General features: G+C 42.2%; 1 protein-coding gene across 1 annotated transcript; it reads left to right on the plus strand.

Moving 5' to 3' along the window:
* Positions 1-365,803: 365,803 nt before the first annotated feature.
* Positions 365,804-862,981, plus strand: LOC126470671 (uncharacterized). The gene is made up of 6 exons (XM_050098664.1): positions 365,804-365,807; positions 374,516-374,727; positions 446,439-446,574; positions 475,575-475,708; positions 582,739-582,964; positions 862,179-862,981. Exons 1-6 carry the CDS (start codon positions 365,804-365,806, stop codon positions 862,256-862,258), a joined length of 792 nt encoding a protein of 263 aa, XP_049954621.1. The 3' UTR covers positions 862,259-862,981.
* Positions 862,982-1,153,433: the final 290,452 nt, after the last annotated feature.

A 1,153,433-nucleotide genomic window follows, 5' to 3' on the forward strand; every position in this document is an offset into this window, starting at 1 on the left:
TAACACGAACAGTGAAGGAAGGAGCGTAAAATGGTTCAAATGGCTCTAATCACTATGGGATTTAATATCTGACGTCATTAGTCCACTAGACTTAGAACTACGTGAACCTAAATAACCTGTGGACATCACACGCACCCATGCCCGAGGCAGGATTCGAACCTGCGACCGTCGCAGCAGCGTGGTTCCGGACTGAAGCGCCTAGAACCGCTCGGTCACAGAGGCCGGCGAAGCAGTGAAGTTCTCCAGTCTGTCGTACATGTTGAATCCGTGCACAACCTCTGTAACGTTTTACAGAAGTGCCCGCTTACCCCCTATAAAGATTGCCATATATGCTCACGAGGCAGGATTCCCACCATACTCGCCTACACGTGGACCGAACAGCAGCACATGTATCAGCTCACCTACAACGTGTACCTTTAATCATACCTGGTGTCCATCTGTAACAATATTTTCTACACTTTAGATTAGATTAAGTGAAGATACGTGTACTACGATCGTACTTGAAATTGAGAAACAACGTCGTTGCCAGAAAAAGGCCTGTTTGTATGCAATATGTATCTCTTACCATCACTGAACTGCGGACCAACATTTAGCATACACTAAAAACCGAGATCGTGGTTTCAATGACGATGTTCAGCCACTGGCAGCCTAATGCAGAATGACACGACTAAATGTTAGCCTGACTCTGCAGACTGTTCCTTTCACTTATATACACCGGTAAGCAACTGTGACAAGAAACATCTGAAACATTTTGTATAAAATTCTACGTACTCCACCCCTCTTCTTGCAACATTGTTCGTTCCATTTCAATACGTGAAACTAATGCTTCCTCTATTATGACATCGAACGTCACTCGTTGTGTCGTATTTGAAGCTGAACACGTATAACTGTTAGTTTCGGCTTTTAGAGGCTCTTTCCAACGTGTTCCATTAAGGCCTGTCAGCTGCATCAGAGTGTGTACCACCCAGTTGGCTGGAAATGGTGAAGTGGTTAATTTGCTTACATTTGCAGGCTGAGTAGCGGTTAAGACCTGTAGTCGGATGGAAAACAGTGATTTGTATGCAGGATGACCTCACCGCTCTGCAGTGGAGCGTGAGCTATGTGACATATCATGTCTCAGGCGTGGTAGCTTTATCAACTGTGCATCTGTAATCGCAATTACCGAGCATTAAAACTTCTGTTTTCCCAATACCTTTCACCAAGTGTCAATATTTAACAAAGCTTTTATAATTTCTCCTGCATATCTTGCTGGATTGGAGCTCCTGGAAAGACGGATGTCGCATCAAATTGTCCTAGCTACTGCCTGATGAGCTCCTTTAGAATAAATCTTTGACATTAAGGTCTTAGCTTTATGAGAGCCACGAATAACATTTATATAACCGTCTTCTCTATTTATTATTTAATGATAATTTAAATTAATATACTTATTTTTAAAATAAATTACACATACAGTAGGTTCCATAAAATCATTGTCAACGACCATTCCGGCTAGAACATTAAAACAGAGTGCAGGGTGATTATAATTAAAATTTCGGTACCTGAGAGGGCCCTCATGAGAATCGAGTTATCGTAGGACAATGAAACGTTGTGGGAACATTTTTAAGGACATGAAAAAGAGAAATTACGAATACGCCATTGAAAGAAATATATTTTTATTTCCACATGAGAAGCTAACATTAGATAATTGTGTACCATGTTAACTTCCACGATCACAAACGCTACTCAATGTGACCACCATCTGCATCCACGACAGTCTGGGACCGCACTAGACATTCCATTTCACAATCGTTTACAGCACATTTCAAACGGTGGAGCACGGAATGTTCACCTGTTGTGACACAGCTCCTGCACTCATTGAAGATCACACATTGCGTCCAGCGTTCTCATCCACAGCAATAGGAACCTCTTCAGCAGTTTAAGGCGCAGATGTCCGTCGGCTTCTCCCAGGAGGAACTCCTCAACCGACGGTTTATTCGAACGTCCGAATCAACTTCAACCGCAATGCAGGAAGAGGACCACTCCATGATCCCTTAATGCTTCGATACTGAGCAGCAGCAGCACTATTGCTGTTGTTTTGATGAAACAGCCCGCTCATCTTTCCCAGACCTATGTTGGGCGTCTGCAACTGTAATGCACGCTGATGCTGGTGTTTCAACCCTACTTTCTCGTACCAGTACCGGCGGCTAACAGCACGTAATCGTTATAACACCACTAACAGCATAAATCCCACAGCGCACAATCTGGACATCATTCCCGTTAAAGTGGGTAACCATAAGGTAAGTAAGTCCACATTGGCTCAAGTAGCGAAAGTTTAGTTATAACCACCCTGGGTTTTTGTTTGATCAAACAGTTTACTTTTTATTTTGAGTTGTGAACATCAGATTCAGTTATTTATTCACACTGCATAAAATTCAGCTACAGGTAAATACCTGCTACGTAACTGTATAAGACTCAACAAATTACATATTCCACCGTGGAGAATACTTCTTAATAAGTAACATCGTTATGTAAAGGGGTTCAGTGTAGGTATATTCTTCGCTGACATACGTCAGGCAACTACATTTTAAGTTACGAAATTGTGCCGGATACCATTTATAGTTGATTTCAGACGCACTGAAATATGTCTGCAATTGGGAATTGACCTATAAATTTAATGTTTCGTAAGTTGACTGCGTTGACTGCAGACAAAATTCCTTACGAAACATGTATCTTCATAAGTGTTATCGAAGAGACAGGTGCCTAAAACGTAAGATTTTTGAGTTATTATATGATTGATATGGAGAAAATATGTGAACAGTCTTAAGGTGTTCGTAGCTATCAATGCAGCTGTTGCTGATGAAATATTTGAGTAGCTATCTGGAAGAATACGGTTTCGATATACGACTTGAGTGGTCATTTAAATTAGTAAGGACATACCTGGTTACCACAGTCGTTCGAGGTGTCACAATGTTTAAGACTCTGGACTGTTCCTTTGAGAAGGATGCTGCCAGTATCCTTCCCCGTCTTTCTTCAAATTGAGCTCCTGATGCACCTCCAATAATCTCATCGTCAACGACACGTTAAAGCCGAACATTGTCTACCGATCTCCGCCTTCTCATTGTCGCAATTCAAGTGGTTTACAGACGGGTAAAGATCAAGTTATTTCTATTTGTCACTTGTCTTTCATATGATTTGATATTGATCCAACGATTACTGATAAATAGTATACATTTGATAAACATAATGACCTGCATAATTAAGGCAAACGTATTTGTGAAGAACAGTAAGACATCATAATGTGTTTCAGCGGGCAGGTGCGCCCATTACAATGGCATTGGCTCAACATTTTGGAGAACCGTAAAGCCTGTTCTTTAGCTAAGCATGCTTGTGTGCCCTTTTCGTTGTAATTCGAAATCCTATGCTATGTAGGCTCAAAGCTAGAGAAAACTAGTCCATTAATGTGTAACTGCTGTTAGTACATGCGAGCTGTGATCCTCTTGTCCGGTACAACCTAAATTAGTAATGAATATGAAGCTGTAGCTGCATTCAGGTTCTCTTCTACAATCGTGACTAAGTATTCTACTGTTTCCATGCTTTAAAGGACGCGAGTTTCACTGTTTTTCCTTTATGTTGAACGAAATACAGTTCTTCCCTCAGTCACGTAAGAGTAGAGAAAATAGTCTGCTTCTTATGAAATTTACGTGAACGAGATTAGAAGTAGATATTAAGGAAAATTGTTGCCAGGTACTTCCGCTGGATTTATCGTGATTTTTAAAGTCATTCTGTGAGTAACGTCACCGTGTTCTCTACGAAGTTCCTCTGATCCTCTTGAGTTTTTGATTCCGTATTCTCTTCACAATACAGAGTCACAGGCTTCTGTGCACCTTTTTCTTTCTTTTTTATCCAAGGCCAGTTTCGCTGCCTAAATTTCAACACTTTAGTCTTAAGACTACTTTTCCGTCCGACCGAATTGAGAGAGACATGTTGATAACTGCAGTGCTCAGTCACAACAAGAAAACATCTCAGTCAATGCCACTGCTCACGTTAGGCAGTGGGTGTCTTAAATAGTATTCTGACACCAGATGGACGATAGCAACTGGAGCGAGAAAACTGTACGCCTCTTTTATGTATTATAATGTTGTTGTTCCCTGGAGTCATATATACGTTAAGCTGTATTCCCTCTGCAACATACACTGAGGTGATAAAAGTCAGCCGGCTGGTGTGGCCGTGCGGTTCTAGGTGCTTCAGTTTGGAACCGCGTAACCGCTACGGTCGCAGGTTCGAATCCTGCCTCGGGAATGGATGTGTGTGATGTCCTTAGGTTAGTTAGGTTTAAATAGTTCTGAGTTCTAGGGGACTGATGACCACTGATGTTAAGTCCTATAGTGCTCAGAACAATTTGATAAAAGTCATGGGATACCTCCTAATATCATGTCGGACCTCCTTCTGCCCGGCATGTTCTGCAGCTCAACGTGGGATGGAATCAACAAGTCATTGGAGTTTCTGTGCAGAAATATCGAGCCACGCTGCTTCTACAGCAATCCAGAACAGTGACAGTGTTGCCAGTACAGGACTTTGTGCACGAACTGACCTCTCGATTATGTGCCATAAATGTTCGATGAGATTCATGTCGGGCAATCTGGGTCGCCAAGTAATTCGCTCTCATAGTCCAGAACGTTCTTGAAACCAGTCGCGAACAACTGTGACCCAGGTGACATGTCCCATTGTCATTCACACAAATTCCATAGTTGTTTGGCAACATGAAGCCCACGAGTGGCTGAAAATGGTCTCCAAGTAGCCGAACATAACCATTTTCAGTGAATGACCAGTTCAGCTAGACCATAAGACCCCATTCTATGTAAACGCAGTCCATACCATAATGTCGCCACCACCAACTAGGGCATTACCATGTTGACGACTTAGATTCATGGCTTCGTGGGGTCTGCACCACAGTCGAACCCTACTATCACACCATAACAACTGAACTCGCGAATCATCTGATCAGGCCACGGTTTTCCAGACATCTAGAATCTAGCTGTTTTCCACGAGCCGAGGAGAGGCGCTGCAGGCGATGTTGTGCCGTTAACAAAGGCACTCGCGTCGGTCGCCTGCTGCAATACATCTACATCCATAGTCCGCAAGCCACCTGACGGCGTGTGGCGGAGGGTACCCTGAGTACCTCTATCGGTTCTCCCTTCCATTCCAGTCTCGTATTGTTCGTGGAAAGAAGGATTGTCGGTATGCCTCAGTGTGGGCTCTAATCTTTCTGATTTTATCCTCATGGTCTCTTCGCGAGATATACGTAGAAGGGAACAATATACTGCTTGACTCCTCGGTGAAGGTATTTTCTCGAAACTTCAACAAAAGCCCGTACCGAGCTACTGAGCGTCTCTCCTGCAGAGTCTTCCACTGGAGTTTATCGATCATCTCCGTAACGCTTTCGCGATTACTAAATGATCCTGTAACGAAGCGCGCTGCTCTCCGTTGGATCTTCTCTTTCTCTCCTGTCAACCTTATCTGGTACGGACCCCACACTGATGAGCAGTACTCAAGCAGTGGGCGAACAAGTGTACTGTAACCTACTTCTTTTGTTTTCGGATTGCGTTTCCTTAGGATTCTTCCAATGAATCTCAGTCTGGCACCTGCTTTACCGACGATCAACTTTGTGTGATCATTCCATTTTAAATCACTCCTAATGGTACTCCCAGATAATTTATGGAATTAACTGCTTCCAGTTGCTGACCTGCTATATTGTAGCTAAACGATAAGGGATCTTTCTTTCTATGTATTCGCAGCACATTACACTTGTCTACATTGAGATTCAATTGCCATTCCCTGCACCATGCGTCAATTCGCTGCAGATCCTCCTGCATTTCAGTACAATTTCCCATTGTTAAAACCTCTCGATATACCACAGCATCATCTGCAAAAAGCCTCAGTGAACTTCCGATGTCATCCACAAGGTCGTTTATGTATATTGTGAATAGCAACGGTCCTACGACACTCCCCTGCGGCACACCTGAAATAACTCTTACTTCGGAAGGCTTCTCTCCATTGAGAATGACATGCTCCGTTCTGTTATCTAGGAACTCTTCAATCCAATCACACAATTGGTCTGATAGTCCATAAGCTCTTACTTTGTTCATTAAACGACTGTGGGGAAGTGTATCGAACGCCTTTCGGAAGTCAAGAAACACGGCATCTACCTGAGAACCCGTGTCTATGGCCCTCTGAGTCTCATGGACGAATAGTGCCAGTTGGGTTTCACACGATCGTCTTTTTCGAAACCCATGCTGATTCCTACACAGTAGATTTCTAGCCTACAGCCTATTAATGCCAAATATCGCCGCACTGCTCTAACGGATACGTTCGTCTTACGTCCCAGATTGAGTCCTGCGGTTATTTCACGCCATGCTGCTTGTCCTTTAGCACTTACAACCCTACCCAAAGGTCAGTGCTGTCGGTCGTTAAGTGTAGGCCGTTGGCCACTGTGTTGTTCGCTGTGGGAGGAAATGCCTGAAATTAGGTATTCTCGACACACTCTTGACACCATGGATCTCGCAATATTTAATTCACTAGTGATTCCTTGAACTGAACATAAAAAAAGTGGCTCTGAGCACTATGGGACTTAACTGCTGTGGTCATCAGTCCCCTAGAACTTAGAACTACTTAAACCTAACTAACCTAAGGACATCACACACATCCATGCCCGAGGCAGGATTCGAACCTGCGACCGTAGCGGTCGCGCGGTTCCAGACTGTAGCGCCTAGAACCGCTCGGCCACTGCGGCCGGCTAAACTGAACATCCTTCGCGCATCGCCCCTACTACTATTCCACGTTCAGCGTCTGTCAATTCGCGTCGCGCGGCTATAAACGCGCCGTAAACCCTTTCACATGAATCACCTGATTACAAATGACAGCTCCGTCAGGGTATTGCCTTTTAAACATTGCTTACGCGATACTATACCGATCTGTCTATGTGCATATCGCTATCCCATGACTTCTGTCATTTCAGGGTGTTAATAATGTTATTGCCTTTTATGTGTTAGGAGTTACTGGCTTGGAACCTAGGCGGAGTTGTGAGCATTTACATAAAATTCCAGACACCTTGGAGAAGAATGATCTGAATCTTAAGGCCACTCTCCCCTGCAATCGATATTTGAGAGAAATGTTGACAGCTGTCATGCGCAATCAGAATTGAACTGCTTACAAGCAAACATTTGAGTTTCGCAGAGATTTCTTATCTCGTGTGCTGATTTAGGGATGGCAAAAGTACGGGAAACGCGTTTCCCAGAAACACCAAGCGTGAAGAATCAGATAGACCTAAGCAACCTGACATAAGAAACAGAGAAGTTGAGACTTGTTCACATAAGTTTTTGCTAGGACTTATCTCCAGATGACGGAAACCTCCAGTCTCTCTCTATCTATAAGCAGGGGAAGTGTTCCTCATGAAATTTGTTTTTCAAAATAACCAGTTCAAAACACAGATATTTAAGGTATAAGTATTTATTTGTACCATCATCAGAAAGGGCGACGCCTACTCAGGCTCTGGAGGGAATTCTCCGTATATATTTTTTGTGAACCAGAGCCAGGATTCTACAAAAAAAAAAAAAAAAAAAAAAAAAAAAAAAAAAAAAAAAATCTGAACGGGTTTTTTCCCAAATTTATTGTGAATCTGAGCCTGCACATGCGTGTACTTACAATATTGTGACGAACCTTTAGATCTTATTTGCAAACCGTAGGAAATCGGAGATACTAAACAAAGGCCCCTGGCAGACGTTACAAGAGAGGCGTTGTGCATTGCAGAGAGATTTACTACTGAAATTTCGGGACAGCACTTTTCAGGAGGAGTCGGACAACATATTACTTCCCCCCACATACATCTTGCATATTTACCACGACGAGAAAACTCGAGAAATTAGAGCCAATACAGAGGCTTACCAACAATCATTCTTCGCTCGCAGTATTTGCGAGTGTAACAGGATTGGAGGGATCAGATAGTGTTACCGAAAGTATCCTCTGCCACATACCATTAGGTGGTTTGCGGAGTATGATGCAGATGATGTAGATAGATGAGAACGTCATACGTGATGCCACAGTCTTTCATGCAACTCAGTAGTTGACCTCATATCTCTTGAACTATGAGTTGTAGAAATATGTATGTGTGTAGGAACATTTAGCGACATATGTTGATACTGTCTGCGAAATGTGTTGCAAATAATAAAATAAAATGTCATGTATGAGGCGCCAGTTTTTCATGCTTCTTAATACTGATCTCATGTCGCCTGAACTGTGTCACACAATGACATATTTTTGTGGGCACATCCATTTAAGTATATTGATACGGTCTGCCAAAAGTGTTGCGGATAGAGTTAGTAGCGAAGAAGTACTAAATGTAAGTGTCTTGCAGGATGTGGCAGTTTTTCACCTATCTCAGTGTTTATCCTATCATATTTCCTGAACTATGTGTCGTACAATGACACAATTTTGGTGGTACAGTCAGAGTTATATGAGAATACTGTCTTCAAAACGTGTCGGGAATACAGTCCATAGAAAAGAAATAATAAATTAAAACGTCATATTTCATGCGGCAGTTTGGTGCAGTTTAACAATGATGCGCTTCATCCCTCTTCTAGGAGATTGGAGTAGCTTTGCCAAAAGGAGACAGAGATGGACGTTAGAAGCGATGTATTATAAAAGAAGAAAGTGAATAAGAAGAATAAGAAGAAGATTACGATGAGGGATATGAAGATTAGAAAGGTGAAGAAAAAGAAGAAGAAAATGATGTGAATGACTGTAAAATGGTGTAGAGTAAATCGCCATTACATTTTGACATGAACAAATTGGTGGAGTGCTCAGTTGCCTTGAAGGCTCCGAAACTAGTGGGCAGTAATTCATATGACAATTAAATAATATATATTGAAGAAGAACGTTGCGAAGCATTGACTAGTGTCTGAAAGTTTACAACATTTGACGAAAACACTGGAATGAAAGACTATATTCATAAACATTCCACGTAATTATTGATTTTTTAGACTGAACATCAAGCACTGGATACGCAGAAGAAAGAAATAAAATATATTAGAGTAAGCTATGCTGAGTGTACGGAGTGTGACAAAGAAATCGCTATACCAAACAACAGATGCGCATAAAGTGATGTTTCTTGCAAGCACACCGACTTGTCTAGTGCCATTACTGAGACACATGTTCCTGTACTGAATCTTTTCATGTAAGGAATTGTCTCTCGTACAAGTAAATATTGATGTGGTTCATGCCCTGATAATTGTTTTAACGTAGAACATCTCATATACTTCTCTAGAACCTTACGGTTGTGAGACGAAGCTGAATGCAGTGAGAGTTTGCAATTATCGACATGCTTTTTTAATTGTCTCTCTCAGAAAAAGTTCCTCTCTCAGATTGATTAGATTTATCTGTTTTGTGGGATACAGGTGTTTCTTCGAATGGTATTGGGCAGTCCCCGTGATTCAGCACACGAGATAAGAAATTCCTGTTGACTCAGCAGGGACGCTTGCTATAAAAATTGGAAAAAAAACTCTCAAGGACGTTATCCGTTTATTCTGAATATTTGTAGAGTCAACATCACAGCCACTGTCTCCGGGATATAAATTCAGTTTAGACGTTGTAATAAAAATCTGTACGTTTTTCTTACAAAATACGTGGTGGAATACTTGAAAGCGGGGATTCCATGTCACATTATCTGAATAGTCTGGTTTCTGGAGGACAGTAAGCCCTGTAAGCCTGTCGGTGTTGCCGAAGCACCTGCATCAGCCCTTACTGAATGCAAAACGTGTCACCACCATATCTGAAGCGACAGTGATTGTTCATAGGGAAGCCTGCATGATGTATCTACCATCAACACTCTCACCTTCAGTCCCGCCCAACTCAGCTTCCTCAACAGCCGTAATGTGTGCATAATATTAGTATATTGCGGGACAGAGAATAACTTGGACAAAGTCAGTTTTGAAAATATTCGTACTTAACTGCTTGTGGATATACAACATTTCTGAAGAGAAAAAGTAAGGTGCATATTTAATGCAAACAGTGAAGTGAGTCTGCAAAGAATGAATTGCATTCCCATGTCTTCTTGGAAATAAATTTGACGCAGCCGATCATTGTCAGAAACCCTCAACATTTTATGGCAAGAGTTACACTTTTTCCCACTCAACACCCTCGCGAGTCTACGTTCTCATAGAAAACTTCACTTTACTTTTCTCTTTAGTTCCTGGAGAAAACTGATGCTTCTTGAAGTTCCTCTTCGAAGTGTGAGTTGTTGGTCACTAGTTTCAAAGCCAGCAAGAATATCAATCATTTTACCATTTCATTTGAGTTGATATCTACTATCGATTTGTTGGAGACTTCCAATCGTGAGGTATCATCTTCTTCTTCCTCTTCTTCTCCTCCTTTATCTTCCTGATTGTAATCAACCTTTTTGTCCTCATCATAATAAGCTTCTTATCCACACTCTGCTTTCATAAATACTATATTTTTAACGCCTTTGTCAGACTTCTTTTGGGATAGCTGCCCCAGTTTTATGAGAAGGAGGTTGATATGCACACTTCTTGAATCATATCTTTCTCTCCGCTGCCAAAACTTGATGAGATGTTTTTTAAGCGCATCTGGATTATTGTCTGTAACTGAATATTATGTCAGTGACAGATGATGGTCAGTGGTCAATGATGGTCCGTGGTCAACGATGGACACTCAGCCAAGATTATCAATGATCAATGATGAACAGTAATCAATTGGTGCTGTGCGTTAGGCATTTGCCATTTACTGCTTATCATTTATAGTTGGTTGTTTACCATCTACCTTTTAGCGTACACTGTTGAGCGTTAAGCGATTGCAGTTTACCTGTATACTGTTTAGTGTTTTGCATGTAGCATTTACAATATAGCGTTAAGCGTTTATCATTTACTACTTATCATCCGGCACATACTGATTAGCGACTACAGTTTACAATTATTCATTTACTGTCTACCGTTAGCGTTTACTGGAATTGAGAAGTGAGGTACAAAGTACAAAACGTATCTGTTTCTATCAACTTGGCTTTTTTGATAGTGTGCTAGAAAGAACGAAGGGGTGAAGTTATAATGCTTTCAGTCGATCTGGACGTAAATAATGTAACTGGACGCCATTTTATGCTGTAAATAACGAATATATTTGACTATCACCAAACAACTAGACTTCCGAGGTGAGCATACCTGATTTCACTTTCAGTTCGAGGTTACCTAATTTTTACTATCCATCTTGTGAGTATGTGCGAACACACATATGATCTGTTTTCATGTAAGGAGTTGGGGGTTTTCCATTAACTCAATAAACAGTCTTTCATTTAACCACTTAGACGGACCACATCTCCAAAAATATGGAAGCAAATAAGGAAAAATGAAAAATATAAAAATCACAATTCATTATTAAATGAATAGAATAATTGGTGACCATTTGCCTCCATTTTACTTATGCAATGCACCGTGAAGCTGAACTTACAGTCCGTATATAACAAAACTATGTGTAAGGGAAGTTCTCAACAACGCAGAGACGCGCAGGCTAATAAACGGACCAGGCTCATTTTTAAAATGTAACTTTAATGGGACGCACTGTACCCATTACGTATGAGCCCATGGGAGAGTATAAACGCAGCGAATAAACAGCCCCGTATGCGAGGGAGCTAACCAGAGTTTCGCCGGTACGGCAGAATTTCTAGCGACCGCACTGCAAACAGCATTTCATAATACGTTCAAGCAGCTTCATGGTTTTCCTTGATACATTTTTACAGCACTGCAGACCACGTTACCGCATGATCCATAGGACGACAGTTCATCAAAGCAAAAAGTATCTTTTTCCAGAAATTTTAGCTAAGCAAAGTTTACGCCCCACAATGACATGTTTATACGTTAATAGAGTCACGCTCCTTCACAGAATTCAGTCTCACATTCAGCACATTTTTCGTTATTTTAATATGTTCAATAACGGACACTGGGGTGTGCAGATTCTCTCCGTTTCTTATTCCACGATTTATTGACCGTCGAAGGGATAACAATTGGGTTCAGTTATCCTCAGAATCATACTTGAATATCTCGAAAGGTAAAAAGTGCGTGTATTAATCATTCACCAAAACACTCACTTATTTTTGCACTTCAGTACTCTCACTTGCAGTAAGCGGTTAAGAAATATACGTGGTGAAGTTTTTAAAGCTGCTATCTTTCTTCTCTTGGTTCATGATAAGCACTTAGCCACCTATCCTAAATTCTTTCAGGCATATAACACTACGTACTCGGTTTAATAAGATGCAGTGCGAAATATGAAGAAAATGTGATTTACAGAGCCATAGGAACGATTTTAACCGGTCGGTATGTTCTGAAAGGTTTGCTACATATCTAATCAGCTCGCAGTACACGCTGATGATACGTAACTGTGCCTCGAACAGAAATACATAACCTCAAAGATTTTCAAAAACCAGTCCCTCAAATGATAACTTAAGAAGAAATGTAATATATAACATGACTCTGATGAAAGAGGAAATTCTCCAGATGTTCGTCAGATTTAAGAATAACAACACATTTTTCTGTCAGAGTGCAATTTAATGCTATCCGTGGTTACATTTTTTCTTTCATTAGCGAAGCCATGTAATACATTCAAGAGACAATAGTAATAATTGTTTGGATCGAAGAAAACCATTGTTGAACGTATTGTAATGATCTTATCCCTTGTGTTTACACTAGATTTCATGTTACAGTTGTAAAGTGTACGAGACCTGAATTATAATTTTCATGTTCAGGTATAGCAACAAAATATTTCTCTGATTTAAAATGCCATTTCTGCCAAAAATGTATTATTTTAAATTATTGATTTTATTACTAATTATCGTTCTTATTTATTACTCTAGTTTAAATTACAATTTAAATACTGAAGTACTTCTTGCTTGTGAGTTCGCTTCATCACCAAGACCATAGCTGAAACAAAACTGATTACAAATGAATCAGAATTTTCCTTCCTTTACTGATCACAGTTTAGACTAATACGATCGTAAAGGATATTTAAAGGTTTGTCGTAGAATATTTCCATGTAAAAATGAAATACTGACTTTTGACATGGTATTATCTAGTAACAGAGATAGTAATAGCTGCTCCAGCGTAGCTACTATCAGCATGTCATCATCATCATAGGCATTTACTCGATGAAGAGTATGGAAGTCTTTTGGTAGCGTTATCTGTGGATGTGGCTAAATAGTCCTATTCTGGAGCCACAGATTCTCCCGCCGGAATGGCATACCCAGTTGGTGTTGACTGAATGGTGTAACAGGTTTGTTCCTCTCAAGAGCTCCTGTTCTCTTCTGCGATCTCTCTTCCTATTCGCCTGCAATTGTCTCTCCTCTTCTAAATTAAGTGTTCCATGGTGAACAATTTGTAGTCATTCTGATCTATCTAGGGCTGCAGTTTCCCAATTATTTGTGTTTATTTGACATTTCATCTTGTCCGACATGCGGACATCTTTATACAGTTTTATTTTGCTCTTCCCAATTGCGTTGGCTATTCCTCAATTGCAAGAACGTGATTTGCTTAGGGAGATGGGAGATTGGCATGCGGATCACATGACCAGTCCAGCGAAGTTGGTGTTTGACAATTTTTGCTTCAATGCTGGTTGAGTTGGTTTCTCACAAAATGCTATTCTTTGTACGCCGATCCTGCCACTTTACTTTCAATATTCCCTTTAGGCAGAGTTGGCGCTGTTTTTCTAAGGACTTCAAGTGACGCCAGTAGCCAAAAGACGCACGTGTACTTTTTAATGTGTAAATGTTCCTGCACTGACATTTTCGCATGGTAATATCTAGTATTTGAGACAGTAATGGCTACTGTCAGCAAATTTAATATCGGCAAATGAAACCAACATTAGCATTCATTGAGTGATCATGACATAAATTCCTGAAATTGAATAGTGTCGTTGTATTTAGGATTTCTAACACACAGTTCTTTTGGTGAAAAAGATATCATATGCAAGGTGTATATCCCAAACGTAGATTGTGTAGAAGAATTTGGTCCCGACAACTATTCCTAGACAGCCCGTCATCACGTATGGTCACCTGGTCCCCCTAGACACTGCCACAAACTCAGCCTAAGAGTCGCTAAGCTCCATTATCTCCGGAGATTAGATCCTAAAAGAAAGACAGCCACAATATGCGTCTTACATATGCCGACGTCGTTAAATACCAAACCACTGACAGCGAATTACTCTTCAGGCCGTCTTAGTTCCCTTCAATAGCCTACAAGAATCTTCAATTGGCTGCTTGATTTGACCCCAATTTTAGCATTATGGTTGGAAGAATGTCACCGGAACCAACTCTTCTTTGGTAGTATATATTATTTGATACATGGCTCTGTAGCAGTAGTCGCTAACGCACGTTTCTTCAGGGGTGCTTGATTCGAGGGTACGCAGTTTGAGTCCAGCTGGTGAAAGATATTTTACGATAAACATTTGGCCGGCAAAGGGAGGTGGTGGCATAAATTTCCTGACAAACACACCTTGCATCATTGTCCTGGATTGAGTTCGCAACCCCTTCGTAGTGTTCTATGAGGACATGTAAACTTCTGATGGCGACGTTAAGATTTTACAACACATACATGACACCACACAATGCTCCCAACAGATACACTTCAGAAAAAACTCTCGCATAAGGCGAGCACATAGGCTATAGTATCAACACTGTGTCAAAATAGAAATATAATGTAGTTCTAAAGAAAAACGCTAAGGAGTAGATGGGAAATAATTTTTAGGAAACATTTTCGTAAGTGGAGGCCACATCTTGAGTCATCAAGGAATCGTCAGTTTATTTACGGGTAGAGTTGTAGGCATAAAAATTTTGACCACTTTTTGTTTTTTTGTTTTTTAGTAGGAACCTTCCTGTCGTGCAAAGGGAGAGGTGGGGGCAAATTGGACTGGAGGTGCAACGTGAGGCCTGGCCACCATGTCCCGTTCCCACCCTACATGAACCAAGGAGAGCGTAGGAGTACAGGTGCAATCATCATCACTGTTTTTTTTAATGAACATTAAGACCACCTAGACTAGTAGGAAACCCGCGTCGTAAGGAGGAGGGCACAGCAAGACATCAGACTAATGGACACTATCGACGTATAGCTTTTCGGAGAAGAACATTCTGATGACCAGAGAATATATCAGTTCCAAGTGTGGAAGAGGTGGGGATCAACTCTTCATGACAGAAACAACCCAGCCCTGCTGTGGGTGAAGGAAGACACTGCAGAGGAAATAGGAGAAAAATTGTCTGTATTTAGGATTGCGGAGAACTGCACAATCTCGTTCATTAAGAAATTGCAAAATATAAAGGATGCTTTTCTCGCCATCAGCAAACAAGTAGCAGCTGTGAGTCCACAAATTCGCTTCATAGAATTCGTCTTTGCTTGAGGGAAGTATCCTGCGTCCGGAAAAAGGAGCAGTTGTGTAGGTCTCTGGCGAGGAGTCGTACGGGTAACTACGGACAATACCTGTCGCACCAGTAACCAAACACCTGTTGCCGATCTGCACACCAGGCGATGCTCGTCTGTTTCCAAAACACCACGGGCGACAAACAACGAGGTGCCTGCGAGGTGAATCCCTTGAAAGAGTGACAGGCATACTTGCTTCCCATTGACAGTAAGGTACCATGCAGACTTGACGTCAGTGTCTAATGTTCTAATATGTGTGAATTTCTAAGGAACCAAACTACTGAGTTCATCGGTCCCTAGACTTACACACTATTTAAACTAACTTACGTGAAGAACAATACACACACCCTTGTCCGAGGGAGAAATCGAACCTTCAGCGGGAGGGGCCGTCCAGTCAGTGACATGGCGCCTAAAAACGCGCGGCCACTCGGCGCGGCCTCAGTGTCAGGATAAGGAGCGCACACCGATCGCCAAACAGCACGCTAGTCGACGTGGGGATGCTTCCCCTCAACCACATTCGGCGTCCTGTGCTGCCATAGAAAGCCACAGATCGCTCTCGTGGAAGTCAAGTGCGCTGGTGTCATCGCAGTACGAACGTAGCTCAGTTCGAGAAGAAAGTGGCGGAAGTAAAAGATGGGCTGCGGGACGTCCGAAAGTGGGGTAGGTGCTGAGAGAGAGTGTAGTGCAAGGGCCTCCAGCAGTAGGCTGGTAAGGCACGTACGACAGCGGTGACACGACGCCATGTGAGAGCCAATGAAAAGGGATATCAAACTATCAGGCACATGGTACAGATCTAAAGCACCCCTGCATCGCGGGAGGGTGACGCTCTCGTAACTTATCTTGAACAGCAAGCCATGGCAAACAAATCTACCCAGTGTCGCTAGCATGCGGCGAGGCATGAGTGGCGGAATGGGATGTGTATGTGCCACGTGGGGGATACGTGACGATAAATGTAGATTTACATATTGTGTCCATTACGGAAGATCGAGTGCTCGTAGACGGTGATCGAAGAGCCCAGCATGTAGTTGGGAACTAATGAAAGATTTTAATAGAGAACAAACACTGTATTTACCTTAATAGTCATAACATATATAGCAGTTAATGACATCCAGTCTTACAAATTTCTAAAGTCCGCCATTCTCTCTCCCCACATCCACCACTGCTGGCGGCTCACCTCCAACTGCGCAACGCTACGCGCTGTTCACATCCAGCTGCCCAACACTACAATGGCAGACAACGATGCAAACTAGCCACAGACTGCACACAGTACAGCCAGTGATTTTCATACAGAGCGCTACGTAACGTTGCCAATAAGAAAACATAAACAGCCTACTTACACAGTGACTCCTTGACCTCAGCACAGCTACGAAGAACGATAACTAGATCGTTTGCGTAAGTCACCAAGAGATATCCCAGAGAGGCGTTGACGTAGGCCGCGCAGCAACGGTTCAATGGCGAAAGCATAAAGTAGTGCAGAGAATAGCCAGCCTTGACGCACTCATCGACAGATCGAGGTGGGACGAGTGACACGGCCATTGTAGAGTACACGAGACGTAGCTCTATGAACGAAACGCAGTACGACGTCGTTGGTAGTATCAGTGAATCCCATATGGCGGAACACCCCTTCCAGGTAGTCGTGATCGACCCAACATGTCCCGATAGCGTCAGAGGGCAGTGCGGTGTTATTGACACCTCCCGAAGAACCTTGATCAGAGTAAACCACGTACCGAGCCGGCCGTTTAAGCTGCGCAGCCAACACCTGGATAAACATCTTTGTGTCGCTGTTGAGTAACGTGAAGGGGTGGTAATCGAATATCCACGAGTTACCCCAAGGTTTGTGGATGGGAATGAGGAAACCATACAGGAAACCGTCTGGAATGGGCACCAAAGGTGACTTATGTTCCTGACAAATTTCAGTCCACACTGGCACCAGAAGGGGACGAAATGACCGACAAAACTCCAGTCGGAGGCCATTAGGACCAGACGACCTGTTCGTATAAAACTCCTGGTTAGCATCATGGACTCCGTCCTCTGTGAATCTACCATGTTGATCCATCGTCACATCCAACTAAGGCAAAGGAGTGTCTGAAGACCGCCGTAATGTAGGCACCGTGGTGACGTTGATCAGAGTACAGCATAAGATAAAGTGCGTGAAGGGCAGACCTATCATCGGTCGTAAGAACGTTAAACAAAGTCTTTCGACGGTGGCATCGTTCCTTTATGACATACACATGGACGCTCCTTCATTAACCCATCGTAGGTACGCACACTGACCATAGCTCCTTCAAGATGGCGGCGAGAGAGAGATGTAAGCTGTATCTTGGCATGATTCACCATCGACTGGCCCTCTGGCGAATACGGAATCGTAGTACATTCCCAGAGAATTGTGAAATAGAATTCCTGAGTTTTTCACCGCCACACCGCAGCCTCCCTTCCGTAACCAATCAAGGCCTTGCTGAGGGCAGGCTTTTCATGGAGCCCCCACCAGAACAGAACAGACTGACAGGCACTACGGCGTCGACAGGCTGTCTACGTTGTCTCGATGAGCTACCGGCAGTCGGGCGAAGTAAGGTGGAACGTGTTCAGTTACCATGGTCCACGGCCGCGCCACATCATTTGGGGGCAGAGATTGATGACGCAGGTATAGCCTTCATGGTTAGAAAATGCAACAGGCCAGACTTCAGCAGCCTGCATCCCACTGCCAATATCGCAGGAGATGGAAACATTATCGCGGCGTCTGGAAGAATGGCTATTGAAATTCGTAAACCCTGGACAATCCCCATGAACATACTCCCAAGAATCCTCAAGGCTGAGGTGCTGGAGAGTTGTCGCTAGTGCCGCGCACCGAGAGTGGCGTTGTAGTAGGTCTTTGGGTGCCTGGGTACAGTTTAAATCGCCTCCCATGATCAAAGCATCCTGCCGACCCAGGAAAAGAGGCGTCCTTGTTTCTCAGAAGAAGATGGAACATTCACGGCTGCGACTAAAACCAGATGGCACATAGACATTGACAATCCTGACGCCACTAAGCTTGAGAGTGATACCTCTGGCATCAGAGAGATAGGCAACTGCATCAGCGAGGATAGCGTCACGTAAGAGGATCGCCAACCCACTATCAGTAGGGGAAGAATGACAGACATGTGCCGTGAAACCACGTGGAGCACAGGAAGTTGCTACATCCACCTTCTGAAGGAGAGAAACGCCAACGTCCGCAGTATACAGCATATAAAGGAGTAAAGCCAGTTTGTGGTGTACGCGAATGGTATTGACATTTACCGTGGCTATGCGATAAATCTAGAAAGCTACCATCACCAGGAGGATGGGCGAATCAGACACGGCAGAAGCACAGGGAAATACTTGTTAGGCCCCAGTGGTAGGGCACTTCACTGTGACGGGGATGGAGCCGACTTTAGCAAGGGGGGTTCATCGCTCTGCACACCTCCAGAATGTCCATCCTCAGCATTGGCGTTGTCCGCCCAGGAGACTGACGTGTCACCGGGCCGGTTCTGTGGAACACTATCAGAGGTGCGCCCACAGGTAGCGTCAGACATAGAAGGGGAGGGAACCGCATCAGACGTAGGCGAGGGAAGTTCGGTGTCCGGAGGTGGGCGCTGACCGGAGACGGAGGTGGGGAAGGACGTCGCGTCATCAGGGTCAGGGCGTCAGAGGACATCGCACCATCAGCAGCGTTATCCCGGGCTCACATCCTATTGACGCAGTCGTCAGAAGGGTACGACGTTGTCTCTTCCGTTTCCTCAGCGACCGTTGCTTCCTAACATGCTGTTCTGTGTCGGATGGCTGGCGGCTATCGTCCGACATGTGGCCAGATGGCAGGTCGGCAGAGGTAGGTACAGCTACATGATCAACAACCACGGGGTCAGGGCAGAGAGCTTGTGCCTGCTTATGGTCACCGTTAATTTGTATTGCGCCGGTAGGAGTGTGGGAGAGACAGGCAAAACGTCCATCGCGTCGTCGAAAGGAGCCGACACCGGTACCGACTGATTGAGGGGCGCAGCGGGCAGCACTGCCGCAGACATGCAAGATAGAGGTAACACAGTGGGCGCTGCAGGAAGAGTGAGGTCTCTGATCGGCGACTGAATCAGTCTACTTCGGAGACATTCGGAACGGACATGGCCTTCCCGGCCACAACCTGAACTGGTGCGCGGATGGCCGTCGTACATGACGACTGCCCTGTAGCCAATAACCAAGTAAGACGGCACGTGTTTCTGTGGTTAAATTTTTATCTGGCATACAGCATTGAGAACACGGTACGTTCCGAAAGTCTTCCACGTTCAGCAACGTGACTGACGATGTTGCCGTTAAGCTTAAAGGCGGCCACTGCAACGTCTGACGGTACTTCAAACGGAAGTTCGAAAACACGCAAATTTCGAAGGCCAAAACCAGCGTAATCAACCACTACAGTCCCAATATGTCCGTCAGAGTATCGCGTGGCCCTGCACAGCTCGACATTCCCCAGCTTAATGTACACAGAAGTAATATGAAACTATCGTATGGCATTGTTGGCCGGGATGTCTCATTCAGGTTCGGCGGCCAAGTGCAAGTCTTATTTCAGTCGGTGCCACATTGGACGACTTGCGGCCGTTGATTAGGAGGAAATGGTGAGGAGGACAGCACACCACACAGTCAACGAGAGGAGAAAATTTCCAACCCGGCCGGGAATCGAACCTGAACCCAGTGTAGGGGAAGCAAGCACGTTAACACCCAGCTAAGCAGGTGGATTACACAGTAGTAATGAGGATCGAAAAATGATTCCGAGAACATTTGTGGCGGGAGACGAATTTCATCATGCACAAACCCTCTACTTCACACGCCTTCGGTCGTTCGTGATCCATAGGAAAGGTTAATGTAATTGTGGCTTGGCGGTAGGAAACGCCATGATCATCGATGAAGTCGGACTCTGAGGCCAGCTGCTACGCAGAAATAATCAAATCACTTCGGCTATCTGAACACTTCTTATGACGCGATTAAAATTTTCATGTCACGTAGTCACAACCCTTATACTAGCACAATTCGTGATCCCCGCAAAGGACAAATACACTCTAATGCAAGAGAAACGACACAACACAAAGGAATTATCGGAATGGGACGGAATTTGGTTGATGTGATGTACGTGTACGGACAAATAAATGATTACAGATTCAGGACAACTGGATGATTTATTCACGAGAAAGTGCTTCACAAATACAGCAAGTCAGTAACGAATTGATCCCCCTGTGGCACTTAGCAAGCACTTATTCGGCTTGGCATTGATTGATGGAGTTGTTGGATGTCCTCCTGAGCGACATAGTGCCAAATTCTGTCCAGTTGGCGTGTTAGATCATCAAAATCATGAGGTGATCGGAGGTTCAAATGGCTCTGAGCACTATGGGACTTAACATCTGTGGTCATCAGTCCCCTAGAACTTAGAACTACTTAAACCTAACTAACCTAAGGACATCACACACATACATGTCCGAGGCAGGATTCGAACCTGCGACCGTAGCGGTCACGCCGTTCCAGACTGAAGCGCCTAGAACCGCACGGCCACACCGACCGGCGGTGGTCGGAGGGACCTGCCCTTAATGCTCCAAACTTTCTGAACTGGAAGAGTTCCGTCAACCTTGCTGGCCAAGGTAGGGTTTGGCAAACTCTCGTCGTACGCGGGCAGGCCTTATCTTGCTGAAATGTAAGCCCAGGATGGCTTGCCATGAACAGCAACAAATGAGGGCGTATAACATCGTCTAAGTGCCGTTTTGCTGCAGGGGTGCAGCCGATGAGAACCAAAGGGTTCTTGCTATGAAATGAAGTGGCACCCCAGTCCGTCACTCTCGTTAATCGAGCCGTATGGCGGGCGGCAGTCGGATTGTTAGGGTCGTCTTCAGACACGTCGTCACCCTGGAATCTCATTCAGTGACGTAGAATTCCTTACAGTGATGAATCCCGCTTTCATCTGTTGAACTGAGCACTGATGACCAAAGAACATGTGTCTGTGAAGATTTTTCTCTTAGATAAATCATCTAATTTTTCTGTAGTTACAATCATTTGTTTGTCAATACATGTACACCACATCCACCGATTTCCGTCCCATTCGTGGTGCGTCGTTGTGTTGTTCTTTTTTTTTCTTCTTTTTTTTAAAGTGTATTATATCGTTATGATAGCCCATCGAGGCATGGTTACATCGTTGGTGGTTGTGATGTACCTGTTTATACAATGCCTGCGTCCTCATAATACAATGTCCATCAGACGTGCATGCGTACCTGAAGGACATCGCATTGTGAAGATGCAAATACTGTATAAACACAGATAACTAGTAGGAGCTCCCATAGTGTGCGGTCGGGCATTGTCTTACTCAAAATATTGTAGAGGGAGATCAAAACTTCATGAGAGTAAGCAGGTGCAATAGTAATGCAGATGCGAAAGGACTTGCACAGAACAGACTGTTATGGATAGCTACACAAAAACGTCCTTCTGACTGATGACAGCAACTACAAAATAATAGACAAATAACGAAGCCACGGTAAGCTGGAAAGCATTTTCATGATAGAACTTTGTTTGCGGAATCTATAAACGTTGTCACTAATGTGATGGACGATCTACGTATGAATGCTGCAATGACAGAATGATTGACACAGTTCTCAATTAAAAATCAATCCCCAAAGACTGATACATGGAGCATTAGTCCATCGACATGCAGATATGTAATACGTTCTCACTCACCACTGTTCGTCCAACTCCACAAAGCCCATAAGGCACATGAAGATATGTTTGACAAGAATCTTACACTGCATCTACCAGTCATGGAGCTCACTCCACCGAATGCTGAATGTATAACTCGAAAGTAAACAACTATAGTTTGTTTTCATACTGCATGTGCTTTTCTAATACTGACATTTCGTTCAAAATAGCTTTGCATGTTCCTTACACACATACCAGCAGAGTATCTAAAGAATAAAAGCAAACGGAATACAGTGTACTTGCATACTAGCTTTCAAGGCACGTAATCCTCTCCACAGAATGAACAGCGTGGTGAATTTCTCCGAAGGCCAGGTTTTGCCCCGATAGCAGAAGTGTATTTTCATACGGAATTATAAAATAACAATGTCTCCGAGAAATGCCTGTGGCCTCGGTTGAAAGAATGATTCTACTGGAAGCTCCAAGTTTGTAGTTCTAGGTTACTTGTGAATGAAACTGTTTTGCGTGTTTAACTCATCGTGCTACATTTAATGCTGCTGATGCCTGACACGAGCAATATAATATGTCGCAGCAAATGAAAGCAGCCTTACACAACTGAAAATTGGGAAAGCTCTTTCGTTAGTAACCAAGGTAATCTCAAATTAACAAACTGAAACGTTGTGGAAAATACATTCTGTCTATGGAGAAAAATGGTTTACGTGTTGCACTCTTCTTCTTATTTTAAGACAAAGACAGAGAACGATCTTCAGAATCTGACTCTGATGGCGAAAAGCGTGTAGCAGAAAGATAGTAATTATATCGTGCCACTGTGTCTAAAATGGACAGACGTGTAAGCCGGAAAGACACTTACAGGACCTAAAGCTTCCAACCAGTGAGAGTGTTTCCACAAATTTAGTTTTATAATTTGCAGGTCCCTCTAGCCATTATTTTGCCACGCTTCTTGTGTTATATGAATTAATTACCATATATTTCTACTAAAGTTAAATTATAGTTTGTTTTCTTCGTTGTGAAGTGACAGAAACGGCAATTGTAAGGGTCTGAGACTCACGGGCCTTTCCGTCTACGTCCCTCGTACCTTGTATCTTGCCTCTACTGTCGAGCAACACTTTTATAAATGCATGTAGTCAGGTTTTCTTTTAATTAGAAATGTTGCTACCATAAACTGTACTCATCCCATTCAGCTGCAACTTTGTAGCTTTAGTCGATATGCCTGTCTCGTCGATGTTGCGTATTTGTGTGGTACAAGGAACCCTAGGGTTCAGGTTCAAATTATGCATATATAAAGTCGTCAATACACCCCACACTACTTCCGACAACTTCTTACAACTCAGACATCGCACGAGGTTCCACTACACTCTCTTTCAAGAGCTTTCACAACGAGTTCCACCTTAGAACTAGCTTGTATAGTGACGAGCCTGCCAATGCAGACAAATCATCCTAAAAATGACTCACACATAATGGAAATTTGTTTTCCACACACATCTGCTTGCTTCATACAAATACTATAATATATTTAACTGTAAAAAACTGTATTCAATACACAAAACCACCCCCTGTGTTAAAAATGAAATACACCGTGACTCGAAAACTACAAACAATCTGTTTAATACCAATGATTCGTTTACAAACAGCAACACTCCCTCCGACAAATTTCACTTTCTAGCATAATATCTGATTCGGCACCTATTACATGTTTGTGTTGAACAACTGAAAGTATTCTCTTTTACTTCTTACGGAAGTGTTTCTATGTGCTATAGCCACGAATGGTGAATGAAAGACGAGGAACTTTTCTATTCTAGTTCATTATGTACACTAAAAGGGAAAGTACCCCATCTCGAACGGCTGAAGTCGAATAACTGCGATTTTAAAGTACGGAGATATGTCTGCTCTACAACCTATCGAGGTCGTTTAACTGTAAACCTACACGTTTCTGTACAATCAATATTTGAATGTTAACAAATCTGAAGACAATTGCAGCACGAGTCATTTATATACATCAAACGAACGACAGACTGACGAGAGTCATAACTGAGGTGTTCTGAATGTCAGCTTTTCTTAATTAGGTAAACACCGAAGGATTCGTTCATCGTTAGTGATATAGCACGATGGGAAAAGGAAGTGAAGTCAGCAGGAGTCAGAACTAACGACGATCTTGATTTTGCTGATACGATTCTGCGAGTAAGTAGTCTAATGTTTTTCACGAAACTATGTTCAAACCTCCGATTCATCGTATTGTACAGTGATGCTTCAGAACTTGAATTTATGAAGCCCACCTGGAGAAAGAGTATTCACGAATTCAGATTCGCAACAGGTCAGTATGGCCCATGCGATAACGCATCGCCGGCCGGAGTGGCCGAGCGGTTCTAGGCGGCACAGTCTGGAACTGCGCGACCGCTACGGTCGTAGGTTCGAATCCTGCCTCGGGCATGGATGTGTGTGATGTCCTTAGGTTAGTTAGGTTTAAGTAGTTCTAAGTTCTAGGGGACTGATGACCTCAGAAGTTAAGTCCCATAGTGCTCAGAGCCATTTGAACCATTTGATAACGTATCAGAGACGTTCAGGAAGCTTAAACTGGAAACGTTGTTAGTAAGGCTTCTATAGTCTCGTCGAACCCAGCTGGGTATGTTTAAGGAATATATGTTCGAGATGAAGAGTGCAACAGTCCTATGGTCTCCACAATGTATCATGTGTAAGGATAATGAGAATACGATACGAGAAACTAGGATATGAAAATCAGCATGATAATAAAGTGTAATTAACCATCTTTTGAATATATGATACAATGATATGGACAAGTTCTATAGTGATATACAACATGAAGAACTGGATACTTTAAGTATGATTCAAAATTATGTTCCAATTATCCAACAAAACGAAGAAGATCTTCTAATTCCGCTTACACAGTTCTTGTTGTTCATCGCCAGGCTCACTTCAGCAGATTACCGAGTAACCGGTTCCTCAACCAATTAACACAAAGAGAAATTAGCGATTTGAAAGATGTAGTAAAACTCATCACAGTTATTCCTGAAGAAAGCTGCGGAACTGTCTCACTGTGAATGTTTATGCATTCATTTGGACCTACTTGCTACAGTAGATCCGTGAAGTCTCTCTAGATTTTTATCCCATCCTCCAGCATAGAAACTATTAGATACTGGCAACTTTGTGAACTATTTCTTAAAGTATTTGCAATCCTTTCATATTCTCTATTTCTGCAGTCAAATTACTGAAGAGTATTTTAGGTTTAGATACTTTTCTGATGTAGGGCGTTGCTACGCAGTTCTTTGTAAAAAATTCTTAGTTTTAGTTACATAACTGCAAACTTGGCTGTTTAATGCTGAAACTTCCTATTTAATTTGAGATAAAACACACATATTAACACGTATAATGTTTGACGGTTCAAAATTTTTAATTATTATACAATGTTCATGCCTGATTGTGTAATGGTAACGTCTTTCGTCATCTTCATTCCTCGTTTTTGAAGTTGGAATGACTGCTCTGCTTCTTGATACTTTTCTGCATACCGACGGTCATATTTTCGTCGTTCCTATGCAAACACAAGAAAAAAAAAAGGATAGCACACATCGAGAGAAGTGTCGTCCACCAGAGAACATACAGGACGTGAGACATGGACGAAGTCTCGCTACCTCTTGGCTGGATGTGAATCACGGCGCCCCAGAAAGCAATTGAGAGGCCGACCATGTGGCTGAGGTAGCCTTTGGCCATTGTGCGGCTGATGACCGCGGAAGCGTTTGTAACCGGGGGCCGAGCAACCATCACGCCACTGCTCACGCGCTCTGCTACGAGCGTCTGGGCTCTGGACTCAGGCACGTACATCCACTAAGTATAAATTCAGTTAGACCTCAGAATCACAATCAGCTGTTCGACGAATATTTTCGTTAAAGCATCCTTGGCATCAGGAGCAAATAATTTGGCCGTGTTTCACCGTCTTAGCATTTCTATTCTCGTACGTCATTGTCTCGCAGTTGTTGTTCCATTGTAATAGAGTTTAAGCCAGTAACACCATGTGGCTTCATTTGAACCAGGCTGTCTGTGAGAGAGTGCATTTATTTATTTTAGATTCCCATTTACGTTTGAGTGGAAACCACGTAATTCACTGAAGAACAAAAAAATAGTACACCTACCTAAAATTGTTTAGGGCCCCCCGAACAGGCAGAAGTGCCGCAACACATTATGTGGGTCTCACGTACGCTGCTGGTAGTCATGGAAGGGGCCGTAACCGCTGTACGATACGTGAATGCCATCCTCCGACCGATAGCGCAACCATATCGGCAGCATATTGGCGAGGCATTCTTCTTCATGGTAAATAATTCGCGTCCCCATCGTGCACATGTTGTGAATGACTTCCTTCAGGATAACAACATTGCTCGACTATAGTCGCCAGCATGTTCTCCAGACATGAAACATATCAAACATGCCTGGGATAGATTGAAAGCCGGCCGGAGTGGCCGAGCGGTTCTAGGCGCTACAGTGTGGAACCGCGCGACCGCTACGGTCGCAGGTTCGAATCCTGCCTCGGGCATCGATGTGTGTGATGTCCTTAGGTTAGTTAGGTTTAAGTAGTTCTAAGTTCTATGGGACTGATGACCTCAGAAGTTAAGTCCCATAGTGCTCAGAGCCATTTTAACCATAGATTGAAAAGGGCTGTTTATGGACGACGTGACCCACCAACCACTCTGAGGGATCTGCGCCGAATCGCCGTTGAGGAGTGGGACAATCTCTAACAACAGTGCCTTGATAAACTTGTGGATACCGAGCGAGGTGGCGCAGTGGTTAGCACACTGGACTCACATTCGGGAGGACGACGGTTCAATCCCACGTCCGGCCATCCTGATTTAGGTTTTCCGCGGTTTCCCTAAATCGCTCCAGGCAAATTCCGGGATGGTTCCTTTGAAAGGGCACGACCGACTTCCTTTCCCATCCTTCAATAAACCGATGAGACTGATGACCTCGCTGTTAGGTCTCTTCCCCCCCCCCCCCAAACAACCCAACCCAAACTTGTGGATAGTATGCCACGACGAATACAGGCACGTACCAATGCAAGAGGACGTGCTACTGGGAATTAGAGGTACCGGTGTGTACAGAAATCTGGACCACCACCTCTGAAAGTCTCGCTGTATGGTGGTACAACATGCGATGTGTGGTTTTCATGAGCAATAAAAAGGGCGGAAATGATGTTTATGTTGATCTCTATTCCAATTTTCTGCACGGGTGCCGCAGCTCTCTGAACCTCGGTGATGCAAAACTTTTTTTGATTTGTTTTATTGTAATAAAGCAAAGTTATTCACATGTTCTTCCCACAGCGACAGAGATTGAACGAAAATATGGAAACGTCAGAAATGCATGTTTGAAGATGAATGTACCTGCAGTTCGTACCGTTGTATGTGTCCACGAACTCCACATGTGCAATGTCGTCAATATGTTGCAGGTGTCACAGTTTTCAGAACAGCGTTCTTTGTAGTTGTGAGCACATTATGTTTGACCTAAGTTAATTCTAGCGTTTGCAAACTGTGGGTGCTCTTATGGTGATTGCTTCGGTAACCATGGGAGTAGAAGTGTTTGGTGTTCCACGAGGCAACGTATTAAAGATGTATGCCATTTGCAAGGAAAGCCGAACAACATCATCCGCTAAGTCACAACGCTGATGGAAGTGTGTGTTCACTGATCATGACTGACAGTCTTTGAAGAGGGGAGAACGACAGCTGCAGTAGTCACTGCAGAACTGAATTCTCACTCGCGAACACTCTCAGCACCCAGACGACATGAAGGGAAGTCCAGAATCAGGGGAGAGTAGTGTGAGCTGGAAATACAAAACCACTTGTCAGTGTTGCAAATGCCCGTGTCGCCAGATATAAATATTATGGAGCCGTTGTGGTCTACATTAGAGAGAACGGTGTGCGATCGCTATCCACCTCCATCATCGTAACCTAACTTGCCACTATTTTGCACGACGAATGGTATACGATTTCCTTGAAAACTATACAGAACCTGTATTTATTTATTCGAGACGACTGGAAGGTGTTTTGAATGCCAAAGGTGTTCTTAGACCGGATTAGGCACGGTATTGTGTTGCGTTTGTGGTGTTTCCATATTTTTGTGCACCGCTTATACATGTATCTTCGTGACACAATATTTCAGTCTGAAGAAGCAGTCTTATGTACCTGATGACTTTGCGTTTAAGATGTAAGTTTGAGAGTTTAGATTAATTATGGAACAAAAAAAAAATTAATCCAAGCTGTAGTGACATATGAGATTTTCTGTTGACTTGTATTATACATACACCGACAATAGACTGTAGGTAGGATGTGTTTCACAGCAGCGAAGATGAACATGTGCTCATAGCTCCTACGGTATACATTTTGGAGCCAACGTTTACTGCATTATTTTTTTTCTTGTTTGGTCCATACCACCAACTCTGAAAGTTTGTCGGTGGAAGTCGGTGGAATTCTTGTTCCCCTTGTTTCTCTTTTGAGACATGACGTTTGAATCCACTTGTATATGACTGTCGTACTTGTATCAAAATATAATAATATCAATCTTCTACATGTAATGTTTAAAGAAAATTGTTAATTCTGGCAGCATACAATTATTCTACTTGTCAAAGCAATCGTTTAGACGGTTATTACTGCAGAAAACTACGGTACTAAGAAACGTATTTAATAACCCTTATAACACTCCCCGTCTGCTAACTACTGTACCATAACCTCAATGCCAGAAGCAGGTTGTAACATAAAACAATTTTGTAAAAGTAACTATGGCACAAAGCAACAGAGCAGTGTTACCCTCTGAGAGGAATTTTGTTAAGTTGACCGTATTGTTCCTAATGGAAGTGGCTTATCGGAAATGAAAGTCAGAATTACGTTAATATTGGAATAGTGACAAACAAAATTTTGCCTAGCTATACTGTTTATAGAATAAGGGAAACGGTCGCCAGCCTAATTAGGCAAGAGAAAGATTAACATTCTCGTTTATGAAAGTAGGTATAAGTAACTATAATGGACAACACAACAGACACATCCTAGACTTAGCAACACGCGAGTGCAATGAACTCTAACACACATATGTTTTAAGATTGAAGCTAACAGTTAGAGCAGCAGGAACTATTTTCAAAATTATAACAGGTACAGAAAAACACTATCACTTTCAGGGTTTACACAAACTGAGTGGTCTTTATACTGTTAATATGCACACAAGAGAGACAAACACTTGGCATACATGAGAATGTAACGTTTCACAACTGCAGCTTTCTCACTTTTACTACAACGAAACACAATGTTGACAAAATTGCAAGGAACTGACTCTCCTTTTTAGAATTTACTACCGACAACAACGTGATCATTTACTTTATAAGACTCAGCCTAAAGTTTGAAGTAGGTAACAGCACTTTAAATAACAGTTTCAATATGAAAATTATTATTGGACAAATAACATTTGCCTTAACTCACTCTGTTACCACATTAGCTTTAACTACCTTTCTAATAAGTTCAAGAGGCATTATTTAACAAAGCTCTAGGCTTCAACGTACTTTCAGTAAGGACACTCGGTAATCACTTTACTTCAAACGGAGAGGACCCTGAGAGGTGTTATGATGAGGAGTAAAATCAAGGTAGGTAAATAAATTCCGATATGAATTACCTTATATTTCAGCACACTAACACATCCATTAGGCTGATCCTTCACTGTACATCAATATAGTATTACGTTACAGTGATTGCGCAATGTGGTGGCAACTGCATGTTGGTAGGTGGAATTACAGGTAGAATTGCCGGACTTTATCGTATCTTCATGGCGACGATTCATACAAATTCCAGAATAGATCCAGCTATTTATCCACCCATCCGAGGCATTGGAAAGAAGCAGTAAAAGCCTCTCTCTGAATCAGCATGATATGCACCTTTACATTGACAGTGCACAGACTGGTAGCTCCTTTCCGACTGGTGGCTCGTCTCCGACTGACTATCAGTTCCACCTTTTCCACCTATGCCAACCACAATTTGCGCGTGCTACGCATTTCCGTTCCAGAGGGGAACCACTACACCATTTACATACAAACTAACTAGGAACCCTAAGTGAGGATCAGCAATTTACATAACAGCAAACAAATACATTAAATAAAACAGAACATTTTCACATATTGACACTTCTACAAAAAATTATTCACACAAAATTACAATTACATACAATAAGTTCTGTTCCCTCCAAATGGGACAAAGAATACAAATTGCAGATACACTACTTTGCACAGAATCAAATCACGACATCAAAGGTTTGACAAAGAAAAGAATACACAATTTTATGCTATCGATTTGAACACATTCACAGGCGATCAACAATGTAACATTAAATAAAGCAAAATGAATCCATACAGCATAAGAGCTGTGGTGTTACACATGCCCCATGTTTCGTTGAAGTTTCCCATCAGGGATACTTCAAGGAAACATCCATAACACCTAAGTGGTGCTGGCTGCAAAAAAAAAAAAAAATTTTCCATCCAAATTCAGTTGGAAAAAAAAACACACACACACACACACATTACAAATATACAGTATATACACTAAGAAATTGCATGTATTTTTTCCAAAATATTTTCAAAGTAAAACATCTAAAGCAATTTTCAATTTCACACTGGTTTAAGGAAACTAATTTCGCACCATTACACAAGATATCTTTAAGTATGTTCTTTTCATACACACACAGTTCAAGTAACAGATAATCAGTACACAAAATAAATCTGCATATTAGTAGCAAAGGTATAGCCTTCAACATAAAATAAAAAAAATTTAAACACATATACAATAACACAGGACATTCTAAGTTAGCAAAACAGAATTTTGTCTCTCAATAATTATAGAGGAATGTAAAATGTCACAGACACACAAGCATATTAATGATCACAGTATATTTTACAAGGTTCAGCAATTAATGAAATATTGAAAATTTCAGTTTGCATCCGGATATGCACAATTATTTATACAAACAACTATGAGAAACCTTTTCCAACTGACTCCTTAAATACTAAAGTAACTTTGCAAGGTTGTTTCAAAATAATTAACTTTAAAGCTGCTCTTCATTAATAGCAGTCCAAAATATTTGTTACACATAAACACACTAACATATTCAGAGCCTATCTTTAATCATCACTGCTGTGTTTCAAAACAAGGCAGTCCAAAACTTTAAGTTATCCAAGAAAACTTAGTCTCAAAACATCTACATCCATTTAAATAAGTTGCATATATATTTTATAATAACTTTTCACTGACTTCAATAAGAATAGTCAGTTCATAACATATTGCTTAAAAAACCTAACTTAATTCACTGCTTGCCTCAGCACTAGCAGTCCATGTTACACATTCTGCCCATTATTGGTTTTGGCAGTCTTTACCTATAACATATAGACACAAAACACAATTTAGATAAAGAACACTAAAAAACACATTTTTAAATTGACACACTGCCCCCATCCTCTAGGTTTGGCAGTTCGTGACCGCTTATCAACTTCTTGCCCCACAATGGCAAGTCCTTTGGCTATTGCTCACATAGCATATTTTGTAGTCCTCAGCTTCAGGACCACAGCATTTTTATTATTTTGTCTTGTTTTACTGCCCATCAACATATTTTTGAGCAGTTTATTGTCATCATATCCAGGTTTTTTATCATTCTGACACACTTTTGGTAAAATTTGCATTAGTGGTATAAAACATGAAACCTGTAACTTTGAAACAGCAATTAGACACTGGTAACAAAACCATTTCTTTTCAAATGACACAATCAGGTAACATATACATTAATCGAGAAAGAATTAAGTGTCATATTCAGGATCAAGTTAGGATAAAGTATTTCTTACTACTCCTTTATCATTGCTTTTCCACACACAGTTAGGTCATTACATACATCAAGATCAGGACAATAATTTCATATCCTATTGCAAGTGATTTCTGCCAACTCTTTTGCTGGCACTAGACACATACCTCACATCTACTTTACACATACCTTAGCCAGGTTCATCTCCTCAGTTTTAAACACATATACAGTTTTTTCAACACCATATTTGCCCCTTTCTTTTTCAAAAACATTTACATTTAATTATATTATGGCATTCATTTACCTTTTCTTTTCAATATTCTTACCTTTTCTCATCCATATTTCTCTTTCCAATTACTTTTTAATTTCATTTTTCCTTTACAGTACCCACTATATTTTCATTATTCTTTGCCATTTTCTAGTGTACCCATATTATTTTTCCATTTACTTGTCCACAAACAATACACAATATCTTACATCATTGCCACACTATTCAATACACTCTGATAGAGAAGAAGGAAAGAAGATAGTAAAAGTTCTGAATGATGAAGAGGAAGGTTGGCAGCACGAAAAGAAATGGAAGTAGTGCTAGCAACGACTCGGGTCCCTGGTGCTCGTCAGGCACCTGACAATGCAAAGAGTGCATTGCCCCCTGAGGGTTAATAACCCTCTTCTGAGGACATGTATCTTTAAGTAAATCACATACTGCAAACATAAGCCCTTTCTGAATTTTAAGTATATTAGAAATTAATTATTATCTTGAAGAGTTCTTTGCACTTTCATTAAGTTACCATAAGCATATTTATTCATAAAGTTTTCATGTTTCTCACACTACATGACCCTCTCATCATAATTAGACTGGCAACAGTAAGTGTTCAATTGAAAATAAACATTTCCTAAGCAAAGTTAAACAGTACACTATAATAAATAAGCAACAACCTCCAACAGGCCTCAAGATCAACAAAACAACAATCCACTTTCAGGTAACACTCAGATATAATAATAATAATAATAAAGTCATGCATTATATTAACAACATATATACAAATACAGCACCCTGCCTCCAGTCTCTTTATTAACAAGGCAGTCTTTTATGGTTCATAAAACAGTTACTAAGTCTGGTGGCTTTTTAGGCCTCCTACTTTCTACATCTTTCACTAACCTATTCAGATCTTGCCAACGTTTTGTTTCATCAGGTGGCTTTTTAGGTTTTGGAATTTCAAAGTCTTTAGCAAGGTACAACATCTCCTGCTCTGCTATTATTTTATCAGGTGGTTCTTTTTGTTCCTGTGCCTCACACTTACTCAAAACATTAGTTAAAGCTTGCCCCAATATAGTGTTATCATGAGGTTCTTTTTGTTCCTGTGATTCACACTCTTTCAAAACATTTGTTAAGGCTTGCCCCAGTATAGTATCATCTGGAGGTTCCTGCAAATTATGCCCCTGTGTTACATTACTAAATAATTCATTCGGTTTTGGCCCAGTTCTACTTCCTGTATCTTGCTTTGGAAAAATGTCACTAATTTTCTCATACCCTCTTTCAGTAAAAGTATATTCACTTTCATTTACACCTGAGAATTCATCTTCACTGGAGTCATCACTACTCTTTTCCTCACCATCAGAATTACTTAAGTACTCGACTTTTGAACAATAGGGAAAGTTGGTATATTCATTCTTATCTGTATTCATATACCCTTCATTATCTGAACTATTACTGATTTCATTTTCGTCATCAGATTCCAGGAGGAAAGCAACTTTTAGACAGTGAGGCAGATTATCACTAGATGTTTCAGCCACTTCGTTTTTTGACTCATTTTCTACACAATGCACATCGTTTGGACAGTCAGACACTTCTGTTATATCACTTTGAACGATTTCAGCCTTAACTTCATACTTAGTATAATCGTCATGCACTTCGATAACTTTCATTTCATTTTCTTCCATGCTGTCATTTTCAGGTAATCGTGCGAAATCCCTATCAGATCCTTCTGCATTAAAATCATTAAGCACCTTTCCATCAACAATAACTTCACCTGCACTGCTTATAATGTCATGTTTACTAACGTCCTCCTCTATATCACTTTCACCTATCATTAATTGTGCACACGTCTTTTGCGTGGCGTATTCTACCTTCCTCTCTTCTTTATTCATCATAACCTCCCCCACATCTACGTCTTTTACCTCATATACATTATTAACAGTATCAATATTCTCTTTTTCATTCGCGTTTTCTATCTCCCTTTCATTCTTTAATGAAGTCTTTTCGCACGATTCCGATACTGAGTTATCTTTATCATATGACATATTAACTTTATTTTCATTTCTACATGCATCTACTACTGAAACCGGCCATCGGAAGTGTCCGATCCCGCCTCTTCTGTTTCTCTCTATGGCAGCCATCTTGTTCTTACGTCTGCCATTTGTGTCTGCTGCCAAGTGCAATGTACGCTGCTTCGGCAACGGCTGGCCCGAGCACGAACGGTCACGTGACTTCGCACTGGGAACGCCACTATGTATCATTCCGCGCCCGTCTGCTATAGGCGCGCCCTTAACCTTCCTGCCCCGTAGTTCACGTCTTTCCTTCTCGAATCTAATATTTGGCATCTTTTCTTTGGGCCCAAAACCGGTTTCCGCGTGAATCCGGCCCGTAACACACGCGGTTTTCAGTTTTCCATTTCTTCTCTATTTTGGAAATTCCGCGTCATGTATCCTCTACCGCGCGTAGTGTAATTTCCCCTGCCTCTCGCCCGACCTCTTTGAATCGTGTTTACACGATATCTTTCGTTTTCAGGTTGTTCATTTTGGTCATTACTTTCTCGCAAATAATTATTGTTATTATGGGGACGGCACTCGCGATTTCTTCGCCAGTGATCTTCATCTTCTACCCTTTCCAAGAACGCAGAAAAACTACTGTGTGTACTCCCAACATATCGTTTCGAATCCTCAGGCAGTTTCTGCCAAAGAACCCAAACGATCTCAGCTTCAGTTCTTCTAGCCTTCAAATGTATCAGTTTTCTGTACCATGATTCGCAGAATTCTTTCATGGTTTGCCTACCTCTGATGTCATACAACCTGGCCATTAGAAATTCACGCCACAACTGGTCTTGTTTTTGTTCGGACCAGTATTCGTCAATAAATTTTTGTTTAACGTTTCAAAATACATCTGGTTAGTATCCAGATTCAACCCCCATCTTTTTGCTTCTCCCGTTAGTGCACTAATTACAACATTAATTTTTTCCTGGTCAGACAAATATTCAGGAAAATTTCTTTCGCAATTCTTTACAAAATCAAGGGGGTGCCAACCATTATGCCTCTTTGCAGGGTCGAATTTCTCTTCGCCCTCTAATATTTTACTGAGAGGCATTCTTTCAGTAATATGTGTAGGTCCGGTTTGTATTTTTCTTTCCAAGTCATACATTTTGCCTTGGATTTGTGAAGTGTTATGTTCACACTTCTTTTCGCAAGTAAGAATCTGTTTGGTTAGAGCCTTGCTTGTTTCTGTTACAGACTGTTTGATCTGTGCAAATTCCGCGTTACACTCTGTTTGTATTTCGGATTTAATACCGAATACCTTTTCGTCCACTTTAGTACAGACTAAGGGTTCTATTTGATCTTGAATTTTAATTACTTCCGTGTCAAATCTTTCGTTAATGTCATCAACTTGTCCCTGTATGTTGGCAATATTGCCATTGATGACAATAATTTCGCTTTTGAGGTTTTTAATTTCATTACTCACAATGTCTACTTTTACATCAACCTTCTCAATCTGTTTACTAATATCACTACCCTGTGTTGCAATGAACTGCCCCTGTGCTGCAATTTGTGCATTAATATTGTCATTTTGTGCAGCATTTAGTTGTCCCTGTGCTGCAATTTGTGCAGACAACATTTTTAACAAATCAGTCACATCTGGTGTCTTTTCACTTTTGGTTTCAACTGCATTTTCGTGTTCAGATTCTACACCCCTCTCAGTTTCTGGTGATTCGAACATATCCCGCGATTCATTGACATAACCACTGTCTTTGACAACATCGCCCATATTGTCTTGCTTAGTACGCGCGACACACATAGCTTCAATTTGTTTATTGACGTCTGCGTGATAACGTACGTAATTTAACTCGCGCGTCATGCCATCTGTTGGTGTGCTGCTTGAACTGCTCTCGGTTGCATTCTGCTCTCGCGTGTCTAGATTTATTTCTAGTTTCCTGTCGATTTTAGCTATTATTAAGTACTGATACCTTTTATTTTTAATTTAAACTGAACTTTCACTACTAGTTCTGTCAAGTAATGTACAGGTTCGTGCCGCTGGACGTTTTATGTTCACTCAATGTTTGTAAAATGCTAACTACTTATAATTTTTTCCGTCTGTATGTGCAGACTGAACAACGTCCTGTCACGCGGCGCCACGTATAACACTCCCCGTCTGCTAACTACTGTACCATGACCTCAATGCCAGAAGCAGGTTGTAACATAAAACAATTTTGTAAAAGTAACTATGGCACAAAGCAACAGAGCAGTGTTACCCTCTGAGAGGAATTTTGTTAAGTTGACCGTATTGTTCCTAATGGAAGTGGCTTATCGGAAATGAAAGTCAGAATTACGTTAATATTGGAATAGTGACAAACAAAATTTTGCCTAGCTATACTGTTTATAGAATAAGGGAAACGGTCGCCAGCCTAATTAGGCAAGAGAAAGATTAACATTCTCGTTTATGAAAGTAGGTATAAGTAACTATAATGGACAACACAACAGACACATCCTAGACTTAGCAACACGCGAGTGCAATGAACTCTAACACACATATGTTTTAAGATTGAAGCTAACAGTTAGAGGAGCAGGAACTATTTTCAAAATTATAACAGGTACAGAAAAACACTATCACTTTTAGGGTTTACACAAACTGAGTGGTCTTTATACTGTTAATATGCACACAAGAGAGACAAACACTTGGCATACATGAGAATGTAACGTTTCACAACTGCAGCTTTCTCACTTTTACTACAACGAAACACAATGTTGACAAAATTGCAAGGAACTGACTCTCCTTTTTAGAATTTACTACCGACAACAACGTGATCATTTACTTTATAAGACTCAGCCTAAAGTTTGAAGTAGGTAACAGCACTTTAAATAACAGTTTCAATATGAAAATTATTATTGGACAAATAACATTTGCCTTAACTCACTCTGTTACCACATTAGCTTTAACTACCTTTCTAATAAGTTCAAGAGGCATTATTTAACAAAGCTCTAGGCTTCAACGTACTTTCAGTAAGGACACTCGGTAATCACTTTACTTCAAACGGAGAGGACCCTGAGAGGTGTTATGATGAGGAGTAAAATCAAGGTAGGTAAATAAATTCCGATATGAATTACCTTATATTTCAGCACACTAACACATCCATTAGGCTGATCCTTCACTGTACATCAATATAGTATTACGTTACAGTGATTGCGCAATGTGGTGGCAACTGCATGTTGGTAGGTGGAATTACAGGTAGAATTGCCGGACTTTATCGTATCTTCATGGCGACGATTCATACAAATTCCAGAATAGATCCAGCTATTTATCCACCCATCCGAGGCATTGGAAAGAAGCAGTAAAAGCCTCTCTCTGAATCAACATGATATGCACCTTTACATTGACAGTGCACAGACTGGTAGCTCCTTTCCGACTGGTGACTCGTCTCCGACTGACTATCAGTTCCACCTTTTCCACCTATGCCAACCACAATTTGCGCGTGCTACGCATTTCCGTTCCAGAGGGGAACCACTACACCATTTACATACAAACTAACTAGGAACCCTAAGTGAGGATCAGCAATTTACATAACAGCAAACAAATACATTAAATAAAACAGAACATTTTCACATATTGACACTTCTACAAAAAATTATTCACACAAAATTACAATTACATACAATAAGTTCTGTTCCCTCCAAATGGGACAAAGAATACAAATTGCAGATACACTACTTTGCATAGAATCAAATCACGACATCAAAGGTTTGACAAAGAAAAGAATACACAGTTTTATGCTATCGATTTGAACACATTCACAGGCGATCAACAATGTAACATTAAATAAAGCAAAATGAATCCATACAGCATAAGAGCTGTGGTGTTACACCCTTGGTGATTTGAAGGGTTGTAGCTTGTTCCTGCCGAGGGCGTCGCCGCCGCGGTGGGCGTAACACGTCGGCCTGTCCACTGACGTGACAGAAGAGCTCACAAAGACAGCGGGCCCGCACTTTTCCGGCAGTTCTAGCTTGTCTCATAACCCTTACATAGCAGACTGATCCAAATTACTTAGTTTAATTTTTTTCGATTCTTATTCCTCCCTGGGCTGTCTTCACATGATTACTACGACTTTCCTTATGTTTTGGACTTCACTTTTGGCTAGCCGTTCACTTTGTGTATTCCACCACCTTCAGCCACAGCAACTGCCTGTTTGTTCCTCGTCTCTGCGTCACCACCGATGCAAGTGATCATAACTTGTCTTCTGCCTACGCCAAACAGGACAGAAAATGTACAGCAAATGATCACTGTGTTTCCTAGTGCATATACACTGCGGTGACAAATGTTGGGACAGGGATATTAATATATACAGATGGCGATAGTATCGCGTATACAAGGTACAAGAGCAGAGTACAACTGCAGAGCTGTCGTATGTACTCGGATGGTTCATGTGAACAGGTTTCCGACGTAATTATGGCCGCACGACCGGCCGGTGTGGCCGTGCGGTTCTAGGCGCTTCAGTCTGGTACCGCGTGACCGCTGCGGTCGCAGGTTCGAATCCTGCTTCGGGCATGGATGTGTGTGATGTCGTTAGGTTAGTTAGGTTTAAGTAGTTTTAAGTTCTAGGGGACTGATGACCTCAGAAGTTAAGTCCCATAGTGCTCGGAGCCATTTGAACCATATGGCCGCACGACGGAAATTAACAGACTTTGAACACTGAACGGTACTTGGAGCTAAACGCAAAGGGATATTCCATTTTTGAAATCTTTAGGAAATTCAATATTCCGAGATCCACAATGTCAATCGTGTGCCGAGAATACCCAGTTTCTGGTATTACCTCTCACCACAGACAACGTAGTGGTTAAGGCTTTCACTTAACGACCGAAAGCAGCGTCCTTTGCGTACAGTTGTAACTGCTAACAGACAAGCAATAATAAGCATGAAACGCAAAACAGCTAGCAGTGTGTCACGTGCGGCGAACGTATCCACTAGAAGAAGGCAGCGGCATTAGGGGTTAATCGATAAAAAATGGAAATGATCGTATACCGGCAGTGGCCGGGAGTTTCCAGGCGGGATGTTCGGCCGCCAAGTGCAAGTCTTCTTGAGTGCGACGCCACATTGGGCGACTTGCGCGTCGACAATGGGGATGAAATGATGATAGCACAACACCCATTCCCTGAGGGGAGAAAATCTCCCGTCCCAGCCGGGAATCGAACCCTGCCCCCCGTGCTTGGCATTCCAATGCGTTGACCGTGCAGCTAATGGGGAGGACGGGGTTAATGGCTTACGAAACTAGACGACCGACGCGAGCGCCTTTGCTAACAGCACGACATCGCCTGCAGCGCGTCTCCAGGGCTCGTGAAAATATCTGTTGGATTCTAGACGGCAGCAAAACCGCAGCTTGGCTGACGAATCCCGATTTCAGATGCTAAGGGTCGATGGTAGAGTCCGAGCGAGGCGCAGACCGACAAAGCCATGGACCCAAGTTGCCAACTAGGCACAGTGCGAGCTGGTAATGGCTCCAGAATGGTGTGGGCGAACTTTACATGGAATGTACGAGGTGTTTTGGTCCAACTGAACCGATCATTAACAGGAAATGGTTATGATCGGCAACCTGGAGACCATGTTCAGCCATTCATGGACTTCAAGTTCCCAAACAACGGTGTCATGTCACTGGCCCACAATCGTTCACGACTTGGTCAAATCGAGCGACCGGTTTGGCCACCCAGATCGCCCGACGTGGAACCATCGACATCCTGCATCGCAACACTTGTGCTGTTATGGACGGTTATAGTGGCAGCATGGCTCACTATTTCTGCAGGCGGCTTCCATCGACTGGAATCCATGTTATGTCGAGTTGTACTACACCTGTCAAATGGAGGTCAGACACGGTATTTGGGGGGAACCCATGACTTTTATTGTCTGAGTGTAAATATTCATCTTTGATCTTAAGATGCACAGTGAAATCCGCAACCAGTAATGATAATCAAACACGGAATGTTTTAACTGTCAACTCGTTTTCGTTGTTAGCAGTAGTTTCACATAAACCTAGTTTACCACACTGTCACGCATACTCTCTAAAATATGCCGTCTATTGAGATAAGAGCTTTTCTGAGTTTTATGCTTGTGTGACTCCAGTGGCGAGTTGAGTTCACGAGCTCATTCGAATCACTCGTAAATTCCTTCGGTGTCACCATGGCTGTCGTTGTCTCCATCATTCTAGTAACTCTACAGATTAATTTATTCCATTATTTTTTGTCGAAAGTATATAACGTCTTTTTGTTGTCAGGCTCGACCACAAATGGTATTACTTAGTCATAAGCAATCATTCGAATTATGATGAAATCCCGTACATTAGAGAAACTCGTAGTATTGTGTTTTTACCTTTTTTCGAGATCTGGTATAATTTCATCCATATATCTACAAAAGTTTCTTTAGCACATTTACTCTACTTACCTTCACTGCATATTGCTACAGCAGAACCATTCATATGTAAAGAAAAGTGGACATTTTATTTCTACTATACATGCGAATAGAAACACTGCCACAAACACTACTATTATGTCCCTAAATACATTAACATAGTCAAAGAGAGGCCCTTTGGATGAAGTCAAATGTAACTTTACTGTTGTCCCTGTGCTGTGTATGCTCAACGCTAAACGCATACATAAGCAGTCCTTGTAAAAACTTTCTATAGTAGGTCAACATGTACACGTCAACTTCTCTGGACTAAGAAGTATGTAGTACCAGTGGTGGTGCAACTGATAATAATCACTAAGTCCAGCCTTTAGGCTTTCCTGTTTGCCTGAATCATACATGGGGCTGGTGCCGTATTTCACTACCACATTCCTTCGTCGTCTGCAGTAGCTCACGTGGAGATCGTCAAAAAAGCATATAGTTCATGATTGCTCGCATTAATATCCTCTCGTTCTTTTTCAGTGATGTCTCTCTGTTACTTCTAATTACAGTCTTTATTTACATATTTGTCTATAGTTTCTTATTATCACGAGGACATTTTAGAGTACTTCATGGCTTTATACAGATCAAAATACAGGAACAACTTCTCCCGTTCAATATAGTAATTAACTTTTCTCTAAACACATTTGCATCTGCGCTACATGTTTACACTATCTACAACGTAACTTCCACACACAGTTTGGCTGAAAAAATTAATTTTATGAAGATGGTAAGATTACGAATTATTTATACAAGCCGGCCGCAGTGGCCGAGCGGTCCTAGGCGCTACAATCTGGAACCGCGCGACCGCTACGGTCGCAGATTCGAATCCTGCCTCGGGCATGCATGTGTGTGATGTCCTTAGGTTAGGTTTAAGTAGTTCTAAGTTCTAGGGGACTGATGACCACAGAAGTTGAGTCCCATAGTGCTCAGAGCCATTTGAACCAATTTATGCGGCTGGATGATTTGTTTGCCTATCGCAGTACCACTTGCTCTGTACTACTAGTTAATATTTCTGATTATTGCCTCTGACGGCTGATAGATGGTACATGCGTGCATATCATCTAATGCTGTTGGTTCACGTTCGCCCTGTCTTTAACAGAGCGATTAACTATACTTTACGATGATTTCAGAATATTAAACACCTAAAATCTACGGGAAAGCGGTCGCTGGTGCATAAATCAGTGGACAAGTATGTTCACCGAGATTAATGGCTAGTTTCTGGGGCTTGTATTGTTGTTCTGGGTCAAAAATAATTGTAATATCTAGTTACGCTTGAAAACTATGTATTAAATTCTGACAAAATAATATCTTGAACTCAAATTGTTTCATTAGCGGTCTATGGTACAACTACAATCTTTACTTGAAATGTCTCATTTACAGATCTTAGTATGAACTGTTCGTATTTAGGATGCTGACATAGGGTGAAAAGCAAATTCAGTCGTCTCCCCCACGGCGCCTAAGTCTAGTGATCCTTGGTTCTGGGACGGTAGCCAATGTAGCTGGAGATTCAGCGAACGTGGAGCCCTGAGCCCTGCCGAGCCGGCGGCTGCGCTGCGCCTGTGACGTCATCAATTGTCGCTGTAATTGAGGTGCCGGACGCGGCGCTCCGGCTGTGCTGCGCTGCGCTGTTTACTGACTGCTGCACTTCATTCCAGTCCTTATTGACAAGCCTCCCACGGCTGCCGTTTCCAACACAGCACTTAAGCCGAGTGCCGGAGACGGCTAAGTCATTTCATTTAGGAGTGTAAAAATGTGAAAGATAGCTTCGTCTTCGCGCCGTGCGCCAAGCTACATGGAACGCAATATTGTTTGCCTGTTTGGCGCAAATACGATGGGCTGTAACAAGGACTACTGAACTCTCGTGGGACAAACCGTAAGGCGGTAATTATCAGAACAAGAGAAGAACGCACCACTCTCAGTTATTTGTAAACGGAAGCAGTAGCAGTGTCGTTTCATTTGATGCTGTATTCATCTCTTTCGTGAGTGTTCGTCCAGCTACGGCAGGATGCACCAGACAAGGGCTATGACTTGGGAATAAGTTGTTTTAATTCTGTGGGCGGTTGAATTTCCTGCCACCACAGTCAACTTACTTATAGTGAGAAAAGTCGTGTGTTTTGCATGTATTCGCATATTCATTGTATGAGTATTGTGTTTCTGAGAAATTGGAAACCAACCTGTCTTTTGATTACAGCTGCCTAGAAGTCATCATCTAGGATGATTAGTGCATTGGTCGCTTCGTGTGATTTAAGTTATGTGCAAGGTGGTCGATTTGATACAGTGCCTCTTAGTTATTGAAAAGAGAAACAAATTCTAGCGGGAAATACACGTACGTAGTATCAAAAATGGTTCAAATGGCTCTGATCACTATGGGACTTAACTTCTGAGGTCATCAGTCCCCTAGAACTTAGAACTAGTTAAACCTAACTAACCTAAGGACATCACACACATCCATGCCCAAGCCAGGATTCGAACCTGCGACCGTAGCGGTACCGCGGTTCCAGACTGCAGCGCCTAGAACCGATCGGCCACTCCGGCCGGCTACGTAGTATCTGGCAGATTACTTTTGGCAGGCAGCATTTAGAGGAAAATAGAGGAGAGGTGATGACAGAAATGAACTTGCCAGGACGGGGCGTGAGTAGTACCTGGATAGATCAGATGGTATGAGAATGTTCCCAGTTCGACATACACCATTTTCATGTCTCAGAAAGCATTAGAATGAATTATGTATCTGTAGTATTTGCGTATCCAAGAGGATTGCAATTTCAGTTATTCACAGCAGGCTTTAAATGATGGACGCTACTGGTGATGGACAATCCTGGCCTATTAAAACCTGAGACGCGCACATATGTATTTCACTGACAGCTCTGTTACAACCCGAGGCTTCCATATATGTCTCATGGGCTGATGGGAAGCTTCATTTGGACAGTACCTTTCCGCCTGTGTGCCACATTACACAAATGCTTTTTAACATACCAACGACTAATACTCTATCACGGAAGAGCATAGAAGAGAGCAGATTGCACGACCATGGGGTCACTAAGAGCTAAATCTTTCTTCACCACATGTTTCCCTCAAGAATACTGCTCCTGCGTGGTATCCAAGCAAGGATGGACAGAAAGAGACAGGTATGCCAGACAATTCATTCTCCGTATCTTTCATACTTCAAATTCTTTCACATTTTTTTTTAACTGGCACTTGCTGCCAACGAAATAGATCCACAGAGAGTGAATGTCGTGCGAAAATACAGTTTCTCAAAGCCGGTATTAGCCGTACACTTGTTCTTGCCATGGAAATTCCTTAACTGAGGAAGCGAGCTCTTTCCCACAAGATGGAGCGGAGTGTGGGCTCCTCCTTCCTTATGTAGCGCCGCCAACAAGAGCAATGGCGCCTGCTTTCACAGCATGTCGCAAGTTAAAGGTCATCTGCAAGGGTAACGAACGTTCCCTCATTTCGTCTGAAACATCCTTGATATACTAGTCGATGTAGTCACAGCGACTACATTGTTCAGTACTCATTTACCCGCCAAAGAGCCCATAACGCATAGTGAAAACCGAAATACGATGATTAAGCAAACAAGGGAAGAGTGAGAAGTGGAAGGAGAATGTAGAAGCGCTATCGGAGGAACTCAGCTTGAAGACAGTACTACAGAAAGGGCAAAAAAAGTAAACGAAGATGATATCGGAGATAAGATACTGCGAGAAGAATCGGACAAAACACTGAAAGACCTAATTAGAAACATGGTTCGTGGAGTAGATGACATTCCATATGGATTAATTAGCACCTTGAGGGAGCCATCCATGAAAACGCTATTCTACCTGGTACGACAGATACACTATCCAATCAGTTTAATGATATCATGAGTAAAAATCCTGAATAACCACCTTTTGCAGCGCGGACCGTTGCGAGATATGCTGGAAGAGAGTGAGGTTGGTTCTGGAAGACCCGATGCGGATGCGATGTCATGCTGACTCCAGTGCAGTGGTCATGTTTCTCGGTTGAGTATCCATAGCGCGAACAGCCCGATCGAGGTGGTCCCACAGATTCTCGTTTGGGCTTAAGTCCGGTAAGTCTGGTGGCCAGGTGAGTACGGTAAACTCACCCTGGTGGTCTTCGAACCACGCATGTACATTTGCGAACTGTACGACACACTGCATTGTCCTGGAAATAGGTGCTATCGTACAGAGGAAAAATTAACCGCGTGTAGGTGTGCCCATGGTCCCCAGTTATAGAAGCATACTTGTATTAATCCACTGCGCCTTCCAGAATGTCGAGATCACTCAGGGAATTCTCTGCGGCCTGGACTGTTCCAACGACTGTTGCAGGACGTTTGCTTACAGCCGTTTCACGCCGTACACGCCAACGGTCATCTGTCCGATGGAGCATAAAATGTTATTCAACTGAAAAGGCGGTCTGTCAGCACGCAGTGGACGTCCAGTTGTGCCACTGGCATGCACATTCCAGCCCTTTTCGCCGACGAACCGCACAGCAGCACGCGAGCAGTTTACAAACTTAGCCGGTTCGGAAATGCTTCCGCTCTTGACCCGGGAGCCAATAATCATGGCCTTTTTGGACATCAGATTACTCTCTCCGTTTCAAAATTACGACAATGATTGCATTATTTTCCACGTCCGTCCCGACATGCAATATGTACTCTCCACTGCTAAAGTTGCCAGCTGCTGTCTGTGGGTGGTTATTGCACGTTGATGTCGAACATACTCGGTGATCACATTAATGTGCCTTGACAGTGTACATGTGACAGACGAAATACCTCATGACTTCAAGAAGAGTGTATTAATTCGTATACGAAAGAAGCCATGTGCTGACTAGTGTGAATATTACCGACCAGATAGTGTAGTAAGTCATGGTTACAAAATAATGGCTGTTTTCATAGCATAATGGGGAAATTGGTAGAATGTGAACCAGTGATATAGTAGTTAGGAAATTGGAACAATGTAGAAACATACGTTGCAGTACAGACCCTACGACGTATCTTACAACATGGATTCCCAGCAAACGTGCTCTGCGAGCAGTGAGTGAGGGCAGGCCTACGAGCAACAAGTACTTTACGCCCTCCATCGTCACAGGGAATAGAATAGGTTGCGGAGACGTGTGGATGCTAGTGAAAGGAGGAAATCGATCCTGAGGGAAATGTTCAAATGTGTGTGAAATCTTATGGGACTTAAATGCTAAGGTCATCAGTCCCCAAGCTTACACACTACTTAACCTAAATTATCCTACGTACAAACACACACACCCATGCCCGGGGGAGGTTTCGAACCTCCGCCTGCATCAGTTGCCAGTCCATGACTGCAGCGCCTGAGACCGATCAATAATCCTGCGCGGCTCTGAGGGAAATGCTTGGAAAAATCTTGACTGCCTTTACATTCCTTGTCGATTTACAGATAGACTACTGCAAGCTACAGGTCAATGCAAATTCACCACAGGAAACTTTATATACACTCCTGGAAATTGAAATAAGAACACCGTGAATACCTTGTCCCAGGAAGGGGAAACTTTATTGACACATTCCTGGGGTCAGATACATCACATGATCACACTGACAGAACCACAGGCACATAGACACAGGCAACAGAGCATGCACAATGTCGGCACTAGTACAGTGTATATCCACCTTTCGCAGCAATGCAGGCTGCTATTCTCCCATGGAGACGATCGTAGAGATGCTGGATGTAGTCCTGTGGAACGGCTTGCCATGCCATTTCCACCTGGCGCCTCAGTTGGACCAGCGTTCGTGCTGGACGTGCAGACCGCGTGAGACGACGCTTCATCCAGTCCCAAACATGCTCAATGGGGGACAGATCCGGAGATCTTGCTGGCCAGGGTAGGTGACTTACACCTTCTAGAGCACGTTGGGTGGCACGGGATACATGCGGACGTGCATTGTCCTGTTGGAACAGCAAGTTCCCTTGCCGGTCTAGGAATGGTAGAACGATGGGTTCGATGACGGTTTGGATGTACCGTGCACTATTCAGTGTCCCCTCGACGATCACCAGTGGTGTACGGCCAGTGTAGGAGATCGCTCCCCACACCATGATGCCGGGTGTTGGCCCTGTGTGCCTCGGTCGTATGCAGTCCTGATTGTGGCGCTCACCTGCACGGCGCCAAACACGCATACGACCATCATTGGCACCAAGGCAGAAGCGACTCTCATCGCTGAAGACGACACGTCTCCATTCGTCCCTCCATTCACGCCTGTCGCGACACCACTGGAGGCGGGCTGCACGATGTTGGGGCGTGAGCGGAAGACGGACTAACGGTGTGCGGGACCGTAGTCCAGCTTCATGGAGACGGTTGCGAATGGTCCTCGCCGATACCCCAGGAGCAACAGTGTCCCTAATTTGCTGGGAAGTGGCGGTGCGGTCCCCTACGGCACTGCGTAGGATCCTACGGTCTTGGCGTGCATCCGTGCGTCGCTGCGGTCCGGTCCCAGGTCGACGGGCACGTGCACCTTCCGCCGACCACTGGCGACAACATCGATGTACTGTGGAGACCTCACGCCCCACGTGTTGAGCAATTCGGCGGTACGTCCACCCGGCCTCCCGCATGCCCACTATACGCCCTCGCTCATAGTCCGTCAACTGCACATACGGTTCACGTCCACGCTGTCGCGGCATGCTACCAGTGATAAAGACTGCGATGGAGCTCCGTATGCCACGGCAAACTGGCTGACACTGACGGCGGCGGTGCACAAATGCTGCGCAGCTAGCGCCATTCGACGGCCAACACCGCGGTTCCTGGTGTGTCCGCTGTGCCGTGCGTGTGATCATTGCTTGTACAGCCCTCTCGCAGTGTCCGGAGCAAGTATGGTGGGTCTGACACACCGGTGTCAATGTGTTCTTTTTTCCATTTCCAGGAGTGTATATCCCATTTAATTGCTCTACTAATCCTGACGTTTTTCCTAACATGACTGGCACCCGTCTGAAGACACATAAAGTAATAAAATCCATGACAAACATACATTTTCAACACTTTCTTCAACGCTGCTTATTGACACTTTAAGCTGTGTTCCACCGACGTCTCCACTTTTATAGAGCGCCGAAGAGTGTGCAGCTAATTCATTAGAAAGATTTTGCAAAATGGCTCGGAACTTTGTCTGTCCTAATCTGTATGTGACGCATGACTGTTATGTTTGATAACCATACCACGTGAAACTGCTGTACCAGAAGTGGTGACGAATACTTATTTGCAACCACTCTGTATTTATCTATTAAATCGCCAGCCAAGGAACGGCGCAAGGACTTTGCTAAAAGTAGTGCAGTTTCGTGGGTGTTCCTACTAAAAGAGCTTCATTTAATGAGGTATGTAAGACGTGTAGTATCTTTGTAACTTGAACTTTATGTAAATATTCAGCGTTCTACGAAATACTAAACATTTGCGAAGTCATCTTTTGGTGTAAAATGATACGATTCTTCGCACTGCATATTGAAATGCAAAGACATCGGTTGTGTGGATTCCTGACTACCACTGCTGCATTTCCCTCATCCGCCTTTCCCCTACGCCACAACTACCATGCTACGACCAACCAAGAGCGTGAGCAGGCGTGAGTGCTCCAACTCAAAATCAGCGAGTTCTTAAGTCTTGTCTTAAAAAGTAGGTTGAAGAAAGGCATTTGTCGGTTTAGAGAGGAATTTTGACAGTGTTGACGGGAAAACATTCTTTCAGAATCTGAAGGTACATACAAAATATAGAGAGCGTAAGGGTATCTAAAACTTGTATGGGACGCAGACTGCAGTTATGAGAGTCGAAGGATATTTGAGGGAAGGGTAACTGAGAAGAGAGAGAGACAGTATTACAGCCTACCCCGCCTATCCCCGACTTTATTCAGTCTACTGAGCTAGGAGTGAAGGAAACCAAGGAGATATTTGAAACGGAATATACAATTCAATAAGACAAAGTAAGAAATATTTTGGTTTGCCGATGACATTGAAATTCAGTCAGAGCCGCCAGATGACAAGCACAGTCGACTGGAATGGATAGTGTCTTGAAAAAAGAGCTTCAAGAGTAACTCGTCTAACATATCAGCAAAATTTACATTTTACGTCACAGGCCTTTATACTATGACGTTAAAAGTAAATTACGCAAGTAAGTTGTACGAGTCACTATTCTAACCGATAAGAGCAGATATGACGTTAAATCATGTGCAGAAAAATCAATCATTTAAAAACATTAAAACAATCTATACCCACATTAAAATCTGTTTATAAAAATGACTGCTTATTTTCTCCGAAGACCTTATGTCAAATATGGCAAAGTCTTGAAAAGACGCTATAAGATGAGCAAAAAAGTAAAGTAAAACAAGAGTAATGGAATGCAATTACTTTAAATCAGGCGATCCTGGATGAATTACATAGGATAAAAGAGACTAAAAGAAGTAGATAAATTATGTTATTTAGGTCACAAAATAAGTGACGACACCTGACATAGCGGGGATGTAAAGTGTAGACTGGCCATAACAATAAAATTATTTATGAAAATGAAAAAAATTGTCAACATGAAATTAAATTTTCAGCGTAGGAAGGCTTTCTGAAGGTATTAGTTTGGAGTTATCCTTTGACAGTAGGGAAACGTGAAAGATGAACATTTCGGAGAAGAAAAGAGTAGAAGCTTTCAAAATGTTTCGCCGTAGGAGAATGATGAAGTGGTAAATCGGACAGCTAATGAGAAGGTTCTGAATCGATTTGGCGTGATAAAGACGTTACAATACAATCTGACCTCAGAAAGGAACTTGTTCCTACGGCACGTCCGAAAGCATTAAGGAATAATCAGTTTAGCAGTGGAGGGAGGTGTGTTGATTTAGAATTGTAGGAAGAACCAAGACACCACTGCAGTAAGTAGGTGCAGACGCATGTAGGTTGCAGTAATTATACAGATATCTGGAGCTTTGTACGGCGCAGACTGGGGTGCAGAGCTGCATAATACCAGTCTTCGGAATGAAGACCACAACAAAAAAGATTAATGACTCCGTGATACAGAAAACTGTCCCTACTGATTCAACCTTTAGGATAAAACTTGGGCAGCTATATTCAGTTTTGTATCAGTATCAACACGTGTATTAATCACTCTTCCTATTAAATTACTACATTTTTCGGAGCTGACAGAGTATTATCAACTACAAATTTTATTTAGATTCTATCTGTAGACTTTTTACCTACAAAATAAATATGGCAAAGTTATTCACGTTTTTCCTTCAATTGTTAAACCTTGTATTACATACGTGAAGTTAACATCTTTTTTTTCTCTAACCTGTAGGTGATAAACACAAGCAGATAAGTTATATGGTTTTAAAGGGCAGCTACTCTCAGAGGTCCGGTGTTGGCTGTAATTATCGTATGGTGGTGAAACTTGGTAGCTATTCTAATGCGTTAATGCGGAATCGATTTACAATAGAAAAATAAGATCCAGTTTTGACGACAAGGTGCTAATCTGGCTCTGTGAACGCAAGAAAGACGAATACAGATGTTTCCATATGTAATGGTCTAGGAACGGGACCTGGGAAAAAAAGGTCAAATACGTGAGACTGGCATAATGTTCATTTCATTGTTAATCGCAACTTATACATTTTTTTTCAAAATGAGCACCGGAGACGACGACGAGATGCTGCATCCGTAAGACGACATGCTCAATAGTCGCCAGCATCAGTTCCGATTGATTCTGAGCAACGTGTTTCTGTGTACAAGCCTTCACATCAGGTAGAAGCCGAACGTGTTTTTGGTAAACCTGTTCTTATAGATGTCCTCAGAGCCAAAGTCACATGGATTCAGATCAGTTAATCTTGCAAATCATGTATCTGGAATACCTCTGGAGATAAAAAGTTTGTGGTAGGTTGCATTAAGCAAATCTTTCACGCCCCAGTGAGGTGTTGTCTCGTCTTGCAAGAAAACAGTGGTCTCCACACAGATGTGCTCTTCCAAAGCACGAATCACATACTGTAGAAGGAGGACTCGTTAGCGTTCAGACGTCATGGTACACCTGACCAGCCATCTGGGTGTATTCCCTTCAAAGAGGAACAGATATAGAATAAGGTTGCTTGTGAATCCGCACCACCCAGTTACGTGTGGAGAATTCATTGAGGAAACGTGCATCTGGTTTAACAGTAACTTGAATTCGACAGTTCTGTGTATTCACTGCAACCTGTAGTGTAATATGTACCTCGTTACTCCGTAGAATATTGCCCGGCTACAACTCACCAACTTCGATCTGTGTCAGAAACCGAAGAGCAAATTCAGATAGTTGCTGGAGATCATGGGTGTCAGTTGTTGCAGTGTCTGGATCTTGTATAAGTTACCAGTGTAAAATTGAACTCAAAACTTTCCGTACTGTTGACTTTGGGATGGACAGTTCTCGCGATACTGCACGAGTACTAGCAGTAGCCGGGGCACGTGCGTAATGATTAGTTACAGCAACAGGGGTCTCGTGAATAACTTCCACCGGGACAGGAACCTTTCTCTTTCAGGTGGCACACCAGGCCCACCCCTTGTTTTCGAATTTCATTATCATCTTCTTTAAACGATATAATAGCATCGGGATACTCCTCAGACCTTTCAGCCGGTAATACTCTCAAAATACAGCACCTTAATTGCTTCCGTTCACATTAAACAGTTTCACTAACAGCGCAGGGTCTCTCTTCTCGATAGCCGTACTGTTCACTCACTTTATGACTTGTCAAATGATAACTTGGATGTCATACCGCCATACAAACAGTGTACAACGCCAGATTTGCTCCTGGTATCCTAAATAGGAAACAACTTGGATACCAGCGTAAATCTGTTCTGCAGTAAAGTATTAGCATATTTACCAAGTTTCACCGTCATACGACAATTACAGCCCACAATGGTCCTACGTGAGTAAATGCAGTTTAGTTATAACCACCCGGTATAATTGCCCAACGTGAACTATGTACAACTTGGATCAACTAATACTGGGAGTGATAATTAAAAGCCATATAACTTGATAATGGTAAGTGAGGACAATGCGTAGAAGAAAAATGGCTAACGACGTTTTATTGGAGAGTCTTGGCATAGCACTGTCTGTGCACCAGGACAATCGAAAAGAGTAGTCTGGTTCTTCCTACTCGTGGTTACTGGTTTCATGTCTCCGACCATAAAGAGACACGGAGGTAGAGCTCCTGGATTTAACGTTCGGATTATTAGTCAGTATGAGGCTGACGGGACAACAGTTCTCATTACCCTTTCTATCGAATGCAAAAATTGAATGCTAGTCTATCAGACTTCAAACATACTATGAAACTATAAAATTTCATTCTGCCTATGCATATCATAAGAACAAAAAGGTGGCATTAAAGAATGTACGTTACATTGTGTCTCAAGTCAATATTTCTTCTTTCGTCGTTACATTCGTGAAAATACATGAAACCAAACACATGATACTTTTACCCGTTACTGTATGAAGTGATTCACAAGGTAGCATGCGGGATAAAGACGCAAAAAAACGGAAATGTTATGAGAGAGAAATCTTAGTAATTCTGAGTGAAATCCATAGATAGTGGAGTGGGAATAATGGTAGGTTTCGTAAATGTGGACATGTCTTAAAATCATACAGCTACGGAACACTATTTCTGAGCAGTTAGCAAGCTTTGGAGCTTTTTCAAATCAGCTTTCATTGCAGTCGTGATGAGTGCTGCTGGAGATAGCGTTCACGTTCCAGAAGTGCGAGGCGAAGGTACACGTAATAAGTGAATTGAACAGAGGTTTATTTGCTTCACATACTTTTGGGATTTAAGTACACACTTCTTAATTCGGAATATATCCACACACTTCTTCAGTTGAGGACAAATATCGAATTGTTTACCTTCTGGGAGCCACTCTGGTCATACCGTGCCCCAAGTTGCAGACTTGCTTCGGAGAAACGTTATGCGAAGGTGAAAGGTTTTCTATGAAAAAGAAAAGTGGCCTCCTACTTAAAAGAAATATGTCATCCGCCCAAAATATTTTAACTCACAATGTATTCGGGAACGCTATCAGAATCATAAATCAGGATTCTCCATTCCAGTCACCATCTCCTTTATAGCTAATTTAACACAGTATCAGTTCCGGGGTAAGGAATAGCGCTGGCTCGAAGATGAAGAACGCTAGAGCAGAGAAGGCTGCCAGACGACGTCAGCCAATAGCACGCTGACAAGGACTTCAACATGACAGGAGCGACCTCTACAAGAAGAGAATATAGGCGCCGCTCCTGCCAACCTCGGCCGGACAGTAGAAGACGGACACTAGTGGAGCTGTATTTGTGAACCATATCCATCACTTCCATGGACATTGTATATAGTGAAGGACACTGACTATCTGCATGTCACCCATGCTTGCAAAACCAATGTAAACGGCCGACCGAGGTGGCCGAGTGGTTCTAGGCACTTGCCGGCCGGGGTGGCCGAGCGGTTCTAGGCGCTACAGTCTGGAACTGCACGACCGCTATGGTCGCAGGTTCGAATCCTGCCTCGGGCATGGATGTGTGTGGTGTCCTTAAGTTGGTTATATTTAAGTAGTTCTAAGTTCTAGGGGACTGATGACCTCATAACTTAAGTCCCATAGTGCTCAGAGCCATTTGAACCATTGTAAACCAAAGTTAAGTATTGTCAAACTACTTTATAATAATAAAGAAAAACATTAATGTGATTCGCTTGAACTGTTGTATAGCTGTCCCAGAAAGAATCATTCTTTAGGCACACTAACAGAAGCCGCGGAGAGCAGAACCCCACAGTATCTACTGTGAATAGGGAAGAGGGAACGTCTTTTTCGTTTTCTGGGATTGACAAGAAGAATCTCTCTTGGCCATCTGTGTAGCACGATCTTAGCTCTAACGCTGATTGAAGGTGGATGACACATCAGGATGAATGAAATCGGAATCCTGTGACTGCAAGCCTTCGCTCCTTATCTCTGCTTTTTCATTTTCTTCAGGTAAGGTTAACCGTTCTAAACAAGTTATTTGTCGTCATTAGTATATGACAGGCCCGACAAACTGACTTTTAGCATACCATATTCCTAATTCCGACCGAGCAAGGTGGCGCAGTACTTAACAAATGGCTCAAATGGCTCTGAGCACTATGGGACTTAACATCTGAGATCAGTCCCCTAGAACTTAGAACTACTTAAACCTAACCAACCTAAGGACATCAGACATATCCGTGCCCGAGGCAGGATTCCAACCTGCGACCGTAGCGGTCGTGCGGTTCCAGACTGAAGAGCCTAGAACCGCTCAGCCACACCGGCTGGCAGTAGTTAACACACTGACACACTGCACTCGCATTTGAGAGGACGACGATTCAAACCCGTGTCCAGCCATCCAAATTTAGGTTTTGCGTGATTTCCCTAAATCGCTCCAAGCAAATGCCGGAATGATCAATTTGATAGGGCACTGCCGATTTTTTTCCCCTTCCTTGACACAATCTGAGCTCGTTCTACATCTCTAATGCCTTCGATGTCGACGGGTGTTAAATCCAATCTTCCTTCCTTCCTGATTCCGAAGACTACAGCCTCCGATACGATAGTTTCATGAAGGAACTAACTTACTTCCAAACAATCATATGTATTATGTCCTTCTATTTAATTATCGACATACATTCTGTATTTTTGATTTCCTTCTAATTGTTGGTTTTGTTGTTTGAGTGGATGGTGCTGCTGCACTCCTTCCGGTAAAGAAAAGCATGCGGTCTTCGTCAAAATTTAAGAAATTGATAATTTCACGCATTGTCTGATCATGATAATTTGCTTGATTCTGTTATCTATCGTGTCATTGTTGGAAGCCACAGCCTGCAGTACAAGAGGGTGACGTTCCTATTTGTCTAAACTGACTTCTGATAAACGAATATTGTTTATTAAATTTTCTCTCTGGATTGTATGTTTCTTACAACATGTTCCTTCTAACACTAATGATATCCTGTTTTTGTGTCATAAAATTATGTACCTTCGAATACTTCCAGTGTGTAGAAAAAGAAGTAATCATACAAATAAACCACAAAATTAGGATACATGTTTTTGTTAATGCTGTCCTCTTATGCAAAAAGCCCATAGTGTAATAGGCTCTGTCGCACACTGACCATTCCTTTTAACATAAAAATAATATCTTCATAGTAAAATGCCACTAGCTCTTGGATGAATTCTATGTAAACTGCTCTTGTGTATTGCTAAATAGAGTTGTACAAACGACCGTTCAGCGTTTGCTTACGTCAAAAATCGTCGTTTCCTATTCATTTGTGCTATCCAAAAAGATTTTTCTTCAGAATGCGTAAGGTAATTTTGATATCTATAATGAGTTCTTCGCAAATTATTCTGCTGCTCAAATGCATGTATTACGGAAGCTGTGAGGCACATGAACTGATGTAAACCGTAATTAGACAACTTCCGCACGTCGGGTCTGTTCTGCTTGGTTATAGCACTTAGTGCAGTATCTAAAATTTCTGTTGCTTATTAAGTCACTAATTACCTGTTGCCGAGCAAGGTGTTTAACAATGAAAGCAGTATGGGACGAACATTTCAGGTGGCAAGGAGACTTCTGGTGAGGTACATGTTCGTCAGCTGTTTAAGCTACAGCTGCCTGTAGAATCCAAGTTGAAAAACAATGTGCAGTCTACTGTGACGCGGAATTTACCAATGGGTAGCGCTCACTACAGGCAGTCGAAGGTGGAGCGTCAGTTGTTACAGAAACTAGCAGACAAGCTTACATGTACAGCAAACGTAATGTCAGGAAAGTGGAATTAATGTGCCATAAATATTTCGCAAATTACGTCTTCTTAACGAGAAGAGATTTATCCTCGCAGATGGAAACTTGCTATTAGACGGATCGTTCAAGCGACAGAGAGCTGCCAAGGTTTTTGCCAAAGAACTTTTCACACAGTGTATTAACTTGAGGAGACGCTGCCGTGTAGTGTGTGTGTTTGTGTGTGTATTTAATGGGGGGAGGGATGGTGGGTGGAGCCGGAGATTAGTTAATTAGCATGCGACAACCTCTCTGTGAAATTCACACTTCGAAGAACACAGTTTGAGGGATACTGGCGGAACAGCAGTATCACAAAAGGCTTGTGGAAGCAATGGGAACAACCAGAGTACCTTAGTACCAATCTGTTAAGCGCTGCTCGTGGTGCCCACAAGAATCTTCGAGGCACGAGATGCAGCAGTATCGACATGTTACGATCCTACAGTTTTGGATACTCTACGATCCATATAATTATGACCCTAAGGATTTGGCACAACCTACTTGAAACTATAACCGATGGGAGGAAACGCGACTTTTATTGACTAAATGGACTTTAGTTGTGTATGGAAGCACTAGTCGTGAGATACACAGCTAGCTTTCGTAGCAGTAGATGCAGGTGAAGAGTTAAATTCTCAACTCTTACATTTCCGAAAGGCGTTCGACACTGTATCACATCGTCGACTAATAAATAAGGTACAGTAGTACTAGGAAATTTCACAGAAATGCAACTGGCTCGACAAATTTTCGAATTTTTAATCAACAGAACTCAGTACATTATTCTGGATGGAGAACGTTCATCCGAAATGAATGTAACATTGTGCGTGCCGTAAGTGAGATATACATAAATGCTTCATTAAATAGTGTCAGACCATTATCAGATAGTTCGCTGACGAAGCTGTCGTTAACAGTATAGTGTTAGCTTTGGACCATAGTAGGAAACGTATCAAGACTTGAACAAATTATCCGCTCTGTGTAGCGAGTATCAGGTCTCTCTATGTGTATCTAAAGCCAAGATAATTTTAACATAATGACAAGGAACCTGATATTGTTCGACTACAGAAACAGTGGCTAACAACCTGAGGTCCCATCGTTTAAATATTCGGGATAATTCTAAGAAGCAGTATCAAACGGAACAGACAAGTAAGATCAGTTTTAGGGAAGAGGTATAGAAGACTGGAACTCGTTGGAATCTTTCCGTGAAAGTGCAGTCCATCACTGTTTGTGAGTGGAAATGAAGGTAAAAGAAAAGCAGTGGTACAGGGGATGCACCATACTTTGGCCTTAGGAGTACGTACGTAGATGTAGATGTAGATCTGCTAAGGAGAGCGCATAGAAGAACCTAGTCTAGGCTGTTGCTGCAGCGTTTGGGGTGCGCAGGATATACGCGTCATCCAAGTCCTCAAACGAATTCAGAGACGCTCTGCTTAAAAACAGGCTGGTGTAACAGACATTCTTTGGGAACTTCAGCGGAAACCTTTAGAAAACAGGTGATGGCTCTAAGCAATATGGGACTTAGCATCTGAGGTCATCAGTCCCCTAGACTTAGGAACTACTTAAACCTAACTAACCTAAGGACATCACACACATCCATGACCCAGACAGGATTCGAACCTGTGACCGTAGCAGCGGCGCGGTTCCGGACTGAAGCGCCTAGAACCGCTTGGCCACAACGCCCGGTGAACACTGGTGACATAGTATTAAAAGAGCCTTCTTGGGTGAGTTCAGGGAACTTTATCTGAGGAAGACTGTATGAGTATTCTGCTGCCACCATCTTATACCTAGCGTAGAGATCTTGTAAATATTGTTGCACGAGACAGAGTGCGTATGAACACTTATACATCAATATATATCCTTCTGTCAAGAGGCAATGGGACAGGGCAAAAAATCTCCAATATTGATACGAAGTACTCGATACCACATCGCGGACAGTGTGCTGCTGAATATTCAGTGCGAGCAATAATTGTTGTAGAATATTACAAGCTCTGCATGTTGCTATGTACAAGTCGAGGACTACTGTGTTGTTTTGGATCCACTGTTTATAAAATTGTAACAAGACGTTAACCATTTAAGGAGAAACTGAAAAATCTTAAGATCTGAAAATTTATTACGCCTCGGATGGATCACATGCCAAATTCTTGCAGCATTTCTATCAGCCGTCGCTGGGAAGATACGAGAAGTCATCAAAGAGTAAGAGCAATCAGTTAAGGACATCTGAGCAACACTTTGCCGATAGAGAGTAAGTGCACAGTTTCGTGACACGTGTAGTTGACGATGTGGACTGAGGTGACAAAAGTCATATGACAGGGATATGCGCATATACATAAGGCGGTAGCATCACGTACACAAGGTATAAAGGGGCACTGAATTGGCGGAGTTGTAAATTGTACTGAGGTGATTCGTGTGAAAAAGCTTCCAACGTGCTTGTGGCCGCACGAAAGAAATTAACAGACTTGGAACGAGGAATGGTAATCGCAGCTGGACGCAAGGTGCATTCCATTTCGGAAATCGTTAAGGAAATCAATATTCCGAGGTCTGCAGTGTCAAGAGTGTGCAGAGAATAGCAAATTTCAGGCATTACCTCTCACCACGGACAATGTGGTGGCCGATGGTCTCCACTAAACGATCTACTGCAGCCGCCCTTGCATAGAGTTTTGTAAGTTCTATTAAACAAGCGCCGGCCGCGGTGGTCTAGCGGTTCTAGGCGCGCAGTCCGGAACCGCGCGACTGCTACGGTCGCAGGTTCGAATCCTGCCTCGGGCATGGATGTGTGTGATGTCCTTAGGTTAGTTAGGTTTAAGTAGTTCTAAGTTCTAGGGGACTGATGACCACAGCAGTTGAGTCCCATAGTGCTCAGAGCCATATTTATTAAACAAGCAACACTGTGAGATATAACGGAAGGTATCAATGAGGGACGTACGATGAACGTACGTGTTAGGACAGTACGGCGAAATAGCAGACGACCAACGTGAGTGCCTTTGCCAACAGCATGACATCGCTTGCAGCGCCCCTCCTGGGCTTCTGACTTTATCGGTTGAATGCCTGACGACTGGTGAACCGTGGCCTGGTCAGATGAATCCCGGCATCTGCCAGTAAGAGCTCATGGTGGAGTTCCAGCTCGGCGCAGACCCCACGTAGCCATGGACCCAAGTTGTCAACAAGGGCCGGCCGAAGTGGCCGTGCGGTTAAAGGCGCTGCAGTCTGGAACCGCAAGACCGCTACGGTCGCAGGTTCGAATCCTGCCTCGGGCATGGATGTGTGTGATGTCCTTAGGTTAGTTAGGTTTAACTAGTTCTAAGTTCTAGGGGACTAATGACCTCAGAAGTTGAGTCCCATAGTGCTCAGAGCCATTTGAACCATTTGTCAACAAGGCACTGCGCAAACTGGCTGTGACTCTGTAATGGTGTGGGCTGTGTTTACATTGAATCTATTGGGTCCTTTGGCCCAGCTGAACCGATCATTGCCAGGAAATGGTTATGTTCTGCTACTTGTAGACCGTTTGCAGCCATTAATGGACTTCATGTTCCTTAAAAACGATGTTTTTTTTTTTTTAAGGATGACAATATGCTTGTCACAGGGCTGCAATTCTTCGTGTTTAGTTTGAAGAACATTCTGCACAATTCCAGCGAATGTTTTGGCCACCCGTCGAACATGTGTGGGACGTATACGAGGGATCAGTTGGTGAACAAAATCCTGCATCCGTAACACATTCACCGTTATGGACGGCTATAGAGGCACACGGTTCAGTATTTCTGTAGGGGACTTCCAGCGACTCATTGAGTCCAAGCCACGTCGGGTTGCTCTACTACGGCGGGAAAAAGGAAGATCGACACGGTATTTGGAGATGTCACATGAATTTTGACACCTCAGTGTAAACTGGAAGAACGACAGGAGACTCAAGGAAGATCACTGTTTGCAACTCATGTGCGTTGTGTAGTCTAGCCGCTCTTTCCTCCTGGCCTCGTTAGGGGCGCAGGAGCTCAAAAATTGCCTTCACATTTCTTGACTGTACGCATGTCACTTGGACAGTTATTTGCTGACACAGAAACGTGGGAAATGGCGGATTATAGCCCAGTGCGTGAGAGCATACACGAAATACACTGCCGGAAAAAAATCATTTCCCCTGGAAAGACGACGTCAGTTTTGCACCAATGGCAGCTTGTGCCACCTGGGACATAGCAGATGTCCTGATAACGGTTTCAGCGACCTTCACCAACAGCAGCGTAGTGGCACAGCTACAAGTACACCATCTGTTTCTACACTTTAATAGGGACTGCTCACAGCCAGAAGGCTAAGTGTGGTTCAAACGTGTGAAACAAGCAGGCGATCATGCCACGGAGACTCACACGTGCTTCCTAGAGACAACTGAAAGGGGTCAGATTATGGCCTTCGACTTGCGGGATGGTCCTTTCGGAGCATTGCCTCACAAGCTGAACGTGCTGCGGCAGCTGTCAACGATGCTGGTATCAGTGGTCAAGCGAACACTCTCACACTTGTAGACAAGGTCCGAGACTTCCACGTTGCACGAACGCCCGACAAAAAGACATATTTTAAGGGCAGCAGTTGCTAATCGTATAGATACCACAGGACAGATATGAGGGCTTGTGAGCCCAGACACGTGAACACGGACTGTTGCAAACCGTTTATTTACAGTGGGACTACAGACAAGCACACCTCTAGGCCGTCTTCCACTCACGCCACATCATTGACGTGCACGGCTCTACTGGTGTCGTCAGAGCATCACTTGGAAGAAGGAATGGTGTGCCGTACTCTTTATTGGTGAAATCAGATTCTGCCTACATGCAACTGATGGTCGTTTGCGAGTACAACATAGATTTTGTCAGTGCTGTCTCCTAGAGTGCATTCGTTCAACACACATTGGCTCCACCCCAGGCGTTATGGACCCTTCACCTTTTCGTGTTTCTGGAGGCGACGCTAACCAGCGCTCGGCACGTGCAGAATTTTGTTAGACCCGTTCTTGTGTCATTCTTGCAACAGAAATGTGATGTATTCTTCCAACAGGATGACGATTGCCCGCACGCTGCCCATGAAACTCAAGTGCTCTGCGAGACATGCAACGTCTTCTTTGGCTAGCACTATCTCCGAACTTGTCTGTAGTCGAGCACGTTTGGTAAATGATCTAACGAGAAGTGAATCGTGTGATTCGTCAACAAACAGATCTTACAGAACTGCATTAACAATTCAAGCAGGCGTGAGATAACGTATCCCAGAACAGTATTCGCCATCTGCACGATCGACTCAATGTCAAGAGTCAGCGCGTGCAGTGCCGCCCGCGGATGCTATACCACGTAATAATATGGGTGTTTGAGCACGGGTCGATACCTGGTACCTCATAACTGCTTGTGCTGTTGAGCTGTAAATGTTATCTTTTCATGTACTCTATATGCAACAATGCATCAATAAATCTTGAGTGAATTGTAAACCTCAAAGTGGGTGTTACAATTTTTTCCGGCAGTGTACCTTGTTCCAAAGAATTAGGAGAACATGTGAATCAACATCCGATATGTTATATCTGATTCGCTACATGCAGTACCTGAAGTCTTACTGCATGGCTTGAGATCTTCTCTTTCAGTGTATGCAACAAATAAAATCATTTTGTATCTATTCGCTGTGTCATGCATTACTATGTGAGGAGACCCCTCCGAAAGAAGTGAGTACTGGTGTCGTAATGTTTTCTAGTGAGGAACACCGATAGCAGTTGTCAATTGTTGACGTTGTATTCAACAAAGCACATGCAGTCCAACGTCGTAATGCAATGCACGTTGCAGGACAAGTCTCTGTGTCCCAAGAAGGATGGGCTTTCCGTCGTGTTGCTGCAGATGTCACTGTCTCCTCATCTGTCACCCATAGGCTGTGGACACGCTACAGGTCAGTACCAAAGGTGAGTTGAACAACGTCGCCGACGCGTTACAACTCCACATGTAGACCGATATTTGGACATCTCTGCGTTGCGATGTCGCACGGATACCACCAGAGCATAGCAAGACGATCTCATAAGGGTAACTCTAGTTATTGTGTCCCATCTAACTATAATGAACAGGTTACGAGGAAGGACCGTGCGACCTAGACCTCCTGTTCGAGTAAATCACTTGGCTTAGCAACATCTTCACGCTCGCCTTCAGTTCTACCTTTCCCATCTCAACTGACAACTTCGTCATTGGCGAAACCCTTTATTCACAGACGAGTTCAGATACCCTCTGACGCAAGGTGATAGACGCATTCGTGTGTGGAGATCCTTGTCGAGAGGTTCCTGTGAAATTTAGTCCAAGAAATCGACAGATGTCCAAGGTTCTGTGATGTTGTGGGGATACGTGAGTGTTGAAAGCCATATTGATTTTATCGTTGTCCATGGTGGACTCACAGCAGGCAGTACATCGAACAGATCATGTAGGACCACTTGGTAGATGCTGCATACAGTGGTACCTATGAATAGCTATCAGGCCATTAGGGCCCATGTGGCGGACGTAAGCAGGGATGCCTTGCGATATGATGTGATGGAATGGCCGACGGCGAGTGCCGACCCAAAACCCATCGTGCACATGTGGGATTTACTGGACAGACGTGTTAATGGTCGTCCTGTTCTACTACAGGCAGTCCGAGAACTCTCATCAGCTCTCACTGAATAATGGGAACGAATACCATAGAGGGACCTCTGTAGAAGGTCTAGTGAAAAGTACCCAAGATGACGTGATGAATGATTGTTTCTACTTTGCCTTCGTCACCTGTAGGACTCTTCAGCTCTTTTTAAGTAAACGATCGAGGATGTAATGATGTTTTGTTGTGTATTTGATTTCTGAAGGATAAAGGCATAATTTGTTAGCACATTCAGTCCTTCTTTATTGCTCAGTGGGGTATGGCAGAAGTGCAAAATCATGTTGCCCTAATTCTTTTGAACATTGTGGTTTTTCTCATTTATGACTCAGAAATTGTCGACGGAGACAAAGAAGTGAATACAGTGACCATGTTCAAATGGATTTGAGTTGCAGTAGTTATTAGCAGATGAAGAGGCTTGCACACGATAGAGCAGAGTGGAGATCTGCATCAAACCGGTCCAGCAACATCACAGGCGCTATGCTTGTTGATGTACAATTTTTAGCTCTGTATTTGTTACAGTATGTCTCAAACTTCAGTCATTTCCTGTCTCAACGTGTAAAATAAGGTGTAAATGGTATCTAAACAATTTTCGGTTTCGCTGACACAAGTATTATTTTCCGTGCCTGTGAAACAGTGCTTCTTATTTCTCATCCAGAGTGTGTGCGTTTGAGCTGAAGTGTGCCTGGAAGATTGAACACGTGCACGTGGCGGTGCGTGAGGTGTTCTGCAAATGTGAAGTGTCAGCTGTCACTTGGCCCGGCTCTTTAATATTCGAGTCATCGCGGGCCCGCGGGGCGGTGCAGTGGCGGGGGAACGAGAACGAGAACGAGAAGGAGAAGGAGACGGATTTCGCGTCGGAAGATACAGCACCGCTTTTTCCGCCGTGCGCTCCGCGTAGAGAATGAACTGTCGCTGCGAAAACGTTTCGCCGCGTGATTTATCGCGGCCGGAGAGCGCTTCGCTTTGCTTCGAGTGAAGAGCGTTTTCCGGCCACTTAGTGCGCTGGCCGCCCCTCCCCCACGCCACCCACATTTCCGCCGCCTGCAGGAGGAGACTTTGCTCAAATATCATCTGAGACGCTAAACAACCTCTGCTGACCCCTTTGCGTCCGTTTGCTTTCGCGGAAGACTGGCTGGTCAGCGACTTTCCTGAGAGTCGCGTCCTTTACTGCCGCGAACCTAAGTGGCAGTGCTAACGAAGACGTGTTGCATATTTACTCGAAAAGATGTCTCCTCGCTCACTGAGAATTCAACCCCTTAATAAAATGTTCCCTGCAATTTTACTCTTGAAGAGTGTGACATCTGCCGCTAACCGTGACTTTGCAGTGTTCTAGGAGGTATAGTAAATACTTCAAGAAGTTGTAGTATAGACTAATTCGAATAAAACGTTTTTATAACGTGTCCAAACTTTATTAGTTACAGAGACACCGCTGCTAACAGAGATACGTTTTAATTTGGTGTGTTGACCCACCTGTGGCATTATTTTTTTTGTTTCGCCGATTGTAATTTTTTTATGCTCTAATTGTGTAGTTGTGCTTGAGTTTATATAAATGAATTTTTAAACTGTGATTGTAGTTTTACGGCCAACTTCGCTGTGTCGTTTCAGCATGGCACACGTGTTTATAAATACTGAGTCAGCGAATATCGTACTTTTGTACCGGTTTAATAATGGATACTCTGCCGTTGTTTGTAGAGAATACGGTAGACGGTTTCTTAACCACAAAGTACCATATTCAAGAGCGCTTACTATTTGTTTCAATAAACTGCGCGAGACTGGGGTAGTGCCCGGCAGTCTTATGTCTCCGGATTGTGCAAATGAACAGAGTGTGAATTAAGTAGAGGATTTTATTCATATGGTGGAACGTAGTCCTTCAATACGAGCACACGAAATTTCTGCGTGCATCGGTGTTACACATACAAAACAGTGGCGGACATTACGTATTCGTGGTCTTATCTTTATCATTTACAGCTTATTCAACACGTTTGAAGAGGAGATAAAAGTAAACAATTTCAATCTTGACGTCGGCATTTTAAATTCCTGATTAATTCTATTAGCACTGTTTAGTGACGAAACCCCTTTCCCTCGTAACAGTATGAATAACATTCGTAACTCACAACGTGGCACAAGTGAGAGCCCACATGCCTTTTGCGTAGACGTACACTGACGGAAAAGAAAACCACACCAAAAAGGAATTTTGCAACATAAACGAAAGTTGGTATGCGTGTTATCACATCTGAAAGATGATGTCTATTCAGATTTCGCAATTAATCTTCTGTGGTTACATTTTCTGTGCGGACACACCATCCAACAATTAATAATTGCAGAGGGATGGAGTTCTGGGGCATTGGTGACCAAGAAACGTGACCATTTCTGCCGATCAGTCTCCCGGCAAATATTAGGTTTATCGCATCTCACATGACGACTGGACTATGCAGGTACCCCGTAATACTGTAAGTACATACTTATCGTTGAAACCCAAGGAACCTCTTCCAACAATGCTGGGGCTCGTTTTCAAGAAATTGTAGATAACAGGCTCTGTAGGACGAAGCGGTAACCGAACAGGGCGAATCAAAAGACTGGCTAACATACTATACCCCACACGTACACACAGAGTGAAAGACTTCCTGAAAATACACTGACGAGAAAAAAATCGCAACACCAAGATATAGTTAATGTAGAGTAATAAAATTTTTGAAATATATTTGTCCAGGAAACATATGTAAGTGAGTAACATTGCAAGATCACAGGTTAATGTAAGCACGAGATAAGGCACTGCAAATGTGTAATGCCGGTACATTAATAACAGGTGTAACCGCCACACTGTTGAATGCTGGAACGCCAATGTGAATGCATTTTGTCGTATATCTACCAGATGGCAGTTTGTGGGATGGAGTGGCAATAGTAGTAGCATAATTACGATGCGAATCACGTATGTTTTACGTATGATTTAGATACATGGTGCAACAGTAGTGAGCGTTGGATACCTTTGAGATTGTACGTGGTGAGTTGATATTAGTGAAGAATGCCCTTAAGTCTAAAAGACGCCATCAAAAACATCTCAATAATACTGGAGGAACTGTCACTGTACATGATTGATGGCAGCGGTGGTCACGAGAACGCACCCTCACACGGCGATCGAGCTCCGGACGGTTAATTGGCACTACCGAGAGGTTCACCGTATGGCTCTGGTGCATCGTACTGCTTCTCCAGCAGTAATCGGAGCAGCAGTTGGCATCACAGAGACACAACCAACTGTTTCAGATCGGTTACTTCTAGGGCAGCTCCGAGTCAGACGCCCCATAGCGTGCAATCTACCGACCGCAAATCACCGCCGTTTTTGACTTCGGTGGTGTCCAGTTAAAACTCATCGGACGGCAGGATGGAGGTCTGTTCCGTTTTCTGATGAAAGGGGGTTCTGCCTCGGTCTATGTGATGGCCGTGTGTTTGTTAGAAGGAGGCCAGTTGAAGTCCTGAAACCAACCAGTCTTTCGTGCTAGACACACTGGACCTACACATGGAGTAATGGCGTGGGGTGCCATTTCGTATGACACCAGGAGCACTGTCGTGGTTGCCCCATACACCTTGACTGAAAATTTGTGAGTCAGGCTGATGATACAGCCTCTTGTGATACCAATCATAAAGAGCATTCCTGTGGGTGTTTTCCAATATGATAATGCTGGCCTAAATAATGCTGTTGTAACTCAACATGCTCTCGTCCTGTACAGAGTATCGACATGTTGCTTCCTTGGCTGCTCGATCGCGAGATATATCTTCAATGGAGCACACATTGGACATCATCGGACAACAACTGTAGTGTCGCCCTCGACCAGTATTAACCGTCCCGGTATTGACCGACCAAGTGCAATAGGCATGAAACTTCAAAAATGGTTCAAAGGGCTCTGAGCACTATGGGACTTAACATCGGAGGTCATCAGTCCCCTTGAACTTAGAACTACTTAAACCTAACTAACCTAAGGACATTACGCACATCCATGCCCGAGGCAGGATTCGAACTTGCGACCGTAGCGGAGGCGCGGTTCCGGACTGAAGCGCCTAGAACCGCTCGGCCACAACGGCCGGCGCATGAAACTTCATCCCACAAACTGACATCTTGTAGATGTATAACAAAATGCATTCACGTTCGCATTCTAGCATTCAACAGTCTAGCGGTTACACCAGTTATTAATATACCAGTATTTCACATTTGCAGTGGCTTATCTCGTGCTTACATTAACCTGTGATCTTGCAATGTTACTCACTTACATATGTTTCCTGGACAAATATATTCCAAAAATTTTATTACTCTACATTAACTATATCTTGGTGTTGCGATTTTTTCCCGTCAGTGTATTTTCAGGAACACTTCCGCTCTGTGTGTACGTGTGGGGTATAGTATGTTAGCCAGTCTTTTGATTCGCCCTGTTCGGTTACCGCTTCGTCCTACAGAGCCTGTTATCTACACTCTCTTGAAAACGAACCCCAGCATTATTGGAAGAGGTTCCTCGGGCTTCAACGACAAGTATATGCTTACCGTATTACGGGGTCCCTTCACAGTCCAGTCGTCATGTGAGATGCGATAAACCTAATATTTGCCGGGTGACTGATCGGCAGAAATGGTCACGTCTCTTTGTCACCAACGTCTCAGAACCCTATCCCTCTGCATTTATTAATTGTTGAATGGTGCATCCGCAAAGAAAATGTGACCACAGGAGACTAATTAATTGTTCGGATTGTGGGTAGTGCTGCCCCCGCAAAAGATCGCAAGGGTGATCTCAGAAGACCTATACGTAGTGTAGTCAAGAGTATTAGGAAGTACGCTGATGTCGGAATTGGTATTTACGAAAATCAACTGTGAGTTAAGTTATCTGCGTTTGCATAACACCTTCCGCGAGAATTCCTTTCGGTTACATTCCAGCAATTTTACCTCTAAAACCAATAACATTGGATTCATGTTACATGAAATGCATTATTCGAGTTAATTTGTAATACCAACCTACTAAAATATTTACTATGACTTCTGACAGCCCGGTGCAGCTACGTGAAAATTTCATTCCTTTTTATCGAACGATTCAAGTACGTTCAGCGAAATGAACGTTCAGTAAAATGATCTTGGTTTCTCTTTCAAATGCATCCAGCTTTAAGCCAGTCCTGATGAGAGTCCTGAAAACTTAAGCAGTAATCAGGAACAGAACGCATTAGATTGCTTTTGATTTAGGTGAAATCGTCTATCGAATTGCTTACAATCGAGGGTATGGCAGGGAGCTAGCCCTCTCCTAGAAGAGAAAAAGCAAGATTTAAACTTTTCGCAAACCTAATTGGTTCCTTTCCTCGTCAAGTGGACAAATGTATCAGTTTAGTAACAGTTTAAAGAAAACGACAACATCTCATCGACATTTACCAGTAGGATGGGAACCCGGAATAGTTGCGACGAAATCTGAAAACTACGTCGTCTTTCTCAACGATTATCCTTGCAATATAAATAAATGCATTAATGTTATGTTCTATCCTTGCAGCTAGACTTTTAACTTGTGTGACAGAGTAAAGCGATTTATTGTGCACTAGAAATTTATTCGATTTTCTTTTCTAGTCATTAGTCACCCTCAAGACCAGTTATATAGCATAAGAAAACTTTACTCAGTTGGTTCTGAATTTCCATGGATTTAATGCCTTCCTACTGTAGTGACCAAAGAATGTTTCCCTTGGAACTGGGATGCCTATATTTAAATGTGAATTAGTTAGACACACTGATTGATGGGATGCCATGGTACCGTCAATTTTTCCACAATACTTAATTCGTGAAGCATAGGACACAATGGGTAGCTAATGTTGAGCTAATTACTCAGGACAATAAAAAAGCTGCCCTAACACCAATGTAGATTTGTACGTGGTAGTGATTTTCTAGTCATAGCCGTATTGTAGGTTTGAAGTCCGTGGCAACCTCCGACCTTTGAAACGTGTTATCCATCGGGCTACACAGAAACCTACAGGTTAATGCAGACGCTGTACCACAGTACAACGTGGTATCTTTCGCATATACGAATCACTGCTACCTGCCAAAGAATCAACAATTGACATAAAAAACTTGGGAGCCACTCCGAACTGAGCCCCGAAACCTAGATTTGCGATCTGACACACACTTACTTAATCATCGAGATTCATTCTATCTTGTTCGCAGATTTGTTTTCGTTTACGGTCGGTCTAAGACAGCCAAGTAATGTTAAGACGTTTCCAAAGAACCTCATCAACGCATCGGTTTAAATAATCAATCTACAAATGTTGTGGAACACCAGAGCCCTTGGTGGCCATGAACACGTACCTAGCCAGAGTGCACATTGTTTACCGTAAGTCGACTGCGGGCTAACGAGTCGCTATTGTATGTGCAAAAGACGTATACTGTCAGCATCAGTGCGCGCTAAAGATAACGTATATACGACTCGTCGAACCCAAGGAGGAAATAATTGTCAACTACAGTGTTCTGTCATGGAAAACACGAGTCCCACGAAATAGACAGAGAAGCTCAGGAAATTGCGCTCGGTCGTGGCTAGGTGTGGGGAACTGCAGACTGAGCTCTGGCGGATGAGACGCTCTCTAGGAGAGAGGTAGCGACAGCGTCTGTCTGTCACCAACAGCAGCCGATACAGGAATTCGCTTTGTGCTGCAGTATAGAGCTAGTATCACGTGTTTCTGAAAATGCTTTCTAACGCGGCCGCCGAGAAAGGTACAGAAAAACCAGATACACTTTCGGAAATAGCGTAACAAGGGAAACTTGATGAAATTCAGAACAAAGCTGAATAAAGTGAATAACGTAACTCGGGAATGCACTTTATGCAGTGGTAATGTAGAATAAAATTAATTACGACTCATAAGTTTAAATTCGGAAATGATCGATAATCCCAATGAAAGAGTTCGACGAGTTGTGTATAGTAGTTGTATATAGTAAGTATCTGCATAGGCCAGCCAAGATATACTGCACTGATTACAAGCATTTTACAAAAATTTAATTAATGATTAATACAAAACCGTTACACTTAACAACTGGGTAGCAGGTGCTTTCAAGCGTTAGGTCGCTCATTACAACAAAGTTGAACTAAGCAATGGAAAATTATTTATGCTTATTTTTGGTAATTAATTAATATACCAGTTACTCGGCCGTCACTTCAATTTCACTGTTACACAAAAAATTATGGTACCAGCGAAAATGAGATAGTTTTTCACTTAAGAACGGCCTACCACCCTTCTTGTAAATAGCATATTTTAAGCACAGTCTACTTAACTGCAAAAGTGGGCTACTTAGCTTATTAGGTTTTCATTAATTATCCCCGAACAAATGCAAAGACCTGCTCCATCAGGGTGACAGCGTGTTTCCACCATTTTCATTGAATTTAATATAACATAAAAATTATAGAAATTTAATACATGGACTTGTGTCGACCGCGAGTGTCCGAAACAGATGGTTCCGGAAAAATCGCTAACCGAGGTTAAAAGAGCGGAACAACAGCACTCAAGGCTGCTAGATTTCCTCCCTACACGACGCAGGGCTTGTGTTAGTTTTAACTGTGATTCTGACGCTCAGCTTCCGGATGGGTTTGTGATTTTCTTTAATGTTAGTATCTTCAGCAGTTAGAAATTTATCTCTTCGCCCAGATGAGAATCACTTTCATAATACGCCGGATATAATTAAATCAATAGTAAAAAAATAGGATATCAGATTCCAGTCTATGTATATCTCGTGCATGTGGTTTCGATATGAGGTTGTAGAGAACTTATACACTATTTATAAGGGGCTGTACAAAATGGTTCAAATGGCTCTGAGCACTATGGGACTTAACATCTGCGGTCATCAGTCCCATAGAACTTAGAACTACTTAAAGCTAACTAGCCTAAGGACATCACACACATCCATGCCCGAGGCAGGATTCCAACCTGCGACCGTAGCGGTCATGCGGTTCCAGACTGAAGCGCCTAGAACCGCACGGACACACCGGCCGGCTATAAGGGGCTGTGCAATAGCAAATTTGCTTTATCATATATCTGAATAAGCTGATGAAGGTTAACGCAGATAAAGCAAGCAAGGCTAACACACTTATTAAGACTTCGGCCCACATTCGATATTATCGGGGATACAATTAGTTCAATTTTTATGTTATTTTATCAACTCGCTGTGGTTGTTTGAATAGGCCTCAGCCGGTTGTTTTTCTCATTATAATCCCACTGAGCTGATACTCCTTTTCCAAAACCATAGATGCCGACGGGTCTGGAGAATTTAGCACACTAGATTATCTATCCTGGGGAACCGGTTCTAAATTTTGATACTCACAGTGACTTCTAAATAGGTTATCTGAAATGCAAGTGCTGTATGCTAAGCTGTGTCAGCTACTTGTCCTCGAGTTAAAGCAAAACGTTAAATAAGGGGTGCATCTTTGTCCAGTAAGTTTAAAGTTACAAATTTCATGCGAACCTTGATCCCTAATCAATCAGTATTGACAGAAATGTACTTGTTAATGCACTTGTTAACGCCTTTAGAGTCGCGCTGAACGCCCCACGGTAAAACACGAAATACGCGAACGGAAAGCGGATCATCCTGCCCATGCCGGCAGTTTGTTACTCATACTTCGCATGTTCATTTGATTGGAATCGTTTGACATGGTGGTGATCTTTCATCGTACTCGAACTACAAACAGCTTTAATTTCACAGTGAATTTCCATCGTTTATGTCGCAAGAGCGTGCAAAAACGGAATAGCTGTCCGCACCATTCATTTAATCAACTAACGGCGAAATCCAAATTATGCGTCGGACAGAGAAATGGTAATGAAACAGGGGGTAATTAAATACGAAACACACAAAAAACAAACACACGTTTGATGCTTGCGTATTATTGAATTCTTTTGAAAATACATGACATCAGATAGGGAATACGTGTACAAAATTCCTTGTGTATAGCGGAATTAATTTAGAAATCGAAAATTTTAAATATAACAAATGAAGATATATGTATTACCTTTCCGAATGTGTGTTTCACTTGGCAGCAGAGTATACGTTTTTGTGAGACTTTCTGACGGATTGGAAGTGTAAGCAAGACATGGATTCGATGACATTTATCTTGATTCGACCCCCGGTGAAGCGCGTGTTTTTCGAGTAATGTCATGACGTTAGTTCAAATACTAGGATAAGTCAATTATTGTCCGCAAGGTAGTTTTAAAATTTTATTGTAATCAAATAGGAAACTTACAAGAACATCATTTTTCGACATCGTCTCCTTGCGCTTCAACGCACTTGCTCTATCGTTGTAGAAGCTTCCTGATGCCCTCATAGAAGAAGATTCTAGGTTGAGCTGCGAGCCAGGAATGCACCGTTTCTTCCTCTGCTTCGTCTGAGGCCAATCGACGGCCCCTTAAAGCCTGTTTGAGTGGGCCAAACAAGTGATAGTCAGAAGGGATAAGAGCGAAACTATAATGAGGATGATCCAGCACTTCAAAGTTGAGTTTCTGGAGCGTTTAAGCAGTATGGGCAGCAGTATGCGGAAGGGCATTGTCGTGCAACAACACAACACCTTTTGACAGCAATCCGCGGCGTTTGCTTCGAATTGCAGGCTTTAGCCTTGTAGTAAACATCTCACTGTAACGTACACTATTTATTGTTGTGCCCCTTTCCCCATAATGTTCCAGTACTGGATCTTGTGCGTCCCAAAAAACCGTAAGCATCAGTTTTCCTGCGGACGGTTGGGTCTTGAACTTTTTCTTGCACGGCGAATTTGGATGTTTCCGTTCCATACTCTGCCGTTTGCTCTCCGGCTCGTAATGGAGGATCCATGTTTCGTCACCAGTAATGATGCTGTCTAAGAAGTTGTTCCCTTCGTTACCACAGCGGTCCAAATGTTTTTTGCATATGTCCAACCGCGTTAATTTATGCAACTGTGTGAATAGCTTTGGGACCCATGTTGCACAAACTTTATGAAACCCAAGTCTGCTGTGGATGATTTCGTAGGCAGAGCCGTGACTAATTTGCAGACAATTTGCAATTCCGCCAGTAGTTAATCGTCTGTATAAGAGAATCATTTCACGTGAACGCTCAATGGTTTCTTCAGTTGTGGCGGCAAACGGTCGTCCGGCTACTTCATCGTGCGTAACATTTGTGCGACCATTTCGGAATTTTTCAGTCCATTCGTAGACGCTCCATTGTTGCAAAACACTGTTCCCGTCCTCTACCGAGAGTCTTTGATGAATTTCGGCCCCTTATACGCCTTCCGACCACAAAAAACCAATCGCTGAACGTTACTCTTCTGCCGGTCGGTGTGGCCGAGCGGTTCTAGGCGCTTCAGTCCGGAGCCACGCGACCGCTACGGTCGCAGGTTCGAATCCTGCTTCGGGCATGGATGTGTGTGATGTCCTTAGGTTAGTTAGGTTTAAGTAGTTCTAAGTTCTAGGGGACTGATGACCTCAGAAGTTAAGTTCCATAGTGCACAGAGCCATTTTACACTTCTATAGTGCAAAAGTACAGTGGAGCACCCATGATAACAGCGTGGCAGCGGTAACGAAACTAACCTATCAGCTTGAAAATTGCAAAGATATAACAACAAATAAGCAAAGCATGCGTCATCAGCGTAAGATGACAGTACCACCAAAATAAACAAAAATATAACCAAGTTGTGGATAATTATTGACTTACCCTCGTATTTCCTTTTTATTTATTCACATGCGGGAACAACAGGGATGACAGCTGAAGCGAGGATCTGGTCTCACAGATAAGGACACGGGACTGTAATACAGGAGCGGACTAAGAAATCATTCCACAGAATGGTAAATTTTTTAGCAGTTAGGCTTTAATATCTTCTTCGTGCTTGAATTCTTCTGTACATATAATTTTGTAGAACATGAGGTTTTGCATAGAGTCGGCCCATGGGTGCATATTTGGGGGAGTATTGTGAGGGAAGTCGTTGATTTCGTTATGGCCTGGCGTGTTTTCGGGATTGGCCAGAGGCTGCTCATTTATCGTCATGTGTCGCAGTGGGAATGGCAGGCATTACACGAGCCGTCACCCAGGCGGAGTGCGGAATCCGCTCGCCAGAAGCGAGTGGAAACTCACACATCCTCACGACAGAATTTCGCTCGCAGCTACTGAATCTCCGTACAGGTGACACTCTTACCGCCACTGAACTAAGCTGACATTCGTGCTCCATTGTCGCGGGGTAATGTATCTTCCTCTAAATGTGGTGTTCGCCAATTTGACTCCGTTCTTGAACACGGTTGTGGTTTTGAAAATGATATTACCGGATGTCTACCGACGATTGTAGTTTCTTTTTGCAAAATTTTTCGGTGCGTATTTTCAGAATGCTTTAAATTTTAGTGACTGTTTACGTCTCGGAAACGACGCAAAAAATAACAATTCCATTGACATCGAAAATCAACTTTTGATATCACTTAGACATGATAGCGTAAATTTTGTGCTCCTTGTGAGCTTGAGGATCCTCATCCAGTCTCTGGCATCCTCTGTGTGGTGACGAGTGTTGTCAACTTGTACGTAACGTTGTTATATTTCTGAGAAATCTGAGAAATATGTATGTGACAGCTATACTACTCGTTCAGGTGTATGTCCAAATATTTACATACCTCAATGCGTTGTACTGGAGTCGCTTCAGTTATCAGATTAGGGTCCGATCATGGAGAAGCTGCCTTAGAGCAGCAGTTAGGTAGTTTTATTTGCTGCGGTTTCTAATTTACGGCTAATGGAACTTCCACGTCAGGGGACCACGGATCTCGACGTACGCCATGAAGTCCAATGTTGTTACATTAAACTTTCTTCACCATTAAGCCATAGTTATTAAAATACACTATGTGGTCAAAAGTATCAGGACACCCACAAAAACATACGTGTTTGATATTAGGAGCATTGTGCTGCCACCTACTGCCAGGTACTCCTTATCAGCGATCTCAGTAGTCATTTGACATCATGAGAGAGCGGAACGAGGCGCCCGGCGGAACGCACGGACTTCGATTGATGTCAGGTGATTGGGTGTCACTTGTGTCATACTTACCACACTCCTAAACATCCATAGGTCCGCTGTTTCTGATGTGATAGTGAAGTGGAAACGTGAAGGAAAACGTATAGCACAAAAGTGTACAGGCCGATCTCGTCTGTTGACTGACAGAGACCGTCGACAGTTGAAGAGCTTCGTAGTGTCTAATAGGGAGACATATATCCAGACCATCACACAGGACTTCCAAACTGCATTACAATCCACTGAAAGTACTATGACAGTTAGGCGGGAGGTGAGATAACTTGGATTTCATGGTCGCGTGGCTCTCATGAGCCACACATCACGACGGTAAAGGCCAAAAAACGCCGCCTCGCTTGGTGTAAGGAGCGTAAACATTAAACGATTGAACAGTGGAAAAATGTTGTGTGGAGTGACGAATCACAGTACATAATGTGGCGATTGGGTGGCAGGGTGTGGGTATGGCGAATGCTTGGTGAACGTCATCTGCCAGCGTGTGTAGTATCAACTGTAAAATTCGGAAGCTATGGTGTTACAGTGTGGTCGTTTTTTCCTTGGTGGGGGGAGGGGGGGTGGGCTTGCACAGCTTGTTATTTTGCACGGCACTATCACAGGACAGGCCCACACTGATGTTTTAAGCACCTTGTTGCCTCCTACTGTTGAAGAGCAATTCGGAGATGGCGATTGCATCTTCCAACACGATCGAGCACCTGTTCATAATGCACGGCCTGTGACGGAGTGGTTACACCACAACAACATCCCTCTAGTGGACTGGCCTGAACAGAGTCCTGACCTAAATCCTATAGAACACCTTTGAGATTGTTTTGGAACGCCGAGTTCGTGCCAGACCTCACCGATCGACATCGATACGTCTCCTCAGTGCAGCAATCCGTGATGAATGGGCTGCCATTCCCGTAGAAACCTTCCAGCACCTGACTGAACGTATGCCTGCGAGAGTGGAATCTGTCATCAAGGCTAAGGGAGGGCCAACACCATATTGAATTACAGCATTGCCGATGGAGGGCGCCACGAAATTTCAGCCATGTGTCGGGATACTTCTGATAACATAGTGTGTGTTGCTGATGGACAGTATCTGAGTACCGGTACTACTAATTAGAATATTTATGGCTACCAGGTACTCTTTGGTAGTAGATCTGGGTTTACACAGATGTAAGAAATTGTGTCGGTGATTTTGGATGCAATAATCTAATCAGTTATATCGTAAGTTGATAGTTTCACTCAATAAATAGCTTCATCCTGAAATTGTAACCTACGCTACAAACCCATCGCTCGCCAACAGGCCTATGGACACCTTGATATTATTCACCTCGTCATTTATTCACACAGGCTGTAAAGTAGTGATACCGACATCTTTTCAGGAGTGGTAGTGGGTGCTTTGAGGAACGAATTTAGGGTAGAAACCCATGTCCGGATACGTCACTCAATGACGCTGTAGAGCGGCGAAGTTTTAGGCGCCAAGGCCTGTGGAAAGGCGACCCCTTTTACAGCAAACGTAGGCTTCTACGCTGCTGTACAGTGTTGTCGTGACACCAGCAAACTTCCTGAATGCTATTAGTCCCATAGCGATACGTTCCACTCGTTCTGTCAGTGTAAATCTCACGTTTGCTGCAGAAGGGACAGCCTAGCGGCGATTTTAGACCCTACGCCTGTGGTTCTGTTGGATGATGATTCTGGACTTGGTTGCCAATTCTCAATTTGTTTTTTAGTGCATGCTCCAGCACTTCGTGAAGTTTGTTGTTGTGGTTTTGTAACACCCCGTGTATTGCGGAAAACTACGTGAGAGGATAGAAGGTTGCGACTGTAGCTAAACGACAACCAGCAGATGAGTTTGAGACGATGTTTGGTTGCATAGTGTATACGAATCCGGAACAAAATCTAGAAAAATGCATTGATCAGAAAAAGCCTAGTTCCAATGCTAAGGTGTTCCATCGTTTGAAACATCTACAATTTTAAAAAGTCTTCGAAATAATTAGGCTACGCGAATATGAAAGCGGAGCGCATACGTGTGAATGCGTAGCTTATTAATGCGCGCAGGATAATCGGAGCACTGGCTGCTTGGCACCACAAGAAATGAACTTGGCAGCAGCGAGCAGCGAGCCGCCGCCCAGATAAGCCGGTCGCACCTCGCAGCCCGGCGGCCCGCTGCCAGAAACGCCCCCTCAGCCCACGTCCGCTTTCTTCCATTTCCAGCTCTCAGATACCATCGTCAAATGAAACATTTCGCCAAGTGTTTGCGTATCTAACTTCTTTCACAGACATCTGTTATGACTTAATCCTGAGACATAATTTTCATAAGGCATGTTATCCACGCTCGACTGCTAGTAGAGTGAAACATAATACAATATCGTTATTATAATATTTAAATAAAATTTACGACAAACATCAAGGCAACCCCTCATCACCTGAAGAAAGGGAATACTAAAATAGAAAGCGCTGACAGCTTTAAAAATCTCGAGAAAATCTTACAACAAAAACGGTGATAGAGATACCAAGATGAACAATGCTTTTTCCCACGACACGAGGCTTATACAGCAGAAAAGCCATTTGAAGACGAGATTAACTACGACACTACAAGGTCGTGTTTAAAACAGTGTGTCTGTATGCTAGGGGCCGGCCGAAGTGGCCGCGCGGTTCTGGCGCTGCAGTCTGGAACCGCGAGACCGCTACGGTCGCAGGTTCGAATCCTGCCTCGAGCATGGATGTGTGTGATGTCCCCATAGTGCTCAGAGCCATTTGAACCATTTTGTGTGCTAGGGAATGCCTCAGGTTGACAGGAATGTTGGGACTACGAAAAGCCGAGACGTCTGAATGAAAGATATTCCACAAGATAATGTGGATTGACCAAGCCAATTAGAAAAAGAAGACTTAAAGTTTTCGGTCATCTCTTTTGGATTGAAGGGAAGAGGATTTAAAAATAGTTATTTAACATACTTGAGAATAGACATAAATTTTCCGACAAATGGCTCAGGCTGGTGAGCGAGGAGACGAACAAAGTATAGGTGAGCTATCGACAGTTTTAACGGCTTCCGTTTTCAAACAGAAACAACGCGGGATGGACACAGGAAAGAAAAGAGGCTGGTAGAGAACGAATTCAATGGTTTTGGCTGCAAATATGGCGTCCAGTGATGCAGTCTTTAATGCAGTCCTTAACGACAATGTTTAAACAAATGAAATATCTTCGTCACAAGAAATGATTTAGTGCGTTGTGCGTTGAACTTGAGATGATTTTCATTGGTCTTAGGTTTCCTGAGACGTAGCCCTGAACAGTTGATCCAGAATACGAACAGTTTCTATAATTAATTAGTCCTTTGTGATGCAGTCCAAATAATATCCTGACGTCGAGGATCAGATCCTTATATTTCAACTTCTTCCGAACCGCCTTAACTTTAATTTTCTGAGAGTGAGACAACCATTAAGACTTTTTAAATGAACACACCGCCTTTGACTGTATTGCTGTTTATTTAATTACGACCCAGGTTTCGTCCTTTTATGCCATTTTCAAGTGATTGAGTTTATGTCAATAACATGTATTGCAGGACATCAAGCTCAAAATTGGCCATATGTTAAGAAACTAATATTTGTCTTAATTTATGGCCAATTTTGAGCTTGATGTCCTGCAATATATGTTAACGACGTAAACTCAATCACTTCAAAATGGGTTGACAGGCCGAAACCCGGCCGTAATTAAATTAACAACAATACAATCAAATTGTGGTGTGTTCATTTAAAAATTGTTGTATGACTGTTGTTCAGCAACATAAAAAACTGTTTAACTAAATTTGTTGATCTTATTGGATAGTGTTATTTCCAACTATCGGGCCGCTTAACTGTGTGACCAATACACTCGTTGGAGATGTCTGGTACTCCTAGAGCTCTGTAAACATGCCATCTCATTGTCCTTCGTAAGGTGTTCTTCACCAAGATGGGGCAGTCAGATATCATGTTATCTGCCGTCTCACATTTAATTCCACAATCTCGACATCCACATCCAAAGTGGTTCCAACATTAATGTTTTGTAATAATTTATCTTTCTACATCTACATCTACATCCATACTCCGCAATCCATCTGACTGTGTGTGGCGGAGGGTACCCTGAGTACCTCTATCGGTTCTCCCTTCTATTCCAGTCTCGTATTGTTCGTGGAGAGAAGGCTTGTCGGTATGCTTCTGTGTGGGCTCTAATCTCTCTGATTTTATCCTCATGGTCTCTTCGCGAGATATACGTAGGAGGGAGCAATTTACTGCTTGACTCCTCGGTGAAGGTATGTTCTCGAAACTTTAAAAAAGCCCGTACCGAGCTACTGAGCATCTCTCCTGCAGAGTCTTCCACTGGAGTTTATCTATCATCTCCGTAACGCTTTCGCGATTACTAAATGATCCTGTAACGAAGCGCGCTGCTCTCCGTTGGATCTTCTCTATCTCTTCTATCAACCCTATCTGGTACGGATCTCACACTGCAAAGGATCATGGGCAGCCAGTGTTAAAGCTTTTCATCCTATCCTTTTAGACCAAAGCGTGCCTGGTTTCTGTCAATGTTTAAATCTTCCAGGCCGTTTGGGTACTGAAAATGCAGAGAGTTGTGTCTCGGGGATTGTTTTAGCTCAAACTGAGTTTCAAACTTGAAGTTACACCGCAGAAGTGAATGAGTATCAGTATCTTCTGCAACCTATCTTCCAACCTTCCCTGTCGTCGCAGTAATTCCACTGATTTCATTTGTCATCTTATTTTCTGTTTGAAGCACTAGCAGTTCATTCATGTGCAGGGCCACATACCTAACAATGGCATTATAACGTGTTACCTCTAACTGTTTCGAAGCTTGGTCTTGTCGATATCAGCTCTATTTTTATCATGTGTGCTATTATTATTATTATTATTATTACTATTATTAATAATAGTAGTAGTACAGATACGTCAGTAGTAGTAGTATCATTTATCGAGAGTAAGACTGCAATAAGGACATCAGACGAAATCACTATGCAGGATTTTGAATTTTTATCATCGGTCGGACATTTCCGAAGGACCATGGACTGAGTGACGCATAGGCGAATAATGTGTGTATACAGCCCAGTGGCTTTCTCTAGATCGCAGATTAATGGATTAACGATCTTAATGGATTCCATGTATTCATTGATATCTTTTGGCAATGTCCTCTGCACACGAAGAATCTCAAGAAATGTTGGAATCACTTTCACTGGTTTCTGCCACAAACGTTGTCCACAGCTTGTGGTCTGATGGTTAGCGTCGAAGGGTACCAGGCTCTGTTCCCAGCCGCGTCGGAGATTTTCCTCTCTTGGGGACGGGGTGTTCATATTGTCCTCATCCTTTAATTTCATCCTCATCACAAAGACGCGGAAGTCGTCGAAGTGGCGCCAAATAGAAAAACTTGCACCTGGCGGCAGAACGACGACAGGTGGGTCTCCTGGCCAATAATGACATACTATCATTTCATTATTTCAGCTCGTTCGTACAGTGCTGGTTCCGCAAGCTGTTTTTCATCTATTCTGATGTCACCTGTAACGTCAAGGTTTCACACTTACTTTCATTATGACGATGATATCCCACGTACTGTTTCCTGCGCAGTGCATCCGTCATTAGGGAAAACCGATGGAAGGCGGAAGGTACAAGATCCGTTCTACACGTTGGATGAGGAAGAACAGTCCAATGAAGTTTCGTGAGCTCCTCTCGGGTGCGCAGTCTTGTGTGAGGGCTTGCGTTGTAATAGAGCAGGAGACGTTCGTTTGCATTTTTGTGGTGACGACAACCCTGAAGTTATTTCTTCAATTTCCTGAGAGTAGCACAATACAGTTCCGAGTTGATCGTTTCATAATTAGGAAGGACAGCTAACAGAATAGCTTCTTCAGAATCCCAGAAAACCGTCGCTACGACTTTACCGCCTGAGAGTGCGGCTTTGAACTTTTCCTTCGGAGGAGAGATGGTGTGGCACTACTCCATGGATTGCTTGTTTTTTTCCGGTTCGAAGTAATGAACCCATGTCTCATCGTCATTGGCCACGTTCGACAAAAAATTGGTACGATGACCCTCGTAGCATGCAAGCAGGTTCTCACATATGGTCCTTCGTTGCTCTTTATTGTCTTCTGTTAGGCTTTGAAGAACCCAGTGTGCACACACCTTCGAGTACCTCAACTGGCGGACGAGTGTGTCAACAATACTGACAGAGACGTCCAGTTGTGCAGCGATGTTTTTGACTGTGATCCATCAATTGTCTCGAATAAAAGTGTCCGCACGTTCCAATATTGCAGGAGTTACAGCTGTTTGCGACCGGCCGGCACGCAGGAGGTATGACGGATTTGCGCGACCTTGTTGCTATGTTGTCGAACACCTCACCCAACGACTCACCGTGCTTTTGGTTACTGCTAGTGATCTGTAGGCATTCGGCAAGTGCCTTTGTATGTTTGAGATCCTATGGATATCCGCTTAAAGTAACTCAATGACGGCTCTCTGCTTGGAGCGCACCTCCTTCACAGACGCCAATCTGAAGGCCACGTATAGATGGCGTCACCACCTTTCGGAACTTCATGAAACTAGAGAGGCTGAAACGGAAATATTTCACGATGTCTCAGAATAAGTTCCGCATTTTTTTCAACCGAAACTGGCTGAGAAAAAATGTATTGCGTTACTTATTGGACGTCCTTTTATTATTGTAGTTGTTGTGATCTTCAGTCCAGAGACTGGTTTGATGCAGCTCTGCGTGCTACTCTATCCTGTGGAAGCTTCTTCATCACCCAGTACTTACTGCAACCCACATCCTTCTGAATCTGTTTAGTGTATTCATCTCTTGGTCTCCTTCTACGATTTTTACCCTCCACGCTGCCCTCTAATACTAAATTGGTAATCCCTTGATGCCTAGGAATATGCCCTACCAACCAATCCCTCTTCTAGTCAAGATGCGCCACAAATTTCTCTTCTGTCCAAATCTATTCAATACCTCCTCATTAGTTATGTGATCTACCCATCTAATCTTCAGCATTCCTCTGTAGCACCACATTTCGAAAGCTTCGATTCTCTTCTTGTCTAAACTATTTATCGTCCACGTTTCACTTCCATACATGACTACACCCCATACAAATACTTCCAGAAACGACTTCCTGACACTTAAATCTATACTCGACGTTAACAAATTTCTCTTCTGCAGAAACGCATTCTTTGCCATTGCCAGTATAAATTTTATATCCTCTCTACTTCGACCATCATCAGTTATTTTGCTCCCCAAATAGCAAAACTCATATACTACCTTTAATTCGACTGCAGTCCATTATCCTCGTCTTGCTTTTGTTCATGTTCATCTTATATCCTCCTTTTAAGACACTGTCCATTCCGCTGAGCTGCTCTTCCAGGTCCTTTGCTGTCTCTGACAAAATTAAAATGTCATTGGCGTACCTCAAAGTTTTTATTTCTTCTCCATGGATTTTAATTCCTACTCCTAATTTTCTTTTGTTTCCTTTACTGCTTGCTCAATATACAGATTGAATAATATCAGGGATAGACTACAACCCTGTCTCACTCGCTTCCCAACCACTGCTTCCCTTTCATGCCCCTCAACTCTTATAACTGCCATTTGGTTTCTATACAAACTGCAAATAGTCTTTCGCTCCCTATATTTTACCCCTGCCACCTTCAGAATTTGAAAGAGAGTATTCCAGTCAACATTGTCAAAAGCTTTCTCTAAGTCTACAAATGCTAGAAACGTAGGTTTGCCTTTCCTTAACCTAGCTTCTAAGATAAGCCGTAGGGTCAGTATTGCCTCACGTGTTCCATTATTTCTACGGAATCCAAGCTGATCTTCCCCGAGGTCGGCTTCTACCAGTTTTGCCATTCGTCTGTATTATTATTATTATTATTAACATTAATATTATGTTAACGTACCATTTGTAGCGATGGTATATGTTTCACTACCGGCCTAAATACCTGGTTTTGACGTCTAGGCGGTACACAGAGTCTCTTCTGAGAGTTAATGTATTGCTCAGCTCTGAAAATGCTTTGCGTATCCGAAAAAGAACTTGTACAGTGGCTTCTATTCCAAGTTCAACTGTAGGTTTCCTTGTAACTGTCGAGGTTAAACGGTTCACTGGTCGATTCTAGGGTGTACCACCCAAATTAGAGTTATAAATAGTAAGTCAGCTTGGTGCAAACCAATCTTAGAGTGTAAAAGAGCAATCTGTGTGTTAAGTGCATGTTGAGCTTGGAATCGTATCGTCGCGTTATTTTCCGCTTGCGGATTGGGTAAAGGATTAACGACTGTCGGTATGGATCCACATAAACTTAAATGCCTCTGATATTACTGTTATAGCCATTCTGCATCCTTGAAGAAGTAAAATGTTCTTGAATCCCTTGGAACGTCCGCTCGTGTAATTTTAAGATTTCCTCTTTCAGTTGTGGGCTATCTCATTCTTACAGTGCTCCATGAATGTTTATGACTCTTTTGTGTTGAGAAAATAAACCATTGAAACTTGTGAAGTTCTCCCCCGGTTCATTCCACCTCTTTAGTACACCTCTTCCGTTATTACGACATAAGAATTTCAAAATACCTAAGAGTTTTTAAAAACTAGTGAGGTAAAAATTCTTTTAAGCAAGGTTATTCGTGCATGACAGTCTTCTACGATTCTTCAAATAGTAAATTATGTGGCTGCTTTTGAGTATTTTATTTATTGTCAACAATTCCAGCAATTATTCATTGATTGTTAATGACATAATATTGAATCTTTTCTTCTGTCTACGCACATTTTATTTTATTTACCTTTATCAGATTGAGCAACATGTATTTGCATCAGTCTTTGATCTGTTCGTCTTTCGTTTGACCACATTATAACGTATAGATCTCCCTTCACAATACTTCGTCGTCCATTCGCAGCGTGAGACAGCTATCCACGGTGCGTTTCTTACTTATTTCGTGTACATATAGGATATGAATGTGCCTACCACATTCTCGTCAGGAACGTCAATAACCACAATCGTATTTAACTGCGCATTTAAAATGGAAATAATGTACTGCGCTCCATGTGTCCTGGTATATGAAAGGAAAGCGTAACACTTGCGGTACCATTGAATCACCTCGAATAATTCCAGCCATTAGCATACACAGTTCTGTCCCGTACTACAATATGACTAACCTACCGAACCTACAGAATACCGCAGGTCCTATATTGCAAGTATGCAGTTGTCTCTTCACGATAATATCAAAAGATACACATACACCCGTCCCTGGACAGCCATCATTGTGATGCAAATGGACGGCCCACCGTTTTCGATTTTATCGCTTGTGGAAGTGCTATCAAAAGTTGAGGTGACGTAGACACGCGCCGTGGCGACTTATTCATGCCGGAACTCAAGGAATTTTTATCGAATGGGATATGTTTTCTGTATGAAACAGAAGCACACATTTCATAACTGTCGAGGAACACGAATCGGTTATTTGGCTAAGAAACAGTGCACACCTCCCATACCCTGCGGCCTTTTTGTTGTTTGGACATTTGAAGGGTATTATTCACAGCCACCCTTTTGAAACCGAGAACGCCCCATGTGACAGAGGACGTGATTTGCTTCGTTACGGGAAAGAGACTGCCCATATTTGTCTCCCTGTTGAGAAGAAAGTTAACAATGGGAATTACTCTTGAGTTCTAAACACTTTTGGAACGCTTTTAGGGACTGATCAGTTCCAGTTAAGGTCTGCAACAACGTTAGATTTCTTAACTTTAAATATACATCTGTGTAACATTTTTGTAGCCCACTAATTACGAATCAACCACCGATAAGCGATATCCTTTTCGTCTACTGCTTCTATCAGAACAGTCAAATGACTGACTAAAATGTGCAGTTTATCATCAAATATAAAAAATAGAGCAAGTAAACGGACATAAAGTACTTACGACTACTGTCTTTAGTGGCAGGTATTTATTTGGAAACTTGTGGTAAGTTCCTACGGGACCAATGTGCTGAGGTCATCGGTACCTAGCCTTACGCACTACCTAATCTAAATTAAACTAACTTAAGCTAAGGACAACATACACACACATGCCCGAGGGAGGACTCGAACCTCCTACGGGAAGAGCTGCTTGGATTATGGCGAGGCGCCCTAGAACACGCAGCTACCACGCGTGGCGGCAGGTATTTGAGTTACATACTGAATCTTTCACCTAAGAAAGGGGCATAAATCCACTTATAACTGTCTGACGTACCAGAGTTTTCTCAGTGTGAATGAACGTCATTCAGTGTTCTGGGCATCTTACCGGTTAACAGCGTTGCCTTTGACAGATAGTGTTTCGATAACATCGCTTGCTATTTCTTGACGGCGGAAAGACCTACCTCAAATGCACCCGTCATTCAAGGCTTGGATTACAGACATTTCGTCTAAGATTAACCCTATTGTCAACTGAAGAAGACAGATATTTAAGCGTTCAGATATTGTGTGCGAAGAAGGAATCCATATCGAATCGGAAAACCGTAAATTTGCTAAGGTCTATCTAGGGGCCGGCGCCGGGGAGTATAATCCGATAGCTTGGCTCATCCTCCCGGCTATGGGCCAAGTATGACTGGCGGGGCACTCTCAGAAGATTATCACGTCTCGTGTAAAGCACAGAAAATACCAACCTCTCTTCATACTAGTATTGTCGATATGTTAACTACTAAACTCACATAGAGTCGAACCCATCTCATAGACGTTCACAGTATGTTGACTTCCGAATCTTAAGGGGACAATGCATCTTCATGCCAAATGATCGCAGATATCACTTGAAGAAATAACTTTAAATCCTTTAATGATGTTAAGGAACAGAACGATCGCAGTCTTGACTTATGGGCTTTTTCTCAGTTCAAGGCTGTTGCAGATGTTATCCAAAATATTTTCCAGCTCTTTTAATAATTATTCTGGCCATAACGGTAGTGATAATGGTTTATATATGTTCCAGATTATCAAAAATCTGCACACAAACGATTCCACATCACAGACGAGACCATATGTATCGTTTCTCTGTGGGTAAACTTACACCGCCTGATAAAATCTACCTCTATGCTCCTGTGTGACTGCCAGATGTCACAAGAGGCGGATCCAGCAATATGCATGGAGTCGGGGAGTACTGTGTAGCCAGAAGAGGAGCCTTAACAGCAAAACTACTCATTTAGAAGAAGTTACTGACCATGAACTTGAACGAATATTTGAACGATACCTGAGCACCCAATTCATCATGGATTTTTCAGCCCTTATAGTGCTGTCAGAGTCAACTGGTGTTAATGTAATTGTGAAGTGGAAACTCAAAGGAACAACCACAGCTAAACCAAGAACAGGCACCACTGAGCAGCGCGGAGGGTGGTTGTAAAAACTACATGAAATTCGTCGAAGGAGTTACTTGTGAATTCCAAATGCTGCTTGCAGTGCGTCTAGTGAAGTGACAGTTTGTGTGGACTTCAATAGAATGGGGTACAGTGGTCGAACAGCTCTTCATAAGCCGTAAGTTCCTGTAGTTAGTGCCAAGCAACGCGTGGGGAGGTGTACGAAGCGACCCTACTGGACAGTGGATGAATGGAAATGAACGATTTGGTGTGATTAATCTCGCTACACTCTATCGCAATCCGATGGAAAGGTTTGATTATAGGAGATTGCCGGGAGAACTCTACCTGTCATTAAGTGCAGTGCCAGTAGTGAATTACAGGGGAAATGGTGTCACGGTATTGTCGTTTTCTTTGTGGTTAAGGTGTGGTCTCCTTCCTGTTCTTAAGAAAACGCTAAATGCAGAAGGATATGAGCACAGATTTCAGTATTGTGTACTGGGAATAGTAGAAAGAGTCGGATGCTCTTTAAGACTGTTCACAGATGACTCGGTTTTCTATAACAAAGTAGCCACATCGATATTTCCTAGATCCCTCAGATGTTGTGGTACCAACCGACACTTTATTTTAGTGAAGTTAGGCTATAAATATCTTACTCTCCTGATGCAATTCATTATGTCTTTCTACGCATCTAACTTTTAACAGTCTTCTTTAGCGTCACATTTTAAAACTTCATGTTCTCTTTGTGTCTGTACTTTGATCGTTTCCGTTTGGCGTATGAACAAGGCTACACTCAAGACAAATATTTCCATAAAAGGCTTCCTTACTCACATTTTATATCAGTTGTTTAAATAGATCTCTTTTCCAGAAACGATTTTTTTGGTATTAACTGTCTGTGCTTTATACCCCACCCCACCCCACCCCTGCTACCCCTAATTCGACCACCGTCACTTGTTTTAGCGCCCAAATATCGTTATTAATTTACTACTTTTGGTGTCCGATTTCGTAAAATAATTCCCTGTGCGTAGTATTCTACACCAATACCCGTGTTAATCTCTTATTGTTGGTCGCCTTACGAAATTGTTTCAAGACAACCGATCTTCCAAGTTCTTTGCCGTCTCCGGATGAATTGCTGTGTCATCGGCAAACAGTACACTTTTATTTCGTCTAACTTTAGTTTCCTACCTAAATTTATGTTTGCTGTGGTATCTTGTACAATTTCGAAGAGCCTTCTGAGTAATCTCAGTTTCTGTACCAAATGTAACCTGCCATTCAGTAAATGAACAAAATTAAGGAAACTAAAGAAGGAGTTTAAAACATCTCCAACGACGAGTTGATAAGAGTCAGACAAAAAGTTCGAATAGTTCAGAAGCCAGGATCGAATCGGAGGTCTCATGTCAAATAACCTATCTCGCGATGAGCTTTACTCGATTTAGGCAAACCATGGCAACAGTAAATGAGAATGACTTGAGAAAGTTACCAAATACGGGTAGCAGTCACCATCTTGTTCTGCTGCTTCATTCTGTAAATGAGACAACGATGACGAGGAACTATTGAAAAATAAGTAGATACGTCATAAAAATGTGTTGAAGATTTTACGAACACTTTAATGAAACTGAAGCGAAGATGGGCTATGCGCAATGCAAAGGCAAAGCAGGAGCACTTACGATGCCTCCTCATAATGGAATTCGGGTAAACGACGGCTGATACTGTTGTTACTGTCGTGGGTAGAATAAGTTGTGCAGAATTCTGGATGAGATTATTATCTCTAACAACTATAGGTCTATATCTATTCTTTGCGAATCACAATGAAGTGCGAGGTGAGAGTACGTTAGTTTTCCTATGTGCTTTACTTGCTCCCCTTTGCATTCAAAGATGGATAATTTGAAAGATGTCTCCTTGTAGGCCTTTGTATGAGATTTGATATGTCTAATTTTATCTGTAAGGACTGTAGGGACAGTTATGTGGGTTGCTGAAGAATATTTACGGATTCAGCTCTGAAGGAAGACTCTTAAAGTTTTCTAAACAGTTTACAGTGCGATGTATGCCACCTTTCTTCCTGTGTGTCAATTAAGATTCCTCTAAAAATCTTCTGCACACTCTCACTAGCCAATGGAGCCTGTGATCGTTTGTATCTTCCTCTGAATACACTCTACGCTACCGCCAATCTAACTGTATACAGATTTCCTCCAATTGTGTAGCATTCAAGTATGGGCCATACACTTGGTTAAATTTAATCTTTTCTGCAGAGAAGCTGCAGTTTCGTGGTATTCTGCATCTACATCTACATCCATACTCCGCAAGGCACCTGACGGTGTGTGGTGGAGGGTACCTTGAGTACCTCGATCGGTTCTCCCTTCTATTCCGGTCTCGTATTGTTCGTGGAAAGATTGATTGTCGGTATGCCTCTGTGTGGGCTCTAATCTCTCTGATTTTATGCTCATGGTCTCTTCCCGAGATATACGCAGGAGGGAGCAATATACTGGTTCAAATGGCTCTGAGCACTATGGGACTCAACTGCTGAAGTCATTAGTCCCCTAGAACTTAGAACTAGTTAAACCTAACTAACCTAAGGACATCACAAACATCCATGCCCGAGGCAGGATTCGAACCTGCGGCCGTAGCGGTCTTGCGGTTCCAGACTGCAGCGCCTTTAACCGCACGGCCACTTCGGCCGGCAGCAATATACTGCTTGACTCCTCGGTGAAGGTATGTTCTCGAAACTTCAACAAAAGCCCGTACCGAGCTACTGAGCGTCTCTCCTGCAGAGTCTTCCACTGGAGTTTATCTATCATCTCCGTAACGCTTTCGCGATTACTAAACGATCCTGTAACGAAGCGCGCTTCTAGCAAAGAATCGTTGTCTAATATGTACGTTTTCTGGAACAGAGTATTTCTATTGATGCCTTGTACTCCAGGTATACAGGGTTGGCATGGTTAGGATCGCATTTGGAAAGGTTAATGTTAAGGAGTGGCAGGATGCCCTTCCTGCCAGCACCCCATACCCCCCAGGACAGAATTAGTGTACCCAGCTGTCTGCATCTAGTGTAATCCATGGAATAGTGCAAACGTGTTAAGATGTCTGCGAGTCGTGGAACTGAGGCGTAACGTGGGGACCAGCCCGGTATTTACCTATCGCGATGTGGAAAACCGCCTAGAAACCACACCCAGCCTGGCTGGCAAACCGACCGACGCCGGTAATCCGCCAGGTGGATTCGATCCGTGGCCGGCGCGCTTACCTGAGTCCAGGAAGCAGCGCATTAGCGCTCTCGGCTAACCTGCGCGTTTACCTGGAACGGAGTCTCCGAGATCATTAATATTCATATCTCAATAGTTGCTACACTCAGTTATTTATATAAGATGACTGACTGTAGCTATGACTCATCAATCAAATGATTCATTGCTTTTGTACCACTTTTGAAAAATTTTGAAATTCTCTGATTAAAAGCTAGTTGCACTTCTTGGTAAGAGCTAATATTTTGCAGGGTTCTAACTAAACGTCACTTCTGTTTTTAAAGTGTAGAATTTCCTCATAAGTAACAATATCAGCTGCAAAAAGACTGAGATTTTGCATAATATCATCCCGTGAGTCACTAATATATAACACCAACAGCAACTGTTCCATGAAACTACCCTGGGGAATATCCGATATTAAATCAGTGTCTGTAATATTAGTATACTTGTGAGCCAATACAATTGTGCCTCAATTGAATTACCGCTATTATGCGTATTCACCTATAATGTCTGAAGGCACAACCATGATGTTGACACATTGTACTTTCACATACACGGATGTGCGCTAAAACACATACCTCCTCAGTGTTTTGGGTAAAGAGACGGGTTCAGCCGTTTTAGACTTAAGAGTAGCCTGCTGCAATCCGAGTAACGGCTCTGTTCCATTCTTAGTTTTAATACCGAGAGACTTAGGCGGTGGTGAATATCAGACTGCGGATGAAACCTTATCCAGCCATTTTCCCCCTAAATTGTTAAGAGCGGCTGCTGCGATAATTGGCTAGAATATAACATTTAATGTTTCCCTGCCAACACCTTGCCTATCTGAACAAGGGCACCACCTCTAATGACCTCGAAATCGGCGGTAAAGTTAATCCCAGGCTTGCCTCCTTTTTTCTAATTTTTTCGTGCGTAGATGATCTGACTGATTACAGTATTTGTGTGTGTTTTTATATCTATACATTGAGGGGGGATGCACAATTTTGGGAAGAACTTTGTCTCTGTGATAGTGTTAAATTTTCACGTTTGCAATTCCCACTCAGTCATCTCAAGATTGTAATCGCTCCTAGGTCCGTCATTATTTCAGTATGTAACTTGATATCAAACAGAGGAAATTCAAAGTGATTCCAAGAGATTTATAGTTATTCATGTAGGGTACTGTATAAGATGCACTCCCAAGAGAGATGAACAACTGTGTGTACCGTGCGTGCGAGAATTTCCTCACTGCTCCTTCTCTCCGTGTCACCTTTCTTCGGCACTTACAGTAGCAAGGAAAGAGTTTCTTCGTACTATACGAAATAGATCAACCGCCTGCGATGATGGCCCTGTGTTGACAGTGTTTCTCACTTCACTGAACACAAAGACGTGTGCTGACTTGGGGAACACTTGTTGTCTCTGATCGTAAATGTTAAAACTGTCCAATGTTTTACAGATTACTGCCTTCGCTCCTTATAGTGGACCTTCTCACTTGTTAAAAATTCGGTATGAGTTGCCAAACACCAACTGGTTCGTCATAGCACATCTCACAAATTTGGCGATTAATATCCTTTAGCCGAGTGGTTCTAGGCGCTTCAGTCCGGAACCGCGCTGCTGCTACCGTTGCAGGTTCGAATCCTGCCTCGGGCATAGCTGTGTATAATGTCCTTAGGTTAGTTACTTTTAAGTAGTTCTAAGTCTAGGGGACTGATGACGGCAGATATTAAGTACCATAGTGCTCAGAGCCAGTTGAACCATTTGAATATCCTTTGCTATCATGTTACGCTCATTCAAGGGACAAACAGATTACCGAATGCCAAATATAGCTGCTGTGCAGATGTTTTTCGTTTTTTTTCTCAACAATTAACTGTCGAGTGGAAAGAACTGCTAAATAAAAATGACACATACTTCTCACCGATCAAATTTTCATTGCTCATTGCACATTTAAATTAACAGAAGGGCACTAGTGCTGCCTGATGTAATCATTGGGTCTAAATATCGCAGTCACGATCAGATATGAGTGTAACCAGTAAGTGGAAACTATACGTGTATCTTTACTAAACGCAGCTTGGTACTCCTCTATCAGGGCCAATGTTTGCATTGTGGTAGTCAAGATTAGGCAGCCGCTATTATATCAAATTAATGAATGAAGTTGTAGCGGTAGTTCAAATTTTAGCTCACATCTTAGTCGATCGAGCTTGATTTACGGACCCGGAACGCTCGGATTGCATATGCGTGAAACACGGATGCCTTAATCGCTAGTGGCAGATATCGAGTGAACTGAATGAGCATTTCAACTTTATTGTTTAGAAAGAAGTACTAAGAAGTCTAACAATTTAAGTTTACAGATAGCTTGCTGTTATATGGTCTAAATCGTAGCCTGCCGGTGTGGGCGAGCGGTTCTAGACCCTTCAGTCTGTAACCGCGCGACCGCTACGGTCGCAGGTTCGAATCCTGCCTCGGGCATGGATGTGTGTAAAGTCCTTAGGTTAGTTAGTTTTAAGTAGTTCTAAGTTCTAGGGGACTGATGACCTCAGATGTTAAGTCCCACAGTGCTCAGAGCCATTTGAGTCTAAATCGTAGTTGCCTAATTGCAGAAGATTACGGTGGCCAGCCAGATGACACATTCATCGACTTCCGGGAGATGCGATGTTGATTACCGTATTGTCGCCTAGCAAACAATATGTAGGCTTTCTGATGGGCCTGTGACTGAGAACTTCTTCGCAGCTATAAATCAATTTGCCAACCATAAAGAATCAGATGGAGAAGTAATTTCGGACGTACTCGAGGGAATGATCACAGGGGAAAATTATGAGGCCTTTGGTATTTACGTTAGATGTAAATGATATGGTGGATAGCACCAGAAGCAGAGAGAGGGTGTTCGCGAATGCAGCTCTTCTGAATGGGAAGGTTGCAATGTGAACAAACTGTGGCCAAGTACAAGTAGACATACAAAGGATCGATGCTCGGTTCAGGGCCTGGCATTTTGCAAAGAACATAAATAAAAATAAAGTATAGCATACAAATAATCCCATTGTCGCTCGATTATACAGCTGGTGATGAATCACTGGAAATGCTCATAACCATTAAATATATAAGAATATGCATCCGGAGCTACGTAAAGAGAAACGCACCTATAATATCGGCAGACATTAACTTACGAAAGAGCTGACAAAGCCGTTGTGTGAATGACACTTGAACATATTGCACTTGTCAGAGATCCATAGCAAATAACAGAAATACAGGAGATTGGGAATATCCAAGGAAGAGTCGCATGTTTCTTCAGAGGCTTAGTTTGAACAGAAGCGCAACGGACATACTCATCCAACTCCAGTGGTAAAAAGTGTGAGACACTCGTATTGCGTTACGGGGAGCTACAGGAATTCCGAGAACTTTCTTTCCAGGAAGAGTCAAAGGACATACTGCTTTCTCCCATACATACCTCGCAAAATGGCAGTTACTGTAAAATCAGAGATTTATACGAAAACTTGTCAAAATTTACATTGTACCTTGTAGAATAATGTGAAACTCTACCATTTATTCTGTACCATTTCATTTTAAAATATTCACTTAATGTGAACGAATAACTGTTTTGTGTAGATGAATCACCTATTGGCAGAATATAGAATTGTTTGATAATGTAATTACAGTTAAAAATTAATTTTGTATTCGATATCGCATGCAATCAGCGTGATATGTATGTGCCTGTTCATAAGGTGCGAATGCGCGAGGCAGCTCCGCTACGGGGGGGTAGTTGCGTTGTCGACAGCCGCTTTTATTTATCCTAACTTAGCTGCGTGATTGGTTCCAAGTTTGAATGCAGGTGCTTGTAGTGGGACGTCGTTGCCTGAATCAACATCTGGGCTGCACAATTTACATTTAATTGATTGTCGGAACTGCACCTGCATCAATCCGGGCACCGTCGCTTTCATTCCATTCCCCGCTGTGATGGGAAAGAACTACCAGTAATTACCCAAGACTTCTGTACAAGGCTTGGCCCTTTCAAGCGGCTGCTACTGAGATACCCGTCGAATAACATTTCAGTCCTCGCTTGTTTACAGATTTAATACAATTTCTAGACGTTAAGTAGTGTTCGTCGTGATGAGATTCTCCATTGTTACATCAAGATAGTCTTCCTATCCTCTTTCTAAAATATTAGCAGTTAAAGTTTGTAACTTCGTCATATCTACATTCAACATTAAAAATCTCTTATTCTTTTGAAGATAAAACAGTTAACTAAATTGCCCCTACAGCAACAGTAACCTCCGATAGAGAAAGGAGCGCTTCCAAATAAATCTATTTCCCGTCAAATATTGACACCTATAATATTTCATAATTTGTTCATGTTGTCGAAGTATGTTTTTGGGAAATGATAGTACAAACATGGTTAAGTATGTTAATGCATACCTATCATTAATTCCTCTCTTGTGTATCGAGATACTGGATCAACAATATTCGTTAGAAAACTGCGTACTTTGGACTTTTTTCGACAAAGCGTGAACGAACAGAGCAAAGATGACGTATGTCGATGTTCAATGCGAAAAGTGTGTAAAAAATTTCCGAGAAATGTAAGATTGACTCAACATGGCTTCAGACACTATACCATAGGCTTATTTTAACAATCCAACCGAAACTACTCTTTGTGTGCAGGTACAAGCCTCACATGCACCCAGTTTTCCAGAAATTGCAGCTAAATTTTCAGTGGAATGATGTGTTGTGTCATCAGACTTATCTTTTAAGTGTTAGATTTTATGTTATAACTGCATCTAACATCATTTCAAAAATTATAATATTCAAATAACAGCTTTAAATGTTGAAACACAGCTGTCACTGGGAGAAAGTTTAACAGTGAAACCCGCATGAACTGGATGTCGACCAATAGAGGTGATCTTCACAAGGAAATAAAGTAGTTTATCGAAGCAACGATGTGGAAGGAAGGTAAAAACTAAGATATTAAAAGAAACATTGTTGATGAATGAATTCGGTGAATTTAGATTGAGGGTAGCAACGAGACTTTCCCAAAAATTTCATTTAGTTTTTATTTTTAGCTTGCAAAGGTACGGCTAATTGACCTTCAAGATAAGCAAATATTAAGAACTGCGTAAAAATTGCTAGAAATACCCATTATTGAATGATTATACAGTGGCGGAACAAACGTTGGAAGCATTCACATCCATAAATTGTTTATGAGTATTTGTATGGAGCGACTTAAAGTGGAAGAAGCACACAAAACTAATCACAGATAAGGCAGGTACTAGACTGAGATTCATTGGCAGAATCCTCAGGAAATGTAGTCCACACACGAAGGAGGTAGCTTACAAACCCCCCTTCCGATCCATACTTGAACAACGCTAGTCATTCTATGAGCCATACCTGATAGGATTGACAGAGGAAATAGAGGAAACAGAAAAGACCCTAAGAAGAGCAGCGCGTTTCGTTATAGGTTCTTTCACAAAGCGCGATAGCGACAAGGAGATGCTCAGCGAAATGAAATGGTAGAAGCTATAAGAAAGCCGTTCTGCATCACGGTGTGGTTTACCGTTAAAATTCCGAGAGCACACGTTCATATGTTTGGCAAGGATTATGTTGCTTTCACCTACGTATATCTCGACAAAAGACGATGATGATGAACAAGAGAGATTCAATCTTACGCTGAACCTTACCAGCAATCGTAGTCTCCGTGAACAATTCGTGAATAGAACAGAAAAAGAGGGAATTGGCAGTTGCGTACAAAGTACCCTCAGCCACATACCATACGATAGCTTGTGGTGTGTAACTGTAGATCTAGATGTAATGCGGTGACGGGCGCGTTTTGTGTAACAGCCGAGCGTTAAAGCAAATGGATGAGCTGTCGACGCAGCCCAGCCGTTTCCTTACCACCGACTTGGCCCGCATGAAGCGTCTCTAGTATGTGTAATGATGCGGGCAGACATACCGCGCCGCGCCTCGAGATCTGATGAACCTTTTGTACGCAACGTCTCTTCCGGCGGGTATTTGTCCGATCTTTCCCTATGCTTATAGCCAACTGAGGAGCAACGCTTAACATACACACTTGTTTACTTCTCAGCTCTACACACGCACCAGAGAGACTGTTGTTGCTTCTAAACAAAGGTGATGATGTTTGCATAAACAAAAGAAGAAACATAAAAAGAAGTAAGAAAGAGACGGGTAAAAAGTGCGAAGACTCCCGTGAAATACTGACTTTGTAAGAAAACTATCCCGTAGGAAATTTTCTCATAGTTTACTGTATTGAATAGATGAATTTTCTTCTCTGGCTGGTACGGATCCCACACTGATGAGCAATACTCAAGTATAGGTCGAACGAGTGTTTTGTAAGCCACCTCCTTTGTTGATGGACTACATTTTCTAAGCACTCTCCCAATGAATCTCAACCTGGTACCCGCCTTACCAACAATTAGTTTTATATGATCATTCCACTTCAAATCGTTCCGTACGCATACTCCCAGATATTTTACAGAAGTAACTGCTACCAGTGTTTGTTCCGCTATCATATAATCATACAATAAAGGATCCTTCTTTCTATGTATTCGCAATACATTACATTTGTCTATGTTAAGGGTCAGTTGCCACTCTCTGCACCAAGTGCCTATCCGCTGCAGATCTTCCTGTATTTCGCTACAATTTTCTAATGCAGCAACTTCTCTGTATACTACAGCATCATCCGCGAAAAGCCGCATGGAACTTCCGACACTATCTACTAAGTCATTTATATATATTGTGAAAAGCAATGGTCCCATAACACTCCCCTGTGGCACGCCAGAGGTTACTTTAACGTCTGTAGACGTCTCTCCATTGATAACAACATGCTGTGTTCTGTTTGCTAAAAACTCTTCAATCCAGCCACACAGCTGGTCTGATATTCCGTAGGCTCTTACTTTGTTTATCAGGCGACAGTGCGGAACTGTATCGAACGCCTTCCGGAAGTCAAGAAAAATAGCATCTACCTGGGAGCCTGTATCTAATATTTTCTGGGTCTCATGAACAAATAAGGCGAGTTGGGTCTCACACGATCCGCCACCAGCATTGACTTTTGTTACAACTGATCAACATAGTACTTCCACGCACATACATCCCATGTATAGACTTTGACTGTAAAATTAGAGAAGTTCGAGCTCATATGGAGGATTACCAGTAGCCTTTCTTTGACCGTATGTTTCGTGACTGCTTCATGAGTGGGGTTTTAAGGGTATGGTAGTTGTATCCTTTGAACTTTCAGCCACACATCATAAGGAGGCTTGCTGAGTGTAAATGGGAACATGTAACTCTACCTATCGTTAGAGCATTTAAGAGTGACTTGTATCGCTGACTGTGTCCGTCGATACCACTTAATTTTCACGATTCCAGCGCCAGTTACTGGTTAGTCGTGCAGCAAGCTATTGGGACATCTGGAATGGCTGGTTTGATTGAGGATGATGGTTCACTTGTTCCTGCGTACGTAATTCTTCTGGTTTGCGTTTTGTTTACATCATGTGTTCCAGCTGTTGATTGACAATCTTGTGGTGAAGTTTTGGTATTTACCTGTCATTCAGCTCCAGTTAGCATTCACGACCGTGATCGGTATGCTTTGAGGGCCTTTCGAAGTTTTTCCCCGTAGAACAGGGTGACACTTGCCAGTTTGTTCATTTTTCGCGAATGGGATTCGTATGTCCAAAAATCAGTTCATTTTGTATTTAAAGCCATCAAAGGATGCAAGGGTTCCCTAAATTCTGAAATTTCTTCTATTGCTTTGCAGCCGTTTTGTGGCTCTTCATTTGCGTGATGAATTTGACAACCTACACTTGCCGACATTCCATCAGTGCTCCGCATTATTAAATGGATAATAATTGAATTAGTTTGTCAGTGTTGGCTCACCCTAAAAATGAACTTATAAATGAGTTATCAATTCACGTTCATCACATTCATAAAGATAATGAATTACGTATCATCAACTGTAGTACAAACTATTGTGAACTGGTCTTTCAAAAAAAAAAAAAAAAAAAATGGTTCAAATGGCTCTGAGCACTATGGGACTTAACTACTGAGGTCATCAGTCCCCTAGAACTTACAACTACTTAAACCTAACTAACCTAAGGACATCACACACATCCATGCCCGAGGCAGGATTCGAACCTGCGACCGTAGCGGTCACGCGGTTCCAAATTGACGCGCTTAGAACCGCACGGCCACGAACTGATCTTTCCAAAATCTTCTAAAATACCATACTTTTCCGCAACACAAAATTTTAAGCTTTCTTGAAGATATTAAATGAAAGAAGCATCTGTAATTTCTTTTTTTTTCTCAAGATTATGAAGCCATATTGAAGTGTGAATAATTTTTTTTTTGAAAACTTACGGATAAATTCTGCTCGCTCTGCGTATGTGAATAATAGGCCTGTGATCAACATTTCATTCGATCGCCAAATCTACAGCCGGACGGTTCGACCCCCTCGTCGATTCAAACAACACGTATTTTATGTAGGACGCAAAACTTAAATTAGTTGAATTAGAGATTCAGGGAGGAGTGTCACGTCGAATGAATTCGGAGATGAGATGAGACAGTTGCAGAATATTTCAAGCTGTAAATATCTCTAATTCTTATTTATTATTGAAATACCTGTCTCAATCCGTGATTAATTCATTGTCACGTGTTTACACCCTTCGCAAATCTCGGCTGTACGCAAGGCAGTTGAAGTGTCTCGGGCATATGTGAATATATCGCAAACAATATCGGTGACCTTTGCAATATACTGACAAAGTTCTGGTTATTAATGAAACACAGAACCTGCAGACGTGACATCTGTTTGTATTAGCCGGCCTGAGTGGCCGAGTGGTTCTAGGCGCTACAGTCTGGAACCGCATGACCACTACGGTCGCAGGTTAGAATCCTGCCTCGGGCATGGATGTGTGTGATGTCCTTAGGTTAGTTCGTTTTTAAGTAGTTACAAATTCTAGGGGACTGATGACCTCAGATGTTGAGTCCCATAGTGCTCAGAGCCATGTGAACCATTCTTTTGCTTGTATTATATTTGTATTAATTTTAAACAGCTCTTTCTAATACAGCAGAACTGTTACGAAAAACAAATAAAATAAGAGAAGACGAGAAGAACCTCAGATTTTATATACCGCCGTCGTGAAAGGAGTAATAAATATTAAGATCTATCGTCCCATCGATGACGAAATCGTTAGAGGCTGAATAAAACTTCGGAAATGCCAAAGACGGGGATGGATATCGGTCGCGCCCTGTGGCCATGGCCTTAAGAGAATTAGGACTAACATGGAAAACTCCATGTGAATGACTGGACGGGGAGTTGAATGTAGAGCCTCCTATACACGCGTCCAGTGAGTGACCACTATACGACCTCGCTCGGTCAGCCATTACGGACATAGCATTACGCAACAACTGCAAACGTACAATCATGGACGAAATGGCGTCTTAGACCCACTCTTCGGAACACAGGTTGAGCGTACTGACCACTGGCCCACCACGCTCTGTCCTGTGAAAGAATCGGTTTTAACTCATTAATGTGCATTATTTATCGTGTGTTCACATGTACGTCTGTATCCGCATTTGTATTCCAAATCGCACCATACGGGTGACACCTGCTACTATTTGCCTCGAAACGCCACGCAGATAGTGAACACTGCACTAGTAGGCAGCTCCATGTTCTCTTCTGTATTATGACTTACATCGTTAGCTTTGTTGTCATCTTTGCGTCTTCTGTTCATGCTCTTAGAAACTACTGCGAGAATATACGCCTAAACTTCAGCTTTGGACAGTATTTTTCATGTGGCACCTAGTTATAACTAAAAACTTACTCAAGGCATACAAAGACATGGAAAAAAATTACGCGTTATGAATGATGATAATTTTCTGTGAAGATTTTCAGTTTCATCAGACACGGGTGGGGCACATTTCTGTTGAAAAATGAGTCGGTAGGAATCGGTGCAACTGTATTGTTCGCAAACTTGTCGGGACAGATGTGTCCTGACACTGGCGTGCATCCGTCATACGACTCAGTAGTGTTCATGAAATGGTGAGCATCATATCTTGAAGAGTGTCTCTATCGATTGCGTATTTACACAACATAAAGCATCTGTTGCTTTCCAATTTGTTTGTGCAATGCCCCTAGTCCAAAGCCCTATATATGATGGAACCGTTACTGACCTTTCACAAGTATTCGACGTAATTTGAACTCGATCCGAAGCAGAAAAGGTGTTTTTGGTTTTGCATCCCTCTTTTTTCCGCTCTCCTATGGCCTGTCAATAACTGCTTGGTGCTGGCGCCATAGGTAACACTTCCGATATCTTTCAGCTCAATAACGCTACGCTGCTGCACTAGTGCCTGCTGGCCCCATGTGATATTTTTATTTTGGTAATTAGAGTCAGGTAGGAGATAACGGCTGAGTATGTTCTGAAGGTTCTTTATGTACGCTTTAATGTAATAAACTGCGGTATACAGACAGAGTTACACAGACCATCAACGACGGTGATGTGGCATCCTTCACTTTTTGGAATCGACAACAAGTTCCACCAGGACAGCTCTAACGTACATTTACTTGCAGACCACAATTTACCCACGGCATATGAGGAGCCGCCGTGAACTGTATCCCAAAGTGAGCTACCTCTCCTTCCTTCTGTGGGCCTTTATCCTATAATCTTCACAGGTTCGCCACGTTAATTTTCAGATTTAGCAATGTTAGTGATTGAGGGTGACCTTATGCCCTTGCAGTCCCCACCCCTTATCTCTGGGATTGAATTTGTGTATACTACTTGCCAGTATCTATTGCTATTCCATTACGCTGTTGCTATCCCATTTCGAAGTGTGCAAACCTCTTCTATACGTTTGCGAATCGACTGTTTCACCAACTGGTGACAGCCATATTTTGGTAGTACACAGTGGTTGCTAGCACTGGTTCCTCATGTCGTCCGGGTAAATTAATTTTTATCACCTGATGTATATGATTAACAAAGCCAGTCACCACCAGTAGTAAGAAAAGAAATTGCGCTTTGGACTGCTTCTAATTTTTATTTTTCTGTTCGATTTGCCCATCGAATGGGCACGTTAAATTGGTTCAGGTTCGCTTCTTTTAGTGTTTATCTCAGTCTAATATTTTTTCATTGTCATACTTTGAAGCTTTCTTCGCTCTTCTGTCCATTACGATTTTGCTATGGCTCTAATTTCGTAATATTTTTATTTGATAGTCGCCCCGATGCAAATCTCTGTTTCATGTATTCCATTTTTTTCAGGTGCCTTTGTGTTTCTTGGATACTTTGGTTCTCTTTTCCACAGGAAACTGCATAATATGATGTCGAACCATCCGTGGTCCATTCTAAGCATATGTCCGAAGAACGTGATCCGTCTTGTCCCGACGGTGCCTGAGTTTACTCTGCCTGTTTACAGCTTATCTATTTATTGCTACGTAAATGAATAAAATTTAATATAGCCACCCAGGGAAGAGTCGCATAGTGTAAACAAGAAGAAGAAACGACTACCACAAAGCTTATGGTTATTGGAGTTACAGAACGCTGCCGTTAGATAAATTTTAATTAGTAATAGCGAACAGTATCAGTACATCTTTTTACGGTTATAGTTTGTAAGTGTTTATCATCTCTTGAAAACAACGATAAGTGTATATTACCAATATGAATATAATATCTTGAGAAAATTTTCAACCTTCTCAGGGATACAAGCACTGATGAGCCAAAATATTATGACCCCTGTCCACCGCGAGACTGAATGCCACATAGTAAGAGTGTGGCCACGTAATTCGATAAGCAGAGACGAATTGGAAACCTTTCTAGCGATGATACCAGTCGTAAATGGTGAAATCCAGTGACATAATCGAATTTGACAAAGGGCAGTCTCCTGTGGCTTGGAGCCTGGAAAAATCATCTCGGAATAAGCGAAGCTGGTTGTGTACTACTATTGTGACCATCAGTGGAGAGTGAATGAAGGATAATGATACCAGGAGTTTGCGAAAAGGTGGTCGACGGGCACACCTCATCGTAGCAAGAGGATTGCTCTATAAATCAGGACAGATGGTGATCTGTAGTAGATCTGACAACAGAGTGCAATGCTGGTGCCGGCTCAAGTGCTTCAGGGGACGGTGTTTAAGACACATTTTGAACATTGGGCTCTGCAGCAGACGACACACTGCGTGTTCACATATTGAACCAATGGCTCCATCAATTATGATTACACTGGACACCGAATCATCGGGGTTGGGCTTTGATTCAATGGAGACATTTCGAGCGGGGAGCTGAATCACGTTTTTCCTTACATCGAATCGACACTCTTGTTTCGGTACGCCGTCGCCCAGGTAAACGGCAGCTCTAAACATGCACCGTACCACGAACGCAGGTCACGATATTCATGGGACCTGTGGTAGTAGTCTAAAGCACCATAACAGCTATATTTACATCTACATACATATTCCGCAAGCCACAACGCCGTGTATGTTAGGAGGTACCTTGCACCACTGCTGTTCCACTCCCTGATGGAGTAAGTGAAATATGATTGTCTATACGCTTTCGTAGAGGCCCTGCTTGTACTATCTCGTGTTTGTGAAATGTTCGATGGCGGCAGAAGATTCGTTCGACGGTCTGTTGAAAATGGCAATCCTCTAAAGTCTCTCTAAAGCGTTTCACAAACAGTACGCCTTCATCTGTCCTGAGGTTCCCCTATGAGTTCAAGGAGTGTTTCTCTCAAACTCGCATGTTGAGCAAACCTGTCACTGAAATGTTAAAGAGGCCGTCAAAGGGGGCGTCAAATGCAAACTAGACAGTTGGAAAAGAATGGACAAACTTTATTATTTGAAAATAAATCGCATTGACTGTTAATACGTTCAATTCACTGTGAAACAAGGCGGTCATTGCCTTCGTGAGAAAATTATTGCAGTTGCCTACGGAAACATGACTGCACCTCTTCGTCCGAGCAGTCATGGACTGTGCGACTGATCCCGGCGGAGGTTCGAGTCCTCCCTCGGGCATGGGTGGTGGTGTTTGTCCTTAGGATAATTTAGGTTAAGTAGTGTGTACCCTTAGGGACTGATGACCTTAGCAGTTAAGTCCGATAAGATTTCACAGACATTTGAACATTTGATTTTCGTCCGAAGCAAATCGACGGCCACGAATATTTTTCGTCAGGGCTCAAAAATTATTGAAATCGTATGGGGAGAGGTCAGGACTGTATGAAGGATATTTAAAGGCTTCCCAGCGAAACTTCTGCACCGTACTCGGAACGACCTTGGAAACATGTGGGTCCGCCCATACTGTGTTCTGACATTATCGGGCGTATCCTTAAGCTGGGTATCGTCGTAAAATGCATGTTACTACTCGACAATAGTTGTATACCTTTACAAAGCCACACAAAGACCACTCCATCTTGTACCATACTGTACATTGTGAAACGATCGAATATACGAGGAGATGTGGTTCCTCCTGTGATTCAGTTTCCATTCTTTAAGAGAAGTCGAAAACGGTTTCCTGTAACAACGATTTAGAGTATCGGTGCAGCCATTCCTCTTCTATCTTAATGATCCTTTTTTACTTGTCTTACTCCTTAAATAAACATATCTTTATTTTCGTAACTATACTTATGTCAAATTGTCGGAAGTAAAGGTTTCCCTCTGACAGTTTTTCTATTAGGAAGGTAAAGGACGTCCACCACATCTTTTCTTAGAGAACGGGATCAAAACTGGCGGAAGGAGTTGTTGCCAAAAGGAGTTTCCGAGCCAAGTGTGTAGGTACGGGTGCCAGGGGCAACAATGCTAGTTATGTGACGACAAAGGCAGCGGCGGCCGTTGCTGCATTATCGGAAGTTGGCCCTCGTTGGCGGCAGCGGCGCGGCCGGCGCCGCACTAACTAAATCACTGTCCGCAAGTTCATTAGTGTGTATCTATGTGCAGCGGCTAACGAAATTTATGTTCGCGTATGTATCGACTCGGTAAATACGTAAAAGCCAGCGGTACATTCCTAATACGGACACGGTGTTGGTTAACTAATTCAGGGCACGTCACTTGCGCGGGCGCAACAAAGCCACCACATTATTTCGGCTTCTCTTTGAACTCCCCGCCCTGTAATTACGGCATGTTGAAGAAAGTGCTTTCCTTTTTTTGTCGTTTCCTCTAGTAATCCAAAAGGGAACGAGACTTTTGCTGGTTCGTTACAGCCTTCAAGGACAGTCATTTTTTTTAATTTCCGTTTACCATTTTAAGAAAAAAACAAATTTGTATTCTTAGGAAGCTTAAAAAATACTGCTTTGGCATGAGGGTAACGGTTTTGTCTCCACACGCGTTACACATTTTGTGTTCCTTGTGTCATTCGCTACTTGATTAAGAGGCGACATGTAAGTTTTAGAAGCTATGCTCCTCCCAAGCGTCACGAATTCGGTGTAGTGGGCGCAAACATTGCCTAGTCGGTGTGGCAACGACCGAATTCTGTTCAGACACAACGTGCTTTTCGTTTACACTAAACATTAGGAAAAAATGAGTATAATTTTTCTGTAGAAAAACTGTAAATCTTCCTGACAAACACGAACTTACAGGTTGTGACCAAGTATTCGTGCTGCACTGCGAACGAAATACAGTAGCTGCTCGTATAATTCTTGTTAACAAAGCTGAATCATACAGTTTCTTTCGCAACGATAGCAGCGAGTGTCTTTACAAATTAATACAATATAGCGTTATGCTTAATGTTACATTATCTATTCCATCTAATGTTCAATGTGTCTACTATAAATTTCCCGCTGAAGAAAACTTGATGTTGAACCATTTTTTTATATTTGTTACATGAAATCGTCAAATACAAATGTGGCTGGGAGCCTCGGGTGTACGTTTCAGACTAACTGCAGTCTCGTTAATTAGATTTCCTGTTTGTTGATGATATTTCGACGAGTTTTATTCTAGGCAATGCCCTGTGAAGGGCACTGTCGTTCAAATATCACGTTGAACTCTCCACAACCGATTCACAAAAATATTTGCTGTTACAGTATTTATCAATAACATATTCTGAAGCAAAACTTACGTCGTAGACATTGAATTAAAAAGCTTGTCCAATGTCATCGTATGTGCGGCTAATGAAGAAAAGCAAATGGATCATATGACGACTGATCTTTTATAAAGATGCAGTAACGCCTCTGTTGGATCTTTATACTGATACGTTATAGTGCAGGACGTTTAGAAATGTGGAAGTTGTCTTACTATGTTAATTTCTCTTTAGTCCCTCATCTATGGTGCTTGTCCTGTTGTAGCTCTTAGAGCAGCTACACGCCTTCATGAAATATGCCATTGGTTATCCACAAGAAAGACCACCAGTTACTCAGTTATACGAAGGCGAGATTAGCGTGTTCTCGTTGTGCCAAAATATTGTGCAATCAGGAAATTCAGCACTAACGCTGCACAGTAATGACCTGTTGATGTTGACCGTTGTTTTACTGTTAAACGCTATGACCGACTAGCGAGACACCAGACACGAATGTATCAAAGTGACAGGCAAGAAAATTGACGTATTTTAGAAGAATGTAGGTGGGGTGTGTCAGGGAGTTCCAAGCGAACGCGTAACACACCATAGTACTGTCACACCACAAACAGAACCCCATTCTGTACGTGCAGAGCAGATGTTCTCCTAGAATGTGGCATATCACGACTTGTAAAAAGGAGTATACTTTTTCTGGTCATTTACCTGATACCTGGATTCGATGGTTTCATGGTAGAAATAGTAACGTAAAGGTGTCCGCTGCTGTATGAACCATCTTCCGTTAATGTGATATCCGTCCCCAGCTGACGAGCCTTAAATTTTATTTAATTGTGCCTTTTAATAACAGCTCCCGTATCAGCAAACCATCCCTACCATACGCAAATAGAGTCGACTTACTAGTCTCGCGGAGGTGTCTGATTCCTCATGCACAACCGATTATGAGAAAAATACCAGTCTCTAGCAAGAGTCATCCGAATGAATCTGAACTCGGAGTCTATGTGGAACAGTGATTGCTATTGCAGAGATATAGTGAATACCCACGTCCCGCAACACCCTCTGTTATGCGAGCGGAATTGTCAGGTATACGCTAAGCTCAATTAGTGAAGAGATGTCAAACGTAGTGGAAAGGCAAGTGCAATTTTTGCTTTTTGATGTCAAACGATCCAATACCAGTATGTGGTATAAATGACACAGGAGTTTGCATCTGTCAAATAATTATTTAAGAGCACTACAGTATTTTAGTTCTTACTGAGAAGTATTTTGTGTTTAATGAAAATCTTGAATATGGCTATCAACAGCAACTGTAAGGCGACAGCCTTGGAAAAGAATCAGACAACCATTAGCGTAACACAGGTTTATTAGAATCCTTGATCTTGGTTTTGAAAATTATGAAGTTATCTCAATCAGAAGGCGATTATAACACCTAAAAATTACACACTGTTCTCAAAAGATTCAAGTGAAACAGAAATGACAAATGTAGTGTAAATTACTGTAAACCAAGAGTATACACTTACTCGTTACGTACTGCGTTGAAAACGTACGTTAGAATAAAGCCGCTGGCTCTTGTCAAGTAAAAGTTCATTTCAGAAACAATAAACTAACCATGACTAGATATTTTGTTCTTTCTAAGGTGAACTTCGTTTTCAGTGGAATCATAATGGAATCATTCTGGCATATTCCTTACGTGGTAAAGGAAACCAAGGGAAAACTAAGTCTGTTTCCGTAGCAAAACGATCCTGCAAAATTCTCACGAGAAAAAATTTGGTTCCCATTCCGCTAGTACCAGAGATGTTTCCTTAGTGACAAGACTGGAATAGAGCCAACTCAGCCTCGTGCAGCCAGGTGAGGAGCTTCCAGAGTGAAAAGTAGTGCTCGAAGGTACGCAAAGTTGCCAAGAGGCCGGGAGACTAGACTAGATGTTGCTCCAAACCCCATCCTGATAACTCACTGACAAAGAATGACACGGCGGCCTGTTAGCACTGAATGGTACCGTCAACAGCTGAACGTGGAGCTGAGCGGGGTAACATAAATGTGTATCGTTGGACAGGAAGTTGAACCGCTATCCTCAAGTGGACCATCTCACTAGGTCCAGCAACATCTGTGACGCAGCAGTGCTACGAGGGAAGCAGTGGATATGAAATCGTCCTATGAAGTGATGGGCAGTACTGTACCACTAAATGTGGCCACAGCGCGTGATGGCTTCACCTTACCATCATGGCCGTAACGGACCATATAATTTTATTCAAATTATTACCTCAAGGCTCCAACATTGCAATGGGCGTGAAACTGTCTCTGTAGACACCGTCTGCAGCGGGATAAACTGCTCGTGTCTTCCAGTACCCATAAAACCCGAACGTCACGGAAGTGAATGCCAGTGGACGAGTCGCGTTCAGCTTGCTCAGCAGAAATCGCTACACATTCTATCATTATGAGTGTCATCTGTATTGCTGAGGGGGTACAGAAGCTCCAAGTGTGTTGGTTTCTGGCGCCATAAGAATTCAACTTGTGATCTCGAATTCGGCACAATGACCGCAAATTTAACAATAACTGCCAGTGCACAGACGATCTTAGGGCCATTAGCATTCCCATTTCCCCGTTTAATTCCACATGGCATGTTTCATCACAATAATATCTCAACGACAATCACCAATTCCATGGCCATCCACCATGTATTTTCGACACGGTCCTCCAGCAAAGCTTTTTGAAATCGTGTGAAGAAGAAGACATCAGTGCGATCTTTGATTCAGTATGATCGATGTTACAGCTTCTGACTTATGCACGTAACTACATTGCGCAGTACACTGAAATACGACTCTGGCATCATTCGCAGTTCCGTAATGTGACCCACTTGTGTATTGCGATGATCCCAGTGTGTGGTATTTAGTTCGAATCAGTGACGTGTATCTTTCTTGGTTATGCAATTTTCGGGAACTATGGCGTAGGTACGTTTGTTAATTCATCACATTTCCCCTTGATAATGCACATTTGCTCGTTTCCACTACGCATGGGATGGCTATTATATTTGCTCCATCCGGAAATATTTATCAGCTATGTGGTAATACCCTCTAATTTATACTTGTAACAAGACTCCAAGTTCAATAAACTTGCATGTCCCTTCACGTTCCAAAATTTCCGCCGATAGATGACCGTTGCCTCCTCTGATTGTGGTTTATTCTGTACGTAGAACACCGCTACATTTCAGTTTATACGCGATGATCTTTTAAAACTAATTTGCTAAGGTCTAGATATCATTAATGCCAAAGTCTTGATCGCAGCAGCTCCTCTATCTCAAAGAAGTTTTAATATGTGTTAATGACATAAATTTACTCCACATATGTATACATTTGTTTCTTCCATTGTTTAAAATATCTCTCCATGTCGTTTTCCTTCAGACTGCACAAGACCTCCGCCGTTCTCAACAGCTAGCAGAGTTCATGAACATGTCTGTAGTTAGTTAGAAACCACTTTGTTGATAGATTTTATTATGTGGAAGTAGTACTCATGGTATTGGTAGTGACAACATCGTCATCACAATCATTGTACTAATAACCTACCGGTTTATGCACGTAATTTTCTGTTGTTGCTTTACTTGGCAGTGGAGATATTTGGACAGTGCTGCCAGTGTGGTAATATAGTAAGTACTCTGCAGAAATTTCTCTGGGAGACCATTACACATCCTTCCTTCAAACCCGATCCCTCCCGATGCGATTAACATATTATTCGAGCCCTGGAGAAAGACATTAGTGGCCGCCGATTTTCTTGGGACGAAGACGTGCACTCCTGGGTACAGTCATGGTTCCTTACGATAACGCAGTCGTTTTTACGATGAGGGCACTGACCGTCTTGTGGCACATTGGGCTAAATGTATGAATAGTTATAGTGATTGCTCTATAGTGATTACTTTCTTTTTTCCATCTGTTTCATTTTAATTTGATTTCCCCTTATACAAGTGATCTTATACTTTAAAGCCTTCTTAATATCACGAACAAGTAAGTGAATAGGTTTAAAAGAAGAGACAGAATTCCACATATTATCACCAACAATTTCCCGCACTTTAGTTTCCCTTTAGCGATCGCGAATACGGCACGTGCTACCTGCAGAGGCGTCGGGAGCTCTACGTCATGCTAATGAATTCAGAGCTCTGCGGAGAGGCTGTCGCAACAGCACACGTCCATTAGAAATTATCAGAATCCTACACATTCTTCCTTTCTGGAGCTGAGCGCAGAGGGGAGCTGGAATTGGCGGTACTTAGCGCGCCTTCCGGCTTTCAGGCGGCCGCAGCGGCCACATCCGACAGTGGGCGCTCTCCCTTATTTGCAGGCGCTCCTGCTTCGGCTTCTTCTATTAATTTTGTACGCTTTTCGCCACGTCTGCCATGTGCGTTACTTTCTCAGCTCCGTCGCCCGCAAATAGCGGCTCATTCACCGTCCTCCCCCTTCTAGATGTTTAGAGAACGGAGAGTGAGTGTCATACATTCGCTACAGATTTTAAAATGTGTGCGTACTCGTTCAAAAAAGTAAAAGAAAATATATAGGACCGGGAAAGAATTAACGATATCGTGATGAGGCCTTTTAGCACCTAACAAATGCCTACAGTCATGTAAAATACTCTGGTCGTCTGTAGTAAGACACATTGAAATTCAGGAAATGTCGTATCCTCCTTACGAATCGTACCTAAATGCCAAGGTATAGCGAACATACACTGAGTACTACATATTCGTTGCCGAACATAAAACGTATTACTCCTCAGTCTTGAAAAAATATGAAGAAACAGGGAAGGAGATTGTGTTATATTAGGAGTTTTCTAAGCATAATATGAGCTCTAACAACCACGTAAGACACTTCGTAGTCTTTGCTAAGACACACTGAAAGTAAGGCAATACAAGTCGGCATACAAGCTTACTAAGTTCCAAGTCCTCGTTTTTCTCCACACAACTGAAAAAACCTTATCCTGTTCTACGCATCACTACTTACGTGTTCACCATACAGACACAAATAAAAGACTTTCAAAGACGACGTTTCTCCATCAGAGCCTTCAATTACGCTACAGATCAACATAGCGCATTGATAACATATTAGCAAAAGTAGCATGCCTCAGAAGACAGTTCCAAATATGAGATCGGTGTGAACAGTAGCTTCGCCAAGTTCATCGTTTAACTTTGGCATATCCTTGCATTTACAATAAAGAACATTCTACCTGAACGCATCGTTGTGCTTACTTTGATCTTCATAGTTGTGGTTGGTTGTGATTGTTTTGGGGGAAGAGACCAAATTGCGAGGTCATCGGTCTCACCGAATTAGGGAAGGACGGGGAAGGAAGTCGGCTGTGCCCTTCCCGAGGAACCATCCCGGCATTTGCCTGGAGTGATTTAGGGAAATCACGGAAAACCTTAATCAGGATGGCCGGACGCGGGTATGAAACGTCGTCCTCCCGAATGCGAGTCCAGTGTGCTAACCACTGCGCCACCGCGCTCGGTGATCTTCATAGTTCACGCAGTAAATGTTTAACTGTACCGTTATTAGCTGATCAGCCAATGAATACTTCATAGCAGAGCTCCTGCATCTAGTGAGCTATGAAACTAAACTTTAAATATTTTCGTATCTAACCAGCAAACGTTGGCTTTCGACATGGAGAAGATTGTTATAACATAGCGAAAAAAGAGTAAAGAAAAAAATAGCAACCAACTACAGACGATACAATTGTTTACAAGAGTGCCTAAAGGTTCTGTGAGGCAGAAAATTATTCGAAACGTGCATACGGACTGTAAATGAGCTGCATATGATGGAACAATAATCAGCAATAAGGTGGCCAGCTGTGGGTTAGAGCATCTATTCTTCAAAGTAAGATCTTAAACGGCGCACCAGTAAGATAACACGGGGATTTCAGACGTCTACACCTGTATTACCACTGTAAATAACAAAAGTAAAATACACTGATAAGTCAGAAAATTACGATCATCTGCTCAAGAGCGGTTTGGTTCAGCTTTGTAATGCGATATAGCAACGATTCTGCTTGGTGTGTCTTTGTAGGTTCGCGGAGGTATGTGGTACCCAATCTTTGTGCACAGGTTTTGTTCTTATCGTAAATTACGGGGCGGTGGTTAGTAGACGCAGAGCTGGCGCCCAATAAAGTGCCACATGTATTCCAACGGGTTCATTTCAGGCATACTTGGATACAGAGGCAATGACAGGTCACTGTCATCCTCCCTAAAACTCTGTAGTACGATTCTCGTCTTTTGTCAGAGATGTCTTCCCACCGCCAGTGGGAAGACATCAAGCATGAAGGGATGCACGTTATCCGCAAAGATGTTCACCTATTCCACACTTGTCATGGTGCCTTCGATTACTATCACACATCCCATGGAAGCATAGGTGAGTGACCCTCACAGTACATTGCTGCCGCCACCGCCCCGCGTCCAAAACGCGACGCAAATTTAGAGCAGCTGTTTGTCTGCCTGACGGCGTATCCAGACACTACCATTTACCTGGTGTAACGAAAAATGTGATACATCCAACTACCCGAAACGTTGCCACTGATCCATTGTCCAATATAGATGATCAAGTGCGCACTGTAATCGTAATTGATTATGTAATTGTGTCAAAATGGTAAAAATTATGCAGAGATTCACCTTAAACAATGAATACTGAACGGGGTGATCAAATACTGATTATGTCATTGTGTCAAAATGGTGAAAAGTATGGATCGTGTCTTGCAGAGACTCACTTTCAACAATGTATGCTGAACGGTGTAATCAAAAACACTTGTGCCTCCAGTACCAATGTACTCCATAGTGAGTTCTGCTAGATATCGACACATACCCTGCCTTACAGAGTGGGAAAGCCTCCAGTCTCCAAGATTTTTGATGAGGTGTGGACACCCAATATTTAGAGTACTCGTGAGTTCACCGTCGGTCGACTTCTTTCCATAGGTGATCACGACAGCAGTACGTGAACAGATTGCCAGCTTCGCATTTACTGAGATGCCCGTTCTCAGGCGTCGGGCCACAAAACTCTGCCCTCTGTCATATTCGCTTATGTCAGTGGATTTTCCCGTTTGCGGCCTGCATCGTCGTTAGGACGATTACGTATTCGTCTCTGCTACGCTTGTATAATACCCTTGGTGCGTCACTTGCACGCAACGGACCCAGGTGTTACAAATTTCGCAGCGGGCAACAAGTATTATGATTTTGCTCTTCAATGTAACTTGCTTCGTCTAGCGTGTACTAGGGAGCTACAACTGTACCACGTCACATCGTTCTTCCCTCGTGTAGTATGCAGTCGTCAGGTACGCTATCCAGTCTACCAGTTGCATACTGTGATGTCCAGTACTGTGGACTAAATTTGTAATGAAACTGTACGCGGCATTACTTGAACGGTAGCATGTCCTTCCTCGAAACCGTGACGATTTACAGTTCTCCTGCTGTGTTTAGAAATGAAACAGTTGAAACGATTCCTACCCTTTCCTAGCTAATTAATTAATTTGGGTGACATAAAAAGTGTTCCTGACGTGACACGTTACAACTTTGCATATGGTAAAGATCATACGTTTTTCTTCATGTGTTGTTGCCTGTGGATGGCTACGCTGACCAAATGGTAAAGAGAAGGTCCGGCACACCTGCAAGTTCCGTAATTCCTTACCTAGAGATTTCCTTATCTCGAATCTGTGAAGCAGTCTCGATGTCCGTGTTGTTGTTTTTACTCCAACATCGTGGGGTCATACAATCGACTGTAAATAATGGAACGACATTAGGGAAATCTGAACGCTACTTTAATTATAGTCTCGAAATAATATGATGTTACCTTGTTTTGTAAACAAAAAAGTCTAGGCGAAAACAGTTCTTAGAGCCAGTCTAGTGGTAATACTCGAATGTAAGTTCGCAGGTTACAGAAATCACATTTCCAACACCGTTTCAGTTTACTAAATTATCTCCGCGCTAATTTAATGTCATTTCGAAGTCACACAGTGGCGAATATGCATGTAAACCTTTTCCAAGGCATTTTTTACTCACCAAGTCGCTTTTACGGGAAAACATAACCAGTTCTTTACACATACGTTGTGCCTATACAGCCTACATAAAATACTCAAACACTGTCTGCTGAGATAAATTCGGTGTTACGCACCTGCGTACACAGGGCGCGTTCTTCTTTTGGTTTAATCGTCCAACAACTGAGAATCTAAAGTAAAACGCTAAATAAAATATCAGCTTGATTTTGGAGTTAATGAAAACATATTACAGAAGCTGTCCGCAAGGATCGTGTCGACAGTCCCGTTGGAGTTATATATATATATATATATATATATATATATATATATATATATATATATATATATAAAATAGACCAATGTTGTTTTTACGGATTAGTTCCGATTTAGTCTGGAGAGTAATTCTCGATAGATTCGCACATATAGGGAACGTGGAACACAATTTCGGGGCCCAGACATTATGGAAAGCAGTGATTATGTTTACCACACGAACCTCTCTTCAGGAATTTGTACGGGTGAATTGGCAAAGTTAATATAAATAAGCGGTGTTATGCATTTGTCACCAAGTCTCGCACTGTGAACCACCGTACTCTCTGTATACTCCAGTACGGCACAGCTCCTGCTCACGTCTCTGTTCTCACTTCCGTGACCATCAGTTGATTTATGGGAGGGGGATTCCTACCAATCCTAGCTGCTTGCTAGTCTGTAGCACTGTAAGCATTTCTACACTGTGGGATGAAATTTAATGAAATGCCGCTTCATAAATTATCACACTGCGTTTGCTGATAATGAATTTATCAAATATGAGGAATTTTTTGTGATAAATAGCTGACAAAGAGACGAACTTTATGAAGATGTGAAAACCTCTAGATCCTTGAGCATTCATAACATCTGGAATTAATACTGCGTATCTCCTGCTTGGAGCCCATTAAATCAAATACACTGGACCAGACGCACTCTGCTATCCTTAGAGCCGCGCGGGATTAGACGAGCGGTCTACGGCGCTGCAGTAATGGACTGTGCGGCTGGTCCCGGCGGAGGTTCGAGTCCTCCCTCGGGCATGGTTGTGCGTGTTTGTCCTTAAGATAATTTAGTTTAAGTAGTGTATAAGCTTAGGGACTGATGACCTTAGCAGTTAAGTCCCATAAGATTTCACACACATTTGAACATATTTGAACTATCCTTAGATAGTATGTATTTCGTTGACTTCATGTGCTGTTGTTAGAATGTTCATGTACTGAAATTTGGGAGAAGGGTAAAATAAAAAGAAAATTTAAAAAAAATTTAGGTCTCTTATACACTAGTGTCCGATACTGAAGCAATAAAACGAAATTTAGCACGGCTGGATTTGTTTTGCCACAAAACAGTATAAACAGGCGATAGTACAGCAGAAAAATGTAATGGATACAGAACGACTGCGGCCTGCATATTGGTAGATAAAATTGTTCTTCTTTTCCAGCTTAACGGGTTTGCGTACACATTCCGACAATAGATTAATATGCTCAGTAACCACCTCTGGCAGCAGTACACTCCTGATAACGACGGAAAAGGCTGTGAAAGATGTCATCAGTGTCATCTGAGGTAGTAACGCATATTCTACGTGTAGAGTACCTTGAGGTCTTGGAGAGAGGTTGGTGGATCTGGCGTGGTGCAAGCTGTCTCTCTTGTGCATTCCAGACGTGCTCATTGGGATTCAAATGGGAGAGCGATCAGACCACGCCATGAGTGCGATATCTTTCGTTTCCAAGAAAACATCAATCATACGTGCTCTATGAGGTCGAACATTATCGTCCATCAATACGACGTCTGGATCATCAGTACTTTGCAATAATCGCAAATGAGGTCCCAAGATCTCTTCACGATACATGACAGCAATTAAACTTTGCCAATTCACCCGTACAATATCCTGAAGAGGGGTTCGTGTGGTAAACATAATCCCTGCGCACACCATTAGGGATCCTGGTCGATATCGATCTCTTTCCACGATGTTTGGGTCCCAAAATTGTGTTCCAAGTTCCCTACAGGTGCTAATCAATAGAGAATCACTCTCCTGACTAAATCGGGACTAATCTGTGAAAACAACGTTGGCCCACTGTTCGACCGTCCAGGTGGCATGTTGATAACTCCACTCTAGACCTTCCCTTCTGTGAAGACGCGTCAGAGGCAGCCATATAGCATGTCTCCAACAATAAAGGCCACTCTACTGAAGCCTTCTGCACACCGTTAGCCTCGATACAACACTTCTAGTGGATACTGCGAGCTCACATGCCAGTAGCCGAGAAGTACTAAGGCGGTAATGTCGTGCCCTTACAGACAAACAACGATCGTCTCTTCTGAAGTCACGCGTGATCTGCCCTGCCCTGGCCTTCGGAATAGAGTTTCGGTCTGTATAAACTGTTACCACATCCGAGAAGAAACAGAACGATTCACATTAAGCCATCGGACCAAATCAGTTTGCGACTGCTCTGCTATCTTTTCTCCTGCTTCCCTCTGCTGCAGAGAATCTGCTATGCATCTTCTCTGTGCCATACTGCACCGTCTGTGACGGTGTACATAGTCATTGTGGATGTGGGGCTACCCGGCAAACACTATCTCATTTAATAGGTGCCTGACGTCATCGTTGGCATGGCTGACCGGAATGCCATCTTCTGTGCAGAACACGACCGTACGGACATCTACATTTTGTATGATTATATCGTAGATTAGACACACGACGGGGAAATATAGGTTTGTTTCTTTAATTTTGGACACCAGTGTATCTGCCGTGAACTGAATTTATGAATTAAAAGTTGTTAATAAAAGTCTTGAATATTTACTAAGTGTGTTTTTACCTTCAGGAAATTGATAATCAGAATAATTGTTTTCTTTGTGACGGTATTCTCTTATTGTATTTTCTGACGTGTGTTAAATACTTTAATGATGACAAGTATTTCCGATTAGAGGGAAAATAGCAAGCGAAGATGTACACTGGTTGCGATGAAATTAACAGATCAATGTATGAAATGAGCTCGAGGTATCGCTCAGATACGCATCTCGCATTCTGAACAACATTCATTAATACGTTGTAGGATGTTCACACGAAGAAAGGGCGGACATTTTTTACATGTGTCTGCCGAAATCATAACCAATTATTAAAATGCAGAAGAGTTAGAGAGGGAAGGAGTATTTTGGCTGAAACTGACGGTGTATTACTAATAAAGTAAATAATAGAAAATAAATGCGGTTCAGCGACGGAGAAGTAATTGCATAGTCAACATAAAAAGCGAATGTTTCAAAAGCAGTAAAAATACTGGCAATTTGTTGAAAATGGTAAAATGAAAAAATATTTACATTCAATTTTCTGATGAAACGGAATATAAAGTCCCCTTAGATCTTGTGGACAAAGCGTGACAAACAAACATAGGTGTGAGGCGCGCTTTTGCGTGGATATTTGTTCTCTTTTATGTCTTTGTTGGTGTTGGGAATTACAAACGGCTTCTTTTTTTATTTTTTGGACATCCTCCAAACTTGAGAGTATCATTATCATTTCGCATCTTTCGTGCACATCGCTGTGTCATTCCATATCACCTGTAAAACAAGACAAGGATTCCATGACATTCACGGAGGGGTAAGAAGAACAGATCCACTTCTCTCTGTAGCCACATAAAAAGACTATGTTACAGAATATGTAGTCGGTATTACATCCCGTGTTATAACAGTCTTGTGGTCTATCAGTTTCTGAAGTGATAACTTAATGCTTCGCGCACATGTATTTACAGATAACTATACTAAAATCTGTTATAAAAATTCTTTAGTAAAAACACATTTTACGTAAGAAGGTAGTTCAACATTTTCATCATCGTGTAGAACCTAATGACAAGAAGCGACTGAAGGCCATTATCGCCGGCCGCTGTGGACGAGCAGTTCTAGGCGCTTCAGTCCGGAACCACGCTGCTGCTACGGTCGCAGGTTCGAATCCTGCCTCGAGCATGGATGTGTGTGATGTCCTTAGGTTAGTCAGGTTTAAGTAGTTCTAAGTCTAGGGGACTGATGACCTCAGATGTTAAGTCCCATAGTGCTTAGAGCCATTTGAACCATTTGAAGGCCATTATCTGCCTCGGCTTTCGGGAACGTTTTGCATTACGTAAAGTCACTGCCGCACGTCCCTGCGTATCTGTATCCATATAATCGTACTGAATCATCGCTTTGAGTACGGAGTCCAAGGTTCTCTCTTATTTGGCACCGTCTTCTTCTACTGACATCTTTGTGCACATCCGTTTTAAGTGTCTTAAAAAATTCTTCTTCGAATACAAGAATATTTTTCTGTAGTTTTACTAACTCTGCTAGGGAAAATCTGCATGTTCTCTAATGTTTCACTTCCAGCACTCACCACATGCGGATGCAACACAAAAAGATACCCAACAAAATAGCACAGATACAATGCGGGACAGCTCAGATTTCTTTCTCAGTATTCGCTGAGACTCCTGCAATGCCTAATACGATTGTCATAAAACCTCTCAACAGGACAAGAGAGAACATTTCACATCGTGATAATAGCGCTCTACAGAAACGACAAACAAAGTAGAAACTATACTACGGTGACTGGGTACTTGTATGGTCCATACCCTGTGCAGTAACGTAACATGGGATATCAGGCTTGTCATATGCCAAATACGGTTTCTTCGTTACATTAGTCGGGCGTATGTCTTAACGTTATATCTCTATCATCGTAGCCATACTGGATATTCTTAGAAAAGTCAAGTTAGTGAATTGAATGGAAACCTTAATAAGGATCTCCGTCTTCTCAAAATGTATATTTCGGTCACAGATTCATGATAATGGCATCAGTATTATCAAAGGATCTATATTGGTTTGTCAATTCGCCAGGAATGGGTACCTGCGAATTACGCTGATTTATGTTGTATGTGATATGACAATGAAGCAACTTACACATTTGATTTACATTTTAAAATATTAAGTTTTCACACATCTGTCTATAACATTCTGTGAAGTTCCCGCAATAGCGACGCAGACAATACTAATAACAGTAGGCCTACTTTACTATCACGGCATTTCGTCTTCAGAAATGACCTTGCACTTTTTCCGATATAATGAAAACGAAATTTTCTATCCACACCTTCGCCAGAATACTGAATAGTTGCCAGCTGGTGTCGTAAGTCTCCTTCAAGAAAACGGCTCTCCAGTTCATTAACGAAATGTTTGATACTTCATTATTTCATTACCTACTTCAAGACCAGGCACTAGAATTCAGTAGAAGGGAAATGAAGAGAAGCAAAAATAGCCGGAGAACATTGACTGGGGAATAGGAAAAAGAAGTCTGTGTGAGTGAAAGAGTTTTGGAGAAATCAGAAGGTTTCTTATAGATAATATAGCGTCAACAATGAACCAGAGGTCGCTTAGAGTTCCAAAGGGAACATTAGCCAACAACTGCCTGGAACGGAAGTAAAGAACACAATAGAATACGATTGACTAGCCTTGAGAGATGAAACAGTGAAGGCAACATAAGATGAAATAGGCAAAATGAACTACTAGAGGTCCATGTATAAAACGCGAGATTTTGAATATAACTGACGAAAGCAAAAAATCTAAAACTGAACAGAACGTAGCAGGAAGGATGGAATACAAATGCATAAAAAGTGTGTTTTATGGGGAGAGCAAAATTGTAGAGCAAGAATGGTTAGAGGAGAAAACACAAAGCTCTAGACGCATGCATGAGTGTGGGACAGTGCCGCCTGTAAGAAATCTGAAGAGACTTTTTAAAACCAGCAGAAGCAGCTGTATGAGTATTAAGAACTCAGAAAGCAAGCAAGTAGTAGGCCAACAAGGATAGGCTGAAAGATGAGTGGAGTACGTGAATGAAATATATAGAAGGCCTGTATAAAGGAGACGAATTTGAAGACAGCATTACAGAATGGTAAGAGGAAGTACATGAAGATGAAGGGCCTGTCATGCTGCGAGAAGAATTTAACTGAGATCTCAGTCTAAACAAGACATTGAGAGTATATAACATTTGCTCCGAATAAAAGACATCATTGGGAAAACGTATGATGACAAAACAGATCCAACTGGGAGAAGAATGAGGTTGAAAGGTGTGAATATTGCCGAACTATTAGTTAACTAAACCTCGATTGCAGAATACTAAAATGAATGATTTGCACAACAATGGAGAACCTGTTAGAAACTCCTGGGAAAATCAGTTTGGATTACCGAGAAATGTAGGAACTTGCAAGAAAATTCTGACCATACTACTTACCTTAGAAGATACGTCGAAGAAAGACAAAACAAGCTGTACAGCATTTACGTATTTCCAGAAAGCTTTTCACAATTTCGCTGGAGAACATATTTTTGAAACTCTGAAAGTAAAAGCTATAAAGTACATGGAGCGATAGGTTATCCACTACACAGAAATCAGACTCCAGTTAAGAAAGACAAGCAAACATTAAAGGAAGGTAGGTGATGAGAAGGAGCGAGACAGGGTTATAACGTACTAGTGATGTTATTTAATTTGTACACTCAGCAAGCTGTGAAGGAAATGATACAACAATTTTGAAAGGGAATTAATGTTCCAGCCGATAAAATTGAAACTCTGAGGTATTCCCATAAGACTATAATTCTATCAAAGACAATAATTGACTTGGAAGAGCAGCATAATGGAATGGATAATTTCCTGAAAAGCAGAAATGAGAGGAATATCTACAGCAGTAGAACAATGGCAATGTTGTAATCGAATGACATCATCCGATGCTGAGTGATTAAGAAACGAGACACTGAAAATATATTATTTTTACCATTAGGGATGCAAAATAAGTGACGATGCCGAAAGCAGAGAGGATTTTAAATACCGACTGGGCACGATAAGTACAGATCTTTTTTAAAAAAGAGAAATTTGTTAACGTCGATACAAGCTAGGAATGCATTTCTGAAGGTATCTCTCTGGATTACGGCTTTGTGTGATGGTGAAAGGCGGAAGTTCTACAATTCAGAAGAGAAAAGATTAAAAGTTTTTCAAAACTGAAGCAGAAAGTACTGAATAGAACTCGATAGAAAATTAAAAGATACAGTATCGACAGAAATACATAGATTCATACCGCGTAAGTTAATAAGAGACGGGACTGATCTACCATGGTACTTCCATGGTACACAAAACACGTCAGAACACTGTTGCAGAAGCAACGAAAAGAGCATGCCAAATTCAGACGAACGCAAAATCCCCAAGACTGGCCAATTTTGACGAAAGCTCGAAATTTAGTACGGACGTCAATGAGAGATGTTTTTAATAGTTTCCACAATGAAACATTGTCTCAAAATATGGTAGAAAACCCAAAGAGATTCTGGTCGTATGTAAAGTACACCAGTGGCAAAAAACGGTCAATAGCAACAGTGCCCGATAGCGATGGAAATGTTACCCATGATGGTGCCACTAAAGCGGAGTTACTAAATACGGTTTTCCGTAATTCTTTCACGAAAGAAGACAAAATAAATATTACAGAATTGAAACCAGAACAGCTGTTAGGATGAGAGACTAAAAAGTAGATATCTTAGGTGTTGCGAAACAACTCAAATCACTTAAGAAAGGCAACTCTTCCGGTCCAGATTGTGTACCAAACAGGTTCCTTTCAGAGTATGGAAACACAATAGCGCCTTTCTTAGCACTCATATACAACCGCTCACTTGACGAAAGGTCTGTTGCTAAGGACTGGAAAGTAGCACAGGTCACACCAATATTCAAGAAAGGAAATAAAAGTAACCCACTGAATTACAGAACCATATCAATGACCTCAATTTGCAGTAGGATTTTGGAGCATATACTGCGCTCGAACATTATGAATCACCTTGAAGAAAATAACTTCTTGATACATAACCCTCACGGATTCAGAAAATATCGTTCTTGTGCAACGCAGCTAACTGTTTATTCTCATGAAGTAATGAGTGCTGTCGGCAAGAGATCTCAGATCGATTCCATATTCCTAGATTTCCAGAAGGCTTTTGATACCGTTCCTCACAAGCGACTATTAATCAAATTGCGTGCGTATGGAGTATCGTCTCAGTTGTGTGACTGTATTCGTGATTTCCTCTCAGAGAGGTCACAGTTCGTGGTGATAGACGGTAAATCATCGAATAGAACAAAAGTGATATCAGGCGGAACGTGTCATAAGCGCTCTGCTGTTCCTGATTTACATAAATGATCTAGGTAATAATCTGAGCAGCCCCCTTAGACTGTTTGCAGATGACGCTGTAATTTACCGTCAAATAAAATCATCAGACGATCAATTCCAATTACAAAACGATCTAGAAAGAATTTCTGTATGTTGCGACAAGTGGCAATTAGCAATAAACAAAGAAAAGTGCCAGGTCATCCACATGGGTACTAAAAGGAATCTCATAAATTTTTGGTATACGATAAATCGCACAAATCTAAGGGCTGTCACTTCGACTAAATACCTAGGAATTAGAATTATGAGCGACATATATTGGAAAGACCACTTGGATAATATTGTGGGGAAGGCCTAACAAAGACGGCGCTTTGTTGGCAGAACACTTAGAAGATGCGGCAAACCCACTAAATAGACAGCCTACATTACACTTGTCCGTCCTCTGCTGGAATATTGCTGCGCTGTATGGGATCCTTACTTGGTAGGATTGATGGAGGACATCGATAAAGTGCAAAGAAGAACAGCTCGTTTCATGTTATCGTGCAATAGGGGTGAGAGTGTCACTGATATGATACGCGAGTTGGGGTGGCAGTCACTGAAACAATTGCGGTTTTCTTTGCGGCGAGATCTATTTACGGAATTTCAATCACCAGCTTTCTCTTCCGAATGCGAAAATATTTTGTTGACTCCCGCCTACGTAGGGAGAAGTGATCGTCATTATAAAATAAGAGAAATCAGAGCATTAACGGAAAGATTTAGGTGTTCCTTTTTCCCACGAGCCATTCGAGAATGGAATGGTAGAGAAGTAGTATGAAAATGGTTCGATGAACCCTCTGCCAGACAATTAAGTGTGAATTGCAGAGTAACAATGTAGATGTAGATATAGATGTAGAAATTTATGTCACAGCTTGACTAGAAGAACAGATAGGTAAATAGGGCACATCCGGAGGCATAAGGAATCGTCAATTTAGTAATAGAATGAAGCAGATTTAAAAAGACGTAGGTTGCTGAAGTTATCCAGTGATGAAAAGATATGCACAGGATAGACTAGTGTGGAGAGCTGCGTCAAAGCAGTCTTACGCTTGAAGACCACAATAGTATACGACTTGTACTGTTAATGTTTGATATATGGCTCTGGAGGAGACGTACAAATTTTCTCGAAGTGCTCGAACCGACTCTACTTGCTTGTATAAACGTGCACGAAAGTACACTCTAAGACAAAAAAACAAAGCACCACGGACGAATTATCCGAATGGGACGGAAATCAGTAGATGTCACGTACATGTACATACAAACAAATTATTACAGTTTCAGAAAAGTATGGACAATTTATTCAAGAGAACGAGTTTCACAAATTGAATAATTCAATAACGCGTTGATCCTCTCTGGCCCTTGTGCAAGCAGTTGTTCAGTTAGGCATCGGTAGAGCTATTGGATGACCTCCTTAGGGATATCGTGCCGGATTATGTCCAGTTCTGCGCCTTAGATTGTCAAAATCCTCCGAGTGTTAGAGGACCCTGCCTATAATGTTCCAAGCGTTCTCAAGTCTCTCAGTTTCCGGGCGGAAATTGTCTTGCTGAAGTGTAATCCCAGGATGGCTCGCCACGAAAGGCAACAAAACGGGGCGTAGAAAGTCGTCGACGTACCGCTGTGCTGTACGGGTGACGTGGATAACAACCAAACAGCCATGGCTGTAATGGAAATACTATTAATCATGGATACCGTACCGTACGGCCTTCGACAGTTAGACTGGTATCCCACCGCTGTCCGAGCCGTCTCCAGACACACATTCGTTGGTCATCGGGGCTCCATTTGAAGCAGTACTCAAAACTGAAGGCATTTCTACTCCAGTCAGTGAGATTCCAGACCGAAGGCGTGTCTGGAGACGCCCCGGACAACGGTGGGTCGCAAAACAAGCAATTGTTCACTACACTCAGGCTATTTTGGCCATGCATCGTCAAACAGAAAGACCATTTTACAACACTTATTTACGTTTATCACATTAATGCACTGACTTTGTACAGAAGTCAAATTGTACATAAACTTGCGTTACTTGATATTATTAACATAGTCCGCAGCTCGTGGTCTCGCGGTAGTGTTCTCGCTTCCCGAGCACGGGGTCCCGGGTTCGAAAACCAGCGGCGTCAGAGATTTTCATCTGCCCCGATATGACTGGGTGTTGTTGTGTCGTCTTTATCATCATGATTCATCCCCATTACAGGCGGAGGAAGGCAACGGCAAACCACCTTCATTAGGACCTTGACTTATAGGGCGGTGTGGGTCCTACGTATCGTTCCCTTTCGCTCTGTCAAGAAGCATGGGACTTCATTTCCATTTCCATTAACAATATACATCAGTCGGTTCTGATAAGAAATTCATCTGGAGAGTAGAAGGATATGGCCACCAATAAACCCTGTAGACTCTTTTTAACTTACATTATCATTAACAATTAAACTTTTATGGCTGCTGGCAAGTTATTGAAAACGTGTGTTCCTGAATAATGGAACCTTTCTGTATCAAAGTAAGTGACTTTAAGTCTTTGGGACTATTATTCCTATTTGTTGTATTTATTCCATGAAATGAACAGGTGGTCCGAAAAAGAGGTACCTGATTAATGACAAATTTCGTAGTGGAATAAATATGTTGAGACGTTGTAGTTAGCATCCCCAGTTCTTTAAACAAACCTCTACAGGGCGTTATTGAGTTCGCGCCAGAGACAATTTATATTGTACTTTTTTGAACTCAGAAATCTTTAGCTTGCCAGGTGAGCTACCGTAAAAGATGATCGCCTTTGAGATTATGGAATGAAAGTAAGTAAAGTATTCTAATTCCTTCACTACCTATGTCTGACAATATCCACATTCAATTTATTATCGAGCTGTAATGTAAAGAACTTAATGCGGTCAACTTCTACTATATCAATGTCGTCATATTTTAGACATATACTGGGGAAGATCTCCTACATGTCATAAACTGCGTAGAGCGTTAGATGTTTTGAGACATAATTGGTTAGGAACCATTCATTAATGCACATGAAAGATTCATTAACCGATCTCTCTAAGATATGCAGGGGAAAATAAATAGTTCACTGATACACAGAAGGAAAAGTAAGTGCCCTGAGACGGAACATTGTCGGAAACCACACGTAATCCGTTCCCAGCTAGATGATGCCTGGTGCTTAATACACATCTCGTACCAATTGGTGCACTTTGTCTCGTGTCAGAGATACACAGTTTGAACCAATTTACAGCATTCCCTGTTACACCACAACATTCTAATTTACTTAAAAGAATATTGTGATTTACAGAGTCAAATACATTTGACAAATCACAAAATATACCAACAGCCTGTATTTATTATCTATCGATTTAAGTACATTCGCACTCTATGTGTAGATCGCCTTCTCACTATGGAAACCCTATAAAAATCTGAAAATGCTGCCTAAGTGAACTTGAGCATAAACTTCACGGTATTGCTTTATCTCCTTTATTAAACAAAACCTTGATTTCGACATATTTGAGGCATTTAGGAAATGTACTGATGAATGTCTGGGTACGCAAATAACTTAATGTGTCACTAAACTCGGTAAATGTATATGTTCTAGACGCATATAAAGCTTCTAATCCGTGTCCTCTCTCATCTGCATAAATAAACGGCAGACTTTGCATGTACTTAAATGCTGAATCGAAAACTTAATCACTCGCCGACACCTATTTAATGGAAAATCATTATGTGAAGTTTGTCATTAATTTTGTCAAATTAGTTCGTCGCTGGCGCGTTAGGCTAAACGACCATTGCAGTTGTGAATTAATTCCACCTTGTGAAGCGGTCAGCCACACTGCTGTTTACACTGGAGTGGTTTTTATTTCACCAAATGAATTCACGCGCTTTTATGCTGTAGTTGAGGTTTCCGAAGAGAGCATTAAAACTTGTGAGCAAATTAAAGAGGAATTTCATTGTGGATTTATTTTCACCACTGTTTATTTTACAAATTATTACATTGTTTGTCCAATGACAACTGAGTTTCGAAAAGCTACACTTTTCAGAGGTTTCCCGTGCCGATTAGGACCGCAGGTTTGACATTGGATAACATGCAGATAATAAAAGACCCGTTATCGCACGCCTGATTCACGGCTGGAGCACGGGAATGACATATGCTTATATACGTACTGTCATTAATCTATTTTGCCTTCCGGCATTGGAGAAAGCGATTCCTAGAGGGCTTAAGAACACTGCATTGTTACTGCTTTATGATGGTTCTTGAGCTGTTCCAAGCAGTTTTTCTCGGATTATTGCTTATTTTCCTTACAGAGTCTGTCAGATGACTGTATTAAACATATCTGTTTCATAGTGTTGCGAGGAAAGCAAGCCTGTCACCACTCGCACTGCCCTGCTATGCATATGTTGTATATATTGATTTAGTCTTAGTTATGATATCACATACAACATCTGTGGTATTTCTGTAAAAAGTATTTTGTATACAGTATCCTAGGTGATTATATGCACTAATACCAAAGGTAAAGTATTGGGAATGAATAAAGTTCGTTTAGGAACAGGCCAAAAAATTTTGAATTTCAGTTTCGTACTGTCACTTATGGAACTTGATAGCAAAATTTGTGTAACAGTATAGAACAGACATTTTATTCTAGAATCTTTCTTAATTTTGTAGTTACAGTAAGTCTAATAAAAGAAATACTGTTTACAGTGATGAGACACTTAATTCCGTGCTGCCAATGTCGAATGTCGGATACTGACGATAGACTTAGTCGATAAAATGCCTATTCAATACTGTTTTCTCTTTAATACTCGTCATCTGTCGATTTGTGCCTAATTTTCGCTCTGAAATAAAATTTCGGTTATTATTCTTCCCTTTTGATCTTGGGATACCTTTTTTGCTACTTCCGCCAAGTACTTTCAACAACCACACATAGTGTAATATGCTATGAAGCATTGTAGATACAGTTTTCTAATGTTTATTCAATACCAGGAGCTCTTTAACGTTCGTGATTCTCCATTCTACGTCACGATTGCCCATAATGGGAGCAAAAATTTATCTCAGGATATTTATTTCAAGAAATTAGTCTTCCCTCATCTTTCGTTAGAGAGATTAGTGTCCCAACTCCACGCATGGATACTGTTCCAAGTACAGAGTTGTGATAATGACTGGCGGAGGGAAGTGTCGCTCCAGGATGGCGGGCTGGCCCTCATCCAAACCCCGGCGCGCCCCGCCGCCCACACACATTTTTCCCCTTCATAATCTACGTTTATGGATTCTGCGAACGTTCCACATATTTAGTGGCCGTTATAACAAAGCGCATTGTTAAGCTGTCGCGCGAGAACAAGATTTCATCGCACAGTGACCACATTTTCCTTATAACGAGGACAAATTTGCATTGGGACGAGCGGGCCGAGTTAATTATACACTGAAGCACAACTTTGTTTCACTCCTCTTTGTAAAGAGATAGTCTCAGATATGCCCCAAGATGGTGAGAAAGCTAAATACATCATGAGGCGCGGCTAGCCACATTTCTGAATCGAGGACATACTATACAAGAATTAAAAACCAGTATGTAGCACAACCATATGTACAGTCCACAAGAATCTTACATAGTGTGATGGAGGACCTTACAGGCACCACAACCGTTTACACCTTTATTTTTACAGTATTTGAGATGCACGGGTTCGATTCCCGGTGGGGTCAAGCATTTTAACCTGCCCCGAGATATCTGGGTGTTTGTGTTATCCTCATAATTTCATCATCATACATGAATATGGCGAGTTTTGACTGAGCAAAGGTTGGGAATTTGTACGGGCGATGATAACTGCCCAGCTGAGCGCCCCGAAAACCAAACATCATCATCGTCTTTCATGATTCGTAATTAGTATCTAGATCATCTAGTCATCACATCAGTTCTTAAAATTAGACAGTATTGTGTGACTGGATCACACGTGAATATTAAAATTTCTATTTCAACGGAGTTCCTTTTCGTTATCTTTTGCAGTCATCACACACACGTATATTTACATATTTATGTGACAGTCACTTTAATTAACAATACACGCAATTTTTGATTTCTTTAAAGCATTGTACAGATACAGAACGTTATTCCTCGCCTAAGCTATAAGTTATATCAATAGGGGCAGTACCTTTGCTTGGGTAAGTAAGACACTCAATTTAGGTGTGGAAATATTTAATTTGAGGGTCCATTGTGCCGTACAAAATGAAGTACGAGTATTTAGCAGTTGATTATGGAGATACAGTCTTTAAACATTTTAGAGAGCCTTGGCACAAGGGTTACAATTGGCAAAATGTTGTAGCCTTCCTTGAAAGATCGTTTTTGTACGTAACCTCAAGTATGCTCTGCCCACTGTCAGTTTTAGCGAGATGTTTATGTAAGAAATACAGTATAACACTGTTACATTGCTTTTGTCATCCATCTTCTATGAGATGAGAAACTACCAAACATCCCCGGAAATTTTTTGTCCCCGCCCAAAACCTCAATATTAGTGATTCTAGCGAAAGGACGTCACTACCACCCGCCCCATAAAACTTGCATAGTGGCTGGCGCAAGCTGCTTTTCCTCATGAGGTCCAAACTTTCTACTGACACCTGCGAAACTGTATCCATTTTCTCGGATGAATCCAGGTTCTGTTTACAGCATCATGATGGTCGCATCCGTGTTTGGCGACATCGAGGTGAACTCACATTGGAAGCGTGTATTCGTCTTCGCCATACTGGCGTATCACCCGGCGTGATGGTATGGGGCCGGCCGGTGTGGACGAGCGGTTCTAGGCGCTTCAGTCTGGAACCGCGTTCCTGCTACGGTCGCCGGTTCGAATCCTGCCTCGGGCATGGATGTGTGTGATGTCCTTAGGTTGGTTAGGTTTAAGTAGTTCTAAGTTCTAGGGGACTGATGACCTCAGATGTTAAGTCCCATAGTGCTCAGAGCCATTTGAACCATTTGATGGTATGGGGTGCCATTGGTTACACGTCTCGGTCACCTCTTGGTCGCACTGACGGCACTTTGAACAGTGGACGTTACATTTCAGATGTGTTACGACCCTAGCTTTACCCTTCATTCGATCCCTGCGAAACCCTACATTTCAGTAGGATAATGCACGACCTCATGTTGCAGGTCCTGTACGGGCCTTTCTGGATACAGAAAATGTTCGTTCGATTGCTGCCCTGGCCAGCACATTATCCAGATCTTTCAACAATTGAAAACGTCTGGTCAATGGTGGCCGAGCAACTGACTCGTTACAATACCCCAGTCACTACTCTTGATGAATTGTGGTATCGTGTTGAAGCTGCGTGGGCAGCTGTACCTGTACACGCCATCCAAGCTCTGTTTGACTCAATGCCCAGGTGTATCAAGGCCGTTATTACGGCCAGAGGTGGTTGTTCTGGGTACTGATTTCTCAGGATGTGTGCACCCAAATTGCGTGGAAATGTAATCACATGTCAGTTCTAGTATAAAATATTTGTCCAATGAATACCCGTTTGTCATCTGCATTTCTTCTTGGTGTAGCAATTTTAATGGCCAATACTGCTGTATACGTGGCATCGTGAATTTTCAATAATAAATAACATTATTCTACTAGAATGCCATATTGAGGTTGTTAACGGCGTATCGGTAGCTTGAGTTATCACTCTGGGAGCAGTTTCTACCTGAGCTTAACTCCCAGAGTCCTGCTCGGCTCGCGGTAGTGTGTGCGTGGATACGGCTGTAGCGCTACCTCAGCGGATGGCTACATCCGTAGGGGCTGCTGTGCTGACGTAAGTCAGGTGCCTCTGGCTGCCAGCGGGCATATGCTGCAGGGGCCGTGGTATAGCAGATGCCCTAAGCTGAACCCAGGACCAAGTGACTCAGTGACGTTGCCTGAAGAGTCGGACCAAGATAATCTAGAGGAGTTCTTCCCTTCGTGTCACCACCTCGAGATCTAGAAGCATTACGTTTAGTGGTGGATTGTAGAGAACGGACAGGCTGATGCGTTGATACGAGGAGTTGAAGCTGCCTGGTCCACATGAGATCGTCGGCTGACGTGGAGACTGTTATGGCGCCGACTGTAGCTGGAAGTTCCGAAACCAATGGTAGTACGAATTCAAGTGCTGCTAAGCAATAAGTATCTATAGTCGCTTTGCCCAACTACATGGTAACAGGAGACTACATCCGGTCACGTAGGAGACCATAAAACACGGTTTTGTGTCACAGAATTTGGAAATCCAGCCGCCACGGCGGCAGACTTAGTGTGTTGCAAGGTGCTTTACCAGCAGTATTTTGGAGCACGTATTTCGTAGACAGCTCGCCTGCACGCCTCTAAAAAAAACTACGTTCTTGCAATAACAATGCGGCGAAATGACTATAGTAATGAAATAAAACTAGTCGAAGCTTGTATGGGAACATTTAGGTGTTCATTTTTGCCATGTACTGTTCGCGAGTTTAATGAAACCTCTGCCAACCATTTAAGTGTGAATTGCATAGTAGTCAGGCAGATACACAGGGAGTCAGTTACTGAATTATATGAAAAACAATGTAAATTAGTTACAGACTACGGCGTGCACACACTTTATTCAACATGTAAATGTCACTACAGATATTCAGATTTAGGTTATGACACGTTAGATATGCTTGCCAACATAGACGATGATGTGGCGCAGACGAATAGCGAAATTCTGCATGACCTGCTGAGGTGTTGGAACAACGATGCTGTTGATGACCTCCTGAGTGGCTGTTTCCACCTCAGCAACGGTTTTGGGGTTATTGCTGTACAGCTTGTCTGTAATATAGCTCCATAAAAAGGAGTCGCATGTATTCAGATCCGGATAATATGGCGGCTTACGGAGGCCCACGCCTGTGGCCTCTTGGTACCCCAGAACCAGAAAGCGATCCCCAGAGTGCTCCCCCATGACATTAAACTCTCTCCTGCTTCGACGGCGTCGAGCTTAGTCTTTCATGAACCACATCTTGTCGAAATCAGTGTTACTTTGGATAATGGGGATTAAACCATCTTCCAAAACCTTCACGTACCGTTCGGTAGTTACCTTGCCATGAAGGAATATCGTACCGATCATTCCGTGACTGAACATTCCACACCATACGGTCACCCGTTGAGGGCGAAGAGACTTTCGAATCGCGAAATGTGGATTCCCAGTCCCCAAAATGCGTCAGTTTTGCTTATTGAAGAACCCATCCAAATGAAGGTTTAGTCGCTACACCAAACCATTCATACCATACTAATTGCTATCATGCCCTCCCGCCAACGATTTACTTGGAACGTCCTAACTCAAACCGTTCAGATGTTATGAAGAGTTTATTTCATACAGTTCAATAGTTTTCACCCTGTAGATAGTCGCCCTTCTGCCACACTCGTTACCATTATCTCGATTGCTTGAATTATACCAGTATGTATGAGCTTCCTGCGGTAATGGGAGAGCCTCAAGGCGGTCGGGGGCAGGAAAAAGGATGCGGATTAAGGCGTTTCAGATCAAACAATACTCAGTTATCAATGTACTATTACTTAATGAAATGTATTGCAGTAATCAACTCTAATAGTCGCACAACTGGTTCATAGAAACCAACATTCTGACCGAGCTACAATTGTACCGCCAGTCCGACGAAAATGTTGTTTATATGTACTTCAACATGATGTCTAAAGATTCCAACATTTTAAAGTAACCTACAGAGCGACATTATTATCGCTGTATTGGCGGTGTGCGTCTTTCTCCAGTCACAGTCGTCGCATTCGAGTAGTTTATTGTGGCTTCTATGCTGTGCAGCTTTTACCTGTCTACTTCGACATGACAGTTATCTTCACTAAATTAAAATTAATCAAATTATTCTATTTTCTTATCAGTATGTCGGTAGACACTAGATAATTGAGACCTTGTGTTATGATTAACCCAGCTCAAGAGCTCATTTGTCTGTTAATATAGCTGAGCCCATCAATAAAACAAAAACGTTCTCGAAATTAATATTTCGCACCTCATACTCCAAACTCACGAATGTGAAAAGTGTAGAATTTTTTCCATATTCATCAGCGTCTTTCATTTTTCGCGTTTTATGTTATGTCAAAATCTCCAATGAGTTGCGCTGGTAGCGTAGGAAGAAATGTAAGGTCCTTTGTCACGAAAGAATAACATTTGCGAACTCTGTAACGCTACAAAAGCGGATCTCGTGATTTTGGATGCTTTGTTAAGAGCCTTCAGTGCGTTGTGCAAACATGAATGTGCTACGCACATTGATTAGAAGTGCTCACAAATTTTGTTACGTGCGATTACAATTACATATTTCGTCGGTATTTACGTGACTTGGAGAGTAAAAATGGACCAGTAACTCTGCAGCTATTCACTTATGAGTTCAGTTCATTACACACACTATTATTGCTAGAAAAGAAACACATTTCAATAGTGCTGTCGGGAGTATGACAGCGCGCTATATGATGCTTTTCCGTAGTGAGTAGCATCTCAGAACAGATTGAGTGAAACATAGATCTAGATGTCAACAAAACAGCTGTATCTACAAGCTACGTGTATTGCTCGTTGCAAGAACCATCCAAATAACAGTCATGTCTTGAAACAGGCCACACGGAAGTGCAGTGTGACTCCGTTCATCCCAATAAGGAGAAGAATACAGTGATACACGTTGACGGGTGTTCACAAATTATTGGAAGTAGAAGGATGAATCATCGTCCCTTTGCTGTCGGCACTAAGGTGTAGGACGAGTTTCTAAAATTTCAAAATTCCAATGCACAATGGTTGCCTGGTCCGCAATTAAAGAAAATATCTCTTTCAGCTTTTTATAGTACACAACGTGAAGGGATCTTTAGCGAAATAACCTTAATGAGAAAGAGACAAATCTTCGGCAGATATGTATGTTTCCAAGGTATGCACTACAAACTTTCCGATAGGAGCAGCTAAACATAAGAATCTGCTCATGATTTGTGGAAGACAAACGATTACACTGGAATATAATGAACATTACGGCAGTTTCTTGTATGCTGCGAATGTGGTGCTCTGCCTGCACCAGATATTGAAAAAGACTCTGCTGCAGATTAAGGTTTTGTGGGTTAGACTCTTTGTTTATAGATTTATTGTTGATTGCATCCTTGATTTCTATTTCGTGTTGTTTATTTTAAAACAATAAAAATCTAAGTGGCCTCCGGTATGTCGGATTTACTTTTCCGTACCTACGCCAAATTTCAGAATGTCTTGGTAATTCCCTCTTTTCCCTGTCCCGAAAGGGTATATGTGATTAGGAATCTTTCATATCCTAATATACATAAATCTGATAATGTTAAACCACAAGAATATCTGTTTCTTAAATTACTATAATTGATTTTTAAGATTCTGTGAAACATTTATTCGCCGATACTCCAAATTAGTATAATGCACATTCGTTGTTTTAGCATTCGTTGTTTATTTACAGCAGTACTGTACTCAGAATGAGATTTTCACTCTGCAGCGGAGTGTGCGCTGATATGAAACTTCCTGGCAGATTAAAACTGTGCGCCCGACCGAGACTCGAACTCGGGACCTTTGCCTTTCGCAGGCAAGTGCTCTACCATCTGAGCTATCGAAGCACGACTCACGCCCGGTACTCACAGCTTTACTTCTGCCAGTATCTAGTCTCCTATCTTCCAAACTTTACAGAAACTCTCCTGCGAACCTTGCAGAACTAGCACTCCTGAAAGAAAGGATATAGCGGAGACATGGCTTAGCCACAGCCTGGGGGATGTTTCCAGAATGAGATTTTCACTCTGCAGCGGAGTGTGCGCTGATATGAAACTTCCTGGCAGATTAAAACTGTGTGCCCGACTGAGACTCGAATTCGGGACCTTTGCCTTTCGCGGGCAAGTGCTCTACCATCTGAGCTACCGAAGCACGACTCACGCCCGGTACTCACAGCTGTACTTCTGCCAGTATCTCGTCTCCTACCTTCCAAACTTACCGAAGCTCTCCTGCGAACCTTGCAGAACTAGTTTCACTACTGAACTGTTTAATTACTTTGAATCTAGTGCTGGGTTCACAGTTTCCTACGTATAATTCACAGAAAATCCGTTTCCGCCGTTCAGTTTTAACGAAACCCTGCACAGTGTTCCCTTTTTATTACTAAATAACAGCAGAAGTTCTTCCAGCTTGTTTTAGAGATACACAGGGTATGACAATAAAAGGAATCTTGTAACATCATATTACGTCTTCACAAAACAGGTCAAGATAAGAGTCCCATCTGAACAAAATACGTTAATTTTCTGAAAGACTTCATATTCGTTTTTGACTATACGATTACTAATTTTTATTACTTTCATTCTTTTTATAGATACCGACAGTTGTGCTTACAGCTTCTGTTACGCACTTGAAAATTACGAAAACGTTAAAATTATAGTCGTGGCTTTCTTTATAAATATACAGTCAATGGAGAACATAAAGTCTTTCAAAGGATTTTACAAGACTGTGATCCCACAGCAAATAAAATTGTCTGAAGGACGTTACGTGCTAGGTATGTATTTTTTGCTAGGCTCATCTATGTTACTGAAGCATGTGTACTCGACCTAAAAGTTCAGTTACATCGTTCATTCTCAGTACAGAATAGTAGTCACCACATCGCTCTGCACGTTTGATAGTTCCCTGTAACAACCTGTTTTCTGTCTTCTAAGTTGAAAGAGAGGAGTGGACAGCTTGTTACACGAGGACAAGTGCTCCCGCGTCCGGTTCAGACAAATTGTGTGCCAGTTGACGAGGGCTAGCGTTAGATGAATGGAGATAAATGACTCTGCGAAGATCTGCATGCGCCAAATTCAGCTCACTGGCGTTCCAAAGCCGAGTTCTGAACGGGCATTGCAAAAACAGGAACCTGACTTTCAAAGCAGCAACCAGATAATCACGAACATGTTAAAATAATCTGTTTTCCGGAAAGAGGACCTGTAAATGGAATGGAAAACAGTGTTTCACTGAATGCTGAATGGCAGCTGTAATTAGGCCACCGTCATACTAAACAATACATTTGCTTGTACGATTTCTTGGAGCACTGTATGTAGCTAACCTCTAAACGAAGAGGTCCATCGTTGTTTCCTTAAAAAGACTATTCTTCCAATCTCAACCACCTCATATGCTTAACAGCTCATTGGTGGAAATAACACCTCAAATACAGCGGTGTCACTAAATCAGGTATTTCTCTTCCATCTTTTGTTGTTTCATTCTGTTGTTCATCATAGGTGAGAGTGGGCCACAAAAGGAAAGTTATTAGAATATTAACTGTTATAATTTTTAAATTTCTAAAATAAAAAATATTTTAATGTTTTCAATAATTGCTACAAAGATGCTTAACATCTATGACATTAGATTTTACATTACACTATCCCGTAAAGAAAGAAAAGGGAGGAAGTCTTGGGTCTTACATAAGATAGACGAACAGCTGTTTAGAGGTGTAGCGTATTCACGAAATGAGCGGAATGGGAAGGAAATAGGCCGTGTTGGTAATCTCCTTGACGATTCTCGAAGACCATCGCAGCCATTCTCGAATACTACTGCATTATCGTGGCTACTGCGCTTGTTGAACAGTTAATGTAATAATAAAGACTGTAAGCGAAGTACTGCAGTATTCCATCAAACTTTTGTACCACACTGGTGGCTATGCATGACGGCAGATAGTGATATCCAGATTGAGGAGTAAGTTTATACCTTTAGAGAGATGACATCTACATATAAAGACTTTCATTTAGCGGAACTTGCCTATTACAAATATTATTTATAATATTATTCACATTGTAGGGCCATAATGAGGTTATCTTGCACATCTGACAGAACTACCAAATCTGTGCCCCCCCCCCCCTTTCCTTTTGGAAATTTTTCCAATTCATAGATTTAGGTAACTTCATAATATGTAAGATAGGTGTAGCTTTATTGCAAAATATTACTTAAATGACCTACACACATCGGATGAAAAATATTACACACAGCAGATTAAATGTATCATTGTATTACATAAATTAAAATTCGTACAAAACCGAAAATAAAACGAAATTTATGTCTTACTTTTATGGCAGCCAGTGTACATAACGTTTAGTTTGATCTATACTAAGGAACAGATTTTACATGCTCTTCATAAATAATTTCCTGTTTCGAATGAAGCAAACTCACTGATTACGTCAGTGATGTCAAATTTAGCAATTGTCTGCACCGTTTCGGCAACATAACTTAATTTGACAGTCTGCATCACCGCTTCGCGAATGCTCGACCTTAAGGAGTTTCTTTATCGTCTTCAATTTTCTGTAACTGCAGTGGCGACACACTCCCATCATTGGAATTGTCATCAATACCTTCAAAGCCGTTTCGATGTTTGGATGCGCATCTCGTAACATTACTTAGGAAAAAAAAGAAAGAAAGAGAGAAAAATGCTATCAGAAATACTGATGGGAAGCTGTGTCAGCGCACTTCATCAGCTCTCTCTACTGGAATTTGAAAGCCACTCTCTAATTAATTGACTCAACTGCGTCGATATTTCTGCTATATTTAGCAACAAAATCTGCTGTACATTTTTTCAGATAGGGTAGAGATTTTTCATTTAAGGTGTTCCTGCCATGAGATGAATTGGAGTGTTTTATATGACATATGTTATCCATTTCACTAATTATTCTTTTCAACAGCTTGAAACATTCTAACATAAACAGTTTCACTCCAGTTATCAGTTATCAAAAAACCGGAAACCTTCGCTTAAATAGCATATTTGCTTCCCACCCGCCGGCCAATCTTTAAGATCCTAAACATGTGCTAGCGGTGTAGGCGGAAGGTGTATGAACTAAGCATACTATTGACAGACAAGCCAATGACGTCTGATCGGAAGCAGTCATTTCTTTATGATGTTATCTGGATGAGATGACACTGTGACAACAACTTGCGTTTAGTCTCGTGCCTAGGGAAAGGCGCTGAGATTCAGAAGCCTGCAGTTCAGGTTTTTCAGTATTTCCCTGACACTCCCCCATGAATCAGACGAGTCTTTGACTATTAGTTGGGGTTGAGTTGTTTGGGGGAAGAGACCAGACTGCGAGGTCATCGGTCTCATCGGATTAGGGAAGGACGGGGAAGGAAGTCGGCCGTGCTCTTTCAAAGGAACCATCCCGGCATTTGCGTGGAGCAATTTAGGGAAATCACTGATAACCTAAATCAGGATGGCCGGACGCGGGATTGAACCGTCGTCCTCCCGAATGCGAGTCCAGTGTGCTAACCACTGCGTGACTATTCTTTATGTACGTTTAATAACACAAGGTAGTCATATTTAGCATGGGTCCTTTACACTTCAGCAGTATTCTAGTTTGGGTAATACGAGTGTTCTGTAAGCAAAGTTTGTAGACTAATTGCATTTTTCCAGTATCCGAGCAGCGTAACAGGGTCAGACACATGCCATATCCACAGCCGACCTTATAAGATTATTCCCTTCATTGTTCATACAAATTTACACACCTAGACATTTGTATAAGATGACTGATTCACAGTGGGATTTACTGAAATTATAATCTTAAGGTACTACATATCTGAGCTTTTTGGAGTGCACACTATCACATTTATGAACATTTCAAGAAGTTTCTGACCTCTTCATTACTTTCTACATCTACATCAACATATACGTGATTACTCTGCTATTGCCGGCCGGAGTGGCCGAGGGTTTCTAGGCGCTACAGTCTGGAACCGCGCGACCGCTACGGTCGCAGGTTCGAATCCTGCTTCGGGCATGGATGTGTGTGATGTCCTTAGGTTAGTTAGGTTGAAGTAGTTGTAAGTTCTAGGGGACTGATGACAACAGCGGTTAGATCCCATAGTGCTCAGAGCCATTTTTTACTCTGTTATTCACAATAAAGTGCCTGGCAGAGTGTTCAATGAACCACCTTCAAGCTGTCTCTCCACCGTTCCACTCTCGAATGGCGTGCGGGAAAACCGAGCACCTAAATTTTTCTGTGCAAGACCTCATTTCTCTTATTATATCATGATGATCATTTCTTCCTGTGTAGTTGGTGCCAACAGAATTTTTTCACAATCGGAGGAGGAAACTGGTGATTGAAATTTCATGAGAAGATCCCGTCGCAACGAAAAACGCCTCTGCTTTAATGACTGCCACTCCAGTTCACGTATCATGTCTGTGGCACTACCTCACCTACTTCGCGATAATACAAAATGGGCTGCCCTTCTTTGTACTTTTTCGATGTCATCCGTCAGTCCTATTTGATGCGGATCCCACACTGCACAGCAATAATCCAGAATAGGGCGGACAAGCGTGGTGTGAGCAGTCTCTTTAGTGGACCTGTTGCACTTTCTAAGTGTTCTGCCAATGCATCGCGGTCTTTGGTTGGATCTACCCACAACATTATCTATGTGACGGTTCCAGTTTTGAGTATTTGTAATTGTAATCCCTAAGTATTTAGTTGAATTTACAGCCTTCAGATTTGTGTGACATATCGCGTAATCGAAATGTAATGGATTTGTTTTACTACTCATGTGGATAGCTTCACACTTTTCTTTATTCAGGGTCAACTGCCACTTTTCGCACCATGCAGATATCTTATCTAAATCATTTTGCAATTCGTTTTGGTCGTCTCATGACTTTACAAGACGGTAAATTACAGCATCATCTGCAAACAATTTAAGACGGTTACTAAGATTGTCTGCTATGTCGTTAATATAGATCATGAACTAAATAGGTCCTATAACACTTTCTTGGGGAACGACGAATATTACTTCCGTTTTACCCGATGACTTTCCGTCTATTACTACGAACTGTGACCTTTCTGACAGGAAATCACGAATCCAGTCGCACAAATGAGGCGATATTACATAGGCATGCAGTTTAATTAAAAGACGCTGGTGAGGAACGGTGTCGAAGGCAGATTTCAGACTACCTAACAGATCAAAAGGAAAATTTCTGTTCCGACACTGACAATGTTGAGTGTTTATGGAAAAAGTTCAAGGCAATCGTAAAATGCGTTTTAGACAGGTACGTGCCGAGTAAAACTGTGAGGGACGGGAAAAACCCACCGTGGTACAACAACAAAGTTAGGAAACTACTGCGAAAGCAAAGAGAGCTCCACTCCAAGTTTAAACGCAGCCAAAATCTCTCAGACAAACAGAAGCTAAACGATGTCAAAGTTAGCGGAAGGAGGGCTATGCGTGAAGCGTTCAGTGAATTCTATGTACCGATTTGACAGAAAATCCTAGGAAGTTCTGGTCTTACGTTGAATCAGTAAGTGGCTCGAAACAGCATATCCAGACACTCCGGGATGATGATGGCATTGAAACAGAGGATGACACGCGTAAAGCTGAAACCTTTTTCCAAAGCTGTTTCACAGAGGAAGACCGCACTGCAGTTCCTTCTCTAAATCCTCGCACAAACGAAAAAATGGCTGACATCGAAATAAGTGTCCAAGGGATAGAAAAGCAACTGGAATCACTCAATAGAGGAAAGTCCACTGGACCTGACTGGATACCAATTCGATTCTACACAGAGTACGCGAAAAAACTTGCCCCCCTTCTAACAGCCGTGTACCGCAAGTCTCTAGAGGAACGGACGGTTCCAAATGATTGGAAAAGAGCACAGATAGTCCCAGTCTTCAAGAAGGGTCGTCGAGCAGATGCGCAAAACTATAGACCTATATCTCTGACGTCAATCTGTTGTAGAATTTTAGAACATGTTTTTTGCTCGAGTATCATGTCGTTTTTGGAAACCCAGAATCTACTATGTAGGAATCAACATGGATTCCGGAAACAGCGATTGTGTGAGACCCACCTCGCTTTATTTGTTCATGAGACCCAGAAAATATTAGATACAGGCTCCCAGGTAGATGCTATTTTTCTTGACTTCCGGAAGGCGTTCGATACAGTTCCGCACTGTCGCCTGATAAACAAAGTAAGAGCCTACGGAATATCAGACCAGCTGTGTGGCTGGATTGAAGAGTTTTTAGCAAACAGAACACAGCATGTTGTTATCAATGGAGAGACGTCTACAGACGTTAAAGTAACCTCTGGCGTGCCACAGGGGAGTGTTATGGGACCATTGCTTTTCACAATATATATAAATGACCTGGTAGATAGTGTCGGAAGTTCCATGCGGCTTTTCGCGGATGATGCTGTAATATACAGAGAAGTTGCAGCATTAGAAAATTGTACCGAAATGCAGGAAGATCTGCAGCGGATAGGCACTTGGTGCAGGGAGTGGCAACTTACCCTTAACATAGACAAATGTAATGTATTGCGAATACATAGAAAGAAGGATCCTTTATTGTATGATTATATGATAGCGGAACAAACACTGGTAGCAGTTACTTCTGTAAAATATCTGGGAGTATGCGTGCGGAACGATTTGAAGTGGAATGATCATATAAAATTAATTGTTGGTAAGGCGGGTACCAGGTTGAGATTCATTGGGAGAGTGCTTAGAAAATGTAGTCCATCAACAAAGGAGGTGGCTTACAAAACACTCGTTCGACCTATACTTGAGTATTGCTCATCAGTGTGGGATCCGTACCAGATCGGTTTGACGGAGGAGATAGAGAAGATCCAAAGAAGAGCGGCGCGTTTCGTCACAGGGTTATTTGGTAACCGTGATAGCGTTACGGAGATGTTTAATAAACTCAAGTTGCAGGCTCTGCAAGAGAGGCGCTCTGCATCGCGGTGTAGCTTGCTCGCCAGGTTTCGAGAGGGTGCGTTTGTGGATGAGGTATCGAATATATTGCTTCCCCCTACTTATACCTCCCGAGGAGATCACGAATGTAAAATTAGAGAGATTAGAGCGCGCACGGAGGCTTTCAGACAGTCGTTCTTCCCGCGAACCATACGCGACTGGAACAGGAAAGGGAGGTAATGACTGTGGCACGTAAAGTGCCCTCCGCCACACACCGTTGGGTGGCTTGCGGAGTATAAATGTAGATGTAGATGTAGATGAAAGCCTTCTGGAAGTCTATAAACATGGAATCAATTTGACATCCCCTGCCGATAGCACTCATTACTTCACTAGCATACAGAGTTAGTTCTGTTTCGCAAGAACGAGATTTTCTGAATCCGTGGTGACTACGTGTCAATAAATCGTTTTCTTCGAGGTTATTCATAATGTTCGAATACAGTATATGTTCCAAAACCCTACTAGAACTCGACGATAGTGATATTTGCCTGTAATTCCACGGATTACTCCTAGTTCCCTCTTTGGGTATTGGTGTGAACTGAGCAATTTTCCAGCGGTTGTATATAATAACTAATTATGGAGCTTCTGTATCAGCATACTCTGAGAGGAACCTGACTGGTATACAATCTGGGTCGGAAGCGTTGCTTTTATTAAGTGATTTAAGCTGCTTTGCTACACCGAGGATATCTATTTCTGTTTCTCATCTTGGCAGTAGTTCTTGACTGGAATTCAGGAATATTTATTTCGTCTTCTTTAGTGAAGGAGTTTCAGAAAATCGTGTTTAATAAATTTGCTTTAGTGTCACTGTCATCAGTGACTTCACCATTGTTATCGCGTAGTGAAGGTATTCACTGCATTTTGCCACTGGTGTGCTTTCTGTCTGACCAGAATGTCTTTGGGTTTTCTGCCAGATTTCGAGACAGGGTTTCGTTGTTGAAAATATTGAAAGCATCTCGCTTTGACGTTCGCACTGTATTTCGAACTTCTGCAAAACTTTGCCAATCTTGGGGATTTTGCGTTGTTTAAAATTTGGCATGCTTTTTTCGCTGCTTCTGCAACAGTGATCTGACCCGTTTTGAATAGCATGGGGGATCAGTACCATCTCTCATTAAGTTACGTTTTATATATCTCTCAATTGCTGTCGATACTATCACTTTGAAATCATTCCACAACTTTTTTGCGCACTATGGGACTTAACTTCTAAGGTCATCAGTCCTCTAGAACTTAGAACTACTTAAACCTAAGTAACTTAAAGACATCACACACTCCCATGCCCGAGGCAGGATTCGAACCTGCGACCGTAGTGGTCGCGCGGTTCCAGACTGTAGCGCCTAGAACCGCTCGAATACCCCAGCCGGCGGTGCCGGCGATGGTTGTAGGAGTTACGGTATTCAGCCTAACAGCTTCTCCCTTGTGGTCGCTAATCCCTGTATTCGTCACGATACTCACTATTTGTCCAGGATTATTTGTTGTTACGAGGTCAAGTACGCTTTCACAACTATTTAATGTCTTGACTGGACCTGACTGAATTTTTGCGTTGCTATTTTAGTCACTTTTCCACTGCAGATAACTGTATCATCTGCTGGATGTCTGAGACTAACTTAATTGTTTTCTGCAAGATCGTTAATACACTGAAGAGCGAAAGAAACAATTACACCTGAAATGGGCTCTACTGAAATCTCTAGTAGTGCTGGAGGGAACTGACACCATGAATCGCGCAGGGCTGTCCCTACGTTCGTGAGAGTACGAGGGGGTGGAGCTCTCTTCCGAGCTGTACGTTGCAAGGCATCCCAGATGTGCTCAATAATGTTCATGTCTGGGAGGTGTAGTAGAGAGCGTATGTGTTTAAACTCAGAAGAGTGTTCCTGGAGCCATTCTGTACCAGTTACGGACGTGTGGGATGTCGCATTGTCCTGCTGGAATTGCCCACGTCCGTCGGAATGCTCAATGGACATTAATGAATGCTGGTGATCAGACAGGATGCTGACGTACGTGTCAACTGTCAGAGTCGTATTTAGACGAATCAGGGGTCCCACATCACTACAACAGCATACACCTCACACCGTAACAGAGCCTCCACCAGCTTGAACAGTGCCCTGTTGACATACAAGATCCATGGATTCATGAGTTTGTCTCCACACCCGTACGCGTCCATGCGCTTGATACAATCTGAAACGAGACTCGTCCGATTAGGCAACATGTTACCAGTCATCAACAGTCCAGTTTCGATGTTGATGTGCCCAGGCGAGGCGTAAAGTTTTGTATTGTGCTGTCATCAAGGGCACATGAGTGGGTCTTCGGCTCCGAAAGCCGATATCGATGATGATTCGTTGAATGGTTCGCACGCTAACACTTTTTGATGCCCCAGCAATGAAATCTGCAGCTGTTTGCAGAAGTGTTGCACTTCTGCCACGCTGAACCATTCTCTTCAGTTGCCGTTGGTCTCGTTCTTGCCCGCATCTCGTGGTCGTGCGGTATCGTTGTCGCTTCCCACACCCGGGTTCCCGGGTTCGATTCCCGGCGGGGTCAGGGATTTTCTCTGCCTCGTGATGGCTGAGTGTTGTGTGATGTTCTTAGGTTAGTTAGGTTTAAGTAGTTCTAAGTTCTAGGGGACTGATGACCATAGCTGTTAAGTCCCATAGTGCTCAGAGCCATTTGAACCATTTGTCTCGTTCTCACAGGATCCTTTTCCGGCGGCAGAGATCTCATGACCTGATATTTTACCGGATTCCTGATATTCTCAGTACCCTCGTGAAATGGTTGTACGGGAAATCCCCTCGTCTTCGCTACCTCAGAGATGCTGTGTCCCATCGCTCGTGCGCCGACTATAACACCACGTTCAAAATCACTTAAATCTTGATAACCTGCCATTGTAGCATAAGTACCCGATCTAACAACTGCGCCAGACACTTGTCTTGGCAGACCGCAGCGCCGTATTCTGCCTGTTTACATATCTCTGTATTTCAATACGCATGCCTATACCAGTTTCTCTGGCTCCAAACAAATTTATCTGGAACACGCCTGAAGTTATATCTACATAATTCGATGGCTTTCCGTAGAAGATAGTATGCTGCCTTTTACCCACCAATAAATCATCAGCCCAGTCACAAATTTTGTTTAATACCACATATGATCACAGTTTCGTTAATACGTGTTGGTGTTGTACTTATGTTTTCTGAATCCATGATTGCTAGCATGGAGTATTTCATTGTGTACAAAATTCCTTATTATAGTTGAACTAAAATGTATTCTGTTATTCTAGAACAGAAAGATATCAAAGGTATTGGACGGCTGTTTTGTGGATCACCTATGCTACTTTCCTTGTGGCCTGAGTTTCTTCTTAATATTTTACATAGTTCTTAGTTCGGATAATTCATGGTATATTAAGATTATGTGAGAGGCTACCTCAGTCACAAGTTCTGCATGAAACCTGACTGTAAATCCAACGGGCACTGGAAGTGTGTTCAATTTTAGTGATTTTATCCGTTTTCAATGCCACTAACGGTCTTATCTACATGAATTTACATCGACTTTCAAATACGTACACTGCAGGACATCGTACGGTGTGTGGCGCGGGGTACCCTGTACCACAACGAGTCATTTCCTTTCCCCTACCACTAGAATACAGAGAAGAGGATAACGACCATATATATGCCTCTAGCCCTAATTTCTCGAAATTTATATTAGTGGTCGTTACACAAAATGTACGTTGGCGGCAATAAAATCGTTCTACAGTCTGCATCAAATGCGGGTTCTTTAAAATTTCTCAGTAGTGTTCCTTGAAAAGAACGTCGCCTTCCTTCCATCGATTCCCATTTCAATTTCCGAAGCATCTCCATACTACCTGCGTGATCCTCGACGCTACCGATAACAAATCTAGCCAACCGCCTCTGAATTGCTTCGATGCCTTCATTTAATCTGACCTGCTGCGGATACCGTACACATGAATAATGCTTCCGAATAGATCACATAAGCGTCCTACAGGTGGCCCTATTTATAGACAAACCACTCTTTTCCAAAATTCTCCCAATAAATCGGAGTCGAACATTCGCCTTTAATACGAGGATTGGAACTTTAATAGTGACAACTACACTCCTGGAAATTGAAATAAGAACACCGTGAATTCATTGTCCCAGGAAGGGGAAACTTTATTGACACATTCCTGGGGTCAGATACATCACATGATCACACTGACAGAACCACAGGCACATAGACACAGGCAACAGAGCATGCACAATGTCGGCACTAGTACAGTGTATATCCACCTTTCGCAGCAATGCAGGCTGCTATTCTCCCATGGAGACGATCGTAGAGATGCTGGATGTAGTCCTGTGGAACGGCTTGCCATGCCATTTCCACCTGGCACCTCAGTTGGACCAGCGTTCGTGCTGGACGTGCAGACCGCGTTAGACGACGCTTCATCCAGTCCCAAACATGCTCAATGGGGGACAGATCCGGAGATCTTGCTGACCAGGGTAATTGACTTACACCTTCTAGAGCACGTTGGGTGGCACGGGATACATGCGGACGTGCATTGTCCTGTTGGAACAGCAAGTTCCCTTGCCGGTCTAGGAATGGTAGAACGATGGGTTGGATGACGGTTTGGATGTACCGTGCACTATTCAGTGTCCCCTCGACGATCACCAGTGATGTACGGCCAGTGTAGGAGATCGCTCCCCACAACATGATGCCGGGTGTTGGCCCTGTGTGCCTCGGTCGTATGCAGTCCTGATTGTGGCGCTCACCTGCACGGCGCCAAACACGCATACGACCATCATTGGCACCAAGGCAGAAGCGACTCTCATCGCTGAAGACGACACGTCTCCATTCGTCCCTCCATTCACGCCTGTCGCGACACCACTGGAGGCGGGCTGCACGATGTTGGTGCGTGAGCGGAAGACGGCCTAACGGTTTGTGGGACCGTAGCCCAGCTTCATGGAGACGGTTGCGAATGGTCCTCGCCGATACCCCAGGAGCAACAGTGTCCCTAATTTGCTGGGAAGTGGCGGTGCGGTCCCCTACGGCACTGCGTAGGATCCTACGGTCTTGGCGTGCATCCGTGCGTCGCTGCGGACCGGTCCCAGGTCGACGGGCACGTGCACCTTCCGCCGACCACTGGCGACAACATCGATGTACTGTGGAGACCTCACGCCCCACGTGTTGAGCAATTCGGCGGTACGTCCACCCGGCCTCCCGCATGCCCACTATACGCCCTCGCTCAAAGTCCGTCAACTGCACATACGGTTCACGTCCACGCTGTCGCGGCATGCTACCAGTGTTAAAGACTGCGATGGAGCTCCGTATGCCACGGCAAACTGGCTGACACTGACGGCGGTGGTGCACAAATGCTGCGCAGCTAGCGCCATTCGACGGCCAACACCGCGGTTCCTGGTGTGTCCGCTGTGCCGTGCGTGTGATCATTGCTTGTACAGCCCTCTCGCAGTATCCGGAGCAAGTATGGTGGGTCTGACACACCGGTGTCAATGTGTTCTTTTTTCCATTTCCAGGAGTGTATTTATTTACAGCTCGTACAAAATAGATACGTGTTTCATAGTTTTACTGGCCAACAAAGTAGTCACCAGCATTGTGTAAAACCCGTAGTGAGCGATGTGGAAGTCGTAGGACACTCTTAGCAGTGCCAGTTGTGTTGACAGTTCGAGCGATGCGGTTTATTGCCCAACGAATTTGTAGCAGTTCTGAAGCGAATGCCGTGAAGTGTTTCCTTCAGTTTAGAAATCGAGTTGAGCTTTCTAGGGCTTAAGTCATGGGAGTGCAGTAGGTGGTATAGCAATTAGCATCCCCATCGGTCAAACAAATCAGTAACAAAAAAATGGCCCTGAGCACTATGGGACTTAACTTCTGAGGTCATCAGTCGCCTAGAACTTAGAACAACTTAAACCTAACTAACCTAAGGACATCACACACATCAATGCCCGAGGCAGGATTCGAATCTGCGACCTTGGCGGTCGCGCGGTTCCAGACTGAAGCGCCAAGAACAGGTCGGCCACTCCAGCCGGCGATAAATCATTAACAGCTTGGACTGTACGTGTTTGAGCATTGTCCTGCAAAATCATGGTCAGGTCCTGCAGAAAGTGTCATCACTTCTGTCTTTACGCTGTTTATTTTTGGAACACAACCTATGACCAGCTTTGAGACAGAAGTGATGACACTTTCAGCAGGACCTGACCATCATTTTGGAGGACAATGCTCAAGCACGTACAGTCCAAGCTGTTACTGATTTGTTTGACTGGTGGGGCTACTAACTGCTATACCACCTACTCCACTCCCATGACTTAACCCCTCGTGAGTTCAACTCGATTTCTAAACTGAAGGAAACACTTCACGGCATTCGCTTCAGACCTACTACAAATTCGTCGGTCAATAGACCGCGCTGCTCGAACTGTCAACACAACTGGCACTGCTAAGAGTATCCAACTACTTCCACATCGCTGGCAACGGGTTATACACAATGCTGGCGACTTCTTTGTTGGTCAGTAAAACTTTGAAACACGTATCTATTTTGTACGTGCTGTAAATAAATAGTTGCCACTATTAAAGTTCCAGCCCTCGTATTACAATCCTCACACGCTCGTTCCATTTCATACCGCTTTGTAACGTTAGGCCCAGATATTTAAACGACGTGATTGTGCCAAGAAGCACACTACTAGCGCTGTATTCGAACATTACGGGTTTGTTTTTGCTGCTCATCTACATGAACACTAACTTACATTTTTCTATATTTAGAGTTGGCTGTCATTCATCAAATCAACTAGAAATTTCGCCTGAGTAATCTTTTATCCTCTTCACATATCACAGCATCATCGCCGCGCGGGATTAGCCGAACGGTCTTGGCGACGCAGTCATGGACTGTGCAGCTGATCCCGGTGAAGGTTCGAGTCTTCCCGCGGGTATGTGTGTGTGTGTGTTTGTCCTTAAGGCAATTCAGGTTAAGTAGTGTGTAAGCTTAGGGACTGATGACCTTAGCAGTTAAGTCCCATAAGATTTCACACACATTTGAACATTTTTGAACAGTATCATCAGCAAACAACCGCATATTGCCGCCCACCCTCTTTTGTGTACTGTAGCCGGCCGAAGTGGCCGTGCGGTTAAAGGCGCTGCAGTCTGGAACCGCAAGACCGCTACGGTCGCAGGTTCGAATCCTGCCTCGGGCATGGATGTTTGTGATGTCCTTAGGTTAGTTAGGTTTAACTAGTTCTAAGTTCTAGGGAACTAGTGACCTCAGCCGTTGAGTCCCATAGTGCTCAGAGCCATTTGAACCATTTTTCTTTTGTGTACCATTTACGCATACAGAAAATCATAGTGGTCCTATCACACTTCCCTGGCTCACTCCTGACGATACCCTTCTCCCTGATGAATACTCGCCGTCGACGACAACGTACTGGGTTCTGTCACTGAAGAAGTCTTCAAGTCACTCAGATATCAGGGGAACTATTTCGTATGTTCGTACCTTTGTCAACAGTCTGCACTGGGGCACTGTGTCAAATGGTTTTCGGAAATACAGAAAAATAGAATCTACCTGTTGCCCTTAATGCATGGTTCGCAGTATATCATATGACAAAAGGGCAAGCTGAGTTTCGCACGAGCAACACTTTCTGATACCGTGCGGATTCTTGAACAGAAGCTATTCTATCTTAAGGAAATATATTTTATTGATTCAGTGACACGATAATTAAACTCGAACAGTACTGCTGAGCTTTTCTTTGTAAAGGTACATTTGAAAACGCCATTTGGTATTTGTGCTTTTGCTTTGGTAGCCTCAGTTTCATATCGCATCTCATCCTGAGTGTCTGCACCATAAATTTGTTGGACTGAAGGCTATTAAATATGACCAGAAGTTCATTGGGATTTGTGAGAGGTCTCTTGAGAAGATTACACCATGGTAGGCGTCGAATGCCTCACGCATTGCCCATTTGACAGCCAAATACTTTTCATTTGGCACCTCTCCATATTGAACCACAATGCCTGGAGTTTTTACATGAGTTTGTGGCTGAAGTTTTCCGAGAACACGCGAGTCACCTGTTTCTTTTTTTTTCACTGACTTATCTGACCGATACAGCTACGGAAAAAAATCACTCCAAAGGAGCCAGTGCTGATTAATGAAGTTGTGCAGCGAAATTTAATAAAACGCGATCCGCTATGGGGCTCTAAGCACTGTATCTAGATTTGGGTTCAGTTGATTTCCTATTACTCCTATCTGTGGACAGGGATTTAATTAACTACGAGAGGAATATCAATGAGAAAAATAAGTTTAAACTTTGTTACACATTTGTCATATTAAATAATGAAGGGATTAAATATTCGTTATAAGCAGTTTTGTATCAAATAGTACATAGATGGCTATCTTACTGACAGTAACTAATGATTAGCAAGGTTCAGAAGTGGGTGGATGTAGCAATTTGGCTATGCCGATTCACTGTCATTGTTATTATACTGGGAAGTTATATGACAAGTACACAGTGATTACAAGGCATGAGGATGACAATAAGTGAAGGCAAGCATATTACTGGGGCAGAGTGACCGTCAGAGTGTTGGATGTTTCCATAAAAGCCATCAAGTTAGAAGGCCATTCCGTCTCTATAATGCTGCTGCTGCAGTGTGTTCTTACCATAAGCTGTGTTGCTCAGCATGGAACCATAGTAGCATAACTAGAGGGGGTCCTCTGGCTCCATCGGTAGAGTGTGTGCTCCTCTGAATGATTCCGTCGAACTTTGACACTCCATATCTGAATGCCTTCCTTTGAATCCCTGTCTCCAAATATTTACTGCGACTCCGAATCTCTGCGTCCGAATATCATCCTCAAACTCTCCCTTCCTGGCCTGGTGGCTGTCTGTTGCCTGCTTAAAATCTCCAGCCAGGCCAACACTGGCCAAAGGTATGCATTTACGAAGTTTCATCCTCACTTCAGCGACCCCGTAAAACTATATTCCCAAGACACTTATTTACTGCCCCATTCAGTGTAAAAAGTGAGACCCGTGACCAATGTCACAGGCTGCCAAAGCAAATCAGACCGTGCTTTTCCCACCGGCGCATTTTCGCCACTGTGGGAAAACGAACAGGAAAAGCATCCTACTCCCTCGGCGTCAGCTTGGCAGGCCACCAACCACGGAATAAAGTCACAATTCGTGGTGTTTTTGGTACCCTTCCTAAAGATGTTACCTGCGGCTGGAGCCAATACTTTGGCACTCCCTGAGAACCCGACAGGGTTTCTTTGAACACCATCTCACCAATGGGCAAGTTTTCCTCGCTAACCTGAGGGTACATTGTACAGCCCACAGTCTAGATTGGGGGAAGAGTGGGAGTTGTGTTTTTCTGTGACCCGGCACCTGTCTGGCAACTACTTGTTCTTCTGCTCCCTCATGGCCAGAGGTTTACTGTCCAGCCTGTAAGCGACACAGCCTCCCATGTCCCAAGGGACGAGACCAATTTCGTCCCTTCCTCTCCCTACTACTGGTCTTCCACGACGCACCGCTCCCCCTGTCGGAGGTCCGAGACCTCCCTCGGGCATGGGCGTGTGTGTTGTCCTTAGTGTAACTTAGTTTAAGTTACAGTAAGTAGCGTCTAAGACTGGGGATCGATGACCTCAGCAGTTTGGTCCCATAGAACCTTATCACAAATTTCCAAAATTTCTGCCATGAGGCAACTTGGTCGCCTGTACACATCATTATATGGCATGCATGAAATCCAATCAGAACACAAAAGTACCGAGAGTTCATACTGCCACTGCCGTCACCGTCATATTTCTCCTTAAAATACCAAGCGCAAATGGTTCAAAAATGTTCAAATGTGTGTGAAATCTTATGGGACTTAACTGCTAATGTCATCAGTCCCTAAGCTTACGTACAACTTAACCTAAATGATCCTAAGGACAAACACACACACCCATGCCCGAGGGAGGACTCGAACCTCCACCGGGACCAACCGCACAGCCCATGACTACAGCGGCTGAGACCAATCGGCTAATCCCGCTCGGCTAGCGCAACTGGTGCGTTTAATTGTTGTTAACCTACTGATATGTTGCATCACCGCTTACATTGAATACAGGTGACTAGCCGGTGTTGTCAGCCATATCTCAGTTTAGAATCGCTATGACCCTGCCCTGTACTGCGTTACTACTTATACAAAGTGGGATAAACACCCTAAGGGTAAGGTCAGAGCAGCGTAGGGAGGCAGAATCCAGCAAAATATTACAAATAGCTGTAGATGAGAAAGGAAAATCTGTGGAACTACAGCCATACGTCAAAAAATATTCAACTGTGGGTGCACAGAGGTGCTTCCGTTTCAACCAACTCGGCTCCTATGACACATCTTACGCTAAATAGAGCAGTCACTTCTTAAGCTAACAAATAATAGCTGTTTCAGCTGAAGAACAATTGCTGGGAAAACTGTAAATCCCTATCCATTTTTGGTTACGTGAGACGAAGATTCTCTGCTACGTTTACTGCGTAAAGGTTGAATGTTAAGTCAGCTACACCAAAAGAAACATAATGTTGTTAATTAGATAAGATAATAATGTGTGCTGCAGAAGAAGCACGGCAGTAAGATATTCGAGATGTCGTACTGTCAGGTGCCAATAACGAAATCAAAAGGCATCACGATTTACACTCTGCTAATGTATCGAGAAGGTGAACGAATTTTTATTGTAACAAGTACAGTTACATCACTAAGTTTGAAAGAAAAATATAAGTTGTAATTTAAGCACTTTTCACGTCCCAAGTCACTTTTCTTACAGCAGATTCTCGAAACTGCTGCCTTCAGCTTTGCTACAACATTGATATTATAGAAGAAATAATGAGCACATACTCAAGTACTTCATGATACCGGACAAAACTTGTACATGCTCATCACTGGTTGAGTATCGTTTTATCACCATTGCTCAAAACAGGTGAATTTCCTACCTAATGTTATTTGAATACGAAATATACTATATCCGACGTGCTCCACACTTTCTGTGACCTTATTATCACGTTGTCTTTCTAAACAGTATTTACTCCTATGGATTGTTTTACACTTGCGCAGTAGTAGTCGCTGTTTCATTGGTAGTTTCTTTACGCAAAAGTGTATACTATAGCGTGCCCCTCCCGATACTAACTGTTCTATTTGGTAAATAAACAGGAGAGGGGAGGGAAAAATGTATGGAAGCACCGAAAACACAACACATTACCATACCTAATACATTGTAGGACATCTGTTTCGACTGAGACCGCTTCCTGTCGGCTCGGAACGTATAGCTACAGGTCCTGTATGGTTTTTAATGGAATCTTCACCACTCTTCCACAGAATAATGACATTTTCAAGTAGCAATGATCAAGATGGATAGCAGTCACTCACCCTTCTCTCCAAAGTAGACCAGAAAGGCTCAATGGTATTGAGATCTGATGAGTGTGATGGCCAGGAGAGATCTAACTGTTCATCCTTGTGCTCGCATAACGAGTCCTGGAGACGCGATCTGTATGGACAGGGGTTCTGTCTTCTTCACTAATGGGGAACAAAAATTATACCATGGGATGCACCTGATCAGCCAAAGCGGTCACTTAAGCGTTGGCAATAATGCAGTCTTGCAGAGTACCCAAGTGGCTCCTTGAATATCAAGATATATTTTCACAAATCATCACTGAACACTCATTATGTTTTACTCCTGAGACGGAGACTCTGCCAAAAGTTGGAAACAGTGTGAAATAGGATTTATCCGACCAAGTGACGTTCTTGAATAGATCGATTGTTAAGGTTTTATGGTTACAGCACCACTTTTTCCTGTTACGAGCATTTGCATAACTGTTGAATGTTTTTTTGAACTGCAGCTCACCCTACAGTTCCCTGCTTATGGAGCTGCCTTTGTGTTGCCTCGGTGCTGACGAGGTTCGCGAGTATGACATTCAGTTCTGCGGTGACTTTGGCAGCAGTCATCTCATTATTATTCATCACAATCGCCTTCGGTGACAGCCTATCACATTCATTGAACACATACTTTCATCTGCCTTGTGACTTGGCAGATGTATTTCCGCTTTCCCCTTATGCGGCATGCAACACAAATTTCGCTCTGAACATCAGCTGCTTTGAGATTTTTTTTGTCACTAGAAACCGTACTGTGGAAATCATTAACCATTTGGTGGTGTTTTCCATGGGAACACTTCCTCTGAACGACTGCTGTAGGCGAACGAGAATACATGAGGCCTTTTTGCAACAGCATTTCTTAGCACACTGGCCTGCTGACTGATTCAATGCACGCACTGTTCCGTCCCCACTCCCACCCCCTATAATTTTCAGGCAACATGGAATCTGAGGTTTCTTTCAGGAAAGATTGAAACATTACCTGACAGAAAAAAGTCAGAGATAAACACACAATATATAAGATACTAGCGTCCGTTCCAGCATCGAGATTGGTTGTGATGGCATATGTAAATGTCATAGAATTTTCATGAAGTTACGACGTTGTAATTTTGCAGACTATTACATCTACATCTACATCTACATACATACTCCGCAATCCACCATACGGTGCGTGGCGGAGGGTACCTCGTACTACAACTAGCATCTTCTCTCTCTGTTCCACTCCCAAACAGAACGAGGCAAAAATGACTGCCTATACGCCTCTGTACGAGCCCTAATCTCTCTTATCTTATCTTTGAGGTCTTTCCGCGAAATGTAAGGTGGCGGCAGTAAAATTGTACTGCAGTCAGCCCTAAATGCTGGATCTCTAAATTTCCTCAGTAGCGATTCACGAAAAGAACGCCTCCTTTCCTCTAGAGACTCCCACCCGAGTTACTGAAGCATTTCCGTAACACTCGCGTGATGATCAAACCTACCAGTAACAAATCTAGCAGCCCGCCTCTGAATTGCATCTATGTCCTTCCTCAATCCGACCTGTTAGGGATCCCAAACGCTCGAGCAGTACTCAAGAATAGGTCGCATTAGTGTTTTATAAGCGGTCTCCTTTACAGATGAACCACATCTTCCCAAAATTCTACCAATGAACCGAAGACGACTATCCGCCTTCCCCACAACTGCCATTACAAGGTTGTCCCACTTCATATCGCTCTGCATTGTTACGCCCAAATATTTAATCGACGTGACAGTGTCAAGCGCTACACTACTAATGGAGTATTCAAATATTACAGGATTATTTTTCCTATTCATCTGCATTAATTTACATTTATCTATATTTAGAGTTAGCTGCCATTCTTTACACATGTCACAAATCCTGTCCAAGTCATCTTGTATCCTCCTACAGTCACTCAACGACGACACCTTCCCGTACACCACAGCATCATCAGCAAACAGCCGCACATTGCTATCCACCCTATCAAAAAGATCATTTATGTAGATAGAAAACAACAGCGGACCTACCACACTTCCCTGGGGCACTCCAGATGATACCCTCACCTCTGATGAACACTCACCATCGAGGACAACGTACAGGGTTCTATTACTTAAGAAGTCTTCGAGCCACTCACATACTTGGGAACCAATCCCATATGCTCGTACCTTAGTAGTCTACAGTGGGGCACCGAGTCAAGCACTTTCCGGAAGTCAAGGAATATGGCTTCCGTCTGATACCCTCCATCCATGGTTCGCAAGATATCATGTGAAAAATGGGCGAGTTGCGTTTCGCAGGAGGGATGCTTTCTAAAGCCGTGCTGATGCATGGACAGCAACTTCTCTGTGTCAAGGAATTCATTATATTCGAACTGTGAACGTGTTCGAGAATCCTGCAGCAAACTGATGTTAAGGATATTGGTCTGTAATTTTGAAGATCCGTCCTTCTACCCTTCTTATATACAGGCGTCACCTGCGATTTTTTCCAGTCGCTCGGGACTTTACGTTGGGCAAGAGATTCCCGATACACGCAAGCTAAGTAAGGAGCAAATGCAGTAGAGTACTCTCTGTAAAACCGAATTGGAATCCCTTCAGAACCTGGCGATTTATTTATTTTCAACCCATTCTGTTGCTTCACAACCCCAGGAATGTCTATCACTATGTCCTCCATACGGGAATCTGGTTCAAATGGCTCTGAGCACTATGCGACTTAACTTCTGAGGTCATCAGTCGCCTAGAACTTAGAACTAATTAAACCTAACTAACCTAAGGACATCACACACATCCATGCCCGAGGCAGGATTCGAGCCTGCGACCGTAGCGGTCGCTCGGCTCCAGACTGTAGCGCCTAGAACCGCACGGCCACTCCGGCCGGCTACGGGAATCTGTACGAGACTCAAACGATGGTATGTTTGTACGTTCCTCCTGCATGAAAGATCTCTCAAATGCTAAATTTAAAATTTCAACTTTCGTTTTGCTGTCTTCCGTTGTCAGGCCAGACTGATCAGTGAGTAACTGGATGGAGGCCTTCGACCCGCTTACCGATTTTACGTAAGACCAGAGCAGCACTGCAACTACAGCAGTTAGCTTCAGGCGACGAAGGTAGAAGAAGGCGTCGAAATGCTGAAATATCACTCAGATCTAACATGGCAAGCAAATGGACAGAATTTTACTGAAACTAGCCAGGACAGTACAGAAAAGACGGTCGGATAATTTACTGAGGACGATCTCTCTCAGCCCGAAGGTGCTGGGATTGGAGGCACGACACGCCCGTATGCGACTCGTATGAGCTGTGCTGCGTGTAGGAATCAGCTGCCCGTGCTCGGGCCCTGTACTGCCGTGTTGCTCTGTTCACTGCTGGCACAGTGCCACGCTACCCTGTCTCACCGCCACATTTCATCCGGATTTCGTTAATTCCATTCACAGAGTATGACATTTAGAGGAAAAAACTTCTGCTACGTAGTTTTGTCGGTAGAAATTTCAGTCGAACATCGCGGGATGCCAATCACATGGTAAGTGTTAGTACGTTTTTTCTGAAAGTACTTTTCTGGGGTGCAGCTTTATAACTAACAGAAAGATGGACGATGAACAATACAGACGAGTGGAGGAGAGAGGTAGGAAGGCAATGTATTATGGACACAGATTGACTTGACCTTCGGGTCGGCTACGTACAGGGGAAGGGGAAAATGCATGTTATCAGGTAGAGAGAATTATTCGTTCATTTTGTAGAAAGTACTGAAAATTAGTTGTGTTCAGTGACTTAAAAACTAACTGTAAAACTGATTGTGCAATTAAAGGACTGTTGGAAGATCTGTTAAATTCTTATCATCTTATGCAGAATGCATTCCTCCCATCCAGAGTGCAGGGGAACAGTACCTCACCTATAGGTTCCATTTTTGTTCACTGTTTATTACTAGAGAGACAATTTGTTAGTTAAAATGAAAATGACCTGTCTGACAACGATGCACAACACTAAAAGGCATTTTTGCGCATGTGCATGTTAAACATAATTACAAAATATTTAGAAACGTTATTTCAGTGACAACAGGGACGTTTTTAAACCTCATTAAAGAGCGAGAGTGGCAGTAAATTTATAGTGCAAACAATGTAGACGATAAATATAATCCCTTCCTCGACGCATTTCTCTCTCTTGTTGGAAGTTGCTTTCCATTAGAACGCTTAAAACAGGGTACTGCCACTAACAGACAATCTGGATGACCGACTAATGCAATAAGAATGTCATATAGAGAAAAGGGGGAACTACATCAAAACGTTAGAGATAGTAACAATAAGCTGCAGGAATCCATCACAGGCAATACTGTAAAGTGCTTAACAATGTAATTAGGAAGGCGGAAAGTATGTGGTACGCAAATAGAATAACTAATTCTGAGGATAAAATTAAAACAGTTCTGTCAGGAGTGAAGAAAGTTTCTGAACAACACCACAAATTCGCTGACATTAACTCTATACATAGTAAAAATGTTTTTCTTACAAAAAAAATGTTCAAATGTGTGTGAAATCTTATGGGTCTTAACTGCTAAGGTCATCAGTCCCTAAGCTTACACACTACTTAATCTAAATTATCCTAAGGATAAACACACACACCCATGCCCGATGGAGGATTCGAACCTCCGCCGGGACCAGCCGCAGAGTCCATAATTTTGTTACCCACATGACAGATATATGTATAGTATTTAACAATCACTTTCCAAATACAGGTGATGAATTTAATATAAACCTAGTTTCTACAGGGAATTATATAACCCTCTTAGGAAACTACTTTCGAAGACTTCTCTCTATATCTCCGTGATACTGAAAAGGGGGAGACTGAGCCACTAACTAATTGGATAATGATAAAGGACTCTCACGTGTATGATGACGTATCCGGCAGGACACTAAAACAGTGTGCTGCATACGTTAGTCCAATATATAGATACATTTGTAATTTTTCCATTATCAATGGTCAGCTTCCTCAACGATTAAAATAATCAGTAGTAAAACTGGTTCATGACAAAAGACATAGGAATAATATTTCGGTGTCATCGATATTCGCAAAAGTAACTGAAAAGGCTGTATATGCAATCTAAGACAAAAAATATAAAAATAAAGAAAAAGATGCGCCACCAAGGAATTATCAGAATGGGAGGGAAATCGGCAGTTGTGCTGTACATTTACAGACAAACTAATGGTTATAATTTCAGAAATACTGCATAATTTATTCAAGAGAAAGAGCTTCACAAATTGAGCAAGTCAATAAGACGTTGGTCCACCTCTGGCCATTATGCCAGCAGTTATTCGATGTGCTATTGACTAACAGAGTTTTGGATGTCCTCCTGAGGGACATCGGGTCAAAAGCTGTAAAACTGGTGCATTACATCATCTAAATCCCGAGACGATTGGAGGGCCATGCCCATAATGCACCAAACATTCTCAGCTGGGAAGAGATCCATTGACCTTGCTGGCCAAGGCAGGGTTTGGCAAACACAAAGACAGCCAGTAGAAACTCTTCCCGTGTGCAGACGGATATTATTTTGTTTAAATATAAGCCCACGATGGCTTGTAATGAACGGCAACGAAACGGGGCTTAGAATATCGTCGACCTGCCGCAGTGCCTCAGGGGTTCCGCAGATGATAAATCAGAGCGGTCCTACTATGAGATGAAATGGCACCCAACGTTCCTGGCTGTCGGGAAATATGGTGAGCGACAGACAGGTTGGTATTTCAAACACGTCTCTGGCCTTAAATATAATTCAAAGGAGTAGAACTGTCTTCAGTGATGAGTCTCGCTTCCAACTGAGACCCGATGTGGCTAGGTATCAAAACGAAGTGTCATCACCTGACGAAGCACGATTGTACGGTTTTAGTAGGTATCGAATCGCTTTATAAACTAGAAAAATATAATTGTGGTTATTGATTGACTAATGCAGTTTCTTTATTGTATTTCATCTTAGTTTATGTTCCAGTGGTGCAATAAAAAGCAACTGTCAAGATAGATTGCGACATTAACCAGTAGCACTTACGGTACCAAGAAAGTGTAAAAAATGTAGTGTATCACTTAAAATGCGTATTTCTGTAATACGCAGATATAATTATTAGGACCACCAAATACGGTATGTTTAGTTCGTAAACTCTTGGTGGCTGCTTGGTTTGTTCCTATCAAAAACATCCCATATTCTCTTAAGTGTACTGCTGCAGTGTGCAAGGTCCCACACAGACGGAAGTTCCAACTCTTATCACAAAAGAAAATTCGATCTTTGCACGAAAATGGAATAGCTTGTTGAAGTAGACAGTATTTGTTTTTATTACTTACGAAAATAAACAAAGATTTCCTCTGTAGTTTACAAAAAAAAAAAAAAAAAAAAAAAAAAAAAAAAAAAAACGTGGCTTGCTTATTGACACTGCAGATCTAACTTAGAGGTTAAGGTGCACCTGTCAGTTACAATAGTGTGATTTTGTCCCCCTGAAACCACGCACGCGAGGAGGGAAGGGAAGAGTGGGAAAGGAGCCACATGTGTGTGCGGCATGAAGAGAGGGGATACGGGTGGGAGGGGGATCGCATTTGAGTTTATTCGGAGGGCCTGCTCCAAGACGTGTATTTCCGCTGGTTTAGCAAGCTGTCAGTCAAGTCGAGACTTGTTCTAAATTTTGATGACACAACTAGAAGTCACGTCATGATTATGTAACGAGCGTACAGTACTAAGATGAGTACGCATGCTTCGTCAGCATTGCCTAAGACGAGTCGAGACTTGTCTGACACTTTCAGACTAGTACGTCTCTTATTTCACATACTGCAGGGAAGGGAGGTTGTGGGACATGGCTTGCTAGAGAAACTCTCCATCGCACGCCCCTCAGACAAAATGTCGTGTGACTAGGGCCTCCCGTCGCGTAGACCGTTCGCCGGGTGCAAGTCTATCGATTTGACGCCACTTCTGCGATTTTTGCGTCGATGTGGATGAAATGACGACCCAGCTGGGAATCGAACCCGGGCGCTTAGGATAGACATTCTGTCGCGTTGATCACTCAGCTACCGGGGGCGGGCCCCACTCAGATTTAGTGGTAAGATGGCGCAGTGAATAGCCCGCGAAACCTGAACACAGATCAAGCATGAAAAGAGGAAGAAGGTGAGCTGAAATGTGAAAAACAGTCAAATAGGAACAGTGGACGGTCCAAGAACAAGAAGTACAATATAGAACAAACTCATAGCGCAAAAGCGTCGTGGGTAAGTTGTCACGGTGTTGGACTGCCAAGCCAGCGAGTCGTGTTCGAAACGTCCACATCTTGTTTATTTTCTTTTTCCAGAACATTATGATTTCTCCATCGGGTCACTGAAATCTTTTTTTTTTTTTTTAATTTTATAGTCATGGCAGTTGTCATAATATGCGTCTTGTGGCAAGAATACGTTACTGTTGCAAGTAAACTTGATGAATAGTGAGAGCAGGTGAGATACCACATAGGGCCGGCCGGAGTGGCCGAGCGGTTCTACGCGCTACAGTCTGGAATCGCGCGACCGCTACGGTCGCAGGTTCGAATCCTGCCTCGGGCATGGATGTGTGTGATGTCCTTAGGTTAGTTAGGTTTAAGTAGTTCTAAGTTCTAGGGGACTGATGACCACAGCAGTTGAGTCCCATAGTGCTCAGAGCCATTTTTTTGATACCACATAGACGTCTCACAGAAATGAAAAACAATGTGAACAATGTTACAACAAAGGAATTCAAGAGTCAAAACTTCCAAAATGGAACGCAACTTCAAAAACTTTGAAAACATATCTTTTGACAGAGTACAGAGAAACTGTGTGATTGTGAAACTGTTGCGTTCATTTGTTGCAGCTTAGTAATGAACTATTATGTTTTCATCGTTTCCATGGGAGTGATCTCGTTCACATACATACCAACACCTAAATCGGGCAAGGAGGCATATCTCACTCACTTACCAGGGTTACAAATTAGGTGCGACTGTAGGATATTCCTATCATATGACGCACGAAGTCGTGTATAACACAACAGACGTGTTTTCCGGTGGAGGATTCGATTGACTTGTCACCATGTCGTCAAACATTTGCGGTTCCCATTCGAAAGCCACTTCCTTTCGGCTGCTAATAGAGTAATAGCGCAGAATCGACTTTCAATATAGGTCCATTCCTTACACCTTGCTGTTGCAAACGGACGTGACATCACAACAGAGACACAAGGAGATTTCAACAGGTCTCGCTCGCTTGGCAGTCGAATACCGTGACCACTCACCCACGACGCCGTTGCTGTTTAGTGCTGCTCTGTATTGTATTTCTTGCTCTTGGACCGTTCAAAGTACCTGTTTTGCTTCTTTCACAATTCAGTACACTTTCTTCCTGTTTTCTTGCTTGATCTGGATTCAGTTTTTGACGGGCTGTCTACCAAGCCATCTTACCACTAAACCTGAGTGGGGCGCGATGGAGAGTTTCCAATGTTAGGAATGGGGAAGGGAATGGGAAAGGGGTGCAGGGCGTAGCTTCAGAGGGATGTAAGGTACGATGACGAATTGCGTTTGCCCCTGCCCCTGTATCTAGGCAACACGAAGGTTTGTCCTGGATGCCTGTTTTCTTCACGTTGATAGAAAGTTTTGAAATGTGGAGTTACACTATGATGTTGAAAGTAAGAATGGTCAACAGTGTAACTGATGAAAGGTACCCAGCTGATTCGAGATCTTTTGGTAAATGAAGGATTGTTGGTAAAATCTTCTTGAAGTACTAAGGAATATTTTATAGTGGAGGATAGTATGACGGTAAAAGTTGTAGAGGGAGCCCAAGATTTGTCTACTGTAAGAAGGTTCAAGTGGATGTTGACGGCAGTAGTTAATCAGAACAGATATCGTAGAGTTTGCGGTCTGATAACCAGAACAAAAACACCTAAAGATGTACTATGATATATTTCAAGCACTATAAACCTGCATTTGGCTTTATCATAAGTGAAGGCAGTTACCATAAAGAGTAATAGCTCAATAATTAACCTATCCAGTACGTTGAGACTTTGTTCAAATCAAGTGCAAGAAACATGAAGACACGAGTAGAACAAAAGCTTCGTGTAGGAACACGGTTCTAGTACATCACACGTAATCTCAACTCGGAATGTTGTTTCCCCGAGCAGCAGTGCAGCACATACACCGATGTTTGGCTAAAGAGTCTTTGGGTTTTATGGTACTCGTGTCTGATTTATCTGGTAAAGATGCTGTCACTGTGGTTGTAACCTACAGCAGAGGACAACGAGCAGAAAATTAAGTCGCGAAGTAGAGTTAGTCACCGTATAAACTCAGTATTCTGTTAATGAAAATAAAAATCATGGACGAGACGAGGAGTGTAACGTTGAGTGTTGCTCTCGTTAGCACGAAGTCGTCACGCATTGTAACAGAATATGTTCTTAAATCAGTATATATGGATCTCGTCCGAAGTATCACCTTTAATTCACGGAACAGTTTCTTGCGAAAGTGTAACACAACGAATGTCCTCCTGTAAACCGGAACATGATTATTTGTGAGCTGCATTGGCATCATTTGGTTGAGTGTGTTCTGTTACATTCCTCTCACCAGCTAAAAATCCCTGGCAGTATGTGGAATCGAACCTGGGACTTCCGCAGGGCATTCAGCCACACTGACCACTCAGCGACGGAGACGAGTCTACTAGAAACGCACTCTCCGTGAATTTAGGCAGTCAACTTCTATGTAAGGCAGAACACCTCTCTTTGTAACGTCTGGCAATGTAGTTGCGTGAGCAAATCCATGAGGCGCGTGAGCTTACGCAGTGAAACCATGTCGAATCGTGTTGCTCTGCTTGGAATTTTCTTTACTTCACAATTTATTCTTACGTGGTAAGAGTCTTAGAGTGAGAAGATGTATTCAAGTATCGGTGGAACGAAGATTCTGAAAACTACCTTCTCCTTAGTTGACTTCGCTTACCGATTATCCGTGTTGGTTCACTTTTGATAGCTCTGTATGCATACTCTAAAGTACGAGTAGTTTATGCATGTTACTGTTTCCTTTTCGATTTGTTTCATCAGACTGTCGGTAACAAATGAGTGACAATATAATAAATCAATTATAAGACTACTCTGTATATTTTTAAAATCATTTTTAGGATACAATGTCCTAAGGCTGAAATAAAGTTTGGGAATGATCTACAGACTGAACTCACGAAAAGTCCTCAGTCATAGTTTCCTGCCTCGCTATAAACACAGACTTCTCTTGTCGAAAAATAAGGAAATGAGATAATCAGCTATGAAAACGGTTTCTCTGAATTATCCACGCCTTCCTTAAGATTTACTCACTACATTTACATCGATATGACAAGTCTGCGGTTCAAACTTTAGTAACTGGAACAGGCTTCCTCGAACCACTTTCAGTATGTTTCTCTTCAATTGCACTCTCGAACACCACGTGGGAAAAGCCAACACTTAAATCTTTGAGGGCGAACTCTGATTTCTCTTACTTTATTACAATGATAATTTCTCCCCAGGCCGATGGGCATAAACAAAATACGTAGTTGAGCATTCGGACCAGAAAGAGATGCTGATATTATAGTTATTTGTTCCCCTTTTTTGTGTAAAGAATAAATTACGTCAATGGATATGTTTCTTGAGTAGTAGGTAAGACTCTGAAAACTGCTCTAGGAAAATCTGACATGGAGAAGTTAAATTTAGATAAAATTAGATAAAACTAAAACTACGTTGCTGCTCTCTTACTATGTTTAACACATAATATGATTACACCTCTATTTTGTTTATTACAGAAGCTATTGTTCGTTGTTAGCACAACAGTTTCGCATTAGTAGATGTGGACCTGAAAGAACTACTGAATATGTAAGTGATATTGTAAACTAATCGTCACGGTTGCTCCTCCGATTCATTCGAGGCAACAAACTTGATTATGCAGGCAACACTACTTTAAGTTCTTGGACAGAGAGAGCGATGAAACTCAGACGTATTTCAGCTGAGGAAGCAAACAGCTTGGAATGTGCATATTATGCGTTTAAAGGCGTTCCAGAGCACGCTGCCAAAACTGGCTTAGGTCCCCGTCTGCAAGAATAAATTATCGGAACTACTGAATTACTATTTCCTTTGCTACATAGATTTCAATTCTTATATGTTATGGACGTGAATGCTGCTACTGAGCACAGCACATATAATGTAACGCAATAATATATGTCAGCTTACCGTGCAACACCTCTGACAGATGGCATTGCCGAACAAGACGGTAGTAACCAACATCTCTCACTTGATGACATCGGGGCAGGCTGAAAAAACGAAAATGGCTCAAAATTTATTTACAATAATTTAAAAAACTACATAAACATTAAGTATTTCTTATTCACATACCTTATAAGAGACTAGAACCTGTATAATTTAAGTCCAATGCTTTAATCACTGCTCGACGTCACGCGGTAATTGACATATTAGTTAACCGTGGCTCTTTATTCAGCAGATTATGTGATAAACCCCACACAGAACAGCACCAAGATGTGTGCAGACTAACTGAGATTTCATCCTGCCTATGTTTCACTGCAACCGCCTTCAGAGCGTTGCAGACGACCACAGCGGTTATAAGTAACCAGCACCACGTGGCCCATCCATTCGCACTTAATATGGTCCGTTTATTGCTTACACACAACGGTAGGAAACATACTGGCGTTAATACATTTAGCTTTCCTTCTATAAAAAGTACGAAATACCGCATTTTTAAAAAGCACTTAATTTAATATCAGCAGAAGTAACGTACAGAGTCGTGTTATAAGCAGTTTCGTGAACTACGTCAATAAATAATACAAACTCTGATCGCAGTCAACATTATTCTATGTTGAGCGTCAAGTTCATGATCAGCACAACTGTAGATTATTATATGCTGAAAGCAATGGTTTTCAGTCTCGTCTAGTATTGGATCAGAATTTTATGTTTTATCTTTTCTTTTTGAGTAGTGGTAAAAAAGGTATGATGTCGGCCTTAACTCGATAATATTTACTCACTTATTGTAATGAAAAAAAGGAAATAGGCTGCTGTGTAGTCAACGCAAACCTGAAGCTCCACTGCATAGGTGGTGACACGGGCTGTTTACGAGAGGAACGGAAACTAAATTCTCGCCTGTAATTTAATGCCTTCGTGGTCGTTAGCTCCTAAGTGGATTCCGTTATCGGCGCATACGAGCTAAAGCAGATCAAAGAAGCGTGATGAAATGTGCTTAGCTACTGAAAAACCTCGCTCACTGCATTACGCTGAAGCCAATATGTTTCCTTTATAAAATATTGCAGTAAACCTCGCTACGATTTCCTGTTGATTACTGAAGAGCCTAATTAGCTTGCTCACTCTTGTCTCAGTCGTGCGTCTCCGCAGTTATCAACCAACATGAATCTGCTGCAAATATGCTTTTCTATAAATTGACATCTGGCAACTACACCGTTACGAGGAAACAACTGACTGTTAAACAAATAACTACAAAACAACAAAATATTTTTGCGATTTGTTCAATAAGCGTTTACTGAGAAAACGAAGACTATCCCAATTTCTTAAGTAAATGAAATAATTTCATTTTAAACGGGAAGTAAAACTGCAAACGTAAAAAAATGGTAAAGAAATGTCATTAAACAACAAGAGACCGAATAATGACAAGAAGTTCTCATTCCGATGCTGTACACATATTTTAATTCGTAAAGTAAAAAGATAGAAGAGAAATTAATGCACACAGCTAGTAAACTGAAACGAAATCCCATCATACTTGTATTCGATGTGCTTCATTTCTTTCGGCTCATGACAAAATTAACCTAGTCGTGCAGGCTTTTGCTGGTGCTCAGTCTGTGCTTATCAAGAAATTCTGCCAGTTGACGACGGGTTATTCTTTTAATCAAACAACGATAGTTAATAAACGTAATATTTAAAGATGTCATATTTCTGGTTCTCGCCTTTAGACACCATTGTCCGAGTATCACATACGTTATACAGCAGTGGCAAAGACATTTTCTTCTGTTCCTTGCCGGCCGCGGTGGCCGTGCGGTTCTAGCGCTGCAGTCCGGAACCGCGGGGCTGCTACGGTCGCAGGTTCGATTCCTGCATCGGGCATGGATGTGTGTGATGTCCTTAGGTTAGTTAGGTATAAGTAGTTCTACGTTCTAGGGGACTAATGACCTACGATGTTAAGTCCCATAGTGCTCAGAGCCATTTTTTTTCTGTTCCTTAATACATTTATTTGGTCTTCAGCGTGGAGAGCATATTTATTTGTTTTGACGGAGAAACATAGAAGCAGCAAAATTAGACACATAACCTCTGAGGCAAAACGCTTCAGTCACGCGTTATGTCAAACTGGTGATTGGCATCACAGCCGATGATACCTTTACCGAGACTTTCAAGTGAAGTATCACAGTTCGAAAGAATCTAACCTAATAACATTGTTTTGAAATAAGGTGATGAGTCTGTTCTTCTGGCCTTCAATGTCATGTATCTTTAAAACTCTAAATTCGAAAAGGTAAGCACACTTCAGGAGGGAAACGTCTGGACATCTTACTGTATCCTCAAAGTACACATACTGCCATAGTCAAATATCAACAGCCATAGTGAAGATACTTGCTAAATATTTACCACGAGCTATTCCATTCTGGTGGGTTTCTATCGCCTTAGTGAAAGCCTTAATCTGGAATTCGATGTAGAATAAGAATGAACATAACTACAGATTTGAAAAATGTTACTAAGTACCACATGTATTACACCGGAGAGCCAAAAAACTGGTACACTTATGTGTAAGGCCCCAGCGAAAACGGAGAAGTGCCTCAACGTGACGTGGTATGGACTCGACTAATGTCTGAAGTAGTGCTGGCGGGAAGTGACACCATGAATCCTGCAGGGGCGTCCATAAATCGATAAGATTACGATGTAGTGGACATCTCTTCTGAACAGCACGTTGCAGAGCATCCCAGATATGGTCAACAGTGTTCATGTCTTGGCAGTTTGGTTTCCAGTGAAACTGTTTAAGCTCAGAAGAGTGTTCCTGGAGTCACTCTGTAGCAATTCTGGACGTGTGGGGTGTCGCATAGTTCTACTGGAATTGCCCAAGTTCGTCGGGACACACAATGAACATGAACGGATACAGGTGACCACACAGGACGCTGAAGTACTTGTCACCTGGCAGAGTAGTATCCTGACGCGTCAGGGGTCCCATATCACTCCAACTGCACACGCTCCCCACCTTTATAGAGTCTCCACCATTTTGACATGCAGGATTCATGAGGTTGTCTTCATACCCGTACACGTCCATCCACTCGATACAATTTGAAACAAGAGTCGATGCGAATAATGGTCTGGCACAAAATTTTCCTCACGTCGTATCGAGGTCTAGCATGAGCAGATCTAACAATCAGTGAAAAATTATTTTGTTTTTTTGTCATCTCTTCGTGTGTTTTCAACAATAAAGGTAGCTGCCAGATTCGACTTCCCGGCAGACACAGAGTATTTCATGACTTCATTTCTAGTTCTTACAAGTCACTCCTAGCTACCAGCAAAAAAGGAATTCGATAACTAACGTCTTTTTGCATGTAATCAAGCACGACGATATTTTGTGTTCAAATCATACTCATCATACAATTTTTTACACGTTTTTTCTAGTTCAAACGCGCTCGCATCTTGCTACTGTTGATATACACAAAGGTTTAACGTCTGTTAGTGCCTATAAAACAACGTCGAATTATGATGGGTACCAGTCCGGGTAAGGCAAACAGTTTTTGTCTCGTTATTTCACTTTCAGATATCTCGACTCTCTGGGAAGACGCGCGGTCTGAGGCGCCTTGCCACGGTCCGCGCGGCTCCCCACGTCTGAGGTTCGAGCCCTCCCTCCGGCATGAGTATGTGTGTTGTCCTTAGCGCACGTTAGTTTAAGTCACGTTAAATAGGTTGTAAGCGCAGGGATCGGTGGCTGACCGTAGCAGATTGCTCCCATAAGAACCTACCAAAATTTTACAAATTTTCAGACATCTCGCTACTGGTGAAAACGTTCGATATCTCACTTCTGATTGTGCTTAGTTAACAATACGATTAGGTACTGGATTAGAATTCCCCTCCCACACAAAATCTTACGTAACTTGAAGTTTAAAAATTGCAATTTTTTGTGAATAAAACGTTATTATCATCTTTCGTGGTTATTCATTAGGAACAATAGTTGCTGCATAGGGGTCGTCACCCAACACAACAAGTCTTATCACGTAATTTCAGTTTCACACTCATGGACCTTTGGGGGTCCAAATAGTCTTGCAAAATAATTTATACAAAAAAATTAGTTTTGACTGAGGATTACTGAATGAATTATGTGAGAAAGTTACGATTATTAGTTGTCTCATATGCTAATGGCATTGGCATATTTCTGAGATGCCATTTATTGTAATAAATTTGCGTTTACTTTCTTTTCTCTAATAGGGTTTTTCCTGGGGTTTTCAGCACCGTCATGTTATATTACGTCTATAGTGGTTGCTACACAGAGCAGTTTCACATAGTGGTGTTACGAAAGTAACTATTTTGTATAGTCAGAAGATTGTACCGAAAGAGGTTTGCAAGCAAGTTTATTATTGTGGACTTCATGCAAATCAAACGGAACGCATTTAGGCATGAGAGTGCCAACAGCGTGATTAGCTTATCAAAAGTTAGTGACGTACATGAAATAACTTGGTTGACTCCCGCTGTTTCAGTCAGGTGAGGTACATGGTGGGCGACGTATCTTTATCATGTGGCCCTAAATATTATTCGGGTTAATTGCTCTTCATCTAATGATTTCAGCGGTTTTTACGGCTTATCAATAACAGTACAGTTCCCCAAATACTTACGAGACCAGGGCAGATATCGCACTTAAGGTGAAAACCACACTTTGATGTTATACGTATCAGGATGTCCAGAGTGCTGTTTATACCACACAAGGGCTGTGCAGGGTGTTATGCGGGAACCTGTAAAGTCCAAGCAGGCTCTGATAGTCCTAGATGGTTATACACTTCCTCCAGTTCCTTGGGCTCGGGACGTTATTTGTCAGTTTTAGCCAAACTTGCACAGTAGGAGTGGCCTTGAAAAGCAATGTAAGAAAATTGTAACGCCATGTAACCATTCACACTGTTGTGCCAACTGCATCTGATCACACGTTCTACAAGTTCCAAGTCGTTGAGGATCACCTAACAATGAACGTATGTAACTGAAGGCCTTATGCACTCTAAGTTAAACTGACTAAACTCAAAGCTTTGAAATTATAGGTTGTGCATCGACTGGCGAATTCAGATACTTTTGCACGATGCCATTACTACGACTGGCTACAGCAGCTATTGCATGATGTAGAGGTTGATGGTAAAATGCTCTTTACTTCTGATGCATCCTGAGCACACTTATCAGTGAACGTGAACTCTCATAACAGTCAATGCTGAAGTCCTGAAAATCCACAGCAGGCGTTGTTAGCATCTGCATGATGTGAAAACAGGAATGTTACGTGCAGCTACTTTCAACGTGTACTACTTGACCGAGTTTTTCCCTAATAAACTATTAGTTTTGATAATTATGTGAACAATAGACAGCAAAATTTGTTCAGCTGCTCTATTTATCATATTTTTAGTTCAGTTATGTAGATGTGCAGGATTTGAAACAATATTCTAGGCAGTTCTTGGCACAACATTATACGGAGCAGGTGTCAACACTCTGTCACTGCATTTTGACATGTGGCATTGTGCTATTTTGCGGGGTCCTTTCTGGTGCTAGAGTATCGAATTTATTTTTCTGCTTTAATATTTCTCCATCAACCAAAGTGTTAGTTCCATCCTCACCAAACATCCTGCTCAGCTTAAAGCAGCTTGATGTACACCGAACGTAATACACCAACATTTCAAGTAACCTTGGAGATTGCCAATTTTCTCCACGTTTTCCTTCTAAGACATCCCGGTACAGTGAAGTAGATGATTGTAATATATTATGGAATAACTACAAAGAAATCAGTTATATTTGCATAACTAGCAAAACTGTGTTTTATTTATTCACACTCCTTAGAGATCTATAAGGAGATAATTTAAAGGAACAATAAAACAACATCTGGAGCTAGTTATTGAAATTAAATGTTCCCTAGGAAACAATCTGCATCACGCAAATTTGAAGGGAGTTAGAACGGAGAAAATACTTTTCTTCACATTTTCGGATTTCTATTTCATTATAAAATTCGCAATTTTCCCAGTAAAATGATATATACATCACTTATAAACTCACATGGGAGGTATTTTATTTTATTTGTTTAAATATAATCTACATCGGTTGAAAATGTTAAAATTTTTATGTACATTACTTCAAGATCGAATAAAAGAGTTAATATTTTGTATCGAAGGCTGTGGAGTGTTGAGTTATAAAGGTTAAATTACGTGTTTGTATTGGTAGCACTGTCAAAAACAGTATCATATCGTTTCGCAGTATAAACACACATTGTACGTCGAAGTGCTAACGGTTTTCCGAGGAAAAGTGACGAATAGATTGGCAAATCTCTCAAAAAGTAAAATTTTGACTCCAAAATGAAGTGTTTTTAAGAAACATATGTTTTATAGTGATAGATTTTCGAATAAAGGGAAACATTGTTTTCAACATGTGGCGTGTGAAGTTACAGACAATGAAATACAGGCAAAATCAGTATCTAGAAATACACCCACTAGTGCTTCGAAGATTAAAATAAAACGTTGTGATACACATATTTCTCAAAACGGAAGTGATGTAAATGGTAGGTTAGGTTATATTCTGATAGATTTACACATCATAACAGGAGTGTTAGGTGAATGTGTGTGTTGTAAAATATGTGAAAGGCCAGTTAGTGTACATGAAGACAGTGAGGTATCAAATAGACTGTCCAGGAAAGTTATCATTAATTGTACTAGTTGTAAATTTACTCATTCATTTCGGAATTCTGATAAGTGTAAAAATAATTATTTTGCAGTAAATATTAGGAGGTTTTATGGGTTGAGAGCTATTGGCAAACGACACACTGCAGCAGAAACAATGTGTGCCGTGATGAATATGCACGCCCACCTTGTAAAATCAATGAATATGCAGGATTTATTGGAGCTGCTGTGGAATCTGTTGCATGTGAGTCTATGAAGGGTGCTGCAAACGAAGCTGTTGAAATAAATGGTGATATGACTGACATACCAGTAGCTTTTGCTGGCACTTGGCAGAAGGGCAGCTACAGTTCTACGAATTCTGTTGCTTTGGGGACCAGTGTGGATACTGAAATGGTAATAGATTTCCAGATTTTAACCAAACATTGTTATAAGTGTAAATCAGGGAATGAAGAAGGGCATATCTATGACAGAAATTATGAAGAAACAATTGGTGGTATGGAGGCCTCTGCAGCTATTGAAATTTTTATTCGACCTGTGAACGAAAGGGGCATGTGTTACACGAAGTTCCTAAGGTGATGGAGACTCAAAAGCATATAACAGTGTAGTAGCCGCTCAGCCTTATGGTGAGAAGATTGTCACAAAACTGGAATGTGTTGGTCATGTCCAGAAGAGGATGAGCACCAGGTTGAGGAAGTTGAAACAAAGTTTGAGAGACATGAAACTTTCTGATGGTTAAACGAAAAGAGGTAGGCTGACAGACAAAACGACTGATGAACTACAGCAGTATATATGGGATGGGCATCAGAAATAATACTGAGGAATTGTTGAAAATGGAGCAGGCAGTATGGGCTACCTTCTTCCACATACTGTCAACTGATGAAAAACCAGTACACCACCTTTTCCCTTCTGGACCTGATTCATGGTACAATTACCTAAATGCACAGTACTCAAACAGTTCATACAGCCATAAACATTCCATCCCAGCGGCAATCATAAATATCATAAAACCTATTTACAGAGACCTGGCAAATCCTGAATTACTGAAGAAGTGTCCACATGGTCAGACTCAAAATCCCAATGAGTCGTTCAATAATCTCATATGGACTCGCTTACCAAAAGCTGTTTTTGTTGGAATGAAGACACTAAAGTTGTTGGTCAGTGATAGTGTTATTGCTTTTAATTATGGTAACATTGGTAGGATGAAAGTGCTACAGCATATGGGGATTAATCCTGGAGCAAACTGCATCAGAGAACGTGAACGGATGGACAAGGTTCGCATTGATAAAACTGAGTGTGCAGCACAGTTGGCCACTAAGGAGTCCAAAAAGATGAGAAGAAGAAAAAACTAGGAAAATGATCAAGAGAATGATACATAGTATGACGCAGGGAGCTTCGGAGTGACTAAAAATAAAAAATTAATCATATATTAAGTAAGTTATAGTCATTTGAAACTTTAGAAACCGTTCCTAAAAATTTACATTTTCTGTTGCATTTTTCCCTAAATCTCAGAAACCATTTCGAGTAGAGTATTCAAATTTTCAGGGAGCAATAATATAAATATCCTGAGTCTACTGAACTAAATGACGAACATAATGTTATGTACACTTAAAATTATTTAGGATAATGTACAAAAACCAATCACATAATTTTAACCGTGTAGTTAAAATATTGTATTTCCGAAAGCTGTGCCTGAATTGCTATTATTGTCGTTCAGTAGACTCAGACCATACAGTTTAATGTACTGTAAAAGTTTCATGTAAATGGCTACAGTGGTTCCTGAAATACAGCGAAGCCAGGTCACTAAATTTAGCATTGTCGGGATACGGCTTTCCAACTCCCCTTGAATTGGCAGACAAATCTTTCACTCTGCATCGGAGTGTGAGTTGTAATTTCCTGTCGCAGCTTACAGGTCAGGTGTAGCATTCCGTCAGTCATCATGTCATAAGAGATATGTCGGAAATCTGTTATGGAAGGATGTAGAAGGAAGGTAGCAGTTCCTTTCCAGAGAAACTATCTACGCATCTCCCTTAATCGACTTTAAGGAAACTGTAGGAAATATAAATCTCGATGGCAGGACTGAGGTTTGAACCGTGACACTCTCTGAGAGTTCCGAGTTTTGATCAGTGCGTCATCTCGCTCAGTGTTCGCATTCGAGACGCTGCCCGACAAACAGGTTTGATCCATCAGGACATTTCATTGTCCAGACTGGCTAACAATATACCGTTTTTGTAAGTTCTCAGTTTACATACAGCCCTCTAAAGAAATAAAAAGGATTTACGTTTTAGTAAAAGAATTAAAAAATATCATTAGGCCGATAATGTGAGGGCAAAATTCCGATGAAGAATGCCCGCGATTTCCAAGAACTTCCAAGAACGGGAGCATTGTCCCTCGCAGTGCACTGCTTTCAATCATAGGTTATATTCTTTCAAATTAAATTCCAGCCCTGACTGCCACTCAGTTTCATCATTAACTCCTCGATGTCGTGGACACAAATGAAATCGTTAGAATGCTTTATGACTAGGAAATTCGCTTCAGCGTCGTCGGAAGAAAAATACATTTCCGTTCTCAATTGTCTTCACGAAGTACACGTGCGCCATCAACAGCAGCTGTGAGCGTCTCCCTTCCCTCTTCTCGTCTTCCTTTATTTCTGTGACCTCGAGCCGATGAAGTTCACCTGCGAGCAGCCAAAAGCCTTCCATTGTCGATTCCCGAGTTCTGTGTATCAGATCGGCAAAAAATAATGAGCGCGCAGCCGAGCAGCCGAGAAAGGGTGCTCGTCATTCGCAGCTCGCGGGGTTTGCGCCGCGGCACGGGGAGACACTGGCGAAAACATGTTTGTCAAGTTGTGACAAATAATTTCCGATAGCAACTGGATCCCAGGATTCTCGCTATCACGCAGAAACACATGGAGATTATTTTCTTCAAACGCTAGATTCAACATATTTGCGTATTTGAGGTTGAATAACGAGCAAACTGTTTTTGTTCTGACGATCAGCAGAACAAAAACAGTTTACCCTTTATTCAGCGTTAAATATGGAACTGTTTTACCAAGAAGTGACGGAAGAATCCATAAATAAGATATTTTCGTGTTTCCTCACGTTAACTTCCGCAAACCTATGGAAGTTTCTGGGGACACTGGCAATGTACCTGAAAATCTACGTAGTCAAAAGGAAAAGAATAACTACCGAAGAGTGATACACCTAAAATAAGTCGACACATTCTTGACCTTTGGGCTCCATATTCCGCAGTCGGGGTGCGTATATTGCATTATTTCACTACAGTCTTATGGCTGAAACTGATCGTATGATCTCAAAGTGTTGTTTCATTACTAGCAGGCACAGTATGGAATACCCCAGGAGCACGTCTGAACCAGTTGTGGTAATTCTATTTATGGACGGGGTCAATAAATAATGAATGTCTTTCAAAATTGTTTGGAAAATTATAATTCTGACAAACATCCGTTGCGAACATTGGAAGGACATCGTATTGGGCGACTAATACGGGCGGGGAATTTGGCTGCCAGTGCTAAGGAAAACTGCAGAGTCATTATAATTAAACTTTCGCTACTTGGGAGGGAGCCCAAGTAAAACAGGTTATCGTAAGACAATAAAACTTGGTGGAAACATTTATAAGGACATGCGGAAGAGAAATAACGAAAAAATCACCGGAAAAAAACATGTTTTAGTTTCCACATGAGAAGGCAACATATGTTAACTGCGTACCAAGAGTGCAACAATGTGACTGACGTCTGCATCCATGGCAGCCTGGAACCGCACTAGAGATACAGTTTCACAGTTGTTCACAGCGCTTTACGAACGGTGGGCCTTGTAATGTTCAGCTGTCGTGACAAAACTCGTGCGCTGCTTGAAGATAGCACATTGGGTCCAACATTCTCAGCCATGGTAACAGTAACAGTTTGTGGCAGAACTGGCGTCGGCCTATAAAAGGAGAAACTTCCAAATAACTAATTAATAAAAACTTCAGACTCATGTTCTACAATCCCGGTGTGGAAGGAGGATCTCTTCGCATTCATTTAATGCGAAGATGCTCGTGAAGAGCGGTAGCACTATTGCTGTTGTTCTGATAAAACTGCTTTTTAAGTAAAGAGCTGTTCACCTTGTCCACACCCATGTTGAGTCACTGCAGGTATAATGCACGCCGATGCTTTATTTTAGCCACACGTCACCCTAGCCGTACCGGCGCCTAACGGAAAATCGTGACACTAACGTTACTAATAACGTAAATCCTGCAGTGCACAGTCTGAACATCACTCCTATAAAGCCCTGTACCCATACCGCTAATAGCTTCCCGTCTGCCCTCTCTCGAATACGAAAGTTTGATTGTAACCACTTTGTACCTGGAAAGCCTTGTCCACGCCATCTCGTTAAGCCTTGGCTCAGCGAGGGGGTGCTACATTTTGTTCTAAAATGGCTGTTGGCAGTTGGTTAGCATATGCACCGTATGAAAATAGTCTATATAATTATTAGTTTATTTTGAATACAACAAAGGCACACATTCAGTGTGAGGCAATCTTAGCTCATAAGAGCCACCTTTTACATTAATTCACAGACGAGCAATAAACGGCGATATTCATATGTCACCCTAGTATTCTTCGAAAATTTCTCGTCGGCCGCGGTGGACTAGCGGTTCTAGGCGCTCAGTCCGGAATCGCGTGACTGCTACGGTCGCAGGTTCGAATCATGCCTCGGGCATGGATGTGTGTGTTGTCCTTAGGTTAGTTAGGTTTAAGTAGTTCTAAGTTCTAGGGGACTGATGACCACATATGTTAAGTCCCATTGTACTCAGAGCCATTTGAACCATTTTTTTTAAATTTCTCAATCTACAGTTTAGACAATGGTAGCTCTGAAACTGGGCGATGAGTTTGTTTACGGTGAGAAATTAACGAAACTGACAAATTTAAAAAGAAACTTTCTCGTGAAGCTTTTCGCTGGAAGATTTTTTTCGACTTTCGTAAAGGTCCAACGCAAGAAATCAGCCTGGAATCACTTCTCCATTCGGCTGTGGTACGTACGGTGTAGGGTTACAATAACGCTCTTCTGGCCACTGTCGGCTTCCCAAAACTTAGAGGCAGTATTGCTCACTCAAGCAGCTCCTCAGGAGCAGTCGCGAAGCTGAATGCACCCAGTTCCAGTATCCCAACAAATTAACTCACTGTCAGTCCCTGACATTAATCTTGAATCCTCCAACGGCAGATACTCTGTCTACAGAGTACGACTGTACTGTCGTCTGTTATTAGGAAATCGTGTCCATAAGCACTACGAAGAATACTTCATACCGTTACAGGATATAGACTGTAGCCTCCACATTTCTCCTAGCGAAGTCAGGCAGCGGTAAGCATGTCCTAGTTGGGAACGGTGGCTGTGCCATGTTTAGAAAAGAGACAGCGTTGAAACGTCGCCCAGAATGGAGTCATCTGAAGATTCATACTTCAGGAAAATTTGCAGATGAGGGGCTACTCTGTTCCTGAGTTCCTTCATACTGACAAAAACTACATTAGTTGTTGCATTTCGAGGTATTTGGTTGAGGGTAATGAAATTCATGACCAGCCAAGCGTTAAAGAGCAACCTTTCCATCATGACAAAGGGTGATGTTCAAATGTTCAAATGTGTGTGAAATCTTATGTGACTTAACTACTAAGGTCATCAGTCCCTAAGCTTACACACTACTTAACCTAAATCATCCACGGACGAACACACACACTCATGCCCGAGGGAGGACTCGAACCTTCGCCGGGACCAGCCACAAAGCCCATGACTGCAGCGCCTTTAGACCGCTCGGCTAATCGCGCGCGGCACAAAGTGTGATGAGAGAAGTATGATCCAGGGGACTCAAAGCGAAGAATGTGCTTTAATGTTTGCATGTAGTGACGGCGAAGTAACGATTCAGGCGCTAGATAGACTGATAAGCTAAAACATTATGACCACTGCCCACCGCGACGTTGGATGTCTCCTAATGGCGTTGCGGGCACGTGACGCCGTAACAAATGCATGTGAGTGCAGCATACACGGGCAGGGGATCACCCTATCTAAGATATGGGCTGCAAATGGGGAAATCTATTGAGATAAGCGACTTTGACAAAGGGCACATTATATTACGCAAAGTCTGCGAACGAGTATCTCGAAAACAGCGAAGCTTTTCGAATGTTCACTTGCTACTGTCGTGAGTATCTATGGAACGAAATAGAAGGACAGTGAAACTATCACAAGGCGCTACATGGTTGCACGTCCACGACTCTACACAGAACGTGGCGTTCGAAGGCTTGTCTGCTCTGTAAAGCAGGATAGATGGGTGATCTGTGGCATTTCTGCCGAAAGTGCACAATGCTGGTGCACCCACAAACGTTTCGCAGCACACCTTTCATCGTACGTTGTTGAACATTGAGCTTCGCAGCAGACTACCCCAACGTCTTTACATGTTGAGCCAACGACATCATCAATTACTATTGCGGTGGGTACAGAACCACCGGGATTTTTCCTTGGATCAATGTAAACGCCTCGGCTCTTCCGGTGAATCACATTTTTGCTTCACTACGTCGATGGCCGTCTCCACAAATGCAGTCATCGAGGTGAAAGGAAGTCGAAACGTTCAGCGCGACTTGGACGCAGGCTGGTGGGAGCAGTATTACGCTATGGGGGCGCCATGGTCGAGAGCTAGTGGGAGCAGTATTATGCTATGGGAGACATTCTCCTACGCTTGTATGGGACCTGTGAACCACCTTCATCCCTTCATGCTTAATGTCTTCCCCGCAGGCGATGTCATACTTCAAGAATACAATTGTCCGTTTCTCGGAGCCAGAACAGTGCTATAGTGGTTTGAGGAACATTATAGTGAACTCGCGGTTGTGTCCTCATAACACCACCAACAAACTGTCGGATCCCTGATACGGAGAGTCAGTGATGTATTTCGTTCCAAAGACGTACAAACAAGGTATTAATCAGATGTCCATATGTTTGGGCTCATCAGTGTATTAGTAAGCAGATGGCAATCCATATACTGCCTTTGAATGCTCCCATATTCCTAGAGTCCTCTCAGTTGCAGTGAAAATATGTGATATGCGACGTTCAGCTCTGATTATTTCCTTCTGGTACTGCTCGTGCTTTAATCTGTTGGTGATCTGATGATGGAGAGTGCCTTTCAAACGAGTTCTCTATTTCCCTTTTAGTCTTCCACACAAGTGTAAAACTGTCAGTGATGCTCGCTTTCGTTTCTAAACGGATGTTCTTGATAATAAAGAGAGGGAGCAAGAAATTAAATAAATAAATACATCAATGTATAAATGATAAATATGGCAGGGATAGAAGCATGAAGGTGAATTTGTAGGTAAAAACGTTACTTTTCCAAAAGAGCCCAATTGTTAGAACATTTGTTCTTCGTCTAAATTATAGATCACAGAGACGCTCCAGCCACTAATTCATGCATTATATTAGATATTTTGGTTTTGGTGCATAAACAGAAATTTTGAAGCATAGGTAAACGAGGTGCTGTGTACTGTACTGTGTGGAGAAGTTTGCGCTTGGTATGTGAAACGGTCTTGCGCTGTAACAGTGCGCAGACGAGGTGACGTGGAATAACGACATCGTTATTCGTCGTCTCTGCAGAAGGTAGAGCGAGGGAATGATCTGCAAAGAGGAGGGTTCGATCGCTGCCTCGCGTGGCTGACCTACGCTCTGGAAGCGACGTAACCTCTGACGACAAGCCAAAGCTACTGTAGAACTACAGTAAAAGGCAACTTCTCCGCTGAGAAACTGTCTGACATAGCATTTTCGTTTTGTTTTTTTCTTTTTATCTTGCACCTCATCGAAACGAACCTATAGCGGTATATGATGACGCATGTAAGCACTCCATACAAAATATTAATCACCCGTAGGAGACATTTCTATCCACATCTGCATGAATACTCTGCCATTAGCACTTGAGTGCCTGACACGTGGTTCATCGAAACACTTACATACTATTTCTCTACCTTTGCAGTGTCGAACAGTGCGCGGGAAAAACGAACACGTCATTCTGTCCGTGCGAGCTCTAACTTCAGTTCTTTTGTTACGATCATTATTTCTCCCTATATGGGTGGACGTTAGCGCAGTACTTTCGCAATCAGAGGAGAATGTTGGAGGTTGAAATTTAGTGAATTTATCTCGGCTTTGGTTCAATGATTGCCACCCCAACTCGCGCATCATTTCCGTAACACCCACTCCCTTACTTTGAGATAGAACAGAACGACTGGGGCGGGAGTTATCTTTCTGGTGGGTGCCAGGGCACATGGGTATTACGTGGGAGGAAAGGGCGTGATCCTCAGGAGTTTCGTAGTGCCATCCCCCTGCATCACCTCGCTGTTGAGGTACGAAGTGTGACGTCGTTGGGGAGACGAGTGAGTGCAAGTGACCGACAATAAGCTCCGTGTAGCAAAGCCCACAACTCGGCCTTGGCGCACTTCCTTCTAGCCACGTCTACAGAACGAGGTCCTTCTTACTCGTCTTCGCATAGGCCACAACCCTATGACTCATGCTTTTTATTCCAGCGAGAGGACCCTACAAAGCGTGGTGCTTGTGGCATACAGATCACTGTGCGACACATTTTATTGGACTGTGTTTTATTTTCCGACCAGCGGGCCGCGACAGATTTCCGTACGGATGTGTTCTCTATTTTATGTAACGTTCAAATGAATGTAGTTCAAGTTTTACGGTTTTGTGTGTTGCCCAACGTCTTTCCCAAGATTTAAGTTTTACTTTTTTTATGTTAACCTGTTTTTGGCTTACAAGGCCATCTGCAGACATTTACTGAGCATTGTCACCAGAGAAGTTACAATGTTTGTAAACAACATTAGAAGAGACGTTACATGTCTAGATTGAAGTTAAAACGTATATTAAATACCTCTACGTTTCTGCTTCAATCTAGACGTATAACGTTTCTTCCAATGTTGTTTACAAACACTGTGACTTCTTTGTTTAAAGGTAATACTGTAGAACACAAGCAAACTAGCGCTTTTCATTTATTATAATGTTCTACCAAGAACCGACGGAAGATTCAGTTATCATTATAAAGATACTCCTTGTAATTTCATTCTAACGAGCTGCATGGTCACCGATGGTATCTGTTCTTTCGGGCATGTCCGAAAGAACAGGTACCATCTTAGTGTATATATAGTTAAGGCTCACCGGCCACGTGACCATCTTCTTCTTCTCTGCGAATGCACAAACAGTGCCCGAACTCTTAGGGGAATCGGCAACGCGCCGCGAGTAATGAGTATAATGGGCGGGGGCACTACGAATGTAGTGCGGAACAATACGTTGAGAATGTGGGTTTCGCGGGAGGCGTGCCAGAGGTAAATCCCTGCAGTCGCGTTATCTTCTGTGTCCTCGGTGGCTCAGATGGAAGCCGGCACGGTAGCTCAGCGTGTTCGGTCAGAGAACCGGTTGGCCTCTGTAATAAAAAACTGAATGGAAGGATCAACCGCCGAACTTGAACAGGATGCCTGGCGATGTCCGCAACGACCAAACACAACGAACAAAATAAAAAAAAAGATGGATAGCGCGTCTGCCATGTACGCAGAAGATCCCGGGTTCGAGTCCCAGCACACATTTTCATCTGTCTCCGTTGACTTATGTCAACGCGTGTGAGCAGCTAAGGGTGTTCATTTCATTGTAACAATTATAAATATTGTAATTACTCCGAAAGTACTAATCACATTTTGAAGGGTGAAACGCTGTTGAATTTTTCTCTTATAATTTTGATATTCGCAGAAAAAAAATACTTTGCTTCCGTTTAAAAAGCTTTAGGTCATACCGATAGTTCTGTAATTAATAAATCAATAAAAATTCCACCAATAATTTGAGAGGAAACAGAATTACTATTCCGTACCTTAAATGCTTCAAACAGCATCTGAAGTAAAGAGCTTAGCTGAATCACCCTGTAGAGTACTGAAAGTGTGCCTCCGAAAACGAATGTGAGCAGAGGGCTCGAGCTGGCGGAGTGACAGACAGCGTGCAGCTGGAGTGGGTCAACTCCGCTGCCCCCCAGCTATCGGTCTCCCAGGGGCGCTTGTCGCACACAGCTCGCCAGAGGCCTTCTGAAGAGATTGGAAGCGACGGCGGAAAGGCGCGCCAGATTGAAACTGTGCTGTGCTGGGGCGGGGCAGCAGCGTCTGGACTGTGCGCATGCGCGCGAGGTCCCAACAACGTCTCACCCCTGTCCGCAAGCACTCAGTTAACTTCCTGCTCGAACACAGCGGGTACTCACACTGGAACGCCGTATTCACGCGCAGAACGTTGGACTACGACACGATGGGCTCACATTTTTATCTCTATCAGGAACTTCTTTCGAGGTTCATGGCAGTAAAAACTGCAGCACTTATGGGCTCTCCTCTCTCTGACTTATTCCGTTGCTGTTGTGTGTGGTGGGATCCGATCTGTGAAACGCTCACACATAACAAACAAATATCATACTACTATCCAAACACGATGTTATTGCACTTGGCCTCTCGTGGCATGGCATTACAGTAAACAAGTATAGTGCCGACTAAGGAAAACGCATCGCCCTGCCAATGCTTTCAGGTCAGCTATGAGTACATAGTGTAGTAGTTCAGAGCGTACTCGTGAACTGTTGTCAGAAGTGCAGTGTAGTATTACCCATAATCATCAATACCCTGAGAGTGTAAAACAGAAAACGATGTCGTCAAAGACACACTCGGATAAAAAAGAGCTTATATTAAAAGTTATACAATTTTGCTACGAAGAAAAGAAGCAGAAGCGAGTAATGATACCTCCACAGAAAGCAATCTAGCTGGCGGATAAAATGGTAGGGAAGCCAGAAAAAAACAGTAAAATATATTTTGAAAGACTTAAAAAAAGCGAGAAAAACCGGGGGCAAAATTAAAACTCCTAGAAACCAAAGGAGTACTAGAAAGATAGTCGTTCTAGATGACTTTGACAAAACACTTAATCTAAGCAGATTTTTGGTGTACTCTGAGCAGAAGAAGGAAATCTCAACGATGAGAAAGCTGCTTATACTTGCAAAACCTAAGATAAATGGTTCAAATGGCTCTGAGCACTATGGGACTTAACATATGTGGTCATCAGTCCCCTAGAACTTAGAACATCTTAAACCTAACTAACCTAAGGACATCACACACATCCATGCCCGAGGCAGTATTCGAACCTGCGACCGTAGCGGTCACGCGGTTCCAGACTGAAGCGCCTAGAACCGCAGGGCCACACCGGCCGGCCAAACCTAAGATAACATTCTAGCAAGGATAGTAAACATTTCAGAAAGTTACAGAAGAGATGGTATTTCGTTTCAAAAAATGTAAAATTAATAGAAACATCGTAATAGAACGTTCCGACAGTTTTGCAAAGTGCGCGGAATACTTTAAGAGCAATCGTAAATAATTAAAAGGAGCCAAATAAACCAGTGGCATTCAGGGGTGAAACGTTGGTGCTACATGTTATACCATAAAAAAGAGCTGGCAGTATAAAGAAGATCCTGGTTTAATAACTAATAGCAGTGCAGGAGAAATAGCTTTGGTTTTCCACGTTGGAGGAACAATGAGTTTCATAGAAAAAACAAAGTTAATTTATGATTCGAAATCTAAGTCTCAAGATTATCGTGATTAGATGAATGAAGATAATTATCACAAATGGTTAGAAGAGAAGCTGATTCCTAACGTCCCAGCTGGTACTACTGTTGTTCTGAAAAAAGCCACGAATCGTTCTGTTCAATCAAATAAAACACCGGTTAGCGCAACTCGCAGATAGAACACAACTGAATGACTCATTCACAGCAAAATCAGTTTTGAACACAGCTTAAAAAGAGCAGAGATTTTAAAATTAGTGCGTTACAATACCCCAAAACCTGTTTTCAAAGCAGATGCAGTTTTAAAGCGTAAGGGATACACTGTTGTAAGGATCCCGCTATACCACTGTGATCTGAACCCTATGGATCTAATCTGGGGTACAACGAAACGAAACTCTGAAGGAAAAAAGTTTCTTTCATTTATTTAACTAACCTAAAAGAAAAAACCAAAAAGTCTTTATAGAAGATTACTCAAAATGATTGGTTAAAAGCCTCAAAACACGTAAAAGGTAATGAAAATGGATATTGGCGCAGAGATGGGTTAAAGGAAGACGCAGTAGGCAATATAGTCACTTGTGTTTACCTGTAGAGCGAAGATAAATATGCAGCACATGATCATGTCAGTGAAATGGAAACTTACAGGGTGGATGAAATTGGAACGGATTCCAATGGAACAGATACAACAGACGGAGCACTCGGTGTCTACACCTTGTTTGATGGAACATCCACTTAATAGTTGCACTGAAGCGCCAAACAAACAGGTACAGGTATGCGTAATCAAATATAGAGTTATGTAAATAGGCAGAATACGGCGCTGCGGTCGGCAATGCCTGTATAAGACAATAACCGTCTGGCGCAGTTTTAGATCGGTTACTGCTGCTGGAATGTCAGCTTATCAATATTTAAGTGAGTTTGAAAGTGGTGTTATAATAGGCGCACAAGCGGTGGGACACAGTAACTCCGAGGTAGCGATGAAGTGGGCATTTTTTGGAACGACCATGTCACGAGAGTACCGTGAAAGTCAGGAATCCGGTAAAACATCAAATCTCCGACATCACCGTGGTCGGAAAAAGATCCTGCAAGGACGAGACCAACGACGACTGAAAAGAATCGTTCATCACGACAGAAGTGCAACCCTTTCTCAAATTGCTGAGGATTTGAATGCTGGGCCATCAACAAGTGTCAGCGTGTGCGAACCATTCAACGAAACATCATCGATGTGGGCTTTCGGAACCGAATGCCCACTCGTGTACCCTTGATGACTACACGACACAAAGCTTTATGTGTCACCTAGGCCCGTCACATGCGATATTGGACTGTTGAAGACTGGAAACAAGTTGCCTCATCGGACGAGTCTCTTTTGAAATGTATCGAGTTAATTGAACGTGTACGAGTATAAAGACAGCCCTATGAATCCATGGACCCTGCATGTCAGCAGGGGACTGTTCAAGCTGGTGGTGGCTCTGTAATGGTGTGGGGCGTGGGCACCTGGACTAATATGGGACCCTTGATACGTCTAGACACGACTCTGACAGGTGACACGTATGTAAGAATCCTGTCTGACCACCTGAATCCATTCATGTCTGTTGTGCATTCAAGCTGACTTGGGCAACTCCACCAGGACAGTGCGACACCCGAAATATCCAGAATTGCTACAGAGGGGCCCTAGGAACACTTTTCTGAGTTTACATATTTCCGCTGGCCATCAAACTCCCCAGGCATGAACATCATTGAGCACATCTGCGATGCCTTGCAACGAGCTGTTCAGAAGAAATCTCCAGTACCTTGTACTCTTATTTATGGACAGCGCTGCAGGATTCATGGTGTCAGTTCCCTCTTGCACAAATTCAGACATTAGTTGAGTCCATGCCGCTTCGTGTTGCTGCACTTCTGCGTGCTCACTGGGATCCTACACGATATTAGGCAGTTGTACCTGTTTCCTTGACTCTACAGTGTACAATCATCAGAGTTAGTGCAGTCTGCGTTGCATAAGTGGACTTGTACTGTCCTTCCTTCACTCCGCAATCCCGATTATGTTCTGACTCACGATCAATCGACCGAAGCGCCCTCACTCCCTGGTGCCATTATATTATGGTCGACTACTGCACACAGACACAACAACACGAGCAAAAGGCGTGTCAAAAACACAACGACTGTTGGTGACACTTAATACAATAAATATACGCATCCAATGCAAAGTGGAAATGTAATCGAAACTGACGAAAATCTGGCACAGTGGTGTATTCAGACCAATGAAGTACAGCTCCAGAACGACACATGTGGAATAATAAGATCAAATAATCTTAATTAGTATACGATAGAAAACATAACATTTGACGAATCTTGCTATGTTTGAGAGAATGATCTTGAAGCTGCGAGAGAGTGACTGCAGCAGTCAAATTTTAATTTAATTTTCTGTTTCTCGAATAAAATTATTCTCTGGGCACAATGTTAAGTGCTGTAGCTGGTGAATCGTTCTGAAATAATGTTTTCTGGAGTAAGTCGTAGCAATTCAGTATTCAACATGAAGGTGGTGTATTACATGTATGTATTAATGTCGTTATGTTCCATTTTTGCAACTAAATGAAAGGCACTTCGTTTTTTACCATACGCGTCTCCCTTCTTCTGTTTATGATGGATTGTCAGTTGCCTGTAATTCATGTTTCTGTTGTGTATATGTCCTAAATGCGTAATACGGTAACTACAAGTTTGTTACTATATTAAGTTTTCTCTGGTTATTCTCTTATTTTCCTAGCTAGAAGCAATTTATTTCAGCACAAGTTTCGTGAGGTCAAATTATAATTTGATGTTGCTTACGATTTCCGATGTTGTTAATCCGTATATGTCGTGCTGAAAATGTATTTAATCGGTCTGCCTTCTCAATATGGCCGATTTTCGGCGTTTTCCCGACCACATTTATTTCAGCACATCACTTCCACTTTTTACTGTGTACTGAATGTTTGTGTTTACGGTTAACAGTGTTTTCATTTCTCGATGTGTGTTTATCCTTCGTTTTTTCTTTGTGTTGTGATGTGTACGGGTGATCTGCACTTGTTCATTTGTAGTGTGTGTGTGTGTTTTGTGATGTGTGTATACGTGGTGTTATGTGTGAATGTATTATTCTTTATGTGAGTGGACTGCATGTGTGTGTGTGTGTGTGTGTGTGTGTGTGTGTGTGTGTGTGTGTGTGTGTGTGTGTGTGTGTGAGAGAGAGAGAGAGAGAGAGAGAGAGAGAGAGAGAGAGAGAGAGAGACAGACAGAGAGAGAGAGAGAGTGCTCTTTGTATAGGAAAGTTATCCTATAGTGGCAGAAATCCTTTGCAGTTGTTCACTCTAATAATTTTCATATGCTGTTCCATGTTGATTGGTCCATGTTTTTGTTCTATCAGGTGTTCGGCCAAGTACAATGGCTGTTTTCGTACTTCCAGCTTCTTACATGCTCTTTACACCAAGTATTCCTGTCATTCCAAGATACATTGATCCCATTATTGACATTCTAACTGGTATTGACACTCTCCTTTTATTTATCTTATTTGTCTTCTGCTGTTAGTAAATGTGGCTGGAGTGTGGCCTAGCGGCTCTAGGCGCTACAGTCTGGAACCGCGCGACCGCTACGGTCGTAGGTTCGAATCCTGCCTCGAGCATGGATGTGTATGATGTCCTTAGGTTAGTTAGGTTTAAGTACTTCTATGTTCTAGGGGACTGATGACCACGGCAGTTAAGTCCCATAGTGCTCAGAGCCATTTTTAGAGTCAGATTTGTGTAACAAGTTGCACTGTCATGCTGGTGGATGCTATAGTGTCGAGGAAAAAAACCCTGCATGAAAGGGTGTAGAAGGACTCCGAGGATAGACGTTGATCCGTTGTGCCGTCCAAAACGATGATATCACCCAGGAACATAAAACGTGATTCATCTGAAAAAGCCATATGTCGCCACTCAGTGGAAGACCAGTTTCAGCACTGGCGTGCAGATTCTAGCCTTCATCGTCGACAAACAGGAATCAGTATGATTGCATGAACTACACCCTCGCTGCGGAGGCCCGAACGCAGCAATGTTCGCTGAAGATCGTTGAGGAGACACTGTTGTTAGCCCCTTGGTTCATCTGGGCGGTCAGTTGCTCAACATTTACACGTCTATTCGCCAGTAAACATGTCTGCAGGCGTCGTTCATCCTACCATCTATGGCGCATGGTGCACCACAGTAGCCTCTTCGCCGGTTTCGGGTAGCGCCAGTTGACCATCAACGGTATGCTTTAACCACGGCGGGACTCGAAAAGTTTACAAATTTAGCAGTTTCGGAAATGCTTCCGCCCTTGGTACGAAAGCCAATGATCGTGACATTTTGGACGTCAGCTAAATACCCTCGTTTCCGCATTACGACGTCGACTACACTGTTCTCCGCGTCCGCCCGACACGCTTTATGTACCCTCCACTGCTAGTGCTGCCACCATGTAGCGTGTTGATGTCGAACATAGGCGGTGCTTCGATAATGTAACTGGAACGTGTAATTCTTTTTTCCAGAATAAAGCGGGAGCTGTTCACCCACAGGATGATTGGTTACAGCAGGAAAACACATATTTGGTATTCACGAGACTAGATTCAACTTATCTGCGTTCCTAATACGTTTTTACCTACACGTATTCTGTTGTACGTTGTTGTCACTCTAGTGAGAATCGAATGAGGACAATATGTTGTACTAACTGGGTTAACCAGATGGTTCTGACATAAGGGCAGAGCCTCAGACCTGAATATCTTGTCATACAATCTTACAGAAATATTCACGTATGTTACCGCTTCTGGACTCCAACACGCAGAGCGTTATTTCTTGGTTAGAAATATCAACTGTGTGTAATACAGACGTTGATTTCTACTGATCTTGACACTACGACTAGGAAACAATTTTTTTCTGCTCCAGAAATACAACTGTCATATCTTTCCAATAAAGTGTCGTAAATTAAATTTAAAAAGATAAATGTTTAACGTAGCATCGAAGCCGAGATCATTGTGGCGGAACAGACGTTCGGATAAGGCACAGATGAGGATGCAAATCTAGGTAGTGCAGTGACGGAAAACCTAATCATCTACGCCCTTTACCCGGTTTTCCCTGTTCGATTTTTTAACGTTCTGTAATTTTTCTTTTTCGTCGTGTCTTCAAAGGTCCCAGTGAACCCGAAAAAATTAAAACTCAAAATTTTAAATTAAAAGCCGTACATAGCGGTAATGAGATCTGCCCCGTTACTGAGTGCTATACGGGTAATCGGGCGCAGTTCCCGGTACTGCCAAGGAACTCTCCTTCCTGGAAGAACTGGAAACGGGTTGACTGAGCATCGTGATGTCTGCTGAGGATATGAGAAATGTAAATTATAGATTGCAGCGATCAGTCGTCCTTTTTAAATTTTATTGTTCAGATCAAGATTTCGGCTAGAGGCTAGCCATTCTCAGTGCACTATTATTTTCGCTCAATGCGTTGTTGCTCGGGCTTCATCCACAGTTCACTGAATACATTTGTAGTATGAACTGTGGATGAAGTCCGACCTACAGGCATTACATGCACTGAGTGAAAATATTAGTGCATTGAAAATGGTTAGACTCTAGCCGAAATCTAGATCTGCACAATAAAATTTAAAAAAAAAAATAAAGAAGGATGACTGATCGCTGCAATCTATAATTTACAAGTCAATATAACAGTCGCTGAGTGCAACAGCTTTCTGGATGGAAGGTAATCTGATATGAGAAATGGCGTCTCCAAGCTGTAGAAAGCCGAAACTGGCGGGGAAAGCGGTGATTTTTCCCGTGTCCTTCCAAAAGCATATGGCAGAAAAGGACACGGTGGCCATTCACATGGCGCTGTCTTCTGGGCATGATGGCCGAGTTGGCTAGTTTATGGCTGCTATGAGAATTCTCGGGGAGCAATGGCGGTAACCTGTTTGTAACTATACGCACTGTTCAATTGGATGAAAATCAGATGTATGAAAAGAAATGACAATAATAATTTGTATCCTCCTGCCTTCTCGAGAGAACAGGAAAGTATATCAGTAATATCTCTTACTACGGAATCCGACAATCTACAATATCCACATTCACGTATGTGTATCTAGAAGTGTGTTTGCTAAACATATAGGTGTAAAGCTAGGAGTTATAGGATATAAAATAAAAGGAAGTACACATGTGAATGCGTTACCATACCTGCGTGATGCACGTGGCTGACTGCCATGCGGAGGACCAGGGTTCAGATACCAACACCGTCAGGCACTTTTCCTTGGTGAGAGGATTGGAACAGGCTCCACAAAGTGTCACGATGTCACTTGGGAAGCTATGAATGAGAATTATCGGCCCCGAGGTCTGCAATACCGACAACAGCGAATACAGCGGTATACTGACCATACGCCCGTCCATAGCACATCTAGATGATGCCATCTGCTGAGCGTAACACGGCGGTCAGTCGATCCTGATTGGCCCGTCTGAGGTCGGAACGGTGGACCTATACCTAACTGTACATCTGTACATTCGACTGAATGAAGGGCTTCGAATATGTGGTAGATAAACGAGTTGTTCTTTTGCAAACTTTAGCTTTAGCGTTCATAATACTTTCCACAAACACTTAATATTGATGAAGACGTAAATGTCTTCGCCAATCAAAGATGGGTGAATACCTGTAAACCTACTTGGCGTTAACAATGTGATAGAGTAAATAGCTGGGTTCTGAATGTCTCCAAGTCATTTAATCCATGGAGCTCAACGACTAGAATAATTGATACACTGAGGCGCTAAAGAAACTGGTCTAGGCATACTTATTGAAATATAGAGATATTTAAACAGGCAGAAGACGACGCTGCGGTCGGCAAGGCCTACATAAGACAACATGCGTCTGGCGCAGTTGCTACATCGGCTAGTGCTGCTACAGTGGAAGATTATTAAGATTTAAGGGAGTTTGAATGTGATGGTGTAGTCGGCGCACGAGCGATGGAACACAGCATCTCCGACGTAGCGATGAAGTGGGAATTTTCCCGTACGATCATTTCACGAGTGTACAGTGAATATCAGGAATACAATAAAACATCAAATCTCTGACATAGCTGCGGCCGGAAAAAGATACTGCAACAAAGGGACCAACGACGACTGAAGAGAATCTTTCAACGTGTGACAGCAGTACAACCCTTCCGCAAATTGCTGCAGATTTCAATGCCGAGCCATCAACACGTGTCAATGTGTGCGAACCATTCAACGAAACATCATCGACTTGTGCTTTCGGAGCCGAAGACCCTATCGTGTACCTTTGATGTCTGCAAGAAACAAAGCTTTGCGATTCACCTGGGCTCGTCAACACCGAAATTGTATTGTTGATGACTGGAAACATGTAGTCTGGTCGGACGAGTCTCGTTTCAAATTGTATCGAGCTGATGGACGTGTACGAGTATGGATACATCCTCATGAATCAACGGATCTTGTATGTCAACAGGGGACTGTTTAAGCTGGTGAGGCTCTGTTATGGTGTGGTGCGTGTGCAGTTGGGGTATGGGACCCCTGATACGTATAGATACGACTTTGAATGGTGACACGTATGTAAGCACCCTGTCTGATCACCTGCATTCATTCATTTCCATTCTGCATTTCGACGGACTCGAACAATTCCAGCAGGACAATGCGAAACCGCACACTTCCAGAATTGTTGCAGAATGGCTCCAGGAACACTGTTCTGAGCTTAAACATTTCCGCTGGCCACCTAACTCCCCAGACATGAACATTATTGAGCATATCTGGGATGCCTTACAACATGCTGTTCAGGAGAGATCTCCAGCCCCTCGTACTCTTACGGATTTATGGACAGCCCTGAAGGATTCATGGTGTCAGTTCCCTCCAGCCCAACTTCGGATATTGGTGGAGACCATTGCACGTCGTACTGCGGCACTTCTGTGTGCTCGCGGAGGCCCTATATGATATTACGCAGGTGTACCACTTTCCTTGCCTCTTCAGTTTATATTAAATTTATTCAACAGAGTTATTAGTATCTTGTTGACAAGGCTAAAACGACATACATATCATATTAATTAGATAATTTTGTTTCTAAACAAACCTCTGAGTGGTTTTCACCAAAGTGAATTGGTTTACACCAAAGTGAATTACTTGTATTAACTTGAGAATTGTTGTACTAAAAATATACAATAGCAATTCACATTGTGGTCTTACTTTGTATTGAGTGTATTTGTATATTTTTGCCTCTTTTCCAATATAAATCTTTCGTTTGTGTTTTCCTAAAATCAGCACTGAAAACAGAATCAGCCTATTTAGGAAGACACGAATAATCTAAGTACCTGTTATTTTCATACCTCAGTACGAACAGACAGATTAAATTTCACAGCATAGCGCTGCTGAAAGTATCAATCACCTAAACACCCAAATGGTGTAGCTATGCTCCTAAAACGAAGTCTGTCGTTAATATGTATAGTTCAATATCAAAAGTAGAAACCCCTTCTTTTAATCCTAAGTATAACACTCTTTAACTCTTCACTTCAAATAAATACTCTTTGTTCGCACAGAAGAGCAACCTCAAAACTTTAAATGCCTCTTAGTTATAAAATTAATCTCTATATTTTATTAACGAGGTTATACAATTAGCCTGGTTGAAATGGCTCTGAGCACTATGGGGCTTAACAGTTATGGTCATCAGTCCCCTAGAACTTAGAACTACTTAAACCTAACTAACCTAAGGACAACACACAACACCCAGTCATCACGAGGCAGAGAAAATCCCTGACCCCGCCGGGAATCGAACCCGGGAACCCGGGCGTGGGAAGCGAGAACGCTACCGCACGACCACGAGCTGCGGACTAGCCTGGTTCAAAATTCTTACTTAAGGGAGTTCAGATACGTCATAGAATTTTAACTGGTATGCAAGTTCAATTTTAGTAAGGAAAGCCTGATAAATGTCCCCGGTATTCAAAAGTTTCACTTTGATTCCATAGCACAAAAAAAAGTATGTATAAGAATCGCGGTTGAATGCTAACAGTGATAACCAGTATAACGACAACTGCTACCTCGACTCCATAATGGATTATATTAAATCATAATGACTGTAATTGGGAGGAACAGAAATTTACAATAGAAATTGACTGAAAGAGGGACCGGTCGATAGCACACATCCTGAGCATCAAGGAATAGTTAAACTGAAGGAAGTGTGGGGGAAGGGGTGAAATTCTAGTGAGAGATCAAGGCTTCACTACAGGAAGCTGCGTTAAGTGGATTATTTGGTAATACCTATGCAAAGGTAATGGTGTCCGCACAGTATAAGCTAGCGTAGAGAATTGAATCATCCCAGACTTCGAAACGAAGGCCACAACAACTAAGCTACTAGTCATAGTGTGAGTGTTATCTTCGAACAATACGCCGTAGCCATGAAATATCATATTTCGAGAGCCGATACGTGTTTGCGGCTTTGTGGTGTGAAACTTGAAGGGGCAGTTTTCCAGTAGCAGCGTGTAGGGCGCCGCCACCCCTACGAGATGGCTCGTTGTATGCCCGTCACGCACGACCAGGAAAACGCCGAGCCCAAGGATATAGCGTCAGCCGGCCCAATGTCACTCCAATTAAGGAGCAATTACGTCCCCTGACCACAAGGACGCATCACTCAGCCGCATGCTCTCGCGCCGAAATATCGCTGCGCAGCTAGAAAAAATAAATAAATACTTTCTGCTTCCTGGCCGTACGGAACCTATTCTGTTACGAACTGCGCATTCCTAGAATCAGGGTAATTAAATACTTTACTGTCATTTCAAAGCTACCTCTGCTATGATGGTAGCGCATTGTATTGTTACATGCAAATGCATTCAGTGGTATTTAAAAAAAACGCACGATACTGTTTTAATGAATAAATATTGTGCTGTATATTGGAAACTCGTGGTTATATACTACATCTGAATAAATTGCACGTAGTTCATTGATTGAAGTAAATTACAAGTTATTGCTTCTCATTTAATTACTCCATATTTTCATTTAATTACAACTTCACAGAATTCATTGCTTTTTTTTAGGAATCTTTCATGTGTATCTCTTCAAATTTGAACTATCAGCTACATTTAATGAAATAAGGACAAATTTATTCTCTTTTGCTTCAAAAAGTCGTAGATAACGGTGCGAACAGGACGAAAGTACAATTAAGAGGTGTGCTTAACGAGTATAATCAGTTGTCAATGATTTACGCTAACGCACATATTTGTATTAGCTATATACCACGAACCTTTATTTTGGTACCACCAAGGTATCGCCTTATCAGCCTCTTATATAGTACAATACTACTAAAAAAAAAATTACTCCACGCCTGTAGTACAGCCAAAAAGAGATTATACTTAGTGTCAATGATGCACATATTCCAGCAGTAGAGTTAATGATGCATTAAAAATCCACCATTATTTATAGAGTGAAAAAGTAATTTGTGCGTTTTGGTACATTTTACCGAAATCTTGTAGTGGTAAGTCAGTGAACAGTATGTGGTCACTCAGAATCAGTCTAAGATAAGATTTCAGAGCTTTATTATTTTCGGAACATGGGTTTAGAAATTAATTTAAAGTAATTGTGTTATATATTCGCGTTTCGTTCCTAGGCAACATAGAGCAAGTGTGGAGTAGCTTTTTAAAACCTAGCAGTTGCTCTGGTGCTTTTTAATTTTAGTACAGATTGGTCTCCCAGACTCCCCTACGACGTTACATGCAAGAACCTTACTAATGATACTGTATGAGACACTTTTGTTCTTGGAAGACCGTTTGCCTTTCTAATTCCCTGTATTTTGAGTGTTGCCTATGATTGAGTTGCTTCTCATCTTCAACGAGATCGCTTTAAGTGTAGACAGTTTCCCTTACGCAGCAGAGGCAAAGTTTCTCGGGAATCATTTGGATCACCGTTACTGAGCACATTCATTTATTTGCATTCTTTTTCCGCAAGGTTTCCTGTCAAAAAATTGGCTGGTGACGCGCGTCCCAGATGAAACTATATTCTCCTTCAATTTTTTTTAAACGTAAGCTATAGACTGGCCTGTGTCAGTTTCCTTACCTCAGATTGCTAGTCTGTAATCCTTTATCACTGTCGAGTTTGACATCTTTCTTTTGGGACACATTTTATTCTCCCTCTTTCTATGTATAACTAACTGATATATTACACAGAAATATTAGCGGGATAAAAAAAGGTTTGTCTTCTGATGTAAGCCAGTGCGCAATGAAATTCTGTTTAGTAGGTTATTTAGGTAAAATAGTGAAACAGATATCCAGTGTGTACTTTCTGATCCACAGCAATGTTAGGAGAAAGGAGAAATAATTACGACAGATTGTTGTGCTAACTAAAGCGCACGCACGAGCAGCTTGCAATGGAAAACACAGTTTTATAAAGACTTAAAGGGTAATTTATTCGTGCCAAAACAGATCATGCATTCACTGCAACAAAATTGACAAATCGCAATTCTAACATCGAAGTGTCTAAATTAGTGCGTTTTTTTAGGTGAAATTGCATGCTCGATTAATGCTTGAAACTGTCAACTCTCATGCAAAAGAGAGTTGTTGTTACAATTAGTACAGGTTGTACATATATCCCGGATGAGAAGATAAGTCTACCGTTAACTCTCCTACATATAATTGCACGGAACTGTGACATTCGCAAGTGTTGCGGATGACTATTCTCTTGAATATCGCAGGAATTCTGTTTGAACAGACTCGCGTCCGACTGCAGCTGTTGCACTGGAATTAAAAAGAAAAACGAGAATTCTGACTCACTGGCGCCATTAAAAATAAACAGCATGGCAAACAGAAGCAATCTCGGATTATTTATGCAGTAAGAGAATGCATAATTCTGTGCATGTGTCAGGGCTTATCTTTCTGTTCGATGCTGAAGCAAAGAGAAGCTCTTTCTCATACAAAAGGCCGTCGCTGGCACCTACAAGTGTTCCAGAAACTTTACGCCCTAAATTTCCAGCACGTTTGTCGGTTTATTTGACATGCGAAGTTCTTATTAAAAGCTGTAAGTTGCTTCAGCGTAGCAGAGTTGACGCGTCAGACAAAAGCTAGGAACATTATTCAGTGATTAGATGGGAGCTGGATACCTGGAGCTGTAGCTAATGTATGCTCTGTGCCGATATGTTATGGCACAGCCGGATGGGCAGACAGCACACAGAAAGCGGCTCATTCACCAGTTCTCGACGACTAGTTTCATACAACTCACAGTTTAACACACCGCTCTTGACAGACAAAGGAAATATGACTATATAAATAGATTTACAAGTAAGATGACACAGGTAACGCTTCGCCTCCTGTAATTCCGTATTGGAAGAAAAACACTCTATGACAGACCCCATAATCGCGTACTCTACTTTGACGGAATTACAGCTGTTTATAATGAACAAGAAACAGATTCAACTTACACACTGTAATCGCCGTACACTCGAGTCTGATACGGAGGTTTCCCAGGGGCCTCAATGCTGCACGATGAAATTCCATTCTCCTCTTTGTAAAGTGTAATCAGTTCATTTGAAATTTTTGTTACGTAACTACAGCCCTCTGTCCCAGATCCGCAAGAGAGTTAACGAGAGTGCTTGAGACACAAAAATCCCGTGGATTTAGACCTATACTTCATCGGCAAAATAGGCACGTTAGCCGTACTGTGATTTTACTATATAATACTTGCGTTAACAGCAAATGTGCTGCTACCGAATTATCCTTCACAAGTTCTGAACCACTAAGCTGTTTAAGAATAGTCAAGTTGTCGTCGGCTAGCAATATAAAATTACCAGCTACCTCGCTAATGGCCATTTTATATGACGTTTTCCCTTATTGTAAATTGTATTTTCAACTGTATCAGTTTGCACCGTTAATTATGATACACCATGTAACAGCCTAAATGCAGATCCTCAGTTAATGCCAAATATAATCCTGTTGGCATCAGTAAATGAAATGCAAAAAAAAAAAAAGGGTTGTTGTGTGACTGGTGCTGAATATGGATCATATTCTTACCTGTGGTAAATCTGGAAAGATGTGCATCAATTTGCAATACATGCACACACATGAGACAAGACGTATGAACACACAAAAAAATGGTTCAAATGGCTCTGAGCACTATGCGACTTAACTGCTGAGGTCACCAGTCGCCTAGAACTTAGAACTAATTAAACCTAACTAACCTAAGGACATCACACACATCCATGCCCGAGGCAGGATTCGAACCTGCGACCGTAGCGGTCGCTCGGTTCCAGACTGTAGCGCCTAGAACCGCACGGCCACTCCGGCCGGCTATATGAACACACATATTCAACTATTCAGCATCGATTACTTCATGAATCTAATGACAATATCGAAGTCGTAAATCCAGAAGCTGCAGTGATTACAAATGGCTCAAATGGCGCTGAGCACTATGGGACTTAATTTATGAGTTCATCGGTCCCCTAGAACTTTTTTTTTTTTTGGGTCATCACTCTACTGACTGGTTTGATGCAGCCCGCCACGAATTCCTTTCCTGTGCTAACCTCTTCATCTCAGAGTAGCAATTGCAACCTACGTCCTCAATTATTTGCTTGACGTATTCCAATCTCTGTCTTCCTCTACAGTTTTTGCCCTCTACAGCTCCCTCTAGTACCATGGAAGTCATTCCCTCATGTCTTAGCAGATGTCCTATCATCCTGTCCCTTCTCCTTATCAGTGTTTTCCACATATTCCTTTCTTCACCGATTCTGCATAGAACCTCCTCATTCCTTACCTTATCAGTCCACCTAATTTTCAACATTCGTCTATAGCACCACATCTCAAATGCTTCGATTCTCTTCTGTTTCGATTTTCCCACAGTCCATGTTTCACTACCATACAATGCTGTACTCCAGACGTACATCCTCAGAAATTTCTTCCTCAAATTAAGGCCGGTATTTGATATTAGTAGACTTCTCTTGGCCAGAAATGCCTTCACTGCCATAGCGAGTCTGCTTTTGATGTCCTCCTGGCTCCGTCCGTCATTGGTTATTTTACTGCCTAGGTAGCAGACTTCCTTAACTTCACTGACTTCGTGACCATCAATCCTGATGTTAAGTTTCTCGCTGTTCTCATTTCTACTACTTCTTATTACCTTCGTCTTTCTCCGATTTACTCTCAAACCATACTGTGTACTCATTAGACTGTTCATTCAGGTCAGCAGATCATTTAATTCTTCTTCATTTTCACTCAGGATAGCAATGTCATCAGCGAATCGTATCATTGATATCCTTTCACCTTCTATGTTAATTCCACTCCTAAACCTTTCTTTTATTTCCTTCATTGCTTCCTCGATGTACAGATTGAAGAGTAGGGGCGAAAGGCTACAGCCTTGTCTTACACCCTTCTTAATACGAGCACTTCGTTCTTGATCGTCCACTCTTATTATTCCCTCTTGGTTGTTGTACATATTGTATATGATCCGTCTCTCCCTATAGCTTACCCCTATTTTTTTCCGAATCTCGAACAGCTTGCTCCATTTTATATTGTCGAACGCTTTTTCCAGGTCGACAAATCCTATGAACGTGTCTTGATTTTTCTTTAGCCTTGCTTCCATTACTAGCCGTAACGTCAGAATTGTCTCTCACGTCCCTTTACTTTTCCTAAAGCCAAACTGATCTTCACCTAGCGCATTCTCAATTTTCTTTTCCATTCTTCTGTATATTATTCTTGTAAGCAGCTTCGATGCATGAGCTGTTAAGCTTATTGTGCGATAATTCTCGCACTTGTTAGCTCTTGCCGTCTTCGGAATTGTGTGGATGATGCTTTTCCTAAAGTCAGATGGTATGCCGCCAGACTCATATATTCTACACACCAATGTGAATAGTCGTTTTGTGGCCACTTCCCCCAATGATTTTAGAAATTCTGATGGAATGTTATCTATCCATTCTGCCTTATTTGACCGTAAGTCCTCCCAAGCTCTTTTAAATTCCGATTCTAATACTGGATCCCCTATCTCTTCTAAATCGACTCCTGTTTCTTCTTTTATCACATCAGACAAATCTTCACCCTCATAGAGGCTTTCAATGTATTCTTTCCACCTATCTACTCTCTCCTCTGAATTTAACAGTACAATTCCCGTTGCACTCTTAATGTTACCACCGTTGCTTTTAATGTCACCAAAGGTTGTTTTGACTTTCCTGTATGCTCTGTCCTTCAGACAACCATATCTTTTTCGATGTCTTTACATTTTTCCTGCAGCCATTTCGTCTTAGCTTCCCTGCACTTCCTATTTATTTCATTCCTCAGCGACTTGTATTTCTGTATTCCTGATTTTCCCGGAACATGTTTGTACTTCCTCCTTTCACCAATCAACTGAAGTATTTCTTCTGTTACCCAAGGTTTCTTCGCAGCTACCTTCTTTGTACCTATGTTTTCCTACCCAACTTCTGTGATGGCCCTTTTTAGAGATGTCCATTCCTCTTCAACTGTACTGCCTACTGCGCTATTCCTTATTGCTCTATCTATAGCGTTAGAGAACTTCAAACGTATCTCGTCATTCCTTAGTACTTCCGTATCCCACTTCTTTGCGTATTGATTTTTCCTGACTAATGTCTTGAACTTCAGCCTACTCTTCATCACTACTATATTGTGATCTGAGTCTATATCTGCTCCGGGGTACGCCTTACAGTCCAGTATCTGATTTCGGAATCCCTGTCTGACCATGATGTAATCTAATTGAAATCTTCCCGTATCTCCCGGCCTTTTCCAAGTATACCTCCTCCTCTTGTGATTCTTGAACAGGGTATTCGCTATTACTAGCTGAAACTTGTTACAGAACTCAATTAGTCTTTCTCCTCTTTCATTCCTTGTCCCAAGCCCATATTCTCTTGTAACCTTTTCTTCTACTCCTTCCCCTACAACTGCATTCCAGTCGCCCATGACTACTAGATTTTCGTCCCCCTTTACATACTGCATTACCCTTTCAATATCCTCATACACTTTCTCTATCTGTTCATCTTCAGCTTGCGACGTCGGCATGTATACCTGAACTATCGTTGTCGGTGTTGGTCTGCTGTCGATTCTGATTAGAACAACCCGGTCACTGAACTGTTCACAGTAACACACCCTCTGCCCTACCTTCCTATTCGTAACGAATCCTACACCTGTTACACCATTTTCTGCTGCTGTTGATATTACCCGATACTCATCTGACCAGAAATCCTTGTCTTCCTTCCACTTCACTTCACTGACCCCTACTATATCTAGATTGAGCCTTTGCATTTCCCTTTTCAGATTTTCTAGTTTCCCTACGACGTTCAAGCTTCTGACATTCCACGCCCCGACTCGTAGAACGTTATCCTTTCGTTCATTATTCAGTCTTTTTCTCATGGTAACCTCCCCCTTGGCAGTTCCCTCCCGGAGATCCGAATGGGGGACTATTCCGGAATCTTTTGCCAATGGAGAGATCATCATGACACTTCTTCAATTACAGGCCACATGTCCTGTGGATACACATTACGTGTCTTTAATGCAGTGGTTTCCATTGCCTTCTACATCCTCATGTCGTTGATCATTGCTGATTCTTCCGCCTTTAGGGGCAATTTCCCACCCCTAGGACAAGAGAGTGCCCTGAACCTCTATCCGCTCCTCCGCCCTCTTGACAAGGCCGTTGGCAGAATGAGGCTGACTTCTTATGCCGGAAGTCTTCGGCCGCCAATGCTGATTATTTATTAAAATTTAGTCAGTGGCGGGGATCGAACCCGGGACCGAAGACGTTTTGATTATGAATCAAAGACGCTACCCCTAGACCACTGGTACAATAGAACTGAGAACGTCTTAAACCTAACTAACCTAAGGACATCACACACATTCATGCCCGAGGCAGGATTGGAACCTGCTACCGGAGCGGTCGTGCGGTTCCAGGCTGAAGCGCCTAGAACCTCTCGGCCACCCTGGCCGGCGCAGTGATTACATCCCACCATACACCTCACGGGTTTGAAGCAGTTACCTCAAATATACTCCATGAGACTTTGCATGTTACAGCCATACGTAAACGCCCTCATAAAACTCTCATAGCACTTGTTTTGGGCAGCCATATTCTTTAGATATCTACGTCTTCCTACAAAAAGTCGTCTTTGGAGACTGCGGAGGAGACGGATGTTTCTATAGAGAACGTTATTCAAGTATTTTTGGATAGGAGTATTCAGCGCTGACGTGTCCTCCGTATCAGCTCTGAAAATTAATTACCCACATAAAAAATACTACCAAAATTTGTCTAACGGTTTAGAATAACATTCTCATGTGACCGATGATGTATGTTGCTTTGTTCAAACTTGAATATTAATTCTAAACAGGTCACTGTAGCTCGGTAAGTGATACGTACTGAATCTACGTGAGAAGACGTCTAAAAGCCATAGCCCGCCTCGTCATCATCACGTGAATACCACGGACATTCATTCGCTGAGCTGTTGCAGGGTTGCGGCACTGGGCTTACAGTCGGGAGGAGTGTGATGAAAATTCCCGATATCCTCACATCGCCTAAGGCAAATACCGGGGAATAGTTCCTTTGCAAAGGAAACGGCCGATTACACTTCTGTTACCTGTCATATCGTAGCGTGTGATATATCGCTAATGACCTCGTCGTCGACGGGATATTCAACTCTAATGTTCCTTCCGCAAAAGAACGGTGTCTGTAGGCGCTCGCCGTGGTTTTAATGTGTTTAGTTATGTTATTGCTTCCTTCACACCTGCTGTCCCCCTATACGTAAGAGACGAGCAAAAAGTTTCCATTTGAGAGCGTTACTGCAGCGTATATGCAACGTGGCGCGACTCCGATGCGGGCATGTAAACATCGACACGTAGGCAAGGGATTAGTGAAGCATTCGAGTGCTTCCGACGTGCATGTGGTAAATGAGGAAACGTGAACTGTGGCGACGTTATTACCAAATACGTCCAAACTGAACTAGCGTGCTGTTATTCTTTTCTTTGCTGCCAAAGAACAAACACCGATAGACAGCAATCGGAGAATGAAGAATGAGTAAGTGGCAGCATGTCTTTCAAAAACCACCGTTTTAGAATAGTGCACCAAGTTCCACGTTGGTCGTAGTTCGAGACAAAACGCCTTTTATTCAGGAGGCACAGACGTTACGCCAACTCAAGTGACCACCCTCCGTATAATCCCGATCTTTTACCGTGTAACTATCACGCCTTCGGTACTTTGAAAAAAAGGCCTTGAAGGGTCGACGATTCCTGTCGGAAGAGGATGAGCAGCAGTCAGTTACAGACTTCTTTATGCAGCAGGACACAGTTTTATACCAAACGGTTATCTTCAACCTGGCGCGTCGGTGAGGTGATTGTCTAAATGCTCACTGCGATTTTTCCTGATTGACAAACCGATTTTGGTCTTTACGGCCTTCGGAAAAAAGCTTTTTGATCGCCCCACCCACGATAAATCTTGTTTTAATATTTTTTTAAGTTTTCATTTGTTCTGATAAATTAGAAAGTTATGATACAGCATAAAAACAGAAATAATAATAATAATAAACAGTAAATAACTGTTAATATTAGCGCATTTGTATATAAATGTGATTTTGCCGTGGAATGGCATCACAGTACGTTACTGTTCTGTCCTTGTCGTAATAATCACTTTTTAGCTTTTACAACTATTATTTCTTTTGTGTGTGTGTGTCTGTGTCTGTGTGTGTGCGCGCGCGCGCGCGTGTGCGTGTGTGTGTGTGTGTGTGTGTGTGTGTGTGTGTGTCTGTGTGTGTGTATGAAAATTCTCGGAAGAATGTGATATGCACTTTCCTGATCAGAAGAATCTGGGCATCTCTTATTTGACATTAATATGTGGTGTGTCCATGCCCTGCTTTTATGATGGCTTGAAATCTACTGCGACTCTCTCAGTGAGGTGTCCGAATGTCTGTGGAGCAATTACATCAATTGTTGCCCAAAAGCCGAAACTAGAGAAGCTATTGATATTGGATCTGTAACGAAGCCGACGTTCTAACTCATCCAAGAGATGTTTGTTGGGTTCAGGTCGGGACTATTGCAGAATATTCCGCTTCAGGATTGTTGTTGTCCACAGACCGTTGCCTCCACAAGTACTGACTTATGACAGACTGCATCGCCATGGCGACATAGTCACAGTCGTTTTCTTAGGAGCAATAATAAGACAACACCCTAACAACGAAGTACCCCCCCCCCCCCATTCACAGGCACACACACACATACACACATCCGTAATTTAACACCACCTACTCTAAACTTCGCAGTTAGTACTACATATGATGGTAGGTATTGTTCTCCAGGCATTCGCCTGCCATTATTCATCATTAAAAATCACTCGTTTCCTGTTATCTACTGTCCAGTCGCGTCTCTCTTTACACCACCTCAAGCGTCACTAATTAACTCTAGAAATGCGTGGCTTATAAGGTGCTGTTCGACAATTGTGATCAATAATTTTTAACTCCCTACGCACACTCATGGTGCCAGCTGGACTGCTGTAGTCCTTTGGAAGTCACGAGTGATCCCTGCCTCTGATTTTGCACCCACCCTCGTTAATGCTCGACAGTCCCTATCAGTTACCAAATAAGGTCTAGTGAGTCTTGGTGTATATGTAGTTCTTCCGTCGCTTTCCCACTGCACGATCACATCCCCAAGAGGTTGAAATTGCTGTTTAAAAGCCTTGAAATAACCCTGATGGGTTAGTTAGTCGGGTGACATCAGCGTACGTGGTCATTGAAATCCCCACATCGACCTATTCTGCTGTTACTGCTTTACAACTGAGAACCCAATTGTCCCTGTCTCCATTTTTACCCTCCTTTCTTGATATCTTGTGATCAGTTCCACATTACTACGGGTGTCCGGATACTTTTGTCGCGTGGGATTAGCCGAGCGGTCTGAGGCGCTGCAGTCATGGACTATGCGGCTGGTACCGGCGGAGGTTCGAGTCCTCCCTCGGGCATGGGTGTGTGTGTTTGTCCCTAGGATAATTTAGATTAAGTAGTGTGTAAGCTTAGGGACTGATGACCTTAGTAGTTAAGTCCCGTAAGATTTCGCACACATTTGAACATTTTCGGATACTTTGATCTCATAGTTTATATGATGTAAGTAATTACAGTAATACTAGGTTATTACAAGGGTCGACAGGAAAACAATAATGTATCCAAATACTCTAGAGATTTAGGTATTACTACCATCATCTCAAGCAGTACACTTACACTGAGGCAGAAACAAGAATAGTTTTATTTCTGTCGTGCTATTTGCTACTGCGCCACGGCCTTCGCTTGGTGGATAAGCAACAGTTATCTCCTCAGCCAATATGGAGAACTCCGGAAGCGCGTCGACATCATTTATCTGAGTATCAGTTCGCTCGTATTGCGGGACACAAAAGCCCCCATTACCAGCTTCTAAATTCGAGTTCGCATTGCATTCCTTTATTTGCCGATTTCACAATTTAAGTCGAATGACTGTAGAAAGCGCCCCGTATCCCGCGCGTGGGAAGCTTTTTTGCCTATAAACAGAGTGGAGTCCTTTGAGATACAGTGAGCGGCAATCGTTGCGTCGAATCGATAACTTTTTTTTCGGTTAATCTCGGGAGCCGGCAACGAGTTTAAGTAAAATCTAATAACGTCTGGAAAGGAAAAAGGGTTCTGGCTACTTTATTGCCAGTGCGGTCTCAAGCGGCTGCAGAACGAGTGCTCTCGAATAGTGCGCTATTTGACATTACTTTTATATTACTCCCGGCTACCAGACGTCCCTGACAAAGCCAATATAACAAGATGCCCCCCGAATGTAATCACGTCTTAGATCTGCTCCTTTTCAACCATAAAATCGTCATCTAGCTCTCCGCACCTTTCCGAGACTTTTGTGTCTCAGATGGATTCAAAATTGAATGCGACCTGGAGCAGCATAAGTATCTGGCTTGTCACTCATTGTAACTTAAAGTTTATAATCACGACAGACAACAGCATCTTACTCCCCAGTGAATTGGAAAATAAATCTAAGGAAGACTGAAAGCATATCGGATGCTGCATCGTGCTTCTTCCCTTCTCCATAGTGATACGGAATCTGCTGCATATGCATTTACTGTAGAGTCTTACTCGTTAGTAAAACTATTATTTTAAATGAATTTCAAACTGCTTGCGTCCACGTTTTACAATTCACAAAGAAGGAATTAGTGAGGCAGCACCATATTAGGTGATCGAACAGGTTATGTTCTGTTGAAGATGATATGTTCTGTTAAAAAGTCACCAAAACTACGCCATATTGTTAGAGCTAATGTTCGTTAATTTCACGTACCAAATGTGTGTATGTATGTTCCACAACTCCTAAACCACTTGAGCGATTTCAACCAAACTTGCTATTCATAGCACTTAGTATTTGCAAAGAACCATTGTGGGGTTACGTCTCAAAGGGATGGGGCTGATGGTGGAAACAAACGCGTAGCCCACTACCGTAAATAACCAGACTAGATTCATCCACATTCTGATAATGAGAGCACTTAGTGACTTCCAACAAACGTTACACGTAATTTCAAACCTCCACAAAGCTTTTTCTCGCTAGCCATTCTCCCCCAAAGAAAATAATACTGCATACCAGCTGTGTTCACAACACATTTCGTAGACAGTATCAACATACACCACTAAACATACCTCCAAAATTATGTGACTGTACGACTCATAGTTCAGGAGCTACGATGTCATAAACATTGAGATCCATGAAAATGAAACTACAGGGCGAATTTGCTAGAGGTACAAGTGACATATGTGTACAGAAACGTGTGAAATATGTTAACTATAGGTGAAATATGTGTAACATGTGGGAAGGTGCTGTTCTATAGGTTTCATCCAAACTTGGTACACATGTTACTTACCATGTGGACAGAAGTAGTGTGAGTGAGAATCACCAACTTCCTACTGTGCTGGGGATGATAAAGTCATGACTGAGAGAAAAGGAGGGAGAAGGAGATGGACAGAGTAAGGGGTAGGACGTAAGAGGAGAAAGAAATGGTTCAAGTGGTTCAAATGGCTCTGAGCACTATGGGACTTAACTTCAAAGGTCATCAGTCCCCTAGAACTTAGAACTACTTAAACGTAACTAACCTAAGGACGTCACACACATACATGCCCGAGGCAACTTTGACTTCGCCTTGTCTCTGGAATGCCGCTACGTATTCCAAAGTAGAAGACGTCACTGCCCTGCTCCATACCTTACGGTAGCTACGCCACGTGTGGTGTCCCTGCCACTGCCAGCGAGTCTGTGTGCCAAGACAGCTCACCGCTGTGTAAGCGGCTCATGTCCCGGTACCTCTGGCCAGTGCTGGTGCCAGGGTATTATGTGAAGACGGAAATGTACTCGGATGATTGTATGAGTTGGATGGATTAATTAGAGTTGTTTGTGTTCATACTCACACCTGTCGGTAGAAACTTCTGACCAGTCACATGGTAGAGTTGTAGAGGTAATTTGAATATCTTAATAAAGAAGTTATTGTGTCATCAGCACGAACTTCTTTTGCTGTGCACCTTCTGTTCCCATTATAATTGATGTCGGAAAGACTGCTTAAGATAAAGAGGGAGAAACAGAAGACAGCACATAATGCTGTGGTTTTGTAATAGCTCCTTTCCGAAGAGGAAAGTGGTGTGGATGATAGAGTAGTGAAGAATGATCTAAGACAACGAAATAGGTAAGTAGCAGTCTGATCTTTAATTTTCACTCGTGGGATTCCCTACATTCTTTGGTTTCATCTTTTACTACTTTTCTCATAATTTAAGGGTTACATACTGTTGTAGTGTATGATAAGGGACCGAAAGCCGAATCCTGGAACTATAACAACTTGTATGATATGCAGTTTACGGGGGAATTCCGCTCCATGCACTGTGCCGTACTCCGTAGTTTGTTGGGTATTTGATAAAAATGTGAAACACATAACCTATTGCACAGAGTGTGCCTGGTTGAGACTCGTGAAAACTTGGGTATCCCATAAGCTGTAGTAATTTTTAAACGATAAGCCTGAACAGAGGATTCAAATGTGTTTTTCTTGAATAACCCGAAAACCGTGGCCTCTAAGCAAAACGTATACCGGTGCAAAATTTAAATACATCAGATATCCTACAAAAACCTTTTGTTGATTTTCTTTCAATAGGGCTAATAGTTTGCGTATAACAAGCTGTAGAATATGTAACTCTTGCACATGGTTTTTGAAAGGGCTGGGAGTTGCATATAACTTACAGGTAGGGGCAGCTGAAACACCCTGTATATATGTGTGTGTGTGAGATATGATTTGTCTCCTACTGTAATGCCCAGAAAAGTGCTTTACTCTGGGAAATAACGTCACAGATAGTGCTCTTAAGCAAACTGCTACCTGAAAGCAGCTGCAGTCTTCTCCTACGACTAACTTCAGTTTCCGTAACTGCTAACAGGAAAATAAAAGGAAGATGTGTGGATAACAATATTTTATTCACTTGCAAATCAGATGGAACAGGTATCTACAACCGTGTATTTTAGAAGTTGCGTGCAGATGAATTCATACACTGGGGAGTAACAACGGTGCGTCATTATTAGGAGTCAGCATTTCATTGCGCACACTTGGTGGCAACTGTGAACGCGTACGAATTCCGCGTTCGCTGTCTTAAGATGAGGACGATTAATGTCAGGTGCTGTATCTCTGCCGTGAATTAAACACAGTGGAAGCTGTTAACCGGATTACGTCATTCATAATTCCCCGTCCGGCTTTGTTTCTTTGGCGCTGTATCATTTACAATTACTAAATCCGGCGCAGCTGTCCTTGTTTGCACAGTTGGTGATTTACGGTTGACAATTTACGCACGCGCGCTCGCAGGGAGCTTTCTTTACGCGAGATGTGTTAAGCGCATATCCCAAGCGCTCAGGAAAGCTGCTGCCTGTACGCTACACTAGTCTCTTTTGGATATCTTATTAAGTAGGTCATTCCACTGTCAACTAACGAAAAAGGTAATTCCTGCGCAGTGGAGTACAAAACGAAGCAGTTCTTTTATACTTGACCATGGATGTGTGATTTAATATGGTTATACGCCATCGACGTGGATTGCAGGGCTGTAGTCGAAACAATAGACAATCCTGTTGTCTCCTGCTGAGTAGTAACGTTGACGTCTACCTATAGAGTAAATCCGATCCCCACAGAAAAAGTTTAAAAGGCATGTCAGGGATAGTTTTGAGTTTATTGGTATAAAGGACCCATAGTCTCCAATGGCTCGGTTCGATCTATATTGCGCTGAACATATTTGCAAAACAGGGCAAATATCAGTGGTATGCACTGTGTGTCTTGAGACAAAACCCATTTCTGTCACACATGCTACTGGCCGTTGACGTCACTAATGCCAATACTACATTGATAGTTTTATGTTAACATTAATACAAAGTTGTAGGAATAGTATTATTGCTGAAGTGTACTAGGTCTATTCGGAAAGGAAGGAACAATCGGTAGTGAAATGGAAACCACAGTGAAAATCAGGTGAAGCTTTGCACGTACGTGTTGGGCAGCATCTCTAGTATGACCTTAGCTCTTAGTACTGAGCCCGCAGTGAGCGCTTAAAGATGCCAAAAGAAACAGTATCTCCAACGAAGTATGGGTGCCTACCGAGAGATTTTGCCTTATTTCATTCATCTCAACACAACGTAACTGTCATGAATTTTCATTTTCATGACAGTTCTCGGCCCCACACCGCAAGGGCAATGAGGGGGCTCCTGCACCCTTTCCGTTTTGAAGTGTTTGATCACCCATCATACAGACCGAACTTGGCTACCTGTGATTTTTATCTCTGCTCAGATGAACCGCTGGATATGGAGATAACATTTTGGCTCGAACAATAAGCTGAAGTCCAGCGTAAAAATAATTGGAATGCTTAGGACGCTGCATTCTATGACGAGAGTATTACGACAAATGTCTAAGTCGGAGTACGGCTGTGTAGAGAAGTAGCTGGAACGTGTAGCTAAATGTTGCCAATAAAATTGTACGATGTAAGGCCCATTCTTTAAGATCTGTATCATGAATAACCAGTTGATGATTCATAGCCTCTTATACTTTTGTAAAGTATGACAGAATATTACTTTCATGTTATCACGTTTTGAAGCATTCCTGAAGAATATACTTTACCCAGAGGTACAGCTGTGCCACTGAAGTAACGTTGCGGTATTTATGCTTCGTGGATGAAAGGAGCCGTCTTCCCTTCTTCTCGCATTTCCAAAATTCAGCCGCACATATTTTATTCGAAATTTTATCCGGTTTCTGAAGAAAGGACTTTTCTTGGGATAAAGGACTCCTCATGATTTTCTGATTCACAATTATCTTCAATCATTGCTACGTCATGGAGCTACGATCAGTCAAACAATTAGCATTCAGCAAATATTGACTGCGTTAATGGACGACATCTTCCCTATTTGTAAACTGATGTATATTATACATAATACAACGCTCAGGTAGGCAACAAAGTTTGTTCACGAACGTAAGTACACTGAATGCGGACAAGTACAGGAAGTCAGACGAATAATCAGAAGAGAAGTTCGTGTGGGTGGCCAAGTCCGGAAGTCCGTGCGATGCGTAGTAATTCAAAGAACATTTAGCTAGAAAGAGATCCGGAAGATGTTTGACGAGATGCAGAAGTCTTGTGGTGATATCCTGTTCCGTAGTAGTAACAAGTGGCTGACCAGGCTGCTGTAGACCTAGCGGCTCCGGATTGTATAGCGGGAGGCGCCAATCAGTAGACGCCTACGAGCGAGACTCTCGGCAAATTCGTGACGTGGTCTATAGTGTCGCCAAGTAGGATTGTAGCACTGTACCTCTTGAACTGCTAGTCTGGTAACCTCGGTGGGACTGCTGACCCCAGCCTGAAACGCCTCTCGTAGAGAAGTGGTGGCAGACAGGGCCGGCTGCCAGAGTTGCTAACAAGGCGGGTTACCACATAATATATTCCTTCTATTGTCTTCAAACAATAGTCTTTCGAAGAAGCTATTAATACAGGAAACAAGTCCTGAAATCACTATTGTCGTGTAGCGAAGAACTTTCGGCAGCGAGAGCTCCGAGCAATACGTAAACGGAAAAATCGCGCCAACACACCGGCGTCTGCTGACACTACGTACGCTGTTTGACTGTTCGCAACATCCTCTCCACGAGAACCTACGGAGAAGCGACACGAAAAGAACTGCATTTATACAATTCAGCCTACAGTCCCTGCAGCTGGTAAATTATGGACACCTCTTTTCATAGTTTTAAAAGAAACTAATGGAGAGATTGGACAGAGAATCCGAGAATCTCTTTTTTAAAGCTACTGTGACGGCATCGTAATCTGATAAACTAACATCTGACCACATCTAAAGATATTTGATTGAAGTTTTCTTTGCGATTAGAGAGACATCTACGTTATTATTACACTCCTGGAAATGGAAAAAAGAACACATTGACACCGGTGTGTCAGACCCACCATACTTGCTCCGGACACTGCGAGAGGGCTGTACAAGCAATGATCACACGCACGGCACAGCGGACACACCAGGAACCGCGGTGTTGGCCGTCGAATGGCGCTAGCTGCGCAGCATTTGTGCACCGCCGTCGTCAGTGTCAGCCAGTTTGCCGTGGCATACGGAGCTCCATCGCAGTCCTTAACACTGGTAGCATGCCGCGACAGCGTGGACGTGAACCGTATGTGCAGTTGACGGACTTTGAGCGAGGGCGTATAGTGGGCATGCGGGAGGCCGGGTGGACGTACCGCCGAATTGCTCAACACCTGGGGCGTGAGGTCTCCACAGTACATCGATGTTGTCGCCAGTGGTCGGCGGAAGGTGCACGTGCCCGTCGACCTGGGACCGGACCGCAGCGACGCACGGATGCACGCCAAGACCGTAGGATCCTACGCAGCGCCGTAGGGGACCGCACCGCCACTTCCCAGCAAATTAGGGACACTGTTGCTCCTGGGGTATCGGCGAGGACCATTCGCAACCGTCTCCATGAAGCTGGGCTACGGTCCCGCACACCGTTAGGCCGTCTTCCGCTCACGCCCCAACATCGTGCAGCCCGCCTCCAGTGGTGTCGCGACAGGCGTGAATGGAGGGACGAATGGAGACGTGTCGTCTTCAGCGATGAGAGTCGCTTCTGCCTTGGTGCCAATGATGGTCGTATGCGTGTTTGGCGCCGTGCAGGTGAGCGCCACAATCAGGACTGCATACGACCGAGGCACACAGGGCCAACACCCGGCATCATGGTGTGGGGAGCGATCTCCTACACTGGCCGTACACCACTGGTGATCGTCGAGGGGACACTGAATAGTGCACGGTACATCCAAACCGTCATCGAACCCATCGTTCTACCATTCCTAGACCGGCAAGGGAACTTGCTGTTCCAACAGGACAATGCACGTCCGCATGTATCCCGTGCCACCCAACGTGCTCTAGAAGGTGTAAGTCAACTACCCTGGCCAGCAAGATCTCCGGATCTGTCCCCCATTGAGCATGTTTGGGACTGGATGAAGCGTCGTCTCACGCGGTCTGCACGTCCAGCACGAACGCTGGTCCAACTGAGGCGCCAGGTGGAAATGGCATGGCAAGCCGTTCCACAGGACTACATCCAGCATCTCTACGATCGTTTCCATTGGAGAATAGCAGCCTGCATTGCTGCGAAAGGTGGATATACACTGTACTAGTGCCGACATTGTGCATGCTCTGTTGCCTGTGTCTATGTGCCTGTGGTTCTGTCAGTGTGATCATGTGATGTATCTGACCCCAGGAATGTGTCAATAAAGTTTCCCCTTCCTGGGACAATGAATTCACGGTGTTCTTATTTCAATTTCCAGGAGTGTAGATACTTTGGTTGGTTAGAGTGAGTGAACCGTTTTATGATCCCAAAAGGCTCGACACGACAGGTACAGACGTTGGATGTATACCGATTTCAATGCTGAAAGAATTCTGTGAGAACATTTTTCGATATAATTCCGCTGAATGATTCTGATATCAATATTCACTTGACCAACAATAGAGTAAAGCTGCAGTAAGAAGTACATAATCAGTTCTCTTCACCGATGTTTTCCAATGTACTGAAATATGCCTGGTACAAAACAGGATATTTAGAGAATCGTCCGCTACGACTTAAGAAACCTGTTCAATTATGTTTTATTTTCTGTTGTTCACACTGTATTTAATGTGAAGAAATTTCATTCTTTCATGTCCGTGATGAAAACAGAAGGTTACGTTGTAAGCATTTTTACATATTATCATTATTATAATGATTTTGTATAATATTAATGATTCAGTTAACGTAATAGACGTAGTGAAAGGGTACCGTTATAAACAAAAGAAACAAGAATTTAAAGCGCAACAAAAATAAGTAAAACAAATAATTAGAATAATAACGAACGTTTAGGTATTTTAATCGGACGTGTTCAAAATCCTCCACTAACACGTTGTGTAAATTTCCAAAAACTGTATTTCAGAATCCTACTTTACTAATCATGAATGGATGTGGCGTGGAACTTTCTCTAACTTATGTTGTAGCAAACGTTTCCACTTTACAAAATAAAGTAACGGTGAAGGACTGTTTTGAAAAATTTTAAATTATTACAAAAATTCATTATACTATTTCCTGGAACGTTAATTACATTTGAGTTTTTACAGGAAACACGTTTTTTTTTACATGACAGTGTTTCGAAGACTTTACCTGTAAACCTAACATGCCAAATTACCTTTCGATGTGGGTTTTGTCTTTTAAAAATGAAAGCCGTCAAGCTTGATCAATATCGATGATATTCTTCTCGGGTGTGCAGCCGGATCATTACTTCATCTTGACACAATTTTTCGGCGCTCCAACTGGCCGCCATCTTCCGGTAAGAGTGCTGGTACACGATCTCACCTGAAGATGGCGGCCAGTTGGACCCCTGAAATATTGTTTTAAGATGACGTTATGATCCGGCTGCACACCCGAGAAGAATATTATCAATTATTACGCTGGGAAAGCCTTCGTAATTTCATCAATATCATTTACTTACATCGCGTTATGTTGCTCTGTCGGTGTATCCCCACTTTCTATATCTTATCGCTACCCACCATCGTTCTGCAGCCAAAACAAAAGCTCAATAAAATTCTGACCGCACTTTAGGGTGTCTCTCCTAAGAGCCGTCAGGTGAATTTTCTCTGGTATTTCGGCACATATTTGCAGTTTCGTTTCTGCGCTGCACAACTGACGTCAAACCAAAGATATAGGGCTCATCACGTCTTTCATACGACGCCCATTGTCGACGGAAAGCGTCGGATTGTTTTCCACTGCAAACAAAGTGATTTTTAAACCGGAATTTTGAGTGCTCATTCGATAGAGCGACCCCGGATTAGCCTAGTCCGATATTTGTCCTATCGATATGTATTCACAGGGACAGAGAAAACAAGAAGAATAAACAGAAACGTAGCAACGACTTAGTAGCGCCGCATGCTTATCGATAGCAGTCATCGCGACCCACGACAGTGCTGTCGCTGCTGCAGTACTGGATGTTCCTCGAGTTTTACTGTCCCTGTTAGTACATATCGAGGAGCCCGCCCGGCTAGCCGTGCGGTCTAACGTGCTGCCGGTCCCGGCGGATTAGTGTCGAGGTCTAGTGTGCCGACCATTCTGTGGATGGTTTTTAAGGCAGTTTTCCATCTGTCTCGGCGAATGCGTGCTGATTCCCCTTATTCCGCCTCAGTTATACTATGTAGGCGATTGCTGTGCAAAAACTGTCTTCACGTACGCGTACACTATAATTACTCTTCCACGCAAATATTTGGGGTTATGTTCGTCTGCGCGTCGATGGGGATGAAATGATGATGATTAGGGCAACACAACACCCAGTCCCTGAGCGGAGAAAATCTCCGACCCAGCCGGGAATCGAACCCGGGCCCTTAGGATTGACAGTCTGACAGTCTGTCACACTGACCACTCAGCTACCGGGGCGGACCAATACTTTGGTAATAATCGGGCTCTGATCGAACCTACGTTAAGAAATCTAGCAGCACGCCTCTGAATTGCTTCGAGGTCTTCCTGATGAGGATTCAAATGGCTCTGAGCACTATGGGACTTAACAGCTGTTGTCATCAGTCCCCTAAAACTTAGAAGTACTTAAACCTAACCAACCTAAGGACATCACACACATCCATGCCCGAGGCAGGATTCGAACCTGCGACCGTAGCAGTCGCACGGTTCCGGACTGCGCGCCTAGAACCGCGAGACCACCGCGGCCGGCTCTTCCTGATGAGGACCCCAACCACTTGAGCAGTACTCAAGAATAGGACTCACTAGTGTTCTACTTGCGGTCCCCTTTATAACTCAGCGACACTTTCTTAGAGTTCTCTCAAAACCGAATACTATCTATCGCTTGATTCACGCAGCCTACCAGTAACACTGTAAAAAACCATAGGATTGTTATACCTACTAATTTGCATTGACTTACATTTTTCCACATTTACGGTAAGTTGCCATTCATCTCACTAAATACAAATTCTGTCTAAGCCATCGTTTATCCTCCTACAGTCACTCAAAGACGCCACTTTTCCTTACACTAGAGAGTCATCAGCCAGCAGCTGCGGAGTGCTTGTCACCCTATCCGTGGATGCCCCAAGAAACCGACTGATGTAACATTCTTTTGTTCTGTAAGTAGTTGACACCACCTGAATGAAAATTGTAAGTAGCACCATGGAGAGAATGTAGCGCGTAGGCGATGAGAACATCGAAATGTCGATGCGGATTGATCTTTGTTTACGCGTTTATCATGCTGATACTACTTACCTTTGTATTGATTGGATATGGAATTGACTCATCAGATAAAGACCCAAATTGTACGATGATTATTGCAGACTAGATATCACATATCGTACATTGGGATATTTAGTGCGTCAGGAAGCCTGTAATGATCTAAGCGGTTAACTGGAACAATTCAACTGTGACCGCTGTGGAACTTCACGTGTGAGTCTACTGATACCAAGAAACGTTAGAGGTATGAGGTATAATTATAAATTAGATTAAGGTTTAAATTAAAAATGAAATCAAATGTTGATCGTGTTAGGACAGCAACCAGCTGTTTCTTATTATACGTATCTTGAAGCTGATGCTTAACATGTTATCCGGCAAATTATCTAACAATAAAGGGTGTATAATGAAATTAGAGTATATTTTCCTTTTCTGTCTATTTATTAACACAGTTTCCCGTAGCTGCTACGTGGTAAGCCATGCATAGAACGCAAATAAATAGATGAATGAAATTAAAATGACTGTGCTAATTTTCGTGTTCAATCTTTAATAGACAAAGTGTGAATAAAAGTAAGCAGTACAAGAGTAAGCTGCAAATTATGAGTATTTTTCATCGTTTTCCGTATCTGGTGAACGCTGTGGATCCCAGATCGTGTTCTGAACGCTTCTCAAGCGAACAACATGCAGTACATAGAGAGTGATTTAAAGTTATTATTTTTTTGAAATTTCGATCAAAATTTCCAAAACACTTTGAACCACCCCTACATTTTTCTCTGTAGTACACGTTAAGTGATTTGTACCTTGTGAATAAATGGTGTCCAAACTCGTGGAACCCATCAATGGCCTCTAATTTTTTTAAATATTCCGTAAACATTAACAACTTATTCATATTTTATTTCTGGCATTATGTGATTACAAAAATTGATTTCGCATTTCCCTTTCTGCTTACTATGTTTAACAACACTAACTCTAACTTCCATTTTCTGGACTACTTTTTACCTGAATGTTGCATGTAACTTAAATCGAACGTCTGCCTGAACCCAACAATCACAATGATTTTCCTTTGTGAGATGAAAGACGTTTTTAAAACTTTCTGCTAATGACTAAGAAGCTTAGATCTGGCCTTTCTCTGTCGCCCCTACCCTATCCCGGTAGAAATGCAGAAGATTAGCGCCAACATGCGAGCTTGCAATTCTCCCAAGGAACCGGTTTATGCACAGAAGACCTTGCAGCGGCTTGTTAATACTGCCACAAGAGCTTCATAAGAGCCAAATTTATATATTCAGAAAATGCTCCTACTACATGCATGCTGTCCCTAAGTTTATACTTTATTGTATTAGTCAGGTACGCTGCAGTTCCCAAAATTAACCCTACACAATCCACTTTGATGAGTTCCTTAAGCGGCGGCGCTCAGCTTGTTATAACCTATCTGAAAGAGTCTCTCGAATTTACACGGCATGAACTCATATCCTAGTATGAATATGTCGAAGCTGCTGGAGTATACCTCCTCCATGTCAGTTATCTACCAGAAGATCATACTTTTTTTTTTATCCGATAACATAGTTTTAGGCTAACGGCCCTTATAGTACTGTACCCTACCTTTCCCTATACAAAGTTTACTTCCTTTTCCAGTTCACGTCAAAAGAACATGTAATCGTTGTCCTCTAATTAAGTTTAAACGCACAAAAAATTTTCTCCATTCACGCTATTTTGTTTGTAGTACTTTACCAGCACCAAATCTATTTAATCTCTTTTTTTCTCTTGAATATCTTATGTCTTTCTCCATAAACTACTCATTCACTTAAGGGTTTTAGTAACAGCCTTTCTGTCTGATGTATTGCAGTCATAGTGCTCGATTGACTAGAAGATTGATGATGTGTGCGGTTTCTCTCAGGTTCCCATTTAAGCCAACATTGGATGACTCTCATACGTTAACATCCTACGTGCCTGTAAATTTCAGGATTCGACCAGCCGGCCACATGGGGATCCACAATGATGCCCCTTCCAAACTAGGTCATGTAGTGATGTCTGGCACAGGCACGCGGCATTCTTCATAGTCTTTTTCATCATAGACGCCCCACTGAAGAGCTACATGCTTATCAGATATGTTCTAGTGTGGTCGGCTTTCTGATAACTGGTAAAGGGGAGCACTCGAGTTGGCACGCACGCGCCTACAAATTCGAGTGGCGTCCAGGGTGCGTCGTGTCAATTGGGCTGATCAGACTCCAGTACCCTGAACCACACCGCTTCTGCCACTTGACATTTGTTGCGAATCGGTCGCATCGTAATTTTTTTGGTCTTATGTTGCGTGTAGCCTTTCAATGAGTCGAATCTTTTGTGTAGCGTGTGCCTATTTCTGTATTACGCTATTAAGTTTGAATTATGGTGTCACCAGAGGAATGGTAAACGCACAAAATATTTTCAGTAAGTATCTGGGATGTGGACCATGTACTGACACGTACTTTATAGTTCCCATGGTCGGAAAGAGGTATAACATTCTGGATACTTTATGTATGTTAGGAAGGAACTGTTAAGTTCTTCCTGGTTCTATCCTGTCCAATACTTCTTGCCATTCTCTATCAAAACAAATCTGACATTTGGCGTTAGTCTCTGGCATGATGTACACGTAACGTGTGAATATGTCTTATCCTGTGACTCCTGTAACAATTTTATGTTGACAAGAGCCTCTACCTGTCGGCATTTACTAGTGAGCATTCTTTCTGAAGTACGATACATGTAATCTCGTTGCTATCTGAAGCCATGGCGTGTGATAATTCTTGTTTTGTCAATTTTATATACGTATGACAGGAGCAGCTCGTCTTCATCTAATCTAATGTACCATCATGTGATGTAACAAGGCCCACTCCCTCTGAAGAAGATGTTTTTAGAAATGTCGAAATCAAGGTCAAGGGCTAATAAACAACTGTTTGGCTGATTTTTCAACCTCTTCCAGTCTTTGTTTCCTGATTCGGTGTGGCTCTTCCAACATCATGAGACAGCGAATCGCTTTTGTCTCGCTGATTGTAATCATTTGTATCTGTCCATTTGTCGTTGGCGTGCGATTTCATTGTAAGCGAATGCTACGGAAACCTAGAGAGCACATAGCTATGGGGTCATTCTAATGCTTCAAATGGCTCTGAGCTCTATGGGACTTAAATTCTGAGGTCATCAGTCGCCTAGAACTTAGAACCAATTAAACCTAAGGACATCACACACATCCATGCCCGAGGTTGGATTCGAACCTGCGACTGTAGCGGTCGCCCGGCTCCAGACTGTAGCGCCTAGAACCGCACGGCCACGCCGGCAGGCGCCATTCTAATCTATAATCACATACAGTTCGCCCATGTGTCATCACTAATTGCCTGTACAGATGCTCAGTGTCAAATGTCTTCTGCCTCCTCCTAAAGACGACATCAACTAGAGTCTGCAGTCCCTTTGTATTAGTAGGAGTTGTTGACACTGATCTGAATATGGTCAACTTCCTCCGTGACAGGAAAATTTATGGTACAGCCTTTTGTATGAATATGCTAACCATGTATCTTATTGCTAAGATTGATACATGCTGCCCGCATCTCGTGGTCGTGCGGTAGCGTTCTCGCTTCCCACGCCCGGGTTCCTGGGTTCGATTCCCGGCGGGGTCAGGGATTTTCTCTGCCTCGTGATGGCTGGGTGTTGTGTGCTGTCCTTAGGTTCGTTAGGTTTAAGTAGTTCTAAGTTCTAGGGGACTTATGACCACAGCAGTTGAGTCCCATAGTGCTCAGAGCCATTTGAACCATTTGATACATGCATCTCCTGCAATTTAGTTAGCCTCATTGCGTTTTCTCACATTTTGTAAGTAGACCGCTAGTCTGGCCATAAACTTCATCGATATATCCTGTCATGTCCCGCACTGTTTGTATCCTTTTTGTAATTATTGTTGTCATTTGTAGATTCTATGATCTGTGTATGTTCATAACCTTCCTCTGTTAGCTGTTGCATGCTACCACATTCCACTACTATAAATTTTTGGGTGCTGTTACATCTCCCATTCATTGCACTTCTTACTTTTTCTGAACTTTAGAATATGTTCATGTTTAAGTCTTCCTTGTCTAGAGGTAGACATGCTGACAGTTCCTCGTTTTCATTTCTTCTTAGCCATTTCCAGGAACTCCACTCATTCTGTCCATTATTCTTATTATTGTCCTTTCTATTGTTTATCTCATTGTCACCCTTTTCTATATGGTCGGTCACGTTTTCGGTTTGTGTCGCTATATCTCCTCTCGCTGTACCTTCACACTCGACTAGAGTATTTTGGTGCTTTCTGTGTCTAGCTTTCTTTTCGGCGGAGGTTTCCTTTTCTTACAAAGCCAACAGATAATTTTTGAACCATTTCGATCACTGGTCTCGGGTTTAATTTTTTTTTTTTTCGACTGTCGACCTGGTATTTTCTTTGTTTGTATTTAGTCTGCCATTTCCTTTGACGCTCTCCTGCAGATTACATACTGGTTGAGAATCTGTATTCCATTCCTTAAATTTCACGCTCCAAGGAGGTTTGGTACGTCGCAAAGTCTTCACGTCGTTGGCTGCATGATTTCTTCCTTTCTGCACGCAGAATGCACACTAGAGCTCTCTAGGTATATTTTTTTTAGCTGGTCAGCTCGCCACAGTGGGAGCATACCGGTTTGTTTTCGATGTGCTCATAGTCCTGGCAATTACAGCATTTGGTAATTGCAACATTGGACTTCATAGTGGTTCATCGAAATTTAGTGTATATTCTTTTCTGTACAACCAATCGTGCTCTGACTTTCGGATTTACCTCGAGCACATAATTTACTGTCAGATACCCCCGTGGACTTGTTTTGAAGTTGATTTTCCCTTCTTCAAGGAATTGCTTCACTTCTGTGGTACCCTCCAAGTTCTGTTTGTATAGTGACTCAATTAATGCACTTGCCGGTATGGCAACTGGGACACCATACTCCCTCTATTTCGACCTACGCTTCCTAGGTGCCTCGGATATAATCTATTTATTTAGCTCCGAATTTTGTTTCATCTTCCTATCTTCCAGATTTCCTCTTCTGCTTCTCTTTCAGTGATGACTACATTGTTTGCTGTCTTCATTTGCTTGATTCTTATCTTTTTTCTTCGGATCATTTAGCTCTGTCCGACTTGTCTGTATTTCCTTTGCTTCTTTTTTCTTCTTGGATTTGACGAATAGTATGCTGTCTCGCTTGGATATTGTGGTCTCAATCTTTGATTTTGTGGCAGCCGTCTGAACGAGTGGGGCACACTGTCATACTATTATTCAAGGAACTTTCCAAACTAATAGTTACGTATTTACCATTAGTGACTTGGAAAGGTGTTATGAGATGTTGTAAGACCATCAACAAAAGTAAAACAATGGTCATGGGATGTATTCGAATTACATCAGACGATGCTGCGGAAATTGGAGTAGATAACTTGGGGAGCAAAACAACAGACGTTGGCCGAAGTGCAGAGGGAATAAATTCAAATCTAGCAACAGCAACGAAAGCATCCCAGAAGAAGATAAATTTGTTCATATAAAAGTAAATTTGTTTGGAACTATTTTCTGAATGCGTCTGTCTAGAATATGGCCTTCTACAGAGGTAAAATGTGGACCATGAACAATTCATACAAGAAGAGAATAAAAGCTTTTGAAACGTGTTACTACGAAACAACGCTAAATGTTAGATGAGTAGTCAGACAACGTATGAGAAGATACTGAATCGAAAAAGGGAGAAATGGAATTTTCGGAACAATTTGACCATGAGACGTGATTCGTTCACAGGTCACATCCTGAGCCGTCATGAAAACATTATCTTGGTAATAACGGGAAGTAAGGCGGATAAATGTTATAGAGGCAGACTAAGGCTGAAACACTGTAAGCGGGCTCAACTGGATGTAGGCTGCAATAATTATGTAGAGATGCAGATACATGTACAGCACACACTAGCACTCACAGCTGCGTCAACCCTGTCTTCAGACTAAAAGGCACAACACGACACAACAACTGTGCAGAGTGTTTAGCTGTATATGAAGTAGTGAAAGTTCCACCTAAATCAAAAGCGTGGGATGGATATTTACCCTGCATGTGGAGGATGGAAATTCTGTGTGTTCCTGTGCCAACTCGCTCTATAATCCAGTCAACCACAGACAGTTTCAACGAGGTAACAAACTCGTAAATGAATCAACTGATTTCGTCAATAGAGGCGTTTACATCCAGAAGCTTTACTTTAATTTGTTATACCATAAGAAATTTATAAGCACTCTTAATTTTTGTGTCTTGTTCATTAGCATTACCAGTAAAAGGGAACTAAAATCAATTAATTTCGCTCAGTTATTAATACTAATAGTTACAGCACTATGGATTCAGTTTCCATTAGTTGATGACATATGTTGAAAGTGGTTATGAACGTGTTACAAATAGGACTTAGAAAAGGTCTAAATCTAGGCACCCGTTTAATCAAGGAAATGGACGTAAGCGGTTTTTGAGTAGCCACAAGTTTATGTGATATGATTCCTGTCTCAGAGGTTTTAGAAGAATAGCGAAGTCGCTGTTTACACAGGAATCTGAAACCGAAACTTCGTTGCATTATTGTTTTAGGGAGTTTGCAACTAGAAAATAAGTCACGTGTAGGATTCCAGTCATCCGTTCTTTGAGATATATCCGTATACCGAATAACACTTACTTAGTCACATGTCCCATACATCATTGTAACGATTATTTGTTCGAAATAATGTAGAGTGATTCAGATTAAAGGCGTACGTGACACAAGATTAGTGATAACATTAATGAAAATTTTATTTTTAGTCCCAGTCATGCCACTACACTTAAAAATCAGTTTTTTTGTCCTATTCGTTACAGGCTATCAGTTTTGAAATAGAAATTTGTCCACGGAATAGAAGCAGTTGTTCACAAGAAAAGTTTTCAGTTCAGATTTAAAACTTTCTTTCCTACTTTCCTGACGTTTGATGGTAGGTGGCAAATGATAAAAAGATGTTGCTGCATGTGGAACCTCTTTCTAAGCCACTGACACCTTTAATAATAGGTAATAAAAGTTTTTCCGCTGGTGTTGTATGTATGGACACCACTACTATTCTCCAATTGTTTTGGAATATTTATGACGAATTTCATTAGCGAATGTAATTACGTATTGTGCTGGTCAAATTGAAGTGCCCAGACCCTTGACAAGGAGCTCACATGACGAGCACTAGTGAACGCCACATTTTACTCTTACTGCCCGCTATTGTGGAATCAGTACTTTCTTTCTAAGTGATGAGTTACCCGAGAAAACTATTCCACAAGACGTCAGTGAGTGAAAATATGACAAATATGTAATGGTTGATTCGACTGTTCCCAAAACTAAAAATTATGAGAAGAAGAAAAGTAGTTGAACTTAGTCGTTTGAGAAGCTCAGTAATACGCTCCTTCTGACTAAACTTTTATCAATATGTACACCAAAAATTTTGGAGCATTATACAGTATTTCCAGACTCTTCTTCATGTGCTATATCAGTTACTGATATGACTCAATTTGTTGTACAGAACTGAATATAGAGTGATAAACAGTTTTCTCAAAATTTGGGGGTAGTCCATTTTCAGAGAATCACTTAATAACTGCTAGTAAGATATCGTTAACAGTATCTTCTGCTGCTTTCACTCCAATGAAAATTCTCATTTGTGTAGCCCTTCCTGAATCCAAACTGTGATACGCTAAGTGAACTGCTTCTCCTTAAATGTGAGATTACTCTTCAGTAAACCACTTTCTCCAATAGTCTGGAAAAAATATGTCAAGAAGGAAAGCAGACGATAATTATTTCTTTCGTGTCACCCTTATTACAAACAGCCTTAAAGATGACATATTTCAACCTGTGGAAAAAATTCACTGTGTCAGTGATGCATTAGATGTATTACGAAGGACATACATTACATTAAGTTAGATACACTCTTCATATTTCTGGTTGAAATTCCATCAACATAATACGAACCTTTCTTACCTGGAACAGCACTCAGCAAACACAAAGTTTTTCTTTTCATAGGATTAGGTTTTGTGGGATTGAATTCCTTTACAACAGAAATCTCATGAATGAAAATTCGTTTCTTTCATTGGACAATAATAAGTGATCAAAAGACAGTTGTGTAGGTATACAAACATTTCAGGACTGCCATTTCATCATATGCAAACATCTGTGAGACTACTCCTCTGATCTGTGCCTGTTGGTAAACCGAGAGGGGTGGCGCAGTGGTTAGACACTGGACTCGCATTCGGGAAGACGACGGTTCAATCCCGCGTCCGGCCATCCTCATTTAGGTTTTCCGTGATTTCCCTAAATCACTCCAGGCAAATGCCGGGATGGTTCCTCTGAAAGGGCACGGCCGACTTCCTTCCCAGTCCTTCCCTAATCTGATGAGACCGATGACCACGCTGTCTGGTCTCCTTCCCCAAACCAACCAACCAACCAACCTGTTGGTAAGCGGCAGAGATCGCATTATGTGCTTCCCGAAGGACTCTTACCCTCACATCGACTTGTAACGCAGTGCACTTGAACTCATCAGTTCAGACGTATTTTCATCGCGCATCTAACTCCCAGAAGATGCTTTCCTGCTTCGGAGTCCTGTGACGTGCGGTAACGTCTTCATCCTATATTGTGGTTGTGGATCCTATGACTGCTGTTGGTACGCAGAATTGGGGATTGATCTGCGGCTGTGCGACTAATCTACTGATTGTTAAAACCCACGGTGACATCTGTCTCCAGGACGATGTTGCCAACGAGAACTGACACTTCCGGTGTCAGATTTTCCCGGGGCGATATACTATTGCTACGGTCTTGACAGGGTGGCACACAAAGATTCAGTCTCTGCAGTGTCGAACTCACATAAGCCGAACCCGCACTGTTAGCACCGTCTTGCCACCCTAAGTTGATTTGTCAGCCCAACGGCCGGTAAAACGCCAGACTGCAGAGGGTGATTTTGCTAAAAGGGGAGAAATTATAGGAATCAACCCCTAAGTGGACGCGGAACAAGAAAGATCATATCGGCATATGACCAGAAAAGCGTTCCGAGAAGGACATCAAGTTGCAGGTGAAGATAAAAAATCTGTGACAGGTTTCAGTGGTTGGGAACACATATGAAAACACACAAGGGAACTGGGAATATTCGGTCTGTACTAGTGTTTTAGCTCCTACCCAAGTGGGCGGTGAAGTGGGACACAATCATGTAGTAGACACATTAACCTTCAAATCATCAAAGGTATGTCTTTTGCCAGGGGATGCAGGATCACCCGCAGCGAGTGCAGATACGCTTCATCTGGGAAGCATTGTGGAAGAATGACTAGTCCGACGAGCCGGCCTCCAATACTTTCCATGTAAATATTGATCTAAACCAGTGATGATGGTTGGCTGCCACCATAGCATGAGATCCTTCGTAGTTCAGAGGTGGATGTTGCGAGTGTTTTTACTACAGCGCCATTTATAAAGATAGCCTCATCTGTGAATAGGACGGATGATAGACAACCCAGCTATGGTGGCCTGTGCTACGAACCAGTGACAAAACCGCTGCTGTGGAGGCCCGTCTACGGGTAATAACGTCTGCACGCGTTTCGATGTTCCACACGATCGTCTGGCCTACTCCAGTTTGGCAATTAATTTACCTGGTGCTGATATCAGGTTCAGCGTTAAAGATCTCTTCTCTCCATCTTCAAGTGGGTATACTCCCCTTGGAACAACGCAAAAAAATGGCTCTGAGCACTGTGGGACTTAACATCTTAGGTCATCAGTCCCCTAGGACTTAGAACTACTTAAACCTAACTAACCTAAGGACATCACAAACATCCATGCCCAAGGCAGGATTCGAACCTGCGACCGTAGCAGTCCCGCGGTTCCTGACTGTAGCGCCTAGAACCGCACGGCCACCGCGGCCGGCTGGAACAACGCATTTAAAGCCGTATATCCATATGACCTCGTACTATTCATTAACTTCTAATGCACCGTTACCTGCACTTTGTCCCCAGTTCGTAAAATCATCCCGTAAGCCACTCACTTTTCGGTTCCGAAAATTAAGCTCGATCGGGAAATATGAACACTCTACCTATCTACAATTCTAATGATCATCACTGTTAAGGGCTTACGTTAGTAAAAAGATAGAAAAATAAATGGACTTTTAACACTTGCAGAACCAATAATACATTCAAAGAACTAGCCTTTTTATTTACGTCCAGACATCAGTTCAGTATTGTGAGAGTGTACACTTCGCAATTTTTTGCGCTGCGCTTCCAACTTCACTTGTGTACAAGGAAACGAAAGCACGCAAAGCCGGCGCTTGCGGCGCAGCTGCGCAGCCCCTTTTAAGGCCTGCGATGTCGTCTTTCTGGCATTAGGCTGACTCGCGCTAATGCTGCGACTGTTGTTAATCCCGCTATTACTCAAGGTCTGTCCGGATAATGCGTCACCGCAGCCGCAAAGGCCCAGACCGTTACAATACGAGGACGCCGTTTCTCGGTCGCATGAATCATTTCCACTACTCAAACTCTGCTATGCATTTGCTCCCATTCCCATCCCTCCATCTCGGCCGCCAACAAGAGCAATAACATTTGTCTTGGGTCGGGTTGCCAGAGCAGTACGTTTGCACTTACCGAGGGCTACCATGTCCAGAACTGTATGAGGAATCTCAAAGCTGGATGAACAATCTGTTGGTGAACTTCCACTGACCGCCATAATCACAGTTAGAAGAACAAAACTACAGTCATATCGCTGCCACAAGATTTTCGCTGTTCCATTACAAACGGAGCGAGAAGAAGTAGTTGTTCATAGGCTGAGAATGCATGGGCAAAAATATAAATTCTGTCACCATCCGCCGTAATTTAATGTAGAGAAACACAGATATTTGTCTGCCATCACAATAACCCTATCCCACCTCGAAACGTGCCACAAAAACTCTGGCCTACAGAGCTGTTCCATATTTTGTTTACGTTATCTGTGTACCGTCGGCTGAAGGTTTCTATATTGCAGCACCCGTCTCAATGGACAACGCCGTACACAAAACATCGTAAGTGTTGCTGCCCCACTCGGCAACCGGTTCGACTTCTACATCAAATCTACTTCTATCAGTAACAATATCAATAATGAGTTTAGTATCGACATGCAGTGTGACAACGATGGCGTGAAACTTACTTTCCTGAAATACTCTCGATTTGTTTCAAACACGCCGGCTAGAAATGGCGAAGAATGTTTGTGTGCGATACATTTGTGACGTACGCAGTTTAGACCATACCACTCCTGCCTTTGAACAATTATCGTGGCTACGTGCTGGAAAGAGTTGAGATTATCTTACCCTGCGTTTGCTCTATCGTCTTCTCAGTCATATGTTCAAATGTGTGTGAAATCTTATGGGACTTAACTGCTAAGGTCATCAGTCCCTAAGCTTACACACTACTTAACCTAAATTATCCTAAAGACAAACACACACACCCATGCCCGAGGGAGGACTCGAACCTCCGTTGGGACCAGCCGCACAGCCCATGACTGCAGTGCCTTAGACCGCTCGGCTATCTTCTCATTCATTGTACTCCTTCTTATTCAACTTCATCCTTTACACTAGTATCTGAACAACACAGCTGAAACTTCGTCCTCAACAAAGTTAAATCGTCTCTGCATGACTATACCAAACTACCATGTTCTTTAAATCATTTTCAGTGTAAGAAACTTGAAGTATGAACAGTCAGCTTCAAAGATTAGAGATATTAAAATCCTTGCACGCTACAAAAGACAACTAATGGCCCACCTTCTATAACAACAGCTATATCTTCCATACATCTGTCCGCAGCTCCCTCTCGTCAACACTCCCTCCCCCACCATTTTCCCTTCCCTGCCTACAGAGTTTTGACCTGAAATTCTCTTCTTTACAAACAGCCATTGTCACTTTCATTTTCTTCTTCTCCTCTTTCATTATCTCTTCCACTTCGTCTAATACGAAACAGGGCTTGAGGGGGGGGGGGGGGGGGGTAAATTAATCAATATCGTTCTCAACGCCTCCACTATTGTACTACTATTATTAATGTCAATATTATTAATATTATTATGGCCAAATATTGCTTTTCATTAAAAATGGAAATTATAATTATTATTATTGATCAGCATCATTCGTAATTCGTCAATTATTTTATCATCATTATTAGTGCCAACATTATTATTATTATTGCAAATTATTGTACTTTAAATTGTTATCATTGTGATGGTCACGTAATTTTTGTTGTTGTTGTTCCTGGTGAGATGTAAGAGAGGACCTTAAGCCCCTAATCTGGTCAGTCTAAATAAGCAATAAGTAAATAAATATCTTAATATCACCCAGACAATTCACACAGACGCGTGTCACGTGAGGACAAGACTGTCCTGTAGAAGAATGGCACCACGATATTGTCGCATGAGAGGTAACACATAAGGACGTAGGACGTTTGTGAAGCACCGTTGTACCGTCAGAGTTCTGCCGTGACCCAAATACTTACCAAATGGCTTCCCACTTCACGTCACTGTACATCTCCAAAACACCGCAAGAATCGGATCGGACCTCTTCCCATGTCGTCGACATACTCGCCGACGATAGTCATTGGCTGTAGTGCAGAAACACTAGTCATGCATGAAAACAGTGCAGTGCCATTTATCATCAGTCCATACTTCCCGGTCATAGCACAACTAGATGCGCAGCTTTTTGTATCCTGGTGTTAACGGCAATCTGCAAGTGGAACAATAATATCCTAGTCCAACTGTTGTTGGTCTCCTAAATATGGTGCAGGATGACACAAAATGTTTGCAGGGAGTGATTACCTGTTCTCGGTTATCAGATACATACGTGAAGGGGTTACGTTATGCTTGAGGCACAATATTGCGATCCTCCCTTGTGGTGTTCAGGTATGGTCGAGTGGATCCTGGACAAGAATGCCTGCTCTTAAGTTCCCGTGCAGTCCTACATTGGGCCACTCTCACATCCGACTCCTCCACAAATTAGGATAATGCACGATTCGACCAGTCGGTGAACTGGAGATCCACAGTGTGGCCATCTTCAGACTCTATCAGATGTTGATGACGCTGTCTCACAGGAATATTCGTCAACTCTGCGTCCTTCACAGTGATCATTAAACATTTGATGCTGTCCATGCCCCTTATATATCCTACCCGTTACAGAGAATTGCAACTCTAATCATTCACAGACCCGCAGAAGGCGTGTACGTCTACGAAGCTACACTGGCATTTGACCATGTCTTATGGGTGCTTCACTTTCTCTGTTGGTAGTGTATATTTAAATTATTTGTCTCCAGTTTTGCCCATTACTACTTCTTGTAAAAATATGGAAAACATTTCTTTGCATGTCTGAAGACATAACGATCCCAATACGATTTCCTTGGAAAGAGCAGACACTCTAGGATGATGCAATAAAAATGAGAAATCCCTACATCGGAATGACAGGAACTAGATATGAAGCCCGTTCCGCTACATATCGAGTGAAACCCGGCACTATCTCGTGCAGCGACGGCTGTTGGTGAGTGAAGTACTGCACGTCAGCGGCGACGCGAATCAGTGCCGACGTGGTGGCAGATATTCTAGACACGGAGCTCAAAGTTTTTGCGGGTGGCCGTGGCAGGTTGTCAGCGCGGGCGATAATTCGATGCGAGCGGCTGGAGTGAAGCGGCCTGCGCCTGCATTAGCCGACAGAACGCGCCTTAAGTATGCTGATGCGCCGCCGCTGGCGCAAACTTGAGACGCTGCTGTGCACAGACGTCGTCTCCACTGCCGGCAGCTCGCGTTCCACATAGCCGAATACGGTACTGCGCCTCGCCTATGCCAATTTCTAGGAAATATTCTTTTTTCCGTCCTGGCGTTACTTACCTTTTCTAGATGTGGTATATTTTCTATTGCCAGGTGCCGTCATTTACAAAACAACCTCATCTGAAGTAAGATAAATATTTTGTAGTAGCGCACCCGTCTAAAATCCAGTAAACTTTGACGAGTGAGATATTTCGCGTTAATCAGCTAGTGTGATGTGTTTCTGAGGTTAAGCAAAGCCAATTCCGTACTTAGAGGCCGGCCGAGGTGGCCGAGCGGTTCTAGGCGCTACAGTCAGAAACCGCGCGACCGCTAAGGTCGCAGGTTCGAATCCTGCCTTGGGCATGGATGTGTGTGATGTCCTTAGGTTAGTAAGGTTTAAGTAGTTCTAAGTCCTAGGGGACTGATGACCTTAGAAGTTAAGTCCTATAGTGCTCAGAGCCATTTGAACCATTTTTGTTCTCAGAAAATGAGCGATGCCATGAGATGCGGGTATCCCGTATTGTTATCCTGGCCAGGGACGTATTGGATGTGGTTTGACGTAACCATCTGCCATTATGAAGCGTCAAGTTTTCACGAGAATAAGTGATGAATGCTTGTAGAGAACAGTGTTGAGTTTGTGTTGTGAAACGAAGGGAAATGGTGAAACCCAGTCTCGGTACATTCTCCTGAAAAGCACAGAGCCGGCCGCAGTGGCCGAGCGGTTCTAGGCGCTACAGTCTGGAACCACGCGACCGCTTCGGTTGCAGGTTCGAATCCTGCCTCGGGCATGGTTATGTGTGATGTCCTTAGGTTAGTTAGATTTAAGTAGTTCTACGTTCTAGGGGGCTGATGACCTCAGAAGTTAAGTCCCATAGTGCTCAGAGCCATTTGAACCATTTGAACAGCACAGATTCTAGCTTAACGTCCTTATCCGACTGACCGATCATCGTCAAAACTGTCACACACCCTCATTCGTTGAGGCCCTACGTAGAGTTTGGAATTTAACGAGGGCGTTGGCGCAATGGCTGGTGATGGGGAACTGAACGCCACCACCTTTCTCCTTCTCACCGTCCGGTCCTCCAGCACTCGAACCGCATAGCGGTGGGCTGAGCTCCATGACACAGGCGTGCGCCACCGATCTCAGCTACTGATCCTGGCCTGGTAGGTCTGCGCACTCAGCACTGGATCGGCCTAAGGGCGTGTGGTAATCTTCCTGAACTCCACACTCAGTGTGACCGATTTACTAGACCAACCATTTCAGATCCGGAGGGCAAGAACATACTGGGGCTGATCCACCCCTGTAATTCAAAATCTCGGCTTACGAGAGGGTTACCGGACCGTGAAAATAATTTGGTAGTTAACGTCGAATTTCAAGAAATGTTCAAAACAAACCATGAACACAGAATGAAAAATGGCCCGCCACGGTGATCACAAACTTACGTACCATCAAGATCGAAAGCGAACTCCTTGGGAGTAACAAACCGTGCAGGACGTTCAGCTAGGTTCCCACTCTTAATCTGATGGAATGAGATGGCACGCTACCGAATGCGAAACAGTCTCGTTGAGCTTATTGTGAAACTGGCTATCCATTAAGGCGTGTTAGCTGAAAATAGCGCAATAGTACGTTTTATAGACACGTAAAAAACAAACATCCAGAAGCTCAATTTGTCTAGTGGTTACAGATGGTATGACTTGCAATGTCACACACTTTCCTTGAGCGATCGTTTGCTCTAAAGGAGTATGATTTTTACGTGTATACCTGGAACAAAGCAAACTCAAGTTATTCTGCCCAGGTATTGGACAAAATCAGTGCTAATACCATAGCTGTAGTTCTCTTACTCTCATTTTCCAATTCTTCCTTGCGGTGACGTTAATATTCCCTACTGCCCCTGCAATATCACGGACACGAGAAAGAATCGTAGAGGACAGAGAACTTCCATCTTGTCGCAGCAAATGGTTCAAATGGCTCTGAGCACTATGGGACTTAACTTCTAAGGTCATCAGTCCCCTAGAACTTAGAACTACTTAAACCTAACTAACCTAAGGACATCACACACATCCATGCCAGAGGCAGGATTCGAACCTGCGACCGTAGCGGTCTCGCGGTTCCAGACTGCAGTGCCTAGAACCGCTTGGCCACACCGGCCGGCTGTCGCAGCACAATACACAACTTTCAAGCCAAATATACCATCCAGATTAACAATCGGCATGACTGTATACAATTACTTTAAGGCATTGATGTTAGGTGACCTAGATACAACTCTCATAGTACCTCTAAATACCATGGTTTCTTTCACACGCATTTCCTCTTAAAATCTCGATTGGTCGGAGTTGAAAACAAATTCCTTACTGAACGATGGGGTAACTTTGGTTATCTTATACACAAATTTTCGGATCGATTCCGTGGTTCACTGTGCATCGTCAATCTGACGCCTTGTTTGATATTTCATTACCTTACGTCTTCCCATTCTGCAGTACTGTTTGAAGTTACACAACCATCCACCGCTTCACTTGAAATCATTGTAACCTATCTCACGCCCAATTTAATGTACAGAACGTATTAAATCACTATCATGCACATCCTGTAAACTGTATCGAGCATCCTTGAAACGCGCAGACACCAGCTTTTGTAACAAAAAAATGGTTCAAATGGCTCTGAGCACTATGGGACTCAACTGCTGAGGTCATTAGTCCCCTAGAACTTAGAACTAGTTAAACCTAACTAACCTAAGGACATCACAAACATCCATGCCCGAGGCAGGATTCGAACCTGTGGCCGTAGCGGTCTTGCGGTTCCAGACTGCAGCGCCTTTAACCGCACGGCCACTTCGGCCGGCCTTTTGTAACAACTGCCTCCTCTTCTCCCATGAATATCTGCATATTTTCTAAAGCACTACACGGTCATATTACTGTGGACTTACTCCAAATCTTTTTATTACTGTCTTCATTACATGCTGCGGATGATCTTCCATGTATGTAATTCCGTTTAGTACCTTATCCTTGGACAACCAGTGTTTCACTGGAGACGGGATTCGTTGCCCCCCATCCGATAAGGGTGATGAACTACATGGCTCAAGACCTGTTTCCATATCACTTTCATTTGTTAAGCACTAACCGTAATCACCGTAGTCCTCATGTACATTGTGCGCAGAGTCGAGCTTATACGATACCACACATTCCTCTGACTCATCTTGAAAAAATGCTAATATTTCATGTGACACTTCTGTCGCACTCTACGAAATTCCTTGGGTTCCTTTATCACGATATGTCAACTTTGCTCCCGCGATCCATACCCGATCGCAATAGGAAATCAAGTCACCAATACGGGTACGAAGCAACTTCGGCCATGCACTGTACTTGTCTAGACTTGTGAGATCAATAACACGTTTGCAGTAATTTATTCGGCATGCACAGGGTGGTTATAATTAAACTACCGCTGCTTGAGGAGGTCGATTTTTTGAAGAAACAGATTTTAACTTTCCCATGAGAGGATAGCATCTGTTAACGGCGTACCGTGTTTATATTCCAGGCTATAAACGTTGCTCTGTATGATGACCATCTGCATCAGTGATAGCCTGAAATACACTAGAGGTACCATTTCAAAATTGTTCGCAACGCTTTTCGAAAAGTGGATCATGGAATGTCCAGCTGTCGTGGCACAGGACTTGTACTACTTGAAAACCGTACATTGCGTTCAGCATTTTCAGTCTTGGCAGCAGTAACTTCTCCAACAACTTGTGGTACAATTGACCTTTGTCCTCTCCCAGGAGCAATACCCAAATATCCATTTAATTCGAACTTCCTAATGATGGTCTTCCACCCCGGTGCGGTAAAGGGACCTCTTCGTATTCCTTTAATGCGTAGATACTCTCGGAGAGCAGCAACATTATTGCTCTTGTTTTCTCCACGAGTACAGACCTGCTCACGTTGTCCACACGCATGTTGACGGTATTCAGCTGTAGTCCATACCGATGCTTGTGTTTCACACCTACGGTGCCGTACCCGCACCGGAGCCTAACGGCAAATCATAACACTACCACTGCTAACAAAGCAAATCCTACAGAGCACAGTTTGAACATCATTCCCATTAAGTTAAGTACCCATGCGATAAATTGTTCTCCGTCTACACGGACTCAAGTAGCAGAAGTTTAACTACAACCGCACTTATATAACTTAAAACACCAACTCAGAGGCTCCGCAGTCTATTTCGTGGATGTGTGTAAATCTTTTGGCCGAGTGCACGTCTTTCCCATAAAATCTTAACTTAGTATGTTACTGAACTGCTACTGTGCAGTAAAAACTATTCAGTCACATCCATAGTGCCGCGCGGAGTGGCAGCGAGGTTTGGGGCGTCATGTCACAGACTGCGCGGCCCCTCCCGCTGGAGGTTCGAGCCCGCCCTCGGGCATGGGTGTGGGTGTTGTTGTTACAAGGGAACCTCCCCATCGCACCCCCCTCAGATTTAGTTATAAGTTGGCACAATGGATAGGCCTTGAAAAAGTGAACACAGATCAGTCGAGAAAACAGGAAGAAGTTGCGTGGAACTATGAAAAAATAAGCAAAATATACAAACTGAGTAGTCCATGTGCAAGATAGGCAACATCAAATACAGTGTGACCTCAGGAGCGCCGTGGTCCCGTGGTTAGCGTGAGCAACTGCGGAACGAGAGGACCTCGGTTCAAGTCTTCCCTCGAGTAAAAATTTTCTTTCTTTTATTTTCGCAAAGTTATGATCCGTCCGTTCGTTCATTGACGTCTCTGTTCACTGTAATAAGTTTTGTGTCTGTGTTTTGCGACCGCACTGCAAAAATGTGTGATTAGTAGACGAAAGGATGTGCCTCTCCAATGGGAACCGAAAACATTTGATCGCAAGGTCATAGGTCAACCGATTCCTCCACAGGAAAACACGTCTGATATATTCTATACGACATTCGTGACGGCATTTGCGTCACATGACAGGAATATGTTGTCGACCCACCTAACTTGTACACTTGGCGAATCGGTAAAAAGATTCTTCTACCTTGCCCGATTTAGATTTTCTTGTGGATGTGATAATCACTCCCAAAAAAGTGGATGAAAACATAAGAGTTTGTCACATAAACTGTAAATTAAAGCTTTCACCCGAGGGAAGACTTGAACCAAGGACCTCTCGTTCCGCAGCTGCTGACGCTAACAGCGGGACCACGGCGCAGCTAAGCTCAGACTATCGCTGATGTTGGCTATAATGCACATGGACTACTCAGTTTTTATATTTTGCTTATTTTTTCATAGTTCCACGCAACTTCTTCCTGTTTTCTCGATTGATCTGTGTTCAGTTCTTCAAGGCCTATCCACTGTGCCAACTTAAAACTAAATCTGAGGGGGGTGTTATGGGGAGGTTCCCTTGTTAGCATAACAGCTTCAATTTAGAACCTCAATTTAGGAAGGAGTCATAATGCATGAGATGAAACAATCTGATGTTCTAGCAACATATTGAAATGTGTTACAGTATACTAATTGCCCCGGTTGTTATCGCCTCATCTTATTATCGGAGTTGGCTGTTTTTTGGAAGAATCGAGAGTTTATTTACGAGTTTTTAAACTTTTCTTATATATGTGTGTGTGTTAAAGTACTGTAAATATTTTCGCCTGATGTACGCGAAAAGTAGGTTCTATTCGAACCCGCGAGTTTACTACGCCCAGCCAACTGCAGAGCGCGGCGTGCGGAAAAGATTAGAGGCTGGAAATGTTGGCCTCTTCAACTTCAAATGGTTCAAATGGCTCTGAGCACTATGGGACTTAACATCTGTGGTCATCAGTCCCCCAGAACTTAGAACTACTTAAACCTAACTAACCTAAGGACATCACAAACATCCAGGCCCGAGGCAGGATTCGAACCTGCGACCGTAGCAGTCGCGCGGTTCCGGACTGAGCGCCTAGGGCCTCTTCAAGATCACGCCGGTGGCTGCTAAGAAGAAACACCTATTGTTAAAGAGAGAATTAGCGCGATATGTTTGTTCGATGTAAATGGTTCTTGGCTCGTACCTTAAGAAGGTAATCTCAATAGTTAGTCTCAAAAGTTAGTCTCGACTAGTGAGTTGCAAATGAGAGGGTCGCAATAGGTTAGTCTACTACGAGGATTAAACTCGGGAGAGTTGAAAGCAGCTCTAAAGTCGTTCAGGTAGATACTACGAAAATATTGTCGGTTTGTAGGAGAAAGTAATTGTTCCGCTGATTTGGTGTTGAGTTTAAGCTTACCGTGCGGAGAGAAAAGCAGAAGATAAACTTGTGACCAGACAGAATTTGTGTGTAGTAGCAGTTGAGGCTACGATTAATTGATATCCGAGATTGGTTTCTCCTGTTTGTTAATTTTGTGCGTACGCAGTGGGTGAAATTTGGGTTGCTTGATAGCCAAAAGTTTGTAGGAATACCGTGACTCATTTATATAGTGGCTACTCTTCATTACACGACTAGCACCATTATACCGTGAAAATAGTAACTGAGGTTATCCTACAGTACATAGCGTAGTTGTAGCGATACGTAGTGTGTTCTGTAGTGAGAGAAAATTAATATCCAAACTTACGTGTCATCGTTGTGTCTGGATAGGCAATCATTTCTGATTATACATACTACATCGTTGATCTTAGGCACTGTCTTGTCTGCACGGTTAACTGACGTATTCCAAGGTACAGCCCACACTGTTCGGCATTGCTTTGTCTCCTACGTGTCGCAGTGTTGATAGCGTCTGCTCATACTGTGTTATTTCTACGAGTGATCTGTATCTAATGGGTGGTGCATTACAGTAGTTCGTGTGCCAATTCTTAATAGCCTTTCACTTCCTCTGCTTCTGTAAAGCTTGGAAGATAGGAGACGAGATACTGGCAGAAGTAAAGCTGTGAGGGCCGGGCGTGAGTCGTGCTTCGGTAGCTCAGATGGTAGAGCACTTGCCCGCGAAAGACAAAGGTCCCAAGTTCGAGTCTCGGTTGGCCACACAGTTTTAATCTGCCAGGAAGTTTAACATCTCTACCTCTTCTTGGCGTTCTTGAAGAGGAGTGGACTGCCATTCCTCAACAGACATTCAGACACCTCATTCAAAATTCCTCCACCAGATTTCAGGTTGTCATAAAGGTGAAGGGCAGACACAGCCCACTAATAGGTGCCCGGATACTTCCGATCGGATAGTGTACGTCACATAGTATTTTCAGCGTTCCCATTTTCACTTAGCATTGTCTTGGCATCTGAATTCTTGATAATCATTCAGGGGCTTATCCTTCATCCAACGATCTATTTAATTTTCCTATAGATGGTATCTATATTTCCCTAATTATATTCTTTCAGTTATTTTTTGAAAGCATTAACAACTGCATACTAATAATATTGTAACAATGAGAAGTCTTTGCTGTTAGATTCAGAAGCATCCGACCCACCTTACATTTCAAGGTGGTGGGTCACCCTGTACTGTTAATGAAATAAGTAAATAAATAAATAAAATTCCCTTACTCGTGCGTACTTCTGAAGACTTTGTCCTCTAGCAATTCTTTCTCATCCAATTTACTGTTTCTGTCCGTTTCATTTTTAGACGCATGTATTCTCTTTTTCCTGCCTCATTCACTAAATTGTTACATTTTCACCTGTTATCAGTTAAAGCAACATCTCTTTAGTTATCCACGACTTCGATGATATGAGAGTATTCAGGGAAATCATACATTTAGTGGGTCCTTCTAATTATCTTGGTTATTTCTTGAGTAGTTTGGTTCCCTTATACAAATACGAGGAAACGTTGTGGGGCTACATAAAAATCAGTAGTAAGTCCATGTCATCTGATAGAACAGTCTGTGCGGCGGTCGCATTACTCGTGCTGTCAACCTGTTTAGCTCTCGCAGATTCGGTTTGTCACAGAGCTTTTTCTCCACATTAAGAGTTTCCGTGGCACAGCTTCTTGTGGTTCGTGCCGCGCATTGATCTCATTCATCGAGAGGATTTGTGTGAAACTTCACTCATACATCTGCCTGTTGTTTACCGGGAAAGAGACACAGATGATTCTAAAGTAAGCAGCTTTGTTCTGTTCGTACATTGCCCACAATTTTAACACCATTACTTGACATTTACAGATAGAAATTATAGTCAGAGTTTTTTCAGTAGATTTAATTCTTAACTAATAGCAAACAGGCATCGAAAATTATACATTTTACACTTTAGATAGGTTCATTTTATTGCACGTCATCAAAGAAAGTTTAGATAGCTTGATAACATTACAGATGATTAACAAACGCAGAATACATTACGTCTTATTGTACTTGGTGCACACACTTTTGGATGAAACAGCGTACGTTCGTATGTTATAATAATGAACAGCTGATGTCGTTTACTCTGGTAACAAAATTTTCTGCGCGTTTAAAAATAACTGTAGACCCTGAAATGTTCAATCTGTCTATCTCCTGTATCAGTTTCCTAAACTTACCTAGTAATGTTCCACAACAACACGCTTGCCTTAGCCCACTGATCGACATGGGAGGATTCTTCTGAAATAGTCGATGTCAACATCGATTTAGTAGTCTCTATAGGGTAAAAATGCTAGTTGCTTAGAAACTTCATAAAACCTCTGTGTCTAAGTTCACTTATAACTAAAATTGTAACAGTGACATTGTCGCCAATTTCATGCAACATCAAACCAACAAAATGGAAGGCCAATTTGCACGTTTGTTAATTCAGGTGTATCATTATTAATAGTCACAATTTGCAGCGGAAATTCAGAACCCAGAAATGCGCGTCGCAGACATATTGAGCTCCATTTCCTCAGACAACCTCCACGGCTACGAGGCCTTGTAAATAGTGAAGTTCCGAGCCGCTCGCAGGATTTAACTTTCGCATTTTGATAGCTCATTAATTTTGTTGTCGTGTATCTTGTCCTGCAACTTGGCGAGCAGTTTCCAGCAGTACGGAACGTGAGAGTCTGCAGAACGCTCCCATAAGCTTAAACAAGACCACAGTTTCTACGTTTTTCTTACGAGTCTTATTACGGAAAGGCAGATAAATCTTATCTTTGTAATCACTGCAAAAGGAAAGAGGCATGAAAATAGATGATTAAATTGCCACATACTAAAATGTTTTATGCTGTGATGTAGTGGATCTATACGTGATTATATCACTATTTATAGAAGGCGTATAGAGGTTTCATTATATCTTGAAACGAAATTCAAAATTTGATTCATTTGCTTTGACGTTCGTACAATCGTATGTTGCGGTCATTGTTGACACTCTTAGCTGAACTGAATTATACAATGACGCAATCTGAAATTTGATAAATTACAGTTGACACCGATTTTATTGCTCAAAAACGAAGAGCGGAACAGACGTTCCTAATTGGATGACTTGTTAGTTTTCTCCTAAAGCGAAATCACGGAGGATCTCAGTGTACATGACTACAAAGAAATACGATGTACGAAGTTCACTTGAATCGAACGATACGCTGTCACTCTCATGCTTTCTTGTCTTGACTTATTATTATTAATGTGCTTCCGCGTGACCAACCTATTTGTTAATTCCATTTTTATGCTGACCTAGCCAGTAGCCTTCTTCAGGTATTGCGAGCTGTGTTTTCAAGTGTGTTCGGTGCCTGAACTTTAACCATATTGGTTACACACGCTTCTTGTTGATACGTCTCATCTACTTTTCTCCCGTACTTCCGCATTGTGGTATTCATGGGTTAACATAAAACAGGATGTTCCTCCTAAGAATCGCTAGGCGAAATTTCTCCACAGTTTCCAAAGATAGCTGCAGTTTCGTTGTTGCAATTTGTCAATGCAGTCAGCCAAAATTAATATTGCTGATCATGTCTTTTATGAAATGAGTATTGCTCAAAAAAATAGCTCTGAGCACTATGGGACTTAACATCTGTGGTCCTCAGTCCCCTAGAACTCAGAACTACTTAAACCTAACTAACCTAAGGACATCACACACATCCATGCCCGAGGCAGGCTTCGAACCTGCGACCGTAGCGGTCGCGCGGTTCCAGACTGAAGCGCCTAGAACCGCTCGGCCACACCGGCCGGCAATCAATATTGGTGATCGTGTCTTTTTATGCAAAGCCCAGTGTCTGAAAGCAATGGTCTGTTTTGCGTTACAAGCAAAATGATTTGTAAAACGGAATTTTACGTGTCTGTTCGATAGATCTGTGCAAAATTAGTTTGGTGTGATATTCGTATTATCGACAACAGGGACCAAAAATCTTGAAGAATGAACAGTACTCATGCAGGGACAGCACCACGCTGGTCCGCACTGACTGCTACATTCACGCCGCAGCGCCGCCGCGTTGCCCCTGAAGTACTGTTTATTCTTTGTGTTTTACTGTCCCTGCTAAGACATAAACCGATAGAAGGATTATCACAGCAGACTGATTTGGAGCCGCTCTACTGAATGGACATGTAAAATTATGCCACAATGATGTTTTCACTCTGCAGCGGAGTGTGCGCTGATATGAAACTTCCTGGCAGATTAAAACTGTGCAGATTAAAACTCGGTCCCGAGTTCGAGTCTCGGTCCGGCACACAGTTTTAATCTGCCAGGAAGTTTCATGTAAAATTGTGCTTTAAAGATCAATTTCTTTGTAATGAGAAACAAACCGGCGCTTTCGCCGATAGTGGGCGTCGCATGACAGACCTGCAGGGCTATTTGCTTGGGCTGACTCCAGCATTTCCGAAACACAAGAACAGATGCACCTGAAGATTCTTAAAACGGGCGCACCGTCTATATTTTTCGTTGCACAACTGACGTCATGAGCAAGAACATTATCTTAGTTTTCAATTGAAAGCACTTAATTAAAGAAAAAGGTATGCCTTGTACATATATGCTTCAGTTTGAACAAATACTTTAAACCTCGGCTGAAAGAACTCTCCTGGAAAATAGAAGGGTATAATTTTCAGTGATTCTTAAGAAATGTATTTCTACTTAAAATTTTCTGACCGAACATAAGGAGGCGTTGGTTTTCACGTAGGACTTGTATGCTGGTGTAACGGTGTTCAAGTCTCAATTTGCCCTTCCTTATTTCGATTTTCCATAGATTCCTCAAATCAAACCACTAACCATTTCCCTACTTCTTGCGACATCGACGTTAGCGAAACAACAGACTACTACTTCCCTTACTTATTCCCCAACTTCCCGTGTATTAGCGGCCGTGTAATATTTTTAATACGATCTACACTGACCATTGATTTTGAGTTCCAGTTGATGGAGGCGCTCATATCAGACCGGAAATTAATATAACTGAGACAGAAAAAGATTCCGTAGTGGTGAATCAACATCGTAATGTCATACAAACTGCGGAATATTAAGCTTCCCTTGTTAAAGGAAATTATGTTTAACTTCAGATTGGTCAGTATTTCGATATAAATTAAGGCCGAACAGCTCAGTGAACAACAAAAATAACAGTATTTTCTAGTGATTTAGTGGAATACGACATCTTTCTGGTCACTGTGTTCCAACAGCTCTGATTCACACTAGAATAGACGAATCTGGGACGACCTTCTGTACGATGGACATGCAATAGTGTTCGTGTATGTATGTGCGACTTTGTGTGTTTCTTTGAGAGATTGAGAGAGAGAAAGAGCTTTAGTTTCTGTGTGTGAGAAGCACGGAAAGAAACTGTCAGCACTATACGTGGAAGTTAGGTCACTACTATTGAGTTTATAATACGATATAGCAGTGTCAAAGGACGAAATAAATTGCGATATTCTGCGGCAAGTTTAGCACTGTGTATTTTCAACTTAAATTTATAGTCTTTTATTGCTGAGACTAGGAAGTCCAAGGAAAATGTACCTGTATGGAAAGCGATACTCCGGAAGTGTAAGGTTTCAGTGTATACCGTTACTTGTTCAACCTGATGTTCAAAACCTGGTCTTGCCCTCCTGCAGAACCAAAAGAGGACGTGCAATCGATCGATGAAAATTTAACTGTGAGTGTGGCTACCACTGTAGTTATAAATATACTTCTTTACCATAATATACATTTCGTGTTCTTTCCTTTAGACCCTAGTCACTCCGTGAGTCACTTTATATGAATATATGGCTGGTATTTTCAGAATAAAGTATTTTACGCTATTAAAAATACTACCAAAATTGACTCGGTAAGAAGTGTTAAGTATCTCTAAAAATATCTTGTTATGTTTCGAGAGCGGCAGTGCTGGCAAGGTTTCTCAAAGTTGGGCATAAGGTTTCCGGTCTGCTGGCTTCTTCTGCGCGGACGCACATCCTTTGTGCTCTTTTGGAACTGCTGACTACGGCGAGTGCCTGCACTGTAAAGGAGCCGTAATTTCACTCCACACCCGCCACTGTAACGTTGGACCGTTTTGCTGTAACTCGTGCAAGGCTTTCGACGAATTTGGTTGACTCTTCATCCTAACATGTTGAAAAGGCTGCGCAAACCTTTATTATCAGGAAACTCATACGTACCTACTTCAGTTAGTATTATATCATCGCTAAGTGTTGGCTTCTTCCATTCCAACCAATATGGATTTTAAGAACATGGGCTATGCTAAGTTAAAATCAGAGCACCCCCACACAACGTGTTGAATGTCTTGGAACAGACCTGTGCAGAATTTATTGACTGCCGAAGAGCATTTGACTCAGTAACAAACAAACACTCGTTAACGAACGTACGATCACATGGCGTATAAAACGAAATTTGTGACTTGACTGCGTATTTATTGGTAGGGAGCAGGTAACATGATATCTTGTATGGAGGTTCATCGACAGATGCGGAGGTAAGTTCAGCCGTGCACCGTAGGAGTTCGTTTGGAACCGTGCTGTTCATGTTGTACATTTAATGATCTGGCAGGTAATTTTGATAATTATGTCATACTATTCAGAGTGATAGATAATGAAGTTACATGTGAAACAATAAGGTGAGCCTTCAATAAGTACTGCAAGACATATTTTTCTGGAAGAACGTTAGTCATATTCAAGATTCCTGTACACCATATTATTCCCCACTCTTATATTTACCAAACCCTATCTTTAAACGCAATTACCATTCAATACGGCGGCCTTACGCCACCTTACTGATAGGGCATGTATGCCTGCATGGTAACACTGCACTGGTCGTTAGAGCTGACGTCTTCCTTCATCAATTATCTCCCTATCACCCACCTACTGCTTCCCGCGGAGTGAATCCTTGATTGGCCCAAACGAAGTGGGAAGGTGCAGTATCAGAGCTATAGGCTGGATGAAAAAGAACAGTCCAATGAAGTTTTGTCAGCTCTTTTGTGAAGCGGGAATATTCCACTATGTCCTACAACAAATTCCGAATTTTCCGCATTTCAAAGTGGTGCGAAGTGTGCAATTTGCTTTATATTTTCAGAAATATAAAGTTTTCGTTTTCCTAAAACGTGAAAACGTTGTATCGTGTAACTACTTGAAAACCTGATACGGCAGACTCTTGAAGACAGATTCCAAGTATCCCTCATATCCCTCGGACGAATGCGTCAGGTATCTCGAATATGGAAATAAAATCCATCATCGTAAATCTCATTCCTGTAAGGGCCACGAAGATAATTTTCGAGCAACTGGAGCACACACATAGGCATTTAAGCATTTTTCCCGCACTGTATACGCAACTGAAACGGGAGGATATCCCAAAATGTGGTGGGAAGCAATGTAGCCAGTGCACACAAGCGGTTTCTTGTCAAATTGCATGCTTATGGAACATCGTCCCAGTTATGTGACTGGATTCATGATTTCCTGTCAGAGTGGTCACAGTTCTTAGCAACTGACGGAAAGTCATCAAGTAAAACAGAAGTAATTTCAGGCATTCCACAAGGTAGTGTTATAGGAGGAGGAGGAGATGAGTGTTTAACGTCCCGTCAACAACGAGGTCATTAGAGACGGAGCACAAGTTCGAATTAGGGAAGGATGAAGAAATAAACTGGCCGTGTCTTTGCAAATAAACCATCCCGGCATTTGCCTGAAACGATTTAGGGAAATTACGGAAAACCTAAATGAGGATGGCCGGAGACAGGTTTGAACCGTCATCCTCCCGAATACGAGTCCAGTGTGCAATCCCGTCTCCGGCCATCCTGATTTAGGTTTTCCGTGATTTCCCTAAATCGTTTCAGGCAAATGCCGGGATGGTTCCTTTGAAAGGGCACGGCCGATTTCCTTCCCAATCCTTCCCTAACCAGAGCTTGCGCTCCGTCTCTAATGACCTCGTTGTCGACGGGACGTTAAACACTAACTACCACCGCCACTAAGAGACAATCTGAGCAGCCATCTTAGCTTGTTTACAGATGAGGCTGTCGTTTATTGACTAGTAAAGTCATCAGAATATAAAAACCGTCAGCAAAACGATTGAGAAAAGATATCGGTACACCGTGAAAACTGACAATTGACCCTAAATAGTAAAAAGTGTGGGGACATCCACATGAGTGCTAAAAGGAATCCGTTAAACTTCGGTTATACGATAATTTCAACCAAGTACCTAGGAATAATAATTACGAGCAACTTAAATTGTTATTAACACATAGAAAATGTTGTAGAGAAGGTTAACCAACGACTGCGTCTTATTGGCAGGAAATAAGAAAATGTAACAGATCTGCTAAAGACACTGCCTACACTACGCTTGTCCATCCTCTTTTAGAATACTGCTGCGCGGTGTGGGAACATTACCAGATAGGATTGACGGAGTTCTTCGAGAAAATTCAAAGAAGGGCACCACGTTTTACATTATTGCAAAATAGAGGAGAGAGTGTCACTGAAATGATACAAGATTTGGGGTGGACACAATTAAAACAAAGGCGTTTTTCTTTGCGGCGGAATCTTCTCACTATATTTCGATCACCAACTTTCACCTCCGAATGCGGAAATATTTTGTTGACGTCGACCTACATAGGGAGAAACGATCACCGTAATAAAATAAGGGAAATCAGAGCTCACACCGAAAGATATAGGTGTTCGTTTTTTCCGCACGCTATACGAGACTGGAATAATAGAGAATTATTGTGCACGTGGTTCGATGAACCCTCTGGCAGACACTTAGATGTGATTTGTAGATTATCTATTTAGATGTAGATGCAGATGTAGATGCACTTCATAATGGTTGATTGAGTACCACGCACTTCTCTTCGTTATCCGCATCCGTTTACCCGTCCACACCCGTATGCTCAACAAGCGTGTAAAGACGACGTATCTCTTATAGCTCCGGTAACACCTTTGTCGTCCTACGTGTCGCGCAATGGGGAATCCCAAAACACCACTCTGTTTACAAAACCTTGGCCTTCTGACCTGCCTCTGTCACCACAGCCCACGTATCTTACATTTCCGTAACCTCAAAGCCCTTTCCAATGGTAATTTAGACCGTCTTCCCCTCCCAGGTAATGAAATAATTCCCAGAGTAATACATTTTATCAATCATAACCTACCTCTTCCTTCTTCAAATGAGTCCTCCATCACAATCCTTACCTAGGGAACTGCTGTCTAGCCCGCCTCCACACCCTGCCCATCCTCTCATGTCCTCTGTCGAATCACCTCCCTTCTGATACCATCGGCGTCAAAATTCGTCACACACGTACCGTCACCATATGCAGGAAGCACTATCATCGTTTCTGTCATATACAACGCACATACCATCACATCAAAATCAAGATATTCCATTTTTGCTCATTCCAGTGTACTTTAAAGCATTTCTTCATTACCTTAATCAAGGGAAAAGGTATGGTAACTTCACTGCTGCCAGGAGCTGGCGAAATGTAAACCAGATCACTCCACATAGTGGGAGGAATGTAAATAACCATTTTTGAAAAAGGCATCTTTCGACGTGGTGTGCACCTATTAGGTCACCTACAGCGAACTAAAATGGTTATCTTTGTCTTTATTTTATTCGTTAGAAATAATTCGTGAAGGCCTGCGACTGCAAAAATGAAGTTCATTGTTATATGATAAACTGTTCTTACGAAAGCCACGATTTTCTTATATTTATTTCCATCACGACGCATTTCGGGTTATAAAATACATTTTCAAGTTGGTTTTTGTGCATTTGGGCATTTATGGGTGATGACTGCGTTAAGGAAGCTCCTACAAAGTTGTTGCCTATGCTGTATTACATAGACCCGAGAGGTTCTGTAAATAAGGATGGACCTTTCTCTGTAGTTAATGGCGAAATTGGAAAGCAACCTTTCATCTTCGGCTTTGGTATAGTTCTCGTATGTGCAAACCCACCCATATTAAACCACATCTACACGTATTACGCTGCACAGTTCAGATTGAAAAAAGAAACATACAAAAACAAACACTCAGAAAAATATTTTACGTATAGTCAACAGAGATAACAAAGAGTCAGAAAGATATTTTACATATAATCAACAGAGATGATGATACAGATCAGATCGCCCACAGAGCGTGTAAATTACTTGTTTGTGTAGAGGGTGATTTCCGTACACTGAAAACGTTCTCAGCCGGTAGGCTGAAATGTTGTAAATGTCTGAGATGACGATCCTGCATTTCACCCTAGAACTTTCATTCAAAAAATACAACAGGAGAACTGAAGAATCACAACTCCTCCAGTCAGTGATTCACATCGTCAAGGCAGATTGTTATGACGAATTCCAGGGTCCGGTCTCTATACCTTTATACCTTAAAGCTGATGAAATGCGCAGTGTAATATGCGCTAGAGTCACCCATTAAGAATCTGACAGGCGTGCAACACGTATTTGGTTCATCGATAACATATCAAAGGGAAGCGATTTATTCCAACGGGAAATGGCACTGATAAATGTTTTCCAGATAAAGGAGAAGTATATCTGAAACACAGTCTTTGTTAATCTTCCACGAGGACTAACTATACCAAATTTGAGCTACATAGAATATGCAAGCAAAGAAAAGAATGTAGACGCTTCTCTCCTAGTTCTCAGTTTAGACGCTGCTGTAGAACTGGGCCGCGGCTAGATCTTTTTTTTTTCCTTTATTGAGATTCGATTCCCCCCGTAGGGGGCGGGCTGGCAGCAGCTTAGTGCGCTGCTCTTCAACCTACTGAATCATTAAAAAAAAATTAAGATAATAAATAATGAAAGCAGGCGATAAAATCGGTGACTTAAGTAATAAAATGGCGGAAAATTGTGGAACTTAAAACATAAAACAAAGAGTTGGCGACGCTAAGAAAATACACAGGAAGGAGAAAGGTAAAATAATAGACAGACAGTTAAAAAACACAGCGACTGTCTGGTTTCTGTTCGCAAGAGATATAAAAACCTCACCCAGTGATATCTGTTCGCAACACTTTGGAAAAGACGCACAACACTTGAACAGTGCACTAAGAAGTTGGCAGAAATATGTCACACCACAGCCTTGGGCAGATGGGAGGAACCTGGACAGATGATAGGAAAGAAAAGAGGGTAGGGAGGAAAAACGAAGTGTGTGGGTGTGTGTGTGTGGGGGGGGGGGGGGGAGGGGTCTGCCAGTTGCGCGTGGCGCTTATATTCTCTTCACACAGGGGCCGCTGCTGTCGCGTTGTCGTCCTGGAGAGGGATCAGTCAGCGTGCAATTGGCTGACAGAATGAGATTTTCACTCTGCAGCGGAGTGTGCGCTGATATGAAACTTCCTGGCAGATTAAAACTGTGTGCCCGACCGAGACTCGAACTCGGGACCTTTGCCTTTCGCGGGCAAGCACTTGCCCGCGAAAGGTAAAGGTCCCGAGTTCGAGTCTCGGTCGGGCACACAGTTTTAATCTGCCAGGAAGTTTCTATTGGCTGACATCTTGTCACAGCCCTCTCCCTTCTGTTGTTCCCGCCCGGCGTGCTGGCGCTTGACTTTACGCCGTAACACACTGCTTGTATTGCTGCCGGGCGTCGTTAACGAAACACGATATTTCGAGGGCGTATCATGCCGTCATCTTCTGTAGATACCTGTAAAAGGAGCGTCTTTGGTACGTTCTCACTCTAATCACTATTATCACTCACGAGCCCTTCCCTTATTACCTGATCGCACACCGCGAACGACATTTTAAGTCAACGTTGCGACTTCCGTTTGTCGTGAGCTGGGCCCCACGCTTCACTGAGAGTGAAGCCACTGTCTCTATTTATAGCGCCGTTGGCCACTTTTATTTCAACAGCCTCCTGTAGAGCCCAGTCCTTAAACAACGAGGTCTGTCTTAGCACCTCCGTTTGTTCATATTTCATTGAGTCCCCTGTAGCCAAGACAGCGATCCGCAACCACACACCTTCCCTTTGTGAACGACGATGGCAGGTGGAGACGCAGAGGTAGAAATCAGTGTGTATTGCTTTCCCGTACACGCTGTGTCCTACAGTGCCGGGGGCTCTGCGTTTGATTAGGACGTAAGGAAAAGAAGATTTCACCATTTGCTTCCGCCTCCTTGGGGAATTTAATAATAGGTTGCATAGACTTCAGATGATGGACAAACTCTTGAAGTCTTTCAGTTCCTTGTTGCCACTCCTCGAACGTGTCATCAACGTATCTGAAAAATCACTTGGGCTTCAGTGCAGATTTTTCCAGATTTTTCTCTTCGGAAACCTCCATGAACAAGTTAGCCACAACTTGCGAAAAAGGGCACCCCATGGTGACACCATCCGTTCCCTCATAATAGCTCTGAAAAGAAAGAACGCAGATGTGAGAAAAAATTAGAAGTTAATTGCTGTGGGGCTTAATTTCTCACTCACGAGCTTGAGGGAATCTGAAAGCGCCAGTCTGATGAAGAGAATGACCACGCCAAAGCTCATTAAAAGGTCCTGGTTACGGACGCGTAGTTCTTGCAGCCGTTGAGTTAAATGACATTTAAGACATAGAGGCTTAATACTGCCGTTACATGTTTGGCCAGCACGGTACTTAAGGGAACGTAGAATCTCGATTGTGAACTTTTTGTAAGCTGTTTATCCTTGGTGGTGCAACAGCCGTAGTTGTAGCGTTGTGATGATTTCCTCCTGCAGAGACTGACGCAGAAGCTGGATGGTCTTCCTTTTTACTCTGTTGGTCGCGTCTCCTTTAAATATCTCTATTATGGAGCTTCTAATAAGTTGTACGTTTTGAGATTGTACTCTGACTGCGGAAATAGTACTGTGGCATCTCCTTTGTACTAAAGTAAAATGAGTATTTCAGGATCATTGTGCAGTTCCCGAATAGCAACTCATCCAACTTTCGTGATGTTTATATTTGGTGGAACGGCTGTAGAGACCACGCGGCACGTTTCCACATCGTCGCTGAAGAGGACGGTAGCTACTTGCTATACATCACTGATGAAATCTATAACAGACATACCAATCGGTGTCGCTGCTAAATTGAATCCCTTTACCATAAATGAATTGGCCTCATCATCGATCTCTTTTTCCTTTGGGACTGTTTACGAACTGTCGTTGTTCTTCTTATGCTTGTTGGTCTCTTGGTGCGGGACATTCGACCTTCGGTAGTCCATTCCTTGTAGCACTGCATCGAGAGTGGACCACCTGAACTCAAGACACAGCGTCAGTCCACTCTCAAGAATCATGTGGAGGTAAAGAAGTCATCTTTAAGTGCAGTACGAGCAATTCCTTAAACGTTGTCTCCAATCGGCGATGTGTGTACCGGGGCCTTTCAGGCTAGAGAGATGAGGAGATACTCCTCCCTGTCGCGAAGCTTATCCAACTTCTTGAGTATCTGATACGTCTTCTCCCCGTAGATGGCTGTTAAGTGTGGTCTTAAGCATTCCCAGCGAAACAACCGTTTGTATTGTTCTCGGTTGTGCAGCTGGGTACAGTTTGCGAAACACGGTATCTCGACAGCGTATCTTGCTGTCTTCTTCTGGTGATATCTTTGGAGTCAGCGTTTTTTATACATCGCGCCCCCTTTATGTTATTATCTCCCTCCAACACTTCCATTGCCACCTGACGACACGTCATGTCGGGCGGCGTGGCGGAGAGGCGCGATAGCTGAGTGCAAAGCGCCGGGCGGTGTGGCAGCAAGGTTTGAGGCGCCATGTCACTGATTGAGCGGCCCCTCCCGCCAGAGGTTCGAGTCCTCCCTCGGGCATGGGTGTGTGCTTAGTACAACTTAGTTTAAGTAGTGTGTAAGTCTAGGGACCGATGACCTCAGCAGTTTGGTCCCTTAGGAATTCACATGCACGGGGATTGCAAGGCGTGAACTCCGGTCTCTCAGTGCTTTTGCCTTCCGCGGCAGGCGTGGAAATGTTTCTCGCCCGAAGGTGTGCCATCAGTTGGCTGACTGCTTGCTTCCACGCTTTGCTGAGCGTGAAGCCATCGTCCCAACTGATCAGCCCGTCATCAGCTCTGATTTCAACAACCAACTTTAGAACACAGTACCAAAACGTCGAGTTCTCTACTACAACTCCAGTTTGTTCATATTACATTAACTCCCCTGTATGTATGCAGAGCCACTCCTGTGTTCTGCACATTCGCCTGCTATATTCCACGTGTTAGTAATTTATCTTCATGGTTCTTCGGTAACCACTTTTTCATGCAGTGAATGTGAACTTAAATTCCTCAAGATGAAATCCATTTTTCTTTGATTCTGTACTCTAATACCCCGTCACTCTAGCGACATGGAGACAGACGCTGAGAGCGACAGCAGTATTATCTGCGTGGTGGAGAGCTCCTCTCCTCCAGCACCCAAACCGTCAAATGGGGAATGCCGTTGTCCAGCTTCAGGACATAAACTATTTTCCCGCCCGCTGAATCGGCCGTAAGTGTCTTGTTATTGAAGCTTTCATTCGCTAATGCGCCAATACAGCTTTTACCTCGCTTTTTGGACCTCAAGTTTGAACTGAATTCTAAATGTCTACGGTGCTCTTTAAGAAGAACGTAGCTTTCTTTACATTGAGGTCATGTTTCTTTCAGTGGTAACGTTCGCTCCCTATTGCATTTTCAGCCATTGACGTAACGTCAATAACGGTTTCCACAGATTTCGTAATACTCGTCCCAGTCTTGCGTAGGCAGAGACAGCGGTCAAACATTCTCATGACATCACGTGGCCGCTGGACACTGTATTAAATTCTGAATGTCAGAGATGACGTATAGACCTTTAATGTTAATCATTACATGGCGAATAAAATCCATAACCATCCCCCTGTGCTGCAGTTTCCACGGACTTTGGTGCAGATATGTATTACTGTCGGCTGCAAACGGATAGGCCGCCAGATTAACTTCTTGATAAAGCTGACAACACAACATAATTTACAAAGTCGTATGGATATATTTAGGTTTGAATAAAGTTATAAGCCTTCCTAAGCGAAATTTGAAATACTGTACTTGAATGTGGGATCTATTATCCATATAAAACGTGTTCCTACCGGAAGATGGATTAACAAGCTGAAAACTGGTTCCCAATGAACTGATATCAGCAAAACAAATGTAATCTGTATTCTTCTCAGCCTGATGTAAAACGCCGTTCTGTTATAGAGGGTGACAAAATTCACGGCAAATACATAATATCGGCATATTAATGATGTAGTAATCCTCAGTGCGAGTAAGAACCACCTATTCAGATGTCGGGGCGATGATACAACTTTAATCTTTCCCCTTTCCCACATTCAGCTTCAGCTCCAGTTATTGAGTAGGCCAGTCAGGGCAATGTTTCTTGTGTTAAAATAAGGTTCCTATCAATGAGCCTGCTTATAACACATACTTTGTTACATAATTCCAGCACTGAAGTAATGTGTACAAACAAAGTCTATGGCCTGATTGTGCTTGCTTTCTTACCTGATATGAAAAGCTATTCTATCCTAGGTGATCATAAGAGTCGTCGCGTGTGTATAAGATTATCTGGTTTGATGTTCTTTCTACATGATGCACATAGTCTGAAAAGTGTAACTTTCTCCCATCCTGTTCCTTTCACGAGTGGTGCGAGTGATGACGATCTCCAACTCCCCTGTTTCACCGCTATCGTCGTTTAGTAAGGAAAATGTAGGATTGAGGCGTAACGCCGTATACCGATCCTGCCTCGGAGGCGGTTAAGTGGGAGATGTGTCTCAGAGCTGGATAGTGACAGATGATGACGCGAGACTGGACGCGTACATAGTTTATGTATCAGCCGATAGAGGACAGTATTGGATAGGGGACTATGATTTAGCTTCGATTGTGCCCACTAGAGTGCAATAAAGTAATAGAATGTTTTTCATAAACTGTTCTAGTGTTTTCATAACGAGTTATTATGTCTTTTTGTGTATGTAAAATGTTATGAATGTGTTTTAGCAGTATGAATGTTGCTTGAGTGTGGTTTGAGGTTGATATGAAGATAATTGTTTAACGAGTTATGTAGTGGGATATAGTGTGGGAACTTTTTGAAGAGATATGGATGTGGACAAAGGGGATTTTTGTAGAATACATTTTTAAAGTAAGTTTATGGTAAAGGGAAAGTTAATTCAGGTATAAATAACAATAGTAAATAACTTTATGCATAAACAAAACTTCAGCATTTTAGATATTTACGTCGGTAAAAAGTGTAGTCGTTAGGTTTTCTATTTTGCGATTTGTTATTGATGAAAAGCGCGGACTGACGCGGGGGAATGTTGTGTTGCTATTGGCTGTTGAGTAAACTGACCAATGGTAAAGCAATATTCTTCGCACGCCTTTCTCTGCTGGCAGAGAAGACTTAGAGTATTCTAGAGAGGAGTCGGAGCCTAGCCATGAAACACTTCGGACGTGTTCCGATGGAAATGATAAGTTGCCGGATCTAGCAGTGTTTCATACATCAAAAGTGTTGTCAAGTGACGACATAATTATTCCGATGGGTGTGTAGAAATTTCGGAATTTTTAAGTGAATTTTGTGACAATAAAAGACATAAATTCCGCGTGGCGCATTGAGCAGGTCGGTGGCTAAAAATTGTGACTGCATTAGGTACCGACAGACTTAAAATTTGGCGAACATTCTCAATCAAAAAACAATCCGTATTTTTGTAGCTATTACGTTTTCGGGAAATGCAGCACCATAAACTTGCTAACGTGAGTGAAAGGTATTGTGAGTGACTGTGTTAAGACTAGCACGGGCTTGGCAGTGATACTTGTTCACCTAAGTTTCAGAATATATTAATCAAGGACAAAATTTCCAACCTTTCATTTCGTGTGAAAACTTTCTCCTGAAACGTAGATTAGTGACTTTAATTGCGGCCTGGTTCACGTCGAAGTACAGTAGGTTTGGCTCGGCTTCCCTACTGATGATCTGCTGAGACAGTGTTCACAGGTAGGTGCAGGTTCGTCGTGAAGGGACGGGAGGAACCGAGCCGCCGCAGAGTGATCTAAACGTTGACTGATCCAGAGGCAAGCGGTTTCTCGGCTTCTTAAACCTTGCAGGCTAGGTCAGAAGTAATTCCTACGATTATGTATAGCAGATGTTAGAGCAATGGCTTCTCGCACAGCATATCTTTATAACAATAAAGTTAACGTCATTTTAGGGAGGATAAATGTACTGTCACCGATACAGTTTCTGGGTATTTCTGATAGTGAACATTGATACTGATTTTTGTCTGACTGAACTTTTAATTAATGTGGAGCTGCAAAGTTTGATACGTAAATTGTAAACGAAGCCTAAGTCAAACTGATTTTGCAATCTTTCCGACGTCAAGTCTTCGTTACCAAACGTTACCTAGCAATTAGCGTAAATCTGCCTAGTAGACACCGACCTTTGTACTCCATTTTGATTAAAGAGGTAAATGGGTACGCCACACGATTTAACTATGAAGTTCCTACAAAATGTGTAACAGACGTTCACATGTTGCAAAACGTTAGAATCGTGGAATGTCCACAGTATATGGCTTTAAGCGAGGACAAGTAACTGGAAGAGTCATTACTTGCCTTGAAGAACTTTCGTAACATGTTTACGCAGCTGGTGAACCCCTTAAACGGATATTCGTAAAAGTTAACCTCGTCGAGCAACATCACGTCTCTCGGCGCAGGCTCTCACCCTGCACATCACCGTGGAGTCTTATATTCGATCAAACGTTTTATTACGTGCTGTAGCCTACCTATTGCCTTGGCGCGTGTTTACACTTATCAACAGTTTTTCTCCATTACCTCACTTTGTTAATAAATCCATACCGTCAAGAGGAGTTGAGAGCGGAAAAATCACATTTCAACCTTGGAGGAAGCTCTAATAATAATTCAGAGTGTTCATTACAATAGTCGCATACAACTTTACAATTACTTGCAGCTCACAGTCTAAAATCTGTCACATTATACCTTTGAATAAAGCTCTTTTTTGGAATTCAGGCAAAGATATAAATGAGATAAAATGGTACTAGCTTGTTAAATTAAATTCATATCGTCTACAGGTTCAAATTTTAGAAAGTCACAGACGCAATTCTGAGGTGAAATAAGGAGTGGTACCGTCTAGTTCTTCCACGCAATAGATCTTCCTTCCGTGCACGAGAGGAAATTTTTCACTCACCTCTGATAACGTTAACAGAGCTTCCTTCGTAGCCGTAATCTTTAATGTTGGCCTGTCGGTGGTGATCGACTCACAGGTCGCCGGTTCGAATTCTGGTGTTGCAAGAAATTTTCACCTTCATTATTTGGTGGGAATGTCAGGAGAGGTGATGACATTAAGTTTATGATAAAGCGCCAGTGTCCTCTATTGACTTAAAAACCTTTCGGCAGAGTATTTTGCATTGAAACATGTGACACTTGTGATGACTATCCGGTATTCGGTTGGGGACGTTAAGCACAGCACTTGCACTGTCGATATTCTATACAGAGGTGGAAAAAGGAATACCTCCTAATATCATGTAGGACTTGGACTCAATAAGTCATTGGAAGTCACCTGCTGAAATATTGCGAAATACGGCACCTACAGCTACTCGTAATTGTGAATGTGTTGCCAAGCAGGATATTGTGCACGAACTGACGTGTCGCTTATGGCCCATAAACTTCTGAAGAGATTCATGTCTGACTATCTCGGTAGCCAAATCATTATCTCGAGTTGTCCAGAATGTTCTTCAAACCATCAGCCAACAATTGTGGGCCTGTGACAGGGCGCACTGTCATCTATAATAATTCCATCATTATTTGGGAACTGAAGTCCATGAATGGCTGCAAATGGCCTCAGTTGGTTCAATTGGAGGAGAGGTCCCAGTCCATTCCATGTAAATACAGCCCACAACATTATGAAGCCACCACCAGCTTGCACAGTGGCTTGTTGGCTATTTGGGTACATGGTTTCGTGGGGTCTGCTCCACACTCGAACCCTGTCATCGCCTCTTACCATCTGACAATCGGACTCACCTGGCCAGTCCACGGTTTCTACTCATCTAGGGTCCAACCGATATGGTCACGAGACCAGTACAGGTACTTTAGACGATGCGCTGTTAGCAAAGGCACTCGAGTCGGTCGTCTGTTGCCTACTCTAAAAGTGCTATAGACCGAGTATCCTGTTTGTGAAGAAATGTAAATTTGTTTCAGTTTAAATGTGCCTAAGTTTCCGTTTTAAAGTATATGAAACTTGCTAGTTAAATCATTTGTTTCATAGATAAAGATAGAGGAACATTATTTTAAACTTGTCAAAAAACTTTATTTTCCTTTGAATTACTACTACTTTTACTGTGCCAAAGTTTAGTGCTAAAGTGCTCAAGGACTGAAAAAGGCACATAATGCTAAGCCTATATGAAACTTTACTTTACCTTGAATTAGGTTTCGAAGCTACATAACAATATTGCAAGTGTAAATTGTTATAAAGCATTGAGAGTTAAACAACCTTAAGTGACGTTGTAATTCAGCATTTATGTGATGCAAATTGTTTCTTAAATGTGTACATAGTTGCTTATAAAGGAAGGGACAGTTCAAGGGCCTCCACTTTAATCTTAGCTAGTAGGAAAAGGTTAATTTCAATTAGATTTCCGCTAAGGAAATGTGAAATATTTCCACAATATAGTGAACTTTAGATGTTTAGTACAGTGTCATTTAACAGTATTTGTGTTATTTGGGCATTAGTTAAATTAGGACTATGTTCATGTTCAATTTCCGTTTCGAAACGTCTGGTAAAATCTGGGTGCCGAACTGGTTAATGGTTGAAAAAGTAATTACTGTTAACAGGAGTAAAGTATCATTTATGTTTCTGTGATTGCCACGCTATGCAGCTGATTACTACAGCTATCCGCTGTGCAGTTCGTCTGGATGTTGTGAATGTTCATTGAACTTTACTAGGAGAGAAAGAATGAAAGTTTCTGTTGTAGAATTATATTTAAATCTATGGGGAATAATATTTCCACATTATTAGGCCTAATTAGGCTCGCGACCGTTTATCATTTCATTCTGGAAAAATTTCACTACTTTCATTATTTCCGAAATTAAAGTCTTTCTGCTTTCTACTAATTGCCATAGTACGAAATTCATGTTCGATACCCTATATCCTTTAGGTTAACACACGGTCAAATTCAAAATATTACGATGTAGTGTTATAAGTTAAAAGTCAGACACGGTACAAACATCCCAGTGCCTAGTTTTGCTTCATATGCAAAAATCCATGATCTACTGAACTACTGGTTCAAATAAAACAAAGTCCTGACCATTGCAGATAATCTCTATGTCTCTACTGCAGTGACATGAAATATTTCAGAATGTCACAACCAATGATACCAAAAATTTGCTCCACTGAAACGTATGTGGCTGGATCACAGGTCAGAGAAATATACTTTGTGCCTCTCCAACTATATTCCAGACATGCCAAATACAAAGATGGATGTTGTTCTTGTAAGCCTTCGGTTCTCCCCTTCACGGAAAATCAACGCCCCTGCGTCACATAATGACTTCATGCTATCACTAGCCTCTCTTATATCATTAATATCTGATTGCGCCAATAGATGTGATCTAAAAGTCTGTACAAAACTGATTTATCACACTTCATTTTTCAAGAAATAGTTTGCCCTCAAATTAATTTTCAACTACAGCAAATGATATCAGTAGCAATCAAAATAGTTCATGTTCTCTGTGCGTTCACTTATTGCAGTAGAAACGTATATATGGACCTCTTTGTTTTTGCTCCCTGTTCCACTGCCATCATCAGAATTAATGTAGGTCCAACAGATTTTAATTATGGGACTAACTATGTTAATTAATTAAACATTGACTAAAATGATAGTTAAAAGTTTATGTCTTACAAACTAAAGATTGTAGGTATTTTGTGATCACATCTGACAACACGTACTGCTTTGCTGCTGACGTAACTGTCTTGGATAAAATGATATGCTTATTCTAATCCAGAGTTCAACTAAACAGTGTCTCGCGGGTTAACTATTATTTTATATTACGAAACATGTAATAGCTGATGAGCGCTGCCAACTGACAGCTTCGGCTCTTCTGTTTAGTAAAAGTTTTAAAAGCTGTCAATTATTTACTGGATTTTTAGCTGAACAAATGTGCTCAGTGCTATATCTTCCATACGCATCTGCTACAAATTATGTCTGTATGTCAACAGAACCGACTTTGTTTCCTCTTTAACAGGACATATCGTGCTTCCCTGTATCTATATTAGTTTGAACTGGACGTGGGCATGCATGAACAATGAGAATTTTCCCTTTGATGTTGTACCGGACGGATCTGACGTCATGTCCGGAACCATTTAAAATCTGACAGAAGCACATGTTGGCTCTGCCGTACCGCCCCGCCCAGTCACATCTACCGCTAACCGTCTGTGGCATGTTAGACTGGAGTTCGCGCCAAAGTGCAGGCAAACCAAATCCCGCATCGAACCAGAGTCAGTATTCAATACGCAGTTATCGCATCACAATCTCATTGCTAATATCTCAAACAATACGTTACTAATTTTTTTATCCTCATCGCCGATATCTGTTGTGAGTGGGCCATGGTGCACATAGAAAGAACAAGCTCTCAAGTAGACAAGTAACACTATACACTTTTATAGGCCTAGCTAACTATACACACCATATTAGAAATAGCATACATGAAGAAACTGCAGGAGACACATGGTTGCCATTGAGTTACCCACTGCAAAACACAGAAGGAGCTTCTGAATGCAGTCTTACAGTTTTGTTATTTGGTAGCACTACTTAATTATGTGTCCATGATGAAGCACTATCACTGTGAATCGTAATGTAATGCCTGTGTGCGGACGGGCCACAGGCTGGACTGCTGTCCGGGAGCCACAATAATAGTAACTATCACAGTTTGATACCAAGGCCTGATTGGTAACAATCGAGGAGGTGGAAGCTCGTAGTTGGCTGGTCTTCTGCGCAGTAGGACCGTGTTCGAAAAAAATGGTTCAAATGGCTCTGAGCACTATGGGACTTAACATCTTAGGTCATCAGTCCCCTAGAACTACTTAAACCTAACTAGCCTAAGGACATCACACACATCCATGCCAGAGGCAGGATTCGAACCTGCGACCGTAGCAGTCCCGCGGTTCCGGACTGCAGCGCCTAGAACCGTGTTCGATACCGAAGTCTTCAGAAGCCGAAGTCGTTGAGGAAGAGGCTAGTGGTTGATCGGCTGGATATTCAAGATGACAGTGCTGGCGAAGACGGAGAAGGTCCTAGGCCGGAGTCAATGGAGGCCAATAGTCCATGAGGCAAAGGTTCGTAGTAAAACCGGCTGGCTGCTCTGGAAGACGGCGCAGGCGAAGTGGTTTTGGATCGGCAGCTGGAAGGCACCTAGGTAGCTTGAGGCTGTGGCCGTGCATCGGAGTAAACATTGTAGCGGCCGAGGAATACAGCAGAGCCTACTTATACAGGGTGAAAAGTATTTAAACCGACAAACTCTGGGAGGTTTTAGGGGACATCAAAACAAATATTTTTCCCTAATGTCATTTTTTCCTATGAGGATTATTTAAACCGTTGGAGGCTGTATTACACTCTTTAGTTGTTAGCGGTCGTATTAAGATCTTTAGTTGTTAGAGGGCGTATTACGCTCTTCAGTTGTAGGCAACTGCTGTCCACCAGTGTAGTAGTGCATTGTCTCTGTTTACTAAAGGAGCGATACACCTGGAGTGAGTATACTGATGCGGTTGGTGCGTACTACGTAGCGCACCGTAACGGACGAGCCGCACAGCGGGTTGATCGACAAAAGTGCGGTTCTTCGTTAATGTGTGAGTCGGTGTCGTTGGAGACTGTTTAATTGGGCCGTATCTGCTACCTAGGTCATTAAATGGCAACCACTATTACAATTTTCTCTCCAGAGCATATCCAGACTTGCTGGAAGACGTCCCGCTCCCTACAAGACAACGCATGTGGTTCCAACATGACGGGGAGCCAGCACATTTCAGTCGTCGTGTGCGTCGATTCCTGGACCGACGGTTCCCAAAAACGAGGATTGGCAGAGGTGGTCCTGTACCATGACCTTCTCGATCCCCATATATGTCCCCTCTGGACTTTTTTGTGAGGGGAGAGATGCGCAACCTTGTTTACACAACTCCTGTTGCATCAGAAGATGATCTGGTAGCCCGGATAGTAACAGCAGCAGGAACAAGTCAAGATACTCCTGGCGCTTTTGCCCGTGTCAGACACAACATGATCCGACGGTATAAACTTTGTTTACATGTCAATGGAGGCATTTTTGAAAATCTACTGTAATTCAAATTGAGTTGTGTTTGTGTGTTGTCTCTTGTTCACCAAAAATGGAAAAGAGAAATCTTCCTCTACCGGTTTAAATACTTCTCATAAGAAAAAATGACATTAAGGAAAAATATTTGTTTTGATGTCCCCTACAACCTCCCAGTGTTTGTCGGTTTAAGTACTTTTCACCCTATATACACATGACCTGGTGGACGCAAGTAGTGCCGTGTTTGTGACGTCTCCTGCTGGCGTTGAAAACGCTGCCTGCTGACAAAGCGGAACTCGCTGGTGACAGCAGCGGCTGCCAGCATTTCCTTATTTCGTCTGACAACAACTCATTGCTGTTGATGCTATCCTGTACTGCTGTGCATGGTTTCCAGTGATGTGACACCAGGTGGCCGCATTGTTGCTGTTGCCATCCGGGAGCCGGCCGCGGTGGCCGTGCGGTTCTGGCGCTGCAGTACAGAACCGCGGGACTGCTACGGTCGCAGGTTCGAATCCTGCCTCGGGCATGGGTGTGTGTGATGTCCTTAGGTTAGTTAGGTTTAAGTAGTTCTAAGTTCTAGGGAACTTATGACCTAAGATGTTGAGTCCCATAGTGCTCAGAGCCATTTGAACCATTTTGATCCATCCGGGACAGCTGTATTCATTCTTCGATAATGCGGCGCCGGCAGGCTCGTGATTCGACAACCAACAGGAAATGTCTTTAAGGCTGACAGACTACGTGTACCTATAACGCATCCCATCCTTCCAGGGAAACATATGGGGGACAGTCTCAGCTTCATATGTAAACTGACAATGGGACACTAAGCGCAATCAGCGGCGACGAGCGAAAGTGTGTACCGAACTCGGATTCGAACCCGCGATCTCCTGCTCATTAGGCGAGTGCGGTAACCACTGCGCCATCCGGGACACAACATAATCGCAACTGCAAGGACGATCTCGGTACGCCTCACGGCTGATCCACACTCCCAGCGTCACCTATCCACAGTCCCTGTCCATTATACTCCCGTTCGCTACCCAGAAATTCCCACAGGAGGTCGGACGCATTTGCACTGAAGGAGGAGGATATATTGCCAACCTAGGCTTATCAATTTTATGAATACGTAGTGTCTATTCCTTTGAAAACATCCGAAAAAGCAGACACCACGCATTCATATAACATGTCCGAAAGAGCAGACACCACGCATCCATTTAAGCTCAGCTTCTTTGAGCTCTGCCGCGCGGGGTTAGTCGAGCGGTTTAAGACGCTGCAGTCATGGACTGTGCGGCTGGCCCCGGCGGAGGTTCGAGTCCTCCCTCGGGCATGGGTGTATGTGTTTGTCCTTAGGGTAATTTAGGTTAAGTAGTGTGTAAGCTTAGGGACTGATGACCCTAGCAGTTAAGTCCCATAAGATTTCACACACATTTGCTTTTTTTCTTTGAGCCCTGCTGATTCGACAGTGCAGCTTCCATATTTTATACATGAGAAAAACTACAACTTGCCCTTTGGTTTGGGCTATTTTTCAAGCTGTATGTTCATTTATGATAGGCAGGCACACCCAGTAAACAGATAGGGATAAGTTAGTGTGTACGTCCCCCAGATGCATACTCTAGCACTGTTGAAATGAAAGAAAGTTTTGGACAGGAGCACGCACTTATCAGTTGACTAATGCCAAGGTTTCTTTTCCTCCTCTCTTCAGCCATCCTCTTCATCTCTATGTATGAAGTTTTCTTCTCTACGATATTGCTGTTGTAATGTGGTCTGGAAGAATCTCACGTGTAGTTGAGTGTCCAATGAGATTTGCTTTATGATGGCCGAGTTAACGATCTAATTAAAATGCTCCGAGGTTACTACAATTTTCTTTTGAATTTTTAGAGTTTTGTTTTCTGTGCGTTGAAATATAAATTAATATGGAAATTTCGCTTTATACAAGATATAGTTGTTGATTTTGACCTCACAGAAACGTGTTTCTGCATTTAGATTTTATGATCTTAGACTAATTATTTTTGGTATTCGATACCTCTCACGTCGTAGTGATTACAACATCGCAGAATGTATGCAGTCTGTTACTGTTTCTCCAGCAAATATTTCTTATATACACATGTTAACGGCTCTTTAGAGTACCATGCCAACTGTCTTACTTGACTTCGTTTCATTCGACGTGTTTGAAACTCTTCATAGATAGATTTTGCGCATCATATGAAGAAACAGTGTTGAATGTGTTTATGATACATAGATCATCCGATTCACACATTTTAGTACTACTCAGGCTTTCGGAAGTTGTCATCAAGAGTAAGGAGTATAGCCAGTTCACCTACTTAAACACGTGTCTAGAGGCGTGAAATGGGACCTTAGGCTTGGCGGCAGGGTCTTCGTGAGGCGGCGACACAGTCGTTCGCTTTGGCTCGGAATGATTTAGTCACCTCCCAAGAAACTGCTACGAAGCGCCCCATTCCACCTCCGACGGGACCGTGAGAAGGAGCGACTGCCTCTAAATGATTAATCTCTAGTTAACGGCAGTCTGCCGGTTCGAGAAACAATGAAACGTCGCATTTAGCCACGCTTTGCAAGCACAATGTGCGCAGAGAGCTTGTTTTTCCTGATGAGAAACGAAGCTTCAACGTAAATATCTGACAGCGCTAGTTTTACTCGATGATTTGCCGTCTATTACTACGAACTGCGACATTCCTGACAGGAAATCACGAATCCAGTCGCACAACTGAGACGATATCCCATCTGCCCGCAGCTTGATTAGAGGTCGCTTGTGAGGAACGGTGTCAAAAGCATTCCGGAAATCCAGAAATACGGAATCAACTTGAGATCCCCTGCCGATAGCGGCCATTACTTCGTGCGAATAAAGAGCTAGCTGCATTACACAAGAACGATGTTTTCTGAAACCATGCTGATAACGTATCAATAGATCGTTCCCTTCGAGGTGATTCATAATGTTTGAATACAGTATATGCTCCAAAACCCTCCTGGATTCCATCGGCATGTAGCTGGAAGACGCTGTCTCACCATGCACTCTATCGCCAAACACTTCGCTGACCTCGGTGTACAGGTGGCGGGGTGGTGATGACGACACATGTCCTGCGGATGCTGTGGGATCCAGCGGTAGAGCGGCCGTCTCCCAAGGGCGATCGTTTCCAACATAGCTGTTAGCTTCATCGGCACGTATAAGAAACGCCCCAATGACCGTTCGTTTGGCTGTCTTGTGACGACGTCACGCACTGCCAACTGACGCAATGCTGCGTCGACTGGTCGTTACTGGAGTCTTAGTACAAGTTTATGTAAATTGTAGGGCGGTTTGCAGGACGCTGTCACTGTGTCCCGAAATTCCTTGGCGTCGCCGTATTCCGTCCACAACGCAGCCCTGCAATGAATACCTTACAAACCAATATAGATAGAGCCGTTGTTCAGTTGGAGATGGGTGAGGAAGCAAATACGTAACTATGTTTTTGAAAGAAATTTCCTGGCACTCGCCTGAAGGAAGTTGGTGAAATTTTGGAAAATGTGAGCTAATGCAGCCAGACAGATTTTCGATATCCACTGACTTATTGAGACGGAATTGTTATCAGGCTGGATTTTGGATTAAGGACCAGAAGTAACACAGAGAAAAAAGTCAAGGATTAGTTAAAATAAATTTCATCACAATAATTTTAGCAAGGAGCCATATTCACTATTATACTGAAAGAAACAACATCAAGTAACTTCAGTTTCGTTAGCTATTTAATTCCGATTCAATGTTGTCCACAGCATGAGTTTTGTTTCGCATTGGCCTGTGCATGCTAAGTAAGAACATTATTAAAACATTTCTAGGTTTTCGGTCCGTAACTAGATCCTCTAGAAGTGACACACTGATGTACACTCGGATACTTAAAAACAGTTGTGGTAAATCGTTTTATGCCCGTAAGAAGAAAGGTGCTTACGGCTAATAATCGTTCCGTGTAAAGTTCTTATTTCCGATTTTGCCATTCTAAGTAACTCATCGTAGCAGTTGCTAAGAAACCACGAACTTTTTGAACAATGTGCAAACCGAAGTATCTAGTCTCCTACCTTCCAAACTTTACAGAAGTTCTCCTGCGAACCTTGCAGAACTAGCACTCCAGAAAGAAAGGATATAGAGGAGACATGGCTTAGCCACAGCCTGGGGGATGTTTCCAGAATGAGATTTTCACTCTGCAGCAGAGTGTGCGCTGATATGAAACTTCCTGGCAGATTAAAACTGTGTGCCCGACCGAGACTCGAACTCGGGACCTTTGCCTTTCGCGGGCAAGTGCTCTACCAACTGAGCTATATCCTTTCTTTCAGGAGTGCTAGTTCTGCAAGGTTCGCAGGAGAACTTCTGTAAAGTTTGGAAGGTAGGAGACGAGATACTAGCAGAAGTAAAGTTGTTGGTACCAGGCGTGAGTCGTGCTTCGGTAGCTCAGTTGGTAGAGCACTTGCCCGCGAAAGGCAAAGGTCCCGAGTTCGAGTCTCGGTCCGGCACACAGTTTTAATCTGCCAGGAAGTTTCATATCAGCGCACACGCCGCTGCAGAGTGAAAATCTCATTCTGGAAACATCCCCCAGGCTGTGGCTAAGCCATGTCTCCGCTATATCCTTTCTTTCAGGAGTGCTAGTTCTGCAAGGTTCGCGGACGAACTTCTGTAAAGTTTGGAAGGTAGGAGACGAGATACTGGCAGAAGTACAGCTGTGGGTAGCGGGCGTGAGTCGTGCTTCGGTAGCTCAGTTGGTAGAGCACTTGCCCGCGAAAGGCAAAGGTCCCGATTTCGAGTCTCGGTCGGGCACACAGTTTTAATCTGCCAGGAAGTTTCATATCAGCGCACACTCCGCTGCAGAGTGAAAATCTCATCCTGGAATGTGCAAACCGTTCGGTTATTAGCTGTTTCACGTCGTATTTGCATTTCAACGTACGTGTGTGCTTGTATGAAGTACGCTCATCTGCTATTCGTCTGAAGTTCGTTGTGGAAGATAAACGTGATGAAAATATAAAGCAAATATTTTCATAACAGGCTTTATCCACTATCACGAGTCCAATACGGCTTTCATGGCATAGTCACCCTCTAGAGGCATTTACGGCTTCTACATTAGGCACCTGTCTTTCTGTAACTGAAATGCAGTCGTGTTACGCAGTGTATGACGTTCCCAACGCAGGCCTGCCATATTTCTGCTAGTAGGTAAAGACTTGTAGGAACCTACACAAATATCATAGGAATTTAAAAGCGTACTCTTAACAACTAATTAATTAAGTTGATTCTTAAGTGATGAAAGAAATTATTTTCTTTTGTTAGACTTCGAATCGAATGCGTTAAGTAAAGAAGTCTTTGCCTTCGCAACTAGGGTGCAAGACATTCTTTGGTTGTCATATGCCACGCAGCAAAACAGGAAGCAAATGTATCACAAATCCTCTCTACTATGTTCTGATCTGTAAGGAATGACATCATAGTAATCTATGTGTCACTGATTCTACTGGCTTTCCGCGGATTGAAAAATTGTAATTAAATGCCCCAGTGTCAATAATGTAATGACCAAATGTGAAACCAAAGCGTATGTTCTGATAGATCCAGACGTTCATTAATAATCAGGTAAAGTATCTTGCCTAATTATTGCACAAAAGTAGCCAGAGACAGAAAAACTTCAATAAATAAAATATTGCGGCTTTGTATAACACACCATGCTCTCTGTAGTAACTACAGTCTTGCATCACCCGTGGGAGAACAAAAGTGCTACCGTACATTAAGTTCCGCTTTTACGTATGTTCATATAGATATCTACGTCAGCTAGGGTTCATTAGACTAATTTATTTTTTCATTACTTACCAGATCCACGAGAATAGAGGAAAACTGCGGAAAAGTCATTGTGAATAAACCTAGGTATCAGGCTGAAAGTGAAAGTCGCATAGAACAGTTTTTATAATAGAACAGTGACATTAGCAAGTACTCTTTAGGCATTGTTAGCAAGATACATCGCAGAATATTTTATGCAGAGGGGATTGAGAACCTCTGGATTTCTAAAAGAATGGAGACAGTAGAGCGTTGTCTAGCGAAGATCACAACAATATCACTTTTTGCTTTCACGGTTTTTTAGATATCGCTAAGGCCAACTGATGTTATTGTGTGCAAATTATTTGATATCGAGCTACAAAGTAAGGTATGTTGATGATTGAGATTTCAAATCACATTGCATTCTTACCGAAATTAAGGTCCGACGTCGAAATAACAATGGGTACTTGTTCTGCACATAGTTCCTCGTAGTCAGCGCGTACACAACTTTCCCACTAGAGCGCGCCCCGCTAAGCACGACAGCGCAGGCGCAGCGCTCGTCGGCCTCTGCACTACGAGATGGCGCTGCCTTGGAGACGGACCAAATTCTGCTCCCGCCGATCCGCTTATTAATATGTAACGCAGCCAATGAGATCGCTGCTAATGTAGAACCTTTTCTCCTCGCGGATCACACTCGCGCAGTGATACATGAACGCACGAGGTATTATAACGAGTGTACAGACCTCTGATTAGTCAGTCTGCATTAGTCTGTACCGGTCTGCATTTGTCTGCACCAGTCTGTACCAGTCTGCATTAGTCTGTACCAGTCTATAGTAAGTTTCAGTCTGCACCTAATAAGATTACCACATTCCTGTACATAGCCATGAAGATAAATGTATAGACACTTTGTCAAGTATCAGAGATATGTGCGAATAAGATTAACATACCAAGACCAAAGGAACTTCAGATTGTCAATTGTAAACAGCATCCATAATCAAGTTACGTAATGTCTATGCTTTTTATTATTATAATAAACGTGTGTGAAAATTAATCAAGTTCTGTGTAAAGTTGGTCACCGTCAATCTGCTACTCTAAGAGTGCAATTGGTATTTCTATCGTCTGACCTAACGGCATCCGGCCCGAGTGGCCGTGCGGTTCTAGGCGCTATAGTCTGGAACCGAGCGACCGCTATGGTCGCAGGTTCGAATCCTGCCTCGGGAGTGGATGTTTGTGATGTCCTTAGGTTAGTTACGTTTAATTAGTTCTAAGTTCTAGGCGACTGATGACCTCAGAAGTTAAGTCGCATAGTGCTCAAAGCCATTTGAACCATTTTTTGAACCTAACGGCAGAAGATAAACACGCCACGATAAGACCACGAGACATATTGCTGGCACTCACCTACTTCGTTAGGGCGACAAGTCAAATAATCTGATGGTGTGTGTACCGAAGGTCTTACAGTACGCACACCACAGTACTATTCACATATTTTCTACCTTATATACCTATGTGATTATACCCGTGATTAGAAGTAACATAATAATTCTGTATGTGTGCGACGAGATAAACAATATGAGTTTCATTTATTTTGTTTAATTGTATATCCGTCTCTACGAGATGTTACATGTAGGTAACATTACATAACTTTCTGAATGTTCCTACATGTTCCGCTGTCGCAGTATTTATCCAGCTTTTCATCGATGTCTCAACTTCGTTACTTCCCAGTGGAAGGTATAACGATCGCATTGATTTAATATTTCGTCGTTCCTACTACAATACGATAGTTTCTTCCACCTATAAATGAAAATTTAAGTATCATTTATCTCATAGAATCATTTCATGATACCCAATCATTGGTTAAGAAACATAATGTTCCTACTGGGTTTTCATAAATGTGTTTTGTCCTTGTCGTATGCATCACGTCATTTGCACTTATTATTAATCTATAACGGTATGGAAGTTGATCACAGTTTTTCCTTTAAACCTAAGTCACCAATCATTATAATTTTATTTTAAATGTTCTTTCACTGTGTGTGGCCTGCATTGACCGGGAATCAAGTGTTATAGACCAAACAGTTTGGCGGTCAAGCACGAAGATTACCTGTATTCGGAACTGACGCTTTGTCATTCTCTGCCATGCGGTATGTAGCGCCAATTGAATTTGAGGTCGTTGCGTCGAACAGAAGGCGCTCCAGTCTGTGTGGTGAATGGAATAGTTGGGCCAGTAACGTGACTAGGCTATTGTCAGACATTGCAATGCTGTAGTATCAAGGCGAGGAGCATGACGGATATTTCTTCGTACCACTGCTATTAACTCCCTATTTTGTCCTTACACGAGCTGAGCGTGCGGGGCAGTAGATCGTTCTGCTGTTCGTCGCAAACGCAGCTTCTCTAGACTTCCTTAACACCGTTTCGGAAAGGTATCTTCTTCTCTCCAAGGAGTTTCATTTTGGCTCACGGGGCATTTCCTTAATACTCCTCGAACTATCGAGCCCATCAGCAACAAATCCAACAGCACATCTCTGAATTACTTCGAAGTCTTGCCTTTATCCGACGTGGTGGGGATCCAAAACACAAAACGAGAACTTGTACGCGGTATCTATAATAGTGCGCTTGACTTTCCCACAACTCTCGCAACAAAATGTTGGTCGGCCATTCGCGTTACCGACATTGAACTTATGAACTGGTTCCATCTCATATCGTCCCACAACATTTCTCCTAGGTGTTTAACCGAGCCGGCCGAAGTGGCCGCGCGGTTCTGGCGCTGCAGTCTGGAACCGCGAGACCGCTACGGTCGCAGGTTCGAATCCTGCCTCGGGTATGGATGTGTATGATGTCCTTAGGTTAGTTAGGTTTAACTAGTTCTAAGTTCTAGGGGACTAATGACATCAGCAGTTGAGTCCCATAGTGCTCAGAGCCGTTTGAACCATTTTTTTGTTTAACCGACGAACTGCGTCAAGGGCAGCAGACCATTAACATTATACTGCAACGTTACTATAACACTTCCCTATATAACACGTTTTAATGTACACTTATTTACACGTAAATAAATTTTCCATTCTTCGCACGAAACAGAAATTATTTCCAAGTCATACTGAATACCCCTACAGTCATTCAACAGTAACAATGACATAACGAGTGTGACGAGTCCAGAAATACTGTCGAGGAACTATGCCACGCCCTTGTGTAATTTTCTATGTGTAATTGGGACACTCGCAATTAACGATTTATGAATTTTCCACCACATTTCTCTAGGGATGTTTTTCATAAATGTCCGAGACATTTTGTCATAGGTATTGTAGTCTTCTTCTGAAGACTGGTTTGATGCAGCTTTCCTCATAAGCCTACCCTCTGCTGCCTCTTCACTTCAACATATCCACTGTAAACTATATCCACCATAAACTCCTTACTTTATTCAAAACTTGAAATCTCTCTACAGTTTTTCAACAACACATTCCTATGACCAAGCGAGGTGGCCGCAGAGGGATTTTATTCGAAATGACGAAGGTTCAAATCCACGTTGTGCTACGGAACTTAGATTTTCGCTGATTTCCATAAATTGCTTAAGGAAATTTCTGTATGGTTCCACTAAAGGGGCCCTGCCGATTTCCTTGTCCATACTTCCCCAATCAGAGCCTGTGCTCCGTCTCCCCTGTATCTCTCGATTCCTCTGAGTGTGCACTATCAACTAATCCCTTCTGTTATTCGTGTTGCGCCCCAATGCTCTTTTGTCGCGAATTCATTTTAATACCTCATTATTGGTTATTCTGCCTACCCACCTGTCCAGTGACTGGGGATAAGTATGTAGTAGGTGTGCATAAAGTTTATTAATGCGTTTACCATTGTAAACACCAGAATTGCTAAACAATTTAATAATACCTTCTACACCACTGAAAATCGTGAACGAAAAATAACAGGAAAATCAGGTGATCTAGAAGTCGCACAGTACAAAAGCCGTAGTAGAAGTACTCCAAGCGGTGCGAGACGTCACTACACCAAAATACTAGACTCTTAATCTGGATTGAAATCACCATTCACAATTCTTACCCAGGGCTTATAGAATTGGTTATCACTGTTAGCATTCAACCGCGATTCTTATACATATATTTTAACAACGCGTTTCAAGAGACAATGATCTCATCATCAGGTTGTAAAGTCTATGTCATGAAATTAAACGGACTAAAAAGACATAATACCATCACAAATAGTTGGGAAGTCCATAGAGTAAACAGAATTAAAAGTATATTGGACTGTGGGTCCTCGTCTTACATTGAAGTTGTTGACACAAGTCGATGGCCGTCCCATAGCTACCAAGTATGCTGTCGCACTGTGCCGGCTCGGGAGCTGTTGTGGACTGGCGTCCCTAGGTGTTGTGGCGTGGTTACAGCCGTGTGCTTGACGGTAACGCTATGCTATTGGGCGCCTTATTTCATTATTGCATTGGTCTGCCATCGTTAGTCTCTCGCAACTCCGTCAGTGACATGCTACAAGTTTAAAGTCGCATACCTACCCTAAAATAATTCTAAAAACCCGCTAAAAATCTCATTTCTTTAAAATTATGTTGTGCATTTAGAATATTGCTTTGTTTCTTTTCATGAATAGCTAACTCGAATTCCTCCAGTAAATCAAGTTTCCTCCCTTTCTTTTCTACATGCAATATTTCTACGTTATCTTCTATGCTTTTAAAGGAATGGCCTGTTTCATATATATGGTTCGCAACAGCTGATTTATCATAATTTCCTAACCTGAACGCTTCTTTATGTTCTTTATACCGGATCGCGAATGATCTTCATGTCTGCCCTATATATTGACTGCCCTATGCACGAGACTACGGAAAGCAGCTTCTTTATAAGCCTGCGGATGGCATGAATCATTCGAGATCACGCATGTTTGTTGCCCTGCATTTTTATATTCAGGTCCAGGAACTGTAAACAATTGTCAGTTTCATACTCCACGGTAAATTCTATTTTATTATGTGCGTCGTTGAAAAATGGTTCAAATGGCTCTGAGCACTATGGGACTCAACTGCTGTGGTCATAAGTCCCCTAGAACTTAGAACTACTTAAACCTAACTAACCTAAGGACAGCACACAACACCCAGCCATCACGAGGCAGAGAAAATCCCTGACCCCGCCGGGAATCGAACCCGGGAACCCGGGCGTGGGAAGCGAGAACGCTACCGCACGACCACGAGATGCGGGCTGCGTCGTTGAACTTTTTTACTATTTCCTCAATGTCCTCACGGGAACCATCGACAAGTAACAGAGTGTCGTCAACATTACGTTTGTAATAAACAATTTTATCCATAATGTTATTGTCAGAATTTAGAACTTTGTCTTCAAGCTCGTTGATAAAAATGTCCGCCATAGTTCCTGAAATACTGGACCCCATGGCTAACCCATCGTCCTGAATATAAAATTTGTTATTAAACGTAAAATAATTAAAACTTGTAATGAGCTGTAGGAGTTCAATAAATTCAATCAATATTAAAAAGCTTATGAAATTAGTTCAAATCGCTTCGATCCAAGTCTTCTTTCACAATCTCAGGAGAATTTCTTTTCCCGGTTTTTATCCATATGAGATTTTTATTGATCTCTAATAACATATACGTCAAGGGGACGCTATATTTAACACAGAAATAATAAAGAAATAAAGTAGAAATACATAGAAAGATGTGGAACCACTATGGCTCATCGCTGCTCGTCAGTTGTGCCATAAGATGATCACAGATTGAAATCCGTCTGTAATGATCTAGCAGTGACGGGATAATAATCCTCATCTTTCTTCCTTATTGCTTTCAGTGAAAACTTTTGGCGAAACCCTATAATCAGAATTCACAATCAATGAATTTATTTGCTTGTTTTTAATTTTCCTTAGTCATTGCCTCTGGGCAAATAACTGTCAGGCCGTCTGACAACTTTAATTATAACATAAACCAGTACCTGAGAAATTCATCCAGACAAACAAGTGGCAAAAGAGAGTTGCTGGATTATTTAGAAACATCGGTAGCACTCCCTAAAGTGTAGTGAACATAAAATATAAAGAACTGGGACGTTGAAAATACGATGGCGTGCTGAAAAGTAAGCCTCCAAAATTTTAATGTGTAAGCGCTTAAGGACACTGAAGTATAAAGATGTATAACGTTATTAACGTTTGACTATTTAAAAGGCTTTAAGAGTTCGCATATTAAAAATTCGGAGGCACTACTTTTCCTCACGCCATCGAACATTAAAAAAATGAAAACATTAATGAAGTTATGCAGCAAACAACAACATGGTGAGTGGGAACGTCAGCATCCTGAGCTTAAGATAATGTATACTGGCCTCCAATAACGTTTCATGTGTCATGAAAGACGGTTTACGAGTTTAAAATTCGCAATGAATACATAGTTAAAAGGGAAAGAAAGAGTATACGTTTTAACGTCCCGTCGACGACAAAGTCATTAAAAACAGGGCGAAAGCTCGGGCAGAGGAAGGGAGTGTGTGGTGCCTCTTACAAGGAAATCTGAAGGCATACGCCTTTCATCGATTTGGGGAAAACACGGAAATCCTAAATCCCGGTAATCGGATAGTGATCAGAGCGGCGTTCCTGCAATCTGCGAGTCTAGTGTTTTACCACCCATTGTCCTGCGTTTTTAAAGATTTTCTAGGGTCAGCAGGACTCCAGGCTTAAAAGCAGAGGTCATAGACTTTGAACTAAGCAACATCTAAATGCTAGAGTGGCTGCGTGAAGAAGGAAAAGACCATGAAAACAAAAGCATTTACCATTTATAAATATGCCCCACCGAAAGGCCGCAACTGCCGTTGCCGTTAAGTATTTTTCCTTCTCCTGTTGGTAAATCAGTGTTCGGATGATGGCTTCATGGGCTCAGATGAACTTAAGACAACACTGAAAAAGTATTTTCGACAAAGAACAGACATCATAATACACGAAAACGAGTGAAACACGCCAAAATTATTACTACTACGGAAAGTCATTTAATGAGGTTCCTCGAGGTGTACATGTTCGGTAGCAGGTAATTTATTGCAAAGCCAAGTGTTACGAAAAACCTCTTTAATAAAATTCCTTGATATGAAACATATAGAATGGGTACCTACTGTCAGTCTTTTACATAAGCCGAATTTCTGTGTGCAACACCTACGCACACTCTTAAAATTGACTCACACTATAAACCTCTTTGTAATAGGTTTATTATTATCTAAATGACAGGAAGTCAGCTGTTATATCGTGGCACTAGTAACAGTGAATTTGTGTTACAAGACCGTATTAACCCAGAGAGAAACACGATAGCTCTATTAGGCTGCGGTGCTGTCAATGAAATTAAGTTATCCAGGAATCGGAACTGTACCTTTGCGATCCCATTCTCGTCATTACGTTAAGTGGAAATTGAACTCTGTTTGTTTGAGACTCGAACGCTCCATTTGATGTGACAGTTGCGTGTCATAGCAGTTTCTGACACGCAAACCAATCAATAGGCGTGCAGGACAATCACAACGATCCTTCAGCTCCGCCCTCCGCGTAGCTGCCATCTTCATTGTCAAATATTTTGTTATGTGACGTGTTCTAACAGGAGAACAAACACCGCTCCACATCACTCTATTATCTTCTTAATTCACTTATCTCCCTCCACCAACTCACTCATGACGCGGTATCTCTTTGCATCCACCGTCTGTGGAGCACTACGGGCGGGTGTCAGATGAAAATACGCCTCTATCTGCTGCGCTCTAAATACCTGGTGTATCCTTTGTCTCACACTAATCGCAACTAGAGACCAGGAAGGTACTGTTTAATGCCATAAGACGTAGAGTGCCATCACCTAAAACTCGATGTCTTTTCAGGTGGTTTGTGTTTTGAAATTCGTACTAATTACGAACCACGGAAGTCACATATGGGACCATTCCTGCAACAGGAGCTTTACTAAGAACTTTTTCGGCTATTTAACATGTAACAAGTTCATTGGCAGAAGCTGGACAAAGTGCGTTATCTGCGTCTTCAACGTTTCCCCACTGTCTATTCCCTGAAAATAAGGAGTTCACTCAACTTTTTCGACTGTTGGGCCGAGGTTCGGTTACATTTCAATTTAATATGTATGCGGATCTCAAATTCACATTAAACCTTAAATTGCTGTTAATGTGGGGTTATTCGCCTATAAGAAACATAACGATTTGAAAAAAATACTCAAATTGCCTACAGAAAGTGGTATAATACGCATTTTTACTAATATAAAAATGCAACTTTGATGAATGAGGGTTATTACTGAAACTAAACCACTCAAATCGTAGGCATTGCTGTAAGCTAGTGCATGTATAGCGCCTGTTGCTTCATAAAATCAACGTCACCCATATATTATCACTCGTAGGCATCGAGAGAGGAACTGACTTGTGTTTTATTCGCAATCATTACAGAGAATTAAATGTGAGACTGTCGAGTTTGAGAATAAACTGAAATTGGAAGTGAGAATGCCGCAGCTCACTTATATCAGGAAGAAATGCACCAAAAGACACGAATTAAAGATTACGATAATTTTGTAGAGAGTAATTATCTTGTGTAAGAACACGTAGAAATTGTAAAAATGGCTCTGAGGACTATGGGACTTAACATCTGTGGTCATCAGTCCCCTAGAACTTAGATCTACTTAAACCTAACTAACCTAAGGACATCACACACATCCATGCCCGAGGCAGGATTCGAACCTGCGACCGTAGCAGTAGAAATTGTAACAGAGAGATTGTAGGTTACGGGTGAAAATACTGAAGAATCAATGACACATATTATAGTCCAATTATCTCCGAAATATTTATCTAGGGTGTCATTCGTACGGCGTGTCTTTTAATAGCCAAGCACTCTAATTTAAATTCGGTAGAATAATAAAGTATTTAAAGAGATTAGACCAAATCTAAGGGTGGTGCTACTCTGTTAACGAACATTTCATTAGGTGACCGTATTTTGAAGGAAGTGGTGCGTCTTATTGCACAAGTTAAAGCTGAATAACCTTCGCTTGAACAGGCGGGTTTATTAACAGCGAAATTTAGTGGTAAGGTTAAATACATTGCAATTAGCCAGATGATAGGACATCTGTTAAGGCACCAGGGAATAACTTCCATGGTACTAGAGGGAGCTGTAGCTGGTAAACACTATAGAGGAAGACAGAGTTTGGAATACATCCAGCAAATAATTGAGGACACAGTTTGCAAGTGCTTCTCTGAGAGGAAGAGACTGGCACAAGATAGGAATTCGTGGCGGGCCGCATCAAACCAGTCAGAATACTAACGACTCTAAAAATTGTCCGAATATCCTTTAAAGTGAACGGCGAAAGATTCTCTCTCATGGGGGCCTTTAAACAATAACTAACCTACTTTCTACCGTAATCTTTCTACCAAGGATGCTATTACAGACGAGCACTGTAGGTTAGGAAATAGCAAGGACACAGCTGCAAATGGATTTTGCTATTTGCACAACAAAATAAATGAGTATGACAAAACTAAGGAATATATAAAATGTAGAGGTCAATAGCAAGAAAATATTTCCCGAAATAGAGGAATATGTTGATTTTAAACGTAAGTGGAATTATATATGAAGATAGTTCTCGAAAGAACAGAAACCATTGATGACGGTGCACCTTCTCTAAAATAAATAATAATTAACTGAAACCCTCAGCTGCCGACAGGTGTTGTTGACATACCGTGACGGGGACTGCCGAAAATATTTCCTCCGACCAGGACTTGAACCCGGGATCTCCCACTTATATGGCAGACACTCTATCCATATCAGCCACCGAGGACTCATATGAATATATATAGTTAAATAACTACCCGGCCATTGACATTCGTCTGTGCGAGTGCCCACAGGGAATCGTCAACTTACGTGGGCACGAGTAACGAGTGGATGGGCAAAGTATCTATTAGGAACATTATGTGTGTAGATTGTGGACAGTTGGAAATGTGGGTCTCACGGAAAGCGTGCACGGGATAACTCCCTGCAGTCGCGCTGTTCGTTTGTGTCCTCCGTCGCTCAGATGGACAGAGTGTCTGCCAAGTACGTAGGAGATCCCGGGTTCGAGTCCCAGTCGGATCACACGTTTTCGGCTGCCCCCATCAAGGTATGTCAACAACGCCGGTCGGCAGCTGAGGGTTTCAATTAATTGTCATATACTGGAATTGTTAGAATCTATTTTCTGGAAGTATTTATCTGAAGTGCAGATTTTATGGAAGCGAAGCAGGGATGATAAACAAAACAGACAAAAAGAGAACAGGAAATTTTCGAACAGTAACAATAATACCGCGTGACTCAAGGACCTGGTTCAAATGGCTCTGAGCTCTATGGGACTCAACTGCTGAGGTCATTAGTCCCCTAGAACTTAGAACTAGTTAACCCTAACTAACCTAAGGACATCACAAACATCCATGCCCGAGGCAGGATTCGAACCTGCGACCGTAGTGGTCTAGTGGTTCCAGACTGCAGCGCCGTTAACCGCACTGCCACTTCGGCCGGCCCAAGGACCTGGTGCAAGTTCAAATGGCTCTGAGCTCTATGGGACTTAACATCTGAGGTCATCAGTCCCCTAGAACTTAGAACTACTTAAACCTATCTAACCTAAGGACATCACACACATCCATGCCCGAGGCAGGATTCGAACCTGCGACCGTAGTGGTCACGCGGTTCCAGAATGAAGCGCCTAGTCCCGCTCGGCCACAGCTGCCGGCCTGGTGCAAGTCTTTCAATAGGAAGCCACTTGGTCGAATTTCGGGTCGCTAAACAATGCCAGTTACCTCGCCGGCGCCGGCGGACGTACAGTTTACGTGGAATCCGAAAAAAAAACTCTCTGTCCTCACCTATCGATGATATGAATATTCGTCAAGAACTTAGGTAAGCCTTATTCTGTGGTCCAACAGAAACTGTGTCTCGTGACCTTTCAGATTCCAGCACAATACCATGAGGCCCGACAGCTTTTGAAATCTGGCGCTTCAGATAATGCTGAAGATTAGTGGGTAGAAGGAATCACAATTAACGGAATCGAATTACAAGGAAAAAATGCCACAACGTGACTAAAATAAAAAAAAAATCCGATACAGAACGCTTGAAGTCTATCAAGCCAGGAAACAGCCTGAAAGCCACCTACACTACGGCACAAGCGCGCCGCTGGAGTTTTTCATTGTCCTTTCGCTGTCTTATGCCACCGGCTATGTCGGCTATTTCGTCAACATTATTAATTTCAACTTTGCCCTAATCGTAATTTAAGAAAAAATACATATGTAAACCACTGACTTTCGCAAATCCATCTTAACTTAAAATTTGAAGTAACATTAGTTTCATAGTTAGAAGGACAGACAAACAAAACTGTTCAGTTGTTACTATTATTATTATTATTTGTGTTATTATTATTATTATTATTATTATTATTATACAGTTAACTTTTACAATATTTTGAGGTAAAATGTTTTACATTTTGTAAGTGCAATAAGAAGGAACTTTTAGTATTTGCGGACCGTTTTAGTCAAAATTTCGGAGGTGCATATGCGCGAGTAAATTTGGTGATTTTTGCAGGAAATTATGAGGCTGTTTGCTGGCCACAAATGGCCCGTATCAATATTTTCGACTCGATTTCAGCTACGTGATCCTGGTACGATGTAAACAGTTACTGTTTCAACTTTGTATATTACAGTGGGAGACCTATAAATAGGCTCTAGTAGATGCAGGTGGCCGTGTCTGCTGAGGTGAGCTAGCACAGAGAAGACTACCGTAAAGAATGCGATCAAATCAATCTGGTGACGAACCAAAACAGCAACAAAAACACACAGTGGACCCAAAACGAAGTTTAAAAGTAGGAGAGAGGAAATAGGAGAACCTGTGAACCGGATCCTTATGGGTGGAGCATTCAACACGTAGGCGTATCATGGCACCGCACTCAACACGTATTTGAATGTTGTTTAGGGGCAGTTTAATTTAATGAAATTAATCTTCTAATTGTTTCTGTTCGTAGGTACCCTAACTCTGATTTCAGAGCAATTCTGCTCAAGCTAGAGAGGATTCTTGGTTGACCTTATAGGAACTACCAGAGTTTAGTTATATCTATTGGCTTCAATATTAATTTCGTATGTGATTGTACAAGCAAACGGATCTTGGAAGATGTTCTAAATTCATATGATCTGATGCAAACTGTGGTTTTTTTTTTTTTTCGACCAGGGTGCAGGGTAATAGTTGCACAGCCATAGGCAATATTTGTATTCACACTTCGTTAGTAGATGGGCACACTGTTAGTAAAATGGTGAATGGCTATGCAGACCATAATGCACAAATTCTAACACTAAAAGGCTTCTTTTCTCAAACGAATGTTATATATGATTACAAACTGTGTAGAATAGCTAATCCAGCGGCAATAGAGTGTTTTTTAAACCTCGTTAAGCGACAAGAGTGGCAGGATGTTCATAGTGATGACAAAATAAATGACAAATATAGAGCTTGCCTTAATACATTTTTCATGCTCTTAGAACGTTGCTTTCCATTAGAATGTTGTAAATAGGGTACAAGCGGTAAAAGGTACCCTGGGTGGCTGATTAGTGGGATAAAGATATTATGCAGAACAAAGTGGGAGTTATACAAAAATGGTAGAAGTAGTCACAATCGAGCTCCAGTAACCCAATACAAACAGTATTGTAAGGTGCTTAAAATGTTGTTAGGAAGGCAAAGAATAAGTGGTACGCAAATAGAGGAACCATATACACTCCTGGAAATTGAAATAAGAACACCGTGAATTCATTGTCCCAGGAAGGGGAAACTTTATTGACACATTCCTGGGGTCAGATACATCACATGATCACACTGACAGAACCACAGGCACATAGACACAGGCAACAGAGCATGCACAATGTCGGCACTAGTACAGTGTATATCCACCTTTCGCAGCAATGCAGGCTGCTATTCTCCCATGGAGACGATCGTAGAGATGCTGGATGTAGTCCTGTGGAACGGCTTGCCATGCCATTTCCACTTGGCGCCTCAGTTGGACCAGCGTTCGTGCTGGACGTGCAGACCGCGTGAGACGACGCTTCATCCAGTCCCAAACATGCTCAATGGGGGACAGATCCGGAGATCTTGCTGGCCAGGGTAGTTGACTTACACCTTCTAGAGCACGTTGGGTGGCACGGGATACATGCGGACGTGCATTGTCCTGTTGGAACAGCAAGTTCCCTTGCCGGTCAAGGAATGGTAGAACGATGGGTTCGATGACGGTTTGGATGTACCGTGCACTATTAAGTGTCCCCTCGACGATCACCAGTGGTGCACGGCCAGTGTAGGAGATCGCTCCCTACACCATGATGCCGGGTGTTGGCCCTGTGTGCCTCGGTCGTATGCAGTCCTGATTGTGGCGCTCACCTGCACGGCGCCAAACACGCATACGACCATCATTGGCACCAAGGCAGAAGCGACTCTCATCGCTGAAGACGACACGTCTCCATTCATCCCTCCATTCACGCCTGTCGCGACACCACTGGAGGCGGGCTGCACGATGTTGGGGTGTGAGCGGAAGATGGCCTAACGGTGTGCGGGACCGTAGCCCAGCTTCATGGAGACGGTTGCGAATGGTCCTCGCCGATACCCCAGGAGCAACAGTGTCCCTAATTTGCTGGGAAGTGGCGGTGCGGTCCCCTACGGCACTGCGTAGGATCCTACGGTCTTGTCGTGCATCCGTGCGTCGCTGCGGTCCGGTCCCAGGTCGACGGGTACGTGCACCTTCCGCCGACCACTGGCGACAACATCGATGTACTGTGGAGACCTCACGCCCCACGTGTTGAGCAATTCGGCGGTACGTCCACCCGGCCTCCCGCATGCCCACTATACGCCCTCGCTCAAAGTCCGTCAACTGCACATACGCTTCACGTCCACGCTGTCGCGGCATGCTACCAGTGTTAAAGACTGCGATGGAGCTCCGTATGCCACGGCAAACTGGCTGACACTGACGGCGGCGGTGCACAAATGCTGCGCAGCTAGCGCCATTCGACGGCCAACACCGCGGTTCCTGGTGTGTCCGCTGTGCTGTGCGTGTGATCATTGCTTGTACAGCCCTCTCGCAGTGTCCGGAGCAAGTATGGTGGGTCTGACACACCGGTGTCAATGTGTTCTTTTTTCCATTTCCAGGAGTGTATTTCTTTTGGAAAATGCCTTTCCGAGACTGGTGTCTGAAATACTCCTCTGTGATACTGACAAGGGGGAGATCGATCCAATGATTAAATCACTGAAAACTGAGAACTCTCATAGATATGTTGGAGTACCTAGTAGAATATTAAAGTACCGTGCTATACATGTTAGCTCTGTACTTAGGTATATTTGTAATTTTTTCTTTAAGAATGGCCAGTTTCCTGAACGATTTAAGTGCTCAGTATTAAAGCTGCTTTAGAAAAAGGGAGAAAGGTAAAAGGTAGACAATTTTAGACCTGTTTCTATGTCATCAGTGTTTGTTAAAGTTATTGAAAATGCTGTGTGTGTAAGCATATTTGATCATTTTATTTCATGTAGTTTGCTAACAAAGGTACAGTTCGGTTTTAGAAGAGGTTTAACAACTGAAACTGCTATGTTCTTCTTTCTCTGTGATGTACTGGATGGATTAAACAAAAGGTTTCGAAAGCCAGGCATCCTTTTTTTTAACTAAGGGGTTTAACTGTGTTGGTCACAAAATATTGCTCCAGAAGTTGGACCACTATGGAATATGGGGAGTAGCCCACAACTGGTTCACCTCTTACTTTAACAACAGGCAGCAAAAGATCAATATCCACAGTGGTTGGATGTGCGGTCTGAGTGGGGCACGGTGAAATGGAGGACGAAGGAGGGGGCGGGGGTGCCCCAGGTATCAGTGCTGGAGTCATTCCTGTTCCTTATTTATATAAATGATATGCCCTAAAGTATTACAGGTGATTCTAAAATATTTCTGTTTGCTGATGACACCAGCTTGGTAATAAAGGATGTTGTCCGCAACGTTGGCACTGTCTCAAGTAGTTCAGTTCATGACATAAGTTGATGGCTTGTAGAAAAGGATATAAAGCTACATCACAGTAAGGCTAAGTTTTTACAGTTTCTAACACACAATTCAGCAAAATCCGACGTTTCAATTTCATAGAATGAGAATATGATTAGTGGAACTGAACAGTTCAAATTTCTGCGTGGTGAGAAAGATAGTAAACTAACATAGAAAACCCACTTCAGGATCTTGTTCAGTGTCTTAATGCTGGCATTTTTACTATCCGAACAGTGTCTGAAGTAAGATAATTCGAAACGAAAAGTGGTCTACATTTCTTATTTTCATTCGCTTATGACGTATGACATTATATTTTCGTGTAACGTTCCCATTCTCAAAGGATATTTTTGGCTCAGAAACGGGCGGTTCGCGAACCTCTCGTCTACCACTGTTTACTAGTCTGGGTTTCCTGACATTAGCATCTCGATATAGTCTTCGGTTCTTGTTAACAATGTCAGCTCATTGCCAAGAATTAGCAGTTTTCACTCAGTCCATACTCGGAAGAAATCCAATCTGCATTTGGATCACAATTCCCTGACTCTTGTGCAGAAAGGTGTGCAGCATACCACTGCATCCATTTTCAATAAGCTACCACAAGAATTCAAAAATCTTAACACTAATCCACAGAAGAATGCTGAAGATTAGATGGGTAGATCACATAACTAATGGGGAAGTACTGAATGGAATTGGGAATAAGAGAAATTTGTGGCACAACTTGACTAAAAGAAGGAATCGGTTGGCAGGTTAATCCTGAGGCATCAAGGGATCGCCAATTTAGTATTGGAGGGCAGCGTGGAGGTAAAAATCGTAGAGGGACACCAAGAGATGAATACACTAAACAGATTCAGAAGGATGTAGGTTGCAGTAGGTATTGGGAGATGAAGAACCTTGCACAGGATAGAGTAGCATGGAGAGTTGAATCAAACCAGCCTCTGAACTGAAGACCACAGCAACAACAATAATCCATGCGCTTTCAAATCTAAACCGAAGAGTTTCCTCATGGGCCACTGCTTCTACTCTGTCGGTAAGTTCCATGGCAAATTAAGCTGATTCCTATGCTATATAGTTGATTGCGTTTACGTGAACTTTTGGCTTGTCTTTTCTTTTTTTTGGTTCATGAACATTTTATTTTATCTTTATTACTTGTATGTTGTAATTTAATGTACCGACGAGTTCCATGATCTTGGAGATATGATCCTAAATTTGGTCCTATGGAACTAGACGTCTAAAATAAATATAAAAAAAAGTATGGTCAGTGTTCCAATCCTGGTTTGTGGACATAATGTTTCAAGAGAAAACGGTATTAAATCGGCTGGCATCTCTTAAAAGGTCTGTAGAAACTTTCTATATTAAATTACTTTAAAAGAGTACCTACAATGAAAACCTAATAACTATAATACCCATTTAGCCATTTGATGGATGAATATAGGAAACACTGAAAATTCGTTTAATCTATGTACTAATTTCTTATACACTGTTTGAAATGCAGTGGGTTACCTTTTATGTTCGTAATTCAATGAACACATGCTGCTTATAAAGGAAAGTTTACTTTTCAACCAAGATAATCGTGGTTCATAAACGCACTGCGTTAGCTAGTAGGTCTCAGTTCACAGGCCTAATGAATGAAAGTTTGTCTGTTGTACCGAACTCTTTTCATATTCTGTCGGGAATTACAATGATCTCAATGATTTCGAGACGGAACGGTAAATCTGACGAAAACTAAATCTTATTTCTCGGTTAATACTGTATTTCTCAGCACAGGAACTAACTTCATTGTCAGTTACCTTCTGAAACTGAGCACACGGGAAACACGAAATGCTTATTTCACAAAATTGGGAATTAAAACAGTGAGGGTCTGTACTTCCAGTTAGTAGAGTGGAGAAACAAAATTGGAATAAAATAAATTGGCAGATTAATATAATTTAGAGAGATTGACTGCCGAGCCCGAAAAACGAAGCAGTGGCGCTGTAGTACTAGAGTTTAGCTTCCGGCTACGAATGTAACAGCTGCAACAGGTAAAACAAGACATAGCCCAAGTAAATCTTGCTCTAGGTATTACATGGCCCTCAAACTTCATTTCCATCTGCAGCCACTGTGCAGTGCATGACACTGGATACTTCGTAACGTACATACGTTGACTACCATCCTAGATTGGTGAGACGTTGTTAAGAAAGGCTTAGAATCCTTGATATCCAATCATTTGCCTTAGGTGTCGTGCCGTCGTACAAGTTACAAGAGAAAACGCAAACAAAGTGCAGAAAATTATCTGCATGTCGAATGCTCGTGTTTCTTCTAACACGCAGTTACGGAATAACGAACACCTACAACTATATGATCGATCTCATTTAATGAACCTTCAACTTCACCTGAAGTGGCTTAAGAAACTCGAGAGAATTTAAGTTAGGCTGTACGGACAGATACTTAAACCACACCACTTCCGAATAAGATGCCAGTTTCATAACCACTGAACTGTCTCCCTTAGACTATATTTTTGAGTGAAAACTTAGTTTCATACACATTTCATGACATAAATGGTATTATACAGTAGGCAACCTAAAGGTTTAATGTTCTCTTTTGTGATTCACTGCGTTTAAATAATGGCAGCTGAGAAAATTCTTTGTGAGGATCGCATCAAATACTTCTTTCGAATACTGTCCTGAAACACAGATAGTAAATTTGTCAAGAGAAAGCTATATATCGACAAGAATCATAGAGATTTATAATAATTATTGTTATAATAATCATATGCGTTGTGAACATTCAAGAATTCGTCGATATTTTGTACTATATCATATAAAATTGATTTTATTGTGAATGAAGAGTACAGGCCGTATAATAGCTGAGGCAGTTACTTCAGTTTCCTGAAACGAAAACCGATTATTGTAATTCTGACAGTGAAGCCAATGTGTATGGATTATGAAATCAAAACTCGTGATTTTTTATCTAAAAGCGAAAGCTGTTATTAGTTGCGGATTGTGTGCGCTGTATTGACACAGTAGTAGGCCATACGGCGACACGAGGACCTTCGGCGCTGTCCGCTCCACAGTCGCAGCAGAGAAATATTAGTAGCACTTGCGGCATCATTTCCGACTCCGTGGATAGGTACCTGGCACCGGCGAACAGATCGCTACCATCCTTCACGCCCTTACGCCGTAATCGATCAGTCGTACGTTTGTCACTCCATCGTATCGAGAGCGGGAATCAGTTACTCCTAAAAGGCCTCTTCGAAAGGAAATGTGTCAATAAATCACGCACAGATACGTTCATTCAGAGAAAACTGTGGCATTGCGAGTAGAACGTTTTCAGAGAACCCTATGTTATTCATGTTACGTACCACATAGCAAATATAACATCCATTTTTTCCAAGTACTTGAAATGTTAGGTAATTTATTCCATAAAACGGCACTAGAAGAAATAAGAAGAAGAAGCCTTTTGTTCTACGTCAATGTGAATAATACAAAGAACTGGGTGCTCTTGTCTAGTTGACGTTGGGAAATTATCAGAAAAATGGTGCAAAGTTGCTACAACACATTGATGACAAATAAGAACAATGATGGAAGAATTGTCACTAATACAGTTGTGTATTGACATGTGAAAAGAAAAGATAAATGGTTCAAATGGCTTTGAGCACTATGGGACTTAGCTTCTGAGGTCATCAGTCCCCTAGAACTTAGAACTACTTAAACCTAACTAACGTAAGGACATCACACACATCCATGCTCGAGGTAGGATTCGAACCAGAGACGGTAGCGGTCGCGTGGTTCCAGACTGTGAAAAGAAAAGAAAGGAAGCAGGAAGTTGAGGGCTGTACGTCCTAACAGGTAGGTTGGTATTACAGGCGGACGGTTTTGGAGAGGATGGAGAAGGATATCAAAAAATATAGTTCAAATGGCTCTGAGCACCATGGGACTTAACTGCTGAGGTCATCAGTCCCCTAGAACTCAGAACTACTTAAGCCTAACTAACCTAAGGACATCACACACATTCATGTCCGAGACAGGATTCGAGCCTGCGACCGGAGTGGTCGCGCGGTTCCAGACTGAAGCGCCTAGAACCGCTCGGCCACTGCGGCCGGCTGAGAAAGATATTACCAGTTATTTATCAAAGGAAGAGGTCCAGCATTTTGAATCGATTTTAGTGTAATTAATGAAAGTAGATAATGTAGAAGACATTGAGGATCCAGTATTAGAATCAGAATTTAAAAGAGTTTTGGAAGAGGGGGAGGGGATAGATAATGTTTCATCACAAGTTCTAATATCAGTGGGGAAGTACAACAATACGACTGTTCAAGTTAGTGTGCAGAATATATGGGTCTGACGATGTACCATCTGGCTATCCGAAAAAACATCATCGACACACTTTCGAAGATGGAAAGAGCTGACGAATGCGAGAATTATCGTTCAATTAGCGTAACAGCTCATGCGTCCAAGCTAGTGACAAGAATAATATGGAGAAGAAAGGAAAAGAAAACTGAAGATCTGTTAGATGACAATCAGTTTGGAAGGTCAAAGAGACGCAGTTCTGACGTTGCGGTTGATATTGGAAGCGAGACTACTAAGAAAAATCAAGGCACGTCAATAGGATTTGACGACCTGAAAAAAGCGTTCGACAACTTAAAATGGCGCATGATGTTCGAATTTGTGAGAAAAATTGGGGTAAGGTATAGCGAAAGACAAGTAATATACAATACGTATAAGAGCCAAAAGGGAAAAATAAGAGAGAAAAACCAAGAACGAAGTGGTCGTATTGAAAAGGGAGTGAGACAGAGACATAGTCTTCGCCTCTACTGTTCAATCTATACATCGAAGAAGCAATGACGCAGATAAAAGGAAAGTTGAAGAGTGGAATTAAAATTCAAGGTGAAAGGATGTCAATGATAAGATTCGCTGAAGAAAGAGGAAAATAATGAGAAGTAGAAGAAATGGAAACAGCGAGAAACTTAACATCATGTTTGGCGAATACGCAGTAGATGAAGGAATTCGGTTACCTAGGCAGCAAAATAACCCAGGACGGACGGAGAAAGGAGGATATAAAAAGTAGACTAGCAATGGCAAAAGGAGCACTCATGGTAAAGAGAAAGGAATATATGGAAATCACTGACAAGAAGTAGGGACGGGATGGCAGGACATGTGTTGAAACATTAAGGAATGACTTTCAAGGTGCTAGAGAGAGCTGTAGAGGGTAAAAGCTGTGGAGGAAGACAGAGATTGGACTGCGTCCAGCAAATAACTGAGGGCGCAGTTTGCAGGTGCTACTCTGAAACGAAGAGAGTAGCACGGGAGAGGAATTTGTGGCGAGCCGCGTCAAACCTAAATTTTGATGGCCGACTGAGGATTTGAATCCTGCTGATAACAGCGTATATTAACCAATCATCCAGTTTTTGGTGAGAAGGCACAGAATATTATCCAGACAGTCGGACAGAAATCTTGTAGCTAGCGACACTGTGGTTGTAGGATACCTGCGATGACCATATTTCGCCCTCTCTCCTCTCCAAACCTTGGCAATATCTGATATACCCACTCACCACACATACCACGCATCACTTACATCTAATTGGTACGGAGTGGCTCAAGATGTCAATAATCTCTCTACTATGATTAATGAATTGTCTTAGGAGCTACACCAGTGCGTTATTTTCTAAAAGCATGTATTCATTACGTTCTGACAATGTGTTCTGAGATGTCTTCAGGCATAAAGAACTTTTCTACCAATTTTCGTCAATCCTGCTTTTATTTATCCGCTGTTTATGTTGGAATGTGATAATGATTATACATGTATGCCGATAGTATCAGTCCATGTATCAATATACTGCAAATGTGTACAAAGAGCTGGTACCTTTACCTAGTTTAGTACTTTTTCCTTGTGTAGTATAATCATTGTTGAGCAATGTACACAATGTATCTACTAAACTAGAGTCCAGTATTATTGTTATAAACTGAGCAATACGCCTGTTAGACTTCCTCTCTTCTGCAGACCACAACCATCTCTTATTGGAGGCAGGCACTTTTGCGTATAACTGTCACGGGGTTCTGCCGGAACAAAATATTGTGATGTGTTTTCGGGCTGACCATAGTATAACCGATCTGTACTATTATTACTTCACGTAAGTTCATTTCATTGAAGTTAAGCTTCGTTTGAGCATCATAATAATATTCTGCCATTTCATCTTGTGGATAGAAATGGAAACCGTGTATTTCGAGGTTTTAGGAAATGACTCACTGAATGGGACGTCGTAAGACGGCTATTGCATATTTATAAGGGATATTTCACGTACGACAAAAACACTATGTCCAGCGTTGTGCGGTAGCCAATACCGAGTGGGAGGTGCCGATCACCGAATACGTGTAAATGATGGAGTTATTTAGCGATGCAGACCATGGTGTCTTTACTTCCTATTCACAGAACTGAACACATACTGGAACCTTACTAAGTAACTGCATTGAATCAGCTGATACTGTTGCTCGATGTCTTTTGAATTATGGGACGTATCATCGTAATACTGTCATAGACTCCATGGTGGTGTGTGCCCTAGCATTATCCCACACGAAATAGCAAAATGTCTTTTTGTTAGTTGAAAGTTCTCGGTAAAAGGTTAAAGTATACAGTTTCTCGTACAAATTAGAGCTTATGGATTGCTCGATGTCCTGTTTTCACATAATTCAGAGGTTCCTGTAACTGAACAGTATAAAGAGTATTCTAACGTCGATTGATCTGCGACTTCACGTAACCCATTACCGATACATGGAATGATAACATCGACATATGTACATAATCATTATCACATTTTAAAGTAAGCTGTGTAGTAGTGAATATAGAATTGATGAAAATCGGTGGCAACGCTCGTTACTTCTAAAACCATCCATAAACCGTGACTATGCAGTTGGTCAGATTGCTGGCAGAATAAAAAAGCATATCATAATCAACCCATTCATCATTTACTGACTGCTGAAGTCAAGCAACAACATCTGAATCGGTCAGTCTATGTCCTATCGCTACTTTTTAATGTTTCAGAGTTTGTTCTAAGCTCCACGAGTAGACGCTTTTGACGCTACGGTCCGAAAAGCTGAACTGGGCCACTATTTCCTCGGACTTACTAATTATTTTTTAACGGTCAGAGAAACATCATACCGTTTCTTCATGCATTATTTGTCTTCGAGATGGAGCACAAGAGCTGTCCTTAGGTGTGCACGCTGCCTCATTGGAAAGTAGACAGCGAGCACTTCGTACATCACTGCTTGGAACCCATTGTGAAGACTGTTTGGTAATACATTGCTGGAAAAATTGTGCATAAATATGGAAGTTTCATCCACGGTGGTCACTTAAAAATACACATTGCTCGACCAATGACATATATTTCACAACGAGAGAGAAAGAAACGAGTGTTATATTATTTTGTAAGGAAATTCATGTTTTTCTTCTAATGTCGTCAAGGACAAAACTTAAACAGAATATTTTCTTTGTATGAATGAAGCAGATCTTTCAGAGAACTGTGGTGGCATTTGCTTTTAGCAACGTGTATGTAACTGAAGCTGGATGTTTTTGACATTTTTACAGGAGCGTAGACATACAGTATATAAAAGCGTATCACTGTTGCCGTGTTTCTAAGATTTTCTACATCAAAATATTTACTATTTCATCTTCACGGAAACTACGGTAGCGGTACAGACGAAAGTCAAGATTTTTTGTGCACTCCGTTATGAAAGCTGATTCTTTGCGTTTTCTGTGTAAGTTTCCATGAGATATTTCGACTGCGTAACACCTGAGATATCTCAGTACTCACTATGACGGAAAACACAGAAGACTGAGTGTATGCGTTGTCCATCTTCTCGGTATACGCTCGATCTCCAACGTCAGTTCACCCTCAGAGGACCCTATACATTTTGTGTGTTCCATGATAATCTGCATAGGGCTTCTACAAGCAATATGTTTTACAGATAAAAAATACAGTTCTCTACTGTCCTATCAAAAAATCCAGATATATCACTTTCTTCATCTAAAATTCAGGCCATATGGTTTCTTTTACCTTACATCGCATCTGTATTGTTACCGACAGGTATTTACATAAATTAACACTTGATCGTACAAGGAAAAGAGAAAGTCAGGTAAGATACTTTCAGAGTAAAACTCAAAATTATTTGTGTTGTTGTGCTGCCATTGAGAAATTCCCAGTTTGTTGACAGAATACAGAATTGGGTGAATAAGTTATTACATTTGCCTTTCCTTCTAATAATTTGGCCACATGTGTAGTAAAACTGGCCAAATGAAAAAATAAGGATAGTATCAGACACAGGAGGAAGCTGCAGTATTACTTCGGAAATAAATATCGGTGTGACGTAGAAGCACTGACAAGAAGTCTTCAAAGAGAAGAAGGCGATATGCAATGTGTGTTAGGTAGGACAGATATTTGTACGTGCTCTTCAGACAGCTCTGGGTAGCGCCTCATCAATTTGTTACCCGTCCTCAGTTAGCTTTGAGCTACGTTGGGTCGGCTTGATTTGCGAAGCTGTGATTATGGCGGATGCATTGCATCAAGGCAATCAAGTATGCACATAATCAGACTTCGAAAGCAGAGTCTGGAAAACAGTAGAGACTTCGCATAACGAGGTGTGGTAACGAATGGAGAATAATCATACTTGGAAGGAATGTTTAGCCGCTGATTACTTGATATTTAACCACGGGCTTCGAAATAGTATAGTGAATAGTCTGACACCATTTACAAGAATCGTGGAAGCCGCTTTACACTTGATGAGATAGAAAATAGCTAACATAGTATCAGGAATAACTTTAACTGAAATACTCGCTGACAAATTAGATTAACTTTTGATAATGACCAGACCGGCCAGAAGGTGATACTATGTCGCTGTTATACTGATCATGTAGTAATTATAAGAGAAATATTGACCTTATAATGAAGTTAATAAGGATTAATATTGTATTGCCGTGAATTCAAAACGGGTAACTAAGAAGCCACAATAGCGTGTTGAAAACCTCCGTGACACAGGAAATTGTAATAAGACTGTGTAGACCCTACTGATGTGTACATCTACATCTGTATTCTGCAAGGGCGGAGGATGCTTCTTGTATCACTATCAAAATTTGCCTGCTCCATTCACAAACGGTGCGCCGGAAGAACCACTGACAAAATGGTTCAAATGGCTCTGAGTACTATGGGACTCAACTGCTGTGGTCAAAAGTCCCCTAGAACTTAGAACTACTTAAACGTAACTAACCTAAGGACATCACACACATCCATGCCCGAGGCAGGATTCGAACCTGCGGCCGTAGCGGTCTTGCGGTTCCAGACTGTAGCGCCTTTAACCGCTCGGCCACTCCGGCCCGCTAACGACTGACAATAAACCCAAGTATAAGCACTTATTTCTCTGACACTTGTCATTTTACGAGACATGCGTGGGAGGAAGTAGTACGTTACCTGTCTCTTCTTAGAAAATAAGCCCTCATCGTTTCAACAGTAAACCTCTCCATGATACACAACGCCTCTCTTATAGCGTCTATCATTAGAGAAGGTTGAGCACCTCTGTAACACTTAAACAACACATGACGGAACGTGTATCTCATCTGTGGATCTTCTATCGTTACAAGCTGAAAAGCATCACAGACTGATGAGAAATACAGAATAATCGCTCTTACAGATATTTGTAATTTACTTCTTTTTGAGGGCAAAACACATTTTCTTAAGATTCATACCCGGAATATGCCTTTCAGACCACTAGTTTTACGTGTTTATTCACTTAAAGTTGCCACGGGCAATTACTTTTAGGTATCAGACAATTATTGGAGTTCCTTTTGGGCTATCAACAATAGCGTAATCAACCGTACTGGAACTCTTCACCTGTTTGTGCACAATAGGTCACTTGCATTTAAATTCGAGGTCCACTATCAGTACTTAATCAATAATCGGTTCTCCACATGTTCTCCTGCATTTCTTTCCTCTCTTCTGGGATTGCAACCTTTCTATAGACAACAGCACCATCAGCGCACAGCCTCAAGGAGCGTCGTATTTAATGCACTAGATCATTTATACACATTGCAAACGGTGAGGACCATTGAGCAACCCCTTTGGGTACTCGTGAAATCGCCTTTACATCTGTCGATATCGACCTGTTAAAACCAATGTGTTGAGAAACAACCGCTAGGACATCCTGAATCCAGGCATAAACTTGGCCCTACACCCGATAAGATCGTACTTTTTTCACTAAACGACACTGCGAAACTACACCTAACGCCTTTTCTAATTCAAAGAACACTGCGTAAACGTTGGCGCGAACGTATGCGCTGCTGTAAAGATGAACAGAGCGAACTGCGTTTCGCGAGATCTCTGCTTACTGAATCCACAATGATTTCTGTCTAGGAAGTTTTCGTCCCCTAATATGTCAGTCTGTGGAATTACAAAACATGTTTCATGGGTGTATAACAGACTGACGTCAACGATGTAGGCCCATAACAGTATGCATCTCCCCGTCAAACCTTCTCGGAAACCGGAATGACTTGCGTTTTTTTTTCCCCTATCGCTTAATGCCTAACATAAACTTCTGTTAGAAGGTGAACACGTTCTTTTGCATATTCTCTCTCGAATATCACAGATGTCTCATCCGGTCGAGAAGCATTTCCACTATTGAGCGGTTATAGCTGGTTTTCCACTTATCTCAGAACTGCCATCTCAGCAGTCGTGGGAGTATTGCACGACGCCCCGTATTACGATCATCTACGGTAAAACATTACTGTAACACCGAATTCAGTATTTCAGCCATCTGTCTAGTATCCTCCGTTTCGGTGACAGTATAGTTACTGAGCGAATGATGAATTTCGACCTACTTCCTGATTCTACGTTCGACTGAAAATTCTTAGGAGTTTCCGTCAAACCAGTTGTCCATATTTTTGCTTAGAATTGATTGCACAATTGCCTCCTGTTTCTCATTTTGCTTTCGTTCTATAGCTACAAGACTACTCTGAATTTCTCACGTAATAGCCTGGCAGTTCAATTCATATTTGTCAATTAGACTTTGTCATCCCTTAAATATGTGATGCTCTCTTTAATTTTGTATCAGCTTTCTAATACGACTATCAAATTCAGTGTGTCTTTCACATCCCTCATAACTTTGCTCGGCATACACTAATCTGAGGTGTGTTGTATATTGATTATAAATTTTACCCATTTCTGTTCCACATCTGTGTCCTCAGAACAGATTATTTGGCGTTGATAGCCTAGATACTCTGAAACTGGTTTCCTGTGAGACTTGCTAAGGAAAATATCTTCTCACCTTTCTTAACATTTCTTACAACGATCATAGTAATTAATGATACTATAGTCATATGATCGCCGATGTCCTCCTCCACGTTAACTGATTCGGAAAGCTGAGGTGTGTTTGTTACTAGGTCATCTGAGACCTTACCGTCATCAAAGTTATTTCTGGTTGTGATTCTCCTTTTTATAACTTCACTAGAGATTATCGAGTACTTTACGGCAATGAATACGCCACCTTCACTGGCGCCTAGCATATCCTTGTCATTTATGTATTAATCAGAATTTACACAAAAAAATCGCTGTGAACATTGAAGTAATCGTCCCACTGACGCGCCAGATGGAAAATGGCCGTTTGGGAAGACACCGCGTCCTGCTGCTTGAAGAAGTCACGAACTTCCTGCTGCACATCATCGTTGACCCTTCATGGCTTTCAGTCTGGAACCGCGTGACGGCTACCTCGGGCATGGATGTGTGTGATGTCCTTAGGTTAGTTAGGTTTAAGTAGTTCTAAGTTCTAGGGAACTGATGACCGCAGATGTTAAGTTCCATAGTGCTCAGAGCCATTTGAACCATTTTTTGAACCTTCATGGCTTTTTGTTAAGGGACCGAAGCTGCTATAATTGCATGGGGAGAAGTAAGGATTGTAGGGCAACTGCTCGAGTGTCTCCCACTCGAGTTGGCGTAACTTCTGCGTCACAACTTTTGCTATATGGCGACGAGTGTTACACTGATGAAGCAGCATCTCTAGGCGAACCATGCCATAACGGTGGTTTTCAATAGTCATGCTGCCCCATAAACATTATTTATTCTCTAATGGATGTCTTCCGGTGTTTGCCCTTCGGCTGCCAAGGAAAGAATAACCGCACGTTGCATCTGTTTGGATGCTTTTAATGATAACATCGTCATAGTTCACATTTCAGCATTTACTACACGCACGTCGGAAAGTCACGAATGCATCACTAATCCCTTGCCTACATATCGGTGCTTATATACCTGCTTGGTAGTCGCTGTACGTTGCATATGCGCAGCAGCAAAAGCCTCAAACGGAAACCTTTTTTAACGCCCTGTACGTTACTTCGATGTAAATTTAATGATGATTCGCTGAACATTATGGCTTTGCTGAATTCGTTCATTTTATAGCTGTGTAGATAACCCGCAACTGTATTTTCTTTACGGTCTGTCCTGTAACAAATGTAATTTATTAAATGAATAAAGAAAGCTAGTTGCAGCTAATGAATATTACCACAGATCTTGCACGATCTGTAGCTCGTGCCGACAGAAGTTTGAATCAGCGCGGGAACTTCGAGGATTACTCACGTTGTGGTCTGATTACGAACTGAGCACTATCGACTTCGCACCAGTGACGCCTATATAGCCTCGATATTTTGTAGGGTCTCCTCATGTATCTGTTGTCCTGATTTCCTTCCCAGAGTCAGTTGATTCCCTGGAAAGTTTGTGTCCACGTTTTATCGCTTGTTGTGTGGCCGTTCGAGCATGTCGCCGTAACTACAGGTACGCCGAAAGTCCCCGCGGAGAATTTTCAAACCAGCATTGCTTTTTTGAAACATTTTTTATGGGATAGCAGCTTGCTGCCCTGGCCACATCATCGTTACTAAACTACGATGTATGTCCCGTTCCGCCCTAACAATTAAATTCATACTGTTTATCTCTGACACTGTGTTTATTTTGATACAAAAGATAGTGCTTTCTAAATGTTGTTCAACTATAATAATGATCACTTCTTACAATTGGTAACTTTTCGAATTTCGGCAAAATGGTGGCATATACTTGTGATAAACAGTACGGGTTAGCGAGTATCTATAGTCGTACAGAAAGCCGTGAAATGTGCCTATCTCCTGTTTTCTCTTACTACTGATACCTTCTCTATTTTAAAGTGTAAAGGTCGTGCGGTAGCGTTCTCGCTTCCCGCGCCCGGGTTCCCGGGTTCGATTCCCGGCGGGGTCAGGGATTTTCTCTGCCTCGTGATGACTGGGTGTTGTGTGCTGTCCTTAGGTTAGTTAGGTTTAAGTAGTTCTAAGTTCTAGGGGACTGACGACCATAGATGTTAAGTCCCATAGTGCTCAGAGCCGTTTAAAGTCTAAAGAGATTTCCTAAGAATTTAAGTCACACGTAGATAACGACGACGGAAAAGCCGTCACGCACAAATTGAAACACGTATAAATAAATAATGATTTCCAAGAACATAAGCTTTCTCGAAGTCACTAAATAGTGAGGGGATGAGGATTCTAGGCACGTAGGTTGTCCGTCTGAGTCCTCATAAATCTCTTTAACCCATTTGTCCTCCCAGAATAGTTCAAAATTTTTTATTCTCGATAGCTAACATCTGCATTTTCCTCAATGTGTTACAAAAGAGAAAAGAATTCATTCTCAAATGTAATTAGTAATTGGGATCCTTTTTTCATAGTGATTTGGAGATTTGCTCCTATAAGTGGGTGACAGCTTATGTAAAACAGATAAATTAGTGTAATATTTTTAGCTTTGAGATGAGAAAAGGCAGTCAGGTCAGCCTAGACTAGCTTTACGATGAAATATGCTCTTACATTGTTAGCGCTTGCACTACATAAACTATAGAATATGAAATTAGGAAGCAAACGTAGGATATAGCTAATGATTGTGTACTCGAGCTACAGACTAGGTTTTGGTGGTTAACTTCATTCCAATTACAGCTTCAGCAGCCATAGTGCTCATGAAATATCAGTAGGTAAGCTTCCAGCTTTATAACGAAAGTAACGTCTGCTTCTTTGCATATTCCTTCCTTCCATCGGTTTTCCTGAGTACTTGGGTCACTGGAAACATATCGGTAAAAGCGACGTTATTTTGAAGATACAGTGATGAACCGGAACGTTTTTTTCACTTTCCAGCACAAAACTAAATGCCCCCTAGTGGCACTGCAGGCACTTGGCAAGGTGAGGAAAGTATATAATTGGAGCAATAGCAGACGGGAAATCATTATAACGACGATATGGGCATGCTACCTGACGTGATCTTTGCATAAACTCCAGATGCCACATACACCGAAAACGTACCAAGGACTTGCTTAATCCAAGCCAACCAGGATCGTTGCAGCATTCTGAAGGTGGACCATCACATGGTTAAGTAGGTCGCCATTATCTTTCGTCAGTTAGTGCGTATTATCTATTCTACCAGTAACATCGTGAGCCCCAAGTACAAACCAAGAGTACTGTGACAAATAATATTTCGTATCCTGTGAAGAAAAACAGATGTAATACCACTCACGCCACTACACTGTACGACTTGATAGGCAGATGCATAGCTATCATAATTTGTATGTTATATTTTTTTCCGAAGGAGGGCCAACGTGTAAAGCGTTTGGTTTCAGAATTCTCCGAAAATGTGCTTTTTCGAATTAATTATCCTGCACTTATGAGACTGAATATCAGTACGTATTGTATTTTTAGTGCAAAATCCTACAATAGACGACGAGTAAATGGTCCTAGATAGTGCTATTTTTACATAACTCAAACAAAGATATACGCAGAAAGAAATAAAATTTTGGCTGCTCATGTTTTTGATTTGTAAATTTCCTCTCAGTCTTCCAGGTTTACTGCTTCCGTATTACGCTGGCCTCCATAGAATGAGAGAAGCTGTAAGAAAGGCATTCAGCATCGAAATTCCCTACGAGATACTGCCCACGAGTGGTGCTGTTGACTTGCAAATATATTAATGAATACATGATGAAACTGCCACGTTGGTAGTATCGGTACATAAAGCTGCAAGGACTATGTCATTCATCCTCAAGCGGACTCTTACATCGTGTGCATCTCTATATTTAGTATGAAGTTTTTCTATGAATCCGTCTGTATGTAAAATGACGGCATGCAAGTATTTAGGAGCTTTACGAGTTGATGAGGGCGCTTTAGAGAGCAGAGAAGATTCCGGAGCTTCCAGTGTGGTCATCAGTAGCAGCAGGCTGTGGTCCTCACCCTAACATCTCGCTCGATTGCCAGTATCAATTTTCTGCTCGTTTGCATGGCGCTGTGTCTAATAATGCTACCGTTTGCTAACCTTCCCTAACTGTAAAACTGTCCCTAGCAGATTTAAATATTCGAGCTATAGTCAGAAACACTATGAACCTAGAATTGGTGGAGAGCAGTTCGTGTGTCTTCCATGATGATAAACCTTTTCTCGTAGCGTGAGAAAAAAAATCTCAATAAGAATTGAAGGAATTTTAAAAAGAATATGAATACGAATAAGCGAAAATATCTTCTACAAACTACTCTCTTGTTGATTTCACCATCAGACTCAGTGGTCAGCACAGCAGTATCGTGGACTACAAACTTAAAAATACACTTAAAAACGAACCACGAAGGAATTATCCGTAGATGCAATGTGCTTGTACAGACGAACAAATGATTACAATTTCAGAAAACTTGGACGATTGTTGGCTCACCTCTGCTCCTTATGGAAGAAGTTATTCGGCTTGGCATTGATTGATAGAGTTATTGGATGTCCTCCTGAGGAATATCGTGCAAAATTCTACTCAATTTGCACCTTCAATCGTCAAAAACCACAACTGGTTCGAGAAACTTGCCCATAAAGCTCAAACGTTCTCGATTGGTGAGAGATCCGTCGGCTTTGCTGGCAGAGGCAGCGTTTGGCACGCACGAAGACTAGCGATAGAAACTGTCGCCATGTGCGGGCGGGCGTTATCTTGCTGAAATGTAATAAGCCCAGGATTGCTTTCCATCAAGGGATACAAAACACAGCGTAGAATATCGTGGACATACCGCTGTATCGCAAGGTAGCGGCGGATGACAACCAAAGGGATTCTCCTATGAAAAGGAATGGTACACGAGACTATCACTCCCGGTTGTCGGGCCGTATTGTGGGCGGCAGTCAGGTTTATCCCCCTGTCCAGGATGTCTCAAAAAACGTCTTCGCTAGTTATCTGGCGTAATTCGAAGGGCGACATAACAATTAAGACAATTCTACACCAGCCAACGAGATTCCAGGCCGAAGACGTGTTTGGAGACGCCACAGACAGGGGTTGGATACCAACCAGACTATTGGCCGCTATACTGCCCGATAACGAGAAGTGATAGTCGGGGGTGCCATTTCTTTTCATAGAAGGGCAACTTTGTTCTCTTCCGCTGCACAGCGATATGTCGACGATTTTCTACGCCCTGTTTTGTATCCCTTCATGACAAGTCATCCTGGGCTAACGTTCCAGGAGAATAACGACGGGCCGCACACTGCGAGAGTTTCTACCTCTTGTCATTGTGTTTGCCAAACGCTACCTTCGCTAGCAAGGTAGCCAGATCTTCCCCGTATTGACTACGTTTGGAGCGCTATGGACGGCTCTTCAAACAGGCCGGAGTTTGACAATGTTTCATGACATCCAACAACTCTGCCGATCAGTGCCAGGCCGATGAACTGCTTGCATAAGGACCAGAGATGGACCAACGGGTTACTGATCTGCTCAATCTGTGAAGTTCTTTCTCATGAATAAATCATCTAATTTGTCTGAAACTTTGATCATTTGTTTTGCTATACATGTACATTTCCGTCCCATTCGGATAATTCCTTCATTGCGTATAGTTTCTTTTGGATATAAAGTCCAGCCATTACGGAACCCCTGTTTTTCTATACTCCCCGCATCAGAACTTCGTACCAGATCCTCAGCGTCATTCAACGACCGTCACTCTTCGCATATCTTTTGAACCTAACGACATGGAATCAATCTTATGTAGCTAAACAATTCAATCATTGAAAAACTATCATTTCTTTTCGACTTTATGCCTAGAACCGAAAAACAAATGTACTTTGTAGGCGAGATAGAGTCTTTACCGATACGTTCTCTGTGGTCTCCATTTCGCTGTATCTGACCTGTGTTATTCCTAGAAAACATGAATTTCCTTAAAAAGTATTTAAATGCTGTAAGTCATCACCTGTTTAAAATAACGTCTTCTCTCCGTCCGGCAGCAAGCTAGTACTTCTTTCTCTTTGGCCACACTGTACATGCTTGTCTCATCCCTATTCAGTCAACGTTTCCTCCAGATTAGATTCCTTTTGCACTGCTGTCATGTATTTCTTTTACGTATCATTGCTCACGTTCAGAAAACTGTTACAAGGAAATTCTCTTACTCCGTGCAAACGAGATTGATATTTCTGAGCTACCTTGTGTTCATTACTGTATCTGTTGTTATTATTAGTATTATGATTATGTACTAATTATCTATTATGCATATTGTAATGATTAAGACATCCATATTGTTGTCCAGTATCATTATGAACTTACAAAAGATATCTTTTTAGATGTAAGAGAAGACCTGAAGGTCCTAATTTTACCAAGTGAAATAAACATCTAGACAGTAAATATCTTGTGACTCTATATAGCATCTTGAAATAATAGGTAGTATGTAATATATTATAAAATAATGCGAGTGGCGTGTTTTAGTCACGCAAGTACGGAATGACGTACATTCCTGTTACTCCACAAGTGTTTCCATATGCCAATACTAGTAGCCGACATTTTCCCCTCAGCGTTAAGTTATAGTCAGAAAATGAATGATGCGCACGTACGGTGCAAAATTAAGGTTTCGTTAACACACTGTTAGGCCAATATTAAGGTGAGTTTTATAAAAATTGCAAGAACTCAGCACGTGCCATTGTGGTCGCTCGCTGTTCTTGCGCGAGAAAGCGTTAGGATCGTTCAGAGAAGCCACTAATTAGAGCCGCGTGCTGGACAAATTAAAACGAACTTTGAACTCGTGACACACTTCCCGCTTACGCCGCTCATCTCGATGACTGGCCTTGAATATCAGTCTACATTGTTGCTACGAGCGTACGTATATGTCCTATATCCCAATATTTACACGCCTAAATGACCCAGTGGCTAAGGAACAGGCCAAGCATTCGAGATTAGTGGGTTTCAAATCCCTGTCAATCCACATAGACATCGATTTTTTTGTAACTGCATTACAGTGCTCAAACCTATATTAAACAGGTCTTTCAAATGTCCATGATCGATTTCCTGTCGGTTCTGGTATAATCAGTGGTTGTTACCAGGCACTAGTGACTCCGTCGTCGGCGGGACGTTATTATTCCCCCTTGCTTCAAATCTGGTGCATTTCGAAAACGTTACAACTACAACATTTAGGTTTTAAGTGCCGTGACGCAATACAGGACGGTACGCGCGCAGGTATGGCGGCTTCCGTCATCCCTCACAGTTCTGACTACATACTGGCATGCTCTTGCACTTCCGGTACAGGAGGACCCTTTTGTAGCTGGCTGGCTTGCAGTACGTCCATCAAAAGTGTTCATACTGCTGAGCTAAAAGCGGAAGTATTATGACAGAAATAGTTCACATGTACTTCACATTTCTCGTCCTTAATGGTAAATGACACTTTATGACATTCATTTTCGTAGTTTGCCTTTTGTGATGAGTATTTATTTCCTTCCAGCAATCATATTTTATTATGCTGTTCTTTACTTAACCCTTAATTATACCATTTGGTTGATTGTACCAAAAACATCCTACATACACTTCAGACGAAAGTCTACAAGTTTCATGGTGTGAAACAGAAAATGTTGTATGGCATTTCAACGTATTTTCACATTGGTGGATATTCCAGTCTCCCTGTAACTAACCCACAAAAAGCTTTGAAACATGTTTTACGCATCTTACAGACTTATCGCTTTAGCAGCATGTACTGTACTTAGCATACAGCTTATAAATTGCCCTATTTATTTTTTGCATTACAGAGGAAGAGGATGAAATAAGTAATTTCAGGAGGAAGCTTCGATTAAAATATTTTTGCTAGCTGATGACCCTTCGTAATTTATGTGCCGGAAGAATTTAATTACGCGCTGATATTGTCATAAAAATCACCGCATTCTTTAGATAACATATTCTAATAGGTATATTTTTCCTTCTCATTTTAACCCGCTTAACCGTTCAGTATTGTTCAAGAGCCATAGGCTGATACTGTGGTTGAGAACCTATAATCTTGCTAATTCTGAAAGAAAATGTAATTTTACAGCAAAGAGTGGACAGTTGTGAAATTATCTTGTAGATTATATCCGAGCGACTGATCAGAACTCGAACCTGAACATCTGCGTTTAGTGAGATTATTCGTTTCATGTTGTATGTCTTCTTTTATAATGCACAAGTTCTTCAACGTTCCTCTTTTAGCGCGATTTACACTTCAGATAACGTGCAGATTCGAATGAGAATCTTGTAGCAGTAGGACGTGTGCATTACACAGCACTGAAGAGAGACAGAAAAACAATACATGATCATAATTATAGTATAGTATAAATTCATACCTAACAGATAACATAATCGTTATGAGACTTACATGTATGTGCAGCGTATAATTTTTCTTTCCTTCGAGCAGACTTCCTCAACACATATACCAGGGTTCTGCTTGTTAACAATTTCTACTTGCAAATAACTGTGAAATGGTCGTGATTGGTATATAAATATTATAAGAAGAAATTCAGCTTGGATCGAGGAGCTGAAGTGTTGAAAATATAAACTAAAAAGCGAAGGGTGCATAGGTAAAGTCAAAATGCATATAGTCGCTCCATTTCATGCTCACTTAATTGTAGAAAACTTTTTTCTGTATATGCTATAGAGCACCACCGTCTATGGTCTTCAGTACTGTTGTTCAGGTGAATACTATGACATGTCACGCATTTTCTTCACAACATTAATTTTACTGAGGAACATTTATCTTTCTAGTATTCTGAATAATATAGAACTGGGTGGCATGAATAGGAGAATTATTAAAAAACATTGTTTATGTCCTTGTTATTACGTGGGTGCATGATATTGGTGATACACTAGAGAAAAATGCATTTTATTTCTGAAACATTTAAAATGGCTCATATTTCGAAAATTCAATGTGAAAATTTTCTGTTACCCATCTATGATTCATTATAAACTATAATCCGTCATAGATGAATGTTATGCAGCAACATGAAGCAAAGCAGATTTTGGTAGAAGTTTCCGTTGATGACGAGGTCATTAGAGACTGAGAATATGCTTGGTGTTGGGAGCAGTATCAAAAACGTCCTTTTCATGAAAACCATCTCATTGTCTACCTTAAACGATTCAGACAAACTACGGAAAATCTAAGTGTGGACTGTTTGCCGGGGAATACAACCGAAATCCTCCCTAATGCGAGTCCATTGTGCCATATCATTAGATTCAATAAACTGATTACTCAGCTGCTTTTACGGTCATTTCATGTACATATTCTATCATAATAAATAGAGTTTAACTGCTTATGTAGCGGAGTAAATTAGTAAATAAATATTTAAGAGCTGTGGAAGATAGACAAAGTTATTAACCGACGAAGTGTCACTGGATAATATTGTTTTAAATTATGCGATATGCGTGCATAGATGTGAATCACAATCTAAAGAAGAAAGTATCAAAACTAGGACCAATATTTACAATTAACCAGTGACGAAGCTGAGTTGATGGTGGGCACTGGGAACTGAATATTCACAGTTTTTGGGTCGTTACATAATGATTCACGTTGGTTAGAGAGACAGTGGAAAGACTGCGAATGCAGTTTCGTGTTGGGAGATCGTTAATGATACCTAACGAAGAGATTTTAACTGAAGATATATTTTTTTTGCTGGAATTGGACAAAAAATGTCTTTCTCTCTCCGGATAATGGGAAACATAGTTCTCGGAACGACCATAACAAATTTGGTGTTTGTAATACAAAATAAGGTACCATCGAGACGAGAAAAGCTTCGTTAGAATTTACTGTATATGGCGGCGCTCTAAAAGTTAGGCAACTGTCTTTCTGGTGTTCCCTCGCAAAGAAACGTCCTGTGTAATACAAAAGAACTCATTTCGGAAAGCGTGTAGGCGCACATTTTCTCAAAACCATCAGAAGAACATACGATTGAAAATAATAAAACCACATCTGAAGCTTTGTAAACGTAAATATTAAATCAAATTTCGTCGTAATCTCTCGTTAAATGGAATAAAGAACCACAGAATTTCTTCTTGGAATAATAAGAACTTGCAGAACGACTGAGCCTGATGAGACACAGTCTCGCACACTGCTCTCCTGAACGACCAGTAAATTGGCGACAGAAGAAGATTTCGTGGAGTTAACTCGATGGCGGGAGTCTAAAGAAATGTCTCGGCAAAAGCAATATCACTTTCCATGCCCCGTGGGCGATCGATGGTGCTGTTGAAGCAATGAAAAGGGGCTTGTTAGCTTGCTAAGCCTGTGGCGCTGAAAAATGGCGACGGCTCTGCTCTTTCACACGGCTCTGGCTATTCTTGTGTTAACAGCACCAGTCTCCAAGCATTTCTATCACATAAAGTCTGGGCATCCTTAGGAAGTTTATTTACGCATTTCACATTTCAGACGTTCGCTTCCGTACGTAGTGAAATTTACTAAAATCGAAAACTTCGTTCTTGTTCACAATATTTCACGATCGTAAGAATATGTATACAGGTTTATTTTATATTTAATGACGGCGTGCATGCATACAAAACAGTGTAATATTGTCGTTTCAATATTACTTTTCGTTCACCTATACAGTTGTAAAAGTATATCACTCTGAAACTATTTTATGAGTTAATTTTGAAAGTGGAATGTAACACAGCCCCAAAGGAAATTTTCACAGTCCAGTCACTTTAATGTGACCACCGCCTACGCTCGACGTCGTCGTGTAATAACAACTCACAGACGGAAGGGGATGCATTAGCATTGAACGTTATATAACCGTGTCGGGGATACGCGGAAAACAGTACAGTCGTTGTCCTAATGCGTAAATGGAGTGATTGAGGGTGGAAGCATTTACGAAAAGGCTAAGTTCGTAAATTATGTGTGTGCTACCGCGGTTGAAGCATACAGTGAGTGGCAATATGACGCTACACAAAACCGGCGCCGAGGTTACTGTGGTGCACCATAGACCACAGATGACAGGAGTGACGACGGCTGCAGAGATGTGCTCGGGCCAACAAATGTGCAACTGTTGAGCACCTGTCCGCCCAGGTGAACCAAGGGGCTACCAGGAGCGACCCCTCAATGACCGTTAAGCGAACGTATCGGTCTAACCAAGAGGCACCTGGTTCATGCACCTATGCTGACTGTTGTTCGTCAGAGACGAAGTCTGGAGTTTGCACGCCTGTACGGCAGCTGGACGTCCATTGAAGGGCGACATGTGACCTTTTCAGATGAATCACGTTATATGGTCCATCTACATATACATCTACATCTACATCCATACTCCGCAAGCCACCTGACGGTGTGTGGCGGAGCGTACCTTAAATACCTCTATCGTTTCTCCCTTCTATTCCAGTCTCGTATTGTTCGTGGAAAGAAGGATTGTCGGTATGCTTCTGTGTAAGCTATAATCTCTCGGATTTTATCCTCATGGTCTCTTCGCGAGATGTACGTAGGAGGGAGCAATATACTGCTTGACTCATCGGTGAAGGTACCTTCTCGAAACTTCAACAAAAGCCAGTACCGAGCTACTGAGCGTCTCTCCTGCAGAGTCTTCCACTGGAGTTTATCTATCATCTCCGTAACGCTTTCGCGGTTACTAAATGATCCTGTAACGAAGCGCGCTGCTCTCCGTTGGATCTTCTGTATCTCTTCTATCAACCCTATCTGGTACGGATCCCACACTGCTGCGCAGTGTTAGAGCAGTGGGCGAACAAGCGTACTGTAACCTACTTCCTTTGTTTTCGGATTGCATTTCCTTAGGATTCTTCCAATGAATCTCAGTCTGGCATCTGCTTTATCAACGATCAACTTTATATGATCATTCCATTTTAAATCACTCCGAATGCGTACTCCTAGATAATTTATGTAATTAACTGCTTCCAGTTGCTGACCTGCTATTTTGTAGCTAAATGATAAGGGATCTATCTTTCTATGTATTCGCAGCACATTACACTTGTCTACATTGAGATTCAATTGCCATTCCCTGCACCATGCGTCTATTCGCTGCATATCCTCCTGCATTTCAGTACAATTTTCCATTGTTACAACCTTTCGATACACCACAGCATCATCCGCAAAAAGCCTCAGTGAACTTCCGATGTCATCCATAAGGTCATTTATGTATATTGTGAATAGCAACGGTCCTACGACACTCCCCTGTGGCACACCTGAAATCACTCTTACTTCGGAAGACTTCTCTCCATTGAGAATGACATGCTGCATTCTGGTATCTAGGAACTCTTCAATCCAATCACACAATTGGTCTGATAGTCCATATTCTCTTACTTTGTTCATTAAACGACTGTGGGGAACTGTATCGAACGCCTTGCGGAAGTCAAGAAACACGGCATCTACCTGTGAACCCGTATCTATGGCCCTCTGAGTCTCGTGGACGAGTAGCGCGAGCTGGGTTTCACACGACCGTCTTTTTCGAAACCCGTGCTGAATCCTACAGAGTAGATTTCTAGTCTCCAGAAAAGTCATTATACTCGAACATAATACGTGTTCCAAAATTCTGCAACTGATCGACGTTAGAGATATAGGTCTATAGTTCTGCACATCTGTTCGACGTCCCTTCTTGAAAACTGGGATGACCTGTGCCCTTTTCCAATCCTTTGCAACGCTACGCTCTTCTAGAGACCTACGGTACACCGCTACAAGAAGGGGGGCAAGTTCCTTCGCGTACTCTGTGTAAAATCGTACTGGTATCCCATCAGGTCCAGCGACCTTTCCTCTTTTGAGCGATTTTAATCGTTTCTCTATCCCTCTGTCGTCTACTTCGATATCTACCATTTTGTCATCTGTGCGACAATCTAGAGAAGGAACTGCTGTGCAGTCTTCCTCTGTGAAACAGCTTTGGGAAAAGACATTTAGTATTTCGGCCTTTAGTCTGACAGCCTCTGTTTGAGTACCATTTTGGTCACAGAGTGTCTGGACATTTTGTTTTGATCCACCTACCGCTTTGGCATAATACCAAAATTTCTTAGGATTTTCTGCCAAGTCTGACAGACTGTGGTTTACATGTAGCGCGCGAAACGTCTGCAGGCAAACACCCTTGAACAATCGTCAAAAGGGTCAAGGCCGGAGGGTATTCACTGGGTGATCTCATCATTCTGCAATGCACATTGTATCAACTCAAGTATACATCTATCCTTGAGGATCATGTCAGTTTCCACAAGCACTTGGTCTTTCCTCGGCACGATGACATCCACCAGCAGGACAGAGCAACGTACCACACAGCTCGTACTGTACATGCATGGTTCGAAGAACACCAGGATGCGTTTACTGTAGTCACCTGGCCATCAAACTCTTTGGATTTATACCCAATCGACAGGCTATTGGCGCCATGGCTTATCAAGTGATAAGCCTAGCTCAACTCGCCACAGCACTAGAGTCGACATCGTTCCACATTACCGTCGGTAGCTGCCAGAACCTCAGCGACTGTCTTACCTGCACGTCTCGCAACGGTCCGCGCTACAAAAGGTGGGCATACAGGCCTTGGCAGTTTGTCACGTTCATGTGACTCGACAGTGTATTTGCGTAACCTCAGTCTGAGATATATAGTGCAGCATAATATAATATAAGAGGACGGTCAGTATGTGTCCATACGGTAGTATTCCTAGCTTGTGTAAAATTCATGTCACCTATCATAAACACAGATGAACAATAAGAGTACATTTCATGGATTTCTGTCTGCAGTAGTGAGTGGAAGAAGCAGAGTAATATTTCAGCGAATTAGCACTGACGAGTACATTGTTAAAAGAAAGTAAAAAAAATGTCCATGTACGGTCAGTTCTAAACCTAAATTGCACTGCGAATTAAAAATGATATGAATATATCAACAGCAATTATACGTATTTATATATATATATATATATATATATATATATATATATATATATATATATATCCACAAGATAATGTTGCACATGTAATACGGTGACTCTTCGCATAATGTATGTTTGCTGCGGTTTACAGTGCGAGAAACAGTTACGAATTTAAGTGTAAAATAGTACTGTCTGTTTCTAAATTTAATAAAACTGCAGTTTAATTTGTAATTACTATGTACGAAGTACCACGCAGTCACAGTACGAATATGAGACGCCAGGTTATATACTATGGCTGATCCTGCCACAGCAGGATAGAATGTGGTGCACTATGAAATGACTGGACACGAAATGGAAATAAGCTGGGTGGCTGATGTTTTTCATGAGTCTTGTTCCTCGTTCTGAACGAATACTTGAACGGTTCCTGCAAGTGAGTTACTACGTACTGCATCCGCGTTCCTATACGTCTGACATACTTTCCCAAAAATTACAATTTTGTCTGTCAACTGGTCGAATAATACCTTATATCACCAAGAAGGACTATAAATGTAGTCAAACTAATAATATTGTCCAGACTTACTTTCAGAATATATGGTGCTGATAGACATTTTATGTGCATTGTGGTCTTCAGGTGCCTGTGTCATTTCCTATCTCTTGGAATCCACCAAAAAACTTCCATCAACCATCGATCCTGCATGTGCTGACCACCTCCATTTCAATTACGCTTCCACTTCAATTTGTGCCGACATCGATTTGATTGCTTCCGTCTCTACTCCTAATTCTCATCTTGCACTTTTCTATTGCGTGCCGAGAAACTTATTGTCGGATGTTATACTCTTATAAGTCGAAGTTAATATATGGTCGACAGATTAGGTTTACGATTTCTTTATTTAACTCTGTAGTGACGTAGATTTTGTGAACACTCCAGACAATCTTTAGTCTTTTGTTTGGATATTTTCCTGAGCATCTAGCTGTTGTCTTCAGTAGTCCTTAATATATAGTCTATTCAACTTGTTTTATCACTTTACTGTTAAGTCTTACAACTATTATTTCGATGTGTCGTTCATACAATATTTTTATCTTAAAGTGATTGACTTTCTGGACCAGTTTAATACTTTATTATTACGTTCTCTAATAAGTTAGGGACTATCACTACTCTCAATAAAATTTCGAAGCTCTTTATGTTGTGCAAACTTTCTGCATAAGCATTCCTTTTGGAAATACATTTAGTACAGTGATTAAACCTTTGTATCTATGGGGAAAGAAATACGTATCTACTGTATTCTGAACTATATATCGCTCACAGCTAAACATGTTTACTGTCATTATGCCTTCAAGAATAAAAAAATGGTTCAAATGGCTCTGAGGGCTATGGGACTTAACATCTGAGGTCATCAATCCCCTAGAACTTAGAACTACTTAAACCTAACTAACCAAAGGACATCACACATATCCATGCCCGAGGCTGGACTCGAACTTGCGACCGTAGCGGTCGCGCGGTTCCAGACTGAAGCGCCTAGGACCGCTCGGCCACCAGCGGCCGGCTCCTTCAAGAATACCGACAGTTCGATGCTCAGATTTACTCGAGATGATAAAGGGCGAACATTTGCTATGAATGCTACCAACCAACGAAATTCTGCTGGATCGTACGACACAGTGATGTCATGCAGTTAAACAGCTTCGTAAGATGAACGCCTTAAGTGGTGACAGCGAGTTTATTCCTAGAATTCATGTTGACATAGGAAATATTTACTATGCTCGTTGATATGAATAATATGAGCTACAACACACTATGGCGCGTGAGGCGTCTGTGTACTCAAATGTTCCATCTACAAAGAACGCGACTACAAAGGTCTCAAATACTGCTATGACTCCTAATTCATATGTGTCGAAGCCAACTGAGTGTCTGTGGGACAACAGGAAATGGTCTGTACATTCTGCAAAGAAATCGCCTCTCGGAGTTGATTTAGGACAATCAAGTTTCAGTTGCTGACCTTTGTCTGCACAACACCACATACATTAGGAAATCGTGTTTTATTAGAATTTTTCCATCCATTCGATGACGAAAACTTGACAAGGGGGCCGAATTCTTCATACTGGACAACTAAAACCTCTCACACCTGTCTTAACGAAATCAGAAAAGTCATTGCATATTTATCATGGTGTAATTTTCGCTCTGTCTGGTAGCCTAAATTAGGTTTCTAATTTGTAATATCTTTACATTCTTGCTAATTAATATCGTCCAGTTTGTTTCTGAGTGTGAAATCTCAACTATTTAAATCACAGTATACATTTTTAAGTGCCAAACATTCTGATGTACGGGCAGTAGAGGCATACTACCAGCACCTTCGTTGATTGTTACGATTAAAGGCATGAGTTAAGTGTACACACAAGGAGCTGCTGTGGGCTAAGTAATATTTTCTATCTCAGGAAACAATTTCCACTTTCGTGTGGGGTCCCATTCCTTTCGAAGCTAATGTATTCCACTGCCAGCGACACTACGCTGGAGCTACTTACCGGAGAACGTTAGTTGTAAGAATCTCCTCAGTTTGCCTTTGTTCACGTTCCGAGCCCTGAGTGATGAAACCTTTCCTTATTACTTTGCGGTGCCGCTTATGAATCTCATTAAGAGCTTATTCCACTACTCTTGACAAATTCCACGAACAATCGGTTTATATCGAGATGTGCCGATGGTATAAAGCGATCCCGCACTAAATGGATGGAATTACCACTTTATTTTGAACGAAGATATAACTTGCTGATGTTTGAGTACCCTACAAGCACTTTTTCTCTCCAAATTGTTATGCGTAAAATCAGCTGGTTACTCGAGTTATAATACGCCTATACAGAAACTCACACATATTATATATAACTTCCATAACGCATAGCGCTCAGTAAAATTTAAAAACAGAAACTGACAATAAGGAAGTCCCTCTGTGGTATCATATGTTGTTTGACAATATGTAAACCATTTTCGTGACTTTGTTTTTGGACGTCTGTTTTGAACGTGTATTGTGAACTCTGAAGTGTGTAAGTGATGTTAGTATATATTCGGGAAGCCGTAAGTCAAACATATTCCGATTTCACAGTTAACTATATACAAAGACCTATCATTAATTACAAAATATCACGGTTTTGTATAATAGTAATGATGCTGTCAACGTAAGGGAAACATTACGTACACAGATCATAATACACGAAAAACGAACTTGAGAATGAGAATCAGTTTCCGAAATGCGTCGCGCAACACATAATTAAAAGAAAATTCGAATTAGCAGCAGCAAAACTTATTTTCTAGCAAAGCCAATAATAAGATTGTCTTTGTCTGTCAATTTGTTTCCGATATTTGGTTTCTCTGTGAACGATGCGACACGAGAGAGCAGATGTACTCAGCTCCATCCCGTACGCATGTTGTCGGTTACAATGAGTAGCAGCATCGGGATTCTGAGTAAATTGAGTGCTTTATTATGTTTTCGTTGCCAAGTGTGGATGATGGACTGGTATACTCTATTTTCTGTCCCTTTGTTTTTCTCAAATTCTCTCTAAGCTGGGATCTCGACTACTCTGCACTGCGATTCAGTGATTTCGTATGTCATTTACAACGGCCGCAGTAAGAAGTGCATTTCCTTTTAAGGTAAGGAAGTGAACAGTTTTTCCGAGTGCCAGTCAGATAAGCATTTCCAATGAGCCCAAGCTAGTTCTTCAAGAGCACTGAGCGTACGATCACAACGTGATCACTGTACCGTGTCTGAATGAGTGGTTTCTGCATCTGAAAATTTACTCGTGACAGGAAGTGACACTACCACCCTTGGAGGACAGGTGATTGTTGTTCATATAGAACTTCCGTCACTGGATCAGTGACTAGTCAACGAGGGTTGCCCAGAAGGTAATGCACCGCATTTTTTTCTTGGTCGAAAAGAATGCTACGATTGCGAAACGTTTATGTGTTATTTGAAATCTCATGAGCGAGAGCGCTAAGCTTTCGTCACTTCCGAGAGATAGCGCAGCTGCAGGACAATTTCAAAGTGGCGTCTGTAGGCGATGTACATTACAAGCAACGCGTCGTCATTGAATTTCTCAGTGCAGAGAAGGAAACTGTGAGGAATATTCAGAAACGCTTGTGCAAAGTCTATGCAGCACCAGCTGTCGACATAAGTACAGTTAGTCGTTGGGCACGGAGGGTGAGGTCATCAGAAGGTGTCACACCTGACATGTTGCAGAGAGCTGATGTTGTCATTCGCCATTAAAGGATGCCATTCGTATATGATATTTTGAGGACGATGAGGAGGTGATTCACACAGTGAAGCACTGGCTCCGCCACCTGGACAAGGATTAGTACCGACAGGACATACACGCCCTCGTTTCGAGCTGGAGGAAGGCCATAGAACGGGATGGAGATTACATGGAGAAATTGAATGTGTGTGTAACTCTCATTATGTTTAATAAAGAATTGTTGACAAAAATGCCGGTCATTATTTTCTGGGCAACTTTCGTATTTCGCTGAGGTCTGCGTAATATGTGCGACAGCCTGTTGCGGCTCTTGTCACGAGCATACTGTAGACAACGTTAGCTACAATGGAAGCGGCAGAGGTTTTGTTCAGACAGATGCACTATCAGTTGAGTTATGAGACGGTGAGATGCGAACTTTCTATTGTCTACACTAGCCCTGCGATCTGGCAGCTATGCAACGACAGCAATCTCGCGAATGGCATGTGCAATGTGCGGTTCTCACTACTCTGAACCACCACCGCCTACGAGCATGGTAGCTATCTTGGATGAGATCTCACAATGTTTCGGAGTGACACAGCGGTGTCACTCCTGACTTATGGTGTAGCGAGCCATCGCATAACGTCTGGTAGTGAGAGAGGGAACTCTGTCGTGACAACGACGCGTCACGGACATTCAACGCCTTCATATGTTAACTATTATCCGACAGAATTGTGGTGCCACTTTTCAAAAGGACCACAGAGGTCACCTGTCTCTATGAACTAACTACCTCGTCCCAGTCCCAGTACTAAGGATACAAGGAACAATTACAACAGTCGTGCACCTGCTTGCCCCAGAAGAGGATCTCCATGACATCCCTCCCAATCGAATCAGTGCATGCAATCACGCCGGAGGTGGTGGAACGCTATGCAGATACGTGGGCTCACACTGCCAAACACTGAACTAAAACATCACATATCCTCTCGATATGTCACGTTTCATTTCGTTCAACTCTCCCTTTCTGGTGGCTCCAATTTTTTTGTCAGGAATTGTATATTTTCTTATGATACTTCAACCCTTGATCACTCTGTCAAATTTAAAATTGCTGAATTATGGAAAAATTAAGTGTTCCCTTAAATCAAGTATCTTTGCTATCATTAGCGGAGTTCGCTGTGTTTTTATGTTTTGTTTCCTCCAAAATATTAATTATCCATTATTTCCGTCGTGGAAGAGACTGTCTATCATATTTAGTACGTTTTCTTGGGATGGTTTTCATTGCATATCGTCAGGTGGCCTAACAAAATCATGCGTGTATACAGCAATTATAAACAAGAGGCAGATTCAGTGCTTCTTGTTTGTCCGTTTAAAGTTGGGACAATTTCATTCTTGCCACATCTTCTGAAAAACCGCTTGAGACGTGATACGATAACGGGTTACATGGTCCTGTAGAATCCTCTTAAAAGATAACTGTGGCGCAGGTTGCGTGAAAGTCAGCGGCGAAGTTCATAAGCCTCTTTAGAGCTGCTAGAACTTCCATGCTAGGAACACGTTAGCGGGAGAGACGCAGAGAGGTCGTTGCGACACACATAGGGCCTCCTGCACGTCGTTTGACACGAATGGAGAAGGACGCTCGACGTGCTCTTGTTTGACACAATCAGCCTAGTATATAATATTTTTGTCTGGTCTGTAGCCGGATCAGATCATCTTGATACAGATGGATCGCTGAACTAATGTGCTAAGACGATTATATGATACGGCTGAACGCCTCAGAAAAATATTGTCGGCTAATACGCTGAGGACGATTACCTAGTCACAGCCCACTAAATAATTTATAGAAAGAATGAAAGTACAATTAAGGATCGCCAGAAGAGATTTTTATTCTTTACTCCTTTCTAATATGGGTCACATGTCGCCATTTAAATGGGATAAAATGGACAATAACTACGAACAGTTGGGAAAGACAGGCATCCACTGTAGGAGCTATCAAATAGTTTTTCACGAAACCATTTTTATATTTATCTTCAGGTTTGAAGTTTTGAACAGATCTCTGAATACGATCTGCACCAAAAAAAAGATACCCAAATGGAAAGGAAGAAATTCGTGAATGAAATAAGTATGAAGCAATAAATCACCGTAAGAAATCAGCATGTAAAATACACATGCAGGTAAGATTTACAAACACACACACACACGCACACACGCACTCGCAGTCACTCGAGCTCATGAGCACAAAATCTACACAAACGTTTATTTATGAAGCCCGGTGCGACCAACTACCGGTATCTCATGATCCTTATTCGATCAGTTTTAGTGAATCTAATCTACTCTGTAATTAAATGTTTCTTCCGGAGCTAGTGATGTTTTACGGAGATAGCAAACCCCTGGTGTTAGCATTGCTTATGTAACAAACGTTTAAAAATGGCAGTAATCCATAGCTACTACAACTAATATTTTGAGTATTATGCGGTCGGTAGAGTACTGTCACGTTTTAATAACCAAACTGAGAAATATGCATTCAACCAGTTAGTTGTCAGCAGTCAGTGTTAAATGTGGACGTGTGGCCGCTGTGTGTCAACGTTGTTTTGTCACAAACAGCAACATTTGTAAATCAAGTTTTCAAGAAGTTTTCCAGAACATTTTGGAGAAGAGAAAAGTTGGTGTGAAGTTAGTCCCATATATCTTGACGTCAAAACAGAGACAACTATGCGTGGAGACGTGCGGCTACTAGATTTAAATTCAAAAGGCGAGCAATTCTTTATTAGAAAAATTCATCACCGTTGACGAAACTTGGTGTTATCATTACACACGTACCACGAACAACAAAGTGTAGAAACTCACATCAGTGGTCAACGCTTTCACGACATAACCAACATTGGAGCCAGTGTGGATGCGCTATTTGCACATCACAAAGAAGAACTTTTCTGACAGTTGGACTGGTTGTATTAACGTTCTGTGCGTTGTTCTCCAGTTATGGGAGAGTATGTAGAACACCTGAAGCATTAATACCACCATCTTACCTTTTCTCTATTTCTCATTAATCAAGTGTCGGAACATTTTGGATTGACGCGGTATGTCGATAGATGAGCCGCCCACGATCCACGGGGATGGCTACAAGACGCTCAAAGGCGACACAAGCACGCTCGTGTTCGTCGAGTGTTTCTCAAATCGATTCTGGAGCGATTAGATGCTGCATCGTCTTTCGGAGGACACAGGTCACCTGAGGTTACTGTAAGCATCAAGCTGTGAAGATGAAGGGACAGAAGGTTCATGTTTCCTCCACCGGCGAGACACGCTGTCTGTTATGTAAATATCATCCATGAGAGGAAACGTTCACTACATCCGTTACCATGCTCCAGGGTATCATTATTGGTAATGGTAAAGTTAAGAACTCCACCACAGAACACTGATGGACCATGCAGGACGACTTGAGTACCTACGTAGTTAGATGTATTAATAGCAATATTGTCTGTTGCTTTATACACTGTAGGGCGGGTACGCGTTTTTCTCCTTTTATGTCGTGGCATCTTATGTGTGAGCGTTCCAATGCTGTTTATGAGCGATGTTCTGTTGGTAAGGAGAATGCATTGTCAGGTATGGGTGTCCTAGACGTTTCGCGTAAGACGAATCATCAGTTCGCAAGAGCCATCTCAATGACAGGAGCTTCCAAATGTGGCACTGCTGCGCCCATTCTGAGCTCTTTGTACTGTAAGCAGAGCTTCGTGACGGGGGTGGGGTTCAGAGGATTGAGACATGTCAGCCCCACAACAAGGTGCTGGTGCTGGCAGTTCACCAGTTACTTTCGTACAGAGTTGAACTAGCGAGCCGTTCCATGCACTGCGGCCCATCTGTCTGAAACTACAAGGCGTCATAAACTGGCAGCGAGGGTTTACCCCTTAACTGGGCACTCACGATACATCGTTGACACAGCAGTGCTTGAAAAGCCCGTTGCCTGCATAATCTCAGTGCGTCCAATACGTCGAGCCCAATGTCAGCTAGAAGTCTACTATGAAATGTCTGATCCATCATGTGCTGTCACGCCGAAGGCAGATGCAAGAACGTGGACACGCCGAATTCTTTCACTAGCGGTCTCTCTCCAACATCGAAAATGCTTATAATTTCTCATGAGTATAAGTTTATGAGAATACTTTGCAACGCTGTGCAAATGCGAGTCACAATTCAAATAAAAAAAACAGTAAATGGATACTCTGAGAAGCAGATTCGTCGAGCTATGGAGTTTGGGCCATCACCGGAAGTGTATGAAGGTGAGCATAGATCGGTGGCCTCCATTCTTTGTGCTGGGTCACACCGTTTAAGGGTGGAAAAATTTTAAAGAATTTTAACATCAGATGTGTGTTCCATTACCCTTCCAAGATTAGGGCACTACTCGGATCTGTGAAAGATAACTTGGGGCTTAGGAAGCCCAGTATATACAAAATTTCGTGTCAGTGTGAAGGCTTACAGCGGCCGTTCGATTCCCACAGATCATGACAGGTGCGTGGAATATCGCCGTCATACGAGGCTACAACAGCAGGAAAAATCGGCGGTAGCTGAACGTTGCTTAAACGAGGGACACGGTATGAAATTTAAAGAAACTGTGATACTTGCCAACACTTCCGGTTTTTGGAACAGTGCCTAAAAAGAGGCAACTGAAATTAGCTAGGCTGGTAACTTAATTAACGAGACAATGGGTTTCCTCCTAGCTGGAGGTGGAATCCTGTACTATCCCGCATCAAAACAGCTGTGTTTGTATTACTACAAAAATATCTGAGGGCGTGCTGGACGCAGTTCACTAGAATTCGGGAATGTTTGATGCCCTTCCTCCTCTCTTGGTTTTTCTTTATTTACGTGATTCAAATAACTAAGCGGAGGTAATTGTTTATCGAATTTCTCTTCCGCAATTACAGCTTCTCAGAGCCGAAATCATGAACGATCAGCTGAGTGGACCAGTTCAGTCACAGCACAAATTACAAAAACGTTGCTTTAATTAAAATGAAATTTTTAATTTAACTAGTTGTTCAAACAGAATAAGTAGTGTAAAATAATTTCTCCAACCCCCCTGCAAATTTCTAAAACTATACAGATAGTCCCGAAAATCGGTGCTTGTAAAGTCCTAACAGCTATGAGAATACTTGAAAAATTTATAACGAAACACGTGCAACGTGCAATAGCTAATTCACGCATGAATAGTTAACCTCCTAATTATTATCTGCTACCTGTGCCCCACGTTTTTCGTTACATAACTAAGATGTACTATCATAGGTATTAAAAATTTACAAGTACAGATTTTCAGAACTATCAGTGTGGAGCGAGAAATATGTGTGGGACTGTGAGAGGTAATTTTATACTCTTTAGTCCAATTTAAAAATGTGTCACATTAAAAATTTACTTTTATGTAAATAATTATTTTGGGTGTGTGTGAGTGTGTTTGTGTGAGTGTGAGTGTGTGTGTGTGTGTGTGTGTGTGTGTGTGTGTGTGTTTGTGTTTGTTTGTGTGTGTGTGTGTGTGTGTGTGTGTGTGTGTGTGTGTGTGTGTGTGTGTGTGTGTGAAATTTCTCAATAGATGTTAAATATTTTGATGAGATTTGAGAGAATTAAATAGTTATATACATATCTGTAAATACCAGTCTTTTACTCCAGCTTCATCCATGAATGCATTCGTCACATATATTGCACATATCTCCTCCTTCTCGCGTTCTACTCATCTCTCCGCCACCCACCCGCCCTTTTCCCAAAATATCCACACTGGGCCACATGTATACCCCACAGCGATACTAACCGCGCAGCACAGTGGTCTTGCAGGGCAGTTGAGATGTCTGTTGGTACCATGCTTTTTCTCCCCTACCTTCATCCTTGCCGATCAGACCGACAAGAAATAACGTTGATATTGCATTGTTATCCAGTTCTGAGCTATGTTGAAAATTTCAAGTCTCAAGCTCATCTAAAATTATTTTAAAATCAGTTGCAAAATTTGTACCAAACGGACAGACAAGACAGTGACTTAATGGGAAGATGTTAATAGTGGACTATCTACCTACAGCACATCAACCGACCGAGTCTGACGGACCATTATCCCAAACTGTGAGCAATATCTGAGATACAGTCTTTGTTACGGTACTGTAAGAAATGCACTCGAAGCCACTTTCAGCCCCCACTTACTACAGAGCTGTAGTAAGTGGCAACAGACAAATAGAAATTGAAAATCTATCTTAGAAAACTGTGTTGCCCCTAACAAGACTGTTAAAGAAGGTTATTCACACCATCTTTTATTCTGTGATATTACATCATACGATATATTGGTTAGCATAGCTTATGTACAATAGGTCCTAGTCTACAATCACCATAAACAGAAAATTTTCTGTAAATGAAATGCTAAGTCCTCTTGTTGCCTTACGTGACAGAACACCACAGAATCGTTAGATATTGACTTCTGCAGAGAACACACATTATCTTCAGGACATAGGACTTCCAGTTGAAAGTGAAAACCTTTATCATGAAATAGAGATGACGATGGCTTTTGTAATACTTCAGTATGTGTAATTTGTTTACACAGTTTTTGATAGGGAACGTTTAGCTGCAATATTTAATGTCTTTAAGAGATATGAAGAAGCCTGGGAACTTGGATTATGGTTGAATGTCCCACGGACGACGAACTCATTTGACACAAAGTAAAATCACGGATTGGACGATGGCGGATAAGAAAATCTTTTATTCCTCTTTCAAATGTATTTACATTATTCACTTAAAGAAACTACCAAAAACACAAGTCTGGACAGCTATCTGAACCCAGTTCGTCCCGAGTGAGGTGCCAAGCTCTTAATTACCGGTACTACACCAATTGTATAGGTACCAATACTCGGTTAGAAATATTCAGAAACAAACAGGCAACACTGCGCTGTAATTTTACGTAAGGCTAATTTAGAGAATCAGAGGGATTATAGTGTTACTATGCAGCAGTGCCTCTGTTTTGCGATGTACTCTGCTATGCCCTTCAGACTTGCATGCATGCATTGTCGCTCCGATCGACGACCGCATAAAATATAAGAAATGTATTCGCAATTGCTAACATGAACAGACTCCGGTTGTACAAATGGCTCTGAGTACTATGGGACTCAACTTCTCAGGTCTTTAGCCTCCTAGAACTTAGAACCAGTTAAACCTAACTAACCTAAGGACATCACACACATCCATGCCCGGGGCAGGATTCGAACCTGCGACCGTAGTGGTCTCGCGGTTCCAGACTGAAGCGCCTAGAACAGCACGGCCACTTCGGTCGGCGGGTTGTACAAATGAACGTCTGTGGCGGACCGGGTGTGGAGCTCGGATAACCCGCTTTACGCGAGCGGTTGCCTTAACCTCTTCAGCCATCCAAGCACACCACCACGACCGACCCACACGCCATGTGCCTACGTCCTGTACTCGCACAACTGCTGTGATCCCTCTACGGGGTGAGACTTATGATTACTGTCGCGGCTTTGCCTTGGCATGGAATACTAATTGCAGTTCCTGTGTTTTTACGATGCACTCTGCAGTGTCGTTAAGACATGCACTGCCGAGGACATCGTAAAACAAAAGGCACTTCACCACTTTGACGACGATGAACTCCCCCTAGCGTTCGCTGGATAATGCAGGACGAACGAGCTAAGTGGGACGCCGGTAGGGTATGGAACCCCTCGAACCGCAGCGGCCGGAACTGTATTCCTGACCATGGTCGGGACAGCTCCACATGTCTGCCCAACACTAGGACAGACACTATGGTAGACAAATTTTCATTATTTACACAAGGTGTATGTGTAATCGTCTTCCACACGAGGCTAACACAAAAGACACCCAAACATTCAAAGAGGGGACATTCTCCCACAACAAGCCAGTCGTTAATCGCTGACGCCTTTAGCAGTTAAGCACCAAACACCCCTCCTTCAACTAAAATTATTACAAAAGTTGCACTTATATGCGGGTGACTCCATTTTCAGTCAGTCAGAATTCTTAGGTGAAATGAACACATGTACTTACAATTAAGATATTTAAGCAAATTAATCTCCACAATGTTATTAGTATAGGCGACACCACAATAAGTCTCGTATATTAACTACATGAAAATCTGAGTATGAACATCCCTATAAACATAATTTTGATTGATCCACTGAATTCTGAATACTCGCGGTGGACTGCTAGCACAATGCAGTGTTTTAAAAAATTATAGGAACTACAAGTTACCCAGCCAGTAATAATACGTGTCATCGAATATACACTCCTGCAAATTGAAATAAGAACACCGTGAATTCATTGTCCCAGGAAGGGGAAACTTTATTGACATATTCCTGGGGCCAGATACATCACATGATCACTCTGACAGAACCACAAGCACATAGACACAGGCAACAAAGCATGCACAATGTCGGCACTAGTACAGTGTATATCCACCTTTCGCAGCAATGCAGGCTGCTATTCTCCAATGGAAACGATCGTAGAGATGCTGGATGTAGTCCTGTGGAACGGCTTGCCATGCCATTTCCACCTGGCGCCTAAGTTGGACCAGCGTTCGTGCTGGACGTGCAGACCGCGTGCGACGACGCTTCATCCAGTCCCAAACATGCTCAATGGGGGACAGATCCGGAGATCTTGCTGGCCAGGGTAGTTGACTTACACCTTCTAGAGCACGTTGGGTGGCACGGGATACATGCGGACGTGCATTGTCCTGTTGGAACAGCAAGTTCCCTTGCCGGTCTAGGGATGGTAGAATGATGGGTTCGATGACGGTTTGGATGTACCGTGCACTATTCAGAGTCCCCTCGACGATCACCAGTGGTGTACGGCCAGTGTAGGAGATCACTCCCCACACCATGATGCCGGGTGTTGGCGCTGTGTGCCTCGGTCGTATGCAGTCCTGATTGTGGCGCTCACCTGCACGGCGCCAAACACGCATACGACCATCATTGGCACCAAGGCAGAAGCGACTCTCATCGCTGAAGACGACACGTCTCCATTCGTCCCTCCATTCACGCCTGTCGCGACACCATTGGAGGCGGGCTGCACGATGTTGGGGCGTGAGCGGAAGACGGCCTAACGGTGTGCGGGACCGTAGCCCAGCTTCATGGAGACGGTTGCGAATGGTCCTCGCCGATACCCCAGGAGCAACAGTGTCCCTAATTTGCTGGGAAGTGGCGCTGCGGTCCCCTACGGCACTGCGTAGGATCCTACGGTCTTGGCGTGCATCCGTGCGTCGCTGCGGTCCGGTCCCAGGTCGACGGGCACGTGCACCTTCCGCCGACCACTGGCGACAACATCGATGTACTGTGGAGACCTCACGCCCCACGTGTTGAGCAATTCGGCGGTACGTCCACCCGGCCTCCCGCATGCCCACTATGCGCCCTCGCTCAAAGTCCGTCAACTGCACATACGGTTCACGTCCACGCTGTCGCGGCATGCTACCAGTGTTAAAGACTACGATGGAGCTCCGTATGCCACGGCAAACTGGCTGACACTGACGGCGGCGGTGCACAAATGCTGCGCAGCTAGCGCCATTCGACGGCCAACACCGCGGTTCCTGGTGTGTCCGCTGTGCCGTGCGTGTGATCATTGCTTGTACAGCCCTCTCGCAGTGTCCGGAGCAAGTATGGTGGGTCTGACACACCGGTGTCAATGTGTTCTTTTTTCCATTTCCAGGAGTGTATATTGACGGAAAGGGAATCACAGCACCAAAAAATAATTAACGTAAAGTAATGAAATTTCGGGAATGCATTCGTCTAGGCTACATTGCAAGATCACAGTTTAATGTAAGCTCGAGATAAGCCATTGTAATGTGAAATGCTGGTACACGTGTAACCAGTGTAACAACCAGACTGTTGAATTCAAGCATACACACGTACATGCATTGTGTTGTATAGGTGACGGATGTCGGTTTGTTCGATGGATCTCCATGCTTGTTGCTCTTGGTTGGTCAGTACAGGGATGGTTAATGCTGTTTTTCGATGACGCTGGTGTTTTTGTCCAATTATGTGCTGTATGTACTCGACTGGAGACAGATATGGTGATCGAACAGGCCAAGGCAACATGTTCACATGCTGGGTTACAACAGCGGCAGGTGGGCGAACGTTAGCATGTTGAAAACACCCCCTGGAATCCTGTTCATGACTAGTAGCACAATAGGTCGAATCACCAGCCTGACATAACAATTTGCAGTCAGGGTGTGTGCGATAACCACGAAAGTGCTCCTGCCATCATACGAAATCACACTGCAGACGATAACTTCAGATGTAGGTCCAGTGCGTCTAGCACGCAGACTGGTTGGTTGCAAGCCCTGAATTGGCCTCTGAATTGGCCTTCACTAGCGCCGAGGCAGGACCAGCTTTCGTCAGAAAACATGACAGACCTCCTCTTCCAATGAACTTTCGCTTGACACCACTGAAGTCAAAAATGGCTGTGGTGTGGGGTCAGTGGAACGCACGTTACAGAGCGTCTAGCTCCGAGTTGTCCTTGAAGTAACCGATTTGCAACAGTCCGTTGTGTCACCGTGGTGCCATCTGTTGCTCAATTGCAGATGCAATTGCAGTACGATGCGCCGGAGCCATACGCCGAACACGATGGTCTTTTTCTGTAGCGCCACTGCCCGTCCAGAGCCCGGTCTTCTTTCGAAAGTGAATTCTCGTGATCACGGTTAGCATCAATCACGTACAGTGGCTACGTTCCTGCCAAGTCTATCTGCAGTAGTGCAGAAGGAACCTCTAGCTTGTTGTAGCCCTACTACAAGACCTCGTCCAAACTCAGTGAGCCGCGCGGGGTAGCCGCGTGGTCTCAGGGGTCTTGTCACGGTTCGCGAGGCTCCCCCTCTGTGAGGTTCGAGTCCTCCCTCGGGCATGGGTGTGTGTGTTGTCCTTAGAATAAGTTAGTCTAAGTTACATTAAGTAGTGCGTAAGTTTAGGGACCGATGACCTCAGCAGTTAGGTCCCATAAGACCTTAGCACAAATTTCAATTTCAAACTAAGCGCCTAGAGCTGCTCGGCCGCCGCGGCCGGCTGGATAGAACTACTGAGTTCCTTTCGTCATGAGTCATAAATTTATTATACGCATAGCAACCAAAAATTCAAGGTGATCAATGCAACGCTGCAGATGTAGAATGCGCTTAGTTAGGTCAGAAAATGTATGGGCATCTTTAAGGAGAGTTCAAATACAGGATTATGTTTTTCACGATTACTAAGGGGTTTATTAATTGTACGAGATCGACCTGGCTAAAATATTTTGCAAAGCCGCAAGGCAGTCTTGAATTCGAAATAATAAGGCCAGCTGGGTTACCAGTACAGAACATAGTTCCAGAGTGGTGTAAATTTAACTACAGAAAGACATTTGTGTACTTAGTACACATACCTACACGTTGATATAGATATTTTTACGTTACCATGTCTGCGATCTTCATAATCTGTTGCTTCTGTTAGCTATCAGGAGCACCGCAGCTGTTGTGACGTGTGTATATTTAGCGCTCTTGTGGAGGCCACATGTCAGCCTGCCCGATCTCTTTCACGAGATTTCAGCGTCTGCTTCTCTGGCCTTATTTGAAATATCAGTATACGGCAGCTGCTCAAGTAGTACAGGGCAGCTATCCTTTACAAATGCTGCTCGCTGGAGGTGGCGACAAGAGGTGGCCCAAAACGTAAGTCAGGTTATCTTCTTCCGCAAATGCAAGCGAACACAGCTTCCCTTTTTGTGTGTGGAGTTTGTCATGTCGGATAAAAACATTGTTCCACTCAAGAAAATCTCTTTGTTTTACTCTACTTCGTTCAGTCATTTGTTGAGGTTTAGCCTCCGATGTGAGAAATGGGATATTCTTTGATCCATGCTGCTTCATTGCACCGGAGCGTCTATCTTCATCGTTATTGTTTTTTAGCGTACAATATACAAATGTAAGGAATGTAATCCTTTATATCTCCATGCTTTCACCGTAGCACAAAGTAGCATAGAATTTTAACATCTTATAACAGTACCACCAAGTCTAATTACACATACACAGAAGCAAGTATAATAATGCTACAGAGGTGAATGGCGAAACTATGTGCAATTTTTTACTTGAACATGTCATGACAAAGTACGTCTTGCAGCAATACTTCTCTACCACGATTACACGTTTCTTCAGTAATTATAAATTTAAGTGTGTATTTCAAATTAATGGTTGGTAGTGGTAAGTTATTTGGGACCAAACTGCTAAGGTTATCGGTCCCTAGGCTTACACACTACTTAATCTAACTGAAATTAACGTAACGCTAACGAAAACACACACACCCACGCCCAAGGAAGGACTCGAACCTCCGACAGGGAGAGCCGCGCTAACCGTGGCAAGGCGCCTGAGACCGCACGGCTACCCCGAGCGGCAATGAACGACATTTACAATCTTAATTACATTAAAATCTAATCACACTGACAATGAAGCGTAAACTGTTGTGGGTGGCAGGAGAGCCAACACCGTGTTATTAGAGGAAGCCGAAAGGCACGCGTTTTAGCTCACGGAGGCTGGCGTGAGGTCTGGAACAGGACAAGGAAATTAGAATTTAGATAAAACGGACGTAGCTGGTGGAATACTTAACTTTAATCCATTAATGATGATCGTCGCTCTTGACGGTACATGATTACAGTATCAATAGTAACTGGTACTGGCGCCTTGCTAGGTCGTAGCAAATGACGTAGCTGAAGGCTATGCTAACTATCGTCTCGGCAATTGAGAGCGTATTTTGTCAGTGAACCATCGCTAGCAAAGTCGGTTGCACAACTGGGGCGAGTGCTAGGAAGTCTCTCTAGACCTGCCGTGTGGCGGCGCTCGGTCTGCAATCACTGATAGTGGCGACATGCGGATCCGACGTATACTAACGGACCGCGGCCGATTTAAAGGCTACCACCTAGCAAGTGTGGTGTCTGGCAGTGACACCACATAAACAGAGAAAATTTCAGGGAAAGTTGTCTTCTGTTAACAAAAAAATTACATTTTTCTGAATCGATTTGTGCCTTTTATTTCTTGCGGTATTCAGACTCTTGTAATGGAAATTACTGCCCTTCTTCAACTCGTCAGTTATAGCGTGATCAGATTTTAGGATGATTAACATTACAAAAGTGATAAAGTGGAAATACGATCTTAAACTGTTATGTTAGAAGCATGACCTCGCTTACATGTAGACACGGATAAAAATAAAGTTTGTTCATAATTCCTAATCTAAATAAATGTCTTACTCCGAGGCTTAATTTATTGGTACATTGCAGCCTCAGCCTAACTTTCGGAAGAACGTGTTCTAATCACTTTTCAGCTCTCCTGACTTAGGTTTTATGTATTTACTCAAAACCGCTTGAGACAATAATCTGGATTATTCCTTAAAAAAGCCATGGTCGATTTCCTCTCTATTCCAAGTTCGTTATCCGCTTATGCAGGCCACGATGGTCTTCCATCCTATTCACTACCTCGAAATATCGTCAGTTTTCCACAGTCGTTGTCTGTTCAGATTGTCTTACTGTAATTATATCACGATATTCCACCATAGCTTACACTATTATACCTGCCATACGGCTTTTCTTGCGACAGTTCACTGTGAAAAAAGGAATAAATAGGTGTCTCTTATCGTGAATCAGGGGTAGCTGGGTATACAATAGAGCGTAACGAACCGAAAAAAGTGGCAAACATATTAACGAATGCGCAGATGGATAGAGCAGGAAAGATAGAGGGAGACGCAAAATCACTGTACGCTACAGTCAATAGTAGCGGAAAAATGTATTGCAACGAGGTCGAATATCTATTCTCTTCTATGCTGAAAGAAGTCACTGGCGACGTTTCGATAGTGATTATTGGAAAAGTGTGGTCTAGAAAGCATTTACTTCGCTTAGCGTAAAACAACAAAAAACGGAGCGTGACTAACGGAAGTCGCAGGACGTGCGCGTGGCCCTCGATAATGCTATGATTTATGAAACTTCTTATATTTTTCACGATTTCAAAGTAGTGGAAACTATTCTTTAGAAGTTATATTTTTAATGAATGGAAAGTTGTTGTCCTCTGCAAGTAGTTATAAGCCAATACTGGAATGAAAAATCAATGAAGTAATACAGTTTTTCAAGAAATCAAAGCGTAATAACAGTTTTAGCTGTATGTGCAATAAATTTGGTCGCCATGTACCAGTCAGTGGATTGAGAGGAAATAATTTTCTTGCTAGATTTCCGAAGAACAATTCAAATTGCTTCATGGACATATATGGAAACTTTAGATGCTACGATTTAACACTCAAAGAAAACCGTAAGTGCGAACTGAAAGGCACAAAACGGTGCATCATCTATGAAGATGATCTACCAATACCAACAACTTGTGAATTGAGGATGATAAAATAATAAACCATTACTCATGTTGTCGTTATACTGAATGTCTAGTACATAATAATACTTGTAGCTACGGAAATAAAAGCATACAATACAGTATGTATTCGATTCGTAGATAAATTACAGAGAGAAAACGATCCCTGCACTACGAACAGGCGGTCTGACGCAGTGGAAAGACACAAGACCATGTATTCGCGGTCGGAAAGATGGCGGTTAAAATTTACGTCATCCCATCCAGACTTCGGTTTTCTCTGATTTCTCCAGTTCGTTTAAAAAGAATGTTGAAAGGTAAATGCGTATTTTAATCCCCATCCTTACCAATCGAAGCCTGAGCCCGTCTCTTTATAGCTACTCACCTCGGAGATATCCTGATATGGCTTCTGCCTTTTTTCCATACCGTACCATAAACATCCAGAGTACAGGAGAAGAGCACGTACAAAATATATAATGCATCCGGTAATGAAGAGCATGCAGCAGTATATCGGACAGTGTAGAGATACAGAAAATAGTGTCATGATAGCAGATAGCTCAGAGAGGCATGCGAATGTACGAGTATTAAAGCAGTCTTCACTCTGAGGAACGTTGTTAGATGTTCGTCGTTCCCGTCAAGCTGTGCTAAGGTAGACGAATTTATTCAGCTGGAGAGAGAGTTTATTATGGTGTTATAGGTAGAGTACTAAAGTTCGTCAGTTGATAACTTGTTCTGTGTTGTAGTGTCGTTTCCACGGAACTTAGACTAGGTCTGTTGTTTCTGTCTATTTCAAACCGATAATGTGGAGCGCAGTGCCGTAGTTAAAATCCTCCTTTCAAACAGCTTATTCGTAAGAGAAAATCACCCAAATGAAGTTAACATTTATGAAGAGTGTTTTTCTTTTTTCTACTGGGGCACTGAATTCAAACTAGGCCGTCGTCTCTAGAAGATGATTCACGTGACGAGCGTTCCAAATTTACAACCAAAACCGTGACTAAAGCATATCAGAAGAACGATTGCCGTACATTATTGATAATGAATTATCTTATATTATTCACGAAGAACTAAATACGCTTGATGCAAAATGGGTGCTCCATCTGATGACTGCTGACCGTAAGCAAACGCTTGGGTGAATTTCTCAGCAATACTTGTACTGCTTTAAAACGAGTTCAGATGACTGGGTGACGAATTTTCGTAGTGTGTATTAGACACGGAGCTGCGACTTAACATCATAAAGGGAACGGTAATCTAAACAGCTTGTGAAGTTCATGATCCTTGCACCCAGAAAGGAAGACATCGATATAACCCGCCTACCGTCCGTGGTATGAATATGGGATTCATCTCGTTATTAGAGTGCAAAGGAAAAGCTGAAACAAGATAATACTACACAAATCTACAGAACCAATTTGATATATACGTATACCAAAAGAGGCCTTAACTGGAAAGGAGAGAAATCTTTTTCTTTCAGGGCGGGGCATCGGCCTGAAAATGTCTTGTTAGTAGGAAAACATAATCGTCCGATTTAAAATTCTCGATACTTCACCATATCAATACATTTAAAAAAATTCTAAATTCAGCTTATTCGATATTTTAAACAGTAGTGAATGAAACATATTTTGCGACCTATTAAGGTGTTATGGAAGGTGCACACTTTCCAAAGCCACATCTTTATCATGGGAAATCACCAGAGAAAGTGTATCAAAGTACAGTAGAACTGAACCAAAATCATAAAAAAGAAAAGCTGTTTCCTGTAAGTGGATAAGTTTTTACCTTCAAATCGCAGGAAAATAGAAATAAAAGAATTCCCTCGACCAAACTCTAAGCGTAGGTGCTACGTTTGAAGACATATCATGCTCCATCAGAGCGGGATATTTAAGGTAAACCTGGGGCATGCCTCCCGATGTCGTAATAATGTAATTTATTGTTCAAAAATTTCTAGCTGTGAAAATCACATGCACGACATTAAAATAAGTCTGTACATCTCGTAATTCCAAATGTTAAAAACAGAAATGGAGCAGTCCACCTTCTTTAGATTATAATGAGGATGAAAATAAAAGAGAGAATACAGGCTGAAAGTAAATTACGGTCAATGAACTAAATCCGTTGTTTCCGAAAATATACTCATGAGGTACAGAATTAGAGACCCACACCACGTGAGGTGTGGCTCTCTGTTTCGCACTTATGACGATAACGATGCATCGTGGCATGGACCCCCACAAGCGTTGAGTATGCGCCCTCGTCCACGACCGGTCACAGCTCATGGAGACTGATCGGATGTAACACGGCGCTCATTGGAGCTCCATATGCTCTCACATCTTGTCACCTCGGAGGGAATACAAGAATTTTAATATTCGTGGATATCTTTTTTCAAACCATTCTCATACAACTTCTGAATCATGGAATGGTAAGGGTATTGCGTGTTGAAGGTAAGGGTCGTCCGAGGCGCCGTAGGGGAGCAGACGGATGCACGTGGTCAGACAGACGACCGCAGACGTAGAAAACATCTAATTTGATTCTATATCAACGTACCCCCACCCCCATCGTCTCGCTTATCACAGTTTCATCCCACGGCTGTGTTCTATCACTAACCAACCAAGTAGTTACCTCTAAAGCTAACACGTGGAGAAACTGCTGTGATGTACACCGTGTGTCGTATATCGAAGAGCAGACGTCACAGACCAAAATACGATCCTGTCTGGTAATAACCAATTTACTACCTTATTAGCCGCTAGTATTTCAGATATGAGCAGAATATGCCGTCAGACATAACCAAATATCGACGTACTTTTTAGCATTATAAGTAAACGTGACACAGTCGACTGGTTGTGGTGAAGAGATGAACCTAGGGTAGAGCCAGATGTGACTTGGTGGCAAACAGACGCCCCGGCTGAATAAGGAACTCACTTCGAATAGAGAATGTCCTGAACTATATTATCACAGACATTGTTGTTCCCAGGCAGTGACTCATTGCGTCTAGGACTTTCTGTATCGATTCAGTCAACATTGACGTTATCGGTGCATTTATAGAACACAGCTAAGTTTATTTTGTTGTTGATATACAGAGAAGGGGAGACGTGATGTTAGTGTCTAGCCCGCTTCTCTAGAACTGATGTGATCTCACAGCTGAGGTTAACGACCCCATATGATGGACCAATCACCGTCAACAATGCCACACTCTCCCTATTGGAAAAATTGCGAAGAGCTTTGACATTTATCTCATAACAACTTAAACTTTACGCTTAAGCTCTGCGATTATTGGACCAGATCTGTAGCTGGATTCAAGACTTTGCTCTTATTGGAAAAAAATCTAAAATTTAAAGGCGATTTCTGGGTTATACCAAGGAAACGTGACAGAACCTTTACTGTTTACAAGGTGCAGGGACTGGCAGTACAACCTGAACGTAAATAAATGTTTAACATATTGCACATACATAGGAAAGGAAATTCACTGGTTAGCAACTACACTACTGATGACAGATTACTGGAAACAGTAACCACCGCAAAATATCTAGGAGCATCTATCCTGAGTGACCTTATGTGGAATGACCACCTAAAATAAACTTTAGCAAAAAACAAATGCGAGACTGTCATTCATTGGAAGAATCTTAAGGAAATGCAGTTCATCCACTAAGGAAGTGGCCTACAAGGCACTTGTCTGAACGATTTTTGTGTGTTGTTCATCAATCTTGGACTCTTTCCAGGATGATGATGATGATGATGGTGATGTTGGTTTTTTGGGCGCTCAACATCGTGGTCATGAGCGCCCGTACAAGTTTCAAATCTTTCCATTTCCAGTCCCGGCACTTCCCGAATGATGATGAGATGATGAGGACGACACAAACACCCAGTCCCGGACCGAGAAAATCCTCGACCCGGCCGCGACCCAGTGATTCAGAGGCAGCAACGCTACCGACTAGAACCTGAGCTGTGGACCCCATTCCAGGAGATACTGATAGAACAGGTAGAGAAAATTCACGGCCTCGTTTCGTAGGCGAGAGAACGTTATAGAGATACTCAACTAATTCTGGTGGCAGACGCTACAAGACAGGCTTTGTGCATCACAGAGACATTTGCTGTTCAAATTTCGAGAGAACCGTTTCCGTGAAAAGTTGGACAACATATTACTTCCTCCCACATACGTCTCGCGAAATGACCACAACAAAAAAATACAAAAAAGTAGAGCTAATACAGAGACTTACCGACAGCAATTCTTCCTACGTGCCATTACTTAATGGAACATGGAAGAGGGGAACAGTTAGAGTACCAGAGGTACCGTCCTCAACACAATGTAAGTTGATTGCGCAGTACTGCTGTAGATGTTGATGTGGACCGCCTCTCTGATCCCTCGCAGATACGAGATAGTTTAAGTTTCAAATTCTGTATTAGCTTTTCAGGATTGGTAGCAAATTGAAATAAGCAACATTGCTCAAAATAAGCAGTAACGCTTCACGTATGTGTCTAACAGGTGACAGCAATGTACACCACTTAGACGTGTAGCGGCTGCGGCGCGAACGACAGGTCATTTCAGTATCAGAAATCCCGTAATTTCGATTACAAGAATAGCGAATAATAATTCGTTTTATCCACGTGCGTGTCGTGACACCGATTTAAATTCGTGGTCTGCCGGCCGAAGTGGCCGTGCGGTTAAAGGCGCTGCAGTCTGGAATCGCAAGACCGCTACGGTCGCAGGTTCGAATCCTGCCTCGGGTATGGATGTTTGTGATGTCCTTAGGTTAGTTAGGTTTAACTAGTTCTAAGTTCTAGGGGACTAATGACCTCAGAAGTTGAGTCCCATAGTGCTCAGAGCCATTTGAACCATTTTAAATTCGTGGTCTAATGAGTGAGACGTGTGGTGACAGCGTAAGGCATAGTTGGTATCTACGTGGGATCTGTATACACAATCCTGCATGATGACATGAAAATACAGGAAGGGTCCTCCAGGTGGGTGCCACGAAGGCTGATGGAGGACCAGAAGGTATTTTGTGAATCTAGGCTTTCCCGGTGTATAGTGCTGATGAAATCTTCTCGGGCTCCCATCCGGGTAGCTGCGTCGAAAACCCACGACGTTCCTATGAGTGTCATTCTCATCATCTTCGCCAGAAGATGTTTTTCGATCCTGAAACGGACTTCAGTGAGCTCAGTAGAAGCACGAAGGCTCTACCAAAAATATTTGGGTTCAAGATTAGTTCTGAAAACGTTATGGCAGCCATATATTAGAAGAGCGATGGCGTAATACACATTCATTTTGTTCCAGACGGCGCTACGGTGAAAGCTGCAAGCTATAAATTTGTTTTGAAGAATAAGTTCCATCCATCATTGCGAGAGAAACGATCGGAAAGGCTGCACATGTGCTCTTTCAGCAAGATAATGCTACAGCGCAACGGGCGAAGTAGTTTCTTTGCACCTCTTGCAGATGTTTCTCATGCTCCTAATTCATCTGCCTGGCTACTAGGGATTTTTGGCGTTTACTAAGGATGTTAGACAAATTCCAATGTGTTACATTCTCTAGTCGTGCCGCCATCGCGACTTTAAAGTGGTCAAAACAGCTTCCTAAAGAATCGTTTAAAGGTACCTGGTATAATAGAGTCGACGGTATGAAAAGCATGTGCGGTTACATGGAGATTACGTTGCGAAATGGCAAAGGTTTAGAATTCCTTTGTCACTCAGTTGAAAAGCAAAATCAAGGACCTTAGAGCGTCAAAGCACATCGTAATTGTGATGAAAATTTTCTTACATTAGAATGACTTTTCATCGAAGCCTTCATACGTGATTGCCTCAGTAACCTTGGTTACAGAAGAACGAGAACAGGGTTTGTGTATTAAGCAGTTAACATTCGAAATAACGCTTAGTGAAATGTAGAAATGGATAAAAGGAAACGAAAACCTAGACTTTAAATTACAGTTGCGAAGAGATCGTCACCCCAAGATAGGATATGTTAACGGCGGGGAAGGAATTTCACCACGCTCTTCTTAGCCTACCGTTCCCCTTCATCTCAACAGCATAAAAAAAAATTAAAGGGCCACATCATGCGAAACTTCGTAATTGTTTCATGCTGCGTCGCAAAAGTTTGCAATTTGATTCATTAGTGCCCACAACCTTCCCCTGCAATGGTGGAAAAGCGTGGAGCCCTGCAACGTCAACCTCGGACTAGGCGACGCTTCAAACAGTTAGATGACACAAGCGAAAAAAGTAAGGCATAAGGTGGGTTAATGATCTCACATTGGATTTAAAGTTGACCCAATTGCCCAACGCCACGGTCAACATGTCACATGGCAAGAAGGTCATCACAACCATTCTTACCCACATGTCACCCACTTTCCATGACGCCTCCGCAGTGTATGTCAGAAGAGCGATTTTCTAATCTTTGGCCGAGGAAAACATTTCAGGCACACTGCCGCTCGGAATTGCCCAGAAAACGCGTCCGGCGTATCATAAATGTCGTCAATGGAACCACACCCTCCCTCAGGCCTTTGATTCCCACACAGTTCGCTATCGAAAACGACAGTTCGCAGCTCATTGAACGACAGGACGGTGCTCTTGATTGCCTTTGACACTCTTGACACCCCCCGGTCGACTCAACCCTTCTCACAGGATATCGTGGACATGCAACGGTCAGGGGTTCCACTTTTACATAGTAGGACTCCCCTCTGTTGTCATTCATAGCACTCTTACAGGACAGAGGTACGTCAACGAAATTCTATGCCCCTTTTTCTTGCCCTTCATGGCAAACCATCCTGGGCATACATTTCAGCAAGATAATCCCTGACTCAACACGGCGAGAGTTTCTACTTGCCGCCTTCGTGCTTCCCACAGCCTGCCTTGGGCAGCAAGGTCGCAGAATCTCTTCTAATTTGAGAACGTTGGGTGCATTATAGGCACGTCCCTACAACCATCTGGGATTATGACGATCTAACGTGTCAATAGGACATAATTTGGCATGATGTCCCGCAGTAGGACATCTAACAACGCTGTCAGTGAATGCTATGCAGAATAATAGCTTGCATATGGGCCAGACGTGGACCAACGCGTTATTGACTTGCTCAATTTATGAAATTCTGTCTCTTGAATAAATAATCCAAGTTTACTGAAATTGTTCAAATGTCTCTGAGCACTATGGGACTTAACTTCTGAGGTCATCATTCCCCTAGAACTTAGAACTACGTAACTCCAACTAACCTAAGGACTTCACACACATCCATGCCCGAGGCAGGATTCGAACCTGCGACCGTAGCGGTCACTCGGTTCCAGACTGTAGCGCCTAGAACCGCTCGGCCACCCCGGCCGGCTTTACTGAAATTGTAATTATTAGTTTGTTTGTGACGGGTGACTTGAACTACACGAAATGGAATCGTCATAACTTCTGAACGGTTTGCGTTAGGACGTTCAAACTGCACGGTTGTCCGCGTGGCATGACGACAATTTGTATGTTGTGTATATTTTAGTTTAGCCACGAAGCCCGCTTGCATTTGGATGGATTCGTCAATAAGCTAAACTGGCGCATTTGGGGGACTGAGAATCTGCATTTCGCCATCGAGAGGTCTCTTCATCCTCAATTGATGACTGTGGTGTGCAATGTACAGTCACGGAATAATCCGTGTGATATTCCTCGATGGCACGGTGACTACCGAATGGCACATGAAGGTTTAATAAGATGATTTTATCGACTTTATCCAAAGTGACCCTGATTTCGACTAAATTGTTCAAATAGCTCTGAGCACTATGGGACTGAACTTCTGAGGTCATCAGTTACCTAGAACTTAGAACTACTTAAACCTAACTAACCTAAGGACAGCACACACACACCCATGCCCGAGGCAGGATTCGAACCTGCGACCGTAGCGGTCGCGCGGTTCCAGACTGTAGCGCCTAGAACCGCTCGGCCACTGCGGCCGGCTGATTTCGACAAGACGTGGTTCATGCAAGACGGAGGTACCCAGAAACCACTGGCATGGGCCTCGATTAGCCGTCGTATTCTCCGGATCTGAACACATGCGACTCCTTTTTGTGGGGCTATATTAAAGACAACGCGTACAGCAATAACCCCAAAACCATTGCTGAGCTGAAAACAGCCATTCAGGAGATCATCCATAGCGTTGATGTTCCGACACTTCAGTGGGTCATGCAGCATTTCGCTGTTAGTCTGCAGCAAATCATCGCCAATGGTGGCAGGCATATCGAACATGTCATAACCTAAATCAGAATATCTGTAGTGACGCTTAGGCGTTGAATAAAGCGCGTGCACGCCGTAGTTTGTAAATAATGTACGTTTTCTTTATATAGTTCAATAATTAGCACCCTGCACATGTACATCACATCTGCAGATTTCTGACCCATTCCGATAATTCCTTCGTGATGCTTTCTTTGTCTTAGGGTGTAGTAAAAACCATTTGTTCTTGCACTTACAAAATGTGAATCCGACATTTGTATCAATATTACCTCAAATTATTGTGAATTTTAACAGCGTAAAACAAACAATTAAATAATTTCATTTCTCTGGCCTCCTTACTAAGAGACAATTGTGCTTCTAGGGGTAAAGTTTAGATCGAATATGAATTGTAATTAGTATTTGCATAACTTTATTGACGGTATTTTCCTTTTATTATCCTCATATGTTAACGAAAGAGGGCGGCATAACAGGGCGGGAGTAAGAATACTGCTACACGCTAATGTACTGTTGCTTCAGTGGCTCCTGTAAACCATGTTGAGGTTGTCCCCCTCCTTGAGATACTCAAGTGTCTTCTATCAAACTGTCCGTCTTGCCTTCCCATACGCCACTGTGGTACTTTGTAGACAGTTATTGTTCCACACGTATTTCAGCATGTGTATAAAGAAGTCCAAAAATGTCCAGATAAGAAAATATTACTCACAGCAACTATTTTTTCGCATTACTCTCGTCACATTCAAGCGTATAAGGAAGTACACTACATTAGTATGTTTTATTTTTAGTAAGACCATTTCTAACCCTACGAGAAAAGTTGTTAGTTGCGCTTACATTAACTTGAGAAAAGAACACGCTAGGAATCATAGTCAAATGTAATGCAAGACGTGAGCTACAGTTATATAATTAGAGTTTAGCCATAATTTTCATCACATGTAGAATCTGGGCCGGCCGCGGTGGCCGAGCGGTTCTAGGCGCTTCAGTCTGGAACCACGCGACCGCTACGGTCCCATGTTCGAATCCTGCCTCGGGCATGGATGTGTGTGATGTCCTTAGGTCAGTTAGGTTTAAGTAGTTCTAAGTTCTAGGGGACTGATGACCTCAGATGTTGAGTCCCATAGTGCTCAGAGCCATTTTGTAAAATCTGGGGATGACACGATGAGGGGCCTTTTAGCATAACGCCTGTGTAGTTACTTGTAATTCCAGACATCCGCCAACGGCAAGTTCATTTAATGCACACTGCCAAGGAACTGAAAATAATATGAAGATTAATATGGCAGTATTATAACGAACGGTGTGGCCATTATTCAGTATTAATTTCGGATAATTGCAAAATATGAGCTCACGGTCGAAGGATCGCGGGTGACACAATCAGCCGAGAGATGATAATGAATGCACTAATTGCTCAAAAGAACGTTTGTTGCTGATTCCTTATAGCAAATGCACATAAAGTTCTTTGGAGATGAGGTATAAATTTTTACTGTAGATCATACAGGAATAATCCAGACTCATCGAAGTGAAAATGTGGAGTTTCAATAAAATGATTAAGTACACCTGGACGTCATGGTCTGTAATTTTTAGGTTAATATCTCGAAAATAATTATTGGAATGAGACTTTAACCAAATAATTAATATATCGTGAACTCCATTTGGAAAACACGTAAAAGCTATGGAATACATAGCGGACTGAATATTGATTTTTATCTTACGTAATGAAGTACGTGAAAATTTCATTATAAGTACACTGTAGTTCCAAACTATCTAAAATAATAGGTCAAAACGAAATTTATTCTTTTATTTATTAACTTGTTAACACAGTAAACCATAATATTATATTTATTGTTCTGTGTATCTTAAAAGAAAAATGTTTCTTGATGTCATATTTTCTCCTAATAATACGTTGTTCAATACTGTGGTTCACTGTATTGGCAACCACTATATTATTCTTCATGCAAAATTTTGTTTGTGGCTCTACTAGTCAGTGAGATAATGATAAATAGGTATGCAAAAACATTGGTTACGGGAAACTGAAACTAAAGTTTTGCATGTCATTTTCTTCCCAAAGCTAACAAAAAATTGGCTCTGAGCACTATGGGACTTAACATCTGTGGTCATCAGTCCCCATGAACTTAGAACTACTTAAACCTAACTAACCATAGGACATCACACACATCCATGCCCGAGGCAGGATTCGAACCTGCGACCGTAGCAGTCGCGCGGTTCCGGATTGAGCGCCTAGAACCGCTAGACCACCGCGGCCGGCCCAATGCTAACATGTCAAAGATATCCAGCTCCGTAATCTTGTTGATTCTGAATGCCATTTTTATTTTCTTTAGTTTTCTCTCCTTACGTTGTTATTCTGGCTTCCTTCGTCATGCTTTCAGCAGCTTTTCCAGTTTCAGCGACATGTTGAGCGTGCACTCGTAGCAGCCCACTTTTCATGTTTTCCCCAGTTTTGATGCCTAGTCTGCATATGGTTTTTAATCTGCTTGTTACTCCATCCTTAGAGCATAATATGGTGTCCATAACACCAATATCATCAATATGAAAAAGTGACATGCCAAGAAAAACAGAATTTGGCAAGCGTTTCCAAACGAACTGCTGACGCTTTCATTCGGATTCTGTGTTTTACCACATAAACATTTTTGCAGGAGTTTAGAATCTGAAAGGTTTCTATATATTGACTAGTTTTACCATAAGAGTTTCTGGCATGGTGTGTGTGTGTGTGTGTGTGTGTGTGTGTGTGTGTGTGTGTGTGTGTGTGTGTCTGTGTTTTTGTCGAATTGCTACAGACCTATTGTACTTCCACTATGAAGTGTTTCCTTTTGGCGCAGGCCATGCTGTGGATGCTCATTAGTTTATAGTCTTTGAAAGTACGTTACCCAAATAGTTTTTCTCATTTCACTGACATTTACGCTGTTTCTGCTGATGGCTGCACCTTAGCATTTTGTAAGGTTTTCTGTTTCTGGGATGGCGAGACTCCCTTGTCCACCAGTCACTTTGTCATTAGGAAGTTTTTTTCCTGATACAGACAACGTCGTTGCAGTCTTTCGCCCAATCTCTTATGCACGTGGCCTATACAAACAATTTTTTAAATCTCAATCTCACCATAGGGTTTAGCAGTAACAACACTATTCAATCCTTTAGAGTCACCCTCAACAAGGTAGTGAATGTATGGAGCACCACGTCTAGCAATTAACCTAAAAATAGAGACTGCCCCCTTGCCTTCCAAAAAATGGTTCAAATGGCTCTGAGCACTATGGGACTTAACTGCTGAGGTCATCAGTCCCCCAGAACTTAGAACTACTTAAGCCTAACTAACCTAAGGACATCACACACATCCATGCCCGAGGCAGGATTCGAACCTGCCAACGTAGCGGTCGCGCGGTTCCAGACTGTAGCGCCTAGAACCGCTCGGCCGCTCCGGCCGGCCTTGCCTTCCACATCACCACTGAAAGCTTCAAAGTTTTTCTTACGTTTGTGTTCATTTACCTCAAAGGCACAACCTTGGCAGTAATTTTTCAGACACTGATAGTCCAGCACGCTGCCTGTATCTACAGAGGTAACTGTGACAACTCCATTCAGCGATGAACAGCTTCTCTTCTGCTAGGAACCGTTCAATGCAGCAACAATATCTGTAGATTCATAAATGACTAGTTTCTTTCGCTACCCTATGAGTAGATGTGTCACTGTCTTCTGTTAGGACATTATGCAAAGTTGATATAACCCCTCAAATTTGATAGGTGGTGGCGGGAAGTCCATCAGAGCACAGAATATCTGGGCTGTTTTTCTTCCTTTCTCATTACACTTCATGGCCTAAGATGGGCGAATATTCACTTCAGTGCGTTTTGTGCATGTTACAGGATATGTGACTGTATATTTGGTTAGTTTACATACTTGATATTCCACAACAATTTTGCTGGATGGGCCTCTCCTCTTCCTTACGTATGTCCTCACTAAACTTAAGGGATTTCTCACTGTTACAGTATTTACATTTAGCAACAGAGAAAAGCAGTTCTGAAAGTTTGCACTTACTAATTAAAATGTAACCGTTATTTCCTCTGTTTGCAATACCAATGTCTTGTTCATTTAAGGTAAGATGCGTGTTTAAGCTAAGCTTGGCGAGCTTTTAGGATTAACCTGACTTCGCTGCTGCGTAACAATTTATTCACATTTACGATTGCCAACAATACGCTTGTGTTTACTATCGTGAAATTTGCGAGTGCAAAAAAACCCTTTGGTATTTGCCATTTTACCATGTAAAATGGTTAAAATACGCACTCACAACAATAAGTTTACAACACGAACTCATGCGAAAAACGGAAGTGAACTCAATTAATCTGCTTCTATCGGCAGAAATGTCGACTGCAATATATCCCTCTTCATAGTATAGTTTATATCCTCTTCAAGGATGTTACAGAAACGAGTTGCTATGGAAATAGCGACACCAAAATTAAATAACGAGACATTGTAGGCAAGATTCTGTGTAAGACAATAATGTCACAGCTACGCATTCACGCACCGCATCTGCTTTAGAAAGGCATTTAAACACGAAACTTACGAGGTGCTATACCGTAAGTACATATTTTTAGAATCAGGAAGAATCACAGGATTTAATGAAGTAAAAAAATTCCATTTTGGGTCTTTATGACGTCCAGGACCCCTTAATATGTCGCGGACAGAACACGGTTCCTTGCAAATGATTTGATAGTGTAATTAGTGTGGCTTCTGGTATTGAACTACCGCAGTCCGAGCACACCGGAATGGATGTGACGTGTCAGAATTTAGCCTTGGAAAATATCAACACTGTTTTATTTCGCTGTGTTTTTATCATTTCGTTGAAACTTCTCATTTCTACTTTAGTGTCGAATAGGGGAAGACCATGTAGGAACATCCGTTTTGGAAACTATGACATCGTAAGTACTGCATATGTTATTTTATATTGTTTCAAGATAATTCCTAGCTTTTTGTCAAGTGATACCTCATTTACGATTCTTATAAATTTGCTGGTCGCAACTGCCTCAAACACGATAGTCTTTCATCAGCGAGTCGTACTTCTTTAGTCTTTAGGTACGTCAATTCCCAGACGTATGTTGTACAAGGAAGCACATTTTAAAAATTTCTGCATATCCCTAATTTAAAATATTTTCAATCTGTCTCTACTGGTCAGGTTGGTGTACATTCTTTGCAAGATTTTATTCACGTTTAGAAACTACAGCGCACCTTAAGTACTCTGTAGCTTATTTGAACGGTTGAAGGAACGTATGCCAATCAAAGTGTTGGATATTTATTCTGCTCCGATACTCTCGATAGTAGAATAAGGGATTACGTGGCTGCACAAGACTCGGATAGAAAGCTGCGGAGGCTCTGCTCCGAGACCGCGAGATCGCCTCTTGCGGAGTTTCGCTACGACGGTGCTACCAGCTGGTTAAGCCCTCTCAGGCTGAATATTCGGTCTCCTCCTCGTCAGCCTCAAAGTACCCCCGCCACCCTAACAACCCCTGGGATTATGTGAAACGTTCGCCTCCGCGAACCTACTGATTGAGCAGCGCGGTTGTAAGCTGAGTTACGTAAGAGCCGGCTCTGCTCCCTGCTCCCGGCTGCGCTTCCTGATTTCTGCGGCCGTTGGCGCCATCGACGCGGTATGCATCCGCAGTTCTAACTCCGTGTCTTCGTTCTGTGCAGCCCGAGCTCAGCGTGGACTGATCTCCTTTGATGACACTACAGATAATCTTGCTGTCATACCCCCATGGCTAATGCGACAATGCGAACAAGGCAGCGTTTTCGCTAGTAAAAGATAAAGTCTTAACAGGATTCAGCAGAAAAATAACATTAATTCAATCTGATAAACGGTAAACACTCGGTATGTTCGTGCGGGAAAATGTAAGTCGTATGTTAGGTAAATGAGCCCGCAGATAACTTCACACTGGAGATCAGTGAAACAGGCTATCGTTCTTTCCATCGTACCAGTGTATCACCATTAAAATACGCTTCTACCAATTAGCTACAAAATGTGTTTCCGGTTTAAAACGGATGAACTAGTAGTAGAAACATCCTTAAAATGCTTTTCCGTTCTACTTCGATGTTTCAAGTAATGGAGTCACTATTTCCAATCGTGTTCAGGAAAGTCCCACCGTTTTCATCTATTACGCTACCAAAAAAATTGCTCTGAGCACTATGGGACTCAACTGCTGAGGTCATTAGTCCCCTAGAACTTAGAACTAGTTAAACCAAACTAACCTAAGGACATCACAAACATCCATGCCCGAGGCAGGATTCGAACCTGCGACCGTAGCGGTCTTGCGGTTCCAGACTGCAGCGCCTTTAACCGCACGGCCACTTCGGCCGGCTATTACGCTACCGACATTATTAATTTATTGCCAAAGCTTTCGAAATGAGGGTACCAGTAAAACCAATAATGCTAAACACCGTAAGGGCGAAACATAATACTGGTACGTTTTTAAGTTAGTGTGACGTCTTCCAGTACTTAATAGTGTGTTAAGTATATTTTATGTATTTTATCCACCCACGACCTTCCGAGAGTATGCAGTGAGCTCTGTTTGTAAATAGTATAGAGTGGTTAGGAACGGACGTTGTATTGTTACGATGTGATACACACGAGAAGAACCTATTTAGCATATTTTGCTCATTCTTCCTACAAATTCAGTCGTTAATCATCAATTATTTGTTATTGTTATATATAGGTTAGCTGATATTGTTTCATCTGAATTTTGTGCAATATATTTCAGTTTTGCCATTCTGCTTGCGCTCTGAATATCCATGAAATATCTACCTTGCAACTAGATGTAGTTGTTTCTTCCACTAGTATTTCAATATTTGTCTTTCAGGTATTTTCTGTGTGTCAAAAAAAAACGGAACAGTCTATAAATGACTTCTATCGATGCCGTGTTGAAGAATTTATTACTGAATTGCACAGTACTTCATCATGTGAAGAAAGCGTCATCATTTAAGGCAGACGCAGCAGTAATGGGACTATGCATTACAGATTACTCTTTTTTTTTTCAAACCGATGTTTATGACCAAATTCAGAAATAATTAGTCACTCAGATTTTACTTTTCATACAATTATCACGATGCTTTTATCATTGCCCCAGTAGGTTTCGTTATGAATTGGAATTTTAATAACATAGAACTTTGTTAGCTTTGCTAACAGAAGTTGTAAGTGATGTGTTGTTATGAACCAATTAGATATGACTGTGCACCAAGCTATGCTCGTGTCATGATAGCATTTGTATCTTTGCATAAAACTAGAATCATGAGTTGACATTACTTCGTGTAATCGTTCACATAACTGAACTGATACTCCACAAATATCAAAGAGACATCTATACGTTTGACTTTAATCGATAGATATGGTCATCAGTCAAGTTGCGCTAAATGTAGTTTCGTAATAAGATGAAGATCCTGGTCCGAAAGCTCCCTACATTTCACGCTGTGTATTTGTCAACAGGCTGGTGATACGAAAGGCGTGCTGTTGGCGGCAGCGAGGTTTGCGCGCATTCATAACGGAGCGCACACGCCAGAAATTGAGGGGGGAGGGATACCGGTATAAAGCGCTGGCCCACCGCGCTCCCGGCCACCATAAATTACGTTTGTTCATGAAGCGAAATTTTCGCGGAATTTCGCGCAGGACCACAAATTGTCCCGTTCCGGCTGTCACCGGCGTTGACACAACGTCCACAATAACACACTTTTGTTTTGACTGCAGCTGGTAATCAGCAGTGGAAACACAGTAGGCGCCCAGGCTGATGCCTCTAGCAAATTCTGCAGTCACCTTAGGTGGTTTAGACACGTAGCTACTTGCTTTGCGCCTCACGGCTTTAGTAGGGGGTTGGTTGAAATGGCTCTGAGCACTATGGGACTTGACATCTGAGGTCATCAGTCCCCTAGAACTTAGAACTACTTAAACCTAACTAACCTAAGGACATCACACATATCCATGCCCGAGGCAGGATTCGAACCTGCGACCGTAGCAGTTGCGCGGTTCCGGACTGCAGGGCGTACAACCGCGTGGCCACCGCGGTCGGCTTTAATAATGGGGGGGGGGGGGGAAACAGGTATCTCATCACTTGCTCGTGTCATCTTAAGATGCGTAGAAAAAATAAATATTGTTACGATTCCATTCTCCAGCCAGAGAACATACCGTAATGCTGACTGCTAGGGCATACTCGATCCTTGGGAAACCGTCTAGCTGGTATAGTAACTAAGGTTCCACATTATGATACAATACGTAGTGCTTCTGTGCACATTTGTGTCCCTTTGGGCCAGAAGGAAGTTTTCTATGTGAGAATGAGTAGCTGAAACTGATGGACAGCGAGACGTGGTTGGTAGAAGCAGGCTTTCCCATCACTCCGTGGGTGAAGTAACCCTTCCTGTGATCATGGCATACCACATTTTACTACAGTTTTGATTTGAAGGTTGCTGTAAAGTTAAGTGGAGAGCAGCTCTCTATAATAGGTATCGAGCAATTGAGTGTGATGGCCGTTTTAAAAATTCTTTGATTAAAGTCATGCGTTTCCAAACGGCTCAGCCATTTTCAGATCCGTAAACAGGCAGCAACAACATACGTCCGCTATATGCCCTCAGTCTCTTTCTCTGTATTTCTATTTGTGTGTGTGTGTGTGTGTGTGTGTGTGTGTGTGTGTGTGTGTGTGTGTGCGTGGAAAGTAGGGTACGAATGTCCAGGCTGTCGTGCACTCACAATTTCAACATCATCTAGTGAAAAAAAATTTTATTTGCACATATACAGTCCTATGCTTTACAAATTCTTCTTCAGATGTTGAAACTCATTGTTGAATTAAAGGTAGCTCCTGCACAGTAGGTAGGTCCATCTTTTACGTAGCCTGATAACTGATTGTCCTGCTCATTAAAGAAGTTAATATGGAAAAGTGCTCAAATTCGCGGTGTTCCTGATATAAAATGTCCCGAAATTTGATTATTATTGTGAGATGGCAATATTTTCATATTTAGTTTTTAGTGATTAGTTTGTATGGTCTTCAACGTTCAGTAATAAAAATAATCGTTTTGTAAATCAAACGTCTGCTGTTTGCTGAAATATTAATAGTGAAATTAGGCACATTTCGTCTTTTATATAAAGTGCAACTTTAGTGGATTCTTGGCTAATTTTTGCATGTACTGAAAATTTCAGCTTACTCTCTCATGTGGTCATAGGTTAAGAGACGCACTTCCATTTGATTTTGATTTATATTCTCGTCAAAAATTTTGTTTTTATTGTTTATCATAAATCAAGTTTGAGTGTGTTATATGGCGTGAAAGACTGTACAGGTGATATGGCAGTTACTTCGGTTTTCTTAGGCGTGACTGTGCAGACTTTTGCCGAGAAATAAGCACTTTAGATATTTTCTCATTTGAATGCTAGACTACGTGAAATCGTCGTTAGCGTTTAAGTACATTCATTTCCTTGTGGCCAACGGCCTGTAGGTTTTCATTTGAAATGTCTTCCATAAATATTCGAATGATCATGACCTATTCATTCATTCATCTAATATAGGACGACCTATGAGCATATCACCTATCGTAATGAACCCCACAATTGGTTTCCACTCGACAACATTGTTTGTCCTGCTATCATCGAATAAAACTGCAGATGTTATGGATCCCTGCCAGGTAAATTTCGCAATAGATGTACTGGTATTACATCTACACCTATACTCCAAAAGACAGCATATGGTGTGTGGTGAAGGGTACTTCTGTTACCATTGTTCGTTCCCTCTCCCGTTCCCTGGTCCATTCGCAAAGGTGCATGGGACGAATGGCTATCGGTAAACTCAACATTTACTCTAATTTCTCGGATTTTCTCATTCTGGTCATTTACAGGACGATGTGTGGAGACCTAATAAGTAGTCCAACTCTTTCGGAAACGTACTCTCTCTGAATTTCAATAGTAAACTTTATCTGCGATGCACAGCGCCTCTCTTTCAGCCTCTGCCCCTGGCGTTTGTTGAGTAGCTGCGTAACGCTCTCGAAGCGAACAACCTGTAGGGAAGCAGCCTACTCACGCCATAGTAAATTCACATCAGTCTTTCCATTGTGTGCCAGCCAGTCCGCTGTAACTAGCTCTGACGTCATAAATGTTGCGCAATACTTTAAAAATCAAATAAATAACCAAAAATGTTTCTAGCATGTCAGGAGTAATACTAAATTAATATGTGTTGAATATCAGTTCGATAACTTTAGCCATTTTCAAAATTTGGACTTTTTTCTGTAAAAATCATTGGCGCAACAGAAAAGAGCTAGAAACTTCAAAATTTATAATTAGATTCCTTTTTCATAAATATTTAATAGAAACAGTCTTCTGGATCTCACAATTTATGATTTTAGTTGAAATTCAATATTTTCTGGTTTTTGATAGATTAAGTAGGCTAATAAATAAGGCTAGGATGTTTATATTTAAGTAGGTTGGAGATCCGCTATAACTATGAAGATGTGAGAAGTTTCATATGAATACCTATAAAACTATAGCGATAGCGTATCTCCAAAGGGCCAGTTCAGAGCTCGTCTACTGCGTGCAGTGTAATTAAATTAATTCTCTCGCCCAAAATATTTAACTTAGCCACGTCTAAATTTTATTATCAATACTTACCTGCGTGCTGAATGCGCAATTTAAATTAAGAGCTTCATCGGCCATTAGCAAAAGAAGCTACGATTTATTCGGTAACCTAAAGTGGTGCATTACTAGCCCAGCGGCTAGTCGGGAGAGCCGATTTGATCAGGCGTTCCCTTAGCCGTCCGCACCGCGGCTTTATATATAAGAACGCCGCGCGAGGAAGGAAGGCCCCAGTTCTCTCCAGACGCTAGATAGCACGTCATCTGTGTCGGGAGTCGCGTCGCGTCGGTATCATTGCTACAAACAGCCTCGGATGCCGTATTAAGTTACTCGGGATACGTGTAACCATGAATCATTTTCGAGTGAAGTGTTAATTCTGCGTTGACTTTAATTACCGATCTTCAGTTTGCGTATTGTCGTATTTTCACGTGCCGCTGCGGGACAAACATTCTACCATTATTTAGCGTGGCGTTTGATGAACATAATAATCAAATTATGGCGAGCATTCATTTAAACATTTAATTTGGACATTTATAGTTGCATCAGCGCATTAGACTCTGAACTTCTCTGTTAGTTAGGTTGTGTGGATTCTTTTGTTTTTCATCTGTGACTTTCAGAATATACTCAACTATTTTAGAAAATCGTTTTGATTATAAATCCCGGACAATCTCCTAATTCCTCAGAGCTATGAGCTGTAACTATAAGTGTATTCTCAGATGAAGTGGGCACTAGGAATTCTAATTACAGGTTTCACGTTCTGCTAATCACTTTCTGGTTGCCAATATTGTAGTTAGAGAGCTAGTGTTGAGAACGGCGAAAGACAGCATAAATAACATTCTAAATAACGGGAAATGCAGTGCTTCTCCATTCAAACAAACATTTATGCAATAGTTAGACAATTAATTCTACCCGCCGCCCCACATATGGTGCATCGGCCGGGAAATGTTTCAACATTCAAACATTTATATAACAATTAATTCTATCCGCCGCCCCACAAACCGATTCACTGACGAAACGAGACGTTCTTCGTTGGACTTTTTTCTACCTCTACTTTTCATCCGATATAGTGTAGAAGTGTAATACTCAAGAATCGGTCGAAAATATGTTTTGTAACACACCTTTTTAGATGATAAATCATATTTCCTTAAGATTCTTCCTATAAATCTCAACCAGGAAACTACTTTTCCTACACTTTGTTTTATGCGATCACTGTACTTTAGGTCTCACTGGATGGTTACTCCTAGGTATTTTACGGAATAAATTGTTCCCAGTTGTTTGTCACCAGTAGTGTAATCGTGCATAAGTGGATTTCTTCGCCTACTTTTGCGCAGTATGTTACATTTATTTACGTTCAGAGTGATGTGCTAGAGCCTGCACCAATCATCAATACTTTGCTCGTCTCCTATTGTTCGCTACAGTCATCTTGCTTTGCTGCCTGCGTACAGACAGTCGCATCATATGCGATGAACTTAATGGAGCATCGGACGTAATCCACTATACCATTTACATACGTATATTGTTAACCATATCTGTCATACCACACATCCTTGGGGGTACGCCTGAAATTATCTGTACACCAGTAATTATCTGTACACCTGTCAGCCACATGTCGAGTTCTATCTGCAACGAAGTCCTGAATCCAGCAACAAAACACGTCCCGATTCTGTGTAAACTGGTGAGCACTCTACATCTCATAGACGAACAGAGAGCTGATTTTCGCACGATATCTGTTTGTGGAAGTCATGTAAATTATTATGGAGGAGACCCTCGTTCTCAAAAATGTCATAATATATCACCATAATTACACGACAGACTGAAGTCAGCGATATTGGTCTGTTATCAGTAGCATTTGTCCGACGACCCGTCTTGAAACAGGGACAGACGGGCGCATTGGTTCAGATGCTAAGTACCCATCGTTGATCCAGAACATACAATAAATTACGGTTAGAAGGGAGCGAGTTATTTATCATCAACTCTCTCACACCTAAGAGGTAACTTATCTGGTGCAGTTCATTTTCTATTTCGCAGTTGCTTATCTCAATATTTTCCATTTCGGCTTGATCACAACGTTTGAAAAGGGGAGTTGTGTTACGATAAACAGTTTCGAAAGACCAAATTCAGTAGTTCGGCCTTCTCTTTTCATCTTCCATTTCTATACCAGTGTGGTCAGTGAGTGAGTAAATAGATGATCTCGATCCGCTTGCTGGCTTTACATAAGACCAAAGCGTGTTACGGTTTTAAGCCAGATCGTCAGCGCGTTCAGCTGTTATTTACGAACCAGGCCTTAACTTCAAGTAAGTATATGATGAAGCTCTGATCTGTAATAATTTCCTACCACGGCTACTAAACCACGGTGGGTCATTTATTTCCCTTCAAATATAGCACAGCAAATACTAGTCTAAGGGTACTGAACAGTCGTTTGAATTTTATTTATCCATTTGCTTTCCACATTTTCGTCCTCCGAACTTAATTTTCATATCGACTACTCATTTACTCACCAGTTTATATTCTGCCACTCTTGCTAAGTAAAAATATTTTACCACCTTTGTTAGTGTTCCTCGTAACACACACAGTCATTCATGTTACCACAGTCTCATGATCGATGATGCATTCCTCTGTGTTAAATGTTCTGAGAATTTTCATTTTATCCGTTTATATGAGGCGCAAGACATTACTCTCAGCGTTGTTTCTCTAAATACCTACTCGAAATAATTTTCAGACAAGACATTGAGAATAATGTCACACGAATGCCTGTCTCTGTCCGAAAAAAATACATTAACACTTACTGAATGTAATTAACCAGTATTCAACACGAGTAAATCCACTGGTACTATTCACTTATTGACAAACAAACGTGAAAAGCACTAATCTACACTTACAAGGGGACGCCACGGCTTTGGAATCTCAGACTTACTTCAAACTTTGTATACATTTAGTGGGCCATTAAAACAACATAATATTGAAGTAGTCAGGTGCACTACTCTGGCAAACCGCAAGACAAGTTTTACGCTTCTATCATGTAACTTACGTAGAGCTATTGGTGACGTGAAACTGCATTAATAATTCAGCCCACACATTAAAGGAAGTACATCTCCATGTGTTAATAAACCTGTAAGGACATTCAGTTTCTGGAGCATCGCTGTGTATGAAGTGCGTAATAGAGTTTAACAGTATTTATGGACTTAGTGTTCATAAGACACTTGTGAAACATTAAAAAACAACTTGCATGTTACCAAAGTTGACAATTGTGGTTCCTGTTCTTGAGCGCTGGGCACAAGCTCTGCACGTATTGCAGAACCTTCGTCAGCACACGCCACAGCTGCATATTCTTCGTCAGAGCAGACGTGTGGTATTTTTAGCGCCCACTTGTGTAATGAAAGAGTTAAGGTAACTCATGATTCTGTTTTCACATTGACACAGGCGCTTCCCTGCAGTTGCGTCAATCAAATGAGAAAAATACTACACTGTTTCTTGGTATTAAGTACGTGCGTTTGTGGCGCAAATGTACAGAATTACGTAAAATTGTAAGATAAATACTACATACAAGCAGACAAGTAGCAGGGGAAGAAAGGCAACCACCATGAAATGTCTTGCATTTGGAATCACAGTGGAGTGTACCTCTCGCAAAATTTACGTTTTCTTCTGCGTAGTCCAGTATAAGTGGGTTATAGCCAGGCGGTGTTCTTATGCCCAAAGTCAAACGAATTTCGTGAAACAACAAATAAACCGTCCCAATATCAGCTCAGTTTTTATTATCTCTTTTTTATATTAGGCAATAGACGAACGAAGAAATCGAAAGTAAAAAATATAATAGAGTGGTAAATGTTTAATCTTATGGAATTGTGTTTCTGACTTACAAGATGGTGTCATTCAGTTAATATTAAGAAAGTTGACAGCCCGTGAATGCTCTGAGTAAAGCTAATCGAGAAACATTACTAAAATACTGGGGTGTGATCTCGTTTATTAATGGTTGAATCATTAATTTCCTCACAGTTCCACGTAGTTTGCAGTGGATTCCTCGACGTGAGTGGGAGAGGTCGACAAATCATCTAAAATTGGGGACGTGCAGTTGCTGTCACGGCCCTATCTGACAAGCACCTTTACAGTAAGATTATTCTGTTACATTATGCCAATACTCCTCATTAATTGTCCCCATTCCCTCTCCTTACACGGATTAGCACACGCAGACACAGAACAGAGGCAACATTTGGCAGCGTTGATCTCAGTTTACCAGGCATTACATGAGCGTGTACTGAACAGATAACCCCGTCCGTGTTGCTACACGTGGCGTGTCAGCTATGAAACGTTTCCTTCTCAGGATCCAGAGACTTCTGGATCATCTACCGCGTGACTTGAAATCAAATGATGGGAGACTAAACACTCCATAGTTCTTTCAGAAGGTGTCGTCAGTTACCTCTATTTCAGTTGAGTATAAGATTAACAGAGCGATATAACTATTTAGGGCAGCTTACGAGCTACAGACAATCTCGAAGCTTAAGTTTCGTGGCGAAGCTGTAACTATTAAACCCATTTTTATGAAACTATTACTGTGTCCTTGTTGCGTACAAATAGTTCCTACATTTTCTCCAGCTATGGTCTCATGTCAGAATTTCTTCAACAACCGCGATAAAAACGTGTAATAAAACATATGATAAGAAGGGTCAGCTCTGAAATGGAATATAAAGGAAGACCACAGAATATCGAGCCTGTAAAGATTTCAAATGGTTCAAATGGCTCTGAGCACTATGGGACTTAACTTCTAAGGTCATCAGTCCCCTAGATCTTAGAACTACTTAAACCTAACTAACCTTAGGACACCACACACATCCATGCCCGAGGCAGGATTCGAACCTGCGACCGTAGTGGTCACGTGGTTCCAGACTGTAGCGCCTAGAACCACTCGGGCACCCCAGCCGGCGTAAAGATTTCAGCTGAAGGGCTTTACCTCATGACGAAATACCTGCAGTAAGGTTTTCCGTAGAGCCTTAGCCGAATTCCTAATCTTGATTTCAGAAAATAAATGAAATCGAACAAGGCCTGACCACGTTTTGTACACGAGTCGACGAATTCTTAGCAGTGGTTACGGAACGAGCTGTATTGTCTAGACGAGTTCCATATGGAGGTTTTAGCATAAGAAACGGTGGTCATCGTCTGACCTCACAGCATGGGGTTTGGCTGTGGGACTTACGGTAGGATCCTGGTGTAGCAGCTGCTCTTCACAGTTCACAGAACAGATAAGTGAAGATCGCATATGTATCCAGTGACGTCACAGAGCAATGTTTTTGCTGCACTAAGATAATCGTGTCGGATGCTGGAGGATTTTGGTTTAAATTCCCGATTAGCAATACAGATATAGCCTCCCAATGCTTTCCTAATCTCCAATAAATCGAATGCTGAGAGGGCTCGTTTGAAGCGAAAACTGCTTATTTCATTATCCACTCTTTCGAAATTTGAGGTAATTTTTTTTATGTAATGATCAATTCGTCGATAGGACGTTACGCCATAATCTTTCTTCCATCCTTTTGAAGGAGAATAAAGGCACATTTGTTGACATACTTGCATTTTTGAAATTTTGTGTTTCATTTAATCTGTCCGATTACGATGTACTACGCTTCCTTGTAAGTCACGCTACATTTTGATTTCTCGCTGCTGCTTCACTGTTTCAATTTCTTAGTTTGGGTTCATGTCGGCCATTTATTGAGGTTATTCTAATATTCACAAACGCTAGTAAGGATAAGCTCCATAACAACGGCAGCATTGTTTTTGCAGTGTTAGGTAAGTCTCAGTTCATTGGTTTCAGTGAATGCTCTGTTTTCTGTGCAATGTATCACGCGATTTATCTCACTGTCGTACCATGCCTTCTTAACGAATAAGAAGAGTCAATACGGCCCATTTCTTTTCTATTCCTGGTTTAACAAGAAATTTTTCCCTGTCTCTAATGAGGTGGTTGGGAAGAAAGTAAGGACTCGTTTTATTATTCCAAAAGTAATCGCCATAACTCTTAATACATTTATACCGCTATGAGACAAGATTGTTTATGCTTTCATTGCAAAATATCTGCTGTTGAATAAGGAACCGTGATTCTACTCTTCGTACGAAACAAATGTTGCCAAGGTTGTTTCGAATACGTTGCAGAAGTTTCGTTGGGAATCCCTCACACATCGTCCATATTTTCCCGATCTCTCCCAATGCGATTTTCATATTTTTTTAATCCTGAAGAAAGACATTTGTGAACACCGATTAGCATGGGATGAAGAGGTGCACGTGTGGATACAATCGCGCTTCCGTAAGCAAACAGAAACATTTTTCCATGAAGGCACTGATCGCCTTGTCTCACGGGGCGCTGTATGTATAAATATTTATGGCGATTACCTTACAAATGACAAGTAATTTACTTACTTCTGTTCCCTCTGTCCCGCTTTAATTTGACTGCCCATTATACAATCTTGCTATTATATTTCAACTGTCGAATTTATGTCTCTGTGAGAATTCTGGGAAAATATGAAAGCTATTAATATTCATATTAATGTCGCTCAGGCATTTTTCCTCATTAACCTACCGTGGGATACTTTTTCCGTAAAAAGAAACAGCGTTGTCGTGCTCGTGCTTGTCAGGTGTAAATTACTTTCTTTTGCGCAACACTATAATTCTAGAAATGCTGTTCTGTAGTACAGCATCTACAGGCCGATGAAGAGAAGAAATCTGTCACGGAGCTTGAGCAAACGTTGTCGCTTAGGCTAAGGCTGTCCACCTAACAATGAGCAACATGTTTCTTCCGCATAACCTGAATTATCCGTTACTACGAAAATACTGAATAATCTCCAATGTCACCAGTCAGATACGCCGCCCATAACTTCGGTGTACCCAGTAATGACATTCGCTATTGTACGCAAACACAGTTCCGAATGAAACAACACATTTGATGTCTCTTTTGCATATTTACCCTGTATTCCGAGACATGTGTTTCGTTAGAGCTACTATTTATCGATGTCCATTACACTGGTGTTGCTTTAGGCACCGAATGCTTGTTACAGATGCAAACAACAGGGCCGACTAGCGCACAACAGAGCTGACAGTGGACCATAAAGCAGACGTCATGACAGCTACAGCGCCGGGTTTAGCTGGCGCAACTCGTCGCTGCATCGTTTATTTAAAACGTTTTTAGATATGCTACTGAATATCAGTGTGGGTAGTCATCCGAGGAAACCCTAATGTGAACACAGAGCTTGTTAATGCACTCTGTCTCTGAGGAAGCTGGCGTAAACTTTATTACTGGATACAAGCTTTGCCCGAAACTTTTCCTTGTTTTTCTCACAGAAACATGATTCGGCGTACACAATTCGTCCGTCTTAAGAACCTATTTTTCCTTCTTCTTTTAAATTACGCCATCAATGTCGCTACGTAGAGGGAGATACGTTTAGGGAAGATTCCCCGGACTGACACTGGTTAATTTTTTTCCTTTTTCTCAGGACATGTTGTTGTGTACGCTTCGTCGCTTCATTGTGACCCTTGTACCGGTAATATACACCAAGAATCAACTGACTATGTTAATAATTTCCTACAGCTGCTCATAATATGGACTGTGCATTTTTTGGTTAATACTAAATTTGTTCTAGGAGATCGGAGATGAAACTACACCATGTCTTTCCTAAATTATATTGTTTATGTAAGCATATACAATTACTAATATTATGTAACAACATGCATATAATTATACCGTGACGCCGATGACGATGTGAAGTTTGACACTGTGTCACTATTGCACTACGGAAAAAATACTGCAGTATCACAGTTTATTTACAGTCTTCCTTCTAAAGACTATATAATTGAAGACTGTATAATTAAAAATAATTTAAGCTATTTTAATAAACTTCTGAACTTCATAATGATCGCCTTATGAGTCACCATTACAAACGGAATACAGTCCTTCCAAACCGTTTCTTCATTCCTCAATGGAGACCAGGTCGCCTCATTTACAATTTTGGTTGCAGTTACGTTGCCTTACTTTAATCACTTTCTGCAGTGCACTGTTGTGGACAACTTGTTCTACGACATCAGCATTAGGTTATGGTGCTTTCAACGAATGTGAAATGAAAATCGCCTGCAACAAATACGTATTAATGACTTCCAGTTCGCTAGAAGCATGAACTCTCTGTGACTGTGACAATTACAGTTACATTAGCAGAGTCATAAGTCAACTTAATTCCAGTTCCTCTAGTCTGTGCCGCACAGAACATTAGACATTTTTCCAGTCAGAGTAAATTATCATTAAACTTGGTCAAATCCACCATAATGTTAATCATTAATAATGGATCTTCTGATCCTATTCTGCAGTGCCAATTCTGTTTAAATTTATACTGCTCCGAGTTGTGATCATAAGCACAAAACTTCGGATGTAAGGCAACTGGTTTCGAAACTAAACGAGAAAAAAACGCGAGAGTACAGGTCTATTGCCGAAAGTGATAATCCCACTTCAAAATCAACTATAAATAAACATACGTGGTAATTTTGATGAGTATAGAAATCCCCACTGTTTGCAAAACATCAAAAGTAGAACAAAATAATTATCACAAAGCAATACGTTTGCCTGTCGACTACGAGCAAGGCCGCTGCAAATGAAATTAGCTATCACAACGCTGCTTCCCGTAAGTCCAACGCACGTTTACTGTTAATAAATGCATCGAGCGTGTAGAGCAAAAATATTTTGTTTGACTAAAAATTAAGTTACTGTGATTTGAGGAAACACATCTGCTCCTCATTGTGAGGGAAACGACTGTTATTATAAGTTATAAGTTATAAGTTATTATAAGTTATTATAAGGTACTGAGATTCCATCACGTACCTAACGATTCAAAACGCGTTGCGACATAATAATGTTCACGAGCATAAATTTACAATGATTAATGGTTCAAATGGCTCTGAGCACTATGGGACTCAACTGCTGAGGTCATTAGTCCCCTAGAACTTAGAACTAGTTAAACCTAACTAACCTAAGGACATCACAAACATCCATGCCCGAGGCAGGATTCGAACCTGCGACCGTAGCGGTCTTGCGGTTCCAGACTGCAGCGCCTTTAACCGCGCGGCCACTTCGGCCGGCCACAATGATTACTATGACCAAATATTGTCACGTAGAAGAAGGTGTAATTAGATGAATGACGAACTCTGACTTCACTTAACGAAAGTTTATTCAGCACTTGCACATACAAGAGCGCGGAGTGAACTGCCCCCGGCCAGAACACATACGGTATATATACAGTTACAAAACATTCCAGTTCAACGATTCTTGACATTTGCTGGTACTTCTAGAATGTACTCGAACCGAATATAGAAATTAAAATTTTACAGTTCACGTCATCGTGACCCTCCTGGCGACAATTTAGAATCATATCCACTCCACCACAGTGACTGTGCGACTCAGATTCTTCTGCAACAGTACATTAATATAACATTTCTGAATAACACCTGAACACCTGAAATAATTTTGCTCTCAAAATGGTAAATCATCGCCGAAATACTGCATCACAAGTAACAAAAAGGTCAATCTAATAAAAGCCATTGAAACTAGAAAAATTCAGAAAAATATGAAAAATTATTGCTAGGTTACTAACAAGAAAATTAATCAATTTAATTTAATGCCAGTGATAATGATTCGAATTACAGACTGAAGTTCTTCAATAAACACCTCATCTGATGTCTCAGTTAAAGTAGTAAAAAAATTATTTTTGGTTACTGTCGCAATAAAGTTTAGTGGCTCAGTTATACAATTTACATGTGTGGGATATTTCATTAACCCAAGAACACTCGGTTGATCCTATCCCAGGAAATAACGATATTCGGATAACGACAGATGCCAACTACAAAATTACAACTGCAATAACACCACTGCGATATGACTATTTCACCAGCGTATGTACCGAGCGAGGTGGCGCAGTGGTTAGCACACTGGACTCGCATTCAGTAGGACGACGGCTCAATCCCGCGTCCGGCCATCCTGATTTAGATTTTCCGTGATTTTCGTAAATCGCTCCAGGTAAATGCAGGGATGGTTCCTTTGAAAGGGCACGGCCGACCTCCCTCCCCGTCCATCCCTAAACCGAAGAGACCGATGACCTCGCAGTTTGGCCTCTTCCCACAAAACAACACAACCCCAGCGTATGCACTTGGACCGCCATTTAGAAAATAAAAAGTCTAAACAATATTCCTCAGAAACTGTGGACGTGATGATTACCGCGGCGTCGGATGACGATCTTCTTCACCAATTCACCAATCTCTCTTCTACACCTCTCAGGGTCGGTGCACGCGGCGTACCGTAGGTCTGCCTGCAACAGTGGTTGGCTCACTGACGGCCTTATAACGCGAATGCATTCGAATCGTAAATTAATCCTACGTGCATCGCACCAAGTGGCGAGCGCTATGCGTCTTCAACTCGTATCTTCACAGTCAACAACGGAAGAGGTTCGAAGCGGGTTTCGTGCAGCCTTTTTTGTTCCATTTACAAAGAACTTTGGTAGACTATCTATTCCTAACAGTTTTACTTAACAGTTCTATGAACTGCCGTGTATATGTATACATTTAATGCAATTTACAAATGTGACATGCAGCATGTAGCGCAAATGATTCAAATGGTTCAAATGGCTCTGAGCACTATGGGACTTAACTTCTGAGGTCATCAGTCCCCTACAACTTAGAACTACTTAAACCTAACTAACCTAAGGGCATCACACACATCCATGCCCCAGGCAGGATTCGAACCTGCGACCGTAGAGGTCGCGCGGTTCCAGACTGTAGCGCCTAGAACCGCACGGCCACTCCGGCCAGCATGTAGCGCAAATAAAAATTATAATTAGGTGTACGACATTTCTAAACGACAACTCTTAACTTTTACTATGTACTTGAGAAAAAGGAGAAAAATAGTAATCGTGGTTTCGACTGCACTCATTCGTTACACAGTCAGAAGCACGAATCTATTAACTCTCATAATTTCACATATGTTGTAACTTTCAAATGGGTAGACCGTCTGGTGATACAGTTTTCTTCACGTACACCACACAAAGCCACATAACATAGCTTGCCCAGTACAGCTCCCCACCCTTTGCCATTAGCGATTCATTTAATTTGTAATTCGCGGCATCGATTCGTGAAGCGCCCACTGCGGAAGCAGCTTCACTCTCACTGATGCGGAGGATTGTTAAATGGTGCGTGCTCTGACAATCAAAGCCGAAATGTGAAGCCACGCATGTTGCCGTAACAGAACGCTCTCGCAGACCTAATGAGATTAATTTGTTTTCGATATTCTATAATGATGCTGCCGTTAAATGCCCACGGCTGAGGACCAACAGTTTCAATTGTAGCTCAATTTAGAATATAGTAGCGAAAGCAGTTACCTTTCCGTTATAGATGTTACGTTGACTGTCGTTACAGAACAGTGAGCAAGTATTCAGCATTGAGTATAAGCACATAAATCACGGAACCTCTATTACGTACATATCTCTCCAGTGAAGAGCACTACGAGATCAATTATAAATTTTTGTTCCAACTCCTACAACTTGTTTAATGTGCGCTGGAAACCATTATTTGATAGTATCCCCTGTCCTTAGGCAAATGTGCATTGCTAGAGCAAATGTATGAAATATGTAAAACAAGGAAATAGAAATAACGCTAATGACCGATCGAAAGTCAAATCTGAATGCCTGAAATTTTTTTCTGAGCAAAATCCATTGCTACTATATTAGTGAACAGTATAAAAAGAATGTTATAAATACACAGATGAAAGTGTCAGAATATTCAACACTTTCAACAGATAATGAGGTACTGTTCAAATACGGTCACAACATAATTATATGAACAAATCATTTAAGACAGTACGTATGAACTTTGATCGACTGGTGCCTGCCGTTAATGCTATAATATGATAGTTTGCACTAAAATATGCAGAAACTAAAGCAAAATCGATAAATAAATATGTATGATACTTCGTCCAGTAAAATCTCCTATTCACTTAGTACAACAGAGAACTGAAGCTGATCGACAAAATATTTACTAAATCCGCGGCATTATGTATGATAAAAGTTCCTTTAAAAATTTATCTAGAAATTTCGTCAGTAACTTTTCATGAATTCACTTACAAATACCACTCCGGGAACACAAGCCTGCTATGTCAGAAAGTACGAGCGTACGCTGGATCAAAATGTTGCGAATTTTTTGAGTAATTTGATACAACGATAAATGTATACACATGTACGTATATTTTGAAGCTGTGTGGAGCGTCGGCACAGGCTACGAAGGCATGAACAAGAATTTCAGCCACGTGTGTTGCATACGGAACACAGCCAGTTGTGGTGCCCCAGATTCAGTATTGAAGACGCGATTGCTTGCGGTTCTGTTGCGAGATAACATTGCTGTGAAGGTGGCACTACGAGAGTATAACAGAAAACGTTTGCCACTTCTCCTGCTTCTGTTGACTCACAGTTGGCGTAATGTAATAAGACGAAAAAGAAATATACAATCTACTTTCAATTGACCCCACATGTGCTCTCAAGCCATTCCCCCAATGATTGTAGAAATACAGCTGACGCTAAATACCTCAGTCTGCACGTCCTCCAGTTCAGATGCAGCTTGACGAAAGAAAAATGTTATCTTTATGATGTTTCTAACTGTGAGAACATAACACAACCCTGCATGACACATACAGTGCTTCGACGTTTTAGGATAAATTAGAATAATAATCAGCCCACATTTGATTCATGTCTTCTAATTAAATTTATTAACATTATGATAGTCGGATGCAAGGGAAAAATCTGTTGTAAATGCTCATGACTGGTAGCGTACAATGAAACGCGTGGACAGTCACAGACGCAGAGGTTTCTAAATTCTTATAACTCATTTTAAGCATCGTTTGACTCCAGAGGTTTACGCCTGACTTTCTTTTACCATGCGGAACCATTTCAGTACTACATTTTACCATCTAAAAGTGAACTATACTTTCACTAATTGTGCCGTTACCCACATCGGTGGCATTCAAAACACATTAAGCTGTACGATATGAACGAAATTTATAGCAGCTGTAGAGAAAAACTTGTGACTTGTGGACTGGAATACACTATCCGAAATTTTGAAGGAAACAGGCATAATATATAGGACGTGAATGTTTATCTACAACTTGTAGGTAGCCCATAGTGCAGTTTCAGGAATCGAAGGACATGAAAAAAAGCAGTAGTGGACAAGGGAGTGAGACAGGGCTGTAGCCCCTCCCTGATAATGGCACACAAATCAACAATGAAAAGAATTTACAGCCAAGAAAGATTCTTTTGTTGATACTAAGTGTATAAAATAATACGTTCAAACTCACATCAAGCTGAAATAAGTAACTGGGAGTTAATTTGTAGCGGGGCAAAACTGACGAAAAGGGATTGGGAAATCAATCTCCTTTAGCGGTATCGAGGAACTGCAGCTTGTTATTCATTCAGTACCTGTTTAGGACGGTTCACGTAGTGTCATAATGTTTGAAGCAGAGATAGTTATCTTTGCGTTGTGCCCAGAGAGTAACATTTCTACATCTACGCCATAAGTAGGTTTGGTTACCAGATAATGATTTGCAAAAGTGTAGCCTGTTTGTATTGTTTCTGGCTTCCGTGGAAATCTTTAATTCGGATGTTCTTTAATCTGTCTGTTTTTCCCATGCAGTGCGAGCCACACGCTTTACCACTGATGTTACACAATACGGATTTGTACACAGGGTACTGCTGATCTTTGGTTACTGTCTTTATGGTATAGTAGGTTACAGGTATATTTATTTTTCTTCGAAATATTGCTTACTTTGGTAGAAGCTCTAAAAACAAATGGCAGAGCACCCTGTGTCCACAAGACTGCTGATTTCATTTTTTATCGACCGGTTTCTGTCAGTTGAAATGTCCATCACTGACTTTTAACAAAAAATCACCATCGAATCAAGAACACTAAACATTTGTTACCAGTCTACCCTTTTTGACAGTATTTTTAAGTTAAAAATAAAAATAATTAAGCTGAAACGCTAGTGTAGCATCTATCAGTGCCCTAAGCGATAGCTAGTTAAAAACTCGTACCATCATATCTTAGCAGATTATCTACCACAAATGGCAATGTTTCTGCTGAATATGACATATTTTGCGACCTGTTATACGAAATACAGAAGAATTTATCCAAACACAGAGATAATTAGTCCCCAGTGACCAATACTGGGGTCTACAACATCAGTCGTGGCTCATACACCGTAGGAAAATCAAGTAGATACGTTAGCACCCTGCTTACAGAACAGCACAACAGCTAGAAATTTCGGAAGACAAATTCCATTTGAGCGAATTGTCTGGAAATCAGACACTATTATGTAGTAGATGTAGAAATACGGCAATCTAGACATAGTGGACGGAAATGGTGGAGACGAAAAGGAACCACAAGTACCATTTGAACAACTATTGAATGAACAGACTAAGCTACTCTCCACTTCCTCATATTGCCTATCCTAACTGATGGGGCAAACAACTTTTGTTAGATTTTGCTTCACTATAAATGTATTTCCCTGTAACTTATTTTAGTGTTACCTAATTCTGGGTGCAGTACTTTGTATGTTTAGTATTATCAGTTAATTATTTCTTCTTTGTTATTCTTTTCTCTTCCCTGGCCTTTATCCCTTATGTTGACGTGGTCGGCAGGTTAATTAAAGCATCTGCCAATGATAGGTGGATACTAACCCAGGATGCACTTACCCGGATGTGAAAACACCCTAAAAACCACGTACAGGCTGGCTGGCACACCGGCCCTCGTTGTTTATCCGCCGGTTCTAATCGACCCAAGTCCGACGTTCTCCCCGAATCCCGGAAGCGGCGAGCGAACGCGCTTAGCTATCGGGGTGGGTCTAGAAGTTGATTTCTTGATTACCGTTAAATATTTTCTGGGTTAGTTTTTTGTATGTACCGGTTATCACAACAAAATATTTGCTAGTAATGATAAACAATCCGAAACCTAAGTTGCAAAAATAAATTATAATAGAAACAAGTGGAGTAAAAGGTTGGTTTCATTCCTTTTTGTACGTACACCATAAACATATGGTATCTCAACTAGGAAGCATTCTGCGTAGGAGTAAAGATATCACTCTTCTGTTAACAGTGCGACACCCTCGATGAAAATCACAAATCGAGAATCGTAAATGTGAATTCAACAGATTTATGGTGTACCTGTGTTACCTACGATACACAGAGGCTACTGGAATAATAAAAGCCACCTTACATACTATTAGATACTTTTCTGTTATTATTTTTTAGTTTTTAGTCGTAGTAATAAGCGTAATGCAAGAGCTCCAGTAACTCGCCGAAAGCAGTCAGCTATAAATCGGCGAGTCGTATCAGAGGGTAATAAAGCTTAATGTCGGCCGGAAGCGAGGCGAGTAACGAGGATTCGGTTGGCTGGGGAAAGAAAGCGCAGTGCTGTCCCACTCGATCTAGTTAAGAATCCCGGGGGAGCGCGCCAGCGACGGCGACGGCGACCGCTGAAAGGCGTCGCGTGACAGAGAGAAACGACGCCGCGCCGCGCCCGGCCCTTACCAGTATTAGCCGAGCTCCTCCACTTCCTTTCTCCACCAATTTATATACATACGTAATACATGAAGGCCATTAATGTCCTTCAACGTGACGAACGTATTTCAGGAGTATCAATGAAAATTATTCATCAAGCATTCCGCTTTATAGTCTCTGTCTGTTCGTAATTAATAGAAGCTACCCCAAGTTTTTTCCAATCGATTTCGCAACGCACTACCAGCAGATGACCGTACCAGTCGGAAGGGAAGGTAATAACGTGAGAGTACATAGGGTCCAGACTTGAATACTGCTCTAGTGTGTAGGAGCCGTAATAGGGGGAGTGGTAGAGAACGTGAAGCGTATGTGAAGTCGAATAATAGCGACGCGCTTAACTAACGAGAGCTTGTAACAGGAAAGTTACAAAATCTTAACTGGTAGGCTCTCGAACAGAAGAAAGACTTTGAGAACCTCTCGAAAGTCTATGTACAGAACTTGAAGAATCGTCTTTCAGGGCCCAAACTGCGAATATTCCTCCACCTTCTACGCACCCTCTATCACTAGCGGCGTACATGTGAAGATATAAAGAGGAGGAGAATCGTCACACACGTACTTTGTACCCCAAGCGGCCCTAGAGTTCTAAAATTTCATGGAGTATCTACGACCTGAATTCTACGTCAATATTACTCAAAGGAAGCTGTAGTAGCACAAGAATTTCGAGTTCTACGCTTTGCCATCATTAGCTATTATTATGGATATAAGACGCGAATATAGCATTTCATTCACAGTGTAGTAAAACAGAAAAGTAAAAGATTCGAACGAAATAGCTTCATTAGCCCTCAACTTAATCACCGTTGACCACAATATAGAGCCAAGTCTCCTTTTGAATTCCATAAAAGCGTTGATACCACACGTATCTGGAAATCCATCTACATAAGATTCAGACAGATGCATGTTGCAGCTGCAAGGGCTACCTAACCTACTCAGGATCTAACCAGCAGCATTACGTCGTATGTCTCTCTCGTCACTGTTTGCAGAAAAGAGTGGCGACAGCTATGCCTTATTCTGTAAATACTATCCGTGATGCTTCGTGGACGTCAACAATTTTGAGCACCTGAGGTGGGAGACAAATCTTCCGATTACTTGTGTCTTTCTTCACGACGGCATTGGCATTACTGTACGCTAATCACCAATTCCGGTGGTGTCTACCTCAGATACAGTCGCCAATTTTGTCCGTCTGTTTACTGGATGACACTAACTCAAAAAAATGTTCGAATGTGTGTGAATTCTTAAGGGACCAAAGTGCTGAGGTCATCGGTTCCTAGACTTAAATACTACTTAAACTAACTTAAATTAAGTTATGCTAAGAACAACACACACACACAGAGCCATGCCCGAAGGACGACTCGAACCTCCGAAGGCAGGGGGCCGCGAACCGTACATGGCACCCTAAACCGCGCGGCCACTCCGATCGGTGACCGTAATTATACTGTATCATAACCTCAGATGTTTCCTTAGCGTCTCGAAACCACCCGAAATTATTAAAACACCTTTGCAACATAATGATGCCATCCGTCAACATTCTTGGACGTTTGGAATTACAGGGGCGCTTCAGTTTAAGCAAGGTGTCCACGTATCGCTGTGAGTTAATTGTGGCACCATGTTCCACAAAACCGATGAGCAGCCGGCATTTCAAGTCAAAGAAGAAGTTCGTTAACACTTTCCCAAAGCTGGCGTGCCAGCTGTTTCGACTGAACTGCAGAAGATTATCTGAAAAGCCCTAACAGTTTGTCCAAATACTCCCGATTTCCCCCATACGATTTCCACATTTATGGCGTCGTAAATAAAGACATTCGTGGCCGTTGATTTGCTTCCTGCGAAGAGGTGCACGCATGAGTACAATCATGTTTCTGTAGGTAAACGCAAACATTTTTCATGAGAACACTCACAGTCTTGTCGCACAGTCCTATAAATGTATGAACAGTTATGGCGACCTTATTTCCATCTATCTCATTTGGCTGCTCCTATAAACAATCATACAGCCTTCCCCTGCTTAGTCAGATCCACATGCTGTCAAGATCTGACATTATTCTAGTTTCATAACAAGCCTGCCGACCAATAATCAATTGTCGTTGTGCCTTGCCTTGCTTGTCAGATATAGTTGTGGTGTTTCAGCTTTCGGGAGGGTCCCCTCGTTCTTCGTATGCTACCTCCAATTCGCGAGCTGCTGCTTCTCACCTATCTTCAACGTCGTTAATGCGAACAGATTCCCTGTAGTAAATCACTTTAACGAACAAGAAAACATCACCCACTTGACCTCATATTTGAAGGAGGAAAAAGCACACCTGCGAGATATTAGCTCCAGTAATCCATCTTGCCCAAAAATTCGGGCCATAATTTTGATAGCACGCAGTTGTAATGTCTGATCGTACAGCTTTCAAACATATGTGCGCACCGGTTGTCACTCGCTCCGCTCCACTGCAGCCGCTTAATGCCCGAACGTAAAATGATATAACGTGGAGTGAGGAAGAGATACGTGAAGTGCGGTTATGACATTGGTGATATCCGTGGTTGAGTGTGTCAAAGAGTACGGTCACTAACCTGTAGCTAGTGCCAGAGACCGCTTGCTTTGAAAATTTTTATGGTGCAATTCACAAATGCAGTGAAAATGAACGAGAAGAATGGTACAGGAAAAGCGCTATTCTTCAACGTTAGTGCCGCCATTAAATTGTAAATAAAAAATCATAATAAATCTTCAATTGCTCAGGTTTATTCTTTTTGATTTTCAGACGACTATATAGCTGCAGAATATCAATACGAGAATATTGTAAAATAATACTGTACCCATATGTGCTTGAGGTTGACATATTACTTGCTCATATTAGTTACTATTTCTTGCGTAGAATAACTTGTCATCTCGAATGAGATTTCAAAACACGTTGGATAGATGTGCCCATCTCCCCTGTCCTCTTTTCCCGCCTTCGAAATTCACCGAACACTAGGGCACTGGCTGCCATTCCGCTGTACTGTTCGCGCACTATGCGACCCGCAGTGGCGCAGAGCGAGTGACCAACAACCGGTGCGCGCGAAGTTCACAAGTTGTTCAAATGGTTCAAATGGCTCTGAGCACTATGGGACTTAACTTCTGAGGTCATCAGTCCCCTAGAACTTAGAACAACTTATAGCTAACTAACCTAAGGACATCACACATATTCATGCCCGAGGCAGGACTCGAACCTACGACCGATCGGTCGCGCGGTTCCAGACTGTAGCGCCTAGAACCACTCGGCCACCCCGGCCGGCTCAGAAGTTGTACTCTAAAGTCATAACTGTATACCATAAGAATTATAGAACAAATTTTCGTCTGAGATCTATTTCTGGGGATGGACTGTGAGGCTGATCCCGACGGAGGTTCGAGTCCTCCCTCACGCATGGGTGTGTGTGTTTGTCCTTAGGATAATTTAGGTTAAGTAGTGTGTAAGTTTAGGGACTGATGACCTTAGCAGTTAAGTCCCAGAAGATTTCACACACATCTGAACATTTTTTTGATTTCTGGGGCTGAAATTTTCTTCTTAAAGTAAGAGATCAAATTGATGAAGTTTCCTTCTACGAATTCATCTACTTCGGAAGTCCGTTTCCTGTAGTGTACGTTATAAAATTTAGTTTTATACTAATTGGGGAAAGTAAGCTCCTGCAAGGAAAACTGATGTGACGGTTGGATACACATCTCCTATAATTACTTCCTTTAAACAGTGAACCTTTGAATTAGCTACATGCTTCTTTCTTACGTTATGATTACCTCCAATAACACTGTGATTAAAATACCACACTTAATTTTAAGGCTTCTCCATTTTCATGCTGACGAGAAAGCGCTCGGATTTATAACAGCACTTACATCTATTTAGGCGGCCAATACTAGAAAATATAAGTGAATGATTTTTAATGAGGGATGATGAGGCCTGACTGCGAGTATCACCGTGCGCCAATATACACTCGTAGTTACGGTTCTAAAGTTTTTATTAGCCTTTACACAGTCACTTTCTATGACATAGTCATCAACGTGTTTGGTTCACCGTGCTCATCGTCAGATGCCACAATAGACAAAAGAAAAGCTTATACTGAGAGCTGCAACAAGTACAAATATTTTTACTAGTTATACTTGTGAGCCAAGTACAGTGCTATTAACATATGGCATCTGGTGAATTGTCGCCTGAGCAGTATATCCGAAGTCAGGGAATTATACATATACAACTAAATGTACTTTCCCATCCCTAATCGTTGCGCAAGGTGCGAACGCCATCTGTAAGACAATCTTATCTCGTGAAAATAATAAAGTATGAGAAATATTACAATAAGGTTCAATCAATTATTCATGATGCATGAAAGCAGTTAAAACAGCAAAACTGATTTAAAACAGATAATCGTTACAATAAAAGAGAGGGAGCAGCAATCCTTATGGCACATATTGTATTTACATCTCCTGATGGTGCTGCACTTCAGGCTGCTAGATGTTTACGCCACTGCACGTAAGCTTAGAGAGGCGACAACTGAATGGACAACCAGGAGGGCACTTTGTTGTTACTGTTCGCTGGCAGACTCCTTCCGGCTGCGAGATGTTTGCGTTATCTGGGCAGATGCTAAGAACTGTAGACGCAGCCCGGCACTCACTCGCAGATACTCCTCATTATCAGCTGGAGCATGTATTAGGAACTAAATAGATTGTCGTAAATATTACAATGTGCATAAATTCCAAACTCATTATATTTTAATATTTACGACAATATATTTATTTGAGGTAGTCACTGAGTCCTACATACATGCTTCAGCTGATGATGTAGCCTCCATGTGAACGAGTGCAACATTGTGGCGTCCGGGCAGCGCCTGCACTTCGTATCATCTACCCTGCTAATGTTAACACCCCTGAGCCAGAAGAAGCATGCCAGCGAGCTGCAACAGGGAACTGCCCTTTTCGTCCATTCAGCATCGCTCCTTCTAAGCTTATGCGCAGTGGCATAAACATCTAGAAGCCCGAAGTACAGTGCTGTTAGGCATTGGAGATACAGGGTAGTAAGAGTTAGTCTCTCGCTGCTTGAGCCAGCGTAGACAGAAAAGTATTTACTGGACGGGTACAAAACATTATAGGCATTATGTTCGGACTCGGCGCTGCAGGATATGCGTTGTTGGTATGGTAGTTTCATGACTTGCCGTTAGGTACTGTTACTGGTATGGCGACTTAGGGTTGAATCATAAGCATCAGTGTGCATTACGGCTGCAGTCACCATGGGTCTGGAAAAGGTGCATAGGGCTTTACTCGTAAAGCCGTTTTATCAAAATAACAGCAGCATTTGCTGCTCTTCGCTAGTACCAATGTATTAAAGGAGTGTAGAGAGGTCCTCTTCCGCACCGGGGTTGAAGAACAATGTTCGAAAGTTGAAATTAACCGTCAATTAGGGAATGGCTCCTGATAGAAGCCGACGGCCAATTGCTGTTGAAGAATTTACTGTTGCCATGACTGAGAATGCTGAACGCAGTGTGCGGTCTTCAAGCCGTGCTCGAGCTGCGTCTCGATAGCTGAGCATTTCATGGACCACTGATCGAAATGTGCAGCGAACTGTTGTGAAATGGTATTTCTAGTGCTGGCGATATAGACAGTCCGAAAAATGTAATCTGGAAACTAAACGTTGTACGCAAATAATAATCGTTACCCTCTCATGTGGAAATTAAAATGTGTTTCTTTCAATCATTTGTTAGTTATTTCTCCTTCCCATGTCCTTACAAGTGTTTACGCATAGTTTGATTGTCCTACAATCACTGGTTTCTCTTGGGGGCTCTCTCGAGTAGCGAAAGTTCAATTATAACAATCCTTTTTGTACCATAAAGTTTGCCAGTCTGTCTCTTGTACTTCAAAGACCTCACTCTGTTTTAAATAGGTTTTACTATTTCAATAAAGCTGCATTCTGTTTTCATGTTTTATGACTAACTGATTGAACTATTATTGTCATATTTAATGGTTTTCAGGGGTGAATACGTTCACATCTATCAAAACGAGTAGGAAAGGAAAAGTACACTTAGCTTTATATACTGGGTGTAACATCTGTAAGTGCAGATATTCTACATATACATCAACATCCATACTCCGCAAGCCACCTGACGGTGTGTGGCGGAGGGTACCCTGCGTACCTCTATCGGCTCTCCCTTCTATTCCAGTCTCGTATTCTTCGTGGAAAGAAGGATTGTCGGTATGCTTCTGTGTGGGCTCTAATCTCTCTGATCTTATCCTTATGGTCTCTTCGCGAGAATTACGTAGGAGGGAGCAATATACTGCTTGACTCTTCGGTGAAGATATGTTCTCGAAACCTTAACAAAAGCCCTTACCGAGCTACTGAGCGTCTCTCCTGCAGAGTCTTCCACTGGAGTTTATCAATCATCTCCGTAACGCTTTCGCGATTACTAAATGATCCTGTAACGAAGCGCGCTGCTCCTCGTTGGATCTTCTCTATCTTTTCTATTAACCCTATCTGGTACGGATCCCACACTGCTGAGCAGTATTAAAAATGGCTCTGAGCACTATGGGACTCAACTGCTGAGGTCATTAGTCCCCTAGAACTTCGAACTATTTAAACCTAACTAACCTAAGGACATCACAAACATCCATGCCCGAGGCAGGATTCGAAACTGCTACCGTAGCGGTCTTGCGGTTCCAGACTGCAGCGCCTTTAACCGCACGGCCACTTCGGCCGGCCTGAGCAGTATTAAAGCAGTGGGCAAACAAACGTACTGTAACCTACTTCCTTTGTTTTCGGATTGAATTTCCTTAGGATTCTTCCAATGAATCTCAGTCTGGCATCTGCTTTACCAACGATCAACTTTATATGATCATTCCATTTAAAATCACTCCTAATGCGTACTCCCAGATAATTTATGGAATTAACTGCTTCCAGTTGCTGACCTGCTATTTTGTAGCAAAATGTTAAGGGATCTATCTTTCTTTGTATTCGCAGCACTTTACACTTATCTACATTGAGATTCAATTGCCATTCCCTGCACCATGCGTCTATTTGCTGCAGATCCTCTGCATTTCAGTACAATTTTCCATTGTTACAACCTCTCGATACACCACAGCATCATCTGCAAAAAGCCTCAGTGAACTTCCGATGTCATCCACCAGGTCATTTATGTAAATTGTGAATAGCAACGGTCCTATGACACTCCCCTGCGGCACACCTGAAATCACTCTTACTTCGGAAGACTTCTCTTCATTGAGAATGACATGCTGCGTTCTGTTATGTAGGAACTCCTCAGTCCAATCACACAACTGGTCTGATAGTCCATATGCTCTTACTTTGTTCATTGAACGACTGTGGGGAACTGTATCGAACGCCTTGAAGAAGTCAAGAAACACGGCATCTACCTGTCAATCCGTATCTATGGCCCTCTGAGTCTCGTGGACGAATAGCGCGAGCTGGATTTCACACGACCGTCTTTTTCGAAACCCATGCTGATTCCTACAGAGTAGATTTCTAGTCTCCAGAAAAGTCATTATACTCGAACATAATACGTGTTCCAAAATTCTACAACTGATCGACGTTAGAGATATAGGTCTATCGTTCTGCACATCTGTTCGACGTCCCTCCTTGAAAACGGGGATGACCTGTGCCCTTTTCCAATCCTTTGGAACGCTACGCTCTTCTAGAGACCTACGGTACACCGCTGCAAGAAGGGGGGCAAGTTCCTTCACGTATCCCATCAGGTCCAGCGGCCTTTCCTCTTTTGAGCGATTTTAATTGTTTCTGCATCCCTCTGTCGTCTATTTCGATATCTACCATTTTGTCATCTGTGCGACAATCTAGAGAAGGAACTGCAGTGCAGTCTTCCTCTGTGAAACAGCTTTGGAAAAAGACATTTAGCATTTCGGCCTTTAGTTTGTCATCCTCTGTTTCAGTACCATTTTGGTCACAGAGTGTCTGGACATTTTGTTTTGATCCACCTATCGCTTTGACATAAGACCAAAATTTCCTAGGATTTTCTGCCAAGTCAGTACATATAACTTTACTTTCGAATTCATTGAACGCCTCTCGCATAGCCCTCCTCACACTACATTTCGCTTCTCGTAATTTTTGTTTGTCTGCAAGGATTTGGCTATGTTTATGTTTGCTGTGAATTTCCCTTTGCTTCCGCAGCAGTTTTCTAACTCGATTGTTGTACCACGGTGGCTCTTTTCCATCTCTTACGATCTTGCTTGGCACATACTCGTGTAACGCATATTGTACGATGGTTTTGAACTTTGTCCACCGATCCTCAACACTATCTGTACTTCAGACAAAACTTTTGTGTTGAGCCGTCAGGTACTCTGTAATCTGCTTTTTGTCACTTTTGCTAAACAGAAAAATCTTCCTACCTTTTTTAATATTTCTATATACGGCTGAAATCATCGATGACGTAACCGCTTTATGATCGCTGATTCCCTGTTCTGCGTTAACTGTTTCAAATAGTTCGGGTCTGTTTGTCACCAGAAGGTCTAATATGTTGCCGCCACGAGTCGGTACATGTGGTACATTTGGTACATGTGGTACCTTAATACGTACACATATTAGCGTGTTGGTTGATTTTTCTCTATGTCGAACACACTCTCCACAAATAAGTCACAAACATTACGACCTGATGTTTCCTGAAAGGTCGTTACTATACACAGACCTACTATTCAGGACAAAATAAACATTAACGGCTTGCTCTTGCCACGTTTAATTGGTGCTACTAAGCATCCTTAAACATACGACTTCTAATGGCTATAATTAGTAGTCTGCAAATGACGTAAATGCTGATGTGATGTTGTTCAGTACACCGTCGTTAGTCACCAACAGGAATATCTGTATTTATACCATTTACGCACTGCATAAAATTTCCTGATTTCCTGTACTATATTTACTTGACAACGCCCACAGGTATGAACCACATGTATGTTGACAGCACATAACTTAGCTCTCAAGAAGACCTAGGAAAACACTTTTTCAGGTCTTAATGGAAGTTTTTCTTTGCTGTATGGTAGCATCTGAAGATGACCATTGCAGGCCTAAACAGGTCATGATTGTTTCATAAAGGATAACTGTGTTGAAAAACGTGTAATAAGTCTATCACCGTCTCCTTAAACGGAATGTCGGTTTTTACAAGATTTGGTTATGGTGGTTAAGAGTATTCACACCATGGGTCTAATATATTCTAGGTTACAGCAACTCAGAGGAACAACCTCTGAAGTCAAAAGTCCTCTGGCGTCAACGTTAAGTTGTGCTCAATCACCCACGTAAAATCTACCTCCAGAACAAAATAGATAATCCCACCATATTTTCATGTGTATCGTGAAAATGTGGGCTATACAAATCCTTCCTAATATTAAATTTGTTTCTTCACGGTATTTCTAGTTCACAGAAATAAATATAGAAAGTGGAAACTCAAAAATGAAAAATCTCACCCTTACCATCAAGACACACTATTCATTGGAATTCGTCCCCCATTGTCACATTGCTACAGTCATTTTAACCAGTAAGCATAAACCTGTCGACACAGTTTCAGAAGTTCACCCAGAACAATGGCATACACACGAAAGAATTATTAGGTTGTGACCTTTAATTGTAACACAGCTTAAACCCACATAATAATATAACTCAAAGTTAAGTTTAATGCGTTGATCAGGGAGTGTTTTGTCTGTCATTATGTCAAAGACGCTTTAGCACCTTATTTCAGAGGTAAAAATTTTTAATTGGCTTGTGGGATGTGCCCATAGAGCCATCTGAACAGTGGATGATACGGCAATGTATTTCGACAACTCAGAACATTCATAAGGGCCAAGCTGTACCCTGGTACGAAGTTACATAGGCTTAGACTTGTCATATGACGCCATGCAGATGATTTTAGTGACAGTAATGACGGTACGAAGGCGAGGACAACATATCACACAGTCCCCTGGCTGGAGAAAATCTCCGACCCGGCTGGGAATCGAATCCGTACCTTTCGGTGAGAAATCTGCCGCGCTGAACCGAGGTGAACTACGACATGGTTTCCAGATAGTGCTTAATGCAACATTCTGAGTCTGCTCACAATACGTCCACCAGGCGGTTGGCAGAATGTGTGTGATCATTGTACCTGGATTTGGCTTGTAACCTAATCTACGACCACCAGACGATTTATGGCATGGATTTAGCACATCTGGGCAACTTAACTATGTTCCAAGTACGAAGGCGGTCTTAACACGATAAATTTGTAATAATATGGCTGAGGTGGTTTTCATTAACCATTAAAATCAGTTGTTTATCCACGCCAACATCCATACTCTACAACTCACCATACGGTGCATAGCGGAATGTGACTTCTGACATAACTAATCATTCTATTACTGTTCCACTCAAAATATGTACTCCTACGGTCACTTAAGGCAACACTTCCCCAAACATTACGGCGTCATCAGCAAACAGGCGCTAACTGCTACTCACTCTACCACTAAGTTATTATTAACGCAATGTCATATCTAAGAACGTAATATCAACCCTGCTAAATAAGTTTAATTTTAAAATTATTGTAAAAGGAAAATTACTAATATCTGGTGGCCGAGCGGTTCTAGGCGCTTCAGTCTGGAACCGCGCGACTGCTACGGTCGCAGGTTCGAATCCTGCCTCGGGCATGGATGTGTGTGATGTCTTTAGGTTAGTTAGGTTTAAGTAGTTCTAAGTTCTAGGGGACTTATGACCGCAGCAGTTGAGTCCCATAGTGCTCAGAGCCATTTGAACCATTTTTTTTTTAAGTCCCATAGTGCTCAGAGCCATTTGAACCATTTTTACTAGTATCTATTTACTTTCTAAATACACGCAGTATATAAAGAACGTCTGCTCATTTTGAGCAGAGTTTAAATACACAGTTTGAAAGAAAGTAATATGAATTTATTTACAGGTATTACTTTTCCGTATTTTGATGATGTTTTGTGATGTCGTAGTAACTGTTGTATTTTAAGCTAGAAGGTTCATTACAATTTGTATGAAAATATACCAAATATCGTAAGCGTCGTTCAGAACTTCTTTATATAAACATAAATAAGCCCTAACGAATGCCTCCACAATAACGAAAGAAATCTTAAATAATTGGTAGGTTCGCTGTTAGCGTGTCCAGCCATGCTCATATAAAATGGACGGTGAACAATAGGCAAAACTAGCTTATGATTTGCCGCGGAAATACTTTTCGAGTGAAATATTTTGTACAGACGTGGCCTTAACAACAATAAAAGCAGCCGTGGATGAAATAAAAGAGCACATTGTTCACAAACATATATGAAGAGAAATGAATTTCAAGCGGTGGAACTGCAATTTGTTATCTTGAACATGAGAGAAAGCTAACGGGCTGTTTCGCTGGACCATAACTGAGGTTATCACTCGTCTATTGTGTTAACTGTTAACTGCCTCGTGCGCTTGTTTCTCCGACATCTCTCTTGTTTTATAAATTACCTTGATTATTCTCCACCTTTTAATGGAACTTTTACTGTTATTTCATCCGAGAATATCCATTTAAATGTTAGTTTTGGTAGTCTCTTTTTTGTGTAAAATCTATTTTGTTACATCAACCTTAGTGCAGTTTTTACGAATACATTTTGGCAAGACCAGGTACCTAGCTAAGCAAAATACCAATAACCTACCAAGAGAATAGCACGTATTTAGTACTATGTGTGAAGTTAAACTGAAACCGTGTGCAAATATGCAAAATGTCTTCTGCTGCATGTTTGCTTCTCACATTTTGCGTTACCTCGCATACGAATTTCCATAATATAGTACATCACAAACATGCTTAAGGCAGCATCATTGGTATTCTGGTTACGACTTGCAGTAGTGTTTTATACGAACGCCTGGTTCCACTCGGGCGGTAAATGCTTGCATATATATTCACAGGAAATTGCGTTGCAGTAGCGAGGAGTGCGATGTAGATGTAGCGCTGGACGCCCGTCGCGAGTCTTTGGGCCGTAGGTTGCGGCTCTTTTAGCCGTCCTAACTCGGTTAACAACACCAACAGGCACTGTGGCCGCTCTGGAATTAATAAAAATCCTTCCCACGGAGGACCAGAAATTGCTGCTGATTTGCGCAATTCTTGGAAAAGGGTTTTTGATGAAACTCTCGAAACTTGTCGGTCATGTACAGTTCCGCGTTTTCTCTTAATTAAAAACACTCTGAATGGCTTTGGTTCCAGTAATAGGAAAACAAAAAGTTGCCTAAAGAGCAAATCAGCAATCCATCGCAAAAATAGCTTTCACACTAATATGTCGGTGTTCATCACTGTCTTGGGGTTTCGCTTCAGGTAATTGAATATTTATCTTTATTTGTAGTGTCTTTACTAAACGGGGAGGCCAATAAGTCGCGTACAGTTCATGATCACAATACAGTGCGTTAATCTGAAGTTTAAGTCTCATAATACAATAAGGTGACCCATTTTTTGTACTCCGTTCAAACGAGAGATCCACGTTGGACACCCGAATGGTGGTATTCTAGCCAAGTAAAGCCCGAACGAGAAGATGCAGTTCTAAGACACCAGACTCGCCTAGCCGATGGTGACGGTTCTAATCTACATACAGCCAACCAATTGTGAATTTTCCATGGTTACCATAAATTGTTTCAAGCAAGTGGCAGGATGGTACCTCTCAAAAGGACACAGGTGATTGCATTCCCCACATCCTGAGTTCAAGCACAGTTCCTAATGAGCTCATTGCCATTAGGATGTTAAACCCCCATCTTCTACCTTCCTTCCTATGTGCCAGCATAGAGCTTCTTCCCCTCCCTTACACTTCCGTAGTCGCCGGTAGTAACCTAAACATAACACTGCAATACCCAATCAGACTTCACAGTCATCCACTAAATACAATACAGATGTAACCCCAGGCGTCATATTTACTATGTTAAACCACTTTCCTTAGAAAAGGGATTATCGTCGAATATCGCGCATTATTACACCGGGTGGACAGTCCACAATGCAGAAAATGCTCAGCAATAGCAACTGGCGAACATCCACAGCATCTCCTCGCAAAAACCACACATAAACATACATACATACATTCTTCTACATACATACCTGTTCCGTCTTCGCGGGTCATCATCACTGTAACAGTCCCACCTGACAGATACGTTAAGCGGCACTTCCAGTAACATATACTAAATCCTCACGTCAGATAGGCATCTGTCAACTTCGTATTTTTGTACACTTTCGTTAAACGAAAATCAAGTATGAGATGAACACTAGTAAACAATTATATCTTTTGCAAGTCCAACGAGATCACTTAAAATAGATGACATACATGTAAGTTAGGCAATGAAGGGAGTCACATATGAAAATTACCTTCAGCGAAATTGAACTCAAAACAATAGCGGTTAACCAAGGAATTATAGCTGAAGCAGACATAGTCAAGAGTTTCATACAATAAAGAATTTCATGTGGTAGACCATTTCGTCTTCTTCAAGTGTGTCCCTCACGATTAATGTACTACAAAGAGTTGCACAAATTTTTTGTCTCGTAGCGTCACACGAACCATGCAGGTCACTGCCTAGAAAAATGCAGAGTGTGACGATACATCGGTGGATAAAAATGGCGCAGAAAGCGAACTTTACTACTGAAAGTCACGTGAGACCAGAGCCGAACCGATGAGCAGTGCCAGAACCGCCTTACACAACAATACATAGTCATACCTCCATATCAAAAGTTCAAGTCCAGAAAAGCATGGTAAAAGTTAAATTCGAAAATGGACGTGACTGAGGGTTCAGTGACAGTCCTCTTGAAGTGACGTGCTTGCTGTGACACCTGGAGGTGCGGCTGACAAACCTGCTGTGTGCTGCTCCAAGTCCTTTTTCAAATCGCTGGAATCGAGAGATATTAGACAAATGGCCCTAAACTTTATAGAAGCAATACTGGACTCATGTTCATATGACGTATTTTCTTCATGTGTGTGTATACACACATGAACGTTTGGTTGCACTCGTAAAACGTCACACGACACAGCGGTTAGTGGCAATGGGCAAAGTGCGGCTGGGCTGGTGAATAGTTGTATACTCGTACATTGGAACACCCCGTTAGTAAGGTACGGTTATGTCGAAGCACACATTAGGCAATTGATGGGATAAAATGATATCCTCTCATACGCCTCTACCATATCTGACTGGTGAAACATAGCAGCACCCATCATCCGATCTCATGCTTGCAGCGCCACTGACCAAGGAGGCACAATGGGTAAGGGGCTCGATTCGCCTTCTGGAGTAGCGGCCGTTCAGATTTGTACGTGGCCTTCCTAAATGCCACGAAGGCTCCTTTTAATAGTACCTGGCCAATATCCTGGTTATTTCAGAGGGTATACTCTGTAACGAGCCTGTCCTCGATGTGACGACAGACTACAACTTATGATCTCTACAGCATAGGTAGGCGTGGCATACGATCCTACACATAATACATCACCACAATGTTCCCAAAACTTGGGTGAATCCCACGAGGGACAAGAAGGGTGCCAATGCTGTCAGCTGATGTCATTTCTGTAGTGCTTGTTTTTGACCTCGTAAAATGGGGTGTGACCCCCTTTGATCAACCTCCGCGAGCTGTGGTCAATGTTTTTTCAACTAATTGTTTAGAATGTTTGCTCAACACTTATAGCGCCTCCTGTGGTAAAACACTGGCTTTCTTACGGCAGAACTGCATTTCAAATTCCCGTCCGACGATCGATATTTAGGTCTTACGTCGTTTTTCTACATTAGTTGAAAGGATGATGGCGGTCTCTTGCTCAGTCCTTCTTCAATACGAGCTTACGGTCCATCTGTAACGGCCTCGTTGTTCACGGGACGTCAAACATCTGCGTCTTCATCTACATATATACTCCACAAGACAGCATAAGTTTCAGGAAAGTGTGGCTCATCCGCAAAGGAGACCACGTATAGGATGCTAGTGCCGCCTGTCCTTGAGTACTGCTCCAGTGTTCTGGATCCGCACCAGGTCGGATTAAAGAAAGACATCGAAGTAATTCAGTGTCAGGCTATTAGAATTATTACCGGTAGTTTATAACAACACGTAAGTGTTAGGAAGATGCTTCGGGAACTCAAATGGGAAGCCCCGGAGGTGACGTTCTTCTCCATGAACACTATTGGGAAAATATACAGAACCGGCATCTGAAGCAGCCTGCAGAACGATCCTAATGCCACCAACGTACATCTCGCGTAAGAACCACGAAGATAAAATACGAGAAATTAGGGCTCATAAGGAGGCATATAGACAGTCGATGTTCTCTCGTTGTGTTTGCTCTAGGAACAGGAAAGTAATGGTACAGGCACCTTCCAAAACCTGTGGTGGCTTGCGGAGTATCTATGTAGATCTAGTTGTAGACGGACAGTACCTTGTAGAGCTACTTGTTATTTCCTAGTTATTCGCAAATGGACCGACGAAGTAATGAATGCCTCTAGCTTCCGCACGAAACCTAATTTCACTTACCGACTCTACGCGGCTCTTACGCGAAATGTACATTGGCGTTAACAGACCTGTTCTGCAATCAGCTACAAATGCCGCTACTCTAAACTTTATCACTAGAATATCAGAAAAACAACGTCTTCTTCTTTCCAGCCAACAAGGTTAGAAAGGACCCGTCTTATGCACAAAAGTGGCGGGCTATTACAAAGAGTAGCAGCAGTGAAAAAAATGTTCCAGCGACTCCCATTCGAGTTAGCACTAAAGAGTCCTTGTTAGTAGGTTTTGAGTGCCGCTTCCACCCTTCCCAAGAACGGGCTGCCCTGACGTCACAGCGATGCAGGCAAATTTTAAAACAAATGTCTGTAACTGCATGATCCACCCAACAGCAAATTTTACGAAATTATTGGATCACGTATTTATTCATCCTTCGTTCACCAAAATAAAGTATACAATATTCACTGGATAATATGGGTACCTACGACCCTTTAACATTGTTGCACCTTATGATGCGGCTTTAAGCGGTGAAACCGGTTGTGTGTCAATAAAACAAGTATTGAACAAGCTGTCAGCGGAATTCTTCATAACACTGTGCTTGTCGATAGCTGCGAAAGCACAGAATGTAAAATACTTTGTGACCTAGAATAAAAACTACATGTGCAAAGACGCTGTCCTATGGACAAATAGTCGCGTGTAACTCACGCAGTAGGCGTCTGCCTAAGGAAATTCGAGAACATTAGAGGACGTACTGCAACACATGACGACGTAATACGAGATCCGCATGATTCTGCTCAACGGTTTTCTGGATGGGCAGCCGATCAGTGAAGAAGGCAGCTCGTTACTGCAGACCTCCGGGCGAACTTCCTTCTCCTGACCTCGCACACCCACACACACCTATACCAAGCGACAGAGAAAAAGAGGGGAGGGGTGTAGGGATGGCGAGAGGCATGGGCAGGCACCAAACGCCAAGGGCGCAGCGAAGAAAAAAGAAAAACTGCCGAGCAGCGTACAACGCTTCCTGGGAAGAACTTAACACATCATTCGCTTCTTGGAGAACGACTGCGGGCTGTTTCTTTTTCATTTACCATGATTAGGAAATTTCTTGCAAACCTGGTGTCACGCAGTTTCTACGACGTTTTATCCTCATTTTTCCGCCAAAGACGTACCAAATAACTGATACGAGTAATAAAAGCAGAGCACAAGCTCGCACTTTGTGGAAAATTCCTTGGCTATTACTTATGAGGTGCTAAAGGCCACCTTCAAATGCGATTAAATAGTGAAGCACTATGAAAAGTGAAGACGTAGTAATAGGCATAAAAATATGAAGCCAAGGGAGTACAGAAGCTGCAAAAAAGGGAAAAGAAAAAAAATGACTCCAGACGTTGTAATTGTAGCACACAGAAAGGAAAAACGGTTATGAAGGTGCCCTGCAAACGACAGCAGTTAACATAACAACAACAACAACGTTTCGAGCAGTATACCACTAAAAAAAAAAAAAAAGAAAAAAAACTGAAAAGTCTCTCTTACAAGTACTTACAACAATGTACTGTGTACTGATGAAACAAAAACTCAATTTTTATTATTATTATCCGGTGTATATAATGAAGAGGACTGTATCTGAAACTTATGCTGTAGCATTGAGAAAACTCCTTTCATTCAGAATTAAATGAACTTTACTCTAGCTATCAGAAATTATCTGGAAAGATTTCCGTTCTATATTCTCACCTTTATACGTTTTCCTAAGTGGCATTCAATTTTAATTTCAGACATTGCATAGAAAATCGTTCCAAGGCGATCATGATTAAAAGATTAACTTTGAACGTCCACATGCCAGTTTAGTCACAGTGAAATTAACTTTTCCTGTGCGTGGAGTAAATTTATTGTAGCTTTACCCTGGAACAAAATAAAGTTATTGCAATTGGTGGTTAGCCGACTTCAGTTTATCGTGATGCACCTGGCTTACTGCAATAAACAAGTAGCCCTACCGAACTTTCTTTCGACTGAAAGGTCTAGTGAATATTATGTAAAAACTGTACGATGGAAGATGATATCAAATTTGGAATTGGCTTTACTTTTGCTACCAGTGGGGAACATAAAGAAGGATAACCAGTGAAGCAGCTGTTATTCTGATAGTTTTAAACCAAATTCACTAATCTGTTAAATAAGAACACCATTTAAAGTATGCTATACAATTCTGCACAAATATACATCGAGGCCACAACAGTCAGGGGATAGCGATGTGCACATTTGCAGATGCCGGTAGTGTCCCGTACACAAGTCATAAAATGAAAGTGCATTGGTGAAGCTGTCATTTGTACTCAAGTGATTCATTTGAACAGTTTTCCGACGTAACTTCTCTGCAAGATGGGAATCAACTGACTTTGTACGCGGAGTGGTAATCATAGCAAGAGGCACAGAAAATTCCATTTCGGAAATAATTAGGGAATTCAGTATTCCGAGATGCACAGTGTCAAGAGTGCACCAAATTTCATGTATTACCTCTCACCACGGACAACGCTGTGGCCGACGGCCTTCACTTAACGACTGAGAGCAGCGGCGTTTGCATGGAGTTGTCAGTTCTAGCAAACAATACTGCGTAAAACAATCGCAGTAATGTATGTGGGACGTATGACGAACGTATCCGTTATGATACTACCTTGAAAATCTGCGTTAATGTGCTATGGCATCAGACGACCTACGCGAGTACCTTAGTTAACATCACGAAATCGCCTGAAGTGCCTCTCCCTCGGCTTGTGACCATATCGATTAGACCCTAGAGTACTGGAAAACCGTGGCCTGCTCAGATGAGTCCAGATTTCAGATGGTAACAGCTGATGGTAGGATTTGAGTCTCACGCAGAAATTGGAAATTCGAGATTTGGGGTAAGGCCTCATCGGTCCCTAAGCCTACAAACTACGTATCTAACTAAAACTAACTTACGCTATAGACAACACACACACCCATGCCCGAGGGAGGACTCGAACCTACGACGGGGGAAGCCGCACGGACCGTGAGTAGGCGCCCAGATCGCGCGGCTACCCCTTGCGGCTTCTCACGCAGACTCCACGAAGCCGTATACCCAAAATGTCATCGGGCCACAACTGTTAGCAACAAGAATATAATCGAACTTTTACGGGACGTAATCGCGAGACCAGTTCGTGCACAAAACCCTTCATCGGCAACATGCTCGCAGTTATGGAACAATAGTCCGTCCCCGGTAGCTGAGTGGTCAGCGCGACAGACTGTCAATCCAAAGGGCCCAGGTTCGATTCCCGGCTGGGTCGGAGATTTTCTCCGCTCAGGGACTGGGTGTTGTGTTGTCCTAATCATCATCATTTCATCCTCATCGACACGCAAGTCGCCAAAGTGGCGTCAAATCGAAAGACTTGCACCAGGCGAACGGTCTACCCGACGGGAAGCCCTTTTCACAAGACATTTCATTTCATTTCATGGAACAATAGAGGCAGCATGCTCAATATGTCTTAAGGGGCTTGCAACGACTAGTTGAATCCATGCCACGTCGAGCAGCTACAGTACGGCTTGCAAGAAAAAGCTTCCAACACGATATAAGGTTCAAAATGACTCTGAGCACTATGGGACTTAACTTCTGAGGTCATCAGTCCCCTAGCACTCAGAACTACTTAAACCTAACTAAGCTAAGGACATCACACACATCCATGCTCGAGGCAGGATTCGAACCTGCCACCGTAGCGGTCGCGCGGTCCAGACTGTCGCGCGTAGAACCAATCAGCCACCACGGCCGGCACGATATTAGGACGTATCCCATGACGTTTGTCACCTCAGTGTACTTATTTATCAGGTTATATGTTTTGTACTTTTATCAGTCACTTTACTATTTATTCATACGTCACGAAACCAGTACCTACTCACTATGACCACAGTTAATCAATTTGTTAGGTTACAGAAGCACTGTTAGTAACTTTATCTTTGCATAACGGACGAAAATGAAACAGAAAGTGATACAGAGTACATCATTTAATCCCAGGCCTACATTAAAATGAAGTCCGCCACCGGTAGCTGAGTGGTCAGAGCGACACAATGTTAATCCTAAGGGCCCGGGTTCGATTCCCGGGATGTTCGGTGATTTTCTCCGCTCAGGGACTGGATGTTGTGTTGTCCTAATCATCATCATTTCATCCCCATCGACGCCCAAGTCGCCGAAGTGGCGTCAAATTGAAAGACTTGCACCCGGCGAACTGTTTACCCGACGGGAGGCCCTAGTCACACGAAATTTACATTTATATTAAAATGAAACTTAAATAAAAATCGATCAATGCTCATGCAATTCTCAAGTTAATTAAATATGATGTGTAATGTGTGCATCATCATGGGTACAAAATGACTGACACATTGTATTAGCAATGTACTGCTTCATAATCCAACACTGATTTTTGGTTTTTTGTTATTTAACAATAATGCGAAGATAGTACTAAAGAACGAAACTTCAGTGAGACACAGGGATTCTGTACGACACGTGCTAAGTGTTCATTGAAGTGTTATTTCTCCTGGTAACCTAAAGGCGCTAGATAATAGCTGCTTTCAGAGTAATTAAACAATTGTGTCTCTAGGTGTGAATAGATGAAACGTCCAAGCAAAAAAATTTGATAAAGAAAGAAGTCCAGGGACCTCATTCAGAATGAAACTAACAGATGCTGATTGATTACTCTCGCGTAAATAAAAGAGAACTTCTCAAAAAGAGCAGACTCGTGTAAGGTGAGTAGCAGCTGGAGAAAGAGAAACTGTCATGGGAGAGCAACTGCAAATACTATTTTAGTCTCTTATTTGAGTATTTATAATGTAGCGCAACCTTGTATTTAGAGTTTTCCTATATGAAACACCAACAAATGTGAAAGTTTTTTATATCAGAAATTTTCAAACAGGCAGTTCGACCTGACGTACAGCTTAACGTGCAGAGTGCCATCTTGCGGCATAGACACGGTTCGACACTTTGTCGCAGATTAGCGACTGCTGGTCTGCTACCCCGCAAGCCTGTGTCTAATCTTACTCGGCTTTCCCCACTCTTTTAGGCGAATCATGGTCTCGTCCCCAATCTCTGCCTCAGAAAGTACGACGTACAATAATTTGAAATTTGATAGCAGACACAAAGAAAGTGTACGAGAGTAACAGATAGATTCCTCATGTGACTTCCATGTCTTTGGCTGATTATGACGGCAGAAACGGCATTCCATCTCAAAGTTAAATAACATTCATATGAAATATCTTGAAAACAGTGCTCACGTACGACCGGACAAACGCTAGTAGGAAAGAGAGAGTGTCTCCACATCAACCAGTCGACTGCCACTGCTTATGAACATGGCACATTGATGTTCACAGACACCTCCAAGTGGGTACTTCATATTATTTAAGTAAATGTTTCTGCATCGTAGTGGCTTTTAATGATTCTTTGTTTGTTGTCTTAGTAGACTGTGGACAACATAAGCGAACTTACGATGGTAGTTATGACTCAAAGAAGTGGTGTGATGAATCGTTAGATATGAAGTAGTAACTGTAAAACAAATAAATAAATAAAACAAATATAAATTATTTTGTGAAAAGAAACCTTACGTTAAAGTGACACGTTCCACATCATTACGAAATGTCATATTCATGATCTATGGAACAAGGATTAATGTAATGTAATGATGTTTAAAGACTTTTTACATACAATCAATCAGGGTAACTTTTCACCGTTGAGGATATCTTTGTACCACTTGATGCTTTTGTTTCAAATGGCTACTGCTTCATGTACTTGTTATTTTGTACCAAAGGTAACAATTTTAATACTTCTGTGATTTCTAATGAGTATTTCTGTAGTCTTTCCCTCTTCCCCAAAAGACGGTATAACTTTTTACCGATATTAAAACAGAAATTTTACTCCAAAAGGGCATGGTTAGCCTACATTTTCATTTTTCCAAGCATTTACCAACTATACATGTAAAATTTTACAATGTCTGTAGTGATGTCTGTTGTGATGGCTAATTTATCTTGTGACCAGCCTTTTGAAAAAATGGAAAAATGTGGTACAAAGTTACCCCGATTGGCTGTAACATTTCCAAATTTTATCAACAGTCAAAAAGAATATTTCGACTAACTTCTAAGCTAACAACGAAAACTGGGCTTTAAGGCGTATTAGCAAGGAGTGTAATATTAGGAATTACTAGGTGTTATGGCCCGCTGCCTGTGAATTTAAACTCTGTGATATTGAGTTTCAGGTCAATTCGACAAGGCGCTTCCTGATGTTTGGGAAAGCTGCTGTCGGGGGTTCAACCTTCAATGAGCGGGATTATCTTACACTTACAATGATCGAAAGTCTGACAACCTTACTAACGGATCTGTGACTCCGATACACAGTCTGACGAAACTGGTAACTCGTGAGGTAGCAGTACTTCTACAGACAACTACCTCTCATTGGACTGCATCCTTCATTTAAGGCCAAAAGTAGTTTGTGTTGCTGAGAGATTACTGTCAATCCACATTGTAATAACGCACTACCGACATTTCCTATATCTGGGAATCATTGCTAAGATCTTGAAGTCACACTTAATGATATATTCATTGCTGGTGAGATTTCTTGTGTCTCTGATCTGCAGCGGCCTATATGAAAACACAACCATGGTATCAAAAGCTCATTTGTTACTCATAACTAATGCTATCGGTGGCTTAGAAAGAATATCAGAATGTCACCACGAAGTTCATTGAGCATTTTTCAAGTTTTATGAAATACCTGAAAGGTAGTAAACTAATACAGTGTCTAATCTAGTAATTTCTTTAGTACATCTTATGCTATTCCACTGACAAAAATTGCATTAAAAACAGGTACGGTTCGCTGTACAGCATTCAAATACCCGTAGTTAGTCGTCAAAAATATTGATTCATTTGTTACGTAAGAAGAAATAATTCACAAAAAAAGGACACATATCCCCTAAGCTGAACCAATCCTAATCCTATCGTCAGAAACCGTGGAAAAGTCTATGGGACATGTTTCTAACTAACTAAATAACTCTGCCCAAACTCTTTGTCTTTAAATATGTCTGCTTGTGTCTGTATGTGTGGATGGATATGTGCGTGTGTACGAGTGTATACCTGTCCTTTTTTCCCCCTAAGGTAAGTCTTTCCGCTCCCGGGATTGGAATGACTCCTTACCCTCTCCCTTAAAACCCACTTCCTTTCGTCTTCCCCTCTCCTTCCCTCTTTCCTGATGAGGCAACAGTTTGTTGCGAAAGCTTGAATTTTGTGTGTATGTTTGTGTTTGTTTGTGTGTCTATCGACCTGCCAGCGCTTTTGTTCGGTAAGTCACCTCATCTTTGTTTTTATATATAAATATCTAATGACATCTTTATAGAATTTCGTTGCAGACTCCACGACCCAGATTAAAACAAAGCATTTTGTATGTGAGTGTTTGTTAGTTGAATAAATTGTTTGCCTGTAAGTTTCAAATCCAAATAAAATAATCCAAGTATCTGTGCTTTCAGGGACGTGCGGCGCTGTGCAGCTGATCGAGCTTCGAGTGCCCGCGCAGGTGGACGTGCGCGACAACGTCAGCATGCTGTGCAACTATTCGACAGACGGCGCCCCGCTCTACTCCGTCAAGTGGTACAAGGACGAGTACGAGTTCTTCCGCTACATGCCTGACGGCAACCCATCACGCACACAGGCCTTCCCTGTGCCTGGAATAACGCTGCTCGTGAGTATAACAACAACACTACCTTGTAGTTCACTGTGCTCTTCTCGTTCTCGTTTATTTCCAGTTTCTCTTGCAGTCTGCAAAAAGGTACTGCACAAAAGCTATATATCGACCTCTCCCTAACTTCACTACTCCTTTCAAGTACTTGAGAACCATCCACTCCGCCTCCCATCTCTGTGCCAGAATAACCTCCATCGTAGATATTTTAGGTATACCGGGCTCCAAAACGTGCCCGTGGCGCGCGTGTTAACGCGAACGCTTCAATGCAGAGAGCTATGTCAGTCTCCGATCAAATCTGATCGGTAGATTAACGACGAGGGGTAGTTGAGCCCACCAGCACGGATATGGCTTTTAAGCAGTTTTTCACATCCCACTAGGTGAATACCGTGCAGGTCTCCACGTTCCGCCTCAGATACCTGCTACACAAACATTTAGAAAACTTTCTCACGTTGCTGCGTGGAGTGGCCGCGCGATTTGAGGCGTCATGTCACGGACTGTGCGGGCCCTTCCGCCGGAGGTTCGAGTCCTACCGCGGGCATGGGTGTGTGTGTTGTTCTTAGCATACGTTAGTTTAAGTTAGTTTAAGTAGTGTGTAAGTCCAGGGACCGATGACCTAAGCAGTTTGGTCCCTTAGGAACTCACACACATTTGAACATTTTTTTCTCACACTTGCACGCAGAATGCACTACATACGTGGGCAGTTCGGGTACACTGATTGCACTGGAGGTTGAACAGGAGATTGGTGATCTTAGCTGTTTTGTCTCCTTATACATTTACTCATCGTCAGCAGGCTCGAAAGATACCACGTCTCCTCAAACACGTGGAACGCCTTCAATAATCGAATACCTAGCGCAAACTGAAATCCCAACACCATGTTGCATCTCAAAGCCTTGGGAACACCTAAATGCTGCAAAGTCTGCATCTTTCACTACATATTCACACTATCCATATCCTTTCCCTGGGTAGTTTCAGCAACCTTTCCCCTCACAGATTGTGGTATCATTTCTCATACCTACCTGTCCTGTGAAATACGAGGTGCGACAATGAAGTAATGAGACTGATGTGAAAAAAATGTTGCTTACCGTTTTAGTCATGTTTAGTGTTGTCTCCTTCAAAGTAGTTCTCTTCTGATTGCACACACTTTTTCCAGCGCTTCTGCCATTGATGGTAACATTTCTGGAACTCATCTTCTGTAATATCCTCCAAGACCCTCGTCACAGCTCCTTGGATATCTTGTGTTGTTTGAAAATGGTGTCCCTTGACCGCCATTTTGCCTCCTGGAAATAGAAAAAAGTCGCACTGAGTGATATCTGGTGAATAAGGTGGCTGTGATAGTACTGAAATTTGTTTTGAGGTTAAAAATTGCTGTACTGACAGAGCAATATGGGATGGCGCATTATCGTGACGCAGAATTCAATTATCAGCAATGTTGGCACGTACACGAAGAGCTCTGTTACGAAGTCTTTCTAAAATTTCTTTGCAGTAATATTGGTTAACTGTTTGCCCACTCTTTATGAACAATTTCCTTGGAATCAAAGAAGCACACAAGCATGCATTTCACTCTTGACTTTTACATGCAAGCTTTTCTTGGACTGGGTGATCTCTTTGAGCATCACTGCGAACTTTGGCGTTATGTCTCTGGATCTTAATGAAGAAGCCAACTTTCATCACCAGTGATAACACAGCTCAACAGTACTGGATTGATTTCCGTTTGCTGAAACAGATCGGCTGCCACATTTTTCCCATGTTTCTCACTGTTGTGGTGTGAGATTTTTGGGGCCCATTTTTGCACAAATCTTTCTCATACCTAGATCTTCAGTTATTGCTAGACGAACCGTTTCTAGATTGATGTTCAGTTCTTCTGCAATCATTTTCACGGATAATCTTCGATCAGATCGTACGAGTTGACGCACCCTGGCCAAGTTGACATCCGTCTGTGAGAACATTTCTTCTGCCTTCACTAAACGTTTTATACCAACGAAAAACTTGAGTCTTGACATAACCTCCTCTCCAAAAGCCTTCTGAAGCTTACTGTAAGTTGTCGTCGCGTTTTCACCCAATTCTACGCAAAAAGAAGTGGCATACCGTTGCCCAATATTATGCAGTTCCATTTCCGTGACGAGAGCCACAAACACGTACTAACTTATTACAGCACAACACACGGCTGACCAGGTGCATCGATGTGCCGCTTGGACTAGAAGCAGATTATACACCAAGGTTAATGTTATTGTGCCTACGCAAGCCTGCACGGTTGCCACATCTTGCAAAGAAAATCATTCTCATTTCTTTATTGTCACACCTCGTATATTTTCTTTAAGTCTACCTTATCCAAATTGCAATTCTACTCTACATTTCATGTCTTGACCCTTTCTAGTACTCATCCCAAATTTTTTTTCATAATGCTTCTTGCTGAGTCACGTCTGCATCCAAATCCTTCACTAAGAAAATAAACAGAACACAGTTCCAGTATAGTCAGACAGATCACATCAAGCAAATATTATCGTTTTTATTTCGTTCTATGTATTGTTTATGTGCTTTAATTGTTGTAATCTAAGGATGATGAGAGCCAACACGACCACTGCCAGCTCGCGTTCCCTCCACCTCAGGGACGATGAGGATTATAAACAATAGTTATATAAAAAGTATGTATTCTAAAACATACTCAACACACTAACATCCCCGCCGTCCATTCCATCCTGTGTTGGTCTCACCGATTCCTTCACCTTCGCATGAACTCTTGATGCAACAAGTGATGCCTTACCATCAACCTTGAAAAACTGTTGGCAGCAGTTACAGGAGAAACCACACCTCCGAGATCTCTGTCTACTTAGGTCATCATAAACTTCTTTTCTTATGCTAAGGATCCTAAAGCAGTCCCACCGTAGTCCTACTACCATCATTTCGTATCGCTATGTGGCCACTACGTTTCCATTCCCTAATAGTCAGCACTACATTCCCTACGCCTGCCATTTTTCTCATCCACTCGTTTCCTTTTCTGTCCCTTGTTATTATACCCTACATTCATTTTTCCACTGCTTGATGGAAACCCTCAGTTTGTGTTCTGATGGAACATTTGACGTCCGTGTTTCACTTACATCAGTTACTATTTGCATTATAGACCAAGTATGGGCTTCCAGTTCAAGGCACGTTGGAAATTTATTTCTGAATGCATCATTCAATTTCCAAAATAAATTCTAAGCCATTTTTATCTTTCTGTTTGTTTCTGTAATATTGTCTGTCCAGTATAAAGGGTAGCAGTGCAGCAGAATGTGTACGTGGAAAGGGAGGATGATGTGTAAGGGGTGTGTGTGTGTGTGTGTGTGTGTGTGTGTGTGTGTGTGTGTGTGTGTGTGTTTTTATAGGCATATGTGCGTGTGTGTCTTTTTTTAAAGACCTGATATATCTATATTTGATTTATTTTTTCTTTGCTTTAAATTTTTATATGGCTATTGAACATTACAGTAGGACAGTATACCAAGTAAGTCACAGCTTACCACTCAAAAAAAAAAAAAATGAAACATAGATATACATACACACAGGCTTATCTTAAAGAATATACAAACACACAAAACATACACACGCACACACACATACACACACACACACACACACACACACACACACACACACACACACAGAGTGTGCCCCTCCCCACCCCAAGAAACCACTGCAGTGTACGTTCTACAGTTCCCATGATACCTCAGTTAACCCTTCACTAGCAACGTCAGCCGCAGCGTACAGTAAGCAAGTTCAGGGTCAGTGAGATGCGTATCTCGTATAATTAAATGAAAACTTGTATTTCAGTCATTCAATGGCTACACAAGGGGCAATGGGCACTTGGAACGAATAGTAAACATGAAAGAAAGTAGTAAACCATAATACTATTACTATAAGTAGTAAGAAAACCAAACTTTTCTGCCAGGGTAAGATTTGTCTCATAACAGGATATGTAGAGCTAAGCAATTGTATTATTTTATATGCCACTAATGATGTCCAACGCAAATAGATGAAACATGTTTGGTTAAAAACAAAACAAACATTTAGTGGTAATAGACGGATAATTTTTTTCTGCATACGAAACATAATTGAGTTATTAATCAGGGAAGAATGACTGCAGATGGTAACACTATTATAAAGATTTGTTTAATGAATTTTGGTAATTTACTTCTAAATAAAACATTTAGTTTCACACATCAATTCTAAGCGAGTTCTCACACTTTTTTATTTATTGGAGCATGAATCTAAGTTTTTTTTATCTTGTTCTAAGTTTGTAAATTCGTTGACTGTTTCTATTACTTATTAATCTCTCCAGCATATTTATCCCATGTTAACTTCTTCTTACTGTAATTCACCATCAGCCCAATTGTCATACCTCCAAGGTTGTTCAGTTAAGATCGCTTATACGCATTCCTTGATCCCAGTTCAATGATTTGAAAGTAAAGGCAGAAGAAAATAATTTATGTCAAAGCAGTCCAGCTGCATGACTCCCCTCTGAATTGTGAACATTTTTCTCTTTTGGGTACTTGTAGCTTTGCTGTATAATTAAACTTCTTCATTAAGTTAGCGTTTACCCCTTCTAGTATGAACGCACTATACTCAAGTTCTGGCAAATTCATTTTATTTAACTCTGCGGTCGGATGCCCTCCCTGTCACCAGAGTCGTCGGTTACCTAAGGGAGGGAAATTGAGTTCACTAAATATTTGTGAATTGCGTAAACTTGGTCCTGTGTGTGATCGTATTTTCTGGGGCGGGAACTGGGGACCAGTACAGCATTTCCCCAAACGATAATGTGAAAGGGCTTAAAAACCACACTCATTCTGACGCGAGCACTTACTACAGTCGATAATCCGCCGCGCTGATCCTATCCGGGTTGGGTTGCCTTCCTGTCTGGCAAGTAATCTCGCTGCTCGTTACGCTACGTGACTGGGTCAATCTGTGTGTAAACTAGTGTACATAAATTCTGTTCCTTGGATCTCAACTGCTGGCAGAGTCAAAGGTTTTCTCGCAGTCTACTGAATCATTTGTGGTATTATCATCCTGTGCAACGCAGTCTGCCCTACCCATCCCTACCTGATTAAGGTTGCAGTCTATTATCCTGGTAGCTAATTAGATACTAATTTACTTCAAAAGTTGCGTTTATTACCTATTAGATTCTCTCACCATCTATTCAACAGTCTTCTTTTTCTTAAGAAAATATTCTTTTTAATCCTAGCCCTTACCCGCACTTAAAATGAACCATTAGTACAACCTTTCTCATTTCACACACGCCGTTCTAATACTGAGAAGGATTACTGTTTCGTCTTGTAAATGTTTGTGTATGAGTGTAAATAACTTAGTTTTAGATAGATGGGGACTCAAAGGTAGGCCGCTGTCATTCCTCCCCAAATAAGAGAGATTTATATAACTTCGGAGTAAAAGTGGAGAGCCTTATCCCTCCAAATCCTTGGGTGACATAAACTGCCTCCTCGTTTCCACCTCCAAGTATCTTTTCTGACCTGTATCCTGCACCGGCTCATAAAACTGCAAGACCTCGGACATACAAAGGGTGTCCCACACGAATCCGGTACTCCTAACGCCAGAGAGTCAAGTAACTATGAGCTATCTAAAAAAGGAATAGTTGATGGTAACTCTAAAAACATGCAGTTATCTGTTTATAAGAGATGCTGGAAGCGTTTGTCATAGGCATCGAGGTATCAGTGACTTCATGTGATGACGTTACCGGCAACACGCTGTAATTCTGCAAACGTGATGTTGTTAATTTCTCTAGTAACGTTCTGTTTAAGATTGTCCATTGTTTGAGGACTGTCAGCATACAATTTCCTGTTTAGTATGCCCCATAAATAAAAATTACTCGATTTTAAGTCTGGGAACCTTGGGGGCCAGAGGTCTTTACTGACAAGTCTGTCTTCAGGGAGCACGTTGGTGATGTGGACCATAGTGTGGTTGTATGTGCGAGCTTCATCTGTTAATTCTGCATAGAGAGAGTCAAAGATCTCTAGATATCTGGAACTGTTTATGTCTTAATTGGAGAAAATGGAGCCAATAATGCACATTCTGGACAACACACACCAAACACCTATCTTTTCGGAGTGGAGGGATTCTTCATGCTGAATATGTGAGTTGTCCTGCTACCAGTATCTGCAACTCTGGGAGTTTAGGTAACCTGTCACAAAGCGCAGGAAGGGATCCAAGTAACCGTTAGCTATAGATTTAACGGTCAGTTACAATAATTAACTCTATTCCTGAGCCCTAAATTTCAATTCTTGCACCACAATCACATGGCAGGCCTTTAATATTATATCTTTCAGTACGGGATACACCAACCTGATGCGATAACCTCTTCGTCGACTTGCGGGGAATTTTCATTATGTCCGTGCGAATTCTATCTATAGAGTCAGTGGTCCTCACTGTCGGTCGCCAATTCCTCTGCACATTCTCGATGTATCCTCTCGACCTCCATCACTTGTACAGATCTTCAGTAATGGTGGTCGTGGGGAGTTTCCTACCAGGATACTTCTCTAGAAACATTGCTTTACATTCCTTGATGTGGTGTGCTTTTATGTAACACTACACAATATCAATTCGCTGTTCTAATGCAAACTGCCACATTTCTGTAAAAGCTCAGCAGCAGGAGATTCTCACAACATCTGACGCACGAACACCCAGATGCACTCAGCTTCCGATGAAATACAAATTAGCCAGCTGTAGAGACCGTGTTGCCATTTCACCAGCATTTCGTCAAGAGATGATTAACTGGTACATGGGCGTACCGGTTTTACGTGAGACACCCCGTATATCATCCACACCTCTCCCACAGATTCTAACGTAACCTAATCTAACATAGTCCTAACTCACCACATTCGTGAGTGCCTATGCTTGCCGACACAGCTGCATCAGAGTATTCTACCGTTCATTTTGTTTTTAAACACTCGCATCCTTTCCTGGACCATTCAGCTACCTTCTTCTCCTACATTACCTATCTACCAAGTGTGAATTGTGAACTATCACAACCTTTCCTCAGTTCCACTTTAGGTTCCTATAAACTTTCTTGTGCTAATTTAAATCGTACTCTTCTCTTAACTTCTATTTCTTCCCTCATAAGCATCCCATGTCGATTTTTGCGTAAATCATGTCCAGTACGTTCCACATCCAAGATTTATACCTCGGAATTCCACTAGCCACACCAGCACTATCATCGAAACTGAGAAAAATTCTCAACACCAATATAATATCATATATATTATTTCAAACTTTATTTTAGTATGTTGTTTCATTTTATAAATCAAACAATGAAGAACAGTAATTGAGCACTGCCAGCTCACGTCAATAGTGGGAACTGTTATTTAAAAACAAACAAAAAGACGCAGCTTTATCCACGTCTTCCGGTGAACACATGAAACCGCAAATTATACCCCTTTGTGTTTCCATTCTTAACCAATTTACCTGCTGGTGTAACCGGTAGTTCATTGTAACATATCGCCGGCCTGAGTGGCTGAGCGGTTCTAGGCGCTACAGTCTGGAACCGCGCGACCGCTACGGTCGCAGGTTCGAATCCTGCCTCGGGCATGGATGTGTGTGATGTCCTTAGGTTAGTTAGGTTTAAGTAGTTCTAAGTTCTAGGGGACTGATGCCCTCAGAAGTTAAGTCCCATAGAGCTCAGAGCCATTTGAACCATTTTGTAACAAATCCTTCCCAAAATCAGACAACATCTGTAGGATAAACTATCCTATAATCATCAGCCTACAATTGCGTAAGTTTTTCAAACCATCGTTCCATTTTGCTCAGTAACTCATGTATTGGACTAGAACTCTAACTTAAACTGCAATCAAAAACTCGCCTGTTAACAATTCAGCTGATTCCCAGATAGACAATATTAATGAAAGTATTAATCTGTCTAAGATGATGTCTGCATCCCTCCACCTTTCTTCACATTTCTAAAGCCGGTATCAGACTCATATTTTCCTACGTAACGTGACCTGGATTCTCTCTCCCTCAAAATTCCATCACCTCCATCAAATGCTTCAATTTCATGCACCACACCATGGTTTTCATAACCACTAAGCTTCTCACACTAAATGTCTTACAGGTTCGTCGAATTCCCTTTCATCATTGACCACACAAACATCTTTGTGCGTCTATGACCTTATCGTCGACGCCACGTGAAGCTAAATTATACGCATCCCATTAACTTGTGCTAAACCATCTCGTTACCTCCTCCACAATGTCCAATCCCGATACGCTGCCGCAACTATAGCAGTCATGCCTCAGACTCCATAAATACACTTACTTAACATCCTCTTCCAGTGCAACGTCGACAGATTCAGACTTCCACCAAAGAAATGTTATCTTGTCCGATCTAACGAGGTCCACGCCTCCCTTCCCACACCCAGAGTTGGTCATATTTTCACATTATACTTACCTACACTTCAATGATTCCTTTCCACTAAACTTCCAAAAATTGCCCCACATAAATACACACCTGCTCCTCCTAACACCACTTCTTGCCCCCCTCCCCTGCTCCGGATCTAGTGCAGGCACCAGTTATTTTGTGGTCCACCGAACGGGTTTCATTCATTAAATACAGAAATCAGCATAATATTTTTAAAGGGGAAACTGTAACTTTATGAAGTTTTAATACCTATATTAACACTACTTTTAAATAATAGGAAAAATACACTGTGAGATCATAAATATCTCGACATCCCCAAAATCATACGTGTTTTATATTAGGTGCTTTATGCTGCCACGTACTGCTAGGTACTCCATATCAGTGACCTCAGTAGTCACTAGACAACGTGACAGAGCAGAATGGGGCGCATCGTGGAACTCATGCACTTCGAACGTGGTCAGGTGATTGGATGTCACTTGTGTCATACGTCTGTACGCGAGATTTTCACAATCCTAAACATCCCTAGGTCCACTGTTTCTGATGTGATAGTGGAAACGTGAAGGGACACCTACAGCACAAAAGCGTACAGGCCGACCTCGTCTGTTGACCGACAGAGACCGCCGACAGTTGACGGGGCTCGTAATATGTAATAGGCAGACCTCTATCCAGACCATCACTCGGGAATTCGGAACTGCAAAAGAAAAAAAAAAGGTTCAAATGGCTCTAAGCACTTTGCGACTTAACATCTGAGGTGATCAGTCGGCTAGACTTAGAACTCCTTAAACCTAAATAACCTAAGGACATCACACACAACCATGCCCGATGCAGGATTCGAACCTGCGACCGTAGCAGCAGTGCGGTTCTCGTCTGACCTGACTGAACGTATGTCTGCGAGAGTGGAAGCTGTCATCAAGGCTAAGGGTGGGCCAACACCATACTGAATTACAGCCTTACCGATGGAGGGCACCACGAATTTCTCATTTTCAACAAGTTGTCCAGATACTTTTGATCCCGTAGTGTATGTTTTATCCTTTGTTAATATTTTAAACGTATCTTCATTTTTAAACGAAAGAACACAGCTCTGTTTTCAGTACTGCATTTATCCCCTCGGTGTCACCTTACTGTTCTGTAGCCGTGTAGTGGAGGACAGTGTTGAGGCGATTAAGTTGGAGGTATGTACCCGTTCCCAGCCGTAGCGCACATAATGCTTGCAATTAATGGCCAGCTCGTTGTTGTTGGAGATGTCCATGTTAGGTACACCAGCTTCTCAGTGTCTCTGTGTCTCAAGAGTGGTCGAGTGATCGGAACGTGACTTCTTACACAGGGGATGGTGGCGACAGCATCTCTCGAGACACGGAGAAGCCCGTGTGCAGCATGGAGTAGTCGCTTCTGTCGACAGGAAGCTACCAGTGCGCTACGTCAGCGTATCTACGTACTGGTGATCGTCAAACATTACAAAGATTCCAGCAGTCACGGTAGTGCGGTGGTGAAATATCACACTTATGACGTTATGGATAATTTTATCTAATACAGTGACGTATATTTGGAAGTAACATTTGATGACTATCTAAAGATTGCAACTAGCAATAGGATAAATAAGTTTAGTATGAACGAACGGAGATAGGGTAGAACGTCGGCCTAATGCATTTACAAGGAATAGTCCCGGCATTTATGGTAGGTGAATTAGGGAAACAGCTGACAAATTGCCGTTGGATGGAGGTCTGAACTAGGCTACTCCCAAATACAAGACATTTGTCTTAACCAGTGCTCCAAATTTCCCTTCTGAATTTTGCGGTAGAGTGTCAATATATTTTCTTTTTCTTACTCCTAGATTTTGCAATTGAGCCAGTGATCTAAAGACTATCTATTGTCTAATATATCTTCTCGGATTATAAGAAGAAACGTCAATCAGTTAAAAATAGGTGTCTAGTTAGGCGAGAAAGTGACAACCCCCCCTCCAAAAAACTGAAAAAATAAAATGTCTGCGTAGAAAAGAGAAAGGTAAACTACCGGTCTTTTGAAGACGATTTTGAAATAATTTCAGAAAATCTGACAGAAGCAGTTATTCAGATAAATCATCTGGAAGAAACAGCAGCTAGAACTGTTCTAGAAATTTCAGCTGAAAAAACAAAATTCATAACAAATGTTAAAAAATCCACCAAATTTCGAAGAGACACAAACAGGTAAAACAGAGCGAGTAAGTAAATTTAAATATCTTGGGGAAACTATGCAACAGAATGAACGAGAAGAAACTTCGTGGCAGATTAAAACTGTGTGCCGGACCGAGACTCGAACTCGGACCTTTACCTTTCGCGGGCAAGTGCTCTACCAACTGAGCTACCCAAGCACGACTCACGCCCCGTGCTCACAGCTTTTACTTCTGCCAGTACCTCGTCTCCTACCTTCCAATCTTTACTGAAGCTCTCCTGCGAACGAGAAGAATTTGCAGTAGATGTAAAAGGAGTTGAAGTTGTCACATGATGTGATCTTAGTTGGGCAATACGAGAATGAAACTAATAAATGAATAAAAGGAATAGGTGTCGCCACAAAATGCGTGCGCTGCTAATCAAAACCATTGCTTTATTTTTCCGTGCCATCAGGTTTTCGATGAAGCGTATGGAGTCACTGTGAACTTTTTATAGTAATTCAAGTATGAAAATTAAGTAGCTTCTGCGTAAACTTGACGTCAGGTGTCGAGAGATGAAGACGTTATTTTTTATGAATGCATTGATTATGCTTCCTAATGTCGTAATTACACCAAACACGCCACCAAGATTGGGACATATAACATTCGTGCGAGTTTGGGCAACTTACTACTGCACAAGTGTTTGGCAACGCTGCGGACTGCATCTCTACCCATGGAGTTGCTTCCTTTACTTCAGCAGCGCACAGCTGCCGCTCGCACATATTGCATTAGTTGGCGGTGTGCCACGCCTCTCCTGCGGTACACTTCGCCGTATACACCACATTAGAGAACACTACTGACAGCGTGAAAACTGGTACACTTAGTACTGATGGAGTACCACCTCTAACTCAGTATGTTTCTTGTTATCCCTTTTTTCTACCTCTATGTTATTAAATAAAGCTATGTGGCCTAATATTATCTCAGAATGCTATCTCATTGTCGCTGTAATATAGTCGAGAATACTTATGCCTGTTCTCTTTCCCTATGAATTTCGTTTCTTGTGCTGTGAAGGCGCTGTTTCCTGATGATTTCTCTACAAAAAACTGGAGACAGTGATATTTATCGTCAGGTGCTCAAACTGACGTAAGTTTATAGTAAGGTACACATTTGCGAATGGTTCTGAAATAGCACATTTAAGTTTTCCTTTGTTTCACTAAATAATATTAATGAGTGTTGCAGGCCGGTGTGGTCGTGCGGTTCTAGGCGCTTCAGTCTGGAACCGCCTGACCGCTACGGTCGCAGTTCGAATCCTGCCTCGGGCATGGATGTGTGTGATGTCCTTAGGTTAGTTAGATTTAAGTAGTTCTAAATTTTAGGGGACTGATGACCACAGATGTTAGGTCCCATGTTCAAAGTCATTTTAACCATTTTTAGATGAGTGTTACCATACGTCTTTTACTAAGACCATGGCAGATTTTCTATTTTCCTTATGCTTCAAACATTCGTTTTATTTTTCGAGCTCTACTGACAAGGGAACCTCCCCATCGCATCCCCCTCAGATTTAGTTATAACTTGGCACAGTGGATAGACCTTGATAAACTGAACACAGATCAATTGAGAAAACAGGAAGAAGTTGTGTGGAACTGTGAAAAAATAAGCAAAATATACAAACTGGTCATCAGTCTTGGTCACATAGGCAACATAAAAGAGACCGTAAGCTCAGGAGCGCCGTGGTCCCGTGGTAGGGTGAGCAGCTGCAGAAGGAGAGGTCCTTGGTTCAAGTCTTCCCACGAGTGAAAATTTTACTTTCTTTATTTTTGCATAGTTATTATCTGTCCGTTCGTTCATTGACGTCTCTGTTCAATGTAATAAGTTTAGTGTCTGTGTTTTGCGACCGCATCGCAAAACCGTGCGATTAGTAGACGAAAGGACGCGCCTCTCCAATCGGAACCGAAAACATTTGATCGCAAGGTCATAGGTCAACCGATTCCTCCACAGGAAAACACATCTGATATATTCTGTACGACACTGGTGACGGCATGTGCGTCATATGACAGGAATATGTTGTCGACCCACCTAACTTGTACACTTGGCGAATGGGTAAAAAGATTCTTCTACCTTGCCCGATTTAGGTTTTCTTGTGGATGTGATAATCACTCCCAAAAAAGTTATGAAAACATAAGAGTTTGTCACATAAACTGAAAATAAAAAATTAAAGTTTTCACTCGATGGAACATTTGAACCAAGGACCTTTCGTTCCGCAGCTGCTCACGTTACCACGAGACCACAGTGCTGCTGCGGTACCAGCTTCCTTAAGTTGCCTATCTTGCCATGAACTACTCAGTTTGTATATTTTGCTTATATTTTCACAGTTCGACAAAACTTTTTCCTGTTTTCTCAATTGATCTGTGTTCAGTTTTTCAAGGCCTATCCACTGTGCCAACTTATAACTAAATCTGAGGGGGGTGCGATGGGGAGGTTCCCTTGTGAGTATCATTTGCTACGAAATGCGTAAGAGCTCCTCAGTAATACAGAATTTAGGGAGAGGTAGCTTGGAAGAAGAACTGCTGATCATTTGCAAGCGCACCTCAGCACCACTGTCACGATGATATCTTCATTGTGAACTGAGTGTTCTCACTGGTTATCAACATTTATAACACTGGGTGCTATGAGTCATCTGAAAGTACACATAATCTTCAGGGATAAGTTCATTTGCGGTTCAGTTGTGTACCATGCATAATATAACTTATTCTCGGAAAGATTTTGCAGGTACTATCTCGCCATGGATTTTCTGTGGGATGGCTGCCGTATCGGAGTCTTTCAGCTGTTTGACAGTGTTTCTAGGGCTAGCATCCAATGTGAATCCATCCCATGTGATTAAGAGCTGTGTGAATTTTGGACTTAATAGGCTCTAAAATCCAGAAAAAAAGAAGCCAAAAGTATTACTTCTACATGACAGATGCAGTCATTATTTTATGTAGGGAGGTAGCTTATTCAAGTCTCCTTAATTCGAAGTGATTTCATTTGATAGACGACTGTTTCGGTGAGGGGGAGGATGAGACAGGTAGAGCGACCTGAGCCGCTCTTTCATCGACCCCACCTGAACCACCGCACTGGTCTTTCACTTTCGGGGGAAGGTAGCTGTAAAATGTCTTCGGCTTCAGATCATTTAGAGGAGAAAATTTATGTTACCAGATATTGATCTCAGGATATGACTAGAAGCAAACTTCTATATTCCATATTAGCAGCAATACTTCTACTTTACTTCCTGCGGCTATGTCAATTAGCTCTGTGTGCAAGTGCCCCGGTAGCTGTGCGGAAATTTTTGCCTCCTTGAAAAACTAACTCGATTTCCGTTACAAGAGGTGAACAATTCTATACCAATTTTGTGCCAACAGTGGAGACCAATACGTACAGGAAAATGTTTAGAGGTCCATAAGCGGAGACAAAATATTTGGTTAAAAACTTGACTATATTTTAAATGTAGCGCATGTAATTGTCTGAACATCAATATATCTGGAAAGAGGAACTATTTTCAGTCAGTCAATAGTTGGTTGGATAGTCAGAGTTCATGAATGAATCGATTACCGTTATTTAAAAAAGACTGAAGGGTGTTTCAATGAGCAGACGGAGCCATGAAACTGGCACGACTGGAGTGAGTATGAATAGTAACGATTCAATAAGTTACAAATTTACAAAACAAATTTGCTACCTGTGTTAACGTGTTTTTTGAATACAATAAAATATATCTTCTCAGTCAATGTAGGTAATTATACGTATGTATTGCTCGTCTAACTAAATATGTAAAAAAAGGCAAAAGTTGTCTCTAAAGCTGTAGTTGAATTGAGTTTTCGGGTCTGAGTTAAAACATAAGCTTATTATACAACAGCAATAAATACAAACAGTATTAGAAATGCCTGTGTTTTGATTGAAAAAGATTTGGAGATCTTCCTGCTTATACTTTACCTTGCAGCTATCTGGTATATGATATAAGTCGCACAAGCTGTTTTGGAAAGTAAAAGGTGAGCCGAATAAATACGTGTCCGACTATACCAGCAATAAAAAAAATTGTAAACCGCTGCTCTGGGAACAATATCAATAAATTGAAAACTGGAATTCAACACGGAAAAATCAAAGAAGAACATTTGGATCAAGTCGATGTTACTCGATGTCTCAAGTTTTTTCAACATATTGCAAGAGGTTTTTAACATGGCTGTCAATCAGCGACTGTTGTATAATACAAAATTTTGAAAAACACAGCCCTCAGTCGCGAACACAAACAGTTGACTGTAGCAGAGGACACATGGCAGCCCCTAGTGGCTTGCACCTCCGTAGCATTTTACTTTATTTCTATCTGACGCTGTCAGATAAGACCACAGCTTTCGTATTTCTTGGTACGTTATGCTGTAACATTTAGTTCCAATTTCGTCCGAAGAAGGTGTCCCTTGTGACACTGAAACCTAGGTCACAAATTAATTGTGTTCGCGACTGAGAGCTGTGTTTTTCAAAATTCTATATTACAAGAGAATGGCAGTCCATAGAGGCTTATGTAATTATTTAGAATTTTAATTGAGATCTATCATGACGAAGGCAAGTTTTGTGATCCAGGGGCTATCAATCATGCGAAGTGGATTGTGAAGGGTAATTGATGCTTGAAAACGGGTTTTTTCCAATATTAATATGACCACACATCACAACAAGCCAATAATCCTACCTGCGATTTGATATCTCTATTATCACTGTGTAAGTCAAGGCATATTCCAGAGCCACTTCTGAAATCAAAGCACCGCATTTAGATTCTAGTATTCTTCAAAATTAGCTCGCTAGTGGTCTTTCCAGAACTAAAGAGTCATTAATGGCACAAATTGCTTGTGCTGTGACCTAGACCATCTTTGATTCTAATTTTCTCTCTGAATCAGAAACGGATGCAGTCTATTGATTGAATTCAACGGATCAAAATATTAAAAGGGCTAAAGTAGTAACTGATCAAATTCCAAAAAATATCAGTAATGGAATCCATCAGTTTCTTTTTAATGCAAGTCGTTTTTCTCACAATATCTGATTTGAGTGACGAGTTCCTTGTCAGAGATCATTCAGAGTGACATGAAAATGGATATGTCTAAAGCAGAGTACACCTAGCTCTTAAAATGAAATCTGTAAATTATCCAGATGAGGGAGGTGTCAGGCTCATGGAGGGCTACGAAAACATTTTATAAACAAATAGAAAAAGAATGTGCTTCCGGGTTTATCTGAGTATTGCGATAAGGTTCCTGGACACTAAATGACATTTTGTCAGTGTATAAAAGTTTTTAAACGATAATTTGATACTCTCATCGTATTTGGTTATCAGATATTGTACACAGTAGCTATTTATATAATATTACTAAAGCTAAAATAGCAGTATAATAATTATATTTCAAGGAATAAAAATACTGTTTAATCTCTTAACAAAGATTTTAAGATAAGATAATAAAAAACATTTATACGTTTTTTTTTCAATTTTTGGAGCCGAGGGGAACCCTTTCCCCATATTCTATTGAGCCCAAACTGCATACAGATAATTTCTTTGCGTAACGGAAATAAACTGGCGGATATAGCAAAGAAAAGATCAGATATGAATAAACAAACCCACCTAGTGTTCACAATGAGTTTTTCTCGGGTTGCAGAAATGTATTGTTCTAAATTTCCTCCGAAGTGTGAGTGGAGTTTCGCCACCTTTACTCTGTTTGTTATCGAAAACATCTCTTCGTTGTTTACGAGATACAGTCTTTGAGAACTTGTTTTCGTTCACCCTGTGTTTTCGTGGTGTGTGGTCAGTAAGCCTTGTACGTTGTTATCTATTTTCCACTGTTGCGACAGGCGTACCTAACATGGTGGAAGTGTTAGACAGACGTGAATATTTGCTGCTCTTTCTAGAATACCGCAACCCTCCTTGAAGCAACGAATGAAGGCATTTGCGATATTCCCACCACACCAGGCGCTTTGGGTGTTTTCATTAGTTATATAAACTCCAGTTTACGGGGAACGTATCGTTCGCCATTTATTTCTCTATAGTGTAGTGTTTTAAAAACGGGTTTTTACGTTTATTTGTTTGCGCATTGTTTATATCGGGCAAGGTGAGGCAGCTAAGGCAGACCACCTCAGATATATGCAGAATGAATAAGCACATTGAGATGCGGCTTTCACCAAGTTATATCTGACAATATAGCGAATTTCCTGAAGCCGGAAAGTAATTTTTATTGTTTATAGTCACTGAATTACGACACAGAATTCGTTTTTTCTAATGGAACTACATACATTTTTATGTGGTATTTGAAAGAAGTTTCTAAGAGAACTTCAACGACATAATATATGTGGAACTTGATCTAATAACTTGAAGATAATAACCCCGAAAACCATTGTCCCGCTGTCAGGTGAACAGGTTCCACAAACGTCTACCCTGTTATACCAGATGTAAGTAAACACGTAACTCGGGTTTGGTTCTTGTGTCCACCTGTGTGTTTGAAGTTCTTTAGCATGTGTTCTGCTGTTGTAGCTGTCGCATAACTTGCTGTTAAAGATATCCAAATATTCATAATGTATACGATAATCGAAAAAGTGAATATAGTTTATGGCGAATGTTGCCAAACCATGAGAACAGTGGTGCAGTTGTATGCTAATAAATATCCAGATCCACCAAGTACTCACTATCTGCCTTTGCAAATATTGTAAAAATAGGTCTAGTAACAGGAAGTGTAAAGAATAAAATATGCGACGGAAAAAGAAGAACAAATTACAAAAGGAATGGAACTAGCGTTTTAGCGGTAGTACCTCAAAAGGCAAATGTCACTAAGAGGAATCTAGGGCGTACGAGATGGGGTAACCAAACGAGTTTTCTAGGAACAATACTTTCCATAGAATTTCATCCTCTTCATACTTCGCTGCTTCTACAGCTGCATCTCAACGACTCCCAAATCTGGTTAAAGTTCTCTGAATGTTATTTGAGAGAAGTGCAAATTGGTGCGGCATATCTACATAAAATTTTATATACGAAAGAAGCATTATTTACAAACCATGAGTAAGTCATTCTTCACAATGTGCAGTAAACGTCAGCCGAAAATCCCCAATGACTCAAAGAATTGGATCAAAACAACGCTTTTGGCCTATCAACGTTTGGTGCGTATTTTTAAAGACCGGCATCATTGGTTCCTAGTTTATTGATGGGAATTTAAATACACTCAAGTATCTCTAGTTCGTAAGGTATGTTACGGCCGCAATTAATGGAATGCATCCTACGAGACATAAGGCAGTCAGTGATGTACCAACATGATGGGTGTACATCCGATTCAACACATGTAATGACAGAGAACATTTGGAAAGCACTTAAAGGGTCGTTCAGCAATCTCAAAATCGATCTCCCCTCTCACCAAACTTAACACTCCTTTATCTTTATCTGTGGTGAAACGTAAAGAAATGGCCTGTTAGGAAACACTGACCACTGCCGAAGGCATGAAATGCCTTATAACACGGGACTATGCCGCCATTAACGCTGGATGAAGTTCAAAGTGCAGTATTATTTCTCCAGAATGACTTTATAGTCTATAGCCCTGCTCAAGATCAACATTTTGAGCACTTGGTATGATAACCGTGATAATAAACGCACTAACGTTACCTGACTTTCGCATTTGCTTACATTTCTTGTAACAGGGCAGTCGTTTGTGAAACCTCCTCTCCTGACGGAGGGGTGAGTGGATTGCTGCGTTGTAATCTTGATACTACTTGACCAAGTCCCGTATTCGTGTCGTTCAAGTTCTCTTAGAAGCTTCTTTCAAGTGCCACAGAAAAAAGTATGCTGTTCCATTTGAAAACAAAGCGGTGTCGTAATTCGTCTACGTTAAAAATTACTTCAGTACGTCTGGAAATTCGCTATATAGTTCACTAACACTGTGTGAAAGCCGCATCTCGATATGTTTACTCATTCTGTGTGTATCTGGGGTTGTTTGTCTTAGCTGCCACACCCTGTGTATACAGGGTGCTCAGAAATAGTAAGAAAACTTTATAAGGGTGTTGCAGGGTGGACTGTGCTGACAAATCATAGTTAAGAACAAATTGCAATAAATTACTCCGTTTCTCAGTTAGCATTGAAGGTAGCCAATCAGGCGTTTGCATGAGAAAATTCAAGCTGCACACCAGAGACAGTGTCGTAAAACGTGTTCTTCGTTTGGTTTCCTAAAACCGAACAACAGAGTGATACGAAAATTGGACATGGGGCGGTAGTGCGGGTCGAACGTGAAACAAGGCTTGAGCAGTCTCTTGCGCTATCATCTACGCTATGAGAACAACTGACACTAATTGTAGCGCCGCTTGAATTTGTGCGTCAAATTGGGTGACTGGTAACTCCAATTAATTCGGAAGCGACGCAACGTATAGAATATTTTCTTAGCAATTATTACCCAGCACAGCCTACACTGCAACACCCCTACAAGCTATTCAGACTGTTTCTGACCATCCTGAATGTCTGTGTGCAAAATAAATTATTACAACTTGTGGCCAGCATACTGGACCATCAGTTATTTAAGAGTCAATAAAGTTTAGTGCTTATGCGGACCACATTCGTTCCTTTTTGTAGGAGCTCGTAGTCTTACATTGCCATTTACCTTGCGATTGTGGCAAAGAACAACCACAACTTAATATAAACTCAGTAAATATTTCTTTCATTTTCAGTTCATGTAAATTCGAATTTTAGTCTACTTACATGACTACAGTGAGATGAATGTTCGAATGGTGTCATGAGCAAAACACAATTGATTCTTTGGAAACGTATTGTCATAATGAACTGCATCATTGATGTAACTTTCATGAATACCATATAGATATAAAGAATATCCTAAATTCCTCTCCAGACAAACGCAGTAAATTACTAATTCTAGTTGGAAAACACTGTTGAACGTATTTTTCCATCTCTTTGCATTAAATATTCACCGACTCGTCGGAGGATTACTGGAACATTTCCAGTTGATTTTAACGGAAGTACCTTCATTAAATCAATATACCTCAGTTAAACTAATATTGTGACACAGAGTCACTGTCAACGAATCAATATCTAAACAATCTTTCTCGCCATATGTCTCACTCAATGACCATACTTACGACGTTCTAAGCTGCTGGTGATACATATACCATGCATATCCACTGGCTTCAAGGAGTACTTGTAATTGCTCAATACGCCTACAATGGAATATGATATTCTCTCAATATAAACAGCTAACAGTGATGCAATAAATCATATTCTCTACATGTTGTTGAGGTGTGACGTATGCACGTGTACCTGCACGCAACATCGATATCTATTACTTTGGCCACAGAGGAGCTCCGAGGAAGGATAGAAGTCTTGAAGCGGTACTGTGACTGCGCTTCACGAGTAACTCAGCTAATGGACGTGTAGTCGCCAACTGAGTTTTTTATTGCGATTATTTATCAATGAGTCACTCTTCCTCGTCCTCTCTGCTCCTTTCCAGTACGTATGAGGGCATGCTATGTGAAGGCTATTTGAGAGGATTGTCAGTAGATGCGGTAGGCTCCTCAAAAGAGAAACTAGGAAAGCTAAATACAGGGATCGTTTGAGAGGCGCTTCGGAAAAACCGGTTCTAAGTAGTGTAGAGGGTGGAGGTTGGCCTTTAGCCAGTATGAACGTGACAGTTCGAACAACGGCCGGGGTGGGCGGTCAGTAGCGTGGCGGAGAGACGGTAGGCGGGACGGGCTGAGGAGAGGATGCAGGATGGATACGCTCCGTCTGAAAGGTGGTGAGAAGTGAAACGCAGTATATCGTAGTAGGTACAGTTCGCGATCCTCTTCCCCGCTTTCGCTCGCCTTACGAGCGTCCGTAAAAGTTGTGTTCAAGCATCACTGTGGGTAGCTTACCAGCTCTGTGCGTTCACGCTTGTGCATTAATTGATGTTTTATTGCATTTCACGTAGTCCTTCGCGCTGTACTTCAGTGTGGCGACACGCGGAAGGGTTCTGGGTTGGGTTGTTTGTGGGAAGAGACCAAACAGCGAGGTCATTGGTCTCATCGGATTAGGGAAGGATGGAGAAGGAAGTCGGCCGTGCCCTTTCAAAGGAACCATCCCAGCATTTGCCTGGAGCGATTTAGGGAAATCACGGAAAACCTAAATCAGGAAGGGTTGTGTCCTGGTGTGTGATGATGAATTCGTTTCAGCCTGCCTATAGTGTGAGCATTGATCGGCTGATAATACGAGACCAGTTAGCTATTTCACAATCTGTCAGAATCGATAATAGTATGGACCAGTGATTCCAGATTATGTTCAATTATAACATCTAAATCTGTAATAAAATTTGAGTCACCTAAAAAAAAAAAAGTTGTAATTTTCAGACAATTACCTCTCGTCTCCCACAGCTCAAGTCCATAATTATAAGAGTAAGAACCCCCTTCTTACCTTAGTAAATAATGTCAAATCAACTAGCATTCCCACCTTTTGATATCCCAGTAGGAATATGGGAGTATGCCTGAAAAAATGCTAGCGGTTACCGTCCCCGTTACTGAGTGCGTTGGTTTGTGTGTGTCTCTTGTTACCCGATGCGTGCACTAGTGATTTATCAATAATAAAAAATCAGGGTCGTACTCACACGAAATATTGTCACGCACATTCAACCACAGCATCCAATACGGAGGATAAGAATACTGTGTTATATTAGTGTATGAGCACCAAACCATCAAGCAGGCAAACAGCACATGCCAGCAACGCAAACAAGAAAGACGGTTACCGCGCCTTCTTAACTCACCTGGATAGAGTCTTGTCAATTTAAAACGCCGAGATCTGCTATAAAGTTTTAGACATTATAGGAACTGGTTACGAAAGCTATGATGGGATGCCTACGAACTGAATTTCCTAATTGATCAGTCGCTCTCGGAGGCACGCAATTCCAGCAGCAGATGACTGTTACGAGGACGCTGATGAGCAACTCCAGGAAAACGTACTTACTATACAACAGATCATGACGATATGAATATAACATTAGACAATACAAATATTTTCTAGTAATTAATTCTAAATGGCTACGTTGAAGAAACGTAACCTACGTTTGCACAGCAGAGATGATTTATGGTGCAGGTTACAAAACCTCTCTTCAAACTGGCTGCTCAGATGACTGAGGGGTGTCACCGTTCGTAGCACTGGCATTGTACGATTACCTGCACTCTTTTCAGAGAGGATGCCGATGAGAACAAAAACTTGCATACTAAAAAAGAGAAATTTTCGATGATACTTTTTTCGGTCATACCACTAATATAGAAAGTAGTCACTTTAGTGAGGTCTTCAGAAGATCGGCCTGTCCTGATGCAGCACGTGATAATCTTTAAGTGAGAAAAGCTTTTCTGTATGTAATAACTGGGGGGACAGGCACATTTATCTATATTATGCTGTGGAAGTGAGTTAATTTTATCAGGACTTGCTGTAGCTAGTAAATCAAATAAAGTCTGTCCTTTATTATCAGTTTGTGTACACACATTTGCTACCAAGCTCGTCCTACCATACACTTGCGAAAGTTTAAGTACGAGAACAAGCAGAGTTTCTACTACTCTTTTCACACTTGGGGCATGCTGATTCTCTGTAGAAGCTAGTGCCAGGTTTTAACGCAGGCCTGATACTGGAAGGACGCCGCTTTCCATCACTTAATAAACAGTTCATAAAAACATAGAGTGATAACAGTTTAGAAGGCTTCCTCCAATAAATTGTAAAAAATCACTTCGGTGCAACACGACATGAGGAATTTATACCCTCGAAAAGAAAGTCCAAAGTCTCACTAAAATATTCCGCAATTTTCATAGACTTCATCTACTAATGATCATAAGCTTATAAAGATAACTCAGATTTTTTAAAAAAGGAGGTTGTTATTCAATTTCATAGGAAAATGCATAGTGCTCTGGGCTACGTGACCTTGCGGCACATGGACAGAGCGCACACTCTTCCCGGCTCATGCGCGACATTCCTCTTGCCGTAGAAAAGTGCACGAAAGATCTCTTCTCTGATTGGCTGAAAAATATAGTAGCCCATTAACTAGCTTCGTATTCGAGTTACAGTAGTCTTCCTCTTCCGACAAATCTACTTTCCGAAATCAGATTACATGACGTAAAAAACTAACACACTCCGAGAACCAGATGACACTGATTAACCCCATCTTTACCTCTCTGAATGAGTGAACTAAGTATTGTCTTTCTAAAATACCGAGATCTGGCTACTTTATAATTATCATTTTCCCCAATATGAGGGACTCACTTCAAGTTTGTACAGTCTGATTTGCGCAATCACACGCATTTAGTTACTCACAGTCAAAGATCCATACTTTTCTACATGCCGTATTCATTCCCTCATCCACTCAAGTATCAAAACGAATTAAAATAGCAACGTCCAGTACATAAAATAATAATAGCAATAAAAAAATGGAGCTGTTACGTAAATTTTCAATCTTTGCATCGAGTATTGTTCACTTCATTATTTAAGAATGACGTATGCTTTTAACATTCTTCACTGATTGCTTCAGAAAACAAATTAATACCTCATGAAGTTATTCATCAAGGTAACTAATCAATGTGTTTAAGGAAGCTTTATGTATACCAAAAGTTACGTAAGATATTTTAAGTTACCGGTAGTATCTAAAATGTAAAACTTCTTATTATAGTATTTTTTAATATCTTCATGCACATGTCTTTAAAACAAAGGTGTTTACTTGTAGCACTTATTTTTTTTATGTGGAGCCTAAGTCTTCTAAGAATTTCACGTATATCACATTTTTTCTATAATTATTTGCGACTTTCTTTAGCATATGGCTTTGCATACCATTGAACTCCAAAGATCAAAATGCAGAGGGTCCAAAACATCATGTTATTATTATTGAATATCAGTTTTTATTTGTATTAAGCTACGATCAGATAATCACTATTGGTTAATACATGGTTCATAACAATGTGTCACAGTAATGTTGTTCATCGAAGGCTGTTCCACTCCAGCTTGTGGTTCTCAGGTGCTTTACTACCTAAGATTATTTACTTTTTTAAGTGTAGAACGAGGAGACTGTATTGAAATTTCGTTTCACTCTCTGTAAAATTTGCCATTTGCTTCAAGACTTAACGCTCTCTGTTCAGCTCATCCTCATGAGCTTATAGCCCGTACACATTTGTTACAATAGATAAAGTATTCGTTCGGCTGAGAACGATTCATTTACTTTATTTTACTATTGTGACTCACCCTCTGTTCGCATCCTTTAGCAACCATTGCTATGCAGCTCCTGTGTTAGTGTATAATATGTGACCTTTATCAATAACACAAGCTGCCATAGCGTAACGCTCTGCGAGCTTGCTTAAAAAATGTAAATGTCGTGTGAAATGTTGGGTAGATCGATCGTCGCGTGCAAGTCTTTCGATTGGACCCCACTTTGGCGACTTGCGAATCTATGGGGGTGAGATGATGATGATTAGGACAACACAACACCCAGTCATTGAGCGGAGAAAATCTCCGACCCAGGCGATAATCGAACCTTAGGATTGACATTCCGTCGCGCTGACCACTCAGCTGACCAGCGAGCGTGCTTGCTAGACGGAGAAGTTAGACCAGAATCGAATCGGTGCGGTACAGCACAAGTCATGAGTTTGTACACCGGCTCAGCCTGAGTGTCATTTGCAGTCGTTTTCCCACGATATTTTAACAGAGGGCTGAGCTGCTTCCTAACTTCAGTCTCAGAGAATAACGTTGAAATAAAGCTTAGACGATTAACAGACAGACTGTGCAAACGCCTTCTCTTTAGTAGGTTTGCCTTGACGAATGATGCGTCAGAAACACATCAGAACCAGAAGTTAAATAATACAACAGAACTTGAAAAATCCTGAAACAGCGGCCACTCTACTAAGACGTGTAGACGCCAGGGAAAAGAAAGAAGTAACATTAACAACACAAACAGAAAACATATTGGTCCACAAGGACTAGTTCAGATTCCCTGTAATGCCATGCCAGCACTAACATGCAGTACCAATACGACCAAGGAATGATTCACGAGCCAGCCAGTAACGTCGTTATGCAAATATTAGCCGGCGATGTGAGTTATGGCCTTCCTAGTGAAGGCTAGAGCGAATCCGCAGCTGCCCAGGGATTGTGGCCAAGAGAGCAAGTCTCAAAAATAATGGTTTAAATGGCTCTGAGCACTATGGGACTTAACATCTGAGGTCATCAGTCCCCTATAACTCAGTACTACTTAAACTTAACTAACCTAAGGACATCACACACATTCATGCCCGAGGCAGGATTCGAACTTGCGACCGTAGCTGTCACGCGGTTCCAGACTGAAGCGCCTAGAATCGCTCGGCCACAGCGGCCGGCGAACGTGTCTCCAGCGGCCACCTGGCGAACGCCGTCTTCGCTCTTTGTGTCGGATACGTCAATGCCCAACCCCATAATTCATATGAGCTGTTCTAAAACTTGTCCATTAATTTAAACACCATAGCCTGGTAATGTATATCATAATATTAGGCCACTCGTTTTGTAGATGTACTTTATAGCAAGATCAGTTAATCGTCGAGGAGACAAATATTTCTACCTTCACTAGTGTGAATGGAGTCACGTGAAGTACAGTTGATTCAGAAAACGTGCTTTATGAGGCTATTTTGTGATAAGTTAACATTATTTCAGAATAATTTGACTGCGTTCAGAAAATAAAGAAGCATTTATTGTTATCCACGACTGAATTAAATCGCGGACCATTATCTGATCAAAAGTATCCGAACACCTATTAGTGGAGATTAGTAGTGGGGCATACTATCAGTGAAGTGTCTGAATGTCTCTGGAGCAACGGCAGCCTAGTCTTCCTTAAAAGATGAAACCAGAGAAGACAAGTTGGACTCTGACGTCTGGAATGAAGTCGACATTTTAGTCCATCCCATAAGTGTTCCATTCGGTTCAGGTCAGGACTCTGTCGGGACAGACCAGTCGAAATCGGAAAGATTATTGTCCACAAACGATGGTCTCACAGACACTGCTGTAAGAGAGGATGCATTGTCATGCTGATGCAGTCATCGATTCAGATCTGTTCCTGTACAGCACCCAGCACACAATTCTGTAAAATGTGTTTATGTTATTCCGCATTTAGCTTTTCTTAAGCGCAATAAGGGGACGACACCCTAACCACGAAGAACATCCCCATACTATAACAACACCTCCTCCGTACTGCACTCATGGCGTTACACATGTTGCTGGCCGAAGTGGCCGTGCGGTTAAAGGCGCTGCAGTCAGGAACCGCAAGACCGCTACGGTCGCAGGTTCGAATCCTGACTCTGGCATGGATGTTTGTGATGTCCTTAGGTTAGTTAGGTTTAACTAGTTCTAAGTTCTAGGGGACTAATGACCTCAGCAGTTGAGTCCCATAGTGCTCAGAGCCATACACATGATGGCAGTAAACGATCTCTAGGCATTTGCCGAACCCAAATCCTACCATCGGACTGCCACAGGATGCAGTGTGATTCATCACTCCAAATCACTCGTATGCAGTTTCTCAGTGTCCAGTGGCGTCGTCCTGTACAGTTTCAAGCGTCCCTTAAAAGGGGACGGTACGAACTATTCCTCACCGATTTGAGTCAGATTGACAGGATGTGCAGGACACGACTAGGACTTCAAGAGTGCAAACAGAAAGACGTAACTCTCAACAGTTTTCTATAAAATCGAGTTTGAAGACTTTAGGCGTGCTTATGAAGGGTGGTATCAAACAGTCTGAAGAACTTGTAAGGGTGTAGCAGGGTATGTTGTACTGTGAAATAATTGTTTAAGAAATTCGATAAATTGCGACGTTGGCATTAAAGTTAGATAATCTGTCTGTTGCTCTCGCAAATTCAAGCGGCCCGCTAGAGACTGTGTAGCCAAATGTGTTCTTCGTTTGGTTTCCTGAAATCGTATAATAGAGCGATACAAATTTTGGACATGGGATCGTTCACGGGGCAAACGCTGAACAGTCAGAATAATAGACAATAACTATAGCCTATCTGGCAGCTTGAATCTGCGCGTGCAACATTCTGATTGGCTAACTTTAATACTAATTAACTCGATAGCGCAACGTATTGAATTTTATTTTTAGCAATTACTCATCGGTATGACCTACTTTACGACACCCTTACAAGCTTTTCAGTTTGTTTCTGACCACCCTGTATGCTCTGTATGATCGCTATTACCCAATGATTCCGCAGTCGACAGAGAAAGCATTTGCGTTTGTATAATTTTTGTCACTGTGTCTGTCGCAAAAAAAGAAAAAAAAAGCTTGGTTTACATTCATAAAAGGTTCTCCGTCATCACTTAATTTATGCGGGTACCATGCATATCTGTTTTTAAAAATACGGTGAATGAAAATAGAAAGTACCGGAAGCGAGACTCGGTCTAGAGGGCTTGCGATTATGAAACTAACAACTCAGCTGCGGACCCCGAAGTATATAAGCACGCATGGAATTTTCAAACTCGATTTTCTCGGAAACCATTGAAAGTTGCGGCTCCCTGTTCACGTACGAGGTGTAATGGAAAAGAAAAAAACTTTTTCTTTAATTTCACGGGCTTGATACATCCGATTTTAAGAAAATTTTTTATGTGGTTGGTACATATGTTTATGATGTATATTTGAATTTTCTACTGTTTTCAACATTTAGTTTATTGTTGACAGTTGATGTCATAGTCGTGCCCTATATATCCTGTCAATATAAATGAAACTGTTGAGAGGAAGATCGTGCAGCCCCTTGTTATCATTGAATACAGAAATATGCGGCTTATGAGGAGCTTCTCGACAGTTGTACCCCATTCTGTTTAACTCCCTATGCGCCGTCATTACCCTTTCTGGACTGATAGTACCGGTAGAACGTTGTAACTGGTAAGTTGCTCCTTCCGGAGTTCTTAAGAACCACCATCCGCAGTGCTCAGTGGTGGCGTCCGTTAGTACATGAGGTGCCTTGGTTATCTGTCGTTTTGCGATTCCGCTTCACAGTCACGCCATCTACAGACGCCCGGAGCAGATTTACAAGGACTGAAACGTCCGTTATCGATTTGTTATTGAGGTAACATCCCACCACTAGCCCACGTTCGTGCTCACTGACCTCTCCTGACTGACCATTTCGACTGGTGCTGCTTCTCTAGTGACAACACAATACACTCCGCTCTTCTTTACACTGGTGGGTCCGCCTTTAGTGACGTTTAGTGGCTGATTCCGTATTACACGGGTGTCGCCAGATAACTGTGATCAGATAGTGTATGTTGAACATTTTATATACTTCAGACGTTAAGTGTGATACGACAAAATGTCACCATCTGTGTGTCAGTTCCATACCGATGAAGAAGCTCATGTCATATGTGACCTAGTGTGCAAGGAGCTGATCCACTTAAACTGAAAAATACAGAAAACGGAATAGGATCAATCTTTCCTCCAACTGTGTGTGTGCGGAACGATTTGAAGTGGAATGATCATATAAAATTAATTGTTGGTAAGGCGGGTACCAGGTTGAGATTCATTGGGAGAGTCCTTAGAAAATGTAGTTCATCAACAAAGGAGGTGGCTTACAAAACACTCGTTGATCTATACTTGAGTATTGCTCATCAGTCTGGGATCCGTACTAGATCGGGTTGACGGAGGAGATAGAGAGGATTCAAAGAAGAGCGGCGCGTTTCGTCACAGGGTTATTTGGTAAGCGTGATAACGTTACGGAGATGTTTAGCAAACTCAAGTGGCACTCTGGAAGAGGGGTGCACTGCATCGCGGTGTAGCTTGCTGTCCAGGTTTCGAGAGGGTGCGTTTCTGGATGAGGTATCGAATATATTGCTCCCCCCTACTTATACCTCCCGAGGAGATCACGAATGTAAAATTAGAGAAATTCGAGCGCGCTCGGGGGCTATCCGGCAGTCGTTCTTCCCGCGAACCATACGCGACTGGAACAGAAAAGGGAGGTAATGACAGTGGCACGTAAAGTGCCCTCCGCCACGCACCGTTGGGTGTCTTGCGGAGTATAAATGTAGATGTAGATGTAGATGTAGAACTGAAATATTTACTGGGAATCTGGCAGGAAGACAAATTAATAGAAATATGGAAATCAAATGGAGGTTACGGCACTGAGTATACATTGCAAAAGGATTCAAACAGAGAGGCGCTCAAGTAGTCCTTTGAACGGCGGTATCTGTTTAACTAGATTCGACAGTCTGGTGCCACATACGTGTTTGAAAATATTAAGTAGTTCTCTATCGGCATTACCTACAGTAGCACTAATGTTAATTCCACGTCTTAAAAAAAAATGGCTCTGAGCACTATGGGACTTAAATTCCACGGTCATCAGTCGCCGAGGACTTAGAACTACTTAAACCTAACTAACCTAAGGACATCACACACATCCATGCCCGAGGCAGGATTCGAACCTGCGACCGTAGCGGCCGCGCGGTTCCAGACTGTAGCGCCTTTAACCGCTTGACCACCCCGGCCGGCTCCACGTCTTATAGAAGTACTTTGTAACCACTTATACTTACTGTGCCTCTGTTGCGAGATATGTAATTGGCTGTACAATGAACCAGCCATCAGAATTCATCAGGTAATATGAACCCCTAGAATCAGTGTCACTGGTAGATTCTTGTCATACAGTCATAAGCGAAAACATTATGAGCACTGCCCACCGCGACGTTGGATACCGCCTGGTGACGTTGGGGCTCGTGACATGGTAACAAAACTGTGTAAGGGGAGCCGACATGGAAGGGGGATCACCCTAGCGAAGATGGAGGCTGAAACTGGGGTGATTCAATGAGATAAACGACTTTGACAAAGAGCAGATTATTATTACGCAGAGCCTATGAACGAGTATCTCGAAAACGGTGAAGCTGGTTGGATGTTTATGTGCTACAGTCTCGAGCATTTACCGAAAGAGGTAGAAGGACAGTGAAACAACCACTAGGTGCTAAATGCAATAGCTGGACATCGACGACTCTTCACAGCGAGGATTTCGGAGGCTTGGCCGCTTGGTAAAGCAGGATAGAGGGTGCATTGTGGCATCTCTGCCGAAAGAGCACAATGCTGGTGCACCCACAAGTATTTAGGAGCGAAATGTTCATCGTACATTGTTGAACATGGAGCTCCACAGCTGACGACCTCTACGTGTATTGACCCAACGACAGCGCCAATTACGACTGGAGTAGGCACGGGACCATCGGAATCCGATCGTCGATCAATGGAAACTGAAATGCCTGGGCTAGCAGGACAGAGCGGATTTGGTTGTGGAAAGGTCCCAAAATGAGTTCTGTCAGTTGCACTCAATATACAAACTTTATTTATCAACACACAATATTACAACAAGGATGCAAAACACTGAAAACTTTAATCGACCGCATTTGATTAACTTTAGATCGACTGAAGGCCACATTCAAAATCCAAGACACAAGGCTTAAGCCAAATTGAAATACAAGGTTCTTCTGGAGGTTTCACCCAGAATAATTTCTAAATCTTCAGTCTAATCGGCTGAAGGACTTAGCAATTTAATTGTAATGGAACTAGGGTGAAGGTCGCATATTAAGCAATAAGAGGACTTTCAATGAAAAGGCAGGAGGCCTTATCTTAAAACATTTCATTGAAATTGGTCTGAAGGCCTCATTCAGAAGCTTAGCAATATTATGCCTTAAGGGCAAGAGAAGAAGATTACTTTAAGAGATATTAAAACTCAGCTGAAGACCGCTCACCAACAAATAATTTAACGGCCTAATCTGTAGAAGAAGAGTTTCAATTTTAAAGGGCAGAAGGCCGTATCTTAAAACATTTCACATAAAATAACGATTAACAGTCTCATGCCTTAAGGGCAACACAAGGACATTAATTTAAGAGATATTAATACGCATCTGAAGGCCACATATCAACATATAATGTTTAACGGCTTAAGGCCTAGAAAGAGTTTCAATCTAAAAGGCAGTAGGCCTTATCTCAAAGCCTCTCCAGTAAAATTCGGCTGAAGGCCCCACAGAAGAATATAACAATCTCATGCCTTAAGGGCAAGACAAGAATACTAATTTAAGAGATATTGATACTCGACTTAAAGTCACACATCAACCAAGTAACTAAAATTCAAACAGGGAAATTACTACATAACACACGTATTGTTGCTACGCTAGGTCGATGGTCGTCTTCACAAACGCCGTCATTGAGGTAAACGACGGCTCGAAACTCGGCAGTGCGCCACGGACGCAGGATTGTGGGAGCAGTGTTATGCAATTGTAGACATTCTCCTACGCTTGCAAGGGTACTGTGGTAGCAATCAAAGAGCAATCAAAGAGCTGCGAAGCCCCTGCATTCCATCATGCTTGATATCTTCCCGACAGCGACGTCATCTTTCAGCAGTATAGAACCCATCTGGGTCGCTATCGGCATCACCGAGAATATAAATCAGTTATCCGTTGCTACAGCAACTTACGTGATCTGTGCGTCAACATCTAATGCCACATACCTCCACAAACCTACAAACCAACCGTTGGATCCCTGAGAATCAGAATCAGTGATGAACTTTGTTCCCTAGACGGATAGACAAGTTATTAAGCACATGATCATAGTGTTTAGATCGATGAGTATATGTAGTTGAAAGGGATGCCTGCATGCTTTTCTTCTAATCAGTCTGTATTATAGCTTTACAACCTGCTGTATATACCACTTATTGATAGAATGTACCCATCACCGAAGACCAATCTCTACCTTCTCTCTTAATGAATCTGTTAAATGATTTTAATTTGTTATGTTTCACTTGTGGAACTGTAATTTACGTCCATGATGGTGTTTCTAACAGGACACAGAGTTAAAATAAAACTTGTTCTTGATAATCTATTAACTGCTGCTTTGAATAATAATTCTTTACTTGACGCTGAAGACGAGATAATGAGAGGTCATATATACACTAGGAGCAAGATATAATGACGTAGCGAGAGAGATATGTCCTTTTCACAGGAATAATTGCCTCGTTTTCTTAAGGCGATTAAGGGAAACCATGAAATACCTAAATCTGAATGATCGGATGGGGATTTGAATCATGTTGCACCCTGTTGTAACTGACAATTTGAAAGTTTTTACGATACAACTTTTATTTACGTGAGTTTACACGGAAATGACTGAATAACAACGAAAAGTCACTATCACAAAGCCAGTAAGAATGTCCTACTACAGGCAACAAATGATAACTTCTAAGTTTCCCACAAGATTGTAGTAACGCACATACACTTAATTTCAAGTCCTGTTCCGATGGCGATCACGTAGTCTTTCGTGGAGACGTCCTTAAGGTCGGTATTCAGCGGGAACTGACGTCCGGTGCTGGTTCTAGCCTTTAAATAGTGTTGGCCAGCCAATCAGATGTTGGAGTAGTAATACTTCCCGCAGGCCATCTTGAACTCCCTCTGCAGGAATTAGTACGTGAAATGTCTGTTTCCATAACAGCCGATGTTTACAATTGCTTACGCCTTGGGCGTAGATAACCTTGGTCCTGGGTGGCGTTAGATGTGTTGCTGGCCCGCATGGGCTACCTTGGCGGAGGTGTAACACCCCTCCCCACTTGGAAGAGCTGGGGCGGCACGGGTGACCGCGGAGGAGAGAGCACCAATACAGCCCGGTGCCGTAGGCTGATCGGCAAATAAGTCGCCCTGAAGGAGGCGGTGGAAACCGGGTGTCACCTTCCACGCAATGCAGAGGGAGCGTCGAGGTCGTGGTGGTTGTGTGGCGACGGTGGGCTGGGCAAACGGCAGGCGAACGTCCGCGTCGTCCAAGCAGGGCGGCACTGAAGAGGTGCCAGGAAGTGGATCTCGAGGAAGGTCCAAGGGTTGCCCCAGTTCCGGATGAGACGGCGGCAGTGCGAGGCTAGCAGCCGGCAGCTGTTGGTCATTTCCTGGAAGATCCCCCGCTAACTGAGGAGAGGGCAGCAACCTACGCCTCACGGATGGGGCTGGCAGCAGGAGAGAGTGAGAAGCCAGTGTTTGGGGCAGCGGCTGGTCGAGGAAACGAGGACGGAGTTGGTTGTGGTGACGTGAAACCATCCTGCCGGTCAGGCGGACGTCGAACAGTTCTCGACCACGGAGCCAGAGAACGACCCCTGGCAGCCAGCGGGGCTGGGACCCGAAACTGCGGGCCCACACCATGGAGCTGGAAGAATATCTGGAAGTGCCGGGCTGGGCACGAGGTACACCTGCGGCTGGAGGTGATGGAGTAGTGTCCGAGGCTGGCGACAGTGGAGTAGTTCGGCTGGACAGTTGTCACCTACAGGCGTGAACCTGTAGGAACTGATAAATAACGTAAGAGTGTCCTCCGTGTACTTCTGCGCCTGAGTTTGAAATGTGCAAACAAGGCGCTCCACTGCGCCACTGGATTGTGCATGATAAGATGGGGTAAAGACATGGTGGATACCATTATTGTGCCAGAATTTGGTGAACTCTTGACTGCGAAATTGCGGGCCATTATCAGTGACCAAGGTGACAGGAAGGCTTTCAACGGAAAATATTTAGGACAGCGCCTGATAGTAGTCGCTGTGGTGATAGAGGAGCATCAGGCAATGAAAGGGAAGTGGGAGTAGGCATCCGTGACGAGAAACCAGTAAGTACCAAGGAAGGGTCCCTCAAAATCCACATGGATGTGGTCCCATGGGAGGGAAGTGGCCAGCCAGGATTGGAAGGACCGGCGCAAAGCGGGAAGGGCCTGGGTACACTGCTGACAACCCTGGAGCATGTGCTCCACGTCCGCCGTCATGCCTACCCAGAAGACATGCCGACGTGCAAGGGTTTTCGTCTAGGTAATACCCCTGTGACCTTGATGTAAGACGTTGAGAATCTGGGACCGCAGGGAAGTCGGTACAATGACTCGTGGATTGGCATCATGTTCCGCATGGAGGAGCACCCCATCGATGACCACCAGTTGATGGCGGATGGAGAAAAAGAATCAGAGGTCAGCCTGGGTGCGAGATGGTGCAAGCGTCGGCCATCTGCGGAGAACATAGCACTGCACCCTTTGCGGGAGTGGATATGCGGCTGTTGCGGCGAACACGAGTGCAGCTGTTACTGGGAATGCCGCAAACGCTGCCTGCATGTCTTCATCGACGTGAAAAATTAGGATGCCGGACGAAGCGAACGCTGAATCCTGGCCGGAGGGGAGCCGAGACAAGGCATCGGCGCTGGCATACTGGGCCGTGGGCTGGGAATGGATGGTGTACCTAAATCGTGAAAGGAATTGAGCCTATCGCTGCAGGCGTAACTGAGCTGCTGGTTACATTAAGGCCATGAGGGGCTTATGGCCAGTGATTAAATGAAAAGACATACGATAAAGGTACAGGAGGAATTTGGTAAAGGCAAACACAATGGCGAGGGTCTCCTTCTGGGCCTCTGTAAGGGGTTGAGATATGTACGCCACCGGGCGTTCCGATCCATGCAGTAGACGGTGCGAAAGGACAGCCCAAACACCATAGTCTGAGGCATCCGTAGCCAAGAGAAGAGGGACAGGGGGGGTATACGGCATGAGACACACTGCCTAGGGCAACCCCTGCTTTAAGGTTCGGAAAGCCGATTCACAAGCCGGGGACCAATGAAAAGGCACAGTCTCTCGGCATAGGTGATGGAGGGGCGTCGCAATGTGAGCAGCGGAGGGTATGAACTTTCGATAGTACGCAATTTTACCCAGGAAAGACCACAATCGGTGGAGGTCGCTCAGACGAGGAAGGGCCACTATAGCAGCGACGTGGGAGGAGGTAGGAGATATGCCATTTCGGGGAATGATGTGACCCTGGTAGGAGATAGCAGTTTGAAAAAAGGAGCATTTAGCAAGGTTGGATTTTAGGCTAGCAGTCCGCAGGCGCAGGAGCAATTGTCGCAGATGACTGAGATGTTCATCCATGGTACGGCCAGTGACAACGATGTCGTCGAGGTAGTTGATACATCCGGGCACATCCTGTAAGAGCTGTTCCAAGTAACACTGAAAGATGGCTGGTGCACTAGCGATGCCATACATGAGGCGGTTCAACCGAAACAGCCCAAACGGTGTGTTGACAACGGCCAAGTGAGTAGAAGGCTCATCAAAAGGTATTCGGAGGTAGGCCTCGATCTTCGAAAAAAGTTGTCCCCCAGCGAACTTGGAGAACAGGTCCTCGGGATGGGGAAGGGGATAGCCTTCAACCTGTAGCTGAGGGTTTAGCGTAGCCTTGAATTCACCACAAACCAGAAGACGCCCATCTGGCCTCTTGAGGACGACCAAGGGTGTCACCTACAACCTATAACGGACTGGAGTGATGACTCCCTCCATGGTGAGATGGTCCAGTTCCTATTGAAGAGGATGCTGGAGGGCGCGGGGAACCTGCCTAGCCTGAAAGTACTTTGGGCGGGCAGACGGTTTCAGCTGGAGTGACGCCTGAAAATCTTGAGCACAGCCTATGCCCAGCAAGAAGAGGTCCTGGAATTCTGTGCACGATGTATCGACTGCAGGAAACAGAACCTGGGAAGACACCAGTTGAACACTGTCGTCGATGGCGAAACCAAAGACATGGAAGGAATCCAAACCAAAGAGGTCGACGGTGGCTGCATTGTTGATCACAAGCAAGGTAACTTCCCGGCGAACCGACGTATACAGGACGGAAGCCGTGAACTGACCCAAGAGAACGATCGCTTGCTTATTATAAATGAGGAGCCAAGGTGTGGGTGCCAGAAGGGGGGGTGCCCTAATCTTCGCATAAGAGAAGTAGTTGATCAGTGAGACTGCTGCTCCAGTATCCACCTGCATCTGCAGTGGCCAACCGTTGCTCTGAACTTCCATCATTGGCTTGGAAGATCCCGAAACTGCACCTGGTTGACGTCCATGGGTAGCGGCTCTCGAAGGTCATTGGCTGGAGGAGGATGAGGTGGAGGTTGCCGAGAATGGCAGACCAAACTGACACGTCCGTTACAGGTACACAGTTTACAGTGCGCCCACCAGTCGGGGCAGTCTTCCCGTACATGGCCCTGAAACCATCCTTGGCAGGACGTCAGCTGGTGGAGCTGGCGGCGCTGGCGAGGGCGTGGGGAACTCTCTTCCCCGATGGTCCGCGCCGGACCCATGGAGCCGGCCAAGGGTGCGAATTTCTGGACAGAGCGGCTGCCCTGCTGAAGCTGTGCTGCAACTGGCGGCGGGCGCCGGTCATCGGACCGGACAGCGGCAACGCCTTCGACCTCCGCCAGCAATGTGACGGAGGCGTTGTGGTCTTGGAGGGACGCCACTTCCATCCAGGATTCCAAAGACTTGTCGGCCGCCACAGAGACTTCATACTTGAATGCCAGATCAATGATCTGGTCCAGAGTAGGCTCGTCGAGTCTGAAAGCGTCGCGTCGGAAAAGTCGCATCAGGGGTGGCCTGGATGAGGTTGTCATGGACCACCTCGTCCGCATAGAATTCTTTGGAGACCCGTGTGGTGATGAGACACTCCCGGCTGAGACCATGCAGTAACACTGCCCACTGGAGATAGGATTGGCCTGCCTTCTTGCGACACGGGTAGAATGCGACCCGTGCGGCTAACAGGTGGAACTGTCGTCGGTAGTAAGCCGCGAGAACCTCAAAAACCTGGGAAAACACATCCGATCGGGCAAGAAGTGTTTTAACAACTTGCTCTTGCATATGAAAAACAGCTCGTGTGAATAGTTTCTGTAAGTGGGATAGGCTCTAATGTACAAGAAAAAAACTTAAAATGGTTTCATAGCCAAATATAAAATTTCTATCTTAAAACTGCCCTCAGGGTATAATTCTTTTAATACTAAACAAACTAGTTAGTATTGATTCATTTCCCAGAAACTCTAACTGAACGTGGTGTAATGTACGTTTAGGAAAGGACTTCAGGTAAGTACGGCGTCCACTGAGGTCTCGTGGCTCCCTCAGCTCGGTACTTCATTGCAGCATGTTCCAGTTCTTTGGCCGCCTTGGTACTCTCAACTGGCCAGTTTTCGGGCACGTCACCTGTGCATCTGTTTTTCTGGTCCTCTGACTGGTGCTGTGCTGCACACTGTTCCAGTGGCGATGCACGAACCGGGTATGGTGTTGAACGAGTTCCAATGCAAGGGAGGCAGGCTCAGACTTTGGCTGGTGGAGTGTGCTATACGAGATATAAGCGGGCTCAAGAGAACAAGCCACTATTATCAAACATAGACCTCAGTTTGAACAAGACGTTTCTGAGCGTCTACCTTTGAAGTACAGCATTGTATAGAAGTTAGTCATGGGCTATTGGGAAATTGGAAAAGAAGATAATTGAAACATTTGAGATGCTATGTTAGAGATGGATTTTTGAAAGCATATGGTATTATGGTGTAAGGAATGAAGAGGTTCTCCTTAAAATCAGCTAGAAAAGGCATATCTGGATAAACACTGACAAAGAGAAGCGACAGAAAGATAGCATACATCTTAAGATATGAGAGAATAAATTTACACAGAGAGAGAGAATTAGTGGTAAGACACATCAGATTAGGCAGAAGACAGGTAACTAAGAAAAAGGATAGAAAATTTAACACATCAGAATAATTTGCAGCTCAGTGAGCTGACCTGTAAACAAACTAAAATTCAAATACTATTGCTGGACGTCGGAACTGCAGCTGGGTATTGTACTCTGTGCGTGATGGAGGCACTCATTTTGAAATGTTTATTTTTCTTATGATGCATGACTGCATTTATGGAGGTCAGCGAACTTTCAGAACAGTCGACGTTGGGGCTCTGATAATCATCAGTAATATCAAGAGGCTCTTCTTTATGTGAAAACAGAAATGAGGTAAGCAATTTGACAACATGAATTATTGGTCCTACCCATTTCCGGGCGGGGACTACTCAAGAGGATGTCGTTATCAGGAGAAAGAAAACTGGCGCTCTACAGATCGGAGCGTGGAATGTCAGATCCCTTAACCGGGCAGGTAGGTTAGAAAATTTAAAAAGGGAAATGGATAGGTTGAAGTTAGATATAGTGGGAATTAGTGAAGTTCGGCGGCAGGAGGAACAAGACTTCTGGTCAGGTGACTACAGGGTTATAAACACAAAATCAAATAGTGGTAATGCAGGAGTAGGTTTATTAATGAATAGGAAAATAGGCATGCGGGTAAGCTACTACAAACAGCATAGTGAACGCATTATTGTGGCCAAGATAGATACAAAGCCCACACCTACTACAGTAGTACAAGTTTAAATGCCAACTAGCTCTGCAGATGACGAAGATATTGAAGAAATGTATGATGAAATAAAAGAAATTATTAACATTGTGAAGGGAGACGAAAATTTAATAGTCATGGGTGACTGGAATTCGAGTGTAGGAAAAGGGAGAGAAGGAAACATAGTAGGTGAATATGGATTGGGGCTAAGAAATGAAAGGGGAAACCGCCTGGTAGAATTTTGCACAGAGCACAACATAATCATAACTAACAATTGGTTTAAGAATCATGAAAGAAGGTTGTATACATGGAAGAACCCTGGAGATACTAAAAGGTATCAGATAGATTATATAACGGTAAGACTGTGATTTAGGAACCAGGATTTAAATTGTAAGACATTTCCAGGGGCAGATGTGGACTCTGACCACAATCTATTGGTTATGACCTGTAGATTAAAACTGAAGAAATTGCAAAAAGGTGGGAATTTAAGGAGATGGGACCTGGATAAACTGAAAGAACCAGAGGTTGTTCAGAGTTTCAGGGAGAGCATAAGGGAACAATTGACAGGAATGAGGGAAAGAAATACAGTAGAAGAAGAATGGGTAGCTTTGAGGGACGAAGTAGCGAAGGCAGCAGAGGATCAAGTAGGTAAAAAGACGAGGGCTAGTAGAAATGCTTGGGTAACATAAGAAATATTGAATTTAATTGATGAAAGGAGAAAATATAAAAATGCAGTAAATGAAGCAGGCAAAAAGGAATACAAACGTCTCAAAAATGAGATCGACAGGAAGTGCAAAATGGCTAAGCAGGGATGGCTAGAGGACAAATGTAAGAATGTAGAGGCCTATCTCACTAGGGGTAAGATAGATACTGCCTACAGGAAAATTAAAGAGACCTTTGGAAATAAGACAACGACTTGTATGAATATCAAGAGCTCAGATGGAAACCCAGTTCTAAGCAAAGAAGGGAAAGCAGAAAGGTGGAAGGAGTATATAGAGGATCTACACAAGGGCGATGTACTTGAGGACAATATTATGGAAATGGAAGAGGATGTAGATGAAGATGAAATGGGAGATATGATACTGCGTGAAGAGTTTGATAGAGCACTGAAAGACCTGAGTCGAAACAAGGCCCCCGGAGTAGACAACATTCCATTAGAACTACTGACGGCCTTGGGAGAGCCAGTCCTGACAAAACTCTACCATCTGGTGAGCAAGATGTATGAAACAGGCGAAATACCCTCAGACTTCAAGAAGAATATAATAATTCCAATCCCAAAGAATGAAAATTACCGAACTATCAGTTTAATAAGTCACAGCTGCAAAATACTAACTCGAATTCTTTACAGACGAATGGAAAAACTAGTAGAAGCCAACCTCGGGGAAGATCAGTTTGGATGCCGTAGAAACACTGGAACACGTGAGGCAATACTTACCTTACGACTTATCTTAGAAGAAAGATTAAGGAAAGGCAAACCTACGTTTCTAGCATTTGTAGACTTAGAGAAAGCTTTTGACAATGTTGACTGGAATACTCTCTTTCAAATTCTAAAGGTGGCAGGGGTAAAATACAGGGAGCGAAAGGCTATTTACAATTTGTACAGAAACCAGATGGCAGTTATAAGAGTCGAGGGACATGAAAGGGAAGCAGTGGTTGGGAAGGGAGTAAGACAGGGTTGTAGCCTCTCCCCGATGTTGTTCAATCTGTATATTGAGCAAGCAGTAAAGGAAACAAAAGAAAAATTCGGAGTAGGTATTAAAATTCATGGAGAAAAAATAAAAACTTTGAGGTTCGCCGATGACATTGTAATTCTGTCAGAGACAGCAAAGGACTTGGAAGAGCAGTTCAATGGAATGGATAGTGTCTTGAAAGGAGGATATAAGATGAACATCAACAAAAGCAAAACAAGGATAATGGAATGTAGTCTAATTAAGTCGGGTGATGCTGAGGGAATTAGATTAGGAAATGAGGCACTTAAAGTAATAAAGGAGTTTTGCTATTTGGGGAGCAAAATAACTGATGATGGTCGAAGTAGAGAGGATATAAAATGTAGACTGGCAATGGCAAGGAAAGCGTTTCTGAAGAAGAGAAATTTGTTAACATCCAGTATTAATTTAAGTGTCAGGAACTCATTTCTTAAAGTATTTGTATGGAGTGTAGCCATGTATGGAAGTGAAACATGGACGATAAATAGTTTGGACAAGAAGAGAATAGAAGCTTTCGAAATGTGGTGCTACAGAAGAATGCTGAAGATTAGATGGGTAGATCACATAACTAATGAGGAAGTATTGAATAGGATTGGGGAGAAGAGAAGTTTGTGGCACAACCTGACCAGAAGAAGGGTATCGGTTGGTAGGACATGTTCTGAGGCATCAAGGGATCACCAATTTAGTATTTGAGGGCAGCGTGGAGGGTAAAAATCGTAGAGGGAGACCAAGAGATTAATACACTAAGCAGATTCAGAAGGATGTAGGCTGCAATAGGTACTCGGAGATGAAAAAGCTTGCACAGGATAGAGTAGCATGGAGAGCTACATCAAACCAGTCTCAGGACTGAAGACCACAACAACAACAACAACCCATTTCCAGTAACTTCCGATAGATGTTTAAACGAAATAATGCAACCTTTTTCTTTGCGAACTAACAATAAAGAAAAAACCCACAATTCTCCAATAATTTCTGGTTGGTATGTGAACAACAAATCACCTTCCTTCAGAGAACTTACAGACAATGAAAAGATCTACGGTTATTACACGTACGAGCACACACTGTCATTTCCTTTGTGATAGTATTTCAAGGATGGCTGCCACCATTAAAGCATCCTGTAATGCTATGCTACGTAGGTAGTGCCAGTCATCTATAGCCTTCTTAACAGTTTTTGTCTAATTCGTCACTACGCAACACCCATAAAACTTCCAGTTTGTTGCAGGCAATACTTTTCAAAGAAGTTTCTCTGAGTAGCAGGACTATTGATACTAATAACAATAAGTATGTTATGCCGTTGCCAGGATGATTAGTTCTAGACTGGGACCTGATATGGCACAAATTTTCAGTTGCCACCAGACATTCATCGTATTGTCGGTACGCCTTATCATAACAGTTTAAAATATCTTAAAGTTATGTAGTGATGCTAGTGTCCCATCATTGCATATTGCTGACATCATTTCCATTCATTTCATTCAGCGCGTTTAATTCTTTCCTCAACTGAGCCATAAGAGTGGAAACTGCAGACTGTCTCATCCAAAATACCCACTTCAATAATCCACAACTCCAGCGATATGACGGCGATAGGACCTGGGTAGCAGATAGTTCGCCTTGCGACAAACATATCACGTGAGTATGAGGGGTGTTCCGCTACAGGAATTAAACAACCAGCCAGCCAGCTATACTGGCAGTTCGAATCTCGCAAAAAGGTCCTCGTTACGCTTATTTCTCAATGCAACTATTGCCTCGATTTATGAACAAAGATTTTCTTTTTATAACACTGATTGTGTCTTTTCTCGTTTAAGACGATTCTCGCTTTGTTCATTGGTACTGATTTGAGCTCACTTTACTTCGTGTAGTAATATCCGTGTTTTTGGAGATTGACTCAGCATGTCTTGGTATACGCACCCTGTCATGTTCTAGGTAATAACCCGCTAATTTTTGTTAGGCTATGAAGCAAAACCAGTGATGACTACAGGAAACAATGAATGTATGAAGAAAGTAAATATATAAATAGTAAATACAATAATGGTAAATATATCAGTGGAGCAGCAAAAATGATACGGAAATTTGTGGGATCAGAACACATATCGGAGCAGTTATGGTCAAGGAGCAACCTAGATATATAACAAATAACGTAGAGATAAAACAGTACACAAAAAGTCACAGAAAATAGAAATAAATATTTTTCCGCCATATGAGAAGAACTGAATAACTTACACCCACAAGACACATACAGGGTGGTCCATTGATCGTGACTGGGCCAAACATCTCACGAAATAAGCGTCAAACGCTTTAAACTAAAATACAGAACGTAGGTACGTTTGAGAATTTTATTTCATTTTCCCAATGTGATACATGTACATTTGTGAACTTATCATTTCTGAGGACGCATGCTGTTACAGCTTGATTGCCTGTAAATACCGCATTAATGCAATAAATGCTCAAAATGATGTCCGTCAACCTCAGTGCATTTGACAATACGTGTAACGACATTCCTCTCAACAGCGAATAGTTCATCTTCCCTAATGTTCGCACATGCATTGGCAGTGCGCTGACGCATGTTGTCAGGCGTTGTCGGTGGATGACGATAGCAAATATGCTTCAACATTCCCCACAGGAAGAAAAAAAAATGTTCAAATGTGTGTGAAATCTTATGAGACTTAATTGCTAAGGTCATCTGTACCTAAGCTTACACACTACTTAACCTAAATTGTCCTAAGGACAAACACACACACCCATGCCCGAGGGAGGACTCGAACCTCCACCGGGACAGAAAGAAATCCGGGGACGTCAGATCCAGTGAACGTGCAGGCCATGGTGCTTCGACGAACAATCCACCTGTCATGAAATATTCTATTCAATAACGCTACAGCAGCACGCGAGCTATGTGCCGGACATCCATCATGTTGGAAGTACATCGCCATTCTGTCATGCAGTGAAACATCTTGTAGTAACATCGGTAGAAGATCACGGGGGAAATCAGCATACATTGCACCATTTCGATTGCCATCGATAAAGTGGGTGCCAATTGTCCTTCCCCCCATAATGCCGCACCATGCATTAACACGCCAAGGTCGCTGATGTTCCACTCGTCGAAGCCATGGTGGATTTTCCGTTGCCCAATAGTGCATATTATGCCAGTTTAAGTTACCGCTGTTGGCGAATGACGATTCGTCGCTAAATAGAACGCGTGCAAAAACCCTGTCATCGTCCCGTAATTTCTCTTGCGCCCAGTGGCAGAACTGTACACGACGTTCAAAGTCGTAGCCATACAATTCTTGGTGCATAGAAATATGGTACGGCTGCAATCGATGTTGATGTACCATTCTCAAAACCGACATTTTTGAGATTCCCGATTCTCGCGCAGTTTGTCTACTACTGATGTGCGGATTAGCCGCGACAGCAGCTAAAACAACTACTTGGGCATCATCATTTGTTGCAGGTCGTGACTGACGTTTGACATGTGGCTGAACACTTCCTGTTTCCTTAAATAACGTAACTATCTGACGAACGGTCCCGACACTTGGATGATGTCGTCCAGTATACGGAGCAGCATACATAGCACACGCTCGTTGGACATTTTGATCACAATAGCCGAGATCGACCTTTTCCGCAATTGGTAAACGGTCCATTTTAACAAGGGTAATGTATCACGAAGCAAATACCGTCGGCACTGGCGGAATGTTAGGTGATACCACGTACTTATAAGTTTGGGACTATTACAGCGCCACATATCACAAAGCGAAAAAAGTGGTCCAACTCAAATATTCATATTTCTTTACGTACTACACGAATATGTAATAAAAAATGGGGGTTCATATTTAAAAAAAACGCAGTTGATATCCGTTTGAGCTATGGCAGCTCCATCTAGCGTGCCAACCATAGCGCCATCTGGTTTCCCCCTTCAAGCTAGACGACTTTCGTTCTTTGTAGTTTTTTCGTTTGATGATTATTTCATGAGATATTTGGCCCGGTCACTATCAATGGACCACCGTGTATACTGAATAGCCAAAGAAACTGGTACAATTGCCTAATATTGTGTATGGCCCCAGCAAGTACGCAGAAGGGCGGCAACACGACGTGGCGTGGACTCGACTTATGTCTCAAGTAGTGCTGGAGGGAATTGACACTGTATATCCTGCAGGGCTGTCCACAAATTCGTAAGAGTACGAGGGGTTGAAGATCTCTTCTGAGCAGCACGTTCCAAAGCATCCATGATATGCTCAATAATGTTCATGTCTGGGGGTTTGGTGGCCAGCGGAAGTGTTTAAACTCAGCCGAATGCTCCTGGAGCCACTCTGTAGCGATTCTGGACGTGTGGGGTGTCGCACTTTGCCGCTGGAATTGCCCAAGTCAGTCGTAATGCACAACAGACATGAATGAATGCAGGTGGTCGGACAGGATCCTTACGTACGTGTCACCTGTCATAGTTACAGCTAGATTATCATAAGTCTCATATCACTCTAATTACACACGCCCCACGCTACTACAAAACCTCGACCAGCTTGAACAGCCCCCTGCTAACATGCAGGGTCAATCGATTCATGAGGTTGTCTCCATACCCGTATACATCCATCCGCTATACACAATTCGAAACGAGACTCGCACGACCTGGCAACATGTTTCCAGTCATCAACAGTCCAATTTCGGTGATGACGGGCCACGGCTAGGCGTAAAGCTTTATGTCGTGCAGTCATCAAGGGTAAAGGAATGGGCGTTCGGCTCCCAAAGCCTATATCAATGATGATTTGTTGAATGGTTCACACCGTTGATGGCCCAGCATTGATAACTGTGGCAATTTGTGGAAGGGTCGCACTTCTGTCACGTTGAACGATTCTCTTCAGGCGTCGTTTGTCCCGTTCTTACAGGATCTTGATGCTTTATTGGATTCCTGATATTCACAGAACACTCGTGAAATGTTCGAACGGGAAAATCCCCACTTCATCGCTATCTCGGAGATGCTGCGGCCCATCGCTAGTGCGCCGACTATAACACCACGATGAAACTAACTTAAATCTTGATAACCTTCCATTGTAGCAGCAATAACCATTCTAACAACTACGCCAGACTTTTGTTGTCTTATATAGGCGTTGCCGACCGTAGGGCCGTATTCTGTCCGTTTACATATCTCTGTATTGGAATATGCATGCCTATACCAGTTTCTTTGGCACTTCAGTGTAATTGAAATTATAAAAATAAAATAAGGAAACAAAGTCAACATGAAACGAATCGGAGACACAAAAATATACGAAATTAGCTTGTGTAACGAAAGGAGGTGTCTAGAGCAGGAAGATTTTTCTATCTAAATCATAACAATGGCATATAACCGTGGAGGGAAACCGAAGAAGACCATAACAACTTGGTACGAGGTGGAAAAAAGGTGCACAGAAAAAGAATAAAATAATTGAGTCACATTGAATCATTAACCAACGTTTCTGATAAATTTGCGCACTAGTAAACGGGCTCATTCGTACCTAAAAGAAACTGTTTGTAGAAGATGTTGCATTGTTAGGTGCAGTGTTACTTCATAAATTCTGAATTACAGAACTGAAAGATTTCGCATGTAAGATTTATGATATGAAAACACAAAGGAGCCCATAGATTGGTGCTACAGACAGGTTCTTGCATTTATTTCTTCTTGTACGACTGCCGAACACGTTAAAGTTGACACTAATATCACCTGCGTGTGTTGCACCACGAGCTTCCAAAGCGAAGTATATGAGAATCCGGTGGCGAGAGAATATCCGATATGGCTTACAAGCAGTGCCGGTTTCCGGCCAGTTCCTGCAACACAGAACGGCTTGAGGCCAGACCAAGTGGCAGTTTCGGGGTAATGGTGTAATCTGGAGCTGTGGTTGAGGGCACGCCTGTGGTATCAGCAATCGAAATCTGGCGATTGGCCTCATGGCTGCACCCCGGCCTGCGGAAACGCCTCATGAAACTCACACACCGTAGGTAAAATGTTCAGGGACGACTTCCAGTTTCATGCAACCTTTCTGCACTCATGGGATAAAAAGTGGGAGAATCATGTTTCTCGATCTTTAGAAATGCGGAAAATGTAGAGGAATATTACTGATTATGTGACTTAGAGATTCTGCTCCTATAGAAATGATTGCACGCAATCACACACGTGCTGCGTCTATAACCACCAGCCACCTTGATCAAAGCACCGGAGAAAGATCAGAGGAGAGCTCTGTAGGTTTTACGGGTAGATGAGTCTTCAGAACTTGAATGAATCGAACAATAAACTTTTGTTTGCGTAGATTCAACACACGGACAACCATAAGTGTGGAATCCTGCCCACTCTTGTAATATAGGGTGCCCAGAAAGCTGTTTTTCCTGACAGCCAGCCAACACACAATGGTGTTTACTACAGTAAACTGAATTGACAATACTTGCGTTTCTGCAGTGACGTGTAGGAAGCAAATGGGCGACATGCAAACAATCACTGTCCCTCGCTGTACCCAATTACCATGCAAGCAAATAATATGAAGCACAAGTCTCAACTAAAGAATAAAGATGACGGCACGTCTTCTAGTGCGTCATCTACTGCCTCACATCTAGAGCCGTCGAGGCTGCCAAGGGCGGAGCTTGTATTCTCTTTGGTTAGAGGCCGCTACCGTCGTGGTGCGGCCCTAGTCAGCGTACTATTTTCTGACGTCGTCTCAAAGCCTTCTCCCTGGTTACGTTTCGGGCCGACGTCCGTGTGCTTGGTGTTACGCCGGAACAATAAGAAATAAAACATGCCACTAAAGTAATGTCTCTACACAGTTTTAAATTATAGTTACTATTTAAGCTTTTCAGCCCAGTATCGCGCCACGTCCAGTGTTTTATTCTCGTGAAGCTGATGGGGACACTGTCCACATTCCTAATAGTTGAGGTGCATAAAACAAAATGAGATTGCTTATAGGCACTTCTAATAGTTGTAGGTCGTCTAATTTTCATCACTTATTTTGTTAATCTATTTTCTGCTATGCGTCTAGTGCATTTGTAGGTCAGTTTCCCGATGGTTCTACTGCTTCAGCTCTTTGTCAGAGTTTTAATATTGTATTACAATTTCATTGACAAGTACAGGATGCTTCAATAAGTAATAAGTTCTTCGTTATTCTTTTTCGACTGTAAAACATTTTTCACTAAAGCCTACTTAAAGAAATAATTTTTACATGGGCTTAATACTATTCTTTAAAAAAAATCAATGTATACGTGAAGTAGATGCTTTTACAAAGGTATGAAACCTGCCAGCTTCTTTCAGGCTTTCTCTTTAGTATTCTCTAGGAAACAAAGGGTATTTATCCCGTTCTCATAAAGTAAGACCATTAGCATTTCCTTTAGAGGCTACGATGCGGTAAGCCCTTTCTGCGAGAAGCGCGCTGCGTACGGCGTAGGCCAGCGTTTCTGCCAGATACCAGCCGCCGCCACTGCCGCAGTTAAAAATTTTACAGCAGTGCTGATGAGTGAGGGTTAATTAAAAGAGTGGCTAGAATTTAAAGTAGCTGCTGCTCTCGCTATTGCAAGACCTGCAAGATGAATCGTGCGGACACCAGGTTCGCCGTCTGTTTATAATTTAGCAACAGATTTTTCTCATCGTTTCAGGCCCCCCACTGTCAGAAAAGTCGCTATATCATCACTGTATGGATAATTGAGAGAAAGATTATTTAAATTATTCGTTAGAATAACCGTGAGTTGGTGTAACTGTACTCACAGGTTCTTTGTGTATTAACATATATGTTTCTCTAAACTGAGTCCGCATTATGTAAAAGATAGTTTGCAACTCTATTTAATCAGTCTTATTTCACCACTCTTGCGATATCATCAGCGGACATGTTTGTTATTAAATCCGAAATAAATTAATCAGCGCGCTCCGGAATTCGGCTATAGTACCAATAAAAGTAAGGCAACAGTGATAGACGTTCTTCAAGAATTCCAAGCTCTCCTTTATTTACAGATGATTAATCATAATCTTTAAACATTCAAGAGATATGGAATGTACTAGTCTATTACTGCATGAAAAAGAGCAATGCCACGACAAGAACCATAATTTTTACAGGAGCAAACGATACCTGGAAGTTGGTATTTATCAAATCTGACATTGATTGGACTTTGAGTAAAGGGGCTACACAGTAACCAAATAATAAATAAGAATATTTTGTGTCCAACAGGATATTGGAATCGTTTCAGGACTAGGTTTAGCTTAATAGAAAGAAAAGTGCTACAAAACAGTGCAAAACAAGTAATTAGTAAATGTCTGAACTTAAAGATAAACACTTGAAACGTAACCAAACTGTACAATCTCTTACATAAATGGGGAAAAAAGTTAAATGAGACGTCGTTAACCCATCTGTCATGAATGCTGGCGAGAGGGCACACTAACTATGTGATTGTTCAAAACTCTCTGTACTGTCGATGAAGTTTCTGAGAATGACATCCGTGTAAGTCCTGTGGTACCACTGATGGCAGATAACTGGCTGTAATTCTTCTCCAAAATCCAGCCCTGACATGCTAATAGGATGAAGAAGTGGATAACCGATTTGTCAATCGAAGTGGCAACACACAGGGTGTCGCAGTAAGTGTGGCCAATATTCAGGGATATGTCAGAAACGATCATTCGAGACCATAAGTCTGGCAAACACGAGCTTTAAAAATCGTACCTGAAGAGCTATTTGAATCCGTCATCTTCGATACTGTGAAACAAATAGCTTCTACTGCATGCTCTTTGCATTCCATAGTTTTGGAGGAGCCAGTATGGCCCAAAACAGAGAAAAAAATTGACCACTAAACAGGGGCCGTAAAATGCATATCTTAAAAGCGATGAGCACTTGCTCATTAGAAGACATGTGTTGCACAGTTGCGAAGATGAACAAGTGTTCATAGCTCTTAAGGTACATATCCCGTAGTCACTAGACAGTATTTTTTCTTGTTTTAGTTTACTCAAAAACATGGAAAGAAAAGATTTTGCAGTAGAAGCGGTTCATTTCACAATATTGGAGACGAAGAAGTGTTCGTAGCTCTTAAGGTATTCTTTTTAGAACCCATGTTTACCGGATATTTTTGTTTCAGATGTTTGTTCCTGTGATATCTCTGAATACTGACCATTCCTCTTGTGACACTTTGTAGTTATATGTACGAAGTTTGTCTACCAAAGCAGTTACACTGGAAATGGTACATCTATATCTCTGTCTATACTATGGAAACCACCTACCAGTGTGTGACGGAGGTTACTTCTGGAAACTGTATCATATCTACACTTCCCTATTTCATTCAGTATGGTACACCAGAAAACCGACTATAAGTAAACCTTTGTATTTCGCAAATGGTATGTGCGAAAAGTAAAAGTCGCCCGACTCTCCTTGGGAACTTACGCTCTCAGAAGTTGAGCAGTTAACCTCCCCCCCCCCCCCCCCCCCCGACGCCTCCCTTGTAACTCCCTTGTAACGTCTGCCAGTGTAGTGGAGTTTGTTCTGCATCCCCTAATGCTCTCATGCGTACTAAATGATCCAAAGACCAAACTCGCTGCTCTTCGGTTGTTCGCCTCTATCTCTTCTGCTAATCCAGCCTGGTAAACGGCCATAGAAACATAAGAAAAACAAAACATTTGTTAGAACATTTATTTTATACGTCATTTCCCTCAGATTCTTACAAAGAATTTCAGTCTAGCATTCCCTTTCTCGTTAAATTGTTTTGTGTTGTTATTCTACTACAGGTTGCCAGGACAGTTCCTCCAAGTGGTTTTTAGCCGGTAGTGTAATCCAACAGCAATTCATCTGTTCACCTATTTTGTGTGCAGCACGTTACATTTACTTACGTCCATGTTCAACTGCCAGTCTCTCATTCGATTTCGATCAGTTAAGAACAACACGTTATCATTTATCTCTTAGGAAATCCTGAATCATGTGGCAGAACTGGTGCAATAAAAGTTAAACTCATATGTTTTTCACTAAACAGTAGTGCAGAAATGTATCGAATGCCTTTCAGAGTTCAAGGATCGTGATACCAACAGTGTCACAGTTGTGTCCTGTGATCTGGCCGTAATGGACGGTATGTGCAAGCCGAGTGCTTGCTATAGCTCTATTTGCCGAAACCATGTTAATTTTTTCAGAGGTGATCTTCGTTCCAAAAAGGAAAAAAAAAAAAAACGCATTATGACAGCAATAGCTCATCTCTGTGCCCTTAACGAACAGCAATCAGCCAACAATTAAAGAATGTTCTAAACACTGTACGTCCATAGGTTATAATTTTTCGTCACGACAGAGCTCAGTCCAGACAAAACTGGTCTCCCGCCAAGATTTTCCTGTGTTCTGGGTGTCTAGCTCTTTTCGTGTGTACAAATGTGTGGTAACGATCATTCTGAAAAGAGAAACGGGATTAATTTGTGAGCAGTATATTTCTCCATTCATTAATGCGTCAGTCTCTATGTTGCTGATTCCACAATGAAGGGTCCCGTCTCTGAGCTTCCGCTATATGGACATACACAGCAGGATGTGTGGCATGCGTAAAAACTTCTAACACCATCCATCACTATATCAGACGGATTTAAGCTCTTCCGACAGTTACCTTGCAGGTATTGCTGCAATTATTTCTGCATTTAATGCCACATATTCGCTCCGTCGTTTAGTTTTTATTGTTGGTAGACGTACTGTAATGTAAACTTCATCTGTGGGCTACTTTCTGCTCACGATAATACAACTGAGAGATGTGGATATAATGCACTAATTTTGGTTATTATATTGGTTGGTCGAGTATTTCATGAGATCATTATTGCTACTGTGGATGCGACATTTTTAAATACGGGATTAATTATAAACGAGAAAAAATATTCCGACCACCTTAAGATATTTTGCCTTACCTGCCTCGTCTGGAGTTATTGCGCGTAAAATAAAGAAACAAGTTCCCTTTTAACAGGATACTGAATAACGAAGTTATTCAGTCTCCTTACGGTCTCACAGAAGGCATACGTTGCACAACACTTTACTAACTCTCGTAATCCAGTGCTTGGACGATATTCGCAAGTTCTAGTCTCATTGCAGGGTAGGAAAGTCCCTATAAGAACAACGCCTTAACGACAGTGACTGAGTGCAATTGACGTGTCAGATGAAGTCTGGGCTGTGAACGGACCGAGGTCTTCTTGGCTAGTGGAAACTCCAGCATGCAAGACCAGTTTATACAAAACCTGCTTGCTCTAGACGATAGATACTGGGCTAACGGCTGATTCCGTTATGTGGTGTTATGATGACTTTCACCTGTGCTCCTGTGATTGGCTCACACTGAACACGAGACATGTGTGTCCATCCTTCTTTCGCAGAGCGTTTGTGTGTCATGCTTGCATTCATATCTGTACTCTGTTCAAAGTTACCTTAGGACTGACACTTGGGCAGAGACGCAAGTGCAGACGATAAGTAGAGCTGCCTTTTAAGGCTTGCCAGCAACCATTCTTCTCGTGCACCATTCGAAGTTGGAGCAGAAAAACGGATAAGAGGCAATGTACCCTGTGCCACACAACAAAAGGTCACTAGGGGAGTATAGATAGGGATGCAAAGGAATTGAGGAACATACAGACGTCCCGCACGAAACACACAAATTAATTTACATTTTATTAAACTCCCTCAAACCCACTAACTATTCGATGGTCAAAGATGGAAATGACGTTAGTGTTTGCTGGAAGAGCTGCACAGTGATTTTCTTTTAGTTCTATTTACGGTTAAAATATTTTAAGACAGCGTACATTATGAATTTCACAGTATTATGGAATTCAGTCATCTATCGTTTCTTGATATAGAAACCTGAAATTAACGATTTTATTTTTGCTACTTATTGTGTATTCATTGACAACTCACTCTGCATGTTTAGAAGGTAGTAATTTAGTATTACATACCTGACGACTGAAATTAACTATTTTATTTTTGTTACTTATTGTGTATTCATTGACAACTCACTCTGCATGTTTAGAGGGTAGTAATTTAGTATTACATACCTGACGAAAATCTAAGAGTACGCATATGAGGACGTACGTACCATCACTCTAAAGCATTGATGAAGTGGCACCGTTACACGCACCCATCAGATTCCTTCTAACTTTAATTTCTGTGGCGCATTCCACCTTCCATGCCTCATGCAAGAAGTGTCTTCAGTCTTCTGTACACTCGTTGAATGTTTGACTTTCAGGTGCTAATTTTATAACGCTGTCCAATATTCTGAAATGGACTACTTGATGTAACAATGAGATTAAGACAGTAATCTCCCCCAGAAAAGTCAGTAGAATTGAGAATGATCGATCACTGAATTACATGGAGAAACTGAAATGTCCCTTACACTCCAGGAACTGCCTTCTAATATCTCAATCTATTTCGAGGACTATAGCTCCTTCTTTGAAACTACGTGACGCTAAGCCCACAGCAAACACGTCAGTAAATATTTAGTGTGAATCTGAGGGTACTGAACTTGCAAGGGAATCCTTCACTGTTTGGCAGAGGACAATGATTGTGTACCTGGAGGTTTGATTAGTGCCTTGAAGTTAAAAGTCGCTTAAAATTTGGTGACTTAGAAAGCTACTGCAGTTAAAAAGTTGCGTGAAACACAGTGAAATAATGATCAATCGGTAGGACTGTAGAAGTCTACGAAAGAAAGAAGAAAGAAGAGGTGCATTCCAAGCAGAGAGCTGTCATTGACTTTCGTTTGGAGGAAAACCAGAGCACTGCAGACATTCGCAGGCGTTTGCAGAATGGCTACGGAGACATGGCAGTGACCAAAGACACGGTGAGTCTTGGGTGAGACGTCTGTCATCATTGCAACAATATCACGCAAACCTGTCCGACCACCACGGTGCCGGCCGGCCCCAAAGAGTTGTCATTCATGTAATGCTGGAACGTGCGGACACTCTCACTCGAGGTAATCGACAGGCCACAATCAAAACACCTCGGTGGACAAGTGGACGTCTCTATTGGTAGTGCTGACACGCATCTTCACCAACTGCGGGACTCGAAACCGTGCGCCTTCTGGATTCCTTGCCGCCTAACAGAAGACCGTAAAGAGTAACGGGGGGCCACCTGCGAGGTATTGCAATTGCCCAATGAAGGACGGACTCCACGGGAAGCAGTACTTCGACGATGGGGAGGTTATTGATGCAGCAAGACGCTGGTTCCGTCGTCGACCACCAGAGTGGTATCATGGGCATTACAGGCCCTCCCAGTAAGATGGCGTAAGGCTGTCGCATTGATCTGCGATTGTGTAGCAAAACAGGGTTAGGTACCTAAAAGAGTGGGGATTAATATAGGGTATTGGAATCGTGAATAAATCGAACCACTTTCAGATAAAAAATGTTGTGCATTACTTGTTCAACGCCCCTTGGAGAAAGGAAACTGAATTACTTGTTTAACAGCTGACTAGCCCATATACTCTCCTATTTGAGTATTTGTACAATCGAAGCTGACGTACGCAGCGTGTGCTCACGAGTGGAAGCAGCACGTGTACCAATTGGATGGCTGACCACTGGTCAAAGCTTGTTTGCGTTGTAGCGGCCTTTATCCAACTCTTTGAACACGTGAGTTATCATACAGTGTCACCGCATAAGGCTGAGAAATTCTCAGTTCATGATGCCGGTCATAATATGATGTAACGTAGCAACATTGGTTAATGACATATGTTTGTAGTTGTGGGCGGCTGGAGCAACTGCTAATCTCCTGAACCCCTATTAGAAATTACCAGGATTCTACCTGTAATTTACTTACTGCAGACAGTGCTCCATGTCTCTTAAATTAGCCGGCCGCGGTGGTCTCGCGGTTAAGGCGCTCAGTCCGGAACTGCGCGACTGCTACGGTCGCAGGTTCGAATCCTGCCTCGGGCATGGATGTGTGATCTCCTTAGGTTAGTTAGGTTTAAGTAGTTCTAAGTTCTGCGTGACTTATGACCACAGATGTTAAGTCCCATAGTGCTCAGAGCCATCTCTTAAATTATTCAAAAAATGCCTCGTGAAACCACCAAGCTGGGAAATTACAACGATAGTATCGAACTGGGCGGATTTAAGATGTCATTTCTGGAAAGTAAGTTAATTTCTCTGTGCTACTCGATAGATGGTTACTAAATAACAGTCATGCCCCAATATTTCCTTAGTGAACAATCTCCAGTCATCTCACTCTCGACGAGCCGTTAAACTCAATCCTTACTTCATTCTTCGTATAGGAAGAAACATGTGATTTCCGCTGCACCTTATGCGAGGCACCTTTTTCATGTTGACATGTTATATGTTTAATTATCACAGTTGCTGACGGGGCAGCACGATGTTAAAAATTCTTAAATTCATACCTGTCAAAGTGTCTAACGCAACCGACAAAAATCTGCACGATGTCAAAAATTGTTGCCTTTTTCGAATTGTTTAATCATGCATGTTTCAGCACTTTGTGTGCAAACTTTCGTCCTATTTTCGTATAGTCGACTGTCAAAAGCTGCGGGTGACTGGACGCGTTATTAATTGTAATTGCATTTTCCTTTTGTTCACAAATCATGTATGTATATGTTTTAGTTTGTTGTCAGATACACTTTACTACTGATTAACCTGACAACGGTCTTACTTAGCAGACTGTGGCTGTAATTCTAGCGCACATTCTACAGCTGATCATGATTATCAAAATACTTATTTCTTTTGATAATGTCACTTCTTGTTGTAACACTTGCATTTTGTATAGTCTGTCACTGAAGCAAAAAGTGTTTTCCGGCATAGCTAAAGAAGTACGTAATCTAACACGTCACAAGCAAGTGAAACTACGCTATAAAACCGAAACATCATGACATGCTGTAAAATGTTGGTATAATTAAAGCTACCATCAGACACAAGTAATTGCGTCATGCGAGAAGGAAAGCAAACACTGATCCTACTGAAGATAGAACATAAAGTGCTGAAGCATGTCTGAGTAAAACAAAGCTGAAACGGTGTCTTGCATAAGTCGGGATTGCTCTTCCGTTTTCCTTAGTAAGCAGTGAAATAACAACTATAACATCAGAAAGATGATTACATTATTTGCATATCTCGATCTCTTCGTTGGTTGAGTGACTGTTCCCTTTACTTCCAGCGCTGATTCCCCCATGCTTTGCAGTCGGTCTTTCTCGCCATGGCTCGAAGCAGGCAGTGCCGCTCTCTGATCTCTAAGTGGTCCTCAGACGCACTTAGCCTCATTTATACTGACCCATGGCGCATCCTGGGATAGCAGGTCCGGTCCGTCGACACATTTACTCCTCCATATTCAGGCTGAAGGACGCAGAATTGTTGGTTCCACCACAAAGCTACAACAGACGTATCGTTGCAAGACTGCCTCTAGTCCCGGCGGAGGTTCGAGTCCTCCCTCGGGCATGGGTGTGTGTTTGTCCTTACAATAATTTAGGTTAAGTAGTGTATAAGCTTAGGGACTGATGATCTTAGCAGTTAAGTCCCATAAGATTTCACACACATTTGAACATTTGAACAAGACTGCCTCTCAAGACTGACAGGGCAACCATTACGCTCTGAGATAGGTCACAATAACTCAATGCTCAGAAATTGAATCACTCTTTAACATATCATTGCTCTATAATATTATTATTTTAAATTTTTTGAGTGATCCGCCTGCAGCGAGTTAAGGAAAGCAGTGTTTAACAGTCTAAAATATTTTAGGGAGACTGTTATAGAGAAAACTACGTGTCGCATATTCACATAACGTAACGTAGTGATTACTGTGGACTGGACCATTGGTACGTTGGTCTCCTGCTTCTGGTTGCGCTCTATTGCTTCCTTTGTGCGCGCAGTAATAACGAGAAAAGGAAGAGGTAGGCAGAGGTGCGGGGCGAGTGGGTAATGAACATATCCATAGCGTAGCCTCGGCAATAAATAATTTATCAGGAGAACTGGCAGCTTCCTTGTCTTAATAGGCAGTGCCCGGCATTCGCTGAGGGATGAGAGCGAAATGAATGAATAATGAGGCGCGAGCCACACGCTGTGTAAACAGCCGCTGCAGACATAGACCACGGCCTAAGAGTGCACAAAACTTCTCTTTAAAAAAACTAAATTTTCATTTGCATAGGACCTCAGAGATGCGTGTAAATTCAGTGAGATCAACGCAAGGAATATTTCCGAAACAGAACACTGTCACGATATTCCGGTTGTATGAGCCACAGAACAAGTAATTTCCGCCGATTACGTAGAAACTGCAAACGTAAACGTATGACATGAATAAAGCAGATGAGTATATCTCAAAGTGACAGCACACGTCATGAAAAACGTATGACATTTATTTAAATATATACTAGACACAAATATTCGTTTGGCTTAATATCCACATCATAAATGCTCACTACAGAAGAACCCGTGGGTGTACTGAGATGTAAGAGTGACGTTTAATACAGAGACTGAGAGACTTCAGCATAGAAGATGGTCAATTTTCTAGCCTTTGAAACAAACCTTTGCTAGTTCAACACTTTAGTTATGAAAGGAACTATCCGTTTGGCGTGACTGTCAGCTCTGTTTGCGCAGCACTCGTGGAGTTTGTAAAGGAAAGCTCTTACTAATGAAGTGTGTATCGCAGGAGAAAAGCAGACATCATGAAACTATTTTCAGTAAATATGGAACTTGAAGAATGAGTTACCACGATTTATTTGACGCATATATTACTTTCGGACGTCGCTCTTTACCGAGCAGTCCCATGTCCCAGTATAATACCAAGAACCTTAAAATCGGTGACATTTATCAGTGGTTTACTGAAGCTATCTTTCTTCCATATACGAGATACGTAACATTACAGACGTGACTTTGTGTCAGCAATGTGTTCTAGTATGCTTATAAGTGCTACGAGCTGTATATGAGACACATGACTAAGTGGTTCAAATGGCTCTAAGCACTATGGGACTTAACATCAGAGGTCATCAGTCCCCTAGACTTAGAAACTACTTAAACCTAACTAACCTAAGGACATCACATAGCCGGCCTAGGTGGCCGAGGGGTTCTAGGCACAACAGTCTGGAACCGCGCGACCGCAACGGTCGCAGGTTCGAATCCTGCCACGGATATGGATGTGTGTGATGTCCTTAGGTTAGTTATGTTTAAGTAGTTCTAAGTTCTAGGGGTCTGATGATCTCAGAAGTTAAGTCTCATAGTGCTCAGAGCCATTTGAACCATTTTGACATCACACACATCTATGCCCGTGGTAGGATTCGAGCCTGCGACCGCAGCAGCAGCGCGGTTCCGGACTGAAGCGCCTAGAACCGCTCGGCCACAGCGGCCGGCTCACAAATGCATAGGTGTGCTATAAATAGAAAGACGGTCACGGTTTTACATTAAGAATAAGTCTATTGATAATCAAAACTCATACCGATAACCTTACTCATATTGCCTCTGCTGTATAACAGATTCACACTTTTCGTTGACTGCGGAATTAAATTTAGGTACAGGTCAAATCACGTATGTGTCGTAAAATTCATTAACGTACTACTTCATATCAAAACCTTCTACATAATATTATGCGTTTTAAACTTGTGAGCAAGGAAACCTAATTATGCGAACGATATATGCTATGATTGTGACAGCTTGCAGCTACTGCTTTACTTGCAGCTGGTAGCGAAAAAGTAACACGGAATAAATTTTGCTGCATAGACGTAGCTATTAGGTTTCAGATATCGTTTTGCAGTTGTGGCTGAAATGAAAAATCAATTTTAACTCATTAAGAGTTGTTTTATTTCTGCACCACGATATGTTCGCCCTTACATTACGATGTCACTCAGACTAAATATGGTTCAAATGGCTCTGAGCACTATGGGACTCAACATCTTAGGTCGTAAGTCCCCTAGAACTTAGAACTACTTAAACCTAACCAACCTAAGGACATCACACACACCCATGCCCGAGGCAGGATTCGAACCTGCGACCGTAGCAGTCCCGCGGTTCCGGACTGCAGCGCCAGAACCGCTAGACCACCGCGGCCGGCTCACTCAGACAATAGCATTACGCAAGTGAGTCACAAATGAGGAGATTACTTAAGTTTAGAATTTTGAGTACAGTGTAATGTCTCGAAAATTGTTTCATCTCTAAAATTTCGTTCACTATTCACACATTTTCAGAAAAATAGTTAAAACAATTGCTTGGAATCTTAATCGTCGTATTTACCTTTCCCTTCACTAAACTGCAGGTATTGTATCATACAGTTTATTAGTCTGATGAACTTTAGGGAACATGTAATCTTTGTACAATGTGCAAAACAGTCATACTCATTCCGCATCAGCACCTGTTCAGTGAATATGTGGAACGAAAATTTTGACTCTTTCTAGTAATAAACCATCAGTACCCTATATCAAATTTACAAATCAAACTTAAAAAAATGGACAGCTATATTTCATACATACTTTACTTACGGAATAAACACATTGTTTTCTTGGCCACGGTGATCATAGAAAAGTTACACACATCGACCTATACCTCCTCGCCTCGAGTAATCACACTGTGTACTCAAGCCCTGACCCAAGTATTCCGTACGCTGTCAGAAAAGGAACACCTTGCCAATGGTATTATAAGACCTAAGACCAATTTTAATAAGGCATTTGGTACTCTGATTGATAAACCTTATGGACGCTCACATGGAAGAAAACTGGACGGTCGTTCTCCCTTGTATCCATATCCGCAAAAATTTGCAGACTTTAAGGGGAAAATACGTATTTCAGCCAATTTTACTCCCTTATTTATAAGGTCCGTAATGTTAAAGACAGTCTACGCGTGTTGAAGCCGCGTGTATAGTAATGATGAAGCATGTAGATTCTACTTCTTGGAGCTAATTGTTGAGCAATCGTGGTGCTCAATATTGGAGATAAGTGGGATACCTAATGGAAGTAGTGACGCATATCGGCAGTCAGCATTCACTGTCTGGAGTGTGATTTTGACGAGGCATGACGCAGGCTCCGAATTTTCGGGTGATAGGAAACATAGTGAAAAAGAAGGACTGGCAATTCAGTTACAGACATTGCTTGAGGTCTTCGATCCGTCAGAGCCGGAAATGGGGAGGGCTTGACAGGTGCAGGCGACGAGAATACAGCACTAGCGTAAACTGATAGTTGTCATAAAGATATCTCACAGCTAAGGTTACTTCAACGTCAAAGATTGTCGCTCACAGCACCTAGAATAAACGACTGGCACAACTGTCGGTAGTGCTCCTGGTAACATAACATAGTTCATTACACTATAGATTCTGTTTTTCTCGTTTCTCCAGTTTCAGGCACGCGTGAGATGCAACTGAAGATGTAAGGTTGGGGAGTATTTTTATATTTTATTTTTCATTTCTTACAGAGTGTGTGACATAGAAGAGTAATTTTACCTATGATCAGGCTTAATTTAGGGACAAAAAGGATGAGGAAAACAGAAGAATAGCCTACAGAATTTCTCACTGTGTATCATCTTCATAAGACAAAATGAACTTGATTATTAACAGAATTGCCATTACTGGAGTATAGTCATATACTGGCATAATTATTATTCTTTGGAAAAGTACTGGGGTTTGCCGCGCATGTAATGAATATTTGTGCCAGCTTTAGCTCGAACCCGAATTTTCTGCTTACAGCGAGTATTAGCCTTCACAATTGTTTTAGTTGTTGCCTTTGGTAGTAATGAGAGAAATACCAGTGGCACCGAACATTTGTATTAGATCTGAAGGGTGCTTACATCACGCAGTGGTTGTTGTAACCGCTTGTGGAAAACAGTAAATCACCTTTAGAGTTGTAGTGTAGCACTAATTTTCATTAGTCCCGATATATTCATTACATTGGAGTTAACCATTTTCTGATTATACTTCACTGACATCTTGTCGCGACATTGCACTATCACTGATTCCATACATGTTATGTCAAACAATTCAGTTCAGTTGTATGTAAATGATTACTTAATCAATTCGTAATTCTTGTACGACACATTCTATGTACATGCGTGTATGAGTTATGCTAACATTAACAGCTTAGGAATTTCAAAAGATTAGTTCCCATAAAGCCGTGGCAGGCTTGTGGCCGTCATTTAAAATGGTTAATTCCTTCTAATGGGCTGGGAAAATTAAAAGATTATGCTCGAAAGCATTTATGCTAGTGATACCGCTATCAGTTTCCAATAATTGATCACGAGTTCGCTTTCCTAAGTCTGTTAGGCTGTAACGAGCATTAAAGAACAATTATGAGACAAAAACGTCTACTTTCTTAAAGAAAATTGTTGTCAGTGAGTCCCTGTGTTACACACATCACAGCACTAAAGGGAGAGGTGCAGGAATAGGAGGGCAACTTGGGTACAGCCGTAGGACATGGGATGGGAAAAAGGACAACAGCATTCAAAGTTTCCCGATCATATACTGATTTTCTGCATGTAATCGACCTTCCTTGGTAAAACTGATATTATATAATCGATGGTTGTGCAAAAATTAATCGAACTAATTTGAGAGTTTCCAGAATGAGATATTCATTCTGCAGCGGAGTGTGCGCTGATATGAACCTTCCTGGCAGATTAAAGCTGTGTGCCCGACCGAGACTCGAACTCGGGACCTTTGCCTTTCGCGGGAAAGTGCTCTGCCATCTGAGCTACCGAAGCACGACTCACGCCCGGTACTCACAGCTGTACTTCTGCCAGTATCTAAAATATAGCCAGCTCAGAACGATGAACTTTCGTAAACATTAATTTGATATACATGGATATGACGAAAGAATAGATGGCAGATTTAAAAATTAAATATACATTTTAATATGAAATGTAGAGTTGTTATACAGAAATTAGTCCATAAAGGGAATTTGTTAGAGTGAATGACGTGCTGACGGAGTGAACGTAGCGGACCGAAAGGCAAACAACATTAGCTTTTTAGAGGAAAAGCTAGACGCTAGGATTACAACGGTTTCATTAAATAGATGGATAAGCAAATAGGACACTGGTGAAGAGCTGTCTCTATCTAGTTATCTATGAGCAAAAAGTTATTCTCACAACACCTCTTTCCTAACTACCTATTCTCTTGTGCAGACTTCTGTGATCTTTGGAACTGAACCGACAGCAGTACTTTAAAGACACGTTATAGGTAGCCTGAATATTTTTTCATGAAATTACGAATATTCGCATCCGTAATAGAGTTGCCGGTGCTTCTGTATCTCATGCGGAAAGCCAGCGTTCCGTTCCCAGTACTGACGAAATTTATTCCTTGTTAAGAGACCTGGAACTGGAAGCACTTAGTGTCACGAAGTCGATATAGAAGCTACTTGATGGTTAATTGGCAGTTCGAGTTTCACTTACTTACCGGTAGGAAAATCAGTATGCGTGTCTCTCCTTAGTAATGACCGCCGTTGCTGTTGACAGAGGATGACACAGTAGTGTGTCAGTGAGTACTCCATGAGGCCATATGCAGGAACCAGTGACTTACGAACAGAAGACTTATCAGTGCCAATAAATGATCTATGAAAGGTAGCAGTGTTCCATAAACAGTGCAGAAATTATACAGCAAGAAGGAGGAAAGGTAATGCCCTTGTGTATGATTGAGCCTTAAAGTCCATGATGTGCTACTACGACTGCTTATTAAACTTGAAATTATCGCCAAATGATCACAAAATGTTAGCGTCTGCTTCCAGGGTGTTACAAACCTTGAAATGCTAACAAAAATGAGCAAAATATTTTAATTTTATAACTCTGTGTCGAGCAATGGATATGAGACCTTAATTTGGAACTGCACTTGCATTCACTGATATTCTATTTAATCAGATTCGAAGCTACAGACCTACAGCGGTGTCGAGCATTGAGTATGAGACCATAATTCGGAATTGCAGGTGCAGTCACTGATATTCTGTTTTATTAGAATCGAAGCTGCAGACTTCAGCAGAGAAACCCTTCATTGGCCATACCACTGAAGGCCTTTCCACGTCATGACAATTACTTTACTTTCGCCCAGGATTATTTAAAAAATTTATCTCCACATGACTGGATTAGACTACAAAATCAGAGCACATCATAGCTAGAGCAAAAGGAGCGTTATAAAATCTCTCACGGATACATACTGCTACTGGCACTGACTTCGACTTGGACCATCACTGCTCGAAAAATTCATGATTGTTTCGAACGTTGTAGGGCATGATACTATCATAGATGATTGCCTTTGAATGCTGGTTCATCATGAGAACCTCATTTTTAAACTGCTAATTTAAGTTCAATAATGTAAAGACTTTCCTCATACCATTTTGTGTCCTCTCAGCTGTGTTATTTACTTTATTACCTTCTAGCAGTTTGTAAGAAGTTACACCTTCACCTTCGGGCACTATAGCTCTGTTATAGATATGATTTCCACCTCAAGTAGTATAGTGTGCAAAGATTCAGACTGAAAGGAACGGTCGAATACGTCACTGCCAAGTAACATTGCTCGGTGAAGCTTGGACTATATGTAGAAAGAAGTGTTACAGAACAGTGCAGTACAGCTCAGCACAGTACAGAAAGCAACTGAAACAAATACACAATGAGATTAACATAAAAGACACTTTTATTCAAAGACTATAATTACACTGTCACTGAATTATGATGGTTCCCTCACAAAAATGGTTCAAATGGCTTTGAGTACTATGGAACTTAACGTCTGAGGTCATCAGTCCCCTAGAACTTAGAACTACTTAAACCTAACTAACATTAGGACATCACTCACATCCATGCCCCAGGCAGGACTCGAACCTGCGTCCGTAGCGGTCGGACGGTTCCAGACTGAAGGTCCCCTCACATTTCGAAAGGTTATTGATAGGGTGTGTGATCACCACGTCGGCCATGCATACTCTGCAACGTGTTTCCAATCTGGACACGTATATGGTAAGGAGCTCTTGTAGTAGGGCGGTCCATTCCTCCACTAGCGCAGTTCACAGCTGCTGGATGGTCGTCAGTGCACGTACACGTACGTGTTCCCAATGCAAGCCACAAGTACTTGAAGCGATTTAAGTCGGTAGGACTGACATACACGACCATTAGCCGAGTATCTCTTCGTTCTAAGAGTTGCTCCAACTGCCCTTTCCATTGCGGTCGTACATTGCCGCCCATAAAAATGCATTCAGGGTAGAATACACGGCTGAAAAGACGCACATGGCGAAGGAGTACAGTGTCACAATAACTTTGACTGGTGAGTGTACCGTGTTTGAAGATTCTAAGGTCAATACTCCGAGGCTACATAACGCCTCCAGTATAACACGTGGACCACCAAAACAAACATGTTCAGCTACGCTGGATCTACCCTCAAATGGCGATGGGTCGTAACACTTAATGCGCTCAGGAATATTGTGGAGCATAATGATTTTGGTAGTCGACGTTCCAGGGCGTGGAGAGGCATAATTTTGCAAGGGTGTATCTTTGAACACGGTACTCTCACCGGACAACGTAACTCCTTCCCCCCTTTTTGGGGGTGCATTTGGCACTGACGTCATTCTTATGGACGACACTGTGCTACAGCGTCCAACAGCACAGGTGGAGGGGCTCGTGAGACGAGCGAATAGTCATCGAATGGTCTGGACTGCCCATATTGCGACTTAAATTCCATCGATCCCGTGCGGGATGCGTTCAGGAGACTTATTGCAGTACGACGACATGCGCCAACGACCATCCAGCATTTGTGAACAGCGCTTGTGGAGGATTGAGACGTCCTACCACAGGCACTCCTGCATGGGAACGCATTGTAGAGCATTCATATCTGTCCATGGTGATCACACATCCTATTGAGGACTATGTTCTGCCTTCTTGGAATCTCCAACGGACCATCATAAATCGCTGCAAGTTCAGTATGATTTGTGTCCTTGATTAAAAATGCCATTTCTGTTGGTATAACTGCTTATTTCTTAAATATAACTCCTATGCTACACTCTAGAAGTTCTTTCTTTGTATGGTCCAAATGTCATCGAGCTTTGTTGCTTGACAGTGACACAGCACTCGAAAGTCACATTCGTCCTTACATTTTTACGAGAAATCCGAAACATGATCCGATTTGGTGTTTACCGCAAGTTCAAAATATTTTTAGCAGTGCAGTTGCCGGGTACGACGTACGCTTTGCCCTGGTTCCTGATTCTGAACATTTATAGCTGTATACGGCGATCCGAACTCCACATTTCAGGTATCGATAAGATACAAGATATAACACTGCCTCCTAATACTGCGGCGATTTTGTGGATAAGACTATGGACACGTAAGTCATGATTAACGTTCGGGCCCATTATTGTAGGAGATTGCCGGAATGGTTCCTTGAAATAAGCCTTAGGCTATTTTCTTCTGTTTCAATTTCCAACTGACGTGAGATCCTGCTCTGATGACTCCTATTTCAATAAGTACGGTAAACTCCTTTTCTCACCAATATCGGCAGTGAAACAAACCAGTAACCATAATGATGAATGTATGACCACAGAAAGGCACATCTTCGAGCTGCAGACTTCATTTTGGATTGAATTAGGAATATTCAAAACCCATTTAAACAATAATATCCAAAGGTAAACATAACTAAGAAATTCTTTGGCAACTTTCCTGTGACGAATGTCAGAGGGATTGTATTAACAAGATAACGCTTAATGGGAAGGCAATAATGAGCAAAAGAAACGCACATTTGAAAAGTACCAAAATTAAAAATCTCTTCCACAACAACGAAAGAGTTAAAAAAGAATGTGATTCCCCTCAGCGTCCACACATTCTTTGAAGGGACTTTCCATTTTCTATGTTGCGCTATTCAAGAACTTTATAGGCAAAAAAGAAAGAAAACTCGAGTTCAACGTCCTGTCGACGATGATGTTATTAGAAACAGGATAGGATGGGCGAAGAAATCTGCCGTGGCCTTCGAAAAGAATCATCATTCGTATCCAGTCGTTTACTGAAATCAGGAAAAGCCAAAATTTTGATGGCCGGACGGTGACTGGAACCGCCGTCCTCCCTAATCCGAATGTGACGTTTTACGGCTGTGCCATCTCGGTCAGTTACTCCGCTGGCAGTCGGTCCCATTGATCAGCAAGGATAGTGCGGAAGTCTGGACGTTCCTCTTCCCCCATCATCTCAAACTTGCTCTATTAGACTGAGATCGACAACGGTCTAATCTAACAGTTTCTTTTCCCGCATTTGTTAGTAATACTTTGCAATTATTTATGATCAGAGTCAAAGGCTCTCCATCATCGATCAGCTGCAGGTTTTGCTGCATTTCGAACAATTTTCTAGTGTTTCAACTTCTTTAAAAACAACAGAATCATCCGTGAACAGTCTCATGGAGGTTCTGATCTGATCCATCAGTTCATTTGTACGTATCGTCAACGTTAATGGTCCTACAACAATCCTTCTGAGCAAAGATAATGGTTTAAGCTATTAAACCTTACTGTACTGTGAATCAAATTCGTGCAAGTGTTCATTTCATTAATTTCTGTCGCACTTGTCCAGTACATGGCTCAATTAACGAATACAATCGGTGAGAAGCATGTTCTGGGCTGTTCACTTGGACGACCAAAATGAAATAGAGAAACCCAAGGGCTTAATAGTTTAGGATTTGCAACTTCTGCCACAGAAATGGCTGCATACTTAAATAATACACGTAGCTTGTTTCCATTCATTGAAATTATGTCATTACTTAGGGTAAAACGTCTTCAAAACTCAGAAGATAATAATTAGAATTATCTTTATGACTCTGAGAATATTAACCTTAGTAACACAGCATATGGAAGAAACCTGCTGTGAGAAGTCCATTTAGAAGAGGTAATGACATATATTGTACAAAAAATCACTATGGTCCACTGAATTTGGCTTTAACACAAAGAGCACACTATCCTCTGATAAATCTAGCTTTAACACAAAGAGCGGTGAAATCAAAAACTATGAAAGTCTTTAACCATCTACTCTCTGTAAACAGTAACCTAATTCAAAATGAAGTTGTTTCCCCTTTAACAAAGACATTATTGGCTAGAAATGAGGCGCTGGTGAGATATCCGGCTCATATTCTGGAGGACGGCGTTTAAGACCTCTGTCTGGCCATCCAAATGTAGGTTTCCGTCATTTCCTGAAACAGTCTCTGAGTCCAACCGTGGATCGCTGGCTTTGCTAGCGGCGTGACGCTACACGGTGTCAGGAAGCTCGGAGGATCCTAATTCGTGCCGAAGACCATGAGGTGGTGGCAGGATTCCAACAACGTAGTCCTGCGGAGGCGGCAAGGTGCTGAGCTGCTGAGTGTCGAGGCGGTCTGGCAGCAGTCCGCAGCTCGATACCCGGTGACGGTGCTGCCGGATGCTTCATAGGTACGCTGTTAACTTCACTGCAGCGATTAATACTTTCTGGTCCTTCCATATGTCTACTTGCTGGCCTCGGCGGATGTAAACAGGGGATACTGACGGTTGACCATGTGGACTGAATACCACTGCCGCATTCCTCCATCTCGAAAAAGCCTCTTCACATAGTACGGAAGCCTTTCGCTGGAGTGGTCTGTGTCCTGGGTGGTTGTTGACTTGGGATAGTACGTCGGAGCAGTAGTGGCTGCTCGGTGAAGCGTGTTTCTATCAGCACAGCTCCTTGACTTGCGACCTTGAGTGGCCCGATCTCGGGACACCGCTACCGGCATTGGCTTTCATTTCCGCTGTTGCACTTCATTTTTCGTACTTTTTTTGTGAAGTTGTATACGTAGAAAGATTTATTCGTACTGTATGACTTCACTTGTGATGCATTTTTAGTGAACTGACTATTACAGCAAAGATATATTCATATAACCAGATAATACAACCGTAAACCATCTTATTTATTGGTGATTCGTTGTCTTAGGTACATCTGGAAGCGCGGAAAAGCAATGAGGCTTTCATTTCATTTTTTACAGCGCAACTATGTGTGAAGCATCGTATTTGGGCTTTATAGCAAGCATTAAAGGTGGCGAAACACCACGAGTAATTGGCACTTGGGTTCACCATAGCTAAGCAATAAACGAAATTGCATGAACGTGGTGGAGCACGTCCGCCCGCAATAGACAGCTTCACCTGGAGCACGATTCACTTCTACTGCGGTGGCAGTGCACCGCATATAGCGGCCGCTACAATAAACTTCGAACGAAATCAATGAGACTTGCGGAACATCATTTGCAGCAAATATTATAATTATTAGAAAATCTTCTAGGAAAGCTCTCATATCCTCCAAGATATGTTATGAGATAAATGTCAACTGGTGTTTAAACGACATGAGAGAGACCAAGACTCCTTAAGCACTCAAAAATAAAATATTCCAGAGAATTTAGGTTCCTGGGAAAAATTAAATGTTTTAATTCACTTGTGGATAAATTATTATAAAATTATTTTGTATTGAAATAACTGAAACATTTTATATTGTGTAAAACAGAACTATTTTTATGAAAACAATTTCCCTTTGGCATGTGTGTAGCCCATTTATACGGCATTCTAGTTCGGCACCAAGGAACAGGCCACTATAAACATCGGTACTGGTTGTACTCCAGATGCAGAACACAACTCTAGCACTATGGGCACCTTGCATTAGTCAACTCACGTAGGCCTCCGTGCTCGACCATGACGATTTCGATGAAATTTTATGTGTATATTCTCACATGCCCCAATGAAAATTGGTAAATTTTTAAGTTCGTCGAAGCAGTACTGGCAGAGATATAGCCATTTGTTTGACTCCATGCGAGATTTCGCGCAGACCGAGTGTGAATTTCCGGCGTCATCCTTGATAGTCGAACAGGAAATGTTTCGAAATTAGGCTATTTGACATGGTATAACCCTGTTGTGAAATGTTGTTACCGTCACAAAGGGATGTAGTGAGCGTTAAAACTTAATTGTAATTCGTCACTATAACGATACGAACCACAGAGACTACATCGACCTGTTCCTATTTGCTAGCCTTTGAACTTCCTGTACCCCTTTTGGACTGTTCATGTGATTTTAATCTGTTGTTTCGAGTGCTATGTTGGACTTTTGTCACGACAACCAACCGCTCCTTGAAAGCTGCGTATTCGTCTTTGTGTCAAATCTTTGTACTTGCATTTTGGTGTGTAACGCCACTCGTTGGCTGTATGTAAACCCTAGTAGAGAAATTACGGATATAAAAGTAACATATAAGAACCACCTGTGATTCACCCATTCGTTACAAAACGAATGAAAGTGTGATTAGGGTATAAAGTTATATTTAGGCCAAGATCATTGCAGGGGCAGAGTACAATCACGTGGAAGGAAAAACGGCCGTATTCTTCCATGTTGCGTCAGATGAAACACACGTTAAAATTTGATCATTTTGGCAAAAGGTAAGGATTCTGGAGCATCACAGAAACAACTGGCCGGATCAGGTATACGGAGAGTATCTAAAAATTGAGTATCGCCAGAATGAATTAAAAACACATCTTCTGAAAAAAATCCACAAGTTTAATCATCCACGTTGTTCGTTTCAAATATTTTCGGATGCATTTACGATATCGTAATTGTCTTCCCACTGAAACGAATCGTAAGAAGGTTTTTCGCTAAGTAACGTACAGTAATTTTTAACAGATATATCAACTACAGACATCGCTAAGAACTTCACTTTTTCAAATGGAGCTATAGTAATATCCGCAGCAAGAATTGTAGTAAAGTACGAGGCGAATTTTACAGATTTGCACTCTTTAACAACTGATTACTGCTTTCAGAGTAATTGTAATAACGGAAAGTTAGGACTTACCTGATCTGAACATCAAACTGAGTACTGAGTGTGATTTCAAATCAGAGTAAGTCGATGCGGAATATCGTTTAAGGGCGAACCACCGCAATAACGGTATAAATGCAGAACAGAGTAAATGAAGCTTTTGTTCTGCTGTGTCATTCGAGTGCTGACTCGCTTGAAAAAGTAAATATGTTTTACAGTTCAAAGAAATTAGATGCGTTACTTCTTTATGGAGAACAGAGATGGACTGCGAAGAGAGCGCTTCATATGTACGCACAAAGGTATCCCGACACACGGTGTGGACAAAGTGACAATTCAGCGAAAGTGTAAAAACCTGTTACTGGAAGAGCACTGGAATACTACTCAGAGAGCAAGGAGCAAGCCTGAACCGAGCAGAACCATCGAAATAAATGTACCGGCAGCTGTTCCTCATTATCCACATGTTGACCCCGGAGAGTATTAAGACTGCCTCTGGAAAACGTCAGCCCATCGTTGTTGCCATTTTGCGCGAAAGCAGTTTCCTTGCATATCACGTAACACTTCAGCAGGAGATAGAAAATAGCAGTAGCAGCAGCTGTATGAAACTCTATTGCTCCGTTTTAATGCATCATGAGGACAATAAGTTCTTTCTTCAAAGAACCCCCTTTATCTTTAAGTTACCTTTACAAGCCATGGAAAGCTTACTGTAAGACATACGCATTGCTGGATAACTGAGAATGGGCACAGTCTGAGGCTGGTTAAGCATCAGAAGCACTGAAAAATGGTTCAAATGGCTCTGAGCACTATGGGACTTAACATCTATGGTCATCAGTCCCCTAGAACTTAGAACTACTTAAAACTAACTAACATCACACAACACCCAGTCATCACGAGGCAGAGAAAATCCCTCACCCCGCCGGAAATCGAACCCGGGAGCCCGGGCGTGAGAAGCGAGAACGCAACCGCACGACCACAAGCTGCTGACAGAAGCACTGAAGTGTGATCGACTGGTGTTGTGTTAGTGGTGGCTAGGTGATTAGTCTTTACTGCATGAAGAAATCTTAACGGGTAAAATATACACACAATTTCTTACCAAAGTGCTACCGGTTCTCCTAAAGGAAGAACCACATGAAATAAGTAGACGCACGTGGTATCAGCACGATGGGCTCCGGCTCACGGCTCATACCGGATGGTAATAATCAAAGTGCGGCTACTCTCGGAGTTTCAGTGTGGGCTATAATTATCATATGGCAATGAAACTTGGTAGACATGCTAATGCGTTAACGCGGAACCACTTTACGCTGAAAAAAGTAGGCCCCATTTTGGGCAACAGATGCGAATCTGACGCTGTACAGCAACTCGACGACGTCTCCTGTTCTCATACTGAACAAATTATGTAAGCGGCGGTTAGAAATAAAATCGACATTAGACTTTTCTCACTTGTTTGATCTTTTCTGCCGACGTCCCATTCCTAATCTATAACATTATAAAATATTTCTGTGTGTCCTCCTTCTACTCACAGCGCCAGATTTGCATCTGGTGGCCAAATTTGGAACTAATTTTTGCAGCATAAATATAGCTCCGCGTTATTGCTGTAGCATAAGTATACATCGTAAATTTCGCTGCCATACGTTGATTATAATCTACACTGAACCTTTGTGAGTAGCTGCACTGTAATTCTAACTACCCAGTAGTTAGGGATGGTCTCACGCATGTCTTCCTGGTCGCTAAATAAGATATTAGGGCGCTATCAGATAGTCTGCAAGTTTGGTTGATTTGACGCCAGTGGATGTTTTTATCTGGGATAAACTCAAAGATGAAGTCCATCCACAAATTCCGACAACCCAAGAGCATTTAAAACACTGTACTGTTGTACAATGACATTAAATGAATCTTTTCATTCTATTCTGAAGTCCTTGCATCAAATACAGAAAATTCGTCACACTCTGCAAGCCTACCTCATAGCGTGTGGGGAAGGGTACTTTTAGTACCACTAGCTGATCCATTCTACCCCAAAGTCGAGACTGGCGTGTGGGAAGAATGACTGTTGGTTCTAATGCCTCGAATTTTCTCGTCATGATCATTATGCGAGATGTATGTTGGAGGAAGTAATACAATGTGCTGCTCTTCCCGAGGAATGCTCTCTCAAGTTTTCAGTAGCAAACCTGTTCTTGATGTGCAACGTCTCTCTCTTAACGTCTGCCAAAGGAGTTTGTTGAGCATATCGGTGACGCTCTCATGCCGATTGAACGATCCTGTGATCTTCTCTCTCTCTTCTATCAGTGCAACCCATTAAGGATCCCATACTAATGCTTGATACTCAAGAATCTGTCGGACAAGGGCCGTATAAGCCACTTCCTTCGTGGATGTGTTACACGCTCCTAAGATTCTTCCTACTAATCTCAGTCTAGCATCTGCTTTCTGTACTGTTTGTTTTATGTGGTCATTACACTTAAGGTCCCTCCGGATAGTTACTCATAGATATTTACGGTAGATACTGTTTCCCGCAGTTTTTCATCAGAAGTGTTGTTGTACAGTAGTGACTTTCTTTTACTATGTATGCGCAATACGTGACATTTATTTGCGTTCAGGGTGAGCAGCTAGAGCTTGCACCGTTCATCACTCATCTGAGATCTTTCTGCAAATTGACACTGTTTTCTCGAGTTTGTACTTTGTTGCAGACAACCACATCACCCGCGAACAGTCTTAAAGAGAATCCTACGCGTTCCATTGGATAATTTATATACTTGGTGAACAGTAATAGTCTTTGCATACTTCCTTGGGGTACACCGGAAATTACCTTTACATCCGTCGACTTTTTTCCGTTAAGAGCGAAGTGCTGAATTCTATTTCAAGGATGTCTGGAATCCAGTCGTAAATATAATATTTTTTTCCCAGTAAAATACTGTGCGGTTCAGTGTCAAATGTCTTCCTGAAGTCGGAAGATAGCAAACGTCTAGTGCACTAGGCTGCAGGGATTCTGAACACTCGATGATACAAACAGCAGTCTTTATGATCATATTATTTTGCAGTTTCCTTTGTTGCTGTGGCTGACATAATTTCACATTGTACATGTGTCTCTTGGCATTGAGTGCATGACGGGAAATGATTGTTTAACAGTCCTCATACCTCAACACTCTGTTTTACAAATCTATTCAGTTTTTGGAATACGGCTTTCTTTCAAGGCTCTGGTCGGAAAGAGAGCGGAAATGTTACCGTAGTTAACTGGTTATAATCTTTAAATGCCACGTCCTATGCCTTCCAATTGATGTGTCGGTCCTACCATTAGGAAAGAAGTAAGATTAGTATCAGTTTCCTAGGACCCAAGTATCATTAGTATTAATTTGAAATTAAACTCTTTTCCACTATTCCCATCTTGTAGGTGAAATCTCTTAGTTGCGTCAAGTTGGAGCGCTCCAGAAGCCTCCAGCGACAGTTCTGCGTAACAACAGTTTCATTTTAAAGAGTGATGTAGACACGGATATCTCTGTAATTAATACAGCTACGATAAGAGAATGTACTTAATTTAGAGAGGTCTTTATAACAATTTATTTTGGTGAAACATAATTACGATATCTTAGATTAAGGAAATATCTGAGCTGAACACGTTAGCTGACAAAATTATGCTTCTGCACTACTAAATAAATAATTAATGTTCTTGTTACTATTAACTGCGAGTTTGCTCCAGGTGTTCAAGCAGTTTAGTCTGTTCCACGCTGATAACGAATTTTTTTTTTTTTCAGATGGATGCTTGCAACGACACTACAGTGACGCTGACGAACCTCACGTTCAACACGACCGGCTCATACAAGTGCGAGGTGTCCAAGGAGGGGCCTAGCTTTGACACTGTGTACGCCACTAGCAATATGACCGTCACAGGTAAGTCGCCTTCATTTAAAGCTATGGCCGACACTTAACGTTTCACTTTTTATTTAGATTCACACGCATGGCTTTGTCTTACCGTATAATGAAGATGTGTGAGAAAATAATTAAATGCAGTGTGATTGTATGTTGTGCATTGATAACAGTTCAGCTGATCATGCACGATCAAAGACATCAATCGGTTAGCCGGATGCGAGATTATGACCCCTTTATTGGATTACCCATTCAATTTCTGCAACTCCATTGTTCTTTGTGACACAGAAAGGTTTTTTAAAAGCTTCTAGATTGACATACGGAAGTTGAAGAAGGACATTTCCTGCCAGGAATACCGAAGTAAAATAATCCGTCAAAGACAAGGTCATTAAAAAATCAACAGAAAAGGTGGCAACACAACTCCTACGAACCATGCCTCTATAGACACCTAGTGGACAGTATCTAGCGCGTTCTAGGCCATCTTCCGAACTTCAGTAAGATTATACTTCTTATATCTTGTTACAATTATGTATTAATACTTTCTGTATTACAACTGATATTTATCTCAGAATCAGTTTTATAACTGCCAGTTATGATCAGTTAAGTAGTATCTGCAATTTTGTATGTTTGTTTTGACCACCGGCGGTGTGTAGTAAATAAAATGTCCAAACACCTATGTGTAGGTGTGATGTTCTGATACTTGGGGCGTTGATCTAGCTATAGAGTTGAGTTTCTTTCTGACCCATTACGAGACATTGTACTGCTGGGTGTAGATGAAACGGTAGGTTACGTTATGTCTCGCAATATGAGAATGTCTGTAAATGAAGTCCTTACTTCTCGCAAGTGGGAACCGTGTATATGGGCACGTCATACGACACGAGCGGACTGCTGTGACAAGGATATTCGCTCAGTTACAGGGTCAATGCACTGTGAGCTGTCTGCTCACTACTGGCTCTGTTGGGGCTTGCTAAATTATCTTTTCGTACATGCAAGAGGTTGACAGATAAAGTGCTTATTCTCCTATGCAGTTCACATCTACATTCCAGTAATAAACTGGTAAAAAATTTAGAAATTCAGGTCGGTAGAAGGAGGTTACGTTTAGTGGCTGGAGCCATGTGTATAGTTTCTTAGTTATCCAGTCCTCTGTGCTTCCGAATATCTTGTGGGCTCTGGTCTAATGGACCGCCTTGAAATGTACGCACGGCGTGTGTAGTCCCAGTCTACCTCTGCTCAGAGCTGTAGCGATTGGCACAAATCACTGAAATATGCACATGGCCAATATGTAAAGTCCAGTCATGGAAAAATGAAACAAAAACTGGCAAGTGTTTCGGTTAATGGGACGACCGTGGCAGTGTGCTAGAATCTAGTTAATACGAAGTTGGCAAAGATTGCATTTTGCAGTCTAAAGAGGGATATCATGTTTTACGTGCTTAAGGTGCAGCATTTTTCTTTCTAGTTGATGAATGTCAAATCTTGTTAATTTTCAGGGATTCATCACCTAAACTACTTCCGTACCTCCACCTTTTTCAATCAAGGCTCGTATTGACTTAAGGTTTTTTACTGATTGCTGATATATCCAAGCTGAGCATCGATCCATTGTGTAGCATATACACCTGAATTACCAGACTCTCAACTTCATTACCACCATGATCAGATAAAATCATTTTAATACCGCATGCGTAGTTGTTACCAACTTCAATTCCTTGTGGCAGTAACTCGTTTAGCCCAATAGTTTCCCCCAAGAATGGTTCTATGTCGATACCATACAACGTTACCGGCAGGCGGAATTCCTGATGCAAAATTCTCCCGATCGATACACATTTAGTCGAGATTTGGTTAACCTTGACGCAGGTATGTGTGCCCATAACGTGCTTCCGCTCTCCCCAGGGTTAATAAAGCAGCGCTCTCGAAGACTCTCTTACCTAAAAATTCTCAAATCTATCTCGTGTGTGATTAAACGCAAGAATTGTCTATTATTTAAGCAAGTCTTATTGACCCATAGCACATCTAACATTGATCTAGTGGGACCTGCGATGGTTTGATAGGCACCCAGGTTCTTCTGAGAGATGACTGTGATTCAACTATTGTCTCCCACATAAGAAGCTTCAATTCACCATTCAATTTAGATATGCGTCATTCAGTTTTTAGTATACATAGATATTTGGGTCTTAGGGAAAAAATTAAGAATCATGAAAGGTTTTGTGTACGCGTGGAAGAGACTTCGAAGCACTGGTAGTTTTTATTTATGTTACGTACTCGTAAGAAATAGATTTCAAAACCAGATTTTAATCTTGAAAACCTTTTCAAAGGCAGATGTGGACCATCCTTCTAAATGCAATTTGTGGCGTGAGTGCTATATTTTATGTGACGTAAGACTTGGTCCGGAAAAAGGGTTCAGAACTCTAATTGCCTGACGATGGGTAACTCGGTCGGCGTGCACCAGATATCTGTCCAACCTGCTAGCCACCTGCGTATTAGCGTGACAGTTTGTGTGGCTTCTATTCCAAGTGGCATAACAATATCATTGTGTATTAAAACATTTAGCCCGTAATAAAGTCTGAAATGGAGTCTCTAATCATCTATTTCGAAGACGCAAATATATAAAAGCATTGCCATCGAACACCGCTAAACAGTACCGAGACTTAACTGTGGTAGAAATCCCACCGGATACGTTAATTATTGCATCGTGATAATTTATATACATTGATGAGCAAACTCATTATGACCACCTGCTCAATAGCTTGTTTGTCAGTGTTTGGAAAGAAATACATTACCGGCCCTGCATATCACGGATCAAACAGTTAGGGGGTAGGTTTGTGGAGAGATATTGCATTAGATGTTTACGCACAGATCGTGTAACTCGAGTAAATAACTGGCCGCTGATTTCCGTGCGCAGTGATGGCGCCCTATAGCGACCAAGTTGGGTTCCATAGGATTTATATTATGCGAATTTGGTGGCCGAGACATCAACGTCAGTTCGCTATAATGCTCCTCAAGCCACTGTGGTACGATTCTGACTCCGAGACATGGACAATTACACTGCCGAAATATGACATCGCCGTCAGTGAAGACGTCAAGCAGGAGGTGATGCAGGTGGTTCGCAGCTGTCGCCGTGTTTTCGATTACTACCACAGGTCCCATGCAAGGGCAGAGGAATGTCTCCCATAGCATAATACTGCTCCCACGAGCCTCTGTCGACAGCGCTGCACTTTTCTAGCCACCCTTCACCTCGATGACGGCGTTTGTGGAGACGACCATCAACCTAGTTTACCAAAATTGTGACTCAGACAGAGGGCCGACACGTTTCCATTCATCGATAGTCGAATCCTGAGGGTCCCGTGCCCACTGTAGTCGTAACTGACGATGTCGCTGGGTCAACATGTGAACACGAAGAGGTGATCTGCTGTGGAACTCCGTGCTCAACAATGTACGACCAACGGTGAGCTCTGAAACACTTGTGTGTGCAACAGTATTTTGCTCTTTCGGCAGAGATGTCACAGATCACCATCTGTCCAACTTTACAGAGCAGACAAGCCGCCAGATCCCACGGTCTGTGAAAAGTCGTGCACGTCCAATCATTTATCGCCTAGTGGTAGTTTCACTATCCCCCTACTTCTTTCTTTAGATGCTCATGACAGAAGCACGTGAACATACGAACAGATTCGCCTTTTTCGAGATACTCGTCCACGAGCTCTGCGTAATAATAACCTGCCCTTTGTCGAAGTCGATTGTCTCAATGAATTTCCTCATTTGCACCCCAATTCTTCACTATGGTGATACCCCGTCCATGTTTGCTCAGCTTCCATACTTTGGCTACCGCGTCACGTACACGCAATGCCACCACGCGGCATCCAGCGTCGCAGTGGGCAGTGGTCACAATGTTTTGGCTGATGAATGCTGTTTTGTAACTGATGTCTTGAGCAGTTGGTCTGTTATGCTTCTTCCATTTTGTCACTAACACTTGGGAACACAGAAAATGACTTTTTGGTGTCTTTCAGTTTTAAGAAAAGCCCCATGTCCTGGTAAGTATGCTCATTGTGGTGTTACAACATCTTCGTATCACCCACACGTAATTTTTTTACTTTATTATTTTAATTGCAGACATGATATTTTTGGTAATAATTGTGGCTAATGCATACTTATGTATGTTTTTAATATGTGATTGAGTCGTATGACTCAGAATGTGATGCTCGATCGGCTGATTCGTCAAGCCTAGGCAAGGGGACTCTCCGAATATTCGGACTACCTTTTGAAACATCCGCCGATTCCGCTACCTCCGCTCTTAAATCCTAAGAGACTGTCATTAGCCGTGGGGCTGAGAAGTGGCAGACTCTTACAACGTATCCCGTACCCAGTCGAGAAAGACTAGTAAACTCCAACTCACTGAGCATATTCCTTCCCACTTAGCCGGCCGGAGTGGCCGAGCGGTTCTAGGCGCTTCAGTCTGGAACCGCGCGACCACTACGGTCGCAGGTAGGAATCCTGCCTCGGGCATGGATGTGTGTGATGTCGTTAGGACAGTTAGGTTTAAGCAGTTCTAAGTTCTAGTGGACTGATGACCTCAGAAGTTAAGTCCCATAGAGCTCTGAGCATTTGAACCATTTGAAGCTTCCCACTTAAACATCGCCGGTAGTCGAGCAGTTATCATTTATGACGGACAACGAGGCACATTATAAGGATGTGGAAACGAAGGTCATGTTCGCTCGAATTGTTTGCAGCAGCGGATAATCGAGGTTCCTTCGAGCGAAACGGTACATATTCCTCCCTCGATTCTACCAATTACTTATGCTCAAGTGATGACGCCTACGACATCTGGCGGTGCGGATCAAGACAGGTTACCACTGAAGACAGTCAGACTAGGTATTGACGAGGCACATACCTCCCTCTCGCTAGTGAGGAAGTCGCTAGATAGCCCCGAAGAGCAACTGCCTCTGCAAAGTGATGGCTCATAAAACAACTAGATGATGGACGTTGGTTCACGAGTCGTGCAAGTCCAAGCTTTCCTCCGGGAGGCATAGAGAAGTCGAATGTACACACACATATTCTGACACAGAGACGCACGTACTAAGCAGCGTTCTTCCCGCAAACTAGAAACGCCGACTGACACCGTCTGATGACTGTCTCTTGCGGATACACACGATCGTACCGATCTCGGTCGTGTCGTGGTGACACTTGCTAATAAGGTGTTGATCGACCTTGCTGTCCCTTTCGGAACTGAGATGAATGGATTCAGCTTCACCTGGAAATCCGTGCAGAGATAGCGAGGGCGTTGGAACATCGTCGCAGCCACAAGGAAACACAAAAAGGGCCTCCTTGGTAGCGGTTGTAATACACCGGCAGCCTCTTCAGTGACTCGTGGGCGGACGACAGGCAGAGCACGTGTAGCAGAGAGCGAGCTACGCCCTCCCCCCCCCCTCACCAACAGATCCCACGGACTGCATGATAATAGAGACCATAGAGACGATAGGGTACCGTTGGGGTGACATAACTCGTCGCCACAGCTCATACTGACGACAGCCACTGCCTTACAGCGCGATCGGCAGTCATATTGATTCGCGACTGTGAACATCAACACCATCCGTTGTCGCGAGAATCTGTCATTGATACACGACGCATTTTATATGGTAGACACGGGTAGGGGTATATTGCAAGAGGTATACGTTCTTGGCTTCCTGGACACCTCTGGATACACGCCATACGTACCTCAATCGTTGTAGATGGGCAGTGGCATTGCAGATCTTCTCATAGAACGTTTAGTAGCTACCGATGTACGTTACATACCGAATGCCAGTGGCATGGTTCTAACGGACCCAAGGATACACTTCGTCAATGTTCACGCACCTTCGGGTATCATGACAGGCGTGAATGTTCGTCTTTTTTTCTGACGACTTAACGCAATTATGCCAAAGCAGGATAGATGAAATGGTGATCGGGGACGATTTTAATTGTACACATTCTCCCAAAGATCAAATTCCTCACAACTCACCATGCCCAGTACTCAGCGCTGTCATTCACGAGCGCGATTTGGGATACCATCTAAGCTGAGTGACCGGGCTTCACGCACTTCACGGAACCTTCCTCTCGCAGAACTGACAGGATACATACTTCCAGTTCTCTCAGGGATGCTGTTACGGCATCTGAGTTATGACCCGCAGTATTTACTGACCACACTGCATACATTCGTGCCATCTCGTTAGAACGTCTACGCATATGGCGCAGCCGCAGCTCGTGGAAATATAACACCACTCATCTGGCCCCACCGGAATGTCAGGCGGCGGTGAGAGACACGAGAAGACTGAGGACTGTGCCTGCAATGAAGAGGGGCGTACACGTCATCTTTACATTGGTGGCCTGGTGGGTGAACTATACCAAGCTGAGTCTTCGGTGCAACTTGATAACGTTTAGTAGCCAGATGATTGGCAAGAGCGCGAGCGAAGACTGTGACATTGTCGCGTCAACACTTAGAAGTGACGACCATTCGTACGTGTCAAATTGTCGGAACCGCCAACGAACGACCCACAGTCTCCCATGTATCGATGGAACGAAAGCTCGAGTACAGGACTTTGATCCATGAGGTGACGACAGAAGATGGCTTACGCCACGTCACGCAAAGAGACATAAGCAGTGCATACTTTGCCCACTATTCTCACCTGTACGCAGAGAAGAGATCCGACCTGGAGATCATTGCTTCTGTCGCTGGTTTGACAAACACAGTGGTCACTTTGCAACTCCAACGGGAACTGGTAGAATCGGTGACTGAAGAAGAAATATTGTATGCCATAGGAAAGGGGCAGCCAGCAAGACACCAGGGCGGGATAGGTTCCCCTGGAATTGAAAAGTACGTTTCAGAGGCTATTCGACGGCTATATTTCGAGAGCTTATGAAGCCAGAGATGCAACTTCTGGCTACCTTTGTGGAAGGTGCCTTCATTCCGATCCATAAGTCTCGAGGAGGACAACGTATTATAGACTACCGACCACTAACGTGTTGAACTGTGATATGAAAACTCTGGCGGCTCATATTCGGCGCACTTGATCTGGCATCGTCGGACGCAAAATATCCCCACCGCGCTGCGTCGCTACAGAGACCAGTTTGCTCTCGCCAAGGTGTGTCGCGACCCGGAAGCGCTGGCGGCATTTTATGGCGTCAGTCATATTCACTTAACTGCAGTCCTTCACGAAGTGCACCACCCAGGCCCTCTCGCCGAAGTGGTGCTCCGTCTCCTACGCAACACTGAAAGTGCTTGTCAACGGGAGGTTGTCCATCCCCTGGCAGATTCGCCGGTCTGTCAGACAAGCATGCCTTTATCGACGATACTGTATGTCTTACGATTAGAACCGTTGCTGTGCGGTCTGCGACACCACCTCACGGGAATGTCTATATGTTGTACCGTTTGCAGGGGCACCGGGTACGCGGATGACCAGATGTTAACATTTCGTGACGGACATAATGTCCACGGAGCCAAGAATTTGTTAGCCATTTATGGTGAAGATTCGGGGAGCCGTGTTGATGTACATATATCCGTGGCGTTGAAAATGGCGTTCGGATGACACCTGCAAGAGTCGTCCCACTCACATGTGCGATGCAATCCTCTGTCTTCGTATTGACTTCACGGACTACATCTCACACACGACAGCCCTTAATTATTGCAGCCACTAGCAGCATATCGGTGCTGGACTTGTGGATTATCGTCTCCAGGCTTTGGACCTCCATCAACTGACCGAATTTATTAATGTCTGTCAGGAATCACGGATTCCGCAGACGCTACCAATCGAGCAGTGTCTCTTTACATTGGTGTTCATCTCAAGCCTGACCTGTCTCATGGGCTTACTGATGGGGGTTGTGACACCGTCTTTCCTGTACTCTTCTTTAGCAAGATACCTGTGATATTACCCTATGTTCCTATTTTAAGACGTTTTATCTGGAGTATATCTATCTACGGGCCATTCTCCCTTATTCTCGTTTACCGACTGCCAGTGACGCAAACCGCGCCCTGTTTCGCCGCCCGTCCCCAAATGTCATCGAATTGACATATCTTAACGTGCATTGGAGGGTAGTGTGGAGCACTATAAACAAGTTAACGGTAGATTCAGTCGATCGTTCGATCTGGTACGTCACGGGGAACAAAAAGCAGAATATTCGAGAGGAGCTCCGTTGGATCCATCTTACCGATTCGACTTTATGCGTGAACCGCAACGTTTAGGATACAGAAGAACATCGGCTACATTGAGGGCCGGCGAAGGACATCTGTATTTCGTGCGTCAAATTTTGGGTCTCTTTGTACGAGTGTGCCAGCTTCTGGCGATTCATTCACTCTCTTCTACCCGAACGATATTTATTACATGAGGACGAAACACGACGCCGTCATGTGGATCAGAGACCACGCGATTCATTATTTGTTTGGATGTGGTGTCACAGCTCTCATGAATTTTTGATCTATTTAGACGATCGTGATTGAGGTACTGTGAAGAATCCTAAGTACAGCCATTTCTAACGATATCTACACGACATTACGAGAAGACTTGCCATGGAGATGGGGCCGCGGTTTCCGTGGAGTACTAACACCGCACTTGCGGGTTCCAGAAGTGTTTCCAGAAGTGTTTGTTTCTTTTTTTCCCACGCATTTAATAAGTATCCCTTCTTCCCTTAAATTCTTGACGGCAGAGACACGTAATGGAAAAGGTGAAAGTATCTTTTGTTAGTAAATAAATGAATATTCTCCTGTGTCCATTTAACCCTTCCATTTCTTTCTGTTGGGCAACCGAGTTAATTTGGCCGAGCCTCGCCCATTTTTCCTCTTACCCATATTGCCCCTGGGATCATTCCAGCACTTGGATGGGTGACAGTCCCTTTAACCAGCGTACTGTTGACAATCTTCCCTTGGCCTTCATGGTAGAGGTGACAGAAGGGATACTGGCGTACTGTCCCAGATCGCCAGTCTTTCCGCTAATATCTTGGATTAAATTCCTAAACTCTCGGTAATATCACATGAAGAGATAACATGTGGCACTGCTGATTGCCATCAGTTCGTCGGACGGGGTCGTTGGACTCGAATGATAGGAAAAACCTTCCCAATTTGGTGGCTACACCTGCCCTTCGGAGCCTCTCAGCAATTCATGCCATATGGCTTTACTTTAACAATTTAATTCAAGTAATATTTTTTGGTTCAAACGGTTCAAATGGCTCTAAGCACTATGGGACTTAACATCTGAGGTCATCAGTCCCCTAGAACTTAGAACTACTTAAATCTACCTAACCTAAGGACATCACAAACATCCATGCCCGAGGCAGGATTCGAACCTGCGACCGTAGCAGTCGCACGGTTCCGGACAGAAGCACCTAGAACTGCTCGGCCACCGCGGCCGGCAATATTTTCTGCACGGGGAACAATTCCTTTATTCTCTTGTGTTCCCTATTTAGCCAGTATAATTCATCTGCATCTACGTAAGTTCTCTTTAAGTCACCGTTAAGAGCGGGGCAGAAGACAGTCCTTATTTTACTCATATGAAGGATCTGTTCAATCCATTCACTGCCTCTTAGCGAACTGCCATTAGTCTGATTTTATGCTCACAGTTCCTACAGGAGCAGTATGTTTCGATCTCAAGAATATTCATTGTTCTCTTCATACCGAATCATTAAATTATGTATGCTGATTTCCCCAGTGTGTACGCACTCTTCTGTTATATTTATGAAGAGGCAAATGCTCCTTTAACACACCATGAATACTGGGTCACGAAGGTGTTCTTCGTAAAATATTTTAATTCTCGAATAGAGATTGATTGCAAATTATTTTTAACAATACAATAATTTAACAACTAGATGAATGTATTGATTGGAAATTAAGTTATAGGGACTTTCATCGAAGTATACGAAGAGCAGTAGAATCTCAGCTGACGTACCAGGAGATGGAGCACTTATCCCAGGTTCTTTAATAATTTAAACAGAAAGCCTGTCGAATCAAATAAATGTTTGCATACTCCTCATAGACATACTCGTAAATATTACTCATGCGGTACCTCATGTGGAACGAGCTACTAAGTAGCGGCTTCTCAAATACATTGGGATGAATATTAGCATTTAAAGCCAAGTAAACGAAGTAGTAAATACAGATCGATCAGCCAGCCGTTGTGGCCTAGCGGTTCTAGGTGCTAAAGTCTGGAGCCGTGCGACATCTACGGGCGCAGGTTCGAATCCTGCCTCGGGCATGGATGTGTGTGATGTCCTTAGGTTAGTTGGGTTTAAGTAGTTCTACGTTCTAGGGGACGGTCTGATGACCTCAGAAGTTAAGTCCCATAGTGCTCAGAGCCAGCTACAGATCGATCACAAACTCGAAATTTTTTTCTTCTCAAAGGAACTATCCGACATTAGCCATAATCAATCTGGAGAAACCACGCCATCGCCTGAAGCGCTAGCAACGAGTGCTCGAGGGAGGCTGTTGCTTGTCGCTATAAATTAGTGCCAGAGTACATCACGACGAAAATTGGAATCGTGCTATTGTTTCCTGACCTATACATACTGGTAATGGAAAAGTAAAAGCACTTACAGAAAGCTGAAAGTCCTTATGCACACACGACAGCCTTCAAACTCCCAGTATTCATTTCGTTTTGGTATGAAAAACATGAACATCAACATAATCCAATGGAAAGAGAAATTTAAAATTTTTAATCACTCGAAAACTATGATCTATGTTGCCTTTAAATGGTGAACCGCATTTCCTCTATGCCTAACTACGACTCGGAAACTGGGTCTTTTCATAGAATAATACCCAAATTTAAACAATTATCGTCTCAGTTAGTTTTATTTTCTTCACCACTGATCCACCTGACGATGAGGGTGCGAACTCACGAAACGCGGCATGTAAGAAATTTGAAGTGACTGACACACTTGTCTTTTATATCGGCATGCTTACTTATGCCGACAAATAATACATTTAAGTATATTTTACTGGTCAACATGCACGAACTAATAAGGGAAGTCTTCGATTCATTATCGAGTTTTTCTTTTACCTTTTATCTTCAGATATTTTGTAACTACAATAAGTCTAGACAGTGTCCAATTATTTATTTTATGCTCTTGGTTTACAGGATTTTTGTCTATGCTTCCAGATAGATGCCCCGTATGCACTTGTTGCAATTCCAATTCTCGTGTACGTGTGAATAAAGTTATAGGTAATTCCACCCTCTTCATATTAGTAGGACACGAAAATATGTGGCATTTTACGTACAGACTTCAAGATCTGAAAATAAGTCATGATTACAAGTTACACTGTGTAGTAATTTCCACTGCAAATTTTTAAGTAAAGAGAATAATGTTTTCATCTTACGTGCCTGAAGAGCTTTTCAGTCTTTTGTTATATTCTGTCTACATACGACTTACAAAACCTAAGCTTTAATGTTCCATCAAGGTCAAAACTAGTACAACAGAAAATTCTCATCTGTTATTTTGTTATCTTGTAATATCTATAAATTGATATAGCGCTGAGTTTTTTCATAAAACGAACTGCCATTATGGAGCCATAACACACAACAGCAGCCTTTAAAATAACGTAGTTTATTGTAGAATTCCCTCCGTCAATTCTCCGATGCATATACCATTTCAAATTCAGCACCTTACCCATTATACACTGTTGTGTATACAGTGTTCTGTTCACACTGATTGCGTATGGAATTCGAGACGTCATTTCAACACATCGTTCGGTATAGAAAATTAGTACTTCTATTTCTAAGGAAATACGCAAATTTGATTTTTCTAAGAGAGAAAATCCGTGGTATTTAATTTATAAAGTCACAACGAATGTGGGTAGATCATCTCTTTAGTAAAGATGACATAACAAAGGTCACATCCAGTGCTATGACTTTGAACTGTGCGTAATATGTATTTAGAGACATATAACGTTTCAAGACACTGCTTTAATTTTGTAAAATGACCATTGAATATACAGGAAATATTGCGGATATGGCTCATAAATATGCATTCAGCTATGTGGATTTTTTGTTACCATCAGTTAATTTATGTCACAGAGTCTAAGTTTATGGCGAAACTACAATAAAGATAAACTGCCAGATAAATATTTTGCATATTTTTTATATTTCATGACGAATTATCGTTACAGGTATTGAAATTTATTCCTGAAACTCAATGGAACTGTAGGTATTAATGTACCATGTAGAGCGACATATGAAAATTTGTCCAAAATCAGGACTCGAACCCGAATTTCATTCTTATCGCGAACGGTCGCCTCATTACGTATGCTGTCCGAACATGCTCCCCGGACAGACCCAAACTGCCATATGTCACACGCCTATCCATTTTTTCTCATAGATTATTAACTCATTTACCCGCACACGCACACTCGCTCTTCTGTGAGAAGAAATAGATGGCTGTGTGACATATAGATGCTTGGGTCAGTCTGAGAAGCGTGCTAGGATTTCCTAAGTGGTAAGGCGACCGCTCGAAACAAGCGGGAAACCCTGGTTCGAGTCCCAGCTGACACAAATTTTCATATGTCATTTTATGTAGGACAAAAAAATGGTTCAAATGGCTCTGAGCACTATGCGACTTAACTTCTGAGGTCATCAGTCGCCTAGAACTTGCAACTAATTAAACCTAACTAACCTAAGGACAACACAGACATCCATGCCCGAGGCAGGATTCGAACCTGATACCGTAGCGGTCGTTCGGTTCCAGACTGGAGCGCCTAGAGCCGCACGGCCACTCCGGCCGGCTATGTAGGACATCTATACCTATTACAGTTAAGTTGAATCGCAGAAATAAATTTCAGTATTTTAAATTTTAATACCTCATCAGATATAAAAAATATATATAAAGCGAAGACGGGCACGTAAGGAGAAACGAGAACCACTGTCTATGTCTTCTCAACGCCTTGATTTTAAAACCTGCACGGAAATCACGAGATGTGCGAATGTGGGTAAATGAAATAGTAGTATATGAGAAGAAATAGCTAGGCGTTTCACATTTGGGAGTTTGGGTTGCTCCGGCAAGTGTGCTCGTAAAACCCTAAGTGAACAGTCGGCTTTCGGCCGTGGTCGCGTGCGGACCGGCTCCCCGCGCCCGACAGCGCACCGCTGTTGTTTATTTCCCCGTCGCGGTACTTCGTGTTGTGTAGCGTCCATTATTACTACGCCTCATGGCGCAATGTTTCTGCCGAGCGACACTTAGAGTAACATTCCAAGCCGAACATGCACAACCACGTGCTTATGAAATTGAAGAGTTCATTCGCGAAGAGCTATGTGTGGACCCTCAGGAAGTGATAGGTATTCACTTCTCTATCACTAGCAGTATCGTCTATATTAAGATGACGACGGAGAATGCATGTGCTGAGGTAGTTCGACAACACGCACACGGACTAAAGTTGAAGCATTCTGACGGGAATATTGAAGATCACGCTGGTTTCGGTCTTCGAAAAATTCGGGTCTTTGAGCTTCATTTCGCATTGCCACAAGACGTGGTCGTCGAAGCCTTCCGCCCCCACGGCAATGTTGTGAGGTACATCGAGGAAAAATGGCAGACGTTCACGACATACCACGAGCTGAATGGTGTCCGCCATATCAAACTCCAGCTCTCCAAACACGTACCACCGGATCTGCTGATAGGTGGCATGTGAGCCATCGTTGTATGAGATGGCCAGCCGCGGACGTGTGCCGGTTGCGGATATGAGGGCCATGTTCTATCAGAATGTCTCCATCGACGCTTGCTCCAGGTCCCGACCAGTGACACAGCTCCCAAAGCGACCGTCACTTCTTTACCAGAGAGCTACGCCACAGCCGTACGCAGCCCCGATGTGTCACTTCAGGAAACGCCTGTTCTCTCCCTGGCACTCGCCACTGGAAATGACGGTGCTGCCACGGCCTCACCGGCACCATCTCCTACAATGGCTACGATACCACCAACTCTCAAGAGCTCGACGACCAGCCCACCCACTGTGATGGACACCGATGCGAGTGCTGTGCCTGCCTCTGCTTTTCTCCAGACAGACGCGACCTCGGACACTGAACTTCCACATTCTGATACAGAGCAGCACCTCCGAAAGCAGCGGCAGCCCCGAAAACGGAAGAGGAAAAGTAAAACGCCATCCGACGACACATTTCTTCATGAGACATCACAGGCAGTGGAGCGGATTCAAGACAGTGATCTCCTTTCGAGCACCTTGACGGCAGGAGTGGCCCCTCCTGATGTCCCATCTGAGGAATGATCCCGCCCTACCATGATGGATTCCATGGAGGGAGAGTCCCTGGATCCCGCTACAGCAGCGTCACCACAACTCGCCATCGATGAGTGCGACAGTTGCTTGCCATCTGTACCAGTCTCCTGGGCTGATGATGTCGACGATGGAGCCGATTGAGATGGTGGCCCTCCCAACATGCAGTGCTCCTAGGAGGTGCCTGACTCACATTCCACCCAGTGGATGCCGCTACAGTGACTGCGTCGGATGTTAGACGCCAGCCAGACATCTCTGCCAGAACATCTGTGCCAACGGTGGGAGCACACCCACAACACTACCGCACCGCGACGATGAATCTGGCCGCCATTCTGGCTTCCCACAAACTGGCAATGTTCCGAGAGACCATTTATGCTACTGATGTCGACATTTCCCTCCTCCAAGAAGTCATCGTCGCTGATTTCTATGGCCCCACTATCTATACTGCATACATCTTCCATGTTTATGACAATTGTAGTGGTGTCACCATCTACCTACGTTCTGGACTCCCTGATGAAGATGTATTGTACCTTCCTAATGCTAGAGGTATGGCTCTCACGCTGTTCGACGTCCGCGTCTTCACTGTATATGTGCCGTACGGCTCCATTCGATGTCGTGATCGAACACCTTCTTTGCTGATGAGGTAACGCCGCTTTTTGAAGGTCCGTGGGTGAAATGGTCCTCAGTGGCGATTTCAAATCCACACAAGAGCCTGATGACCAACTTCCATGTCATTCCGCGTATGCGGCCCTCTCCGTCATCATCGACAGGCCTCAGCTTGTTGACACATGGACAAAGGTTCAAGGCACTCGCGCATTCATCCAGTCGCCCTCACCGTATATACCTCACACATTCCCTTGTTGCAGACACTCGACCTGCCGAAGTATAGCCTCTTGCTTTCTCTGACGACGACGCCTACATCAGCGATGTCATTCTCGCCCAACAACAGGTGTGGCACAGCCGCGGCCTGTGGAAATCAAACGTTTCCCACCTGACTGTCCCTGACTGCCAACGGATCGGTGAGGATGCGTGGGCCTCCTGTCGCCGCCGTCGCCCCGCATACACATCCACCTTATCCTGGTGGCTATCCTGCGCGAAACCAGCTCTACGCAGGGCACTGATGGGATATGGCAAAGATTTCAAAGCTTGGTAGGCGAGCACCATGGACTTTTATTATGTAGTGCTTCGTGACTGCAGTTCGATGGCATTCTCTCCTGTCTCTCAGACGATAGTGCATCGTGATAAAGCGCAGATCACGTCACTCATGCGACGACGCTTGGAAGGGACCCTCATCAGATCCTGCACCAGTGACAATATGCCTCACGAAACGCCATCGATGTACCACCTCCTCACTGAACTCCGATGTCGTTCAAATGGTTCAAATGGCTCTGAGGACTATGGGACTTAACATCTGTGGTCATCAGTCCCCTAGAACTCAGAACTACTTAAACCTAACTAACCTAAGGACATCACACAACACCCAGTCATCACGAGGCAGAGAAAATCCCTAACCCCGCCGGGAATCGAACCCGGGAACCCGGGCGCGGGAAGTGAGAACGCTACCGCACGACCACGAGCTGCGGACTGATGTCGTCGTCGTCGAGCTCTCATCCACGACCTCACCGATGCGGAAGGACAACCATACACTACGCAATGCGCCATTGTCTTCGCTTTCTATTCTCATTCCTGCCGGCTGTAGGCTGCCGTCCTACATCCCCGACCTTAATTGAGGAGGTAGCAGCTCTGCCTGTCAACTCCATACGAGACGATGTGGCTCAAGAACTTCAGGAACAAGTGACCTCCGACGATGTTCTAGATGCTATCAAAGTGGGAGCTGCCAACAACACCCCCGGACCTGACGGCCTCCCCCTCGAATTTTATAAGTGTTTTAACTATCTTTTGGTACCTACTTAGACGTCCATCTGTCGTGACCTGATGTCACCCCCATCGACAACCCCAGCCACCTTCCTCGATGGGGTCGTCATCCTGGTCCCTAAGCCACTCGAGCGATCACGGATCTTTGATTACCAGCCCATCACTGTACTAAACAGTGACATGAAAATTTTTACACATTTGTTGGCCACACGACTCAAGAAGGCAGCAAGATACGTCACTTCTCTAGATCAGACTTCGCTGGGTGGTGACAATAACATTCATACGGCTCTTTGCCGTTACAGGGACATTATCGCGCTCGCATGGTCGCAACATTTACCTGGCGCATTAGCATCGCTTGACTTCAGTCAGGCATTCGACCGTGTCGATCATACCTTTCTGAAATCGGACCTCCAACACATGGGTTTTCCGGCTCGTATAGTAACAGTGGTAATGCGGGTCTTGAGCGGCACGACTGCAAGAATGCTCTTTAATGGTCGCCTCACCGCGCTCCTAGCGATCGAGCACTCTGTCCGACAGGGTTGCCCACTTTCCACGATACTGTATGCTTTGGCATTAGAGACCCTACTCAAGGGACTTCACCAACGCCTTGGGGGCCTGACATTGCATGGGCACCGCTTCTGTTGTACAGCCTATGCTGACGATCTAGTCCTCTACCTTAGCAATGAACACGATGTTGGCGCGGCTCTAACTTAGGTCCGACGTATGGGGAGGCATGGGGCAGTTCTCTTAACATTTCCAACTGGTTCAACTGGCTGTGACCACTATAGGACTTAACATCTGAGGTCATCAGTCCATCCCCTAGAACTTAGAACTACTTAAACCTAACTAACCTAAGGACATCACACGCATCCATGCCCGAGGCAGGATTAGAACCTGCGGCCGTAGCGGTCACGCGGTTCCATACTGAGCGCCTAGAACCACTCGGCCACTACGGCCGGCTAACATTTTCAAATTTAAGGTTCTGCTCATTGGTGACGGTCTACCTGAGAGATCTGTCTCTCCTCTAAGTGTGGCCACCAACGTCCGCTGTTTGGGCATTGATTTTGTGAATGATCTCCGTCGTTCAACGCCAACCAACACTAGACGTGTCCTCCAAACGATCAGGGCTGGCCTTGTGGACCACCGGCGTAGATCCCTCGACAACGTACAACGCGCGCAATACGTGAATGTTTACCACGCCACATGCATCCCCAATGTGGCACAAGTGTTGCCGGTTCCAATTACCCTAGCACGTCGTATGTTGATGGCGATGGGATTCTTAGTCTGTACCGAGATGTTATTTAAAGTTCAATATTCTTCCCTTGCCCTCCAGGGGGAGCGTGGTGGAGTGGGATTATTCGATGCGCCAGACAGTGTTACGGTACTTTTTGTTAGCTTCCAACTCAAAGTCTTTCGACGCTGCCCGACGATCCTGAACGGATTGCTTTTGCATGAATATGCGCCGGTCTCCATGTTAGCCACAGTCATGTTATCAGACATTCCACTCCCCTCTTATCACTTTCGGAACTTCTTTCTTGAATTAAGCTACATTCAGCATTCCTTACCTCTTCCACCTATACTCCGGACAATGACTGTATATGACACATTACAAATATGTCGAACCCCCAACCTTATCGAACACAAGTTTCTCCAGATCATATGGTGTCTTGTGTGGAAAGCAGTGCATGCTAGTTTTCTCGACACTAGCGTTCAGTCCACCTCGAATATCACCGTCAGTAGCAAACAGATCAACCAGTTTCCTTTGCACCGCATACGCCTGGCAGGCACACGCCACTGTGTTGTAGAGGACACAGACGCTCATCGATTATCATGTGGTCCGTCGTCGGATGTCTCGAGGATCGCGCAGCGTATCTTAGCTTTCCTTACCCTACAGACACCTCCTCAGAACTCTTTTATGACGCTTTTACTCCCGGATGTGATACATTATCCCGCAACATAAACTAACGCTGTGAATTGGATATGCGGTCATACGGTCCGCTACCTTTTTGGTCCCGATGAGAAATCAGAACTAGGTTATTGGAAGTACCTTAACGATCTACACTGTGCACTTGTTCACAACCCCAGATACAAGCAGTTCTTTTCCAATTTTCTACGGAGCGCCTTTCATTACCCGCCTTCCAGCTGGAACGTCCAAGCCATGAGATGCTGATGCTTTTTTACCGACATAATGTTCTGAACGCACTGCGGAATCTCCATTAAAATTTAGAGAAAACGCGTTTTGATGTTCCGCCAATCGGAAGGCGCTAGCGACTCCTGGAATTCTGGTACATAGACTTATTTAATAAAAAAAAATTAAAGATCAGATAAATAAATAAATAAAAACATACACACAAAAAACGCAAAAAGCAAAAAAGAAACAAAAATCCAATAAAATAAACTAAAAAACAAAAGCTCATACATAACTACTTTCATTTTTATCGCTACTCTCTGTGTTATTCTCCCCTACTTTCTTCCTTTCCTACACCCTTGTAGTAAAAGGTTAGTTGTTTTGGGATAGGCGTAGATAGTCGCCAACGCCTGAAGAGGTGAATTTTCTTTTTCCTTGGCAAGTAAGATTTTTAGAAGTCTCGTATCCTCCTACAGATACTCAACAACGACACTTTAATATACACTACAGTGATATCAGAAAACTTTCGCAGACTGTCGCTCAATCTCTCCGACGGATCGTTTACGTACGCAGAGAAGAGCGGTTTCATCACACTTACTTGGGTAAGCCTGGCGATGTCTTTGTCTGTGATTAACGTTCGCCGTTCACACCAACTTACTGATTTCTACTGCCCAAGATATCATCGAGACACTCAAGTTCAAATGGTCCAAATGGCTCTGAGCACAATGGGACTTAACATCTATGGTCATCAGTCCCCTAGAACTTGGAACTACTTATACCTAACTAACCTAAGGATATCACACAACACCCAGTAGACACTCAAGTGTGTGAGAACCTATTCCGTACGCTATAGTCTTCGTTTACTGCCTACAGTGCGACACTGTGTGTCAAACGATTCCCGAGAATATTGGAATATGTAATCTACTTGTTGTATTCATCCATGCTTCGCTGGATATTGTGCGAGTATGGGAAAGCAAAGTTTCGAACGGTCAGTGCTTTCTAAATCCATATTGATTTGAGAACACTAACTTTTTTGTCTTAAAGTAATTTATTCCGTTGTCAAAGTCACGTATCCTCCTATAGTCACTCTACAACTTCCCGAATATTTTCAAGAAAACCCTAAGAAATTTCGGTCTTATGTCAAAGCAGTAGGTGGATCAAAACAAATTGTCCAGACACTCTGTGACCAAAATGGTACTGAAACATAGGGTGACAGACTAAAGGCCGAAATACTAAATGTCTTTTTCCAGAGCTGTTTCACAGAGGAAGACTGCACTGTAGTTCCTCCTCTAGATTGTCGCACAGATGAAAAAATGGTAGATATAGAAATGGACGACAGAGGGATAGAGAAACAATTAAAATCGCTCAAAAGAGGAAAGGCCGCTGGACCTGATGGGATACCAGTTCCATTTTACACAGAGTACGTGAAAGAACTTGCCCCCATTCTTGCAGCGGTGTACCGTAGGTCTCTAGAAGAGCGCAGCGTTCCAAAGGACTGGAAAAGGGCACAGGTCATCCCCCTTTTCAAGAAGGGACGTCAAACAGATGTGCAGAAGTATAGACCTATATCTCTAACGTCGATCAGTTGTAGAATTTTGGAATACGTATTATGTTCGAGTATAATGACTTTTCTGGAGACTAGAAATCTACTCTGTAGAAATAAGCATGGGTTTCGAAAAAAACGGTCGTGTGAAACCCAGCTCGCGCTATTCGTCCACGAGACTCAGAGGGCCATAGACACGGGTTCACAGGTAGATGCCGTGTTTCTTGACTTCCGCAAAGCGTTCGATACAGTTCCCCACAGTCGTTTAATGAACAAAGTAAGAGCATGTGGGCTATCAGACCAATTGTGTTATTGGATTGAAGAGTTCCTAAATAACAGAACGCAGCATGTCATTCTCAATGGAGAGAAGTCTTCCGAAGTAAGAGTGATTTCAGGTGTGCCGCAGGTGAGTGTCGTAGGACCGTAGCTATTTACAATATACATAAATGACCTTGTGGATGACATCGGAAGTTCACTGAGGCTTTTTGCGGATGATGCTGTGGTAAATCGATAGGTTGTAACATTGGAAAATTGTACTGAAATGCAGGAGGATCTGCAGCGAATTGACGCATGGTGCAGGGAATGGCTATTGAATCTCAATGTAGACAAGTGTAATGTGCTGCACATACATAGAAAGATAGATCCCTTATCATTTAGTTACAATATAGGTCAGCAACTGGAAGCAGTTAATTCCATAAATTATCTGGGAGTACGCATTAGGAGTGATTTAAAATGGAATGATCATATAAAGTTGATCGTTGGTAAAGCAGATGCCAGACCGAGATTCATTGGAAGAATCCTAAGGAAATGCAATCCGAAAACGAAGGGAGTAGGTTACAGTACGCTTGTTCGCCCACTGCTTGAATACTGCTCAGCACTGTGGGATCCGTGCCAGATAGGGTTGATAGAAGAGATAGAGAAGATCCAACGGAGAGCAGCGCGCTTCGTTACAGGATCATTTAGTAATCGCGAAAGCGTTACGGAGATGATAGATAAACTCCAGTGGAAGACTCTGCAGGAGAGACGCTCAGTAGCTCGGTACGGGCTTTTGTTGAAGTTTCGGGAACATACCCTCACTGAAGAGTGAAGCAGTATATTGCTCCCTCCTACGTATATCTCGCGAAGAGACCATGAGGATAAAATCAGAGACATTAGAGCCCACACAGAAGCATACCGATAATCCTTCTTTCCAGGAACAATAACAGACTGGAATAGAAGGGAGAACCGATATAAGTACTCAAGGTACCCTCCGCCACAAACCGTCAGGTGGCTTGCGGAGTATGGATGTAGATGTAGATGTAAATGAAGAATTCAGCAGAAAACTGACGTTCAAGCTATTGGCCTGTAATTCTACTATTCCGTTTCTTTAATCTTTTTATATACAGGTATCACCTGCGCTTTCTGGCAGTCGCTTGGGCCTTATCACTGGGCGAGGGATGCGCGATAAATACAATCAACGTAAGGCGACAATACCGTACATGCTGTAAAACAGAATAGAGATTCCACTGGGATCTGGCTACATCTTCATTTTTGACTTTGTCAGTGGCTTTTCTAGGCATGATAGGCCTATTTCTGAGCTGTCCTGTCACATTAATGTGACCACCTGTCGCAAACCTGAATAACCAAGCTATGCAGTACGAGACTGCATGAAGAGAGTTCTGGAACGTGCCGACAGGGATGTGGAGCCATGCCTGCTTCAATGCCGGGACCAGCTGCGCTAAGTATCTCGGTTGGGATCCGTGGCAGAAACAGCCCGATGGAGGTGGTCCCATACGTTCCCGATTGGATTTGAATCCGGTGAGTCTGGCGTCCGTGGGGGGGGGGGGGGGGGGGGGAGGACAGGGCGGTAAACTCATTCTGGATCTCTTCGAGCCACGCACGTACAGCGTGATCTGTTTGACTCCTTGCATTGTCCATATGGTAGATGTCATATTGCCGAGGAAAAACAAACTGTATACAGGGGTAGACACAGTTCGCAAGGATTGATGAATACTTGTGCTAGTTGTCGTGCCTCTCACAATGACGAGAACACCCAGGGAATGCCACAAAAATATTGCACAGAGCATAACGCTCTCTTATCGTTGCTGGGTGTTCGTGTTCAGACGTTTCACACCGTGCATGCCTACCGCCATCTGTCCAATGGAAAATAAAAATTGAATCATCTGAAAAGACCACATGTCAGCACTCAGTGGACGTCCACTTGCGGCACTGGAGTGCAAATTACACCCTTCGTCGCCGACAAACAACAGTCAGCGTGGGTGCATGAACCAGACGCCTGCTTTAGAGGCCCACACGGGTCAACGTACACACTGAAAGTTTGTTGAGGAGACACTGTTTGCAGTTCCTTGATTGGTGTCGGCGGTCTGAAGATTAACAGTTGTACATCCCTGCAGCCGTCTTTCACTTCCGTCACCTGTGACCCGTGATCCTGCTAGTGGCAGTTGCACGTTGACGTCAAACATAGACGGTGATCACACTGGTGTGAGTAGAAGGTGTACTCTTTCATACGAGGTCTGTGTAGCGGTCAATCTTTGGTGTGCCTGTAGGGTCCTCCTGCGTGATTTTAAACGATAAATGTAAAACTTACCTTTACATTTGTTGTCTTCTTACGCTGATGTATTGGCCACCAAATTTCTCTTGACGTGAACACCTATCAGTTTCGTTAGCGTGTGGTATCTATATTTCCAAAAATCGAACTCCTTTTAAAACTTAAAGAGTCAAATAACGCTTTGATCTTATCTAATTCACACTGTAATTACATAAGATAGACTGGGGGAGATGACTGTTTCACGACCACCTTGTCCGAACGGTAGATAACTAGTTTACATGTTTGTGGAATTTTTTGTTAATCGTCGTTATGGATGTTGTTTTTTGAGTATCTTTAATACAGAATAAATCCATTCATACTGATGAAGAATACTGTGAGTTCCATGATGGATGTTAGGTGTGCCTGAAGATACTGGAACTTTTCAGGGCTATATCGCAGCTCATCATGCACAGAGGTTGTACACATGCAGCTTATTACATGTTTGAGTGTTTGAAAAATCGAATCATTGGTGTGAGAATCGTAGGAGCTTCATACCGACGGATCTCACTGACAGTCAGTTGTAGTGCATCGGCTGCAGAATGATTGGTGCATAGATGTACGGGTGTAATATAATAAAATAATGGAATAGATGATAATAAAATGTAGAAATGGGTGGCTTTTTAAAATGTATTGAATTAATGAGATTAATTTTTTGGCAAGAATGACGAGCACAATAAGCTGAGCTATGCCTGGAAATAAGTTCGTATTAGTTCATATTATTTTGCAGGGGGAAGTAGTTTCTTTCTCCGCTGTAGATTTGTGCTTACCCTTCTTTATAATGTTACTTTTGGTCGCCGTGTTCGGCTTCGAAGTCTCGACCGTGTTCCCATTGAGCTTATCGGATCTTCGTAATATTCCAAAGTACACAGGTGGGCTTCAGTTCTTGTAATTACCGTACTATTTGAAATAACAGCTCACATGACCTTTCTGTTAATAAAACAATACCGTATTTCCTAAACGGTGCACATATGAAATACATACTCCTCACTTATTCATAGCGACCACAAAATGGCGGTCTACAATTACTCGCTTAAAAATGGCGTGCTTCTCACTCGTTCACTAGCTGAGCGTGAATCCCTCCTTCCTCCTACTGGTACAAGGAAATCTCCTCTCTTTTTTAACAACTGAAAATCAAAGTTACATGACGGTAGGCATGAGCTCTATGATGGGCTACCGCTTCATCTTTTCTCTTTGCCTTTAAAGAAGACGAAAACATAAAAGAAATGCAAAAGGTTTATCGCACAGGGTGGTTATAGCCAAACTTCCCCTACTTGATCAAGTGTAGATGGAAAACTATTTACAGCATGGGTTCCGTAACTTTATAGGAATAATGTTCATACTACGCTCGAGGATTTGCGTTATTAGTAGTGTTAGTGCCATGAATTACCGTTAGGCATCGGTGCAGGTGCGGCGAAGCACGGATGAAACACAGGTATCACTGAGCATTACTGTTCTAGACAGTCAACATGGGTCTATAGAAGGTGAGCAGGGCTTTACTCATAAAGCTGTTTTATGAAAACAACGGCAGTAGTACTACTGCCGTTCACGGGCATCGACTTGTTAAAGGAATACTGAGCGGTCCTCTTTGTGCACTGGCGTTGAAGAACATGATTCGCTAGTTCGACTTAAATGGCGATTTGGGATTAGCTCGTGGAAGAGGCCGACGGTCAATTGCGCCACATATTGCTGAAGAAGTTACTGTTGCCATGGTTGAGAATGCTGGACACAATGTGCGATCTCCAAGCAGTTTACTCGCTGTGAGGCGACAGCTGAAATATGCACTCCATCGTTCGAAATGTGTTCCGAACAGTTGTGAAATGGTATCCGTGCGTACTTCACATTACTCTCAACAATTGCCACGTGACGCAAACATGCTAGTAGACTTTGTAATTGCATTTCGTGCAGGGATTGAAGTTGGCGGCATAGGCGCCATGGTAACAGAGAGCGGTAATGCGCTGCTTCCTGGACTCGGTTAGGTGCGCCGGCCCCGGATCGAATCCGCCCGGCGGATTAACGACGAGGGCCGGTATGCCGACAAGCCTGGATGTGGTTTTTAGGCGGTTTTCCACATCCCGATAAGTGAATACCGGGCTGGTCCCCATGTTCCGCCTCAGTTACATGACTCACAGACATTCGAGAACGTTAGCACTATTTCATGGTTTACACTAGATGCAGACAGCAGGGGTACACTACTTACGTCCTGGGGGGTTCGGGGTGGCAGCAGAAAGGGCGTCCGGCCACACCCTCTAACTAACACTGCCAAATCCGTAATAACAAGGCCGACCCCACGTTGAAGTGCGACAAAGGCCCAAAGAAAGAAAGAAAGAATTGAAGTTGCCGACATGTGGCCCTGGATATTTTATGGAGTGCTGAGCACTCTTTGAGCTCACTGAGACAGTGAAAACTCACAATTGTCGCATTTGGGGACCGTCACTGTCAATGAGTGTTCATGACGTTCCCTTGCCTAGTGAACGGTTCCCAAGGACCAGGGACATGCAGCTTGATCGGCACACATTACCGTGATGTGCTTTGCTAATATGTGATTCTCTTTCTACTGGAGTGATGTCTTTTGGACTCTGCTATTTTGACACGCGGTGGAGTTCCAACACATACTGCTCGTGTGGTCGCTCGGTTACTCCATAACACTTATGGCGAAAACCGAATCGTTGGCAGATCGTTCCAAGCTGCGTTGCCACCAGTATCACTAGATCTGAACCCCTGTGGTTTGAGGCTGTGGAGTTGCTTGAAGGACAGATGTCATCAATGGGAAACATTGCAGGCTGACGATGAGCATAGCGAGGGAGGTAGCCAACATTCCACCTCATACGTTTTGCGTAGCAGTAGAGCAGTATATTATGTCGTTCCAGGCTGTTGTGTATGCAGATGGTTGTCACATTGAGCAACGTTTATGACCTGGAACGTAAACGTGGCACGGAACCAACATCTGCTACTCTTTCATGAGGAAATCAAAATGTTTTTCTTTCAGTGGGCTATCTGTTATTTCTCTTCCACATGTCCTTACGGAAGTTTCCACAAAGTTTCATTGTCTTACAATCACTCATTTTCCACAGGGATCGTCTCACGTAACGAAAGTTTAATTCTAACCAGTGTGCCACCACCTGGGCTCATAAAAAGCTAATGTTAGTTCTAAATACCAATTTTGTTCCAGACAAATATAAATAAACAAATTTCGTCGTTCATGTATGATAATCAACGATATCACATATGATGACTGATATGTTAATGTTTGAGTAAACTTGATTTATTTTGCTAAGAATGGATATTTATGAAACTATTGAGGCTGAAGAATGTTGGTGTCAATTATTGAACGGCTGTTGGATCCATGGATCTCGCGATATAATCAGAGTTTGATAGCTACATCCACTGAAAGTTACTTTACTTCCAACACTTCTTTAATCCCTTTAAAAATATGAGGCTCCAACAAAAACGTAACACATATACTCTTATGTCTAGCTTGAGAATTCGCATACATCGAATCGGATGAATCAATGTGCAGACCAGTACAGGGTCCGCACTATATTCCTCACTAAAATGGAATTCCATTCCTCTTTAAGCAACTTTATGTTTATAACTGAGCATTTAGCTTCTCACTGAGTGGTCAAATGGCTTTATTCACATCTGAAGTTCAAGTATGAACTTTTTGCGGTGTGCGTTGTTTTCAAGGTCGTTGCACACGTCAGTAAAATGATAGCAGGTATCCCATGATTGTTTCAATATCTGAATAACATAAATGTATTAAAAGTTGCGCTACAAACGCCTGAACGATGTAAATGAATCAAATAATGCAGATATTTAACAGCTGTCAACACTATTATATATGAATTTGTGATTCTTCTCGCCATTTTCTCCATTGTATTATTTGAGTTACGCCTACGAATCGCCTTCGTCAGGTATATTCAGCAAGTTAGTGAAACATGTAGGGAGGAGGGTGCTAGATGTAAGATGTGTTATATTCTATATTTATAACCTGTTCTGTTGCTTAACCATCCACAGATATTGCGTGGTAGGATTAATCGTTATCAAATGTTGTATATCACTCAGATATCCGTTCTAAAATAATAAGCAACTTAATTCCACAAATCTCATGAACAGCCTGCCGAGAGCGGTGTTTTGTGATTTAAGCATTATGCTAGGCGTGTGATAGTAAGCAGACGTCACACTTATTAGGCACACCTACCGGACACAACACAAGGAAATAATGGTGTAAATTAAACGTACGAGAGTGACGGAAGCTGGAAGCAATGGCAGAATGAAAATTAGAGAAAGGAAATAAGATGAAGAACATGAAACCTTAGACGAGAATGTTCCTGCAGCATGTTATTGGTAAAAGATGTAAGTCTGAGCTGAAATGTAAACGTTGAATATAAACTCCCGACACCTACATCTTATGGCAATTATTTAATACTCATAAATGTTATTTAGCAAGAGAGTGAATATGATGTGGAAGATTATCACCGATACATGTTGGTAGGTAAAGAATAACGATCTATAAGCGGAAAGAAATTTAAGGAAATGCTCTAAATATCACAGAGAGCGGGTAAGAAAACTGCAGGTACCATGACACCTAAAATTGAAATACCGTAAAATAAATATACTTCGTATAATTGATTTGAGAATAATACAAAGAACGTCTCGTTCCGCATTAAAAATGAGAGACACCAAATTACACTGACTTGCAGAAGTAAATATTTTCGGCCATTGATTAAAAGTGGAAAACTTAAATCACATTAATTAAATAATTATGTAAATTTCACTTGTGAAATAGAATAACATGATAGCAAAGTTAGCCAGATCTTTATTTTAAAATGTGTATATTGCTGTATTTTTACTGTTACAGAAGCAGCGAAAAAAGCACCAAATTTAAAAAAAAACGCAAAAACCGTAAGATTGGCAAAGTTTTGCAGAAGTTCGAAATATAGTGCGTACTTCAATGCGAGATGCTTTCAATAATTTTCACAACAAAACTCTGCCTCGAAAACTGGCAGAAATCCCGGAGAGATTCTGGTCATACATAAAACACACCAGCGGCAAGACGCAATCAGTAACTTCATTGCGCGATAACAACGTTGAAGTCACTGATGACAGTGCCACTAAAGCAGAGTTATTAAACACGATTTTCCATAACTCCTTCACCAACGAAGACGAAGTAAATATTCCTGATTTCCAATAAAGGACAACTGCCAAGATGAGAAACATAGAAGTAGATATCTTAGGACTAACGAAGCAGCTTAAATAACTTAATAAAGGCAAGGCCTCCGGTCCAGATTGTATACCAGCCATGTTCCTCTCAGAGTATGCTGATAACATAAGCTTCATATTTAGCAATTATATACAATCGCTCGCTCACAAAAAGATCCGTATCTAAAGACTGGAAAATTCTAAAGTCACACCAATACCCAAAAAGGGAGGTAGGAGTAATCCGTTGAATTACAGGCCCATATCACTAACGTCGATTTGCAGTAGGGTTTCGGAACATATACTGTATTCGAACATTATGAAGTACCTCGAAGACAGCGATTTATTGAGTCGGCCGCGGTGGACGAGCGGTTCTAGCCGCTTTAGTCCAGAACCGCGCGACTGCTACGGTCGCAGGTTCGAATCCTGCCTCGGGCATGGATGTGTGTGATGTTCTTAGGTTAGTTAGGTTTGAGTTGTTCTAGGGGCTGATGACCTCAGATGTTAAGTCCCATCGTGCTCAGAGCCATTTGAACCATTTGAACTAAAAGAAATCAGCTAAATTTCGATTACCCAATAAATCATACAAATCTGAAGACTGTAAATTCAACTAAATACTCAGGGATTACAATTACAAATACCATAAATTGGAACGATCACATAGATAATTTTGTGGGTAGAGCCAACCAAAGAATGCGATTCATTGGCTGTACACTTAGAGGGTGCAACAGGTGTACTAAAAAGACTGCTTACACCACGCTTGATCGCCCTATTCCGGAGCATTGCTGTGCAGTGTGGGATCCGCATCAAATGGGACTGACGGATGACATTGAAAAAGTACAAAGAAGGGCAGCTCGTTTTGTATTATCGTGAATTAGGAATGATAGTGCCACAGACATGATACATGGACTGGAGTGGTAATCATTAAAACAAAGGCGTTTTTCGTTGCAACGGGATTTTCTCATGAAATTTCAATCACCAGTTTCCTCCTCCGATTGCGAAAGCGTTCTATTGGCACCCACCTACATAGGGAGAAATGATCATCACGATAAAATAAGAGAAATCATGGCTCGCACAGAAAAATTTAAGTGATCGTTTTTCCCACGCGCCGTTTTAGAGTGGAATGGTAGAGAGACAGCTTGAAGGTGGTTCATTGAACCCTATGCCTGGCAATTTATTGTGAATAGCAGAGTAATCAAGTAGATGTAGATGTAGATGTATAAATCATAAAATGTAACGTAACTCAAATAGTACACTACCTAGAATAGCGCCAACAAAGCGTCTTCCAGATACCAATTCAGCGTCTATTACTTTATAATACAATTGGACGCCGCGGAGCCATTAGACGTTTATGAGTTTATAATGCAATAGGCCGCCGCGGATACAGCTCAGTAGTGTCTCTTTCGCCAACGATTTGTACTGAGACTCTGCAGTTTTCATGCTTTTGCTGATAACGATGTATGATCTCTGGTTGCAGGTAACCCACGTGCAGATCCCGTTCTGGACGGCATTCGCGAGTCCTACTACCCAGGCGACCAGGTGGTCGCCACTTGCACTGCCGCACCTTCACACCCACCTGCCAACATCCTCTGGTACATCAACGGCAAGCTTGTGAGTATCGAGGACGTCCGCTGCTCGCATTTTGTGGATCAGTGGCTCCATCAGTATTATGAAGGCAACTAAGACAAGTTATCATTACTTTACAAAATTTCATTTGACAGTTGTTGAGTGGTTTAGAAATTTCAGCTTAAAATTTTATCGTAACGAACCAATAAGCTCAACTCCAGACAAATCTATAGCCACTAGTAATCGACTGTGCTCTACTTTGGTGTTCATAGTCGAACGTGTTCCTGTTCCATATCTCGATGATGACATCATTATTATGCTATCACATGGTCAAAATATATTCTCCTCTTTCCATTTGAATCAATTAAGCACTACTGCTTCCTAGTTTCTACATCTTCTAAATCATATTTCATAATTTCCTTGCAACATTCTGTTGCCTAGAATCCTTTAGCACGGAATCTTCCGTTAAAATTTACATGCTTTGCTTCTAAAAGCTTTCTCTTACTCCTCGTTCACATCTTAAGGTTGCAGATTCGGGTCTACTTCACCAAATATAAATTTATGATGAATGCAATTAATGAAAATTCCTGAAGGTATATGTGTTCTTCATAGAATTAATTTTGTGTTCAAAATTAAAAATATATAAACGTCGTGTGACTAGGGCATCCTCGTCGAGTAGACCGTTCGCCAGGTGCAAGTCTTTCGATTTGACGCCGCTTCGGCGACTTGCACGTCTATTGGGATGGAATGATCATGATTAGGACAACATAACACCCAGTCTCTGAGTGGAGAAAATCTCCGACCCAGCCGGGAATCGAACCCGGGCCTTTAAGATTGACATCCTGTCGCGCTGACCACTCAGCTACCGGTGGCGGAAGTGTTCAAAATTTATCTTCGGAAATGTCTGGAATCTCAGACAGAATAAGACGACTTATACTACAAAGAAAATACAGAGTGAATCACCTAACTCTTGCACCACAAATATTTCGGACATGAAAGGCGCTATCGGTGTGCGGTTTTGGCTTAATAAAATTCTAGGGAGGACACGTATTTGCAGCCAACACGCAGATTTTGAGACGTTTAAGAGAATGCAGTTATTTACAAGTGTTACAAATTTTTTATGGGAAAATGCCAATTGACAGTAAAATTCTAAAAGTATCGTAAATCAGAATGTCAGTGTCATTTTTTGTAGGAAGCTAGTGCAGGAAATTTACCAGTTATCACAATGTGAACGTTGTAAGATGGTGTTTCCTAAAGAGGAAAAAGTAGACATGCTCTTGGTTTATGGTGAATCTAGGAGGAATGCTGTTTGTTCGTCTATCATGTACGCAGAAAGATATACCAACAGACACCAAATAATTTGTGAAGCTCGTCAATCAATTACGTACAAGTTGTAGCATCGCTCCTAAAATGCGTAACGGAACGAGACGTGTGACTGGAGAGGAGGGTGAAATTAATGTTCTGGCTGCTGTAGCAGTAGAACCGCAAATTAGTTCCCGCGTATTCGCACGAAGAGCATGAGTGAGGCAGGTGTACTACGCATTCTCCATTATCATAAGTTCCATCCCTATCATATCTCTCTTCATCAAGTGCTGCATGGAAATGATTTTGCGAATCGTGTGAACTTTTGGACATGGGCATTAAGACATAATACTCAGGACGTGTCATGTATCTTGTTCATAGAAGAAGCAACATTTACTAATCATGACCAAGTAAATCTCAGAAACGTGCGCTACAGGGCTGTTGACAAACCTCGTTCGCTTCGTTAGGTGGAACGTCAGCGTCCGTGGAGTTGAAAAGTGTCGTATGGGATAGGGCACCGTCACCTCATAAGCTCATTTTCATAGAGGGAACGCTGAACTGGGACAAGTGTCTCAGCCTCCACTGCTCGGCCAGAGTGCCCGAGCGGTTCTAGGCGCTACAATCTGGAACCGCGCGACCGCTACGGTTGCGGGTTCGAATCCTGCCTCGGGCATGGATGTGTGTGATGTCCTTAGGTTAGTTAGGTTTGAGTAGTTCTAAGTTCTAGGGGACTGCTGACCTCAGCAGTTAAGTCCCATAGTGCTCGGAGCCATTTGAACCATTTTCTCAGCCTCCTAACGGAAAATCTTCCACAGAAGTTCGAAGACGTTCCCCTTCAGACTAGAAGGAACCTGTGCAATCAACATGATGGCTGTCCAGTCAATACTGCATGAATTGCGATTGCATGTCATGAAGGGTTGTTCCCAAATCGATGGAGTGGGCTAAGAGGACTTATACATGACCGGTTCATTCGCCAGGTCTGACGACATTGCATTTATTTTAGTGGAGGAAACTGAAAGACACCTCTTCGACGACATACCAAAGACACCACATGATACGAAGCGCAGTATTACTGCTACATGCACAGCAGTCTTCACTGAAATGCTAGAATGTGTGCAGCAGCCCTTGCATGGCAAACTGGAAGCTTGTACTGACGCTGGTGGTAGTGGTTTTGAGCACAGGCTGTGGGGATACATTGGTTCTTTAGTTGTCAGACACCACAGAAGTACTGTATTCAACTTCGTTTGTCGTAGGCAATGTTACATTTAAGAACACGACGACTCGAGAGAAGTGTTAACATCTGCGTAGGGTTGCACATTATAATTCGTTTGTGTTACCACGTGGAACAAACATCTTCCTAAGTTCCCAATGTTCGAAGTATGATATCTCGTAAAATACTTGCTCTAGATTCCTACAACAAACACAACTGTCGTAATTCACCCTAATGTGATTGTGGTACTGTCAACAACCATTGTTTCACTGTAACATTTGTACCCTTTGTGAAAAAATACACATGAAAAACTGATAACACTCTTTGTATGGGCTGCAAAGACATGTCTCTGCCTACCATACGGATCTGTGAAATCCGCTTTTCAATGGCGCCTTCATTTCCCGAAACAGTCGTATTTGTGGTGCGAGTTGTAGGTGATTCACTCTTAATATTCTATGTAAATAATCTATTTCTGGCTCCAACCTGTTCACATTATAACGAGGAAGCAGAATATTTCTCTCAAAAGCAACTGAGATGTAGAAATCCCACTGTCAGGTGTAAAAGATTCGAAGTTAGAGTGTTCACGGAACAAAGCAAAAATGACAACTATAATGATTTAAAAAGATTTTGCCGAAAACAGTAATGTGTTGGTCCTAATCGGTACATACAGAAGCAATGAAAATAGCAAAGAAAGTCGTAAAAATGAAATATATTTCAGTACACAGGATGAGTGGTTTAGCTTGAGACAACTAACTATCTCGAAAAATACGCATTGCACAAAAATTATCTTGGGTGGAAAGTTGGTATTAGTAACGGGGACATATGTTTGCGCTACAGCTGACCACCTCCTAACCAACCCTCCTGCATAGATGGGTTTGACATTTTCAGTTGGAACCCTCCCCCCCCTAACCCCCACCCCCCACCCCAACGTAATGCATATTTTAATTCTGCGTCAGAAAATACATACGGTTCACAAGAATCATTACTTCCTATTTGTTGTAGATGGCGCTGCAAACGATGAATATCTATCGTGTTTGTTTTTGCAATTAGGAACCGACGGATTTGATTCAAAATTTCACTTACGTGACATCGCTAGATATTGGTGTTTCTGATATTTTTCATAAATAAGCTTCTTATATGGTACCGTAGTTTTCTGTTCGCTACGGGGTAGGATGTGGTGACTCCCCAAACCATCTGAATGATCGATTTCGCTGGCTGACCTCTGACCCCGCCATTAAGGTAACTGATTTCAGTGTGTGTGTTTACCGAACCTCCGTAAATCTTACTCTGGCTGCCGCGATTCTACCGGCGGAATGAAAACCACAGCCATTGTAATAAGGCAAAAGGCCCATGAAGTGATCGTGACACGTGCACCTCCCGTGCATACTCACCGAAATCACGCATCCCACGCAATGGGGCTCACCGAAATCAAGCACCCCCATGGTGAGAGGCAAGGAGACTCACCTATATCACGCATCCCGATCGGAGCAGAAAACTATTATGTCCACGTCGTTCTTCTTGGACACGCTAATCATAATTTCTAATCATACATTGAAATGGATAAACTTATTGTACTGTACTATCAAATTTGCAAGACTGAAGAAAATTTCGCACATAAACATCAATCGTTACAACAGAAAGGGTTACGTTTGGATCGTAAATGAAATGTAGAATCAAATGCTTCCGTTATTAATTTCAGAAACAGGCGCACCTGATATTTGTCAATTATGGTGCCATCTACCATGAATGGAAAACAATGGTCTGAGTGAGCCACACGTATTTTTGGGCGCAGAATCCGAATATGTATTACAATGGGGGTTTCCATTTGAAAATACAATTTGATTGAGCCTGGCAGCCCATAATGGGCTGTTAGGAGGTAGCCAGTTGTAGCACAGACAGACGTCCCCTTTAGCAACGCAAACTATTCACCTAGAACATTTTTTTCGTACGATGCGTCGTATTCGAGATATTTAGATGTCTCAAGTTAAAACATACAGCCGGTATACACCAGTCAATAAGGAAATTATACAGGATGCCACAGTGCTGAACCACGTTAGAGTTTTAAGTGATTATGTAGCGAAGAGTAAACATGAAAAGAAGTATAGAAAGAAACAAACTCATTAGACAGGAGATTATAAGTGTGTATATAAGAATTTATTTAATAAGAGGGAGGTATGCAACATTAAATTAATAAACAAGCTCACCATCCGAGAATATGAAGATTTGCCGATATAGGCGAAGGGACAATTATTTAGCAAAGGTAAACCAAAATCCATTGCAGATAGAATAAGGCGAATATAAAGGAAATTTCAAATGGAACTACGTCACATCTTGTGAGATGAGTTTGATTGAGAAAGGTAAAACATTAAAAGTTTCCGTCACAACTGGAATATTTAACTCCACTAAATCCCACAAAACACATCAACATGTGACCTGACCGTACAAATGTTCTGTCATTCTTGAAAGAATATGTCGCTACGTACTTAAAAAGTTTGCGAAGGCTTTATCAGTAATAATTTATAATTTCGCATCGTCACATTCTATAATTAGATTCACAATAATATCTGATAAAGTTTTAAAACAATGTTTCCCCCAGGACAGTAGAAATTTTTGCCAACGACGATTACAGAGTTTAGAAATGGAGTTTACTTTTAATAAAGAACTGCAGACTGCAGATTGATTTGAATTTTCACAGAATCTCCAGTCTTGACGGCACCATTAATTTAACAATTAACAAATTCGTAGTACCTGTCAACTTTGTGTAAAGCAGTAGTTAATACTACTGCTTCGTTCTAATTTTTTGTTATTCAGAACGATAGTCGAAAATTCCTCTTTTTTATTTATATTACAGGGGCTGAATCACTTTGGAATCTCGAATACGAACGACGACAGCACGAGTGGCGCAATTCGTGTTCGTAAACAATTTCATTCCAAGATAAGCAGTTTCATCAAATCTTCGTGTTTTCGTGTTCTTTAATTTTCAAGGAATGAGATTTAATGAGCTTGCTTTTGAATAGCACACAATTTCTTGTAGAGACATATTTATTATCACTGAACTACATTATTTATTTATACCTTCCAGTGCACAAATATCAATGATCTCCATTTCATTAATTAATGTTCCTTGTTGCGATAGTTAACATGTTCTCATGCTATGACCTTAAAGCTTGAATAATTTAGTTTGTCCATATCCGTCCCCTACAGTTTTTATTACCGAATGTAGGATGGCATAACAACCTTCCTGTATGACGAAATAATCCGAGCACGTGCCAATGCACGTGTTCAGAGTATCGAAGAGCTCGAGTTTCCTAGGGTACTAGAAAAGGGCGGGCCTTCTAGTTAAGTTCACGTACTACATCTGCATCTATCCTCCGGTAGCCACCTTAGAGTGTGTAGCTGAGGTTACTTTCTGTATCAGTATCACTTCCCTTTTATCCTGTTCCAGTCGTGTATGATTCCCGTAAAGAAGGATTGCTGGTAAGCCTCCGTGTGTGCTCGGACCTCTCTAATTTAACATTGATCGTCTTTCCTCGAGACATACGTAGTTCTAAGAAATATATCTGTTGATTATCCTAGGAACTTACCCTCTCGGAACTTGAACAGTAGACCATATGGTGATGCAGAATGCCTCTCTTACAGTGTCTGCCTCTGGAGATGGCTGAGCATATCTGTGACACTTCCGCTCTTACTAATGACCATTAACGAATCGTGCTGCTCTTCTTTGGGTTTTCTCTGTTTACTCTATCAGTCCTATCTGGTACGCATCCCATACTGACGAGCAGTATTCAAGTATTGGTCGAGCGTATGTTTTTTAATCTAGCTCCTTTGTTGATGCATTACATTTCCTGAGGATCCTCCCAATGAACGTCAATCTGGCATGTGCTTTACCAGCGATTAATTTTATGTTGTCGTCCCACTTGAAATAGTTCTGTAATCATACTCCTACATATTTTATGGAAGTAACTGCTTCCAATGATTGTTTTGCGATTTTGTAATTATACAATCAAGCGTCTTTCATACGTATTCGCAACACGTTACATTTGTTTTTGTTGAGAGTCAATAGCTACTCCTTGCACCAAGAGTCGATCTTCTGCAGGTTTTCCAGCATTTTTCTCCGACTTTCTGGTGCCGTAACTTCTCTGTATACAACAGCATCATGGAACTTCCGACTTCATCTGATAGGTTATTTATATATTGTGTCGAAAGTAATGGTCCTATAACACACCCCTGGGGCACGGCCAAAGCAAATCTTACACCTGAACACCTCTTTCGGCTTAGGATGACATGCTGTGTTCTGTTAACCAAAAACTCTTCATTGCAATCACAAAATTGGCCTAATATTCCATACGCTCGTAGTTAGTTCATCAGACAGCAGGGGGGAATTACTTCGAATGAGCATCAGAAATAAAGGAACACGGCTTCTATCTGGACGGCTGTATCACCTGATTTCTGGTTCTCGTGGACGAACAGAGCGAGGCTGATTTCGCAGAATCGTTGGTTCCTAAAGAGGAGATTTTTGGTCACTAAAAATGTCATAATATGCGAGCATAAAGCGGTTTGCAGAATTCTACAACAGACAGAATTCAGACATATAGGCATGTAATTTGGTTTCGTGAATACTGGAACGACCTGTGCTTTTTTCCAATCATTAATAACGATTCGTTGCTGTAGAGACTTGCGGCACAATGCTGCTAAAGAGGAGCGAGTTCTGTGTAGAATCGAACTGGTATCATATAAGGTTCAGTGGTCTTTCCTCTGTTGAGCGATTTCAGTTGATTTTCCATTCCTTGGTCTCTTATTTCGATATCTGTCATTTTGTCATTCGTGTGACGATATAAAGGAGGAGCTACAGTGGTAAGTTGGGAACTTCCTCTGTCTAGCAGGTTTTGAAAAAGGCTGTTATTATTTCGGTCTTTCCTGTGTGATTAGCTATTTCAGTGACATTAGGGCTACAGCGTGCATGAACAGATAGCTTCGATTTATTTGCTGAATTAACGTAAGACCAGAAATTCTTAGGATTTTGTATAACGTTGGTAGATGGAGATTTACTTTCGTATTCGTGGAACTCGCCCCCTTACGCAAATTTTTACTTCTTTGAGGTTTGGTTTGCCTGTGACACCTCGGCTAAGTATAAATTTTACAGGGAAGCTGTCCTTGTTTTCGTAGCACCTTCCTCACAACTCTGCCTGCTAAATACTTGTCTAAAGCGTGTTGTACAATGTTCTTGACCTTTTTCCATTGATGCTCATCATTGTAAGTGCTGGACATGATCATTTTGTGATGTCCTGTAAGGTAATCCGAATTCTATCTCTCGTCGCTCTTGCTAAACAGAAACGTCTTCTTGCCTTTCTTTGTATTGCTACTTACAGCCGAATTCATTCATGCAGCCACGTCTTTGTGATCACTGATTCACTGTTCTCGCTGTGTCGAATATCAACAGCTCGTGGGTAATTGGCTGCACAAATTTAAATACCAGGCTATAAATTAAGAACTTGGTCAAAATATCCAAATTCGTTTCCTTCCATGGTATTTGTCGAAACATTCTTACGGCGTCGTTTGCTCCTCCTCAAAAGAGTTACAACTTGAATGGAAAAAATGTAATTTTACTTGTAAATATTGAAATAATAATTATTTACTTGTCGTGCCAGAAACATACAGTATAGACATCAAAAACATATCACTTAAATAAGTACAAATGAAATATAAAGAGAGCGGATGGTTAATGAATTAAGGACGACAGATTGGCAACCTCAACTGCAGTGACATTATTTGCTCCTCGCTGACAGGAGGTGTGCTCACGATTGCTTATTGACGAGATACACTGAACATTTGGCGTGTCTCCTTTGTTGGTAGAAACAAATTGGTTGCATGACTTCAAGGTGGAAGCTGCCACGTATAGAAGTTCTTACGATAAATTTACATTCTTAGAGAATACTGTACGTCTACATCTACACTGAGCTGAGAAAAGTCATGGGGTACCTCCTAATATCGTGTAGGACCTCCACTGACCAGGCGTAGTGCAGCAGTTCGACACAGCATGGTCTCGACAAGTCGTTCGAATTGTCCTGAAGAAATACTGAGCCGTACTGCCTCTGTAGCTGTCCAAAACTGCGAACCCACTGCTAGGCACTTAAACGTGATTTATAGAGTAGCCTTGTAGATGTAGATGAAAGTGTTGCCGGTACATGATTTTGTCCACGAACTGACCTCTAATTAATGTCCCATTAATTCTCGATGGGATTCATATCTGACCATCTCGATAGCCAAATCATTCGCTCAAAGTGTCCATAATAATCTGCAGCGGGCATAAAGTCTCTTAATGGCTGCTAACAGTCTCCTACTAGCCGAACACTTCGATTGCCAGTCAATTACCGGTTCATTTGGGCCAGAGGACCCAGTCAATTCCATGCAAACACTGCCTACACCATTATGATGCCACCACCAGCTTGCACAGTGACTTGTTGACAACTTCGGTCCATGGCTTTGTGTGGTCTGCGCCACACTCGAACAATACCATCAGCTCCTACCAACTAAAATCGGGACTCATCTGACTAGGCCACAGTTTTCCAGTCGTCTAGGGTCCAACCGATTTGGTCAAGAACCCCTGACAAGCGCTACTGGCGACGTCGTTCTGTTAGCAAAGGCACTCACGTCCACCGTCTGCTGCCATAGTCCACACCGCACTGTCCTAACGGATACGTTCGTCGTACGTCCCACATTGATTTCTGCGGTTATTTCACGCAGTATTGCTTGTCTGTTAGCACTGACAATTCTACGCAAACGCCGCTGCTGTCGGTCGTTAAGTGAAGGCCACTGAGTTGTCTGTGGTGAGAGATAATGCCTTAAATTTGGTATTCGTGACCCTGTGGATCTCGGAATTTCGAATTCCGTAACGATTTCCGAAGTGAAATGCCTCATGCTTTAGCTCCAACTAACATTGCGCGTTCAAAGTATGTTAATTCCCATCTTTCGGTCATAATTAATTCGGAAACCTTTTCACATGAATCACTTGAGTACAAATGACAGATCCACCCATACACGCCCTTTTATTTCTTGAGAAAGCGATACTATCGCCACCTGTATATGTGCATATCGCTCTCCTATGACCTTTCACCTCAGTGTACGCCGCCATGAAATTCAAGGTGGACTGTAAGTCGTACTAATAGTAGCTACGGTCTGTCCTGCTCCATTCAGGTACGGCTGGAGGTAAAAGGTTCGTGCTCTAAACTCTATTACCCGTTTTTAAGGGTACTTACGTCCGCCCCCGGTAGCTGAATGGTCAGCGTGACAGATTGTTAATCCTCTGAGCGCGGGTTCGATTCCCGGCTGGGTCGGGGAATTTTCTCCGCCCAGGGACTGGGTGTTGTGTTGTTCTCATCATCATCCTATCATCCTCATCGACTGCAGGTCGCCGAAGTGGCGTCAAATTGAAAGACGGGCACCCGGCGAACGGTCTGCCCGACGTGGGACCATACTCATATGATTAAATAAATAAGGGTACCTACATGTCATTTACGAGGGAGCGCTGTAAAGCAATTTCTCCGAACTTTTTTTATGTGAACACTTAAAGCTTTTAAAATAAAACTGACTTTATTAACATTATACATCCTTACTCTTCGTGTCTACATATTTCTTTCTAAACATGGTCACCCTGTCGACGAACACATTTCTCCAGAAGAGAAACCAATTTGTTGATACCGTCACTGTGGAATGTTTGGCTGTTGTGACGCAGCCACAATCTCACTTCTGTGTGTGCATTTTAATCGTTATCAATGTGAAGTTCTCGAAGGTGTTCTTTGTGTTTTGGAAACAGATAAAAATTGGTTGAGCCAAAGTCAGAACTGTATGGGGGATGATCGCGGATAGTGAACCGAAGGCATCGGGTTGTTACAGGTGTCGCAGCTCTCTTGTACGCTATGAAATTATCATGCTGAAGGAGAGGGTGCTCTATGCGTGGACGAACTCTTCGAATTCGTGTTTTCAGTTTCTCGATGGATTGCAGCACGCTGTTTCTCACACCGCCGTGTTATACAGTTTGGAGCCATCTAGCGGCAGAGGGTTGCAACTTACGCCAGGGAAGGAGAAACGTTGACCAAGTAATAAGTATGACACGTAATACGTCAGCAGATATTGAGAACGGAGTAAAAAATTCGGAGGCATTACTTCTGAGCACGCTTGCGTACATTGCAGGCAGTAAAGTTTTGCATCCATTTTCTAATACCGATTCTTTAAGTCAATTGTTTGTTGAGTAATGGGTTTCGCTTGACATTCTCAACTTTATTCAAGAGATTACCTTGTAAAGTTAACGTACCTCTTTCTTGCATACTGATCTGTTTTGTATTTGTATGTAACAATCAGAGCATCGCGTCTCTCAGTTCGTTCGGTGTTAGATGTTAAGCCAGCATGATAAGAATCCCATACTCTGGAGTAATATTGTGCAATACATCGCTGTAGTATCTTGCATATTTCCCAGATGCACGGCACTTTCCAAGATCCTGTCAAAAAATCTAACTGCAGCAGTTACAAATCTGTTTGTGAATGAAGGAATTTTGCACAGACTGGGATCTTGAGCTACACGTTCCTGTAACTTTTGTGTTTTACATTACCCACTTTCAATTTGGTCACTTTCTCAGTCATTTTATACAGATATCACTCTACTTCCTTTGTTCATCGAACAACCACTCGTCTTAGTATATGTCCTGAGAATCTGCGGTTCATTTTTGTTTGAGTCGTAAATACTTCCCAAAAGAAGCCCTCACTTCTTTGGTGATTTTCCTTCCTCAAAATCAATATCTCACCGAAATAAGTAAAATCTGGCAACACACCCTGACCGTAAACATTCCCTTTTAGATACATCACAAGCGTTGTATTTAAAGCTGTATTTAGTTTACAAAAGGCGCTTCGGGCCATTTTCACTCCTGAATTAATTTCCATTTTCTGTACTTCGAGTCACTGTCTCTAACAGCGCAATATACAATTATTATTATGAATCGTTGGTGATTTGTACAATTTTATATTGTTATTGTCAAACCTTGATATTCTTTTAGACATTTGATCCATATGACCATGTCCTGATGTTTATCTCTATTCTTAGAGCAGGGTGATTCTTCGTTGTGGGCAGTTTCTTTGCATTATCCACTGCCCTACCGTACTCCACAATATTGATGAACAACTCCTAAAATTTGCAACAAATTTGGTACACTCCTGTGGGTACACGTAACGAATGCATCGTACCTCACTTAGAGGTTGAATAAAGGCTGTGATTGTAATTATTATAGGACTAATGTGAGACGTGAGCAATCAAACGAACATTGTTATTCATGTTACAGCATAAAACTAGTATAGACGTGATGCGTTGTGCGCATACTATATCGAGAATTGCAAAGTAATTTCGAGGCTTCTGTAGATGGCAGAGTGCAAGTTTAGTTCTGGAAAACCGACCCTCCTAGCCAGATATGGGTTTCCAGAGATTTTCCCTAAATAATTTTAGATGCTTAAATAACACACCACCGGCTCGTTTCGTATTTTTTATTCTCCTGGTGACCGGATGCATCTCTATGTTAGCAGGAAATAATCGTTCCTTTTCCTCGTGCTAATTTATTCGAATGAAAATCGAAAATACGTAAAACAGCAGTTTGAAATTCAGAATGTCAAAGCTGTATTAACAGTCATCAAATTAAAAGGTTAAATTTTTTATCGGATTCATTCGCTGTAATTCGGTCGGAAGTTCCTTGCAAAATTAGCTCCTGGCTGTTGCTGGTTATAACGCCTACGTTTCTATTGTCGTATCTCTGCGACAATACATTGTCGGCCCACTCCACTTGAATAACTGAATATGACACTGCAGCAAGTCCTTACACGTACGTTCGCACCGCAGGCTTCAACGGGAGTGGAAGGCCAAACATTCATCTACGCACGGTTGTTACAGGGCTTCAATTGCCGGCCGTGCTCCTCAGCGTGGCAGCTATTAACGTCGAAAATTACAACAGCTACTGGCCGGCCGGCATTCATTCGAAGACTACAATGTGCACACCTCGGCACGGAAAGATACAATTTAGTGAATTGAGGTTTCTTCATATGATGCTATTAGTTTCTGTCTGACCTAACATAAAGTCACTATCTTCGAAACGTAGAGATGTTTTCGAATATGACGTTTAATGTTCCAATTGATCACAAAAATCGTAATTAGAATAATTACAATCAAGTGTAAAAGTAAATCCAGGAACAGTTAAATATAAATAATATTTTACAACTAATTCCACACGGAAAGTGAGGTGCAAATTGATTGAATTGTTGTGTGTGTCTGTGTTGTGTGTGTGGTTCAAATGGCTCTGAGCACTATGGGACGTAACTTCTGAGGTCATCAGTCCCCTAGAACTACTTAAACCTAACTAACCTAAGGACATCACACACATCCATGCCCGAGGCAAGATTCGAACCTGCGACCGTAGCGGTCACGCGGTTCCTGACTGACGCGCCTTGAACCGCACGGCCACACCGGCCGCCTGTGTGTGTGTGTGTGTGTGTGTGTGTGTGTGTGTGTGTGTGTGAGAATTCGTAAGGGACCAGACTGTTGAGGTCGTCGGTCCGTAGACTTTCACACTGCTTAAACTAGCTTAAACTAACTATACTAAATACAACACACACACACACACATGCCCGAGGGAGGACTCGAACCTCCGGTGGGAGGGTCCGCACAATCCGTGACATGGCGCCATAACCACGCGGCCATTCTGCGCAGCAATTGAAATGTTCATTCATTCAGTGGCACGTGTCACTTCCCTTGTAAAACATTTCCTAATTTTATAGCTTTAAATTTACGGAGACTGTATTTTCATGTTAACAGTGCATGCAGTTGCACACTCTAAGTGACGTGGAGGAGCTATTAATTACAAACGTGACATAGCAGACTGATGACCTTACATATTTAATCGCATTAAACTCTTGATCAGCTGCAGCAACAGAATTGATGTCGTTGTTCATATATATAGAGAGGACAGTTTGATATGTATTTTAATAATGCTATAAACAGCTCTAGTTTGAGAACCATATAAACTTTAACTGATGGTATACATCTGCATAAAGAACATAGGTCTGGCCAAAATAAAATGTATAGTAATATTCATAACATCCCTGCCCGGTATTTAGTATAATTATTTAATTCAACTGTACATAGTCACTAAAGGCTACGTAACGTTGCGATAGCTTTGTGTTCAAATTGTTGGCTCTCTGATTTTGTGTGCCTCTTTGATATGTATGACAGCGTTTGTATAAACTTTACAACTGGTACGTTTGTGCAGAGTTGTTACTGTTTGCAGCTATTATTTTTTTAAAAAAAGCTGCTATACAGGACTAGCGAACGTTCAGTGAACGTCAAAGTAACAATTCCGTCTGTACGAAGTGTAACTTGGAATTTACACATGCCTTTGATGTTTGGATATTTCTGGTTCACAATACTGTAATACTGATGATGTGCTTTTTGTACTGAATAGGCTATCAGTGAAATAGACAGTGCAGTGAGTCGACGAAAAACAGTCAGACGCAACATTTGTGGCCTGTGTGTCACTAAAGCTCTTTCATAGCTAAAATAAACAAACCACGTTGCAACAGACTCAGTCCTACAAATACTAGTGAGCGATCACTATTGGAGAGAAAGATGAAACAAGTGTTTTTCGCGAACAATTTACATCAAAAATTTCATAATGACGGAAGACATAAAAAGCCTAACATACGCACTAAGTACAGTTTTTATTACGACTTCTAGGTTAACGTTGCCAAATAACAATGACGAAACATTCACTGGAATAGAATGACACTAATGCCCATACACCAGTCTGATAGGAGCAGTAACATAACTTCCCTCGATGAGTTTGGTGATATAAGGTTGACTAAATTAATTTTGTGAATGACAACTGCGACACCATATAACGGTGAAGGGTGAAAAAGTGTCAAAAATAGTATGTGTTATTGCAATTTGTGAAAGAAGCAATATGACGCACAGTATCACAAATAAATGCATGGAGTTCTGTGAAGCCATAAAATAACAGCAAACCCCAAAGTACAATCGAAGCTTTAAATTTTCACGCCTTCAGAAATAAAAATGAGCTTAACCGTAGATTCCATACAGGCTCTCAACATGTATGGTATACATCCCAACTCGCCTGTCATATCCTTGACACTCTCTTCTCTTATTTCGAGATAATATTTTGAACTTTTTGGATGTCCTTCGTGAATCTTGTCCGGTGAGAATCCCACACTGCACGGCAATACTCTAATAGCAGACGAACAAGCGTAGTATATGCAGTGTCTTTAGTAAACCTGTTGCATCTTCTAAACCTTCTGCCAATAAAACGACGTCTTTGGTTTGCCATCCCCATAACATTGTCAATGTGATCGTTCGATTTTAAGTTGCTCATAGCTGTAATTCCTAGGTTTTTAGTCGAACTGATAGCTTTTAAATATGTGTAATTTATCGTGTAACCGATATTTAACGGATTTCTTTCTGTACTCATGTGGATGACGTCATACTTTTCACACCATACAGATATCGTGTCTATGTCATTTCGCAGTTGGTTTTGGTCTTCTGATGACTTTACCAGACTGTAAATGACGACAAACAATCTAAGAGGGCTGCTCATAATGTCTCCTAAATCGCATATGTAGATTAGAAACAGCAGAGAGCCTGTAAGACGGGGAATGTTGCATACCACTTTTGTTTTGCTCGATAATGTGCCCTCAGTTACTACGTGTTGTGAACTTTCTGACAAGAAATCACGAATTCAGTCGTAGAACTGAGACAATATTTGATAGAAACGCAATTTTATTAGAAGTCTCTTGTGGGCAACGATATCAAAGATCTAGAAATATAGGATCAGTTTGGGCTCCCCTGTCAATATCACTTATCACTTTGTGCGAATAAACTCTACATGTCTTTACAGTCAGGCTTAACTACCGATCTGTGCATTCGTATCCTGTCCTCTGCAGGCCTTCCTTCAATTCACTACAGTCATCTGGCATTGCAACCTGCCTACAGAGCCGGCCACAATGGCCGAGCGGTTCTAGACCCGCGCAACCGCTACGGTCTCAGGTTCGAATCCTGCCTCGGGCATGGATGTGTGTGATGTCGTTAGGTTAGTTAGGTTTAAGTAGTTCTAGATTCTAGGGGACTGATGACCTCAGAAGTTAGGACCGATGACCGTAGCAGTCTGGTCCCTTTAATCCCACAAACCAACCAACCAACCTCAGAAGTTAAGTCCCATAGTGCTCAGAGCCATTTGAACTGGCGTGCCTACAGACAACAACATTTTCTGCGAACGGCTTCATACAGTTTCTGAAGTTATCCTGAATATTATTTACACACATTGCAAGCGGCCACCCTCCTGACCCACCTCCCCCCCCCCCCCCCCCCAGTACTACGTTTACACGAATCAGTTCCTTACCATTAAGAACGAAGTGTTTATTTCTACATGTCAGGAACTCCTTAACCTAACCACAAATCTGATCCGGTATTCGGTAAGCTCACACCTTGTTCACATAACTACAGTGCGAAACGGTATCAAATGTCGCCCAGAAGGCAAGTAACACGTAGCCACCGTTGCACATGGCATTCTGGATTCCGTGGACGAACAGAGAGAGCTTAATTTCACAATATCTCTGTAGTGATTGCCATGCAGATATACAGAGTGTTCGGAAATCCGCTTTACAAACTTCTAGGACTTGTACAGGGGAGTGAATATGTAATATTTTGAACAGAAATCCATGTCCCGAAACGTACTGTTTCCTGTCTACAATGGTTGTGTGTTTAGGGAAAGAGAGAAGTCTCAGAGTAGCTTGTACTGGTATGCAAAATGGTTGACAGGACGACGCGTACTACGTCAGACTGTCACCTGATGTCACTTGACATAAGCGAACTTTAATTTACGAGACTCCTGTAGAGACAGTCGAAAATCCACTGGGACGGGTTCTGACCGTTGCTCTAAAAGTTGAAGAGACGCCAGGTGGGATAGAGAGTGTGTATCAGAACATGCTTCACTGGTAAATATGTGTAACAATTTTGGTGGGTGCCACACCGAGGCCGCTGTTTTAAGGCATTAGTACTGTTTTGTACGTATGTTAAGCCGCTTTTTTCGCTTTTGAATAGATAAACACGTAATGCTTAAGTTTTCACACAAACAAATATGTTTAAGTGATTAATGGATGTATTGTTATATTTCCTTTCGATTGGTCACCTAATAGTTGTACAGCAACACGCCTAATTCAGTTACTCTAGCAGAAGTGGATGAGTTGAACACTTGATCCGAAACCTTCGTAGAACGGAAATGGTACGTCTCTGGACATGGGTTCCTATTCAAAATACTCGCTCCATTCCTCCATTCTACAACCCCTAGAAGTTTGTAAAAGGAATTTCCGAACAGCCTGTAAGTAGTAGTGATTTAGTGTTCACAAAAACGTCATAATGCGTAAGCTTAAAACACGTGCCATAATTTTGCAATGGTTTAAAGATATTGGTTTGGGCTTGCAATTATTACAGAGAACAGGAATAACCTGCTCTTTTTTTCCATTCTCTTGGTACCCTATGTTGCTCCGGCGACCTATGACAAACTGGTGCTGGAAGGAGAATACGTTCTTTCATGTATTCTTTGTAAAGTCTCAGTTACTTACCAGTCCCAATGCATCTCCATCATGGAAGAAGTTTAGGTTATTTGCTGCTCCATGATCACTTAGTCCAATATCTATCATTTTAGCTGTCGTTCGCAGATTGAAATGAGAAACCGAATAACGATGTTCCATTGTGAAATATTCTGTCATCTTCCATGTTAGCACCATTACGGTCACTGAGCAGGTGAAGAGCAGATTTAGATCCACTTACTGGCTGCTAGTAGGAAGAAAACGTCTTAGGCTCTTCTGTCGAGTCGAATGGCAAAATTTAAATTTCGCTTTCGTCGAACTATTATGGCATTGTTCTCCTAACGCTCGATTTGTCTTCATTCAACTTCAGTTTGTCAAATCGGCTCCGACTGCACTTAAATATGCGATGAAGCTGTTTGATTTCGTGGAAACATTCTAACACAGTTATTGTATCACGGTGGTTCTTTCGTATCCCTCGCACTCTTGTCAGGAACATACTCACGCAAGACGTGCTGTACCGCTGTTTTTAATTTTGTCCATTTGATCTCTACATCGCCATATTTAGAGCAAAATATTGGATTGTGACTACTCATATACACCGCAATTTTGTTTCCTGTCATTCTTGCGAAGGAAAAATATTTTAAACCTGCCTTAACATTTACTGTAACATTTTTTGTCATATTCTATTACAGCCTTATCGTCACTGAAGCCCTTCTCTATCTTAAATGATTTTTAAAATGCGGGTCCGTTAGGTATTAGGAGGTCAAAGACTTAACCCTCATTGCTCGGTTCACGAACCCAATGCTCGAAATAATTTCTAGAAAATATGTTTAGAGCAATCTGGTACAAATGCTTGTCTCTGTAACAATTTAAATCGCTTGTCTCAGTCAATCTATAGCAGGGAAAGTAAAGTCTCTCCGTGTCACGGTAATGCCATATGAAATACTCTCCCAGTTTTACATGAAACAGTTAACCGCTGTTGTCCTTAAAGCCAATGGTGTACAAAAGCATCCACTTATCACATTTAGCCACCTCCGATGCTTATTTTCACCCAGATTACTTCACATTCGGAATCTCTAGTAACCTCAGTAGATACTGTAGACTTCGAATAACTCGCAAACGCCTTCATACGAAATTAAAAAATCAACTTTTATGAACAGAAGATACGAATATTCTTGAGCCCGATACATAATTTGAGCCGGCCGGGGTGGCCGAGCGGTTCTAGGCGCTACAGTCTGGAACCTCGCGACCGCTACGGTCGCAGGTTCGAATCCTGCCTCGGGCATGGATGTGTGTTATGTCCTTAGGTTAGTTAGGTTTAAGTAGTTCTAAGTTCTAAGGGACTGATGACCTCCGAAGTTAAGTCCCATAGTGCTCAGACCCATTTGAACCATTTTGAACATAATTTGAGATTGTGACGGGAAATACACACTATTACAATCACAACAGAGATATCGTTCTATCGAAGCTCGCTCTGTGATTGTAAAATTTAGAAATACAAAAGGGAAATTCAGTGAACGAACCCTGCGCCGTGGTCCTTATAATGATTCGTCCAACGTCGATTCATGTGTTCTAAAAATAACTCTTTCGTCAGAAGTTTTCACTATAAGTCTGGCTGAGGCAGAGGTCTCTTTTAGTATCATTTTTTTAGTTACGAATGTTTAGTAAAAGAGGCTCGAAGAAACTCCATTTAAGTAATTACGTTACCAGTGCGCCCGATTACAGATCGAAATGTCTGTTCTAAAGCGGCGAAATATGACTTTATTCAACATGTGCATAGCAGCGTGTTAGGCAGGGTTCGGTTCGCGCTACGAGAACGTAGAGAGACGTGTGTCGCAAATCGTGGAGAGTGAGGGCGCGTTCGCGACCGCTGTCGCCATTACAGTCGGCCCGTAGTGTCCGTTACCGATCAGAGCAACAGCGCGGAAGACTGCCGCTCGCACTCGTCTCCCGTCTCTCGTGCTCAAATTTTACACCGGCGTGACGCGAACCGAGACGAGCCGCCTGCCAGATAGTGTGGAAATATATCCTTCGCAGTAAAATTAAAGCCATCCATCCATTGTGGCGTATGATTTCAGTGCTCTGCGAAGCTTCCGTCGGCTCTGCGGCGCACTTTACGAGCTCGGCGCCGCGGGCGTCGCTTATCTCAGGTGTATTATTCCCCACAAAAAGAAAGCTAACGCACCACAAGTTCCATAGTTCCCGGCGAACAAATTTTTTCGCTTTTTTGTCATATTGCCGACTGCGCTTTTAAAATCAAAGTTACTAACAACCTATGTACCTTATCCAGAGTAAAATAGAACCTGTTGAGTCCTTCTGCTGGACACAGCTCTACATCAGACACTATTACTTTGATGTGTGTGTCCCAAATAATGATGGATTTTGAGTGATCCCTAAGTTCTCAATAATTTCCCTCATCGATCCCTCATCTGTTTATTGTGTTTCATTCTATCCTCAAAAGCGTGCACATCCTGAATGCAAAATCAAACAGAATTACGTTGAAGTAATTTTGTCTCATCTTGTAAAATGTGTACAATTCTAGTATCAGAACAGCTATGTCACCCAGTAAGTAACCGTTAATTGCTTATGTGAGTTAACAAGACTCCGCAGACCTGTGGTCAGCCCCGTCACTAAGACGATGTTCACTTAATCTCCGGAAATTTAGACTAAATGCAAGCAGGATTACGCTACTTTATGTTAAAGGGACGTGGACGTCATGAGGGTTCGAAAAATTGAAATTTTGATTTTGATATAATAAAATTATTTCAGTCTTCTCAATTCTAATAATACGTACTTCATGTACGTTAACCTTGTTATTTTCATGCTCAAAGCCCTTCTTAAAGCAGATGCGGTGCGAGTTTTTTAACTGCTTAACTGTCACACACCTGAGAAACGCAACGCATTGGCTAAAATGTGTCGTTGTTTAATTTTAGCTTCGCTATGCCCACAGCAACTCGTCTCAGTAACATCTTTGAAGACCATATCGACTATACTGCGAGCACGGATTTATTGAAATCGGTCTTTCTGTCGATACTAGTAATTTACTTCAGTTTACTTGTTTTTTCGCACGCGTTCGTGTTGTGAACTTGTTATTGTTGCTGTTTTAGACGTATTTCAACGACTTTAAATCGCAAATTGCCAAAAACTAAGAAGTTTACTTGCAATTGTAAACTTTACGGCAGATAATACCCGCGAATTGCTGGAAACCGTATTAAAAACGAAGAGTATGTTACGCTGCAGTGAAGTAAGGGTAAGCCTAAAAGTTTACCAGACTGTGCCTCAAAACGTATGTTGAAATATACTACCGAGAAAGAGTCAGGCCTTCTCATTATAAATAGTGAAAATATCGGTTATGTTTTGATTAGAAAGGTTCGGGTTCCAGAATTGCTTTTGTGTGTTGATAATATAACTACCGTAATAGTGAAAGATCCCTTATATTCAGAAAAGGCATAAATAAGAGGAGAGGTCTCCCTAGCAAAATCGCAATAGAATCCAAGTGTCTGAAGTTAAGAAAAGTACAGTTAAATCTCCTGTAACATGCAAAAAATATTGTGAAGTGAATATTCGCCGAGCTTCTGCCATAAAGTGCACTGGAAAGGGAAGGGATGTAGCCCACATGTTCCGTGCTATGATGCATCTCCTACCGCCACCGGTCAAATCTGCAAGGTACTGTGAACATTTACATAATGTTCCAACAGAAGTCAGTAAAGTATCTACGCAAAGGGTGTGCCATACCCTCAATTATCTAGCTGCTGGTGACTAAGGGATTCAATAATGTTGTCGCTGCTAAATCATATGGTAAAACTGATATTTAAAAAATGGAATACATAGGACATGTGCAAGACTTGGGAGGCTCTGCAAGAACATGACAGGAAAAACACTCTGATGGAAGACCAAATGTTGGACAAGGCAGACTCACCATCAAGAATGGAAAACTTCGCAGATTATTACAGTCTAGTCATCGGGAGAAACAGTAAAAATATCGGTGTGACGAGACCAACTGTTTGGGCTATTCTGTTATACAGAATATCCATTCAGAAGGATCCATACCGTGGCCTCTGCCCATTATGAGACACTTCATGGTGCAACTACAAAAGGTGTGAAGCAAATGGACAAAAACACACACATGAAGACCTCATGTCGGAAACTCTTATGACAGAACTGTAGCAAATATAAAAAGATCTTTCCGATTCTAAACTCCTGGAAAAATATTTACATGGAAAAACGCAGAATCCAAATGAAAGTTTCAGTAGTAGCATTCAGGAGCGTTATTATATTTCAACGTACTAGTCAAAATACAGACCGTAATGTCCAGTTCCTATTTTAAAAAATTCTATCGTTGTAACTATAAACGGAGATTGTGACAGATTTTGGGATTACAACAATGGTCTCTCCCAGTGACTGTCTACTTAAAAACATGAAGAGGTAATCACACTGCAGTGTTATATTCTCAGACTCTTCAGAAAGGGTTATTACAAATGATTGAAGCGATTTCACAGCTCTACAATAACTTTATTATTTGAGATATTTTCACAGTGCTTTGCACACACATACAGAAACTCAAAAAGTTTTTTTAGGCATTCACAAATGTTCGATATCTGCCCATTTAGTGATTCGGCAGACATCAAGCCGATAATAAAGTTCCTCCCACACTCGGCGCAGCATGTCCCCATCAATGAGTTCAAAAGCATCGTTGATGCGAGCTCGCAGTTCTGGCACGTTTCTTGGTAGAGGAGGTTTAAACACTGAATCTTTGATCATGATCTCCACCACGACCGATCCATCGGTTTTCCAATCTCCTATTTAAGAAATGTTTCTGCTTTAGCCTTTTCCGTAAGATTTTCCACACCGTCGGCTGTGGTACGTTTAGCTCCCTGCTTGCTTTATTCGTCGACTTCCGCGGGCTACGCATCAAACTTGCCCGCACGCGTTCAACCGTTTCTTCGATCACTGCAGGCTGACCCGTTGATTTCCCCGTACAGAGGCATCCAGGAGCTTTAAACTGCGTATACCATCGCCGAATGGAGTTAGCAGTTGGTGGATCTTTGTTGAACTTCGTCCTGAAGTGTCGTTGCACTGTTATGACTGACTGATGTGAGTGCATTTCAAGCACGACATACGCTTTCTCGGCTCCTGTCGCCATTTTGTCTCACTGCGCTCTCGAGCGCTCTGGCGGCAGAAACCTGAAGTGCGGCTTCAGCCGAACAAAACTTTATGAGTTTTTCTACGTATGTGTAGTGTGTCGTGACCATATGTCAATGAATGGAGCTACAGTGAATTTATGAAATCGCTTCAATCATTTGTAATAACCCTGTATTCCGGCGTCTGTGTTCAATGTACTGCCCTGTGTTGTCACTTCAGTTGATTATAGCACTTCAGTGTGATAAGTCTACAGCTGTAGCTCCGAACGATGTAGAAAGGAACACGATACCATCAACAACTAGATATCGTATCTCAGGATCTCCATGGTTTCTCCGGAACAACAAATGCGAATAGAAAGATTAAGAGGCTGATGGTATAAAGCCTCTATCCATCAATGTCCAACTAACATAGATTTCGAAATCGACATGTTTACAGGTATTTCTTGGCTGTGTTCATGGCGTGTGAATCCATCTGAAAACTAAGCATTTAACTGCATGAGGTCCCGGTTTGTACTGTTGCAGTCCAAGATGTGAACGCGATTGTTAATTTGAGCTTGTTGTGAGCTTAAGATGGGGTTTCAATTTACTGGTAAAGATACCCTTTAACCGTTAAAAGTTCCTGGATCAATGTTCGATTTCTGATGTAGCATATGGCTGATATACCGAAAGTGAATCGTCATCAAGCAGTTTCTCACAGCCTTCGGTTTATCAAACTCACCGTAACTTCGTTGCTACACGCAGATACAGGTGAACACTGTTACTCTTTTGATAGTAACCTCATAGTTTTAATAAAGGTGATGTACTGAAGTACGTAAGTGCATCATTTATCTCGAAAAGTGCAGATGAAGAATTCCTTACGAAATAGTAAACAAAGTTGCATAAAAAGGTTATTAAGACTTTGGACTGTTCAATAGGATTTCTAAAGGGACACTTTTAAAATTTTCAAAAGTATTTAAACATCATTTAATTCTAAAACTAATTTCCAATTTTATTATTGACCATTTAGCAAATGTAATAGAAACAGGCATTACGGGAATCAAACGCTGGAATCTTCTTCGTGAAATACGTCTGTTAACTAAAACCACGACTATATCTCGCTGATACTGGCACATTCTCAGCTCACGTGCCTTAGTTTACCCGTTAATCGAGGATTCACACAGTACTAACTTCCTCTTCCAATAAGTATTGGTAGGAAAAATGGAAACTGCAATGAAAAATTTTGTGCATTAAATTTTACTGTACGGAGGAACGCATTTAAACGTATTAAGGCCGAAGTGTCGTGCAGTATCATAGCAGCCGTGGAGAACACTGAATGTGGCCCAGTTACATTATTTCTACCAGATCTATTAAGGACATGTGGAAGCCGATACGCTTTACGATTAATAAGCTACTAATCCCCGTATTAAATGTACCTCGGAACGAAATCATTAGAGCGTGAGGATTACGTTTCACTTGTAGTTCGGAAATTATGTACCAAATATCACCACACATTGTTTACCAATTCCAGTGCTAGAACTTCGAGATATACGAAAAAACAACGAGCTATGGTGATACTCTGGCGAGGCAACACAACACGTGTCATACAAAGCACAGTAGTAGAAGACCGGACGAAGTTCTTTGGTTTAGTGATCCTCGCGCCGAGTTGTATGCGTTTGGCATACGGTATTCGAGACGCAGGGAAGCAGTATAGCACAGCAAACACATTTGTGTGACATTACGCGTGGCCGGATTCATGGCATATTAGGGGCCCGCCCCAGTCCGTGTGAGTAGGCCGCAAGCTGAATGTGACACGTACGTTCATGTCGTGATTATGGTGAGGAATTTCGTGAGAAAACAACTGATCAAGACCACTGTGGTCACAACGACCGTGCTAGGTATTTGTTCCATGGACCTTTGCACGATTAATCATGATGACGTGGAAAGAGTCGCTTCATATCCACATCACAAAGTTTAAAATATATCACGCTTCAGTTTCACGATTGTTTTCCAGCCTGAAGAGCCTGAAAACGCCCAGAACACTGATTAAACATTTAGTGCCAGCCTTTAGGTCATACTGAAACACCCATTAAAAATTAATGAATGACTGTGCTCATAAACCTCTTACATTATTTGCTTTTCAAACAGCTGAGCAAAACTGAACGTACTCAGACATTATTCTCTTTACTTATTCTGATCAACACTAAACTGACACACCATATTTTTTTTTTTTTTTTTTTTTTTTTTTTTTTTTTGCGCAACCCAATCTGACTTTTAATAATCCCTACAAAAGAATGGCCCTGACTAACAATAACCTATACCTTTCATGAAACACTTACCTCCCAAAAATCTTCGTTACTCAAACTACTGCAATACAGCGAGCGCCAATACTGCCAGCTAAATAAAAGATTCTAACTACTGAAGTCACTAACTACTGATAGGCATAGTTAGCAAATGAAAGATTTTGATAAAGAACAAACAATGTATTTACCTTATAGTGTTCAAAAGTCATTATGTATATATCAGTTCATGACATCCAGTCTTACAAATTTACTGTCTCTGATGGACACACGTCCAGATCATCCGCTCTCAAAACTCCGCCATCTCTCTCCCCACATCCACCACTGCTGGCGGCTCACCTCCAACTGCGCAACGCTACGCACTGTTAACAGCCAACTGCCCAACACTACAATAGCAAATTCCAACAATGCAAACCAGCCACAGACTGCACACAGCACAGCCAGTGATTTTCATACAGAGCGCTACGTGGCGTTACCAATATAAAAACCTAAACAGCCTACTTACAACACATTCTTCGTCGGCTTGGAGAGACTGCTCAGTATGTATATATGTGGTGCTTATTCTTTCGGACCATTTTGATCGTGCAGCCATTATCAATTACGACACAAAGGAATTACGACATTTAGCTGTTAGTGGGCAGAGCGTCGGACTAGTAAGCAGGAGACGCGGATTCGAATCCAGGTCTGGCACAAATTTTCAACTTTCCCCATTGATGTAAATCAATTCCTACTAGCAGTTACATGACATACTTCCTTTTTGTCTTGCTCAGTATGTAACTCTGATGTAAATGCGCGGAGTAGTATCATAGTTATTTCTCTGACCCATGATAAGTAAACTCGTAAAATGGGGTAGTGTGTTCTATTGGAAGATGTATCACGGCTTAGCTTGGAAAGGGGCTCGTGTCATACTTACATATCAATTGCTGCCATGTGAAGGGTACTTGTAATTGAACTTTCGCTACTTGAGGCAGTGGAGAGGGAAAACTATTTACCGTATGCTTACCCAACGTTACAGGCATGATTTTGAGACCGTGCACTGCAGGACTAGTGTTGTTAGCAGTGTTAGTGTCATGACTTGCCTCTAGGTACCGGTACGGGTACGACGACGTAAGAGTGAAACACAATCATCAGCGTGCATTGCTGTAGGAGACGGTCAACTTAGGTCTGGACAATGTGAGCAGGACTTTACTCGTAAAGCAAAACAACTACATTAGTGCTGCTGCATTTAATGAATACGGAGAGGTCCTGTTTCAGCACCGGTGTTAAATAACGTCATTCGGAAGTTCGAATTAACTGACTATTTGGGAATTGTTCTCGGAGAGGGCGACGGACAGTTGCGCCACAAATTGTAGTAGAAGCCACATTTGCCGTGGCTGAGAATGCTGGACGCAACGTATGATCTTCAAGCAGTGCACGAGCTGTCTCACATCAGCTGAATATCCGAGGATCCCCTTTTGGAAAAGTACTGCGATCAGTTGTGAACTTGTACCTTAAGTGAAATTCCAGGCTGCCGTGGATGCAGATAGTCGTCATTTCAGCATTGCCTGTGACCAGCAACCTAAACAAGGAGTGCAGTTAACAATTGTTACCCACCCGTGTAGAATTTAAAATGTGTTTCTTTTGATAGTTTGTTCGTTATTGGCACTCAACATATCCTTACAAATGTTTTCACGAAGCATCGTTGTCCAATGATCACTCTTTTTTATAGGGATCCTTTCAAGCAACGAAAGTTTAACAATAACCACCCTGTACATTTCATCTGCCGACTAGACAACTCATGTTTTCAGAATAGTGAATTGTACGTGTTCCTGTAATGAAGTTAAATTAGTTTCATACAATTTCAATAAAGTTGCAGCTTTACATTTGGATAATTAACACTAATTAGGAAACAGATAAGCTAATAAATTAACTAGTTATGTATCAGGAAGATAGGAAAAGGATTAGATTCGTAGTCTGCTAGCACTGATGCTGTTCAGGAGAAAATACCTTAGAAAGACAGTGAGTCTTTCGCTCTTAGGTAGCCATCGCTGGATCTGCCACTAATCACCACCCGAGAGCGCGCTACAATGATTTGTACCGTCTTGGCAATGCTAGTGTTCTCACCTACAGCGGCATTACGTCAAAAGCTCCTGCGGGTAACGCTTACTAGAAAGTCACACGTGACCACCTGTCCGTTCTAAATTGCGAACGCCTCAGAGAGAGCTCTGCATTCCTTTTCTGGGAAAGGGATTGGCGAACCGGCGATTCCTGCGCTGCAAAATTGTACTTGCTACAAGTCCTATGTAACGGTAAGCTGTAGGCATGTTTCGGCGACCATCGTGGTGGAACGTTGTATATCAGAGGGGACGGACATCTTGAGTTTATCGCTTGTATCGCTTGGATGGAATAAATCTCTATAAAGAAAGTCACAGTGTGTGCTGAAGGAAGAGGAGATTAGTGTTTAAACTTCCAGTCGACAACGAGGTCATTAGGGACTGAGCTCAAGCTTGGATTACGGACGGAGAAGAAAAAGCGGCAGTGCCCTTTCGAAGGAACTATCCCGGCATTTGCTTTAAGCGATTTATGGAAATCACGGAAAACGTAAATCAGGATGACTGGACGTGGATTTGGGCCGTCGTCCTCCCGAATGCGAGTCCAGCGTGCAATCCACTGCGCTACACCGATCGGTACAATATGTGCTGCTCGCCGCTGACACGCGTGGATGTTAAGGTGAAACAACCGTTTGCGGGCAGCCTCTGAGAACCTGCCTCACCTTACTTGTATCAGACTTACGAGGGCAACCGAGGCTCTGACCGGGTGGACGCTTACTTTGCCAGCTTCTCGTGGAACTTCCATGGAGCCTAAATCTCTTTCCTATACTCACAACGATTCGGGTGGTCCGATGGCCAGAATTTACACACCAGGGACGCAAAGGGACATAGTACACAAAGTTCACCGGAGAAGTCTATGAATGTGGACGACAATAGTAATACTAACGAAATGCATTCTATGGAGAAAATACTTTATTGTTGTGGAACGTGTAGAAGATTATTTAGAAAATTGAACCCTTTCTGCGTTCATAAACCGCTATAGAGAGTTGTAGGGCAACGTAAATTTCTGAAGGGACTGTGTAGTGGCGTACTGCTCATCGGGACACAGAAAGCTACAGAAGTAAACAAGTTCTTCCATGCCAAACTACTCGGAGAATGTGCTGTCAAGAGAGAGGTGCCCACTCGGCTGAATTTTTGTAAAGGAGTTCTAATGTGTCTGGAAATTACGGATATAGATACCAAAGAACTCCCACAAGAATGGAAAATCGAATGTCTCACTACAGTTCGGAATGTCATGAAAAGGGTTAATGGTGAGCTCCATAAATTACCATACTTTATCCTTTTATCGAAGTTACCTGAATACATAGCGATAGGCTCTCTGTCTAAAAGAGGGAACCTATTTATCTAATAGAATGAGCCGCTTTAAGTGCCTACCCTTCGATAACTCCAGCGTTGGTTATACACCGATGAGCCAAGACACTATGGCCGCCATCCACAGCGAGGTTGTATGTTGGTTGGTGACGCTGAGGGCACGCGACGCAGTAAGAGAAGTACATGAGCGGAGCAGAGATGAATGGGGAATCATGCTAGCGACGATGTGTGGCGCAAATGCTGAAATCCGCCGACTTAAGCGACTTTGGAAAGAGCCGTATTGTTGTGGCCCAGTGCCTGGGAGTGAGCATCTCGGAAACGGCGAAGCTAGTAGGCTGTTGGCGTGCTACTGTCGTGAGCGTCTATGGAAATTGTCTGAAGAATGCCGAAACCACAAGTAGGCGAAAGGAAGTGGGACGTCCAAACCTCTTGACAGAAAATACGGATCGAAGGCTTGCCCGCTCTCTAACGCAGGATAGGTGCGATCTGTGGTAGTTGTGAGGACACACTACAGTGCTGACGCAAGCACAAGTGTTTCGGAACACACGGTTCAGCGCACAGTGTTGAACATGGTGTTGCGCTGTAGTGGATCCTTACGTGTTCCCATATTGACTCATCATCATCGTGAATTATGATTACAGTGAACACGCGATCATCAAGACTGCGGACCAGTGGAATAGTGTCACCTGGTCGGGTGAATCCTGTTCATTGTTAAACCGGGTCCACGGTCGCTTACAGATACGCCATCATCCAGGAGGAAGGCTGTTCGAAACACGTAGTAAGTCACGAACTCTGGCCGGTGACAGCAGTATTATGTTATGAGAGACATTTACTTGGGCTGCCAGGGGACCTGCGGTAATATTCGAAGGCACCGTGACAGCTGACAAGCATGTGAAAATTATTACGGATCACAGTAATCCCTTATGCTTGCTTTCTCCATCAACAGCGATAGCCTCATCCAGCTGGATCAATTTCTGTGTCACAAGCTCACAATCGTGCTTCAGTAGTTTGAGGATCAGGATAGTGAACTCACGTTGATGTCTTGGCCATCACATTCAGCCTATCTGAATCCGATGAACCCCAACTGTAACGCTATTTGACGCCAGCTCCGCACCCACAAACCAACCTCCCATGAATTATGGGAACTGTGTGACCTGAGCGTAGGCTCCTGGTGTGACGAAGCTCTGGAAATTGTCAAGTACTTGTAGAATCCAGAGCACGCAAAGACACTGCTGAATTGCGTCCCAGGAGTCGACCAACACATTTTTAAGTAGGTGGTCATTACTTTCTGGCTCATCATTGTAATGTCAGGCAAGGCGTCGAATATGCGGTACAGCAGCCCAGCAACCGGTTATTCATGTGTTTTGATTGTTCACAAACCCATCCAGTGTGGAGCTAGGAATGCCGTGTACTCACAGAAGAGAAAACTATCCAGCAGATTTATGTCAGCCAGCGTATCTTGTACTCTGAAGTGAAGAAGTCGTCTAAGACTAGACAGCCACGCAGTTTCGTAAAATAGTCGGCCTCTGTAATGATGCAGCCTGTTCAGAAGACAACTATTGACACCCAGACTTTGACATCTGAGTATCACACATCAACCTGCACTGCTAGACCTACGACCAATGACCCCCTGTACTTAAATAACAGTGGCTGCAGAACCTAATGCCACTTAGGTCTTATCACTGGTTCCAAAATCCAGGCCGACAATGAAAGCCCCAAAAGTCAAAACGATCTGTTTTGAAGCCGTCACACCATCTGACCCTGGTCCTTTTTAATGAATTGATAGTTCATGATATATTCCCTCCTCCTGCCATCCCATGAAGTGCTAGACGAAGATTCATTCCGTGAACATCCTTCTCAGATCCCCCTCCCTTTCATCTTCTGTGCTGATTTTAATGTACAAAGTATGCTTCGGGACTTTGAAAACATATGCTCCAGGAATGGAGCAATTAACAACCTTCTCATGTCTTCGTGTGTGTGTTTGTTGAACATGGGTTACAGCACGCACTTCAGCACCGCAGCAGTGTCGTTTCATTGGTATCAGTTTCTCGATAGCCTCTGCAGCCACCGCACGCGCCGCTCAATGGGATGTTGTCGATGGTTAACACTACCTGAAAGAAAGCCACCAAGATGAGTGCTCATTAGGGCAGAATGGATGCTTGCTGTGATTGAAGACCACGACAGTGTCCAGGAGTGTGGATCACACACTCTAAGACAAAAAAGGCGCACCCGAAGGTATTATCCTAATGAGATGGAAATTGGTGGGTGTGATGCACATGTAGAGAAAAACAATTGATTAAAAGTTCAAAAAAATTGTATCATCTATTCACGAGAAAGAGCTTCAAAAATTTTGCAAGTCAATAAAGCGTTGGTCCACGTCTGGCCCTAATGCCAGTAGTTATTCGGCTTGGCACTGAATGACAGAGTTGTTGGATGTACTCCTGAGGGGTATAGTACCAAATCCTGTCCTACTGGCGCGTTTGACAGTCAAACTCCCGAGCTGTTTCGAGGGCCTTGCGCATAATTCTCCAACATTCTTCACTGGGGAGAAATCCAGTGAATTTGCTGACTCAGTACGAAGCGGGACTCATCACTGAAGACAATGCTACTACAGTCAATGAGGTTCCAGGCCGAAGTTGTGTCTGGAGACACCCTGGATAGCGGTGGGTTACCAACCTGACTGTCGCCCGCCATGAGGCCTGACAACCAGGGGTGATGGTCTGGGAAGCAATTTATTTTCATAGCAGGACTCATTTGGTAGTCATTCACGGCATCATTACAGAAAAGAGGTACGTCGACGATATGCCCTACACGGCAAGCCGTCATGGTCGTACATTTTAGCGAGATAAGGCCCACTCGCACTTGGCAACAGTTTCTACTGCTTGTCTCCGTGCTTCCCAAACCCTATCCTGGCCAGCAGGGTCGCCAGATATGCCCCCATTGGTGACCGTTTGGAGAATCATGTGCAGGGCCCTCCAACCTTCTAGGGAGTTTGACGATATAATTTGGCACGGTATCCCCCAGAAGGGCATCCAACAACTTTACCGACCAACGTCAAGCCAAATAACTGCTTGCACAAGGGCCAGAGGTGGACCATTTCGTTACTGACCGGCTCAGTTTGAGGAGCTTTTTCACTTGAATAAATCATCCACTGTTTGTGAAATTGCAATCATTTTTTGTCTGTGCATGTAATCACATCTTTCGATTTCTTTAATATTCGGAAATATTCTTCGTGGTGCGCCTTTTTTTGTCTTAAATTACAGTTGGACGCAAAATATCCTCTTACAGCTCCGTGAAAGGGGATTTGGAAGATTTCTTCCCATCTTGATACGGTCCTCCCCTCACCATGCTATTTTAGACGTCGCTTAAGTGAAGTCCTCTCTGACCGCTACCAATACGAGAACGGTGTCTCTCAACGTAAGCGTGAGTGTGACTGTCTTTCCCATAGCTATTAATAGTATACCTTCCAGTGTTAAAAGTTTTTTGTTTCTTGATGGCTTCCCTTTACTTTGTTCCTCTGCAAGCCTTTCAACAACAACTCACCAGTTGCAACTGACTCTTCATCAATTGTGGGAATGAGCGGAGAGGAGGGATTTTAATTTCCGAACCAACAAGTCTGTTTCCGTCCTTTTACGTGTTTCGCGTTCCGCTATCAGCCTTCATGAGTTAGGGATGAGGGATAGTGTTCTTAATTGTAAATAAACGATAATATTTCTGGGTCTCACACGTGACTTTAAACTTACATCGTTGTCACACCTTAGGAACCTGAAAACACGGTCCTTCTAATAACTCAGTAGTTTAAAATGTCTTCACCGCAGTTCACGGGGAGCTGGTAGAACTTCGTGATAATGGTTGCACGTAGCATATGTCTACACGATCATTTTATTTAAAAATATTTTACGTCATGCACCTAGAAGGAATTCGGCTGGCCACTGTAGCCTTTAGAACCAGCCCATACCAAGCCTTTGCGCTCAGGTTAGTGAGACGCCGCTCCACATCAGGCTACAATTGCTCATGGTTCTAAAACGATAACACACCGGCATACCATACCCTTACTTGGCCACCAATGAAAAGCCTTGTCGATAATCGACAACGAACCACTTGTCCCTGTAGGATTTGCGCGAGGATCGCTCTTTTCATTGAGTGTAGCTAATTTTAAAGTCTTACATCAAGGCTGGCACAGATCTGCACCTCGACCGGATTACAGGCCCAGAATTATTTTAGATTTGGCGAATTAAAAGAAAGTTTGTACTCCATAATTTACATTTTCGTCTCTGCTTTCCAACATTTTAAGTAGGTATCTCAGTTCGAGGTTGTGTACACTGATAGATCCAAACAAGGGGACTCCCTTAACAGTTTAGTAGTGTTCCCGTAGCAAGTATTCAGGATTCGCCTTCACCATGAATAAGTTGTATTTACTGCAGAGCTCAATGCTATTTAGAAGGAACTGGAGCAGAAGACGCTTCTTCAGAGCAAACAGTTTCTCAACTGCTCCTCGTAACTTAGTGATCTACAATTACTGCAGCACATGGCAGAGGAAATGATCCAGGTAATATGTGACCAACTATATGTCCCATAACAGCAGGAGAAGCTGATATCATTCTGCTGGGTATCGGGAAATGCGGAAATTTGGGAAATGAAAAAGCAGGCAAAGCCGACAAGGATCTACAGGGGCCAGCCGTTGTGGCCGAGAGGTTCTAGGCGCTTAAGTCCGGAACCGCGGTGCTGCTACCGTCGCAGGTTCGAATCCTGTCTCGGGCATGGAGGTGTGTGATGTCCTTAGGTTTAAGTAGTTCTAAGTCTAGGGGCTGATGACCTCAGATGTTTACTCCCATAGTGCTCAGAGTCATTTGAACCATTTGATCTACAGGGAAACTATCGTGAAACAACGTGCCATTCCCCTGAAGGCTGTCATTTCACTGTTGCGTCGAAGATTCATCCAATTTTTGGGGAGGAGACGCTGGGAGTAACAGACAACAAGCTGCGTGTGGTGAAGTTCATCGCGCAGGTCACTCCGGCGAGATGAAGTAGCCCTGAGCCACCTCCGAATTGGGAAATGTCTCCTAACACATGGCTTCCACCGTTGGCGAGATGACCCCTGGACTGTGATGCCTGTGCCGTGCAAATCGCTGTACGCCATTTTATAACATGGTGAATTTTTTTGTGATAAGCAAGCATGAGTTCATTTAAGTAGTGGTGTTCCCTATATGTTAGATGTTCACGAGACGTCATGGTCAAGCTTTTAAAATTTTGCGGTGGTCTGCACTCTGGGCCAAACTTTTAGAAAGCAAATTGGCATATGTTGCAGAGTGGCTGGCTCGTATCTTTTATTTCAGGATAAGCCAGCTGCAGCTACTTCCTCATCATTTCATTGATCTTCAATGCTTTTTCTGCATGTTTTATAACAACGAGATCTCCAATGTGTGTGGGGGCGGGGGGGGGGGGGGTGGGGGCTCAGAAGGGGGGGGGGGTCAATGGGAAGGTGGGTGGGTGGGTGTGTTTGTATGAGTGAATTGGTTCAAAATGGTTCAAATGGCTCTGAGCACTATGGGACTCAACATCTGAGGTCATCAGTCCCCTACAACTTAGAACTACTTAAACCTAACTAACCTAAGGACATCACACACATCCATGCCCGAGGCAGGATTCGAACTTGCGACCGTAACGGTCGCACGGTTCCAGACTGTAGCGCCTAGAACCGCTGGGCCACACCGGCCGGCTGAGTGAGTGCGTGAGTGTACAAGTTTCTTTACGTTCTTATTTGTAGTTTACATTTTAATAATCTTGCGATCTCTTTATCCACACTCGTCTCATATAAAGACCTAGCTGTCGTGCGCCAGTACCACATTCACCATTACAATCATTAAAAGCTCCAATGGGACTGGCTATGTGCCATATGGGTTCTGTTACAGATGAAGTCTGTACGGATGATATCCAGCATTGGAGTGTTACAAGTGGGCCTCATGTCTCCTATTAGCAGATTAACATACAGGGGATCAATATTTGGCATATTACACTACGGGGTGGTTAGGTCTTCATATAGCATGGCTTGTTCGGCCGTCTTTTCACTTCACACACACATATCCTATAGCTCGGTTCTTAAGAAAGACATACGGTTCATTTTGTGTGGTAATTTCAGTGTAAACTTTCTGGCCGATTCTCCATAGAAAAAACCCTGTTTCTTACAACGTGGTAGTGTACTGTTTACTAGAGATGAGGAAACAGCAGCAAAATCACAGACAACATCTTGTAGATCCAAAAAGTTTCGAGATTGAGTTAATAAAAAAAAAGATAAACGTTAAGATGGCGGTTTTAACCCTAGCAGTTCCAAGACAATTTCCATAACGCGCTTTACGAAGGAGGGGAGGGGTGGTACTTTATGCCCACCCTCAAAACGTTTTTAAATGTTTGTTAATTGTTGTTGAATTATATTAACGCTATAATTTCTTAGAAGATACTGATTAGTAAGTTGTTGTTGTTGTTGTTGTTGTGGTCTTCAGTCCTGAGACTGGTTTGATGCAGCTCTCCAAGCTACTCTATCCTGTGCAAGCTTCTTCATCTCCCAGTACCTACTGCAACCTACATCCTTCTGAATCTGCTTAGTGTATTCATCTCTTGGTCTCCCCCTATGACTTTTACCCTCCACGCTGCCCTCCAATACTAAATTGGTGATCCCTTGATGCCTCAGAACATGTCCTACCAACCGATCCCTTCTTCTGGTCAAGTTGTGCCACAAACTTCTCTTCTCCCCAATCCTATTCAATACTTCATCATTAGTTATGTGATCTACCCATCTAATCTTCAGCATTATTCTGTAGCACCACATTTCAAAAGCTTCTATTCACTTCTTGTCCAAAGTATTTACCGTCCATGTTTCACTTCCATACATGGCTACACTCCATACAAATACTTTCAGAAATAACTTCCTGACACTTAAATCTATACTCGATGTTAACAAATTTCTCTTCTTCAGAAACGCTTTCCTTGCCATTGCCAGTCTACATTTTATATCCTCTCTACTTCGTCCATCATCAGTTATTTTGCTCCCCAAATAGCAAAACTCCTTTACTACTTTAAGTGTCTCATTTCCTAATCTAATACCCTCAGCATCACCCGACTTAACTCGACTACATTCCATTATCCTCGTTTTGCTTTTGTTGATGTTCATCTTATATCCTCCCTTCAAGACACCATCCATTCCGTTCAACTGCTCTTCCAAGTCCTTTGCTGTCTCTGACAGAATTACAATGTCATCGGCGAACCTCAAAGTTTTTATTTCTTCTCCATGGATTTTAATACCTACGCCAAAATTTTCTTTTGTTTTCTTTACTGCTTGCTCAATATAGAGATTGAATAACATCGGGGAGAGGCTACAACCCTGTCTTACTCCCTTCCCAACCACTGCTTCCTTATCATGCCCCTCGACTCTTATAACTGCCATCTGGTTTCTGTACAAGTTGTAAATAGCGTCTCGCTCCCTGTATTTTACCCCTGCCACCTTTAGAATTTGAAAGAGAGTATTCCAGTCAACATTGTCAAAAGCTTTCTCTAAGTCTACAAATGCTAGAAACGTAGGTTTGCCTTTCCTTAATCTTTCTTCTAAGATAAGTCGTAAGGTCAGTATTGCCTCACATGTTCCAGTATTTCTACGGAATCCAAACTGATCTTCCCCGAGGTCGGCTTCTACTAGTTTTTCCATTCGTCTGTAAAGAATTCGCGTTAGTATTTTGCAGCCGTGACTTATTAAACTGATAGTTCGGTAATTTTCGCATCTGTCAACACCTGCTTCCTTTGGGATTGGGATTATTATATTCTTCTTGAAGTCTGGGGGTATTTCGCCTGTCTCATACATCTTGCTCACCAGATGGTAGAGTTTTGTCAGGACTGGCTCTCCCAAGGCCGTCAGTAGTTCTAATGGAATATTGTCTACTCCGGGGGCCTTGTTTCGACTCAGGTCTCTCAGTGCTCTGTCGAACTCTTCACGCAGTGTCATATCACCCATTTCATCTTCATCTACATCCTCTTCCATTTCCATAATATTGTCCTCAAGTGCATCGCCCTTGTATAGACCCTCTATATACTCCTTCCACCTTTCTGCTTTCCCTTCTTTGCTTAGAACTAGGTTTCCATCTGAGCTCTTGATGTTCATACATGTGGTTCTCTTATCTCCAAAGGTCTCTTTAATTTTCCTGTAGGCAGTATCTATCTTACCCCTAGCGAGATAAGCCTCTACATCCTTACATTTGTCCTCTAGCCATCCCTGCTTAGCCATTTTGCACTTCCTGTCGATCTCATTTTTGAGACGTTTGTATTCATTTTTGCCGGCTTCATTTACTGCATTTTTATATTTTCTCCTTTCATCAATTAAATTCAATATTTCTTCTGTTACCCAAGGATTTCTACTAACCCTCTTCTTTTTACCTACTTGATAGTCTGCTGCCTTCACTACTTCATCCCTCAGAGCTACCCATTCTTCTTCTACTGTATTTCTTTCCCTCATTCCTTTCAATTGTTCCCTTATGCTCTCCCTGAAACTCTGTATAACCTCTGGTTCTTTCAGTTTATCCAGGTCCCATCTCCTTAAATTCCCACAGTTTCTTCAGTTTTAATCTACAGGTCATAACCAACAGATTGTGGTCAGAGTCCACATCTGCCCCTGGAAATGTCTTACAATTTAAAACCTGGTTCATAAATCTCTGTCTTACCATTATATAATCTATCTGATACCTTTTAGTATCTCCAGGGTTCTTCCATGTATACAACCTTCTATCATGATTCTTAAACCAAGTGTTAGCTATGATTAAGTTGTGCTCTGTGCAAAATTCTATCAGGCGGCTTCCTCTTTCATTTCTTCCCCCCAATCCATATTCACCTACTACGTTTCCTTCTCTCCCTTTTCCTACACTCGAATTCCAGTCACCCATGACTATTAAATTTTCGTCTCCCTTCACAATGTTAATAATTTCTTTTATTTCATCATACATTTCTTCAATTTCTTCGTCATCTGCAGAGCTAGTTGGCATATAAACTTGTACTACTGTAGTAGGTGTGGGCTTCGTATCTATCTTGGCCACAATAATGCGTTCACTATGCTGTTTGTAGTAGCTTACCCGCATTCCTATTTTCCTATGCATTATTAAACCTACTCCTGCATTATCCCTATTTGACTTTGTGTTTATAACCCTGTAGTCACCTGACCAGAAGTCTTGTTCCTCCTGCCACCGAACTTCACTAATTCCCACTATATCTAACTTTAACATATCCATTTCCCTTTTTAAATTTTCTAACCTACCTGCCCGATTAAGGGATCTGACATTCCACGCTCCGATCCGTAGAACGCCAGTTTTCTTTCTCCTGATAACGACATCCTCTTGAGTAGTCCCTGCCCGGAGATCCGAATGGGGGACTATTTTACCTCCGGAATATTTTACCCAAGAGGAAGCCATCATCATTTAATCATACAGTAAAGCTGCATGCCCTCGGGAAAAATTACGGCCGTAGTTTCCCCTTGCTTTCAGCCGTTCGTAGTACCAGCACAGCAAGGCCGTTTTGGTTATTGTTACAAGGCCAGATCAGTCAATCATCCAGACTGTTGCCCTTGCAACTACTGAAAAGGCCGCTGCCCCTCTTCAGGAACCACACGTTTGTCTGGCCTCTCAACAGATACCCCTCCGTTGTGGTTGCACCTACGGTACGGCTATCTGTATCGCTGAGGCACGCAAGCCTCCCCACCAACGGCAAGGTCCATGGTTCATGGGGGGTAAGTAGGGTTGAGAATTTGAAAATACCTTTTAGCACACACTTAGCAACATCAATGTACTTTCAGTAGGGTGTACTAACGACTTCATGACCGCCACAAAAAATTTAAAAATACGAATGTTGATGATTGTTGTTGTCTTTTAGTTTCAATATACTTTTTAAAGCGATATTGATTCGTAAGTCTGTCGCTGAACCTGGAAATATTGAATACTACATCCAATGGGGAGAGTGACGTCGATTACCGAGTCAAGTTTAACCGAAATATTTAAAACGAAGAATTCATTGATAACAATAAATATATTTTTCAAAACTTTAAAATATAAAATAACTTGCTAGGTTACAATATTTTCAGGAGGCGTGCATAAAGTACCTCCACCCTCGCCCCCCCCCCCACCCCCCACTTGATATTGCGAGGGTTAGTGATTCATCCGTTCTAATTAGTTCTCCCAGCCCGCACTTGAGTGACACGCACAGAACTTTCATACAGCCATGTGAAACTGGCAGAATAGCCCCTCCTTGGGATGTTGCTTAACTCGCGCGTCACAGTGGTTGACTGTCGGTTGTGTCGTCAGTGCGTTGGCACTTCATATGAGTTTCTGAACTTCGTCGTTTTGTGATAGGCTCATATTGATAACACCATGTCTCATCACCCGTGATGATTTTTTCCAGAAAAGAATTTTCAGCGTTTTGCGTTTCAATCAAGTAGCCGTTGTCGTCTACAAGTCGCTGCTTTGGCCCGGGAGTCGAGATTTGCGGCCCAAATTTTCTACACACTTTTCTCTTTTTCAGAAAATGCTACAAAATGTCTTGTACACTGGTTTTTGAAATTTGCACCACTGCGATGCACGACTAAACAACATTGACAAACTGTGGTAGCACGTCCTGTACTAAACACTGCCTGCTCACAAATGAGTGGTCGAACGCACGTCTACTGTTCACAGCTACTGCGCTTGACGTACGTCACTTATAAGCCAGGAATGAAATTAGTCTCGGAACTTTTTAAGATGGATAATGTACCATCATAGGTTTTTCTCTAGTTGATGTACGCACTGTGAGAATAAATAGCTACGGTCTGTCAGACAATTATGCACTGACATAATACTAAAAGGAATCAAAGCAAAGTCATATGAACAAATTGTAGAGGACAAAAACGTTCAGCAATATGAGGTCACTATAAAAATACAAAGCCAATCTCTAATTGCTAACTTGGCAATATGTCCACAATCCGGAAGACTTGAACAGCAAACATAACAAATCTCTTCAGATATTTATCACTTTCTTTAATAGCTCCTTCTCATTAAAAATGTACAAGAATATATGCAGTACTAATGAATATTCGATGTGGATAAGTCGTAGCATTAGGGTATCCTGTAAGAGAAAACGGAAACTGTATCATAACACGAATATGACGGACACTCAGACGCCGGTAACAGAATTTTGTTACAGTTAATTTTGCAACGAGCTGAGGAACGTCTTCAAACAGGCTGAAACAATGCATTAAAGGGTGAGAATATAAAGCTCTCAGAACAAGATTAAAACTGAATAATCGACAGCGAAACAGGTACCAGGGCAGAATGTGGTTACCTAACATATTCGAACTTCTTGTATGGGAATGAAATTGATAGTGATTCACCAGCGTTATAGAAAATTTTTAATAATCACTTCTCATTAATAATTGTCTCGTTGGTTAAAATTTTATTGGTACAGGTAAATACGGAGAATTCATGAAAGCTTGTGATCGGAGAAAACTAAATTGCCTACAGCTAGGGGAAAGAAGCAAAAATGCATTAGAACCACTCGTTGGACCCTTAAAGCCTTCCATGTGTATGTTTAAACTTCGAGCAAGATAATGAAAAGCAGTGCACCATACATCAGTTCTGTATTCAGTCACTTGTGCAATCTATCTTTCAGGCGCAGTCAGTTTTCTTTCTGTCTGAAATCTTGTTAATGAAACCACTTTATGAAAAGGATAAAGAGGTAATGTAAATCTACATCTTTGCTACCACTGTTTCCTAATTTTTTTGACAAAGAAACGTATAGAAGAGTAGTGGCAATATCTCAGCGCACATTATTTGCTTTTACGCATTCTGTTTGATTTCAGGAAGAAACTATCCATAGAAAACCCAGGAAGAAACTATCCGTAGAAAACGCTATTTATTATTTTGTGTCTGAGTCATTAGTAGGGCTAAACAATATACTGAGGACACTTGGTATTTTCTCTGATTTAACACAAGCGTTTGATTGCGTGGGATAGATTACTGTTAAATAAGTAGGAACCTTAAGTGGTTATACATAAACTGAACGGTGATATACCTCATACCTGAAAAGTAACAAGGAGAAGGTTGTCCTCCAAAGTCAACAAACAAGGAAGAGGTTTCCAATCTGACTGGGATCACACGAAGTGGGGCGTGTCAAAGGGTTCTGTTCTGTGTGTATATGTACTGAAGCAATTGAGCAATTGCTTAATTGTGAATAGCCCACAGTACGACTGCCTGTTGCAGATCCTCAAGAGATACACCTACCATCTAACCCACCAACTATACAGCAAGTTGCTAAAGCCATCAACAATCTTAAGAAATGCAAAGCACCCAGGGAAGATGGCATCATTGGAGAAGCTGTGAAAACAGGTGGAAATACGATCACAGAGGTTCTACACCGTATATTGGTCGACTGTTGGGAGACTGGCAGGATCCCTGATGACTGGTGTAACCTCCCCACAAAATTTTTAAAAGGAATAAAAGGACAATACTTAATACAAATGGAAGCCGAGTGTAACCTCCCCACAAAAATTTACATGAATGACAATATTATTTAAGAATACTAATGGACATTGCGCTATGCGTAACCTGCCCACAATGAAATGTACTGACAATGGCAACAAAAATGTGAAATTCGCAATCTGACTCAAATATAAATTCTTCACAAAAATTAAAGTCCATTCAGTGATAAGAAAATTCAATTAAACCGAAATATCGGTCTTTGGCCCTGTGTAAAACAATCAGAATTAAAGTCTTACCTCAGAATAACTGGATGTCAAATTTCTGCTCTTATTTCTGCGCACGGCTTGGAGGAACTGCATTGCAAATAATAATATTCCTTTTTTCTGTGAATTTACTGAAATTTTTCATCAAAAGAAGTGGAATGAAATGGGAAGTGCAACGAAATCTTTAGTTCAATAAAAAATAAAATTTTTTTGAAAAATGCTTTTGAAATCAAAATTATTATTGGGGGGCTTGTTGGAGAATAATTACAGTAAATAGATTTTTACATTATCTAATGATTATATTAATTAATAGTATACCTCATTCACCATCTTGACCAGTGTTGCCGACCGCCTACATCACACAACCGCACTGGGCTGCTACTACTGACCGACCGCTCTGCATGACGACTACTAGCGTACTGCACTGCACGACTACACAGAGCTACAGACTCGCAACGACTGACTGACAGAGTACTGAGAACCGCTCGCAACACTCGCGCGGTCAAGCGCAAACTCTCTGGTCACAGATGCTACAATGCCTCGCCATCGCTGCTATGTTACATACGTGTTTCATAACCCTCCACTGGGGGGGCAAAAATTTGGCAGCGATGGTGAGTCATTTGGACTTGCCAAGCGCGGCAAAATTTTTCATTAATTAACAAAATTCTTCAACTTACAGAATATTTAAACGTTGTGCACACGCACTAAGTACAAAATATATCAGACAAAGACAAAATGTGAGTACAAAACATAGTAGCAAATCAGAAAAAATGCATATACAAATTATTTGACAGATAACAAAGTGCACAGGCACTGAAAAAATTCTTTAGCATATTCAGAACAAATAAACAGACTGGTAAGAAAAAATATCATGATGACAAGTGACATAAGTGTACTCGCATTGGAGTTCAGCGAATCGAAAAATGTATAACCTATGAACATAAATGATGTTACCAAAAAATTTTTTTCTTTATGTGACAAGAATCAGGATAGGAAAGGGAAGGATTGCATCATGGTTGTAGCACTTTAGATTGCACACAGCTGTTCTGAAAGTCCATATCTTTCCACAGAAGTACAACACCAAGTGACACAACTTGAAGTTCTTTTCCCATCAGAATTTATCAGTGTAGCCAAGACACTGAACTGTCGTAGTAATGTTCCATGTTTTCATTTTGGCAGTACATTAGGTACACCAAACAGTGGGACCATAATAACGTCTTCATTGCTCACGGTGGTGGACAGCATGTCGTGTCAACACCACGCTCTTACAAGGCACACCAACGTAGAATTAGTGCAAAACCAAATATAGTGCTCCATGATCACTAGGATAAACAGGACAAATGGACATTGCAATAATTCAGGGTAGTTAGCTCATGAGGTGAAGGACATTATGTCACATACCATTGACAATTACAGTCTTCATTAGTAGTTTGCGGCATTCATAGCCCAGTTATTGAACATTTCTGTACTAAGTATGCAGTATTACAGAAAAATGTTCATTAATTGTTTTACATAGAATCAGTAGCCTTCTTTTCCTGGTTACAAAGTATTATGAAATAATCGCATTCTTTTCAGTTACAGAGTATAATTAAGAATCATTAACCTTCTCCTAATTACAGTTAATTAATCATTTGTCATTAATTAATCATTTGTCGTTAATTAATCATTTGTATAATTACAGTTAATTAATCATTTGTCGTTAATTAATCATTTGTCATTCCAATCTATTAAGAATCATTAGTCTGCTCCTAATTACAAAGCATTATTAAACAGTCACATTCATTTCCAATTACAAAGTATGAACATTGAAAACAAGAGTTAATTAATGGCATAATTAATAACAATTCGTGGAGTGACATTAATTATTGGCACTCAGTGGCCAGCAAGTATTGAATAGAATCATCATTCAGTATTATTCAGATTATTACGAAGTCATTATTAAAAATCCGTTAATTACAGTCATAGCATTAATAATCATGGGCATTATAAGTACTCATTACAATAAACAGTGTTCCTCATTCAGTAGTATTCAGATCATTACAAAGTCATTATTAAAATCAGTTAATTACAATCAAAGCATTAATAATCACAGGCACTATAAGTAGTCTCATTACAATAAACAGTGTTCCTCATTCAGTAGTATTCCGATCATTACAAAGTCATTATTAAAAATCAGCTAGTTACAATCAAAGCATTAATAATCATGGGCATTATAAGTAGTCTCATTACAATAAAACATTGTTCCTCATTCAGTCAGATCATTACGAAGTCATTATTAAAAAACAGCTAATTAGTCATAGCATTAATAATCATGGGCATTATAAGTAGTCTCATTACAATAAACAGTGTTTCTCCTTCAGTAGTATTCAGATCATTACAAAGTCATTATTAAAATCAGTTAATTACAGTCAAATCATTAATAATCACAGGCATTATAAGTAGTCTCATTACAATAAACAGTGGCAGTTATTAGCTAGTGACAAAGCATTATCTTAAATATATACCTTTTTTTTTTTTGTCTCATTAAGAAGTCATTACTCAAGTGACGTACTATTCAGAGCTAATCAGTATTATTCAGAATTGTCTCAAACTGGTGTCACTATTTGGGACTGGTAATACCTTTTTTTTTTTTTTTTTTTTTTTTTTTTTTTTTTTTTTTTTTTTTGTTAGCAATGCATTGCGTTGGGATCGATAATTAATTGCTGAGGCATAACACTATTTGCTTTTGACCTATTGCTGCAAACGAGGATAGGTAACGTCATTCGTCATGAGTCAGCTGTAGCAAGGTTATGTAACAAGGCAGTATATGTGATCACATTTATAAATGATAAACACAAATCGGTAAAAATACAAAAAAAATGCAAGTACTAGAACAGGTATAATAAGTAACAGGTTTAGCAAGTATCATGAAAAGCTTCTCCTGGAAAAAATACAAAATGGATTAATGACCTGAAACAAGATACGCACACTATGCTGAAAAGTAGTGAACGTCGAATTAACAGGTAGTGAAATGTGTATAAAAATGTGTTCCATAGCTGTCCTTTCCAAAACTTTCCGTCATCCTACTATGCAATATAACACCTGCTGTCAAAACAAACTGCAACAAATACTTAAATAACTACATAGCATAAATATAAAACTTCAACATTATCCTCATCTGTAAAGAAAAAACTTCATTATCAATCACTTCATTATCCACATTATCATAACTTCATTATTATCATCACCTATAAAGAAAAACTTCATTATTCATAATACCATATCCTTCATCATTATTCATCAGTATTCATTATCATCTGCAAAAAATCACTTCATTACTCATTATACAACTATTGGTTATGACCTGTAGATGAAAACTGAAGAAACTGCAAAAAGGTGGGAATTTAAGGAGATGGGACCTGGATAAACTAAAAGAACCAGAGGTTGTACAGAGATTCAGGGAGAGCATAAGGGAGCAATTGACAGGAATGGGGGAAATAAATACAGTAGAAGAAGAATGGGTAGCTTTGAGGGATGAAGTAGTGATGGCAGCAGAGGATCAAGTAGGTAAAAAGACGAGGGCTAGTAGAAATCCTTGGGTAACAGAAGAAATATTGAATTTAATTGATGAAAGGAGAAAATATAAAAATGCAGTAAGTGAAACAGGCAAAAAGGAATACAAACGTCTCAAAAATGAGATCGACAGGAAGTGCAAAATGGCTAAGCAGGGATGGCTAGAGGACAAATGTAAGGATGTAGAGGCCTATCTCACTAGGGGTAAGATAGATACCGCCTACAAGAAAATTAAAGAGACCTTTGGAGATAAGAGAACGACTTGTATGAATATCAAGAACTCAGATGGAAACCCAGTTCTAAGCAAAGAAGGGAAAGCAGAAAGGTGGAAGGAGTATATAGAGGGTCTATACAAGGGCGATGTACTTGAGGACAATATTATGGAAATGGAAGAGGATGTAGATGAAGATGAAATGGGAGATATGATACTGCGTGAAGAGTTTGACAGAGCACTGAAAGACCTGAGTCGAAACAAGGCCCCCGGAGTAGACAATATTCCATTGGAACTACTGACGGCCGTGGGAGAGCCAGTCCTGACAAAACTCTACCATCTGGTGAGCAAGATGTATGAAACAGGCGAAATACCCTCAGACTTCAAGAAGAATATAATAATTCCAATCCCAAAGAAAGCAGGTGTTGACAGATGTGAAAATTACCGAACTATCAGCTTAATAAGTCACAGCTGCAAAATACTAACACGAATTCTTTACAGACGAATGGAAAAACTAGTAGAAGCCAACCTCGGGGAAGATCAGTTTGGATTCCGTAGAAACACTGGAACACGTGAGGCAATACTGACCTTACGACTTATCTTAGAAGAAAGATTAAGGAAAGGCAAACCTACGTTTCTAGCATTTGTAGACTTAGAGAAAGCTTTTGACAATGTTGACTGGAATACTCTCTTTCTAATTCTAAAGGTGGCAGGGGTAAAATACCGGGAGCGAAAGGCTATTTACAATTTGTACAGAAACCAGATGGCAGTTATAAGAGTCGAGGGACATGAAAGGGAAGCAGTGGTTGGGAAGGGCGTAAGACAGGGTTGTAGCCTCTCCCCGATGTTGTTCAATCTGTATATTGAGCAAGCAGTAAAGGAAACAAAAGAAAAATTCGGAGTAGGTATTAAAATTCATGAAGAAGAAATAAAAACTTTGAGGTTCGCCGATGACATTGTAATTCTGTCAGAGACAGCAATGGACTTGGAAGAGCAGTTGAATGGAATGGACAGTGTCTTGAAAGGAAGATATAAGATGAACATCAACAAAAGCAAAACAAGGATAATGGAATGTAGTCTAATTAAGTCGGGTGATGCTGAGGGAATTAGATTAGGAAATGAGGCACTTAAAGTAGTAAAGGGGTTTTGCTATTTGGGGAGCAAAATAACTGATGATGGTCGAAGTAGAGAGGATATAAAATGTAGGCTGGCAATGGCAAGGAAAGCGTTTATGAAGAATAGAAATTTGTTAACATCCAGTATAGATTTAAGTGTCAGGAAGTCATTTCTGAAAGTATTCGTATGGAGTGTAGCCATGTATGGAAGTGAAACATGGACGATAAATAGTTTGGACAAGAAGAGAATAGAAGCTTTCGAAATGTGGTGCTACAGAAGAATGCTGAAGATTAGATGGGTAGATCACATAACTAATGAGGAGGTATTGAATAGGATTGGGGAGAAGAGAAGTTTGTGGCACAACTTGACCAGAAGAAGGGATCGGTTGGTAGGACATGTTCTGAGGCATCAAGGGATCACCAATTTAGTATTGGAGGGCAGCGTGGAGGGTAAAAATCGTAGAGGGAGACCAAGAGATGAATACACTAAGCAGATTCAGAAGGATGTAGGTTGCAGTAGGTACTGGGAGATGAAGAAGCTTGCACAGGATAGAGTAGCATGGAGAGCTGCATCAAACCAGTCTCAGGACTGAAGACCACAACAACAACAACAACAACAACTATTCCTTATCTCTAGCATATTTCATCACTAAAACTAAGATGTGTAGTTCAGTCTGACAGCCTGCATCAATCACCTTGTATTCTGAAAGAAAAAATTAGTTAAGACTGCTATTCTGTGATGAGTATAGTATAGTCTTGTTAATGCTTGTTAATCCTGATCCATTTACTCTTCCTCATAAAGTTATTGCATCTCCTTTCGTTTATTCCGTAGGTGAAATTCCCATTTCTGTTGGATTTATTTCTTACATACATCATTTCTTTCTGAAATTGATGAACAGAGATTAATGTCTTGCATTTAAATCATATACCCACTAAATAATGACTGGTTTATGGTAACATACTTAAGCATACAGCATAACATGACAGAAAACGTAATATGTCAAAAACATTGACAGTGTTCAAATGCAAAAATATACACAGAATAATACAATGCAGCAGCAAAAAAAAAAAAAAATGTAAAACAGTCACGTTGTTGAGATGTCATAAGGCAAAAAAAATGTCAAAGTCGACTGGTGTGTGTTATATCTTAACTATTTCACAGTGCATATAAACAAAACTGGAGTACAATCATATACACAAAAAAGTGGAAAATGTGCACGGTCTGATGTGTAACGACAAGAAAAGCGACCTGCTAACCTTACCTTGCCGGGCACTTGCCAAGAAAAAATACGATAATCATCAGTAATTAGTCACGTGAAATAATTGCATTAGTAAATGGCATCATAGTGTGTTGAATCATACAGTGGTTTCACTCAATAAACGGTTTAATGTTTGAGATATGGTGATTGCCTTTCGATTTTCTAGTTCTCAAAGTTTCGACGTGTACAACATTGGGGTGAGGGATGCTGCGAATCCGATACGGACCTGCGTATAGAAGTTCAAATTTACTGCACTTACCTTTTAATTTGCTGGATAAATAGTATGTACGTACTAATATCTTCTGTCCAACGTGAAAGTCTCGGCGTGTACAAACCTGTTTTTGCTGTCTTCTCCGGCGCTCTGCGGCACGTTTGATGTTGTTCAGCGCAATGTCAATTATTTCGTGGTGTCGTAATCGACGAGATGTAGGAAATGTTATTAATTCTTTAATTTTGTTAGGTGGTTCAGCATTTTTCAGTATAACAGACGGAGATAGCATAGTGGATTCATTTGGAATGGAATTAATTACATCTTGGAATGAGAATATGTGTGTGTCCCAATCAATATGTCTTTTGTGGCAGTATATTCGGCACAGTTTACCAATTTCTTTCATTAATCTTTCACAAGGGTTCGAAGAAGCGTGGTACTTGGATATATAGATCGGAGAAATGTTTCTGGCTCGTAACATGCATGTCCATACGCTACTACGAAATTGTGATCCATTATCAGAAATTACTTTCATTACATGCCCTACATGAGATAGAAAATGTTTTACAAATGCTTTCGAAACAGTTTTAGCAGTAGCTTTGCGTAATGGAGTGAAAGTAACAAATTTTGAAGTGAGCTCAACAGCGACAAATATGTAGCAAAAACCTCTGTTAGTTCTCGGAATCGGACCAAAAATATCTACTGCGGCCATATGTCTTAATTTAACAGGTATAATGGGATATAAAGGAGGAATATGTGAAGTGGTGTCTGATTTAGCTTTCTGGCAAATTTTACAAGACGCTAAAACTCGTCGTATACGTTTTTCCATGTTAGTAAAATAACAGTTCTGTCTCAGTATAAGAAAACATTTTCGTGCTCCGTAATGTGCGTAGCTTAAATGAGTGTACCAAATTAATTTGTTGACCAGTTCGTCAGGAATGCATAATAACCAATTGTTGCTGTCAGGATGAGAGCGGCGAAACAGAACGTCATTGCGTACAGTGTAATGGTTTCTAATCGTTACATTATTCATATCTAGCCAAAGGTGTTTAATTTCTTTCCACACATTGTCTTTATTTTGCTCCTTTGCTATGTCCTGTAATGACGATGAAATAAAGTTTTCAAATGCCACTTGCTGAATGTGCATGACACTGAAATTTGTTTTGCAGAAGTTGGTTGCTACGTCTTGCTGATTGTTGCCGAGAGAACGCGATAGCGCGTCTGCTATAACATTTTGTGTGCCAGGAATGTGAACTATTGTAAAATTAAATTCCTGTAAATAAAGTTTCCATCTACTTAACCTGTCGTGAGTAAATTTAGCCGAGAGTAAAAATTGTATCGCTCTGTGGTCTGTGTAAACGGTGGTATGTCTGCCATAAAGAAAGTGCCGAAATCTCGTAAAAGCCCATACAACACTTAATGTTTCCAATTCTGTAACGGAATAATTTCGCTCAGCAGATAACAAAATGCGACTTGCAAATGCGATGTTTTTAATTACTGTAGAACCATCTTCTTCAATTTCCTGGAAGATGTGTACGCCTAAAGCGGTGTTGGAACTGTCGGTGGCAATGGAAAAATTTCTGGTAAGATCTGGGTGCGATAAAAGTGGTGCATTCAACAGAGCATGTTTCAAATAACATTCTCGTGAGCAAAATTCTGCGTGTCAAAAGTAATGTTTGCGTTACTGTAATATGCAATCTGTGCTGTATCTGGTTAAAATCTATCGTACGTTCCGTTATTTATTTTACGGGAGGATGCTGTGGCATATCCACTATATGAACTGTTCTGCTATTTCTTACTGACGTGTTACGCTATGGATGACACCTATTGTCTGTTTCATTCATGATTATTTGTTGTTGCTGATGTTCTTGCGGCTGAAAAGATCGACTGTTATTAAATGTACGATGAAAATTGTGCTCATTATTTTTACGTCTGTCTTGATAGTAATTCCTATACGGTGTACTGCGATACGAGTTGAAATAGTGTGTTGTCTGTACGTAATTGTTTCCTTGTTGCCGCGCGTTACTATTTGTTGGATCTTGGGCTATATGCGCACGCGGCGGAACATTAAAGCCTGGTTGACCTTGTAGACTGCATTGTTGGTTAGGTATGCTAAGCGGCTGACTTTCATGCTATTGTAATGAAAAACGTCTATTGTTACCAAAAATGCGTTTGCTGTTAATTTTACACATACTGATGATTACGATTTTATCCGTTATCAAAATTACGCTGGTTCTGGAGTGCCTACTGAAAATTGTCACATTCGGTAAAAGATTTGTCGTATCCGGTTTTCATTACATACGTTTCTTAATTCTACAAAGAGCAATAGTTAAAGAGCTGTTTGGATAGATATAAAGGATAGTAGAAGAGAAGGCAGCAGTGCAGAAAACTAAAGATGAAACAGCACTACTACAGCTCGGGGCCCTATGCTCGCTACGGCACATATTCATTAAAGCGTAATGAATCCCCTGAGGTCTATTACGCACTGCAAATAAACTTTAGCTTTTGCGTTGCAAGCAATAGCGGTAAAATTCCAAAAGCAAATCGCTGTATTCTTGCTAATTCTAGTTTCATCATTATAGGCAATGCTGTTGTAAATACAAAAATAAATTGACGCATCTGGTTCAAAGCTAGTTTCTGCATTACAGGTAATAGCGGTGAATGTACAAAGATAAATTGTCGTATACAGTGCAAAGCGTGTGCCTGTACGCTGTCATTATTACTTTCTTTACATTTTCTGGCGGATAAAATTTGCTCGTAATCTACGTTCTCGTCATTGAATTTGAAAACACGTTCGGGTTTGTGTGTGAATCTGTTTGTCTGTGTCATTTCGTACTTCAAGTTACGTAGCTTTTCAGATTTTAAGTCGCGTGGCTTTTCGGATTTTACGTCTCGTAGTTTCTGTAAATTGCTCACATGATACGCGCTGCGTGACTCTGACAAATGCTCGCAAAGTGGCGGATTCTGTGACGTATTATTAACTGAAATACTTTTCATTTCTGTTTCTTCTTGTTGTAAATTTGATAACTTCCTACGTAACGTGTTGTTAGATGAATCGATCTTATTAATTGTCTGCTGTAAATTTTGAAATTCAGGTGTTTGGATAAATGAAACCGGTGCAGTATCGTCTGATTTATTGTCATTAGTATTTTCGATAACATCAATACGACTGGCCAATTCATCACATTTTTCAGTCAGTATCTTAACCTGATCATCGGTTTTAGAATCAGACGCATTAATCTGTTTTTGCAACTTACGCGTAGTTTCGCTCAGTTTTTTAACATCAGCTTTGATAACATCACAATCCTGTGTTAGATCTAATTGTTCGAATCTATCTGTCACTGTTTGAATATTTACTGTGTGTGTATCTGTTTTTGATTTAAGGTCAGAAATTTCATCCCGTAATTCCGCGTTCAATTGTTCTATGGTATTAATTTTGTCGGACACTGTAGTAATATTATTGTCTACATACGTCTTCGCTTTCGCGAATATTTTACGTTTGTCCTCTTGTCTTTGTGCAGTGATTGTTTCCATGACTTGTCGTTTTACTTTGTTTTGATCCTGAATAAATCTGCGGAAACGCGTATCACTGTTCTGAATGTGCTGATTAAAGCGCTCGTTAATCTGAGTGTTCTGCTGTTCGAATTTCGCGTCTATCTTTGCGTCCATAGTGCGCGAAAGTTCTACCGTCATTGCTTTAAACTCGTCCCGTAATTGTGTAGCTTTTTCAGAGCATTGTTTAGCGACTCCGCTAATTTCGTCTCTGAGTGTTTCTGTTGCGGCTGTTTGCATTTCCCTTAATTCTTGCGCAACAGACTTAATTTCTTCGCTATTTTTTTGTGAACAAGCCTCAATTTCCACGCGCAACTGTTCCTTAGTGTCATGACACTGCGCGGCAACAGCTCTAATTTGTTCACTAAGCTGTCTAGAATTGTCGTCTAATTTTTCATTTAGCTGTTTGTTATCTTCCCTAAGTTGTCTAAAATCTTCACTTTGTTTTTCATTCTGTTGTTTGACCTGTTCACTAAGTTGTTTAAAATCTTCACTTTGTTTGTCTAATTTTTCGTTCTGTTCACTAAATTGTTGTTTGAGCAATCTTGCCATAATTTGTTCAAAGCCAAAGTTAGCGTTTATACTCTCTGTGCTGTTTAGTGGTGGATCTGGAACTCTCTCGCTTACTGTAACCATTTGGTTATTCTGTATTTTAGAAAAAGGTTTGCCAGTCAAATGTACACTATCAGTCATTGTTTCGGAATTAAATAAATCCGCCCTACTTTGTGTGATCTGTTCATTTTCATTAGACAAATTTGTCTGTTCGTTACTTGGGTTCTCCAAATCGGGTGTGTTAAGCTCTGCAGCGCTCATTACAATAGAGCGTTCTGCGTCATCAATTGTCGTCAAATCAACAGAGGACATAACCGAGTTCGTTTGTTCATCATTAAGACAAAAGTCATCATTAGTGGTTGGAATGCACTGATTGTTAGTGGACGCAGGATTGTCATGATTACACTGCATGTCACTAGTATTATTGGTGAAGTTATTTAATTCGCTTATTTCGTTCATAATACCTCGCGATACACTATTCACAGTCTTTCGCGGCATTTTAACAACAGTCACAATTATTCACAAAACAATAAGCACAAATGCAAAAGCAACACAAATACAATAGAGCAACGAATTGCCGTTGACCTGTAGAGAGAAAGTCACAAGATTAATAAAAGCGTAGCGCCAAATCCTAATTATATCTAAGCAAATAAGAGCAGATATGTGACTGTTTTTCAAAAGACTCTCAACGAAATTCGATCCTGGACTGGGTGTCGCCAAGTGTAACCTCCCCACAAAATTTTTAAAAGGAATAAAAGGACAATACTTAATACAAATGGGAGCCGAGTGTAACCTCCCCACAAAAATTTACATGAATGACAATATTATTTAAGAATACTAATGGACATTGCGCTATGCGTAACCTGCCCACAATGAAATGTACTGACAATGGCAACAAAAATGTGAAATTCGCAATCTGACTCAAATATAAATTCTTCACAAAAATTAAAGTCCATTCAGTGATAAGAAAATTCAATTAAACCGAAATATCGGTCTTTGGCCCTGTGTAAAACAATCAGAATTAAAGTCTTACCTCAGAATAACTGGATGTCAAATTTCTGCTCTTATTTCTGCGCACGGCTTGGAGGAACTGCATTGCAAATAATAATATTCCTTTTTTCTGTGAATTTACTGAAATTTTTCATCAAAAGAAGTGGAATGAAATGGGAAGTGCAACGAAATCTTTAGTTCAATAAAAAATAAAATTTTTTTGAAAAATGCTTTTGAAATCAAAATTATTATTGGGGGGCTTGTTGGAGAATAATTACAGTAAATAGATTTTTACATTATCTAATGATTATATTAATTAATAGTATACCTCATTCACCATCTTGACCAGTGTTGCCGACCGCCTACATCACACAACCGCACTGGGCTGCTACTACTGACCGACCGCTCTGCATGACGACTACTAGCGTACTGCACTGCACGACTACACAGAGCTACAGACTCGCAACGACTGACTGACAGAGTACTGAGAACCGCTCGCAACACTCGCGCGGTCAAGCGCAAACTCTCTGGTCACAGATGCTACAATGCCTCGCCATCGCTGCTATGTTACATACGTGTTTCACTGGATATCACCTATCATACACCTTTTATATAAAAAAGGCGATCGCAGCGATGTCAACAACTACCGGCGGGTTTCTCTGCTACCCATAGGATACAAAGTGCTCTCCAAGATTTTACTGGATCATATAGAAAGTCAATTTGATCAAACAGTTGGTGCATATCAAGGAGGATTTTGACGTGGAAGGTCCTGTACCAAGCAGATCTTCAGTCTGAAAACCATTCTCCAACTACAACAGAAAAGGAGTACGAACATCACCGTGGTTTTCGTCGACTTTACGATAGCTTATGATTCCATCGATCGCCAAACGCTCTTCTTAGTGCTCCAAGAACGAGGTGTGGATTACAACACACACACCCTCATCCAACAGACTCTCACGGATACAGCCTCTAGGGTAAAGTTCAGAGGAGAACTATCTCAGAGTTTCAACATCAAAACGGCAGTACGACAGGGTGATGGTCTATCACCCATTCTGTTTGATGTGATGCTTGGTAAAGTCATCAAAACCTGAGAATGTACGCTGAGGAATCTAGGAATCAAACCAGTTACGATTGGAGCTGTGACCCGAAGAATCGAGATAAGGTGCCCTGCTTTAGCAGTTGGCATTGCAATCTTAACCAAGAACTCTAAGGATGCTGTCATTGGTGTCCAAGCCCTGCGAGAGATAGCGGTGAAGTCAAGGTTACAAATATCGTATGACAAGACCAAATACTTTGGGTACCCGCCACTACAGTAACATCCCTTTGACGACTATACATGGAACGATTGGGAGGGTCAATCGCTTCCGTTATCTTGGTGAATGGGTCCACCTTAATGGTAGAGACGCCACCTTCATCTTAGAAAGGCATAACAAACACAACGCAGCATACCATCTGTCCCACAATCTGTACGACGATAAGTGAATTTCGAAGAATACTGAGGTTTGTCTTTACTGAAGTGCTCTCAGACCACAGTTTCTTGATGCCGCAGACACCCTCTTTATGAACAGAAGAGGCACGATGGATGACCTGGAGAAAGCCAGAAGACTTATTCTCAGAAAAATTCATGGCCCGAGATTGCTCCCAGATGGAACCTACCGAATGAAGTCCAATTCTGAACTGTATCAAAAGTTAGAATCAGCCAACACCAGTATGCGACGTAGGAGGCTCAAGTTCAACGGGCACCTACAACGAATGAACAACAATAGGCTTACCAAGAAGATCTTCTCATTGGTTAAAAGCTCCAAGACCGGAAGCCTGTGGCTTAATGAAGTTATAAAGGACTTGGATTTGCTGGGATCTTTGATCTTGAGGCAGAAGATCGTTCCACCCGGAGTCCCTAAACGTCGGAACCCCATTTCACAGTAGAGGAAGGAAAAACTATCAGCAGGGCTCGAGAGATATTGGAAACGGAAGAGAGCATCGAGGAAGAGCTAGTCATAAGCGCTCCTTAGTGGGCTTAAATCAGTAATATACTAAAGCGTCAAAGAAACTGGTATAGGCATGCATATTCAAATACACAGATATGTAAACAGGCAGAATACGGCCCTGCGGACGGCAACGCCTATATAAGACAACAAATGCCTGGCGCAGTTATGAGATGCGTTAATGCCGCTACAATGGCGGGATATCAGGATTTAAGTGAGTTTGAACATTGTATTACAGTCGGCGCACGAGTGATGGGACACAGCATCTCCGAGGTAGCGATGAAGTGGGGATCTTCCTGTACGACCGTTTCACGAGTGTACCGTGAATATCAGGAATCCGGTAAAACGTCATATCTCCAACGTCACTGCGGCGTGAAGAAGATCCTGCAAGAACGGGACCAACGACGACGGAAGAGAATCGTTCAAAGTGACAGAAGTGCTACCCTTCCGCAAACTGTGGCAGATTTTATATATATATATATATATATATATATATATATATATATATATATATATATATATATATATATATAGTCACTGATCTGTGCCTTAACATGACAAAATTGTTCTCTTTGCATATTACACAAACATTACTGTCGACGACATCGAATGTCTATTAATGATTTAATTAAATGTAGTGAATGGCATTAGCAAATGGCTCGCAGAGATAGATTAATGCTTAATTATAGCAAATCGCAATGCATACAGTTTCAGCCTCGGAACTCTTGGGTTCGATTCACTGCCGGGTTGGGGATGTTCTCTGCCCAGTCCTTGGGTGTTTGTGTAGTCTTCATCATTTCATCATCATCATAATTCGTGACAGTGGGTCGATCGGACTGTGTAAAAATTGGACTGTGAAAAGATTGGGACTTTGTACGGGCGCTGATGACCGCGGAATTAAGCGCCCCACAAACTAAACATCATGATCATCGGAACTCTTGTGAAAGCGAACTTTATTATCATAAGGTGATCAAATTGTAGGTGAAGTCGACCATAATAAATTGTAACGAATAAGTGTAAATGGAAGGCGTTCTAGGAAGTCTCCCTTTCAAGTACTTTAGCAAAAACTATTACATTGATCTCAACTCTCTCACACGCTGAAACACGTAGCCTTGTTATCTTGACTTACTTTTGCACTATTATATTCTAAAGTGCTATATTTTGGGGCAGTTTTGTGCAATCATCAAGAATATTCTTAGCCCGGAAAGTTGCAGTCAGACTGACCTGCGGTGATAGTTCAAATGGTTCAAATGGCTCTGAGCACTATGGGACTTAACATCTGTGGTCATCAGTCCCATAGAACCTAAGGACATCACACACATCCATGCCCGAGGCAGGATTCGAACCTGCGACCGTAGCAGTCACGCGGTTCCGGACTGAGCGCCTAGAACCACACGGCCACCACGGCCGGCGGTGATAGTTCGTGAACTTCGTGTAGGCTTTTCTTTAGGTGTCGCGAAATTGTAACTATATATCCCTGTACGTTTATTCCATCAAAGCATTTGTTTGTAACAATACTGACTCTTTCAAAGGAAACTGCAACATTCAGTCAGTGAATACTAGACGGAAAAACGATGTGGACATTGTTAAGACTTCCTTATGTATCGTGCAGCAGGTATGCAGTATTCAACCATTTCGCTTTCAATAGTCTTCCGGTATAACTGAAAAAATCTAAGTGATCAGCCCTAATATACAGATACGACTTGAAAGGTTTCCTTATGGCGTAATCCAGCTGTTCGTTACAAGTTTCCTCGCTGTAGTTGTGAACTTTCCTCTCTAACGTCCTACTTATTCTTACACTTTCTGTTTTCCGTTTATTTTAACAATTCTTCAAATAATAAAATATTCTTGGGCCTCAGGCCACGTCAAGTAGCTAAATGCCCAAGAGCTTTCGGCAGAAAGCCCAGTTCCACACCATACATGTCAATGTTTTGGTGGCGGGACCGCCACGCCCGCTTCAGCTCCCCAATCACACGGTCTCAGGCCGTGTTTTCCGATATTTTGATCTCTCTTGCTTCATTTATTACGATATCCGAGAAGCCGTTGGTCCATTTAATATGCTTCATCGAATGCAATTCGGTGTCAGTTTTCCAGTGAAGGCTCCGCTACGGCTGAATTTTAGGGACAGCGTATGCGAAAACACGTTTCATGTTCTAGGCTTCGTTGTTCAGTAGTGGGAACAGTCTGACTGCCGTAAAACTGTAGACGCCCAAACGGTATTTTGTATGTTCCAAGTGTTCTGAGGCCTACTTCGTCTTTTACAGGCTTCATTAGTTGCCGGATCTTCGCTGGGGGCCTGAAGATTGTGTCGATTTTATGCTTCTTCAGGAATCGGCTAATCTTTCCTGTTATTGAGCCTCAAAACGGTAAAAACATAATCTTCGTCGTGTCCTCATCGGAAGCCTTCAGCAATCGCGGCTTAGATGAAACTGCTTCCAAATCTTGTCTTTTGGTGTAACCGTTTACCTTAAAACTTTGCGTAAGAGGCTCAGCTCCCTGGGCAGATTTTCTGTGTCTGAGCCGGTTTCAGCTCCATGCACCAAGATCCTTAGACAGTCTGTTTCTGTGCTGGGTGGTGGTAACTGGTGGCGTGCAGATACCGATCCGTGTGGGGTAGGTTTGCTGTAAACGCTGTGACAGAGGGACCCACTGTGTTCACGGCGGACCATCCTGCCCAGGAACGGCAAAAAACCATCCTTCTCTACTTCCATCTCATTGTCTGGTCGTAGATGTTGGTGATGCATTCCAGAAACTATTATAGCTTTACATGTCGAAGTGGACGCATGATGAAAGTGTCATCAACGTAGCCACAATAACTACTAGACTTGGTGCGAGTCGTGGCAGAGTCTATGTCCTCCAAATAGAGACGTTGGCTGCAGAAAAGACGATGTATTCCAGCTGAGTAGGGCTTGGGGCTTGTGATCCTGTGATTTTATAGCTGCAGAGGCCGCGACGGTCGTGCCACTAAAAAATTGCTACATGGGGTGCTGGACTGGGCACCAGAAACGTCACTGACGGCGGCGCGGCTGTGTAAGAACGGCAGCGACGTTCGCACGGCAGTCAACCACTTGACAATGGCCGGCCGGTGTAGCCGAGCGGTTCTAGGCGCTTTAGTCTGGAACCGCTCCACCGCTACGGTCGCAGGTTCGAATCCTGCCTTGGGCATGGATGTGTGTGATGTCCTTAGGTTAGTTAGGTTTAAGTAGTTCTAAGTTCTAGGGAACTGATGACCTCAGATGTTAAGTCCCATAGCGCTCAGAGCCATTTGAACCATTTTTTGAACTTGACATTGGCAGAAGAGATCTCTGCCGAAAGCTCGTGGGCACTTAACCACTTGACGCAGCTTGAAACAAGAGGATATTTTATTAATAGATATAGCCACGAGAGCATGCGATCGTACAATTCTTTGATACTTTGTTTACAAATATTCTAATCACCATTCTTAAACTACAGAGGGTGCCCAGGAGAAATGGTCAATAGTCAGGTACATGACAAAAACGATCATTCAAAGCAAGAAAGCCTAGTAAATATAAGCTCTAAAAAGCATACCTTAAGACATGTGAACATTTTTTCATCATCAATACTGTTAAACTAATCTCTTATATTGTAGGTTTTTTGCAATACATATTTTGGCAGGAGGTAGTATGAACCAAAACAAAAAAAGTGCTGCGAAACATGGGCTCTAAATTGCATACGTTATAAACTGTAATCACATGTTCAGTAGGAAATATGTGTTTCACATTAGCGAAGATGAGCAAGTGCCCATACCTCCTAGGGTACCGATATGCATTTTAGAGACTATGTTTACTGGACTTCTTTTTTAGTCCATACTATCGCCTCTCAAAGTATGGAAAGCCACAAGCTTGCAGTAGACGACATTTGTTTGACAATATCGAAGTGGGTCACCCTGTATAGTCACTTATTCCACGAACGAGTAACTGTTTGTCACTTAGTGTAACTGAATCTTATAAATAAATAAATTAAATAATACTTAAGTTAGCTTAAGTATTGGTGCATATATTTTCTACCATTTATGTCTATTAAAATTATATGTATTGTGGCATATGTGCTGTAGTTACGATTTAAGAGTAACTGACGTGATGATTATGCTCTAAAAATCGTATGGGCTATACCACTTCTTCAAACGGCTCTTTTTCATAGCTACAGACTAAAATGTCTCTGAAAGACGTCGTATCGTGATGACGCATTTAACAGAAGTGTGTTCCCGACTCTGTCCGCCTATGGATATTCATTCAAAGTTCCCTTTGTTCCTTCAGGGATATATTAGACCTATCTAGCCCCTCATCATTTACTTTCGACATCAAAAAACAAGTATGTGCTTTAATATTTTTTATCTTTTTCTAAACGTAAAATTACGTTCCATCACTTATTTTTCACAAAATGAAGAAGCTATCTTACCTGACGCTGGACCTTGCTTACTCTCACAATAAGGATACTTCTACTGTTTCTTATGTACTACATAGCAGTTACTTCTGTCTGTGTATCATTAAGTAACTAATTTGTTAACAGTTCTTAGACTAAGAAACTGCAAGTCACTCGAAGGGAGAAAGAAAGATTAGAGTTTAACGTCCCGCGGAACCCGTTCGAATTATCAAGAATATTGGCTTGTAGTGCATGACAAATGTATATTACGTTTCGAAAAGAAGTCTGTGAGAAACATGACGTAAAAGTTATCCCACTTCGACTATGCTGTGATAGCGGTTTCCCACGTCGATGAAATGTGACCTGAAAAGCTCTGCCGGTGGTTGATAAGTGAAACTGTGACAGCCCCGAGGAGTTCTTATGTCTTTAACCGCTGCGTCCTCCTGTGACTACTCTTCTATCATCGCCTTATCGGTACACTCCATCCAAGCAGAGCAGTAACACTGAGCAACGTGGGCCCATGATATTTGTTTCCACTGCAGATTAACAAATATATACCAACTTACATTTTCTATCTGGACTACGTTGGACTTACGAAAACGAATCTGTCGACTCTTTATTTCGCTGGCTGCAACACGCCACTCTCAACGATCGTGGAGGATCAGAGGTATCATTGTATTACTAAACAACGCAACAGTTATGTGAAACTGAAAGGAATTGGAAGTTCTTGTAATGTTATTGCAACGTGGATAGAGGAAATTAAGCGAAGAGACCTTATTCCACATTCTTGCATTATATTATAAATTATATTTTTCTCCACAGGGCAATGCCTTCCCTTAAATCTACCGACATCTCTGAAAAACAATTTCACGAGCTGTCTTCCTAGGAATAAACACAAGTATGTTACAGCTTGCTTCATATGACTACTCTACTTGCAGAGCCAAACGTCGTGAATCGAGCTTTAAGTGCTGTAATATGCAGATAATTTGCACACCAAAGACCGTATTCACTTTAAAACTGTGTTTTAAGGGAGCTGTTTTTTATAAGGAAGCAAAAGATTGTAAATAAAAATCATACGAGATTTTGAAAGAGCAGTGCATGGCCAGCATGAACCAAAATCGGTTCATCTTCTACTCCTGAGTAAATTACTATGTCCATACTTCATTATCTTACAAGTTTAGCAGGTATACACAATTTTCGATACAATCATTCTGCGATTTTATTTACGTTTGTATTTTGTTTATTTAGTAGAATGTGCGCTATCGTACTCCACATATTTCATTCGTATTGTTGCTAAAAGTAAAACAAAATACGAATGACTTTAGCCTAACAAAAATAAACGGAACAGCTACAAATTCAATTTGAATATCAACAAGTATAATCAAACAGTGTACTTTTTATAGCATGGGCACTTCTTGACGACCAGTTGAAGCAGCAGTGGTTATGAGAATGGAGTGTGGACCAGGAGAAGCGGACTTTGAGAGCAAGGCAATATGACTGAACAGAAATAAGACGAAAAATAATTGTCACTAAATATGTGTAGATTACTTGCCTCATGGATGGATAGAAGAGCTTGTGATGTCATCACCGAGAAGTTGATCACGACGTTATCGTTGTGTTAGTTAAAGTATTGAGGAAACAATGTGCGATTTATCACACCAGAATGTAGAATACATCATCTATTTCTTGCACCTGTAAGTCACCAGATCAAAGCTTGACCAACTCGACCACTTGCTACATGAAGCTGATAGCACTTTTCATTGGGAATAATCATGTTAAGCTGCCTGTCATCTGATGAAGACATAATTCGCGAAACACGTTTTGGATGAATTTGTCGGTGGCTCATGTACTTAAATATTTTCATTCCGATTAGCAGCCACGTGCTTCACATTGCAGTTGGCAATGGATCAAATGGGTACATTCGTTACTGCTTCTGCTGCGTCGTGGCTTAGTCACTCGCTGCCTTTGTTAGACACTATAGAAGAACATTGTGAAGCATAATGTATTTCGGCAAAAGACTGACTAATATCGGAATGATGTGGAGCTCTTCAGTAGACACCTATAAACCGAATGACAATTTTTTTTTCTCTTTCAGGCACACAGTAATGATGCTGAGCCTCAGGCACACTGAGATAGGCATTACACTCTTCTGCTTTACCATTTGCAGTATTCAGGAAAGAAATTCAACTCACCACACACGTGAATAACACCCATATTGGCCATCGTCACCCTAGTACAGGTATCCCGAACAAGAAAGCAGAAAGAATACACTATTTCAGAACCAGGTCGTGGTTGTATGTCCCAAGACGTTACTTTAGTTCTGAAAAGTAATCTAGCAGGAAGTATTCATGTTAGCGCAAATGCTTTTCTGAAGCGGACGACTTAACTCTACATCTACATCCATACTCCCCAAGCCACCTGGCGGTGTGTGGCGGAGGGTACTTTGAGTACCTCTATCGGTTCTCCCTTCTATTCCAGTCACGTATTGTTCGTGGAAAGATAGATTGTCGGTATGCCTCTGTGTGGGCTCTAATCTGTCTGATTTTATCTTCATGGTCTCTTCGCGAGATATACGTAGCAGGGAGCAATATACTGCTTGACTCCTCGGTGAAGGTGTGTTCTCGAAACTTTAACAAAAGCCCGTACCGAGCTACTGAGCGTCTCTCTTGCAGAGTCTTCCACTGGAGTTTATCTGTCATCTCCGTAACGCTTTCGCGATTACTAAATGATCCTGTAACGAAGCGCGCTGCTTTCTGTTGGGTCTTCTCTATCTCTTCTATCAGTCCTATCTGGTACGGATCCCACACCGGTGAGCAGTATCCAAGCAGTGGGGGAACATGTGTACTGTAACCTGCTTCCTTTGTTTTCGAACTGCATTTCCTTAGGATTCATCCAATGAATCTGTGTCTGGCACTGTTTTACCGACGATTAATTTTATATGGTCATTCCATTTTAAATCACTCCTAATGCCTCCTCTCAGATAATTTATGGAATTAACTGCTTCCAGTTGCTGACCTGGTATATTGTTGCTAAATGATAAAGGATCTTCCTTTCTATGTATTCGCAGCACATTACACTTGTCTACATTAAGATTCAATTGCCATTCCCTGCACCATGTGTCAATTCGTAGCAGATTCTCCTGCATTTCAGTACAATTTTCCATTGTTAAGACCTCTCGATATATTACAACATCATCGGCAAAAAGTCTCAGTGAACTTCCGATGTTATCCACAAGGTCATTTATATACAGGGTCTTACAAAAAGGTACGGCCAAACTTTCAGGAAACATTCCTCACACACAAATAAAGAAAAGATGTTGTGTGGACATGTGTCCGGAAACGCTTAATTTCCATGTTAGAACTCATTTTAGTTTCGTCAGTATGTACTGTACATCCTCGATTCTGATGATCAAATTGTAAATTTTCACAATCAACATGTGTTTGCAGACGAGAATCCGCACGCTATTGTGCAATCACGTCATCAACACAGATTTTCTGTGAACGTTTGGGCGGGGATTGTTGGTGATGTCTTGATTGGGCCTTATGTTCTTCCACCTACGCTCAATGGAGCACGTTATCATGATTTCATACGGGATACTCTACCTGTGCTGCTAGAACATGTGCCTTTACAAGTACGACACAACATGTGGTTCATGCACGATGGAGCTCCTGCACATTTCAGTCGAAGTGTTCGTACGCTTCTCAACAACAGATTCGGTGACCGATGGATTGGTAGAGGCGGACCAATTCAATGGCCTCCACGCTCTCCTGACCCCTAACCCTCTTGACTTTCATTTATGGGGGCATTTGAAAGCTCTTGTCTACGCAACCCCGGTACCAAATGTAGAGACTCTTCGTGCTCGTATTGTGGACGGCTGTGATACAATACGCCATTCTCCAGGGTTGCGTCAGCGCATCAGGGATTCCATGCGACGGAGGGTGGATGCATGTATCCTCGCTAACGGAGGACGTTTTGAACATTTCCTGTAACAAAGTGTTTGAAGTCACGCTGGTACGTTCTGTTGCTGTGCGTTTCCATTCCATGATTAATGTGATTTGAAGAGAAGTAATAAAATGAGCTCTAACAGGGAAAGTAAGCGTTTCCGGACACATGTCCACATAATATATTTTCTTTCTTTGTGTGTGAGGAATGTTTCCTGAACGTTTGGCCGTACCTTTTTGTAACACCCTGTATACTGTGAATAGCAACGGTCCTATGAAACTCCCCTGCAGCACACCTGTAATCACTCTTACTTTGGAAGACTTCTCTCCATTGAGAATGACATACTGCGTTCTGTTATCTAGGAAATCTTCAATCAAATCAAAAAATGTTCAATTGTGTGTGAAATCTTGTGGGACTTAACTGCTAAGGTCATCAGTCCCTAAGCTTATACACTACTTAACCTAAATTATCCTAAGGACAAACACACACACAATTGGTCTGATAGTCCTTATGCTCTTACTTTGTTCATTAAACGACTGTGGGGAACTGTCTCAACCGCCTTGCGGAAGTCAATAAACACGTCATCTACCTGGGAACCCGTGGCTATGGCCCTCTGAGTCTCTTGAACGAATAGCGCGAGCTGGGTTTCTCATGATAGTCTTTTTCGAAACCTATGCTGATTCCTACAGAGTAGATTTCTTGTCTCCAGAAAAGTCATTTTATTCGAACATAATGCGTGTTCCAAAATTCTACAACAGATCGACGTTAGATATACAGTTCTGCACATCTGTCCGACGTCCCTTCTTGAAAACGGGGATGACCTGTACCCTTTGCCATTCTGGGAATAATATTTGGGATGTTTCTGGTTTAGTTTTGTCATGTTGTTGCTTAAACTTTTTAAATATTACTTTAAATATTCCTGATATTAGCTTTTAGCAATTTTACAGTAACCGTGTTCTTTAACACAACAAACATTTAAATTTTCACTAAAATATCGCTAGTTTAAATTTCGTATAAACTTAGTAATTGGTCAACACTCAGTATTCTTGAAAAATCTCATGAATCGGTTAACGTGTCAGCTACTCAATATTACGTAAAAGTGAATGGGAATTTGTGTAACTGTTAACATTCAGGAAATACAAAGTCGTTTATTGTCTCTTAGTAACAGTCATTATTAGATCATCTTATTTTTGATGTGACCTAGACAGACACGGAAATAATAGAATCGCTCGTAACAAAAATGCCTGTACAATAAATAAATTCTGAAACTCGCTAGATAACCTCGAAATTCCGACTATGCTCAAAACATTCACACATCAAAAGTTGTTATGAATAATGCTAAGAGCAGAACACAGGGAAGGTACCGTAATCAGTTTTATCCTGACTGAGCGGCTACACAGTCACAGATACGTACGTCCTTCCACCAGTAACTGTCGCAACCGACTGTCCCTCACTCGCCTTGAATCATCTTATACATACCGGTCCAGACAATCGAGGAATTAATTCGTGGCAGCTGTCAAGAGACTATCGCAGTCATTTCTCAACAGACCCACATCTCAGTAGGCAGTGTTCAGTTCATCAACCGAAACAGTCCGTAGTATCGGAAATTGTTCTTACGCTTGGTTCCGCCACTACTGTCACCTACACCCAATGGCGCAAGATTTGTGGCGTCTCTAGACATCCTTGAGACCGTGGAAAGCAACGATTTTCCAAGCCGCATTACAATGAGCGAGGAAGCATGGATCCATTATTTGACACCTACACACATAGAGAGAGTCTATTAAATTGAGATAGTGGACTCCGCGGAAGAAACTCAAAGTTGAGCCATCAACAGGGAAGGCCATGACCACTGTTTTCTTGGACCGTGAAGGAGGGGTTTATGGAGAGTTTGTGGCAAAGGGCAGAACCATTCAGGCCGATTCGTACTGTGAAACACTAACACACTAGGCACAATGATAAAGACCACGATCCGTGGAAAGTTGAGCAAAGTAATTGTCCTCTAGCACGACAATGCAACACACCACACGAAGCACGCGACAAAAGCTTAGCTGTTGCGTTGGTGATGGGAGGTTTGGAAGCATCCACCATAGAGTCCTTATCTTACACAGTGCGATCTTTATGGCAATCTGAAAGAACATCTGGGACGAAAGAAATTTTGCAACGATGCGAACTTTTATACGGCAGTTCACTGGTGGCCCCGTGAGCAAGAATTGGAATTCTATCGTCGCTGAACTGATAGAAGGTTCCAGCTATTGTTTACAGAGACTTAGTGACTATTCTGAATAAGGTCATGTATTCACTTTGAATTATTATACAGCATTCAATAAAAGTTACTTGGCTTGCTATAATAATATGTAACTTACTTTCTGTAGTCTCCTCGTACACAGTGGGCGAAGTAGAGCTGGCACAGAAATTATTTCATGTGCTATCAGAAAGTCAACCCAACTTATATTCTCTGATCCAGGTAAGAATGATGTAACTGGTTTTGCCTGCATTAAAGTGCATGAAGTACTTTACGGATCAGGTTTTTATTGCACGGCCTATATATCTAATGTCCGCTCCAATTCAGTTACGAACGGTGACCAAAAACGATATTTCCAGTGATTATTTCAACAGACCTCATTCTGCAGACTCATTTCATATATCTGTAGATGCATACTAGATCTCGCATTAGTTGATGCACCGGGAATTAATTTTTTAAATAAACAGCGAATAAATTAAATCATTTTTTCCTTACAAATCACTGATCAAGGAAACTTATTTATTTTTAACATAAAACTATAACGTGAATATATCAGTTCAAACCACGGACCACCAGTTTTTATGTTACACTTAACGATAAGATGAGGCTCTAGTTACGGGTGCCATTTGTAGCGATCGAAATTATTATGGCTCTTTCTTATGACGGCGTAGTGCCAGTTTTTCTGGAATGATCGGCGAGAAGTATGTGACGTGGCATATTAGTCGCTTTACCTCTTTCAGGAGTTTTTGCATTAATTTTCTGGGAATTATTACTTCTTAAAGAGACTACAAGAAGTACCGAACATTCACGATATTGCCAAACGACAAACAATATACCCTAATTCTAAGAATTAATTGAGAATGAGAACCCTAAGAGGGGTAACCGAACTTACATCATCTGCCCCGTTGGATATATTCGTACTACCTTTGCAAAGAAACTTGTGACTTTTATAAGATTTCGACTTATCATCTACCACTGACGCAAGATAAAATAGGAATAAAGTGTTCAATTATCTATCACAAAGACTTTTTCTCATTTTCTGACGGAACAACAATTATCATTCCAAGCTATGGTCACTGACCGTCTCAACTGGTCACGTTCAGAAGATCAGTGAATTCTAGTAACCTGAAAAGAGGACTCTCAAACTAGAAAGCATTTTAAGTATTTTATCGATCAAGGTCGTCTCCAGGCGATATCTAAAAGGAATGTCGTACTTTGTAAAATCAGTTGCATAGCTTCATTCATTTCGCCTTGGTCCATTTCTGTCGGTGACTGGGCCTTGATACAACTAGAGAGATCCTGGCAGGCTGGAACTCTCTGACAACGGCCATTTCCTCACCTGCTCCTCTGTCGTCCCGCCTCTCTGCCACTCCCTTTGTATAGAACTCGTGACGGATGCAGCTGCCTCCTCATTTCTGTGCTCTCCTGCCACAGTGAACTGCGCCCCTTCCACTCGGTGGTTGGTGCGCTCGCACGCTCGCCCCACAGAGCCGGAATCTCAGAAAGACAAGTGTCTACAGATGCTCCAGCTACTTAATGAGTTGCTGTTTCCGGACAAAACATAGTTGCACTTCAGCAACGGTTACAAAAAATGGTTCAAATGGCTGTGAGCACTATGGGACTTAACATCTGAGGTCATCAGTCCCCTAGAACTAAGAACAACTTAAATGTAACTAACCTAAGACATTACACACCTCCATGCCCGAGGCAGGATTCGAACCTGCGACCGTAGCGGTCGCGTGGTTCCGAACTGAAGAACATAGAACCGCTCTGCCACAGCGGCCGGCCACGGTTACACAATAGCAGCCAACCACCTGTAATAAATGGGATATTAAACTAACCTTAAACATGGTGTGTATGGATTTAAACGTGCCCTGCTCAGAAGGACAAGAAACCTGCATACAGTGCGACAATATAAATTGCAATCAAAACATCATGGACCACTATTACGTGTAATACAGAAACTACTACCTGCAATAAGTGTATTAATGTCACAAACAACATGATATACAGCAACATAGGAAAATTAGTAATTACAAACTTCACATTAGCAAAAAGTCAGTTAGTAAAGCGATCGAACATATCCACCTGAAATATGTCGTCAAGATCTGTACTTCAATTTGCCAATTGCATAAGTTAAGGTCCCTAAAATCAAGGGCTTGTGACATCAGTAAAGTCAATCACATAAAGTGCCAGACTGAGGGAGAGTGAAGGGCGTCGATATCAGGTAAACATATCCTGAGGAGCATGCGTCGATAAACATGCAAGCGTAAGCCAGTAAGCGTAAGAACAATGAAATTAATAACATAATTACAGAAATACACCAAGCGAATAAACGAGTATAGAATAAAATGCTGAAAAAGATAAAAACAAAATGAAATGTACTAGCATACATTAAGACCCTTATAAGACCATCAGTACATTATCGTAAGAAAACAATGGTCTGTGCATTAGTGCATTATTACAACCATAATGACAGTAAACAGATTAATATGACCTCCAGCACATCATCGTACAAAAATCATGACAGTAAAGAGCAAATATCATAGGTCCCTGTACAGCGACAAACCTAAGTGGGTGGCATCAATATCTTAATACATCAACAAACTGACAAACGAAGCTGTATGCAAAAATGTTGTAGAACGGAATTCTGAGGAAATGAACCACTAACAAGGGCTACCGGCAGTAGTATGAAGATTTGTTTGTGGGCAGTATGGGTCTGAAGCCATCTAAAAGTTTTCTACAGGCGAGCTGCAACTAGTCATTTAATAAATTCCCATCTCAGCACCCTAGTTGTTTATAGATCTCTAATTCCTCCCAATGCTCCATCCTACACCCTTTCAGTTCTCTGTGAAGAAGAGCTATGTCTTCCAAACATTTCAGAATGTCGCTGACAATCAGTAGAAGTTCAGCGAACGTAGAATTATGTACGTTTGCCATGTTCTTTCCTAATAGATGCTCTTCATTTTGTTTGTAACATTCCTACGCGTGTTATAGATAGTACTTTCTGTATGACACATAATATTGGTCCATGATGTTTTGATTGTAATTTACGTTGTTGCACTGTACGCAGGTTTCTTATCCTTCTCAACACGACGGATTTAAATCCGCTGAAACCATAGTTAACGTTAATTGAATACCACCATTTGTTGCAACGGGTTGGCTGTCTTATTCACCTGGTATGCATGGATGTTTCAGAGCAAAGAGAAATATTTCAGCAGTATCTGATTACAGGATGAATATGTCAGGGATGAATACTTTCCGTCCCGTAGCCCAGCCTTCTAATAATCATGATGTGTTTGCGACAAGCCACAAAGAGCCGCAAACAATGGTCCTTCGTTGCACCTCTCTGTGGAAGATGATTGAGAAAACAGGATCTCGGAGAAACATCTTACACTACCACTAAAATATGAGGTGAGCCACATAGTGAAGCCTTAGAAAGACTGTTAAACGACTGTTGTTCTTCATATTCCACCGGAAAATTCAAGTTTTCAAAAGCAAATTGCTTTTATACTACGTCATTTAGAAAAAAATCTTTTAGGCTCTCAAAATTTAGCTTATCAATGAAAGAGTTATTGGGATTTTTGAAATTTTCGAGGAGTAAAAAGTATTCCATTATGTTTCGAGATTACAGCCGGATGACGTCGATTTATTGGCATGATATTTCGGGTTATAGCCATTCAGCTGTCTTCAGGTGAGTGATTTGCACTGGAGACTGCTAGCTTAAATCCATAACTTAATCAAAACTGGCACGGAGATGCATGCAAAAAGTCGGCTGCTACATGAGCAATCTCTGTCGAGCCAGCGTTCCGATATAGAGCGCGCATGTACTATTATCATCGCGCATGCTCCTATGCGCCATGGATGGAGCAATATTCGAAGATGTTGCGAAACTTGACAAACGTAGCTCTGGTAACGTCTACCTTTGGACATGCATCTCTGCTCCAACTTTTTGTATAAGGTTAGCAATGTGAACTAGCAATCTCTGTTGCTGACCTCAATATCCATAGTAGATCTCCAGCATAACTCGAGCGGTAGCGTCAATTTACATACTCTCTCCAAGGTGACGTCCCCTCCCCACAGCACACACATCCAGAAAGCAACTCCACCCCGGATGTCGACCTAGCATGTTCCAAACGCCTTGGACGCCTCAGTGCAGAAGTCCTCGACCCAGTTGTAAATGACCACTTATCTGTCCTCAACATATCCTACACACTACCTCATCCTCATATACCCCATCCTAATCTCGATCTTAAAGTTTTCCATGACTACACTCGTGCCAACTGGAATTCCTAGGGGGAGTTCATAGATACTCACATAGAAAGCCACCCCCTAACATTCCAACTACCAGATGATATCCCACTTGCACCAGACAGTCTCAGGAGCAATTCCGCCCATATTCCTACTAAAGCCTTATGTCCTCATTGCCCCACTCTCCCACCACAAGCCATACTCCTTCTCCATGAATCCAGTCGCCTACATCGCTGCTTCCTACGTACTAATGGCTGGAATACAATCACTCGCCACTGTCAGTTACAGCGACACATTAGAAATTTCCTTAATGGATAAAAAAGAAAAAACAGCGCCAGGACGGGCGGCAGACCTGTACCAAACCAACACTACACTCCCAGTTAACTCTTCCAAGTACCGTAAACCATTCCAAGGACTTACTGGCATCCTTACTATCTCTCAATACCTTATCCTTTACAACAACCATCCCTTACCTGGAGATCTGAGCAAAGCCAATCACTTTGCATTGTATCTCTCCAACATTTTCTCCATTCCTGATAATCCTCACTTTCACTACTCCAAATTTCCTACAGTCCATGAACGCTCAGATACCAGAGTCCCACTCCTGGCTCCCAGCCTCCAGTACTTGAACAATATCCCAGAAACAGAATTAAACATCCCAGTCACTGCACGAGACATAAAAAAAGTGCTTCACAGGAAAAGCAACACATTTCCGGTCACCACTGTATTACCTACTACCATCTAAAAAAATTACCAATCTCCTTTCTTATCACCATGGCAGCTCTGTATACCACTATCCTCTCCACAGGCTACTATCCCTACCTGTGGAAAACCTTCAACATCCTACGTATCCTCCTCAAACCAAACCACCTCCCCACATACACTGATACCTCCTAGTGCTGCCCCATCTGCCTCACCTCAGCGTTTAGCAAGGTCTTTGGATCCATCCTCTCCGACACATCCACCACCATCTGTATCATCACCATCTACTTCCTATTGCCCAGTATGGCTTCCGTCACTCCTTCTCTGATGATGATCATTTCCTGAACCTTCCACATTCATCTCGTGACCCAACAGCTCAACAATCATAAATCCACCATGCTTGTCTCCCTTGTACTAGAGAAAGCACACAACTGCGTATGGTACTGCGGTCTCCTTTTCAAACTCCAGACTTATGCACTTACCATCTACTATGTCTACCTTATTGCATCCTTCGTCTCCAATCTCCCATCCTAAGTCATTGTTACTAACACCAACACCCATACCTTCCACCTCACAGCTGGAGTGCCCCAACATTCCGTTCTCTCGTCTCTTATTTACCTCTTATACACTGCCGATTTGCTCAAACCACCTCATTGCATCCACACATCCTTTAGTCCTTCAGTATGCTGATGACAGCGCTTTCCTAGCCTTCTATCCTACACTCCAGACATTCCAACGGTCCCTCTAAATTCAACTCAATCAGTCTACCTTCTGGTGTAACCAATGGCTGCTTAAGATTAACTCCTCCAAAACCCAGGCAATAATTATAGGGTGCACAACCTTCAACTTACGTCTCCATGAGTTCTATTTCACGATTTACGACCATCCCATCCAGCTAACTAACAAGTAACAATACCTTGGGCTAAACTCCGAACAGCAACTAACATGTAAACCTCTCGCACTAACCTTCCAACAGGAAACCCACAATTCACTGAAACTACTAAAACTACTAAACGGCAGGATATGGGGACTACATTCCTTCACTGTCCTTCACACATACAAATTCCTGATCTGACCCATCCTTTTCTGTGTATATACTGCATGGATATGTGCCCCTCCCAAGTTATATAAGTCCCTCCACATCCTCGAACGCCACGCTGTCCGCCTCGCTTCCTCATTTGCTAATCTTTCCCCAGAATGATCCTTTACGAACTCATTAATTTCCCACCTCTCCTCACCAACTTTGAACACCTCCCAATAACCTACACCTTCCTTAAACTCGACTCCAACAGTCCTATTGTGTACCCTCTCCTTAAAATTATAGTATCCGTGACGCTACTTAAACATCCCACAAATCCTCCACCTGCACACCCTCCTCGTATTCTCCCAGAGAAATTTCAAACGTATCCCTCTCCAGGACCACTAACTCTGCTTCAACATATACTCAATCCTGTCAGCTCTAAATCCACATCTACCCCACTCTATCCGTCTCTCCCCCAAGGGGTCACATGTCATTCTGTCTCCATACAATACCTCCTCCTTTTTCCCCTTCCCTGTCGGTGACCCCCCCCCCCCTTTTTTCTCATACATCTAAACATTCAAATACCCCTCTCTTCTCGTCCCCCACAGCCACAACCACCTCTCACTAGTCTTCAGTCCTCATCACTACCGCTCTTCTATCTCCCTCCATACGCACCTTTCTTTTCATCAACAGGCTCCCATTCCGGGGCACGTAAATTTCCAATTTTAGTGAAAGTATACGGTGTTCCGTTTTTGATGGTCATTGTATCTTCTGTCATGTTCATTTTTAAGTGTTTTTTTTTGTAGTGTCTAGTGTTCTTCAGCTGTTTTTCTACTGTGTTTAACAGTGCTGTCTGTCCACAGTTTTATCACCGTTTTTAAACAAATCATTAAGATAGCTTTATTTACTTACATTCTCCCACTAACATCTTTTATAATAATTTTAAATTTGTGATACATAAGTCTCTTTAATTTTTGTTTCACCGTCTAAGATAGAGACTAATGTCGACTGGCTGGCGAGCGGATTGTTTGTACCGCTGCCAGCCCATCCCCATGCCCACAAAGGGTGAGGGGGGATGATGTAACAATAGAGAAGGACATCTAGCAATCTCCAGTGCCAAAAACTCGCCTGAACATGGCTGAATGGTTGTCAGACGAAATATAGTGGCAAGAATCCGACGTCATTCAGCTGCATTGAAGGAACTTCATGTAATACAGGAGCTATAGTCAATATGTTCAATTTACCTACATTCAAAATGTTCACTACACGTAGAAAGCTAACTCTGTGCTTTCCACACAAACATTTTAGGAAGGACTACTATAATTACAGAAAGGTATTCTGGTGGACAGTATACATTTACGACAAAAACACAATTAATAAAGATGCAGTTCACATCGTCTTTTCGTATGAATGTTGCTAAGTAATCAGAAATGCGGAAAAGTGTTTCACTGCTTTCTTCTCACGACGATTGTTCTCAAGACTGTCTGGAGCAGTAGCCAAATATTTGTCATGTAAACATATTTTACTTGGTATTAGTCCATATGTCTCCGTATGAAATTGACTTAGCGAGTATGAGCGAAATGAAGTACATTAATTTTTAACAAACCGTCCTTTTCAACACTACGCCTATTCATCTGATATGTTTTACAGAAATCACAGAAAATCCAAATCTAACTGACCGATGAAAACTGTACACAGTTCATCCTGCATGCGCTTCCAGTACCTAAACCAGCTCACTAGCTGCCAATGTTAACTTTCATTTTCTTACGTAAAATCACAAAATGAAAGGTTTGGAGGTTGTTTTAAGGTTTTATTAATGTCAGTTGTATGTAAGAACTAGTTATCTAGCGCCATACGATCAAAATTATATTCAACATGAAAATGTTTGTTGAAGAGATCTACCTGAACGTCTATGACCCTCTGATTATGATTATACAGGCTCTTAAAGAAGCATTCAAAATTTTCGGAGGAGGACCAAGACAAGAAAAAGTTTGTGATAAATAAGGACACCAAAAGGCATAACTTAATACCTATGGGCACTTGTTCATCTTCACTATAGTACATCTGCTGCTTGCTCTTCGCCGTTACAAACGACCTGCAGCAGGCAGTAAACAAATGGGTAAACAAATGAGGAAACGTTATTCTGTTACTGTGGAACAGCCGACCTTATAATGAGACACGACGGTTGCTTCATTTGCCAGGACATAACCGAAGACCATGTCTACTGTTTTCGTGTGGAATAATAAGCTTCCATTAAACTGGTAAGTCCAAAGATGAAACTGTGATGTAAAAGCGTGTCACAAACTTACCAAAACTTAAAATGGTTCCATTATAACTAATGTAATCGGCGCACTTGTCCAAAGTCGTAGTTTACAGTAGGTGAAACGGCGTACCAGGCTTCACTAACGGGCCGCGGCCCGACCTGTCACTCGGCTTTTCTCGTTCATTCTCGGAAGTAACAGGAACAGCGCGCAATTTCATTTAGCACTGCGGGGAGGCATTTTACGTCAGCACAACTCTCTTCAGTTTGGCAGAATCGTGCTGTCAGCGCTGTTTAACCTCCGCTATTTCTTCGTGGTTTGAAGGACGTTCACATAAGTAGTGGCCGTTTTGTACAGAAAGGGGAAGTCTAGCGATCTATCGTCGCAATCCTTTAAAGTGAATAGGAATGACAGAAGCGAGGGGTGAGAATTCTCAGTTCGCGTAAGTGACGGGTACTGAATATTTGCTATGGAAGGACGTTGCTGCACCGTGCTAAAAGAATTTAAAGATTTAGCTCACAATAAAAGAGCAAAACATTAGAACGATCTACAGACAGGATTCATTTTTCTGTACTCTGTGATAAATATTCAAGGCCTGGAGCACTTCAAGAAATTGGTAGTACGAATAGTAGAATGTGTGAAGTTTCAGGCATTATTCCCTTGTTAGCTGCAATGATTTTCAGTGGAACTGAACAAAGGGTATGAGGAATTGAGATTTTATTACAAAGTATGTAGGTTAAGTAAAGGACTAGGCTAGGAGAATTTTTTGATTTAAAACTCGCTACTGTTGCATTTATTAAGGAAAAAGGAAATCAAAAACTAAAATTAGAACATTCGAAATGGAGTGTAGACTTCGTGGTTTAAGTGAACTTAACTAAATACTGCCAACAATAAGACACTCCAAGATAACTTCCTTCTGATTTGATGGGGATGCATTTAAAAATAAAATAGCATTCTAGCAGGGGCACATTCTGACAAAGATAGTCCAGTTCCATAAGCTCACTGCAATTAAAGAAAACGCAGACTTTTTACAAGGATAGTTTCCTAAACGTTTTCAGGACACTGTCAATGTTACACCCATTTGAGAGCTATTTTCAAGACCGTCTGCTGTTTCAGTTGAAAGCGCTCCTGTTCACTAGCAGAGGTAACTGATTGACTTACAGGGTAATTCCCGTTTTAATAAAAAAGCCATGTACGTTAAAACTGTCCAGGACGTGAACACTGCTTTCATGAGATGGAGTTTCCAGGTGTCCATAATGAGGTTGCGAAAGTGCTATAATATTTAGATCGATATATTTGTGTGAAAGACCTTTTTGTTTATGAAACTAATAAGTCACTATTACTTGGCAACTTGAGAGAGAATTTCTGTGAAATTGTCTGCATCTGTCCGTACGCCGGCAGGTTGCACCAGATAAGAATTAGAAATTAGGAAAATTTTGGTACGTTCTATGATACCAAACTGCTGAGGTCATCGGTCCCTAAGCCTACACACTGCTTAATCTAACTTAAGCTAACTTACGCTAAGGATAACACACACCCATGCCCGAGCGAGTATTCGAACCTCCGAGGGGGAGAGCCGAGCGAAGTGTGACAATGCGCCTAAGATTGGGCGGCTACCCCGCGCGGCGATAAGAATTACACTCCTGGAAATTGAAATAAGAACACCGTGAATTCATTGTCCCAGGAAGGGGAAACTTTATTGACACATTCCTGTGGTCAGATACATCACATGATCACACTGACAGAACCACAGGCACATAGACACAGGCAACAGAGCATGCACAATGTCGGCACTAGTACAGTGTATATCCACCTTTCGCAGCAATGCAGGCTGCTATTCTCCCATGGAGACGATCGTAGAGATGCTGGATGTAGTCCTGTGGAACGGCTTGCCATGCCATTTCCACCTGGCGCCTCAGTTGGACCAGCGTTCGTGCTGGACGTGCAGACCGCGTGAGGCGACGCTTCATCCAGTCCCAAACATGCTCAATGGGGGACAGATCCGGAGATCTTGCTGGCCAGGGTAGTTGACTTACACCTTCTAGAGCACGTTGGGTGGCACGGGATACATGCGGACGTGCATTGTCCTGTTGGAACAGCAAGTTCCCTTGCCGGTCTAGGAATGGTAGAACGATGGGTTCGATGACGGTTTGGATGTACCGTGCACTATTCAGTGTCCCCTCGACGATCACCAGTGGTGTACGGCCAGTGTAGGAGATCGCTCCCCACACCATGATGCCGGGTGTGGGCCCTGTGTGCCTCGGTCGTATGCAGTCCTGATTGTGGCGCTCACCTGCACGGCGCCAAACTTGCTTGCACCAAGGCAGAAGCGACTCTCATCGCTGAAGACGACACGTCTCCATTCGTCCCTCCATTCACGCCTGTCGCGACACCACTGGAGGCGGGCTGCACGATGTTGGGGCGTGAGCGGAAGACGGCCTAACGGTGTGCGGGACCGTAGCCCAGCTTCATGGAGACGGTTGCGAATGGTCCTCGCCGATACCCCAGGAGCAACAGTGTCCCTAATTTGCTGGGAAGTGGCGGTGCGGTCCCCTACGGCACTGCGTAGGATCCTACGGTCTTGGCGTGCATCCGTGCGTCGCTGCGGTCCGGTCCCAGGTCGACGGGCACGTGCACCTTCCGCCGACCACTGGCGACAACATCGATGTACTGTGGAGACCTCACGCACCACGTGTTGAGCAATTCGGCGGTACGTCCACCCGGCCTCCCGCATGCCCACTATACGCCCTCGCTCAAAGTCCGTCTACTGCACATACGGTTCACGTCCACGCTGTCGCGGCATGCTACCAGTGTTAAAGACTGCGATGGAGCTCCGTATCCCACGGCAAACTGGCTGACACTGACGGCGGCGGTGCACAAATGCTGCGCAGCTGGCGCCATTCGACGGCCAACACCGCGGTTCCTGGTGTGTCCGCTGTGCCGTGCGTGTGATCATTGCTTGTACAGCCCTCTCGCAGTGTCCGGAGCAAGTATGGTGGGTCTGACACACCGGTGTCAATGTGTTCTATTTTCCATTTCCAGGAGTGTATATTATGTCTTCGGCGTGCCCAAAATAATTACATTATACTGAAAATGTGTTTTGCTTGTGACCTACGTTGTTGATGTATGTGAAACATAAAACCATGTCGTATGCAGTGCAACTGCATTGCCATTTAAATGAGACACGTTCGCGGTTTTTCCCTCCTCCCCCTCCTTGCGCTCAGACAGCGTGGCATTACGGTCGGTGAAATGTGTCAGCAAGGCTGTGCTTCGACATTCGAGCCCGGACATGGACTGCAGGCCGAAATCTTGATCGCTCCTGGTTTACAGTAACCACATTAACAACTGATTACTGCATGCTGCAGCCACGAACAGTAACACAGGACTGAGTCCTCGTCTGTCTACTGCATTCTGAAAGGCGTTCGTCATAGCAAAGAACTTGCACTAGAAGAGATGTGTTTCACACTAGCGAAGATGAACCAGTGCGCATAGCTTTTAAGGTACGTTTTGTTAAAGTCTATGTTTACTGGAAATTTTATCTTATATTGGTCCACATCTCTTAAAATATGGAATACTGCTTACAACAACTTGTATAGAGTTTACCACCTATATTATGTGAGAATAGATATTTCGTCATGTGTCACCATTTCTCTGGTGTCGTCCTTTTTCTATATCACTAGTCCTTCACTCATACTAATGAGAGTAAAATGTATAACAGTACTGAATTAATATAACGTGAGCGAGAGAGGAGTGCGTATTTTGCAATCTTTTCTGGTTTTCACTATCTATGCTACACAAATACAAAAAAATAACGTGACAAATAAAGTTCATCCATGAATTTTTATAGCTGTAGAGGCTCCCACGATCACTGCAAGTTAATATCAAAGTTTTAAGCGTATGTTAGCGTCTCCTGTTGTAAATAGTGGACACTGATCAAACCAACGTTTTGGCCACGGTTGCAGTGGTTTTCTTCTGCATCTGCTGAAGTTTTTGTTTGGCCAAGGAAATTCAAAGGTAACGTTAGACGACCGATATTTTTCAGGATTATCCCAGCCACTGACTCCCAAAAAGAATTTGATTCCGTACCATACCGACGCTTGTTAACAAAACTACAATCATATGGTCTGTCAAACGAAGCTTATGCGTGGACTGAAGATTTCTAAAAAGGGACGAACAGCAAATTACCTTGGATGGATAGTCATCTATAAGTGTAGAAATTGCTTCATTTGTACCCTAGGGAAGTTTGTGGAGATCCTGGCTGTTGGTGTTGTATATCAGTAGCCTGTCAAATAATACTAATTCTGCTCCCACACTTTCAGCAGATGATGGAGTTATCAACATCTAGGAACTCTTTAAAAGAGGCTGCTCAGTTACATCTCGGTATCAAAGTAATGAATATATCTACATCTACATCTACATCCATACTCCGCAAGCCACCTGACGGTGTGTGGCGGAGGGTACCTTGAGTACCTCTATCGGTTCTCCCTTCTATTCCAGTCTCTTATTGTTCATGGAAAGAAGGATTGTCGGTATGCCTCTGTGTGAGCTCTAATCTCTCTGATTTAACATCATGGTCTCTTCGCGAGGTATACGTAGGAGGGAGCAATATACTTCTTGACTCTTCGGTGAAGGTATATTCTCGAAACTTCAACAAAAGCCCGTACCGAGCTACTGAGCGTCTCTCCTGCAGAGTCTTCCACTGGAGTTTATCTGTCATCTCCGTAACGCTTTCGCGATTACTAAATGATCCTGTAACGAAGCACGCTGCTCTCCGTTGGATCTTCTCTATCTCTTCTATCAACCCTATCTGGTACGGATCCCACACTGCTGACCAGTATTCAAGCAGCGGGCAAACAAGCGTACTGTAACCTACTCCCTTTATTTTCGGATTGCATTTCCTTAGGATTCTTCCAATGAATCTCAGTCTGGCATCTGCTTTACCGACGATCAACTTTATATGATCATTCCCTTTTAAATCATTCGTAATTCATGTTCGCAGATAATTTATGGCATTAACTGCTTCCAGTACCTGACCCGATATATTGTAGCTAAATGATAAGGGATCTTTCTTTCTATGTATTCGCAGCACATTACACTTGTCTACATTGAGATTCAACTGCCATTCCCTGCACCATGCGTCAATTCGCTGCAGATCCTCCTGCATTTCAGTACAATTTTCCATTGTTAGAACCTCTCGATATACCTCAGCATCATCCGCAAAAAGCCTCAGTGAACTTCCGATGTCATCCACAAGGTCATTTATGTATATTGTGAATAGCAACGGTCCTAAGATACTCCCCTGCTACACACCTGAAATCACTCTTACTTCGGAAGACTTCTCTCCATTGAGAATGACATTCTGCGTTCTGTTATCTAGGAACTCTTCAATCCAATCACACAATTGGTCTGATAGTCCATATGCTCTTACTTTGTTCATTAAACGACTGTGGGGAACTGTATCGAACGCCTTGCGGAAGTCAAGAAACATGGCATCTACCTGTGAACCCATGTCTATGGCCCTCTGAGTCTCGTGGAAGAATAGCGCGAGCTGGGTTTCACACGACCGTCTTTTTCGAAACCCATGCTGGTTCCTACAGACTAGATTTCTAGTCTCCTGAAAAGTCATTATATTCGAACATAATACGCGTTCCCAAATTCTACAACTGATCGACGTTAGAGATATAGGTCTATAGTTCTGCACATTTGTCCGACGTCCCTTCTTGAAAACGGGGATGACATGTGCCCTTTTCCAATCCTTTTGAACGCTACGCTCTTCTAGAGACCTACGGTATACCGCTGCAAGAAGGGGGGCAAGTTCTTTCGCGTACTCTGTATCATTTACTTGATTCAAATATTGCACTACAGGCTGTGACTGTAGTATCACTGATTCACAATCTGAATCAGTCAGTGCATATAAATACCTGTTTGTAACAGTTTGTACTTTATATAACACCGAATAATTTCACAAGCTCAATCTTAGGTTGTGGAGATGGCTGATTTTTAAGTAATGGTCGAATATTTGGAAAATTCTAACCACATGGAGACTGATGGCAGATACATTGATTACGCAACATTCGTGCAGCGTGAGTTATTCGAAGTGCTAGGCTCTTTAATATCTAAGCCAAATGTCCAGCAAATACCTACCTACAGTATTTCACGAACCAGTACTAAGTAAGAGTACTCTAGGTGTATACTACAACCCATGCGTAACACTCCCGTGTGGACCGAGAAGAGAAAATTAAAGTAGCTGAAACTAGCACAGAGACGCCTTAACGATCATTCTTCCACGACTCCATAGGCGAATGAAACGAAAAGAAAGCTTAATACATGGCCCAATGAGAATTACGCTCTGCTCCCCTCTACACAGTGACTTGTAGAGTATAAATGTAGATGTTGACATAGATGTTTTAGGTGTGTAAAACATCTTGCACATTGCAAGATTGTGAGTAACTTCCTTTCTTGGCGTTTAGCACAGAAACCACTTGCAGCCAGCCGCACTGAAAAAGTAATACTTGTTTCAGGTAATATAGGTTTAACCAAGTATCGCTGCCACATTTAACATATCCTAATTAGTCATCAGTCGAGACTAAGTAAATAATCCAGAGTTATCATTACAGCTGCAACTCAGGTCAGACATGATATTCATAATTAGTTGACATGGGCGGAAATTTTTAGTTCATTGTATCCTATTTTGTCTACCGATCTTTTCAGTTCTCTTCCGGATGGCAAAATCTGTAACTAATATTGTACTAGAGCAGTCTGCGTCATATCTGTATATTTCAATATACCATAATTACCCTCGTACCTAATAGTAGTAAAATTTTACATCAGAAAACGCAGGGCCAGGAGCTTTCGGTATATTACAGAGGACGGAGCGTTTCGTACCGTGAAATGAAGCGACTGATATCGTTCTACTCGCTTTACAAAGGCAGTCAGTGAGTGGCTATTGGAAGAGACTGATTGTCAGCAATACGACAGGAAGATGGCATAGCATATATCAAGTGAGTGATGAGGGCTGCGGAAAGACGCTGTGACAAGTGACCTGGACGTGTTCCAGAAATCTAGCGAAACGTCTAGTTTATCGCGGCTCTGAGAAATGATCTGGCAAGCAGGGGAAATGGCGAATGGAAGAAATGCAGTCCAAATGGTTACGATTATCGTCTCACGATAAATATTTAAGGTTCTAGAGAGCAAATTCATCTTTTCTGGACAGCACGAATTGCCTTCTCACATCTCTGTTCAGCTATTTATACTGCCTTTCAGATAGATTTATAGGATTCCGAATCTGAGTGGAGTTAGTTTCGTTACATTTCAGCTAAACATTATAAAAAAACTAATTTCAATTTCTTACTCAAAACGACAGATTAGTTTCAGTCCCACTACGCATCATCACAATCAAACAACAGAAAGTACCAATCTCACTTGCTTTCGTTGATAAAATTTTGTGCGTCAATAATACTGTTCAACTGGTTTATAACTGTCCAAAATTTCAGCATGATTTTGTGTGTAGTTTAATGATAACTACTCGGATTTTCTTACTAAAGAAAAGAAAATAATTTCAAGTTATAAAATTCGCTATAGGGTATGATAGCTGGAGAAACCTTCTAACACAAAAATATTTATTAAATAATGTTCGTTATACCGAAATTTCTCTAAAGGAGATAAATCTTTCAGTATACCATCTGGTTGACGTACAGTGATTTGAGACAAAGCGGCAGCCCAAAAGCACACTCACTGGCATGGAAACCAGTCGTGGCCTTAACACAGGAATCTATCTTAAGTGATTATGCGAATTCACAATGAAGCTTTTGCAGTATGTCGTGAAATAGATTTTAACTTCTCTCCTACTGAATACGAGCTAAATGTCCTACCTGCTGCACTGTATTACTCAATGAATGTTCTTCGATTGGTCAAATATTTCGTTATGTACGTATACGCCTTGTTATACTTGGTAAGGTATGCTGCATTATTCAACTGTAACATTTGTATAAACAAACAACGAAACAAATAAGGTACAATACTTAACCCTTGACTGTCAATTCCTAGAATCTGGCCTAGCGTTTTCGTGAGAAAGTTACAGACTGTCTGTTGGCACCGCTAATAATAGAACACTTCATCCCATGTGACAATGGTACGACGTTATACATTCGTCTTTCCAAATTACACGCAGTAGTCCAGAACTAATATTTGGATCTCTTACTCTCGTAAAATCAGTACATCTCATAACAGTCGTTCTCTATACGTTTCTTTTGAAGCTACAATCTAATCGACAGTTCTTCTGTTCTGCTGTAGACATATCTCATGAGTTTCTACTTAATAACATATCTTAAACAGGAATCACACTACCTTCTCTCCAATGGAACTGCAAGCAGCTCCCGCAAACATGATTGCTGCCGGCGCAAATAATTCTCTACTTTTCTCACTGTCTGCTTTCATATGCATATTCATTCCGCATGGGCTTAGTTCTATAGCCGGTCTTACGTAAGAATGAGAAGGAGCATGATACATCCTCGGCGTATTTGAAGTACACACAATTCTATCACAATAGTATCCACAATCTCTGAGCTGTATTGCTTCGGGAGAACGATTAACCGTGTATAACCGAAACATTTCAAAATCCAACATAAAATTTCGAATCACCAGTAAGCAGGTTTTTACAAACCTTTATGGTCTGTGGCTACCAACCTGCTTTGCTATCAGCACCATTACAGCAGCAACAACAATGAAATGTCAACTACTACGTTAAGGATGACAAAATGATACAGTTCAAGAATTCTACAAAACAAATAACTTTTACGCCAGATTTCCGGGATATTTATGTAATTCAAACCATTACGTTACGTGTACTAAACAGATTTTATTAACCCACTAAACAAAAAAGGAAAACAGAAGTGTGAATCTAAATCTATGAGTTAAATACTTCTAAAGTTTTTGAAATACTAAAATATGTATTTCCTCGTGTAGTAATTAAAATTTAAAACTGAAGAAGTCGCAAGGGTTTTCGCGGAGATTCTATATCATTAACTCCCAAATAACATTCACTGTAGCAGTTTTCACATATTTATAATGCTGTATGACAGCATATGTGTGAAGGTGGGTGATAGATCTGTGGAAAAATATTTGGAAACTCTCTACCTGAACGAAAAACTGCTGTCTGAATACAGGAAACGTAGCTTAGATTGATAAAACACCAGGATTCATGAGGAGACTCTTACACAGAAAGCATATTACAGAAAACTCTTTAGAGGCTATGAGCTCATTTTACACGAATGAGCGACTAAATCAGTGTTCCACGACTAGTCACTGGGATCGTTTGAAAAATAAGTCGAGATTTACAGAGTTAATGTCTTGATTGAATTCATCGAAAGATGACCTGTTCTTATATTCTCTACTCCATTTTACAAACAAGGGCAAATGAAGGTGATGTAACAGTTAACAGGAAACTGTTCCAAAGTATGCAAGAATGAAAGAAGACGCGTGAAGGATAGACTCACTATCAGAAAATATGTCATGTCCCATGTATCATTGTTTCATCTCCAAAAGCTTGCAGACTAGGTGGAGGTATGGCACACCCTGCAAATCTGAAAGTAAAAGGAAAGGAAATAAGTACTGCGAAATTAAAATGACTTGAGAAGCTTAGGCATAAGTTTTATGCACTATGATGTTTCCTCTCTGAAATAAACGTATATAGAAAAAAAGGAAAGAAGGAAAGTTAGCATTTGGCGTCCTGTCGATGACGAGACAGTATGGTGTGGGTCACCGACTCAATTTTAGAGAAGATAAGATGGGAAATAGACTTCGTCGATTTCAAAGAAACCATTCCAGTATTTGCATTCAGCAGTTTAAGGAAACCACAAAAATTCTTAATGTGGAAAACCAGAGGGAAATTTGAAGGACAGTCCACCCGACTGTGCATCCAGCGTGCCATTTCTCTCCATGGCATAGCGAATAACCAGTTGGTAGTTTTTATTTTATTAGTCCACAAAGAAAAGCACAAATAATGGAATGGAATAATTCCTCTAAAGATAATTTAGTAACGCTCACAACTGATTAACGAAGGTAGTGCGCACATTCCGGAATAAGAAGGAAAAAGAAATAATTAAGTGATAAGCTTCTAGCATATCCATCACTGACCCTGTCTTTTAATACAGTGATTGAGGTTGTGAACCTTACTCTACAGCCAGAGCTTAAGATTTCGAATACATGGCTCGTCTCCAATATGAAGGAGGGTGAGGTGATTGGTTGGGGAGGTTTCTCTTCTGTTGTACCTTGCAACAACAGAAGAACAAAGCCCTACTGTCGACATGCATTTTCCGATATCTATAGGCAACGAGTCGTAGCGACTGTGCATAGCTTCTGCCGTGTGTTGAACGGTTTCACAACAGCCGAGAATCTCTCGTCGTGTTGGGGCTGGTGGGGTGGGGGCTGTTCATTCGAAAGCTACAGCCTCAGGCGAATTTTCGGCAGTAGCTGTTACCAATCGCACATTTTCAGCCTCGAAGCTCTACGGTACTACCAGCACATTCACTAATGTTCCGATTTCTCCGTGTTCACAATAAAGTTGCTGCTCTCTTTCTTTTAGAAGACCTGGCATTTATCTCACTTAGCCACAGACTGAGACTTTAGTGTTTTTATTCGGTTAAGATTCGTTTCTAATGATCTCGACATCGACGTCACACTAAACAACTATCCCATTGAAACAGATGTGGCATAGCGGTTAAGGCACTGAACTCTGTTCTACAGGACCCAAACTAAATTTTTTCATGACGTCCCTGTGTCACGCAAGGGAAATTTCTGGATTACTTTTTCGATATGGACACTGGTTATATCGATGTTGTCCCATCGTGAAACTGTAACCTGGTTGATCGATTGAAGTGCCACTATGGTTAAGAAGCGGAACGCAAGTAACACGCAAGCTGCTGTGATACACTTTTTCATGGTTTTAATGAGCCGCTTCTGGCTGTACCGCGATGGTTACTCAAAGAGTTCTTCCCCCATGCTTGTGTAACATGAGCTGGAAATTCCTCTCTGACGATAAATGTGTGGCAAAATTTGGGAGTGTATAATTGTAATACTGAAAGGTATTCTCGGATGAGGAATGCGGGCTTCCTGAAACCAGCTTAAATATACTTCTCTTCTGAGCTCTCTATTTGAAACTACGTTGTGTATTTTGACTACACTGTCTTCTCAAATTGTGGTTTTGAACAATGTGTCGTTCATCGTCACTTATCTAGAATGTTTACTGAAATGTACTTGTATGTACGTAAATGAAAACAGTTGCTACGTACTGTTAAATTTGTGCATCACTGAAATGAAAGTGTTCGCTTTTGAAACCAAGATCTGAAAGTTGTATGAGCAATATCTACTTGCGCTCATCCCCTCTTCCGACCTAGTAAAGTGAGGTCATCATCGGTGTCACACATGTCACTAGTGACGTCACCATCTTTATTAGTGGCTAGTCACGCCCCCCTATTTATCTCCAGTCAATCATGACACAGTATTTAAAAATCGAAGATGGGGAAGCAGTCGAATTGCGGTGGTGGAAAATTGAAAAGAAGACTTCCCTCCTATCTCGAACCAATCACAGTGGAGTACTCCCTATCCCCAGCCAATCAAATAATCCAAAGTAACGGAAGCAGACCCCACCCTCTCCTTTTTCCAACCAGTGAGTACGTAGTAGTTAAATGACGAGTAAAAGTAGTGTCAAAATGATATTGTTTCCAACGTACACTTCCTTTTTCTCTTATCCATCCATATCTTCTACCACTCAGAGCGTAGTATCGAAACAAGAGGTGAAAATGACGCCCTCTGCCGCGACTTATTAAAATGATGCCCCAGATATGCAGCAAAAATAAATTACATAACGACAACTTGGAAGTCTCATTATTTCCTTGGAAGTAAAATATATATATAGTAATTATGTACAAATTAACTGTTTGCTTTGCAACCCTTCCTGTCGTCTCTCCAACAAATCACAATATATTATTAAAATGATGAGCCAGGTGTGCAGTAAAACAAAAAAAAAGGTCACTCTCATTTTAAAGTTAGAGATGTATCCATTATTTTCGTGGAAGTCACATACCTCTCGCTTAGCAATAAAGTGAAGCCAAGGTAAAAGTTGTGTGTTATTTACCTATACATATACAGCTCGGTCTTAATATTAAAGTTAAACCAAGGTCAAAGCTATGCACATACACACCTCTGGGGTAGTATTAAAATGGCTCCAAAATCAAAGCTATTCATTATATACGTAAAAATGGCGTCTCTATGTGTCAGGAAATTCTGTATTCTTTGTGTTCTCTCTGTATATCATAGGTCGAAAAATACTGGACTACTTAAATAGACCTGTGATAAAGTAATCTCTTTCTCTCTCTGTTATCTATGACTTAATGTGAAATTGAATCTAAGGTTAAAGTAACATGTTATTTACCTACATATACATACCTCTGGCGCCTCATTAAAATGTTTCCAGTGTCAAAGAAATTGCATTATCCGTAAAAAGGCACGTACACATATTTCATTCGTCAAATTCTGCACTCGTAAATAACATGTGAAACCCTGTATTTTATACTCCAAATTTTATGCTACTTGGACACTGTCATTCAAATTAATCATTTCTGCCTGTACTGATCTCTCTCATACAAAGCAATCTCTCTCTCTCTCTCTCTCTCTCTCTCTCCCTCTCTCTCTCTCCCAGGTTGGCTAATATTACCTCTTTGGATGGTGACTACTTTACCTAAGCGGTCACCATTTCCCCTTTGGGTGGGTGGCCTCTATTTCCCAAGTAAGTGGCCACCATTGCCGCCATTTGTTCATCATTCCCCTACCAGGTGGCCACCGTTCCCTCTTTTGAGTTCTCAGCATTCCTGTACTAGGTAGCCACCATTTCTCTAGGCGGCTACCGCTTTCCCTAGGTTTCCATCATTCCCACTTTGGGTAGGCACCATCACCATCCCCCTTTAAGTAGTCACCATTCCCTCTTTAAATAATAACCATTCCACATAGGCTTCTACCCAGTAACACCTGATGGCTGCATAACACTTTAAGTTTCTCATATAAGTTTATGATTTGTGATGAAAACACTAGACTGAAAGACTGCCAGACATTCCATGACCTGATTAACGCCCACCAAAAGGTTTATTCGGAAGCAGACCATCAATGATCATTGACCACTACTGGTCACTTACTGTCATTGATCACTGGCCATAATTGCTCACAGGCCAACTTTGTTCATGGACCACCTTTGATCATGACGCAACTTCGATTATGGACCACCTCTGAGAGCTGATCACCACTGATAACTTATTTTCATTGATCATTGATCAGTATTTATCACTCATTGTCACTGACTACTGATAGTCATTGATCATTGACCATCATTAATGACAGACCATCAGTGATCATTGATCATCAATGATCACTGAACACTACTTGATCACAGAGCATACTTGACCAATACCTATACGTATGTAACACTACTGCCATTGTGTAACAATAAGAACCCATCAAAAGCGGCAGGTATAGAAGTACATCAACCAGTCGCTACTGAGAAAAGGTTACAAATTATCATGTGTCTGCCTACAGTTTTCATTACACATAGATATCAAATCAGATTAAATAGCATAGAACAGATACGTATTTTATACACTACTGCACTAGTTGAATAGTGATGAGGTAATACTAAATGGCATCAACCACGTTGTGCATTTTTCAGTTGCCATGGAGGTGAAATTTTATATTTGACTGATGCCTTCCTGTTATATTTTAAAGTACGTCGGCCACAACATGTAACTCGATTCTTACTATGTCCTTCTGAAGAAGATGTTTTTATAAACGTTGAAACTATAGTAAAGGGGTTTAAATAAACCACCTGAGTTATCTGGCTTCTCTGCGGCTTCCATGCCCCATAAGGTAGGTGTGAACCTCCAGGTAGATACTCTTTGACAATGTTCGGTGGGCGTCAGGCAAAAAATCTCGAGTTCCAAGAGATGAAGGAATTGCCGTAGTTGTCAGCATGAAGCTCTTCCTTGATCTGAGTATTGGTTGTTGGGGCTCATGTGCAGCAGCTGCTTCCCCACGAATACGGTGTAATGCCCTTAATTTGGTAAAGTTTATTGACAGGAGATGGTCGCAGACCGTATAACACAGTGCGTCCAGACTCGTTCAAAATTTTATGAACCTGTTTGGCATGTACAGAATTTTACGCAACTGGTGCAGAATATTCCACTGCGTGTAAACAAACAGCACAGGACAGATGTTCGAGCCACTGTAAATTTACAGATGATGTTTTTACTATGCAGATACTTCGTAGTATGCTTTGAATGTAAGAGAGCGGTGCATATTTACTCCAAGGTATTTTCGAGTGTCGCAGTGGAATTGTTTTCCTGTCCAACATTTGGTTCAAATGGTTCAAATGGCTCTGAGCACTATGGGACTTAATATCTGAGGTCATCAGTCCCCTAGAACGTAGAACTACTTAAACCTAACTAACCTAAGGACATCACACACATCCATGCCCGAGGCAGGATTCGAACCTGCGACCGTAGCAGTCACGCGGTTCCAGACTGAAGCGCCCTAACCGCACGGCCACCGCGGCCGGCCCAGCATTTGGTTTCAGAATGTTAGCATTACAGAACTTGATCAGCTCATCTACAGATCTTGTCTCTTTATCCCCACATCCTCAAAGCTCAATAGGTGCAACTATAAAGTGGTTACCTACAAGGCAAGGGTAAGACATCACTCATCAGTAATAAAGACAGTCATTCTAAAGACAGGACGAAATGGAAAATGGAGATAGTGAATACGACACAAAGAAAATTTTAAGGAAGGTTTTTTAATCGTAAAATAGAAAATCTTATTTATGGAGGATAAGAAAAAGTGAAGATAGGTGCAGACAAGCAGAGAGGATAAAGTACACTAAAAGAAAGGGATGTCAGAAATTCTATAAACAAGTTGCAGTACTATGTGAGAGTTAAGGAGGGACCCGGGCCCCTGTCTCGCCCATGTTAATTCACCAATGTTAATGACCCATTATCTCAGAGACTGTTGTAGATACGGATTTGAAATTTGTGCCATATAATAACTACTTACTCTTTCTTCTACTGATCTACGATGGAAGGTTTAGCATCAAAACAAAAGGTTTTACAAATTTTTTGCTCAATGACTGTATTTTTGTAAAAGTTTTGTTAACATAAATATACATATGAATAAATGAGCTGAACGTATATTCTTCGTTGTAGATCCATGGCTTACTGGATAGTTGGGCAGGACCCTGTAATGTTTCAGTGCAATAGGATGAATAGTTTCTGAGAAAACGAGGCATTTGTAGTGAAAAATATATAAACTGAGAAAAGGGAGTTTAAAGTTTTCATATGAAATTTATTACCGTCATTGCTAATGACGTTATTAAAAACACCATGCTCCATATTCTAGGTCATCTTCACCACTAGTTCTATCAAGTAACAGCTGCCTTCATCTTTTCCTTGCCTCTTTGGTCACATGTTTTGCTTAAACCTCAGCTTTTTTCACTCTTCCGATGTCCACTTTGTGAAGACCTTCCACTGTATGCTTCCCCAAAATCACTCCCAGCTTCTCAAGTATTCTCAGTCTGCCACTGCATCCATTATTAAATGTGATTACAGTGTCATTCTTTCCAAACCGTAGGGTCTTCATCCCAACAAATACACTTTTTGGTATGCGAGTCCAGAGAAGTTTATTGAAAGATTCGTTCACGTTTTGTGTTTTCCCATGCAAACACCTTTTCAACAGATATGGATTGGCCAGATCTCTAAATATAGGCTTCCGAGCCTTCATTACTGCTTGAGGCACACTGTGTTTTATGCTTAAAATCTGCCAGAGATCCTTCAGCTTCAGATTTTCTATATTTGCACCATTTCTCAGGAGGACGAGGGCACAAACAATGTTCGGGGTTGTTATCATTTGAAATTTTGTGATAGTAGATAGCCCACACTGCTCTCACCATCTTGTGCAAATAATTGGTGTTGTCCCTGATAGCTTTACCATAATAATCTTGAAATTGATCTATCACCTTGTCAGTCAGTCCGCCACGACCTTTTATTGTTTTACCATCCGATAGCTTTGCGTTGCCAAGTTTTATTTTCAACTGTCTGAGACGTGCACCCATTCTAATTTTCACATGGCCTATACTCTCTAATTTCGTTATGGGCTCACTGTAAGGTTTGCTGTCCACTACTGCTTTGAAAGACTTGCTGTCTCCATCTCCCAAGAACAGAATGTACGTAACTCCCCTTTCTTCCTCAGATTGCTGAAAAATATTTACTGCAGCAGCCACTTCCATCCCTCCACTTGTTCCCTGATAATGTTTTCCACAGTTTAGCTTATGAGCTTCTACTCTCTCTCTCTATCCACGCCAGCACATGTGCATCCTTGACAATATTTAGCAAAATCTCGAGATACAGAACTTTTTCTGTTTCAACACTTGTTGCCGTTGCAACTCCATTCTTCGATTTGTGTCCTCGTCTCTGCCAGGAACCATCAAAGGCAATACTGATATCAGTGCAACCATCATTTGCTTACACTGAATCTTTTGTTGCAGATATGATGGAATCTGTAGCCACTTCCGTTACACAATTGTGTAGTGTTCATTCTCTGTAGGTGGACCTGGCAAATTCGTGATGCTGAACAACGTTTTCCAAGCTGCCCGACCATTCCCAATGCAGCTCAGTCCATATACTAATCTTACGTTATTAGTATACAAGTTCTTTTTACGATTGCTTGATGTGCAAAACGATTTAGAGAATTCGCAGTCTTGACAGGAAATACGTAAATGACAAACAATTCCTTTCCTATCTGAGTGTGCTCCCTGCCGCCGTTGGATAAGTAGCTGCCAGCAGCAAGTTGTATACTCTTAGCTCACTTACTTATTACATAGTTTAATTCTTAATTTCTTTGCGTGTTTTTGGTACTTGCATTGTTTAATTCATAAATTTAGGGCGTATTGTAGTATTTGAGAGTTGTAGTATCGCGTTTTAGTACCTGAATAGTGTAAAATCGCGTAGTCTCCTTCCGCCGCCGAGCCGTGTGTCAGCAGTGGGCAAGTAGCAGCATTACTACATTTACTAGGCAATCTTGTATTTTAATAACCGTTTAAATTTGGTGTCGAATTGTTTGTGCTCTCTGTAGATTAGTTCAGACGTTCTGGCTGGCTGGCTCTGAGCACTATGCGACTTAACTTCTGAGGTCATCAGTCTTCTAGAACTTAGAACTACTTAAACCTAACTAACCTATGGACATAACACACATCCACGCCCGAGGCAGGATTCGAACCTGCGACCGTAGTAGTCGCACGGCTCCGGACTGAGCGCCTGAACCGTTAGACCACCGCGGCCGGCAGACGTTGAAGTAACCTCTGGCGTGCCACAGGGGAGTGTTATGGGACCATCACTTTTCACAATATGTATATAAATGACCTAGTAGATAGTGTCGGAAGTTCCATGTGACTTATCGCGGATGATGCTGTAGTATACAGAGAAGCTGCAGCATTAGAAAATTGTAGCGAAATGCAGGAAGATCTGCAGCGGATAGGCACTTGGTGCAGGAAGTGGCAACTGACCCTTAACATAGACACATGTAATGTATTGCGAATACATAGAAAGAAGGATCCCTTATTGTATGATTATATGATAGCGGAACAAACACTGGTAGCAGTTACTTCTGTGAAATATCTGGGAGTATGCGTGCGGAACGATTTGAAGCGGAATGATCATATAAAATTAATTGTTGGTAAGGCGGGTACCAGGTTGAGATTCATTGGGAGGGTCCTTAGAAAATGTAGTTCATCAACAAAGGAGGTGGCTTACAAAACACTCGTTCGCCCTATACTTGAGTATTGCTCATCAGTGTGGGATCCGTACCAGATCGGGTTGACGGAGGAGATAGAGAAGATCCTAAGAAGAGCGGCGCGTTTCGTCACAGGGTTATTTGGTAACCGTGATAGCGTTACGTAGATGTTTAGCAAACTCAAGTGGCCGACTCTTCAAGAGAGGCGCTCTGCATCGTGGTGTAGATTGCTCGCCAGGTTTCGAGAGGGTGCGTTTCTGGATGAGGTATCGAATATATTGCTTCCTCCTACTCATACGTCCCGAGGAGATCACGAATGTAAAATTAGAGAGATTCGAGTGCGCACGGAGGCTTTCAGACAGTCGTTCTTCCCGCGAACCATACGCGACTGGAACAGAAAATGGAGGTAATGACAATGGCAAGTAAAGTGCCCTCCGCCACACACCATTGGGTGGCTTGTGCAGTATAAATGTAGATGTAGATGTAGATTCATCTTCAGACACTGTTACTGCACTGCCACAAAGAGAATAACTCACTGCTTCACTTAGAACACGAGCCAAAATACCGAACTCCACAATTATATTCGTATCCATGTCTCTTTCTACACTGAGGTCTTCATAAACTCTAAAGTTATCTCTGCTTTTGGCAGTACTGGGGGATAGGGTGTAGGCACTGCACTTTTCTTCTCACTGCTGTCGCTTGTAGTTGCTTGTGATATACTCAAACAAGCTTCATCAGCTACACATTTTCGGTAAAACCTGTTACCCTTGTCTCTTCGTTTCTTGAATATTCCGCGTGGTTTTGTCATATTTCTTCTGCAAAATTCTGTCAATGTCTGCTTGCCGCTCGAACTAAAACCCACTAAACAAGAAGTTATTCTCGAAACACTTCGCGCCATTCAAACAAAGAGCAACGGAAACAACACACTGTGTAGAGTAGATTGTCAACTACAAAACAACAAACCCACGGCCTTCTATAGTAAATAGTTATCGGAAACATGACCACTCAAATGAGTCAATTTAATTCGCGAGTAGAAAAACTGACAATGCAGATGTACAGTAAAGGACGATAATACCAACAAGACAATATTTCCACCAGATAAATAATATATCAAAATGTTCGGGAGATTCCTCAGATTTTAATGAAACAAAAAAATAAAAATCAATTTTTTTCCATTTTTTGCGCTGGGTCTCCACTAAATTATCAAAAAAGGTAATTAAATTAATTCATTATTTAAAAATTGTAAGTCATTTCCAGGGGCAGATGTGGGCTCTGACCACAATCTATTGGTTATGAACTGTAGATTAAAACTGAAGAGACTTCAAAAAGGTGGGAATTTAAGGAGATGGGACCTGGATAAACTGACAGAACCAGAGGTTGCAGAGAGTTTCAGCGAGAGCATTAGGGAACGATTGACAATAATGGGGGAAAGAAATACAATAGAAGAAGAATGGGCAGCTTTGAGGGATGAAGTAGTGAAGGCAGCAGAGGAACAAATAGGTAAAAAGACGAGGGCTAGTAGAAATGCTTGGGTAACAGAAGAAATATTGAATTTAATTGATGAAAGGAGAAAATCTAAAAATGCAATAAATGAAGCAGGAAAAAAGGAATACCAACGTTTCAAAAAAGAGGTGGACAGGAAGTGCAAAATGGCTAAACAGGGATGGCTAGAGAACAAATGTAAGGACGTAGAGGCTTATTTCACTAGGGGTAAGATAGATACTGCCTACAGGAAAATTATAGAGACCTTTGGAGAAAAGAGAGCCACTTGTATGAATATCAAGAACTCAGATGAACACGCAATTCTAAGCAAAGAAGAGTAAGCAGAAAGGTGGAAGGAGTCTATTGAGGGTCTATACAAGGGCGATGTACTTGAGGACAATATTAAGGAAATGGAAGAGGACGTAGATGAAGATGAAATGGGAGATATGATACTGCGTGAAGAATTTGACAAAGAACTCAAAGACCTAAGTAGAAACAAGGCCCCTGGAGTAGACAACATTCCATTAGAACTACTGAGCCTTGGGAGAGCCAGCCCTGACGAAACTCTACCATCTGGTGAGCAAGATGTATGAGACGTGTAAAATACCCTCAGACTTCAAGAAGAATATAATAATTCCAATCCCAAGCGATGCAGGTGTTGACAGATGTGAAAATTACCGTACTACCAGTTTAATAAGTCTCGGCTGCAAAATACTAACACAAATTCATTACAGACCAATGGAAAAACTGGTAGAAGCGGATCTCGAGGAAGATCAGTTTGCATTCCCTAGAAATGTTGGAACACGTGAGGCAATGTTGACTCTACGACTTACCATAGAAGATGATTAAAGAAAGGCAAACCTACGTTTCTAACATTTGTAGACTTAGAGAAAGCTTCTGACAATGTTGACTGGAATACTCTATTTCAAATTCTGAAGGTGGCAGCTGTAAAATAAAGGGAGCGAAAGGTTATTTACAATATGTACTGAAAACATATGGCAGTTATAAGAGTCGAGGGGCACGAAAGGGAAGCAATGGTTGGGAAGGGAGTGAGACAAGGTTGTAGTCTATCTCCGATGTTATTCAGTCTGTATATTGAGCAACCAGTAAAGTAAACAAAAGAAAAATTCGGAGAAGGAACTAAAATCCATGGAGAAGAAATAAAAAGTTTGAGGTTCATCGATGGCATTGTAATTCTGTCAGAGACAGCAAAGGACCTGTAAGAGCAGTTGAACGGAATGGACTGTGTCTTGAAAGGAGGCTATATGATGAATATCAACAAAAGCAAAACGAGGTTAATGGAATGTAGTCGAATTAAAGCGGTGATGCTGAGGGAATTAGATTAGGAGGTGAGTCACTTAAAGTAGTAGATGGGTTTTGCTATTTGGGGAGCAAAATGACAATGCCCTTTGTATCTGGCAACTGTTTCAGAAAGCTCTTCGTGGAAACTGTAGAAGAATTTTTGCAATAAGAGGCGTTTATGTGGACGCACTTTCCATCATAGAGGCACACAGAGAAGTAAAGAACTGTACAGTTCCCTGTATGGACGTGAAACATGAGCGATAAATAGTTTAGATAAGAAGAGAATAGAAGCCTTCAAAATGTGGTGCTAGAGAAGAATGCTGAAGATTACATGGGTAGACCACATAGGTATTGAGGAAGTATTGAATAGAACTGGGAAGAAGAGAAATTTGTGGCACAGCTTGACTAGAAGAAGGGATCGGTTGGTAGGATATGTTATGAGGCGTCAATGGATCACCATTTTAGTATTGGAGGGCAGCGTGGAGGGTAAAAATCGTTGATGGAGACCCCGAGATGAATACACCAAGCAGAATCAGAAGGATGTAGGTTGCAGTAGACAGTGGGAGATGAAGAAGCAAGCACAGGATAGAGTAGTATGGAGAGCTGCATCAAACCAGTCTCACGAGTGAAGACCACCAGAACAACAACATTTAAAAATTAACAAACCAGCTAGATAAAAGCGATTGAAAAATGGGTTAAGAAACGAAAGAAATGGAAAAAGTTAGTTGATCCAATGTAAGTTTGGAAAAAATTTGGTGCTCCTAAATAACGTCACCAACTTTAAGATTTTTCAGGAAATATTGTACAATGTCCAACAAAATCTGATGTGAAGAAAGAGCGAAGATCCTTGATGATACGGGAAAGCTCGTGAATGTTTGAAATAAAATTAGTAATAAAGATGCACTTAGATATAACGTTACCTACTTCAGGTGGTTATAGGAGGACAAGTACAATGCCCAAGAACATCTGATAAGATGAAATGGGATGAGCTTACTTGAAGGAATGAGAAAGTTCTAGCGGGAGAAGTAGAAACAAAACGCCATGTCTAGAGCCCCAACATTCTTTCTCCCTCCCCGTCCACTGTCGATGAAGAAGTAGGAATAGGACCCCAACTATGTTGCAAAAGATTACTGAAGCTGCGCTATTCGCTTGATTAATGCAAGTTGGAATGTGAAGTGAGTGCTAAGGGTATGCTGATTTCTAAATTACTGAATAAGACCCAAAATTACGGATTGAATCCCGTTTTCAAATACACATTCCTTTCATAGTTCTTCTGTCCCCTTTCTGTGACATTTCTCTGTTGCCTGCACGGGATGCTGCGAGGTATCTATAAACGAGTCTGCTAAATTCTGCACAGTTCTTTGCACTACTAATGTTTCAAATTGCAGAAGATAAACCTTACTTCATTAACGTTATTTTAGATGTGTTGACGCATACTAAATCCGTTTCATTGGTCGTAAAACTGCGTTCGACATTCAGAACGAAAACAGTGCCCTTTGTATCTGACAGCTGTTTCAGAAAACTGTTCGTGGAAACTGTAAAAGAATTTTTATCAATGAGAGGCGTTTATGTGGACGCACTTCCCATCATAGAGGCACACAGAGAAGTAAAGAACTGTACAGTTGCCTGTTGCTTTGATGTTCACAAAAAAAGCGGTGAGGCTTTTTCGTCAGAAGCAAGCTGGCTGGCGTTTGTTTCAAATTTCCGTGGTACTGTAGCGTACTAAATGTCAACTGTCCTTAATTAGCCACTGTTACAAACGAAGCCTTTCTGTAAAGCTTCAAAGGGAAAGGAATCGATTACATTACATTTTTCATAACGGGTAACATATAACGGCATGGACGTAACGTACCTATCCTTTCAGTTGTTTTGGATTCATGTGACGGATATCCCTTTCCATTTCACATACGTATGCATAGTTTTGTTACAGATATTCATTTTGATTCTTAGAGTCCCATTATAAGCAACTCATTATTATGTGAGAACCGCACAGACTTCGCACATTAGAGTTCTGTACCTTGGACTGCCATATCAGAATATCTTTCCGCGAATGATGAGACGTTTTCAGTTAAATATAATTGTTCCTCGTAGTTACACTCTGTTACTACTTGCATCAGCTCACGTGACTGATCCTTTCTAATTCAGAAATGTATCAGCTAAAATTAGTGATGTACACTGAGCTTCCGGCTGCCTTACTTCCTTTTGTTTAATAATTACGTAGTTATTACTTTCATATGGTTATTCTCATTTGAATGTCTACAGTAGTGCAGTGTTAAGTGTCTCTGCTCACCTGCCTGGGATTTCTGATGTTCCTGCCATTCACCCAGGTAGTTCGTTCTCACTGGAAGGTGAATACAAGTGCTGGCTGGCCCCAGAGTGGATATTCTATCCGAATCTCCGATTTCCTCCTGTTGAATGGAAAGCCCTGAAACTGCAAAAGTTGACTGCCTTCTGCTTCCGTCAGAAGTTTTCCATACGAAAGTATTCACCAAGTTTCCTGTTTTGCTACGTTTTCGAGAACTAGAAACAAAGAGAAGGAGACAAGTGCTTAAAACCTGCTGCTACGTTTTCAACGCATTGGAATGAGATGGCAATTCATAACAGTGAATTCTGTATAAAAGTGTTTTAATGTTTAGTAAGATGTAATAGTGATATTATTTATTTGTTTACTTGTGTAAAATAATAAGTTTCGTCTGATGAAAGGAAATGTAAATCTCTACTGATACGCAAAAAGAAAAAATGGCTCTGAGCACTATGGGACTTAACTTCTTTGGTCATCAGTCCCCTAGAACTTAGAACTAATTAAACCTAACTAACCTAAGGACGTCACGCACATCCATGCCCGAGGCAGGATTCGAACCTGCGACTGTAGCGGTCGCGCGGTTCCAGACTGTAGCGCCTAGAACCGCTCGGCCACTCCGGCCGGCCTGCTGATATGCAGTATGATCCTCAATTAATAAGAATAATTTAGGTCTTGACGTGCAGAACGGTTAAAGAGTAAGGTTAAGAACTTGACAGCAGTTGCATACATATTTTTGATTCTAACAATAAAAATCATTTTGTCTGTGAGGAATTATATTAAACACAATTTTACTGACACTTAAAGCGTAATAATTCATTTCCGCTCAAAATAATAATAATAATAATAATAATAATAATAATAATCATAATCATAATGATGATGATGATGCTGCTGATTATGATCGCGGAATATTACAACGCAAAGTAAGCTTTTAGTGCGCTGTCTTTCTTCACAATTACGCTAGGTCCGCTGTTCAACGCCTCCTTGGACAAAAACGAAAATACACCATCGCAGCACAGGACGCGTGATCTCAATCGCAGTACAGGACGTGCGATCTCATAGCGACTTGACTTTTCGGTAGAGCGTGAGTGGTCAATTCATCAGGTTTAATTTCCACTCTCACAGTCAACGGAACGACTCTAGGTCGACCTGCTCATTTATCATTCTATCGTTTCTGTATTTCTGTTGCGATGGATGACTGTCATACTAAATTCTCTGTTAGGATTCTTTTCTTTGTTGTTATCGATTCCCCGTCTTTCTTGATTATTGTAATCCTCCCTACATTGTCTCCAATTTCCTTCTGATGAATTCCGAAAATCAAAGTTTTGTCTTATACTTGTTTCGTGATACCTTTTCCAAATTCCTTTCTTCATATTTATCATTGTCTCCTCAAATTACCTTCTGATGAATCCACAAAATCAAAGTTTTCTTTGTTACTTATTTCCTGATACGTTTCCTAAATTACCTACATACTTTAAAAACTGATCATCTGAACAATCTGGTCTCTAAAACACCCCACATTGAATATTTTAAACCATTTATTTGTGAGGAACCATAAGAAGTGTTTAAATTAATTTCTGGTTGAAACTGAATATTGCAGAACTCTTAGCTCTGTGTAACATGACCCATTTACAAATACATTCTTTATTCTGGTTCATTTGGATAAAGACCAATATATGTTTAGAACTATGCATTAAAACTCCTCATGGGTTACATTTTGACTGATGCTTTGATTATCCTGGCTAATGCTTTTCTATCACGAAAAGCTTTTGCAAACATAATTTTAAAATTATCACTAACTCCAGGCGAATAATTATCTTCGCAGTGCAGTTAATAGCGAAATGTTTCACTGGAAAATTTCGCTAAATATTACATTTGGCACCAAAGAAATTTTTTGCGAATACTCCTCCCTGCATATCTTGAAGTAGTTTCTAAAGACCTAATGAAATTTCCTTCACTTTTGACACAAAAGTCTTATACTGACGGCTGGTCCAGGTGGAGGTTCGAGTCCTCCCTCGGGCATGGGTATGTGTGTTTGTCCTTAGGATAATTTAGGTTCAGTAGTGTGTAAGTATAGGGACTGTTGACTTTAGCAGTTACGTCCCGTAAGATTTCACACACATTTGAACATTTCTTACACTGAATATCATTGTAACTTGCAACCTTATCGCTTTCCTCGCTTTTTCCTTGAAATTAATAATCTGAAAATCATTAACGTTATCATGCGCAGTTTAAATTAGACATTGTAAATGAGAATTAATTGCCGGCCGGAGTGGCCGAGCGGTTCTGGGTGCTACAATCTGGAACCGCGCGACCGCTACGGTCGCAAGTTCGAATCCTGCCTCGGGAATTGATGTGTGTGATGTCCTTGGGTTAGTGAGGTTTAGGTAGTTCTAAGTTCTTGGAGACTGATGACCACATCAGTTAAGTCCCATAGTGCTCTGCTCAGAGCCATTTTTTGAGAATTAATTCATGAAAGATCATCTCTTAATTCAGGACGTATTCCTGTCACGAGAAAGTGATGTCTCCCGTAATTAAGGTGATTCTTTTGTAGACCAGTTCATGTTTGCATATTTTGCTGTATTAACCAAAGAGTATTCCTTGAACAAACTACATTTTCAGTCATCTGTCTTTCCATCCATCTCATTTTCCCGCGATAAGCACATTCCACACTTCTTTGTCACGGTCATATTGATTTCGATAAACAATAACCGAGAAAGTCAAGGAATAGTAGTGGAAAGGAAGATGGTAGCCGGCCGCGGTGGTCTAGCGGTTCTGGCGCTGCAGTCCGGAACCGCGGGACTGCTACGGTCGCAGGTTCGAATCCTGCCTCGGGCATGGGTGTGTGTGATGTCCTTAGGTTAGTTAGGTTTAAGTAGTTCTAAGTTCTAGGGGACTTATGACCTAAGATGTTGAGTCCCATAGTGCTCAGAGCCATTTGAACCATTTTTGAAGATGGTAACGAAGAAATACAGAGAAGGCATTAATTAGTGTTTTGTTACTTTCTGTATACTGATTAACATACGGACAACAGGGATCTTCACTTCATCTTTTAAGCATAAATTCAGTTACAAGGGAAGATAGAAACGTATAATTCTCGTTTACTTGCCACTCCTGCAACATCGCGTAAAACTGAGGGACTACATCCTCCGAGAGGACCGACTGTTGCTGTACAGTAGAGAAAGCTTCCGTCGGTAGAAAAGTAAAGGAGAATTAGGGGAGCGTAAATCCATTACAGCTACTGAATAAGCCACGAACGGCTTTTGTATCCGAGTGGAGTGTGACTTTTCTTGGCAAGAATTATTCATCCACATAAGTGGTTCTGTTGTTGCTAGGCTCGTTTGTTACGGGCTCAGAAGCTGATGAAAAGACGCACTGTAAAGCGCAATCGTTGGACGCGCGCAAACTTGCCTGCCAGCAATCACATCACTAATCCCATTTCGCACACTTCATCAGCCGGTACGAGAGTGTCCAATCAACTGCTGAATTTAAAACTCCTCTCCATTTGGGATTAAGTCCCTGTGAACGAGCATAATTGGGCAAGTAACCGGAGAACTCTGTCAGAATGAATAGGAAACGTCATCTAATGAAACATGGATTGACTGCTCTTAACGGGCTGGCACTCAGTGTTCATTTAAGACTTACTTCACAGTACATAAATTTCTCTCTTTCTGCGGATGAATTACAGTCACTAGAACACTGTGTGTATAAAATAAACAGAAGTTTCTGGGTTAGCAGTTCAACGAAATTATAGCTCTGAGCTGTCTTTGGTTTCATGGCTAGATTCCAACACATTTTGCCGATAGAGTATACATCTCAGATCAGTTAGATGTTAGTCTTCATATTAGTAGCAGTCACAATTTTAATACTGACGAATTCTGAACCTTGATTTCTGGACAGTGTCATACATAATTTTCTCAAAACCATGACCGTATAAGATTGTCGGTAAATAAACAGACAAAATAACTTCACATGAGAAATAAATTAGTTCCTTATGTAGTCATTTCCACCATTAAGTTCAATGTGATTCGTACAAAAAATTTGCTTTTACTGTTCCTATTACAGGCACTAGTGTAAACCGGTATATCGCTGAAATATCACAACCAAAGTTCACATACGGTGAGCAAGTCAGTAACCAGGTATAATATACGGTTAACAATGTCTTTTACTGCCTTACCGTCTACTGTGTGGCGTAGCAGACGTACTTACAGATATAAGGAAGAATGCTAATGCAAGCAAACTTAAACGTACAATTGGTAATACTGTATGTCGGCGATTTCACATTTTAAAAACGGCGTAACCTAATGCACTGACGTTAATTTTGAAACGCAACAAATAAAAATATCCTTCAGCGGATAAAGAGGTACTATTACTTCAGTAACTGACTGCTTTAGCCTGAATTTATCTGTGCCAAACAATGATTTGCCTCACCCTTAAGCCTTTCAGGAGGTTAGCACAATAATACGTTGGGTAGACAAAAAGACGTTTCGGATTCTTCCTCAAGCTGAGTGGCTAAAGTCTGAACGCGTCTTTTGTTGCTTATCTGCTTGTGCAAATATGGTTCATATGGTTCATATGGTTCAAATGGCTCTGAGCACTATGCGACTTAACTTCTGAGGTCATCAGTCGCCTAGAACTTAGAACTAATTAAACCTAACTAACCTAAGTACATCACACACATCCATGCCCGAGGCAGGATTCGAACCTGCGACCGTAGCGATCACGCGGATCCAGACTGAAGCGCCTTTAACCGCACGGCCACGCCGGCCGGCTGTGCATTATGTCATCCGTTCACACAAATGTGTAATTTAATTTGCATATAGTTAAACCTGTATAGTTCTGTACGTAAAATCAGTTAAGTGAGACTGTACTATATTTAAATTTGTTTCTTCCTCATAAGGAACCTGTCACCTTCAGAAATGCATTTTGTATGTGAAAAAGTACAACGGCTCCTACTACGAGTATAAGTAAAAATTTCGTTTCCTGATAATTGAGTAGGTTAATCAGTTCAAAGAAAGATAGCGACATTCCAACAGCAAACACATCAGACCATTGAAAGCACCGTGGTGGTTTATTCACCAATTGGTTTTATTACCACGTTCGGTTATATTCAAAATAAGAAGTACCTATTGATCTCTATTCTACTTTGTGTCAGCATACGCTTTGTTTTTCGAGTGTTTAAGCCCCTGCCCCTCCCCCCTCCCCCTCCCTCATCCCTTGTCCTAAAAAATCGTTCAACACACTCGCTTTTGAATTCTGGAAAGTGAAGCGAGAGAACTGAATTGATAAATAAAACTATAGTCACTACATTCGAAGAATTAGAATACAACACAATAGTATTTTATATTAAGGGATTTGAAGACTGTCTGTGGCCTTATAGTCTTTGTTTGACTGTCGATACATCGTGTGCTCCAGGGAATATTTTCCACCATGCCATCAGCAATATCTTTGCCTCTAGGAAAATTAAAGAATCTACGTGTATATCCGAACTCTGTTTGCCAGATTCCGCAATATGACAGAACAGCACGCGTACCACCATCATTCCTCCCTTTCGTGATCCATTCGCAGATGGTGTGTGTGGAGAATGACTGTCAGTAAGACCCCGTATGACCTCATAGTTCCCTGTTTTACCATCAGGCCTATTTGGAAAGATGTGTACTGATGGGATCAATATGTTGCCTGAGCTCTTGAAACGAAAACTCTCGGAAGTAAACATTTCCGTGACACACAGCGTCTGCCATCTGGCACTAGTGTGGAGCTGAATCAATGCTCCCTCTTTTACTAGGAGTTGCCATCACGAAGCGCATTGTTCTCTTTTGGTCTTCTCTAGCGTCTCTAATAATCTTTCCTGACAAACACCTCATACACGGGGCAAATATATAAGGAGCTCTGAAAAAAGGTTTTGTGACCTACTTTTCTCGTGTGTAAGCTACATGTCCTTAGTACTCTTCTAATGATACTCAGTCTGACACCCACATTTCCTGCAAGTATTATTGTATAATTCTTACAGTTCTCATGTCTCTTGGATATTGCACGTTCCTTAGTGTGTCCAGTGATGGATTGCAAATTGTGTAATCGACAAGTAATGTGAAGTTATAGCTATTCATGCCATATGCGTTACGTTTATTCGTATTATGTGTCAAGTGAAAGTTGCACATAGCTTTTCTCCATTACAGATGTTGCGGCATTTTGGTACAGTATCATCTCTGAACAAACTCGCGGATCTTCGGACGATATCCACAACTTTTGCACATATCGTGAACACCTATGGTCCTTTAATAACCCATTGTGATACGCCTGACGTTAGTTTTACATCTGATAATTTGGCTCTGTTAAGAAAGAAGTTTTAAGTTCTATTTTCTAGAAAGACCTGGATCCAATAAATAAGCGGGTCCAATATTCCTCACGCTCATACGAAATCTTTGGTGTATTAGTAGTTTCACAGAGTTACTAATTTCATTAGTTATTTTAGAAGAGAGCGACATCTGATATGTCCACAGAGTAGCATACGATACATTTCAAGTTTTAGGTAGTGGCGAATTATATATTCTAAGCAAGAAAAGTAAAGCAAAAACAGACCAGAACATCATATCGTGGGAGGTGGATTCACTGCTGGTTCAAGATATTTCTCTCCTTGTATGTAGCCGTCAAACCAGGGGAATTGAAAGGGTACCTCTTACCGTGATCAGCGTAAGAGCTTATTCGCCCCTTTAAGGTCCCCTCACGGCTTAGGGCCGCCTTTTGAGAGCGTCACACACCGTGTAATGGCATCCTACTGGTATGATCGCTACAGGGAATAAGAGCCTTTGTCTATTCTTTACATCATACGCCGCCGAACGAACTATCTTTCAAAAGGCGGAACGGAATATAAGATATGGAAGATTATAATTTCAGATGACTGTGAGAATTAACAATCAGAAAATCGAGAATATTATTTCAAGTTAGGCATATTTAACTATATATCTATATCTGCAGTTTACTGATTGAATATGAAAACACACGAACGTATCGCCACATCTAAACAGCATTACTGTTTCTCGGTATTTTTTATAACACTCTTCTTTCAGAACGAACTACATTGTCACTTTGATCGCTAATGTGATCTAGTCATGCGGAACTGACAAACGTCTAATGTGTACAGTAAGTGTGGATTTTCTTCGTCTACTAGCATGTACCACTACCAACAGTGATGTCTCATGAATTCATAGTGTTGCATCCGTCGGTGTAACAAGGTGGATGAACGCTCTATGTTCGTAAGATTTCACTGCACGGTCGTCGGTGTGATCAGAGATTAGTCGGATGTTAATCTGAAGACTATCTGGCGAGGCCTCTTAGCAGCAGTTCGAAGCGGCCAGATTTCTTCTGTGGATGTGAGAACAGAGCGCGAGTGCGGTCGACGATGACAATGCCGATACCGCACATAATTGTATCATTTCATCAAGTCCTTTATTAACGTATCATTTATGTCTGTATCGTTTCCTACTGCGACAAAATTCGCTAACAGCGATTTCATGCATTTTTAAATACGCCACCTGAAAAAGTGTTATTAATTGAACGAATGCTGGTTACATTTGCCATTTACGTTACATAACGACAGACGGTTATTCTTTTCCTTAGTCATAGAAGACCACTGCCTGTCTCCGTTGAATATAGACCCTATTTCATATTCTTGAGCGATTTTTCACTCTGCTATGTAGTGTGCGCTGATTTGAAACTTGCTGGCAGGTTGAAAGTGTGTGCAGGGTCGTGATTCGAATTTGAACCTTTGCCTTCCACAGAAAAGTGCTGTACTGACTGAGCTGGTCATCGGCGGCTCGTGACACCACCTGATTCCTACACTTCCGCCAGTACCTTATCTTCTACATTCCAAAAGTTACAGAAGTTATCCTGGAACGTCGAGCGACTAGCACCCCTGGCGGGACTAGCAATTCTTCGAAGAGTTTGTTCATTCTTAATTATAGCACAAACAAAACCATACATCTGAAACGATCTAATACGGCTACAATAATTATTGTAAACAAAAAAGCAGTGCTAGATGCTGTGAAATATTTGTTGTCAGCCAGATCGCGGCTTCTGTGGCTTGTGACGTCAACGAAGCTATATCTTACTACTGCAACCTGTCTTTCTGTGGGAATTGGGTTTCATACAGCATTCAGTAACTGCGAAGAACAATTTTATTGAAGATTCAGTGTATGAAAATAAAATCCGGGGCATCTCACTAACTGCTGGCTATGTTGGCATGCAAATGATGTTTATAATGATTGACCCAATTTGCCATAAGGATATGAGGGCTACAAACAAACAATAACAAATTCGGAAATAGAAAAGGGACAGAAATTAGATACTATGCATTTGATAAGGATAGTAGAAACTGAAATCCGATTTTATCTAGGGAAATTATCTTGAAAGTTACCGATGTCTTATTTAATTACAATATTTAACGTGTGATCTTCTAGGAGAGACTAGTTATCTGCATAGTAATGTTATGATCTTGTGTTTTGACTGCATTACCTTAATTACTTCGAATGATTGCTTATAATGTGAGAAAACAACTGAGTAACGCTCTTGTATCACATTTGGTGTGATTCCTTCTGGGAAACTATTCCGGACGAAACCTATTACGGCATTGCAAATAGGATGTGGATCTGACTCCCCACCAATGTTAGTAATGTAAGCAATATTTTCTAAAACTGAAACCAAAAGTGAAACCTTGACTCGCACTGTGAGACTGACAGATCAGATGTAGCTAAAATCGCAATGGTAAACTGACAATTACAAGCAATCTAAGGTTAAAAAACATTTGTGTTTGGTTCTAGTAATATTTGTTTATTTGTAACAACTTTTCATTTTATTATGGCTTTATGAGAAAAAAGTGATTAGCATCCATAAGAGACGGTGGTGCTTAGGAAACCAAATATGACAAACAAATAAACTATCATTGGATACTAAATCTTTGGTCATGACATAATGTGAGTCATGTCAGATAAAGTGCTCATCACTGATATTATTCACCAAGCATGTCAGTCTACAGTGTTAACACAAAATTTACGAAATGGGTAATTTAACATGGTTGGTGCAGAACATGATTAATAAGCGCGTGATTATCACCTACTGTCATGACCAAAGATCCTGTGCGTAATGTCTGTACCTTGCTTTGTAATGTTTAGTTTCCTAGGGATTAATATTTCTTGTGGACTCTAGTCAGTTCTGTCATGCATGAGGCATAATAAACCGGAAGCCAGCTCCAAGTAAACAAGTAGGAAAAATCGTGGCGTATCGTGATACTTAATGTTTAACAATTCTTCTAAAATAGCGGAGCACAGGAAATACTTCTTAAAGGTGTAAAAAATCGCCTTGTTGGGTATCCTAATGTAACTTACTTGAAAATCACACACAACTATATGGAACGTATTTTTTATATTATCTCAAAGAAGTGTCTGCATATTTCCCGTTCCCCACCAATTGAGCAAAGTGGTATAAGGCAATTTTTGTGAAATTCTTGCATAAGCATTGAAATTATCAGGAACATCAGTTAAAACTAAGACATAAAGATGTTTAATGAACAATGTAGACTAAGGAACTGGAATCTCCACAAAAATCGTTAACAACAAAAAATATTTTAATGTCCTTTGGGAAATTATTTTTAATGCTTAATACCAAGTTACTGTTACTATTACTTCAATGAATCCCATCGCTCGTGCACCAGACGTATTTAGTTGCTTGCGAATAGACAACATAGACTCCTCGTAATAAATCTTATAACACCCCCCCCCCACCCCCCAACCCCCAGCCAGTTAGGCAAATTTCTTTGTCGTATCTGCTAGCTAATAGGCTACTGATCTGACAACGAGATTTTTCATAATGGGACGAAAATTCTGCTCTCCACTGGCTTTAGGTATGCTACCAGCTCGTCTTTTTATTATGCAGTGAACACATTTCCAAATATACAATCTGATTTGTGAACTCTGTAGTTGAGTTTATTCTTAACTTTACGAATGCATTTTTCCAACATCGATTTGGTTATCTATAATGATTTAATATCCAATTGCTGTCTATAAGTCTTTCATACCACTTGGAGCAGCAAGGGGAAATGAAATATGTAGTTCGAAATCTACTTGCATCAAGATATTAAAGAGCAGAACAGGACACTATGCCATTCTGTCCTGCCCCGTTCGTCCCAAGAACATGTTTCGGGTTAACATCTTGTATGGAGCATAACAACTGATGGATTTAAAAGTATTGTATAACTAACGTACAGCGAGTGACAAGCATTTGAACTTTCCATGTCATTTAGTAGCATATAATTAAGAATTAACGGCTAATCTTGCGTTTAAATTCACCACAAGTTATAAAAACACAACTTGAAATGCGTAGGACGACCATTAACTTACAGGTCGAATATATACTAAGATGAACTGTGTTCTTTCGGACATGTCCGAAAGCTGCTTACGGGCGTAGACAAACGTCAACGGGGACAGATGAAAATGTGTGCCCCCACCGGTACTCGAACCCGGCATCTCCTGCTTACATGGCAGACGCTCTATGCATCTGAGTCACGGAGGACACAGTGGGCAGCGCGACTGCAGGAATTTATCTCTTGCACGCCTCCCGCGAAACCCACATTCTCAGCGTATTGTCCCGCACTACATTCGTAGTGCCCCCGCCCATTATACTCATTTCTCGTGGAGCGTTGCCGATTCCCGTAAGAGTTCGGGCACTGTTTGTGCATTAGCACAGAAGAAGAAGATGGTCAAGTGGCCGGTGAGCTTAACTATATATGTACTAAGATGGTATCTGTTCTTTCGGATATATATATATCATCGGGGCACACAATTTCATCTGCCCCGTTGACGTATGTCAACGCCTGTAAGCAGCTAAGGGTGTTCATTTCATTGTAATTACAGAACGAATTCCAAACCAAGTCAAAATTGGTGTGGCACTTTCCCCTCGATCTAGAGATATACTTACATGTCAGTACAGTAGGTCTCAGCATTCCCCCGTCTAGAAAACAGCACAATCTAGTTGTGCTCCGCCATCCCGTTCTGCCCCATGTTTCACTACTAGCAGAACAGAAACGATATGGAATTTCTTTACCAATGAGTGATGAAAAATACCACAAATATGATTCAAACAGCATTATTTTGAGGCCAAAAATGTCTGTCTGCTTACATCAGAACCTGAGTTTATTACGTGAAAATTTAAGTTACGTCGAACAGATAACAAGTGTCGTTGTGTTTGTGCAGGTGGAGGAGGGCGTGCAGGAGCTAGAGGCGGAGGTGGACAGCCGCGGCCTGGTGAGCAGCCGGCGGGAGATCAAGCTGGACGCCGAGCAGCGGCTCTTCTCGAACGGGAAGCGGCTGCGCCTGCGCTGTGACGCCGTCGTGGGCGACGTGAAGCGGCAGGCGCAGCGGTGGGCGGCGCTGGGCGGCGTCGGCTCGCAGCGCCTGCAGCAGGGCCCGCGCAGCGCCGGTCAGTACCCAGGGGACGGAGCGATCAGATAGCCAACCACTCTCCCGCCCTCGGGAGGACGTTTCCCACAAACGTCTGCCCTAGTGTACCAAACGTGACTCCAGCAGGATTCGTGTGTTTATTATTGTGAACTCTATGTCAGGTTCTCTATATATAGATCTCGAACATCAAATACGCTTCAAAGTGATTACGCAGTTCCTATACTGCACACTGAAATTAATCGCCATTTATCGCAGCACAGGTTCAAATGGCTCTGAGCACTATGGGACTTAACATCTGAGGTCATCAGTCCCCTAGAACTTAGAACTACTTAAACCTAACTAACCTAAGGACATCACACACATCCATGCCCGAGGCAGGATTCGAACCTGCGACCGTAGCGGTCACGCGGTTCCAGGCTGAAGCGCCTATAACCGCACGGCCACACCGGCCGGCCGCAGCACAGGCCCGCCGTATATAGCATTTTGGGCAGTCGTCTTAGCTTCCTTGTAGACCACGCGTTTCAATTTCCCCATATGTAAGAGTCCAGACATTCCAAGTCGTAGGAGCGTTACGGGTATTTTGTGGTTCCCGAATGACTTATACGACTGTCTCTAAATGTTCTGTTAGGACAGGCGGGTCAACTGCTGGATTATTACCACGTGGACTGCCTTATGTCCAGGAGAACATCATCCCATAACTGAGCGAGCATGTCTGTTAGAAACAGAGCATTCTCGTGAATATTTAGTCCTATATGTAAAACAGAAACCAATAATGCACTGTTCATTAACAAACAGAGGTCGTAGCTTATCCACTTGTCTCGGCTAGAGTGAATTTTCAACGGATTAAAAGCGAGTATAACCTATGATTTTGTATATGACGCTTTATTCGGATACCAATTCTTGCAGAGAAACGCCGCATTACTGTATGGCTTTCGTGGCCGTGATTAGGAGAACAATAACCTATTTACAAAGCCGTTGCCATGAAACTGCTGATGAAACGAAATACTAACTGTCATACCCACATTCAAGCTGCCGTCAAGTGACGTATGGAATGTATGTGACAGCTGCTAAAAAGTTTTTTGTAAGTCTCTAACTTTCTATTCCTTTTTGTTTCCCTGTTTCATTCTCTCTAATGATGACAGTTCGTGTGGGCTTGACACGATCTGGACATATTTCAGTATATAACCACATGTTGCTCTAGCAGTTTGGCAACACACGCCATAAACGAAAACCATATGCACTTTTTCTGTTGTCGTATCCATCATTGAAGTCAGAATAACTTCACGAGCAAGATGTCTGATCCGTACAACAGCACAGCACAGACGAATGGCCACAAAGAGCACCCATAAACGCACGGATCACTCCTGAGTTACGTGTGTTGTTAGATTTGGTACAGCAGCCTCTGATGGCGGGAGAGTGATTTGGGACACTGTTATCTTTTTGTTTGACAACGTTTCATATTAACTTTCTTCGAGTGCTCTTTCAAATCTCTCAGAGAAAGGTGTACAGCTTCATTCAAAAAATTAGAGTCGCAGACAAAAATCAGCATCAGTAAGCGAGGAAAATTACTTGCATGCGTCAGAAAAGTTGGCACATTTTCCGCTGTAACCCAGCGAAAACTGCATTTCCATATATTTGCCCATTTTGTGTATATTTTGGGTGTTCATTTCACACAAATTATATCCAAAATACGATCAAAATAGTAAATATTAAATTAAATTCCACCAAAGCCACAACGTATCTCATTTACAATTCTACCAGTTTCGGAGGAATAACCTCCCACCAGTTAGAGGACTTTTTGCGTTGTAAGCTGGAGGAGTAATTCTAATGTACATAATTAAAGCTACCACTAAGAATCACAGTACTGATCAGTTGAGACTGTGTAGAGTTAGCGACCCAGTTCACAATATTTTTCCTGCATCACTATGGTTCTGGCTCCACTCTATTTATAAACTACTTGGACGAAGGCTACGGTATTCTTTATAACGGTAATATTTTGGCTCCGTTCTCGATTTTATTTAGATGATGTAGCTTCCATCTGGTATCTTACCTTTTGGATGGTTATTATTAAATGAAATAATTTCTGACAATAGTTTGGAAATAAAAGCTAATAACAGCAATTAACTTCATGATAACTAGTCATGTACTACATCGCTACACTGGTGGTTCCGGGTTAGCGTCCATCATAAGACAAATCGTACAGACATTTCTCCTCTAAAACGGTGCGTCTGATCATTCTCGAGTAAAGCTGAGGTCTAGGCAAACAGATAGCAAGGAAAAGCCGGGAGCCGCTGGAAAATTGAGAAATAGAAGTTCAAAATTTGAAACATCAACAGAGACAGTAATCATTATCGTTTAAGAGAGCTGTCAAAACTGAACGTGTTGTGTCGAATAAGTTTGTGTTTCGCACGTATGAGTCATATCAAAAACGTTTATAAAACTAACTATTCGAACAAAGCTAAAGGGAAATAAAATCCACTTTATGGGGTACTGGATCTGATTTATAATGTTTCAGTCAGAAAATACATTCTCTTACACCTCTAACTTTGAATATACTTTATTTCTAGTGTTAACACTTATATCAAATTATTACAAAGTATCGCATTTTTCTCGTTCGGTTTACCGTAACCGATGTTCAAAAGTGCCTTCCACCTTGTTGTAAAACCGTCGTTAAAACAGTCGTGCACGGATCTCAGTATAAAGTACCTCCCCATATGAAAACGACCGGCATGCTTTACGAATACGGTCATATCAACTTGCGTTGCAGGCAATGGTAATACAGAATGTTCCTGATGCGCGTGTTGAAAAAAAAAAAAAAAAACTATTGGGGGCTATATCTGGCGATCGTGAGGGAAATGTTATTGGCTGTCATCCACCACGCTATGGACTAGAAAAAACGTAATGTAAAATGCACCCTAGCCGAAAAAGTAACCATTTTCTTAGTGGAAAATCTTGTAGCAACCCTGTCAGTGGAGGTTGGAGAAATTCGGAGTACCGCACACTATTTAAACGTTCATCAAATATTTCGGTCGGATAACTTTATCATGAATGGGTCAGGAATTGCTGTAGATGCTCCAGAAGTGCTACTTACGTTGATTACGTTACCGTTGAGGGTTCTCTTTTGATCAATATTGAGCACTGTGGCTATTTGACTTGCCATTAGATCTGTGAGTGTCACAATTATGAGGATCGTTTGTTCCTGATTTTCATTTACAAACGAGTCGCAGAAGGCGGTTATTTACGAAATCATCTTCTCTTAATGACTAAACAAGGCCGTGATAATCATCTAAACAAATAACATGCAGAATTCTCTTGACGGTGCTACTTCTCACCTCTGAATCACATACCATTTTTTAGTTTGAGTCGAAAGTTACTGCAGTGACACAATCTGCGGTTCTATTGTCTCTATGATACGTTCTGACTTCGTTACGATTATGACTCAGCTGGACCTAGCCACTATTGCAACCTGTGCCCAGCGTAGACGAGTTTGATACCATTCTGCACAAACCAGGTCTGCTTGTTCGTAATGATGGTGACATCCCACCAGCTTTGGCTTGATGGTGTAGGGCATAGCCAGGTAGATATTCTTCTTGATATCACCGAAACTTCCTAAAATTTAAAAGAAATCGAACAATGAATGTTAAGTTTTGAGAGCTCTTTACAACGATGTTGATTTTCTCTCGAGTTCCTATTCAAAATGACAGTCCGTATCAACCACGTATTGTGTTACATAATAGGAACAGCTATTGTCATTGAGTGCATACTTGCAAAAGGCCTAAGTGATACTACCAGATTGTAAACTGGTAACGTCAGACAACAGTATGCCAATGCAATATCATGTAATGTCCTAAGGTACAGTAGCTGATACTTCTCTCGTTTAATTACGCAAAAAGTGACCAGAACTTATGGCACTGAAGTTTGGAGAAATATGACTTCAACAACTTTTATATGAATTTTGCTTATGATAGGTCTATCCACAATCTCTTAGCACATACGAGGGTTGCCCAGAAAGTTTCTCAGCTGAAAACAATGATACGAATGCGAAACGTTGATATGAATGCGTAACGTTGAGTATGTACTATTTGAAGTCTCCTGAGTAATCGCGGCAAGCTTTCGCCACTTCGCACAGATAGCATTTCTGCAGAACTGTTTCAAAATGGAGTCTGTAGGCGATGTGCGTTACAAGCAACGTGCCGGCCTTGAATTTCTCACTGCAGAGAAAGAAACTGTGGGAAATATTCACAAACGCTTGAGCAAAGTCTATGGAGCATCTGCTGTCGACAGAAGTACTGTTAGTCACTGGAAGCGGAGGGTGACGTCATCAGAATGCTCCACGATTTGCGGCGTACGGGGAGACCATCCAAGGCTGTCACACCTGGCACACCTCACCCAGCCCGCTCGAACTTCCGCTTGTTTGGGCCATTAAAGGATTCCACTCGTGGAAGACATTTTGAGGATGATGATGAGTTGATTCTTTCACTGAAGCACTGGCTCCGCCACCAGGACGAGGACAGGTACCGACAGGGCATACACGGCCTTGTTTCGTACTGGAGGAATGCCATAGAACGGGATGGAGATTACGTGGAAAAATAGGGTGTGTAGATAAAGCACCATTCTTTCGTGTGTGAAATTCTCATTATGTACAATGAAGAACTGTTGAAGAAAAATTGCGGTGAATTACTTTCTGGGCAACCCTCGTTGTTCAAAGAGCATGAAATAAAATTCGTAGTCTTACCTAATAGAAATAAACCTAACACAACATTTCTAGATCACCGCAGTACTTGTGAAGGACCATCTGCATTCCACTGATACGTAAATTAACATATGCGGTTCATAATCGCTATTTTCAAACACGTTAAAGACGTTTCGAGGTGAAACATTGGACCAATCCGTAAAGAGATTCGGTTTCTGGATGGTGAACTATGACGTAAAGTACAATTTTCTGAAAACTGCGAAATCATATGTCTGTTAGGTCGTACATACGGACAGTGAATTATCTGTGATATGTTTGAATATATCAGTATTAATAAAAATTTCTAGGTGCTGGTGGGAATTAATTTCGTTGCTTAAATGATAAGAATGATGATCCACTTTTGTCATGAAATAATTTCAGAACTTTGTCTCAATGCCCAAGTGAGTTCAAAATTCGTTCTTGGTACTGCACTGAAACAAACTGCAGGATCAAAACTCATCCCGGTATTCCGGATACCCAGACTTACCACATCTCTTTCCCTAGTACGAACTCTGGTAACAAACGTGGTAAGAACTGAATATTAAACAAATCATTCATAGTTACGTTCCGAAGCTAAGTTCCAGCCTTTTGCAGAAGTTCCCTAGGAAAGTTCGTGTCCCAAATTACACAGATATAAGCCGAGTATTTAGAATCTTACAAATACATTTCTCATACAGTGTTGCTACACAACTGGAAGCAAAATACGTAGAAACTATGAGTAGCATTTAATACACTAGTAAACTAAGTGATCGATCATAGTGTACTAGACGCCCTGTCAAAGGTGAAGTTATTCCTGAAGATTAAGAATAAATGTTTTGTGAGGTAAGAGTTGGCGCTCTATTACAACTCAGATATGCACGACGACGGTGTTGACATCAGGCGTTTTGGGGATCTCGACACCGATTAGCATTAATCGTAATGCTTCTCGAATCACCGTAGCATTGAGCACTGATCTAGCCGTCTGATGCGGAAGGATATGCATGTGGAAATCACTGTGTCTGGTAGAGAGCTCCAAAACCACGATACGATGCAGAGAGTACTGACACAGTGGTCGACAACGGGATGTGTAAACAATACAGACTGGCCGAGGCCACGCTATATGTGAAGGGAACTGGAAACCTAGTTTTTATGTGTCTTGCGTGATTGGTTGGGCCTGTGGTATTTTAATTTTCAACTTGTGCGCGTTTTGCAAGGATAACTATTTTATACGCCATGAGGGATCATTGCTTTGTAAGTAAGGTAATGGAACAGCCGACGCTTCTATTTACCGTTGGATATATTTTTCTCGCTAAAATATTTGCTATACAACTGCATTAAAGGGTATCTGATGTACTTTTATTTTTGCAACTGGCCATTTTATATCTTTATTACCTGGATCTTGCGAGATTCTGGTTTACGACTTGGCATGCTCCCGATGACGCTTTTAACTCCGTACTGTCCTAGTCTTGTTAAACCATAATTCGAATAAATGTCATTCCATGACTGTTGCCTATGATGATGTTTTTCAGTGCACATTTAGCTCATTTTTACGATTTGATGATGCTTGTCAAAAGCAGCCGAAACTAGCCCTCATGCTTTAGTTGTATGATATAAGGTACGGTCTAAGCAGTAAAAGCTCTTTTATATTGAAAACGTTTTATTCAGTAAATTACATGTCTGAGATTTATCGACTGGCTGTTGCCAGGTTTACGTCAGTTTTCGCGCATGGATCCAAATTTGAAGCTCATGAAGGTATGGAAAATAACAAACGAGGCAACTGTTAATTAATGTTCTAACAATTTAAAAATACATATCTCATCAGTATGAATAAGAACAATCTGAAAGATGAAACACTGTATTAGGAATGCTTTGCCCAGATTTGGATTGACTGCGGCTACGATGGAATCTTAGTCTCGCTGTCAGTACAAGTTTCTCCAGACGACCTCGAATGGCTTCTATTGCTGCTGCACTGGAACCCGTCTTGGTTCCTAGCACAAAGCCTGAGTCTAGTCAAGTCGTTCACCGCTAATTACGCAACCCTGAATCATGCAGAGCGTAGCGCCTAAGGATCTCACTCTGAGGTGGAATGGTTCGTTGAAAGTAGTTTGTGGTAATTTTAAATAATTACTTACTATTTGGCGGATTGTGAGGTAACACATCAAAAACGCTTTTTGTCCGTAGTGTCTTCCAAGATATGAAAAGAAAGGCCGAACTTAGAAAGTATGTTTTTCGCTTCCAACTGTGGGGCTACTTTGGTGCACACTGACAACATCACAGTAATTTCAATAAAGCGAAATGAATTCTGAAAGGTCAATAAAGCAACGTGAAAATTCCGAAATTTGTATTCCTTGATTACAATGGTTCCTGAGCGCAACTGAGAAAAATATGTGTGTACAAAATTGTACTTCTGAGAAAAACGGTTTTTCTTAGGGAAACATGAAATGCATATCGTTTAATTTGTAGAAAAAATGTTTCTTTTTTTGAGAGTTGTAGAACTCGTCGTTGCTGTAAGACTTATTAATATAGAACTGTATCAATACACGTAAAAAAATTTCCACACCAGAATTTTAGGTTTTGAGGGGTTGTATTTAACGATATTATTTTGTAATTATCCTATTATTTGAAATTCTGAGTTTACTTTGTTTCCTCTTGATACATGTAGCTTTCAGGCACTATAAGACTTAATTCGCCTTGCAGGATGATTCTAATTTGTCAAATAAAGACATTATTTGACAGCCGTGGTGTTACGTGTTAGAGAATGCTTGGAGTGCGCAGCAGCAACGAACCACAATTTAGTTTTATTTTACTTTGTTGAAAAAAGCACCGTTACCTGTTTCAAAATACTCATTCATCTTCACACAGCTTACATGATTTTACCAAAACACGTGGACGTTGACTTGAAAATAAATTGCAATAGGATAAACAAAAATTCATATTTTGAGAAGTGTGACAGTTCTGGTTGAGCAAGCTCGTGTTACAATTGAACGTACGTGAAATGATTATCAGGGACATTTGATTTTATCATCTTTGGTTCTAAAATGGCTCTGAGCACTATGCGACTTAACTTCTGAGGTCAACAGTCGCCTAGAACTTACAACTAATTAAACCTAACTAACCTAAGGACATCACACACATCCATCCCCGGGGCACGATTCGAACCTGCGACCGTAGCAGTCGCCTGGCTCCAGACTGTAGCGCCTAGAACCGCACGGCCACTCCGGCCGGCTTTGTCGTCTTTCACTAACGAATAACTCTTACGTTGAGCTTTGCTTTACACAACATCTCACTGTGGCCTTCACTACTACCTAAGTGTGTTGGGCAAGAACACTATACACCTCATCACACCATTATGTATCACGATACTGCAGGATCTATTACGCCTAAGTACTTTGTGACGATTATGCATTTATTTACATCAGACATAATTGAGTAAAAACTCATTCTCATGTAAATCTTATAAAATAAAGTAAAATAACTGCCGAGGACTCATGAGAATTCTAATTAATGTGTTACCTAGTGCACTTTTTGTATCATAAGTTCCTCCTCTCATTATTCATATATATATATATATATATATATATATATATATATATATATATATATTCTGAATGTCATTACAGTTGAGTAGCTCTGTTCAAACGCATACAACATTCGATTTCATCGTCCTTTCTTGGAGTGAGTCGTAATTCTTAGTTCAGACACTGAAGATATCAAAAAATATTTCGGTTTTAAACAGCCCACTTTGTTTTACCGACGTTTCCTTTTTTATGGCAAGGAGCTAGAGTGGCCATCAAAATGTCGATACGAAGCAGTATAACGGCAAATGTTTAGCTAAGATGACATTCCCGTAGACAGAATGTCAAAATATACGTAAAGACCATATAAAACCGGTTGCGTACACAGTTGCATGTATTAGTAGTTGTAGTTCCATATACTCCTCATTCGGTGAGTTAAGCCTGTATTCACAGTAACAGTGGAGCGAATATGCGGGTTGAACTACTTGCGCCATGATCAATTTCAGTTATTTCAAACGATGTAAATTAATATTAGAATGGCCTGTGACAACACAGTAACGACATAGGTCACCAGCATCGTTCCGTAATGAAAAGCGGAATTGAATAGTACACTGCATCAGTATGCAGATCAATTCCCACGTGTTCAAACTTGAACGCGGGCATTTGCACTTAAATCCAGAACTTAGCTACATTACCTACATTAATAAGCTCACAATGCAAAGCCAACAAATAAAATCATCTTGGCAGGAACAACAGATTAATGAATTCCGTAGCTTTCGGAGGACTTTAAGGTAGGTGTTTATTTATATGATTATAGCATTTGTTCTTGCCTCTTTTTAATTTTATACAAAGTTGCTGTATCTATTAATGTTATCTCATGTAGGCACAAGACATTATGGCTGACAGCATAATGGAATGTAGACTACAACCCGCTGTTCATCATTCATATGTAATGCCCATACTGCACTGTAAAAGAACTTCGTCAAATACTTTTTTATAAAAGGCGTTTCATAGAATCTTTGGGATGTTCTGGGGTTGTTTTATCGTATCTTTTGTAAAGGTTCGAGCATGGTCCTAACATCTATAAAAGATATTTCAAAGAATTTTTACAGTGTAATACTGACCTAGTATAAACGGCAGGACTTTAACGGCTCGTACGCTGCGAGAAGACACATTAGACCTCAGCTCATTTCAATAAAAATTTCACGGAAACCAACCTCATTCTCGCCCTTCCTTAGAGATCTTAACAGAGAAGCATTATAAAGAAACCTACTCTCCACACTAGAAGAGGGACAGTATAACATGCCTTAATTAGTATATCGCTTGCTTAGACACAATATATCCAACTCAATATCTTTATCAACTCAAACACGTCATTTTGGTTAGGAATAAAGTACGTTCTTCTATGCTGCTTACATAGGGCCAAGACATAAAGACGAGAAGGTCTTATGCTATACAGGTAGCTGGTGTTGCCATTCTACTTAGAATACCATAGACGTGAACTTGAACTCTTTCAAAAGTTATTTCGACTTCATGAGTGCAGTGGAGACCTCATTATTCTGCTCTACCCTTGAGGTAACACATATTCCGCTTCGGTTCCTTCTAGCATTACGGATGCGAGTAAGATAACGGCTAACGGTCTTCGTTGAATGATCCGATGTCAGTGTCTCGAACGTATACCACAAAATGATCCAAACGCTTGACAATTTTCCTCAATATCATTTCCCCTGAACTGTTCTGCAAAATTGATCGTGTTTGAAATTCCGTGAAAAGACGGGAGAAAGTATACCACTGTTTTCTTAATGTATCTGAAATGTGACTGTAGAAAATTTTGTTTGTACGTTGTCAATCATTCCATGAAAGGAGATATTTAAAAGAAAACTAGCACAATGAATATCACATCTCATTTGTCTCAATAGGTGACTGTACTTAGGAGTTCTACTTCACTTTGAGGAATCACCAAAACTGAGCATGCAGAACATTTTGGCTGAACTCTTATCGTGCTGTTATGTACTAAACGGATAACATAGCTCTAAGATAGACGACAACGATCCTGACATACATAATTTCGATTCATGATACGCCACTAACATATTACTGGCCCCTAGGGAGATAATAACTGCTGTCAATAAATCTTGATAACTGGTAAAATTTTGCCATACCGAGTTTCGGATTCAGACTTCGTGCTTATCGCGTGTAACCTCACCTGAGCACACTTTCAAGTCTGATTCGTACTTCTATTACCAGTCATGTTTTGCACCAGCAGGATTCCGGAATCACAGGTGGAAACATCAACGGCACTGAAATCTGACGTTAGGACTGCAGGAAAATTCAGATCGCCTAGTGGTTAAAACGACCTCGCACAAAATCTGACTGAAGTACCGTGATAGCACAAATTATCGTTTGTCACTGTATATTCATTACATCGACGGTTCAGAGTACTTCATACCCACCGATCCACTGAATCCATTCCAGATTATTTAATCAACCTCAAACATGTAAATGTCGCTGCACGGAAGATGGATTTCTAAGTGGCTTTGAAAACGTAAATTCGTATGAATCTTAGAAAGCTAAGCTACTGGGTAAGGAATTTTTCTTTCCATTTCTGCCTGAAATTCGCCAAATAATCTCAAGCTTCGCTTCACTCTTATGGACCAAGGACAAGGAATTGTCTATTGGAAATTCACGTATGTTCTGTCTGAATAAACAGCACTTATAAACCTATAGGAATTAACGTATGACGTACTTATTTACAACGCGCGGTTAGACACCCGAACCAGTGATTACTTTGGTGTGTGGCAGGGTCACTTTCGTAAGGCAACGTTAAATTTCGGACGTATATCTCTGAGATATCTCACTACAAGCCATGTGCCACTACGTGTGTTGCCACTACTTCTGTTATGAATGTAGCTATACACATACATTTCAGGACTTCTTTAATGCCATCTATAAATCTGTAAGTGTCGACAAAGTTCCAGTCTACCACATAGCTAATTAATTACGCACTTAGGGAACACTAAACTGGGTATATCATTAAACCTGTGACTCTGCTAATAGAACGTGACACGCCGCTCTCATCGTTCCTCACCGAAGTGTTCTTGTACTATTACCGTTCAGGATATATGGTATACAGGAAGTTTCTTTATTATATGTTTTCCCACAGCGTGCACCTTCCTGGAAGAAACAGTTAAGGAAGCAAAGAAAAATAAGTGCCTGCTGTTATTTTCGTAGGAAATTAGGCGCTTTGACACCCTCTTTCCCCTAAGAACCACTGACCTTTTCTTAGTGCAATGGCTTGCGTGCCCCAAAGATAAAAATACCGGTACCGTAGGTGTACCCATATCGCAGGGATGTCTGTAGACATGTCAGAATAATGTACTGTTTTATAAGTAGGGTACGAACATTTTCAGTAGCTGCAGGGGCCACACCCAATATGATTTACTGATCTGGTATTACAACGTTAGTGCAAAAAGTCTCGCAATGTTAGTGTTGTGAGCTGTGGTAACTTGACATGTGTTATGCAATGATTAGGTGGAAGTCACTTCGATAAAACCATTAAAACTGAAGTACAAGCAAACGATCGTAATACATTTGCACAGTCACGACATTATGGAAACTGAATTCCTGCATACATGGGCTCACACAACTACATTGCTTACAACTTCGTAGTGATGGACATAACTCCATTCAGGTTACACGAAATGTTAGGAACTAGCATGTAAAAAGAAATTTAAGATGTTACCTTTGCTGTAAGTGCAGGCTCATTGTGAACGTAGAAATTACATTTTCTAGGTGGAAAGCGTTTATCTGGTTGCAGGGGCGGGATCGAAAAGCCAGAGTGTGATTTTTAGATACTTTCTCGGGCACTTTTTGGCAGTTGCCTGTCTGTTTACGAGTCTCTGCTAAAGCAAAAACTATTATTAAACAGGTCAGACACGATAACACACAGAACAAAGTTTACGAGTTTCGCAGAGAAATGATGTATACAACTTTGCACTCTTAAGTCAAATGACAACCGTGACAACAGGGAAACCAAACCATACAATTGAAATAAAAACTGGAAAATTAGCCGATAGCCAATGGTTGATTCCCCCGTAGACAGGATAAGATGTAGTAGGAGGAATATATGGAAGGAATTACAAAATACTGCATTTTAAACAGAAACGAGGAACGTGTCTCAGGAGTTTGTAACGTAGTATGCAGGAATAAGAAAATAAATCCTATTATGTTAGATTTAACTATCAAAGTGCCAAGGTTGGATGCAAAAGAGTATTTGACGGTACCTATTCGCTACTATTGCGGTTAGAATGATCACATAAATCTAGATCTGAATAACGTGTTTGCTAAATTAAGAAATTCATTTGAAGGACGCCGAGTCATATCGAACGAAATGTCATATATTAAGTCTGTAATTAGGTAATTCCAATCGGAGCGGTCAATATTATCCCTATAGAACAGCTGAGATAACGCGAAAAACAAACAGTAGGTGGAGTTTATGTTTGTCGAAACAGTGACAGTAAGAAAGTATTTGCATTTTTTTTGGGACGGGGGGTGGGGGGGAGGTTGGGATGTAGACGGTTATTGGCGATTTTCTGTTCCGAATAACGATTGCACAATTTTCCTGAAGCAATGAAGGTAAACCACTGAAACCAAAATCGTGATGAGCGGACGAACGTTTCATCACCGGCTTTCCGAAATGCGAGTTCAGCTTCTTAAAAAGGGCATCGAACGAGATTCTAGCCGAATATGTGTTGCAATACAAGTATTAGAAACAACACTGTACTCGTTATGAGATGCCGTTCATAGCATAACGGCCTTTGTTACAGGTTTTGTCACAAAAGTATTCTTAGAAGCTGTAAAGGATGTCATATATGATTTCCAAACCGCAAAATGCCGTATTCGTTGGTGTTTGCTCGTATTGGAGTGATAGCGACAGTGTACGCTAGAGGTTAAAATCCCGTCGTGACATGTAAGTTTAGGTTCTCCTTAAATCATTTCTGACGAATGCTGAGTCAATTTAAATATGGACTGGCTGATTCCATTTTCCATCGTTGCCGAGCTGTGCAGCCACGTTTCTAATGACCATGCCGTCGACGTAATGTTGAATTGTTCCTTCCTACTTTAGTTTCCTTTATTTTTGGGCGAAATTCCACTTGTCTAGGGACATAAATATATGCTTTTAGTATGACTTATACTTTTCATCTTCTACATTATACGTCATTTAAATTTGACATTCCATGATCGATGGATCGAGTGCGTCATTTACTACCAACGACCCCCAGGAAGGTCTGATTTCTCGTAGGAGAACGTGGAAGGATAGAGAATTGAACGCAAAAACAGTGAATATATTATATAAATAAAGTGAATTACATTATGAATAGTACTGCTTAGTCCACTGAATGAAATTGAAAGGTGTTTGGCTACAGCACAACCTAATTTTTAAATTTAATTTGAACTGCCTGACAATGCGTGAACAGTTTTACTAACCTATTTATATGCTCTTTTTATCATTTTCGCAGGTTTTTTTAATGCAAACAGGAAACTAGCTGGGATGGTATACAAGGAGAAAGGACAGATTTTTAAACGGGCTATTTACTTCAAACTCCTCCGTACTGTTGCCTTCTGATATATTAACCATTGCAGTTGAGACATCCTGTATTATTTAACGACAAAATGTCACAAATTTAGTTAAGAAACCAAAATTTTCAACAGGGTTTTAGGGATAGGAGACAAAATACTACGTGCTACACCACAAGTAAATTTGAAATGTCTTTCACTACACTGTTTCCCATTCTGTGATTCACTTCAGCGTGGAGTGATTCGCCACTGTGAAGAGCGTGGCGGAGAGCATCTCAAAACTTGTTAGGGTTTCTTCCCGTTCTGTTAACGTATGCTGGCGGGAAAGAATGACTGACTGGACACCTCTGCGAGGGTTGTAATTGATATAATTTTGTCTTTGCATCCCGACGGGAGCAACAAGTAGAGCGTTGTAGTAAACTTCTCGATTTATTATTCAAAGCTGATTGTTTAAACTATGTAAGTAGAATTTCTGGTTAGAGTTTCGGTCTATATTCAAGTTTCTGCCAGTTTTCTTCTTTAGCATCTGCGAGACACTCTCCCACTGGTAAAAGCAACCATTGACCTTTCTTGCTGTTCTTCCTGCATAATTTCAGTATCCACTGTTAGTTCTGTTTTGTGTGTATCCCATAAACTTGAGCAATATTTTGTGGAAGAGTCGCACGAGAGCTCTGCAAGTGAACTCCAGTTTTTGTAGTATCCATCCAATAAACTACAGTCTGTCACCTGTTATGCCTACGGCTAAACGTAGGTTAATCTTTCCATTTCGTATCTCTACGCTCATTTACTCCCAAGTATTTGTATTAATTCAGCGGATGCAGTTGTGACTCGTTGTCATTACAGTCATAGAACACTACAGTTTTCTTCCTTTATGAAGTGTACGCTTTTGCATATCTGAACATTTAAATCAAATTGCCGATCACTGCACCACTTTGAACTCTAATATCTTACGGAATAGTTGTGTAGTTTTTATCAGAGAGTTCTTCATAATAGATAAGTACATCATATACGAAAATCTGAGGTCACTCTTAATATTCCCTTTAAGGTCGTTAATATACAGTACAGTTCATGACACACGACTCTGTGAGGCACGTGAAGTTGCTGCAACACCTGTCGATGATTCTCCATCCTAGGTAACATGTTGTTTCCTCCCAACAAGGAAATTTCAAACTAGTCACAAATATTGACTCATTGCCCATACTATTATATCATCTGTAACATGTATAAGTGTGGTACTGAGTCAAATGCTTTTCGGAAGTCATAAAGTACTGTATCTACATGCATGTATTTGAGCACGTTCAAGGAGTTGATACGAGATTGTGAGCAGTTGGAATAAAACGATTAACTTTAAAGTATGAGAGTAAAAAAAATATCTAAAACATATTCCAACCACTTACAATACTCGTTAAACTGTAAAAGGTACAACTTTTTTTGTTGAGAACATATTCTAAACATTTACAGTACTAATTTGTAAACAAAATTTCTCGTTTTGTTATCCGGGAAATGTATCTACAAATTTTTCGAATTTCCTACTGGAGAGCAGGCTACGTATAGTTGACCCTGAGAGAAGCAGGAGTCCTTCAGTTTGACGCCGCAATATTTTAAAGTATGTCCCTGCGCTTTTTTAATTGTAATTGTAATTGTCGATTGGAAATTGCAGTCTTTTAAATTGGAATGGCAGTTCAGTATAGATCAGTGGTACTCTGGGGATAAATAGTTTATGCTCTGTACTTTCCAGTCATGTTCGGCTTCGATGATGTTATTCGATAGCTACTTGACGATCATCCATATTCCATTAAATTGTTTTGGTGAGTTTAGATTTCTCAGTAGCATGATCGGAGATCCAGTTTTAAGTCGAAGGCAGTGTAATGGCATTCCTGGTTCTTCAAATGAGTGTAGAAATCCTGTAGGGCAGGTCACGCTTTCTTCAACGCATACCATCGTGTCGATCGACTCGTATATTCTCTCTTCACCGACAGTTTTCTTGTGAATATTAAAGTTGACACCGTTGACAGTAATGATTTTATTTGCCAAAATTGCCGTTTCAAATAGCCATACCGGATTCGTATATTGTGAACAATGTTTGGATAAATTTGGTCGATTGGTTCTTTTCCAGAAGTAGTTACTTTGCAGATATAACTGTTGAATTTAATGAGGTCTGTCGTTTGGTCAGTGGGATATGTGGCTTCGCCAATTTGTAAGAGTTGTTGAGCAAAATGTGCTATTGTTTCCTCTTTCGATAGCTCAACTCTCATATTTTTTGTTAGTTGCAGTATTTGTGTGTGGAGCCAGAGAAGTGATTTCTTAAGCATGCATTGATCTCGTGCCGCGCGGGGTAGGCGCTCCGTCTGGGGCGTCTTGTCACGGTTCTCACGGCTCCCCCAGTCGGAGGTTCGAATCCTCCTTCGGGCATGGGTGTGTGTGTCTGTTGTCCTTGGCGTAAGTTAGTTTAAGTTAGATTAAGTAGTGCGTAAGCCTAGGGATCGGTGACCTCAGCAGTTTGGTTCCACAGGAACTTACCAAACAATTTCCCTTGATTTCGTCTGCTTGTGTCGACTTATGGGTAACTGGATGTGTATGTCGAAAAGCCCCTGAAAGTATGAGCAGGGAGCTCCTCCCATCACTTTGAGTTTCCTCGCAAATCCTGTAGTAATATGTCAATGGTTTATAGTGACTTTTTATGCGCCATTGTGCACTCGTCTAAGTAGATAATTTTATCTTGATTCATCCCGTTGAGATGCTCTTGAGATTTTACATGCTGGGAATTGTTCTTCGGCTGTATTCAGCGGTAGTTGTATTGCGGAATGGGCAGTTCGTCCTGCTTCCATTAGTGTGGTTGTAATGTCAGTGCAAGTGCGATATGTTGTTTAGCACGTATTTCTGCCAGCAACAGATTTATTAGAAACGTTTTCCCGGTGCTGCCTCGTGCGCCTCGTGTTTCCAAGTAAATAATTTCACCAGTGTTGATGTCAATCCGGTCAATGATAACGTTGTAAATTTCCTTTTGGTTGACAATGATGAGTGGTTTGTTGTGAGCAATGCACTGAAGTAGTTCGTTGATATTGTAGCTTTCTTCCTTTATAATTTCCAAGTTATTCCACTGATAGTATCTTTTCGTGGGGCTTGAAATCCAAGCTGTACTAAGGTCTGATTTTTTTATAGCTAAGCATTTATCTTCTAGACGAATGAGTGTTTCATGTCATTTAAGGTGTCGTTGAATTCGATGGTCAGTTCAGGACGAGCTTGTCGGATCTAGTACAGCATGTCATCACTCATACTCTCTTTGAAGGAGTCCAATAGCTTTTTTGGTTTCGATGGGTTACATGTTGTTAGAATTATGGCGAATAAGTCATTTGTTTAGCTGAGGCTGTGAATGAGGCTTCTTGTAGTGTTAATTCCCCGTGGTTGTCGTCTTCCAGTAGTCCTAAGCGGTGGCATGCTTCTCTGTACGTCTGGCACAGGCAACTGTCAACAGTCTTGACATCTGTGAAACTTGTTGATCCCCGGATTTTATGTAACAACATCCGGAGGTAGAAACATCCTGCATTGTTACGATGTACAGCGTATACTCGGCGTAGTGCGCCAGTTCTCATGATTCTTGGATGATTTTCTACAATAATTCCTTGGTTTCGCCGTTGACAGATATTTCTTGTTGTGCTCCATGTTTCACAGGTAGAGATGTCGACGTACAGTAATGTTTTCGCGTATGGATCCGTTTGACACAGTTGCTAAAAAGCAGATAATGACGTGTTATGAAGTGGTTCTCCTGCAGGTTTCTGGCTGTGTATTTTGTGAAGTAAACGCTCTGTCCATCCTAATACACTGCTAGACAGTGTATGGTTGGTTCGCCTTCGTGTATGGGAAAACCGAAAATCCGCAAGCTGTTTCGTTGCTGCCGATGTATCTTCACATTTAGTACATGAGGATCTCGTCGATTCTCTTTTTTTGTTCACTGTCTTTGGCTATTTGTAATACTGCCATGCCACTGGCTTTGTCCACCCACTTACAGACTTACTTCATAGATTTCACTGGATTGCAGTATTGTACGTTAATGTGTGCTTGGAGTATTTTGGAAAGTGGTGTGTTATATGGTACTACCGACTGATTATCTATTTCCAGTTCGTCACTGCCGCGTTTCCGTATTTTTGCTGTGAAGCTGCCGTGTTTGGGTGATCGTCTTCTGTGTTTCGGATAGCCATTAACTCCGTTTTGTATGTCATCCAAGTATGGGTTTCGGTGTTTGTTTGTACATTTTCCATCATTCATACGTGGCGAATTGGGGTATAATCGTACAGTTCCGGATCTTCTTGTGGATTGGAAGATTCAGGCTGGATGATTTTTCGATATCCGTGGGATGAATTCTGTCGTGTACCCATATGAGATTATGTGAGTGAGGCAGTCTTCGGTTGTGCCATTCGATTGTGTTTATCCAGCATCTAATGGTTCCAAAGACGTATTACTTTGTGATGACTTCAGCAAATCTCATGTATTTTAGTTGGAAAACTCGGACTGTTATGTCGTGCCGATGCATGGGGTCTTGTCCGTATCTTAGTTGTTCATAGATTTCTGGCCACGACGAGTTGCATATGAATGTTTATGGAGACGTCAGGTCGTCCATATTTTCTTATGTTGGTTATAGCATCTTGAGGCTATTCGTGTATGAGTCTAGAACTTCCTATGTATGATGAGGATAAGATTACCATTGTTCCAATGTCGTCAGTATTTCCGTCATTTAAAATTCTTAAAATTCTTTTCATTCAGTCTTATGTATAGAAATTATGCGTTCCGTTTCTATTTGTGCCACACATCTACCAGGAATTGTTGGAATGAACGGCGAGTGTTGAGGATGTGATTGTATGTTTCATTATCTCTGATCATTAATCGGCAAGCGCAGAACTCCTTGGAAGTGACTTTTCCTTTGTTTCTACGCTTTTTACAGGTTGGATTTTTTCCCATTAAAATTATATCCGTGGGGTGTTCCGGGATTTTTCTGTACATTCTGGAATCTTTCCGAAGAGTTCAGACAATTTCGGAACGCTCCGGAACATCCCGGATCATTGTAGAACATTCCAGAACATTCTGGTATGTCGTGGAATGCTCTCGAGTACTCTCGAATGTTCTGGAATGTTTCAGAAATTTCTAGAGGGTCAATCTTCCCTGCTGTTATTCTTCAAAAGCACTTCCTTCGGGTGAAAATGGAGCCTCCTTCCAAGTATCGTAGATACAGGGCTATCACACCATATAACTCCCTTGCTCGTACTGAGACTCCTTTCTGAATTTGATCAGCACGCACATAGTGCAATTACTTTTATAATATATATTGATTAAAAGAGGGACTACGCCAGTCGCGAATCCTGTATAATCTGATACGCATTCTAATGGGACCTTAAGTTTCGTTCAGTTTTAACCATTACATCTATTCCCTAAATCCACTGACGCTAACTTCCGTATCACGCCTCTTTGCTGTGGAGCGAGAGTTAACTGGGGTGATGTTCAGAATTTCTGTTTTTGCTTTGCTGACCTCGACTTTAGTTGCTGTGTCTTCCATAGGTGTGTGCACATAATATAACAATTTCTTCGGGTCTTGTGAGACATACTTCGATAGTCTTCCGCTACGGTAGATGCTGAATGCATCACGTATTGCCCTCTCGACTGCCAAACGTGTGTCATTCAACACGTCGGTATGTACAGCCTTTGGTGTGTTTTACACTTACTATGCAACAACGTCTGTTTCTTTAGAAGTTTCGTAACAAAGACTTTATATCATTGATGCGCTCATCCGTCATTAACTGTTCTATTAGGTACATATCAGCCGAGTGCACGGTCAACTATTCTCTTAAACTTGAACCACAGTTCTTTTACTTGTTTCTTCTCAGCGAGTTGTGACACCACCGCCTCTATATCTGTCTTACTGATCATACAGTATAAATCTTTCTACTTCTTTTAATTTGACAATGTACTTTGTTAACCTTTGTTTCTATAGTTGCCTCAGAGTCACTGATTTTAAATTCTACATGGACATCCTCAAAGAGATCACATGTATTTGTGGCCAGTAGATCCAACAGGTCTCTATCATGAATAAGCTCCTGAACTATATCTTCTAGGTAGACTTCAGAGAATGTTTTTTTGTATTGCTTCACAGTATGTCTTGTGACGCCAACCACTTACAAAACTATAAGCATCCCAAATTATTAGTGGGTCACCAGAAACCTGCTCCGATGATGACAGTAAGATTTGGGAACTTCGGTACTAGCAAATTGGGTCTTACCCTACAATTTTTTGGTTACATATAGGTTTAGTCTGGCGGTCGACAGAAAGAATCCAGTCAAAAATTTATACGCAGCTTTCGTATGCTCCTTCACTGTCGTTCTAGGTGGATTTGAATTTCTAGTCGACTGCGATAAACACAACATTCCATTTCCCATTTAAATGTCTTTTCCATATACTTTTAATTCTGTAACAGAAGTATCACTGTTATTTATTTTTTAATTTAATGGCTTTCTGTACGTGCCTATACAGGTATGTCAACGCCGGAAGTATTTGCTTCGACTATGCAGAGTTTACATTAGTTTGAGACGTACCCTAGCACGAAATAACGTAGTTTTAACAATGGGCGGATTCCGACATAAAACCAACTTAACATACGCAACACACTGAAACACGTAAACTATCACTGCTATCAGGTTCTAGTTTATCGAGATATCTGTAGCTTCAGTAAAATTACTGAAAAAGATTTTTCTTCATAATGTAGAGAGAATATGCTGCAGTATAGGTGGCTATATGTCTAACTCTAGAGCAGTCTGTTCGTCTGTGTTCCACTTTGTTAAAGACTGATGTCTTAAAACAGAAATTTGAAAGTACTGTCAGCTAACGATTGTGCCTAACGCCTCCTTGGGAGTTAAAATATCATGTTTGGCCCACTGCGCCTCAAGTACAGTGTTACGTATTTTTCAATGTTTACACACGCATAAGCTGCAAGCCACAGCTGTACGTAATCATCAGAAGCTTCTTATGAGCTTTTTTTTTTTTTTTTCCTTGATATCACTGGATATCCTCTCCTATAGGCATCTCTTTAGTTCATATTGAGAACCGTAACAAACACTCCCAATTTTGATTGGACTTTTGAAACACACAGAAAATCACAAGATCAATATGAAAATCTCCAACGAATTACTTTAAGTCTTGCTGTGGGTGGCAACACACACGCGTGTTTAGGATGAGCGTTTATATACTGATATATGAAGCCTTTTGAGCATTTGAAGATCTGGTAATGGTTTTATGTGCTTGTGTTTGATTTCCCTACACATTGTGTGCTTTAGAAGCCTTAGAAGTAGTCCGGAATTGAATATTACGTAACAGATATATTTATGAGAAAAGGGTATACATAACTTAATTTCTAAGGAGCTCTTTTCCACATAGGAGACTCTTCGTATTGGCATTTGACAGCATTCCTAAAATACGTCGAATACATTGTGCAGGAATAATAAAAGCCGGCCGGAGTGGCCGTGCGGTTCTAGGCGCTACAGTCTGGAACCGAGCGACCGCTACGGACGCAGGTTCGAATCCTGTCTCGGGCGTGGATGTATGTGATGTCCTTAGGTTAGTCAGGTTTAATTAGTTCTAAGTTCTAGGGACTGATGACCTCCGAAGTTAAGTCGCAGAGTGCTCAGAGCCATTTGAACCATTTGAACCAATAATAAAAATTGTGTCACTTCCCCATATAAAATAGCACTGATAGAAAGACTGTTCTGCCGTTAAACAGGAAAGATGTTCGCCATCAGTTCGGAAGTAGTATTTTTCAATACGGTTTTCACAGAAGGATAATGGATACGTACGTTTGTACATGTAAAAAAATTGAAAGTCCAGTGACATTATACGGAAAATTCATGCAAGAAAGTCTCCAAAAACTAAAAACATCTTTCCGGAATCTTAGGGGAAGTGGTGTGGGTTGTGATTTAATTCAATGTATCCATAAGAATACTAAAATTTCGTGTAATTCTTGCAGATTGGAGACGGCGTCATGTCATCCAATGGTGCGCCAATGTTTGAACCTTTGATACAGACTGTAAGCGTATATGATCCCTGATGAAGGACACTTGTAACATTGGTACATTATTTTAAAGAATGGCCTACAATTCAAAAGAACTTTGTGGAAATTGACCCGGATAGAGAAAGATTAAAAACTTACCTAATTACCTAATGCGGTTTTGAAAACAGTTTAATAAAATATGTAAAATACATCTTCGAGGGAGTATAGAAAAGAATTTTTACAGCTTCTTTCCGAAAACACATCGCAGTCTTCGCAAAGAGGGTTGCTAAATGTCTTTAATTACTGAATGACTGACAAAAGAGACAGGCCGTAGCATCCTCTTTAGAAACAGAGACAAAGAAAGCTGGAATGAACGCACTCACTCGGAAACGTCCCCTTACAAAGAACAGTAAGTAGTATACCGTATACGGTCCACTGTTCCTTAAAAGTGACTGACACTTCATCATAATGTGTGATTTGTCCATTCAGGTGGAAATCCAAGGAACACAGCAAATTGTCAGAATAGCGGGCGAGCAAAAAGCGGAGAGTCGGCTGGCGCAGGCCACGGGATAGGGTGGGGAGGCATTCTTGGGCAGAGGCCGGCGTCTGCACAAAGCGGCGCGCTCAAAAAGCGTCGCCTGGCCCTGCGCTCTGGCGCTTCAAACGAAACCCTACGCCACCGCCGCTTTCACGTCTCACCGTCAAATCGATGCTTCCTTCTTTTCTTTCTACAATTAACGTCCCTGAAAGTAATCTAGTATTGCAAGGTATCAGGTTATTGGGATCGCCGATTTCCAAGTAGTAAACTTAATCAAATATTTGGTTATTATAAATGAAAAAATTTTTCGAACAAATAGGCAGATAAGGCGTCAGACAAGGCGATGGGTTACCTCCACGTCCTTAGTATCGCATTTTGGAAACATTATGAAAATTTGATTGATAAACTTAAAGAACACAAAATATTTCCACTCACGTTGGGAAGAAAGAGTAAATGTGTTGCGACTTATTGCAAACATTTGCAGATGACTTTTCCGTATATCTTGAGAGGCTCATAAATGCATCAATCCCTTGGAAGTTGCAGTCAGTATGGCAAATGAACTCAACAGCTTTTGACGGATATAAAAGGCTATCAACGTCGCTCCAATAGAAGAGGTAGAGAAATTGGAATATTTGAGAGAAACAATCCCAAGAAACGATTAAAATAGTTAATTGCAGAGGAAAGAATATACAAGATACAATAAGCTTCGGCTATAAATGAGAATACTGACAGTAAACAAAATTCTTGTCAGAAATCTTTAAAATAAAGCCCTATAAAACACCAGTGAAGCCAGAAAGCCTATGTACAATTTACTAGAACAATACTATGTTCTCTTTAAAAATCAGATTTTTTTAATGTAAGAAGTAACATTAAATTTTATCATAACAAAGACAACATATCAGAAATAACTAGAAAGAGAAGATGACAGTTCTTAGGACACATTTACAGAACAGATCACACTATAACCAAAATGATGCTGAAATACATAAATGGTCCCTAAAATAGGAACACCATGAAGAGGCCATGCAACACACTCCAAGAGAGCATGAAATGTACTACATGCTTACATATGGAAATTCTTAAACATACTGCCAGCCGAAGCAGGCAGGATTAACGATATATATATTCTGTGTATAAAGCGAGTATCTCATTCATAAGTCGCATTAGTTATAAAAGGTCGCGTTATTCCTCCAGTACGAAGTGCAAAGTTTCACCGACACCTATCTGATTTTGACAGCAGCAGGATCATAGGCTATCGAGACTGCGACTTATCATTATGCAATAGTGTTGAGCGGGTTGGTCGGGATGCCACGAGAGAAATGGGAATATTGAATTGATAGGTGCAGGAGCGCCACGCTTACCTTCCTACCTGTTCTCAATGGCGTCTAGCAACCAGAGCGCTAGAGGACAGTCATTTTGACCTCTCGGCTATTCAGGATCCTGCAGCTACGAACATAGCTACCTTGAGTCGATAAATAGGTTCGTATGGAGCAAGACTAGCGTTCACCCAGGCAGCGCGACGACGTTTGGAAAACCACCGAGGTCAGCACGGCAAGCATTGTTTCGGCTTTCTTTGACGCAGCAGCGGAGATGTAAACACTAACAGTAATGTGCCCAACGATACTGGATACCGTTGTGCCAGAATGTCGTCTTTTCATAAGATTCCTTGTTGTGCCCCCCTACGAGTCTGTGGAGCGTCCGAAGACAGCTCGTTTTGTCAAATTACATTCATCATCGTCAAGCGGACCCAGCACTTGTCGAGATAGTGTGGGCTGCTACTGGATGGACAACACGATCACCACTCGTTTACATAGCCGGTATTTTGGATATCAGCTGTTACGTGTTTGTTACGTAGTTGGTTGTAACGAATCTCCCACGTACGCCTGACATTATCTTTCAAGAACATAACACAAGAACGCGTGCTGTGAGTGCTCTCCATGCCTCGCCACTTTTACATCAGCATCTATACTCAGCAAGTCACCATACCCTGTGCCGCAAAGAGTACCTCAGGTACTACTGTTAGTTTCCTCCGTTTCCCTGTCTGATTCACGAATGGTGAGTGGGTACAAAGGTGATCGATAAACCGCTGTTTGAACCATAATCTCTGATTCCCCCGTTGTGGTCATTTAGGTCGGTAACACAACTGAGCCAGCACAGGATATCACACATGTGGAGACAGTAGCCGACTTTTCTGCCACCGTTGTCCGCGACTCACCCTCGAGTAAGGAAAACGGGTGAAATGTTGCGCATCCTAAGATGCAGTCATATACGAGTTTCCACAGGATTCCGGCAGCACCATAGATGTCGCTGTTTTAGCCACTGAGGTCTCAACGTCAGTGTAGCCTAGGGTAGAAGGCAGAAGCCTGTCATCCTTGGCCAACATAGTTCCAGCTGTTTAGAGATAAAGTCCAATTGGCGTTGTGTCCGCACTAAACAGGAAAAGGCCTCACCCATTATTTACTATGTAAAACTCTACAAAATTACGAAAAAAGGTCCTACACAACAAAAACATCTGCACATGGTTTGCCGAGAGATTGCCAAGCCAGAAATCGTCTTCCACTACCTAACTCGCCTTAGAGATTGACCAGTATGGAATGACTTATCCGTATTTATTATTCATTCTCATTTCGACTCAATGCCCATTCGGTTACAGCCATGGATGTTGCCAAAATTGGCCGATCTGTGCACTAAATTTCGCGCAATGCATACCCCAGATAACACACAAATGTAATCATGGATTCTTCCTAATGATGTGTGTACAGGCAGTAAATAAAACATTATTATGTGCTATCCTGTTTGGTGAGAGAGAAGTTGAGATAATCGGATGAGAAATAAATCAGACGAATTTTCAATATAAATAAGGAGTATCTCAATATAAATACGGAACAATTATACATAATTAGTCATACACTAATCCTTTTTTCATATCCTTACTCATGTCTGGTCATTTTCTACGTCCATCCTTGTTATGAGGCCCACTACGAGACTTTTTATTGTGCGGTTTCCAGCCCATAGCAAGTCCCCTATCCGGGAGGGCCAGGTAATCATGAACATGATATGGATGCACAGATGAAAACTAATACTTACCAGCGTATATGTGGCAATATAAGGTGAACAGTGAAGGGTAAAACAAGGAAAGAAACGCAACTGAAATTTAAAATGTGATTTCAGTGCTAACGTTATTGTACAGGTTGCAAAGTTGAATACTGAGAAATAAAAATTTCCAACTAGAAGTATCCGAAATAAAATTTCTAAGATCTGTGAAAGGCTGCGCTGGGCAGACCAAATTAAAAATGAAGTAATAAGGGAAGCGTTAGGGATGCAACCAATAACCCAAAAGGAATTGTAATACACAGAAAGTTGGAGAGAAACAACACTTCGCATACTGCAGCAAAGACATCATAAAGTCAGTCTTCAGTGTCAAAATTTTGATGGTAATTATTTGTAGAATCTGAATTTTAAAAGTAAAATTATTATTTGTAAAATTTATGGATATTTGTATTAATTGTGACATTGTTTCCCTCTCGGCTATTCTACCTATACTACATAGGAGTACGTTTGTAACACGGGAAATACACTCCTGGAAATGGAAAAAAGAACACATTGACACCGGTGTGTCAGACCTACCATACTTGCTCCGGACACTGCGAGAGGGCTGTACAAGCAATGATCACACGCACGGCACAGCGGACACACCAGGAACCGCGGTGTTGGCCGTCGAATGGCGCTAGCTGCGCAGCATTTGTGCACCGCCGCCGTCAGTGTCAACCAGTTTGCCGTGGCATACGGAGCTCCATCGCAGTCTTTAACACTGGTAGCATGCCGCGACAGCGTGGACGTGAACCGTATGTGCAGTTGATGGACTTTGAGCGAGGGCGTATAGTGGGCATGCGGGAGGCCGTGTGGACGTACCGCCGAATTGCTCAACACGTGGGGCGTGAGGTCTCCACAGTACATCGATGTTTTCGCCAGTGGTCGGCGGAAGGTGCACGTGCCCGTCGACCTGGGACCGGACCGCAGCGACGCACGGATGCACGCCAAGACCGTAGGATCCTACGCAGTGCCGTAGGGGACCGCACCGCCACTTCCCAGCAAATTAGGGACACTGTTGCTCCTGGGGTATCGGCGAGGACCATTCGCAACCGTCTCCATGAAGCTGGGCTACGGTCCCGCACACCGTTAGGCCGTCTTCCGCTCACGCCCCAACATCGTGCAGCCCGCCTCCAGTGGTGTCGCGACAGGCGTGAATGGAGGGACGAATGGAGACGTGTCGTCTTCAGCGATGAGAGTCGCTTCTGCCTTGGTGCCAATGATGGTCGTATGCGTGTTTGGCGCCATGCAGGTGAGCGCCACAATCAGGACTGCATACGACCGAGGCACACAGGGCCAACACCCGGCATCATGGTGTGGGGAGCGATCTCCTACACTGGCCGTACACCACTGGTGATCGTCGAGGGGACACTGAATAGTGCACGGTACATCCAAACCGTCATCGAACCCATCGTTCTACCATTCCTAGACCGGCAAGGGAACTTGCTGTTCCAACAGGACAATGCACGTCCGCATGTATCCCGTGCCACCCAACGTGCTCTAGAAGGTGTAAGTCAACTACCCTGGCCAGCAAGATCTCCGGATCTGTCCCCCATTGAGCATGTTTGGGACTGGATGAAGCGTCGTCTCACGCGGTCTGCACGTCCAGCACGAAAGCTGGTCCAACTGAGGCGCCAGGTGGAAATGGCATGGCAAGCCGTTCCACAGGACTACATCCAGCATCTCTACGATCGTCTCCATGGGAGAATAGCAGCCTGCATTGCTGCGAAAGGTGGATATACACTGTACTAGTGCCGACATTGTGCATGCTCTGTTGCCTGTGTCTATGTGCCTGTGGTTCTGTCAGTGTGATCATGTGATGTATCTGACCCCAGGAATGTGTCAATAAAGTTTCCCCTTCCTGGGACAATGAATTCACGGTGTTCTTATTTCAATTTCCAGGAGTGTACATTGTAATCTTTGGTATTGAACTACGTTTTACTGACATAATGAGGAGAGCTCCGTGAATAGATTAGTTATTTTATCAAAGATTTCTTGTTACAAATAGACAATCTAGCATGGGCCTGTGACAGCACTACGCTATTTGACGACAAAAATTTCACGTTCATTTTATTTCTAATACCATATTTCTTGAAGATAAACCGCTGTGGACTACCGGAATAAAAAATTCCACAGGTCATCGATGAGAGAGACATCTTCATGAGACCATGCCACTGTTCAGAAGAGTATTATACGCCTATACTTGTCAGTCCCTTAGACTACAGCGTACCCAGTATCGGCGACAGTCGAAATTATTTTTATGCACAAAGGATCTATCTATGATGCACCATACTGAACGTTTTCGGTCCGCATGTTTACCTTTAGGGTTAAACGCGATTACACACACATCCTCTGTGCGGAGGAATTCAAATTAGTGGCTAAATTGTTCCCTGCATACTGAATTATTCAACCAACACGGAAACAAAACTTCATGTTCTGCGAAATTTATACTTTCAAGGGAATATCAATCACTTAAAGGCACCTAGCTTCTTGTCAAATAAGACTAACCAAAAGTTTGATGTAGCTTGCCATGAGCTGAGGTATATTATCGTTGAAGGCTGTCCTGCGATTGATTTTTTTTTCCAATCTGGACAGAACATTAGCAAATGTTACCCTTTTCGGTTTACTCATACCGAAATTCTATCCAAACTATTCTCTACAGTTGCCTTGTGTCTATATCGAACGTGCTGGACAGGAATAGTTTCACTAATGTCATTAACATGTAGTAATGCAACCAAAAGCAGCTTGTGGTACTGGTAACAATACGAACCTTAATGTTCATAACAGTATGGGTACAAAGCTACTTCAAACAGTACAATCAGATAAAACTAGTTGAATGAAAGACAGGCAACAGAATTATACATTGGGAGTGTCCAAAGAATCGTGATACACACGGGAAGGGGGCAGCTTATAAAAACCATCGTTCGACATGTTTTTTGGCATTGCTCGTCTCTATAGGAGCCGCACTAGGTAGGATCAAAGAATATCAGCGTGATTCGTCACAGTTTCGTAAAATAAGTACGACGGCGTCGTTATGTGGATACACGACTGATACCAGTGTCAAAAACTGCAAATCAGGAGTTTTGCATAAAGGCCACAATTAGAAACTGTTGTGCTTTGAGTTTTCGTTTTAAGATGAGTAAAGGTACAGCTTATTTCTTCTCGCATATATGTGGCTTAACGAATACAACAGTATAATCAGAGAAATGGTCTTTCACATAGACGCTCATCGTCTTTTCCCTACTCCACATCATTATGAAGTGGAAGTAAAAGCGATATTAGAAAGTAGCATCGACCAAGCTAATGGAGAAACTTTTCCTACAACATTATACACAGCGGAAATGCTCCCTTTCCCTCGCAAATTAAACTTCAATTTGCTAAGGGCACTACATGACTTTTTTTTTGCAAAATATAGTTGACGTTACGTTTTTGATGTACGTAGAACCGCTTGCAGCATACGACTCTACAGTTACTTCTTGTAGTTGTCAAATCTAGGGGAAGTGTTACCCCAAGTCTAGCAGTGGTCATACGTCGGTGCTGTTGCCTATGATCGGAGACTGTTCTTCGGTTTTTACTTATCTCTGATTTCAGGCTCCGTATATGCAGGCAGCAAGCTGCACTATTCAGCTGGAAACACCAGAGAAAAACGTATTCATCGATAATTCCTAGAATAAACGAAAGAAAAATTAAAATTGTTATATTGTGAATTACGAACTGCTCCTCTTTTAATGAGACAAAATTAATTATCTAGTTAAACGTACTTGTACTGTATTGCTCAATAAATAGCAATACGAAACAATATTGCTTCGTCTGTTCTGTATAGTACAGTTATGCCTTGTCAGACTCAACGCCGAAATTAAACCCCGGTAGTTCCTTCACAAATTTCACGCCTGTGAGTAATCTGATTTTGTTATACAAATTTTCTGTTAACGCTCACGGAATATAGTTTTTATAGCCCGAAACAAGTATTCACAAGAAGTTCAGTAAGTTAGATTGCTCGCCTATATGCCGTGTAAAGATTATCACAGCACGGAGCTGTCTTCTCTACCCGAAGTATTTGTAACATGCCATAAGGAATTAATGTTCAGTGTTTAAAACACAGTCTCAAAAGTTAGTAACAATTACGTGCTCCAGAACTCGTAAATTACGTAATCGACGATCCAAAACCACCGCTCTTCCTCCATATAACAAACTAATATTTATGCCGCATTAAAAAAAAACTTGTGGGAGCAGCAAAAACACGTCTTGCAATAATCGTGGTAAGGCATCTCGCTGTCATCTGCTTACATTTTTGGAGCCCTTCAGAGCCCTACAGAGCCACTAATGTTCGCTATTCTCATTAGCCGGAGAAAATTTATATATCAGTGCTCACTCAGAACGAGGGATGTCTCTTGTTCACGTTTCTGAAAAATGAAAAAAATTTAAATATTAACATCGTTATCTGCCAGCAGTGCAGAAGTAAAGATATTCCTCCCACGATAAAAACTCTGGGAGCTTCACAATTCTCTGTCATGTCAAGTTCGTTAACTCACTTCATACGATTATGCAAGGGTAGAAATATATTAACACATACCTAATTGGTTATAATACGCCTTACATCAACTCGTTCATTCTGCTAATTCTAAAACAAGCTCACACACATATTTACGTATTGAAATTGTTACGAGATAACCAGACTAACTGTTACAATCAATACTTATTTCAGAGCTATAGGCTGATTCAATGAACAATCCACGAACGTCATTTACTTGTGTACATTATTATATTACGAAATCAAGAATATGTTTCGGGTAGAAAACTGATAAATAAGTACTTTAGGTAAACTAAAATATTTAAATAATCTTTGCACTTACAGATTTGGGATTTTAATCGTGATAAGCGGTATGGTATGACGTTTAAAATTAGTTAATGAAGAAGTACATGATATGGAGACCGGAGAAGTGGCACTTCAGCCCGTTATAGCTACCCTGCTCTACCATGTGTCACTTCTTGTTGCGTGAAAACAAATTCCAATCTCTGTATAGTTATCACAAATGTTTTGTGCCTAATATGTGAATAAAATACACTTTTTCCTTACGTGTAAACTACCTATTGAAAGAAAAGGTAAAACGTTCAGGCAAGCTGTAGCAAATAGTACAATTTTACACAGATTAGAAACTCGGAGACGAGCAAGAATAGGGTACAAGGATTTGGAGAAATGTAATATTGCGAAGAGAGGGTACACCTCGGACATCATCGCAGAGGGACAGTTGTTTAAAGACCATATGTAGTGGAGAAGCCTTTTTCACCGACCCATCGAATACGATGAAACGACGTGGGACATGATTACGATGATGATTTTGACGGCTATTATAATGATGATGATTTTGATGCGGTAAGACATGAATTTGGTCATTGTTCACAGTAGATTTCTCCTAGAATGCTTGAACCAATTTTGTAAGAAATCAGAATGATGAATAGTGCCCAATTTCAGCAATTTACCTCGTTGACATGGCATTGATTTAAGAAGGAGTACTAGTTCTGTTGAAAATCTATAAAAGAAAGAAGTGAATTTAGCTTGTGTAAGTAACACTTTGATATATGCCTGCAGTAGGTTAATGAAGTGAGGAGAATCCTAAATCAGACTGACTGGGCGGGAATACGTGTTCACTGGCGTTACTGTTCCTACAGAAACCTGTACGTTACAATGACGTTCCTGTGCTTCCGCGACATTACTTCAGACGTCTGCTTGTCGAAACACTTTCCTGCAGAAAAAAATCGTGACGCAGCTAGTGGAAGCTCCGAAAGAGGGTAAGCGTCGGCGGGGACTTGTGTACACTTCCGCAGCAGAAGTGCGCATGTAGCTCTCTCGCTCTTTCTCTCTCTGTCCCTCTCTGTTTCAAACACACACACACACACACACACACACACACACACACACACACACACACGCACGCACACACACCTCCTCTGTCTTTCTCACCCTCTCTCTGTGTATCTTTTCCTCCCTCCACCTCTCCCTTCCTTCCTGGGTGCCCTTCTATGTGTATGTGTGTGACTTTAACTTTGTGCGTCAACATGGCGCTCTTTAGGGGGGGATCACGAGGCCCCTGAATATAAACTCTGTCTCAGCACTGAGAACGTCACTTAGTTTGACAGAAGAGCTGATGCTGAACTGTCTTACAAGATAGCAACAAGAGAGAACATGGAAATGAAACTGGAAGGAATACTTCTGCAGCTGGCTTGCATGAGAGTTAAAGAATTTACATTAAATGTGCATAATAAAAATTTTGTTCCTACATAGAACCGTATATTTTTCGTACAGAAACCACAAAATACGACATGTGTTTCGAGACCGTTGTCATTTTCAACAAACTCAGTACCATCAAATTGTCACCGTGGTAAAGCTCACTACCTTCATAAAGACCAAGTTCATCACTGGGGAAAATTTCTGTTTATGTTAAAACACAACGAGGTCACAGAACCAGAAGAATTTTATTTACATTATTTGAATTTAATTTAGGTCATGAGATACCATAGAAATAATAGCTTTATGTCATCGCCTCATATCACGGTACCATAGAACTCACCATTTTAAAAGTCTCGTTTCACTTATTTACTTGGTGCTACGACATTAGCCAATTCAGTGGCATCATACTACAGTGACGTGTTTCTGCGCTCCGACGGAAGATGATAATGACAATTTGTAACTCATTTTGAGTGTGTATCTTACGGTATCAGCCAAATTCTTCAAGGTTGCTTTCACATTACAGCCTATTTGAACACATTATCGTCCCTTACACTGTGCAAAACGTTGCTATTCATGAGGCTGTAAGCTATGCGGAACAAAACGAGGATAGTAAAATTGCTATTCCACTTCCATTGAACTAGCTATCTCTTAATGTGAGCAGTTATTTTCTGTGTGTCAAGAAGTTCGTTCCAGTACTTTTTTTATCTCCTTGAGAAGCTAGCCGTTTTAATTTTGGCGCGTTATAGCAGAAAACATTCGTGATTTGATTTTGGAGAAGAAAGTAAAATCACTTCTTAAAGCGACCCACTATCAGAAGGAATCTCCTGTTGGATATGGATACACTATTACTTTTAGAGATGATTGCATAACCACAAATTTACTAAGTCATAATTAAAAAGAGCGCATTAAACATAGTTCACAGAGAACTTCCGATAACACCCTAACACACGATTTACGTTGTTGTTTTATAAAATAAAAATGAATGGGTTTATTAATTGCAAGAGCAATAATGGAAACAAATATAGTGTGCCACGGATAATAAAGAGAAATGAGTGAAAGAATAGGGAGGCCTCTTGGCGTAAAACCTAGCTACTTAGCCGCTCCGCTGACAAGTTCTCTTGCATGTGAGAACCCAGCTGTCAAAGTTCTATCAGAGCAGCGCAAACACTAAAACGGAGAGTGCCTCTGCAAACACTGGATGTATTAAACATATGTAGATCGGTTAGAAGTAACCGTAACTCTAAAACTTGAAGATGTCACCTAGAAACTTACCAGAAATGTATATCTAGGAACGAGTCAACAAATGGAAGCTACTACATCTACTCTAGAATGCCCAAGTCGCTATCTTTGGAGGAAGAAACTGCCGAATATGTGTAAAAATAGTTTTAGGATCCACGCAACACGTCTGAATTTATTTTTTGTTTTAATACTGTCTTTGCCCCGCTAACATTTTGCCGTTATTTGAGAATAAGACGCCAGCTTCTGTTATTACATATCAAAAGCTTGATGGACTACATAAGTTTCTATGCCAATATTTTTAAGGCACATTCGTGTATTTTAGTCGTGTTAGAACCAGCCTGGTCAACTTTTTGTTCCTCAGGACGCACCTCTGCGTAACCAGTCCGCACTAAGCCATTGGACGTCTCAGTAATTAAACGAGCAGATGGGACTCTGGGTCACAAAGTCTACAGAAAAGATACGCATACCGATCGTTATCTTCAAAAGGATTCGAACCATCATCCCAGGCAGAAGAGAGGTATTATCAAGACATTGGTGGACAGGGCTAATAAGATCTTTGAGCCAGCTTATTTGCAAGAGGAACTAAACCAATTCCGAACGGCTTTCCAGAAAAATGGGTACGCTGGCAAGGAGATAGATCGAGCACTCCATCCCAGAAGAAAAATGTCCGAAAACGTGCAACAACAACAACCATCGGTGGGGAAAGTTTTTCTTCCATTCATCCACAATATTACGGACCGTATCGGGAAAGTGCTGGCCAAGTTCAGAGTTGAAACAATCTTCAGACCCACCAACAAGATTAGTGAATGCTCAAGATCGGCGAAAGATGCACGACACCATTTAGCTACTCCTGGTGTGTATAAAATTCCGTGTAGTTGTGGGAAGGTTTACATTGGAACCACAAAAAGAAGTATCAATACTCGCCTAACTGAACACAAAAGGAACTGTCGACTGGGACACACGCACAAATCGGCTGTAGCGGAACATGTTTTTGAAACGGGTGACCATGAAGTAAAATTTAGTGAGACGAGCGTGCTAGCTAAGACATCGCATTATTATGCACGTATGTATAGAGAGGCTGTAGAGATTTTTAAACATCACAATAATTTTAACAGGAAAGAAGAAGGCTTGAAGTTAGATAAGATATGGCGATCGACTTTGTACCAAAGATGTGACAATCGATTACCTTCGATCGAGAGTAATGACGCCAGCCAGAGATATTTTTACTGTTGACAGCACGTGACGAGTGGTGGCGCCCTCTACGCGCTCTATATAAACAGGACCTCCACGGCCTAGCAGCCAGTCGTAGACTCACCTCAGATGATGTTGCCCGCAGCTGGCAACGAAACGTCAGGGAGAAGTATTTCTACTATTGGACCACGGCCTCTTAGACCGCAGTTTTAATTACTGAAGACGCCGGCCGTGGAAGCCTACACGCTATGATAAGCCATTTCTGATTTTCCCAAATTAGTAATCAAGTAGCTGTTTACAAAAGCTAATTTCTAGCTGTATTCAAAAAGTTTCTGTTCCAACAAAGAAGTTATTTATAACTTGATTTCTAATGACAGAATAAATGCCCCATAATGGCTACTCAAATGATTGCAAGAACGGATATTTCCGTTAACAGCTGCATAAACTTCGAGGTGATCTTCGATTAAAAAGATCACCAAATTAACAGAGCCTTGCTAATGTTAAAACCCCTGTGGTTGTTATTGTTACAGTCTTCAACCCCGAGACTAATTTGATGCAGACCTCTTATAACACTAGCATGTCGTGACACCAACTAATGTTATCGTGTGAGAGGATTTATAATTTTGACCGTGCGTGTGTGTCTAACGGATAAAGGCATCGGACGGTAATTTTGAATATGGTTAACTTAACAAAAAAAACTAAACAGTCTTTAAACTTCGAGGTTTAATGAAAGTAGAAAATTTCGTATACGAATGAAAAAATGAACGGTTGTCAGCCCAGTTAGGCACATGAATTTGGAAATATATGGTTCAAAAGGCTCTGAGTACTATGGGCCTTAGCATCTGAGCTCATCAGTCCCCTAGAACTTAGAACTACTTAAAACTAACTAACCTAAGGATATCACACACATCCATGCCCGAAGCAGGATTCGAATCTGCGACCGCAGCGGTCGCGCGGTTCCAGACTGAAACGCCTAGGACCGATCGGCCATATGTGTTTAAGAAAATTAAGTATTAGTTACTGAAGCTACTTTCATTACTGTTTCCCTTTGAATAGCACACAGGATACAAACGGACACAGGGCACTCTGACCTGTGTGTAGCAGCGGTCACCAATACTGCACGTACCAGTAATCACAGAAGCAAAATTTGTACCAAACTCACACTAACAAGAGCTACACTCAAGATTGTTACTTGGATCAGTACTGAAATGTTACTGCAAGAAGCGCAGAACTAAAATTGCCCAGGAGGATGTTCTGACTTAATTGACATATAAATACCACAAATAAAAATAAATAATATCACAATTACACTATTTATACTCCCATTTGTAGAAATGTATCGGAATTCTTTGGTAGAAATAACGTTGCAATTATTCTTCTAATATGAGAAGAATATCGTGGGGACCCATGAACTGATATTGTATCACTAGTCAAACTCTATGATTATATCAGTATCAAAATTCAATCCAACTAAATTTAATTCTTAGCTTCACTTGGAATAGTTTATGTTTTTACTTTTCAAGGCAAATTATTCGTCACTGAGCTCAATTAACTTCAAAAATTCGTTCATGATAGTAATCAAAACTAAATTAAGTTTCAAATAATTATAACATATTTGCCTTTTTCATCATCTGCGAAGCAGGTGATTTAGACAGTAACATTTACATAGTCCGGCACTAAATGTTTGCAAAACGGTGCTTTGCAATAAGTTCAGAGTATTTTAGGAAAATTGTAACTAGCTTCACTTTTAATAACCCCTGCACATCTGACAAATATTAATTAAACAATAATAGTGTATTTGAAACAGGATACTCGGTTTTATAAACACTTAGGAGGGGATCCTGCATAGGTTTATGATCAGGACAAAATTTATGGTTCTAAACACAAGTTGATAGCAAGTGGATTATTATTATAATCACTCACACAAATTAACTGGTCCGTGCTCTGATGCATGTCTGTATGCATGAAGTTGGTGGAGCAGTGGCGAAGTAGTGGTGGCAAGCGAAATGGCGGCTGACTGTACTCACGACCCTTTATGTCTGAATGCTCCATACAATTTCTTCTTGGCGACGGATTTTTAATGTGTTAGAGCAATTCCTTATTTCCGAGAGTACCATGCAACAGCCAAATCCACATCCGAGGCAAAATTCCTTGCGAAGCGGCTTCCAATTGCCTCCACTGGCACCATCGATTCGTACTGTGCAACGGTTAGCTACTGACTGCGTACCGCTCCCACCAAGTAGCTGCCCAGTTCGACCGCCAAAATCACAGTTTACATCGCGCCAAGCCACTTCCGTCTCCATCGGACTTCCCTACATCTCTTAAATTTTACAATACATGTGCCCTAAGCATGAACCAGCGTCCAATATACAATGTTTTTCTTCTAAATATACACGTATTATAAAACTTCATTATTTTAAACATAATTTAGCTTTCTCCATATACAGGCTGGTCCATTGATCGTGAACGGGCCAAATATCTCACGAAGTAAGCGTCAAACGAAAAAACTACAAAGTACGAAACTTGTCTAGCTTGAAGGGGGAAACCAGATGACGCTATGGTTGGCCCGCTAGATGGCGCTGCCATAGGTCAATCGGGTATCAACTGCGTTTTTTCAATAGGAACCCCCATTTTTATAACATATTAATGTAGTACGTAAAGAAATATGAATGTTTTAGTTGGACCACTTTTTTCACTTTCTGATAGATGGCGCTGTAATAGTCACAAACATATGGCTCACAATTTTAGCCGAACAGGTGGTAACAGGTAAGTTTTTTAAATTACGTAGGTACGTTTGAACATTTTATTTCGGTTGCTCCAATGTGATACATGCACCTTTGTGAACTTATCATTTCTGAGAACGCATGCTGTTACAATGTGATTACCTGTAAATACCACATTAATGCAACAAATGCTCAAAATGATGTCCGTCAACCTCAATGCATTTGGCAATACGTGTAACGACATTCCTCTGAACAGCGAGTAGTTCGCCTTCCGTAAAGTTCGCACATGCATTGACAATGCACTGACATATGTTGTCAGGCGTTGTCGTTGGATCACGTTAGCAAATATCCTTCAACTTTCCCCACAGAAAGAAATCCGGGGACGTCAGATCCGGTGAACGTGCGGGCCATGGTAAGGTGCTTGGACGACCAATCCACTTGTCATGAAATATGCTATTCAATACCGCTTCAACCGCACGCGAGCTATGTGCCGGACATCCATCAAGTTGGAAGTACAGTGCCATTCTGTCATGCAGTGAAACATCTTGTAGTAACATCGGTAGAATATAACGTAGGAAATCAGCATACATTGCAGCATTTAGAATGGCATTGATAAAATGGGGGCCAATTATCCTTACTCCCATAATGCCGCACCATACATTAACCCGCCAAGGCATCTGATGTTCCGCTTGTCGCAGCCGTCGTGGACTTTCCGTTTCCCAATAGTGCATATCATGCCGGTTTACGTTACCGCTCTTGGTGAATGACGCTTCGTCGCTAAATAGAACGCGTGCAAAAAATCTGTCATCGTCCCGTAATTTCTCTTGTGCCCAGTGGCAGAACTGTACACGACGTTCAAAGTCGGCACCATGCAATTCCTGTTCCATAGAAATATGGTACGGGTGCAATCGATGTTGATGTAGAATTCTCAACACCGACGTTTCTGAGATTCCCGATTCTCACGCAATTTGTCTGCTACTGATGTGGGGATTAGCCGCGACAGCAGCTAAAACACGTACTTGGGCATCATCATTTGTTGCAGGTCGTGGTTGACGTTTCACATGTGGCTGAACACTTCCTGTTTCCTTAAATAACGTAACTATCCGGCGAACGGTCCGGACATTTGGATGATGTCGTCCAGGATACCGAGCAGCATACGTAACACACGCCCGTTGGGCATTTTGATCACAATAGCCATACATCAACACGTTATCGACCTTTTCCGCGATTAGTAAACGGTCCATTTTAACGCGGGTAATGGATCACGTAGCAAATACCGTCCGCACTGGCGGAATGTTGCGTGATACCACGTACTTATACGTTTGTGACTATTACAGAACTATCTACCACAAAGTGAAAAAATTGGTCCAACTATAACATTCATATTTCTTTACGTACTACACGAATATGTAATAAGAAATGGGGGTTCCAATTTAAAAGAACGCAGTTGATATTCGTTTGACCTATGGCAGCGCCATCTAGCGGGCCAACCATAGCGCCACCTGGTTTCCCCCTTCAAGCTAGACGAGTTTTGTTCTTTGTAGTTTTTTCGTTTGATGCTTATTTCGTGAGATATTTGGCCCGGTCACTATCATTGGGCAACCCTGTATACATTACAAATCTTTAAACTTCGTGTGACAAATCACTGACCTCAATCAACAAAGAATACACACTTCGTAATTACAGATACGTAGTTATATAATATAAACCTACTTCTAATCGACGTAAGTCTTACACTCTATGCCAATCTATCTCTTTATCTCTGATTGATTGCTGTAATGTACATCAGTTTCAACGTGGATGCCATATTCAACCCATGGTCTCTTTCCACAATTTCAACTCCCCCTCCCTCTACACTCCAAACTACATTGAAACTGACGTTTACATCATGTCTCATGATGTGTCTTATCAACCGAACCGCTAATTTAGTGGAATTATGGCATATAATTATTTTTTTCGCAGTTCGTTTCAGTACCTCCTTAAAATTTTTTCTGTCAGCCCACGTAATTTTCAGCATTGTTCAGTAGCCCCGCGTTTAAAACGCGTCTCCTCTCTTCTTATGTTTAATGTGTACCATCGACGTTCAGTTTCCTCCAAAAGCTACACTCCAGACCAATCCTTTCCGAAGAGACTTCTCAGTTCTTTAATTTATATTCCATTTTAACAACTCTATATCTTCTACAAATGATTGTTGCAAGTCTGTATTTTATATCGTCTTTCGTACGGCCTTCGTCAGTTATTTTCTAACCCAAATAAGGTAACTCTTGTTGTAATTTTAGTGACTTATTTGTTAATTTAATTCCCACAGCGTAGCTCCACTTAATTCAACGACATTCCATTACTGATGTTTTACTATTTGTTGATATTCATCTTATAAGTCCTATTCAGTGCCCTGTCCATTGCATTCAACTGACGTGCCAGTCCTTTGCTATCTCTGCCCCATTAATACTAAAAATTCAGGTTCGAAAAAAACTCGCAGGTACACTCCAAACCAAGGAAACAAACTTGGCGATTAAATATCTGCGTACAGTGCGTGCTTAAGGCTTAGGACTCTCAAAACGATTAGATAGTTCTCCACGCTCTTATAGATGAATAATCGTGTATTAGATGAAAGATGCATACACTGGCAAACACAATTAGCACTTCAGTATTTCCATTCCGCTCAACATGTCTGATATCTTCTTCTTTTACAGTCCATAATAATATACTAACATCTGTAAACTTGATCTAATACAGTCGTCCACTGAGGATTAAATATACACTAGGAAATAATGGTACTTGATTTTTTAAATAAAATAAACTGGCACTTGGTGATCAAATGGCTTCATGAAGTCCATTATAAAACCGATCTACGATCTTTTATGCATTGTTCTTCTTTCAGTTTGTAAACACCACTATCACTTATTTGTTATGGAATTGCGCAGAAGATAGGTCAGAATTTACAATTGTTTTGATGAATGGCTTTTCTTTGTAAGTGTAGATAACTGTGATATAAAAGATTTGTATGTCAGTAAAAAAAATCAGATAGAAACTACGCGGAAATGGTATTTTATGGTATACGTAACGGAATAACCACTAAATAGAAGAGTGGAAATCTACTGAAGAATTACTCGAGATTGGTACCTCATTTGACGATTTTAAGAAATTGTAGAAAAGCTTGGTCAAAATTAGCACTTGTTGTAACGAATGGCGCTTCTTTTTAAGTATAGGTCTATGTAATATGAAATCTTTAACAAAGGGAAAGAACTTGATAGCATCTGATGATAAAGGTAGTGGTGAATAACTTGAGCCTATCACATCATACAAATATTTTAGGACAATACTTAGACGCGACATGATTGAGACACTCCCTTGAAATCAGAATTAGAGAAGGAGAAAGGAAAACATAGATTGTTTGAATAGATTTAGGGGAAATGCAATAAATCTGAAAAGGGGAATGACAGACAAGACGCTAGTATGACAAATTGTAGGGTACTGATCAAGTGTTTAGAGTCCTTATCACGTAGGCACGACTACAAACATCGAACGAATTCAGAGACGCCCTGCTAAGGTCGTAACAGATTATCGTAGGCGATAAGTAAATTTAACACCAATTATCCGAAAACTAAAATAGGAATCCTTGGACGAAAGGCGATACAGTTCTGGAGGAACGTAGTTGGGTAAATTTAGATAACCTTATTCCAGGAAGACTGTGATATGATTATGTTTCTACCATCGCATTACTTGCTTAGGGATCAAGACAATAAGATAGATCAGGCTGCGTACTCAGGCATACGGAAACTCACTTTTCTTTCGCTCAGTTCAGAACTGGAACATCTAAGAAAGTTTATAATAATCGTACGATGTGTCCCCCTCGGTGCACTGTACATTAGCTTGCGTAGAATATATGAAGTAGGGAAGATTTTAAATTTCGAGGGACCATTAACGAGGGCTGTACAGGGACAATTGTTAGGGAGATATCAAAGGAAAGAAAAGTTTTTGCCAAAACACCACACGAAACTACCCCGGGGTTTACTGCGCCCATTGACATAACCCACTTTCCTTATTTAGAATACACATTTCCTAATTACTTCAGCACCCCTGCTCCTCTCGTTTAGACTGTATGGGCCGCACAGATTTCTTTTTGTTTTTCTTTAATCGGATATGTAAACCTACAGACTACAGAGAAATCAGCGACTCTTTACATGACGTCCAGTTTTGCATTACTAATTGTACCAGCGGGGTTAATTTAACTACACGTACCGAGTTAAGACAAGATGGTGCTACTTGGATAAGTGGGATTATAGTTGTTGCCGCCACTCTTACACCGGGTGCTGAATTCTCTCACATCAAACGGTTATTCGAGTACATGGAATTGCATTTAAACGTGGTATCTAATGCTATAAATAATGATTAGTTTGTGTAGCAATTATAAAAAACTATAAAAACATATTTTAGGCCTACTGAAAAATTAATTTGTCAAAATTCCGATTCTTTGTCTATGAAATTCTGACAAAGCCGATTTGTCATGGTGGCTGTTAAACAGTTTTCTTTGATTTAGTTTACAAATTGCAACGCTTAACCTTTTTGCGCTAATTAAGCTCACAGAAGTACGGTCTATTCCGAATGTACTCAGACCAAATAGCGATTCCGCTTTCATAGTGAAATATTTTCATAAAATATTTAATCCACTATCTCACCTCCTTAGTAACTGAATTTACAGAAACAGTGAAATACGCAATTTTTTTATTAATTCTAGCCGTGAAGTCAGATACCGGTCTTCATAGACGTAGTGTCCGCCCCCTGTAGCTGAGTGGTCAGTGCGACAGACTGTCAATACTCAGGGCCTTTGTTCGATTCCCGGCTGGGTCGGAGATTTTCTCCGCTCAGGGACTGGGTGTTGTGTTGTCCTAATCATGATCATTTCATCCCCATCGACGCGCAAGTCGCCGAAGTGGCGTCAAATCGAAAGACTTGCACCAGGCGAGCGGTCTACCAGACGGGAGGCCCTCGTCGCACTACATTATTATTATAGACGTAGTATTAAAGATACTTTAGTAGTTCTTCAATAATTAACTACTTTTAAAATGTTTCACCTAATATTTCATCCCCTTAGGCGTAGATTTTTCAAAACTGCTGAAACAAGTCTTTTTTCCAAATTTCTGAAATAAGCAGCTTTCAGTTTTATATGAACTTTTACTGGAAAATGGGTTTTCTGATTTCAGATCAAATCTTCAGATATACATCTACAAGATAGGAAACGTACAGTCGTCATTATGATAAAAAAAAGCTGATACCTAAGTAATAATCCATGAATTATTAACAGGTCAGTAAAACATTTAAGCCCTGATGTGGGAAGGAGGGGAGGACAACTTTCTCAAAATAAAATAGTTATCCGCTTCATAGTTCAAAATGACCACTTGAGAAACTGACATGTTAAAAGCGCGTTTCCCTATAATGAAAACAGCAAAGTAAGAAAACAAGAACAGGGTGAAGCCCATGGTTCAGAAATGTCACTTCACACCAGGACGTGGCGGACAGCAACCCTCCAATCGCCTCGCCGTGCAGGGCTATACTGATAGTCAATGTGCTCATAACGGGGAAAGTTACGAACATTTTCGCGAATCCTAATATCTCGGGAATGATTGAGGCCCCCGTTATGCAGCATAACCGTATAAACTATAAAATACTTTATCGTAAAAGCTCGTTAAAACCAAATAGCCCAGACGCAAGAGCATATAACAACCAGTCCAGGATCAGTAACCAAGAAGTCGAACAACTAAGACATTACGTCCGTGAAAGGTAATCAATGTCCGTCAATATACTGTAATGCCTTAACTCCACCTGATTGTTGAGAATGTGTTGGGTTATAGCTTTCGACTGGGCATAATTTCAGTATCATCCAGAATGTTTATGGTCTGAACCTTTACTTCTCTGTGAAGGACGTTTAAATTATTAGCTACTCCTGTTGTAGAGCGGACGGAATCACGTAAGTTGTGCCCAAGATATTTGGATACACTCGAAAATGTTTGTCACGTTCCCTACTATTTCCATGGTGGCGCTAGTGCTCTTCGTAGTACGCATTAGCATTAGTTTAAGTAGTGTGTAAGTCTAGGGACCGATGACTTCAGCAGTTTGATCCCTTATGAATTCACACTCATTTTAACACTTTACTACATCCAACTTGGTAAACAGGGGGCTGGTACTGTTGTACCACCTCAGTTATACGAATCGTAAACACACACAAACTCTGTTTTGGTGGTCGGCTGGGGGGTGAGGGGGGGGGGGTGATGACAGGGAGGGCATCCGCCAACCATCTATCATCAACAATGCTAAATCCTGTAAGTCACATGCCGACCCCGTGTGCATAGAGTATAAAGACAAAAGAAAAAAAAGAAGACGAGGTTTCCTGTACATGTCCTTTTCCGCAGTAGCGTGGCTAGTGTTACCATTCACACCTTCAGCAATAGGCTACACTCTCTTCTACGGAAGGATAGCTTGCGGTCGTCGATTTACGGCTCTTCAGCGTTTGAGGGAGAAATAGAGACGGAGAGAAGCTATCAAGGAGCCACCTTAATAAACTTGCATTGATTGCATTTTAGACGTGTGTTGATTTTTAATTGAATATAATGAATGCAATAAAGAAAAGAAAACGTGTTATTTTTGTAATGGAGTTATCGCTGAAAGGCTGAAACTAGAAGCCGCCAGCTTAAGATTGTGGTTATAATGACCCAGCACGTCGCCTGGTGCTAAAAGAGCTTCGGTGGCGGAAAGAAAAGTCGCGGGTGTTAGCGGCAGCGGAGGGCCTGAGTCAGGCGCGCTTGTTTACGGCAGAGATACGTGACAACGCTCCTTAATCAACGCGGCCCGCCGATACAACACCGCCCCTTCGCCTCTCTCCATTAGCCGCCACCAAAGCTCCTTGTCACCCCATCCCCGCTGCCACGCCGTCTCTCCTAGACACCCTCGCTTCTAATTTGATAAATCCGTTCCCAATCAGTACGTGTGAGGATTCCAGACGTTAATACGGCTGTTAGTGAGAGCTTCTTAGCTGTTCTTGTATACGTGCACGCACCTTTTGAAATACTGCTGTAGGAAAAAATTGTATTAATACAAGCTTAATATGGTGTGAGATAACTTTTGGCGATTCAGACAGTCTGAATCCCACTGGATATGACATTATTATATTATTGAGTGGTGGTAACAAGAATTTATAAGGTTTCTCGCACTGTAACAACATAAATAAAAGCTGGGTGGGTGAAATTATCTTCCTTGTGATTATTTCACTAGACCAGATTACTATGGATATTCCCTCTTCAACTGCTAAAGATACACGTCCTAGCTACTTTTTAATGGTAAATTATTCCAGTAAATGATTTCACCGTCTCACAATGCCGAATCATTTGGTCCATTCGTTAGGATTCTATTACATTTATGTATGTTAATAGTCTTTCTGCAACGACGTGAACTCTCTGTCCACAACGAGAAAAGCTTATAGAGCTTCAGACGTTGTTTACCAACTTATTTAGATACAGCTGACTTTCCGATGTGGCGGCAAAATCGTGTTCAGAGACCACAGATAACTTGCAGACGAAACTACATTCTTGTTTGATCAACGATATAGTCAATACCTAATTCCAAAGTTTTCACTTGAGGACGACCTACGGAAACCACTTGAGGTGGGGATAAGATGCCAAGTGTGGATTTTAGAACGATGGGCATACTGGAGAATTTCTGGCACTTGTTGAAAATATGCGGTCAAAATGTACAAGAATGTCTACGCCACATTCGCCAACTAGCTCTTTTGTCCAGCCCAGAGGAAGACAGTGTTCACGAACAACCTCTTTCATTGTGACAAAACACAGCAGTGAAATCGTTTAATGTGATCATATTACATATGATGATGCAGCATCTGTCTAAGATAGGCCCCAGCAGCCAGTCTAGAAATATGTGGGCCGGGAACCGAGCCCCTGTCACAACATACCCGGGCAGGGCAAGTATATTTCTCTCCATTTCAGCCAGTAGCTTCATTCCAAAGACACAATGCATTCGTCTGGCGCGGTCGGTATCTGTCAACAGTCACACTGAGTGGCGTCATAAGCTACATGTAGCCTCTAGTCTACAAGCCGTTAATAAACCCTGATGACCCTGACCTTCGAACTAGATCAGCCGAAGCAAGGTCACTCATTTAGTGTCATCCCCTAACACTGCACCCAGTCTCGAGTTTCATCGGTACTACTCGGGGTGTCTGCACACTTCTACCAGCCACCTTTGGCATGTACAGTGTACGCCTGTCCAGCTGTAAGCTTGCCGTTCTGCAGAGCGAACACATGGCTTGCATAGACGGTCCCTGTTACACTGTCGAAGTATCCCCTACCTCAACATACTTACTGCCCACTAGCCATGGCCAGCTCCTAGGCCACAGTCACCGCCCTCCTCTACGGAAGTGTCATTAACAAAGAATTTTACTGTTGAGTAACTATTTTTGATTCTGCTCTCGCCATAGAACTGTGGATCCTACCCCACTGCGTAATGAACATGCTTCTTTGGAGTCTGGAGTTAACATTCTGCAACACTGGTGCCAGTGTGGCACTCAACATAAACACAACACCATTACATGTGGCTTACGAAATACCAATACTTTTGAGTGACATCACAAAGCGACTACCTGGAGGAACTCTTGAACTTAGCGAGTGAAGATAAAATGTTTCATTATATGACAGAGGTAAGCACATCATGTATAATCGCTGAAATACGATGCCAGTGCACACAAGGACATCTCATGGTTAGCACTGAGAGGTAAGCATTAAGTATATTTGAAGGAAATCCGATTGTGGTATTTGTATGTCCATCAATCTGATTGAAGATTTGATGGACTTCGGCTGTTCGTTTATGCAGTATAATGGAACACCTGCAGGACAGCTGCAGGTGCTCCATTTTAGTGTATAAGTGAATGACCAAAGTCCATCTAACCTTTAGTCAGAAGGATGGGAATACATAAAATAGATGTAACGTACCAGGTAATGGACAGACATGCAATTCTATTATCAACAAGATCAAGCTAATGATTGTAGCATCAGCCTTCAACTTCAATAAGAGATATGCCTGTGACGGCATCACTCCAAACTACGCGCAAGTGAGAATAAGAGGAGGCATCAGCATCGGACAGAAAGTAAAGCTGAGTAGGATGGCTGGAGGTGTCCCATTTTATTCCATGATTGTGGTATTGGTGTTGGTTTCTTTCTTATTGAATTTATCCTGTTATTTCAGACGCAGGCTTTGCTATGGAAGAAGCTGGGGTGGAGAAAGTTATCGTTGCAGAGACGATTCAGGTGTTGCTGAATAATATGGCAGGCTTGCTCCATGGAGCTGCACAAACAGTTAGATGAAATGAGATATGATAGAATTGGTCAACCGATCAACAGCATCCAGTATGTTGGTATCCATCATAGATGCTACTGCCATCATCCTAATTTCTCCTTTTGCTGGTAAGAGGGGAGAAGACATGGTGGCATTCATAGGCCACCTGCTAACAGCAACTAAGCTGGGATATTGCTCGAAGGAGCAGCCTCTACATATAAGCAAACTACGTTTGATGACATACTTCTGAGACAAGCACTACCACACAAGCAAGCATTATCAACCTCAGTTATGGTGGTGAATACAGTGTTGGAGGTATTGTTGGAATATGAGGATGTGCTTAATCCTTGTGGATCTTTGTCAGCGATACCAGTAAGACAGTGTAGAATCACATCTGGATATGAACTGCATGTGAATTATAAACTATGTTGTATGGAATATAAACTGCAACCAGTGATGGAAGCAATAACTCACCAATATCCATGAGATTGTATAATTGAGGAAAGTGCCAGTACCTGGGAAGAACCATAGGCAGTTGTACCAAAGGAAACTGCATATGTGGTGAAGACAGTCTGGAACCGAGCGACCGCTACGGTTGCATGATGTCCTTAGGTTAGTTAGGTTTAATTAGTTCTAAGTTCTAGGTGACTGATGACCTCAGATGTTAAGTCGCATAGTGCTCAGAGCCATTTGAACCATTTTCGTGAAGACATATTATTTTTGCTGTAATTATCATTGCACACAGTTCATTGCTTTTCAGATACGGAATATACTCAAACTTTGGATATTCTGAGGCAATACAGATCTTTTGTTACTATGGACCTGTGTAGCGCTTATGAACTGTTGGAAGTAGCATCAGAGGAGCGCTTGGAGACAGTATTTACGATCCTGTCAGTCTTTTATCAGTATTAATGTATGTTATTTCGACTGATAAACACAATGGCCACATTTCAGTGTCTCTTAAACTGAGTTATGTGAGGACTGAAACTAGGTCATTGTGTGGTGTAATTAGACGACATAATTATATTCGAAAAGGAGATGTAAAGGCATGAATAATGACTAAGGGAAGGTTTTAAGCAGTAGCGCATGGTGAACATAACACTCAATGTAGGAATATGTTTCTTTGCACTAGAGGATATGGAGTATTTAGGGCACATAATTATTTATGAAGGTGCACAGATGGGCTCCACGATTATAAAAGCCACACAGGAATTTCCAATACCACACACAAAAATGGAGTGGCAGTCTTTTTTAGGTATGGCGACTTATCAGAAGATTGTACTGACATTTTACGAATATACCTTGGCCACTCATTCATTTATTTTAGAAAGGAGTAAAGTTTCTCTGATCATGCCTTCCATCAGCTGAAAGAATTGTGGGCAACTGAACCAGTACTGGACCCTCCAGATTTTGAACTGGAATTATTGCTGTCATATGACTCAAGCAACTATGTGCTCTACTGGGTATTAAACCAGGGAATTGACTGAGAAAATCATCCATTTGCCTATGCATCATCACAGCTGAATAGAGCAGAAAAATGACTCTAAGCTGGAGAAAGAAATGTATACAGCATAATATACTTCCACTACCATTTATATTTAACAATGTTAATGGTTGTAGTGGATGATGCACCTGGGAAGTGATATAATTCTTCAAGCTTTCCCGGTTAGAGGTCGTCATCTTGATTATTCGGGTGTCTGCCGGTAATTCGCGTCTTTCCTGCATGATATTTCAACTACATGATGCGCAGTCTTCTTCAGGTGCGGTCTGATACTGATTCCATTAATGACTATAATCGGAAGATAAAACGTCTAGCATAGCTTGGACACCATTCACAACTTAATTCAGCTATATTGACAACGGATAACAACCAAAAAGTACGCGCGCAGCGTTCGGAACAGCCGCGGCTAGGAGAAAACCCTACAGCCGTTGCTATTGGTCGGCTCACACCACGGACAGAGCGCCAGACGTGGCGCGGACCGCAGATGGAACACCTAGCACATCTTAGGCATAAATACCGGACTCGTTCCACACTGGAATCAGTATCAGACAGCACCTGAAGAAGACTGCGAGTCACGCAGCTGAAATATTGCGCAGGAATGACGCGAATAACCGGCAGAAACCAGACTAATCAAGATCCACTTAGCAGTTTAACACACTTAGCATTAAAACTTAGTGAATTTGGTTTTGAGATAATTCATTGACCTTGCAAGTCACCTGACAATACAACAAATGGGTTCTACCATTGCTGAATAGTGGAAGGTATAAACAGATGAGAAAGACTGCAAGCTATTTACAACACAACCACAATTTATTGTGCACAACAGAGGTATGTAAGCAAAGAAATCCTGGACATCATGTTGTGTTACCAGCTATGATGTAGAATGAAGTTTTAATTCAGGTGCATGATCATGTAACAGTGGGCGTAGAGAGCACAGAAAAACAGAATAAAATGCAGCCAAATAATATTAGTGGTAAATACATAAGAAGAACTATAATGATATTGAAAGATGTGTGCATCATGCACACAATGAGCTGAATTAGATTATCCTCGTAATTCACTGCAGAGATTATCAGAGGCCAGCAACCATTTGAAATTATCGTCTTGCACATCGGGGGCCACTTTGGGTAGATACCCGTAGGCTGTCATTACACGTTTTTCTCGCTATGACCCGCCAGGGTAGCCGAGAGCGCTGCTTCCTGGACTCGGGTAGGCGCGCTGGCGCCGGATTGAATCCTCCCGGCGGATTAACGACGACAGCCAGCCTGGATGTGGTTTTTAGGCGGTTTTCCACATCCTACTACGTGAATAACGGGCTGGTCCCCAAGTCCCACCTCAGTTACACGACTCGCTGACATTTGAAACACATTCACACTAATTCACTCCGGCCGTGGTGGCCGAGCGCTTCTAGGCGCTACAGTCTGGAACCGCGCGACCACAATGGTCGCAGGTTCGAATCCTGCCTGGGGCATGGATGTGTGTGGTGTCCTTAGGCTAGTTAGGTTTAAGTAGTTCTAGGTTGTAGGGGACTGATGACCTTAGAAGTTAAGTCCCATAGTGCTCAGAGCCATTTGAACCATTTAGAACTAATTCTCGTTTTACTCTTTACGCCGACAGCTGGGGTACACTAATTCCGTCCCAGGGGGTATGGGGTGGCGGCAGGAAGGGCATCTGGCCACCCCTTACAATTAACCGTGCCAAATACGTACTTAACCCTCTCGACCTACGCACAATGCGGGATAAAGGCGGTAGCGAAAGAAAGAATCAGTTTTTCTCGCTGTGTAGAAATGGAAACTATTTGTCCTTGGTTGTCAATGTCTGATATACCAGAGATGTCGATTAGACATGAAGGTACTACATATCAGAGTTCATGAAGCAGCTCTGTTGTTTGTTGTGAACTTGTAAGTGAAGAACAAGCATGCTTCACCCACAAGCAAATGGCAAAACAGGACTGGTTACCAAGATGACTGGGAGGATCCTGAGTCACCATTCAACAGTCATCACAATGCCTGAGATATGCTATGACCGTATGATATTGTAACTTACAATGCAAATATACACGAGAATCTGGATTTAACACTGTACAACATAGTGTATTGACAAAAGATGCGCCGGTCGGGGTGGCCTAGTGGTTCTAGGCGCTACAGTCTGCTCAGAGCCATTTGAACCATTTTTTTAACTGTTCACGAACAGACTTACCAATTTTCTGGAGGGTTTGGGATAATGACAATAGCCCGTTTCAAGCAGTTTAGACTGAAATGTAAACACACATAGCCAACCATTTAGCGGGCAACATATCAAACAGTTAAAATACTCCTTTGGAACTAGTCAAGTTCTGCTATGTACTATTTGCGTTCATTAGTGCTTTTACGCTTGCTGCGTGGTTGATACTCAATGACACTTATTCGATACATTTCAACATAGCATCTGGGATGTTTCGTGATCGATCTCCACTCCGCTGTCTGTCGCTGAAACCGTATGGCTGGAGCAGACATTGAAACAACACCCCAGTCATTATTTCTTTATACAGTAACAATATTTGGAAACCCCGTAATGGTCTCCCATTGTAGCACAAAAGTTCGAAATGAGGCTCAAAAGCTCATACAGCATTCCTCTGTCATGGTGCAAAATGGAGCGCCCTGCGCCATCATCCACTGACTCAGTGACGCTTCAAACAATAGGGTGTCGACACATGCGAAAAAAGGACACAACTCAGAAGATTGAGGTTTAAAGTGGGTTAATGATGTCACATTGGCACCAAGTTTCACCATAATTCTGCCCAACGTCATAATGCCATAATGGACGCGTCATAGACACAGGCAAAGTCATCACACACCCTCTTACCATGTTACCAACATTTCAACCCATGTACTCTATGGTGAACGTGAGCAACATGATAATCCACTTCGAAATCACGCGGTTTTCTCATGAGTGGCTGGGGAGTTGTTACATGCACACGACAGCTCAGAACTGACAGGAAAAGCCCACAGGAGACGGCATAAAGTGCTGCAATGAAACGACACATTCCCATAGAGCGTTGATTCGCACTCATTTCGTGGTCGAAAACTACAAAGGAATACTTCTCTAAATGCTTTATGTCGCATAAAAGGTGGAAATTCGTTAGGTGCTAACATCATTATATATCCCAGAAATAACTGTGTTATGAATATAATAATACGAGTGTTGATGAATTGGGAGGACATCTGGGAAGGAAAATTAATTCCCGGTTAATGACGTATGAAGAAATGTAATACAAACATAACTACGATTGACTTGATCGTGGCGGCATCAAGAGGAACCGTGATATGATATTATAACAGCTCCAATCTCCTGTAGTGATAATGAAGTGCCCTAAGAAAAAACCACTCACTAAGGCAGGAGAAATTTTTCTGCTTCAGCCTGGGCTCTTTGTTTTTTATCACGACTTATATCACGAGCGACACATGATGTTTATGTACTTATTTCTACTTTGGAGCTGGCATCACGTTCTGCAGAGTTCATAAACGTCACTACTTTTGACGTACTTTAGAAGATAATTTGCAAATATGATCACAGTGTCCACATACACCGACCAACCAGAACATTATTACCCACTACGTAACAGCCGGTATCAGCAACAACGCGTCGCCGCATTGCAGCAATGAGGCGTTGGTAGGCCGCTGCAGGGGGTTGCCACAACAGCTGCACACTTAAGTCACCCAGTACCTGCAAATTCTAAGAAGGGGCGGTGAGCTAAGACGCCACGGTCAGTCACATCCCAATTGTGTTCGATCGGATTAAGATCTGGCTAGGCCAACAAATCTGTCGAAACTCGCCGCTATGTTCCTCGAACCACGCCATCACACTCCTGGCGTTGTGACGTGACGCATTATCTTCTTGAAAAATGCCACTGCCGTCGGGAAACATGTTTTCGTAAAGGGGTGTACGTAGTCTGCAACCATTATACGATACTCCTTAGCCGTCATGGCGCCTTGCACCAGCTTCAGTGGACCAATGGTCCTCGCCTTAATGTTCCACAGAGCGTAACGTAGACGCCGGCAGCTTGTACCTGCCCCGCAGTACAGATGTCTAGGAGCTGTTCCCCTGGAAGAAGTATGATTCGCGTCCTCCCACTGGCATGATGAAAACGGTATCGCTATTCTTCAGGCCATACAACACAAAATGAGATCGACAGGAAGTGCAAAATGGCCAAGCAGGGATGGCTACAGGATAAATGTAAGGATATAGATGGTAAGACGTAGGGGTGAGACAGATACTGCCTACGGGAAAATTAAGGAGACCTTTGGAGAAAAGAGAACCACTTGTATGAATATCAAGAGCTCAGATGGAAACCCAGTTCTAAGCAAAGAAGGGAAAGCTGAAAGGTGGAAGGAGTATATAGAGGGTCTATATAAGGGCGATGTACTTGAGGACAATATTATGGAAATTGAAGAGGATGTAGATGAAATGGGAGATATGATACTGCGTGAAGAGTTCGACAGAGCACTGAGAGACCCGAGTCGAAACAAGGCCCCCGGAGTAGACAACATTCCATTAGAACTACTGACGGCCGTGGGAGAGCCAGTCCTGACAAAACTCTACCATCTGGTGAGCAAGATGTATGAGACAGGCGAAATACCCCCAGACTTCAAGAAGAATATAATAATCCCAATCCCAAAGGAAGCAGGTGTTGACAGATGCGAAAATTACCGAACTATCAGTTTAATAAGTCACGGCTGCAAAATACTAACGCGAATTCTTTACAGACGAATGGAAAAACTAGTAGAAGCCGACCTTGGGGAAGATCAGTTAGGATTCCGTAGAAATATTGGAACACGTGAGGCAATACTGACCCTACGGCTTATCTTAGAAGCTAGGTTAAGGAAAGGGAAACCTACGTTTCTAGCATTTGTAGACTTAGAGAAAGCTTTTGACAATGTTGACTGGAATACTCTCTTTCAAATTTTGAAGGTGGCTGGGGTAAAATAAAGGGAGCGAAAGGCTATTTGCAAATTGTATAGAAACCAAATGGCAGTTATAAGAGTTGAGGAGCATGAAAGGGAAGCAGTGGTTGGGAAGGGAGTGAGGCAGGGTTGTAGCCTCTCCCCGATGTTATTCAATCTGTATATTGAGTAAGCAGTGAAGGAAACAAAAGAAAAATTCGGTGTAGGTATTAAAATCTACGGAGAAGAAATAAAAACTTTGAGGTTCGCCGATGACATTGTACTTCTGTCAGAGACAGCAAAGGACTTGGAAGAGCAGTTGATCGGAATGGATGGTGTCTTGAAGGGAGGATGTAAGATGAACATCAACAAAAGCAAAACGAGGATCATGGAATGTAGTCGAATTAAGGCGGGTGATGTTGAGGGTATTAGATTAGGAAATGAGACACTTAAAGTAGTAAAGGAGTTTTGCTATTTGGGGAGCAAAATAACTGATGATGGTCGAAGTAGAGAGGATATAAAATGTAGACTGGCAATGGGAAGGAAAGCGTTTCTGAAGAAGAGAAATTTGTTAACATCGAGTATTGATTTAAGTGTTAGGAAGTCGTTTCTGAAAGTATTTGTGTGGAGTGTAGCCATGTATGGAAGTGAAACATGGACGATAAATAGTTTTGACAAGAAGAGAATAGAAGCTTTCGAAATGTGGTACTACAGAAGAATGCTGAAGATTAGACGGGTAGATCACATAACTAATGAGGAGGTGTTGAATAGGATTGCGGAGAAGAGAAGTTTGTAGCACAACTTGACTAGAAGAAGGGATCGGTTGGTAGGACATGTTCTGAGGCATCAAGGGATCACCAATTTAGTATTGGAGGGCAGCGTGGAGGGTAAAAATCGTAGAGGGATACGAAGAGATGGATACACCAAGCAGATTCAAAGGATGTAGGTTGCAGTAGGTACTGGGAGATTAAGAAGCTTGCACAGGATAGAGTAGCATGGAGAGCAGCATCAAACCAGTCTCAGGACTGAAGACCACAACAGCAACAACATACAACACTTTGCCACTTCGCGAACGTCCAATGCCGATGGTAGCGTGCCCATTTCAGTCGCAGTTGCCGATGTCGTGGAGTTAACATTGGTACATGCATGGGTCGTCGGCTGCGGAGGTCCATCCACTGTTACGAGTGTTCTGTGTACCATGTGTTCACACACATTTGTACTCTGCCCAACAATGGAATCTGGTGTCAGTTCCACCACAGTTCGCCCCAAATCCTGTTTTACCAGTTTGTGCAGATCACGAAGTCCGACATGTTTAATGAGGGGCGGTCGCCCAACCCCACCCCGTCTGGATGTGATTTTACCTTGGATTCGCCACGTGTTGAAAACACTGACCACAGCCCTCCTTGAACACCAGACAAGTTGTGCAGTTTCAAAAATGGTACTGCCGACCTTCGGGCCATCACAAAATGCCCTCGGACGAACTCAGATAGATAGCGCGCCTTCCCCATTCTACGCAGGACAGCGCGCTCATTGATACTGCATGCACCGTGCGTGTGTCTGACTAGCAGTCGTTCCTTGCCATGTGGCGCTACTACAGTCTGGATGGGTTCACATGAATTGCAGATCGGTGCTCACAACTTTCTGGCTGATCAGTGCTGTAAACTGACTTCGACTGTGTGCATTACTTATGACGATATATTATTTGGGGGATTTCCTCACACAACTTATGGCGACGTATACCGCCGTTTGCCTGTTGTAAAGTAATGAATGTACTTCATTTTGATCTGAAGATGGCTTGTACTAGTAATCAAAGTGGCTCAAATGGCTCTGAGCACTATGGGACTTAACTTCTGAGGTCATCAGTCCCCTAGAACTTTTAACTACTTAAACCTAACTAACCTAAGGACATCACACACATCCATGCCCGAGGCAGGATTGGAACCTGCGACCGTAGCAGTCGCCCGGTTCCGGACTGAAGCGCCTAGAACCGCTCGATCACTGCGGCCGGCTACTAGTAATCAAATAAAATATATTTGTGATCCTGACTATCAAGGGTGACTGTGAATACATAGCTCCAGTACAGTATGACAGAGAGTTATTTCCACTTTGTAATTCGTTCATTAACTCTTATAATGTATGTCTCATACAGAGATATATTTAGACTTAAAGGTGTACATGCGCCTGTGTGTGTGTGTGTGTGTGTGTGTGTGTGTGTGTGTGTGTGTGTGTGTGTGTGTGTCTAAGAGAGAGGGAGGGAGATGATTGTTACTTTTAGATGATTACTCTTAACCCCGTTTATCACATTCTTCACTTGCATATGCTTGTCCGCAGCTCGTGGTCTTGTGGCTAGAGTTGCTGTCTCTCGATCCCGGCCAAGTCGGGATTTTTCTTCGCTCGGTGACTGGGTGTTTGTGTTGTCCTCACCATTTCATCATCATTCAGGAAAAGTGGCGAGATTGGAGACTGAAAAGATTGGGAAATCGTGCGGGCGCTGATAACCACGCCGTTGAGTGCCTCAAAAACCAAATATCATCAACACCATCATCATCATCATTGTACATGTTAGGGTAGGTCGACGCTAATGACACAGCTATCACGCGTCCCAAGAGTAAGTAACGTGTATAAAACTGAAACAGATGACAGACGCTGAAAAATGTTATTCAGTGTCCAGAAACTCAGAAAATTCCACTTGGCTGGGATAACCCATTACTATTTAGTATCCTTTTTTTCAGCACTGCTGATTTCTGCTAATTATGTAGAACAACTGTGAAGCTGGAGGTCGGAGATGAGGTACTGGCGGAAGTGGATACTGAGTTGTATTTCGAGAGCTAAGTCAGTGGAGCACATGCAGTACGAGGCAAAGATGCCAGATTCGATTCTAAGTCATTTACCGAGGAAATAATTGAAGAGCTTTGATTTTGGTACATCGTTGATAGACCATCTAGTATATTCTTCCTAGCCGCGCGGGATTAGCCGAGCGGTCAAGAGGGCGCTGCAGTCATGGACTGTGCGGCTGGTCCCGGCGGAGGTTCGAGTCGTCCCTTGGGCATGGGTGTGTGTGTTTGTCCTTTGGATAATTTAGGTTAAGTAGTGTGTAAGCTGAGCGACTGATGACCTTAGCAGTTAAGTCCCATAAGATTGCAAACACATTGCTGCTTCCTAAGGAGCAATAACTCTTCGACGTAATAACGCTTAACCAAAGTTACTTCCAAATTATTGAGGATATATAACGATGTCCGGTTTTTTCAAACATCTAATTTCAGATAAAACTAAATGTCATGAGCTTGTCAGGTCTTCCAGGCTTGTAAAAAGCTTAAATTGAAAACATTGTGCAAAACAGGGAAGGCGCATTTACGATTTTTTAGCCTCCCGAGTAAAATCAAGGTTATTAAAAAGAGTAGGAGCACACACCAACTAAACGTTGCAGTAACGTTTACAATCACACTATACGAATACATGTCAAATAGCTGCAGCGATGCCAGCGCTCTAGCGGTTATATTTCAAATTGCAGTGAACAGAAAACGAACGGCTTTTATCATCAGATCTACGACGACTAAAGGCGAGCTCTGACAAAATTCCCTATTACACTATCAAATTTCGTTGGGAAAAATATCTGACATACCAACTTTGACAAAGAAATATCGTAGTGTTATACCGGCCTTAGTTAGACAGGGCGTGACCTGCTTCTCCTCCTGCTCTTCAAGTTGTCGTGGTTGGCAGCAGGTTAGCGCCGACCTGAGCTCGACGTGCGTTAAGGTCGCTCTGTCTTATATAATTTATTAAAACGTATCCCTGAGGCCTCGTGGCTCGGGTGAGGGTCTTGGGTATCTGAAGAGAGTCAACTTGGTGCATAATTCCCAAGTTCTGTGCGGCTTCGCATAAAGTTACTGAGTAGTAGTTTTCGCTGTTTGCACACATGTAGACCCCTGTTTCCACAGAGGCAGAGGCGCCACTGCCACGTGCGCCTTTGCTCTCACACGAACACACACAGCGCGCGACAAGACGACAGAGGCCAGTAGCGCGTCGCTCAGGTCTTACGAATACTCGAAGAAACAAGTCTAAGACCTAGATGAAACGTAGTTTTAAATTTAGAGGAACCTATGTTGACCGCGGAACATGCTAATGTTAATCAGCCCCCTATAAACAGCACCAGTTGCGAAAGTGAAGAAAAAACTGCCCACAAAAAGGCATCCCTTTGTTTAACAGCCAATTGACCTAGGCAGATGAGACTGATTACGAATTGACCTGTAAACGCATCCTAAAAAACTGCTTAACTGTCTACGTCCCGTACTATGTAGCAATAAAAGAGGGTGTTCAACGTGTACAAATAAAGACAGTACACATGATCATATACTTTTTTTCTTCACGCGTGGGATAGCGTCACGAAATGGTGAAAAACGCGCACTGTTACGCATTTGAAGGTTGACATAGCTCATCCCCCGAAAGCTCCCTTTATAGATTTCCAGATTCAACATCAAGTATGTCATATACAGATACGCTACACCCTCGTACAATTACGGCTCGGACAGAGGCGAACAAGCAATCATTCTTCCCACGCTCCATATACGAACTGAACTGGTAGAAACCGTTGTATGAGGTGCAATGGGAACTACCTGAGGGCATGCACTTCACAGTCGTTTGTAGAGTATGGATGTATATCTATATATGTACTACTATATAATGATAAGTTGTTGTCTAACGTTGTTGTCAAAATTCTCGGAAAGTTCTTGACTGATTTACATGAAATTTTTACACAATACTCTAACAAATGTTAGGACAGGCACAGTCCGTATATTTTGTGTGACTTCGATTTATTACATGATGCTCTGACAAACATACGAATGGGCACAGGATACATATTTTTCGGTATACAGGGCGATTATAATTAAAGTCATTTTTCAAACCGCTGTAGAAATAACACCACTTGTGAGAATGACGTCAAATGGCAACGGAATATTACCAGAGGAGGGGGAAAACGCATGGCAGAAGAAAAATAAATAGTTACAAAATGTAGCAATATATGGCGCTGTGATCATCATAATTTAATACTGGTCGATTACAAATGGCAACTGAATCATACAACAATGCTTATGGTGTACGTTTGACGTTAAACAAACTCTACTACTCGGTGTGCATGGGTGTACAGGTGTGATACTATTAGTTCCGTAAGCCCATCCAGCACGGCAAGTTCATATCACATCGAACGTGTAACATCGGTTTTTTATTGTCCTGAGGCCAAAAACCGCATAAAAAGCATCAATCACATCTTTTTTTTAACTGTCTCGAGTCCAAAAACCGCATAAAAAGCTCAATCACATCGGTTTTTAACTGTTCTGAGGCCGAAAACCGCGTAAAAGGCATCAGTCAAAATCAAATCGGATTATTAATTTCCGTGTGACTGGCGCAAAACATGTTTAGTATGCTGTCCACCGTTTTCTGCAACATGTTGAAATCGAAAAACAACATGGTCCACAACTGATCGAAGTGTTTCAGGGGTCACGTTGAGAATGTGGTGCGCAGTGCGTGCCTTCAATGCAACTAAGTTTGCAATCGGAACACTGAAGACAACATCTTTCAGCTAGCCGCACAGCCTAAAGCCACGAAGATTAAGAGCAGGTGATCGGGACGGCCAGGCTGTACGGAAATGACGGCTGATAATTCTAGCATTTCCGAAGTGGCGTTTCAGCAGCTGCTTAACTGGATTTACAATGTGCGGAGGTGCGCCAGCCTGCATAAAAATGAGCCCATCCACTCACCCACGCTGTTGGAGAGTTGGAATGACGTCGTTGCGCAAAAGACACTCATAGCGCTTACCAGTGACGGTACAGGTAATAGGACCGGAAGCATCTGTCTCTTCGCAAAAAATATGGCCCTATGATAAATGATGCCGTAAACCCACACCACTCAGTGACCTTTTCAGGATGAAGTGGTACTGGTTGATTTGCGTGTGGATGTTCCGCAACCCATATTCGGCAGTTCTGTGTATTGACATATACTGTCAGATGGAAGGGGACTTCGTCTGTCCACAAAATCTTCCACGGCCAATCATTGTCCACTTCCATGCGAGGAAGAAATTCTAAAGCAAAAGTCTTTCCTGCGGGCAGGTCAACAGGAAGCAATTCGTGCACATGGGTAATTTTGAATGGATAGCAAAGAAGGACGTTTCGTTGGATTTTACGCACCGTGCTCACGGATACGTCCATTGTTTGAGCAACTCTCCGTGCACTACACGTTTGGTCACCACCACTCTGTGGTCACTGCTTCCACTGACGTCGAATCAATTCGTTTCCTCCCCCTACCAGGTCGCACACCAAAGGAAATCGTCTTTTCGAATTTCCGAATCATTTTCTCCAGGCTCACTGCAGTCATTGGACCAACGCCTTTTTTCAAACCCTTCAGTGTCCGGAACTTCTGCAGAGCGATGTATGCACTGCCATCATTGTTGTTATACAGCTTTACAAGCAGGGCGCGATCCTGCGTTGAGACAGTCATGGCGAACGTCGCGTCTTTATACCAACTTCAATGTGTCGTGCGCATCACAGGTGTTTCCATTTACGTATTCTGACACATACAGCGCCATCTATTGAGCAATTCTCACATTATTTATTTCTTCTGTCATATGCCTCCCGCTTCTCTCATAATATTCCGTTGCAATTTGACGTCATTATGACCAGTGGTGTTATTTCTACAGAGTTTTGAAAGTTTAACTTTAATTATAATCACTCTGTATATAACATACAAAAATATATGTAACATAAAAAAGGTAACAATTGTTTAAAAATCTCGAAAAACTCTTGAGTCAATGACTTCAAATTTTTATACGATACTCTAAGAAATGTTCTATGGACACTGGTTACCTATTTTTAATATTTATAAGGTATAAATACATATCTAATACATTAAAGGGAATCGTTGTTAACAAAAATCTCAAAAAAGTGCTTGATGAATTTAATTCAGATTTTTACACAATTCTCTAGTAAGCATTCATACGGACATAGGCTTTACAATGAAATTATAATTAAATCAAGACCTTAAGCTGTCGACAGGCGTTGATATACATCAACGGGGACAGTTGAAATTATGTGCCTCGACCGGGACTCGAACCCGGGATCTCCTGCTTCGATGGCAGACGCTATATCCATTTTTTTATCTCATTTTGTTCTATACTGTAAGTTGAATTTCTTCGGGGTGGACGTCCGATGACACCCGTTCTGGTTCTTTGTTGATCCGTTCACTCAGTTTTTTATTACAGAGGGTAGGTAACCCTCTGACCGAACACGCTGAGCTACCGTGCCGGCGACCATCTGAGCCCCCGAAGGCACAGAGGATAGTATGACTGCTGGGATTTATCCGTTGCATGTTCCTTGTGAGACCCATGTACCCAACTTAATGTCCACACACTACATTCATAGTGCCCCTGCCCATTACACTCATGACTCGCGGCAGACAATCTTACCGAGTCCCGTAAGAGTTCGGGCAATGCGTATGCTTCCAGCACAGAACAAGAAGGTCAATGGCCGGTTAGCCTTAACTATATATATGAAGAGGGTATCTGTTGTCTTGGGCATGTCAGAAAGAACAGATACCATCTTCATATATAGGCTATACAATGTTTTAGATGACAATGTGCGGGTCATTTGTCAAAACCGGTAAAGAAAGAAAAGCGGGAAAGGAAATGTTGCGCTGTGTTTGCTGTGCTACGCTGTGAAAATTTTCTTTCTCTGTGTCACTTTTAACTATGATAGCAGGGAATTTAAACAAGTAGAGAAATGGTTGCTCCCAAATAAATTCTTTCCATTTCATATATAATTGTAAACAAAAATTGCATGCACAACAACGTGCTGCTTTTAGACAACTCATTCTCATAATCCATATACCAATGATAACAACCGATTTACCCATTCATTCTGAATGAATTCAGTTCCCAATAAAGGTTTCCCGGTGCAATAACAATAAACAAGACCCTGGGTCACAGAGACTGCAGACGAAGAAATGGGCAGAGAGATGGGAAAGTAAACGGCGAAAGGTACGGGGAGGAGGGGATGGAGAGATATACGGGGCAGGAGGGACTCAACAGAAAGAGGGAACTGAAGGAGATTATGACGTATGTCCAATTCCCACACATACACTTTAAGAAAACAACCGCCGCACCACGAAGGATTTATACGAATGGGACGGAAATTAGTAGACGTGACGTATATGTATGAATGATTACGATTTCAGATAAACTGGATGGTTTATTCAAGAGAAAATCCTTCACAAATTGAGCAAGTCAATAATATATTGGTCCACTTCTGGCTCTTATGCAAGTTAATCTGCTTGACACTGATAGAGTTGATGGACGTCCTTCCTGAGACATATCGTGCTACAATGAGACCACTGGCGCGTTACATCGTCAGAATCCCGAGTTGGCTGGAGGGCGCTGCTCAGACTTTCTCAACTGGGGAGAGATCCGACGACTTGCTACCCAAGGTATGGTATAGGAAGAACAAAGACATGTTATAGAAACTCTCGCTGGGTGCATACGGGCGTTATTAAGCTGAAATGTAAGTCCTGGATTGCTTGTCATAAACGGCAGCAAAACGCGGCGAATAATATCGTCGACATACCACTGTGCTGTATGGGTGCCGCTGATGATAACCAAAGTAGTCTTGCTATGAAAAGAAAGGGCACACAAGAGTATCACTCCTGGGTGTCGGACGTTATGGCCGGTGTCAGTTGGTTTGGTACCCCACAGTAGTTCAATGACGTCTCCAGACAAGTTGTAAGCAGGCTGTTTAGGTTTTTATGTTGGTAACGCCACGTAACGCTCTGTGTGAAAATCACTGACTGTGCTGTGTGCATTCTGTGGCTGGTTGGCATTGTTGGAATATTCGCTATTGTAGTGTTGGGCAGTAGGATGTGAATAGCGCGTAGCGTTGTGCAGTTGGAGGTGAGCCGTCGGCAGTGGCGGATGTGGAGAGAGAGATGCCAGAGTTTTGAGAGGTTGCTATAAGCGGACGATCTTGACGTGTGTCCCCCAGAAAACGGAAATTTCTAAAGATAGATGACATGAATTAATAGATTGATTGATATGATTGATATGATGAGTTTTGAACACTATTAAGGTAAATATATTGTTGGTTCTCTATCAAAATCTTTCAATTTCTAACTATGCCTATCAGTAGTTAGTGCCTTCAGTAGTTAGAATCTTTTATTTAGCTGGCAGTACTGGCGCTCGCTGCATTGCAGTAGTTCGAGCAACGAAGATTCTTGTGAGGTAAGTGATTTGTGAAAGGTGTAGGTTATTGTTAGTCAGGACCATTCTTTTGTGGGGATTATTGAAAGTGAGATTGCGTTGCGCTAAAAATATTGTGTGTCAGTTTAGTGATGATCAGAATAAGTAAAGAGAGAAATGTCAGTACATTCAGCCTGGCTCAGCTGTTTGAATAGAATTGTATTCAGTGATGAGTCCCGCTTCCGGATCAGCCTCGATGACAACAGAAGACGTGTATGGACACATTCCGGACAGCGGTGGGGTACCAAACTGACTGTCGCACCCCCATACGGCCCGAAAACCAGGAGTGATGATCTTAGGTGCCATTTATTTCCATTTCTTTTCTTTGGTTGTCATCAGCGGCACCCTTACAGCGCACGATATTGTAAGCCCCGTTTTGTTGCCCTTCATGGCAGGACTTTTTGGACTTATACTGAAGATCCTGAGAAATTGGTACACCTACCTAATATCGTGTAGAGCCCCCGTGAGCACGCAGAAGTGCCGCAACACTGACTAATGTCAGAAGTAGTGCTGGAGGGAACTGACACCATTAATCCTTCAGTGCTGTCCATAAATCCGTAGGAGTATGAGGAGGTGGATATCTCTTCCGAACAGCACGTTGCTAGGCATCCCAGATATGCTCAATAATGTTCACGTCTAGGGAGTTAGGTGGCCAGTGGAAGTGTTTAAACGCAGAGGAGTGTACCGGAAGCAACTCTGTAGCAATTATGGACGTGCGGGGTGTCGCATTATCCTGCTAAAATTCCTCAAGTCCGTCGGAATGCACAATGGATATGAACGGATGCAGGCGATCAGATACGAGGGCTATCCACGAAGTACATTACGTTTTCGTTTGTGTTCGTTAGGGGCGGGGCTAGCGCGGCCATCTTGGTGTCATGGCATTCCGCCGCCCAGTCGGCATCCTGCCGTGCTAGTGAGAGGTTCGTGCTGTACTCCGTTGAGTTACTGTGACAGTTTGAAATGTCAACGTTAATTGAAAATGCCCCGAAGTGTGAAGTGCGTGCTGTAATAAGGTTTCTGACTGCAAAAAACTGTACACCGATAGAAATCTATCGGCAGCTTTGTGAAGTGTATGGGGACAACATAATCACTGAAGGTGGAGTGTGTCAATGGGTCATAAAATTAAAAATGGCCGAACTAACGTTCACGACGAAGAGCGAAGTGGAAGACCCAGCATAGTGACTGCCGAACTTGTCGAAAAAGTCGATACCGCGGTACGTGAAAACCGTAATTTCACAATAACGGAACTCTCTATGAGTTTTCCACAAATTTCACGAAGTTTGTTGCACGAAACATTACCGAAAAGCTTGGTTACCACAAGTTTTGTGCATGATGGATGCCAAAAAACTCTTGACAGAGATTCACAAAAATCAGCGAATGGCTGCAGCGTTAACGTTTTTGGACGCTTACGAGAAAGATGGCGACTCATTACTCGATCGCATCGTTACTGGTGACGAAACATGGGTTAAGCATGTGAACTGCGAGACAAAATTGCAGTCAATGCAGTGGGGGCACACAAATTCCCCCCAAAAACCCAAGAAATGCATGCAGACAATGTCGGCTAGGAAGGTGATGGCGACTGTCTTTTGGGACAGAAAAGGTGTGATTTTTGTGGATTTCCTGGAAAGAGGTATTACAATAAACTCTCAAAGGTATTGCCAAACTCTGCACAACCTCAGAAGAGCAATACAAAACAAGCGCAGGGGAAAGTTGGGCTCAAAGATCTTCCTGATTCACGACAACGCCCGGGCCCACACGGCAAATGCCACTCCTGAAGTTCTCGAATCTTTTAAGTGGGAGTTGTTTCCTCATCCGCCGTACAGTCCCGACGTGGCATCGAGCGACTTCCACTTATTCCCAGCAATGAATAAGTGGTTGGCTATCCAGCGTTTTGATGACGACGCGCTGCTTCAAGAAGAGGTAACCACGTGGTTGAAGGCGCAGGAGGCCGAATTTTACGACGAAGGAATTTCCAAGCTCGTCCATCGCTACGATAAGTGCCTTAATTTAAATGGCAACTATGTATAAAAGTAGTATTTAAGTGTGGCTTTCATCTGTATATAATAAAAAAAATTTCCAATACTTTATTTATTTTTAATTCCAAAACGTAATGTACTTTGTGGATAGCCCTCATATTATGCTTAAGTACGTGTCACCTGTTAGAGTCGTATCTAGACGTATCAGGTGACCCACGTCACTCCAACTGCACACGCCCGACACCATTACAGAGCCTACACCAGCTTGAACAGTCCCCTGCGAACATGCAGAATCCATGGATTCATGAAGGTGCCTCCATACCCGTACACGTCCATCCGCTCTATACAATTTGAAACGAGACTCGTCCGACCAGGCAACATTTTTCCAGTCCTCAATAGCCCAATGTCGGTGCTGATGGGCCCAGACGAGGCGTAAAGCTCTGTGTCGTGCAGTCATGAAGGGTACCCGAGTGGGCCTTCGGTACCGAAATCCTATATTGATGATGTTTGGTTGAATGGTTCGAACGATGACACTTGTTGATGGTCCAGCATTGAAATCTGCAGCTATTTGCGGAAGGGTTCCACTTCTGTCACGTTCAACGATTATCTTCAGTCGTCGTTGGTCCCCTGAAGCCATCTCGGAATTATGACGATCTAACTCGCCAGTTGCACAGAATTTGGCACAGTATGCCTTAGGAGGACATATAATAACACTATCAATCAATGCGAATCAGAATAAATGCTTACATAAGAGCCAGAGATGGACCAACGCGTTGTTGACTTTCTCAGTTTGTGATGTTTCTTCTCTTGAAGAAGTCATCCAATTTTTCAGAAATTGTACTCATTTGTTTGTATCTACATGTACACGAAATCCACCGATTTCCGTCATATTCGGATTATTCCTTCGTGATTTCTCGTTCTTTTTTATTTTGTCTTACACTGTATTAAGGAACTGCGAAAATTGTCGGCTCTGCTAGTGTCGATGTATACATATGTATTCACGGCATTCTCCAGCAACTTGCACACTTCTACGCAGTATATTTCGCCACACACCACCACGAGGGTGCTACTTTTTCAGAAGGATCATATCCGACGTGGAGGGTTGTTTTGACTACCAGACAGTCCAAACCATCGTCCACGGGCTCTGCTACTGTGATAGACAAGCTGTTACCACAGTTGGACAGACCTCTTATCTCCTAGCAGCGTTCTCATCACCTGGATAGCATAGCTCGCGAGCTTCTAAGATAGTTAGTGGGTGACTGGAAAATCCCGGCTCCTGAAATCTGGTGAGGTGTGAAGTTCTGTCAAAACAGCACCAGATCTCCAACTATAACTGGCTAGCCAGACCCAGCACTGCATGAGTTGCAGGAAAAAACTGTCTGCTGCAAGGATGTATCCACCAAAATGGTTCAAATGGCTCTGAGCACTATGGGACTTAATATTTGAGGTCATCAGTCCCCTAGAACTTAGAACTACTTAAACCTAACTAACCTAAGGACATCACACACAACCATGCCCGAGGCAGAATTCGAGCCTGCGACCGTAGCGGTCGCGCGGTTCCAGACTGTAGCGCCTAGAATCGCTCGGCCACTTCGACCGGCATGTATCCACCACCCGATCGTTAAAATTTAGATTGTCCATGATTGGGTCACATGCAGGTGCAAGTTCTGAAGCAAGTAATGGATGCAGTCTAATTATGTGTTAAGCTTCCGACCACTTTCAGTCGAATGCCTTGATTGCCCCTTGCAGTTCGACACAGTTGATTTCTTTTCCGGTACGTAGTGATCTGTCTGTAATAGCATTGACAACTCAACTACAGGCCGCTAACTCTACCTCACATTTGTCTACTAGAAAATAGCGTGCTTTTGTCCAAACTTTCTGCAGCGGGCAGCGAAACACGATCTTAAAAAACATCTTTGTTGTCATAGATTCATTGTTAACAGTCAGTTCATTTCTCGTTAGATACTAGTGTACAATAGTGGTAATCGATACTAAATGATGGTAAAAGATGGTGGTTGACGATTATCATACTACGTGTGTCATTCACCAAGAAAGCAAGACAAATGGATCTTCGATATTAATTTTAAAGGTGAAGCCGAAATTCTAACGCAAATAACATTAGGGTGTCCGAAAGAAATCATTACAGAACACCTAAGTGTACATATAACCGATTACTGTGGAATTGTTTCCTACGGTCTTGTTGTTTAATTGAAATTGCTAAGTCAGTTTCCGAAGCTGTGGTGAATAACGTGCTTCTCGTAAACCGCAACTATATTAAATCAGTCTAATGTAAAGCTCTATTATATTGCGTAATTACTGCTCACACTAAGTCCCAATTTATCTCCTTAAGAATTCACTATGACAATAAATAAACGGTAGCTATAGCCAACGAGACAGATCTTCTCCTTGTCGCGAATATTTGTTGGTATGTTTCGATATTGAACCATGTGTCTGGCAATATTTCACTCCATTCGTTGTGTTCCATGGCGATATGTTCAAAAAATTGATTGTCATCGACGTGTATCGTAAATTAGTTTTACTCGTGAGGGCGCTGTATGTCAGACACTGTTCCACTCGAAAACGATGACAGACCGAATAGCGAAAACATTACAGGTGCTGTAGCAGCAGCAGAAGAGGAAGATTTATGTTCTGTCTCATCCTGCTCGCGACTTACTTAATATGTATGGAATATGTTGAAATGGCTACGCGCGTGTAGTGGCCGTAGAAGCCATGAGGTTTACGTTTCGGCGTTTTTTGGCGCTTAAAACAAACATACGAATATTATTTGCTAATTTCGTTCATTAAGAGTGAAGCTTTCTCTTGCTTTCTGATCGCTATATTTTTGTTTTTCGCCGAAACCCACAATGTGTTCATACAAACGTCAATATTTAGCGAGAGTCAACATTAGCGAACGCATCGGTTCAGGAATCACAAGTTGGGAAACGTGAGAAACGGCGTTTACAGCTCAGTCATTAGGAACATTCATTACCTCCATCTAATCAGACACAGTGTTTGCAGAGTTTTTCCATTTTCTTTCGGTAGCTGCATTCAATCAGTTACACCAACTGTATGTAATGAACTCTCTGCACCGTCGCTTTCAGAAACATTGTAAACAGCAAAGAGCCACACACGAAGTGAGTAGTGTATACGCCTATTCTCTCGTATGTGAATATTATTTCGGCACACTGCGCTTCATATAATTTTACGAGCTGGTTTCCTCTCGTAAATACAGACAAAGACCAACTTAAACTAACGAGTTATACATGTTATCACCTTCACGTCAGTCAGAGGAATAACAACATCCACATTGATTTTCCGATCCGCGGAATGCTACCCATTTTACTGTTTTTTAGCGAGGACAGACTATCCTTGTAACAAAGCGCTGAAGTGCTATTAAGAATATTCATTGAGAGCGAAACCAAATGCAGAATCGGTATCTCGAGGGTGGCACAACCGTGATTTCTCTCTTTCGGAGTCCGCCTGAAGTCGTATACAATTTGCATACAAAACAACAGTCTATTGTGCATAATAAAAGATGTAAATTAGCGTCTACTGAAGACCGTACGTCACTGCGCTACGATGGAAAGCATTTGCGATAGTCGCCACGGTAATCACCACCGATATTTTGCTAACAAGCAATGGTGAAAAGAGAGAATGGTATAGCTAAATATCGAAGAGGGCGTGCACCTCCATTATTCTCATCTCTCATATGAGCCTTTCTTGCATCACATGTGATCCTGTAGCCTGACCTAAGGGCTCGCGTCCATATGTCATAGTGTGGATGAGGAACACAGCGGTTTTGGTTTCAAGATCCACTTATTTCCCGTTTTAAGTCAATGCGAGTAGTCCTAAAGTTTGTCCAGTGACTATATTCAGTCCCTGTAGTGGGATTCTGCAAAATTTCAAAAATATTTTGTTGTAGAATGAAGTGGATGTCGTAAGGTACTAAGTCTGGTGAACAGGATGGATACTTCTGCACTTGATGTTCCATGTACCTCATATTTCCAAATCACTCTTGTTGACTTCACATGGCAACTGAAACGTGGTCCGCAGTAGTTATAACGCAACAGCAATTTTCTGTTTAAAGAATTGTGGAAACGGGAGCCAAGTGCAAGGTGTCCGCTGTTACCTAATCTGCCAGTCTTAGCCAAGCATAACTACCACTATCGCTATCCCACTAAAAAAATGGTTCAAATGGCTGTGAACACTATGGGACTTAACATCAGAGAGCACCAAGTGTACATCAAAAGGAAAGTTATATTTAAATAATTTTGGCACTTTAAACCAAATATAATATTTTTATGGTTCCTTGTCTGAAAATTGTCAATGTCTGTTCACATCGGAAATTTTATAATTGTTTGTATTAATTAATCTAACAGAATCTCAGATTAAATTTTACTGCGTTCCTAAACTAAATTTAACTGCTACTTACATTTTTTACAACTTGCAGACGACCTTGATATATTCAAAATATAGTCGTACTCTGAGCCCACTTATTTATTTCATAGTTTAATTCTTAATTTCTTTGCTTTTTTATCGGTTGTTGCATAGTTTCATTCACAAATTTCATCAGTATTATAGTATTTGAGATTTGTAGCATCGCGTTTTAGTACCCGTATAGTGTAAATAGGCGTAGTCGTCAGTCATCTGTTTGTTTTGAACGGCTTGTGAGATAAAAGAGAGGAAAAAATTGTTAGTGATGTATAGGGACTGCGCCTGTTGTGTACAGAATGAGGGGGAATTGGCCACCGTCCATAAACAGCTGGAAGCTGTGATGGCCGTAGTCGACAGGCCCCAGGCTGTTGCCCTGAGCCGCGGTGAAATTGGGACACCCGAGGCATGCGCTTTGGCACCTCTGGAACCTGTAACATCGCCTGGGATCTCTGATACCACTGCGCCCTCCGATTCGGACGTCCCTGCCGGTCAGCACTTGCCTGACGGTGATTGGCCAACCGTGGCGGGGTCACGAATCCCTGGGCGGAAGGCGAAAGCTGGTGGTGGTCGCAAGGCTGTACCCTTACGCCTCCGTAACAGGTTTGAGGTACTGCCCACTGCTGAAAGTACTTCTGAGCCAGCAAGGGCGGCCTCGTCTGTTGCGGCAGTGGCCGGTCTTCCTGAGAGGTCCGCACAAGCGCAGAGGGTGGGATTGCTTGTCATTGGGAGCTCCAATATTAGGCGGGTGATGGAGCCCCTTAGGGATATGGCAGCTAAGGACGGGAAGAATGCCAATGTACACTTCGTGTGCATACCGAGGGAGTCATCCACAATGTGGAAAGGGTCCTTCCGGATGCCATAAAGCGTGCAGAGTGCACCCAACGGCAGGTGGTTGCTCATGTCGGCACTAATGACGTGTGTCACTATGGATCGGAAGAGATTCTTTCTGGTTTCTGGCGGCTATCTGAGTTGGCGAAGACTACCAGTCTTACTAGCGAGACGAAGTCAGAGCTAACCATCTGCAGCATCGTTGACAGGCCCGATTGTGGACCTTTGGTACGGAGCCGAGTGGAGGGTCTGAATCAGAGGCTCAGACGGTTCTGCGACCGTGTAGGCTGCAGATTCCTCGACTTGCGCCATGGGATGGTGGGGTTGCGGGTTACGCTAAATAGGTCAGGTTGTCCACTACATACAGGAAGCGGCTACATGGATAGCAAGGCCATGGGGCGTGGACTGGACCATTTTTTAGGTTAGACAGTCTCGGGAAAGATCAAAAAGCGCTCCAGTCTCAAAGGGTACAGGGCAAAGAAACAAGAGTTGACCAAGCAACAGTCGGTAGTGTAGTTGTAAATTATCGTAGCTCTGTCGGAAAAGTACCAGAGCTTCAAGCGCTGATAGAAATCACTGAAGCTTAAATCGTTATAGGAAGATAAAGCTGGCTAAAGCAGGAGATAAATTCTGCCGAAATTTTTACAGAGGCTCAAACCGTGTTCAGAAAGGATAGATTAAATAAAGTAGGTGGTGGTGTGTTTTGTCTGTTGGTAGTGGTTCATCTTTTAGTGAAGTTGAAATTGATAGTTCCTGCGAATTACTATGGGTAGATGTTATACTCTACAGCTGTATCAAAATAATTATCGGCTCCTTCTACCGCCCCCCCACCCCCCAACCCCCGACTCAGATGATATAATAGCTGAACGGTTCAGAGAAAATTTGAACCTCATTACGAAAAAGTACTCCACTCATGGAGTTATAATTGGTGCAGACTTCAATCTACCCTCGATTTGTTGGCGAAAATACTCGTCAAAGCCGGTGGTAGACAGAAAACATCTTCCGAAATTGTACTAAATGCTTTCTCTGAGAATTAATTTGAACAGTTAGTACTTGAGCGCACACGAACTGTAAATGGTTGTGAAAACACACTTGACCCCTTAGCCACAAATAATCCTGATATAATAGAGAGCGTGATGACGGATTCAAGGATTAGTGAACACAAGGTCATTGCAGCGAGGCTCAAAACCATATCAACCGAAACTACTAAAAATAAACGCAAAATATATCTATTTTATATCTATTTACAACAGCAGATAAAAATTCGTTTGATGCTTTCCTAAGAGAGAGTCTCCATTCCTTCCAAGATAATTATGTAAGCGTAGACCAGATACGGCTCAAATTCAAAGGTACAGTATCGACACCAATAAATATATTCATACCGCATGAATTAATAAGAGAAAGGACTGATCCACCATGGTACACAAAACACGTCAGAACACTGTTGCAGAAGCAACGAAAAAAGCATGCCAAATTAAGAAGAACGAGAAATCCCCAAGACTGGCTAAGTCTCACGGAACTTGAAATTTAGTACGGACATCAATGCGAGATGCTTTTAATAGTTTCCACAATGAAACACTGTCGCAAAATATGGTAGAAAACTCAAGGAGATTCTGGTCGTTTGTAAAGTACACCAGTGGCAAAAAACAGTCAATACCGTCACTGCCACCGATGATGGTGCCACTAAAGCGGAGTTACTAAATATAGTTTTCCGCAATTCCTTCACGAAAGAAGATGACGTAAATATTCCAGAATTTGAAACCAGAACAGCTGTTAGCATAAGTTACATAAGAGTAGATATCTTAGTTCTTGCGAAACAAAATGAAATCGCTTAAGAAAGACGCGGCTGCTAAGCTCGCAGGTTCGAATGCTGCTTCGGGCATGGATGTGTGTGATGTCCTTAGGTTAGTTAGGTTTAAGTACTTCTACGTCTAGATGACTGATGACCTCAGATGTAAAGTCCCATAGTGCTTAGAGCCCTTTGAACCATTTTTCGCTTAAGAAAGGCAAGTCTTCTGGTCCAGACGTTATACGAATCAGGTTCCTTTCAGAGTATGTAGACACAATAGCGTCTTTCTTAGCAATCATATACAATCGCTCACTTGAAGAAAGGTCTGTTCCTACAGACTGGACAGTGGTACAGGTCACACCAATATTCAAGAAAGGAAATAGGAGTAACCCATTGGATTACAGACCCATATCAGTGACCTCAATTTGCAGTAGGATTTAGGAGCTTATACTGTACTCGAACATTGTGAATCACCTTGAAGAAAATGACTTACGGGTACATAACAAACACGGATTCAGAAAATATCTTTCTTGTGCTACACAGCTAGCTCTTTATTCCTATGAAGTAATGAGTACTGTCCACAAGGGATCTCAGATCGATTCCATATGTCTACATTTTGATAATGCTTTTGATACCGTTCCTCACAAGCGACTATTAATCAAATTGCGTGCATATGGAGCATTGCCTCAGTTGTGTGACTGGATTCGTGATTCCCTCTTAGAGACGTCACAGTTCGTAGTGATAGTCGATAAATCATCGAGCGGAACAGAAGTGATATCTGGCGTTCCGCAAGGTAGTGATATAGGCCCTCTGCTGTTCCCGAGTTACATAAATGATATAGGTGATAATCTGAGCAGCCCCCTTATATTCTTTGCAGATGATGCTGTAATTTACCGTATTGTAAAATCATCAGACGATTAATTCCAATTACAAAATGATCTAGAGAGAATTTCTGTATGGTGCGAAAGGTGGCAATTGGCCCTGAACAAAGAAAAGTGCGAGGTCATTCTACATGGGTACTAAAAGAAATCCGATAAATTTGGGGTATACGATGAACCGCAGAAATCTATGCGCTGTCAATTCGACTAAATACCTAGGTATTACAAATACAAGCAACATTAATAGGAAATACCACATAGACAATATTGTGGGGAAGGCGAAACAAAGACTACGCTTTATAGGCAGAACACTTAGAAGATGCGACAAACCCACTAAAGAGACAGACTGCATTACACTTGTCCGTCCTCTGCAGGAATATTGCTGCGCGGTATGGGATCCTTACCGGGTAGGATTGGCGGAGGACATCGAAAAAGTGCAAAGAAAGACAGCCCGTTTTGTGTTATCGCGCAATAGGGGTGAGAGTCTCACTGATATGATACGCGAGTTGAGGTGGCACTCAATGAAACAGAGGCGGTTTTCTTGGCGGCGAGATCTATTTAAGAAATTTCCATCACCAACTTTCTCTTCCGAATGCGAAAGTATTTTGTTGACACCCACCTACGTGGGGAGAAATGATAATCATAATAAAATAAGAGAAATCAGGGCTCGAACGGAAGGATTTACATGTTCCTTTTTCCCACGCGCCATTCGAGAGTGGATTGGTAGAGAAGTAGTATGAAAATGGTTCGATGAACCCTCTGCTAGACGCTTAAGTGTGAACTGCAGAGTAACCCTATAGATGTAGATGAGGATGCAGATCGGGTTTCTTTTAAATACACGCTGTAACGGTGATATTATGTTAGGGAAGAATGCGTTTAAGACGACAAAGGCGTCATTAACAACACCTCACTCGCTTTGAACGAGATCGTACAATATGGCAGAAAGACTTGGCAGGAATGTAGCCACTGCGTATAATTGCTCGCAGCGGTGGTCACGGGAATGTACGGTCGCAAGGAAACCGGGTTCCGGACGGCTACGTGGCACTCACAAAGGAAGAGAACCGTCTTCGGCGTATAGCTCTGGTGCATCGTACTGCTTCAGCAGCAACAGTTTGAGCAGGAGTTGGCACCGCTGTGACACAAAGCGCTGTTACAAATCGGTTACTTCGGGGACCGCTCTGGGCCAGACGCCCTGTAGTGTGCATTCCACGGACACCAAACCAACGCCGTTTACAACTTCTGTGGTGACAAGCGAGAGCTCATTGGAGATAAAAATAAAGTTCTGTTACTTTTTCTAATAGCTGCTTCTTCCTAGGTGCCAGTGACGGCCATGTGTTGGTTAGAAGGAAGTCAGATGAGAGCCTTGAGGTGTAGCGCCGTATAACGATCCTGCCTTGGAGGCGGTTAAGTGGAAGATGTGTATCAGAGCTGGATAGTGACAGATGGTGACGCGAGACTGGACGCGCACTAGTTTATGTATCAGCCGATAGAGGACAATATTGGATAGGGGACTGATTTAGTTTCGATTGTGCCCACTAGAGTGCTCTAAAGTGATAGAATGTTTTTCATAAACTGTTCTAGTGTTTTCATAAACTGTTATTATGTCTTTTTGTGTATGTAAAATGTTATAAATGTGTTTTAGTAGTATGAATGATGCGTGAGTGTGGTTTAAGGTTAATATGAAGATAACTGTTTAACGAGTTCTGTAGTAGGATTCACTGTGGGAACATTTCGAGGAAGTATGGATATGGACAAAGGGGATTTTTGTAGAATAGATTTGTAAAGTAAGTTTATAGTAAAGGGAAATTTAATTCCGGTATAAATAACAATAGTAAATAACTTTATGCATAAGCAAAAGTTCAGCATATTAGATAATTACGTCGGTAAAAAGTGCAGTCGTTATGTTTACAATTTGCGATTGGTTACTGATTGCTATTGGCTGTTGAGTAAACAGACCAATGGTAAAGCACTATTCTTCGTGCGCCTTTCTCTGGTGGAAAAGAAGACTTAGAGTATTCTAAAAAGAGTCTGAGCCTAGCCATGAAACAGTTCGGACGTTTGTAGTAGTAGTTCCGATGGAAATGAGAAGTTGCCGGATCTAGCACTGTTCCATACATCAAAAGTGTTGTAAAGTGACGGCATAATTATTACGATGGGCGTGTAGAAATTTCGTAATATTTAAGTGAATTTTGTAACGAGACGAGACATATATTCCGCGTGGCGTATTGAGCAGGTCGGTGGCTAAAAACTGTGACAGCATTTGGTAGCGACAGACTTAATATTTGGCGACCATTCTTAATAAAAAACAATCGGTATATTTGTAGCTATTACGTTTTCGGGAAATGCAACACCATAAACTTGCTAACGTGAGTGAAAGGTATTGTGAGTGACTGTGTTAAGGCTAGCACGGGCTTGGCAGTGATACTAGTTCACCTAAGTTTCAGAATATATTAACTGAGGACATAATTTGCAACCTTTCATTTCGTGTGAAAACTTTCTCCCGAAACGTAAATTAGTGACTTCTATTGCAGCCTGGTTTACGTCGAAGTACAGTAGGTTTCGTTCGGCTTTCCTACTGATGATCTGCTGAGACAATGTTCACAGGTAGGTGAAGGTTCGTCGTAAAGGGACGGAAAGAACCGCGCCGCTGCAGCCTCAAATCAACTTGTCTGCTTCCTATATACGTTGGACCTATACCTGGAGTAATGGTTTAGGATGCGATGTCTTATGACAGCAGGAGCACTCTCGTTGTTATCCCATGCATTCTGACTACAGTTTTGTACGTCATCCTCGTGATTCGACCTATTGTGCTGCTACTCATGTACAGCATTCCAGTGGGTGTTTTCCAACAGAATAACGCTTGCCCACATATCGTTGCTGTAACCCAACATGCTCTGCTGCGTGTCGAAAAGTTGCCTTGGCCTGCTCGATCACCAGATCTATGTTTAATCGGGAAAACATGGGCCATCATTCGATGACAACTCTCGTGTCATCCACAGTCACCATTGACCGACCCTGCACTGATCGAGCAAGTGCAACGGGCATGGAGCTCCATTCCACAAACTGACATCTGGCACCTACACAACACAATGCATGCACGTTTGCATGCTTGAATTCAACATTCTGAGGACTACATCGACTATTAATGTACCAATATTTCACATTGACAATGCCTTATCTTGCTCTTTCATTAACATGTGATCTTACAATTTTAACCACTTAAATACGTTACCTAGACAGATGTATTCCCGAAATTTAATTAGTCTGCATTTATTATTTTTTGGTGTTGCGATATTTTTATTTCAGTGTATAGTTTTATGAGTCATTTACTTATTCAAAATCAGACTTTAATTTTTCCTGAATCTGGCTGCAACAGTACCATCTTAGTCGGACGATCAATAAAAGTAATCAACTATTAATTTGTTTCGGGAATAGTGGTTATGATGCTAAACTGTTGCACGGAGGGTGGTGAGTTCAAAACTCACTCGGACTGGAGAATTTAAACTTCTATATTCGGTTCGAGTACATTCTAGAAGTATCCACAAATGTCAAGAATCATTGTACTGGAATGTTCTTTAGCTGTATATATACTGTATGTATTTTGGTCGTAGGCAGTTCGCTCCGCGCTCTTGTATGCGCAATTGCTGAATAAACCTTCGTTAAGTGAAGTTAGTGTTCGTCATTCAGCTACTTACACGTTCTTCAACGTGACAATATGATACTAGGGGAAGAAAAACCCATTGAGAGAATTAACGAGGGATGGTTGTATAAGCGAACAAATTTAGAAATAAAAATTACATAATTGAAAAAATCAAAGGATACAGGATATTATGCTACTGGAAGAAAAATGTAGTTAAGTCCATTGACAGAATAGTGGACCATGAAGAAAGCGTGAACATCCCAGCTGATTTCCTAAATTAGCTTTATCTTAATGTTCCCAGTGTGTCCTCGCAAGAAAAGTCTGTAAAAAATCATAGCACCTGAAATATTAACCGAAAATTAAAAATACACTAATTTCGAATAACTTACCGTTCACCTTTACAAAGGCTCTAATTTTCGTTAAGATAGGCGTATCAATTAAGATTGACAATAAAGGACAAGGGAAAAAATATAGTATTTCGAAGTAAATTTGAAAGAATGGTGTGCCTCATACGAACAAATGCGGAGTAGACCAGAAGTCCACAGACAAACTGTCAGAGATGGAGGTAGGGACCAAAATAAGAAAAAAAGTCTAGTAAACATGGGTTGTAAAATGCACAGCTTGAGAGCCATCAGCACTTGTTCATCTTCGATACTGTGAAACACTTCTATTGAACAAGTACTCATTTCTGATAATGTATGGATTTTAGAGCCTGTGTTTACTTGACATTTGGTTCTTGTTTTGGTCCACAATACCAAATCTCAGATCATGGAAAGCTAAGCGCTTGCCGTACAAAAGATATGTTTTACAGGAGCGAAGATGAACAAATGTTCATGCTCTTAAAGTCTGCATTTTAGAGCCCACGTTTACTTGTTTCTTTTTCATGTTTCAGTGCTTACTACCACCTCTGAATGTTTTTGGGGAGTTCCGGTTCAGTCTGTAAAGTTAGCGTGTGGGAGAACCACGAAACGTATTCGTTTTTAGAAATGAGGTGATAACAGATTTTTTCGTAATTCAGAAAAACAAATGCAAAAGACGACCAAGACAAACGGGTCCTTTTCAGCTAGCATAATAAGAAAACGAAGCATAATCAGCAGTCGTTTGTGCACATTCCAATTTTTTTATACACCGCCTTCAGAAGACGGCAATAAATATCAATGACCACAGATGACAGTAAACAGAAGAGAAAGACGTCTGGTGTAAACTACTTAATCTGCAGTACGTTTAAGATGAGAAGAATAAATAATAAAGCTATTATATGTTTATTGGTAATTTTCGTTTGGTACAAACTAACCAGTTCATATCTACACACCGTTCAAATACACTGTAACGTCACCATTTCTTAAAAACGTTGTGGCTCAAGAAGAAGAGTAGAATCTGTAAACTAGTTTTCCTACTAATAGTAGTGACGTAAGCTATCGAAATGCACATTTAATCTTTTCAAAACTTAATCTACCATTGTTCTCAGAAATTAGCATAGTCGTACTGCTCCGTAAATTAAAAACAGATGTAATATTGTCCCTCGACGTTAACGAACTTCTCCAAAAATAATTGTACGGATGTATATCAGAAGGGTCTCAGAATATTCAGTGGAAAATTTTACTAAATATTCTAAAGAATGATAGAACGAAGCAATAACAGCAATGCTACATTATATTATTAGCTTGGATTTAAATGAGTATAATATACTTGTGATTAGTGAGAAGAGTAAAGGGGCGGTCTGTATTATTATTTTCAGATGATTCATATACTGCAGGACATCCAAAACTCTTAAATTTTGAAACAAGACTATTTCTGAATCGTTTCACGTGTCTCTCGAAAATTAGTGAGGCACAAACACCACACAGAATTTTTTTTAATTTGTGGCTAACGGAGCGACATAGTCAACAGGAAGATACCTACACAATTGTTAAGTGTTATTTCGTTTTGCTATGTCTGAATCAGGTTTCATAGGTTGAAACAGTGCTTCAGTCTTCACTATATTTCACTCCACATAACTTTAATCACTAAAAATACTTAGAATGTTGTTACTGTAATGAAAGCTGATTTTGACACCACCTTCTAGATGTATGAAACACTGTAACAAGAAAAAAAAAACAGATATATCCATAAACATTTTTTTGTGCTTTATGTCGTTAAAAAACAAGATTTTACTGTTTTAACAGCGTTCCCGAATTCATTATTTAGAAAACTTTTGGACACAATAATGTGGTAAGCATCGCTTCTGCGAACACTGTGCCAGCAGTTATAGTTAGAAGAGCCGTCTCTGTAATGCTGCGATGTACTTCCACAATAAGCTTTTCCATTGTCGTCCGCATTAGTTCACACGAGTAATTGCTATCGTGGATCGTCCATATACAAGCAAGAGGACAATGGCAGCTAATGTACAGATTACTTTAGCACTTAGCAGCACGGGGCTATCAACGATAGCCAGTTGCTAGTTCCGGCATGGAACTGGACGCAGCTGTTTCCGATTAAAACTTCCAATAGGGTAGCAATGAACAGTAATTCCTTCTCGAGCAGGTGAACACGTTTAGTGACTAATGGTGTTTGTTGAAAGTCCACCACCATTTCAAGTGATGGGACTGTAATCCAACTGTTGGATTCAACTCTCGACTGAGAATGTGATTGTTCCGAATGTTTAGTTTTGTGCAATCAACATTCCGTTCTATGCTGCCCTTCATAGCATCGGGTTCTGCACTGAGCTATTCGAATTACTGCCTCTCTTTCAGAAGTCGACTGAAGTTCAAGGCATATCGCAGTTTTTTCCTATAGAGAATTTTCTCAGTCTTCTGATTGTCTTTATCACATTTCCTCATTAACTATTCACGCATGAAGAACGTCAGAAGGTATTTAGTTCATTTCAGTTATTCAAATTGTTCCTACACTCATCCTTTATTTACGATATTGCAATGCCTCTGTTCTTCCGTATTGCGGTGCAAAGTTCCTCCGGACACGCGTGCATGTCCGAATGAACATCGCATCGTAATTCGGAATAACAAGGGCACTGCAGTATCGTGTTTTTTCACCGACACCGGACAAGCAGCTTTCAAGTAAACTGTCTCCGCTGTAGGGGAATATATATAACGGATGTACGAGTTTAGGTTGTAGGCACAGGGTTTGGGTCTGGCCGTGAGTCGTGCTCTGGTAGCCAAATGGTGACGCGACCGCTCGCCATAAGCGGGAAACCCGGGTTTGAATTCCGGTTCGTCAAAGGTTTTCACTGTCGTCATTCCTTTATACAGCTGATGGTTGTCCATATTCGTAACTGATAATACATTTCATGTAATCTTTTATTTGGTGATTTACCGGACTAATTTTTGTCGTTCTGGTAAAAGATATCCTGGACTAAGAACGTATTACTGCCTTTCGAAAACATCTGTCATAGCCTTATGAGTTTCTCGCTAGTCATCCCACTCCTATGCCACGAAGTCTGTTGATTTTTTCATGTATGAATACTGTGAAACACAAGGCACAGTGACCGAATACAGTGTGGCAATGTAGCTGGATTCTTATCTACTGCAAGAAAATAAAATGCTATCGCGATGACAGTTTTACCGACCCTCGTAACCTGATATACTTCTTTCGGATTCTGAATGAAACAGTGAAATTGCTCCTATTACCGCTTTAGGAATAACTGGGGAAATTAAGGAATACTTTACCTCAGTAGCGATATTTTAAAATCTTCATGCTGGCCCTTTAGCCGTACAGTATTCACAAAAGTGAAATATACAAATCTGGTCATAGTGAGGATGAAGTAGCATCAGTTACTCAAAGACGGTAAATGGGTCGTGGTAACCTTCCGTGATCAAATATAAACACTTTCCATCTGCTTTCCAATATTGCGCCGATTAAAATTAATGTACGAAAAAGCAATTTTAATAATTATTGAATACATTTAGACGGCTTAATTAGTTACTGCTCCAATATTTAAGTAAGAGCGGAGTGGTGCGGCCCAGCGCGGAGCAAAAGACTTCTAATTGAAGGTGCTGGCTCCTAGCAGCAAACTGTGCAAACGCGCTCCCACCCAATGCTCCATTACGAAAATTCAGCTCCCTTGTACCGTTATCTTCACTTCAAGATACGTCTCTTAACACCAAACAAAGACTCGATTAACCTATTCGAGAAACAGTTCATAAGCTGAAATAAAGTGAAACCATAATTAGAGTTGGTGTGCGATTATGCAATCAGTCAGTCTGAGTATTACTTGATTTATGTTGAACAATAAGTGTTTGTGTGTGCCTGTAAATTCGATTTGACATCTGTGGCTTAGAAGTCCCATAGAGAGTCAGCCACCTAATGCGGAAGCATTCATTTATTGAGACTCGGTGTGCATTATTCCTGCCAGTGACCAGTGTTGTGGCTTGGGTGCAACTGTGAGTCCCGAAAATTCGCTACTGTTGTAGCTTATGATCTCTTACATTATTCCTCTAATGTGAACGCTAATGTCTTTCTTTAAAGTTATTTTGTAATAAAGTGTTCTTCTTGTACAACTTTTAGTTATGACAAAGTGCTGGCTCCAAGCAGCGAACTGTGCAAACGCTGCTTATGCTTATAGCAAATGCATATTACTTTTGCTATCATTACCTACTTTTGGATAGTGTGAAGGATGGATCCATCGTATGTAATCGACTACCATTTGTCTGGTGGATATGTCTCCTCGAGAATCATTTGCAGTCGGTTCACCACAGTAGAATATTAAAATGGCGGCTTGTTCCCTCATCTAAACCTCGGAAAAACAACTTGCCGACTCCAAAAACGGGAAATTACTCAAAAGAATAACACGTGCGACTGCTAATACGACGGAAAATCTTAGCCTTTAAACTGGAAATCTTATCCAGCGGTATGAAATTCCACGATAAGCTACGAATCGTGTCAAAACTCTGTCAGAAACTCATAACTCGTTCCGACCACTTTTTAAGGGAACTCACACGCACAGTTCACCATCTTCGAAGTCGCTCTATACAGGCCGTTAATTTTCAGGTAAGCAGAGCCATACTTTGATAGTGACGTTCCTAGAAGTTAAAGTAAACAAATGGAGAATGTATTTACTTCTACACGAACCACACAGATGAAAATTGACTTCACATGCTGGATTAACGATAAACTGCACTGAAATTCCTGTTTGTGGTGAAATGACTGCGGCATGTTCGTTACATCCGACATGTGTAAGGTACCGCAAAATATTGCGCATCGAACTGACGACAGCACTATGCGATAACAGGTAGGGTAAAAGATTGCATGAGTTATTGCCTGACCCCACGACCTGCGAATATGTTTCAGAAACAATCAGTGCGACAGCTCGCACATAAAAACGGGATTTTTACGGGCTCATGACTCGGGTTCTATAGGCGATAGCAAGGGAGACCCAAGTATTCTGCGTAGCCCACATTTTGCATACCCAATACAAATGTCTTCTTGCTGTAACTATCCTACAGCATAGGGTCCACATTCGGCAACTCGAGCAAATCGCTTGGTTCTTTTTGCATTACAGCGGTCTGCAGTACTCTTTAAGGGACATAAGACGGCACCATTTAGGGCGTTGATGGCTCCTGAGAAAATTCGAAAATAGCGTTTCTCAGCGATTTCTCACCGTTGGAAGCTGTTAGCTAAATAATTAACTACAGCAAATTGCTCAAATTTTAATGGTATATTTTCTAGGCATCACAAAGTGCCATCTTCCCGTTATCTCTATCGCACCTGTACGCTTAAAACATGCATGTCAAATTCGGTGTGAGGCTAATATGCAGTTCATACACTGAGGTGACAAAAGTATTGTATCGACCCTCCTTTTGCCCGGTGTAGTACAACAACTCGACGTGGCATGGACTCAACAAGTCGCTGGAGGACACCTGCAGAAACACTGAGCCATCCTGTCTCCACAGCTGCCCACAGTTGTAAAAGTGTTGCTGGTGTAGAATCCTGTGCACGAGGTGGCCTTTCGATTATGCCACATAAATGTTCGATGAAATTCATGTAGGGTGATCTACATGGCCAAAGCGTTCACTTAAACTATTCAGAAAGTTCTTCAAACTAACAGCGAACAATTGTGGTTCGGTGACATGGAACATTGTCATCCATGAAAATGCCATCGTTGTTTGGGAACATGAAGCCCACTAAGGGTCGCAAATGGTCTCCAAGTAGCCCAACGTAATATTTTCAAGTCAATGATCCGTCCAGATTCACCAAAGAACCCAGTAAATTCCATGTATACGGAGCCACCACCAGCTTCCACAGTGCCTTGTTGACAACTTGGGTATATGGCTTCGTGGATTCTGCGCCACACTCGGTCAATACCATGAGGACTTACCAAGAAAAATCGGGACTCATCTGACCAGGCCACAATTTTCTAGTAATCTATGGTCCAACCGATATGGTTGAGAGTCCAGGAGAGGTGTTGCAGGCGACGTCGTGCTGTTAGGGAAGGCACTCGCGTCGATCGTCTGGTTCCTTGGCCCATTAACGCCAAATCTTGCCACACTGTACCAAATAATACGTTCGTCGTACGTTCCACATCGATTTCCGCGGTTATTTTACGCAGTGTTGCTTGTCTGTTAGCACTGATATCCCTACGCAAACGCCGCTGCTCTCTGTCGCTAAGTGAACACCGTCGCCATCTGTGTCGTCCGTGGTGAGAGGTAATGAATGAAATTTGGTGTTCTCGAAACACTTTTAACACTGTGGATACTAGAATATTTAATTCTCTAACCATCTCCGAAATGGCATGTCTGATGCATCTAGCTGCAAATATCATTTCCCAGTCAGAGTCTGCTAGTTCCTGTCTTGCGGCCATAATGACGGCGGGAACTTTGTCACAAGAATCACCTGAGTACAAATTACGTCTCCGCCAAGGCAGTCTCCATTTATACATTGTGTACGAGATGCTACCGCTATCAAACTGTGAAAAGGATTACAATATGTGCATATCAGTATCCAATGACTTTTGTCATATCAGTGTAATGTGATTAGGATCTAGAAAAATGCTGTGAAGCGTCTCCGTTATCATCAGAAGGTTTCTGGGTAAGCCATGTTGTATTACTGAAGCACATGAAAAATTTTTGATAACGTAAAATTCGGTATTAAGTGCAAAATAAGTTCTACGTCAATTAAATTTCATATAAGGAAACTATCAAAATTTCACTGACCCATAAAGCTCTTTTCGTGTGAGTGACATGCCCTACTGTAGCAGGACAAAGAAGGGAACCAGCGGAAAAATGCTGCTATCGAAGGAGAGTCACAAGGTGGGATACCAGCTGCCTCATTCTATTTTCCTCATCATCATTAAAAAAATATCCGAAAAATAAATACTGGAAAACAGTAGATGAGGTTGTGGTATAGAAAAGCGAAGTTGACAATGTCATTGTAAGAGAAAGAGAGTGTCGTAGTGGTAGTGGAACATATTTGTCACTGACAGGAGACTGTGAAGGGGACAGTGATAGTGGGAAAGAAATAAAGAGAAGGAGACATAGGAGATAATGATAATGAGTGATAATGAGTAACAACGTCTATGAAAATGACAACGAGGAAGAAAGAGGCAGTTACAGTTAGGAGAGATAGCAGCAGTGGAACGGAGTGAGTGAGATAATGAAAGTAACCGAGAGCAAGAAGGAGACTATGAGAATGAGAGAAGATTGTGGCTGCGAACAGCTGACGGTGACTGTGACACTTAGAGAGGTAAAAAGAGATAATGACAATTAGTTTAGCTGAATGAGTTACTGAAAATGAGCAAGTAGGTATATATAGGTATAAGGGACTTACAGTGAGGACTTGTAGGTGTGAGCGAGTTACAGTTAGGGAAGTTTGTGGGAGTGAAAGGTGAGATGCATATTAAAAAGAGTGTGAATGAGTTCGCACGCCAAAAATTTTTGGGAAAACTTTTAAAGCTGCTGAGGAATGCAGAATGGGCAGGCAGAATCACACTTTCAATCAAAGTCTTTTAAATACGAGCATATTAACTTTCTTTGTGCTCCGATAGTAGCATTTTTCTGCTGTTAAATTCTTACTTGAAAGGTAGGTAAAGATAATGAAGAAAGTGAGTAAATAAGTAGCAGCACTTTAATACTATACATCTTTTCGTCTCTTACAGTCTACCTTAAAGAAACATACTGGTAGAAAACCTATTACCACTCTTCAGCCTTCCTTTAAAATGATGAAAGGTAGAGATAATTTAGATAAAGATGGAATAAAGATCATAAAACCCGGGACTTGAGTTCTCACTATTCCATGGAAATTATGATGGTGAATGCTACTCGTAATACTAGTTTGCTAGGTGGGATCGTTGGGCGAGGTTTCAAAGTTAGATAGAGTGATGTGGGAAAGATTACACTTAACATTGGGAGTAACTAACTTATGTTGCAGGCGGGTGCCATTGCAGTTGGGTATTGAGGAAGAGGTCGAAGAAGATAAAGTGAATTGAGATTAACAGGAAGGATAGAATTCGAGGAGGGGAACAAGTTTAAAGTTAAGTTGAAAAAAAAAAAATGGAATGCATGGAGATACAGAGAAGATGAGAAGTTTTGAGAAAGGCGAGGGTTCTCGATAGTGGGAGATACACTAGGTTGTCTGGTCTCGAGTTTATGAGCTAGGTGGACACTAAACATAATTATTGGTTACTAACTGCAGATTAGAGATTAGCATTGTAAAATGGTAGGAAAGTAAGGAGACAGGACACAGAAAATTGAAAGAACCAGAAGCAGTTGTGAGCTTCAGAAGCGACATTAGGTAGCAACTGGCTCAAACTGTGAAAAGGATTACAATAAAAGATTAATGGGTACCTTTCAGAGATGAAATAGGGAAGGCAGAAGAGGACTGTAGAGGCAACAAGACAATGCCTAGTAGTAATCTTTGAACAAAACAAAAAGTACGAAATCTAATCGACGAAGAAAGAAATTAAACTGCAGCGAATGAAGCAGGCGAACGAGAATAAAGCGGTAGAAAAATGAGTGTAACAGATACTGAAGACCTCTAATCAGGAATAATTGGAGCACTTCTGGAACGCTGTAGAAGCATGCATGAATGGGAGAATAATACAAGCCGGCAAAATGTATAGCGAATAGGCCGATGGAGATGAAACAAGCGGCTGTATGAATGTCAGAAGCTGAGATGAGAAGCCGGCACTAGGCTGAAGAGTGGACGGTGTGTACGCAGGGGCTATAAAAAGGAAACGAACTTGAAGAAAATGTAATGAAAAGAGATAACGAAGCACACAAGATGATATGGGAGATACGATGTTTAGAGAAGAATTTGACAGAGCACTGATCAGCCTGAGAAGAAATAAAGTACATGCGGCAGAAGACATTCTCTCAGAACTATTGAGATCCCTGTGTGAACATATTACGACGAAATTATTACACTTGGTATGCAAGTTACGTCAGAAAGATGAAATACCGTCAGCCTACAATAGGAAAGTAATAGCTCAAATTGCAAACAAGGGAGTTGTGGAAATTACTGAACTGTTAGTTTAAAAATTCGAGGTGGCATGCTAATGACACAAAGTATTGAGGAAGAAGGGAAAATTGATGCAATCCGACCACGTGGAGATCAGGTGGATCGCGGTGAAATATAGAGAACATACGATACACTACTAACTCTGCGACTTATTTTATGTATAGGTGAGGGAAAAGAAAACGTACGTATATAGCAATTGTAAATTTAGAGCACGTTTTTACAGTGTTAACCACTATGATGTACTGAGGGCAACAGAGATAAAATACAGGAAGCACCAAGTTTTATTCAACTTTTAGAGAAGCCAGACTGCAATTTCAAGAGTCGAAGGACACGAAAGGGAATCAGTTGTTGACAAGAGAGTGAGCCAAGCTTGTAGCCTATCCTGGATGTTTTTCAGTCTGTACCTTGTAAAAGCAGTCAGGGGAGCCAACGCGAAACTAAACTAGGGAATACTATGAATTCTTGGGAAGAAGAAATATAAAAATAAGGTGTGGACTATAGTTTAATTACATAAGACGATACCGAGGGAATATGTTTACGAAATGAAACAAAGTAGTAGGCGTGTTTTCGACAGAAAAATAACTGTTGAATCTAGAAACGGGGGGACGGGGATATAAAATGCAAACTTACATTAGCAATAAAAGAATTTATAAAAAAGAGAAATTGGTATCTTAGATTCTTTTGCTACGTCACGGCATTGTTTATAATTCACTGATACATTTTATACTACTTCATGATCGTGAGAGTGCATAACTTGAATTTTTTATATGTGAGACGAAGTTATTAGCGGACCAGTCGAATCTGAAGCTGGCAATTAATCGGTAATGTCAACATTTCAGTCATATAACGACCTTACCGTAATAAATATTAATATAAAGAAAAATTAGGTAACAGAGCTAACACTGAATATGAACGTTGAATATAATTTTAAGTGTTACGAATTCTCTTCTGGAGTGTGGACACGTACAGAAAAGAAACGTGGAGAATCGACAGTTCCGAGAAGAAGAGAAAGAACGTTCCAAATGTAGTGCTACAGAAGCGTGTAAAAGAGTACATTGAAGGCCTTCCCGTCACCTTGGTATCAGAAAACGGCCCGTAATTTCGCAGTCAAGAGTTCGCCAAATTCTGTCACGATAATGGTATCCGCCACGTCTTTACATCTCCATTCCATCCCCAATCCAATGGAGAGGTGGAGTGCTTGTTCCCACTTTTAAAACTCAGCTGAAAAAGTACACGGAGAACCGTTTCCCAGAAGAAACTCTTACGTTATTTCTCAGTACCTACAGGGCTACGCCGGTGACTGACAAGAGTCCAGACGAACTGCTTCATGGTCGCCAGCCTCCGACCCTCCTCCATCTCCTCGTGCCACAGGTCGGACCTCATGCCCTGCCATGCTCTTCCTGATATTCATGCGGCTCCAAGGTTTGGGGTCGCGGTTTCGGGCCCCGGCCCAGCTGGCTTCCGGGGGTCGTTATCCGGCCCCGTGGTCGGCAAGTATAGGACTTACGTCTGGACGACAGGGTGGTTTCCCATCACCGCAACCAACTGCGCCCTCGTTTCCTCGAGCAGCCGGGGCCCCAAACGCCGGCTGCTCTCTCTCTCTCTCTCTCTCTCTCTCTCTCTTCTCTCTCTCTCTCTCCCTTTTCCAACGGGGTAGGGGTGTTAAACCAGAACCCAGGTAGCCCCTGAGACCCAGCAACCCATATAACACCACAGAAGACGAGGTAGTCTATACCCAAAGGCGTACCCAAAAGCACAATCGTAAACACCGGCTATTTACACACAAGGTAATGGAAACAGACATTCCGAGCACTACTTCCTGCAGGGGGAGCTCGAGCCACGGTCTGCAAGAAGTATCACTACGCCGAAATCTGATTGGCTGGAGGGAGCTATTTATGGACTAGAACCAGCGCTGAAGTTAACTTCACGCCGGATGCCGACCTCGTGTACCACAACCATCGAAGATTACGTCTTCGTCTTAGAATTGGACTGTTACTAGTGTATGAGTGTGTTACGACGAACCTTTGTGGAAAATAAGAAGGGAACTTTTGTTTGCCTCAATTAGGAGACTTTTTTTCATTATTGTTACATGTCGCTTTTATGTTCAGTCATCAACATTGTGAACTTACATCAACAAAAGTTGTGTTTTGAAAAACTGCGAATTGTCAATCACAACAACGTATTACCATGTGTTTATACATATTTGACGTTACGCATCTCGCTCCCCAAACGAACTTTAAGCAGTCTTGTATATTTACATATTACGTCACTGAGTTTCTTCTATCGGAACTTTTTACCATCAGTAGGAAGTGTACATACTACGAAGAGTATTGATTGTCAGGATCTACTGTGTATCTTGTAAGAAATGATTTCACAGGGGAGGTTAAGACTCTCGATTCGGGAGCACAGCCGTCAAATTCCCATCCTGTCCTCTAGATTTAGATTTTCCATGTTTTCCCTGCCACGCTTAAAATGAATGCTGAAATGGTATCCTAACAAGAGAGTGTACTCTGTCCAGTGGATAGGTGAATTCTTTGGCAATCTCTGTAACACTTTATCATACAAAAATTTATAGTGTATCTACAAAAGACGCAAAGAGAAACTTGCTCGCATAGGCCATCCAGGATTCAGTGAACAAATGAATATCCAAAGTATGTGATATTGTAGTGGGTACACCGGGGGATGCCATCGTCCGATGACATTTTGTTGACGGTCACGTTTTACTCCTCAAGATGCATAGAAATAGACTCTCAGGATAGGCTGTTACTTTACACGCAGTACTGTATAGCACAGTGGTGGGTGGAACGCCAAGTCGCTTTTCCCTCATCAAACAAAATTTAAAGCGGGAAGCGGACACTTGCGATTGCCGGAGTTTGGAGGGGCAGCGTCGAGTGTTTGCACGCAGCAGACTCTCAGCCTTTTTCTTCTCTCCCCGCTACTGTATACTGGACTGCAATCCACTACAACAGCGAGCTCTTATTTCGGTTCTCCACAAGTAACTCAGCCATACGCTATTTCACTGTATATTCATATTCATGTGTAACAGCGGGAAACACTAAGCTTCGTTTTATACTAACCATTATCTCTCCGTTGCAAGGTGACATTACTGGATTTTAGCGACGGATTTCATTATAATTTTTTGCTGCGCATGAAACATGTGGGGCTCCCTAGGTAGATACTTGTGTTCTCAGTTTTAGACCAGAATCATTAAATAAAAACATTAATGCAATCTCCATTAACACGAGAGTTGTTTTACGAGGGTCATTGTATAAGTAATGCCCCACATTTTTTAAATCCATTAATATGCATAGACAAACGTCATTGTTGGTGCCTAACATTTGATGTTTGTTCTGTGCGCGTGTGAAGTTTCGAATCGTTCTGGCAGATGGCAGAGGCGTAATACAGCGTCGTATCGGCGTGTACATACGACTCACGTTACAAGCAGCGTGCTGTTATTGAATTCTTGTGTACAGAAAAAGAAACCGTGGTGAACATTCATAAACGTTTGTGTTCAATGTAAGGCGATGCTGCAGTTGATAGTAGTACAGTTTGACGACGGGTAAAGAAAGCTACAGCCACAGGAAACGTAGAAACAGAGCTCCATGATCAACCAAGCTCGGGACGTCCTATCACAGCCACTGCATCAGATAAGCTGAATCGTTCGGATGCCATTATTCTTGTCGACCGGGGTACCAGAACTCGACAATTCGTTCTACAGTGTCGGTCAGCATTGGAAGTACGTATGCAGTGATCGAGACTCGCAGATATTCAAAGAGGTTCTCACGATGGGTTCCACGAATGCTCACAGCGGACCACAAGATTCAAAGAAAGGCCATTTCATCTGAAAATTTTGGAGCGTTTTGAGACAGACGGAGAGGTCTTTCTGTCGCAGATCGTTACGGGAGACGAAAGCTGCGTGTATCACCTCGCGCTGGTAACAAAAAGGCAATCCATGGAGTGGCATCATCCTCATCCACCACAAAAGAAGAAATTCAAGACAACAGCGTCTGCCAAAAAAGTCATGGTGACAGTCTTCTGGGACTGTGATGGGATCATTTTCGTGAATGTGATGCCAAGAGGATAAACCATCAGTTCAGAGACATACATAAACACTCTGAATAAACTCAAGAACCGTTTCCGACGTGTTAGATCGGACCAGAATCCAGCAGAAATCTTTCTCCAACACGATAATGCATGCCCACACACAAATCTGAGGACCCGGGAACACATCGCAAATCTGAGTAGGACATCATTCCCTCATCCACCCTACAGACCAGACCTGGCAACCTCGGACTTTCAGCTCTTTGGTCCGCTTAAAGATTCTGTACGGGGAACACTTTCAAGATGGCGACAGCGTCAGTCATGTAGTGAAAATATGGCTACCCTACAGGACAAGAGCTTTTACCTACCACAGCACTAGCGTACGGCCATAGAACTTGATGGAGACTACGCAAGATAATAGGACATGGAGAAGACAGGTTGATGTATACTGTCACCAAATACTGACTCTTAACAGTAAATTTCAAATGGCTCTGAGCACTATGGGACTTAACATCTGAGGTCATCAGTCCCCTAGAACTTAGAACTACTTAAACGTAACTAACCTAAGGACATAACACACATCAATGCACGAGGCAGGATTCGAACCTGCGACCGTAGCTGTCGCGTGTTTATAGGCTGAAGCGCCGAGAACCGCTCGGCCACACTGGCCGGCAACAGTAAATTTGTTGTGAGGAAAAAAAATTTTGGGGCATTACTTATTGAATAACCCTCGTACGTAAGTAAAATAGGTAACAGATCACTGTTATGCAATAATGCATAAGCAGGGCATGGTATCGTATCTGTCAAATTTACGAGCTTCATAAACGCTTAAGCATCGGAAAATTTAACTTGTTTAGAGGCTCACGTGTGTTTATCGCATTTACTTGCAAAAATCAACGTAAGACCTTAATGAATATGATCACGGTTAAATTTCCAAAGTAAAATTTTCTGCCATTTGTGGGGAAAATTTGGAATAAAAAGTTTCAGCGTTAAATTTCATTATATTTCAATGTATTCTGAAGAACAAATAGTTTTCTTAATAGAGAAAAATAACACTCATGCAATTAGAAATTCATAATTCTTCCACTAATTTAAGTCGATTAAGTGAAACATGAGTTCAGCAGTTCTAACGGAATACACTGCGCGAAAGAAGTAAATGATCAATAATTCGTCATCTCGTAATTGTTTGCTACTGCAACGTAGAAGTTTCAAATTTGGCTAAAAGATGTCTACGAACTGCTTCTGTAATGGTGCAAAAGTGTGGCGCCCTCAGACGTCATCTTTGGGCACAGCGACGCTTCCACAACGAGGTGTCGACAAATGCGATATAAAGGCCAGAGCTCAGATGTTCATGTGAGGTGAAGGTACGGTTAATGATGTCACACTGACACCAAATTTCATCACAACTCTCTCCAAGCTAACGTGTCACACGATAAGAAGGTCGCCCCACTCACTCTTACATACATTTCACCCCGTCTTTTGTCACCTCTGCGATGTCCGTCAAATCCATGACACCCTGCTTTCAAATCACGTGGTTTTCTTATGGATGGCCAAGGAAATTATGACAGACACCTAAGCCGCAGAATCGACACGAAAAAGCCTCAGTGAGTGCCTTAAACCGCCCCTTTCCTTGAGTTGTTGATTCCCATACACTTCGCGGGCGAAAAGGAGGTTTCGCTGTGGGATGATTAACAGGACGACGTTCTTCACAACATTTGACAGTGTTGATGTCCCCGGACAATTCAGCCCTCTATAACGATTTCGTGGGCCACCAACGACACTGCACATGAACGTACCTCTTAGGACAGCAGTGTGACAGTAATTTTTGCTGTAGTGTACTGGGTGGAGCCACTAGGGACCCTTCAAAACCATTCGAAGAAATTTTAACGTGAGAGTGTTTACGGTTTTTAGGTCTCCCGTTTTTCGCTCCTCTTTGGAGGGGGGTGGGGCAGGAGTCGGGGAGACAATGACACATGCGTGAATAAAACGACAAAGCGTCCCCGTAGGATCACCCAGTTGGGTCACACTGTTGATGAGCACAGTAAAAATGTATCTGTGCAGAAGCAGTCCGCGATTGAGTTCTAAGCCTGTGCAAGCAGGCAACCCCCTGACGTCTTAGGATTCCTTACGCCCGCTATCAGGGGTTAAAGCAGGAGCGTAGCGGGTTGTCTCTGTACAGGTGCGTTTATATAGTGCTCAGAAAATGAGGACATGTGGCACTCAGGATATTGAGGACTTGGTCATTTTAGAGGGGACCTTTGTTATTTCCATCATGCATGTACCTATGTCGCTACTAACCCCGCATCCCCCGCCCCTCCCTCCAGTATTATCACGCCACAGAATGGCTGAAAAAGCATGATCACCATTTGGTGCTTGGAATCACTTTCAAATTTTGAGAAATGGTTTCGAGAAGTCGCTACTGGTTCCATCCTGTACACCAGAGGAAAAACTACGGTCACACGGTCATACTGCACTCCAAAATGTTGCAGTTATGTCCAGTGGTGTTGGCTGGCCATGATGTCCATAGGGAAGGGTTTAATAATCCAGAGGCTGACAGCAGTGTCCAAGATTGACAATAAAGTCGTGCCTGTTGATCATCTCACTTCAGACTGTCGTTTTCGACTGCAAAATGTGTGGGAATCAAAGTCACGAAATGGGTGACTTCACTGTCGTCCTTTATGCGAAGTCCTTATTCTGAGCGGCAATTTGTCTGAAATATTTTCCTTGGAAACCCGTACGAAAACGGCGTGATTCAAAGCTGGGCGTCTTGGTTCTGTGTTCCATCGCGGAGACTTCAAAAGTAAGTGTGACATGTGGGTTAGAGAGGCGTGATGTTGTTCTGAACTGTGATGAAATTTGGTGCCAATGTGACATCGTTAACCTATCTTATACCCCACATGAACTTCTGACTCTGGACTTTTTTTTCGCATGTGTCGACATCTTGCTATTTGAATCGTCGCTGAGCCCGCGGGAGACGTTGCAGTCAGCCATGCTTTGGCACCATTATACAGGATGGTGGTAGGTAGCTTTGGGAAATTTCAGACTTCTACATCGCAATGGGACAAAATTACTGGTGCCGGAAAAGTTACACTATAATTGTGTTGCGCTATGTAGTTCTCATGCATCCGCTATCATGTGTAAATCGCTGCCGATCGTTTGATTCTGTGAGGAACATTCAAATTTTTCTCGACAGGCACGTTGATTATCCTTATTTACTCGTCTCACAGCTAAAATCATGAATAACTCCCATGAATTTTGTCCCTGCGTAGTAGTTCACGTTATTTCACATTCTTACCAGAAGAAATCAATAATTAAATAACTGTTAGTGAGCTGTTGTTGGTCTAATGGTTTTTTGTCGTTGCTTCGGGACGAATAGTGTCCAAATACTCAGCCACTCATTCAGGTATATACACTGATGAGTCAAAACATGCCCATCTGCTTAGTAACGCGTCGGTCCACCTTTGGAACGCAATACTGCATGGATTCATTTGATATGTTCTTGGTAGGCTTTCGGAGGTATGTGACTCTTGATGTCTACGTACGTGTCATGCAATTCCGGTAAAATACAAGGAAGTGGTTTCTGGGCGCGGCGCTCGCGCGAGGTCGTGTCCTAGACATGACCAATCTGTTTCCGATAAGGCAAATTTGGTGATCACATCAAAGTGACATCAACTTAATGCTCCTCAAAGAAGTTAGCACGATTTTGGCCTTGTGATATGTGTAGGTATCCCGTTGGGAGATGCCCTCGCCGCCGGGGAAGAAATCAAGCGCGAAGGTGCAGGTTGTCTGCAACAATTTCACGACCTCTACAACTGACATTACTGTGCTGATTACATGTAAGACCAGGTGAAAGTTCTATATAGTATAATACCAGTACCAGCGTCCTTTGTTAGTTGCGCGGTGTACGTTTCATGCAGCCGTTCGCTTGGATGACGGCGTATCCGGAAGCGACCGTTAACGTGGTGTAGCAGGCAACGTTATTCATCCGACCAGGTGACACGTTTGTAAAAGCTCATTGGCTGATATCGGTGATCTTGTGCCCATTGCAGTCGTAGCTGTGTCATTAGGTCAGCACGGAAATAAATACGGGTACGGAAGTTCATACTCAACAAAGTGCGCTCAGTTGTGTTTTCAGAAACTCTTGACTCTGCACCAGCATTGTATTCGGTCTTCAGATCTGCCACAGATTTACAACTATCCTAGGTGACAGGGCGGGCAAGCTTCCTACTTCCGCGTTCGTGGATGAGACGTGAACGATCAACGTCTTTTCTCCTAATTGTGGTTTCATTGTCCTTCAACTACTTCGCTTGGCTCTCACGTCAATAGTACACTAACAGCCTTCACCGTTTCCAAGGTGCAGGTGACCTTTCCTTTCCGCATGTTGTGGCTGCAACGATTTTGCGGTGGACAATGGTCATAATGTTATGGCTCATGAGTGCAGATTTTCCATAGTTCATATCAACATGTTAAAAGGCATGCTCTGTAAAGCACTTCTGTTCCCCATTCTGCTGCAGGCGAGCTAGTGTTCAGTTGCTAAGGACCTCGTCATTGATGATAGCAATCCATAGCCTTCCTTCCTTTCTTATTGAACTACAGGTAATTTCGAAATTTTATATGTGAGTATAGTGTGAAGTCGGAAAGTGCTGCAATCAGGAACTTGCAACTCCACGGCTAGCGATCAAATCGACTTTCGTGCAATCGGTATGTGAGTCTGCAAGGCTGCTGTAGAAACCAGGACCAACAAACTGGTAACATATGTATAACAGACATGTTCAGTGGAAGCCATGTCAAAGGAATGAACAGCTAAGATAAGCAGTGGTACTCCTAACTCTCCAAAAAAATTTACAAAATCCTCTCCACATGTATCAGCACCCTGCTTGCAGGGCTGTAAATGGTTCTGGATTTACCTGTCACACATTAAATAGTCCTAGGTTCGTAAGAGTTGCGATTACACCTAGCTGGCAATGTAGCTAACAATGCAGGATGCTGATATTTCGCTCTTGAATGTTGAATAACCCTGTGAGGTACCTTCACTCAAGAACTTCGCGATTCCATCTCTCTGCATTCATAATCGTGTCTTCTTGACGCACTTCCTCCAAATTTTAATTGATTACGTTATTTTTCGCCTTCCCACGATTACTTTTTTTCTCCCTGATAGACTGTAATCACACAATTGCCTGCGACTGATGGGCGTTAAGCCTTTTCACTTTCAAGGAAGTGCTATAGCCATACAACCGTACGAATACGGCAACGTGTAACGAATGATGCCCAGTCAGACAGTTCGGAGTGGAGATGATACGTGTTTGAGAGTCGTCACTTTGTTAGTTGAGCCGTAGGTTTATCGATCGCAGAGGCAGACCTGGCAGTTTGCACAAGGGCTCTTTTCGCGGCGTCAGAACGAATGGCGAAACGTCGGCGCTATATTTCATTTTAAGTACCAATAGGAGCGGGCGCACATGTGTCCTGCACGCGACTGGTGCAAGTTGCATTTTGATCGCGCGACCGCCAAGTCTCCCGCCGACTCCCCGTCGGCTGCGCGTAGGCTGCGGCTAACCGACTCATACTTGGTAGTACTAAATGTCGCTGATGACAGAGGTGACGTAACTCTATTTCTTCAAGACAGGTGTCTCCTTAATCAGTATCTCTGAAACTGCTATTTAATACTGTATCCCATCCAATTGACCTCTATGTGTTTCTCAAAGATTAGCGCTTTCCGTTATTTGTTCTTCGATAACTGGTATTACATTTGACTGACGTGAGACGGGCAGGAAGAGAGTCAGTGAGGTTGTAGGAAGTACCGACAGGAATGCGGAGCCATGGCGACTCCAGTGCTCTAGACAGCTGCGCTAGGTGTGTCGGTTAACAATCATGGCGCCATCAGCCCGATGGAGGTGATCACACAGATTCTCGATTGGGTTTAAATCCAGGGAGTTCAGTGGCCGCAGGAGTGCCATAAAATTATCCTTGACTTCTCCGTCTCATGAACGTAAATTAGAGCTGTGTGACACGTTGCACTGTCCTGGCGTTGCTACGAGGATAAAAACTGCTTGTAGGAGACGAAATGGTCCCCAAGGATAGATGCATACTTCTGCTGATCCATTGCGCCTTCCAGAATAACAAGATCACCCCATGAATGCCACAAAATATTTCCCAAACCGTAATACTCCCTCCTGTAGACTGAATACTTTCGACGATTGTAGCAACAAGTTGTCGACTTTCTGCCCAATGGTGCATAAAACGTGATTTATCCGAAATGGCCACCGTGTGTATGATACAACAAGGCTGGGTTCAACTTGAGAGGCTTCTGTGGATACACAGTCCAGAGAAATAAAAGAAAAATGGTTCAAATGGCTCTGAGCAGTATGGGACTTAACATCTATGGTCATCAGTTCAAAAATGGTTCAAACGGCTCTGAGCACTATGCGACTTGACTTCTGAGGTCATCAGTCGCCAAGAACTTAGAACTAATTAAACCTAACTAACCTAAGGACATCACACACATCCATGCCCGAGGCAGGATTTGAACCTGCGACCGTAGCTGTCGCTCGGGTCCAGACTGTAGCGCCTAGAACCGCACGGCCACTCTGGCCAGCTGTGGCCATCAGTCCCCTAGAACTTAGAACTACTTAAACCTAACTAACCTAAGGACATCACACACATCCATGCCGACGGCAGGATTCGAACCTGCGACCGTAGCGGTCACGCTGTTCCGGACTAAGCGCCTCCAGAGAAATCAGCAGTAACTAAGGGTTCTTTGGAAAACGGACATAAAATTATATTCAACGATATCTGTGTTATTATGAAGTCGAACGGTTCACCATCAGCGTTATTAAGGAACCTATAGCCAGCAAGGCTAGAAGAAGGCTAGCATTCCTCTTTACATATTAGCAAATTCCGTAAATCCTGCAAACACAAAGTACACAACCCAATACTCTTCGATCTTGCCGCGCATGTATCAACACGATTCACTCTCCCTCCAGCGCCAAGACCTTAATATCCTATCCCGAGACAACCTCAACAAGAAACCTCTTCTTGGCCCAGAACCTCGCCCTGTTGTCTACCCATCCTAGTATACAAAGGTTCTAAATATAATAGCTAATGCCTGTATATAACCATAGACGTTACGTGATACTACTAATGAAGCAAACACGAATTAATGTATGTCTCTCCAGTCAGTTTTAGTTCACTCATTTCCTCGTTTAGACTGTACAATCATTTGTAATTAGTACAAGTTTAATTCACATCAACACTGCTGTTGCATAAATGGTATACTGGCCAATATAGGTGTGTTCCTTCCTCCGCTTTTTGAAAACAGCCTATTCTTTACCCAAACGGTGCTCTGGGTTTACTTTAGCGATTCAGCAACATTTTCTGCTTGTGTAAACGGTGATTCTATTTAATTACGATAATTGGATGCGATAAAATTCCGATAATGCTTGTATTCTTGTATCATTAGACGTCTGGAAAGTATTTTTGTTTCATTAATGAATGAATGTCGATGTGTAACAGTCAACTACACCGGCTTGCTAAGAAAGGTGAGAAATTATAATATGTTTTGAATAGCGACCGACAGTAGAATTACATAGTTCCCGTTTGACAGGCCTCTCCTTTTGAAATTTTGTGCAACTTCCCCGTTAATAAGGCTTATATGTTTGAATAGTCGGAGGTGTCGAAGCCATCGGTGTGGTGGTGCTAACCTTCCTCTGACCGAATTTTCAGCCATAGTAACGGTCGCTGGTGGGACGGTTTCATCTGATTCAATTGTGGTCTTTACGCGACTGTTAATTTCATTACAAAACTTCAGTTATTATCGAATAATCCTTTTTCAAATATGGAATAACTTTTAATTCTCAAAATTATATCCACGAACAGGATTTAACGCTGCAATTAGCGACTGCATTTATCTGGGATCCAACAGTCGCTTCGTTCCTTTTGTTGTGTTTGAATGCCTTTGTGTGAAATGCTCACAGCGAATATGGATCTTGCGCGGATCCGCGTGCAAAGATAGACTATTGCATTTATTAGTGATCGTGCCTGGCGCAGAGAGTGAATTATGAACCTCCTTTTAACTCATTTATAAATTAAAATACATCTCGCTGTATGTTGCTGGCATTTTATGATTTATTATGGATATTGTGACCGTGTATAGCCAATATTATTCACGTGCACGGTATTACTGCTGCACGCATTTCACAAAGTATTACAAACAATATTCGGATACGTCTACAAACTGAACCTCACAACTAGTTTTCTGTAGAACTTTCACAAGTTTGAATCATCTCGCGATCCTACGTAACGCTTATCTGTTATTTGTTCTGTTCATTAAGATCCTTAACGAGTCCCCATGTATGTATAGTTCTACAAATCCATTCATTTTGGAAATATCGTGCTTATCTCTGGCTATTTCCTCTTTTCGTTGCGTCAGGGGTCCCCTCTCTCGGTATCTTTTTAATGTTTTGATGTTTGTTTCTTTGTTATGTGGGTGACTAGTAACAAACTGACTTTTCATAAAATTGTGATTTGTTAATTTATGTACCTCCGAAAAAAATGACAAAAAATACGGAATCACAGACATTCTCGCACAATTCTACTACGGCAAAACTGAATGATACCAACTAAAGACTGCTGTTGTACATAGAGAGTTAAATGAGAACACGAGTATCACAGACGTTGCGAACGTTTGGAATGTTACCTGTGAATTGACAACCTCCGCCTAGACGGATGTAAGATATGACAATAAAGGTCGCTCGTTGCAGACTATAAGAAGCAGGGAAGATATGACTAATTAAACAATAAACTTACGTCATTTTGTTAGCTAACGCCGAAAGACCTTTACTGTATATTTTAGTGGTTCTTAATACAAACGTCCCGCGCAGAATACCGCTTCTTTGGTATCGTAGATCACGTCTGTAAGATGTCGACTGAATCATGTAGTCCGCGCGGAGTGGCCGCGCGGTTTGAGGCTTCATGTCTCGGACTGCGCGGCCCCTTCCGCTGGAGGTTCGAGTCCTCCCTCGGGCATGGGTGTATGTGTCGACCTTAGCATAAGTCAGTTTAAGTTAGCTTAAGTAGTGTGTAAGACTACGGACCGATGACCTCTGTAGTTTGGTCCCTTAGGAATTCACACACATTTGAACATTTTCTTGAATCATGTAGTGCCAGACCATAAACAAAATTTCTATAATACTACAAATATGAAAAACTGATGGAATGTATTCTTCATGGATATCCGAAAATATAACAAACAATATTCAAATATGGCTTCACACTGAACCTTACAACAAGTTCTAAGGCTCAAGCTCTTGGATGATACACGTCTGCAGAGCGGGAAGTTAAGTGTTTATCTCTTTCTGTGTTTTCTACGTGGTATGTTTATTTAATTTTGTGTTTGTATCCCTGTTTAAGACTTTTGTTCTCGGGTTTTTAAAATACAAATTCATTCAGTCTGTAGCGCAATAGCTGCACGCTGAAAAGCCGGCTACGTAATTCATGAACGCATCAACGTCCATTGGTGACACATCAGGAGGGTAGCGAGTTGCACATCGAAGATTGCCTGCTTTTATAGTACAGTTATTCAGTTAGTCTTGCTACGACGGGTAGGATGTGGGCATGATGTGTGCGGACGCAGGAGGAGGTAGCCGCAGATCGCGAACAGCTGAATATGTTTTTGGCCACCGTCAGTCACCTACGGGCTGCTGCCTCGGGGTGTAGCGGTGGCAGTGAATCTGGCGCGCTGCATGGGACACCGCAGGTGTCGCTTGTGCTGCCTACGGGTATCTCCTAGTGTACCCGACGCTGTGTCCGCCATCACAGCGGGGCGAATGGCGGGTGGAAATGCATTCGCGTCGCTCGAGGCTGAGGGCCAATTTGGAGATTGGGAACCTGGTCTCACCCATTCACCCTGTGAGTGGACAGCTGACCGCTCCTTCAGCAGGGTCCAAGCAGGCACACTGGTGAGGAGGGGGGGGGGGTGTTACTAGTTATTGGGACCCCAACGTTGGCGCGTTTTTGAGCCCCTGAGGCAGATAGCGTTCAGGACTAGAAAAAGAAAGCCAATGTGCACACGGTATGTCTGCCGGGGGGCCTCATCCGAGATGTGGAGGAGGATCTGGCTGAGGCGATCGAGCTTGCACGGTGCAGTCGTCTGCATATTGTGGCTCACGTCGGCACCAGCGACGCCTGTCGCATGGTTTCTGAGGTGATCTTCAGTTCGTAAAGGTGAATGGTGGAACTGGTGAAGACTGCTGGCCTCGCATGCGTGGTGCATGCAGAGCTCGCAATTCGCAGCATCGTTCCCAGAGTTGGTCGGTGTTCTTTGGTATGGAGCCGAGTGGAGGGTCTCAATTAAAGGATCGGTCGACTCTTTGACGGCCTTGGCTGCAGATTTATAGACCTGCGTTATCGTGTGTGGATTTGTAGGACGCCCATCGATAGGTCAAGGGTGTACTTCACAAGGGAAGCACAGTACTTGTGGAGTGCGCCCCCCTGTGTGGCCGAACGGTTCCAGACGCTTCAGTTTGGAACCGCGCGACCGCTACGGTCGCAGGTTCGAATCCTGCCTCGGGAATGGATGTGTGTGATGTCCTTAGGTTAGGTAGGTTTAAGTGCTTCTAAGTTCGAGGGGACTGATGACCTTAGAAGTTAAGTCCCATAGTGCTCAGAGCCATTTGAACTTGTAGAGTGCACATGAGGGCTCTTTAGGCTATGCAGTAATTTGAGGGGCTCTGAATAACACTCTCCAGTCGGTATGTAGCAAAGGAAGACAAATGGCGTTCAAATTAAAAACACTTCGACAGTAAAAATTTTATCAGTAGACTGTCGAAGTATTCGTAATATAGAACCCGAATTTACTGCCCTCCAGGAAATCTCTCGCTAGCAAATTGTTCTTGGGACCGAGAGCTAGCTGAAACCCGAAGAGGAGAGCTCTGAGATATTTAGCGAGTCGTGAAACGCGTTTCGGGAAGGCAGATTAGAAGGGGAGTGTTCACTACTGTTGACAAAAATATTGTCTCTATTGAGGTCGAAGTTGCGTGCGACAGTGAATTCATCTGGTCTCGTATAACAGGTACGGCAAATAGCACGTAAATATCTAGATCATGCAGCATTAGTTGGAGGCGACTTCATCCTGCCGATTATAGCCTGCGATGTCTATTGATTCATTCGGGGCGTGGAGACAGACAGTCATGCTAAATACTTTTGAACATGTTCTGTGAAAATTACCTTGAGCAGCTATCTCGGCATCCCACACGCAATGGAAGTATCCTAGATGCTGTAGCTACAAATAGGCCGGATCTTATCGACAGTGTCAGTATAGAAACGGGGATTAGCGATCATGATGTACTTATAGCAACTATGACTAAGAAAGTTAATAAATCAGTTAAGAAGTGTAGAAGAGTGTTTCTGCTAGACAGAGCGGTTGGTTGGTTGGTTGGTTTGTGGGGGTTGAAAGGACCAAATTACAAAGAGACAGAGCGGATAAGCTGTTACTAGCATCTCAATTACACAATGATTTGTCATCACTTAGTTCCAGTAAGATAGATGTAGAGTAATTATGAGCAAAGTTTAAGCAGATCGTAAATTGGGGTCTAGAGAGTTAAGTGACCAGTAAGTGGATAAAGGATGGAAAAAACACACCGTAGTTTAATAACGAAATTCGGCGGATGGTGAGGAACCAGAGGCAGTCGAACTCTCGGCTCAAAAGGAAAGAACAAATGACGTCAAGCGAAGGTTAGTAGAGATTCGTACTTCTCCGAAAAGATATATGGGCGAAGCCTACAACTACCATCATTACACCTTAGCAAAAGATCAGACAGAGAATCTGAAAAAATGCTCGTCTTATATAAAATCGCTAAGCAGGTTTAAGGCTTCCATTCAGTCCGTTGTTCACCAATCTGGTGTGACAGTTTGAAGATAGCAAAACGAAAGCCAAAGTTTTAACTTTCATATTCGAGGAATCGCTCACGCAGTAGAATCTTACAGACATACCGTCATTCGACCATAGGACAGATTCACCTATGGACATCATAGTAGTAAGGATACCTGGCATAGAGAAACCAATGAAAGACTTGAAACCAAGTAAATCACCAGGTCCGAATGGATCCCAGTTCGATTTTACACTACGGCACTAGCCCCTTACCTAGCTTGCACTTATCGTGAATTTCTCGCCTAGCACAAATTTCCAAGCGATTGGAGAAAAGCGCAGGTGACTCCAGGGCTAAAAAATGACCCGCAATATTACAGATAGATATCCCTAACGTCGATTTGCTGCAGAATCCTTGAACATATTCTCAGTTCGAATATAACAAAATTTCTTGAGACTGAGAATCTTATGTCCTCGAATCAGCATGGTCTTAGAAACCATCGCTAACTAAGCTTCCTCTTTTCTCACATGATATACTGGATGGAAACTACGAATGAAGGGCAGCAGGCAGATTCCGTATTTCTAGATTTCCAGAAGGCCTTTGACACGGTGCCCCATCGACACCTTTCCTCCCTAAAACAGTATTAAAATAATAATAAAATAATAATCTGCCAATATATGAAAAGACATGACGCATTTAATTAAATTAACTTGGCTTGAACTTCGCTGCCTCATTAGAATGATAGACGACTGGACCAGAAACATTGTACATGCTAAGCAATGGGGTATTCGTTCATTTTGTGACGTAGTGTGTGACACTATTGTTTGTTTAGAAGCGCTTGTGAAAAACTGGGTGTTTTGAAAGAAAAAGGCTATTCAGTTTCAATTAATACATTAGACCATTTAAGATCGATAAATAAGATTTTCTCCAATTCGTCCGTTGGCCCACTAGTTTCGTATTGTTGTTAAAAAGCTTTGACCGAAACTTACTAGCCTAAGAAAAATGTATGGCTCAGTATGGGAGGGAAAAGGCTGGAGGATACGCTGTAACATCGAGCTATAAGTGTTAATACACGGAAGAGGCTGAATACAATTGTCAACACACTACGAATACAATGGGTAGGACACGTGGAGAGAGTGGCAGAGGATATAACACAAAAAAAACAGATGAAAGGTGTGATCCATGCTAATCCATAGAAAGGGAGACGTAGAAGAAAGTAGATTGATGATGCAATACAGGACGTTACCCGTACGGGAGGCCGGAAGTGGAAAAAGAGCTGCAAAAAACCGAGAAGCATAGAGGAAAATATCTGAAAAAGCCAAGGCTGACCAAGAGCTGTACCGCCACAGAAGAAAAAGAAGAAGAAGAAGATGATCTATGCCTGTAACTATCACTCTCACCTAAAGTACTGTAGACAACAGAGAAAGTGGTATGACGTTTCTGCGTTCTTGGTATCAATTTCAGTCAATCAAAGCATTTATTTTACATGACGTGATTACCAAGTATAATACATAATGGCCGCTAGCTGTCCTCTATCGCCCTCATTGTTTAATATTGCCCAAATCGAGGTGTGCTGATTCACAAAAAGACCACTTGGTCTTCAACTTCACGAGCGTTCACTTCATGATGTTTCCAGATACACAACGTCGGTTTTACAGATTGTGAGGCATTTATATTGTGTCAGGCTATAGGAGAAACAAATGGAAAGTATGATGACATCTAAAAACGGGTTTAGGACGGCAAACAGTGAGTAAAAAAGTTGTTTGTTCGAAGGAGGTGTGTAAGACTCGTTTCATGTTTCCTTGATTCACTAGTATGTCTACATCCGTCGATTTTAGATCACATTTACATCAGAAATGAGTTTTGTATACAGTTCGCTGGCAACCGTACTTTTCAACGTGAATCTGAGCGTGTATTGATTAGTATACCAATAATAAAAGGCTGAAATTATATATGGGTTAAAAAATTACAGTACTATTTCTCGGCGGCTGTTGGGATTCGAATCTAATACGAGCTATATCTGTTTGAAGGAGAACACAAATTCAGCGCTGTATTTATCATCTATATATTGCAGAAGGCAATAAATTTTATGGGGCTAATAAAAGAAGGCCTGCTGGGAAGTATCAATAAAGAAATAAAAAACTTTTGTCATAACTCATGAACATCGAATACCTCGAAGTCTTTTCCCTTTGTCGACCGGCTAATATGACAAATTTACTTGTATTACTTTGTGCCTTCCTCCATCAGCTGTTAACCAATAAGATTAGTTTTCGAACTGCTACGTAAGTGAACTTTACTCGCTGTTATGCTAATGTTCTTAACAATTTCGTACATTAACTCTTATACCCTTAGCTACATATACAAGGTTTGTCTAAGATTCCGGTGGAAATAACAATATCCAAATGAAAATGCATTAAAAATTCTTATTCTTGCACGCACTTGAGAACACATAGTCTTATGCTCTACTGGGCGTCGTGAGCTGCTGCTACTAATGAAACGTGGCATCTCAAAGCTCAATTCCTTGCTAAGGTGGAACGCACTAACACCAGATTAGGTAACGAACGACAACGAAGCAGCACACTATCTTTACCGAAGTGATCGGAATGGAAGCCATGCGCCACGTGCAGCTCTATCTCACGAAATGTACCAGCACAAAAAGGTCAAGTAGTTGTTGAAGATGCTTCTACAAAAGCGGACTTGTCTCTCAGACTGGTAAACGGGAAGTTGGGAATCTGTGTTAGCGGGCGAACTGTTTCCGTTCTGTGTCGCACAATACTGGCGCAACGAAGGGAACGCAGACTAAAGCTGTTGGAGATTTCATCGACACGTGTCCACATTACAGTCGCAGAGAGAGACTTAAGTCTACAGTTCTCACCGTAGTGGAGTAGGCAAGCATCCCGACCACTCTTCTGGCTGCTCAGACTTCGTCAGACTTATAAATACACAGGAATTTATTGTTTCGCACCATTCAAAAACACATTTCAGTAGTGTCTATGTCACTGACAAACGTATATCGTAGCTATTGGAAATTGCTTTTAGGACAATCTGCTTCTCGTTGTGGTTTACTGTCAAGTTCTGAGAGCGTACGTTCCTAGAAGAGCTGTGTGAGGTTTTTCCATTTCTCTTCACCCGACTCAACCAATACATTGCTTGTTCGTACATAAATCTCGCGAAAATGACAACAAAGTCATTGTAGAGATTCGACCTCACAAGGAGACTTACCAACAATCGTTCTTAGCGCAAACCATTCATTCCCTCCGCCACAAACTGTAAGCTGGTTTACTGACAACAGTCGTACATGTAGACGTAGATGTACTGGGTGATCAAAAAGTCAGTATAAATTTGAAAACTGAATAAATCACAGAATAAAAATGATAGAGAGGTACAAATTGACACACATGCTTGGAATGACATGGGGTTTTATTAGAACCTAAAAATTACAAACGTTCAAAAAATGTCCGACAGATGGCGCTTGATCTGATCAGAATAGCAATAATTAGCATAACAAAGTAAGACAAAGCAAAGATAATGTTCATTACAGGAAATGCTCAATATGTCCACCATCATTCCTCAACAATAGCTTTAGTCGAGTAATAATGTTGTTAACAGCACTGTAAAGTATGTCCGGAGTTATGGTGAGGCATTGGCATCGGATGTTGTCTTTCAGCATCCCTAGAGATGTCGGTCGATCACGATACACTTGCGACTTCAGGTAACCCCAAAGCCAATAATCGCACGGACATAGATCTGGGGACCTGGGAGGCCAAGCACGACGTAAGTGGCGGCTGAGCACACGATCATCACCAAACGACGCACGCAAGAGATCTTTCAAGCGTCTAGCAATACTTTGTTTTTTTTCTAATAAAACCCCATGTCATTCCAAGCATGTGTGTAAATTTTTACCTCTCTATCTACATTATTCCGTGATTTATTAAGTTTTCAAATTTATACTGACTTTTTGATCACCCGGTAGATGTATATCAAGTTAATTTGTTCTCATCTTCTGTTATAATTTATTGCACATTTCCATTTGCTGGTCAGTTTATATGCAGACTGAGTAAACTAATTTCTCCAACAAGTGATTATATATATATATATATATATATATATATATATATATATATATATATATATATATACCCATTTAGGTTGTGCAATGTGTCTTGAGTTCCTAAATTAATTCCCAAACATGTAAGAAAGTTTGAGCCAGAGAGTTACGTTACAAGTCTCGCGTGCAGAGCGTTGGGAAAAGGTGAGATAAAATGTTGCAGTACAGCGGTATCGGTGACACTGCCGGCGAGACGCAGCGACGCCTGCGGTTAGGCAGCCTCCCGCGCTCTCGTTCCCCGGGGGTTGCCTGCGCTGCAGGCGCCGGATTACGACGGCAGCCTTCATTTCGGTGGCAATCCCCACCCTCGCTACTGGGCCGTTCTCGATTCCTCTGCAAGGATCCTCAGATCGGTCGCGCTGCGCTCCGCTCCAGAGGGGAGGCATTAATTCGTCTCGCGTCTTCTTTACCTCCTGGCAGGTCGTATTCATCTCTGGTAAAACATGCTGACGCCTGTCTGATTCGTCTCATCAACACCACCGGGTGACTTATCGAACTTGCAAAGTTCCCACATCAAAAGAGGCATGCAGTTCTTGAAGAGTGACACACACAGGGAAGGAAGAAACATGGCAAATGATGTCTTTATGTACGTTACATATCAACATCAGAAAGTATGGCACTGATATTGGAAGAAGTATGGAAGTAAAAGAAAAATAAATTACATGACCGTAATAAAGAAGGTCTTTCGGGAAATACCGGGGAATACTGTCTACATATTAACCAAGCTGTTCGCAGTTTCCGAAGATCTGAATTGTCCTGTTGTCTGTGGTCGCATAATGATGTAAGCACGTGGAATCTGACTTCTCTCTCACACACATACTATCATTCACATAGTTCTCTGTTCATTTTCTAAATAATTGTGGTTTTAATGTATTTTGGGCACGAGTATAGTAAACGCCGTCAGCGTATCGTGTAATCTACTTACGAATATTTTCGTGTTTGTGCATTAACATATATTCCACTATCGAAGGTATGAAATTCGTCGAAATTCCCTTTAGTTGTCTGTTGAGGCAGTGATCTTTTGCATCATATACCAGTATCATGTCATATGAAATGTAAATTTTTGCATCGTCAGAAATGTGCTGCAAACGGTTCACATTCGTTGCTAATTGTCACTTCGATACACGTGTTCAAAAATAATGTTCAAATGTGTGTGAAATCTTATGGGACTTAACTCCTAAGGTCATTAGTCCCTAAGCTTACACACTACTTAACCTAAATTATCATAAGGACAAAGACACACACACTTATGCCTGAGGGAGGACTCGAACCTCCGCCGGGACCAGCCGCACAGTCCATGACTGAAGCGCCCCTGACCGCTCGGCTAATCCCACGCGGCTTACACGTGTTCATAGTGTAGTAACACAGAATGTCGTTCACATGAATATTTGGAAACCCACTGGTAAAATTTGATGAGTCGAGATGTAGAAGTGTCATCAGAGTGTACCAGCAATAATCTGTCAATAATTATCTATCTTCAATGTGTACCAGTCAGTATGTATTGTATTGTATTGTATCTGGGAGTCTTCAGCGGAAAGCACAATCAAGGCTTACCGGCTCCTCATCGAAGAGCCCAGCGCCCAGCCCAGTGTTCGAGTCTACTGTTATGTAGTGGTAACAACGTTTCGAGAAAATAGTAAAATATTGATGCTGCTTACTATAAAACGACAGAATTCAGATTAAGATGACCAGTTTCTGTTTATACTTAACAGATGAATATATTAATGCGCATTATGGCTGTACGCTCATAAGCAATTGAATTAGAGACATCTACCTAGGGAGCTAGCGGTATACATAACCACTCAACAGCCCATGTGGCAGGTCGTTGCAACATCCGCGGGTGTTAGCGCAAACCGCATGATCTTCCTATAACGTTTACTGTAGAATAAACAATCGTCCAGACAAAAGACTGAAACAGAAATTATGAACTGCAAGTTATCTGTACTTTCAAAAATGGCTCTAAGCACTATGGGACTCAACGTCTGAGGTCATCAGTCCCCTAGAACTTAGAACTACGTAAACCTAACTAACCTAAGGACATCACACACATCCATGCCCGAGCCAGGATTTGAACCTGCGACCGTAGCAGTTACGCGGTTCCAGACTTAAGTGCCTAGAACCGCACGGCCACCGCGGCCGGCTATCTGTACTTTCTGCGGATCACGTTTCAGCAATTGTGTGTCAGTAAGTCACCCAGTATAATAATAATAATAATTGTTATTATTATTTCGTGTTCATTTAGTGCATGTGGTTATTATTATAGTAATTGTTTTCTGTGTATATAGCCTGCCATTATTTGCCAAGTCTGTGAGCTGTTGACGGACATCCGTAAGTATAGCTGGAACTGGGCTGGCCGTTGGTGACGACGCTAATTTTTAACTTGCTTTGGAGGAGACAAGCTCGGTGTTTTGGCGTCCTCTCCGAGTGTTAGTTCCCGTTTCACACGGAAAAATGTAATAACATAACCATCACATTATTATTGCATATTTTGGAGAAAATAGGTTAACTGTACTGCGACATGTGTAATACTAATACAACAAGTTGTTCAGTCGTTAAAATCAGTGTTTGATGTCGGATCCACTTCACGTAGTGAATAAAAACACAAACTCGGCTTTTTGCCCTTCATCACGTAATTTACATGTTTGTTTCAAACCTCAACACCGCCGAGATAGGGGCGTGTGCGGTCTGTTTGTATCCATTATCTAAGCTCAGTACTTCGTCATGTACAATGAGTATATGTGCAGGTGCTTGGACGTTATCGCTGCCATTCTTTGTAGTTGTCCGGTACTGAACAACAAATGAATTCTTATGTTGTGAAGCGTCTATCTACGGTTACAATCTGCGCTATGCAACCCGGAACACGATAATTGATACGTTATTGCCTATGAAAACTGACTCAGTCAACAGGGAGCTATAATAAGGAAAACATGCAGTCCCAGTTTTGGTGCGAGGTCTACAACGCAGCATTCCGCTCGAAGTATTTACGAACTTCGTATGAATTAGCATTTATTGCGGTAACCTAAACATTGAGTACTTCCAGTAGCGCTTTGAATTTACAATTTAACATGTATGTATATCTTGAGACACAGCTAAAAACAAAGGAGAAAACGTATTACCTTTGTATTTTCTTTTTGGTGCTTTCCGTTTCACTGTATTTGATGGTACTACAGTTACAGAAAAAGGAACTAATTTATCTGAAGTTAAACTCAAGTTAAAGGACTCAGTTGAATCGCACCAGAAGTAAATAGATACCCTAGTCTTTAATTTCTATACCTGCAAAGCGTAATCCATCATATTGCATCAGGATGAGGCTAGGTATTGTACTGTCAGAATTCACTTCCTTCGTTCCCCTTCACAGATAGTCTGCGCAAAGAAAGTATAGCGGTTGCTTTTTGTACATATCCCACTGCCTCGAACATTACCAGCCCGATGTTTACATAATATTTTGTGGTAGAGGAAGGTTTATATATTACAATTATTGCCGCTTGTGCTTATTATAATATTGCCCCAGCTACTCCGTTGCTTGTGTTACTCTTGATTTGCGTAATATATACAAAAGAATAATGTACAATTAGAAACCAGTTCTTAAGCATAGTTGTAGAGTGCCATGTGGTTGTAAAACACACTAATAAATACTTAACACTCTTCTGCTACACATGCATTGCAGCTAATACAGAGCGATGTACCATGGGTCCGCATTAAGGTAACGAAGTAAAATAAAAGTGGAGGATGTTACATGGTGATTATCGCTATCGAAACATAAAAAGCAAGCAGGCACAGATGATGATTTTACAAAACTTGGGACACAGTTGAACCCAAACTTTATTTACCAAACTAGTGGAAAATCGGTTCTCTCTCTCTTACACCATAAATCAGACAGTTCCCGTGTTTGCTGATGTGTCATTGAGGGTCGATTGATGGAATAAAATTTGAGAAACAACATAAATCATGTGAAACAAGCAAGCGAGCTGGGGGGAAAATGTGTTGAGCTCGGCACTTGCCAACTCAGCAGGACCTGGAAGTCTGCACCGTACGGGTTTGCTGTAACTTCAGACCAAAATACCCCAAAGGCTGAGTGTCCGCTGACAACACCTCTCAATGATAACCTTGTCACAGCGTAGATCTGTATCTTCAAATATCTTAGTACGGCAGTGTTGACATGACCAGTTCAGGAACAGAAAGGAAATGTGAAACTTAATTGCAAGTGCGGTGGAAGGACGTGACAAATGATGAAATTTGATGGAAAAGAATTCTTTCCGCAGTAATGTGCGACGTCCCTACCTTATCATTAGATCAATGTGGCTGTTCCCCTTTAGTCTGTTGAGTTCTAAATACCTGAACCTTATGAATGTATGATCGGTGAGTGAATAATAAGAAAAATAGATAATTTCGCCTCATAATATTACATTCGAGTACCTGAAGAATCGAGGGTTAACCTTTAAACCAAACCTTGTTCAAATGGAAATCTTCACTTAACATTATCGCGCTTGCTATAAGGTCAGCAATGTAAACGGAAGCTTACGCTAGAAAAATACCGCACAGCATATTCAACCACATTTACACAAACTGGAAAAATAGGTCTGATTCCGAAAATAGGTCCGGATTGGAAGCGATTTCTAAAGATTTTTTGACAGGAATATCTGTGCTTTTCGTGGTGGAATACTGCAGTTCAGTCTGAGATACACAGTGGTTTTGCCGTTAGGCTATTCATTACAACCACATTAAAGCAATAGGAAACCAATGTAACTCTTTGTTTACCGCAACACAATAGTAAACAAGGAAGTACAGGCATATTCTTGAACAAAGAAAGAAGTCAATATGAATATTTGGAGTCGGTGGTCACATTCCATATTTTCATAATATTGCTCAGGTTTTAACTTCCGGGACAGCACCATGTCTAATACATCCCACTTGTTCTCTTTCCTTATCCTCAGTAGTCCACTTTAGAGTTGACATCTTCCGTCTTCTGGGTCATTGAATCGCTAGCTCTTCGTAAAGTACAAAATCTGCACATTGTAAATCAAATCGTGGTAATCCCAGTACAGCTTTAACTCACCTTTCAGATTTATATCTCCTCATCTACATTTAAAATTACAAGGATTACAGATTCGACCCTGTAAACAGACAGGTATAAATTCGTCAAGTTTTGAAACGGATGTAGTTTATCTCGTTCGTTTTGAAGCACAGAAAAAAAATTTGTGCTGTATTATATGTGATTGCCAACGACAAAACAATCGATTTACTGTGTGGTTTCTGTTCTTTCGAACATGTCCAGAAGAACGGAAACCACATTGATTACTTCAGTGCAGATGCACACCGCGGTCGAACTCTTACGGGAATGGGCGAAATTCAGCGAGCAACGAGGATAGTGGGCAAAGGACACTACATTAGTAGTGTGTGGACAGGTTGAGAATTTGTGTCTGATGGGTGGCGTGCTAGGGTAGTGCGTGCAGGTGCAATGACCAGTGTGTGGGGGTGGTGTAGTATCAGCGCATCTGCCTAGTAAGGAGGATACCCTGGTTCCAATCCCGATCCGCCATATATTTTCAACTTTCCTCCATTGATTTAAATCAGTGCCAACTGCCATCAAATGTGAGTCATTTCTTAGAGTCTACTAAATTGCTCAAACTGATCATTGAAAACCAGTGTCACGAAAGTCTTTTACAGCATTATTTCTACCGATTTTCCTGGAGCGTAATTCGCAGGCACCAAGTGGCCTTCACTTAATGAGTGCTTCAAAGTACACCTGCAGAATCTGTTCTTTTCAACTTTCTTCCTCTGGTCAGTATTTCATTTTATTTATCTCACTCGTTGTTCGTATTTTCTGTCACATGACGTTACCATTACGTTGCTGCTGTCTGTCATGTTAACGTTCTTCAGCGCAGCTGCAGCGGACAGCGTGCAAAGCACCTGACGGCGAGTGGTGCACAACAACGAACACAATGACAACTCTCACCACTATTCAAAGAAAATGTAAACAACTTTGTTCTGTCACAAATCTGTCATGAATCAAAATGTGCTGCATATCACTATCCACACGAACAGTTTCATTGTACGTTCTCAACATCAGTAAGATTACGGTGTCTGAGGTGGTACGTACCTCGAAATATAAATTATAAAAAAAAAAAGCTTCTACTCAGAAGAAAAGACAGCTCTGAGATAGAGAGAGCTGAGAAAGTCAAGGGAGGAAAAAAATGGCTCTGAGCACTATGTGACTCAACTGCTGAGGTCATTAGTCCCCTAGAACTTAGAACTAGTTAAACCTAACTAACCTAAGGACATCACAAACATCCATGCCCGAGGCAGGATTCGAACCTGCGACCGTAGCGGTCTCGCGGTTCCAGACTGCAGCGCCTTTAACCGTACGCCACTTCGGCCGGCAGTCATGGGAGGAGTTCACTTAATGAGTTACTTGGGTCGCTGTTATGACACCCTTTTTGAGCTGCCGCTGAAGAAAACACAGTGACTAATTTAATTGCGAGGCGTGATGCAGCGGGCCCGCGCAGCGGAGAGATGAGGCATCTGCGCAGGTAGCCGCGCCTCGTTAACATTACTCACGGCCCGATAAGCGCCGGCCGGCGCCGCCGCCGCGGTAACTCACGCCGCTGAAATACGGCCCCCTAAGTCTTCCTGGCCACCACCTTCGCCGGCCGCCAAATTAATATTTGTTATCGGGCCCGCCGGACATCTCCGCTCTTCCTCAGTCCCTCCCCCCTTGTATCGGTCGCCAGGTCTCATATGTGTCGCCATTCCTCTCCCGTAAAAGAACATAACGGTTAGGCCACAGGGGCCAGCTAACATGGCCTGCAACTAGCCTACGTACGAGTAGACAGTCCCTTAACTTCTCATTTACTTGCTTATTGTTTCTTTAGTGCTCCCTCGAGAATGGCATTACTGGAGAAGGATGATTCTCGATAACTTGTGTATTCCCAAAGGATATTCTTATCCCTGGAAAGATAAGCCCTAAGGTTTTATGGGTTGCTGCTCAGGTGCTTGCCGAATGTCCCAAACCTTTCGGAACAAAACTGTGTAGATGGTGGAATGAATTAAACTACATATCTTGAGCCGAATGCGTAGCAGGCAAGGGTTTGTGAAATAATGAAACGATAGCGCTTTACAACAAATAACTGGTGCAGCACCAACGCTGGTGGTATCATTTAACAAAAAACACTTTCGTCTCTGATGTGTTTACAGTGCACCTTACCGCTACCTGTAGACCGTGCTTTGTTCTCTGTGTTGAAGTATTACACGTTACTGAAACTTACCGACATGCATTTAATGTAGGATGCATTACTATGCACTGCCTGGAAAGCGACACAGATGTACAGAGGAAAGTGTTGCTACACGCACCAGCCCGATTAGAATAAATTTATCACCAAGTATAGAAACCTACGAGACGCTGGGTCGTTCAAAACACAGACTGTATTCCAAGATTGTCGAGACTTGCTGCAACAGTTGAATTTGAGGAGATGGTGCGGGAGAAGATTAATCTACAAGCGCCCATCAAACTTTCAGGTTAATTAACACGTCGAAGAATAAGGTGGGAAGGAGTATTTATACGTCTAACTTAAACATTAAAATCCAGTTGAGCCAAATTGTATGGAGCCCTAAGTTGTTTCTACCAGTAAAAAGCTATACATTAATTTTGTACATTAGTTCAGCATGTCATTGTACTGAGTTTCGGATCCCCCGCCATGTGTGTAATACTGGCTCTACGATTCTGGGCTTGCATGTATGCAGGCATGTGAGTATATACTGCGTCCTTAAGGGGTTTCGACAGTTTAAGACAACACATCAGTGATAACAAGCAATCTCGTGTAAGTAAGTGGCACTACCACGCACTGCGTGTAGTTTGAAGATACACTAGCGCGGCAGTTAAGGCACTATGATCACATTCGGGAGAGCAGGATTACCAACGTCCATATTTAAGTTTTTCGTCCAGTTCCAGACGTGATTAAGCAGGACACCAGCTTGGTTTCTTTAAACATGTTTAAGCCAATACCGTCTCCATTCTCAACAACTGAGTCTAAGTTCGGTCTCTAAAGACCCTGACGTAGACTGACCATTAAACGCCAATCTTTCGTCTTCCTTCTCGAAGACCTATTGCTTTAAGATGCATCTTAGCTGAGTACCGTTTGCAGAGGAATACAACTTCCACATGCTGCAATATGATAATTAATAATTGACGTAGCCTGCTATAGAGTACACACTCAGTCGTTAATATGTCTCAGATCTACAAGACCTGCAATAGACTGATACGAAAGGTTAAAATACCAAGAGCATCGTCGCAACATATGACGGTTTACGGTCAGCCTCCGATTCTCAGACACGCTTAAGCTAATGATGCAGTTATTGTGTAGCGTCCGTCGTTCAGTGAGCTTTCATGGCTGAAGCTTCCCTTGCCTGACGAATCTTGTACAGTGAGCGTCGTCTGTGTGCAGGCCCCGCGGCAGATCGAACGCGCTTCATGCATGGAAAACGAGGGGACGCGATGCGACTCTGATATCGTCCACTCGCTTTTATTTACCAACACTATCCGCTGGAAGCACAAAATACAAAGAGAAATAAAACAAACAACAGCAGAATGGAGTCCGCAGTTTCCGATATTGAAATACGGGACACGAATTCAAAATAAATACAGAAATAAAAGGTAAAACGCTTTCACAATGTTAAATCTCATAATCTGTGCTGATAATCTGAAATATTGGCTCATGGATGCTAGTGTAGCCTCCATATGTCATTGGCTTCAAATTAAGCTAGCATACATTTTCATGTCGACTCCCTTCTTATTATAAAAAGGCGATTAATGCTCAATATACCACTTCACAAGATAATTCCAAAGCCTGTTAGAGCATCAAAGGAGATTTAATTACAACATGGTAGAAAGCCGGATCATTGCACGGTGAGATTAAATTGTTTGATACTGGGCTCCAAAGGAACGAGAGAAATTTGTTGTTTTTCTCCTGTAGGCTTCCATTCCTGAAAAAAAAGTACAGTGCAATCAATGTAGTCACGACGAAAACATGATAGGGTATGCGGATTTGTAAAACGAAAGCTAAGAACTACTGGAACAAAAGGGAGTACCATTGTTAAAAATATCATGACATTTTTTTTCGTGCTGAAAGATAAAATCCTACAGGCGTGAGTACGATGGACTTCTCAGATCTTTTAAATGTTGCTTATTACTAAATCGGTATGGAGTTAACGACCTAACGCATTGTACACAGAATTACAGAAAGTCTGGTACGCAGAATAAATGAGAAAGCACGCTGCGTACAGTATGGGGTGGAGAGCAACTCCAGTTCACAGATTTAGATTTTCTGTGGTTTCCCTCAATCGCTCGACTGTTTCAAGCATAAATTTTGCATTTACTGTATTTAGTGAAAATATTGTACTATTTACGATTAGGGAATGGTAAAAACTTCTTTAAGTCTTCACTCGATGTACATTACTGGCCATTAAAATTGCTACACAACGAAAATGACGTGCTACAGACGCTAAATTTAACCGACAGGAAGAAGATGCTGTGATATGCAAATGATTAGCTTTTCAGAGCATTCACACAAGGTTGGCGCCGGTGGCGACACCTACAACGTGCTGACATGAGGAAAGTTTCCAACCTATTTCTCATACACAAACAGCAGTTGACCGGCGTTGCCTAGTGAAACGTTGTGATGCCTCGTGTATGAGGGAGAAATGCGTACCATAACGTTTCCGACTTTGATAAAGGTCGGACTGTAGCCTATCGCGGTTACGGTTCATCGTATCGCGACATTGCTGCTCGCGTTGGTCGAGATCCAATGACTGTTATAAGAATATGGGATCGGTGGGTTCATCCTGTCCAGACACCCATGTGTAATGCGGAATTGCTGTTTGTCAAATGACGCTGAGCATCCAGTATTAGAGGAGGTGGGAAGTACTGAACTGTCGGCAGAGAAGCTGTAACAGCGGGTAGGAGACCTCTAGGTCTGGACACTAACTAACAGATCCACAGGGGCCATTTCAACCCTTATAAAGCTGCCAAGTCGACTGTTGATGATGTGACTGTGAAGTGGAGACACCAAGAAACAACGACTGCTAAACCAAGGCAATGTACCTCATGCAGTGACGGTCCATCACCGCCGAGCTTTGCGGAGGATCGTTGTAAAAATCGCTTGAAGTCAGCGGAAGGAATGATTCATGAGTTACAGAGTGCTACCAGCAGTCCAGGCAGCACATCAACTTTGCGTAGTGAGTTAAAAATAGCGCATAAAGTGGTCAAGCAGCTTCCAATTAGTCATACATTTCTCCAGCCAATGCTACGCGACTCTTGAGGCGGTATTAAGACCGACGCTACTGGACAGCGGATGACTGTAAACAAGTGATTTGGAGTGACGAATCGCGCTGTACCCTGTAGGTTTAGATCTGGTGAATTCCAGGAGAACTATACCTGCCATTATGTTTTGTGCCGACAGTGCAGTACAGTGGGGGTGCTTCTCTTGATTAGAGTGTGGTCCAGTTATTGTGCTAAAGAAAATGCCAAATATGTGAGCATATTTGAAAACATTTTGCAGCATCTACATCTACATCTACATGAGCACTCTGCATTTCACATTTAAGTGCTTGGCAGAGGGTTCATCGAACCACAATCATACTATCTCCCTACCACTCTACTCCGGAACAGCGCGCGGGAAAAACGAACACCTAAACCTTTCTGTTCGAGCTCTGATTTCTCTTATTTTGTTTTCATGATCATTCCTACCTATGTAGGTTGGGCTCAACAAAATATTTTCGCATTCGGAAGAGAGAGTTAGTGACTGAAATTTCGTAAGTAGATCTCACCGTGACGAAAAACGTCTTTGCTTTAATGACTTCCCTCCCAACGCTCGTACCATATCTGTCACACTCTCTCCCCTATTACGTGATAATACAAAACGAGCTGCCCTTTTTTGCACCCTTTTGATGTCATGTGGATCACCTCACTCTTTTTGTTATTTAGCGTAAACTCCCACCTGCCACACCATACTGCACTCTTTTCTAAATCGTTTAGCAACTGATACTGGTCTTCGGATGACCTTACTAGACGGTAAATTACAGCATCATCTGCAACCAACCTGAGAGAACTGCTCAGATTGTCACCCTGGTCATTTATATAGACCAGGAACAGCAGAGGTCCCAGGACGCTTCTCTGGGGAACACCTGATATCACTTCAGTTTTACTCGATGATTTGCCGTCTATTACTACGAACTACGACCTTCCTGACAGGAAATCACGAATCCAGTCGCACAACTGAGACGATACCCCATAGGCCCGCAGCTTGATTAGAAGTCGCTTGTGAGGAACGGTGTCAAAAGCTTTCCGGAAATCTAGAAATACGGAATCAACTTGAGATCCCCTGTCGATAGCGGCCATTACTTCGTGCACAAGAACGATGTTTTCTGAAACCATGCTGATTACGGCATTGTGTAGTGCGTGCAGTAGACGAACAGTTCGGGGACGATAATAGTTTGTACGGGCCTGACAACGCACCCTGTTATAAAGTAGCTTCTGTGAGGGAATGATTTGTGGACAATAACGTCCTGAAAAGGAGTGGCTTGCCCATACTTACGATCTGAACCAAATGGAACACATTTCGGATGAGTTAGAACGTCGACTTCATTGCAGATAGCAGCGTCCATCATCACTGATTACCTTCCATTGTTTCGGTTCTTGAGCAGGAATGGGCTGCCGTTCCCATACAGACAGTCAGACATCTCATTGAAAGTATCTCTAGCAGAGTTCAAGCCCTCATAATGGCGAAGGGTGTCCACGACTAGAGGTCCGTACACTTTTGGTCAAAAAGTGTACACTTACCACCCAGTATGTTAGGGTTTCGTTTGGAAGGAACTTGAAATTAATCACGAAATTGGTTACATATTGGTGAATAAAATATATCAACCTTCTTTCAGTGATTAAAGTTAATAAATGTGAAAACTTTATTTATTTTTGTGCTGCATTGATTTGTGAAAACATTGAAAGCACCTTTTGTTTTTGGTCATGTGGAGTATTATCTCGCATTCTGAAGACATTCACTGAGTCCACACTTCTTTCTTCTTACTACCACGCCTTTCACAGCGATGAACTACCATCCTCTCGTCGGGTACTTGGAAGATTGTAGACATGTGTAGCAGTTTTTTTTCTTTTCCACATCGACCGTTTTCTTTGATGATTTTGTAAGGCTCGGTGAACAACTGTCGACTATGCTACAATCAAGCAAATGGTAAAGAAAATATTGAATGGAGCTATTTTTCACTGTATCAGTCTGTGTCTCAACATATGTTGAACAGGGGTATTTGTCTGCATGATTTACACTGATGCTATAGTCTTTCACCATCAAATCTTCTTATGTAGCATCCTGTCTGCGCTTTGACACAGAGGGGTAAGTCAGGGCTGCGAAATTGTGACAGTCAGTATATTAATCCTTACCCTTCTGTTTCAGATATAATGTCTCCCTGATAATCACAGTTCTCATACTACTGTTACTGAAGGATGTGGCTAAGGAAAGTCGCTAAGATGAACGCTGGGATGGATTCATTTTGCCGGCCGGTGTGGCCGAGCGGTTCTAGGCGCTGCAGTCTGGAACCGCGCGACCGCTATGGTCGCAGGTTCGAATCCTGCCTCGGCCATGGATGTGTGTGATGTCCTTAGGTTAGTTACGTTTAAGTAGTTCCAAGGTCTAGGGGACTGATGACCTCAGAAGTTATGTCTCATACTGCTCAGAGCCATTTGAACCATTTTAATGGATTCTTTGAAAACAAGTGTGCCACGACACTATAGCTGCTGAAGTGTACATCGGTACACAAGGGGCGATCAATAAGTAATGTAATACATTTTTTTATGTGCTAATTTCGGCTGAAGAACGCGGAATTTCTAGTGTAATATTGCGGAATATTCCCATTTCAGCCCTTAAAAGTTCATAAAATCCCGATAGCTATACGTAGCCTTCAAAATGGTCTATGTAACGGAGGAGGAATCCAAGGAGAGAGCTGTCATTGACTTTGTTTTGGCGGAGAGCCAGGGCATCGCAGATGTTGATAGGTGCTTGCAAAATGTCTACGGAGATGTGGCAGTGAACAAAATCACGGTGTGACGTTGGGCGAGGCGTCTGTCATCATAAGGTCGGGCAAACCAGTCCGACCTCCCTCGTACCATATCCTGCACATAGCTGTGACTCCTGCAATATTGGAACTTGCGGAAACTTTCATTCGGTTCTAGGCGCTTCAGTCTGGAACCGCGCGACCACTACGGTCGCAGGTTCGAGTCCTGCCTCGGGCATGGTTGTGTGAGATGTCCCAATGTTAGTTAGGTTTAAGACGTTGTAAGTTCTAGGGGAGCGATGACCTCAAATGTTAAGTCCCATAGTGCTCAGAGCCATGTGAACCATTTGAAACTCTAATTCGAGGTGTTAGACGAATCACAATGAAACACTCGTCCACCAGTTGGCGTACTAAAAGTTGTGTGCCTGCTGGGTTCCCCTGTCGCCATAACAGAATAACCTAATAGAGCAACGAAGGACCATCTCTGTGGAATTCTTTGCTCATTACGAGGCTGATAGTGACAATTTTTTGTCGAACATCATCATAAGCGTTGAAACATGGTTTCATCACGTCGAACCCGAAACACAACGGCAATCCATGGAGTGACACCAGATCACGTCTGCTCCGAAGAAAACGTTGAAAGCAGCACCCTCAGCCGATTAAGTCGTGGAGACGGTGTTCTGGCACTCTGAAGGAGCAATTCTTTTGATGTCCGAGCTCATGGTGCAACAATCAACTCTGAAATGTATTGTGCTACTCTCAGGAAACTGAAGATGGCTGCTTACACTACGCTTGTCCATCCTCTTCTGGAGTATTGCAGGGCTATGTGGGATCCACATGTGCTAGAAAATCGAGTGGCTCTAGGCACTATGGGATTTAACATATGAGGTCATCAGTCCCCTAGGCATAGAACTACTTAAACCTAACTAACCTACAGACATCACAACACACCAATGCCCGAGGCAGGATTCGAACCTGCAACCGTAGCAGCAGCGCGGTTCCGGACAGAAGCGCCTAGAACCGCTCGGTCAAAGCGGTCGGCATATGAGTTAGAATTGAAGGAGGAAATCGAAGAAAACCAAAGAATGGTAGCTCGTTTTGTATTATCGCTAAATCGGATAGGGACAACCACCTTTGAATGGCAGTCAAAACAAAGGCGTTGTCAATTGAGGCAGGATCTTCTCATGAATCTTTTATTACCAGCTTTCTCCTCGTGGAGAGAAATGATCATCATCACAAAATAACAGAAAGGCAGAATCCGCACGGAGAGATTTAAGCGTTCGTTTTTCGCGCGTGTTGTTCGATAGAAAAACGGTTCAGATGTAGCTTAAAGGGTTTCCATGAACCCTCTGCCAGGACTTTAATTGTGAATGTCAGAATAATCGTGTAGATGTAGACGTAGATATAGGTGACAAGAAGTTCAGATGCAATGTATTAAAAGTCACTGTATGGTAGCTAACACTTTATGAGTTCAGGAAATTGCGCATTTCTTCACTTGTTGTCGGAGGAAACGTGTTTTCAGTAAGAGTAGTGTACGATCAGATCAATTAATTTGATTAGGACAAAACATCTGGAGTACGTATGTAGGCCTCGGATCATCATGTGCTACATTAAAACATTGCTAGGAATTTCCAATAAATTTACAGATCGAGTCTGTGATGTATTTTTGTCTGCAAACAAGGACGATCATGTTGTTTCATGTTCTCGACACGGATGGTTGCGTTTCCTGCGTGCCACTACTACCTTCATCTGGTGAACCACACGATTACTATCACGTTTCTGCTACATATTTAGCGTTACTATTTGTATCATATGTAGATTATGTACACTTACAACCAACAGTTTTTTGTTCCATTGTCTTCAGACCTGAATATAATCGAAAGGAGAAATCTACAGGAGAGAAAAACGATGCATTGAATCAGAAAATTTAGATAAAACTCCTCTACCATCATAATGGTAAAGGTAATGTACCATCTGAAATAAATCACAAAATAATATCGGTAAATATATTAAAAAATTACATAAATTAGCGGTACTTACAAGAAGCTTTAAACAACGGCAAAAGACACTACATCGCACCACAATCAACTACAGTTCGCAAATAGCACCATGTGGCAGACAGGCGCTGTTCCTCCGGGTCCTGTGCCACTTGAAACATAACCTTCGATCATAACACTGAGAGAAACAGTGGATCTGGTAGCATCTCTATAGCGTTTTCTGAGAAAGTGTTTTAGCTGGTACGATTTTATGAGCTGGTTCCATTGCAGAGTGCTTTGGAGTTTTTCCTATTGTATATGAATCTTCGTTGCTTGTATAATTAGATCGACGAGACGGGAGCTAAATACTGAACTTTCTTTTCCTTGTTTTGCTACTGTTTATTATATGTTCTACGACATGTTTCGAGACTTCTAATCTCTTTAATGACGTAGGTATTCGTGTTGCGTTACTGAAGTGGTGAAACTGACTTAAAGGTCTTTCAGAGACCTATCGCATATTTTTTGAAAAATTACTACTAATACTACGTCATAAACCCAAAAGCGAGCGGTGCATTTTCTGACGGGATCGCTTAGTCTACGTGACAGGGTTAAGGAGATGCTGAAAGGAATCCAGTGGTAGGCCCTACAAGAAAAAGCAGTGATTATTGCAGAGAGGTTTTCTGATAAAATGCTGACAGTGTACGTTCCATAAAGCGCTGGCGAACATAGTACTTCCTCCCAAACACATCTTGCAAAATGACGTCGATAGCAAAAATCATAAAAATAGTAGCTGATATGGAGGTGTATCGATAATCATTTTAACTCACCCGCCTTTAGCGAAGTTAATAGAGACTGTGGGGGTGGAAGACAGTGGCATCAAAAATGTCCTCTGCTACGTGCCGTGATTTGGATTGCAAGAGATAGAAGTAGACATGGTGTAAATTTTACTTCACATCTTACAATACTGATCGGTTTTTGTTTAGAGCATATCGCTTGCAGTGCTGTTCATTTCAACATATACATTTACAGAGGAACACCGACAGACACATTGCAATACTTCATCTGACACACACACACACACACACACACACACACACACACGCACACACACACCCACACACACACACACACACACAGAAATTATTTGTATTAATTATGGTAACGGTGCAATAATAATAAGAATTTCAAAATGGTTCAAATGGCTCTGAGCACTATGGGACGTAACATCTGTGGCCATCAGTCCCCTAGAACTTAGAACTACTTAAACCTAACTAACCTAAGGACAGCACACAACACCCAGTCATCACGAGGCAGAGAAAATCCCTGACCCCGCCGGGAATCGAACCCGGGAACCCGGGCGTGGGAAGCGAGAACGCTACCGCACGACCCATATTTATGGGCTATTTTGACCATTAAATCCATTAAACAAATGCAAATAACTAAAAATAATTTCGCGAAGGAGAAATTCCAATATTCGCCTGAAGTGATTCAGAAATATCCGTAATACCCAAAGATAAGTGGGCGGTAGTTGACTGAAGTACCGATCGTCCTGAATATGAATTGAGCGCAGAAGCGATTCGGTCAGTTGTTGATGTCGAAGAGGACATACTTTAAATTGCTTCAGGATGGGTTAAATCAATCACGAATGATCATACATTACATTTAACCCCACAAATGATGTTTATTCTGCAGATAAACTTCAGATGTTGTGGCCAAAAGAGAACAAGTTATTTGTGTTTCTTGTAAAAAACCCTTACACATCTGTACATTTAAATCGTAATAAAATTTGTAATTTAGATAGTTTAACGTATTAGTCTTTCAAGCTGCATAGTGTAATACTACAACAATATAATAATCGAATATTATAACTATGTACGTGCTGATTTTGTTATACTATGTCTAACTTTTACAAAACTTTTTACATATGTATGTAAGATGTTTTTTGTAACAGAATTTGCTACACTTAACACATTTTACTGAAATTTTGTTACCAGTTTTTCATCATGGATGACGTATGCCTCCCTTGTTACTCCTAGGATCATTTTCTTCCAATATGCAGGGTGCAGATTCAAACGATGTTCTTCTCTCTACAGCGTCTCTAGCAGCATTTGCTCTTGAAAGATGCCCTCGGCTCTTCATATTAATTGCTCGCCATGAATTTCTAGGCATAGTCTTCTTTGCTGTAGACGTTTGCTTTCCATTGAGAGTAAGTTGCCTTAAAACATAAGAGCTATATGCAGATATGTCGAGGATATTTGAGATCATAACAACAGGCCATCTATTTGTCCTCCACTCCACCAACTTGTCTAGTGGGTCCACAAGTTATTTCGCAGCTTTCAAGTCTAAGCTAATTTGAGATTAGCTCTTGGCATCATTACTTACTTTCCCATCGTGTTGCAGAGGGCTTTGCACAATAACGTACTTGTTTTCCTTTTGGATGTATGATACAAGCTTTTTGTCCTTTGTGAAAGAAAATGTCGTGTGTAATTAGGGATCCTGTTTATCTACAATACTTTTGGTCGGATGGAAGGCTTCATTTTTCGCGCAGCCCCAATCATTGTCTCTCTTCATCAGCATTTTTCCTAGCTCGCTGGAGGTGAAAAAGTTGTCGCAGGTAAAGTTATGCCCTTTGAACCTATAAGACAAGGCAGTTCCAACCATTAGAGCTTGGTTTTTTCAGGGACTCTTCATGGTCATTTCCCAGTATATGGCTGAATATTCCACAAATACCGTCTTCCAGTGTCAAAAAGTACCCAAAACTTGATGCCATACTTCACCACTTTACTTAGCATATACTGGTGCAGAGGGCAGTTTTCACTGAATGCAACAAGTTGTTCTTCTACTGTAACAAACATATTGAGACTGTATAGTTTAGATAATAACTCCACCCATTTCTTCCACAAATTCCTTATTCGTGCAAACTTATGTTGTTCACGTCCCTGTAGTCTTGTCTCATGGTCTTCAAATCGAATAATCATTAGTATATTTTTGAAAGTTTCTAGTGACATTGTAGGGATAAAAACTAGGCGACCTTTGTATTCATCCGATAGACTTTCAGTAGACTCTTTATGTGACTTATAAACTACTGATAATAATAACAGACTTATGTAAGCGTCTATGTCAATAACGTGTAAATGTTCCATTTATCTCCATAGAAATACAGCATTAGAATGAGCGAGTAAAGGGTTTTCAGTTGAAGGAGGGAGGAGCAGTTCGAAAGCTAACTGTTCATTTGTAATGCGATAAGTGACATACCTTGTTGGTGATGAAGTTAGGTGCTGCATACCGTCTCATTTGAGGTAGGGGTTCTGTCTTCCATTCGATTGATTTATCCTTTGACATCATAAACCGGACATCTGGTAAACCTTCCGGGATGCAAGGTCGTGGTCCATGAAACTCTTCAGCTCCTAACGTTTCGTCCAGAGCTGCGCTGGACATCTTCAGAGGGGTGTTTCTCCTCCGGTGAGTCTTGCCGACTGACGGGTTGGACGTCTGAGAGCGACTTATATATCGTAGAAAGTGGGCGTGACCAGAGTTACACGTGATATGCAGAGATAATCTTTGTCAGAGATAAAACTTAACTATCGATCGTAATCTCGTCACGGGTAAAACTGTCTAGCAATTCTGTAGTGCTACTGTCCAAATATCACTAAGTTTCATGGTCTCTTCTTTCCGATTAAAGTTATCCCTATGTTTATACATTTCAATTGCTTCTCTACAAAGCCGTGGGTAATAGTTCATCGTCGCAGATAAAACTTTTGTTTCGGAAAACTTCACTTACTGATTTCCTGACTGAAAAGCGTGTTCTGCTACAGCCGATTTATCTGTTTTTCCTAATCGGCAAAGACTTCTATGTTCCTTTAACCGTGTATTTACGCTTCTTTTTGTTGTTCCAGTATAAACTTTACCACATATACACGGAATTTTATATACGCCACTGGCTGATAGAGGAGCGCGTTTACCTTTTACAGACCGGAGAACATGACAAATTTTCTTCGTTGGTCTACAAACAGGTCTAATATCATGTTTACTTTAAATCTTTCCAATCTGATCCGTTACTTTCTTTATAAAAGGGAGAGACACTGTATTCTTCCATCGTTTTTCGGGCTTGTCCTCTTTAGGCTTTTTGTTGTTTGGGTGCAGAATTCTGCTTACTTCTTTCTTTGAGTAGCCATTTTTCTCAAATGCGTGCTTCAGATGTTTTAATTCGACGTCTAGATACTCCGGCGTGCAAATCCGTCTGGCTCTGTCAACGAGACTTTTAATTACACCTCTCTTTTGTTGTGGATGGTGGTTAGAGTTTTTATGTAAGTATTTGTCTGTGTGCGTTATTTTTCTAAAAATCTGTTGTTTTAATCTTCCATCTGTCTGTCTCACAAATCAAACATCCAAAAACGGTATTTTGTTATTATTTTTCTCTCCCCATAGTAAACTGGATTCTTGGATTTATATTATTAAGGTAGTCAAAAAATTCGTCTAAGGCTTCTCTACCATGTAACCAGACCATAAATGTATCGTCTACATACGGATACCAGCGAGATGGTTTTTTATCTGCTTTTTCCAAGGCTGACTGTTCGAATTTCTCCATGCAGAAATTAGCTACTGCAGGACCCAATGGGTTACCCATTACTACGCCATTAAGTTGCTCATAAAATTCATTATTCCACTGGAACTGACTGGAAGTAAGACAATGTCTGAAAAGAGCAGTCAGATCTTCTGGAAAAATATCCGTTATAAAATCCATAACTTCGTTAACTGGAATCATAGTAAATAAAGATACGACATCAAAACTTACTAAAATATCTTCAGGAGCCAGAATTAAACCTTCAATTTTGTCTATAAAATGACGTGAGTCCTTTATATATATGACAGTTTTTCCAATATATGGTTGTAAACGAGTTGCTAGATATCTTGCTATTTCATACGTAGGAGAATTGATAGCACTAACAATCGGTCTCAGAAGAACGTCCCTCTTATGTACCTTGGGTAGGCCATAGAGTCTAGGACACATAGCTTCAGTCTTCATTAAAGCTCTTTTTTCTTCTTTTTGAATAGAAGTGGACGATTTTATCAGATTATTTGTTTTCCGTAATACGCTGGCTGTAGGATCTTTCTTAAGTTTTTTGTATTGTCCTGACGTTAAAAGATTCGAAGTTTTGCTTAGATAATCTTTTGTATTTAAAAAGACAGTAGCATTCCCTTTATCAGCAGGAATAATCACTATGTCTTCATTTGCATTTAAATCACTCAGAGCCTTTCTTTCGCCATTGGTGAACTTACTTTCCTGAGTGTGAATGTATGCCATGCTGCCATATCACGAAAGTGTCGTCCACATAGCGGAAGAAGTGCCTGGGTTTACGGTGAGCAGTTTGTAGTGCCACCTCCTCAAAGTGTTCCATATAAAGATTCGCGATACATGGAGCATGGGGAGATCCCATGGCCACTCCATCCACCTGTTCATAACGCTCTCCATTGCACTTGAAGTAGGTGGTCGTAAGTGCATATTCAAAGAGCTTCACTGTTTCAGGCTCGAAGTACTGATTAAGGAGCGCCACGGCGTCTTGTAGCGGTACTTTCGAGAACAAGGAGGTGACGTCGAAGCTCACGAGTAGGTCATCACTCTGTATTCGGATGTCCTTCAGTTTTCTAACGAAATCTGCGGAGTTTTTCACGTGATGACTGCAGTGTCCCAACAGTGGTTTCAATAGTGTCGCCAGGTATTTGGCCAGTCCATAACTGTGCGAGTTGATAGTGTCCAGAATCGGCCGTAGAGGCACCCCATCTTTGTCAATCTTGGGCAATCCATACAGGCGCGGTGTCGTTGGCGCTCTGGGATACAGCCGTTTCTGCACTGCCTCTGGTAGATCTGAGTCCTTCAGTAGCGCCACGGTTTTCCTGGTCATCGTCGATGTAGGGTCCTTGTTGAGTTTCCTGTAGGCTGGGTCTTGCAGCAGAGAGCAAATTTTCTGTTGGTAGTCGACTGTGCGAATCAACACCGTCGCATTTCCCTTGTCTGCTGGGAGGACCATGATGTCAGCATCATCCCTCAGTGCGCGGATAGCCTCTCGCTCCGGCGCAGTAATGTTAGATTTAGGGAGTCGTGACTTGTCGATGATCCTGCAGGTCTCCCTTCGGATCTGCTCAGCTTCCTCCTTGGGTAGGCCCCGGATTGCTTCCTCTACGCTGCTGATGATGTCCCGTTTCGGTATGGTCCTTGGTACAGGTGCAAAGTTCAACCCTTTCGAGAGGACAGAAGTTGTGGCTGCATCTAGCACCCTATCTGTCAAATTTACAATAGCTCTGGTGCTATTTGTCACATTCTGTGTCGACTGAGCTCCAGAGAGTCTGCCGAATTTTTTGATCTGTTTTGCGGCAACATGTCGTTTCTGTACCTCACTGTCGGCGTGAGAGCTGCAGTCAACCCACTCCCAAGTGTGTGCCGGTAATGCTTGTGCCATTATCAGGTGACATGCGATCAGGATGCGTGCATTCTTGTCCAGTTCTTGCCGTGTGTAGTGAATGCGTTCCCAAACAATGGCCATCCCTGATCACCCTAGAATACGTTCGGTTTTCTTCGTTTTCACAGGATGTCTTAATTCCGCAAATCGTGGCAAGATGTTCTTGTCTCGCCAACGTTGGAGGAAAGCCAATGAGTTGAGCAATTTGGCTTTCCTGTTGCGTTCTTTCTGCAGCAGCTTGAATCTACAGAGCATCTCCTCCCCGTAGAGGTGTCGTAAATGTGAATGTATGTTTTCCCGGCGTATACAGCTGGCGAAGAGTTCTCGGGCTTCCAGCCGGGTGGCGATGTCTTCAAACTGCGACGTTTCGACGAGTGACATACTCATCATCTTCTGGCGAAGTGCCGAGACTTTGCGGATGCCGGTCCCTTTATACCTGCGGTGTGCCCCCCACCACCTGGCCGCGGGAGGCTGGGTCCAGCGGAGCCAGCGGGCGGGGTGGAGGGGAAAGCGTGTGCGCCGTTCGTGTCTCCGTCAGAGCATTCTGATCGCGTCTCGTGAGCTGGACGGTTCTTGTTGCGTTTCTGGCGTATTGCGGATAATGCTGGATTCCAGGCCGCGCTCAGTTGATAGCCTTCGTCCCTGTTCACAAGATTCTCGTGGACCCGTATTTCTATTGATTCTTTAATGACGCTATCCCAACAGCTCCCGGATCGGCACAGCACCCTGGTGTTTTCGAAATCAAAGGTGTGGTTTTCTATGATGCTATGTTCAGCTATAGCAGATTTCTCTATCTGTCCAAGTCGAACGTGCCTGATGTGTTCCTCGCACCTTTTAGAGATGCAGCGCTGCGTTTGACCAATGTACTGCACACCACATTCGCAGGCAATGCTGTATTTACCAGGTGTGTTTAGTTTGAGTGGGTCTTTAGCTGAGCCCAGCAGCTCTTTCGTCTTCGGCGGTGGTCGGAAGACGGTATTTATGTTCGATTTTCTTAATAGCCTCCCGATTTTGGCTGATGTGGGCCCCAAATATGGAAGACAGGCGAGTCTCTTGTTAACTTCCTCTTCCTCTTCCTGAAATTTGTCAGCCTGTCTCCTCTTCAAGGCCCTGCCAATCTGTGTTTCACTGTACCCGTTTGTCCGAAATACCTCTCTTAGGTGGTGTAATTCGTCTGAGAGGCTTTCTTTGTCACAAATGACGTGCGCCCTATGTACCAAGGTGGTCAGTACTGACTGGCGTTGCGCCGGATGGTGGCAGCTGGTTGCATGGAGGTACAGGTCTGTGTGCGTCTTTTTTCTATATGCTGAATGGCCCAGCGTGCCATCCGCTTTCTTCCTGATCAGTATGTCCAGGAATGGAATACGGCCATTCTCTTCTACTTCCATTGTGAAGGTGATATTTTCATGTATGCCGTTTAGGTGGTCCATAAACTCCCCCAGTGCCTGCCTGCCATGCTGCCATATCACGAAAGTGTCGTCCACATAGCGGAAGAAGTACCTGGGTTTACGGTGAGCAGTTTGTAGTGCCACCTCCTCAAGGTGTTCCATATAAAAATTCGCGATACCTGGAGCAAGGGGAGATCCCTTGGCCACTCCTTCCACCTGTTTATAATGCTCTCCATTGCACTTGAAGTAGGTGGTCGTAAGTGCATATTCAAAGAGCATCACTGTTTCAGGCTCGAAGTACTGATTAAGGAGCGCCACGGCGTCTTTTAGCGGTACTTTCGTGAACAAGGAGGTGACGTCGAAGCTCACGAGTAGGTCATCACTCTGTATTCGGATGTCCTTCAGTTTTCTAACGAAATCTGCGGAGTTTTTCACGTGATGACTGCAGTGTCCCACCAGTGGTTTCAATAGTGTCGCCAGGTATTAGGCCAGTCCAAAACTGTGCGAGTTGATAGTGTCCAGAATCGGCCGTAGAGGCACCCCATCTTTGTCAATCTTGGGCAATCCATACAGGCGCGGTGTCGTTGGCGCTCTGGGATACAGCCGTTTCTGCACTGCCTCTGGTAGATCTGAGTCCTTCAGTAGCGCCACGGTTTTCCTGGTCATCGTCGATGTAGGGTCCTTGTTGAGTTTCCTGTAGGCTGGGTCTTGCAGCAGAGAGCAAATTTTCTGTTGGTAGTCGACTGTGCGAATCAGCACCGTCGCATTTCCCTTGTCTGCTGGGAGGACCATCATCCCTCAGTGCGCGGATAGCCTCTCGCTCCGGCGCAGTAATGTTAGATTTAGGGAGTCGTGACTTGTCGATGATCCTGCAGGTCTCCCTTCGGATCTGCTCAGCTTCCTCCTTGGGTAGGCCCCGGATTGCTTCCTCTACACTGCTGATGATGTCCCGTTTCGGTGTGGTCCTTGGTACAGGTGCAAAGTTCAACCCTTTCGAGAGGACAGAAGTTGTGGCTGCATCTAGCACCTTATCTGTCAAATTTACAATAGCTCTGGTGCTGTTTGTCACTTTCTGGGTCGACTGAGCTCCAGAGAGTCTGCCGAATTTCTTGATCTGTTTTGCGGCAACATGTCGTTCCTGCACCTCACTGTCGGCGTGAGAGCTGCAGTCAACCCACTCCCAAGTGTGTGCCGGTAATGCTTCTGCCATTTTCAGGTGACATACGATCAGGATGCGTGCATTCTTCTCCAGTTCTTGCCGTGTGTAGTGAATGCGTTCCCTGACAATGGCCATCCCTGCTCGCCGTAGAATACGTTCGGTTTTCTTCGTTTTCACAGGATGTCTTAATTCCGCAAATCGTGGCAACATGTTCTTGTCTCGGAAACGTTGGAGGAAAGCCAATGAGCTGAGTAATTTGGCTTTCCTGTTGCGTTCTTTCTGCAGCAGCTTGAAGCTACAGAGCATCTCCTCCCCGTAGAGGTGTCGTAAATGTTAAGGTATGCTTTCCCGGCGTATACAGCTGGCGAAGAGTTCTCGGGCTTCCAGCCGGGTGGCGATGTCTTCAAACTGCGACGTTTCGACGAGTGACATACTCATCATCTTCTGGCGAAGTGCCGAGTCTTTGCGGATGGACCACGGTCTTACATCCTGGAAGGTTTACCAGAAGATATGTCATCCGGTCGTGAAAGCCTTCATACTATGATAAACCGGACTGCTTACCATCTGCTGTTGTGGGTTGTCGTCTGCGTCTTCTAGGTGAGATGGAGAGCTGCATTCCTGTACGTCATCTTTGTCCTCTGAAACTACTTTACCACAATCAGACATGTTCATCGATATGTCTACTGTTTCATCGTCTTACAAAGAGGACATTATCTTGAGGATAAAAGTTAAGAAATATATTAAATGTTAAAGTAGAAGTGAATGATTTTCGAAACTGATTTGGTTACAGGAAGAAACAGTGACGCGCACTTCCCCTTCCCTCCTTTCCACAGTATTAGTCATTCCATTGCTCAAAACCACAATTACTTCACTTTTTATACTCACCTACTGTATCTATACACGTTCCAGTGATGGAAATTTCAATATTGTCAGAACTTGCTATAATAATAAAAGTTAAAATACGCAGGTTCTAAAATCTCCGAACAACTTGAGAAGTACTATTTCTGTGGATGCCAAACTAAAGCCACAGAATAATTTTTTTCTGTCTGAATATACTTTACTAAGAGGCAAACAACGTCAATGAAGAAAATTTATTAAAACCGAATATTTTTATAATTATAGAGCATGAAAAGTCGTTGTTGGTCAGATAGACCTAAACATCTTACGAGGGTTGATATCGGACTTAAAACTTAAGAATGATGTGAGATATACGGCTAATATCAACTGCTCGATATCAGTTATCGCAATAAAGTTTAATAATTTCGAATTCTGAAGAGAGTGTTCTTGTTTATGTTCACTTTGAGAAAATCCTGTCGCAGCATAATCCGTTTAGCTACAGGACGTTAATCATTTTCGTCATGTGAAGCCGACCATTGCATAGATTTCAGTCCATGGTTGCAATAGCGCATTTGTTACTTTGAGATGCTGGTTTACTTAATAAAATCAAATTCGTTACCAGCTCGTGGACAAGAGTTAATCCATTGGCTTCAAATATGAGAAATCATCAGATAACATTTTAGTGAAGGTAGAGTAAAGGGGAGGAAGTCATTTATTTGGCTTTGAGATTCCTCGTCTTCTGTAATGTTTTCTGTTATGAAGTTAGAACACTGGCTCTTAATACGACCACTCAGATGCGCTTGGTCTTTCAGCTGTAACAGTATGTATTTTCAATGTGAAGGGTATATTTCGTAGTATGATGAAGGTATGTGACTTAATTATTGTCAAAATTGGTGTTAAACACAATGGAGACCCACAAACATTACCAAAGTTCCAGTCAAGACTTCAGTTTGTAAACAGACTGATTCCCATGGTTTGACCCATCGAAATAACTTAGTGTGAATGTAACGTAAAATAATACTTTTTGTACGCGGTCACTGGCAGTTTTAGGTTGCATACTGTATGCATGCATTTTTTGTAATGACATTTTCTTCGTGGTGCAATGAACCTGAAATTTCTTCTAAGGAAACTGAATTTTTAACCGTTTAACTAAGAAAAAGTCCAACTGCGTAAATATAGAATGAAGTTTTCTAAATTCAATTTGTATCTCTTATTCAACAAACATAAGGGATTTCAGATGATTTATTAGTACGTATTACAGCAAATTATAACATCTCTAGAATTTATAGAATGAAAGTTGGCCGCATGTACCGAAATTTAACTTAACGCAATATGATCATGTGAAAGATGAGCGATATCACCTCAAATAAATCTAGCGTATATGCTCCTCAAATTTCGAAAATATTTCATTAACCAACATTGCAAAGCTCGGTAAGGTTCCCTAGTATTCTGTAATATTCATATTTGCGTTTTTTTCTACTGGGGAACATTACCACTACCGATTTTGTACCCTGTTCACGCATTTTAATATTTCACATCCCGATGGTCTCCCTGGGACTTCTACAACGCTCCGGTTATATCATATACTGTACATTGTGGAGAACAACGATTATATCCTGTTCATGACCGGTATACAATTTTTTCCTTTCATCTTTGCTATACAAAGAAGTATAGAGGGACTGATAACTTGCATCGTAGTTACTAACTGAGACATAAATTCATTGTGCACTCTATGACCCGTTTGGTGGTTACATACGGAGGTTACGGTACGAGAACCTGAGCATTGGTTTTCTATCAGCTATCAAGGCAGATTTAAACTTTCTGACATCTCCGCATTTACAATCGTAACACTTTTATCCAAAAATATTTAAATTGAAACTGTGTTATTACTTTAATGGATCTGAATGACTGACGTGTCTCTAATTTTAAATGGTCAGAAACATTATACTTAATATTGTCACTGGAATCGCAGTTTGCTGAAGAATGATAGTGTGATAAATATTCTGTTTTTATTATAAAATACGCAAAAGAAACTTAGAAACGGCCAGAAAGAGAGACACGGTCCCAGATGACACTACGGGTATTTACCAGATCACCAAAAGAAAGCCTCAGAAGAGTGCCGTTATACGCCTAGAGTATTACACGTTAAAAACTTTTTACACGGTATGGAAAGATTCTCGTTCCCAGAATAGCAATTTAGCTGTTTTTTGAATAAAAAGAACCAAAGACAGTTGTTGGAAAGCCGCGAATCGAGAAAGTTTACTATCTTAATTTTCCGAACTCTTTTATTTTGTTTCATTATTTTGTAAACAATGATAAGTAGGAACTCATGACATACAAATTTAACGCAGATATGTCTTGAATATCGTAATACCTTTTTATTAGATACGAGATAAGAAATTATTTATGTATCAGGGACTCGCGTGACTGTTCTGTCGGTTACTAATATGTACAGAACACACAGTGATTCATGAATACAATGAGAAGGTAAACCTGAAAAAGTAGCCTGCGAAAAATACGTTTATTTATCATTAGAGTACTTAAGTACTCAAATTGCGAGAACTTTTGACGAAAAACCATCAGACAATTAATAATTTCGTGTAAGAGAATCTCGCGACTTTTTTCGGGTTGCTAATTAGTGTAGCAATATTGGACTACATAAAACAAGAGAGTGATCCGTTCCGACTCGAAGTTGCGCGGTGTTTCTGCCACCGCAGTGCCGCAGTGTTACCTTCAGGCAACTCATAATTAAAGCCTCTTAGTCCACAGAAACGTTACGTTTAAGGCCAGCCATAAAACGCGGGGAGCCGAGAGTGTGGAATTAAATTCCAGCATCAGTGAGTGTGCGTGAATACGTTTGCGGAAGCAGAATGGAGATCAAACTTCGCAGGCCAACCCTACTGCTTCGTTTGAGAGTGGAGTAAAGCTCACGTGTGATAAAGTGTCGAGTGGACGAAACTAAGGAGTAAGGTCATAAATTAAAACAAGTAACAGCTCGTGCAACGCTGAGTACGTACTCTCTTCTCTTGTATCAGAGTAGAACGCAGCAAAATGATTGCTTCTTACGTTTGTTAATTTTCAAATGCACAGATAGTAGCGAATAAAACAGTGCCTTAATATGGCGACTTGAGATACCATTTCCATTCAGTTACTTATGACTTTGATATGAGTAAACGTCATGTTGCACGTATGAACTCTTGTCCTGTGTTTTGATTGATTCCATTTCATTAGATCGTGATTTTCGGGGGTTTTAATAAGTGTTCAAAGTCAGAACACGTTGACGCCTATCGTTTATATTTCCTGCAATGTTAGTGTTGTGTGACTGCCAAGAAAAATATTAAATGAGTGTATTGTAAGACATTGTGGGGATTGTAGTCGTGGCATCTCTCATCACAATCTCAGGGCTTCGGAGTGTATCGCGTCCGGTATTGTCAAGATTAAAACACAAAGCTGCCGTTATTGTCAAGGCCCCTATTATTTTTCAAGCCTGCTGTTACTGGTTAATGGCATTACGAGTGTAGTCTTGGACTGGGGGAATTTACTAAGTGCAAAGGAAAAATAACGTGCTGGGGTAATCGTCAATAAAAGAAGGGCGAGTGTATAGTCACATAACAGTGTACAACAGTGTATGTATTTAGCTACATTTTACGACGAGGAACATTGAGACTGAATACTCTGTTAGCATTGTAAAACGTGGGAAGTCTTGTAACTCTACCTGAAAATCTTTCTGACGGTCTGTTGAGCTACACATTTTGGTACGCCAGCTTATGAAGTGTCAATAGAGTGGAAAAAAGTTCTGTCTTCAACTAATCAGCGTTTCAGCTTCAGTTTGATGTATTTTTCCACTACAGGGTGAGTCACATAAGACTTAACACACGTTTTATTTCGTAAACGGCTATACGTTGCGATGCGCGGTTTTCAGCCAATTTTAGAGCGTGGAGGGGCACGTATGTTTTTATTTGGTTAATATTTTTAGAGCAGTTATCAACATAGATATTGGAGCAAGTACGGTTTTCTAAACGCAGCCGTATGCTTTTTATAACGGCATCCGACACCTCTTGAGAATAAAATTACTGTGGTATAGCGTTTGTTAATGTTGACGTTGAAACCTGTCGTAAAAAAGTCCGAAACATGTCCGAGAACCTGAGACCACGGTGGCCAGTGCAAACACAGCCAAGCACAGTTCTCCTGTTACTCTGTGTCGGAATGTCAACTTATTTGCCTGTATACTTGTCTGCACTGCAGGCCGCTCATTTCTACTTCAACATTAGTTGAATGCAGACATATCCACCAATGAGGAGAAGTAGGATACTTTACTTTTATATGGTGAATGTAAAAGAAATGCCGTAAATTAGTGCAGCGGTGCAGGGATATCTATCAGGATCGCCAGTGTCCGAAGCGCCAGGCAACTGCACGAATTATTAAGGCGTCACTTCGCACAGGCTGCTTTAACGTCAAAAACAGGACAAGAAAGAAGACTGCAACTCACAGAGATCACGAAGAAGCTATTCTGGCTACGACAATGATGAATCGGAACAGTGGTACGAAACAAATTGCCAAGGAATGTGGGATCAGCCAGACGAGCGACATTCGTATCTTGCATCCTCAGAATTTCCATCCCTATCAGCTGTTACTACATCAGGCACTCGACGACCGTAATTTCGAACATCACACAGAATTTTGTCGGTTTGCCCTTCAGCAAGTGAGAGAAGACCGTACGCTGTTCCAGCGTGCGCTATTTACTGATGAAGCAACGTTTACTGACCACGCTAATGTAAATTTGGGCAGTCGAAAATACTCACTGGCTTCGTCAGGCGCAACATCAACGGCAGTGGAGCGTCAGCGTATGGTGTGGCATCACAGTAAATTTCGTTGCGGGATCTTACGTCATCTCAGGCATTTTAAATGAACATTCGTTTGCACACTTTCTGACGAACATTCTGTCGGTGCTTCTAGATGAGATACTACTGGATACTCGACAGAGTGTGTGGCTGCAACACGACGATTGTGGAGCTCACTCGTCCTGTGTTGCAACGCAGATACTGAATGAGGACTTTCCCGAACGTTGGATAGGACGAAATTCTGTTATAAAATGGTCTCAGAGGTCGTACGGTTGTACTCCTCTTGATTTATTTCTTTCAGTCCATGACGAATCCTCAACTGCGCCAGTCGATAGTTGTCGTTGAATCGCCAGTGCATGCTCTACCATATCATCTCCTGTAATTACATGTGTTCATCGTTCTTAGAACGGCGATCGCAAAGATGTCTTTCAGTCCATGGTTAACTGTTTGAACACATGCTTAACTTAAGGATAGAGTAGTTTTTTTGGAGAACAAAGTTTATGCTATGCGATTTGGGTGGGTACCAAATCATTGTTAGTAAATTGTTTACTTCATTTATATGAGTACGAAATTGCAATGTCAAATATGTCGACAGCGTGTAATGCTGTATTGTAACTTGCTGGTAACACTGTCAGTACGATTTTACGTTCAGCACGAAACGACACTTCGTTAAGAAGAATATTTATTTTGCGGTGTACAGGTGATCACCAAAGTATTTACAAAAAAGTTTACTTCAAGGAATGTATCCCGTGTGATATAATTTGGAATACTGTAGGTGGAGACAGTTGTCCGACACCATGTATTTTAGCTTCAATAAGTACACGAAAAGATAGGTCAAATCTTCCTTCTAACATTTGGATAGTTAATACAGTATTTCCTTCTTGCAGCGTATAAGACCATTTTGAAGAATGAACAATTGATTTCTCTGTTTCAGCTCATGTAAATCTGGGAGGATACACAAATGTGAAATAGTTTTCCTAAGCCCTTTGTCATAATCTAAATTCTAGCCTATGTCGTATTTCCATATTCAGCATTCGTAGATGAACCTGTTAGGTCTTAAGTTCGTTCAAGTGAAAATAAAGCTTTATTATATGCCCCTCGATGTTCTGACATTTGGAGGAAACCGATGTCTATAACCGTTCACTAAATAAAAGGGGTGATACGTCTCTTGTGACACCATCTAATCGTTAACATTATTTAAAATTTTTAAATTAGAATCTGTAGCACTAATGAAGTGAAATTGGGAGAATATATAGCCTTGAGTAGCAACAATATGATTGCAGGGAAATTGGACTGCTATGAAGGAAACGCTATCTAGGGAAGATATAAGCGATGTTCTTTGGTCAAGCTTTGAGGACCAACATACACGACAGTTTTCTACTGTGCAACAACGATTAAGCCTGACAGAATCTTAAACGCATCTCCCAGAAACTGTAAATAATTCAAAGAAATATTTTGAAGTGAAAAGAATAACCTTGGTCTGAGAGAGCTGGGGAATTACAACATGCTACCAGAATTTGTCAATGGTTACATGAGGACTATCGCCGAACACTGTGCTGATAACTACCGCCACCACAAACTCAGAAATCTCCAAAAATGGGTGATGCGTGAGTTCGGACTCGTGTATAAATAAAATGTTATATTAGAACGGACGATCATTCTGGCCCGCTCTTCAAACAATAAGAATTCTCTGATTAGGGAAGCTACTGAAACGAGGCCGTGTGACATCGACGCAAAAAGGCATTTGCTAATGCACGAAATCGGACATCTGTGGTAGAAACTTTGCAGAGGAATACTTGACACAGACCACCGCCTAATATGAGTGGTGATGCCGCACGCATACGTCCTCACCAGGTTCTGTCCTCTGCGTATAAACGTGACAGCCTTGCTATTTTCACGGTACTCAGACGTAGCCCCTGGCAACGATTATGCCAGCTGTCATCGACAACTTGGAATTTTATTTTAATTTAACGTGATATGATGCCCGAAATTATTTTTACCAAATTCTGTTACTAAAGACTTCCTATTCTGCGAGGTGTCCGCCTGCTTAGCTGGGTGGTTACGTGCTTGCCTCCCATTCAGCGGCCCCGGGTTCGATTCCCGGTAGGGTTCGGGATTTTCTCCGCTCGTGGGCTGGGTTCTCATCATCATTTCATCCTCATTACTGGCACGCAAGTCGCCCAATGTGGCGTCGACTGGAATAAGACTAGCTCTAGGCGGCCGAACGTTCCCGGATGGGACTTAAAAAAATGGTTGAAATGGCTCTGAGCACTATGGGACTTATCATCTGAGGTCATCAGTCCCTTAGAACTTAGAACTACTTAAACCTAACTAATCTTCGGGAGTACGACGGTTCAATCCCGCGTCCGGCCATCCTGATTATGGTTTTCCGTGATTTCCCTAAATCGCTCCAGGCCAATGCCGGGATGGTTCCCTTGAAAGGGCACGGCCGACTTCCTTCCCTGTCCCTCCCTAATCCGATGAGACCGATGACCTCGGTGTTTGGTCTCTTCCCCCAAACAACAGCATGAACCTAACTAACCTAAGGACATCACACACATCCATACCCGAGGCATGATTCGAACCTACGACCGTAGGCCGGCCGGTGTGGCCGTGCGTTCCTAGGCGCTTCAGTCTGGAACCGCGTGACTGCTACGGTCGCAGGTTCGAATCCTGCCTTGGGCATGGATGTGTGTGATGTACTTAGGTTAGTTAGGTTTAACTAGTTCTAAGTTCTAGGGGACTGATGACCACAGATGTTAAGTCCCATAGTGCTCAGAGCAATTCGAACCATTTTGCGACCGTGAAACACCGGTGCCTGTGTTATTAAGAAGGACTATGCAATTTTCTTTTGAATATGCGTGCATATTCGAAGGAACAGTCACTGCAGCGACTACAGCCGTCAAACATTGTAGGAAATGTATGCGCAGTGGCAAATATGAGCCATTTTCGGCTGTATATTGCAATGACGACCGTAAAAATTTATGCCAGACCGGAATTCGAATCTCGATTTCCCGCTTTGCGCGTGCAGTCGCCTGAGCCACTTCAGTCACTGGAGCACGAATCACGGACAGTTCGAAACATGAATACTTCGTCGTCCATGTGTCACAACCTGCACTCGTACGTTAGGTATATTCCCGTCCAGGAAGGGCATGTTTATCGAGATGCATTGCTATTTCGTGCCTGCCGCTGTGGCTGAGCGGTTCTAGGCGCTTCAGTCTGGAACCACGTGGCTGCTACGGTCGCAGGTTCGAATCCTGCCTCGGGCATTGATGTGTGTGATGTCCATAGGTTAGTTAGGTTTAAGTAGATCTAAGTCTAGGGGACTGATGACCTCAGATGTTAGCCGGCCGGTGTGGCCGTGCGGTTAAAGGCGCTTCAGTCTGGAACCGCGTGACCGCTACGGTCGCAGGTTCGAGTCCTGCCTTGGCCATGGATGTGTGTGATGTCCATGGGTTAGTTAGGTTTAATTAGTTCTAAGTTCTAGGCGACTGATGACCTCAGCAGTTAAGTCGCTTAGTGCTTAGAGCCATTTGAACCATTTTGTTATTTCGTATATGTTCGCCAATACCAGGACGTCGATTACAAACACGGCTTCATTCGTCAACGTAGCTAAACTCGAAGCGGGACTCATAGCTGAAGACAGTTCTACCTCAACCGATGAGATTCTATGCCGAAGACGTACCTGTGGACGCACGATGGGAAGACAATCTGACTGTCAACCACCACACGGTCCGACAACGTCTTATATTTTCAAATGAAGATGAAATAATGTCAGTTGGCATCTACTACAGTATGACGTATATAAATATGAAATTGTAATTTTTGTGCAGTTTTCTGCTTTTCCTTCGTTAAACCAAAAAGAATGATTCAAATGGCTCTGAGCACTATGGGACTTAACTTCTAAGGTCATCAGTCCCCTAGAACTTAGAACTACTTAAACCTAACTAACCTAAGGACATCACACACATCCATGACCGAGGCAGGATTCGAACCTGCGACCCTAGCGGTCTCTCGGTTCCAGACTGAAGCGCCTGGAACCGAACGGCCACATCGGCCGGCCTCGTTAAACCAGCCCTCAACATTTTCGTGCGTTTCTCCTCTCTCCATGTTAAATGAACTTTCGGGACAGCACCTGGATAAAGTCAACTTCTTGCAATGACATTGTGGCTGACAACCATTCGGCCATCTTAAGGTGAGTATTTAGCATTGGAGATAGCCAGTTCACATCGCTACCTTTATAGAAGAAATTGGCTTGAAAACGCATGGGCAGACCTGTATTGGCAGGCGTCTAGCTGTCACCACTCATCAGAAACCATCGGCGTCTTTCGAACGTTGGCGCACCGGGCACCATTGGTGGATACAGAAATACCTCGAGGAGGGGGTGCTAAAGATGTCTAGAGGTACCTTTACTTTTACCATAATAAAAAATGTTTTGTCTGATAGAGACAGCCTAGAAAAGGAACTGGAACCCGTTCAAAGATAATGGATATTCTCCGCATCAGATTAGCACATTTTTAAGGAAGATGAAATTTAACCATGCATACAGTCAAGAGAAGGAGCGGCTCAAGTCCATTGCGTTCCTCCCGTACATCGACAATATTTCTTCGAAATTAGACAGAATCTTAAGATACTATCAATTCAAAGTATCTTCCGTCCACTTACGAAGACGTGTGCTCTCCTCGGTTTGGCACAGAACGATCTGGGATTGTGGATGGCTGGAATCTACACAATACTTTGCCAGCGTAGCAGAGCCTACGTTGGTCAAACAACGCGCATAGCGTGTGGAAGATGTATTGAACATGATCGCCGTCTCGCCTTTCGCAGCCCAGTAAGTCAGCCATATCTGTATTGTATCTGCTCAGGACACTACGTGAATTACTCTGCCACGGAGATCTTGGGCTCGACGAGGTCCTTCTGGGATTTAGTTACTAATCGATGGAAATACGCTTAGCGCAAAAAATGGTTCAAATGGCTCTGAGCACTATGGGACTTAACATCTATGGTCATCAGTCCCCTAGAACTTAGAACTACTTAAACCTAACTAACCTAAGGACATCACACACATCCATGCCCGAGGCAGGATTCGAACCTGCGACCGTAGCAGTCGCGCGGTTCCGGACTGAGCGCCTAGAACCGCTAGACCACCGCGGCCGGCAGTGCGCATGTAGTAACGCATTACGCGTGTTCCTGCGCCTTAGATGGAGCTAAATAAGAAGCCGACGCGATAATCGTCAGAGTCCTCTCATGTAGCGGCTGTCTTTGAGAATGCGTCTGCTCGCCAATACTTGTATAATGATAGCGATGTAAACTTACACCAAGGCAATAAGACCGAGATCCACCGGTGACTCTGTACCTCAATCTACCACAAAAATAACTGCAGTCCCCAGTGCAAAATACTCACTTCAAGATGGATGAATGGCTGTCAGCTGAAACGTAGTGGCACGAATCGACGTTATCCGGCTGCAATTCCGAAACTTCCTCTAACACTACTTATGCTGGAGAAAATTCAAAAATGCTCTCATCATGTTGCGTGATAACTATTGAAGGAAAGGAGGTATACGTAAGTGTTCTGTACGGACTCGGAAAGCGTAGGTTAGGCACAAAGCGACGAAGAGCTTGTAAACAAACACAACACTTTAAGCATCGTAAGCTTCGGATTTGCAGAACTAACGACAGTTATATTTCTAGGTAAGATTTGATTAATATCGTAGAGATGGTACTTCACGTAAATGTTCCTGCTGTGCGTACACATGTAAGATTGCCTGTTGCTTCTAGTCCCACTACATTCGTCACGGCCTGCTACATTGACTGAAATCACTAACTTCATGTCGTGGCATAGTAGTGTGAGACTGTTTTTCGACCTTGAACTGTTCGCTTACGCCATCTGACCAACACCGATCAAATCAGCGTAATAACACATTCCAACACATTAAATAAAAAAATTGCTGCTTACTTTTGAAACGGTTGATAAAACTGATATAAAATCATTGTGATGGTTGTGTTCTAGCATCCATGAAAGTCACATACCTGTTAAAACTCTGCACTTGTGTACAATCGTTGTTTGAAGGCTACCTAGTCCAAAGACAAGAGAATCATAACTCAAAGAATAAACAATAGAAACAAATGGGAATCATTGTTGCCACAGCATGGCCGTAAGTTGGACAAATGCATTGACATAAGTGACTTTGACAGAGGGCAAATGGTTAAGACTCGGTGCCTGAGAACAGGTATTTCGCAAATGGCGAAGAAGGCTGTGCAAGTGCTAGTGTCGTAAGTATCTATAGCAAATGACTGAAGGATGGTGAAGCTTCGAGTAGGTGACAAGGTGCTGGACGTCCACCTCCCATCGCAGATCTTGGATGTTGGAGAATTGCCCGCTCTCTAAACCAGGATAGGTAGCTATCTGTTGCAGATATGACGACAGAGAATAACGCTGGTGGAGTTCCAAGTATTTAGGAGCACACAGGTCAGCCAGCACACATTGTTGAACATAGCGCTCCCCACCAGAAGACACCTATTTATTCCCATATTGACCAAAAGATATGGTCAAATACTATTACAGTGGGCACGTGACCATTGAATCAAGCAAGGTGGCACAGTGATTATCTCATAGGATTCACATTCTGGAGGATGACGGTTCGGATCCCCGTCAACTAATGTAAGTAAGTTCTATATAATTGCAGTAAAGGAAAACCTTTTCCTACCTGTGTTAACAGAAGAGCTGTGGTTACGGAAAATTTTATCAAATTCAGAAGCGACACTTAAGTCGTGGTGTGTAGGACGAAGTGAGTGTTAATTGGATTTACGGTGTACACTAGGCAGTTTAATTCAGTAACGCAAATAACTGTGTTATACCTCTAAATAAACCAAGTTACATTCGAAATTACCCATTTCAGAATAACGTAAACGGTTTATTCATTACAAGGGTGCTTATACAGCGTATTTCGTCGATAATAATACAAGCTTTCAATGACGATGTGGCAGTCCAAATACACACATCGAAATAAGTTTTGCAACACCTCCGTTCCGAAAGTTCCAGAACCTGTCCGACAGCACAGATACCAACGATGATCTTGCAGCTGTCATAGAATGAAATCACAATGAAATCCAGACGTTTAGATGTTTACAGGCGTTGATAAATACCAACGGGGACAGTTGAAAATGAGTGCCCCGACCGGGATTCGAACCCGGGGTCTCCTGCTTGCATGGATGACATTCTAACAGTCTAAGCCACCGAAGACACAGAGGATATTGCGACTGCAGGGACTTATCTGTGGCACGCTCCCCGTGAGGCACACATTCCCAACTTACTGTCGACACACTACATTTGTAGTTCCCCTGCCCACTATACTCACCCTGCCCACTCACATTGCCCGAACTATTACGGGAATCGGTACTTTTTCTACCGCGAGTAATGAGTATAGTGGGACACTAAAAATGTAGTGAATGGACAGTAAGTTGGGAATGTGGGTCTCACGGGGAGCGTGCCAGAGATAAAGCCCTGCAGTCGCACTATCTTCTGTGTCCTCGGTGGCTCAGACAGATAGAGCGTCTGCCATGTAAGCAGGAGATCCCGGGTTCGAGTCCCGGTCAGGGCACACAAATTCAACTCTCCCCATCGATATTTATCAACTCCCGTAAGCAGCCAAATCTCTGCATTTCATTGTAATTTCACTCTTCGAGAGTTGCAAGATCACCAATGGTATCTGTTCTTTCGGGCAGATACCGTCTTTATATAATTTCTATGAAAGTTGGACATTGTCCCTCGAAGATGGACAACAGCTACAGTGTGTCCAAGGCTGCGAGATTGCTTGTGTCTGCTGCCCCGGCCGATGCCTCTTACTCAAGACATTTCACATGACCGCAGTGGAAGACTGATCAGTAGATCAACTGGTTCTCTCCATCCCATATTAGTCTGAAGGGTGTATTTGTTTACTAGGATCAGCAAAGGGGAAGAGATGTTCTATATTGCAATTAAGTGTCTAATAAATCAATTTCTTACTTAATATAAACAATAATTCTTATGTCTGTGGAAGAGGCGTCCTACAAAACGTGTGGCCTTGTTGCTTTCGGCTGCGTTGCTTCCAGACCTAGGATTTTAACTCAAATGGATAAATTTACACTTTTTCCATCGTTCCTGATGTCTGTTATCTTCATCGTGCTAACATGTATCATTAATTACAATTTTAAAATTGCATTGTCGGAAGTAAAATGCATATATAACAAATTACTGGTAACAGAGCCCTTTTATTATTAACTGTGTGAAAGTGGAGACGTCAACTTCTTTGTTTGTAACTTATTTTCAGCACTGACTTCTTCAGCGTAGAGGACGTCATAATTCACTTATTGTAAATTGTTCTGATTTCCTGACATTCGCACTTTCTCACAGCAAAAGAAAAAATTATATGCAACATTGCATTGATAGATACGTGTGCGTAGTGTAAGTCTCCTGTTCATGAAACAGAGATCTGTAATATTGTCACTCAATTGTTTGTATGTTGCACTCGTAGATACCTCGGTGAAGAGAGTTATTATCCATAGAAATGAACTTTTGGTTCATGTCATTGATTTAGGTATACAAATATTCTTCTTAAATAATAAGTCTATTAGAGGTTCAGTAATGTACAGCTACAGTGGCGAAACACACGTTCTGTTCGCTACTAATGTGTGAAGTTTTTATTGTGTAGCTTAGGTCGGGAGAGATATGACTTCACTCTGTACAATAGGTTTCAGAACATTACAGCAGTAATGTTAATACAGATACAAACACTTGGACTGTGTGCACAGTGATCTCTATACCACCTGTACATGAACTCCATCTTGTCTGCTGATTTCCGTCATATGCGATGTGGCAGCCAAACAAACATAATTCCATCGGGCTGTACGTGGTACAGAATCATTTACTTGTATCTGATTTCGAACGTTATGTCAACGTGCTATGTAATAGGCTGATGTTGGAAGAGAATTTTATTTTTGTGTTCTGCTATTTTGTGGCAGCCATGTTGTAGTTGGGTAAGAGACGAAATACGAGCATCGTTGCCGGTACGGTCTGACAGATGGAGTTGGATTTCCATGCAGTATCGACGTCATTGTGCGTACCACTTTTTATTTCAGTCATGAATAGTTTCTCCTTCTCCATCCATCTTAGTAAGATCAGCTATTGCTGTGTTCCTCTACCTTCTTCTTGGTTAGCTCTTTCTCCTGGTGGAATATAATGTTTCTTTCTTCGATCTCTTAGGCATACTGTCATCTGCCACCTCTCCGTACGGTGCAATCAACGTATTCTCAGTGATCTGATGAAGTTAGCTGCAACCAACGGTTAATATAGCTTATTCTCCAGCTCTCTGTTTCTCTCACAGTCATATATATATATCACAGGCGTTTTCACTCAAATGCTCATAGTCTTTTTTATGTTCAGTTTTGCCATCCTGCACATTTCTGATTCATATTTGATACTGGGTCGTAGTTCTAGTAATTAGAGAGTTTTTCAATACCAGTAAATTTCCCAGTTGGGATTTATTTCCTGCTTGTATCTTGTATGTTCTTAAGGTCTTAGACCTTTCGTTTATCATATGGTTTGTCTTATCTTTTATTACAGTGAGCCCAAATGATGTGCCTTCTACCCATATTTATTTCAATGTGTGTGTATATACTGCACAGTTACAATATATTTCGGCATGTAACACCTATCTGAATCTTTCATCATAATTAAGTCTCTCCCAGTTTATATTTATTGAGGCTACACCACTGTAAGTTAAACAGAACTGCAGGTGTATCACACTAATTATCAAGTTAAATCTCTTGCTCTATTGTCATTTACCTTTAATTTTGTCTTTACGTCCTTCTGAGTAAATGCAACTAATAATCTTAATTTCTCACTAATTTTCAGTACTTGTGGGGTCTTGTAAAATGTTTCTGTGTTAACATTATCGAACTATTGTTTGGAGTTAGTAGGAAGTGGATATCTGTATCATTTCATAAAACACGATGTTTACTCGTATTTAGAAAGTATTTATTCTTTTACATTGAAAACAGAATTAGACAAATGTGTACCGTAGCACACGTTAGGGTAGTAGGAACAGGAAAGTTACGTAAAATGTTGATACGCGAGCTTCAGAACAGCTAATACGGAATCGAAATGTCCCACGCGCCTCTTTAAATCACTCACTGTGCTGGCAACAGCAGGAAACCCTCTGTTCTGTCAACTGCACGAGCTGCCATCCCCAATAACGGGTTGAAATATTCAACAGCACTGGCAGTGCTCGGTGATCGTTGTGAACAATTTTATTGTACATGTACGTGCTGCAGGAAAGGGTATGATGAAGATGGCCAGTAGCCCTGTGACATCGCCAGAGGTGTAAATATTCACAAGACGAGTTGTGCCTACACCTCTCAGCACTTGAAAGCATCTCCATAATTAAGCCGGTCGAGTTCATCAAGAATAATCTGATTATGCAGGAAAATAAGGGGAGAAAACCTGCCAGCTCATAACGGCTTCAGTTTGCGGCAGAATTGAGAAACCTCTAGCAACATTTCTCTGGCGTTACCTGCCAAAAATTACGTTCATGGTCTCAAACATAATTTTAAAATAGATATTCGTTCAGCAGTACAGGATTTCCTGAAGTTTACAATTGAAACCTAAAATGTGATGTTTACTTTTGACGAGCGCAAACTAATAGGTTCACTATGAAAGTGTTACTGTATACCATAGTACGCACACCTGGAAAACGTGCACTTTGGTTTCTAAAATGTAATTGTGGATTACGAGTATAAAATTATTATTCAACAAGTAGTGATGGAAGTTACGGAAGCGGCTATAATTTTAATCTGCACATCATGTAATGGGAGCTCCAAATAGCAAGATTTCCACTGGTATACTCACACTAATACAACACTTTGTGACATATCTTGTTTTAATGCATTACTAAAAGAATACCTGACACTGAAGTTTACGGGCCATTCATATGGACCTATATACGTAGCAGGAAAAAAGCAGACCACAATTAAATGGTTTTAACAAATGACCATTTCCAGGTGACAGGGCTTCGTATTAGTGTGAGACTGAAAAACTACTTTTTTTAGGGGAATTAATAATTTCCTCTTGTGTTTATGAAACACATACTTTGGATATAAATTTTGTGGTGTCACTGCCAGACACCACACTTGCTAGGTGGTAGCCTTTAAATCGGCCGCGGTCCGTTAGTATACGTCGGACCCGCGTGTCGCCACTATCAGTGACTGCAGACCGAGCGCCGACACACGGCAGGTCTAGAGAGACTTCCTAGCACTCGCCCCAGTTGTACAGCCGACTTTGCTAGCGATGGTTCACTGACAAATTACGCTCTCATTTGCCGAGACGATAGTTAGCATAGCCTTCAGCTACGTCATTTGCTACGACCTAGCAAGGAGCCATTATCATTTGCTATTTATCTTGTGATGCATGTACCGTCAGACCGATGTTCACCAATTATGGATTAAAGTTAAGTATTCCAGAAGCTACGTACTTTTTTTACTAGACTCAACTCCTTTAACTGTTCCAGACCTCACGCCAGCCTGCGTGAGCTTAAACGCGTGCCTTTCGGCTATCTCATAGTGGCTTGGCTGTCTTGCCAGGTCACAACAAATTTCCCCTCGCTTGGGATAATCAAAGTACAACTTTCAGTCTATGAGATAAAACTTGTCACTAAAATACTCACATTATCACCTGATGATGAGTTTCAGCAAAATGTCATTGACGCATATATTGAATAGAACAATATCGTTCCAAAGATTAGTAAAAACAAAAGAATTTACTCCACGAAACAAGCATCAATACTTGTCTACCTTAAATCATTTATGTATGCATTTAAATTAGACTGACTAAGATAGTTAAATTTTTCAATTTTATTTGGTGCATGTATTAAATATGCAATCTAATTATTGTTACTTCTGTTATACAGGGTATTTAAAAGCCTTTTTCCATCATTCCTCTAGGTGTGAAGGATCACGTTGTTGCGAACAACATGTATTAGAGACAAGAGGTTCGCTGACAATTCCTAGCAACGTAAGGCGTCCTTTTGTATTGGTTACGTCCCTGAGAAGTGGCAGGGCGTATGTACTGTGTGCCGTGCATATGTTACTTAAATTTCTGTCATCTGTCTAGTGTAACAGGAGTTGGGACAGAAAAATTAAAGCTTCTGATTTGCTTCTGAAACTTCATTTCCCGCTTAAGGACACTTATACATAACATCTTTTTTTTTCTTTTGTAGAAAATCACTGATCAGTTTGTTGGGGTAGGTAGTAAGCTGCACAGATGGTTAGTAGGCCTTGACACTTTGGTCCAATCTCGTCGTTTTATGGCCAGCGAATGCTAAGGGGCGCCTACCATTACAGGGAAGCGGCAGCGAAAATTCCGTCTTTAACGAAAGTTATTCTCCATGATGCGACCCATCATCTCTACACGTTTTATGCAAAGACTTTGAAGCAATTGGTATAGTGTGTCGTGCATGTGCAGGTGTGACACAGTTAGTGTCTACGTCGTGAAGAACTACACTGCTGCAGTACGTTATCCCTGTTCGGGATTAGCTTGCAAGCGTGATGCCAAAAATACGTAAATTATAGTAGTAATTAAAAAACAGTATCTTGTTGCTCTTATATCTGCGACTGTAGTTTTGAAATTAGAGGACCTGCGGATTTCAGTAGAATCTGTCCAGGTCTCACCAGAACTGATCTAACACCTCAATCATATTTTCCGTTAAATGTGATACAACATGATTTCTAGTCTACCGACTACTTTGTGAACAATTTTGGATTCATGCAGCTCTCCAAGTTTGTCGTTTTCCTGCATTTATTTTCATACCTACAGAACTGCTTACTGTAGTCAAACCTTGCCCTACCTCTACAAGATTTATGCCCCACACATCCATTCATTACCAAATTAACTACCACGTGATACATCAAAACATTACCATCTGCTGATAACTTCTTTTGGTCACATTGTCCCATAAATTTTATTTTTACCCGATTCGGTTCAGTAAGTATTGATTAAACATTTTTGAAGGTAACTGCTAAAAGCATTTAAGTATTATACGAAATGCATGCAGTTGATAATAAAAAAAGTTTATTAGTAGCCCTATCTACCCATACTATTTTTCTGTAAAATCACTTTCCAAAAGCTTCTATTCTCGCACTGTCTGAACCTCACCATTCTGTACCGTTTTGCATATAGTACTGTATTTTTTATGTACGAATTCCAGGTCACACGTTTTTGGATGGTAGCTGCTAAATAAGAAACGTGTGTTTACAGTATTTTTGATTCTTTCAGGACATGAGTTTCATCTGTAACTAATTTCTCGGTTTAAGCATATATTTCAGTCAGTCAGCATAGTTTCGTTAACAAGTCTATTCTACGTAATGAAATACAGCCCGTCCTTGTGCGATATAGACACTAAACAGAAGACAGATATAAAGAGCTATCTGTACATATCCCATTTAGAAGAGGTTATTAACAATTCCGTTAGAGGCAGGACAAAAATGTGAAAGAACTGTAGCGAGAGAAATAAAGGAGGCTTTGCCGAGCTACAGAGAGACTGCTCGAGAGACGACATTCCCATTTCCTGAAGATCTGTCTATAAGTACAAGGCTTTAGCCTGCACATCTTCACGGATATTGAACAAGTAATCCGCTCCCTGCGGAAGTCATTTCTTCTGTGACACTCTTGAGAATTCACTATACTATTTGAAGTGGCTGTTACCTAAAACGCGTCACACTTATTAAAAGAGATACATTTCAACGCTTTAAAGAAAACTAAAACTTCTGTTACCACAGCACATTCGTTACATGTGTGTTTATCGGCCATCATAAATTTTCTGCTGTAATTAATAGACTTAACAGGAAAGGCCAGTTATTACGACGAGAGCTAGAATTAATGAGTGATATAAATGGTTTATGTTGTTAGAATAAGTACATATTCCTCTATACACTAATAAGGAAGTCTAAATGTAGTCGGTAGACCAGAAGTTATGTCGGGTTACATTTAACCGAAAACATGATTCAGCTGATAGGGATATGTTCTATTGAAATCCGCAGGCCTTCTAATTTCAAAACTAAAATCGTAATGTATTTATCAGTAATTATGGTCCTAAACGTGTCATTTTCCTAAGTAGCCTCTACGTACTCATTATACAGCAGGCGGTGAACGTGGGTGCGGTATTAATTTGATCTGGTGGCTTAAAGGATGTATCATCAAGTTGGAAATATATTTAGACACGAGTAAATATGACAGATCCTTTGTATAATATTCGTCTGTTATCTCGGTAAATTCGGCTTTTACATAGTCATCATAGAGCAGTTTCTTGTAGGTGGACTGTATTATCTATTCCGTTACCTATATGCTGTTTACATTAACTGTATACTTTTATACAACGGTAAGATATTTCATTAATTTGTAGGTTACTGGATGTTGGAATGCCGTCATCGATCATTTCATCTGATTTTTCACGAGTCTTAAAACATAATTTAGATCCTTTTTTAATCTCTTCTGTAGTTGTAACTATTTCATTATTACGACCGTGTAGGCCGCTGCGACACCTACCGGAAGAAAGTCCGTGAGGTTATGCGAGGTACCGAAAGGAATATAAAGCTGTGCTGACTTCATTGCCGTGGCCGCGCTAACGTTCTCGGTTGAGGATCCTTGGCGCGAACAGCCTGATCCAGATGGTACCACAGATACTCGATTGGACTTAACTCCGGGGAGTTTGGTGGCCCTGGGAGTACGGTAAACTCATCCTGGTACTCTTCAAACGACGCACGTACACAGCGAACTTTGTGGAACGCTGCATTGCCCGTCTGGTAGGTGCCTTCGTGTCGAGGAAAAGAAAACTGCATCTAGGAGTCTACATGGTGCCGAAGGATAGCTACATTGATCCATTGAGCCTCTCAGAACGAAGAGATCATCCATGGAGTGCCACGAAAATATTCCCGAAACCATAACGCTTCCTCCTCCGACCTGGACCCTTCCGACGAATGTTGCAGGGTGTTTGCTTTCAGAAGTTTCACGTCGTACAGTCAACGGCCATCTGTCTGATGGAGCGTAAAAGGTGATTCATCTGCAAGGGCCACCTGACGTCCCTCAATGCGCGTGTAGTTGCGGTAATGGTGTGAAAATTCGAGCTTTCGTCGTCGGTGTACATCAGTCAACATGGGTACACGAACCAGGTGCCTAACGCGGGGGCTCATAAACAACTGAACGCTCATTGAAGTGACACTTAAGACCCATTGGTTCGTCTGGGCGGTCAGTTGCTCAAAGGTTGCTCGTCTATACGCCCGTACACATCTCCGCAGCTGTCGTTCACCCCTGGTAACTATGGCCCGTGGTACACCATACTTCCCTCGGCGCCGTTTTGCCATGCATGGTATACTTTCACCACGGGAATATGCGAACAGTTTACATTTCTGAAATGCTTCCGCCCTTGGCCTGAAAGCTAATGATCATACCCTTTTGGACGCCAGAGAAATCGCTTTGTCTCCACCTTACGACAACGGCTACACAGTATTCCGTACCCCCTCCCATACGCCTCTCTCTACACGACGCTTTATACAGGGTGGTGAGAAATAGTCTGAAAAGCTTGTAAGGGTTTTGTAGTTTACATTTCTGAAATGCTTCCGCCCTTGGCCTGAAAACCAATGATCATATCCTTTTGGACGCCAGAGAAATCGCTTTGTTTCCACCTTACGACAACGGCTACACAGTATTCCCTTCCCCCTCCCATACGCCTCTCCCTACACGACGCTTTATACAGGGTGGTGAGAAATAGTCTGAAAAGCTTGTAAGGGCTTTGTAGGGTTGATTGCGCCGAGAAATAATTGCCAAGAGCGAAATTCAATATGCTGCTCAGTTTTCGAGTTAATTAGTACTGAAGTTAGCCAAGTGGGCCGTAGCTCGCTCAAATTCAAAAGGCCCACCTAGACGGTGTCGTCAAACGTGCCCTTCTTATGGTTTCCTAAATCAGAATAAGAGAGCAATACAAAAATTGGACGTGGAACGGTAGTGAGGATCGAGTCCGATACAGAGACTGGGGATTCTCTTGCACTTTCATCTACCCTATGAGGACAGCTGACACAAATTTGGCCGGCCGGAGTGGCCCTGCGGTTCCAGGCGCTACAGTCTGGAACCGAGCGACCGCTACGGTCACAGGTTCGAATCCTGCCTCGGGCATGGGTGTGTGTGATGTCCTTAGGTTAGTTAGGCTTAATTAGTTCTACGTTCTGGGCGACTGATGACCTCAGAAGTTAAGTCACATAGTGCTCAAAGCCATTAGAACCATTTTGACAATTTTTTTTATGGAGGGCCACGTGAATATGCGCGTGCAACAGCCTGATTCGGTAATCTTAGTTTCCTTAAAAGCTACCTCGTTGCTTGGGAACATGAACTCCATAAAAGGCTGCAAATGGTCCCCAATAACCGAATATAACCATTTCAGGCAATGATTGGTTCAGTTTGACCAGAGCACCAACTTCATTCCATGTAAACATCCCATTATGCAGCCACCATTAGATTGCACTGGCCTTGTTGACTTCTTGGGTCCATGGCTTCATGGGGTCTGGGCCACTCTCGAACCCTACCGGCAGCTCATACCAACTGAAATCAGGATTCATCTGACCCGGCTACGGCTTTCCAGTCGTCTAGTGTACAGCAGATGTGTTCACGAGCCCAGGAGAGGCACTGTAGGAGATGTCGTGATGTTAGCAAAGGCACGCGTGTCGGTCGTATGCTGACGTAGTCAACTAACGCCACATTTCGCCGCACTGTCCTAACAGATACGTTCGTTCTACGTCCGACATTGATTTCTACGATAATTTCGCGCAGTGTTGCTCGTCTGTCAGCACTGACAACTCTACGCAAACGCCGCTGCTTTCGGTCGCTAAGCAAAGGCCGTCGGCCACTGTGTTGTCCATGGTGAGAAGTATTGCCTGGAATTTGGTACTCTTGGCACACTCTTGACACTTTGGATCTCGGAACATTGAATTGCCTAACGATTTCCGAAATGGAATGTCCCATGCGTCTAGCTCCATCTGCGGCATTCAAAGTCTTAATCATGTCGGAAAGCTTTTCGCGTGAATCGCCTGAGCACTAATGACAAATGCGCCAGTGCATTGCCCTTTTATAACTTGTGTACGCGATACTACAGCAATCTGTATAGGTGCATATCGCTATCCGATGACTTCAGTCACCTCACTGTAGGTCTGAATGACTTAACGAAGCGAAAAAATGGTTCAAATGGCTCTGAGCACTATGGGACTCAACTGCTGAGGTCATAAGTCCCCTAGAACTTAAAACTACTTAAACCTAACTAACCTAAGGACATCATACACATCCATGCCCGAGGCAGGATTCGAACCTGCGACCGAACGAAGCGAAATGACGACTTCATGACATTTATCACTCTTTCAGTTTTATCTAAATGTTCGAAGTCTGTCGCTGTCAAACGAATAATAGTAAATAAACACAAAATCGAGAGTGAATGCTCGGAGTGAATAAAAACTTCTAATGCGAATCGAACAATGTAGAAGCAAGACGACTCTAGAGCGAGAGCATACACGTAGACGAAGGAGTGCCCCTCATTTTAACGGAAACGTTGTATTTAACAGAAATTACTGCTATCCCAGCAATGTTGCCCTATGCTGTAGCAATGAACTCGATGGTGACCTGTCTTCGACGACTAACTGGGAGCTGTTTGTTGCTTTCCAAACTGATGGCATCCATCTGGACTCCAGAAATCAGACTGTAGTGAACACAGTCGATAGCGGTCTACGGAGCTAACATCTAGCGAGTCCTGGCACAACCTGTTCTACAGAGCGTCCAATCTTGCAGCCCGCTACGTTCAGAGACACTGTTGGTCGATTTGTGGATACAGCTTGCAATCTTGACGTAACCTGCTGCAGGTGGTCCCTCAATACATAAGTCAGCAGACAATGTCCGAGCACATATGGCTGGGATTGTGTAAACTATCCCTGAGGACCAATCGACACCATTACTTGCCTGACTATCACGAGGGTCAGTCAAATGAAAACCGAATATCCGCGATAATGGGACCATGGAATTTTTCCATTCAAAACTATTCATCATACGCGTTAAGACATTTATTCCGCTGGAAGAGGAGACGAGAAAATCCTGATTCGTAGAACGCAGTTGGCCTCTGACGCATCCACAACCGCACTCGCTCATGCAGTTCTTCATCCGACTGAAACCGACGCCCACGATCAGGTGGCCAAAGACGCGAAATCACGCCGTGAAAAAACCGGACTGCATGGGTGACGGTGGAATGCTTCCCCAACAAATCACTGAAGTATATCCTTCGTCTGACTGGAAGTGCGGACCGCCAATCGGACAAAGGCTACACTTCAGCGATTTGGTTGGGAAACATCGCAACCACCTCCGTACAGCACTGATGTTTCATTGCATATTTTCAAATCTTTGGCGGCCTTAAGAAAGACATGCATCGACGTTGGTTTCCGTCAAATGCGAAAGTGCAAGAATAGGGAAGACTGTGGATCCGTCCGCGATCGACCACATTATACGAAACAGGAACTGATAGTCTCTTCTCCCAGTGGGATAAATGTCTTAGCGAGTGTGGGGATTACTATTGAAGGAATGACTACATGGCCCCACTGTGGCGGGCGTCCGGTTTTCATTTGACTGCCCTTATATTTCGATGCTTTATGGATTCTTATTCAACAGTGAGAAGAGATATTCTCCATGAAGATACCCACACCTACTTTTGTAGCATGAATCAGGGGTTGTGTATTGTTCTGGAGTTATCAACTTTCTCTCCCGAATGCGATTCCGCTGCGCTAACCTCTACACTACTTAGCTCTGTTATGATAAGAGGGTTTTCAGGCGTTGGTGGTTTACAGTGGCCAACTGCGTAGCAGGAAATTGTGGGTCCTTGGTTTATTCAAAAGGAACGCGATCAGATAGTGAAGGTTGCACAGCCGACAAACAGTCAGGCTTCCCTCACTTGCGAGCAGGCAATGACCGAACGCCAGTCCAAACGGCCAGCTGTACCAGACGGTGATCTAGCGAGTCGAATACCGGAACATAGAGGAAATTAACTCTAACACAAGATGGAGACCGGGCACATAGGAACGAGGCGTCGCAGGATCTTGGCTTCAGACCAGACCAAAATGACAATCAACACTACTTACCAGACAGAACGATACACTGTAAGAAGCCACTCCCACTGAGCCCACGCGAGCCATCCTGTAGTACTCCCATGACGCAGGGTACACCTATGGCTGCACACAGGGAGCTCGGAACCGACGACAGTAAGAAAGCCACACACAAAGCGGAGCCGGCAGAGGGCAGTCGTAAATGAGAGAGAGTGGGAAGAAGAGAGAGGGAGAGAGAGAGAGAAAGACACGAAAACTACGAAGATTCACACTTTAACAGAGGCTACACGAACTACGCTGAAAGCTACGGATAAGGACAAACCCTCAGGGACACACCGATAGACCTAAGATAATGATTAGGAAACAAACGTTACAATAGAGCCGAGATTTAAGAAGAAACTCATTCCAACCAGGAAAACACTAAAACAGAGGATTAAGTATCAAAAGCAGCTTCTGCAGGGAAAGGCGGTAAATACGAAGCGGAAGATACTGACGTAGTTATGACACTGCAGGAGAGGAACCGTTGAATTCATGGGTACTACTTAGGTACAGGATCCTTTCGACAGGCTTCTGTGATCTGACAACAAAGTTTGATTGCCTCTTACGAAAACAAAATCTATGCAAGATGACAAACCTGTGACTCTCAGTGTAAACAGCATTCAGTCGACTCTCAAAATGGAGGTATTACAAAATTATCTTTTCGCTGCAGAAAGCGATATTATTTTACTCTAAGAACTATAAAATAAAGAACTGTAAAATAAACCAAATACATGGTTTTGAGACACTTATTAATATTGACGGTTTACATGGTGCTGGAATATATGCAAAGAAGGTATTAAGTACATGATAAAGGCGGTTTAGGTCAACTGAAGAGGCACAGCTGTCCAAAAGCTGGAACCATTACTTGTCAGTGTTTACGTGCCATCGGGAACAAAAAACGTGTTTGAAATCTTGTGGGACTTAACTGCTAAGGTCATCAGTTCCTAAGCTGACACACTACTTAACCTAAATTATCCTAAGGACAAACACACACACCCATGCCCGAGGGAGGACTCGAACCTCCGTCGGGACCAACCCCACAGTCCATGACTGTAGCGCCCTAGACCGCTCGGCTGATCCCGCGCGGCCTCGGTAACAAATAATAGAGAACGCAAAAGCCAATTTCTACCGACGGCTTAGTAAAGTTCTTAGCAGGTCGTACCACACGGTAAACATATAGACAGAGATTTCAAATGTATAATACGTAAGCAGGAGCGGGTCCCCCACCTTAAATATTGTGAAGCACTGCGAATATTAACGAATGAATTAGAGTTGATGGATACTTGGAAAGCATTGTACCCAAACGTTACCGCTTACCCTACAAGTAGATAAGACATAATATACTACCGGCGCCTCTGATGTCTAGCGTAACCGGCGTGGCCGACATGTTTGCCCGTCGCTGTGCTTCCCATATTTAAGCTTCCTCGCCAAATAACTTCTAAAGGACGTAGTAAGAGGATTCTGAACACCTCCATTTTGTATGAGTTAGGGCTGAAACAGGCTGTTTTAGAATTATGGAACCAATGTTTCATCAAACAAACACGCTATCAGAACCGTGTATACTGGTGGATTAAATACGCAAAATTCCTAACAAAGGGAATATTATACAGTATGACAACGAAAAAGCGAAATAAATCAGCTATCGAATATCACTTTCTGCTTCTCAGGGAGCTATACCCGAATCACGACAAACAGCAAACAAATTCTGACAAAATAAAAGAGATTAAAGCGAAAATTATTTCCCTGTCTCGATGTGTCTTGCTTGGCAGACGAATTCGAGCGCGAAGCAATAACGATGTTCATTCGGAACAAAACTCTGTTTCATGTAATACGAGGAGAAACGGCACAAAACAGAAGTTAATTAAACGTCTAACTGCCGAACACGGTAGGCATTACGATACACAGGCGATCATAAAGCATTATGTGGCAGATAATTTTACCTAACTTTATGCTGTACCGACAACGTGTTTTCATCAGGGGAACACCATTTTATCTACTTTACTTAGTGGGTTAAACGTATCCGACCACGAGTGCCTGTTAAAAAGCTATATTTCCAAAGAAATTCGTTTAACAGTAGGCGCAGCACCTACAGTCCGGTTTCTCCTAGGACTCTGCGCTCTGATGTGAGAAATTTTCGGTGCCAAAACCACAGAAATGATCAATTAAATACTTACAGAAGTTCGCTTCCTTGACAGTTTTACTGTATGGCTGGCGGTCTAGGTAAACAAGGTGACATTCGCTAAAAAGATAAAGGTTACTTGTCCATATTTTTGCTAAATACCGATTTTAAAATATTTGCGCGTCTCTTAAACTTGCACTTACTTAACTCTTGGGTTCATATCAAACCAGCGTAGCTACTGGTCGAAGTATGGCCAATCCGATGTCGGAATACTGAGACATTGTGCACTTGTGAATTTGCCTGGCCACATTAGCCTTCGTTTAGCTTAAGTCTGACAAAGCTTGCTATAGGTTTAATCACTAATTTCTACTAAATATTTTGACGAATGGGGGTTTTAGCGAACATTTTACAAACATTATTCAAAAACCTTTAACGGAAGCCTTTGCAAGAATCAAAATCAACATACATCTTATGGGACCAAATCAAAAACTCAAACTGCCAAGGCTGCACCTATTCAACGACATTATACGCTGTATGTGCGGAATTGCTACTCTGGATGTTACACGTAACACTAAAAAGGATGCAAATTTAGAACACCGAGGTGGTGTGTCAGGCATATGTGGACGCCATTACTTTGATAGTTAACGATAGTGAGGACATACAGGCAGCTGAACACATTACTGACGACCGTAGCAACCCAGCAGGAGGAAAGATTAATTTTCAGACATATTAGTTACTAGAACTGGGTCGAGTCGCTAACAGTTTCTCACAGAACTGGTTGGCTACAACAGCAAACAGAAGGTAACTGGGACTGGCAATATGTACGGAGCCCAGAGCCATGAGAACTGAAAACTGGAAATACGAGTTGAACGTCCTCCGAGCTACAGTTATAGACCACCACTAAAGAACACTAGTCAGATATTAAAGAGCGGACTTTTGTGTTAAAATACGTCATTATGAAAGTAAATCACCTACCAGCTGTCTTACCCACACCAAGAGCAATCGTTTATCCGTTTACCGTGTTGGCACGTCTGGCGAGGTAACATTTTTAAGCCTCCCTTCAACACGGCCACCTTAAGCAGGGTGGATGGAGGCTTGTGATGAAGAACATGACGACACAAGCAACAGATATGTTTATCAAGGAATCTCGTGAAATGCTTCGGCACTATTACAACGTCATAGCGAAATATGTATCTACCCGATTAGAATCGACGACCAATTTACTCCCAATTAACGTGTGACGCAAAAAACCGGAGCTGGATTCTGTATGATGATATTTCTTGGAAGTTAATTATTTGAAAGAAGTACTAAATTGACCTACCACGAAACTCTTCTAGAGTCATACACGTTTGTCTAATTTTTTCTACGCATGTTTCGTTTGTCAGTCAGGTAAAGGATAACTATGAGAACAGTGTCATCATCAAACACAATGGCGGTAGAGAACGTATAATTTTTTCTGTGTGATTTTACGTTTTCCCGGCTCAGTAAAATTTCGATTCTGTTTCGGGTATTCAGTAAGGTGGCATCGTCCTGAAGGAGTGATATTTCGAATTTCCATCTTGACCCGTTTTAGATGACTGATTGACTTACGCTGAGCACCGATTTTATATTGTACCTTCACTACCCCCTCCTTTCCCACGCACAGCCTACAAACGCCGCTTCCTTGCGCGGTCTTGCTGCAGTGGTGTGAGAAGCGCAGCCTCGGTGGTCGATGCAGGAGTGCTCAGTAACGCTGTCGGCCAGGTGTCGGACGCAGGTCTCTGCAATCGCGGCTACAAAGCGTCCTCATCCTCGTCATTTTTTTATGACAGGAACAGATTTCAACATCGATTGCCACTGTGCTTTATCATGTTCAAGGCTAGGTGACAGATCCTGCTTAATTGAAAACATGTCTTTATTTATTAGTCCATCATGTAGTCGGAGCTCTACAATTTCTTTAAAATACAATCCCATTAGATGCTGGATTGTTGCAACAAATTGGCGCCGCCACAATTTGTGGCATGCCCGTAGGAGATGCAACAATCTGCAACAGTGGACTTTTTCGGCTGTTCTTTGGCATTGTCGCTTTATGTTCAGAGCATCTTTCCTATACTATACGGGTAGTCTGCCCATAGTTTCCACACTGGCAGGACATGCGGTATCCGCTTTGTTTCCACAGTCCTAGTTAATCCGTGACTGATCCTAGTGAGACTTTCGTCTTGGCTGGTGGGCGGAACACCCAATTGCAATTGTGTTTCTGGAGTATTATTCCGATTGATGCTGAAGTGTTCCCGACGTATGGGCTAATCACTATTGCAACAGGCTTCTCTTCCTCCGCAGCAGGATGTGATCTCGCCGTCTTCAGTTTTAAGGTACATATTATCTGGTGGTTGCTGCTACCTTCCTCGTGGAAGACGGCCTGTAAGTGCCGCAGTTCGGCTGCTGGACTGTTATGGTTCGATATCTCGCGAGATCTGTGCACTAGTGTGTTTAGGATATCCTCTATTTGTGAAGGGGCATGACAGCTGGGGCATGTAAGGACAAATCTGTACGTGTCGCTTTACGGTAGATGCTGTGTCCTAGTGTGCCACCTTGTTGGTTTCACAATCGGTTTGCTGGTAAGTTCCTATAGGACCAAACTACTGAGATCATCGTTCCCTAGGCTTACACTCTAGTTAATCTAACTTAAACTAACTTACGCTAAAGACAACACACACACCCATGCCCGAGGAAGGACTCGAACCACCGACGGGGGCAGCCGTGCGAACCATTGCAAGTTACCTTAGTCCTGACGGTTACGCCGCACGTCTGCCATCTTGTCATCACTTGACGAGCAAAACCAGAAACGGAATTTGATAGTTTCTTTCAATCTCTATCACGAATCTGATGTTCTGGTGCAGCAAATTCATGTGTTGCGAAAGTCTTGCAGGTGTTGTGGTCCGTATGGCCAGAGCATGATCAAAGCACAGAGGCAATCTACGTGGAAATCCGCTCTCGTCACAACGACTGAAGACGACGGGGACGCATTGTCGCCACGCCGGCAGAGACCCACTTCCGATGCCGGTTGAGCGCAACTGAGGACCCTGGATCTGCCCCCGACATTGCACTTCCCACGCCACCACCACACGAAGTCCGCGCCAAAAAGTAGGCGGCTGTAGGCTGTGGATGGGGAGGGTGTGGGGGAGGGGTAAGATATAAAGACTGTGCCCATCATAAATCACTCAGTCATATAGGACATCTGAAGATATAGCCTTCTGGACGACGTTACTTGGCTGCATATCCGAGAAAGGATATTTTCACATTTTATAATGTGGTATAGGAAAATGGAATGACACGAATCTTCTATTCCCTTTCAGTTGATTTTTTAAAACAGAAAATTTTACTTTACTTTGAGGAATTTGATTACAGAAAACATTTTCTTTTCAACATGTCAAATGTAGTCTAAGGAAAGAAAATGTGAGTGTACAAGAAGAAGGACACTACCTACAGGAAGAAGTTAATTTTATTTTCGATGATATAAGAAAGTATATTTTTTATTCAGTAATTGATCCAGTGAAACGACATTTTCCAAGATGAAGTTTGCTTTCGCCACCTTTATTTACGTTTTCTTTAGCTCACCAACTACGAGCAAGAGTGAACGAAAGAGCTTGTGAGCAGCTGAGCTATTTTATTTATGTATATCTTCAAATTTATAGCGAAGAAGTTCGCCAAAGATGGAAATATTGGAGAGCACTAGGAGGGCTATACGGTGAGGTTAGGAGGCAAAATTGTTCAGCCGGAAGGCAATGGTCCCAGGTTCGAGTCCCAATCAAGTACAATTTATTATACTGAAAATAGTCAAGTAGACTACGGTAAGTATATGTTTACTCGGGCCGGATGCATACATATTCTATGAATTCCGAGTTTCCGGTAAGGAAATTATATATATATATATATATATATATATATATATATATATATATATATATATACAAAATTTAAATTAAACAATCTTTTCCTAGAAGCGAGCAACAGCTACAGCAAATTTCTTGTGCCTTGAATAACTCCTCCTCGTTGCAAGAATCACGGCAACATGAAAACTGACAAAGACAGGAGGAACATCGCCTTCCATGCAATACAAAGAATCAGCAGCAGTTGCCATCATCCATCCAAGAACTCGTCTTGCAACTTCATTAAAAGTTACATCCAGTTGTTTCGTATTTCGGGCATATTTAACAGCCCAGAAGCAGGTGCTGCATAACAGGACTGACCTCAAACATCAAATATCCCAGAAATGTGTTGTTATTTATACAAGGGCGTGCTGGACACTAATGCCTCCGAGATTTTTAGGTAAAAATTGTTAAGTCTTTATAAATAAAACCAATGCTATTAGCAAATTACATTTTCGTTTTTCATGTCTACGTCTTCATTTATGAACGTAGTCACCCTGCAGTCGAAGAGCCTCATTGTAAACTGTCTTACTTGTTGATGTAGACACAACCTCATATCTGCTTGCGCCTCTTCATCACTATCAAAGTAAAGTCCTCCAAGTTCTTTCAGTTTTGGAAACAGATGAAAATCGGGTAGGACCTAATCAGGACTGTATGGTGGATGATCGATAACAGTAATCCAAAGTCATCGGATTTTTGCAGGTTACGGGGAGCTCGTGTGCGGTCTGGGATTGTCATATTGAAGGATAAAGTACTCTATGTGTAGGCGAACTCTACGAAATCGAAACTCGATTAGAGAAAACTGTTTCTTACCCACCGACGTAGTTACGTTACACACCGCAATGTTACCTGCCACAATTCGAATCCCTCTAGCGGCTGAGAGCTGCAAGTATGTAGACATAAAGGAGTAAGATGTAGATTGTTAATAACGCTAGTATTATTTAAATGTTGTGAGAATTTTCACACAAAAAATTCGGAGGCTTTATATTTCAGCACGCGACCGTACAAACATCGTATGTTCTAGAGTATACAATAATTACAAACATATGATATTTCGTTCTGGTTGGTTCTTGTTATATATAAAAGATAACAAAAACAGTTACAGCTTTATTTGTACTGGTTAAATTATAGCTCCCCATATAGAGCGATGTAGGACAGTAATGAGGACACAGGAGTGCTTTTTTTCTGCTTTCTTTCAGTATTATGTCATTGCGAATACCCGAAAGACCACACTGAGTTTTTTCCGTTATTTCTTTAAATTATTTTAATGTCGGCCTGGTTTCCTATACATGGGCCATAAGCTATTATTTTCACAGCACCTAATGACGTGAAGTGTTCCACGTTGAACTTCAAACTCCAATCCACCTTCCATGACATCTGATAAAACAGTAACTACGCCGCTTGTCGTGGTCACAACAACCTAAAAAGTAGAAAGAGTTGGACAGATGCAGACAGTAGAAGAAATACAGCACATAGCCTTAATTAAATACACAGATAAGCCAAAACATTATGACCACTGTCCACCGCGACGTTGGATGCCGCCTGGTAGCGTTGCGAGCACGTGACGCGTAACAAAAGGCATTAAGCGGAGCAGACATGGTCGGGGGATCACCCTAGCGAATATATGGCTGCAAATACGGAAATCCATTGAGATAAGCGGCTTTGACAAGGGCAGGTCAGCATTACGCAGACCCTGTGAACGAGCATCTCGAAAACTGAGAGGCTGGTCGAATGTTAACGTGCTACTGTCGTGAGCATCTACGTATAGAATTAGCAGGACAGTGAAACTACCAGTAAGTAGTAGGACGTCCACGATTCTTCACAGAACGTAGGGTTCGGACACTAGACTGGTCGGTAAATTCGAGCAGATGGTGGTCTGTGCCATCTCCGCCGAAAGAGCTAGTGCACGCAAAAGTCTTTCGGAGCACATCGTTCGTTGTAAGTTGTTGAACATGTATCTCCGCAGCAAACCACTCCTACGTGTACACATTTTGACTCAATGACATCGTCAGTTACGACTGTAGTGGGTATGGGACCATCGGGATTCGACCATAAGGTGAATCACTTTTGACCTACACTAGGACGATGGTCGTCTCCACAAACGCCGTCACCGGGGTGAATGGTGGCTTAAAACGTGCAGCGCACATATTAATGCTATGAGAGACATTCTCCTGCGCTTGCATGGGACCTGTGGCAGTAATCGAAGACAATCTGACAACTGCGGACCATCTGCATCCCCTCATGCTTGATGTTTTCCGCGACGCCGATGTCATATCCCAGCAGTACAATTGTCCGTGTCTCTGAGCCAGAACCGTGTTATAGTGGTTTGACGAGCATAATAGTGAACTCAGTTTGATGTCTCAACGACCAAATACGCCTGATATAAATCTTGTAGATCCCACCTCAGCCGCTATCGGGCATCATCAACGAGTACGCAAAGTAGCCGCCCATTATTTACGCGAATTACGTGACATGTGCGTAGACATGTAATGCCAAATACCTCCACAAACCTACCAACAAACTGTCGGATCCCTGATACGCAGAATCAGTGATGTATTTCATTCCAAAGGCAGGTGGTCGCAATGTTTTGGCTCATCAGTTCAAGTACACCAATGAATAAAGCGTTACAGTTATTGAGAGGCAGCACACAAATGACAAATTAGTGCAGGTTATGGAATATGAGTCGGGTTCAAAATGGTATGTGAACCCACTGAAGATAGCAAGGAAAAAGTGTATTTATTTTCCAGACAATGTATGTGCTTACCTACGTTTTTCTTTCTTTGTTTACTTCCGTTTATCCCTCAGTATTCAATCGCTTAAGGTGATATAATGAGCAATTTCACCTCTGTAGCAATTTTTGCTTGGTAGTGACTAAAGTAGCATTAAAGGAGTTCTTCAGGGTAGCACGCTTCATTATAAGAAACTTAATTTTCACCCGCAACAGAAGCCTACGTCACTCATTCCCCTGATTAACAGGGACATCGCTGAAGGAGTTCTACATCAGTGTCCTACAGAAGTTTGAATGGAACTACGCCTAATGCCCTATGGCAAGGCAAATCCTAGGACGAGCTTTAGAGCTGAATGCGTGGAAGTGCCTCTTACAGCCGGGTTTGCCTTGGAGCAGGATAGGGTATTTTGCATGGATATAAGACTTAAATGCATTGCGCATCTGTGTTTTCCCAGAAAAGTAAACCGCAAGCGCAATAACTCTTCAGTTCCCACGTACTGTCTTTGAAAAGTGCTCTAGGTGTTACATTTAACAAACTGCTAATGTAGTGCACATTATTGGAGGATCGTTTGGGAGGAAATGAAGGAAACTTTTGGGTTTGCTGATACGTATGGGCGACAAAGAATGATTTTTTGCTGCAGACTTATGCGAAAAGTAGAAAAACGGTCATAAGTATGTTGTGGAACCTAGAGAATGAGAGTTTGTAGAACATACTGATTAACCACGACTTAGTGGACGGTGAAACATATTTCAGATTTACTCCTCATCACTTTCTATCGCTTTTCAACTGTGTGGAAGAAGACTTGAGTATTTCAGGTCCCGATTTTGAGAAACTTCACTAAGAGATATTTTAGGTGTATGAGAGATGAACCTGAGAAGCGAGGATGACGAGTGTTGCGAAGAAGAAGAATATTCATTGTAATCCACAGCTGGTGAACTAGAACCATACCAACGCTGTTGGTTTAACCATTCAGCACTGTGACGATTTGGGACACTCTAATCTTGGGTTGCGTAAGGAGTCCAGGCCGAGATTTTTTCACGCTTATAGCCATGGTTTTGAAGAATATTACTGTTTCATCCTCTTGTGTTGGTGGTTTTGGCATCTCTTCTACGCAGTTTTTAAGTGGCGTCTGTCTTCCTTATCTGCATGTAAATAATTGATGGGGCTGAAAGAGGTGTTTCTGATATTTGCTGAAATTCAGAGGAACGTGGTTCAGAATGCGTTAATTGCTAGAGAGTTATCGTCAGTGTTTCTGCAGAAACCACTGTAGCGTTTTAGCACGCCTTGCAGCCGTTTTCCGCACGTGATTACCTGACTTGCAGCAGTTACTTGACGCCCTCGAGAACCAGAACCAGTTGGTCTGTCTCGCTTGACGTACAGCGCTGGAGCACTATGCACTGCGCTCAGTGGAAATCACCTTCCCTAGTATGTCACCGTCGAAGGGACGACGCACTTCGCTGAACGCGTCACATTCTACATAGTGCTAGATATCTGCTCCTGGGAAAAACCGGCTTGAAGCTTCTCACGAGTATTTCACTGAATACATACTATGTTGTTCAGTACCAACAATCCTAAAAGCGTCTGTTTACGAACGCAGTAACCAGTTGGCGCAAAGGGAGACTGGTAATTTTCGTAATTAGGTTGCACTGAGATCAGCAACGAAATTAAATGAATAACTGTCGTTTGTCTTAAAGTCCTAGTTGCGTTGATTGACCCATTGTACTTACTGTTTTCTGCTTCATTTCTGGCAGTAGAACCCTTCATTCATACTGCTTCATATCTCAAGCAAACCATAATGGGCAATGATTTACTATTTATGATCCAACTACACTGAGAAATGGTTCGTCCTGCAGTTGTTGATGGACATACAACTCAACGTGGAATGTGAGTCACCATGTAGAGTAATTCCATTTGTATTTCCACTTCTGAAAGTTACACTACGAATCGCAAAAAGCATATGACAAAGCTGAGGTCACACATTTTGTGTTCCAGTAGTCTGATATGATCCACTGAGGTTACAAGTCAACTGAACAGCTGCGTGAGTACTGCCAGGGAGGGCAAACGTAACAAAGCTGAACGTCGCGTAAACATAGAGACCACTAAAGTCAGACCAATAACTCAGTTAGGGGCGGAATCAGCCCTGATCTCGCTGAACTGATTTATAGCATGCACAGAAAACCTAGCGTAATATGTTTGGAATAAAATGCTCAATAACATGAAGTAAGAATCGTGCTCTGAAGTTAACTAAAGCTTCGTTCATAAGTGAGACACAGCTAGAGATTCATGTACTTCCGTCACCACAGAACAAAATACCTCCATTCAATAACGTATTCCAGTAATATGTACCAGCTTCATCGACTAGACGCCCATAAGTACAATGTTAAAGTAACGATTATTATAATGAGAATTGATCCATTTCCTTTCGACATTTGTCAGTATTGGTTGATGTTCGCTCTATCAATAAATTTCAGAGAATAATGGGGAAACATAATTAGCGGGGCAACAAGAGTGAGACATAGAAGAGATATCCGGTATAAAAACCATAACTGTTTTTTTTATTAAATTAAAAATTCATCTCACCTTTTCTACAAGTGCCTCACATCTGTGGAATGAAACTTTACAACTACAATTCGAACAACGTTAAACGAAGGGGAACCTTGAATGTGGAAGGTGGAATTATGCGATAAAGACATAAATATCTTATATCAGACACGTCAATTCTAAAATATAGATAGGTATCACTTGGTTATCAGAAATGCGTAACACGTTTCAATGGCCAAAACTTTTGTTCGTAGTTCGCTGATACCATAAGCAATGCTTAAGACACAAAACTGCATGGTGTATTTGAGTATGAGTGAGAATGGACGAAAAAGGAATTCCTCGCGATTGTGCTAACAGGTAAAAACGAAAAGTTAGTTGATGGGAGGAATCTTATTCATTAGCATTAGAATACAAGAAGATAGTATTTATCAGAAATTTTAATGAAAGCTTGCTTTTAAAAGAAAGCTACAGGCGTACCTTAAAACTCATGAAAGAACCTGACATTATATCTGGATGCTCCTAATTTTGAATATTGTTCACTTCTAACTTTCATTCTAGGAATGTGTTATTTACAACTGACAGAGCTTTAACGCTGTTTCGTCTATTACTTCAGACAGATTTATTTCCACAGTAAGAATAATTCATAACATGTGAAAAAACTACAAGTTTCATCATACTTGAACCCTCCAACGTGACAGTAGAGAAACAACAGCATAATTAAGACGAACAAAGATGAACAGCTTTGCCTGAGTTTTAGACAGTCCTCATGAATATCCAGAATCAGACCCTGGCGTTCGGCACACAAAGAGGGAAGGGAACAGTCCTCCACTGATATTTTGTTGCTGTGATTATTTCTACCAAGAATTCTTAAGAAATTTATCCAAAGTTACAGGAATTTCCCTGTGGACTCTCGAGCGTACTGAATTATTTATAAGATGCTTCCGATCGTTATCAACTGGAGTGCCGTATTACTGTCGCCTCTTGGGATGGGCTTTGAGCTACCTTAATGGGAAGCAAAATTTGCACGGATGCAAGCTGTAGTTCCCGCTTTGTCTGCTGTAAACTTTCAATGTTTCATGGAACTGTAACGTGTAACTGATGTTCATCAGTTTATGCAGTCGTCTAGCAACGTGTATTCTGTGATTTGCAGCAGTACAATTTATAAAAACCACTACAAAAGTATGAAATTTCCATGGTGCTCTGGTGATCTGGTGGAATATCCATCCGTAAATATAGTAAAAGCATTGTTTTTATTTCTTTCCTTTTTCCTTCCAATCGTTGCGTTACAACCTGTTCATTAAACTCTGGGAGAAAACATTGCCTGAGAAACTGATTTCACTGTGTCCACTATTACGCATTAAGTACTAAATCTTATGCTTTAAGGACTAATAAATGACACCACCAGTCCTAAATTTTACTGTATGTTGAAGCCTTAGCAACAGGAACGAGAAGTTCTAGCAATGAAACACGGGTCTGTTTACTTTATTCATCATATTTTGAGAAAGGAATTCTCCGGTTTGTAATCGATGCAACTCAAACAATATAAAAACTGACTAAATAATTGCCTTGGACCATTCCTCATGTTGCGATTAACTTTTAAATAAAAACTGTCACTGTTACAAAAAGAGATGCCCCTTATTAACAGTTTTAAACTTGCAGCCGTTGTGCCAACTTCTTTGAAATATATTCGTGATACAATACATATTTTGGCATTCGTTTATCAAACTATATTACTTTCTTATTGCGGAAATTAGAGAATGACATTGTTGTCTCTTAAGAAAATTCTGGCGTTTCATACAAAACTTCTGGAAGAATTTATTCTTGTAATATCTAGTTCTTTACCTTCTTAAGGCTTGTCAATATGTCTGAAATGTGAATGCATAAGCTTAATAACTGTGGCAAACAAGTTTCCTTTGTTTTCACTTCCACGATTTTGTACTGCTCAACATTCTGAGCTATAATGTGTCACCCTTGCCTGTCTTTTCTAGCTGATCGGCACCTCACTAATATTTTTTAGATATATCTCTTTACCTATGGTTCCTTCTTACTATAATCCTTACTCTATGTGCATTATTAGCGTTCCTTGTTGAAACGCCCTGATAAACTGACGCTTGTACGCGGATGGGACTCGAACCCAGAACTTGGAGCTTCGTGGCCAGTGATCAACCTAATCCTGAAACTGACCAACAACAACGAGCTAACGCAGTCATAACCTAGCATGTCATCGATGTTAAAGTAATTAGCGATGGGCCATTAGGTAATATGGAGAAAGAGGGAGCTGGCATGTTGAATAATGCAATGCATCTGAAGAACGATGAAAGATCGTATCTTGTGTTTTCAAGCAGTTTCACTCTAAGCGGACGTTCAGTTACTGAGAGTAGCACAGGAACCTATGCTGCTCATTTCACATCTCATTGCGTTTACTCATAAAATTTAATTAGTCCAAATGCGCACTGTTCCTTCTGTGTTACTTTCACTTAAGATCGTCTTGTGCCTATGTGATTTCGTGCTACACTGACTTGATGTCATAGGCCTTCTTGTCCCGATATTTGCCTTAACAGAATTAGGAAAATCAGCAATAACCTAAATCTGAATGACTGACGGAGATTTGAACTGCCGTCCTCCGGAATAGGAGTCCAGTGAGTAACTATTACGTCTGATCGGCGTGATCGAAGTGTCATATGTGACACTGTTTGACTAGAAAGCTCTCTGTCAGTACGGCCTTTGAAGCAATTTTTTCCATTTTGTGGTGCACAAAATTCATCTTCTAACTCACCGTCGTGCACCAAAAAGTGGAAAGAGGGCAGTAGTGAACTAAATACTTCGTTATATTTTTGAGATCCTATTCCGTTTTTTTTTACTTATTTAAAAAAACGGTATGAAATGGATAGGGACTGTGCCTGTTGTGAGCGGACACAAGGAGAGTTGGGTGTTATCCGTAAACAGCTGTAGGCTGCGTTGTCCACGGTCAGCAGGCTTCCGTCTTCTGCTCGAGGCATCTTCGACACCCTTGGTGCTGTTGGAATTCCCTAGTCACCAGGTTGTCTCTGCGTCTTCCAATACGCCACGTCTGACCCGTTCGTCTTCGCTCGAGAGTGTATGACGGACAGTGGTGAGTTCGCGTGTCTCTGGGAGGGAGCCAAAAGTGGCAACTGTAAGCATGGATGACTCCTTACCCCTTAGCAACAGGTATGATGTGTTACGCAGTGATGATAATACTTCCGAGCCAGCACGGGATGCCTCTCCTGTTGGGTCAGCGACCGATTTTCCTACCCAGTCCGGTCACGTACAAAGATCGATTAGCTAGTCATTGGGAGTTTCAACGTTTGGTGGGTAATGGAGCCCCTCATGGAAACAACACGCATGATGGGAAAGAATGCAAGTGCGCACTGGCCATGTTTGCCGGGGGTCTCGTCCGTGACGTGGAACAGCCCTGCCGGCTCCTATCGAACGCACTGGGTGCAACCGGCTGTCGCCACGAATGACGCCTGCCGCTTTTGTTCTGAGGCCATCCTCAGCTCCTTCCGCCAGGTGGCTGATTTTGTGAAGACAACTAGCATCGCATGTGGGGTGCAGGGTAATCAGACTATTTGTAGAATCGTACCCACTGTCGATCGCGGTGCTCTGGTTTGAATCAGAGTGGAAGGTGTAAACCAGACGCTCAGATGACTCTGAAACCTTATCGGATGCGAATTTCTCGACTTTCGCTACCTGAAGCAGAGTTGCGGAGTCCCCCTTCACAGATCAGGCGTGTACCACACGCACAAAGCGACTACAAAGGAGGTGGAGTACGTGTAGCGTGGGCATGGAGGTCTTTAGGTTAGAAAGATCCCTATTGGAATCAAAGATGAATTGTCTGCCAAAATCTAAGTTACATCAGCCACAATGTTCACAGAGGATACTCGTCCTCGCAGATCGGATAGTGAAAAGGTAGCTGTGATATTTATAAACTGCGGTAGCACCCAAGGGAAGATCTATGAATTATTATCACTGACTGGTTATAATCTCTCGTAAATGAACAACAGTGAGATCGTAACTACGGGTTTGAATATTTATAGTAAGGATATATTAGTTGCCAGTAATGTCAGCGTATTTATTGCGGGAAAGGATTCGCTATTATCTACCAATGTTATCACGTATTTCGAAGGTGAATTAATCTGGGTGTAGTTAAGCATCAAAATGATGATCAGATGGTTCTACAGACGGCTTGGATCAGGAACTGTGGTGGCAGACCACTTCAGAGAGAAGCTGCAGAACATTGGTAGTAATATTCCTGAACATCTCACTGTAATAGGGGGTGACTTCACCTTGCCAGGAATAGATTGGAAGAATCATGCCATCAAAAATGGTGCCAGAGACAGGATTGGGGCGACATTAGTCTGAATAGGTTGCCCGAAAATTACCTCGAAATAGAGAACCAACTCGTGAGTGTAACATCTTACACCTCGTAGCAACAAACAGACATGAACTTACGGAATCAGTTAATGTAGAGGAAGTATCAGTGACTATAAAACACTGATGGCAACAATGACTACGGTTTTTGCAAGGAATGTTAAGAATGGAGGAAAATATTTTTGCTTAGCAAGAGTGAAAGGATTCAATTTGCAGAGTACCTGAGTAGCCACCATCAAATATTCAGTGCTAAGGAAGAAGATGTGGAGCACAAAGAGAAAAAAAGAATGTAACGTATCGTTCATATACCTCAGATTAGCGTGTTCCAAACAAGGTCTTAAGGGATGGGGATGACCCATCGCTGTATTAGAAAACCGCTACGTAAACAAAGAGACATTCATCACAGATTCCAGAGACGTCAAAAAGTAGCTGAAAAACAAAATCTGACTGAGCGTAAGGAGAGCAATTAGAGAGACATTCAATGACTTTGAAAGTAAATTTTGTCAGCCTGTATGAGTGTAAGTGATTTTGGGATTACGTAAAATCAGGCAGCTGTTCTAAATCATCTGTCGATTCAATCAGTGATCATACAGCCACAAAAAAGGATGATAATAGAACGAAGACAGAAATTCTGATCTCGGTCTTCCGAAATTGTTTCACTGCGGTAGATCGTAACATGGTCTCTCCGTTGAATCATCGTACATATGTTGAAATGCCATATACTAAGATAACCGATCCCCGAACAGAAGAGCAACTATAATCGCTTAGTAGTGAAAAGGCATCAGGAACAGACGAGATACGTATATGATTCTACACAGATTATGCGAATTAAATCCTCGTCTTGTAGCAGCAGTTATCATAGATTGATGGCGTAAGGAAAGGTACCTAGTGATGGAAAAAAGCACAAATCATTCCCAGTTTCAAGAAGGGTCGCAGCACAGATATACATAATTATTGGTCTATATCTTTGACATCAATCGGTTGTAGAATAAGGAACACGTTTCATACTCAAGAAAGCTGACGGCTTGGAGTACGAAAATCTCCTCTGTAGAAATCAACGGGGATTCCACAAACAGAGATCCTGCGAAACTTACCTCGCTCAGTTCTTGCATGAGGTCCATAGCGCTGTAGACAAAGGCGATCAGGTTGATGACGTATATCCTGCCTTCAGGAAGCCATTTGAGACCGTACCGCAGTGAAAATATACGAGCTTACCGAGTTCTTTCTTAGAGATGGTAATGAGCACGTCGCTCTTAACGGAACAAAATAGATGTCAATGTAATTTTCGGAATACCCTAATAAGTGCGAGAGGACCGCTTCTGTTTGCGATGCATGCGCACGATCTAGTATAAAGCGTCGGAAGCCCTTTAAGACTACTCACATGTGACACAGTTGTCTATAAGAAAGTAGCAACGCCAGAGGACAGTACAGATTTGCAGAATAATCTACGGAGGATAGATGAATGGTGCAGGCTCTCGTGGGTGACCCTGTACGTAAATAAATGTAATATATTCTGCGTATATATGAAAATAAATCCACTACTTCACAACCACACTATTGAAGACAACTTGCTGGAAACAGTGTGTACCGTAAAATTACTAGGAGTAATTATCCAGAGCGACATCATGTAGAATGAACTCGTAAAGCAAATAGTACGATATCAGATGCGTGTCTGAGATTAGTGGGAAGAATCTTATGGAAATGTAACTCACCCACGAAGTAAGTGGAATATAAGGCGCTTGTTCGACCGATTCTTGAATACTGTTCATCTATCTATGGTCCTTGCCAGATGGCCAGATAAGACAGGTAGATGAAACAGCTAGAGAGAGAGAGAGAAGATCGAACGAAAAGTGACTCTTTCCTCGAGGTATCATTTAGAGGACGTTAGAGCGTTGGACAGATGCTAAATGCATTCTAGTGGCATATGCTACAAGAGATGCGTTAAAGCACCACAGTGAGGTTTAATGTTCAAATTTTAACACAGAACTTTCTGAAAGAGTCGGACAAAATATTGCTTCCTTCCACATTCATCTCGGGGAATGACTACGTCGGGAAAATTCGAGAGATTACCGCTAATGTACAGGGTTATCTTCCCACGTGCAGTTCACGAGTGGAGCAGAAAGGCGTATCAGTTAGTGGAGCCGGAAGAACTCTCCATCACACACCGTTAGGGGGCTTATGGAGCAGGATGTACGTAGATGTAGATAGAATTTATTAAATGAAGTCAAAGGTGAATAGGGTTAGAATTTTGAGAAACTGTTTCATCGAACCAACAGTCAACAGCGGAGACGTGCGAACTGTTCATTTAACACCCTCTATTAGCTGGATGATACATATTAACTGTTTTACTTACCACCATGCAACACAGTCCCAAATGAAAGACCGAAGTTAAAAAAGTGCAATATTGTTGTTTGTGCTCCAAGAAAACAGGGTAGCGAATGTAAATATCAGAAAACTTGATATTCAGTGCCAGTTTTTAGAGATAGCTGGGGGGAGGAGGGGGGGGGGGGTAATAGTGTACTGTTATGACACTTGTTCCATATTCGGATGGAAGGCGGTTCGTCCACCCATCCTGGTTCAGATTTTCAGTGCTTCCCGTGAATAGCTTAAGGCAAATGCCGGCTGGCTTCTTTGAAAGAGCACGGCCGGTTTCGTTTCACTTGCTTCCCCAGTACGGACTTGTACTGCACTGCTAATGATCTCATTGTGCGTAGGTCGGTCTACCGCGACGTTCGTCCTCTTTTGTGGAGGTAGTCCACATGGTTAAGTAATCACTTTTATAAAAGGAAAAGTTTGTAATTTAAAGTCGTTATATTTTCGTAAGGTGAATGCAAGGTGTTTTTCTGTGTCACATATTCATCAAAGAAGCGAACGTACAACTTAGTAAATTACTATTCTGCAAAACCTCTGTTTTAGAGGCAAAGTTATGTGAAAGCGTTTTTTCTCAAAGAATTCGTTAACCGGGAACAAGGTTATCTTCTCTCGCGAGGCGCACGGGCGGAAATTGTCCATCGAACGGCTCAAGAGCCTGTCATCGGAAGTGTTTTCCTCCCGAGATTTTGTGAACATTTTGCTATCTTTTACATTTTTAAGCAGCAGCGACGAGAAGCCATACTGCCTGCAATGTAAGGTCGTACCGATGTTCGGAACTTTCCTGATGCCAGCAGCAATAGCACCATAAATACTGTATTGAGCGCTCTATCCTATGCTGCCGACACAATGCCAGAGTAATAACGTACGAAAATAATAAAAATGGCTATGCTTCAAGTTTTTTGAAACAATTCAAATTCCCGTTAGTGTTCAGCCCTTACTTCTCCACCAATAGCCGTTGCGAGGAGCTAGAAGTTGGAGTATAAATCTTCGTTGTCGTTGTGGTCTTTGATTACTGATCACTTACTCTTCTTGAATAGTAAAAGGGGAAAAATGATACATAAACAGATTGAAAGAACGAAATATACTGGCATTCAAGTGAGAGCATTTATATGAGCCCGGGAGATACATATCAGGATTTGACGGCCATACATTCCAATTGCCAGATCCGTGTATCATCCACCGCACCAGTTTTCTTGCTAGTGAGTCACTTCGAAACCGATGATAATTAACTTCTAGACAGCAAGTTACATTTTTTCTTGAACTCTACAAACTATTTTCATACCATGTACCAATATTTAACAAGATTGTAAAAGTAAGATTGGGAATTACATAGTTGATATCTACCTACACAGCTCCCTGCACATGAGCAGATATCCAACGGAACCTCTCATACTCATTCTCCAAGACGACTATAGGCTTTCTCAAATACAACAAGAACAGAAGAATGTTTCTAGTTCCTACGGCTGTAGGCTATCAGCAGTGTTTGTAGCTTCAGGCATGTATGCATGTCTGAGGGATATTGCGTAGTACTATACAGACACTGAAAAACACAGACACTGCAAATTTGTCTAACAAGAAGAGTAGCAGAAATGATCCATCAACGCTGAAATCCAGCTGGCGTAGAAACTTAGAACGTATTCGGACTACAAACATAATAAGGTATCTCGAATGGAATGACTTCCCCCAGGCCAAGCACCACGATTTAGCAAAATATCTCTCATGTGAAAACATAATCGCTCTGTTCTTACAATACATCCTGAATCCCACGTAGATGGATGCAGTATTTCTTATACTCCGAAAAGCATTTAACTCAGTACCATACGATTCCTTATTAACGGGAATAACGATCGTAGGGGTATGAAAAACAAATTTCGACTCGGCTGAATATTTCATGATAGCGAGTACGTAGTAGTTTACCTTTGACAGGATATCATCCGTGGGCATAAAGTACTTCCGGCCTTCCGGATGGAGGTATGATAGGACCCTTGCTGTTCGTGTAGTATATTCATGACCTGACAAGCAGGACCAGTAGTATCTTCTGATTTTTTGCATTAGACATAAGATGCAGTTACCTAAATTGAAGTACAACCTGAAAGATCCTGCACACATATCTAGTCAACCTTTGGTAAGATGTCAAAGTGGTACACTTCCTTTAAATGCTCGGAAATGGTAAACTGTTCACTCCGCAAACGCAAAAGGTAGAAATCCAAAATTGCAATATCAGTGACTCACAAATGAAATCAGTCAGCTCATATAAATGGCTAGGTTTAGCGATTTGTGGGCCTATGGAACGGAATGAGCACCTAGGCGCAATCGTAGGTATAGCAGGTAGACTTCGGTTCATTGATAGGATACTGGGAAAATGCAGTCTATAAGGAGGATGGCTTACGAAACACTCGTGAGACCCAGCTTGGAATTTTGCTCTAGTGAGTGATACTCTTTTTAAGTGCGTCTAACAGGAATACTGAAAAAAGGTTTCAATTATTGTACAAAAACATACTTACAAAGTTGTGAGAAATTATAATAGGTGATGAATCTAGAGATCTATTACAACATAGAAAGAAACCCTGATGTACTCTTTGTAATGTTCTTCACAATTACTTTGCAAAGAAAGCTTAGAACTACAACATAAAGAGATGTACATGAGAGAGAAGATGCATAATAATTAAATGTAGTTAACGATTTTTATTTTATTATCGATTTAGATTTAATAATTGGTTGATTCTCGCTTTCGGTATCATCTTTTAGTGAACGTTCCGCTGCAGCGAAGACTGGGAAACAACTGAATCCTTGAACCTCTGACTCTGTTGCTGTTTTCTTGATCTGTGGCAGTACAAAGTACACACCACTGGACTAAATCACTAGCTTTGTACTTATAAACCATAACTGTATGATTTGAATTTGATGGATAGTACATTTTCTGCCATTAAGGTCTGTGGTGTGCCACTTTTCGAGCAGAACATCCGGTAGTGTTCCAGACGTGTTCTGTCGGGTTCACATAATCGAATTTGGTTAACAAACATCAACGATAAAATATGACGTTTCAGTCTTCGATCGCTATACTTTATTTTCAATTACCGGTTTCGGGCTATCTGCCCATCTTCAGATCATATATTGTAGTTACAGAGTAACTTGTCCGTACAGAACACTCGGTTCGCTGTCATAAGTAAAGTAAATTTCAATCTGTTACTTTACTTATGACAGCGAACCGAGTGTTCTGTACGGGCAAGTTACTCTGTAACTACAATATATGATCTGAAGATAGGCAGCTAGCCCGAAACCGGTAATTGAAAATAAAGTATAGCGATCGAAGACTGAAACGCCATATTTTATTAATGAACGATCGCGGAATTCCCATTGAGACAAGTATGTCTAGTTTTGATAAACATCAACGAGACTTCACAGCCACGCTCCTTAAACCACTGTAGCACTGTGGCATTGTGACACGTCCTTTTATCCTGCTGGACGATGCCATAACCGTCGGGAAGACATCGTCACAACTCTTACTGGCATGGAGCATGTTTCCAGCAAAGCATTCGCCTGGATGACGGCTTATCCGAGCTCCACCATCGGACCGTCGTAGCAAGAAACGTGGTTTATCCGACAACGTGGCAAGTTTCCATTGATCCATGCTCCAATCTCGGCGATCCAGTGCCAAATACAAAGGTAAATAACAGTTTTGTCCGGTCAATATGGGGAATTGTAGGTGTCGTCTGCTGAGGAGTGCAATGTCCGACAATATACACTCAACTGTGTATTTTGAAACCCTTGCGGCTTTACCAGCAAGGTACTCGGTCTCCAGATCTGCCATTGATTGCCTCCTATACTGCTTTATCGAGCGGACAGGCTACAGACCTCCACCTTCTCTGATGATCTGTGAATGTCAAACACCATGTTGCCTACTCGTATTTTAACCGTCCTTCAACCTCGTTTTGTAAATGCTCACGATAGTAGCGCACGAACAGCCGAACAGCTTCACCGTTTTCGAGATGTTCGTTCCTAGGTGCTGAGCCATAATCATCTACCCTTTGTCATAGTCGCTTATATCAATCGATTTCCCCACCTTTGGCTCGTTTCGGCTCTAGAATGACTCCATTTCTTCTCTGCTCCGCTTACATACTTTTCTTACCACGTCTCGTGCCAGCCGTGACACAAGAAAGCATTCAGTATCGTGTGGAACGGTCGTTATACTGTATTGACTCATCAGTATGTAGGTTTTCTCCTTAACACTATCAGTGGAATGTTATTGGAGATGTGCAAAGTGACCGGTTATTAAGTTATATCTTGGTACATTAATCTTAAATTACAGTTCGTAGTGGATGGTTATAGGAGAACGGAAAGTTCAAAACAGGTTTACATGTGCAATGTTAACAAAAATACTGACTGCAGTAAGTACTGAGAGATAGAATACTGAATACTGAAAAAAACTCTATACTGCAGAAACAGGAAACTTCAAAAATCTAATCCGAAGTTTTATAATACAGGAGTATGAATGAATACGTTCATTTTTGAATTAGCAACGACCCCGAGACTACTATATACTTGTGCTACGTTTCCTGCTTTCCTGCAGATTCGAGAGAAGAGACCTGGAACAGACAAGTGAAAAAAGTGTATTCGATACGGACAATGCGACATGTTTCGTTACGTTCTTCACGTATTCACTTTTTACGCTTTGTTGCGCTGACGGACGAGTGCAGACGAGGTTTATTCTGCAAAAATTGGATGAAGCGCGTTTATCCCGCTTCACATCGGGAGCGTATTTCCTGACACCTCACACCAGGGAATTTATCCCTGTAAACGACGTCCAGACTTCCTACACAAAGATGTGAAACGTAGCCACGAAAAAATTTTAAATTCAAAGAACTCTGAAGTCGACTTTACGCTGAAATAACAGTATGAGTATTGGGATGCACAGTTCTCGTGTTTTACTAATAATACGTCGAAATATCTTAACACATTCCGCTTTTTACATTTAAACGTGAAGGAACGACTGTAAATAAATAAAATCTGTGCAAACAGCTTTGGAAAAATTTATCAACTGACTATCACGCCTATTGACCATGATGAGATATCCTTACGCTGTTTATCGGTTGTTTACACTCAGTTCTGAGATCAACTTAAAATAAAAAACAGCTGTAAAGGACCTGCTTTTTGTTACTGGCAACAGTTCATCGCAGTCTCTTTCATGCATACACATCTAGAAACACTTTCACAACTGCAAATAAAGTGAATTTCCCTATAATTTCTTACTTTCAGGTATAGTATGCCATATCAATAGAAAAGATACTGAAGTTCCAAAGTGCCTCATCCGAAGAGATTCTGCACTTACAACGTTGTATATTTCAATATGTTGCAATTCTCAGTGTTTTTGATATGGGATGTTTAAAAATTATGGAATTTCAAGACATCGAACTGTAGTGTACAATTAACCATTGTAATGTCTGTTATACAGACAACACCCTTACGTACTGACAGAATTTCACTTGAATAACATAGAATCTCCCGAAAAAAAAAGGTCCCTTGAAGAAAATAAGATTTATGCCAGTTTACAATGACAAAAATTTGACATATGAGTGACTTATAACATGTATTTATATAATACAATAAGTGCTGTATTTATTGTACTCTTTGTTTTTTCCATCCGTTTCATAGCAAAATACGTACGTTGAGGCCAAGTACCACTACAGGTTATTAAATTACGTCAGACGTGTGTACAGCAGAAATCCTGCTAAAGCTATTCCAGGCCGCATCGAAATCTGAATTCCCGGGCTTGAAAGGTAACGCAAATTTTGCGAACACGGATCCGTCAGCGGATCCCGCGCGGTATACTTGATGAACCAGGTCGAGAATCATTTGCAATTCAACACGTGTTGCCAACTAAAGCCAATGATCTCCAGCGTCGCAAGGTAAATTGGCCGCCGCTGATGCCCCAAGTGTAGCGGCTATCGATTCACTCTTTCCTCTACCATATTTCTCGCACGTGTCCTAAAATCTGCGTGTTAACTTCATGTTTTCAGAAAATCGTGTGATAATATTAATCGAAACTGACATATTTAAATAGCAGAGTTTCAACTTTTATATGTTGCAATGGAGTAATATTATAGCTTCTCAAAATGAACGATGGCAAAAAATTACGTGTACGAGCAACTGCCATCAACACAACCATTGCAGTTCAGTTGAAACGAAGACAGATGTTAGTTGAGTGATATACAACCATAGGTGTAATTCAGCACAGCTACAGCTTTCCTTGAGCAAGAAATTTCAATCAGTATCAATGCGTGGGAGGCTGCCTAGCCTACCTTGCATGTGTGACGCTCTATTTCTTTTGCAGACAAAACAGCATAGGGGTTATGTCACAGATCATGAAAGCCTTGATCATATGATCTCACCCTTTTGATGGATTTGATACTCCTTCCTCATTCTATTCCTCTCTCACACACACACGTGCTCGCGCACGCAAAGACACACGCGCAAACGTTAACTTAAAATTAAAGTTATTTTGTTTCTTAGGATTATTTTTTACTTTTTATTTGATTTATGTGCGTTTTCCAGAAGAGTTTCGTGCAGTTTGTGTACTTTGTAGTCCGAACTAGGCTCTGAGCGAACTACAACATCCCAGGATCGCTATAATTATGTGGTCAGTTTCACAACTACCCGCAGCTTGAAGACAGTGACGGACGTATTTCTTTTGAATAAAATTATCCACGCTCACAGCAGGACTCGTTTCTGGCACTATGTGGTTACTAGCCAGTCACCATAGTGATCACACCAAATTGCGGCGCCCGTGCAATACAGATTAGAATCTCAGCTCTTCATAACCACTTGAACCTACATCCGTTTGAACCTTGTTACTACAGTCAAGCCTTGGTTCCCTCTAAAACTATTACTGCGCATCTCTCTACACTTCCGTCAATTACCAAACTGAAAATCCCATGATTCATCGGGGTGTGTTCTGTTTACTAATGCCTTCTTTTAGTCAATTAGTTTCGTTGAATCTCTTCTACAGATTTTGTTTCAATAGCTTCCGATTAATAACTGGAACTACGCTTCAAATCGTCACCTCTCTTCTGTAACACCGTAATTAAAACGTATCTCTTCTCTTTTTGTGTCTACAGTCTATTATCCACGTTTCACTTCCGTATAAGGCTACATTCAAGACAAATACCTTCACAAAAGAATTCCTGATATTTAAATTTATGTTCGAAACGTCTGTACAGCCAGTCTGCTTATTCCATCATCCGTAATATTCGTGCCTAAATAATTAATTACCTTAACATCACCTGCTGTAATTCGACTACACTGCATTATTCTTGTTTTCTTTTCTTTGATGTTCATCTTATAATCCCTTCCATGAAACTATCGATTCCATTCAACTAGTCATCCAAGTCTTTTACCGCCTCTGAGAGAATTACCGTGTCATCGTCTTAACCTGAAGTATGTTATTCTTGTCAGTGAACTGCATCTCCCTTCCGAAATTTCTTCTGATACCTAATTGTATAGACTGGATAACATCTGGGACGGACTACAACCCCATCTCACTCTATTCTCAGTTCCCTGCTTTCCTTTCATGTACTCCTTAAAGAACAATGTCATGAAGAAAGACCATATCAAAAACCGAAGTTCTCTACTTTCTTCGATTAATGGAGAGAATGTCTTTGCCGCTAGAGTTAGTCTAGAGTCGAAACAACAGTATAATAGAGATTTAAATGATTTGGAGAACATTCCTCTGGGAAAGAAGATGCCAACGAGAAATTGAAGATATTTTTGCGTAACTTGTTACTCTTCACATACTAGTGCTATCCCGATACATGAACAGAGCTTGCTTCCCACTCACCGTAAGTGTCTATCTATCTACATCTATATCTACATCCATACTCCACAAGCCAACTGACGGTGTGTGACGGAGGGTACCTTGAGTACCTCTATCGGTTCTCCCTTCTATTCCAGTCTCGTATTGTTCGTGGAAAGAAGGATTGTCGGTTTGCTTCTGTGTGGGCTCTAATCTCTCTGATTTTATCCTCGAGGTCTCTTCGCGAGATACACGTAGGAGGGAGCAATATACTGCTTGAATCTTCAGTGAAGGTATGTTCTCGAAACTTTAACAAAAGCCCGTACCGAGCTACTGAGCGTCTCTCCAGCAGAGTCTTCCACTGGCGTTTATCTATCATCTCCGTAACGCTTTCGCGATTACTAAATGATCCTGTAACGAAGCACGCTGCTCTCCGTTGGATCTTCTCTATCTCTTCTATCAACCCTATCTGGTACGGATCCCACACTGCTGAGCAGTATTCAAGCAGTGGGCGAACAAGCGTACTGTAATCTACTTCCTTTGTTTTCGGATTGCATTTCCTTAGGATTCTTCCAATGAATCTCAGTCTGGCATCTGCTTTACTGACGATCAACTTTATATGATCATTCCATTTTATATCACTCCTAATGCGTACTCCCAGATAATTTATGGAATTAACTGCTTCCAGTTGCTGACCTGCTATTTTGTAGCTAAATGATAAGGAATCTGTCGTTCCATGTATTCACAGCACATTACACTTGTCTAGATTTGAGATTCAATTGCCATTCTCTGCACCATGCGGCAATTCGCTGCAGATCCTTCTGCATTTCAGTACAATTTTCCATTGTTGCAAGCTCTCGATACACCACAGCACCATCTGAAAAAAGCCTCAGTGGACTTCCGATGTCATCCACAAGGTCATTTATGTATATTGTGAATATACATAGAGGAGAAGATTATCACAAATAACAGAATTTTTTGCTCTATTGATAGCTAATCTCAACTGATCAGTTGGTAAACTAGTTTTAGCGCTCTTTTCTTGAAAGAGACACGTGTATATCACCTTCCCAGAATAGGGAACACAGGTATCACAGAATATTTCCGTATCTGAAGAAAAGTTAAGATTACATCATTTTACCTCACTGACCTAAAGAGGAAACTTCTTAAGCGAGCGCGGTTTGTTAGCCTTTACTTGTTGCAACTCTTCGTCCCACTAACTCAAGATACTGTACCTTAAGAGTCAGATTACATTTAATAATGTTAATACGTGTCAATATCACACAAAACCCTTCTTCTAAAATGTGAGTTCATTTAGTAAGAAAGTTTTAAGAATAAATTTGGGAAGTACGACGACGACGATGATGATGGAGTCCTTGTCTTTTGACCCATTGTATTGGCTAAAATATTGTACAAAATTGAACTGAAAGCATAATCTTGGATATAGTTTCTTTTGCATCTAAATAACCACAGAATTACTCCAGACATCAGCAGAAATCAGCGTACCAACTGGCTCCACCTTTTTTTTATACCAGTAACAAGTTGATATCCAGATGTCGCCGTTAATCGCAGTTCATTGTAGAGTGTCTGTTCCATTACATGAAGAGCTACGATATAGGATAACTGTGACTGAGCAGCCCAGTGTGATGTACGTCCGGCGCTACATGAGAAACTGCCGCTGGCGAATGAGTGTAACCGCACAGAAACCTATTAAAACTCGGGTAGATTCGTTCGATACGATCCTCATTACTGGTGGTTAAGCTAATTCAAAAATTCAAATTATTTTAGGTCTTTTGCCATAATTACCTTATGTGTGGAGGCCATATCCATGTCCGATTTAAAGTGAGGTTAAGGTAACTCCCCAGACTTTTTAAGCTAGAAATATGTAACCTCTTTCAGAGTTTACGCAGATTAAAACTGTTACAACTGTGATTGAAATCGGGTGTCCAGACTACGTGTCAGTTGCCAAGCGTTGGTGGCAAGGTCAGAAGTAGAGGAGACATTAACGATAAATTCCATTTGATTGAGTACTGTATGGCTTTCCTGAATGTGTATATTCTTCCATCTAACCTTGCGAAAAATTTTATACATAAGACGTACCTATGAGGGGCATTGCAGTTCTATTTGTTCGGACGGAATGTGATTTCTTGATAATATGAAATAATATTTATAGAGGAAGAACTGTGTCGTACATCTAAGAAATAGCGCATATTGTGGAGCAATAGACTACCTTCTACGTCTGGGACATCAACCTCAGGGTTGCGAAGAATGACGTACATACAGGTTTGGCGAACGCAGATACCCTGAGCTGGGAAATGGTGAGAGCCACCAGTCCTCTGTAACGGTAAGCTCCGACCAGACTTCAGAAACCACCAGAAAATGTATGGTTGAGTGCTTTACGTCTCAACAAATGGAGATTATCGGCCAGGGTAAGATCTTCCGTACGAAATTTACAACCTCAAGGTGCAGTAAATACCGATGGTGTGGATAATTGTGTAGGCAAATCAGATGTTAGCGGGAACCGATTAGGTGTCTGTCGTACTTGTGTTAGTTTTGCTCTGGTATGCGACATTATACATATTTCAGATCTGCTTTTCTGACGCCTTTGTATCCCGTGAAGTATTTAAAAAGGCATGGGTGTGTTGTAATAACACCCAACCCAAAAAAGTATCCCGGGCGAGTTGCCCTCTTGAATTTCATCACGCTAAAATGCGAAAGTATTTTTCTGTATTTTATCAAGTTAACAGGAGACTTTCGATAATCTCTTCTTAGTGCATACACGGACATGACTAGCGTTTTATCACATGTGACGTGTAGTCGATCGACTGATCACAGAATACTACACTGTTAATAGAAACTGTCATGTCTGGACTGGTAGCCAAAGTAATAAAATTTAAGAAACTTGGTGAATTTTCCGTTGTGGCCGAATTGCAAGATTATCTTAATTCAGAATGACGATGTTCTTCAAGTAGGAAACATAATGTCAACTACAGCTTTCACTTTGACGTTCATTGTGACATTTTACACAGGTGACACAGAAGCCGGCTTATACGCTGAAGGGGCATCTTATTTTTCATGTTTTCTCTTGATAGGAAATCCATCACTGTAGCATAGATTGTTCGTAATTGATAATTTCAGCATACAGTTGTAAAAATCTTGTTTTCCAGTAACAGAAGAGCGCAACCAAGTTTAAGGACTACAGTCTCATTTTCAGGTGCATGGACAATCCATACGAGTCAAATAAAAGCGGGTAATGTAGTGATTCTCTGGTAACAGGTCGACTCGTATACATTTTCCACGTACCTGAAGATGGAATTGTTGTCCAAAATCTTGGCTGTACTATCCTTTTATTATAAAACGAAATTTAATACATAATGCTGAAATTATCAGTCATTCAATTTTTATATACTACTTGCGGTGCTTAAAGAAGCAATGTTGTCTCAGCACACACGCATGTAAATGTTATGTTACTTGTGAAAAATGTAAGACACATGGGTCAGATGTGGAGGACACAGTCCCGCCGTTATGTGTAAATACGACAATTTATATATATTCACATCTGTACACGGTCTATAACGGAGCGTACATGGAGTAAATGAAGTTTCATTATTGTTCTTAATACTCGCTCTCCAATTGGCAAGTGGAAGGAAAATTTACCGACATCACTCTGTAAATCCAAAATTTCGCATGTTGTGTAGTTATGGTAATTACCAGAAATTATGTCATAGGAATTCATAAGTTCCTTGACTCGTTTAACTTTCAAAATATAGTGATTGCATGAGAAAGCGTTGACCTTTCCCTTGAATCTTCTCGTTTTGTCCGTTAATCCGATGGAGGAAGTATATGAAGATCATACGGGAAGTACGATATTACGAGAACAAGTTGTTAGATCACTGGAAGACTTAAGTCCAACCGAGCGAGGTGGCGCAGTGGTTAGCACACTGGACTCGCATTCGGGAGGACGACGGTTCAATCCCGTCTCCGGCCATCCTGATTTAGGTTTTCCGTGATTTCCCTAAATCGTTTCAGGCGAATGCCGAGATGGTTCCTTTGAAAGGGCACGGCCGATTTCCTTCCTAACCCGAGCTTGCGCTCCGTCTCTAATGACCTCGTTGTCGACGGGACGTTAAACACTAACCACCACCACCACCACTTAAGTCCAAATAAGACCAATGGTGTTGACGATATATCCTCACATTTACTGATATTCTTGGGAAGGCCTGCCAAGGGAATGACTACATTATCCGCTTTTATTTGACTAATACGGATTTTCCATGCACTTGAAAATGAGACTGTTGTCCTTAAACTTGGTTGCGCTCTTCTGTTACTGGAAAACAAGTTTTGTATATCTGTATGCGGAAGTTATCAATTACGAATAATCTATACTACAGTGATGGATGTCCTGTCAAGAAAATTCCACTTAATATGTAAGATAAACAAGGTAGGCGGAAAACATTCATACTTCAAGAAGACTGTAATAACACCAATCCCGAAGACACCAGGTGCAGACAGGTGTAGAACCAAAGTTAGAAGAGGCGGTCAAAAGGTTTCCGCTCGAAAGCTGTACAATCCGGGATCGGAATACCAGTCATACTTGAGGCAATCATCCCATAGACGTACGAGGTTGAAGAACAAATATCACATTCTCCTACGTGAAGAGTTCCGTAAATGACTGCTGCGTATCCTCATCCGACAGGAGTCGTTGACCGTTAAAGGTCTTCGTTAACGCGCCGAAGGCTTGAAAATCGCTGTGGGAGACATCAGGATTGTATGGAGGGTGCTCGAATGTCTCTCACTAAGTTGGCGTAACTTCTGTCTCATGACATTTCCGGTATGGGGACGTGCGTTATCGCGACCAGCAAGGAACATAGCGCACGTTTCAACCATGACAGTTTTCTACAGACATGCTGCCCCATACACATTCTTCATTCTCCGATGGATGTCTACTGATGCTAATCCGTCGGCAGCCAAAAAATGAACATTTGTAATGTTTCGACGCATTTGGTAACAACGTCGCCATGGTTCACGTTTACATATTTACCGCACCCACGCCGAAAGACACGAATGCCTCACTGATCCATTGCATACATGTTGGAGCTTATGGATCCACATCGAAGGCAAGCTACCTTGCACGTGCGCTGCAGCAAAGCCCCTAAACGGAAACTTTTTCATCCCCCTTTATACTGGTTTAGTAAACCGGCCTAAAAAATGTTGACACGAATTTTATACATAAAAACTGAAAAACTGGCATAAGCTGACCTCGAGGAAGACCAGTTTGGCTTCTAGAGAAAAACGTGACACCATACTGACCCCACTCATTCTTAGAAAATAGAATGAAGGAAGCCTTATCAATGTTTATAGACATTGTAAATCTGGTGAAAGCTTTTGACGGTTTCTGAATGGAATGAACTTCTGAAGGAACCGTGGGTAAATTATAGCGAGAAAAATGCTATTTACTACTTGTAACCAAGCTGCAGTTATAAATGTCGAAGGACATGAGAAGGAAGTTGCAATTCAGAACAAAGTGAGTGGAGGTTGTTGCCTATCCCCTATGTTGTTCAGACTGTACATCCAAAGCGTAGCAAATGAAACGAAAGGAGAATTTTCCAAAGGGATTTCTAGTTCAGAGACAAGAAATAAGACCTTAGAGATTTGCCGATGACATTGTAGCTCTTTCAGAGACGGGGAATTGAAAGGAATTGATAGCGTCTTAAAAAGTGGCTATTAGATTAACGTTAACAATAGTGAAACAAGGTTAATGGAATGTAGTCGAATTAAATATGGGGACGCTGAGAGAATTAAATTAGAAAATGAGGCACGGATAGCAGTAGATCGCTTTAGCTATTTGGGCAATACAATATCAGGTAATAGCCGAAGTACAGAGTGTACAAAACGCAGACTGACTATCGGAAGGAAAGCTTTCCTGGGGCAATGGAACTTCTTAGCGTCTAGCATAAATTTCGGCGTTAGGAAGTCTTTCCTGGAGGTATTTGTTATGTTACAAATATTTACGGAAATTGAAATGTGGGCGATAAACAGTTCCAACGGTAAGAGAACAAAACCATTTGCAATGTGGTGCTAAGAAAGAATGCTGAATATCTGGTGGGTAGAGAGAGGAAAGTGGAATTTACGGTTTAACTTCACCAAAAGAGGAGATCGGTTGACAGAATACGTTCTGAGGCCTCAGTTGGTAATAGAGAGAAATGTGAGGAACAGACATTGTAAAAGGGCTCCAAGGGATCAATTCATTAAAACAATTCAAATGGATGCGCAACAGCGATGGAAATGTTACCGATGATGGTGTCACTACAGCGGAGTTACTAAATACAGTTTTCCGTAATTCCTTCAAGTAAGAAGACAAAGTAAATATTCCAGAATTCGAAATCAGAAGAGCTGTTAGCATGAGTGACATAAAAGTAGATATCTTAGGTGCTGCGAAACAACTCAAATCACTTAAGAAAGGCATGTCTTCCGGTCCAGATGGTATACCAATCAGGTTCCTCTCAGAGTATGCAGACACAATAGCGCCTTTCTTAGCAATCATATACAACGGCTCACTCGACGAAAGATCTGTTTCTAAAGACTGGAAAGTAGCACAGGTCACACCAATATTCAAGAAAGGAAATAGGAGTAACCCATTGATTTGCAGACCCATGTCACTGACCTCAGTTTGCAGTAGAATTTTGGAGCATATACTGTACTCGAACATTATGAATCACCTTGAAGAAAATGACTTATTGATACATAACCAACATGGATTCAGAAAATATCGTTCTTCTTCTGTATTAGAATGAAGTAATGAGTGCTGTCGACAAGGGATCTCAGATCGATTCCATATTCCTAGATATCTAGAAGGCTTTTGATACCGTTCCTCACAAGCGACTATTAATCAAATTGCGTGCACATTGAGTATTGTCTCAGTTGTGTGACTGGATTCGTGACTTTCTCTCAGAGAGGTCACAGTTCGTAGTGATAGACGGTAAGTCATCTATCGGAACAGAGGTGATATCTGGCGTTCCGCGAGGTAGTGTCATAGGCCCTCTGCTGTTCCTGATTTACTTAAATAATATAGGTGATAATCTGAGCAGCCCCCTTAGATGGTTTGCAGATGATGCTGTAGTTTACCGTCTAATAAAATCATCAGACGATCAATTCCAATAACAAAATGATTTAGCGATAATTTCTGTATGATGCGAAAAATGGCAATTAGCACTAAACAAAGAAAAGTGCGAGGTCATCTACATGGGTACTAAAAGAAATCCGATAAAATTTTGGTATACGATAAATCACAGAAATCTAAGGGCTGTCATTTCGACTAAATACGTAGGAATTACAATTACGAGCAACTTGAATTGGAAAGACCACATAGATAATGCGGTGGGGAAGGAGAAACAAAGACTGCGCTTTGTTGGCAGTACACTTAGAAGATGAGACAAACCCACTAAAGAGACAACCTACATTACACTTATCCGTCCTCTGCTGGAATATTGCTGCGCGGTGTGGGGTCCATACCAGGTAGGATTGACGGAGGACATCGAAAAAGTGCAAAGAAGGACAGCTCGTTTCGTGTTGTAGCGCAATAGAGGTGAGAGTGTCACTGATATGATACGCAAGTTGCGGTGGCAGTCACTGAAACAAAGGCGGTTTTCTTTGACACAAGATCTATTTACGAAATTTCAATCACAACTTCTCTTCCGAATGCATCAATATTTTTTTGACACCCACCTACGTAGGGAGAAATGATCATCATAATAAAATAAGAGAAATCAGAGCTCGAACTGAAAGATTTAGGTGTTCCTTTTTCCCGCGCGCCATTCGAGAGTGGAATGGTAGAGTAGTGGTAAGAAAATGGTTCGATGACCCCTCTGCCAGGCACTTAAGTGTGAACTGCAGAGTAACCATGTAGATGTAGATGTAGACATAGGTTACAATAGTTATGAACAGATCTAGTTGCTTCTACAGTATAGGCTACCTTTCAGACATGCAATAAATCAGTCTTTCGACTAAAGACCACAAAAACAACAACAACGCAACCTGGTAAGGGTCCTGACTTACAGACAACACTCAATTAAGTTACAGAAACACCGATGCTCTGAAAGAACTTTTCCGTACGTGAGTTTTATTTCCTTGGTGTTCCTGTAATACAGCTGATGCTGGAATCTGCTAGATTAATACGGTAGTTGGACATTAAATCACTCCAGATAGAAACTCCTAAACATTTCACAGTATCGACTGAGTCCTGCAACCGCTCGCCCATCGTACACACAAACGAAATCAGTTCTTCTCATCTTTTATGCCCATTAATATTGAGAATCAGCTCCTAATCACTACATCAGAAGTTGATATGTGATTTTTAGATACTTTCTAAAGACAATTAGAGCGTACGTTGTTCATTCTACGCTGAACAAAGACCGTTCGTCATATTAAAGTGACGAAATGTGGGACATAAAATTAAGCAAAAGAGTTATTTAAGGACTTTCAGCATCCGTACTACTAGCGTCATTTGCTTCATGCGTTGTGCACATCGAAGATATCTAGAGCATACAATCAAACAAGTGCCGAGAAACTTATCCATAGGCTACAAGGTAACTTGCGGATGTGGATGTACATTAGATGTAGCCGTGAAGGATCTAACTGTTAAAGTTAGTTTATAATTACAGTCGCTAGCATGTATATGTGGTTCAGATACGGAGAAAGTTGTGTAATATATCAGTATCTGAAGAAGAATATTGAAGCTGCATGTCATCGAATTTTGAGTAACATACCCCGCAAGATGTGAAGGAAAGTCTACATATGTATTTGAGATGAATGTTGTTGTTATGAAACATTTCAGATTTCTTTCAATTACTACGTTCTTACTACAGCTGTCTTCTGATACTTATAATTAATCATGAATCTTAATCGTTAAGAGCATTATTCTACACTCCGTAATTAGGTAAGGGAAAGCTGTGTAGAATGTACGAAACTGGCGATATACTATCAGAATTTCGGAAGAAACAACACTCACACATTCAGAATATAGCAAGAGCCGACAATTGCAAGAATTATTGCAGAATCAGCTTAACAGCTAATGCATCTGAGCTTCTGAACAATATAGAGAAGAATGGAAAAGAAAATTGATGATCTGTTAGATGATGACCAGCTTGGCTTTAGGAAAGGTAAAGGTACCAGAGATGCAGTTTTGAAGTCGCGGTTGATAATGGAAGCAAGACCGACGAAAAGTCAAGACACGATTATAGGGTTTATCGATCTGTAAAAAACGTTCCACAACGGCCAATGGTGCAAGATGTTCGAAATTCTGAGAAAAATAAGGGTTAGCTATAGGGAAACGCGGGTAATATCCAGTATGCACAAGAACCAAGATGGAACAATAATGCTGGAAAACAAAGAACGAAATGCTTGAATTAGAAGGGGTATAAGACAGGATATAGTCTCTTGCCCCAACTTTTCAATATATGCATCGAAGAAGGAATGGCGGAAACAAAAGAAAGGTTCAAGGGTGGGATTAAAACTGAGGGAGAAAGGATGCCAGTGATAAGATTCGCTGATGAGATTGCTATACTCAGTGGAAGTGAAGAATAATTACAACAGCTATTGACTGGGATGAACAGACTAGTGAGTAGGGAGCATGGATAGAGAGTAAATCGAAGAAAGACGAAAGTAATGAGAATAGCACAAATGAGATAAGAGAGAAACTTAACATTGGAACTGCGGATCACGAATTAGTTGAAGTTTAGAAATTCTGCTACGTAGACAGTAAAATAGCCCATGATTGTAAGAGGAATGAGGATATAAAAAACAGACTAGCACTGGCAAAAATGGAATTCCTGGACATGGATATCTACTAGTACTATGCATTGGACTTAATCTCAGGAAGAAATTCCTGAGAATGTACGTTTGGACCACAGCATTGTATTGTAGCGAAATAAGAACTGTGGGAAAACCGGAACAGAAGGAAACCGAAGAATTTGAGATGTAGTGCTACAAACGAATGTTGAAAATTACGTGGAATGATAAGGTATGGAACGAGGAGAGGAAGAAATAAATGTATTGGAAACACTCAGAAGAACATGGGACAGGATGATAGGACATCTGTTAAAACACCAGAGATTAACTTCCATGATAAAAGTCGGAACTGTAGAGAGTAAAAACTGTAAATCAAGAAAGATACTGAAATACATCCAGCAAATAATTAAGGACTTAGGTTGCAATTTATTCTCTGAGACGAAAATTTTGGAGACGTGAGGAATTCGTGGCGGGCCGCATCAAACCCGTCAGAATATTATGTGGAATAAATCTTTGAGAATTAATAACATGTAGTGTATCTTCTTCCTGGACCTTTTTGATGACAAGAGCTGATACATTTACAATCAGCCAAATTTTTCCTTAGTTCGAAGTTACCCACATTTTCCTTAATCTTGCAAGTGAAAGCAGGCTGAAATATAAATGAAACAAACTAGTCCCTACTTATTGCCTTAGCAAATTCCAGCTAATGGCTTCCCTGTTCGCGGAACATTAAACATCGACAAAAAGAACGACATACGTGAAGCGCAACAAGCGCTGTTGTACGAAAGGAAGGCAGCGGGCCCTCCACTTGGAGAAACGGCGGTCGGCAGGGAAAAACTGCGAGCAATTGTACGGCAGTAGCAACGCCAACGCCGCTAAATTATAGCTGGCCGATACCGAGGTCATTAGGGCCAGCGCGGCTGCTATTGGTTGCTATTTAGGTGCGCTCCGCTGGGAACGTTTCGCACAAAAGCGCGGAGACGGGTGTAAAGGCAACACTTACAAAAAGATCTTAACTGAAACAACTTCTTACTAGAGTCTTCGGGGTATCTCGGGGAAAACGCCAGGAAATCTGCATTCAATGCAGCCTGTGACACATTGAGTATTCCCTCCGAATAAAGCTGGATCTCAGAAAGAAAAAAAAAAAAAAATGAAAAATGTTTCGAATCACGAATTGCTCCCTGTTCGCAGAGAAATAATACTAAACCGTTTTTAACTATATGTGCTGGCAAAAATTGAACACATCTGATTATCCATCTTTGTTTAACGCTAATGCGTTACTAACGCGTACCTTTTACGAACTCTTATACTGCATGCAGCATTTGATGTTGCCGAAACTGGTGCGTAGGGATTTACGTCCAGTACTTCCTACACTCCATTCGTAAATAGAACGGAGGCATCTTTCTAGATAGTTGGCCTGCAATAAAAATCACGCACCGAATTTATTTTGAACGTAATTTAGTAAGCACTGTTGCAGATATACTTAAAGTAACATAAATATCTCCGCAGTTTATAACGTAGAGGCAAATTTTAATATCGCTCTCAACTTTAGATATTGATTTTTTGAAACAGCTAATGTTTTCAGTGGAACAGTGGCAGATGGCTGGTTATCTCAAGTACGTACATTTATATGAAACATAAGGAGCGATCAAAAAGCTTCCGTTTCAAGACGTTGCTGTGTTGTGTTTGCAAAGTAATGCGATTCCGTTGAAGGTATAGAAACACCGACCTTTGTGGCTAAGGATCAGTGTGTCACTCGTGTCTCTCCGATGCTCGTGCGATAAATGCGGAAATCTGGACTATGGCAAGGTTATTACCAAATACGTCCAAACAGGGCCGGCATGCTCTTATTCTTTTCTTGGTTACTGAACGACAAACACCAAGAGACATACATTGGAGAATGAAGAATGTGTATGGGGTATCTCGTTTGTCGAAAACCACTCATATGGAATGGTGCACCATGTCCCTTCCTGGTCGAGATAACGCGCAGTCATATATCGGAAATGTCGAAATGCAGAAGGTACGCCGATTCAGAGGGGAGACATTCGAGCACCTGCTCTATAGTCCTGATTTCTCCCCATGCGATTATCACGCCTTTGATCTCTAAAAACAGGCCTTGAAACGTTGACAATTTCTGTCGGACTAGAATGCGTAGCAGCCAGCTACGGACTTCTTCGCGCAGCAGGACACGGTGTTTTATCAAATGGTTAGCTTCAACCAACTGCGTCGGTGGGGTCATTACCTCAATGTTCACGGCGATTAAGCCTGATTGGCATACCGGTTCTCGGCTGTACGGCCTTAGAACGAAATTTTTCATCGCCCATTTACGTTATAATAAGAAAACAGTTACAACCACAGATCAAGAACTGTTTGATATCCATTATATTAGTAGGTGCATATGGTCTGAAATCAAATAAATGACATATTGTAAACGAAAATACCGTGAGAAGTGGTGTTCTCTATAATCCCCCTAAGCATAGGATGAAAAGCGGCCACAAATCACAGTCTCCAAGAAAACGACGTACGAGGAACATCAGTAATAAAAAGTATCGCAGATAATGAGTACTCATGATTACGAATATCGCAGAGGCTATGAAAAGCACTGAACGGAACCTATGTCTGTGGAAAGTTTAGAAATATCATCAATAAGTTAGTATAGCCCACATCTATTGTAAATAGCTTTGAAATTTAAATAGTTCATCTCCATCTCCATCTCCGTCTCTCTCTCTCTCTCTCTCTCTCTCTCTCTCTCTCTGTCTGTCTTTCTCTCTTTACAGAAATGAAATGCAAATCCTAAACACTGAACGATGCTCGTTGCTTCTGTGTACTAAGAATATGACTAAGTAATAAGAACAACAACATATTTCTTCTATGTAGTCCTTCTAATTTTGTGTCGCTGCGAGTTGGCCAAATAATTTACTTTTTGTTCACGGCGTAAATGAATTTATGTGCACCTTTCGCAAGCCGTCGTGTGAGTAACAGACCGTTTCTGACGCCAATCTGTAATGTTACGAGTATGCGGGCTTTTTTCTCGCTGTTTTCGCAATTTAGTTCACGACTGTAATAACGGAAAGTCTGTTGTTTGGTTGGTATATTTTTAAGGGGACGCGTTTTTCACGCTGCCGTGACCGACGACATGGTCGGTTTCAAAATGGCTTTCACTAAAATGACTAATATACGGCACGAAGTTGTCTGCAAGCACGGCAGCAATATGACAAATGATTTGCCTCGTCTCAGGTGACTCGGAGTGAGAAATGCGCGATCGACATTTACAGCAGCCGGTAGCAGCTTAGCCCTCGATGAAATTATTTCCACTCATGTCACCATTAATTCTGCGTACATACTCTCGCAGTGACACGCTGGTTGTCAGCAGATGTATTGTAGCTCTCTCTCCCTCTCTCTCTCTCTGTCTGTCTCTCTCTCTCTCTCTCTCTCTCTCTCCGCTCACGGGATACTGCCTCGTATCTGCCATCGGGATCCCAAATGTCCAATACGATCGCATTTGGTGCCAGCATAAAAGGCTTCAAATGCAGTTGATAGTACCAGTCGATATGGAGCAAGGACGACGGGCTCAGCAGAAAGAGGGGACTGTAGCTTCATTTAATTATGGGCACATAGAGCTGCCTGAGAACAGAATTGGTTGTTAACTTTAGAAGACAACGATCATTTGCAATGAATGCCACAGTTAGCATTTTAACATTTAAATAAAAACTGTCCAATGTATGCGCAACGGAAGTGAGGTTTTAAAAATCTCCACCATGTTTTACCAGCAACGTAGCTCCATCAGTTTACGTTTCTCTTCACCTCAGTAAAGTAGTTGGAAAATGTGTCGATACCCTAAATTTTGTCTTTTTGTTCATGTTAGTCCGGTTTGTGGGAGGCTCTGCCAGTATCGGACAATCTCCGAGATGCACTTTAGCACTTATTTTTATTTTCATTCTATGTCCGCGTACTATAGCTATCGTTGCATAAAGCAGCAACCCCAAAGCATGTAGAGCACCATCTATCTGTCCACAGTGTTAACTTCATTCATTTGGCATGGTGTTTCTGAGGCAGAGGTGGCGAACTAGTGAGTCGTTTATGTAGAAAAGTGAAGAAAACGGCACGAAATTTTTTGCAGGGCACCTGTTATTACTGACTCATCACCATTTATCTGGTGCACAGATTCAGTCCAGATTCGGTATATATGTATGTGTGACTACACCAGGGTATCTGGTCTGGTCATGTGAACAACCCAGTTGTTCAATTCATCTGAAATATTTCACAGATTTTTCTAAATATTTTCTCTAACGCGACTTTTAAGGATAGTACATACACTCCTGGAAATGGAAAAAAGAACACATTGACACCTGTGTGTCACACCCACCATACTTGCTCCGGACACTGCGAGAGGCCCTCCGCCACACACCGTTGGGTGGCTTGCGGAGTATCAATGTAGATGTAGATGTAGATGTACAAGCAATGATCACACGCACGGCACAGCGGACACACCAGGAACCGCGGTGTTGGCCGTCGAATGGCGCTAGCTGCGCAGCATTTATGCACCGCCGCCGTCAGTGTCAGCCAGTTTGCCGTGGCATACGGAGCTCCATCGCAGTCTTTAACACTGGTTGCATGCCACGACAGCGTGGACGTGAACCGTATGTGCAGTTGACGGACTTTGAGCGAGGGCGTATAGTGGGCATGCGGGAGGCCGGGTGGATGTACCGCCGAATTGCTCAACACGTGGGGCGTGAGGTCTCCACAGTACATCGATGTTGTCGCCAGTGGTCGGCGGAAGGTGCACGTGCCCGTCGACCTGGGACCGGACCGCAGCGACGCACGGATGCACGCCAAGACCGTAGGATCCTACGCAGTGCCGTAGGGGACCGCACCGCCACTTCCCAGCAACTTAGGGACACTGTTGCTCCTGGGGTATCGGCGAGGACCATTCGCAACCGTCTCCATGAAGCTGGGCTACGGTCCCGCACACCGTTAGGCCGTCTTCCGCTCACGCCCCAACATTGTGCAGCCCGCCTCCAGTGGTGTCGCGACAGGCGAGAATGGAGGGACGAATGGAGAAGTGTCGTCTTCAGCGATGAGAGTCGCTTCTGCCTTGGTGCCAATGATGGTCGTATGCGTGTTTGGCGCCGTGCAGGTGAGCGCCACAATCAGGACTGCATACGACCGAGGCACACAGGGCCAACACCCGGCATCATGGTGTGGGGAGCGATCTCCTACACTGGCCGTACACCACTGATGATCGTCGAGGGGACACTGAATAGTGCACGGTACATCCAAACCGTCATCGAACCCATCGTTCTACCATTCCTAGACCGGCAAGGGAACTTGCTGTTCCAACAGGACAATGCACGTTCACATGTATCCCGTGCCACCCAACGTGCTCTAAAAGGTGTAAGTCAACTACCCTGGCCAGCAAGATCTCCGGATCTGTCCCCCATTGAGCATGTTTGGGACTGGATGAAGCGTCGTCTCACGCGGTCTGCACGTCCAGCACGAACGCTGGTCCAACTGAGGCGCCAGGTGGAAATGGCATGGCAAGCCGTTCCACAGGACTACATCCAGCATCTCTACGATCGTCTCCATGGGAGAATAGCAGCCTGCATTGCTGCGAAAGGTGGATATACACTGTACTAGTGCCGACATTGTGCATGCTCTGTTGCCTGTGTCTATGTGCCTGTGGTTCTGTCAGTGTGATCATGTGATGTATCTGACCCCAGGAATGTGTCAATAAAGTTTCCCCTTCCTGGGACAGTGAATTCACGGTGTTCTTATTTCAATTTCCAGGAGTGTATGTTGCAAAAACTGACACATAATGTCATTCTTATTATGACTATTATCGCAAGTGACTCACTCTTAATGATAGATATACACACCAATTAGTTTTCATTACCTTTTTCTTTATTGTTTTAAATTATTTTTCCTATTGTTGCAGCTTACGTAACTTCTAATACGCGAACCGAATTTCAGCTGGCGACATACACTGTTACCTGACAAACGCTAAAACCGGTTTGTTACGACTTGGCAACTGCGATTAGGAGACGAATACTCTAGATACAGCAATCAGTCCTTGCTCGAAGTCCATTAAATGCTTTTCATCTGAACAACTTTAAATGGTTGATAATTGAGAGTTGTTGCTATGATATTCATTGAATCACTAGGAATAACATGTTTCCTCTGTTTTTCTCACTGTTTCTTTTAGAGTTACCATTTTTTCTGTTGCTTCCATTTGATGAATTTTTCATATTGTTTTAGTACCCATTGTCCCGCCAATGATTACAAGCAAGAGACAGGCTACAAAACGGCAGGATGTGTAGAATCTCTATGTTCAGTATAGCCTACCTCTGTAACACGTTTCACACTTACCCCATTCAGCATGGTTATGCCATCTACTGGCCTTCGTAGCACCTACATCAGCCATTATTGAGGACCACCCCTTTAGTAGGTAAAATCCTTGTTCACATACCACCTAAAGAAGGAGAAAACGCAATTTATGCAAAACTGGCCCTTTTGCATCATAAACCTTCCATTATTTTCGCAGTTTATGTGTTGGAAAACCTTACAATAACGATAAAAAATACACACAATATATGCCAACTGTAGCCATCAACAGAAAGCGCGTGACGATTATGTCATGTACGAAGTAGTTGCTAAACCATTAGACGAACTTCTAAATAGGGTTCACGTATTCTTAGGTACCATTGAAGCACTTAACGGTACAGACTACAAATCCACTAAGGATAGTGAGTGATACTGCAACATGTAAATAACGATTATCTTCGATCGAAAAGTCGGAAACTTTAAGGCGTTAGCCAAAGGTAAAGCTGGGGTATATTGGATGAATAACGGTAGTTGTTGCAAATAAAAAACGTAAGATCGTTGATTTTTGGCGAATCTTGTGTGTACACTGCAGATCAGCATAATTGTAAAAATGAGAGGTAGGAAAAAAGGAGCCATTCATATAAAGGTGAAAAACGCACAAAAGCCACAGTGTAGCACATGTCTGTACCCATCATTAGAATGAATTTAACAGATCATTAATATAGGGATTAATTATGGACAGATCACTTCAGTTTTCAGTCAGCCATATGGCAGTCACTAGTAATTATTTTCTTTTACAAAATCTGTTTTAATTTGCAGCGAATTATTCAAAATATACCGATATTAGAAAGGGTTATGGTACAGTTTTCTGTAGAACCTCGATATTTCTCTGCAACTCATAGAGCTGCCATTTGCTTTACACTGTTTATGTTCCCTGAGCTCATAAATGTACATTTGGGACACAGTATCTATATTTCACGTTTTCATCATAGAAGTATAAAATTCATTTACACATGCTGCAAATTTGGTAGTTGTGTGCACGTACCTTGTCAATACTGAAGAACTCGTCGAGTTGAATATTTGTGTGTGAACCCAATGTAGATAAGTCATATTCTCTGAGGATTCATTTAGATACAGCTGAGATCTGCCTTCACTACACCTAAATTTGTGTTGTGGGCCAACTGCGAGGCTGTTCATTAAGTGTTATTTAGCTTGAATTCTTTTGGCATTTCGTAACAATTATCTCTTTTCACTGTATGCAGCTGTTTTTTGCAAGAACAACCTCAGAGAACTAAGACTGTTATTTGTTGATGCGGTTATTTATACCGTTAACAGGGGCGTTGCTATAAGTCTTCAGTAGACGCTACATCAACTTCTAACAATGTGTCCCAGTTATGAGCGAAATACGGACTTCTGTTTCGCCTCAGTGCATATACTGTATCTCTACAGGATGTTTCACAATTTGTGTCATATGCTTCTAGGTGTTGTAGAGGGAATTAATAAATAAAGTGTTGGTAAGTAAATGTCCGGTTTGGATAAAGAGTAAGTTTCAAGATCAGATCACTTTCAAATCTTATTCCTCACGGTACGGAAGGCAATGGTACAGCTTCACAACACACGAATCGAGAACGTTTTCCAGATAGCCTCAGCCCATCATACTCCTCTCCTGACTGACTATAACAACGCCTGCGAATATCTGGTACGTTCGCAATTTAGGAGCGTCGACTATGGTGCTCCACGGACGTGCACTAGGCTTTGTGGACCGTGAGTATAAAAGCATGCTTCGCATATACACCTTGTGCGATGAACAATAGCGTCAGTACAGGCAGCAGATCCTGTCGTCCACACAGGTCAGAGCTTATTGTCTGCGCTATGTGCTTTCTGTGAAGTGGGAGATTTGAAAGTGATCCGATCTCCTAATTAATTTTACACCAGGATGGTACAATTCTGGATTTGGATTCCTCATAAGACCTTTATCAATTCAGTACTCCCAACAGCCGCTATCAGCCTGCAACAGGATTATAAAATGCCGTGTATATTCGACAAGCGCCGCGCGGGGTAGCCGAGCGGTTTAAGGCGTCTTGTCACGGTCCACGCGGCTTCCCCCGTCGGAGGTCCAAATCCTCCCAAGGGCATGGGTGCGTGTGTCGTCCTTAGCTTAAGTTAGTTTAAGTTAGATTAGGTAGTGTGTAAGCTTAGGGACCGATGGCCTCAGCGGTTTGATCCTATAAGACCTTACCATAAATTTCCAATTTCGAATTCAGCAAGCAATTAGTTTGTTTACAACGATCTGTATATAATAAATAACATTACTTTTAACAGGAACATGCTATAATTCTGAGCTCCGAAGCCCTTATAAAGCGAAATTTTATTATTAGAGATAGAACAAATAATCAGTAAAATAGAATAATGTGAAATCTGAAGACCATAGGTAGATGAACTGCATTCTTGGCAGTGTCACTTTAAGGAATTTGAGCAGAGAGGAAATCTGGTGTCATCATTACGCGAAACCCAGTTTACGTTGCTAAATTTGGCGTTATAATATCATATTTTGGGACATCCACGAACATTCACGAGCAATATTATTCTTATTGGTGCGTCTTGGAACTATAGCCCTGCCGTATTTGCGTATAGAGTCCCTCGTGGAGTTTGTGGACGACAGTAAAATCCAATCCACAGACCCAACAGTGATGAAGTATAGCTGCGTGTTATTAGTTTTAAACTGCGAACATTTCTTAGTCGAAGCGTATCTTGGATAGAGTAACGAATTCTCTCTCATACGACCAGATATGCTTAAACAGCAAAACTTTTGCTTTGGTTCATGAAGCATAATACTAAGATATAAAACTCTCAGACCTTTTCACAGTACCATGCGCAATGGCGGTGAATAGTTTGCTGACATGTTTGCAGAAAGCTTCAGTGAGACAGAGAAACTTATACAGCAAGGATCAATTACATCTGCAGAGTATTGTCAACTCTGCTCCCATTACTCTTTAAGTTTTTAATTATTCTACGATGACGAAATACGACATTAATTTCCGTAGAATTTATACTTGATTCAGAACGTGCACGTAAAGAAACCTTTTATCACATTTACTCATAAAGGTGCACCTCCAGGCAATGCGCACCGAAATGAACTATGATGAAACAGTAGATATGTACTTTACTTATGGTCTGGCGACTGATTCTCTGTACTTTAGTTTGCCGCCAGGAGGTAGAGTCCTGTGTTCAAGTTTCGGTATAACGAAGGAAGGCTCTATCGTAAGGACACGCTGCAGAACAGAGTCTTGTCTTCTTGCTGAATCAGGATTTCCAGTAATTCTCAGCTGCTTTGTATTCGAAAAATTTTTTGAGTAATTATCCACACACACACACACACACACACACACACACATCTTTGTAATGAGCGGTATTTAGGATGTGTTTCATTTCAACATTCCATTGCATTAGGCCTTGTCCATATGATTTCAGATACATCACAGTATTTCACTGTAATAGATGTCTTATATTCTATCTAACTTGCAGCACTTTTATATAATAAAAAGAAACTACTTAGGGTGAGTTCTCCTGGAAATGAGGCATACATTTCTTTGTACGTGTCCGCCGCATATTGTCAACATGAACAACATGAAGCTTGTACACAGCTTCTTATTCCAACTGCTACGCAAGGCTCCCTGTTCCAATCACAATCATCTGCCAAAGCTATTTCTCACAAAGAAAAGTCTTTGACATAAATTATTGATTAAAAATTGGCCATGCCAAAAACGTAAGTATACTTTTCGTCTCCAAATTACCTGCAGGTGACATTTCCATACACATTGGAAACTCGCCCAGTGAGAGAAATGACGATCTAATTTTGTGGAACAGTATTTCAGTGAGGAACCGCAAGAGATTTTTGAAGACGGGCTTGCTGCCTAATTACAAGTAAACTGTGAAGTGTTGTTGTCGATGGACTAGGATTTGCACCTGAATTAGATTCCTATGGTCGGTACAACCTTGACTGAATTTAATTTTTGGTATTCTAGTTGTGGCTTCCCGTTACAGTTGTGTTCTGTCATGCATCAGTGGCTATAGATTAAAACTATTAGAACTGCAGAGGAGAGTTCCCAGGATCGTTTCTGCCTCCGAAACTGTACTCTCTGTCCATCTCCCCCTGTGCCTCTCTCTCTCTATGTGCTCTTTCCCTCTCTCTGTCCATCTGCTAATCCACCCTCACACCACCAATCTCTGCCCATCTCATTCTCATCCCTCTAAGTACATATCTTCCCTCCCATTTTTCGTCTTATTGTCCCTCTGTCTGTCTGTCTCCTCCTCTTCCACCTCTCTGTCCATCTTGTCTTTTCACTCTCTCTGTCTCTCTCCTCCTCCCTTCTCCCTCTGTCCATCTTATTCTCATCCATTTCTCTGTCTGTCTCCTCCTCTCCTCTTTCTCTCTACATCACCTTACGTTCCGTTTCTCTGACCACTTACGACTCTCCTTATCTCTCTCCACCTTCTCTTCCTTCCACTATCCGTCAATGTCTTGCTTCCCTGTTTTTGTCTACCATCTACTCTTTCCTTTCACTGTGAATCTGCTCCTCCCAACTCTTTTCATCCTCTCCCTCCCTCTGTTCATCTCCTCTATCCCCTCTTAGTCCATCTTCTCCTCCTCCACAACTATATCCTCCTCACTCGCTCGAAATCCAGCTCCTCCTTTCCATTTCTCTGTCCACCTTGTCTTCTTCCCCTCATCTGCCCATCAGATTCTCCCCTTTCTCTCTCTACCCATCTCTTCATCCTCTGTCCTTCTGTCCATCTGCTCCTACTCCCATTCTGTCAACTTTCCCCTCCCTTCTCTCGGTCCATCTGCTTCTCCCTTTATCTGTGTCCATCTCCTCCTTCCCACCTTTCCGTCTTTCCATCTCCTCCTCATCTTCTCCCCCTCGTTATCACCCGATCCCAATTAGTGATTGCTGGGTTTTCCTGCACAGCATATCTTCCCACATGGCAAGTAGTATGTGTGCTAAGTTTCGTTGAAATCGAACCAACGGTTCAGGATTAACTGTTTACCCATGGCTTTGCCCGCGTATGCACAAGACACATGAGGGTTAGTTATAAATTAAACTAGAACTGCTGGAGAAGGCCCCCCATGAGTGATCGTAGGACAATGAAACTTTGTGGAAACATCTATAAGGACATGCTGAAGAGTACTAACGAATAAACCATTGAAAGATGCATGTTTAAATTTCGACATGAGAGGGTAACACTTCTTGTCATTGCATGCCATGTTAACCTTCGAGAATAAAAACGTTGCCCGGTTTGACGACCATCTGCAGCCACGATAGCTTGGATCTTTGTACCGATACCATTTCACAATTGTTCACAGCACCTTTTGAACGGTGGACTATGGAATGTTCAACTGTCGTGACACTGCTCGGGCTCTGCTTGAATATTGCACATTTCGTCCAGCATTCTAAGCCATGCCGGGGTAACTTCAACATTTAGGGCGCAGTTGGCCGTCGGCCATTACCAGGGGCAATTCTCAGATCGCCAGTTCGTTCGAACTTCCGAATCATGGTCTTCATCCCATGAGAAAGAGGACGTCTATTTACGAGAACAGCAGCACTGTTTCCGTTGTTTTGATAAAAACTTATACGAGTAAATGCGTGTTCACCTTGTCCAGGCCCATGCTGACTATCTGCAACTGCAATACACACTGAAGCTTGTGTTTCAACCTAACGTCGCCGTACCTATACCGGCGTCAAACGGAAAATCATATTACTACAGCTAGTATCAACGCAAATCCTGCATGTCACAGTCTGAACATCATTCCTGTATAGTTGGGTATCCATACGGTAAATATTTTTCCTTCTATGCTGACTCAGGTAGTGAAAGTTTATTTATATCCACTGAAAATATTTCACGCAGATTAACGTGTTTCACACATACACAGTGTTTCCCAGTTCCCTTAGAATTTTAGCTATGAAAAATAAGAGTCACAGGGTGTGTTCAAAAATTCATTTTATTTATTTATAATAGCCTGACGCTGAACCAAAACACAGCTGAAATCTTTTTAAAAGCGTTTTTGTCAGTTAGATTAGTCCTTTTTTGGAGTTGCTTTTATTACTGCAGTACAATTTTCATGGCAGTCCTTCTTTGCCTACTTCTATTTGGGGAACTACTAGAGATAGGCTATGGGCAAATGCGGCGAACACGCTGGGTAATCAAGGACTGTGATGTATTTACTGGTCAAACAGCCGCGCACAATCTTTTGTTTGTGGGCTGGGGTGCCGTCATGGAGGAGCAAGCAGGAGCCTGGGTTTCGGTATTCGGGTCGAATTCGACGAATTCTCCCCCATAACCGCTGAATGACTCAAAACACTTGATATGGCCTCCTTACGACACTATAATTTTCCAGCAAGTGTTAGACACTTAGTGTTGTATTCGCGACCAGGATACCTGATGCAGAAATACTAGTAGCTAGAGTCGTTAGACCTTCTGCACAACTGGTTTGCAGACCTCGAGGATCGTAAGACCTAACTCGCCACGAGATAGCATTGCAGTTGGGAATTTCACGGAAGGAGCTCTAATGACACTAGGAGAAAGTATGTATATGTAAACATATGTACCTGTAACGCTAGCAAATTTTGCCCTGTGGTTGCGTTTTGAAGCAATTCAGTGTTTATGGTGTCATATTTCCTGAAATATGTGTCATACAATATTATAACTTTGCAGGTATATGCTGTCGTGTGTATGAATACCCAACGAAATGTGTTGCGAGTAGAGTTTGTAGACAAGAACTAATAAATTAAAACGTCATGAATGATGCGACAGTTTTTTAAGCATCTCAGTGTTTATGACGTCGTATATCCTGAACAACGCACCGTAGAGTGATATATTTTTGTAAGCACATTCAATGGTATATTTGAATATATCTGTGAAATTTTTCCTTCATAGTGGACTAGTCACATACAATTTTGACGAAAAAATTTCCGCCGTTTTACTGTAAATTATGTATTTATTTCACAAAAACATTATTTCAGCTTTTAGCCATTCTCAAGTGCATGATGAATTGTAGCGATATATCTGCTTGTCTGTGATCTTTCGTCGTCGAAAAAACGTATCTCTTGGCGTATAGATCAGTTGTTGTATTACAGCATTTGAGTACGTATCGAAGATACATAGTATGGCAGATATTGTGCACAGTGAGCGACAATTAATACGCAGTATGGCGTATTTAACAGCAAATGCCTCCCTGTGATCAGCATTCATCACTTCTGTGCTACAGTGTGTCGAGTGTTGCTTCGTCTGAAAAAATAAAAGTCCTCTACAAACTACTTCTTTAAGGATAATGTCGCACGAAGGCGGAACGCATAGTTAAGTAGTACGAACTATAGTATCCTGACAGACGGTGTCCAGCAAGAATGACAAGTCATCAAGTGTGACAAAAATTGTTATTGAAGGGTCACAGAAACAATACGCTGGGAGTAAGGAGTAAGCCGGCAACGAAAGGAGCGAACCGAAAAGATGTATCAGCTTTACTCAGATCCAGCATGTTAGCTCCAGCGAAATAGAGAGTGCCCCTGGAATAAGTCAGACCAGCATTGGTCGTATTCTGCGCCCAGTTTCCGCGTGTATCACGCGTCATTTCACCAGCAGATTAAGCAGCACGACTACAGAACACGCATGCAATTCTGTCCCTCGGTTTTGAGGCGACGTATGGACCATATGTCCTTTCTTGTAAGAATTCTCTTCACCGATAAAGTTTCCTTTACATTTCGTGTAAAGCAGGATGTAGGCGATATGCTAATGGCTGCCGGCCGCGGTGGTCCCGCGGTTCTAGGCGCGCAGTCCGCAACCGCGCGACTGCTACGGTCGCAGGTTCGAATCCTGCCTCGGGCATGGATGTGTGTGATGTCCTTAGGTTAGTTAGGTTTAAGTAGTTCTAAGTTCTAGGGGACTGATGACCACAGCTGTTAAGTCCCATATTGCTCAGAGCCATTTGAACCATTTGCTAATGGCTGCTGAGAACCCACACTGGCCGAGGCAGGTTGAACGTACGCCAAATTTGTTCCACTCGACGTTTCTCTGGGTAAACTCAAGGTGAGTTCCGACGACTCAGAAGGACATTGTAGCAGCATATACAATGATATCGAAGGAATCACTTCAGTGCCGAAGTCCATCTATCAGCGAGCATAAATGTCTATTGTAGAAGATGATCATTTCGTACGCTTGTTGCCATACACAGAGTTTTAAAGAAGTTTTTATGACCTAATTATTTTTATTTTTTTCTGTTGTTGTTGATGTGGTAATTTTGCGTGTTATGACATTAAAAGCTTGATGTGAAATTGTTATTAAACAGTGCTTATTCTTCAGGTCCCTGTTTTACAGACCCGTTCGTTATTTGACTTGCGCTTTCGTTACAAGGCTCAGGTAGAAACAAGAGAAGAGCTGCTACTGTAGTTCAATAGCGAATCATACTTAGAAGTCACGTGCTTTACCTTCCATGTGATGTATCGGTCCAAGTCTGATTGGTATCGGTTTTAATCTTGCCTATTTTACACCGCTTTTGTAAGCTGCTTCGAGCAGGGGCGCCTGATCAACGTGGCGCAACTGATCCGTAAAACAAAATTAAGTTCCGCGTATGACAGCAATCCGTTGCATGTTCAAAACAGAAAAACCCAAGTTCTAAACATTGTGATTTCTCCGGAACTATGAATCGGATTTTGATGAGTGAAACTCCTCTGAACTCGTCTATTCCGGAACTGCGACACCAGAAACAGAAAATACTATAATTCTGAGTGTAAAAGGAAGCTGATGCGAATATCTCTTTAAGTAATATGTGTATTAAAGGAGATTATAGGAAATTTAGTGAATACTTTTTCAGAAGTCACTTGGTGAGGACGTAATTACAATACTTCAAACGGTTTGGGAAATACCTGACGTAATAACTTAATCACACTGCGCATTCCTATCCAGTATTCCATCTTATCGGATAATTATTGTCTGAGGTGGCATAAACCTTAGAGCTCCCGCAAAGTGAGAAGTCATCGGATCCAATTTACTCCTGTGGTGAGCGCGACGATCGTCCGCCACGAATATCGAAGGCGTACTTTCATCATTCCTCTTTCAAACGAGAGATCGATGGCGGGCAACGTCTACATTTAGCCGAGATGTTTAATTTTGAAATTACACAGAAACTAAATACAATTCGTTGCCCTTGTCTCTCCACACTGAGCATCGATTTTGCTGATATTTTAAACCTTAGGTTCTGTCCATAGTAATCAAATGATTACGAGCGATCGTTGATCTAGTAAGGCTACTATTATAATTATATACATTAGCCACCATTATTGGTTAATTTCAAACAAAGCCTTATTCCTAACACAACGTCGTTCCAACTAAATACAAATGACATCATAAACATAGTATCAGGTAACTATGCTCACAGCTGTTGCCAAATTACGTATGCAGAACAAATACGGCATTCTGCAGTCGCGAGCATGAAGACTGACAATGGCAAGTTCATACTTTTTCCTATGCACAGGAATACAATAAATCAATGTGATTTATACCGAGGTGACAAACCTCCTAATATCGTGTCCAGCCTCCTTTCGCCAGTGTAGTGCAGTAACTCGGCGTGGCAGGTACTCAACAAGTCGTTAAAACATTGAGCCATGCTACGCCTGCAGCCATCCATCATACCGATAGTGTTGCAGTTGCACGATGTTGTGCCCTAATCGACCACTCGATTATGTACCACAAATGTTCAATGGGAGTCACGTCGGGCCATCTGGGTGACCGTATCATTCAATCAAATTGTCCAGAATGTTCTTCAAATCAGTCGCGAACAAGTATGGTATGGTGACATGACGTAGTGTCATCCATAAATGTTCCATAGTTGTTTAGAAATAAGATGTCCATGCATGGCTGCAAATGGTCTGCAAGTAGCCGGTCGTAGCTATTTCTAGGTAATGATGTGTTCAGTTGTATCAGAGGACCCGGTCAACTCCATCTACACACAGCCTACACCATTATGTAGCCACTATTAGCTTGCACAGTGACCCGTTGACAACTTTCGTCCACAGCTTCGTGGGATCAGTGCTACATTCGAACCCTACTATCAGCTCTTGTCAACTAAATGTCGAAGCTCACCTGACCAGGCCACAGTTTTGCAGTCCCTTAGGGTCCAATCGATATGGTCACGGGAACAGGAGAGATGCAATAAGCAATGTCGAGCTGTTAGAAAAGACACTCTCGTCGGTCGTCTGCTGCCTTAGTCCTTTAAGGCCAAATTTCGCCGCACTGTTGTAAAGTATACGTTCGCAGTACGTCCCACATTGATTCCTTCTATTATTTCACGCAGTTTTCCTTATATGTTACCACTGACAACTCTACACAAAAGACGGTAGAGGTGGCCGAGCGGTTCTAGGCGCTACAGTCTGGAACCGCGCGTCCGTTACGGTCGCAGGTTCGAATCCTGCCTCGGGCACGGATGGGTGTGATGTCCTTAGTTTAGGTAAGTTCAGGTAGTTCTAAGTTCTAGGGGACTGATGACCTCAGATGTTAAGTCACATAGTGCTCAGAGCCATTTGAAGCATTCTACGCAAAAGCCGCTGCTCTCAGTCGTTAAGTGAAGGACGTCGGCCACTGCGTTGTCCGTGGTGAGAGCCAACACCAGAAATTTAGTATTCTCGGCTCACTCTTGACACTGTGGATGTTCGATTACTGAATCCCCTAATGATTTCCGTAATGGAATGTCTCATGCGTCGAGCTCCAACTACCGTTCTGCGTCGAAGTCTGTTAATTCAAGTCGTGCGGTCATAATCACGTCGGACACCTTTTCACAAGAATCATCTGGTATAAACAACAGATCGGCCAATACACTGCCTTTTTATACCTTGTGTACGCGCTACTAACTCCTTGAGTATACGTGAATATCGCTATCCCATGATTTTCGTCACCTAAGTGTATATTTAGTTTGAAACTTCCTGGCAGATTAAAACTGTGTGCCCGACCGAGACTCGAAGTCGGGACCTTTGGCTTTTCGTAGGCAAGTGCTCTACCATCTGAGCTACCAAAGCACGACTCACTACCGGTACTCACAGCTTTACTACTGCCAGTATCTCGTCTCCTACCTTCCAAACTTTACAGAAGCTCTCCTGCGAACCTTGCAGAAATAGCACTCCTGAAAGAAAGGATATAGCGGAGACATGGCTTAGCCACAGCATGGGGGATGTTTCCAGAATGAGATTTTCACTCTGCAGCGGAGTGTGCGTTGATATGGAACTTCCTGGCAGATTAAAACTTTGTGCCCGACCGAGACTCGAACTCGGGACCTTTGCCTTTTCGCGGGCAAGTGCTCTACCATCTGAGCTACCAAAGCCAGGAAGTTTCATATCAGCGCACACTCCGCTGCAGAGTGAAAATCTCATTCTGGAAACATCCCCCAGGCTGTGGCTAAGCCATGTCTCCGCTATATCCTTTCTTTCAGGAGTGCTAGTTCTGCAAGGTTCGCAGGAGAGTTTCTGTAATGTTTGGAAGGTAGGACACGAGATACTGGCAGAAGTAAAGCTGTAAGTACCGGGAGTGAGTCGTGCTTTGGTAGCTCAGATGGTAGAGCACTTGCCCGCGAAAAGGCAAAGGTCCGAAGTTCGAGTCTCGGTCGGGCACACAGTTTTAATCTGCCACGAAGTTTCATATCAGCGCACACTCCGCTGCAGAGTGAAAATCTCATTCTTGATATATTTAGTTTGCTCGACGGCGTATTTGGGTCATACCCCATGATTTCCTCTTTATTTTCCATTTCAAGCACGATCTTACATCATCATATGTACACATGAGATGTCTGTTTCGTTCAAGATGGTCATTATTGGTAAGTAATGAATCTTAATAAAATAATATATAGCATGAATTGAATCACGACGTCTATTAATCGATTAAAAGACGCTTTCACGTCAAAAAGAGGCTGGTGAAGTACGTTAGAAAACGGATATTTTAACAGACTATCCTAACGTAGCGCAGAGTGTGAAATATTATATTAGTAAACTGTGTAGTGTTGGAGCTCTAAGAATAGCTGAGACTAAATGCAATTTGAGTTTCAGTAAGTGGAGCTGGCAGCACTGAATGTGTACAGCGACAGCCCAGAAAAGTTAGCGGAGTCTGTGTCACTTTGGGCAACTGCTTTCTCATTCTGGAGAGCTGTTCCAGCCAGCGGAGGGCGGCAGTGTGGGGTTGAAGGATTATGATCACACTAGTGATTCATCTCCAAAGTGCGATGTGGGACGGAGGGGGCGGTAATTTGTGGAAGTCTGCGGCGCGGCGCGGCCGGCAGATGGAGCGCCTGTGCCTGGTATTGAGTTGGCCGCGGACGGGAGGGGCTTAATAGCCGCGCTGTCTCTGGAGAACTGGCACCCTGCCCATAGTCCGCCGGCCGCCGTCCGCATCGCCTCCTCGCCGTCTCTCCCAGCACAGCCTGTTGCACTCGCAAACGGATAATGCTTACAGTCTGACAGCAAGCAAATTTTTACTGAGATTCGACATAGCTTTAACACGCTCTCCAGGTAAGGATACGTTCTTGAAGGAGGTGCTGAACTACAAAAGTTATTTCTAAGGACATAACGGTTGCACATTCAGTACGTTGGTCTCACTTTCAAAGACGACGTTATTGAGTCAAGTTGAAGCAAATGCTGTGATTTAGTACATATTGCCAAGTTACGTAAAGGTGACAGAGCAGTTTGTGCCCATTATGGAAAATTTGGTCATTAAAACCGTAAATTTCCGAATAGTCGGCATCAACAAACTGTCGGGAGTCTATGCGCAAGACAGACCAGGAAGTGCACCTGGACAGGGAAAGTCTGTGGTACGTAACAGAACTATAATGACTACGCTGCTTAATAGCCAAGCTTCTGACAAGGAAGTAGAAGAAAGAACTTTCAAAGTTCATCTTCTCATAATCCTGGGAAATGTCTGACATCTTGAATATGCAATGAGGAAACATGTGTCTGCGAGCGCAGTAGAAGTGAGTAATAAAATTAATATTTCTGTACTGGAGGACGACGGTACAATCCCGTGACCGACCAACCTGATTTAGGTTTTCCGTGATATCCCTAAATCGCTTCAGGCAAATGCCGGGGTGGTTCCTCTGTAAGGGCCCGGCCGACTTCCTTCCCCATCCTTCCCTAATCCTATGAGACCGATGACCTCGCTGTTAGGTCTCGTCCCCCAAACAATCCAACCAAACCCATCCTGTACTGGTTCCAGTTAGTCACTCTGTCACAAAATCTTGTGGAGGTCGAGATCTTGAAAACCGGACGGTATCTGGAAGAGCCAAGAGAGAGAGAAAAATTTTGTAGTATTGCCGCATGTGACAAGCTAATATACATTGGACTAAGTATGGCTCCCAGGTGATGGGAGGTTGTTGTTGTTGTTGTGGTCTTCAGTCCTGAGACTGGTTTGATGCAGCTCTCCATGCTACTCTATCCTGTGCAAGCTTTTTCATCTCCCAGTACCTACTGCAACCTACATCCTTCTGAATCTGCTTAGTGTATTCATCTCTTGGTCTCCCTCTACGATTTTTACCCTCCACGCTGCCCTCCAATACTAAATTGTTGATCCCTTGATGCCTCAGAACATGTCCTACCAACCGATCCCTTCTTCTGGTCAAGTTGTGCCGTAAACTTCTCTTCTCCCCAATCCTATTCAATACCTCCTCATTTGTTATGTGATCTACCCATCTAATCTTCAGCATTCTTCTGTAGCACCACATTTCGAAAGCTTCTATTCTCTTCTTGTCCAAACTATTTATCGTCCATGTTTCACTCCCATACATGGCTACACTCCATACGAATACTTTCAGAAATGACTTCCTGACACTTAAATCAATTCTGCATGTTAACAAACTTCTCTTCTTCAGAAACGCTTTCCTTGCCATTGCCAGCCTACATTTTATATCCACTCTACTTCGACCATCATCAGTTATTTTGCTCCCCAAATAGCAAAACTCCTTTACTACTTTAAGTGCCTCATTTCCTAATCTAATTCCCTCACCATCACCCGACTTAATTAGACTACATTCCATTATCCTTGTTTTACTTTTGTTGATGTTCATCTTATATCCTCCTTTCAAGACACTGTCCATTCCGTTCAACTGCTCTTCCAAGTCCTTTGCTGTCTCTGACAGAATTACAATGTCATCGGCGAACCTCAAATTTTTTATTTCTTCTCCATGAATTTTAATACCTACTCCGAATTTTTCTTTTGTTTCCTTTACTGCTTGCTCAATATACAGATTGAACAACATCGGGGAGAGGCTACAGCCCTGTCTTACTCCCTTCCCAACCACTGCTTCCCTGTCATGTCCCTCGACTCTTATAACTGCCATCTGGTTTCTGTACAAATTGTAAATAGCCTTTCGCTCCCTGTATTTTACCCCTGCCACCTTCAGAATTTGAAAGAGAGTATTCCAGTCAACATTGTCAAAAGCTTTCTCTAAGTAATGAGAGGTTATTGCTGCAATATTTAAAAGTTTTTCCTTGCGATTTTTTAATTGTAAAACTGTAGTGTCATTTGAATGGAAATTGCAGTCTTTTAAATTAGAATGGCAGTTAAGTACATCTACATCTACATTTATACTCCGCAAGCCACCCAACGGTGTGTGGCGGAGGGCACTTTACGTGCCACTGTCGTTACCTCCCTTTTCTGTTCCAGTCGCGTATGGTTCCTGGGAAGAACGACTGTCTGAAAGCCTCCGTGCTCGCTCGAATCTCTCTAATACTACGTTCGTGATCTACTCGGGAGGTATAAGTACACTCCTGGAAATTGAAATAAGAACACCGTGAATTCATTGTCCCAGGAAGGGGAAACTTTATTGACACATACCTGGGGTCAGATACATCACATGATCACACTGACAGAACCACAGGCACATAGACACAGGCAACAGAGCATGCACAATGTCGGCACTAGTACAGTGTATATCCACCTTTCGCAGCAATGCAGGCTGCTATTCTCCCATGGAGACGATCGTAGAGATGCTGGATGTAGTCCTGTGGAACGGCTTGCCATGCCATTTCCACCTGGCGCCTCAGTTGGACCAGCGTTCGTGCTGGACGTGCAGACCGCGTGAGACAACGCTTCATCCAGTCCCAAACATGCTCAATGGGGGACAGATCCGGAGATCTTCCTGGCCAGGGTAGTTGACTTACACCTTCTAGAGCACGTTGGGTGGCACGGGATACATGCGGGCGTGCATTGTCCTGTTGGAACAGCAAGTTCCCTTGCCGGTCTAGGAATGGTAGAACGATGGGTTCGATGACGGTTTGGATGTACCGTGCACTATTCAGTGTCCTCTCGACGATCACCAGTGGTGTACGGCCAGTGTAGGAGATCGCTCCCCACACCATGATGCCGGGTGTTGGCCCTGTGTGCCTCGGTCGTATGCAGTCCTGATTGTGGCGCTCAGCTGCACGGCGCCAAACACGCATACGACCATCATTGGCACCAAGGCAGAAGCGACTCTCATCGCTGAAGACGACACGTCTCCATTCGTCCCTCCATTCACGCCTGTCGCGACACCACTGGAGGCGGGCTGCACGATGTTGGGGCGTGAGCGGAAGACGGCCTAACGGTGTGCGGGACCGTAGCCCAGCTTCATGGAGACGGTTGCGAATGGTCCTCGCCGATACCCCAGGAGCAACAGTGTCCCTAATTTCCTGGGAAGTGGCGGTGCGGTCCCCTACGGCACTGCGTAGGATCCTACGGTCTTGGCGTGCATCCGTGCGTCGCTGCGGTCCGGTCCCAGGTCGACGGGCACGTGCACCTTCCGCCGACCACTGGCGACAACATCGATGTACTGTGGAGACCTCACGCCCCACGTGTTGAGCAATTCGGCGGTACGTCCCCCGGCCTCCCGCATGCCCACTATACGCCCTCGCTCAAAGTCCGTCAACTGCACATACGGTTCACGTCCACGCTGTCGCGGCATGCTACCAGTGTTAAAGACAGCGATGGAGCTCCGTATGCCACGGCAAACTGGCTGACACTGACGACGGCGGTGCACAAATGCTGCGCAGCTAGCGCCATTCGACGGCCAACACCGCGGTTCCTGGTGTGTCCGCTGTGCCGTGCGTGTGATCATTGCTTGTACAGCCCTCTCGCAGTGTCCGGAGCAAGTATGGTGGGTCTGACACACCGGTGTCAATGTGTTCTTTTTTCCATTTCCAGGAGTGTAGGTGGAAGCAATATATTCGATACCTCATCCAGAAACGCACCCTCTCGAAACCTGGCGAGCAAGGTACACCGCGATGCAGAGCGCCTCTCTTGCAGAGTCTGCCACTTGAGTTTGCTAAACATCTCCGTAACGCTATCACGGTTACCAAATAACCCTGTGACGAAACGCACCGCTCTTCTTTGGAACTTCTCTATCTCCTCCGTCAACCCGATCTGGTTCGGATCCCACACTGATGAGCAATACTCAAGTATAGGTCGAACGAGTGTTTTGTAAGCCACCTCCTTTGTTGATGGACTACATTTTCTGAGGACTCTCCCAATGAATCTCAACCTGGTACCCGCCTTACCAACAATTGATTTTATATGATCATTCCATTTCAAATCGTTCCGCACGCATACTCCCAGATATTTTACAGAAGTAACTGCTACCAGTGGTTGTTCCGCTATCATATAATCATACAATAAAGTATCCTTCCTTCTATGTATTCGCAATACATTAAATTTGTCTATGTTAAGGGTCAGTTGCCACTCCCTGCACCAAGTGCCTATCCGCAGCAGATCTTCCTGCATTTCGCTACAATTTTCTAATGCTGCAACTTCTCTGTATACTACAGCATCCCGAGAAAAGCCGCATGGAATTTCCGACACTATCTACTATGTCATTTATGTATATTGTGAAAAGCAATGGTCCCATAACACTCCCCTGTGGTACGCCAGAGGTTACTTTAACGTCTGTAGATCAGTGGTATCCTGAGGACAAATAGTGTGTGGGCAGCCGCTGTAGCCGAGCAGTTCTAGGCGCTTCAGTCCGGAAACGAGCTGCTCCCACGGTCGCAGGTTCGAATCCTGCCTCGGGCATGGATGTGTGTGATGTTCTTAGGTTAGTTGGGTTTAAGTAGTTCTAAGTCTACGGGACTGATGGCCTCAGATGTTAAGTCCCACAGTGCTTAGAGCCATTTGAACCATTTTGAACAAATAGTGTGTTCCCTTTGTACTTTCCATTCACAAATTCGGCTTCGATGATGTTATTCGACAGCTGTTTGACGATTATCCTTGTTACATTACACAGTTTTGGTGAGTTGAGATTTCTGAGAAATAAGATCGGAGATCCAGTTTTAAGTCGAAGGCAGTGTAATAGCATTCCAGGTACTTGCGAAGAATTTAGAATTTCTGTCGAGTGGTTCACACTTTCTTCAACGTTTATCATCGTATCGTTCGATTTGTATATCCTTTTTCGAGTGTTTTCTTTTGAAAATGAATGGTGATATCGTCGACAATATTATCTTTAGTTGCCAAAAGTTCCCTTGCAAGTAGCCAGTCCGTATTGATATAGTTGTAGCCAACGTTTGGATAAATTTGGTCTATGAGTTTCTTTTCAGCAGTGGCTGTGTTGAGGATAACACTGTTGAGTTTAATGTGTCCGATCGTCTGGTCAGCAGGGTATGGGCCTTCGCCTATTTATGAAAGTTGTTGAGCAAAATGTGCCGATGTTTCGCCTGTCGATAGCTCTCATATTTTTTGTTAGTGGCAGTACTTGCGTGTGTGACCAGAGTTGTGTTTTTTAAGCATTCATTGATCCCGCCTGCTGGTGTTGACTTGGGTAGAACTGGAAGTGTTTTTCGAAAATCAGCTGAGAATATGAGTAGAGCTCCTCCTACCACTTCAGAGTTCCCTCACAAGCCTGTCCATGGCTTCGAGTGAATTTTTTATGTGCAATTGTGCCTTCGTCTCAGAAAATAACTTTATCTTGCTTTAGAAGTTCATCTCGTCTAGATACTCTTGAGATTTCATGTACCGGGAATTGTTCTTCGACTATTTTCAGTGGTAGTTGTAGGGCGGAATGGGCGGTTCATCCTTCTCCATAACTGTGGGTGCAATGTCGTATGATCCAAGTGCAGTGCGTTGTATAGCACGTATTTTCGCCAGCAGTAGATTTGTTAGAAATGTTTTCCCGGTGCCGCATGGTGCGTCCAAGTAAACAATTCCGCACGTGTTGTTGCCGATACGGCCTATGATAACACTGTAAATTTCCTTTCGATTGTCAGTGAGATGTGGTTTGTTTTGAGCAATGTACTGAAGCAATTTGATAATGTTATAGCTTTTTTCCCTTTGTAATTTTAAAAATTTAGCGCACTGATACTGTCTTTTCATGGTGCCTGCATCTCAAGTTGCACTGAGATCTGGTTGCTTATAGCTAAACATGTATCTTCTTGGCGAAAGAGTGTTTCATTGAACATGTCGTCGTCAAATTCAATGGTCATTTCAGGATGAGCTTGTCGGATCTGATACAGTTCGTCGTCACTCATACTCTCTTTGAATGAGTCCCATAACTTTTTTGGATTCGATGGGTGACATTTTTTAGAATTACGGCGAATTAATCTCTTTGTTCAAATGGTTCAAACGGCTGTAAGTACTATGGGACTTAACATCTGAGGTTATCAGTCCCCTAGACTTAAAACTAACTAACCTAAGGACATCACACATATCCATGCCCGAGGCAGGATTCGAACCTGCGACCTTGGCAGCCGCGTGGTTCCGAACTGAAACGCCTAGAAACGCTCGGCCACAGCGGCCGGTAGTCTCTTTGTTCTGAGGCGGCCGTGATTGAGGCTCCTTGTGGTTTTAATTCCTAGTGGATGTCGTAGTCCTAAGCGTTGGCATGCTTTTCTGTACGTCTGACATAGGTTATCGTCAACAGTCCCGAGCCGGCCAAAGTGGCCGAGCGGTTCTAGGCGCTTCAGTCTGGAACCGCACGACCGCTACGGTCGCAGGTTCGAATCCTGCCTCGGGCATGGATGTATGTGATGTCGTTAGGTTAGTTAGGTTTAAGTAGTTCTAAGTTCTAGGGGACTGATGACCTCAGATGTTGAGTCTCATAGTGCTCAGAGCCATTTTGAACTGTCCCGAGATCTGTGAAAGTTGTTGGTCCCCGTATTTCGTGTAGCAACATCGGGAGTTAGAAACATTCGGCGGTGTTACGATGAACTGTGTGTACTCGGATTAGTGCGCCAGTTTTCAGTATTCCTGGATGATCTGCTACTGGAATTCCTAGTTTTCGTAGTTGGTAGATTTATTTTTGTGTTCCACGCGTGACAGGCAGTGGTGGATGGATCCGTTTAGCACAGTCGGTAAAAAGCTGTCAACGATGTTAGCTGAAGTGGTTCGCTTGCAATTTTTATGGCGGTGTCTTTTGTGAAGTAAATTCTCTGTGCATTCTCCAAATGTACGACTCGATTTTACACAGACGGTTAACGTTCGTGTACAGGAAAGCAGAGTATCCGCCACGCTCCTTCATTGCTGTTGATGTATCTTCCCATTTGGTACATGAGGATATCGTCGTTTCTGTTTTGTTGTTGGCTGTCTTTGGCTATTTGAAATATTGCCATGGCACTGCCTTTGTTCAAATACTTACAGACATACCGCATGGATTTCATTAAATTGAAGAGCTCTATGTTTATGTGTGCATGGAACATTTTGGAAAGTACGATAATGATGGAAGCTGAAGAAATAAATTAAAATTTGTTCCACGGCCGGGACTCGAACCCTGGTCTCGAGGAAAATTTAAATGTATGATATATTTTGGAAAGTACTGTGTTCTATGGTACTACCCACTGATTACATATTTCCAGTTCTTAGCTGCCTCGTTCTCGTATTTTTGCTGCGAAGCCACCGTTTTTGAGTAATCGTCTTCTGTATTAGGGGTAGCTATCACCTCTGGTTTGTGTGTCGTCTAAGTATGGTTTTAGGTAGTTTTTGTGCGTTATCTATCACTCAAACATGGCTAATTGGGGTTTAATGGCCCGCGTGGTCATTGAACCATGTTTTTCACTACTATGTCGTATAGTTCCTGATCTTTCTGTAGATTGGGAAACTCAGCTTTGCTGATTCTGTCGATATCAGTTGAATGAATTCTGTCGTGTAGCCATATGAGATTGTGTGAGTGAGCGAATTCTCGTTTTTGCTATTCGATTGTGTACATCCAGTATCTAACGGTACGAAAGACGTGGTATTTTGTGGTGACTTCAATAAACCTCATTTGTTTTTGACGTAAATCTCGGGGTATTATGTCGTATCGAAGCATGGGGGCTTCACCGTATCTTAGTTGTTCTTTGATTTCTGGCCACGACGAGTTGCAATCCGAATGTTATGAAGAGGTCAGGTCGTCCATATTTTCTTATGTAGATCATGGCATCTTGAGAGTGTTCGTGCATGTGTCTCGGACTTCCTATGTATGATGAGGGCCATGCTACCACTATTCCAAAGCCGTGATTGTTTCCATCATTTATGACTGCGTCTCGAAGGTGGACGTATTATTCTGTGCATAGTTTATCCTGATTCAGTCTTATATAAAGCATCCGTTTCGCTTTTATTTTTGCCTACATATCTACCAGCAACTGCAGGAATAAATGGCGAGTGTTTGGAATGTGACTGTATGTTTCAATGTCTCTGGTCATTACGCGATATGCTTAGAACTCATTGGAAGTGACCCTTTTTGTTTGTTTCTACGTCTGTTTCAGGTTGGATATGTTTCTCTTTTTCATAATATCCGTCCTCTCGCTGCAGAAATATTAATGAATATTGAAAGCCATTACATGAGCAGTGTATCTCTCTGCCAAGACGGTCCAGTTCATCTCTTCCTCGTAATACAATTCCACTGAATCGCAAAGGAAACTGGTATAGGCATTCGTATACAAGTACAGAGATGTATAAACAGGCAGAAGACAACAAGTGTCTATATACGACAAGAAGCGTCTGACGAAATTGTTAGATGGGTTACTGCTGCTACAATGGCAGCTTATCAAGATTTAAGTGACATTGAAATTGGTGCTATAGTCGGGACACGAGCGATGGGACAAAACATCTCCGCGCTAGCGATGAAGTGAGGATTTTCCCGTACGACCATTTCACGAGTGTGCCGTGAATATCATGAAAGCGCTAAAACGTCAAATCTCCGACATGGCTGCGGACTGAAAAAGATCATGCCAGAACGAGACCAACGACGACTGAAGAGAACCGTTCAGCGTAGCAGAAGTGCACCCTTTCCGCAAATAGCTGCAGATTTCAACGCTGGGGCATCAACAAGTGTCAGAGTGCGAACCATTCAACGGAACATCATGGATATGGGCTTTCGGAACCGAATGCCCACTCGTGTAGCCTTGACGACTGCAGCCGGCCGAAGTGGCCGTGCGGTTAAAGGCGCTGCAGTCTGGAACCGCAAGACTGCTACGGTAGCAGGTTCGAATCCTGCCTCGGGCATGGATGTTTGTGATGTCCTTAGGTTAGTTAGGTTTAACTAGTTCTACGTTCTAGGGGACTAATGACCTCAGTAGTTGAGTCCCATAGTGCTCAGAGCCATTTGAACCATTTTTTTGACGACTGCACGACTCAAAGCTTTACGCCTCGCCTGGGTCCGTCAACACCGACATTGAACTGTTGATAACTGGAAACATGTTGCCTGGTCGGACGAGTCTCGTTTAAAATTGTATCGAGTGGATGAGCGTATACGTGTATGGAGACAATCTCCTGAATCCGTGGACCCTACATGGCAGCAGGAGATCGTTCAAGCTGGCGGAGGCTCTGAAATGGTGTGAGACGTGTGAAATTGGAGTGATATGGGACCCGTGATACGTCTAGATACGACTATGACAAGTTACACGTACATAAGCATCCTGTCAGATCACCTGCACCCATTCATGTCCATTGTGCATTCCGACGGACTTGGGCAATTCCAGTAGGAAAATGCGACACCCAAAAGTCCATAATTGCAACAGAGTTGTTCCAGGTACACTTTTCTGAGTTTAAACACTTCCGCTGGCTACCAAACTCCCCAGACATGAACATTGTTGAGCATATCATGGATGCCTTTCAACGTGCTCTTCAGAGCTACCAAACTCCCCAGACATGAACATTATTGAGCATATCTGGGACGGCTTTCAGCGTGCTGTTCAGAAGAGATCTCCATCCCCTCGTACTCTTACGGATTAATGGACAGCCCTGCGGGATTAATGGTGTCAATTCCCTCCAATTCCCTCAGTTGAGTCCTTGCCACGTCGTGTTGCTGCACTTCTGCGTGCCTGCGGGGGCCGTACACAATATTAGGCAAGTGTATCAGTTTCTTTGGCTTTTCAGTGCATATCACGGCTTGTGCTTTCATTGTCCACAATTACGATGGTGACTTCGTCTATCTGATGTACATTAATTTGATGCTCGCGTTCTCAAGATAGTCTTCTGTTGGCTCAAATTGTAACATTATAGTCATCAAGAATTATTCGGTCTAGTGCTGTTTTGAATATGTGAATCAGTTGATTGTATTTGTGTAAGATAGTCTGTTCATTTTGGACTACTTCTTGTCGCAGTCCACTGATATTGGTGCATGGCTGATCAGTATCTGTTTCTTTATTTCCGATGAAATATATGTTCAAAAACTTACGGTCTTCGTTGGATAGTGGTAGTCATGATCACAAGATGTGATAGATTTGTTCTTGGATGAAAAAAAAAATCGATTACATCCGTATTAGTGTTGATCGAAGTGATACCGAAAGAATTAATTTGGAAGCAGGTGTTGTACGCTTTGGTATTTTGAAAAAATTTTTTGGTTCTGGAGTTTTCCCGGTCGTGTAATGTAAACATTCCTGTGCAAGTGCTTCCAGTGTTGGTAATCGAATTCTTCCGTTCATGCAACAGAATCCTGGTGTTTCTCTACTGAAGTTTTTCGCGTTGCGAAATTGCCAGCTGTTACCCATTTTTCCGATTACGAAGTGTTTGTTATTTTCTTTCGCCGGGTCGAAGCGGAGTGCTTCATTTGTTAGGTTGTAATTTTTACTTGTGCTCGTCCGCGCTTCTCGTAGGGTGATATTTTCATGGCTGGCTTGAGTTCGCACTCTTTTATTATAAAATTGTGTCGCAATTGTCGATTCTGAAATCCGTTCATTTCGTTGTTATTCGGTTTCTCTGCTTCTCACAGTGCTCTTTGTCGCTCTTTGGGAACTTAAAAGTCCTTCGCGCTCTTCATCTGTTTCGTTTTTCACTGTTCTTTTTATTCTAGATGTTTTGCTTCCGACCGGTAAGATCTCCTCCTCTTCTACGGTTGGGCACTGTGTAAAATATAAATCAAATCAACGTGTTATTAAAAGTACGCCAGTGACACTTTACATATTTTACACACTTTATTTTCGATTTATATTCAGTCACTGTATCACTCTGCCAACTCACACTTCGCTATTAGTTTTTATTCACTCATTCCTCTAGTTTTTCGGCTCCTCCCTTCGTCACTAATAAGAAACTGACGTTCGAACCCACTACAGGTCTTGCTTTATATACACCTACGAATGAATAGCCCCACCAGCCGCGAATATAAGGAAAAGCCTTCGAATGGTTCACATTGTTCCAGATCATTCCACAACATTCCAGAGTGTTCTGGAATATTCCACAGTGATCTGGGATGTTACGCGATGTTCCTCAACATTCTGAACTCTTTTCAAATATTCCAGACAATTCCTAACATTCTAGAACATCCCGGATCATTGTGGAATAATCCTGAACATTACGGAATGTTGTGGAATGATCTCAAATAATCTATGTTCTGGAATGTTCTAGAAATTTCTAGTGGGTGAAAGTTCCCAGCTCTTACATAGTCAAAACATGCCCTTCTGGTAATAACGGTAACTTTCTTTGTGGATGGGGGATAGAGGACTACCACACCATATAGCCCCCTTGATCTTACCGGGACTCGTTTCTGAGTTTTAGCGGCACACTCATCGTACATTTGCTTTTATAATGTAATATATTCATTACATATGTTAGTCAGAGAACTATGAAATTAATGCAGAAGTTTGTAAAACAATTTACAAACGATCAACAACTAGACACATCAAAAATGTTTTCCTTCACCTTGGTTCCCAGAGTACCGTACCTGTACAGAAAATTAGACTAGGGAGCAACATAAACATCTTTTCCGCCCTTTTTATTGCTAATGAAAACCAGACATTGCATGTTGTACCACCATACAGCTAAATCTTCAGAGGTGGTGGTCCAGACTGCTGGACACACCGGTACCTCTAAAACTCCGTAGCACGGCCTCTTGCACAGTATTCGACGTGGAATGCTATCCACAAGTTCATCAAGGCACTGTTGGTCCAGATTGTGCCACTCCTCAATGGCGATTCGGCGTCGATCCCTCAGAGTGGTTGGTGGGTCACGTCGTCCATAAACAGTCGTTTTCAATCTATCCCAGGCATGTTTTATAGGATTCATGTTATGATTACTACGAACGAGTCGTCGCCAATGTTGACTGGTGGCCAATGCTAAATACAAACATATAAATCACAGCAGGTTTGTCAGTAACGTCGATAAGGTGCTGGCTGCATGGTCTGGATCTGCAATGACTAAAATAATTAGAAGTCGTTGGTAAAATATAACTTAACTTCTTGTCACAGTTGTTATGGGTTGCATACACATAGTTATAAACAGATAGATATTGAGGCCTCACTTAGGCCATACGTTACTAAGCGCCTTGTTGAGGTTGCTTATTATCAGCTGAAGGCTATACTACTTTCCTACTTGATGACCCGAGCAAAAACGGACGAGAGCTTGTAATCCCTGACACAGTACTCGTTAAAGCCTGTGCTATGGTAAGTGAGCAGGATTCACCTTATGAGAAAGGATTTTCGCATAGATATCGACCGTGTGTACCTGAATGGTGGCAAATCAGACTTACATCCACTCTGTAATAACAATGATACGTCAAGTAAGTTCGAAATGCAATCACACGTCAGGATGGATCAAAAGCAAACCAGAAGAAGCTACCTATGTAACAATAATACCGTCGCCATCCTGATTAGGCATTAACTGAATTTCTTCCTTGTACAAGTTGGTATATATTCATGCAAAACAACAAGTTGTAACACTGTATAATATAGTAGAATTTTTGAACCAGAAAATCTATTGAACTGATAGTTTCAAGTTCTGTACTGATCTGGAATATCAAGAATACATAACACTACACTGTAATCTTTACTACTAGACTTTATATTGTCTATTAATCTGATTAAAATCGGGCACAGGTTACCCTAGAAATTGTACTTTCATGCCACACACAAAACGTCAATTTTGATAAAGATAAAACACTGATAAATTTTGACTTTTATATTGACTTTAAATTTTACTGGTCAAACCAATTTAGAACACTTCAGAATTCAAATGAATAAGAGGGGGGGGGGGGAACCCTGAAACTGTTTTGATCGCTGTATTAAAAAAATTGATTACTGAATTTATTATTCATTCAAGATTTCCAGTAATTAAGTTACTACTCTTTTCATCTTATTTACTGCTCATTTAAATGCCTTTAAATCTGTCTCGAAATAATAAACTTCATTACTATATCAATACTAAAGTTATCTTTCGACTTCGTTAAACCCTCGCTATTCATTTACTAGGTCATTAACAAAACATTTCTTCAAACACCATTCTAATATAGCTAGTTCTGCAAATAATTATTATTAACACAATTTTTTAATTTTGATTTCGGGACACTCGGATTGCACAACGTTTGGAAAGGACCCTGTCTACGTTAGGTTTTTGGTTGTTGTGTACCAGTTGTCTGTTTTCCTTCTTGAAGAAGATATTTTGAGGCACGTATCAGTTTAGCTTTGTTTTAAAAGTTTTATAAAATTCCTGCTGTGGTTTTTTGTGTCTTCCACACTTTCACGATTTTGACGTTTTTCATCTCGTCTTTTTGTCTGTCTGACATGTTGAAGCTTCTTTTTGAGTTGCCAAGAACTTGTCACGTGCACTAACTGATTTCTTACTATTCCATGTTTTGAATGCCCTGTGTCGAGATTTTACTGGTTGATCGTATCTTCATTCCACCAACAGTGTTATTTCTCTTTTGCGAAGGAGTTTGCTTAGTTTGATGGCTAATACCAGTGAATAAATATTATCAATTTCAAATTTAGGAATTATTGAAACCCTTATGTGGAATTTGAATAATGATAACAAAACCAGCTGCTGTATTCAGATCTACTGTCGTTTATTCTTTTTAATACATGCTACCAGCTTCCACATCGCATGGTTTATTCTCTTTATTACATGTTAACAGATTCGAGACCATGAGGTGTCGAATCTGGTAGCATGTATTAAAAAGAAGAAACGACGGTAGATTCAAATACAGCATTTGGTTTTGTTGTCATTATTCAAGTACTACGTATCCGGCTGCAGTCCCACTTTCATTCATGGATTACCAGAAACATATGTTGAATTAGTGGGGCTATAAATTTAGTTTTACTCGGATTACGATTTCGTCTCTTTCAACATTTACTCCTTAGCGTTCTTGAACAAGTAAAAGCTCCTATTCCATGTGGATACGAGACTGTTTTATGATCTATTTGCGATTTACCTTTATTTGCCTGGGGTGATAGCCATATTCTTTTATTTTCTGGATTTTTTGTTAAATGGCTTGACGTAATTTCGAAGGTGAAATTTCTACGCAGTTCTATGTCTTTTTCCATTCTGACTGATCCACTTGCGCGCAGGGGGGTAACCTTCAGTTTCCCTGAATTTTTTCTCCTTCCTTAACTGTGCATTAAAATGGTCCTTTAGAATTTTTAGTATCCCCATGTGTTATTTGGTTCTCTCTCACAATAACAATTCTGCTAGATGTTGCACACTAGAGTCTCATTTAGCATTGCTTCCTTAACACACTTGTGGATCCCAAACATTTCTTCCAAGGGGAAACCAGATTCCTTGTATATTTCCCTAAAATCACTGGCAGAAAATGAAGTTAACAGCATGCAGAATTCACATTTTTCTATGGTTCCTGCTTGATGGCATTCCACTAACATTCGGGACGACGCAATATGACCCAGGGACAGCGCAGTGAAACTGAATCGAATGGACGAATGGGCTTATAGACATGCTGCTTCTTTATGTTAGTGTAAACAGATTAGCACTCTGTGGATTGATGTACATCCATAAAACGTGGGTGGGTACATAGACTTCCCGATAGTTTTAACATTAATTCTTCTGTAAGTCGTGTTCACTTCGAGCATTGAACAATTTTGTTTTACTGTTGAGTGCTATTTCTCTTGGATATAATAGAATTCCTACGTTTCAGTTACTTTTCATTCCAGAATTAAAAGTGATTTCGTGACTGAATAATTTACAGTCGTACTCAGAGTATATGGTTACTAGAAAGAGCAGAGCGTATAAGGGCGTGTTGAAAAGTAATTCCCCCAATTTTTGATCTGAAACCACTTACAGCATCATAAATGAAACAAACGTTATTAACATTATACATCTTTATTCTTCGTGCTTACTTGTTTATTTCTCAACACAGTCACCCTGGTGACGATTACATCTCTCCCAACGAGAGACCAGTACTGTACAATGTTTGACTTTCTTGACGGAGCCAGAACGTCACCTCTGCTTGTACCGCTGCATCTCTGTCAAAGTGAAGCCTTTACGTTTTGGAAACAAATGAAAATCGGATGGGGCCAAGTCGGGAGTGCATGGAGGTTGATCGATGGCAGTGAAGCCGAAGGTCGGATTGTTCCAGGTGTCGTGTGTGGTCTGGAACTGTCATGTTGAGGGAGAGGGTGCTCGATGATTCGAATTCGAAACGCGATGACAGCACGCTGTTTCTCACGCACTGGCATAGTTACGTTACACAAGGCCATGTTACAAGCTACATATAGGAGTTCTCTAGCGGCAGAGGTATTCGGAGTATTACGAGGGCAGTTCAATAAGTAATGCAACACATTTTTTTTCTCGGCCAATTTTGGTTGAAAAAACCGGAAATTTCTTGTGGAATATTTTCAAACATTCCCGCTTCGTCTCGTATAGTTTTATTGACTTCCGACAGGTGGCAGCGCTGTACGGAGCTGTTAAAATGGCGTCTGTAACGGATGTGCGTTGCAAACAACGGGCAGTGATCGAGTTTCTTTTGGCGGAAAACCAGGGCATCTCAGATATTCATAGGCGCTTGCAGAATGTCTACGGTGATCTGGCAGTGGACAAAAGCACGGTGAGTCGTTGGGCAAAGCGTGTGTCATCATCGCCGCAAGGTCAAGCAAGACTGTCTGATCTCCCGCGTGCGGGCCGGCCGTGCACAGCTGTGACTCCTGCAATGGCGGAGCGTGCGAACACACTCGTTCGAGATGATCGACGGATCACCATCAAACAACTCAGTGCTCAACTTGACATCTCTGTTGGTAGTGCTGTCACAGTTGTTCACCAGTTGGGATATTCAAAGGTTTGTTCCCGCTGGGTCCCTCGTTGTCTAACCGAACACCATAAAGAGCAAAGGAGAACCATCTGTGCGGAATTGCTTGCTCGTCATGTGGCTGAGGGTGACAATTTCTTGTCAAAGATTGTTACAGACGATGAAACATGGGTTCATCACTTCGAACCTGAAACAAAACGGCAATCAATGGAGTGGCGCCACACCCACTCCCCTACCAAGAAAAAGTTTAAAGCCATACCCTCAGCCGGTAAAGTCATGGTTACCGTCTTCTGGGACGCTGAAGGGGTTATTCTGTTCGATGTCCTTCCCCATGGTCAAACGATCAACTCTGAAGTGTATTGTGCTACTCTTCAGAAATTGAAGAAACGACTTCAGCGTGTTCGTAGGCACAAAAATCTGAACGAACTTCTCCTTCTTCATGACAACGCAAGACCTCACACAAGTCTTCGCACCCGAGAGGAGCTCACAAAACTTCAGTGGACTGTTCTTCCTCATGCACCCTACAGCCCCGATCTCGCGCCGTCGGATTTCCATATGTTTGGCCCAATGAAGGACGCAATCCGTGGGAGGCACTACGCGGATGATGAAGAAGTTATTGATGCAGTACGACGTTGGCTCCGACATCGACCAGTGGAATGGTACCGTGCAGGCATACAGGCCCTCATTTCAAGGTGGCGTAAGGCCATAGCATTGGGTGGAGATTACGTTGAAAAATAGTGTTGTGTAGCTAAAAGATTGGGGAATAACCTGGTGAATTTCAATGCTGAATAAAACAACCCCTGTTTCAGAAAAAAAATGTGTTGCATTACATCTTTAACTGCCCTCGTACTTTCCAGCACGCCCTCGTACAATCTCGTTTCGGTTCCAGATCCAACAAAATCACTTTGCAGTGAAAGAAGAATTTTACGCTGAGTAATTGCTTTAATTTCATTTCATCAGTTTCACAACATTATGCATGGGGTAAGAGATAGCTGTTTACAGCGTACTGCCGTGATATAGGTGAAGTCGAGAGGAATAAATGTATATGGTACACTTGTGGTCAGTCAGGCCAAGAAATAGTCTCATATTGTCCTACAAAAGCCACCTAATCTACAGCGCATGTATGTCAATTCGAAAAAACTTGACACCATTCCTGGAAGAGGTTTATTTAGCTGCAGGACAGGACATAGTTTTCTTTTCCAGCGCTAGGAATTGCATTCCAGCAATCAAAAACTAACATTGTCTTACTAGTGACGCGAAGGTCACTGTCGTTGTCAATCACGATAGCCGTTTTTTTTCAACGGAATTCGGGGCCTCCAGAGAAAGTATGGTATAGCAAACGGATTGATTTCTCTCATTCTGAACTTATACGACGACGCACTCATGAGAGATACCTGCAATAGCGTAAAAGTCGCTGAAAACATACAAAATTCGTAGGTGATATTTTTTTTTCAACCTGTCGTAAAGTGAGTACGTGCTCCTGCAAGAGTAAATAACCAATATCGCTAATTGTATGCCGTTAATCATTCGTGAAGGACTTTTGGAATGCGAAACATTCAAAGAATTGTAACTCTCCATTACGGAAAACTGGGCGTATTTTTATGTCTCGAAATTTTCTACAGTCTTCTCCTTAAATAGTTCATGAATCTTCTGGAAACACTCAGTTTGCGAAGAAAAGTGCGTATGATATATTTTATGAGAAACATGTTCATTTAGCTCGTCGTGTAGACACCACAAAACTACACCCGTCGGTTGCTGCGGCAGCCGTAATGTAAGACGTGACATCTGGTACGGCTCGTGGCGTGAAGATCGTGCCCGGAGGCACTTGGCTCGTCGCTGGCGATCTGTTAACGCCTCGATGACTTCGGCCTTGCGGAGCCATCAACCGTCCGCAGTGCTGCCAATCCGGTCCAAGCATCGTTTGAGTTCCACATTGGGACAGAGCAAATAGCGGCAGGAGGGCCGGAGCCCGATGGCCTCGCACCCACGCGGCTGCGTCAAGTGAAGTAGAGTACGAAAGAGTATGGCAGGCTTTCCATTCGCAGTGGTATTGAAATACTAGTCCAGAGGCCAATGAAACAATTCACAGAATGGCAGTGATTGCGTAGTCCTACAAAAATTTCTGCTTCCAGGATAGTACTAACACAATGCGTCTGACTAGGAAACATTCCGGAGTGTAAGTAAACGGCCTTGATGAAACTTGGTGGGTGCGTAGAGGCTCCAAAATAGTGCAATGCATATTTTTTGTGCTCAGTTTCACTTTTAAAGGATAATACACATTCCGGAACGTAATTTGACATTTTAAGTTTGGACGGAATATGTTACAAACGATGGTATATAAAAAAATGTTTTTCATGTAAATGTTAGTATGTAATTAATGGTCTGGAAAACTGTGTAATCCACTTTTGTAATAATTTGAAATTTTGCAAAATAACCCACCACTATTAATTAATTTTGATAACTGAATACTTTTGTTATAATATAAATTTGTTATAATATAAATTATAATATAAATTAAAGAAGCTTTCAAGCCTCATACATCCCTGTGTAATAAAGTTGCTTTCCGAAATACTGTGTTTGGAAAAGGAGCTAGACATTGTGTGGAGTCGGAGTACTTTCAACATACCTATTTAAAATACCTAAATATTAATTACTGTTCAAATTACTTACATTACTTACATTTCTTTTGTGTTTTAATTGTTATTTTAGGTTTAATATTCTTTTTTGCTCTTCAGTTAACTGTTTAACAGACGCGTCTCTTGTTAATGGAATGTAATAAGTAACTCATTATTATTATAGGGCATAATTATAATAATGATAATCTGTAAAGAAATGCTTAGACAAAAGTTTTTTTTTACACTATGCATATAAATTGAAAAAAATTATTCACAATAAAAGCACGTATTGCACTATTCGGAGCCGGCCGCGGTGGTCTAGCGGTTCAGGCGCTCAGTCCGGAACCGCGCGACTGCTGCGGTCGCAGGTTCGAATCCTGCCTCGGGCATGGATGTGTGTGATGTCCTTAGGTTAGTTAGGTTTAAGTAGTTCTAAGTTCTAGGGGACTGATGACCACAATGTTAAGTCCCATAGTGCTCAGAGCCATTTGAACCATTTTTTAGCACTATTCGGACCACTCTACAAGTTTCAGGAAGATCGTATACTGACACTCGGGACTGTTCCCTTGTCAGGAGAGGTCAAGGTCTGTCATACAACCATTCATGAATAAAGTGTAGAAGAATTTGTAGCTGGCTTTCTTTATTGATCGAGACAACATTATCCATATATTACACTATGGACAATTTTCCGAAACCCATAGCCAAACGAAGAGTGGGAAATGGACGAATGGTGAATCGAATGGACCAGTGTGAAGTTTTTATATATATTCCTCAAATCAATCAGTTACGTTTTTTTTTTAAATACAGTGTACTTATGAAAACATTAGTGATCTGAGGAGAAATTAAGATACATCACGGACTTCTGCTACTAACTTTGTAAATGAAGTGAAACAAAGTTCGTTTGTTCAAGGCCTAGCTATTTTGCGTATAAAAACTTACATTGGTCTAGACAATGTGGAATTACTTGTTCCATGTTGAAAAAACAAAATAAATGTCAAATTACAGCACAAATTTAAACTTCTCTGCTCTCTGTTGATCTACATTTTCCTAATAATGACATAATACCGAGTGATATTTAAATATATCGTATTTCATCCTTTAAGCACAATACTTTAAAATAATAAAGATTGAAAAAGTCAGTGTTTCGTTTAATGATTTGTATAAAGGTAAGAAAAATAAAATAATTAGGGAAACATTTGATGCGCAACTTTCGCTTTACATGACTTCGAGCATCGTTCAATCACACGTCAGATTTTTTTTTCATAATTTATTCCTTACTTTTAGATAAATAATTTCACAGTAAGTTTGAACTTTATCGAGTAATTTTTTGTGTTTCCATTCACTGAACATCGATGGGAATGAGAGTGAGTAGTTATATTGATACTCTTTAGCTAGACGATGTAAAAAAACGGAGGGTTTTACAACTAAATCGATTAAAATAATAGGACTAAAATTTAAGAAGCATAATTCATTTTGATGATTTATTACAAAAACTCAGACGGCAATTGTAGCATCTGAAACTCGATGTTACGCGTAATACGCAAGATGTGGGCTTATTTATAACTGCACAGTTCTAAATAAATAGGTGCGTAATTTTCTGGCATGCCATAATATTTTTTTTGTTAGCTTCCATTGTGCAGTGTGTACTCCAGTTTCACACAAGCACTATGAATTAGCGACACGTAGTTGAATATTAATAAGGAACACTATGTCATTATCATGACTCATTATTTCACAATTTTAAACATGGCTGACAGCAGCAACTGTAAATAAATATTCAATGTATAAAGTATACAACCAGTCGCTTGCATAAACATGGCTGTAAATTTTACATATTGAAGAAAACTCCAATTTTTGACGGCACTATATAGCTGCAATTACGAGAGGGGGCTACATATGTCTTTCATCGCACGCATCCCACAGTCACACTAATGACAGTGCCTCGAGTATGGTTGTTCTTGAGAATTTTCACTCAAAACTATCCAGGTAGAGGCAACAATGCGACTCTTGAATATAAGCGCATGCACTGAAAAGACAATCGGAGACGAGAAACGTATTTTCCATTGTTTCAGTTGGTAGACCAGACACACAGGGCGTTGTCACTAGGCAATTTAAGTCGCCAGTTTAAGTTTATCCCATAGGGCACAGCATTAGGAGCAATTATCGAAAAACATTACATGGTGTAGATGCTGCATACGCTATGGTAGTCAAGTCAAATTATAATAAGCGCAGAGAAGGTATGGAGCAAGGATACAGAGATCAGCGCCTATAGTGCAATACAGCTAGATGGATTACTATGTAGGGTGATTGTAAGTGAGATGTGTAAGTGGAGGATGGCACAGGAAGAACGGAATGTGCCGGAGTTATTGGACCCTTTATTTAAGTAAAGGATACTTGGGGCTATGACTATGGGTGGTAGGATGAGCATATAGTAGGGTGGTTTTCTCGGTCAGGAGCAGGGAATCCGTATTTTTTTTCTTGGAATATGATCTAAAGGGAGAGAAAGTCGAGGGAAGGTATGACATATTATTACGGGCGCACCAGAAGACCAGGAATGGAGAAAAAGTGGGATTGTGATCTAAGAAATTACTGAATGTATAGGAAATATGACGATGTTAGAAGAATTTTTTGTGCCCTGGGAATCTTATCTACTGATAGAAAAGAAGGTAAGGAAATTGGAATATACGGTATTCTGTGAGTTTAAAGCGTAGTAATGCTGAAGTTCAGGCTGTGTTGGTAAATGTGACATTGGTTAGGATAAAGTTTTTGCAGCTGTATAAGATGATAAAAGATTGTATTCTCCATCTTGCAGTCAGTATGTGTTGAGTCTTAAGCCGCGAGGGTAGAGAGATAGTATGATTATGGTTCGACGAACCCTCTGCCAAGCACTTAAATGTGAATTGCAGAGTAGTCATGTAGATGTAGATGTAGATGTAGATGTAGGGAGTCCATTACTCGTTCTCGGACAACAGGTGCAGATGTGGCGGACTTACGATGTATTTGGTGCCCAAAACGGAGATCCTTCGTTGTGGTGCTCAGACACGGATGACCAGAACTAGACGACAAGTGTGCATGTCCTCATGTTCCCACGTATTTCAGCATCTGGTCACTGTTGTATCCGAATGCACCACAAACCTAGATATTGCAAGATGCGACCAATCGGCTAAATGTTGACCTACATTGGAACCATTTTAAAACTCTGTAAAGCGCTGATATCGCTGTCACACAAGAGTAATCGTTATCTCCCCATTCCTGACAGTGATCACTCAACTTCAACGCTGTTCACTAACATTATGCACTCTACAAGGCCTCGCAACAATATTAAACAGGATCAACAGTTATGCACTCTGGTGGCCGTTCTAACGGTCAGGGACAACTGCAGTTCTAATCTTTTATACACCAGTTAATGACGTGTACGTGTTCGAAGTTACATTGACATCTGGGTATTTCACGTTTTTTTTAGATTTTTAACCATAACGAACTGCCGCTCTGAAGTGAATCGAAAGTGGGGAATAAACTTTTCCTAATACGAGGCGCATTCAGTAATAAATGGATCGCATTACTATTGAATCAGCTTCGTTTTATTCAGGATTACAATACACCTTGTTATTCCCCACTCACTTGCCTACGAAACCTAATTTTTTAACATACTCTCCGTTTAATGCGACGGCGTTACGCCACCTACGTGGGAGGGACTGTATGCCCACATGGCAACACTCTACTGGTCGAAGCCGGAGCCAGCGGTTTGCTGCATCTATAACTTCCTCATCATCCACGTACCTCTTCCCGTGGAGTGCATCCTTCATTGGGCTAAAAGGATGGAAATCGGAGGGTACGAGATCCAGACTGTAGGGTGGATGAGGAAGAACAGTCCGATGAAATTCTGCGAGACCCTTTTGGGTGCGCAGACTTGTGTGAGGGGAGCCATACTGTAGGGTGAATGAGGAAGAACAGTCCGATGAATTTCTGTGAGACCCTGTTGGGTGTGCAGACTTGTGTGAGGAGAGAAGTTCGTTTGCATTTTTGTGGCGACGAACACGCTGAAGTAGTTTCTTCAGCTTCATGAGGGTAGCACAATACATAATAGAGTTAATCGTTGCACATTGAGGAAGGGCATCAAACAGAAAATCCTTTCCATCGTCCCATAACACCATTGTTATGATTTTACCGGCTCCGGCTAAGGGTGCGGCTTTCAGATTTTTGAGCCGGCGAACAGATGGTGTGGCGACACTCCATAGATTGCCGTTTTACTTCTAGTTCGAAAAGGTGACCCCTTGTTTCATCGCCTGTGGCAGTGTTCGACAAACAGTTATCACAACCAGCCTCGTAGCTCGCAAGCAATTCCGCACAAATGGTTCTTCGTTGCTCTTTATGATGTTCTGATAGGCGGCGAGGAATCCAGTGGGCTTACACCTTTGAGTATACTAACTGGTGGAAGAGCGTCTAACAGCACTACCAACAGAGACGTCCAGCTGAGCAGCGAGGTGTTTGATTGCGATCCGTCGATCACCTCGAATGAGAGTGTTCGCTCTTTGCAGTATTGCAAGTGTCACAGCTGTTTGCGGCCGGCCGGCACGCGACATAGCGGAAAGGTTCGCGCGATCTTTTTGCGATGATGACAAGCACCTCGCTAGATTCACCGTGCTTTTGATTACTGTCAGGTCTCCGGTAGACCTTTTGCAAGGGTCTATGAATGTCTGTGATGCTCTGGTTTTCCGCCAAAAGAAACGCAATGACAGCTCTCTGGATGGAACGCGCTTAGGTTATAGATGCCACTCTGATGGCTACGTTTAGCGCCGCCACCTATCGGAATTTCATGAAACTATAGGGTCTCAAGCGGGAATACTTCACGATGTCCCAAGACAAGCTCCACAATTTTTCAGCGGAAATTGGAGAAGAAAGAAATGTGTTGCATTCCTTATTGACACCCCTCTTAATGTTGTACTTTTATGGCAGTGTTAATAAATGGTCTTAGGATTGTAGACATCCTAGACGGACATGTCCATTCCTGGAGTCTTGTAGGTAAGCAGAAAAACATTTCACAGGCTTCCGTCCGCAGCCCGTGGTCGTTCGGTAGCGTTTTCGCTTCCCACGCCCGGGTTCCCGGGTTCGATTCCCGGCGGGGTAAGGGATTTTCTCTGCCTCGTGACGACTGGGTGTTGTGTGATGTCCTTAGATTAGTTAGGTTTCAGTAGTTCTAAGTTCTAGGGGACTGGTGACCATAGATGTTAAGTCCGGTAGTGCTCAGAGCCATTTTAGCCACAGGCTTCCTCTATAAACAGATATAATAGACATCCTTGACACTGCACGATGTTCCCTGAATGCATAGCTATTAAAAATACATATCTACATTAACAAGGCTACAGGACAGTTCCCAACTAAGTTCTTGCCGGAGAGTTCCTCGAACCACCTTCGGAATATATCTTTATGACAGCGCGTGGTGAAAAGGAACACTTAAATCTACACATACGAGCTATGATTTCTCATATTTCAATACTCTGATCATTTCTGCTTATGTATGCCGGCGATACTAAAGTATTTCTCATTCAGAGGGGAAAGTTGGTGATTGAAATTTCGGGAAAAGGTCTCGCAACAACAAAAACTTCCTCTGTTTTACTGAATGCAACTCAACTCACGGATCATTTCCGTTAATGCAAAACGACGTGTCCTTCTCTGAACTTTTCAGTGTACTCCGTCAATCCTATCCGGTCAGGATCCCATACCGCACAGCAGTACTCTGGCAGGGGACGGACAAGCATAGTGTTGGCAATCTTTCTAGCAGACAATTTGCATGTTCTAAACGTCCTGCCAATAAAACAGTATCTTACGTTTGTCTTCCTCACAACCTTACTGACGTGATCGTTCCAATCAACGTGGTTCGTAGTTTTAATTCCTTGGTATACAGCTGAACTGACAACTTTTAGAATTCTGTGATTTATTGTGTAACTGAAATTTTTTAGTTCTCATGTGGATGAGCTCACACTTCGCTTTCTTGAGAAATAATTTGTACTTCTTTTAAATTACAGATATGGTGCGTGTAATTCATTTTGCAGTTTTTTTATCTTGTGGTGATTTTACTAGATGGTAAATGACAGCATTATATGGAAACAGTCTATGAGAGCTGCTCACATTCTCTCCTAAACCGTTTGTATGGATTTGGGACGGCAGAGTGCACATAACACTTGAACGCGCAGGTATCACTTCAGTTTTTATCGATTTTCCATCGATTATTACGTACTATTACCTTTCTGAAAGGAAATCACGAATATAGTCGCTCAAACGAGACGATATTCTGTAGGCACGCAATTTGATTTATGAACGGTGTCAGAAGCTTTCTGAAAATCTAGAATTATGGAATTAATTTCATGTTCCTGTCAATAGCAGTCATAGATACCTTAGAAATGATTCATAATGTACGAACTCAGTATATGTTCCAAACCCTTACTACACACCGACGTCATTGACATGGATCTGCAATTCATCGTATTACTCCTACTTCCTGTCTTGGTTACTGGGATGACCCGTGCAACTTTTCAACCCTTAGGTGGATATCTGTCGTCGAGCGAACGGTTGTATATGATTGCTAGATATGCAACTACTTTATCAGCACACGCTGGAAGGAACCAAATTGGTGGACTATCGGGATCGGAAGACTCGTATTTATTAAGTGATTTAAGCTGCTACGCTAAACCGATGATACTTGCTTCTAAGTTACCAATGTTGGCAGCTGTTATTGGTTAGAATTCAGGAATATTTATACTGTCTTCTTTGGTGAAGGAAATTAGTGCTTTAGTGGCACTGTCATCGGTGATATTACCCTTGGTATCGAGCAGTGAAGGCATTGATTGTGTCTTGCCGATGGAGTATTTTATATATGACTTGAATCCCTCTGGATTTTCTGCCAGATTTCGAGAGATTTCGCGCTAAGTTTAGGAGCTTCAGTAAAACGTCCCCAACGTTGATAATAATCGTTCTTTTAAATTTAGCATGCTTTTTTCGCTGCTTCTTCAACAGTTTTCTAACTTGTTTTGTGTACCATGTGGTATAAGTACCGTCTCTTATTAATTTATTCTCTATGAATCTCTTTCTATCCTCCGATACTGTCTGTTTGAACTTAAGTAACATCTGCTCTACACTTACATGATAATAATAAACAGTCCCTGCATCAGGAAATGAGTGTAGGGGGAGCAAATACCGGAATCCTGCACCGCTACTCTTGGAAAGGTTCTCCTAGAAGTGGTTGGCCGTTGTCTTCCACCAACCTCTTACGAATTGTCAAGTGTGTATCTGTGTCGTGTGAATGGCTGCGATTAGTGCTTGTGAAATGCTGCATTGTGTTTTTGATGTTATGAATGAAAGGAAGATAGAGAGTGAATCCCGGTGCTGGCACATAGCCTGTTACTCTCGAAAAGCACAAAAGGGGCCGCAGAGCTCAACAACCCCATACCACGGACGGACAACAGTATCACGTATCTTCAGTTTATGAAACATTGCAGAGATGTTTGGAATGTAACCCTGGACGTTGCTGCCAAGGCTGGTGATAAGAAACATTACTTCACAACCTCTCTTTCCTATGCTGGCAAAATACTGGCAGTGAAAATTTCATCCACCACTAGTATTCGACCTGGCTTACTTTTGAGTCGAGTGCAACCGCACAGGCGCGCTTTAGCGACATTTTGTAACGAGTCGAGTTTACACTGACGCAGTTAAATGCAAATGAGCAGTGTTGAATGTCATGCTAACGCGTAGCTGAAGAACAACTTGTACCTTGAAGTAATAAAAGTAAATAAGGGAGACGCCATCGAAGTTTACTGGATACAAGCAGAGTGTAACAGACGAATGGAGGTTCTCCTTAGTGGGCCTATTTATGAGAATCTTTGGGGGGATCCGACGGCCGAGATATTAAATAGGCAAAAGCACTGATAAAGCAAACTAGAGTGAACTTAAGACACTGGCAGAAGACTCGTCCTGCAAGTTCCACAGGGACCAAGAATATATGAGGTATCGAAGGTCCATTAATAGACAGTTTATATAAGGTGCATAGTAAACAGTGTTAATTCACCGATCTGCAAATTAGCTAAGCAACTGGTTTCGAAGCCTCGTCGTCTAGTGAATCCAACAAGTTTGTGCATTAAGGACGCCACTCATTCTGGGAAACATTTAAAAGAAAAGGATATCTCGGCTATGGATCTGAATGTTAGTTCCGACGTGAAATCTTTATTCACGATTGTGCCTGTGACGGACACCATGAACATCTTAGACGAGCGTGTGGCTCCCGATATCCGTAGTGCGTCACTGTTTAATGACCACCTATTTCAGGTGGAAAGCGGAATTCTGTGAACAGACGGACGGTGTACCTATGGGTTCCGTTCTCTCACCTACTGCAGTAGACATCTTCATGGAGGTGATTAAAGAAACAGGAAACTGCTCTCCAGTCCGCTCCATTATGCTCAGAATGTTGCCTCCGGTGCGTTCATTTACCTTTATTATATTGCCACAGGGGGAAGAGAAGCTGTAGAGCTTACACCAACAAATCACAGCAAAATCCAGTTTTCTATGAAGACAGAAAAGAATGGTGTGCTACTTTTCCCTAGCGTGGAAGTTTACCGAAAGTGTGGTAGTAAATTTGGACACAGGGTATGCAGAAAATCCTCCAGCGTGGCCTGATTCCTACAGGGTAAGTGACGGAGAACATCTGAAGGTGGAACTACAAAACCTCAGATGCACCTTTTCAGCCAATGGTTCAAATAGTTCAAATGGCTCTGAGCCCTATGGGACTTAACATCTAAGGTCATCAGTCCCCTAGAACTTAGAACTACTTAAACCTAACTAACCTAAGGATATCACACACATCCATGTCCGAGGCAAGATTCGAACCTGCGACCGTAGCGGTCGCGCGGTTCCAGACTGAAGCGCATAGAACTGCTTGGCCAGTCCGGCCGGCTCAGCTAATGATAGTGAGATGAACATGATAGACTAAGCTATGGCGAAAACGGATGAAGGCACCGGGGAATAGCAGAAGTTAGCGCGTAACACCGCCGTATTACCATACATATAAGAGGTCACTTAACGCGTGGACTAAATTCTCTATCTTGCAGATATCACGCCAATTTCCCGAAATAACAGCAAAGTAAGAGACGTTTCCAGCTCAACGAAAGATGCAGTCGACATGATATATACTGTTGGAATCTGAGATATTTGCTGCGAGTGTGGGCTAGTACATGCACGAGAGGCGGGGCGCGCAACTAACAGACGTATATCTGAACATGGTAGACACATTCACCAGTTGTAACAACTGACCAGTTTTCGGATTGGACGTCCTACCAATTTATCAATTATACATTCAATTTAACAGTTTCCTGATTTGGCGTCCTATCTATTTACCAATTGTGCTGCCAATTTAGCTACTTCCGGGTATAGAATTCTACCAAATTGCCAGTTTCCGGATTTGGTGTTCTAGAAATTAGAGTTGTACAACCAATCCTGTCAATTTCCTACACATGGTAAAAATCGGTGATACCGCTAACAAAAGACTGCTGTGGCAAGTTCAACTGCTAGTAATGTATAAACCGTAACTGTGTGTTTTTCTGTTGTAATTTGTTGATAGTATAGAAAATAAAACAATTTCCTATGTGATATATTTATTTACATCCCAACAATTATAGTAATACCCTATCTTTGTCATGTTATGCTTTTCATGACTGCTTAACAGACAAAATAAACTTTATGTGCAAGGTTACTGCTGTGGAACTTCCGTGTCACCCATTGCGCTATAGCGTCTTTTGTCGTGCTTCAGGCAATAGTAGTTCTGCTAACGCTGCAATAATAATAACAAAGACCTATGCATAACGACATACACGCATGATAATGAATTATAGTATTTCTGATGAAGGAAATACTTACTGCTAGGTATTTCTAGCACACCTTAAAACTTAGGCATTGTGAGACTGGATAGAAATTTTAGGAAGGGTATGCAATTCCATCAAATGAAACACTTAGTGTCGGTGGACCAATTAAGGTAATGTTTCTTCTTGCCATTCTGTTGTAGTGTCATTATGTGTTGAACAATATTTGTCATGTGTGTAGTCATACACTCCTCCGTTATCATGGTTTTCAATTCTTGAAGCAGGAAGCTGTGAGTACATTTCTCAGATAGAACAAGTAGACTTATTAAAGTCATCTTGGCTCAAGGTGAAGTTCTCGTTAACTGAACGCATGAGATGTAGACGTGAATACAGACAGTGGAGAGTGACGTAGCTCACGCAGTCGCATTATATAAATTAAAATTGCTCGTAGGGAGGGGGCAGAGGTTGCATGCCATTGGCACACAACACGTGACGCCGACGAGCACTCCCGCGATGCGCAGATGACTTGGGGGCGGCATTCACACGGCAGTGACAAGATGCTGTCGTAGCGTTGGTGCAATTTTCCGGATGCGATGATGCCTGAATTCCAGGAATACTGGTGCTAATGTCAACGAATTCCTGGCCAGAACACATACTGGTCCTCTACTCATGATCCATCATTTCCATCAGATTTGTTAGGTGGAGGGAGGAAGGGAGGAATTGTTTGAAACGATATAGTTTTGATTCCTGTATTTAAATATTTTGCCATCAGTTTCTTTTGTCATACCTTCCTTTTATGGTTCTCCAGTTGCTGTCTAATAATACTTATGACACCCGACCATTACCATTCCTCTGTCAGGCTGCATGTTTCAGTTGATATGTATTTCCTTCATTTGAAGGTACCTTAGACGTCGCAAACGAGTAAACTAGCAATTAAAACGACATTTTCGCTTTGAAGTTCGACAACGATGTTACTAAGACACACCAAAGAAATTGTACACTCATGGAAAAAATTCTAGCAACAAAAAGTAATTAATGTAGAGTAATGAAATTTCGCGAATACGTTTGTCTAGTTATCGTACCGTATTTAAGTGATTAACACTGCAAGAACATACGTTAATGTAAGCACGAGATAGGCCACTGCAAATGTGGTATGAAGGTGCATTAATAACCGCTGTAACAAGCAGAATGTTGAATCGAAGCGTGCAAACGTGCATGCATTGTGTTTTATGGTGCCAGATGTCAGTTTTTGGAATGGAATTCCATGCCTGCTGCCCACGGTCGGTCATTGCAGGGACGGTTAGTGCTTGTTGTGGATGACGATGGAGTTGTCGTCCGATGATGTACCATATGTGCTCGATAGCAGACAGATCTGGTGATCGAGCAGGCCAAGGAAACATGTAGACACTCCGTAGAGCATGTAGCGATATGGGGACGAGTGTTATCCTGTTGGAAAACGTACCATGGGATGCATGCTCATGAATGTCAGAACAACAGGTCAAATGACCAGATTGACGTACAAGTTAGGAGTGAGTTTGCGAGGAATAGCCAAGAGAGTGCTCCAGCTGTTATACGAAATCGCACCTCTGACGATAACTCCAGTGTTTCTAGCACACAGAGAGGTTGGTTTCAGGCCCTCAACTGGTCTCCTTCTAACCAACACATGACCATCACTGACATCGAGGCAGACCCCCCTTTCATCACAAAACGCAACACCCTGCTCTCCAATGAGATCTCGCTTAACACCACTGAAGTAGCAAATGGCGACGGTTTGGGGTCACTAGCATCCACGCTACAGAGTTTCTGTCTCGGAGCTGTCCTTGGATTAACCGATTTGTAACAGTTAATTGTGTCACTGTGATGCCAATTACTGCTCAGATTGCTGCTGCAGATACAGTACAATGCGCCAGAGACATTTCCTGTAGCCGAATTACACGACCACGCTCATACTCAATGAGGGGCTGAATGGGGTCTTTGTCGCCTTAAAGGCATTTTTGGCTAACATCAACTCACCGCCTCCAGTTTCAAAGTACCTAACTCTTATGACCGTTACAGCGTGTATTTAAAGCAAACCTGATTTGCATGCTCTTTGTGGCGCTACTAGCGCCACTTTTATGCGTGTGGTTTCTACCTCTTTCTGATGTAGAAACACGCCTACAACTTTCGTTTATGCCGTAAAACTCCTTGGTGTTGCGATTTTTTCCGCCAGAGTAGGTGAATATGGAGCTTGGAAGCCATACCTCCGGGTTCCGGTGTAAAGAAGAGTTGCCGCACTTCTTACAATTCCTTAACTTACGGATCACGAAGCTGAGTGCAAAAGGAGATGTATATATGTGTGAGTGGTATTAAATTTAAGAGGCCAAAAAATAGTTTCCTGTCGAAGGCTGTACAGTCCAGAAATAGTATGCCAATCAAGAAAATTGATTTGAGCAGTGAGACAACCATCCCTCCAACACACCAGACTGAAAATACCAGGTCGCTAAAACACCATGTCCTGCCTCGTTCGTGAGGACATTCTTTGCTGTCTGCGGCAAATCCTCACCCGACAGGAATCGTCGACACTTGAACGCCTTCTTTAAGTGACCGCAACCGTGATAATAGCATGGGGAGACATAAGGACTATAGGGCGGGTGGTCGAGCTACTTACACTTGAGTTAGCTTGACTTCTGCGTTACGAAATTTGCGGTATGGTGACGTGCGCTATCATGGAACAGCGGCGCCACTTTTCTCATACGTTTCGCTTTAACTGCCGCATACACGTTCTTCATTCTCCGATGAACGTCTTCCGTTGATTGTCCTTCGGTAGCCAAGTAAAGAATAAGAGGACGTTGGTACTATTTGGATACATTTGGTAATAATGTCAACATAGTTCACGTTTCCGAATTTACCGCACGAATGCCACACCAATCCCATGACCACATATCTGTTCTTACATACCAGTATCGCAGTCGCGTTACGTTGTATACACCCAGCAGCAACGCCATCAAACGGAAATTTTTGATCGCCCCTTGTAGATACCGCGTATTTGTTACCGTAAATGCGACTGATAATCGTACCGAAAACGGAATGGGAAATCAGAAAGCTCAGGTGGGTCTTTGCCCTCTGCTTCAGTTTTACGTTTTTCGGGAAGTTTGCCTGGCGGGCATATAGTGAACTCCAGCCACTAACAAGAATCCGCCAGCGGTGCACGTCGCCCTCTGTCTCCTCGTAAGACACCCTACACTCCCGCTAAAGCCACAGACTTCCTGCCAGCATTCGCCAATACCTGCATCAGCAGAAACTCCGCTCTCGTGTTATCTTTTCCCTTTCTCTTACTTCTTTTTTACTGAGGACGGGGAAACATTGTCCGTGGATGCGTTTTCTTTTTCCTCTCATCTAACTCAACGCAGCCTGACCGCTGAGAACGTGTATCCCAATATTTCAGCCACCTCTTAGACCACAACATCTCTCTTTCTAAAGTATGAGGTAGCTAAATAACATATGCGCTCCAGATTTGAATCAATTCAGTTTCTTTGAATTCGAGGTTGGTATGAAAGGTGTAATTTCTTCGTCGGTGAAATATCCTGTAGCAGGATTGACAGGTGTTGTGAAATGGTGTATGAGAATGATATGAAACGCAATCACTGCACCCCAGATTACGCGTGCCTCTCACAATAATTAGCATGTGTGACTACCTCACGGAGCGTCCTGGTTCGAGCTCAAGTACTGATTACAAATATCGAATGGGGCATCTAGCCTGGTTAGGGCAAATGACGAGCTGCTTGAAGGAGAAGTTGTGACTCTGAGTTTGAAAGCTGATATTAATAGCGTGTTACCGGCAAGATAATGCAATACTGACAACCAATTACCCTTTGGGTTGGCTGTGAAACACCAGCCTGACGAAACCACACGTTTCTCTAGGAATGGTATACCTGTATCTCAGCTAATATTTCCGAACTGTACCTACCCGGCCGGCTTTTCGTCTAGCGTTAGGCGAACTGAAAATTTCTCCGTGTATGTAATGAACTGGCTGTACCGCAGGAGCATCAAGCACAAAACGTGTTAGGGCTGACGTTTAGTGTTACCCCTTCCTGACTTGTCCACACGATTATGAGCATCATCATGTTTTAAAATTTCAGCCCTACATCTTAATTTATATCGTGGCCTCCGAGTTTTCCTACCGATTGAAACAGAGCACAGAACGTCGTTACCATACGATCGCATGGTTACATATTCCGCTCATGACCATGTCATTGTCGTTAGTTATAATGACTTCCTCACTAATCTGATATTGTTGTTTGATTAACAGTTTCCCTTAGTAATTCTCACTATACGTATCTCCACTGCGGGCCGCAAACCTTTGTTTTTCAGTAGGTTTGTATTCAAAGTAATTGTTACGAAAACTGGAAATGCGGAGTAATAGTGAACTCTGTGTTTCAGGCACATTGAAAAGTTGATAGTCCGCCTCTCTCCCCTCCTCCCCCACCTTCCACATGAACCATGGATCTTGCCGTTGGTGGGGAGGCTTGTGTGCCTCATGAGAGGCCAGACTAACGTACGGAGCCGGCCGGAGTGGCCGAGCGGTTAAAGGCGCTACAGTCTGGAACCGCACGACCGCTACGGTCGCAGGTTCGAATCCTGCCCCGGGCATGTATGTGTGTGATGTCCTTAGGTTAGTTAGGTTTAAGTAGTTCTAAGTTCTAGGGGACTTATGACCACAGCAGTTGAGTCCCATAGTGCTCAGAGCCATTTGAACCATTTGAACTAACGTACGGTTCCTGGAAAGGGGCAGCAGCCTTTTCAGTAGTTGCAGGGGCCACAGTCACGATGATTCGCTGGTCTGGCTTCGTAACATCAACTAAAACGGCTTTGCTGTGCTGGTACTGCGGCCGGCGAAAGCAAGGGGAAACTGCAGCCGTAATATTTGCAGAGGGCTTGCAGCTCTACTGTATGGTTAAATGATGATGACATCATCTTGGGTAAAACATTCCGAAAGTAAAGTAGTTCTCCATTCGGACTTCCGGGCGGGAACTACTCAGGAGGACGTCGTCGTTATCAGGAGAAACAAAACTGGCATTCTACGGATTGGAGGGTGGAATGTCAGATCCCTTAATCGGGCAGATAGGTTAGAAAACTTAAAAAGGGAAATGGATGGGTTAAAGATAGACATAGTGGGAATTAGTGAAGTTCGGTGGCAAGAGGAACAGGACTTCTGGCCATGTGAATACAACGTTATAAATACAGAATCAAATTGGGGTAACACAGGGGTATCTTTAATAATGAATAAAAATCAGGAACGCTGATTAGCTACTATGAACAGCATAGTCAACGCATTATTGTAGCCAAGATAGACACTAAGCCCGCACCCACCACAGTAGTACAACTTTATATGCCAAATAGCTCCGCAGATGAAGAGGACATTAAGGAAATGTGTGATGACATAAAAGAAATTATTCATATAGCTAAGGGAGCCGAAAGTTTAATACTCATGGGGGACCGAAATTCGATTATAGGAAAAAGGAAGAACAATTATGAAAACTTGTGGTAAGATTTTATGGGACCAAATTGCTGGGGTCAGCGGTTCCTAAGCTTAGCCACTACTTAATCTAACTTAGACTAGCCTACTCTAAGGACAACACAAACACCCATGCCCGAGGGAGGACTCGAAGTTCCGACGGGGCAAGCCGCGTGAAAAGTGACAAGAACCCCTAGACCGCGCTGCTACCCCGCGGGGCGGAAGAGGAAGAGAAGGAAAAGAAGTAGATGAATATGGACTGGGGGAAAGAAATAAAAGAGGAAGCCGTCTGGTAGAACTTCGCACAGAGCTTAATTTAATCATCGCTAACACTTGGCTTAATAGACCCTAATCATGAAAGAAGTTTGTATACGTGAAAGAGACCTAGAGACACCAGAACGTTTCAGATTGATTATATATTGGTAAAACACAGACTTCGGAAGCAGGTTTTAAATTGTAAGATATTTCCAGGCACAGATGTGGAATCTGACCGCAATTTATTGGTTAAGAACTGCAGATTGAAACTGAAGAAATTGCAAGAACGAAGGAATTTAAGCAAATGAGACCTAGATAAAATGACAGAACCAGAGGATGTAGAGAGTTTCAGAGAGAGCATTAGGGAAAGTTTGACAAGAATAGCGGGAATAAATACAGTAGAAGAAGAACAGGTAGCTTTGAGAGATCAAATAGTGCAGACAGCAGAGGATCAAGTGGGTAAAAAGACAAGGGCTAGTAGAAATCCTTGGGTAACACAAGGGATGCTGAATTTAACCGATGATCGAAGAAAATCTGAATATGCAATAAATGGAGAAGGCAAAACAAAATACGAACGTCAAAGAAATAAACTCGACAGGAAGTTCAAAATGGCGAAGCTGGAATGGCTAGAGAACAAACGCAAGGATGTAGAAGCATATATCACTAGGGGTAAGACAGATACTGCCTACAGGAAAATCAAAGAGACCTTTGGAGAAAAGAGAACCACCTGCATGGATACAAAGAGCTCAGATGGAAAACCAGTCCGAAGCAAGGAAGGGAAAGCAGAAAGGTGAAAGTAGTATACGGAGGGTCTATACAAGGGCGATGTACTTGAGGACAATATTATTGAAATGGAAGAGGATGTAGATGAAAATGAGACGGGAGATGTGACACTGCGTGAATAATTTGACAAAGCACTGCATGACTTAAGTTGAAATAAGGCACCGGGAGTAGATGACATTCCGTTAGAGCTACTGATAGCCTTGGGAGACCCAGCTATGACAAAAATCTTCCATCTGGTGAGCAAGATGTATGGGACAGGCGAAATACCCTCAGACATCAACAACACTATAATAATTCGAATTCCAAAGAAAGCAGGTGCTACAGGTGTGAAAATTACAGAACTACCAGATTAATAAGTCACCGTTGCAAAATACTAACACGAAGCCTCTGCGGAAGAATGGAAATACTGTTAGAAACCGACCTTGGGAAAGACCAGTTGGATTCTGAAGAAATGTAGGAATGCGCAAGGCAATACTGAACGTACGGCTTCTCATAGAAGATAGGTTAATGAAAGACAAACCTATGTTTATAGCTTTTTTTGATTTTGATTCTACGGGTAGCAATGATACAAATCAGGGGACGAAAGACTAATTACAATATGTACAGAAAGCAATGCCAGTTATAAGGGTCGTGGGGCACAAAAGGGAAGCAGTGGTTGAGAAGGACGCGAGACAGGGCTGTAGCCTACCCCAGACGTTATTCAGCCTGTATATTGAAGCAGCAATAAAGGAAAAAAAAGAAAAATTTTTAGTAGGAATCAGAGTGCAGGGAGAAGAAATAAAAACTTGGAGGTTTGCTGATGTAACTGTAAGTCTGTCAGAGACAGAAAAGGACTTGGAAGAACAGTTGAACGGAATGGACAGTCTCTTGAAAGGAGGATACAAGATGAACATCAATGAAATTCGACTACAAATGTAGTCAAACTGAGGCAAATGATGCTGAGGAAATTAGGTTAGGAAATGAGACACTTAAAGTGGTAGATGAGTTTCGCTGTTTGGGAAGCACAATAAATTTAGGAAATTTGTGGTAAGTTCCTATGGGACCAAAATGCTGAAGTCATCGGTCCCAAGGCTTACACACTGTTTAATCTAACTTAAACTAACTTACGCTGGGGACAACACTCACACCCATGCCCGAGAGAGGACTCGGCCCTCCGACGGGGGAGCCAAGCGAACCTCGACAAGGCGCGTAAGACCGCGCGGCTACCCCGCGTGGCAGCAAAATAAGTAATGAAAGTCGAAGTAGTGAGGATATCTAATGCAGACTAGCAATGGTAAGAAAAGCTTTTATGTAGAAGAGAAATTTGTTGACATCGAATATAGATTTAAGTGCCATGAAGTCCAGAATGAGACGAGGTACTTGCAGAAGTAAAGTTGTGAGTACCGGTCGTGAGTCGTGCTTCGGTAGCTCAGATAGTAGAGCACTTGCCCGCGAAAGGCAAAGGTCCCGAGTTCGAGTCTCGGTCGGGCACACGGTTTTAATCTGCCAGGAACTTTCATGTCATGAAGTCCTTTCTGAAAGTATTTGTATGGAGTGTAGTGTTGTACGGAAGTCAAAAATGGACGATGAACAGTTTAGACAAGAAGAGAATAGAACCTTTTGAAATGTTGCGATACGGAATAATGCTGAAGTTTAGAAGGGTATATCACATAACTAATGAGAAGGTTCTGAATAGAATTGGGGAGAACAGAACTCTGTGGTACAACATGACTAGGAGAACGGGTAGGGCACATTCTGAGGTATCAAGGGATTACTAATTTAGTACTGGAGGGAAGCGTGGGGGTAAAAATCATAGAGGGGAACCAAGAGATGAATACAGTAAGCAGATTCAAAAGGATGAAGGGTCAATAGTTACTCAGAGATGAAGAGGCTTGCACAAGATGTAGCATGGAGAACCGCATCAAACCACTCTTTTGACTGAAGACCAGAACAACGTATTTAATTCACAAAAGCACTCCAGGAGAGTCCCTCTCTTGCGTTTATTACTTAAGTTGCGCATATCGTTATTGTTATCTGCTAACTTAAACACAGAAGTTCATCTATTGGTACTGTGACTTTAATGCTAATCTATACTACGTTCTTTTCTGCTTATTAATAGCGCCTTGCTTTAGGCTTATTATTTCTCTAAACCATCCAAGTAGTCTTACAAGTTTGCCTGCCTACAGACTATCATTTCATTTTATTCATCAAAACGAAGGTCATTGAAATAGCTTTATCGCTTTATCTTCATCCCGATTTGGAGTTTCTAAAAACTAACTCAAGGGTCGCTGAGATACATTCGGTGGTAATGGAACTGCACTGCCTTCTATTTTAAATTTCATAATATACTGATAAAATATAACTGCACCTACTGCATAGATGCACATATTCGTTAGTATACTAACTTACCAATAATTTGGCCAATATTCTTCTGAAATTTATTGACCTTTCATAACACCTGTGTTCTCTCATTAATAGTTATTCCTTAGATGAGCAGAGACTGAAAATTTCGAAATCTACTGCTAATATAGAAAAGTAATGTTTTTCATAATGAAGAAAGCAGCAAAGTCTCTGGGTATACCTCCTGCCCGCTCGTCATAAGGGGAACGCTACGTCATTATTGTTAATGAAATGTATCTCACGTACGATTCGCTCTTGAGAGTGGACATGAGGGAACCAGTAGTAGCATAGAGTGGGCCATGAGAGAAAGAAAGGGAAGAGCAGACTAAGGGAAGGTGTGTGTTTGATGCTCTACACATGTCAGAATGCAAATTTTTTTGCCTCTCCTGGACTTTTAGGTATTCGTTTGGTTCATCTCGCTTCTTCCACCATCTATGATTACAGGCACAGATTTTATTCTTCCACCTACCTCTACACCGCAGCTGCAGTACAGTACGGAAGAGCTTCTCAGATCAGTCAGAAATGACGCATTAGCTAAAAGAATTTGTTCCCATCCATTCTCTAAATCCTCCATTCGAAAGAAAGCCAGCTACGTCTCACGAATCCGATAGAGGAAGTGAAATATAACTGGGGCAGCACAAGATGTATACTTTACAGAGATTTACCGGAAGCAGGTTCTTGGGCCAAGAAATCCTTCGGAAGAGCTCTGTGGATATATGGGTACCTTCTTATTACAAGCAAATTACGAATTTCAGATAACTACTAAAGAGTGACTTCAGAGAATAAAGACGATAATTGCGGCGTCAAATTCACCAATACCCACGCTCTGAAAAATGGCGTTAATTTAGAGATGTGCCTTAAACCTTCTATCTTTGTTACGACTTAAAATGCATTGGTGTATCTACAAGTCGTGGACAGAGTTGTTGCAGTGAGTATGAGTTAACACTTTGTTTGGAATTCTTATGATACCAGAGAGTGTTGAATTGATTTCAACAAAATCTCTACTAATTGCCCTTGAGAGACAAGGTATTCTTTTAAGCCATGTTAAATACATATACACCATCCTACAGCTTCTAATGTGTTAGAAACGGAAAGTATATCAGCTGTTTGTATCATCAGCTTTGACTTAAAGCAGTGAAACGTACACCAAGGAGACGAAATTAGAAAACAAAGTAACAGCAACAGGGATGTTTATACACTGATGAGCCAAAGAAACTGGTGCTGTTGTTTGTTGTTGTGGTTTTCAGTCCTGAGACTGGTTTGATGCAGCTCTCCATGCTACCCTATCCTGTGCAAGCTTCTTCATCTCCCAGTACTTACTGCAACCTACATCCTTCTGAATCTGCTTAGTGTATTCATCTCTTGGTCTCCCACTACGATTTTTGCCCTCCACGCTGCCCTCCAATGCTAAATTTGTGATCCCTTGATGCCTCAGAACATATCCTACTAAACGGACCCTTATTTTTGTCAAGTTGTGCCACAAACTCCTCCCCAATTCTATTCAATACTTCATCATTAGTTATGTGATCTACCCATCTAATCTACAGCATTCTTCTGTAGCACCACATTTCGAAACCTTCTATTCTCTTCTTGTCCAAACTATGTATCATCCATGCTTCACTTCCATAGATGGCTACACTCCATACAAATACTTTCATAAACAACTTCCTGACATTTAAATCTATACTCGATGTTAACAAATTTCTCTTCTTCAGAAACGCTTTCCTTGCCATTGCCAGTCTACATTTTATATCCTCTCCACTTCGACCATCATCAGTTATTTTGATCCCCAAATAGCAAAGCTCCTTTCCTACTTTAAGTGTCTCATTTCCTAATCTAATTCCCCGCAGCATCACCAGACTAAATTCGACTACATTGCTTTATCATCGTTTTGCTTTTGTTGATGTTCATCTTATATCCTCCTTTCAAAAAAAATTCAGATGGCTCTGAGCACTATGGGACTTAACATCTGTGGTCATCAGTCCCCTAGAACATAGAACTACTTGAACCTAACTAACCTAAGGACATCACACACATCCATGGCCGAGGCAGGATTCGAACCTGCGACCGTAGCAGTTGTGCGGTTCCGGACTGAGCGCCTAGAACCGCTAGACCACCGCGGCCGGCCTCCTTTCAAGATACAACTGGTGCACCTGGCTAATATCGTGTAGTTGCCCCACGAGCACGTAGAAGTGTCGCAACACGACGTGGCATGGACTAGACTGAATTCTCAAGTGGAGCGCACGGCCGCCATAAATTGTACAGGGATGTCCATGAATCCGTAAGAGTACATGGGGCTAGAGATCTCTTCCGAACAGCACGTTGCAATGCAGCCCAGATATGCTCAATAATATTCATGTCTGGGGAGTTTGATGGCCAGCGGAAGTGTTTAAACTCAGAAGAGTGTGCAGGCGATCAGGCAGGATGCTTACACACTGTCACCTGTCTGAGTCATATCTAGACGTATGAGAGGTCCCATATCACTCCAAATGCACACGCCCCAAACCATTACAGAGCCTCCACCAGCTTCGACAGTCCCCTGCTGACATTGCGGTGTCCACGGATTAATGAGATTGTCTCCATAACGAGACTCGTTCGACCAGGCAACATGTTTCCAATCATCAACACTCCAATGTCGGTGTTGACGGGCCCAGGCATGGCGTTAAGTTTTGTGTCATGCAGTCATCAAGGGTAAAAGTGAGGCTCTTCGGCTCCGAAAGCCCACATCGATGATGTTTCGTTGAATGATTCGCACACTTACACTTGCCGATGGCCCACCAATCTGAGGAAGGGTTGCACTTCTGTCATTTTGAACGAGTCTCTTCAGTCGTCGTTGGTCCCGTTCGTTCTCGCATGACGTTTTTCCGGCCGCAGCGATTTTGGAGATTTGATGTTTTACCGGTTTCCTGACATACACGGTACAATCATGAAATGGTCGTACGGGAAAATCCCCACTTCATCGCTACCTCGGACATGCTGTGTTCCATCGATCGTGCACCGACTACAAGATCACGTTCAAACTCACTTAAATGTTGATAACCTGCCTTCGTAGCCGCAGTAACCGATCTAACAACTGCGCCAGACACTTTTCTTATATAGGCGTATCCGACCGCAGCGCCACATTCTGCCTGTTTACATATCTCTGTATTCGAATATGCATGTGTCATTGGTGCTTCAGTGCATTTGAATTCCGTATGCGTGCTGAAGTTTGGAAGAGGTCTTTATTCAACAGTGGCTCAAGATGTTGATGACTACACTGTTAAAGAAGATTTAATTTAACCTCTAGTTGTACTTACGGAAAAGTAAACAAATGTTGCGGCTTAAATTGTTTCAAACCGAAAATGAGTATACCTCGGGGTTCAATATGGCGCAAGGGAATGACATGTAGTCTGTGATATTGTACATAAAGAACACAATTCCTTCACATGTGTAGAAAACCACAAAGTCGCTCACTGCTTTAATGATGTAACAGGAGCAGATTTGTGTCGTTAATCATTTTGATATCTGTGCCGTTTTCACTGAAGCACTCATCAAAGAATTGTCATACACTACCGCAGATTTTAAAAATTCGTGAAACAATTGTCTTTGAATGTTAATGAGACCCAAAGAGGCGGCATATTGCTGAAGTCACTAGACTTGCTTTCCCGAAAGGCAGGTTCAGGAACTCAGCCTGATATTACAGGTACTAGTTTCTCTAAGTCAGTAATGTTTGCATCCTTATCCTTGTAGTATATGAACACGTGCTCAAGCTTCAGCGATATAGCCATCGGGACAATACGTTGAGCCGTTATCTTCTTTCCTGCTTTTTGTTCTTCCTACGTCGTTCATCATGAATACTTTAAATGGCCCTTCACTTTAGCTTCAGATGCAAAAAATGTCGTAGGTTTGTGGTACTAATGTTTTTCGACACTCAGCTCGAAATATTAACTGCCTTTCAATATGCAGTCACCTATGGGGAACGATATGTGCCGATAGTCGTACTGGAACGAGTATGACAGATGCGGACACAGAATATTTCAACTTTTATTTTTGAGAGTAAAATTGTCTACATCCCTCACTGTTGTTTACTTTCATTTCGTACATAATTATTGACATCTTTTGCCTAATGCCATAATCAGAGATGAACTTCAAAATTGTGAAACGAAGTTCACAGTCTTTTACAATAAAAGCTGTCAATATATAACTGGAAATGACAATTATCATCCTTTAAAAATTTCTTGATTTGGATCTGTCAGTAGTAACCGTAATATGAGAATAATACAAGAAATTAAAAACACGGTATTGTTAGTATAAATATATTATTTTGTTATTATATTATTTTCGATAGGAGGTAATGGATTACTTCAGATTGCCTATGACAGATTCAGTGTGTTAACAGTTACAGAAAATATGGTTCAGAAAAGTGGAATTACAATCGTGTAACAATAAATGACAGTATACAAGGATGGCGGAGACGATCGAACACAGGCTTGCTTGAATCACGGCGGAGTACGACATTAATGATAAACAATGTCAGGACCGAAAGACTCTTCAAAGAGGAATGGCTCATAAGTTCTGAAAACCTACTTCAGAATTCTAGGAAATAGATTTCAGAGGGTTAGCTATGAACGCGTGTCGTCACGTTTGATGTAGCTTCCATCGAGATCGTGAAGAGAACATATAAGTAGCTACAACACGTTTAAGGGAATATGAAAATTCGTCCCACTTTTCCATCTACACCGAACCTTGAAATGAAAACTTGGTCCGGATAGACCTCTGAAGAGCCCATAGTACGGATCGACAGCCGTGTTATCCTCGGCCAATAGGCGTCTCTGGATACGGATATGGAGGGGTACGTGGTTAGCATACCGGCCGCTATCGGTTTTCGTGACCGCAGCCGTTACTACTAGATCAGGTAGCTTCTCATTTGGTCTCACAAGGGTTTAGTGCATCCCGCTTGCCAACATTATCTGCATACCCAGACGTTCACCCATCCATCTGCTAGCCATGTCTGACAGCGACTAACTTTGATGAGCCGGCCGGTGTGGCCGAGCGGTTGTAGGTGCTTCAGTCTGGAACCGCGCGGCCGCTACGGTCGCAGGTTCGAATCCTGCCTTGGGCAAGGATGTGTGTGATGTCCTTACGTAAGTTAGGTTTAAGTAGTTCTACGTTCTAGGGGACTGATGACCTCAGATGATAAGTCCCATTGTGCTCAGAGCCATTTGAACCTTATAGCGCTTACTGCGGAAACATGGATGGTACCTACGAAGTTGCATGACCGACTGCTTTTGTGACATTTCCCCATACAGAGCTTAGGCTCCATCTCTAATGGACTTGTCATCGATGGGAAGTTAAGCCCTAATCACCTCTTTTCTATGTAAAAATCAGTTCTATGTTAACGCGGACCTGTGATATTCTAATCACACGAAGAGAATCTGTTATATATGCATCCTGTGTGCCATATCGAACCATTGAACAACATTTGCTCAAATGCGTTGAATAGAGAATCTGATTCGTTGTAACGAAGCTAAAATGGTAGAATCAGCTGATTTTGTTTCTAATTTCGAAATTATTGTGGAAAAACGAAAATATTGGGTTCCAACAGTTGTAATATTTTTTTCTTTCCTTTTACGCCATCTTTCGGTAGGAAAAAAATACGATATCATGTGGTATTGGTAACACAAAATGACTATGATCTACAGTAAGTATCTCGTAATTTTAACACAGTTGTAAGTTTACATAAATTGTAGATATATGACCTTTACAATACATTCAATAAATCACAGCAGAAGAAAACAATGTTTATTCTGATTTGAGAGCTAATTACCTGAAATATTACGACTGCAGTGGCCAGTTACTCATCATATTTAAAGTTGGAACAAATAAAATCTAAACAAAATTCAGAAAATAATTTAGTAGAATAAATCTTTCGTTATTGAAACGAAAAGTCACTCTTTACTACAGTAAATTCTTATTTTTAACACATCCCTCTGTAATATATTAAAATATCTATTGTTACACAAGAGTAGACTCCAGTAGGAGTTCATAGATACACCACATTTAGTCTATGCTGTACGATGTATACATATGAGTGACTTTCGAATTAGTACTTTCTTTGTACAACTATGTATCGGACATTTTGTAGGATGCGGTGGCTGTTGTGGATACTAACACGACGAAAGTGATATGAAAGCGATACACTTGTGTGGACGGGATGTGAATCGACAATGTACAGAGGATCGTTAGAAGACGTGCAACTGAGAAACGAGCTCCCGGTCGCGCAGGAATTCTTTTATATGGTCGAATCAGCGTGACTGAAACCGACCGGAAAAAGGTTCCCGAAGAGTAATCTGCAATTCTAACAGGTCGTTTCTCGGCAATTCTTCGTCGCAGCGTACCCAGTGGTGCTATCATTTCGACGCGCTTGCCGTGTTTGACGCGAACGATTACTTTTCGATTTCGACATTAGCTTCATCACGTCGAGTAGCACTCTAGTGGAAAAGTGGTTGTAATTATTAGAAATCTGTTCGTATGTGCCAAATGTAGCCGATGAATTGCTAAAAATTTTTGCGATTTTATCAGTGTGAAATTCTATCGTGGGACAGACTCGAACACGCAAAACTTAATGTAAAGAGTCATTCGGGCGTTATGATATGCACTTATCATCAGATCTTAATTTTTTGTAGGCCTTGTTGAAGCTTGTAAAATTAGTGTGTGCATAACCAGAAGCTCATAGAAGCTGAATAATCACTAAGTATAGAATATTCGCCAGTTACAGAATGTATTTGAATTTAACCAACATGGTTGGGAGTATCAGTGATCTCATTTGTGATAGTTACTTATGGAGAAACTGTTATCGTCTTGACAACACGCAACTGCTCAGCAAATGGTACTATCAATTATAAAATGGCTTAAAGTATGTGCCGAAACCGGTCATCTTAAATAAATAATATTTTGCGATCGTGTCTCTTTCTTCGTCAGTCATTAACAAAATATTTTTTCTACCATTGCTCTAAATTCACTGAGAAGGACCAGAGTCAATCAAATTAAATTTAAGCAATGCAATATATTTATCTGGAAGCCAAATCGGTGAAATCCATTCAGAAACAATGAAACTGCGAGATAATGAATTAATCATGAAAAGTGAAAGTAGGTGCTATACCGATAAAAGATGAAGACTGGAAGTACTACACTGTATGCTCTTTTTGCGTGCAGTCGTAATACTGTCACGAAATAATCTAGAAAAAATTTATATTTTGTCAGTAGTAAGTAAGTTTGCACATGCCTGGATAAATGTAGCAAGGCCAGGACATCAGATTCATATAACCAGACAATTAGCTCAGTATACAGAAAGAGGACGAAACATTAAATGACACCATCGAAAAATAATGACATCATGTTCTTCGCACAGATTGACAGGGGACGATAGAAACAGTCACAAGAGAGAGAGAGAGACAGAGGTTAGAAGAAGGAAAGAAGGGATGGAGATATGACAGAAAGAGAGAAAAAGATAGAAGGAGGCACGATACAATTAGAACAATACTAGTAGTTCCATACCTACGCATCTTAAGTCTGAGTATAAATATTAATTATAATGGCACCATCTGTTTCTAAAGAATGTATTATTTCTCGCAAAATATAATCGTGGTATTGTACGGTACGACGGTAAGTTAGAGAGGAGAGAAATCATATGCTGAATAATCTCTCTTTGTGTTGAAATGGCTTGCACATCACTATTGGTTGTACCAGTAACTAGTTAAAAACAGGAGCCCCTTCTTCAGTTGTGGACACTGTTTCTCCCTTCCAGACTTCCTCTTTTCATTCTCACTTGCAATTCTTTTTCAGCTCTGGAAAGAGAATGGTAAAATAATATTCTGATAATATCAAGTGTGTTCCTCCAATGATGAATGTATTTTATAGAAGCGTGCGATTTCAAGTCGTTTCCCTATTACATAAGCAAGGCTTTTCCGCATCGCTGAACCATACAGACTTAACAACTGCACTCATCGCTTGTCTGGGTGATCGTCTATTTTCTCTCGCCTTTCGCCGAAAAATCGAGTCCCCCTTTTCCTGATCCGACAGCCGATTTACAGATGGCTGCACTCGAAAGAGCCGAGCAGTCAACAGTTCGCGCAGATGGGTTAGAACGCTGGGAATCAAATACCGTGAACGCCAGCTGATTGTTTGACCGAAGCTATGGTGCCTGCTTTTTGCCAATGGGCCGATGGAACATAGTATGTTAAAATGATCAGTTTAACGTCGTATCTAAATTATTATTAGTAAGTCGTGGATGTTCTAAAATACGGTTTTTGTTCCTTGATAAACTCCGACACTCCCCTTCTTAAAAAATTATGTGTGATTATTGCATGGACGCATGTAAACATCTGTAATATTGGTATAAATGCAAAAGAGTCGAAACAATAGACTTTAAAGTCCTGTCGTAGCAGAGGTAACAGGGACGAAGCATAAGCTCGCATGGCTCATGGAGGGGATAAGGAAACGCTCGTTTGCTGTATAAAGGACTTAAAAAATTTAGAGAAATTAGTTAAAACTTAGATTTTGTGAACTAAAGCAAATTCGAATCTCGGTTGAACCTAATGCCAGTCTAACTCCTAACAAACTATGCCCCATGTACGGTAAAGGCAACCGACGAAAATAGCTATAAAGGTACTACAGTAATTGAAGTATTCCTATCACTTACGTAACTGATAGTTTAATAACGACATGGTACATGGTTGCATCTGTTGTGGTATCTCGAGATGTTGAAATGGGCACTGTAACTATTTCGAATTGAATTAATCACTTTTTTCGACTTATTTAACTCAGTGTGTAAGATACTGCACCTGCAACAGGGATTCAATTGACAGTCGAGTATTCTCCACGAGTTAATGAGATGATGTGTTTATTCTTTAGAAAGTAGTATGGATTGATTTATTCCCGATCCTTAAATTATCTAAGGTTGTGCCCAGTAACAGCAGACCACATTGTCGGTGGAACATTCAACGCTAACATTCTTTTCCTTTACGCAACTTTCCTAAATGAACACGTAAATTTATACGAGGGACACTCGAAGGTGTTTTTTAATTCCTTATGAGCCTTGGAAATCAGTATTACTTACGCTGGACAGCTTGTATAAAATGTGCTCATTTTTGTAGAAGATTGCAATGATTTCTATGTTTCATATTATAATTGCAATAGAAAGTTTTTTGATCCTCTCGGGAAGTTCATTTTAAGGCTAGGGATGCTCTCCCGGTGGGTTTGCACTTTCGCTAGTAAACAGAATAATCCTCTTCTCACAATGAATTTTTCCATTTTAAGACGATTGTGCTCCTGGAATAGTTTTCTCATGTGGAAAAATTGAATAAATGGTTACAACAATTTTTATTTTGTTATTATATACCTGCCCAAAACAAGTGATTCCAGCGTCTTCGAAAGTAAGTTTGGGGATACGGATCGTCCCTGGCATATTTCCTCACTAACTATAACATATAATAATTCACTTTCTGTTATAATTATTCGCTTTTTTTCGTTACTGTTTATATCTGCTCCGAAAATCTGCAGCATAGCTGACCTGTCAATTTATTTTTGCAACAAGAGTACATTATCACTCAGTATCATCGGTTCCTCTTTTTTCCCACAGAAAGCGATTGGACTGCTTCCAATCACCGTGAACGCTTACTCACAAATTGAAATATCTGGAGCTACAAAAAGTGTTGCAGTGGGTAAGCAGAGGGGTGGAGGAGGGGATAGGGGGTGGGAAGTTGATGATAAGAAAGATATCAAACATAAATTATTATGAATTATTGTTACTTATTGACACTCAATGCAGAGACTTTTCGCCAACGTAGTAATACACTCTGAACCATATTACTATGAATATAGAAACAAAGTTTCCCACCGTGGGCTCTAAAATTTTATATGAAGTGTACATTCATTTCTTTTTTATTTAACGTGTGCATTATATTTATGCTGCATATTAAGTAGGAGCTTACACAACACAGGTTATATCGACAGTGGTGAACAACTCCTAATGTAAAACAAAAAGAATAGTTTATATTAACCTGACTGTAAGGATCCTTACTTTGCCTTTTATAAGACAGTCAGTTGTGTCCGCTCTATGTATTCCAATGGCTTCGCAGAAACTGATGGACTGTCGTGGGTGAAGTGCCACTACCAGCCCAACGAGAGATGTACTTGTGGTGCGTTGTCGTTTTTCTAAATGTCGTGTTCGTGCGCGATAGGAAACTGGTGCTCAACCTGCGAACGAGCTTGTGGCCTAATTGCAGGTAAAGTACAGCGTTTCGTTCGTCACGACACTAGGAGGAGGTGGTGGCGAGCCCGTCGCCCAGATCGGCTTTCTACCACTCGAAAGAATCGCTGCATTCTATTTCATAGCAGGCTGAGTTGATCTGAGAGCGTCCTAGTGGGACTGGAATAAGGAAATTCCGCCCCCTGCTCCCAACCCTCCCGACCTACAGACTCCTACCTGGAATTGAATCTGGATCCTCATGGGCTGGAATATAGCTCTCTACCCGCTTCCGCACTACGGATGTTGTTCGTGCTCGGCGTTACCGTAATTCAATCGATACCTTGAACACAGTCAGCTACCTACTGGGCAGTAATACTAACTACGTATTTACTGAAACATTTGCAATTGACAATTACTGTGCATGTCGTGGAATCAAGGGAGGCAGTATACCGTATGCCACGTATAATCCACAGTGTTCGCAAATCACTGACGCGGTGGTTAGATTTCTACACATAATAAAAAGTGTGACTTTGTGAAAATTTCGTCCCCTTTTATAATTCATGTGTCATAGATTTCGTATGTAGCTTACCTTCTCATCTGCTGCCTTTCAACATAAAATTCGACTGCGGCCTTGCAATCGATGGTGTCGACTGCATTACAACTTTCATAAAAGACTGCTAACATTGGAAAAGCAGTACTCTTCAAGATTTTTATCTACGAACGCACTACGTCTCTCAAAGGGTTTTTCTACAGTGAGGTGATAAAAGTCTACATCTACATTTATACTCCGCAAGCCACCCAACGGTGTGTGGCGGAGGGCACTTTATGTGCCACTGTCATTACCTCCCTTTCCTGTTCCAGTCGCGTATGGTTCCTGGGAAGAACGACTGTCTGAAAGCCTCCGTGCGCCCTCTAATCTCTCTACTTTTATATTCGTGATCTTCTCGGGAGGTATAAGTAGGGGGAAGCAATATATTCGATACCTCATCCAGAAACGCACCCTCTCGAAACCTGGCGAGTAAGCTACACCGCGATGCAGAGCGCCTCTCTTGCAGAGTCTGCCACTTGAGTTTGTTAAACATCTCCGTAACGCTATCACGGTTACCAAATAACCCTGAGATGAAACGCGCCGCTCTTCTTTGGATCTTCTCTATCTCCCCCGTCAACCCGATCTGGTACGGATCCCACACTGATGAGCAATACTCAAGTATAGGTCGAACGAGTGTTTTGTAAGCCACCTCCTTTGTTGATGGACTACATTTTCTAAGGACTCTCCCAATGAATCTCAACCTGGTACCCGCCTTACCAACAATTGATTTTATATGATCATTCCACTTCAAATCGTTCCGCACGCATACTCCCAGATATTTTACAGAAATAACTGATACTAGTGTTTGTTCAGCTATCATATAATCATACAATAAAGGATCCTTCTTTCTATGTATTCGCAATACATTACATTTGTCTATGTTAAGGGACAGTTGCCACTCCCTGCACCAAGTGCCTATCCGCTGCAGATCTTCCTGCATTTCGCTACAATTTTCTAATGCTGTAACTTCTCTGTATACTACAGCATCATCCGCGAAAAGCCGCATGGGACTTCCGACACTATCTACTAGGTCATTTATATATATTGTGAAAAGCAATGGTCCCATAACACTCCCCTGTGGCACGCCAGAGGTTACTTTAACGTATGTAGACGTCTCTCCATTGACAACGACATGCTGTGCTCTGTTTGCTAAAAGCTCTTCATTCCAGCCACGCAGCTGGTCTGATATTCCGTAGGCTCTTACTTTGTTTATCAGGCGACAGTGCGGAACTGTATCGAACGCCTTCCGGAAGTCAAGAAAAATAGCATCTACCTGGGAGCCTGTGTCTAATATTTCCTGGGTCTCATGAACAAATAAAGCGAGTTGGGTCTCACACTACCGCTGTTTCCGGAATCCATGTTGATTCCTACATAGTAGATTCTGGGTTTCGAAAAACGACATGATACTCGAGCAAAAAACATGTTCTAAAATTCTACAACAGTCTTAGGGTACCTTCTAATATCGTGTCGGATCTCCTTTTGCCAGGCGTAACAATGCCGCAACTCGAAGTGGTATGGACTCAAAAAGCCTGCCGAAATATTGAGCCATGCTGCCTCTACAACTGCCCATTATGGCGTAACTGTTGCTGGTGCAGGATTTTGTATACGAACATTGTGTTCCATGGGATTCATGTCGGGAGATCTGGGTGGTCAAATCATTCTCTCGATTTGTCCAGAATGTTGTTCAAACCAATCGCGAAGAACAGTGGCCCGGTGACATGACATCGTTGTTCAAGAACATGAAGTCCATGAATGGCAGCAAATGGTCTCTAAGTAGGCGAATATAGCCATTCCTGTCAACTATTGGTCCTTTTGGATTAGAGGTCCCAGTCCATTCCATGTAAACAGAGAGCACATCAATATGGAGCCACCACAAGCTTGCACAGTGACTTGTTGACAATTTGGTTCTATGGCATCGTGGGATCTGTGCCACACTCGAACCTTACCATCAGCTCTTACCAACCGAAATCGGGTTTCATCGGTTTCATCTATGGTTCAACCGATATGGTCACGAGGCGCGCTGCAGGCGATGTCGTGCTGTTAGAAAGCGCAGTCGGTCGTCTGCTGCCGTACCCATTAACGCCAGAGTTTCGTCGCACTGTCCTAACGAATATGTTCGTCATACCTCGCACATTGATTTCTGCGGTTACTTCACGCAGTGTTGCTTGTCTGTTAGCACTGACAACTCGACTCCAACGCCTCTGCTCTCGGTCGTTAAATTAAGGCCGTCTGCCACTGCGCTGTCGGTGGTGAGAGGTAATGTCTGAAACCTGGTATTCTTGACACGATGTTGACATTGTGGATATCGGAATATTGAATTCCTGAACGATTTTCAAAATGGAGTGGTTCAAATGGCTCTAAGCACTATGGGACTTAACATCTGAGATCATCAGTCCCCAAGACTTAGAACTACTTAAACCTAGCTAACCTAAGGACATCACACACATCCATGCCCGATGCAGGATTCGAACCTGCGACCGTAGCAACAGCGCAGTTCCGGACTGAAGCGGCTAGAACCGCTCGGTCACAGAGGCCGGCCAAAATGGAATGTCCCATGCGTATGACCCTAATTACCATTCCGCGTCCAGATGTGTTAATTCCCACAGTGCAGCCGCAATCACGTCGGAAATCTTTTCACATGAATCACCTGAGTACAAATGACAGTTCCGCCAATGCATTGCCCTTTTACACATAGTGTACGCGATAGTGCCGCCATTTTTGTATGTGCGTATCATTATCCCATGACTTTTTCCACCTCATTGTATCTGAAGAACTGTGCTTCATCAACAACAGCTATCCCCTTTTACAGAAGCCAGAGAAACATACAGCACTAAAACGGAAAGTACGCCCATTAGTGTAATTCCTTATTTGGGTCACAGGAAGGCGTGGCAAATTCTACGTCTACATCTACGTTCATACCCCACAGAATATTGTACAGCGGATGGCAGAGATTTCTGTCTTGTTACTTTCACGTAGGTGATGCCTCTGCACGCGCCCAAATCTATCTTAGCTTAATCCCATGACTCCTATAAGAGATATACCTTAGTGGCTGCAGAGCTGTTCCACACTTCTCGAATACCGGTTTCCTAAATTTATCTAACAGAGATTAGAGAGAAAGGACAATTTTGTAGAGGGTAGGGCAAATATAAGTGGCTCTGACTAGTAGATACTATGTATGGATATAACAGCACCCCGTGACGCGCATAACACGTGTACGCCCGCCACGTTATTCACACCGGCTCAGAGCCTAGTGTGGGTGGTGTCAGTTTGAGTGGAATCGCTAGCAGAGGTCTGTCTGGTCGTGGGAAGCCCACAAGTCTAAAGTGTATTGCAAAAACCATCTAGTATTTAAGAACTGCAGCAGAACATTTCGGATGAGACTGCAGCAATTCCATCAGTCCAGTTTCCGCGTTCAGCAACTTGCTGACTAGGGACCAGAGGTGCCAAGCGGTGAATGGTGATTACTTTCGGCATGGTATATAGTCAGGTTAGTAGTGTATTCCCTTTAATTTGCTGTGTTTATTTGTAATCTTGAACTCTTTTCTCCGGGCCAGTTTTATTTGCTCCAACCTGTATTACAGACTCCCATTTAAATACGCCGAGTATCGCTGTTAAACATACGTATGGGCTGCTCCGAACTGTTACAATCTAACAGCACGTCTCAAAATTCGTTCAGAATGTACTGTTGTGCCTACTTCGTAAAGATTCCAAACGATAGATCGCAATACTACAGAATTAGTACCACTAGCGTTTTATGTGGGATTGTCCGTTACAGATAAACCGTACTTTCCCAGAACCCTTACAACAAATCCAAGTCTTACATTCGCCGTCCTTAGTACGGATTTACTGTTCGTCCTGTCTGATATCCCTTCTTACCACAAATCCTCAATGTATGAACGTTGCGGCGTGCTCTAACTTGTAATCTGATACTAGTGGGTTTATCCTCTGTATTCCATGTGCTGCTTTGCATTTATACAATTTTATATATAACTTCCTTTCATTAAACTAGGTGAGAATTTTCTGAAAGTTATTCCGCTTTTGGTCACAATTGTCTAACGACGAAGCTTTCCCGCAGACAACAGCACTGGGAATGAAATATCTAATAGTGATGTTGACACTATCTGACGAGCTGTTTATGTATATTAGGAACACCAGACGTCCTTCTACATCTACATCTACATCTACATCTGCATGATTACTCTGCAATTCACATTGAAGTGCTGGGCAGAGGGTTCATCGAACCACAATCATACTTTCTCTCTACCATTCCACTCCCGAACAGAGCGCGGGAAAAGCGAACACCTAAACCTTTCTGTTCGAGCTCTGAATTCTCTTATTTTATTTTGATGATCATTCCTACCTAAATGTCCCGCCAATGAAACGCAACATTTGGCTCGCCTTCCCCACAATAATATCTATGTGGTCTTTCCAACTGAAATTGTTCGTAATTTTAACACCCAGGTACATAGTTGAATTGACAGCCTTGAGAATTGTACTATTTATCGAGTAATCAAATTCCAACGGATTTCTTTTGGAACTTATGTGGATCACCTCTCACTTTTCGTTATTTAGCGTCAACTGCCACCTGCCACACCATACAGCAATCTTTTCTAAATTGCTTTGCAACTGATACTGGTCTTCGGATGACCTTACTAGACGGTAAATTACAGCATCATCTGCGAACAACCTAAGAGATCTGCTCAGATTGTCACCCAGGGCATTTATACAGATCAGGAACAGCAGAGGTCCCAGGACGCTTCCCTGGTGAACACCTGATATCACTTCAGTTTTACTCGATGATTTCCCGTCAATTACTACGAACTGCGACCTTCCTGACAGGAAATCACGAATCCAGTCGCACAACTGAGACGATATCCCATAGGCCCGCAGCTTGATTAGAAGTCGCTTGTGAGTAACGGTGTCAAAAGCTTTCCGGAAATCTAGAAATACGGAATCAACTTGAGATCGCCTGTTGATAGCGGCCATTACTTTGTGCGAATAAAGAGCTAGCTGCGTTGCACAAGGACGATGTTTTCTGAAATCATGCTGATTACGTATCAATAGATCGTTCCCTTCGAGGTGATTCATAATGTTTGAATACAGTATATGATCCAAAACCGTACTGCAAACCGACGTCAATGAAATAGGTCTGTAGTTCGATGGATTACTCCTACTACCCTTCTTAAACACTGGTGCGACCTGCGCAATTTTCCAATCTGTAGGTACAGATCTACCGGTCAGCGGGCGGTTGTATATGATTGCTAAGTAGGGAGCTATTGTATCAGCTAATCTGAAAGGAACCTAATCGGTATACAATCTGGACCCGAAGACTTGCCCGTATCAAGCGATTTGAGTTGCTTCGCAACCACTAAGGTATCTACTTCTAAGAAACTCATGCCAGCAGCTGTTCGTGTTTCAAATTCTGGAATATTCCATTCATCTTCCATGGTGAAGGAATTTCGGAAAACAGCGTTCAATAACTCCGCTTTAGCGGCACAGTCGTCGGTAAGAGTACTGTCGGCACTGCGCAGCGGAGGTATTGACTGCGTCTTGCCAGTTGTGTACTTTACATACGACCAGAATTTCTTCGGATTTTCTACCAAATTTCGAGACAATGTATCGTTGTGGAACCTATTTAAGGCATCTCGCATTGAAGTCCGTGCCAAATTTCGCGCGTCTGTAAATTTTTGCCAATCTTCGGGATTTCGCGTTCGTCTGAACTTCGCATGCTTTTTCCGTTGCCTCTGCAACAGCGTTCGGACCTGTTTTGTGTACCATGGGGGATCAGTTCCAGCTCTCACCAATTTATGAGGCATGAATCTCTCAAATGCGGTTGCTACTATATCTTTGGAATTTGAGCCGCATCTCATCTACATTTGCATAGTCAGTTCGGAAGGAATGGAGACTGTCTCTTGGGAAGGCTTCTAGTCACACTTTATCCGCTTTTTTAAATTAAATTATTTTGCGTTTGTTTCTGGTGGATTTGGAAGAAACGGTAGTGAGCCTAGCTACAACGACCTTGTAATCACTAATCCCTGTATCAGTCATGATGCTCTCTATTAGCTCTGGATTGTTTCTGGCTAAGAGGTCAAGTGTGTTTTCGCAACCATTTACAATTCGCGTGGGTTCGTGGAGTAACTGCTCGAAATAGTTTTCGGAGAAAGCATTTAGGACAATCTCGGAAGATGTTTTCTGCCTACCATCCGTTTTGATCAAGTATTTTTGCGAACATATCGAGGGAAGGTTTAAGTCCCCACCAACTATAACCGTATGAGTGGGGTATTTATTTGTTACGAGACTCAAATTTTCTCTGAACTGTTCAGCAACAATATCATTGGAGTCTGGGGGTCGGGAGAAGGAGCCAATTATTAACTTAGTTCGGCTGTTAAGTATAACCTCCACCCATACCAATTCGCACGGAGTATCTACTTCGACTTCACTACAAGATAAACCACTACTGACAGACACAAACACTCCACCACCAATTCTGCCTAATCTGTCTTTCCTGAACACCGTCTGAGACTTCGTAAAAATTTCTGCAGTACTTATTTCAGGCTTTAGCCAGCTTTCTGAACCTATAACGATTTCAGATTCTGTGCTTTCTATTAGCGCTTGAAGCTCAGGGACTTTCCCAGCACAACTACAACAGTTTACAACTACAATTCCGACTGTTCCTGGATCCAAGCACGTCCTGTATTTGCCATGCACCCTTTGAGATTGCAGCCCACCCCGTACTTTCCCGAGGCCTTCTAACCTAAAAAACCGCCCAGTCCACGCCACACAGCCTACGCTACCCGTGTAGCCGCCAGCTGAGTGTAGTGAACTCCAGACCTATTCAGCGGAACCAGAAACCCCACCACCCAATGGCGCAAGTCAAGGAATCTGCAGCCAACACGGTCGCAAAACCGTCTGAGCCTCTGATTCAGACCGTCCACCCGGCTGTGCACCAACGGTCCGCAGTCGGTTCTGTCAACGATGCTGCAGATGGTGAACTCTGCCTTCATCTCGTAAGCAAGACCGGTAGCCTTCACCAAATCAGATAGCAGCTGGAATCCAGAGAGAATTTCCTCAGATCCAAAGCGACACACATCATTAGAGCCGACATGTGCCACCACCTGCAGCTGGCTGCACCCTGTGCTCTTCATAGCATCCCGAAGGACCCTTTCCACATCAGGAATGACTCCACCCGGAACGCTCACGGAGTGCACACTGGATTTCTTCCCATCCTTAGCCGCCATATCCCTAATGGGCCCCATTACGCGCCTAACATGGGAGCTCCCAACTGCCAATAAGCCCACCCTCTGCGACTGCCCGGACCTTGAAGGCTGAGAATCATCCTCTGAAACAGGACAGGCAGCTGCATCTGGCTCAGCCAGAGACAGTACCTGAAACGCATCCTTGGGGCACGCCATATGACTCTTTATGTTGTAACCGGGTCCTGTTCACCAAACATATCACACGTCATTGAAGACACTGCTTATGGGCCTATCTTATTTAGTACTGGGTTGTTATAATTAAGGTGCTGCTATTCACAGAGATACTGTGTGGGCTGTAATTATCGTATGGCAACGAAACGTGGTAGATATTCTAATGTGTTGATGCGGAACCGAATTACGCTGAAGAAAAATAGTTCCAGTTTGGGCCACCAGTTGCAAATTTAGAGCTGTGTATCCAAGACACGTCTAGATATATATCCATAGGTAACGGATTAGGAAAGGTCTGTGGACAGAAACGGTCAAAAAAGTGAGAAAGGCATTATGTTGATTTCATTATTAACCGTCATTTGCACAATTCGTTAAATATGAGCACCAGAGACGTCGACGGTGGAAAACTCTGGATAACACGTAAGGAAATTAAAGCAGTATCTGAATATCAGCATCTCAGATGGCATGCCAGTACAACTCAAAGAACAGAAGATTGAAATGTGGAAAGAATGTATTGATGGGCTATAAAAATGATCAGTCTTGAAGACATTGTTATGTGAATGAAAGAGGAAGTATACTGATATGATGCTAGAGCTAGTAGACGAGTGAAGTTACTCGGGAAGTAAAATAAATGACGAATCCTGAAGTAGACAGGACATAAAACACAGACTGTCAGTGGCACATAAAGCGTTTGCGCAAAAGATTCATTTTTTCACATCACTACAAATTTAGGTGTGAACCTTTTCAAAACCAAACTTTACGTTGCATTCAAAAAATATTAAAACATTATATTGGACTGGTAAAATCTCTTAGCAACCCATTAAACACGATTTCAATTATGACAGTATTTTTCTAATAGGTCCATACGGAACCAGTTCACACAATCCTGTTGGTGCTGCCATCTAGTGACAAATTTACACACACCAGAATGTAACAAAGCCATGTGGAACTAATGGGCGTTCGTCGGTACTGCAGAAATACCTTAAAACTGTAATGGGTCCAGACGGACCCATTGAGCTGGAAATGGTTACGAAGTTGTTTATGAACGTATGTGTGAAGTGGAAGGGGAACGTAGACGATTAAAAGCTCAGGAAAGAAGAAAAAATAAACTTCTAAAGTGTGGTGCTACTGCAGAATCCTGATGATTGGATGGATAGTTCGGGTAAGTAATGAGGAAATACTGATTGAAACTGGGGGTAAAAGAAATCTATGGTGCAATATGATTAAAAGAACGTATCAGTTGATAGGGCAAATTTTGAAAAATCAATTACTCTTCAATTTGGTAATAATGAGAACCATAGGGGGTAAAAGTTGTAGAGGGGTTCCAAGGCATCACTCTTGATTATACAAACCATATTAAAATAGAAGTAGGTTGCGTTTGAAATGTGGGGACGAAGAGCACTGCACAGTATAGACCAGCGTGGAGAACTGTATTAAACAATTCTTCGGAGCGAAGACAACACGAACGACAAAACGTTCGTCCAACATGACATCCTTTCATAACCTTTTCCTAACTATTTAATCTATTTGACTGTCTCCAGAAGCCTATCTTTAAGTACTGTACTCACAGGTTACCTATTTCATTTGTAATTCAGTCATATTTTAAAGCAAGTGGCTGTACAGGATTCTGAATCGGAGGCCTACTGAATTTTCCCCTGCGGCATCAACGAATCGACATTTGGCGATGGAGGCAAGTGTGGGACCGAAAATTTGTAGGTTTAGCTTATTCACGAACTAATGTTATTCGTATACATTTGAGATGCCAGAAAATAAACTATTTCATTGAGACATCATGCATTTTCGAAGGCACTCCATAGGCACGTTTCATTAATATTCGTCAACAAAATAGATTCAATGATCTAGAAAAACGGAAGTTGCCATTTGTACATCACAACCCGATCAGTATGTTCCAGGTGTACATAGATTTATGAGAACTATTGTTCACAATAAGCTGACCAAATACAGAAACAAAACTAGCTTTTAAACTAAATGCCACATTGTTCTCAGAAAAAAAGGAATCACGTAGTCGCGTTCTACCACCATTTCTTCTTCTTTGCTTCTTCGTCATTCCAATTTTTTCTTCACTGGATTTATTCCATTTCCTTTTTCCTTTCTCTCAACATGTATTTTTGCACGATGGTTGTAATAACATTGTTATTATTACTACAACAAATACATTTAATATAACTGAAAAATTTGTAGTTTCTTTGTTTTCGTTGAAATGCATGTAAGAGAGTTTCTGGAGACCTAATTTTCGTTGGAGAAATAAGAGTATAAAGATAGCGCTGTTAATTGCTAGTAAACATTATCTGTTGTTGGATAACGTTTTTGAGTGATTATATTTTGTTTCCCCTTTAGGCTCTGTACTTCCTCCATTGCCAGATACTTCTGCATTCAGTAATACGAGATTTTCTACGTCTTTCACCAAGCGAGAGACCTTCTCAATTCACATTTCGCCCGTCATCTGTCAACGTAATACAGTTTCCTTGACTGAGTTAGTGTCTCGTTCCTCCCCTCACCGCACCTCGTCAGCTCTTTCCTGGATTCGTTTGCCCTCGTTTCCCGGAGTGTTGTAGCATCGACGTAAATGTAATGTGATACACTTCAGCTTATTTCGTAACCAAAAAGTTAGTAAATTGATTCTGTCGCACCAGACCGCCCAAGATTCCTCAAGTCGGTACTGACTCAAAATTTATGTCTAACGATATACTGTAGTTAGCAGTCTTTCAATCTGGTCTCTGGATAAGATGCAGTTCGTATATGTGCTGTCACGTTTTAATCTTATACATCGTACCTATTCACTCCAGTCTGATTTTTGTTCCCCACTCAACAGTTATAAAACTTCAAAACTTCTAAATGGCAAAAGGCTGCTCTAACAAAAATGATTACTAGCTCATTTTTTATTGGCGCTGTCAAACGTATGAATTAGTTTTGGGAGACGAGGTTCGTTTGTCCAACAACATGAAAGACTGTTGGTTTTGTGCCATACGTGTTTCCTTTCCTTTTAAATGAAGTACCTTCATTGGCCTGCAACACATGTCTGTTTTATTTATATAATAACTGGCTCATATAATGATACCATATAGGTTACTATAATGCAGTTTTTAGTTATTCTCATATTTTTAAGAAAGAAAAAATATTTTGAGCTCGACTTTCATAAGGTTAAATTTGTATTTGGTTCTACTAAGGATTTTGTAATATTATACCATATGGGTAGCCGTGAATTGGTACCTCGTTGGCCTGAGTACACCACGATGCCCGATTTTCGTCGTTTTCAAGTATACTTCAGTAGATTTCTTCACTTTCAATGTGTGTTGGTTGTGTGGGCGTTTACCGTATACAGTGCTACCAAATCTCGTTGCGCAGTTTTCTTTGGTCTTTTGTTTTCATTGTGGTGTTTTTATGTAGTCTGACATTCGTTTATTTACTATAGGTATGTGTGTGTGTGTGTGTGTGTGTGTGTGTGTGTGTGTGTGTGTGTTACGGGTCCTAATCAGGGAGGAGGGGAGAGGAAGGGAGATCTTTTTTTTCGTAGGACATATAGTTACTGATTCATCTGATTATGCTCTATATCTCCGTTTTTTAATTTTTTTAAGTGCGTAGCATGAACATTAAGATGTTACTTATATTGATTATGTTACTCATTACTTTCTTGTTTATTGTAAGGGATTATTGTATGTGAAAGTTTTCCTGTTATGTTACGAGTTCTCAATTTTAGTTGGTTATTCTACAAATAAGAAATTATCTACAAATTTTAATATAGTGACTAATTAGGAATCATGATGCAACGAAATTGCAACACACGCCAAAGAAACGCGTATTACTGGACATTGAGAAATGCTTCATAAAGAAGAAGAGAAACGCGTATAGCACGTAACAAACAGACTTCCATTTTGTTGCATAGACGGACCATATGTCCAAGAATACAAACGGCTCTGAGGAACTACAGAAAACATGAAAAATGACTCCATGGATTCGTGCTTCATGCAGTAGTTAAGAAAGAATAAAATTGATGCTGCTGTTCATGTTACGCAACGCACGAGAGTTATCTGACAACCTTCCTTCTTAGGAATTAATTTGCGGCGTTTGATGGTCTGTCAGCTGTTGTTATGTTTAAAGAAAGAAAATTGTGTCGAGGGACTTCTCTAGGAACTATAGTTTCAGGCAAAAGAATTGAAAATATTAAAGACTGTTTCCACGATCTTGAAACTGAAGTATATTGAGAATGATCACGTTGCACACAGATCAAGTCAGTGAAGATGATGAAATTCCTGGCGGCTTGAAGACTTCTTTACGAAATACCGAGTCTAGAAGGTGTCGAAAGACAATCAGGATGCTACCTTCTAGAAACTCCCTAGAGTAACGGAAGCCTTTGAGAGAAATGCAGTTTGTGTCGACTGGGTTTTACGATAATCTGCGATGATGTGTCATTCCCAGTGTTTGTGGTATGTTGCGGCTCATAATCTAATCTCTCCAGCACACAGTCTATCATATAAGCGGCCATCCTAGTAATCGAATCTAAACAAGAATATACCGGAAAAATGGACCTGTAGTTCATCGTGACGCCATTTTCAATATTCGTATGACCAGTCTACGTCTTGATCGGAGAAAATCTTAAACATACGTCTCGATCGGAGAAAATCTTAAACATGGGCCTGGATAACAGTAAACAGAGACATGTTTCCTGTCTGGTTATTAATCTTGTTGGTTCCCTGGAACCGTCAGCGACACAATCACAAATCATGGAATGGGTCCCTGCTTATATTCTTGATGTAATGGTGACGTCTTCAGAAACGGTAAAATAAACAAATACCAGAGCCTAGCGCGTAAGTCATCGAGGCCGCGTCATGATCGACCAAATTACTTCCTAGAAATTTTCTACGACATTGAACCGCGTCATTTTATATTTAAACTCCATTGGACTGCTTCCATTCTGCGGCCCACAGTTAATACGAGAACCCAATGGTAAGACCCGTAAACAGCCAGTGTTTGATAACGCCAACGGTATAATATGATGAACCATACTTCGTTATTTACAGGTGGCCATCTCTGACATTCCTGAGCAAGAGCAAATTTTCTGCATTATACTACCTGCTATAATACCGGTTGAAAGCGCATAATTTTCAATAGAACTTAAAAACGTGTTGCTATCTCAATCACAGTAAGTAGTGAACTTAGAAGTGGTGCCAATTTTTATAAAATTTTGTATCTTTTTTGTGCCTTCACATACAATTCTACAACCAGATAAATTGAAACATTTTGTAATGTCCTCTTATAGTTCTTTAGATTTGAAAGACATTTCTCATTTTGGTGTGTTATGAACGTCGTCTCATTTTCTAAAATTTTAAATATCTTCTACATCAATTCTTCTGTTGTTTCACAATTTTGGAGGCAGTTCTTACGAGTATTCTCTATTTAAACGTGGACATGATTTGCATATAATACTGCATCTGTAAATACAGAAAATCAATCGTATTGCTGGGAATGCTAGATGCCTGTCTGAAATAAGGGAACCACTGGCCAGCAGGAAGCGCATAGCAGGCCACCTTGTTTCGTCTCATGCTGGAGTGTCAATGCGGACAGTTACTCACTTCCTATTTTTCGAGTTTTCCCAAACGTTCGATTCAGTCGTTATGAATCTGTAGAAATATTTACTGGTTCGGAAAAGATGGCTGCCGGTGTTTGTGAATGGCCACTGCAAATGTAAGAGGAATAACAAAAAGAATACTGTATTTGCAGTTTATCTCAGCGTAATGAATAAAACATTCAATTTCGGGCATGTAGCCGTCCAACGCTTACAGTAATGCTTCGGCCACACATCTTCAAGTCTCGAGTGAACCAAGAGCCTGATGTGTCGTGGGCGGTCGTTTATGCTCCAATGAGGTAGAACTGCGCAAACGAGGCCGTGACAATAGATGCTGGTCGGTATACCTTGCAGATGAGCACCACCCGGAGGCAGGTGAAGAAATTGCTCATCCTTTCGCGAAATATCTTCGCTGACGACCTCTCTGCAATTTAATTATGTCAGGGACCGGATTCCTTAACGTTTCCACATGGAAACATCTATTGCTATTTGTTACATGCAATGCTAATCGAATTCCCACGGCTTTCTTCACCACTGAATCTCAAATTTTTGCCTCTTTCTGGTTCATAATAAGTCTCATGTGTAGGTAGGTTTGGATCATTACTGACTTTTCTGCTTGCAGCAAGCGGATACACTTTCAGTTTTCAACGCATCTCTCATGGAGAGTTCGAGATGTAGTACTGTCAATATGTGAATATCCACAGCTCCCACAAGGACTCTGGTACTCCCTCTCCCCTCCCCCCCCCCCCCCCCCCGGCATTTTCGAGGCAACAAGTCATCCTTCACAGAATCAATTACGGCACCAGTAGCCACAGGAGGCCGATACGACGTTTATCGAGGATCAGCCCTATCTCAGAGGAAAAATCATCCACGTAAAATACTAATGCAGATGGCTCGAAAGTGTCACACACGTCTTCCTGATGTCTCTATGTCTCTAAGCGGGACGAACAATGTTTTGAATATCCACCGATCACCGAGGTCGATGTTCGTCTCCACAAACGCCGTCATCGAGCGGGTTCAAAACGTGCAATGCGCAACGGACGCAGGCTGGTGGGCACAGTATTATGGTATGGGAGACATTCTCCTGCGATTGCATAGGACCTGTGATAGTAATCGAAGACACGATGACAGCTGCGAACCACTTGCATCCCTTCATACTTGATCTCTTCCCCGACGGCAATGTAATTTTTTAACGGTATAACTGTCCGTGTCTTGGAGCCAGAACCCTGCCATAGAGGTTTGATAGTGAACTCACTTTGAAGTCTCTGCGACCAAATTCGCCTGAAGTACATCTTATGTATCCCATCTCGGCCTCTATCGGGAACCATCAGCGCGTACAGAAATCAGCGGTTCGTTATTTACGGGAATTTTGTGACCTGTGTGTTGACATATCCTTGTTACGCAGAACCAGTGATGTATCTCGTTCCAAATACGGACAAACAAGGTGTTAAGCAGGTGGTTATGTTGTTTTGGCTCATCAGTGACCAAGGCGGCACCCGAAGGGTTTACAAACTTAGTCGTTTCGAAAATCCTTCGCCCGTTTGCCCGAAAGCCAATGATCATGGCCTTTTGGACATCAGATAAATCGCTCCGTTTCCGTATTACCTCAACGACTGAACTGTTGACCACGTCTTCCCGAACAAGCATTATATACCCTCCATTGCTAATGCTTCCATCTGCCATCTGTGAGTTGTTATTGCATGTTCATTTCGAATACAGGTGGTAGTCACATTAATGTGAGAGACTGTGTAATTTGCTTGACGAGTATCAAACTGGTAGCTAGTAAGCAGCTCTTGTTGTTGCATTAAAATTATTTTCCTGATTTTTTCATTGGTTTCTCATCACTGGTTCCAAACCCCGCGCTCTATATCCATTCCCCAGGAGCTGACAGTTACACACATTCGTGGTAGACCCTCGGTGCATTTAGGAAGGAATGTAAAAGACTCAGTGGTTTATTCAGACGGGGGGTTACTATGTACGAACTTTTCAGGAGGGGCAGTCAGAGCATTATCCATGCAACTTATTTATTTTGTTGAAGAATTATCTTGTTACAAATTATCAGCGAAGTATATACACCGTAAAAAATTAAAATTAGTCCTTCCAGACCGCATTCGCTTTTTTGGGTACTGTTCTATATTCATAATACAGATCGCCACTGTTGCAAAATGATTTAGAAAACCATATACATATATAGCATTTTGAAGTGTGGTAGTAACATGAAGGTAACTATACCGAAAGTTAAAGATTTAAAAAATCCGTAACGTTCATCAGAAAACGGGAAGAGCGTTCAGGGCAACATGGTCACAGATAATAATTTGCTGGCATTAAATGGACAAACACTATGAATGCATTTGAGACTTAATAGTATTTGAAATTGCGTAGCACTTTCTTCCAACAAAGAGTGTAAACGCTATAATAACAAATGTCGAATAAATGACCTCTAACATCAAAACCACGAATTTCCGAAAATATGTTCTGAGAATGTTTCTTATCTTTTTCTCAGGGATCATCTCCAGAGTTTGTACCCAGTAAACAAATTTATGCGGCACAATGACATAAGCAAACAACAAAACGTTCCAGCTTGAAATCAAGAAAGACAACATTATAGGATACTTGCCGAAAAACACGAATGTTGAAAATGAGGGAAAAAGCTTTTTAACGATCAAATGAATGTGATGAAAAAATAATGACGTCTAAAAGATATGTGGAAGATTAACTATGTATAGTGACTTAGCAGAAATAAAACTTAACTCAAAAAGTTCTTGAGGATAAAAGCCACTGTGGGATAGCTCTTATGGGTTATAAAACATGATGAAGAAGACTTAGAAATGTAAGCAAGTGTTAATCGTAACATTACTTCGCCTTCTGCGCTGTAGGAGTCTCAGAAGCTACCCTTTTCCACATTATGATTCTAACCATTTGCATGAAACTATTTTAAGCGGTAGCCATCCAAATGATTGTCAGTCAGTTAAGTACGCCCACCCTTCTAACGAAAATTCCTGCAATACCTCTCCAGATTAAAAAACTACCATGATTACTCTACAAAAACTTTATCTAGTTTGACAGGCCTAAAATGAGTTTTGGTAATACTTAACCGTTAGTTAATCTTTATAGATAATCACGTTAGATATAGACGTTACTCAGAGGGGAGTCTCATAGCCCGGGTATCAGTTGATGTCTTGTAAGAAATGTTTACTATGTTTACTATCCGTTTCATTTCGGGGGTTCCCTACTCACAGCCCTTAATTTAGGATTGTATTTACTACTGATGCTAATCTAGAGATTCAGTTCGATGCGCTGCAGCAAACACTTGATTAGATAAGATTCACATCACGAAACAGATTTTAACATGCGCTGTCTGATAGAAGCATACTAAACATATTAGTGGAACTTACCTGATGACGAGTACCGTCAGTTTTCGATATCAGATGCAGCAAGTCATGGATTGTGTCTCTACGTACACTGGTGGATATTCTTCTAGGTTCTGCTTTTTCCTTTGATATGCTTACAGTTCAACTCGTGCAGATGTACAGCGTCGTGGTCAGTAAGCTCCGGCTAAGGCTAGCACGTCGATGGTCAGTGAGTCGTCAAGCGTTGCGAGGTTGGTCGGTGTGATTTGGCGAGTCCAGATAACCACGCGATAAACGAGCACTAAATGTCTCCAGAATCGTTACGGACAGACACGCACCTAATGACCGCTACAGTTACTGCTCCGAGCGTTAGTAGCTGCCAATTACAGGCGTATCGCCACAATACGGCTTTACGAGCGCGCTGTTTCCGTGGCGAAGAGCGTATGCGGGGCTCGGAGCTGACCGAGAACGTACGATGCTCGTCTGTAACGGCATATGTCGCCTAATGAACAGAATTTCCAAGTACCCTACTGACTAGTGGTAAGCACGTTTCAGAGAACCGGAAGAGCGTCGTACTAAATGAGACAAGAAATGCTGTGCAACGAAATGCAGTAAAGAGTGTGGGACAACGAACTGTTATTATTTTGTCCTCAAATTGGAATGGAAAAACGTGCATCGTAATAGTCGAATGACCAGGCCCAAAATAGAGGTGGCGAACACACAGAGGAGGGAGAATGAACAATCATCTACTCCTATTCTCTCTAACATAGGTCGTGAACATAATACTGATTTTATGTTTATTGGATTCCTTCGTAATGGTACGATAAAACACAATAAAATGCAAACTTAGCTGATACATGAAACTATCGTTATGAACAGTAGATAAAAACAAATGAATTCCAAAAAATTAGGGAACTAAGCAAAGGGACATGTATAAAATGGGAGGACCAGAGCTTTTCGATAACGTCAGCTGGGTTATTAGGGAAGGATTGACTAGAACAGGAGCCAGGAGTACAGCAGAAGATAAATGGGTAGCCTTGACAGATGAAGGAGTGAAGGCGGCAAAGGATCAAATAGGTAAATAGGCAAGGAATAATAGAAATCCATTGATAACATAGGATATATGAAATTTAACTGATGAAAGGAGAAAATGTACTAATGCAGCAAATTAAGAAGTCGAAACTCAATGCAAACGTCAAAAATGAGGCTGATAGTATGTGAAGAATGGGTAAGCAGGAATGGCTAGAGGACAGTTGTAAGGCTTTAGAGGCATATTTAACTAGGTGAAAGGTAGATACCGCCTGCAGGAAAACTAAAGAGGCCTTAGGAGGAAAGAAAACCAGCAATATGAAAATAAAGAGCTCAATTGCAAAACCAGTCCTAAGCAAGGAAGGGAAAGCTGAAAGTTGGAAAGAGTATATAGGGGCCTATACAATGGATGATGATGATGATGATGATGATGATGATGTTTGGTTAGTGTGGCGCTCAATTGTGCGGTCATCCGCGTCCGTACAACGTTCCGATTTTTACAGAGTCCATTGTTTTTCAAAGTCAAATCTAGCCACCGTCACGAATGATGACAATGATGATTAAATGATGAGGACAACGCAAACACCCAGTCCCCGGGCAGAGAAAATCTCCAACCCGGCCGGAAATCGAACCCGGGACCCTGTGAAACCGAAGCAGCAACGCTAGCCATTAGATCACGAGCTGCGGACTATACACAGTGGAGATGAACTTAAAGGCAATACTACAGAAATGCAAGAGGGCACAGGTGAAGATGAGACGGGAGAAATGATATTACGAGAAGTATTTGAGAGAGCACTGAAAGACCTAAGTATAAACAAGGCTTCGGGGCTAGATAAAATTCCGTCATAGCTACTGAAGACTTTGGGAGAGCCAGCCACGACAAAACTCTTCCATCTGGTGTGCAAGATGTATGAAACAGGCTACATACCCTCAGACTTCATGAAGAATGTAGTAATTATAATTACAAAGAAAGCAGGTGCTGCCAGGTGTGAATATTACCGAATTACCAGCTTAACCAGTCATGGGTGCAAAATACTAACACGAACTCTGTACATAAGTATGGAAAACTATCATAAGCCGACTTCGGGGAAGATCAGTTTGATTCCTGAGAAATCTAGGAACACGCGAGGGCGCGAGGGGTGAGTTGGGTTGCTTGGGGAAGGAGACCAGACAGCGAGGTCATCGGTCTCATCGGATTAGGGAAGGACAGAGAAGGAAGTCGGCCGTGCCGTTTCGAGGGAACCAGGGAACAATCCCTGCATTTTCCTGGGGCGATTTAGGGAAATCACTGTAAACCTAAATCAGGATCGCCGGACGCGAGATTGAACCGTCGTCCTCCCGAATGCGAGTCCAGTGTGCTAGCTAGCCACTGCGCCACCTCGCTCGGTGAACACGCGAGGGAATACTGACCCTACGACTTATCTTAGAAGATAGTTTAAGGAAAGGCAAACCTAAGTTTATAGCATTTGTTAGAGAAAGCTTTTGACAGTGTTGACTGAAATACTCTCTGTGAAATTCTGTAAAATGCGAGTAGTGATAGGCTATTTACAGCTTGCACAGAAACGAGACGGCAGTTGTAAGAGTTGTGCGGCATGAAAGGGGAGCAGTGGTTGAGAAGATGTTATTCAAGATATATATTGCGCAAGTTGTAAAGGAAACCAAAGAAATATATTGAGTATGAATTAAAGTTCACGGACAAGAAATAAAATCATTGTATATCAGTCAGAGACACTGGAGGACTAAGAAAAGCAGTTCAATGGAATGGACAGTGTCTTGAAATGAGGATATAAAACGAAAATCAACAGGAGCAAACCGGTCGCAGTGGCCGTGCGGTTCTAGGCGCTACAGTCTGGAACCGAGCGACTGCTATGGTCGCAGTTTCGAATCCTGCCTCGGGAATGGTTGTGTGTGACGTCCTTAGGTTAGTTAGGTTTAATTAGTTCTAAGTTCTAGGCGACTGATGACCTCAGAAGTTGTCACATAGTGCTCAGAGCCATTTCAGCCAACAGGAGCAAATGAAGGGTAACGTAATGTAGTCGGATTAAATCAGGTTACGCTGAAGGAATTAGATTAGGAAACGAGACCTTAAAGTACCAATGAGTCTTGTTATTTGCACAGAAAAATATCTGATTATGGTCTAAGTACGGAGGACATAAATATAGAGAGAATTCGGTCGTGGTTGCAATAAACTGTATACTGACAATGGCAAAAAATCGCTTCTGAAGAAGAGAGATTTTTTAACGGCGAATAAAGATTTAATTGTTAGGAAGTGTTTTCTGACAGTATCTGTATGGAATATAGCCATATATAGAAGTGGAACGTGGTTGATAAACAGTTTACACAGGGAGAGAATAAAGCTTTTGAAATGCGACGCTGCCGAAATATGTTGAAGATTTGATGGGAATATACGTAACTAATGAGAAGGTACCAAATATAATTGGGGAGGAAAAACATTTGTGCCGCTGCCTGAGTAGAAGAAGGTATTTGTTGATAGGATGATAGGACACAATCTGAAACATCAAGGAATAATCAATTTAATACTAGATGGAAGTGTGAGGGTAGAAAGCGTAAAGGAGACAAAAAGATGAATACAGCTGTCATATTCAGAACGACGTAAATTGCAGATGTTATTGGGAGAAGAAGCTTGCACAGTTTAGTGTAGCATGGTAAGATGCATCAAACTAGTCTTCGGACTGAAGACCACAACAGTAACAAGGTGGAAACCAAGATAAATTCTGGTCTGTATAAAAGAATAAGCCCCGATACCGCCAGATGCCTAGCAGAATGTTTTTAGAAGAGATCCAGAAAACAACTGATATCTAAACACATACCAATTCTTAGCACAATCAGTATCCAGGGTGGCTATAAGCTGAAGTGACAAAAGTAATGGGATAAATCCTAAAATCATGTCTGAACGCCTTTAGCCAAGTGTAGTGCAGCAGCTCGACGTGGCATGGATTCAACAAGTCTGTGGAAGTTTCTGAAGAAACACTGAGCTACACTGCCTCTGTAGCCATTAGTAATTGTGAAAGTGTTGCCGGTGCACGATTTTGTGCACAAACTGACTTCTCGAATATGTACTACAAATTTGCGATAGAATTCAAGTCGGGTGATCTGGGTGCCCAACCATTAGCTCGAACTGTCCAGAATGTTCTTCACACCAGTTGCGAACAGCTATGACTCGATGATATGGTGCATTGCCATCCACGACAATTACACCGCTGTTTGGGAACATGAAGTCAATGGATAGCTGAAAGCGGCCTTCAAGCAGCTGAACATAGCAATTTCCAGTCAATTTTGTGTTCAGATGGACCAGAGGACACAGTCCATTCTATGTAAACACGGTCAACACTATTATGAAGCCACTACCAGCTTGCACAGTGCCAAACCTGGGTCCATGGCGTCATGGGGTCTGCGCCACACTCGAACCCTACCATCAGATCTTACCAACTGAAATCGGTACTCATGTGACCAGGTCACAGTTTTCCAGTCGTCTATGGCCCAACTGATATAACCTCTAACCCAAGAGAGGAGCTGCAGGCAATGTCGAGCTGTTACCACAGGCACTCGCGTCAGTTGTCTGCTGCCATATCCCATTAAAGCCAAATTTCGCCACACTGTCGTTGCGGATACGTTCGTCATAGCTCACACATTCAATTCTGCGATTATTTCACACAGTGTTGCTTGTTTGTTAACACTGACAACTAAACGCAACGTCGCTCGGTCCTTAGGTGAAGACCGTAGCAACTACGTTGTCCGTGTGAGGGGCAACGTCTAAAATTTGGTATTCTCGACACACACTGTGGATCGCGGAATTTTAAATTACCTAACGATATCCGAAATGAAATGTCCCATGATTCTGTCTGCAACTGTCATTTCGCCTTCAAAATGTATTCACTCCCGTCATAAGGCCATAATGACGTCGGAAACCTTTTCACATGCATCACTTCTGTACTAATGACAGTTACGCCAATGCACAGCCCTTTTATACTTTGTGTACGCGATACTATCGCTATCTGTAGATTTGTGGAAACATTTGTAAGGACATGTAAGAAAGTAACGAATAAACAATTTAAAGAAACATATTTCAATTTCCACTTGAGGTGGTAACATTTGTTGATTGCGTATCATGTTTACGCTCAATTTTACAAACGTTGCTCAGTGTGTCGACTGTCTGCATCTCCGAAAGTTTGGAACAGCACTAGAGATTGCTCCGCTAACACCCGAAACATTTCATATATGTTGGACGATATCATTCGCTGTCGGGACACAGCTCGTGCATTACTTCAAGGTCGTACATTGCGTACAGTATTCTCAGCTATGGCAGCAGTAACTTCTTCAGCAGTTAGTGGTGTTGTCGTCTGTCGGTTTCTCTTAGGAGCAATTTCCAAATCACCAATTCATCCGAAATTCGAATCACGTTCTTCAAACCTGTTGCGGAAAAAGGACCTCTCCGTTTTTCAGTAAAGCGGCGATACTCGTGAAATGCAGCACCACTGTTGCTGTTGTTTTGATAAAACAGTTTTAGCAGTAAAGGCCTACTAACCTTGTCCACCGCCTTGTTGACTGTCTGCAACTATAGTGCACACTGATGCTCATGTTTGAACCCTTCTTCACCGTGCCAGTACCGGTGTCTCAAGTAAGTAATGACACTAACACTCCAAACAGCGCAAGTCGAGCAGCGTACAGTCTGACCATCAGTCCTCTAAAGTTGGGTACCCATGCGGTAAATAGATTTCCGATTACACTGGCTCAGTTAGCGAGAGTTTAATTATAACCACCATTTACATAATTCGTTGATTGATGGGCCCATCGTCAGAAAGTTACCTGGTTTCGAGATCCATCGTAAACCAATCAGATTGCATACAAAGTTCTTTCGACAAATCAGGTTTTTCAGTAACTGCTACACCAGGAATTTCCAGCGGTTAAGAAGTGAAGAAACTACATAGAGGGAGACAAAAACTTTATAGGAAGATAATCCTATGAATTTCTTTCTGGTGCAATGAATAGTAGCTGTGTTTTATAAATTGTATGTAGTGGATGAATAGGCGACGATTTATATGATGATTTAAAATCATCTGGTACTCCACAAGAGCATTTCTGGAAACTGGTAGACAAGAATTAGTTTGCTATGTAGAGAATAATATCTGTGTCAAATTATTTTAAACAGTTACTGAATATACTCACATACGTCTTCATGACAGAAAGACAGATTTGCCATACATGTCTGTGATGAAACCATTTTCTTACTTCGGGGCAGGATGATCCACTTAACATAAGTCTCACGTTTCTGCACTGCACAGTAACGTCACGTCGCTAATGAATGACTTTATGAAAAGTGAGTGGCATAACTTACGTGTATTACCTTCATGCGTTCCAAACGTTAATAGCTGATTCTACCATGGTTCCTTTGAACAAGCTTTACTATTTTGTTGTAATTAACCCTTTATTTATAATTTTGCTGTAATTATCCCTTCGTTTGTTGCAGGTAACGCTTTCGCAGAGGCCAGAAGTGCACTGGTGTTTGCCCTCACAGTACTGATTATGACGTCCTCACACAGGCATTAAAGTGACTCGCCATGCTGAAGTTACATTAATGTGAAACATTCCTGACTTCGTTGCAATATATTTGAAAAGAGGTACGGAGCAACAAGAAGCACACATTTTTTCAAACTATTTATTGATGTTCGGTAGCAATTAAAATACTCTGGTAATATATACATATATATGTATTAACGTATACATATGTATATATTCCTATATACATATATACATACACACCTAATATATTAAGTGACAATGGGATGAATAATAGCGGCTTCATCGGGGGTGTGACAGCGGTTGGGCCTTTTTCTAGGGTGGGGCGGGTTTGGGGTGGTGGAGAGTTTCACAAGCCATATAGCTTCGTAAGTAGTTTTCAGTGACGTGAAAAGTCTGGGCACATGTCTACAGTTTTAAAATGTACACACTTTACCATGTGAACGTAAATGTAACCTAAATTTTAATGATATGAAGAAATCTAATTGTTATATTGTTGTTGTTTAAAGTAAAATATGTTTGTGGTGTAATTTACATGTACGACATAAAAAAGATATATTGTGTATCAGTGCAATTGACATATCATATATATAATATTAATCGATGAAATGAGCGACATAATTTCTATGATATATAATAATATACGTGTAAGACTTAGTGCTGTCTGTACCTAGAATCCTTACTATGTTCACTCTTTAAATCCAAAATTGTTCTGGTGGAAAATAAATCGTATTGCAAATACTGTTCCAAATACTTCAGTGTTCTGCGTATCCGTGTGACCGCATTTACGATGTACAACATGTACCCACCGCCTGCATTTTACATTTACAGACCGTGTTCTCTTGTGGATCGATGGACAAATGTCAGCAGCCTCAAAACAACACAGGGACGTGCACTACAGACGGCCTTGCATTTCATTTGACGTCTGGCGCTTGCGAGAACTTTAAAGAATTACAGAATTTCACTTAGATTGCAATTCTGTCAAACGCAATTATCTGGAAAAAAACGTTCATACGGCCTTTTCAGAGCATCAGCTGTGACTCACATGCCATGACCTACTGGATACCTGTTTCGTGTCAGATACGAAAGGCTGCGGAGTACGCAACTGAGGATAGCTACTGGTACATTTATGCCGCACGACAGCAGCGACCAGCAAACTGTTTCGAAAATCTACTGCGAAGGCAAATCACAAAGCAATGATCAAAATACAAGAGACTGCACAGAAATCATGCGACCTAACACGTTATTATACAGTGTGGGAAGAAACATTTTGCGTTTTAAGGTTGAAATGTTATGTCATGACGAAATGAAAATTAATTCCTTCAAATTGCTGTGTAGGCAAGAATTTTCAGTACGTTATACGGCAATGATATATTTTTTGTAATATCATAACTAATATAAAATAAACGCAGGAGCTAACAAAAGGGCCTCATCGTTCACTCCTCTTACCTAGCAAACTCTAATGGTATGTTATTTCTGAAAATAAAGTACATTGCTCTATTGAGGAAAAAAAATGAATTTCATACAACCTGACAGCGTTGATCTTTGTGAAATACTTTAGATGAGGACAACGTTCGAACTGTGTTTAAATTTCTATTGTGGGTATATAGGATAGTCTCTTGAGAGAACACTTACGGAATTTGATTTCTAGGAGGGAGATTGCATGCGAACATTGTCAGCACACAACAGTGACATATGTGGATACCTGAGGTACTTGTCGTAAATCATGAACAGGTTTTTTTAGTTACGTATCAGTAGAGGAGCAAATGAATTACAGTCTAAGATCTGTGAGAGTACATACGCTTAAGAGCAAAAGAATGGGAAACAGAGGCGTCTTCAAAAAACTGTACAGTGACATACATGTGTGTCATTACTGATGTAGGACTGTTCTAATATCCGTTTGATATACGTTAGTATTCACTATACAAGTGGAACATTTTTCGCTCGAGAAAGCATGCGAAATATTGAGATGGTCGTGCAGAGTTTACGTCACAAAGGGATCTGAAGGTCCTAAGGGTCTGGAATTTCATACTTTAAAAGGAAAGGCAGAAGGTACCTAAGTAAAGGAACACGTTTGCAGTTTTGCGAGGAGGCTCAATGTTTTAGAGGAAAATCTACTTGGATCAATCATAAGAATACGCTTAGAAGTAGAAATGTGTATATGATAATGAGGTGCACTAAGCATGGCTTGGAACTCATTACTGTAAACAGTTATTCAATAATGAAAGTTAACTCATATTTCCATGAACTCCAGATTATCTGCAAAAATATTTATTTTACTCATTCTGTGCGAGTAACGTGTCTCTAACATTTCCGTAAACTGAGAATAAAATAAAAATATCGAAAAAGAAAGAAAAATTAAGTGTCAATTGAGAGATGCAGAAATCTGTAGAAGTATTTACATTATTCACGAAGCGGAAAACTTCAAAAAATTTTACCGAGGCGAGATGAAACTGTACTAGAAACTAAACTAATTGGAATCCAAAGATATGGGTGCTAGTAATTAAATGGAATGTTCTAAAAATGGTAACAAAATATCATAAATGGAATCTACCATGACAATGGCATTACTTTTGGTGGAACTGCGATGGACCTCTGTTTGTATTTTCGTCACTGGCAGTCATAAACTTATCTAGTATGACAGAATAGGACAAATTCGGGTTCTATCCCATATCGAGACCAGAACCCAGGTTGAAGTACCAGCCCAGTTATTTCGTTACATTCAGTCGACACAGCGTCTGATTCGCAGAGAATAGGAACTTCCAGTCTAAGAGAGGATATCATCATCAACAGTTCCGCAGTACAACGAGAACAGAAGAGAAAAACTGGGAATATGACGCCAACATCACAACGGATATCTAAGAGAATTAGGGAAACTGCTGGAACAATTAACAACGTTAAAGGTATCTTCAAAGCTATTAACTTGAGGTGTTTGACCAAGGACGATATTTTTATCTCACAGGACAAAACTAGGAAACAAATAAATACCTTTCCATGGTAGTCACAGTGGCTATTGTTAGTAAAACAGGAACAGTGGGCTGACTGGAAGACTGTTTTAATAATTTGGTCTATTGTCTTTTCAACAGCTATTTTCATGTCACTATGTACATTTCAAAACCACAATTCCATCTTCAGAGCATGTGTTGTTATGCAAGGACGTTCAATGTGATGTCGGTACGCCGAGACGGCGTATTCGTGTGAACTATGACACGTTATTGATGACAATTTGCTTAATTTTAATGCAATGTACACAGAATTAGAGAAAAATGCATGTCTATCTCTGTTTGAATCTGGGAATTCTGTCGTTATTGTTCCAGAAAATTAAAATAATTTGTTTTCTTACCGTTACCGGAGGTACACATGAATATTGCACAGCGGAACTGGTATGACATTACATTATCTGAAAGAGTTCATGTTCTTACTGCTGAAAAAGGAGAATGAGAATAGGAAGTGTGGTACACGACGACATTTCACTTCTAAAAACTAGTCTGTCGTGAAGTAGTAGTCTTTATTGTGATAATATAAAATCATATAAGAAATCTTGTCGAATATGAAGCAGTGCAGAATGCCTGAGATTTTGAAAGACATATCAATAACGTACAGGAAAGCAAGACATTCACAGCTTACAGAGTGAGACAAATGCGACATACGATACTTTTATGTCACCAGTTCTGAGAGGATATGCTTACACTTAGGTAAGTGAGAGAAAATATACGAGTATTAGGAACTACAACCACGCCAAATTTTAAAAATTATTTTGTGTTTGCCGTAGTAGTTGAGCAGGCTTGGAGGAAATTGAAGAGATGCGCTTGTTAAGAAGACAATATGTTGCGCAGTATTGAACAGCAATATGTTCAAGACCAAACATACGCAATAAAAGGTGAATGTAGTATTTAGAAAGTGTGTTAATTTAACACTTGATGTAAAATTACAAAAGAAGCACAATGTATAAAAACTACAAAACAAAGGAAAGAAGACCTCCACTACAACGCACATATTCAGGTAGATCTACGTACCCATGATTCAAATTAAATTCTTTGGATGTATACTAGCTTTGGTCAAGTGGAATACACACTGTGAGTAAAGCAGCGGGTTAAAGACGAAACAAGTTGAAACTGAAAGGAACCCCGATGCCAGTCTCAAGCCAACGCATACTTGCAAGGACAAACTGATGAGATTTCAAGAACAAATAACAACCTCGGGATCGAATTCGTTCAAGACTTGATGGTGTGATAAATTTTAAATGTGTCACTACAGAGGCACGTTTGGGAAACAGAATGTTAGAAGATTTAGAAATAAGTCTCAGGTAACTGAAAACTAAATCAAGCCTAATAAGTAACGTAGTTTAAGACAATACAAATAGTTCTTAAGTGATTGAAAGATAACTCTTGAAACTACACCCGTCAGCCACAAATTTGCTTACAGTCATAACTTTACAAGCCTCAGCTGGCTCGCTATCAGCTGTTAGCGTTTACACAAATTACAGCATAAAATTTACTCTCAAAATTTGGGAAAGAGAATTATGGTTATATCGATACCGCCTCTTTTACAAATTAAAATAATATCTTCGTCAAGAATCCTAATTAAGCACATATTGTCGCAAATGATGGAAAGGCGCCTGAGGTTCATATATCTGCATGCATATTTCAGGAAGTTGGTTCATCAGCACGTATTTGTGGGACAGGCCTCCTACAAGTACGAGCTTTATATGAAGTTTATCATGAATTCGAATACAGAAGTTTAAATAAATGAAGACACTGTTTCAAGGAGCACCAAGTTATGGTTATATAGCAGACTTAACGTTGGTATCCAACGCTAAATGTGAACAACAGATAAAGCGATGCGTGCAAAGTATTTAATTGTTAACTGGATAAAAGTAATGTATACTATTCACACATACATATTGAAAAATGCAAAGTCTGCAGACTTTTAGGACGCGTAACATCAAAGATAAATGTTTTCACCAAGTATACAGAAGTGATAAATTATAAATAGATCGATTTACTGTACTTCTTAAGAGTTGCACTTGGTCTAATAAAAATTCAATTTTACATTCTGTTTTTGTGCAGTCCATGGACACAATTCTTCATGAAAGTGTGAAGAAAGTACGAAAGTTGCTCATAAAAAATTATACATTAATATGGTCAAGAATGTATAGAGTATAAAATAAGGTCTTTTGTACATTACTTTACCCCATGTATACAATAAAATTTTACCAAAAATTGTGTTTATAACTATATCTCAAGAGATATACCCATTGCCTGTAATAAGGAACACCGAGGAACACCGAGTCAAATGCTCCTCAAAGCACGTAACTTCACAAGGAGGCAGTGCATACTGGACAAACTGTCGACAGTTTTAATCAAGTTAACGGCAGCAGTTGTAAAGAAAAATTTAATAAAGTGTTACATCATTTCATTCTTGTAGACGTAATTTAGTACTGTTGTATGTCACAAATAGTCAAGCCATTACGGTGTTAATTACACGTTGGTGAATCGACTAGAAAAGTGGTGAGTATAGTGTTCCAGCTCACATCGGCCTTTCGTCGTGGAACTGGTGGAAAAGGGAAATACCTATGTTTTTAAGCTGTAAGGTATCAATATTTTCTTTACATCGTTTTAGAAGTTTCCTTCTGGTGTGGCGATTATTAGACAAGGCACCAACATATTTTACACACTCGATTTCAGCTTTTCTTTCTTGTATAAATATCCTTATTCGCCTATCATTTGTAACAAACTTAATTTTAACATTGACTAGATTATATAATTTTGCAGCCTGTAAGAACTTTGTCTGAACAGAAGGCTTAAAACTTAACTTCTTCTTTTGGCTTTGCTGCATTGAGTGAAACTGTCACAATTTGGTTTTAGTTGAAACAGGAAGTTTATCTTTCACAGACGGATAAAAAGATTATCAAAGACAAAAGGTACTGAAATGCTTACGTAAGTAAATATAGCTTTCAGACTCTATTCGGTTAGAACAACATTCTCAATATATGATTAAAAATAAGCCGATCTTTTATCGGTTTAGTGCCGTGATCTCCATCTCATACCAACATGAGCGGATTCTGAGTGTTTCATAGTTTTGAATATACGTTCTTCGTTGTGGAACACGAATTTAAAGCAGATCATCACTTCCATCCTCTAGTTGTCAGGTGGTGATTATATTTTCGAATGTTAAATGTTCATCTTTCCGTCACTTCCTGTTAATAGTTTCAACCAGCGAATAATATGTATATGTTGTAACAAACGAGTTTGTATGGCATTTTTGTTATTTACACTTGTCATTAAGAAGAGATTCAATGAACCTGCCTACTGGTATTTCATCTCTTTAGATATACAACATATCCTTGAATGAGATATATCTATGTGTGTGTGTGTGTGTGTGTGTGTGTGTGTGTGTGTGTGTGTGTGTGTGTGTGTGTCTTGTGTGTGTGTTTATGTGGGCGTGGGAAAGGGAGATGGGTTGTGGGAGTGAGATAGCTCCATTAATGTAATAAACATATATATATGGCAGCAGTTTTACGTCTAAAATATGATTATTTAAGTCATAAATTGTAATGCTCCAAATGTTACTTTTCTAGTACTTTCAGTTGACTAGTACGCTGGTCATATAAATTAGGGAATTGTTCACCCTGAGGTGACACACTACCCTAACTATACAAAGCGAAGTTAATAATATTCCAGGGACCCTAACTCGATCACTGAAGCACCAGTTGTCGTCGAAAGTCGCTGCTACGTTTGATTTCAAACGAGTTATCACGGTGTGATATCAGAAGAGCATACGATACTGAGGTCGATGTGATCAGTTTGAAAAATTAACCATTTCTTGTTGACAATACTTTAGATTTTGCTGCAGGCTCAACTACTGCTAACAACAAAAACAGAAACTACACGGAAAATGTTGCCATAATGCAGCTGACTCAACATCTGCTGCGGCTCTTCAAGACCTGTAGGTCTTCACGATGAGCAGTTACTTTGTTCAGTGAGCACTGCTGAGTCATCCAAATGAAACAATGATGTGCCAGTATAACACGATGACGGTGACAACAAATCGTAGTAGTTGACACTTATTACGAATTATTCGCCAGTCATTCCAAGATGTTTCACTAGTACTGGCGTTACATCAGACTGCATCTGATCTTATAATGACTTCCGTAAGTTATCAGAATAATTTCAATCGTTACCTTTACGAAATATAATATGCAAGGCCGATCCAGAAGAATACGAACCTCAAGATCAAAATTCTTTGTTTTAAACTGGACAATAAACGTTCCCCAGAATTTCAACCTATTTGCCACCTGTGTTCAAACACGTATTATAACAAAAATCTATATTTGGTATCGTCGTATGGCAAACAGTGCCGTCTGAAATTAAGGCTTACCTCTTACAGTACCTGATCGGCAAGCAGATGGAAATCAGAGGTGTGATATTTGGAACTGGAAGGGGATACGGACAAGTTTCACAGCCACTGCCACTAATTAATAACTGAATTACGACCATAGATGATACGGACACCACGTTGCATTGAGTGTCGTGTATTCTGCGAAATAATTTGTATGCAACGTTGCGATGGGTATTGCTGTTGGCTGAATGCTTCGCAACTTCAGTGCTTGACAAGTCTTGTATTTCTGACAGCTAAGACAAGGTACGATTCCTTAGACCGGTGACCGCAATGTGTGCATTCGAGCCATTGAAATTGGTATTGTTTCCAGAAATTCATATAAAGACCATGTCTCGCACCAGTCATGACACCTCCAGCACCACAATGTATTTGGAAACAGTAACATTGGTTCCACATTCCCTATTCACTATTCCGACTGCGTAGCGTAGCGGCAGCGTTACCGCCTACCACTGAAGGGGCCTGAGTTCGATTCGCAGCAGGGGACTGAGTGTTTTGTGTCCTTCAACTGGTTACGGAAAATGAAAAGGAATACGTTATAAAATAATAGCTTATTGTTTTCTAAATGTTTATTAAGCTCAAACAGTACATAGTTAAAAGCACTTACTAAGGTTTAGATTCCCCAAAATAGATACTCCGTGCTTTAATTACTGCCTTGCACACGCTCTGCATGCGATGGGTTTCCCACAATTGTGTCCCACTGATGATTCGCTGATTTCGGATAACCCGGTTCAGCTCATCCCGTAGCAGTTCGATTGGTTTACAATCTGGGAAATGGGGTGGCCATTCCATACTTTTCAACATATTGTGAATCTCTAGAAACTTCACATAGTTCCGACACAAGTGGGATCTATGTTTCGGGTCGCTGTCTCGCTGCAAGACAAACCGTTTCCCAATCAGAAGGAATCTGGATTTCTTGGTATGTTTCTGCACTATAGCATGATAATTGTTTTGATTAATTTTCCACCCTGCTTTCACCAAATCTCATATTTTGTAACCCCAAAAAATCGCCATACCATCACAGAACCCTCTCCATGCTTCATAGTTGGAATTAGACACAGAGGATTCAAGTGTTCGTGGAGTAAATGCCGTACAAATTGACGGCGTTTACGTCCAAATATTTCGAACTTGGATTCATCCCAATCCCCTGCTGTCCAACGTGCATCGTAGACCGTTGAGGCATTTTCTTCTCGTGAACATGGCACAACAAAGGTTTCCTTTCTGCTGCTTTACCCTTGAGTTTGTTTTCTGCCTGGTCTCACTGTTGATTCAGGCACTGGTCTATTGTTAGTTGTGTTTAATTCTGCAGTCAGTTCAAGGACAATTTGGAATCTTTTGCGTTTACTGGTCACTACCAAATACTTTTCCTGAACGTCTGATATTTTACTGTGCGCTCCTGAGCGAGGACTATCATCATGGGAGCCTGTACCTCGATGTCGGTGTATGCTCTTGACAATTCTGCTGACAGAAATCTACAATTTATTTGATATTTGTTGGACACTACTGCGTTCTTTACGTAAAATGATTATCTTTACCAGCGAAGCATAAGGAATCAGTCACTTTGGGGCAATTTTCAGTTACTTTGATTGCATGTAATACCTGCTCTCGCGGCGTGTCCTGTTTTATACAGACGGAACTACAATTGAACAAAACCGTAAAGAACGTATCTCTACACATTCGCTCAGTCTATTGGCTCCACCTGTGTGGAAAGGTAAAGTCAGTTTACATGAAGTGGAGGATTACCAAATTGTATGTATGTGTACTATAATTATCTGTGCAATAGTGTGTCATTTTTAAAGGTTATTTGAGCATACTATTCTGTAGTCTAACCTGTAACTCGCATAGAATACTCTTATCTGGCTCCTTTGTAATACGCAGCATGGCGTTTCCCAGCTTACGGACGGTAGTGTAGTTTCTTCCGGTAAATCTACGGAAAATCCAGTAATAGAGTGGTCACGGTGAGTCGGTACTTCTTGCCATCTTTCCTACCACATCTTGAACCAATACGTCTGCCTCGCAGCTGAGTTCCTGACTTCCCTTATGCTGAGCACTTTTCTCGGGACCATCTGTTCACGTACACACTGCTCACCATATACAAAGTACAGATACGATGGGCAATGTCAGCGGTTAATTCCCTGAATTCAGAGCCCTTATGAATGAGTGAAGGTCGTGCATGGGGAGCGTATCAGTGCACTGGAACTTATGCGGCATGAAGCTCCTGAATTCCTGTCATCACTAATCATGACGACTCTGTCCTAACTGTCACACTAATAGGGTAATGCGACTGCGTTATCAGTTTAAAGCAGAGCTTATTTAATGCACACTTTTGTAGTTCGACAGATCGCGCGGTTTGTAAGAGTACCAACTCCTCTTACACTTGAAGCTCCTATGATGGCTCTAATTTTCTCTTTATATTGTTTTCTCACCTACTAGGGACCACACAAAGACTGGGTCAAGTTGATGTAGCAGAAATGTAAGTGACACATTGTTTAGTAACGATGAGTGCAACTTCACTTTACACGTCACACGAATAAAAGTACATCCTGACGATTACTATGTACCACAGTTTCACTCTAAAACTATTGAAGTAGAGGTAAGCCACATTTACGTCCCAACCAGACCCTGGCTCACACGGAATTGGCGCGTTAGGGCCCTCAAATTGCTGCGCTTTCCGAAAGTCATTTTTTCATATCCTGGACAGTGATAATTATATGTAAAAATATTGTACCCTTACATATCCCCGCCGAAATTAAAATTCTTTATAAAAAGTTAACTAAAAATGAAATTTCAATTAAAAGTTAAAAAAGTAACGGTTCTAAAATGAAACGTTGTAATTACGATAGTTAATAGGTAGGTACTAACTAATCATAGTCTTCATTATTATTATTGTTATTATTATTATTGTTATTATTATTATAATTAATGTTATACGTATGATTTTCAGGGTCATTTACGTTCTTATACAAATGGTTAAATTTACATAAAAATACATAATATAAAAGTAAACATAGTATAAAAAGGGAACACTCGAAAATTTTATAACTGGTTACCCAGATCTTTTAACAAGTTTGCAGACGTTGGTGTCACCAAATGCAGTTCACTGAGAACATCAGGAAATTTCCGTAATAAACTCTCTTCGACCACTCTCACAGTCGTACATCGAGGTAAACTTGTACCCCCAGTCATACAAACAGTTGCCACACCTTCCGTGCCCCATATGAATCAATCCAGAGCTGTCCATAGTTTCCTGGGGAGAACCATATTCATTCCACGTTTCTTACGATGAGTGATAAGGCGAGAAATTCTGAAGGCAATTTCTGTCGTACCTCTACTCATTCTTGACACACATCATATATAAGATTCGCATCCGACGTTATGCAGGGTAGTTTTATGTTTAAAGCTTGTTGGTAGGTATACAGAAGTGAGCCGGGATGGTTAGCATTCTTTTGGAAGTTTCTTACAGCAACTGCTTCTCATCGAACTGATAGTGAAACAGAATTGATTTAGTAGTGTCGCTAATTATTCTCGTTGTGTGGTTTAGTTTGTCAGTTTTCTGTCACTGTGCAAAGTTTTTCCACGGTGGAGCACAGTACTCTGCCACAGAGTAAGCCAGTTTCAGTGTAGCAGTAAGATGAGTGTGTCTGTTTACATCCCAACGAGCAACAATTTTCTGTAATATACGGTTTACAATTCACTCATAAAATGTGTGTGTAATTGAATAATTACACACTAAGTGTTCAAAAATACAATGCTGTGTCATTAAATAGTAATAAATATAAACGCCGTAACATATGCAAGGGAGATCCATTGCCTTAGTGAAGCAAAATACTAAATCACCTATGAAGAAATGCTAAATACTCTACAAGATGCATCAAGACAACTGTTATTTTTGTCTATGAAAAATGCGTGCTCAACACATAAGTACTGTGATGTTGTGCCAGAGCTTGCGTCAGAGAGCCAATACGTACATGAGCGTCCGTAAAATGAGGTAAGATGATTAATAATAATAAAAAAGTATACATAAAATCCACATACCAATAGTGGAGCATATTTTAAATTAAAGGAAAAAGGAAGGCAAATAAAATGTACGTGTATAACCTACTGTAGTGTAGTATATTGTAAATAGTGAAATACTACATCTCTCTTCCAATGATTAATTAAAATGCGAAGTAGAAAAAATATATAATAAAGGAAATGAATGTGAGAATATATATATGCACTAAACAGTGGTAAAAAGAAAGTTTAAAAATCTCATAAATAAGCTATTTCTGGTACATAAAATGTAATTTTCTTAAGCAGACAAGTCACAATTTTGATACATTTATAGAGAAATGACATGTTTTTAAAATTGTATATTCGATTTAAAACATTTTTCTCAAGATACGTGAGTGGTTTCTTAACATTGTTTACTTGCAGAGTAAGGACACTTAATATGCGCTAGTATTGACCTACGATTTCCCTTTTGAAGTATCAGTAAATAATAATTTGACAGGTCCTAATTGCCTCAGTTAGTAATACTAAGGGTTGCGTGGCCTATTTTTGCAATAACAAAGCATAACAGACTGAATAATTAATCTGCTATTCAGCACAACATAAATTAATGTTATTGTCTTCTTACTACAGCGCATAAGCAAAGTAAAGGATGGCCCTTAACATTTCTGCTAACAAACTTCACGTACATTCACGTTAACTATGCTAAGGGAGACATCTCAACATTATTTACATGGTTAAGCAATTCTTCACGTTTACCTGACTAGCAACAACTTTTAAAGGACAGTTGCATTCACAAGCGTATTCAGGATATTCATCTGTGTCAGTTATCCACACCATCCTCACATATGTACAAATCGTCCCTCAAAATCATTTTCCTGGGACGAACACTGCCTAACGTTACTACTATTGGCAGCTATGTTTCTGGAACTTATCACTGTTTGCATGCACACAACCTGACAAAGCTGCCATTTGTGGGAACCTGTCATTTCTTGTTGGTTTACCATGAAATTATCAACGAAGATGAATAAAGCGAATCACGTACCAATAGCTGTGTTTCTAAACAACTGCTCGTACCATTGCTTACAGCAATGCTCATTATTTGTAAAATGAGACTGTAAATGTAATCCAACTCAGGAATATTCATGCAAAGAACTAAACTGCCATCTGTAAGTGGGGTAATGTTAGATACAGTAAAACTGACGGGTGTATGCTGAACTAAGGTCAGATCTAAGACCAGCAATGAATAACTGGTTTCTATTCCAGTTCTTGGAAATATCGTGGGCTCATTATGTTGTTTATAATTACTTGAGGCAAGTTAACAACGATGGTATCTATTATATCAGCGTGTCATCGATCTCTTCCTGTACGAAGTCTTTATTTGCTTCACTTTATAATTTTTTCACATTCTGACACTTTCTTGCAGATTTTGTCTACTTCGCTGCTCAACGCATTGCATTGCGTCTAAATGCTGCCAATTTACTTTACAAATGTCTGTTGGTTACTGTCACAATTCCTCTTTACATGCCTAGTTTAACTATCCTTGTCTTGAAGTCTATCCTGAGACTCATTAACAACAGTTTTCTTTTACTTTGTTCTGTAACCTGTGTCCTAATATCTTAAATTTCGGTTTTGAATCCATCATGTTTAGACTGAAATTCAGTTCAGAGCTCTTAATGGTTTCGATTACAAGCATTAGTGAGCTCTGTTTGCTGACTACCAATTGTATTCCAAAACTCATTGTAGCTGTCCTGCCCTTACCTCTTAATTTCTTGCCACTTTATTCATTTAGGGACTCTTGACGCTTATATGTTCTTCACAGAACTGTGTATCACACAAATCTCCAGATATTATGAAACCTGAACACTATATGGCACTCATTACTTAACATCAGGGTCAATTATCGGCTGTGACCTTTAATGAGGGAAGCAAATGGATTCATCTGAAGCCTTTATTTCTTCAATTTACAAATGTGTTTTAAAATAATCAACATTATATCACAGTGATGTCTTAGATACCGGTACATAATTACCTCTGTGTCGCTTTGATCTTCATGTTGAATTTGCCGTTACGTTTTGATGTGTGTTTGTGCTAATTTTTAATGCTCTGATAGTGAAATTCATGTTTTTAAACGTATATTTGTAGCTGCTTGGTTTTTATGATGAGTTATTACATTCTGTACAGGCATTTTGTTGGCTTTATGAGTATTCAGCATTGTACACCACGATTCTGGCTGGCTAATTTACAAGTATTTTTTTAAATTTTATTCTTATATAAATTGGTGTCATAATTGTACTTGGAGAATTACGTACTAAGTTGGGCTCAATAGTTTAAAGTACTGTATCTATGCTGTTATATAACTATATTGAATACTGTTATATATTGAATATTATTACATGACGGTGTTGAAAATTTTCGTTTCCTATAAAATTATAGGTAAACTCTTCCAACGTTTTCTTAAAGACCAGTGTTACCCTTCTGTTATGCTTGGTATCATCTGTTTGTTTTCCCTGAATAACATTTTTGAAACACTTGATATGGCTTATAAAGTTTTGTTTAAAGATATTAGACAGCAGGTCGGGTGTTCTTCCTTGTCTGAATCCTGTCAATTTAAAGTATACCCTTGTTGATAACGTGTTCTACAGGACAATTGTGATTACTGTTAATGGTTGGAATGGTTTCTGTGTGTCTAATGCCACAGACCCTTCAAACGTAGATTATACTTTCCAATTAGCAATGTACAGTACCAGTTCTGATATGTTCATGCTTTCCATAAAATTTGAATGTACAATTAATCACATATTTACATTACACCAGGTGCAGCTCTGTAGCAATGCAGTGTTACCTGCATCTTTACTCTTACCGCTGTATCTCATCAGAGACTTGTGATGTTATTTATTTCCAGAGTCCTTCTCTCAACATGCGATCACTGTGAGTACATTTGTAAAGTACTGCATCTTGTAACCATATATGTTATAAATTTGTTTTCTCCATTTTGCCAAATAGTAAGTGACTGTTTATGAACATTTGAATCCAGCTCGTATCTAGCGTGTTCTCTCATGATAACTGTAATTTATCGACTGACGCCAATTTTTAGATGAATTTTATCCATTTTGGTTGGAGCACGCATTGTAGGAAATACTGTAACCAGCCACAAGTTATCTTGAAATGATTTTGTTCTACCATCTTCAGATGGTAGCGGTGACTGTTTGCATGTTTTAGATTTGAGTCCCGAAATATACAAAAAGATTTGTAAACCATTGTTTACAAAATATTTTACATTTGCGTCTTGAAATTTAACAAATTTTCTGTGATTACATAGTTCTGAATTACATATGCTCAACAAGTTGTACTCACTTCCTGGAAAGTCCTCCCTTGTGTGTTATAGAACAGAGGTTTCATTTACTTACACAGTCTATACTGATAAATTATGTGTAGTAAAAACAAGATGGCGGATACAATTGCTTACACCAACTGCTGATTTGATGTGCCAAAGAACATATATGTGTCCAATTTTTTATACTTCTGAAGTTACTTCAAAGATACTTCCACATAGGACAGACAATTTTATACAGCTTTAGATTTAATAATTTATGCTGGAAAAATTCTGCTAGTGGCTACTAAAGAAAATTCTATCTATCAGGTAATGGCTTCTATCGTTTCAATTTATAAGAGTGGTAAGAAGTTTTGGATATATGTTTGCTTTTTTAATTCTAGTAGATCATTTGGTATGCTGAGAAAGAAGGACAGATTAGTTCATTAGAGGAATTAGAAATATGCAACCACAAGTTACTTGAAAAAGTAATGTATTCATGAGTAACATCACATATTTCTAAAAATGAGGTACTAACAGAATGTCAATGTGGTTTTCAGAAAAACTTTTCAACAGAAAATGCTATATATGCATTCACTGATCGAATATTAAATGTATTGAATAACCGAACATCACCCATTGGGATATTTTGTGATCTCTCAAAGCCTTTTGACTATGTGAATCATCAAATTCTTCTTGATAAGCTTAAGTATTGTGGTATGAGTGGGACAGTGTACAAATGGTATAATTCATACTTTAACTGGAAGACTGTAGAAGGTTGAGATTAACAGTACAAATATTCTGCAAAAACAAGCAGTCCTCTAACTGGAGAGGTATCAAAAATGGTGTCCCACGGGGTTCACTCTTGGGTCCCTTATTTTTCTCAATATGAATTAACGACTTGCCAGTCTATACTCATGACGATGAAAAGCTAATTCTCTTTGCTGATGATACAAGTATAATAATCATAGCCAACAAGCAAGACTCATCTGAGGAAATTGCAAATAATGTCTTCAGACAATTATTAAGTGGTTCTCTGCAAATAGACCCTCAAAAAAATTTTAGAAAACACAGTTTATACAATTCCGTACAGTAAATGGTATAACACCATTGATAAATATAGGTTATGAATAAAAGTCTGTTGCTAAGGCAGAAAACTCCAAATTCCTGGGTGTGTGCACTGATGAAAAATTTAATTGGAAGAAACACATCGATGAACTGCTGAAACGGTTAGGTTGAGCTACTTATGCTATTAGGGTTATTGCCAATTTTTGTGATAAACGTATCAGTGAAGTAGCCTACTATGCCTAAGTGTGTATAATTTTTCAAGTTGATCGTGTTATGTGAAGGATTATATTTTATTGACACTTTAAGACCACAAGAGAAAATTTTAGTCATCGACTTTTGGGCCTTCAAAACGTTGAAGAATATTAGAAAATAGGCAGCTGGGGAATTCAAGAAGCTGAAATGACGATGAGTCACTTCTGCAGCAGGATCGGATCGTAGCTTCTGGTAAGATCTCGTTTTAATATATTTCGAACATGAAAGTAGCTTTACATACCCCCAAAGTCTCCTATTCAATGAAAGTTTATTTTATGAGGAAATTCAAAACTAGTAAGAGCAATATAAGGTTTTGCTTAATAAGAAGTCTTAGTACTGTATAAAAATATGTCTTCATATGTTTTATCGAAGTCGATGAGACAAATTGGAACAAGAACATGTAAAAAAAGCGCAAAACTGTAATATTAAAAACTTACAGTTTCTATCCTAATACTTTTGGCCCTCAAAGGGACATGCTTTGTAGTTAACCGATATTGGTGATAATGTATGTCCAGCGTGGAAAAGGGGTAATAAATGACCACAGTTCTGCCATCGCGTCTCAGGAAGCTGTCACGAATTTCCATTGGTATCTCGGGAACAGGTCGTTTCCTCTAAACCTCTGTCTTCAATGAAATTAATAAATGGGCAGATGACGATCACTCCAGTAGAATACCTCTTTCTGCTTTGTGAAATTTTCGTGCATTGTCGATGACCCATGTTATGGAGAATGAAGCTACTAGGACCGTAGTTAGTTAGTTTCATGTTCCATGAATCATATCCACAATAAATCATAATGACATAAGACGTGTCATTTTACATTCACATCGCGAATTAATTTGTATATATGACTATATCCTGAACATATGTAAAGTATTTTAAGATAATATACAGATTTGAGTTATTGATTCCTACCCACCACCCTTCACAATAATAGAAATTCTTTTGCGGATTAGAATTAGTTGTTCAAGTAGAAACTTTTTCAGTTTGTTTCCTAAATTCTCTTTTTGCTCTCTATCAGACATTTTATATCGCTGGGTAAACAATACTCTCTCAAGACAGAACTGTCACTGCATTACTCATAACAGACGTTCCTGGAAAGAAATTACCTAGTCTTACATACTGTGAAGCCTCGTTCTCGGCCTATCCTCGTAAGTACACGTTGGTATCTGACGTCCTTAATAGCCGTACACTCTATTTCCTGTAGCTCAAAAAAGTGCAGTAAGTTATTACAGTTTTGTGGGATTTCATAGATTGCTGTCTGCGACTTTTCTACTGCCTCTCTTGATACTGAGGCATAGTTAGGACTTAACATTCGGATTCGTCATCATAATGAGTACAGTCGTCGTTGATGCCCAACATGAGAGAAAATATTTTTCTCGGGATTTCACTCAAGCACGTACAAAGTCAAAGGAGTATTCGTGATAGGTAGAGCACTATAGGGTGTATTACTGATAGATACAAATCGAAGTAGTGTACGTATGACTGAGCATTCAGTGATACATGCTAGTGTAATTATCAAGGGGATTTTACTTTTCGTTAGATGATGATATCTGTTTTTAGATGTTTCCCAAAGTAGAAAATGCAGTATTTATAAATTTAACTCTACCATCTACACAATAAAGATATCCAGTTCAGCTGTGTCAGGCTGAATGCTCAATTATTACATTTCTTGAAACTATTACAATTTTTATACTTGGAAAGAATTAGATTTGTTAAATGAAAGATTTTCCGGGAAACTCAGTTTGACATTCTTACTCTCGTTCCACATCACACCCTCACTATTATACCATGATGTACAGGCTTATTTGTTTTCCTGAGTTGTTACTGCAGCATGTCAAAACAAAATGACATATGTCTGCTGGAGTTTTCAGTTGGTTTTTACCGTTCAGTTCAACCGTTAAGCTAGCGCGTTCCATCGCCAAAGCTGTGATAAAAAGTTTCCGGACACCCCAAAAAACCTACGTTTTTCATATTAGGTGCATTATGCTGTCAGCTACTGCCAGGTACTCGATGTCAGCGACATCAGTAGTCATTAGACAATCTTGAGAAAGCGTAATGGGACGCTCCGCGAAACTCACGGACTTCGAACGTGGTCAATTGGTTGGATGTCACTTGTGTCATACATATCAACGCGTGATTTCCACACTCCTAAACATCCCTAGGTCCACTGATTCCGATCTGATAGTGAAGTGGAAACGTGAAGGGACAGGTACAGCATAAAAGCGTACAGACCGACCTCGTCTGTTGACTGACACAGGCCGCCGACAGTTGAATAGGGTCGTAGTTGGTAATAGGCAGACATCTATCGAGACCATCACACAGGAATTCCAAACTGCATCAGGATCCACTGCAAGTACCTAGGTACTATGACAGTTAGGCGGGAGGTGAGAAAACTTGGATTTCACGGTCGAGCGCTGCTCATAAGCCACACATCACGCTGGTAAATACCATACGACGCCTCGCTTGGTGTAAGGAGCGTAAACATTGGACGATTGAACATTGTGTGGAGTGACGAATCACGGTACACAATGGGGCGATCCGATGGCAGGGTATGGGTATTGCGACTCACCAGTGATCGTCATCTGCCAGCGCGTGTAGTGCCAACAGTAATATTCGGAGGCGGTGATGCTGTGGTGTGGTCGTGTCTTTCATGGAGGAGGCTTGCACGCCTTGTTGTTTTGCGTGACACTATCACAGGACGTCCCTACACTGATGTTTTTAAGCAGCTTATTGCTTCCCACTGCAGAAAAGCAATTCGGGGATGGCGAATTCATCTTCCAGCACGATCGAGTACCAGTTCATAATGCACGGCATGTGGCGGAATGGTTAGACGACAATAACATCACTGTAACGGACTGGCCTACACAGAGTCCTGACCTGAATCCTATAGAAAACCTTTGGGATGTTTTGGAACTCCGACTTCGTTCCAGGCCTCACCGATCGACACCGATACCTCTCCTCAATGCAGCAATCCTTGAAGAATGGGCTGAAATTCCCCAAGGAACCTTCCAGCAGGTGCTTGAACGTATGCCTGCGAGAGTGGAAGCTGTCATCAAGGTTAACAGCATTTTTAATTCCAGCATTAACGATGGAGGGCGCGACAAACTTGTAAGTCATTTTCAGCCAGATGTCTGAGTACTTTTGATCACGTAGTGTACATACTTCATGTTGAGGTGCGATTATTCAATGAAATACGTTGATTGAAATCGAGACGATGCAGGTATATGAACCTAATTCGTATTCTGTCAATGCTGAAAGTAGAAAAATTTATGTGCAATTCTATGGAGCAGTATACAACTGCAACTTGTAGTAATGAATCTTGAGTTGCCTATTGGAATGTAAATAACCTGACGTCACAATTCTGCTTTGGTGCTCTAGAGTGAACATAAATAGTGTATCGTCTCAGATTTCCCAGGTAGATCTCTTTTGCGACTAAGCTAACCCGCTGTATGCATCATACACTTCGGAAAGTAATTTATGAAAACTTGTTGTGCTAGTAGGACGATTACTGTAGCTCGTCATAATCACTTCCTTTACATAATTATGTAAGGACATTTCCTCCTTCATACATATTCCCTCGTTGCTTGACACATAAACATATTCATCAGCAATTGAACTACACCTCTAACTAACAGTTTTCACTGTGATGACGCTGTCGTCACTATAATTCATTAGACACCAAATGCATCGGGGAGTCATCCAAGGCAGTGCACTCCAGAACGATGATCGAAATCGGGTGCAGTACACGCATATCTCATTCGGTGGCATTCTTGAGGAATGTTACTTAGCGGAAACTTTCCTTGAATCTGGATACCAACACAGTGGTATGTGGCATCTTTTATACCGTTATCACCCTTCCTGTCGCGTAAACAGTCTGAGTTTGACGACGGATAGACCCTTCCCGCCAGTTACAGGCTCTAGCTGTAATACAGAAGCTACGTCGAACTCAATGATCAAGAATGTATGCATAGTTGTTCCTAACGCTACAATATTGGAAGAAAACAGAGGCTGCCAACGCTGTTTGTTGTATCGGGCGCCTCAGAGATTGAGTGCCCTCCAGAGGAGATGGACCTCGATAGCCGACAGAGGGCATCGCGGCGGTGCTGCGCCCATACGACGCGCGCGCCGTTCCACGCGGCCTGTATACAGGCAACGGCATAGCATGCACCCAATCAGTTTAGTGCTTGCACTTGATACCTACGGACCTGTACTGGAATTGCTGGATTACAACCTTGCATGTCACTCAGTCACTCTCCCTGGTTGCGTCTTGAATTTGCCTTTCTGATGCTCTTACTCTTGATGTCATCGTTGTGGCGACTACTTCCTGGAGCGCCTCATTGTCGTAAGTTTGTTTGTCCTTGTCCTGCTCCGTTGTCTTGTCAATATTGTGTCAGTCGCATTTCGTTCTCCATACAGATAGTTTGGGTTACTCTTCCGCCGGCGGCTCTTCCACGCCGGCCGCGGTGGTCTAGCGGTTCTAGGCGTGAGAACAGATTTCCACCTACAGCCCATGTAGCGTTGGAGATGGGGAAACAGCAGGTTATTAAGTAGCACCGACGCTCAATTGGATCACTTTCTGGAGCAATAGCAGCAGTTAATGCAACAGCAGCTCCAGTTAGACATGTTACGAAAATTGCTTCAGCCTTAGGCCGACAAACTCAGAGCACACGAGGCACAGTTGGAGCAAGCCACAGAGCCTCCCGCTGCTAACACCTCTATAAGTCCTCCGTCGTTCCCACCTTTCAGGGATGTTAAGCGGAACTGGGACAAATACTTTCATCGTCTGAAATAGAATTTCTCGGCCTTCATTGCCGCTATCATTGGTTTAGTCCTGGGATTCACTGGAAACATTCATCCGGCTCCGAAAGTTCGACCCTCTGTCAGACTCTGTGGAGCTCTCATTTCCGGAGAACAGCGTTCTGTTGACTGATTACCATTTCCTGTGACTGCAAGGTCTCTGTAGCAAATACGATTTCACTTGCCCCACTCAAGGCTTCAAGGCTTCGAATGCACACTTCTATATTCGTGATATGATGGTCAAGCTTGCACCAGATCTGGAGGTCCACACTACGGCGTTGAATCTAGATAACCCCTCGTTTGATTACTTTTGGAGCAACGCACGCTCGTTCGAATACGCACAGGCAGCTAATGAACGACTAATGTCGAGCCCACAGGTTGCAGTGGTCAATGCACCTCCATGCACTTCAGTCCCACGCCACAGGCGGAGGAAGGCTCCCGGGCAGCACTATCGAGATTCGTCTGTATCTGACGTCTCTATGGCACTGGAGCCTCCGGTCACACCTCGTCGCAGATCACGAGGGCCGCTTTCTTGGTGCTCACAGTGTTTTCCACTCATCACTGGGTGGACTGTCCTAATCGCTGGGGGTTCTGCACGCTTTGTAGCAAAGAGGAGCGTCTTCAATCAGTGTGTCACAGCTATACGACCCGCTCCTATCCTGCCCCACGAATCTATCAGGGCACTATACGTTCCCAACGTGCCGTAGTTGCACGGAAGACCCTTTCATGCTGAAGATGTTTCTCACATTCTGCATTTATGACGTGGATGTTCGTTATCCTGTAGACACTAGGATCGCCGTGTCTCTGATCAGTCTGGCAATATATGCACGAGTGGGCTCGCCTGAGTTGTCTCCTCCCTTACGGCTTTTGATGCTGTATTGGGATAGTTCTGTCCCCCATCGTGGACTATTTTTGGTCACAGGAGCCTATTCAGTGTCGACCAGCCATTGGCAACTAACAATTTTTGCGTCGCTTTCTATTTCCCCTTTCCAGCAACTGGTTTTTGCTTCGATATTTAAGCCGGTTTTGTTGTACGCCTTGGATTTTCAGGCACAAACCACCAGACAGCCGGGCGAAACCCTTGGTTTGTACTGTTCAGGCCAATTCCAGTGGGTTTACGTACTGCAGTGAGGCTGAGCTGGATCGTCTCCAGGCTGTTGGAGTTGTCGAAATTTTGAAATCTAGCGCACTGGCCATCCCGTTCGTTGTACCAAAGAAGTCCAATGGTTCTTTTCAGTTATGCGGAGATTTCAAAGCTACCATCAATGCTCAATCGCTGGTTGAAAATTTTCCTTTACCCCAGGCAGACGATATTCTTACCACACTTACTGGTGGGGAATACTATTCAAAGATTGACCTTTCTGATGATAACCTTCAGTTGTCTTTACATGAGGAATCTCAGAACACTGATGTCGTCAACACGTTCTTCGGATTATATAAGTACAAGCTACTGTCATTTAGTATTGCCTCGGTTGCAGCAATTTTACAAAGGTATCTTTGACTACTAACCTAGTGTAGTGTATCTTGTGTGGTATCTCTGAATGATCTCACTGTTACGGGACCCCTGCGTCAGGAGTATTAGCAAACTCCGCACATCTTCTTTAGCACCCTGCACGAAGCAGATCTGCATTGTCGTTTGGAAAAGTGTCGATTTTTTCAACCAGAAGTAGAGTATCTGGGCCACAGGCTAACCAAATACGGTATCAGAACTACTGATCTAAATGTCACCGCCATAGATTTTCTTCTCCACCCCAAGAAACCTATACGAACTGCAGGTGTTTTTAGGCAAAATCAATTATTACGCCAAGTTCCTCCTTCAGTCAGCCCACATTTCGCAACCCCTTAATCATTTGCGTAAAAAAGGACCGCCCTACAACTGGATCCTTGCTTGTTAGATGGCTTTTGACCAATTAAAAATCAAGGTGAAATCCGAACGTTGTCTCATGCCTTTTTGTCCTGAACATCCATTAGTTATGACGGCCAACGCATCTGCTCTTGCCACTGGGGCAGTCCTGGCACACACGGATGAGGATGGCTCCAAATTGCCAATTGCTTATGAGTCCAAGACGTTCACCCTTGCACAACGCAGGTACTCACAGGTCGAACAGGAGATATTGTCGATAGTGTTAGCTGTTAAATTCATGCCTAATTTTTTGGGGCGAAATTCTCTATCATTACGTATCATAAGCCCTTGTTTACCGTATTTGCGAGCCACGGAAACCTCTCAGAGACAATGGTCCAACGCTTAGAGCACTGGGCACTGTTCCTACGTGCCTGAAGTTACACTAACCAGTTTGAGCCCACAGTACAACATTCTAACGCCGATTCCCTGTCGCACCTACCAACTAGACCGTGATTTAGACCAACAGGAGGTCCTCTACCTCAGAATGATGCTGCACAGCAACGTACATTGAACAGTTTCTGCACTACAGCTGAATGTGTAACTGCCGCCACACGCCATGATCTCAAACTACGGTAGGTCCTCCAGTAAGTGACATATGGCTGGCCTACCTACCGAGCTCAAAACCTCGTCTCTTGGTTAACAGTGACGTTCTTCTCTGGGACACTGAAAGTGACATGCATTGGGTGATCATTCCCACTGAATTGCGGTAACGAATCCTGTGTTTGCTCCACCAGGGGAATGGGGGATGTCCTGCGTGAATGCTTTGTCTCGCTGGGAAGTGTGATGGTCGATATCATGTGAATGGTCTGTGGTAGGACGGTGTGCACCAAGCAGCACCCCAACAATAATTTTCACCCTGGTCTATACTCCACCATCCTTGGAACTGCAACCACCTCGATTTTATGGGCCCAGTTTTGGGATCGATTCCATTTGCTCATTATAGATGCCTAATACGAAATCCCCATATGAAGTATGCGTGGCATCTACGACAACTAACGCCACCCTCGCTCCTGTGACTCACGGTTTTGACCACCGAAGGGTTACTTCACAGTCTGGCCTCTGGTAATGGACCCCAATTAATGGCATCTGGTCTCAAAGACTGTGTGGGCAGTGGCATAAAAAATTCTCTGCGCTCTGTTCCATCATTCCTGTAGTGATGAAGGAGAAGGTCCAATTCACACCTTTAAGCGACAAATGAAGGAGGCTGTGTCGAGTCCTCTGTCACTACCACAGTTCTTACCTTGTTTCTCAGCACCACGCCATTTGACAGTCATAGCCCCTCTGAGCTACTCCACAGATGACGACCAAGGACACTGCTTCATCCTCTAAGGCCACCCCTCCCGCACCCTGCTCTCTGCTATCCCACTTTTACATACCTGGTGTGGCTATCTGGGCCCTCCTCTCACAGTCGCTCTGCAGCTTGGATGCTGGCAACGGTAATAGAGGCCCAAGGGCGTCGCGTTCCATGTTCCGAAATACACAAGACCGCCGGCACCACAACCAGCCTTGAGCATAGACATAGCACCAACCGCCGCCCCCTACCCCTTCATCTCCGCCTTCCGGAGACCGTGAGGCCCTAGCGACTTCCCACTGGTGTTCCAGCACTGCCTTCTGCTTCTGTGGGAATCGGATGAACACTCCTCCGCTTTCATCTCCAACGGCGTTGCGGTGGTCACCACCTACCACCATCACTTTCCGCACCCGGCAGTCAACGAGTACAGGTGGTTAGCCATTTCGTCCTTTAGTCCCCCGTCTCTGCGCACCTCTTCAGGATGGGAGGGAACTCGTCTCAGGAACCACATCGGTTGAATGCCCACTGGAGAAGATGGACCTCGATAACTGTTAGAAGACACCGCAGCAGTGCAGCGCTCACTACCGTTGGTTTGGGTTACTGTTCCGCAGGCGGTTCTCCCGCCTAACAGCTCCCTTCATTTCTGCATTCAACCAATGGGGACCAATATCTGGCTATCGCAGATATAGCACCGTCACATTTACAAGTTGTTACAATGAAATTGATTTTCATGTTTTAGTTATTTTTACGTTTCCTGTTTGTTATAAAATGACAATAACTACACGGTACATTCACATTAATGTGGCCACCTCCTGTAGTCTGTGTCAACGTGCAATAACCACCCACACACGGCAGGTGGTAGCAATAGCAGTATAGGGTGTGTAAATCGTGTCGGCGGACTCGGAAAACAGTGCAGTCATTGTGAACTTTAAAATTTTCCCCGTGATTTGAATGTTAACACAAATTTCGAGCTTGCAGCCGGTCGTCATTTTATACATTCCACGATATTTCAACTGGGTACCTGCCAGTCTTCTTCAGGTGTGCATCGATGACTGACTAACTTACCAACACCACTTTGTTCTCGCTTTAACTGTTAATTTAGTTTACACCAGACGGCGTTTACTATTATATTTAGGATTAGGAGGTTGCGTATATACTTCCCTTTATTATAGTGTAATCAACTGGGCGAAAATGAGCTGAGGTACATACTTCTTTTGGCCTACTGTCTATGCCGGCCGGTGTGGCCGAGCGGTTCTAGGCGCTTCAGTCTGGAACCGCGTGACCGCTACGGTCGCAGGTTCGAATCCCGCCTCGGGCATGGATGTGTGTGATGTCCTTAGGTTATTTAGGTTTAGGTAGTTCTAAGTTCTAGGGGACTGATGACCTCAGATGTTAAGTCCCATAGTGCTCAGAGCCATTTGAACCATTTGAACCTACTGTCTATGAGTCTTTTGTAGCGACCTTGGGCTGCACGTGGTTTTCCTAGGCATAAGATAACAGCAATCTTCTTGAATCAGTCAAAGACTGAGGCCACGCTTCATGTAGATATTTAGCTGGAAAGATGTACAGACGTGACATATACTTCACAAGACCCTGTTCTGCTGTGGCTGTAGTCTGTGAAGATGAGTCTTTCCGGCCGTACGCCGCACTACACAGCCATAATTCATCACTGGGCAATTAGCTGTCCTGTACATTGCCAATCCTGTCTTCGATGGTAAGTGTGAAGTTCCGTTAATTAACTGGTGCACTGCACCCAATCTCTGAACGACTTTCTGCCGGACGTCTGCGAAGTTCACTTGTCAGGTGAGTTTCTTGTCCAGTATAAAACGAAGTTACTTTGCTGACACAACCTGTTCTATAAGCACGTTGAAGAGTAGTAGCTGGCGGAAATGTATTTTTCTCTTTGTAGTGTATATGGCGGTCTGTCTCTTCAACCATTTCAAGAAAATACTCCATCTAGTTGACCATTCATCATGTTCTTTCCACGCTTCCTGTAAACTGCGATGCATGTTCTGCAGCCACCTCCTCCTTGTATAGATAGCCATGTCCTCGGCATGTATGGTGCATTCCACTGCTCATCCATCATGTTCTTTCCACGCTTCCTGTAAGACTGCGATGCGTGGGCTGCTGCCACCTTCTCCTTGTATCGATAGCCATGTCATCGGCATGTATGGTGCGTTCCATTCGTGGAGTCCTGGAGACGTCGGATGTGTGCAGAAATTTAGGGTCGGCCCAAGGACCGATCCCTGCTGAACTGCTGCATGAATTCTTACAATGGACAGATCTGCTTCGACTGTCAGCACAAAAATACGTTCTTCTAAGTACGAGGTGATCAGTTTAACGTACGTTCCTGTGGAACCCACTTCATTTAGGGTCGGCCCAAGGACCGATCCCTGCTGAACTGCTGCATGAATTCTTACAATGGACAGATCTGCTTCGACTGTCAGCACAAAAATACGTTCTTCTAAGTACGAGGTGATCAGTTTAACGTACGTTCCTGTGGAACCCACTTCATTTAGCGTAAAAATCAGCCCCTTATGCCAAACAGTGTCTAAGGCTTTCGAAACATCTTAAAATACTGCTTCACAATATTCCTTGTTGTTGTAGGTGGTGGTGATTTCTTCCATCTCCATTACGAGTAGTTGGATGTTGGAATGTCTTTCACGAAATCTCAACTTATCGGTGGTAACCGATCCTCTGTCATCCATGTGTCTTGTTAATCTTCTGAGGTGTAGCCCCTCGAAGATCCTCATGCAGGAGGCTCATTGATATATAATTCGTTTGGTTTCTGAAAGACTTCCCATGTTTCGGTAGTGCAATCGTCGCTGCATGCTTCCAGCTGCTTGGAAATTTCTTCTGGCTCATGATGTTGAAGACATATTTCAACTGGCCGTAGGGTTCGTGTGGAAGTTTCTTTATGCTTATCCTGGGATGTCGTCTGAACCTGCAGTTTTGTTATTAGTTAAAGCTCTTACAACACAGGAGACGTCTTCTGGAGTGATTGGGGTGATGCCCTCTTCTTCGTCACTTTTGTCTGCCATGAAAGTGGCGGCGCTCTCCGTAATATCGTGCCTGTGTATCTGGTCTTGGGGGTCTTGACCATAAACAAGGGCGTTTGTTTTTTCTTTAGCTGGTAAACTGTCCCAGCTACTGTTTTCAGGAGCGGTATTCGTGTTAGGATGTGTCGAGGAGAATTTGTCAGCCCATTGCTGGTGCTTAACACTGGAGAGCACCGGTTTAATTTGACTCCCAAGCAAATAAATTCTTCACTTGGCGTTGGGGTCTCCCGTAAGGCGCAGATTTTTGGTGAGGCGATTGCATTCCCTAATCATTTGCGCCCTTCGCTGTGGCCGAGGGTTTCTAGGCGCTTCAGTCTGGAACCGCGCGACCACTACGGTCGCAGGTTCGAATCCTGCCTCAGGCATGGATGTGTGTGATGTCGTTAGGTTCGTTAGGTTTAAGTAGTTCTAAGTTCTAGGGGCCTGATGACCTCAGATGTTAAGTCCCATAGTGCTCAGGGCCATTTGAACCAATTGAACCTAATCATTGCTAGAATTTCCCTAGGTAAGCTGGGGTCAGGACACTGTAATCTTCGTGGTGGCGGAGTAGAAGCAGCTAGGGCTTCAATAACGGTGGTACTGATAGTATCAAAGAGGTCATCAACACGTTGTCCAGGGAGCGTGATACATGGTTGCGAAAGCTGTTCCAGTTTGTCCGCCAAAGATTCAGTCCTACAGTATCAATAGTTAGATACGTTTGCTCTCAAGCCTGGCTGCAAGTGAATCTTAGTCACTGAGCATATTTCGACGTTTCCATCTCTAAAAATCTGTTGAAATTTTGTCAGATGTGGAAATAGTCCATTGGCATTGTGATGTCAGTAGACCACTCTGAATCCAGGCCGTCGTTCCATCAAGCATGATATGTCTTGATGTGGATTCTGTTCAGACGCCATTTTGCGCCAGTATGTTACAATTTTCTTCCGTGTCCTGGCTGGTACTCCTCACTGTCTTCCACTGACTTCCTTGCGCTTCTGGCATTCCCTGTACGTGCAGGGTGGCCCTCCACACAAAGAGCGCGTTTAGGAAGAGTCTTTAGTCGTATGGTCCGCTGCTCTTTACGAAAACAGACAGCATAGTGCAGTCGCCTGGCACATGGTTAAATGCTTCACAGCGGTAACACTGTTTGCGTCCACGCGAAGTTTGCAGATGCTCTACTTTGGCGACTAGCACGTAAAGCCTAGTCATTTGAAATGTATCTCGATGTTCTGCAGTGTCTCGCAGTATAACAGCATGCCACGACGTCTTACTCTGTCTGACTGGGTAGTAGAAGTAGTCCACAACAGTAGCCACGAAACCAATAACCACAAATTCTTATTTTTAGTCCTTTGTTGGTCATATTATTCTGGATGCCATAGATAGCCGTCAATGTCTGCCGCCTCACCATGGGAAACGTGAAGTACAAAGTCCCTCTCGCTCCTACCATATCCACGAATTTGACGTAGTCTTCTATACATGCCGAAGCCAGATTCAGCTTATTCCGACCTGTTTGTATGGCGGTGAAGGGATAGTTGGAATTGTACTTTAACAAATCTTACAGCTTTATGTAGGTCTCTGGTTACTGCACCACGGCGGGAAGTATCTTCTCTTGCTTAGGTTGTGTCTACAAATAAGTTGTATCTTGAGTTAACTGAGTGTCCTTCTGAATTGTTTCATATCTCTTGCTGGCCTCCAGGCCTGGCGCTTCCGTGGCTTTTCGCCTGCGTCCTCTTTGGGGGATTAATGAAGCCTTCTTCATCAGCGACAGGTGACTGCTGTCAGGTGGCTGGTGTGGAGTTGTCATCTCTCCTTTTTCGACCGTAGGCTTTCAAAGGTGCTGAACCCGCGATTTCCTCTTCGCAGGAAATTCCATACTGCATGCTTTCTCTAGTTGATTTACGCTGCCTGGCCTCTCGTACTTAGTCTTCCCGCGACCACAGTCGTAATCTCGCAGAGGGAGCGGCCGATGGGGGTGCCGCCGGGTCGGTCGGCCGACTCTGACGCGGTCGAGGCAGCTGCCACAGCCGCGCTCCTAAATAAATCCTCTCGTCTTGAAATCGCGCGCTGGAATGCTAAAGGCTGACGAAGACTTGCTCCCTTCCGCATTATAGCGCTATGCGAATACTACGTGCATACGGCATAATCTAGATGGCACACAAACAATACTTCTCGGTGGCAGGGCCCTCACTGGTGGAACCGCAGAACTGAGCTGTCCCCAGCCTTACCGCTTGCTGCAGCTGTTACCGTACTTTGTTGTCTTCCATTAGAAAAAATCATAGGGATGATGGGCTTCCATGCACTGTTCAACTAGCAGTTGCTGTCATGTTGCATCAGCTTTTCCGCCAGGCATATTTCGACAGAATCTTTAATAATTGGGTCCAAGAAAGTTTTTTCTGTGGTCGGAATCATAGTTTTATCTTGCTCCATTGAATGTCCCATGGAAATACAATGTTCAGAAATAGGGAAATTGCTTGTTTGCAAAAGGCGAGTGCAACGTTACTGTTCAAAGTAGCATTCCTTTGCAGTGTGTGGCCGTACCCCATTGACAAGCTATTTTGTAAATTCCGAAATTCCACAGTAACATGTCGTCCATCGCCGATTCCAAAAGGTCTGCAATCTTAGATAGTGGATAAAAAATCACTTTTACCTGAAATAATCGGATGATTCTTGCTAGTTTAAAAGAAATGTAGTCCAGAAGAAGAAGAAAAGCTAAAGGTTTTGTCGACGTCTTATCTGCATCCATTTCCTGATTGTCGGATTTAACCGACAGTGCCCTGTTTTGGGCACTTTCTTGATGGAGTTTCTTCACCACCTTAACCATATTCATAACAACGTTCGGATTTCTGTGGCAATAGAGGACGATGGTAGTCTACCTTTCTCGCATGTCTTCGTTAGACGAAAGACTGATGAATTTCTGTGGTATTCAGCTCATCGTTAGCGCACTCATACTGATTTGTATTTGCAGTCATCAAGTTGTCATCACTCGTCGCAAACTATGAGCGTGCTTCAAGCAGTCGTACACCGAGTTCACATTGTGTCAGACGCAGGTAGTTTGACTAATTAGCTACCCCATCTCAAGACGGTGTTCAGAAAAAAATTATATTCCACCTGCCGGATTAACAGGACTCTGTCAGTTAAATACAAGCATCATAAAGAGAAGAACAGCCTGGCAAAATCTTTAGCTTTTCTTCCTTTTGTGGGCAACATTTCGTTTAAAATAGCAAGAATCCTCTTAAATTTCGGGTGGAAGTGTTTTTCCGTCCACCATCTAAGATTTCAGACCTTTTGAGATCTGTGAAGGACGACATGTTACTGTCAAAGGCCGGAATTTACAAAATATCATGTCAGTGTGGTATGGCTTCGATAGGACAGATCAGACGCATCGTGGAAGAAGGCCGCACTGAATGTCAACGTTCCATTCGCTTTATGCAACAAAGCAATCCGATACTGCCGAACACTGTTTTCCCACTGGACATTCAATGGAGTATGATAAGACTATGATTCCGATCAGAGAAACATCTTTCTGGAACTCTGTTATTAAAGAATCGATGGAAATACGGCTGGCGGAAAAGTTTATGAACCGTGATAGCGGCTACCACTTGGACTGCGCAAGGAACCACATGGCTGTTATAGTTAGACTGAATACCGCAACATCCAAACCTAAGAAAAATACATGAAAAATACATGTATTCAATAAACCAGACAAAAATTCGCTTGACACCTCTGTAAGATACAGTCTCCAAAATGACTATGTGAGCGTAGGCCAAATTGGTTTAAATTCAAAGAAATAGTGTCGACGACAATTGAGAGAAATACACGAAATAAATTAATAAGAGATACTACCGATACCCAATGTTACTCAGAACAGATCAGGACACTGATGGAGAAGAAACGAAAATGCATGCCAAATTTAAAAGAACGCGAAGTCCCCAAGACTGGCGAAGTTACACGGTAGTTCGAAATCAATCGTAAACTTTAATGCGAGATGATTTTAACAGTTTCCAAAAACAAACTCTGTCTAAAATGAGGCAGAAAACCCAAAGAGATTGTGGTCCACAGTGGCAAAACGCAATCAATTCCTCCTTCTCAAATTCCTTGGCAAAGGAAGACAACGTTAATATTCGTGATTTCGAATGAAGAACAAATGCCAACACAACACAAGCAGATATTCTTGGTGTAACGAAGCAGCCTAAAACACTTAAGGATAGAAAGTCTTATGGTCCAGACTGTATACCAGTGAGGTTCCATTCACAGTATGCTGCTACAACAGGCTCCATATTTACAAATCATATACAATCTCTCGCTTATAGAAAGAGCCGTACCCAAAGACTGGAAAATGGACCAAGTCAAATCGGTACCCAAGAAAGGAAATAGGAGTAATCCGCTGAGTTACAGACCCATATCACTAACGTCGATTTCCAGTAGCATTTTGGAACATATACTGCCCTCGAACGTTATGAATCACCTAGAAGAAATCGATTTTTTGGCAAATAGCCAATACATATTCAGAAAATATCGTTCTTCTGAAACACACTTAATATTTGCTGTCGATAGGAGACGTCAAATTTATTCCATATTTTTAAATTTGCAGAAGGCTTTTGACACCATTACTCACAAGCGACTTCTAATTAAATAGCTTACCTATGGAGTATCGTCGCAATTGTGTGACCGGATTCGTGATTTCCTGTCAGAAAAGGTCACAATTCTCATAACTTGCAGGAAGGCATCGAGTAAAACAGATGCAATATCTGCCGTTCCACAAGTTTTCGGGCGCTTTGTTGTTCCTGATCTACATAAACGATGTAGGAGATAATTTGAGAAGTCCTCTTATACTCTTTGCAGATGATTCTGTCATTTACAGTCATGTAGTGTCTTCAGATGATCAAAACGAACTGCAAACTGATTTGGACAAGATATCTGTATGGTGTAAGAAGAGGCAATTACCTCTGAAATATGAAACGTGTGAAGTCATACACATGGGCACTAAAAAGAGGGCCTTAAATTTCAGTTACACAGTAAATCACACAAATCTAAATCCCCTAAACTCAGCAAAATACTTGGAAATTACTATTACGAATAACTTAAATTTGAACAATCAGACAGATAATGTTTTCGGGAAAGCAAACCCAAGAACGCAGTTTATTGGAAGAATTCCTGGAAATGTAGCAGTTTCGCTAAAGAGATTGCATACACAACTCCTGACTGCGCTCTTCTGGAGTATTTCTATGCGGTGTGGGATCTGCATTAAATAGGATTGACGGAATAACAGAAAAGGTTCAATGAAGGTCGGACCGCTTTGTTTTATCGTGAAATAAGGGAAAGAGTGCCACGTATGTGTTACACGAATGGGAATGGAAGTCATTAAAAAAAATGCATTTTTCGCAGTGGCGGGACCTTCTCAAGCAATTTCAATCACGAACATAATTCTGAGAGTATGAAAAGTTTTTTTTTTTTTTTTGGGCCCCCACCTGGAGAAATGATCATCATAATAAAATAAATCAGAGCTCGCACGGAAGACTTAAATGTTAGTTTTTCCCGCGTGCTGTTCGAGAGTGAAACTGCAGAGAAGTAACTTGAAGGTCGTTTGGTGAACCCTTTTCCAGGCAATTAATGGCGAATTGGAGAGTAGTGATGCATACGTAGAGGTGGATGTTGTTCTCCACGATTTATTGTAGTGGAAGACTACAAAGCGCGCCAATGGCCGTCGCGAGCGATGATGCCGGAGGCAGCTGAGTTCCACGTTTCCACCAGCGAGGACACTGCCACCGAGACTTTCCAACTTGATTTTTACCCATCAGGGAATATTCGCAGCGCGCTATACAGGGTGAGACATCGAAGACCGACAGAGACTCGCTCCGTTCCGCGATATACAGGGTGAGTCACCTAACATTACCACTGGAAACACCTCCCAAACCACAACAAACGCTGAATAACCAATTCCACGGACCGAAAGTGAGGGGAGGGTCTGGTGGAATTGGTTAATATAGTAAACCATTGAGAACTGCACGGAAGTATGATTTTCAACACATAGTTGTGTTTTTTTTAATGGAAACCTGTTATTATTTTTACCATAACTGAAAATAGGAACAAATACTTAATCAGTGCCGTTTGTTACATTGTTAAATGTTAAGTACATCCGGAGTAATTTGTAAAGTGAAGTTGCCGCTTGAAACCTGAGACGTTCAGTGCCGTGATGTAACAAACAAGCTCTTTTGGGGTATGTTTAACAAGACTAAAGTGTTTCCGAGTTTGGTTGTCTCAGTGTCTGCATATAGCGCTTGCTGAGTTAGTCCTCGTACTCAGAATAACTGTAGTACACTCCGTTACCGAACATTTGTTAGTGTACTGTACACAATTAAGAAGAGGAATACGTACAGTAGGATCGCGAGAAGGTCGCAAGTACAACAGTGTGTACAGTATGTACGAATTGTGAAAATTGTTGTTTCTAAGTCTAAAAAGACAGAGATGATGCTCATCTATGGCAAGTGTAGACAAAATGCAGCTGCAGCCTGCAGGTTGTATGCAGAAAGGTACCCGGACAGAGATCGTCGAACGCGCTGCACATTTGAAAACATCTGCAAACTATTCTATGAAGCAGGTACGATCGTACCACGCAAACGGGTCCGTAACAAACCTTATCACAGGAGCAGCAGGTGCAGCTGGTGTGTTAGCTGCTGTTTCCGTGAACCCAGAAATGATTTCACGCGACATCGCTAGAGGCAGTGAAATGAGTCAAAGTAGTGTAATGCGCATACTTCATCGTCACAAATTTCACCTGTGTCATGCGTCACTGCATGAGCCAGTATATTGATTGGGGTTAATAATCAAGTGAACTTTGGTCAATGGGCATTAACAGAGAATGCGTTGCAGTTCTACCTGTTTACCGATGAAACAGGTTTCACAAACGACGGTGCAGGGAATTTACGAAACATGCATTACTGGTCCGTGGACAATCCTCGCTGGCTTCGACAGGTAGAGCGACAGCGAACGTGGAATGTAAACGTATGGTGCGGAGTAATTGGTGACCATCTCAATGGTCCTCACTTCATTGAAGGCACCCATACTGCTGAAAAATACAACGAGGTTCTACAAAATGATCTGCCAGTATTGCTAGAAAACGTCCCACTGGAAACGCGTAGACGTATGTGGTGTCACCATGATTGTGCTCCTACACATTCTGCAGTGAACGCTAGGCTGACCCTTCACAGAACGTTCGACGGGCGTTTCATAGGACGTAGTGGACGTGTAAATAGGCCAGCCCGTTCTACTGATCTTACTCCTCAAGACTTCTTTCTGTGGGGTACGTAAAAGGAGCATGTATACTGTAATGTGTCTATAACCCAAAATGAAATGAGACATCGTATTGAGCGAGCCTGTGGCAACATTACACCAGATGTACTGCGTCATGTAAGACATTTATTACGACGTATAGGCTACTCTAATGTTTGCAGCAAATGATGAGCACCACTTTGAACATTTATTGTCCTGAAATGTCAGGACACCCTCTTTTACATTCTGAAATTGAGAACAAAACACAAATTAATAAGTTTAACCACATTCTCATGTTAATGTACATTTTCTTCTAACAGATCAGTGCCGTACAGTATACCTCAAAGAAAAAGACTAATAAAAATGTTAGCATGTGGACCTAACGTGCTGTTCATATCTCTTCTGTACCTACTTTATATCACTGTTCTTTTTGTATCACTGGGTTGGTTTGGTTGGGTTGTTTGGGGAAGGAGACCAGACAGCGAGATCATCGGTCTCATCGGATTAGGGTAGGACGGGAAAGGAAGTCGACCGTTCCCTTTCAAAGGAACCATCCCGGCACTGGCGTGAAGCGATTCAGGGAAATCACAGAAAACCTAAATCAGGATCTCTGGACGCAGGATTGAACCGTCGTCATCCCAAATGCGACTCCAGTGTGCTAGCCACGGCGCCACCTCGCTCGGTTTTTGTATCTCTAGTTAATTCGGTTCTCTTTGATACACACGATTGAACTACTGAGGAGATACTCAAGGGTCAACTTTACGTTACAAATTACTCTGGATGTAATTAACATTTTAGAATGTAAGAAGCGCCATTGATTAAGTATTTTTTCTATTTTCAGTTGTGTTAAAAACAGTAACAGGTTTCCCCTTAAAAACATAATTATGTGTTGAAAAACGTACTTCTGTGCATTTTTCAATAGTTAGTATTAACCAATTACACGAGCCCATCTACTCACTTTCGGTCTGCGGAATTTGTTATTCAGTGTTTGTTGTGGTTTGGGAGGTGTTTCCAGTGGTAATGTTAGGTTACTCACCCTGTATACTGCGGAATGGGGCGGTTTTCGTCGGTCTTCGATGTCTCACCTGAAGCTGACTGGCAGGTGCCCATTTGAAATATCGTGGGATTTATTAAAACATGACCAACTGCAAGCACGAAACTTATTTGAACAGTGCAGTCGTTGTCGTTTTGCGAAAATAGGGTTCTTTATCTGACACCCAAAAGGCCATCATCAGGGCTTTCGGAACAACGGTGAAAGCATTTCCAAAACGGCTAAGTTTGTGAACAGGTCGCGTGCCGCCGTGGTTAGAGTATAACGTAGGTGGCAAAATGACGCTATCCAAACCGGCGCCGGGGGAGCTGCGATGCAGCACGGGCAGGTCTCAACGACAGCAGCAGAGATATGTACTGGCGAATAGAAGTGCAACTGTTAACCAGCTGAATGCCCAGATAAACCAAGGGGTACCAATAGCGTCTCCACATCGGCGACTGAGCGAACGTTTCTGGGTGAGGGCCTTCACAGCATGTGACTTGTTCATGCACCCATAATGACTGTTGTTCATCGGCGACAAAGGCTGGAATTAGGGAGTCAGTACCGCAACTGGACATCCACTGAGTGGCGACAGGTGGCTTTTTTGTGTCTATCTGGCTGATGGCCGTTGACGTGTACGGCATGAAATGTCTGATAGGAAACACCCCGCAACCAGGAAGGAGCGTTATGGCCTGGGAAAGGTTTTCGTGGTATTCCCTGATTAATCTCGTCATTCTAGAAGATACAGGGGATTAATAAAAGTATGCATCTATCCTTGGGGACCAAGTACACCCTCATATGCAGTTTCTTTTTCTTGGCATGATGGCATCAACAAGCAGGACACTACAACGTGCCGGCCGCGGTGGCGGAGCGGTTCTAGGCGCTTCAGTCCGAAACCGCACTGCTGCTACGGTCGCAGGTTCGAATCCTGCCTCGGGCATGGATATGTGTGATGTCCTTAGGTCAGTTAGGTTTAAGTAGTTCTAAGTCTAGGGAACTGATGACCTCAGATGTTAAGTCCCATAGTGCTTGAACCACTACGACGTGTCACATAGCTCACAGTGTACCTGCGTGTTTCATAGAGTAAAAGTATGAGTTTAACGTACTCCCCTGGCCAACATACTCAAAGGTTTTGCAACCAGTCGAGAATCTATGCGTCCACCCCGATTGGGCTGTTTGCGTCACAGATCCTCAACCGAGAAACTTAGCGCAGCTTCCCACGGCAATGGGGTCAGTATGACTTCACAGCCCTTTGGGTACGTTCCAGAACCGCACTGACTTCATCCTGCACGTCGCGTACTGGAAAAAGTGGTTATTCTGGCTTTTGATAGGTGGTCACATTAATGTGACAGTACAGTGTTTTGAAACTTCCTGGCAGATTAAAACTGTGTGCCCGACAGAGAGTCGAACTCGGGACCTTTCCCTTTCGCGGGCAAGTGCTCTACCATCTGAGCTACCGAAGAACGACTCACGCCCGGTCCTCACAGCTTTACTTCTGCCAGTATCTCGTCTCCTACCTTCCAAACTTTACAGAAGCTCTTTCAGGAGTGCTAGTTCTGCAAGGTTCGCAGGAGAGCTTCTGTAAAGTTTGGAAGGTAGGAGACGAGATTCTGGCAGAAGTAAAGCTTTGAGGACCGGGCTTGAGTCGTGCTTCGGTAGCTCAGATGGTAGCCGGCACGGTAGCTCAGCGTGTTCGGTCAGAGGGCTATCTGTCCTCTGTAATAAAAAAACTGAGTTAGTGGAACAAAAACGAACTGTGATGGGTGTCTTTCGACGTCCGCCCAGAGCAGATACAACGAAAGAATAAGAACAAAATGAGATTAAAAAAAAAAGATGGTAGAGCACTTTCCCGCGAAAGGCAATGGTCTCTAGTTCGAGTCTCGGTCGGGCTCACAGTTTTAATCTGCCAGGAAGTTTCATATCAGCGCACACTCCGCTGCAGAGTGAAAATCTCATTCTGGAGTACAGTGTTTTAATCGTCTTTTGCAAGAGAACTTTTATAATTGTTGTTAATTAAACATTTTTCACCTAATATCAGGTATCGTGAATTGTTTTATGTCTTGTATGCTTTGTGTGTGTCCATTGGTACTAATGTAAGCACTTCTGGACTGGAACTTCTCTGAGACGTTTCCAGTCAACCGCATGACACAACCTTGCTGTTCACGACACTTTATCGTATTGCTGCAATTTGTAACATCAAAACTTAAGCAACTAGGTTAATTGCAGATGTCAGAAAGGGTGAAAACTGTACTTGATTTAAATCTTCTCATAGAAACCTGAGGTTGTTTACAAAACAATACGAGAACGAGCGCACTGCACAGGAGGCACAGAACCACGTTAGTAAAAATTTACTTGCGAAACCGAGTAAGAGTTACTCTTAGTAACAAGATAAACATGATTTATGCAGCAACTGCTGAAGAAGTACTGCAACTACGAACAATACAGATTTAAGTTTGTTCTACAGCCCAGTATCATCGCGTGTGCCTACCACGTGAAGGTCCGGAGTGAAATCGCACCTCCTGCAACATTTCGTACTTCTTTGTGGTGGAAAGATCCGTTCTACCTCATGAAGGGAATGAGGATTTACTAAAATCATTCGTTTTTTAAAGACAACCATAAGAGTCAAAAAATCGGTGTGCTGCATTCTTCTCCAAATAGCTGTCAATGAGATTGAATTCTGAGCCAAATTACGGAGACTTCCTCGAGTTTAATCGCAGCCTCAGCTTTTACCGAAATAAGTTCAAATAATTGTATATTTCATCTTTTACGTAGACGTCGTATGAATACGTGTATCGACGATCCCAATAGAAATAGAATTCTGTAAGAAAGACAACCAAGTAAATTTTTAGACGCAGTTTTCTGATTTTGAATCTGACTGAACAGATTTGGAAAATAACATATCGCATTAGAGGTGTTAGTCATTAAAGGATCGATAGCTGAGATAAAGCTGATGTGTTGGAAACATCTAGTACGGTTTTTCCATCAGAAATAACGACAATAACTACCGCTGTAAGTGTATTCCATTTTGCGTAGCTGCCCTTAAGAGACATGTCATATTAGTAGCTGATAAATATTATGTCATTCCCTGTTCTTGGGGTTTAGCGCTATATCATTCTTGAAAAATATGCATGTAAGCATTAAAAAATGTCAAACATCCTAAACGAGTATTTACAGCTGTGTAGTCACTCAAGGAGCTTAAAGTAATTTATGAGCTAGGTAAATTCCCTGGAAGTTTCTGAATGGTATTCAGTTGTGCAGAAATAATTCGTAACTGCTTACTGTTAATGAGAGGAATTTGGTAAACAGGTAGATGCTTAGAAGGTCAATTACTTCAGTAAATACTATTAGAAGCATGCACACTTCCTATATCAAATAGAGCCCAAAATGACTGTACACTAAATTTTATTAATCGAAATGCAAAATGAAACAAGAAAAAATGAATCTAATACTTGTAACTATTAGCGAAAAACACACTTGTTCAGTTAGAAATCATTTGTGGTTGTCTTGGTGGCGGGCATGCGGTATCATGTACTTTGCTGAAATAACTCTCATCTGATAAAGTAGAAAGTGGGTTTATGTTAACGTATCATCATGAGTACTAAATAAATAACGACACGACAATGGACAGTTTTAACTGAAACCTGTTGTTTGGTCCTAAAGTGTTATTTGATGTTTGAAGGATTTGCATGGTTTCTGATTAAGAACTAGGAACACACGATCCGAGGTGTCGGCTACACACAGAAATTATTTTAGCTTCAATTCTTATACGAGCCTTTCACTGATTAACTGAATAATATTCTGATCTCAAGGTTAGTATGCAGGGTGTAATAAGAAATGTGCGGCACAAATTGCAGGACACATTCCTCACACGTAGACGAGGAAATTATGTTGTCTGTTCATAGCTGTGGGAACGCTTCGTTTCGTTGTTGCAACTCATTTCCTCCATTAATCATGGGAAGCACACACAAACAGAACGCACCAGCGTACCACATGCAAGTACTTCTCACAGAAAATGTTCAGTATGCCCTCCGAGGACATTGATACATGCATCGAGCCGAAGACATTGTGAATCTCAGATGGGCTCATGTATCCCAGGAGTATTGCGTAAGGTTTTGCAGCCTTCCACAGTACGGGCACAGAGGCTCTGAACATCTCGTATTTTGATTCCATACACAAGCGCTTTCAGTTGGCTCCACAAATAAAAGTCCAGTGGGTTTAGGTCCAGAAAGCGTGGAGGCCAGGCAACTGGTCCATCTCTCCCTAACCATCTGTCACCGAATATGTTATTTAGAGTCGACGGACTTTATCACTAAAATGAGAAGCTGCTGCATCGTGCATGAAGTAAATGATTTTTAGCAGTGCTTAGGGCATATCTGCTAACAGATCCGGTAAAGAATTCACTACTAAATTGTGATAACTTCGCCCGTTGAGCCTGGGTGGAAGAAATAAAGGGCCTACCAAATAGTCACCAACAGTACCGTCCAAACATCGACTAACTTGCTTCAACAGTTGAGTGAGGACTAACGTCTGCCCACACATGCCGATTTTGAAAATTTACGATCTGATCTCATTGAAACGACGCCTCATCTGTGAGCAGTACCGTTGCATTAAATTAGGGTTGACACTTTGTTGGATAAACCATTCGCAGAAGTGTACCCGTGCAGAGAAATCAGATGCTGACAGTGCCTACACACGTAAATAGTGTGGATACAGCTGGTCCTCGTGTAACGCTCGCCAGACGGTCATGTGACAGACATTCAGTGTGGTAGCTACACGTGTTGTACTGACACTAGGAACGTCGTCAACTACATGAAGAATTGCCGCCTCAAGCTGCGATGTCCTCGTCCTTCTAGGCCTCTCCCGGTCGCGAGTCTGCCCTATCCCTATAGTCCCAAAGACGATGATCAATGCCTTCAAACGTTTTCCTGTTGGGGCACCTTCGTCCTGGAAATATCTTACAGCACAAACGCTGACCGCGAGTGCCACTGCCGTCAGCTAATCCGCACATCAAATGGGCAACTGCCATCTCGGACTTTGTGTGCACTGCCATTGGACGAGCCAAGTCTGTGATTAACTCTACGAGTAACCCGCATGCTTGCACCGATCGTACCGATCACTGGAACAGTTAATGTTACCTGTAAACAAGCAATGACGTACGTCGCATGGCGACAGGAAAAATTTTAAAATTTGTGGTAGGGTCTTATGGGACCAAACTGCTGAGGTCATCGGTCCCTAGGCCTACACACTCCTTAATCTAACTTAAACTAACTTGTGCTATGGACAACACACACACCCATGCCCGAGAGAGGACTCGAACCTCCGACGGGGGCAGTCGCACGGACCGTGACAAGCCGACCTAGACCACGCGGCTACCCCTCGCGGCTATGGGGACGGGCACAGGTAGAACAAAACACTGGCGGAGCGGAACGTAATTAGACGTCAGCAAGAGTTAATGTTCCCCACGATTCTAGCGTTCTGTTCTTGTGTGTTTCCCACGATTAATGAGTTGGAGGAAATGAGTTGTAACATGGAAACGAAGCGTTTCCCGACCCGTATTCATATAACGTAATTCCTTCATCTATGTGTAAGGAATGTGTCCTGTAATTTGTGTCGTGCATTTTTGTTACACCCTTTGTAATAAGTATATATGTACATTAAGTATTAAGCATACGTTAAGGTCATGGATATAGAACTCCCCAACAGGGCTTCCTGAATAATGTATGTTCTGTAATCCTGATGTGTCACTGTGGCTGATATTAAGAACTGCCAGTAAGCCATCTGTTGTGACAAATGTGTAGGCTAGTAAGAAATTTAGCATCATGATTGAATTTTTTTGAGTGGTTTTCTTTTTAATTTTATACTTTAAAAATTACTTCGTATGTACATAATTCCACCGGTTTTTGAAAATGCATGAATTATATTACAATTCTTGAAGCGAATGTTAATGGCAGCTGTATACAACTTTCTGTAGCTATGACAGAAAGCAACTACCATTAGATTGCAGGTGACGAGTGTCGATGTTGTGAGCGACAATAATTAAGTTAATAAAAACACATAAATGCTTCTTACAATATATATTTTGTCCGAAATGTTTCACATTTGGGGCTGAGTTAACCAAACTATTGAGTCATATTCTAGGTTAAATATTTTAAAACGACAGTTATTTACACAAGAACACTGAAGAAACCAAGCTGAAGGAGCTGCCAGCATATTCTGAACGTCGCGTTTGCAGATGAAAGGAAACATTATTATTAAGAGGTAAGTTGTCTACATTACACTGTCATCAATAAAATGTTAACGATATGCCGCAAGAAAATTTGATCAACATCAGAAACAGAATGAGTAACAGTCCTCTGGCTGTTCAGCTGTTCTGCTTGTGTAACAACGGCGACAGTTATAAAGTTGTGTCCTCCTTACCAATAATTTATTGGAAGGCTATAGTGACTAATCTAGTTTAAATTTAGATTCAGGTATAGAAAAAAATTTTTGCGATGGACGTTTTACATTCGCTGATTACTTAAATTAAACACCTACGGTAAGTTAACGTAAGTTTGTAATTTACAAAATTCTTGTACCTTTCTAAGCCAGAGATATTGATTACGTGTCACTGGACTGATGGATGATTGATTACCGATTTCATAAAATATCAACGTTAATACGCGATGCTAACGATTCTGCTTAGTGGTAGCGCTTAGAAGTATCAGGATAGAGACACTAAGATGCCCACTCAGTCCTGCAAAGCGGCGTTGACCAGCATATTCAGTAGATATCTTGTCTCTTTTTGTGCAAAATTTTATTTCAGACCTTAACAGATTGTTATCCACTAAGTCAATGCCATACAACGTGAATAGTAATGGCTCTATGATTTATCGCTTTAGCGTATGTGTGCTCTATATCTGTGATATGAATGACTCTCCATTCAGGGTAAGGTGCTGCTTGCTGCCTGACAAGAACTTCTCAGTCTAATCAATGGTCCGACGAGATATGCTGTAAGACGTGTGATGTTCCCGAGACCTAAGGATTCGTACATATTCACCAGATGTTGCAGTTAATGTCTCAAGTACGGAAAAAAATTTACTGCCATACTCTCTACTACTATGAAATGGAACAGTAGAACTACTCTTCAAGAAAATATACGTAGTTTAAAAATAAATAGCTAATCATCCTTTCTAAGGTGAACTTATTTAGCGTATTAGTAGATGAAACGATTGACGGACACGGATCTTGCCAACGGGCGTTAATGTCCTAAGGTGGAATTCAGTTATCTTTATTCTTTCACCGCTGTTAAGTGTGTGCTTTTTTTTTTTTTTTTTTTGGAATACAGGATATTTTATTACAAATTCTCCTCGGAATTTTACATATATTGAGTCTTGTCGTTGTCCATTTGTCTCGCGATTTTTATTGCATACCTACAGGATTTTTCGCTTCTGTCGCATGTAAAGCAATAAAGCTTATTCTAATCTACCTTACTTGAGTAAAAGAGTGCCCAGAAAGGAAGAAGGATATGATACTGGACGTAAATAGCTGTCCATTAAAATTGAAACACCAGCGAATGTAGGAAATAAGGAAATGTTACGTATGAAGAGTATACGATATAGTGAAAACGAAATGATAGTACCCCATTATTGGCTGGGAGACAACGTCTCGTGTTGCTCGGTCGCCTAGTGCAAGTCTTTCTGTTTGGCTCCCCTTGGCTGACTTGCGCGTCGATAAAGATGAGGTAGCCTGATGAGGCCAACACAAACACTCAGTCCTCAAACGAAGAAAATCTCCGACCCAGCTGGGAACTGAGCAAGTGACCCCACGGCTTTGAGGCAGCGACGCTAACCACTAGACCTTTTTCTTAAGTTAAGTTTCAGCAACAAACAGCTAAAGAACGAAAAACGAGCCTAAAAGTGTTTTCCCACCTTTATACGAGAAAGAACACAATCGGCTAAACAGCTTGCCAAAGACAGAAAGAAGAAATGAGAAGGGCCGTACACCTCGATAGGGCGCGGCGACATCTTTATCAGATTAGGGCCACACGGTGAGCACGTTAAAGAACCCCCTGTCTGGTAAATGTGTGATTTAGCATGTCAGTAAAATTGTGTCCCGATATCGAGGCAATTGCGAGGCGTCCTAATATGCAGTAAGCATGTGCTGCTGAAATGTCAATCCCCGTACATGCCTCCCCCACCTCCACACACACACACGAACACACACACACACACACACACACACACACACACACACACACACACACACACACATACATACATACACATCAGCATCAACAAATTGCACAAAATGAGCAATTAACCACATCATCGACTTAGGCTCCCACTTCGGAAAGGTTAAGGAATACGGCTACAGGATAACGTCGCTGGTGTACGCAGTGACAGAAGGCCTGGTGAGGAAAGTAAGTTCATTCCGCAGCCAGAGGCAGCTCACCATCACCAAGTGACCAATGCGCAAAGAACCGCATCGACAGCATGTAGCTGGGTCACTAAGTCCTGTTCGATGGAAATGTACGTTAGTAGGTAATAAGTTATTGATGACTCTGAACCATGAGGAAGCCACTTACATCATGTTAATCAGGAGACTGATATTGATCCACACTACCTTCCAACGAACACCTAGCTGTACGACAGACAAGAGTCGCGAAATGATAGTAAGCAAACCACTAGTAATAGTCAGTATCATGCGTCGCACATACATTGCAGATCCCTTGTGTGTGATATCCGAGAGAGCGTGGAGCTTCGTCAGACTCTCATAACGCATTTTAAATATGTGGTCTTTCCATATAAGTAGACCATACAGCTGCCGTAAGTTTTTTCCCTACAATTGCGGGAAGGGGAAAGATCTGCGCAATATAATAGGCCTTACAGGAAATATAGGTATCCAGTATGCGTGCTTTTTGCATAATTGTAAGCGACCCTCATTCACGTTTCATTACAGCACCCTGAATTTTATTAGTAACAGATTTCCAATTCAAAGCCACCGTCTGTAGCGGGAAATGATCAACGACAACCCTGAAAGATGTGTAACGATTCATAAAATGCTCTCAATAAAGGACAGCGTCCTCGAAGCCGCTTAGGTTGAGAAATTTGCGTTTGTCTTTATTTAAGCGCGCACCTGTTTTAACAAGGGAAGGAGGACCGCCACGTCATAGGCATACGCCAAAACTGTTAGGTTCCCCCGTAAGAGTCTTAAACCTGAAAGCCGGCCATCATATTGCCTCAACAACGGGTCAGGAGACAGAAGAAACAAAAACGTAGAGAGCGGACTGCACTGAGGTCTCCCCGACAGCGAGTACAATGAGGGGGTGTAGCAGTGTAGCAGACACACCAGATTCCTGAAGCGATTCCATAGGATCCCCGTCTAAGCCCTAATGAACTCCCGAATCCGCCGGCCCCACCGCCTCCAAAGAAGCTCCACACGAGCAATTTGTGTCAGCAAGAGAGGCACTTGACGTGGAGGGGGCAGGGGTAGCGCGGGGGATTTCTCTTCGGAAACCTCTGTATCCTAGGTAGCTTACGTTACAGCAACTGCGCATCAGTACGGAGATCAGACGGGTCAGAATCCGCCTTCGGTTTTAACGGAGGAAAATCACCAGCAGACAAATGCAAATCAGACTGTGGATTGCCAACAGAATTAGTAGCAGGTGGAACAAGATCTGCTAACCACCATTTACGAAGCTGCTGAAGAGAAGTTTTGGGAACAAAAATCCGCTTCGGACAACTTTAGACGTTGGACCACTTGACTGCTATAACACAGACCCGAGAACCACACAGCTGAAGACGTAATGGGAGATTCTGTTTACTGTATGTTTTGACGGAGCGATACTAGTATAGCACTGAAGGCCGTGTCGATTTGATCCGCGTTCCCAGCGAATGCCCTTAACGTCACCAAATTTAATCAGTACATTGTTAAGATATTGATGATCTACTTCCGGTGAGAAATTGAAAACTCGCTCGTTGACATATCCAGCATCAGCAATGGTAAGGACAACTATAACTCACATATGTACACGGCGGAAGGAAACCTGATTACGTTGTTCAAGTAACAACCTGTCTCCTTGGAGGTGGTTCACGAATTTTAGAAAGGAGACATTAAGCTTAGTGTTAAAATATGAGGCGTCAACCTGATATGAAGTAATAACAAACGTTTGCACTAACCAATCATGAATGTCAATGAAACTTGGGTGCACATTCTGGGTGGACTTGTCAAATGAAAAACTGACTATACCTTTATACAAAATCATCATGGACGACACAGACACAAAAAAAGGAGGACGAATCCACCACCAGACAATCCGCCACAAAAGGATGTTCAAGGAAGGCTCGTTAATTCAAGTAACCTCACAAATGGACTCACACGACAGCAATAACTAACGGTCACAGTCATAGCGCTCTGCTAAATTATGCAGTAGAAACGTCCGACCACTGTCGCTGCTCAAGAGGAACTGTAACCGTGACTGTAGACTAAAGTGGAATGCATGCATAATTTTAGTTGATGGTGACTTGAAGGTATACAGGGTCAGAAATTAAGTACATAAAGCTGAGCTTGATGACAGGTCCGGGTACGTCATTCCATGCTACGTCAAGTCTGTACCAGAGTGTATAAATAGTAGAGACTGACTTGTATGCTCTTCGTGTCTCTCGGCAACTCACGACCAGGAGAGCCTGCTAGCCAGAGCAACAGAAGAACAGCCTTCATATAGTGGCAGGTCATATCAGCACAGGCAACATGCAGTTTTGGGTAATACTGTTGAAGATTAACGTCATGGAGACCTCGAAGTAATGGCATAGCCACTGGCACTGTTACATCAGAAATGTAATAGCAGCTGTCCAAATTACAGCCTACGTCAACAAGATCGGATGGTGTTGAGCACTCAGTGGCACCCCGTACTCGTAGCACGATGCAGAATGTAATCTGGCAAGGTTCGTTCTCTGCGGAGCCCGCACACACGGAGATATCCATCGTGATCCTGTGCGCACACCCGAGAAAGATGAAGTGGTATCAGCGCTGCGACAAGTCTTGTAGTGTACCTTTCACCGCTGCCACGTTGATGCAAGCCCCAGCAGTAGTCACCTTCTCATAGTTACGGCCGCGCGGGATTAGCCGAGCGGTCTTGGGGCTGCAGTCATTGACTGTGCGGCTGGTCCCGGCGGAGGTTCGAGTCCTCCCTCGGGCATGGGCGTGTGTGTTTGTCCTTAGGATAATTTAGGTTAAGTAGTGTGTAAGCTTAGGGACTGATGACCTTAGCAGTTAGGTCTCATAATATTTCACACACATTTGGAAACATTTTTGATAGTTACGCTTCGGGTCATCGAACTGTTCACATGCATGATTGCTTTACTGCTAACCAGCTCATTTCGAGACTCAAGGTTCCGTGAAGAGGCTGTACGATCCTCCACGGCGTCGAGTGTGATTGTAATGAATCCATCGACTCCATATTTACACTGCACTCGTAGGATCCCGACGAAAGCGAGCAGTAGTATCGCAGAACGATAAACCACAGTCTCAACAGGCGACAACCCTACCGCTGTTGAATTTCTCAATGGTAATCTCTCTTTATGTACAGATTGTACAGGGCATACTCTTGCTACTTCATGCGGTTGCACTGGAAAGCTAATAATTTACATTCAAGCATTTAGTTCACTTCATGTTAATTTGGCGTTCGTTGCGTGTCGCATTCATGGCGATGCAATGCTAATGCCCACCAGCATCCATAATGAAGCTGATACACGGTCCTGTAGTCCTCGGATGCAGATCGTACATCACCAAGTTATTATGTCATCACATGTAGCTCGTCTGAATCAGCCACCTAAAAGGAACTTACAGAATTAACATTTGGCCGGTACGGGTAGACCGCTGGTAATGCCTACTGCTTATACTTCATGGAAATGGTCCGAACAGAAGAGTATAGTCGCACCTGGTTAACGACCGTTGATGTGTGAACCAGCCAACCTGAATGTAGGCTTATGAGATTTCACACGCTTTTCACACAAAAGCTACACTTGTAAGCGTTCGAGCACGTAAACACACAGAACGATATTCACACTATTCACAGCCAGAGTGTAATGTACACTGAGATGAAATGATCGTGTGGCGTGTGGCATTGAGTGCCGGGAGACCCCATCCGTGGAAGTTCGGCAGTCGGGTGCAAGTGTTATTTCAGATGACGCACACTGGGCGATTTGCACGTAATTGATGATAAAACGATGATGAGAAAAACACAACACGAGCGGAGTCCACGATCGGAGAAAACCTCCAACACGGCCGGTAATCGAACGCGGGCCTACTGCGTGGTAGGGAAACACGTTACCACTCAGCTAAGCAGGCGGTCCGTTGTACGTTAAGGAGTCAGTAAACCAAAGAGAACTTTGAAACTTTAATTAACGTTCAGGAAAAAGGTTTTAAAAATGTGAGTCTGTCAGAGATGGCAAAGGATTTGGAAGATCGTTCAAACGGAAAGAATGGTATCTCGAAAAGAGGTTATAAGATGAATATAAAACAGTGCAAACACAGTGTAGTCGAATTAAATAAGAAAATGTTTAACAAAATTAGATCAGGAAGTGAGAAGCTAAGTACTATGTGTGGGTTTTGATATTTTGGTAATAAAATAAGTAATCATGATAGATGCAGAAAAGATACAATACGCAAACTTGTAGTATCAAGAAAGGCGTTTCCGAAAAAAGAGATGTTTGTTAAAATATAGTATAAAATTAAGCGTTAGAAACCTTTTAATAGCGATATTTGTCTGAAGTGTTTGGAAGTGAAACGAAGACGATAAATAGTTCACAAAAGAGAGAAGAGAATAGTAGCTTTTGATATGATTTGATACAATACAATACTGATGATTAGACGGTAGATCGGAGAACTATAGAAGACATAGTGAAGCGGAGTTTGCGGAAGATAAATTCATGGTTCAGATGGTTCAAATGGCTCTGAGCACTATGGGACTTAACATCTTAGGTCATCAGTCCCCTAGAACGTAGAACTACTTAAACCTAACTAACCTAAGAACATCACACACATCCATGCCCGAGGCAGGATCCGAACCTGCGACCGTAGCAGTCCTGCGGTTCCGGACGGCCACCTCGGCCGGCGTAAATTCATGGATTTACTTGATAAAAGGAGACACCTCTTCACAGAACTAGTAGTAAATCTTCATGGAATAGTCAGGATGGTATTGGAGATAAATGTGAGGCCAAAAACTGCACAGACAAAGCCTTCACTGCAGTAAACAGATGCAAGTCGAAGCAGGTTAAAGTAGTTACACAGATATTAAGAGGGCTGCACGACGTAAATTAGTGTGGAGAGGCGCAGCAAACCAGTCTTCGGAGCGTAGACCACTACAATAATATGGCACGTAATATTTCACCTCATATATTTAATTAATATGACAATGCGGCGACGGGAAACGCCGTATAAGCTGGCCCTACACGACTGCTGATCTAACGAGAAAGAAAACGGCAAAATAAAAGAGAAGGGATTGCGAAGATCTTGACTGTCCTACTGGACGTGTGAGTGCAAAGGGCGAGAGGTGGGGTGACAGTAAGTCAAGTTCCACCTCTTCCGTGTCCTGCTGTCTGTGAATGAGAAGACATAGACATGTCAGACTTTTCATTGCACCTGTTTAGTCGCGTTGATACGTAGATTTTAACATCCGAGCTGATGGGCTCTTAGCGCCTGGAACTAACACCCCGGGGTCTTTATCCACTTAGTTCTTCATCCACGTAGCCTCTCAACTACAGCAGCGTAGACGTATTACTATCAAATAACAGGCACACATTATGTTCCTCTGAATTTTGAAGCACCAATAGACATATGCCGGAGGAAAGTAACGGATATGTCTGCCTCCTATACCGTTCTACGGCCGGCAACGCCTAATTTACGACTCTCACACGCTGAATTTAGCGCTATCCGAAATAGGAAGGGATGTAGTTAGTCATTTCACCACTAAGTTGGAATTTATGTACTACAGTCATATAGTACTTGATTTGCTCAAATGATACATGTAAGGTCCTAACCCGAAGTACTACACAGTAAGTAAGTTAATTAAATCCATCATCTCAATACTCCCGCAATCCCGGCTGTTGCTTCTAGAAACTGACGAACTAGAATCTCTAGTAACAGACCATTTATTTGGCATCCATAATGCAATAATTTAAAATGAATCCTACCTGGTAAGGAGCCCACACTGCACAGCAATATTCCAGGAGAGGACAGACAAGTGTAATGTAGGTTGTCTCTCTAGTGGGTTTGTCGCATCTTCTAAGTGTTCTGCCAAAAAAGCGGAGTCTTTGTTCCACCTTCTCCACAATATTATCTATGTGGTCTCTCCAATTTATGTTGCTCGTAATTGCAATTACTAGGTATTTAACCGAATTGACAGCCCTTAGATTTGTGCGATTAATCGTATACCAAAAATTTATCGGAGTTCTTTTAGTACCCATGTGGATGACCTCAATTTTTCTTTGTTTAGTGCTAATTGCCATTTTTCGCACCATACAGAAATTGTCTGTAGATCATTTTATAATTGGAATAGATCGTCTGATGATTTTACTAGACGATAAATTACAGCGTCATCTGCAAACAATCTAAGGGGGCTGCTCAGATCATCACCGAGATCATTTATATAAATCAGAAACAGCAGAGGGCCTATGACACTATCTTGTGGATCGCCAGGTATCACTTCTGTTCTACTCGATGATTTACCGTCTATCACTACGAACTGTGACCTCTCTGAGAGTAAATCACGAATCCAGTCACACAACTGAGACGATACTCCATATGCACGCAATTTGATTAATAATCGCTTGTGAGGAACGGCATCAAGGGCCTTCTGGAAATCTAAGAATATGGAATCGATCTGAGATCCCTTGTCGACATCACTCATTACTTCATGGGAATAAGGAGCTAGCTCTGTTGCACAAGAACGATATTTTCGGAATCCGTGTTGGTTATGTGTCAATGAGTCATTTTCTTCAAGGTGATTGATGATGTTCGAGTTCAGTATATGCCATCAAATCCTACTGCAAATTGAGGTCAATGATATGGGTTTGTAATTCAATGCGTTACTCCTATTTCCTTTCTTGAATAATGGTGTGACCTGTGCTACTTTCTAGTCTTTAGGAACAGACCTTTCGTCAAGTGAGTGGTGGTATATGATTGCTAAGATAGGCACTATTGTGTCTGCATACTCTGAGAGGAATCTGATTGGTATATCATCTGGACCGGAAGACTTGCCTTTCTTAAGTGATTTGAGTTGTTTCACAACACCTACGATATCTACTTTTATGTCACTCATGTTAACAGCTGTTCTGGCTTAGAATTCTGGAATATTTACTTCGTCTTCTTTCGTGAAGGAATTGCGGAAAACTGTATTTAGTAACCCCGCTTTAGTGTCACCATCATCGGTATCATTTCCATCGCTATCTCGCAGTGACGGTACTGACTTATTTCCCGCTGGTGTGCTTTACATACTACCAGAATCTCTTTGGATTTTGTACCATATTTTGAGACAATATTTCGTTGTGGAAACTATTAAAAGCATCTCGCATTGACGTCCTCAATAACTTTCAAGCTTCCGTAAAACTTAGCCACTCTTGGGGATTTTGCGTTCTTCTGAATTTGGCATGATTCGAGTAAGTTGGAAGAATCAACCTTGGCGTCGTTCATTGAACCATTCTAACACACAAAATGTATAGAATAGTGACGTTTAAGACGGTATACCGTGGATACATGTTTAATGCTCTAATATCAAGGATATATTATTAGTAAATATGTTACATAAAACAGCAACCAGTCACTTATCTGCATAATTATGTTATATTCCATGAACTGGTTTTCGAACTTTTTCAGGTTCATCTTCAGATAGTTTCTGGACGTTACATTATTATTTTTAGCATAATACTACGTGTTGGCTCTGGACGTTACATCATTATTTTCAGCATAATGCTGGGTGCTGGCTCTGGATGGAACATGCTTTAATGTATCGCCATGACCATTGTCTAACGATATGGATGTAAATTTAGTTTTTTTACTTACTGCAACAGTATGAGCAGCTTTTTTCATTAGTGTCCATCTGTCTGCCTCCATTTTGATGGTTTGTTGGTATATCACTTCGCACACTTTAACGCAATATATACTAAACTTTGTCGCAGATTAAAACTGTGTGCCGACCGACACTCGAACTCTAGAAGTTTCATATCAGCGCACACTCCGCTGCATAGTGAGAATCTCATTCTGGAAACATTCCCAGGCTGCGGCTGAGCCATATCTCCGCAGTACCCTTTCTTTCAGAAGTGCTAGTTCTGTATGGTACGCAGGAGAGCTTCTGTAAAGTTTGGAAGGTAGGAGACGAGATACTGGCAAAAGTAAAGCTGTGAGGATGGGGCGTGAATCGTGCTTGGGTTGCTGAGTTAGTAGACCACTTGCCCGCAAAACACCAAAGTCCCGAGTTCGAGTCTCGGTCCGGCACACAGTTTTAATCTGCCAGGAAGTTTCATATCAGCGCACACTCCGCTGCAGAGTGAAAATCTCATTCTTCAATATATATTAATTTCCACTGTGACCGCGAAACTTTGTCAGCATCCAGCATGTGCTGTACAAGTGTTGCCTGTAACAAAGATCTTCACAAAATGATATGACATAGGCCTACTTGTTCTTTTTTACATGTATTGAAGTCGATATAAGGGCAAATATTTTAATCAAGCTGCCAACATGACAGCACAAAATAAAATAAATACATAAATGAATTAGTACAAGAAGAAACTTCAAGTGATATGATCTCTTATTTCTATTCGTATATTATCGTATAATATAGTTAGTTTATTGCATTTATATCAATCAAGATTGGCATTAACATAAACTTCCAGGAGACAATAATACAGAGTTCTCGTATTTACAATGAGATACAGCCGTTTGTATGACCATGATCTTCATATGTAAGTTTAAATTTTAAGTAATAACAAACCTTCAAATGAACTGTTGACTTACTTCTGTTCTTACAGCCTGGAATATTAGTAAGAGTAGAGCCTATTTACTTTAATTAAGGTAATATGCATATACGTTATAATGTTTGTAATGGACTAAAGCTGTTTGTATGACTATACACTTTACATCTAAAACCAACAACAAAAGTTCAAGTGATCTGTTGACTTACTTTTGTTATTACATTAACGACATTTGGAATAGTGGTAAAGACAGATTCTACGTCTTCCAGCTAGAAATAACAGGTATAAGATTACTGATTTATTTTAACAGTAGAGGGCTTTACCATTTAGAAACATAATACAGGTTTTATTCTGTGGTAGCATATTTACATAGACACCAGTGTAGTTAGGATGTAAGAGATGGATAGTGGGGGGGGGGGGGGGCAGGGGGTTATGAGGGGTGGGGTGGGGAGGTGATGTAGGGTTTGTTGAGTGGATATTTGTTTTGAACTAGTAAGTCTTCAAATTTCTGAAGGAAAAATTTCTTTCTCACTTCAGTTTGGTCATCGAGTAAGTGGTCAGATGCAGTATTTGTATAAATAATTATTTCAATTTCTTCAAGAAGGTCAATTATCGTGCCTTTGTTGGTAAAATGGAGTATTTGGAAATTTTTTTCTATGTTGTTTGCAGAATGATTGTGTTGGGCAAGAAGAAAAGCAAAGCTGGAGTTATTCTGATTGTGGAGTGAATCTGTGTGTTCTTTAAATCTTCTTGTGAAGATTCTACAGGATTGTCCAATGTAGAAGCGTGGACATGAGTTGCAAGTGGGCTTGTATGCATCTGACTTTTGATACTACTGTATAGTAGTTTTGGTGCATGGTATGATTTTGTTTTGTATTTTGTTGTTGGTGAGGAACCTTATTTTTATATTATATGTTTTGACTTTTAGGGAGAGCATAAGGGAAAAATTGACAAGAATGGGGGTAAGAAATACAGTAGAAGCGAATGGGTAGCTTGGAGGGATGAACTAGTGAAGGCAGCAGAGTATCAAGTAGGTAAAAAGACGAGGGCTAGTAGATATCCTTGGGTAATAGAAGATATACTGAATTTAATTGATGAAAGGAGAAAATATAAAAATGCAATAAATGAAGCAGGCAAAAGGGAACACCAACGTTTCAAAAGTGAGATTGACGGGAAGTGCAAAATGGCTAAACAGGGATGGCTAGAGGACAAATGTAAGGATGTATAGGCTGATCTCACTAGGAGTAAGATAGATACTGCCTACAGGAAAATTAAAGAGACCTTTGGAGAAAAGAGAAACACTTGTATGAATATCAAGAGCTCTGATGGAAACCCAGTTCTAAGCAAAGAAGGAAAAGCAGAAAGGTGGAAGGAGTATATAAGGGGTCTATACTAGGGCTATGTACTTGAGGACAATATTATGGAAATGGAAGAGGATGCAGATGAAGATGAAATGGGACATATGATACTGCGTGAATAGTTTCACAGTGCACTGAAAGACCTAAGTCGAAATAAGGCCCCGGGAGTAGACAACATTCCATTAGAGCTACTGACAACCTTGGGACAGTCAGTCCTGACAAAACTCTGCCATTTGGTGGCCAAAATGTATGAGAAAGGCGAAATACCCTCCGACTTCAAGAAGAATATAATAATTCCAATCCCAAAGAAAGCAGGTGTTGACAGATGTGAAAATTACCGAACTATAAGTTTAATAAGTCACGGCTGCAAAATACTAACGCGAACTCTTTACAGACGAATGAAAAAACTGGTAGAAGCCGACCTCGGGGAAGATCAGTTGGGAATCCGTAGAAATATTGGAACACGTGAGGCAATGCTGACCCTGCGACTTATCTTAGAAGAAAGATTAAGAATAGGCAAACCTACCTTTCTAGCATTTGTAGACTTAGAGAAAGCTTTTGACAATGTTGACTGGAATACTCTCTTTCAAATTCTGAAGGTGGCAGGGGTAAAATACAGGGAGCGAAAGGCTATTTACAATTTGTACAGAAACCAGATGGCAGTTATAAGAGTCGAGGAACATGAAAGGGAAGCAGTGGTTGGGAAGGGAGTGAGACAGATTTGTAGCCTCTCCCCGATGTTATTCAATCTGTATATTGAGCAATCAGTAAAGGAAACAAAAGAAAAGTTCGGAGTAGGTATAAAAATCCATGGAGAAGAAATAAAAACTTTGAGGTCCACCGATGACATTGTAATTCTGTCAGAGACAGGAAAGGACTTGGAAGAGCAGTTGAACGGAATGGACAGTGTCTTGAATGGAGGACATAAGATGAACATCAACTAAAGCAAAACGAGGGTAATAGAATGAAGTCGAATTAAGTCGGGTGATGCTGAGGGAATTAGATTAGGAAATTAGACACGTAAAGTAGTAAAGGAGTTTTGCTGTTTGGGGAGCAAAATAGCTGATGATGGTCGAAGTGGAGAGGATGCATCAAACCAGTCTCAGGACTGAAGACCACATCAACAATGTTTTGAAGAGGTTGGCAATTTGGTGAGAAATCTTCCCTAGGATTGGCAGGCTTATAAATGTGGTCTTCTTGTTTGTGGGTGGTTGTTCAGCAGTTGCTTGATTTAATTTTGCTGTATAGATTAGTTTATCCATTGTTACAGGGTTGTACCCTATGCTGGAGCAACTGATTTAATGATTTCTGTTTCTTTTTGTCTTTCACTTGTGTCCATTGGGATTTTAAGCATGCGATTAACCATTCTTTAGACAAACAACGGTCAGATAAACAATAGTCATGGCGATACATTAGAGCGTGTTCCATCTTCTTGTCACAGAGCCAGCACCCAGCATTATGTTAAAATTATAATGCAACCGCCAGAAACCAGACGAACCTGAAATGGTTCGAAAACCAGTTAATGGAATAAAACATAATTATTCAAAAAAATGACTGATTGCTGTTTTATATAACTTATTTACATTGGCTACCATTAATCACAATACCCCTACAGCGAACAATAACCATGGATGCCATCCAGTACCATGACTAAATTTGCCATCCTCTTACAAGGAAAAAATTGGGAATACCAGCTGGAAAAACAAAAGGACCATCAAGGACAGTATGGGAATCAATGCCTTTCACCTTCACTTTAAACTTCACATTGGCGCTAGTCATGATTTCATTATTATGAGTCGCCTTGTAAACATTTGCGCTCGAGCGCCGAGCACGCCTACAACAATCGAAGTGAAGACGATGTGGTGTTTCGTGGTTGGTACCACTCCGTATCGATGCATGACGAGCGAGAAGAAAACAAAGACTTATTCAAGGCCGATCAAGCAATCGTTCCTCCCAAGTTTCATCTGTGAATGGCCTCAATGGAACATTAATATATGGTGTAGTAAAATGCAACCCAGTGCAAACGTTTAGTCGGACACTTAAAATGTAATTGTAGAGGTGCAAATTCAGTTCTGTATGGCGTAATTTGGGAATAGGCAAATCAAACCACCGCTCTAGTGGGTTAGCGAAATTTAGAAACAGATTCTGGAAATTCTAAAACTTTCTGTCAAAACAAGCATTCAGAAATACCTGTAGTAACAATTTGATCCGTAAAGAGGTCACCTCAGGCTCTGCAAATACATTTCACGGGTTTTATCATAGGTTTCGGTCGAAGACTAAAAGTACTCAGAAATTAACTAAAACATTTTACAAAGTTACACATGTCCCATACCGGGGTAAAAGTCTGGAATCGGTCGTTAGCTTTGGCATGATAAGTCTCCTGTGTACAATCAACGAACATTACATCGAGGTTCATAGTCACGCCAGAGGGTTTGCTAGAATATCCCTCTCAGAAATGGTTCAAATGTCTCTGAGCACTATGGCACTTAACATCTGAGGTCATCAGTCCCCTAGAACTTAGGACTACTTAAACCTAACTAACCTAAGATTCAAGTAGCTCTGAGCGCTATAAGACTTAACTTCTGAGGTCATCAGTCCCCTATAACTTAGAACTACTTAAACCTAACTAACCTAAGGACATCACACACATCCATGCCCGAGGCAGGATTCGAGCCTGCGACCGCAGCAGTCGCGCGGTTCCGGACTGAAGCGCCTAGAACCGCTAGGCCACACCGGCCGGCCATGCCTCTCAAAAAGTAAACTACGCTGGAGTTAACCTAAGTATCATGAAACATGCTTTGATTAAACTAGATTACTGGGATCATACCTGGTCGAACCACACGAATTCTCCAACATTTGTTCACCATAACGCAGGAAGAATGTACCATATGGTGATGGACAGTTTTCCAAGCGGTAACTTCAGTCAGAGGAGGTCCAACCATTTTTAGTCACAAGGCTCACTCCTGTAGAACAAGATGAAATGGGTGTCTTGAGGATGTTGGAGGTTAGTAGTCGAGGACAGTGTTTCATTGAAATTGACGGCGGCAGCAGAGGCGCGAGGGCCGGTGCCGCTGCACTAACCACTGCAGTGGCGCAGCTGGCGGCAGCGGGCAAGCGCCACAGCCGTGCTCCCATCAGGGACGTGGAATTTTTATAAAGCGACGCTTCTTGCGGCAGATCGATGCTGCGCCGTGGGGCACGCCCCTTCGGCTTTCCGGGCACGATCCCTCAGCTTAACACTCTGCTTAACCCTGACCGCCGTCCGCGCATACCTCGGCCTCTTCTTCGCAGCGCACGTGCTCGCCTTGAGCCGCTGAGGGCCGGCCACGCTGGGGTCAAATCCAAAATTTCCCACCTTACGTCTACCGCCTCACAACTCTTCACATGGGCGTGCTGTTCTTCGGTCAAAGAGTATCTAAATGCTTTATTTCAGAGGTATGCTTGAGGCTATTGGCTGCACACTGAAAGCACGTACTCCAAATCAATTAAAACCCCTATTCTTATCAACAAACTAAGATAAGATGGAGAAATTAAAAAGAAGTGTGAAAGAAATGACGAAGAGGGATTATTATCTTGACTAGCAGTTCTGAGGTGTCATTAGTTGATCGCAAACAAGTGAAACTAAGAGAGATTGTTCAGTTTCAGTTTAGTTTGTCCTTGTCAGAGAGCCTTATTTTTTCCCGAGATGTGTTGGAAGCTTCCCATGGCTCTTAGCACTATGGGACTTGACTGCTGAGGTCATCAGTCCCCTAGAACTTAGAGCTACTTAAACCTAACTAACCTAAGGACATCGCTCACATCCATGCCCGAGGCAGGATTCGAACCTGCGACCGTAGCGGTCACGCGGTTCCAGACTATAGCGCTAGAACCGCTCGGCCATTTCGGCCGGCGGAAGCTTCCCACATTTCTTTTGTAACTGGACTAAGTACATGAGAACATACGGCTTCAGTAAAGAGTCGTGAAAATTACTCCCTTTTATACCAAATTTTGACCCAAAAAATAATCTGTAACGTTATCTGATCACGGTTTCATAAACGTATTCAATAGTAGGGGAAGAAAGGGAATATTGGAAAGAATTTGAGATCAAAATTACTTCTCGAAGTTTCGCAACTTGCAGTTTGACTTCGCTCTGATTAATATTTCTGCTGAAAGCGGTTCTCACAGTGAAGTTCGTGCTAAAATTAAATTCAGATTCAAATGTAGATACGAAAGCACGTGTACAATTAAATTTTTATCGTATATTTCGTTGATTGAGGAAGGAAAGTAAATCGTAGATTTTTAGATAAATTCCTCATCTAATAACAGTCCCAGAACAATAATAAATGAAAGATCATACGTTTCCTGTCATGGGCCATGTGATATACAAGGCCGGGTTATATGAAAAACTGAACAAAGAAGAATTCTAGACCCATTAAGAAATCCTAAACACATCTAAATTAACAGGAGTGTAATGTAGCCGGTTCAGTTATAGTACAGAGAAACGGATGAAAAACAGATTTTGTACCTCATGCATGGGCCACCATCTGTCTCTTTGAACACTGGAAGTTAAGTTTTAACTCAAGTGAAGGCAGTTTTATAAACCTGAAAATACTGCAGGCAAAATTTTACACACAGCTGCAAGTGCAACCTTCCACTTCACCGTAATACTAATAGCTCGTTGAATGAGAACGGACCATCAGAAAGAAATCGCAATAAAAATGCTCAACATCCATAACCAAGCCGACACACTAGTAGTCTCTAGCAAAAAGCGGAAGCAACGAGACGAGCCAAAAGCCAAAACAGAATGTATTAGATAAATGCTTTGCCCCCCGTTCAAAGGGGCTCATCCACGCGTGACGCAGACCACACAGGTCTGGGATTGGGCAGTACACACTGCCTGCTAGCAGGCGTGCTTTCACTTGACTAGTCAAGGATTGCAGTACATGAATCAATCGACAACCTGGCACAGTATGTCTTTGCAACACACTCGCGACTCGGATATCGCGTAAGGATGAATAGCTTGATATTTGGCATTTTAATAAAGAAATTGGAAATATGTGGTAAGGTACTATGAGACCAAACTGCTGAGGACAACGGTCCCTAGGCCTACTCACTACTTAATCTAACTTATACTAACTTACGCTAACGGAACCACACACAGCCATACCCGAGGGAGGGCTAGAACCTTCGACGGCGAGGGGGAGGGGTGGAGGGGGGGGGGTGGTACGAACCGTGACAAGGACTTTAATGAAGACACCTTCAGTATGTAGATACTACCATAAAAAGTCGTTAGTAAAAACGGATGTTTTGTCAGTAGGCTGTCAGTTTGCCCGTTGGTAGACATGTTTTGCGGTACCTGCTATGACCTCAGTAAACCACCATAAACACTAGAGTAGAAAAATTACTCAACTCAAATAAAATCTCATTACATGCAAAAGACTATCAGCGGCACAAAGTTAGTGTGCAGACACTGATGTATAATATGGGTCAGCAAAGTAAAAATGAAAATACTGAGCTCCGGCTTCAAATGTTCCTTTACAAAGAAGGATAGAGAAATATTGCCTCATATTGATTCTCGCGCAAGAGGAAAGGCGAGTGATATAGCTATTAGTCTGAACTGCGTTGAGGAACAGTTGAAACAGCCAAAATTTAACAAGGCTCTAGAGTCCGATGGAGTCCCTATCAAACCTTATATACAACTGGCAGCTCTGTTAGCTCCTACTTTAATGATAATGTACAGTAAATACCTCAAACAGAAGACTGTACCCAGTGGCTTGAAGAAAACATTGGTCGTAACAGATCACAGCAGCGGTAGCAGAAGTGATCGTCAGAACTATCGCGAAATTCTGTTGACGTCCTTCTCTTGCACAATCTTCAAACATACTCCGAGCTGAAATAAAATCTCGAAAATATTGACATTCTCATGCCTGCCAGAACTGATTCCAAAAATATCGCTCAAAAAACCATCCAGCTCACTCCTTTCCACATGACGTCCTAAAAGCCTCGGATGAAGGCAATCATGTAGAAGCAGTACTTCTAGAATTCAGAAAAGTATATATTTCAGCACCAAATCAAAGCTTATTAACAAAAATTAGATATTATGAGATGGAACAACATTTTTCGACTTGGTTGGGGAGTTCCTCACAGGGAGTGTCGTCAAGAGATGTGGAAATAGCTTCAGGCGTGCTTCAGGGAGGTGTACTGCAACGTTTTCTGACCATTTTGTGCACAAATGATCTGGAAGACAAATTAATGGTAACCTCAGACCTTTGCAGGTCATTGCGTTATGTAGAGTATAATGAAGACGTAAGTGAAAATCCTGCACAGATATTCAATCTTATCTTGATAACATATGAAAGTAGTAAAACAATTGGAAATTAGCTTCATGCATTCAGAAATGCAAAATTGTGCACTTCACACAACGTGGGCAAGAAGAATCCCATCACACTATATCAATTTAACACAACTCGAGTCAGTGAACTCATTCAAATACTTGTGTGTAACACTTTGGGTGAATATGAAATGGCATGATCACATAAGCTCAGTCATTGGTATACCATGTGACAAACTTACGCGCATTGGTAAATTGCTGTGAAAATGTAAATCACTTTACGCAACAGATTGCTTATAACACACTCTTGCGACTCATTTTAAAATCACTGTGTGCGACTCATACCAAACACGGATAACAAGAGATATTGACCATATAGAAAGAAGGGCACCACGAATTGTGACAAGTTAAATTGACCCTCGGTAGTCGATCACGGAAATGTTTAAGAACCTGGACTGTCAAAAGCTTGATGACAGATGTCTGTTGCCTTGCGAAAGCCTCCTTACAAAGCTTAAAGGATCAATATTCATTGAAGAACCCAGCCACATACTTCACAAGATTATGCATCGTTCCAGTAGGTAACGCGAAGACAAGTTTAATTGACTTTTTTTATTTTTTATTTTTTTTACAACGAGCTTGCAGGCTTTTATGCAATTAATCCATACGCTGTATGAAGAAGAAGGATTACAAAAATCTTGACCGAACCTAAAAATCCTCTGCAATGCTTTTCATAGCGGCTTTCAGTGTTTGTATGAAAATGTAGATGTAGAATAAGAGAAACATCACTAGCCACTGGCCATGAGTTAAACGAATGATCAGTGTTCGCGAGGAACTGCTTGCAGTGGGGAGGGTCTCATGACCCATATATACTCTAAGTGTGGACTAAGGCTGTGAATGGACCAGGGTTACTCACTGTTGGTGCTGAATTACACGACACTCGTGCCTGAGCTCTCCTGTTGGAGATAATTGACACTCCTGGTTTACCACACAGGTCCGCAGCCAGCGTAATCCCGTAAGCCTCAATTGAGAGGTCTCGAGGTCCACATGCGGCTTCGGATACTATCGAATTCAGGCACATCATATGGCCCAAAAGTTTCCATTAGTCCTGCTGTACTAGGATTCCTTCCAGCATGTGTGACGAGTCGTCACCTGGAGCGCTTACATGTCAGCTCCACCACTCATTTCTGCTGTCAGCGTATACGAGTATATAAACGCGTTGGTATACTACAGCCATTGTTAGGGAGGACCGCCTTGCGATATACCCAGGATCATCATTATCGTCCTGATGGTTTCTCAGACCGATATTGTAGTAAGATACTTATAAATTTGTCATTCACGGAAGGCTGCATCAATTTCTATTCGTATTAGAACACTTAGACTGTAAATCGTAGGATACCTAAGAGCTATGATACTGTGCCGATGACTGATATTTGCCATTATGCGGGGTGTACCAGATACGTTGCGACAAGCGTCGAGGAGCTGTAGAGGGTGTCTTGAGGAACAAATCGAGCATAGGTAACAATGTTGCCAAATGATACTGAACAACGCTACAGAGGTGTCAACGCCTGCCACAAGGCCTCACTTTTTGCAGCGAACGCCGATAGACTAGGTGGAACGGCTCTCAATATTGTCTGTTATTCAGTGATTGCGAGAGACTGCTACGGTTGCTAGTGGAGAAGATGGAGCTAACTGCTTCGTAGACGGGTCTCGTCTGCTATGAATGCGATACACTTTTGCCTTGGTGGGTGACTGTTTCAGACTCAGGTTTCTATCTGCAGTTTATTTTTCTCCTGTACGCCGAAAAATATTGGAGAATTTAGAGGGTTTCAGGAGCAAAAGACTGCAGAAGGAAGCCCGTGTCCGAAAACCTCATCCTCCAAGGCAACAGAGTGTCCCATTGATAGAAGAGAGGGCCTTTTTACACAAGCCAGCTCCTTATTCTCCACTGGCAATCTTGTCAATGAATAACAGATAACATTTCGTGATGTTCCTCCTACAGTCATCCAGCGTACAAAGTCACGTTTCCAGCAGAAAAGATGGCCTAGTGGCAGGTGTCAGCGCCTATAATTTCGTCCCTCTGAAGCCCTTCCAAATGATATTTCCGGAGGCGGATATCTACCCTCGATCTGTTTCTTAAGACAAGCTCTACAAGCCCTGGAAGCTTGTCGCATCATTTCTGGAACACCCTCTATGTGGGATAAGCACGTGACGAACCCCAGCTGCATCCTATCAGTTGCAGCCACAGGAAGAGCGTTATCATGGCGTGGTGTGCGCTCAAGGCTTGATGAATGTTGCACATATGATACGAGTATCAAAACACAAATGTACCGACACTGCTCTGGTTGCTATTTAATTACATCTAAAGGTGTGTTATTCAGCTGCATTTAGTCCTTCAACCGTGCATCTGCCCTGTGGAAACCTTCCACAAAGACTACCTTCTCCTTGCCAGCTGATGAACAATTTATTCGTGCTCCGCCAGAATTGTGTACTATATGACATCGCCGCGCGGAATCGCCGCGTGGTTTGAGACGCCATATCACGGATTGCGCGACCCCTCCCTCCGGAGGTTCGAGTCCTCCCTCGGGCATGGGTGTGTGTGTTGTTCTTGGCATTTAGTTGCGTTAGCGTGTAAGTCTAGGGACCGACACATTTGAAATTTTTTTGTATAACGTCTGACACAAGTGAAACCATGACATTGCAGCAGTGAGTGATGAATCCCTTCAAAGAACGACCAATTCAAGTCACGGATCGTCGACAATAGTTATTTCGACTGTTCAAAACATTCCTTTAGGTACGTTTTAGGAAAGCAGTTTGAGTTCCACCAAAACTGTGTACTATACAGGGTGAGTCACTAACAATTGCCATCAGGAACAACTCCGAAAGTGTGATAGAAGCTGAAAAGTTTTTGGGACAAAAGTTACATGGGACATTATATGACGGTTTTTTTTGCCTTGGTGGGTTCGCTTCAGAGATGAGAAGGTCAACTTTTTTTTATGGGGTGGTATAGTTTGGTGCTTATTTTATGATAGGGGCTGTCGAGATGAATCCAATGATGTATAACAGGAAGGTCTTTGAAGGTCAACGTTGGCCACAAGGTTGGCATGAACGTCCATTTACAGAAGGTGTTCGAATTGATGACCATTGGTATCAATGCCATCCTGCAATCTTCTTATCATGGACTGAGTGGTATTCTTTATCACATCGGCACTTATCGAAGCACATTCTCTGACATTTCTCTCTCGCATATCTTCAGGTGTAGTTGCAACGTCTTTATAAACAATGTCTTTTACGGATCCCCACAAGAAAGACTCCAGAGGCGGCAAGTCTGGCGAACGAGCTGGCCACAACACATCTCCTCCACGTCCAACCCAAAGATTTGGGAATTGTCTCAGCAACTCATTTCTAGCCATCAACGAAAAATGTGCAGGACACCAATCGTGTTGATACCACGTTCTGTTCATTGTTCGTAAAGGTACTTCTTCCAATTACAGACCTAATGTTTCTTCTAGGAATATGATGTAGTTCCTACCATTAAGATTTCCTTCGATGAAGTAGGGGCCTATAATTTTGCCCTCCAGAATCGCATACCACACATTCACGGACCACGGTTTTTCGTGTGCAATTTGCCGCAGACAACATGATTTTCAGTTGCCCAATAATCCATGTTATGCAAATTAACATTTCCATGGTTCGTGAATGTAGCCGCGTCAATAAATAAAATCAAATTAATATATGCGTCATCCTTCTGAATCTAAGGTTGAGCCCATTGGCAGAATTCAATGCGACGCACACAATCCATACCGGTTAATTCTTGGTGGAGACTGGAATGGTAAGGATGATATTTATGACGATGCAGAACACGAACAACACTACTCTGGCTCATGTCAGGTTCCCTTGCGTTTTGACACGAACTAACACGAGGATCTGGAATCACAGTGGCAAGAGTAGCAGTTTTCGTTACCTCGTTAGAAACTTTCCTTTGCCGTATATGTTTCCATTGCGTTCAAAACCCAGTTGTTCTCTATTTGTCGTACACATATTTAAATTTGCGACGTGTGGGGAGAGTACGATGAGGATCTTTCAGCACGTAAGTCTGTAGCCCTCACTGAATTTCGTTGAAATTCTCCGTAAATGAGAAGCATATCGACTAGTTCTTTGAAGGAATACGTTATTCACATTCTCTTGAGTCGGCGATACTAGTCTTACCGTTCCTATTGGTGTTGTATTGCGAAACCGTACAATGGTGTTTACATGTCAATGGCACGTTAGATGGATACGCCGTATTCGGCGAATATTTACTATTTGCACGATATACGAGAGAGAATTGTCAGAGCATATGCTTCTATAAATGCCGATGTGATAAGGAATACCACTCAGTGCATGATAAGAAGATTGCAGGGCTGCACTATTACCAATGATCATAACTTCGAACGTCTTCTGTAAATGGACGTTCATGTCACTTTTTTTAACTTTGTTGACCTTAATAGACCTTACTGTTACACATCATTGGATTCGTATCGATAGCCACTGTCAGAAAGTAAGTACGAAACTACAGCATCCCATTTAAAAAAAAATATTTGACCTTCATATCTCTGAAGCGACCCCACCTATCAACAAAAAACCAGTGTCATATTATGGCCCCCGTTGTCCGATGCAGTTTTTGTCCCACAAACTTTTCAGCTACTATCTTACTTTCTGAGGTATTCTAGATGGCAATAGTTAGTGACACACCCCCTGTGTAAACTCTGACACATCTGACGCCAAGGTAATGCAGCAGTGTGTGGTGATCCCCTTGAAAGAACGGCCAATTGAAGGAGCGTCTTCAATCGTTTTTCCTTCTCTCAAAAAATTGCTGCATGTATGCTTTAGAAAAAACAGTTTACAGTGTGCTTTCTGTCAAAGAACACTGAAAGTAATGTAAAGGCCATTATTTTCACGGGTAAATTTTTACATAGCTTGAAATGTGGCAGCAAATTTTGACACTGAGGCTTCAAAGCCCAGCCTCTGTCATCACCCATTTAACCAGGTACCGACTATGCGGCGCAATATATTGACCAGTAATCTTAGAGGTTAAACACAAAGGTATTACAGGCGTTGACTGCGAGCGGGCAATGATTCATATCAATGGTGAAAGTTGAAAATTTAAGAAAGTCCAGGTCTACTGCTTGCTACGGAGGTGCTCTGACTACCGAGCTATCCGGACATAGTAGTCACTGTAACACGTGCTACCCTAGCACTCCTCCCCTCAGATCGAACTCCTCAAGTTTGCCACGCAGTACTGTTGTAGTGTCCCTTGCACATCATCCTCATTACTCGCCGAATTTCGCCGATCCGCGTAAAGAGATGTGGTGTGCATATGCACTGAAGTTATCATTAGACGCCTCGCCTTAATTACATAACTGAGACATCTCCGAAATAATAGGTACCCCATACATATAACACCTAGAGGTATTTAAACTTGTATACCAAGATTTTAAACAAGCTTTTGCTACCCTGCCTTGGAACCCTTCCATTTTTAGTACTTTTTCCGAAAGGCTTATCTGTTGTTTATATTATCTGTTTTTATATTGTTTCTTTCTATACAGTTTTTTACTTCGTTGGCCCAGGTAGTTGTGGACTTCTTACCCCACTAACATTTGAAGGTCTTATTAGTTAATGTACTGTCTGGCATTCGAAAAAAATGTCCAGAAACATGAGTCTTCATTTTCTCATTACTTTTGAAATAATTTCTCTATTTTGGTGTTTTTAGCTTCGCTCGTAATTTCCCGCCTTCTGCTGTGCTTCGTGGTCCTAATATTTTCCTTATAATTCACCTTTCTAGTACATTTAATTTATCTAATTTATAGTTTAATGCCAGGTAGTCACTTGCAAATAGGCATTCTGGCTTCACTACTGTGTTGTAATGGCTTATGTTTGCATTTTTTGGAGCGACTTTTTACTGAAGAGGTATTTTGTGAAACAATATGGTCTCCCCATTTTATATAACCTTTCCTCTATTGCACATTTTTCCAAAGCATTCTCCTGGATTCTCTCCCCAAGATATTAGAATTTTTTTACCCTGTCTATTCTAGTTCCGCTTGCTATTCCTTCCAGGAGACTTATTTGTGAAATATCTGATGCCACATTTTCGGAAGGTATAGAAAAATCATCTGCAGATGCAACTTAGTTGATGTCGATCATTTCGCTTCTTCTTGCGTACCTTCTATACGAGATGTTGAGTTCAATAAGTTATTCGTTCCAAATTATTACTATTACCTCTCACACGCTATTAAAAAGAATTGGGGATAGGCTGTCACCTTGACGTACACCTGTTTTTATTTTGAAAGGCTGTGAAATGTTCCCCATACATTTCACTTTACAGACCGTATCCGTAAGTGTTTCACAGATTAGAATAGCCAGTTTAGACTTAACGCCAAATTCATGATTTATTTTTATCTGCAGTTTCTTTGTTGAAAGAATCAAAAACATTTCTGAAATCCACAAACACACAAACATAACTACAATGCCCTTTGAATTAAGTAATCTGTGGCGAATTACTGACTTGAGATTAAATATTTGTTCTGAACATGACCTTCCTTTCCTAAAACTACCTTGATATTCACCTAAATGACAGTCTAGTGCTGTTTCCATTCTGCTTAATAAAATCTTCGAAAATACTTCACATGCTACTGGGAGTAAAGAGATTCCTCTGTAGTTGTTTACATCCTGTTTATTACCTCGTTTTTGGAGTGGATATATCAAGATAACTTTCCATTCCTCTGGGATATTTTCTGTTTTCCAGATTTATTCAAAAGGTAAATTTAGCTTCTTTGCTATATTTGGTTGGGACCACTTCACAAGTTCAGCTGTACTAGAATCTTCTCTCCAACAGGTTTGTTGTTCTTGAGGGTCTCAATTACCTCTTCTATTTCTTCTACAGTTGGTGGTAGATCTTCTTCCAAATTTTCATTATAAACAGAGAATTCCAGTTTATGACATGGTTCAGGAGAGTTCAGAAGCTGATGATAATATCTTGCTAGTATTTCGCGATTGTCAGTATTGCTTAACCCGGTTTTACAGCTTTCATTTTTGAAGCACACATTTGGAGTTTAGTACCGATTTAATTTGTTCTTTAAAGTTTGATAAAAGTCATGAGTAATATTTTTCACAAAATTTTGGTCTATATCCAAATGTTTCTCCTTTTCAAGGACTCATTTGTTATTTCTGATCAACCTTTTCCTTTCTTTGTTGTTTAAATTGATCACTATCTATAATTTTCTTTGAGCATTTCCATGTTTCCTATTTCTTAGTCTTATCTGCTGCTGTGTCTACATATACTTCACTCCACCATATTTTCCTTTTATTTCTTATTGACCCAAATGTTTCTATGCAGCGTTATTAATTGCTTTGGTCATTTCTTGCCAGTTGCTATGTATAGCTGCTTTAATTTCGTCTTGATAGTTTTAATTGATTATTTTGTTATAGTGAGCCTATCTGTATTATATTTTATTAACCTTTGAGACTTTCTTTTTTCTTTGATAGATAGGAGTTTTACTTTAATTTTAGAGAGTTATTGATCAGAATAAAATTCACCATTCCTGATTACTTTCACGTACACAGTTTACATTGTACTTTTTTGCTAAAGAGCCACATGATCTAACTGAAAATTTCCTAACATTGGGTTGGAAGATGTCTACGTTTTAGCTTTTCCTGGGAGTTTCCTAAAGAAAGTTGACATTTGTTTCAGATGAGTGCTTTGACACAAACTGAGCAGCGTTGGTTCTTCTACGAGCTAAGAATTGTCTTACTAAATTTCTGAATGGCTTTTCTCTGCCAATTTGTGCATTGAAGTCACCTAATAGTAACGTAGTATTCGTCTTTGGAATGTTAGATATCTCCGTTTCTAAAAAAATCCCAGAATTCCTCTATTTTTTGTGGACTTTTCCTTCTGTCTTCATTGATTAACAGGTGTGTATATCCTGTTTTTGCATTTAACTGATAGGAAAGATACTCTCTCTGAGCTAGATTTAAATTCTGTAACATTTCATAATATACGTTTTTGAACTTAGAAAGCTGTACCCAATAATGGCGTCTGCTCCATAATTTTGATTACTGGTTTTTCTCTGAATATTCTGTAGTTACATGTATCTACTACATTTTAATCTAGGAAGATTGCTTCCTGAACTGTTAAAATTTGAACTTCGTTTTTCTCTAAAAGCAGGTCTAGTTCTTTTTGTTTACTAAACTCGATTAGAAAATTAGCATTTAAAGTGCCTAGAAAGAATTCCTTTTTGAATTTTATTTTAGAATAATTCCAAGGTTGCCCCCATTCCACCTTCTGATTGCAGCTGTTGGGACTTCCCAGATCCACTGGTCCCAATGCACTGAGTGACACAACGGTGCATTGCTCTCTCGAGCTACCACCTTGGGTAGTGTACTCATCTTGTGGACCTTCCAATCTGCAATTGAAATTGTATTACATTGAAGGTAAGGAACTGAATTCCAAGATGAGATCGGATTGTTAGTCGATTTAATTTGCATCCCTATGTGAGTAGCATATTGACAAATATATAAAGATGTCAGTATGTTGCTGTGCATTCCCCACTTAGCGATGCTAAAGTTTTCGCTGCTGGGGTACATAACTCACTGAAAGGTGTAAATATTGTAACATACGTGAGGCCTGCTCTCAGTTCTCCAACTTCCTCTGCTTAGTTTTTCGTTTGTTGTTGCACTCTATGTGCGATAGTGCCAAACTATACAATTTTATCAGCAGAGCGATGATGATATAAGTAAACGTTTTTAGTTCGTATGCATTTCTTAACTGAATCGGCAGTTGGAAGAAGGAAATAACTCCATAAACCTGTTTGTTGGGAAATTTAAAAGAAAAACTGTATAACTTATACATTTTTCATTGAACCAGAAATTATTTCTTATTGCACATACAGAACAACATTTCCATCTGTTTGCAGTGTTCGGACAATTTCCTGGTATTATACTATGACTCTTAAAATTAAAAAAAAGTTATGGATTGGTTTCCTTCTTCCAACTGATTGAAAATGTGACTAAAAATAAAGAAATAAGTCAATAATGTCTTTAAAATTTTATTCAAAATTGTAAAAATTTAACACTATAGGCTATTGGAAAAATGTATATAGTTGAAAATTTAAAACGGCATCAATTATTTGACCCTAAGAATGAGCAGAAAGTCTTAGAGACAAAAAACTTGGCCATAAAAATCACTCATCATCATGATCAGGTGGATCTGAGGTGGTAGGCCAGGTCATTAAGTCCTCCTAGAAGTCTTTCTTTTCTGTAGGTATGTAGGTGATTATCTTCTCTACGTCTTGCATTTTTTTCTCATTTATGGGTATTTTTACTACGTATGCAGTTTTTGTAGGAAGCGTTACTTTATCCAATAACTTTGGTTTTTGAAGGACAAATCTTGTCTGAACGATGCCAACAGCCGGCCGCGGTGGTCTAGCGGTTCTGGCGCTGCAGTCCGGAACCGCGGGACTGCTACGGTCGCAGGTTCGAATCCTGCCTCGGGCATGGGTGTGTGTGATGTCCTTAGGTTAGTTAGGTTTAAGTAGTTCTAAGTTCTAGGGGACCTATGACCTAAGATGTTGAGTCCCATAGTGCTCAGAGACATTTGAACCATTGAACGATGCCAACAGTGAATTCTGAGGCCATTACAGAACCCTTCAAATCAATTGAATATTGAAGGTGTCGGTATGTGGAAATACAAAAGTTTGAATGTTTTGTCAGTACTTTTCGTTGATATCTTGAAGAACTTTGGCCACAAATCCTTACAGTTCACGATATGTCCTGAAGTCACCTTTCTCACAGAATATCCAGATTCTCTCGCTGTTTCTATCAACTCACAGTACTCGTCCGGATATTCTCCATTTTCCTAATCTTACCCTTGGCGGTAGCAAAGATCCAACCACACTGCAGGAACGAATGTCCACGAATAGGAAAATATTGGTGAATTGTGGCAAAACGGCCAAGTTATGCCAAGGAAAGTAGAGACGTGATGACAGTACTATGGCGGTTTTGTCCACCGCAAGCGTAGCTAAAAATGTGAAGTTCTTTAACAGTTGGACTTATGTCCTGAATCTTTAATCAAAGTAGCGTACGTACCTCATCAGGGCCTCTTTTACCCACACCTTCTGGATATGTGTAGAAATTTGCTGATCCTGTTTCCACATAATGGATACAGAAAACGTACAACCAAAGCTTTCTTAGATAGAACATCTCTTGCACCAGAATGTTCGGCAGTGGAAGATTTTGCATGTAGTCTAAGGCGAGGCACCCTACTTCTTCTGTTTCATTGCACGGTTGCTACACTTCTTGTTGTTTGGAGGAAAATTTCTTGGCTCGACGTAAATGGACCATTTTTTGCAGCGACAGCGACAGGTTTTGCGGTGTCGTTGAGAACTGGTGATTTGATCATCATTTCCCATTCCTCACATGTGCTACAGACGTCAATTTGGAGCCTCATTATAATATTTCCGATAAAAATCATATTTGACGCTAAATGCATAACGCGGATATTTCTCACAAAACAGGCGGTGAAAACATTTTATGTCCAGTTCAGAAGTTAGATATTTAATTTCCTTACTGCAGTAATGAGAATGGTGTATTGGGAACTCATTTATACGATCATCGATAGCACCTGGTATTTGTGGAGGTAATAAATTACCCCGGTTCATTTGTTTACCGCGCATATCAATTGCAGATTTTCCAGAAGCAATTAAAGTAGTCAAACGGAAAAGTGCTTTATTTTTGATGGCATATAAAACGGAAAATGCTCTTCTACAAACTTTAATTCTTTTGTTGGCATTATTCAGAACAAAGAAATCGAAAACCTTGTCTTGTTTCTTAGGGTTTTCGTTCTTTGAACGACGGCGTTTTGAATCGCGTCGTATTATCATACCCATTAGGTAAGTATCTTGTTCATTTTTGTTTCGTCCATCAAATAAATTACCTATAAAATATTTCTTCTCTTCAGGAGGTAAGTTTCAGCTTGCAAGAACACAAAATTTTGGTGTTTGATTTTGCAGGAATAGTGTTACCTGTGGAGGTACTCACATATTGTTGACAATAAGACGCTGCCTCTTCTGTACTTCACGTTTATAGCATTGAACACCGCGAACTCCTTTTTTCCGCTTGTTTCTGAACGATGAAGCCACTTCAGAAGCACTCTCGGAAATCAATGACATTATATAAGTATGTTGTAGTAGGAAGAAATTAGCGATTGGTAAAAGCTCTACACGAACACGTAACACATTAACCAACTGTTTGCAAACTAACTAGTTAAGATGATATCCAGCAGACGGAGCTAGAACGAACTTGTTCCGTGCCCTGCTGTCATCACTTGGTCATCCGTGGCAGTAGTTGTAACACAGAAATAAATCCAGTCTTTATTTCCTTCTTCCAACTTACGGAATATTCAGACCGGCTTTTCAGGGCTTAATGGGTTGGTTTCGTTCCTTTCTTGTATTCTATAGTTGCGTGTATCCTTTCATGATTCAAATTCATCAAAATCTAGATCTATTATTTTCAGTGTTTATTTCCTTCTTCCAACCACCGATTCAATTTCATTGCTAAACAACGTCAAACCTTCCTCTAAGATAGTCAAAATTAATTTGGGTCACATGGGTCCACCTTCTCTTACACATTCCTAAACTCCGAACTTCTTACTGCACCGATGAAGTCTACTGGAATCTATAACGTTCTTATGTACATATTACACAGCATACTAATAGAGGTTAAACTTACATCTTGCTTGAAGAAGGCACTTAGCAGATATTTTACTGAAATTTTCTCAAAAAATACACTACTACTAAATAGTGATTCTTAATTATTTGCTCATTCTATAATTTCAATCCCGATATTTTCTCCTAAAGGCAGTTTGTTCCCTCTTTATATTCATATCTATTTTCTCTCTATGCTGTTGGTGATGATCTCATTGAATGTCGTGCTGTTTACCACGTTTCCTGTATTATAGATTAATTACAATATTGATAGTACTGAAGGGAATTTTCTTCCTCTGCTGACATTCTGTAAATACCTGAGTAAGTTTATGTTGTGGAATTTTAGCTATGGTCCAGATTTTGTCAACTTAGACACCATCTTCCAGGAATTTCCTCCGGAATTAGATGATTTTCATTATTAACAATCATTTTTTTCTGATTCCATGACTGAACTATAATTAAATTTATAAAAATATTTGCATTTTTGTACGATTTACATTCTCTACTTTGTTAGTTCGCAATCAGTTGTCTTACGTGTTTAAATGCGGAGCCTGTTCAATACATGTTTTAGTTCTGTGATCTTCATTCTCTTGTGACCTTCAGTTGTGTTTTTTACCAAATTTTCATTGTACCTCCACAAATCCTCTTGAAGGCATTTCCAAATTACAGAGCGCCTATAAAGTGGACTGATACGAGGTAGTAAGTTCCTGAGACTGGTGTCTGGGAATATGCTTCAAGCCTAGCACTCCACAGATAAAATTGACTCGTCGCAAAGATGCTGCCAGTAACGAAGGAAATCGGCCCAAGTTCTATGATATCTACCGGTATGCAGTTGTTGCCCATCTGTACAGACGCTAGCTAGCAAACGCTCTTCCCTCTTAAAACTGCTGTGTGTGTCACTGAGTTCTGTGCCTTGACTTCGTTTCGTGGTTTAGTCCTCCCCAGGATTATAAAGTGCATGACTAAAGAAAAAGGAAGGGAGGGTACGGTTTCTTATCCTTCAGACGACGTGGTCGTTAGAGACGCAGCGAAGTGTCTGGTTGGGAAGGGAATGGGAAGGAAGTAGGCTGATCTCAGTGCAAAGAAAAATTCACGTTATAAACTTGAAGTGATTTGAGGTAATCACGTAAAACTTAAAGGAGTACTTCCAGACAGCTATTACAGGTCCTAGTCCCGAATGTTAGTCGAGTATCTTACCACGCATGGTGAGAACCATTGAACACGCCGTCCCCCGAACATAAATGGTTTCGGTCTGCATATTTTACTGTACTTCTTCGACGATTCTGACACGACAGAGGATATCGTTTCGTGTAACTGGAATTCGCTGTTAATGAGGGCATCGTTGCTGCTTCACTCCCGAGGATCACACCACATTCAATTGTTAGCGCTAGATGTGTTACTTTCCAGACAATAAAATGTGTCACTGACCAGTCGTCAGTGGACATTATTGAGGTTGACCGTTGGCGTGTAGAAGACAAGGAACGAAGTTAACAGACTTCTGGACGCATTCATAAAATTACATAAGGGACTGCAGGGTAAGAAAAGTTTTAACTAGATGAAGGGTGATTACCAGAAATTGTGGCTATCGTATCCCAAACTGAGATCTTAACTGTCACTGATCACTTACTTTATACCACGGATGCTACTTCACAGGGAAAGAGGGTGCCAGGAAGCGAAAGGAAGAAGCATAAAAAGTATGTAGGCTTCAAATGGGTCTGAGCACTATGCGACAACTTCTGAGGTCATCAGTCGCCTGAACTAATTAAACCTAACTAACCTGAGGACATCACACTCATCCATGCCCGAGGCAGGATTCGAACCTGCGACCATAGCGGTCATGCGATTCCAGACTGTAGCGCCTAGAACCGCTCGGCCGCACCGGCCGGCGGAGGCGTCAATGACACAGAGATAACTGAAATGTGACTAATGCATCGTATAAAGTTTACAGGGCTATTGGCGTCTTCATAGCAGCGGTCCGTTCCCGGTTTACGCCCACGCCACGAAGTACTGATGCCCTGTCAGCGTACCGTAACATTGCCCTGCAATTCAATGCCTTGGAAGCATGCATGCTGGCGGAAGCGTAGGTCCGAGAACATTGTGCGAAAAAAAGGTGACTCCCACCTCAGCACTATCGTAGTTTGTCCGCTGCAGACTCATGTGGAGCCAACTGTGGTGGAGGATGTTTGTTTTCGTGAATACTAGATCCCGGTCATCCGCTATGGATCAACCAAGATTGCAGCAGATGTTCACGAGTTATCCTGGAGGATGTGCGAACGCGCCATGCCTGGTCGGTGTGGAGATGTTAGTTTGCTGATTATAAGCCTCGACTCCTGATAATGACACTGCATCTGGGTGAGAAGCTTTTTACCCGGCACTTGCTTATATAATTCCATGAGCGCATCCTGCATTCTGCGAAGTCGTTCCTTATCTCCCACACACCAATAATCTACCTCAATATCCACTGACGACTCATCAGTACACGTTTGCTTGTCGAGAAAATGAAACTCTGACACTAACAGTTAAATGCAAAGTTTATGCATATCTTCTCCGTTGATGACATACAGCAACATCAAGATTACCACAGCCCATCCGATTGTTCCTGGCGATTCATCACCAGAGGAAAGGCTCTTTCGTCATTCCCTCCCCCCTTCGGAAACCAGTGTACTGTACATAGCAAAACAACGAAGAAGCAACATGTAACCAGTATGCAACTTTAACGACCTATAGAAAGTCTTCTGGTCCAAACTGTATACCAGTTAGGTTCCTTTCAGAGTAAGCTCTGATGCATTAGCTCCGTACTTAGCAATCATATGCAACCGTTCGTCCGAGGAAAGACCCGGTCCAAAGACTGGAAAGTTGCATAGGTCCCACCAATATACAAGAAAGGAAGTAGAAGTAATCCACTTAATTACAGGCCTATATCGTTAACGTCGAAATGCAGCTGTATTTTGGAGCATCTATTGTGTTAGAACAATATGAATTACCTTTGAGAAAACGGTCTATTGACAAACAGTCAACATGGGTTTAGAAAACATTGTTTTTGTGAAACACAAGTACCTCTTTATTCGCTTGATGTGTTGAGTGCTATTGACAAGGACTTTTCAAATTATAACACACAAGCGGCTTGTACTGAAATGGCTCAGTTCTGTGACTGGATTTGTGATTTCCAGTCAGAGAGGCCACAGTTCCTGGTAAGTGACGGGAAGTCATGGAGTAAAACAGAAGTGATTTCTGGCGTTCCCCAAGGTAGTGTTATAGGCCCTTTGCTGTTCCTTATATATATAAACTATTTGGGAGACAACCTGAGCAGCCGTCTTCGGTTGTTTATAGATGGTTGGTTTGTTGGTTGTTTGGGCAAGGAGACCAGACTGCGTGGTCATCGGTCTCATCGGTTTAGGGAAGGATGTGGAAGGAAGTCGGCCGTGCCCTTTCAGAGGAACCATCCCGGCATTTGCCTGGAGTGATTTAGGGAAATCACGGAAAACCTAAATCAGGATGGCCGGACGCGGGATTGAACCGTCGTCCTCCCGAATGCGAGTCCAGTGTCTAACCACTGCGCCACCTCGCTCGGTGTTTGCAGATGACGCTGTCGTTTATTGACTATTAAAGTCATCAGAAAATCAAAACAAATTGCAAGACGATTTAGAAAAGATATCTGAGTGGTACGAAAATTGGCAGTTGACCCTAAATAACGAAAAGTGTGAGGTCATTCACATGAGTTCTAAAAGGAATTCGTTAAACTTCGGTTACACGATAAATCAGTCAAATCTAAAGGCCGTAAACTCAACTAAATACCTAGGAATTACCATTACAAACAACTTAAATTGGAATTAACACATAGATAATGTTGTAGGAAAGGCTAACCAAAGACTGCGTTTTACTGGCAGGACACTTAGAAAATGTAACAGATCTACTGAGGAGACTGCCTACACTACGCTTGTCCGCCCTCTTTTATAATACTGCTGCGCGGTGTGGGATCCTTACCAGACAGAACTGACGAAGTACATCGAAAAAGTTCAAAGAAAGGTAGCACGTTTTGTATTGTAGCGAAATATGGGAGGGAGTGTCACTGAAACGATACACGATTTGGGCTGGACATCATTAAAGGAAAGGCGTTTTTCTACGTGGTGGAATCTCCTAAGAAATTACAATCACCAACTTTCTCCTCCGAATGCGAAAATATTTTGTTGACACGGACCTACATAGAGAGAAACGATCACCACGATAAAATAAGGGAAAGCAGAGCTCGTACGTAAAGATATACGTGTTCGTTCTTTCCGCGCGCTATACGGGATTGGAATAATAGAGAATTTAGAATGTGGTTCAATGAACCTTCTGCCAGGCACCTAAATGTGATTTGCAGAACATCCATTTAGATGTAGATGCAGATGTATACCAACTAGTAAAAACTCATAATACACTCAAACAGGAATAGAAAAACACCTGTATAAACATTTAGTAGGCATAACACTACGCAACTTAAATACTACTACTTGTCACATGGCCTCGTTGCGTGATATATGAACATCTTGCTAGTATACGTTTTTTGACATTTTTAGTCGTTTATTTGCTCCTCGGCCCAATCATCGTGCCTTGTGGAAGCACATACACCATACCCCTAAATGGTTTCATCATACCTGCATGGGGAACAGACGTTTCAGTTTTTACAATTTACTGGAGAAGTCACCTAGATAACTTGATGGAAACCTGATACTCAGTCACGAATCTTTTTGTCTTATCCTTAGGCCTGTTGGTATTCGTGAATAATAACCACTCATAGCAGTATTTTGTGGAAATTTTCCTACACATTGTTTGGACTATTCCTGTCGTTTCAAAGCTTTAGTATTAGCTTGCTTTACTCTCTGCCATACCTCCAATATTCTATTTCTAAATGGCGGCCGGTGTGGCCGTGCGGTTCTAGGCGCTTCAGTCTGGAACCGCGTGACCGCTACGGTCGCAGGTTCGAATCCTGCCTTTGGCATGGATGTGTGTAATGTCCTTAGGTTAGTTAGGTTTAAGTAGTTCTATGATCTAGGGGACTGATGTCCCAAAGTGCTCAGAGCCATTTGAACCATTTGAATCTGTTTGGTCCTAATTGAGAAATCATGAAATGAAAGAGGGATGATATCTTTATACCGTACACCACGTTGAAAGTTGAGAAAACCGTACTGGTACGTACCTTATTGTTATATATGCAGACTATGTGTTATAAATACATATCCCAGTCCATATGATGGCAAATTACTATAATACCTCAATATTTCAGTGGTGGTTAATGAACTCGTCCTGTTCTGTCATTACTTTGTGGGTGGAACAGGCTTGTCCATAAGCGCTAGATATGAACTAAATGACACAACTGCGTTTTCAAGTCCGACACAAAGTAATTAGGATTCCTGATCCGTATCTACAGTATATCAGGCACCCCCGCTATGAACTTATTACCAAAAACCTCGAAAATGATCTATAGTCATCAGTATGTACTTATTTCCAGTGGGTGTCCCATTACATGGTCCTGAAATATCAAATCCAGACATTTTAATGGGTTGAAATGCCTCTGCTAAGATTATTTTCATGAGTAAGTTCACCTCTTGGTACAAAAGGTACTAACTCCCTCATGTTCAAATGGTTCAAATAGTTCTGAGGACTATGGGACTGAACATCTTAGGTCATCAGTCCCCTAGTACTTAGAACTACTTATACCTAACTAACCTAAGGACACCACACACATCCATGCCCGAGGCAGGATTCGAACCGCCGACCTCCTTCATATATTTTCGACATTACGTTTTCTTGTTATCCACCAGAACCATCTGGCTCCTCATCTGTCTGTCGTTTAGTGCCCTCTGTGACCTGACAACACATGGTCATGTGCTTGTTGCTACACAGCATGTTTGTTTCGCATTTCTTCGTTGTGCAGAGCAAGCCCCACGCATCACAAACCGTCATTGTGTCCTGAATGCCGGACAGTCTCTGTTGGCTGCTTATGCTCTCTACCACTCTGTTATACCTTAGCATTGCATGTTTATTAAATTTTTTTATTTATTTGTTTATTGTTCCGTGGGACCACATTAAGGAGAAGTCTCCATGGTCATGGAACGAGTCAATACATGAAATTACAACACGATTGTAGAAACAGATAAAATTAAATAGAAGAAACATATTCAGTTGTAGATTGTAGAAACAGATAAAATGAAATATAAGAAACATATTCAGGCGACACGTCGTTAGTTTAAATAAAGAAAATCAAGAATGTAACACTGGAATTTGTTTAATTTGTTAGCTCTTCCAGGAGCTACTCGACAGAGTAGAAGGAGTGAGCCATGAGGAAACTCTTCAGTTTAGACTTAAAAGCGTTTGGGCTACTGCTAAGATTTTTGAGTTTTTGTGGTAGCTTAATGAAAATGGATGCAGCAGAATACTGCACTCCTTTCTGCACAAGAGTCAAGGAAGTGCATTCCACATGCAGATTTGATTTCTGCCTAGTATTAACTGAGTGAAAGCTGCTAACTCTTGGGAACAAGCTAATACTGCTAACAACAAACGACATTAAAGAAAATATATACTGTGAGGGCAATGTCAAAATTCCCAGACTATTGAATAGGGGTCGACAAGAGGTTTTCGAACTTACACCACACATAGATCGAACAGCTCGTTTTTTAGCCAAAAATACCCTTTTTGAATCAGAAGAATTACCCCAAAAAATAATACCATATGACATAAGTGTATGAAAATATGCGAAGTAGACTACTCTTCAAGTTGAAATGTCACTTATTTCAGATACTGTTCTAATGGTAAATAAAGCGGCATTTAGTTTCTGAACAAGATCCTGAACATGGGCTTTCCACAACAGCTTACTATCTATCCGTACGCCTAGGAACTTGAACTGTTCCGTCTCGCTCATAACATGCCCATTCTGTCTGATTAAAATGTCAGTTCTTGTTGAATTGTGAGTTGGAAACTGTAAAAACTTAGTCTTACTGTGATTTAGCATCAAATTATTTTCCACAAGCCACGAATTTATTTCATGAACTACATTATTTGATAATGTTTCAATATTACAGACAAGATCCTTCACTACCAAGCTGGTGTCATCAGCAAACAGAAATATTTTTGAATCACATTTAATACTAGAAGGCATATCATTTATATAAATAAGAAACAGCAGTGGCCCCAGCACCGATCCTTGGGGAACGCCCCATTTAACAGTTGGGACAGGACATCATTACCACTCTCAGTATTGCGGAGAATTACCTTCTGCTTTCTGTTCTTAAAGTAAGAGGCGAACCAATTGTAAGCTACTCCCCTTACTCCATAATGTTCCAACTTCTGCAGTAATATTTTGTGGTCAACATAGTCAAAAGCCTTCGTTAAATCAAAGAAAACACCTAAAGTTCACAACCTTTTATTTAATCCGTCCAAAACCTCACAGAGAAAAGAGACTATAGCATTTTCAGTTGTTAAGCCATTTCTAAAACCAAACTGTACATTTGACAGCAACCTTGCACATACAACCCTCTCGATAACCTTAACAAACACCGATGGCATTGAAATAGGTCTATAATTATCAACATTATCCCTGTCACCCTTTTTATAAAGTGGCTTCACTACCGAGTACTTTAATCGGTCAGGAAACCGACCACTCCTAAAGGAAAAGTTACAGATATGGCTAAGTTCTGGGCTAACATACATGTAACAATACTTCAGTATTCTGCTAGATACCCCGTCATATCCATGAGAGTTCTTGGTCTTTAGTGATTTAATTATTAACTCAATCTCCCTCTTGTCAGTATCATGGAGGAGCATTTCAGGTAACAGTCTCGGAACACTTTTTTCTACGAGCGCTGTATGATTCCCTGTTGGGACTAGGTTTCTATTTAGTTCACCTGCTATATTCAGAAAGTGATTATTAAATACTCTACATATATGCGACTTATCAGCAACACGGACATTCCCACTACGCACTGATTCTATATCCTCAACCTGTCTCTGCAGACCAGCCACTTCCTTTACGACTGACCATATGGTTTTAATTTTATCCTGAGACTTAGCTATTCTATCTGCATACCACATACTTTTTGCCTTCCTAATAACTTTTTTAAGCACCTTACAATACTGTTTGTAATGGGCTATTGCATTTAGATTGTGACTGTTTCTAACGTTTTGATATAATTGCCACTTTGTTCTACAAGATATTCTTATACCTTTAGTCAGCCACTCAGGCTGCCTGTTTGTGCTAGTACCCTGTTTTGAACACGGAAAGCAACTTTCAAAGAGCACGAGAAAAGTCTTGAGGAAAGCATTATATTTATCGTTTACTGTATCAGCACTATAAACATCTTGCCACTCTTGTTCCTTGATAAGGTTTACAAAAGTCTCTACAGCAACTGGATCAGCTTTCCTAAAGGGTTGGTAACTATATTTAACATGTGTTGCAGCACAAAAATCTTTTAGACTTAAAATTTGTGCATCATGATCTGAAAGGCCATTCACCGTTTTGCTAACAGAATGCCCTTCTAGTAATGACGAATGAACATAAATATTGTGTATGGTTGTTCTACTGTTCCCTTGCACTCTCGTTGGAAAGAATACTGTTTGCATAAGATGATATGAATTAAGGAGGTCTACCAGCATCCTTTTCCTTGCACAATCACTTGTACAATTTATATTGAAGTCACCACATATAACTAACTTTTTGTATTTCCTATAAAGTGAACCAAGAACCTCCTCTAGCCTTAGCAAAAATGTTGTGAAATCGGTTTCTGGGGATCTATAAATAACAACTGTAAGAAGTTTAGCTCCACTAAATTTAACCACAACTGCACAACATTCAAACACCTTTTCAGTGCAGTACTTTGAAACATCAATTGACTCAAATGTGATACCGTTTTTCACATACCTGGCTACTCCCCCACACCGCAAAGAGCTCCTAGAAAAGCTGCCAGCCAACCTGTATCCTGGTAAAGGAAGCCTCTGAATTATCTCCTTATTTAAGAAGTGTTCAGATGTACCAATAATTTCAGAGTCAACATCTATAAGCAGTTCACTAACTTTATCTCTAACGTTTATGTTCAGATCTGCAACTTCCATACGCACCATATTCGCATTTGTGTGCTTTCTACCAAAGCTCCCTGTGTTCAATTGCCAATTTTGTTGTCCTAAGTGGTACGTCTTACAGCACCAACAGCCATTTTAATGTAGTTTTGTCTGTAACGACCAAAACACCCATCTACATAAATAATAATGAAAGTGCTATATTCCATACATCACTGTCCACATTTACTTTCTGTACTGGAGTAGATACACTTAATTTAGAGCCACTAAAGTGAGTCAGATGCCTCTTTACTAGCATCACATGAGAGGATAAATTCCTTCTAAAAATAAGGAGACACTTGTACTTGGTCAGGTACTAATACAGCCTTCAGTGGTTGAAATGGTGTTTCACATTCTGCTGAACGCTTGAGTTTAATGCCCTTGCTCAGGAATCGAGTCAAAGGTTCTGCAATGTGTACAAAATTCTTTATGAGTTTGCATTGATAAGTGAATAAACCCAGTAATGACAATAGCGATTTTGTTGTTTTATGGTGCTCCGAAATTCCGGATTGCCTCTGTTAGTTGAAGATCGGGTTGAACATCTTCTCCACTAATCACATGGTCACGGTAGTTTACTTCCATCTGCTCAAAAAAGGCAGTTCCTAATACTAAGCGTCAGATGTGCACATCATGGCATGCTCAATATGTCCTCCAATCATTTCACATGCTCTGGCATAGCCTTCTAGAGTACAATGATATCGTCTAAATCTACCATCAAGTTTAAGGTTTCAAACCACATAAGACTCAATAAAATAGCCTCTGGACATGATTGGCAAGTTTCTGTGCCCATTCAAGAACCTTTTAAACTGGTAATTTCCACATGGGAATGTAAAAGCAGTCTTTGGTCTGCCTTCAGCGACTACCTCCAGCTGGTGACACCCACTTATCAGATGCGTTGTTGTAATGCAGTGGAACTGTCCAAGATTGTATAACGTTTCTGTAAGATTGGAGATTTTATGAGCTTTCTGTATGGCCTTTTCATTGAGGAAGCAGTAAGTATCACGGTATCAATAGCTCTTAGTACCACATGACGCCTTTTTTTATGATGACAGTATCTGCACCCCATGGGATTTCACTGTATATTATATACAGGGTGTTACAAAAAGGTACGGCCAAACTTTCAAGAAACATTCCTCACACACAAAGAAAGAAAATATGTTATGTGGACATGTGTCCGGAAACGCTTACTTTCCATATTAGAGCTCATTTTATTACTTCTCTTCAAATCACATTAATCGTGGAATGGAAACACACAGCAACAGAACGTACCAGCGTGACTTCAAACACTTTGTTACAGGAAATGTTCAAAACGTCCTCTGTTAGCGAGGATACGTGCATCCACCCTCCGTCGCATGGAATCCCTGATACGCTGATGCAGCCCTGGAGAATGGCGTATTGTATCACAGCCGTCCGCAATACGAGCACGAAGAGTCTCTACATTTGGTACCGGGGCTGCGTAGACAAGAGCTTTCAAATGCCCCCATAAATGAAAGTCTAGACGGTTGAGGTCAGGAGAGCGTAGAGGCCATGGAATTGGTCCCCCTCTACCAATCCATCGGTCACTGAATCTGTTGTTGGGAAGCGTACGAACACTTCGACTGAAATGTGCTGGAGCTCCATCGTGCATGAACCACATGTTGTGTCGTACTTGCAAAGGCACATGTTCTATCAGCACAGGTAGAGTATCCCGTATGAAACCATGATAACGTGTTCCATTGAGCGTAGATGGAAGAACATGGGCCCAATCAAGATATCACCAACAATTCCTGCCCAAACGTTCACAGAAAATCTGTGTTGATGACGTGATTGCACAATTGCGTGGGGATTCTCGTCAGCCCACACATGTTGATTGTGAAAATTTACAATTTGATCACGTTGGGATGAAGCCTCATCCGTAAAGAGAACATTTGCACTGAAATGAGGGTTGACACATTGTTGGATGAACCATTCGCAGAAGTGTACCCGTGGAGGCCAATCAGCTGTTGATAGTGCCTGCACACGCTGCACATGGTACGGAAACAACTGGTTCTCCCATAGCACTCTCCATGTATTGACGTGGTCAACGTTTCCTTGTACAGCAGCAACTTCTCTCACGCTGACATTAGGGTTATCGTCAACTGCACGAAGAATTGCCTCGTCCATTCCAAGTGTCCTCGTCGTTCTAGGTCTTCCCCAGTCGCGAGTCATAGGCTGGAGTATTCCGTGCTCCCTAAGACGCCGATCAATTGCTTCGAATATCTTCCTGTCGGGACAACTTCGTTCTGGAAATCTGTCTCGATACACACGTACCGCGCCACGGCTATTGCCCTGTGCTAATCCATACATCAAATGGGAATCTGCCATCTCCACATTTGTAAACATTGCACTGACTGCAAAACCACGTTCGTGATGAACACTAACCTGTTGATGCTACGTGCTGATGTGCTTGATGCTAGTACTGTAGAGCAATGAGTCGCATGTCAACCCAAGCACCGAAGTCAACATTACCTTCCTTCAATTGGGCTAACTGGCAGTGAATCGAGGAAGTACAGTACATATTGACGAAACTAAAATGAGATCTAACATGGAAATTAAGCGTTTTCGGACACATGTCCCAATTACATCTTTTCTTTATTTGTGTGTGGGGAATGTTTCCTGACAGTTTGGCCGCACCTTTTTGTAACACCCTGTATATTTTGCTAACTGCTGATCTATCAAGTCCTTCACTATGCGGTGCAGCTTTCTGTAAACTGGTGCATTATTAGATGTACGTAAACTGTGCTGGGAAAACGTCATTGCTGGTGTTAAATAAATCCATAGACCTTACTAGCAAAACTTCCATAGCCTGTCGATCACTGCCACTCAGCTGACCCACTTTTTCATGTAATGCTGCTGCACCGACCGTTTGCTTGTGGCACAGTTCATCACATGACCCATTAATACGATACTGCAATACCTGAGTTGTTAAGAAGAGCAATGCAGCTTTTCTTTAAACATGCGTGTATGTCACGACCTGTACTCTTGCACACGTTATGTAAATCCCGTACAGGAGAGGACGCTTTAATTGGAAGTCACTGCCTCGAATCAGCGGATAAATACGACACTGCAGTTGCTGTGTTAGTAAGAAGAATGACGCGTTGTTCCGAAGGAACGCAGATCCATTCTCCTTAACAACACAGATATCCTTGCATGTCTGGATGAGCATTGTATCGAACTTTTTGACAGCATAGGCACTGCAATATTGTAATTTTCAGCCGATACTGGGCAGCGCCTTATATTTAAACGTCCTCTCCTTTAAGAGAATTACACAATGTGTGTACAAGTACAGGTTTTGATGCAGGAACGACGACATGTGCGAGTCTTGATCTGGCCACTGGTCGGGTATGGATAACCAGTGTGAGTAAGGTAATCGGTCTCATAAGGCGGGAAATGTGGGTTCGAATCCTGGTGTGGCACAAATTTTCATTGTCATCGTTCCCTTATGCAGATAATGATTCTTCGTATTTGCAACAGTGAATACTTGTTCTGTATGAACTATTAATAACTTCTTCAGCTAATGCCTCCTATATGGCAATCATTAAGCTATTTGACAGAGTAACCAAGTCTATGCCAAAGTTATCGAAGATTATAAGAACCTTATATTAACGATTAATATCATTTACATGCACTACGCTTCTGTGTGGAAGACAGAGCATTTTGTCTGTTTCTACTATTTCCCTTTGTGGCTCTAACAAGTACAAAGTTTCACGTGGTAGACGGGTATCAATCGAAATCCACCCCAAGTTCCTCATACCTGGTGGTATCTATCATGGGAACCAATTTTTAGCGTTCATATGAACAGTTTAGTCGGAACACCTTCATGAGGTGTGTGCCTTGCGACATTGGCTCACTTGCAGCTGTGTCACCCAACCGAAACCAAGTTCAACTGTGAAATGCGAAAGATCGATTTTTTGCATGGTGTTTGTCAAGAAACTTCACCCACATATGGTAACACTTCCGTAAGATAATGAAAATTTCTAGTTCTTATGCTGAAACTGAGCATTGTCATACCTACGGCTCTACATTATTATCAACCACTCCACGCAATTTAAGTGTGGGAGCCCCAGTCGCCTGCTGCACAAGAGGTCCGGACTCACTACTGACCCACGCGCAACTGTGTCCACAGAATATTTATGTTCCTGGCCTCTCAGAACGCCTGAAGAGGAGCATTCCGTCTGTGCATCTGTTTGTGCAGTATTAAGTCACACTGGGAATGCCTTCTGGTTGTTGAAACACGCCCACTTGCGTTTAATAGCAGCTTATTATGGCATTGTTTGCCATGTCTACACTCCCACAATCATCTGTACGTTGTCCGTTTCGGCCACGCTTATTTTATTCAAGTTCCTGACGCTGCTTATGCACGTGATCTTCTCCCTAACACATATAACACTACTTTACTTCCGCAGAAAGTACTCAGTGGTCTGTACGTGTTTTTGCAGCAATGTCAGTCTCCTCTCATTTCATCGTGAGCCTAAGATCCGCTGTAGTATTCCCAGGATGTTCCATCTTTAGTCTGTGTGACATCTCAGTGCGTATTCCACGTAGGAAAACGTGAAAAGCCCTATTGTCTGCTTGATGCAGCAACACGCTGTCCACTTTGGCGTTTTGTGTGAGTTGATATATTTGCTCAATAGTCCTCTGTATCTTATACAAACATATTTCCAATGATTACTTATGTTTGTTTGTTAAGGCACACATTTTTTCCCGAAAAAAAGCCTTGTGCTGTTTTTCTTGTAATAACGTTTCTCCAAACTGTCAGCGAACTACTGGAATATTTCTGGCGTACTGAGGACCTCTTACTACAACTCATACTTTTTTGCTACACCTGTCAATCGAAAACTACCTACACAGAGAGTAATCTTGTCTGAAGAACCACTTTAGTATTGGGGCAAAGTTATAACGAGTGCACTCTGCATTGTTGCCAGATGTATCCAAGATGGTGACGATGACGTTATCCTAGATGGCGGGTAGACTTTGCAACAGCGCATGACATCATCCAAGATGACGACCATGACGTCATTCAAGATGGCGACTTTTGACAGCAAGTTTGAATTTAGGCGTGAAAGTGCCACACCCCCCCCCCCCCTTCCCCAGAAAAATGGTGGGAAGTTCTAATTTCCCATAGTATAATGCATCACACCATGGTTATCTCTACTAAGCTAAGAAAATCGCAGGAAGGTAGGCCACTTGGGCTACCCACGCTAACCTGAGTCACACAACCGCCACTTCTTCCTATCAACTGGCGCCAAGTTTGAATTTTGGTCATAAAGAAAGGTCAGTTGGCATATCCCTACTAAGCTAAGAAAATGACGAAACAGAAAGGACACTTGGATTAACCTCAGCCACCTGACCACCACCTCCTCCTAGCAACTGGCGCCAAGTTTGAATTTTGGCAGTAGTGAAAGGTCATTTGGTGTTTCGTACCAACCGAAGAAAATTTCTGGAAACAAAGCTCACCTCCACTAACCTAAGTTATCTGATATCCACCTCTTGCTAGGAGTCAGTGGGAAAAGGACTCAGCCTGCACTAGGCTGATGGAGAGAGGAAGGAGTGTACTTTATTTATTTTGGAGCAATTTATTTAGGGATGGAGTATATTTATCACAATGATACAGAACAGACGCTATGACATGCCCCACAGCATACAGACCTGCAAACTACTACATCATAACTCACATATAATGCTCTACACATGCATTTGCTAATTGTAAACTGTCAAAAGTAACGCATAGCATAGTCTACAGACATGTAAACCACTCCTAAATAATACAATACATTTACGTCCAGAGAGCCAAAGAAATCGCAAATTGTCAAAATAATAATCGATCCAAAAGACTCTGCAAACTTGCATGCTAACCGTCAACTATCGAAATCATGCACCAGTCTTTATTTAAACAATAAGAGGCAGCACCATCATCCAGTGTGTTTGCCATGAGGTCTGCACTCCGACTGCCTTAGTACACAGCACACCACGAGAGGGCACTGTCATCCAAGATGGTGGACATGCCGTCAGGTGATGACGCAAGTACCGTTATCCAAGATGGCGGAAAATAGTGTGTTCACCACGTGGCGTAGTACATATTGCCACCACCAGAGGGCGCTGTCGTGACGTCAGCTGATGACGCAAGTACCGTTACCCAAGATGGTGGCTATTTTTTTTTTCAACACTCAGATGACCAGAATCGTTGGTGCACATTTAGTCTTTGCTGAGCTGTCGTTGTCAATCCGTCTTCACATATTTGATCATCGATATGAATGTGAAGGATAGAGCAGCTTTCAATAGCTGTATTGTCTGCCCTGATAGCTTAATGGTCAGCATGACAGACTGCTGTCCTAAGGTATAGTGCAGTATCTGTACATTGGTGAGGAAATTCCTAATGGCATCAGTAATACTGTGCATGTTTTAATTATTATGTCGATGAAATTTTATATTTTACTGACGCCTTTCGATTATATTTTTATGTACCTCCGCCACGACTTGTAATCCAGTAAATATGAATATTGATTAGGTTGTCACTAATTTCTTTTGACGAAGACGTTTTTATAAACATTGAAACCATGGTCAATGGGTTTAAATAAACATTCTGTTTCGCAACTCATTGGCTGTTTATTATTTCTACAGGAAGAGTAAAATTATGCTGTGGATGATCCATAACAAGGCCACCATCATCCTTTCACCTCTGGCGCTTACCAAAAATTTCTTTTTGATGGCAGTTACTTCGTGTGGTTCCATTAGGCAACTGGCACTTTGTTTCATGATTCAATTACAGCACCCTTTCCTTTTTTTTTTTTTTTTTTTTTTTTGGTCATCAGTCTACTGACTGGTTTGATGCGGCCCGCCACGAATTCCTTTCCTGTGGTAACCTCTTCATCTCAGAGTAGCACTTGCAACCCACGTCTTCAAATATTTGCTTGACGTATTCCAATCTCTTTCTTCCTCAACAGTTTTTCCCCTCTACAGCTCCCTCTAGTACCATGGAAGTCATTCCCTCATGTCTTAGCAGATGTCCTATCATCCTGTCCCTTCTCCTTATCAGTGTTTTCCACACATTTCTTTCCTCTCCGATTCTGCGTAGAACCTCCTCATTCCTTACCTTATCAGTCTAGCTAATTTTCAACATTCGTCTATAGCACCACATCTCTAATGCTTCGATTCTCTTCTGTTCCGGTTTTCCCACAGTCCATGTTTCACTACCATACAATGCTGTACTCCAGACGTACATCCTCAGAAATTTCTTCCTCAAATTAAGGCCGGTATTTGATATTAGTAGACTTCTCTTGGCCAGAAATGCCTTTTTTGCCATAGCGAGTCTGCTTTTGATGTCCTCCTTACTCCGTCCGTCATTGGTTATTTTACTGCCTAGGTAGCAGAATTCCTTAACTTCATTGACTTCGTGACCATCAATCCTGATGTTAAGTTTCTCGCTGTTCTCATTTCTACCATTTCTCATTACCTTCGTCTTTCTCCGATTTACTCTCAAACCATACTGTGTACTCATTAGACTGTTCATTCCGTTCAGCAGATCATTTAATTCTTCTTCACTTTCACTCAGGATAGCAACGTCATCAGCGAATCGTATCACTGATATCCTTTCACCTTGTATTTTAATTCCACTCTAGAACCTTTCTTTTATTTCCATCATTGCTTCCTCGATGTACAGATTGAACAGTAGGGGCGAAAGGCTACAGCCTTGTCTTACACCCTTCTTAATACGAGCACTTCGTTCTTGATCGTCCACTCTTATTATTCCCTCTTGGTTGTTGTACATATTGTATATGACCCGTCTATCCCTATAGCTTACCCCAACTTTTTCAGAATCTCGAACAGCTTGCACCATTTTATATTGTCGAATGCTTTTTCCAGGTCGACAAGTCCTATGAAAGTGTCTTGATTTTTCTTTAGCCTTGCTTCCATTATTAGCCGTAACGTCAGAATTGCCTCTCTTGTCCCATTACTTTTCCTAAAGCCAAACTGATCGTCACCTAGCGCATTCTCAATTTTCTTTTCCATTCTTCTGTATATTATTCTTGTAAGCAGCTTCGATGCATGAGCTGTTAAGCTGATTGTGCGATAATTCTCGCACTTGTCAGCTCTTGTCGTCTTCGGAACTGTGTGGATGATGCTTTTCCGAAAGTCAGATGGTATATCGCCAAACTCATATATTCTACACTCCAACGTGAATAGTCGTTTTGTTGCCACTTCCCCCAATGATTTTAGAAATTCTGATGGAATGTTATCTATCCCTTCTGCCTTATTTGACCGTAAGTCCTCCAAAGCTCTTTTAAATTCCGATTCTAATACTGGATCCCCTACCTCTTCTAAATCCACTCCTGTTTCTTCTTCTATCACATCAGACAAATCTTCACCATCATAGAGACTTTCAACGCATTCTTTCCACCTATCTGCTCTCTCCTCTGCATTTAACAGTGGAATTCCCGTTGCACTCTTAATGTTACCACCATTGCTTTTAATGTCACCGAAGGTTGTTTTGACTTTCCTACATGCTGAGTCTGTCCGTCCGACAATCGTATCTTTTCCGATGTCTTCACATTTTTCCTGCACCCATTTCGTCTTAGCTTCCCTGCACTTCCTATTTATTTCATTCCTCAGCGACTTGTATTACTGTATTCCTGAATTTCCCGCAACATGTTTGTACTTCCTCCTTTCATCAATCAACTAAAGTATTTCTTCTGTTACCCATGGTTTCTTCACAGCTACCTTCTTTGTACCTATGTTTTCCTTCCCAACTTCTGTGATGGCCCTTTTTAGAGATGTCCATTCCTCTTCAACTGTACAGCCTACTTCACTTTCCCTTATTGCTGTATCTATAGCGTTAGAGAACCTCAAACGTATCTCTTCATTCCTTAGCACTTCCGTATCCCACTTCTTTGCGTATTGATTCTTCCTGACTAATGTCTTGAACTTCAGCCTACTTTTCATCACTACTATATTGTGATCTGAGTCTATATGTGCTCCTGGGTACGCCTTACAATCCAGTATTTGATTTCGGAATCTCTGTCTGACCATGATGTAATCTAATTGAAATCTTCCCGTATCTTCCGGCCTTTTCCAAGTATACCTTCTCCTCTTGTGATTCTTGAACAGGGTATTCGCTATTACTAGCTGAAACGTGTTACAGAACTCAATTAGTCTTTCTCCTCTTTCATTCCTTGTCCCAAGCCCATATTCTCCTGTAACCTTTTCTTCTACTCCTTCCCCTACAACTGCATTCCAGTCGCCCATGACTATTAGATTTTCGTCCACCTTTACGTACTGCATTACCCTTTCAATATCCTCATACACTTTCTCTATCTGTTCATCTTCAGCTTACGACGTCGGCATGTATACCTGAACTATCGTTGTCGGTGTTGGTCTGCTGTCGATTCTGATTAGAACAACCCGGCCACTGAACTGTTCACAGTAACACACCCTCTGCCCTACCTTCCTATTCATAACGAGTCCTACACCTGTTATACCATTTTCTGCTGCTGTTGATATTACCCGATACTCATCTGACCAGAAATCCTTGTCTTCCTTCCACTTCACTTCACTGACCCCTACTGTATCTAGATTGAGCCTTTGCAATTCCCTTTTCAGATTTTCTAGTTTCCCTACCACGTTCAAGCTTCTAACATTCCATGCCCCGACTCGTAGAACGTTATCCTTTCGTTGATAATTCAGTCTTTTTCTCATGGTAACCTCGCCCTTGGCAGTCCCCTCCCGGAGATACGAATGGGGGACTATACCGGAATCTTTCGCCAATGGAGAGATCATCATGACACCTCTTCAATTACAGGCCACATGTCCTGTGGGTACACGTTACGTGTCTTTAATGCAGTGGTTTCCATTGCCTTCTGCATCCTCATGTCGTTGATCATTGCTGATTCTTCCGCCTTTAGGGGCAATTTCCCACCCCTAGGACAAGAGAGTGCCCTGAACCACTATCCGCTCGTCCGCCCTCTTTGACAAGGCCGTTGGCAGAATGAGGCTGACTTCTTATGCCGGAAGTCTTCGGCCGCCAATGCTGATTACTTATCAAAATTTAGGCAGTGGCGGGGATCGAACCCGGGACCGAAGACGTTTTGATTATGAATCAATGACGCCACCCCTAGACCACGGGTCCACGGCACCCTTGTCTCATCTGTCGTCAAAATCGATGAAAATGAAATCCTATTCATGTCGTCGTCATGCGTCGACATAGACTGCGCAACATGGCATGCTTTTAAACTTGTGTTCGTTCGTCAGCATTCACGGCGTCCACAGCACCCACTGGAGCACGTTTTGCATTGTCAGACCTTTATGTTTGTGTGTAGAGCTCTCATGCGAATACCAAATTTGGAGGCGATGTGTTCCATACTAAAGCGGCGGTACTCCAGAACAACTTTTGTCACTCGATCCAATATGTCGTCTTACCGGCTTGATCGAGTCCACATTGCCCCGGTTTTCTTGTTAGATGACGTTCTGCGTTCTTTGAACTGTCTCACTGACGAACGCACATGAGACACAGGCATGACAAGATCCCATCACCACATGTCCCACTCATCTGGCGATGAATTTCATTCGGTACTAAACCAAACAAATAAACAAAACGAATAATTAGACGCGGTTCTAGCAATGAAACCGTCGCCATTTCAAGTATCAAAAACAGTCACCACATTCGCCGATGCAGCTACCGGTGTGCGTGCTGTACTGTGCTACAATGTTTGTGACGCATTCAAACGAGATCACACTAATTTTCAAACAAATCGCAATTTTATGTCAGTTTCCTGTCCGGCAGTTGACTGCAAATGGTCCAGTTAGCTCTGCTGAAGACATACTTCGCCAGCGTTCTTTCGAAAACCATCTTCCTGAGAGGTGTTACTAGATCGGAAAGTAGTCGGGTGAACGGAGACTGGGCCGAATTTCCCATTTAGCAATGTCCCCATGGACTGCCGGGCAAACGGAAAGGCCTGTGGATGAGAATGGTGCCACTTCCCAGTTGACGTTCGTTGTGTGGCCTGCATTCGAGATGAATATGTCCTCTGACCCTACATTCTTGAGCCTCTGCTGTAAGTATTTTGGGAATTCCAGCTGTTATGGTAGACATTAAGATCTCGGAGCAGTGTCAATGGGTGAGGTATTTCCTCAGTTACATATCTGTGAGCTTCTTGCTCTTCCTATAACTCTGTCACGTCAATATCAGTGATGTCACGGCATATGACAGTTACCTCGCAAAAGTTTAATGTGTTGTGGTGTTCACAAGCCTCGTCCGCTGTAACTATGCTACTCGTTGGCCTGTGCAGCCTCTGTCAAATAGGTTCTAGTGGCTCTGAGCACTATGGGACTTAACTGCTGAGGTCATCAGTCCCCTAGAACTTAGAACTACTTAAACCAAACTAACCTAAGGACATCATACACATCCGTGCCCGAGGCAGGATTCGAACCTGCGACCGTAGGGGTCCCGCGGTTCCAGACTGTAGCGCCTAGAACCGCTCGGCAACAGCCCCTGTTAGAAGGGTGCTTCTGCACAGCGTTTTATAATTATCAGGGTTCCTACCTGTTATTTTAACACACTTCGCGTGTGAAATAGGGAGATATTCTCAAAGCTTCTTTCTTTCTCCATAATATCAATAAATCAATGGTGCCAGTTTCCACCCAGTTAGTACGATTTACTTTTATTTTACTTTTTTATTGTGTTCGCGGTACCGAAAAAGTAGCATAGTCATATATTGACGGATCAAAATATAAAAACACCGGTGTTAATAGCAAAATCTTTAATGTGTATCTAAGAGAATCCAATCGTTTCTGCACACATTAAACGTCTCGCATCAAGTGTATTTAAGGAACATTTAATAGAATTTCAGTGTGATATGTAGTTCGATTGCTTTAGGACTGACGGAAAAAACAGTTGCAACAGCAAGAAGCAGTTCAACATAACGAAAGTTAGGAAATTTGGAAATTTGTGGTAAGTTCCTATGGGACGAAAGTGCTGAGGTCATCCGTCCCTAGGCTTACACACTACTTAATCTAACTTAAAGTAAGTTACTCTAAGAACGTCACACACACCCATGCCCGAGCAAGGACTCGAACCTTCCAAGTGGGGAAGCCGCGCGAACCGTGACAAGTCGCCTCAGGCGACAGAGCGGTGTTCTGCATCTGAAATATGGTATCTATTCAAATTTCGTGCCAGTTGGAAACGGGTGGGGCTGGTAACACTAATTTGAGAATGCAAATCAGGTTTACTTTATACTCACTCTGTAACGGTTGTGAGCTTTGGTTACCTATGAGATTGGACGTTATGGGTCGGTTTTCCGCAAGAACGCCTTTAAGGTGTCACAAATGCCATTATTATCAACCCACTGATTTTGAAATAGATCGTGTAATAGGGCTACAAGAAACTGGGCGTTCCTTCTGCGACACTGCAGGAAGACTTTCCAGGAATGTAGCAACGGTACATGATTGCTGGCAGTGGTGTGTAATACGGTAACTGGGCTCAGAGATCAATTTTGACTTCAAATAGATATCAAAATGATATGCAAATTAGATAAATTGATGACTTAATTATCCCCACCCTTACTCCCCTCCACGCCCCCCTACCACCGGATGACACTATGTGCTTAGCCCGCACTTCGGGCCGGCCAGAGTGGCCGAGCGGTTCTAGGCGCTACAGTCCGGAACCGCGCGACCGCTAGGGTCGCAGGTTCGAATCCTGCCTCGGGCATGGATGTGTGTGATGTTCTTAGGTTAGTTAGGTTTAAGTAGTTCTAAGTTCTATGGGACTGTTGACCACAGCAGTTAAGTCCCATAGTGCTCAGAGCCATTTGAACCATTTGAACCTGCACTTCGGCCCCGCATCCTCCCCCCTCCCCACGCCTCCCCCTTCCCCACCTCCCCTATTGCTGAGAATTTCAAATTTTGGCGGCAATTCCGAATTTTCGCTGTACAATTCAATTGCCAATTCAGAGGACGTAAATATCACCGGAAATTTTTCATACAAATTGTTTATAAAACGGGAATAGATGGTAGACATCAGAGAAAAATTCAGAGGACGGGAAACCGGTCAATTATGCTCTGAGAAGGGCCTAATATTTATTTAGTAGGACAGGAATACTCTTGTTTCAGTACGGATTGCTTTGTATGCTGCGATCACAAAGTAATTAGGACACGCTGAGCGCGAGTGCAATAGTGGTGCGCCAGGGTTCATCCCTTCCCCACGTTCTGCACAATACTGCCTCGCGTGACCGTGGGAGGGGAGGGGTGGGGGCAAGTGGTGAGCGTCCGTCCATCCCCCCCCCCCCAGACTACATCCATGGCAGCTCAGCTGCAGCAGCTGCCTCGCCTCGTAGGTTCCGACAGGACCAACCTACCGCTTCTTGCCCTGCTCTGGCGGCGTTGAGAAGAAAGGGCGTCATACCACGCAAGTTCTTAACTCTCAGACGCCCTGCGATGACACAGCCGGCCGCGGTGGCCTAGCGGTTCTAGGCGCTCAGTCCGGAACCGCGCGACTGCTACGGTCGCAGGTTCGAATCCTGCCTCGGGCATGGATGTGTGTGATGTCCTTAGGTTAGTTAGGTTTAGGTAGTTCTAAGTTCTAGGGGACTGATGACGTCAGATGTTAAGTCCCATAGTGCTCAGAGCCATTTTTTGCGATGACACAATCCGCACCACTTGCATCTCTTGGTTCAGTGTCCGGCGATGTGCACGGTGACCACCCGCACAAGCGGTCCCCCCTGCTTGCACGCCACAGGGGAGTGGCAGTCAGCAGCTGGAAATCGCCAGATGATTGTAATTTATAATGCTCAAGGTGCACTTTGCTACGCATCTACCGTGAACAATAGATTTGTTTTCAATGGTTAGCGTCTTATCCCACAGATGTGTCCTTACGAAAACAACAACATATATTTCGATGGATGCAGCTGTCATTGATTATCTGTCTGTCTCTGAATGAACGAAGGGTGTTTTTCAGAAGATAGCAGATGCATCCAATTTTCCATCCACTTGCCACTAAACAAAGGATATTTTCAGTTTCGTAAGGATCCTCAATCCATTTCACAGAATTCTTTCGTCCCCCACAGCACCCACCTGCATCAAGTCGCTGGTATGGAATTCTGAGTTCCTATTGGTCCTCTGCAAAACTGAGGGTGGAGTCGGAAGGTATGTAAAGCCTAACCCCCACCACAGTGCCTAGTTGTGTCTGTGAATTCCTGCAATATGAAACAATCAGCCAGCAGTGATGCCAGCGCTAGTGGCGGTGGAAAACCGTCAAACTTGGATCAGTTGCAAAAAAAAATCTTGTGAGACTTTACTGCTAAGGTCATCAGTCCCTAAGCTTACACACTACGTAAATCATCCTAAGGACAAACGCACACACACCCATGCCCGAGGGAGGACTCGAACCTCCGCCGGGACCACCCGCACAGTCCATTACTGCAGCGCCCTAGCCCGCTCGGCTGGATCAGTTGCCATGTAAGCGTTCATAAAAGAGCTCTGAGCTCAAATTGTGACAGTTGTAAAATTTCGTACTGGAAGTATTCCAATTTTTCGAGATTATGATGCATGTTCATAACAAGTTATTAAAAGTTCTTTTTCTTGCTACTGCAGCACTAATTCCAGAAATGTTGGCAGAACTACAACACCAGCTGGAAGCTGAAAAGATTATGCTACCATCACGTAGGTACATCTCAAAATTCTGTATTGGATAGTTAACATGTTCTTAAAGTGTTCCATTGCTTATGACATTCCTATTGTTGTTCTAGCATTAGAGTAGCTGGGGCTGGAACTGGAAGTCGCCTACAAGCCGAAGACCTGGTGCTACCATCATGTTAGTGTATCTCCGATTTTTTATGGTAGTTTACAAGTTCAGAAAACAGCTCTTGTATTCAAATCTTAACAAGTATTAAAAAAAAATTATCTTGCTGTTGCAGCATTAGAGCAGCCGCTGACAGATATTGATTTGCCGGTAGAGACCGAAATGCAGCAAAAATGTAGAGTATATTTGTAATATATTGCCATTAGATAGTTTTTATTTTATACAGTTGTGTGAGGCATATATTATCAATAGTTGTAGATGTTGGTATAGATCAGGAGTAGGAAGAGATTATAGTTGCGGCACGCATCGAGAATGAGAACCAGGAGTCCTCACTTCCATGTGGTATGGATTTTAATTTTTTAATATTTTCGCACGTATTGATAATCTATATTTCGCTGTAGGCACATTCAGTAGAATTTTTTTGCTGTGGTTGTTGTTTCTTATTATCGATATCTTGTTGCAGACGACTAGGCCAGCCAAGGTGGCCGAGCAGTTCTAGACGCTTCATTCCGGAACCACGCGACTGCTACGGTCGCAGGTTCAAATCCTGCCTCGGGCATGGATGTGTGGGATGTCCTTAGGTTAGTTAGGTTTAAGTCGTTCTAAGTTCTAGGGGACTGATGACCTCAGATGTTTAGTCCCATAGTGCTGAGACCCATTTGAACCGTTTTGCAGACGAATTCTGTCAGATGTATCAGTAGCACCACAACAGCAACAATTCCAGCAAAGGTGAAATACGGGAATGTGAGCGTGAGATGGTGGCTACTGAAAGCCAGTGCGATCTCTCCCTTCTCGTACAGGAGATGGAGATATTTGACTAGGTGGGAGAACTAACAGAAAGATCGGCTCAATAGCTCAGTCCTTGGACTCAAAGTGTAAAAGGTGATTATAATGTGACCATCGTCGTTACAGCATATAATTTTAATTCTGGAACGCTGATGTACTTAATTGTGGTTATTTGTTTACAGCACACATGTAAAAAGCTTGAGCATTGTACTTAACTTTTTTCCGCTAGTTGTATGTTATAGAGGTGGCACCAACACCACTGTGTTAAAAGCTTGCTGTGGAATGTTCACATGGAGTGGTGGTTGTGGGGGCAGGTATGAAACTCTCACGCAAGCTCAATGCATTGCCGTGCAAAGCGTCGTCCGTTGCACGAGAGACAGCCGTGGCTGCTGCAGTGCTGGCCCGCGCACCATCACATACCCGCTGGCATTAGTGGTTGGTTCAGTCAGAGCAACGATCTCCCACCCCACACGCGGCAGCAGCATCAAAGAGCGCCCTCAGCACACCCTGCGGTGGTCCCACAGGAGCCCACCGCCGCCACCTCCACCTACTCCGCTCCGGCTGTTCGCCCTCGCCGGCAACGAGAAATATGTGTGTCTCGGCGCATAGCCCTCCCTCCTGAAGGTTCCTCCCCACGAGCGCCCTCACCCACCTGGTGGATACAATGGTCTCCTAGCTGTAGTATTAATGATAATGAACCTGTGGCTAGAGTAGGGCTCTATCCCGCTCTGATAGTGAAGGACATCATATTAGCGGCGTCATGACCCCTCTTCAATACTCGAGAGTTGATGGGACCTTTGAGGAGCGTATCTCGCTCACGAGAACGGATTGCAGGGGAGGGGGGGGGGGAGGGGAGGAAGAGATGGCGACCCAGTAACGTTTCTAGAAGAAAACCTCCCGGTTCTAGACACAGAGCTCCTCATAGCCCTAGATGGTCCAGAGTATAATACCATCAAACTTAACCCAGTAGTCTGCTGCAGGTTGACTCACCCTCCCAAACAGCAGGGTGCTGGTGAGGAGAAAAGCCTGTATTACATCTCGGGTAATAATAGCGTTATATCTGAGAGTACATCAATCACCGAGTAGTATCGTGAATCCACCTTGGGCGCTGTGGTGTGCGTACTGTAAGACCTTCAGTACACACACCATCAGGTTATTTGACTTGTCGCTCTAACGAAGTAGGCGAGTGTCAGCGATATGTCTCGTGATCTTATCGTGACGTGTTTATCTTCTGCCGTCAGGTCAGACGATAGAAATGCCATTTGCACGCTTAGAGTAGCAGATTGACGGTGACCAACTTTAAACGGAACTTGATTAATTTTCATACACATTTATTAAAATAATAAAAATTACTTAACTTGGTTCTGGATGCTATTTACAATTGGCAATCCGAAGTTCCTTAGGAATTGGTACGTTAATCTTATTCACACATATATCTCTGATACTTGACAAAAGTGTCTATACATTTATCTTCATGGCTATGTACAGGAATATGGTAATTTTATTGGGCGCAGACTGAAACTTGACTATAGACTGGTACAGACAAATGTAGAACTCGTACAGACTTTTACAGACAAATGAAGACTCGTACAGACTGGTATAGTCTAATGCAGAGTAACCAATCGGAGGTCTGTACACTCGTTATAATACCTCGCGCGTTCATGTATCACTGATCCGCGAGGAGAAAAGGTTCTATGTTAGCAGCAATCTCATTGGCAGCGTTACATATTAATACACGGATCGGCAGAAGCAGAATTTGGTCCGTCTCTCGTAGTGCGGAGACGGACGAGCGCTGCGTCTGCGCTGTTGTGCTTAGCGGGGCGCTCTGAAGTGGGAAAGTTGTGTACGCGCTGACTACGCGGAACTATGTACACAACAGGTGCTATACTGGCCCTATTTGCCATGATGGACGTAAGAAGGTCAACCAAAGCACTCAACCAAATACCTCACCCCGCCATCCATATCCACGTCTACGACCTGTTAAATGGAGGGTCCAGTTTTATCAAATTCCCTGAGGATATTAAGAACTAGCAGGCTTCTATTAACGACCAAAATGAAAAGGATTACGCTTGTTTTGCATGGTCAGTCCAGCCTTGTGTGAGAAATTGCCATCCCACATACAATGTTCGAAAGAATAAAATGATATCATTTTGATGGTATCAAGTTCCCTGTAAAGATTCAGGACATAGCAAAATTCGTGGCACAATATCCGAGAATATCGGTTCTCGTTTATGGCCTGGAGCAGAGTAACAGAAAGCCATATGAGCAGCACAAGCATGGACCACTCCATTTTTCGAAGTATGCAGGTGAGTGTAATCTTTGAGTAATAAACACAAGTGCAAACAGCATATTTGCTACAGGTGTCTAAATACCTTTTCGGAAGAAAAGTATTTAAAAAGACATCTGACGAACTTTGAATCTAAGGAACTGGTATGTGTTGCTATGCCTACACAAGAAAATAAGTTCATTAAGTTCAAGAATGCTCAACTCCACGAACGATGTCCTTTTGTTGTATACCAGACTTCAAATGTCTCCTTAACAATATCACCCACAATGAGGGAACCCCTTAGTCTCACATACCACCTTCATGCAGAAACAGGTACCATATATGGCAGCATTCATACTTGCATGTTTATATGACTCATGTCTTTCCCACTATGAATCTTATGCCAAGGGTAATACGGCGGTTTGGCTGCTCACTGTGCTTGAAAATCTCTCATGGGTTGTTGGCAAACTTTACAGCAGCAACATTCCCAAGAGTGAATAAGAGGAGGATAAAAAACTGTACATTGATACGGCTAACCATCATGTTTGTGGGCTGCCATGAGACAGAAAAGCTGAAACTCCACTTAAGGTCCACTCTAATCTTATGGGGAAGTTCTGTGGTGCATCTCACAATGCATGCTATTTGAAGTATCAATTTCCAAAGCACACATCCTCTTCTTCCATATTTTAAGTTTGTACGACACTCTCTTTCTTGTTGAGCAATTGGTTAATTTCGGCCACGAGAAAAATAAGCTCAGTGACCTGCCTGAGTGTTTAGGAATATATTTCATTTGCCAACCGAATGAGCCAAAAATTACATTCCGCTTTATTGACATGCTACAATTTACGCAGGCACCATTGCATAAATTCGTGAAACTCTACCTCGCGAGGATATGCGAACCACCCAATCTGCATACCACCATGAAGAAAAGTTTCAGCTTGTGACTAGGAAAGGCATTTTCCCTTGTGAGAATCTGTATAGTAAGGCGACACTTGACGAAGCCAGGCTACCTGATGTATCTGCACATACCAGTACTCCCACAACCTATGCCATAACTAGTACAGATTATGAGTATGCCATGAATGTCTGGTGGGTATTCAACATTCCAAATTTGGGTGAATACACAAGACTATACAAGACTATACATGGATACCAACGTGCACCTGCTTGCGGGTGCTTTCCCAAATTCCCGGAGTGTATGCATGGCCATGTACTCTCTGGACTCCTCCTTTTCTTGCATGGCACCTGGGTTGTCCTGGGACAATCCATTGAGGATTTTGAGAGCGTGTCCACAGAAACGCCAAAGAAAATAATGCACGTATGGATAATAAGCTCAACACATAATGAGATTCAAGTTATATTCTATATTTGGATGTGAATTACTTACACGGGCATGCAGTGATGCAGCCACTGCCAGTTAGTGGGTCCCAATGGATGCCAGAAAACGAAATAGAACAATTACGTCGAAAAATATTGGGTCTGGCAGCTGATTCTGATGTAGGGTATGTGGTAGAGGCAGACCTCACATACCCTGTTAGTTTGCGTGAAATGACAAGCGACTTGCCGTTACGCCCAGAGCAACAAGTTCTGTGAGGAAGCACTATCCCTAAATTGATTACCACTGTTGGGAGCAAGCAGAGGAATTTAATTCACTATCATAAACTCCAGCAGTGCCTCAGCTTAGGGATGGTGCTAGGTAGAATCACCTGGGCTATCCACTTTAATCAGTCCCCCTAGTTGAAGAAGTATAATGAATACCGAAAACAGGGTGGGCGCAACTAATGATTTCGAAATTTTTTTTTAGAAATTAATGAATAATTCCGTTTTCGGTAAAACCACGCAACATGTAAGAAATGATCGTGATATTTTGATTAGCACTGAATGGGATGGGCGTTGGGGCGTAGGACAGTGCATCGCCGAACCAAATTTTAAGCAGGTCACTAGTTTCAATGAGAATTTCGTTGCTGTGGAGATGACGAAGGTTTCACTAGCGTTAACGAAACCTATCTATTTGGGTATGTGTATACTGGTCATTTACAAACACCACATGTAGCACTTCCACTATGAGTTTACTAAAATTTGTTTCGTGGAACCAAAGTTACTTTATATGGATACAGATAACTTCACATATTGGTGAAGAACTGTGATCCATATGAAGTAATTAGGTGTCACAGTAATCGGGATATGAAGCGAATAATCCTTATGGTACTGTTTCTCAGAACCAGAAGGTTATTGGCAAAATGAAAGATGAGGCGGATGGACTGCCGATTGTGGAGTTTGTGGATCCAAAATGTATGCATATCGTACAATACTTGGAGCCACCCAGAGGCAGGCTAAGGGTGAGCGACTAGAGACATCCCGTGTCCTCACGGTCGAAGACTACGTGCGGTGCCTGTTCGGCGGTGTTTGCAGTGCTCCGCATTTGGTAGAGCAAACTAGTACTCGATCGCGAAGTCATGAGGTGTACACTGTGCTGCAGTCTAAAGCCGGATTGTCAATTCATGACGGTAAAAGAGCCATTTGCGATGACGGGATTTAAACCCTCCCATACTCATACTACTTATTCAAAGCACAGGAGAGGATAGGGGATACCGGTGGTGTGACTGAGAGAGAGAGTGTGAGTGACTGGCTGAGTGAAAGCTCGTGTCGAATATGTTTGAAAGTGTGTGAATTCCTAAGGGACCAAACTGCTGAGGTCATCGGTCCCTAAACTTACATACTAATTAAACTAACTTAAACTGAGTTATACTAAGAACAACACACACACCCATGCCTGAAGGAGGACTCGAACCTCCGGCGAGAGTGGCCGTCGTGCCGAATAGTATGGCTCTTTTATCATAGTGTAAATATTGTATGTGTGTGTGATGTACGGTGTGCCTGCATGTGTGAGTGCTTCTGTGTGTCTGTGTATATGCTTGTGAGTTAGTTTGAGTGTGTATGTGTGTGTAAATATATATGTCTGTGTGTAAATATATTTTGTATATATATTTTTTCCAAATAAATACCATAATATGTATGCATGTATAATGTTCAGCATGTACTTGAAGATAAATTTACAACAATTTAAAAAGTGTGCCATATAGATAAAAACGATTTAAAAATTGAACTAAAAGCACCAAAACAATTAAAAAATTGAAAATGTTGAGAGTCACCCAAATCAACGCATAAATTAAGTCGTCTGTTGGGATGGAATTTCACTAGTAATAATATTAGTGTAAGAGAAACTGTGCCTCTGCAATAGCTGTAATCAGTACGGCAATGTAAAGTAAAAACAAAACTTCAACCAGTACTATTATTTGTAAAACCGAAAACAGTGAACAAAAAAAATTTTTAACACTAACAAGAACAGTGAATTTAAAAGGACATTATTTAGTGTGTTGTAAAGCAACAAGATTTGTCAGTGTAATGCTGTATTACTACTGTGAATATTTATGTCTGAATAAAAAACTGCTCGTTACCATAATTCTTTGTTGTTATTTCACAAATCCATACCCTTGAAATGTATATAAAGTGTGTGCATGATGCACAAGGTATTAGTTTGAAGCATGAGGGAGGTGACGTTAAAGATGGAGGAAAACAAAATATATGTAATGACTGCATGGGATTTCATTTATCGTGCTGCACGTATAGGTTTTTGGGAACAGGCGGCACACAATTATGTCCACTTTTAGAAACATATAGCAAACATGACTCATGTCATATCTCCTGTACCAGAACAAAGCCATAGACGTAGGATCTGGGCAAAGCTACATACTATCTAAGTAGGAACTAAGTAGAAAGATCGGAAAACACAGAATGTGAGGTAAGAAAATTCATTTATTTTCATTAATCCACCTTAAAAGTAATTTTAGATTTTCATAAGCAGAGGCACAACATTATTTTCAGCAGTGCAGTGTGGCCTCGTGGTTTGAGGCACCGTATCACGGATTCTGCGGCCCCTCCCGCCGAAGGTTCGAGGCCTCCCTCGGGCATGTGTGTGTGTGGTTCTTAACGTAAGTTACTTTAAGTAGTGTGTAAGTCTAGGGACCGATGACCTCAGCAGTTTGGTCCCTTAGGAATTCACACTCTTTACACATCTTCTTCTTCTTGAGCTGATGGATAGCAGGGCACCAGTAGAATCCCAGGTCTTGAATAGATGGGAAGTTGAAGATTTTCTCCAGCCATGTGATCTTCTTCGCGCCTTTGACGTAGATGACGGTCAATATTCGAACTGATGTCATCATTTCTTTGTGAGGTATACCAGGATCGTCCTAGTGGAGCCCACATAAGAAACACGTCAACCACTTTGCACTCCTCTGTGTTTTAGCACAATTCACATCCTTGAAAGGCTTCGCTGATGGAGTTCTTGCTGAAAATATCTCTATTATACCAGCATCTTCTGTGTATGATATGAATTCAACATCATTATCTATGAATTGTCTATGCTCATCATCGTAGAAACCTGGAATGTCAGCAAAGACGTTCACACTGCAAGTTGTCATTGTGAAATGCACTGGGTATGCCACAGCACTCTATCATTTATGTAACGCGCAGCACAGCACCAGTAAGTGGGAAATAGTTAATCACATGGTCATGTAAAATCGTTCAATTGGCTCTAAGCACTATGGGACTTAACATCTGAGGTTATCAGTACCATAGACTTAAAACTACTTAAACCTAACTAGACAAAGGACATCACACACATCAATGCCCCAGGCAGGATTCTGACCTGCGACCTTAGCAGCAGCGCAGCGGACTGAAGCGCCTAGAACGGCTCGGTCACAGCGGCCGGCCCATGGTAATGTACAACTAGAGCATACACTGCAGTGTGTTCTGGGAAATTTGATTCGTACATTTATTGTTCCTGATTTAATTATCTCATTCTGCTTAAAAGAGTCTATTACCATGATTAGTGCCAGATCCTTGAAATTCCGTGGACTAATGCATTATCTGTAAGCTTTAATTCCACTATATGATTACCATCCTTTTTTTTTAATGATCCATTCAGATACATGAAACTCCTGCAAGGGTGAGTTAAAGCTGGTGCTGGATTACAATCCTAATTCCATCGTTCTTGTTAAATGTCGTTGAAGCATAAGGTTAATGCCGGAGGTATTCCTGGCGTATGATTCGCTCATCATACTCCACTGGGTCAGATATATTGAGCGACGAAGTCAATGCGAGGTTTTTAGCCTACTGATTTAAGAAACCCGTAGTTCGCACATGTTATCACCTGTCGGTTCTGCTGCTAAGTGCTGTGCTGTGCGCTGTGTGCGCTGGTTTTATACCTTAAACCCATCTAGTGTTAGATGTAGTCGTACAATTATTTCCTAATTACTTCCTCACCACGAAAGTCAACAATTTGGTTATTCAGATCCAATCAGATAGACCAGTGTCTGAACTGCCAGTGGAAGATATATATCGTTGGTAGAAGTCTCAACAAACTTATAGCCTAATACATTAAATGAATTCGCAGCTGCAAACAACAACAACCACCAGCTGTAGAATGGAGTGACTACAGCGAAAATTTGTACCAGACCGGGACTCGAACCCGAATTTCTCGCTTATCGCGAACGGTCGCCATACCAATATATATATATATAATCCCATTTTGTTCGTAATTGATCGTTGTATTGGTTCGAGGTGGACATCCTGTGACACTTGCTGGAGTTCATCATTGATATATTAACCCTGTGACCGAACACGCTGACTTACCGCGCCGGCAACCAATTGGCTATCCGTGCACAACTCACGGCTAGACCCAAGCCTCCATATGTCATCAACCATGCATCTACGACCTGTTCTCTTACATCTATTACGTATAATCCCGTACAGGTCAGACGTCGTACTTGGAAGTCACTTGCCCGGTATCGACAGATAAATACGATATTGCAGTGCTTGTGTTATTCTGATTAGAACGCAAAGCTATTTTGGACATTCATGCATGTCAAAAAGAACTTTCCATCGTAATCGCAATAACACAGGCACTGCAATATCGTATCTTATAACCTGTTCCAACTGATGGGAAGAATACGTAAACGGAATGAACCAATCCATCGTTGAGATATGAGTTCTTTGGAATGTTATATTCAACACGGATTGTAGCGACGGAGATAGTACCCACTGTCTGATCAGATTTGTAAATTTTACTGGGATCGGTCTTCAAAACGTGTCCCTTTGTGAAACCTCGTAAGGGCCTATTGAACCTCTGTGCTTAAAATCTGTCGATGTATTCAACGTCCTTATTGTTTGCACTGACCTCATTCACACTGATTTAAATCTTCTTTTAAATCGTCCATATCGTATACACCAGGTTAAAAAAATAGTTCAAATGGCTCTGAGCACTATGGGACTTAACTTCTGAGGTTATCAGTCCCCTAGGACTTAGAACTACTTAAACCTAACTAACCTAAGGACATCACATACATCCATGCCCGAGGCAGGATTCGAACCCGCGACCGTAGCGGTCGCGCGGTTCCAGACTGTAGGGCCTAGAACCGCTCGGCCACACCAGCCGGCACCAGGTTCAGTTTCTCCAATTTCGTTTTTACCATTAATTTCCGGATACAGTTTATTGTTAGCCTCTGTGACATCTGGGATGGTGTTGTTTGTCTCCAGTCCAATAAGCGCGATACTCCAATCTCCAACGCTTAAATCAATCGGTTGGAAGGTAATTCGCACGTAATACAGATGAATGTTTTGTCTATGTACACCCATTCTATCAAACTGAGCTCAGGCATTTGTGCGAAGTTATGCATGGCGATGCATATACTACTGTACTCACCTCATTGCATGGCTATATGTAGGAACTCCGGGAAGTTCCGTGTATACCTGCCACCATTCCGTTTTATTTTTTTGTCGATTACGAGAAAAACCCATACTGTGAGTCTGAAATATGTCTGACTCAGATAAAAGACATCAACTGCCACATGATGACCGAAACAGAAATATCGCCGTGTTTGAGCTTGGTTTTCGACAGCTACATCGTCAAATATGAACATTGTGTTTGGCTTTACTTTTTCCGGTGGAGGAATATCACTGCTCTCACTGAATGTGATGTATATCGCACCATGTACAGCCTGCAGTATCTCCCGTAATATTTGGTATTTGGGGGTAAACAGTGTTTTTGAAAATACACATTCATGCTCAAAGCGAACTCCATCCAGATGTGTTAGCAGCGACATGAGAACATTTGTCTTGCTGCAGTGGGATGGACCTACAATTATTGCACTGTGTTATTGGGAAGGAGTATGCCATTCTTCTTCCAGTCTTCTTGCACACCATCACAGCTCCAGCCGCTTACAAGGAAGTCTTGATGCTCTACCCACCCTGCTATGATACCTACTACGTCAGGTACTGGCGTGTAATGGGGCTGTATAGAAAATAATGACCACTATGCGCTTCCTTGACACCGACTATGTCGGGTACTGGTGTGCAATGGGCATAATTTCCTGCTGTTGCATGTTTGCAGCTAAAATTCTGGTGGCAATAGCTTTAGTAGTTGCAGTGTAATGAGTGATAAGAGATAAAAACACATACATGGTTATATACAATTTTATTTAGTAATTATATACAGAATGCTCTACATCAATAGGTAGTTTCTTTATCTTAACACCAGTACAGAATATAGCCTTTTTGTAAGCACAGAATTCAGCATACATTTCTCTTAAACTTATTGGCAGTACATTAACTTTCGTGTGCACCATATTGACCCACTGTTCGAAGTCGTCTACATGCACACTGTCATACTTAAATACCCTGCAATGTCTCTATACTTGGCTTTATACAAGGCAACCATTTGTCCAATCTTTCCAGTGCTATGAATAATACCATCTGTAGACTGAACAAGTTTTCAACGGTGGAGTGCTGTAGATAAATGGATGCCTCACCTGATTTCACAGGAGTGCAGAGTCATTGTACACTGTTGTAATGGATGGAGTTAGAGCAGCAAATTAAATGTACGGAGGAGGATACTTCGAATGATACTCGGCGATCAACTGCTGCTTCATGTAGGCTTTTTCAGGGCTCATGTCAGACCATTCCACCTCCATAAACCGCACTTTAATACTTTTAGCTGCATTCTCGAACTCTGTCACATCACGCCGGTCTCTATCTGCAGTTGCCTCTATACCAATATGTAAACGCTTCGAACAACTAGCTTTAAATTTTACACTGAAGTGAAGAGTAGTGATGTAAAGGGCTTATTTGGTATCTTCTCATCCATAGCGTGTTCATTATGTCTATTCAGTATCACTGGAATATTCCGCAATGGCGCGAATGATGGGATTCAGTACCGACTTGCACCACGCTGGTTAGGATCCCCGATGCACTTCAGCGAGTCAGGGGCTGTCTGGGTGTCTTTAACAGACAATAGCAGCTGATTGCCCTGCTCCATCAAGCTGACCAGGTACGCGACAGGATCCCAGGGTGCAGCCACTGCTGCGGGTGCAGTTGAGCCGGGACACATCGCTGCTGTAGACCCATACAGGCTGCAGGACGTCGCATCCACTGATGAACAAAGAAGAAAAATCGTTACAAGCGATGATAGAACCACAATGACTTCATATCCCTCACACGACAGTAAACACAGACATTATGCAGGAGAGGGGGCTACTTACTGTTCTGTGGCTTTTTCTTACTCTGTTGCGGCTGAGGCTGGGTGGCGCTGGGTGACCTCAGCTGGCGTTTCATGCTGACTGGCTGCAATTGAGGCTGCTGAGTTACTGCACAACCTTGCATCCCCAATGCGACCAAACCCTATGTTCATACTGGCTACTGCCAATTTCAAGCACCTCTGGTGGTATAACTGTGTTTGGGTGTGCACTTGATGTGTTCTTCCTGGAGGACCGGTGTTGGAGTCCCAGAAAGGCCACCGCCATTTTAATTTTCCGCCAGTGCCCGGGCGGGGGTTGCGGTGGGAAGTCAGCACAGTTGTGGGTCAATGGAATTCCCGCCAAAATTAAAAAAATAGCTCCAAATTTTGAAATTTCTTCCAAATTTCGAAATTACCGCCAATACGGTAGACGGGGGACAGGGGGGTGCGGATGGTGGGGAGGGGAGAGAGGACTGGGGCCCGCGTGCAGGCAGAAGAAAAAAAATGCCACAATCTGGAGATGGAGCTGGGGGTTATTAATTGATCAATTTAATTAATTTTCATATCAATTTCATATCAAAATAGGGGGCAAAGCCCCATTATCCTGCTACTGTGGTGGTCACGAGAATGTACGGTTGCAAGAGGACTAGCTCCATACTGCTTACTGCCATGTGGCACTATCGAGAAGGAAGATCATCGTTTTCGGCGTGTCGCTGTGGCCCATCATAGAGCATCTGCAGGAGTAATATGAGCAGCAGTTGGCACCACACCGACAAAACGAACTGTTACATTTCGATTACTTCAAGGACAGCTCCTAGCCAAACTCCCTGTAGCGTACACCCCACTGACGCAAAACCAACGACATTTGCCATATTTGTGGTGCCAAGCCAGAGCTCATTGGAGCGCAGGGTTTAGGATTCTTGTGTTTTTCATGAAAGATGGTTCTGCCTCGATGACAGTGATGGCCGTGTGTTGGTTAGAAGGAGGCCAGTTGAGAGCCTGCAACCAACCTGTCTGCGAGCTAGACACATTGGACCTTCACCTTCAATTATAGTCTCAGGTGCGATATCGTATGACAGCAGGAGCACTCTCGTGGTCCCCCCCCCCTTTTCCTCGCACCGTGATTGGAAATCTGTACATCCATCCGGTGACGGTCTAAGGCGCTGCAGTAATGGAATGTGCGGCTGGACCCGGTGGAGGTTCGAGTCCTCCCTCGGGCATGGTTGTGTGTGTTTGTCCTTAGGATAATTTAGGTTAAGTGGTGTGTAAGCTTAGGGACTGATGACCTATTCCCATAAGACTTCACACACATTTGAACATCCATCCGGTGATTCTACCTGTTTTGCATCCAATCATGAACACCATTCTAGGCGCCTCAGTCTGGAACCGCGCGACCGCTACAGTCGTAGGTTCGAATTCTGCCTCGGGCATGGATGTGTGTGATGTCCTTAAGTTAGTTAGGTTTAAGCAGTTCTAAGTTCTAGGGGACTGATGACCTCAGATGTTAAGTCCCATAGTGCTCAGAGCCATTTGAACCATTTTTTTTTCTCCGTCATAGTATGTATAGTAAAGTCCTGGCATTCTTAAGGCAGTTACGATGATAATCTGCATTTTAATTAAACAGCAATATGTTTTATATAATACCAAGGGGTGGGGGGTGCCACAGGAATCAGTGTTGGGGCCACTCGTGCACCTTATTTACATAAATGATGTACCCCCTAGTATTACGGGTAACTCTAAAATATTTCTGTCTGCTGATGATACTAGCTTGGTGGTAAAGGATGTTGTGTGCGACATTGGGTCGGTTTCAAATAGTGCAGTTCATGACGTAAGTTCATGGTTTGTAGAAAATAAAATAACGCTAAATCACAGTAAGACTCAGTTTTTTTACAGTTTGTAACACACAGTTCAACTAAACCCGACATTTTAATTTCACAGAATGGGCGTATGATTAATGAAACTGAACAGCATAAATTTCTAAGTGTTCAGATATATAGTAGGAAACTGTCATGGAATGTCCGCTTTCAAGATATTGATCAGAGACTTAATGCTGCCTTTTTTACTATTCGTACAGTATCTGAAGTAAGTGATCGTCCGACACGAAAATTAGTCTACTTTGCTTATTTTCATTCGGCTATGTCGTATTGTATTATATTTTGGGGTAACTTTTCCCATTCTAAATTTGGCTCAGAATTGGTCGATTCAAGTAATAAGTATTGTAAGTTTTCGAACCTCTCATCGACCCCTGCTCACTAGTCGGGGTATTTTGACATTTGCTTCTCAATATATATATTCTTTATCTCGTTCCTTGTTAACAGTATCAGTTTATTCCCAAGAATAAGCGGCTTTCACTCAGTCAATACTTTGCAGAAATCGCACCTACATTTGGATCGGACTTCCTTAACTCTAGTGCAGAGAGGTGTGCAGTATACTGCTGCATCCATTTTGAATAAGCAACCACAAGGATTCAAAAATCTTAGCAGTAATCCGCGCCCTTTCAAATAGAAACCAAAGAATTGCCTCATGGATCTGCTCTTCTGTTCTGTTGAGGAGTTCCTTGAAAACGTAAAGCGTTTACTAAAACATGTGGCTTGACTTTTTCATCTGTTATTACTTTTAAGTAAGGGTAACGGTCTTGCCGCAGTGGATACACCGGTTCCCGTGAGATCACCGAAGTTAAGCTCTGTCGGGCGTGGTCGGCACTTGCATGGGTGACCATCCAGTCCGCCATGCGCTGTTGCCATTTTTCGGGGTGCACTGAGTCTCGTGATGCCTATTGAGGAGCTACTCGACCGAATAGTAGCGGCTTCGGTTAAGAATACCATCATAACGACCGGCAAGACGACACGGCGGTCGGATGGTCCCGGTAGGTCACTCGTGGCCTGAAGACGGAGTACTTATTCCTTTTAAGTTGTAATTTCATTTACTGACACGTTCCATGACCTTGGAGACTTGCTCCTCAATTTGCTCCTACGAAACTTGGCATGTAAGTAAATAAATTAATTAATTAACGTATCTGTTTCACATTGTAATCCTACTACCACATCGTTTACACGAGCGATTCACTTAGGTGTGTTTGTGAAATTGTAGTATTGTATGCACGTTGTGCACCTGTAGTTGTATGTATCGAAATAATCAGCAACCATCAGCATAAAAGAAATATTATTTCCTTTACCTGATTCAGGCGCAAAGTGATCTTCTGAAGGTCCAGTCAATCAGAAGCATGCTCGCAGGGAGTCTGTAAGAGGGAACAAAGTGGGAGGCGCAAAATGGGGCTGGAACCTGTAACTAGACCTCGCGAAGAAGGGCACTAAGTGTCTGAAATTTTTTTGGTGCAACTTGTTACTGATTATTTTCATACAATGGTTTTATTTTTCTGCAAGCCGATTGCTATTATTGTTCTTGCCGCATAGCCGGTGCTCACATGATATGCGGATGAGCTGGAATGTTTATGCCATCATTTGTATTTGCATTCAGAGTGCTGTGTGCTACGTTTCTGCATTTCAAGAATTAATGTTTAAGAGTGTACTTAAACACTCTACTTTGGTTGGAAATGACAAAATGACGTAATTGCAATTGCAATAAATATTTTTAAATCATATGCGAGATGACTAGAGTCAATACATACGAAATATTCTAATGCCGATGTAAGCGAGTGAAATCAGTCTTCAGCTCGAACAAGAGTTCTCCATTCCAAGATATCAGTTGTGATAGTGTAAGCTTAATGAAGTGTATGTTACGCTAAGGAAGGCGCTGGCACTTCGCATTAAAGGTATCTTAGAGATAAGCTCCATTTTAAGCATTGCAGAAGTCATTACTGTGAGCTATCGTCTATATAGAATAGAGCCTTCCTTTTTGAAGTAACTGGATGAGAATACACTTTGTGTTAAAACCATACCATGACTGCACACGTAGAAACATAAAACAAATAGAGATTAAATTAAATCAACAATGTAGTTCTGAAATTTGAATATGCAGGGTAGTAGATACATAGCAAGAAATGTATATTGCATGTCGCCATGCGTCAACTTAATCCTTCATGACACCTGTGTCTTTAAGATTGTTTTACAGATGATGGAACGGCTTTGTACGATTCACTTCATCTTGTCTTTATACCTTGAAGGTCCTCTGCTATAGACGTTTTTCAAACGATGGATTCATACGTGCATCGATAAGCACTTGGATGTCTCGCAGAACGTATAGTGATTCTTCCGTCTCATAGAGTAGCTTCATCTTTGTTTGAGAACCTACTAGGCACGTCATAAGGACGTCGCTTAAACTCAGAGATCTGTGAGCCAGTAGGATAGCTTTGGATCGAGATCAGTTGGCAAGGCAACGCACTGCTTGTGGGACAAAGGGAGAGTTCTCATTTCCGCTGCTCCCGTGAACCCGCTCCGCTTTCCCGCTGGTCGATGTGCCGAGCTACGCTGCGCTACATAATAAAGGATCACTTCATCGAAACACCCTAACTGTCGCCCACTGCGACGTACAGCTTTGAAATTTGTCTCTAAGATGCCTAATACCTTTGTTTGTAATAGTTCAAAATCGTGGCGCACTGCAACGCCACATTCGTGCTCGGAAACATTTAAGACAGCAAGGTATCGACATTTGCGTAAAGAAGACCATAGTTCAGACGTTCCTGTGAGGTGCAAGGTATCTTTATGCCGTATTGGCACCAAATTTCGCCACAATTCCATCCCAACCATCGTGGATGTGTGATATGATTGGAGGGTTGTCACACGCCATCTTAGCTATATTTCACCGCTTCTTTCAACGCCTCTGCGATGAAACCCCGACGCCCAGCGTCTAAATCACGCGGTTTTCTTATGGCTGACCGAGAAAAATATTTCAGAGACACCACCGCACAGAATCTAAGCAAACAGGCATCAACAGGTGGCACAAAGAACGTCAATGAAAACCCTCTTATTGTTGGGCCGTTGATTGACACACATTTCGCTACCGGAAACGACCGTTCTCTGTGCGATGGGCTGCAGACTACGATCTTGAGAACGTTCGACACAACTGACAACCTACGGGCCCTCTGTAAGCACGCTGTGGGGCTGCTAACACAATGAACGTGATTTGATCCGTTTGGAGTGTACTGTGACCACAGTTTTTGGTCTGATATACAGGGTCGAACAACTAGGGAACGCTCAGAACTATTTGACGGAAGTTCAATGTGCCACGGGGCAGTGAAGGCTGTGTATGGTTTTTCGGTCTTACTTTTTAGCTCCGTGCCTTCGAATGATTATAGAGGATGGTGCGAAATTGACACATGCATGAATAAAACGGCAAAGAATCCCTCTAAAAGGTCACTCTAAGCCTCCTCCCTCCCATCCAGTTAGGCAACACCCTCGGTGTCACTGAAACGCACCTTCTTTGTGCATTTTAAAAATGTACTTGCACAATCGCTAGAGCTACAGCGGATCACCACTTAGGTGAATGTATGTCCAGGTCTCTGTCAAAGCACGTTTATAAAGTGCGCAACAAAGGTATGCGGGTGGTACTGAGGATATAGAAGGATATAAAGGGTTAGAGGCCCCTTTGGCGTTTTGTTCAGGCATCTGTGAATTTTTCACCATCCTCATCTCCTCCACTCCCTCCCCAACCCGTGCTTATACCGCAGAAGGACCCGAAAAATGAGAACTGAAAATGAATACACGCTCTGTGCTGCTTGCAGTAATGTTAACATTTCGTAGAATGAGTTTATTTCCATCCTGTACAACACAGCAGAAACTGTGGTCGTGCTACACTCCATAATGGTCACATCACGTTCAGTGCAGTTGTAGTCCCAAGATGTTACAGAAGGGTTGAGTCTTCCGGGGATTGTCAACAGTGTTGAAAGTTGCGAAGTACGTAGTCCTGTTGCTCATCGCACTACGAAATGTCGATTGCGACTGTGAAATTGGTGGGAAATAGCGCCCAAAAGGAAGGGGTGGTCTCATTGACTTCCTTCATGCTGACACCCGACGGCTTTTCGTGTGTATTCTCATTGTCGATGTCTGAAACGTTTTCCTCGCCCATCCATGAGAGAACCGAGTGATTGAAGCGTTGGATGTAGCGGTTCTGACCTCCATCGCCGAGGAGTCGAATGAAAGGGCGAAATGTCGGTGAGAGGGGGTTGACGATCTTATTAACGTGTGACACGTCCATGAATGCGTTGTGCCGATTTTTTTTTTTCTTTATTGATTTTCATTTCCCCCCGAAGGGGGCGGGCCGGCAGCAGCTTACTACGCTGCTCTACAGCCTACAGACTTTTTTTTAAATAAAGGAAGAAGAAAGAAACAAGGAAAAACAGGCGATAAAATGGAGATTTAAAGTGTAAAAGGGCGGAAAATGGCGGAAAGTTAAAACAGAAAGCAAAAGGGGGTGGCAAATGTAGATAAAAGACACAGGAATCTGACAAGTAACATAGTTGACACACAATTAAAAAAACATGGCGACAGTCTGGCTTCTGTTCGCAAGTGATAGAAAGTACACCCAGCGACAGTATGATGGCTGTTCGCTACACTTCCCAAAAGACGGAGCACACACTGGAAAAACACACTGTAAAACACTGCACGAAAAGGCGGCACAAAGATGGCACTCCCGATCCAAGGCAGATGGTGGGGGGGACCTGGAGTAGGGGGAAAAACTAGGAGGGAGGAGAGGACAAAACGAAAAGGGGGGAACGAAGGAGGGAGAGAACTAATAAAGGGGGAGAAGGGCAGACGCGAGAGGGAATGAGAGGAGGCAGAGGAGGGAAATGTAAAAGGACGTGGGGGAGAGAAGGGGGCAAAGAGAGGGGAGGTGGGGAAGAAAGAGGATGGAAGGGGGGGTGCCGAATTGTGGTGAAATCCTATACCATTAACCCATTCCATACCTCATATGAACACTTGAGCTGCGGCCTGTGCCATGTGTGGACACCATACTGTTTGAAGCATCGTCGTGCCATAGGGTGACGTCTTAGGGGGCCAAGCGTTTGTACCATTACGGAGGTATGTCGCAGTGACCTTAGAAACTAATTTCGAACTGTTGTGTACGTAGTTCCGCGTAGTCAGCGAGTATACAACTTTCCCACTAGAGCGCGCCCCGCTAAGCACAACAGCGCAGGTGCAGCGCTCATCCGTCTCCGCACTACGAGATGGCGCTGCTATAGAGACGGACCAAATTCTGCTTCCACCGATCCGCGTATTAATATGTAACGCAGCCTATGAGATTGCTGCTAACGTAGAACCTTTTCTCCTTGCAGATCACACTCGAGCAGTGATACATGAACGCGCGAGGTATTATAACGAGTGTACAGGCCTCCGATTAGTAAGTCTGAATTTGTCTGCACCAGTCTGTACCAGTCTGCATTAGTCTGTGCCAGTCTGTACGAGCTCTACATTTGTCTGTACCAGTCTATAGTCAAGTTTCAGTCTGCGCCTAATAAGATTACCATATTCCTGTATGTAGCCATGAAGATATATGTATAGACACTTTTGTCAAGTATCAGAGATATATGTGCGAATAAGATTAAGTTACCAATACCAAAGGAACTTCAGATTATCAATTGTAAATAGCATCCAGAACCACGTTAAGTAATTTTTATGCTTGTTATTATTTTAATAAATGTGTGTGAAAATTAATCAAGTTCTGTTTAAAGTTGGTCACCGTCAATCTGCTACTCTAAGCGTGCAAGTGGCATTTCTATCGTCTGACTTAACGGCAGCCGGCCTGAGTGGCCGTGCGGTTCCAGGCACTACAGTTTGGAACCGCGAAACCGCTACGGTCGCAGGTTCCAGTCCTGCCTCGGGCGTCGATGTGTGTGATGTCCTTAGGTTAGTGAGGTTTAATTAGTTCTAAGTTCTAGGCGACTAATGGCCTCAGAAGTTAAGTCGCATAGTGCTCAGAGCCATTTGAACCATTTGAACCTAACGGCAGAAGATAAACACGCCACGATAAGACCACGAGACATATTGCTGACACTCGCCTACTTCGTTAGAGCGACAGGTCAAATAATCTGATGGTGTGTATACTGAAGGTCTTACAGTACCCACGCGACACGAACTTACCCGTTGCAATGGGAGACAACTTAGGGTAATCGAAAAGCGATCCTTTGCCTTGTGACACTAACATGGGCACACTGAAGCAAGATCGTACAGGATTTTGCAGAGATGATTTCTTGCTTGCGCTGCTTTTCTGCAGTTATCTTTTACGTTGATTTCGAATTTATTCAAGCGATGTGTATTGAATGTCATTTAATGTGAGCCATTTTAGTATCTTTGTTCGGTTCGACAGCTTGGTTGGAATACGAGGGATCGATTTCTGCTTTGCATTTAAAACCATTAGGTTATACTCTGGTCGCTACAACGAATGTAGGAATCTTTTTCTGGTTTTTGTTAAGGTATATTCATGTACAATCACGCAGGCCATTGAAGGGCCTCCGTATCTACGACGTAAGGCTTTGTATTTATTGTGTGCATAATATACGGATGCTTATTCTGGTTTCACAAAAGTTGCGATTCTTACGAAGTTATTTCCGACATTCCTGATAACTCTTCAAATCCTTACATGTGCCCCCTTAAGGACCTCGTTCTGGAAAGAATTCAATTCAGTCTTATTATTTTACAAAGGGGTTTGTCGCATTGGAGTTTCAACGCACGTGTTTCCGGTGATTAAGACGTCTCTCTAAATACTTTATGAGTACATTTGAATTTATTAGCTGCTTTAGGATACAGATTGAGTATACCGAGTGGTTATAATTTAAGTGCAGCTTCTCAGGGAGATACAATGTGAACTGTAACTATCGTATGGCATCTAAACTTGGTGGATATGCTGATGCGTTAATGTTTAACTGATCTACGCTGAAAACAAATTTGTTCCAATTCTCCTCTAGTCCTATTGTGCTATACGCTCAAACCTTGAATGTAGCCGGCCAGAGTGGCCTTGCGGTTCTAGGCGCTACAGTCCGGAACCGGTAGACCACTACGGTCGCAGGTTCGAATCCAGCCTCGGGCATGGATGTGTGTGATGTCCTTAGGCTAGTTAGGTTTAATTAGTTCTAAGTTCTAGGAGATCGATGACCTCAGAAGTTAAGTCGCATAGTGCTCAGAGCCATTTGAACCGTTTTGAACCTTGAATGTACCAATGCAGGACCACAGGCCTGACAGTGAATTGTGTACATGTTTGTTTTCCAAAGCATATAAAAGGGAAGTCCCATATGTTAGGAAACAGTTCCGACTACATTGACCAAACAGCGTTCTTAAGATGGCGCGTGGGGACACTGAGTTGCTCAGAGACGGACACAAGTTCTCTTCCTTTGGTCAGTTTCATGCACAGCGTCAGGCGCCTGCACCAACATTCAAATGTATCAATACGCGACTTGTATCTAGCTTAAATATCTGTGTTTCGCAACTGTAGGAGAAGGCGGAAAACGCGAGTGTTTCAACAAGCTGGATATTTGTATTTTTAGCTGTAAATCTGTTGTGCCAGATCTTGGTAAGTTTCTTCACATTCACGGTTCGTACTTTGATCCGTCCATCTCTTTATCTCATCTTCACAACTTCTCCTGTCGCAGGAGGCCGACTTGAAACAGATGAAATTATGAAAAAGTTTCACTTCCTTTAGTCGTCCAGTGAGTTGGATCTGTGATCCTCGATCAGATATCATGAGTTTGGATTTGCCGGGACTGATGTGATAGACTGACGTCTGTCATTTTTGATAATGTATTGGCAAGTTCATCTGCACTACTGGCTAAATCACGGTGTCATCAGCAAATCGGAGGTTGTTATTAGGTTTTCAACCAATGGAGCTGCCAGGTGCTTCAGTATTACGAACTTCTCAAATTGCATGTTCAGCGTAAACAGTTGGGAATAATTACGCATAATAAGACTCTCGTACTGATTGATTTGAGTGGGAATAAGCTATGTGACATTTTGTACTACTAATATCGTTCAGACTATGTCTAATGGATTTACGGCCGTCGGCCTAGCTAAGAAAATAAATGGTTTAAGTTTTAGAAAAGCAGAAGAAGTAAGCTTTGCCTAAATTCCTGCAGTTCCGTAACATAACTTCCCAAATGAATAAACTTATCAGGATATTTTACTGAGAAATACACATGAATCTTTTAGCTACTACACCCACATACATACATAGTTTTGATCTAGAAAGGCCACGAATTTTTAATCATCTCCATGTGCTACAAAAATCTGGCCTTGGGGGATTTCTATGTTTGCATTTTGTATTGCCAACAAAATAAACAACTAAGTATACTCATAGCATAATACACAGATTTAAATTTATTAAGAAAGTTTGCTTATACCTTTCTACTAGAAAATGATTTGTCAAATGCCAAAGGTAGGATGTGGTTACGCTATATTGTCATTCAGTATTTTTATGCTACCCTAATGCAGTGTTAGTGAGCCACATAAGGAATTTTCTTTTTACAACTCTTTGTACTTTACTGAATTTCGTTTATAACTGAGAGAATTTTATCTTTAATTTACTCAAAACTTAAACTAGCAAAACCTCAGTATTTACGCAAGACAAGTAAGTCTGTTTAGCAAAACTTATTTACTCACTTTCACTTTACTTATTACCACAATGAGATTAAGACTATTAAAATAGTTAAATTTGTCTGAAAACATTTATTTCAGCACTTCTAGTACATAGATCAAACGGTACTTTAACTGCACTTTAAAAGTTAGTCCACAATAATTATTTTACAACATTAAATCAAAAATAAAAGTCTTTGCTTGTAGATACTGAATAAAGCACCTCACATGTTTTTGTAGCAGGTTTTTGGCGGCGGTTTTCACGGCTTCTTTCGTACGTTCAGCTTGGTGGTTATTTTGCGAAGTGCACTGAGCACAGGCGATTGGCACATTTTCCAACGGTTCCCTATAACTGGAAACATCGTAAGTGGTTTGTATCATGAGGGACTAGTTTCCGGTGTTGGTGCACTGCGCACGAGAGACGGAGTTTCCTCTGGACCGCCAGAGGGAAAGGCTGTATTGATAGTGTCTCCTCCTGGAGATATTCTTGGGCAGACTTAGGAGGAGGACTGTCTTGGAGATCTGAACAGAGGTTTAGTTTAGTCAGGTTTAGTGCAATCCGAATAATTGCAGGAGCTCATCCAAGATCATCCTGCAGACACTTATTTAAATAGCTAGAGATCTCCTCTGTAGCCTCACAATATACGGGGTGGTCAGATAATGTCTGAAACGCTTGTCGTGATGTTGTAGGTCAGATTGTACTGAGACATAAATGTTAAGAAAAAATGCGATACGTTGCGCCGTTTCCGAGTTATTGAAGTTAGTCAATCAGATGGTCACGCGAGTAAATTCAAGTTCCAGCTAACGAGACAAAGCACTCGTTGGGCAACACCGCCCCTGGCAGGCCGCTTGAATGCGAGCACGCGACGCCCCAATTGGCTAAATTCTATGCTAAATAACTCGGAAACGGAGGAACGTATCGAATTTATTTCTGAACATTTATGTCTCAGTACAACCTGCCCTGTAACATCCCTGCAAGCATTTCACACATTTTCTGATCACCCTGTATATATTCACCTATGAAATTTGTTATTAACAATCCAAACGAATTCAAAAGTAATAGCAGTGTACATAGCTACAACACTAGGAGAAAGGATGATCCTCACTACTCAAGGTGAAATGTAACTTATGCTCAGAGGGGAATAAATTATGCTGCCACAAAAGTCTTTGGTCACTTACCTAATAGCATCAAAAGTCTGACAGATAGCTATTTAGCATTTAAAAGGAAATTAAAAGAATTTATTAATGGCAACTCCTTGTACTCATTAGGTGAATTTTTGGATATAGTAACTGGGTAAATACCCCAACCCCACCAAAAAAAAAAAAAAAATATAAAGTGTCGTGTAATATTTTGTGGAATGTAATATCTTGTACCTTTTATTAATCTGACACGTTCTTCATTATTACGAAGTGTCGTGTTCATGATCTATGGAACAAGTACTAATCTAACATAATCTAATCTTTCCGGAATATATCTCATTGCGTTTTATCCACTGTGATCGATCGTCAGACTTCCCAGCTGTGGAGAGGTCAACGGCTGCACCATACGACTCCTGTTTGCTGCCTGCAAACTGCCTGAGATCTTAGTGGTAAAGTATTTGCAGCACCGACATAATGGGGACCTGCAATTTTACTCTGATGGCTGCACCATACGGCTGCTGTTTGCTGTCTACACACTGCCTGAGATCTTGCTGGTAAGGTATTTGCAGCACCGACATGTGAGGGACCTGTAATTTTACTCTGACGCACTCAGCAACGTATGCTCTCGGTTGGCATTACAATACCCACGATTTTGCATTTAGATTTTTCGCAGAGTTCTCACTTCCGATCGATATTTGGTCGCATAGTCAAGTTTATTATTATCTCTGTTGATTAACCCAATCATAATAGATTACCGTACTCCGTATTTTAGGGAAGGGGCTCCTTCAGTTTTGTTCAGTCAATTGAGTATTTACGTGTTTATTAGATGAAGTAAATCTCTTTTTGATACTTAATTTGTTTATCATTTGGCAGTTGGATGAAAAATTCAATTTCTGCCCATTTTTGTAACTATTGAGCGTAGAGGTTGATTCTTAACTTAACTAAATTGTACCATGTGTGCAATCCTTTTTACTACTCATCTACAGGGTAATTTTATTAATTCTCTTAGAGCTCACTTCTCGATTGTGCATAAGTTACGGTGGTAGTTCTAGGGTTGGGATGGGGGAGGGATCTGAGTGTATGAGCATCTCCCATGCTAATTCTGTTGAATCGAATTGTCACACGCACTTTCCATGTTTACTGGATATGTTTTTCCTTGTTTTGACCCATACTACAACCTCTCAAGATATGGAAGACAAAGAAAAAGTAATAGAAGAGATTTGTTTCTCAGTATCTAAGACGAAAAAGTGCTGATAGCTCTTACTGAGTGCATCTTAGAGACAATGATTACTAAACATTTTTGTCTCGAATGATCGTTCCTGTCGTCTCTCTACTACTTTGAGCTTTCCATTCTGATGACAGTCCACGAGGACCACTTTTTGACGTAATATTTACTTATTGCTACAGTCTTGGAGCATGAAAAATGTAATAAAGCTTTAGGAAGTACATGTATATGTGCATGTTAATGAATATGTATGTATATTAATATTGGGTTGTATTATAATTTTTACTGACGCAATAAGTTCGTAAATGTTGTGTTTCTAATACAATGATTCCTCTTTTTATATTTTGTGCATCGTTTTTACATTGTCCGTCTGTGTTAGAGATATGGTTTCCTTTTTAATTTTGTATTTGATTAAAATCTTACGAATGTCTTTCATTCAAAATTATGTATCACTGATATGAATTATTTTAATATGTTTTACATTTCTCAGTTGTATCTGTTCATTTAGGATGTAGTTCGGATATATTTCTGAATACATGCAGATTTGTATTTCCCTTAAGATGAACATGTAATTTCCGTTTCTGGCTGAATATACACAAAGAATGTTGATTTTTTCAATGATTTATAGAAAATGTGGAAAGATTGTTTTGGTATTTTCTTATACCGTATTGTCTTTATATCTTATAGTAATTTTACATCCAGTTTGAGTGATGCAGAACATATCATAGTAGCTACATTTATTTACACATAGTCCTGATTGGCAGGATTTCTTATTTTTGTCTGTTCTTGCATTATCTTCATTTCTACTTTACTCTGTGTGGAGAAACTAATCCCAAATTTAGTATTACGAAATTTATGCTTATTTTTGGGGAATATTGTCGATATATAGGAGTGTCACGAATTGTCTTGCCTTGATATATCGGTAATGTTATTTCTTGATTTTCGTTTCCACATGAGTCCCTAATTTTCTTTCCGTATATTTTATTGAGAATATTAGGAAAGTAGCCGTTATTTGTGGTTACAGTTTCAGTTGAAATTAACTCTGTCTTCATATTTTTTTAGCAAGGGAAATTTAATTACACAATCTGTCACAACATTTAAATTTGATTTCTTATACGCTAGTTGGTGATGTGGTCCATTACATACTGTACAGTCACTTGTGATTAATATACCAAATACGTAAACTTTATGAATACTATTATCACTATCTATATTTATATCTAAGAAATTTATGCTCTTGTCTGTTACTGTTGTTATACGGCTGATTCATTTGTCGATAAAACTCTTTAATTTTGATCACTATTTCCATGAAAGAAGGTTATCACCAACGTAATGTTAGTAATAAAAAACTTTATCAGTTCACTGGCATTATTTTCTGAAACAAATTATTTTGTAAGTGATGTAAGAAAATATTTTCCAGGGTTCCTGCAAGCCAGTTTTCCATAGAAAACCCATCACTCTGCAGGTTTATTTCTCCATGGAAGGTGAGGAAATTCTATGGCAGCGCCATTTCTAGGAGAGTGATAAATTCGTATATTTCTGGTTATCTAACCTGGTCTAATTTTAGTAGGTTATTTCATACGACGTTCATGGATTCAGCAATGGGAAGATCCATCTACCAGCTAGTGACATCAAATGAGATGAATTTTCCCTTTCATGATATATTTGTTTCTGTGATCTGATTTAGTCCATAGGGTTATTATCTGTGTACTTCTAGGTATTTGTATAATATTGGTTAAGCAATTTATTTAGCTATTTAGTAAGTAAGTATGCTGAACCATTTATGTAATATACAGCTGGTCTAACAGGAATCCCTGGTTTATGTAAGCTACGTTGTACTCTTAGTTTAGGTGATTATGGATCCAGTGCTGTATAAAATATTTATTTCCTTACCAGAGATAAGAAAATGGCATTCCTTAACTGCTTGTTCAGTAAGCTTCTGAAATTTGTTTACTGAGTTGTTTCCTATACTTACAATGTTATTCACTCTGAAAAATTCTTTTGTTTTTCTCATGTAGTGTTCTTTAGGCATGAATGCAGTTGTGTTCCTTTTTTCTGCTTTTATTGGTATATCATCACGTGACAATAATATATTGTTTCAGTTCTTTAACTCAGTAACAGCTTTATTATTAATGAAGAGGCTGTTATTCTCACACAGTTATCTATTAATAAAAACTGCGATTATGCTGCCTATGTCCTTCTGCTCCATTGTTAGGTAACATTGTCATATCTAATGCTACTTTTATGCGGTAAATTATGAATTTAATATTAGTGTCATTAAATGTTGGATTATATTACAGTCCCTCATGAAATAATACTACTTTTTTATGTCAAGATTTATGTGAGTAAGATTCCTCAGTCTTTCATAAAATGTAAAATGTAAGTTAGGTGCACCAACCTCTTGACACTTATTTTCTTTTATATTTAGAGCGCTAAGCTTCTTTTTGTGTATTTGCCACATCATTTGATATTCTCTTTGCACATATTTGATCACTGTATCCAATATTGAATCGAAATCAGTGTGATCTACAATTTTCTTTAATTTCATATGTGCTAGGTAAAGCTGTTTATTCAATAAATAGTTATGTTTTATTTTTCCAGATTTCTTCTCAACACTTCAAGGGTTTTCGCAACATTTGTTATTCCGTTATTTTTATGGTTGCATATTTATGTGTAGCTTCCGTCCTAATACACTGTTTGTTAAGTCAATGGTTTTCATTAGCTTGATTTTAGTTTGTTGGTGCACTAGCACAGCACATAACATCTGGTTAGACCATGTCTTGTATATTTCTTTTGTGCGCAGAAATGTGCCAGATATCGAAACCATAAACACCATGAGGAATAATCTACAAAAAATTGGGAAGATCAGGCAACCAGAGACAAATGAACTAATCAGTGTCATAGAAATAGTGCCATCACACAATTATTTCACCTTCCAACGTGAGATATACGAGCAGGATGAACCCAGGCAAATATTTCTAAGATTACTGAGAATATAAGGTTTTTAGCGTACAAGTGAAATGGGCTGATGAACTGGGTATCAGTGCTCCAATTATTACTGAAAATATGAAGGGAGAATTAGAAACAATTTATACTTGTAGCGGCAAATGATGGCTACAATGCCAGTATAGTCAATAAAATATACATGAAAATAATTAGGGCGAAATGTGCCAACGAAACTGAGGAAAGAACATTACTAAAATTAAAAGAATATAAGACAGTAAATCTCCTGTAGGGGTGGAAACTGAGCAGCTAAGATGGCGACGCTACTGGTGCTTGAAGTCGAGTTTTAGAGCTGCTGTAAATGGCTGTCACATGCCCTAAGGCGTCAGTGAAACATTGTTTTCTGGAATCACATTTATTTCTTATTTTTAGCCTCGATGGGTAAAATGGCGGTCATAATACTACCGTTGAATACATTTGTTTGCTTGAAAACCTGTGGCAGTTATCCAAGCTGAAGTTGTGTAGGCGACGGCTTGGTAAATCCAGGTTTGAGTCTCAGTTTGCACAAACTTACGGTTTCACCATTAGGTAATATACTAATATCTGCAGCAACTAATAACAGTAAGTAAGCGAAGCTGTGATTATATTTCGTATTTATTACATATAATTTACAATGGCGATTGTATTTTCCGATACGGTGGAAGGCGCACTGATTCGCACACTCTGGGAATGGGAACTGGGGAAAGGCACTTCGTCGGCTGTGACCGTTGCTCGGGTCGTGACCTAGCGACTGTGTCGTGCAGGTGGTCATTAAGGGGGTCAGTATGGGAAAGCACACAGCGGAGTTTCGATAGCGAGTGTGGCCCACCCTGCGGCTCTCGAATATGTACGTATGCTTAAGTGGGTACCAACAGCATGTCACATATCGTGGTTGTCTTGAAGGGGCAAGTCCAGAACCCAAATCAGCAGTACAGCTTAAATGCTGTGTCTGCCATTGGCTAGTGATGACGTAAGCGATAGTCGGCGCGGCGCGTGAATTGCACTTTATTTTACCCGTGTCTCCACAGCCGTCAGTCAGGGTACGATCACGGTAACACGAGAAATCCGTGGGGCCGTCAGCACCAGCCGTAGGGGTCAACGCTAAAACCTTTCCTATTTCTTGACGCCGTATACAGTAGTACTGCTAACTTTTACTACAGCTTTTCCGTATCTTATTTTAAGACCATATGTAGTAGTACAGTTTGTAAGTGTCCTGTTCCTACCTTTGCGGGGCAAAAAAAATCTGAACGTGGAGTGTATATAAGCCGAAACCGGTCAATAAAGAAACATTTTAGCGATGCCGACTGTTAATTCTAACGTAAATATAACATCAGGTTGCTGCACTTCGTAGACTATGTCGTCAAACTTATGAAAGATTACCTTAGTTTTCCTTAAAACACACATCCGTAAAAGTACGCTTACACCACGACTCCTCGCACTACTGCCACGTACAATTTACTGGTTGTCATTTCTAGTTCACTCTTTCATTCCGCAATTACTTACAAATTTAAATTACCTGGCTATGCAAAACTGTCTTACACCTTTCCATTTCGTAATCAAGTTCATTTTTCTTTTCGTCAGCTTACCATGTGCACTGAATTGTAGTGATGCCATACGCAGTTTAGATAGTTCTGTTTTGATGATAACAGACCCTTGCGACGTTGTAACACTTGCAACTGTCTCCTTCGGGTAAAAAATTTCCCTCCCAGTTTGAATAAGAACATATAGATTCTGTTATCTCTTACCCTCATTAACTGTAAAATAGCAGCTATAGTCCAATTTATTCTGATCAACAAGCACATATTCCGGAAAGAATTTAATTTTGTCGGCTCGATCTTTAGCCTTACAAACACTTTTCTTCCATCTTCAATTTCTCCCTCCCCACTTTGGAGAAGGTGTTGTCACTTCAAGTGGTGACAAATCTCCATCCTCAGTAAATAAATGTACCTATACTACTTCATCATCTACAACATTCCCAACATGGCTAAGATCCTCAATAGCTTCCTGTACATTCTCTATAGCATCTACCTTAAAATCACCTTCTGCAGTTCCACTCTGCATGACACAAAAAAGAGGCACATGTACTTACCTGTGCATCTGGCCCAGGTTCCACGGCCCTAAACAACAACCATTATCTCTCAATGGTGTAGCTAATGCTGCACCTAAATCAATATCCTTCATATTCCTACTCAGTTACCGAAATACTTATGCACAGCACATACTTACTTCGCCTGATACATCAGCTACCTCAGACTCCACATTTTCACGAGATATTGGAGCTGACACATCTGCACTACTCTCGGCTATTTCCACCATGTCTTTCGGACAACTGCTCTCATTTTGTCGTCTCAGATGAGCACTTCTCAACCGTAAGTCCCGTCTCCTAACAATGAAAGCTTCTACTATTGCTAGATCAGAACTCTCACGATCTTTTACTCACCTAAATTTCTTCTCTTGCCTCTCCATTCCGTCTAAAGCTGCGTCCGTTTGCCCCTCGGCGCGTTTCTACCTGTTCTTTCTTATGATATAATTTCCCAGCTTTCTGTTCAAATACTACACGTAACCTAAAGACCTGCTCCGACAGAGCGACAATAGAAACTCTAATACTAGCGGTGCGTACTTCTAGTGGCCTCTAGGGTATTAACTACAGCCCAAAAACTAAAGAAATATACAGCAGAACAGGGAATGACGCTAGGCTCACAAAACAGCATCAAATACATAACGAGTGAAGCAAGTTCTTATGGTGTCTCATAACCCACCTCCACTCAGTAGAGCTAAAATATATACGTTTGTAATAAGTGAAACACGTACATTAGAAATATAACTGAAATTATGTAACTGACAGCAGTCTGAAACACAACTCTTAGGATGAGAATAGCATGTGAACGTGTATTTTATCTCGTTGCTCATACACGTTGCCCTATACTGAACTTTTCTGACTGCGAGAATTTAAATGTAATTTACATGCGAAAATATAATCTGTCAACATCTTTAAACCAAACTGAAACTGCATGAATTTAAGTAACATAAAAACCGAATATTGATCTGAAATTGGCCCTGGTAATAGAACAAAACCTAATCAATTTAAAAATAATGGTCACTGTGGTTAATGCATGCTGTCCCTGAAATAATAAACTCTCTTTCCTTTATTTGCGGAATGATAACGCTCTCTTTTAATACTAGCATACATTTTAATTAAATGAAATGTGACTGAGACACTAACTTCTTAAAGAAAAGTACTTAATCGAAAATGACATGAACCTGGGAACTGGTATTGACTTGGGGTAAGTAACAATATGGCACTATCTTTAAAAATTGTATTTTGACTCTTTGAAAATTGATAATGGTCACACTCTATAAACTGATTATACATTAACAATTAGATTTACAAATTCATTGGATGTGAGTCCTATACATTGCCTCAATCATCACTTATGAATACGCGCATTGCAATAAAAACAAAAGATCTTTCTGTACCTTAATTATTTTCAACTTCTGTTGAGATTCCTTTTAGAGTTAGCAAACATTACAGTATCTTGCAAATAAACAAACAGTTATTGCCCGTAGCACGTAAGTATATATCCGGCACACATCAGATACAACACGTTTTTACACTTGAGAATCCTACATACATTACTCGATCTAAAGTTACTCCAACACATTACCCATAACACATTGAATCAGCGATCGTTGTTGAGCAGCCACGCTACTACACAATCGACACTGCATCTCTGGTTCAGTATAACATTTTCTTACAAAACTTGAATTAATTTATCCTGTGCATATACCTTTCATAATCCTTCTTCTCCATTCTGGATTGATATGACAATTGGGCATAATAACACAAGAAATTCATAACATTACATAAGTATAGGCTGATATAAGTTCGGGAAAGTGGATTAAAAGAGTTAATTAATAAAGAATTATAAATCTTTGTGAGCATCTGGCTCTTTGAATAGCATAAAAGTATCATAGTTAATTTGTGGATCATTTTCTTCAACCAGCTGACATCTGTGGTTACGAATCATGTATGTACAAAAAGTCAGGTATGATAGTGCTCATGTGCACTATGAAACTTTAAAATGTAGCCTAATATCTAAGAAAAACACAACAGTGTGAGCAACTCGCTTTTCACAAAGTACATCAGAATTAAAACAACGTGAGTAATACAATACAGGGTTATCGAAGAATATTACTATGTATTTACAGACTTCTGAAAAATATAGTGCTTATGTTCACTAGTATGTGAGAGCAAGTGTTCATTTATAACTCTCATTTGCACATCTATAATTAATCATATGCGTTGTTACACAAAGAATAGTGCGGCTATATCAGGAGTGTAAAATAGAAAGTAAGAGTGAGAAAGGCAAGGATGAAGTCATGGTTGAAGTAAAATTACAGTCTGGATGGTCTCCAAATCGAGGATCCATAGACAATGGTTCATATTTCTTCATCAGACGATTATATTTTTAAGTCATGTGATCTTGAATATTTTTTTGAACATCATTAGGTATGTCAAAGTAGTGAGATTTGAGAGCAGACTCATTAGTGACTCATGGTACCCCATGACAACCCAGCCAATTATACATTAAGCGCTGCCTAGTACAATTGTGAGAGCGATGAATGGCGTCATTACAGCCCTCTCGTTTGTAGTATTACGTCGACATCAGTAAGCTTGCATATATTTATACTGTTGCAGACAAGTAAACAACTGTAATGTTTCATGACCATTTCTAAGGATAAGGTAGAGAAAGACAATAGTATAAAGAGAAAGTGGGATTTAAATAGGCATTAAATGTTTTTAAGACTGCAAAGTAAGACAGTAGTCGATATTAATACTATATGCTAAACTTTTTCAGGTAACAAATGCATTATTTATGGCAGCACCATCAGTACTTAAGTGAGAAATTGTGTTCATAATTCATTATCTAACAATATGGTACATGAAGTACGTTTCAGACTCATAGGTGACTTAGTCTAGTATTAAGCTAGTGATAAATACAGTTACTGGTAGTGACTGTCGGCTGCACATTAGTAGTTACATGTAGAATAACAACGGCTGTGCCACTAAGTAGGCTTGAAAACATAATGAATACAGACATTAATTCTACAAAACATTACATGAAGATTGTCAGTAATACATGACAAAGTACATAGTTCATAATTAATAGGTCTGAATACTGACAAAGCTCATAAGAAATATCGGTAAAGTAGAGTATCCCTATAGTATATGAGATCTGAAAACGGTATTTGTTGGAAATGTTGACTACACATAAGTAATATATCAAGTGCAGAGAAGTGAAAATAAAACAGTTATAGCAGATGCAAGGAATGTTCATAACTACTGGGAAAAGTTGGTATATGGAAAGCCCACTTTGGCAGCAAAAGAAAATCATTATCACCCGTAGTCGTCTAACTGGTCAGTCAAAATAAAGCAAGATAAAAATGTGTGATCACAGGACCATTCTAAGCATACACATGAAAATGTTAAAAAAATGAGAATGAATTGACAATTAGAAGCATGCAGTATAAATATAGATTGCAAAGCATACAAAAGGAAGAAAAAAATGGCTGATGAGAAATGGCCCGTTGTACATGTAAAGCATGAGGAAATTATGATGATAGAATTATTAATGGCGTAGTTAATGCAAACAAAAGTAATACCAGCAGGTGCTAAATGTCAGTGTACGTATCATGTAAAAGCATCATTAGTTCAGAAAATGAAATGGATCAAGCGTGACATGCTTGACTACTCAATCATCCAAAAGCAAATTTTTTCTTTGTAATACAAGAAGTCATATATGCTTGTACCAAGTAATGTCATGGTTTTCTATAATAGTTAAAAATAGTATCTGTACCTCCATTAATTCTTTATTGTGGTTTCTTTAACTTCAAATTATCAAATAACAGTGTGACCTCTGTGTCATCAGTTTTCCTTACCTTATCATTCCTGTATAATCGTCATTATCATTTGTAGAACATCATTGTGTCTTCTTTATTATCACTTCATAAAATGTTACCATAATCAAACTGAAACTAAAATCTAGTATACATACAAAAATCGTTACTACACATCACTCTTGGTGTTGCTGTAATACTCACGTAGCACGTTGAAAAGAATTGATTAGTGACAGCATATAAATGAGTTTGTAGTAAACGGATGTTACCGATAAGTTTATACTTTGTTATATCCTGTAAAACCTGCATGAAAAAAAAAATTATTTAGTGTAAGACGAAGGATGACCTTTGTTGCTCTTGTTTCTTTCATTTTCCGTTAACGCGTTGCATATCCTCGATGCTTCAAAATTTGTATGTGTTTACTTCTTTTTATTTTGCTTTACATGGTAACAACTTGTTCTGCAACAGTGAATGACCTTCATGAGTAAATAGTAATGACATTATACAGTAAACATGTGAAATCTTGTCTCCACTTAGAAGGTGGCATCTGTACAATCGTAGTAGTCAATAAAATGCTACTAAGTTACAAGACAAATAAGAAATACATAGTGGAAGTAAAAGTGCTAAATCTAGAGAAAAGTGCAAAAGGGATTATTATGTCTCGCTGTGACACTGTAGTACCAAATATCGTCTCAATCACGGAAAAAAAATTGTTTCATTCAAAATGTTTAACATTACTTATATGACGGTTCCCTTTTGACTTTTTCGTGCGCAAAGCTTCTACATGAACAACATTTAGATACGGAATATGTCTTATTCTGTAAGGGCTACCCCACAGCAACTCGAACTTGTTCCACCTATTTTTGTTTTTGTTGGAAAGACGACGAGTTCGAAAAAATTCTTTTTCATCGATTTTAAACCCGTGGAGATGACTTATCTATTCCTGCTGTTTCTTTCTTCGTTCAGCTGCACGCGTAATATTGTTGATTCCAATGTTAGTGACTTCATGGTGACGTAGTCGTCGTGAAGCAGGAAATGATACTAATTCCTTCATTATGTTCGGCGTTCAACATTCTTTAATAGCATGTACACAGACAATAATGCAGAATCATTTGGAATGGAATTAATAATTTCTTGAAATGTGTTGATATATTTATCCCAGACGGTGTGTTTCTTATGACAGTACAGACTACAAATCTTACCAATTCCTTTCATAATTCATTCAGATAGGTTTGATGAAGCATGGTAACTGGATATGTATATGGGTGTAATCTTCCTAACTTTCAAAATACCTGACTATACAACAGATCTGAATTGTGGTCCATTATCAGAAATAACTTTCTGCACGTGATCAACAATCGGTAAGAAATATTTTGTAAAAGCTGCTGCAACAGTTTTGGCTGTAGCTTTACGTACCGGTATGAATGTTACAAATTTACAAGTTACTTCTATGGTTACGAAAATGTAAGAAAAAACCTCTTTTCTTCTGGGAAATGGTCCATAGATATACACAGCGACGAAGTGATGTAATTTAATTTGTATTATGGGATACGATTGTGCGAGATAAGAAGTCGTCGATGATTTCGCTTGCTGACAAAGGTTGCATGTTGCTAGTACGCGTCGTATACCTACCACGTTTCGAATACCGGGAATATGGATTAGAGTAAAGTGCAGTTCTTGTAAACATAACTTCCATCGTCCAAGGCGATCGAGAGGAAATTTGGTGGAATGCAGAAATAGGGTAGAACGGTGGTCAATATAAACAGTGGTATGTCATCCATACAAAAAGCCTCTAAATTTAGTAAAGGCCCAAACAACAGATAAGGTTCCCAACTCTGTAATCGAACAGTTGCGTTGTGCAGTAAACAGAATACTGATCGCAAATGCAATGCTTTTAGTAGCAGCGATGAAATCTTCTCGAATCTCTTGGAAAATATATATGCTGAGGCCTGTTTTGTAAGTGTCAGTTGTGATCAAAAAGTTATTAGTGGGATCAGGGTCTGACATTATTGCTGCATTGAAGAGTACATGCTTAAGTTTCAAGAATTCGGAAAGAGCTTATTCACCCCATGTCCAGATAGTATTTTTGCCTGTTAACTGACATAATCTCGGGGTATCCAGTGCAGAATGATGAGGCAACGAAAAACGTTTATCAGTTGTAATAACCTACGAAGTTGCTTTTTTGAAGTAGGAATCGTAATATGTCGAATTGCTTGAAGTTCTTCTGAATCGGGCGCTATACCGTCGGCGGAAATGACATGACCTAGAATATTTAATAGAAGCTCTACCAAAGTGGGAGTTTCTCAGATTAACTGTGAGGCGTAGCTGACGAAATGTCGGAAATAAATCTTGAAGAATATTGTTACGATCATGGCAAGTGAGTTCCCTAGTTACAGATTCATCAGTATACGTGGTTATTCTGTCTTTCAATTCATCCGGCATTACTGTTAGCATGCCCCGTCTGAATGCAGCAGAAGGTATTATCAAACCAAATGCTAGTTTACCAAACCGATAGCAATTTCCAGAACAGAGAAATGCAGTGTATTTTCTACAGTTGGGGTGAAGCTCAATCTGCATAAAATCCGATTTTATGTCTAGTGCTGAATAAACAGATGTACCGTGAAATTTCTGTAAAAGTTCCTGTGAAGTCTGTGGTCGATTAGTTTCCGTTACTATAACGTCGTTGATCTAGCGTAGATAGAGAACAAGGGGCAATGATTCATCCTTTTTAATAACAGTGTGGAGTGGACTTACGTACTGACTAACAGCTGGTTCTATAATTCCTTAGTCGAGCATGGGTTGAAGTTCCTGTTTGACTTGTTCTCTATAAATAAATGTTATGAAATAATGTTGAGATTTGAAAGAACGTGAGGTTTCACTTGAAATTTATATCGGAAACCTATCATAGTACCTGTAATGTTATCAAAGACTCGTGAATGCTGTAATAAAAAGTCATGTAATTGTCGCCGTTCGTCATCAGTTCTTCTTTGGCTTTCACTTACCTTATAGGTTATTGTTCGTACAACGTAGAATTCCACATCGTCTGGTACATTATTGCAATGAAAATAAGTGTCAGTGTAAAAGGATGTATGCAAATTCGTATTATTGGTAACAGAAATAAGTTCAGTTCTGTTGACGTTTTGTCCCCAGATGATAAAGTTTAGTGAAAGTCCAAAGCAACGTGGTTGTCATTTTCATTTAATATGAGGTACTAGTTTTTAAAATCGAAAACAGCTTTACGTTCGATCAGAAAGTCCATACCGAACATTACGTTGGTAGTGCAATATTCTTCAAAACGTCGAATGACTCTGCTGTGGGTTTGCTCTGTTGTGGCCCATTACCTGTCAGCATGTCAAGAGTCAGCACTGACTTTCCGTTGGAAGGACAACACTACTTCTTCAAGACTGCATGGAAATCCACTACTTCCGTGTGCATTGTCTTTTACTGCTCAGACTTTGAGAAAAGAAACGGCAGTTTACTGTGATGAATGATCAGGACTGTCTTTATGGACTGTGAGAAAATTTTAGCGTTTGACCAACATTGTATCAATAAGTGTGTGCATTTGATCTCTTTGTTAGGCGTGCACTACACACCGGAAGCAGCTACTAGGGTAGCAGAGTACGTGTGGCGTGCACACGGGGGTTTTTTAGGTTAGAGGGACCCCCCCCTTGGGCGAAACGATAAAATACCTAACGGCTTACCAGAGAGGACATTATCATCGTTGATAAAGAACGTCCGTCCTCAGAGACCAAAAACAGGAAAAGTTAACGTAATATTGGTAAACTGCAGGAGTATCCAGGGCAAGGTTCCTGAATTAGTATCTCTTATTGAAGGAAATAGTGCGCATATAGAATTAGGAACGGAAAGTTGGTTAAAACCGGAAGTGAACAGTAACGAAATCCTAGACACAGAATGGAATATATACCGCAAGGATAGGATAAACGCCAATGGTGGAGGAGTATTTATAGCAGTAAAGAATTCAATAACATCCAGTGAAGTTATTAGCGAATGCGAATGTGAAATAATCTGGGTTAAGTTAAGTATCAAAGGTGGGTCAGATATGATAGTCGGATGCTTCTATAGACCACCTGCATCAGCAACCGTAGTAGTTGAGCGCCTCAGAGAGAACCTGCGGAACGTCGTGAAGAAGTTTCGTGATCATGCTATTGTAATAGGGGGAGACTTCAATCTACCAGGTATAGAATGGGATAGTCACACAATCAGAACTGGAGCCAGGGACAGAGACTCTTGTGACATTATCCTGACTGCCTTGTCCGAGAATTACTTCGAGCAGATAGTTAGAGAACCAACTCGTGAAGCTAACGTTTTAGACCTCATAGCAACAAATAGACCGGAACTTTTCGACTCCGTGAATGTAGAAGAGGGTATCAGTGATCATAAGTCAGTGGTTGCATCAATGACTACAAGTGTAATAAGAAATGCCAAGAAAGGAAGGAAAATATATTTGCTTAACAAGAGTGATAGGGCACAAATCGCAGAATATCTGAGTGACCACCATCAAACGTTCATTTCTGAGGAAGAGGATGTGGAACAAAAATGGAAAAAATTCAGAAACATCGTCCAGTACGCCTTAGATAAGTTCGTACCGACTAAGGTCCAAAGCGAGGGGAAAGATCCACCGTGGTATAACAATCATGTACGAAAGGTACTACGGAAACAAAGAAAGCTTCATCATAGGTTTAAGAGTAGTCGAATCATAGCTGATAAGGAAAAGCTGAACGAAGCGAAAAAGAGCGTAAAGAGAGCAATGAGAGAAGCATTCAACGAATTCGAACATAAAACATTGGCAAACAATCTAAACAAGAACCCTAAAAAGTTTTGGTCATATGTGAAATCGGTAAGCGGATCTAAATCCCCTATTCAGTCACTCGTTGACCACGATGGCACCGAAACAGAGGACGACCGAAGAAAGGCAGAAATACTGAATTCAGTGTTCCGAAACTGTTTCACTGCGGAAAATCGTAACACGGTCCCTGACTTCAGCCGTCGCACGGACGCCAAAATGGAAAATATTGAAATAAACGATATCGGAATTGAAAAACAACTGCTATCACTTAGTAGCGGAAAAGCATCCTGACCAGACGAGATACCCTTAAGATTCTACAGTGATTATGCTAAAGAACTTGCCCTCTTTCTATCAGCAATTTATCGTAGATCGCTGGAAGAACGTAAAGTACCTAGCGACTGGAAGAAAGCGCAGGTCGTTCCCATTTTCAAGAAGGGTCATAAATCAGATGCGAATAATTATAGGCCTATTTCGCTTACGTCAATCTGTTGTAGAATAATGGAACATGTTTTGTGTTCTCGTATTATGACGTTCTTAGATAATACAAATCTCCTTCATCATAACCAACATGGATTCCGCAAACAGAGATCATGTGAAACTCAGCTCGCCCTATTTGCCCAAGAAATTCACAGTGCCGTAGACACTGGCGAGCAGATTGATGCCGTATTCCTGGACTTCAGGAAGGCATTTGATACGGTTCCGCACTTACGTTTAGTGAAAAAAATACGAGCTTACGGAATATCGGACCAGGTTTGTGATTGGATTCAGGATTTCCTAGAAGAAAGAACACAACATGTCATTCTTAACGGTTCAAAATCTGCAGATGTAGAGGTAATTTCGGGAGTACCGCAGGGAAGCGTGATAGGACCTTTATTGTTTACAATATACATAAATGACTTAGTTGACAACATCGGTAGCTCCGTGAGGCTATTTGCAGATGACACGGTTGTCTACAAGAAAGTAGCAACATCAGAAGACTCGTACGTACTCCAGGAGGACCTGCAGAGGATTAATGCATGGTGCGACAGCTGGCAGCTTTCCCTAAACGTAGATAAATGTAATATAATGCGCATACATAGGGGCAGAAATCCATTCCAGTACGATTATGCCATAGGTGGTAAATCATTGGAAGCGGTAACGACCGTAAAATACTTAGGAGTTACTATCCGGAGCGATCTGAAATGGAATGATCACATAAAACAAATAGTGGGAAAAGCAGGCGCCAGGTTGAGATTCATAGGAAGAATTCTAAGAAAATGTGACTCATCGACGAAAGAAGTAGCTTACAAAACGCTTGTTCGTCCGATTCTTGAGTATTGCTCATCAGTATGGGACCCTTACCGGGTTGGATTAATAGAAGAGATAGACATGATCCAGCGAAAAGCAGCGCGATTCGTCATGGGGACATTTAGTCAGCGCGAGAGCGTTACGGAGATGCTGAACAGGCTCCAGTGGCGGACACTTCAAGAAAGGCGTTATGCAATACGGAGAGGTTTATTATCGAAATTACGAGAGAGCACATTCCGGGAAGAGATGGGCAACATATTACTACCGCCCACATATATCTCGCGTAATGATCACAACGAAAAGATCCGAGAAATTAGAGCAAATACGGAGACTTACAAGCAGTCGTTCTTCCCACGCACAATTCGTGAATGGAACAGGGAAGGGGGGATCAGATAGTGGTACAATAAGTACCCTCCGCCACACACCGTAAGGTGGCTCGCGGAGTATAGATGTAGATGTAGATGTAGATGTACTGTAATTGTGAAAAAAATTTTAACAAATATGTATTGGCCAGTGCCCAAAACAATTTGTAAAATTTTTTGTGGGGAGCATGGGGGCTATGTAAGTAGACTGTTTCTGTTTTCTTATTGGTAACGCCTTTAGCGCTCTATATGAAAATCACTGGCTGTGCTGTGTGCAGTCTGTGGCTAGTTTGCATTGTTGTCTGCCATTGTAGTGTTGGGCAGCTGGATGTTAACAGCGCGTAGCGTTGCGCAGTTGGAGGTGAGCCGCCAGCAGTGGTGGATGTGGGGAGAGAAATGGCGGAGTTTTGAAATTTGGACTGGATGTCATGAACAGCTATGTATATTATGATTTTTCAACACTATTAAGGTGAATACATTGTTTGTTCTCTATTAAAATCATTCATTTGCTAACTATGCCTATCAGTAGTTAGTGCCTTCCGTAGTTTGAATCTTTTATTTAGCTGGCAGTAGTGGCGCTCGCTGTATTGCAGTAGTTCGAGTAACGAAGATTTTTGTGAGGTAAGTGATTTGTGAAAGGTATAGGTTAATGTTAGTCAGGGCCATTCTTTTGTAGGGATTTTTGAAAGTCAGATTGCGTTGCGCTAATAATATTGTGTGTCAGTTTAGGCACAGTCATGTATAATTTTTCTAAGGGGACGTTTCATGTGTACCTATTTCTAGGTCAATGATGTGGTGTAAAGCAGTATTGTTGATTTGATTTGATTTGATTGTAACAGGGATGCTAAAAAACTTAGGTCTAACTCATCACTGTCCGCACCGAAACTGACTTCATTGTGCCGTATCGCTTCCTTATATCTAGTAAAGCCGACCAATGCCCTTAAATAGTGCAAGGAGTCCCTTTACCAGTTTTTTGTTACACACAATTTCTTCCGGTCTAGTTGTCCTGAAGATTCTGTATCTTTTGCTTTCCAATGCCATGCATTCGAATATTAGATACGATGCATTTCTTCACCCTCATCACAGATCCTACTTTAATGGTGTTCTTCCGTCTTACCCATTGTGTGTAGGCGTCTTTTGAAATTTTCATGGCCTGTCATCAGCTCAGTCCTGAGTTTGTTCTCCTTCTTGTTCAATACCAGGATTACAGAGTTTCTTTTAAAAACATGGTTTGGGCATGATTACCTTACTATATTTTTGTGTATAAACCTTGGTCCAATATTCCACGTGCTGTTTCCTAAGCCAGATCTGTAGTTCTAGTTTAATCATAGTATTGGTGACTGTCAGGACATTATCCGGTCCAATAAATGGAGTCATAGCTCCCATCCTAGCCAATCTGTCGGCTTGTTCATTGCCACAGATCCCTGAGTGTTCAGGGATCCACACTAGGTTTACCCTAATGCTTCCCCCTAGCTCCTCCAGAGCGCTGTGGCGTTCTGTTACAATCTCAGATCTAGTTGCTGGAGCTGCCAACGATTTCAAGGCTTCCTGGCTGTCTGAATAGATGTAGATTGTAGCACCTACGCGTATTCTCCTCCACACATGCTCTGATTGCAGTAATTTCAGCTTCGAATACAGAGGCCAGTTTTCCTACAGAGATGATGCCCTCCAGTCTTGGGTGATCCCCGCACACACCGTACACTCCTTGGTCTGATTTCGACCCATCGGTGCCCCTGCTCCTTCCTTCCAATTATTATGTTGTAAGGTTTGTTGAAGCAGTTGGGAGTTGTTATATAGTGGGCAGGCATTTCCCCAGCCATTCCAATATTTACTTCACTCATTATGTTAGTGTGTGATTCTGGATATCCGAATGAGACCCAGTTTTTGCCAGTTTTAAGTCTGTATGCCCCAGGTGCTGCCTCCATCTTGATCCAAAGGTGTAGTGGAGGCATGTAGAGCATGGCTTCGATTCCAGCAGTTGGTGTGCTGCTAATTCCACCTGTTATGGCTAAGCAGGCCAGCCTCTGCCCCTTAGCAAGCTCCTTAGCTGCACCCAGCTGTTCTACCTTATTCCACCACACTATGTCGTACCCGTAGGAAATCCTAGGTCTAACCACTGTGGTGTATATCCAGTGCATACCCCTGGGTCTTAGGCCCCAGTTTTTGCCACAAACCCTTCTAGTGTTCACTAGAGTACTTTTTGCATTGGATCAGGTGCTCTTAATGTGAGGGGTCCGCATTAGTTCCTCATCTAAGGTTACCCCTAGATATTTCACTATCCCTTTCAAAGGTAGAGTTTCTTCGAAGAGCTTTAGATTCCAAATTGAGTGTTGGATATGCCCCTTCGTAAATGGCACCACAAGAGGCTTCTTAGGAATAACCCTCAGATCCTATTTGATGCACCAATTTTGCACAATGTCGAATCCTCCTTGTGCCATATTTCTAACTGTGTAAGTAAATTTGAAAAGTACACTCCTGGAAATTGAAATAAGAACACCGTGAATTCATTGTCCCAGGAAGGGGAAACTTTATTGACACATTCCTGGGGTCAGATACATCACATGATCACACTGACAGAACCACAGGCACATAGATACAGGCAACAGAGCATGCACAATGTCGGCACTAGTACAGTGTATATCCACCATTCGCAGCAATGCAGGCTGCTATTCTCCCATGGAGACGATCGTAGAGATGCTGGATGTAGTCCTGTGGAACGGCTTGCCATGCCATTTCCACCTGGCGCCTCAGTTGGACGAGCGTTCGTGCTGGACGTGCAGACCGCGTGAGACGACGCTTCATCCAGTCCCAAACATGCTCAATGGGAGACAGATCCGGAGATCTTGCTGGCCAGGGTAGTTGACTTACACCTTCTAGAGCACGTTGAGTGGCACGGGATACATGCGGACGTGCATTGTCCTGTTGGAACAGCAAGTTCCCTTGCCGGTCTACGAATGGTAGAACGATGGGTTCGATGACGGTTTGGATGTACCGTGCACTATTCAGTGTCCCCTCGACGACCACCAGTGGTGTACGGCCAGTGTAGGAGATCGCTCCCCACACCATGATGGCGGGTGTTGGCCCTGTGTGCCTCGGTCGTATGCAGTCCTGATTGTGGCGCTCACCTGCACAGCGCCAAACACGCGTACGACCATCATTGGCACCAAGGCAGAAGCGACTCTCATCGCTGAAGACGACACGTCTCCATTCGTCCCTCCATTCACGCCTGTCGCGACACCACTGGAGGCGGGCTGCACGATGTTGGGGCGTAAGCGGAAGACGGCCTAACGGTGTGCGGGACCGTAGCCCAGCTTCATGGAGACGGTTGCGAATGGTCCTCGCCGATACCCCAGGAGCAACAGTGTCCCTAATTTGCTGGGAAGTGGCGGTGCGGTCCCCTACGGCACTGCGTAGGATCCTACGGTCTTGGCGTGCATCCGTGCGTCGCTGCGGTCCGGTCCCAGGTCGACGGGCACGTGCACCTTCCGCCGACCACTGGCGACAACATCGATGTACTGTGGAGACCTCACGCCCCACGTGTTGAGCAATTCGGCGGTACGTCCACCCGGCCTCCCGCATGCCCACTATACGCCCTCGCTCAAAGTCCGTCAACTGCACATACGGTTCACGTCCACGCTGTCGCGGCATGTTACCAGTGTTAAAGACTGCGATGGAGCTCCGTATGCCACGGCAAACTGGCTGACACTGACGGCGGCGGTGCACAAATGCTGCGCAGCTAGCGCCATTCGACGGCCAACACCGCGGTTCCTGGTGTGTCCGCTGTGCCGTGCGTGTGATCATTGCTTGTACAGCCCTCTCGCAGTGTCCGGAGCAAGTATGGTGGGTTTGACACACCGGTGTCAATGTGTTCTTATTTCCATTTCCAGGAGTGTATTACTATGACAAGGTCATCTGCGTATCCTTGTCAGAAGCAATTACTGGAATTTAGTACCTTAATGATTTCGATTGCCATTAGATTCCACAATAAAGGGGACAGAACTCCTCCTTGTGGGCAGCCTCTAGTATTGTTAATTACCATCTTCTGATTCATCACGGTAGCTTCTACCTTCCTTCCACTAAGCGTGGCCCTGGTCCACCTACACATATAGTGTAGGTCTTGCACCTCTGCTGCCCTTACCATGGAATCGAAGGTGGTGTTACTGAAGGCCCCCTTGAAATCCAGGAAGATGCAGAGGGCTATTTCTTGGATGTGAAGTGCTTTCTCCAACCTCCCAACGAGATAGTGGAGAGCTGTCTCACATGATTTACCTGCTTGACATGCGAGTTAGTTTGAATTTAGGGGGGCCCTAATTAGCCACCTCTCCCCAACGTATGCATTAACCAGTTATTCCACTGTTTTGCGAATGAACGAGGACAGACTGATTGGTCTCATATCCTTGGCCTTGGTGTGATCAGTTCCCCCTGGCTTTGGAATGAAGACAAGCTTCACTGCCCTCCAAGCATTGCGAATGATTCCTACTGCTAGGCTAACCCTGAATAACCTGCGTAGGACTCTTATGAGCTTCTCTCCTGCCTGTTGCAGGAAACCTGGAAAAATTTCATCTGGACCAGGTAACTTGAACGGTTGGAATGTTCCCATAAAAAAATGGTTCAAATGGCTCTGAGCACTATGGGACTCAACTGCTGAGGTCATTAGTCCCCTAGAACTTAGAACTAGTTAAACCTAACTAACCTAAGGACATCACAAACATCCATGCCCGAGGCAGGATTCGAACCTGCGACCGTAGCGGTCTTGCGGTTCCAGACTGCAGCGCCTTTAACCGCACGGCCAATTCGGCCGGCTGTTCCCATCGCCCATTGGATTTTATTAAAGTACTCACACTCCTTGGCCGATTTCCAGTCCTCTCTCCGAGTGCCGGAGAACCATTTTCTATCTGTGATCACATTCTGGTCTGTGTTGTCCGGCAGAGCATACTGAGGAAAATTAGTTTTGAGGGGCAGTTCCAGCGTCTCATGTGCTGTCATTGTATATTCCCCATCGTCCTTCCTCAATGTACCTCCTAGATTGGTTGGTACTACAGTGAGATTTCTGTGAAGTCTGCCTGGAGCAGCCGTGCTCTCCACTTCCTCACAGAATGTCTTACAGGATGCCTTATTTACTTGTCTGATTGCAAAGTTGTAATTGACAAGGGTGTCACGATATATATCCCACTGTCCTTTACGTCTCACAATGTTAAACAGTCTTCGTACCTGATTTCTTTGCATTTCCAGGTTGATATTCCACCAAGGCACACTCCTGTTTGTGCACTTCTTGGTGATTGTGCAGTTGCCCTGATATGAGGCCACTATGGCAGAAGGAAAAGCCTCTGCTACTTCCTCAAACTTTACTAGTTTCCTCATAGAGGTTGTAATTTCTGATAAGCCTAAGGAAGGTAATTCCTTTATGTCTTCCAGTCTGCTTTCCTCGGATTCCTATAGTTCATGGTCTGTCTGATTCCCATTTCAACCTGGAATTTAATGTACATGTGGTCCGATGAGGATGGCTCTAACACCTCATGCCACTGTTTAACATAGCTGCCCATCATCATGGAACCAAAGGTTATGTCAATTACTTCTTCCCTTCCGCTATTCTTGAATGTAGGTTCATTGCCCCTATTCATGACCTCCAAGTTGTTAGCTAAAAGAAATTCAAGAAGGTACTCACTGCGACTGTTGCTGTTTGCTGCCCCACACTAGGTTGGGGGCATTGGCGTCACCGATGGCAAGCCTCTACCAGTCTCCTAACCTCAAAAGGAGGAAGAGAGCTGTCTTTGTAAGGAAGGTATACTGAGGCCAAAATAATGTCCCTTGTGATACCTTCCTGACACTACTGCATTTTAATGGTCACTAAGTCCCTAGAGCAGAAATCCATCATTGGCATGAAAGAAATTCTATTTCTTACATAGATGCATGTTCTGGAGTTTCTCAGTTTTCTAGCATATATCACCCTACCTCCAGTGCCACTGAGGCCCAATACACCTCCTTTATACGAATAGTGTTCTTGTATCAGGGCCACGTCAACTTCCTGCCTCCCCAGGCAGCGGCTCAGGGCAGCAGAGACCCCTCTACTATGCTGCAGATTACTCTGCAGCACCCCACTCTCCATCTTGCTGCCATCGTTGAGGTCTTTGAGAACCTTGACGGTGACCTGCGAGAACCCTAAAAGCAGTTTCAGGTCGTGCTCCCTCATTGCCTTCAGGGACTTCTCTCCGACCTCCACCACCAAGGTTCATCCTTCCAGTAAAACCTTCTGGTTGGTCACTCTCCAGTCTTCTGTCGAGACTTTTGGGTTCTGGGCCCCTATTATCTCCAACAGAGTCTTAGACTAGACTTCCTTAAGCATCTTTAGTACCAATACTGACACCTTTGCGGTCTTAATAAGCTCCGCTGCCGTCTTGACCAGCAGCTTTGCATCTTCCCAAGGGGATATCATGGGCAACTTGTCCTTAGCCATTCCACCGTGTTCACCCCGAGTCTCGGTCAGGCACACAGTTTTAATCTGCCAGGAAGTTTCATTCTGAAAGTTGTTGCCATTCCTAAACCTCCTATTATACCTGTCATTAAAATTTCCTGATTAGTTTTGATATCTGCACGTATTGTTATTGTTGCTGCTTTGGGATAAATTTTAATTGGCAAAGGAGTAGTCAGAGTGTTGAACTCCCAAAAGTTGTAAAAGATCACGAAAAGTAGGAATGCTTTCTTTTTGTAGTCCCGTTAACAGGGAGACTCGTAATGGACGCAGTAATTTAGAGATTAGTAGCTGTATTAAAGCCGATTGGCTATGTAGCTAGGTAAGATGCTGATTTTGTTGAAGCATCTGTTCAAAAATTGCGTAATGGTTCGGAAGATAGAAATTTCAAAGTATGGTAAACGGATTAACTGAGTTTTAATTCCTCGCTGTGTAGTTTCCTACCAATAAGGTGACCAAATGGCATTTTAAAATTCTTCTAATGAGTAGCATTGTCTTGCAGTGGGGTGCATCCTGGTGACGGGCTCGGCCTCTAAAAAACTGTGAATGATTTCCAATGTATGGGTAATAGGTCAGTTTGGTGCTAACGAGAATGAAAACTGTTGTACCCAGTCTAAGGTTCAAATGGCTCTGAGCACTATGTGACTAAACATCTGAGGCCATCAGTCCCGTAGCAATTAGAACTACTTAAACCTAACTAACGTAAGGACATTACACACATTCATGCCTGAAGCAAGTATTGGAACCTGTGACCGTAGCGGTCGAGCGGTTCCAGACTGAAGCGCCTAGAACCGCTCGGCCACACGGGCCGGCCCCAGTCTAAGGGATAGAGATCTGTTTTGTTATTGTGGAATACTTTCAACTTACGTACTGACAATAAACGATTGTAATCAAAAGCATCGTTTCGGAAACATAGTGTAGTTCATAACTGTTAAAAATGTGTTTTGCAGACGTTATTCCACGTCTAATTCTCTCACACGTAATAATCTGCCAAGACTGTGCTCTAGCGGTGTAGTGCCAAATTGTTCTGCCTCATTACATTTGAGGTTATTATTTACTTGAATGTATGATGTGTGATCTTTTAACGTTGCAGTTTCATGGTGCAGACTGTTAACTTGACGATTCAGTGTGAGTTCAGCTCATTCATGGAAAGAAATTGTTCAGAATGAATGAAAGGAGAAGGCAATATATCATCAGATTTAGTATGGTATTACTTTCTAAAATTTCTACTCTGTTCGAAAGATCATCAAATTTTCTGTAAGTGATGAAATTTGAGCAGTATTGTTGGTGTCATGTTCGTCGATCTGTTCTTGCAGTTTTTTGGGACACTTGTTAAGTTTGTGTACGTCTGGCTTGACTACGGTAGAATCAGTATCAAGTTCTATTTGTTTAAGTCTACTGATGACAGTTTGTATGTCATCTTGGTGTTTTGCGTGTTGTTGGCTCAATCGAGTTTTTACTAGTATTTTATGCTCTGTAGAATCGCTTTGAGCAGTGTGTTAGTGTCTTTTACCGTTTTAAGATCACCGAAAACGTTACTGTAGCTATTGTTTATGTATTTTTCTACTTGAGCTACTACACTTCTGTTGATTTCATGTTGCTCGTGAGCGAGAGCTTCGCGTATCTGTTCGATCTTTTTGTTTTGTTTGTGAATAATCTCATTTTGCGTTTGGATTGCAAGTGTAACTTGCTCTTGAAATTCACTACATGCCTCTGTGTGCTGACAGAGGCGTTCGCTAAATCGCATTTCTTGTTGTTCAAAACATTCGTTAATTTGTTCTTCTATACTGAATGTCAGCTCCTCTTGTGTTTGTGAGACTTTAGTAACTTTATAACATTCTTTATAAAAGTATAACGTTCTTTTATAATTTATTTGAAATACTTGACAGAATCCCTGAACTGGGAATGCATACAAAACTTGAGTTACCGTGTTACCCTGTAGCGTTTTATAACTGCAAGTGGTGTGCTTACTCTTTGTTGTTGTTTGCAAAACTTGGTACTAAATGGTTGGGCAATGCAATTCCCAGTAGCAATAAAGAAATAAAGTCACTGCAAAAGGCATTCAGACACTGAATCCTCTGACCCTGTTGAAAACTGGTAACTGTGTTCCCTGTCTACATGACAAAAATATTAAATTGTCTTACCTCTACAGCAGCAACGGTGGATCGCGTTATATTCCGTTGTCTCATGAAGAAGAATAAAATATACTAGCTACGGGCTCAGCGGTGTGTAATACTGGCCGTAATACGAGGGTTGCACAGAATCGGGGAAAATCCGGTAAAGCTTTTCACAGATTTGTTGGGTAGTGTCTCTAGTATGACTGTCGATCTTGTCGCGTTGCTCTTTTCAGTTTAGAGTGAACAGTGACCACGTGAAGGTGCGTAGGGTATAGGGTCTCCCGCGAAGTGTGAGGACCTGTTAGAGATTTCGCGCCGGCCGAAGTGGCCGTGCGGTTAAAGGCGCTGCAGTCTGGAACCGCAAGACCGCTACGGTCGCAGGTTCGAATCCTGCCTCGGGCATGGATGTTTGTGATGTCCTTAGGTTAGTTAGGTTTAACTAGTTCTAAGTTCTAGGGGACTAATGACCTCAGCAGTTGAGTCCCATAGCGCTCAGAGCCATTTAGAGATTTCGCTTGTGTCGTGCAGCCCACATAACGCAGCAGTCGAGCAGTTCCTTCTTCATGCCGCACACTGCAGGGGCAATGAAGACGCTCCTGCAGCGTTTCCGATGAGAAGTGTTTGGTCACCCACAATAGAGTCCGTAACTGGCTCCTCCTGAGACTCATCTCTCCTCACAGGAACCGCTGGCTATGAAGAAAAAGATTTCCACAGACAACGAGCTGCAGACCAGTGCAGATAACTGGCCGAAAGCACAGGCGGCTATTTTCTATGACGAGGATATTGGAAAGTTGATACAACACTGCGACAGACCTCGAAGTTGGTGCGGCGACTATGTATAGAAGTAGGTGGAAGGTGTACCTAACTGTTGCAAATGAAACGTTTGTGGTTTTCACTGTGGTTTCCATTTCGCGATCGATCGGAACTTGCTTTCTGGGGGCCGGCCACGGTGGACAAGCGGCTCGAGGCGCTTCAGTCCGGAACCGCGTGACTGCTACGGTCGCAGGTTCGAATCCTGCTTCCGGCAAGGATGTGTGTGATGTCCTTAGGTTGGTTGGGTTTAAGTAGTTCTAAGTTCTATGGGACTGATGACCTCAGATGTTAAGTCCCATAGTGCTCAGCCACTTGAACCATTTTTTTACTTTCTGTAACAACCCTCGTACATTGAAGTATACATGAAATTCTTTTGTCTGATAAATTAAAACATTTAAGAATAATTCAATTTCTTTGAAAAACATATGACCTGTACTGGGAGGCGGTAGTGATTTGGGTGAATTACTAATACTGACTTTTTCAAAGTTGAAAATGTATTGCTCAAAAAATTACATCCTTTTTTTCTAAATGGAAACCTTTTTTGCTAACGTAGTCACAAACAATGAGATTTGTACAGCAAGTATTATCTAACATCACTAAAAAAAACGGCTAATCATCACATTATTTATACATGTGTTAACATATCTTAGAAACATTGCAAAAGTGAAATATCTAAGTAGCCTATACATCAAATCTGTGTACATACATTCTGGGGTTACCCAACATAGAACTAACTATTACCAATTATCAGCCAACTCATTTACACTAACACGCTGGCAAAAGGAAGGTATAAAAAATTAACTTCTTTTCCTTAAATGCGAGAAGACTTCTGCTTCCACATTTATATTTCCAGTACTACATTAACTCGTAAGGCTTCTTTGTAATATCAATCCAGCAATCCCTTCTTTTCACAATTAAATTTACATTTCATCAAAATCACTCATCATTTTAACTACCAATTTTACATGCAACACAAAATACTGGTATGAGAAAATTCTTAAAATATAAGCTAACACCTGGTGGTTTTAGAGAGCACACTACAAAAACTGCCTACTGCATCTTCTTTTGTTCACAGACTGTTACATACTCAACGCTGCGCGCCAAGCGCTCTCTTACTCCAACACTACAATCTGAGACCAGAAGCAGTACCTTTGGCTCTGCGGATATGCAAATTCAGCAATCCGCTTTATAGAGCCCGTCAGAGACAAACATAGTTTACAATATAATAGTTTCATTCTAATTTACAATCGTACCATAACCGTATTCGGGTGCCACAAAGAAGTGTACCCCAGTACACTCTTTTCAACTTCATCATTAAGTTTTTGTATCTGTTGGTTCATCACGTCACTAAGCTGAGTGAAACGTTCGTCTTGTTTCTACTGTGACTTTTTATTCCCATCCATCGTCTGTTGAAACATCATAATAGTATTATTCGATAATTGACCATCAGTGTTTACTGTATTTTGCGTAAACTGTTCACCAGTGTCAGCATTTGACATTTCTGCTGAGGTTTACATATAGTCATTTTGACACAGAGCAAATTGTGTACAACTTCTTATCAGCGGATTCCGCATTTATGGAACGTGCAGTCTGATTAATTGGGACATCGGTGGGTAAAGAAAATTCAAGGTACGAGTAGTCTGAATGTTTGGCATTGAAGATGCACTTTTATTGACGGACGTGCGATGCACTGTCGTCAATGCAGTATTCTCAGAATAGGTATTAATTGCAAGAGAGTTATTTGGCAAATAACCATTTACGGCATTGCCCATGGCTGAGAAACGAGTAGTACTATTAATCGTTTTACGTGGCATGATCTACAAAAACAATCAAAGAACAGAAAAGATAAACAAGAAATAAAGTGCAATTTGCCGTTGACCTGTTTGGGATAATTGACACAGACTAGTAAATGCGCAGCGCAAAATTGCTACCTACACTCACTAACTAAGCAACAAAGAGTGGAGTATATGCCTGACTCTATTATTTCTAAAGATTACAAAAATAACTTCGATCTCCGCCAAATTATCGCCAAGTGAAACATGTACGTTTCTAACAAGTGAAACATGTACGTTTCAAGTATGATCGCTATTACGTAACTGATAGTGGTCTGAAACACAACTGTTAGAATGGGAATGGCATGTGAAGGTGTATTTTATCTTGTCACTTATGCGCTTTGCTATGTACTGAACTTTTCTGACTGCGAGAATCTAAATTTAACTTAGCTGCGAGAATGTAAACTGTCAATAAGTTTAAACCAAACCAAAAGTGCATGGATTTACGTAACATAAAAACTGAATCGGATGCAACATTATTGAACTGAAATTTACCCTAGTAATAAAACAAATCTTGTTTAATTTGAAAATAATAGTTCCTGTGTTTAATGAATGCTATCCCTGAAATAGAATTTTTACCTTTGTCTGTGCAATGGTAAGGCTCTTCGGACTGCTCTGTGTTATTACTTTAAATTGTATAGTTAGTAAACAGCTCTTGTGTAAGGCTGTTGCTTAACATACATTTTAATTAATCGAGTATGACTGAGAAAATAACTGCTTGAGAAAACTCCTTAATCAAAAATGACATGGATCTGGGAACTAGTTTTTACTAGGGATAAGTAACAATATGGCACTAACTTTAAAACTTGTATTTTGACCCTTTGAAAATTAAGAGTATTAACAATTAATACACTCAATAAACTGATTACACCCTAACAGTTATCTTTACAAAAATCATTGGATGTGAGTGTTACAGATTGTCTCTATCATTAGTTATGAATACGGGCATTGCGTTGGTAACAAAACGACTTTCTTTACCTTAGTTATTTCCACCTTCTGGTGAGATTCCTTTCACAGTTAGCAAACATCATAGTATCTTGCAAATAAAAAAGTCATTACTGTCCGTAGCGAGTAAGTATACGTCCAGCACACATCAGATACAACAAGTCTTTACACTTGAGAGCCCTCCAGTCGACATAAATTTACTGGAACACATTACCCATAACACCAAGAATCAGGGCCGCGCAGAGTGGCAGTGCGGATTTCGGCGCCATTTCACGGACTGCGCGGCCCCTCCCGCTGGAGGTCGACTTCTCCCTCGGGCATGGGTGTATGTGTTGTTTATAGCATAACTAAGTTTAAGTAGTGTGTAAGTTTAGGGACCGATGACCTTAGCAGTTTGGTCCATTAGGAATTCACACACATTTGAACATTTAGAATCACCGATCGCTGTTGAACAGCGACGCTACTACACAATCGACACAATGTCTCTGGTTCAATATAACACTTTCTTACAAAACTTGAATCTGTATTTACCTTTCAGAGTCTATTACCAAACGATCCCAAAACGACAAGTGAAACATATGGCTAGCACATCCTTCGTGAACGTCAACTCGTGCCCAGAAAAGTTCCAAAATGCAGTCGTGACTGGTACTAAAGATGACTCACGATAATTACCCTTAAAAGCGGATACTTCAGGAGCTTCATACGGTTGCACAAGAGTTAATTTCAGATTAAAATGAACGTCCCTACGATCCACCATGGCCAATTTAGTACATAATCAAACCGGCCAATTACAAGGTAAACATTACTCTTCTCTCTCACCACCCCACATCGCGCGAAACGTTGACTGCAAGATGGGCGAAGCTGCTGTGGTGATGACGTCCACATGAGAAACTGGCGCCGGTCATAGCGTCTTCGGCATGAGGCCCATTTCACCAGATGTAGAAGCATCCACTTCAGGTGTACTTCTGATCACCAGTTGCAACAGTGCTGCGTGAGGCGCACTTTTTTGCTCCAGTTACAGTGGTCACTCCCTGGTAAGTAACCTGATCGTGTCAGGTGGTGTGCTGGTGCTGGAGGCGAAGCTTGCGAGATGGTGAGGATGGGTGTCATACTCTCTAAGGCGTCACTGAAAGTGTTGTCTGTAATCGTATTTATTACCTGGTATTTACCGGCTTCTCCGGTGCAGTGGAAGGAATACTGATTTGCTCACTCGCATGTGACAAGGAATGTGGGCCCGCTGCTCCATCGAGGGGGCAGGGTCCAGCAGCGGAGTCGTGTAGCTGTCCGGGACGAGAGTGTGCAGGCGGAAGCCTATCGTCGCTTCCCGGCAGCTAGTGCACCCAGCGTTGTGCTCTCGATTATGTACCAGTTCTTTAGTGCGTGCCGACAGCTGGTCACACACCATGGGTGTTGTAATGGGGAATCAGTTGGTAAGGCTGTTTACCAGGGGAAGGCTCAGGCTCGCCCACATCTTCTTCAAACACGGCGGTGGCTAAAAAGCAGGGAATCTTGCAGCGGCTAAGTCCCAATGCAGCCAGCTGGCTGCGGTGTCGGAGGCGAAATCATCCCTAAGCCGTAGGCTGCATATCACAATCTGCCAGTCAAATTATCCTGTCATTCCATTGGAATCACATATGCATACGCGATGACCAGACAGTGAAACTGACGCTTCAGGAGAAGTCGTATTTAAGATGTAGGTAATGTCATCTTGGCCGGCGACGTAGTCGTTTTCCATCATTATCTGAAGGTGTCAGTGGACCTGTCCTCGCCATGGTGATTCAGTTATTGTCAGTTCTCCTTGCCTTCCCATTATAATATGTTAGTGCTAGGGCACCGTGTACGATGCATTAGGTGCTGCCATACTGTGCCATTTGAACATGTTGATGACGGCTCGGCTCATTGCAAGCATGTATGTATTAGGAGCGACGGTCTGCCTTCTGCCACTCCGCTCTCTTTGAACACCCCAGACACCGGTTGTGTTACTTGGGATGAGCCAGATACAATTTTATGCCCTTTTCATCAAATATTAAATTAAAAATTATATGAGCCTACGCAAATACAATTTGTTGTGTAACAGCAGGAACTCTGGCTGACATTTTAAGCATTTCAAGATAAAATTTTCGAATTAAAAGAAATGGCCAACAAATTCGTGTATTACGCACTTCAGATTACTTATCAATAAGGCCTGTTGAACGGTACAAAAGTGGATATTTATTAACCTGCATTCACAACTAAATAGCATCAAATTCGACGATGAAGTCGAAATAAAAAGCCGCATTAAATTATTGGACATTACAATGAAGACATAGGTTTCGATGTACAAAATCAATATTTTTCGGAAAGAAGCATCTATGCAATCAGTATTCAGTAGCGGATCATGACATCCTGTAATTGATTAAGAACTGTAATTTCATGCTATGATACACTACTGGCCATTAAAATTGCTACACCAAGAAGAAATGCAGATGATAAACAGGTATTCATTGGACAAATATATACTCCCGGAAATGGAAAAAAGAACACATTGACACCGGTGTGTCAGACCCACCATACTTGGTCCGGACACTGCGAGAGGGCTGTACAAGCAATGATCACACGCACGGCACAGCGGACACACCAGGAACCGCGGTGTTGGTCGTCGAATGGCGCTAGCTGCGCAGCATTTGTGCACCGCCGCCGTCAGTGTCAGCCAGTTTGCCGTGGCATACGGAGCTCCATCGCAGTCATTAACACTGGTAGCATGCCGCGACAGCGTGGACGTGAACCGTATGTGCAGTTGACGGACTTTGAGCGAGGGCGTATAGTGGGCATGTGGGAGGCCGGGTGGACGTACCGCCGAATTGCTCAACACGTGGGGCGTGAGGTCTCCACAGCACATCGATGTTGTCGCCAGTGGTCGGCGGAAGGTGCACGTGCCCGTCGACCTGGGACCGGACCGCAGCGACGCGCGGATGCACGCCAAGACCGTAGGATCCTACGCAGTGCCGTAGGGGACCGCACCGCCACTTCCCAGCAAATTAGGGACACTGTTGCTCCTGGGGTATCGGCGAGGACCATTCGCAACCGTCTCCATGAATCTGGGCTACGGTCCCGCACACCGTTAGGCCGTCTTCCGCTCACGCCCCAACATCGTGCAGCCCGCCTCCAGTGGTGTCGCGACAGGCGTGAATGGAGGGACGAATGGAGACGTGTCTTCAGTGATGAGAGTCGCTTCTGCCTTGGTGCCAATGATGGTCGTACGCGTGTTTGGCGCCGTGCAGGTGAGCGCCACAATCAGGACTGCATACGACCGAGGCACACAGGGCCAACACCCGCCATCATGGTGTGGGGAGCGATCTCCTACACTGGCCGTACACCACTGGTGATCGTCGAGGGGACACTGAATAGTGCACGGTACATCCAAACCGTCATCGAACCCATCGTTCTACCATTCGTAGACCGGCAAGGGAACTTGCTGTTCCAACAGGACAATGCACGTCCGCATGTATCCCGTGCCACTCAACGTGCTCTAGAAGGTGTAAGTCAACTACCCTGGCCAGCAAGATCTCCGGATCTGTCCCCCATTGAGCATGTTTGGGACTGGATGAAGCGTCGTCTCACGCGGTCTGCACGTCCAGCACGAACGCTGGTCCAACTGAGGCGCCAGGTGGAAATGGCATGGCAAGCCGTTCCACAGGACTACATCCAGCATCTCTACGATCGTCTCCATGGGAGAATAGCAGCCTGCATTGCTGCGAAAGGTGGATATACACTGTACTAGTGCCGACATTGTGCATGCTCTGGTGCCTGTGTCTATGTGCCTGTGGTTCTGTCAGTGTGATCATGTGATGTATCTGACCCCAGGAATGTGTCAATAAAGTTTCCCCTTCCTGGGACAATGAATTCACGGTGTTCTTATTTCAATTTCCAGGAGTGTATTATACTAGAACTTACAGTCGATTATATTTTCACGCAATCACGGTGCACAGAAACTGAGAAATCAGTACCAGAACAACCACCTCTGGCCGTAATAACGGCCTTGATACACCTGGACATTGAGTCAAACAGAGCTTGTACAGTTACAGCTGCCCATGCAGCTTCAACACGATACCACAGTTCATCATGGGTAGTGACTGGCGTATTGTGACGAGCCAGCTCCTCGGCCACCATTGACCAGACGTTTACAGTTGGTGAGAGGTCTGGAGAATGTGGTGGCCAGGGAAGCAGTCGAACATTTTCTGTATCCAGAAAGGCCCGTACAGGACCTGCAACATGCGGTCGTGCATCATCATGCTGAAATGTAGGGTTTCGCAGGGGTCGAATGAAGGGTAGAGCCACGGGTCGTAACACATCTGAAATGTAACGTCCACTTTTCAAAGTGCCGTCAATGCGAACAAGAGGTGACCGAGACGTGTAACCAATATGGCACCCCATACCATCACTCCGGGTGATACACAAGTATGGTGTGACGAATACACGCTTCCAGTGTGTATTCACCGCTATTTCGCCAAACACAGATACGACCATCATGATGCTGTAAACAGAACCTGGATTCATTCGAAAAAAATGACGTTTTGCCATTCGTGCATCTAGGCTCGTCGTTGAGTACACCATCGCAGGCGCTCCTGTCTGTGATGCAGCGTCAAGGGTGACCGCAGCCATGGTCTCCGAGCTGATTGTCCATGCTGCTGCAAACGTCGTCGAACTGTTCGTGCAGGTGGCTGTTGTCTTGCAAACGTCCGCATCTGTTGACCCAGGGATCGAGACTTGGCTGCACGATCTGTTACAGCCAAGCCTGTCATCTCGACTGCTAGTGATACGAGGCCGTTGGGATCCAGCACGGCGTTCTGTATTACCCTCCTGAACCTACCGATTAAATACTCTGCTAACAGTCATTGGGTCTCGTCCAAAGCGAGCAGCAATGTAGTGATACGATAATCCGCAATCGCGATAGGCTACATTCCGACCTTTATCAAAGTTGGAAACGTGATGGTACGCATTTCTCCTCCTTACACGAGGCATCACAACGACGTTTCACCAGGCAACGCAGCTCAACTACTGTTTGTGTATGAGAAATCGGTTGGAAACTTTCCTCATGTTAGCACGTTGTAGGTGTCACCAGCGGCGCCAACTTTGTGTGAATGCTATGAAAAGCTAATCATTTGCATATCACAGCATCTTCTTCCTTTCGGTTAAATTTCGTATCTGTAACGCGTCATCTTCGTGGTGTAGCAATTTTAATGGCCAGTAGTGTGTTATGGAATAATATACGCGCTACTTGGTGATGACGGTAATAGCAAAGAAATACATATTCTTCAAAATTTAGCCTGAGTAGCTTATTCTAAACCACAAACAGTTAAGTAAACGTAGAAACAGAAGTTGAAGTTTTAACAAAAGTTATGCAACTAATGAGTAATATATATAACGAGACGCTGAAGAATAGACAATTTTAACAATTTCGTTCTATTACGGTAACGTTTCTAGGCGAATCAGCCTAGTCTATTAAAAACACGAAAATTGAAATTCGATTTCGCACTCAATACAATATTTAAACTACTGTAACGAAAAATGGCTCTGAGCACTATGGGACTCAACTGCTGAGGTCATTAGTCCCCTAGAACTTAGAACTAGTTAAACCTAACTAACCTAAGGACATCACAAACATCCATGCCCGAGGCAGGATTCGAACCTGCGACCGTAGCGGTCTTGCGGTTTCAGACTGCAGCGCCTTTAACCGCACGGCCACTTCGGCGGGCAAACTACTGGAACGCACACTATTAATAATGTGGTGTCATCAAATCAATCTGGATCATGCAGGATTTAGTGTGGCAGTTGTGACATGATACACATAGCGCAAAACAGGAAAGACTTGATGATTCGTTTCTAACGCGATAAACACATCTGAGTCTGATCTAAATCACAAAGACAACAAACGTAGTCACAAAACATTCACGATAACCTCCAAATCCTTCATCACACAAAGAAACGGGAGGGAATAGTGTTCCAGAAGAAACTGAAACTTATAGCTTTCTTGAAAATTCGACTGGAATATTCACGAACGACACAAGTGCTCTCCAGAACAGCAGTTTTCGTTACCATGTTAGCCAAATTCTGAAATCGGTTAATCACAAACAACGTAGCTATATCATTCTTAATTACCTCCTTGAAGTCCGCCTGCTTAGCTGGATGCTAAAGTGCCCATCTCCCCTGCAAGCTGGCCCGGGTTCACTTCCCTGCCGGGCTGGAGATTTTCTCCACCCGGGACTGGGTGTTGGGTTGCCGTCATCATCGTTTCATCCTCATCAAGTCGCCCAATGTGGCGTTGACTGAAATGAGACCTGTACTTGGCGGCAGAACTTCTCCGAACGGGGCCTCCCGGCCAACGATGCCATTTGCTCATTTCAATTTTTTTACCTTCCTGAAAAGCAGAATTACATATATTTATGAATGTTTGACGTTTAGAACTTTTTATTTTGCTATACAGTCTTTATAATGATTTTATTTGACTTCTAATTTTCGTATATTTTGTTAAAGATAATTAACACGCTTAAATTTGTGTGAACAGGTCTCTGAACGTGTTAGTCTGTTCTCGGCTTTATTCTTTGGTCAGCGCGTCATATCAATGCTTCTTTCCCCCCCCCCCCCCCCCCTTACCTACATCTAAGTACGTCAAATGATATAGATCAGCATTATTCCAAACCAAAACGATAGGAAGCGCATCATGTGGATACGTTTCTATTTTTTAGTGATAAGTAACTAATTTACGTTCATACCACTTTGTACCCGTTTCGTGGCGGTAACGTAGTGTGGTTTTTATACAGCGAAACCCTAGATAATGACTTAAATATGGCGAAAGTAATTGTAGAACGAAGAAGAAGTCTAAATAGCTGCAGCCTAAGTGAAAAATGCCACCCTTATTTCACAAATCTATGGCTATTCATCCCACGTTGAAGACATAATTCAATTCCTTTTTTCAAAAAATGTACTGTGATGAAGATCAGTAGCAGGGATCTATCGGTTCTTCGTCCACATGTACTTCTACCTCAACATGATTGCTGTGAATCCACATTTAAGTTCCTTTTTGAGGTTTCTTTGAACTATCTTCAGCATATTCCTCCCCTGTTCCACTGTTTAACAGCATAACGGAAAAATGAAGACTTTAATCTTTCTGTACGATCTCTGATTTCTATCGTTTTATTACGATGATCACTTCCCCCTATGTAGGATGGCAGCAGTAAAATATTTTCACATTCAGAGAAGATAGTTGGTGACTAAAATTTCGTAAAAAATATACTGCCACAACGAAAAACGCCTTTGCCTTAGCAACTACCACCCATACTCGCCTATCATATCCCTGATATTCTCTCCCCTATTTGACGATAATATAAAACGAGCTACCCTTGTTTAGATCTTTTCAGCGTTCTCTGTGAACCCTATCTGATAAGGATCCCACACAGCACAGCAACAGTCTGGCAGAGGACGGATACGTTCCCAGGTAGATGCCATTTGCCTTGTCTTCCGGAAGGTGTTCGATACAGTTCCGCACTGTCGCCTGATAGATAAATTAAGAGCCTACGGAATATCAGACCAGCTGTGTGGTTGGATTGAAGAGTTTTTAGCAAACAGAACACAGCTTTTTGTTCTCAATGGAGAAACGTCTACAGACGTTAAAGTAACCTCTGGCGTGCCGCAGGGAAGTGTTATGGGGCCATTGCTTTTAACAATACATATAAATGACCTACTAGAAAGTGTCGGAAGTTCCATGCGGCTTTTCGCGGATGATGTTGTGGTATACAGAGAAGTTGCAGCATTAGAAAATTGCAGTGAAATGCAGGAAGATGTTCAGTGGATAGGCACTTGGTGCAGGGAGTGACAACTGACCCTTAACATAGACAAATGCGAATACATAGAAAGAAGGATCCTTTATTGTATGATTATATGATAGCGGAACAAACACTGGCAGCAGGTACTTCTGTCAAATATTTGGGAGTATGCATACGGAACGATTTGAAGTGGAATGATCACATAAAATTAGTCGTTAGTAAGGCGGGTACCAGGTTGAGATTCATTGGGAGAGTCCTTAGAAAATGTAGTCCATTAGCAAATAAGGTGGCTTACAAAACACACGTTCGACCTATACTTGAGTATAGCTCATCAGTGTGGGATCTGTACCAGGTCGGGTTTGACAGAGGAGATAGAGAAGATCCAAAGAAGATCGGCGCGTTTCGTCGCAGAGTTATTTGGTAAGCGTGATAGCGTTACGGAGATGTTTAGCAAAACTCAAGTGGCAGACTCTGCAAGAGACGCGCTCTGCATCGCGGTGTGGCTTGCTGTCCAGGTTTCAAGAGGGTGCGTTTCTGGATGAGGTATCGAATATATTGCTTCCCCCTACTTATACCTCCCGAGGAGATAAGGAATGTAAAATTAGAGAGATTCGAGCGCACACCGAAGCTTTCCGGCAGTCGTTCTTCCCACGAACCATACGCGACTGGAATAGGATAGGGAGGTAATGACAGTGGCACGTAAAGTGCCCTCTGTCACACACCGTTGGGTGGATTGCGGAGTATAAACGTAGATGTAGATGTGTAGGCAGTCTCTTTAGAAGACCTGTTGCATCTTCTAACCGTTCTGCCAATAAAACGCAGTCTTAGGATTGCCTTGTCATCATCAGTATCCATGTGATCCATGCAATTTAAGTTATTCTTAATTGTAATTAACAGGTTTTTAGTTGAATTGACAGCCTTCAGATCTATATGATTTATTGTGTAATATATGTTTATCGGATTTCTTTTTGTACTTATTTCGGTAACATAACAGTTTAATTTATTCGGATACAATTGCCATATTTCAAACACTAGATATATCTCGTCTAAATAATATTCAGTTTGGTTCCAATCTTCTAATGACTTGACTATACGGTAAAAGACAGCATCATCTGCAAACAGTTTTATAGGGCTGCCAAGATTGTCTCCTAAAAAGTTTATATAGATTAGGAATAGCTGAGAGATTGTCACACTTGCTTGGGGAGCACCTGGTGTCACTTCTATTTTACTCCATGATTTTAGTCAACTACTTCGTATTATGAGCTTTATAACAGAGAATCAGGAATTAAGTCTCACATGTGAAGCGATGCTCCATAGATATGCTATTTGATTAGAAGTATCTTATGAGGAAAAGTATCAAAAGCCTTATGGAAATCTAGGAATATGGACTGAATTTGAGACCCCTCTCGACGGTACTCATTCCTTCTTGTGAAAAAAGTGCTAGTTGTGTTTCACTAGAGCGATATTTTCTGAATGCGTTCCGGCTTTGTCAACAGATCGTTTCCGTCAAGATAATCTATAATGTTCCAACACAGTATATGTTCCATAATCCCGCTGCAAATCGACGTCAGTGATATGAGTCAGCAGTTCATCGGAGTACTCCAACTGCTATCCTTGATTGTTAATGTGACCTATGCCAATTTCCAGTATTTTCGTGCGGGACTTTCGTCAGGTGAGTGGTTGCGAATGATTGCTAAGTATGGGACTGTTGTATCGAATATTCTGAGATGAACCTAACTCCAATGCTGTCCTGACCAGAATACTTGCTTAAATTAACCCATTTCATCTGCTTCGCTACAACGATGTTATCTACCTCTAAGCTGCACCTTATGGTGACTATTCTTGATATGAATTCCGGAAAACCTCGTTCTCCCGCTTTGGTGAAAGAATTTTGAAAGATGTTGACAGATTTTTGCGTCGAATACATTATTGCAATTAGAATAATTACATATTTTAAAGTGCATGTTGATGTGGGGCACATCAGTATTGACTGAACAAAGAAAGGTAGAGTTGTATGACACTCCTGACTGGGAGATTCGAGGTCAACCAGAAAGGTTTTCAACCTCCACTTACATACAAAGTGTCACTGCCAGGTTACGTAATGAGCATTTTGTCTTACATGTATCTGTTGGGTGTAGGTAACTGTATTTTTTGTGTGTGTTTTGTGATGATGAGAGCTTGAAACGTGATTCTTACACATAACGTACTCCTCTGGAATTGAACCAAGGGTGGCGCAGAGCTTAAAGTCCTCGTCAGGAAGACGGGTCATCATCAACAGTGCCTTGAGACACTGCAGAGTGGTTTGCAATTTAATCCGAAATATTAACGTAAAGTATAGAGGTCAGGAACATTACATCAGCATCTCTCTTTCCCATGCCTGCCCGGCAGTGCTAGCGGAAACTGTTTCCACTACCAGGATTCGAACCAAATTCTTCCGAGACCAATGCCACCGTGCAGGTCTACGTTTGCGATGTCGGCTACAGAGGCGATGGTGAATGAAGATTAATGTAATTCTTGGCATATGCGAGAAGCCTGAAAATAGTTTTGTTGAAACTGTGCCTGTTGCGTTGGTAAGTTTACTTTGTTCAAACAGATCCAGTTCTGTATGTCAATTTTTCAAAATTTCTTTTCATGCCAGGAGAGAAATACTGACAGACTCGAGATCCAGGCGTTGGCTGCGAACCACGAAATTCTAGGGGAGGACAGTATCTAAATTAACATTTGACTTCCTGTCGACGACGAAGTTACTAGAGGCAGAGGAGAAGTTCGGATTTAACAAGTAAGCAGAATAAAATTCTAGAGGTTCTTTCCAGAGGAACCACCCCACAATACTGCAAGAATTAATTTGTGAGTCACACATCTGGACCTTTTCCATGCGTCTCCAACACAATATCGAACAGTGTTAATAAATATCATTCGCTACACGTGTTGTTTAGCATTTCCCTTCACCAAAGAAGCAATCATTAAGCAAGAATGTCCTGCTAGTATTCTTGCTGCTGTACTAGCAGACTTAAGTAATAATTTGCCGCCACATGTGGGGAAGATTTCCGTATTTACTGACACCTTAATACGAGTATACAGAATAACGGGTAACAAAGATGAAAACACAATCAATAGCTAGAGAAAGAAGAATTTTGATTACTTTCCAACCCGTTAAAACCATAAATTTTATTCTCTTTCCACCGGAAAGTCTTTATCGGTAAATCTGAAAGACGTTCTCCGATGGTTGCATTTTCGTGAAAGGCGATTGACGAACACTAATGTATGAGCGAGGAGAGAACAATGCCCTTGGGTAATATCTCCTTACCTTGCTCTTCATCCGTTATGCATCTGTTTTGCGTCAGAAGGGCAAATTGGAGTCCAAGACCACTACCGTAGTATTAAATGGAATCACTTGGTGGACTAAACTTAACTCTGATTTATGTTGTACGCATGACCTGAATGCACCGTGGAACACAGATTTGCAGCGGTTCTGCGGTCGCCTCGTGAAACAGAAATGAAATGCAGACAGCTAAGCTGAAATGACAAATGCGTGTCCTGCCCTGTTAGTGCAGATGCAGACCATGTCACGCCTCCACCGACAGACCACTGCTATACCACGAACGTCTGCTGAAACGAGCCACAGACATGTGAGCACAGCAGTTTATACCTGTAATAGTGCCGTGCTTTAATACTTATGCGGAGTTTCACCTATAAATCCTAAAGTTTGCAGTTTGATCCCTAGTAGGGAGTAGCAACTTGTTCTGGCTGTTAATGTGACGTTCAACGCTGTCATTGGTCTTATATCTGTGTTTACTGATAACGCATTACAGAGACGCACAAAACTATTTCTGAATTACTGACAGCTATTTGTTTCGCAGTTAAATGGAAAATAATGAAAACTGACTAAATCATTAATTGGCTGTACATTTCCCTAATTTTGTGGCAACGTTAGAGAATCATTACGTCTGTACCAAATGGAATACTGTGATTGTATCAAATACAGACAATAATCGCTTATAGTGAGATTGAGTATCAATTCTCGATATTAAGATTATTTTTTTCAACACTGTTTTCTTTTCTTTCTTTGATTCCATCTTCTGAAAGAAAGGGAGCTTCATTGAGTTTGTATCTACTTTGATATTCACTCTCTGGAGGATCAATATTAACGCCAGATTCCGCCGCAGGTTTGTTTTATTTCCTTCTCAGAGTTGAAATGATCATTTCAGAATTGCTGTTCCTATTGTTAATCACTTTAGCATTAGAGCTACCTGACGCAGCGTCACACCTCTATGAATATTTGCTTCTGGAACCCAATAAAACCCACAAACTGGGTAAAGTAGAAACTTGCAAAACAAAAATTCGACATTAAGATCATTGCATACGCCAATAGAAATATAACACTAAATAGAAATGAAATCAAAACAAATTTGGAAGGTGAGAACTATAAAACACAAAACTGAACATGAGACGAAGGTTCAAATGGATAGTATCATGCACTTCTATAGGTACTGATGCTAAGATGCGTAACATCAAGATAAATTTGTCATTGCGTTTTCAAGTGTTATTTTTTTAAAGACTTTCATCTTCTTAGAATAGAACGACACCAGTTGATAATCGACAAACATATTTTTGGCCTCGGGTTTTCATTTCAGTTAACAGTGGTCATCATCATCATCATTTAAGACTGATTATGCCTTTCAGCGTTCAGCCTGGAGCATAGTTCCCCTTATAAAATTCCTCCGTAATCCCCTATTCAGTGCTGAGATTGGTGGCTTTTCTGATGTTAGGCCTATTACTTCAAAATCATTCTTAACCGAATCCAGGTACCTTCTCCTTGGTCTACCCCGACTCCTCCTACCCTCTACTGCTGAACCCATGAGTCTCTTGGTTAACCTTGCTTCTCCCATGCGTGTAACATGACCCCACCATCTAAGCCTGTTCGCCCTGACTGCTACATCTATAGAGTTCATTCCCAGTTTTTCTTTGATTTCCTCATTGTGGACACCCTCCTGCCATTGTTCCCATCTACTAGTACCTGCAATCATCCTAGCTTCTTTCATATCCGTAACCTCACCCTTTTTGATAAGGTAACCTGAATCCACCCAGCTTTCGCTCCCATACAACAAAGTTGGTCGAAAGATTGAACGGTGCACAGATAACTTAGTCTTGGTAGTGACTTCCTTCTTGCAGAAGAGAGTAGATGGTAGCTGAGCGCTCACTGCATTAGCTTTGCTACACCTCGCTTCCAGTTCTTTCACTATGTTGCCATCCTGTGAGAATAAGTATCCTACGTACTTGAAACCGTCCACCTGTTCTAACTTTGTTCCTCCTATTTGGCACTCAATCCGTTTATATCTCTTTCCCACTGACATTACTTTCGTCAGCGGTCAGTGATCGATTAATCTATTGACCATGTGGCCTAAGACCATGCCATTATTATCATTTCAGTCAAGGATTAACTGCCTTTGATCGCTTTTTTGAGGGCTGTGGTGTAGTCCACGCTTTGTGGTTAACACACTAGATTTCTGAAATGTTATCGTTTATTGGTTGTTAATATCATTTACTTTATTAATTTATTAGAACAATAGTCAATCAGAATTTTGGAGACATTTTATTTCTAACTAATAAATATGGTTCTTCCTATACAAGTTCTTAGATGAGAAAGATGATTATCGAAAGGCTTAGCGTTATGTTAAGCTAAAGAGAAAACAAATACATATGGGACTGGTAACTGTAGAACATAAATAATTGCTTCAAACAGTCACGTCATATACACTTAGCTACGAAGACGACAATTAATTCAATGGTTTTGCCCCTGCAGCGTAATATCACAAGACCGGACAACAATTATCTTCCCTGGAAAGTTGCTGCGTCAGTCTGCAGTATATTCAAGAGGTTTTGTGCAGCACTCTCCCTCCCTCCACTCTCGGTTTTAACTGAATGACATCTGCCGGCCGCAGTGGCCGTGCGGTTCTAGGCGCTCCAGTCTGGGACCGTGTGGCCGCTACGGTCGCAGGTTCAAATCCTGCCTCGGGCATGGATGTGCGTGATGTCCTTAGGTTAGTTAGGTTTAAGTAGCTCTAAGTTCTAGGGGACTGATGACCACAGCAGTTAAGTCCCACAGTGCTCAGAGCCATTTGGCACATTTTTTTTTTTTTTTTTAATGACATTTGAGCGGAATCTCTTATAGCTACATCCATTTTAAAGCAGGTTGGCATAGCGACTTACATAGTGTTAATTTTAAGGTTACAAATTTCATTCCTCTTCTTCTTGGTCTTATTATTATTATTACTTATTTACGTGTTATTACCTTTTAACTTCCGCAATAGGTTTGAGATACTGATACACACACACACACACACACACACACACACACACACACACCGTTGTTAGTCTGAATGTATAGTGAACATTTTCACAATTGACTTTTTAATTCTGTTCACCTTTTAATTCTGTTCTGGAAATAATGCTTGTGAAAGGTGCCAAAGATATAAAGTCTCATGACGTTTCGTAGCAAGTCGCTGTTCAATGTAAAACGACTCAGGTAACGAAAAAATAAGTGACTGATTTCTCTTCATACAGATATGCGACAAGAAGCCAGATAAACAGGATGAAGGTACTTCTTTGAAGTACGCGCCATCGAAACATATCCGTGCAGATTTCGTCTTAAGCAGTCATGGGCATTACTTTCCGTCGTACTTGCGAAGAACTGGCAGCATATGCTCTTCTTCGGCTCTGGCTAGATACTTGTCACTCTTTGAGCCATGTGTCCTCTCTTTGGATCGCTGAAAGCAGTGGTAGTCTCTAGATGTATCCTCTAGGTGGAGACTTATTCCCTTACGACCTGTCTCTTTCATCTACCTAAGCTTACCGGACAAAAATGTTAGTCACACGCAAAGAAATCATTACAAGCATGATTTAATACCATGTAATTCTGCCACTGGACTTGATAACCACCTGTATTCGACTACGAAGTGGGTCCTCAAGGTTGTGTAAGTACGTCGCATTCTTCTTAAGCCATTAGCTTTGGGTCTAATTGTGACTGCACCAACTTTCGAGGATTCTGATGTCGGGGTTTTACTTGCTGCTCCTAAACGACCACTGATTTTCTATGGGCTTCACGTCAAGTGATTTTGCAGGCCAGTCGAGATGTAGTAAAGTGGGAGAATGTTCAGAAAACTAGTCACATAATCTTCCAGCCCGACGAAGTTTGATGTTGACGTCTTTATGTGCATCTCTGAGCAATGGCCCCTAGCGAGGAGAACAACTCAGAATGTTTATTGCATGCAGTTCCTGGCGTGATCTTCTCTCGCTAACAGGTTGGCATGGACCTTCATTCACAGCTTTCAACGATTCCTGCCCGGTCTGAAAACGATTTTGATTCATATGCTGTGAAAAGTGTCTCCGGTCGCTCTAAATCAGGATCATAATCCGACCACTACGCGTTTTAGACCACTGGTTGTAGACGCACTGAACCGTCCTACGAAAAACACCGATAAATGCAAAAGGTTTAAATGTCTGTGAATTCCTAAAGGACCAAATTGCTTAGGTCATCGGTCCCTAGACTTAGACACTACTTAAACTAACTTAAGCTATGAACAACACACACATCCATGCCCGAGGGGCGACTCGAACCTCCGGCGGGAGGGGCCTCGCAGTCCGTGACATGACGCCTGAAACCGCGCGGCCACTCCACGTGGCACCAATAAATGCAACGACTTCACAGACTGTACGTCCATGGGCACGGACAAACACAATTGGCCCTTTTTACGCCTGCATCAAGTCCTTACATATACGTACAATGTAGCCGCCGCTGCGACCGAGCGGTTCTAGGCGCTTCAGTCTGGAACCGCGTGACCACTACGGTCGCACGTTCTAATCCTGCCACGGGCATGGATGTGTGTGATGTACTTAGGTTAGTTAGGTTTAAGTAGTTCTACGTTCTAGGGGACTGATGACCCCAGATGTTAAGTCCCGTAGTGCTCAGAGCCATTTGAACCATTTGAACTTATAATGTCCGTTTGGAATATAAATGTAACACGGATAACAGGCAAACGAATAATATTCAAGCATTGGTCAAATGAGGGTTTTTAAGCTACCTCCTCTGTGTGTGAACACTTTATGAATGTAAGCGCGCTCAGTGATTATTTTGGAATCGCGCAGTTATAGAGTAATGGGTCTTTCTGCCAATATATACGCAGAACGGAACATTTGTTTAGGTTGAGGGTCAACTGCTAATCGCTACACTTAGCGTTGAACATCTACAGATCTTCCTGTATTTCGCTATAATTGGCTGTCTTTGCGAATTGTCTGTAGAAAATAGCATTCCCATGGAAATCCTCACGGAACCTTCGGCGATATACACTAGGTCATTTATATACAGTGATGAGCCAAAATATGATGAACAACTGCGTAATAGTTCGTTTATGCGCCTTTGGAGCGAAATAAATTACTGATTCTCCGTGTCAGGGATCCGATAGTTTGTTGGTAGGTTTGTAGAGTTATGTGGCATTTGATGTCTACGCACAAGCCACGTTATTCCCGTAAATAACTGGCCGGTAATTTGCGTACAGGGTGATGGCGCCCGATGGCGATCAAGATGGATTCCATAGGATTTACAAACAGACGAATGCGGTCGCCGAGACATCAACGTTAGTTCACTGTACTGCTCCTCAAAATACTGTAGTAAGGTTCTGGTTCCGAGACGCGAACAATTATACAGTTGATAGATGATATCGCCGACGGGGAAGACATGAAACGTGAAGGGATGCAGGTCGTTGTCAGCTGTCAGCGTGTCTTCTATTACTACCACAGGTTCCACGAAACGGAGGAGGATATGTCCCACAGCATAATACTGCTGCCACCACGCTATGTCCGTGACGCGCTGTAAGTTTCGAGCTACCGTTTACCTCGGTGACGGCGTTTGTGGAGACGACCATCGACCTAGTGTAGCAAGAACGTGATTCGCCCGAACAGACGACACGTTTACACTGACCGATAGTCAAATACTTACGGTCCTGTGCCCGCTGCGATCGTAATTGACGATGTCGTTGGGTCAACTTGTGAAGACGCAGGGGTGGTCTGCTACGGAGCTCATTGTTCAACATCTACGATGATCAGTGTGTTTCCAAACATTTGTATGTGCACCAGCAATGTGCTTCTTTGGCAGCGATGCCACAGATTACCTTCTCTTGTACTTTACAGAGCAGAGAGGCCTCCGAACCTCACTTTCTGTGAAGAGTTGTGGACAACCAACCATTCAGCATCTAGTGTTACTTTCACTGTCCTTTTACCTCTTTCCGTAGATGCTCACGACACTAGCACGTGGGCGTTCGACCAGCTCCGCCGAGCTGATATACTCGTCCACAGCCTCTGCGGAATAATAATCTGCTCTTTGTCAAAGTCACTTATCTCAATGTATTTCCCCATTTGCAACCCATATCTTGACCAGGTTTGTCCCCGTCCGTGTGTACTCCGCTTGCGTACTTGGGTCACTTCGGCACGTGCCCGCAACGTCACCAGGGGGAATGCAACGTCGCGGTGTGCAGTGGTCATAATGGTTATGCTTATCAGTGTATGTTGTTAAAAGTAATGATCCTATAATTCTCCGTTGTAGTACGTCAGATGTTATTTTTACGTCTGAAGCTTTCTCTCCGTTGACAATAACATGCTGCGTTATGTCTCCTAGAAACTCTTCAAACCTAACCGCAAATATACTCTGACATTTCTGACGCTCTTAGTTTTGTTCATTAGGTGCAGTGATGATCTTTAGCGAACGCTTTTCGGGACTCGAAGGACTTGGTGCCAATATGGAAGCCGGTATCTACCAATTTCTGTCTAGTGGAAAAACAGAGCGAACTGGGTTTCACACAGTCATTCTTTTCAGAAATCATGTTGATTCCTACAGCTGATATATTCCATCCACGTAAACGTCATAATAAGCCAGCATAAAACATGTTCCAAAATCTACAACAGACAATAGGCCTATGCTTTTGTATGTCTTTTCTAAACCGCTTTTTTTAATTTTTTTTTAAAGCGTGATGGACCTGCACCTTCTCCAGTCACTTGGAGCACCTCGTACTGTTGCACCAGTACTGTTGAGTCTGAGGAGCCGCACACTAGGGATGTCCCTTATTCCGATTTCCTACTTCGCTCACACTCACATTTTACGACTACAGCTACTTACTTAATTATACTTCCCCATAAATAACCAGCCCACCACTGAAGTATTTTCAAAATCTACCTGTTCCTGTGTACAGTTCTGTTCAGCCACTGGAGTTTTATCTTGCTACCGAGGCTCAAGTTGCTTGTTCAGGGTGTTCCATAATTCATTTACTGACCTCAAGAGGCTGTTTATATTCAACATTTTCATTCACGGTTGATCGTAAAGCCTGAGACCGACATTGACAGTGGAACACGGAATATGACGAAGAAATAATAGGCTTTGTTCTAAATATGCGTAAAATACCCCTTAGGTTATTACATTTATGTCTAGGACGTATTGTCCCAGAATTAAATTAAAAATAGTTCCTATTTCTGGGTTGTGATTGACGTTTTCGGGAGTCTACTTATGGCTGGAAGGAAAAGTCAGAAATAGAAATCCCCTCCCGAATGATCCCAACTGAGACATCCTCTGGCCCTCCACCATCTCACCTGATATTTGAAAAACTGCTGATTATACAATGGAGCAGAATTAGAACAGGCTTCTCTACTTTCAGAGGTAGAGGATGAAAAGTATTAAACATAAATGTAACAATTAATTGTGAGGCTTGGTAGATAGGGTTTTATTCTGGAACATACATCCAGAATCATTATTCAGGCCTGTAACACTCGCACTATTACTTATATTTCATAAGTCGTTTCCTTGTATGGTTGGCTACCCATACTGAGTAATGGTAAAGATACTTAACGCGTTATTTCCTCATATAGAGACGCTATCACATAGAATATTAGTCTGAGCAGAACATTGGCTGTAACAAATAGGAATATTTACAGTCAACAGTTCAAACTCTGGAGCTCCAAGAAATCGAAACCATGTAGCTATGATTTTATAGAAGGCCACTCCAGCCACTACACATCACATGAATGGACGCTTCTACGCTGTCCAGTAATTTCTACATGAGTGGCATCTTCACTCTTATCAGAACCAAAAGGTACACGCCATGAGCGAAGCAGATATTGAACCACATAGTAACTAGGGTTCTTTGTTGTTATAGCTTTTGTGGTTCAAATGGTTCAAATGGCTCTGAGCACTATGGGACTGAACAGCTGTGGTCATCAGTCCCCTAGAACTTAGAACTACTTAAACCTAACTAACCTAAGGACGTCACAGGTACACGCCATGAGCGAAGCAGATATTGAACCACATAGTAACTAGGGTTCTTTGTTGTTATAGCTTTTGTGGTTCAAATGGTTCAAATGGCTCTGAGCACTATGGGACTGAACAGCTGTGGTCATCAGTCCCCTAGAACTTAGAACTACTTAAACCTAACTAACCTAAGGACGTCACACACATCCATGCCTGAGGCAGGATTCGAACCTGCGACCGTAGCAGTCGCGCGGTTCCGGACTGCGCGCCTAGAACCGCGAGACCACCGCGGCTGGCTATAGCTTTTGTGGACGTATGGCAGTTTCCATAGAGAATCCTCTGTCGTCCAGTATTTCCACCGTTCCAAAGAACCACATTAAGGAAGAAGTAAATCTTTATGTAACACGTTACAGTAAACACTGGTTCATCGTGGGCATCACTGAATATGCAGCTGTGTTTGTGATGGTTTGATTGCGCCCTACAGTCTGGTGGACATCTGGGAAGATGTGTCACTAGAAATTCGTGAATAGATTTGAGTTTAACTGTATGACTCTTCATTACTCATTGAAGTTGTCTTCAGAAATTATCTACACTTAATATTTGCGGGATAACGGATATATCGTCACGGTTCCCGAATTAAACCTCTTGCGACACTTTCTTAAATGGATACATAAAGAGTCATACCTAGCAGATGCTTACACATACAGAGCAAATGCTGAATACTTGGAATGTGTGGGTAACTACGCGGTCAAACCGAGAATATCACAAGATCACAAACGGCTACCGTGTCTTCCTCTGCCAAATGGCGTCCTTCGGACACATATAAAAGGGTATGGGATCATCGCACCGCTCTCAAGTTTTTTTTTGTAGACCTTGGAGGAGCTTATTCTCATTCAGGTAGTTTTCAGTTGGTATCGCAAGGCTGAGCTGTAAATGTCAGTTATCGCACCATCGAAAAATTTCTGGTAGTACTGGAAGGTGAATCTGGGTCCTTGGCATGCAACGAAGACACACTGAGTGATTAGCTACTTTCTGTTTATTGTTACAGCATCCATCCTGACCTTATAGATCATCCTTTACCCTCCGAAATCATCTTCATAGGAGTCGGCGTCTCCTGCCACGTAAGAATTTTAAAGAAAATTGCGCTCTGCCGTGGTGAAGGATGAGATGAAGGAAGAGACGAGAGTCGAAAGGATGGTGTCCCTGTTCTTCAATGCATGATGGGCTCAAATGAATTCCTAGTGCTCTGATTTCCCTGCGTCGGTCAAAGTTTTGGTCTCGCGGTAAGATAATCCAGCACTTCGCTGCTTTGGCAAATATGTATCGCTCTCGCGCCAAGAGACAAATTGTGACTGACTTGTCTGTAACTCAGCAAGCGGTTCGCGCTGAGCGTGGTGCGGTTACACTGTGTATGAAAAGCCCTTGCTACGAAATGTCCACCTACCTAGTTTTTCCACGAGTGTCGACAGGAGCACTTGTCAACTTGGTTAGAGGGTGTTAAAATCGAGACAATGTTCTATGGAGCTGAAACAAAATACCACTTATACAACTTAACAAGCTGAATATTTTAATATGCGTATCTCTCCAATTAATGCGTGAGTCACACTGACTTGTCTCTGTGACGGAAAAAATATTTTAATGTAACCATTTTTAAACAAAATTTTAAAGTTCGAAAATTATTATCTGTAATTTGTAGAAAAAGAGGATGGGGTCTGGTCCATTGAAGGGGATGAAGATGGGCGGTCCCTTCGGTCGTGGCTTAATGCGGAGGAAATTATGGAAAGCTAGTTTGTATCTCGTTCACAGACCTTTCATTAGATACTAATGTTAATTCTCCATGTGAGACCTAAAGTCTTCAGAGACGGTATGCGCACGGACGGTATGTGCAGTCTGTAGGGCATTTTTCATGAAGTTCCCAGTGAATCAAACGTAGCTGTCATGTTTGGCGGGCAGAAAGAATTTCCAGTCCGATAGGAAAAACTGAAATGAAATGAAATGTCGCGTGGCTCCAGTCTCCCGTCGAATAGACACGTCACCTGGAGCAAGTCTTTCAGATTACGCCACTGCGGTGACTTCCATGATGATGAGTAAGACATGGTGATGAAGACAACGCAACATCAAGTCACCAGGTGGAGAAAGTCTCCTACCCAGCCGGGAATCGAACACGGGCCCCTCTCATGACAACCTGCCGAGCTGACCACAGGTTGACTTGGTACTTTCATGCACATTCTGACGACGATTGTCAAAAGAATCATGTAATATGAACTGCAAATTGAGAAGACAAGTAATTATTAGCAACAAACCAAGAGAAAAGTATTCTAAATGAACAGGAAACTAGCTCACGACCTACTGCCTATTTTTTACTTTATTTTTTTATTTTTTTATGTATAGGCAAGAAAACTGAACAAAATACGGCTTCACGGAACAGGTAGGAGTCAAAGACTAAACCCCTGTCGATTAAATACAAGAAAAGCATATTTGCATAAAACGGTACATAGCATGGGGACCACAGCAACTTCCAATGCACGGTCTCTAGATACTGGTGAAAGACAGATGGATTAATGTCGTTACCTCCTTCATGAATGTAGTGACCTGAGGAGCCACACGATCGTATTCCTTTTCGTATGAGGGAACAGGGATGTGTCTGGAAGAAAAATGAATTCATCAGATAATACTGATTCAGGCCCCCGGGAAAGACAAGGCGACTGTCAAAGAATTCTGGGCCAATGATCTTGTCCACAAGAAACCAGCGTCTGAAGTAAGGTATCAGTATGAAGACATATGTTACATTTATCAGTCAGGCGAAGGTCCATGTGAAACAGACGGTTGCCCATTGGTATCAAACTATGAATGACCCTATACCACGACGAGGTAATTCCCATCGGTCACACATTATGATCAAGGTGAGACCAGACAGTTTTCCAGGATGTTGACGGGCGAGAGGGAGGAGTCAAATTGGGTGACTCGAAAGGGATAATAAGTCCCCGGTAGTGAGGTGCGTCTTTGATAGGATATCAGCACCTAAAAAACTGACGTCTGTAAAATATTCGCGGATATGTCACGATATAGGGTTAATTCATTCAACATCGACGGAATAAGCCAAACTGACCGATTGGAGACAGGAAAATAAACGATATGTAATGGAATCGTCGCCTGCGTATATGTCAAGGCAGTACGCCGTAAAAAGAAGATGGATGCCTTAACGTTACTATCGCGAAGACTTAATCCTCCGAACTTGTGGGATCTGGCCACCATTTCATACTGAACACGAGAGATGTGTCGTCACCACCAGAATCGACTGGATAGTTCTGAAAATATAGGTGTCTGAGACCCGCACTTTGTGAAAGAGGCTAAGGGAACGGCGTTCGTGTTTAAGAATCGCTACCTGAACACGAGTCGTAACCTCTCGCCAGTTAAGTATCGCCATTTTGGTCGGGTTCCGACCTACTATGATCCCTAAAGACTTGTGGTGATCGACCACCGTCGCCCGAGGACTTAGCACTTGCTAATAGGCACGCAACGGCAGGAACGTTCATTTGCGATCATTAATGTTCGCACCAGCAAGGTGAGAAAAGGAATCCAAGGTGTCATTGAACCCGGAAATGTCGTCGCCAGTTCAATCTAAAATCGTGACGTAATCGGCGAAAGCGCAAACCAAAAATCTTTCTCCCATTACAGTCCAGCCACGTAGATCCTTGGAAGTAAAACAGCAACGATTTTAAGAACAAAACCAAGAGTGACTTGGATAAGGGACCACCATGGGGTAGACCCGGCGGATCGAAATCCGGGGGGACAGGATGACAGTTCACAACCACTGAGGCATGGACACCAGTGAAAAAAGTTGCTAGAGCTTGGCATACGTCGTGAGTGAAATCAAAAGCGGTTAACACACTTTTTAAAAAGCTGTGACTGACACTGTCAAATCTCTTGCGAAAGTCGAGAGAGAGTGCTAGGACTTCGAGATATTAGTAGTCGCAGCCACGGCAACGAACACCTCCACATTCGATAACAGGAGTCAGTATCGTGGGTTCAGGTACACAACTTTGCTGAACGGTAATAATTTCGTCGAGAACATAGAGAGACCACTGATTATAGCTAGAGCGATAATTTTATAGCCGAATTTTAGGAGAGTGATCGGACTAAGTGGGTCAGGATCATTTCGAAAATGGTTCAAATGGCTCTGAGCTCTACGGGACTTAACTTCTGAGGTCATCAGTCCCCTAGAACTTAGAACTACTTAAACCTAAGGACATCACACACATCCATGCCCGAGGCAGGATTCGAACCGGCGGCCGTAGCGGTCGCGCGGTTCCAGACTGAAGTGCCTAGAACCGCTCGGCCACTTCGGCCGGCTCAGGATCAGGTCGAACCTTGTTTTTCTGGAAGGGGACCATTTTCCCGGTTTTGAAAGGAGCGGCAACCGAAACCCGTATCGCTTCATTGACCATCGACGTTATTGTGTCATCTATGAAATTTCAAAATGAACACAAGATTCCTTAGGAGTACCATCCAATCTACGTGACTTGCGTGGCTGAGACCCGGTAACACTATCATATATATCTTCCATGTGGAAATCATTCAAGAATAGGTTATTATTTCAGGGATGATGACGCACTCCAGCAAAGGGGAATAGTCACCAGAAAAATTTTCAACTGGAACGTGAGGATCATACAGTTCAGTAAAGAAGTTAAAAGTGAAACCGAAAATATCACGGTGGGACACTGATACTCGACCATCGGCTTTTACGAGGAAAGCAATGCAAACGCCTTTCCTGTGCCCTTGCGTACAGATTAGATAGTAGAGTGAAGTCAGATCATTGTGATAAATTTTGACGCGGCTGAGATCTCGTCAAGAGTACTTCCATCTCAAATTATCTTAGCTGTACCAATTTGGCTTTAATTCGTCCTACATCCATAATCCGTAGAGGACCTTGCCTAGCGCTATCGTAAAGTTCACGTAATACGGAGTAATAAAATTCTTGCGCCCGCCGGATGTCTGCCGCCTTTACGGCACCAGAACGCATGAGGGCTTTACGAATTTGTGAGTTGGCAAGCAGTGTCTACCATTCCACAACAAAATATTACCGCTCCATAGCATGAGAGCAACGGGCTAATTCCTCCTGAATGACAACTCCAAGGGAATGGTATTGTAGATAAGCTATACTGAGCGTCCAGGGAAGACGATAAAAATTTACAGGTGGCTGCACATTATTAAATGTGGCAGCTGCATCACAATGGTCAGTAAAACAGGCAGGTATAACATCAACGTCCAAAATCGGCCCACCCAATGAATCAGAAAGGTAAAAGAGATAAAGTCGACTGCTAGAGGTGGTAGAAAAATAAGTGTATCGGACAAATGTAGGATGCCGAAAAACCCATGCGTCACGTAGGTGCAAGGAATGTATCATGTCATCGAGTTCTTTACTAAAACTAAAATTAAGAGGTAGATTCACCGGCTGGAGGACACAATTAAATTCACCACCCATTGGAACCCTCGTAGGGGATTTACGAAGTAGGTAAATGATTTCCTCTTTGTAGAAACGCGAACGTTCCATACAACGGCCAGAGCCAGAAGGCGAATTGAGAAGAAGTAATGTGAGATGACAAAAGTTGCATCCCATACCTCTACAATTATCGAGAATTTTGAAATTTGGAGATGGACTTCTTTCCCTGTGGCAAAGTGATGATCCGGAGTTCAGAACCAATTCTGACAATATTCAAACTGGGAAAAATACGGGTTTCCATGGACAACTGAACGAGGAAAAAATACAAAATTACAAAAGCATGATCGAACTGGGCTCTGTACCATTATCCATGGCAGAATCGATGGACGAAACGGACAGGGAAGAAGTATGAACGTCTCCCTCATCCTCCAACTGTTTTCTCTTATTCTGTGAAACGACTGTCTTTAAGTTGAATGGATTTTTCCTGCTTCTCCTCGGAACTGGTACTATCTGTTACTGTTATGTGCCTGCGTTACGCAGAAAATCCGGTTCACACTGAGAGGGAGGATCTTCCGCTCCCCAGTGGGATTCATTTAGTAATTACGGGGTTCTCCTGCCCTTGGGAATCAATGAGGTTATGCTCATCAAGAGGTTTTGAGGGGGAGACCGCGACAGAAGGTAGAGTTGTAGTTTTGGAAGCTGAGACAACGACAGAGGTATTCGATAGAGTCGAGGGAGACAACAGGGCTCGGATTCCCTAGCAGGCGTCGGGAAGACGGGAGACTAGCCAGATGACTTGTCAGTAGCCACTTCATCAAGTGCAGAAGCACACATGGCTTCCTCGTGCACATGCCAGAAAAGAGTGTCCTTCAATGAAGGGAAACCCGAAGGGCAAGCCAAAAGAAAGGGCTTCTCCACTGCACCATCATCCTGCGTTCTGCGACGCTTGTTTTGAATAACAGGGACTGGTACCACCTGAGCGACGGCGCTAATCTCCTTGCGCGTGGGCAGCGAGGGAAAGTTACGAGCATTATCAATCAGAGATCCACTTTGATCATCAATATCCGGGTTTGCTGTGGGGGAAGATCCCAATTTCGTACGCTATTTGTAAACATGTTTTAATACCACTACCCGACGGAATCAACTTTTACAGAGATGGCCGCTCTGATTACAAATAAAGCAGTTTCCTTCCTGGCCGGTATTAGTAATATGAACCCGGTAACTGAAAGCCTTCAAGTGAGAGGGATGAGAATTTCTAGCAACCGAGTACCATTATAAACCTGTAAGCGGTGCTGAGCAGACCCACGTTGCCTTGAATACGTCGTATACCCTCATACGTAAGCAGGATGGACACTAGAAAACTGTCATCTACCTCGGGCGGACGATTAAAAACCCAAACTTTAGTATAGACCATTTCTACATTCGCCAAACGAACCGTGCTATAGGAAGCATCACAATGAGTACAGGATACCTGAGTACCGTGACGTAATAATGTTCTGTCACCATGAAGCAGGTCAAGAAATTTGACAAAAAACTCATATAATTCCGAATCAAAAGACGTAGTATGCACTTGAGCTGTAGTAAGCTTCATCTTGTCTACCGTCTTGTACTGTATCTCTAAAGAACAAGGCTGCACATTCCGTGTGGATTTGTTGAAACTAGCTGAAACTGACAGTATCTGCACGTGGAATAGACGTGGGAAGCATGTGGGACATCACGATGTGAAACAACGCCGCAATCAGGAAGGTCTGCACAAACACCAAACACTCGATAAGAAGCAGCAAAGAAACATGCACAAGGACTCACACGACTTTGAACGGAGACAAGTACGACACGCATTGCCATTGTAAGAGTCGAAACTAGGACAATCTACTAGCCCGAAGCGCGAAGCGGGGATGACTCACCTATAGAGGTAGACGGTAGTAAAAGGTGAGATATTTTGATTGCGTGAGGCGGCGTGCTGGCGAAGAAAACTATTTTGTAAATGATGGAGAGCGGTGAAACACAACTTTCCCAGTTGGTTTACGGCTCGGTAGTAGATGGCCGTATACTCTGGCACAACAGCAGCAGCGCGTCTAGAGGCACGATGGATCGTTGCCCTGATGGATGGATTCGCAAAGGGGTTTAATTACTTTTTTCCTTTGCATCGTTGGTGATTTCTGCGTTCTTTTGAGGACAATCAACGTGCAGTGAGGAAAAAAGGTTCAAATGGCTCTGAGCACTAGGCGACTTAACTTCTGAGGTTATCAGCCGCCTAGAACTTAGAACTAATTAAACCTAACTAACCTAAGGACATCACACACATCCATGCCCGAGGCAGGATTCGAACCTGGGGCCGTAGTGGTCGCCCGGTTCTAGACTGTAGCGCCTAGAACCGCACGGCCACTCCGACCGGCCGTGCAGTGAGATCTGGAATGTTTAAAGCCCCAAACTAGTAGCGGTTGGCGATGATGCTTTGAATACGTTATGTTTCCAGACGTACCTACATGTTGCGACCAGTACTTATCCATACGACTGAGCTGGATAGGGGTAGGACTGCTATTACACTTTGGAGTCGCATAAGAATGTAATAGTAGACGAAGTAGACTTTTCCGAAGCGATCAAGGCATCTCATATTTCCTCAACGTAAGGTAGCTTTGAAATTTTGAACCTTCATGTGTCAGTTTACTCTTATCATATCTTTTGAGTAGGCAGTAAGACAATTCCGCAGATTCCTCAATTTGTCAGCTCCTGACAACAAAATTTTAATTTTGGGGTGTACGGCCACTCAACGACGACTGACAAACAGGCATGCTGCAGTTCGTTAGGAAAACATTCTACAGCTAAGACTGCCAGTTTTCTTTCATTCCAGAGTAAATGTCTCCGTCGTCTGGGAGTACGAAGATGGCATCTTAGTGTAGGCCCTTACGACGGTTTTGAAAGAGTGGTGGGGATGATTTAGCAGCGGCTCTACGGCGAATGTGAACAAGCTACAGAATTAACGGCAAACCTGTCGGAATGTTCTTTCAAAAAGGTTGGTATCCTGAGCGTTTCATTTATTTTCAGTATCGAGACTGTGTCGCTGATAAGGACAGTGAATGTAGAGTGAAAACTAACAACAGACGTTGTGAGCTATGGGTAACGGTAATACATTCGGTTATATGCGCTTTCTACCTCTAAAATTGCGATAGCCGTTGATGTGTGCGCCGGCCAGCTCATATTCAACATGCCAATCCTAAGCGTCGTCAAGCACATTTTCTCTGGTGTTTCGACAGTTGCTTGCAACTTAATTTTTGAAGTGTTTACCTGGAGTCAGCCCTAATAAGAACTGCTCATCATGTCATTCATGTGACGTCCAGTGTCGACTGAAAGCAGCTGTTTGTTTCCCTTTACAGAAGAAGTTCAATATGGAATTCTCCTTGCCCGTCCTAAGAATAATCAGTAATCCAAAAGTGACTGAACAGCGTTGCTGCATGGCAGCAGCAGTGATCACGGGGAGGAATCTGCTGTCTCTGTTGCGGTACTGGCTATTCTTCGAGTTTAACTGTCCCTGTTAACACATATCGATCAAACGCATATCGCACTGGACTAATTCTCTGTCAAGTGGTTACATAACATTCCACTTTACACCGACACAGGGAGTCGCATGAAACATGTGGTGACCAGTATTTGTTTGAGCTGCCTCCAGTTGGACATTGCAAACACTAAATTTCAAATATCTGCCGAAATGTCAAGTAAAACGCACCTCGAAAGGCGCAGGAGGAATACTCGGTATATTAGGTATCTATACCAGGTTAAAATATATGTCACTGATCAGCCCCAGGGGTGCTGTGTTGTAACGATCCCCATACACAGTATAAAAGAGGTTGCAGTCTGTTTTTAAGAGGGTGCGTCATCCTGCCTGCTGTATTGGTTGCCCATATCATCTGTAAGGAGCAGCGAAATGAAAACGAGACACATGGGAAAAAGTAAGTAAACTGGTTGTTATTTCAAAAGCATTCGCCATCACTGTTAATGCACTGTTCAAGAGAATTAGGGGAACACGTGTATGAACGTCTGGTATGATAAGTCTGTTTCGATACAAACGGTACGTGTGGTCTTAGTGCATGGCTTGAGATCTTCGCAAAATGTAGCCAACAATTAAAATCATACACCATGTATTGGCCGTGTTGTGCATTAGAGTGCAGTTGATCCGTCAGATAGAAGTGAATACCGGTGTCTCAGTGTTTCCTATCAAGGTACGCAGATGACAGTTGGCATTTGTGAACCTTGTATCCAACCAAGCACACGCAATGCACAATCTCAGTGCAGTGCAAGTTGCAAGGGAGGTCTGCTTGATTAAAAAAGGAGGGACTTTCTATCGTGTTGCTACAGCTGCCAATGCCTCTCCGTATGTTATCCACAGGTTGTGGACAAGCTACAGACAGACAGACAGGACAGTACACAATCGGCCGGCCGTGATGGCCGAGCGGTTCTAGGCGATTCAGTCTGGAACCGCGCGACCGCTACAGTCGCAGGTTCGAATGCTGCCTCGGGCATGGATGTGTGTGATGTCCTTAGGTTAGTTAGGTTTAAGTAGTTCTAAGTTCTAGGGGACTGATGACCTTCGCTGTTAAGTCCCATAGTGCTCAGAGCCACAGAACACAATCGAGGTGCACGAGTTCGTCGACGCATTACAACCTCAGGTTAAGACTAAATCTGACCATCTCTGCGTTGCAGTGCCGTATGGATACCGCGAGAGGACGGCAAGACGATCCCAGAAAGGCCGCTGCAGCCAATATGTGCAATCAGACTGTAATGAATAGGTTATGCGAAAGTATATTACGACCCAGATGTACGGTTCGAGTATCCCTCTTGATACGATAGAATCTTGCTGCCCCCCCTTCAGTTCTAACGTTGCCATGTAAACTGGAAACTTCGTCACTGGTGAAACGCGTTATTCGCAGACGAATCCAGATAACCTCTGACGCAAGGTGACTGCCGTGTTCGTGTGCGGAGACCCGTCGTGAGTAGTACCTGCTGTCCAGAAAATAGACAGATTTACAAGGTTCCGTAATGTAGAGTAGAGGCTTGGAGCCTTCAGTGTTGACAACCATACGGATCCTTGTGTTGTCCACGGTCAAGTAATACATCGGACATAAACTGTAGGACCATGTGGTGGCTGCTGTGTACGGTGGTGGCCCTGAATTCTTTCTAAGGCCATGGTCTGTGTGGCATGCGCCAGCAGCTATGTTCACGTTCTTTCTGTTCCACCACGTAATCTCGAAGAACTCTCATGTGCTCTTCTTGAAGAGTGGAAGCGGATACCACAGGGTGACTTCTATGGGTTTATACGGCGGACTCGTAGGTGTTAGCCAGTGATAAACGCCCACTGAGGGCATATACGTTACTGAAGCTCTCTTGGTCCAATGAGGAGCACCCAGGATGACGAGATGAATGATCGGTTCCACCTTGTTTTCTACACCTGTCGGAAATTTCAATTATTTCTATGTAGACGATCCAGGATGTAATGCCATTTTCTTGTGTACTTAATTTTTGAGAGGTAGAGGTATAATGTGGTACCATACCCAGTTCTCACTTTTTGCTCAATGGTATAAGACAGACGATCAGAGTCATGTTCCCCTCATTCTTTTGAGCAATGTAAACTCATCCCACTGTGAAACAAGACGGTCAATGCCTTCCAAGAAAAATGATGCTGTTGACTGCAAAGCCATGATTGTACCCAAACGAGTAGCTGTTCGTCCGATGAAAAGCTACGGTCACGAATGTCTTCCTTCAGGGCTCCAAAAATGTGGACAACGCAGGAGGAGAGATCGGGACTGTATGGAGAATGTGTACAGGCTTCTCAGCGAAACTTCTGCAGCGTAGTCGAAACAACAGGCCCGACGGCTCTCGGGAAGTCATAATGAAGTTTTTCTTTGACTGCAAGAGCCCGCTCCTCATTGTCTTTCTGGAACACGACGTCACAATTAACGTACAACGCTACGTAGACGCTTAGTAAAAAACTGAAGCGTTCAGCAATGTTGACGGATGGCCCCATTCTGTTGCAGCATAATTCGTGCCCACATATAGCCAAGACTGTTTCGACTACGCTGAAAACGTAGCACTGTAGAGTCCTTAACACAGCACACCACACAGGTTCAGAGCTGCCCCTCTCATTTAATCAGAGAATTGTACTCTTTAACGATCAAACAAGGAAGGATATGTATCTTCAAATCTATTCGCATACCAGTATACAATTTAAAATGTTTGTCTATCCACCATAGATTCCCAATCTGTCTCCATCGGATTTCCATACTTTTGGACATATGATGGAAGACATTCCTACCCCGTAGATTTTCTCCTGGAGAAAAGGTGCACACCTGGGCACATTCATGAGTCCAGAGGCCACCGCAAACATTTTTCCACGAAGGCATTGACCGTTTTGTCTAACAATGAATCAAATGTATTAACAATTACGGCAATTTCTTTTGAAACATTAATCAGTAAACTTACTTTTTTCATTTGTCTCGTCTGCATATGTATCACCACTATAGCGTATGGTGATTGACCGTGTACGCCTCTTCGATCATGCGGTGAAGGGAGGAGGGTTTGAACGTATACGTAAAGCCGTGGACACGAAATGTAGAACCAGCGGACGTGTGGCGTACGACACTCATGATCTTTTGCTTTGATCTGTTTTAATGTGGCGATGTTTTGGATACGACGTATAGGTTCACGATGCTCTCGTCAACGAGCCAGATATCACTACTTTTTCGACGTCTTATTGTATATGGCTCGATTAACTGCGTCGGTTTCCAAAACGTTTCTCAATATATCCATAGCGCGTCTGGTACACTAATCCATGTCTGAGTGAAGTCCTGATCTTTCAGCCAAGTCTCATCGCCTGGCTTGCTCGGCTTGGGCTTCTAAATCTGTGAACCCTTGAAGGCTACAATTGAGTACTCGTAGACCCCCACTGAGGGATGTGTCGCATCAGTATGTGACAGCGGTGGGATATGAAAACTGGACTGGCCTCACTTCATAGCCAAATATCTACGGCAGAGTTCAGTTTGCGCGTAGACTCTTTCAATATATCAGACACAAGTCGCCGTGACGTATATGTAGACGACAATATTCGCTTTCAGTAGCTACCAAACGTCTCGTAATCCATCAATAATGTTGCTCTGAATAATTGTAGCCTGACATTTGATCGTCTGTAGATATCACACAGTGAAACTTACCACCTACAATTACCGGTGCTCACAAAAATGTGAATGATTACCTTGTGTCACCTGCTAAAAGTCACGCCATTGCGCTCGGCAACTCGTTTCCGAGAGGGTGTAAATGTTAATCAACTGCAGGTCGTCCAACCAAGCGGCTATGCCTCGCCCATAGAGTAAGTTGAGCCAGTGGGGCACAAAGCTTTCTCGCTCGAACATGACCGAAGTGTTAATAATTCGGTCGTGATTTTTCTTTTCTTTTCCTTTTTCTTTTTTTCGAAAAATAACTTCTACGTCAGCAGCATAGAAATACTAGAAGTATTGTTGGAAACTTATTGTCTTGGTATCACGTGCCTTTCGGTGGATATTCAAAGCAGCAGATTTGCGGGTTTGCATGTGAGGTTTCAGTTAATCCTCGGTATCTTCAAGTCACAGAAATATTGCGGCCTTTGGTTCGAGACTGATTGACCTCCCATTGTTCTGCATTCTGGGTTGCTGAGGTGTGTTCTCATGTGCCATTTGCATCGGTGACGATGGTACAGTGATGTTTTCATTATCATCTGTCCTCATTTTGTTAGAATTTCTCCTAGTTCCACATTTACATCTTATCCATTGGCCATCTGTGGAATCCACGTCCCGCTGTTAAAATTTATATAGATTTTGCTCTGATGTATCAGCATTATCTGTTGCAGTTACGAGCTCCAAAGAGTTAGCACGAGCCCTTTGTGGCGTAGAAGGCCGCGTTTGTAAGGGCATCTGATGCAGCAACTAGGTTGCAGCCGACTACAGGGTCACAAAATTCACTTCCGAATCTATGTTTAGGAATAATGTATAGTTTGGCTATATTTCTTCCGCTGGAGGGTCTTTGTATCAGGAAGAGAAGTGGCAATGGCCATCGAGGTAGCGGAGGATGAACCGGTTGCTGGTAGGCGGTGCTTTCGAGTCCAGTTGCTGTAAATGCTTCCACCTTTGATAATACAGGGTGGTCATTAATCAAGCGTGCTCCGCAGAAGGGGTCAACTTGCCGAGATTGATTTTGTTGGTCCTCACGATAGGTGAGCATTACTAGTCGGGTATTTGGCGCGTAGGCGGTCTAAAGCACCACAGCACATCATACAGGTTCAGGGCCAGCCCTCGTATATAATCAGAGCCTTGTAATTTTGTACGATCAAACAAGAAGAGATACGTATCTCCAAATGCATTCACACACCAGTATATAAAATAAAATGTTTGTTTGTGAACCATTCCTTCCGGTGTTTGCAGAGCAGTTCCGAAAGGCGCTAGCGTCTAATTATAGCTCGTTTGGTATTTCGACTGGCAAGTTGTACACCTTTATGGCGTCCAGCATGATGCAGGTGTCTGTTATTACTTCTATGTAAGTCTCTCCCTTGGAAGTAGAAAAGTCAACCACGCCATAAAAGTAGCCGATCACTTACGCACGTACGTCATCGTTGACAAGAAATTCATATTGCAAACCGTATGCTTTATGCTCAGGAAGGCCGGTTATTTCGACTAACCAGCTCTCAAAGTTATCGATACTGGAGCTCTCTTTTCCGTACGTAATCCGAATTTAGCAGTGGATTTCATGGAGGTTTGTTCTTAACACTTCGAGAATTCGGCCATAATTAAACTTCGTCATCTGCTAATATATCGGCAGTAAATCGTTGAAACGCCTTCGGAGCGAGCTGTAAGGACTGATGATAAAGTGCTGTCGTAGGCCGTATCATCTGGTAGGGCGAGGAAACTGCTCTTGCGTATATGGATAATCACGCTGGAAGGAAAACCACACAGGCAGCAGAGACGTATGCATCCGTGAAACTTTCCGAGGAGGATGTTATGTCTAGTCTAAAGGAAACAGTACCTTTGTCAATGAATGCTAATTATTGCCACAACCGTTTCCTACATTTTTAAGGCTACATTCAGCTTCATGATTAACTGAATCGCTCGTAATCGTCAGAATGGATACTACGAACTCAATGGGTTGCGAGACTGCCCAGCTCTTGAACGCAACCTCCAAACCTAAACAAGTTGCGACTAGCTTAAAAACGCAGAACTCCGTTTCGCCAAGATTATGCATGTTTTCTAAGGTCTACAAAAAGGATACCTCTGCAGCCCATATTAAGTAAATATGGTATCATAGATACTACTTGGTTAAGCATTCAATGTCACTCTTTAAACCACTTGGCCGAAAGTTTCCTCACCACATTCTGCATTCAGCAAATTTCATCATCAAGCTGTAGATTCTGTAGTTCAGTAGCTCTGCTTTCTTCGTTAGTTCTGATGTTCTGTCATTATTTACTAAAAGTCCACTGTCGAACTCCGGATATGGAAAGGATTTTTTATGAGGCAGTTTTGAAAATGTTTTCCGAACAGCTAGTTCGAGAGCCCATACGCAATCAAAAACGGAAATATTGTAGATATTATACCTAAAAAGAGGCGTGTCCTTCACGACCGCGTCAGTATAGAAAAAGGGATTAGTAATCATTATGGCATTACACCACTATGGTTAATAAAGTTAATAAATTCATCAAGAAGAGTAGGAGAGTGTTATTGCTAGAAACAGCAGATGAGCATCTTACTTAGACCATGAATGGAGATCATTTAGTTACAGTGTGATGGGCTTAGAGGAATTATCGGCGAAGTTTAAACGGATTGTAAAACGCGCTCTGGAGAATTATGTGCCGAGTTAGTGAATTAAGGACGAAAAAAGCTTCACCGTTTTTTAATAACAAAATTCGGAAACTCATGGGGAAGCACTCTCAGTAGAAAGGAGAATGCGCAAATGACAACATCAAAAAAATTGTACAGAGTCATACGTCTGTTAAAGATCGGTGAGCGAAACATACCACTACAACCACCGTCATACCTTATCAAAAGATATGGCCGGTAACGCAACGAAATTCTGGCCCTAAATAAAATCGGTAAGAGGGTCCAAGCTTCTATCCAATCAAGCGTTGGCCAACCTGATGCAGCTATAGAAGATAGCAAGGGTAAAGCAGAAGTTTTAAATATCATGTTTAAGAAATCGTTCACACAGAAGTTTCGTACAAACATACCGTCGTTTGGACTTCGCACAGACTCCCGTCTGGAGGACGTCGTATAAGGCATCTCTGGCGTGGAGAGACAATTGGAAGAAATGAAAACCAATAAATTGCCATGTCCGGATGGAATCTCAAGTCGAACTTACAAAAAGTACTCCACAACATTGGCCCCTTACTTAGCTTGCATTTATCACGAATCTCTCGCCCAACGAATGTTACAGTTTTTTGGACATATTCTCAGTTGGAATAAAATAAATTTGCTTGGAACACAAAAGCTTCTGTCCACATATAAGCCGACTCTAGAAAGCATCGCTTTTGCGAAACTTAGCTTGCCCTTTTCTCACATGATATCCTGCGAGTTATGGATGAAGGGCAATAGGTATGTTTCATACTGCTAGACTTTTGAAAATAGGCTGTTAACGAAGGTAGGAGCATACGGAGAGGTTCTCAGACATGTGAGTGGCTCTAAGATATCTCAGCTATTAGAATCCAGTATCTTGTCTCGACAGCTGGTGTTCATCAGAGACCAGGGAATGGTTCAAATGGCTCTGAGCACTATGGGACTTAACATCTGTGGTCATCAGTCCCCTAGAACTTAGAACTACTTAAACCTAACTAACCTAAGGACAGCACACAACACCCAGCCATCACGAGGCAGAGAGACCAGGGAATCGTAATGTTTGCCTCAGGGAAATGTAATAGGTTCAGTAACGTTCTCTCTATATATTAATGAACTAAGGGACAGTGTGAGTAGTAATTTAATTATGTTTGCTGATGATGGTATAGTGTGCATGGAGATATGGTCGTTGTGTGACTGTAGGAGGATGCACATGACTGAGACAAAATCTCTAGTTGATGTGATGAATGGCAGCTAACTCTAAATGCAGAAAAGTGTAAGTTAATGCATGTGAGAACACAACACAATCCGTAATGCTCGAATACAGCATTATAGCACGCCTGTTCAACCACTCACGTCTATTAAATTTCTAGGTGTAGCCCTGCAGAGTGATATGGAATGGAACTAGCATGTAAGTATTGTAGTAAGGAAGGTAAATGGTTGACCTGGGTTTATTTGGGGAATTTTAAGAAAGTGCAGTTCACCTGTAAGTGAGACCGCTTGTAGAACATTAGTGCAACCCATTCATGAGTTCTCCTCAAGTTTCTGGTGTCTCCACCAGATCGGATTAAAGGAAGATATCGATGCGAATCAGAGGCGGGCTGCTAGATTTGTTACTGGAATGTTAAATTATCACGCAAGTATTACGGATTTGCCTGCAGAACTCAAATGGGAATCTATGGAGGAAAGCCGAAGTTCTTTTCGGGGAAATATGTTAAGAAAATTCGGCACTTGAAGCCGGCTGCAGAACGATTTTACTGTAGCTAACGTACATTTCGCATAAGGACCACGAAGATAAAATACGAGAACTCATGGCTCGTATGGGGGCATATAGATATTCTTTCTTCCCTCTCTCTAATTTCGACTGGAATAGGAAAGGAAATAAAGGTGAATGACCGACTTCGGTTTACTGGGAGAATTTTTGGAAAGTGTGGCTCATCTGTAAAGCTAGTGCGACCCATTCCTGAGTGATGAGTATAAATTTCCAGCTTGCTGGGTTAATAGCGGGACAGTAGCTTACATTAACCACTCTGATATAGAAAACTGCCAAAGTTGCAAGCTTCAGTATTCTTGAAACTTCCTGGCAGATTAAAACTGTGTGCAGGACCGAGACTCAAACTCGGGACCTTTGCCTTTCGCGGGCAAGTGCTCTACCAACTGAGATACCCAAGCACGACTCACACCCCGTCCTCACAGCTTTACTTCCACCAGTACCTCGTCTCCTATCTTCCAGACTTTACAGAAGCTCTCCTGCTAACCATGCAGAACTAGCACTTCTGAAAGAAAGGATACTGCGGAGACATGGCTTAGCCACAGCCTGTGGGATGTTTCCAGAATGAGATTTTCACTCTGCAGCGGAGTTTGCGCTGATATGAAACTTCCTGGCAGATTAAAACTGTGTGCCGGACCGAGAGTCGAACTCGGGAAGTTTCGTATCAGCGCACACTCCGCTGTAGAGTGAAAATCTCATTCTGGAAACATTCCCCAGGCTGTGGCTAAGCCATGTCTCCGCAGTATCCTTTCTTTCAGAAGTGCTAGTTCTGCATGGTTAGCAGGAGAGCTTCTGTAAAGTCTGGAAGGTAGGAGACGAGGTACTGGTGGAAGTAAAGCTGTGAGGGAGGGGCGTGAGTCGTGCTTGGGTAGCTTAGTTGGCAGTCTGCCTTCGGCAGTGACACAATGCGGACCGAATTGCCTGCCGGCCGCGCTGTGGTGCGCGCGCATGTTTATTTACGCCGGAGCAGCTTGGCGTTTGCGTTGTTGTGAGTGTAGAACAAGATGGCACACTCGCACAGAAAAACGACTTTGAAGTTCAGTTTTGCGAACGACTATACACGAGATTGAACGTCTTTTTAAGAGAAGAGGTAAAAATCGATCCACCGGAAACCGTGGGAATCCATTTATCGATCGTTCCAAGTGTCGTCTATGTCAAGCTTATTGACGAGGTTGCTTGCGAAAGACTCCTACAACGACCATCGAACGGGTATCGTTTCTGTCATGCCGACGGGAATGTTGGTGCGGTTATGGTCAATCACGCGGGAATGGGGATCCGCACTATACGGACCTTCGAACTTCCGTTTGAGGTCCCGTCTGAACTTGTGACCGACGCCTTTCGACCATATTTCTATCCCCTGTGGCGGAAAAATGGACGATGTTTGCCACATACCCCGTCCTAAATGGGGTGACACAAATACGGATAGAACTACGAAAGCACGTCCCCTCTCATTTGTACATAGGAGGTTGTCGAGAGATTATAATCTATGATGGACAACCTCGCACTTGCTCAGGGTGCGGGAAAGAAAGTCACGTCCGCTCGGAATGCCTTCAGCGACGTTTAGTGTAAACCCCACGGGATGACGTTCAGGCGCCACAACAGATGACTGTATTACCGTTGGCCTTTGTGGAAGCCCTGAGAGGAGACGTGAGGGAGATTTCCGATGGGAACCAGCAGCCGCGCCCTATAGAGAACATGTACACCAACGGACTGGAACTCCGACCACCGGTTCCACCACAGCAGACACAGGACACCATACAAGAGATGCAGCTCACGGCCGCTCCAAGCTCATCCGTGGTGGCTGCCAGTGCTTCCACCGAGAGTATGATAGGCCAGGCCCAAGACGGAGGATACGCAACCCAAACAGCCGATGCGGAAGCAAAGCAACGGAAATAGCGTTCGCCGAAGAGAAGAAAGAAGCGTCGACTGACTTCAGCTGACGATAGCCACAGTCCCGAGGGGACAGTGGACGACTACGACAGTATCGACCTGAGACCAGTGGATTCAACAGATACCGAGATGACGGTGCAGGAATTGCACAGCGACGATAACTTGAATTTTCCTACTGGTGATCGGAAGGCAGAAGTGGAGATGACAATTTTCCAACATCAGAGCGGTGACAACATTGCCCACCATCCTTCGGCCAGTTCCGGAAATATTCTGGGGGATAGGGCGCAAGAAATGGACCTACAGGAACAGAATGAAGATATGAACGCGACAGTTGAGGATAGTCCTGGCCCGACGCCGGGAGGGGCCGGGGAATGTTGAACAACTTAGTGTGGTGAGGAGCGCCGGGGGTACCGATAGAAGACAGCAGTCCGGTTTTCAACACCATCGCTTGATGACACCCCCCTACAACTGATGAACACACCCCAGGCGTACCGCATTGCAACGATAAATATTAGCGGCATTCGGACACCGCTTAAAATTCAAATGCTGAAAGATATGTTACACGCTGCAGACGTGGATATTGTACTCCTACAAGAAGTGCGTTTTACATCGCCACCGGAGTTCTACGGCTACGAAGCACATTATTCAGTGCACGGTGAGAGTGGATGCGGTGTGGCGATCCTCACCAGGGAAGGGATAGGATTGGAGGAAGTCAGATCTCTCCCTACGGCACGAGGAATAGCGATCACTGTCGACGGCGTTCGTTTCATCAATTTATACGCTCCATCTAGTTCCAAAAAACGAAGAGAAAGGGCGACGTTTTACACCGAAGAGATAGCACCGTTGTTCGCTGGACGCTATGATCACTTGTGGTTTGTAGCGACTTTAATTGTCTCGTCGACCAAAAGGACCAAGTACCTCATTATGTGCCATGGATGGAACTGCGTGCTATGATTACCGAAATGGCGCTTCTGGACACCTGGGAACTGCAGCATGGCGACAGATCGGGTTATACGTGTGTAACGGGACACTCGGCTAGTAGACTTGATAGAGTGTATGTGACACGAGCTCTACGGACGGCGATACTGTATGCCGAAATCTGGCCAGCGGCTTTTACGGATCATATGGCGTGTGTCTGTACGATTTCACTAACGGAGTAAGAGTCACTGGAAAATGAATAGTGCACTTTTACGTGACGCTGCATGTCGCCGGTCGATAGAGGCGGTCTGGAGACATGCGTTCGCCGCCAACGAGCATACACCTCGATTCTCCAGTGGTGGATCAAATGCACAAAACCAACGTTCCGGAGAACGTTGATACGATATGGGCAGGAAAAATCACAGTGGAACCTCACAAGGGCGGATTTTTATTTTCCAGCCCTGAGGGAGCTGATGACCCAACAACCATCGCCGGAAAGGCACACGTCCATGCGCAGGATAAAAGCCAAATTATTACAGCTAACGAGACTAAGAATGGAAGGGATAATGGTCCGGGCTAAAATTGGCGGACACAGTTGCTGCCGAAGCCCTCTCCATGCACCACGTAGTACGTGAACGCCAACGACGACGAAGGACGCTGATCAGGGAACTAATATCTGAAACTGGCCAGCAAGTTGTGAACCAGCGTGATATTGCGCATGTGTTCACTGACTATTACCGCCAGTTATATGGATCTGAACAAGTGAACCCCTACATGATGTCATCTTGGAAATGCCAGATAGAGGACCACCACTGGATGCAGAGACTTCCATCACAGCGATAACGGAGGACGAGCAGACAGACGCAACTGCCAGAGGGCTCCGAACAAGTCCCCAGGACAAGACGGCTTCCCAATTGAATTTTACCGCGCCTTTGCATACCTCATGGGACGAACCCGGATTCCGATGTACAACGAACTCCTGTTACCACAGCGTGAGATACCTGCCGAATTCACGGAGGGTATCATCATCCCAACACCCAAACCACGCGGTGGCAGAAGGCCAGCAGATTATAGATCACTCACTCTCTTGAACTGCGAGTATAAGACTTTCGCGCGCATCATTGGGGCTCGCCTGCGGTCTTCAATTTCTGATTGACTCCTCCTAGATCAAACATGCCTCGGCGGTAAGAGTAACTTACATACGGCGCTCGGTGACTACCGAGATATCATCGCATTAGCAGCGGCATGCCGAGTGCTTGGGGCACTAGTCGCTACTGACTTCGATCATGCATTCGACAGAGTGGATCATATCTTTTAGCACGCAGTGATGGGCAGATTGAGAATCCCACAGGCCTTAATTCTAGTGATCATGCGACTGTTACGCGGCGTGCGACCAAAGGTCTCGATGAATGGGCGGGGCACTGACTACATTGTTATTTCAAGGTCAGTTCGTCAAGGTTGCCCACTTTCGATATTTTTGTATGCAATGACTTTGGAACCCTGTCTATATGGTCTCCGAAGACGGCTGGATGGAGTGCCGTTGCCACAACTGACTTTTCATTGCCGCGGTTATGCTGACGATGTGATGCTAGTGGCAAGGGCAGGCGAAAAGAACGTACGGTGTTGGCATGGATACAGCGATACGGGCGGCAGGAAGCGTGCTTAATCTGAGGAAGTCACGCTGCATGAATGTCGGTCGAGGATTAGAAGCGGGGAGGAAGGCCCGCTCATGTTAGTTAGGACCATAAAATGTCAAGGTCTTATGTTCCACACGGATGTGCTGTGGACAGCAGCGGATAATTACCGACGCATATTGAAGCTGATGCGGACAATGGTGCTGTTACAGATATTAAGAGCGTTGGGTATGATTCAGAGGGTGAACTATGTTAACGTATACCTAGCACCGAGACTCACTCACGTAGCGCATGTCCTGCCTTTGACGCGCACAATGGCACCATGGATACAAGCAACTTTCGGAACCTACGTGAGAGTGGGACACCTGTTTAAGATCCAATACACAACGCTTACGCTACCACCTGGATAGGGTGGACTTGGTCTAGTGAACGTATATGAAAAGGCAGGGGCGTTATTCTTCAGCACGATATTACGACAGTGGCGCGGTCAATTTCGCAACGTCTCGGGTGCGTTGCCGATGTACTAGCGCCCACTTCAATGCTGCCCCCAGTCAATGTGGGCCATATTTCAGACAAGAACTCTCGACAGATACGGCGCGTTATACGGAACGTTTACCTCCCAATGTCGGTACGCTCAACATGGTATGTGGTGGTAAATAGGAAGTTCGCAACGAATCAACGGCGGCACTCGATTCATTTGGCAGGCACTCCACTATGTTTAGACTGCGCAACAGTGGACACTGATGAACATCGTTTAGCGTATAGTGGGGCGTCTCCGGTGTGGCACTTGGCACAACAGATATTGGCGTTCCTGTTACTCTCCGCCCCTCACATAATTTCATCAGACACACTTTTTCTTCCCCAAGAATCTTATTTTCCGGTCCAAAAACCCAATGCAATGACGTGGGTACGGGGTATGGTTGTGGGCTACGTCTATAACGAATCGGAAAAGGACAAAATGGATTTTTGGCATTTTCTCCTGGATGGACACACGAAGCTGCAACAGCATAAGAAACATAGGCAAGATTTCGCTAATTACTTGCGACTTACACTTACCTACCCGCCGGCCAGATGGGGTGTGACGGGTGATAGATCAGATAGACGAAGAAGCCGAGATAGACATCGATCACACTTACGGACCCTTAGTTAATTTCGAGAAGACGACCCAGTCTTACACCAACGTCTGGAGAACGAGTCGATAGATGGCTCTCTTGCTCTATCGAAGGTCGGGTCGTGAGCAGGTATCGGCCCCGTAACGAATTTCATATCATTGCTACAGGAGCATGTTTCTTTTGTATTTGTATTTTGGACATTTTCAGTTTTATTCATTTCCTTACTTAATTAAATTTCTAATTAGCCACTATTTGTCAACATATGGACATCGTAGACACTATTTATGCGGTAGTACAACAAAATGTATCACAGCATAGGTTGTAAGTCTGACAGTGAAAAACAATAAATAAATAAAAAAATAAAAAGTAAAAAATGAGTATCGTTGAAAAAAAAAAATCCTCGTAGAGCACTTGCCCGCGAAAAGCAAAGGTCCCGAGTTCGAGTCTCTGTCCGGTGCACCGTTATAATCTGCCAGGAAGTTTCATATCAGCGCACACTCCGCTGCAGAGTATTCTTGTTTAATTGATGACTACTTTCGGGTCCCCTAAACCCATTTTAAAATAATTCAAATAGACAAAGTAGCATATTCTGTAATATCATGCAAACGAACCTTAACATGGTTTGCAAGCTGTTGCGGAATATACTATTACCGTATTGTTTGAATGGTTTGAAAAACGGGTTTAGGCTACTCGAAAATCGTCATCAATGAATCAAAAAAAGTGAATCATGCTACTTTAGCTGTTTTTGTACATCAAAATGAGATAACGTTTAGTGATTGAAGTTAACCTCCGCCACCCAACGTACAATGGCTTGCGGAGTACGTATGTAAATGTAGAAGATTCACTTCCTGGCGTCTGTTAGCATTTTGTCGTTGCCGTTACTCACAGTCTGTAGAGTGAAGTTGTGAGCCACAGTGAACAGTGGCTGAGCCTTGTTTAGACTGACACAGAACGAAAGCGTCGTGCTTCCGACCACAGCGATTCCCGGAAGTACACTACATTCTTGGGCATAACTACACGAATTTTGTAAACGTAAGCACTACTCACATATTACGCCCTTGGCCTGCACCGACTCGTAAGCTGCTGCCTGCGAGGCAGTACGCGGAGCAGTCTGTGATCGTGGACTGTGTTATACAAGCCGTTACTGCTTTTATATGAAACCTGATGGTATCGCTGCACTTTCAAAATGGTTCAAATGGCTCTGAGCACTATGGGACTTAACGTCTGAGGTCATCAGTCCCCTTGAACTTAGAACTACTTAAACCTAACTAACCTAAGGACATCACACACATCCATGGCCGGCCGGAGTGGCCGTGCGGTTATAGGCGCTACAGTCTGGAACCGCGTGACCTGTACGGTCGCGGGTTCGAATCCTGCCTCGGGCATGGATGTGTGTGATGTCCTTAGGTTAGTTAGGTTTAAGTAGTTCTGAGTTCTAGGGGACTGATGACCACAGTAGTTAAGTACCATAGTGCTCAGAGCCATTTGAACCAACACATCCATGCCTGAAGCAGGATTCGAACTTGCGACTGTAGCGGTCGCAAGGTTAGAGTGAATGCTGCTCTTCCATTCAAACTCATTTGACCCCCAGAGGCTGAGCGGATCTCGTTCCAGATCTCCCTACCTCAAACAAAATCTAACGAGGTACTGGACATCGAACCCAGGTACTTGTGCACCGAACGTAGCAACGCCAACGATTTACTTTTCCCTTCCTGTTCCTTTATCGTAATTTCCCTAAGGCTTATTGGTCCTGTGAGGACGCCGCATGTCGTCTCTCAAAGTTTATCGACGGAAGCTTAACTCAGTACTTTTATTGCAGCGTCTGACCACCCCCTAATACGACGAGCTGAGCTAACGCGCCGACAGTCACTGACGGAGAGGATCACTCAGATTATATGTGCGTCAGAAGTACACGATAAACCAGATAATTTTCTTTTAGAACTCACAGTCATTCGAGCACTTTGTGAATCAAAATCAAAAAGCAGTTTTGTGTATTTAAAGGTGTAAGAAACTTCAATACAATTACGAGATGTAAGAGCGTAGAAACAAGACCGCACCTCGATATCACAGATTCGACTCAAATATATGGTTTATGCAGCAGCTGGACAGATACGAAAGTCACAGAACTAGGAGCTCCCAGTGACCAAGAGTTTGCAAGAAATAGCATTTTTCACGAGGATCTGGGTGAGCTTGAGTCATTTATGATAGCGCAGATTCCAGGCGGTAGTCAACGCAACCGAAAAGTGCCGAATAGTAATATGAGGTTCATGGGGCCAAATACCTACGCGGAAACGTTTTATTTTTTTCAGTTTTTCCTCTTATTTTACTGGAATTAAACTGCGGTTACGCTCAATATATTGTATTTATTAATATTTTCATAAACGGCATGAAAAGGAGAAGCAAAAAATAATTTCGGTTTGCAAATAAATTTCAAGGAAGGTAATGTAAGGCGGAGAAGAGTACTTCGTATATACAGTTACTGTTATTACAGCTGATGATATATACGTGTGGGGGCGGTATTCATCGCAAAAGCAGTGGGAGCCTTAATTTTCGCGGAACCTTGCACACGCTCCAAATGCCACATTTTCTTTCGTTCATTTACATGGTTGTTTTAAATTTTCTACAGATAACAAGCTTGGTTTACATGTATAAAATCTTCTGTCTCAATGCACAGTTTGGCAGAAAACCAAGCGTAGCGCATAATTTCACCAAATATCACTGTGGATAGCTGTTGATGTACAATGAAATGTATTTCGAAGCGTTCTCGTCTGGACGTGATTTCTTTTCCTGTCTCTATAAGACAAGATCAGTTTTGAAGCTTTTTAATCAAATTCTTTACCTTACGATAAAAACTAAATTGTTCAAATGGCTCTGAGCACTATGGGACTTAACAGCTGTGGTCATCAGTCCCCTAGAACTTAGAACTACTTAAACCTAACTAACCTAAGGACATAACACACATCCATGCCCGAGGCAGGATTCGAACCTGCGACCGTAGCAGTCGCACGGTTTCGGACTGCGCGCCTAGAACCGCGAGACCACCGCGGCTGGCACGATAAAAACAGACATAGCTGGGTAGTCGTAGGATAAAGGAGAGATCACCGCATTTTGTTAGTGTGGGTTGTACACATTCAGCTACACACACCCTCTGATGACATCATGGGTTTTCCCCAGCAGGTATGCATCCCTACCCACTCCCCTCCCTCCCCTCCTCTCCCTCCCCTCCCCGCCCTCCCCAACCATCCCCTCCCTTCCTCTCACATACTTTATCTGAAAATTGACACGAAAAGAACTCAGTCTGTGCTGGGCTGCTGGACAGGAATGGAGCCTTTATTTTGTTTACAGGGCAATATATTGTTTATTTGAACAATATCAAATGCTATTGATTGAACACTAGACAGTACTTCCATCTAGTTTTGCCTGTACCAGCTGGATGTGCAGTGCATACTTATGCTAGTAGTCTAACACTGGGGGGTTGCTCCAGCCAGTCTGGCCCATAGACCCATATGGGTAGAATGGGTGATGATAATACGACAGCAAGCTATCACTGAAGCACAGAGCAGTAGCCTCCTGCCTATCTACTAATGAACAGCTGCCACTGGGAGGATCATACGGATAAGTAATAATAATATTAGAACAGCTACCCACTGTCCCACTGCGCCTTATTTTATTTTATTTATTTATTTTGACATGCTGTATATCGAAGTGCCATTGTCGACGACGATCCAGACTTCATGGTAGAAGGTAAGTAGGTGCTTGGATTCACATTACTATGAATAAACTTTTGGGGTCATCTTTTTTGGTCCTGTGTATTTGTCAGTAAGAGACCACCAATTGGTGGAAAGGGTTAGGATGTCATATTAACAAGGAACATGGTACCTTATACCGATGCTGTAGTGTTGGCAGAAGGGCCAACACTGTTTTTCTAGAGGAGGCCGAAATGCACGCGTTTAACTACACGCTGACTGGCATGAGGTCTGGAACAGGACAATATCTTGATAATTGCAAATAAAGTAAGTAGTTGATATAATACTTAACTTTAATCCACAATTGTAGAACATCTCTTGTTACGGTACATGCTTCATAATATTAATTATCAATTGAATACGACGCCTTGCTAGGTCGTAGCAAATGTAGTTGAAGGCTATGCTAACTACCTTCTTGGCAAATGAGAGAGTCTTCGTCAGTGTAGCATCGCTATCAATGTCGTCCGTACAACTGGGGCGAATGCTAGTCAGTCTCTCTAGACCTGCCGTGTGGTGGCGCTCGGTCTGCTATCACTGACAGTGGCGACACGTGGGTCCGACATGTACTAATGGACCGCGGCCGATTTAAAGGCTACCACCTAGCAAGTGTGGTGTCTGGCGGTGACACCACAGATGCCATGGAAGAGGTATTGTCCTGCCCAGAGTACTTACGTGGTACACCAAGTTGCACAAAGAGTCTTCTTTGTTGGGCAGCATCATCATCGATTTGCGAACTGTTTGAAGTACTGGATCCATAAGGGGGGCAGCGTGCAAGTCAACGATACAAGTATAGCAGCTGACACGAAAAATTCATCTGAGTACCACATTCTATAAAACTTTGTAGATGACCAATTTGTGGGGGACTGGTGAGAGCCCAGACTCATCTGCTATACAATATCTTAGAGAGAAACGTCGTCTTACTTAATCGAAGCTTTGCCAAGGTACTGAGATCGGTGCTCTTGAAAAAAATGAAGGAGTTTCTTGACCATACCAAAAACTTATTTTCCTGAGAGAATCAATATATTTGTGGAGAAATGAGTGTTTGTCCAAAATGACCCCCAAGGTAAGTCACCATTCCCCACTTCATTGGTCTTACACCAAGCAGCTGTGGCATCTACTTGACATTGGAGACGTAGAATTTTGAGGTGAATATGTCTTCCACTGGTTAGAAAAGCTGTATAATCGGCAAACTGTGCAGTTTGTATCCTGTGACAGTTGGCATTTAATTGACATAGTGATTAAATAGTACTGGAGATAAAACAGAGCCTTGAGGCAGACCCACCAGCGCTATTCCGGAATCAGACGATTGGCCCTCTACTGTAAAAATAATCTTTCTGTCAGTCAAGAAACTAGCTGCAGGTTTCACATAACAACTGAGTATCGACGTGAGCTCATCCAGTTTCCGAATTAATTGTTCCCTCCATATCTTATCATAGGCCCTTTCAGTATCTAAGAAGACCGCTGCAGTAACACTAGACACATTGAAATTTCTGGTACATGTTCTACCAGACGAAGGAGTTGCAGCTCTGCAGGTAGTTTACATTGGAAGCCATACTGTTCTGCCATGATCGTAATGTCGGCCACCAGTAGTTCAAGAATGGAAGCCTGGATACTCTCTCGAGGATTTTACCCAAACCACTAAGAACAATAATGGGTCCGTAATTTGTGGCCATAGGTATCGTCCTCCTGTGGTTTCGGAATAAGTACTACCTAGGCTACCTTCCACGTAGTGGAAAATATTTTGTCAAGAGGTAGCCACTGAAAATTCATGTCAAGAGCACAAATGGTTTACGTGATAAGTTCTTCAAGTGTAAGGTGCCGGTCTTGTCAACACTAGGTGCCTTGTTCCCGATTAGGTTCCTGTCTATGTGTCTAATCTCGCTAGGTGTAGGGGAAGGAACTGGTCGGGAGCGGTGATTATCCGACTGACTAGTTTTTGTTGGCATACCCCTCCCCACCCCCCTGGTTGAAGGATTATACTGATTTGAATATGAGACAGAGAGCTTCTGTGACGTGTGACTTCAAAGAAAAATTTTGATAAATTCATGAATTATAAAATTTCCCGTAAGAGAATGGAAAATTTGAGGGAACGGCGTGAAATTTTGATTAGAACAGAATGAGATGGACGTTGGGGCGTAAGAAAACTGTAAATGTGTCGCACATTGGAAGGTGCCACCCAGATGCAGACTAAGGGTGTGCCTCAAATGGCATCGGGTGTCCTCTATTGACTACTACTTGCCGTAGCGGTATAGCACTGTTCGTGGGGGTACATAACAGCTTCCGCATATGGAATGCTGCACCAGTATTCAATCAAGAAGACATGAGCTGTACACTGTGCTGCAGTCTAAAATCGGCCTGTCAACTCATGACTATGAAAGGGTCATTTGTGATGACAGGACTGAAATTCTCTCACACTCACACTAATCACTTGTAACGAGAGATATGGTGAGGACTCTGATTGAGTGAGAGGGAGATAATGACTGAGAGAGAGAAACATAGAGAGTGTGTATGTCTGCAGACTAGAATGACCCTTCCATCATAGCATAAGTAATTTTGTGTGTGTGTGGATGTGTATTATGTAAATATTAATTCATTTACTAATTTATATGTACTGTGTACATGCATATATATACGTACATCAGGTATGGAGAACAGCATATATATATATATATATATATATATATATATATATATATATATATTACTGTCAATTAAAATTGCTACACCTAGAAGAAATGCATGTGTTAAATGGGTATCCATTGGACAAATATATTATACTAGAAATGATATGTGATTACATTTTCACGCAATTTGGGTGTATAGATTCTGAGAAATCAGTACCCAGAACAACCACCTCTGGCCGTAATAACCGCCTTGATACGCCTGGGCATTGAGTCAAATAGAGCTTGGATGGCGTGTACAGGTACAGCTGCCCATGCAGCTTCCACACGATACCACAGTTTATCAAGAGTAGTGACTGGCGTACTGTGACGAGCCAGTTTCTCGGCCACCATTGACCAGACGTTTTCAATTGGTGAGAGATCTGGAGAATATGCTGGCCAGGGCAGCAGTCGAACATTTTCTGTATCCAGACAGGCCCCTTCAGGACCTGCAACATGCGGTCGTGCATTATTCTGCTGAAATGTAGGGACCGCAGGGATCGAATGAAGGGTAGAGCCACGGGTCGTAACACATCTGAAATGTAACGTCCACTACTAGAAGTGCCGTCAATGTGAACAAGAGGTGACAGAGATGTGTAACCAATGGCACCCCATACAATCACGCCGGGTGATACGCCAGTATGGCAATGACGAATGCACGCTTCCAATGTGCGTTCACCGCCATGACGCCAAACACGGATGCGACCGTCATGATGCTGTAAAGAGAACCCGGATGCATCCGAAAAAATGACGTTTTGCCATTCATGCACCCTGGTTCGTCGTTGAGTACACCATCGCAGGCGCTCCTGTCTGTGTTGCAGCGTCAGGGGTAACCGCAGCCATGATCTCCGAGCTGATAGTCCACACTGCAGCAAATGTCGTCGAACTGTTCGTGCAGATGGTTGTTGTCTTGCAAACGTCCCCATCTGTTGACTCAGGGATCGAGACGTGGCTGCACGATCCGTTAGAGCCATGCCGAAAAGATGCCTGTCATGTCGACTGCTAGTGATGCGAGGAAGCTGGAATCCAGTACGGCGTTCCGTATTACCCTCCTGAACCCACCGATTCCATATTCTTCTAACAGTAATTGGATCTCGACCAACGCGAGGAGCAATGTCGCGATACGATGAACCGCAGTCGCGATAGGGTACAATCCGACCTTTATCAAAGTCGGAAACATGATGGTACGCATTTCTCCTCCGTAAACGAGGCATCGCAACAACGTTTCATCAGGCAACGCCGGTCAACTGCTGTTTTTGTGTGAGAAATCGGTTGGAAACTTTCCTCATGTGAGCACGTTGTAGGTGTCGCCACCGGCGCTAAGATTGTGTGAATGCTCTGAAAAGCTAATCATTTACATATCGCAGCATCTTCTTCCTGTCGGCTAAATTTCGCGTCTGTAGCACGTCATCTTTGAGGTGTAGCAATTTTAATGGCCAGTAGTGTATATATATCATCATGTGCGAAAATTTTTAAAATAGGCTTAAGAGAATGTAAAGAAAAGCGGTAACAAACAAAAAAATTTGTATATTTATATCTTCATACACAGTGTATGTGTACCGTGTAAATAGAAACATATCTAGCCAAAAGTTGCGTCATTAGTTTTTAAGCTTCGTCTGCCGCTAGACTGATTAGTTCCCAGGTGTATATAGTCCATCAGAATTACTGTTCAACTTACGCTTTTGGCGCTGTGGAATTTAGTTTTAGTGAAACTGAAGTATCTCGACATTAGATTTTAGTGTTGATTTACAAAAGAAAGTTTTATATTCTCGTCCAGTGCTACTGGGGGAAAAATTGTAAAAATGTATTCTCAAGCACTGTTACTGTTGTAGCGTGTAAGTTTAAATTTATTTCTCCATTGAAATAACAGAGTGAAATTTTATCTCATGCGCTGATCATTACCTTGAGAACTGAATTTTATGTCAAGAACTAAACTATATCTCAAAAATCAGACTCTATCTGCGTAAAATGAATAAACGAAAAAATTCGTTACTATATTTCTTTGCTGTCGTTATTTACAAAAAACTACCCGCTCTAGCATTGTGTATATAAAGGATGTGCTTGGCACAAATGACATTAGTTTTTCTGAAGATGAGTGCTATTAAAGAGGTGAAGTTTAAGATAGAATGTAGAAAATGGTTCAAATGACTCTGAGCACTATGGGACTTAACTTCTGAGGTCATCAATCCCCTAGAACGTAGAACTACTTATACGTAACTAACCTAAGGACATCACACAGATCCATGCCCGAGGCAGGATTCGAACCTGCGACCGTAGCGGTCGCGTGGTTCCAGACTGTAGCGTCTAGAACTGCTCGGCCACCCCCGCCGACAATGTAGAAAAAATTGTATATTTGTGGTAAGGGCTTATGGGACCAAACTGCTGAAGTCAGCGGTCGCTGGCTTACACACTATGTAACCTAACTTAAAGTAACTTACGCTAATGACGACACACACACCCATGCCAGAGGGAGGACTCGAACTCGGTTGGGGGGGAGCCACGCGGACCGTGACAAGGCGCCCGAGATCGCGCGGCTACCCTGCACGGCAAGAGTGTAGAGAGTATGTAAAATGACTGCATGGGATTACGCCCATCATGTAACAAGAACTGGCTTATGGGAGCAGGAAGCACGTGACGATGCCTTCTTCCTAACACGTAGCAAACATGTCTAAAATTATATCTCCTGCGCTTGATGACAATCACAGACATCGTATCTGGGAAACACTGTATACTATCAAAAATGGAACAGATTGAAGAAAAGTCGTACACAGTTTATGAGGTAAAAAATGGATTTATTTCTCATCTAACTTATAAATAATTTCACATTTTCATAAGCAAACAAACCAACACTATTGTCACCTACACTGAAGAACCAAAAAAATGGGGACACCTGTGTAATATCATGTGGGGCCCCGAGAAAACGCAGAAGTGGCGCATCGTGGCATGGCAAGGACACGACTAATGGCTGAAGTAGTGTGGAGGGAACTGACACCATTAATCCTGCAAGGCTATCCATAAATCCATAAAAGTAAGATGGAGTGGATATGTCTTATGAACAGCACGTGGCAAGACATCCAAGATATGCTCAATAATATTCATGTCTGGGGAATTTGGTGGCCAGCGGAAGTGATAAAACTCAGAAGGGTGTTCCTGGAGCTACTCTGTAGCAGTTCTGGACGTGTGGGGTGTCGCATTGCCCTTCTGGATTGGCCCAAGCCTGTCGGAAAGCACAATGAACACGACTGGATGCAGGTGATCAGAGAGGGTGCTAATGTACGTGTCACCTGTCAGAGTCGTATATAGGCATAATAGGGGTCCCATATCACTCCAACTGCACATTCCCCACCCCATTACAGAGCCTCCACCAGCTTGAACAGTCCCCTGCTGACATTCAGGGTCTATGGATTCATGTAGTTGTCTTCATACCCATACATGTCCATCCACTCGATACAATTTGAAATGAGACTCGTCCGATCAGGCAACATGTTTCCATTCATCATTAGTCCAATGCCAGTGTTGACTGGCCCAGGCGAGGCGTAAAGGTTTGTGTGGTGCCGTTATCAAGGGTACACGAATGGGCCTTCGGCTCCGAAAGCCTATATCAATGATGTTTCGTTGAATGGTTCGCCTGCTGACACTTGTTGATGACTCGACATTGAAATATGCAGCAATTTGTCGAAGGGTTGCACTTCCGTCACACTAAGCATTTCTCTTCAGTCGTCGTTGGTCCGGTTCTTGAAGGATCTTTGTCTGGCCACATCGATGTCGGCGATTTGATGTTTTACCGGATTCTTGATATTCACGGTGCACTCGTGAAACCCTCATACGGAAAAATCCCCACTCCATCGCTACCTCGGAGATGCTGTGTCCCATCGCTCGTGCGCTGACCATAACACCACGTTAAAACTCACTTAAATCTTCATAACCTGCCATTGTAGCAGCAGTAACCAATCTCATAACTGCGCCAGAACCCGTGTTGTCTTACATAGGCACTGCTGGCCACAGTGCCGTATTCTGTCTGTTTTCATATCTCTGTATTTGTATAAGCATGCCTGTACCAGTTTCTTTGGCGCTTCTGTGTATGTTCTTCTCGATTCGATAGAGTGCAGTGCACCAATAGAAGTCCAGGTCTTTAATAGCATAAAACTTGATGATACGAAACATCTATGGAATCTTCTCCTTTCCCTTCATGTAGATGATGGTATCCATGCGGAAGAATATTAGAAGTGACGTCACCATATCTTTATAGGGTGTGTGCCAGGATCATCCCAGTGAATTACATGGCAGAAATGTGTTAACCACTTTGCTCTCGTCAAGGTTTTAGCACACTTCACGTCTTTCAGAGATTTCGGTGATGCAGTGCTTGCTGAGAATGTATCTATTATTCCAGCATCTTTGTGTATGCTACGAATGCAACATCTTTAAATGTGATGTTTCAAATGGCTCTGAGTACTATGGGACTTAACATCTGAGGTCATCACTCCCCTAGAACGTAGAACTACTTAAACCTAACTAACCTAAGGACGACACACACATCCATGCCCGAGGCAGGATTCGAACCTGCGACAATAGCGGTCGCGCGGTTCCTGACTGAAGTGCCTAGAACCGCTCGGCCACTCCGACCGGCTTTAAATATGAACTGTCTACGCTCATCATTATAGAAAACCTTAGCGTCTGCAATGATGTTCACAACACGAGACACAATTGTACAATGCTCTCAGTATTGTTTGGCACCTGTCCATTTATACAGCTCGTCGCACAAAGCCGACCAGCAGGCAGTAGTTAATCACAAGGTCATGTAGAGCTACAGCATACACTTCAGTGTGTCCCGGTAAATTTGCCAAATAATCGAATTCTATTCCTACATCCACAGGTCTGGATTTAATTATTTCATTCTGTTTTGAGCAGCCTGTTGTAACGATAGGCGTCAGCTCCTTGAATTTCCGTCGACTCAGTAGACATATCTCCTCTTCATAGTATGAAGCAAGGAGCCTGACATACATGTCATATGCCATACGGTATACTTTTTCATCCCACTGCAAGTGTAAATTATTATATGGGTAGAATTCAGAGTTCAGGTAGACTGGTATTAGGTAACTTGCAACTATCAAATTTGGTGGAACCATTTGCAATAGTCCCTATTCTATTGGTCTGAAACACCAGTGTGATGAACCTGGGCGTCTCCAGCCGAGAGGAGGCTTTAAAAATGTTCAAATGTGTGTGAATTGCTAACGGACCAAACTGCTTAGGTCATCAGTCCCTAGACTTACACACTACTTAAACTAACTTATGCTAAGAACAACACAAACACCCATGCCCGAGGGAGGACTCAAACCTCCGGGGGCAGTGGCCGAGCAGTTAGTGAGAGGAGGTTTTAATAGACCACTTTCGTCTGCTTGCAGTCGGTACCAATGGATACTCGAAAACCTCCCATGACGGAAGATAGTGGTAAAAATGCACCAGCATTCAGAACTTTTAAAAGCTTCAATCGCTGCTCATCCAATAGTGTAATGTGTGGCGTTTCCCACATTATTTTATTGATGTTGATCTAGTTCAGCACCTGAGGTCCTTGGATGCATGATTTGTTATCCGTCACGCTCCGTACGAAAATAAATTCCTATTTAGCATTCAGAAGAATTTGCCATATGTCCTCGAAGTATCTCATAAGCAAATTGAAAGGCATACACGCATTAACTATCTTCCACTGCTCTATCCGTTGGCTCGTCGACGAGTCATCAATTTCAATTGGCTCTGAGCACTATGGGACGTAACATCTGAGGTCATCAGTCCCCTAGAACTTAGAACTACTTAAACCTAACAGGATTCGAACCTGCGACCGTAGCGGTCGCGCGGTTCCAGACTGAAGCGCGTAGAACCGCTCGGCCACACCGGCCGGTGAAGAACCATCCAGCATTTTCTAAATCGTTCAAATATGAGGGAGAAGCAGAGACATATGTTTTAAGAGTTGCATGTGTGGTCAATCTCGACCCCATTCAGTTCATCTCTTGAAACAGGAACGCTAAAGCATCTCCTGTAAGGTTCGATGCAAATGTAGCAGTACCATCCCTTTCCGTAAGTGATCCATCAAGAATATGAAACTCTCGCATGGGAAGGTAAGGCGTCCTGGTACTGGATGACAATCCTAATTTCACCGTTCTTGTTAACTGTGGTTGATGGGTAAGTTTTACGTGAGAAGTGTTCCTGGAATATAATGCACTTGTCATATTCTCGAGGCTAGTTATATTGAATGATGTCATTGCACGGCTTCATACCCACAGATTTAAAAAATTCGTAGTTTGCACATGTTGTCACCTTCCTGTTCTGTTGTGAAGTGCCGCGCTGCACGTTGTGCGCTATAGTATTACACCTTACGTCCATCCCCTCTTCGCTGACGTTACACGGCTGCTGTGCTCCCTGGCTGGTTCAAGCTCGTGTCCGATTCTTCCAGTCCGGCAAGTTAAAGATGGTCGATTCTGCCTCTAACAGGTTCCGGTTGGTTGGAGGCCGCCACCACTTCTGTGTCTCTGCACATTCTAGGTTATTGATGACACTGCTTTGGATGTAGCCGTACAAAGATTTCCTGGCCCCGAAAATCGAATACTTGATTATGCTGCTCCACATAACGCAGCTCCAGATAGTCCAAAGCCTGAACTCTTAGTGGGAGGTAAATAGTGCTGGTAGAGGCCTCAACCATCTCGTAAAGTCTTCCCACTGACGGGAAGATTCCACGAATTGTATGGTTATATCTCTTTCCGAGACAAGAGTTTGTTGCAATGATATTCTCGACACGGGCTTTACTGACAGGGAGTATATTCACTGACTGATAGGCTCTCTAGAATTTAGTAGAATCCTTCTTCGAAAACTGTCTTTTTGTGAAACCCAGTAGCCATCCTATTGATCCTTTCGAGTTACAGTCAATCCTAGGACTCGTTGTATTTGTTTCAGATTTAAGCCTGCTGAAGCTTGCACGCAGCGCAATCCCTTTTCCAGACCATTTCAGAACTTCGTTTAAATCCTCAGTATCGTACGCACCAGATTCTACTTCCACAATTTGTTCTCGACCATTAATTTTCAGATGAGGTTTTTGTTAGCCTCTGTGACATTGGGAATGCTGTTTTAAGTCTACAGTCCAGTCAGCGCAATACTCAACTCTCCGTTGTTTAAATCAATCGGTGTGAAGAAATTCGCTCATAAAACTGACGATTATTCTTTTTTGGAGTTAGGGTATACGAGAGTGCATCTCAACCTCGACTGACAGGTGGATGTTTAGTGCCTCTCCCTACATATATGCTTCTTCGTAAAAGTGAGGAGCATCACTATGCTCTGGTATTATGATCTTGGTAGCGATGAAAATTGTGGAAGACACGTATTCTGTCGGTGAAGAATCATTAAAACTCTTCTGGCGACTGCAAGTCTCCAAGTGGGTCGAAATAGTAGACATTACTTGCATTTTTCTTAACGTAAGCCACCCAGGGGGTTCCTGGTCACCCACGAACATCTACATTCACAGTTCTACATTCTCAGGATATCCACGTAGTCTTTGGCAATTTATCATGCATTGACACACCACGGAATCCTAGAATGCCTACTTTTTTCCTAACAAATTTGAGCAGATCTGTATTTGTAAGCGGTCAGTCCCGTAGCACAGCTAATGCTCTTTTCTTGCTTATGAAGAGACCTAGTCCTTTCTTGTATGGTTTCAGATATAGTCCTTTTCCGACGGCTGCTGCTTGCATCATGCGATTATGTCTTCTTGCTTCCTCTAGGTGCTCCTGGGTGTTCCGTGCGTTCTTCATCGTTCTAGCAAGAGCTGCAGCACCACCAACCAGTGAATCCATCGCTCAGAGATCAGCGAGGGCAGGAATGAGGAAGGGGATAATTACACATGAAACGTTGGGTATCAGCAGAATCCTGGGTGTTTTACCGGTGCTTTGCATTTCAGGGCGCTTTCAGATGTATACATCGCTGTCAGAATACAGTTTTTTAAACACCCCTTCTTCTTCATCATTGCAATCTTCTTCTTCTTCTACTTCTTCTTCTCCTCCTGTACAGGACCTGCAGCAGTCACAACTTGAATTCATCACCCCTAGGCCCAGCTTCATTTTGCAACGTACATTTATCAACTTCAAATGCTCCAGCGAGCTGTTCTATACCAATATCCATCCACACATTGCCTTGGCTTTATCAGTTAACTTCAGAAACAGCAGTGGTCCTCCTTTTTCTTCTTCTTCCCCTTCTCCTTCTTCTTTGTTCTGTGACATCCAGCACGTCTGGACCAGCAGCAGCTTCCATCGGCTCATTGGGACCTGTCAGGAACAGCAGAGTTAGCAACACCATGGGATCCTGTAACACACCTGACTATCATGTTGGAACAGGACAATGGGCTGCTATTATCCATCCCATTCATTTATTTGTGTAATGACGATGCCCAGCAATTCCCCAACTCTCAGAAGAACTACGATGACGGCATTACACCACATGAGGCAGTTTAGTACTGCCGTCCAATATACGCACCATCCCAGAACTTTCCAGTGTTACTGAAATGACAGTGTGTTAATGTAGCTGATGAGAAGGTGCTAATTGCTCCCAGTGCTGTACTGCTTTTCACTTCAACTTATAATCTAACAGCTAGTGGTGTAGAAGCATAAGTGGAAAGTGACTGGCATCTTGTGTTAGAGATTGAAAATGCATCGAGAATTGTTAAATTGCAGTCTGCAGAGTTGGAACGGAATGAACTGTGTCATGCAGAACGGTACATTAATGAACAGACGATCTATGTGTATTGTCCATCTCCGGACATTCACTGTGCTGGTCTGACACTATAACAACATTGTATGACAGTGTGACACTCATGGTGAGATCTGGAGGCTCATCCATTTATCTGCAATACTGCACCATTACAAACTTCTACAGCACTTGCCCGCGAAATGCAAAGGTCCCGAGCTCGAGTCTCAGTCAGACACACTGTTTTAATCCGCCAGGAAGTTTCATTACAAACTTCTTCACGCCATGAACGGCGCTACGACTTGTGGTGAAAAGACTGAGCTGTGGGGTACCATGTGCTCAGATTGTGTATAAAGACATTGTGAATTATCTCCGTACATATACTGCACATGCAGACAGTTAAGACCAGTACATCAATACGGTGTTAAAAGAAGCTAAAGGAACGATCATCAGTTTGAGAGCAATACATGCCGAATTTATTGGTGCTTCAAAATGGTTTCAAAAGAAGAAGTTAAAGGACCATCCACCAGTTTGAGAGAAATACATGCTGAATTTATTGCATACAAGAAACAGTTATTCGTTAACTATTATAAAAATTAACCAGTTGATTTTGTTGTTGATGTAATGCAGTCTATATATCATTGTTGAAATGTAAATAAAATGTATATAATCGCAAATTATCGTTGTTTTTCTTATTTAACCACCCTATCATTATTTATTGTAAGGTGTAGTCATTTTAGCTCAGTCAGTAAGATGATTAAGCTATAGTTACTACATAAATTATTATTATTATTACAAACACTCATTTTCTATAAAAATTCCACTGCACGCCAAAACCTGTCTCAGTTGGTATCATGGCTGTGTTGGTGAAGCGTTGTTGTGAATGTTCCTGTGATGGTTTGGAAGGAGACTGGAGGTAGAAGAAGAATGGAGTACCCGACAACATAAGAGGGATAATTCTGGGTCCATCCAGCTCTGGCATGACAGATACTCTCACGTCATTAGTAACACACTCAAATGGGGTCTGCTTTGAGCATATATGTGTATTTTCAAGAATGCTGTTTAAACAAAACTGAGAGCTACCCCAAACGATACTGCATAGTGTAGATGGTACAACATACACGACATTCAGTAAAAGCAGTACAATTCATCCACCAGAAAAAGTAAAGTCAAGCCCAGTGTACGTCGTTTGACGATGTTGCTGAGGAAAACCTAGATCAAATTCAATGATATTTCTGTTTTAGTCATCATATGGTTATTGACATTTTATTTGAGTCAGACGTATTCCAGAATCCTTAGACAGTTGGTGAGGGATAATGCAAATTTCATTATAGTTTTCACGCAAGACAATTTTAATCTATAACACATTTACTAGGCAAATGGAGGAACCGACATGTCATTCAGTGATTTTGTAGAGAAATGTGTAGATTGCTGGACTCACACAGAGTTTCTTGTTATTGATAAATCAACCATTTTGAGATTTATCAACGAATTAGATGCTAGGGTTAAGGAACGAGAGACGTTGATCCGCATCATTCTGAGAAAGGAAGTAGATGACTTAGCAGTAAAATTTTATGGAATTGAAAAGAAAGTACATTACTTACCCGTATAGGTTGAGCGAAATGTATGTAAGGTACAGCCTGTGATGCAGCCTATTTACTATGTAGCAAAATGTCAGCTAAGCATAATATCATCGCTGCAAGGAAGGCCGTTCGAGAGAAATAATGGTTGCTGAGGGTAGGACATTTAGACTCTACGAGAAACGTTTAAACCAGTCACTAAATCTGATGATGCCGGTTTCATTAATCGTCACAGCGATGCTAGGAAAGACAAAACATACGGTATCAAAGGTGAAAAACTGTACATGATGAGCAAGCAGCCTATAATTCTAAATGAAAAAACAGTACAGATAGGAGACATGGAATTGCAAGGAACACCAGGTCTACTGAACCTTATTTTCCTGAAATCATCAAAAACAGTAAAATGTTCACCATAATCCTGGAGAAGCGTGGTGAAATACTACAATTGACCGGTGTACGCAGGAAAGCAGAGAACCAACGTAGTGCGGAGTACAGACACATTATAAAACTATTATTATTCGATGGTCGGTATGGCAGTGGTGATGGTATTGATATTCAGTATAAAAGAGTCAGCAATCAGTCTCCTCAGTATAAACGCTATGACGACCCCAGTGAGCTAGTATATCGGCTACGACTTCACAAGGCATCAGCAGCTTCAGCCAATACCGCTTATTCGAATGAGGTGTCTCAGTAATTTCAGAGCTCAGAGAGAATGGTATAATCGAACGACTGTGCAGACAGTAATTCACAAACCAGCATGCAAAACATACCCTCATAGGCATGTTACAATTATGGGTTTGAATGACTTACGGCAAGCTGATTTTGCAGGTATGAGGGAATATTCACATGAGAATAATGGATCCAAATATATTTTATTAGTTATTGATACTCCAAATTTACCTGGCCATTATTTCTTAAAACAAAAATTGGGAGAAATGTCATGGAGGTGTTTGAGCGTTTGTGTCTATCAGGGACGTGTCGATACCCAGACAACGACCGAACCGATAATGATGGAGAGTTTTACAACAGATTTTGAGGACTGTGATGCAGCGATATGAAACACATCAATACTCAACATTCACTAACGTAAAGGCAAGTATACTGGAACGTCTGAGCGGAAAAATAACAGATCAAATGTGGATGCATTTTAATTTTCGCGGCTAATACAAATGGATAGATATCTCTCAAAAATAATTGCAGAGTACAATTGAACCACACATAGATACAACAAAAATGAGACCAATCGATGTTCGTGATAATGGACTCATGGATATCGTGTACTGTCGTGTTAAAATCTGGATCCATGTAAATCTTCTCAAGTGAGATTCTGGTACCGCGCACCGCGGAATTTGAATCCCCACTGGACGTCGTGGATGTCGAAGACCCCTAGAGGTCTCTGCACCATCGCGCCGTAAGCTGTGGCAACCCGTGCCTCCTGGCCTGCATTTAGTGTGAGGGCGCTACAGTGGAACACGTGGTTTCAGCGGCCCATAGCGGCGCCTCCGATAGAGTATTTAAGCGCCTGCCTCTCGCTCAGCCAGCGAGTCTAATCCTACGTACGTCTCTGGACACATCGCCTTAGACGGATTATTTACTTTTTTGTACTATGTACGAGTGGACGTAGTTGTTAGGTTTTCTTGTGACTCCGTTGTTTCGATCTTGTTGTTGTTCGTTCTGTCGTTTCGTTGATCGTGTCCGTCCTCTCCCGTTGTGTTGTTGTTCGCGGGCCGCTCCGCGGGTCCCGCCGAGCTTTCTGTCACTTCAAGCCCCGCGACCGTTCCGGTCGCCGTTACAACGTTTTGCCGACGAGGAAAACGGTGGTCGTTGTTGGTATGGAGGCGATGTTGGTCTGCCTGCTGGAGCAGCAGCAGCAGCAGCAGCTCCAGTTAGACATCTTATAAGAGTCGCTGCAGTTGCTAACGGACAAAGAACGGGACGCGTTACCACAACAGCTTCAGAGTCCTCGAGTGTCCTATGCTTTCCCACGTTCGCCATCCTTTCCACCCTTTGATGACGCTAAAGAGGACTAGGAAACCTACTAAAATCAGCTGAAACAACATTTCACGGCTTTTGAAGTCACGGACGACTCCTTGCTGCGGTCGTTGTTTTTGTCTTGGGCCTCCCCAGACACGTTCTATCATCTCCGCAAGTTGGCACCGTTGTCTGATCCTGTGGCTCCCTCTTTCCAGGAGATATGCCTTATTTCCAACGCTACCACGTAGTCACCTCTCGGATGGAGTTTCTCCAGTACCATAAACAGCCTGGTCAATCGTATCGTTCCTGGGTCACGGACTTGCAGGGTCTCAGCCGTCGATGCGATTTTACGTGCACCGGTCAGTAGTGTAAGGCTTCGTATGCGGACTCCCTGATCCGGAATGTGGGGGTTCAGCTGGCTCCCGATCATGAGGTCCGTACTGCGGCGTTGAAACTCGACAACCTCGCCTTGCAAGTCCGCATTGCCCACTCCTTTGAAATTGCACAAGCGGCTAACGAGCGTCCTATGGTGCGACCGTAGGTGGTGGCGATCGCGGCGTCATGGAGGGTTCCGACCTCGCGAAGTCAACGTGGCCCGGCCGAGAGAGGCCAGCGCCGTTGGGACTCCTCGTTGTCTGACGCCTCTATGGCATCGGCGCCTTCGGTTGCCCCTCGTCGCCGGTCGTGCGGCCCACTTCCATCTTGCCCACAGTGCTTTACTGCCCATTCGCGGGCTGATTGGGCCCACCGCTGAAAAACGTGTGCGCTGTGTAACAGGGAGGGCCACATCCGATCGGTTTGTCGTAGTCGCTCGACTCGCTCCAGTCCTGCCCCTCCTGCGCCTCAAGATACAGTCCATGCTCTGCAATCGGTTGTCGCACAGGATGACCCATCAGCGCGGAAGCTTTTCCTGCCGCTCTGCAGTTTCACTGAGGATGTTAGTTTTCAGGTCTACATTGGGGCCACCGTCTCTCTGATACATGTCAACTCCCTCTCGCCGTTTGGTCGCCTATGGAGACGGTTCCATTTCCCTTCCTGGGCAGTACGTCGTCCAGGCGACGCACTAGCGTGTTCCACGGCTCCTTACCCTCTTTGTCGTCGACCACCGGTCGGCTTCGAATATTTTTGGCCTGGATGTGTTTCAACTGTTTGGCTTTTCAATTTCTGACGAAGATAAGGTTGTTTTCACTGCTGTTCCTCTTCAGGACTTGGACGATCTGTGCTCCTCTTTTGCGTCGTTGTTTGCAACGGATCTCGGATGTGCTTCTGGCATTCAGCCGCACTTCACCCTACGGCCGGATACACAGCCTCGCTTTTTCCGGGCCCGGCCTCTTCCGGTGGCCTTACGGCCAGCAGTCAAGCAGGAACTTGAACAGCTCCAGGCTGCCGGCGTGCTGGAGCCTGTGACTTAGAGCGAATGGGCGACACCACCGGTGGTCATACGGTTACCCAGTGGGTCCCTTCGGGTGTGCGGGGACTTCAGCTCTACAGTCAATGCTCAGTCCCTCGTTGACACTTACCCCATTCCCCGACAGGAACACCTTCTTGCCAAGCTTGCCGGAGGAGAGTATTCTTCAAAGATCTACCTGACTGAGGCATACCACCAGTTGCCCTTGGATGCCGAATCTCAGAACATCATGGATATCAACATGCCTTTCGGATTGTATATGTACAAGCGCCTTCCCTTTGGTGTCTCTTCGGCGCCGGCCATTTTCCAACGATTCCTGGAGCAGCTTACACAGCCTATCCCTGCCTGTGTGAGTTATCTGGATGACATCTTGGTCACCAGTCGATCCCGCCAGGAACTTTTGCAAAACCTCAGCACCTTATTTCACGCCCTGGCTTACGCTGTCGGCTGGACAAGTGTTGTTTTTTTTTTTCAACCGAAAGTTGAATACGTAGGCCACTGGCTTAGCCAAGATGGCATTCAGCGTTCGGGTCGTAATGTCGTGGCCAATGAGGCCCTTCCTCGTCCCAAGGACTTATCTTAACTCCAGGTGTTTTTGGGCAGGGTTACTTATTACTTTAAATTCTTGCCCCAAGCTGCCTCCGTTGCTTAACCCCCCATAACTTGCGTCGCAAAGGGGTACCTTTTTATTGGACTCCTGCCTGTGACCAGGCTTTTCTCCGTTTAAAGACGATGCTGAAGTCCACCCCTAGCCTTACTCCCTTTTCTCCAGACCGCCCCTTGGTTGTGGCGGCTGATGCGTCGAGATACGGCATTGGGGCAGTCCTTGTGCACCCGGATGTTGATGGCTCCGAACAGCCCACCGTTTATGCCTCTAAGACGTTGACCCCAGCACAACGGAACTACTACCAGATTGTAAAGGAGGCTGTGGCGATCGTGTTTTCTGTCTAAATATTTCACACCTATCTCTTTGGGGCAAAGTTCAGCCTCCTGATGGACCATAAACCCTTGGTTACCGTTTTCGGACCCCACTCTCACCTTCCAGAGCAGACGGCCCAACGTCTCCAGCGCTGGGCATTGATTTTACGTAATTACGCTAACACCATCCAGTATAAGCCCACCGCTCACCATGCTAATGCGGATGCTTTGTCACGTCTCCCAGAAGGCCCTTATCCTGCCTTTGACCAACAGGATGTCCTCTGCTTCAACACTGATTCCACCTGCCAGGATGCGCTGGATCGTCCACCTCTTATGGCTGCTCACTAACCGCCGCGAGCCTGTCTTGGGGCAGGTCCTCAACTACGTGGTCCACGTGTGGCCGTCCTATGTTACTCGTCGGATGGAGTCCGATATCAGCTCCTGGCTCCACCTGTCCCACACTCTCTCCATGGTCGATGATGTCCTTCTGTTGGCCACGGAGTCGGATGCCAACCAGAATTATGGCTTCTGTCAGGCCAATGGCATCAAACATATCCGTAGCCTCCCTTTCCACCCTTCATCCAATGGTGCGGCGAAGAGGCTTGTCCGCATTTTTAAACACCGGTCGACTATGGTGGTCGACGCATCTCCAACCACGTTGGCCCTCAGCCTGTTTTTGAGTACCTATCGCACTACGCCAATTGATGGACGCAGTCTGGCAGAGCTCCTTCATGGGCGACAGCCATGGACCCTGCTCCATTTGCTGGTGCCATCATCCTCCCGTCCCCACTCTCGGCCCTCGCAGCGGTATGCCCCTGGCACGGCCGAGTGGGCCCGCGAGTACGGCCACAAGGCAGGTTGGACACCCGCCACGGTCGTCGCGGCCCGTGGGCGGCGGTGAAGTCAAGGCAGACGTCGAAAGGGTGGGAGTGCCGCAATCTTAACCAGCTCCACCCGCGTGCCGCCATAGTAGTCGCACCGCCTCCTCTTTCCCTCCCTCCTTCAGGTACGGACGTGTTCCTCAAGTCACTGTCCCTGCCCCAAGTTGCCGTCTCCCCGCTGGCCTGCCGCCAGCCCTCTCCGCCACCGGTTGGTTAGCGGCTCGCTCCCCCGCCCTGGACTCTGGATCGGTTGTCACGGATACCTCGGGCGTCCCTTCTTCCCCGCCCATAGCGGTTGATGAGACCGGCTCATATTCGCACTGCCGCCCACCTCGGCAATGTCCGGTATGTTTACGCCCCTACGCGCAAGTTTCAGGGGGGATGGATCTGGTACCACGCGCCACGGAATTTGAATCCCCGCCAGACGTCATGGACGTCAAAGGTCCCTAGAGGTCTCTGCACCATCGCGCCATAAGCTATGGCGGCGCGCGCCTCCTGGCCCGCATTTAGTGTGAGGGCTCCACAGTGGAACACGTGGTTTCAGCGGCCAATAGCGGCGCCCCCGATAGAGTATTTAAGCGCCTGTCTCTCGCTCAGCCAGCGAGTCTAATCTTGCGTACTTCTCTGGACACATCGCCTCGCCTTAGACGGATTATTTACTTTCTTGTACTATGTACGAGTGGACGTAGTTGTTAGGTTTTCTTGTGACTCCGTTGTTTCGATCTTGTTGTTGTTCGTTCTGTCGTTTCGTTGGTGGTGTCCGTCCTCTCCCGTTGTGGTGTTGTTCGCGGGCCGCTCCGCGGGTCTCCCCGCACTTTCCGTCACTTCAAACCCTTCGACCGTTCCGGTCGCCGTTCCAACAGAGATATTCATAGTTTCCAAAGTACAAAGGAGAGATCCCAGAACTTAAATATTAAGGGGTGGCACCGAAATTTCTGGAAGTTTTCCCAGTGAGGAAATGCAAAACTTTTCAGAGCCACACGCGTTTCTCACTGAGCGTGTCATAAGACGTCGACGGGATAGAGCGCTGGTGAAATTCATTGGTTTTCCTGCAACACAAAACAGCAGGACTGACGCTGATGATACGCTATATAATGGGGTGCACAGAGCACAACCGGCAAAGTAGCATAACATGCGTGGTAGGAGGTATGTTATAAGACACGGTGGTATTCTGTACAAACTACCCATCGAACCTGGTACAAAGCTTCAAAAACGTCTGGCTTGTGGTGATAAGGGGATTAATCTGCTTGAGTGGGCGTGTTTCAAACAAGAAATTGCATACGGAAAACATACAAGTCTCCGAAGATGTCAGGGAACTGACGCAGGATAGGAGGAAGAACAGCTGTTATTTGTTGTAATAGTATCAATGACATATAATGAGTACTTACCTTTACACTTCTTCTGTAATTGAGAGGCTGATGAGATTCTCAACTGCTGCTGGCGATGCTTCATGGTTCTTCTTCTCCTTCCTGAGACTGACCTGTGAGCTACTCCCCCTTGTATACTCTACTTCATCATTACATGACTGGAAATTAATAAGTCAATCAATTTATTGCTTTCGGAAGTATTTCTGGATCGATTCCCAGTGAGGCACATCCAGCAGTTTTCGCTAATCGATCGGCAGAAGACTACAGACCTGAACTTCAGTGATGGCTTGCTGTCCTATTACTTTTCCCATATAGCGCTACTGGCTAGACTGGCTGCAGCAACTCTCCACTGTTAGACTAATAACGAAAGTATCCACTCGACATCTAGCAGTTACTGACGAAACTGTAAGGAGCTACTGTCTAGTGATCGATCAATGGCAACTCAGATTCTTTATATAAACCAAACACTGCACTCCATACAAAATAATAGAGACTTATACCCATCCTATTCGGCAGTACAGGGCAGAATGAGTCCTATCCCGCATATTTCCAGATGGTGGAGGGGAGGTGTGGTGAGATGAAGGGAGTGGAGTGTGGAGAAAGGGAGTGGACGAGGGCCAACAGCGCCCTCTGATGGTGTTGGTGGTGGTGTTGTCAACTAGCTCACTTAGTCTCTGAACCTCAAGGTCAACACACAAAATTTGATATTCCCCAAAAAATTTGAATTTCCCAAAATTTTTGGAATTTCGTGCTAAAATTTCAATTTCTCTCTTTTCAGGGGTGGGGTCGGTGGGGAGAGGGGAGGAAAGGGTAAAGGACCCACATTGTGGGTGGGGAAAACCCATGACATCATCAAGGGTTGGGGGAGAGTTCCCCTGAATGTATGAAACACGCACTAACACTATGTGCCAACACCTCTTTTGCCCCACTACTCATGGTGGCCCAAGTGCATTTAATTTGCAGGGAATAACTTGAATGTTGCATCATGGTAATTCTTTTTCCCCTTGAAAATTATCGTCATATAGTTGCGTGTTTGTCTGCGTTTCCTGCGAAACAATTGAAGAAATTTGTTAACCTGCACGGTGTGCTTCAGCAAAGAAGTAAAAAAAAAAAATTTCATAAATATGTGTTTAGCTTCCCAGATCTTTTGGAAGCAAATACAACATTCTCATATTTCGGCCCATCGACCCGTTTTTGAATCCTTGGTCTAAATGAGCCACTATTCTCTTGCAAGCATAGGTAGATAATTGACAGTAATTTTCCAGAAGGGTTATGGCGTACTGCGCTGTATGCAAGTGGGCTACGTTGTTCATTTCCTGTTGTTTCAAGAGAATAGTTTGTAACCTTTGTTGGTCCAGAGTGCGGTTATAAGTGGACTGGTACTGGAAACTTGAAAAGAGGGAAATGAATGTAAATATTTTGTTAAACGTGACATTAAAAGTTCGTTCTGAATGACTCAACGAATGAGAAATATCAACTTACCAGTATCATTGAACACTTTAATCACAATCCTTCCTTGGAAAGTGGTTTCCAGAATTCTGTGAACGCTGTAAGTAGTACAATCTTTCCTTGGATATTTATTTGTAAACCCCAATGCTCCTATCCGTTCCCTTTTCAAGATATGTATGAAGATGTTAGTAAATGCAGTGTACTGAGCATTATTTCGAATCATTTTCACTTTAAGTAACGTAAAAATTGAAAATAAAATTGTTACAGAACGAGGGCTCAACCCCATGACTCTCTGGTTACCGCTGTGCACACTTTCCGGTGGGCCAACCGCTTCCATGATACTACCGTAAGATAATTAACTCCTGCTCGCCCAACCTGCGCTAAAAATACTACATTTTTCTGAAAGCTTGTCTAAGTGGATCTCCCACTTCTGTCACTTTCATTTCTTGCCAAACCTTACATGTATCATAAATGCAACGGAATCGGTGATGACGAGTAGGAGCTGTCTCGAAGATAATTTATTTTGTTATCCCTCTAACGCGGAATCGAATTGTTTGTCGGCAAGTATTCCTTGCAAAATTTAATCTGTCTCTATGATTTCCTGAACTGAGTCGTAAGAATACCATTGTAGACAGACATAGTGCTGTGTCACATCGATCTACCGTTTGTTGCACTCTGGAGGGATACGATCTACTTCAGCAGTACGATACCCTAGCTTACCCTTTACGTTGAGGTATTGCGTTGTGTGGTAATGCCTCGCTTAGTCGTTCCTGTTTTCATGACTTCATGGACCTCGAGATGTTCCGACAAAATCTTGACGTTTGGCGACTGAATACTGTTTTGAATACTGAACCCACCTGTACGTAAGTGGGGAAATAGTGCTATAGGACTTTGATCCGCCGATTACACTGCTGATTTCGTTAGGACTACATTGATGCAAGCTAAACAGTCGACCACGACGCCTGAGTTCACCATTCTGTACAGGTGAAAATTGATTGGAAGGTTATAAGAGCCTAAATATTTTCGTGTGAGTTTCGAGAAAGATCCTCGTCTTCTCTGAGATCACAAATAGAGCATACTGTGAAATGTTTAATCATGTAATGCAGGCTATCAATGCCGGTATTTGCGCTTTTGTATGAGCTGCATCACACACGTTAACTCGACTACACGATCTTAGGCAGCGGTCTGATAGCGCCCTGAGCCGACGGGGCCCAGCGTCCTTTCGTGGAAAGTTGTTTTCCGAGTTCTGTTGGCGCTGTAAGTATAATTTTTTCTTGAATATTTATTTGAAACAAAAATGTTCCTTTCACTTTGACAGAAAAAAATCGCAACACCAAAAAGCAATAAGTATCTAATAACGAAATTTCGCAAATTATTTGTCTAGGTAACATTTTAAGTGATTAACGATGCAAAATTAGACGTTAGTTTAAGTACGAGATAAACCACTGCATATGTGGAAGGTTGGCAAATTAGTAACTGGTGTAACAGCCATAATTTTAATTCAAGCATGAAAATATCCATACGTAGTGTTGCAGAGGTGCTGCGTGTCAGTTTGTGGGACGGAGTTTCATGCTTGTTGCATTTAGTCGGTCCATACAGGAATGTTTAATGACGTCTGTAGCTGACGCTGGCGTTGTCGTTCGATGAAGTCCCATATGTGCTTGAGTGGAAACAGGTTCAAACGTCCCCTTAGAATAATTATAAATGACTGTGCTTAAACTGACACACAATATTTTTAGTGCAACGCAATCTGACTTTCAATAATCCCTACAAAAGAATGGCCCTGACTAACAATAACCTATACCTTTCATGAATCACTTACCACAAAAAAATCTTCGTTACTCAAACTAGTGCAATACAGCGAGCGCCAATACTGCCAACTAAATAAAGGATTCTGAATACTGAAGGCACTAACTACTGATAGGCATACTTGGCAAATGAAAGATTTTGATAGAGGACAAACAATGTATTTACCTTAATAGTGTTCAAAAGTCATAATATATATATCAGTTCATGACATCCAGTCTTACAAATTTATTGTCTCTGATGGACACGCGTCCAGATCATCCGCTCTCAAAACTCCGCCATCCCTCTCCCCACATCCACCACTGCTAGCGGCTCACCTCCAACTGCGCAACGCTACGCGCTGTTAACATCCAACTGTACAATACTACAATAGCAAATATTGCAACAATGCCGACTAGCCTCAGACTGCACACAGCTCAGTCAGTGATTTTCATATAGAGTGCTACATGGCGTTACCAACATAAAAACCTAAACAGCCTACTTACATAGCCCCCATGCTCCCCACAAAACATTTTACAAATTGTCTTGGGCAGTGACCAATACAGACATGAAAAAAAATTTCATAATTACAATAACAAGGACATCAAATGCACACACTTATTCATACAATGTTGGTCAAAAGCTAAAATTTTCTCGCAGTCCATAAAGACAGTCGTGATCATTCATTACAGTAAAATTGCAGTTTTTCTTTCTCAAAGTCCGAGCAGTAAAAGAAAATGCACACGGAAGTAGTGGATTTCCATGCAGTCTTGAAGAAGTAGTGTTATCCTTCCAACGGAAAGACAGTGCTGACTCTTGACATGCAGACAGGTAATGAGCCACAACAGAGCAAACCCACAGCAGAGTCTTTCGAAATTTTGAAGACTATTGGCAGGTAGGTCATCACACAGCAGACCCACTGTAGTCCTGGTAGAGACTGTGGTATTGGTGGGCCATCAAAGGTACAGACCCACTGCAGTCCTTGTAGAGATGGCCAGCAGCGATCTGTTGCAACTGTGCAGGTGCACAATCACCATCGAAGAGTATTGCGGATAATATAGCAAGTCCATGAACCACCACTTGTGCGCTTAAAAAAATTTTTTTAGAAATGTCCTTAGAACTAGCAATAATGTTAACTAGTCCCTTGCTGAATTATTAACACACGTGCAAACACTAACAGTCCCAGCTACTCACATATTGTGCATATACTATGACCAACAGAAACATGTGCAGTGAAATTAAACTTAATTTTAAGAACTGGTGTCTATACAATTATAAATTTATAACATGAGAATACAATAACAAAGGTACAGAAAACATCATTGAAAAACATAACAATACAGATAACATTTGTAGTAATACAGGCTTTATAAAAGAATAGAAATAAACATATACATCAGTGTTACAGGAATTATGACATAAGTAAATACATAAAATAAAGAGAATAGTTTTCGAAACATCAATTTCACACATGAGGACTGAAACAGAACAGAATTAATAATGTCTAAACGTCTTAACAAAATAAATAACATAGTATTAGAAATATTCTGCAACATAACTCTCATCAGATAAACATATAAAGACAGGAAGAACACAAATACACTACGGTACACAAACGTATAGCGGAATAACACAAAAAGAAAGGACAGCGTTCGTTTTCAGTGTAACATTTGGTACTGCAGTCCAACCCAAAACTTCATTCCATAGATCTTTCCTGCAAAAAAAAATCCTATCTAACCCTGTTGTCCCTAAACCCTACTGTTTGTTCGTATTCTCTTTCAAAATAAATATTTCTCATTGTACATTACTCATTTTTGCCCAAATCTCTTCATATAACTTCTCAATGCATTCTTTCTCTATTCTCCATAGTTAGTTTCTTATATAGTCTACCCCCTCTTAAGCTAAATTAAATCTACTGAGCTCAGATATATATACTAAGGAACAAGGCAATGCAGCAGCACAAAACAATTAACACAAACAGCAATGACAAAAAATACAAATTGGCAAAGCTAGCAGCAGTAAATCTAAACTAGCAAAGCAAATGCAATATTACAGCTATTATGAGGCAATGTGCAACAAACAAGAAAAATAAGTCAGTAGTAAAACTGGCTTGACAGAGTTATACAAAGTGAAATTCAGTAGCACTATGCCTGGCAAACAGCAGCGGCAAATGCAATAACTTATTCCTAAACATGACAAAGCTCAAGCACAAAAAAATAGTACACTAAAGACAACAATGTAGATAAGGGACATGTCTATTCACATCTTAATGTCTATGTCATTAAAGTTGTGCACCACAGCTTATTTTACAAAAAAATTGCCAAGTACTTGAAAAGAAAATTATGTATGCTGTTACTGTTATTAGTCCCTTCTTATTGTTTTTGCCTTTCCAAATGCTCCTTTTTCGAAGAATGTGGATCATAAAATTATTATTTAATAGATCTTTTGACAGAATGTGTTCACATTAGCAAATGCATTTAATTTTATTTTATAAAACCAATGCAGCAACACAGCTGGAAACCGGATATCAAAAGAAATAAGCAACTATGTAAAGCAAAGCATAACAATGTCATTCAATAGTCATGTGGCATTTCGTAATTTAGTAGAAATTCTCTCAATTCTCGTAGAAAGACACTTGTCACAGTCAGGTGTGCAGATGTAAGAATATTTCCCATCAATTCATAAGCATTTCAGTAAGTTGCACAAAGTACGTGCTCCACAGTATGATCATATGTTTCCAAGTAACAGCGTGTCATATTTGCGATACTTTCTACAAAGAAATGTCAATAGCGAGGTTAATGGCCTCTTTTTATCTCTACCTAATGGCTTTTTTTCCAGGCAGGTGGCACAGCTGGGCATCCACAACGCATTACGTCAAGGTCATTTAGGTTTCTCACTGACATATTTATGGCAGGAGATTGCACTACAGTGACAGTCTCATATAAAAAAAATTTCACATGTCGAGAATTTGCGTTACAAATGTGTAGAAACAAAATACTATAAATATAACAATGTCCAAAAAATATTCGCCAGCATTGTGAAACATTCACGCGTTTACACACGTTTCATAACTCTTAAAGTACGATTCTTGGTTTCCAACATACTTTTTCACAAATCAGTGTCCCTAACCACTACTCGTCATTCATATACAAATAAACACGTAATCACATTCCTCATATAGCATCATCTTATTGATCATAAACATCTCAACAGCATTATACACATCATCGTTGCAATAATAACATCATAACAGATCGGCCACATCTCAAAATCATCGCAGCTTCTTTCCATAATTTCAAAACCTTCAATAAAGTCATCTACCTCAAACGTACTTCTAAAATCATGATCCCTTACCAAACACGTCATTCAAGGCCCTCATAGTTTCACAATGGTTCCGAAAAAGTATGAAAAGTTCACAAAATACAGACAAAGTACAATTTCATCAGTGTGAAGTTATCCAACTGTGTAATTACGTAAACATGTGTCACTGACGTAGTAAAAAAAACGTTTCTCTCTCTCTTAGTTAAATTATCAGATAGCTGTGTAACTCTGTGTTAGAGAAATATGGTAGCGATGTGTAAAGTTGAGTAAGCAAATATCAAATTAGCTAGGGCTCCTAGCGCTCGCTACACGCTCTGTACTCAAAGTAGGCATGTACCCCCTGAGGATTAATGTAATTACACGCTCAGGTGTTACAGATTACAGCAATGGAATGAAATGTATCACGGAAAACCCTTGTATCCTTGTAATTCAAAAATCTTTAAAAATTAATGTTTTAAGTACAAAATTAATCACTCAAATACGCGAACTGTAGCGCTAAACTGTGCGTCTTGTTCTAAGATAAACTCTGTCATTATTTAAGTAAAAAAATGTAGCAAGTGTCGAAATTATCGTCGTCCGTAAGCAAAGTTCTGTAGAAGTCAATGTACTTACCTCGTAATAAACAAAAGTGAAATGTTATGCGTGTAGATATCGTAGTTATTACGTACAGTACCGTGATCAAGAAAGTACTTTACTATAACGTATTGTTGTGCTACGAGAAAGGTTGTCTCGTTGTAGCTATACCACAAAAGTTACTACTAAAACATGTTTTACTTTCCAGAAGAATTCAGAAAAACTGTGCAGACATAAAACAGATACAGCACAAAAGCAACAATGTAAATTGTGTCACACATTAGTAGCGTCCTGATATAATCGTGTGTCTGTCACAGAAATCTAATACTAAGTCATCTTTAATCTCACAGAAAGTACTTCTAATAAAGAATGTCTTTTCAAGTAAACCAAAATATTGCATTATAATCTCATTAGCGGTATATGTTCTAAGTATGTAAACCTTATAGTCGTTACATAATCGTGCAACTAACAAGCAAGAATGGACAGACACAGTAACACTGTGTCATCCGTTCACAATAACAATGCATTTGTAATTACTTGTCTAAATAAGTTCCCTAGGTTCTTGACTGGATAGTTAACTTTAAAACATAGTTGCATGTTAACAGTTTCTAAGTGTGACAAACAGTACTAGTAACGTGAAGCGAAAAATTTAATAGCAAAGACTAAGTTAAAAAAACAGATTATCTCTCAATAAACGGTTTTACATGTGAAATATGGTGCAATCTCTTACTCTTCCTAGTAGGCAGAGTTTCAACTTCAACGCAATTATCATGTGGTATACGTCGGATTCTGTAAAGTCCATTGTAAATCAGAAAGAATTTGTGACTCAAGTGTTTCTTCTTATGTGACAATGAATGAGCTTTAACGAGAACTTTTTGACCAATATATAATTTCTTTGCATTTGCTTTACCGTGTAGTTTTCTCCTTTTGTCTGCTGCAGATTTCATATTTTTAATAGCCAAATCAATTATGTCTTTGTGTCGAAGTTTACGTGTATTCGGGAGAGGTACAAGCTCTCTGATTCTGTTCGGTGGTTCTTCATTCTTCAGTACAAGAATAGGTGGTAAAGCAGTGGAGTCATGAGGCATTGCATTCAGCACGTTTTGAAATAAGTGTAAATATCTGTCCCAATACTGATGGTTCCTGTGACAATAAAGTCTGCAAAGCTTATTGATTTCTTTCATAATCCGGTCAGACGGGTTACAGTGTGGTGAGTACAATGAACTAAAAACAGGTTTGATTTTATGATTCCGAAGCATAGGTGACCAAACAGCAGACCTCAATTGCGGTCCGTTATCTGAAATGACTTTACTAACGTGTCCAACTTGACGTAAGAAATTTTTAACAAAGGCGTCGGATATAGAAAGTCCAGTGGCTCTAAGTAACGGTGTGAAAGAAACAAATTTTGAAGTAAGCTCAACAGCGACTAGAACGTAGGAGAATCCATTCGATGTTCTGACAAGGGGTCCCAAGAGATCAACAGCAGCAAATTCTTTTAATTTAGAAGGAATGATAGGAAACAACGGAGCACGATGTGACATGGTTGATGGTTTAGCTTTTTGACAAAGTTTACAAATAGACAAGACTCTTCGAATTCTCTTTTCCATATTGGTATAATAACAAGTCGTCCGAAGAATATGATAACATTTTCTTGGACCAAAGTGTGCGTAGCTGAAATGAATGTACCAAATGAGCTTATTAACAAAATCGTCAGGAATGCAAAGTACCCACAGCTTGTCATCAACAGTGCAGCGTTTGAACAGTATGTTGTTTCTAACCAAATAATAATGCGGAATCTGTGTGTGTGTCTTTCCATGCCATTTAGTTTTGACGTCTTTCCAAATCGGATCTTTATCTTGTTCATGAGCAATGTCCTTTAAAGATGTGATGATGAAGTTTTCGAAGGCGAGTTTCTGGATGTACAGAATACTGAAATTTTTCTCGAGGTTGTCTTCTGTGTTACTTTTCTCATACCCTCTCGGCGCGCGTGACCGTGCGTCCGCAACAATGTTCTCCTTGCCGGGAATGTAGACTATTGTGAAGTGGACTTCTTGCAGAAACAATGCCCAACGTTTTAACCTGTCATGATTTAATTTTGAAGACATAAGAATTTGTAATGCACGATGATCACTGTATACTATTACATGCTTACCAGAAAGAAATAAACGGAATTTGTTAATTGCCCAAACGATTGCTAAGGCTTCTAATTCAGTAAGGGAATAATTTTTTTCAGATTTTCTTAGCACTTGTCTAGCAGAAGCAATGGTTTTCTGAACAGTACCGTCATTTTCTATGACTCCTTGAAATAAATGGGCACCAAGACCGACTTTAGAAGAATCTGTGCTGAGACAGAAATCTTGTGACACATCTATCAGCTAATATTGGCGCGTTAAGCAGCTGTTCTTCCAAAGAATTGAATTCCAACTGTGCCTGTTCGTCCCAGTTCCAAATACTATCTTTCCCGTGAGAGAAAAAAGCTTTGGTGTAACTAGAATTTGCATATTCACAAAACGACGGTAAAAATTAACGAGACCTAGAAAATTGCGGACTTGTTTCTTTGTGGATGGAACTGGAATGGCTCTGATTGCTTCTAACTTTTCAGGATCCGGCTGAAAGCCTTCAGAAGAAATAATACGAGGGTCGGTCAAAAAGTAATGCCTCCTATTTTTTTTTCTACGTTTAATTGTCAGGAAATTTAAATGCAATTACATAGGTTGAAAACCACAACATTGAGGATCAGTTTGTCATTTTTCAATGTAATCTCCGCCCATCTCTACAGTTTTGGTCCATCTTTGAACAAGGGCATGTATCCCAGCACGGTAAAAATCACAGCTCTGCTTCCTAAGCCATTGACGCACGGATGTTTTGACGGCCTCCTCATCTTCAAAATGAATCCCACGATGAGCTTCTTTTAGTGGCCCGAACAGATGGAAGTCTGATGGTGCCAGGTCAGGACTGTATGGGGGATGAGGCAAAACTTCCCATCCAATTTTGACAATCTCGTCAGAGGTGTGACGACTGGTGTGTGGTCTTGCATTGTCATGCAAAAGAAGAACATCTGCCATTGATTTTGTTGGGTGAACTCGCTGAAGACGTGCTTTAAGTTTGTTGAGGGTTGTGACGTATTGAACAGAATTTATTGTGCATCCCTGCTCCAAAAAATCAACCAGAATCACACCTTCTGTATCCCAGAAAACTGTTGCCATAACTTTCCCTGCCGATCGCACAGTTTTGAATTTTTTCTTCCTCGGCGAGCTTGTGTGACGCCACTCCATTGACTGCCTCTTTGATTCGGGTTCAAAAAAATGCACCCATGTTTCGTCCCCGGTCACAATTTTTTTCAGAAACTCATCTCCCTCCAAACGGAAGCGCTGCAAGTGTTGGGAGGCTATTGTTTTCCTTGCCTCTTTATTCTGATCAGTTAACATTCTTGGAACCCACCGTGCACAAACTTTTGAGTACCCCAATTGTTTAATAATCATGATCACACTGCCTTTACTAAGAGAAATAATGCGACACACTTCATCTGAAGTCACCCGACGGTCACCACGAATGATGTCATCAACTTGCTGAATGTTGTGTGGAGTCACTGCACTCACCGGCCTGCCGCTCCGCTTTTCGTCAGTCAACGGTGTTTGCCCTTCAGCTTCCTTACAACGACGAACCCATCGTCTAACAGTGCTGACATCCACTGTCACAACACCATACACCTTCTTCAGTCTTTCATGAATGCGTATGGGCGTTTCACCTTCTGCATTCAAGAATTCAATCACACAACGCTGTCTCAAACGAACATCGATGTCGGCCATCTTACAAACTTCTGCTGTGCTGCCACCTGTTGACACAGAAAGTTACTACTGCAGTGGATTGCAGAAGAAGGTTTGAGGAATGGCGCCAAATTCAAATTTTTCACTTAACTTAATTTCTTTAAGTAGAAAAAAAATGGGAGGCATTACTTTTTGACCGACCCTCGTATGTCCCAAAAACCTCACATTTGACGCACCGAATTCGGACTTTTCCCAGTTAACTGTAATTCCAGATTCTGAAAAAATACGTAACACACTGTTGAGGATGCGATTATGTTGTTTCCATGAGGCTTCTGCTATTAGAATATCATCCACATATAAGGAGATGTGACGTTTTAAGATCTCTGATAATATGGAATTTAGCCCGCGAATGAATGCTGCCGAAGAAATGTTCAAGCCAAAAGGAAGTTTCCGAAATTGATAACAAACGCCGAAACAAAGAAAAACTGTGTATTTTCTACATTCTGGATGAAGTTCGATCTGATAAAAGTTGGGTCTGAGATCAATAGAAGACAACACTTTTACTTCACTAAAATTTTGAAGAAGTTCTCCCAACGTTTGCGGCCTGTCTGTTTCAGAAGTGATGATAGTATTGATTTGTCTCGAATCCAAGACAAGCCTGATCGATCCATTTTTCTTCTCAAGAACATGTAATGGATTGTGGTATGAGCTTACTGCAGGCTCAATAATGCCCTCGTCAAGCATAGATTGTATTTCTGTTCTAACACAGTCCCTATAATGTGCCGGAATTACGTATGGTCTAACACAAAATTTAGTATGCTCACGAACACGAAATTGGTATTGAAATCCCTTGATTGTTCCTGTTTTGTGAGTAAAAACTGTGGAATGTGCTTGTAAAATCTCAAAAAGATCCTGCCTATCAGTGTCATTACAATTCTCAATTGTTTGAATTTTATTCTGAATTAACTTAATAGTATCAAATACGCCGTCGATATCATCCCTGTCAGTACTTGCAGAGTGATTGTTAGTGTCTAGTTCCGTCGAAAATTCCGAACTGTTGTGTAACAGGAGGTAAAGCCGATTAATTTCCTCGTCATGGTGCCGGCCGCGGTGGTCTCGCGGTTCTAGGCGCTCAGTCCGGAACTGCGCGACTGCTACGGTCGCAGGTTAGAATCCTGCCTTGGGCATGGATGTGTGTGATGTCCTTAGGTTAGTTAGGTTTAAGTAGTTCTACGTTCTAGGGGACTGATGACCACAGATGTTAAGTCCCATAGTGCTCAGAGCCATTTGAACCTCGTCATGGTTTGAGAGCCAATCTTCAAATATCAAAGCTATTGACTTACCTTCTTTATCCAAACTTATTTCAGCATCGTGAAAGTTTAAGATTGCTTTGTATTCATTTAAAAAGTCTACTCCCAATATAATTTCCGTCGACAATAATGGAACAATAAGATAGGTCATAGAGAAGCTGTGGCTTTGACCAAAGAATTCTAAGTTGATTTGTGGGCGTACATCTACACTTTTTCCAACGACTGCACCTAGTAATTTACTCTTACGTAACGGAAGTGTGGGGAAATCGTTCGATTTGTTGCACTTGCTAAAGGCTGTTTCACTAATTACTGAAGTGGGACTGCCAGAGTCAAGTACTGCCGTAAATTTTACGTCACTTACTGTAATATGAATTACAGGATATGCAATGTTGTTATGTTTTACGTCGTGTTCCTGGAGTAAGATGTCCCTAATGTCTTCCATTTTTACGTAATTGCTAGCCACGGCAGCTACGACGTCAGCTTCATTAGTACGTTTTGTGGCTGCCCGCGATGTGAGTCATTGCCTACTGTCTCTTTGTTGGCGCGCATCGTTATCGGGATTTGGAGATCCAACTTCTACAAATTCACCTTGTCGAGAAGTCCCTGCCCTGTTTGAATACCGCCAATTCTGATGAAAGTCAGGCCTGTCGTTTTGTCAGTAGTTTACATAGTTTCTTTTTTTGTCAGTCATATAGTGGAGAATTTCTCCCGGAATCGTCACTGCACGGTGGACCGTTGCGTCTGAAGTTATTCTGTCTCCCTTGATAATAATTATTTTGGTTCCCATATTGTCTGTTTCTCTGATTGTCTCTGCTCGGAGAGGTGATCTTTCCCTGTAATTATTACAACTCTTCCAACTGTTGTCATACAGGTGGTGTCTGTTTTTGTCACGATTTACGTTGTAAGAATAGCCTTGTCGTGTCCAGTTATTATTTCTGTCATCGCGGAATTGTGACGGATGTGACCTGTGACTGTTGTGTTTCTGTTTTCGCGTCCCGTGATTGTCAGTGTCAATTTCCAATTCTTGTAACAGTCCCTGAAAAGCTTCAATGTCGTCTTTGCAACGTCCTGCCAAAATAATATGTCGTAAATGTTCAGGCAATTTGATTAACCAAATTCATATGAGTTCTGAGGGGCTGTATGGGTTTGAAAGATACTGATTGTTATGTAACATGTTTTCGAAGTATTTGACAAGACTGGAAAATTCAGATTGTTCGAAATGTTTCATCATTATGATGCTATGTTTTACTCGGTCTTGTGTAGCTTGAGACCAATATGCTGAGAGGAAGGCATGATAGAATTCTCCTTCACTGTAACAATCGTGAATGACCGATCGCATTCTTACAGCTGGTTCATTCTCTAAATACCCACATATAAATTCTAACCTGTGGTCCAATGACCAGTTGGGAGGAAAACAATGAAGGAATTGATGGAGCCAAGCTTGTGGATGAATGTCGTTGCCGCAATTCTTAAATGTTTTGAATTTAGGTGTAGTAGCGAATAGCTTATAGTCAAAAGTCATCGTGTTGGCGTGTCACTTATCGGTCATTGTTATGTCGTGTCGGTGGTTCCATCTCAAAATTCGGTGCAACTTGCCAATTTCGTTCATAATTTCCGAAATGCCCTGTGCTATTATTTTGTGGCTGTTTCGTATTTTTAAGTCCCTCTTTCCGTGTTGGAGCGCGAGTGTCCTCTGAAATACGTAATTCTTTTATTACCTGTGTCAACTGATCTTGTACTTCCCGGATTTCTCTGTTGTACTGTGTATAGATTTCATTTTGATTTTGTTTGAATTTTCTAATTTCTTCATGCTCTTCTGTGTCAGTGAAGGCTACGGGTCTTGTGTCATTCAGTTAATCATCTACCTTTGTAGGCAAGTTAGTGAACTGATCTGAAAGTTCGGCTACTTTCTCCAATAGTGAACTTATTTCCTCAGTCTGTTTTTCTGAACCAAGTTTCAGTGTGTCCATTTGTGTTGAAATCGCAACTACTGTGTCTTTTAGGTTTTCCTCAGTTTTTGCAAGTTGCGTAACCGAATCGATAGATGCACCTGAGTCAATTTTAGCTTGCAAGGTGTCGTGATTTTCATGAACAATTGTTTGCTGTTCTTTTATTTCTGCTTCGTGATTCTGTAACGCATTTTTATGACGCGAAAACATAGGTTGAAAATTTGTGTTTTTACGTCATTACAGACATTTTGACATTTCGATTTGATTTTAAATAACTCAGCAGTTAAGCCTTCACGTGAGACCTTAACTTTTCCCGGCGAATCGAATGTTCAAATAACTTACGGGTTTGCTGCCGGGTGACGTCGTCGAACACCGCCGATATTTCGACAGGAGCACACCCTGCCAGTCTCAAGGCACAAATGCAAGGAAGAGAAAATGTGCAAACAAATTTAATACCTCGGTTCATAGAGGAGAAACAAGGAAAACACCATACACAGAACAAGTGTCAATACAACCAAAGATAACCAACATCAGAAATATCGATGGTTACTATCAATCAACAGGTGAGGTAGCACTAATTCTGTCACTCTGTTTTTTGATGAGAGACAGAGCCGGATTCCAAGCACCATTTAAACAAAATTCACAATCTCTGTTAATAAGGTTGCTTGATAGTCTGATTTCAACAGCTTCCTTAATAACACTGTCCCAATACCTTGACGTCCAAGCCAAAATCTCTGTGGTGTTGTATTCCATAGGATGATCGGTGTCAAGGCAATGTTATCCAATAGCGGATTTGCTTGGCTGTTGTAAGCGTGTGTGACGCTTATGTTCAATACACAGGTCTTCCACAGTCCTGATTGACCAATACATGACATGCAACAATTGCAAAGAATACGATAGACCCCAGCCTTACGCAAACCGAGATCATCTTTTACGGACGCCAACCGGGCCTTAATCTTAGGAGGTAGTCGAAAAACACATCGGCGGTGTTCGACGACGTCACCCGGCAGCAAACCCGTAAGTTATTTGAACAAACCTTCACGTGTTTGTTCAAGCGTTTGTTCCGTTGAGTCTATCTTTAGAAGCTGTTGCTGTGTTTGTCTCTGATTTTGGTCCATCGTGTCTAACTTTCGCTGTGTTTGTCTGTGATTTTGTTCCATTGTGTCTAACGTTTGAAGATTGTGTTCCATTGTGTCTAACTTTTGAAGCTTTTCTCCCATTTGTTGCATTAATTGTAATAACAATGCACAGGTGTCTGAAACATGTTCCTCAGTGCTATTCGGCAGTGCATTTGAACCACCAACATTCACATGTTGAAAAGCAGAAAATGTGTCTCGACTTATTTGAGAAAACGGTGAGGACGCAAAACCTGAATCTACAGTGTTTGCAAGATTGTGTCCTGTCATTTCAGATTCCTGAGGCGAGCTGTTGCCGAACGATCGATCGATAATGCTTCCCTGTTCACTAATTGTTTAACTGTCTACACCATTATTTGCAGCCCGCTCCATTTTCCTATGCACAGTTACCAAATTATTAATTTGAACATTAGTTAATTCATTACACAGTGGCGCTAACACATTGCTTTCGTCTTCACTGTCATTTCTCAGTTTACTTTGGAACCTAGTGTTACGTTTTTCACACGCCATAATTATCACGTATTTCACACGATAACAAGAAAAGCACAATTTGAAGAGCAAAAATAAGAAAACACATTAACACAGCACTGAAAATAATATCTAGCTAATTGCCAGCGCAGCTGCGAAATACCTGGTGCAAATCTACATGCATACCACAACTGTTTTACTGTACAACAATGAAAAGCTACAACTACAAAGGAAATTCTCTCTATAATAACGCACTAGCAATAAACAATAGCTACACTAATTACACAAACTACAAGAAAAAATCAGAAGATTCCAGTGAGGTATCCTGGCAGTGTCGCCATATGAAAGGTCCCCTTAGCAACGTAATCTGACTTTCAATAATCCCTACAAAAGAATGGCCCTGACTAACAATAACCTATACCTTTCATGAATCACTTACCCCTAAAAAATCTTCGTTACTCAAACTAGTGCAATACAGCAGCCCCAATACTGCCAGCTAAATAAAGGATTCTAACTACTGGAGGCACTAACTACTGATAGGCATACTTAGCAAATGAAAGATTTTGATAGAGAGCAAACAATGTATTTACCTTAATAGTGTTCAAAATCCATAATATACATATCAGTTCATGCCATCCAGTCTTACAAACTTACTGTCTCTGATGGACACACGTCCAGATCATCTGCTCTAAAAACTCCGCCATCTCTCCCCCCACATCCACCACTGCTGGCGGCTCACCTCCAACTGCGCAACGCTACGCGCTGTTAACAGCCAACTGCCCAACACTACAATAGCAAATATTGCAACAATGCCGACTAGCCTCAGACTGCACACAGCACAGTCAGTGATTTTTATATAGAGCGCTACATGGAGTTACCAACATAAAAACCAAAACAGCCTACTTAAAAGGTCTGGTCATAGAAGGGACCAAGACAAAATGTCGACGCTCTGTAGAGCATGTTCCGTTACAACTGATATATGTGGGCGAGCGTTATCCAGGAAGAAACCGCCGTCTGGAGTGCTGTTCATGAATCGAATCACCAGGTTGGCGTACAGTTTTTTGTGAGAGTGAGAGGAATAACGAGGAGAGTGATCCTACTGTCATACGAAATCGCCCTCAGACCATAACTCCAGTGTAGGTCCAGTGTGTCTAGGACGCAGACAGATTGACTACAGGCCCACAACTGGTCTCCTTCTAACCAACACAGGCCATCACCGGCACCGAGGCAGAACCACCTTCCATCACAAAACACAAGAGACCTCCACCGTGCCCTCCAATGAGGGCAGATGATGGTGGTTTGGAGTCGGTGGAATGCTTACTACAGTTTTTCTGGCTCGGAGCTGTCTTTGATGTATCCGATTTTTAACAGTTTTTTGTGTCACGGACGTGCCAACTGGGTCTCAAATTTCTGCTGCAAATGCTGTACAATGCACCAGAGCCATATGCCGAACATGACGGTCTTCCCTCTCGGATAGTGCCACGTAGTCGTTCGGAGCCCTGTCCACTTGCCACCGTACATTCTCATGATCACTACTGCCAGCAATCATATACATTGGATACATTCCTACCAAGCTTTTCTGCAGTATCGCAGAAGGAATATGCAGTTTCCTGTAGCCGTATTACACGACGTCGTTCAAACCTAGTGAGGTGGTGATAATGACGTCTTTGTCGCCTTAAAGGAATTTTTGGCTACCATCAACTCAACATGTCCAATTTCAAAGGTAACCAACGCTCGTGACCATTACAGTGTGTATCTAAAGCAACCAGATTTGTATCCTCGTATACGATTTACTAGCGTCACTCTTATACGACTGGCGCGAAAGATGAGAAGACATACCCTGTTAGAAACTACCCACCAACTTCCATTTTTATCACGCAACTCCTGGGTGTTGCGATTTTTTTCCAATCAGTGTCTATACTGTAAAGCTTTGTAAGCTTGCTAGATATTTTAACTGCTTTCTGAGTTGCTGTAGCCGCTGCTCCTGTCTCCAGAAAATGTCTGTTGCGATCATCTTTTATTTAGTTACAGTATAATCCAGGATCTCTTACAACACAGCGGGGAAACGATTACTCACACTACAGCAGCATTCCGCAGCGGATTGCTTCATATTTTTGCAGGGCGGAATTTAATCGGCGAGTTTGAAAAAGCCCCATGTCAGCACAGGCTGTTTTCGAGGTAAACTCCAGCATTTGCTTTAAAATCATTTTTACAGTCCCGGAACAACAATTTCTGGTACTCATTGGTGAATATGACAGAATACATTCAATGGAAATGAGATCATTCTTTTTATTTTCAGTAGAATGGAAGTAACAAAGATCTGAATTCTGTGAAATATGGGGTATTTATCAATTTCTTCAAAACTCTACTTACTTATGCATCGAATATTTATAGGTTTTATATTTTTTTTAATGTTATTTCTACTAGACAGTTATAACGACATGCGTTTCTTAGGCAGAGTGTACACAAATAGCGTACAACAATGCAGACGGGTTGTACAATAGGCTTACATATAGTGATGTTTCAGTCAATGAGATTAGTCCTCTTCCATGCTATTGTACATATTTAAATGAGATGTGTTCACAACATTTTGACGTTCAAACTTTCTAACATTTGAGTAGAATACATCTGGTGAACACTTTACCCTAGGGAAGAGTCCCATGTTCTTTAAGTTGAACGCAGAAGTCTATCGTGTGTTTTAGAAGTCCATCGATAAAATGGAAGGACAGCTCATGTGGACTGATTACGTTGTATTTGAATTCGCTATAAGTATCATAAGTGAAATCTACCTTTGCTTTACGTTTTGCTTCTCTCCAACGAGATTTCATGGAGAGTAGACATCTTTTAAAATCTGAAATTTCGGCCGTATTGGTCGTGTGGACTGTAAACGTATGGTTCTTATCTATACACATTGACGTTACGTTGCTGTTTCTTCCTCACGAGAGAAAATTTTGGAAGGTTAATAAAAACATAGTTGTACTGCCCAAGAGGGGGGGGGGGCGGGAGACTGTTAAGATTAATCTCACACATCCACCAGTGGGGAACTACTAACCACAATAACACATATTGCCACCCGTGGTGGCCGAGCCGTTCATGGCGCTTCAGTCCGGAACCGCGCTGCTGCTACGGTCGCAGGTTCGAATCCTGCCTCGAGCATGGATATGTGTGATGTCCTTAGGTTAGTTAGGTTTAAGTTGTTCTAAGTTCTACCGGACTGATGACCTCAGATGTTAACTCCCATAGTGCTCAGAGCCATTTGAACCATTTGAATAACACATTTTTCCAAACAACAAGAGAAGGTGAGACTCGGCGTTTTAGAAATGACAGATTAAGGTAAGTTGAGTTTAGTCGCCTTCCCTAGACGTATATTTCTCTCTAGAAACGTTATCTAGAGAGTGAGTCATAGCGATATATTAATCTGAGTGAGTGTTGTCTGTTCTGACGGACATGTCCGAACACTTACGGCAATCAAGAATTTGGGAGTAGGAGAGGTAATGGACGTCGGACACTGCAACGCAACGTGCGATATGGACGTCGGACACTGCAACGCAACGTGCGATAAGTTGAGAATTTGAGTCGGAAGGGAGATGTGTTCGGGTGGCCGAAACGATTAAGGTAACCGTTCTAGAAAATCGGAACATGTGGGTTCGAATTCCAGTCCGGCACGAGTTTTCAACTTTCACGATTGCAATGACGCAATGCGATTCATCATTTCCCATCTACCACTTTCCGTCTATTCTCCATTTCTCAATTTCAGAAAATAGCAATATATGACAGAAGCTGCCAGACAGTTCATATGTAGTGTGTGCAAGCACACGATTAATTTCAAAAAATGGTTCAAATGGCTCTGAGCACTATGGGACTTAACATCTGTAGTCATCAGTCCCCTAGAACTTAGAACAACTTAAACCTAACTAACCTAAGGACATCACACACAGCCATGGCCGAGGCAGGATTCGAACCTGCGACCGTAGCAGTCGCGCGGTTCCGGGCTGAGCGCCTAGAACCGATTAATTTCGATGTAACGATTTTTTCAATAAAATTTTATTATATTGTCTGACACACAAACATCCGCTGCAAATAAGAGAGTATTTCATCTCGAAAGATGTCGGCAAAGGGAAAGAAGAAAGAAACGTTACACCCGTTTATCTAGGTAGAACGACGTCTTACGCTGCATTTTGACTACGGAGCTGGAATATATACCGTTGTACAGTGAAACGCGGTACGCGGGAGGTGAGACTATCGTCCACACACCTCGCACAAAAATTCTCGATTTGAAGCGACTGCGTGGTGTTTGCCCGCCTGGCTGTTGCCACAAATCCTCGGGATGTGGTCGAATTTTTATTAAAGAACTTGGTCCGGCAAGACAGGGCTATTCCAGTTTGCAAGTTGCGCTTCCGCGGCGCGGCGTATATTTATTAGGCAGCTCATCCGGCGGGCGCGGTCCGGCAACGTAAACGAGCGCCGTCGCTGCCGCTGCGTTATTACCGCCCACGCCGCTCGCCGCGCATAAACTGCCGCCGCATTAGGTGTGACAGCCGGGAACGCATTTCTGCGAGCACTCCGCGGACTGCGCAACTTGTCTGCACAATACCGGTAACTTCGTGTCCTAAGGATCTGCATCTGTGGATATCGTACATTTTCTATAGTCACACTGTGATCTGTCGAAATTATACGTTTGCTTCAGAGTCACACTGGGATTATTGACCACAATTTACTGCCCGTAGTAGATAGTAAGGACAGTTAAATAAAAAGCCCATGATGTAGTCCTCCTTAGATTTTGCAATGGAATTTGCGGAAGAAGGGATCGCAATTCGAGCAACAGGTTACAGAAAAAAGGGGCAGATCGTTTCTGTGTATAAGAAGGGTCACAGAGCAGAGGTGCAGACTAAATACCTTATGTATTTTCTTGACATCCATACATCCATACATCCATATTTTGTGTACGTGAGGCAATACTGATCCTAAGACTTAGAAGACAGAGTAAGGAAAGGCAAACCTACGTTTCTAACATTTGTAGACTTACAGAAAGCTTTTGACAATGTTGGCTGGAATAACCTCTTTCAAGTTCTGAAGGTGGTAGGGGTCAAATACAGAGAGCGAACATTTGTACAGAAACCAGGTGGCAGTTATAAGAGCCGAGGGACACGAAAGGGAAGCGGTGGTTGGGAAGGGAGTGAGGCAAGGTTGTAGCCTATCCCAGATGTCACTCAATCTGTATATTGAGCAAGCAGTAAAGGAAACTAAAGAAAAATTCGGAGTAGGTATTAAAATCCATGCAGAAAAGATAAAAACTTTGAGGTTCGCCAGTGTCATGGTAATTCTGTCAGAGACAGCATAGGACGTGAAGAGCATCTCAACGGAATGGATAGTGTCTTGAAAGGAGGATATAAGATGAACATCAACAAAAGCGAAACTAGGATAATGGAATGTAGTCGAATTAAATCACGTGATGCTGAGAGAATTAGATTGGGACATGAGACACTTGAAGTAGTAGACGGGTTTTGCTACTTGGGGAGCAAAATAACTGATGATGGTCGAAGTACGACGAAACAGAGTGTAGACCGGCAATGGCAATGAAAGCGTTTCTGAAGAAGAGAAATTTGTTAACACCGAGTATAGATTTAAGCGTCGGTACGGTATTTCTGAAAGTATTTGTATGGAATGTAGCCATGTATATAAGTGAAACATGGACCGTAACTAGTTTAGACAAGAAGAGAACAAAAGCTTTCGAAATGTGATGCTACAGAAGAATGCTATATATTAGGTGGGTAGATCGCGTAACTAATGAGGAGGCACTGAACACATTTGGTGAGAAGAGGAATTTGTGGCACAATCTGACAGGAAGAAGGTATCAATTGGTAGGTCACGTTTGAGGCATCAAGGGATCACGAATTTAGTATTGGAGGGAAGCGTGGAGGGTAAAAATCGTGGAGGGAGACAAAGGGATGAATACGCCGAACAGATTAAAAAGGATGTGGGCTGCAGTCGTTACTCGGAGATGAAGAAGGTTGCGCAGGATAGAGTTGTATGCAGAACTGCATCAAACCAGGCTCTTGACTGAAGACTGAACCACAAAAGCACCACCAACCATATTTTGTAGGACTATGGAATTTTCTGCTCGCGTGTAGTGACTTTCCTGCGGCGTGAACAACTACTTTGTACGAATCAACACATTATCCGCAATTACCAATCGTCTAAAGTTCAACTGACTCATTCGATGAAGTAACTTATTGCGTCAACGACAGCTTACACATAAATAAAGTACTCACATTAACAGTTTCGACTCACACCGACCGTCTTCAGATGTGACAAAACTCTTTACAAAGCTTAGTATAAAGAAGCCAGTTAGGAACCTCAAACTTCGTGCAGTAAATAAAAATTTGTTAATGAGAGTGCATCATATCGTGATGTGGTAGAAAAAGATGAAAGATCTGGGTTTAACGTCCCGTCTCCATTGACATCTTGACAGAAGAAGGACAAGTTCGGAGTTTTTCAAAGATGGAAAGGATATGAGCTGTGCTCTTTCTGACAAACCATCTTGGAATATGACTGAAGCGAGTTAGGGAAATCACGAAGAAATTAAATCTGGATGGCCGGACGCGGATTTGTATCTTGGTTCTCCCGAATGCGACTCCAGCGTGCCATCTCGCTCGAAAGTTGTCCCGTGATAAAAAAAATCGCTCTCTGCTATAATATAGAGATAATGGGAGGGAAAGTTACGCGGAAAGTGGGTGAGGGGTGAAGAGTGATGGACTCAACGGGCGAAGGGATAGTAACATAGATGGAAGGGCCGGATACCGGCGTAATTTGAATCACTTAAAATTTTTATTTGAATAGTGTAGGCAAGACCAGAACAACTTCAGTTATAAACCTTTAAAACTTTTTAAATAGTTTTGTTAAAAAAAATTTGCAGTAGTACGAAATTTGAAGACTCAACCATCAGCAGCTTTCATATAGTAAAAAATTGGTTCAAATGGCTCTAAGGGGACTTAACGTCTAAGGTCATCAGTCCCCTAGCCTTAGGACTACTTAAACCTAACTAACCTAAGGACATCACACACATCCATGACCAAGGAAGTACTCAAACTTGCAACCGAAGCAGCAGCGCGGTTCCGGAATGAAGCACCTAGAACCGCTCGGCCATAGAGGCCTGCTGTAAAAACATAAAAATATTTACATCCACTTACGCGTAACGTAACTTTCAAATATATTTATAAAAATATTCGACAAAGGTAGAAGGTGAAGTAATGAATTAAATTTTCTGCGAAGGCTGGGCCGGTTCCTTTTTTTTTTTTTTTTTTTTTTTTTTGTCCTCCTTCCTCCTCTTCAACCCTTCCTTACGCTCACCATAAGCGCATTCGTAGACATGGCTTCTTCACCATTATTATCCTTACTTCAGTACAGAAGTGCCTTGAATGTAGTCTTCCAAGAAGAGAACAAAAAAAACTGAAAAAGACGCCTGCTACATGAGTAAGATGCTGCAGGTAATATGGTAAGGAAAATAAAAATCTCTATTGTTTGAAAATAAAAGTAAAATATTTCTTGAAAACATAAATACGTATATTTTTTCACCATGACTTTCCTTGACAAAAATGGTGTAACAAATGACTGACACAAAGCCGCTTCTTTCAGTGCAAAACGATAACGGACCACGCCCCTCTCTGTCGGCCCGTTCCTTGCCGATCCCGTTAAACCTCCTGTTGGGGCCGGGCACGTCTTCGTCTTTGATCGTGGATCCTCTCCATTGGCCTGGTCCTTTCTTGTTTAGAATCATCATATGTAGTAATTACGTTCTCCTACCTTTTAGACCCAAACGGGGTGGCTGACGAAGAAAGGCACTGTCTGCAAAATTTACATAATGTTTTCCATAGCTCCCCTTTCGCAAAATTAGTGTGTGACGTTCTTGTGGTCACGTTCATACGTCTAGCACATCCGTACTGCCCTCTCGGAAACGGTAAGTTACAGTCAGACCCCGAAGCCAAGTAATTGCGTTGGTTTTGGTTCGGTGAAAGCATGTCATATACGGCAGAAGTAGTGTCCGTGGTTCGACTGCTTGTTGCACCACACGTAGGAGGAAGGCGATTACCTTTTGGATCAGGCACCACACTGCCGCAAAGCCCGGTATGTCAGGCGATGTTCATCTGTGTCTACAACATTGCACTGTGGGTATAGTGGGGTATCCGTCATGTGAATTGTACGTAACCTGGAGCCTGTCACTTATTTTCTGTTTACAACCCGATACCACAGTACCCGCGTCTCCTCTGCGCTGTACGCCATACCACTGAACTTGTCACTGTTGGTTGCCGCCTCTCTATGGCATTACTTGGTCGTCGCGAGTCAACATGAGATAGATATCACTTGCCATTGCCGTCCTTGTAGTCGGTAGTTCCGTATGTACGAGTATATATCTGTGATCCACGAAAAGGCTTCGTATGTTGGCAGGTGTCAGTGAGACGTGAGGCACCGTTCCCGGCGCCAGATGAAAGGAACCAGTCACACGTGCCTGGTGTCGTGTACACATCTTTATCATCGTGCATACATAGTCACCGCTCGGTCGCGGACGTGGACTAGCCCCTGGCCACCACGCCTACTTGTGACGTTCAAAAAATGGCTGTAAGCAATATGGGACTTAACAAAAAAAAAAGTTCAAATGTGTGTGAAATCTTATGGGACTAAACTGCTAAGGTCATCAGTCCCTAATCTTACACACTACTTAACCTAAATTATCCTAAGGACAAACACACACACCCATGCCCGAGAGAGGGCTCGAACCTCCGCCGGGAGCAGCCGCACAGGGGACTTAACTGCTAAGGTCATCAGTCCCCTAAACTTAGAACTACTTAAACCTACTGACCTAAGGACATCACACACATCCACGCTCGAGGTAGGAATCGAACCTGCGACCGTAGCAGCCTCGCGGTTCCGGACTGACGTGCCTAGAACCGCTCGGCTACCGCGGCCGGCCTACTTTGGAGGGCGTGTGTTTCATATCCGACCTTAAAAAACACCCTGTGCTCACAATGTATCCCAATGACGTCAGAATTCGGTGCGCCAGCACCACCGGTACTAGCAGGCCTTGATCCAAATGTGGGATACGAGAAGCTTGTTAATTGATAGCAAAGGTGACCCGTTGGATTATACATAGTGCACTTAACCTGTGACATCAAACACTCGTACGAATCGTTTGCAGAAGACGTCTGCAGCTGTGCGCCGCCGTGCATCTAATGTCGGTAGTGAAGATAATTCCCAAGAACTTCATGTTGTCTGCTGTCTGCAGTGGAAACAGACTTCGCGATGGAAGTCCTCAGCCTTTGCTCATCGCTCCCGACCTTGCCATATTCACACGACTATCACCATACAAATTAATCCAATGCAAAGCCGCTCTTGACTCATCGCCCGACCATGCCGCAAACGCTCCGTCATCCGCGTATGTTCTGCTTATTAACTTGCGATGTGTTAGCGTCATTCCTTGGAGTCGGTTCCGGAGCCCACAGAGCGGCGGCCCGAGAGTGATGGCATAAATCAACGTCACCAGCGCGCACCCATGTGTAACTGATTATGAGGTGGCGATGGGCCCCATCATGCATCCATTGATGTTTTGGAGAAGGCGCCGTGGAGTAGTCGCATCACGATTGTGACAGAACTCTGTGGAAACCTCATGCGCATTATAACTTTCACAAGGTAGGCAGACGACATGTTGTTACCAATGCAATCACATCGTGGTAGTCGCTCAGTGCCGTTCGTATATTGCAATCCCCTCTTAGCTGGTTGGCGAGCCATATCACTTGGAGCAGTACGAGTTTGAAAAGTGCTGCAGGTATCTTGGTGTAGACCTTGCAGTCGCAATTAAGGAGGATCGGTGACCGGTACGCCTGTATCCCTGTAGCTCTGGATGGTTTGTGGAAGGGATGATAATTTCTTCCACAAAGGAGGCTGGAAGTGGCACACTGGGGGACATCAGTTCACGGTACATGGCAGTTCAACGCGAAATCATGAGATCTTTATATATCCGATGAAACTCCAACGGAAACCCGTTGGACCCCAGCGACTTGTTCGATGCTCCTTGTTGGCGTGCTTCCGTTACGTCGTTCTCTGTGACTTGCCCCGTTAACACTCGTTCGGCCGTCGTGTCGAGTCACGCGGATAGCTTTCGTGGGACATCATGGTAGGATGCTTCTTCGTGTTCCACTTCGTTGTATAGGTGACTGTGTAGTTCCACAAAGGCGTTGAAAATTTCTTTTTGAGATGTCATGCGGTGACCTTCTGGCAGTACAATCACCTGTATTAGTGCTCGGCGGCTACGATGTTTTTCTCTGATAACGTCATACATCGTCCGTGGTTCTCCACGGACTCGTACAAATGGCCATGCACGGACTGCGATCCCAACCAGCTGGCGTCGCTTTATTGAAATTATTTGGGCCTGCGAAGTTTTATGGCAGCACTCCGATCTTGTGTAGGTGCTTGTACAGAAAGTTCGCCGGGTATCAAGAAATAAAATTCCATCGTGTGGCGCCTGCACATTGTCTGCTCTCTTCCATATGCAATCAAGGATCGGCACAATGCAGGCTTAACGCATTCCCGCCAACATCGTATCGTCGATGTTATCCTGGAGGCGTCGTTCATACATGTGCCAAATATCTTAGGTTTTCTGAGGTGCCCTTTGCACAATTTCCTAGCACAGCGACTGCTCCACACCCACTCACGACGTAGGGAAACACTGCATATGTATGGTATGTGATCTGAGGAGGCGATGGCCATAATTCCATATCGAGGATGGCATATCCGTGACTAAATGTGACTCAAATCCAATCGAGGCGCCTTGCAGAATGATTAGTAACGTATGTACAGGCGATTCTAACGCCATGTATCGTCTCCCATGTATTGGTTACATTCATGTCCTGTACCAGATGATGCAGCTGATGACATGGTTCAAATGGCTCTGAGCATTATGGGACTTAACATCTGAGGTCATCAGTCCACTAGAACTTAGAACTACTTAAACCTAATTAACCTAAGGGCATCACACACATCCATGCCCCAGGCAGGATTCGAACCTGCGACCGCAGCGGTCGCGCAGTTCCAGACTGAAGCGCCTATAACCGCTCGGCCACCAGCGGCCGGCCTGATGACATGAATTATAGCTTTAGTACTGATCCTTTGCTGTGAGTACCCAGTTAAGGTTGCCTTCGAAAAAGACACGTTAGTAGTGACCTAATAATAGCGGCGCGATTTACCCTGCGTATAATCAGGAACGTTCGCGCTGTCTGTCGGACCATGACGGGCAACCAATATTAGTAATCCGTACTCCTAGCACTACTAGCGCCAGTCCTCGCTCTAACGCTAGGTACACCACATATTCAGTAAATATGCCTTATCGTAGAAGCATCGCTGTTCCGCTGCCGCCGTCTATAGTGGGTGTAATATATGTATTATATCCTGATAGATGGGGGAAGCTTTCGACACATGCTTCGTGCAGAAGGAGAAATTCGACGTTTGACGCATGCAGCATGTACTAACTGAAACGTGATCGGCACTCTAATTGTATTAATGTTAACAGAACTGCATCGTGGCCCGAGCTGTCGGAGTTGGCGGTCACGTGTGCGTGAGGTGTACTTGCTTGTGTGTATGAATGGTTTGTGTTTCTCTTTCTCCAACGAAGGCTATGACCGGAAGCTTATTTGTAACAGTCTTTAATTGTGCCTTTGTGCTACTTAGCGTGTTATCTTCACGGTAAGTAGCATTTATCTCTTCCTACATTGTTGATATTCCTACCTGGTGTATCCATTGTTTGACTTTGTTAATAGAGGCTGTTAGATGTATTATTTAAAAATTTGCCATACGCTTTGTGAGCTAACTGGGCGCTCATTGGATCCTTTGTCCCTCCAATTATGTAACATTTTTCTTACGGTACGGGTATTTGATATTGCAGGAGACCTTTCTTTAATTCGTTCCACGAGAAGTTGTACTCGCAGCTTTTCTATGACTGGTGCACAAACCTATGGCGTGTACCAGCGGGCAAAGGCCTGCGTCAATGTGTACTTATGCAAGCGTTGGGCCTGAATGGCGTCTATTAGCCGGAGGTGGAATATTTCATCCCATAAGAGATCTATTATCGTAAAAAGTTTTGTGGCATATTCTGTAATTTTTTCGTGCAAGTATTCCTCCTTTAGGGCTTCGTGTAGCTCCCTGGTTCTTGTTCATCGGGTAGCCACCAGCGTCCAACTTAGACACCGGTTCGGTATTGGTTGGAATGCCAACTTAGACACCGGTTCAGTATTGGTTGGAATGTACGTATGTTAGCATCACATGTAACTCCCCACGCCGCACATACGTAGAGGAGTATTGGCTGGACTGTCGATCTGTAGAGTTGGTACTTGGACTTGGAGTTGAGATAGGTGCTGGTGAAGAATGGTATCAGGGCGTGCGTCATCATCATGGTGTCCCTTTTTCGTTGCTGTGTACGTATTGCGAGGGTCATGACCTTATCCAGAAAAATCCCTGGATATTTCGTCGAGTGTGACAAAGGGATAGGTTACCCTAGCGACCTTAGTGGGCAAAGTAGTGCCGGTGGCCTCTTTTTAGTAGAGGTCACTGCAACAGTCTTCGTGGGGTTATTTTGTTGAACCGCGCCCGTTCTTCCCGATATCTGTCTGTGGTTGAGCCCTGTTTATTACCTGGTCCAATTTGCTGCCCGACGTGACAAAGACGGTAACTTCGGCAAATAAACTGCAGGTAAGCAGAAAAATTTTTGGCAGGTCATTTACATACACGTTGAACAGCAATGGTGAAACAACACATCCCTGTGGTGGTGGTGGTGGTGGTTAGTGTTTAACGTCCCGTCGACAACGAGGTCATTAGAGACGGAGCGCAAGCTCGGGTTAGGGAAGGATTGGGAAGGAAATCGGCCGTGCCCTTTCAAAGGAACCATCCCGGCATTTGCCTGAAACGATTTTAGGGAAATCACGGAAAACCTAAATCAGGATGGCCGGAGACGGGATTGAACCGTCGTCCTCCCGAATGCGAGTCCAGTGTGCTAACCACTGCGCCACCTCGCTCGGTACATCCCTGTGGGATACCTGCTTCTGGTGCTTCCTCGATTAGCGTTTGGCGTCCATTGTCGAGCAGCAGTTTCTTCCTTGTTGATAACTATCTACAAACTAAACGTAACAATCCGGCAGGGCTGTCTGACAGGGGTGTCTGACAATACAGCATCGCTATAAGGTTGTCACGCCATACTTTGTCATACGCCATTTCGATGTCAAAAACACCCCGAACGTTGGCTGGCATAAGTTGAATTGATGTCGTATATGTTCTGCGCGTTGTAGCAGTTGTAATTCTGCCGATATATTCTGCTAGAAACCGAACTTCTCTGACCGGATAATTACGTGTTTCCGGAAACAAATTCACATTCTAGCGATTAGCACGTTTTCCAGGATTTAGTCCAGTGTGGGCAGTAATATTAAGGGCCGGTAGTTCGTCGTACTGCCAGATCTTATCCTGGTTATGGTATTGGTACGATCGTGCCCTTTTACCATGTCGTTGAGAAGTATGCGGTCATCAAGCAACCATTTATGGTCCTCGTGAGGAGGAGTAGGGCTTTTCGCGATAGTTGGTGGAGTCCGCCATTGGTTATACGTCGATTGCCAGTGTCGAATTATTTTGTCCTCATGATGATTTGCGCTAGTGGAGTGGTAAGGCTAGGTTGGTCACTAAGTGGTACCGTTCGGAATCGTGGGATGAATGGCTGTATTTCTTCTTTATCCTTTAGTCGTCCTCGGGGGAAGGAGGGGGGTGCTCTTGTCCAGTGTTGGAAGATGTCATTTCCTTGATATACGAGTCTGTAAACAATTCGTCATGTTGTATAGCATTGTATATCAATCCATTCGGACCCGCAGTGGTTCACGTTGCTGCTGTTTGATGGCAGAGCCGTTTTACAAGCTTCCACTCGCTTATTGTTTGTAAAACAAACTGCATCATGGTGTTTCCCCATGTTTGTTGTCTCCATTCTACCGCCTTTTCCCGGAGTTCTCTCGACAGACGCATCATTCTCCGTCTGTCAAAAGTGTGAAATCTTATGGAACTAAAATGCTAAGGTCATCAGTCCCTAAGCTTACACACTACTTAACCTAAATTATCCTAAGGATAAACACACGCACCCATGCCCGAGGGAGGACTCGAACCTCCGACGGGACCAGCCGCACAGTCCATGACTGCAGCGCCTAAGACCGCTCCGCTAAGCCCGCGCGCCTCCGTCTGTCAGTAAGGTCTCTACACTTCATCCAACGGTTTCTCACTCTGTTGCGCAGCGCCTTAAGCTCTTGCAGGTGGGATGGGAAGACGACTAATTGCAGGCCTGTTAACATTGTAACGCTTGCAGCCTTCTGATGTGCCTGTTGGATCTTTTGTTGCAGTTTCTAGTTGTGTGTCGATGTCAGCTGTCGTATGTAGAGGTAGGACTGACGTTATTAGTGAAGTACCTGTTGAATTGGTCCCAGTTGACTTCCGCTTGGTTAATAGACGGGATCAGGAGTTCGCAGCGGCTGAAGATTCCTACGACTGACAGGTGGTCCGATGATAGGTGATTTATAGAGCGTACCTGTACGTTTGGATCAATCTCGTTTTTTGACACAATTTCAAGGATTTCTGTTTGCGCCTGGAAGTGACTGATTCTGGCAGGCTGTAGAGACCCATGCACGACGCAGTTTAAGTGTTCTTGAAGCTCAAAAAGTGTGAGGCTCTTCTGGTTGTCCTATCCGGAGTTCCAGTTGAAATGTTTGGTGTTCTAATCGCCAGACAGAAGACTTTTTCGGTATCTGCCGAAGATTGTGAGTAGGTCTTCGCGAGTGAGCTGGTGGTTTGGGCTGGTGTATCCTGCCTCAAATTAATTATTTGCAACTACTGTGTGGACCGTTACAGCTGTAGCTTCCAACGATTGCAGCGGCAGTGATGTCTCTATATGGTGTCGTACCGAATTTCGTACAAAAATCGTTGTGAGACCTCCGCTTCAGTCCATCCCATCCGTCCTGTAAGTCCGCATATCACGGAGGCGGATGACGGCGTAGTCCTTGTTTTCCATCACAGCCGCAACGTGGACGCGGTGTCGTGTTTAGTTCCGCTTTCTTAGTGCAAACCCCATTAACAATCCTATTAAGAAAGCAGTGGTATCTCATTAACGTTCTTGGATCTATTTAAGGCGACACGAACACTTTGATTATTCGTTTAATCAGGCTCAGAAAGATGTGATTCTCTGCTGGAGCGTTGTGAGGAGCATTGCGATGTCCGTCAAAGCTTGTGAAAATGGCTTCACAATACTTCGCCATGTCAGGTGGCTTGCGGTAGCGGGTGTTGATTCCGGTGTTCCCGGACGGTTGTGGAGTGCATCAGAGTAGATTATTGTCCGCTGGCATCCTGCAGGTGCATCAGTTGTGTCTGAAGTTGTCGGCTGCGTTGTCGTCGGTGGTGGGGCCTGCGTCAGATGGGGTGGTGCCACTTACTGTGCAAACATCAGCTTTGCTTCGTCTGTACTTGCTTTGGCGTTTTGAGTTTCCTAGTCTTGGTCTTGCGAATAGTTCTTTGTATTTTAACAGCCTTTAAAATAAACCGGATGGTCTTTTTCACAATTTGCCCTTTTTGCCTTTGGTGTGCGCAGCATTTTCATTGTTTCGATGCGCTGAAACCTGCAAAGCGGACACAGCGTGCTGACAACAGCAATAATTCTGTGTGTGTTGAAATCCATGTCACTCGTTGCATTGATTTAGTGCGTCTTTGTAGCGGTATGACTCAGTTCGGGTGCCGGCCGCTGTGGGCGAGTGGTTCCAGGCGCTTCAGTCCGGAACTGCGCGCATGCTATGGTCGCAGGTTCGAATCCTGCCTCGGGCATGGCTGTGTTTTATGTCCTTAGGTTAGTTAGGTTTAAGTAGCTTCTAAGTCTAGGGGACTGATGACCTCAAATGTTAAGTCCCATAGTGCTTAGAGCCATTTGAACCATTTGATTCAGTTCGCACCCTTCAATACAGTCGATACTGTGTGTTATAGATTTGTCATTTTCCTTCCTTTGGGAAGGTTTACCACGGAGACTGGCATTGGGTACCAAGTCGCTCTTCGGCTCCTTCCTCGTCTTATAGTGATGTACTCTTGAAGCCGGGAAGCCTCTTTTGTGGAATGCCCGGGTATCTTCCGCCACTGGAACCGATGCAGGTAGACCTACAATTACCACTTTCAGGTCCTTTGCCTCAGAGGCCTGATGAGTGAAAAGTGGAATTTGGTATTATCTGCAGAAGTTCATTATCCGTTGATGATCTTCATGGGATTCCAAATGGTATTTAATTCTGCCTCCGTGATAAATTGCTTTGAGTGATTCCAGTAGCTGTTGTTTGAAGATAGCATTCAACTGCACATAATTTTCCGTATAGCGTTACTGTCGGTGTTTTGCAGTGAGGCGGTTTCACTTCTGCAGGTCCTGAGTTTCCCGTAGAGGCTTTGCTCTTCTCTGCTGGTCCCTTTCTTTGTGTAGAAGGAACGGGGTCAATCGGAGTAAATCGGCTGGCCGTTTCCACCTCTACTTTTCGTTTTCGCGGACTTGCCTCAACCTCTTTTTGCCGGTGCTGGTGGCGTTTATATTGCAGCGTCTTAAATTCGTCCTCTAGTGGATTTCGCGTTTCGTTCTCCTGTTCCGTTTCTTCATCGCTATGTGACGACGAAGAAACTTCGTGTGGCAGAAAGCCTTCCATCTCATGGCCCCAGTGCTTTCGTCTTCCACTGGCGCATTGAGCGCCGTTGGGAGTTGTTCTACAGCGCTGCTTAGCCAGAGCTCGACTTTCCTTCATCCAAGGTCCAAGTCCGTCGTAAACGGAGCGTCCGGCTGCGCCATCGGTTGGGCGTGCCCAACGAGACGACGGCCTACGTGCTGCCGACGTGACTGCCTCGGCCCTGCGTGCTCCGAGCTCTTCACGCCGTGGCATCGCGCACTCGACTGAGGTATCTCCTCGACAGTTCTTGTCTTCTACTTGCCTAGCATCTGGTGGATACCACAGCCGTCGTTGCGACTGTGTCATCGATCTGTGGATCAGTTTCATATTCTTCGGCCCGTTTCCCTTGCTGGAGGCTCCTTCTCTCAGTGTGTTTCTTCGGCAGGGCAGACTGAAGGCTAGGTTGTTGATGCTATTGCTGGACGAACTCCTACAGGCTGATCACCGACTGGTGGTTTGGCATTTAACCCTTCCCTCGTGTGGTTCGTGTCATACTGATCAATAGAAGAAGAACCTCTCACTGCATACCGGGATTCACCACTGGAACTGACGCAGGCAGGCGTACAATTATCACTTTAAAATCTTTTGCCTCAGAGGGTTGGTGGGCGAAAAGTGGAAATTGGTATTGTTTGAAAAAGTTCATTGCCCGTTGATGATCTTCATGGGGTTCCAAATGGTACTTAATTCCGCGTCCCTGATAAACTGCTTTGAATGAATGCAGTAGCTGTTGTTTGAATGTTTCATTCAACAGTACATAATTTTCCGCAAAACACAGAGTTATTGGCGGTATTCTGTAGTGTGTACGCAACTCCGTCCACAGTGGAGATCATTATACAAATATCCGAAGGAGCTAGCCTCCGTTTATTGTGGTTTTTTAGCAAACGTTCTTCCCGCGTATGCGCCTCCATGTCCAAGTGCGGAAGTGACTTCCGGCGTTCAGGGACGAAAGCAGCTGTGGCAGTACTATAGGATCAATTTCTCAATCCTTCCTATCGATCCCTCAGTGTCGGTCAACGGCGTCGCCGACGCCGGAGTAGACGAAGTGTACGTCGTTTCTTCCGAGATGGTGGTTCCTGCTGCAGGCGGTGTCCGCAAACCGTCAGATAGGTGGAGCTGGCCGTTCTTCGGGATGACTTATATTTGGAGAGCGTCAACACACGTTAGTTTCAGTGGCGTAGGTATGGACGTAGGTACAGGTTCATCAGTTTCAACTGATCAGTCCTCGCTGCATGCATTCCGAGCGGACATGGCCTTCCTTCCCGCATCCCGAGCATGATTTGGGTTGTCCATCAGCGGTGACTATTGCTCTTCATCGGCCAGTGGAATAGTAGGATATTACAAGCTGTGTCAGTTCTGTTCCGATCTGTCTCACCACGTAGAGCATGAAGTAGCTCGAGAAGTTCGACCATTTCTCTTACAAGTGGCTAAGCTCTCTTCCATATAAGCGGATTGCATCAACCACCGAGCTAGACAGAACCTCTAGGGGACGCTCGAAGATGTGTATGGTTTGTAATCCCAGTCATACATGATCAATAGTTATCTCACCTATGTGTGCATCGGAGGGACGAATTCTGAGACCGTGTTCGGCATCTCGAATTATTTTGTCACGAACTATGTCATTAATTAGTTTTACGTAGACGACACTACTCTTATAAAACGGTATATTCTAATTAGTTTGTTATAATCAAGTTCAGCTCACATCGTACGCGTTGTTTGGTTTTATAGGCTTTACTTCGCACATATTCGTTCGAGTAGCAAATTTTGCACTTCAAATATCGGTATGAACGTGCCATTCTATATCACTTGCCTCAAAACGTGCGAGGACGCCGGATAAGCAAACAACCACGGGCACTCGAACGCCGGCAGCGTGGACGTAAACTGACGCCCATGCCACTGCACCAGTGAAGGCAGGCCGGGACATGAATCCGGGTCTACTGCTCACTAGGTAGATGTGCAGTCCATTACGCCACCCTAGCATTATCACTAACAGAGCTACACGGATTACATTAGTTTAATGCTCTCTATACCACAAGCTTTAATTCATGCCTCATCGCATCTTGATTTTTCCCATTTTAAATCGTCAGTATTATCGAGGCTTTTCGATATACGTAATCCGGAAATACTGTCTGTAGCACTTGTATAGGTGATCTATTGATCTGATTGAATTATATTTTCCTGGAGACATATTTAGTCTCAACTTTAACTTTGATAAGAATAGAGGCTGAAGTAATGAATTAAAATTTGTACTAGGGCTGGGACTTGAATCTGCGCCTCATCCGTATTGTTATGCAGGGCCCTAGAGTAGGCTAATACGTGCAGTGCCACCGTGATGTAGTGGCGAGCACACCTGCGGATAAAGCAGAACACACAAGGTTAAGCGCGTGACTGCTACGGTCGCACGTTCGAATCCTGCCTCGGGCATGGATGTGTGTGATGTCCTTAGGTTAGTTAGGTTTAAGTAGTTCTCACTTCTAGGGGACTGATGACCTCAGATGTTAAGTCCCATAGTGCTCAGAGCCATTTTTGAACACAAGGTTAAGTCCTGGTGTTAGCACAGATTTCTGTTCAGCATTTCACCTTCTATCCATACCGAAGATAAAGTTGAGACGCAGTATGTTTCTAGGAGATACTAATTCCATCATATCAATTTATAAAAATGTGTTGCAGTAAAATATAAATGCTGATATTAAATATTTATATGTACATAAATAACAAATGATCATTGGAACCATAATGAAGCACATTTTGTATAACGTGTCGTTAGTAACAATACAGCCAGACAGAGTCATTATGAAAAACAACTGTAAACGTTACCACGATGATACAAAGAACGCCCTAAGTTGTTATTGAAATTGTTAGAGGCCCGGCGTTGCTGCCTCGTTCCACAATAGTCGCAGCCGTCCGTCGGATGCCACTTCTCTGAAGTGTTGCATCACCCCGGTTCCCAGAACTCTTGAAGACAGACGTTGACTGTGGATACTGTATCACAGACACATTCCATTTCACTCTTCAGATATGTCACTACACCCGCCCAAAGATGTAAACAACCATGCATGGGCAGTGCCTATTAGGCAGAGGGGGACCGACAGCCGATCAGTTCTAGTCATTCCATCAGGAAGGAAGTACACGGCTCGTGTTGTCTGTAGTTCAAGCATGCCTAGACGGTCAGTACCGCGTTTCGATCGCGTCCACATTGTGACTTTGTATCAGGAAGGGATCTCAACGAGGGAAATGTCCAGGCGTCTCGGAGTGAACCAAAGCGATGTTTCTCGGACATGGAGGAGATACAGAGAGACAGGAACTATCCATGAAATACAACGCTCAGGCCGCCCAGCCGCATTTAATGACGGCTACCTACGGATTATTTCTTGGAGGAAGCCTGACAGCAACTCCGCCACGTTGAATAATGCTTTTCGTGCAGCCACAGGACGTCGTGTTAAGACTCAAACTGTGGGCAACAGACTGCATTATGCGCAACTTCACTCCCGACGTCGATGGCAAGTTCCATCTTTGCAACCAGGAGGCCATGCAGCGTGGTACAGTTGGGCACAACAATGTGCCAAATGGACCACTCAGTATTGCCATCACGTTCTCTTCACCGATGACTGTCGCATATGCCTTCAACCAGACAGTATTCGGAGACGTGTTTGGAGGCAACCCGGTCAGGCTGAACGCCTTAGACACACTGTCCAGCGAGTACAGCAAGGTGGAGGTTCCCTGCTGTTTTGGGGTGGCGTTATGTGGGGCCGACGTACGACGCTGGTTTTCATGGAAGGCGCCGTAACGGCTGTACTATGCGTGAATCTTATTCTCCGACCGATAGTGCAGCCGTATCGACAACATATTGGTGAGGCGTTCGTCTTCATGGCGGACAATTCGTGCCCCAGTCGTGTACATCTTGTGAATGACTTCCTCCAGGATAACGCATCGCTTGACTAGTGTGACCAGCATGTTCTCCAGACATGAACCCTGTCTAACATGCCTGGGATAGGTTGAAAAGGACTGTTTTTGGACCTCGTGACCTACCAACCACTGTGAGGAATCTACGCCTAATAGCCGTTGAGAAGTGGGACAATCTGGATCCACGGTGCCTTGATAAACTTGAGGATAGTATGCCACGTCGAATACAGGCATGCATCAATGCAAGAGGACGTGCTACTGGGTATTAGGGGTACCGGTGTGTACAGCAATATCGACCACCACGTCTGAAGTTCTCATTGTACGGTGATACAACATGCAATGTATGGTTTCCATGAGCAATAAAAATAGCGGAAATGATGTTTATGTTGATCTCTATTCTAATTTTCTGTACAGGTTCCGGAACTCTCGGAACTGAGGTGATGCAAAACTTTTCTTGAAGTGTGTATATTTTGCTGTAGGAAACAATGACAAAGTAATTCTCAAGAGTTAACATTCTGTTCGTTTAGTACATTTAAGTAATCGTGGATGGTGAGTATTTGAGAGTGTGAATTTCAAGTTCTTTTCATATACAAGTGTGCTCCCCTTATGTTCTCTTTTGAAAATCTTAAGATTGCTTTGCAGGTACGTGACATAGCCTTTGGGGTCAACAAAAATTGCACCGATATCTTTCTATTATGGCACGTACGTCGTTTTTCCATCACAATTATAGAATTTAGTCTGTTCCTCATTAGTGTTGTTTGCCGTTGCAGCAATTACTGTTATCTTATCAAGTGCAGTAATGTTACACGAGTGACTCCGCATTCGCTGCTTATTTCTGTCTGTTTTAAGACATAAATATCTTTAGTTATTTAATTTTCAATTACCTGCAGTTTATGTAGTAATATAGTTGTTTCCTTACCTTCAGTTGACGGTAGATAAGGTACATGCCGTGTCTGTTGACCTCGTGGAAGCCTTTGGCTTAGTTCTGCTAGACGTATAATAAACATACGTAAAGTACAAATAGATGCGTAACTGAAATCGTAGCAAAGAGATCTCAGTATGTTGGAGCTAAACAGAAGGCATTATGCCAAAAGAAGATAGCATCAGATACGACGTACTACGAAGCAGTGTGGCATCACCAATGCTGTTAATGATATACAATGATGTGGCAAAACATTATGACCATCGGCCCACTATAGATATAAACCCGTCCAGGCGGTAGCAATGTCGATGGGTGCGGAACAACTGCTAGTATCAGTTCCACGCGTGGCGAAAGCGACATGCCGGCCGTTGTGGCAGAGCGGTTCTAGGCGCTTCTGTCTGGAACCGCGCGACCGCTACGGTCGCAGGTTCGAATCCTGCCTCGGGCATGGATGTGTGTGATGTCCTTAGGTTAGTTAGGTTTAAGTAGTTCTAAGTTCTAGGGGACTGATGACCTCAGAAGTTAAGTCCCATAGTGCTCAGAGCCATTTGAGCCATTTTTTCGAAAGCGACATCTAGACGTGGTGCGGTTGGGCGGGAATGATGTCGGACGTAGTAGGCTGGGCAGACTGGTAAATCAGGACCGTCGACGAACTGTGGCGGAACTAGCTTCAGACTTTAATGCTGATAGAGTACAAGTGTGTCTGAACACACAGTGCATCGAACACTCCTAACGATGGAGCCGGCCGCTGTGGCCCAGAGGTTCTACACGCTTCAGCCCGGAACCGCGCTGCTGCTGCGCTCGTAGGTTCGAATCCTGCCTCGGGCATGAATGTGTGTGATATCCTTAGGTTAGTTAGGTCTAGGCAGTTCTAAGTGTAGCGGCTGATGACCTCAGATGTTAAGTCCCATAGTGCTTAGAGCCATTTGAACAACTCCTAACGATGGACCTCCGCAGCCGGCGACCCATGCATGTGCCAATGTTCATACCCCTACATCGGCAACTACGGCTGAAATTGGCATGTGATGATTAGTACTGGACGTTGACGCAGTGGCAGAGCGTTTCATGGTCTGATGAATCCCAATACCTTCTTCATCATGCCGATGGGAGTGCGTGAATCCGTCGTCTTCCAGGGGAAGAGCTCCTGTCTGAGGGACGGAGATAAGCTACTGGAGGCTCTATTATGCTCTGAGGAACATTCAGATGGGCATATATAGGTCCGGTGCAGCTTGTGCAAGGCACCATGATGGCCAAGGGGTATGGTACACTGCCTGGAGACCACATACACCCCATCACGGCGATCATGTTTCCAGACGGCAATGGCATTTTTCCACAAAATAATGCACCATCTCACAAGCCCAGAAGTGTGACGAAGTGGTTTGAGGAACACAAGAACGGGTTCCAGTCGATATGTTGGTCCCCCATCTTACCCAGATCTGAAACCGATCGAACACAACTGGAATGTGATCGAACATAGCCTCCGAGCTCATCGCCCCTGTCCCCAAAATTTACGGTAATTAGGTGACTCCTGTGTGCAGATGTGACAACTCTCTCCAGCGACCAACCAAGGCCTCATTGCTTCCATGCGAAAACTCGTCACCGTTGCATCCCTGACAAAGGTAGACATACAGGCTACTAGGCAGGTGGTGATTATGTTCTGGTTGATCAGTTTAAACCTAGCGTATAACGCCCTTATCTCTCAGAGAATGCTGACAAGGCGTTTGTGTACATGGATGTGACAGCTTTAGAGAATAAAAAAGGTAATGCAAACAGATATGCCGGTGATCAGAATCTTTTGCAGAGATTAGCAGTTGACTGTAAACATAAATATTTGGATTATAACTCGTGTGTAGGTGAAGTGAACCGACATCGTTTGATAACACAGTCGGAGCCCAGTCACTGGAGATAGTTACAGCTGTTAAGTAGCTAACAGTGTTTGCCTAAAGTGATTTAAGCTGCCACAACGGCAGAACTCTAGTAGATACCTGACCCATGTTTACTCGGAGCCTTGCAAGGAAGTGTAAATGACGCTCGAAAGGAGGTCTCTTATAATATCCTCGTTAGACTAATTGGTGTGTCAACAGCCTAAGACCCTTATCAGATTAGATTAACAGAAGAGAGACAGAGAAAGGTCCCAAGAAGAACTTCATGTATTGTCACTGGTTCGTGTAATGATTATGAGAGAGTCAATGAATTGCAGCTGAAGACGCTGAAACTGTGGGAATGATTTTGTGCTACACAGAGATCCTCACTCGTTGCCTTTCCTTTTGTAACCTACATTAATTAATGTGTATAAACTGTAACGCCAGAGACACACTTGAGGTACTATTCAATGAAAACTTTCTACGGACTGAGTTCGCATTATATCTTCACTTACCTAATCGTCTGACCATTAAAAAACACGTAATAACAATAGCGAGTTAGCTTTACACCGATTAATAAAGAAAGGATCATCAGTAAAGAGGAATACTGTATTCCTATCTCATACGGGGATACACTGCACCTAAACACAATAAGAAACTCCAGAATGTCTAAAAGTAGCCACTATCATTAATTTTAAGTACTTCATGCTTATTTAGAAACTCAACACTCCATAAGGACTTAAAAACTTAAACTGTACCAGAAGAGAGTCGCTTCATATCTGAAAGTTTTTAGAGTAAACTACCATATTCAGCAAACATACAGATTCATCAGGTGTCGAAAGACGACATCTATGGTCAACACAATAACAAATTTCCAAACATGTATTTCGGCCGGAGCGTGGGACAAAAAAAATTTTTAAACGAGTACCACAATCGCTTCCTCATTCAAATAGAAGATAAGTCACCTTTAAAATTAACTTCGGTCCTCCTGTCAAAATGTGATATGTACCCTATTTAAATGTTGTGCGATAAAATGCACTCACGAAGTGTACCATACATCTACATCTACATACATACTCCGCAATCCACCATACGGTGTGTGGCGGAGGGTACCTCGTACCACAACTATCATCTTCTCTCTCTGTTCCACTCCCAAACGGAACGAGGGAAAAATGACTGCCCTATATGCCTCTGTACGAGCCCTAATCTGTCTTATCTTATCTTTACCATAAACAAGTCAACCGCGTATATGCAGTGAAGACAATGCTATTACTTCCTGTCTCTGAAACAAGAAACAGAAACATCTCGTCACCACATCTCGCTTCTCATATCGCTTGCTGACTATCAGTTGCTTGCAGCCACTCTTAATTTCAATGGGACATGACATTTTTAGTCAAGCGGCATAATATCCCAAAGCGTGAGTTTGCACTACGCTATAGTATGTCAACGTCCAGCTTCCTCGGTTGTAGTGATAACTTAGCCATTTCCTTGGACCCAACCTAGCCTGGTACCCTGTAAAATGCTAAAATCTAACCCTGTATTTATAAACGGAAAAGGGAACCATGTATCATTTTAATAGTCTTCTCCGTTGGTGGAGGGTACTTTGAGTACCTCTATCGGCTCTCCCTTCTATTCCAGTCTCGTATTGTTCGTGGAAAGAAAGATTGTCGGTATGCCGCTTTGTGGGCTCTAATCTCTCTGATTTTATCCTCATGATCTCTTCGCGAGATATACGTAGGAGGGAGCAATATACAGCTTGACTCCTTGGTGAAAGTATGTTCTTGAAACTTCAACAAAAGCCCGTACCGAGATACTGAGCGTCTCTCCTGCAGAGTCTTCCACTGGAGTTTATCTATATCTCCGTAACGCTTTCGCGATTACTAAATGATCCTGTAACGAAGCGCGCTGCTCTCCGTTGGATCTTCTCTATCTCCTCTATCAATCCCACCTGGTACGGATCCCACACTGGTGAGCAATATTCAAGCAGTGGGCGAACAAGTGTACTGTAACCTACTTCTTTTGTTTTCGGATTGCATTTCCTTAGGATTCTTCCAATGAATCGCAGTCTGGCATCTGCTTTACCGACGATCAACTTTATATGATCATGCTGCCAGGGCACACGTCTAGTCCTAAGGGCGTGTGCTGGGGCGATGACGCCGAAGGCGACGGTGCTGGTGATGGGGCTGGCGGGCAGAGGTCCATGGGGTCGGCAAGCGGGGACGGCGGGGGCGATGGCTCATCATCCATCCGGTCCTCCTGCGGCTGTGAAGGCCGCGCGGTCCCGTGAAGCCATGAATCTGAAGGAAGAAAAACAGCAGAATCTCGGGGCAAACCATCGGTACCTGCAGTTAAGTACATATAACAGCCAATGTGTTCCTGGATCATGCCTCTTTCCCAGCGCCGACGGTTCCGTAAACCCTGAAAAGAACAAGATCGCGCGGCGCAAAACGATACTTCCGGACCATTGGCACCGCCGGATGCTGCGGTTGGTGTAGCAAGTGTAGCAGCGTCCGATGGCGGCGGCAATGCAGAAGTTCCGTCGGTGATGGTCCGTCTCGTCGGTGGAAGCGATAAGAGAGGAAACAGGAGTTACAGCGCCTGTTCCCATGTCTGAGTGGTGCGAAGCTTGGCCATCAGTTGCTTGAAAGTGCGAATGGAGCACTCTACTTCTCCGTTGGACTGCGGTTGAAACGAATGCCATTGTGTTCACAAAATTGTTCAAAGTCACCTGAAGTGAACTGTGGTCCGTTGTCTGGCACAAGTACTTCTGGCAAACCTTCTATGCAAAATATGAAGGACAACCCTTGAATGCTGCTACGTGATGTGGTAGAAGCCATAGGCACCACAAATGGGGACTTGCTAAAAACGTCTACCACTATAAGCCAACAAGTGTTCCAAAATGTTCCTGCAAAGTCTATGTGCATTCGTTGAAATGGCGACTGAGTCTTAGGCCAAACTGCAAATGTCTGTTGTGGAGCGGATTGGTTCTCCGCTCATGCGCGACTCTGTGGCGCCATCTGTTTAATATGTGCGTCTATGCCCTGTCAGGTACAGTGCCGGCACGCTAACTGTTTAGTGCGAACAATGCCCCAATGTTTCTGATGGATCAATCGCAACACATCCTTTTGTAACAATTTGAGAATAAGCACACGGGATTGTGCACTGCTATTTGGTACTAGAATCACACACTGATGAACGGAAGGGCGATGCGACGTGCAAAATATCGGAGCACAACTGAGCTATGGATACTGTTCAATGAACGAGGCCAAGACGTGAAGAATATAATGCAAAAAAATCTTGAGGTCGTGATCTGCTTTCGTGACCTGAGCTACATTTCTGTAGATCAAGGGAAAAGATACCAGCAATTCATAGTCTTGCGCACTGATTTGGCAACAAGATGTGGCAGATGCATCAAAATCAGTGTCAGGGCCAATCGGTAGGCGAGATAGGGCTCTGCATTGTAATGCTTTGCTGTAGGTCTGTACATAGTTTCACTCTAATACTGCAACAACAACGAAGTCCATCGTTAGAATTTTTGAGCAGTGCGTCTAGGAACCAGCTTTGACGGATGAAAAAAGGACTGCAAAGGCTTGTGATCTGTCACTAAATAGAACTTGCGACCATACAAATAGTGATGGAATTTTGTCACACCATACACAATAGCAAGAGCTTCTTTTTCAATCTGAGAATAACTGCACTGAGTTGGAGTGAGCAACTCTGAGGCAAAAGCAGTAGGCCTGTCTTGTGCACCAATTCTGTGTGGAAGCACAGCGCCGATTCCGTAGGAAGAAACGTCGACTTGTAAAACTACCGGCTTGGCAGGGTAAAATTGTACTAAACATCCGTCAGTAAGTAAAGCACTTTTGTGTCTCTGAAATGCGTCTTGACAGTCTTCAGTCCACACAAAGGGTATATTTTTGCGACGCAAGCGATGCAATGGAGCTGCGATCTGAGCGGCATTCGGCATGAACCGAATGTAGTACGTCATCTTGCCTAGTACTGACTGGAGTTCAGACACATTGCGAGGAACACGAAGATCACAGATTGCAAGCAAATGAGATCGGCGGGTATGCAGACCCTAACTGTTTATCACATGACCTAAGTACTTTAGTTCAGTTAGAAGAATGTCACACTTCTCGAGACGACACTTGACTCCTCCTTCTGACAACACTCGAAGAAGAGTACGCAAATTGGCAATGAGTTCCTCCGGTGTACGACCGTAGACCACAATATCGTCAAGGTAATTTGAACAAGAAGGCACTTTTGCAGTCAGCTCTTCCAAGTAATGTTGAAAAATGGAGGGTGCGGAAGCACTGCCGAAGGGAAAACGCAAATTCTTGAACAGTCTTAAGTGTGTATTTACAACAAACACTTCCTGTGATTCTTCATCCAATAGAATTTGCAAGTAGGAACCATGCAAATCTGTCTTAGAAAAGTAACATCCGGCACCGAGACTGTTCATGAGTTCCTCAGGGCGAGGTAACGGATTGTCTGTGGCTTGACTGTGGACTTGAAGTCAACATAAATGCAAAAGCGACGAGAAGGCTTAGGCAACGAAACTAGTGGACCTGCCCATTGAATAGCTAGAATGGGAGTAATTACACCATTATTTGGTAATTATTTCGATTCACTGGCTAATTAGCCTCTTAAAACAATTGCAACAGGGTGGGCCAGAGAAAACTTGGGCTTTGCATTGTTTTTCAGTGTAATATGCGCTACAAAGCTATTAGCTTTTCCCATTCCTTCGGAAAATAGTTCAGGAAATTCTTTAAGCAAGCTAGCTACATTGGATTTCGGATCAAAAGCCGATATCGAAAGTACGTTGTCTTGGATACTAAGGTCAAACAAAGCGAAGGCATCTAAACCAAAAATGTTGTTACTGTCTCTTGATTTCAACACCGTAAAATTCACTGCCCTGGAGTGAGATTTGTGTGTGGCAAGAAAAAAAATGGCTCTGAGCACTATGGGACTTAATAGCTGAGGTCATCAGTCCTCTAGAACTTAAAACTACTTAAACCTAACTAACCTAAGGACGTCACACACATCCATGCCCGAGGCAGGATTCGAACCTGCGACCGTAGCGGTCGCGCGGTCCCAGACTGTAGCGCCTAGAACCGCTCGGCCACTACGGCCGGCGTGGCAGGAAAACTGCACTGTATAACCACTGGAATTTCCTGTCCGTTTTAAGCAGTGACGTGCTAGCGAGTTTTAGAAAGGTGTGGTGAGGCGAACTCTTCGTACGCGGCACGATTCACAAAGGGACTGATGCACCTGTGCCGGCCGGTGTGGCCGAGCGGTTCTAGGCGCTTCAGTCTGGAACCGCGCGATCGCTACGGTCGCAGGTTTGAATCCTGCCACGGGCATAGATGTCTGTGATGTCCTTAGGTTGGTTAGGTTTAAGTAGTTCTAAGTTCTAGGGGACTGATGACCTCAGAGCCATTTGAACCATTTGATGCACCTGTGTCTAGCTGAAAGTTCACACGACGGCCAGCAATGCGTAATGAGAAAAATAGTTTGTAATAGCGTCGTTGCACAGCACTAGGGCGAGAATGAGGCACAACCTTAATCTTAAGATTGTCAGAACCTATTGTAGCTTTGGAAAACACAATGTTCACTGCATGTGCACGAGGCTATTTTCTGGGTGCGGGCAAAATTAGCTTGTTTGTGCCGTTGCAAACCAATTGCTTGGACATGGCCTTTTTTCCACACGTGTAACACATTGCGTTGCGTGATGGGTAATCCAGTCTTTTGTAGGGCGAAAAACATCTAGGGCAAGACTTCACAGGTCTGTTTACATGTTTACGTGGCTGTCAGCGCCGCTCTATACGCAATCGCTGTTGTGGCTGCTTCGGGCGGTCGCCAGCAAGGAGCGACTCGACCCGACAAATCGGGGCCTGGTCATACTTATCGGCCGCTATTGCGCCCGACTTGCAACACCTGAGGAAGTGATTGATCAGAGGACTTCAGAATCTGTTCCCGTATTCTACTATCGCGGACATTGAGTTTTATAGCGTCTCGAATCATGAGGTCGCTGTAAAAGTTATCAAAACTACACTTAATTTTACACTTCCTAGTCATACCCATTAATTCTGTATACCACTGACGGTACGTCTGTTCCGATTTTTTCTGCAAACGAAAGAACTGATATCGGCTGCCGCTACTTCAACTTGCTGGTCTTAGTACTTGGTTAATGCAGCGATTACTTCGTCATAACTGAGGGAGACGCAGTTGGGAATAGTTCTTGTATTAACCTCAACACTGGGGACCGCTCAATCGAAAGAAAGTACTGTAGCTTCAGAGAACCTTCAACGCGATGAACTGCACATTGAGCTTGGAACTATGTCAGGTATTCGTGCTATTCCTCTTCCGTGTGTTCAATTGCTGGGAGGTAGGTATGCTGGGCTGCGACACTTATTGGGCGTGTCGATCGGTCTGTTGTGCGGCCGCCGTTGCTTGTGCAGCCAGAAGTTGTTGGACCGTCGTCAGCAAAGCAGCAGTTTGTTGGTTCTAAAACTGAAACGTTTGTACTAGATCGATTACATTGGCCGTCTTGAGCTGTGGCGTGGTGACAGGGGGTGCAGGGGGAGAGGTAGACTTGGTTTACACAAATACGTTATAGCAAAAAACAAGCAAGCAAAGCCACTAAAATTTAAATGTCGTGTGACTAGGACCTCCCGTCGGGTAGACCGTTCGCCGGGTGCAAGTCTTTCGATTTGACGCTACTTCGGGGACTTGCGCGTCGATGGGGATGAAATGTTGATAAGAACACCACAACATCCAGTCCCTGAGCAGCGAAAATCTCCGACCCAGCCTGGAATCGAACCCGGGCCCTTAGGATCGACATTCTGTTGCGCTGACTACTCAGCTACCGGGGGCGGATAGCAAAGCCTCTGAAACGAGAAATTTGATTGGATTTGCTTGTCTTCTCCTGGAATACATGAACGAACACAACAAAAAAGTAGTAGTTAGTAACCTCTGAAATCTGAAACACAAGAGAAGCAAGCAAATTTTTCTTCACCGAGTTTTCTCGTCGCCACTGTTGTATTCTGTTTAGCCACTTTAATGTTATCTCGTTGTCTCTATAGAGCTGTACCATGGGAAGCAAGGAGAGGATGTTGATTGGTGGCTGCTATCGTCGTTATGTGACACTAACTGCACGCAATGAATAACTGGGATCTTCATTTAGGTGCTACTTAAGTTTCCGCGGTCTGTTGTACAGGCTCTCTTCTGTATAGTCCACGTAGCCTCAATGCCGGTGAAGTGGAACTCTGCTCACTATCAGGTTGCTATGTGCTGCCTGTGTCTGTGCTACACGCTAAGTCTGTGGCTGTGCCTCTGTGACACGCTGGATCCCACACGGCGTAGAGGCTCGAACTAACTAACGTTAACAGGCTCGAACTAACTGGCCCTCTGGTCTGCGGCGGCTATGCTAAATAATAGCGGATGAGAGGGCGTTGGCGGTTTGTTTCCAGGGGGTCTTGTGGTTGGCCTCCATCGATACTCACGTGCCGGCCGAAGTGGCCGTGCGGTATAAGGCGCTGCAGTCTGGAACCGCAAGACCACTACGGTCGCAGGTTAGAATCCTGCCTCGGGCATGGATGTTTGTGATGTCCTTAGGTTAGTTAGGTTTAACTAGTTCTAAGTTCTAGGGGACTAATGTCCTCAGAAGTTGAGTCCCATAGTGCTCAGAGCCATTTGAACCGTTTTTGATACTCACGTAACCTCGATGTTGCATGGTGTGTTGGCGCCAGAGTACGCCAGGACAGTATGGGTCCGTCAGTTTGACTAGCGAACCTTTTAATGCCTGCCCCTACCGCTACCTGCTAGACTACACTCCATCAGTATATGGTGTCCATACCCAGTCTGACGCGTCAGCGAGCTGGCTTACAGTCAGGTTGGCGGACCAGTTGGACGTTCAATGGGCACTTTAACGGGGCAAGTACGTCGCACCAACTCCCTGAGATGGGTATAAGCCGATCAAACGCGTCTGCTTTGGATTTATTTTGAAGTTGGCCCGAATTTGGAAAGTGCTGTAGCTGCGTTAGAGGAGAATTTTCATGTCAACATGGATAGAAGTGCATAAAAGAGTTAGAGCAAATTGAGCGAGTCTTTTGGGACCAACCTGCCTAGCTACATCACAATCATGATCTCAAACCAACAATCTGAGAAAATGTAGGAAAGCAATTTAACATACAAAGTACGTTTTCATCCTTTATTGAAAACGATAGTATATTTGAAAATAGCCAAGATACCTTTTGAAGTTCTTGTTTAATAGAATCTTCTTGGATAATTTTCAAATTAATTATAAAGATAAAAATTAGATCTTAATATACAAACACTGTCTTTTTCAGGGAACTGAAACTCTTAGATCATTGAAATAACGCTCGAAAGTTTCTCTCTCGTCCTCCGAGGGACGTGTTGAGCGGCTTACAGTCTGTAATCTTTCGATACATTGTTTTCCGTATTGCGTTATTTGAAAGCAGTCTGAATGACTGATACTGATAAATCTCCTTCTCGGTCTGCATATACGTTGTGTAGTAAACAGATACATTTCACGATCTTCTGAGCTTTTTCAGCAGTCGTTTGTATTGCTTATGTCAATATTCTCCACTTAGAAGTAATAAGACCAAATCCACATTCGACGGCCCATACCCTACAATTACGAAAAGTTCGATTCCAAGAATTCATCTGCTCTTCTCTCTTCGACATGTACCTCATGCATTCCTGATAATGCCTCTGAAGATCAGTCATTCTGAGCAGAAAAGACGAAGATATTAACGACCATAACAGTATTCATACCCGAGAAGAAAGTCCCAGTGAACAAGAAATAAGAATACTATGAATTTCAAACGAAACAATGAAAATCGGAAAACAATGAGATAACAGAATACATTGAAATTGAAGAGATACAACAAGAAATTTCAGAAAAGTGCTATGAAACCAAGCTAAACGTTCATATGATTATGGAGATTACCATTTCTTAATTAGTTTTTACCCTCCATATGAAAAGTAACTAACATGCTGAAAATGTAATTAAAAGTAGAGAACAAAATGAAAGAGACACCTTTTTGCGTCAATGAGATGCTAAATTTTTAAAACTAAAATTCACCAGCCTACAACTATCTAGTTACTTACACAGTGGCTCAGTCCCGGGATTTAATTCTCGTAAGTGCAAATACGGAAGAAAGAGACTGCGTTGTCTGTAGTAAATGAAGATGAATTTTTGGTGCTACAGAAAAAATAATTTTTCACTGTTTAATATATCTGTATTGAACTTAAAGTACCGGTACATGAAATTTATGTTCTGTAATTCTTTCACTATTTCATTTAAACTGCTATGAAGTCCTTACCGACAGTATTTATCTGGAATGAAACCTTACATGGACGTGGAACGTGGACGAAAAACAGTTTAGAGAAGAAGAGAATAGAAGCTTTAGAAATGTGGTGAAACAGAAAAATGCTGAAGATTAGATCGAATAACTATTGAAGAGGTACTGATTTGTACTGGAGAGAAAAGAAATTTATGTCATAACTTTACTAAAGGAGGGTATGTTAGTAGGATACATCCCGAGAAGTGAACGAATAACTAATCGGTGTTGAGAGTGTTAGGCTCCATATGTCAAACGTGTGGCATAATTTGACTACATGTTTCGGGATTACATTATCCCATAATCGAATGTCTAAATCTTCAAGCACTTGACAATGGCATGACGTAATACCGAAACAAATTGTGGTATAATTATGTCTCAAATTTGCTAACTGGTCAGTAACAGTCTCAGCTTTGGTTCATGAGACAGTTGTTCGATGGTATCATAATAGATAACCAATAACGACTAGTTAATTTGGCTATCGAGGAGAGAGTATGGGGTATAGAATTTAAAAGAATCATATAAATGAGGATATGGTTTTAATGTAAGGGGGGGGAGGGGCACATGCACACAAGACAAAATACCTGTGATTACTGGAGTCAGATGGACACATCTTTTAGGTTAGAGTCAGGTTACAGACAGAGAGAATTGAAAAAGAATAAAACAGAATAGTGCCATAATGTCTGTAGCAGCATCCAAAGAAAAAAATCGTGTGTTTCATCAGAACATTACAGGATTGAAAAATAAGATAGAGGAGTTTCATGTATGCCTAGAAAATGGGTAAATTCTGAAGGTATAGATGTTTTGCGTCTCTCTGAACATCATTTTACTGCAGGGATGGAGGAGTTAAATTTAGGGGATTACTGATTAGCATCTTATTCATATACAGTCAACATGGAAAAGTAGGAGTTGCTACATATATAAAAACTGGACACAAAGTCAAAGACACAGAAACAAAAGTTTTTGTGTAGATCAGATCCTTGAAGCATGTGCTTGTGAGTTGCTGCTGCAGTATACTTCTATAGTAATTGTAACAATCTACAGATCCCCTAAAGGTAACTTTCAGCTATTCATGAAAAATCTGGAGGCATTATTGAGATACCTGTCGGACAAAAGGTAGCAGTTAGTGGTTTGTGGTGATTTTAATGCAGATTTCTTAAAAGATAAGGGTATGAAAAATGAGCTAGAATCTTTGTTTGGTTGTTTCAATCTAGTATCTGTTGTAAATTTTGCAACTCGTGTGCAGCAGGATAGTAGGTCACTTACCAATAACATTTTCATAGACAGTGCTCAGACAGAAACAATTAATTTGTACTCAGTTGTTAATGGACTATCTGATCATGATGCACAATTAATCGAAATAACACATATAGCACATTACAGGCTTCAGGCAGGTTCATACAAGGCGGGGAGACTTATTGATGCGAAACAGGGTACAGAGTTTTAAGGGCAACCTAGAAGAGGTATAATGGGATGAAGTAAACACAGAAATTGACGCTGATGCCAAATTCAATTTATTCCACTGCAAATTTGTTTCAATATTTGAGAGTTGCTTTCCTGAAACGTTATTCAAAAAAGCCATTACAAAGTCAAGTAAGCCATGGATTACTAAGGGAATTAAGATACCGTGTAAGAGGAAGAGGGAAATATATGGACAGGCCAAAATAAGTCCGGATCCGACGTTACTGGCTTAGTACAAAAGATACTGTAATGTTTTAAGGAAAGTCCTTAAGAAGTCGAGAAGCTTATGTTTTCTGACAGAAATTAATATACCATAGCAATAAAGCTAAACGATGATGTTGTGAGTGATAATTCACAAGTTGCAAGTATTTTTGACAATCACTTTCTGAATGTAGCAGTAAAACTAGGGTTAAGGTGTTCAGTTGAAGAAGCAAAAAAAAAAATGTTAAAAATGTTATTCCCCAGGACTTTAGGCCTTCAGAAATAGCAACAACATGCTACACTGAAATTAAGGTAATTATAAATACACTGAAAAACAAGAGCTCACCCGGTGTTGATGGAGTACCTAACCGAATTTTGAAGTGTTATTTTAACTTATTAAGTAGAGTCGTTAGTGATATACGTAATGCCTCGCTGGGACAGGGAATTTTTCCAGACAGATTGAAATCTTCATAAGAAAGAGGACAAGGGTGACTTAAATATTTATAGACCAATATCATTACTGATTTAATTTTCTAAAATATTCGAAACTGTTATGTATTCAAGAGTAGTCTCACATTTAAGTGCACATAATTTACTCAGCATGTCACAGTTCGGATTCCTGAAGGATTACTCGACTGAGAATGCTATCTACACATTTACCCATCAAATAGTACAAACCCTAAATAACAAATTATCGCCAGTTGGTATTTTTTTGTGATCTTTCCAAAGCATTTGACTGTGTGGATCATGTCACACCATTAGAAAAACTCAGGTTTTATGGAATTGAAAGCTATACACACAGCTGGTTTGAATCATGCTTAATGAACAGAAAGCAAAAAGTAGTGTTGAATAACACAAATAATGTTGGGAGGGTGGTAAATTCTAGTGAATGGGGAGTTATCACGAAGGGAGTCCCACAGTGTTCACTTTTTGTGTCAAATATGGTTCAAATGGCTCTGAGCACTATGCGACTTAACATCTAGGGTCATCAGTCGCCTAGAACTTAAAACTAATTAAACCTAACTAACCGAAAGACATCACACACATCCATGCCCGAGGCAGGATTCGAACCTGCGACCGTTGTGGTCGCTCGGGTCCAGGCTGTAGCGCCTAGAACCGCACGGCCACTCCGGCCGGCAGTTTTTGTGTGCTCTGCTGTTCCTTATTCATATGAATGACCTCTCACGTAACGTTCAGCAAGCAGAACTAGTACTTATTGCAGATGATACGAGTGTTACAATAAATCCCATTCCAGAAAAAGCAGCTGAAGATATTGTTAAGGATGTATTTCAAAGAATTATTAAGTGGTTCTCCGAAAACGGACTCTCTCTTAATTTAGAAAAAAAACTCACTATATCCAGTTCTGTACACTGATTAGAGTCAAATCGACAATTGATGTAGCATATGAACAGGGCTAAGTTAACGGGTAGATTTCTCCAAAATTTTGGGTGTTCACATTGATGACATCTTGAACGGGAAGAAGCATATTACTAAGCTTCTCAAACAATTAAGTTCAGCTTCTTTCGCTCTTCGTATAATCGCTAGTCGTGGTACTAAACAGATCAGCCTCCTAACGTATTTTGCATATTTCCGCACAATACTGTCTTATGGAATAGTTTTCTGGGGTAACTCACCACTTAGACATAAAGTATTGATTGCACAAAAGAGAGCAATGAGAATAATTAGTGGTGTTCACCCAAGGACGTCATGTAGGCACCTATTGAGGAGTTTGGTATTTTAACTGCACCATCGGAGTACATATATTCGCTAATGAAATTCGTTATAAATAATCCATCTCAATTCGCGAAGAACAGTGATGTTCATACGTACAACACTAAAGTAATAATGACCTTTCCTATCCGTTATTGATGCTGTCAGTTGTTCAAAAAGGAGTACATTTTTCAGCAACAAAATTCTTTGATCGTGTGCCCAACAACATAAAGTGTCTGGCGAGTAGCTGATCAAGTTTTAAATCTAGCTTAAATTCTTTCCTTTTGGACAACTCCTTCTATTCCATACACGAGCTTTTGTTTCAGAACTAGTAAAAAAATTTGTACCTCTAAATGTAGTGTCGTGGAGAGAACTAAAAATTTCAGTAATGTTAATATTAGCACTGTTCATGTGTGTGTATATATATCTGGTAATCTGACTTATTCCACATCATATCCATAAAATAATCGTCAAAATTATCTAAGGAACATGACATAAATAAACTAAACTAAACTAAACTACAGTAAGTAGTCTCTAATGGATATAGGTTGTAGTAGTTACGCAGAAATAAAAAGGCTTGCACAGGATAGACTATCATGGTCACACAAATATTTATGCTGTTGCACATGCCGCAATACCTATTTGATGCTGTCACGTTGTTGTAATTGTAGGGAAATAAATAAGATCTGAAACGTTAGCAGCCCCACATACGATATGTCATAATTCTGATAAGGAATTTTAAATGCAGGTAAGGCAGAAAAAGAAGCAAGGAAGGTATGGGACATTAAAAGTTTGCATATCATGATGAAATTGTTCACTGGAAGCGTGTTTACTATGACAATATGAATTACTGTACTTCCAAGAATGACGTTGATGTGAGACTTGCGTGGAACGTTAGTGTCTCACAATTTTTATTATAAAGCTCGACGGTGTGCTGGGAAGTAATTCCTCCGATTTTTTTTATGGGAACTCTCAAAGCTTTTTTAGGAAAACTAACTCTTAACATTGAACTAGTTTATTCTTCATGTCCAAAAATTTGCAGCCAACTGTCGCTAGAGGACTCCGAATTGTAACGTGTAATATACGGCGTTAAACGTAACTATCTCGTTGCGTGAAAGACAACGTGCTGTAATCGAACGTCGAATTCGAGAAGTTCGTCCGTACATGGAGCACCTTTCCCTTTACCGTGACCAAGACAGACCACATACGAGCGCTGCGACATCTGCAACAATCCGACGTCTTCGGATCAGCATCATCGATCATCCTCCGTACAGCTCCGATTTGGCCCCATAAGATTTTCATCTGTTTCCAAAACTTAAAGGATACTTTCGAGGACTTCAGTTTCATTGTGATGAAGCGGTGCAAGGAGAGGAAAGTTGGAGCTCCGTCCACAAAGTTAAGTACCCTATAGTGACTGTATCAACAAACTGGTCTCTCGTTGGGGGAAATGTGATCGTAGCCAGGGTAAATAATTTTAGAAATAAGTATGTAGACATGAAGAGTAAAGGTGTAGAATGTAGATAAAGTTTGTTTTATTTTAAATCCTTTAATAGTTCTTACATAAGAAATTCGAGGGCATTACTTTTCTTCTGGCGCCCGTATTTGCCTCATATGATGCATACTCTCTATATAACGCATACTTGTAACACTCAGCCTCTGTTCCACTGAAGTGCACACTCTAAAGCTACTGCACCGGGTCAGAATAGGTTCACCTTATCCAAAATATAGCTGAACGCCTTAATTTGAAGCCTGTGCTTCTCCAGAAATTTTAACGGACATTCCCTAATTCATAATTGTGTTTTAAGAAACTCTCCATCACTTCTGCTTTCGTTAAAGTCGTATATCCACATTCGTTTCTTCCGAGGTCAATGTGAAGCAACATTTCTAACACAGCGGCCGGCCGCAGTGATCGAGCGGTTCTATGCGCTTCAGTCTGAAACCGCGCGACCGCTACGGTCGCAGGTTCGAATCCTCCCCCGGGCGTGGATGTGTGTGATACCCTTAGGTCAGTTACGTTTAAATACTTCTAAGTTCTAGGAGACTGATGACCTCAGATGTTAAGTCCCATAGTGCACAGAGCCATTTGAACCATCTAACACAGCAAAATATCGGTAATTCCATCCGAGTCACTGATCCTGGGAGATTCTCTAGCAGCTGCGACAGCACATGTGTAAAACACAGGGCCCCTGAGAAGCGTCGGCTCACGTATGGCCGGGAGGCGATGGTATTACTAACGGGGCACCAATGTGTGTCGATTTCCTATTTGAGTCGGGAGGGGTGGGATCGGATCAAGTCGGGTCGGAGACCGCGTCCAGTGCAGTCTTAAGCCGAATGAGCTACCCACGCAAGACTCACAACCCGCCCCCACAGCTTTACTTACACTAGTACCTCATCTCCTACCATGTAAATGGTGTAATATATTATTGTGGAAAACAATGCGCCAAAACATCACCGAATAATTAAAACTGAAAATAAACTACAGTTCCTTTGATTAAAAGTGCGAAATAAGGGTTATAAAGGTACTGTAATGTTTCAAGAGCAAATTGCAATATTGTCCGCCTAATACTCTCATCGTTTAAATGTGGGTTGCTGTTGCGTGTGGTGGTTGCTGAGGCGGGGGGGGGGGGGGGGGGCCCTGCAGCTGCACGAACAGCCGAAAACTAAAAGTCTTCCGCAAACAAGCAGCACAGTGGCGAGGCTGCTTACTACTGACCTACTAGTGTTCATAGCTAATAAGAAGGGGGGTAACACTTAAATCGCTTTAATAACTGACCCAGTTCTGTCGCACAAAATATTTATTGTCGTCAACCTACATAGGGAGTCATGATCATCATAATAAAAGAAGAGAAATCTCAACTCATGCAGGACATTTAAGTGGTAAGTTTTCCCAAGCACTGTTGGAGAGTGGAATGGTAGAGAAACAGTCTGACGTTTATTCGAAGGAGCCTCTGTCGGGCACTGACGAGTGAATTTCTGAGTAGTTATGCAAATGCAAACGAAATCGTCGAAAAATTGGAAAGCATTGCTATTAATATTGTCTGCTCTCGGGCACACCTATCAAGATATCCTGAATTCGATCACAAATTCAGTTCATACTCAATATGATCTTACTTTCGGTAATGAATATTCATGTGGTAGTGAGATATGATTCCGGATATTAAGCAACAATCCATGTACCTGACTGATTAGTTCCATGGTTTACATAAGGTCATATAAGATTTGCGGGGTTTTGGTTTCATCTGACCTTCCCTTTGTTAAATAGAGATCTGTCCGCTCCCTCACGGAGCTACTACCACTTATCAAGGCCACTCGGAGGCTTTGTAACATTTCTGCTAATGTAACGTGTTTTTTCATACGTGACATGCCACAACAGAATTAAAACTTTTCCACACCCTGAGCTGTAGGAAAACTAAATAGTAGAGATAATAGAAATGAATATATATTAGTCACATTTACACTCTAGGTGCCCAAAATAACACACCAAATCCTGGATCCAGCTCTGTGTAGTTTCTCTAGAGCATATATATCTAGTGTTTCTAGGGAATTTTTTAGTACTGCTGATAAAGAAATATATAAAGTGACTTTTAAATTTCGCTTTTGTAGGTACTGCCGACAAACTAATACTTCCTATTTTTCCATAATTGTTAATGTCTGATGAATTCTACCGTGAAAATAAGCTGTTTAGCGCTCGGTACTTTGGTCCCCAACAATTAATTCTTGTATTTTACTACCTCACGCTATCTCGCCGGTGTCAGGTATCGCATATACATTTTCTGCAGCTAAATTAATTTTCATCAACGAGAGCCAATAAACGACATCCGGTTTATCACAAACAGTTTAATGACGATATGATTTTAGAAGCTACAGAACACTTCAGATGGCGTAACTTCTATAATAAGAGTTCCAGAGTAATGGTGTGTTCATCAGTAATTCTAGTTTTTTACTCTACCTATGTTGATACATTTGCCTATTATTTAATTAATCTGTCACCAATTGACATATAATACCTCAATACGAATTTTCTCTCTCATAGGCCACACTCTGTTCAGAACGGAAGCCATTTCCACCCTCCAGCATACTTGTGCCCACAGATTTTTCTCTGATGTCATTCCTAGTATCTGCGAGTGTTACGTGTCTTCCACCCACAGGCGCACGTAGCCCTATTTGGCCTTCGCCCCTGTTACCAATTTGCTGGAATTCGCCATCTCTACACGGAATTCACCCATGCCAAACTCCTTCGTCTTAAAGGCGCAAAACATATTACACTTTGGAGAGGATTTTCTGCCCGCCACAGAGATGGTGGTTATCTCAATGAATTTTCCTAATAATGGTGGTCTATGTCTCCAGTAACGTTTGTCATGCGATAATCAGCTGAATAGTATTTGTTCATACCTTTTCTTATTTTTTTTCAAAGCTGTCGCTTTCCTTATGTTTCGTTCTACTGGACAGACTGGGATATCGAGCCGTTATTAATTTCTTTGACTAGGAGTGTTCACCACAAACGTAATCTTACCGAAAACTGTTAAAGTATTACTAGTACAACGTACGCTGATGTTCAGCTGCTAAAGAATGTGTAGGTGGTACTAACGGTGGCCATACATCTCTTGAAGATCAATTTAACAAAACGGGCTTCCCTCTAACATTACTTCTATGAGAAATGAATGTTTCTACATAAAATATAGATTAATGAATGGTGTCTCAAATTTATGAAAAATCTGACAAATACACTCCTGGAAATGGAAAAAAGAACACATTGACACCGGTGTGTCAGACCCACCATGCTTGCTCCGGACACTGCGAGTACGATCGTCTCCATGGGAGAATAGCAGCCAGCATTGCTGCGAAAGGTGGATATACACTGTACTAGTGCCGACATTGTGCATGCTCTGTTGCCTGTGTCTATGTGCCTGTGGTTCTGTCAGTGTGATCATGTGATGTATCTGACCCCAGGAATGTGTCAATAAAGTTTCCCCTTCCTGGGACAATGAATTCACGGTGTTCTTATTTCAATTTCCAGGAGTGTATATGTTAAAAGGGATAGGAAACAGATGCAGTAGTACTGTAATGAGCCTAAGAGCCTGCAACCGATATGTCCTAACGATGTTTACTAAATAAGTCCTTGTGATGAGATTAAGCACTAGAGATAGTTGGACAATACAGTGCTCAATTTAGAATATTAGATCGGTACATGTCTCCTTTCATGCCAACTAGATAAAATCACTGCAAACATAGATCAGATATATCCAAGCATCAACAAGTAATGCGAATTAACTGTAGGTACACAAGTTTCATTAAAATAAATATTAATAAAGTAGTAAAAACATTAAATTATCCTGAGTCATTGATGTAGCCATCGTCAAAATGTTTATATTGTAACGAACTTACGATTTGTACGATTAGTTCACGCACACACGAAGTAAAATGGTGGCCACACATATATTGTTTAATCATTAAATACACAGACTCGCAATCCTAACTGCAGTTGATAATTTTTGTAATTCTGTTGAAAGTAACAGCTCACTCAGTTACTATTTAAACAATACTATTCGGCGAAAAACAGACTACCATTTCGTTAAAGAAGAAACGAAGTAGTCACCAGATCATAAGTAAATAAATTTCGCTATAACTGTCAACATATCAAAGATCACATAGTTATGAGTAGATTCCTGCAGTCTATTCAATAATAAATCTTGGTTTGCTGCCGAAAATAATCGAAGTTCAACACTGCTAGAAGCCTTACCTTGGACTAATGCTCCAGCTTGCTTACTAGTCCCTTATTTGAATCGCAATTGTTGTAAGTGATAACAAACGTTAAAGTTAACGAGCTACTGCTCACCATCCAAAATCATTCGATCACAAGCCCCATGACCACGATATCAGGTCCCCGCATACACGTTACCTCAAAAACCGATCTGCACGGCGTGACCGTCCAACACAAAATGCCCATTCGAAGTGGAATGAACCTGAGATGCAGCTCTTTCGTACTGATGAGTCCTCGCTTTAACCCCAAACATTCCAGGGAATACAAAGTACAGGAAAATAATCACCATTTAAAATATGTACCAGATTTACTTACAACATGTGTGTCAAATAGAAGATTTTTCTCTCCTGGTCCCTCTCGGACCGTACACATTACCCTACGCCTAACAGTTTATGTACAATTACATAAAACATGAAATTTGCTCAAACACGAATTGTAGCTAAAACACACTACAAAATTAAAGCGGCATGAGCATTAGATTCATGTCTTTACTCTTTACTCAATGATGGAATCAAATAATAGATTTAAATTACCACTTTCTATGACGAGAGTCTTTCGTATATGGCAAATTTAATACATTATCAAAGAACCTGGAGATATTATTCGGTAATACACTGGTGAGCCAAAATATTATGTCTACATGCTTACTAACTTGTTTTCGCGTCTTTGGAACGAAATGCATCACTGATTCTGCTTATCAGACGTCCGACAGTTTTTTATAGGTTTCTGCTGGTATGTGGCATTAGATGTCTACGCACAGGTCATGTAATTGGCATATATAACAGGCCCCTGATTTGCTTACGCGTCCGATAATGACCCAGATGGATTCTGCAAGATCTACGTCAGACGAATTTGGTCGGCGAGGCATCAACGTAAGTTCACTAAAATGCTCTTCAAACCACTTTAGCACATTTCTGGTTCCGAGACACGGACAATTATACTGCTGAAAGATGACATCGACACTGGGGAACACATTAAGCATGAAGGCATACAGGTGCTTTGCAGCTATCTTCGATTACTAACAAAGGACCCATGCAATCGCAGGAGAATAGTAGCATAATACTGCTCCCACCAGCCTGAGTCCGTGGCGCACTGCACGCCTCAAACTGCCGTTCCCCTCTATGATGTTTGTGGAGACTACTGTCAAACTAGTGTAGAAAAAATGTGACTCATCCGAAAAGCCGCCACGTTTCTATTGATCTACGGTCGACTCCCGATGATACCGTGCCCACTGTAATCGTAACTGACGATACCGATGAGTTAACATACTGAGTTAACTGCTGAAATCAAGGTTCACGGTAGCAGACAAGACTCCGAATCCTATGTTCTGTGAAGAATCGTGGACGGCCAACCATTCAGCGTCTGGTAATGGTTTCACTGTCCTTCTGCCTCTTCCCGTAGATGCTCACGACAGAAACACGTTAACATTTGAACAGCTTCGCCGTTTTCGAGAGACTCCTTCACAAGCTGCATGATACTTATCCGCCCTTCGTCAGAGTCGCTTATCCCTTCCGTGAGCCGTGGGAAACATGCTTCCCACTACAATGAACTCGCTCCTAGTCCCGTGGGATTCACAGTGCCCAGCTCTGTACGGTGCTACCACCTAGTGAACAGTATAGGGTACTACTTCCAATCGGAAGTTTCCTCCGTTTTTGCTGTACCTTCGCGCAGAGGCATTGTATAGCTGTGTGTTGCTCTGTAGAGGAGCCTTTCAGTGCTGTTTGCGTGACATTTTGTGATTTTTTTCCTCAAAGCTATAGTATAAGGTAAATATTTTGATTTACCCAAATTTATTAAGGACAACGTTAAATTGGAACGACGAGAATTCGAGTTTGAAACAAAAGGAGCCATTTCTGCAGTATAATGGATGGATAACAGTCAAATCACTTTCCTGTCCTCAATTCATGACCCATGAGAAACAGCCACAGTGAAAAGGAAAAACATGGATGGTACTAGTACAGAGATTTCTTGTCCTGAATTTGTGGCAGAATACAACAAAATAATGGGTGGTGTCGATAAGTTTGATCAATTACGAGAAAGGTATGCTATTGGCAGACGTTCTGTAAAATGGTGGCACAGAATATTTTATTTCCTGGTGGATGTTGCTGCAGTGAACAGTTTTATCCTGTGGAAAATAAGTAAAAGAGAAAGTGGACAGCATGATCAGCTCACATACAGGATCCATCTGTCTTTCTGACAAAAAGGGGTAAAGTACCTGAAGATTTTCGTCATGTGGCTGTAGGGGAGCATCAACCCATTTTAGCAGAAACCTACTGGACGTGCCGTCATTATAGTACCAAAGCTGCGGAAAAGAGCACTCGCTGTGATTGTACATATTGTCAAATACCACTTTGCATAGACCCATGTTTCAGAAATTTTCATGGCAAGGAATTGTGAACAATCATTGTAACAAGAGAAGTAAATTTATCAAATAAATATGACATATATTGCAAAAGTTGTTTTTGTCATTTAACTCAAAGAAAGGGCAGTGGGAAGAATACTTCCCACCTTGATGTTTGACCTCACTTTCACAGTTGGAGCAAATTTGATATTCTGTATGATCAATATACCTATCTGTTGACTACTATCTGCTCCCCATTCATTAAAAAAAACTGCTCGGTAATTTTGCCCACGAAAGGGTTATTTCAATGTACTTCCCAATTTGCAGCCCATATCTTCGCTAGGGTGATCATCAGTCCTTGTTTGCTCCGCTTAAATACTTTTGTTACTGCGTCATGCAGCCGCAACGCCACCAGGCTGCATCCAACGTGGCAGTGTGCAACAGTCATAATATTTTGGCTTATCAGTGTAGGTTGTGCGTATTATACATAGTTGGGAAGGTTTAGGTGTAAGGAAAGCTATGCTACGTTCATGTTCTGTGTATGATGATCTAGCACATTTACATACCAAAGAGAAATAAATTGCATAATTATTCGCTAAATGAAACATATACAGATGTGTGGTTTTCAGTGGTGATAGCTAGTGGCCTCCGTTATCATTTTATATTTTGTTTGTCCAGATCATATGAAGATTTCAGTAGCTATTTTTAATGAAATTCGTATAATTATTCACTTACTGTTACGAACTAACTTGTGTTCATTCAGCTGTCTTCAGGAGATGTGTGAAAATTGCGCCCAGAAAAATTTGTAATCAAACAGATATCTGCGAAATTTGTACACAGTATTCCTGGAAGTTATCTGCTTACTGTCAAATACTACCTGAAACCCAAGAGTTCCCATGCAACACGGCCTTTGTGATGTACATAATATTAATTTTTCAATACATGCTTTCATTACTCCGATGTAATGTGTTTGCTACACGTCTGAATTCTGAGTTACTGTTTAATTTTGAAGTATTTCTCTATAGACACCGTGTGCCATATTACGAAAGACGCCATGCTTGCTGCCGCACCTTCCACCACGTGCTTTTATTAAAGTCAATACTCAGCTCATGCCGGGAAAAACGAAAGTCCCACTGGTATTTCTGCCGCTGGTGGACTAGTATCTACCGAAGCTATCCCAGGCGCCTGCTCTCTCCCGATACTCAGATGAACCAAAAGCTTACAACTACAAGATTCTAAAATTTTAGGTGACTGATAGCTGACTAGCATTTACGTTATGTTACAGTCCCTGGTCACAATACCCTAATAAATAAAAAAATTAATAGTAGAAAAGTAACTGTTCCCCAAACCCACCCACGTGGACTGAAGTTTTTCTGGTATCCGCCAAAAGGGTAAGCAAGTTGCAACATTGGCTTTGAAATGCTGCAGTATAACGAGATCTGGGATTTTAACAAGTTCTACAGTCACCACGTATCTCTAAAGTTCGAAATTCCCTCGTGGTTTAAATACTTAACCAATAAAACTCTATCTACTATTTCCTGATTGGTCTAGGTAGAGGTGTACATGTCCCGCTTTTAACCCGCCCATGCTTGCCCGGTGGCCAGGCGGGCAGGCCGCCGCTCGTTGTCAACAGAACGGGCAGGCTGCTTCACTCCCAGCCAAGCCAAGCAGAACCCAACCCGGGCAGGCTGCGGGAAACTTGCTTGCCTGCTCATATTACTGCTGAGCTGCGCTACGCAGCCGTTTAGTCTGCGCGCGTCATTGTCGTATTATGAACTTTAATCAAAAGTTTTTATTTTACCTGAGCACCAAAAGACAAACCCCAACATTATATATATGTATTAATTTCAGGTAAAAAAATATTGGTTTTATTTGTATATTCTTCCTTTACGCGTATATTCGGGCTTCTTATCTATATAAATAAAAATTAATTGCCAAATGTGTTGATAAGCGTAAAACTCGAGAACGCCTTGACCAGTTCGGCAAAATTTTTTTTGCTGTGTTCGTAATTCTTAGGACAAGGTTTTTATGAAATAAAATTTTTCGAAAATCGACCGAAAAATTGGAAAATTTGACAAAAACTGAAAGTGCGTTTCCATTGTGTCCGTGTGTTTGTATTGCATACAATCTTGATGAAATTTAGCACACTATACCTAGAAACCAAGAGGAAGGTCACAGTCTACATAAAATTTCATATGGTGCATGGCAGAGGTTCCTTTACATAACGGAATTCGACAAATTGTACGTATTTATTCCGATCTTGATGAAATTTGGCACACTTGATATTCAAAGCATGATGAAGGGCGCTGTCTGCTTAAAATTCTGAATGGTGCATGGCGGAGGGTACTTTACTAACACACTTCTACACCAACCTACAATTTTATTCCGATCTTGCAGAAATTTTGCACACTTGACCATCAAGAGGAACATCACTGTCTACATAAAATTTCGGACAGTACATTGAAGAGAGTACGTTACAAAAGATTTTGACATCGTTTGCGGGTTACCATGAAAGTTCACTATGTACGCATGTTTCCATGGAGAAGGTTTTTGAATATTTACATGTGCATTTACATATATATATATATATATATACGTATGTGTATATATATGTATATATACGTATATATATATATATATATATATATATATATATATATATATATATATATATATACGTGTGTGAGTGTGTGTGTGTGTGTATGTTTATATATGTATTTGTCTATGAGTGTATATATATATATATATATATATATATATATATATATTTATTTTAAACGAAATGTCTATGATATTTTTGAAATTTGAGAGCTGTCTGACACATTCACAGTCATCATGTTGGACAATTCGCGCACAGCAAATGTCGTTTAAGAGTTGCAAACCATTTTTGGTTGAGTGAACGTGTTATATTGGCTGCAAAAAACCTTGATGTTAACGAAATGAATTTTCAGATTCAAAATATGACACCTGGCGAATTGCTGACATACAAGTCGGTTTATTCCGTTACTAACCAAGATGATGTACTCAACTATCCTACGGAATTTTTTAATTCGCTGGATTTCCCCGGATTACCGCCTCCCAATCTGTAATTAAGTCGGATCGGCAATCATGTTGCGAAAGGTAAACCAGCCACGTCTTTGTAATGGCACCCGGCTTGCGGGGAAGAAGTTAAAGAACAACGTAATCGAAGCCACAATTTTAAAAGGAAAGTACAAGGGTGAGGACAGTTTGATTCCAGTATCACTAAGATTCCGACCGACATGCCATTCGACTTTAAACGGTTATAATTTCCAGTGCAGCTTACATTTGCCATGTCGATAGATAAATCGCAAGGGCAGTTGTTATATGTTTGTGGCATCAATCTTGAAAATCATGTTTTTCACATGGCTATTTGTATGTCGCATATTTCCCTGTCGGGACACCTTCAACTTCATTTGTTCACGCACCAAAAAACAAAACTATCAATGCTGCGTATCAAAAATTATTACAATAAATGCTACCTAGCAATAAACTTTGACACTGATTCACTGATCACCACAAAAGTTGACAGATATATATGAGTTTTCATAGATAGGTGAAGAGGAGATGAACTGAGGTGGCGGAATCCAACAGAGAGAGGACGAGGAGGAGGATAGAGGGTGGGGGGGAGATGGGCCAAGGGATGGGTTCAAAAATGGTTCAAATGGCCCGGAGCATTATGGGACTTAACTTCTGAGGTCATCAGTCCCCTATAACTTAGAACTACTTAAACCTAACTAACATAAGGGCATCACACACATCCATGTCCGAGGCAGGATTCGAACCTGCAACCGTAGCGGTCGCGCGGTTCCAGACTGTAGCGCCTAGAACTGCTTGGCGACTTTGGCCGGCCAAGGGATGGGGAGGGGGGGGGGAGGTGATCAAAGAGATAGTGGGAGAGGACTAAATGGATAGAGAGAAAATACGTGAGGGAAGATGGACTACGAGGATATGGAATAAATAAATGCCCAGGCAACGCAATGCAGTCTGTGCTGCACTTTTCAACACCGAAACGGATGGATATTTGTACTAAAGAAGTGAACCTCCACCCCCCAAAAAGAAGATTGGTCACCTCCCCAGAAGAATAAATTATCTACGCCCCTATTAACCACTGTACTGCAATGAGAACAAAATTAAGATTTTGGAAGTCTAGATTCTTTAACTTTAGTATGTTTCAGCCACGTATGACACCAATTATATAAATATTTAACTACGTTTGCAGGATGTATTTTACTGGTTCTGTGAATTCATTCGAACTTGGCAAAATCATTCTAAATTGCCAAAATGCATTTTAACAAAATCGAAGGACTTGTTTCGTATCCAGTTCGTCTAAAAACTATAGTACTGGGAATACAATGGCGACCCTGAGCCATTTTTCGCGGCTCCTACGTTTGCGTCATGAGAGTCCATACTTGTAGTATAGGTCTGCATCATGAGGGACCATATTTCGGACCATCATGATGCAGACTAAGACGACGAGTGTTTACTTGCATGATGCAAATCTAAACGACGACTCTAGACCCTCATAACACAGACCTAAACGACGAGTCTGAATCCTCATGACGCAGATATAGACGCTGTGGAGAGTGGCTCAGAGTTTCCATTATATTCCTACTACAATACATTCATGGAAAAAGACGCTCTTCATTTTAGGAGTATTTGTAGAGTCTAGGTCTTCAGCATCTTGACTCTGCATGTGGGATTCCCCTTAATATAGAAATAAAAGAATAAAATTACATTTGGCAATGTGTGTGGATCTCAACAAAATAAATTGTAATTTAAACTCATAATGTGTATTGCCTTACTCCACAAATGAATATTTTATTTTGCAGAACACTTTTCAACATAAAATCTTTACAAATTTTCCTTCAGTTCCCCTGAAATATTATTTAGGCCAAACCAGATACTCTTAAAAATATTTGGCTACTTTTGCAAACCCAAGTAACAGAAAATGGTTTACAAACAATAATTAATGTCACTTGGGAGGATTTAAATCAAAAAGTTTAGTCTAAAATAAAAATGAACTGTATGCATTACAAAATTTCTATCTCAGAAATTGACGCCCAGAAAGCACAAGAAAGAAATCTGCACTCTTAATTAGTAAATTTGCGCTCAAACTCAGTTTCCCGTTTAATGTTCTACTGTATTTTCAATGTGTCTGCTGATTAGTGTTTGAATTAATTATGACGAGATCGTTAAGTCTGTCTGCATTAAGACGTGATCGTTTTTCGCTAATTAGGTTTCCAGCGCAACTAAAAATTCTCTCACTAGACTCACTAGTGGCTGGTATATTTAATATTTTTCTTGCCACACACGCAAGTCGAGGAAGTCGTTGGGAGTTATTTTTCCACCACTGTAGAATATCTCCCTCGTTCACACAGTGTTCTTGCAAGTATCTGCTGACTTCATCATGTAGGAGAGGAGGCTCTTCTGCCCAGTCCTCAGATTTCGCCATTTTGTACTGCCCTGGATTTGTTTCTTGGTTGCTGTGATTGGGCACTTGTACTGAAACTGTACAGGTTCCAATTAATATTTGCAGAATAATGTGAACATCGTACTACACATAGTTGAAATTATAATAGGTTTTAGATGATGCTATCATTTATCGTCCTGTAAAGTCACCAGAAGATCAAAACTAACTGCAGGACGATTTAAATAAGGTATATATTTTTGGTGTGAAAATTAGCAGTTGGCAATAAATAATGACAAGAGCGAGGTTATCCCTGTGTGTACTAAACTAAGTCCGTTAAACTTCGTTTACAAGATCAACCAGTCAAATCTAAAGGCTGTAGATTCTACTTAATACCTCTGCTTACAATTACGACCTACTTAAATAGGAATGGACACACAGAAATTCTGTAGGCGTTTCAATGACAAAACACTCTTTTGGAGCATTGCTACGAAGTTGGAGAGCCTTACTATTGACGGAAGAGGTCGAGAGAGTCTAAATAAGGGCAGCTGGTTTGGTATTATCGTAAAACAGGGGAAAGAGTGTCGCGGAAATTACACAAGAGTTGGGGTGGTAATCATTACAACAATGGCGTTTTTTGACGTGGCGCGATCTATATATGAAATTTCGTTGATCAACTTACACCTCCGAATTCGAAGAGATATTGTTGAGTCCCATATACATTGGAAGAAATGATCATCAGAATAAAATACAAAAAAGCAGCGCTCAGACGGAGAGCTGTAGGTGTTCTATCCCGCGCGAAATTCGAGAAAAGAAGACAAATAAGTTGAAAGTGGTTCGATGAACCCTCAACTAAGCACTTGCGTGTGTCTTGCAGAGTAACCATGTACATGTAGATGAAGAATATATGCATTATCTTAGGAGCTTACCTTCAGCACACATCTGTCGTGCTGCTTGGTAAACTTCAATTTTTTCATCCTCGGTTAACTTTCTTAATGTGCGGTAGTTAGCCACCATAAACGTTCCAATTTTATGCAACATACTAACGCACATTTTCTGTTCTAGGAAGGCATCAGCGGCTTGTTTCAAAGGTTTCATGTCCTGAAAATACATTTTCTCAACATACATATTTCACAAGTGGTTCTATAATATTCAGATGGAATAAAATTACAAACCTCTTCATCGTTATCCCGTACGGTACAGTGAGTTTTTAAGGCATAAAACCACGGTAGAACTAAATGTAGGGTTGGATCCTTGTCACTCTCCAGATCAACTGTGGCTTCTTTAAACGGCTTAAGAAATTCTATAAGCTGGCCAGTTATATGGTGGTCATAACCCAGCATTTTATCAGAGGCACCTTCATTATGTAAAACAGCCTTCACTGAATCAATCTGAGAATGGACTGATACAAGCATGTCAAAATAACTATTCCAACGAGTTGAAACCCACTGCTTTAAAGATGAGTTCAGTCTCACACAGAGACCTCTTCTCTTGAAGTACGAAACCGTAGCCCGCACTGTATTAAGAATGGCTAATATATTTGGAACATTTTCTTTCAAAAACTGTTGGTCAGAACATGTTTCAAGACTGTGTTTATACTATGAGCCATGCATGGAAGACGCTGATATACTTCGAGAGCTTTGACAATGTTACTGCCCTGGTCTGTGACAAACGTAATTTTGGCAATGTCTTCACGAGAAATACCCATTGTTTCTAAGCCATCTTCCAACTCGTTTCGAATATTCGAGCCAGTTTTTGGGCAGTCAGGAAACGCAGAGCACATCAGTACATATTTATTCAAACGCCAGTCTGAATTTATGTAATGCATTGTCACGGACATGTAATGCACCCCTTTGTAATTGTCTGTCCATAGATCAATTGTACTGGCACATATACCAGAACGAATCGCATGCACTATATCTGGGAGCATTTTGCTGCGCACTTTATCAGCTAAGGTTTTAACTTTCCTAGCTACTGTCACTCGGGAAGGCATAACATTTTTAATATCAACTGAGCCATATTATTTACCTATGTCGATCAGTGTCTGCCCTAAATTAAGAAATCCTTCTCCCTCTATACTGCTAAATGGTCTCAGGTCCTTAGCACACATTTCGACGCACTTTTCGGCCACTAAATCTTTGTCCTCTTTCAAGATATTTACGGAGTGAGGGAACTGTTTGTCAAATTTGCACACATGTCGTAACATACACGAGGTTCCCGAATAAGTACTTAAGAGCTTTTTACATAGTTTGCATTGAGACACACCTACCGATTTATTTGAAGCGGCCTCATAAACACACGAAAACGTTTCCCATGCGGCACTTGTGCTCTGTTTCGTTACCAGCATGTATTCGCCAGTTGTCAATTTTTTTTTCAATCTCACTAAAGTTCGACCTATTCATTGTGCTGCCTCCACCGTTGCGATAAATGAACTGCGGCCTAACTACCTGGCTACAATAGTCACGGTAGCTTGACAGCGCAACCTGTTGGCAGGCGCAGCAAGCTGAGCGGGTCCCGTGAAGCTTGGCAGGCCTGTGGGAACCCAGGTAGCCCGGGCTTGCGGGAGCCCGTATCGCCCGCATTGCCCACTATGCCTCAGTACACGCGCACTCTTGTGTTTACGTCGTGGCAGGCTGACCTGCATGAATGGTTGCAGAGGAGCTAGGGGCAAGCAGGCTGCAAGGGGAATTTGTACACCTCTGGGTCTAGGCGAGCTCGTTCAATGGCGTATCTCACGTGACACACTCATCTGAACAACTCATTTCACAAACTACCACAAATATAGGCATCAACACTGTGTAGAGCCATAAATAAAAGAATAGTGCTCAGAAGCATTACAAATATACATATATATACAAGTTTTTCAAAAATACTTTTACAAATTTTGGGGACAAAAAAGAAAAGAATTTCTTATGAACATATGTCCGAAATCCAACGTTTTCGATTTATTAATGAAGGTTGACGTTTATTAGCTTTCCTGGTATAACCCAACATCTTCACCCATCTACACACCTGTTTGACTCTTTTAGCATCCTAGATGGTGTTGTGTTGCCAGGAAGACTTGCTTCGTCATTCGTCTGTCTGCAACGGATGTATCAAAACCGCACACGGTGAAATGGGCAACCAGACAGAAATCTGTGAAATCTGCACCCAGTATTCGTGGAAGTTACCTGCTCACGGTCGCGTCCTACGTGCAACTGCAGAGTCTCTGTGGGACACGGCCTACCTGCTCTCTGAAAGTTCTCTTCCAGTGCTTTGACAGCCAGTGCCATTACGACACTAGCTTTCACTGTGTTCGTTCGTGCGCCTTGTATTTTCTTGTGCTTACGTGTTCGATATGTAAATGTCAAATGCCAGACGACAATCCAAGATGAGGCATGCGGCCATTGCGAAGGTGATTGTGTAACCTAAGGTGAACCAAAGCAGCAATAATTTGACGCTGTTAAAATCATAGACCGGCCTATTGCCCAGAAATACTTAAGACGAATGACTCTAAGATGCTTAGTTTAAACGAGGATCAATATTGAATACCGGATGACGCTCGCTTAGAAGTACAAATGTCTGTGAGTATATATGTCAAAGAGTTAGCTGATCTGCACAATCAGATCTATGATTTTGTTACTGAAGTGCCAGAATAGCAAGCAACGAAGACCTCATTATGTAACAATCAGGCCAAATCATACGGAAATCAGAAAGAACCAGAAACATGACAAAAATTGATCTTTCAACAGGGATACCAATTAAGAATGACGGTAGCATTTTTCTGTGTAGTAATGACAACTTTGGAGGTAGGATCATACTTCTTAGTGGAAAAGCGAGAACAGATCCTCTTAAGAGAAAACAAGACTATTTTCATAAATGGGACTTCAAATACTGTAGCGAGCGATTTTCTCAAATATTCTCCACTCATGCAGTCTTAAAAAGCTCAAAGTATGAAACGAACATCTATGCGGTTGTTTTCTTATGCTTCAGGTGAGCTTCCATGTACGTAATGATGTTTCGTGTCCCCTCCTTGAACAACGACTGTCTTTTACTACGTCTCACTGGTTCAAATTGCTCTGAGCACTATGGGACTCAACTGCTGTGGTCATAAGTCCCCTAGAACTTAGAACTACTTAAACCTAACTAACGTAAGGACATCACACACATCCATGCCCGAGGCAGGATTCGAACCTGCGACCGTAGCGGTCGTGCGGTTCCAGACTGTTAGCGCCTTTAACCGCTCGGCCACTCCGGCCGGCGTCTCACTGGAGACGAGAATTGTGGCCCCCTGTCAGACAAGGATGATGAACTACGTGGCTCGACACCGGTTTCAGTATCGATTTCACATGTTAAACACATATCGCAATCTGTACTCCTCATGCACATTGTCCGCACAGTCGAGCGTATACGACGCCACACATTCCACTGACTCGTCTTGCAGATGCGCTAATATCTCATCTGCCACTTCTTTCTTCCTCTGCGAAATTCCTTGGGTTCCTTTCTGACAAAATGTCAACTTCGGTAAATGTTGTAGTAGATATAATAAAATGTTTCTTTGGTTTTCGTGCTATGTATCAACAACGCTTGCGCTGCAGAACTGTTGTGAGTTACTCGTCGACTAAGCAGTTCAATTACGCTTAGTAGCCTCATGTTGCGCTCATCACTGGATACCTTCAGTCTCGACCCCTGTTGCGATTAGCAGCGAATATATTGGTTGCATGGTAGACAATACATGCAGCGTCGAAAATCGTCAACATCGTTGACGTTTTGCGACCTCGCAGTCGAGGCATTCCTTTTGCGACAGCTTTAAGATATCCGGTGCATATGAATGTATGCTGAGTTAGCCATTGGTAAATCATCACGTGCAAGGAACGCCAGATCAGCACATATGAGTGTTTGTGACCCTACTTCTTCACTTTCTCTGTATTCACAATGAATCCTAGATGTTACACATTCCTCCAGAGAGAATTCTTTACGTGGAAATGGCACCCAAGCATTTCAGCCAACAGAAGCACAACATTTACCGTAGAAGTCACTGCAGATTAGAAATTGACGGTGACATGTAGGATGCAGTTCTGAAACCGTGAAAACGTGTACTTTGAAAATCGTATCTCTTCTACCTAACAAAAGTGTACTTTACAATAAACATACAAGTGGGTGGTGTGTGTAACGGAAAGTAAATAGTATGCGGTGTCATACTAACTAAAAGGTCTGGATCATGCAGGTAAATAGGAGACGCAAGCTGTACATAGGTTCTCCCAATACTCCTAACCTTACATGTGTACATCCTCTATATCTGACTTCAGAATGGTGTAAGAACTGGAAAGCCGTCACAAAAATTGTAACATATATTTTTAACGGAGACAGAGTTACATTTAGAACAACATTTAATCATAAAGTGCGAATGCATCTCAGTCTACGAGGACTATTCTATAACAGATGATAATAATGTCTTTAACGGACATGAATTCTCGCACGAGAATTTAATCCCATTATATTACGTTAGCTTAATGCGTAAGAAATACGACATACCAGTTTCATTGCTGGCGCTCCTAGTTCCCGCCACTAAGAGCCGGGAAAGTTGAGACATGTTTAATATCGCCTACCGCAACAGTGGAGGTGACGCTCGAAGTTTCTTTCAGAAGTAATCACTGCCGATGAAACTCAGTATATAAATTTGATCCTGGGAACGAACAGCAAAGCGCAACTGAAAATTGCCATCACCATTACCCAAGAAAATAAATCTCCTTAACACCTCACCTCCCTTCCCCCCTCCCGACCAAAGAAAAAACACGCTAAACTTGTGGTTTCTACTACGAATTTTATAGTCATCTCATTTCTTGAGATTCATGGTGTGGTTTATCAGCATTTTGTACAGGGTGGGGCAAATAAAAGGAGGCCCGAAGAACAGAGTTCCAGGGTAAAAAGAAACGCAACAGAAGAAAGGAAATGTGATACTAACTGATGTGTTGGCAAATGTGCCAACACCTTGTAGATAGAGGAGGCCGAAATGCACGCTATCTAACGCAGACGGGCGTGAATTCTGGAACAGGATAAGTAGTGAATGCTAATAAGAAAAGTATGCAGCTCCTCGAATACTTTTATTCCTTCATGTGAATACAGCATTCTTGATGAGACATTTCATACGATAACTATCAAACTATGTAAGGCTAATGGCGCCTTGCTAGGTCGTAGCCATGGACTTAGCTGAAGGCTATTCTAACTGTCTCTCGGCAAATGAGAGAAAGGCTTCGTCAGTGTAGTCGCTAGCAAAGTCGTCGTACAACTGGGGCGAGTGCTAGTCCGTATCTCGAGACCTGCCTTGTGGTGGCGCTCGGTCTGCGATCCCACAGTGGCGACACGCGGGTCCGACATGTACTAAATGGACCGCGGCCGATTGAAGCTACCACCTAGCAAGTGTGGTGTCTGGCGGTGACACCAAATTCCTCCCCCGCAAATCGGCGAACGTTCGTGTTATAAGGCTTCCGCCCGCCGTGGGGAGGACCCCATGTTGACGTATGCGATGAGGTGGGGAGCCTAACAACAGGCGAGGCTGTGCCACCCGCACCCGGCCATTCGGTCCGAGGGGATCTAGGAAACGCCTGAAAACCTAGTCCAGGGTGCACGTCAACATGCGGTGTCTGCGCCCGTAAAGAGACAGGAGGGGCCGAAGGGTCGACCTGCATTGCGTCGGGGTACCCGACGCGCGATGACGTCATGCGGTCCGGAGCGGGCAAGAGTTCCATGGCGGAGGACAGCTGGTCACGGGAAGCGATCGGCGGCGCGTGACCCAGGGAGGCGCTTGGCGGCTGCAGCGAAGCGTCGAATGCGGGCGGCGCCGGCGGGAGAACAGGCGGCGGCGGCGGCGGCGGCTGCGGCGGCGCGTCGCCATGGGGCAAAATGGAAGGCATCGTCGGTAACACCTGGGGATGAGGCGAGCCAGTAGATGCGTCCCCAGGGCGCTGACCGGATGGCACCGTCGCTGAAAGCAGACGGGGAGCGGCAGAACCCGGGCGACGACAGAGATGCAGCTGATTGAGATGCCGACACACCTCACCAGAGGCCCCCAAAACCAAATACATCGCGCGGCTGAGGCAGCGAAGAATGCGACCTGCGAGCCAACGCCGTGAACCCCGATAGTAGCGATAAAATACAACGTCGCCTGGAGCAAAAGCAGAAGTCTGCCGCTGCACAGGAACCTTATGCGGCGGGTGCAACAAAGACATGAAGGTTCGATGAAGACGACCATGGAGCAACTCAGCAGGCGAGCGACCATCTCGGGGCTGAGAGCGATACGATGACAAAAAGAGCAACAACGCGTCCTCCCGAGAATGCGACTCTTTCAACTTCAACATCTGTGACTTGAAAGTCCGGACCAATCGTTCAGCGGCACCGTTTGACTGAGGCGAAACCGGCGCGGATGTCAGATGTTAAATACCATTGGCCTGGCAGAATGACTGAAATTCTGCGGACATGAATTGTGGGCCATTGTCGGAAACAATAGTCTACGGAAGACCTTCAATGCAAAAGATAGCAGACAACGCTTGGATGGTGGCGGAGGACGTCGTGGAAGACATCCGGACAACAAAAGGAAAATTACTGAAGGCATCTACCAGAACCAACCATCGAGCATTCCAGAATGGACCAGCAAAATCGATGTGCAAGCGCTGCCAAGGGGAAATGGCTTTTGGCCATCCAAAGACTTTCCGCGGCGGTGCGGATTGTTGTTCGGCACACGCCATGCAAGAAGAACACATATTCGTAATTGCAGCATCGATTCCGAACCAAGTACAGTGCTGACGAGTAAGATGTTTCGTTCGCACTATACCCCAATGTCCTTGGTGAAGAAGCCGTAAAACAGAGGACTGTAACGAACGTGGGACCACGACTCTGGACTGATCATTATCAGAACGCAACAACAAAACACCACGTCGAACCAAAAGTCTCTCCTTGTGAGCAAAAAATCGGCGAACCAACGGATCCTCTATCCGAGACTTGGACAAGGGCCATTGTGTAGCAACAAAACGCAAAACGGTAGCAAGGACAGGGTCAGCACCTGTGGCTGTAGCTACACGACGAAAATCAATCGGAAACGATTCGACCACTGCATCGGTTTCTGAATCAATGAACATGCAAGCAAGTTCGGAAGAATCGAATGCTGTATCCTCAGCAATAGGCAAACGGGACAACGCATCGGCGTTTCCGTGCTTAGCAGTGGACCGATACAAGATATCGTAGCGGTACTGCGAGAGGAAAATAGACCAGCGAATGAATTTCTGCGCTGTACGCGGAGGTACAGGCTTGTGCGGATGAAAAAGCGACGTCAAAGGTTTGTGGTCTGTGATGATGGTAAAGTGATGACCATACAAGAGATCATGGAACTTAGTAACACCAAATACGAGAGCCAAGGCTTCTTTCTCTATCTGGGAATAATGTCGTTACGCAGACGAGAGCAATTTGGATGCAAAGGCAATAGGGCGATCATGCGAGCCAACTTTGTGCCAAGCACAGCACCGATCCCGAAATCCGATGCATCTACCATCAACAAAAGGGGTTTCTGGGGATCGAAGGGCGTAAGGCAAGTATTAGAAAGCAACGCCGATTTCAACTGGCGAACAGTGCGTTCGCATTCCGTCGTCCAGAGAAACGGAACACCTGTACGGCGTAAGCGATGAAGCGGAGCTGAAATGGAAGAGGTATTGCGCACATTCACTCACACCTTGTGATGCTAAATCGTGTAATGTTCTTGCGACCTCAACACGCAATTCGTGAGCAACATTGCGCGCTCTGAAAAATTTCGGTTGCACGTTTACTTTCAGTTCCAAATGTGCTTCATAGTTCTTAGCGCAACCAAGGCCCGGTGCAAAAATGTCTGCAAATTCTTTACACAGACGAGAAACACTGTCTGAAGGCACAGTCTGGTTCACTGATAGCACCTGATTTACTATAGACATGTTAAACAACTGAAATAAATCTAAACCAAACAAGTTCACTGCAGTAGAAGAACGAAGAACGTAAAATGACACAAGTTTTGTTTGTCCCTTGTGTGTTGCGAGAAGAGTGCACTGTCCTAACACAGGGATCTGCTGTCCTGAATAACTTTTTAACTGAACATTAACGGCACGCAACGGAGGTTTGCCCAGTTGTTTGTACGTGTCGTGATTGAGCAATGAAACTGCAGCTCCGGTATTGAGCTGGAATGGTATGACCTTGCCATTAAAGTCCAAATCTACAAAAAGTTAATTGTCCTGCTGACGACAAGAGCGACTGTCTTGTGCAATTTGAACTGATACAGGTACAGCATCACTTGCTAATTGACGTGATTTCCGACGACGTCGACGCACACTGTTTGTGGGACGAACACAGTCACTGTTAGAGAAAGTGGCACTGGACGAAGTGGAATTAACTACATGAATGTCTATGGGCGAAGGTTCACGAGCCTGAGTATTCTTGGTTCGATTCCGGCGCGAAGCAAAGGGCCTGGAACGATTGTGATTGTCTGATCTGAGCTTTTTCTGGCAAACACTTTGAACATGACCTTTCTTTTTACAGAAAAAGCAAATAGCTTGGCGTGACGGGCAATGCTCACGCGAATGTCTAGTTACACACCGCGGGCATGATTTCACTGCATTTGTGTGCTGGCACGGCATACCTGGTTTAGAGCGTGGCGGCAGCTGTGCGGACGTGCGTGAGGGCAGTTGACCGGACCGCGCAGCGCGCCCGGTGGGCCGGTTAATGTTACACACGGCTGGCGAAGTGTCAAATGATTCCTGAGCAAAGTCAAGCGTGTCTTGTCTATCCAATATGTCTATCACTTGTTGAGGGGAGGGATTTACTAGTTTCAAAATTTGCTCCCATATACGAACATCAGAAACGTTCTGTGCAATTGCATCACGTACCATTGTATCTGAATAAGGAAGGCCACAGTCACATTCAAACGCACAATCCCTTGTAAGGCATTGCAAAGTTGCAACCCACTCCCTATTAGTTTGACCGGCCATACGTTTTGTACAAAAGAACGTATACCTTTTTGCAACTACATTAACTGTTTCTTTGAAATAGGCGTCCAATGCCGACAAAATTTCTTCGTAGGACAGAGTTGCTACGTCCCGTCGGGAAAACAATTTCACTATCACACGGTGGGTGGACACACCGACACTGGATAATAAGTGAGGCTGCCGCTCATTACCTTGAATTCTGTAGGCGGCGAGATGAAATCCAAACTGGCGGGAGCACTCGGTCCACGATTCTTGCGCCGCATCAAAATTGCGAAACTGCGGTGCAACTGCGAGTTGTGGCTGTGGTAGCAGTGAAGCGGCGGCTGCCGCATCGGTTTGAATGGCACGTTGACCCTGGACGAGCTGTCCAAGGGCATCCAATAACGCCTGCGTCTGCTGATTCTGCAAGCGATAAAATTCGGACAGTACATCTGGCGAAGCCATGACACAAGTAAATGTAAGCAGTTAGAAAGTACACGTTTCCCTCGTCGCCAATGATGTGTTGGCAAATGTGCCAAAACCTTGTAGATCGAGGAGGCCGAAATGCACGCTATCTAACGCAGACGGGCGTGAATTCTGGAACAGGATAAGTAGTGAATGCTAATAAGAAAAGTATGCAGCTTCTCGAATACTTTTATTCCTTCATGTGAATACAGCATTCTTGATGAGAAATTTCATACGATAACTATCAAACTATGTAAGGCTAATGGCGCCTTGCTAGGTCGTAGCCATGGACTTAGCTGAAGGCTATTCTAACTGTCTCTCGGCAAATGAGAGAAAGGCTTCGACAGTGTAGTCGCTAGCAAAGTCGTCGTACAACTGGGGCGAGTGCTAGTCCGTATCTCGAGACCTGCCTTGTGGTGGCGCTCGGTCTGCGATCCCACAGTGGCGACACGCGGGTCCGACATGTACTAAATGGACTGCGGCCGATTTAAGCTACCACCTAGCAAGTGTGGTGTCTGGCGGTGACACCACACTAACCTGACTGTAGCAGATGTTGAGAGTGGCCACCATTCACGTCTTCGCACTTTCGGGCCCTGTCAGCAAGTTGCTGAAGGCGTATCGAAGCAGGAATGCCGCAATCGCTGCAGTCTCATTCTAAATGTTCTGCTGCATTTCTTGAAGCCTACGAGGGTTGCAACGATACACCTTAGACTTGAGGGATCCTCACACAAAGTAATCGCACTCTGAAAAATCGGGTTACTGGGCTAGCCAGCTAGGACAGCGAATAGACTGACCTCTGCTTACAACTCCGTCTTCAGATTGTGTAAATGTACTTCAAGATTCGACTGGGTGCATGGGAAGCTTCTCCGCAAGGTTGGAAGTAAATGTAGGTCTTTTCTTCCTGTGTTAATGCTGCCACAAATGGTTTCCAAATATTGGCAACGTAACGCACCGAGATCAGCGTCTGATGAAAGAAGATGGGACCAATAATGCGGGGCGCAGACTCTACACACTAAACCCCAAACTTCTGATAATGGAATGGTGTTTTGTGGAAGTTATGAGGATTCTCTGCTGCCCAGAACCTGTGATTCTGTGAGTTGACGTAACCACTCAGGCGAAACCATGCCTCATCAGACATAAGGAGCGAATCCATGTCCAAGCCATTCATTGTTATCTCAGTGAACAACCAACCAAAAAACTGGAGGCACTGAGGAGCATCTACTGGTTTTAATGCATGAAAAACAGACTCTCGGTGGGGATGTATGTGCACGTCCAGGGGGAGTATTCGTTCGCATAATCGACGTGATATACCGCTCTCTTGGAACAGGCGTCTAGTTGATTTGGTAGGACTCTCAAGCATTTTTTGATGAACTGCAGCCACATTTTCTCATGTGCGGGTACTTTTCGAAATGTTTTCTGACTTGTCCAAAACAGATCCCATCTGATGCCATTTTCGCACTAAGCGTTACATAGCACACTTTGGTGGGACTTTGACACCGCTAAACTTCTCAGCAAACAACTGACCACACCATTTGCAGACTTTGTTGTGACGTAACCTTCTACAGCGAACACTCGCTGCTCCACTGTGAATGCCATTGTCCCCTTTGTACTGCTCCACTCATACTGACACAGCCCGCACTACGCTCTGAATCGGTGGGGATGACGAGACGAGTCGAACGTACACGTGGTGTATGCGTCACGTGGTATGGGTATATGCAAACATTAACGTCCATTCATATCTTCTCTTCTGGTCCACTTACATTTGCCCCACCCTGTACTTGCAAGCATATTAATAACTAGACAATACTTCAGGGATGCCCTGAAAACTTCGCAAGTCCATACCAGGCTGTAAGACTACAATCTGTGAAACTTGCTGAATGCTGCACCAATATATTGCACGGCCGCATATTGTTGATGTTGTCACCGAATATATTCCACAAATCAGTGTGAGGTGCATCCTTCAACCAACCTATAATCCGGATTTATCCCCGTGTAACTTTTTCTATTCCCTAACGTGAAGCAACACCCTCCGGGGAGGCATTTTCCATCATCAGAAGTAATAGTGGAAGTAATGGAGGCGATTGTGAAGTTAATTTCAATAAATGGTTTCCAGCATGTCTTTTCAGACTGGCATAAACGCTGGAACAATTTCATCGTGTCCAAAGAAGACTGTTTTCAGAAGGGCCTTCTAAATTAAGAGGATGAGTGGAGGTACGCAGTCAGAAAATAAATATGATCAGTTTTTATTGAAAAGCCCTCGTAAGGCAAAACGAAGACAAATAGCAGAGCCGGGATTTATAAAATATCTAGCCGTGATTGTGAAAATATCCGCATTGGCCAGACAGGAAGATTTAAAGAAAGTACTTATGGTAACAAGAGAACTGCTTTAGGTGTGGATTTTTACAGGGGGAGACTTATGACGAGTAATACAGTGAAGAGCAAATGGAAACAATGCACAAAACGGACAAAGACAGGCGACTTCACGTTGGAGATTTACGTTGCAAAAAGAAGGAAGCCAATTTAATTTGTTACTAACGCTTGCTTCAAGATTTATGATGTCCTTGTCGAGTGAGCCAGGTGTTTCGGTTTATGGCTGCGGGAATTGATTGGTCCCCACAGTGAGATGCTGGCCGCCATATCCGAGGCGCGTTGACTCCGTCAAGCAAATAATCAGCAATGTAGATATCCCGCTGCCGTAAGAAGCGCGTGCAGCGCTACAGCCCTTCGTTCCGATATATGACTACAGTAGAAG

Source organism: Schistocerca serialis, chromosome 3 (genome assembly GCF_023864345.2).
Source record: "Schistocerca serialis cubense isolate TAMUIC-IGC-003099 chromosome 3, iqSchSeri2.2, whole genome shotgun sequence".
NCBI lineage: Eukaryota > Metazoa > Arthropoda > Insecta > Orthoptera > Acrididae > Schistocerca > Schistocerca serialis.

Coding starts and splice junctions, on each gene's coding strand:
- LOC126470671 (XM_050098664.1), top strand. Junction 446,575..475,574: donor TAGCAATATGACCGTCACAG/GTAAGTCGCCTT, acceptor CTCTGGTTGCAG/GTAACCCACGTGCAGATCCC. Junction 475,709..582,738: donor GGTACATCAACGGCAAGCTT/GTGAGTATCGAG, acceptor GTGTTTGTGCAG/GTGGAGGAGGGCGTGCAGGA.